Here is a 1,070,638-nt window from a genome sequence, read left to right as displayed (position 1 = left end):
TGGGAGTCATTCTGTTCAAGACATCCATAACATCAACGTAACAAAACATTCACAACTCCGTTAATTGAGGAGTTCCGTCTGTTGGGGGAGCAGAGTGCTTGGTCTGTACGAAGACCTTCTGCATGCCCATCTCTCGCTTGTTGAAAATTGCATACAATTTCTCCATGTCTTCCAAACGGACCCGGTGGGTTACCATATCCAGTGGATTGATATCGTTCGCTTGAATGAGATGCATGAGGTGTTTCCAATACTTCTGCACAGGAGCCTGTCCATTACCCATAAGGTGTACGCCTGTCTGCATCAGAGCCCCAATGTTAAAGTGATTGGTCTGAGAATGACGGTTAGATACTTCACTCTTCCGAAAACCGGTGAACTCACAAATCCGGCATAGACACCCGTCACCCCAACGTGGCCAAACGGGCGAACGGCAGTAATCATCTCATTCAACAACTCCGAGGTATCTGTCTCCATCCCAAGCATCTGTTCAAAGTAATGCGCCCATCCTTTAGCGTATTCGCCCGCTGCACATTCCAAAGCAACATCTGGTCCGCCATCAACCATTTTTTGCAGCTGTGATGTCACCGACTCGCCTTTGGGTAGATCGGCGAAGTTGATTGTCTCAACCTTTGGCGCTTTAGTCTTCACAAAGTCCAATCGCCATGCACCATCACCTCCGTCGATAAGGATAACTCGACTAGCGCCATGGAAGAAGCTGAACTGTGCACACATCTGCCCGATCGGTCCAGCTCCCCAGATCGCAACAACATCTCCTTTCTTAACACCGGTGTCGACCACGCAGTGCCATGATGTTGCCACAACATCCGAGACATAAAGTGCCTTCTCATCTGGCACATCGGTTGGAATGGAAAGTAGGTTGACGTCGCCGTATGGAACTCGAATGTACTCGGCCTGGCCACCTGCAAACCCACCTGTAAAATGGGAATATCCAAATATGCCTGTTATCCATTTAGTATGAACCTTAGGACACTCAGGTTCAGGCGAAGTGCATATAACTTACCTGCAGTTCGCTTCCCATACAAGGCATTGGTCAAAGTGTTCTCCTGGGTCCTGTCACATTGAGAATAGTACTCTCTCCGACAATTCTTGCAATCGCCACAAGCAATTGGAAAAGAAACAACGACTCGTTCTCCAACTTTGATATTCTTTGCCTCGGGCCCTACACTGTCCACAACCCCGCAGCATTCATGGCCGAGCACGTCGCCCTTCTCCAACTGAGGAATGACCCCTTTGCCCAGCACAGTTGTGTCAGTTTTCAGCTTGCTCGCATTCGCGGAATTATCTTCATACCATGATACAGGTGCAGGTCGCTACCGCAAATAGTGCTTCCTGTCACCTTGACAATCACGTCTCCAGGGTCGATCACCCGTGGCTTCGGCATTTCCACTGATCGCAGTGGTCAGCAATGCATGGGATCAAATTGTCGCTTCCAAGGTTGCTTCTCTCGCTTACCAACTTTGACTTGATTCTTCCCTTGCCAGGTAGTAGCCTGGATCATCTCTCCGGTCTCCACCCCATATTCATTGTCGTAGCTGGACACATCAGTGGTGATTGTTGCATTATCACCATGGCCGAGAGCCTTCTCTACCAGGTTTGCTGCCTGGGTCATCGCCATTTTCAATCTGTTTCAGTGAATTGGTATGTACGATTGGGATACAGTGGATTTACTCGTTCACTGTGTCCATCGGGGATAATAAAAATCTCAGGATGATTTTGTACTCATTGAGCAGATCCACATTCGATCTTCATTTGTGATGCTTTCTTTGTAATATATCTGGGGTTGGGGGGAATTTTTGTCTGACATCACCATGATGCCGGGCGTACGTCAAGCAGAGCTATCCCCAGTTTCCAGGACGAGAAGAATAGTCTACTCTACTATATATAGATCCTGCTATATACTGATCAGTATTATCTCTGGCATTCGTGGAACAAATTGAGCCCGTCTTTGCACCTTGCTCCGGGCCCCACGACGTCATTGACTTCCCATAGAGGTCGCTTGGATTTGTGTGGCCGCAGTAAAAACACGAATTACATCACCATGATGCCGGGCGTACGTCAAGCAGAGCTATCCCCAGTTTCCAGGACGAGAAGAATAGTCTACTCTACTATATATAGATCCTGCTATATACTGATCAGTATTATCTCTGGCATTCGTGGAACAAATTGAGCCCGTCTTTGCACCTTGCTCCGGGCCCCACGACGTCATTGACTTCCCATAGAGGTCGCTTGGATTTGTGTGGCCGCAGTAAAAACACGAATTTTCGGACTATAATACTTCAAAGAGGAGTTTGGAGGAGGCTAATAGTTGCAGCCAAGCATACACGAAAGCGTTCTAGACCATGGGAGTTGGCGATGCGCAATAGTTTTTCAGATATATATCCGGATATACTTGCAGAGTAATAGTATATTCTATCAGCGTTTCAAAATTACCCGACTGTTACATCACTTAAGTAGTGATTTGCAATGGAATATGAATATTCTCATACTCGAATATTATCTTCGTGGCAGATTTGCTAGATACTAGAACCGATCTGGTAGGATCTTGTAGCAAATGGCGTCATAGGGCTTAGTTTCGATGTATGCGAGCGACTCATAGGTCTAAATTAAACATCTACCAAGCGAGCTAGGTTGTTGATACTTGGGCTAGTAGAATATGCCTACATGTCAATATGTATCATCTAACCTATAATAAATGAATACGTCGTTGTCACGCGCCAATACCTCTGGACAGCTGAATCCGTTATCACTTATCACCGGACTCAGCGATAAACAAGGGATGGGTCAGGTACCAGCCCCGTCGGAACTCCGCCTTTTCCCCTCAGTTCTCTCCAACTCTCTTCCCTACACTCATACTAGCACATTTACAATATGACCAGAAAATACAACTCGGCCCAAGGCCTCGAAACGCCATGGACTTCGCAAATATCCGCCCAGCTGCCCTGTTCATTCATGCCTGTACCTGCAGCACAGCCAGTCCGAGCTCAGGCACCGATCGCCGATGAACCCGTCCGACCAGAGGATTACTCCAAGCCATACTGCGAGTTCATGACATCCAATCCCACAATTTTCCACGCCGTCAAATCCTTCTCCAAGCAGCTCGAAGAGCACGGCTACAAGCCTCTCTCCGAGAGAGCGGTGTGGACATCGGAGCTGAAACGAGGCGGCAAGTTCTACACGACCCGCAACGGCAGCTCTTTGATCGCTTTCAACATTGGCTCCAAATACGAGAGCGGCAACGGCGTGGCTATCGTTGCTGGCCACGTCGACGCCTTGACTGCCAAGCTGAAGCCCGTGTCCAAGCTGCCGAACAAAGCAGGCTTCCAGCAGCTCGGCGTTGCCCCGTACGCCGGTGGTCTCGGCAACACTTGGTGGGATCGCGATCTTGGTATCGGTGGTCGAGTGCTTGTTCGCGACCCGGAAACCGGCAAGGTGGAGACTAAGCTGGTCAAACTTGACTGGCCTATTGCTCGTGTGCCTACCCTCGCCCCCCATTTCGGTTCTCCTGCGAATGGTCCATTCAACCAGGAAACCCAAATGGTGCCTGTCATCGGAATAGATAATTCCGATTTGTTTGAAAACTCCAAGGTTGAGTCTAGCAACACAAAGTTTGGCACATTTACCTCGACCCAGCCTGAGAAGCTTGTGAAGATCATCTCCAAGGAGCTTGGCATCACAGATTATAGCACTATTGTCAACTGGGAATTGGAACTCTTTGACACCCAGCCTGCTCAATTAGGCGGTCTGGAGAAGGACATGATCTTTGCCGGCCGCATTGACGACAAGCTCTGTTGCTATGCGGCACAGGAAGCGCTCATTGCTTCTTCGGACAGCACATCGACCGGAACCGTGAAGATGGTTGGTATGTTCGATGATGAAGAGATTGGCAGTTTGCTCCGACAGGGTGCTCGGTCGAACTTTATGAGCAGCGTCATTGAGCGGATTACCGAGGCCTTCGCGAAGGACAACTACGGCCCCAACCTCCTTTCCCAGACAGTGGCGAACAGCTTCTTGGTATCATCAGACGTCATCCACGCAGTGAACCCGAACTTCCTTAATGTCTACCTGGAGAACCACGCGCCACGCCTTAACGTTGGCGTGGCAGTGTCTGCCGACTCAAACGGACACATGACTACCGACAGCGTCAGCGAGGGTGTCATGAGGCGAATTGCAGAGCGCTGTGGGTCAACCCTGCAGGTCTTCCAGATTCGCAATGACTCTCGCAGCGGTGGCACTATTGGGCCCATGACCAGTGCCCAGATCGGCATGAGGGCCATTGACTGCGGTATCCCCCAGCTGAGCATGCATAGTATCCGGGCGACTACTGGCAGCTTGGACCCCGGTCTGGGTGTCAAGTTGTTCAAGGGATTCTTCGACCACTACGAAGAAGTTGATAAGGAGTTCACCGACTTTTAGATCGATAATTCCACACTTTGCTTTAGACAGTATAGAGCCCGTTCTCATTTGTGCATGCTTGCTATAGGCGTGTTGCCTCGCTATTCATTCTCTTGGGGCGTGTATTGGATTACGACCAAGTGGCTTCATTCTGTGACTGTTGCTCTTCCATCTCTCGGTATTAAGTTATTCGTTTGATTCGATTGCTGTACTTCGACTATCTATATATCCAAGAATTTCCAAACCTAGATTCCATATTACTATATCTTTAAAATGACATAAGAACAAAAATAGCGAGTGTCCACAGCCCTAGAGGTATACCGCACGGGGGTAATTATGACCCAGCAACCGCAGGCCCAAAGAGCGTGGTGAAACCCTGACGAGAAACGAAAAAGGAAAAATCCGACGGGTATATGACGTTATACTCCAAGGCACCAAGCTGACTGCAAGAGCCATCCAAAAACCAAATGCGTGTCTATACATCAACAGACCTTCAAAACGGCACCGCTGAACCCGCAGGTAAAGGACGAGGATACGTCAGATTAGGCCGATCGCGAGGCTCAGGAACAAACGCAATCCGAGCTAATTTCTTCTCTTCCTCTCTCGTCCAGCGCTTAATACTAGACCTGAATCCAGTACCAGGAACAAGAGCGAGAACCCGCTCGGGGTCACCGGCACCATACTCGTGTTCTTCACCGTGAGCACCGAGAGTTGATGCATCGCCGTTCCAGTCGGAGTTGCGCTGGGTTGTGTCGCCGCGCGTGGGACGACTGGCGTTGAAGGTCGATACCATTCCTGGGAAGATGCGGGCGACGAGGGGTTTGAGGGTTGGTAGACAGGCGCAGATGATGCCTGTATTGCATTCGATGGCGGACCAGGAGGCAGCGCCGACATTGTCGTCTTTGTGTGGGGTTAGCTTTGTTTTGGGTTGTGATAGAGCTAGGCGAAACGATACGTACAGGTGGGATCGGACGATTCGGCGATCTTTTTCAGACTGACTAGACGGATGACACTGGTGACGCAGACACTTTGTGCTATGTTAGTTCTGGACGGTTCAATCTGATATCTGGAATTTGATAACTTACAAGCCACCCATAGCGAACATGATCATTAAAGCGATCTTCTGTTTTCGGGGCAGGTCGACTGCCATTAAAGCCGGGATGGGAATGACGAGGATGGCAATATCGGTCGCGATGTGCATACTAGCATTGGAGAACCATAGCTTTGTTTTGTTCAAACAGTAACCCTGAATTGAATCGTCCCAGAATTTGGCGACGGGAATGCAGTTTAGGAATGCACTGATGACCGCCCAGGTGCCATAGATGGCGAGGACAGTAATCATGACCCAGCAGACGACTCGCATGCGGTGCGTTGGGAAGACTCGGAAGTACTGCATCAGAATTGAGGCTTTGGCGCAGAGGACGGCGGCGTTGTAGAAAGGAATGGTGAGCCAGAAGGCCTGTCCGGATCGGTTGTTAGATGTAGTTGATAGCTGAGGACACGGCTTAGGGCAAGCTCACCTTCATCTGTCTCTCGAGAATGTTTGGTGGGATATCTTTCAAATGCATTCCCATGCCACTGACGGCTTCGATAATGTCGAGGGCCATGAAGACATATGAATTGACCTATACATCTGCATTAGTATCTGGTATTTCTTCGATATCGATCACCCAACTTACCAGTGCAATAATGACCATCCAGTCATTTGCTTCCACCCGATTCATAAGTTTCATACGAGTATACATCCTCATCGCAACGAAACAGGTTGCCAAGGCTGTGAACACAACGCTTATGATCAAGCCCTCCTGGCCTCCGGAGGACAACAATATGCCGTCATTATCTCGCCTGAAGATCGCATCTCGAATGTACAACAAATTCATTGTCAATCGATCTTGCGGCTTTAAACAAAAGAAGGGATGGCTACTCCTCAAAGAGAAGATTGCCTGGGGATAATCCAATGATCAGATCAGTATAGGATGTTGATCTGATTCACGATTGAGATAGGGCACCAAAGGAGTGATAAGAGAACAACCTCTCCAGTAAGCGAAAATTACGAGAGGATATCGCAGTATTATAATCGCAAGTGCATAAAACTGATGCGCAGCGTCGCCATCAACAATGCAGCCCCAGAAACCAAACGGCCTAGGAACGAATCCACTATCCCTTTTTCAGAGAGAGACAGTACCAATTCCCTAAAAGGACAGTCATTTCCTCTCCCCTCACTCCTCGGATGAGCGGGCGAGTGCTTCTGACGCGAGACAGGATCCCCGTCTGGGAAGCGTGTTTGCAGCAGCGTGCAGCGCAAGGGGCCCCATACAACGAATCGGGTCCAGAGTTGGCCCCGATGGACTCGATATGTACATATGTGCTCCGTACTAACAATTCTACGATGTTTCTTTGTTGTTTTTTTTGCTTTTGCCCTCATTTTTAAAAAGGTTTTCTCTTTGAACCTGGTTGTGGCTGCAATTTACAGGACAAATTATAGTTTGCAGGGTCCTTGGTATATCAATTTCCACCTTATTTCGAGACCCCAGAAACATTTACCCCTTCGTCCCACTGGTCTTGATCAATAATTTGAATCTATTCATGTCGATCGCCTGTGGACGATCTGCTCGATTACCGATCAGATCGGGTCTCCACTGGGTTATTCTCTCGATTGACGCACGGTAAACTATACTTCCACGGATTATCATTCGATTTCAATATTTTATGATGCTATACTCCATATACATGCAATACAACTTAGTTGAAGTGATTCCAAATTACTTTGAATATGCCATGACGCAAGTCTTGCATACAGTTTGTACCTGCAGACAGCTCGGAGGTCATCTTATTCGCTATCCGATCATCTCCGACGGTGACACTGAACAACAAAATTTATAGAAATTGATGATGACGCGTGTGGCCTGATACTATACTGACTTGGAGTTAGCCAACCATATGTATCAATCTGCTCATGGAATCTCTCACTGCAGTTGGTCTATATGTGGAAAGATGCTCAGCCATAGGGATCAATTCCGGCTTAAATGTGTCGGCCTTATTAATTACAGGGCTTTTATGATGGTGGTCATGCGACTCAGCTTAGTTAGAAGTCAACCTCTCATACCCTATTCTATACGGATTAGTCCAGGTGCGGTAAAGACTGCCAGGCAATAAAGGCGCAGTGCAAACAGTAATGACGGGGGCGGAGGGGAGTGGTTGGTAAAAGCCTGGAGCCGCAATATCGAGACAGCCTTGGTTGATCAGGACACGACCCTTGGCTGAATACACTACCCTATACATGAGTTGATCGACTTTCCTTCGACTTACGGCTCTCCCCTCATTTTGTTACCTTGGAGATTTGAGGAATGGTTATTACAAGATTGCGTCTGTCTTAAACAGTCTTAAACAGTTGACTGAGAGACGAACAATTTCCTGTAGACATTGTCTCATTTTGCATGTTAGGGCTCTATTAAGCTCATCTGCCGCATCTGATGTGTAAGGGGTTCTCTACTTATTGCCACTGAACTACTTTCTATGCAACATATATACCCACATCTAAAATAACACAGTGTCCAATTGAACATCAAAGGAAAATATGGGAGAGAGACTAAATCTCCTATTTGTTGGAACACCCAGCCACTTCCCTCGATAATGTTAGAGGCCTCGTCAGGGATAACCATTTTGTATTGCCCCGGATATCCGTTCCCGAAAAGCTTCGTTTGCTTTAATTTGAGAACTTGTTTAATCTATTAAACCTGTTGAACTTTTATGAGTGTCTCTCATACAAAGAACGTCAGTCTCAGTATGACAACCTTGGAATGTGGCCTCGATTAGTCGCGTCTCACAACATCCAAAGCTGCTAACCACGTAACTCAGCTCGTGGCAATGCGTCGAAATTTTTGGAAGAGTTCAAGAAAAAGCAATTAAAACGTTACGCTATTTGAACTGTTCCTTAATGGAGTGTGGCCGAAATGGACCCCTGCCAAGTGGCGTTGGCTAGTTGACATATCACATACGATCCTTAGGGCTATTCGTCTGGACACAAACGTATTGAAAGTTGGTCCTCTATCGCAGGATCAAAGAAACATGGCTTTGCGTTTCTAACTACCACATTTTCAATTCTGTAGTGGAACACTCATATATGCAATACATCTTGTCAATATGCAGGGCGCTAGGTGCTAGACTCGCGCTGTATGCAGGCTGCCTTGCTTACCGAGTTGTCATGGCAGCTTGGGACTTCGAATCCTGCCTTAACCTAGAATGTACGGAGTAGAATCTACTCCGTAGTCTCTATTAGGATCAGACTACTCCTCAATGCTTAGGTGCTTACTCCGTACATCAACTACTTTTGATTGGAGACCGAAAACTTACACTCGATGCTTAAATTGTTAGTGATCAGCCAGGGAGGAACTAATGGGAGTTAAAAAGACGGTTAGTTGCAATTTTGGGCAATTGATAAGCCAAGACGGTTCTATACCTACTCTAGTCAACGATGCCATGGGTAGGATGCATCTCCTTACCATCCCTTTATCTCCGGTCACCCAACTTACTGCAGCTAGCCGGATTCAAATTGGGATCGGGACAGCTTGATTGGAGTGGATTCCACGTGTATTGACTACTTTCTCTCTCTTTCTATCGTGGCTTTGAGTCTACAAGTCTCCCATCTGATACTTTTTCTCGCGAAGCTTTTTAGGAATGTACTAGCTCCATGTTTAGACAACTTCTTACCTACTAGGCGAAAGATCCTCTGAAATTACTGGGCTGTGCAAGCTACTTGGACCAAGATGCGAACTCCGTGTTCTAAATCAAGCTGCTGCTGGTTAGAACGCGAGAAGTCATCATGGTTCCTTGCCTAGGTACAGCCTGCAGCAAGCAACTCTCTTTGCCATTGTCTTTTATTTTTTATTTTTTATTTTTTTACACAAGGACCTTGAGGATTTTGGTTGAGGCTGCAGGTTGAAACATGCAATGTCCCTATCCTAGGAAGATCAATTATCCACAGAGAGATACATATGACACGCGAGATTTGTGGTACTAATCTTAGAACTTACATTGGTTGGAAGCTGCTTGCGTTGAACATAGGTTCTCTACTGAGATTATATCTTCTATCAAAGTAATCGCCGCAAGAGACGAACAGATTTGTTTGGCCTTCGAAAGTATTTGAAGAGACTTTTTACTCAGCCTGGGGAGGCATCGGTAACCTATTGGCCTGGTTTCCAATATGAGCTGGTCTGAACATGGCGGTGACTGGGTGTTATGTCCTGCCTGAAAAAAAGAAGGAATCTTATTCTGCTGAGGCCTAGAAGGATCTGTTACTAACTAGAGATTTGCTTCCACTATGGGCATAAAATCCCCATTCAATCGAAATTGTATAGGGGCATTTCAGTGTTGTGGAAAATATCCTGACAACAACGGTGTCTTGGCCTACATTTTGCCCAAAAGTGTTGAATTTAATATACAGCCCTCAATGCGACAAATCCAAATATCAAATGACAAGAAAATAGACGTACAAACAAAGCTTTCTGATGTCCAACTGCATGTACAAAGACACAAGTGGTGTACCTGGGCAGTAGATTTGGATAGGCGATAAGATAGACCGATAAGGACGCACAGGCCACTATTCACAGAGAAATTTCCTTTTCACAACTCGGCCAATTCTTTAAAGTCGACAACGACCTCATCTTTTCTCATTGTCGATCAGTGGAAATAGTCCTAGTATATAGGACAAGATGGCAGACACTACTGCCCCATCCACCAAGCCCGTGTCCACAATTGTGCTGGACGCTGGCCCGATTCTCAAGAATACCCCGCCGCTTTCAACCCTCCTTGCTCAGTGCGACGAAATTATCACCACCCCCTCCGTGGTGGGTGAGATCCGTGATCCCGATGCCCGCGCGCGTGTCGAGACCCTATACCTACCTTTCTTGAAGCAGCGATCCCCCACACCTAAGAGCTTCAATATCGTCAGCGAATTCGCTCGCAAGACCGGTGACCGTTCTGTCCTGAGTAGGACCGATATTGAGGTCCTTGCCCTTGCATATGAAATCGAGTGCGAAAAGAACGATGGAGACTGGCGGTTAAGAAGCGTCCCTGGACAGAAGCAGATCAATGGAAAGCCCCCTGTGAAGGAGGAATCCGAAGAAGTCAAGCCCGAGGATGCGGAGGTGGCAGCCATTACGGAGGGAGTGAAGGAGACCACAGTCGCAGACGCCCACCAACATACTCCAAAGGAGGAAGACCCCACAACGAACGAGGCTGATGAAGTCGCCGAGGTTGTTGTTGCGGTTGCCGAAGAAGAAGAGAAGGACGAAGAGCAGGATGTGGAGGATGATGCTGCCGGTGATTCTGACGACGGAGAATGGATCACACCATCTAACTATAAAAAGCGTCTTGCTAAGGATGAGTCCGGGACAGCGACTCTTACCGCTGCGCCCAAGACAATGCAGGTTGCGACTATGACCACTGATTTCGCGGTAAGTACACCCACACAACATCTGTCTATCGCCCAATTACTTATCCTGTATAGTGTCAAAACGTTCTCCTACAAATGAACCTGAACCTTCTGTCTACCACCACCCTCCAGAAGATCCAGCATCTTAGAACCTTCATCAAGCGCTGCCACGCCTGCTTCTTGACCACAAAGGAGATGAGCAAGCAGTTCTGCCCTCGCTGCGGCAAGGATACCCTCACCCGTGTCTCATGCACGACCACTGCCAACGGCGCATTCACAATGCACCTGAAGAAGAACATGCAGTGGAACAAGCGCGGCAACGTATACAGCGTTCCCAAGCCCATCGCAGGCAGCGCGAACGGCAAGTGGAAGGGCGGCGGTGGCCAGCGCGGATGGGGTACCGAACTCGTTCTTGCCGAAGACCAGAAGGAGTATGTCCGCGCCAACCAGGAAGAAGAGCGACGACAGCGTCGCGAGCGTGATCTCATGGACGAAGACTACCTGCCTGGTATCTTGACTGGCGAGCGCAACAGGACTGGTGGCCGTACCAAGGTCGGTGCTGGCCGCAACGTCAACTCGAGGAAGCGCTAAATGTGCTGCGTGGATGACTTTGCATCTTGGTTACATGGGTTGGAGTTTTGGGGCATGGAAAGAAAAAAGTTCATCTGGTCAATACCACTGTCATGGTGGTTGACGGCCTTTTTATGAGGAATGACCATGTCTTTGCTTGTGATTTACGGTTGAACATACAATATAGCCAATCCATAGGGCTCTTTATGAACATTTTAACAAAATCCTCGTTGAGTACCTAGATCAGGTATCATATTCTCTAGAATGTCTAGGTGAAGCCCTGAATAGATTATCCAAGGATAGCAAAACAAGTATGGACATCTCAGCCATCCGTTGACCGCAAGAAAAACACCATTCGCCAAAACATGGGCTATGCCACCCGGTAATTCATTTTTCCCAGTGTTGTTCCATTTAAGCCTTAGCAGAGGCCTCTGAAAGACGCAAAGTTAGCTTCATGTACTTCTGAGAGAGCGGAGTTCTGGAAGGAGAGATGCGACGTACTGGATTGCTGGGTGAGGAGAAGACCGTAACGCTTCTTCAGAGTGACACGGTGACTGGGAAAGAGGTCAGTTTCCAATGCTTCATTATGCGCCATGTACAATAACACCGCTACTCACCGAGAGTACTTGTCATCGGGGGAGAAGCGAGCGGGGTGGGCAGACTTGGTGACTTCGCCGTTCAGGACCTATAATTGCCAAAGATTAGTATAATCGTCCAAAGTTGAAACTGTGATCTGAGGAGCCACATGTTCGCTGAAAAGCGGCAGGCTCCCCGGCGTAAAGTTTTCCGTACCTTCTTCAAGGTGTAGACACGCTTGCCTTCGTTGTCGAGGGTGTACTGTTCGTCAAAAAATTAGCGACTGATCTCCGAGCGGAGCTGAAGATTCGCTCGCTTCGATGTCGCAACGAAACATACCATAAGATGCATTCTGGAAATAGCAAGATTAGCATATGAGCAATGAATATGACTTTCAATACGAATTAGAAACTCACTTGGCGATATTTGATAAATTGTCCTGTGTTAGTACTTGCGTCGGCGATAAGTGGAGGAATTTTTTTCTGAACGAGGAAGAGCTCGGACCAGGTTGCTTAGTCACGGCGTGCTTTTTAAACGGAGCTTTCGACCACAAAATTTCCTTTTTCTCTCGCACTTGAGCAGAGAAGAGAATAATATCTCTTAAATGACTTTTGAGCTCTGTTAATGTGCAGAGCCATGAAGTATCATTCACTAATTGACACTTGATTCAGGTTGTTCATACATACAGAGACTTTTAGGTAAGATGCTCCTCAGCTCTTTTACACTCTCCAGCCCATCCTTCACCTTCGGTGATGACACCATTTATTTAGCTCAGGCAGGCGACACTTTGATTTCTAGTTGCCTGTCAATGATTGCTGAATTGACTACAACGGTATCTGAGAAGATATTACCATGACGATTGATTCGCTCGCATGTTATAGCACAAGTCGCTAACCTCGAATTTTGTGTTTAGGACTTTGAATATTTTCTTATCCAGTAGCGGTTCCCAGGATGACCACTCCAGTAACCACCATGGACAAACCTGTGGCTGCCAAGTCAGGGCCTGCATCAGATGCGCGTCCGCCTCGTGCCCCTCGACCTCCTAGGCCAAACTACAGACAGATTCACCAGTTTCCTCTTCCGGTCAATGTACATCACGTTCCTCCTGTAATCCCTCATAACCCTCTTTCTCTTATAAGCGTTGCTCTCTCGTACCTCACATTCCTTATCTCGCCACCCCGTCAAGAAGTCTACTCGGCCTACTTTGACAAAACTACCTCATCGATCCATGTCACGGACGAGAGGTCCATTAATGCCTTATGGCAGATGGGGTTCTTCGGCAAGGGTAGTCTCAGTCGAAGTGAACCCAGCTGGCTGGCGCGAGAGAAAAAACGAAGAGGGTTACATAATGGGAAGACCAGCGAGGAGATGACAAGACTGCGGCGGACTGAACGTCGTGAACTGAAGCTAGAGCGTGCCCGCATGGAGAAGCTGGCCATTGAGGAAAGACTCAAAGCCGAGGCGGCTGCTAGGGAAGCTGGCGTTTCTGAGCCTCTTGACCAAGCTGCACAATCAACACCCACAGACGATACGACTAACGTCACAGCGGCTACAACGGAGAAGTTCTCCTTGAAGAAAGCAAAAGAAGCTCGGATGCTGGAGGAAAAGAAGGCACGGGAGTTGGCTGCACAAAATGCGGCTCTTGCTGAACAAAACCAACCCGAGACCTCGTCTAACAACAAATCCGTGCGCTTTTCACCCATTGTGCAAAAGAAAGAATTTCTATCCACCTCGCCCTCATCATTACAATTGCCTGATTCAGTCGTCGACAACCTCGATTCAGATGACTTCCCAAATGAAGAGCATCTTCAACTCTCCAACGAAGAGGCATTCTTCCTTGCCTACTCGCTTGGTGCATTGCAAATCTACGATTCGCCCTCGAAATTGGGTGAGGTCCAATCAACCTCGTCAATCACCACCTCTGCCCTTCTCCAACAGTTCTGCCACCACTCCTTCCAACCTGCCCGTGACGCCTCCGCGTCCCTCCTACCAGATGATCCCTTCATGATCTCCTACACCGTCTACCATCACTTCCGGTCTCTCGGGTGGGTTATCCGCTCCGGAGTCAAGTTCGGAACAGATTACCTGCTCTACAACCGCGGACCGGTCTTCTCCCACGCCGAATTCGCAGTTGTCATCATTCCTTCCTACACCCACCCTTACTGGTCCGAAACAGAAGAACGGAAGAACTACACAGGAGAGAAGCAGGCGAGGAGTTGGTGGTGGATGCACAGTGTCAGCCGTGTGCAGGCTCAGGTGTTGAAGAGCTTGGTCGTCTGCTATGTGGATGTGCCTCCACCAGCTGCTTCGCTCGATGATATTGGGGCGCTGTTTGGTCAATACAAGGTGCGCGAGTTCCTCATCAAGAGATGGATTCCGAACCGCACTCGTGATTGATTGCCTCGCTTTCTTTTGGATCCCCTCAAGGCGGGGAATATTAAGGGCTTCTGATACCCTCTCTGTAATTATGTTGCTCGCAGTACTGTACAAATGCATTACCGTTGCATAATGACCCATGAAATCCATGTCTTATTTCTTACTTGGTTCCAATCGAAGTAGTAAACTACCTAACTATGTACTTTGTATATGTGTGCATAATCAAATGTCCAACCTTGGAACGCTGTTGAGAGTGCCTTCATGGCGCTAGTCCGTAAAGGGTAATATTACTTCGAGGCACGTGACACGCGTTTCGCGTTTTAACGCCTCCATCTACATTTACGTCTCGATGCAAGGCATTTGAAGTGTCGGACTGTGTTGGGGCGAACTCTACAAAGGCTGCTGTTGCTATCAAGACGTGCTAGGCTTCAGGGACTTTATGTCGTCGAAAAATGGAGACCCAGGACGATAGCATCGACCTTGCAAAGTTGCAACGCGACGCGTTGGGGCTAGTATGTAATGACCCTGCAGCGTCCCTCGCCCTCATTGGACTAACTCCGACATCCCCAGGAGCACGATCCATCTCAGCCGTACTTTTCGAGATCTGCAAAAACAGGTAACAAGCCGAATCACACACTTTGTTACACATACCACACAGTCAACGGCGCTTCCAATGGTGACGGGGTGTGCACCGGCCAACACCTACCTCCGAAAACACCATCGAACCCCACGAGCCTTGTGCACCAACACCAACTACCTCGGTCTCGACCTCGGCAGCATGAACGACGCCCAATAATGTCTGATAAGCGTGACAATGAACTGGGTATTGTACCGGGTTCGCAATTCGGCAACATGAGCTCCGCAGAGGCTGCTCCTGGGGACACTCAAGTCGTCTCGCAGTCAGTGTACGACAGCATTATCAGACAGAATGGGGAGTCCATGCAGCAGGATTATTCACAAACAGGGGCCGACGGAGCGACATTGAGAACATTGCATGAGGGTGACAGCGGCCATATCGACCTCCTCTCCGAATTGGACGCCACGCACCATGGAGCGAACCTATCCCAAGGCGAAGATGATAACGACGACGAGAGCACCTTCGATCAAAACGAGTCTTCCCCGATGGCCTACGCACCGGATCTCTTCCCCGAATCGCAACGCTTCCTAGCAGAAACACCCGGAACCGTGATGAAAAAGAATGAGGCAAAAGGTGGGACAACAGAGACCCCGAGCATCTCGCGGAATCCCCTGGCTAGTGGCATCGAGTCAAGTGGCGGTCTTCTCGGTCTGAGCCAGGTTTTCGGGGCTACCCAGGTCCCATCCTCTCCCATTGTCCACGGCCTGCAGGCGGAACTTGTATCGGATCGTCCGTCGCCCAATATCCCGATTCAACCCGCTCGTGTTGTCAATGGTATTTCGTCGCCGTTGATGGGCATGCCGGTCCAGTTTATGAGAGAATCATCGGAACCCAACATGAACTATATATCGATGAAGGAATCGCAGACAAAGCGCGACAGGACTTTGGGGGAGAGGTTGACACGGTCGGCCGGCAATATCCAGTCGGACCAGAGTGACAAGGAATTCTATAAAGAGTCGAGCTTTGTAGAACGTGCACGGCGACAGCGACAGATCGATGAGGAAGCTGCGGCTCAGTTCGCCGGACTGAGTGCTCCTGCCAGATCTACATCCAATCTCTCCGCCAGACTACGGACTTCTCCCAAGCAGCCAGGTAGACGGCAAGACCAGGAAATGATAGAAGCTGTTGCCAGCGAGGAAGAAACCGAACAAGAAGAAGATATGCAAGTGCCCCGGTCACAAGAGCTTCCTCAATCTTCAGTCGAAGAAGACAAAGAGAACTACGACGGACCTCCTCTGGATGCCGCCGCCGCCAGTGCCCACGACCGACTATCTCAGGTACTTGGGTTTGAGCCGATTCCCTCCCCTTCCCGGATGGGAGTAGACGAGGAAATGGAGAATGGAATGGGTCACGGAGGCTCCTTTGGCTCCCACAGTGGTGGACAGCCGAACGGTGCTATGCGTTCTTCCCAGGCCATGGTGAAAGACTCTCAACCATCACCTCAATCATCACCAAAATGCACAGAAACCGACAATACTAGGGAAATTGCTCATCGCTCGCCTTCGTGTTCTCATGTGGATTCTCCCGCACGAGACCGTCTTCAGATCTCCTCTCCCTGCTCGCGACCACAGTCAAGACATTCGAACAGCAATACCCAGAGAAATGGCTCCGTGTCAGATGAACCTTCCCTTCAACCCGTTCAGGGTGCGTCCCTTAACGAGAATATGCCTACACACTCTAGCAATCCCTCGGAGCAGCAAGTTGTAAACTCATCTCATTCCAAAGTTGGAGCGGGAACTGCGGCAAACTCATCATCGATGCCATCCCGTGTGGCTGAGACACCTATGAATCAACGTCTCAAGCATCTCAGTGATATGGCTCGATTAACGAGTATCCCAGAAACAAGTCCCAGTCACTCCCAGTGTAATTCCGAGGTTGGGTCCAATGGCGATGGGCTGAACAACGAAGACGACGATCTTCCACCCATGTTCAGTGAAATCCCCAGTGTTCGAAAGAATCATGTCCGCCCAGCTGGGACAAGGGCACTCTCTTCGCCTCTCAAGAAACTGCTGTCCAGTCCAGGAGGAGGCCAACGCAGGGCTTTGACTGAAATTGCAGCAGATCTCTCGCCACAGGTTGGGGCAGGAGGGTTTGATATGGGAATTGGGATCTTTACCACTGAGGATCAAGAGTTCAGAGCCTTGATCGATGGATCGCCGACCCAACCGAAGAAGAAGCGGCGTGGCAATAATGGCTCAAGTTACATTGCCTCTGACCCTATCATACCTCTAACCCCTCGCGCACAGCCCCCAAAATCCGTTGCACCCATTCGAGCAACACAAGAAGGACCAGCTCCTATTCCTGCGGATTCGGATGATGTGCCTTTGGTGCAACTCCCCGAAAAAGCCGTGCGAAGACAATCAAAGCCCCCGCGACGAGCCCCGGAGAATGTTTGGGAAATCGAGGGATCGCCTGAGCAGCCCGTCCGCCGGAAATCAAGAATTAGCAAGACCTCTACATCGATGTCTACCCAAGAGAATCATGTCCCAATAAAGAGCTCCGGACTTACTGGGAGATCAGCCCCCCAACCAAAGGTTGTAGTTTATAAACAGCCACCACCTCCATCATCGGAACTCACGGAGGTCTCATCAACAATTGCTTCGGAAGATATAATTGAGTCAGAGGCGAACAGTGTTGATGACTCCCCTACCACGCCTCGCCCATCCCACACTTCATTGGAAAATACCGTGGTTGCCCCAAGTCAGGTCCTTTCTGTCTGGATGGGCCAGAAACGAGCATACTACCCAGCAACATGCTTCGGGACACCACTGGGTGTATCACAAGTTAAATACTCTGTGAAATTTGAGGACAGTCTTCCTGTCGAGGTGCCCAAGGGTGCCGTTAAGAGATTTGAGCTTCGTGTCGGAGACGGTGTCAAGATTGAGATGGATAATGTTCCAAAAGTCACTCATATCGTCCGCGGGTTCGGTGACAAGCTCACTAGAGAACAGCTGGCTAAAGCCGCGGACGATGGCCTTTATCCTATAACCGACATTTACGGTCACACCACTGTGATAGTCGGTCCCAAGCAACGCAAAAGCCTACCAAATGGTGGGATTGGCAACAGCGAGAACGTGATCAAAGTGCCTATTGCTCGTGTCTATCTTGATACGATCCTGTGGAATCAACTCAAAGACCGGATGTTCACATATCGCCCGGCGCCTGTTCAACAAGAGAGCACGGTGCACACCCCATCCGAAATGTCATCCGCGCCTGCTTCTCCCAGCTCTCGCTTGTCCCGCAGCATTCACCAAGGCAGCGGCATCTTCGCTGGGATGGTATTTGCTGTCTCTTACAAGGAGGACGAAGCATCTAAGAATCGTGTGACTAGGCTGATTATGGAGAATGGGGGCACTGTATTACATGATGGATTTACTGAATTGTTCGAGGCTTCGTCAATTGTTCCCGTTGATACTCCCACAAAAGGTGGGGCCAAGAATGCAGACCTCAATAACAAGGGGCTCCGTCTTACAGCTCTTGCTGAAGACGTTGGCTTTGCCTGCTTAATTGCCGATACCCATTCTCGGCGAGAAAAATACATGCAAGCACTGGCATTGAACCTCCCATGTCTGGCCGGGCGGTGGGTAGAGGACTGCATCACGCAGGGTCGCGTCCTCGACTGGGATATCTACCTCCTCCCAGCCGGCGACTCAATGTACCTCAATGGAGCGACAAAATCCAGAGTCATGGCTCCCAACCCTCCATCCACAGCCCGTCTCTCCGAAACTATCTCCGCACGGACGAAGTTGCTAGCAGGGCAATCAGTGCTCCTCGTCATGGGCCGTGGAAAGGCAGAGGAAAAGAGGAAAGCCTATATCTTCCTGACTTACGCCCTAGGGGCTTCCCGGGTTGAGCGTGTCCCTGATCTCGGCACGGCCAGGGCCTTGATAGACTCGCAGTCCGATGCCGGTTTGTCGACTAGCTGGGACTGGATTTATGTTGATGATGCAGATCAAGCTGCTGCAAAGTCGATGTTGATGCCTAAACCGAAGACGCAGAGAATTCACTTGTTCCATGGGAAGAAGCGTAGGAAGTCGATTGCATCGTCCACTCCTACGCCACCTAATGAGCTGAAATGTACTGCGAGGGTTGTTGGTAATGAGTTTGTTTGTCAGAGTTTGATTTTAGGGCGCTTGTTTGAGGAGTGATTTCTTGTGCTCGTTCTTGATACCAATGTCATCTATCATATTTATTCTTTAATGAATCTATTCGGACTTCCATTTCCTATGAGATTACTACTCGCTCTAGTTAGATGTTAGGTAGATTAACGACTCACCACCGAAGATAATTGGGGTGTAATGTCTCTAAATAGAATATTGCCTTTGGATTCATTGTGACCTCGTATCTGAAGGAGTGTTCACCACGTTATACATGGATTCTACATCCACCCTTATGTCCTAAAGTCATGTTGATGTCGGATCTCATGCAATTCAATGAAATATTAGAACCGTACGGACTGTTTGCCCCTTTCTTGAATGATTCTTTGTCTGGCTTCCACTTAAGATCTAGCATATATCTACTTGTTCTACTATGTAGATCAATAGTTTCCCTTCTTCATATCGCTACCCCATGGTATTATATTCCCGCAGAAGTTTACTCCAGCCAACCTCTCTATACATCAGGCTTACCTTGCATACTTCCTTAACAATTTCCTCTCCGTCCCTTTCACCGGGATTCAAGCCCCAAGTTACTTGGCTGGACTTGATGTTCTAATCAGACGATGGATTGCTTCTTTTGCTTGCCCCCCACTTGCCTCTCTTTCGACTTGCAGCAAAATACGCAAAACATCATCTTCTCTCTCTCACGCAGCTTCTTATCGGTCACACCGCCATCTTCTACTCTTGCTATCACAACTCGTTCTCCGATTCCATCCCGACTCATCTGACTGACCAAGGTGCAAATGAAATTGTATTGTTCTCTGTAAGATCTCAACACACGATCGCTAGCTACCTCAGAAGTGCAAAGTGACTGACGGCGGGAAGAAATGCCATACAGTGGAGAGCCTGTGATCTCCGGATACAAGCCTTGGAAAGACGTGTACTAGGTATCGCGCAACGACTTACTCGACTTGAAGAGGCGGAGATGGAAGATGACGGGCTGTGGAAAGGAATTCGGAGATCTCCCTACTAGGAACTCAACTCGCACACTTGAGGTCCGGCGCACCCATGAGCTGTTCCTAGGGAAAGCTAGCCCATTCTAGTAATTCCCACCTTCGCCCACGCTCGTCTTCGATCCCGGCATCCGGCAAATTGTCAATACATTATATATTTACATATATATTGGAGGGAATCACAAACCTAAGTCTCTGGTTTCCTTCACAGCACGAACGCGTTGAAGAGCGTGATGACGAACAGTCAAGGAAAGCAGATCACGAAAGACGAATTCTCTAGTGACGTTTCTACCAAGGAAAGAGATTATCTATGGGAATATATAACGGACGGGCAGTCAGAAAATCAACCCTGAACAATGACCCGCACGCACAGCAACAGTGGGATTCAGCGTCAAAAGAGGAGCATCGCCTTCTACGTTGCTTATGGGACCGCAATAAGATGGACGCCGGCGAGATGCCGCAAAGGTTCAAATTGGGCCAATACTGCAAATAGGTTCAAGATCGGCTTTAGAAATCCCCTCCCTTTCAAGCAAGTGATAGCCGGACCCTCAACTGCCAAGCTTCCACTCCTCCCAACAGAGTTGGATATCGTCTTGCTCCGGCCCGCAGATACCAATAAGCACCCAGGCATGCGTCGCCAATTCATTCAAGACTTCCGCGTACGACGACAGGGCGTTTCCCAATGGCTTCGGTCCCTCCAGGAGAATACGTATGGTATCGGGGCATCGCCGTCTCGTGTGATCGGGTCCAGGAGCTCCCGGAAGATGGTAGAGTACTAGATCAAGTACTTACCCAGGACATTAGCGTCGTTTCCCAGGAGTCCGCTACTAACGATGGCGGTACGGTGTCAGATATCGATACGCCGGTGGTCTCGGCCGTGCCAAACTTCCTCCCTGACCACTCCGAGATCGATAGCATCCGGCGGATGGCAGGGCCCCATCTCACCTGAAAATGCCTCCCTGCCGGAGCACCCCTCTCGTTGACTTCAACGTCTCAGAACCGCTATTGTCCGTAGCTTTCCCCACCCTATTCCCGCGCGGAGGCGCCGTTGTGACGCCTCGCCCAAGACATGTGCCATATCGTGACTATATCCGACATTTGATAAAGCACGAGTCTGGCCGATTTGCGCGGCATCCACGGTTCCAGTTCGTGGCGTCCAACACTCCATGGGATTCTTGTGCGTCAACACGCCCATCCAGAGCCCGATATGGCTTCTGCGCTGACGACGAAATCCTACCGACGACACGTCATTTTTCGATCATAAATAAAACGCACAGATGGAACTGGCTTGGTACACAGACAAACACAAGCTCCCCTACTATGACAAAATCGAGTTCGACGAGCATGGATGGTTGATCACCCCGCCAGGTGACTACCGATTATCGGACGCCCTGGTTTTCTTGATCGTTGGGCAGAACATCGTCGTCGCAAGAAACCGCCATGGTAAATGGCCGACGGGCTTCAGCTCGGACGGTGACATTTACCCCGATCGATGGCTGGTGGGCGAGCCAGTTATTGTGTGGGCGCATGAGCTCCCATTCATTCCGATATTCGCCGATTATTACGCCCTAGTCGGCTTCTCAGAAGCAAGGCGACTTGTTTCTAGAGTCAACGGCCTTGGTTCCGGTATCAAGTTTAAGGCCGACTACTTGTGAGGCGGAATCCCTCGGGCAAAGCACGCGAAAATTGTCCAAAAGCAAAAAGAACAATGGTTGAAGTTGTAGGAGCACCACCTGATAAGAAGGTGTCTCTGTGCATTGCGTGAACCCCTGGTCTGAGGGCCAACAGCCTCAGAGCTTCTTCCGATCAGATCAAAGCTGCACAATACACGTCGAAGCTACACACAATCGGCAGAACTGGAGCTGAGCGATCATTTTGTTCGACCTCGGCGTTGAACCGCACACCTGAGAAGCCTTTCGTTGCTGATGAGGCGAACAAAACTCCTCTGCTTGGGGCATGCTCCCGTTCTCTGAACTGCTCCTTCTCATTTTGAATATCTATTTATTCTTACAGGAAACCAATATGACAAACACTATTATAACAAAGCCTTGAGTAATCAGCGATTCGTACTAGGGGTAGTCTCTTTGCTGCCAGACAGGCGCTCGGTAGCGGGCATAGGCCCGGTGATATTTGTCTCATGAGTGGTATCGTAGGTGTCTTCAGTTGCGGGTTCTTTGCCTTTAGGCTCCAGTTGTGCACTTGGCTCCACATCCGAAACTTGATCAGCAGTAGCTCTAAGCTCGGGCATGTTTGACGTATGCGTGTCGTGGGTAGTTTGGTTGGATGCTCCCTCCGTATCTAGCTCAATAGCTGGTTTACTTTCAGCAGCTGGCGTCGGTTCCTGGGCATCTCGTTCATGAGGTACACCGTGAGGATCTCTAATGGGTAATTCTGCAGTTCCAGGCGTCTGCTCTGCGCTTGACTCGACAGCTGCTGGCTGATCAGCAGCGGGTACCAAAGCCCCCCGTGGTTGCCCGTCAGGGGGTTGCGTAGAAGCCTCGGGATTATGTTCGCACGGCTGTTCAGTGCCCTCGGTGGCTGGTGCCGCAGGTGCGTCGATACGGAAGAACTCCCCGTTCAAAACCTCGATGAGGGCTCCCGCCTCAGGTGGTGGTGGAATTGAGCCGCTCAGTAGCTCCTTCGCTCGAATCTTCCGCCCATACAGCTTTTTGTTTGCATCCGCACGCTCGGCAAGTACACCACCCTCGACTGTAAGGCCGCCGTACAATCCCCGAGTCTTGGAGTAGGCGAAGACTCCAGTCGCACCCTTGGTACCGACTACACCCCCAGCCTCAGCGCTCCGACCAATAGGCCCGACAGCCATGGATATATTCCCACCAAGAGTCAAGTTTCCCGACTGCATGAATGTCTTCACTGCGGCATCAGTAGTCAGAACGAACACGAAATCGGTTAATTCTGCACCAAATTGACCACCAGCGCCGAGGCCGCCCATTGCCATGGCTGACGGGGCGGACCAGCTGCCATCTGGGAGACGAGCGACAATCAGTCCCGACCCAAAGCGGATAGAGCCCAGGAATCCGAATCTGAACGCTGTGAATATGGCGATCCCCTGGCATAAAGTAAGTCACGATCGCTTAGGTTATTTCCTAGTAGTATTATCCCTTACCTTGGCTCCCGCGAATATCTTTCGTGGGATTTCTCCATCGATTTTGAGCTTCGGGTTGATGAAGGATTCGAGAATCGCAGCGGCCTTTTTGCACTCACCTGTGGAACACGGTCAGCCTGGAGTCGGCCATGTGGGGTAACAGTAGCACGGGGAATAATACTTGATAGCGAGGCAGGCAACGGGTTGTGCAACGGGTTCTTCATGGAAGATATCTTTTGTCCCGCTGATGCGGTGTGTATTAAGATGTCTACGTCTAGCAGTGTCAGGTATGGTCTCCTATATTTGGAGCAGGCTGAGCAGACTCGAATGGAAGAAAGAAATGATACTCAGCCGCCTCCGGGAGCCTACGCAAATCCAAGTGATGGTTCCAAGGTTGTTCTTGCAATGTCGTATAATCAGGGGTTTTGGCGCTTACTTTGCGCACGGACGTTTCACGGGGTTAGTATACTTTGCGGTTGGAACAGAAATGGACGTGAAGGTTCATCGGATTCTAAATAATCTTATGCATAAGTTCTATTTTGAAACTCTCCTATGTCTGGTGAAATGTTAGTTATGTTGCACTGTGTTGATTTAGACGAAACTGCCAAGTATTTAGGGCTTCGGAAGATGGAGTATGCAGTGATATATATCATGTTACTTGGCCGACGATCAATGACCCCTAGAGAGTAGTAATTGCTCTAAAATGAGACTCAATGTTCGTGCGCAGCTTGACGAATTGATTCGCATAGCTTTAAACAGACCAGTCACCCTAGTAGGTCATCTCGGGATGGTTTATGCAAGGTACAGATTAACATTGCGGGTCGAAAGCAGGTACAGAGTACTTCATAGCTGGGACGAAAATATAAACATTCTCGGAGGGATTATTCATTCTCTATAATTAAGATACGGACTACACATGTAATGTAACGTTGAGGTTGAGAATCAGAAGTACCCAGGTAAAGTTCGTCTATCACATCCATGGATAGGGCTGGCGGGCCGCGGTTATGCTTAATTTTGAGCCACCAGGTGGGTGCACTTATCTAGGTAGTCGGGTACCCGGATAACGGAGATTGCTGTGCATTGGGATAATTCAATACAATGAAACCAGAATTTACTGCATGCCTCAAGACCGCAAGCTCTTCGGAAATGAGCCTACTTCAGTGCAACAGTTGCAATGTTCCGGTCGAGAATTGTACATATCGGTTCTGTTTCGCTGTAATACGGCCGCATCTTGCCTCAAGTTTCCAGCGGTTGCACCATTATCACCTATGCTGTTCCAGACCACTCTGGTCCTCCTCGTACTCCAGGCGAGTACCGTGGCATCCGTGCCTGCGGAACGACGCGCAATTCCCATCGCGGACCAAACCTTTGACTATGTAGTCGTTGGTGGCGGTACCGCCGGAAGCGTGATCGCGACGCGACTAGCACAGAATGACTTCGACGTTGCGCTGATTGAAGCAGGGGGATACTATGAGCTTGGGTCTGTGGCTGAGTTTCCTGCAGCTGCTGCATTGACGATGGGATCAGATCCTGCTTTCAGCTCACCGGTGGATTGGGGCTTTGTGACAAGAGATCAACCGGGTGCTAATAGGCGGGCAATTCATGTCACCCGGGGAAAATGTCTCGGGGGGTCGTAGGTGTTTTTCCAAACCTGACATATCAGATCGAAGCTGACTTCACTCCAGGTCGGCGTTGAATTTCATGGTCTACCAACGGTAAAGGACCAAGGACTCTGAATACTCAGCTTAACTAACTAGGATCATCCAGTCCGACACGTGAGTCTATGGAGCTATGGGCAGCTACAGTCAATGACAGCAGTTACACATTCGATGAAGTGCTCCCATTCTACCAGAAGAGCGTCCAGTTCACGCCCCCGAACACTGACTACAGAGCTCCAAATGCCTCCGCGGACTATGATATCAATGCATACGATTCGGATGGTGGCCCATTACAGGTGTCGTATGCTAACTTCGCTCAACCTTTCTCGTCATGGATGAGCCTCGGTATGGAGGCTATCGGCATTGATCAAGTAGATGACTTTAACCTGGGCAATATAATGGGGACTCAGTATTGTGCATCGACCATCAACGCATCCACCCAGCTCAGAAGCAGCTCCGAGTCATCTTTCCTAAACAAGATCACGCCCGACTCACTGACAACCTATACAAATACCCTTGCCAAGAAGGTTGTCTTTGATCAAAACAAAAGAGCAACAGGAGTACAAGTGAAAGGCTTGCTGGGCAATACCATCACTCTTTCAGCATCAGAAGAGGTTATCCTCTCGGCCGGTGCCTTTCAGTCCCCGCAACTCCTCATGGTGTCTGGCATTGGACCGCCCGACCAATTACAAGAGCATGGAATCAACATCATAGCCAATCGACCAGGGGTCGGTCAGAACATGTGGGATCACCCGTTCTTTGCTCCTTCGTACCGTGTGCGGGTGACAACATTCACTAAATTTGCTACGAATCTGCTATACGCGGCTGGCCAAATTGTCGATGCGCTAGTCGCCAAAAATGGATTCGTCACCAATCCAATCGCGGACTTCGTGGCCTTCGAGAAGATTCCGCTCTTCTTCCGCTCGGCTTTCTCTGAGCGAACGCACCGTAAATTAGCCGGATTTCCATCCGACTGGCCTGAAGCAGAGGTGAGAGAAATATTCCCTCACATAGAGAGAAAGGTGTATAACACGTGAGGTTATAGTACATATCCGGCGCAGGGTATATCGGCAATGTGTCAAATCTCCTGGCAAACCAGCCAAGGGATGGATACCAGTATGCCTCGATACTCGGTATTCTGATTACACCTATGTCCCGAGGAAATGTCACTTTGAAGTCCGCAGATACCTCAGATCTGCCAATGATCAATCCCAATTGGCTCGATGACAAGGCTGATCAGGAAGTTGTCATTGCCATGTTCAGGCGAATACGCCAGGCTTTCCAGAGTGAAGCTATGAGGCCCGTGGTCATCGGCGAGGAGTATAACCCCGGGCCACAGGTCCAGTCCGATGAACAGATCCTCGAGTTTATCAAGGATAATGTGATGACCATTTGGCACCCGAGTTGTACTTGCAAGATGGGAACTTCCCGTGATGATATGGCTGTGGTTGACTCTCAGGCCCGGGTTTATGGAGTGAATGGACTGCGAGTAGTTGATGCTAGCGCATTTCCTTTCCTTCCTCCTGGTCATCCCCAGTCGACGGTTTGTATGTTTCTCTCGGTTACTGCTCTGGTTTACCAAGTGCTAACTGCATCATAGATATGCTTGCCGAGAAGATCGCGGCGGATATTATCCGGGATTCCCAAGTGCCTTAATTTCGATTCAGAGGCGAGTGGAGAAGGATCCAATGGCTTTAGATACATGTTTCTAAATTGACATTTAGATAATAAATTACCTTGTCGATTGGCTTTGCTGGGCTGTGCTAATGCCAACTATGGGAGGCACACTTTATACATCAGCATGCCATGGAATGGGCTTGAAAATGGCGATTGCACGCCAATATATCCGTAAAGAAAGAAGGGGAAAGGTAATAAACGTGGGAAAGTTGATGGGTAAATGCTCTTTCTATAATACAGTGAACACCAGATACAAATCCTCATATCGCTACAGAAACCCAGAAGTTATTGGAACAAGACATCATACACACGGCAAATGTCCTCATTTCTTGGCCGTCTTCTTCTTGCCCTTCAAACTCTTCAGCTGAGCAGCCCGCTCGGCTCTCTGCTGGCGCTTCCTCCACGCCAACCAACGGTTACCACGGTCATGTGGCATAGCAGTGATACCAGCCCTCTCGGCAGCCCGACCAATCTCCCAGTTAGCCTCACGGTACATGTAGCCAGGGCGCAGCTGGGGGCCAGACGCAGCCTCGACAGCCTCGACATCCGCCACACGAACACCGTTCTCATCAACAGAAGCAACGAGATCAGACTGAGCCTCGACGCGTTCGGCCATCGGCACAGGGGCCATGTTCAGCTTACGCCGGCTGGGCGCATTGCGAGGGTGCGGAAGCTGCTCATCCTTGTCGAAAACAACTCCGATATACCGGCGCTTCGAGTGCTTCAGCGGGTCGAGGTAGTAGCGCACGTAGCCAGCCTGTGTTGCATAGATTGTGTGGTCCCGTCCCATCCCGCAGTTCTCACCGGGGAACCATAGCGAGCCTCTCTGCCGGAAAATGATGCATCCCGGTACCACGTACTCGCCGCCCGTGCGCTTCGCTCCGAGACGCTTACCGGCCGGATCACGTGAGTGTCGATTGGCCGTTCCTTGCGAGGCGTGTGAGGCGTGACGCACTTGTGTGAATGGGAGAAGTGCGCTGGAGAGGGAGGGTGTTGGTGTGGTTTTCGGGAATGTGGGTGTTGCGGAGAGGGTGCGCAGGAGGGATTGCGATTGCGAGAGCGCGGGTGTCGACCGGATTGTCGGGGTGAAGGCTCGCTCCAGCGCCCGCAGGGGCGTTAGCACTCGGGGCTTGAACATGGTAGGTTGTAATTGGAGTGTTTGGAGGTGTAGATCGTGAAGCTCCAAAGGGGAAGTTTTTCGTTCGGAGATCGGGCTTGGCGTCACGTGTGTACCCGTAAGCTGGCTTCATCTATACACCAACTCGAACTCGTTCTACTTTCTATACAAATACTTGATTCTGCAAATATCGTGTGATTATTCAAATTATGTTGCAAAGCTGGCGCCAAGCCCTCTGGGCTCTTCTCCTTCTCGTGTCTGTCGCCCAGGCCCAATTCAACTTCTTCGACCAGATGTTCGGAGGCGGCGAGCAACAACGCCAACAGCAGCGGTCGCAGAACAGTCCCAGTGACAGTGACCGGTACCAACAGATGTGGAATGGAGGTAAGACCCAAAATAACTGTCTACTGAGAACATGCTGTCGCAAGTCCACATCGCCCTCGGGTCCACATAACTGACTATCATGATCTCTTTATAGCACAATGCGACCACTACCTCTGCCCTGGAACTCTTGCTTGTGTACACTTCCCACACCACTGTCCATGCCCCCACCCTGATGTCGAGGAGAAGGTCGAACTTGGAGAAGGAAGTGCTGTTTGTGTTTCGAAGGGAGGCTTCAAGGCAGGCGAAGCTGCGCGGAAAATTGAATTGGCTCGCAAGGGTCTTTTGTGAAGACTTTGGGCATATGCTCTTTGCTTTATATAAGAAACGCATACAGCTCCCGTGGGTTGTGATCAAGTCATGGAGCTTGGTGCCGCTGGACGGATTAATCCGATAAAATTACTATGAATCTTTTTTGGACATACTCAGATGTGCTTCAAACTTGGCAAGCTTACTTCGTATATGGAAACGGACGCCTGTAAGCTCGTATCGAATCTAGTGACTCTATCTAAGACATGCCAATGTGCTCATTGGTCTACTATGTATACGTATTCGAGGCGACTTGAGATGCGATTTCTCATGCCTGGAAAAGCACCCATCAGTGATCCTCATAAATAATTGAATAACTAATATTGGATTGACCTGGAAATAATCTGGATGTCACAGAAATATAACCCCATGCCTCAAGTAAGAGTACACGATCTACAAAGCAATTGTCGTCGCTATCTCCGATTATCTCCGCAGTGGCCTTCCGTCATCGGTTCCTCAGCCTCTCGGCGGTGGAGTCCACGGGTTACTTACCAACTTCGCATCCTATCAGTCTTTTGCCTCAACCCTTACGTTTAAGCTAATCTGGTCCCTCTCAACTACCATGTGGGGTCTAAGGCTCCGACTCCTGCAAAAGCAGTGGACACCAGCGCGAACTCGAGCTCTTTCAAGCTTCAGAAGTCATGAATTGCGGCGTGGTCCTCGTAATAGCATAAAAAGACCAAATCCCATACAGTCTTCGAAGAAAGTCGAAACCTCGGCTCAACCTGAACCTGCTGCCTCCGAGTCCCAAGATACCACAAGTCCCAATTATGACCCTTCGCAAAACACTCTGCTTTCTCCCGTTTACGTGCCTGAAGATCCCAGAGGTGTGCTTAAAGAAAACCACCCGGCAATTTCAATACTGGCGAACTCAGGTATAGTCGTACAGCGAGAACTAGAGATGATGAATGTTATGATGTGAGTGCTGCGCAAGCCCATTTAAGAGAAACATGCGTACTGACTCCCTCAGTGGATTTGAACAAGCGAATAAGTATGTCATCATGGATGCGCAGGGAAATCACATTGGATATATGGCAGAACAGGACAAGGGATTGGCAAATACAATGGCACGGCAATGGTTCCACACCCATCGAAGTTTCGTGACACATGTATTTGACCGACAGGAAAATGAGGTTCTTAGAGTAAGCGCATGAAATAGCCATCTTTGCTGTGATTTTGGCTTGGCTGACCATCACAGTTCAATCGCCCGTTCTCTTGGATCAACTCCCAAATTCACGTCTATGATCCTCTCGATCAAACGCCAAATGCTTCCTCGGCATCCACCTCTATTCAAAGCTCAACATCTGGTTCTCTCATTGAACCTGGCACGAGTTCTAGCGCAAGAATATCCCCTCTTGGTCTCGGTCAGATGCGAGTTATCGGCGAAGCCCAGCAGCAGTGGGCGCCTTTGCGGCGAAAGTACAATCTCTTCACGCATCACCAGTCCCCCAACCCCGAAACAGACATGGGAACCCGTGGTTTCTCGCTATCTGACTCTGGTTTATCACAAGCACAGCAGATGCAACTGGCGCGGACGCCCGACCAAAATGAGGGTATATTCAACCAATTTGCCTACGTTGATGAGCCGTTTCTATCATGGGATTTCTCCCTGAAATCAGCAGACGATCAGTTGATTGGATCCGTCAATCGCGATTTCGCAGGCTTTGCGCGCGAGATCTTCACAGACACCGGTGTCTATGCAATGCGAATGGATTCTGCAGCTCTCGGCACAAAGACATCAACCAACAGAAATCTAGGCATGACCCTCGACCAACGTGCTGTTATGTTGGCTACAGCTGTAAGTATTGATTTCGATTACTTCAGCCGTCAACGAGGTGGCCTTGGTATATTTCCGCCCGGGTTCCCTATGGGCGGCCAGGCTCCCGCTGGCGGTGCAGCTGCAGAAGGCGCTACCGCCGGTGAAGCCGGGGCTGTTGGTGGAGCCGCTGCTGGGACACTTGAGCGAGTTGGGACCGCCGGTGGTGCGCCAAATGGTATGGTCTCCGGTGCTACCACCGCAGGTGCAATGGCTGGGTATGAAGCAATGCAGAGGGGGGCCAGCACAACCGACCCCAACGCACCACCATCGGAGCCAGTAGACCCGGGATCACAAGGCTTCCAGGATCAACCTCAAGACCCTTGGGGTGCAGACGATCCTTGGGGTGACGGAGGTGACATTGGTGATGGGGGTGACGGTGATTATTTTGACTGGTGATGAGGGTCAGTTTCTGTACTATAAATTAACGATTTAGATGTAATATTTGCTCTTAAACCAAGAATATTGTCATTCACTTTGGCCTTGTCTTCCCTAAATACATGTTCCCCAACGGTATCGCCACGCCTCGTCCACCGCCCCGGAATTATTCCATCCCCACCATTTATCCCACCCAAGCCCCCGCAGACAACCCTGCCACCTAAGTATTTCCAGAACGCATTTCGCTTTTGAATCAATTAAACAGCGAAAATGGCGTCCACCGTCGCTCAGAAGCGCCTTTTCCACGAATACAAGAACCTCTCCACCAACCCACCAGAGGGTATCACCGCAGGGCCCGTCTCCGAAGATGACATGTTTTATTGGGAAGCCCTGATCCAAGGCCCGGAAGAAACCCCCTTCGAGGGCGGCGTCTTCGCAGCGGAACTAAAGTTCCCAAGGGACTACCCCTTGAGCCCGCCGACGATGAAGTTTATCGGAGGTGGCGTATGGCACCCGAACGGTACGTGACAGAGACAGAGACTTGCGACTGGCCACTTGCTCGCATTACTCAACGCACAATGGCAAACACATTACTTATGCAATCGGAATACAGTATACCCCAACGGAACCGTCTGCATTTCCATCCTTCATCCCCCCGGCGACGACCCAAACCACTACGAACACGCCTCGGAGCGCTGGTCTCCCATCCAGAGCGTGGAGAAGATCCTCATCTCTGTCATGAGCATGCTTGCCGAGCCGAATGACGAGAGCCCCGCCAATGTCGAGGCTGCTAAGATGTGGCGCGAGCGGAGAGCCGAGTACGAGCAGAAGGTTAGGGACGAGGTGAAGAAGGGCCTGGGGCTGTGAGTCGGGTTGGACTGTGGTTGAATGCCTCGGTTATCTCGCTGCTGCACATACGGATGTCTGTCAATATGGTCTGCTTGTGCTGCGCGGGAGTCAAGGTTTGATGACTGGCGTTCGAGGGTTTCTTTTTTCTCTTTGCATGGTTTGGATATGAGATGGCTTCTCGGTCTGTGCTTCTCGGTCTGTACAGTGCATTCTTATCCTCGCATTATGATAGCGCATTAAATACATGCAGAATTTCGATACACTGTTCTGTTCTCTTTTTCCGACTTGCTAAATTTGCATCTGATTTAGTACTCTCTTCAAATGTTGTCTCGTTTACCTACTGGAGTATTGGAGATCCTTGGCAAGTATTATGGAATATCGCTCCTGTCTTTATTTTATGTGGTCTATGCATCTATGCCTTCCTAGATATACATATCCTACAGCATTTTACTCCTGCCGAAACATCCTCCGATTAATCCACCCTTCCAAACCCCCTTGACATCCATACAAGATCTCAATCTCCGCCTTCAGATTCAAAACCAGCATTCGCTGCAATTCAGCACGCCATTCTGGCTCCGGTCCATCGCTCGCCCAGACAGGACTGTTCCGAAGCATAGCCATAATTTTCTTGCGGTCTCGCATTGTCAACGAAAGAAGAGCCGTGTCACCGAGTACCTCCGGCACTGCTATGATATCCGACACGCGAAGACCAAGCCATTGCAGCCTCGGTATACTGAGACGAGCATTTTGGTGCAAGTTGGCCGCCGAGCCGTACTTGTACGTCGACATGATGGCCATACCATGGGGATCACCATCGGTGAGCGCATAGAAACGGGGCGGACGTCTGCTCTGCTTGGACGCGGAGTCGGACATTGCACGCAGGAACGTTCGTGTCATGAAATCGGGGTATCCTTTACCCTGTTGGAGTAACGTTGAGTCCAGTTACTCGTCTGCGGGACAGCATATGCTAAATCAGAGACGCAGCTTACCGTGACCATAATTCCTTCCCCGGCTAGTGCTCTGGTGTGGTAACTTATTCGCGCGAGCCGGTGGAAGACTGCCTGTGGACAGGGGCTCAGCGTACTGTCGCTGCATATGCTGTCTTTCCATACTCCGTACCTCTTTTTCAATGACCAGTACCCAGCGGACCCGTGAAATGTCGATCTCGTCTCCGTCCTCTATGCGAGGAATCAAACTGTCCTCGGTGGCAGACTGCGCATCGATCAAAATGTGGGAGCCACGGATCAGCCGAAAGTCTCCGGTCACCAGCCCTTTTGCTGCTGCTTCCTAGAAAGTCGTGCACGATGTCAGCAGCCCGTCTTTGCAGTGCTGTGGTACCAGAGCATTCGGCAGGACAAACCACATTCAATGCTGTCCTATTCACTCCGATGGTGTACGCCAGGTCATCAACGATGCCGTCCACGATATACTGCATGCGGAAGAATTCCGGGTCGATATAGTATATGTCTCTGGTGATTGTATTGATGTGTTCAGTACACCTTCCAGACGGGTTCGTGGACATTGCTAGCTCACCTCTTGGAGATCAGCTGGCCCGTTCGAATAACTTGGTCCAATATAGCTAGGATTCGGAGGATGACAGCTACCAGAACACCCAGACTCGGTCAGTTGTTATCCAGGAAGGATGTCCAGTTGGTGTTCGGACTGTGGGAGGAGGCAAGATCTTACTAAATTTCCATGCCTCATATGCCGTTTTCCCAGGCCAAGAGTATTTTCTGTATGTATCAATTCTCGGACTCGCTTCCAAAGCTCCGGTGGTTGGGTTGACAATGCAAGCAATTGGGCTGGCTCTGCGCTTGAGGGTGATGGAAATGTTTGCCTCTGCCGGGGAGCGTGAGAGTTCATTGACGAGGGCTGCGAGGGTGTTGTCGATGAATTGTTGGACTGAAGGGTCTGGACCACCGTCTATTTCCAAATTGTGGATGGTTGGCTCAGCCATTGCCGTGGATTTGAGCAAGACGAGATGGTTCTGGGGAGGACATACCAGTGGACCTGTCCGGGTGTAATTGAGCTTACATGACACAACGGTACAGGGCTACCTCCTATGTACCTACCTACATGTACATAGGTACTACCTAGTTAGTAGGTACATAACTACTATTACCTCCATATGTAAATATCAATACCCACAGTAGGTAACAATTGGATTAATACTGGTAAAAGATAGAATCACTTGACCTTTGCTAGGACTTGATCTATACAGATCAAGAATTGGTTACTTTGCCATACTATATGTCCAAGATTCTCTTCCTTTTGTATACACATGACCCCGGGGACTCAACCTGATCTCGCAGTCATATCCTCGGAGCTTTGTACACAACCGTACAACATGACATACAAGTCGAGCTAAGCTCGATATCAGCACATTCCAACAATATCCACACCTCAACCAAGACTGGAGAATTGCCTATTTAGGAAATTTGGATAACTTCAGCGTGACAAGATCTCTACGCAGAGATTTGAGATTCTGCACCTTGGGACCAAATACAGTAATGAGATAATGTTTGCTAGCAGTCTTGCCAACAGAGCTTGCTTCAAATGTTCTACAACTCTCTCACCTGCATATATCCTACAGGTATTGCTTCTCTGCATCTTCAATCTCTCGATCAATTCATCAATCTCCATCGACCTCATCATCCTCGGCATCTCCACAATCTGGGGATAGCTTCATTTCTGCCGGAGCAAGCCTTTTCCGGGGAATCTTCATCCCATCAAGATTCTCATCCCAGAGTTAAAGACCTCCCTCATTCCGACCTTTCATCTCTTCATCGTCTTCCTCATCGTCTTCATCGTCTTTCAATTAATTTGATTAATTTGTTTGCCTGGAATCACATGATTCATTCTACACCGCAGTCGTGATACTGATGACTAAGCTTCCCCTAAGCCCGCCTCCAGGGCTTCAGGTGGTGTTTATCGTCTTGGTTACATACATGTATGTAGATTGGCGAGAAAGACCCAATTTCTCATACCATGTCTTCTACTCCACATATCGGGCCATGGAGAACCCCAACTGAGGGTCACCTCACCCCAGATGCCAATGGAGACCTTAAAACCGACTATACGCGCTGGCGATTGGTCGACGAGGAAGGCCGTCAAACATGGCGGTATCTCGAATCTGATGCGGAAAACAACGAATGGCCACAATCCGTGGCTGATAAATATCACTTGGGACTGCCAACGGTATTCAACCCCCACACACTTGACCGAAATTCCAATATTGACGGCGCATATAGGGTCTTCCAGAGCTACCAGAGGCCAAGACGCCATTGAAAGCTGCCGAGAATGGACTTTCATTCTTCTCGCATCTGCAGCTGGAGCCCGGAAACTGGGCCTGCGAGTACGGTGGCCCTATGTTCTTGCTGCCGGGTATTTTGATCACTTACTACGTGACTAATACCCCCATTCCTCCGGAATATGCAACAGAGATCAAGCGTTATCTGTTTGCTCGTCAGCACTCGGAGGACGGTGGTTGGGGTCTACACATCGAAGGCCACAGCTCCGTTTTCGGTACTTGTATGAACTATGTGGCACTGCGCTTGATCGGTGTCAGCGAAGAGGATCCGCGCATGATCAAAGCCCGGGGCCTTCTGCATAAGTTTGGAGGCGCCATCTACGGCCCTCACTGGGCTAAGTTCTGGCTCAGCATTCTTGGGGTGATGGAGTGGGAGGGTGTCAACCCAGTTCCCCCTGAGATTTGGTTAGTCACGCACTGCAACATGTACAACCTCTCTTTTACTAACTGACGACATAGGCTTCTTCCTGACTGGGTTCCCTTTGCTCCTTGGCGGTGGTGGATTCATATGCGCCAGGTGTTCCTCCCAATGTCTTGGCTGTGGTCTAAGCAATGGTCCCATCCTCTAGACGACTTGACAAGACAGCTACGCGAGGAATTGTACACCCAGCCATACAGCTCTGTCGATTTTGCTGCGCATCGCAATTCGATCCACGAGGCGGACAATTATTACCCCAAGACATGGCTGTTGAATACAGCTAATGAACTGCTGGTTCGGGTCTGGAACCCTTATCTTCGACTCCCTAGTATTGTCAAGCGAGCTGAGGAATGGACCTGGGAATTGATTCGCATGGAAGATGAGAACACCAAATATGCGGGGCTGGGACCTGTCAACAACCCAATGAATATGGTGGCTTGCTTTATCCACGACGGCCCTGACAGTTACTCTGTCCGCCAACACAGGGAGCGGTTGAATGACTATATGTGGGTAAAGGGCGAGGGCATGCTTGCGAATGGAACCAATGGCGTGCAAGTGTGGGACACGGCATTCGTCACCCAGGCGATCGTCGTCGCTGGTTTCGCTGACGAGCCCAAATGGCGGCCGATGTTGACAAAAGCTCTCGAATTCCTTGACGATCATCAATTACGAGAGAATGTGCCAGATCAAGAGAAATGCTACCGCCAGCACCGTAAGGGCGCTTGGCCGTTCAGCACTAAGGATCAAGGGTACACAGTTAGCGATTGCACTGCCGAGGGTCTCCGGTCAACACTTCAGCTACAGGAAATGCACGGCTTCCCTAAGCTGATCCCCGAACAACGCTTGAAGGATGCTGTTGACTGTCTTTTGCTTATGCAAAACCCAAGCGGCGGCTTCTCTGAGTACGAAATTACCCGCGCTTCACCCAAGGTCGAGTGGCTCAATGCCGCGGAGGTCTTCGGCGGGATCATGATCAGCTACGACCACCCAGAGTGCACGACTGCGTCTGTTACAGCTTTGTCACTCTTTAGCAGATTTTACCCCAAATACCGCGCCGACGAAATCCGCGCCGCGAAGCAGAAGGCCGTCGGCTACATCAAGCGCGTACAGCGCGCGGACGGTAGCTGGTACGGCTCGTGGGGTATCTGCTTCACCTACGCAGCGATGTTCGCGCTCGAAAGTTTGGCCAGCGTTGGCGAGACATACGAAACGAGCGCCGACTCTCGTCGCGGTTGTGACTTCCTGATTGAGAAACAGCAGGCCGATGGTGGCTGGGGCGAGTCATATCTTAGTAGCTCGACCCATCAGTATGTTCAGCACGAAAAGTCTCAGGTGTGTCACACTGCTTGGTCTCTTCTTGCGCTTATGGAGGCGGGCTACCCGCACAAAGAACCGTTGGAGAGGGGCATTAAGCTGTTGATGTCTCGCCAGCAGCGGAATGGCGAGTGGCTACAGGAGGCCATTGAGGGTGTATTCAATCAGTCTTGGTGAGACCGTCCTGATACTTACTTTTTTTTTTTTACTTACTAACCATCTTTATAGCATGATCTCGTACCCCAACTACAAGTTCTACTGGCCGATCCGAGCCTTGGGCTTGTATAGTAAGAAGTTCGGAAATGCAGAGCTCGTGTAAACTATCTGAAGGGAAAATAATAACATTACACTATGTACTTAATCAATAATCAAGGGTCTATTGAGCAGGGTGTTCAATTAATACAGACATCCAACTAATGCACTGGAGTCATAGTTTCCTTCCCCTCACGTTCCCCTCACAAACACACCACGTGATCCAAAAATGAGCGATCGACAGGAGCTTGGGCCACCGAGGCTCATTCAACCCTCTTCTCTGGATTGCACATGCTTTTTTTCACTTAATCAACTTCTGTTCCCTCATCGTATCACCATGAATGCTGCAGCTCAGGGTGACATGGCCTCGGCCGAATCCAACTACCCCAACGCTATCGAACACTACACCCGCGCCTTGAGCGAGCTACCCCGCGCTCCGGCCTACTACATCTCACGCTCGACTGCCTATTCGCGCCTCAAGCCCGAAAATGGCGGACCCAACTACCAGGCTGCGCTTAACGATGCCGAAATTGCGCTCCAGCTCGCCAAAGAGCGGGGAAACCGCGAGCTGATCATCTCCGCTCAGATGCGCCGCGCCGTCTCGCTGTACCAGCTTGAGCGGTATGGAGACGCAGAATTTGCGTTTGGAATTATCGCGGAGAAAACAAAGAGCCAGAAAGCGCCAGAGAATAAGTCGGAGCAGGTGCAGGCTGCTATGGGTGGACCTGGATCCGGGTGGGGTGGCCCCAGGAACAATTACAGCGCCCAAATGCCAATTTGGACCGCCAAACTTCAACGGAAGCTGGCAGAGTTACCTAAGGACGATCCGAAGCGCGCTGTGTCTATTGCTGAATTCCCGTCTTCCGTACATGTTCCGACGGCAGATGAAATTAAGGCTCAGTTGACGGGCCTCGGCGCTAGCAACAACGTGGGAGTGGCCCCAGCCTCGCAGCAGACTGAGCCTCAGCCTTCAGAGGGATCGACCCTATCCCCAGTGGAGGCTATTTTAGCTTCTCGACTTCAAAGCTCAAACACCAGTGCTACGTCTACCTCGACCACTCCGGACAGGGTTCGCCATGAATGGTATCAGTCACGGGATTCTGTGGTTGTGACTCTTTACGTCAAGGGAATCTCAAAGGACAATGTTGCAGTTGATATGAAAGCAGAATGGGTTGGTGATATTGTTCCCGGCCATTATTGGACTCATAACTAATTCTGCAAAAGGTTTCGCTGCAATTCCCCCTCCCATCTGGTTCTGAATACGACTTTACCCTCGACCCGCTCTATGCATCTATCAACCCCGCCGAGTCCAAAGTCTCAGTCAAGAGCACCAAGATTGAACTCACTCTACGAAAGATGACATCCGGCCAGAACTGGAGTGCTCTCGAAGGTTCACTCACCGACCGTCCAGCCGAGCAAAAGGCGCCAACTACCGCGGGCCCTTCGTATCCCACCTCTTCACGCCACGGCACCAAGGATTGGGACAAGGTCGCATCCTCGCTCACTGAGAAGAAATCAAAGGACAAGTCGGGGGATAATGAAAATGTATCGGATGACGAAGGTGGTGATGCTGTCGATGGGTTCTTCAAGAAGCTGTATGCCAACGCTGACCCAGAGACGCGCCGGGCTATGATCAAAAGCTACACCGAAAGCCAGGGGACCACGCTGAGCACGAACTGGTCTGAGGTTGCGAAGGGGAAGGTGGAAGCTCGCCCTGAATGATTTTCCACTTGTTATTTTCTCTCTTCTCATAAGCCGCATGTAGCGAGGTGTTACCAGGTATCGCAACTTTTCGTTGTGAGATTTGTCTCAATTTACTGATTTTACTGTCTTCTCCCAAATTATCTTATTGATCTGAGTTCCGAAAAGCAAAGTAGTTCAATTTGTAAACTCCGACCTCTTAGATATGAGATCCCCCTTCCAAACACCAATAGATATTCAATTTAGGACACAACCCAGCCCTAGCCCAAGTCTGCTAACACTCCAGGGCCCTCTATCGGCCAGGCTCCAGAATCGGTCCATTGCCAGTGACCGCAACAGGAGATCCATATCCATCCTGCCGGCGCATAGTAGCCATGGGAGCACCATCCACCAATTCCAGGCGAAACAGAGCACCTTCGTCAGTAGGCCAATTCATGAAGGATTCCGAACGATACGTCTGCTCGACAATCCGAGCAGGTTGGATTCTCCGCATGATCCCCCTGATCCTCGGTCCACTGCTGTTTCCACGCTTATACACAATCCACACATCTACCGGCTTGTTGCCGAAGTGCCTTTTGTCTGCGCTGTAGCGTGCACATAACTCTCGTGCAACACGGCCCTCCCTACCCTCATCTGACGAAATGTTAGAGAGCAAAAAGCCTTCCTCGTTGGCGATTGCTATGACAGAGGATGTGCCCATTTTATGTGCCTCGACACCATCGCAAGCGGACCATTTGTCCGATTCGGTTCTTTCACCGACCACTATCCGCGGTTCGTTCAAAAGCCCGGGCATCGAGTTGGTTGTTTGGGTAAATAGTAGATAGCTTGTCTTGATCGGATGAGGTGCTTGTAGGTGGTCTTTGCTAACGTGCTTTGTATCTCGAGTTGATCTCTGAATACTTCTCCCCATCCTGCGATCGAACTGGAGTATATATACCCATTTCCTGTCTTACTGATAAATCCATCTAAAAGTTGGGCTGGAAACAACGCTGCAAAGAGTGAAACCCAACTCAACAGCAGCTTTCCATATAGATATATTGTTGGCTGGGAGGCTTCCACGGATCTTATAGACCGGACATCGTGAATATGGGATCGTCGAGAGAACTGAGACGAAAGGTCTTGGGTTTACAAGTCGGCTTAGTCCTGTAAGTAAGTATGTAAGTATACTCGAAGGCAAAATGATAGGCTGTGGGCGCTTAGGGCTCGGACTTTGTCTGACTTCTATTCGTTCTCCGTGAAACTCATATTGGCGCCGGCCCCCCTACACCTCGCTAGGGCTTCTGTCTTTTACCCATCCCTGTCCCGCAAGCCATAATCTGCACTGGTATGGTTTTGTTAGTCTGTTAGATCGAGACGCCTGCGTCTCGATGGGGATGGTTGGCTCAGCGGTAAAGTTGCATCTCCCCCAGGAGCTGGTATACCCTCATCAAGCGCAGAATGGCGCTACGAGTATGGGATGACACAAAACTATGGGATATGTTTCAGGTCTAAGGGTCTGGCATTTTGCCCATGTCGTTGATGGTTCATGGCCGAAACGGGCCAATGGTGTATGTCCATCCCCTGCTTCGTGGATGTATCTTCCCGTTTCGAGAACTCAACTTGCAAATTTATACTGACCGCCAGTTTACCTCTCTCCATTACTCAAGGCGAATGCGTGGTTCGGTTGGTTCACATTTAGTGAATATCTCAGAGAACTGTAATATGGTTTCGTCGAGGCCGATGGGCCGACGTTTACTTTGATGAAGACCGCAGTGATGCGGTATTATTGAGTGCGATTATGATTATCAGAACTTGCTGGCACCACCGAAGCCCAGTTACTTCTATATCCATGTATAAGTGGAGGCGTCCTGCGCAGCATCGTAAGTCGATATGATTGGCCCTGCAGCTCTTTCGCTCTGTCTCTGTTGAGGAGGAGAGATGTTTTGCTACGGTGGACATCCATACGTCGGTTGGATATCATATCAGGACCTCATGGTTAATAGCCAGGTCAGCAACAACGCATTGGGGAATCTAAGGAGTATCCTCCCTTTTCTAACTAAAAGACAAGCATGGGATGTGTTGGCAGTTGTTTCAAAGCATGTGTCTCGCCTATTTTCTCCTTTGGTTAAGGCTTTGGGCTGTTCTCTCGGGAATGGATGGCCTCGTGCTCACTTCCAGCGTTTAGTTCATTTAGTTGTAGCTTCATGTTTGTACTATAATACGCAGTTTGTAGTTTCAACTTGCTTTCCGCTATAGAAGGTTGTTACATTGTAGGTACAAACGATGTAAGGGGATGGGAATATACCATATTGTTCTAAGCCTTACTATTATTTACTGCCGTAGAATAGGAGTATTGCTAGGCACAGGTACTGTTGATAAGGTAGCTGGCAGCTGAAGTTCCATAATATTTATTTCAGACCATTCATGTATGTACCGTAACTTACATCTTATTCTTGGATATCTACTCTTCCTCCTCATCAATTTTGCCATCGCGATACAGGAAGAATTGTGTAAAGATCGCCATATCCAGCAGCAGCGTGCCAGCACTACCAACCAGCCAGGACAAGTTCACCAAAATATACCGGCCATACAGCGCAGCCGCCTCACCAGGACGACAATGCGCACGGTGACGGCGGTGCCCCAGAACCTCTTCGGAAGACCCATGGCAAATAGGCGAGTATGCCAGAATAGAGAGCACATAAGTCAAGTTCCCAATGCAAGCAAAGAGGAAGAACAGCAGGGAAACACCATCCGTTGATTTGCGGCGGTAGTTCAAGAGAAGCTGGGGCAGGCGCGAGCCAAGGTACAAAACTGCACAGAAATAGCCAAATACTTGACCCAGAACGTCCATGGTGAGAGGTTCCGAGTCTGGCGATGATGACTTTGCTGCCGGGCTGACGAACCAGCCCATCACACCTGCCGCACAGACTAGGGCGACAGCCGTGGAGTTGAACAGGATGGATTGGAGGGCGGAGATGCGGCGACGGCGGGCGCGTTGAGCACGCAGTTCCGCGGAATCGGAGCTGGGTTCCACGAAGGGCGTCGCGGGTGATAGATGGGTAGCGTCTACCGACGAGTGGAAGATATCATGGTACGACGCTGCTGAGTGCCGTCTTCCGGCGGAGGCTGGATGTGGCCCGGCTTGGGGTTGCTGTCCAGTTACGTTTGTAGCTGGGTCTTGGGTTTGGGCCTGGCCGTTGGGCTTTGGGATGAGGGCTGATCTCTCTGTTGGTGCTGCTTGATCGGCGCCGTTCAGCTCCGCATCGGTAGTACCGTTGGCTGCGAAAAGGTCCGGTGTGGCCGAGGGGGATAGCTCCTCCCTGAGGTTGAACCCCCGGTAGTAAAAGCACTGGCCCAGCAGAACGATATCTGCTAGAGTGTAATACACTGCAAGGATGATCATGGTAGGAAGAACGCCTTGTAGGACGGCACCTAATATGTTGAACACATCGCCAGCCAACCAGATGATGAGGAAGATGAGAGAGAGGCCATCTGCAGAGCCACGTCGGAAGTTCTCGATGATCTGAGGGGAGAATACGACGACCCAGCAGGCAATAGAAATAGATCTGGATTGGTTAGTATTGGATTAAGAAAAACAAAACATAAACATGCAAAGATCATCGGGCCAAGTAGATCTACATCCGCTGTCACGCATGCATGCATTAAATGAATATAACAGCCAATGGAAGGCCACCAAAAATGAAAAGAAGACAAGTACAGCTTGGTGAACTTACCCGCAGATGCCGCTAAGGGCCTCAATGTTAAAATTAGCCGCCTGCGAAGGGAACATCTTGCAGGCGAACCGTGCGACTCAGAGCCAAGTACTTTCAAGTACTCTCAATAGAGGTTTGGGAAGCGAAACAATGTAAAAATAGAATGCCAATATAAACAGATGTAATTGCTGGAAGATCCAGCTCTGTGCAAGTTGACAATAAGGGAAAAAGGAAATAAGGCAATTGGAGGTGCGACGAGAATTGGAGCCATGGATGACGTGTGATCACGTGCACTAGAAGTATAAGAAGTTCAGCAAGTAGACGGCATTTCAGGAGCTAATTTCTTTCAATTCCTTCTATTTCCTGCAATATATGAAGTTACAGCTCGAATAAAATGACATTTACTTAATCATGAGGTATCAAAATTCAAAGACCTATGGGTAATGTCCCCTCATAAGCTGCTCCAACTTATCCTGGGCATCACAGAAGATATTTATGGCCTTGGGCTCTGTCAGCGAAGCTTAAAGGTCGATCAGTGTATGTGCTTACCTCAGTCAGCTTGATCTGGCTAGCACCACCCTGGTCTCGGGCAAACGTGATCTGGTAGCTTCCACGATCGTTGATGAAAGAGACACCCCGTGCCGGGATAGGAAGTGTCGGCGCAATATCAAACAATGACTTGACATTTCCTGCGTAAGGTTGTTTCAATTGCGTCAACAGCCCAGGTGAAATAGTAATGTGATCCACCCCAGCAAGGAAGAAGATCTCCTCGACAGAAGTCAAGCTAGCGGGGAGGACTATGGTGCGCGAACTGATGGACTCGTAGTATTTCTGAATAGCTGCGCAAAGCGGGAGCAATTTCGCATTGTCCACGTAACTAAAGGGGCCGGATTATTAGGTTAGGTCTTAAAGAAGAGTTTGAAACTTACCCTGGTTGCACATGCACCTTCAGTTCGTTCACATACGGTGCGATATAAGTACAGTTGACCTCAGCTGCGAGTACAGCTTGAGCCATGCTGAACAGAGTCGTCGCTAGAGTACGCACACCAGCTAATTCAAGTGTTTGACAGGCCATCATTCCTTCCCATGTACTTGGAATCTTGATACAAATGCGAGACACGTCGAAATCGGGCTGGTAATGCTGGAACAATTGCACGATTCCTATGATTGATATCATCAGCATCAGATCTAACCGAGAAAGAACGCTGTCAGTGGAAGGAGTCCAGCATACGGAGTGCATTGACGATAATCTTCTCCGTCGAGTACGAATAGTAAGGATTGACCTGTACATGGACACGTCCACGAATGTGTCTTGCCATTTCTAAGGCCAACTTAACCATCTAATAATCCATTTAGTCGACTTCTTCATCAAGTCCACCAATGCTATAATCGAAACACAACTCACCGAAATCTCGACAGCCAGTTCGTTCATATCCATGGAGTACTTCGCATGCAGCACTGCCGCATCTGACCGCGCTGAGACAATGATTGCAGATCGCTCCGGCTTAGAAAGCTCGCCGAGTGCAATGGCCTGGACGGTCAATTTCATGGCCTAATTAAGTCCACGGGTAGCACGTCCATGTGCTTACCTGGTTAGAAGTGCAGTCCTGGAATGGGCCCAGGGTTTTGGCGACTAGAAAGCAGTCAGCGATCTGGGAATGGTAATATAATATCTCTACGATACACCCCTGGAGAAAGGCCAGTTGACTCACCTTCATCATCCATGGTATCACAATCGACCAGCGTGCGCGAACGCATATAATCGAGGCCTGTCTGTACAGCCATCTTGAGTGTAGAGTAAATCCGAGATGATGGAGAGACGAGGAAAAAGAAAATGGAAATGGTCATCCCACTTCTCCAACTCCAGTATTTAATAGGGTGGGGGGGGGGGGGGGTTTTCGGGCCTCCACACTCCGCAGTCACGGATTTGTCGGGCCGAGTAACATCTTTCTGATTAGTATGGACTTCGCATCAGGCCCTGCACTGCATGTGTATTGTGGTACATGGGGGATGCCGGATAGGATATAGCTAGGTCGGACAAATCTACGGTCATAACAATTAGTGAGACTATTCAGCAAATCAAGATGGTGCTTAAAGTATCCCAATCAGGCAATATGCTTGTATAGGACAAGAAGGATATATTCCGAGACGCCTCGCGATGCAAAGTGGAAATCCACCCCCAAAATACCCAATACCTATCAAACTATTTAAAAATCAAATGCTCTCTTTTGTTGTTGGCTCCTATTTGGCCTGGGTAGCCAACCAAGCCTCATGTGCCTTCTTCTGACGCTCCCAGTCTTTGCGGAGCTTCTTCGCCCGGCTCTTGGTGATCTCCTCACCGGAAGCGTCGCGGGTAGGCATGCCTTCATCGTCCCAGGCAGTGTATTCGCTGGTACGGAACATCTCCAGGTGGCTCAGCTTGCCCTTCTCCGCCTTCTTGAGAGCTTCCTGCTGGTTCTTCAGCTTTTCAGCCTGCTTTTGGCGAGCCCGAGTTTCCTTCTCTTCCCGCGCCTTGAGCATCTCCTGGGTGACTGGCCGGACTAGGGCAGGTTGGTTCTCCCGATCTTCGAGGGCGATACCAACATCGAAGAGGTCGATGTCTCGCACACGGTCGCACAGGGACAGAATATCCTTGCCTATAGAATCAGAGGACTCCAAAGAGACTACCTTGTTACGGAAGTTAGAGAAAAGCTCAGCGTACGGCTTAGCGGATTCGGAAGCCTCTTGTGGTGCCGACGCTTGGGCAACTGCCGCCTCGATATCCTTGGCGGAGATTCCAGCCTTGGATCGTGCGGCTTCACGGAGTGTGTCACGCATGGCCGATAGAGGGTACAGGTAGGGCTTGGCCTCCTCGGGGATATCAATACCAGACCAGCCGATTTCGGTGCTATCAGCCGAGGCGGTCCCGTTAAGACCGAACATGTTCACCATGGAGGTTACCCATTGGGCTGCAGCTTGAACATCCTGGGAGGGCACGGCGGCCTTGTCGGCAATATTGAACTTGGAGATGAGTTCCGAGATCGATGCCATGACAGCGGGAGTGTTGAAAGAATCACAGAGCTGGTCGTGAACGGCCTTCTTGGCCGTTTCCAGATCAGCAGCAAAGGTGGTGTCGGTACCTGATGACTGGAGAGCGGCAGGATCCTTAACCTTGAGGAAAAAGTTGTTCACCTTCTCCTCCCATGAGCTGCCCGTGTTTACCAGATCGTCTGTGATCTCAACACCATCCTTCCAGCCACCCAGCAGGAAGACAATGCGCAGACTTCTCGGTGACCAGTCTTTGCGATCAAGCGCTTCTCGGATGGTAGTGAAGTTCTTCAACGACTTGGACATCTTGGATCCTTGAATGGACAGATGGCCCATGTGAAGGAAGTAGTTAACCCATTGTTCATGCTTGTGATCACCGTGCCAGTATGCCTCACTCTGGGCCAGCTCATTGTCGTGATGCGGGAAGGCAAGATCAATACCACCAGAGTGAATGTCCATCTGATTGCCCAGCCGGGCTGATGCCATGGCTGAGCATTCGATGTGCCAACCAGGGCGGCCCTTGCCCCAGGCACTAGACCAGCTTGGCTCCCCTGGCTTGGACGACTTCCAGAGAGCGAAATCGGAAGCACCGCGCTTCTCTGTCGTTTTGCTGGCCAACGAACCTTCACCCTCTGCAGCCAATTTGTTGTCTGATCGACTCCATGGCTCAAGCCGAGCGTACGGGTGGCCGGCCGCTTCGAAGGCATTGATATCAAAGTACACCGATCCATCCTTTGTAGCATATCCGAAGTTATTCTTAACAATACGATCCACGAAGGCCGCAATCTCATCGCCATATTCAGTCACGCGAGTCAACTCGGTGGGATCAAGAACGTTCAGGTCGCGCATATCCTTAGTAAATCGTTCCTCGTATCTCTTAGTCAACTTGGTGAAGATGCTGTGATCGTCCGCGTCAACCGATGCACCTTTCAGAGCATCGAGATAAGGCAGAATGAGATCCTGCGCGTTTGAATAGAACGACTCAGCAAAGAGAGCAGGGTCGGCGCTCGAGCCATGGGGGGTTTCCGCCTGCGCGAAGACCTTTGCGGCAGACGCAGCCGTCTTGATGTGCATCTTAACCTTGGCCTCGTCATCACCTGCCTTCTCGTTTCCTGGCAAAGCTCCACCGTTCAAGATAGTCGCGTAGGTTTTTTCAACCTCATTTTGGTACCGCGCCGGAGGGGTTTCGGGGTCGAGCAAGGGAAGGTTCTTCTTTAAGTAGGCGACGAAAGCGCTTTTGACGGTATCTAAGACCTCCGAGGTGATCGTAGGGTTGGCGGTGATGAATTCGTTAAACAAATGTTGTTGTCTAGCGCGGAGGATGATCTATAGGATCGGTGAGTCACCGCGCTTGAGGCTGTATCCATATACACAACCCTGATTCATACCTTGTCGTCCACGTCTGTAATGTTCATAACGAAGTTGACATCGAACTTGAAGTAGTCGCGCATAATTCGGCGAATAATATCGGTGCTAACATAGTTTCGGGCATGTCCTAGGTGCGCATCGTCGTAAACAGTCGGTCCGCACGCGTACCACACAACTTTCTTGCCCGCAGAGTCGATCGGGACGAAGGGCGTCTTGGACTTGGTCAACGAGTTCCACACCTTCAATGGAGGCAGTTGCGCGTCCGGACTAGAGGGCGGTTGCCGCCATGGCGGCTGCTGGCGAGAAGACATAGACCTGAAAGAAGTGACTGACAATAAAAACCGCTGTTTGGACGGTGAAAAGAAAGAAAAGGAAAGAAGGGAGGGTCGGGGGGAGAGCATAAAGAGAGAAACAAAGGCAATGGAGGGGGAGGGGCTCTTGTCAGGACCAGATCGACTCATCCATCAACTGCGGACTCGCTGTGATTGGCGGCAACTGGGGATGGGAGGACCGAGCCCTGAGCCCTAACGTATGGCCCGATCAGGCAATGAGCATGACATACTTTTTTTCTTTGCGGAGAGGCAATGAGATCTAGCAAGTTAGGGATTGTCCACACCCATTACCCTCACTGATACCGCTCACCATGACTTCCCCATTCCTCACACGGAACACTATAGCCGACAAAGATAGCCTTGCCCTCTTGCAACTCCGTCGCGACCAGATCGTTCCGACCATCCTCCGCGACCATGACGATGAGAACCAAGGCTATTGGGAAGGAAAGGTCACCAACACCCGCTTCGGCTCGTTCCCACACAGCACTCTGATCGGACAGCCCTGGGGCTCGCAGATTGTCGCTTCGAAAGTCGACACAGGTTCGCGCGGTCGCACCCAAAGCGCCAAACGCAAGGCAGAGGAGCTCGATGCCGAGGCAACAACAACTGGCGCAGAAGAGGAGAAGAAGAAGCCATCATTAAGAGCCCCCGTCTCTGCAGAGAGTGGGTTCCTACACATCCTTGCCCCGACTCCCGAAGCATGGACCATATCTCTTCCACACCGCACGCAGGTCGTCTACACCCCAGACTACAGCTACATCCTCCACCGACTCCGCGCACGACCGGGGAGTACAGTCATCGAAGCCGGAGCCGGCAGCGGCTCGTTCACGCACGCCTCCGCACGCGCCGTTTTCAACGGGTATCCCGGGACAGAAGAAGCGACGAAACGGCGACGTCTAGGCAAGGTCTGCAGTTTCGAATTCCACGAACAGCGCGCGGCCAAAGTGCAGAAGGAACTGAGAGACCACGGTCTCGACGGCATAGTTGAGGCTACGCATCGCGATGTCTACGAAGACGGATTCCTGTTGGGCGACCCCAAAACCGGCAAATCACCCAAGGCCAACGCCATCTTCCTGGATCTTCCTGCTCCCTGGCTCGCACTGAAACATCTCACGCGCAACCCGCCACCCGGGCAGGAATCCGCCCTGGACCCTGAGTCCCCGGCTTATCTGTGCACATTCTCGCCCTGTCTCGAGCAAGCAGAGCGTACAATTCGCACAATGCGCAAGCTATCATGGCTCAATATTTCAATGGTGGAAGTCGCCCAGCGTCGGCTAGATGTCAAGCGGGAGCGTATCGGTCTAGATACCGAGGGCGTTCGTGGAGCTACACTGTTTCCTAAGACCGTCGAGGAGGCAGTGGCAAAGCTTCGCAGTGATGAACAACGTGCCAAGCTCATCCGGGATAATCGATTGACCAAAGACCAGCCAGATTATCAGCCGATTGCGAAGGAGACGCCGTTCTATAAAGAGAAGACAGATGTCCCCATATATGCTCAGGGTCGCTTGACACATCGATCAGAGCCCGACCTCCGAACTCACACCTCATACTTGGTCTTTGCGATCTTGCCTCGGGCTTGGTCTGAAGAAGATGAGCAAAAGTGCCGGGATCAATGGCCATCTGCCAAGGTCGTTAGGGCCGATAATGAACCGAAGACAAGCAAGAAGCAAATGAAGAGACAGGCTGCCATGGAACGGGCAAAGCTCCGCGAAGAACAGAAGCAGTCGGCGGAAAGGCCACAGCCAGATTCGGGAGATAAGGCTGAGGAAGAAGAGATCAAGGAAGAAGAGACCAAGCAAGAAAGCACCGAGGCATGAGGGTGAACCTATACCAGTGATTTGTTTCATTAGCATAAAAGTTCCACAACTAGAATGGCGTTGGTGGCTTTGAATACAGTCTACGTCGCAGATATCATTTACTCAAAGGCTCTTTCATCACTCGCATTGTACGCAATCCTGGAGCCAAGCTGGTGGTCATCAACCTCTCGGTATCAAACCAGCATTTGCAATCCTCTCAGAGGCAGAAGTTCTTTAGCGGTCATGAATTGATCGATAATCCGCTTGAACGTTAACTCGAAGCCGTTTATTTCCACACGCGAAACTGGCTTGGCCTAAGAAGCAGTCGTCGTGCAGGCTACCTGAGCAAAACAAGCGAGCGTGGATCAATGATAATCGAGCAGCGAGGAATGAATACTACAGGTGATCAGAACCGTAAAGAAGGCAACCGCTCATGTGGAAATTCTCTATAGGACAAGATGCTATCAAAGCCGCCTTCTAGATAATAAAATCATGAAATGCAATAAGCGAAGTAATGACGACGTCGTCGGGTAGATGGTATCGACAGGGAAATAGAAGTGTTCAGAGGTTATTTTCAGCTCTGAACTTATCCCAGGCTTCATTTAGGGTTCCGAACACAGATCCAGCAATCATACGCTGCTCAGTAGTGGCAGTGGTAGGGATCTAACCGGGAACGTTAGTTGGATAATCAGATAAAATGCAGCTAATGCCACCCAACAAGGGAGTAAACATACCTTATCAGGGTGCACCTTGGAAATGCCCTTCATATACTGAATCTTAACCTTATTCGGCAGAACCAGCTCCGACAAGCCAATCTTCTTCCACCCAGCCTCGGGCCATAGCACAGAATCCAGGCTACCCAGCAGCGCGCGCAAATTGTCTTGCTTGCCATTTCTCCAGGCGGCAATTTTCGCGTCGACGCTCTCAGAAAGAGCAAATTTCTCTTCGTCGGCGCGCTCAGCCGCCTGATTGGCTTGCCGCAGACGACTGACTGCTTCAAAGTCAGCCCCAGATGCTGACGTGGCTGCGAGATCGGACATAGCCGAAGGCTTCTTAGGCGGGGGTGAAGGCCTTTTCCTAGCAGGAACTGCGGGCTTAGATTGAGGCTTGCTGATACCAGCCGCTTTCTCGCAACGGTTCCGGCCTTGGATACTCGTGCTACCACCGTGGCCAGACTCTACAGCCAGCTTCCATGTCTGTGCGGCATCACCCCAGCGCTCGAGTTGCTCTAGGGCTTCGGCTTTGCGCATCAAAGCCTTGCCAAAGAAGTCTTTCATGGGCTTAGGCGCTTCCCCGGTGCATAGATCGATCGCCTCCGATTCACCCTTAGACGGGCCGATGAACGTTAGGATGATGTCGGCATCATCAATGGCGGACTTGGGTTCTCCGATCTTTAGGGCTGTCATGGCACGATTGCTGCGGATGATAATGGTGATAGGATGCTTGTCAGGGAGCATACCGAGAGCCGTAGAGAAGCTCTGGTGGGCTTCCGCGTAGTCACCTCTTTTGTATGAGTCTGCGGCCTTTCCGCGGTGCCGGTGTGTTGATTGAAGTGCCTCTTGAGATACAGGCGGGATAGACCGTGTTGGGGCTTTAGGGCGTACGGGGATAGAAGCTGGGCGAGTCGGAGGCGTGGCAGTCTGGGCTGGGGTAGGAAGCTTTGGACGACTAGCCGAAGGGGCGGGAGAATCAAAGAGATCGACGGTAGGTTCAGAAGGCGGTGGTGGTGCCTGCGGTCGCTTGCGTCTCGCAGGACTAACATATGCTTGCGCTGTCTGCTCTTCAGCCGCAAACCGTGAAAGTCGAGATTTAGGATCTTGAGAACTTGGTCGGGATGGACGCTGGAGGAAGTTGGCTTGCTGTCTTGATTGCACAGCACCAGGGGGCGATTGATTATGAGGCTGGCTCCTTGGGTCGGGGTGGCTTTCACGAGGACGAGGGGGTTTCTGAGGCCGGCCATCTCCAGACTCGAGAAGAAGCGCTTCATTAGTGAATTCCTGCTGTTCTCGTTGTGGTTGAGCCGGTTGATCAAGACGACCTGGACGCTGCGGCTGGAGAGGAGGTTCATCTTGTGGAGAGGATGCATCTCTCATCCAACGTGGCTGGCTGGGGTCATGCTCCGCGTTGAATTCGTTTACGGCTTGTTGAAATTTCTTACTGCCAGTCTTCCAAAGCGAGCCAGCTGATTTCAGTAAGTTATTACCAAATTGAGAGGCAACCTGCGCAGGGTCTTTGTCCCCCGATGCTGGACTCCGTCTATCCTGACGTGACCGAGATTCCGGCATTTCTTCTCTCATCCACGAAGGCCGGTCACGGTTACGACTATCGCTCCTTTCAGCGCGATCGGCAGGACGAGTCGCACTGGGATGTCCTTCGGTCTTCTGTCGAGACTCGGCATGAGCCTGGGTAAGAAGCCAACCAACAGCAGCCTGTACGTCGGTCCCAGACTCTGTGGTATTCAAGGCCCGGCGAGATTTATCTGCGGGGAATCCCATATCCACCAACTCCGCAAGAGCCCGATCGACCTCGCTGGAAGGCATAGGAGATACATCTTGGTCTCGTCCTCGATCTGACGGTGTGGCAGATGTGGGAGGCGGTTCCTGGCGTGGGATATCCGATACCGGCTTCCCGAGCAAACCAAGGAAATCATCATCGTCGCCTTGTTGAGGCTGAGGAGCGGGAGCAGGTTTTGGCTTCAATTGATTGAGGCCGAATGGGTCATCGTCATCAAAGGCGCCCATCCCCGTGTTGTCCTGCATGATAATTCCACCATTGGAAGGTTCTGGCCGACTGTTCATGTCGATTTGAGGCGACGCTCTCGAAGAGGTGGGGACTGGGAAATGGGTCGACGCATCCACCGGCGCTGCAGCATCGAACGCGGCCAGAATATCCTCATCGTCCGTGAGCAGTGGCGCAGATCGAGAAGCAGGTACAGACGCGGGGCTCTGCCTACGTCCTTCAAAGTTGTCCCAGAATTGATTGTTCTGGCCTCCGTACTGCGATTCAAATCGGCTGCGATTCTCGGCTTCTTTTTTAGCCTTTTCCTCCTGCAAACGCTTCTGCTGTTCCATGAGAGAAAGGTTCTTGTTTCCGGCGGAAGAATTGAATGAGACCAGGTTCGCAAAGCTATCTCCGGTAGAGGTGGCGGGCTTGGATGGCGAGCTTGAGCGGTTCGAGGTCGCGGATAACGGGGTAGACCTGCCAGAGCCACCATTTGATGATATACTTGGGTACAAGTACCCAGAGCTCAGTGGCGGTGGTTTGCTTGGGTTTTTGGAATCGGAGGACCAACTCAAGCCGTTTAGGTCCTCCATGGTGAGCTTGTCGCAAAGGATAGAGGTGACGTCTGGTGGGTTCGAATGAGGATTAGGTCCCAGGAGAGGGATGAAGGTTTTCCATGATCTCACCAGCTCACAATATGAAAGAAGCCCGAAGTAATTTCAACGACCGTTTGCTAGCAAGCAGATGCAGAGACACTTGCCCCCTGCATGTGGGGGATCCAGACCGCATTGCGGCCGGCACGTGATGCTGTGGTTTCATCTCGCGCATTTTGGGATAGCTTCATTTCCTTTAAATGCTGTCTGGGGATTATCAGTTTATTATATCCAATTTCTGACATTGAGGCTGAAAGCCTCTCAGAAATCGATTGCCTCTAACATGAAAAGCTAGTTCGAGGCATACGCAATGACGCCGATGTGAGAGATATCTCAATCTAGAGACCTTCAACTTCTTCATTTTTTACACTATATTTTGACTTATAACCAACTAAATAATCACTCAAATTGCCCTCGTCCTCGCCGTCGATTCCTAAAAGAACATGGGAAGTATTCGCAGAGATCACCATAGTTGCTCCGCCCAACTGACCCCACGAACTCGGCAAATCCGATGGTTAAATGGAAAAGAGACTACCTAACAATACACCGACAACGCATGGTGGATATATATGTCACCCCTCACCCAGATCCCTGGTGATGGATTTGAGTAGGCCAAGGCACTGAGAAAGGCTCTAAACATCTTACGCCGGAGAGACCATGGATCTCAGTTTTATCGGCAAGGGGAACGTGCCTCGGCCGTTAAAGCTATTCCTGTAAAAAGGCAAGGAACGGTCTATAACAGACAGGAGTGTTTTGTCAATAAAGCCAGCTGGCACTTGGTGTTCCCACGGTATAAGCTTTTGCGTATTTCCCCAATGCCTGTATAATGACCAGATGGGGTATCCCTAACCACAGCCAAACAACGTACGGAATACTTACTCCGTACAGATACTCCATCCTCCAAACACGTTGGCAATCTAAGCGGCAGAAAGCCAAAATCTGGAGACCGCGAAGAAACTTGCCCTCGAAGATCTAGACATGGCAAGCCAGCGGAACTTAAACTACCATTCAATCGTAATGGAAAGGGATTTCCTGGCCTCCAGGGCCTAAATTAGTTGCAGATTTCGCTAAGTTAGTTCCATTTCTACTTTTGGCGAACGCGTATCATACCCCAATTAGGGACGTCATGGGCGGAAAATACAATACTCGGACCAGTCTAGAACTATTTTGTCTTTTCTGGAAGCATCAAAAAGGGGTAGAGGGGTAGAGGGGTAGTTGGAGATGCAAGATCTACATTATTCACCGTAAGTTGTAATCCATATCTACATATGTATTTACGTTCTCTCAAGCTACAAATGTACAACATAGGCCGTACTCAGTATCCCGTATGAGTCTTCTTTGGAAGCGTCAATAAGAGGCCATTGCATCATTCGCTAAATCCATGTTCGATCGTTTAAGGTTTAGTGAAAAGCACTAATTGAGAAAAGCTTCATGCATTAGCGCGCAGGCTAATGAAGTTTGGCAGGAAGATACGAGAATCAAGAGGAATGGCGCAACTCTCGCGGCAGTCCAGTCCCCATAGTGCCCACCCCCTCTTCAGTACCCCGTATAGTTCGGAGTAAATGCTAAAAGATCCAAGGGCCACAGAACCCGCCGTCTTTCAAAGCCGCTTGTCCGGGAATCCGGGAATCCGAATGGACTACCCAGGATGCATGTATGTAGTATCAAGGGCAGCAGTGCAGATTTATATAGTTAGACATGCACCACGTGCGTACATCGTTAACCCTGTATGCACATAATCCATGGCTATACTATACCCAGTTCCCTTCCGTCCCGACGATCCTAAGTTACCTTTGTACGTATTAAAATGCTAAAGTGGACCGAAAGGTGCAAATAAAAATGGTATCGCATTGTAGCAAGAAGTACTCCGTAATGTCCGGCTAAAAATAAAGAGCAAAAAGCAAAGAAGACCAGTCGTCACGGGGGCTGATCTTGCCAGATTCGATGGCGAGGGAGACCTCCTCCTCAATGGGCTGGGCAGTCATGCTGGACTCGCCAGCGACGGTCTCACGGTAAGCAACGACGGGGAACAGAAGGACCAACAAGACACCCTAAAATGAAGAGCAAAAAGCAAAGAAGACCACACAAAAGGACCAACAAGACTCCCTAGGCCCGCTCTACAAAGATTATCAACTCAAGGGATTCGGATAAGGCCTTGCAGCCTTTATAGCTGCAGGCGACCAACTGAATATCCTCAGACTGGGTAGGAACCCGACGGCCTGTCTGGGCCGAGCTAGAAATTGCCCCCTTGATGAAGTCCGCGCTGGCATACTCCACTGGGATTTGCTGCTGCGCAATCTCCAGTGGGAGATGCTTCCATCTGGCAACCCATGCATTCCAAGATTCTAGATCTGGCTCCCAGACATTGGTACTGTGCATGTCTGGGTCTTTAAAGACCATAATAGCGCCTCCAGTCCGAATATACCCCAATGCGAAATGTAGGGTGTTCGCAGTGTAAAAGCCTGGACCAAATTCATTTTCAGCATTCTGGCTACTTCTCTCAGGGAAAAAGCAGGCCAATGTTGATTCCAATGCGCTTAAATTTAGTCCCCGAAACCAAAGATTTTCTGATTCAAGCGGGGCACCGATGAGCTTCCTGATATTGGCTTCTAGCCGATTCAGGTTCTTGTCAAAACGTATCTTGACACATTTAACAGGGTCCTGTGCTTTGACCCGAGAGGCCGGGTAGAGATCGCGGAGACTGTGGGTTTCAAGCTCCCCTTTGATGGCGGTCGGTACGGTACTGGTGACTGTCGTTACGAGGGGCGAAGACATGATTGGAGGGTTGTTGCCCGAGGCCTTTGCCCATATCATGGGCGGCACTGTCCCTTCCTCTGCCCGTTTGTCTACTGGCCACAACAGGCCAGCCCCGAAGGGAACGACTTCGATATCGTCTTCGATGACGTATGCGGGGTGGTCGATGGCTTGGACGAGTTCGTCCAATCCCGCCAGCCATGCCAGGCTGCGCAAGGGGCCGATGATTTCAGTAGATTCTATTGTCGTACATGGGATTAGCTACTGAGTTCCTAGATAAGGAAGGACAAAAAAAAAGAGAAGGGGGGGGATAAACATACTTCGTTGCCCATTCTCGTCCAGCCATTCTTGGATGTCCGCCGGGATCTCATCTTCAGGATATCCCTCGTGGTATGTCCATATAGGTCTGAAACCATGCTTAACGAGGTTATGATGGTTTCGTGGGTAACCACGAGCTAGGACAGCGTCACCCTCATCATAATCAGAATCAAAAGTTTCCTCTTCCTCATGGCCGTGGCCTTCATGTGTCGGCCTTTCTCTATCAGCCATGCTGGCGAGCGACAGTTTGTCTTCAGCTAACTCGAGGAACTGCGGCTGAGTGGTGCTTGCGTTATCAATAGGGGTTAATGGCTCGTCCGTCTTTAAGCTCAGCTTCAACATCAGCTTCAACATCAGCTTCAACATCAGCTTCAACATCAGCTTCAACATCAGCAGGGATAGAGGCGATCCTGTCCGCTTCCGCTTTGGGTTTCGGAGATTAGATACCACTTTGACCAACTTCAATAATTTGCGAGATGGGTGCACACAGTTACTATATGATATTGTTGTGTTCTATCCTCTATGGTAATCACATGTGCAAACATTATGGCTGTTCTAAAATGGGGAGCTACGTATGTAATCTTTATCTACTGGCAGGAGCGACCTGGAGACTTGTGAGTACGAAGACGTAACTATGTTGTAGTATATGTAGGCACCAGCTGCCAAAACCCTTCCCGGGAAGTACTGATGCCTTAGTGCCTGGTTTTGGCCTGTGGGCCTGAGTTAAAACCGACAGAAGGGTTAACTAGTTACCTACCTAGGTAGATTTTGTCACCATCCATGGATGTATGGAAATGAGGTTTTTTGCACTATACAAATCTGTGCATACATTTCAATTTTCAAGGCTGTTTATGTTTCCATATACTCATTTTGATATACGGAGGCATAACCCGCCATAGAAATTGGAGACGCATGGATTTGTATAGTGCCAAAAATCCTTATTTTTACAAGCTCATGATTTACATTACGTTGTACAGAGCTGTGTGTAGCTGCCAAGCGGTCAAGGACCAGGCCAAAATCGAGCATCAAGGCATCAGTATTTCCCAGAAAAGGCAGCTGGCGCCTATACTAGTTACGTCTTCGTGGACCTCTCTATTATGCATGTCATACAAACATCCGTCAATCCTGTGAGTCTCCCCTCTCATTTCTGAGTACAACACCCATCAGAAATCTTTGTCTTCCGTGGGCTGGCTTCACCGTCACAAAGCATAATCCAAAATCCATCTGAGACCCTTCCAGATTGTCTCCCACACTGCCGCTTTCTCGGTTATAATGGGTGCAGCTATTACCTTTTTTCCAACAAGACTCCAGTAGGTGTCCTCTGTAGACTTTTGATGATCTAGATGCCGGTAAGCGGTTCTAGTCTACTACTGAGCATTGCTATGTTCCACTTGACTTCCTCACATCGACACCGCCCATCCTCTATGAACACATTCACACTTATCCGCATCTCGAGACACTCTTCACGGTCGACTCGCTTCTGCATGCTTTGGATACTCTTTATAATTTTTTACCCACTCATCGCCTGTCTGAAGCCTCCGGAACGTGCAACTGTGAGAGACACGCCTGGGAAATTTTCAAACATTCCAAGTCATCCTTCATGGATTCTTGGAGAATATTTTATTTGAGCTTTTCCACCCCCTGGCTACCATGCGCAAACTAAGAATATCGCGGTCCAATATCACAGCCTTGGTCGGGATGTTCTGTCTGGCTCCGCGACCTTTGCGTACATACCAAACCATCAGCCATTTGTTCCAACATATTTCCGCTGCTTTATCTGGTAATTGGGTTCGCGCCCATTGAAATTTTGACAACAACTGATTATTCGAGATTGATTGCACTTTATGATTACATTATTAAGAACTGCAACACGGTGGGAGGCCTTTACGGAGAAAGAGCGTGCGTGTATAGCTTTTCTTATTGGTTTATCCCATACCTAGTAGGTTAACGAAGTCCTTAAATTGATATTTTATAAGCAAGCTAAACAAGCGACCTACCGAAGGTATCTTGCTATACGGAGCACTTTCCTTGGTATTGACTATGTGCCAAATATCAGTAGCACAGCCTCTAATAGCCGTATCTTTAGTAAAGAACTGTCGTAGAGTTGATCGTCTATTCGTAGACCTAACTCCCCTTTTTTAGGAAGAGAAGCCTTCAGTTAATATTATCCATATAAGCAGTACCTAGTAGGGTTAGATTCCGTACCTAGGTAAGTAAAAGTGATAAATAATCTAAGTAGATTGCGGGAATTCCGTCCCTACCAAGGTTCGGGGATTACAAGGTCTTGGCGACTCTTTAGTATGGCTTCAAGAGGACCAAAAAAGACGTTAAAAAGGATATGGAAAGAATATGTATTAGAGATGCCAGTGACAAGGCCAATCAGGCTACACCTTGTTATACTTCTATACTCCGTACCCAGGTAAATTGATTTACAGCTCCGAACCGGATGTATGTATCCAAATCGATAATCTAGACCAAAGTTTAGGCCTGCATATATATTGTATCATTATTGATTATGATACCCCAATTTCAGGGAAAATCCCCGCGTTGTCGAGATCCTAAAAATGAGTTTCCTACTATTGATATACTATCTAGTCCTTAGAGCGGGGTAACTATAAAGAGTCCTATAGTATTCCAAGTGTCTTCTATGTACTCCGTACTATGTCTTGACAATGCTATGCAACGGAGTTCTCCGTGAGTATTTGTGACCGAGAAGTGTTTTACGGTAGAAAGGCAAGTCAGAACTCCGCTTTTTCTCAGAAAAAAACAGCGGAACCTCTCGGGAGGACGAGCACGGGAGCGAATGGAAATCAAATCAGTGGATCTTTCGCCCCTGACTTTCAGGGCTCGGACAATTAATAGTCACTTCACACAATACTCAATTATTGTCGCCAAGTCAATATGGATACAATGTACTCCGTACTCCGTGCAAGTTATGATCCGTTCCTAGCTGCCATTCTCAGGGAAAAGAAAAGAAAGGAAGAAAGGAAAAGGGCAAAAGGAAGAAAAAAAAAAAAAAAGAAAAAGAAAAAAAAAACAGAGTTAAACTGAAACGACCCAGCAGAGTGGCCAGGCCCGTGCTTCCCGTTAGCTGGGTCCTTGCATTATCGTATAAATCGTGCTCCGTATAAATTTGGGCTTAAGTCGGGAGATGAGCTAAGAGTTGGAATGTTACATTTAAAGGTCGAAGGATTTCAACGTCATAGAAGTATCATCCTTCACACCCCTGCACTCTCCACTATACTACATGTATCATGCATTGTATCTATTCGTGACAAATAAGGATCGAGCCTGCAATTACTTTATAACGTCTAGACACATTTCCGGAAAGAGGGGCAGATTGCGATGTGAAACCTTGAAGTCTGGCCTTGAGAGACGTAGTTCATATTTATACATGGGAGAAGCGACACCTTCCTTTTCTAGCTGATAGGGGTAATGCTGGCCAGGACACACTTTGATATCCGAGTCAGTTCTCCGGTTTCCGGTGTACGGTGTACGTTGTATGCTGTGCGTTGTACTTTCCCATACTCCGTACAGGCGCACCTTGGGGGTTTTACATATTTATGTCTGAAGTCCCAGAATTATTCCCCTAAAACGCAGTCTATTATTAATTATTACCCATAATAAGTGAACTTAATCCATAAAATCTCGAACATGCGCTTGTTTAACCAGATATTTACAAGGAAATTAACGCGATGCGCGATAGCTGACCATTCACACCATTGAAGTACCCGAAGTGGGTTCGAGATTCCGTATAGGGCAAGCCGTGCCTTTCATCATTTTATCATTTTATCAATTTTTCTTTCTTTTTCTTTTTTTGCTTTTTTTTGTTCATTGAACGGTACGCTAGTCCGTGCATTTCCGCATGTTTCTTGGTCTGATCGAAATAATCTGCATCTGAGCGATCTATACACGTACCACCTGGTGGCACCTTGGACCAAAATTTACCTGATGGTTCCATTCCCATCTCTCCATTCTCTGAGATTCTCCGAGGACATGATTCGTCCATTGCCACAGTGAAATGATAGTCCCTTCTCTTGCTTTCCGACTGGCCCACTCCCTCCGGGACCCATCCCCATACCTCATACGGCAATCGGTCCTAAGCTGCGGGAATGGTACTCCGCACACAACGCCTTTGTGTGCACACGTACTACAGCTATTATTGTAGTAGGAAGTAAAATATACTAGGCATGTACTCCAATGTACAATATACACCGGTAGTCTTAAATGCAAATCGGCCCATTGAGCTAACTATGTAGTTGCGTACCCGGTACTCTGTACCGGTTCTGCATAAAGTACGAGTTGTGGATTAAACCACCCAATCTCGCTCTTCTTCTCTTCGATCCAGACTTCGCCGGATTCCGACAGACTTTACCAGAGTCAATTTCCCCTAAATCGACTCCATAATTATGCAAATTATTAACCCTCGGACGTCTAGCCCGTACTAAATGGCCCTTGTCTAGGTAAAGAGCTCCAGTCATCAAGCCCCATAAAAAAAAATCACCATTATTATTCTACCTATTTTTACTTAGTTTATACCCTTAGAGCCTTTATTATGTTATTTTAGTAAAGGGAAGGGAAAAAATAAAAACCAGAAAAAAAAAAAAAAAAAAAAAAAAAAACATCAGAACCTCCAGATGTCACTTCCCCCCTCTTTGTGAACTCCTTATCCGAACTACCTACATTCTCTTCGCCCCTCCTTTCGATTACTCCACTGGCGCCCCCTTTCAACCTTTGAGTCCCAAGGTCTGGGGTGAAACTCCCAACACACGCAACAATGGGGCTATTCAAGCGCAAAGATTCGAAGAATTCCATTCAAAGCGAGAATGAGAACGATTCCTTCGTATCCGTCAACAGCGCTCGCACATCAAACACATCCCTAAGGTCGCCAGGATACAAGGGAAGTGGTCCACCAGCTTCAATCCCAGAACTCCCTATCGCCAGACCCCCAGACCCAGCATTGGACCCGGCTGCATACCTACGGAGCATCCATGCAGTGCGCGAACGCTCCAACATCATCCTGAACAAGGCCAAACAGAACCAACTAAACCATTTCGATGTCGACATGAGCAAATTCGAAGCTACCGCCTCCTACGTCGTCTCCATAATCAAGGTAAATTCAGTGAACTTCTACGATCATCTGAAGCTGCGTTAACACGTCTTCCCAACCAGCGAGATTATGCGCCAGACTATGAGAACATTCCGCCGCATGGTCGCTGGCAGCATTTCGACGTTGGCGGCAGACCGCGCATCAACCAGCTCCTCCAGTCCTGGCCCAGTCGCATTGATGCGCAGGAACGCACACGCCGTTTGATTGATTTGTTTGTCGTGTCTGTTCTGCTCGATGCGGGTTCTGGGAACAAGTGGTCGTACCGGTCGAAGGAGTCTGGTAAAGTCTTCTCGCGCAGTGAAGGCTTGGCCGTGGCGAGTCTGGAGATGTTCAAGTCGGGTCTTTTCAGTAGCGATCCTACGGAGCCATGCCAGGTGGACGGTGCGGGACTGAAAAAAGTTACAGCCGAGGTGCTCGCCAAGGGAATGCAACATTCCGAACAAAACCCACTGGCCGGTATTGAAGGCCGCGCAGGGTTGTTGATCCGGCTCTCCGAGGCACTCAACAATCAAGACTTCTTCGGTGTGGATGCTCGACCGGGAAATATGCTAGGTAAGGCGATCTGATCTGGGTGTGTGCTTGATCAGCTACTAACCTTTACTCAGATTATCTTCTCGGCCACCCATCAACCCTTGCTTCTTCCGTACCGATTGTTCCGATTACCACGTTGTGGTCCGTGCTTATGGATGGCTTCTCTCCCATCTGGCCCCCATCACGAACGCAGATTGATGGAGTATCCATTGGAGATGCTTGGAAGTGCTCGGGTCTCCCCGAATCTCCTCCTGCAAAGCAGTGGGAGAGCATCGTTCCATTCCACAAGCTGACACAGTGGCTATGCTACTCGATCATGGTTCCGATGTCGAAATTGATGTCCATCCACTTCGCCGGTAGCGACCTTCTAACAGGGCTTCCTGAATATCGAAACGGGGGCCTTCTTATCGACCTGGGACTCTTGACTCTGAAGCCGGAAGATATGCAGCGTGGGATCGAGGCATATAAAGAGAATGCCCAGATCAAGGGTCAGCCAAGTGTCGAAGTGGCACCGCTCTTCTGCGCCGACGACGATGTAATTGTCGAATGGCGAGCCGCTACTGTCGGGTTCCTGGACGAGCTCCTAGAGGAGGTCAACGCTCAGCTGGGGCTTAAGGGCTCTGAGGAGCCACTTTCACTAGCACAAATGCTTGAGGCTGGCACCTGGAAGGTAAGCACGAAGCACTCATCGAGGATCCCCAGCTAAGTAAATGCTAATGAACCTACAGGGTGGTCGCGAGATTGCGGAAGTTTCCAGACCAAACACCAAGGAACCCCCTATCATGATACGATCTGACGGCACTGTCTTCTAATACCCTCTATCCCCATTTTAATTGCTTGGATACCTGCATACCTTCGTCCCGTCATCTGGTTTTGCTATTTGGGACGAGCTTTTTTGATGAAATGAACTCTTCATGACCGAATACCTTCATACCTATATCTCACGTTTGGCTTTTCTCCTTTTTTTCTACCTTTTGCCTTTTTTTCCCCTGCCACCTTGGGCTTTTTCCTCTTTTTCCCTCTGCATTTGAGGCTATTCACTGATTTACCATTGGTTTTGGGCGGCTTATTTCATATTGCATTTTGCACATTCACATTTCACCTTTTCTTTTTCTCTGTCTATTGTTTCACTTTGCCCTGACGATATAAAAGCCATTTGACCATAGAAGATCTGTGATTTTTCGGGAGACCCATGGGATGTCGTCATCCCGTAACCTCGGCCCCAAGCTCAAATAACAAAACTCCACAAACAATGACTAAATGTGCCATCCAGTGCACAATTGTAAAGTCTCATGACCTGGATCAGTAACTAATGGAAAATATCAAAATACCTATGGGCAGATTGCTAGACTCATCATCCGCCCAATCCTACCTAGGTAACCTTCTCCAACAAGCTAACAAACAATCACGTGTTCTGGAACAACATTATTCCGTCCCCACATCAGAAGGTCGGAGCTCACCCCGGGGCCTGTCACCTTTCCTTCTTATCTTATGCACTCTCGCCCTCAATCCCATTGTCAAGACTGAAGATGCTAATATTAGACTCCTAACTGGAATCTAATACCATTGCATCTGAGTGACCCTGTGAAGGCACTGAGTTGCCCTCCAGGTCGACCCGAGTTATCCCCGCAAGAGCGGGGCATTGAGCTCAACGGCAAACCCAAGAACATCAGACAGGATGGATGCTCGGAAGAAGAAGAGAAAGGTGCTCTTGATGGGCAAGAGTGGGTCCGGGAAGTCGTCCATGCGCTCAATTATCTTCAGCAACTACGTCGCAAAGGATGTCCGGCGCCTAGGTGCTACAATTGATGTGGAGCACAGCCATGTCAAGTTCATGGGTAACCTCACATTGAATCTGTGGGATTGTGGAGGGTGAGTAATGCATACTCGACTTCCAATCCGGGAGTCATTCCACTAACACGGAACTTTCCCATCTCAGACAAGATGCCTTCATGGAAACCTATCTAGCCTCGCAGCGCGGCAACATCTTCTCAGATGTCGCAGTCCTCATCTACGTATTCGACATCGAGTCACGAGAAGTCGAGCGGGACCTGGACACCTACCACGCGATAATCGAAGCCCTGCGCGAATTCAGCCCAAACGCCTACGTCTTCTGTCTCGTGCACAAAATGGATCTAATCCAAGCCGAGCACCGCCAACGCATCTACGAAGAGCGCTCCGCGGTAATCCGCAGCCGATCTAGCGACTTCCGCGTCGACACCTTCGCCAGCAGCATCTGGGACCAATCGCTGTACAAAGCCTGGGCCGGAATCGTGCACAAGCTCATCCCGAACCTAGTCGTGATCGAGCGCTTCCTAACCGCCTTCGCGAAGAAAATAAACGCCGAAGAAGTCATCCTCTTCGAGCGCTCTACTTTCCTCACTGTTACCTCCGTGACATCTGAGGTCGGCGACCTCAATCCCATCTACGACCGCCACGAGCGTCTCTCGAATATCATGAAGGCGTTCAAGCACTGCGCTGCTCGAAACACACTCACCACCCCGGCTTCTGCGGGCTTCGTCGTCATGCACACTAAAACCCCCCAGTTCAATATCTTCCTCGGCCGCTTCACGGATAACACCTATATCTTCCTCGTTGTGCCTCCCGGCGAGGCTTCGTACAACTGCGCCGTGCTGAACACCATGCTTGCCCGCGAGGGATTCTCAAAGGCAGCTGCCGGCAGCGGTGGTGGTGATGGATTCCCTCTTCCCCCGCCAGAAACAGCGGAGGATCATGCGACGAACGGGAATGGGAATCCCGCGTGAAATGGATGGATGTGACATTAGGTAGCTAGGGGATGGTGTCTTTTCCCCCGTGATTTCCGACAGTTTTATGACAAAATACAGCAGGTGCTGAACGATGGCGTTATGGGGATTAATGTACTTCTTTTGCATTCTTTTCTTCCTTTTCAACCCCTCTTGAGAATTGAGATACCCTGTGGGATTTCTTTGTACTGTTTTTCTTCTAAAAATTCATGAAAAACTACCTAGGTACTATTCTTCAGGCTATTACCAAAGCTCTTGGGTTTTATCCAAAATACATATTTCTTCAAGCGACATTCTTAGCGACATGGTGTTAGACCAGTTTTTGATCGCAGCGATCAAGTCTGATTTCCAACTAAACCATTCTGTGACAGGAATCCACACCGATGCTTCTGCACTTTATCTGGATTACCTTGCCGCATAGCGCACAGAGGCTGAATTGCTACAATGACCCGACAACAAGACACTGAACATTCATCGCATTTACTTCAAATACAATACTGGACATAAGATCCCATCCGAACCATCTATATTCCTCGCATCCGATGCAGAAAGCAGCCAAAGGCAGAAGAGAGAAGAGTAAGAACAAGGGAGGGATTTGATTATCTATCGGACCGGCCGGCCTCAACGGAGAAGGATGGGGGAAAAGGGAGGAGCAAAAGGATAACGAGAACAAGAAGGGGATAGAGGAGACGGAGGGGGGCTGTACAAAATCAATCATGCAGAGAGCTGGAACATTTTCATTGGACTTCCGGCATGCGCATGGCAATGTCGCCCGACTGTGTGATGTATCGCACCCAGGGAAGAGAGGGGTATTGCAGCTGTGGGATGTTATTAGCCATGAATCCGAGAGATAAAAAGAGTCGAGGGAAATTCCCTGCTGGGAAAGACGTACCTTCGGTTCGGTGATCTTGAGGTATCGCACTTGGATGCCACTGGTCGTGAAATAGGGGATCTCGAACTTGACGTTGATGGGACGTTTGGCTTTGCCTACACCTCCGGCTCCGCCCATGCTGCCTCCGAAGCCGCCGGTCATACCGCCGCCGCGCTCGTCGTCGCCCTTGACGGAGGGTAGGCCTAGCTCTGCGCGCATGAGGAATTCCTTGCCGCCGCCGAATTGCTTGATCTTCCAGATGATGGCGGACTTCTCGGGGGCGTAGTGCACGGTTCCGATATTTGTGCGGAAGCGTGGGGAGTCTGCGTCTTCGGGGACGGGGACGAGAATCTCGACGTTGTTGGCGGTGCTGCGGCGTTTGAATTGGGCTTTGGCCTATTGTAGAATCGAGGTTAGGGGATGACGTTTGCTGTGCTGGGTGGGGATATTACCTTGAGCATATATTCAATTCGGGATCCCGAGTGCGATTCAACCACGCACTCCACCCAGATCAACGGCTTCACTTGTGTGTTCAGTCGGTAGCTCATGAGTTCGAATTCACCGTCCGGAGGAATGAAACTGATTGTGCGGTCGTTCTCGAAACGTGAGAGTCGGACACACTGGTGGAACTTCACGTCCTCCATCTCGACCGACTTGCCTCGTGTAGCACGACCCGTGGTCTCGAACATGGCTTTGTCGTTCAAGCCCAATCGCAACTCTGGCATACCACTCAGGTAGCACTTCATCTTGACAGCGCCCAGAATCTCGGACCGCAGGACGTTTCCATTTGCTGAGACGAGAAGATTGAGGGACTCGACCACGTCGAGGAAGACTTCGTTTTTGCGGTAACGTATCCCCTCGCTACGCCAGGAGACAGCATTTGTGACAGCAATCGGTGGCCGTGCTTGGACATCCAGCTTGTGTGACTCTTGGGTGATGTATCTGCCCATAGCGTAGAACGGTCAGTTATGCTGTTTCACCACCACCCCGCCGTACCATTCAGATTCGACTGCTTACTCTTGTAGAATCTTGCTCTCTGTTGTCTGCGGGTATCCAAAATCCATCATCTCATCCAGCAATTCGTAAATGACGACGAAGTTATCCCGGATACTCTCCTCCTCCAGTACCTTGAAATATTCGGTGAAGACCTCCACCAGCTTGTGGAGGAAGAGTAGAATTTCGGTGGCATTTGTGTTTCGTTTGGTCAATGCAAGGATATAGAGGTTGCTGTGGCGGATATAAAGGTACTAGACAGAAACACCCCAGTGTTAGTAGGTGGGAGCACACAAAAGGAGACACTCAGGAGCGGGTGTCGTATGGTCGGGGCAGCAAATGCCCAGACTCGGTGGAACGCACGTTGATTCCCTCGTGAGAGAAGCAGGGAGGCACTGCTGAGCTTTCTTCTTCGGCGTCACTGAGGAGGATAGGGAATTTCTCGACTGCGGACATGGGAATATCTCCGCGATAATTGCGGGCCAGAAGGGTCTATAGATGGTCAGCGGGGGCTTGTCCCTGAACGCATTGGCAATTTCCCCAACAGGGAGTCGCATCGACATATTTTGCACAATATCCAGTAGCCTACCTTGCCCTTGAGGTCGAGGAAGAAGAGTGCTGACGCCATGACTTGTCAATGGGGGTAAATAGGTGACGGGAGAGTTGGTGATCTGGTCTCTTAAGGTGGGGCAAAAGCAAAGAATAACAAAGACACCTCATGCGCCTACTGCAGCATTGTCAATCAAGTAGTAAGAACGAATAGAATAGCAGTTGATGAGGTGAGAAATGAAAGGAGCAGATCAGCGGATGATTGTTGGCGATGCCCGCATGTCCCAGGCCGGAGATATACGCCAACCTCAAAGCGGACTAGCGTATAAAATCACACATAAAAGCTGGTCGCGCACTTTTTAATTTTCTTCTTTCTTCAACGCTCCCAATAGACAGTTCAAGGCAGTACAAAGTCCTTGTGATTTTCTACAGCTACTCCGGCATTCTGTCGGAGTGCTGTGGTATTTTAATTACTACCTTGCGATACAGAGGCGCGGAGACTACGATCTTAGGAGGGTTCCATAAGAGCTGGCCGAGTACTTTCTCTGTTACTCGGGCGGCGTCAGAGGAACCGTACATTTCTTACAAAACTTCAATTGAATTATTTTTATTATAAAATCAAAAACCCCTTGTAAATCGTAGTGAAAGTCCATTAAAATTTTTGAACTTGCAAGTTGAACTCTCAAGTGGTATTTAATAGCTGAGAAATAAGATGATAGTTATAAAAAGACAAGTTTGTTAAAAGTACATGTACAAATCGTAGAGGTTCCCCGATTGAGGAGTTCGCTCCCCAGTCAACCTACCACAGATGGAAATATCAAACAAGTGTTAACGCCCTGAAAATGCTCCAAAGGAGACCAATACCCCAAGTCTCAGATCAGACCCTTACGAGACCGACTTGAGTCCCAGGGGTTCGAGTATCCGCTCACGAGCCACTTTAGTGGCAACGACTCCTCCCTTCTCTAACGAAACAGCGCCGACGATAGCGTACATGGTATGCGCGAGAACGAGCTCAACACCGGAGGCGCGAAGGTCATTGGGCTGCAGTAAAGACAATTGTTAGCTGAGAACAAGAAATAGACCAGAGTCGAGGCATACCTTTCTGGGACTCCATCTGAGAACCTTCTGCAACTCGTACTTGTTTGCAAGCTCAGCGAGCTTCGACCGCTCGGTGAGAATCTTCTTAGTCTCACCAGAGAGGTTGTTCAATCCATCCAGAGCCGGGTGTGTGAAGGGCACGCGACCAAACTCGTCCTTGTTCTCTACCGGTGAGGCGCCTGCGTATGGAGCGTCCTGCGCCAAAGCCAGCGACGCTTGCAGTTGCACAATGCGTTTTCCCAAGAAGGCCAATCGATCGTTGAATCCGCGGCGCCCTTGATCGAAACTTTTATGCGTCACTGCCAACCACTTGGTCTCATCGGAGAGGAGTTTGTCGCCGCCATTGCCGAACAATCGGATGTAGAATCGGTCTAGCAGTAGCGGGTCTGCATTGACATGGAAGGTCGGGCGCTTGGAGTCAAGGTGTAGACTAAACGGAGCCTTTGCTGCTGCGGGAGTGTAGGACCATCGGGGCTTTTCTTGTTGACTGGACTCCTCCGGGGTAGAGGTCGCGAAGGTGCGGGATGGGATGACTCCGGCAATTGGGCGAGCGACAAATTTGGACGCAGCGCAGGCGGTCCTGGCCGCTCGAGAAGAAAGATTCAAAGACATGGGGTCGGTGGTCTGCGAGTCGACTCGGAGTTGGTCGAACGGAAAGCAAAGAATTCGGACTGGGCGGTGTGATACTGCCGGTCATGTCCAGGTACATGTACACGAGACCCATGAGGTCTCTGTTAACTGTCGACCACACCTTGTTTTGTTTTTCATGACTGTAATTCTCACAAGTCCTTGCTATGTAGACTCAGGTCTCTTCAATTGTCATCTCGGCTGTTTGACATGCAGTTAAACAACCTTGGAAGCCGGAGGCAACCGGACCTTCACCGCTGCTGCGTGGTATCTTTTGCTCGAATATGCTTGACTTGTGCATCGGATCCGAAACTAATCCGTACTGACGCTGGTTTCGGCCGTGGGAGCCTACCGTGGGAGTCTACACAAGCTAGCAGGCTATGGCCGTTGGAGCTGGAATGTACACAAACTTCCGACTCTGCCATGCCTCGATGCATGTACGATCAAAACGGCATATGACTCACATTAAACATGCAAGAACCTTGGAAGCCCTGCGATATGGGTTATATCTTAGCGACCAGGTTATAGTATCTATGGGATATGCTTCGATATACACCATACCGCTGTTTGCGGGCCCAGATCCAGAACATATGTCTGCTCAATTTGGGCAGGCTCCATTATGATGCATGATGTGTATTTGCCCCAATTGTGGATTACTAGCAGCTTTGACTCCTGTCTTCTGCGGGCTCCCATCGTTGAAACTCGGGCTTCGACTTGGTGCGGGTGGTCTCGCAGATCTCCCCACCACTTTATCCAGCAACATCCTTCTCTGGATAACATGGCCATTATATGACCCAACAGGAAACTTGTGCTCTCTTAACTTATAGGCTATAGGTCCAATAGTCCTGTCAGGTAACATCGTCCAGTTATATGACTGGCTAACGTGCGATGCGAGCAGCGGCGCAACAGACCCTGAGCGCGGCCCAACTATCAGGGCCACAGGTCTCTAGCCGCTGCAGAGGAACGGTGGGAAGTTGAAAAGAAGAAAACAGAACCGCAAAGAAGGGTCCTAGGCAACCAAGACCCATTCAGCAGAAGCTTCGGTAGCCTTCTCTCAACACAGTCGTTCCGCAGAAGCTGCCGGGTATGCAGAGGTCATAGCTCATAGCTATCGGGAGCACGGGGCAGGCAGTGTTGTTGAGACTGCTTGGTTACGGATATACGCAGCTGGAAAGCTCGGCTGAGGCACAAGTGGTTGGCTCGAACAATCCATGCCTCTCTGGACTGCAGAATAACGGCCCTGCTGTATCAGCGTACCCTGAGCTCTCCCCCTAGATTAGGCAAGAGACTGTCATGTACTGGGGGATAAAACGTGACCCACGTGTATTGGTATTGAGTCTTGTTCGGCCGTGCTCCATAGGTAGGCTTCCTTTTTCTCTTGTTGCCTCTTATGGTCGTTGGAAGCTTCTACGGCTTGCATATACATTCGTCTCACGACTAAGCAAATTCGCAACCCACAATGGGCATTGTGGAGACCTAGATAAAAGAACTGGGGTATGCGAATGACAGACATTTGATATATTCGAAAGATCGTAAGGTTGAATGACACAAGAACACAAACTAGATGTTTGACGGCCTCGAATTCATATGAATACCTTTGAAAACAACACACGGCTGTTCAACCCAAACATTATTTAGTAAATAACATCGGATAATCAGCCAACGGCAAATCATCTAGAACAAACCCAGTGAAACAGAATTCATCAAGACGCTGCAAGAAACCGAAAGCTCAGACCGCTGGTGAAACTCCACTGTCTGCAGTTGGTCCGGGGGAAAAGGATCTATAGCCGCCCATTGCGGATATTATACTATTTGCTTTTTCATGAATGCTAATATGTCTATTCGAGTGGATCTTCATCTAATTCCCGGTCGATGCTTGCTTCCGGGGAAATGAAAAGAAACGAAACCAAAATATAATATAATATTCACAACAGCGGGTGTCACCGTACTGTCTAACGGTTTATACATCAAGTCTTCAGGCGGGCCCTTGCAGACTCTACCGAGATATTTGATCTTCACGGATAGGAGCCATCTCCAAGGTCCACGGATAGCAACGGGAATATGGCTATCGCCAAACGGCTTCTTGTCTTGATCCTTGATTGGGATGTTCGACGGGATAGCGGTGTACGACTATGGATGACGCGACCTATTGCCCCCAGGTAAACCTGAGTTCTCGAATCACTTAAATAGACGAGATGGACCTGTCCAGATTCCTAGTCTTCATCCTTGAGAACATCAGAGTACTCTGTCCTGTGTCTTTTGCCTGTCTTTCGTTGAATATCTATACTTCCTTTCTCTGTCAGTCCTGATTTGTGTGCTCCATTCTACTATATCCGCCTTCGTTTCGTGTCATTCGGATATCCAAATGGCTTTCAACGCTACTTTTGCCCATGGCTTCCAGCCCACCCCTTCATCGCCGGTCCAGGCATGTTATACCTCTGTGGGAAACGTCCTGGCTTGTGATCACTCGGTGCAAGATCCTCCCTCACCACGACCTTTCCCACCCAATCCTCCTCCTAGTCCTGCTTAAATGACGGTTGATTGGGGTCTTCTTTGTTTGGCGTTGAGGCGATATAGGGCAATAGGTGAGTGTTCTTTATGCAGCCATGTCAAATATATAGATCTACTAGGTAGATATATATCGGCATAGGTACTGGACCACATGAGCATCTACTAACTTACTTTACAGATCATACTCCACGGCATTTCAACCACGGTCTTTACAGCGGGGATGTGCATTGAAGGGCGACTAGGATATCATAATGCGATGTGTGTCGTTGTCAATGCAATATCAGTTGCAGGAAAAATGGCCACGAGGAACATTGGACCCTGAGGAGAAAAAATGAAGGTACAATGTGTGAGACTGAACCGTGAGAATGAACATGGATTTCGAGGGGGTTATATACTTGAGGTGCTTTTCTCATTCGCATATCCACCGGGCAAAATAGTAAAGTCTAGACACAACGAGGGTGAGCATGTAGGCTTTCAAACTCCAACATTAACATACTGTAGAGTTGTGCAAGTAGTCTAGCCCAATCCGAACGCAATTCCAATGGAAATAAAAATAAACAGCTGAACAGAAGAAAAAGAATCAGCGCCTTTTAAGCTTGCGCCAATTGACCAGATTCGTGTATATTTGAGAAAAAGTCACTTTAATAACACATAAGGAAATTCGGAGGTATGAGGTACGGAAACATTTTAAATCAAAGCAAGACCAACAGCACTAGCAATGCTGAGGCCAACCACAGTCCAGCCAGTCTTGATAATCACAGGGTTGGTGAGACCACGGCCAAGATCCCACATCAAATGGCGGATACCGTTCATGGCGTGGTAGGTGAAAGGAAGGGCCAGGGTGGTCTTGAGGAGGACCTTGGCCGCGAGAGGAAGAGCGCCCATGGCAGCGACCATGGAGGCCGATTCGAGATGCCAACCAAGAGCGGGGGAGGCGAGGTAAGCGGTAGCCCAAATGTACAGGGTGCCGGAGAGAGCAACACCGGTGATACGGTGCAGGGAACTGCCGATCCAGCCGATCTGGGGCTTGTAGATAGTGAGGTGAGGAGCGACAGGGCGGTTAAGGCGCTGCTTAACGAGGATCTGGCTGGGGTCCTCGGTGTTCGGGGTCGAAGTAACTTGTCTGTAGACCAGTGTATGGTTAGTATGTTCTTCTGGCGATTGTGGATGACGTAGGATTTCGTGAGGGGCGCTGGATTCGAGGGTGGGTGAAACAATTGAAACTCGCTGTCTTAACGCTGGGTAACTGACCTCGTCTGAATGTTCTTGCCGAGGGCAACAGCGACAGGGGAAGCGCCCATCATGGACGACCGCATAGCGAGCGGTTGCTGGACGGCAACTGTTCGGGGATAAGTTAGATCGCAAATTCGGACAGGGTAGGCATTGGGGGGTAACATACGCCGTCGCAGCGACTGCTGGGCAACCTTCTGAGAGAACATTGTGATTGCGGAGTTGAGATTGTTCTGTTTGATCAGGATAAGAAATCCCAAGTGGCTCGCGAGCGATCGGAATCAACGGACGACCTCGGGTACGGGAGTGTCTAGTCACGGGACTGGCACCCGGTAGTCGGCGTCCGCCAATCAGATCGTATCTATTACCAGCCGGAGTATCGTTCTTCCCGACACGCTACTGCAGTCATGTGATCACCTCGCCTGTTTTCCCACTTTCTTCGGTCCGCAGCTCCCCTTTCTTTCTCTTCCTCAAGAGTCTCCGCTCACGTCGTCTACTGGTTTTGGCTGGGATGATGTCGTCGTTTGCTTTCCCTCACTGACTGCGGCTTTCTGTCGTGGACGCCGAGGGATCTCAAGGCTCTCAGAAGGAGAGTCCCGTCGTTAATCGCCCGTTCCACTCTACCAATGAGGGGAAGGGGTTTCATATCAGGGATACATACTGCATGTATCACATTACTTGATGCTTGTAGTTTTGCCAGGTTCTTTGGATATACTACAGTGATTCAAGTTTACGGCAACTGCTGAAATGCCTGCATTGGGTATGATGAAGCAAAATCTAGCTGAGACACTCATGCTTTTGCGAAGGTGCAATGTTCGCTCAAGTCTACAGCCCGCAATATATAATTCACAATGGATAAATCAAAGCAATGGTCTTTTTTTCCCTACTTGTATCTAACCGTGAAACACTGTCAGCTGTAAAAGTCCCAGGTTGGAGATAGAGCCATTATAAGGTCATCGGTTCCTATCACATGTCAAGGGACCACGACATGTATGTATATTCTTTCCTTCACACCTGGGCTTGGTATTTGGTCCACAGGCCAATGTTTTGATCATTCACAAGCAGAACAAAGGGCTCTTGGACATGTGGCATATCTTAAGGTCGGCCTGCTCAGTAATCCAGAAATTGTGCCCCAGTGTAAGAGCCCAGATGCAACCTCGGCACCTCGGACCTTCCCCACAGCAGATAGGTCCGCGGCTGTAAGATCGGTTTATTATCTGGTCTTTCGTGATTCAAAACTATCTCTTGACTCTATACCTTCAGAAGCGAAGAAAGCAATCATACTCGTGTTAGTATATCTGGTCCCTTGTTCAAGTTCCATGCTCTTCAAGTTATTGACTCCGCAATCATCAGATTAGATACCCCGACTAAACAAGATGCCTTTCAACACAGCCTTAACGCGAAAGCTCGGTATTCGAGGTGCGCCACGGGTACAGTATTCTGCAAATATTTCCAGCTGCTGATCATGGATATAGTGCCCGTCGTGCAGGGTGGTATGCAATGGGTTGGATACGCTGAGCTGGCCTCGGCTGTTAGCAACGCAGGCGGACTTGGACTTGTACGTCGTATACGTTTGAATGAAAGCCCTAACTACATGAAATATCTAACACTACAATCTAGCTCACAGCCCTCACCCAACCAACCCCCGAAGACCTCCGCAAAGAAATCCGCAGATGCCGCACCATGACCAAATACCCCTTCGGAGTAAACCTGACCCTCCTCCCCTCCATGGTTCCCCCCGACTACGGCGCCTACGCCCAAGTAATCATCGACGAAGGAATCAAGATCGTCGAGACCGCCGGTAACAACCCCGGCCCCGTCATCACCCAGCTGAAGAAGGCCGGCACCATCATCCTGCACAAGTGCACGACAATCCGCCACGCCAAGGCCGCCGTCAAGCTCGGCGTGGACTTCCTTTCCATTGACGGCTTCGAGTGTGCCGGCCACGTCGGTGAGCACGATATCACCAACTTCATCCTTTTGAGCCGTGCGCGCCAGGAACTCGGCGTGCCGTTCATCGCTTCGGGTGGATTCGCCGATGGCCAGGGTCTTGCTGCTGCCCTGGCGCTCGGTGCGGAAGGTATCAACATGGGTACTCGCTTTATGAGCACTGTTGAAGCCCCCATTCACCAGAAGGTTAAAGAGGCTATCGTCGCGGCACAGGAGACTGATACCGCGCTTGTGCTGCGTCGGTGGAAGAATACCTCCCGCCTGTTCGCTAATAAGGTGGCTAAGGATGCATTGAAGGTCGAGCAGGAGAGTAAGACTGGCGAATTTAGCGAGGTTGGGCCCTATGTTAGCGGCAAGCGGGGTCGTCAGGTCTTCATTAACGGTGATGTTGATTTCGGCGTAAGCTACTTGCATAATTATGTATGTCTTGTGTTTGCTGACTCTTTTTGTCATACAGGTGTGGACTGCCGGTCAGGTTATTGGCTTGATTCACGACATCCCGACTTGTGAGGTCCTGCTCACCCGGATCGAGAAGGAGGCCCTGGAGGCGATGAGCCGGACCAGGTCTTTGTTTAGCGATGCTCCCTCCAGTAAGCTTTGAAGGGGGTTTTATGTTACAGATGTGGTTTCAGTCCGTGTATTTAGCTTCCTATTGTTTGGAAAGATCCAATAGAATCACTTAGTTGGGATATTTCTGACCTGGCTTTGTACATTTGCATGTTGAATAATATTATCTTCTCTTCACGTGAATCGTTCACGTCATTTCCGGTGCTAAAATAAGAGCCACCACACAAGGGGCTGGTCAACGGTCAATAATAAGCATTCCCGAGCGAGGGTCCGTGATATTGTATCAAGGATCAACACGGAACATGCAGATCCTCGGATACTCGGGCATTCCTTCGACTCCAACCTCCAACAACAACGACTCGAACGCAATGACGGAGTCCTTTTCCAAGCTGAACTCACCCCGGTAACTGCAATAAAAAAAATGAATGAATGACATTTGCTCTCCGAACCCTCCAGGGCTGGGTCCCCTCATACAAGGACAAGAAGAGTGGAGACATCCTTGCATGAAGTCGATACTCTGGGGAATTCTTGGAGAAGCTACATTTCCAGCCCGGATGATTGGCTCTGTCTCAGTTGTAGCTTTGGTTTCTTGATTGTGCTTCCTGCTGTCGCGGCCTTTGTGTATGATATCATTCACCATGATTGGTCTCTCCCCCGGCAACCCTTACCACTCACATATACCATCACGCTTGGTATGCTTTCACTTCCACTTCCACTTATACTATTTAGATGGTGAGGGGTAGAAGGTCTCGAGGTAAAAGGTAGATCTGACCCAGGCTAGCATACGCAATCCAACTTCTCGAGCAAATAGACGATATCCCATTGCGTTGCACAGTAATACAGCCCAGCATTACCCCGTGAAGATCTAGATAACGACATACCTCGTCCAACGTGTCTCCAGCCCAGAACTGAACTCGAATTTGGTTTCTCTCTATCCCTCCCGCAAGTTAGCTACTCAATTTATATACCACGAATCGCCTCTCTACCAGCTGTTCCAAGCTCCATCAACATCAAAACAAAACCCCAACCCCATATCTATCAATACCCACCACCTCAAACTCAACCCCAGAAGGCCAACTACCAAAATCCAAAATGGGCATCATATCCACCCTGACACGCTGCATGCGAAAAGCCCGCCTGTCCAAAAGACTCTCAACAACAAGCACCAAACTCCACGACGAAGACTCAAACGATCTAATCAAAACAACCTCCGAAACAGCCTCTCTGACCCGCACAAGCATGGACTCCACCTCAACAATGGTGCACCATTCGGTCCACGAACCAGTTCTGCCGTGCGAGTCGCCTGCGAACCGTATGCAGATCGGGACAGATAATGGGAATATGCGGACGTTGTTCGATGACGATAGTACTGCCAACCAGATGGATCGTCCGATTTTGAAATTGGATTGTCGGTCGCCTGTTGATGCGCCGAGGAAGGTACTTCAGGGGCCTCTGGAAGTGGGGAGGAATGGAAGTCTGAATAAAGCTACTGAGAACAAGGCTGCATGGGACAGACCTACAGAGGGTGCTGGTGGTTATACGGGAAAGGATACTTCGGGTTGTTCGTCTGCGACAACGGCCCAGAATGGCTTTGAACGTGAGAAAGGTGTGTCTGAGAAAAGGGATAAGAGGTCTATGTCGGCTTTGTTAAAGAGGCATTGTGGGCTGAATATCCCACGTTCGTCGATTTCGATTAAGACGTCGCGCAGTGTGCAGTCGCCGAGGGGGTTGGACTCTGCTGGGTTTACGGAGGAGGAGGGGTTGGTGGATAAGAGGGATGAGAAGTGGGTGGATGTGAGTTTGAATGAGAAGAAGAGGAATAGTGTATGGGGTGGTGTTGGGCTTGGGAGATTGTGGTAGAAGTTTGTTGGGGTGTCAGTTTGTATGTAAATAGTTCGCGTTGTAGTTGGAATGAAGGCAAAGTTGAAGATTTACGTTTCTTTGCTAAACAATGACTGGTAGAAGCTTGTGCCCACGGGGGAAGTGGATAAGAGCGAAGGCAGACACAAAAGAAAAAAAGTCGTGGAGTAGGACGAGGGAAGGGTGAAGGTTGAGAATGGGTCACTAAAGGGGCAGGAATGCACTGCAAGGGATGTCGGACTACAAGGGACAAAATGGGCAAAATGATGAAGTAGGATTGCACTCGAAGAAGTTCTACTGGTTCAGAGGAATGATGATAATGCAAGCAAATCTAATGAATTAAAGTAATATATGCGAAAGAAACCCTAACCAAGACAGCAGCTGGGGGATTCCAATGCACAAAGCAACAAGCACACACACCACAAGGTGATAAGCAGAAAGCAAAACATTCTTCTTTCTCCGAGGGTGCCACACGACACAAGTTAAATGATACACGAGATGCGAAATGAACAGGACAATCTAACTAATCAAACAAAAGCCAAAAGCCTGCTTCCCATTCCCGAAATCGTTAACAGTCCACATCGCCAGCCATGTCGAACTCGGCACCAAGGTCCGAAGACCCGGCATGGTGACCGGTGCTTCTTGCATGATGCGAGAAAACAAAGCGAAGCGCTTAGAGGATGGAGCCAAGGGCAATGCAAGGGAGACCGACACCGATGAGGTCGGAGTTCTGCGAGATATGTTAGTGATGATCGAGAAACAGAGCTAGTGGGAGTACTCACGGCGCTGGAAGGAGAGTTCTGGCAGCAGGCAATGTTCTGCTTGCACTTCTGGTTGACGAGGTCCTGGAGAGGGATACCAATGATGGGGATCTGGAGGTCGAGCTTGGAGCACTGGTCGAAGAGACCAAGGCCGTTGGCACCGGAGCCAGAGCCGATCAGGTTGCTGAGGGCACCGCCGAGCATGCCGGAGTTGATGTCGGTGGTGTCACCGGCGTAGGTGGCCTTGTTGCAGCAAGAAAGCTGGGCCTGGTCACCGCACTTGGCCTGAGCCTGCTTGACGGTCATGTTGTCGGGGACAGCGAAGCGAACGTCGGTGTTACCCTTGTTGCCGACACCGTTGCCGTTGCCAGCGCCACCGGCGTTGGGGCCACCAGGGGGAAGAGCGTAAGCGGTGGCAGCGAGGCCGAGGACAATAGCGGAGAGAGAGAACTGCATTGTGACGGTGGGTTTGGAATTGAACGAGAGAAGACTCGGAGAGTAGAGAAGATTGAAGAATAGAGAAGGAAAGCTTGAAAGAGAGTGATGCGGATGAAGAGAAAACTAACAGAGGGCGATGAATGGCCTCGTCTTTATAGATTTGACTGGCGGTCTGTGAGTCTCCCTGACTGCATATTCCAGGGCCAAGTTGTTTTTGCTACCTACCAAGATCATCTCCAGTATGTTTTCGGAATGTAACTGGGAAGGAAAGGGAGATGAAGATCGCTCCACTATGCAGGGCCTGTAGACCAACGAGGGTGCACCTGTGGAGGTTCCTGGTATGGATCTACTTCCCAGGCTCTCACTTCATGTGACTAGGGAGAGCCCTGGCATTCCCTCGCCCTGGCTCATCAGCCCTCAGTCCGAGTGTCCACAATTTGTCTGTAACGTTAGATGAAAACAGGTGTAATTCAGCTATGATATACTCAATGTTGATCTTTTTTGAACAGACCATATTAACCCATCAAAACCAAATCAAAGTAAGCTTAAGCTCTTCCAAGTGGGTCTACGTTGTAAGGGCATACCTCTCTACTTCAACTTCCCACAGGGGCTTTTCTCCCTTTAGACTTTGTCTCTACACTTCGGGAGCTAAGGCATGCCACGCATACACTCATGGCAATCGTCTGACTCTGCTGAGGAGGCTGGGATTCTCCCTCTGAGTGGTCGAATCTCCCAATCTCCCATATGAGGGTCACCTGCAAGGGCGCCTACTGCACCTCGGACACTAAAGCTACGTAGGGAGATCTAAGACACTCCCTTCATTGTTTAATTTGTTTAATCTTAACCTGCGAGGAATTAGGGCGCCGGGACGGTGAGCACAGGGTAGTATCCCCGTGAAGTCTCCGATTGGGCGTATTGCCTTCCGATCATAATCTCGTCGATTACTACCAAGCTTCCCCCCTGGCGGCTTCTCACAGGACCTGAATCAGTCCCCTTTTTATGGTCTGGGGTTATCAATAGTGTCCCCTTCAATCAATCTATAGCAATGTTTCCCCTTGGTCTATACGTAGTCCGCATTACTAGTGTACTTTGGCTTTCAAATGTCGTCTCGTATCGCATTTTTGGGTCAAGCTTTTGGCAATATTGAGAATGATCGAGATCCTGCTAGACTCATTCTAATGTATATCGCAATTTTATCGCTAGGAGTTTTATCGACTATAGACACACTTGAGGATGATATGAGAATGTAGAAAATGACGCTTTGATGTCCTTTGCGGTGCCCAATAGGCATGATATAGTACCTCATTCTAGTTGAATGTCTGTTAAACAGTAGTCTAGCAGTTGAATCTAGAAGATAATTCCCAGAGTAGGGAAACTCCAGAAGTAGTGGGCTTACTGTCCACCACAACGCTGGTTGATGGTGGACCGGCAGTTCTAGTAGTCTTCATGAAATCAATATACCAAATCCTCATATTTCGATGCTGAATATATTTCTACTTTCCAATAAATGCTTCGTTTCTTTTAATTTACCCAATTAAAGTGGTATGGATTCTCTATTTGGACGTAGAGGTTTTAAATATATATCCTGAGGGGTTAAGGAGAGTATGACAGTTCCAGATATATATCCATAACACAACAGGTACATTTAGTTCAACGCATAACAATAAAGATATGTTGCAATTCTTTAACAAGTCCAATCTTACTATTCACGAAATTTGAATATTTAGTACACACCACTTGGTAAACCCGTATACCTGATAGTCCATGTTCGTGCAAACCAACCCGTCAAAACATTGCTCTCCTGACGCCTTCCACGTTTAATTAATCTGGAAAGTATTTCCACCGGTGCCATTAACCTTACTTTCCAAGGTCGGGATTGATCCAATCGATCCTTTCAGTTTTGATGAGGAGCCGCGGTCTCCAAATCGCCAAGGTACCCCAAGAAGCACGTCTTCGAACGCGGCTACTCTATTCTAGGGATGTACGGAGTACTAGACACAAGAGCTAGGGTGCCCGCAAGCTATATCTTTGTAAAACATCTACTTATCCGACAAATCTGTGCGGCTATCTTGATTCAAGCAATAAATAGTCCTCGTGAGATACCAAGGGAACAGATCTGAAGGCGCATCTCTCGAGAAATTCTCCAATCCCGAAAGGAATCGTCTCACAACGTCTTCGAGGGCATAGGGACATTCCTATATGACTGGACACGAGAAGCCAGCAAGAGATTTCTCATCTGGGAAATTGAAATATCGACCGCCTAAGTTTTCATTCGTGTTGAACTCCTTTGTCGGGTCCCCCTTGTTCAACGTACCACGTGGAGTCTTCCTTCACAACCCCGGTTCTGTAAAGGCTGAGCAAGTTCTGGTCGACATTGGAATCTATAGCAGCTCTATGCGCTATTATGTGACCAACTTCCTAAACTAATAGAGAAGCAAGCGGAAGGATATCTCGATCGACTCGCTCGCTTCGGTGAGCTCCCTTGCATAACTCTTTTCGTTTCACCCTTTCACACTCTGAGTCTAGAGTGCGGAAGCCTGTCTAAACTCGGGTTTGAAGAATTAATTACGAGGAAAGCTCAGAAAGCGTAGAGAAGAGACGGCGAAAGTCGAAATAAAAGATATGTGCGAGACTGATCTTTTGGATGAGAAAGACTATGGGCAGGATGTAGTCAGTCATAGGAACATTAGAAGTTATTTGTTGTCCGGTAAGATGCAAATCTGCAGGGATGGTATACAACTATGCAAAGGGAGTTAATTTAAATATGTGAAATTAAATAGCCCGATTTGCTTCCAATGTCACGTCAAAGTCAGTCTTCGAGAATAACAGATCATGTATATAGTTACTCTAATTATTCCCAGAAAGTAAACATTAATCAGACCGAGCTATGGTGCGCATTGGCTTGCAATCAATACATGCAACGGAACAAATAGTGGTCGTAGTGAAGGGAAGTTCGTCTTCTCAGGATTTGGACAAGAAGATTACTAGAATAAAAGCGCCAAAAGGACAATACCAAAAGCCCAGAAATTACACAGAGGTAGTTTCGACCCAACATTGCCGTAAATAACAGTTTCAGTTGGCTTGGATGCTGTGGGCTTGGAGATAGTCGTCTTGGGAGCAGTCGGTGTGATATTAGATGTGGTGTGGGTTTTGCAGCTAGTTGTCATCTTGGAGGACGACGCGTGCGCATGGTGGCCGGTCTTAGAAGGAGGACTGGCAGTAGTAACGACTACCAGATCCACAGAGGTTGTAGAGGAACAAGTGACCGTGCTGAACCCAACGAGCGGAACTGTTGCCGTATGAGAGGCCCAGCTGATGGTGGTACAAGGAGCCTGGGGGACGGACGTGGCTACACCAACAGTCTCAACGAATGTACGCGTATTGCTGGTGATTTGAGGAACAGCTGTGGTCTTAGGAGCGGGGTCCGAAGTAGTGCAGGTTGTAGCGATATCTACAATAGCAGGGTTCTCCGGCACGAAGGGGGCGCAGATACCAGCGAAGAAAGCAAGGGCGGAATCTTCCTCCTTCTTGGAGGTGCTCCAGGCCCGAATGCATCCGCTAACTTTGTCCGTGAACTCAGTGGATGGACAGAAGCATGAGGCGTCGCTGTTGGAGTTGCACTTTGGAATGGAGAGCCATGTGTTGAGACATTTGGGTACCACGTTGGGGCAGGGCGCAGTAATAGCAGGTGGGCTGGGCACGGTGGCGGTTGTGGTGCTGATGGAGCTCGTGACCGGGGGATGCGAATGCTCAATACGAGATGATGTTGTGCTAGGTTCCGTTTCCACAGGCTTAGAAGGACAGATTGTGGTTGACAACGGATATGTTGAGGTAACGAATACAGTCGAATGACCAGGGCAGTTAGTGACTGTCGGTGCACATTTGGTGATGGTGATCTCCTCAGTAGTCCAGACTGTGGAAGTCGTCACCCGCTGGGAAGAGTGGCTAGTAGTCGGGGGATCCGAATGACCGTGAGGAGATGTTGTGCTAGGTTTAGTTTCCACGGGAGTGGACGGGCAGACTGTGGTTGACAATGGATACGTAGAGGTAACCAAAACAGTCGAATGACCAGGGCAGTTAGTGACTGTCGGTGCACATTTGGTGACAGTGATCTCCTCGGTAGTCCAGACCGTGGACGTCGTCATGTGCTGGGTAGAGTGGCTAGTCGTAGAAACCTCCTGCGATGTCCAATGGAAAGGAGGCAGGGAGGTAGTTGAGGTCGGACTGGGCTCAGTGTGAGAGTGGGAAGGGACAAGGACAGTGTGACCTGGCGGCTTGGTTCCAGTGGAACAGTCAAAGTCGATCTGATGGATCTCTAGATCACAATCGCCGAACTTGCTCTTTTCGGGGAGCGTGAACTCAACTGAGACAGCACCGCCACACTGGTCGTTGGCGACATCAGTTCCCCTGTACCAGCTCGAAGTGACATGATGACAGGAAGAACCATCGGGCATCTTGTAGATGATGAAGACATCAGTGTCCCGGGAAGTTGAAAGATGGAAGTTTCGGATCGAGAATGGAGCATCAGCGGCGGAAATCTTGATTGTCCAGTTATTGTCACGAGAGAGCTTTCCCCCAAGACAAGTGCCCTTCAACGAGTTAGAATCGAGAGCCTTTTAGAAGTGCAACTGTCAATGACATACCCCGTAACTAGATCCCTGACAGCCATTCTTGGGCTCGAGCCCAACGAAGTGGAAGCCCTCAAAGCTCCAATTGTCACCATTTCCGAGCTCAGACAAGTCAAAGCCTTTCCGCTGAACGTCCGAGCACTGATTGTCGGTATTGTCTGGACTGGTGTAGCAGACGTCGGTACCCCACCACTAAGAAATCCCCAAGTCAGGCCAGTGTGGTTCGGGTTGCAGAATGGATGTACTCACAAGGCCTGCTGGATGAGCTAGCGCAGCACCAAAAAGCGCAAGAAGAGCAATTCCCTTCATAATGGGCAAAGCTGTCTTAGTTGAAGCCAGCAATTAAATATGATATTAAATGAGCGAATGACGCTTGTGCTAAGCGTGGGTCTAAAAAAGAACGAAAATGAGAGACGATATTGGCGAAGTTTGTCGACTGGGTGTTGGATGGCGAGCATCAAACAGAGCCAGGACATGGTCCCTTTTAACTTCGAACATGTACAGATGAAATATTCCCTGCTCAAGTTGTGATATCAACAGACCTGAAAGTAGAAAAGAATGTCAGCCACTTGGATACAGGAATTCGCGATTAATCCAATGGTGGGAGCCCAAAACCATCGTGAAGCAGTCGACTTAACTGAAGTCAGGCAATTCACATCGTTGTAGTTCAAGGGATCGGCGCAGGGGGAACATTCCAGAGGTATCAACCCCGAAAGACCAATTAGAACAGTCGGTAACTGTACCCGAGCTATAGGGCTCGCTCGGAATACCCCAAAGGTTCAAAGGGTTGGCAAATCAAGCAAGGAGCTACATCTGGCTGCTTAGAAAGATATACTCAGGTTAGAACAATAGTTCCCTATAGTGTATCGCTCGGGAGACTTCCCTGATTTTCAAATGGGTTAAATGGCACTACGAAAGATTTCATAATAACCCATGATGTATCAGTATCTATGCTTGGATACTAAACATACCCATAGTATGTGGATATATAGATCGCACGCGCGGGTTAAGCTGAACGTTTCCACCTTTGCTTCGGAGTTCCTATGTATGAAGAATTTCTTAGCTTCCAATCGTTGGTCTATCGTACTACCAAAGCCTGTATCTCTCGTTTGTTGCATTGGTCTTCACGAGGCGTTAAAACATGTGGAAGAGATCTAGAATCGGAAGAGCCGACTACATACATTCCTGCTCGCGCATTCCACCAGACAGTTGCCTAACAAGTTACCATTGATCCAATTCCCATGTTAATTGTACCACGTCAAATAAACCGAGACCAAAGTTCAACACAGAAGCTCGTTGTTGACTACGCAGGAAGCTCCATAGAGAACTCATGAGGAGGGGAGAGAAGGGGACGCACCGTAGCATGTTCATCTTCGTGAGAATAAGCTGCTGAGATACTGATCTGGGCGCATAACTGGAACTTAGTCTAAAGATACAACAGGATCATAATGGTGAACAGGTCAACGTAACCAATGCTAAAAAAAGGTCTTCCACGAAGTGCTAGATAGGAAGGTGTTGAAGACTGAAAATGTCGAGGTGATCTTGAGGCTAGGTGGTTTTGGGGCTACATGCTACCAGAGAGATGGTGATGAATCTATGGAAGGAGGCTGAGCCTCTGGGAATGACAAACGAGACAAACGAGACAAACTAAGCAAATGCTCAGGTGTAAAATGGATGTATACTCTTGCGCTAACTCTAAATGGGTTAGCGCAAGACCTGCTTTATTTAGGTAGGCGGTGAAGTTAAAATGCCCCGCACGGACCCTCTGTTTCGACTGGGTAGATCGCATCCTCCGATCTCTTTCTCTTTTGTTATATCACCTTCTACAGGAATCATTGCTTTCATTGCCCAGTATGTCTGCCTCACCCGAAGCATCGGCATCTGCTCCAGCAGAGCGCGCCAGCGCCTCACCAATCCCTGCTTCGTCGGGCCTTGATACGGAAGCCAAGAGTGATATCGACAGCCAGAAAGACCAGGTGGAAAATAACGAAGAGCCCCAACCGACTGAAGAACCGGAGACCCATTCATCCAAGTCGCAAGCCGATGAACCTGAGCAAGATGAAGAGACATCTGCACCACCACTCCCCGATGAAGTCCCACCGCCACTTCCCGCCGAGGCTCCGCCTGCAAAGGTCGAGGACGATGGATGGGAACCTGCATGGGACGCCACCGCAGGGGCATATTACTTTTACAACCGCTTCACTGGAGTTTCACAGTGGGAAAACCCCCGCGTGCCGCAGGCCCCAGCAGTCCCAGCAGCACCGGGCACAGAAGACAGCACCCAAAGCGCAGTTCCCAAAAAAGCGCCAGTACTTGGTGGCTACAATCCGGCGATTCATGGAGATTATGACCCCACTGCACCGTATGCGCAATACCACGAAGAGCCAGAACAGCCCGCGAACGCAGCCGTTTTCGACCCCTCCGCAGCATATGCAGCTACCGGCACATTTAATCGTTTCACTGGACGATGGCAAGCTGCAACAATTACTCCGGAAAACCACAACGATGAGAACAAGTCTCGACGACAGATGAATGCTTTCTTCGACGTTGATGCCGCGGCAAACAGCCATGACGGCCGGAGCTTGCGCGCAGAGCGCAGTGCTAGGAAGTTGACAAAGCAAGAGTTGAAGCAGTTCAAGGAGAAGCGTCGCGAGAAGAAAGAGGAGAAACGGCGGGCTTGGCTCAGGGATTAGGGGTCTGTGGCTATTTGTTTGAGTTCTGGAGGGAGGGGGGTTGTTTGATGTATTCTCTCGTTCCCACGGGTCGCATTGCCATTTCGGAGCTTTTTGATACCATCCCACTGGATGTGGGACTCGGCGTTTGAGCTTATTTGATTGTTTTTCTCGGCGTTCTGCCTTGCATGTGGATAGAGGCAGACTCCCTGTCTTCTCTATCCACGATTGAGCAAAATTATTGTACAATGTAGCAATGTATCATCACAGGTATTGTCTCAAAATGAGACCATCTTAGTAATTTGAATCCATACATCTGCCCGTAGTGATTAGCACCGACGTTCACTTGACGACTTGTATTTGTACCGTTCCAAGACTGATAGCCCACTATCAGTCACATGACCCGCGATATCAAATTATTTTTTGCTGCGATCGCTTCATTTGCTGCCGGGATACTCTACGCTAGGAAGCAAAGAACTGAAAGTAAAGGTATGAATGAACTTACTTCCTGTTAATTGATTCCAAATTTGTGGAAAAACATCTGGAACACCGATTCCCATTTTGTGGCTGGACCTTGTTCCTTGACGTTGAAACGCTTATCAACGACATAATTGCATGAATATATCGCGAGAGATGCTGTCGAACTATGCAAAAACCCCAATTTCTCCAGTCCTTTGTGATTTTACACCTATCATATCCTTTTTTTTCTTATTACTCGTCTTGTCATCTTGCAATCCTGAATACCGACCTATTACTGACACCCCACTCCAGCTTAATAAATAAAGTGGGATATCAAAACCAACCCCACCAAAAGAAGACAAAAATAATATCAAACCCTGGTGACCATACATCATGTCCGCTTCCACGACATCACAGGCAAAGCCTTCAGTGCCAATCGCACTCTCTGCTGATGCAGTCGACGATCTGATCTATGACGCCCGAGCAGGCGACCTCGAGGCCCTAAACGAGGACATCGCCAACCTGGCCAGCCAACACAACTGCAACGAGTCCCAGATCGTGGCATCTGCCATTGACATGGCAGATGAAAGCGAAGGCGGCTCGGGATCCTGTGTTCTGCACTTCCCCGCCGCGAATGGAAACTCCGGTATGTCAAGAAAGATTTGACATGACTTGGTTGTTTTTCTACATTTCATGTCATGTCAAATATTTCTGTTTTTCCTCTTTATTTATCTTTATCCCCACCTCTTTATTGTGTGCATTACTAACACCGCCCAGAAATCCTCAAAACTCTCCTCCAAAAGCTGTCGTCCGCAGACGCTGCCCAGCGCGTCGCGTTCGTCAACCACCGCAACAACTCCGGCAACACGCCCTTGCACTGGGCTGCGCTTAACGCGCACCTGGAATGCGTCAAGGCGCTTGTCGAAGCTGGTGCAGACCTTGAGGTTAAGAACGATGCTGGCCACGATGCCGTCTTCCTGGCTGAGCGGACGGCGTGGACTGCTGGCCAGGGTGACGATGCTGAGGGTGCTCAGGGGGATGACGCTCAGACCCAGGAGATTGAGATGACTATTGGTGAGAATGAGGGTGAGGATAAGCCTGCTGAGAGTGCTGGTGAGATGTCTGCGGGCAGACAGGTTGTTGAGTGGCTCCTGGCTTCGGATAACGCCGCTAGTTTGGAGAAGGGGGCTACTGAGGGTGAGGCTAGTGGATCTGCTTGATTTATACCGAGATGGGATGACAGCGCTTTTTTGCAGAAAGGATTGAAGAAAAGTTTAAGATTTCACGCATAGAATTGGAAATACGGGTACTTTCTTTTCTTGCATATGTTGTTTGTTAGTGTCTATATTAATGCATTTGATTCTATTCATCCTAAGATTACATTGGAAGACCCCGCAGGCCCCGGAATGCTGCTCTAGTACATATACATAATGTTCGTATGTTCTCATCTACACATCAATTCAATCACTGCGGACCTTGCCCGCTACCGCTCCGGTAGAAGACGAAACCTCCACAGGTGGTGGAGTAGAAGGGCCGATCTCCCGAACTTTCGCATCGAAGCCGACCTTAAAGCGCCGGTCCCGCCAGACGACAGTCACACCGCCATACACCGCCATGATCCAGATGGGCAGGGCCAGCAGTTCGCGGCCCAGCCAGGCGGCAAACCACTGCATGAACGGGCGACGGGTAGCCTGGGATGATCGGTAGCGTTGGGGCCGAGCAAAAGCCGGAGTATCCTCGTCCAATTCGACGCATTTTCCGGAATGCAGCTTGATATACAGTGTCCAATCGACCAGGATCCAGAACACCATGCCAAGTGCGAACAAGCCAAAGAATGCACCCCACGTTCCAAGGTGGGAGGCAAATTGCATGCCATTCCGCTCGAGATACGGCGCCAGAGCAGTGGTAATGCCCCAGGCACCATAGAGTGTGCATAGGAATGACTCGGTGCCTGGTTCGACAAGTGTAGCGAGTAGAACGGTAAATTTGCGGACTCGCAGCCATCGGATACGACGGGCAATGTAGGCCGGCACGCTCATGTTGGCGACAGGCTGGATAGCCATGTCACCAAAGACCATGGCGTGCTTGCCCCAACGCTCGCGGAGCTCTTTCTCTTCCCGCACCTGCTTCTTCCACAGCAGATCACCGATCAGATGGTCCTCGCAGATGTTGTCGGAGAAGAAATCGATGCCGGGATTGCGAGTCTGCGGTTCAGAGGCCGACGGACGGGTGAGATAGTCAAGATGGGAGCGGCGGAACATGTTGGATTTTCCCACGATGCACGGCGCAACGAGAACCGTGTTGATCGCGGTGTACATTTTGGCGTGCGCGGAGGACAGGAACAGCTCTTCCAAGCGACCGCCTCCAGTCGCGATCATGGCTGCAGGCCCATCCTCCGGACGGACGGATGGCATCGCTGCAGCCGCTGCATTAGCACCCGTGCCTTCCGGGTTGGCATCTAGGAGTGCCTGCCGCTCTTCACGAAGGTTGCTATCTCCGGTCACATCCACTGCCACAGGCAGATGGTGCACGAACTTGTATTTCTTGCTCGATGAGGGTCCAGTCCCGCACAGCCTGTCCACCATCCGGGCACAGACTCCCTTTCCGACCCAGACATTGCAGTCAATGATCCAGACAATATCCCCTTTCGCTTCACGGTATGCGCGGCTCATATTCCGGATCTTGGGATTCGGTCCGAGCGTGTACGTATTGTTGCCATCTTGCTGCAAGAGCGGATCTTCCTGTTCGACGAAAATGCACGCGTCGACATGGGGGAAATCGGTGATTAGTTTGCAAAGGGTAGAGTAGGCCGGATCGGCGCGCGTCGCTACACAGAGCCGAATGCTGAGCTTGTCGCGTGGGTAGTCCTGTCGAAAGGTGGCAGCGAGGCAGTCATAGAGGTGCGGCTCGAGGCCCTTGACAGGCCGGATGGCGGTGACGTGCGGTACGTCGGAGACGGAGGCTTTCGTTAGCCGTGACCGATGTGGCTTGCTGAGGAAATATTTCCATCTGAGCAGAAGGAATTCAATTAGCGGTATGCCATTTTGAGAAAGTAGGCCGAATCATACATCTGAAAATATCCCAGGCCGCAAACTCCCAGTATGAATGTATACCAGATCAGGGCAATCCAACCGATCGCGACGGACACGTATAGCGAGCCATCGTCAGACCTGCGAAGGAGGAACGAAAAGGTAGGCTTTAGCATGGGACACAAAGGAAAAGCAACATAGAAGCAGATGAGAATGACATTCTGAGGGAGAAGGAGAAGCAGCAATTGGATGTGGATTTCATTTCGGCAGTTGGCTGTCTCCGCCCTCACAAGCTACAAGACTTGCATTGGACCAACCAGAGGGCATCTCTTTTCCGACACTATAAATAATGCGATGTACCAAAGTAGCTGCCTACTCGGAACCTCCGGATGTAAAGGAAAGTACTTATGTAGTTCAATTGTAGTAATTATGGCTATTTGTTTATTGTCGAATGTCAACATGAAGGAAAATGATCAATATGGCCCCCAAACTCCACCTCTCCCATATACCTAAAGCAAATGCAAACCACCGTTAATCACGTTTTCTTCTTCTTCCGGACCAAGCTCGCATTGAGCACATTGACTCCTGCCGGCTCTGACGGAGCTGGTTGCGCGTCTCCCGATCCACTCGGTGCTTGGGTTTCATTCGCAACAGGCGTGCCCTCGCCCAATGACTTCTTCCGCTTGCGGATCAGCCCGAGGTCAAGGACATTGTTGGTATTGGTATCGGCAGGCTGGGAAGCAGTGCTGCTTGTGGTATTGCTGCCGACAACCTTCTTGCCCCATGTAAGCTCATCCGCGAGGGAAGAAACTAGGTCAACGTAGAGTTTGGTACTGGCAACAACTTCTTTCTCGTCATAGAAATGATCTAAAACTGAATCCATCATCTTTTTGTAGTCTGCTTCACTGAGAACAACCTGTCCGCGTCCGGCCTCTGGCCAGTCGAAAGGGTTGACTGTACTAGATCTACCATCCAGGGGAAGCTTAGGAGAGGTATCGGCGGTCGTGGAAATTTTTGTTGCCTTCGTCAAGGTGGCATTTTCTTCGGACTGGCTAGAGCCATTCTCCACTTTCTGCTCGTTCGGAATGGCCGCAGAAACCTCTACTCCCTTCGAGGCCAGGCCGTTGTCAGAGGAACCGCGTGTTTGGCTTTCCATTGACGTTGAGTTCATCAGACCAGGAGGATTGATGACCAACCACAGAAAGCCGACTAACCGACCAGCAGAGCATTCCTGGCGGAAGGACATCATCTCCCAGAATTGGTCCAAGGACCGTACGCTGCGCCAGCGTCCGGCATTAGGAGCGTCAGGCTGGGCTTCATTCTCCTCGGGAAGTTCACCGTCTAGGTCGATGAGAAAACGAGTCTTGGGATCATCGGGGAAACGAGGCACTAAACAGCGGGGAGGAGCCGAGGGATCGTGGTACAATTGCTTCAGTGGGTAGCTGTTGAGCCACCGTGGGCGATCCTGCGCGTCGTTCTTGGCCGTAGGCGGGAAGAAATTGCGTGTTTCAAAGCGGTCGCAGCTTGGAACAATCAAGTATGCGGTGGCAGAGGCCTTGGCAGCTTCGACTGTTTGATCCAGCGCTTTCGTCTCCTGAAGAGCAGACTCTGGCTCATGCTCGCGTAAAATCGGGTCTAGAACACGGCACCACCATTTTATTAGGCCTCGGTCGTCCAGAACGTGTTTTTCGGCGTTCTCAATGCTGCCTGGGAACAAGTACTGATTCTGGGCGCGGGCGAACAGCGACACGACCAGACGTACACCGGGCCGTTGGCGAGTCCGAGCCAGAAATGAGAGAAATGTATTGGATACCAGTCTCAGGACAGATACCCTGCGTGGCAGTTTTAGGAGATGCAGGAGTCCAGTTGAGTCGGCCTTGGAGACGAAGATGGTTGTCAAGTGGGCCGCGTTGTAGACTAGTACCTCCATTCCGAAGATAATTGTCTCACCTTCATCGTTGCGGTCAATTGACACGGAGAGGAAATGATTTTCGCAGAATGTCGGTTCGGAGACCTGGCCCGGCGCAGCTGCAAAGAGAGCCTCGCACGGAGTGGGTGTTGAGGAGACATGGCGAACGGTGATCTCAACACCGGTGGGTAGGACCTTGGCCAAGAGATCTGCCAGATCTGCCTCCATTCTCGTTCGTCCAATGAGAGTCGTGGAAAAGGTGAAGAGAGGAGCTGGAGATCGCGGTGCTCGATTTCGCGCCCTTGGAGATCACGTGCCAGGAACATATACTGCCGTTTCAGGAAGGTCGATCTGTAGACATTCAGAAAGTCTTTGGGGGGGTTAATTAAGTAAGTGGTAGTGAAGTAGTGAAAGGTTTTAGCAACGGGATTAGACCAGATACTTCAAAGGATATGTATAACTACCTGAATGAAAGAAGATGGGAAAGGCTTATTCATAGAGACCGCGCTGCCTAGCATGTTTGCTCGATACTAACGTTAGCCACCTGATATGTGATATTTCGAAGTGTTGGACCTCTGTTATCCCACCACTTCCCTCAGATTCTCCGGTTTTCCTACTCTCAAACACCAACCCATCACTCAACCCAGACTCTGCTACTAGTGGATAGCAGAACAAAAGATACCACCAAGGTAAGTAGGCTAATCAGATTGATATTTCATTGAGCAGACTAATTGTACTAACATTTCATCAAACATGGAAAGCACAGCTTCAAGTGTAACAGAGCCGCATCCTGGTCACGCCGATCAAGATGTCTCACAGAACCTCCGGAGACCTCATAGGTAAGACTGAATTTGTGTTAACTCTGTGCAGAAACGCCACTGACCCTGCACCTCAGTGCCCGACCTCAACAACCAGGAGGTCTGCATCCAGTTGCAGATCCGTTACACCTGTGGTCACTCAGCAGGAGGCGAGTTCATCAAGTGTCAACGACACATGAAAAAGGAGGATGAACGCTGCATTGGTCGCCAAATCAAGCACATCGATGTCAAGAACTCGCCACACAAGTGTCGTGTATGTCTGCGAAGCGAATGAGACACGGTATGGTATCTATTCGGCAGGAGCTGACAGAAGGATTTACCTTGGGAGTCTGGGGAAGGGCGAAGACGGCGCATTAAGACACATACAATTATGACGACAGAGAAGCCGGTACTTTCTATCTTTGAATCAAGCAAGATCCTGGAAGGAATTCAACCAGGGTTATTAACTTACATCCCAGTAAAAAGCCACGGGAGAATAAATGTAATCAAATGCATAAGGGACTGTATGATATTGATATCATTTCCCGGGCTTGATGTTGCTTAAAAGTAAGACGCCACAGCATCCAGATCATCGACATTGAGCAGAATGACCCCTTCCCTCAAAAGAGCCCTCCAGACAAGGTTTCGTGTACGAACTGGGAAGTACGGCGTGTTCCAATATCTAGCACCAATCCCGCGCTCATTTGCAGTGGCAATCTGGGCTCGGAGAGCTTTTACTTGGTCGTCTGAGAGGATCGGGTCCGTATCGACAGTTATCTTGCCGACGGCTTCCTGGAAATCCGTTGAAGCAATAGGCGAGACAGCGCTAGTCACACCAGCGTATTTGGGATCACTGAGATCCGCGAGAGGCGCATCGAAAAAGTAGTCTCGGTCTTTGACGGGCGCAACCATGTCGAACGGTGTCTCGCCCGTGCCGATGACAGTGACGGGTCCATTGGTAACGTTGTTGCCATCCTTGACGGTAGTAAGATATCCCTTCTCTCGTAGAGGTTCTAGAGCATCAATCACAGCCTCGAACGTCTCCGGGCCGGATGTCTTCACATCAATGAAGAAGTAAAGCGTTTGGTCCGGAACAGTATCCCACACGCCACTATTTCGACAAAGCATTAGCAGTGAGACCGTGTTGGGCCCCGACCAGATACTGACTTTTTAGTGGGCGATGAGATAAATGCACTATCAGGATTCTGACGCTCCAGGACATCCAGAATGGGATTGATATACAAGGATTCGAGAGTTCGTGACTCCGTCAGGGCGGATTCATCGTGACCAACCTTGTATAGTTAGTATGCTACCCACAAGAACGTGCAAGATATGACAGGTTAATCAAACATACATAAAGGGTGCCGTTGTATAGCCAGACATCAGCTTCGGTAGACATACAGCCATGCGAGAGACCTGAGCATGGTCATGTCAGGGGAAGTAGACACTAGACACTAGAGCTCCGACATACCGGTATAGAAAGGCTTGTCACGCCAATAGTCACTGGAAAGATCAGTACATAATCAATAGGAGTGAGATGGAATTATCCGTACTTGTGAGAATGAACAGGAATCTAAACATTCGTGGCCCTTAGAATTAACAACATTGTCCAGATGGCGAGGAGCTTCACAGTGTCCATCGATGTACGGATCATAATATCATGGATAGGACTCACAGGTAAGAGATCTCTTGTCAGATCAGTGGGATAACCATATTCTTTGCTGCCGTGGGTGTTTTTCAAGATGCTCTGTAGGGTAGAGGGGATCGCCGCAACGGCTGGATCCGGACCCGCGACGAGAGCCACAACAATGGCAGGGAGGAACAACATGAAGGCAGAGAGCATTACCTGATGAAGTTACTCAAAGAATTGACCCTCGTTTATATATCGGGGAATTGAAAGAAGGTGGAATTCAATTGAATTGAAGAGGCAAATTGCACTGACGATCGGCAGATTCACGCACGTGTTTCCCCAAGGGGTTCTAAGGGGTCAGTAATCACCATAACGCCGAGGGGGAAAAATATACGAGTTCAATATATAAGAAACAAAGTTGATCATTTAATCTTGGCTAGTGGAAGCAAAACAGCACTCAAGCAAGGTGCAAGACCAATTAAGAGCTGATCGTACTTAATTGTTTATTAGACAGACTACAAGAAACAGAGGATAATAATGTATGGTATTTGGCATCAATGCCAGAAGGTGCTAAAAGAACATGAAAATCGCCAGACTAACATAGTCATCCAGGGAGCTCGAGGACCGAGGACGGCAAGATTGTCCAAGAAGAGGCCAGTTGTGAAAGGAAATCTATGTACGTCACGATAATATGACCTTAAACCTCCCGCACGCTTGGCGAAGAGGCAGCACCGGAGTCTTGTGAGTTCCGACCCCGAAGACTGAGGTTTCCGATGCGCTGGACTAAGTTGCTGCCCACAGCATCAACCGCACCCTTGGGCGCAAGCAAGGTCGGGCCTTGAGCGGCAGCTTCTTGGACTCTGAAGAGTTTAATAGCTGTACCGTTCCAGACACCAACAGTTCCCGGCGTCGCACCAGAAGCGGAACCGACTACCATCTCGCTGGAGAAGATGAAACCCCACAGCAGCGATTCGTACCAGCCCATGGAAAGTGCAGACCACTCGAAGGATTGCACGCGAACCGGGGTGGGCTCGGAGATTATACTTTTAACCTCGGGCTCGTCAGCAAATGAAGGGAGATTGTGGACTAGTGTTCGGGCCTCCGGGCTGGCAGCGCTCGCAAGCGCTGCACCAGGTATATGAGGTGCAATTGCTGAGATGATGGTGAGAGTTGTGTGCAAAGGAAGCTCGGGCAACCATGACTCGAGCTGGGAAATATTGTTAGTAGCGAACATTTAGTGGAAAGGTGATTTGGTCTGCAACGAAACTTACCCATGGGACGGTTGGAGTGAAGCCACTAGCAGAGGGGGTGAATAAAGCAGACATGCTCGTCTGACTGGTCATGCTGTTTTGTCGGGAGAAAGGTGGATGTCCAGCGGGTTTCTTTCCCCGCGCCTTTTCGGACATTGCTCGCACCTGCTGCACTCCGTTCTCGTCCATGGTGGATGTCGTGGAGGGCCTCCGTGAGGTTTGAGCTGAGAATGATGACTGAGATGGCGTCTGTGCTCCCTCTTCCTCACGTTCATCATCGGAGTCGTCATCGCCAATTGCAAATGGACTGTTCTCTTCGGGGATTCGAGTCAATGGTGACCGGGCACCCGAAGGAGTGTGCAGATCATCCTCTGACTGTGAAAGTGTAGGGCTGGTGGCGACATCTGAAGAACTGCCAGCTTTCCTCCTTTCATTCTGCCGTTCGATCTCTTGCTGACCACTCTCGAGAGTGAAGGCCCGCACAGCTTCAAAGCGTTGCCTATATTTCAGTATCGAGTAGACGAGATATGGGTTGTCTATATGAAGTCAGAAACGGCTGGGCGGAAAGTGAAGATCCGGGTAGGGAGTTTACCAGTGAACTTGTGCTCGAGCATGATGTTGATGAAGTCAAGCAATGATGCAAGAAGAGTATGGTTGGATTCATTCGCCAACAAGAAACTGGGCGAAGACATAGAAGTAAAAAGTTGGATCACCTTCGAGCAGGCACTTGGAGAAATGCGCTCGATATAGGGAGCAATGTTGTTGAGGATGATCAAAAGCGCAGGATACACAGTGTCGAGATTCCCCTTGCTAGTTGTCATCAACGTGTGAATTGACTGCGGTGGTTAGTATGGAATTATGCCCTCAGATGGGGGCAAAAGACAAACCGTGATCAAATAGTCGCCATAAGACCCACGGAACTTGGGTAGCCGAATCGATTGTGGTAAGGTCTCTTGAGCTTCGAAGCTGTTGTTTAGGCTCTTGGCAAATGTTGGCTCCGCACTCATTGTCTGAAGGATGAAAACGCACATCCGGACGACTCCTTGTTTGGAAGCATCCATTCTATACTCCATTGCATAGAAGATACATAGCACAAGGAAGTCGTGAGAGCGATTAGAGTCGATGATAAATGACCGGAACCTTTTGTTGCATTGCAAGGTCTCCCAGAAAAGGACCAACATCTCAGGGGCCCATTTCACCGATCTTTGACTCCCAGGGAGATAAGAAGCAGTAGCTTGCATCTGGTTTGTCAATTAGCCGAATATCTTAATATATCATTTAGCAGACAATAATTACCGGCTGATTCAGGATTCTCGTCATCCCATCCACCAGGAATTGGAAGTCTTGAGGTCTGTGTAGCCTGCCAAAGTAGTGGCGATAATAATTCTTCGGTGGAGACCCACGACCGTCTTCTGGAATGGGATACATCAAGAGGACAAGGAGAAGTTGCACGCAATAGATCACCAATATCTGCTTGGGATCTTTCCAAACAACATGGTCGTATGGGACTCTCCAAGACGCAGGGTTATACTTCATTGCCTGCTTTGAATTAGCATGGCTCCCACCGCCTAGTAAGTATAACGTACTGTATTGAGAAGAGAACAAAGGAGAGTCAAGACAGCCTGCTTATCTTGACACGTCGTGATGTAAGTAATTGCCTTGACGCCTTGGACGGGCAATGTATCTATACCAGTCAGTAATTGTTGGAATACCTTCATAGGACTCGAGACTCACTAGACGGCAAATACATGGCCTTTCCAGTCAGAGTAAGCATAAGCCGTAGAATCTCGCATCGGTTGCTCTCGAATGTTTTGTTGGACCCCATAGCTGTGTTGCAGCCAACACCACTCTGCCAAATTGAAAAAGAGACCTTGCTCTTCACTGTTGGAAGTCGAGGGATTGTGAAGTCGGCAAAGAAGAGCAAGTCCACCAGTGTATCTATCAACTCCTCGGCAAGAGGCTTCACATCTTCGTAATCCTCTGCGCGCGGTGACGTTGCCTCTTGGTTATCCTCCGGCTGTGCTTCATCAAAGAGGACCTCCCCAGCAATTTGGGACTGCCTGGTTCTTCTCTTTCGACGTGCCCAGAAGAAATTATCCTCCCATTGCTCCAGATGTTCCGCCTCGTAAACATATGGAAGGAGGCGGGTGAGGATCCGAATGCAATTGAGGACATCACGCTCGGGGGCCAGATCGGGGTCGGGAAACGAGGGATGGTTTTTCAATACCGTTAGTCGCGACGTGACTGCGAGTAGGAGTGTTTGGAAGTTGTGCAAGGCATGATCTCGCGTGCGTCGTATGTCGGCCGGTGTGAAAAGGCTAAAGACATCTTCGGTTGATTCAGGAAGCTCCCAGAACTGCCAGCATGGTTAGATTCCGAGTCTATTGGACAAATAGTCATTTTGTATCGGAACGTACTCTGGTCCAGTACGGGTCGTCTGCGGGGATCTCCTGTTCCTCCGAGAGGCGGAAGATGCCCTGTTTGAAGACAAGCTTGGACTCCGAAGCTCCCATAGCGGAAGGAAGCTGGTAATCACGCCGTTGTGGGCTTCATGCAGATTTCCACAGCAAACGTCAATGTGTTGGTGAGGTGAGGGCGCTTTCTGCCTGATTATTTGCTGAGTGCTAGAAGTGGTTGGTGGTCCTAATTGTCCGGGCGCGGGATCTTGGCTTGAACACGGGGTATGGCAGATCGGCCGATTGCCACCAGTACGACTTACAGGGACTACTCCGTATACATGTGAGATGAGATCGAATGGTAGCTAGTCTTGTATATATCCCTTGTCTAACTTTTTACTATTTAGTCGCATGCATCAAAAGACACTTTTAGCATCCATACCTACTACGTAGGTCGGAAAAGATATCCAGGAGCGCTCCAATTTTTATAAACACAAATATGTGTAATGAGACCAGCGTCTAACAATAAACCTTGAATTGGTATCCCTGTAATACATTGTGAATGGGTGAACCGCTATGACATTAAACACCAAAACCATGAATGACCCAAGCGCCTGCTCGCGAGACTGCAGAATGCTGCAAAAGAATTCAGGGAGCTCCTCCACTGGCAGAAAGCCGCCGGCTCCTCTCATATAGCCACTTGTTCTTGACTCCTAGGCTTCCACGTTTTCCCACAAGCGGAGAAGGCGTACTTGGGGCCATGCTCATGGTTGACTCCCCAAAGGAGTTACTTCGAGCCAGAGGGGATGCGGATCCAAAGCTCTGGCGCTGAACAGACTCCCTGCCCCCGTTTGACATTGCTTTGTAAAGCAAAGGACTGGAGGCAGGCGAGAAGGGTGTGCTGATAGAAGAGCGTCGCTCAGAAAAGCTTGCATTTGCGGACATGGGGGAGGGCTGTCTGCTTGCAGGACTGGCCTTGCGTGATGTGGATAGCCGATATCTGGGCGGGGTAACGAATGTTGTCCCAGGAGTTGCTGGTGGTGTGACAGCAGGATCCAAGCCAAGGAGTGAGCGTTGGGTGGGGGTAAGGGGAATGTCGGAGAGGTCGTCCTTAGGCCGGAAGAGGGGATAGAGCGCCACTAGAATGTTGAAAACAAGGAAGAGCTGGAGAATGAATAACGGAACTTCTTGATACATATGGTTGGTATCAAAAAATTGGCGTGAGCTTAAATGGGGCGGTTAGCACGCGACGCGACGCACCCGAGTTCTTATCGCACTCACTAGGTTTTGAGAGTAGATCCAAACGACCAGCTCATTATCAAAGCTGCACCGTTCCAAACCAGCTTCTTCACATTTTTCTGATCAAATGTAGCTGCATTTTGGCGCCGGACGATCTCATCCAGCTGAGGGTGTCGCCATTTCCCAGGGGTCAGGGTACCCTCTGGGGTGGGAGGAGCCAGCGGAGGAGTCGCTTTCGGGGTGGAAGGAAGAGATTGAGTCGCCATTGCTAAAGCGGTGAAGATGTTGTCGAGAATGGATGTTGAGATGGAATTGACTCGAGACTGCAATCGTGAAGTCAGCCACCGATTTGTATATGAGCGCTCAGGCTGTTATTTTTTTTCCCGAGATCTTTTTGACAACAGGGAATGGACTTACTGGTATTATGACTTGTTCAGTACTTACCTGGAGGAAACAAACACAAGGAGCTGTAAGTTAGTAAATGCACATAGCTACCTAGGTATGAACAACTGTTCTTTCTGGAATTCGTTAGTATTGTTGTTGGCTATACGTTGACGATCCTCAAGTGGCTGCGCTCGAGGAAGGGGCTGCGCGGGCATAAGTTGACCCGGCCAAGCTGACACACCCCTTATCGCCGTGCCCCCTCAACGTCATAGTCGCTGATTGTTGACACTTCTTCATCCCCAGATTGACCAACTAAAATGGCTGCCGATACTTCACTTGTGGAGAAGCTTGATGCTTTGGTGGCTGATGTTCTTGCCGACTGGAATATCTACACTACCGTTGTCGCCGGGGTTGTCCTCGCTTTTGCGGTTTACTCTGTCATTTCGTCTCGGGATCCAGATATCCATCCGTTCCTGCTCGCTCGCCAATCGACAGCAGCCCCAATCCGCCAGCAGGGTGAGTCTGCTACTTACAGATGCTTGGAAACCCCACATGGCTTGCCTCTCCGCTTCGGACTGAACGTCAAGGACCCGGGCGCCCCGAAATGGACTGGCGGTCGAAGAGGAGACCTGCGCGATATTTGGAAGACCGCTGTGCGTGGAGCTCTGAATGAGGATGGTACTCTTTCGGGCAAGCAAGGCAAAATCTACACTGTCCTAGGTCGAAAGGCCATCGAGCACTCTTTCGGCCAGGTGACACAGGAAATCAATGTCATTGGCCATCATCTCCAAAACGCTGGCGCGAAGACGGTGGCTGTTTGCCTTACAGACTCAATCGAGCTTTTAGCTACAATCTTTGGTAAGTTCCTTATCATTCCATGTGTGAGTCTCGATGTCTAACCTTGCGCAATCTAGCTGGCGCTTTTTATGGGTATAAAACAGTCATTGTGCCACACAACCTTCCAGCAGAGACATTATCAGCCCATCTTCAAAAGGCAAAAGCGGATGTTCTTATTGCTGAAGCCGGATCTCTCGACCTGCCTCTCATCGTCAAGGGTAACACTCAATTGTCGCTCGTCCTTTGGGTCGCCAAGTATGGCAATAGACACATGGATTGGAACGCACTTCCCGAGAATGTCAAGGATAGTTTGAAGGTTGCAGTTTGGCACGAACTGGTCGAGGAGTTCAAGGAACTCGCCAGCTATGATGTGCCCGAGTACGACCCGAAGACAGAAGCCCCTGCTGTCAACACCGTTTGGCCGTCTTCCTCACAATCCGGCCAATTTATTGATTTCCAGCCAGAGGTAAGGGTGACCCAACTCTTGCGATGTTACTTTGACTAACATCCAACTAGAACTTGGTGTCTGCCATTGGAGCCATAACCTCCACTATCCCTCGCACCCAGCGCTTCAACCCAACCGATATTGTTCTTTCTATTGACTCCCTTTCTCGGTCCTACCCGCTCTGCACAACTATGGCTGCACTGTTTGCTAACTCGTCTATCGCCCTTAACTCTGTCGCTGGAGAGAATGTTGATTTTGCCCTGGCCACGGCTGGTGTGTCTCCCACAGTCATTGTTGCCTCGTCGCAGACTATGGCCGAATACCACGACAATATTATGCGCCCGCACACTGGTATCATTTCCTCTCTTGGACGCTGGCTTCAGGCACGGACTTTGGATGCAGGAAACATGCCGACGCGCAATTTTTTCAGCCAATTGGCTCGTTTCAGTCCGACTTCTGAGCTTTCGCTAGATGAATTGCGCCTGCTTTGCATTTCCCACCGAATTGATGGCAACCCTGCCGCCCATCTTACCTCCGAGCAATTGACCGAGCTTAGAATCTTCACTGGGGCTCGGGTTGTGTATGCCCTGACTGGTCCTGGTGTTGCTGGTGCAATTGCCCAAACAAATGCCTTTGACTACAGATGCCTCACCGGCCCTAGCCACTTTGGCGCTCCGCTGAGTAGCACTGAGATCACTCTGATCAATGTCCCCGAAGATTCTCCTGATGGGACGGAAGAGGGACAGGTATGTCAGGCTCAATTCCACCGCCCTCATATATAACTAACATTAACTTTCTTAGCTCACCGTCTCTGGCCCTGCTGTTGTTGGCGGCACCACCACTCTTACCGGCCGAGTCCGCATCAGCAAGGACAATACCTTGGAGTTGTGTCCCTGAGCGTGTCGATCACGAAGTGACCATTTGAAATAGCATTTCTTTTCTTTAAGAGCGTACTTGAAACTTGAACTGCCAGGACGTTTGGTATGTAACTGACCGAACTATTGCGTTGCGTGTATGTGAATAGCACCTAGCGGGGTCAGATGTGGCATGAAATAAAAGATCTATTCTCTGAAATACATGGCCAGCTCAAGAATATCTGGGAAGTACAGTAATATACATGCCGATGTGGCTCAATCAACACCAAAAGGAATCATAATAAAGCTCAAGCGTTTTCCTCAGCCTTTTGTTCGGGCTTTGGCCTGAGCAATTTCTTAGCCACCTTGTCCCCAAGCACATTGGCGTTCTTGACCTTCTGCAACTGCGAGATCAAGACATCTCTAAGCTCGTTACAGCGAGTCTTGAAACTCCCAGTGTCTTGTGCTGCCTTGGGCAACCCAACGGCCAAACGCATGCCGTTGTAGATGGCAAGGTTCTCCTCGAGTCTCTCAATAGTCTCAAAGCTAGTAGCCGCATCGTCCTTGAAATTTCCTCGTGACCAGGCTGCGTCAAGCTTCTGAGCGTAGCCACGGACCAAGTCAATGTCGGCCTCATTCATTTGCGCACATACAGCACTGAGTTCCAAAAGCGTGCCAATAACAAAAGGTTGGTGTTTGGGGTCATCCTGGATGTCCTCAACGGAGTGCTCGGGAGCATCCATCAGGCTAGCTGCCTCCCTGGCCAATCTCAGAGCCTTGACAGCGGGGTTCCCCGCGGAATTGGGTTTCGCGGCTGTCCTGTGAAGCTCGAAGAACAGACGGCGAGCGATGTTCTTGTTGCCGAGGCTCAGGCCGGTGCGTTGGGACTGTCTGGCGCACTCGATAATGGTTGAAAGCTTGCCGGCGTCGCTGGTTTTGCGAATGATGTACTCCCACCGGTCGCTGTTGATGGCGTAGTTTGACATCCGGAGTGCACTGAGGTACGGGAAAAGGTTGCTGAAGTTCTTGGCCGCGACCATCATCTTGAGAACCTCGAGCGCGTCTTTCTTCGATGGCAGATCGTGGCGCGTCTTGGGTGTTAGGGTGAACTCTTCGGTCTCGCTGATCTTCACGGTAATGGGCTCATTTTGCAATTGTGTGGCGTATTTCTCCCTGAACACACTCTTTCTCTGTCGCTTGGGGAGAGCAAGAGGTATGAACAGCTCATTGCGGAAACGCTCCAGAGCTTCGTCTAACTCGGGGGAGGATGTTGAGGTGAAGGTTGGGATTGCTGTTCCGGTCGCCTCCGATGAGAATTTGATACCCATTATGGATAGATTAATGCATACCTGCGTTTGAACCATAGCTGCGGGCTTGCATCGGTCTCAGAATAGACTGGCGCACCGGGCTGGTGGTGCTCTGGCGGAAGAGCCTGCTCATGGCGAATTGCGCCATCATGTGTGATCAGAGGCTATGTATGAAGCGATGCAGGGTATGGGAGTAGTGGCCGATAGACTCTCCCCAAAGCAAAAACAAGAAAACGAGACTGATTGGTATCCTAGGGTTGGACGAGAAAAAAGATTCGCTGTTATCTGCAACCCGAACGGGTAACTGGAGGCTTGGCGGAAATTCTGCCGATCCGGCCAAAACTCGACTCCGACTTTCTTGACTTGACATCCTCATCACAACCATGGCGGCTCTACCAGCAATGCGCCCGCTGGGCTGCTTGAGGTCCTTGGTGAGGGCTTCAGAGCCTATCCAACCCTTTGTCAACCGTCGATTCATTTCGACGGCCTATTCAAAGAGACCCGAACGGGTACCTCTTCCCCCGAACATGCCTGAGCAATTCCTATCCCAAATACCTCTTCGCTTTCGCCCGGATCCTGGTATGTCCTTTCAGTTGAGAAAAACAGACGCGAGATTTACTAATCCTCGCTATCTCATGTAGACCGCGAGCCCCTCAAGATCTACCCTGCTCCGCCATCCGCTCGCAAAGCATGCAAAGATCCCGTCGGAGCGGTTACCGAATCGCAATTGGCAGTCCTCGACCCCACGGGTGAACGCAAGGCCATGTTCGACTACCGACGGAACCCGCGCAGTGTCAAGACCGGCGACATCGTACGAGTTACATTCAAGAACGGCGACCCATTCAACGGAATTGTGATGAGCATCAAGTTACGCGGAATTGAAACGTCGTTCCTCATGCGGAACGAACTCACTCGTGTTGCTGTTGAAATGTCGGTCAAGGTCTTCAGTCCCAACGTGAACAGCGTGGAGATTGTCCAGCGATCGGAGAAGAAGCGCAGAAGGGCGAGATTGTACTTCTTGAGAGACAAGAAGCACGACCGCCGCAGCGTGGAGAACATTGTTGCCAGCTATGTTCGCCAGAAGAAGGCTTTCTTGGGTGGCGGCAACCGTCGGCGGTGATTGAGTTAGAGGGCGTCTGGAGTGACCCTCATTTGCATACGTGTGGCTGTATTACTACCTATCATTTTGTACTTCATCTGTGTTTATAAACTGCGATATCAAATACAATTTTGAGCTGTTCTATTCTAGCGCCCATGCCATCTTGTACCATGTTTCTGTAGCCAAGGTAGGAAGGTCTCACCTGGTAGAGGGAATCAAGTATATACCTAGGTACGTATCGGATAACGCCCGCAAGCATATAGACATTTTTAACGGAAGGCAAGCGCTCTATAAATAGGAACAGTCTCAGTACCAAAGCAAGTCTATTCCTAACGATATAATGCTCCTACGACCGCTATATCTGTTCAGAAAGATTAAGGCACCGACTTTGACTAGTTATATAGTGAAATGTCGGCTAGATTATCGGCCCGAGCTGACCGAACCTGAGCCTACCTAGGTACTCCCCTTGCCAGTCCAGCCACCTTATGGCCCCCGACTTGCACCCCCCAGCTTAACATTTGCTGGAACCACTAACCATCAAGTCAAACAAACCGGTACATGTACTGATACTCTCATGTCTTCTGTTTGTTTCTGGGGTGACAAACAGCGGCAAGTTCCGAGCCGGGACGTCAACCACAACCTCATCCCATCGACCCGTCAACAGTATTTACAAAGACCAGATAGATGAGTCGATTTAGTTGAATTAATTAGTGGCGTTTTGGTTGAGCTAATGATTAATACATTTCAAAGTGTCAAGGAATGGCCTGCATGGTACCTAGGTAGTGTTTGACCTAGCTTGGGAAGCGACTGCGAGGAGAGTTTCCCCGCGTTGAGGCTGGGGTGACTTTGCGGGGTACCCCTGTTGTGGGGTGCATGCGTCAAGTATAGGGTCATCTATATGGCCATCTAGAGTCAATTGCCGCACAGACATGGTCCTATGCCCACTTGTACTATCCAATCATTACTTAAGGGAACTAATTCTGTTGAAGTGCGGATATCTTTTACATCTCAATCCCACGGTAAATGGTAGGTTTGGTCCGCGGCAAGATGGAAGCCGTCGCCGTGAGCGTAAGTCTCTCTTCTTACCAAAAAACCATATTTGACTACAGGACTAACTTTTTGATGAGCTCTTGGCACTGTCTGAGGGATGCGGAGGGTTTGTCATATAATACTGTCTGTCCGCTCAACTTTCTGTGGAAGTTAAGAAGGTTCAAGGCAGCTCTACAACATCTACCTCAACAATACTAGCATAATGACTGAACTCTCGACACCCAAGGCCATATCTGATCATATTGACTATGTCAACGAGGTGGACCCCTCGATCATCCAGGCCTCTTTTGACACCTTGCGAGGTCTAAACAGAGAGGACCTAGATGCATTAGAGAAGGGCTTGTTGCGTAAGATTGATTGGCGTATGATGCCCACCATCACCGTCATGTTTCTCATGAGGTAGGTTTATGCTGTTGCAAGGAAGCCAAATTTCGCACTGACTTGATTCAGCTACCTCGACCGCATCAACGTATCCAATGCAAGGCTGGCCGGCCTGCAGGAGGACCTTGAGATGTCGGACACCGTGTGGAATACAGGCATATCGATGTTTTATGTTGGTTATCTCATCGGCCAGCTTCCTGGGAACCTATGGCTGGCCAAATCTAACCCTCGGACTGGGCTTTCCTTCATGATGTTGGCATGGAGCATCTGCACGATATGTATGCCCGCCATGAAAAGGTAAAACTGCTTAGGTTAAACTCACCGGAAACTTGAGCTGACGATCTCCAGTGGGGTGGGATTCTGCGTCTGCCGGTTCTTTGTGGGGTTGACCGAGGCCCCCTTTTTCCCTGGAATCGCTCTCCGTAAGATATTCTCATTCTCTAATATACCCCTACTTACTATTGGCAGTGACTTCCTCCTGGTACAATAAGAAAGAAAGCCCCACGCGAATGGCCATCTGGCATGCAGGCAATACCATCTCCAATGTCATCTCAGGTTTCCTCGCCGCAGGAATTCTCTACAATATGGACGGACTCCTTCAGCTGCACGCCTGGCAATGGTTCTTCCTTATCGAGGGAGCAGCCTCCATTCTGGTTGCCATTGTTGCCTTCTTTCTTCTCCCTAATTGGCCCCATAATACCAAGTGGCTCACCGAGCAAGAGAGGGAGATGGCTCAGTATCGAATCATGGTTTCCAATGGTGGGCACGAAGAGACTCAGGGAGGCACGTGGGATGGAGTCAAAGCCGCCGTTAAAGAGCCCTTCACGTGGTTATTTTGCGGTCTTCACTTCTCTCTCGTGAACGCCCAAAGCTTCAAGGACTTTTTCCCCTCGGTATGACTGTTCCACTTTAAGATGCAGTGGATTGCTAAGCGCTAATCCAATGTGACACAGATTCTTGCAACGTTCGGATTCTCTGAGCTGACCACTTACCTGGTCCAGGCCCCTCCATATATCATCGCGTACCTATCAGCTCTCGCAATTGCGTACTCGTCTGGCAAGTACCAAGAATCGTGCTATCACATTATCGTGCCCATTGTCCTGGGTGCAGGGGGAGCGGCGATGCTTATATCGACCCTCAATGAGGGTGCGCGCTATTTTGGCATGATCCTCTTAATTAGTGGGACTTATTCGGGCCTCAATCTTCAGCTTTCGTGGGAGACAACGCTTGTGCCCTCTCCACGGAGCAAAAAAGCGGCGTTGATTGCCATTGCTAATTGTCTCAGCCAAACCAGTCATTGGTTCAGCCCGTATTTCTTTCCCACATCACAGGAGCCGTTCTATCGCATGGGAGGTGGTTTGATTCTATTCGGGTGTATATGCACTGTGGTGTTGTGTTGGGCAATCAAATATCGGGCTAAGGTCCTGAATCGAAGATTAGATGCCACAGAGGGATGGTCCAGAGATTGCGGAGTCGAACGGGGCTGGCGGTACATGTATTAGACGGGCGTGCTAGAAGAAACACAAGCTGCAATCTTGCGTATCAAGGGTGAAACAGTTATATTCGTATTGAAATATATCATCTTGATCCTGTTTTCGGGGATTAGATTTAGCAACACCAATGAAATACGCCTCACCCAACGCAAAACATGTCAATTAATAAGACCTTCCTTCTTCAATCATCCAACATGCCACCAGTCTACCTCTAGAGCAAGAGGGGGAAATCTAATTGATTACATATAGGAGAACTAAAGGTGCATCACTTTGTCAATTTAGCAGTGAATACGCCACACCGTGGAGAAGAGGTGATCAAGTACGAAGGGTGGCATACTGGTTACTAGTTAACTACATAGTTAGTTAGTATACTGTTAGGGGTTTTAGATGCGAAGTTTCCTACCGGCAGCAACTATGCGGTCCTAGGCTTTTCGATGTACTAGGGTTTGAATATTGTAGGAAAAACTACAGCCAATTTTACCACTAGACCATAACAAAAACCTCGGTTCCTATTTAGGGCCTTTGGGGGCCATATCGAAGCTTGAGAAACCTTAATGAAACATGATCGTACATAGACACGAGAATTGTTAAGGCGTATCAACTGGTCTGATTGAGGTTATAGGTAACCAAGCTGAGCGAATAAGTCAAATTCGGTCTGGGGGACATCCATACTTTTCCTTTTTTTTTGTGAAATCGTACTACGGTCAATTTACATCAAAATGTCTCCGTGTCCCGCTTAATATCCAAATATCCGGGGAAATGTTTCCTCAGAAAAAGCTGCCACGGCACTGATAACGCTTTGGATATTTGCCGCCATGGAGTCTTCGTCCCACGGGATATCACCTCCCGCGGAGCGGAGATCCACCCAACTCGTAGTTTGTGAGCAAATGCCGACAGTGGAAACTTGTAGTTTGAAACTGACTTGAAATATTACATATAATCATGGTCGAGGCCTTGAGCTTTGCGTCATGAATCATCAATGCGAGCCACCTTGTGCTCAAGAATTATCATGTCTACAGCAGCAACAGTATCGATCGCGGAAACTTGCGCGGTTTCCAATCACTTTCCCTTGAGACAATATGCTCCATATCCGACAAGAAGGTCATTGCCCGCAGTCTGGATGCGCTCAGGAACATCAAAGGGGCTTTTCATCCATCGAAGAGATTTGCCCGAGCGCATCGAACAGTGGGGGCCTATTCTATTATCAGCAATGGGATCATCCAATGCTGGTGGCCGACAGCTCGATGGGATTGGAGGCGCCACTTCAACTACTTCGAAAGTAGCAGTCGTTGCGAAGTCAGCTCGACCGGGCATCGATGTGGACTATACGTTTGTCCAGGTTGCCCCTGATCAAGCAAAAGTCGATATGACTGGAAACTGTGGGAATATAGCATCTGGAGTGGGTCCTTTTTCATTGGACGAAGGTCTTTTGAGGGTGGAGGCAGGTCAAAGCGAGGTGAGGAAGGTGCTAGATATTCATGTTTATCTCAGAGTTGACTGGACATCAGATCGACGTCAGGATTTTCAACACAAACACTCAGCAAACGATCTCGGAAACCATCCAGCTGTCGCCGGAGGGCAGGCATAGAGACGATGGAGATTGCAGCATTCCCGGTGTTGAGGGCACATCAAGTCCCATCAAGGTCGCATTTCTCGATCCTGAGGGTAGTATGACCGGGAAGATGCTTCCAAGCGGTGCAACACAGGAGACTTTCACTGTTCATTCAAAGACACTGGGGACCATCCAATTGCGAGTCAGTCTCGTTGATGCTGGCAACCCATTTGTACTAGTCGATTCTAGGTCGTTGAGGGTGAAGGGCTACCCAACGTGGCCAGCTGCAGCGGACCCTGATTTCATGTTGCTTGCTGAAGACATTCGGCGAGAAGGTGCGGTGCGATTTGGATTGGCCTCGGACGTGAAAAGTGCGAGCGTGGTTCGAGGCACACCGAAGATTGCATTTTTATCCCCGCCTACAGATATAAGTTCAGACATAGATGTGCTTGCCTTTACAATGGGAAAGCCGCATCCGAGTATCCAGATTACGGGTGCCGTATGCATCGGGGCAGCGGCGGCAATTCATGGAACTGTTGCGTGGCAGTTGGCCCACGGATCGACAACCAATAATTTCCCCAAGCATGGGTTGGAAATTGACGGGCAAAGGATTGCGAGTCCTTCCCCAGTACGAATTCGACACCCAGCTGGTGTTACGCAGACTGAAACAACCTTGGGTGTAAATGGTAAAGGGGATATTCATGTGAGGCAGGTGGGAGTGCTAAGGACCGCACGTCGTTTATTCGAGGGAAATGTGTTCTACAAGATATGAGCTTATAAATTATCACCAATCGTTTAGCCCCAAGGCAGAGCAGTGGCTCAGTAGGCCGCTCCCATGCCGCGCACTCACCTTCTGTCCATACTCCAAGGAAGAAACACAATCCCTAGCTTAAGACAGTAAAGGTGAGGCAAGAAACTCTTGCAGTCTATTATCGAAGCTTGGAAAAACTGCATGTGATCATAGGGTTCTTTCTCATACTGGTCGGTTGAGCAAGTTGAGAGTGCCTAGATTTTGAATATGGATAGCAAGTTGCAAAGTTTCCCTCTCTTCTTTTGATTGGAGGGAGTTGCTTTCTATAGCAAGTAATAAAAACCAATTCAATTCCGAGCACTAGAACGAATCAAAAACCTGGCAATTACCATGCCCTAGTGATATAGCAGACTGTCCTGTATAGATCCATTGAAGCCAAACAGCATATCATCATCGATCTGTTCATCTACATATGAACCGTAACCGGGGACAATGCTTGGGGCAATACCACTGACCACACCTAGATGATCTGCGGGGATATCGGAGGGGGCATTGTAAGCCCGCTCAAGAGAGATATGCCCTTCATTTCGCCTTGTATCTTGTCGAATAAAGCTTTGAATAACCATATCTATGTCCAATTCAGAAGTTTCCGTCTCCGGAGGTGTCATTTGAGCAGGCAAAGCGGATGTTCCAAGAGATTCAGGGTCAAGATGAGACTGGTTTCGAAGATCTGCTATTTGTTCGTTTGCATCATCTTGCGGTTGGGGATCGCTGGGTGGGCGATCTTGGCTACCGATATCTACTCCCATCCGGTCCATCAAATGCATTATCACATTTTTGGCACGCCGGACAGCCCAGTTGGTTTCTTGGTTCTCTTGGAAGACATCAAGGCACGTCCAGAGATTTGAGTGGGCTCTACTGCCACCTCCTCGCTGGGCAGCGACTCGAACATGGATAGTTGCGGCAACGTATGTCGCATATGAGATCAGATAGGGCGCACGTCTGATGGAGAATGCTTTATCGTAGGCTTGTAGGATATTTATTATGCGAGATGCAGCCGCTGTGCATATGGCAAAAGAGCTGATCGCAACTGACTGATCAGTTGTATGGAGATGACCTTCAGCAACGAAGGGTCGGTGGAGAAGAATGAGCAGGACGTTATAGAGTGCCAAGAGAGAGAGGACATGGGGTGGCGGTGTGACTTCTTTTGCAGCATTTGCAAAGCGTAAATAATCCGGCAGAGCCTCATACCACCCATTCAACTCAATATCCAGAGCTTTCAAAGTAGTGAGCAGGTCCTGGGGCGAGCGATTTGAGCTCCTCTCTGAGTAAACCTTGTTCAGAATACCGTTCAAGATCAACGACAGTTTGCAAAGTTCAGTAAAGGTTGAGACACTGTATGCGGGCGATCCTGGGTATGACTGCATATCCGTATATGCGAACGGTTGCCAATGCTCTAGTTCTTCATAATGATCCAAAAACGCCAACGAGACCTGAGTGTCAAAGTCCTGTAAACTTGCTGGACGTCCCTGGTAGAGCGATTGGATTTTGTCGACAACAAAAGCACCCCAGAACACTCGACGTCGTATCTCTATATCTTCATCCGAGAGACGTCGCATGTTCCTGAGCATGGTAGCATCTACGTGCATCCCAAGGTCGATGATCATCCTAAATGCTGTACCGGCATAGAGCCAGGCGGCACTGCGTTCATCTCCCAATGCAAACAGGGAACTAGTCATTACTAACAATGCTTGAATAGTGGTGATTTCACTTCGATCCAAGGCACCGCCCAGCAATTCTTTGACTCTCTGGCGAAATGTCCATCCCGCAGTGCGGACATCGTCGGGATCTCGGCGAACCTCCGGGCGATTACTGAATTTTGACGCACCAAAGTAAATCGCATTCAGGAGGAGCTTAGAAAAGTAAGGACCACCGGTGGCCATATCTCGCATAAAAGCCGGGCGATAGGTAATCAAGAAGGAATGATGCTGGCGGTTCCAGTGGAGGGATAGAAGATGCATTCCAAGTTCAGGATCAACCCCATCGAAGTCCAGTTTACCTTGCCGCAAATTCAATCTTTCTAATTGACCTGCTTGATGTTAGGCCGTGATAATAACTTGTGACAAACGGGAACTCACGCTGATAAGCTGACTCCCCCATCAACTGTTTGCGAATATGCTCTACCGGCACCTGCGGATCCCGTGACCGAGGGTGACTGTGTCTATCAGTCGGTGCATCGTCAAACAATGTGCTTGTAAGCCCATGGTAGCTTGAGTCACCATTTGGCGAGATGAAGATTCGTGATACAGCGGACTGAGATCGGTTGGCACTTGATGAATTCGGAATGTCTGGACGAGGTGGGCTTTGCTGGCGCTGATGGGATGGGCTTGGGGAATTTATTTGTCCCTCCGACGGTGTATTGACACGCCCTAGATGTCGCCGGAGTTGTTCATTTTCCGCTTCCAGGCGTGATAGCCGAGCATTTGTTGGTCTACGGCTGGTCAGTGACGAATAAGTGAAAAGGCAGATGACGTACCTCGGTCTCTCAGGTCCGGGTACGTAGGTACATCCTTGTGAATGTGTCTTGCAGTTGGAACATGGTCTTCCGTTATCGCAACGGAACTATCTGCATTAGATCGCGGCACTAAGAACTTGAGAGTTTACCTACCTTCCTGCGTCGACAGAAGGAGCAGGCCTTTGCGGCCCTCCGCGGCTTAGACGGGGAGTTTTTCTCCATGAACTTTTTTTTTCCCTGGGTTCTTCCGCAAGAGAACGGGAAGAGGGGATGATTATACGTCTTTTCAATTGCCGCGGCAAGTCTCTTTCCGTTGTTCGTCCTCCGCCCTTCTCCGCCCCCACATATCAAAAAGTATAAAGTTGGGGTTGTCAACATTCAACCTCTATTCGTCGCGCTCAACAAGGGTCATATTTGCTGCTTGCTCACATTATGGCCCACATTGCTCAATCAGAAAGGTCTGCACCACAGAAGCTGCAACGGGTAATTGCTTTCATATTACCAAACCATCTTCTGTTAGCTAACCTGCCAGATCCATACCCCACCGTGGGTCTCCCTCGTGGCTGGAGGAATTGCAGGTGGAGTTGAAGCAGCCATAACAGTCAGCCCAACGATACTCCATGTTTGTATAGCGATTAATATTTGGCAGTATCCATTTGAGTACTCGAAAACTCGCGTTCAGCTGTTGGACAACTCCGCCGTTAAGACCCTCAATCCACTACGTCTCATTTTTCAAGTGGCAAAGCAGGAAGGTGTTAGTGCGCTTTACACAGGCTGCTCAACCCTTGTTATCGTCAGTCATCAATCCACATATTTGATCTCAATCTATATTGATTCAATGTACAGGGAACAACGGCGAAAGCTGCTGTGAGATTTGTTTCCTACGATACTATCCGCAATTCCCTTACGGATAATCATGGAGTTCTATCACCTGGTAAAGGAATCCTGGCTGGAATGGTTGCAGGAGCTGTAGAAAGTGTCCTCGCTGTGACACCAACGGAAAGGGTCAAAACTGCATTGTTTGTGTTCTCCGTCATTGATAACTACATCTATCACCGCTAACTAATCTGCGTAGAATCGATGATGCAAAAGGGGCTCGTGAATTTAAATCTAGCCTCCATGCGATAAGGGTATTGGTACAGCGGCACGGTATCACTGAGCTTTACAGAGGTCTTTTGTCCACCGCGATGAAACAATCAGCCACATCAGCAGTCCGCATGGGGACGTACAACATGCTGAAAGAAGCCACTAGATCCAAGGGTATTAAAACGAACGTATTCACGACATTTGGAACCGGCGCCATAGCTGGCGTGGTTACTGTTTACGCTACACAGCCCTTCGACACAATCAAGACACGGGCCCAAGGTGTTCAAGGAGCTAGTATCACTGAAGCTTCGCGGAGCGTGATTCGTGATCACGGTATTCGCGGATTTTGGAAAGGCAGCAGTATGCGACTTGGCCGTCTACTTTTGAGTGGTGGTATTGTGTTCTCCGTCTATGAAGAGGTAGCCGACATGCTGTCGCCGGGTACCCATAAATAAAAGTAGCGGGGTACAAATTCTGTGTAGCTAGATAAATTTAGAACTGCATGTAAGCATCATATAAAAAAGGATTCTGATAATTATGGCGCGCGGTAGGAGGGCAAAGTAGCAAGTTGCTTCTATAATAAAAAATGGAATTTCAGAGACAAATGCGGGACTTAACTTGTGCTATCGTCTTAAGAGGATAGCACTGGCGGATAAACAAATTGTTTGGACCTTACCTACTTTCCACCAAGGAGGAGTGATTGGTGTTTCTTTTATACATATTAACTCTTAGCATCGGCAGCCATAGCTTTGGCAAATATGTACTGCATTTAAACTTCTAGGATCTGTTTTTACACTAAACATATTCTAGTGAATATTGAGATCTTTAAGCATCTGTCTGATACTGTGCCTCATAGCGTTGCTAAGTATATAGCGAGTTGCGCCACACTCCAGTTCACTCGCTAGCACTATAGGTGACCCAAATTCTGACTATAAGACGTCCTTGACTTTGTATGTCCTAAAAAGTGCACAATACGTGCTTGCGATGGTATATTTCTATGTCTTCAATTCACGAAATTGAGAGAACCAAAATTCCTTTAGCACTAGACCCGTTCAATGATTCCAACGATCTATAAACTTAATGACTTTCCTCGCAGTAATGCTCCGCTCAAATTCTTCAAGGTCATTCACAAACACAATCCGTGCAAGATGCTCATTCTCGGGAAGTATAAGAAAGAAGTCCTCGATTCGGCGTCTGAGATTGTCATCAGATATAACGCCATCCTGTGAACGTTTGAGCAAGCGAATCTCCAAAGTTGATTGGGGCGTGGTCTCCAGTTTGTCCAAAATAATTTGCCACTGGAGAATGCCCAATTCCTTCGTGTGCATCAAGGCGTCGACATTGTCGAACTCGAAGTACGAGCCATACCACTTAAAGCTGAAGCGATGGTCACGCCCGCGCATACGCAATACTCGGAGGTGTTCGCGGTCCGCCTTAGGAATCACAGCAGAGGCCGTATCCGGTAGGGGATGAACGGAACCAATATCACCGGTGTTATAGCGTATTAGGGGATTGCGTAGTCTTTGAAGAGATGTCTGCACGACGAGGCCCGGTTCACCAAGTGGGATTGGGCTTAGATCGGAAGGTGAAACGATCTCGATCAGCATACTGCGCGTGTCAAAGACAAAATCGGTGCTGATGCTAGTGAGGCTGTGCTCTCCCGTTAGATCGGGGCTGCTGATTGCCCAGGGACCCGCTTCCGAACTACCCAGAAAGGAAAGGATCTTAACGCCGCTCAGAATCGTCTGGATGAACACCCGCTGGGGGCTGGTAAGGGGTTCTGAAGTATATATTATCTTCGCCAGGTTGATACGATCGCGATAATCCTGAGGCAACATCGAGATATGGTGAACAACTTGAACGATTTGACTGCTCTCGCCGGCTAAGACATTGACATGGTAGTCCGCGAGAGATCTAGCAACTTCCGTAGGTGGCATATAGCTCCCGGCGCTCAAAACGGTCGCTCCAGCATTTTCCATGATCTCCGTCGTGAGATCGAGGGACCTGATCATTCCTTGATTAGGTGAACTGTGTCATTTTATATTGGCGGTCTAGATTCGATTACCTGTAGAACCCCCCGGCTAAATGGGTGGATACCACCCAATCTCCCGGCTCAATCATACCACAAAGTTTGATAAAGTTTCCCATCTGGGCCCTCTGCCGACGGTTCTCATATGCATCCACAGCAAACAACATAGGAATCCCTCCAGAGCCGCCGCCAGTGATGGACATATAAGAACTTTGCCGATATGTGTTGAGGGGGTCCATATCATGGGTAAGCCGCTCAATGACCTTGTACCTGAAGCAAGTTAGCACACCCGCGGTATGAATTACTCGGTATGCTGACATTATCTTACAGCGCTTTCTTGTTTAGCAATGGCTGTTCCTGGAGAACGGGTTTCGCCTCTTGGTCAATTGACTCACGGAGTCTCCGGACCGTGTCGGCATCGGGAGGATAATCGACATCTGGATTGTAGAACGGGTGGATTTTGGCCACGGCTAGTACTTCTGCCAATTGGTAACGTTCTGTGGCCATTTTGCATAAATCCTTTGTAGAAAGTTCCGTAGGAATAACTTCGGATCCGAGGGGGTACCAGGATAATTGAGTATAATGGGGTTTCAGCGGAAGTAGACTGGGAGAAAACGAAAAGGAGATAGAACAAGTATATAAATAAGCCGAGGTGGGAGAAAAAGAAATGAAAAAGTAGAGATCTGATCTATCGAATGCATAAATATTTCAATCGTACTGCAATTACCACACAGATTGATTCAATACGGTGCCTCAAAAACGCCCCTCAGCATTCGCCCTAGTGTATTGTGACGGCTCGAAAACATACACTATAACATCACTTCCACTTCAACTTCAACAGAAGCCAAAAGCCAAAAGTCAACTATCGAATTACTTGCCTCCCATATCTTGAAATCCCAGTCAATCGCCTATCATCATCTCTTGATCCATGACCACCTCCTTGGAAATGCAATCATTACTATCACATGTCGGGACCCAGATAGAATATCGATGAGGCTTCCACTCGCGCGGGGCAAGTGTGGATGTCCCTCGCAGCTCTATCAAGGTGGACACAAATATTTTGTCCTCGCTCCATTTCATGCTAAAGCGTCCGTAGAGACCATCATTCAGATACAGCATGTCTGCTCGCTTGGTTGTAGTGTCTTTCTGGGTTCGGCGTGCGATATGGCGGTATGATCTTACACATAGATCCGCAGGAGCAACTCCAGCCCAGGACGGATTTTTTAACTGTTCAATCTTTGCGAGAGAGGCGCAATCAAAGCTGACATCCATATCGGCTAGCAGTTGCAGCAGTTTGGGGTCCGGGGGGCATTTACCGCTGGGATTTTGTCAGTCTTGCAGCTCGGTGATATAGATGGAGTATTACTGACCATAAAACGGGTGGATATTAGGCAATGCATTTCTCTGTCTTTGATACTGTTGGACGATCTTCTCTGTACCAGCTACAAAGAACAGTACGTCATTCTCGAGATCACATGGGGTTTTGCTGAAGGAATGCATCATCAATCGCTCCTTCCTCAATGAATGCTCCGTAGCTTCCCAGTTTATTTATTCTTCTTGTCAACGACCCCATGCGATATCTTCCCCGGTCGTTTAGACCTGAAGTTTTATATAGGTAGTTATTCAGATGTAATTTGTATTTTTTCTATTTTAGCAAACTCACTAGTGTAGCCATATGCAGCACGTAAACATTTGAAAATCGTTTACAACATACTCGCGCAAAATTTTTGGGTAAGTTGACCATGCAGATTTCAGGCCACAGACACAGTCTTTTTCGGCCAAAATAGCAAGTTATATGGATCCGCTAAGGAGTGGGTGCAAAAGATCATCAACATCCTAGATCGATATTCTGCCCACCTTCATCCAGTTATTGTCCCACGGGTCAGACAGCCTTGCATGATCGTTATGGGGCGCTGGAAACTAGCAAAAAATTGCAGCTATAAGTACGATCGTACCGACGCTTTCTTGCTTCGATTCAATCTATTTTATTTCAGTTCGGTAACCCCATGCAATAAATTACAGGGCAAGCGGAGGAATGGCAGATCTCAAGACCTTGTACTCTCCTAACGATATGAATTTGTGGCACCTGTAGGGATAGCGACATGTAGGATAAGTCAGCAACTGTGACGTGTCACAATATTATATTTCGCTTCTACATCATTATTAGTCGTCTGATCATGCACAGTATGTATAATTCATGTGTCTTTTCTCTAGCATTCTCAACGCGTTGTGTGGAGCCTCGGGAACCTAGGGTGAGACACGGAAAGCCCGACAAGGGACTAGCAGAATAGGACCAGACCCCAGCAAAGGTAATGCGAGATCTTCACGTATACTCACCGAAGCATTGCGTACCCATCGTGGTGTGGTCTATTGGCGGAGTAGGCACTGTGGCGAATTTTGCTGCGGTGATGGTGGAGCATTAGGGAATTGACTAGCGGTACCAATAGTAATACCGGGCTGGAGGACAGGGCCATGCACATAACACAAGAGATCGTGCCTTGCACGCCCTTAAAATGTTTAGGAAAACGAAAAGAAATATTGAGAGGTCGAGGTAAGTCGCCGCCAATAACAATTTAACAATTTCATCTCACCCAATGATCCCGATATCAGTGTTGTGGCTGCCCTTAATGCCTCCATCAACCCTCGAGACCATCGTCTTAATTCTCGACTCGCAGGATTCGAAGCCGGGGCTTATTCGTTTGAAGTGGCAAATAAAAGCAAAGAAAAAAAAAAAAAAAAAGCAAAACGAATATGGTGTGTAGTCAGAGATTGACTACTCCGTACACATTACTGCGTACTGCAGGCGGATCTGATAGTTCCTACACAGCTATACCTGCATGCGATGCAACCTGAATCTTCGCCAAACCTTGCCAGAAGGGGAAGAATATCTCTAGCTGCACAGGCTGTGGCCAATACCGCGTAATTGTTCGATCAACATTCCTCTTTGTTTACAATTGATAGTTTGAATGGGTCCAGTTCGCATAGTATGACCGCTTGCCTACGGGCATAAGTTTACCTGTTCAGTGGAAATTAATGGGACATGTCATAGAGCCGAAAGATGAGGTGCATTGCCTAAGTTCTATCGCGTATTCCACTACTGCGTACCCTGCTTGACTGAACAAATCCATATAGCACCATCAGACACAGCACAGAGTCTCCAGGACTGCATCGCCAAGTCCCTAATCCAACATATTCTCCGTTAATTGCATGGTAAGTCCCGACCATATAGCAGCGCTAGGAATTACCTTCAGACAACAGCACGTCATATTTGGGCTGATCTATCTTGCGCTGCACAACGAATAGGGTCTTCCCTGCTTCCAATCTCGGACACCGCATCTGCTCCAGTAGCGCCAGCCAGGTAGAATAGAGGACTTCATCGCCAAAAAGAATACCGGCACCCTTTCCCCCTCTAATTGGCTTTAGGATATATTCTTTCCGGAGGTTTTCTGACGCTACACAAGCAGTGATAAACTGATCAAGGGCCGCGGAGCCCGGTAGGATAGTAGGCGTTATGCCCCGATCAAGGCATTCAGCTTGTCTGCCGGTGATAATACCTCTAGAGACCAGAGTCTCTAGTTCTTCTCGTACAATGCCAAGCATTCTCTTGTCGTGAGCAAGTAGGATTGTCCGCATATCGTTAAAACACCGAACACTAATCTGGCGTCTAATCTCTGGATCAAGGGCGTTTATTTCCCGTTAGTGAAGTTCGAGGCCAATTTAATGAACCTCTTCCACAAGTTCACCAGATTCGGTAGTAATAGTGTCAACGGCACCTGCTTGGGCGAGGCAGCACAATTTAAATCCAGTGTCCTTCGAGGGATCTGGGATGATTCGGAGTGCTTCCGGGGTTATAAGTCTTGGTTTAATACCAATTCGTTTCTTCGCAAATTCGATAAACATAAAGATATCAATTCCGTGTTCCTCACCCTTGACTAGGTGCAAGGAGAGCTTGTTATCGAATAGTTTGAATAACCCTCCGAGGATCTTAACAAGTCAACACTAGCTTCTTCTTTCGTAGACCATTCCTTACTTACTAATTCACCGTCGACGCAGTGCATCAGACCCCGAGATTCAATATTAAATGCCGAAAGCGAGTCTTAACCAAATCCTCCATACATAAAGCCATTCCAACAAAATCTCGCATTGATTTCGCAGATACGGAATACCTCCACACCGGCTTCGTCAATCTCAACCAAGAAGTCCGGTCTCCAGGACCCCTGTCTCTCATTCCACGGTCGGAACAGGGTTGTGTTTGAGTGGATCCACTTTCGTAGCGACAAATCGTTAGTATACTATAATAACCTATTACCGACAGTGAAGGATGCGTGGGACTTACGCGTAATAAATCTTCCTCTCCTAGTTCTAAGGGCATCCGCTAGGGAAACTGGGCTCGATCATCCGTCCACCATCGCTCGATAATATCTTCAATTGCTAGATTCAAGGCCCGATGTAATTCATCTAACTCATCATGATGCCGTTGAGTGATCAATACGGGATAAGGGGATGATGCATCTAACGATCCAGCAGGCCAAGCGGAAGAGCATCTTTTCAGTCTTAAGGTATAAGTGTCGCGGGCCTTATCTAAGAGGTTGGCATCTGGCTTTTCGGATGATATAAATGCGAAGTCCACAGCATCTGGAAGGCAGACTTGCTAGAGACGGTCGAACAATCTGTTTCGCATTTGGGATGCTTTTCAATGGTAGCGATTTTGAATGTAAATTGAACATAAAGACAAAGGATTTATGAGACGAAAGGAATCGTTAATTGAGTTCTAATTAGCTAATGATAACTAGCAATCCTAAGTTAACTATCGATCACTCTGTGCTAACTTGTATACATGCAACTTTTGGTCTTTTACGGACCTAAGTCTACAAACTAGTGTAAAGTTCAAATGCAATGTAACCCTGATGCGTTCTTCTAATGGCCCATCATTCAGCTGAGTATTGGCCCCACAAATTGTGGACGACTTTTTGATTTGATTAACATGCGAGTCGGTCGTACATGGTGGCGCGCACAGGGTGGCGCGTTACACATTTAGTACCAATTACAAGCTCCAATTGGAACCACATATGCAAGCCCAATAAAAGATACCCAAGGGCTTTCATGCGCTGTGCGATCCAAATGGTCTCGCGTCCCATCGGACTCGTCGGAGATGTCGGTTGGGGTCCTTGACTTCATTCCGAGAATGCAGCCATCGTCGATTATCCATCAAGATTATTGACCCCTGAGGAAGGCTCTTGGGCTCTAGATGGATAGTCTATTCCTCGGCTCTATCTCTATACAGAATCCCCTTGAGTTCGTCTAGCGCCTTAGCAGCGTTAGGAGTTAACGGTATAGTGATATCATCCCGGAATCGTAATTGACTACCACCTTTTCCCTCCGGCTTGACTACGAGCAAGTTGCTAACAATATACTGCTCTCCCAATTTCTTAAGAAATTCAGGAGGGACAGTGATCTTATAGTTATTGCTAGACAGCCATTTCTGTGCGAAAGGGGAGAGTAAGGCGAGCAGTCGGTCGACGTTTAGTATCGATAACGTTCCACCCCCACAGCGATCCGGTTGAATGACTTGAAGAGCAAAGTATCGCGGCGGACACTCTTCATAGCTGCAGTCCGTATACCAATCAAATCGGGACATTGTCTCTGAGCGGGCTTAGTGCCCGTGGCTTTGGAAGGCCGACGGAGAGGGCCGAACATCCCAAAACCAGCCGCATTCGGCACTATGGGTTATCGGAAGACCATAACCATGGCTTTTGTGGAAGTTGGTAATAAGACTCTACAGATAGACGCTTTTTTCATCGCTAAACCCCAAGGCCAATTGAACCACTCCTTTAACCTCCAGAGTCTCGTGTACAGCTCTCAGGTGAGTGGCCTCTGAGGACAACTTAGGTTTAGTAACTTCAATCAGGGGAACGAGATTGGAAGTTCGTATATCTCCTTTTCGTAATTAGCAGTGCCCAAGGAAGCCCTAAAACAATGGTTACGTACTGATAGGCTGCGTAGAATATCTAGCAGCTTTCACGCCAATCGTACAAACAGCACGGAGATAGCGGTACATTTTCGGCATATAAAGATCGCAGTCTAAAAAGAAGTTACGTTTCAATAAAGCCGTGACTGAAATGGGAGTCTGCTTTTTAACAAGGCAAGGGCTTGGCGCAGTCTTTTTATGCATCAAAATTCCTTATAATATCAGATCCATATCCTTAAACACGCCATTTTGCGGTACTATATACCTGTAGGAATTGTACATATTACTGTAGTAGACTTACGGGATTTTTTTTCTTTTTCCTCATTTCCTTTTCTTATGGGCGGAAGACTGATCAGGTTGCTGTCCCCGGCCATCGGTGGACTCGCTAGCAAAAACGAAAGAACCTACAAGTCACATAAGTTGTTCTGCAACAGCGTAATTAATGGCTCGTTCGGGAATAGGTGTTTTAGCAGATCATGTTCATGTGAAGTGATCAGCAACATAATTTACTTTATTGACCGATGCATGGTGATGACTACCCACCCATATGTATAAGCGAACTCATACGGGGATCTCCGGTGATCTCTATGTACTACGCTCGTGTTTTCTTACTAATTATTTGAGAAAAAAACCAAGTCAGTCGTGACGATGTCTTCGGTCCCGGATCTCGGCACCCTAACGTGTAGATGCTGCTGCATGTTCCACATTGGAAAGTTCATATACCTAGATGAGTGAGTGTTTACTTTCATGCAAGGGCCTGTCCCCCTAGATTCAGCACCTTCTATGGCAAATACTCACCTAGTACCATACTCAGCTACCTAGGATTATCTGCGACGTCGACGTCTTGACTCAAAGCTGAAAATCCAACTATCCATCTCCTCAATGAGCGGCAATTGCGAGGGCCATGTTACGCCGATGGGCTATAAATGGCGCTCCTCCAAATGGTTTATACTCGCAACCATTGCAGTTGCGCTGTATGCTGGTCTGTTCCCCCTCCCTAGCTTGGTTAACCTCACCCTAATACCAATCAGAGACATTTCTTTATGGATTTCTAGTGCCTTTCCTCGGCGACATGCTTCAACATCGTCTCAACGTCCCGCCCTCTAAAACCCAAGAGTTGACATTATCCGTTCTTGCTATCCACGGTGCATTCGCCATGATCGCTGGCCCTATTATTAGGCACTTTAACGATCAGACTCCTAATCGGAAGGTTCCACTGCTGTTATCGCTTGGCGTCTGCATTGCTAGCACTTGTACGGTTGCGGGTGCTCGTTCAGTCCCTATACTATTATTAGGCCGTGTCTTACAAAGTATCGCGGGATCAGCAGTATAGATCATCGGCTTTGCAACCGTCGCGGACACCGTAAGTGCGAATAATATAGGTTCGGCAATAGGATTAGTGATTTCATACGCCAATTCAGGGACGATTAGCGGGCCCGCAATCTCTGGCCTACTGTACGAGATTGTCAGTTATCGTGTGTTATAGACAATTCCGCTACTAGTTCTACTTATAGACCTTGTCGCACGTGTACTTATGATTGAGCGTCCGTCCGAAGTCTCTTCCTCTAAGCCCAGTAGCCCGCTACTAAATCAAGAAGTCCAATCCAGCACCGGGGGCTTCTAGATCTCGCTGCTCTGCAACGGCCGTATCCTAATCTGTTTGGTTATTACATGTTCGAGCATAACTATAAGTACGAGCCTTTATTCGACGCTTCCCTCGCACATCCAAGAGAGGTTTGAATGGGGCCCAGATTCAGCCGGGCTCCTATTTGCTGGTCTTACTATTCCAGGTATTCTGATCGGTCCCCTTGCTAGTTGGGTCCGTGACAGGGTTAGGGCACGATATCCAGCGGTAATCGGTTCTATTCTCCAGGCGTTATTTTTAACCCTTTCGGGAATTGCAGGGAGCGATAGCTTCTCCTGGTTCAGTGCCCAGACTAGCGGCAAAAGTATTTACTCAACTTCTGTCATTGCTATCGGCATATTGCGGCCATTTGTGTCTAGTATCGCGCCTGCCGAGTTGACCGGTAAGTGGCCCTTGTCCCAAGGATTTGTATACGACGATAATGAATGGATATTAACAGTCTATTAACAGCTGCTTCGAAAACGATGCATAAGAAGAACGCGGGTCATTTGGGGGCCGAATATGGCGTATCACGCGTAATCGCTATAATGGACGTTACTGCCTCCCTCGGTACGATGATTGGCCCAATCCTAGGCGGTTCTCTTAAGACACTCTTCGGTTATGAGTGTATGAGCTTCACGTGGAGTAAGTCATCCGACATTTACGGTATTCGTCGCTTATAGTTATAGGTTTTCTGTATCTCATGCTCGCTGTGTTTGCAATGTACTTTCTGGAATCCAAGGAAGCGAATAAATCGCCCCACTCTGAAGAAGATGCTTAGTGCCAGGTGCTAGTTATTCTACGCCTATGCAAGAGAATGACCGCAAGGAACTCGCGATTGATGCGGTGACCTTCAATGTACACTCAAAAGAAGACATAGATACCACATAAGCTTGAAGACAGATGAAAGCAATTTCTTCGAAATGGGCATACATGTTGTCAGGTATCTACAAAACTTAAAAGCATCGATAAGATATTAGACAGAAATTAAGTGTATGGCGAGTGTACTAGTAAGTTTGGTCTGAATGTAACAATCTACAGTGACACCTCTTAAATTTCAGCACCCCGTCAGCTACCGCCTTCTTAAAGAAACGCACCGCCTACTTAAATAGTTATACCGCCCATTATTTAATATTTTTGATTGGTAGATTACGATCGGCAGAATAAGGGGTGTTGAAACTAAGGAGGTGTCACTGTAGGTTGTGGTAGTACTTGCAATACCACAATACGGCAAAACAGGGGAACATTGAACCTTCCAAGGTTGGTTCCAAGGTTCCAATTGGTTTAACCTAATACGGCTTAGGGTCCACCCGTGGACCCGTGGATGGGTGGTTTCGGGTACGGGCCGAGAAGTGGGTGTTTTAAGGGGAAACCGTATTCAGGCTGTGCAGGCACTGCTGCATTAAATTCGTTATTCTCACCAACCTCACCAACCTGGGTCAATCGGCCGGTGTAGAGTTGCCAACAAATTCCGGGGCACGGTTTTACCTCTCCTTTTACGTTTTAAATCTATGGTTGTCAATCCTCATTCGCGGTCGGGGACCTTGGTTAGCCTAGAAAGGCAGCCTACCTTCCCCGAAGCCACAGCTGCGACGGGATATCGAGATGATCCGAGAGCCAGCCTCGTCTAGGGCGAGTTTGAGCCAATCCAGTGCGTGCTTGACCCTCTCGATACTTAGCACAGCCTCTCCCAAGTCCAACAACCTGGGGCCAAACCCCAGGATCCGAATCCATGGCCCCAAGATGCGGCTCAAGTGATCCCCATAAAACTTGAAGAGGATGCCCCCGCCCAGTGCCTCGGTCGCAGTGACCTGATCTTTTGTCAACAGGGCTTCAGTGCACCTGACGCCACGCCCTGACAGCGAGATGACCCTCCAGGCTCCGCAAGAAGAGCATGAACTGCCCCTCGTCGATTCCGACAACCCCATGTGCGATACGAACCGTCTGAAACAAGGTGGACCGAAACACGGTAGGCTGTACAAGTGGCTCTCAGGCTCGAGGTTCGCTCTAGCCCTCGCATCAGCTGCCTGCATCATTGTGCTCTGCTTCAACCTTGGCTTCCTGCTCTGGGTTGTAGATCGAAATCGCCTGAAAGATGACCGCGGGATACTCTACGAGGGCGACTGTGGCAACGTGCGTCATCTGAGTACAGGACTGCACTTACTCATTAACATCCTCAGTACCACACTCCTGGGTGCGAGCAACTATGGCATGGTACATGGGACCCTTGTGTATGACTGGGCGGGACTAACAGTGCTGCAGCAATGCCTCTGTGCGCCGACGAGGCAGGACGTTGATGATGCGCATGGAAGGGATACCTGGCTGGATATTGGCATTCCCAGTCTACGAAACCTCTTTTACATCCCCAAGAAGCGGCGTACCATGTGGATATGCCTGGTACTTTCGTCTCTTCCTCTCCACCTCGTGTGAGTACCGCATAACTTCTTTATTGGGTTGGCTGACAGGCTGTCGCTCTTCAGGTACAACTCGACCATCTTCTCTACTACAGCCGCATACTCGTACACGATATTTGCCGGCCACTCCTCGCTTGGAACGCAGCCACGAGAGGATCTTGAAGCAGGCGACCTGACTGTAGAAGACACCGCTTCATTCGACTGGTTATATTCCAGCGCCCAGAATGGCACCCTGATTCACCTCGACACGCACGCGTGCATCGACGCCTACGCAACAACTTACCAAACAAAGCACGGCGGTCTGCTCCTCGTCACCGAGGACGTCAACACGACTCTCACCTACGAATGGGTCGGGTTCCAGGACGTGTATAAACCATGGGATACTCACATCCAGGGCCCGCCCACCGGCGATCCATACGAATGGTTATGCCCGCCAGATGCCGACGCTTACTGCAGCACCTACCTATCGGATATTTACGCCAGCGCAGAGCAGGGTAACTGGTTCGTGTGTGGCACTAACGGTAACTATACCGTGAACTCGTGCCTCAGCGCGCCGCTGCCGGAGCACTGCAAGTTGCAGTATTCGTTGTCGCTGACGATTGTGGTCATCGTGGTTAATGCAGTAAAGGCAATTATCCTGTGCTATATGGCCATCGTGACGAATGAATTGCCGATGCTTACAACTGGAGACGCGGTGGCTTCGTTCCTGCAACAGCCTGACAAAAAGGCCCTGGGCAGGTGTTTGATGCCTGGAATGGAGATACAAGAGATACCCAGGAGATCCATTGTACCTAAGAAGCGCTATTACCCGATGGCATATGAAAATACCCGGAAGAGGTGGTACTCTGCAGTGACCCCGGGGAAGTGGGCGCTCGTTGGGTTCCTGTGAGCAGACCACACCCCTGGCGTAAACGTGGAGCGATAACTGACCATGTCGTGTACATCAGCTGGGCAATAGCCTTTATCATATGTGCAGGCCTCCTAGGTCTCGCGCTGAGCGAAGACGGCCACGAAGTCTGGAACGCCGAGTTCGGGTCCATAAACGCACAAGCCCTCATCAAAGGCAACAGCTGGCCCGAGTCCATGGTCGGCAACACAATCATCGCCAACACCCCACAACTCATCTTCTCGGCTCTATATTTCGTCTTTAATGGAGTTATAACGACCATGACCCTCGCCGCGGAGTGGAGCACATACGCCATCTCCCGTCGCGGCGTCCGCGTCTCCTGGAACCCGCAGTATGCGCAGCGGAGTAGCTACTTCCTCTCGCTACCGTACCGCTACGCGATACCTCTCATGGGAACCTCTGCGATCCTGCACTGGCTTATTTCGCAGAGCCTCTTCCTGGTCGGTATTGAGGCGTATGACGAGCGATTCGTCCGTGCGCCGGGTCGCGACCTCGTCACTTGCGGATATACCCCCGTTGCGATTGTTAGCGCGATGGCCGTCTGGGTGTTTATGTTTGCGTGCCTTGTCGGGATGGGCCGGATGAAGTTCGCGTCTGGTATGCAGATTGCTGGTAGTTGTAGTTTGGCGATCGCGGCTGCTTGTCATCCGAAGTATGACCCTAACCTGGATGAGAAGGATCAGCAGATGGATCCCCCTGAGGGGGGTTGAGTTCATGCCACTCAAGTGGGGAGCTGTGCCTCTTGAGGGCCTGATGGGGCATTGTACGTTTTCGGCTGATGAGGTTGAGATGCCCGAGTCGCAGCGTGTGTACCAATGACTTGTAAGGGTTTTTCTTTTTCTTTTTCTTTTATAAAACAGAGTCGAGAGTCTTCGAGCACGCCGCGAGCAATATCGTTTGATGTCTGGATCGAGGGGAGAACGTATAAATAATCATCCAATGAGTGGACGGATACGCAGGACTTCCTCTGACGAGGTTTACTAGATATGGGCTACATTGCATCCTGAACCAAAGCTCATCAAAGCGAACTGGCCATCATTGAAGGAATGGGTTTAATCTTGGAGTAGCGCCTCAAATCGAGTGATGCTAAACTACTCATACTGGGTTCGTGGGATATGCTTTTTCAACCAGGCTGGCCGTGGTCGTTGTGGGGTTTCTTAGATGCTCTGTATCGAGTCCATTCATTATTTACCTAGCAGAGAAGACACACATGCTTTTCAAGTGTTCTGTCTATGGCCATACAAACAGCTCCAATATATCAGCACCAGCTTCGGATCGTCTAAGTGCTATAAAGTCGTCTTCAACTGGTGTTGATGAATCGGGAAGTATTCACCACCGATGGTCTAGCTCACAAGAAGTTCTTCCACGAGGTGATTTGATCACCCCGAGTCCAGTTCATCTGGCTCAATAGATGTATCGGAAACTGTTGGAAACCGTTATTCACTTTCATACCAGATTTGAGGGAGGGTAGCAACGTAGAAGCAGGACAACATAGAGAGACATACTTCAGATTTTCTCGGTCCGTCAAATCCAAAAACGCAGTCGCATCCAGATCTCTCCCTTCGAGACCACCCTCCATCTGGGACTGGATGCGATCGCGCTTTTGATTTTCCCAGCGCAACATTAGACCAAGGATGCTGATTAAAACGGCCTCAATCAAGTGTGACACAATCATGGACCAGATGCCGAGCTCATAGGTCGGTCTATAGTTCGAGTTAGCTCTTAGTTATAGAAGTTAAAGGACTATCCTGAGGAAAAACGCACGATTGATCAGTTTTATAGAAGAATGGCCCAGCAATGTTTCCAGTGCAGTACCCTAGGAAGAGCACAGCGTTGGTGACGACTTTCTTAGTATGGCCTAAATACATAATATGATTAGCTTCCGTGATTTATTTAATTAAGAACTAGAAGAAAGATTCACATACCAGCGGTGTTGGCCATTTGCATACTCAAAACGAGTACAAATGCAGCATTGTACGGGCCTGTCAGGTAATAACAAATTAAGCGACCTACACTGTGTTGGATGGGAACAAAGCGAAGACCAAAGGCGCCGGCAATATTAGGAATCAGGAAGATAAGGATGAAAAGGCATCGTCGATTTTCGAAGCGGTCGTTGAGGTAGACGCATATCAAAATCGAGACAGCAATGATAAAGCCGTATGGAATCTATTGCGTTTCATGTTAGCTGAAGACCACGTGGTTATCAAATTAATCTTACCTGCATAAGAGTGGTCACCAATGTCGAGAACCCAAACCCTTTGATGATGATAGTTCCGAAGTTTGAGATACCACCGTTGGGAATATTGCCTGTGTAGATGTTAGTCAATGCACCGGTTCGGATCTGGCACAATCTTGGAAGTTACATACAAACCATGCCAAGAATGAAGAACATGTAGAGCTTATAATCCATGAAAGCCTCCAGGATCTGATATGGCTTGAGATGCTTATTCTCGACACCAGTCTGGTTTTCTCGTAGACGCTCAACGGCGATGCGGCGCTCTCTCTTGCTAAGTCCTTTTGCTGTAACAGGTGAATCTGGGAGGAAGATAAACATGACAATGCCCCAGGCAGAACATAGTGCACCACTAAAGAAGGTTAGTAAAATGGCAGTTCCAAGGACAGGAGGAAATTGACATACATCACAAGAAACTCGTATTTCCAAGACGGTAGCGCGCCTTTGAGGTGACCAATTCCATAGCCTAATAGTCCACCCAATGCAATCCCGAGTCCGTTTGCTGTATACCACAGTCCCAGACGCACTGGCTGTTCACGACGGGTATACCACATGCTCGTGATGAGCATGAAAGCTGGGTCAGCGCAGGCCTCGGCGGCACCGCCAAGGGCTCGAAGAACAGCGAGGGTCTCGAAGCTGTTACAGGCAGCTTGGATCATGAGGAAGGCACCCCTTGAAAATAAATGTTAGTATTGAGTTGTACTATCTACGGGGTCAGTCCAACAAACCACATAAAAATATTCGCACCCAGGTATTTCCCTAAACCAATTATCAGATGTATATCCAGTCAAATTGTCCGGCGTGCAATGGGAGAATCATACCGATTGGAAGACGCTGCATCAAAAAATTGGTAGGGAATGCCCATGCTAAGAAACCAAAGTAGAAGATACTGCTCAGCCAGTTATACCGCGTTCCATGAAGATCGAGATCTTCCCGAATCCCAAAAATAGCAGCGTAGCTCAACGTTGTCTGTCCTCAAAATGCGTGCTATTAGCACAAACTTTTGGCTAAAAGGCATAAAATAGGCAAGTAATAATCAATAAAAGAAACTTACCTTATCAATGTAGAAGAACGCATAGCAAACAGCCAAGTAGGGCAATATCATGAAGTCAATCTTCCACAATAGCTTTCTCGCTTCCACGGGATCGACATCTTCGTGGAGCTCGTCCGGGTCATCAAATAGCGCCATGGCCGTATCGCCGTCGACATTTTTGGCAGACTTGAATTTGGAGTGTTCTTGGTTGCTTTCTGCATGGCTGATAGTGGGAACCTCGGCGATATTGGCCTTTGAGCCAACATCTTGTGAAGCATGGTTCGCCATAGTGGAGTTACCTTTGTATGACAGGAAGTGGACAAGAAAAATCCACGAAATTCGACTAGATGGAGAATATATATGTAATACAAGACCAGTGCCGCGGGATGGGACGGTAAGAAATGTGCAAAGTCATAATGACAACCTCGGGACGACCCCGAGTCTCCCTCCATGATTCGAGACAATGTCGAAAAGCCCACAAAGAGCAGCCATCTCGTATCCCCCGCGAATTTCAAAGCTTGCCTGCCGCAAGGGGAATAGTAAAGGATCATCTGCGGGGAAGACCCAGTTCGGGGCCCCCACGCGAAGACGATCTGGTCAAAACGTGGGGAAGGTTGGTCTTGGCTGACGAGTAGAGCAGACTGGAATATAAAGCACAGCTTAACCCGGTTCGTTGCGCTAGTCGCTCTCAACAAGTCTAACTGAATGGTAAAGTTTGTCTAGCACAAAGGGAGCTGCTGTGGTCGGTGGAAGTCCGAGAGGTCGGGGATTGTGCCGCTGCCCAGGTGGACTAAACCTTGCTATTTACCCCGACCCATCACTGGGCGATAAATACAGGCTACTACGGAGTTCTCTCATGCCAAAGCGGCCACCGTAGGTTTCGCCTAACCTAGCTTCGCCGCGGGCAAGTTTGTAACCGGACAAGCAACATGCCGAAATATTTACAGAAAGATAAACAGGAATAAATAAAACGTCACCGAGGCAACATTAGAGGGAGAAGGCGAAAAGGCCTTTTTATAAGGTACTGCCGTGGATAAACGACAGCAATACTTTCCCAGTAAAATGGTCCTGTAATAATTCTCCAACAAAGGTAAAACGCTCTTCTACAATAGTGTCAAAAGTCCCCTTCGGCATTTATAATGCCAAGGATCACTTAAGCCTCCAAGAAAGTTAAGGGTTGCCGAGGTGGTGTGATTAGTCCAAAGGTATATACTGGATTACCCTAGAGGTTATCCATATTGACTGTAGATCTTAGTAGTCTTACAGCATTATATATGGGGATTAAAGGTAGGGCATATGGAAATTTACTACACTATTGTGGAACAACCATTAAGATACACTGGCCAGCGAGGAGACATTACTCTTGGCTTTGACTGTAAGGACTTCCCAGCCTTGGGCTACATTGATTACGAGTCTACTGAGAAAGTCCATAGAATAATCTAGAATCAGGTACCAAGGTACTGTGTATTTATACAGCTGTCTAGGAGTGGAACCTATGCCTGGACGGGATATGAACGGTTACCCCAGCTTATCCTTCATGTGGTCTTTGGTCATACTCGGCAAATTTGCGTGCCGAGATCTTCTGCTCAAACATATGATCCAGCTGCTCAAAGGTCCTGCCTTTGGTCTCTGGCAAGCAGAAGTAAGTCCAGATACAGGCAATGACTGAGAATCCACCAAAGATGAAGCCTGTCTTGCCACGAAGGTTACCTTCATCAGGGTTTATCATGTAAGGCGTCGTGAGCGTCATAATCAAAGTCCAGAAATTTTGCGTAAAGAAACCAATGCTGACGCCGTATGACCGCAACCGAGTGGAAGACATTTCTCCGCAGATCACGTATCCAAGAGGTCCAAGAGTGAGGTCGTAGAAGAAGTTCCAGACGATAATCAATACGCACTGGCCCATGGCAGTGGAGGAGTTGTAACCCGGTACCACGTCTAGAATGCCAATGATGAAGAGAATCACAGTGAGAATGAGCATACCAGGGACGAGAGCTCTGCGACCGATCATGTTGATGACCCACCACGAGCAGATGTTTCCTAGGACACCAACTGCAGTCACGCCGACGCCCATGTCGAACGATGAAGAGGTAGGGATGCCGGCGACTATAATTGGAAAAGATCTATTAGTTAACAAAAATGAATGTGGACTTGATGAGACTTACTTTGGAAGAAGTACGTTGAGTAGCTGAGCACAAAGTTGACACCACTGAAAGAGTTGATAGTCCAAACCGACATAACAATGAGGGTCCGACGGAGATCAGTTCCTCGGAAACAATCCAAGTAGCTAGCAGACGATGCTGATTCCTCTTCTATACGAACTGTCTCTTGGATCTCAATAAGCCAGCTATCAATGCTTCCGCCCGTCTGGAATCGTTCGAGGGACTTTTTCGCCTCTGTATGCTTGCCCCTTTGGACATACCAATACGGGGATTCAGGGCAGAACCACACGCCAGCAAGAAGGATCGCCGGGAAAATCCACTGAAAAGAAAAGGGGATTCTGTAGGCAAAACTGTCTGATCGCCCACCGAAAGCCTTGATGAGGCAGTTCCCGAGGAGCTGGCCGACAACAACAAAGAGATTGACCATGGCAATGGTGATGCCGCGAAGCACGACAGGACAGGCCTCGGAACAGTAGGCACACGCGGTGACAAGGAACATGCCGAGTGCGATGCCGTTGATCAATTTTCCAGCAAGCAGAACACCCCGAGTGAACGCAAAGAACTGCAAGAAGACGGAGCCACTGGAGATGACACATGCGATGGTCAAAGTCATCTTTCGACCTGCGTAAGGCGAGATAGGGCCGCAGAGCAGACTTCCAATCATTCCACCAACTGTGGCGATCATATTGAAAGCAGCTTGCCATTCCGCCGGGAGGATAGTCGTGCCATCAGCCTGGGTGTATCCAAACACCGCGCGGAACTCGGGAGCAGCAAGAAGGCCTCCGCTGACCTGCATGTCGTAACCCCAAAGAACAGCAGAGAAGCAGAAGAACAGACTGAACAGTAGAGAATTCCGGTAATTGGTAAGGGCCACCTTCAAGCTCATAACAGATCCGGAGACTCCATCAGGGTGCTCAGACTGCTTCATATAGGTGGGATCCATCGTCACTGGAGTAGCCTCCAAGTGGACAATTTCACCAGATTTGTCTTGATCAAGACCCATAGTGGAAAAGGGGGGAAAAGGACAAGAGTGTCCGAGGGATTTTAAAGGAAATTCGATCAAGAAAACTAAGAAAATCCTGCTGCTGTTAGGTGGGGAATTTCGTAGATTTAATACTTCAAGCTTCTCATACCATGTGCCTACTACCTCCGCATTCTTCTGGGCCAGCCTCGGGGTACAGATTCTCGGCCCCGGGTCATATTAAGATCTGGGGAAGTTGGCTGCCAAGTTCGCTTTGCCGAAGGACGAGTTGAGACACTAACGTGTTCCCCGATACACCCGTCGAGATCCACATGTACACGTGATAGGATGGAGATTGGACATCTTCACTTTTTGTGGGAAACTGAAACCTTCGAAATTCCCAAAATCTCCTACGGCTCCGATTTCCCCGGCGCCGTTACCCCCAGAGGCTTCTATTGGTTAGTGAATATCCACTCTCTCCGCGAAATTAACTCCACACCTCACCGGCTCCGATAGACCCGCGACAACAGGTGATAATTGCATGCCGAGTCCTGCACTACACGCCGACAAGTCATCCAACCCCCGTTAGGTCCATAAAATATGCACAATAATCCCACTTGTGGTGCTTCTCAAGCTCCGACGTCATCTAGTCCAACACTCTGGTATAAAGGACGCGGAGTACCAGAGCTGGCCCAAACTCCCTAGTCGATCCAAGAGTCCGAATTCATTCCCTTCAAGTTCGCATTTTACCATTATGGGCTCTCCGCAGACCGAAGAGCTGGCCATGCAGGCCGATCCCAAATGCCCTGACTTCATGAACCCCGCGGTTTTTCGCAGAAATACCCTCCCCGCGCGTTCTTATCATATTCCCTCTACATCTCTACTTCTCAATGGAGTCTGGGAATTCAATATGTCCCAGTCACCACCGGAGGCTCCCGAGCCTAACGAGAAGGCTTCTGATGGGGACTGGTCTAGCATCAACGTCCCAGGTCACTGGCAGTTGCAGGGTTGGGGAAAGCCAAATTATACCAACACACAATTCCCCATCCCAGTGTGTCCTCCTTTCGTACCCACCGAGAACCCCACGGGCACATACCGTCGGAAGTTCCAAGTGCCGGCCGAGTGGCAGGCCAACAAACCAGAGGTCCGTTTGCGATTCGACGGCGTCGATAGCGCGTACCACGTTTGGGTGAATAAGTCCCTGGTCGGGTACGCGCAGGGTAGCAGAAACCCCTCTGAATTTGACGTCACACCATTTTTGCAGGAAGGTGACAATGAAGTCTTTGTGCGGGTGTACCAGTGGTCAGACGCTACGTATATCGAAGATCAGGATCAGTGGTGGCTATCTGGTAAATTTAATTTTCGATATGCGACAGTGTGAAAGGATCATCTGCTAATATATCTCATGGTAATAGGAATTTTCCGGGACATCACTTTGATTGCGCTCCCAACCAACGATCGTTTGAATGACTGGTTCATTCGCACAGATCTCGATGCAGAATACGAAAATGCGACGCTTCTCGCAACAATTGACTATCAAGTCTCGGAGAAAAGCACTATTACACTCAATTTAATTGAGACGGTAGAGAGCAACAGCCATGTCATTGCTTCTACAGAGTGCACCGTGGAGCCAACAAAATCCGCAGTTGAACTCAGCTTGCCTGTTGCCAACCCCAAGAAATGGACTGCCGAGCAGCCGTATCTGTACGAAGTGGAGATGCTCCTGAAAACTCCTAGATCCGACGAGACGTTCAAAACTACTCAGCGCACTGGTTTCCGCAAAGTTGAGCGGAAGGGTGGTCTCATTACCGTCAACGGAAAGGCTATTCAGCTTCGTGGAGTCAACCGACACGATCACCACCCCCTTTTGGGTCGTGCCGTGCCGGTGGAATTTATGAGGAAAGATCTGCTTCTCATGAAAGCTCACAACGTCAATGCCCTTCGCTGCAGCCACTATCCCCCTGACCCTCGGCTTCTTGATATGGCTGATGAGCTGGGCTTCTGGGTTATCGATGAAGCCGATCTTGAATGCCATGGCTTCTATGACGCCGTCTCACGCCCAATGGACATGGACGAAACTCTTGGATACGAGGAGCGCAAGGCAATGACTTTCCCCAAGTGTGGTACACATACGTCAGACAATCCTACCTGGCGGGCAGCCTACGTTGATCGAGTTCATTCTCTGATACAGCGAGACAAGAACCATGCTAGTATTATCATCTGGTCTATGGGGAATGAGGCTTTTTTCGGTACATGTCAACGCTCTATGGTAGAGTATGCCCGGGCCTTCGACAGTACACGCTTGGTCCACTACGAGGGCGACATTCATGCGGAAACTACAGACATGTTCAGCTACATGTACCCGGAGATCAGCCGGCTGCGGTCTTTGGCAGCCACTGAGGGTGTCTCGAACAATGGCAAGTTCGACAAACCTATCATTCTATGTGAGTACGCTCATGCCATGGGTAACGGACCCGGCCTGCTTACGGAGTACGAGAAATGCTTCGATGAGATCCCGCGTTTGCAGGGTGGTTTCATCTGGGAATGGGCCAACCACGGGTTGTACGTTGAAGGAAACAACCAGAAAGACGGCTTTTATGCCTATGGTGGTGACTTCGACGACTATCCGAATGATGGAACGTTTGTGATGGATGGTCTCTTGAACAGCGCCCACCAGCCTCTGCCAGGTCTGTTGGAGCTGAAGAGAGCCTTTGAACCAGTCAAGTTGGAAGTCAGTGGACAGGCTTTGGCTCTAAAGAACCGGTACAACTTCTCGGATCTAAGCCATCTTCAAGCTTCATACAAGCTTGAGTCGTTTGACAAAGAGTGAGTCTAACTATCATCTCAATTGACCCAAGGCAAGCTAACCTTCCTACCTAGAGCAAAAACCTTGGAAACCGGACCGCTGGAGCTGCCCATTCTACACGCCGGCCAAACTGCTGAGATTCCTCTCCCGACAGATCTCTTCCAACACAAAGTCCACCCGGCCTATCTGACTATTACAGTTGAGCAACGAGGAAAGGTTGAATGGGATCAGGGGGCCTTTGTCGTTGCTTGGACCCAACAGCTGGTATCAAAGCCAACCGAGAAAATCCCAGTCAGCTTGAGCTCTGCTCAGGATGCTATCTCGACCAACTCCACCAAGACAACTGTGGCTGTCAGCGGAGCCAACTGGTCCTTTGAGTTTGACCGCATTCGGGGACATCTCAGGAAGTGGACATACAACTCGACGTCTATTCTTGAGCCGCATCCCGACACAGGGCTTGCCATGGTACCTGGTTTCTGGCGTCCTCCGACAGACAACGACGTACCTTCTGCGGCGCCCTATTCGAAGCGATTCGGAGTGAACAATCTCACAAACCAGTTCCGTTCATTCAACATGTTTTCGATGGAGAATGAAGGTGTTTGTATCGAAACCGAGACGTTCCTCTCGCCTCCAGTTCTTTCCTGGGGATGGAAATGTCTCGCGCGTTACACCATCACTCCCAACGGGTCGTTGTCAATTACCATAAGCTTGCAACCGACTGGAGCTGCACCGGCAACTGTTCCTCGTGTCGGTATGAATCTTCGCGCAAACTCTAATTTGCAGTCAGCACGCTGGCTCGGACTTGGTCCTGGAGAATCCTATCCGGACAAGAAGGCTGCCCAGAAGTTTGGTTTGTGGAATGTTGATGACATCGCGTCACTACAGACGGTTTATGACATTCCACAGGAGAATGGAAACCGCACTGACACTGCTTGGGTGGAGCTTCTCACTAAGAACGGCATAGGCTTCCGCGCAAGCCCGCAACAAAGTACAGTGGTCAACGGAGGAACGGCAAGCTTGAACTGGACAGCTAGTCAATACTCCGATAAGACTATTGAGGCGGCACAACACCCTTGTGATCTGGTCAAAGATGACGCGGTGTTTTTGAGATTGGATGACCAAGTTGCAGGCGTGGGAACTGCAGCCTGTGGCCCAGGGCCTATGGATGAGCATCTGGTTAAGGTGCAGGATATCACCTTTGGTATGCTGTTAGAGCCTGTTTCTTTGTGAAGACTTAATGATCGGATTTTAGTTTGCTAAATAAGCTGCAATCCCATATATACTGCTAATATCATTCCCTGATAACCTTTCAACCCGACCCGCTGGTCAAATCTACATCTTATGTAGTCCACATCTATAGAACCATTTTAGTGCACGCGCCCGGTTTCGCAACACTCAGGCGGGTTTTCATAAACTACCCATGACTAGTATCATTCAAATACCCCAAATCCACACTTTGATTCATCACTTCCATGTAAATATGGTTAATTAGATATGCGAAACCGAAATTATCTGCCGAAATGGGTGAATCACGTGCACGCCCGCGTTAACGTCGTCCGAAGTTCATGTCGACCTTCCCACCCGTGTCCTTGCTGCTGGCGCCATTAATTCGTTCATTTGCTGCCCATACAAGCTCATTATCGAAGTTGGTCAAGGAACTTCTTTGCTAGGGGAAATCTCCTCAATATCAGTATCCTGGCTCGAAATGAAGAGATTCAGGGCGGCTCGAGCGGTCCGTCTCATTCTCCCTCGGCTAGCAAGTTGGTTCGAACATCCAAACTAAACCACCTCACAGTGCGACTCATGCCGCCATCGCAAGACGAGGCTAGTGATGCCACACCTTGTTTTGTAGTGCTTGGCGATTGACAGACTCGACAGGTGTGATGCTCGGGATCCATGTGGACCCTGTGTGAGCCTGAACCAAACATGTCTATACGGAACAGAAGCTACTTCGTAAGTGGGTTGACGCCATTTCGAAAATCAGCGACTGACCCAAATCAGGAGAGGCAAAAGTGAAATGATTTTGGATACGGTCTTGCGAATGGAAGCTTCTATTGAAGAACTTAAGGGGATGGTCGTACGTATGGAGTCGCCAAAGGTCATGTCTTACTTGCTGATGATAAATTCCAGGCTACGGATTCCAATTCAAGGGCGATGAATGGTATCCAGGCCAACTCAACGTCCCCTGGTTCAACAATTACACCGGTACCTCAGGATTCACGCCATCATCCAGGTCGGTGGACAACTAGGGACCCCACGGAAAGTGCAGTGCTTTCGTCAGGGCATCTCTCTTCGGCAGAGTCTCTTTTGAGGTGGTCAGTTTTCCGTGATCATCCTTCAATATTAGAGGAGGCAGAATCATCGTTTTTGTCGCTCGAATATGGACGGCCGTCCTTTCAAAGCAAACTATATGGCATATTTCCCAGCGTGGGCTTGTCAGAGGTCAAAGATATGGTAGGTATATTCCAACGGACATATAACTTTTGGTTCCCGACAATTAGCTTGGACGATCTGAAATCGTTGCAGTTGAGGATATGGCAGGAGAACCTGGAGCCTAGCTGCCAATCGTGTCTCGCATTATTAGTCATGGCGTTGGGCTGCGTCGGCGCTTCCGTGACAGACCAAGAAGACAGTTGTGAAAGCAGGTCTGAGCAGCTGAAGCTGCAAGGAGCGTCATGGTTCACTGCCGCAATGAAGATGCTTCACTTGGCCCACATTGAGATGAATGTCGAAGCATGTCAATGTCTCTTGCTGACTGGGTATGCCAACATTGCTGCCGGCTGAAACGGCGAGTCAAGACAAAGCTGACGAATATTTAGACTCTACTTCTCATTTTTACAAAGGCCGCTGCAAACATGGTCTTATGTGAACAGCGCGGCGACTCGTTGTCGTTTCCTGCTCTCTTGCCCCTTTGACAATCCTGAGCGCGACGATCGAGAACGCATCACCAGAATATTCTGGTCTTGCTTTGTACTAGAAAGGTAAGGACGGGCAATGAAACGTTACAATTATTGCAGTCTGACTGGCCCTAGCAATTATATTTCAGAATTGCCATCCCTTCCGCAAAACTGCAATGCTGAGATCGAATCAATATTTTCACTCCCGGGCAAATTCCACTCGCATGAAGCTATTGAAGAGGAAGAAAAGTCGACATTCTACTTTCTCGCATCGATAGCACTCCGAAGGCTCCTCAACCGAGCCCACTACATGCTGTATGACCGCGACATTGGTCTTCAAATTGATTCCAATAATTTTCCATCTGTGAACCAAGAGCTGGCGCGCCAGCTGCAAGATTGGTATCAAACACTACCTCCGAGTCTCCAATTTCCCGATGATGGAAAACCCGCAGATGATCCGCATAGCGAGTATTTGAGACAGTGGTATCTCAGTTGTCGAAGTGTCATCTATCGACCTTATCTAGAATGGGCTCTCTCTAATCCACTGTGGGACCTCAACAACAACCTGCGTGTACTCGATGGTTGCCGGGTTGCTCTCGACACTTGCCTATTCAAATTGAGGTATCTGAAGCAGGTGCCGTATACCGTCATGGTGGATACATGGCCATGCTCACTTTCGTATGTCTCATCCAGGCCTCTGGGCTGTGGTACATTATTACTGATATAAGAAATACTCTTATTAGGCTCGAAACGGCAATGTTGACTCTCATGGGCGGCTTCTGTCATCCACAGCTCACAATGCAGCTTCGCCATATTGCCTTACTAGAACTAGGGCCTCACCTGGAGCAGCTTTTACAACAATGGATGACGGTCCATGGATCCTCCGTTTCTCCTGGTGTCGAGAAGGCCCTGAGATTGATCATGAAAGCTCACGAGTTCTTTGAGAGCAGAAGTGCCGACTTTGCTCCTTCTCAGGGTGAAGAACAACGTCTCTCTCCAGGATCCCTTCGAAAGAACAAGGGTTGAGTACACATTGATGAAAAGAATCGCCTTTCTGCGTGATCGCCGATGAATACGTCTAGTCAAGACTTTCACGATTATTACCTGGTAGGACCCAGCAACAGAATCCCATTGTACCTCCCTAATAAAAATAAAGGGCAAGTCATAAACCAAGCCTCCCTCCAACTGTATCAACCCAGTATCTAAATTGGGCTTATTATAGCTTCAGGAGAAACCGCCCACGCGTGCAGTCTATCTATGGTCTAATTGTCCACTGATCATCCAACAAAAACACCGAAATACGCACCTACATACATTGATAATGGCCAGTAGGCACATATTAGCATAAAGATCGCATCTTGGAAGATCACGCCAGCATATATGGGTTGAAATTCGAGATCAGATGGTATTGCATCTACTATACTTAAATCGTGACGCATTCCGAGTATAATCGAGTATTCTATCTATCCAGAAGAGCAATAGTCTGAAGGATACGCGTCTGGTTATGGTATAATGCGTCCAAAAGCCTTAATAGCATCTTACTTGAGAGATATTCGAAGTCACGTTCCGTCTCACCTTCCATATTTAGCTCTCGCGTAGCCCCCAGTTTCTCACAACTCTCTTCTCTCTATAATACGTTGACCATATCCATGCCTTGTCTTTTATATTGACATTCTCAACATGACGTCTACTCGCAGAGGCCTTGGTCTAGATGGAACTGCCTCGGTCCTTGGGGAGGGATACCCCGAAGACTCAGGAAAGCAAGGCCCCGAGAAGCGTGTCAGTTGTCAAGATCAACCACCTGAAGCCGAAACAACCCCGGCCGATGTACTGGATCTACACCCCGCAATGACCGAGGAGATGATCAACATATTCCGACGGAAGGGAAGGTACTACCAAACCTGGATCAATTACCCCGAGGACTCCAACTGCCAAAGGCCATGTATCGTCTCGCCATCCACAATAAAGATGGAACAGCTGATCCACCCCTCCGATGAGAGGTATCGATGGGACGAGTACTGCAATGAATGGGTTGGTGCACCAGAGGAAATCGGCGATCCTGGTCCACTCAATCTCCCCGTTGGACTGGATTACCACAAGCTACATCTTCGCAAACTTGGAGTCGAGAAAGATGGGTTTGTGGGTTGGAATAAATACCACGGTCGTGTGGCACACACTGCTATCTTCGCTGACAACAATGTCAGACTTGATGGTCCTCAATGGTCGCAAATTGCTCAGGCTCACTACGAGGCTTTCTTTGATATCGAGTCTCTGAAGTACGTCTTTCGCATGACCGTCGTCAACGAGGACACACATGCCTTTGTGGTCAAGGTGCTATATCCGAGATATGGGCTTGAGCTTGCGGGAGATAGCCAACTGAGGACTTGGCTGTACGATACTGATGATTATCAGGAGATTATGGGGACACCGTTGGGGAAAGCTGTCGGTGCTCTTGTCTTGGGTGCTTTTCCTAGGGGTACGCGTCGCATTCTCCAAATTCATACTTGGCAGTATGATGGAGACCTGCAGATGCGATTTGATATTTCCGATAGTCTTCAATAACCTGGAATGCATCCTGAGATTTGTGAAGTACTGCAGTTGGCGTATGTGTAAGAAGACATTAGTAGTATCCGCGAGTTGATGATGCAGCAAAAGCTCTGATCATATTCAGGGCTGTATACGAAATTTGTTGATCGATCAGGGACCACTATTCCGTTAACATAGAGAGACTACCTAATTCCATGGTGACTGATCTGTTCTTCTATTGGTAACTCGGTGGTGTACCTTGGTAGAGCCCTCCGTATCCTAATTGGGAAAGGGCAAGAAAAGAAAAGTGGTAACCCAGGCATCGCCTCTAGATTATTGCTACCCATAAGGGGATCAAAATAATAGTTGGAAACTTTTGGATCATGAACTTCTAAGCGGACTCATACAGCTAATGAAAGTAGCTAATTCCGCTTTGATCTCGGAAGCTGTAAGGCCTACCTAGTTGCGTGAGCAAAACTGTAGGCAAGGACACAACTAAGGATCGATAAAATGTGAAGAAAAAAAGATATAGCATGTCCTGGTTTCGATCCAGGGTCTAGGTATTGTTAGTTTGATGTTTTTATGGATAAATGGCGTGGGAACCTTGACTTACCTCCGGGTCATGAGCCCGACGCTCCACCTGCTGAGCTAACATGCTGCTTGGTTGGAAAAACTATTCCTTTGCTAGTTTAAATAAAAACATATTAGCTTTATGAATTGCCCTTTGAGGCCATTCCTAGGTCTCTAGGATGGTGTGGCTGGCTTGGGACCGATTTATACAAAGCCAGATGTGTGGTTTATGTTAGCTATCATGGTTTGGGTCGGGGTCGAACAGGATCTAGCTAACTAGCCTAGTGTGAGTATATACATGAGTACTAGTTGTCAGGCTAGTCCCTGTTATTTTCCATTAGTTAGGCGAGTAGTACGAGAGGACTATCTTGAGACTATACAGGTTGCGTCTACATAGTATCGGTCTACTGACTATACTGAGACATATAGATTCATTCCAGGTATGTCAAGAATTACTGTCATTGCCACTCAAGCAGATGAGAGACTTTGTTCATAGAGCACTCGCCATGACGCTGACCGTACGTTTCGGTGTCATCATCATCAAATTCTCAAAGGCGAAGAAATTCTGGAAGGAAGCGAATAGACCAAGCAGGGGTAATTAGAGTCAGTATATTGGACGCACTTTTCTCCCAGTTTAACTAGGCAAACAAAAAGGCAAACAAAGATACCTTACAGTAGGAGGTTGGCAGTTGTTTCTTAGGGCCAACTATGTGGAGCATTACCCACACTGGCGGTCCGTCCCGTGTAGTTTATCGTCCACGGGTGTTACCTAGGTACGCACATGGTACTACCTAGGTAAGTATTGGGGCTCTATTGATGTTTAAGGAGACTTGCGAAAAATACAGTCAGCTTTGAATTAACACCTCGATTGGAATTGCGGCTAGCGCGCTTGGGGCGAGGGGGCCACAAAGAGAACAGAGTCAGCACAGCCCCCGCTAAAAGAGCACTGGGGCCTAATCCTCCTATCCTCCATCCTTCGGTTCTCTTTTCATCCCATAATCTGTTCCAACGTCAAAGTTTCCTTCCGAATCCACTCTTTTGACGAAATTCTCCAGTGTTACCTAGTTTCCGCACTGCCAGTATGCGACCGTCCCTCTATCTTCTGAGCCTCCTCGGAGCCACGACGACTGCTTTTACTGCGAATATTCGTACAAAGAACTCCGATGTCGTGTCTTTGACCCAGGAGACATTCCATGGTTTCATGGAGGAGCATGACTTGGTCTTGGCTAATTTCTACGCGCCGTGGTGTCGTCACTCCAGAAACTTGGCCCCTAAGTTTGAGCAAGCGGCTACGGAGCTGAAAAATGACAACATCCCTCTGGTCAAGATCGACTGCACACGGGAGGAAAGACTCTGTTCGGACTTTGCTATTGGTGCATATCCTACTTTGAATGTGTTCCGAGGGCCCGAGTCGCATGAGCCATACCATGGCTCTCGTCGAGCAGAATCGTAAGTAACCCGCTAACTGGAATAGCACCTTTCAGGCATGCTAACATGCTGGCCAGGATTATCTCATACATGATAGACGAGTCGATTTACACTGGGGCTGGGGGAGGCTTGTATCTTCAAGCCTATGATTGAAATAGTCCCATGGACTGAACGTGGTTTATCAAGCTTCTGGTTTACTTTTCGACATACAGTTTGGGACCAGGTACATCTGGCAATTGTGGCTCAGACTATGACTTATGGATTTTAGATGAAGCTGCATATGGATAAAAATATACAACATTCTGGTTTCTACTTTTTGCTTTAAGGTCTCGGATAGCCAAATACACCACATCGCGTTTCTACTCCTTGTATATTAGGCAAATCTTAGGCCCTATGTCCTACACATCGTATTTTATCTATATCGAACTTAGTTAAATATAGATATTGTGACAAGAAGCTTCTCTATTGGTACAAAGACATCCAGATCTGTATCGTTGGCTTCTGGGTAGCGCGAGCAGGCATCAGTCCACATATCAGAGTAAAGAAAGTGTGTATATTCTAGCTGGCTACGCCGTACGTTCACGAAAACCCAGAAAACGAGAGAGTTGAAGCAAGCTCAAAGACACCTTCATCCTTCCTGGCGTGTTCCTTGACCAATTCCTCTCTCAGCTCGAGGGCCTCGCCCAGATCCATTTGTGTCGCAGACTCAGCGCCATCGCCTCCTGTCCAACCAGTCTGCTGAGGTGGGACGTTCCACGTAGAGCAAAGCCGGTAGGTCGGATCGACAAGAGACACAGTGAGAAAACGGCAGTGGCCGGGCTTGGTCTTGTCCTGAAGCTGTAATGGGCCCATTCGGCGCTGGAAGGCGTTGGGGTACGAGATCAGCCGGCCCGGAGGCATCTTCACCTCGCCGAGCTGTTGCCAGGCTGGACTATCCTGAATGTCCTCAAATCCGCAAAGCCTCCCTATATACTTGACATCCCATAGGGCATACTTCAGGATTAGGTCATCGATTTCATCTGCAGGACGGTCCTCGTTGTCCGAATCGTCGGCACCGATTCGGTCGTAGACCCAGGTACGGGGCCCTAGTCTACACCTCTGCCGGAAGCTGATTTGCGGCTCGGGCATGTTTTCCGAATCAAGCGCGTAGATGGCGTTGGCGACTATACTTTCGTTTGCATTTCCTTCGGTGTGCCACTCCTCGCCGGGGAAGGATGGCGTCTCAGGATCTAGCTCGATGCTGTGGATCCGGACGACAGTCTGGAGACCCCGGTCTCGAAACTCATCCTGCAATGCAAGCGTGTAGAACTGGTGATCGTCAGGGTCCTCTTCTTTTGGTTTATACATCCATTCGTAGGGTGTCAACCAAGGATTTGCTCCAAAGAATTTAGACAGTTCATAATCCGGACTGCAAACGTAATCGAAGTGCGCTGGGCCAACGATTGATTTTCCAGTCCTCCCTGCTTTCCAGTCCTCGTACGAGTACGCAGTTCCCGGGCCCGAGTGCTCAAAGACAAATGTGCATCCATACTTGGTCAAAGCTGTGCGAAGCAACCCCCAGCGGGCCTTCCAATCCTCCGGGATCCTTTGCGTTCTGACCTGATCCCAGTATACCTTATCCCTTGATTCAGGTTCCTGAAGGTACGCCTCCACTTGAGCACACATGGCTTCGTATTCCTCCGCAGAGAGTTTATCCTCGTTTTCCTTGTCGGGCAATTTTTTCGCCCATTCAGGGAACTGGGCTTTCCACTCGACTCCGTAAGTGCGGATTCGTATGGGCCCACGAGGCCAGGAGACGCAATTCCCGTGGAAAAGGCCAATCGCTTTCCTCCACTTGTTACGAACCAAAACCTCGTTCCATTGCTTGATGCTACCGGAGATAACGGTCTCGATTGCGGAGTACATCTCGTGGTTTGTCGGATGGAGATTGTTGATGTAAGACGAAATTCGAACATCCGTAGACCCAGGAGGACCAGTGAATTCCACTTCACACGGCAGCCACTGAAACTTCGAGGACCAAATGGACCGACCGCCGGCCGCTGACCAGTTTGAGCCCCCTTTTACCATTTGTGGGAGTTCCGAAACGATTGAGCCCTCTTTACTGCGTGACGACCAAGAATCCTCGTCCATTCCACACGATTGCCCTCCGACCAGGGTTCTCGTTCTCCCATAGACAAGAGGAAACAAAGATGGGCCGACGAGGTTTACCACAGCTGACGCTGGCTTCTGCCGAATGGCTTGATGAGATAACAGGCCGACAAAATTCGACAGCTGTGACTTCATGTCGGAAGATATTGCCACATCGGATTTACAAACACCGCTGCTCGTGTTGAAGACGACCAAACGGCCGTCTCGGTCAAACTGTCGAGCCTTGTCTTGCAACTCGTGCAAGCACCAGTCCCACGTTTTGTCATTGATCAGCGACGACGATGCAACGGCGTCTTCCCGCCATTGAGCGGTAACTTGCTGATCAAAGATGGCGCGGTGCCAATCCGGTCGGTCGGTGATGGTGTTTATTAGATCTAGGATGGCCAGTTCTTTGACCGTGAGAATGTGACCATACCAGTCATTTACCCCTGTGGCGAATTGATCGTGGGAGAGTAACACATTGATGGGAAGATCATGGAGACCGGGGACTTTGAGGGTTGTTTTATTATCCAAGGGAGTTTCAATGATCCCGGCCATTGCTTCAGTGAAGTGGTGAGATACTGGAATGAAGAAGATGGAAGAAGGCTACTTGTAAAAATATAAGAAAGAATAAGATGGTAGCCTCCAGCAGACCCGCCCGGCATACAGAATATGTGACTCCTTAGGGTGGGACCGCAGAAGCATAATAGCAAACCTGGACCTCGTATCAACCTATAACTAACTAGGAGAGAGTTCCTGGACTAGCAGCGTCGCCGCATTCCCTCATAAGGTCTTCCTCCGTTGGAGGTGACATTCCGTGTAACTACTAACCAAGTAGCCTACTAAACGGTGCCTCGCCCAGATTTTATCTAAACTAGGAAAGTGACGAATAGTAAACAAGCCAATTCGAACTATTGTAGAGCTAGAGGGCGCGATGACCAATGCCAAGTCGATGCCAAGACAGCTAAGCTTAGGTCAAGCCTACCTAGGTAGAGATCTATAGAGGCTTCTGGACAGTTGTTGGAACTTCTCGGCTGGAATTTACCTAGGTAGCCAAGCATGGTAACTACGAGTGTTTGGATTGGGGACGGGGAAATATGGCAAAAATACGGCAAAAATACGGCAAGAATATGGCAACCTTGGAAGAATATGCACTTTGTTTCTCGGCTTGTACCCGAACGCTAATCCATATATGGCTAGTTCAAAACTAACCCCAGCTTAGCTGTATCGCTCCGCGTCAAATGAGTCATTGTTAATTACCGTACGGAGTACACGCCTGTCACAACGGCAAATCTAGCGACTATATTTATCCGGAAGGTCTTCCCCATGGCTCTTTCCTACAATCGCCATCAGGGAAAGCAAAACCAGATCGTAGATGCGTAGAATAGTAGACCCTGTACAACACCTCCTAAACCACCAATTCTCTTCAAAATGCCAGCCACAGAAGTCCCCAAGGCTGTCGTCAAGTTGCTGCATGGAATCAAATCTTTTGGCCGATTAAAATGACAGAATCTGGCAAGCCGCTTTTTGTTTGTCATTCTTGTTCTGCTGGACTATGACCATCACGTTTACAGAACTGGTCCGGGTTATGGCTGGAAGGTAAAGTGCACGGAAAGTTACTACGTGTGGGGTGACGAATCCGATGAAGGGCTTGAGCTAGAAAGCTCTGGAGATATCTGTCTTCTTCAAAGATACCGATACTCTACATTCGCCAACAGAGACACTCCACCCCCGTACCCCACCGACCTAAAGGGGCTATTGCAGACAGAAGTTGCACTTCGAGAGAATACTCAACGCGAGATAGCCTTGAAAGAGAAAATAGAGGAACTCGCCAAGGAAGACACCTACGCGACTGTCGTTCAAGACTTACAGGAGGAACTGTCGACACTATCGAAGGAATATTGGACCTTAGAACGACGTTGGTGGGAGATTAGGTCTTCGTATTGCGACGGTCCGCTGGCCAGAGGTATCGAATTCTGGCGTTCACAGCCAAAATGGTATATGCATCGAGTACTTGTGGAAGATTGCGTTGGGAGAGGAGGCTGTTGTGGCAGAGACTGTGGATGCTGTTCTCATCGCCAGTCAGAACGGAAATTTGCAGTTGGTCATTGCACCGTGGAGTGTTCTTGTTGCGAGAGAGCCCGGGGGTTTTGCACTCGACCCTGAGCAGAAATCCCAACTCCGCGAGACCTTCAAACTTGATTGCAACCGTCCGCGTGCATGGTATTATGATCGAATGAGGACCGCTTCTCTGCTGGGGTTGATGGCCGGTAATTATGAAAACCCTTTGAATCTCATCGTTGACGTGCCGCCAAGATATACAGCTCCCTCTGAGGAATCGCAAGGGAGCAAGTGGAAAAACTATTTGCGGGGATCTTCACGCTAACGTTTCCAAGAGTAAGAGCCGGTCAACTGCTTCAGAAAGTTATATTTGCTGTTACTGTTCCCATTTTTGTGTCGCTGTTATACTAAAGGACGAGGTATCCAGGGATATAGTGGTACTAAGAGAGAATGGAGAAAAGATATATATACCTGTCATCATTGCTCTACCTGGCTAGCCCTTCGCATAGGTTCTTCTCTCCCCGTATATTCCCAGCACCACGGACCCGACGATCAAGACCCTGCAATACCTTACACCTCACACTCTCTGAGTTACCACTGCGAATGATGTACCTTGTCGTTTTTCGCTCCTGATATGGTTACTGTGCTGGAGTTCATTAACTAGGGATCCATCTTTAGATACCATACCACACTTTTTTCAACCCTTCGCATACAATTGGATCATGTATTTAATATCGTAATGTCATTGAGGGAATATGAAGCTACTGTGGGGACCATTCGAGTGAGGGATTACATGTATTGATATTATGAAGAAAAGCCAGTACATTTTGAATTAAATTTTAAACACATATCGCGATTTAGATGGGAAGAATATTCTACGCAAAGATACTTTATAGTTAGCCAGTCTCTCGACAGGGGTTAGCAAGACCATATGCCGCTGCACATGTTTATCGCCGGTTGAAGTTCAAGAAGCGAGACTGTATCAAAATCAATCAGCATCGCAATCACAAAGATAGAAACAAGGTGGAGAATATCTGCACTTACCGCCAGGAACAAAATAATCAGGTTGGACACAATAAACGCAGCAAAGATACCCAGATCCCGCCATCTGTTATCAAAGGACATATTGAAGGCCGCGTAGAACTGCTCTCCAACCTTGAACGCACAGTACTTGCAAGCTTGCGCTGCATCGTCGACAATATATCCATTACCACCGCGGTCAAAGAACGGCTTCATGTACTCGCCACAGGTGAGATTGTCCGGGGCATTGAAAAGATTCAGCTCCGACTCTGCGCAAACCACGTCCCGACCCTGCAGTTCTGTCACGACCATTCCGCCGATCAGACGAGTGAATGGGTCGAGGTCGTACAGCCATGCGCGCCAGAAGCCTGGCATCTGAGGCTTGGGGATTGCAACGCCACAGAATAGAGAGAAGATAATCACGATCGGTGGGTTGAGCTGAGAAGCGATGAAGCTGTTCGGGGTCAGAGCTGAGATCATCTGGCCCAGAGTCACGGAGAACATTTCTGTAATGAGGATTATGAGGAATTGGTAGCCGGCGCGGTTGGATTCGGTCTGGAAGCCTGGGATGTAGTACAAGGGGAGGAAGAAGCAGACGGCGCACAGGACACTGTAGGGGATTTCGGCGACAACCATTGACAGTGCGAAGGCAAACTGGCTGTAGGTTTTTGATGCTGATTCGCGGTAGAAGATTAGACGTGCCATATCGTACCGCGGTTGAACCATCTGGAGAATGATGGCTGGGAGGACGGTGACGTTGAAAATGACGAAAATGCGGTATTGCAGCGAGGATCGAGAGTCGTCGAGTTTTAAGAATACGAGACCCGTGATAATGGAGATCACAACATGAGTGTAAAGCCTGGTGAAACCGTAGTTCCTTGAGCGCCAGAATGATAGATGTGTTCGCCGACCGACTACCTTGATTTGGTGCCAGAGAGGTGAAGCGTACTCCCTATCCACCTTGTTCTCATCATGATTGTCGCGAACGGCCTGGGCACGACTTTGCTTGATCTGGATGATCTCCTGTTTGACTTGTTCCAGCTCAGGAGAAGTGCGCCAAATGTCACCCCAGTCACGGTCTCCAATCCGACGTGTTTGGCCAGCGCCGATGGCATCAAGCATCCACTCAGCCACATTAGCATCCTCGGGACAGTGGGCTCCATTACGACTGAAGTAATCCAGCAGGACCTGGGAATCATGGCCAATGTCACCGTGGTAAATGCATTCACCTCCTCTTTGGAGTAGGAGCAGACGATCGAAGCTTTCGAAGAGGGCGGCATTCGGTTGATGAATTGTGCAGAGAATAGCCTGGCCTGCTGCTGCTAGCTTCCGAAGGAAACGAACAATGTTCCAGGCAGATTGACCGTCCAGACCAGAGGTAGGCTCGTCCAAAAATAGAAGCAGCTCAGGCTTCGCCGCCAGTTCGACGCCGATTGTGACCCGCTTTCTTTCTTCGACCGAGAGACCGGTTTCAGGTGTACCGATAATCGCATCTGCCAGGTTCTCCAGTTCCAAGAGAGTCAGGATCTCTTCCACGTAAGCGTACTTTTCCGATTGGGGTGTCTCGAATGGCTGGCGCAGATCCGCAGAGAAACGCAACGCTTCTCGCACAGTCTGCATGTCCTCGTGGACATCAAGTTGCTCCGCGTAAGATGTACCTCTTTGGAACGAGGTGCCTGGGGGCTTGCCATCGACCAGGATGTCGCCGGTAACCACACCAATGTTCTTTCTGGCTGCCAAAACGTCCAGCAATGTTGTCTTTCCTGCGCCGGATGCTCCCATGAGTGCGGTCAACTTTCCAGGCTGAACATAGCCGTAAACGGAGTTCAGAAGACGTCGGGTGCCGGATGGCACAGGCACTTCGTAAGAGACATTCTCCCAGGTGAACACAGACTTGGAGGTAATATTGAGGTTTGATCCTGCGTCAGTCTCCAAGGTCTTTGCCTGTCTGCTTGCTTTCTTCTTCATCAAAGACTCATTTAGCTCTTTCCGCTCGGCGTTTTCTTTCTGGTAGAAAGTGATGGTTTTGCCGCCTGCACCGAATTGACGTGTCTCTCCAAAATACAAATTCGAACCCAGGAAACCAACAATCAGCGCAATCATGATGCCGAAGTTTCGCCAAAGATCGCCATTAAGGTAGCTGAAGGTTTGCGCAAGGTACTTGGAGCCTGAGATGATGGCGGACCCAGGGTCACCTCCTGCTAGAGTACAAGCCTGGTGCGCAATGTCGGTATAACCAGGTCCAGTTGGCACGAGTGAGTCTTTCGTACATGTCAAAGTAAGGTGCCTAAACTCGTTCACCATCAAGGAAGCGAATCCAAGGCCGAAGGGGTTGATGAAGTAAATCCATCGCAGCCACACCTGAGCGCCAGACCACTGGATAAGATATCCGGACGTCAAAACGAAGAAGGTGATAATGACGGATGCGAACTTGATGGCGTAGTCGAAATCAGGACATAGGCATCCAACAGTTCGGAAGAACACTGTCATGGTAACATAGCCCTCGAGGATAATCAAGACAAATATAAAGAACGCGCCAGCATCCAGAACCAGTCCGCACATGAAGTAGACGATGATACTGAATACGAGAATTCTTGCGATGGCAAACGCAGTGTCCACAATAATCTGCGCAATAAATAGTGCGCTAGGTCTGTAGAACGTGAATGAGCGGTGCTTGTTAACAACTGCGCGGCCCATCATTGTGGCTGCAAGTTCGGAGAATGCTTGGAAGCCGTTGAACAGCAGACTGATGAACAAAAGACCTCCTCGAGTAAAGGCACCGGCACTCGTCTTGGGTTGATCAAGCCATACAGTACCCAAGATGATGGCAATACCAACAGAGGTAACCCATGAGACGGTCAATGCAAACTTGTCCTGCCATTTGAGGAGGAACTGTCGTTGCATCAAAGCCCAGGTTTGCAGGTGGAAAGGGATTGAGTATACAGATGATTTGGAAGTAAACTTGCGCTTTGCCTCTTTGTTGGCGATCTCAAAGTCATCGTAGATTTTCTGTTCCTTCCGAATCTGCTCGCGGTAAGATTTCATTTCCTGGTCTAGCGTTTCACTGAAGACCGATTTGTCAAAGGCTTCGACTAGTGCTTGCGGCGTGGAGGGCACATCGTCGGCACTTCTTCCATCTTTGAACTCCCTCTCGAAGGGGTCAGTGCATCCTGTCAAGTAGTCGGGGGTGGTCTGACGAGGCTTTTCGCGGAACCCAAGGTCTTCGAAATATGACCGTGCTTCGGAAGTAGGACCAAAGAATACTTGGCGGCCGTTGTCAATCACGAGGACCTTGTCGAACTGCTTATAGATATTTTCGGACGCCTGATATAGTGAGACGAAGGTTGTTGTCTTGTATATATTGGTCAGAATCCGCAGGGACTTGGCGAAGTCGAGGGCAGTTGAGGCATCCAGACCGCGAGTGCTGTTATCCCAAGCTAATACAGTCGCAGAGGTGATCATCATCTCTGCAATCGACACACGACGCCGCTCACCTATGCTAATTAGACTCTGTTCCCATGGAGCTGCTGCACATATAAAACATTCCGCTTACCTCCAGAGACACCACGAATAAACTGGTTGCCAATCACAGTGTTGGCAGTGTGCTCAATGTTGAACATCTTCAGAAGCAAGTTGGTCACTTTCTCTTTGAACTCGGCTTTCGACACACCAAGTGGGCGCTTTCCGGGGGTTTTGGTGTCGAGCGCGAATCCAAGGGTTTGTTTCACAGTCAAAGTAGGCTGGTGAACATCATCCTCTTGATTGTATACGGCTTCTCCACGGAATCTTTTGGCGAACGAATCCGAGTCAAAACGACCATAAAGGACCTCACCGTCCACCCCGGTGTATCCAAACCGCTGGTTCGCGATCACTTTGAGGAATGTCGTACAACCTGATCCGGGCCGGCCAAGGACCAAGACCATCTCACCGGGACGTGTGAGACCCCGGAAACCCTCTAGGATGTTGTACTCTTGGCCTTGCTTTCTCCAACCGAAGAGGTCAATGAGTGTTCCTGGTAGATTGAGGAAATCGACGATTGCATCTGGGAAGGTTTTGATATATGTCTTGACGCCGCCCATTCCACGGACTGTCAGGTTGTCCCAAATCACACCTAGGACAGTCAGTACTTGTTTTTTTTTTTTTTCTCTCTCTCAATGTGAGGGTCTACCAACCAATATGCTTGTCTTTGATACCAGCTTCTTCGGAGGCGGCACGATCGCCGCGGAGAGTTGTCTCCAGATCCCATGTGTCATCGGATGCAGTAGAACCCTCGGCCTTCTCGATATCTTTACTGGTGACTCCCTTAGATACCCGTGACTCTTGTCTGGATAATCTCTGGGCTTGGTGCGAGATGCTGGAGAATTGTTTGCTCAGCTCCGAGAAGTCCTTCTCGGCGGTCGTAACATCGACACCCGTCTGGAACGTATCCGCCGGTGTGTTGGCGATGCGAATTTCTTCCAGCTGGCGTCCATAGCTGTTTGAATCCAGGGTGTCCACATCTGATTTGCTGCTGGTTTCCGCCATGGCCAGCTTGTGGTCCGACTCGATGTTTGCCATTGGAGATCTTAAGGTGCGGGAGAGTTAAGTTGTGCCGAGGGCCGATCCCATATAAACTCTCCGGCACGTCCACGCTCCCCCAAGAGTGTGTTGAATTATTGGATTATATCCCGGGGAGGTCCAAAACAAAATAAGAGAGGTAAGATCCTATCAACGTTTGAAGCCCCTGAAACAGAGCGTTTAAAGAAGGAGGGGGAAAAAAGAAGCTAGAAGAAAACAAAGAAGCTAAGCCCGAATGGTCCTTGGTATAAGTCGGGTAGTATCTCAATGGCCAGCCCTCTAAATTTTTCAGGGATGGTGAAAATAGCGGTCTTAGATATTTTACTTAGGTAGCTTTCAGAAGAAAATTGTGTCCAAGCAGAATCTTCCAAAGCCCAAACAAATGTGGGGGCAAACCTCCAGGGACGGCATATTCCGCGGTGGAGTGACCAGATTTGAAGATGCCAAGCAGACGGGCACCTAAACGGGGTTAAAGCGTAAAAACCCAGTCAACATGACTCGCGATGACTCGTTACTCGTGATCACTCTGCAGCTATGATTATAAATTCAATCGCATTTTGCAGAAGATCTTGTTCTAGAGCAAAGGGTTCGGAGCGTTTATCGATCTAGGGTTGTGGAGAGCCAATTAGTGTCCTCCACTTTACGGAGTAGAGGCAAGGACAATATAACTGAACATGGATAGACCCTGAACCGTTCATCGATGTTGGGAAAACTGGCTTTCAATATCGTGGTTATGATCCATTTATAGAGAATACGAATCAACTGCATGCTCTCCCTACGCATAGGCTTGTACAGAGTATGTACATTGCAGTTTGGCATCAGAACAATATTTTCGTTAAGGTATCTATGTTGTAGATGCCTAGTGCGCATTTGCATTTAGGCAACTTAGTAACCTTGATTCAGAAATATCAAATTGAGGAATTACTGGGCCCTTTATTCTGTATCAGCACTCATCTGGTTAGCCCCGGGATATCTTCGGCCGGCATATCTTGGTCTGCCATGTATGTTGTAGTGCCGTAAAAGGCTAACATTTCGAGAAGGTAACATACATATCCTTGGAAGCATCAGTCCACGGAGTAATAAACCAACTGATACATTCGTGGACTGAACACCATGTCATTATTGGGAAAGCCCGCGTGCAGGACGTGCGCCACCGTGCGTATTCGGAGTTTCTAGACCAATCAATGCTCTCAATATTTCCACAAAATTATCCGTAAATATGTCGCTCCATATATTCTACTATATTTTAAGCGGTCGCAATTTCCCCAGTGGCGCCGATTTATAGGGGTCCCGCTGAGTATTTCACAGCATCCCTAGGTAGGATGACTTCCACCGGATGGCTTGGCCCAAGAAGGAATAGTGCAACCACGTGATAGGTGGGTCACTTTTTATCAATCTATCCATTTATTCCTTGATGGATATCTACTCCGTCCACGGGTACTGAGCCCGCGATAAAGTACTTGGTCATATACGAGACATGACGATGAATGGACAGGGGTTGCCAGTTGCAAGCTGCAAATCGCACAATTCGCGCAGTGGGCCGCACCGAGACAGGTAATATCAATCGAAGCACTTTACGCACAAATGCCGCACAGAAGAACCAACTGGATGGAATAGAAAAGAAGAACTGACATGTTTCCGGCATAAACGTTGGTTTCAACAATTTGACTCCAGCTCTGCTAAGATATATATATATACTACCAAACTTATCTATGTGCCTATCCCGCTCTCCCTCTTTCCCTTCCATCAATCCCCGAAATCTCACCTTCGAATCAATGCCGGACCATCAGTACAAGTTCAACGTCCACATGGGATGCAGCGGCTGCTCCGGGGCTATCAAGGAAGCTGTGGAAACCTTGACCGGTGAGTCCTAGTGCTGCTTTTATATCCGGTTATAATTTTCAGGACACTGACATCTTCACTTTTGTACGGTGTAGGGGTGAAGGATTCCTCTATTTGCCTTGAAGATCAAACTGTATTCGTGGTGGCTGAACCTTCTCTCTCCTACGAAACCGTTTTGGGGGCTATTAAGGCGAAGGGCAAGAACGTGCGCAGCGGGGAGGCTGATGGAGTTGCTCAGACTGTTTAAGGCCGTTAGACCATGTCAGTCATTGCTGGATGATATAGTACTCCATCAGTTCCAACTTCATCGGAATTACGAGCGATGAAAAACACGTCCGTTTAGACCCTGTCGGAGCAAGTCTGGGCGTGCTTCTGAGAAGCGACAACATCTACGTTAGCCTACTTATGAAAATTAGGCTATTTATGAAGAAGAGCATTTATGGTCTTTACGTGCACCGTAATTTTTCATTTGCCGGGCAAAATTGTGCCCTGTTGATAATCCTTCCAGCATAGAGTCGATGCATACTAGTGTTATGGAAAAACAAAAAGAAAAAAGAAAGAAAGAGATTTCACATCCTTCACCTAGAAACCCCGTCGTCGGCTCTTAATGATGACAGCTGTGATGCCCCTCGCCATCGACCTTTCCCACCCGATTCACTTGCTCCCAAGCCGACAAACCGACACAGATCGCAATGCGCCACAGCATTCTAGGACTGAGCCCCTCGCGCCACACGCCCCATACAAGAGTCAAAATGGAAATCGCCAGAAAAGCGTTTCGCAGTTTCTCAATGCCAGCAGTGGCCACCGAACCCGCAAAGAGAAAGTCCAGGACAGTCTAGAAATTTAGCACACGCGTTCAACAGCCTAGTAACATGGAAAATAACATACGGGCAGCCAACAACACGAGGATGAGAGCAAGGCAGATCCTTCCGGTAGATATTTGACGACTAATTGCACGAGTCTTTGTAGAACGGACCCGTCATCGTGGTCTGGGTTAGACTTAGACGAGAGTTTGTCTGAGGGTTTGTCTGAGGTGCAGTCGCTGCATGACATTTTGAATATATGAGAAAAATGGCCCGAGAGAAAATGAAATGGAGTTTTGAAGCAGTACTATGGGTCTAGGTCCACTGGATAGATATATGTCTGCGCGATTTTCGCGTCGTCCGAGAATGCACCCCTGTACACTATCGATATTCCCAATGCAAACATGTCAAACACACCAAGAGATCGTTAAAGTTGGGAGGTGCCATTTGTCTATAACACAGACTTGTCCAAGCGATATTCTGAGGATTAGAGAGCAGAAAATCCACGGATGCAAACAGTACATGTAGACATGTGCCCGTAAGGCGAACTTGCAAGGTCAGTACCCCGCAATGCGGCCCCGTCAACTGCCAATAATAGCCTCCAAGGCGTTTTTGGGGGTTCCACTCTCAGGTATTAGTGGGCACAGCTCTGCCTCTACCTAGGTATTCGTAAACAAGACAACTTCTCTTTCCCAACCTTCAAGACGAAAATGGCCCCACTCAAGATCGTGCTAGACGGCAGTTCGTCCACCACACGCCAGCCGGAACGAGCTGCCCTCAGCTTCGTCGTCAAGGCAACTGGGAAAAACCGAGAAAGCGTGTCCAAGGAGGTCACCGAGACATCTAACGAGATCAACCGGCTTTTTAAAGACCTGTCGCCCAAAACGGAGACCGGCGAAACAATCAAAGGCTCACCAGTGACCTCTTTCTCTTCCACCTCGCTACAAACATGGTCTCAAGTACCGAGCGATAAGTCGGGCAAGCCTCTACCTACTGTGTACCATGCGACTCTGTCGCTCAATGCACTCTTCCAGGACTTCACCAAGCTTAACGAAGTCGTTGGGGGGTTGTTTTCTTACCCCAACATCGAGATCCAGTCCCTCGAGTGGTGTCTCACCGAGGTGACGCAAAAGGCTCTGAGTTCCGAATCCCGTGAGGAGGCAATGCGCGACGCCGTCAGGAAAGCAAGCGACTATGCTAGGGTCATTGGACGAGAAGTCGTTGCGGTGGAAATAAGGGAGTCGGCGGGTGGAGTACAGTTTGGAATGAACACTGGACGGTATAGTGCATATGCCCAGCATCATCTGATGATGCAGCAAATACAGGCACAACAGCAACAACAGGCGGCTGTCTTTCCCTCTGCTTCCAACATGAGCTCGGATTCAGGCGCTCCCATGGCACTTGATTTGAGTCCGCAGTTGATTCGCTATACGAATCAAGTGCAAGTGGAATTCCAGGCTGCAGATAGTTGAGACGTTGCCTTGGATATTTTGAAGGTAATCTTGCACTGGATATGCTCTTGCACTAGGTATGCTTTTGTGATTTCCAATTGTACTTTCCATAGCTTCATATTATTTTTGAAGGGAATTAGAATGATATTGGCCCGGGTAGATTTAGAGCTATACTCGAAGAATGTCGTTGACACCAGTTTTGAGACGTCCCGTTCATACATCCTAGATACTCGCTAGGTGCCTGTATCTAACCGTCCCGGCCTCTAGGCCTCCGGCCCATGCTCTGTTTCACTCAGTGATCAAAAGGCGGCAAGTGGTAGGGCACTAAGAAACCATCCCGCGCAGCCTGAAGCTCGCTGCATATGTATTAATGCCTAAGTCGGTGTCGATCCGGGACGCTCACAGTGACCCGTATCTCGATGTGCGCATGGTGTAGCTTCAATTGATGCATTCACTTGCGTAGGATTAAGTCACCGTTTCAATTCGTGATTCGTGAGTTACACTGATTATACCGACAAATAACCATACAGTTCCCCAAGTATACGGGGATCGATTCCACCACTCCGATATTCCCAAAGGCTACCGATAAACCAAGACAAAGCGCAAAGCGTCTATGCAGAGATCTCCTTAATCTGCGCCTCAAGTTTCTTCATGTCGCCGCCAACAACGCGGTTGACTTCCTTGCCATCCTTGAACACCACAAAGGTGGGCATAGCGTTCACGCCCAGTTCCCGCGCCACACTTTGCAGCTTGTCCACGTCCACCTGGATGAAACGAACGTTTTGGTACTGCTCGCTCAGCTTGCCGACAACGGGGGCGACGGCCTTGCAGGGTCCACACCAGGTTGCGAAGAAGTCAACGACGACGGGGCCGGAGGAGGTGAGGGCTTTGAAGATGACTTGGCTGTTGGGCAGATATTAGAATTTAACTTATTGAGCGCTGAAGCAAGTACGACTTACTTGTCGATCTCGGTGACCTTTCCGTGAGACATGGTTGCTGCTGAGCTCGAGTTGCGTGACTTAAAGAAGAGGCGGATAGCTTATGAGGGGTTAGTGTTTGGTTGTTTGTTTCTGCTGGAGGTCTTTCAAGGGTGTTTTCGAAGGTTGAGATGGAAAGTGGTGCGTGGAAGTACTCACCAATGTATATCGCAGTGAGAATTAGGACGGTCTTGAGCTCCATCTTCAGTTGTCGTTCCCAAGATATTTGGTGGAGCGTCGTGTTATTTGGCGTGGCACGTGACCTGACACTATGCCCTAATGAGAGGCACGCGATCCCGACATTTGAGGGGGAATGATTGGTCTCAAGTAGGTCTCATTTGAAAATGTCTTACTGTGATCAAGCTAAACCTGGGTCTCGGGGATCTAGTGAGTTTAATCCGACTGCAGCCACCAAAAGCGTCTACCACCGGCCGGACAAGTAGTGTGTGATGATCTGGAGACAAATCCAGATATTTTGTACATGCCATTCGGACCTGATTGAGAGAGGATATTGATATATGTACTATGTAGTCGGCAAAGATAACAAGTAAATAATATCAAGAAAGAAGGCGTGCCAGAGTATCTTGAATGCAGGTTTCGCCACGGTGATACACCCCTACGATACCCTCAAGGCCGGTGATAAAGGACTTGTTTCTTTCATATCGGATTCGTCAGGAGTGTGTTTTCATTTTTTGAGTATAGCGCGCTCTAGTTTGTGGTGGTTCTGAAGCGAGATGAACCACTATATCAAACGATAATACTCAAAAAACGATGCTTTGAAATATCGACTTCATATTGAATATATATAACCCGCCTCCCGATTGGTGGACATCATATTTCACATTCTTTCTGATAATTTGTGTGTACTTTTACTCTGGAATGCAGCATCCAGGAGCTCTAGCTAAGAATTCCATACCTTCATCGTCAATAGTCATGACCTGAACGCAGCTAACAACCCCCTCATTTCTCATACTCAAGACCCGCTGGAAATGAATTTGCAGAATCAAAAATCGAAAATAGAGCCCGAGTCCAGCTCTAATGACACATGCGCCAGTTCCATCGTCCAGCCCATTACCACAAGTAATGCTCCGAGCACGACCGGATCGATGTTACGCCTCTCCTTATGGGTCTCGTTTTCCGCATGGATCTCGAATTTTGACAATGGCTACGCCGGCACGGTCCTTATCATGCCTTCTTACAAACACGCATTTGGAAGCTGCGAGCAAGTCCTAGACCCGAACACGTATGCCAACATCCAGTATTGCTCATTGACGCCACTGCAACAATCACTCATCAGCCTCAACTTCCTGTTCATTGCCATCGGAGGCGGGATTGCGGGCGTGACAGGTCAATACATTGGACGCAGGGGTTCAATCCAGGCTGGATGCACATTGGCTATTATCGGTGCTGCTGGAATGCTTGGCACCAGTGGAAGCTTCTTGCGCTACATGGTGTGCAGATCGATCAGTGCTGTGGGTCTTGGACAGCTAATGGCAGCCAGTGTCACGTATGGCTCCGAGTGCATCGTGGCCAACAAGCGTGGGCTGTCTTTAGGGTTGTATAATGTCGGGCTTGCTGGGGGGAATGTTGCTGCTTTTGCGGTGTGCGCGGGTTCTGCTCATCTGGAGCCGACCAACGACTGGCAGTGGAAGACACCCATTCTATGCCAAATACCCCTGGGAGTGATTCTCGGTGCTGGGATCCTGATGCTCCCTGAGTCTCCACGCTGGCTCATGGGACATGGCCGAGAGGAAGAGGCGCGGATCTCGTTCAGCGTGCTGTACAATCAGAGTCCATATTCCCCGGAGATCACCGCGCAGATTGATAATATCAGGACAAACCTTGCAAACGAGCGTGAAAGCCTAAAATCTGTTTCGTTCTTTGATATTTATAGTAGGAAGCATGTCGGTCGCACCTTGACATCCGCCATGATCATGGTTGGAATCGCCATTACTGGTATCCAGTTTGTGCAACCGTACGCTACACTATTTCTCAAAGGAGTTGGCATCAGCGACCCGTACCTAATCAATGTCATCATTGGCTTGTGCATCCTAGGAGGATCGTTTTTTGGCCCGTTCATTGTGGAATACGGCGGGAGGAGAGTTGCCATGCTTTCGGGCTACATTGTCATGGCCGTCTGTATGCTAACTCTTTCATCTGTGAGCACTGCTCTTGGAATGGATGAAACTGCTGAGATAGTGACGGTTGTTCTTCTGTGCTTGTGGGCTTTCGTGTTTGGTGGGACTATTGCTGCTAGTGCTAACCTGTCTTCTGTGGAGATGCATAGCGTCTCACTTCGCACCTTTGGCCAAGCCAACACAACAGTATTCTATGGTATTTTTGCCTTTGGTGCAACGTTTTGGACGCCCTACATGTTAGGCGCGGCCTACGGGGACATGGGTCCCAATGTGGGCTATTTCTATGCTGGGGTCACCGCGGTCATTGGGATTTTGACCTTCTTGTTCGTACCAGAAACAGCTGGGGTTACACTGGAGCAGATTGATGAGGGCTTCAATTCGGGAATAAAGGCATGGAAAACATCACTACCCAAGAATAAGGCCATCGCTTCCCAGAAGCGGAACATGGCAGGTGGAAACGTCGGAGCTTAAGGAATGCGCCGAGCCATGCTCAAATAGCCGGGATATCATATAGATAAATGTGCAGACTATGGTATATAGCTAAGCACTACTAGGTACTATCAGTGAGGCTACCTAGTTTCAAACTTGCAACGGAACTCCTCAAATGCATAGATGATATGGAACAATCTACATGGAGTGCAGGGAAGCCAACTATCAAACATGTCCCCTGAACCGCAGTTATGGGATGACGTGTACAAAATCTGTAGGAAAGATCTTTACAATACGTTCAGATTTCTGGTCTTTTTGCAGCTTCATTGATCGCAAGAGCACCAGGCACGTGACATTCTGGCCCTAAGGGACGCACGCTTTTCGTTCTTTCCCAGGACATTTTTCCTACTTCGAAGAAACGGCAAGATAAAAAATATCTGATCAGATTTAAGAAGATGTATAAGTGACTATAATATGGCTTACAGGTCTGCAAACCAAAACCAAAATGCGTGGTAGTTCACGGCGTTCGGGGCATGGAGAAAGTGACTGGACATGCGCGCCAGTACATTTTCAGTTGAAGTTATATCAATCGAAGATACCTTGTTAGTCGAGCCTTCTAAAACGATATTTTCTTGGCGTTCAAGAATGGAAAGAGCGCTTATTCATGACAGTTGAACTTTGTAGAATGAGAGTACCTGGCTTCACCTACCCCGACATAAGCGTTATGTTATGTTGACTCTGCGCGATTGCTATCTCATTTGTCCCATCTTCGGAAGCAAACGAAGGCTTTAAATTGATTTCTCTTCTTCCTCTTCTTCCTTTCTCTCTTTCCTCTCACATCCACCGCGGACACTTCTTCAGTCAGATAAACATACAGTTCTATCTGGAAGCACCAACCACAGTGAGTTGAATTCATTCACCAGGCAAAACACAATGATCTGATAACAATATCTTCTTCAAGTCTACAAAGCTCAGTCACCACGCTCATCTTTGCAATTATTCCTCTACCATGTCGTTCTTCACCAACCACCCTCGTGCCGGCCGGCATGATGCCGAGCCTGAACAACCTCGAGTTCCACGCACTCAGGTCGCTGATTTGCCCAAGCCGACTCAGGTAACCCTTCTGAACATCCAGAAGCTGAGGCCAGACTCTAGTCTTACAGTCTGGGGCAATGAGGTCCTTCATGCCTTGCGACCTTTCAAGCTCGATGCACTTGTGGACAGTGATCTTCCGAAGCCCCACCCAAGGGACGACGAATACCAAAAATGGAAGTTCTGGACACTCGCTGTTTCGCGCTGGCTGTACAATCAGGTGGATGCCTCGCTCCAACTCAAAGTGAAGGAGCACCCAAACGAGATCACCTACGCCGACGAAATGTTCAGCACCATCAGGCGGCTGAGTCTGCCCAACCAGTCGAAATTCCTTGCGCGTGAGCTGAGGAAGTGGGAGGAAATCAAACGTGGTAGCTTCGCCACGGCTGCAGACTTTATCATGGCCTACCAGAACCAGTTCAACCGCCTGAAGACAGAGAACCATGAGCCCTCTTGCGACTTTGCGCTTGACCGACTCTTGAACGAGCTGCACGGAGAGGTCTTGAAGGCTCCCTACATTCAAGAGGAGGTGAAGGATCTGGGACGCCCCGTCAACTATCAGATGTTCGTCTACTACTGCAAGGTCATGGTCAATGAATCCCGCAACCCCAGCATCCCGGCTGCTGAGGCTTCCACTATGGGAGGTGACGGAGAAGGGCGAGGCCGAAGCCGTGGACGGGATATCTCTTACCGCAGCTGGAGACAAAGCACCAAAGGACGCGGCCCGGCATGGGAGTAGGTGCTTTGTTGTGGACTAGCCCGACCTCGCAACTAATGAGGTCGCGAAAGATGGGCACCACACCTGCACTGAATGGATTGGAGAATTTTGTGATGTTGTGGACTGGCCCGACCTTGCAACTAATGAGGTCGTGAAAGATGGGCACCACACCTGCACTGAACGGATTGGAGAATTTTGTGATACTACGAAAGAAAACCCAAAAATCCAAAAAAAAAGGGTCCTGGCTACAGTCCTGGCGGCATTCAGACAGGACATAGCAATGAGATCCATTGTCTCCCTCATGATTCCCACTCCGTAAGGTAGCAATAATTAGTATTTCACGTTCCCTATTAGGGGATTTGACTAGTTAAGACTGCAAGAGTAGAAAAGCAGAAACTCCAATCTAGGTAACGCGCTTTTGAAAGTTTGCCTAATTCAATTTCGATGACTTGCAGGTTAGGATTTAGTCAAATATCTCTGAAGTACATACACATACTTGTTGTGGTAGAGACCCCACATGTGGGTCTAGGCCCTCACCCTCTGGTAGCATGTAGATAGTTGTAGTGGGAGCTCGCTTCCTCCCTCTCCAATACAACTCTCTCCTTTCTGCTTCTCTGAACCTACTAGTGTAGCTTCACCAATACTACTTCATTTGCGCTATGGAATATTTGCCTTAAGCTATCGTAGGAGACGGTGAAGTTTGTATCCTTTCTGATTATATATCTCTCCCTTTTTGTTTCGTCCAACTAGTGGTATTCCGTCTGCCACAATACGGGAGAGACATATCAAGGCACTAAGGCCAAAAGAAAACAGTCAGAATGAGAGAAAATAATAACCCCGTTATCCTCGAGTATGCACTGCGGCCCAATTATTGAATCGGTCATGGTGGCTTGCATGGCAGGGAATCCGATGTGGACCACGTCTGTTTTTAACGCCCCAGCAACGGCAAACAATCAGCAAATACTGGCAGGGAAGGTGACGCTGAGGAAGCCGGGTACATGGAAGGTGCTGGGGGTGGTGTGCTGCTGACGCTAAGTCCAATGCAGACGAATACGAGGCTGAGGCTGATAATGACGCTAATGCTCAGGTGCCCAACTACGCTGACAAAGACGCGAATGAGATTCTAGAGAAACGCTTGTACCCAAATATTTTTGACCTCGATCAATCTGACGATAACGAGACCCCAAATATCAAGATGGTTGAAAAAGAACAGAAAGCGAAATCGGTCGGACCTACAATAACTTTCGTGACGATCAAGCCAAAATTGGAGTCAAATACCAAGCCAAAGCCGGAGGCAAAAAGCAAGTCGGACGCGAAGACGAAGAGCAAGCCAGAGACGAAAAGTCAAGCAAAACTGGACTCAAAGCCCAAGCTAAGATCAGACGCAAAGCCCAAGCCAACGCAAGAGGCGAAGACCAAATCAGAGACGAAGAGCAAAGCAAAACCGGACGCAAAGCCAAGGCCACAACCGCCAAAGATCACAACTAGACGGGTGGCGAAGACCAATGCAAAGCAAGAAGTGAAGACTAAGCCAAAGCCAGAGACAAAAGACAAGTCAGATACAAAGACGAAGAGCAAGCCAGATCCGAAAACCAAACCGGAGACAAAGACAAAGGCAAAGCCAGAAACGAAGACAAAAATCGAGCCGAAGACCAATCCAAAGAAAAGAATGATAATCAATCTGGAGACGATAACGAAGATCCAGCTGGGAGCCTAAAAAGCCCAGGCACGAATAACTGCAACAGAGCGGAGGAAGATGAGCCGGTCCCTGTCTATACCCTTGTCTTGACCCCTTTATTTGCGAAGTACTGGAGAAGCTGCTCGCCTTCACATTTTCAACTACAACCAACGCCCACATGAAGCTAACAGACCTCAACGACGTGCCCGATGAGACGAGGATCAAGGATATCTGCCAGAGAACACAGACCACGAGAACGGTTCGCTGAAGCCAACAAGACTGACTGCCCCTACAAAGGAAGGTGGTGTTAAATGATTAAATTATGGAGCAACTTGGTAGGGGTAGAGAGGACACATTTTATAGTCTTCTCGTCTCCTATTACTTATGTGCTCGGCTTGGTATAATTTGTTGAAGGGCACATGTGCATCTTGATTTGGTGTCTATTGAAATCTATACTTTTGTTTTCACTACTATTTGTAATGACCACCTTGATATCATTTTGGATAACCTAGAACGACGAGTTAGGGCTATATTGACATAAGTGATGTTGAGCCAAGGAATATTAGCTGCCTACTAACTAGGTAATGATAGAATCCTCCACAGGGTATCAACACCTATAGGAGTCACGCGTGCGTATCAATAGAAGCTAGAGCAAAAAAAAAAAAAGCTTACAACTAGTTTGGAGGACGCACTTGGAACAGAACCAATAGTTCTGCATTCGCCTGTAGGACGGCTTGAGAGCCATGCAGGTTCGTCTACGGAGTACGTGAGCACATTGTGCTGTCACTGTATCTACTCCGTGTACTCCGACTAGTGCGAATTGCTGGGGTGTTGAGAATTGCTGGAGTGTTGGGGATTCGGCGAACGCGCGCGACGCGTTCCAACTCACACGTGGATAAAGTTTACGCCCCTATTCCATGCATCCATCACATTCTTATTAAGCCCTAATTATCTCGATCTGTTCACAATCTGCTTTGGTCTTTCAGTTTCCTAGTCAGAATCTTTTTATCTTTGGCGTAAATTTGCTACCGACATATGTATGTAGGGTAGGTATATTAACTACTATATAACAACTGTGTTAAAGCCTACTCCGTACGCATGCTGCAAATGCCAGACTGGAATGTGCCCAGGCCCCCCTAAGCCCTAAACAGGAACCCTTGGTGGGTTCTGTGATGAACTAGTGACCGATAGCCCGTATTTCCCCCCACAGTATACATAGAAGGGGGATCGCCCAGGTGTTCGTGTGAGCCTGTCCCTTTTTTTCGTAAACCACATCCTTGGTTCGGCCTTTTCGCTATGGGCAATACCACCAGCATTGCCGCTGGACGTGACTGTCTAGTATCCGCCGTCGGCCCTGCTCATGTCACATTCCAAGATGCGCTTCTTTACCAGACTACCGCAGTCGACCCGTACAACTTGAATATCCCCGTCACCCCGGCGGCAGTCACCTACCCTCAGTCAGCGGAGGAAATCGCTGCTGTAGTTAAATGCGCCTCTGACTATGACTACAAGGTGCAGGCGCGCAGTGGAGGACATAGCTTTGGCAACTACGGTACGGCTTTAGTGATAATAGTACTTCAGCTGCCCGCATAATTAAGCAGTCGACTAACTCGTACTTGGCTCTAGGCCTCGGAGGACAAAATGGTGCCATCGTAGTCGATATGAAGCACTTCTCGCAATTCTCCATGGACGAGTCGACCTTCGTCGCGACCATCGGCCCCGGAACAACCCTAGGCGATCTCGACACCGAGCTTTATAATGCAGGCGGCAGAGCAATGGCACACGGTATTTGTCCGACCATCCGGACAGGTGGCCACCTGACGGTTGGTGGGTTGGGCCCGACAGCGCGCCAGTGGGGTCTAGCGCTTGACCACATTGAGGAAGTCGAGGTGGTTTTGGCGAACTCGAGTATTGTGCGGGCGTCGAATACACAGAACCAGGATATTCTATTCGCCGTCAAAGGTGCCGCTGCCAGCTTTGGAATTGTCACGGAGTTCAAGGTGCGCACGCAGGAGGCGCCTGGCCTGGCCGTTCAATATTCATTCACGTTCAATCTGGGGTCTCCTGCACAGAAGGCGAAGCTTGTCAAGGACTGGCAGGCATTTATAGCCCAGGAGAATCTCTCCTGGAAGTTTTACTCGAATTTGGTCATCTTCGACGGCCAGATCATTCTCGAGGGCATTTTCTTCGGCTCAAAAGAGGAGTACGATGAGCTCGATCTGGAGAAGAGATTCCCCACCAGCGAGCCGGGTACTGTGCTAGTTCTGACCGATTGGCTGGGGATGATCGGCCATGCTCTGGAAGATACCATTCTTAAGCTGGTCGGAGATACCCCGACCTGGTTTTACGCCAAGTCCCTCGGATTCACCCCCGACACGCTGATTCCTGATTCAGCTATCGACGACTTCTTCGATTACATCCACAAGACTAATGCCGGCACTTTGGCCTGGTTTGTTACCCTCAGCTTGGAGGGTGGTGCTATCAACTCCGTGTCTGAAGATGCCACAGCATATGGCCACCGCGATGTGCTTTTCTGGTTCCAAGTGTTCGTAGTCAACCCACTTGGTCCGATCTCACAGACTACGTATGATTTCACCAATGGCCTTTACGACGTTTTGGCTCAGGCAGTGCCAGAGAGTGCGGGACATGCATATCTCGGATGTCCGGATCCTAAAATGCCCGATGCCCAGCGTGCGTACTGGCGTAGCAACCTTCCAAGGTTGGAAGACCTCAAGGGAGACTTAGATCCGAAGGACACCTTTCACAATCCGCAGGGTGTTCAGGTTGGTCCCTAAGGCGACGTAGGTCGACATTCTGTGTGTAGTATTTGATGGGATCGACAATGTGTAGTGGAAGAACACCGTCTATGAGGGTCAATATATAGTGCATCTATATTATCTTGAATGCGAGGTGGACTTTTTCGGTTGCTTCCTCGAGCTAATTCTTGTATATAGAATCTACTATAGGTGTTTCTAATATTAATTGTTAATCGCAAGATGCCATTTACCTTTCAAGTATACGTGAGGCACCCGCAAACGCTCAGGATATACCTAAACAGTGAATTAGAAACAGATATCTTGAGTGGTTGGGGAAGCAAGATACAGATTTGTGTGGTGACTATGTGGATGATCTTGACCAATCCTGCAATGCTGGGTTCCGTCCGCTCGTTCTCGGAGAACGCAAATATAATGGGAAAGAGCAGTAGACACCTTGATTCACCCAATCCTAGTCCGTTCGTCGCATTTTGCCAAGGAGGGACGTGAAAGTGGTGAGCATCAGGCTGGTATTGCCCGGTTCTGGACTCGATTTTCCGGGAACTGTAGGACCCAGGCGTTGAATGAACTATATACTTCCTGAGCACTTGAAACCCCCAAAGTAGATGTCGATCGAGCTGCCGTTCCAAAAGCATGCCTATGGCCTGTTGGAAACGGCCTTGGAGATCATCCACTCTCCCGGAAATACTCATTCCTGGATAAGGTTCGCCAGGACGGCCAGGTTTCTGCTGCATGGTTTTTTGGCGGCTCCGTTCTTGTATATAGGGTTAAGAGATGAGCCTGGAAGACTGAAATGGAGTTTTTTTCAGTGAGTCTTCTGAGCCTGGGGTGGGTGATACATCTGGGACTTACATGGAAAGTAAAGATGAAGAGAAGGGATGATGATCTTGATTTTGATAGAATCAACGCAGGTACGTGGGTAGGCAAGCACTGGACTTATTTACAGTTGGCCTTTGAGTGGTTCTGACCTGGCTTTGTCCTGAATTTCGTATTTGCAACTTGGAATGGCCTATTCCCTACTTGTCGTCTGGCCTATTACTAGAAACGTTATACGATGAGCTTTTCTATATGTCTTCTTGTTGTAGAAGGCAGAATGGGTCTTATAGGCTCATACTCCAGACGACGTCTTCCCCCTCAAGCACCAAAATAGTGTTTTACTCGTCAGGAATTACGAATGCAAAAAAGAGGCTGCCAGACATAGCCTAAATTCAATATGTAAATAACATAGCAATAGCTCGGGATATTCACACAGAAGCAAATGGGGCAAAGAAGAGAAGTAGCCAGCACGCTCAGATGAACAATAAGCAAGAAAGGTAAGAAAAAGTAAAGACAGTGGCTAGTAGACCACAGGTGTAGAGACAAGATAGTTGGCGCTCATGTACATGCAAGGAAAACCCGTCCATGTGTCGAAGGACAGAGGAGGGAGTGTTGGGATAACGACTGTAGACTTTTCAGAATGAATGTGAGAAGGGCGGATATCAACAGCAAGGGAACAGCTCTGCTTGTTCCCATAACTCCGGGATAACACCTTGACAAATGGGTAAGAATAAAACAAGCTGTAAAGACAAGGAAATACATTTTGTGTGGTGTCGAAAGGAAAGTTGGGCTCTTCTCTAGGAAGAGACAGGGTTAGAAAAGAGAGTAGGGAGAAAGTGTGGTGAGTCTTATGTGCAAGGAGGGACGACCATTGATGTCCATTACAATTCGGACTTGACTAGGTCTTCGACTTCCCATTGGGCTCTGCGTTTGCCCATCATCTCCTCGAGGACGTCGAGACGCTGGCGTGTGGTACGGAGGGCATGGTCCATCTCACGGTCAGATATCTTCTCTTCCCGAAGCCGTGCAGCAAGCTCACGCTCATCACTCGTACTGGCTCCAGACGACCTGCGACTTGGGTGTGGCTCGGGCGATCGGTAAACGTTGGGGAAGACCATTCCGTCCATACCAACACGGTCTTCTAGCCAGTTCCAGAGCTCTGTTTCTTCACGTCGCCACATCTCCTCGTATGCAGCCAGTCTCTGGGGCAAGCTGTGACCGGGACATCCGACTTCATGTGAAACCATAGACGATGGCGACGGGGATCGCAAGAAGGCCATGTAGAACAAGATCCCGATGATTAAAATAGCGAAGTTGCTATTCCATAGCGGACTAAGAATGCTAGTGAAGGGCTCCAGGAGGGGGCGGACCGGTTCGAATAGTCCCCATGATTCTTGCTTTGAGGCGTTGGAATCCACAGCAACCTTCAACGAAGCAACTGCAGTCGACTCCCGCCGTCCGCTATCACCCTTCTTGCGCTTTCCTTTGCCCCGCCCAGCTCCATTGGCACGCCCACGGGGAACAACTCCAACCTGCAGCGCTTTGACAAGCTCATTACCAAAGGTTGTTTGCCCATCAATCGCACCTTTCTCGATGGGACCTTTAAGCCAACTCTTGCCTGACCACTCAATAGTACAGGTCATGAGGAAGCGAGTTTGGTTGCCAGGAGCCCACGTAAAGAGGTACTTGGTCATGGTAGCAAAAACGTTGCCACTGGGCACGTCAGGTGTTTGGGTGCTCAAAGTGACAAGAACGGCCTTTTCAAGGTCCAAGAAGTCCATGTTCTCGGTACTGATACATTTTGTCTGCTTCGGACCAATGGAGCCGTTGAGAGGTTTGATGTATGAGTACTTCCTGGTTGGGCTTTCCATTGTCAAGCCCTTGGCTGTGCCCTCGAACTGCAGCTCTCCACATTTCTGGTTTTCAGCAAGGAACTTGGTCATGAACTCGCCGGACGCTGGGCCGAAAACCAAAGAGAAGACCTTGCCGAGCGGGGCCGGAATGATTTCATCTTTGATGACTTTCTCGTATTGTCCATTGGCGTCGACGTATTCGGTGGGTGCATGTGTAGTCGGACCTGGGAAATCAGCAGGCGCTTCCTTGGAAGTGCCTTTGTCGCCGTTCTTTTTATCGCCATTAACATTTGTACCGGCCGCTGGTAGAGCTGCATTCGCGGATAGACTCGAAGCCTTGCGGCTTAACCCTTTTCGCACTGGCAATGAGTTTGCACTGGCGTTGGCACTGTCCCCGGCCTCGAAGAAGCTATCAGCATTGTCCCCTTCCTCGTCCTCATCGTATATTTCATCTTCATCAGTGACATCGCTTTCTGACTCGCTCTCCTCCTCCCCAACCTTCTCTGTCTTATCACCGGTGCCATGGGTCACACGGGTCCCGTTTACAGAGCTCTTGATGGTGGGGTGGTTAATCTTCCAGATATTGACCATTAGGTCGTATGTGGACTCGCGACTGAGTAAACTGCGGAAAGTGTGACGGGCGTGGAGTGTTTGAATGGCAATAGCATTTGGGAACACCATAGCCGTGCTCTCCTTTTCGATGGCAACAACCTCGTCGAAGCTGATCACTAGAGTCGTGACCCATCCCAGGATGTTACTGGAGAAACAGATATGTCCTTCTGAGATATAGATGCGGCCGGCAAGAATAATCTCACGCTGCAAAGCACAGCTGTAATCTTCGATAAGATAATCATCTTCAGGTACACTCCGGAATAACTGGTGAAAGTCCCGATTGCGCTTTTTACTTGCAACCGCGAAGCCAGTCAACCGAGGCACACTGGAATTGGCACCAGGAACACCAAGCGCAACGGCATTGACGCCAATAGCTCCAATTGTAGAGGCTGTGGCCCCAGACGAGCCCCGATGACGCCGGGCGAGTCTGCTGCGCACACTGCCGGTGCGTCTGAGGCCCCCGCTCAGGTCGCCGTCAATGACACTACCACTGGGGGAGTTTGATCGCCCATAATCAAGCCATCTTTCGGAAGTGAGGTGGTAGACTGAAACTCCAGGGCGTCTTCTGCAGAGTTCGGCAATGAAACCTCCGATGGCCTTTCGTATGCTACTTGAACAGCGCGCGCTGCGCGTTTGTCTTCAATTTTAGCAGCTTCCTCATCTCTCCGGGCAACAGCTGTGTTTTTGCGCTTGTCAGCGGAGCTCGCTGGCTTTGTTATCACCACGCCGTCGGCAGTCGTAATTGACTCACCGGGTCGTGCGTCAATGTCCAGATGGCTGAAGTTAAGATCTCCTGCCCCAAGAGTCTCTACAGCAGATGGTCTCCCTTCCACCACCTTGCTTCCATTATCTGATGGGTTTTCGGCCTCCGCGGTTGATTCGGTGAGGGATTTATCAGCATCAGCAAGAGCAGGCTGAGAAGGTGGGCGATTTCTCTGTTGAGCGTTGAGGCTGTTGCTGAAGGAAGTGGCGGCGTTTTGCGCAACTGAAAACACAGAAGAGAAGAAGCCGCTTTGCTGGTTTGAAGCCGCATTCTTCGGCCCGGAGGTCTTTTCTTCAAGGGGTGTTAGTGCAGATATTGAGTTGGACAACTTGCTTGGGCCATGAGCTGCAGAAGCGGACCGCACCCGGCGGTGAGAGATCATGTTTCCAGAAGGGCTCACGGTGGTGACTCCAGCAGACGGAGGATTTTCAGACTGTAGAGACTCGGGCGAATCGGTGACATCGTTGGACAGGATTTGCGCACTGAGAGGGCGGTGCTCAGTTGGTGTTGGAGGAGTTAGAGTTGTCGCTGGCGCAGGAATAGCAGTCTTGGGTGGAGTGTTCGGCATGGGGCTCGCTTCAAGTGAACGAGGTTTGTTGTCCGTTAGATCAGTCCGAATTGGCGCAGGCAGAGGCGGGACATCATCAGGGGCTGCCTGTGCTCGTTTCGAGGAAAGACTGCTCCGCCGGCTAGATCCGAACAGACCTCGGCCGCTCTTGTTGCTTCCAGACTTAGTTGATGAAGTCTCAACGTCGTCATTGGTACCTTTCTTGTCCGAGCCAAAAGCGCCTTTGAATCGTCGCCCGGGTGATGTACTGCGTTTCTTGCCATTTGGGTCCGTGGGTACATCCAATGCCATACCCGATGTTGCGCGTCGGGATATTCTTTCACTCGGGTTTGAATCTGACCCAGTGGCACTGGGACCACTAACAGCTGACTCGGCATCAGCATTGGAGCCTTCCGTGTTTCCAGCATCTACCGATTTGGTCTTGAACAATGGGGAGGACGAGGTGTAGAAGCCGGTATGGGAGTTATGTGAGGTGAGCGGCGGGGGCCTAAACAAAACCAACAAGATCGGCGGGTTAGAAGTAGTCCAAGACAATAGAGAACCAGTTTCTCAACTTACCCGTCCGGCTCTGAATCATCGGTCAACAGACTATTGCCTTCGCCCTCATGCGCAGAGCTCTCTGCCTTCAACGACGGGGCTGCGGAGGTCCCATCCCGAGACCCATTGGACCGACTTTCGTGTAGGTCGTGTTCGAAAACCACAGGCGGCACCGCCGGCTCGTCGTTGTGTTTTTGTGTCTTCTTTTTATTCTCTTTCCGCCTCCGACGCGCATCGAGTAGCTTTGAGAATCCACTAGGACCAGCCTTAGGATCTGCTACTTCTCCGCCCTGGGTTTTCGGTCTCTCGACAGCGGAATCCTGGGATGACCGACCATTGCTCTCGATTGCACTTGATTCTGCAGATATTGTCCAGGAGCGGCGCGATCTATTTTCACCTTTCAAGCTTGAAGACGAAGAGTCGGCCATAATTGGAATGTAGCGGAAGGTGTATCGAGAGGGTGCGGGCAGACCGGGAGGATCAGGGGGAAGTTGTCATGAGGTGTATGTAATGAAGAGTTTCTCTCTCTCTCTTGTTTTGCGAGAGAACTTCCGTACATAGACGGGGAAACGAAAGTAACGAAAGAGAGACAAAGTGGTGAATTGTCCGAACATCCCCTGGAGCTCCGCAACTTAGTCACCCGCCAAGTGAAGATGGAGGCCTCAGACTGAAACTGTTTCTGTTCAATTGGTTTTATTTCGATATTCGCATTGAAATGATATTACTTGCAATAATTTGTAGCTACTGCTCTACATTTCCTACTGCATATATATTCTCCCTATTTCCCCCTCCATCAAGGTAGTAGAATGGCCTGACAGTATAGCTATAAGCATCTAGTCCTCTCCGCTTCTCCACTGTGTAGAATGTGGATGTAACTGGACACATTTGCTGCTTTCGGTTTAACTGAATAGACAGTATTTGTTCTATAATATCGATCTAGGAGTATTACTTTCAAGGGTTACCTCTTACCTCGTGTACTTCAATTTACCTCACTGTATCTGGTCCCCTCGTGTTACTGTCATCTCCATTCACAGTGCATAACGTCACTTCTCCAACATTCCCCGGATAAATCCCATCAAAGGAATGCACCTGATTTTTCTCTCTTAAGTCCTGCAGGTGAACTTATTTTCGTCATGGAAGTAGCTCCTTTGGCCCTGGTAAGACCTCAACCCCTCATTTTCAGGATAATCTGACCGGCCAGGCCCACACTCATGCCCGGAACGCAGTACTTGAGACTCGCAAGGCCAACCCAGTCGCTGCCAGCGAGGAACATGATCTAGCTGCTGGTGAATTTGCAACCGCTGCACAGAGCAGCTCCGACCATGAGGTGAGTCTTGATTGAGGAGAAGATCTGCCCCCGCCCCCGGCTCGGCGATGAGCTAACGCGTCATAAGGCCCTACGGACCCTACGCTTGCTCGAAACTCACCATAAGAAGCTCGCCGAAATCCTCCGATTCCAGCATGAACATCCATCTAACACCCCTGCTGAACCGGCATCTGCTACTGCCACCTCAACATTAGCGACTCAGCAAACTACAGCCGAGACCGGGGGCACAAAGAGCGCAGTGAGCCAGGATGCACATCTACCACCAAGATTGGTAGGCAACGCTCGTCTGCCAAGTCGGGATAAATCCTCTATTGCTAGTAACTTAGCATCCGCCCGAGGAATCCCATCGCACCCCCGACGTGGGTCGCCCGTGTCGCCTACACTTACATCGCAACATGTCGCGGCAAAGATGACCGAGGCGCCACAGAGGGCTAAAGTCGGTGAAGCAAGGTTACGTGACGGAGCAGCAAAAAGTCGACAAAGTCGTATTTCTACACCCAGACAACCATGGTCTCCCCCGACACCCAGTACTGAGGTGGTTTCCCAGCAAAGTGTACCTCCTAGTGCAGCTGAACCCGGCGGATCGAAAGATAAGCCCGCAATTACCGATGAAGCATTCAATCGCTTCTACTCGGCCTTCGGGGGACTGGTTTCCAAGGTGTCTGGACCTTTGGCATTTGCAGGGATTCAAATGGGGCCTACGGATCCAGTCCGCGCTGAACAGAGCCGCAAGTCCTCAGCCGAGGTGAAAGTGGACCGCGATCATGCTGTTCTAGATCGGTCCATGACTGCAGGTGAGCCGGACGTGAACAAGCTCTTCTCTCGAGCTGCATTGCGCTCGATTCGGGACGGTTCTGGTGCAGGTCCTGGGAACCCAGCAGAATCATTCTATGTAGTGCCAACTACGGGTGGGACCATGTCATACGCTGGGATCCTCACCCGAGCTGACAAGCAGGCACGCAGAAATAGCATTGAGGATGGTGACGATGACTTTGTGGATGCTCGGGAGACCCCTTCATCTCCTGAAATGCGTCACAGTGCCAGTGGTTCACGCGTATGGGCGGGACGCCGCGGCGCATCCGATAAGCTCACTGCTCCACAGACACATAAGACAATGGAAGAGATGCAGATGGAGAATGAGACCTTGAGGAATTTGACCGATTCACTGGCGACACGATTGCATATGTGGGAGGTGAGCGCGCAATCTTCGTCGATGGCGCTTCAGCAATCAATCCGAATGATGCACCGCCAGAGCGGCGGAACACCTGATTATGCCCAGCCTTCAACGGCCACTACCTCTCCTGTTGCTACGCTGACTGCGCCGCCGGCTGCGGCTGATACTGATGCGCGGATCAAAGAACTGGAGGAGCAGATCCAGCGCAGTGAGAAGAAACTTGAAACTGCCACTCACGAGAATGACAAGCTTAAAAATGTCCTTGGGCGTTACCGGGACCGCTGGGAGAAATTGAAAGAGGGTGCTAAAACTCGAAGAGCGGAGGGTCGCTCTGGTGACAGTCAAAGCAACCCACCTGCAAGTGGTGCTAGCAAGCCGTCCGCCCCCTCAGTCTCTCCAGATCCCGGTCGAGGCCCCTCTACCGGTCAAGCTGACTCTCGTGCTGCGGGTGATAACCCGGCATAGTCCGGCAACATCCATTCTCGGTGGTTGGAAACGGCGTTTGGTCCTCTAATGCTATCCTCTTTTACAAGATATGATATCCCCCTAACACAATTTATGAAGCTTTGAATCCATTTCGTTTTGATCCGACCGATAGTTCAGTAGCCATTCGATTTCTCGTCTAATCTCAGCCTAGTGGAATTAGCCGGAGGGGATAGAGTATGTTTGATACCTAGGTGAAATGATGATCAGTGTAGAATAGTATCCAAAGTTACATATCCACATCGAGAAATACAATACGCTCGGGGTACGTTGAGCAGGACAATGTAGAGACCATCCAAGAGGATGCGAATGAATATCTGAGAAATCTCAAGCTTTCATTTCCAAATATGACGCGAGATATATACAACGAGTGATGCGACACGCACGAAGCAACTCACACATCGGACTATATACTAAGAACTAACTTCCCTTCAACGTAGACATCACAACGATCACTGAACAATAAACGTAGCATTACCACGAATATCCTCGGAGCTGCTGCCCACAAGGACAGTGAACTGACCGGGCTCAACAACATACTTCATCCGAGTATTCCAGAGACCAATATCCTCAACCTTGATAGGAATCTCAACAGTCTTAGTCTCCCCAGCCGGAATAACCACCTTCTTGAAGCCCTTGAGCTGACGATTAGGAACAACAACAGTGGCAATATCATCCTGGATGTAGGCCTGCACAACTTCCGTACCGTCACGAGTAGCATGGGTATTAGTCACATCAACGCTGACAGTGACAGTCTTCTCAGATGCAGAGATCTTGCTCTTGTCGATCTTGATATCTCCATACTTGAAGGTGGAATAACTCTTGCCATAGCCGAAGGGGTACCACGGCGAGGCGTCACCGAGTACGTACGAGTGGCCGAATACCAGAGTCCCGTTTTCATACTCGTGGCCTACGTCACCCATAGAGCGTCCGGAGTTGAGGTAGTCGTAGAAGATTGGGAGATTGCCCACGTAGCGGGGGAAGCTGACAGACAGCTTGCCGGATGGGTTGTAGTCTCCGAAGAGGACGTCAGCAAGGGCGTTTCCGCCCTGTTCGGATGGATAGAACTGTTGCACCAGGGCAGCGGTTGAGTTCGAGATCCAGGTGTCTGTGATGGGCTTGCCGCTTGACAGGACGACGATTGTTGGCACGCCCGTGTCAGCGATGGCCTTGATCAGAGGTCCTTGGGCGCCCACAAGGGACAAATCGTTTGCATCAACGTGTTCGCCAGTCCTTTGCATGTGTTAGTATTGGGACTTAGATATATCTTGAGGCAAGGTCGGTTCACTCACGTTGCGTTCAGTCCTGCCCAGAGTTCTTTCTGGTCGCGCGACCAGGTTCCTACAACCACGACAGCAACGTCGGATTTCTTTGCCGCCTCGATTGCCTCCTCGAAGCCTGACTGGTCGTTGCTTGCTCGGTCGCATCCCTGGGCATAATGGACCTGGGCTTCGTCGTCAACTGCAGCCTTGATACCTTCGAGGGGAGTGACGCCCCGGTACTGACTCCTGTAGACGACATAGTCACCATACTATACACCTCATTAATATCCAGTCTAACAAGCGAAATAGGTTTGTTGACTTACGTTCATGAGACCGCCAGCCATAGGCCCAATGACCGCAATGTTACTCGACTTCTTCAGAGGCAAGATGTCTTCGTGGTTCTCAAGCAGAACGATAGACTCTTTATCCAAGTCTCTTGCAAGTTCCACAGCTTCGGGGCTGTTGATCAGCGTACGCCACTCGTCCTTAGGTGCAGCGGGGTACGGGTTCTCAAAGAGACCCATTTCAAACTTGGCCCGAAGCAACCTAGCGACAGCAGTGTCAACGACCGCAATATCGAGCTTGCCGGACTCGACAAGCTCGGGGATCTTTTGAAAGTTGCTGTTCGCCAGTTAGTGTCTATAGCTGTATCGTTTGATTTCAACGGAGCTTACAATGAACCGCCTCCCATCTCAACATCGGTTCCAGCATTCAGCAGCTGCGTGGTAACCGCTTCCATGTCAATAGGATCGCTCTCACAAAGTTTGAAGTACGCGCACACTCTGTCACTTCCACCGGCGTCGGTCATGACGAAGTACTCATATCCCCATTCTTCTCTCAGGATCTCAGTGAGAGTGTGGTAGTCAGAGACGGCTGGAATACCATCCCATCTAGAAACGGATGTTAGGATGATGGTATAAGACAAAGCTGACTAGGCTGGACTTACGAGTGGTACGCAGCCATGATCGACCAAGCACCGGCATCGACGATAGCTCGCTTGAAAGGAGGCAGCCACCTATGCAATGATTAGAGAACTATTCAGACCCTGGGTCTAGGGCTGGCATACGTTGTGCGCAATTCTCTCTCACCACCGTGAACTGGGCCAGTATTGAGGCCTTGCTCGGGGGCGCTAAAGCCTGCGAAGTGCTTGACCATAGCTGACACATTCTTGCCCTGCACTCCCTTAACGTAGCTATACCCGTATTCGCCGGAGAGGAAAGGGTCCTCGGAGAAGCCTTCTTCGACCTTTTCCCTCTGTTGTTAGCTTCATTGCGCTGAATATAGTAACATGAAGATGAAACCCACCCGACCAAATCGAAGTTCACGAGCAAGGTCAACAACAGGAGCGAAGAGCTGATTAACACCCAGGGCTTTGGCTTCTTGTGCGATTATTTCTGCCATTTTTTCGACAAGCTGCGCAATATCGTGTCAGACCTCAAACGCAGTATGTATGACAGTGCAAGTATAATATCCACTTACCTCTGTGTTCCAAGAGCATCCGTACGCAATGGGCGAATTGAAGATGGTGGCATTACCAATCAAAAACCCGTGGATACCTGGTGCATGACATGTCATGAGCTTGGGATACAATATACCTCGAGACTATATTCTTGAAGCACATACCCTCCGTCTGAACTAGCGCAGGAATTCCTAGAGTTGTGTTGTGGATGAGGTAGTCCTGGGCTTTCTTAATGTTGTCGGAGATCCAATCCCAAGAAACAGGGTACCCGACTGCAAAGCATTAGTATTTGTGTTTCTGCGAACTGATACAAAAGGATCTAACAGCTAAACAGGGAATTTCATACCATAGAACGAGCCTGCCTTCAGCTCCATGTTGGTGACCAGGCCGGTGTAGTTGAATTCCCCCGAGGTTTGGTTCATCCAATTCGTAACATCACCTGTACAAGAATTCATCAGCAATTAGAACTTCCCTATGGCGGTTTGAGATAAGCCATACCTTGAATCAACTGGGCCCTCTTGTCCTCGATGGTCATCCGGCTCAGCAAGTCCTTCACTCTCTTTTCCACTGGAGCATTGGCATCCTTGTAAAGAGGACTGTGGCTCGGTTTCCCCAAAGCTATGGCAGCAAAGAGCTGCAGGAGCAACAGCCCACTGGAAAGCAGATTGGCCACCATGTCGATGAGAAGATAACCACTTGTTTTCCAAATTCAATGGCCAAGGGCTGTTGTCAACTGGCTATCGTGAGATTGGAAGGAAGAAAAGAAAATTGTTGGGGAAGCTCTTGCATATAACACCCTTGCACTGCGGAGACAGGTAATTCAACTAGAGACTGGTCGCATTGCATGATTTAATGATCACTAATTGAGGTAAGTTTTACCATTGGGCATCGGAAATGAAACCGTCTTCAGCAAAGGGATCAGCTAGTCTCCACGGCTGCAGTAGTGTCCTGCATGGCGTTGTTTCAACCGAGCTAGCACTATCAGGAGACGGAGCAATACCCCGCCGGCACTCTGGAATGGTGTTCTCGGATTGAGGGGAAAGGCCTGCTTTCCGGCTGAAATGACTTAAGAAGTGGAGGGTAATCAAGACATCTGGGGTATCTCTCCTGGGCGATGGTGCGTGCTCTCAGCTTTTTCCACCTATTAGGGCTGCCTCTCTTCCTCCGGGGGAGTGAGATACACCCGGAACTCTGGTTTGAAGAATTATGTGTGGTAGGTGAGCAATATACAACGTAGATAAATTAAAAGAATAAGAGGCTAAAGGCAAGATAGGTGGCTAGTAACGCTGAACCCTCCTTTGTGGGTGAAGTATACAGGGTGAAAAGAAATGATACATTGACAAAATATTAAACATATATCCGCAGAATGCAATGCCAATTACAAAAATATGCCGAAAGGAATCTACCCGGAAGAAGAACACGAAGGGGAATAATGAAGGAAAGGGGGAGGTGTATAATGCATCAGAGCTAGGGAGCTTTGGGTTGATTATCGCCGAGCTTCCGTCTCGGCGTCAAAATCACCGGTGTTGCGACTTGGCTCGGGCTGTGTCTCATTCTCTGGTGTTGGCGTCCCCGTTGCAGCGACACTGTCGGCGGTTTTAGTGTTTTGGGCTTTACGAAGGGCACCACCTAGCCACGCAAGCCCGCCACTCCACGAGTCACTCAAGCTGCGAAGACGAGTCACATCTGCGTTGATCGGTTGTTTTGGTGTAGTATCTATTTCTGTCGCAAGAGCTTGGGTCGAGCGGCCAGCCTCCGCGGGTCTATCCGCTAGGTTAGTGGCCGACTGAAGTCGAGCAGTTGCAAGGGAAAGCGCCGCGTCGCTATTGCCTTCGAGGGATGGATCTGCAAAAGCGCCGTCGAGTTGACGCCGACGTCCCACTCTGCGCCTTGTCCGATCCTTGATAGGGCTACCGTCGCCACGCCGGATAGAATCAGCAATCACCGCAGTGAAGCCACCGGAAAGTGTGGGAAGCAGAGGCCCGGGGGAGAAACGATGGGAGAGAGAGCTGCGCAAACCATGTCGCGATGGTGTCTCAAGGAGAGTGTTATTGCGAATAGCGTGGCTGGCTTGATCTAAGAGCGTGGTGGGGGTTGAAGCACGTCGTACAGTACTGACGTTATCATGGGCGCCCGCTGCTTCTTCAAGACCGGGCGCAGGAGGGAACCGCAGAAGGACTGTTGAGGCTTGCGCCGCTTCGTCTTCCTGCCCAGGAGGAGTAACAGGGCGGATATCAGACTGTGGGGTCACGACAGCCTGATCTTCGATGTCTGCCCATGGATTGGACATGCGAGATGGGGGCCGCAATGGTGAAGTGTAATCAAACGACGGAGCAGACAGAGGAGACTCATCGGTTAAAGATCCACGAGGCGAAGAGGGTGCAGCGGAAATTACACCTCTAGGAGTAGACTGATCATCATCAACCCCATCAGTGCTCAATATGGAGCCCCTTGGGGACTGTGGAACGTCATATTGTGCTTCTATAGAAACGCCTGATGTCTTCGGCAGTTGAGGACCAGGCGGGGGCGAATCAATTCTGTCATAATACCGTTCACCATTGAGTAAACCAATGGACCCCTCCTCGTCTTCGGATGAAAATGACGACTCATTGTCGGCGGCGACTCTGCCGCTCGTGATGAAGTAAACTCCCAGGAAAGTCAACAGACATCCGCCAACAAACTTTGCCGCGCGCTGGGCCGTTATCGATTCAAAATCACGGTAAAGGACCGCACTTCCAATGATGACAGCGAGAGTGAAGAGAACAAACTGCGTCGGAATCACCTGGGTGGAATCGAAGCGCTGCAGAGCACGATTGATGTAACGGATTTGCATCAATGCACTGGAGACAAGAACGAAGACCAGCAGATAGGTAATAGGGAATGTAATAACATGCCATAACGTGCCAGACAGAAGCGAAGAGACACCTTTCGTAGAAAGAGCCGTGTATCCGCCTGTTTTATACGGTTAGAAACAAGACCAAGAAGAACTGAGCCCAAACACTAGGAATTGCTAGAAACTTACCAAATAATGCAACGAGCCCAACATCTATCAGAATCGATCGCGATCCATACTGATGGCTTGCCCACATCAGGCCGATAATCAAGGACGTGGTCAGCCCGAGATAGAGCTCGAACTCCCATCGCGTGATGCTCGCCCAGATTTCACCAGGCCCAATTTGTTCTTCGGACGATTTAGCACTGAGAACAACAACGACGGCACCAGCAACAGAGACGATCACGCCCCAGAGATCGCGCTTGCGGAATTTTTCCTTGAGCAAGCATGGCGCAATAATACAATTTGATATTAAAGCCACAACGCCCAACGGAGAAACAATCGACGCCGGTGCAAAGCCGTAGGCCATGAAGTTGCCCATTTCGCCCACAACCATGAGCACGATTCCGACCCACCAGTACGGAGACTTGAGGTAGGATTTGCGGTTGCCGTTTGCGCCATCCTTACTTCCAGTGCTAGTGGCCCGCGAGCTTGAACCAGTGTTCCTCCTTTCGGTGTCGTCGCCATCGTCATCGCGATAAGGTTCGAAGTCATCCTGCTCAGAGTCTCGGTATTGGACCGGGGATCTTCCTCTTAATCCGACGTGCGTTCCGTTTGCAAATCCCCTGCCGCGATTCTTGTCCTGCTCCCATTCTCTTGCTATCCGAATATGCGCGTAGCGTTGGATATTGAGAGCCAATGAGATCAAAACATTGCCGCATAAAGCCGTAATAATTCCAATCAGCGATGACCATTCATGCATGTTTCCCCCGTCGTTCCCATCATGATTATGAGGAGTCCCTGAGGTGGAGTTTGATGGCGCGACAAAAATTTGGTGGATAGAAGAAGCCGCGGATATGGATGATCTCGACGGGGAGATGGCCGAAGAAAGAAGACCGGGCAGCAGGCTTGCTACCAGCGATGACTGGGAAGATGCCATCCGTTCGTCTGAAATGATGCGATCCAAATATTCGAGTACTGTTTATCGTACGTCTTGGCGGGGAAGCTCTTTTGGTTGTCAAGCACCCCTTACACACCCCAGCTGTCCGGCGGGTACGGCCGATCAAAACGAACCCCCAGATTCGATGGTGAGCATTTGATCTCAAGTCGCAAACGACAGCATTGTGTTCCGAGTATTCCGAATTTCTCGCGCGAAATTTGCCACGTCAGATAAGGAGAGTAATGAGTATGAGAGGTTTGGGGAAGCGGCAGCCTTACAGAGCGGAGGTGCGCCGCGGAGATAATTGATATGTCAGCACCAACCCAACCTCCGGGGGAGCCGCTTCCAAGGTCCCTTGCGGTCATTGGAGACTACGCGGTAATTTAACGTTCCACAGTGCAGATACGAATTCAAACAGCGCCAATGCGACGTTTGCGCGAGGTCAAAGCTCGTGCGATTCTCTTCATGGCTACATATCATTGGCGGCTCGGGTGGGCAGTTGGGGATCGTTGGGCTCTTGGGGGACGTCATGGAGCAGCAAAAGAGGGGACAACTCAGAGCGAATGTAAGGAGCTGGGTCTGGTAAGATTCTGGATACTTATGAAACTACAAACTGTACTACATATTGTATATCGCCGAGGCAGTTATATTTGAGTCGTTGCAACCCAACGCAACCCTTCTGATACCGAAAATCATGGTGAGTATGGTACATCTCCAAGCAGATCATCGCTTTGCTTTCTTCTTTTCCGGGCCTTGTTCTTCGCCATCACTCAGTTCCGCGTATATGGCCTTTGGTTGTGTTTCCTTGTATGCCTTGGTGAATACAGGCTCCTTCTCCGCTTTGTCGGCATATTTCAAGAGCGCTTCACGTGGATCCTCATCTCGCATAGAACTAAGTGGAATATGCTCGAGGATGTGTTTTTCATCCGGGGTATTCTTTGCAAACGGTGTCTGCATCGGCAAATGCGGCCGGCGAGGATCCCTCGAGCGACCAGAGGCTGTAAAGCCAACTGTAGGATGACGAGCAGACCTGGTTGCCGAGCTGTAATGCGGAACTCCGTTGGAGCCGACAACCACTGAATCACCTGCCAATCCCTGGTTCAAATCCGTGGTGATGGCAATTTCATCGACGTGGCGGCGCTTTGGCGCCTTGGACATAACCGTCGCTGCGCCCTTCGTGGACATGGTCGGGTTGTAGAGGACGTGGTTTTCAGCATTGGCGGAGCCCGTCATAATTTGGTTGAGCTTTTCATGCCATAGAACAGTAATCAATGGCGACCCCGGTGTTACTGGTGTGACGAGTTCTGGCTTGAGAGTAGCAGGGTTCAAGATATGCAGGTGGCCGGTTTGAGAGCCTGTGATGACATTGGCAGAGGAAGGAGAGAACTGGATGTTGGATGTCGGATAGCGGGAAGATGTCGAGGTATGTGTGACGGTTGTGACTGGAGTCTTGAATTTTCTGGTATCCCAAAGCTTGATCGTATCATCACCACCTCTCGTGATAACAAGCCTTCCATCGGAACTGATATCAAGACCACTTGTCCATGTATCTTTGACATGAGCGTCCCGGATCTCTGCACTGGGTCTTGTGTATGGGCCCTTTCCACTCCACATACATAGACTCCCATCGAGAGCCGCACCTACCAGAATGTCGGTGCCTCCTTGTTTCGGCGAGCCCCATGCGATGGCGGTCATCTTAGTCCGACCAGCGGAGCCAGCCGCCCGTGACTTGTGCACGATCACCTCCCTCTGTGAGCGGCCGACGCTGGCATCCCAGATGCGAATCGTGCTGTCGGTCCCAGCAGTGGCGCATAGGTTAGGATCAGATGGGTTCCATGCACCACAAGTAACCTCAGACACATGTCCTTTGGTATGATGTAAATCTCGTAGATACATATCACCCTTCGCAAATTCTGTGAGTATCTCACCATCGCGGCTGAGAATTCGTGGCTGCGGTGTGGCAGTCACAGCTAGAACATAACTTGGGGAGAGCGGATTGAACGCGGCGTAGTGCAAGGCGTGGGTGTCCTGGGCCGCCGTCGCTTTCTTGGCTGAAGGATCGACGGACTTGAAAGCGCGGAGCGTGGATGGAGTCATTGACGCAAAGTCATGTAGTTTCAGTGTGCAATCGGTAGAACCTGTGATTAGTCGGGCCCCCGAGGGGTCCACGGTCATGGTGGTCACGGCACGTTCATGAGACTTCAGAACGAGCTCATGCGATACGGGAAATTCATCCTCATCATCTGAATCGTCGGAGTCTTCATCGCTATTATCTTCGCTGTCTTTTCGCTCATCATCGCTTCTTCTTTCTTCTGCGCTAGGGGCTGTCGTTGCAGTGCTTAGTTCAGTGGTCTCGGGTTTTGGAGCCGAAATATTGGCACGCTTGGATCGGTCGATCTGGGTCTCAACATCAACAGATTTAGCCTGCTTCCCAAAGCTGGAGGGAAAAAACTTGTTGAATGCTTCCTCGTCGAATTCATCCATGATTGAGTGTGTGAGAGACTTTGCGACAGATGAAGAGAGAGGCTTCGACTTTGATATGAGCTTGTTTGCAGTGTTTGCAACTCATGACTGATAAGCCGAAGTGCTTGGCGCAGGCAATCTCGCGCAGTAGCAGCGAATTTTGTACTTTGGATGTATATTTATGGATAAATTTAGGGAAATAGCTGGGCGATGCGCCCCTTAGATTCGTTCGTCACTCGATTATTACAATACAGAATGGACCTAGCTGAGTACAGGTCTCCAGTGCAAGCACTCGGGCACTGTACCCTCGGATGATTGCCAGCGCTTACAAGTATAGACCCTCCACAGGACCGCCGTCCTGCTTAGTCTTCATGATGCGCTCACGAGCAGCTCGGAAATCGTCCATCTGCACCCTCATGCGGCGCTCTCTCAAGGCCATCAAGCCAGCTTCAGTACAGATAGCCCGGATGTCGGCACCAGAGAGATCATCCTTCTGGTTGATGAACTCCTCGAGGTCAACGTCGTCGCCGAGAGACATCTTCGATGTGTGCAGAGTGAAAATCTTCTTCTTGGTGTTTTCTAAAAAGAATTGTTTGTTAGTTAACTTCGACGAAACAGCAGACATCAGGGTATCACTTACGGTCTGGATTCTCGAAGAGAATCTTACGGTCAATACGACCAGGTCGGATCAAAGCTGGATCCAGGGTTTCGATCTTGTTGGTAGCCATGATGACCTTCACATCACCGCGATCATCGAATCCATCCAGCTGGTTCAGAAGCTCCAGCATGGTTCGCTGGATTTCCCTCTCACCGCCAGATTGTGACTCATATCGCTTAGTACCGATGGCATCAATCTCGTCGATGAACACGATTGATGGAGCGTGGTCAGCAGCAACTGAGAAGATCTGGCGAACCAGGCGAGGGCCATCACCCAGATACTTCTGGATCAGCTCACTACCAACAATGCGGAGGAAGGTTGCGCTGGTCTGGTTGGCGACGGCCTTAGCAAGCAGCGTCTTTCCGGTACCTGGGGCACCGTAAAGAATCACACCCTTAGGGGGCTTGATACCCATCTCTTCATACAGCTCGGGGTGTAGCAAGGGCAGCTCCACGGATTCTCGAACTTCCTGGATTTGCTGCTCGAGACCACCAATATCGGCGTATGATTCAGTCGGTGCCTTGTCCAACTTCATCACCGAGACAAGGGGGTCAGACTCCTCCGTCAGTACGCCGACGACGGACACTGATTTGTGGTGTAGAAGAATACTGGCACCCGGCTCGAGGAGATCTTTATCAACGAAAGACATGATCGAGACGTAGTACTCAGGGCCGGTAGCACTTGAGACAATAGCATGGTCATCATCAATCAACTCTTCCAAGTTGCCGACACCCATCGGGCTGCCTCGCATGTCATCAACTCGACTCCGCTCGTCGGCGTTCCGATCCATCACATCCAAGTCGCCACCTCCCTTGGCGGGATCCTGGGTTGCCCGGGCCTTGGCCTTGCGCATTCGTTCCATATTCTCGACGTACTCTTCTTCTAACAGCAGGTGGTCGTGAACACGCTGCATGCGAAGGTATCGTAGCTTGCATCGCGATGTAGGATAGATATCGGGGAGCTTGGAGGCAGTGCTTGGGCCGGCAGCCTTGCGCTTCTTCTTTCCAAGACGGGTGGTAGGTGGTGGGGGAGGCTCGTACTTAGGCTTGTCCTTCTGATGAATGAAAGACGGTCTCAGCGCTAGTTGTGTAGCAGAAACGAATTAGGAACATACCTTCTTATCCTTGTCATCGCCTCCAGGGCCTCCAGGGCCGCCGCCTAGATTAGACTGCTGTTGACCCTAGTTTGAATGTTAGAAAACAAATCGAGATGGCCTCCCAAAGGCTGGCAAGATTGAGGCGCTCACCATGTTTGTCAGCCACCGAGATGGAGGCAATCAGAATCCCTTGTATGAATTTGCAAATGAATCAGAGTAGGGTGGATCCCGAGCCTCAAATAGTATTTGAATGATGGGAAAGGCGAGTTGAAAGGGATGATTGTCAATGCAGATGTGGTGGTATCGCCGGAGGTCAGGCGCTGGGCGAGCTGGAAGCTGTTAGGTCCACACGTGACTATTTAGGCCTCAGGCGTCCACTGCGTCATTCGCGCCTTATTGCCTTAACGCCTCGGCACCTTGCTTTGACTCCGACATTCTCGAAGACAGTCAAAGAAATTTATATTCCAGCAAGGCTCTATACCGAGAGTATCTTACGCAATCGAGACTTGACAGTTGCGTTCTTTTCTCGAGGTCTATATCTCAGACACGTATAACTGGTAACAAGGTGACAGGTGTTTGAGCTCATCATTCATACTGGATTCCCGTATAGTTCCCCTCCTTTGGTGAGATTCTCGTCTTGACTTGCTTTCAATTCCCTAGAGGGTCTCGTACTCTGGGAGTGATATGATCTGAAACCTTCCTAACACCATCCTCCTACAATTAGCCCCACTCCGCCTTCCTCTCCACGACAGTTTCTACTCTCTTGTACAGTCTTTAACAAGACGGAATAGGTCTACTTGTCTGCACAGTTTGCACATACAGCGGTCTCATATTCCAAAATCTTTTGTTTGACGTCTTTCTAAAACAAACCTCGAATCACCATGGCTAGCAACCGTATGCGTCGCATTGGAAAAGAGATTGCGGACATTCACGCCGACGCCCACTCTCAAATCAAGGCAGAGCCATTTGGCAACCAGGACGATGTCACACACCTAAGGGGGTCGTTTCCAGGGCCGCCTGGCACCCCGTATGAAGGTGGCACGTACAATATCGACATCAAAATCCCCACCGACTACCCTTTCCGACCACCTACCATGAAGTTTGAGACCAAAGTGTGGCATCCAAATGTCAGCAGCCAAACGGTCAGTACCCTTCCACAATATACACTTGAGCATATTTGGATTCTAATGGCCAGTGTAGGGTGCAATCTGCCTCGACACGCTTTCCACTGCTTGGTCGCCAGTTCTGACCATCAAGTCCGCTCTGCTTTCGCTGCAATCTTTGCTCAGCACACCCGAGCCCAAAGATCCCCAAGATGCCGAAGTGGCTAATATGCTTCTCAAGTCACCCAAGGAATTTGAGCGTGTTGCACGCGACTGGGCAGTTGTCTACGCTGGAGCTCCCGCTAGTGCTGACAATGGAAGCGGATCAAGCATAGATGACACCCGGCAAGGAGCTGGCGAAGACAGTCTTGCGAAGTGAGCCAGACTTCTGCCATTCACCGCATATAGATGCTGACTATGACCTGTAGATATGACGGATACAACAAGAATTTGATCGACCGTTTCTCCAGCATGGGCTTCGATGTTGATCGTGTTGTGGCTGCTTTCCGACATGTCGGGGTCGAACGACGAGGAGGTCAAGACTACGAGTTGGAAGAAAATTCTATGGGTGAGATTGCTGCCCGACTTCTCGGTGAGTGATGTACATGTATATTCTGGTGTCTGGGAGGGGCTTGGGGTAGAATGCGGCAAAAGCACATATGGATCAATGGATTGCATTGGGTGGTTTATGATGTCAAGTATTTGCTACATTGCTTTCAATCGATATTCAAATCAGTAAAACAAGAACAAAATAAACTCCCAATAACTATATTGAGTTGATGTTAGGTGAAGTGAGGATTGGTGTTATCGATAAGCATCAGCTCCGAGCAACAACCTCCTGCGGAACAAACCAAGTGGATTATTTGCTAGGCTCATTGAATAATTGTCGAATGTTTACTCTCATTTCTAAAACAGCCCTCATTTTCCTCTTTTCCCTACTCAGAATATCTCTTTGGTGATACTCTAAGCCGCCGGCCGTTATCACCGCTATCTCACCCAGGAATAAAGGTTTCCAGCCTTCCATTCTTCCAACAAGTCAAGGGCACCAACACCATGATTGAAGACGACATTTACCGTGCCTCATCCCAGTACCGGCTGTGGTCATACACCGAGCCCTCTCTGCAATCTCTCAGAGCCACGACAAATGCCGTTGCCAGCGAGCGCGTGCGCGCCGCTTTGCGCAGATCGTGCGAAGCTCATCAGTCGACTGCAACCTCCGCGGCGGGAACACCACTACCGGAAAGCAATATGGAAGTCAAGAATAAAGATGAGAAGGACGTTGAATGCTTGACGCCAGAGGAGGAGCTCGTTCTCGTGCGCTATTACTGCGAGAAGACGCTAGAGCTGGGAGAGACATACAAGCCACCAATTCCGACAATGGTCCGGGTACGTTAAGCTCGACGGGACTTCACTCTTTCCTTGAAAGTCAGTACCAATGAAACTGAGAATCTGACTTCTCTCGTTTGCGCATACAGGCCACCGCGATCCAATACCTCCGCCGCTTCTACCTAACCAATTCGCCCATGACATACCATCCAAAGTCGATCATGGCGTGTGCGCTCTTCGTCGCCACTAAAACCGATAACTACTATATTTCCCTTCGGCAATTTGCAGATGGGATCCCCGGCGACACAACGACAGAGGACGTCATCGCACCAGAATTCCTGCTCATGCAGGGACTCCGTTTCACTTTTGATGTACGGCATCCATTCCGGGGACTTGAAGGCGGCGTCCTGGAACTACAAGCCATCGCACAAGGCCAAGGCCAGCCAGCCCCCCATCTACCATACGAGACCGCAGAAGATCTCCAACAAGGATTGCTGTCCATCGCACCTCCTCCCGTCCCATCGTCCTCAATGTCAGATCGAATCGCTCGTGCCCACGGCACGACTCGTGAGCTGCTGAAATCCGCTGCGCAGATGACGGACGCCTACTTCTTGTACACACCATCCCAAATCTGGTTTTCCGCCTTCTTACTGGCGGATCGTCCGCTAGCCGAGTTTTTGCTGGATGTGAAACTTGGTGGCCCTGTCACAGCCACAATTCCAGCCCCCGAAACAGACGAAAATGGCCTGGTGAACCCTCTATACGAAATCCGCTCCAAGCTGCATCACGTCTTGACTGAATGCTCTGCGCTTCTCCAATCCTACACACCCCTCTCCTCCGACCCGGCGCAAATGAAGAGCCTCAAACGCATCGCAAAGAAACTGTATCATTGTCAGAACCCCGAGAAGGTGAATCTGGCTGCTGCTCAGAAACGGGAATCAACCCAACCATCCACAGCTGTTCAAAGTGACGCTGGGATTGTCACTTCGGAGAGCGAAACAGAACGCCTAGCGAAGAAGCGGAAATTGGAACAAGAACAGAAAGTCCGCCAAGAAGACGACGTTTTTGGTCCGGAGTTGGTCACTCAGCGGACCAAGCAGTAATGATAATGAAAGCCGTTGAATCTAAATACGCATTTTAATCGTAAACACCAGAATGGACACAGTCCTAGATCCACCTGAAGACCTCTCTCTCTCTGTGTACAGACATGAAAGCTTGAATGTCTCAAGTCTAGCAGGGGGACTGACGAATTCCCGTCATCATCGGACAGAAACACTGCATAAGGAATCATATGAATCTACCCTCTCGATATCCGTTCGGTGCGATATCAATGGTTGAAATCAACCTTTCGTAGACCGTCCAGTAGCAAGTAAATCCTGTAGAATGTATACAACAAAGCCATTAGTCCTGTGCTGGTACAATTAGTATCATCATTGACCGATACTCTTCCTTCTACAGTCCAAAACCAAACAATCGCCTCAAACCCGAAGCCCACAGGCCTCTACAAACCATAAACCAGAACCAAACACAATAAAAAGCAAAAATACAACATTGCATAGTTATTAAAAAGGCAGAGAATCTAAAATCCCAACCAAAAGATCCGCAACAACCAAAGGCGCCGAATCCCCACTGTCGAGCTCCTCCTTGAGAACCGCCAGTTCCCACTTAATCTCAAAGCAAATCTCCTTAATAGGGAGCGAACCCCAACGAACACGCACGCGATTATCATCCCGGACCCCGAACTCGCCAACCTCACCCAAGAAACCAATCTGAATGACCCGCTCACAGAGCTCCTCCAGCCGTGTCGGGATCTCCTCTATATCAGGGCTGGGGGATAGGCTTAGGAGAACGAAGACCTGGCATTGCAGCTTGTGCGTGAAGGCTTCGCAGGCTTGTGTATAGATTTCTAGGAAGTTGTGGGGGTGTATGCGAGCTCCTTCCATGCTGACGAGGTTTATGTAGACTTTCTGGTATGTGAGTTGGTTAATTTGTGAGGGCTTACTTAGATCTAGTTGTAGCTGGGAGAATGGGATGGGTGGGATGGGCGGGATGGGATTGTGGTGAGATCCGGTTCTATTTATGTATGTCTTTTTGGTGATGACTTGGATTTGGTTCTTTGTTCAAGGAGAGAAGACAATGAGGGATAGTATAGCCATTGTTGATGTTCTTTGTTGCTTGGTGCATCGCCATGGTGCGTTCTATTACTGTTTGGATAAGAATACCTAGGTACTCAGAAAGAGAAGAAAGGCTTTGGCAATTCGTCTCTGGCTGATCCTCAGAGCCATGATAACACCGTTGATAGGCATGATTGTCTAGGCAGGACATGGATAAATATCGGAAGGATCAATCCAGAAAGCTCAAATCATGTATATAAGTAGGACCATGCAAAGCCTGAGAGAATACAGCCTATACTTCAAACGGAATCACAAGTCATACGGATATATTTTATGTATTTCAGCGTAACTGGCATCCTTTATATTCACCTCGGAAGAGAGGACTAGATACTCTATCAAGGATGCAGACAAAGCGAAGAACAGACGGATCGAATCAGGGGTAGTGAGTTCATGATAGCAATAAACGCAAAAGTCCTATCCTCAACCCAAAATCTATTCGGAAAGGAGGGAAGGACAAACGATCTAACGGACAAAAAGAAAATAAATGAAAACCTTCCCAATCCAAGGAACTTTTTGTCGGAATGTCCCTATTTGCGGGACCCAAACTTTTAGTGCCACGATGCGGGCATTTGTATTCCTTCAGTTCTCGTCTAGCATTTCGTCGTCATCAATAGGGGCAATAGGGGGAAAAAAACAAGTTGAACACAGAGAATAAATAGAGCCCTTAAACGGCACCGGCAGACACCATCTTGTTACGGAGGTAGTTCTTGTAGTCACCGATGGAGCCATCCCAGCGGCGGATGGTCTTGTCCTCACAGACCATGATGTCCTTGGCGATCTTGTCGAGGAGACGGAAATCGTGAGACACGACGACGACACCACCGCTGAAGGCGTTGATGGCATCGGCCAATGAGTCAATGGTGGGGATATCGAGACCGTTGGTAGGCTCGTCCAGCAGAATCATGTTGGGGGACTCGATGGCAAGCAGAGCGAAGACAATACGAGACTTCTGACCCTCAGACAGGGTACCCATGAGAGCAGTCTGGCCCTCACCGCTCAGACCGTAGCGGCCGAGCTGCTGGCGCCAGTACTGGTAGTCCTGGGACTTCTCGGGGAAGCGGTCACGGACGAACTCCAGGGAAGACTTGGTGAGATCAAGCTGCTCAGAGGAGTGCTGGCTGTAAACACCGAGCTTCAAGTGGGTGTGACGGGAGACACGGCCACCGATGGGGCTGAGCTTGCCGGTCATGAGACGGAGCAGGGTAGACTTGCCGACACCGTTGGGGCCGACCAGAGCGGTACGGGAGTCCATGTCGACACCGAGGTCGAGGTGCTCGTACAGAGTGTCCTCCCACTTACCAGAGTAAGAGAAGCTGACATCGTCGAAGGAAAGAACTGGGGGAGGAAGCTTCTCAACATCGGCGAAGCGGAAGGTGAAGACACGGTCGGGGATGACGGGCTGGATGAAGCCATCGGCCTCCATCTTGTCGAGAATCTTCTGGCGAGACTTGGCTTGACGCACCAAGTTAGCGTAGGTACCAGCGGAAGCAATGAACTTCTTGATGTGCTGGATTTCTTCCTGCTGCTTGGTGTAGGCCTTCATCTGGTTGGTCTCCTGCTCGCTACGGGTCTTGTGGTACGAATCGTAGTTACCACCGTAGTAGAGGAGCTTCTGGCCACGCATGTCGAGCATGTTGGTGCAGACACCGTTCAGGAAATCCATGGAGTGAGAAACCAGGATCAAGGTACGATCCCACTTCTTCAGGTACTCCTCCAGCCACACACAAGCTTCCAAGTCCAAGTGGGCAGTGGGGTCATCAAGCAAGAGCAGAGAGGGCTTGACGAACAGGGCCTTGGCGAGGGCAACACGCATACGCCAACCACCTGACATGTCCTTGGTCATCTTGTTGATGGTGTTCTTGTTAAAGCCGAGACCGGTCAGAATGAGGGAAGCACGAACGTGGAAAGTGGAAGGATCCATCTTGTCCATACGCTGTATAAAAAAGTTAGTTTCTGTTCTGGAAAAATCAAGGAGAGCAAAACTGGGAAGATACGTACATCGTACAGGTCTTCAAGAATAGGGCTATCAGGGCCAGATTCCTCAAGAACCTCCTCGGCCTTCTTCTCCATATCTTCCAACTGGCGTTCAGCCTCGCGAACGACCCAATCGAGAGCACCCAGGTCGGTCGGGGGTGCGCCCTCGTTCAGGAGGTAGATATCGACGTGCTCGGGAACGGGGAACTCGCGGGCAGCAATGGACTTGAGGATAGTGGACTTTCCGCAACCGTTCTCACCGAGGAGACCATAGCGACGGCCGAAGGTCAACTCGAGGGTGGAATCGGTGACCAGGACCTTTCCGTGGAACACAAGGGAGCAAGAGGTGATCTTAACGTCGCGAGAGGCGGGCAGAGATGACAGCACACCGGTGGTGACACGATCGGACAGACCGTGCTTATCCATCTGGGCTGTGAGCTTATCAACGGCGGACTGATCCTTAGTGGCAGGCGCATCCTCGACGATTGGGTTTCCGTGGGCATCGAGTTCGACCTTGGCGGCCTTCTTGGGCTTCTTCTCGTCGGCACGCTTGGCCATGCGGGCAGCCTTCGAGGCGGAAACCATGGTTGCGGGTGGGACGGTATGAAAAAAGGGGGGTTAAAAGGAGAAGTAAGGGAAGACGGAAGACAAAGGTAGGGAGAGGAGAAAGGATGACAATGCAAAAAGAGATTGAAGAGAAATGCGAAAAGGCTGAGTGGATCGCCTGGCGGGGCGGACAGAAATGGAGGGGCGTAGAGCAGTGGAGTTGGGTGGTTTGCCCTTATCGATAGAATGCTATCGGATTGTTAGAGAGGGAAAAAAGAGAAAGAGAGATTGAAAGAAGACCGTACCTTTTTTATAAGTTTATTTCTTTTTGCCAAAGAAAGTCGAGTGAGTTGGCAAGTTCAAGGATTTAAATCTCAAACAAAAAAAAATCCATCAGTGGGCCGTGGACTTAAGTGGCTTTTGATTGGGAGAGACGTCACCGCATAGAATGCCTGAGGTGTCTATTTCGCCACTTGAATTTGTGTGATGCGACTGGACGATAACATGGGCCTATCTGAGAGATAACATGCAGCTAGTATTTAAATTTGTGTATCCCCCTTAGATTCTGTCACTGATCCTCTCCAAAACCTCTCGTTCCTCGGCAGAAAGCGATACCCCATCAGGCACCGAAACATCACCGCGTTCTACTATCAACCGCCGAGGAACATCAGTCAGACTATCCTCATAATGACTACCAACACTAGGTGTTTCCTTTTGGCTGGCCTTTTCAGCATCCCCTACAGGTGGCGCTAGGGGATGTGACGTCCACCAGTACAGCGGATATCGACGCTGGATATTGTTGAGAACCACAGCCGCAGCCTGCATCAGCGTGACTCCAAGCAACATGACCGGGAACAGAAACCAGCCTATAGCAACAGTCTCAGAGTGCGTCACCGCCAGGAGAGCAGTCGCACCAGCCGGCGGATGTGTAGTATTGGTAAGAAGCATGACCGCCGTGGTAAGAGCGCAAGCAAGAGCGCCCCCAAGTTCAGTATACGCTTCAGCACGAGGGTCCAAGGCGAACAACTTCGATATCCCGACACCGAAGAAACAGGCGATGACCTGGCTCAGGATGGCATTGCGTGGTTGCGCGAAGGGCGACTCGATCGCGCCGAATTCAATAACTGCCGCCGCACCCTATTGTCAAAGAATCATCGAGTCAGCCATGGGTTGTTCTTATTCCACTCTGCTCTCACACATTCAGGCCCGACACGACTCACAAAACTGCCGATAATCGCTGTCGCATCACGCGCTTCAAAAGAAGGTACCCGTTTTGTAACAGATGCGATCAAAGCCACCCCGCAAAACGCTCCAAGCAACGACCACAAAGCCACCACGATGTTGCCTATTGGCTTGGGTGGTCTATCCCGATATCCCAGCATATGAGCGATGGGTCTTGGTACGAGATGCCATCTTGGCGCTGGCACGAAGGGATTCAGATACCGATCAATATCGAAATTCCAGGTCGTCGGGTGAGATAGCGTCACGGGTCCATGCGGGGATGGTGCCATGCTGGACCGGTGCAAGAGGAGAATATGCTCTGGGCTCCGGTAGGTTTACTGATGATTTCGCAGCAGCACCTAATCCCAAGAACATATCTCACTGTGGAGTTCAGCCCTGCTGGGGATATAAAGAAAGCAACCCCATCCGTATGTGCCGGTACCTCTTAGGTGAGAAATGGCTCATGTGTGCGGCTTAAGACGCAACCCTTCACTCTTTCTCCGCGGATGTCAACTCGCCGATGTCTCCCAGGGTTGATGTCAGGTCCAATTTCTTGTCCACTCAGCGGATTTGCATTTGGTAACATAAACTACTATTTGGGACTAGCGGCTTGGCATACCGTCATTGTCGGGGAACTCTGACGATATTTCCTCTTTCGGATTGGCATCAATACAACATAGATGTACTCCACAACTTCAGTCTTAATGCGACTGACATGTATTCATTGTTCTGGACTATCCCTGAAGTGAAATAATGGACTAGACTGCCACACAAACCAGCTCTCTCTGCTATTATGATATACCCGGTAAATAACAGAGCATCCATCTATACTAAAGAAGCAGTAATTTGTCTTCAGCAATATCAATCTACAACAAAGAGAAGAATCAAATCTCACCCCCAACATCCCTCAAGCACTCTTCCTCCCCAATCACCAACGGCAACCCCACACACCAAGCCCGCGGATACTCCATCCCCCATTTCGCCATCAGCGCTCTAAGGTCCGCCTCATGGCCAGGGACAACATTGACAAACACCCGATCAACATGCGATCGCGGCTCAGAATGCACAGCACCCTCGTCCTCTCCGACCCGGAAGAAAACACACTCCCCCGGAGACGCCTGCACCATCCCATGTCCGCCCAGCTCAACGGCTAGCTGGGCTCGCACCGACTCTGCCGCCATAGCACACCCCACACAGCGCACGGAGACACATACATGGTCTGGGTCTGCGGCACGGGCAGCAGATTTGGCGGCTTGTTGCGTGGCGCGTGCTAGGCGGTTTGTAGCGGATGGGATGAACAGGGTTCCGGGGCCTAGGAGGGTGGTTGTGAGTTTCCAGTTTGTTGGGGTGGGGCTTGTAGAGGGGATTTGGGCCGTTGGTGGTGTAGGTGGGTGATCATGATGCTTGGTTTGTGGTTTGGAGGGTGAGATTTGGCCTGAGAGATTTTGATTTGTTGTTGGTCCTGTCCAGGTGGATTTGAGTAGATTAGTGATTGGCGAGAAGAGCGATTCACGTCTTGTCTGGGTTATTGGTGGTTGGAGGGGAGAGAAGAATAAATCGTCCGTATGCCAACGTGGGGTGTCGAATTCGTCCGAGCCTTTGCTTGCTCTGATTGTGAGCCAGTAGTGGGATTGGTTGTTTTTAGTCAGGAAGTCGTGGACATAGGCCAGGAAGGAGGATAAGGAGGGCAATATTGAGCCGTTGATTGTGGCATCTGCCCAGGTGTTAAAGGAGGATGGCAGGTTACATGATTCGAGGGTCAAGAGGGGTCCGCAGTAGGTCCATGAGGATGAAGTGTTGAGGGTAATTGGATCATCTGTTGGTTCTTTAGACTCGATTGAATATTTGGCTGGATATGGGAAGAACTGAAACTCTGGTAGCGATTTGACGTCCATCGCAGGTAATTCTAAGGTCAAGAATCTATTCCTTTGAGGGCTATGGAACATTTGAAAAGCTCCTGGAATTAATGTGTACAGGATGCCCATGACAAGAGGTCCCCCCTTACACCTGCAGGCAGCTTTCCATTTCTATTTTAGTCCTCACCTCTTGCCGCTTTTTGGTCATTGAGTAAAACTGAGCACGCTAAGACTTCGTTTTCGCCATATATAGATCCAAACCACTACCCGTGGACATACAGTTCGCTGAGCCCCAGTGCAATTCATTTTTTATCCAACATGGTCGATTTGAATGACCTTCGCCCAATTTTCTAGGCTCATCCCATTGATACCTACCCAGTATACTGTCGGGTTGGTTGACTTGATACCCAGGTTTTGCACGTCGTATCTTTTCAAGCTCAAAAGATCGACAGTGATCGTCCACTGATCTATTAGAAAATGGCGTTCTATATCATCTGCAGTTCGAGGGATCTTTCCACCAGACGCTATTCAGTAATAGAAGCTTCCGAGGCTAGAGATGGGTTTCTAGTTTTCACATGGAAAGTGAACAAGGGTCAGTCCTGCTGCAATTGTCTGAAATAGTCACGGAATCCATTCTAGTACTGATTTATCCAATTTCCTCTAGCGCTTAGTGAATACTAACCTGCGTGAGATTGGACGCATCCGCTAGTCACTTTAGCCTTGTAAGAGTCTGAGCGTTGTCAATGCGAACATGACTGTTTTGTATTCCAAACATATTTGGTAGTGAAGTAGACAATAGTTGTATGCGAATCCTAGTAAGGCTGGGCGTTGTAACCTACTGCAGGGGTTGGCCGTACGTTCATACAGATGTATCTCTAGAACTGGGCACATGCACTGCGCTTAGTCTAAGCGACTTGCTAGCGTTGAGGTTTGACCCCTTTTTCAATCATTCATGGATATCCCAATTTATGCTCGGGTATAATGTCCTATGTTACTTGACGTTGTTATTGATCCCCCCGCAATTTTATTGCGTTTTATACACCATTTTAGGGTTTAAATCGATATTTATTGCTCATAAACATGTCCTCGGGGTTTCTCTACGATCAAATACAAGCGATCGGTCTTATTGAGACTGCCTGCTCGAGTCACACTACTACCTAATGTCTTCCACCTTTTCAGCACCGTCAACTGTCACACAAACTGTCTTTCAGACAGTCACAACTCCCTTCATACAAGCAAGCAGCTGCTTGTCTATATATGACCTGATCACCCTGTCTATACTCAGGCCAGCTGGTGGTTCCTCCACGATCTCCCCTGTCGCTTTCTTGATCTCGGATGCTGCCAATCCTCAATTTTCCGCTTGCCAGCCCAACGGCTGGAATGACGGTGACGCCGCGAGCCAATTCCATTTCAGTCCAGCCGTATGTCCCAGCGACTGGACATACTATGAAATCAGACGCACATCCTCCAAAGCTGGGAAAGGAAACTTAGATCCCTATTCCACGGCCTACTGCTGTGCTAGGTTTGTACATAAACGTCCACGATTAGTGATATATTGTAAACATACCTATCACTGATCATTCACTCCTTTTAGCGGTTATCAACTATGGAATACACTCACGTCTTTCCTCACGCCTTTCTATGTCACCAGCCTCCCGACACCCTGTTACCAATACGTCCATGCCGGCTCGACCTCAATCACAGTATCAATGTCGCCATCCGGCACGGAGACAACAAAGATCTTTACAGAAGGATATATAGCTCACGCAGCATGGGGGATCTCTTGGGCGGCATCGGACACGGCGAGCATGTCCCCAGCATTACCATTGCTTGATTCGGAGCAATACATTCCGACCTGGGTGCCGGGACAGAGCGTCACAGCTCCTTCGGAACCAAAGTCTCAGAATGACTCGGCACTTACGGCTTTGGGATATCTTCTCATGGTGGGCCTTCCGCTTATTGGCGTCGCGATCATTGCATGTGCCGTTTGGTGTTGTTTCACGATCCGACGGGCGAGGCGTCGAGAGGCGCCCCAATTGGAGCAGTGGCGATTGGAGCATCCGACTAGTATATTCAGAACTCCGCAGTAGACTTTGAAAGGCTTCGTTTATGGAATAATAGCAGTTCGGTTCAGTTCATCTTCTTTTCCTTCCTCCTTCCTTCATGCTCAATAAATATTTGTCTGGCCAAATCCCGTGCTGATACCTACCCAGTGAGCCCAGCTAAGCCTAAGCATCGTAAAAGCGGCGGCAGTTTGGGGCCCGTAGACAGAATACGTTGTGGATATATATTTACAGCGAACTAAAACATCTAGACTTTCAGCTGCTGGAATGGTTGCCTTTATGTGACAACGCTAATTATTGGTCTAGCAAAGGACTTCATCTAAGACTTCAATTTATATTGCCTTTTATCAAGTATATCATAATCATTAATTGCATCGACGGATCTTACAAACCCAGCTTAGACGTCCAAGGTACGTCCAGAGCGAGAACTCTCACGAGCCAACTCGATCAAACGAATGACCTCGCGAGCCTCTACACCACTAGCAGGGAGTTCACCCTCGCCATTAAGAGCGCGGACAAGCTTGCGGTAGTACTCGGTGTAGGTGGGGGGCTCCACGGTGGGAACCACCTCCTTGACGGGCTTGCCGTTCTGGATAGTAGTCAAAGCACCGTAACGCTCGCTGGGCTCACGTCCGTAACCCTTATCCTGGGGCATGATGCCGGCCTTGAGCTGATCTTCTTGGATATCGAGGTGGTACTATACAATTGGTCAGTTTTTGATTTTCATTATATCGCAGTAATCAGCGCAAGTAGATGATGCTCTTACCTTCTTGAAGCTACCCTTGTCACCGCGCACCCAGAAGCGCAGCTGCTCGTCCTCGGGGCTGACCACGGTCGCCTTGGCGGTAACCATAGTGCCGTTGGCATAGTGCAGCAGAACGGTGAAGGAGTCCTCGTATGAAGAGGTGTTGGACGCCCGAGCGGAGCCAATGAAACCGGTCACCCGTGCGGGTAGGCCAAGCAGATGCACGGCCTGATCGAGGAGGTGGGTTCCAAGGTCATAGACTGCTGAGCCACCGGGGATGACCTTGTTCTTCCACTTGTGAGAGTCGGAGGCGGGTTCCTCAGGACGGTGGCGGTCGAAGTGGGTCTCATACTCGGAGATGCGGCCCAGAGAGCCGTTCTTAACGAGCTTGGAGAGGGTCACGAAGTCGGCATCCCAGCGGCGATCTAGGGCAGGGATTAGTATGTGACTTTTAGTAAGCTAGGCGGCGGGACATACTCTGGAACACGGCAAGCTGTTTGTTGTTGCTCTTCGCAATGGCGATGAGGTCATCGGCTTCCTGGGTAGTGGGGGTGAAGGGCTTCTCGCAGACGACTGACAAATCCCACGTTAGTTCATCTATGCCAATTATCTTGGACTTCTAGACACTTAGCACTTACCGTGCTTTCCAGCCTCCAGCGCCAGCTTGACCAGCGCGAAGTGAGAATCGGGGGCAGTAGTGATGATCACCACGTCAATTGCGGGGTCCTGGACCATCTCCTCAGCAGTGCGGAAAGATTTCACACCGGGGTGGTCCTTCTCGGCATCATCATCCTGCTTCGGCGTGCGCTGGACAATGGCATAGAGCTTGAGCTCGGGAACCTCCTTCACGAAGGGAATGTGGAAGATCTTTGCGCTGAAGCCGTAGCCGACAATACCGACATTGTAAGTCTTGGTAGCCATGATGAGAATACGTGAGAATTAATTTGAAGGTAAAGAATCAGGAGAGAGAAACTATTTTTATATGTCCCCGGAAATCATTTGGCGGGGGGAACGTGGGAAGGTCCTGGCGACGGCAACTTTGGCTCAGGTGGGGTTCCAAACCCCAAAGGCCGAGTCGGGTTCCCGAAGTGGCAATGTTCGACTTTTGCTATATTTCCCGGAGTACTCTGGGCCTGATTGATAATATAGGAATGTTCCAAGGTTCTTCTTATATTTGACATCTTGGCTTCTGCCGCTCTACACTTCCACTTGCGTCATTGGCCATTCGCCATCTATCCCTGCACTCCCACACACCTCGTAACCTCGATAGCATCCTGTCAAATTGCAGTTAACGACACTGGAAGACTCCTTTTTTCGGATGGTCCAAACCTACCTCCAATCCCTCGGGCTGGCATAGCTGACTCTGATACACCAAGTTCGGGTTCCCGACAAAATCGAAAGTGGGCACGTCATCTTTACCCACAAAGGACTCTACCGTGCGCTCGGCCATCCCGGTAGTGTTGTATGACTTGGAAGGTCCACTCTTGGCTGCTTCACGTTTCTGTTCTACCGTGCTGCGGACGTATTCCAGATATGGCGGGTTGCCCGGGTAAATGACATTGTCAGCAGCGAGCACTGAACCCGGCACAATAGCCCCGAGGTGCTCACACAGCTTGAGGTCAGTGGTGTACGCTGGTTTGTAATGATCGATGAAAAGAAGTTCCACTTTCTTCACCTCGCCCGAGGTGAGTAGTTTGTGTAGCGACAAGTCGCTTCGACTGACGATGATACTCACAAAGTCTCGCAATCCGGCTAGTTCGATGAGCATATTGGCAATTGCGGCGAACTCTGGGTTCAGCTCCAGACTCAAGTAGCGTTCGCCACCGTTTCGACGGACTGCCTCACCGAACAGGATTGCCGAGTAGCCCACGTAGCAGCCGAGCTCGATCATGGTCTTTGGCTTGAGTTCATCGATAAGTTTGGTGACGACTTTGCCCTTTTCAGCGCCAACATTCATAAAATGGTAGTCTTTCTCAAACTCGTGAATCAGATCGATCACTTTTTGGGGATGTCCCCGGATGTCATCCAGATTTGGTTGCCCATAGATGTAATGTAGGAGCTTCAGCTCCTTGCTAGTATCGTTCTAGAGTATGATTTAGCGTGATTCCTCACAGTCAAATGGTCAGAATGCAACCAATTCCTACCGAGGGTTCTTGTAGAGACATGACGTTAGTTTCTAATAGAGCAAGAGAAGCTGATAAATGATTCAAGGGATTCTATGCTGACGTGCGAAGTTATAAACGTCATCTCGCCTCGGGGATACCTCATGGAGTAAGCCCGAGTAGATACCCGTGGACAGCCCTGGGGTAAATAAAATCCGAGTCCAACCATGCACCATTCACCAATTATGGCGTTGATCACTATCCCGAGCCTCAAAACACATAGATCTCGGAGATATCGCTCTAAGTAATTAGTACCGAGAGCACTGATACCCGGAAACCTGATCCCATGTGGTAATCGCCGGACGTTCTTCCCAGCCCTGGAGGTTAGATCCGAGAACACCGTTAAATGCGGAGAAATTTACACTGAGCCATGGAGATCTTCATCTTCTCCAGATAGATCGAGACGTCGACTATGTACTCCGTATAAGTGTTTAATCTTGAAAGTGTATCGTCACACCGAACTAGATCTGCAGGCCAAGCCCCTCATTAGTCTCCAGCCCCCTCCAACTCACATTTCCATTCCCTGTCAGCGACGATGCCCTCCAGGGCTATACTCTAGGTTAGCCTTGTGAGTGTGTTGTTCCCAATATTTAAATTCGAATGAGCGGATCTATCTGCTTGTTGCGATGAAACCTAGACTCAGCATGTCGGTCAAATCCGGCAATGCGTCCGTCTCATCGGGGACTTTATCACGAGTGTTCTGGCATATCCTTCGAATATGCCTTTCATTCTCGTTGTTGTTTGTCGATAATGCTATTCTCGTGGTCGCGGGTTTCCTAGCTTATCTCCGGCAAGCTAATCGACGCCGAGAAACACAACGGAATGTGCACTTTTACCCCAAGACAGTCCTTATCACGGGCATAGGCACGGTCCACGGCCTGACTCTGGCAAGGTCATGGGCTGTAGAAGGTCACCGCGTGGTTGGGGCCGATGTTACTGACCTAGACTTGCCCGTGCGCTCCGGCGGGAGCATGTCCAAGGCCCTAGTCGCATTCTACCGAATTCCCAAGGACCATTACATCCCCCGGCTACTCGACGTTATCCACCGCGAAAAGGTCGACCTGTGGATTCCACGCTCGCCCAAGGCATCCTCCATTGAAGATGCGACGGCCCGGCAGGTCGTTGAGAGTCGCACTAGTTGCAAGTGTATCACCTTTGACACCGAGGTGGCGGCTTGTTTCGTCCATCCTGATTCCTTCAGGCAGTATGTGGTCGGCAGAGGTCTTCCTGTGCTTGAGTACCACAGGGTTCAATCGCGTGACTCTGTGCACAAGATCTTGCACCGGTCGCCCTCCAAAACCTACCAGATCTCCCGAGCGACCCCATCTGCGAATGAGAAGGTTATGCTCTTGCCGAGGCGCACACTGAGCAAGACATACACGGTGATCAGCGAGATCCAGATCTCCAAAGATCGACCCTGGATTCTGCAGCAACAATCTCGCCTTGGTGAGCTATTTGCAGACTTACTGATTGTGCGTGGCCAGGTTCAAGCCACGAACGTTCGGCTTTCGGATTCTGGTTCGTCTACATGGGGTGCCTCGCGTCTAGATGAGTCTTTGGCCGCTTCGGTCCATAAACTCATGCAGAAATTGGCAGCTACAGGTGGTGTTCGCTTGACGGGCCATCTCTCTGTCCGACTTATGGTCGATGAAGAGTTTGATACGCATTCTGTCCGGCACACTATCTACATCGCCGGCTGTACACCTGGTGCCAGAGCTGTGGATAATCTGCTGTATAATGTACCTTGCCCCATTGCAGGTTATCTATCTATGTTCCCTTCCAATCCAGCCGACGCAGCCAAAGTCGCAGCAACACTATCATCAACCCGTCCAATGCCAACATTTACCCGAGCCGCCATTCTTCCCGCTGCTTTCATGCAGTTTTCGTTATTTCACTTTGCACTCACAACTCTTGAAGTTGCAGAGGCAGAACTAGTGAGGCTGCTGTTCTGGAAAGACCCCCTGTTCTCTTTTCTTGATCCGTTTCCCTGGTGGTGGGAAGTACATGTCTATCAGCCATTGCGAGAGATCTGGGTGTTGATGAAACAAACACGAGAGGCGGGATTGGGTTGATTTCCCTTTATGTTAGTATGAGTATACGAGAAATGAGACGATGTAAATTGACAGGCATACGCCAAGAAGAGTGTGGCGGAGTTCCCGAAATAGTAACGGGCTGTCGCCTGGGCAGCGGATTGTGGAGGACATACGTATGCTCGGTGGAAACAAGAGGCAGGATAAGGCAGAGAAACAAATCGATCGTCGGATTTAATATTAATATTGAACTCTCAATTTACATATCTCTGCTGTCCTGATTCAAATAATCGCAGAGGCGCGACATTGCGACGGAGAATTAATCAAAACAAAACAAACCGACAACTTTTCTCCACGGAGCCTCAGCGTGGCCAAGACCCTCCCAGGTCTCATTCTTCAGGTCTCGACTCTGTTCTTGTCTCATCTCTCACCTTTCGTCTGCCGTATGACTTCACGATAAACTACACACTCCGAGACCAACCCCTCCCTTCCCTCCGGGCCAATACAAAAAGCGCAACACCCTTGCAGCGCCCCTACATACAAGATGAAGTTTCAAATGCCGTCAGGCGGAAGCCTCGGACGGACGAAAAATATACTACATTTCATACAAGGATTCACCATCTTCCTCGCATGGGCCTTAACCATCGCTATCTGGACCAAAGGAGACGGCATCGATGGACGCACAGGCTGGTACTGGGGTCTGGTGAGTTTTCTGTTCCTGAGTTTCTGATATGAAAAAGCTCTCTTTTATTCTGACGTACGACCGAATGGCAGTGCTGGTTGAGCATTCCCGGCCTGGTCTACCTGGTGGCAGTGCCGATGTGGCCACGAGCCCGACGATTCGGTAACGTCTATGCCTTCGCCAGTGTCGACATCCTCTATTCGATTCTCTGGCTCAGTGCTTGGATCTGTCTTGCTTCCTATGTCGCCCAAGGAAAGTCCAAGGGTTCGAGCAGTGACAACGACAAGTCCAACTCCGATTCCAAGTCCACCGCCAGGAGAGCCAACGCCGACAGTGACAGTGACAAGAGCACCAAGACCGGATGCGATAACTGGGCCTACGGAAGCGCTTCCAAGTGTAAGCTGAGCGAGGCGACTACAATTATCGGCGTTTTCATCTTGTACGTGAAATCCCCTCTAACTGCGAGATCCAGCGATTCCTCGAATGAAACTAACAGACAAAAAGCGTCCTCTTCGCCATCACCGCCTGGATGTCCTTCCGCAACGTGATGCACTTCCGCCGCACCGGCACCCTCCCCGACGCCGTCTCCGATCCCACTTTCGCCGCGCAGAGCAAAGCCGCCTTCTCGTCGAACCCAGCCCACGACTTCGAGGAGGATGACGACGACATGCGCTCCGGCCGAGGCGGCGGCATGGGCGCCTCCTCCCGCGGCGATCGGGACGAGGACTATGCCCTTCTGCACCAGAGTGAGGTGGATGACCTGAGCAACGCACACGGCCGGACCGCGATGCAAGGCTCCTACGACCCCACCGCTCCCGCTCCCGGGGGCATCCTCCACGATTATAACAACACCTCCTACGGTGGTGCGCATGGCCAGCACTACACGGAGCCGTCTACCCAGTACAATCCGTCGGATTACACTCCGTCTGAGTACACTGCTCCCACTGGGTTTGGCGGCTCATCGGTGAGTGGCTACGGAAGACGGCCCAGTTGAGTAAATGATGTTACCGGTGTACATGGAGACATTGCTTAGTGAAATACCCGGAGGATGGATGAGTCGTCTTACTTTTTTGCGCCTTGGATATTGACCATGGAAGCGGTGTTGGGCGCATCGCTGTTTACTCTGGGCTGATGCCCTTGTCTTTACCATGTTTTTCGAGGGTCTTTTAACCCTGGGATGATGATTGTATGTCCTGTTTTTGTTTCATTGGATCTAGCAAAATATAGATGTATTGCATTGAAAAATGAAGTGCCCCGACTTGCTTTGTAGGTTAGAATGCCTCGGTTGACTACCAACATATATAGATGATATCCTGAAGGCTGAGATCTTGTCAATCTCTTTTGGGGAGCTTGGAGCCAGGCTACACTCACCTCTTTACCATTGTATCATGTTAATTGCCTTCAATGTTCTCACCTTGAATGTTGCTCATAGAAGGAAAAGATATAACTAGATAGCAAAAGGAACTAGTATTCTGCCACCGCTTTCCATATCAGTGAGTTTATGGACAGCTTGCCCTCTTGCCATCATCATCTCTTGACAAGAACAACTCCGGATTTTGACCTCAAAGTGAATTTTGTCTTGTGGGACAGCTAACAGTACGTCTTGAACTGTACCTCGTATGAATTTACCCATCCTCCCATCAAACCTTGCCATTCCATCCCCTAAACACCGCCTAGTCACACCGCAGCGCATATACTAGCACACATACTAACAATCTCAAGAAGCACACCGACCATACAAACCAAACCACGAGACCTACAGTCTCCCCAGCCCCAAAAATGGCCAGTGAAATCGACATCTACAACCAATACCCATTGTACATGGACCCCAGCACCAAAGCGCTCTCACTCCCACCCTCATCCGCCCAAACACCCTCCCAAGCAGCCGCAATCAACACCGAACTGGAAGAACTGAACCAACTACACCGCGCCCTAATCAGCCTCGACCCACCCAACATCCCACCCGCGCCCCTCCCCTTAAACCCCAAGCGCAGCGCGCAAATCAGCAAACTCCGCGACAGCGCCAACGCCGCCCACCGCAAATCCAACTACGAAGAGGCAATCAAGCTGTACTCTTACGCCATCGATATGGCCCTCAGCCGGCCGGGCTGGGAACCTGTGGGCGTTGCGCGGGAGGAGTTGGCGGGTCTTTATGCGAACCGCGCGCAGGCGCACATGGCTCTGCAGGCCTGGCCCGAGGCGCTGGTTGATGCCAAGTCTAGTGTCGACTCGAAGCCCATTGGGAATGTTAAGGCTTGGTGGCGGATTGCTAAATGTCTTGCGGAGATGAGTCGCTATGAGGAGGCGCGCAAGTTCTTGCATAAGGCGCTTGATATTGAAGGGAAGGAGTCGGAGGGTGGGAAGGAGTTGTTCGCCTTGCTGGGGGAGGTTGATAGGGCTTTGTTGCGGGGATTGTCGGCCTAGAGTTGCTCTCTTCCTGTGTTTTGTTTCTGCGCAGCTGCGCTTTTCTTTGTTTCTGCATGTTGACTAGACGTTTTGTCGAGGCTTTTATGGTTTATTTGGTTCTCACTGCATGATTCCCTCCCTGTTGGGATGTTTCGAGGCGTTTATGCGTTGTTGACGAGGTTTACATTGATATTGTATATCTCTGGATTTACGTGCTTTCCTATCAAAAGACATTGCAACATACGGCTTTCCTCCTTCTCATTTTCTCTTTCTTCTTTAGAGTGAGCGTAGTTCAAACAGGCGCGAAATATCGACGAGAAAGCGAAAAAGTGGCCCCAATGGCTAACATCTACGCTCTGTAGCCAGATACCATAATTGCCCGCAATTACTTGGTAGACTAAAGCCGTACAAGTCGTAAAGTAGACCAAGAATTAATAATCCATCTCGTTTGCTAAACAGCTGTAATTTATATACAAGAAGTGGAGCGGAGAACATAAACAACCCAAACGTTAGATCTCATCAAATCAAACCAACACGCTTGACCCATCACTCTCCTTGCAGGCACAAGCGCCCGCGTTAGCAGCAACCTGTGTCGGTGTGCGCGCAAAGCTCGGAGGCACATCAAGAACTGGGCTGCGGTCAAAGAAGTTGCGCGGGCGCAGAAGAAGTGTCATCGGCTCCGCAGGCATGATAGGGTAGTCCTCTGGCGACGGGAAGTGCGTCAGACCGAAAGTGTGCCAGAGAACGACATCGGTGTTATCAATAGAGCAACTGGGACCAGCAGCTTCGATCCACGCGGGCAGACCCTCCGAGGGCTCGCCGGATGTCTGTGGGACGTGGCGGCCAGCTGGATGGACTTGATCGTCGTCATCTGAAGAACCGGGTCAGTTAATGAACACGACATAGAAAAGAGAAATGATAAAACTCACATTTAGTAACATGAACGGCGTGGCGCGCGAATCCTGCTCGCTTCCAGACCAGTCCGCCGGCCTTGGGGAGCAGGGGAGGAACATCACGGCTGACTAGCTTGTAGCTGACGGGCTTCTTGCTGTATGGGTTGAGCTTGTTGGTATTCGCCATGTCCCAGGTACGGCTGGTAGATCCGTCATAGTCGGACATGGCCTCGAGCGGCGTGGAGAACTTTGTCTTTTTGGCATAGAAGGCGTTGCCGTACTTGTTCTCGGGGCTGCCAACTTCACCGGGTCCTTGAACTGCATCTACCTGGAAGACTGTATTGCTCGGCCCGTCGATGTTCGGGTCTACACGAAGACAGAACAGGTGCTGGTGGTTGTGGGCGTTGACGCCGGGGTACACCTCGGTTCCCCAGCCCTTGGTATTCTCGCCTGGGTTCATGGCGTAGGTGTTGAGGATGCCGGTCAGCTTGATCTCGAGCTGGACTGTGCCGTCCTGGTGGAAGATCCAGTACACGCAGTACTCGTAGTTTGCCGCGGTGAAGATCTGCGAAATGATGAGCTTTCGGCCGCGGGTTACGACCATCGACTCGTCACGGAAATCGGTGTGCTTGAATAGGATGCCGGCGTCTTCTTCGTGGATGCAGATTGCGTTCTTGATGATTGTGCTAGCGCCAGCTCGGTTCACGAATGCTGCGTCCATGTAGTGGATTGCGCCCTTGCAGTCGCATCCGAGTGTCAAGCTGTTGGTCATGTATCCGCCGCCGTACTCGCCTAGGTCGAATGCGTGCTTGCGCTGGTGGGGATGTTCCGGGTTGCCGTATGGCACGACCATCTCGGCCAGAGAAAGACGCCAGAAAACAGGGCGCACATTGCCCTTGTCGTTGAAGGTGATGTTGTTCAGGACAATGCCTTCACGGTAGTTGAAGCCGACGTGGATGTTCCAATTCTGCCATTCGATTGTTCGTCCCTTGACCTCGAAGGACACACCCTCTGGCTGGGTGATGTGGATTGGCTTGAGATCGGTCCGGTATCCACCTTCTTGCTCGACTGCGGCCGGGTGGTAGTTGTTTGGAGCGGCCTTGCTAACTGGTCTCCGCACAGGCGGCACATCAATGTGGATGATCTGCTTGGTTTCGGAGTTGTAGATGGGACAGAAGTCCAAGGGATAGGTGTACTGAGAGTCGTCCGGGTGAGGGCGGTAGTACATGAGGGCTTGCTGAAGACGAACGCCGGTCCCGAAACGCTCATCATATCCAATTGTCCATGCTAGGATGCCATTTGATCAGTATTAATCTTCGATAAACGAGGAAAGTTCGTCCACTTACGGTCACAGTATACTTTGTGCATATCCTCCTTGGGAATTCCAATAATACCACATTGCTCAATAACCTTAGCATCCTTGCGGACAATATGTTCAACCTCCTGCAAATCCTCCATGGTGATGAGAGGCTGAACATTCGGTGTGTGCTGCCACTTGATGATCTTCCTCTGGTCCAGGTCAACCACACCATCGTAGATCTTGCCGCCAGGCGCAATGGCAACAATATCAGCGGCTCGGGCAGGACGAGGCGCATTCTCCGGATCAGCCACCCAGGCCATCATCTGAGCCTTGCGGGGCTCATATAGAGTGACCGCATTGAAGTTGAGCGAGCCATGTTCTTTGCGGATAATACTAACAGCAGCATCAATTTCCACTGTAGAAAGAGGATCAAGTGGATGAGGTGGCGGCGCAGTAGCGCTGACTTGGTGAGTCAATTGTTGTAGTCGGTCGAGCACCATACTGTGCTAGAAGTATATAGAAGGAGATGACTTCAATATGATGAGGTTAAAGCGCCAAGTCAGGTAAGTAGTCGCTAGAGAGTCAAATGCAATAGACTCACTTGATTCTCCCTCATGCCCGGGCCTGCGGACTATTTAACAAGCAAGAGGTATCTCGATATGTCCCTAGCCCTGCAGGTATACCTCGATCCGATTAGATAAAGCCTATTTGCGGAGGCCGGATCCAATGACCTGATTGGGGTTAGCGTGGTATCTCCAACCCCAAAACGGCAAAGAGATGCTTGTCTGCAGCTTGATGTTGGTATAATCTGTGTTATTCATGTCGTTTGTCACATCGCGGGGTAGAATCAGAGATGTCGCATGACAATGCTCAATTGAGAACGTGTGCTTAAGCTCAATGGCGGTCTGGAGCTGCGGGCCTTGCCTTGTCATCCGAGAGGATATGTAGATACGTCGAGCAGATCCCATAAGATGATACGGAGTAGACCGGAACAACCTAGGAGCTCTTGGATTTACAAAGCCAGGCCAAATTGACCGAACAGAAACCAGAATTCCTATACATAGGACACAGACAGGTCCGATCTAGCTACAACAAGAAAGGAAGAAAGAAAAAGCGTCTAGATCACAAGAACGAAAGGCACGAGGCCATACTAGAGCCTGTAAACGCCTCGTAAATGGATTCAAAACCAACCATATCAAACGCCAGGCACCCTCCTGCCCAACACCGTCGTCCAGACGCAAGAACTCGGCACAGGCAACGAAGCCTACGCAAAGCCATAAGCGTGAAGACAATGCCGAATATCGAAGGAAAAGAACACGATTCTCGTGTCTATGTACATACATCATATCATATCAACCCCAGGTGCTTCGGGGACTGTGCCTCATACCCGGCCCATTTGATAGGCTCCGGGAGTCGGGGCATTGTAGCCAGCTCCGTAGTGCTGAGGTGTGTGGGCGCCAGCCCCGTGAGACCCAGTATTGGGAGTGCTGGGGGTGCCGCCCGAGTAAATGGTCGCGCCATTAAGGTTGGGCGTTTGCTGAGCCATGTTGTAGGCCACTGCAGGCATTTGTCCGTTGAGACCCCAGATTTGGCCAGAATATTTGCTGTCGTCAATTGCCCCTCCGAAAATGAGTTGGCGCGTCTTCCAGTAGATCTCGCCGGTGACTAGGGAGTCTGAGCCAGCCTGGTGAGCGATTCCGACGCGCTTCACGCCAAGTTCATCGGCAATGTCTTGCAAACCAGATTTCTGGCCTAGATTGGTGAGAATCTGGGCTGCAGCCTGACTGAGAGGGGAACCGTTGACGGCTTGGTTGCGACCGGCGTGCTTCATGAGGTATTTGATGTCGTAAAGTGACGGGAAGAAGATGGTAAGAAGCTTGTGGAACTCCTCTTCGTTTTCTGGAAGCTGGGAGCAGAGCATGATCTTCATCAAGTAGCCAAAGTCGTACCCGGAGTGGAAAGACACCCAGTGAACGTCATCCAGTAGCACCAATCCAGAGCTAATCAAAAGAGCACCGAATTCGAAAGGATCAATGCCGTTCTTTTCATGCATGGCGAAGTCAATTCCAGATTTGGCAAGCATGGCTGTTGACTCCTGGGCGTACATGTCGCCTTCAAGTGAAAATCGGAAGTTGAACTGCCATGTGCAGGGAGCGGGCACACCATACGCTTGTCCATTGGCATCAGTGCCTGAGGCTGGGGGGACCTCTCCTTCGTCATTGAATAACGTGATGCCTAGTTGTATCATCTTCAGAAGATCAACATTGCATCGGAGGGTCTGATAATGGTAATCGGCTTTGTTCGAAAAAGACCCTATCGGCCGAGCAACAATACCAGGGAACTCGGTGTCCTAGGCCCTAGTCAGTAAACGTTACTCATAGAAGATTTCCGTTTCGCACGGAGACACCACATAGTTGGTGCTTACCATGCTGATGTAAGGGTACTTGTCGACCAACTGCCTCAGCACCGCCATCTCATGGGCCAGGTTGTGCTTCCAGACATCTCTAATTCTTGACTTCACTGCACCGCCCTTTGCTTCGAGCGCTAACCGACCGTCGTGACCCTGGTGTAGTTGCTGTTGTTGCATTTGCGCACCGCGCGCGAATCCCATCTGTGCCGCATGACTAGCCAGACCGGTGCCGCCGCCATCACCTGCACCAGCTCCCGGGAAGCCGGCTACCGCCATACCATTTGCAATTCCGCCGGATAGTGTAAAAGGGTTGATGTTGGTATTCGGATTGCCCGCGAAACCAGGATGACCAAGCGAAGGGGGAGGGAGTGTGTTTCCGGACTGTGCGTGTGCGGGATGTTGAGATTGAAGGTGAGCTTGTTGTATGTTGTATGGAGCGTTTAAGCCAGATGGCGCATATCTGCCGACGGGAGGTGGCATTTTGTTGTCTCGAGGATGCGCATGGATGAAGTGACAGTTTCGTCCCTCGAAGGCGGGAGAGCTACTTGGTCTACCGTATTCGGCTAGCGCGGGTAATTGCCAAGCACACCTCTTTTCCTCAACTTCGGCTCCTCACTGTGTCACTTTGCGGTTGATTGCGGACTAAGGGACCAAGTTACAGCCCTTCACATCTTGTTTCACTTTATTTCCGTCTCTCAGTCATAACTTACTACCGGACAATTCCCACAATGTCCGCCCGCAACCCCACCGGTTTCGACATCGCCCAGTTCAAGGCCGCGGCCTCCCCATCCTCCGTCTGGGCCAAGCGGGATCCATGGGCTCGCAAGTACGTCAAGTGATGCCGATATCATGCCAATTGTGCTAGGCACTAATGTTTTTACAGTGAGGCGTGGCGCTACACCGGCCCCTTCAGCAGAGCCGCCCGCTTCAAGGGTCTCTTCCCCGGCTTCGGTATCGCGACTGTCGCTTTCGCTGCCTACTGCACATACGAGCACTTCTTCATGAAGGATGATCACCACCACGGCGATGCTCACCACGGTGACGGTCACCACTAAAAGGTTGTCTCTGGAGACCAATTGAGAATGCCGCCGACCGATGGATCATCGAGCGGAGGACGTATACCCCAGGCGACAAAAAAGAGTCGTCTCGCCTCCACGATAACCACAGCCTTTGGATTATAGAGCCTACAGCTTTGCCGGGTCCGGGAGCTTTTGTCGTGTCAGGGCGGATATGCAGCTTCTCATGGCTCATAGGGAGCGTAGCTTCCAGATGGCGCTTTGGGTTTGATTTGTCGAATGTACATAGCTTTTGTTCCACTACTACAACCAGATATTTCTTTATTGTTCGATCGACGACTCCACTGGCTTGCCGTGCTATGTTATGAGCTGGTTATCAAGGTAGGGTTGGCTTTAAGCTTCTATAAACACGTAATATCATTATCGACATGAACCCCCACTATACATGTTCGGGACGTTCAACTTTTTGTTTTATGCGGATTACTCCTCAAATACCAGTGAGATACCATCATCACCGGCAGTGACAATACGTTTTCCATCCAAGCCCTGCACAAAGCCCATGATGCCACCTGCTTGCTCGCCCTCGTCATTTTCCGTGGCACCCATGTGTCCCTTCCACTCCCGCATCAATCCTTGAGAAGCAGCGGCCGTGCCACCACGTGCGTCCCAACGTCGGACCACACCGTCTAGACCGACAGACGTGAGCATCCAAGAGCGGTTCTGGTGGGCTGCGGAAGCATTGGCAAGGGGGCCTGAGACACTTGCGCCGAGTTTCTTGCTGCTAGGCAAGAATTCAACCTTGACAACAGCGCTTCCTTCGTGGGCATCCCTGATATGCCGACGGACCGCAAAACGATGAGCCGCATCGTACATAACGACCGAACCATCCACAGACCCAGCAGCAAGAAGGGTGAACGGAGCCTGGGAGAATGAGAGTGACTCAATGTTGTCTGTTTGAGTCTGTAATGCTGCCATGATAGTGCCTGCAGCGGTGGAGCCGGCTGCCTGGGCGGGTGCGCCTTTGCCCTTACCCTTGGCTGCCGGGGCACTTGCTGTGACCCGAGGAAGGCCGACAACTCTAATGTTGCCCTCAGCACCACCAACTGCAGCAATACCGCCGCTGGGGGAGATGGCAATGGTGTAAAGACCACCCTCAACGGCGAAGCGCTGATCCTCCGCATTCAATCCAAGGATGGCGTTGGTACCTGGGGAGTACTCGATGCCAGCGGCGGCAGCAGCTCCAAAGACGTCGTAAACAAAGAAGCTGGCGTCCTCAGAAACAGTCGCCAGCAGATTGCCATCAGGCGTCCATGCGCCTGCAGTGCATGATTCGGTGTGGGAGAAGAAGGTCTGGATGATAGAGATAGGTTGCCCGGGGTCGGTGTGATCGATACGGAAGACCCACGCACTGCCGTCATTGGCACCGATGGCTATAACATTTTGCGTCGCTTCATTTCCTTGCTGGTAGGGGCACACGGCCATCCAATTGATCTCTTCCACTTCCTGGACCTCGCCAACGAACTCCCATGCAAGTCCTGTCTTCTGAGGTGTGGTATCCCGATAAGCTCGCAGCTTGCCATCCAGACCAGCCGTAATGGCATATTCTCCTGCCGGCTCAGTGAAAGCCACGGCATTCACGGTGTCAGTGTGTCCGTCGAGCTTGGCCAGAGGCATGAGAGACTCGCGCTCTTTGGGCTGAGGGTTTGACTCATAGCTCGATGGGAGCACAGGACGCGGTGCGGGGGTCGAGTCAAAGATGTAGCCTGTGTCATCGCCGGAACCCGTCATGACAATGTTGTTGTGAACCGGGTGCTGCGCAACACAGAAGACAGAGTCTGAGTGGGAGTCGAAGTGTGCCGATGAGTCGTTTTGGAAGGTGATCTCATCTTCGATGGTCATGTTTTCGTCGTCGTATTCTCCCTCTCCATCCGACATATGGTGATCCTCATCACGATCAAAGATCTCTTCGGCATCATCGGCCTGGATATACTCCTCTGCATTCTCACGATGCGGGTCGGTTGAAGACATTTTTATTTTTCAATGGGTCGGAGATGGGGGCTGAACGATATGATGCTGAAAAGAGTGGTTTATGAACAGTCACTCTTTATATGATCTGTTCCTAAACAATATTGAAGCAAAGAAGCAGGTTGGTAAGGCAACTCAAAATGCCCTCGATCTTTTTTCTTACCTCCCCGCTTAGAAATCCACCACCCCGCGGCAGATTATGCTCTGCCCCTTACCGCCTTAGTGACCGCTTTGGTATCAGCGCGAAACGCGAAATAGCATGGCGTTTTCTGCGAATATATGGCCACAGTCCTGGTTGTAGATTGTTTAATTGCAAATTGCATTGATTCTTTTGATCTATCCTGGTGTTTCAAAGCGTGAAGAAGCTATGGACCCCTTGCAGGAGCCTTTCCCATGCGAGCAATGTGACAAGGTATTCGGGCATAAACACCATCGGAAGCGCCATATCCTCCTAACTCATCCGCAATTCAATATTACTTGTGACCGGTGTGGCACAGCTCTCACGCAGCAATGCTATGACCGGGGACACTCCTTTTCGAAAAAGGTTTAATGCCGCTTTTGTCCAAAGTCCTATAGTCGAAGGTATATCATAGTCTCTACGTTGGGGTCACTTTCCTATTCATGCCTATCTGACCAGACAATCGATGATTTCGACATGCCCAGACATCTTCGTCCCAGACTTACATGTCAATGAGACTAAGATTGGTAGTAAATAATACTATCAAACAAGCTATAATATTTAAAAAAGAATGAACTAGCTACCGATGGACCTACATACTCTTCTGATAACAGCAGATGAGATGCCTTGTTTATCACGTATTTACATATATACTTCTAGTTCAAGCCAACAATGGTTATCGGTTTCCAAGTTTCCCAGACCAAGTTCTAATCAAAGCTACCCCCGACATTTTTAGATCTTGCTACCAGCCTTTCTCCGTGCCTCCTTCTCTTGGTCACGGATCAACCGACGAAGAATCTTACCACTCGGGCTCTTGGGAATGGCATCCACAAATCTGATACCTCCCTTCAACCACTTGTGACGAGCCTTGTGGTCCTCAACATACTTCACGAGAGCCTGGGAGACAGATTCGTCCGATCCTGCGCTGGCGGACTTCACAACAATGGCCTTGGGTACTTCTCCTGCACGATCATCCGGAATAGCGATGACAGCACAGTCCGAGACATCGGGGTGGGCGAGGATATGGGCTTCGAGTTCGGCAGGCGCGACTTGCAGACCCTAGGAATGACGTATTAGATTGCGAATATTCCCATCAGCCGATGCGATCACGAACCTTGACCTTGATCAACTCCTTGATCCGATCGACAATAAACACGTGCTCGATGCCCTTCGGGCTTCTACGGATGACAGCCTCGTCTCCCGTACGCATCCATCCGTCCACAAATGTCTCTGCGGTGGCTTTTTCGTTGTTCAAATAGCCCAGGACGACGCTTGGGCTTCGGACCACCAATTCGCCCGGTGAGTCGTACGTTGTGATTTCCTTGTTTTCGGGCGTCACAATTCGTGCCTCGACTCCAGGGAGCAAAGCGCCGGATGAACCTAGCCAGATATCGTGCGGGTGGGTCGAGCTTACGACCGTGCATGTCTCTGTCAGACCTGTGCGCAAATCTGTCAGTGCTGCGCAGGTTAGAAGCATCGATTACCACGTACCGTATCCTTGGCGGATCAAAATGTTCGGGTAGAGTTTGAGGAAATCGGCAGCTGTCTCCATACCCAGGGGTGCCGCTCCCGTGAACAGAGACGTCACGGAACTCAGGTCATACTTGGAGCACACGTCTTGAGTGCCCAGCATGTGAATGATGATCGGAGGTACCTAAGTCCTTGCGGTTAGTATTCGACGGCCCCTTCTCATCGGGAAAGACATGCTCACCAGGAACAGCGCACTGATCTTGTACTGTTGGATGGCGTTCAGGTAGGATTTCAATTCGAATTTGGGGAGAACGATTGTTTGGTCGCCTCGGTATGCCCCAGCATGGCCAATGACCACAAGAGCATAGATATGGCTCTGCGGAAGGAGACCAAGAGCAACCTCAGTACTCGCAGGCTTTGTGCCCCCACCATCCCGGTAGTTCTGCTCAAACGCCTTGATCTGAAGGGTATTGGCGATCACGTTGCGGTGTGAGATCATGACTCCTTTCTGTTTTGCAGCACATTGTTAGCGAAAGTGACATTCAAATTGTCAGGACACTGCTTACCGGCAATCCAGACGTTCCACTTGAGTAGCACACAAATGCTGTTCGCCGGGCACCTTCACCCGCGCTCCATCGCAATTCATCCACTGGCGGGAGAGACTTCCCAGCCTGGGTCAGTTCGGAAACGGACTTGTATCCTGCTGGAGGCTTGACTCCGCCAAGAAGCTGCTCAGGTACATCGAGTAAGTAGATTCTGTTCTTCGGGAGACCAGCTTTGGCTGCAGCTTCCAGTGAGATGGAGAGGAGAGGAACACAAGTCACAAGGGCCTTGGCCTTGGAATCAAGCAGCTGATGCGTCAGCTCGGCGGCGGAGTATGATGCGTTGGCGGGAGTGAGAACACCGCCCAGTCTGTGAACGGCCCAGAATAGGGGTAAGGAATCGATCTAATCGGGAAAACGAAAGAATAAGCGCCCTGCCATTCTTCTTGATACAGTATACTCCACCTACAGTGTTGAGGGCAAACACGGCCAATGTCTTATCCCATTCTGACCCTTCATTCGGCGCCCAACCAAATTCCTTTGATAGACTACGAGCCAGCGAGTCGACGCGATTGGCTACCTCTTTCGACGAGTATGACTTCCCGGTAATACCACAGGTGTATGGGTCCCGGGAGCTGGCGTGTCGCACTCGTCCATATCTCTCATTGAGCATAAACTCGCTGATTGGAATATTGTCGGGAATTGGGTCCAATTGACCGGACTCCTTTGGAGGTAAAAAAACCATTTTCCCAAATCCTCGGGGTAATATAGGGGCAGGTCTCCAAAGTGCAGGAAACTGAGGTGATCTCGGCTTTTTTTTGAACGTGGTTAGCTGCAGCCAGGTGAACACAATGGATTTTTACTCACGGTTTAGAGCGGCAGTAAGCAAGGGGTTGGAGACACGCGGGCAATAACCAGCTGAGGGGAGATTTATGACAAGTGACGGGTGCGGGGAAATCGGCAAACCAGGCGAGGACCCCCAACGATCATACCGCTAGTACCTAGGTAGGTACCGAGTATATTGTAGCTTCTTGCGTTTAACCGAAATTGGGTAGCCGGCCTAAATTTGCGACCTTGGTCTCGGTGGATATCCTGCGTGCACTGCGTGCACTGCGTGCTGAGCAGCTCATTGTTGGCGGCGATTATGCTGCCAAGACCAGAGATGCCTCGGTCTAGACATATCCGAGGGTATGATCGACGACATGCTGCATCTAATGTCAAGTTCAATTTGCCTCGCACTGGGAATTTGATCAGACTTGCGATAAATTGAACGGATTTATCCCGAGAAATCGAGGGATCACTGTCTCCTAAACTCCAATGAAAAGCAGAATGCTCGCAGCATTTAAAGTGGCCTTGGCATGCAGATCACTCAATCTCCATTCGTCCCCATTCGCTCGGCTTACCCGTTTTAGACTGTGCCGAATATCTTCGACTACACCAACACCTCGTTGTCTGAAGCCATATACGTATAGAATGACATGACAGCTTGGTACATTTGGGTAATGAGTGTGCTCAAGGTCACTACGCCTACTTAATAATGTTTCAACATCTGTACGTATAGGAAAAACAGGACGAATGGACTGTAAATGTATTCAGTGACTACCTCTACCTAGGTGACTAGCTGTATAATGGAAGAGGATGTGATTAACACCCCCCATGTATTCCGTGGGACTCGTCAAGTGACTATCGAGCCCGAAGGCTCAGCCACGACTTTGTCAAAGAACTTCCACGAGAAAGACCGGTTTGTTTTTGGTGTAGACCTATATGGACCTCAACAACCTTGGTAATGTTGACGTCTCTATGTATAGGTGATGCACGGCCCTGTGCCTCGCCTGTACTATCTCCGGGGGCTACGGGGAGATAGTGGGCGAGAGGGCTGAGAGAAAGAAGGGAAGAAGAAGAGAAGAGGAAGAAAAGTAGGAGGAGGCCTTTTATACCCCCAAGAACACGTACCTTCCCAAAGTGCCCAGTTCCCTTGCACCTTCCCTGATTGTCAATGTCATCTTGGCTGGCGTCGAAGCAGAATTTTCCAACGTGGTGTGAGCTGTCGGGTAGATAAACTGGGAACATCCGGCTGGGATGTATCTGCGTGTCACGGATTCTAGCAAGTGAGGACTCTCGTTCACTTCATCTGACAAGCATGTAAACTTGTGCTGTTGATTTAATTTTGCGATTTATCTTGCTTCCAAAGTTCGAAAGGGGGAGGGAAGTCATTGATATTGACAGACAGCAGGCGACATCGATTGGTCTGCGCTGAGCCTGGCAGGTATCCCCCGTTGGCAGTAGATAAATCTAGCAATTACACTCTTTCAGGATCAGACTCTCCTTGTCGTGGCCTCCCAGGTAACATACAGTATCCACTGCCCTCAGGGCCATAGTCTCATCGTCCCATGGAGATAACTATCCCCATTGTCCTCGGGTGTGCTATAGATGGGTCTCATATGAGTTGATATCGCAGTATTCAAGAGAAATCATAAGCCTTGGGCCAGATTTGCCCTTACAACACTCATTTCCTGGTATCCATGAACTGTCCAATTGAACTAAACAGACAAGACTAGTTGCTGGGGTCCAATTGATCTTACTCACTTCCATACCCTACCCTGGGCATTTTAATTGGAGGATCAAGGAACGGGTTTTGTCCGTCCCCGTACAAGAAGTCATCAACCTCCTTTCCAATCCATCTCGCACGCCCTGGAAGAGAGATATCTTGGTTGCAGCCGACAGTCACATTTCGCTGTCGATCTGACCAGAGACGGCTTTCCCGGATTTCCTCGCGCATCTTCGCAAGGAAAGAATGCCAGTAATTTCCGTTGTCCAAGAATGTTAAGAAACTTAATTTCACAGATCGCACAGTTGCAGGGAGCTCTGAAAGGAACGATATCACGTCGGATTCGCTGACTATCAATCGTGATAGCTCAAAGTGTTGGAGTTTAGGCCAGTTCTCAATGGGGAATATGTCCTTCAGGGGCACAGGCGTGACGTCGTGCAGATTCTTGTGTTCGTTTTCGGCGTCAATTCCTGTGGTGGCTAGGCTGAGTTCTTCCAGATCGCCTGCTTCGCGTAATATATCATGGAGCTTTTCATGGGGGAATGATTGCCATGTTCCGGCGAGAGTGAAAGAAGGTCCGAGGTGATGAGAGCCCGGTTTCTTAAGCAGTGTGGCCAAGTGATTATATTCCTCACAGGTATCATCAAGAATCGTGCAGTTAATTCCCGTGCGAAGTAGACGGGAATCTACACTGAACTCGACGACATCATTCTTTTCTTCAGCGAGCGTGCGTGCCACGATTTATCATTTAGATCGCATAGATGATATGTGTGTGAGCGCAGGGGTTAAGCTAGTATAACTTCTACCCCATTCTCCCGACCTGAATCCAATCGAAGAATTCTTTGCCGAACTCAAGGCCTTTATTAAGGGTAACTGGCAAGTCTATGAAGAGGATCCTAGCCAAGGTTTCGACGATTTTCTTGATCGGTGCATTGATGTTGTTGGTGAGACGGAGCAGAGTGCTAAGGGCCATTTTAGACACGCAGGTCTAATGGTGGATGATTGCTATTGATCGCATGTCAAGCAAATAGTTATTGTAACTGTTTCTCTAATGCTATCTATTTACTATATCTAGATCATCTTTTGAGTGATATATCAGTGATGTATCTTTATATTGGATCATATCTGAAAAACTATGCTTGGCGTTGTATCCTTGTTGTATCATTGATTCTTGGGGATGAAAGAAGTAGACTTTTAGACAATTCGTGCTTTATCACTAAGATGGCTTATTACCTCTCGTTCTTTATTCAAGTTGCTTCCAAGGTTGACTGATGAATAGTCATGAGAGAATGAGTGGTTTAAGAGCGATACCCCGTAAGCTGACTCTGAGCGCCCTCATAAAAGCGGCAGCCAAGATAGGAAAGTCCCACCCGGCATAGAAAAAAACACTACGTAGACGTGCCTAGGTACCTAGGTAGCGAGGTGGCTGGGCCTCGTGGGTTAGGTGCTCTCATGGTGTTATCAATCTCGGGGTTTCTCGGTGGTGTCCATCTCATGCCACACTAACATAATTCCATTGCTTGTAATTCGAAGTTCATAATGGGCAATCCATGGACTCCCTCGAGATTAGCTCATGTGATGTCCAAGTTTACTGCCGGCTTGACCCCGACCTCGATGCCGCTCTGGCAAAATATATCTTGGGTCCTCCCCCAGCTCCATAATCCTCCCACCTCACACTTCATCCCGTCCTCAAACGCTTTTCATCCATTTCAAGCATTGAATGATTATTCGAAGCTAAGTACTGTCTGAAATATTATACTGAGAACAGCTAAAATACCAATTCACCTTGTGTGGTGCCATTGGGCCCTCTATACTGTGAGTCTGACTATCAATCTCCACCAGCAGATTTAATTTTGTTGGCTGTTTAAATATGTTCTGGGCTATGTCTGGATATAATACTTACTCAATCTACGGGAGAATAGCTTGATTGCACAGCAAATTGTGGAAAATGGCACCACGCCCTACTGCCAATCGTCGCCAGGCGGTTGAAAGACCAGTGCGAGCAAGCCGCATCGCCAAGACAAAGAAGGAACAAGCCATCAAAGGTGACAATCACTTTGTTACATCTTTATCACGGGATATAACATGCTGATACCATACAGTCCCATCGGACCAGCTTGAAGCTGCTGTCAATGACCAAGTTCTTGAGCCGGTTTATGGGACACCCCCGGCCTGGTCCGAGGTATTTTACTAATAATCCATGGTAATTTATATGTATATGTACTGAAGAATCTGCCAGGGTCGTCAGCAACTTTGTGATGCGATTCCGTGGTTTCGCTGCACTCAAGGTGCAATGTATCACAATGAAGGTTTCTGCTATGGCTTCCTCATTGATGCTGATGGTGGTACCCGCACTTATATTGACGAGGAAGTCATAATTACCAGAATGTAAGTATCGTGTGTCCGGAGTTGTAACCTGTCTCTACTAACCTTTGTCAGCGGCGGATGCTGCACCAAAGACTCGGGGGGAAACCTGACCCTCGAAAGGAACCAAGACCCGGACAATGCACTTGTCCAAAGTATCATTGCCAGTCAAAAATCAAAGCTTGCTGTTGGCCTTGTTATTGGTAATTCATCAAGAGTGCTATAAAAGGAAACCTGCTGACCACAGTTATAGGGAGCAGGAACAAGGTTCTCAACCGAGAGCTTCCGCATCGGTACAACATTATGGACTGGTTCCGTGTTACCAATGTCTGGTTTGAAAAGATTGGCCAGAAACACGGAGTGAAGGTCCGCTTTGAGAAACTGAATCTGGCCGAGAAGAGCTGGTGGGCGGCCAAGGACTCTCTCCCTCCAGTGCCCCTCGATGAACGGGACTTTGAAACAAAGCCTGAGACTCTCAAGTGTGAGAGCTGCTCCACGGAAAGTGTTCGCTTGTACGAGGAGGGGTGGATGTGCCTTGACCCTGGTTGCGTCGACTTCTGGAAGATCGGGAACGCTTCCCCTCCCGCTGAGCTCACTTTCAATCTTGATTTCCTGAGCTTTCGCAGTCGTCCAGACCCGGCAATTCAGCCGCACTACAGTCTAGTGCCCAATCTTCTGTCCACGTTGGATGAGAACGCCGCGGATGTTAGCACATCTCGTATCGCATGGAAGGGAATCGTCTGCCCTATGTGTTCCAAATGTATCCGTCGAACTTTCTGGCAAGGCTGGAAATGCGACGATGACTCTATCGGCGAGGAGTCCTCAAACAGCTGCCCGTTTCAGAAGTTCATGAACATGAACCCTGTTTCGCTCCGGGTTGTCCTCGATCATTTCGAACTGGCCCCGATCAAGCGAGCAATTGTTTTTGACCGGAAGTTCAGCATTCCAGAGATTGACGACAATACCTTCTTCCCGTACCGGAAGCTGACTTACAAACTCGATGGAGTTGGCTCGATTACCCACTTTGTGTCCAACAAAGCAATCAATAGCCGTGCGAATGGACCAGATGACCTTTTCATCAATCTCCAACGTGGTGATCTTGGTCTCAAACGATTCCGACTCCAGTCCAGCCTAGGTAAGTGAGCCGGATACAACTTCAGATATAGTTTCTCACAATGGAACAGTTGCGGGTACACTGACCTCACATTTCGCCGTCAACTACGTAAGTGAAGAGATACTACCTTGACATTTCCGTGTCCACTGACCAAAGGATACAGGGTATGCCCTACAAATATGTGGTGTCTGTCGATTCCAAGGGCTTCGATGAAGCACCCAACGACATGCTCCAAGCTCTGGGTCGCTTGTCGTGGGCAACTGAAAAAGCAGTCGTCTCTTCTGGAGACAAATACTTGCCTCCAAACGAGTTGCTAACACTCGGTTATTTCGAAGAAATGAAGATCGGAGTAAGTCAGATCTATGACATTGACAACGGCCTAAGCTAAAATATCTTCCATCAGTTCCATGATGACGGCGAGTCTTCGCTTGGCCCCAGTATCGCCACACTGTCCCTTGGAGCGAAAGCAACCATGTTCGTCCGTATGAAGTACAAGTATTTCAACGGCTCTACCCGAAGGGCTGAGCCCAAGCAGATTGGGACCCTTCTGCAAGATGACCCTGTTCTAAAAGACTGCATGTTTGAGAACGAACGGCGGACACTGAAAGAAGAGTTCGATGCCGGCGAGATCTCACAAGATGAGTATGACGACTCGCGTCGTGCTCTGTCGATGGGCCGCAAGGGAAAAGAGGCACCGGTTACCATCAAGATGGAACTTCATCATGGTGATCTGGTTGTCATGCACGGAGAGTATCTCCAGAAATACTATGAGGTTTGGGATTGTTCCCCTCTTTACCAACATTGAGCATCGGATCTGACCGCTATAGCATTCCGTGGTGCCCGAGAACAAGTTGCGCTTTGCTTTGACCGCGAGATACGTCAAGCCCGACCATATTGACGCGAAAGAGATTCAGAAAGGCCACTTCTCACTCACACCCGACCAAATCTACGATGGAAAGTGATATTACTATTTGCCGAGTGACACGATTTCGAACATCTTTCCCAGTTCTGCCTTCCCATCTTGCCAACTCTGATTGCTGATTTGTATGACTTGAGTACCAGGACGTTATTTATATCTATCATGGTACTTAGTGCCGGGCTTAACTTTCCACATCTGTTACGAATATCTCTATGATATGCCCAGGTCATGGTTTGCTGCTTCTTTTTTTTTCTTGCTATATACCCTACTGCCTATATTCTTTGTTGCGTGGTTTTAGGAGATATACTCGCGCAGAAGATCACTCGACGGCTACTGCCGTGCTATCAAATATTATAGTTTATTTCTGCTTTTCGAGCCCAGGAGGCTTTCTTAGAATGGTGATCTCAATTTCTGTGTAAGGTAGATACGTTTGATGCCACTTAAGAAAGAGCGAATTTAGTTCTTCCGGCTTCACCTGGACGCTCAATTCGATCGACCCATCAATGCGACATGCCTCGACTTTACAAAAGGACGCAGTTGTCGGTAATAAATATCAAAAACTTGCTGAAATGAAACGAATACTAGTCAACTCACCTACCGAACTGCCTATTAATAGGCAGTCTCCACATAATTCCCCGGTTCGGTCGGAGTGCCGACCGAAACAGGAAAGCAGATCTGAATACTCTCACTAAGCGGCACCGCAGCCTCCGCAAGCCCCGAGCGATGTTGGAAATGCTGAAAAGTCATGTTCCCTCCTACTAGGGCATATTAATTCGAAGTGATTGCGAATTACCTAATGAATGATCAAATGAATGACAATGTGCTGCGAGCTGTGAGTGCCGTCACATGGCTTTTGGGATTCGCATACTGATGATGATATTAGTGTGACCTTTGCTACTCGAGAAAGGTTAAAGGGCTTCGTCCAATCTATTTACTGCTCGGCGACTGATATCTTTTAATAGGTTCGCTGTGATAGGCAGCTAGATTGTGCCAATTGTACGGATGCAGGCGTGAAGTGTAGTCGTACAAGAGCTCAACGACCTCACCGACAACCATCGGTGTATGTTTCCATATGAATCCATCTTACTTTTCCTTTATGCTTACGGGGCTTAATAGTATATCTGCCCTCGGGGAAAAATTGTTAACCTTGGAAAGGACAGTTTCAGAGTATGATTGCCATTCTTCTTCTTTACATCGGGACTCCAGTTGATTGACCCATAGTGAAAGTCTCATTTCATCAAATGGTGCAGATCCCAACAATAGAGATACGCCATCGAGAAAAAGGAGACTAGATGATGCCTGGTGCATAGAAGGGGCTTCCCAATCTGCCCAGAATGAGTGTGCCGTTGGCCCGACGACACACCATGCAGAGAAGGCCAGAGTCGTCATACAAGGAGAGCTTGATGGAAATGAACGAATGGACTGTGAACGAAAGGCAATCCTCAGGTCTGCCCTCCAATTTGTGGATATTACGGGCCAGAGGAGAACCTCAGTTACCGATAAGTCTTCGCCGCTAGAAGTGGCGTATGAAGATTTTCAACATGATGGACCATTTATTGCCCCGTCGCCGGAGCTGCTTTATATGCTTCTTCCAGGTAGTAGCATTCATTTTCATTGTCAATACATACACTAATAGATATACAGACCCAACAGCTGCTGTCGGACAATCTAGTTCCGTACAATGGCCGGACCACATCTCGGATAAAACACTAGAGAAGATGGCTTCGACTATTCTCAGCGACGATGGCCTTGAGCATGGACAGGTATTCTACCAGTATTGTATATGCGTTTACGTGAAGGCCATATTCCATCTCTTCCGGAAACCGAAAGCATATAAGGATCCTCGCATCAACGCACAATTTCTGAAGTCCAAGAAATTATATGAAACATATGCCTTCCGCGCTCTCAAGAGGCTCAATTTCCTGAATGCCCCAACTATTCCCTTCATTCAGTCGTTGATATCTGCTGTATGTCATCAAGCTTCCTTCTTCGGAAACTCTTTTATTGACAAGTATTGAACAGGCATCCTTCATGCGGTATCTTGGCAACATGAGCCAATCGTGGATTCTCAACTCATACGCAGCTCGTCTGATTACTGCTCTGGGCTACCATGAAATTCGCAATCCGCTTGGGATTTCAAGCCTCGATGAAGAAATCCATAGCGCTGTATGTTGGTGCTTTTACCTTGACCGAACTCTAAGCACCCTTCTGTATCGACCACTGTCGTTGCCAGAGCCTCGCATCTCTCCCGCGAACTTGATCAGTGCCGACCAATCTACGGCACATATCCCATTAATACGCATATTGTTCGATTTAGCTCAGGTCCAAGGGGAGCTGCTGGATTGCGGCAATGCGGATAATACTCGCCAAATAATTGCCAACCACTCAAGACTCCAAGAACGAATGGAAGCAATACATTCGACATTACAATCGGTGAGTTTGACTGAATGCCTGTCTTTCTCCAAGCTAACCTATTCTCTTAGAGTCGAGCCTCAGCACCCGACTGTATCGCTGCGGATTGGATTGCAGGTGAATTTTGTTATTACGCGATTCTGGTTGATATTCTTCGATCACGCTTAAAATGTACCTTTTCTCCTTTGACACACAGGGAGTGTTTGTCGTATTCCCGCAAATCTCTCAGGGCACTGCATCACCTTCAGAAGAATCTCGCGGATACCCCTGGCTTCGTGGATCCTTATCCATCATTCCTAACATGGTTAGTTAATCTATTCCCAGCGTCATCAGTTTTTCCACTGATATCTCTTCATCGTCTGCAGGACTGTTCTTCTATATCCCTTAAGTCCGTTCTTCGTCCTCTTCTGTAACATCATTGGAGAACTAGACATGGATGACTACAATCTAATGCAAGACATCACGACAAGTCTATCTCAGTTTGCCGCAAGTCCATACATCTCGAAACTGCTGAAACTGCTGCACTACTTGCAGGATCTCTGCGTACCATTGATTCAAGCCAAGCAGCGCATGGGCCCGCAGGTCAAAGTCCCTACTCTGTACCCTTCAATGACTGGGACTTGGCACGACCATCCGGCTAGTACTGATGAGCATGCGCATGTCTTGATAAATGGTTCTTCATGCACTGATCCTGTCACTGGAGGAAACCCTCAGCAATGGCAGACGCCCAGTGATGGAAGTTATGCACCTGATGATGCCTTGATGTGGCAATTGTTTAATAGCCAGGTCTCGCTGGAGTGGTTCGAGTCAGACCCTTTTTCTTATTGAGAATGCGCGTTGTGTTTGTTGACATACCTGTCTCAGCAATTCATCTCATTTCTATAATCTTTTGGTTTCTTTGCCTTTTAGGTCGAGGACTGTTAACCGTTTGTTTGTTTCGATGTATATATTGGGTGAATTTCATAGCGACGATACCAACCACCGACTGTTGCTGTGTCCTGGACTATTCTAGAGGCCAGGCCCAATTATATGCAGTCGTTTTAGGCAAAAACATACTGTTTCCCAAGCCCAGTCACTGCATATGTGGTTGTGGATGCAATATATACATTGTGGGGGCCGACTCCGACTCAGCCTCACAGCCTTGCCCCGAAAAAATACGAGAAGAATTGGGGGCGATTCTTCATGTTGTAGGATTCATGCCCAGGTGGCCCCATATTACATATGTACCTATTGGGTTTCATGATATCTTCAAATTAGATATATGATGTTTGATATTGGTATGATTTGGTAGCCAAAAAGAAACACCTACTGAGGTATGGAGTACAGTATGACGGCACTGGACCCCTACCGGATCCTAAGCAATAGAAACACAATTTGTAACAAGCTGAAGGTAAAGACATCATATATATGTGCAATTACACATCGTAAACTCAGATAATATTGGACTTGCAGTAGATCGTGCCCAGATTGATATCAGCCTCGTAAAATAAAGTGTCGTGGCAGGTGGTGAACCCCGTTGGCGGTGGGGACGGTACCTCGACTAGCGTGGGCGCAGCTGATGTCCCAACACACCCCCATCTTACCCAAAACAACTCCTTTCGCATCTTTGGACTTGGTCTCTATTACTATATCGCACTCAGTCTCATTGGGAATGCCCAGAGCCAGCTCTTCGACAGCGTGTTACCGACCCGCGTGGTCGTTCCCCTCATTCCAAACATTCTGAGTTGCTCTGGACTAGTCACTCGTTTTGCTATTCACTTGAGTGCCCGAGATCGGAATTCACAGTCCTGCTAAACAACCTCTCGCGCAAAACTGGACGCGTCGAGTCGAGCCAAGTCGAGTCGATATCTGGTCGGAACCTCACACCTCCGAAAACATGTCGCAATATCCAAACGGTCAACAGGCATACTACGGCCAATCCGCAAACCCTCAAGCCTCTGTCCCACCATCCACCGGCCACTATGAGGTTTATTCGTCCCCAAACCCCGTGCCGGACCAGCATCTGCCTCGAAGGATGCCGAGTTACAATGCCGGGGATGATTCTGGATTCTTCAACCCTACTCGGGCCCAGAATCTGAGAGCGACCGAAGAAAACAGACAGTATTCAGCACAAGGCAGTGGTTATAGTGGCAGCGCGGGACAGGGTGGCTACAACGCTGTGCAGGGGGGCTTTGAAGATGACGGAGACTCGAGATATTCACGGACTTCCTCAGACGCCATGTCGCGCATGTCTCCGACTCGCGCCTCTTCGCAAACCTCCACTATGTCTTATCAATATCAATATTCTGGCGCACCTTCATCCCAGCCGCCCTACAACCCACAGCAATATGGCCTTCCCCACACGCAGTCGCAACCGGTCCTCGCTTATAACCCTCAGACGTACACTGGCTCCGGCAATGCTTCTTACGCCCCCCCAGCCTCGGGCCATCAACCATATAATCCTGCGGCCTACCAGTCCACCGCTGTGTCTGGACTAAGCTCTCCGGTTCTACCTAGAAGGCAGAGCGCAGCTTCACACTACGGGCAGACACCGCCAACTCCGCAATCGTACGGCTTCTCCCCCCAACAACCACCACTTCCACCGCCGAGGGGCCCTGATCACCCGTACGGAGGACGTTCATACCAACCCATGTCACCCATCACTTCGCCTAATTACGTGCCGTCAAGCTCCCCGGGCATAATGCACATGCCTCCGCCTACATCACGTCCTTATTATAGCAACTCCCAGGGGGCTGCTGCGTATGACATGCCATCTCCCCAGTACACCCCAGCGATCCCAAGCGGTTCCTTCGAAGAACAGCCTCCCATGCCTCCAGTTCACCAGACTCATGCAAATGGCCTGTACGGCAGGCCAAGTGTATCTCATTCCGTGTCAGGGCGAACCCTGCCGACGCCCCCTATGCAGATAGACTTGCCTCAACATCCACCGAGACGAACTGACACTTTGACTCGACACCCTCAATCACGGCCTCTTCCTGGACCCCCAGTCGATGAAGCCGGAGCAAATGGCAATCACTGGCCGGCGGAAGCCCCGATGGCATATGAAGATGTGATAAGAGAGGATGAAGCGGCAGCGTTGGACTCTCAAAACTTTGCCCGGCGTCACAGTTCTAGAGCTTCCCATGCTAGCTCTGCTTCACGAATGCACTTCTCGCCTGATGAGGAGCACACCCACACCAATGGTAACATGGAGACAGACACAGGCCATATGAATTATGATGCCTACAGTGACGAAAGCGACCCCGAAGCTGCCGCTGGTTTGATCATGCTGCAAGAAGACATAGCACGTGAAGAGCGCGAGAAAGAGCGGATGCAACGCGATACCAATACCTCAGTTCGCAGCTCACGTGGATCCAACATTTCGCCAAGGGAGCATTCACCACTCTCTGATTTCCATGACGATGCCGAATTCGTCCCTGACCTATCCCAGGTCGAAGGTGGCTACCAAGCAAACGTGCACTACGGTGTTTACAGTCCAGAAGATCACTCAGACCCTGCCGCGGACAACAGATTTCCAGGCACATCTGGTTCATTCAAAAGCTCTCGGCCGCACGAAGAGCGTGGTGAGTATTATAATGGATATGGACATCATCCGCGTCTGGCATATGAATATGCCAGACGCCTCCATCATACGCCGGCCGATGCCAGGGTAGATGCCAGTGGTACAGGAGGATTATCGGCACCCGATGCCTATGGGCGGCGGATGAGCTTCGACTCTGGCGATGAAGGAGAATCGCCATATGATCAGACGCATTCTGGAGATCAATCCGACGACGAGAGCGCCCACCGATCCGCGCCCGAAGATCTCTTCTTCCACCCTGGGATGCGTCCATTGCCACCAGCACCCGTTGAGCCTGCCGGCAATGTTGACCTTGTGTCGTATTTGATGCCTGCGGGCACATATAGCAGCCACTCGGAGCAGCAGGATGACTTGGATAGTTATTCACAGTATAACCACCCCTCCTTGCCAACCTCAGCGGAGTCTTATGGCGATGCTTTGCTGAGCTCGTCCCAAGTTCCGCGGTCGTCATCCTTGTCGACCCCTATTGGGCCTCGTACTGATGCGCCTATCAGGTCGAAGACCGATGCCGACCGGCTGAGGTACAGGCAGCAGCAGCAAGAGCTTCTCTCGCAGCTTCAGCAAAAGGACCTACCTCATATCGACCCAGCAGCGGCAGCAGCGGCTATGACGCTGGATCTGCCAAGCATCCCCGCTGGCCGGCGCAAGAAGTTCCATCCCGCGAAGCTGTCATCGGAACAATTCAAGAAGTGTAGCGAGCCGTGGGCTTTGAGTTCCCTCTTGGCCTGGATTAAAGATCTGAGTGAGGACGAGACAGATCTTAGGGAGCAAGCAATTGCCGATGCCATGGTCGCGTTGTTCACTCATAAAGTCCCCACCATGAACATTGCTGATGCTGAGACACTGGCTGCTCGAGTTGTGAGGGGTATGCTCGAAGAAGGTGCATTGGTGAAAGAAGAAGAATGGGTCAAGTTTGGCTCAGGCACTCTTTCGGGTATCTTGTTCCAGATCACCGGCACAGGATGTTACTCGCCCATGCTCCACTTACACGAGGTGCACATTGAGGGTACTGATAGTTTCGGTCGATGCTACTCGCATCACTGTATGCGAACATTGAAGAAGGTCAACCTCAAGGCGCAAATGATGGCACCGCAGAAGAAAATCGAGGACTGGGTCACTTTCTACAAGGTGCCCAAGGAGGTCTGGGAAGCCCATCCGAGGAAAGAAGTCGATCGACAGAACAATTTGCACGAAATTGTCACTACAGAAGACTCCTACATGGGGCAACTGGATGTCCTACGAGAACTTTATCGTGATCAATTGGCTAAGATGAATCCTCCGATCATTCCGCCGAAACGATTGCCCAAATTCTTGGCCGACGTGTTTGGCAAGGTGGATTCTGTGAAGAGAGTCAACGAGGATTTCCTGTTGGCACAGCTTAAATACCGTCAAAAAGAACAAGGGCCTTTCATCTCTGGATTCAGTGACATCTTCCGGGAATGGATTCGCAAAGCTAAGAATGTATACATCGACTATGCTGCAACCTTCCCAACGGCAAACTATCTTATGCGCAAGGAGGCTGAGCGCAACCCGCACTTCAAGCAGTTCCTAAACCAAGCCCGAGAACACAAACTGTCAAATCGCCTTAGCTGGGATACTTTCCTCAAAGCTCCGATTACCAGGATCCAGCGGTATACTCTTCTCTTGGCGACTGTCCACAAGAATATGGTCAAGGATAGCGAAGAAAAGGCAAATCTGGCACAGGCTATTGAAGAGATCAAGGTCGTGGCGCTAGAGTGTGACAACAAAGTTGGAGAGATGAACAAGAAGGCCGACCTGATGGAATTGGCATCCAAGCTGCAATTACGACCGGACATGAAGAAGGAGGTTGAACTCAATCTCGAACACTTGGGTCGACAGATTATCCATCGAGGCGAGCTACAACGTCCTGGAACCCGCACAAGATTCCTCGTCGATACACATGCCATCCTGTTCGATCATTATCTCGTGCTTGCGAAGATATTCACAATGCGTGACCGGGCAGTGAAGTACGAGCGATACGATATTTCAAAACTGCCCATCCCAATGGACTTGTTGGGCCTGGAAAGCACCGACGATGATCCCGTGGTCAAATCATCCGTTAGGGGAGTGGCGACTGTCACGCCCTCCCAAGCGGGTGCTGCCAGTCCTCTTGCACATACAGGGCCTGGTGCATCTGGAGCGAACGGGGTTGTTGACAGCTCGAGGGATGACAAGATCCTGTACCCTTTCAAAATCAAGCATCTAGGCAAGACTGGAACATATACTCTGTACGCTTTCTCGGCACAAAGCCGCCAGGAATGGTGCCAAAAGATCATCGAAGCGAAGACAAAGCATGCCGCTGCTCTCTTCTCTCAGAATGCCGAGCCATTCCGGCTGCGCGTGCTTGCGGACACTGCGTTTGCATACTCTGATCATGCACCTGGCTCCAAAAGTGTCACCATCAAGGGTACCCCTCTCCATCGTGCGATCACAGAAGTTGAGAAGCAATATGAAGGCGAGAAAACTCGTCCTCCAGCAGTATGCAGGACTGCAGTCAACTGTGCCACGGTCTTCCAACAGCCACCTGGTCGCATCATGTGTGCAATCGGCACAGACTATGGAGTGTACATGTCTGAGCTCAATAACCCGCGGGGCTGGTATAGGGCGATTCCCATCACGCGGGTCACACAAGTTGCTGTCTTTGAGGATTTCAATCTGCTGTTGTTGATTGCAGACCGGTCTTTGATTGCATACCACCTCGATGTGGTCTGTCCTCCCAATGGGAAAAACTCCCAGTCATCTCAGAATTCAGCCCGACGAGCCCCGCAGAAGTTGTCTGGCAACCGCGAAGTGGGCTTCTTTGCTGCTGGTCGTCTGAAGGACCGATACTTGGTTCTGTACAAAAAGCGTGAGGGGTTGTCGTCTACATTCAAGGTATGTACAGTCGCAGCAAACTGAAAACAACAGCAAACTCACACGAAAATCTAGGTTCTCGAGCCTGTCCTGCAGAAATCATCCACAAATAAGAGCCGCCTGTTCTCGCGTCGCTCACAAACTGAGTTCTTCCGCGATTACGACGAGTTCTACATCCCTGCCGAGACCTACCGAATCAACATGTTCCACTCCTCGCTTGCCATCTCGACCCAAAAGGGCATCGAAGTCCTCACCCTCGACAAGAAACTTTCATGGTCTGTCCCAGACTTTAACTCCAACGATACCCAAGATGCACACGATACCCTAAACAGCATCGCCAATCGCATCAGCGGGCTCAAGCCACTAGGCATGTTCCGTCTCAGCGAGAGCGAGTTCCTAGTAGCTTACCAGCAGTGCGCCGTGTACGTCAACAAACACGGCGACGTCTCTCGCAGTGTAGTCATGGAGTTTGTGGGCAGTGCACACACAGCCTGTCTCTATGGCAAGTTCCTCATTCTCTTCAACGACGACTTCGTCGAAGTTCGCAACGCAATGAACGGCCGCTTACGCCAGGTTATACCCGGCCACAATGTCGTCTGCATCGATGACGGCAGTAAGGTGCCAGGCTCTCTCAATGGCAATGCGCAGGCCAACACCGGTGGCTCAATGAGTCTTGCTAGCGGCTTCTCCGGCTCTACCAATGGCTCTCCAGGTTCCACGGGTTTAGGCAACACGGTCAAAATCTGCATGCAACATCCAGAGTATGAGCGGAGCCAGATTGTCTTGGAGCTTGTCGAGAATGAGGGACAAAAAGACTAAGGCAGTGCCAGTCGGCCGTCTTGGGTCTGTCATCGTTCACATTTCGCATCTTTGGTTTCGCACTTGGAGCTTGCATCTACCACAAAACTTACCCTTTTTCTTCGCCTTCTTCGTGTTCCTTTCATCCACCCAACCGCTTTTCATCCCTTTCTCTTTTGGGCCTTTATTCTCCGCCGTGGTTATCCTTCTTCTCTATGGACGGTGGCTCGTTTGTCCATGCCTATGCTTGTTTTATACCCTTTTTCTTCATTTGCGTCGTCATCATACAATGCCATTCTAGTTCCTCTTCGAAGGCTTGGTGGTGACTGATCGCTTCCGCCCCCTGGGGTTATTCCGCCTGCTTGATGATGATGCTGTACATAGAAAACGTCATTACATCTCATGACTTGACGATTCTCTAAATTCAGAACAGTTTTGATTTATGGGCGACTTTGCCCTTTATGAATTTTTGATTTAGTTGGAAACTTACGGGTCTCGAATCTATTTTTTGATCTCGACATATTTACGTCGCAAATACCTTGTAGAATTCTGTACACGTACGAAGAGTGCTACAACGAATGCGCATGTATACATGAACAAGGGATGATCCGGCGCGAAGTTCTTTCTAAGGGAATCTAGAATCAAGGTCCCAATCCGACAGGGACCACGCGAAAGAGGAATTGAAACATCCAAACCAAGGGTTGTAGTACAAAATTGTATGACGATCTAAGCAATAGGTCGGCAACGGAAAAAAAAAAAGGAAACGCATGAGATGGCAGTCAACCGTATATGACATCAGACAGTATGCAAGAATATCATGACTCGAACTCGACGAGCTTGCTGATAACTTCGCCATCACGGGCCGTGGGGGAGCCATCGTCCTTAGCAGAAGCCGCAGAGCCGGACACCTTGCGAGGAGCGTGGTTCGCATCATCCTTTCCGTCCAAGAGAGAAGTTCTCTCTTCCTTCCCACCGCCAAGAACCTCAGCTCCTTCAAGGAGGTCACGGTCAGCGTCACGGACAATACTACGGCGCTCCGTATCAGCGCCGTATGCGCCAGCGCCCCAGCTGGGGATACCACCGGGGATGGCGGCGGCAGTGTTCTCACGACGGGGATAGTCTTCGTCGTCCTCTTCGTCTTCATCTTCCTCGCGGCTGAGAGCGTTACGCTCGAGATCGCGCTGCGCCTCGTCCATTCGCTTCTTGACTTCGGCGGCCATGCGGATTCCGTCCGAGACGATGTTGTCCAGGACACCGCGCAGGCCCTTGCCTGGTGGCACGATGCCTCCTGAGGCGCCGGCGACGGGTGCTGAGCCTGCAGCGAGTCCGGAGGAACGGATGCTGCCTAGGTTGGAGAAGGTTGTGAGGTTGGACGACATTGAGGATGATGCGGCTAGAGCAGCCGGGTGGGGATGGTCGGATAGGTGGAAGGATTGAGGGAAGTAGGATTCAAAGAACTGCTCTAGAAGTTCGTCGGCCAGGACAACCATTCGGAAGGTGGGGAGAGTGATGTGTAGGGGATTATTAGGATCGAGAGCCGGGTTGGCAGACTCAGACGTTGAGCGGTTATGGTCGTCGCTGTTTGATTCGGGGGTCGCTGACTTGGCTGTCTGGGCGGTTGCGTCTGGTGCTGGAGAGCTGGCGGGCTTGGTATCATCAACATCAATCAGGTCTTCTTCTTCGTCATCATCGCCAATGGCAAAAGAGTCTAGCTTCTCAGTTGCCTCTGCCGTTGCATCTTGCTGGTCTGCTTTTCGGTTTTCTGGGTGGCTGGGGTCGGCATATTCGAAACAGCGACGGATGAATGCGCTGACACTACCAAGGAATTTCTCGTCGGTAGTAAGCGAGTTCTCAGCATGGTCGCGGTCTGCTGTCGAGTTCAGGTTTTCCACAGATGGAGTGGCCGTGATTGTGCCCTCAAACCCACGCCGGGAGAGGAACAACAGCGCCTCGGAGATTTTGAGGATTCCCTCACGATCAACTTGGCCATTTCCACTGTCATCGTACAGGTCGAAGAAATAGTTGATGTTGTTCATGATGTCAGGGGATCCCTTCAGCCGGGCGAGACCATTCACCACATTTTGGAGATTCAATCCCTCCTCGGGGTTTGTGGCCCACTTGCGGTAGAGGCGTTGCATGAACTCATGGTTTGCTGGCTGTCTGCGGTTCGCCCACAATGCCGATTTCCCTGATGATGGTTCTTTCCCTGACGGCCCAGGGGAGTCAGCGACTGCCCATTTGGACGTGGCCGCTAAAAATTCCCGGAAGGCTTCATAGTCCATATGTGTGGGGCTAGGCCCGAGACCGACACGGCCAACCTGGGTATCCGCAGGAGGAGCAAGCATAGAAAGGCGCTGGGATCTCTTCCGCTCTTGCCTCCTCGTCTCTTCCTCGATAACTCTCTGGCGTTGCTCCCACTGGTACAGTGTTTCATAGAAGCGGTCGTATATCGTTCCAAGATCATCCACACTCAGGCGTTTGCTTTCGGGTCCAAGGTTGCGAATAGAAGTACGCTTAGCAAAAGTCTCGATGTTTTCTAACACAGCGCCCTTGTGCTTCTCGCGTGTCTCGGTGATCGTGCTGTGAGTGATACCAGAAAACTCCTTGAAAGCAACCACCATCAATTCTTGGAATCTAGTGATGGCTCGAAGCTTGGGATTCTCTGATCTCGGGTGGGCAGATTCATCCAGTCGTGAGAAATACGACTTCAAGACAGAGATAAATGACCCGTCATCTTGTGTCTCGAGAAGCTCCTCGCCATTAACTCGGAGAATGGCAAGACCGACCTGGAAGAGGACTTTCGGCCCTTCTAAGAAGAACACATCCAAGACACGGAAAGCAAAGACGAGCGGCATGGAGTTAATATATAGCGAGAGAAACCATGGCAACGATACCACGGAAAGTTGTACATCTGATTTGGTGAGGTGATCCCAGAGAACTGGCATTGTTTTCTCGACTAGAGACTCAAACACCTTCTGGTCGAGTAGTGTGCCGTACATCGTTGTTGAATAGTAACCTGGAAGGAGACGGTCACACAGCGCAGAGAGAAGGAAAAAGGCTTGTGCCTCTGACATATATCTGGTCAAGTTAGCAGACACCCTCAATAACTGGGGGTTCTAAACACACATCAACAAGGCGGCAACCACAATGTTCATGGCTTGGCAATACCCAATCTCCGGGTCAATCCAACTGTACGCAGTGAGTACTCGCCGCAAGCGTCCAATGCCTTCTTCGCTCTGGAATCCAGGATACTCTGGCAGACTGCGATTCAAATCTTTCTCAATCTCATCGATAGCAAGGGATTCTTGTCCATCAAATTTGGACAATGTCTGTTGATACAGCATCGGGGATTGTAGACGAAGGAACAGAGAACCGGATGTAAGTTCCCAAATTTCTCCACGTAACCGATTTGGCAAACCAACTCTGATCAGCTTGTGGAATGTTGGTTGGCGAATCAACGTGGCATTGCGACCATTTTCTAGTGAGATCGGTCAGATATTGGAATATACGATCAAAAGATAGATGACTTTTTACCTCTGAAATATTCGCCCCAAAGTCTCATCTTACTGCGATCGCGCAGCTTGCGCGCATCGCCAGGGTAGCGGAAAATCAGACCCAGGCCGGCATCCGGTGGTTGACGAGTATCTGACTCATTCCCATCTTGCCCCTTTCCTTTTGCACCTGAGAGCAGATATTCCGAATAGCAATCCGTGACGACAGTCCGCAGGTTGTCAACCTCCTTCATTCCTTCCCGCAGGCCTTTTTTCAGTGTGTCACAGAATCGCTCGCAGGCCTGTCTGCTACCGACAAGCTGCAATATGAGGCGTTGAGGGACGAGGTTGGGTTCTTGCTGCTTATTGAGCAAACCATTCCATGTTGTGAGCGCAAGGGAGAAGACATGACTGGCGCTATGAAGGCGTTCGACACGTCTTATGCAGGATAGCGGGAGAACGAATCCATTGCCTGATGGCCCAGTGCCGTGTGTCTGGCCAGTCCAGGCGGTCGAAGTACTTGCAGTGGCAGAGGGGATGAAGCTTGTCGGTTGGGTTGAAAAGCATATGAAACGTTCACTCAGATGCAGACGTCCAGTATATGTGTTTCCCGCCCGGTCAACCTTGCGGGAGCCATCTCCTTGATTGGCCGAGGAATTTGGTAGCGGTAGAACGAGATCAGCGGTGATCTCTTGAAGCGGGTTCTGAGAATCAGGGAGGCGGAATTGTTGCCGGAATAACGATGCCTTTGAGGGATTATGATCGGGCGAGGATAGGGCGGGAATGTTGAAGTTGGCGGGGTCAATCAGGCTCTGGGCCTTTTGAACGAAGGACGACCACGGTATCATGTTGGAGAGGTGACGTGGGAATTTATGTGAATGTCCTGAAGCCGATAACCGATGATGTCGGGATCAAGCTACAGTTACTCCGAGTCCAGCAGATCCGGGCTAGGAATAGGAAAAAAGGCCCGTGCGTAGTTGAGATTGGAGCTTCGAGGTCATCGTACAAGCTAAATCATCGTTGGCCGAGGACTACGCCTGCAGAACAAAAGGATTGCGTCTGGTGTTGTTGTCGGATTGATAAGAGGGGGCGTGATGATGCCGGGTTCACGTGACCATCATCAGCCTTATCTGTCGTCCCGAGGGGTTTGCAGGGTTTGTATTATATAGTGGCCTCAGGCACTCCACAGATCTATAGCCTAGGGCCGCGTATAAAAGAAGAAGGGGTTTCTATTAACTAGTTAGGAAGCGAGAGACTTACTAGATTATATAATTATATTCCTATATGTCCATGGATGGCCTATCTAGCACTATCTAGTAGAAAGAAACTAATCCAGTCGGCAATGTTTAAACCCCTCGATGATGATATAGTTCTGCTAGAGCATGGCATGACGCCCGATGGGAATATCGATCCCGATCTTACCAAGGAAATTTGTCAGACGGCTCTTTTGAGACATTTTCCACCGAGACTGAAAATGGCACGTACTTCCTTCGTTCGACCTTTGTCGACCTTGACCCTCCGTTACATATATGTAATGAGTATCGAGAGACTTGAAATAGGAGATTGGGCACGACCAACGTATTGGCGGGGATATATCCTATAGACGAGATACGCTCTGGTACCTACCGCCATTTGTTCCACCTAGGTCAATTGATAAGCGGGGAGGGATTCCAAGGTTATGCGGCCATCAACTGTACGAGCTCCCTAATATGTGACATTCATGTGGTCAGGTCTAATATCTATAGATGCTCTTCTTTCACACCTTCTAGTGTGTGTGCTATCGCGTGCTATACTCTGAAAAGGTCATTTTACACTAATTGTCTGGCAAGGCTTTGACCTAAGAAACCAAATAGTTGTCTGCGATCCTCACAATTGCAAGTATATAAGGCTGTTGTCCTTTTCTACCGAGTTACTGCAACCAAGCCGTTGCTCTTGTCAAACCCCACGCGTCTTTCAACCTCGCCGAGTGGTGTAGCTTGAAGTTTGGTATCAATCAGGACGTCGTCGACAGCCAATTGTCAATTCCCTTATAGTTTTCGCAACCGCTCCTCAGCATTGTGTAGGGATTGAACCATGCTTAGATTTTCTGTGCCTGTGGTAGCTAGGTGGAGAGAAGTGACGCCCTTGCGGTTGGTTGCCAAGGCGTTGGCTACAGTGGTAAGGGCTCGTCGGGTGGTCGATATATCAAAGCAGACTTCTAAAGTACGCGGATACGCCATAACTCGCGTTGAATTGGTGCAGGATGGCTCGTTTCCTACCTGGAGGGTTCTTCAAATGCCCTTGGCGCATGGAACAGATACGAATAGCTCACTAGTGATTAGGGCAAGGGATGCCGTATCAGATTCGGCAGACGATGGATATGCCTCGGCCTTTATACGACTTGCAGGTGAATAATAATTACAAGGGGGCAAGACTTTACAAGAGCCATCTAAAGATATAAGGGTCGACATTTGTTTGCCATATAGAGCTAGCGTAGAGGTTACATACCGCGAAGTTCTACAATATGCTCCGCTATCTGGATGGAATACCATTGAGTACAGTGGCTATGACCAACTACAGAGAAGAGCCTAAGATGTAGAGATAATTCAACTTGTGAGGCTTGATTGACATGGATATAGACATTACACAAGAAATACTGCACAAGCCTGAGATGCAAGGACACTAACATAGTATAATCAGACGACATGAGGATTTTAACACACTGTCCAAGCTTGACATGAGAAAAAAAACTTATTGAAACCAAACAGAAGTCCAGAAAAGGACAGGACTTGTAGAACATGATTCGAGCGAGCTTAACATAAAAATCGAAGAACACATTGAAATGAAACAGGATGTAGGTAGAATGAGAGCAAGAACAGACTGGAACAAGACAAGATCCAGGAATAGAACAAGACATTGACAAAAAGGCAAGGGCAAAAGGATAATTTGGCACGAAACAAGATTTGAACAAAATCAAGCTCAAGGCAATCATTGGCCATTGAAAATTGGGTGTGGGATAGCTCACTATGAGCGAACAAGCATATGACATTGACTCAGCACTATGCAGACTGTGCAAGTGGAATTGGACCTCAATCAAGAGACGGCAGAACCGCCCATGATTTTCGGGTGACAGAGGGCCCTGTAAGAAGCACCAAAAAGCATCGACTGTTGAGGAAAGAGAAGACAGAGCTGGCTTGGCAAGTGATCGGCATAGGCCAAACGACAGAGGAACACGACAGAGGAACTTGGTCTTCCTTTGCTTCTTTGTCTGTTGATTTCGTTCTTGTCGAGTGACCGGAGCTTCAACAAGGCGTGAACGTGGATCTTTTTGGCCCTGGGAAAGTGGACCAAGCGACAGCGGAAACTATTGTCATTGTTTTCTTTTTGTCTTTTGTTCTTGTCGATTGACCTCGAGCTTCATAGGGCTAACTGCAACCATGTGGATTGACGGCGGAAAAGAGGTGGAGAGCCTAGTGTAGCTGATGATGGGCATGTCTGGGTGAGACGACAGCGGAACTCTTTTTGTTTTGTCTTGTTGGTGTTCTTGTCGAGTGACCTGAAGGTTCAGCATGGCATGCGTGGGTTTGGCCGTGGGTAAAGTGGAAAGTGCCGCCGGACAGGTTGTGTGGCCAAGGGTATCAACGACAACAGAACTTCGTGGATTTTTCTTTTTCTTTTTATTTTTTTGTGGACTGCTTTGTTCTTGTCGATGACCGTTGAGTATGATGGCTCGGTGTTTCCCGGCCGATTGGCCCGGCGAATGAGTGGAAAGACCAGTCCGGCTGCCAATTGCTGGTGCCCAAGGATAGCAGGGCCCTTCTTTTGGTCCTTGCACTTGTTTTATTTTTGCTTGTGTGGTTGGTCATGTCTTGTGCTTGATGATCCATGGCTTGTGTTGTTGTGTCTTGTGTCGGGTTGTGCCCCATGTTTCGTCTTGTTCTGTCTTGCTGTTCCAAGGTTTTGTCTTGTTCCTTCGAGTGGTCCTTTGGCACCACAAGGTCTGGTGTATTTATGAGGATTGACGGTGGAGAGCCAACCCTAGTGACCGTTCTTGGTCGGAGACAGTAGATTTTTCTTTTTCTTTTTTCTTTTTTCTTTTGTTTTTTTGTTTTTTTGCTTGTCATTGATAGTCATCTTGTCAAGTTCACCGCTGGTGTGAGAGAAGCGTGTGTTTTGCGGTGGATCATTCAAAGGAAAGATATTGAAAGGCCAGTCTGGAGGTGGCCGGTGATGACCCTTGAAAGAGGACTTGAAGGAGTGTATGTTGCCCAGGTGTATTTTGTATTGTGTTTGTTAAGCGGTCGTCGGGTTTCGGGAAATCAGTGTATTTGCGTGAGCACTTTTCGTAGGAAGGAAACCCCAGCTGAGAAATTGAGCACTGTCCAGACAGGCTGATAATGGCCCTCGAATAAGACAGCGGGCTTGACAAGATCAATGTGTTCTTCATTTTTTTTTTCTCTGTTTTCTTTTTTGTTTCGTGTGTTCTTTCTTTTTTTTTCCATGTTTTGTTTTTTTTTTTTTTTTTTTTTTTCTTTTTCTTTTTTTTAAATCTTATCGAGTGAGGCTCGGTTCCGAGAAGGCCCAGTGTATTCAGGAAGGACCTCCTCGGACGGACGAGGAATGGTCACGAGGCCCTGCTTTTCACAGGCCTCGCCGTCCTCCCAGGCGGCCTTGTGCTCCGAAGAAGTGGTGCCGCGGTAGCGTTGCCAGAGGAAAACCACAGCCTGGCCGACCAGCATGCCAATGGCACTGGCGGTCAATCCAGCCAGGACACCCAAAACAGCCGGGATAACGATAAAGTGCACAATGCGAGAGAAAGTGCGGGCGAAAGCGCCGTGGTATGGGTGGTGATGATGGGGACGAGCGGAGCCGTGGGCGTGGGCATGGTGGCGACCGTCTTCCCCGAAAGGAGGCGGGAAAGGGAAAGGCATACCGTCGTGGCCTTGTTCATAGTGGCCCATTGTCTTGCCCTTGTGTTTGCCATGGCAGCTCTTGCGGCCGGTTTTGGTCATGCCCATAACACGAGCTTTGGCGCCAGCCAACAGGCCTCGAATACGAGAGACCAGAAGTTCCTGCAGGCATTTGGCCTTTCCGTTGCACTCCTTCCAGGACAAGCGGTCGGAGGCAGGAGTGGTGTTTTCAATTTCAGTCCGGGCGATGAAGAGCTCGCCGTTGGGATCCTGTAGAACGGTGATCGCAACGGTATCGACAGGGACTGGGTGGGTCTCGAGGTCGAGGACAGTGAATCGGATATCCAGGAGTTCATAGCCCGGCTCGTCAGACGGTGCGGCCATCGGCATGATCTCAAGGGCATAGCCAACAGGCATTGGGTTGGAGTCCTCTCCCTCTTCATTTTGTTGTACAGCAAGAATTGGAATAGGCGGGGCCGGTGGGAATATTTGGCGGCCGTTGGCCAGCAGGCAGTTGTCTTCGATCGAGAAATCCAGAGTCTACCGGGGTCTGTTAGCTAGTTCAAATGAATAAACGGATTCTATCATGCTTACCAGAGAGGATGGTTTGCCCTCCGCCCAGGTAACAACACCTTCGTCGTTGGTTTCACGCAGAGGACATTCAGAGCAGGGCAGGTCAACAATCGCATGATGAACGTCCTCCAAAAGCATAGGGTGAACATTCACAAACCCATCTTCAATCATATCGACTTTAGGTTCCATCTCGGGGACGACGAGCATCGCACTGGCGCCAAGGGCAGCGGCGCCACCCAGCAAGACGGAGCGCACGAACATGGCGATGGAAGGAAACCAAGGTGGAGGCAAAATGTAAGTCAGAAGCAAGGCGATGCTTCCCTCCTTAAATTTGATGAGACAGGTAGACTCAACAGCGTGATGAACAATATCTCGAGGGGGTATGGAGATAAGTGATCTTCTTTCAGCGGGAAGTGGAGTGGGTGACGCCAGCTCCTGCGTGGCTCGTGCTGTGATTGGTGGATGGCTGATAGTCAGCCTGCTGACTGTGTTGGCGGCATCTCCCGAGCTTGGAGATTCGTGTTTGGATGCGTAGGCTCAAAGACCCTCTCAGAGGAACACCGAGTGGCATACAATGTGGTATTGTTGCCATAATCTTTTGTAAAATGGAAGATGGCGACGACTCCAGTTCCAAGCGTATAGGGTATGCGCTCGAAATATTGCTGATGGCCGTACTCCGTATATCACAGCATAATCCGGTTTGCACGTCGCTTTCAGCTACCAGGAGTTGGCATGGCATCTCCTGAGAGCTCTGGGTTATATGTGATACTGCATCATACATTTCAAGGTGACGAGTCACAATGTTGATGGTGGCGTGGGCTTTCGCCGAGTGCGAAATGTGCACGGCCTGGTGAATAGTAGGACCAAGGCGCATACTGCAGTATCAGGTTTTCAAGCTTCCGGGAGACCATAAAATGCTCCCAGTTTCCAGGAGCTGACGGTTGTTGCAAGTTCCTACCATCAGCCTGCTCATTGCGCAGGTGCCATGATGCCAGCTCCTAGGAAATCAACTGATATTCCCGTTCCTAGGAGCTGGTGATTGTTGCGCATTGGCACGGTCAGCCTGCTGAACATATGTAGACCGCATTGGATTGTGTTCATGCCATGTTGCCAGCCCCCGGGAGATTGTATAATGTCCCCCACTACCGAGAGCTCGCCTGTTGCTCGTGTCAGCTCCCAGGATATCATTTGATGTCCCCAAGTCCTAGGGGCTGACAACATGGACGAACTGGCGAATTCAGCAGGCTCACTATGCAGGTGGCATCAAATCGTGTTTGTGCCATTGCCAGCCCCTGGGAGATCATATAATGGTCCCATCTCCCAGGGGCTGGCTGTTCAGCAGGCTGACTATACGGGTGGCATCGAAGCGTGTTTGCCCCATTGTAAGTGGCATAGTCAGCCTGCTGAACACGCAGGTGGCAGCTCTTGTGCTATTGCAAGCCCCTGGGAGATCAAATAATGTTCCCCACGCCCAGGAGCTGGCCTATTGATCATGTCATGGTGCCAGCCCCTAGGAGAACATTTGATGTCCCCATCTCCTAGGGGCTGGCGGGTTGTTGTTGAATCGGCGGGTTCAGAAGGCTGACCATAAGGCCAACTCCTAGGAGATCATGTAATCTCTCCACTGTCAGGAGCTGGCGCAGTCGCTCTAGAAGGTGGCATGGTCAGCCTGCTGAACACGCCAGCCCCTGGGAGATCAAATAATGTTCCCCGCTCCCAGAGGCTGGCGCATTGTTCCTGCTACGTGACTAGCAGGCTGACCATCGTGCCAGCTCGTAGGAGATCATGTAATGCTCTCCGCTCCTGGAGCTGGCGGCTGCAGAAGGTGGCATGGTCAGCCCGCTAAACACACAGGCGGCAGCTTTTATGCCGTATTTCCAGCCCCTGGGAGATCATGTAATGGTCCCCGCTCCCAGAGACTGGCGCGATGTTGGTGTTGCTAGCCCCTAGGAGATGATAATGGTCCCATTTCCTAGCGGCTGGCGTGTTTAACAGGCTGGCCATGCTGGAGGTTTCTGAAGGTAGGATGGCCAGCCTGCTAAACACGCAGGTGGCAGCTGTTGTGCCATTGCCAGCCCCTGGGAGATCGTATAATGGTCCCCGCTCCCAGAGGCTGGCGCGCTGTTGGTGTTGCCAGCCCCTAGGAGATCATGGTGGTCCCATTTCCCAGGGGCTGGCGTGTTTAACAGGCTGGCCATGCTGGAGGTTTCTGAAGGTAGGACGGTCAGCCTGCTAAACACGCAGGTGGCAGCTGTTGTGCCATTGCCAGCCCCTGGGAGATCATATAATGGTCCCCGCTCCCAGAGGCTGGCGCGCTGTTGGTGTTGCCAGCCCCTAGGAGATCATATAATGGTCCCATCTCCTAGGGGCTGGCTGTTCAGCAGGCTGACTATGCAGATGGCATCGAAGCGTGTTTGTGCCATTGTAAAGTGGCATAGTCAGCCTGCTGAACGTGCAGTGGCATGTGTCGTGCCATTGCCAGCCCCTGGGAGATCATATAATGGTCCTATCTCCCATGGGCTGGCGCGCTGTTGGTGTTGTCAGCCCCCGGGAGATGATATGATATCTCCGTCTCCCAGGGGCTGGCGAGTTGTTCCTACTGCGTGTCCAGCAGGTTGACCATGCAGGTGGTATTTGGACCATCGTGCCAGCTCCCGGGAGATCATGTAATGCTCTCCGCTCCCAGGAGCTGGCGGTTGCAAGGTGGCATGGTCAGCCTGCTAGACACGCAGGTGGCAGATGTTGTGCTATATTGCCAGCCCCCGGGAGATGATATGACATCCCCGTCTCCCAGGGTCTGGCGCGTTGTTCCTCCTGCGTGTCCAGCAGGTTGACCATGCAGGTGGTATTTGGACCATCGTGCCAGCTCCCGGGAGATCATATAATCTTCTCCACTCCCAGGAGCTGGCGGTTGCAAGGTGGCATGGTCAGCCTGCTAAACACGCAGGTGGCAGCTGTTGTGCTGTATTGCCAGCCCCCGGGAGATGATATGACATCCCCGTCTCCCAGGGGCTGGCGCGTTGTTCCTCCTGCGTGTCCAGCAGGCTGACCATGTAGATGGCATGGTTTGTGCCACCGTGCCAGCTCCCGGGAGATCATATAATCTTCTCCACTCCCAGGAGCTGGCGGTTGCTGGTGGTGGCATGGTCAGCCTGCTGGACACGCAGGTGGTAGCTGTTGTGCTGTATTGCCAGCCCCCGGGAGGTGATATCCCGTCTCCCAGGGGCTGGCGCGTTGTTCCTGCTGCGTGTCCAGCAGGCTGACCATATAGATGGCATGGTTTGTGCCACCGTGCCAGCTCCTAGGAGATCATGTAATGTTCTCCACTCCCAGGAGCTGACGGTTGCTGATGGTGGCATGGTCAGCCTGCTGGACACGCTCGCGGTGTCCCGTATCGGACTCTGTTGCTTCATGGCCATCTAATATATCACTCTGACCCCACCATAGATGATCTACCCAGTTTCCTGGGTAGGCAGTGGGTGCGATATAAATATGGTTATATATCATATCGAAGACATCATACATGACCCCGAAGGGTCCGCAACAGGTGTGTGTAATTGCACTTGTGCAGGTGAAGCGGCAATCGTCGGACTTGCCAGCTTCCTGCCTTGCAATAGAAGCATCATTGTTGGATTGTCAGTTGCCATCAACCGAACAATGTCCGGTCTCCGGCAAAACTACGCAAGATGACATGGATAATCCACTCCAAGAGTGGAACATAGCCATACTCCTCGCGCAGTTCCTCCAGGAACTTCTCTGGGCCCTCAAAGGCGTACGCAAGGTGTTCGAGGTGACCTAGCCACAATGGGGACGACAGCAGAGTCACCATCACCATAGCGAATACACCAAAGGAGGCCCATCGAGTTCCTGTCCATAGTACCCGCAATAGATCCGAGCCCTCATGCATGTCTGACTCGCCAGACGCAGTGATGACAGGTGGGTCGGAAGGCCAAGCTCCTGGCATTTGAAGACCAGAAGTCGCTGCGTCTTCTCCGCCCATTTCCTCCTGTACGTTTCCTGCAGTCTTTTGAGCGCTGCAATTTGGGTCTTCGGCATCCTCGACCCTCTTGGCGCCTTCCGAAACCCCCGCACGGGAATCTGCCCCTGTTGCAACGGCATTTTCTGCCGAAGCGTCTTCGGGGCTGGCCACCAGGGAAGAGGTGGAGCGCCTCCGAGAGGTTGCTGTGACCTGCAACCCCTTCAGGGCTTTGTAAAAGTTTGGCCGACGTTCAACCCTGCGAAAGCGCATTGTGGGCATCGCCTGTGTCCGCGACTGAGTATCGGTCCGCTCGCTCAGAACGGCACAGTCGGACCCATTCAGAGTCGGCTCAGGGACAGCACGCACACTCTGAATGTACTCAGTGCGCTGGACCGGGACGATACGGTCTGATCTGTTCGGAGTCGGCTTAGGAACAGCACGCACCCTCCGAACTCTCTCAGTCCACAATGGCGTAGCGTGGGCTGACTTGATTTGGGCTGGCTCACTAGGAGCAGGCACACCCAAAACGTCGTCGGACACATTCACTCTAAGCGAGGTGGGCTCCGGGGCAGCTTGAGTCGGCTCGGGAACAGCGGGCTCGCTCAAAGCTGAAGCGGGAAGAACCTGCTCGGTCTTGAGAGTGTCAATTTCGTCCGAATCAGCTTGAGCCGGCTTGGGAACAGCGGGCTCGCTCAAAGCTGAAGCGGGAAGAACCTGCTCGGTGGTCTCCGAGGCAGCTTGAGTTGGCTTAGAGACAGCTGGCTCACTCATAGCTGCCTCAGTCGGCACCTGCTCGGTTGAGACACCCTCAGTGTACTTGAAATCGGTCTGAGCTGGCTGCGTAACAGCTGGCACACTCATGACTGGCACTTCCACTTTCACAGCAGTGTGACATGTGTAGCTGTCTGATATCGCAAGCAACCGGGATCCGTTGCTTGCGATAATATTGTCCGTGGCCCTCTTCTTGCGGGTAGGCTCATCCCCGCTCGAATTGTCCACGCCAGCTGTCCGTTTGCGCACTGGCATGTTGACGGACTCGAATGCCATCTGGGGCACACGACGGGCACGACGGGTAGGACTGACACGACGGGCACGACGGGTAGGACTGACTGGACGGGTAGGACGGGTAGGACTGACTGGACGGGTAGGACGGGTAGGACGGGTAGGACTGACACGACGGACACGACGGGTACGACGGGTACGACGGACACGACGCACAGAGCGCCGTTGGTATGGCTGGTATCGTGCATTTCGTGCGTATTGCTTGCGCACATGTGGGCGGCCTCGGCTTTTGGCTGGCTTCAAGGGTTCAACAGGGGCATCCGGTATGACAATATCAGAGGGATCCGGGCGGGCAATATCAGAGGGATCCGGGCGGGCAATATCAGAGAGGGAGGGGGCGGCGTTAGAGGCCAGACCAGGAACTATCACGGCATTCTCCTCGACGGTAGACGATGGAGGGGGAAGGCGTGTTCACCAGATGCCTGGCTCGGAGCCGCCAGGGCATCTTGATTGATTGTGATCACGGGCTCCTCATCCCAGTCCATGTCAACGTCTTCGTCCGTAACCAGTTCCATGGTATCCTGCGACCCATCTTCCTGTAGCGGGGCGGCGGCAAGTTCTTGGCCCTTGGGTGAGCTAGCCCGCGACGATCTGCGGCTGTCCAATGACATCACGTCGGAAAGCACGCTAGGGCTTTCAGACCGCGACCTCATCGAGCAGTCGCCATCGTCGACGACGGACTCGGCGTCACTACCAGCACCGGGACCCTCAGAGAGGAGCGGTCCCGGGTCACGAGCCTTCCCTTTGCCGAGCTCTTGCGGGTGGAAATCAGATGCATGCCCATGGGAGCCTGGTTCCTGGCTTCCCACGACGTGACGACGCGCAATACCCACAGGGTTGGTGGTGGACTCAGCAGTCGGAGCACTGCGAGCCCGCACCTGACTGTCCCTTGTGGCTTGCATGGCCGCGGCAAGCATGAGGTTGAGGTTCCTGGCGAGGCCTTTCATTCGGTCCTCGGCACCCGCAAGGCGTTGTTGGCGCTGCAGGTTGAATTCAGCGGCTGCGACTATCTGTCGCAGATCCTGGACATCGTGCCGGTCCTTTTGGAGGGCGTACTGAAGACCTTGGAGGGCAGCTTTGTTTCCTTCAGCGCGCTCGAGTTCTTCAGACACCTGGTCCAATCGGTCCTCCAGGATCCGGAATTGGCGGTCGATGTCGCGAGCCCGGTCGTTGTAAGACCGGTTGATCAAGGCATCTATATGCGCTTGATCAACAAACCGAGTGGTGCGATGGGTCGCCACTTGGGATCGCAGAGCAGACACCTGGGACCCGGTGTTGTTCTGCTCGCTCTCCTGGCGAGAAATAGTCGCCTCGGCATCCGCCAGACTTGCGCTCAACGCGGTGACTCCGCGCGATGTCTGTCGTGGTCGGACACCAAGGGGGAGGAACGGGCTGTGTCGGGGCCCACCAGGGGGGTGATCCCGTGCGGGGGACCCTGGTTGTTGAGGGACGGGATGGCGGGGGTGGGGGCACCCGCCATTTGAAACCCGATAACGCCGTTACGGCGGGTTGATCTCTGCTGGTTTGCCATTACGAACTGCGAGACAGGTTAGATATGATGCTCAAAAAATTGCTTACAAAGTAACTGAACTCACAATTTCGAAAATGGCAACGCAAACAGGCACGCGGGGGGAGATTTCTTGTGCGAATCTATGCGACGACGCGTTAGAAAAGGTAGACAGCTTACTCGGACGGGGAGTTGGCACTAACCAGCAGTTTTTTTGGGCACTTCGCAGATGAACCACGAAGGGAAAGGATGGGATCTGATGAAATCTCTGATGATGGAAAAAAAGAAGAGAGGAGGAGAAGAAGAAAGAGAAGTTGAGAGGAAAGGGGAGAAGATATAGGTAGGCCTCGACACGCGACGTGTTGGTGAGGCTCTGGCACCTTCTGGGTCAATGACCTGCTCAATGGCTTGGTCTCACCTCCTGAGACCAATCAATAGGCTCCCCATTGTTTATTGATGGCAGGGTCTTTCTCCAACAATGGCTATTATGAGATCTCCAATAAAGAGAACAATGGGATGTCTCATTGGTCCCTTGAATGCTCTTTTTCTAGGAATAGGATGTCTCATCCAGCAATACAGTCTACATCTTTTCTGAATATGTGTCTATTCAATTGTACCTTTTCTAGAGTTAGCTCTACGTAGAGATTCCCAGCAGTAGCTCGCTGACATACATGCCCTCGAGATCTGCGCCATGTGGTTGCGGCTAAATTGTTCTCGGCCTGCCGAAGGCCAGTGCACTCGGTTTACCGAGTAGATTTTCCTTCCATGGTCTAACGAAAGCTTGGAAGTCTTGGCGATTGCGTACCGCCAGGTCTACTTACGTTCTAAAATATAGTCATGGCGGGGGCTACTGTCACCATGATTCTTGGTCAAAAAAGTTGTCCTGCCCCGACTCTCGTCGTCACGCATTCACGGGACGATCTGCACGCTTTTGTGGGTTCTACTGTTCTGGCATATGATTATACTGGGTTTCAAGCCCTCCTACACTGGGAGTCATTGCTAACAGAAAAATCATATCCCCTAGAGCCGTTTTGGGGGGATGGGCGGTCCCTCGGCCCCACAACAGCACATGGAATACATACGAGCACGGTACGGGCCGGATCCGTCAAGCGAACCAAGCACCGGCCACCAACCAGCAAGCTGTCCGTGGGGATCTACGCTTGAGTCAAAGCAGACGCGGCCACCTGAATTAGCCTACATTGCACAATCACACGACGGCCTTCGCATCATGGAGATACTCCATCAAGCGAAACGACCCAAATGTCAAAATCGACATTGGACCATTTCCCCAAGATCTCATGTCCCAGTTGACGCAATTGATGATCTAACAACCGAACTGTCTCTAACAGACCCTCAACCGCGATACGAGACCTTTGTAGTCATACCCGTTGATCTTCCCATGGCAGGGATCCCATTCCACTTGATTTTCTCATCGGTACGGGGTGAAGGTAAGCGTCTCATTTTGCCGAATTCCTCAAAATATCTGTCGTGCAAAGGAGACTGACACTGTTTCCGCTTCAGATCCCCTGTCCAGACGCCCAGGAAGCTTCAAACTACCAGCAGCCCTCGCAGCAAACATCCGGCAAGTGGTCTGATCCGCCAGCGAAGGATGTTCAATGTGACGATTCACCCCTATTGGTTTCATAATTTCGAAAACCACCCAACACCCAATTATACAGGCAAGGGGCATCTGTGAAGATGACGTTTCCACAACATGAAGAAAGACATCCATTCAAACGGGGAAATCTTGTTCCCAAGCCTAAATAACAGAGTCTATCCATGCCTTCCCCGCTCCTCAGCTAGCAACGGTGAAGAAAGCCATTGCACCATCTTAGCGTCTATGGAGCACGGCTCGCTTTGGGTTTGCTATATAGTATTGTCACACATACAAGTGTCGGGAGGAGTGCTTTGCAGAGTGAAGACAGGGCACAGCACTTTGGGCATGCGATAACAGCAACTTGGGTTGATCTAGTCAAGGCGACAACATCAGAAATGTCATGAATGGATATAATATCTATCTGTCAAATCCAGTGTAGTTATACGTAGTGTTATCTATCCAAAATGATCCGATGTATTATCAATATCTTGTGCATGATTTCAGTAGCTCAAAGCTTAGATTTCTTGCCGGTCACGTTGGGTACTTCATCTCCCGAAAGTAAAAAGTCTGGGTAAGAAAGGCTCCCACCGGAAGCACCGCCTGCTGACATGCGCCAGTTTGCACCATCAACTGTTTAGTGTCAGTATGGAGCGTCCATCACGTTGTTGTTATCTGACAACTCACCAACAAGCGTTTGACCACTGACATAGCTGCCAGTGTCTGAGAAAAGATACACCGTGGCATCGGCGATGTCGCGGACATGGCCGAAGCGGCCCAGCGGCTGGGCCTTGGTGTAAGCCTCTAGGGCATCTGCTGGTAGCAGGCGTTCCAAACCCTGCAGAATGGTAAGTGGACCAATTTTTACCATACGCATAACACTGTTGAGGGTTATACTAACCTCAGTTTGCGCAATAGGACCGGGCGCAATAATATTGGAAGTCAAACCGCGAGGACCATACTCGATTGCGACACTGTGCGACAAGGCATCGATACCAGCTTTGGCAACCGATACATGGCTCTGGAAAGGCATACCCCGATAGTGAATGGTGGCACTGACGAAGATGATTCTTCCACCGGTTCCAACCGGTGATGGTTGAACTGAAGGATTGTCAGTTGCAACGATAGACAGAGGTTCGGGATTCACCCAATGGTGCACTCACGAGTCGTTGAGTCCATTCTGTGCTTGCTCGCTGACTCCCTTAGGTACGGAAGGGTCGCCTTGAGGGTATTATAAGAGCCCAAGACGTCGATATCCATTACTGATTTGAAAGCGTTGACCGAGAGTTGCTCGATGGAGGCGAGGAAGTTACCCGCCGCTCCAGCACTGTCGGATACTATCAGTATTGAGAATGGAAGACTGCCGTCAAGTTACTATATCAACGTACATGACGAAATCAATTCCTCCTAGCTCCTTGACACAGCGCTCAACTGCTTGCTGCAAATTCTCGAGCTTGCGTACGTCCACGGAACCAATGCCAATCACCTTGGCACCGGGTCGCGCTGTCGCGATGTCCTGGGCAACGCGCTCGGTCTTCTCTACATTACGGCCAATGATGCAGGCGTTGGCACCCAGGTGTACTAAGGCCCGGACCTGGGCACTACAGATAGTGCCGGCGCCACCTGTGCAGAAGACGACCTTGTTTGCTGGATCAGGAATTAGCGTGGGTGCGGTGGCGACGGGCTAGAAGAGAGCTTACCGAAGATCCCATCCTTCCAGGAGTCACTCAAGTATTCTGTCTTGGGCAGCGGCATTCTGGTTACTATGTACACCCCTGGATAACTCAGTCTAAAGATTGTGGGGGACTTAGGGACGTTCAGGAGGTCGGCCCCAGGTGATTTAATGACACCCGTTTCCCCACAGTCGGACCTCGGCTTCACGGATTTATGCATTTATGAACTTTATGCGCCCAAGTTTGTAATGCATAAGATATTATGCGAATATGCCACCTTGGAAGCTTTTGAGGAATTATCCCAAAGCTGTTACAGCCAACACTTTCTTTGATACGCTGTATGTAGGGAATGATAGTGGTACTCAGTCCTCATTATCTGTGTATCGCGCCTTCATCACGCTCTAGGGATTCATTCATTCTTCATAGACTGTATCAGCCCGTATCTAGGTGTCCAGGCATACATGTATCCGACTATTTCAGAGTCAAGGGAACTATTTTGCTGCTATTCGCAAACGTGTATACGTACATCTATTTTTCTAAAGCGAATTGGCTATCTACTAGACTGCGCTCTCAAAAATCAACAAGCTAGGCAGTGTTTTGCGACTCAAACAGCTCCACTTCCTTAAGTGCCTTGGCGACAGTTGCTAACAGTTGGTCACTGTTCTCGGGCCCAGCACTAATGCGAAGTATGTGTTGGGGCACCCCGTACTTTGGGACCTTTTCTCTGTTCCAGTAATTCGCCAGCTGCACATATGGAATCACCAGAAGTTAGTTCCGAAACTGGAACCTTTGTTGCTTACGCGGGGACCAATGTAAAAGATAAGTTCGCAAGAGTTCCAGGAGGAGAAGGTTTGTTTTCCTGTCGTTCCATATACACCGTGAAAATTGGCCAGTGATAAAACGTTCTCATATATATACACATAGACGTCGATATAGTGCCACTAATCTATCATAGAAAAAACATATAGATTCCTCTCATTGCGATGAAGAAAGGCCACCCGCTGATTGGCTGGCGTGTGGGCGGACCGCGACGTCACCGAAAAAGAACCGTCTCTCTTCTTTGCATTGTTGACGCGAATATTCGACTCAACCAATTTCGGACTTCGTTGTTTTCATTGAATACAAAATCCGAGACAAGTGATTAGCTTTTTATTCTGCAACATGGCCTGTCCCATCAGCGTCAGCAAGTTTGTTGGCACTGTCTCCCTCGGTCTTCTTACCGTACGTCAACCGCATCTATCGCATCATAAAATATGGCCAACAAGACTAACAACCCCTCTCAAACTTATAGGGCCTCTCCTACTCCACATCAAACATTACAATCCCGGCTCTACAGCTCCTTCCAACAGCGACAACCGCCGCCCGCTCCCTAAACGAAGTGAAGCGTCTAACCCGCCGGTATGCACTGCGCCTCTCCTTCCTGACCAACAGCTGCTTCTGTTTCGCATGGTGCCTGTCCTCTCCGCGCCGCCGACACCCATACATGGTCTGGCTGTGGGCATTTTCTACAATCGGTGCCCACGGTGTTGATTACTGGTTCAACCGTCACCTCGGCTTCAAGAACTGGGCCTCGGCTGTCATCCGCGACGTTTCCCACTTCTCCCTTGTCCGGGACTCGACCACAAAGAAGGATGAAGACCTTGTCGTGGTTGAGGCTGAGGAAGACCTGAATGGCGAGACCGTTCAGCGCGAGATGGACCGGGAGCGCCGGCTCCACCGCGCGCGCACTTGGTTGTCTGGTATTGCGCTTTCTATTGGCATTGTTGGTCTCTGGGGTGACAAACGGTGATCCTTTTCTCCTCATTCTGTGTCCCAGAGTTTTTCTTTATGGTGAAGACACTGGTTGTTGCCCCATATCTATTTTCTGGAAAAGCCTTTTCGCTACTGTTTGTTTGATCGCGTCTAATATGTTTCGTGCTTGATACCTTTTTGTTCCGTTCTCTTTCTCTTTAGGACATCTTTTCGTGAACATTGCAATGGAATAACCTAGAATGGAGTAACTTCTAACTTCGAATCCGGTATATCCGAGCCATATTTACAAAATCGTACCCCGACCAGCCATGAAGCGCATCATCTACCATAGACACCTAGCCTTGACTAACGTGAATGGGGAGGCAGAGGAAAGAGAAATTGATACGGGAATCCAGCGTTTCATTTGCTATGGTTCACATGTACACGATACATCTTACCTATAACACGCACATCAGCATAACATAATATGTACCAAGGTAATAGCTCCATACGTACAGACAAACAACATACAACTAGCATCTGAAGTAGATGCCTTGAACCGACCAGACTCGCCTGCAAATCATCCTCATCTTTGCTTAACAGCCCTCAGACCTTGAATAACAAGGATAATTGTTGGTAGGCTTGCCATGATTTCCCCTAGACACCTTGCGAGTCGAAAATGAACGATAAAAGTGGGCAGTCTTCTAGCCTAGCTAACTCACATAATGAGTAAAGATCATTAGGAACAAAAGTAAGGAATAATAGCAGAATGTACAGTAAGTGACTAGAGAGGAGAGTGAGAATAGACTGAGATGAGAGTGAGAGTAGAGTGATATACAAAGACACATGTATCTTCGGGTTAGAATATACCTAGGTATTGTATGCGCACTTTATAGAAGGTTTGTATATATACTCTGAGATTACCAAATGGATCATACCAAGGTGAAGACGTGATGGATAGATAAATAATAAACGAAGAAGATACCCTAAGTATCAGGTAGCAGAGTAATTTCGTGGTCCTTAGAACTGTGAGCTATAAATACCATCTTCTTCCTTCTTCATCTTCTCTCTTCTTACAACCCCTCCACATCTCCACATCTTCACCGAATGGCACTATATATACCCATGCCTTGCGTTCGTGAGTTCGTCTCATTCTTACTTACCCCTTGTGTTCTACTAACATGGTTTCTAGGACTATAAATACTCGCTTCTCCTTCCTCTTCCTTCCTCCGTCCTCCGTTCTCTCCCGTCGCCTAACTCCGAAGGGCAAAACCTCGTCCTATGCCCTAGGCCTCGACGCTAGGAAACCATTTTATCATCGTCTCTTTCGATCTATCTGCTTTTCAGCCTGAGAAGCATCTACTAAGAGACAATACCATTGCCATTGATGGTTAGTCCCAACTAACCTTCCAAGTAACCCGGCTACCTTTTCCCGACGCATTTCGCACAGATTCGCGCCCACCCCCTTTGCTCTCAACTTCTCTTTTCTTCTTCTTCTTCTCCTCTCTTCTTTTTTCTATCATCAGAGATTTCATCAGATCCCATCCTTTCCCTTCGTGGTTCATCTGCGAAGTGCACAAAAGATCTGCTGGTTAGTGCCAACTACCCTTCCGAGTAAGCTGTCTATCTTTTCTAACGCATCGTCGCATAGATTCGTGCCCAGTCTCTGGGCCCTTACAAACCTCTCTCGCGTCTCTGTTTGCCATTTCGAGACAGTGAGTTCAGTCACTTTGCAAAAGCTTTCGAGCATCATATCTAACCTATCTCGCAGTTCGTGATGGCAAACCCACACGCACCAGCCCGCCGTAACGGCGTCATTGGGTTTCAAATGGCGGGTGCCCCCACCCCCGCCATTCCCCACACCAACAACCAGGGTCCCCCGCACGGGATCACGGCACCGACATAGCCCATTCCTCCTACGCTATCCCTCTAGTCGCCCCGGCATACCGAGCAGGCGCCCACTGAGGCAGCTATGAGTGCGCTAGCTGTTCCCCAGCTGACTCGAGTTGCCCTAGAGGCCACTGAACAGGTTCTTCCCGCTTCAGCTTTGAGTGAGCCCGCTGTTCCGAAGCCGGCTCAAGCTGATTCGGATGAAATCGACACTTTCAAGACCGAGCAGGTGCGGACTGAGGCAGCTTTGAGTGAGCCCGCTGTTCCCGAGCCGACTCAAGCTGCCCCGGAGCCCACCTCGCTTAGAGTGAATGTGTCCGACGACGTTTTGGGTGTGCCTGCTCCTAGTGAGCCAGCCCAAATCAAGTCAGCCCACGCTACGCCATTGTGGACTGAGAGAGTTCGGAGGGTGCATGTTGTCCCTGAGCCGACTCTGAGTGGGTCCGACCGTGCCGTTCCGAGCGAGTGGACCGATACTCAGTCGCGGGCTAGTTCACCCAAGGGCCAAGAACTTGCCGCCGCCCCGCTGCAGGAAGATGGGTCGCAGGATACTATGGAACTGGTCACCGACGAAGACATTGACATGGACTGGGATGAGGAGCCCGTGATCACACCTAACCAAGATGCCCTGGCGGCTCCGAGCCAGGCATCTGCTGAACACGCCTCCCCCCCCCATCGTCTACCGTCGAGGATAATGCCGTGATGCCAGAAGCACCACCTATTACCACCACTATCATCAAGCCGCAGCAAGTGGACAACACTTGCTCAACAACTAGGTGATCTAGTGTACTACTGACCAATCCAAAAATTCATATTCCTTTCAATGATTTCCGCCAAAATAAAAACATGAAATATCTAGAGTAATGAGGAGCAACTCGAGTAATTCCTGATTCTACGTACAAAAATAAACACAATAGCAATAGCCGTTGATTACACATGAGGTTGAACAATGCCGATATCGAAGGGGGATTCGGGTAAGGTGGATAGAAACGGGAAAGAAAGGCATGGACAACGTTGTGGGTTTCTTGTCAGAAGATGTATATAAAATATAAAATATATAGCATGATCTACAGAAACACCTCAATGATAACTCGGTCACTATCGACTGGTATGACGCACCGCGGAGAAGACGACTATATCCTCCCAAATATAGGTTTGAAATGAGCAGTGGTCAAATGTGCCATGTACCCCTATTGACTAGGATTAATATCGAGGAAGGATAATTAGCAACTTCGAGACATAGCCAGACCAATGATCCGAAGAAATAAAATTAATCCCAATACGCTAAGGACAACCGCGGAGCTGTCGGAAATGAGCCCCTTAGCGCAAAAAGAATAAGAACACGACAGCGTAGGTTGTGTTTCTGCGAAAAAGAAGAAAAAATTACTACAGACCTGGATTAAAATCTTAGACTTGGAAAGCATGGTCAACATCACCATCGTCAACGGCCAAATCTACACGCCAGGACTGGCAATTGTCGATGCGCCACAACCTAACACGCCCCTCGGAGGAGGCAAGTCAATACACCAGAATATATTGACCCTTTGCTAATTTCCTAGACAACCTTCAAATTGCAATCGACGTGTCCGGCAATGGCCAACTACCGTGGCCGGCATCAACTCAACCCGACTCGTCCACCCGCTTCCACGACATCACACTCTTCTTAACCTCCGAGTCGCACAACTTCACCGTCTCCAACGGCACAAAGCCCGCGTCTAACACAAGTTACGTCGGTCCCATCTTGGACCTGGAGCCCTCATCCACCGTCAAACATGTGAACTGGATTTGGCCCGAGTGTCTCGTGGGAGACGACTCTGGCTCAAAGGACTCGGCACGCGGGACATACAACATTTCCATGCACCAATCTTTCCGCTGGAATGGGATTGACTATTATACTGTCTTTGACCTGCCAATCTCTGTCACCAACAGCATACCCGAGAACGATAACCGGCTCGACTGCGAGATGCTCGAAAACCAGCTCCTTAGCGCGGCGGAGATCGGCGAGAGCTCGGATTCACTGCCTGGGCAGCCGTGGGTTGAGGGTGGAGTTAGTACGACGGCGTTAGCTCCTGAGGCAAGTCAGACAGGGGCGGGCAACCGGTGCCATTTGGGCATCAAGAGAGTAGCTGGCATTGCGGTTGTTATGACGGCTATTTTGCATTTCCTGGGTTGAGACTTCTTCCTGGGTTTCATCCCTTGTATACCACTTTTCATCATTGTTTTTGTCTTGTTCAGATTAACATAGGAACCATTTCTATACTTCCGCGTGTGTTCAACCATATTAAGATTCAAAGTCAGGCTGTCACAATTCCTTTACGACGATCGGCGAATAACTGTTTTACTCCTTTCGTCGACGATCATCGTTGATATTTCTGCTTTGGGAAGTATACATTCTCACATTGATCTTGGAACATCCCTTGATTGCCAAGTTCTCCCTTCTAGCAATATTGAATATCCTCTATCCAGGGTCTCTCGAACATCTCCAGTCATGTATGTCAAAAAGACCATATCGCGCACATCGCAACCGACCCCGACGTTGACACCAAAGCACCAATCTCCCCAATACCCTCGCTTTCCATGACGATTTTGTCCACCTCCCGACGAGTCCTCCGGTATCGCATCGCCCGGGCTCTGATTATAATCTTCGCGATATGGAATCTAGCCGAAATACATCTGATTCAGCACCGAATTTACGAAGCCGAGTATACTGCGCTCCGACGCCGGCCACAGAAGCAAGAACGGATATATATTGCAAGCATCAATTGGAACAATGAGCTCATTCTACGCAGTCATTGGAGCAAGGCACTCACACAGCTGGTCTTGAAGCTTGGTCGTGAAAATGTGTTCATCAGCATATACGAAAGCGGGAGCTACGATAACACGAAAGGCGCATTGAGAGAACTGGACTGGGAACTCGAACGAATGCGGGTACCCCGGAATATCACTTTGTCGCCTGTGACACATGAAGATGAATTAGCCGCACCTGCAGATGGCGAGGACTGGATTCGCACTCCCGATGGGCAGAAACAACTACGACGAGTGCCGTATCTAGCGCGGATACGGAACTTGAGCTTGTTGCCTCTGCAGGATCTCGCACGGCAGGGTATCACTTTCGATAAAATTCTGTTTCTGAATGACGTTGTGTTCACGGTGAGTACGAGTCAGCTTGTCTTCTGCGAAGGTGTATTCTAACCAAGACCATCTTTTGTTGACCAGCCGAGCGACGTCCTCAAACTTCTCGATACTAATGGCGGCGAATACGCTGCTGCTTGCTCGTTGGATTTCTCCAGTCCTCCGGACTACTATGACACATTTGCTCTCCGGGATAGCAAGGGCCATGAATCTATTATGCAGACGTGGCCCTATTTCAGCTCTGCGGAATCGCGACATGCAATGAAAAATATGTCTCCTGTCCCTGTGGCGAGTTGTTGGAATGGGATGGGTATGCTGACCCCGATTCTATAAAGTGAATAAACTAACACATCTCCAGTGGCGATGCCTGCAAATCCATTCATCGCCAGCTCCCCACTTCACTTCCGAGGTATCCCCGATTCCCTAGCGGAGTATCATCTTGAAGGCTCCGAGTGCTGTCTTATCCACACAGACAACCCACTGTCAGTGGAAAAGGGTGTTTATTTGAACCCTTTGGTGAGGGTTGGGTATAGTGGCGCCGCATATACAGCTACGCATCCGATGATGAACTGGCTGTCTGCGAAACGGATTTTACAAGGGCTGTGGGTTAATCGACTACGCCGGTTGGGTATCACTACGTGGTTGAAAGAAGTAGTAGTTCGAAGGCGGATAGACAGCTGGAGAGTGTCGGGTGCTGGGAATGAAGAGCGTGGGGAACTTTGCATTATTAATGAGATGCAAATTCTGCATCGATACGGATGGGCCCATGTGTAAGAAGAGTAAGTGACGTTGTTTGATAAATCATCTCATGTTGATAAATTGTATTCACTTCGGACAAAGTATGTATTTGAGGGATGGAGTGGTGCCTAGTGTGGAGATCAAGTTCTGCAAGAGGCTGATCTACAATGTGTAGATAGATCGGCTACTAATATACTTTGAACTGCCTAACATAATACAAAGGAGACATCACAAAAGAATAAGGGTGTGTTCCGTGGGACCGCCAATGGCTATGGAGTATTCGTGCGCACAAATACTCAGCCATGACTTTATGCAAGGGCTCGCACGAGAACTGGAGTTTGATCAGGGTGCGCACCGGCATACGGCAGATCTCGACAATGGTAATGTTGACATCTCCGTAGATATAAGCACCAAGTGCCGGGAACCCTCCGCCTACGCTGTCTCTGGGGGCTACGGAGAGACATTGTGGTCGAGAGGGTTGGGGAGAGGAAAAAGGAAGAAGAGAAGAGGGAGAAAGGTGGAAGTCTTTTTATACCCCCAAGAACACGCGTGCCTTCCTAAACACGACAACAGTCGTACCTTCCCAAACTTGAAATCTTGCCCTACATACCTAGGTAGGGACCTCGGGAGGGCTACTCAGACAGTCAGCTGTATTTTGTCTGCATAGTACCTAGGTAGAGCTCCACGGTGAGACAATGCTGTCAATATACAAAAATGATATTTAATATCTTTTACTCTATCAGAGAGACACAAACCCCCAGTATCTGGGAACATGGTCCACATTTAGTCTAATACCCACTTCTCAACTCCTCCCAGATTGACTTTTTATACCCCCGAGGCCGGCCCAAAGCGATTATGTAACCCCGGCAAATCGCCCCGTTTAGGACTGTATCAAACACCAAAACCCCCACTTACCTCCATAAACCACCTAAATCCCCAAAATACACATAATGGCAACAATCCAAATCCTAGACGGAGGTCTGGGCACCTCCCTGGGCGATCTATACAACATCAAATTCGATTCCAAAACAACCCCACTCTGGGCCTCACACCTGCTAGTCAGCGACCCAGCAACACTGCAAGCATGCCAACGCGACTTCGGCGTCGCAGGAGTAGACATCCTCCTAACAGCAACCTACCAAGTTTCCGCTGAGGGTTTTGCACGCACCAAAACCGCCCAATTCCCAGACGGGATCCTGCGCAGCGCAGTGGGACCTTTCCTACAGAAAGCCGTGGACATCGCCGAGCAAGCGAAAGTGCGCGAGAGCGCAAGCGTCGCGCTCAGCCTTGGTCCTTACGGCGCATGCATGATCCCAGGACAGGAGTATAGCGGTGCATACGATGCCGAGCATGACTCCGAGGAGTCGTTGTATTTGTGGCACTTGGATCGGCTGCGGATGTTTGCTGAGGCGGATGGGGAGCTTGTGTCGCGGGTGCGGTATGTTGCGTTTGAGACTTTGCCGCGGCTTGATGAGGTTCGGGCTGTGAGGAGGGCGATTCGCGCTTCTGCTTTCCGTGTGCCGTTTTGGATTGCTTGTGTTTTCCCGCGCGATGATGATCTCTTGCCTGATGGGAGTTCGGTGGAGGAGGTTGTGCGGGCTGCTGTTGCGTCAATGGAGGGTGGGGATGTTCCTTGGGGGTTGGGATCAATTGTACTAAGATGCATAAGCTTGCTGGGCTTGTTGATTTGTTTGGTCGCGCTGTTGCGGAGGTTGTTGCGGAGGGGCAGGTATCTGCTCCGCCGAGTTTGGTGTTGTATCCTGATGGGACGAATGGGGAGGTGTACAATACTACGACGCAGGTTTGGGAGAAACGGGATGGGTTGGGTGACAATTTGAGTGCTAATGTGAGTATTACTCTCTGGTGGGAATGTTAGAGTACTCAGGTACAATTATGCTGACTTGAAAATTTAGCGACCTTGGGAGGAGCAGTTGGCCCAAGTGGTCAATGAAGCATACCGAAAGGGCCATTTCACTTCGTTCCTTGTGGGCGGGTGCTGCAAAGCTTCCCACCACGATATCAAGAAACTTGGACAGCAATTCAAGACTCAATAGAAAATTTAAGCGGAACACAAATGGTGTTGTAAATGCAGATTGATTGGAATGAGATATTGTACATCGCTAATGTTGTCGCTAATGTTGAATAGCCAGCTAGGCATGCAAATATTTATACATCATAAAGTCGTTTAAAAGAGCCAATCGGTGAACTTCGTCCACGCATTGTTATGCGGGTTTTCAACCGGCATGATCTCCCCATCTAAGAGACGGCCCGACCACAAGTCGATATTGGCAGCACGCTCAAACTGTGCATTCAACATGTTAGCAAATCTTTGTGAGAAAGAAAAAAGAATAAGAGGGGACTGGACTAACCTTGGTGCGATGCCAGAGCTTCCAGCAAATGATCGGAACGATGAAAATGGGGATACCAATGTACGACGCAACAAAGTCCGACGTATTCCAGTTGCCCTTCAAGAACACGGGGAAACCAGCAACCAGAGTAATTATAGTGGAACCGATAAAGCCCACCCAAGCGGCATAAGGTTGAAAAGGTGCCTTCCATGGGAGGGTGTCTCGGCTCACATTTTGCCTCTTCATTGCAGCAAAGAAACGAATATAGCAGAAGCAAAGAGTTGCCCAGGCAATCAAACCGGCAACAGTGCTCAGGTTCAGAAGCCAGCTGAATGCCTGCGCTGCACCACCGCTGCCGAGACTCAGGTACGCCAGGGGCCCAAAGAGCCAGGCGGTAATAACTGCCACGTATGGCACACCATTCTTGTTCACGCGCCCGAAGATCTGGGGCAACTGGTGGTCTGTAGTCATGGCGACAATCATGCGCGACCCGACCCAGCAGTATGAGTTACCGGCGGACCACGCGGCGATGAGAATGCATGCGTTCACGATAGAGGGGAGAGCATTGATGCCGGCGTTAGTGATGGCAATGACGAAGGGCGAGCTGTTCGCATTCTCAGAGCCGGAGACAAGGCCTGCGGCTCTTGGGTCCACGATCATGCCGATGAGAAGGGCTCCGAGAATATAGAAGAATGCAATGCGGTAGGTCACACGGCGGGCGGCCTTGGGAATAGCACGATGAGGATCAACCGATTCGGATGCAGTAATAACGACAGTCTCGACACCAATGAAGCTGAACGAGGCGTTGACGAACGACGACAGGAAACCGAGGAAGTGGCCTGTTGGACCGGTGATACCGTTGAAGTTTGTCCACGGCCCGGGGTTATTCCAGTAGCGGAATCCAATGGCGTCGCCCTGAGGACCGCCGCCTGCAGTAATGACAATGGAGACGACAACCAAGCCAAGGAAGCAAAGAACCTTGACAGCACCTCCAAAGACTTCGGTTTCACCATAAAATCGCACACTCATCAAATTGATAGCCAAAATAAGCACCAATCCAACAGTGATCACCACGGCAGGCGTTATATCCGTCCAATATGAAACAATAACCGCGGCGGCCGAGACTTCCGACGCGATGGCGATTGTGTAACAGTATCCGTATGAAATAGCGAGTGAGAAACCAACAGCTGGGTCAATAAATCGAGTCGCCCAGTGAGGGAAAGATCCAGCAGTCGGGAAAAGCGTTGCGAGTTCGGCGATACTTTGCATGACACACCACAAAACCCCTCCCACAACAATATACGCGAGCAGCAAGCCAGCGGGGCCAGCTTTGGCGTAGGCAGCGCCAGTTCCCACGAACAAACCAGTGCCGATACCGCTGCAGAAGCCAATCATGGTGACCTGATAATTGCGCAGGCGACGCTGCAAGGCCGCACGACCGCCGACATTGAGCTCAAACTCCGCCTTGGGATTCACATCGTATTCTTCAAAATCTGCGCCTGGAGCCGGCTGGACATTGTTATTGTGGAAGCCGGACTTGTCCATGTTGTCGTGTGTGGTGGTGGTCATCCGGGCCAAGTCTTCCCCGTAGATTATACCCCGGAGACTTGGGAAATGATCAAAGCGGGTTAGGTGGGAAACAGCTCCCTTTTTCTTCCAAAATTATTCAGTCGCGTCCAAGCACGACATCGGCCCTGTAACGCCGATTTGTTCTCCACAGTGGGGAGCCTCATTGGGCTTCATCGCCCGGAGTTCGGCCTCTCTCCACTTTTATGGGAGGCGATTGACTAACTTTTTCTTCTTTGCCATAATCGCAAGAGAAGGCGAATTATGCGACATTGATTGGTTGGCTTCATGTCATCTCAAGGCTTGTTGGCATATTGCACCAATAAGCATGATGCCCACTCAATTGTGTTTTCTCCCAGGTACCAATAATTTGAGACGCAATGAAAGCTGTATGCGTATGGAAGGATGCCACGTGATGCGCCGGATAGGGTTCCAAGAATTCAAACTTTGGGCCTGAGATCCTAGGCATTTATTTTCTTTGCCTCAGGCCTTGATATAGCGCGGAACCTTTATCCGCGGGTTATTATCCTAATTACCCTATAGTTAGTCGTAGGGGGCCGGAGAACCGCAGGGTAAAGCTTTTCATCAAACTGAAACCATCCATATAAGCAACTAGTCCTCCTAGAGATATTTGTGTTGCTTTAATGACCACAAGGGCTGGTCCTTCTATAATCGATCTTGTGTTACCACTTTGCCATGAAGGCTTACCGCTGATATTGGCGATACAGCGGCAATGCGGTCAACCGAGGTTCTAACGGCCTTAGGAAGTGCAATTAGCAAGACGCACCCTATCTGTACTTTCAGCGTGCCAAGTGCCACTACAGAGAGAGATGCAGATTTTCATATAAATCGACTGGGTTAGTGGACTTCAAGTCACATCGAATCGCATATCAACCTATAGCCGATTGTCTAAATGCTCTAAATCCTTACTTGGACTGCAAAAGACTTCTTAAAAATGGTATCTAAGGATCTAGATATTCTTAAACGGAGCATGACAAGATCTTTTATTCGGAACGACCGAAATGTGCTCGAGCGCCGACCTTAACAGACTCGAAGGCAGATTGGAAGTAATGCGAAGTCTAGGTAATCGCTAGCGCAAGCCGCACACTGGTTAAAATTAGGGGCCCTGAAGAGGCACCTCACACGGCCGAGTCAGCCCTGTCGTCTTTTCCAATAGATATGCAAATACCTGGTGGAAGACACGACACAACGACTGCACTGAAATCTCTCGAGTTAATTCTGCCTACCCGTAAGAGATTGTCAGCAGCGACTCAGAATATCTACCGTCTACTAACTTTCTCTAGCCACATATTCTCGCCGACCCAATAATCCAACCGCTCCTGTCCTGGCCAGCCCAGAAGGCTCATTAGATTGTCTATGTGGGGTCGCCTACGATAGCGAGGAGGTGGAATAGAAGCAGTCCGAATGGAATATACTCCGAATCCTAAAGTCAGACCTGAGTTGTGGCCCCTGTCTCATAGGCAGAGTAGCGAGCGGGAGCCTCCATGTGACAGTGGTGAATGTTCAATGCACCGCCACAGCAGCATGGCCGCAGGTACTGGTCATGTGATAACAGCCACAGGCCTGTTCATGGGCCACCACGTGGGTTGTAAACAGATTGTTGTAGCCGCCCACGACCTTCTTCCAACTCCTTACCCCTCACCAGCGCACACACACTCAAGCCCCTCGCAATGGTCTGGCAACCAGAACCGCTGCCTTTTACCAGCAACTCGCTTCCTAAATCCCCCTTACCGAGCAATGATGAAATCCGTGCTTGCACAAATATTCTCTTGGATCGCGTATACAAGGTAGTCGCAATAAATGACGAGATTGTGGTGAAATTCGGCGGCGGCGTCAAAGAATACGAGGGCCAGGTCCTGCTATTTCTCGAGCGCCATCTCCCCACAATTCCAGCGCCCCGACTGTACGCTATGTATAAGGACCCTGAGACGTTTGAAACGTTCCTGGTCATGCAGCGCATCCCCGGCGAGCCGCTGGACGCAATTTGGCCATCATTGACCGAGGACGAGAAAGACGATATTACCGATAAACTCCGGCAGATATTCGATAATCTCCGACAGGTTCCGTGTCCCAAGCCCGATTTCTATGGCGGCCTGGATGGCGGCTGTCTCCACCACTACATGTTTCATAACCAGAGGGGCGGCTTGCCGAGATCCTTAGGACCCTATATTGGGGAAGCAAACTTCGTCGCGGGCATTGTTGGGAATTACCGCGTGTACATTGAACGGAATCAGAGGCCGGACTATAAGGTCCGCTACTACGAAGAATATCTGCCGAGTCTCCTCAAGGGGCATCGGCCGACGCTGACGCACGGAGACGTCCAGCAGAAAAACATTATGGTCGCAGAAAATAGTAGCGGTCGCAATGCGCAGGGGGGACGGTCGTTTGATGTTGTGATGTTAGACTGGGCGGACGCTGGGTGGTATCCTCAATACTGGGAGTTCTTTGTTGCATCCTCCCCGATTGCATTCATGTACTGGGATACTGACTGGTGTTTAAGAATCCAGCAATTCCTTGAGGTTTGGCCAGCGGAACAGGCCGTAATGCGGATGCTGGAAAAGGATACTGGTCTGTGACATTTCAAGAGCTTATAGATAATACAAATAGGCGTCTTGTGTTGACAAAACAAGTCCGCTAGCCAATCAATTTGATGACAAAAATTGAGTAATAAATATCCGAAACATCTTCTCCCGCCTTACATCCAGACATCCATAGACCTGAAGCAAACCAGAACCTAGTACACGTCTCTAGGAGCGCGTAGTGCGCAGAATGCCAGCATTAGTCAACGCGGGGATGGCCAGCTGATGCGTCCATTCATTACACTTAAAGATCGGTCGCCGCTGCTCCCCAGGCCCATACGGTTCCCCATTTTCTTTGGTCCAGATATACTCATGGTAACCAGATGCCGGGCCCTTCCCCCAGAAGTTCAATCCCTGCTGCTTAGACGGCGTCGGCAGAGCCCTCAACATAGCCTCGATTCTTCCTGATCTGAAATCCGCCCGTGGAACCCACCCAATCTGCGGGTAGCTGTGTAGATGGGCGGAGACCTCCGCTGCATACCCTTCCTTCATTTCAAAACGCATGCCGCTTGGGGCGATGATGTCGCCCGTGACGTGGAACATTATTCCATCCTTGGTTATGGGATTGTCTTCGACAAAGATGCCTTCGTGATAGCGCTTCGGCGGGTCGAGAGGGTCGAATGCTGCGGTGTCGAAGGAGGGGTTGAAGACCGCACACCAATCACTCTGTGCGCTGGACATGTTGTCTTTGCCGTAATGGGGTGTAGGCTGGTACTAATAGATGGTGGACTGCGTGTAGTCGACAGAGGCTAGGTACAATAGAGGCAAGAGTACAATATCAGTTGTTACGAGTCTAGAGACACATGGAAAATGTCAGACACAGCAGGTACACCCCTTTTATAACCCAGCGCCATCTTCTTGTTGCTAATCATAGACAACCATACCTCGCACACAGATTCACCAGGCTCATACTCCTGTCTGGGTTGATTGGCAAAGGATGATCCGTCTACTTGGACGGCTTGCAGCGCCAGATGAGACAAGGCACTCGCAATCCCCTCAGCTAACCATTCATTTCAAGTTGTTGGAATTTGGCGCCGTAGGGTTGATTTAGGCAATCGCTGCAGTGAGGGTGAATTTCCCAGATGGAGTAGACAGCGCTTAAATGAGCCAGCGCTGCGTAAAACAAGGCTCTTGCAGCACCGCCGCAATCTACTGGCTGCACGTCTGCCACGTTTCTTGCTTCACTTTCTTTGTTCCCGAACCGTGCGGCTGAAGCCCCAAAGGGGAAGTGGCGCTACCTCAAGGCCGACTTCACCCGCTGGCCGGCGCTTATGCACGAGTGGAGCTGCGATACAGCTCCTGTGCCGCTTTCGTTCGTCCATGATAAGCTCTACAATGTAAACGAGATAATGAAACGCTGTACAGAGTGGCATTGTACTATGTGACAGAGCTCTGTAAAGAGGTGTGGGAAAGGAAGAAGAGTAGGAGTGAACTATGCACATGGGGAAAGGTCATCTGATACTAGTGAGATTTAAAAGTCCATGACGTGGCGTCGGCGGCAAGCAACGCACATAGGTGATAATAGTAAAAGGTCGTGATAATAGTAAAAGGTCTCAGTTGAGCGTGTGGTGCATCCCATTCACCGTGTCATCGTTAAGTGTAGTAGTATACAATAGACCAATCTACCTTCAATTTTCCCACGTACCCTACAACATTAACCTTGCGGCTTTGTGGCCCTGTAATTTCCAACAAAACACTCAGGCTGATACCATTTTGGTCAATGTTGTTTTCCCAGCCATATTTTACCCCGCACCTTCAACACCGCAGATTTTCCGTGAACTATGCCGTGGCCATGCTGCTTTCCATTCAAACAGGGCGAATCGAATATCGCGAGGACAGTAAGAACCCTATATAATGAGAGTGCTGCATCTTGTTTTGTCGATGTACCAATAGTATCTACAGCCTTCACTTCCACTAGACGAGGAGACTGGCTTGAAGGTGCTGCATGACGGGCTCAGCCCAACAGTCGAGTTTGTACAAGCCATTTCTATCAGACATTCCGATAATTAATAATTAACACAGCATCATCTCTGTCCATGGTCTGAATGGCCACCGCGAAACTTCATGGACGGCAGCCAATGGGGTAAACTGGCTCCATGATCTGCTTCCATGTGATATACCCGACACTCGAGTCCTGTCCTGGGGCTATAGTTTACCCACCGCGGAAAACAACCATGAGACATTATCCCAACAGGAAGTATCTGAGCAGCTAGTCCGCGACTTGTGGGAAATAAGGTCATCAACCAACGCACGTACTCAACTGACCCAACAAGACAACAAGAATTAGCACTGACAGAGACAGCACAGACAGTCGATCGTCCGATTATATTTGTTGCACATAGTCTCGGGGGAACTATAGTCAAAAGTGTAAGGTTATCAATTCTATGCAAAAAGAGAATTGTCTTTGATCAGTGCCAGGCCCTGCTTTATGCCGACTCAACCCCTACCACGGACCTTCGCAGCGTCAGACTCTCAACTCGCGGGGCAATTTTCATGGGCACACCAGAGCTAGATTCAAGGCTCATTGGACTGCAAAGCTACTTAGCTAATGCTAAAGGATCTGAGCAGGAGTCTAGCGATATTTATAAGGAAGCACACTGGTTGGTGACTACATTACAGAGTTACCCGTCAATCAGTCAACAGTTTTGGACTTTATTTGTGCATGAAAGCTCCGACTCTCTATCAGTAAGGGGCACATTGGACCAGGTAAGAGCATTATAACCAGCCAGTCGTGGACTATTTGCTTATACTAGTTATGTTGGTTTTCTTTGAACAAGACTGCGTCGTTCTCACCACAGGATAATTCGTCACATGTTTTTGTTGAATCTGATCATAATGGGATGATCAAGTTTGAATCATCGCTGGACGAGGGATATTTGAAAATCAAAGAGCATGTGGTTCACGTTCAGAAGATGCTGCAACAATCAACTGACACCTGAATGATCAGGCCATAATACAAATTCAGCTCCCGAGGTCTCATCGAGGAAACACACTATTAGCACTATTAGCGGATTCTTATTCGACACGAACAATGCAGCCATAGATTAAGGTTATTAATTGATACATCCGAGGGCTCTCGGTTTATTTCTCCGTAGCCTCCTCAATAATAGGGCTACTCCGTACACACTCCCATCAATCTCCTTTCCTTATCTTCTCTCGGCTCAAACAAGCCCAATCTGGGAGAGGCGTTCAATAGTCGGAGCTGAAACTGATATACATCGTAGAATTATCTCACAATTACCTAACGGGTGCAGTGCCATTGGCCCTATGGACTGAGACAAGCTGTCAACGCCAAGGCTTGGATTTTCTCGCAATTTCCGCTTCCGCACCCACGCGGCCAAGCGCCAAGTCTCATCATGATAATGCATGGCATAAGAGCGTATGCAGGATTTAACACCGATCCAAGACAGTAAGCAGTAGGCTAGATGTCGATCATGTACGGGAGAGAGTAAGATCCGACTAACTAAATAATGACCGCTTAAGTATACGGCCTTGTCATTTGGTAGTGTTTTTGGTGGTATTTCCATGTCGTTTTTTCTCTGTTGATTTGCCCCTTATTCGTCCTAGCTAGTTACAAAATGTAGAATCGTTAAAAATAAATAAAATTGATATTTACATGTGATTATTGAAATAATCCTGTCAATAGTGCCGATCGTCCCTGAGGTTGTTTTCGCCCGTTGTGTTGGTCGAAGACGGATAAAATCTCGTCTCCTCATTCCCTCCCCTTTCAGCGCTAGGAATGCCCAATTATATCCAACCCTTTCAGTCTTTAGCTAAATTATCCTCCTGATAATCCCATTTTCTTGGTTCATGTTGGAATGACTGAAACGGAACCTTCTCAGCGAGACGCCCGGCCGGAGGCCTCCCCGCTCGGCTCTAACGGGGAGGGGTCTCCCTCACCCGCAAAGGCAGTGCCGGCTCCCAAGGCCGGAAGGAAGCTACCAGGATGGCTTGATCATTTCAATGCCCGCGATCTTAAGGTGCTATTCCGTTGCTCACTAGCTGCGTGGGTCGCGTCGCTGTTGATCTTTATCACGCCGTCCCTAACCGTCATTGGTACCGCGACGTTCTTTGCAACGTGAGTGTATCCATATATCTCCTTTCGGTATTGGTTTGCTAATCCCGCTGTTATCAGTCTGGTACTTTTCATGGTACCTCCGACCGGCATTGTTTTCATTTTCCTTTTAGGAACTTTGACCCTCGTCCTTGGCATGGCCTTGGGCTGGGCCTGGGGTGTCGTCGCCATGAAGGCTGCTATGGCAGCGAGACCGGCGGCTGAGACCCAGGCCAAGCTTCAAGCCCTGGGACAGGCCGCATACAGCCAGGCCAATTCCACTGGACAGCCTGTGGCAGCTGTCCAGCAGCAACTTGTCTACACCGGCTGGATGCTTGATGCTCGTGTAACAGCTGTCTATTATTGCCTGATCTGTCTGTTCATATATTTAATTGTGAGAGTTCTTAGCCCCAGCGTAATCATCGTGACACTAACCCTTTTGTACAGTCCCGTCTTCGGGCGACGAACCCCAAATTCATTCTGTTGCAGATTTTCTCAATCATCATCATCGACGTTACTCTGACTATTGGCCCGCTGCTTCCATCTTTCAGCGGTACCATCCCTAAGGTTCTGATCGAGCCTGCCGCTATTGGAATTGGCTTGGGCCTGGTCTCCCATTTTATCTTCTTCCCTCGATCTACCTCCCATGTCGTGCTTGATGGCATGGAGGGGCTGGTGCGGTTACTCAAAGGGCCTCTGGATGCCACGGAGAACAGTCTTCTGAAAGGTGAGGACTTGGATATGGCGGATCTGCAAAAGATCAAAATGAAGTCCATTGCTGCTTACAAGGCTCTCAAGCCGGCCATGGGCTTTTTACCATTGGACTTCTCAGTTGGTTGGTGGGGTGCAGAAGACATCAAGAGCATGAAGAAACCAATACGCCAGGCTTTGATGAGTAGTCTGTCCCTTCTGGAAGTTCACCTCGCCCGCCTCGGGGGATACGCGAAGCTGGAAAAATTGCACCAGCTCACTGCGGATCGTGATTCTGATTCCGATTCACAAGTTGATGGAAATGAGAAAAAGCGTTCACGGGAGGTCGGCATGCGCCAGCTGATGGAGAGTGTTAATTTGGTACAAGCACTACGAAGCCCAGAACATGAATCCATGCGGTCAGAAACTATCGACGTATTGCGCGAGTCCAGCAAGGATATCCTCCCGGCATGCCAGGAAGCTGTCGAGATCGTTGCGGAGTCCATTCACACTGTTAACAAGCGTTGGTTCGGTCGCCCTTCCAAGGAACATCTCAGTCAATTGCACGAGCGTAGTCAGACCGCGCTGCAGAATCTTCAAGCCCTGCGCACGTCGTTTGCGACGGAGACCACTGAACGTCTGATTCAAACACATGCAGAGATCTTCGACGAAAAAGGCATGCTCAGGACTTTGGACGAATCATCATTGCCCAGAGTTAGAGGTATCACAATGGGGATGATATTCGAAGAGCAGGTGCTCGGTGTCGTCGATGGGTGGGAGCGGGTCCTTGGACAGCTTGTTGCTCTCCTGGGGGCACGCCAGAAGATCCGTCTGTGGTTACCCAAGGGCTTGCGATATGCAGTCAACTGGATTCGTCGAAAGAATGCCGTGGCGCCTGTAATCGCCGCTCATAACCCAGTTATCGACCCTGAAGTGGAAGAGACGCAGTCCAAAGCGGCACAGCAGCATCTTCGCATCAGTAGAGGGTATCGTGTCAACCGTGGCAGCCGCTTCGGACGCGCCATCATTGGCACCTATCATTGGTTTATCAACCCGGAAGGTCTTTACGCAATGCGCATGGTGGCTGTCACGATTGCTCTCGCTATCCCTGCTGCAATTCCTCACACTGCGGGTTTCTATTACCGCGAGAAAGGTCTATGGGCCCTCATCATGGGGCAGACCACACTGGTCATATACATGGCCGACTTCACCTTCTCCCTTCTCTGTCGAGCCGTTGGTACCATTGTTGGCGGCGTCCTTGGTTTAGTTGCGTGGTATATTGGCTCAGGCCACGGCGAGGGTAACCCGTATGGTCTTGCTGCCATCATGGCTGTTGTGCTCACGATTCTCATGTGGGGACGTATCTTCGCGCCCCCCGCTATGCTTCAAGCTATGATGATGGCTGGTGCAACTTGCATTTTGGTTGTTGGTTACAGTTACGAGGATACGTAAGTAAATTGTACTACTTTGCGGGGAGCAACATGACTGACACACTTCCCAGGCACATCCCAGCTTACGGCAATCCCGGTTGGGGATATGATGTTTTCTGGCGACGACTTGTCCTTGTTCTTATCGGCTCGGCAGCGGCACTGATTGTGCAGCTCTTCCCTCGTCCACCATCCGCATCGGGCCACGTTTGCAAGTCCCTTTCTAATTCCATCCGCTTGCTGTCGGACCACTACGCGCTCCTCTTATCCTGCTGGGGACAAGGGCGCGAAGAAGGCCTGGCCGCAGAGAAGCTGGCTCTAAACGTCGCAGAGACTCTCGCCGCACTGGACGGGCCCATCGCATTGCTGCGCTTTGAATTTTCCAGCTCGCCATTTGACAGCGAGCGTCTTGGCCAGGTGAAAGCGCTGTGCCAGGAACTCAACCAGAACATCGCTCGCCTACTATACCTATCTGCTTCGCTGCCAGAACACCTGCAGAGCCGACTAGCTCGTCAGGCTGGTCTTCTTGACCACCACAATATCGGCGATGTCATGGCTGTTTTAGGCGTGGTTGAACAGTCACTGAAGACGGGTGACCCTCTACCCGAGGTGCTGCCAACGCCACTACTCAACCGTTGCCACAATTACTGGATGTCGCACCATGTGGATATTATTCTGAGCAAGGATTTGATTCGCGACGAAGAGTACCGCCGGTTCTGCGTCGCCATCAGCGCATACCTCAAATTCCTGGCCGCCGTGGATGACCTGGTGCTCGTGATGAAGGGCACATTAGGCGAGTCGCATATCGTCAGCCGCGACCTGTTGGACGACCAGTATGTATAAAGAGTGTAAATTTCTGTAATGATAGGTGTGTTGTGCTGGGAGCATCCGTGTATATAATTGCGCCGTATAGCGATGTGTCATAAAAATTGGTTCTGCTCATTCCTCCGCACGCCCGATTTTCTCCAATTTTTTTCTTCCCCCAACTCTCCAAAACCATCCTAGCGCCTTTAAATGTCATGCAATATTTTGTTTTCTTCCTCTTGGTCTCCTCTATAAATCATTAATAACTCTAATCTTCCAAAACCGACTGCGGGTCTCATCCCATGGCCACTCCGCGTCTCGCCCGTCTTCCCCGGTGGATCAGCCACTGGCTTGGCTATCGCCCAGAGCCCGTGAAGCCACTCTCTACATACCAAGTCGCTCTCTGGTCCTTCATAACCTCATTCTGTGGTCTATCAGTCGTACAAGCAATTTTCAACTACTCCGACTACTTCACCGAGCGCAATGTGCCAGGGATAGTCGCCTCCTACGTAAGTTCCACGCCACATCAAATGAATCTCACCGAAATATCTACATTGACTCACAAAAAAAAAAGGGTGCATCCGCAGTCCTGGTCTTCGGCGCAATCGAAAGCCCACTCGCACAACCGCGCGCTCTAATCTTCGGCCACTTCTTCAGCGCCTTAATCGGCATCTGCATCACGAAATTGTTTAGTCTGATGCCCGACCAGACGCGCTTCGAGTCCCTGCGCTGGCTGGCCGCTTCGCTCTCAACCGCTATTGCTATTGTCGTTATGCAGTTGACCGGCACTACGCACCCGCCTGCTGGCGCGACAGCCTTGCTCCCAGCTACCAGCCCGGAGATCTGGAGACTTTCTTGGTACTTCTTGCCTGTTGTCCTGTTGTCTTCTGTTATGCTCATGGTTTGCGCGCTGCTGTTTAATAATTTGCATCGTCGGTATCCTGCGTTTTGGATCGCGCCTGCTCCGCCCAAGCCTGTTGCGCCTCCTGCGCCGGTCCCGGTGTCTGTTGATGTTTCCTTGGAAGGGGAGAAGGCTGTGAAGAGTCCTGTTTGATTTGGGACGTTGCGGTAAGAGGTGTTCGTTCCGAATGACCTTGCATTACACTTCGGGTGTTGTTACACGGTATATGCCGCTATCCGTTTGCTGTGAGATGGTGCATGATGTATATATAAACTCGGTTGCACTACTAATACTCGAGATCTCTATAAGGGAAATATATTAATTACTATTTTTTCACGTCTAACATATGTATTTGTAATATTCTCAGTCGTAATGCTTCACATCGTAATCCTTAGAAGCAGCTGCTTCTTAGTAGCGATATGCTAGTCCTCTAATTTCACGCTGCCAAGTACCTCTAGAGATATGGTGTGGGAAGTGAGCTTGGTGCAGGGTCGTATGATCGTATAGTAAAGGCTGGGGGGAAATGGAAAGCTAATAGACATCGTATATAGACTTGACGCTACGATATGTTCCCCACAAGTTTTATACAGCCTCCTACTCAGGGTTCTTCATCCGGTTTACGACTCCCGTTCGGTCTGATCGTGTTGGTGGATATCTGTTTCGTCTCTCCGTCTACTATGTTTGTGCTCGTTTATTCAAACTAAGGTAACTTTTTAGGGCACGTTTTTCACTTTCCTCCCCACCGTTTTCATCTGACTTCCAAGGTTGCTTGACTATTCTTCTACAATTTGGATATCCAAAGAACAAATCACAATTTCATTTCAGTCAACCGAAAAATTTGTGCACCGCTAAACAGAGAACAAAAGGTATCGTAAATGCAAAAGAATAAGCAGACATCTTGGTATCATAAGACTGACAGAAACCGAGAAAATCCTCGAAATTTCAGCATCATAGAAACAGTGAAATACCCGGGAAAGTGACACCACGAGATAAAGGAGAACCATGGAGAAACGCTCTCACGCTTGCTCCTCGAACAAAATAGCAGACCAATCGCTGTCGCTCTCATCGGAATGGGGAAGGGAATCCAAAGGGGTAGGCTTGCAATATTGCAAATATCCCAAGCACTGTCTGAAATGCAGCCATAGCCATCCCCTTGGAATAGAAGCGACACAAGAACCATCGAGAATTGCCCGTCTTTCATATCGTTCTACACAAACTCCATCGCCCACCGATGTTGCTGCATCTCAACCATCCGGGCATTCTCCGCAGCTTCAGTGTCCTCGCCCGCGACACCATGAATAGTGAGGCTTCCAACTTGCATAGCCAGCATGCCGAGCAGTTTCATACCGAACAAATTGCAGGTTTTGGCGGTCCGGGTTTCATCTTCATCGTAAACCGCAAACCAGTTCATGTTTCCTTACTTCATCTCTCCTAGCCTCATATCTAACACCGTCTATGCTATACTACACAATAATGTTTTACTGAAAGTGATATTCGTTGTTAAGTTATCCCATCGAAGGCCTCTATTGTGTCATAGTACCGTAATGAGCATACCCAACCCACTGCCAGCTCCATTGATCTTCATCATGTCTTGAATGATCCTCCCTGACTCGGAGATCTCCATTTAGCAAGTCAAACATAAAACGCCCATCACTGTATGAAGATAGATCAACATGCTTCTGAATGCTAAGTCCCGCTTCAGTAGTAACCATGAATCTCCTTAAGGCCGCCTTTAATGTCTATGGACTGCTTTCGCTTTATCTCCGCCTTATCGTTCCTACATATCTAAGTAGTGGAATGCCCTACAAGTATCTAGAGGAAGTGGCAATAAACATATTTTTGATGCTAAGTTCCACTTAAGTAGTAGCCACGAATTGCTTCGAGGCCACCATTAATGTCCATCGACTGTTTTCGCCTTGTTTCGGCTTTTGCCGATAGCACTACTCGTGATTTCAAGTTAGCATAATGCACCACAAATATCGTCAGATAGGTAGTAAACATACTTGTGGTTGTGTATGATGGAGATTCGGAGGGTCTGAGCTAATAGAGAGCTTTTGTTTCGGCTTTTGCGGAGATTAGCTACTCGTGATTTCAAGTTAGCATAATGCACCACAAATATCGTTAGATAGGTAGTAAACATACGTCTCCAAGTCGGTGGAGGTCCCGATAGGGACCTGCTGCACGATAAACAAGAGGATGGGTTGGGTCCACTTAGGAGTTCCGGGAGATCCGCTTTCCACCAGTTAGGTTGGTAAGGTAAAGCTTTTAGTAGTGTAATAAGACATACCCTTTGGGACCTCAGGACATAGTGGGACATCTGTGGATGATGATATTAGATGAAGGCTTTGATGAAATGGAGATGACGATCATACTTGCTGACTCAAGAAGCTGAGGATGATAATCTCACAAGAGGATAGAGGTGAAGGATGAAGAAGGAAGGAGAGTTCAATTGGGGAGGGGCAGGCCTTTTATACTCGAGCATTACGCGCGTCAACGCGCGACTTGCGCAGTTGTACGCGTCCATGGCAAACAGATCAGGATCTCCTAGGTATATGGGGAATAGTGTAGGGGAAACAATGAATGCAAGGAGGGTGATCAGTGAAAGAATTCAAGCGTTTGGCTTCGGGACACGAGTTAGTGGTTTAAAGCGAGACCTTCCATTCTTTACCTCGACAAACATTAAGCATAGACTTGGTGTCTTAGAGCTATCAAACTCGTAAGTGGAGCTCAATCATAGCAAACTGTCCTTGACGTTTAACTTATTACGTAGGAATTGGGGAGACATTGGCTTAGAGACCCCCAGTTGTCTATGAAATCCTATCTTTTGGAGACATGCACCTGTATATAGGTCTACGTATAAAAGGTCAATGGGCTAAATGATATAATGGATATATAGGAACCATCAGTTAAAGGAACAGCCTTAAAATTTAGGACATGAGTACTTTATTTGAAGCCAACCCTTGTATTCTTTACCTCTATAATATCAAGCAAAGACCAAGTATCTTGGTATTGTCAGTACCACAATTGCAATTGGAACCCATGGTTATAGATAGAAAGCTCCTCTGTGTGATTTATGCTCTTTACGGCCATCATATACGTCAAGAAGATTTTAAAAATGAACACTGAAAAGCATGTTGGCATGTTCTTACATTTGTATAAAATTCCTCATTTCATCTTCGATGTGGGACGAAATAGGTCGGATTATTAAAATCTTATTTCGTCAAGGAAACGGACCGTATAAGCGGACTATTTTGGTTATAAAATCTGTCTCATGAGCCCTGGAGACACAGGACCTAGGACCAAAGGCTCGAAGCAAACAAATAAGCGAGCAATCAAGCAAGCAAACAAATTTGTTTGCTCCGGAGACGCGTCTAGGAACAAAGAAAGTATAGTCGAAATGTCACAGGGAATCTATAAAAGCCATCAGCAAAAGGATCGAAACCTTTCGGTTCGGGATACGAGGCCCTTATTTGGAGCCGGACCTTCAATCCATTAGCTCTACAAACATGAGGCATAGACTTAGTGTCATAGTGTTGTCACAACTATAAGGAGGGATCCATCACGACAAACTGTTGTCGACGCTCAACCAATCATAAACGAATTGGGTTAGAGATCAACTGTATATGATACCCTACCTTTGGAGACATTCACCTACAATTATGACTACACATTTGACGATTAAGTCTTAGACATATAGCGTTGAACGTATTATATTGATATCAAAGGAGAACGTGGGCGTAGATGTAGTCTTTGCCCTTTCCCGAATTCTACTCTGGCACTTCTTCACGGTTTCCTCGCCATATAAAATAACAATAGAATACATCTGTTCGCTCGAATCAATACCCATGCTCAAGACATCCTGGCTTAGCGGGATGCAATTGAGTTGGCCATTGTGGATGTTGACCCGGACAAGAATGTAGATGGGCATTGCATCACTAAATCCACATATAGATGATTGTACAGCTACAGTAGGGCCTACATAAACCGGAGTCACACAGATAATGCTATAGTACTTCCAAGGTTGTGACGTGTAAGGCCCTACCCCTTCTCACCCGCACGAAATTGCCATAGCTAATGAGCCCGAGTCGGCGGACAGTATATTTTATCGTTGAAAATATCTCGAAAGTCACGGTATCCTTCCAGTGCGACGTCAGTTTCTTTTCTTATGAATGCATACGGTTCGTTGTATTGCTATATTGAATAATGTCTCATAACAAGTTCAATTCTATCAGGCAAAAGAAGGCTGGAGCTTCCCACAGGCTCGGTCTGCTAATCTCTCTTTCATGAGCACCTCATATACATGCGATGCCCATCCACAGCACACCTTCCGCGTATCCTTCGGGTCGATAATTTCCTCAATCCCAAACGCATTCGCTGTACGAACCGGATTCATCAGCCGCAGGTACTCCTCTTCCAATTCTTGATACCGTTCCTCCTTCTTTCCAACCTTCTCAGCTTCACGCAGCTCATGCCGATGCCCAACCTCAATTCCACCATCCAGAGGCAACGAACCCCACTGACCAGACGGCCAAGCAACCTGCATAGACGGATCACGACAACCCAACATAACACCGCCGGCCACACCGAAGACACGCCGTGTGACCACACTGAATACCGGAACAGTAGTGCTGAAGTAAGCCTTGGCGAGCTCAACACCCCAACGCATTGTCGCCGTGCGCTCTGCAACAGTTCCAATGGCGTAACCCGCTTCAAACATGTCAGCTCGTTTCAACTGATCTAGGATGAAACGGTATACTTACGGACGTCCAAAAACTGCAGAACAGGCAGATTCATCACATCACACAACTTCAGCAGCCGCGTTAATTTCTGGCTGCCAGCCGCATCGAGTGCCCCTCCATTCACTTCGCAGTTCAGAGAGACAATCCCAACAGGACGCCCACCCAGGCGTGCAAGTCCACCGATTGCAGTCCGTCCCCATAATGCTCCGATCTCGAACCACGAGTCTCTATCAACTACAGACGTGATGATTGAGCGGGCATTGTACATGCGTGCTTGTCGTCGAGGGATGATACTCCGCAGTGCAATATCCTCGCGCTCCTCCGAGTCAGTACAGGGTATTGTTGGCGGCGCGTCGCTCCCACTGTTTGGAAGATAGCTCAGAACTACCCGCAGCTGCTCGAAGCATTCTGCCTCATTGGCAGCGAGGTTATCAATCGTACCATTCATACAATGAACCATAGGCCCGCCCAAGTCTTGGAAGTCGAGACCTTCTTCGAATGTCGCGCCCTCGACAACCTTCGGGCCTGCATTGAACAGTGCTCCGATATCAGCTGCCATCACGGAGAAGTGACAAGACACCACTCTCGCGGCCCCAAGTCCGATCTACGCGCCGGTCAGCTCAGCTTGTATCATACAATACCAAATGGATTATCAGATAAAAGCAAAGACGAAAAGAAAATATCAGATACAAACTTACCGCAGGCCCAACAACAGCCCCCAAATTCGGAATCCCCATATTCAACTGCTGAATAACATACGGAAAGGACGCAACATGTGGAAGATAACTCCACCCCTCCTTCCGAATTGTCGTGACACTCCCACCCCCCGAACTCCCATCAACAAGCTTAACAACCGGCACCCGCAGCGCAATAGCAAGCTTCTCCACGTAGACCGTCTTTCCGTGGCTCGCGCCGTCTGCATGTCCAGACCGGATACTGAAATCATCAGCCGTGAGAAGGACCTTCCTGCCGCGGAGAAGTCCGGCGCCTTGGATGTTATTGCTCGGCACGAAAGAGACGGGCTTCTCGCGCATCGGCGCGGTCTTTTGCCATGTCACTGTGCCGGAGACGGAGCCAATCTCTTGAAAGCTGTTGGGGTCTAGGAGCTGCTCGATGCGCTCGCGTACCCATAGCTTGCCTGCTTGCTTTTGGCGTACGTAGCCTCGGTTGTTGGGGTCTGGTTTTGCGGCTATGGCGCGGAGGGCTGAGAGTTGGCCTATTACGTCTGAGTGGTCTGCTGGGAGGCGGTTTTCTGTAGACTTTGACTTTGGCTTCGGCTTTCTTGGTTGGCCTTTTGGTGGGGATATATGGGATGAAACTTGGTGTAGACGGTCGGTGGCTTGGTCTCTGCCTGTTCTGGTCGGTGGGTTGTCGTTGTCTTTGGTCATGGTGTATCAATTGATATAGATTGGTGTATTTCTTTTATTTTCTTCGACTACAGTGTACATACGTAGAACTAGAGATGTTTAAGGGTTTGGTCTACTGAGGGGGTGGGCAGACCGAGGGCCGAGGTCGCCCGCGTCGAGCTATAATATCTTGTTCAATGGTGTAAGTATCTTGCAATGAAATATTAAAGTGTCTAACTAATCTCTATCTGAAATATACCGTAGATTATTTCGTTTATTGGCTTTCCTCGTGCCTTTGCATACAATTACCCCGGATTTTTCCCCTTCCACCCCAAATGTCATCCCCGCACACACGCCCCATCAAGCGATTGTTGGTTGCCAACAGGTATGACCCTCTATAACACAATAATATTAGAAGGTGCTTACTTTATATTTTCTAGAGGAGAGATTGCCGTCCGTATTCTCCATGCAGCACGAGAGCTACCCGAGCCAGTCGAGACAATCGCTCTCTACACATCAGACGACCGATCGCACTGCGATCTAGGGCGTCCACAGAATGCGATCCAAATCCCATCAGCATCATCATATCTCGACATTTCCCTCCTGGTAGAGCTAGCCCAAAAGCATTCTATTGACGCCGTGCATCCCGGGTATGGATTCCTCAGCGAGAGCGCCGACTTCGCGCATCGCATGTGGCATGAAGCTGGCTCTCTCGTCGTAGGACCTGGATGGGAAAACCTCGCCCGAACAGGTGATAAGCTGCAGGCAAAGCATCTAGCGCAACAATGCGGCGTCCCTGTACTGGAAGCCATGAGCCAACCTACCACCAGCGTGGCCGAGGCACGTGCGTTTGCGACTCAGGTTGGTTTCCCCGTTATGATTAAGGCTGTTGATGGTGGAGGCGGTCGCGGGATTCGCCTTGTTCGCGAGGAGCATGAGCTGGATAATAGTATTCAGAGAGCGATTGGCGAGTCGCCGTCTCGGACTGTCTTTGTTGAGAAAGCTGCTGTGGACGGGTTCCATCATGTTGAGATTCAGATTATTGGTGATGGGACGGGTCGGGTGCGACATCTGTGGGAAAGAGATTGCAGTGCTCAGCGGCGGTTTCAGAAGGTGGTTGAATGCGCCCCGGCTTTGGTGCGGGATAGAGCTTTGGTCGGTCGAGTGATTGAATCTGCGCTCAGGATGGCAAGTGAAATCTGTTATCGGTCATTGGGAACGTTTGAGTTCCTTGTCAGTGAGCAGCGTGGGGAATTCTACTTCTTGGAAGTGAACCCCCGTCTGCAAGTCGAGCACACCATTACGGAAGCTATCAGCGGGATAGATCTGGTGCAGACGCAGCTTCTTCTCGCCCAGGGATACACTTTGCATCAGCTGGGCCTCGGTGCTGAGGTCAACGCAAGTCATCCTCCCCCAAATGCCTTTTCAATCCAACTTAGACTGTGTGCTGAAGACCCGAGCAACGGGTTTGCTCTAAGCATTGGCAAAGTTACCGGGTTTATTGTTCCTAGTGGCCACGGAATCCGGGTCGATACTCATGTCAATGTCTCTGGCCCCGCACTGGTTGTGGGATCCAATTTCGACAATCTATTAGCCAAGATAATCGTGACTGCGCCCACCTGGGAAGCATCTGTTAGAAAAGCCCAGCGGGTCTTGGCTGATTCTAGGATTGACGGTGTGAAAACCAATATCAATCTTCTACGGGGGATCGTGGGCCATCCAGATTTCATGGCCGGCAGAGTCGACACGCAATGGCTTGGGCTCAACCTCGACGCCGTACTCCAGCAAGGGGAGAACATATCGGAGACTCTGCGGGAACTAGGTGGTCCCGCCGGACCTTCACAGCAAGCGGTCTCCCAAACTGGACTGCCAGCGTCTAATCTCCTGTTCCGAAAAGGAGATGCATGGTCAATCACACTGGAACCTCTATCGAAGGATTCTCAACAATCAGACAAAGTGGCCCACCATCTGCGCCTGTCTCGGGTGCTGCGCAATGAGTTCCCAAGTTCCCTCACTGCCGAAATCGAATATACGACTCCGACCTCACAGGGCGCAATCCCGTATCGGATGCAGCTCGAAACAACCACGACTGCTGCATCAGCATTGGTATCCTCGTCGCATCGACGAGGTAATCCAAAGAATCCTCACCATATCATCCTACCCCTTTCTGGCAAATTGATTGAGATACTGGTGGCTGATGGAGAGGATGTTGCTGAAAATCAGGTCCTGGCTTTCATCAAGCAGATGAAGATGGAGCTCGAAGTACGAAGCCCCCGAAGTGGTCGGGTCAAATGGGTTTATGAGATGGAGGATGAAGAGGAGGATGTCGCTGAAGGTATGCTTTTGGTCGAACTGGAGCCAAATAATGGCAATGTGGAAGTTCGGGGTAAGTTATGATTCTGCGTTGTGTAGACTATAGAGGATATGGCATCGGTCCCCTCTACAAATCAAATTCAAGAGTCCCATACATCACCAACGAATCAGCTCTCAGATTCGCCTGGTCCTCCAGCATCATTGGTCTAGTGGTAGAATTCGTCGTTGCCATCGACGAGGCCCGTGTTCGATTCACGGATGATGCACAAGAATTTCTTTTTGCTTTTTGGCTAAGGAATCATTTAAGAAATTATGCTGTAGTCTTTGAAGATGTACGGAGCATGCCCTGGATAGTCCGAATACAGTTGGTTTGGGACGATATAAAGACGTGACATTGGTCTGTTTTTCTTGAAAGGAAAAATATATATATTTTTGAACGTCGTTTTCTATATTCTATAGATGCCTTGCTAGATATATTTTTCTACCCTTTAGATATTCACCAATGTTTATTTAAGATAATTCGTCGCAAGTATTGTTTTTGCATGTATCAGATGGTCTCTTCCTCAGACCAAAATCCGAATTCGAGTTGTGCGTGTTTACCTTTGGCAGGCCAAGGCAGGCCAAGGCAGGCGGTCAAGAAAAAGCGGTCACTTCTCCATGTGACGTCACCGCCTCAGCTTCCCCATCCTCTACTCTTCTGTCTCCTCTGGCTTGAACCAGAGTAAATTCTCAGGATGGATGCCCTCGGTGTCTATGTGCTGACCTTTAACTGTGCAAGAAACGTTGCCGATGTCGACGTGTTCGCGAACCACTTCTTCGACGCACTCCCCGCGTCTGGTGCGGGGAGCTCCGCACCCGACCTGATTTTCCTCTCGCTACAAGAGATCGCACCCATCGCCTACTCGTTCCTCGGAGGATCCTTCCTTCTACCTTACTTCGATGCATTCCGCCGTGCCGTCCAGAAGGCCGCAGCACAAAAATGGGACCACCACTATGTGAACTTCCTCACCGACAATACGGGAATGACAGGCCTGATGCTTTTCGCGCGCGATGACACCCTTGGCAAAATCGCCTGGAGAGACACAGCTCACGTCGGCCTCGGGGTCCAGGAAATGGGAAACAAGGGCGCTGTCGGGGCACGCCTGGGATACGTTGTTGAAGGACACCCATCCAAGACCGTGGACCTCACTTTCGTTGCGGCCCATCTCGCTCCCATGGAGGATTCCTACGAGCAAAGGAACCTGGACTGGAAGAGCATTGTTGAGCGTCTCGTCTTCTCGCATAACAGCAATGGCAGCAAGAGACTAGCGGAGATGTCAAGCGTGGACGAAACCACCAGCCTTCTCGACGATGCTGCATCGGCGCACGCGGAGGGCAGTCGCAGAGATCTCTTCGCACCAAACGCCTACCTATTCCTTGCCGGAGATCTGAACTACCGCACGTCGAATATCGGACCCTCCATTCGAGAGATCGAACACTTCCCCCGCCGCAATGTCGATATCGATAACCCGTCGCACTACTCCCACCTCCTAAAGAACGACCAGCTCGTGCGCGAGATGGGCTATGGCAGGACCTTCCACAGTCTTTCTGAGGCGCCGATCGATTTCCCTCCCACGTACAAATACTCGGATGCCGCGCGTGAAGCTGTCCGCCGGGGCTTGGACACTGGTGATCGTGAATGGGAATGGTCGAATCACCGCTGGCCCAGTTGGTGCGATCGAGTCCTCTTCCTCGATAAGCCCTCTTGGGTTGGTGAAGCTGGAAAGGTCAAACCGATCGCTTACGATGCACTCCCTCTCTTCGCACAGTCAGATCATCGTCCCGTTGCGCTCGTTGCATCGGTGCCACTGTGGCCCTCTGGTGCATCTTCAAACACTGAGAACGTCCGGGCTGTAGCTCCATTCTCTATCGATCCGAATTGGAAATCCAAGCGAGATACGGCACGACGAAAGGAGATTGTTGTGGGTGCTCTTGCGTACCTGGGCCTGACCAGGGAAGGAAATGGACTGTTGCTCGCATCGCTGCTCGGTATCTTCGGGGCGTGGTTCATTCTTCGATCTATGCTGGAGGTGTGAATGGCGGTGTGGTGAATGGCGCTCGGAGAGTTTTCTTTTTTTCCTTTCTTTTTTTTTTCTCAGATATCTTGCCCTGTCCTGCTGTCTCTTAGGTATTTTCGGAAGAATGTCATGCAATGCTGCCAGTCGCCAGAACCGGCACTGGATGAGAAAGTCCAGCTAATAAGTCTTACCGGCTGCAGTCCCAATTATGTACAATCAGACAATGTCGAAGATTTAGCAACAGCCTAAACTAGGCAGTACGGACCAATGTCACATAGTCACATGAACCGAGCCGATCCGAAACGGTCATGCATTCTGCAGGTGAGAGGGGTTGGATTTCTCGGATGAGGTCATATATTTCTTGGTTTTTCTCCCTCCGATTATCGCCTGTTTCTGGCTTCTCCGAGAGGTCCAAGGTTCCCATGACTGTGATGACTGGGCTGAGACTGTACCTGTAGGTACCTAGGTAGCTCTGCATACCTAGGTAGGTACAGGTCTCTCATTGTTCGTTGCTGTTGCTGTCATAGTAAGGTTTCCACACTTCAGTCTCCTCCACTTTGTCACACCGGGTTTTCTTATTATTTTTATTATTTTTATTTTTGGCTGTGACAGTCCAGATGCCGAGGTAAAACTTCGATTGTCTTCTAGACTCCCAAATGTTTCTGTTCCTGAACTGTGGTCCACTTACGCCGCGACATCCGAAAATACTGCTCTTTACAACCTTGGAAGGTAAATTAGATGTGTCACCTTTAACAAACGTGTAATGCATGGAACCACATGAACCGGTCAAGTGACTAGCAAGGAGCTTAATTTCCTCTCCAGACAATTTTAAAGAGACACGTCTAGCCTTCCGTACGACCTTGATTGCCAAGAAAAATGTGAAGAGGTTTCATGAGAGGCGGTGTGTGGTCTAAACGTGTATAGATCTTGGACTGTTAGGAATCCATTGGATCTGACAACATTGAAGTAAGCCCTGCATTTTGGGCATTGCGGACTACTCCGTACAGATATCTCATTTCCTTTGGAATGTTTCTGGCTGGACTGAGGAAAAGAAAAAGAGGGAAAAAGGAAAAAAAATGGAAGAAAAAAAAACGCCCGGGCTCCACAGCCTCCACAGGGATGAAAGGGAGAAACCATACAAATGTAGGGCCAAGTCAAAGGGCTATTGAATTCGATTGTTTCTAGTGAAGTTTCAAGGACTAGAATATTGGATGGTCATTGGTCTATACTGATATATAAGATAACGATCATCTAATATATAGAGTAGAAAGAATAGGGGGTTGGATATACAGTGCCAATACATAATCAAAACACAAAATGGGCCAAACGATGTCATTGACAGGGCTGATCAGGAGAAAGTGGACAGCACAGAAGGATCGGAATGTTCCATGCAAACTCACAAACGAGCCTGAAGTGGAAAATCGAGGAAATCCCCTGAGTTCGGTGGAGATTTTTCCAGAACAAAAACCCAGACTCCATAGCAGAGGCCCAAGAGCCCAAGACCCATTGGGAATCGAGGCTTCATTCTGAAACCCGGCACTCTCTCGAGAATACTAAAATAAGTAAACGAGGTGAGCAGGTCCACATTATTTTTCTATGTTTTATGTATCTACCAACTAAAATTGTAGGTTGTATGTTGTACTTCCATGTTCACGGAAGTCACGGAATAAATCTGAAGCTTAACGGTTTGGTTTGCATTAGGCTGCTGTTTCGAAATCTGCTCTTGTCAGCTGCTCCACCTGTCCCTGCAATATACAGATGAGACTGCGAGTCATCCCGCGATCTTGACGATGCATCCTACCGCCTGAATTTTCTTTTTGATGGCGGATCCTTCATTGGCCCCTTTCATGCACCGAAGACCAGCATTTGGGCCGATCAACCCGCATGTTCGGGTCTAGGATCATGATCGACCGATCTCTGCAGTAGTAGAATCTACTAAATAGATGTGTGCAACAGTACGACATATAACAGTATAACAGTACGTATGGAGTTAGTGTTATTTATCCATGGACACCTAGGGAGTTTATAGTCTTATAAAGATTACCAGTATTAAAAGGGAAAAAAAACCGGGAAGTACCAAGGGTACTCAATGTACTCAATGCTACCTAGCAAGAAGACATAGTGATTCAGATGGTTGGGTTAGAAAGAGATTAAAGAAATTAAAAAAATATATTGTAAAATAATATAAAACAAGTGAAAAAAATGGGTGAAATGGGTAAAAAAACAGTACTAATAATACTAAGAATAATATAAAACAAAAGAATTTAATAAAAAAATAATAAAAAATAATAAAAAACCAACCCCCAGCAAACGGTAATAAATGGAAATGGGAATAAAAACCCTAAAAATTCAAAAACTCCTATTTAACTGCCTAAAGAATTGTATTTGTTGGCTTTTACATGTCTAAGCCATCTTTTTGAGCCTCTGATATAAACCCGTCATCTTCTCCCTTTCTTTTCTTCAACTTCTCTACTTAAGTGGAATTTCTACCGCAACCTTCAACCTCCGACGTCATCGTGTTGTACTACACATTCTGGGCCTTGATCCTTATTCTCCGTTACATTTAATCTTGAAAAAAAAAGTATCTAGTCGACTTTTTTCTTTCCCTTTTCTTCTCTCAAGACTCTTTGAGAAGAATTCGCCAACTCCTCTTTGTCGACATTTGATCTAAACCCCGGTCAATATCTACCATGTATTCCTGCGCAAACTATCCCCGTGGTTGCCGAGGCCGTGTCAACCGGCAAGGAGCGAAGTGCTCCGACTGCGTTGTATGTTATCCCTAAAAAATAATATCTTTGAAGACAAAAGGTTATTCAAAGAATAGAACTAACTCCCTTGACAGTCTCTAAACTTGCGCCGCCCTGCTTTTGCTTCGCCCTTCGCTCAACCACGCGAGTACAAGCGCGCGCTGCCCTCAGAGCTCTTTGGCGAGCTTTCTAAAGCCTCTGAGCCAGAGCTGTAATGAATGCAAAGCTCGCACATCCCGGGACGGTCCGGAGAATAACCCAGCTCCTTGCTAGGTTGCATCCTGCCGGCTGGGATTCACCTCGCATGATCTACGGCCGCTTCCTTTGTTCTTTCTTATTTGCCTCTCTTACTCTCTCTCTCTCTCCACATCTCTCATCTGCATCGCCGGGAGTTTCTTTGTTATATTTGGCGACCTGCCATTTGCTCTGATCGCCTAATTTCCTGGCTTTCTCATATTACCTCACCTCTTCGATCTCGTCTGAACTCCCTACATTGGCCGGGCTAATGAGTGAGCTTCCACGAATCTCCTTTTGGGAACTGGGAAACTTGGCATGGACTTCGCGAACATTTCCTTTTTCACTCGCTTGGGTTTGTTTCTAGGACAAAGAACGGCCCGCTATTCTGTTTTGCATGGAGGATAGATCGCATTTTCTTTTTTTGCATGGATACCTACGGACATGGATCTGCCACTGGAGGGCAGTGGCGCTGATGGATTGGGTTCTTTCAACTCTCCGGTTGATCGTTGATCGACCCCTTCTTTTCCTTGCGCATACGTGTGCTTTGATATTCTTTTGTTTTTGGTTTTTATGCCCTATTTTTATGTTCTTTTAACTGATGTTGACTCTTTCCTTTGTGAACGGTGATGCCATACCCCTCTGTTTTACTTGCGCTATCATATGACCATTCCCCCTAGTGCTATATCCCTATTTACAGCATTCATACTGTTATGTCTTGACCTTCTATGCCATCTCATCTTATCCTTGTATAATCTAGAACTAGATCAGAATACTCAGCCCTGTCAGCAAAGCCCCTGTATTCCCAACCCCGACACCCACTTGCCTATCCTTGCAGTAGCGTGTTCGGGCCTCGATGGACATCCCCTCAGCCCCAGTGTAGTGCCACTGGGGCTGTGAAGTTTCAGCCCCCAAACACCCCTCTCCCAGACCCGACGTGGGGATCCGGCACCCGGCTAATCCTCTTCGCTAACATTTTTCAGCCGCAATAACTCCCGCGTCTCACATTGAAACAGACATCCGAGCGCCAACATACCAAAAAAAGAAAAAGAATTCGCATATACCCCGAAGTTTAGAAATCTGCCCGTGCACACACCTCACCCATCACCGCTGACTCAACAACACCTCAAACTCGCACGGTACCTAGGTACCCTCGGGTACCCTTCACCCTTCACACAGCCCATCCATTTCCATCGTCGCATCAACCCCGCCCCCGACTCCGCTGCGCAATGCCGACTCCAACCCTTGTAACTAAATCCCCGTCACGATCTAGACTCAGCCCGAATCTGTAGATCCGCGCCTTGTCGATGCACGGGTGGCATGCTTTTTCTAGTAAGTGGCCGCGCGACGTTGCACGCGTACGGGTTAGGCAATAAAGGCATTTGTGCGAGGCTTAGGCTTAGGCGTAGTACGACCGTCGTCGATCGGGTTTTGTCGAGAGCTCATGTCATGCAGGGGGTATCCCTGTCTTGGTGGGCGCACACATACATAGAAATGCACAAGCTCTCGGTGGTATTGCATTGACGCCGTTATGGCTTGCGGATACATCCCGGGGATATTGGCTTTCGCTTGTGAAAGTCATGTGCGGGTGGTTAGGGGGATCTAGACTGAACTGGGCCTGGCTTTTTCCGGAGAATTATTGGTTCCGAGGGGTTGGTTTCTACGATTTACGATGACGATGACGATGACGATGACGATGACGATGTGCGATTTGCTATCATGTGCTACGTTACTACCTTCTTTACGTGGATAGGGCGTGTCATACCTTGCAGACAAGACTATAGGAACGGGGGAAAAGGGGGCCGTCTACTCCGTGCAAAGTTCTCCGTACTGTGTTCTCCGTTCTCCGTATATAGGAGAATACCGAAGGAAGAGAACTATGTCGATCGCTTGTCTCAGAGATAGATAGTTCCACTCTATGTTGTGTTCCATATCTGAAACTATTGTCTATATTATTGTAAGCTAGACATTCCAGGAAACACTCAAAAAGAAGAACGGGAAAAAGAGTGAATCCACATTCCATAGTCGGATTGTGTCAGATTCGGGCTTTGAATGTAAAACAAAGAGTGGAATAAGCTAACTAACGAGTCTAGTGTTGAATATCCGCTTCTAGCCTCTTCTATTGGCCTTCTACGCGGTTTCTGTTTTGGTTCTCTAGCGTGGAAATCTCAAGCCCCTTTTTTTTCCCCTGTTTTGCTCGGTATCGCGTATTTTTTTTCCACGCTCAGCCACATTCCACTGTAGCGGATCGATCGCTGTTTCAGGAACTGTGGGGAATTTGGCACGTTCCATCAGGGGTGGTCTGCTCTTGAGATTTTCTCGCTAGTTTGGAATTCCTACGATCTGTTGATCGCTGTGTGGGAGGGATGATCGGTGTGGCGTTGCTTTTCCCGTTGACAGTTTGGTAAATGGATTATCGCTCTATATTTCCACATTTGGCATATTGGGTCACATCCCTGAACTTGAGGAAGCAAGTACCTACCTAGGAGAGAGTGGAAATCCTAGATTACTTTCCTAATTACGTAGATTAATACTATATTAACTTGTCTCCCTAATATCCCGACATAATGGCAATATGTTATGCAGCTGCAACAACATAGCCAATCCTCCATTAGAAAATAGATTAGATTTCGAAAAGTCTAGAAGGGAAAAGAAAACAGGGATCACATGGAATCCAACTCAGACACCTGTGAGCTTGTCTATATCCAACAAGCCAGAGTGGATATGCGTTGTTGCATGTCGCCCGAACACGAACACTCGATATCCACTGCGCCCTATAAGCGTTCGAAGGCACCCGTTTGACCCTCTGATCCGATACATGTGTCAACCCGTCAAACGTTGCCGTCGTGGAGATGTACCCGATCGGATCTACACGGTATACGCCTCTCGGCTAATAGTTACCAATTGGTTGTTAGTTCCGGTCTGGAACCTTCGGCTTTGGATGATAAGCACGGAACGGCTGGGATGACCCAACAAGTGTTTGGCCCCCTGGAAGAGCCGCTTTGGGGCGTAGATCCTTTAATCTCGGGCTCTAAGGTAGTCGGGCACGTTACGTGGACACCGGCACTTGGCGGAAGAAATTTGCGATGGATAGATTGCTTTTGCCGAGAGTTACAGCCAGTACGGAGTACGGAGCGTGCTGGGGCTCAGTTTAATATTGACGTTTTATATATTAGGCTTTCTTGGTGGATCATTGTTCGGGTGGAGGTTGCAGCCTATAGAGGCTCAAAATTCAATTGGCGCCTTCAATACTGCATTGTAGATGTTTCTCCAGATGCAACGGTCTATACATCTAACATCTGCCGGCACACCCATTGTGCGGTCTTTGTGTGGAGTGTCCAATCTCTCTCATCTTCCAGAGTTTCGGTATCTGTTGCGTCGGTATCATTCCCACTTGCGTGGCAGGCCTTTCCAAGTGCTTCGAAGACAACAACCTGGTCTCTCATGTAACTATCTAGACAAGCTCTCTTGGCGGTGGAAGCAGGTTCCCGGTCTGGCTGGGCATTTGGACTCTCATCTGAGATTTCCCCGATGAATCCTTCCACGCATCGGCGGACTAGATGTGCAGCCGCAGAAAATGGTATCTCATTTTGAGAATCATGCCGACGGTCCTGGGCTTGCTGGTGTTTTTGCTTCCCTTTGTTCTTTGGCTTAGGCAGACGATCACTTCCTATGCCGCCGAGAATATCGTGGCCTATTCTGAACCCTGAGGAGGTATGAGCCACAAGAAGGATATACACATGGCTACGGTGATTTGTAGCTTCCGATGTGTGGATTTTGATAGGAACTGGTGTATCTTTGGACGATGTCTCGGGAGCATCCTCTTCAGCTGGACGCGATGTAGAGCGTTTGGCAAATATAGACGGATTCAGCTTCATCGCTTCACGACGGAGAGTGTGCTGAGTGAATTGTTCGATAAACTGGCGAACGGTACTCCCCCCGCCCTCTTCTGCATTGGCGTTCAATGTAGGTTGATCAGGTGCTAGCACTGTGATATCAATTTGCGTAACTTTCCCACGTTTGTGATCCATCAAGTTAATCCGCGGGAAGCTGCATACAGGCTCGGCTGCCCTGTCTCGTTGTACTGACTCCTCGGGCTGGTTTTTGCCATCTAGATTATATCGAGATCCCAGCGTATGTATGAGGAAAGTGACTGATCCAAGGTCAACCGGCCCCGTTGTCCAGCCGCGCTTATGAAGGATAATGGACAGGGGAGGAAGTCCAAGCTTGGCAAAATTGGGCACGATGACTTGTGCTGCATAGTCATATGAAGGAGAATAAGAAGCGTTGGTTCCACCGGTTATGGTTACTTTCACAAAGTGAGCAGTCACCTGCGTTCCAACATGAAGCAGATACGGGTAGAGGGCCTGGAAGACGAGAAAGATGGCACCGGCAGTCGTGAGCTTGATGTCGTATTGAGACTTCATGGTGGCATGCGACAAGTCCAGAAGCGGTCCGCTTTTCGATCTGGTGGAATGCGGAAAGAAGTTCAGGCACTGGGAGCCAACCTCGCCTCCCGATACTTTGCTACCGCTAATCTCGGCCAACAGCTTCACTGCTGCAGCATGAGATCTCTTGAGTCCCTTCTTTCCCTCTCTGTTCCCGCGAACATGGTCAATACTAACTGGACGACCAGTCAATGCAGACAGCCCAATGGCGATGCGAACCAGCTGCCCACCTCCTTCCAGCGTTCGACCGTTCAAATAGACATGGTTTGATTTGGGTGAAGTAGATCGCGAGGCCGCCATTTCAGGCAATTTAGTTATATTTGACACTGATACCTTGGAATGCCTCGATAAATGTGCGAAAAACAATTAATATATTCATTTCGACTTTTGAGTTGGTCCTGAGTCAGATCATGAGGCTGCGTCATCTTGGCGTGAGTCACCGTTTGGGGCTCTTAGCGCATAACGAAGCTTGCTTCTGCTGGAAAGGAAACCGAGATTTGACCAAGAGACTTGGAAGGTTGGGAAATGGAAAGAAATGTAGACATGGAAGTTGCCATGGGGTTATTTCGCACCTTCCGTACTGCCCAGGTGGTGATGAAGTACTTCTTTCCGTGACCTCGTCTTGAATCTTCTCTCTGCAAATTCCCAAATCCGTTCTGCTCTATATCCCTTCTTCAGTCAATACTGCTGTACTTATATACTCTGCAGACATTTTGTAACATGTTTTCCTCTACATCCAATACACGCAGCCTAAGAAGGTCCATGTCCACCCGCTCAATACGAAAACCGCGACGACCAGCCGCGGAGATCCCCGATGCGGCTGTGCAGCATGCAGCCGCTGCAGCTGCAGCTTCCCGGGCAATGCGCTCAAGTCAAAGCTCGTCTCAGGAGTCGAAGAACTCATACGAACGACTAGGAGGTCCAGGAAATGTGGCCATCCCTCGAAGGCGTACCGGATCGAGTCTTCGGAGCACTGACGATACCTCGTCGGTTGTCCAGGCCGACTTGCCCAAAGTCCAAAACCTTCGTCACTCCAAAGAATTGTCCGGTGTATCAGGTCGAGCGCCTTGCTTCGATGACCCTGCCGCCCTTCCACCCATCACGGAGCTCGATGGACTTGATGGACGAGACAGCTCAGTTCCCTCGTCATACCGCCGACTGCGCAAGGCCAAGTCAATGTTCTCAACCAGGCAGCGAACTTCACAGACCCCGTATGGAGTGCCTCCCCTTCCTTGCGGTGATCCTCTTGATCCTGAGCGCAGTCCTGGATTCCAGCTGCCACGAACAATGAGACGATCCGTGTCTTTCCTTCGAGGAAGCTATCAATCCACACAGGTTGATCCAACTGCTAAGGGCCATGATGCAGCTGTTCAGCTTGCTCGTAGTCAATTCGCTCAGACTCCCGACGGTAGAGGTGTACAACCTCGCCGGTCATCTTTCTTACTCAGACGCAAGAGGGAGCACAGGCCATTTCGAAAGTCCTTCCGGGCCACAAGTGAATATGGCGTCGATACCAGGCTTTCTCATGAATTCCGATCCTTTTCAAGTTCCATCAAAAACAAATTCAGACGTGTATTTGGGTTTTCCAGGCTCGCCGATCAACCTACGCCAAGTGGTACCCCAAATGGCGCTGAGGTGTCCGTAGAAACTCCCATTGAAAAATGCACGGAGGAATACTCTCCACACAAACTTGCAGTCACTGAAGACGGCATTGATTCTAACTATTTCCAGTCAATGCCCCAGTCTCCCAGCCACGATAGTCTCTGCACTTCCAAGTCGCGCGTCACCAGTTGGGCTGATTCAACCACCCCGAACACAGTTACTACCCGGAAGCCAGGACATCGCCAGTCTCTTTCTTTGATCCGAGAGGACGGGAACCTGCATCAGCAATTACCACGAACTCCTACTATGGATGATACGGCAAATCAATCTCCTTTGGACGTGAGGGCAAACCCTCACCGAATTAGCATAGTCGACAGTCAGGATCTGTACACTGCGTTGATGAAGCAAATGGGCCAAAATTCCCTGTCTGGTCCCGACGAGGAGATGGTCTTCGGCAGAGTGTCCCAGCATCGTGTGATTCCAGAGCGGGCGAGTTCGGTCTACTCCCAACATGGCCGACGCAGTATCCGCCATGTCGCAAGCCAAGAATGTTCAACCTCGCCTGGTTCATTCGCAACAGCGCGTGATGGTGATCAATCCAGTCCACGAAAGTATCCGCGCTCGGCTAAGTCGATGCAATTTTCTCGGGGCGTGCCGTCTCGGGTGAAGAATCAACATATGACTGCTATTTCAGACAAAACATCGCCGCAATCAACGTACGCTTTGAGCGAGGAATCGGATGAGGAAGATGGTAGCGTTATTGTTTCTCGCACTCGGGCCTCGAAAAGGGACATTGTTTCCCCAAGTGTCTATTCCCGAACCACCAGTGGCAATACCCCAACAAGAACTGACAATGTCGACATGGACATCCATGATGAACCAGGAACAGCGACCATCTTCGCTCCACAGCGGACAACATACAGCTCACCCAAGCGTGCCAATCGTGTTTCATCTTCTATGCCTCATAGAAACCCCAGTGCAGACTGGCAGCAATGGATGAGCTCACAGATCGAAAGAATTGAGCAGGCAAGCCCCACAAGGGAACACGTCAGAGAAGATGCGCAGTACCAAGACGATGATGAGTACTTTACTGGCCTAGCTCGACGAGCTCCTGTCGCTGTCTCGGCTCGCTCTTCAGCAGTTGTAAAGGTTCAAGACAGCCAAAGTATCACTGAGCGCAAAGCCTCCACTGAGAACAAAGTCCGGTCACAGAGCAATTTCTCCCGACCGTTAATCCAGGCTTCCGGCATGCGAACCATCGTGCCATTGCAGACAACTAAGTCAGAAAATATGGCGCAGGCTCACGCTACCTCATTGTCCATGGATACCGCTACCATGTCTGGCGAAAATGTTTCACCCAAGCCAATTCCCGCTGCTTGCAATCAAGAACCGTCGCCAATACGATTGAGATCCGGAAATATGCAGCCGCCAGAGTCCCCAACCCCAAAGGGAGTGGGCCTGAAGCGATCCTGGACCAAAGAGCAACAGCGACGCTATTCAGCCAGACGTGCTCCAATCGCTCAAGATAGTAGGATCAATCATTTCCGGTCCATGCGCACCCAACGAGATAACCGTGCAAACAATGAGAATGCGAGGCAGCGGGATGAGTACAGTGACATGATGGAGAGCTACCACCAACTTCAGGACATACATTCCACGATCTCTAGCAAGCGCATGGTGGATATGTTCTTGGACAGTCGCCGTCGGCAAATGGGTGAAATCACTGACAACAATACAACCACAGAGGCTTTTCTTTGAATGTGAGAGACATACACTTTTTGCTATTGGAATACCTCGGGGGGTGGTTCATTTTTTGCTCTGTCATATTCTTTCGGAGATCCTGACCACTCATTCACTCATTCACTCATCCATCAGTTTTGGGACATGTATACTAAAGCTCCAGGTCGGAGTTGGGCAGTTTGTTTACCTGATATCGAAGCATGGAAGCAGCCATTTTTATCTTTCATTATTTCCACCAAAAAAAAATTAGTCGAAACATCATTCATTTAATATCCAGCCAGTTCGATGAAATAGGAAAAAGAAACAAGAGCAAAAAAGAAATCTCTCCCTCGGGGAATCGAACCCCGGTCTCCCGCGCTTATCGGTGTTAATGACAAGCGGAAATCATCACCACTAGACCAAGGAAGATGTGATGGCTGAGTTACTGCTCGGCCACTTGGCTGGTTGATGGAAAGACTTGACCATTTAGATATTATGAGGGAGCCCTCATAACTATTCACATCGGAGTCAACAACGTAGCTTCAATACCCATTTATCCAGATAATGGTTGACGGCAATATCATTCCTGGTCGAACATGCTATAGATTAATTTTGTTCTATTCACGAGCAGGGGGAAAAAAAAAAAAGCACCCCGAGGAAAAGAAAATAGTTGAAGCTATCGAGGATATATATATTCTTCGATTGTCCCATAGCCTGACATGTCAACCACGAATTGTATCGAAGAACCTGTATTCAATTGCGGGGGCCATGAGATTGCACAAAAAACTCACCGCATCCAAGAGACAAAAGGTGTTTAATTGATCAGATATCTTCGCATATGCCTCTCGAAACTATTATATATGGCCGTGTATGTATGTGCTTCCAACCAGTGATATACACGCGTGGTACTAAGTGGGTCACTGCGTGTAAATACGTGTTCCATGTAGGGAATTCCCGTGTGGGTATTTGCCGTGTTGGTATTCCCCGAATAAGCCGCAGCCAACCCTCCATGGATGTAGGTATTTTCCATGTAGGTATTTTCCATGTAGGTATATCCCTTGTAGGTATTGTCCATACATAAGAGAAGAGCAATGGTTCCGTCTTTGCGTAGAGTGACTTATCCAAGGGACATAACACATTTATCCAATGGATATCTTCCTCGACATTCTGGATACATTGGTCCTCGATCGGTGCTACGCATTCCTCTCACCAGACCCAGCGGCAATTCCCAACGGAGATCTTCCAACCAGTGCCAATTTAAATCGACATGTTGGCATTTATTACCCCATGCAGCCCTCAAAGTGGGCAGAGGCAAGCCTCTGGAAGAGAGATGACATTGCCAGACAAGCATTGTCGTTATACTTGATCACATGGTAAGCTCTTTCACCAAAAATGCAGTATCCCAACGACTGATTCAGTTCTCCATACACGAAACAGGCTTTTCGCAATGATAATGTACCTCCTCGGTAGCCTGCTACTATACCACACAGTGTACGACAAAAGACTCCTCCAACACCCACGATTCCTCCCAAACCAGATCAAGCTCGAGATCAACCAAGGCATCTCGGCAATCCCCGTAATGGCCCTCCTCACCGTTCCATTTTTCCTAGCAGAGATCCGCGGATGGTCAAAACTATACGATTTCACCAGCGACTCTCCGTTCTTCGGATACACCTTGCTGCAATACCCGTTGTTTATCTGCTTCACAGATAGCGGGATTTACTGGATACACCGTGGTCTGCACCATCCTCGCGTTTACCGCTGGCTTCACAAGCCACACCATAAATGGGCTGTGCCGACGCCTTTCGCTAGTTATGCGTTTCACCCTTTGGATGGGTGGTCGCAGAGTCTGCCCTACCACGTTTACCCGTTGGTATTTCCGTTGCAGAAAGGTGCTTATCTAGGGCTGTTTATCTTTGTCACTGTATGGACGGTGCTGATTCGTGAGTCTGTCCATCCCCGTGAAACGATAGAATGGTTGCTTACGCTGTTTCCACAGATGACGCAGAGTATATGCCGACATCGGTGGTGATTAACGGTGCTTCTTGTCATACGATGCATCACTTGTACTTCAACTACAATTATGGTCAGTTTACAACGGCATGGGATCGCCTGGCAGGAACGTATCGAAAACCCAAGGGCGATGGCTTTATGGAAAGCCGGCAATTGGATGGGAAGGAGAAGATTGGAGATAAACTCGATTGAGATGGATTATCGAAGAGGGCGGGTTTTGTATTCGAATGTACCAGTATAATCGATCGCCAATTTGGCCTGTTATTGACGGGGTCTTCATTTGACTCGAGAGGATAGTAATATTTGTTAAGACAATGTAGGGTTGGATGTCTATTTCGATTTCAATTGTCCTGGCCAAAAGGAGGAAAATAAATAGCCGCGAATTGCAGCATACTCAGGGTGAAATACAGATTTTCCATGTATGAACCCGGCTATATTATGTTATATCCAACCTCATGACGGAGCTTGGTGGCACCATTGAATGAATTCATTCAAATTCCCCAAGTCATCGGTAGCAGTGTTATCCATATACCGAAGGCTAACATCAGATCTGCCGGTAGCATCCAGCGTGGCATTCAACAACCACCAAAGCTCCTGAGCGTGTTTCGGATATCCAAGGTGAAGGAATTGATCTTTATCCAGGAGACCAATGACAGAATCCCAGATGAGCTTCCAGTTACCAGATGCACAGCGTATTCTATCGAGAGATAGGTATCTCAACAAGCCCGCTCTCGCCTGGAATGCGAGGGAGTTAATGGCTGTTGTGACATTGTTAGCAAATCAATCATTTGGCTGGTTTTGGTCGCATACCGTAAATCAGAATCAGGAGATGCTCAACTGATACCGAAAGACCCCATGGTATCCGGTCATTACTTAGAGGGGTTTCGAGCAACTGCGTGACCACGTCTTTCAGGGGAGGAAGCGGGAGCTCCGTCGAGTGCGACATGGCAATCCTGCTGAAAGAGGATGCGTTTTCGGCTTCCCATAACCCGGCACTCCAAGGAAAATGACAGTCCATTTCGAAGACCGATATTGACGGGTGGTTTTTGAAGCAGACTGTGAGGAATCCATCCGCTAGAAAGACCCAACAAGCGATTCTTAGAGCTGGTTAGCGGTGCACCTCGAAAGATCGGAGAGAATGGGGATATAGTACCGTATACACGTTTCCTCCGCCACTAAATTTCTCCAAGTCCTCTCATCACAAACGGTGGGAGCGGTTCCTCGCTTGAGCTGAAAAATCCCGAGGGATCGTATGGTGGATACCAAACATGGATGTCGGACAATGCGAATGCGACGTCTTGTTTGCATATTGTCCTGTCCAAATTGAAGCATCTCAATAATAAGAGCACTTTGTAGTAGCTGTACAGTTGATAACAAATGCGACTGGTCTTTCGAAGCGACTGTTGATAGATCTGCAATTTTCCGGAATATATACTCTTCTGCGACGTCGAAGAGACCGGATGGTAGGGCACCTCCATCCAATGGAATAGTATATGTGGCACCGGATAAGAATATTGAGAGTAACAAAGGATTGGAGATGTTTCCGGGGTCGAAGGTTGGAAAATGCACCACGGGCAAATGCCAGTGAAGAGAGTGGAAAAACGCAGAGATAGAAGCGGAGATATTGGAGACCCCCAACAGAGTAGAAAGCTCCATAGTATCAAGTGGGTTTAGCGTTCCTGCAGTCCCCAGACCCATTGACTTTGAAGTGTCGACCAACTCTGTCATAATCTCGGATAATTGGTTGGAAAGTTTTGAAGGAAAGAGTGTATCAGGACTGAACTGAAGAAGATAATCGTCCGTGAAAGAGGGTAGAGTTGACGGTATTTGGAAAGGCGAACTTGTAAGTTGGAAATCGCCACCAAAAGCCGACATAGGATAAGTGGGAACGAGAGCATCTTCGATATGGGAATTGAGTGTTTCGAGGTTTCTTCGAACAGAGCATTTTGCCGTTTCCCCAATTGCCAGCCTGTCCCTCTGAAAAGAAGGATCAGCAAAGTGTTGGAGAAAAGAAAATAAGCCACTGTCTCTTGAGGTGGCTCGCGATACGGTTATAGACGGCGAGAGCGAAGTTACTGTAGAGCAACTGGGATCCCCGGAAGGCACCTCTTGGGTTACGAAAGTACATTGTCGCCCAAGGGAGAGACAACGAGAGCACGGTGAATTTCGGTCGCATGATACTTTGGCAAAGAAGCATGGCTCGCAGGAATGCCTTTTCCTGCCCGGCTTGGCTGCAGGAGGCGCAGGTTGGTTGAACTTTTTTGCGCAAGTCTTGATATGTCTTCGTGCGACCTCACTTTCGAAATATTAGATCATGTTCATTATTTATGGTGAAGATAGTTTACATACGACTTTACAAATGCTTTGCCGCACAAAGGGCAGCTGGAAGAGGGCAGCTGTGTATCTGGGAGGTGGTCAGCCCAACTCCGTATTCACATTTGTAATCGGGGATCATTGGACCTTACGGGTCGCTTCATGACGAATTAAATGCGTCTTCCTCTGATAGGCCTTTTCACAAAGTGTACATTGAAACATGACTTCGAAAGCCGCCTTTATTGCAAAGCTGAAGGAAAAACCAGGAAAGGGGCGGCCACGAAGGTCGCGTGGACGAATCCCATCCGTGCGTGGCCGAATCCTTCACAAATTCCAAGGTTGGCAAATATTGATTTCTGAAGTCGCAAAAATTGGATTTCAACTTGGACAGGCTATTTTATTATTGTCTTAGGTGAGGTTCTTGGATGGAGACTGAACGGAATGGTGACCTATATCAAAATTTGTCATTTATTCGGGCAATGTGCGCCCGACCTCGGGAGTCCTTCGGAGTACGGAGTCGGAGTTACAGCCCAAAGGCTTCAATAAACTACTGAGGACAAATGGGACAGGGCTTGACCATGCCATGCTATGTAGAGTCTGCAAGGGTAAGTGATAGACCACGCTAATAACGCTGCATACTATGATTTGCTAGTGAGACGCTTCTTTTGGCGGGCCACTAGAGGAAGATTGCTGATCTTATGTTTGTGATCAACAATTCAACGTGGGATCATCTCTATATTGTAGTTCCTATGTTTTATATCTATGGTATATGCAAGGATATCTAGAAAAACCACGGATATCAATGAAGGCTGGACACCCGGAGGAGAATTACCTCAAGCGACAGCTCTCGGTTCCTAGTCACTTTCCCAACCATGAAGTAAGCCGGTTCTTTTTAAAATCTATTTACTATTTACGCCATGGGAGCAATTTTACGGAAGTTTCCGAACCCCTGCCGTGCACGGGACCTGCATCGAACAGATCAGATCATTAGTGGAGCAGTACAAAAGGTTTCCTATGCTGTAGATTAAGGTATCATATCCACTGGTGGAGAGAAGTCCCATTTTCTCGAGCACACGGTGTTCTTCAATTTACAAATCCATGGAGATACCCATGATCTTTGTGTATGAAAAAGTCCGCAACGGATGTATTCAGGCGCCGGGGTAAAGCCGGGGATCAAAGACAACGATGCCCAGACTATAGATCAGGCTCCACATACGGAAACAGACGTTGTGGGTCAGAACAAGATTAAAAAAGACCCAAAAAGATCCAAATGGCGGTGGGGCTCACATCTCTAGCGCAGCCAAGGTCAAGGACTCTAAGGATTAGAACCATGGGGTAGTGCCGAATTAGACCGTAAGTCTCAATTCCTGTGCAATACTTCGGCGTCCGATGCGATGTACAACATAGTGCTTGGTTCGTAAGGAGTACATAATAGTTTGCGCTGGACTGGAAAGAAAAAGCGAGCAGGTTTGATTGGCTGCAGATTTATTTAGAAATGCAGCGTACCTGACTAGGAATCCTTGCGCTCCAGTAGCCGGGTTCTGCACCAGCTAGGAGGCACCTGATGACTGGTCCGTTGGGATTACGGGACTCCAACTTAGTGGAACAGTCATTTTGCTGGTCTAATTTGGGATTATTCGGCTTGTCTCATCGAATAGCCCTATATTGAAACTTACACCTTGCTTGGGGTAGCCCCTGAACTGAGATATCACGAGCACAAAGAACTCATCGAGATACGTTGTGCATATGGGGATATGTGTGGCTGAACTAGTTTGGGCTAGACTGCCAGCGGGAGCAATCAAATAACGCGCTAATTGCATTAGCGGCCCGGGAAGGAAGTGATAGGTCCAGCATAAGATTGGGATATCAGGTTTGGTTCATTCACCAACTTGTCAACGAAAAACGAGGAAATCACGAGTAGGCAACCAATCGGAACATTAGTTCCAAGTAAAATGGGCTGGTCTAGTCTGAACTTCTCGCTTGGCGTTCCTTTTTGGGCTAGATAATAGCTTGCGATGTACAGAGTACGAAGCGTCGAGGTTTGCTCCCCTATTTTAAAATTGCTATAATGACTGCCTGGTGGGTTGGCACATATAAGGCTGGTTACCTCTCTGGTTTATTCCTGCTCTTCATATCTTCGTTGTCAGCTTTTTGACCTATCACTCGTTTTGCAGGTCATTCAGCGTCCATTCTTTACTTCGGGCTGAATAGACTTCCAACTTGCAACGATGAAGCAATCCATGATCGCTTCGCTTGTGGCTCTCGCAGCCTCGTCCTCGGTAAGAAAATTCCACGGAGGGTTGCTGTTGTATATAGATCTACAGCTAACACATCACCCCATGGTATAGGGAGTTCAAGCGGCTGATGGCTTGATTAACGTACCCGTTAATCTCTGCGCAGCCATACTTGGAGTGGCCGAATGCAACCAGAAGACCGTGACAAATGGATTGATCGACATGCCTGTTAATGCATGTGCTGCAGTCCTTGGAAAGGCCCAGTGTGAACAGGCCGCTTTGTCTTCCAGGAGCGAGGGTCTGATTAGCGTGCCCGTGAATCTCTGCGCAGCCATCCTTGGAGTGGCCGAATGCAACCAGAAGACCGTGACAAATGGATTGATCGACATGCCTGTTAATGCATGTGCTGCAGTCCTTGGAAAGGCCCAGTGTGAACAGGCCGCTTTGTCTTCCAGGAGCGAGGGTGGTCTGGTTAGCGTGCCCGTGAACCTCTGCGCAGCCATCCTCGGAGAGGCCGAATGCAAGCAGAAGACAGCCAGCAGTGATGGCTTGATCGACGTGCCTGTTAACGCATGTGCTGCAGTTCTTGGAAAAGCCAAATGCCACCAGATCTCTTCTCCCAGCAGCAGCGGCGGCGGCGGCGACGACCATGACGACGGTGCTCTGATCAATATCCCTGTTGGACTCTGCGGAGCCATCCTTGGAGAGGTAGAATGCAAGCAAAAGACTGCCACTGATGGTGGCTTGATCAATGTACCCGTTAACACATGCGTGGCTGCCCTCGGAAAAGCCAAGTGTGACCAGGCCTCTTCCTGTGACAGCGGCGACGGTTCCCTTATCAATGTGCCGATCGACGTTTGCCTGGCTGTCCTTGGTGAGGCCCAGTGCAAGCAGAAGTCTGACTCAAATGGTGGTCTGGTCAACATCCCCATCAACGTATGTCTAGCCGTTTTGGGTGAGGTTGATTGCCATGATAGATCTCCCCCGACTGAGATTCCAGGCAAGCCAGGCAAGCCTGATACTCCCGTCCCCGTTGTCCCTGGCGAAGTCCCAGGAAAGCCAGGCAAGCCTGACACCCCGGTCCCCGTTGTTCCTGGCGAGGTCCCAGGCGAGGTCCCAGGCGAGGTCCCAGGAAAGCCAGGCAAGCCTGATACCCCTGTCCCCGTTGTTCCCGGCGAAGTTCCCGGCAAGCCAGGCAAGCCTGACACTCCCGTCCCCGTTGTTCCTGGTGAGGTTCCGGGCAAGCCTGCTGGCCCTGGTGAGACTCCCGTCCCCATCGTTCCCGGCGAAGTTCCCGGCAAGCCTGCTGGCCCTGGAGAGACTCCCGTTCCCGGCGAAGTTCCAGGCAAGCCTACTGGCCCCGGAGTTGTCCCTGGAGAGACTCCCGGCAAGCCTGCTGGCCCTGGAGAGACTCCCGTTCCCGGCAAAGTTCCAGGCAAGCCTAACGGCCCAGGTGTTGTCCCTTCCGGCACTGTAGCACGCCCATCCCCCACCGGAGCTTACACCCGTGTGACTCCCACCTACACTAGTGTCGTCACTGTCTGCAACGCCGCCTGCAACGCCTCCAAGACCTCTACTGGCCTTGTGGTTCACACTTCTCCTGCATCTGGTGGTAGCGGGAGCAAGCCCAGCCCCAGTCACACCCCTAGCCCCAGCCCCAGCATCATTCCGTTCAACGAGGCTGGCCGTGCTACCTTGTCCGGTGTTGCCGTGGTGTTCGGAGCTCTCTGCGCTGTTGCTATGCAGATCTAAGTCTTGATTTAAGCTCAGATACTGGCGAAGGCGCTAGCTGGTGGTGACTTTTCCGATCGTTCAATGTTGAGATTCACAGTTCTTGTTGCGTTGGGCATACCAGTCTGTCTGTCTTTTCTTTTTCTCCTTCTCTGTTCCATTGTTTAAATCAGCATAAGTTAATATAATCCCACGATATACGTCTATGAATTCACCTAGTTGTTCTTGCTATTAAAGCTTTCCATGTGTATATGGTGACTTTATTGGTTACATCACTTTGTATATGCCAAGGGAGGTGTTTGTAGAGTTTAGCAGTTCCACGGGTGCTGCCCATCAATCCGACGTTAGCTTCCAGCTTAATCGAACATTGGAGACTTTTACAAACACCTTTTTTTCTAAGGAAAAGAAAAAGCGAATTCCAAATTCATTCGTTCTGCCAAAATAAAAGGACAAAAGGGTCGAATGTGAATGAAAATGGCAAAAAAATGGCAAAAAAATGGCAAAAAAAATGGCAAAAAATCCTCTGACCCGGGATCGAACCAGGGACCTCAAGATAACAAGTTCCATGAGAACACGTCAATTACAGTCTTGCGCTCTTCCAGCTGAGCTATCAGAGGATGTTATTGACAGTCCTGCATCTTATAACAATAAAGTCAAGCTCAACGCAACCGCCGCATTATCCTTGGCTAGCATTTTCCTCTTCTTCAAAATCACTCCTGAAATATGTATATTGACTTTGGATAGGTAAGGAATAACAGATGCGTCTTTCTGGATGCCTATGAAGCTCGACAAGCAGCTCTGACCTCTAAATAGGGGCATGTTTCCCAGCATGTCATCTTCGTTGTGAGGGCGATGGACAGTCTACTTGCGAAGCTGAATTATCTGTGTGTGAGAGTACGACATCAAGCCCTGGTTCCCCCACTCGCCTCCAATCCCACTTTGCTTCCATCCAGAAAGGTAGCCATATGGGTTGGGGTCTTCAGCGCTATTGATCCATACGCTTCCGACTTCGACTCTCCGCGCAATGCGCTCCGCCTTGCCAACATCATCCGCCCAGACGCAGCCCCCCAAGCCAGTTTCTGTCGCATTGACCCTTGAAATCACTTCATCCTCATTAGACCACTTCATGAGCGGGATGACAGGACCGAACTGCTCCAATTGGACGATGCGAGAATCATGTGGTGGTTGATCCACAACGACGGGTGCGATGAAAAACCCTGGGTGCTCGTCGGTAGTCCCCCCACAAAGTAAAGTATAGTTGTTTTTCTTGCAATCGGCGATGATATCTTTAACCAGTCTGTACTGTGACTCATTCTGAATGGGACTGAACATAGGTGACTGGTCGCCAGCAAGGTCGATTTTGATGTCCTTGACTGCCTCAACAAAAGTGTCCCGGAATTCTTGGAAAATGGACTCATGCACATAGACTCTTTTTGTAGCAACGCACATCTGGCCCGAATGGATAAGAACTCCGGCAGCAACCTTAGCAGCAACGGCTTTGACATCAACGTCGGGGCAGATGATACATCCATCATTTCCACCAAGCTCGAGTGTAACTCGCTTTAGAGTCTTGGCTGCGCTTTCTGCTACCTTTCTTCCAGTCGCAATGGATCCGGTGAAACTTATCTTGTCGATCCCCGGATGAATGGTAATGAGCCTTCCCATATCGTCGTCTCCATTAAGCACCTGAAGCACACCCCGCGGAAGCACTGATGTTGCAAGCTCAACGAACTTCAAAGTGGCACATGGGGTGGATGGCGATGGTTTGACAATGACGCAGTTACCCATGACAAGCGCTGCAGAAACTTTGGCGGCGGCTAACACGAGCGGAAAATTCCAAGGGCAAATCGCACCCACCACTCCTATAGGATGATGGGTTGACACGATCTTGGTTTTATCGTTTTCGTGTTCGACTTTGTCGGGCAATGACTGGGATGCTGGACCAGTCAGCTTTTGCAGCCAAACAACGTTCTTGAATGTAAATTTGCGATACCATTAAATCTGATAAAAGCCAAAGTATCATTAATCTCCATGTTTGCGAGGAGGTTCTGGGAAGCTTATTAGCAATATTTCCAATATTCACAACATGGAAGGTCCTTCGTTACCGATTTTCCGGTCTCCCCTGCCAAAGGGGCATGTATCTCATCTCTTCGCTGTTCTAGCTCATCCGCTAGCTTCAGTAGGTACGTTTGTCTTTCCTCGATAGTCAAGAGCTTCCATGATTTAAATGACGCCCTTGCAGCATCAACTGCGTAGTTCAGTTGCGTCTCATGTGCGACTGGCACATCCCAGAGAGGTTCATCGGTCCTGGGGTTTGTGACTGTTGTAGAATCTCCGGAGCGGAGCTCCGAGTCGATGATATTGTAGAACATTTCGGATCTTAGGAAAAAGAGCAAGACTCGACATGGGAACCTAATACATCTGCCAACTGATTAAATATTGAATGCCAGATGAGTAGTGGGTTGACGCCACATCTGTGACGGGATTCCTACCTCATTTTCATCCCGGATAGGATACCAGATGGCGCGGGCCGAGTTTGAGACTTCGGATGTAAATGAAATTAGGAGCTATAATTAGCTGAGGAGCTGACGTCGACATTACGAGGGATACCAAGAGGGAAATATGCCTGAGGCGTGGGGGATTGCAAGCGTGGAAGGAATTTCTAGAGAAGAGCCACGAATCTCAAAACAAACACCATATGCTGAGCTGAGCTGTGTTTTGGAATTAAGTCAGAGTTAGCCGTTGCATGCCCAGCATCCTGATTATGCATTAATTACATTGGATACCTTGAAAGTCTACCTAGAAAGTCTAGCTAAAAGGACACGTAAGGAGTCTGCGGCCGCATAACCAGGCAAGTATTCTTGTTGTAGGAATTGGCTATAGTAGGAACTAGTACTATAGAAGCTAATACTGCAAGGACTAATAACTAGAACTTTGTAAGAATGAGGTGATGAGTGTGTGGAAGGCGGCCAAATCTAAAAACCATAGAAAAGTACGATACGGTGCACTGGGGGTTGGAGACTGCCTATCTCCCTCCCTTTGCTATGCTAACTAACGTGTCATGTCTCCAATACATTTGCGCTTCTTCCTTCAAATCAAGGTAACGTGTATTATAGCTCTAACTACATGTAGGTAAAGTACCTTCTTGTTTGAACAATTGATATTGGCATGTCGCTAAGCAATTTAACGGAACAAGCAATCCTTTTATTATGTTACAAAAGATCCAAATTCATCGGTCAAAGCTCATCATGTGGATGATCGTAATCATCTGCCCATATTTCAGGATTCTGTATGAACTTCCGAGCACGATGCGCGCTTCCGATTGCGGCGACATACGCCGGGTCCAGCTGGTCTCGAAGCATAGGAATCCATTCCATGGGCAGGGCCTGAGAAACGATCGACCGGAGAGAATTCATCGCAGGCAACGGTGCTTCGCCACTTACGATGACCGCTCGAACGTGCTGCGCGTCATCCGTTTTCTTCAGATTAGAGATGAAATTGTGAATGACCTGCGATACCCGGCTCTGATAGTCATATAGATTAGAGTTTATAGATGAATCGTGAACAAGAGAGAATAACAAACCTCTGAATCCGCCGGGTCTACCCTCCATAGTCCTAAGTCTGGGTAGCGTGCGTAGCTATGCTCATGTTCAAGTGTGTCGACTCCGAGTTCTGTGAGATCCGCGGTCCACAAATCCAGGGAATAGCCGTTGTAATCAATGTAAACAGCGATATTTAATGGGCCGTGCATCAAATCAAAGTCAGGAGGATACCCAAGACTTTCGGGTGTATCAAGACTATAGGCCAAGCGAGCAGCATTGAGGAACCCTAGCAGCTGCCCTGGGTGCGTCAATTCCGGAGCCACATCCGTGCCTGTTAGCGCTGTCAAGACGTGATCTCTGGAGATGGTGTCCAAATCCGAGGGTAGGCTGACGGCTGAAATCCTAACAGGGCGGCCTAGTGTATGATTCGCAGCCCCGGTCATGTGCCGCAGAGTATCAGAGAGAATCATGCTATCATTCTTGCTGTAGCCTTGATACTCCTTCGGTGCTGGGATGAGTCCATCTCCTTCCCGTAGGAAGACCTTTTGAAAGCGCACTCTGGGAAAATAGGAGATATGTTAGCTTTGGATTCCACTTCACTTGGTCTTCCGGGTGCATTAAATTACACTCTTTTTTGAGAGTCAGTGACTAGACTCTCCATGTGCTTTTGATAGTCCGCTGGTGCCTCAAGTTTCGCCACCGTGATCGATTCATTAGATGCCGTGTAGTAAGCCGCCGTGCTAGTTTGAGATTGCCTGTTTAGTAACCAAGGTCTCCGGCCCTGGGGATAGAATCAGAGCCACATACATGTACTTAAATCCGAAGTTAACACCAAGGGCTGTAGGCAGACAAGGATTCCTTATGTTAGCGTCAAGTACAATTTTATAAACAGAGTCATCCATACGATAGTCGTCCATAGCAAGAGCCAGCGTGACCCAGAGCAGAAGCCAGCGTAGCGTCCACATCATACTCATGGCCAATTATACGTGAAGAAGTTAGCTGATCAGTCGAAACTACCTAAGTAGACTCGAGGCTTCTTTTTAAAAGGTACTCCCTCTACGGAGTAGGCTTTAGGTAAATGGCGTGATTCCCAATAAAGTACTGCACCAGAACGCAGGTCCCACCGAAATTCACTGGGAGTTACCTAATCGGGACTGATCTCCAGAGCTGTTTCGGCCCCCACCCGCACATCATGGAAGGAAACACGTTTGAAGAGACGGAGAACGCCGGTTATTTGTCCCGTCAATTCCGTTGTGGGTCGCTTGTCAGGAGGCTCCAAGACTGTGCGTGGGGGCTAATTACGGTTCCAGGTAAGGTTGTGGATGATCTGCGGAGCCTCATCCTATGTACATGTGGACATATATCATAGAGACCTTCCATTATAGGTAGCCTTGTGTAGGTCATAATCTTCGTTCAAGGAAAGATCAATCTTGGGGACTCTTTCCAAAATTACAAATACTCCCCCCTGATGGATCAACCCTCCCCTCACGCGAAGGAAGTGAAGATCCCAATGAAGAAGCGTGCTAGCCTTATGGCTTGATCTCCACATCCCGACTACAAATTCCTACATAAATATGCTGTCAAGGGTACCTCTTTCATTTCTGGCAGCCTCTCGAGACTGAAGCTGGTTCGTGTGCGAAATGGCTTTTCAATTGCTACTTGTTAGCATCTGTCTCTCCTTTCTGGTGAATCCATCAATCTCCACCCCTGTGTCGACTGACGGGACTACGTCTCTTTTCGAGAGAGAATGGGTCCACCCGGGCTACTTGGACATGTTGCATAGTAAATGGAGGGGCATCTACTTTACCGATGCTGCGGAGACATGCTCAAGCGAGCAACTCGATACATTAGTCAAGACTCTTGAACAATCCCATAAGCTTCTCTTGGGACCCCCGTCATCCCCTAACCCTGCGAAAACCCCTGGCTGGAACCGGTTCTTCCTCAATGATGATAATGTGGCAGACGATGAAGGCTGGTCGGTAAGTTTGCCTGGAATCCTCTAACACTAGCATGAAACTAACTGGAGCGACCTATGTAGGGCGAAGCTCAACAGGATGACTTCATGAACGTCATGCGTAAGAATATCTATCTTCGCCTGCAACATATTTGGCTAACAAGATCAGACAATTTCCAGCAGGCCCAGCATTTCCCTGAATGGGGTACTAACTATAAATGGAAAACCATGAAGCCTGGAAGTCGGATCACGTTTACATGCAAAGAACCGAAGATAGCCGCAAATCGCTGTAAAGACAAGGGCTCGTAAGTCCGATAACTATTGACAAGAAGAGCAAGTCATTAATGAGTTTAGGGGTGCATTCCGCTTCCCAGGAAGTCACGCCGATTCTGATGGCTACGGCGATGTTATCGTGTTTTGTCCCGCAGTCTTCGGACCGAAGTACAAGGACATGGATGAACTGATTAACGGCCGCCGGAAGTCCATTTCGTACCTACCCCAGCTATGGACAAAGGCCCATGCTATGACACACGAGATCTTCCATTGCCAGCGAGCGCTTAAAACCCAGTTCTTGAGTAAGCCCGGAATACGGCGTGTCACGTCGACTCGAATGCTAATGAACGTACTCAGTTACGGACATCTATGATAACGTCGCTGGCATTACGTCCAAAAAGGTATGATTCTTTCTTGCTTTTCTTTTTTTACAAAAAACTTACGATATCACCAGGCCGTCTATGGGCCAGAGTACTGCGCCAGATACGCACGGAAAAACGCGGTACATTCCCGCAGAAGTCGGAACAGAATTAATACGAACGTGAAGAAGAATGGTGATTATAAAAATTCCATATTTATCTAAACACGAAACAGACGGAGCTGACATTAATCACAGCTGATAGTTACGCATGGCTCCTGAGCTTCAATTGGCTTAATTATTACTTCGACTGGCAAAGTAACGGCGATTACGAGGTGGACATCATCCACGACGAAGTCAAGCGCGACACGCAGACTGATTCCACTGATAACGACGCTGATATTGACGTTGAACACGATCCCGATAGCATGCTGGATGGCGACTCGATTGATGTCAATGAAGTTTATCCTCAGGCAAACTGTGCGCAAGTCGGGAGCGATCCCATGAACGTGAAGTGCGAGTATGTGGATGAGGACTATGACGACTGGGTCGAAGATCATCCGCATCCATCAGTATCACGATCCATGGTATCGGCCACGGCGACCCCTACCTCAACACCATTGGTTTCAGCCACACCTACACCTACCCCTTCTGCGACCGGGTCGGCCACATGTGAAGTGATCTTTGAGGATGAACTGTCTTCCACAAAGGATTGGATGTACAAGGTTATTGTGAGTGGAGATTGGGCCACACAGGACGCGATCAAATCTGGTGTGGAAGGCTGCGTGAGCAACTCCGACGACCTTACCGCCTGGATTTGGGAGGATCAGGGAGATGGGACGTGGATGGCTGCATTCGACCTTAAGAACTTCGAGGACGAAAATTGTGTGCCGGATGCCATCCAAAGCGCATCGGATGATCTGATCAAGGATGTTTCGTGTCCAGTCCACAATGGCGCGGACCCTACTCTCTCAACTCGGTTGATGATGGAGGGTGCTTCTGGATAATCCACGAGCTTCCTGCTTATACTGGGTTTTTTTTGGGGACTATGTGAAGGGTCGAAGATGATGGGCGTGGCTGGAGATAGGATGGATGATGGGTGAGAAGAGGATTCCATGGAAGGCCAGCTAATCTATGGGGTGACGGTTGGCAGCTGGCATCCATCGTCCTTGACAGGTTTCAAAATGAGAGACCCCTTCCAATGTACTTCCTACAATCAAAAATAACCCAGTTTGCCCACGTGTCGGACATTCACTGAGTTTCATAGATGCTGACTTCGTAGATCGGGTATTGAGGCAGTTGATAATCAGGGTGATGATGAACTCATTCTTGAACCCGGAGTTTTTGAAGAACTGCGTCCCGTAGTAGATGATGAAATTGATCCGGGTTAGCTGCTACAGCCCTTGCAGGAAACATACTGGAGCGAGCCATTTCAGCAGATCGCCCCGGAAGCAGTCGATGTATCCCGACTCGCCAAGGCTAGCCTCATACCGGTGGTTTGCCTGGATCTCGGCGAGCTCCCGGAACGGCTTCGTGATCTTCGGGGAGGCGACGGAGTCGCGAGAGGCTGCGCGCTGCGGCTTCGTTGTTGTCTCGCTTCACTAGGTAGCGTGGGGTTTTAGGGAGAATGAGCATGCCTACCACTAGAATGATAGACCAGAAAAACCGGAGGGCGATGGGGATACGGTAGGAACTGGAGTCGTGGTGATCGTGCGTTGCGTTGTCCATTACTGATGCTAGGTGACGATGGTGATAGTGAATTGGTACGTGCCGACGATAAAGTCTCGGATCCATTTAGGTGCGGTCTCGGACTGGTAGAGAGGGACTTTTGGGTGATATCGTAACTGTCAGTGCTTGGATAGGTGAAGAAAGGAAATTGCATGGCAAGTAACATACCCAGAGCAGAAATCAGGCCCACCCTCAAGCAGACAAAGAACCCTTCGTCAAGAAAGGGCGGAATGTCGGTTGCGATTGTCTGCAGGATTACTCCCAGAGCAAACACAGCATTTGACGCAGCCAGACTGGCCGGGATTGTCCCTGTAGCCCGCGGAGAACGCGGCAGCCCAAGGAGGCATGGGAGGATGCCACTGATGGTGCCAGTATCATAGCTAGATAAACACGCGCCTGGTCAGAGAGCGCTTCCACGAGATGGAGATGTCTACCCCCCGCGCCAGCTATGGCACCCACCCAAACAGAATCCCCCCGAAGGTGACGATACCACTTATAAATATGGCAGGCCAGGCTTTGCTGCAGTTTCTTCGGGCTTTTCCAACAGAACGCCCATGGTATTTATGTAACGGCACACTCGAAAGGGGAGGAACAGGAGAGTATTATTTGAGAAAAACTGATATGGAAGAGGATTTGAGCTATTTAAATGTGTCTAGGTCTCTCGGTTATAGATATCATTATATTTGGACAATGATTGTCGCAGAAGCAAATCAGCTTCAACGCCTTGGAATCGTGCAGGATCCAAGGCGTCCAGCAGAGCCTTATCTTCTGAAGTTGTCGCATTCTCACCATCATCAAGAATCTCTCTTGCCAATAGCTTAGCAGTACCAGCAGCAGTTGTAACCCAAATGGCTGCAGCAAGCCATAGATTCGCAACATCAGGAACCCGACCCGCGAAAGGCAGGTTGTCAGGCGTGACAGAAAATATACCATTGAATGGCTTGTCTGCTACCCAAGGCTCTTCTGTCTCCATGTTCTGTCCCTGGACCTGGAATTCTGTTTTGTTCTTCAGGTTCGAACAGGCTTCTGACAGCACTTGATCGAAGCTTGATGGCCAAGCTCCAATCGCGCTTTCAGTGGGATCAAGCTGCATCGGGGGATGATCATAACTGCCCAGGCCATCTCGGTCACCGTGGTCCCTTGCATAGACGTGATGGTCCAGCCAGCGAACGAATGGATAAGGGGCACCGACACGTCTAGTCCGAGCCGGAGTAAAGGTGTAAGGGTGTGCGACGGGGACGATGGGAATGGGGAGTTGCGTAACAGGGGTGCTGCCATTGGAAATCAAGGAAGATGTCCAAATGCCAGTAGCGAGAATCACAGTACTGCCTTCCGAGTTGATATCTCCGCTAGCGGTCTTGATAGCCGCTATCTTCGACGTTTCGTTCTCTATCGTGGTCGCAAAGCCTGTTACGGCGGCTTCCAAGAAATCTACCCCTCTGGTGCGAGCTTGGTCGACATAGTAGGAAGTAATGACGCCCGCATTTGCGGTTCCATCGGATGGGAAATGCAGACAGTGCTTAATCGAGTTGGCGTCAATAAAATCCGGGGCAAGAGAGGCGGCCGCTTCTGGGGTGAGAAGCTCCGCAGGTAGACCAGCCTCCTGCGCGATTCTTTGCCGGCGCGTTAATGTCTCCAAGCCCGGAGGCGTAGAGGAAAGTTCCAAGCTGCCGACTGTTTCAAAGCCACCCGGAATTGTGAGGTAGTCCTGGACTGTGTCTTTAGCCAACCGAGTCAAGACCGGCGACTCATTGAGTTGGCCAACGAATCCTGGAGCGTGACCGGTGGAACCCAATAGAGTTTCTAGACTTTTGTCGATGAGTATAATATGATTTTCAGTTTGGGCTTTGGAAAGATGGAACGCGAGCGCTGCGCCGACAATGCCTCCCCCAACGATAATGATCTGGCGAGGAGAGGGATTGCTATTCAATTGCGCGATAGTCAATGTAGACGGCATCGTGGAACTGTGTTTAAAATTTTTTAACTGATTTAGAAAGGGTGAGTACAATGAAAGAGGCCCTGGATAGTGATCTTAACTGTATAGATGGCGCTATGCTAGCCCGATGTCGGCATCCTTGTCCCCTCATATATCCGCCCCCAACCGCGCTTTTGCGGAGTTGCTATTGCTTTAATCGTTAGTGATTGGTTAAAAAGTGAGCCAAGTATGTTTAATTGTGACTTGGATCCGCTCAAGTCTCCTCGGCGTTGAACGATGACTCAGTTGTCATGGACAGACCACGTTGTCTCAGATCGTAAGACATGTTGAGGCTTCGAGCACTATCAATGGCAGATTATGGAGAGTGTGTAAATGCGTTAAGCTAAATGTTCCTGGAGCATCCTAAAAAACTCTTCTTTAGCGTACTCCGTACCTAATTTATGAATGTGAAGACGTTCGTTAACATTTGGTATTCTGACAGACGGCAAGCGGGGCTCCAGAAACGGCTCCTATTGCCCTCCTACCATCGCCTTTCAATATCCCATTCCCTATGCTGAGAAAGTCCTCGCAGTCTTAAGCTGTTTTCCCTGGTACGTTGCATGCACTGTGAGTTTGGACTGGTTATTCCTCCGAACCTCCAGGGGTCCCTACTCGGTCATCTTCGCCCGAGATAGACTGTTGCTTGACCTCAACCAGAGGAAGAGACTTTTTGGATTCTTGGTTTTCTCCGATCACTTGTCCACCCCCTCTCCCGTTGATGCTGTCTGGAATGTAAGATCGAGAAATGACTCGTCTGCCCTGTTTTAACTCTTACACCAGCTGTGAAGTTGGCACCCAGTCTCCGCTCTCCGGTTAGGAAGGGCCCAACCACTTGCACCGTCACTGGCACAACTTCCTGCATGAGGTATAGGGCCATGCACTGTACAAAAGCAATGTGGCTGGCAGGATTAAGCTTCAAGCGTCCTCGTCAAAGTCATCGAATGGGAGATGGCCAGGGACTCTGGCAAACTGCAGGAAGTTAAACAGTTTTTCTTCGTCAAACGCACTTTTTTCTCTTTTCGCGGCCCTATCGACATTCAAACTCAACATATATCAGAGTACTATGGGGGCATTTTGCTTACTTGTGGCGCACTTTAGCTATACTGCTTTACCTCTCGTCATTCCCAATGGATGGATACTCGGCTACCGTCACAAGAGAAGCCTATGAGCTATCATGAGTTCCCTATCCCACGCCGGACTCCAACTGCAACTATTCAAGATCTGCGGTCCTCCTAAAAAAAGGACAACTTCTTCAGCATGCTATTTTTCGAGACACGGATGTCAATAAAGTCATATCAATGCTCATTGATAAGAGTGCACCTTTAAACGCCGCGATGCACCAGGACGGGCGTGCTTTGATGCGATTCTGGCCTATGAGCCTGGGGACTCCTTTGCATATTGTAACAGTCCCCGGGAGAACGGATGCAATTCGTCATTTGGTCAACCTCGGCGCAAACACTAGCGTCAAGGACGCGAACGGCCGCACCGCCGTGGAGTGGCCACAACGGTTGAATCAAACGGAAGTTGTGAGACTTTTGGGGAGCCAATTGTGAAGAAATATCTCGCAAAATGAGTAGAGGGTAGGTCGCAATCTAGTCCATCACTTTGAAATGTTCTAGATGTCCCTTCCCCGATTCTGTCCGATGGGTGTCGTCAGACGTTAAACCCAGATGAAATATTGCTATGCCTTTACTTCCCAACCTCCATACCTTAGCGTTATATTATTTACACCCAGATAATGTAGGTTCCCTTGTCGCAAATTATTGTGAGACTGCGTGTCGCATCCAGAATTTTCGGATCTTGCTCGGACCAGACTACTGCGAAACACGAGCTCGTATTCTGGAGATCTTCGGCCCGATCGGGCTAGCATCGTGAAATCTCTCCCAAACTGTACGAGGACCGGACCATCCATGTCGCACCGCAAGGCCCATGTAGAAAGGTTGCAGCTGAATAACTTGGAAAGCACGACGATCCTTGTACTGGTTCCTTAAGTGCTAGGTCCGACACGGATCTAAGCGAGATGATCAGGAGAATCGAGTGGGAGTTTCTATATTTAAATCTTCACCTCGTATTATCATGCAGTAGCTCGAAAAAGACCCAGATATATCACCATCGAGCGAGCCGAGGTTGTAGAGTAAGATGACTACTTAAGGCATGAATTGGCCTGTCTACACGAGCCCACACACTACATTTTTCTAATAAGCCCCCCATCTCTGGTATCTCGCCGACAATGCGAGCAATTAAATTCCTCCTCACAGCCCTAACAGCCGCCGCCGTTGCGGTGGCCCAAATCCCCGACTCCAAGCGCTTCGACCTAACAACACCCTCCCACGACCTCTGGCGGCACAAGAAAACCGCCGCCTACACCGTGCAGCAATCAATGACCTTCGACAACGTCAACCGCCGGCTCTTCATCGTGAACCGCCGAAACGGCGCCAGCACCACTTCGGGCGACCTCACCATCAGCGAGGTCGACTTTTCAGGAAACCTGCTCGGATCCATGGACTTGCTTGCCTGCGGACACGGGGTGAACATTGCCGCCGAGCCCGTCGGCAGCGAAACATACATCTGGTCTGAGACCGACGCCGCAGCCAGCGGGTACGGGACTGCGCTGTGGCGGTTCAAGTTCGAGGACGGGAAGACGCTGGACCCCGCGAAGGATGACAGGGAGCGTATCAAGCCGCTGGGGAAGTTCGAGCGGGGCACGGCGACGATTGACCCTGTATATGAACGGTTCGTTGTGCGGTATCAGTACGACAAATCTATGTATATTGCTGTATGGGATCTTGATGATGCTGTTTCGGGTAATTTCTCGAAGCCGCTTGTTGATTGGAAAATACCGAATGTCAAGGATGACTTGGGTGCGTTGACGGGTGTGAATCAGGGCTATGCGGTGTATGGCCGGTATCTTTATTTACTTACCGGGGAGTCCTATGAGGCCAGTGGCGGGAAGCTTAACTCGCAGGTGTTGTCGATGGATTTGAATACGGGAGAGCTGGTTCAGGGGCCAGTTATGACGAAGGCTGGGTCGACACTTGAGTTCCGGGAGCCAGAGGGCCTGGCTATCTATAAGACTAAGGATGGTGAGGCGCGCCTGTTCTTGGGCTTTGCGTCTGGGGTTGCGGGTGACCGCCGCAGCAATTTGTTCTATAAGAACGTGTTGGTTTAGACTCGAGCCTTGTCTGATATTATTATCTATCCCAGCACTCGACACATACCAGTGAAAGGGCAAAGATCTTTGTTTAATGGGAGGATACTCGATTCTCTGTCTTCCGAGCGCATATAGCGGAGAGTTTCAAATATATCAGGACTTCTATCGCAACCTACCCCTATAGCCTATAGGCGACATAATCTGTTAGGTATCAGAAGGGGATAGAGGATGCGAGGTAGAAACGCCCGTGCTATCGAATCTTTTCTAGTCTTCCTCTTATACTTAGGGGAAGTCAAGCCAAGAGACAATGCACTTAGGAAAAGGTCGATTGACTAGGTTTGTCGGTATCCCCTAGGTCGTCAGGGTCGTATCTGTCTGTCTCAAGTCTGATCGCTCGATGTAAAGAGCGGTGATGGCGATAGAAGGCGGAATAACTAGTGTCAGGCTACACTTATACCTAGGTAGCTCTGTCTCTCCCTAGCTCCGCTCTACCTCTTCTCGCGTCAGTCTCTCTTTCTTAAACTGACGCCGTAGCTCGACGATTATTTATTCCATCTCTTGTCGGATATAATATCGGCAGATAATTGAATGACGCCAATTGAAATTAATATAGTGGGGGACCCACCGTCTAGCACGAGGAATGAAATTTCACGAGTGAGTGTGCGGTAATATGCACCCACACCTGCGAATTCCCACAGTTCTATTTGATTTTTACATATTTTTACATATATTTTATTTTTGGCTTTGGTCTCGCTCACGTTCACTTGTTTCTTATTACTATTTGTGGTAATTACCCCTCCAGGAAGGTAGCTTTAAGGGTTAGTAGTCGGATATAATTATATTCAGTCGTGTAGAATAGTTTTGGCAATCGAGTTAATGCCTTACGCCTTGTTATGCACTTTCTATGTGTCTTTTTTGAAGTTGCTTTAAGCCTCATCAGTTACCATTTAACATCAAAAGTGCAGACGAGTCGGTCCTATTGAACTTCCGATAGAGAAGAACGGGTTTTGTACTAAATATCTCTAGAATTCCGTAGTATACAACAAATACTAGAACAACAAGCCAATCAATGTGCCCGTTCCATGTACAACATAAATGTACCTTACTGCCAAGTCCTAACTGTCGTTCTAACCCAGTGCAGGTGGCCCGAGGCGCAAGTCTTCGCTCCGCGTCCAGATTCGGGATTGCCCCGATATGAATCCCGAGAGACGTTGTGCTTAGTTAGTTGGACAATAGAATATACAGATGACAAAGTTGGAGCCACTACAATATATTCCGGTTGCTTGAGCACGTAAACTATAGCAGGCCTTGTACTAAAAGTCAGACAACCAGATCGCATGATATGAACATACTCTTGGGCGCCGCGGGAAACCGCGGGAACTTCAAATTGCTTTCATAATGATTATAAACCAACTGACCCCTCTTCCGAAAGAGTTCTGCTATCCGAGGACGAAGCACGGCCGCGAGATACTGAGCCGGTGGACACACTTAAATCCCGAAAACGCGGGATAGGTTGTAGCCACCGAGTCCAAGCCACCAACTTCAGTCAATATATCGGTAGAACTAACGTTCAGGTCCTCAGAACATCATTCGTCGCTTTGCGGGCATGCCAAGAGCTAGTTCCAGAGTGTCCCTAGGTAGGCAGTCTACAGTGACGTCGCCGGGAGGCACTAACCCGACCAACAAACTCTATCGAGCACCCGAAGTATCGCCGGCGATTGGAACACATATAGAGGGGAAGATGCCGGCATTCTGTCTCCGATGAAGCCGTGGAGTAGGATACCCCGCTAGCCAAGTCTAGTTGCCAAGGCGGTGATCGTGAAAATGTCTCGTGCTTAAAGTTGCCATCCTCGGACCATGCGGAGAGCAAATCCAGAAGAAATTAACCATCGGTGAGAGTTAACGGAGTAGTAGATAGAGAGACTAGTCTAGAGAGTTCAGAAACGTCATAAGTTGTATTGCGCACTGACTTTGCACTGACTCTGCACGCTTGTGTACGCTTGCAGGGACGAAGAAGTTTTCCCCACAAAGCGAAAGTGTGTGGGGTCCCCGGAACGCCAAGACTTGGTCTCGGCAGAACTCCGGGTTGGGACTTCCCTTTGGAACAGTTGCACTTGCCGGTTGAACGGCGAAATTATCTTTTCCCCCATACGCCAAGTAATTTCTCTCCGGAGATGGACTGCGGGTTGTGGACTGCGGGTTGTGTACTGAAGATTATAAAAAGGAGTGAATATCCCATGGCATCTCCGGAGACTGTTCCTCCAGAGACTCGAGCTCCTGCCTGAGGAAGTTACAAAAAATGGCTCGCGTCGCTCAGTTTGTGGTTTCAGGCCTTTTGGCTGCCACAGTGGCCAATGGTCAATCATTTGACGGGACTAGCCGAAGTGAAGATGCTTTCAGTTATGTCCAGCCCGAGAACACAACCATTCTGGGCCCTTACGGACACTCCCCCGCCGTCCTTCCCTCACGTATGTTTCTCTTCGATAGTTCTCTATAACTGGGATTTTGCTGACCTATGATACAGCAAATGCTACCGGTACAGGTGAATGGAAGGAAGCCTACGCCAAAGCTCAAGAGTTTGTCGCCAAGCTCACTATCGATGAGAAAGCCGACATGGTCACTGGCCAGCCAGGTCCGTGTGTGGGAAACATTGTTGCTATTCCACGACTTGGGTTCCCAGGTCTCTGCTTGCAGGATGGGCCCCTAGCAATTCGGGTTGCTGACTATGCCAGCGTTTTCGCTGCTGGTGTCACCGTGGCATCCACGTGGGACAGAGATCTCCTCTATGAACGAGGCTACGCCATGGGACAAGAGTTCAAGGCCAAGGGTGCTCACGTTGCCCTCAGCCCCGTGGCCGGCCCGCTCGGCCGTTCTGCCTACGCAGGCCGAAACTGGGAAGGCTTTGCTGCTGATCCTTACTTGACCGGTGTCGCCATGGAGAAGACCATTCGCGGTCACCAGGATGCTGGCGTGCAAGCCACTCCAAAGCACTTTATCGGAAATGAGCAGGAGACTCAGCGTAACCCTACCTACAACCCCAATGGAACCCTCACGGATGTGATTCAGGAGGCTCTTTCCTCCAACATCGATGACCGAACCATGCATGAGCTGTACCTTTGGCCCTTCGCCAATGCTGTGCGTGCCCAGGCTGCTAGCTTCATGTGCGCATACCAGCGCTTGAATGGTTCTTATGCTTGCGAGAACTCCAAGGCACTCAACGGCCTGCTCAAAGAAGAACTGGGTTTCCAGGGATACGTCATGTCCGACTGGGGTGGCACTCACTCTGGTGTCTCCTCGATCGAGGGTGGCCTTGACATGAACATGCCCGGTGGTCTCGGTGCCTATGGTAAGACCCCCGGAGTTGGTTCTTTCTTCGGCAAGAATGTGACATATGCCGTCAACAACGGAACCGTTGATGAGTCCCGTGTCGACGATATGATCATCCGCATTATGACACCCTACTACTGGCTTGGCCAGGACGAGGACTACCCAGAGGTGGACCCCTCATCTGCCGACCTGAACACCTTCTCTCCCCGTTCAACTTGGATCCGCGAGTTTAATCTCACCGGCGAGCGAAGCCGCGACGTCCGCGGAGATCACGCCGAGCTGATCCGCAAGCTTGCAGCTGAAGCTACCGTGTTACTGAAGAACGAAAAGCAGGCCTTGCCCTTGAAGGCTCCTAAGAACATCGCTATCTTCGGCAATGATGCCGGGGAGAACACAATGGGAGCTGTGAATGAGGCGACATTCGAATTCGGCAACCTCGCTGCTGGCGGAGGCTCGGGTACCGGTCGCTTTACGTATCTTGTCTCCCCACTCGAGGCTATCAAGACCCGCGCTAAGGAGGACGACGCTCTTGTTCAATACTTCTTGAACAACACCCAGATTGCGACTAACAATGTCACCGATCTTTGGGTCCCCGCTACCCCCGATGCCTGTCTGGTCTTCCTGAAGACCTGGGCCGAGGAAGGTGCTGACCGTGAGCACCTTACAGTGGACTACAACGGCAACGAGGTTGTCGAGTCTGTCGCCAAGTCTTGCAATAACACAATCGTCATCACCCATTCCTCCGGCATCAACGTCCTCCCTTGGGCCAACCACCCTAACGTCACTGCCATTCTCGCCGCCCACTACCCCGGCCAGGAAGCCGGCAACTCCATTGTCGATGTCCTCTATGGTGATGTTAACCCCGCCGGACACCTCCCCTACACAATCGCGAAGAACGCCACCGACTACAACGCCCCTCCCACCACCGAATTGTCCACCGATGGCACGCACGACTGGCAATCCTGGTTCGACGAGAAGCTCGAGATCGACTACCGCTACTTCGACGCTAAGAACATCTCCGTGCAGTACGAATTTGGCTTCGGTCTCTCGTACACAACCTTCAGCATCTCCGACATCAACGCCGAACAGGTGGCCGAGTCTATCCCCTCTATCCCCGAAGACCAGCCCATTCAGCCCGGTGGAAACCCCGCTCTGTGGGAGACTATCTACAACGTGACCGTCGCAGTTACCAATTCTGGCGACGTCAAGGGTGCTACCGTTCCCCAGTTGTACGTTACCTTCCCAGACAGCACCCCTGAGGGCACACCGCCCAAGCAGCTGCGCGGTTTCGAGAAGGTCTCTTTGGCTCCGGGTGAGTCCCGCACTGTTGGATTTGAGTTGATGCGCAGAGACCTGAGTTACTGGGATATTGTTTCTCAGAAGTGGCTCGTCCCTGAGGGCGAGTTTGTCCTTAGTGTTGGATTCAGTAGTCGTGACCTGAAGGAGGTCGCTAAGATTACTCCTGTTTCTGTTTGAACCCTGTATATAGAGTCCGTCATCAGTGACCAGATAGCCTGGTAGTACATACGAGATTTTTATTTTTTTTCCCCAGTGTTTCTACCAGTTTTTTTTACGTTCTTTGTGCCCTCTTCAAACGTTTCTTAGAAATTTACTCAATTATCCTCCAGTATCAATGGGAAAGAAGAAGTTTCTGTAGTTTTCAAACGTGATATATTCTTTAATCAAGCTCGAAATGAGTCGGATTGTCTCTACAGCTGTGACTTTTCATTCGGTGCCACATTCAGCCGTTGAAGACGATCTGACAACACAGAGCCCTTCACCGGGAACTGAAAGTCTTGCGCTGCGGTTTACAATCAGCACAACTCAGAATCGGAGAACCGAGGTCACTTACGATTTGCCAATTTTAGCTTCGACATCTCACGAGGACCAGCTTCGCCCTCTTCGAGGCCATTGCATTGTTTCCCTTCCTCGACAGTTCGCCATTTCCAAATAGGCGTAAACCGATCGGGGACTCGTTCAAGCTGGTTCTTGACATACTGCGAGACGGAGTCAGATATTCTCTCTGCGTATGAAGACGGCGAAACTTACTTTACCAAGAACTGGAAGGAATTTGAATCCATGACCCCTATAACATTAGATTAGAGGATATACTTATATATCAAGACCCAAGTACCCACGAGCCACCTGTGCAGATGAATAGGGAGTCAGAGTAGCCAGGCACATAATCGATTAAGAACTACTGGAAATTAGTATTGTTGATACGATGCATTTTTGGGCTCATGACACTCACCTCGTTATCAATGCTGTCAGTGTACCAACACAACTTTGATATATGTTAGTGACGGGCTTTTGAGAACCTGGGAACTGACAAACCCGGCTATCGGTGAAGCCAATCTCAGCCAACTCTGGAAACAGTCCACCGATGACTTGCTTCATGAGCCCTAGGCCATATAGGGGCACGGTATTGATTGGCTCAGGGCTGTATTTCGTTCGGGGTGTTGAGATTCGACTTTAACCAAAATGGTGGTAAGCACATGATCTTCGACGGAAAATTATAGCATCGGGTCAATCGTACATGTTCCCTTCTGTGGGGTGATCTTGGAAATTTGTGAACTTGAGGCAGACAAAGTCAGCGCACGTTGCAAAGACAAAAGCGACAAGAGTCGGGGGATACCTTCCGCGCGCGGAATCCGAACTTCAATCTCCCTTCTCGAGTGATAGGGAAGCCGCCCCCTTCATAACCACTATTATGCCGGTTAACTATTTTGAGTCCAACCTGGGTGAGAAATGAGCTCTTACCCTTCTCCTTCGCCTTGAATAAACCGCCAGACGGGAATATTGTCTGGATGAAACTTATCTCGTAGGTCTTTCCGATCTTCTGGCACATCGATGAACATAACAGTTCCCATTGTTGCCTCAACCGAGCGATGTGCCTCTGGAAGAACAGCTGCTGTCCAAGGACCACCTAAGTTCACATGTTAGTACGGCCATTGGATTACCATGGGTTGTTGATCACTCACATGCAACAACTACGAGGTCTGCAGCGTGTGCTAATCCATCGCAGGTTCTGATGCCTTTGATTCTCTTGTCTGAACCATTTCCCTCAGTGATCAAATGGTCAAGTTCACCATGAGGACGGCCCAGGACAAACTTCACACCGGCCTTTTGACATAAATACCGCGCATACACGCATGCCTACAAGGAATAAATTAACGCTTTTGCAGGGGGAGGTAAAGAGATATTTCTCACTTTGTCAGCCAAGGTGATTCCGGAGCCCGCATCGAGAAATCCATTAGTGACACCATCTTTGAACTTGTCAAACAGATGGAACTTCTTGGCCCATTCGGGACCGTGTGCTCCAGCTCGCTTTTCATCATCGGTGTTATTCTATGTCTGTCATTAACAATGCCATCCAACTAGGAAATCCTGCCGCACCTTAATGAACTGCAGATTGCGGAAACTAGGCGCCGTGTCCTCCATCACGCGCAGATTCTCCACATAGCGCGGGATCATGGTTGGCCCATCGGCGAGATGATACACACCGCATAGTGTGAGCAATTCATCTTCTGGAGTCAACGGTCGCGGAAGATCGGATGGATGACTTTCTTTGATAGCCCGGTTCCACTCCAGCCAAATATCTCTGGCTTCCAGAGCAAGATCTTGCGAACTAAAGGTCTGTTAATGACGCAGCCGGTTTAAATTTCGATTCGGTGTACTGACTGTTCTTGTGAACCGTATGTTGCACGGAAGATCTTGTTGATATCAGCGGATGCACCATCGCAGCCGTCCGCAGGGTTGTAGTAGTTCGTGTCGAAGTTGCAGCGGTCGAAGATTGTGACATCTGTGTAGCCACCACGGGCGAGCCAGAGAGCAGTGCTTAATCCGAAAACACCACCGCCTACGATGATGACACGAGATTCGGGCGTAGTCATGTCGGACGGTTCCAAGGAGCTTGTCTTTTCAGTTCGAGATTCACTCAATTTATTGCAGGATACAAAATGAGGTGGCATCAGTGGTGTTTTATTTGCTCTTTAAACTTGACGATATGCAACGGAATTGCCGACGAAGGAGCTATCTATGCATGAGCGGCATTCCCGTCACGCACTAAAAGTTCATTCACCCAGGTGTTTGGATTACGTTCTTTCCAGGTAAGATACTTGACATAATCAAATACCTTCCAAGATAGTATGTTTTAGGGTGGAACGTGGCCATTATGCGGCATTTCCGTTCGGAGCAAAGCGTGGAGATCCCTTGATATACGGTATTCATCCCCCGCTGCTTGCTTTGTCTCGCAAATAAATGATAAGCTGGCTCGGCCAATCGCACCAAATGCACCTTTATCTCTGTTCTTTTTTATCTGACTTCATATATGCGCGGATTTACCGCAATGTTGGTTGACAGGTTTGATTCCCCGCATTTTCGCAAGTGTAGACGTCGGGATTGCAGTAAAGTTATATAAGACAGGCCTTGTTTGACCATTCGAATTGCCAGCCATGGAAAATCTCAGTCCATTTTGATTCTTCTTTCCAATTATCCGATATCTCTTCCACACACAAGCACAATCAATCCATGTTCACGCATTGAGCATCCAACATGGGCTTCACGAACATGCTCGGAAGAACCATGCTGGCGGACTATAACAGGAGAATAAAAAATGCACCCCGCGAAGTGATCCTGAGTCCTAGTCTGCTTCTGTCGTGTGCGATGCACGCGACCGCAGCCATCCCTTTGAGTGAGTCAACTTCATCGCTCGAATTTATGTTTTAGCCTTACTGACCATCGTACGCAGCATGGGATCAAGGATCAGCATCCACATTGCCGTCCCTAGAGGGCTTTCAACAGCAGTTCGGTATCAGCTCTACAGCGGGTGCCCACTCGACCAGGAACTTTGTCTCCCTTGTCTACATCGGTGACGCAGCCGGTGCTGCTCTATCATTCTTCATAAACGACACAATTGGGCGTCTCTGGTCTTTCCGGTTATACACCGCAATTTGGATTATTGGCCAGCTAGTCGCGACTTTCAGCCCTGGACCATCGGCATTGTACGTATCGCGGATAATTTCTGGACTGGGCATTGGATCACTCAGTGTCACGGGCTCTGTCTCTATTGTTGAATTGGCTCCACCTGAGATACGCGGACTCTTGGCAGCATGGTACACCGTTTGTATGACATTGTCCCTTATGCTCGCTACATTTTGTGTGTATGGTGTGCAGCTGCACATTGCAGCGAGTCGACTTCAATACCAGGTCGTGATGTTCTCTCCCTGTGTGTTTATGTTACTGTGGATACTGGCAAGTTTCTCTCTCTGCGAGTCACCTCGTTGGCTAGTTCTCTCCAACCGAAGCGAAGAAGCCGCGAATACTCTTGTCCGGTTACGGCGCTTACCGCTCGATCATGATCGGGTCCAGGAAGAACTCCGAAGCATTAAAGAATCTATCCAATTGGAGACTGCAGCTCATGACCCCAATGATAAATCGCCCTCTAACATCATCAGCCTTGCAAAGGAAACATTCACAGTCCCTTCAAATCTCCGCCGAGTTCAGCAAGCTCTTATCCTATATGCGTTTCCCCAATTCTCAGGTGGCAACTCTATCACCAACTATTTTATCCCTATCTTGAAAATTATCGGGCTGACCGGCGATTCCTCTCGAAATTTGTTCCTGAATGGAATGTACACCATGACGAAATTCTTCTTCGGCCTGGCCGCATCGTTTTTCTTCATCGATGCTTTAGGTCGTCGAAATACGCTTTTCTTCGGCATTACCCTTCAACTGATTTCTGACATCTATCTTGCGGCATATATTAAAGTTCAAAACGATGCATCCCCCTCTGAAGCTGCAGGCGAGGCGGCGCTAGCATCAATTTTCATCCACTCTTTTGGATATACTATCGGTGAGGTTAAAAAACAGGTTCAAATGCGCACTGGAATCTAACTTGAAGGACAAAACACAGGCCTTCTAACCCTCCCATACGTCTTTGGCGGCGAACTATGGCCCAATCGCATTCGATCCTTTGGTGCTGCAATAACACAGACCTTTCATTGGCTATTCCACTACTCCATGACATTCGCATTACCGTCCCTTCTTTCCCGGACGAATAACTGGGGCGCCTTTATATTCTTTGCGGCTTGGTGCGCCGCAGCTCTTCTATACGTATATCTGCTTGTGCCGGAGATTGCAGGTCTCAGTGTCGAAGAGATTGAACGTGTTTTCAGCGGACCGTGGCGACTCTTCGGTAGGCAATCTACGTTCCGAGATACATCCTCTGTTATTGAGGGCCAGGATGTGAACCATAAGTCGTAAGATCTTCTCCGAGTTTACCGATCGGCCAATGGCTAACTTGCAATAGAGAGCACAGCAAAGACGAAGCGGTTCCAGTGACTAAATCCGCGCAGAAGTCTGTTGAGGGGTCGCGTTCGTCGTCTCACTAGGTATTTTGTTAGTATAATTCTATTTCACATTACTTTGGTCAGTCTTCACTCGGGAGCATTATACGTATTTCCCGTCTTTTTACTTGATATTGGGGTAATGCAGTATCAAAACAGTACGTGGTAGCTTTGTCCATCCACAGACGTTAATGCGTTCCCGCATTGTGATTGGCTGTAGACATGAATTCGACGGAATTACCGTGGAAAGCCGACAAAAGCGGGGAAGCGGCAATTCCGCTCTTTCCAAACTTGGAAGGTTGACTTCATTCAGCATCCAGTTGATCGGAGAGCCGTTAAGGCTGGGGATTGTTATCAGCAGCCAATAAGGCTCGTGGCTTTATATACATGTATGTAGCAAGGGTCAAATGTAGGTTATGAATAGCTGTCACGCGACATCTAAATGAACTTGACGTCGAGTACACCGTAGGGCAAGTGATCAAGACCGAACCACTCAAACCAGAAATATATCATAGACAGTGTCGAATACCCCTAGCTTCGGCCCTTTATCTCAAAAGGATTTTGTGGAGACGTTTCCCCTCTCTCATATCTCTCATATCTCTTCGGGCTACCAGTCGGGCCAAATCCCCAGCGAACACTAGTCTACGTTTATCTTCCCTCGTTCTCATATTCGATCCCCAACCCCACTTGAGCTACGCTTTTATTTCCTTTCTGTGCGGGTACACCTCACCGCTTAAATTCTCGACTCTTCAAATCCCTCAACAAAATGCAAGAATCCGAAGCCCTCGAGCAGCATATCCAATCCCGGAAGTGTAGCCCACAAAAGCAAAAACAATCTCGGCAGATCAATGGTAGTATCCACCGGAGAAGCACTAATGCGTGTGAGTATCCACTGTACGCCAAGATCTGGGGTACTCCGACTGAGTGTCCAATTTTAGGTCGCTACTGCAAACGAAGGAAGATAAAATGCCATTACAACATCGAGAACATGAACGGGTAACTTGATCGCCACTATAATAAGCTCGTGGGGGCTTGACTGACCTGTTGGTAGTAAATGCGTCGCTTGTTCCAAGTCAGGTGCAGGTAAAATACACTCCCTTTACTCGTCTTGAAGCACAACTGACCTATATTCTAGAATGTCACTTCGATGTTCCCCCAGACGGTGTATTGAGACGCGATGCGTAAGCTTTTCTGCTACTCACATCGTTCTACCGCTAAAGTTTGCATAGATATGTCGCAACGCTTGAATCACGAATCAAAAATCTTGAAAGGCAACTACAAGCAAGCCGATTCCAGCAACCCACATCGACCACTGGCCTTTGTCTTACTCCCGAGACGACTATTCCTGAACCTCGAACTCATGGAAGTGATGCCTCCACTTCAATGTCGCAGGATCGACGAGGAGTTCTTCAAAATGACGAGCTTTCGGCGAATGGGAGCGTTTCACAATACAATGTAATCTTATTTTGTCATCAACAAATTATTTGAATTCGGAACACTACTGATAGTCACATCAGGTGTTACCAGATATGGCACAAGATCAATCTTTGAAATCTCAGGAACAAGTGCCCGGGTCTCTATTTGGGACCAGAAATGATACGCAGGTGTCAGATCCAGACGTCACCATCCTCGAGATGGTCTATGGACGTACATTTGTCCCGGAGACAGAAATTGAGTCTCTCCCTATGTTACCCTCGAGCAACGGTGCCAAGAAACTTGTTGATGCCGCGTACTTTTATACCCAAGCTCGATACTGCATCGTTGACTGGAATCAGATTAGTGTATGGCATCAACAAAGAGACACAATCACATATGTTTCTTCTCAAGATTCGATAGAATCCCAAACTGGTAAACATCAGCCATGTGATTGAGTTTAAGCACAATGACTGATATCACAGTAGGGGCCTTTTTCATCTGGATAATATATGCCATTGGAGCCCGGTTGATCCCGGACCCCGAGAATTCAACAGAGGTATGTGGCTGTTGACCGGACGAGAAAAAAAAGCCTTAACTAAGTGTGATAGGCATTTTTTGCTCGCGCGCGAACTTATCTCCCAGCAATAATGTCCTTACAGGACATGGCGACGGTGCAAGCTCTGCTCTGTCTTGTGCAGTATTACTTCAGAGCCCAGACCGAATCTCCAATATGGTTCGTTGGACGCTATTTTTCAAGAACATAATTTGCTGATGTTATGACTAGGCACCTTGTAGGCCTTGTCTTGCGCTTGTGTGTCAAGCTCAGATACCATCGTAAACTTGTGGCATCTCCTGAGGCTCAAAGTTTAGATCCATATACCGTTGAGCTTCGAAAGCGATTCTTCTGGTGTGCATACTGTTTTGATCGGTGTGTATCAGGTCTACTCCAAATGTAACCTTACACGATGAACCAACCTAACGATCGAAATAGATCGCTGGCGATTTGGTCCAAGCTCCCGTTCGGAATCAGTGATTCTGATATTGATGCAGAGGTGTGTGCTCCGGCTTGAAAAATGTCGCTCTTTTTGACCATAATTTAGATACCAATTGATATTGACGACACGTGCATCGACCAGCACAGAATTCGACAAATGCAACTCCAAGGAACTGGAGCCCAAGGTAAAGAAGAGGGGATGATCACTACGGTATGATTAATTTGTTTCTACTCGCTCAATTTCGAGGTCCTAACACTTGGAACAGATGACCGCTGCTTTACACCATTTGCATGTGTACCGCATCAGATCCAAAATATTGTAAGAGATCCTCTACCACATATATGGAAAATGTTAACCCTCTTTAGAACGAGATTTACTGGACCACATGCTCAAGTCCCATCGCTAGCCGAGGTCCAAAGTCTTCTTCATGAACTGGATCAATGGAAACAGCAAGCGCCTCAAAAACGAGACTCGAGGCCCTTCCCTCAGCAAACCCCTGATCGAGTACAGGCTACGTACACACAAGCTGTTCTCCTCTTAATACGACCCATATTAATGGCCAATGTAATTGACCCCGATTTAATAGGCCTGTGTGTTGAATTCGCAGTTGAAGCATGTCAGGTAAGTGATCTACATCTTAGCACCGATGAAGCTATCTTCTAACAATTCAACAGAACGCAAAATCCTTGAGCTTAAACCCCCAAACACCTCCGGATCGCATTACAGTGTACCACTGCTTTTATTGTGGTGTTACCTTACTACAGTGCTTAGCGATAACACCAACGGCGTTAACAGCTCGGCGCACTCACCAGGCGATAGGCGCTTGTTTAAGCGCATTGGCTGTATATACTCGAGTACTGCCAGCTACTGCACCCTTTTTGCGGTTGTTCGAGGATCTCTCGAATATCCTGCTCTATGACGACAACGGGGCTGATATTCATCCAAGCCCCGAAGTGCGAAATGCATTGAACAGGATTGTTTCCAGTGATCCGTCAGAAGCATCAGGGTAGGCGGAGTGAGATCTTTTGTTGTAGGTTTCTAACTTTGGACCTGTAGGATCTTGCATTCACTATCAAGCCAGAAAGGCCAAGAAGCGACATCTAGGTCGACACCGGAAACTCTTGAAATGGGAACGATGGTACGTAAATAAATATTCTGGTTTCCAGTCGTATATCACTTAACAACTTTTACCTAGGCAACTCAGTATGACTCTATTCTGGGTGGACAGTCCTCCGTGATATTAGACACCGACTTTCTACTTGAGATGCCTCTGGATATATCTCCACTTTATGCGCCCGATATCGAAGTACCGGAACTGTGGACTGAGCCGTGGCTTCGGCTTTCATCCACAGAATATAGTCAATAGAAGTCCTCCAAACCCCTGAAAGTGTGAACAGACCACGAAGGATTTTCGTGGATTGGGCTTATCAACTTGCCCAGGTGGGCTCCATTCATGAATATATGTACTACACGTATACGGCCTTCTACGAGTTTGCGAATACAAAATGTAGAGTTTACATCCTTCGCGGTATACGTGAAGCCTCAATATAAATCATTTGATATATAGCTTACAGCTCTTGTTCCAGAAGAGATACTACACCCTACACTGTGACATGGTCATTTAACTTGAAGGTTGTTTTCCTCAGTTGAGCCAAAAGATACTAATTTCTCTTACTGATGGCCACGCTAGGGGTGATAATCACGTCATCTCTCCGCAACTACTATCAATGCTGTGAAGCATGAAAAGAGCCCTGGGAGACGTACAAGTATGCTATCAATGACACTATGAACAAAAGAAAAGGGAGCAAAGACGATATCTACTCCGCAGATATGGACAAACGATGTCACGTGCGTACATTCTTCGTGTCACATCCCCTCATCCCACGTCTGCTCAACTTTCAATATACCTACCTAGGTAGACATCTACACTGGAGACCACAGACCCAACAAAGAACAGCCCAATTAATTCCTCACCATGGACGCCAAGCTAGTCCTTTACGACATTGCCATGGGCCCCCCAGCCGAAAAGTACAATAGCGCCGTAAACCCTTGGAAAACCCGTCTAGCCCTGAACTTCAAATCACTCCCCTACTCAACCAATTGGGTCCAACTGCCCGATGTATCCAGTGTTCGAAAAAGCCTCAACATCCCCGCGTGCCGCAAATTTGCCGATGGCACAGACTTCCACACTCTCCCCATCCTAGTGGACCCCACAACATCCCGCAAACTCGGCGACTCCTTCGACATAGCTGTCTACCTGCAAAAGCAATACCCAGCCGGGAACGATTTATTCCCGCCCCAGTCCCTGGACTACGTCTTTAGTCCGGATGCTGCAATCTTAATTCCATTGTCTGAGTGCGATGGGAGTGAATACCCCCAATATGCGCGTTTCAATGTGAATATCGATGCAGCTTTCACCACGCATGTCGGACTCATGGCCTACGGGCTACCGTTTGATCCTGCGACTGCCGAACAGGCAAAAGCTGAATTTGTTCGACGGGCTGGTGTGAGCTGTTGGGAGGATTTGGCTGTAACAGGGGAACAGCGTGAGAAGCTTCTCCGGTCCTTCCGGGAGATGTTGGGTGGGCTGGCGAAGCTTTTTGGTGGGAACGGGCCGTTTTTACTTGGGAATCGGGCTAATTACGCGGATCTTATTGTTGGGGCTTGGTTGAGGATGGCGAGCAAGACTTTGCCTGCTGAGGAGTGGGGGTTGGTTCGAGATTGGCATGGTGGTATTTTCGGAAGGCTGCATGATGCGTTGGAGATTTATGCGGCTGTTCATTAGGGATTTTGCTCTTGGTCCCACCACCAAACATTATTCGACTGGCAGCCAAAAACAAAAGCAAAAATAAAAACATGCAGAGAGATTCACTGGTCACCTATTTTATGAATTGACTGCCTTGTCAAACTTGGTTAGCTCTAGTTGTCCTTGGCATCAAGCGCTTTTGTTATGTCGGAGCTTGGAAATTTCCCTCATCTATTCTACCTTCGCCAAACCACCAAGTCTAATCTCAGATACGTAATTTGTTAAAGACCTTCCTCTCAGTCATTTACAAACATGGACCACCTCCGAGATAGACTTTACAGTCACCCGGTCTGGGGGCACGTCGTCCGTCGCACTACCTACTCTGCTGAATCCGATGCTGTATTCCCAGGCACTGTTAGGTATATTGATGGCCGCATCCGGCAATCATTTTCCAAGACGCCAACCAGAATCCTAAACTCAATGATTCCAATGAAATGTGGGCCAAATATCGTCAACTATCATAGAAGATCCAACGCGACTCAGGAGAGCGGCCCTCGAGGTAATTCGCGCTCATTTCGAAGCCTGGGTGGATGAAGAATCCCTACAGACGCTGAAAAGGATATCGGCGGAGTACCTTGCAAATCAGGGGCCAGGGTATTCGTGTCTATTGTAAAAGTGGTTTATTCGCGGAATATTTCACTGTACCCAATAGTCCATATGTGTATTAGAGTATAAATAGTGCTTTATTAACAAGACAAATATCAATTCCAACTCCTTCCCATCTATACCAACGCCCAAATTTTACTGAATTATTAAGTCGAAACGCACGTGGTGATTGATCTAGGGCCGATTGAGCTGTTCACGGCGATAAAAGAGAAGGAAGCCAAAGCTACAATCACAGTTAGTACATGGCCATAAGATGAGAGAGGATGGGATGATAACTGACCTAGCGAGAAGCTGGAAGAAAAGGGCGATCCAGAACCACGCATTGGCAACTGCGTCCAGCGACGATCCAACAGCAGGGGAGATATCTCCTGGACCGACCTTGTTTGGTGCAAATCCGCGAGCACAAATTGTGGCGATAGACCCAATAGACTGTGCAGCCAACAGGACGAAAACAACGTGTACTCTTGTCAAGGTCTGTAGGAGAATCATTCCCAAACCGACCTGTTGAATCTCGTCAAGAACGCCGAGCCAGAGCCAGAGACACCGGGATGCGATAGCTCCGGAAGTCATACCTCCAGCCCATGGAAGATAGTAGCCGATATTGGATGTTCCCCACCAAGTTTGCGCCCATCGTGGTGCACCGATACTCAGGCCGAAGACCGGTAAGATCCAACTGTGCTCCTTGGACAAGAAGCGGAAGAGTAGCATCACGGCAACCCAGAGGACAATAAAGAAGAAGATGACCAGGAGAGCAACTTCCCATGGTTTGGTGTGTTGGGAGGACCAGAGGAATGACCAGTTTCGGCCGAATGCCGCGGAAAGGAACCAGTTCTGGACGATGACCATGAAGAAGAACCAGAGGACGATTCGGCGACGGAATAGAGAAGTGTAGAAGAAGAGGATCTTTCCGGGCGCTTGGCGATAATACTTTGGCAAGCCGAGAGCGAGGAGAACACCGATAACCAAGCAAACTGCGGCAATGGGCATCACCACAGCTGTCAGTCTCCAGGAATTCAATGCAACTGTGGAAACACCTCCAACTTCCGCGGCTGTGACCCTGGAACTCCAGTACCACAGGGCAACAGTGTAGAGCTGTGAGATACCCTGGATAAGACTTGCGCGGAACATCCAGTCTTTCACAGGGACGGCACCCTGGTCACCAAAGTTGAGAGCAAAGAACAAAGAACCACTGGAAGATGCTGCAGCATAGATACCTGCGGCGACATTCTGAGCCCACGCTTGACCGAGTTCTGAGAGTGCGAACGGAGAAACGCCGATGGTGATGAATGCCATGGAATATATGAACCAGGGGAGCGTGAGGACTATGACAGAGGGGAAGCGGTAGAAGAGGAACCACCAGGCGATGGAAGAGACGCAGTAGATTGCCGCGATAACGTAGAGCTTGACTGCCGTCTCACCAATCTGGCCAGCCAAAAGTGTGATCTGCGCAGAGTTGGTTGCGATGATTTGTCCGAGACCCAAGAATAGAGCATAAACAGGCCAGTTTCCGACGCGCCATCTCATAAAGCGCTGGACGGCAATGGGTCTCTTGTATCCCAGACGAGCGAGCCACAAATCGATTTCATCATTGTTGTTCGAATCCGAGTCTTCGGGACCTTCTGTGACGAGGTTGTATGGTGTGTTCTCGACAGCATTGTCCAAGCCAGCTCCAGTCGCGGGACGTTCTTTGGGCTGCTTCTTCAACTGCGCATCGTTGTACATGTAGAAGAACTTCCGCTCGGACTTCATGAGATAAAGCTCAATACAATAATCTGAAATTGAGTTTTTCTTGTTGAGGTTGGTGAGCAGCTGTTCGAAGTGCCGGGTGAAGTGGCCCATGCTGTCTGTAAAGGTCGGGTCGACCTTTTGAAGATGGAAATCTGGTTGGTCATGGTCATTAACAACAGAAGGCAATGAGAGGACAGAGATATTCCGGGAATGAGCGAAGGGTGCAGCTGGATCAGAAAGAGCACCAGGTGCCCTCACCGGGGAGGAGTCCCTTGAGATGAAACGCGATGACTCCGACGCCGACGAGCTAGACACACCACGGGAGTGGTTGCTGTTTCTAGGGTGCGAGGCAAGATCCTGGAGAGGGAAATTGACCGCTGCCATAGCTTCTTCTTGGGTAATAAGGTTCTCCTGCGGTGTGGCAGTGCCCTCATCATCGGCATCAGTGGTATCGCCGTCGACGGGCTCGAGCATCTGACTTTCGCGCAGTGACTTCTTGACGAGACGCTTTCTGCCATGCCCTGGCCCAGCTCGTCGACCGAGCGACAGGTTGCGACCTAACGTGCTACCTCTGTTGTTTTCGGCTACCTGCATTTCCTGGGCTTCGACTGCCTGTAGCTGTAGAAGGGATGGCTGGAAGGGCTGCGATGTTCTTCCTGGTGTATCCAAAGCCCCCGTCGCTGACGAAGGGCGGGAAGTCATTGCGGAGTCCCGCAAACCAGGTGTTTCCCAGTAGATCTGAGACTCTCGTGCTGAGCCTGCAACGGTGAGTTGATTCTTCTGGTGATGAATGTGGATAGATGTCCGCTGCAAAACTTCGAGCTTCTGAACCCACTCGAGAACGGGGAATCGTTGCTTGGCTGAGTTTGCACGCATCTCCTCTCGGGTCTCTGGCGTCGATTCCAAAGCAGACTTTATGGCGGTTCTCAACTGGTGTAAGAGATGGCGGGCTGAGTCTGATTCCACAGTGTACCACCAACCAGGCATCTGGCCGAGACCACCGATGCGGGAGCCGATTCCAAGTGCACCCTTCCGACCGAACTCAACGGCAATCAATCCGAAGGGTTCGTCGCGGGATGGGATCAGGGCGAAGTCGGCACCAGAGAACACGAAGGGGGAAGGACTGTAAACTCTGGCTTAGAGAAGACACGTCCTGGGAACATTTCCATGATGCGCTGCAGTTTGATAGCAGCCAGCCTACCGTACAGATCGATAATAGGACCAATACAGATTAGCTGCACATTAGGTCTAGCAGACAAGACAGCCGGCATAACGTCCGCAATCAAGTCGACTCCCTTCTGCTTCGACCATCTTCCCACGAACACCAGTAAGTCAGCGTTGGGGTCCTCGTTCAAACCAGCCCATTTCTGCGCTTGGATTTTGTCATTGGCCAGCTCGTCGGTAGACTGAATCGAAACTTGCACGTCGGGGTCTTTCTTCAAGGCGCCTGTATCGGAGGGATCGGGATTGGGGAGACTGCCAATCTTGCCAAGACTCCAAAAGATTGGATAACGGGCCCATGAGCGCTTTCCATATTTCTCGGACACACCAACCGCACCGAAGCCGCGTTGATGGAATCGCAAATAACTAGCTCCGGTATGAAGGAGGTTGAAAACGTTGCCGAACTGACAATATTTGGTCGCTATGTCAACCGGAAGATTGAAGACAGAACAGACTTCTTTCTTCTCCTGTGAGGTCCTCAAAGCCCAAAGACCTTGGAACTCGGCATTGTGCAATGACAGACAAACCGGGATAGTTCGCGATGGGAGTAGGTAAAGTGGTGCCACGCAGCCATGGAAATCGTTGATATGATAGAGGTCGATAGAGGGGGTCCGCTTCATTACCTCGGCGATACACTGATTCCAGGCCGAATAGTAAATCGCACTGTCAAGATCATCCATACGTGGAGGATAAGGCTCCGCCTTAGTCTGCTGCCGGAAAACAGGAGCATCAAGGAGGACGTAGGTGATGTTATCCACAACGTGATACTGGACTTGCACTGAATATGGATGATCCAAGATCGTCACCACGAAAGGTTCAGCAGGCGTATCCTCAGGGTAATCGATATCACCGACACACGGCACCACCCAGATGAGATTCTGGTGCTTCAGATTCTGTGACATGAGCTGGGCCATTACTCCCAGACCGCCGATCTTGACCTTCACCTTCCAGTCTTGAATGTCGTACTCCATAGTGGCAATCAATACAGTGCGTCGCTGGTCGCTCGCTCCTGCCAGAGCCATGTTCGTAGGTACCGACTTTTCTGCCATATCGATCTCCTCGACATCATCTTTGGCGAAAGTTCCTTTGAGTCTACGCCAAAGTAGTACCGAGGAGTTGTCGGCCTTGGTGACATTGCCATTCTTGTTGAGTTTGACACGGTAGAAGTTCGAGATGAAGATGAAGACACCAGCACAACCCATAAGGATCGGAATAACCCATAGAAGAATGAAGAGGACCAACTGGGCCCATCCAGACCCGACGGGAATCATTTGGTATCTCAGATTAGCATCGTTGAGGGAGATGGTCCAGCCAAGATGTGGGAACGGCGGTGGACTCGTGATGTTGATCACGTTCGATGAGAGATAGGACGGAGGAAGCTTTTGAACCGAAGACGAGTTGCCGACATCACCGTAGACCTCGGTAGTATCAGGGGCACCCTCACTGTCCGCTCCCCAAACATTTAACTGGCCCACGGCTGGCCATTCGTAAACGAAGTCGTAGTTCCAGCGAGACGTTTTGGAATCAAATCTCATCTTGCTGTCTATTCCCGAATCGTAGCCGTATTGATTGTACGGGCCGTTAAACCACAGGTGCGGGAATCTTCGAACTGTATCGCTCGCATAATCGCCTTCCTGAATGTAATCACTGCTTCCAGTGAGCCTTGAAAAGTACTGGACCCGGATATGAGTCCCCTCCCACTTTCGGGAGTCCGGGCCAGCGAAAGGCGGGATGGTAACAGTCGTGTTGCCACCTAAATAGGTCGTCCAGTTGTTCCAGCTCCGGCCAAAGTCAGACGAGTATCGGAACATGTCCGCACCGGCAGCTCTGTGCTGAATGTAAAAGTCGTCGTTGGACTTGTGGACTAGGGTGGTAGAGTAATTGGCAAGTGGAGAAATCAGGGGGTTATCATGAGCACCGAGGCGGAGCAAGAACTTGTCAGTCGAATTGGTGTAAACCCCAGAAGAGGAAACATTTTTGACCGTCAGTTGGTGGATTCCATGGTGGACATTTTTCAGGCTTGCAGACCATGTCCAAACAGTCGGGACTTCTCCAATGTAGTTATGTCGCGAGGTTCTGGGAGGGACTTTGGTGCAGTTGACACTAGATGTATCAAGCTCGGCAGTGATGTTTTTCTCAGTTTTAGAATTCAAGGACACTGCCTTTGTGATGCTGTCACAGTCCATTTCGGTGGAATATCCAAGCTGAACGGACACGGTTTCACCGCTGTCGTCTGTATATATCAACCGAGCATCATGCCCAGGGAAGAAATCCGTGACGGTAGGGCCGGGCTCAACGAAGTGGGTGGTCTTGACATAGGCACGGTATTCCCATGGAAGCAACTCCATTTTACGGACGCATCCGTAGGAATTCTCGGAGTTGGCTGGGCCATCTTCTAAAGTGAGTTCATCGTAAGGATAGAAGAGGTTCCTCAGTTTTGTCCCTGAGTCAAATGGAGCCAATAAGGACGAATTCTTATCGCTGCAGTTGCCCCCGTATGTCTCAGTTTCGTTTCCATTTTGATACACAAGCCACAGAGTTTCATTAGCCCGGATCTCGTTTGTCTGTACTCCAGGGAAATAGCTCCGCAAGACAGACCAAAGGCCAGTGACCGTGGGGGTGGTATCAGAGCCAGGAAGGTAGAGGTCTTTTGTGAGTTGAGAGATCGTTTCGAGGAACAGACCATCCTGGGCCACTGGGTAGTGGGCTCGAATCTCGAACATACGCTTCATGATGTTGCGCAGTGGATGGGCAGGATTCCGCTGATCGTACGTGACAGTGATATCATTGCAACCCTCGCGTCCCTTCTCGATAGGGAAATCATAGAACTTTGAGGTGTTCAAGTTGAAGCAGCCCTGTGTCCACCATGCGGTCTGGTAGGTCATGGGCTGCCGGCCGAACATATAGTTGGATGCAGTAGCGTCGAACACGTACATGTCCTGCTCTTCTCCCCATAAGACAAGAGGGATTCCAGGAAGCTCCAGCGAGATGATATATAAACCTAGGAGGTATTTATCTGTGCCATTCTGGACCGCTGGCCAGCGGAAGTTATCCTGGTTCGATACACCATACATATGCCTGGGGTCCACTTCTCCTGTGAAGGCATTGAGGAAATCGTTGGTTATCAACATCTGATTCCAGGCTTCGATAAAGTCGGTAGGCAAGTCAAAGCCGGCAACCAAGTTACCGTCCATGCCTAAGAAGCGGGTCATCGAACGGTAGATGGTATAATGAAATGCGGAGGCATCTAGAGCTTGAAGGCCGTCGTCTCTTAGGAAAGCTGACTCCGAGTTGTTCGTAAGCTTGATGCCCGCGCCCGCATTGGCCGCACGCTGATCCGGCTGGCGGCCGCGGCCGAGGTAGAGAGCGCCGAAGGTGTCACCGGAGGTGATCTCGCCGGGGAGGAAGAAATTTTCCTTGCCAAGTTTCTTTGCGCATTCACGGTAGCTGGCAATCATTTCGCTTAAGGGCTCGAGGGTCGCTTGCACAGACTTATCAAACCGGAAACCGTCGATATCCAGACTCGCGATTTGAAGGCAGGAATGTTGAATAAGCACATCGCGGACCGGCTTGTGCCATTCACGGAGGCGATCCTGCACGGAGGCAAACTTCGTAAGTTGGCGTTGCCAGTCGGGGAAGTTGCCGAACGCCTCTAGCTCTCCATATTGATCGAAATCGCTGTTATAGCAACCCCTCAAATCTTCAACCCCCTCGTTCGTTAATGGGTATCCGGTCTCATCCCAGAACTTGGGATAGTTACAAGTCTCGTTATACTCGTTACCGAATTTGAAATCCACATATTCTCTGTCGGTAACCCATTGGACTTCATATTCTGAAGCTTTGAAGTCGGCAGAACTGTTCAGATGGCCTTTGAATCCGATCAGGTTGCTCATTCTGTGCTTTAAGATCAGCTCATGAATATCCGAGGATCTAGGGCATCGACTTACGTTGATATTGTGTTATCCATCAACACATACATGTCCCGTTTGTGAATCTCATCGATCGTCCGCCTCCAGTCCTCCAGTGTTCCATAATGCATGTCGAGGAGAGTGGTATCGACCGGCGAGTACCCATCGTAGGCCCAGGGCAAGTTCATCAAGTACGTTCCGGCGAAGTAGATGACCTTTTTGAGGTTAGCGGTAGACTCATTACGAAGCTGGGTCAACTAACCTTGAATCCCATTCCCTGAATATAGTCCAGCGTATCTACCAGGCCGTCCAAGTCACCGCCGTGGCGCATCTGATTAGAATTGATCACATGCTCAAATGCGGTGCCATTGATATCATCATTTGTGGGGTCGCCGTTGGCGATACGATCCAAAAAGATGGTATATGTAGGGAGGCGCCAGTTATCCGGTGACGGATGATAGTCATGGTCCGGCCATGATCCCCAATAATCGATTGGGCCTTCAGCGGATTTGTTCTCATTTAGATTGTATTTAGCGAGTGATTCATCGTAAGGCCAAGAAAAGCCAAAAACGCTCAAAAACGACAGTATGAGGAAAGCTGAGCGCTGCATTTCCGTAGATGATGCTGTTATCAGCAGGAACCTGCTGCCGGAAAAATGCGCGACTCAAAGAACGAATGAAATGAGTCTTTGACAGATAGCGAGAGTGAGATGAAAGAACAAAGGGAAAAAAATTCAACTGAAACAGGCCTTTCGCATTTTACTTGATTACTGATTTTCTAAGATTTTCCAGAATACATTTTTATGGAGAACAAATCCTTATCGGGCCGAATGGATGGTCTATACATAGGCTGACCCACGTAGCCCACCCAGCCAGATTTTATCTATCCACTGCTTTTTGCCGCTGCATGCTTTTTGGGCCCGTGTCTCAGGTTCTTCCGAAGGGGTTGAATCATTCACTACAGAGTAATTGTTAACAAGCTGCCATGGGTTGTCGTGATCCTAGTGCATCCACCTAAGCACTTGAACTTGGCTTCCGTTGCACGGCATATTCCAGTTGGAAAATTCCCGGGCTTACTAAATGGGCATTTTACCAAGGTACATACCTAGGTAGGTACATAGGTAGGTACACAGGTGCGGAGTATGCAAAGTGCAGTCCTTAGCGATACGCTGCATCGTCAAATCACAGCGGTGTGGCTGGCACATATGTACGCTGTATGGCGGCACGCATTTGCGATGAGATATGTCCTAGGTCAAAGCACCATATTTCTCTTATTTTCACTTTCCAACTGCATCATGCAATGCAACCGATAATCCTCGAGGCTTATGTTCTTTATTATTCGAGAAGTTGTACTCCTAGGTAACCAGTTGTTCTACTCTGCACTCAAAAACGTGTAAACGATATGGGAGAGTAGATATTAAGGAGGCCATTAGTTGGAACAACTATCTCTACTATTTCTATAAAAAATACAAATAAAATGAAAGGTACACAATAAACCTGAACTAGACATCCTATTTTACGATATTTTCTACGATTTCGGTCAAAGTTGGTCTGTCGGTGGACTTTTTTTTCGGGCCCACCCGCCTTCGACGTCACATCTTCCGTCAGTTTCAGACCACTATACAATGTCTCGAGGTGAATCAGGGTGAAAATAAGACCTTCAAATTCCCTGTTTGATGGAGTAGACTCCTAAATTAACTATGCCCCGAGCCTGCTTCACCGGTTTCTTCGCTTGTTCCTATGCATACGAATCTGACCTCCCGTGTCTTAGATAGAAGCGAGCGAATCCACACATATGTACCTAACGATGCTGTCACCCTTCTAGTTACAATTGGAAAAGTCACCTATTCCCAGTGATTATGTGCCAGTAATTTAATGGCGAGGCTGGAGAACCGTATAGAATAACTGATGATCCTGGATGGCCATCATCATGTTTTTGTTTTTGCTTTTTCTTTTTTCTTTTTTCTTTTTTTGCCGCGCCCAGGCAGTACAAGCTTGTCGTGCGCGGCCTAGAAGTCGCACCAGATGCTTGGCTTCAACGTCCTAGTCGTATTCTCAATCGTATTCGAACGGTATGCCTGGAGCTTGTTTAATGTTAGTCTATATGGCGATACCAAACGAGCGAAAGCTTCCACCTACATCTACATGATACACGATAACCCGATACAGAATAATGTACCGATAAGGTTAGCTTAAATGTACCGAGGGAACGGCCTCACAGTCTTCCAAGGTTACTAAATATAGCCAAGATAACCAAGCAATGATTGGGCCAAGCGACCCACAATATTTATTGCTTGTCTCGATTCGCACGCCCCAATCAGAGTGGATCAAAGTTCGCCTCACTCTTGTGATACACTCACGGCACATTAGAAACACGCTAGGGCATATATGATTTAGCCTAGTTCCAGATATCGTCATATATTGTACGAAGTACGCAAATGTCTCATATGCCGCATTGAAGCCTATAAAGAGGATAATCAGGGCAAGCCAACCAACATAATTGATATATATTGTATACGAGGCTCCACCGACATCATCCGATTGGGGCTAGTTTCACTATCAGTGGGGCACCGATTTACGTCGGTGGATCTGTGCTTACAGTGAAGCCAACCAAGTGTTGGCACTGAATAGCAAATTTTCAGATGGCGAATCCCAAGTATTAATAATTGCACATAAAATATACAGAAATACCACAGTCATAACCTGAATTCTCCTAACCTTCAGATTAGTGTGTCCCCAAAATAGTTAGGGAAAAATAGATATACTAAGACATATACATAGTGTAGAAGAATTTTCAATTGCTAAACTTCGGAGGTTCCTTGAAGGTTCCAAGGTCTATGCCATGAGTACCTGGGCATGTACCTACATATGTATCTAGGTACCTATGCTTCAAACCATGGAAAGTTAAAGCAAGAGAATGGTTCAACTTCTATATACAACAATGCTTACATGTGGTGTTGTTAAGGTGCTCTTTACACTTCTATTAGCACTCGAAATCCCAGTTCTATCTACGTAGCCGCTATACGATCGTACTACCGAACACTGCTAGGCGGATTTTCATCATCATTCGGGTTCGCCACGATTACTTGACACTTCGATCTCATTGCTCTGCTCCCTAGGCATTGACCTATAAGCAGACTTGGGCTATCCAAGATTTTCTCCCATTGTTTGCCGGCTATTTTCAATCGGCGGTTCCACAACAACCTGTCTTAGTTAGCTAGTTAACTACAAAGATTTATATTGAATGCCTTCTATCTCGGGTGTCGACGTCTTCACAACGGGAACCCTAAAAAACTTGTTGTTCTAGGAGATCAGTTCTCCAGTCGCTCCATTCTACGCACATTCAGAGATATAAGGGAGGCCATGCAATAGCTGATTCTTGCATTTGTACATCTCAATGCAGTTAGCGTCAATCTATTTGGTGAGAAACGGGGCTGTTTCTTTCAGAGTCAGAGTGATAGTGATAGTGACTGAATGTATATAACCCGATTTGGAGGCACAAACGCTCATGCTGAACTTGAGTACAGGGTCCATTAGGGTAGTTGCTGCGTTAATCGAATCGATGTTGCACAAAGCTGACCTTTCCCCACTAGTACAAAGCGGAAGTATGTCATGGTACGTAACTACTGAACTTGGTGATCAATATTAGCAAGTCCCGGCCCATTACAGCCCAACTTCCATTGAGGCTGCTCTTTCTGGGCCGAGTCGAGCGTTCCTGAAAGGAAAGACTGCACGTTTCACAAGAACGTTGGGTTTGACGTAACAATAGTTATTAGGTAGGTCCGACCACGCGAACTTATACAGCAAAAATTATTCGTAATGCATGGCTAATGTATGTGGCTTTATAAGGTTGTGGTTAATCTATTGACCTGACCCTTATAGGAAAAGATGGGCGAGGTTTCACAGAATAATATATATTTTATATCATTAACCTTAAGCAACCTCGTCTTCTAGGAAATATTGCATCACCAACCTTCATGGTCGATTCTTTGATAAAATGGAGAAGCATTCGAGGCGGATGTGGCGAAGCTAACAACAGGACTGCACTAGAGTCTACCACGGTTTTTTCAACATCACCTAGGATTAACACTGAGATTCTGGTGGTTACATAATCTTTACTTGAAGTGAAGGTTTATATTCATGTGTGGCACATATTTAAAGTGGTGGAGATTCGTGATCTAGCATACAAGCCCCGAAAATTTGGACGCCATGGCAGACGGCTCACCCGCCAAGTTCAAGATAACAGAGCATGTGATTGATGCACAATATATTCGGGAATATCCCACTGCGACAGTTTCTCAAGATGCTGCTTTAAAAGTTGTGGTGAAAAAGTATACACCTGTGGACAATCCAATTCCTCAGCCAGGCGACGTAACCATCATCGGGGCGCATGGACTCGGGCTTCCAAAGGCAAGTAAACAATCTATTACTTGTATCACAAATTTTATTGGCTAATCAGAATTATAGGAACTCTACGAGCCGTTATGGGAAGAAATTCTAGTACAAAGTCAACAACAAGGGTTTCGGATTGGATCGATATGGATTGCGGATATAGCGAATCTAGGTGCCAGCGGTGTTGTAAATGAGAGAATTCTTGGTGATGACCGTAGGTGTATGTCGTTCTACATTTGAATCTCACGGTTAATAAGTCCAGCGTCCGTGTTTGACCACCCTCGTGATATTCTACACATGATCAATCTGTTTCGTCACGAGATGTCGAGGCCTATTATCGGAGTAGGGCATAGTATGGGTGCGACGCAGCTGTACGTTACTTGAAGCGAGAGGACAGAGTAATTAATGCTGACATTTCGCCCACTAGAGCTCTCTTATCGCTGGTGCATCCCCGCCTGTTCACTTCCCTCGTCCTCATCGAACCAGCCATTCTACCAACAAACTTGCCCTTAAAGTTATATGCGTTCCTCACACTTAACAGACAGGACACCTGGCCATCCAAATCCGAAGCCCTCAAATCATCCACCAAATCATACGCACGATGGGATTCTCGTGTCTTGAAGCGATGGAATGAGCATGGATACCGCAATTTACAAACGGTGGTTTCCCCACAAATAGATGGAGAAGCCAAACCCATTGACGGACCCGTCACTTTGACCAGCTCGATCTACCAAGTGGCTATGCTCTGTCTTCGACCAAACTTCATGGGCCACACTACTTCAGCACTAGCAGACTCCACCGAAGCGCCTCCGCACGACCCTCTTATGTACCCCGACATTATCGACCCTCCCCACCTATCCATGCCCTTTTATCGAAGCGAGGTACGTGTTTTGTTCCTCATGCTAGAGCATATCCGACCATCAGTCTTCTACTTGTTTGGCGGGGAGAGCCAGGTAACAACACCAGAGGATCAAGCTCAGATTCTCGAGAGGACAGGTGCAGGAATTGGGGGAAGCGGCGGAGTGAAGCATTCCCAAGTTAAGAAAACAGTTCTGTTAGAATGTGGTCATACGGTTCCGATGGAGGATGTGGCTGGGAGTGCTTCTCTTATTGGGACATGGGTTGGCCAGTCTGTGCAGAGGTGGAAGAAAGACGAACTGCGAGTCCACCAGAAATGGACTAATCATTCAACGAGGGAGGTTCTAACTGCGCCTGCAAAATGGAGGCCCATGCTGGAGGAGGCTCTAAAGTCCGAAGCGCGGAAAGAAAGGTCGAAGATCTAGTGATATCCATATGCTTGCTTTGATCTTAGTTACTTTTTATTGTGGATTCGAAGACTCTGTACGGTACTATCTCTATCTGATCTTATTTTTCGGTTAACTACAGGGCTCTCATATACTTGACTCGGTTTTATCAATTTAACTAGCAGATATATAACATGTAACCTACGAAGAAAGCTTAACCAACATGAATGAGTACGATATAAAGGCCAGACCATAATATTATATCTACATTCTATACACTGTGCCATCTTCTCAGACATTAATAAAAATAATGTTACGATTGATAGAGTCCTTAGGACACAGTTCACTCTGCCAGTGGTCGGCTTAATGCTCGCACTTTGAGCGGAAGATCAACAACACAGGTTGCACGGAGGATTAAATTAGATAGCGTGTCATGACAAGCTACACATGTACAACATCATGTCGGAGTTGCTATGCGGTTACACATTACTCATGGCGAGTATGCATCCTTCTGCTTGTGGACAGGATGCAAAGGTTACACACCATCCATTGCCTCGACATATTTACCCCCAGAAAGGTGAGGCACATAGCCGATTGTACTCGACGCACGATATGGCGTTTTGAGAACCCAAAACATCTTGTCAGCGAAGATTGCATCGTCCAATTTGTGGGAAGACCCCCATTCGACTATGCTGTGACATATGTGGCATATAAACGTGTTATTTACCATACAGCACCCCCCTCTTGAGGACTAATACTACAGTTGGAATAATATATATTCAGACGCATTCGGCGTCTTCTTTCCTTCTTCCAGTTTCCCAGGTTCGCACCTTAACATCTACAATAATCGACGCGAAAGATGGTGCCTCTCACATTTGGCATATTCGAGTACCTGCTCTTGCTACTAGGCATACTATTTGCGTATAAAGGCACGCAGGTTATTTACCGCCTATACTTCTCTCCACTTGCCAAGTTTCCAGGGCCACGCTTGGCAGCAGCAACCAGTCTTTACGAGTTCTATTTCGACGTTATCAGAGACGGCCAGTTCATGTTCGAGCTTAACCGTTTACATGACAAATACGGCCCTATCCTCCGCATCAATCCTCACGAGCTGCATATCAAAGACCCCAGCTATTACGATACCCTCTACGGTGGGCCATTAAATAAGAGAGACAAATTGCCTTCGTTTACTCAATCGGGATTGCCCCTATCAGCCTTTGAGACTGCGCCACATGGTCTTCACCGTGAGCGGAGGAAATTACTAGGCCCTTTCCTCTCAACACAATCTGTTACGAACCTCCAGCCTCTCATCCAGGAAAAGGTGGATCTGGTTTGTGGCCACCTGTCCAGAAGGGTTGGCACAGGGGAGTTTCTCGACTTGCACTCTATCTTAGCTTCTTTCGCCGCAGACGTGCTGTCCACGTATGTGCTTGGCCGCGAGAATTGCTATGGATACTTGGACAGAGCAGAGGTAACGGATGAATGGAAGAAGATTGTTAACAGCCTCTTTGAGGCACTGCTTCTTATCAGGAGTGTCCCGTCACTATTGGGCCTAGCGCACATTTTTGGCAAGACTATCGCCTGGATATTTCCCCCCTTTCATTGGACCAATAAACTCCAGACAGTATGTATGTGGTCTTTCTCCTTACACTGCGATATACTGACCATGTGTTAGGAAGTTAGTCAACAAGTGAAGGCTGTATACGACAAACCAGACGGGGACTCGATGATATCGACTATTCTCTCCAACGAGAAAGTACCTAGCACTGAAAAAGAACTCGAGCGCATGGCGGATGAACTGAAGTTCCTGATAATTGCCGGGTCGGATGCACCGTCTCAAGTAATGGCGATCACTCTGTTCCATCTCCTCTGGAATCCAGAAACATGCCAAAAACTCAAAGCCGAGTTAGATGAAGCTTTCCCCGTTGTGGCCGATGCGGACTGGACTCAGTCGAAGAATCTCCCTTATCTGGTAAGGCGTATCAGCCCTATCGTGTCCTTGCAGATTGTACTAACAATAGGTGCGCCAGTCTGCTGTGTTGAAAGAGGGTCTACGACTTTCCGCGGTTGTGACAACGAGACTTCCGCGTAGTGCACCAGAGGAAGCTTTACAGTACGGAAAATGGACCATTCCACCCGGGGTATGTCTTCCTAATTTATATTTCCTCTATCCCTCCCACCAATCTTCTTCTTCTGTTGATATTTATTAATACATCGATGTAGACGCCTGTCGGCATGTCCACTCATTCCATTCTACGGAGCCCCGATATCTATACCAACCCGATGAAATTCATGCCAGAACGCTGGATGGGCCCTGCCGAGGAAGTCCGTGTACTGGATAGATACCTCGTTCCGTTTGCGAAAGGAAATTCAAGTTGCATGGGTCAAAGGTAAGCAGTTTCTAGTTTCTTTACCAGTTCCAGACAATGGCACTGATATATATTAGCATGACCTACTCGTGGATGTACGCAATTATAGGCACCTTGATACGCAGGTTCCAATTGGAGCTTCACGAAACTGATGAGAAGAATGTTCGCATTGTTCGAGACTGCTTCAATGGACAGACTGTTCGGGGGCTCAATTTGATCAATGTTAAGGTCGCCAGAGAATTCAACTAGATTGTTCTCAGTCATGCGGGTAATCAACCTGTTCGCTTCTTGATTTAGATTCCAATCTGTTTCATGTCTTGATTAGCTTTCAGTTTTTATATCATCTCGGTCCAAATTGATTGTCACATCTTCTCGACCTAACCCCTACCATTTTACCCCCGCGCACCTAAAATTGCATAATTTCTGTCTTTCCCACAATAAGTTCTCTCCTTTAATTTTATTTACCTGGTTATGCTTATTTTATAGGGGAATGGATGGGATAAATGAACCTGGCACGGGAAAGAATGACATGCATTACTAGACGAGAGAATTGCTTCAATTTATGCTATAGTCGAAAAGGGTCCCAAGTAATATAACAAAGCCTAAGTCAATAGGACCAAAACCTACCTCGAAGCCTACTACTCCACATTTAGACCCTAGGCCCAAAAATATAATCCCGATCGACCGAAAGGCGTCCGGCAGCAATCTCCATCTGGTAGTGCTCAGCAAGTCCTGCAACGATAACCATCCAACCTCGCGTAGCAAGGTCCTTGTCACAGTTCATAACCGGGAACGAGATACAAAGTCCCTCCTTGTGGTGCAAGGCATCATAGTTGGTGACTGCGCAGTCACCAGCACGGCAACGGTCAGCCACGAGATCCATCAATTCTTCATCGGAAGAAAGGCGGTCCTCAGCGGAAAGCTTCACAGACACCCACCACAGCTCGGGCATGCTGCTAAGGTTCTCGTAGTGAGGCCGGCCGTCTGAGAGGAAGATGGTACGAGTTCGCTTCAAAGCGACCCGACTTGCTGCATTCATGGCTTCGAGGGTTGCGGTAGCTTCGATCTAGATATGTTCAGCTGTTAGGGGGTGTTAGGGGTTCGTTTGCTTTTGATGAACCTTTGGTAAGAAACTGCTTTTCTGTCTGATGGTAGAGGCTATATGAGGGATTCTGAGGTTATTTAAATGCGAAGCAATGGAACAATGGGCAGTTCTATCGAGAGATTGCCTTTGACATAGTTGACAACAAAGCCTTTCACACAACCCAAGGAAGGTCATTATAATGCCCTTTATCGATCCTTTGACTAGTTTCAATGACACCCAATGCCTACATATAGTGTATAATGGACAAAGCCTCGAGGCCTTTTCACTCCTTTCGGTTAGGGATCAGAGAGCCAAAGAACAAAGCCTCCACGGTTGTCGATGAACGCTATACCTTCAAGGAATTTGGCATTGTAAATGAACGTTAGTCTGGTGTTTAGCTCTTGCAATGATATTTCTCTAATGGAGTCAATCAATTCAAACTAAACATAGGTAGCGTCTCGAGAAATGCGAGCTTGATCCTTGCGGTGATATGCTTTTAGTAGGCCTAAACTCCAGATACAACATCGCGGCCCAGCCTTATCTGATTTTGCTCGGGTAGAAGTCTCCAGCATGCAGACATGCGTGAGACACGACAAAATTAGGTATTTTATGCGTAGATGAGAAGGAGTAAGATACGGCAATCGAGGTTTTGTGCAAGAAGAATCGTCAATTTCACATCGTGTTCCTCGTTCCTAAGGAAGAAAGAGAGAACAAATCCCAAAGTTGCAGCCATAACGACAAAATAATCAGGGAGACAAAAGAGTTCATTAATCGTGTACTTGGATACCGGCGTAAGGGTTGATCCATCAAAGAAATCCCGATGCGTCATTTTAATGCATGTTAGATAAGCCGAGGCCTCTGAGGTCCCGAGGTCCAAAGCTTTCAATACCGCCCATTACTCAACATAGTTGGCAGGGAAAGGCCCCTTCTGCCCTCTCAACTCACCTTCCCACCAATCGTCTGTGCTATTCGTTTTTTGCACGACGCGAATGCGGTCCCCTTCTCGGAAACTCAGGTCACCGTTTCCTTGACCATCAAAATCGTACAGCGCCGTGACAAACACTGGACGGGAAGCTGCCGGCGGTGGTGGTGGGGGCTTTTTCTTCCCTATGGCGGCAGTCAAGGGCGATACCTTGGCTTGGAAAGAGTCTATGTTTGGACCGGCGGGTGATCTCACCACTCCTGATGAAATGGGAGTGGCTTGTGGAGTCGGCATGAATGCCGGACGAGGGGGGTCGAAGTAGTCGCCGCCCGTCGAGAGGGGCTGAGATCCTGCGGCGTTTCCAACAGGAATTGCGCTGCTCTTGCGACTAATTGTTGACAGGGGTGGAGATGGAGGGTATTCTGATACGCAGGGTGTCTGGCTCGACGATCCTGGAGTTTGCGATCCCCGGCGGAAAGAACCTGGGAGTGAGACCGACGAGGCAGTGCTGGGAACGCGGCTCCCATTTGATGGACGTTTCTTGTTATCTTGGTCGGTGGCGGCTCGACGCATGGCCTTGCCTTGGGTCAGGGAACCGAAGCTTTCTATTTCGGCTTGCACGGGTTTGAAGGCAAACTCCCAGTCTTGGACAACTTGTTCCATGGCTGGTGGCGGGGAGGGAAATCCTTCTTCTTCACAATAAGTATGAAGCACTGTATAATAGTGCGCAAGCATGCGGTTTTGGATCTCGACCTGTGCTTCGAGAATGTATGGTGTCAGGGAGAATATGAGAGCGACCAATGTTGGGAGTCGCTGTCGTAGATCATGGTCAGCAGCTTGGTAGGCCTGGATGGCGATTAGTTTTCTTGAAATCATATGAGTAACGTTGGGCGTTGGGATTTGTACCTCTTTCGTATTGGCAAGTTCTGCCTCCGCTTTGGCTAGGCTCACATTTTCGCGATCACTGCGCTTTGGCTTTTTCATGAGGCTATCAACACGCCCTTGGGAGATTTCAAAGTCGGTCTAGGAATTGGAATATTAGCGACAACCAATCCACCAAAGACTCTCATTTTTCATTGTGTACCTTCTTGTCATTTCGCTTTTTGATCGTCTTTTTCATCGGCGCAAGTGATTCCTTGGCCCGCGCAGCCGGCTGGGACATGCGAGTATCGACGGCACCGAGTTCCTCCAAGAGATCGGTACGTAGCTCATCGTATTCCTTCCGCAGTCGGTTTGTCCGCGCTAATCTGACGGGGTCTGTATCCACGGCTTTGTGGTTGGAGGGGGTTTCTGAGGAGCCAATGATAGGACCGTAGAGGCCGTCGAACTCCTCGACAAGGCGACTCTGGTAAGTTGCGATAGAGATCCAAGCATCACGCCAGGCTTGGGTGGATTCCACGATCTGATCAAATAACACGTATTAGGAAATGCGACAGGACGCGCGTCATCGGGGTAAGATTACCTTGCCCAAGAGCATATCTGCATCGTCGAAATCTTTTAGAAGCACAGCAATTTGGCTATCATCTGCAGACGACTTCGTCGTCATGCGACCAAAGCGCCTCGACATGTTCTGCATATTGGGCGATGGGGAGCTCTCAGAAGGGAAACACGAAACAGGGAGAGAGGGGTGATAATAGAGGTATCGCACACGGCAGAGTACTTGAAACAACCTTGGAATAACACTTTAATTCGAATATTAATCAATTCCAGATTCAAAATGTGAATTGATTGGGAAGGAGCATTGAAAGAAACCTTCCAAGGTTGGAAGGAAAACGTCCCATCCCCTCATGACACATAACTCGCCCGCGGGCGGCCCCAGTGTTTCAGCCTTTCATGCGGCTCTCGCGTCACGGCCCCTCCATAGGTATTGACGTTTCGGGAAGGAGATATGTCAATCAGCTTTAACCCCTTCTCCACTCTAGATATGTACATCATATTGAACAAACCAGAGGTAATATTAGTAGTAGTCTTATCCCATGCATCAATACGGTATACCTATAGCAAGGGTATACATATCAAGTGTAGCTTTCATAGAATTGCAATGAAAGAAAAGCTAAAATAGGTAATATGTAAACATTGAAATTGATAATGAAATTCACGGTATCCATGGACCAACGAACTTAACCTGCTCATGTACGGACTCTATTTGACTAGGGACCTCGATCTGAATCCTCGCCGTGCAATTCTTGCTCGCAAAGGTTCTATTACTTGTAGATATTTGTTTTGCGTTTCCCTTCGATCATAACCCTCCAGCCATCCCCAGGTAAAGAATAAGCTTTATACAACATATCATCCATGCAGGAGGACCCCCTATTCGAAATACTAAACAATACCGTAGTCCTATAGTATTTCTACCGTATTTCAAAATTATACTGTAACACTACCATAGTTTAGATGAATACCGTAGTTTAACTGTGAGATCACCGTATTGAATTTAATACTATATTCCGATTTAAATACCTTTAATACTAGAGTTCTATAGTAAATATACAGTGACTGGTCTTGAATTTTTAACACGTTAGCCCCACCTGGGCACAACCCCTTAATTATATAATATACTGCCAATCTACCTAGGTAAAACCTCCATAAATTCATACCATGAAATCTAGTATAGTGTATACATACCACCCCTGGCTCTCAATGATAGCTTCCACCCGGTGCGACATCGTCTCAAAGAGATGCTCTAGATGCCATAGCTCCAATTCATCCCATGCCAATTACGATATCGCTACCAATATCTCCTTCGTCGTGTCATTGTTATCCATATTTTAGCGTGGTTTTCATCTACGCGTTTTGAGCAGGCGGTATATTCATATACCGGCGGTGAACTAGGTGGGGCTACAGGTGTGTTAAAAACATATGACTACTGACCTTAGTTACCTACGTAATATAGACATACGCCTTAGAATACGGGGTAATCACGTGATATTACGTGATCCGCTTAGCTAACCTTGGAAAAGCAACCTTGGAACCTTCCAAGGTTGGAACCTTTACTCGTTACAGATAAATACGTATTCAGAAACAGGGGTAGTATTCACTATATATTTAGCCAATCTTTAGTATTACATAGTATTTAAAAGCATTTCTTCGCAAAAGTAGTATTCTATAGTATTAGCAGGCAAATACAGTATTTAAGTAAATACCGTATTCGATAAACTTCGGTTATTAGTGTAAAGTTTTTGAAATACCATATTTATTCAACTACCGTAGTACTACCGTAGTTCTACCGTATTTTAAACCCCTCTGTCTCCTGGATGGTACCTATTTGTTGTCTGTCCCGGTTCAAGTCAGAACGGGTAGCCTTATCATTAAGCCGCACAACACGAGAACAACATGACTACATCTACATTTCCCGACTCCATGCGATGCAGCCACGATCAACTTAGGTGTCCCACAATCCTACAATGATGTCCACGCCGTCATCTTCCGCGCGTCTTCCCCCAATCTTCCCGCAGGTCATTGCGTCAGTGGTGAAGTTTCGCTGCCTATACACTCATGACCTACGCCGCAAGTCCAAACGATGGCACGATGGTTATCTACGTTTTCATAAATTCAATAAACGTGTCATGGTCTACGATGACCAAGGGAATTTTATCGGCGACCACCACTGGCGATCTCCCGATGATGTACAAGATGGCGACGAAATGGAGCTGGACAAAGGAGTCCTGATCGAGGTGACCGAGAACATGGGCACGACTGAGACGGACATTACAACCATATACGAAAAGAAGAAATCCAGCCAGGGTTCGCCACAGGCCAGAGACCTGGTGTCCCAAGTCCCCCGCACCTCCACCTCAGTCTCTGCCTCAGCACCTCTTCTTTCCTCCCAGTCATTTCGCTCACTTAACGACTTGCTGGGCATCAAAAGGACCCCAGTTGGCCATTTGATGTCTCCATATGAGCAAAGGAATCCCCCACAGCCAACCTCCAGCCCCCAGGAGCCTGAACGAGCGCCGAAGCGGCAAAGGACGGCCTCGGTGATGAATCACTCGCGTGCCCAGGGTGAGGTCGTTGATTTGACCGATTCAACGGATTCACCTCAGGGACCCTCCATGAGGCAAAGGTCAAATCAAGTCACGAAAGAACCACCCAGAGCCGGGGGTGATTCTGCGGCTGATGTACTCCTACCAAATTGTGAGCAGAGGTCAGCAAGGCCCCTGGCCAATAAATCCAAAGATGGACCGCCGCATATTCAGCCACCAAGACCCTCCGTCCCCTCGACCGATTTTCTTCCCGCTGTAACCTCAAAAACAGAAATACCCAGGCCTCGAGGAAACTTGCGCGTGGAGCAGCCATCAATGAACCGTGAGAACCAGTCAAGAGCTATTTCACGTCCCATCCCACTACAAAAGTCTGATCCTCCGACGGTTTCAAGAAGCTCTTTCCCAATTGCACCCAAGCGGTCCTCTGCTGATGGATCTGCGCCACAGGCGCCAGTGCGTGCAGTCAACAATTATGTAAAACCTATCGAGCCCGCGGACAACGAGGCTTCAACCAATATTCCACCTCCAGTCAATGTTCCACCTACAGCCAACGCACCGCCTTCAACGAACATACCAACCCCATCGCGTCCATCTTCTGCACTTAACTCTGGTGCACCTACGGCAGTTCTACGCATGGGAACCGCAAAGCCACGCAGAAAGCTAATGTACAGTGCTTTACTGCCCGGTGCTTCACGGACTCCATCGCCGGCGGCCTCAGATACACCGCCTGGTAGTGCAACGCGTGGAACCGTCACAAATACCCCGGAGCAACAGTTAGTATGTACGCACCCGTTAACCAAGGTCGCGATACTGATTTCTGCGCAGGCTGACCGCCGCTCCAGATAATTCCGCAAATGAAGAATTTGTGCCTTCGACCTCAACACAATTTGTCTTCGACGAAATGACAGATGGATCAGGGTTCAAATCGCCCTCCACAATCAAAAGGTTGACTGGGAAAAGATCTCTCGATTCGCCACTGCGTAAATCGATATCGGATCCGACTGCCTTGACGGCCCGCCAGGCCCCGGCAGAAGGGTCACCCAATGCAGCCAACAAGGAAAACGAGCCCAAAGAGCAAGGCCCCTGGACATCCGAGGCATTAGACTTGTTTGATTTCTGGCCTGCTGGACGGCCAAAGCCAAACGAGTGAAATACAATGGTCGGTCTGGGAGTCGTGCATGAGTTTTTAAGGAACAATGAGCAGGGTTTAAACCAACCTGATGACGCAAAGGACAAGCTCCTTTCAAGGCTCTTGTGTCCAGTGATGTCCACTGTCTCGTGAGAAGCAGCCACCAAATCGCCGAAAACCGTTGTCGACCGTGCTGTTCTCGAAGCCAAACCAGTGAGCAGCTTTCTGGGGTGTGCCTGCGAGAGAAATACTATTTTCCAAGGTGTATGCACTTATGAATGTGCACTTTGCGAGAAAGTACTCCTGCTGTGGAAACCTACGCATTCGTACTACAGCTCCATCCGCCTCTCTCCACCGAAGCCGTCAAACCCCTATCTACGGTGGATTTAACGGGCTTGCTCCATGAAGTTTATGCTGTGTCTGTTTGTCCGAAACCAAACATCAAGACCCAGAATCATCCCTAACGACCTCATTGATGCGAGTGAAACCGTGATAGAAACAGAGCTAACCATTTGACATTGCTACAAAAAAAAAAACTTGTACCTAGCTCAGCTCAAAAATGAATCTGAAACCTAAACTCCTTTCTTAACCAAAACCCCAGAAATATAAGGCATAACCGACCACTCGAAATTCCTCTCCAACTCAACCCTCTCCCACCCACCATCCACATCAGCCACAGCCCTCAAAACTGCCTCAGTATCCCTATTCAAGCAACAATCCCCAATAAACCAACTCCACCCAAGAACATGATACAACCCCTGCACAACCCGCCCAACAAGCGACCCCTTAGCCCGCCGCCACGGGTTAACAACATGCTCCGTGACAAGCAACCGCCCACCAGGCCTAAGCATCCCATACAGCTCCCCCACCGTACGCTCCATCTCCGGTACGGAACACAGCACCCGCACGCACAGGATCGTATCAAAGATGCCCGCGCGCGGATCGGTATCATACGCGTCCACGACGCCCGTGCCTGTGGCCCGCAATGCGGGGACCAGTTCATCGGCTGCTACGCCTGTTGGCACGATGTGGTACTTGGGTGAGATGTTCTCTGCTTGCGCTTTTGCGCGGAGAGATGCGTGTAGGCCCTTGCATGGCTCGGCGCCATATAGGGCTGTTATTGCTGGTGAGGTGAGTAGTGGCATCTGTGTGCCTGTGCCTGGACCGATGTCGAGGACTATCCCTGAGGCTGTGCGGAGGATTGGGGGGATTAGAGCTGAGGATCCGACTGGCTCGGGGGTTTCTTTGTTGTTTGGGTCAGAGCTCATTTGGCGCGGTGCTGTGGTGGCTTGGTTAGGATATGTGTGTTTATTTGTATACAGATTGCTTCGTTTATGTTGGTAGGGCGTTCTTTTGCTTTCCCAGTTCTTTGGCTTGTGCTTGCAAAGAGCAAGAGTTCCCCTCTGGGTTTGTTGGTGATAGATATGGTGGCTGGGACTCACTGCTGAATTCGATCCAGAATCTTCCGAATGCTTCATCGCGGAGTCTTCGCGTCTGGGTAATTGGGGCAAAGACCTGGCCATTCTTGAAGACTGCTTCGGCGCAGACTCGGACGTAGTCTGTAGTATTGGAGTTAGTAATGTGCTAGTCCATGGCCTTGAAAACGAGAAATCTGTGATGGTGCGTCAGGAATGTGCAACGATATATCAGGATACAGTTAGTCCCACCAAAAGGCAGAAGAAGATGATACGAAAATGGATACAGAATAGGGCAACTACACAAGCATATCGAAAGCACATCCATGGTAGAGCAAAATCAGGCACAGAAAAAGCACATCCACCCGCGTCGAATTACATATATTCAAATCCAAGCCATTCGGTGTTTGTTCGGCGTCTGTACTTACGCGACATGGCCCAAGTCAAGAGATATGCTGGCTCTAACATTCCGAGCATACGCCCGGTGAAAGGTGGGGGGCTTTCGTTCGACATTATGGTTAGAAAATGTTCAAATTCGGGTTTAACAAGCCTCAATGCATACTGGGAGGAGAAAATGCAAGAGGAGGTTTATATAGTGAGGGCACGGATATCTCTCACGTGACACAGACTTTGCGGGGACTTCGGCGTTCGAAATAAGCAAATCACATCTCCAGGGCTGCAGCTGATCTGAAGACCAGTGAAGGACAAGGGGATGATTCTTCGAATGGATGACTATATTGTCTCATCTGGCATTACGAAATCAGAATTAATCAGGCATAATCCAACAAAATTGAACACAGACTAATATCTAGCATCCTGGTCTGGTGCAAATTGCACAAATACTCAAAAGATGGTCACACCGGAACAAATAGTGGAGCCAATCAGTACAAAGACGATGGCATCAAGTGGTAACAGAAATTATCAACATAAAAGGAGAATATAGGAAAAGAGCAGACTCAGATTGGGAGAAACGTTCCAGCAGGACGCAATGATTGAACGAAGGTCAGAGACAGTAGGAGAGTTGAGATCTGTAGAGAGTAAAGAAAGAAAAAGATCGTAGGTGAAGAGAAGGCGTGTGAAGTTGGGGGTGAAACTATCCAGGGAGTTTCGGAGCCCAAGAATCCAGAGTCACCAAATAGTACGTAATTCAGTTGAGTCTCGGTCCTGAGATTTGAGGTATTTCAACTCGTATGAAGGGAGGTAAGTTGGAAACGCTATTAAAAGGTTTGCTGGTTGGACAAGAGACAGAAGAAAAGGAGACTCGTCATCATCTTTAGAAGTGACTCGAGTCTGGGTCGAGGACCTGCCCACAAACCCTACGAACAAATGCCCATCTCGTTGGACGATGTTCAGTGACGGTGGGGTGAGTGGATGCGGTTGACCCTCGGACTGTACCGACTGGTGCGAGAAAGTGAGCCAACATCATGTTTTCCGTCGCAACAGGCGCGGACATTCTCGAGCCGGTCTTGTTCCTGAGTTTCGATCACCTGTCTCAGATCATCGGCACTTTCTTGGCCATGCAGGCTTTCGTTGTGAACACTAGGAGTCTGACCGTGCCGGCCCTTCAAGCTTGCGATGGATCCCCGAATGGAACTGGAGATGGTGCTGAGTCTTGACGAAGAACGTTGGCGCTCGTCGGGAACTTGCAGAGACGAGTTTGGAACGGGTGAACTGAGCGCCGGTGATGCACGCCCTCCGAGAGTCCCGGAAGATCGCATTGACATCGCCGAGGCCGCTCGCCGCTGTTGCTTGGCTGCTTGACGAGCGGTGCGGCTATTGTAAGATGAGAACGACATCCGTGCTGTCTGGCGAGAACCAGACCGGAAACCAGGGGGATTGAATTCATTGATATCGTCAAGGGTTACGCTGTTATTGTCCTCGCAGTTGTCATTGGTCTCCCTTAAAAGGAGGTAAGACAATGCGTTGAACCATGTCTCGTGCCTCTGGCTCGTCGTAGCCGTAAAGCGAACTCGTCGGCCAGGACTGACAACCTCCAAGCTCCTGCAGTGAAGACCTGGAGGATACGGGTTGTCATCCGCAACCACTCGAACAGCCTCAATAGGCACACTCTTGGTGCGGAGCTCGCTCTTTCCGGCAGTTTGAGGGTCCTGCGTGCTCCAGTACAAAGTACGGGTGTACGGGTGAACCCAGAAGTATCGTCGGTGCCGCGTTGTGGACATATCCGCTGAGCCGGTCTTCCGAGTGTACTTCCAAAGGAATTCACCGATCATGGTTTGAGTGATCGCCTGGATCATGCGCGGATCCGTATTGGGTCCATAGCCATGGGGCATGGGGCCAGCGTGAGGGGCCATGTTGAAGCGCTCCTCGAGCTCAGACGCAAAAGATGACACCGAGGATCGTCGAGACATCTGGCTTTGGCTTCCTCTCCTCATTCTAGCCTGAGATGAACCGGTTCTTGAAGAGCTAGCCCGCGCAGCATGTTCGCCTGGAGTAAGTGGGCGCTGGGAATTCATGCGATAGGCGGAGGCAGGTGCCAAAGGAGGCCCCATGACAGAGGTAGGAGATGGCGGAGGCATGTCGATCGGCTTCTTCTCGGCTGCCATGATAGCTTCCCGGTGATCGACGGGCAGTGGGGGGTGACTAACACCTGATGTCTGACTGGCGGCACTGTGAGGCCGGCGGTGTGTTGGCGTTGTCGATTTCGCAGACTGAACTTGCGAAAGACGAGGTCGCGTAGGAGCTTTGGGTGTCACGTAAGCTGACGCGGCAGCTGTAGTGACTGCAGCAATCTCCCGTGAGTTGTCTGTTACCTGGCTGTCAGATGATAGCGGGCGTGAGGACACACGATCCATAAGGATTTGATCTATCTGTTTAGAGGATAGGATAGTCTGGGACCCTTGGTCCATGCTCACTGAAATAGATTGCTGTCTACCAGAGCGGGCAAGGGCGTTCCCAGAGATATCGTTCAAGGCCAGTCCGGCACCAGCGGGCTGGTCACTATTGGCAGTGCTAGTGTGGCTACGAGTAGCGCCAGTAGGCTGGTCTTCGCGAACAACGACAGCGGCACCCGCGGGCTTGGGCTCTGTTGACTCAGTCTGAGTGGATAAATCTGCCGCCGCAGGGATAACAACTGGCTTAGACTTCACTGGATGAGTTTCCACAGAGCGAACAGAGGAGAATGACAATGCCGGTGTAGGGGCAAGGCGGGGCCTTGGGATAATAGGCTCCGTGTATGCTGGATTGAGGGAAGAGATTGTCAAATTCGGTACCTCACGCTCACGTTCAACGTGCTTGATTACATCCACGTATTGGACGACAGGTGGCACCGGTTCAGGAACGGTTGCTTTGACGGGGCTAGTGGATTTGGCGGCGATCGAAGAGAAGGTCAATTCGGGCACCTCACGCTCACGCTCAACGTGTTTAATCACGTCGACGTACTCGATGATAGGCACTGGTTTGGTGACAGTCGGGTGTGCAGGGGTAGTGGACTGGTTGTTGATGGGAGAGAACGTTAACTCGGGCACCTCACGCTCGCGCTCGACGTGCTTGATAACGTCGACGTATTCGATAACCGGCTCCGCTTTAGCAAGACTTGCATGTACAGGCGCAGTAGATTGAGTAGCGATAGAAGAGAAGCTTGACTCTGGCACTTCACGCTCACGTTCAACGTGCTTGATTACATCCACGTATTGGATGACAGGTGGCTCCGGTTCTGGAACAGTTGCTTTGACCGGCTCGGTGGTTTGAGTAGTGATGGAAGAGAAGGTCAATTCGGGGACCTCGGGTTCGCGTTCAACGTGCTTGATCACATCGACGTACTTGACAATAGGCTCCGGCACAGCAAGAGTTGCCTGGACAGGGACAGTGGAGTGGTTATTGATGGAAGATAATGTCAACTCGGGGATCTCGCGCTCACGCTCGACGTGTTTGATTACGTCGACGTATTTGATGACAGGTTCTGGCTCAGGAACAGTTGCCTGGATTGCCTGGACAGGTACTGTCGACTGAGCGGCGACAGACGAGAAACTCAACTCCGGCACTTCAGGCTCACGTTCAACGTGCTTGATCACATCGACGTACTTGATGATAGGCTCTGGCACGGCAAGTGTTGCATGGACAGGGGAAGTTGATTGAGTGGTGATGGAGGAGAAGGTCAGCTCGGGCACCTCCGGCTCGCGTTCCACGTATTTGATGACATCGACATGCTTGATGATTGGCTCAGGTACGAGAACCGTTGGTTGAACGGGATTAGTGTTTTGGGATGAAACTGAAGATATCGTCATTTCCGGTACTTCCGGCGGGGGTAGTTGATGCTTCACAGGCGTAGTGGTTCCCGCAGTAATGTACGAGACACTGAGATCGGGTCGCTTAGGTGCAGAGGGCGTGGTCTCTTGAGAGGAAACGTTAGCCATGCCCAGCTCGGGTAGGTCAGGTTCAGCGTGGACATTGCCCTGTTGGTCTTCCACCGAACGCTTTTCCGTTTCCTCGGCGATCTCACGGTCTGCTGTTTGAGCTGCGTGGGGTGCAGCGAGAGCATGCGGCAGGACAGCTCCCGCAGCAAGACCGGCAGCTCCCGCAACAATGCCAGCACCGATAGAATGTGTAGGCTCCCAAGGTTCAGTCATAACACCAGAATCCACCATTGTGGGCGTGGAGGGTACATCCAGCATTGCATCCGAGGGTCTTCGTGAACCCGATGCAGGCTCCATGCGCGGTGTCGAAGCCTGGGAGGTGACTTCATCATCCTCGGTGCTGTCGAGCTCTGCAAGTTCAGCAAAGAGGCTCTGGCCCTCTTGAGCTGCTGGCGCGGGCGCAAAACTGGGTGCTGCGGACTCGCGTGAACTCGAAGGTCGACTGGTGGACGCGAATGTAGCCTCTCCAGATGGACGAATGCGTCTCGACATGCTGCGTTTGGACTTCACACGGGGTCGGGAGATATTCATTTGGCTAGGAGAGCCGAACGCTCTATCGAATTCTTCGTCATCGGAAGATGCGGAAGCAGTGCTGTTATATGAGGCGCGATCGCGAGCTTTGGCCATAACCAGGGAAGAAGGCACACGGCGGACAGGGGTTCTCTGTAGGTTATTTTCCGTCTCGGTAAGATCTGCCGAATCGCTGCTGTCATCCGCCATGCTTTCGACACCAGTCTGGAATGCTTCGCTCTCAGTTGCGGTTGCCCGCTCATTCGCCGTTTCAAATCCATCTTCCGCCTCGGTAGCTGTTTGGTAGACATCGCTAGGTCCATCGGGAGACTCGGAGCGAGGGCGGTCCCTAGAGGATATCGCCTTGGTGTGGGTCTGGGTAGGACTGATTTGGCCGGCATTGTCTTCCCAATCGGTGTCGTGAAGCTCAACAAATGATTTCTCTTTGCGTCCTGCGCCCAGAAGATCCGGGCGAGGTGGCTTTCGAGACGAATCTGTCTTGTTCTTCTGGCGTTTGCTAGTTCCGTTTGGCGCAGTGCTATCACGACGGCGTTGCTCAACTTCATCCCGAGCATCTTGTAGCATACGCTTGAGCTCAATCTTTTCGGTCTTCTCACGGTGAATTGTGCTCTTAAGGTTCTGGATCATGCGATGAGCATGACCGAGCGAGCTCTTCAAAGTCTCCGATTCAAGATGGCCATGTCGAGGAGTGAACTTGTTGGGGGATGGCGGAGGAGAGCTCTCAGGTGTGATATGCTCCGGCTCGTGGCCCTCGCTGTCATATGGAACATCCCTAGTGCCTTGATGTTCATGCTCTCGGAGCCTCATGGCAACTGCCTTGGCGAGTTCTTGATTTTGAGAGGTCATTTCCATCAGCTTCTTTTGAAGAGCGGCCTTTTCAGCATCGCCAGAAGTCAGATTCCGCCGCAATAGGTGGATTTCCGCGTCATTCGCCTTCTGAGTGAGGCTCTGATCTTCAAGTAACCTAGCATTGGTTTGCCTGAGCTCCTCCAGCTCTCGTTCCATGGCGTTCTTTTCCGAATTTGTCGATGTTATAGTGCTGTTGAGCCGTTGTTCACGTTCCGCGGCCTCCCTCGCAGCTGCCATTAAGTCATGTGCTTGAGTCTCTAGCGCCCAGTTCTCGTCCTTGTATCGTTGCTCACTGTCGTCAAGCGCCCGGATTCTCTGTGCATACCCCTCTGCCTCCAACTCAAGTCGCGATTTTTCCAAGTTAACAAACTTGAGTGTCTCATCCCGTTCTGCGAGAAGAGCTTGCAGTTGCCGGACCTGGGCCAAAAGTGAAGTGGAGATCTCAGTCGCAAATTCGATATCGTGGACACGGTTGGATGGTTGGTTGCGCTGCTTTCGGGATGGAACGCTGACTTTGCTTGGGGAATTTGTAGCTTGACTGGCGAACAAAGCGGGACTTAAGGGTGACTATCAGATCTCGACGTTAGTTCGGCTAGAAATCGGACCAGAGTCAGATGTAAGACCCAGGCAGTACCTTTTGATCGAAAGATGGCGTCCCAAGCTGAGCATCCTCCGGGCCCCCGGCAAGGCGTTTGGGTCCCAGAAACGCCCGTGCGGACTCACGACCGATCTCGTTGTACTCCTTCTCCAAATCCGCAAGTTTGCGTCGCAGTTCCGGGCCCATCTCTCCCTCATTCTGCTCCTGTTCGACCTCCTTCAACTGCTCTGATAGCTGCCGCTGCTGGTCGATAAGGGCCGTTCCCAGCTTCGATGCCTCCTCCAGTCGACGCTCTGTCTCCGCCAAGTGGGCCTCGAGGGCCCGTTTGGCCTGTGCTGGCGAAGATGCATTTAGGCTGTATAGCTGTGTGTCGAAGGAGGAGAATCGATTGGAGTCGCCAGGCACAGCTGGCCTTCCGGAATTCGCAACGAAGGGGTCTTCCATCGATGCAAATGACCCGGTGGCCTCAGCATTGGATGCGGTCATTATTTGGGAATCGTGGGCCTCAAACGGCATCTGAACCCTCTTAGTGACGAGGACACAGTTGCCGTTGAGATATCGGGGACTCGCGGCTTGATCTTTGTTGTGATTCTAGGCCGCGGGCATCATCCGAATTACCGCGCTCGGTGAAAGGCTGTTGTCGCAAGATGATTCCCGTCGGGATCTTTGCCGAGCCGACCAGCGACAAGAGTTGTTCGACGTTTTTTTTTTTTCGAGATTACCGCACGCTAATATTGATGCGATGGGCGTTGAACGGCACACCGTTCAAAGATGTGGAAGGGAAGAGGGGGGAAATCCCACACGATTAAAAACAACAAACACCGAGGACCTTCGGACGAATCAGTGAGCTCCCGGTAAGATTGGCCAGACACGCGCGAAGAGATGCAACTAACCACAACAAAGTGCTCGGGATCTGCAGGGCCTTTGGAATCGGCCTTGTTGGTCTGAATAAAGGAAAGACTAAAAGACAAAAGGAAAACAAAAGGACAGCTAACTCAAAAAAGAAAGGAAAGTAGAAAAAAAGGAAAGAAAGGGAGCGTAGGGAGTGATTGGATAGGTCGAGTTTGGATGACTCGGCGGGGGAAGAAGAGGGAAGAGAATAACGAGAGTGAGCGAACGTGGTGTTGTTATTGCCAAATGGCGCCGGTGTTTGAGATTCACGATCGATAATTACCCCAGACGGTGAGACGAATCTACGATACTAGGCTATATTCTTTGTTCTGGGTACCTCTAAATTTACTATAAAACTGTAGAAACAATATGAAATGCTGATTCGACAGGTTCCTGCGTGTTCTGCTGCGATTTTCGCTATCAAACGCGTCCCAAAGTGAGGAGGTTGTTTGTCCTGTTTGCCCGGCCCGCGGGCATTAGATCTGCTTAGTCATTTCTCGATGGCCGTTTCGATATCCAACGATATGCGTGCGTCTTTACAACCTTTCCATCTGACACAACTGCTTAAACATCTACGACTAATATTCACCGTATCCAACATACAATATGGGTGAAGAAACTGAAGTTGCAGGCTCTGTTCCCCAAGTCGCCTTCAAGAAGCGCTCCAAAGGCAAAGCCAACTTTCGCAAGAAGCCCGCGACGCCACCTCCTGCATCTGACTCCGACTCCGACTTTGTATCATCCGATGACGAAGAAGGCCGACGGATCAAGAGACGGCGCAAGAATGCAGCTGTCACCGCATCATCCACATCAAATGCGACAAGGAAACAGCGTGCAGAAGACGAACCTACAACCGCGGTTCCCGCTCCATTGACCTCGAGCAACGATGCCACAAAGGCCTCCGACTGGTATGATGAGAACCTAAGCGAGAAGAATTTGTTGGGCAAAACCCGGGAAAACCCAGTCTCTGCCTCACAGCCGGACGGAACCTACAAGGGCGCCGCCAACTATCAATCTTTCATCCAGAAGAACCCTAATGCACCAGGGAAATTCGGTCCTGTCAAAGCTGCGACCAACGTCAGGACTATCACCGTGACAGATTTTGCCCCCGATGTGTGCAAAGATTGGAAACAAACTGGCTACGTGAGTTACGCTGTCGCCTCCATCTGTCTATTGTGAATCGAGACTAACCTATCTATAATTAGTGTGGCTTTGGAGACAGTTGTAAATATCTCCATTCTCGAGAGGCATACAAGGCAGGATGGGAACTGGATCGTGACTGGGAAATCAACACCAAGGGCAAGCAATTAAGTGGGCGAGTGGTTTCACAGCGAAAGGGCGTGGGCAAACTCGCCGAGGAAGACGATGATGAGGAGGAGGATGAGTTGCTAGAGAGCATCCCGTTCGCTTGTCTCATCTGCTTGAAGCCCTATAAAGAACCTATCGTCACCAAGTGCGGGCACTATTTCTGTGAGGCCTGTGCCCTACAGCGGTACCGGAAAACTCCATCGTGTGCTGCCTGTGGCGAGGGTACTGGGGGTGTCTTCAACGTCGCAAAGAAGTTGAATACTTTGTTGAACAAGAAGCGGGAACGTGCACGCAAAATTCGAGAGGAGGCGATTGCAAATGGGGAGGAGGTCAGCGATGAAGAAGAGGGTGATGATAGTTGATTAGCCGGGGAAGATCTCTCTGTAGCATAATATAACAGGCAGCTGGACTGCAACACTTGTCCTCTGACAATGTATCAAAACTTGTTTATTTTATGTCGATTTATCTCCATTGGCGTACCGTGAAATTGATCACTTAACAATGCTTTGAACATGAGACGGGAACGCGTAACATGCAAATCAGCCGCGTGTTCTTTCCGGCCTAGTATGATTTTACAAGGGTAGGCGCCGAGGCACTCTATAGTCTACTTGGGGTACGTGTGGCACGCTAGACCATTCACCGCATTAAGCCATGTATACTTCATCCTGTTCTGTTCAAGTACTCCGTTTCCCACGGAGTACGAGTACAACGTACAACAATACGCTAGTCCAACAAGCGAAGAGGCAACCCTGAGATCACCGAGATCTTCACTGATCCAGTGAAGATCAGACGAGCCAAGAAATAATATCGACGACCACACGGCATACAAACATTCAGTGCAGTCGATATTCCATTGCGACGCAACTCCAACAACATACATGTACAGGGAGCAACGAGGCTTCTTAAGGTTGCTGAATGACACAACAATCAAAATGCGCCTGGGCCTTCTGAAAAATGGCTCGCTTGAATGCCTCTGATGTCAGAAACGTCATTACAAGACATCCAACATATTGCAGTGCCGCTGATCGGCCAATATGTGGGCCTGATGTCTGTTACAGCCACACGCTGCAATCGAAAAAAAAACCCACATGCTAGGACCCTGGATCTTTCAAGAGTCCGTTCGCCGATGAAAATCATACCAAGGGATGCCAACTGTCCAGTTCGCTGTCCGAGTATGTAGGCTGTGCATGGAAAAGGGATCATCGGAGCCGACCAGTAAAGGCAAGGAATAATCCGAACAATTTTAAACCCATTTCAACCAAGCGAGACAGCCCCACTGGGATACGAGCATACCGAATAATAGTCTTGTGGAGGACTTCATACTATTCCCATTGCGGCGTTCAGTATTCCAATTCTGGAAAGCTTTTTAATTTGGCAGTCTCAAGCCCGACGCCACGTGCATTCCGTGGTACGGGAAAAACACGCGTGTCGCCACAGTGGATTCCAATACCTACAACATAGGTAACTTTGCGATAGTCTAGTTAGGTTAAATACTGTTGCCTCAGGTACAACGTTTTAACGGATTGTCCATTTACAAGGTTTAAACTCTTAAGCCTTGATCCCGTCCAGAGGGGTCCATCCATGGCTCAAGCGTAAACTCTATGGTCAAAAGGGGTAAAGCGTGCGCCATAGCCAAGCTTTTGCTTTTCCCCCAACCACAACCAAAAACCCAAACGCCCCTTGGCATCAAACTAAAGGGCGGCTCCCCTGAACGCCCCAGTGGCCAATGATATGTCCATGACATTGTTAAGGAGTCCACTCGAAAGCTCCCCTCTTTCTATTTTACTTTAATATTCCCAGGTTTCCACTTTCTACTCCGTACGGGGTACAATTCTTCCTTTTAATCTGTCCCCCTTTCTACTTTCCGTGTCCTTTATTACCTCGACTACGCCTTCCTTCTATATCATCTTGCCTTCTGACTCGCCTTCAGGCGTCTTGGTACTTTGAAATCACTTGTCCTATCTCGCATCGCTATCATACATCGGAAACCGTATATATCAATGGCTTATTAGTTAAATCATCAACCTCGACTTAACACCTACGGGCTCCTCTCCGCAGAGTCCCCGGGGTATTATCCCTCTCATTCATCATTCATAATGAGAGGCGGTCTCCGTATAGCAGGGTTTTCCGTCTCATGTCTCGTCCTATTCTCACTATATCTACTCGAGGCGCATCTACAAGACATCTGCAATCAATATCGCGCTGGCGCATACGTGATTAATTGGCTAGATCGCAATGACACCGCCTCGACTCCACATGGCGAGACAACACCTGGTGATAAGGTGATTGTCATGGCCAAGCTAGAAGAAGAGAATACCGAATGGGTGGAAGAAGAGCTTCCCGAGTGAGTGCTTTTGATCTCCAACCCTCCACTGAAGAAGCACGGCTAATTGGCTTTCTTTCTCTCCAAACAGCTGGCAACGGGCAATCTACACCGTCAACCCCTCACACGAGACACGACTAAATCCCAATGTTCTTACGACCCCATTCAACAAAGGCCACGAAGCCATGGCCTACTTCACGTATATAATCGAGTTCTACAACAATCTTCCCTCGACCGTCGCCTTTCTCCACGCCCACCGCGCAGGCTTTCTCATGGCCTGGCACGTGGACGCGCCACTCCACGACAACGTCATAGCCATGCGCAACCTACAACTCGATTTCGTCCAGCAGAACGGTTATGTGAATCTTCGCTGCAATTGGAATCCGGGCTGCAAGGGCGTCCACCGCTTCAATGGCCATGTCACCGAGCCGGTCTGGATGGAAGTCTTCGACGGCACGAGTACGCCTCCGTTGAATGCCTCCTCAACCACGGATCAGGAGTTCCCGGGCCAGAAATATCTCCGCAAGCCTGCCGAGATTGGCGCCGCATGCTGCGCGCAATTCGCTGTCTCACGAGAGCAGATTCAGAAGCGCCCGCTGGAGGATTATATCCGGTTCCGCCAATGGGTTATCGATACGGAGCTTAGCGATGCTTCGTCGGGGAGGGTGATGGAGTTCTTGTGGCATGTCATTTTTGGCATGGAAGGGGTATAGTAAGTTATGATCGATCACGTTTCGCTGTAATGTTGACCTAACCGTTTTCGCAGTTGTCCCGATGAACAAATATGTTATTGTCGAGTCTACGGGCAGTGTTAAATGCGCTCTCGGCTTGAGCATTCGTTCCCAAATCCAGCGACACCTCCCAACCTGGTATCTACATATCGTGGGACTCGTGGCGTTACATCCTTGCCTCCACCTTTTCGTCATGATGTGCATGATTTTTGCGACACAACACAAACACCGGCCCACTCGGAATTCAGGCACCCCTTTTTGTCGGATAGAACTTGGAGTTTTCAGGGGCCCTACTTTCTTCATAGATTAATTGCGTTCAAGCGCCGAGGACAAAGTTCCTCATGCACATACTCCATCACTTTCGTTGATGGATTTCTGGATAATCAGAGTACATGAAATGTATATTCTTACCATTGTCTTTCTCACTTCCTATGCACACATACATGTACCATACCATTCAGATTTCTACATGTGACCTCCACTATCAATAGTGGCTCCATGCTCTGATACCCCCCAGGTGGCCAAAGCATCTTATCATTCACGCTTTGTATTTTATCAGACTTTAATCAATAGTTACCAAGACAGGCGCTAAATTTCCAGAGACCGTCCAAATGTACTGCTTCAGATACCCATTCACCCTGTGACATCACCAGGACAAGCAGTCAAGTCAACGTACCCATCAGGCCCGGCTCCCGCTAATGCGCCCTGTGAGCTTGTGTGGCGATTCAGATGTGGAAGCGCTCGTGGATGCATTGAGTGATGCTTGCATTGGGACCAACCCTTCATCCCAGTCGACATCCTGATGCAGGTTCTGCCAAGGCCGGAGCCAGATTTCGGCGGTTTGGTTCGAACGGGAGTCTGTACTCAGGTCTTGAGGACCAACCTTCCAGGTTCCGCTTCGGCTGCTTGCTCTTGTAGTGTGCTAAGGTACCTCTCGAGGAGATCTTTTCGTGGCACAACACGTACGTTCCCAGCCCCTAAGATGTTAGGGAGTCTCTCGCCATCTAGTACTGCCCGACGGCCACCTAGGTTACCATGAAGGTATCCACGGTATTTTGTGACGAGGGCCCACGGGTCTTCGCATATCAGCCATATTTGGTTAGGCGCTAGTTATACTCATAAAATTAGCAGAGAGCGGACAAGACAATAGGACGAGGAAACACCCACGTCGTGGAAATTGCGGGGATAAGAGGTAGTGGTACAGGTAGGAGTCTTGACGCAAACCACCCATCCCCACCAGAGCTGTCTAGGTCGTCTTTGTCTGTAATGCCCAGGAGGGCTATATGCGATGCCGGGGGAAGGTCGGGGGGCAGGGTATCAGGGACTCAACAGACTAAGAAGGGAGAGAAGATCTAAGATTTAAATAGATATCTAAAAAGGACTATATAAAGACATTTGGGAACCACTGAAAAGACCACTGAAAAGTCCACTGAAAAGACCTATGAAAAGACCTATGAAAAGACCCATGTATGAAGTGACTATCGGAGAAGGCTATCTAGGAAGACTAGGCCAACCTTGGAAGGGTGATCTCTTTTTCTACCCCTGTAGTTGCTAGAGGTATTTTCTGGCATTTTGCATAAAGAAGTATCGGTGATATATATCAGGGCGTTCACGCCTTTTACCGGCTTGCGCCTTTGTATACATCTGAAAAGACATCGAAAAAGAAACGCCGGTATATTCTTATATATAATGTCCCTAACATCATCCTGGATAAAAGATATCGATTCATTTGAAATGACTATGACCTTATGGAAACAGGCAAGTAGGATACACTCATAACTCATTAAACGGGCCGCAGATTACAGCAACCTTGGACCACCCCAAGACGATCCTGAGCAAACTTCAAATCAATGTTTAAAACTTCTGCTCAAAGTACTGCTCAACTCGGTCCACGAGATCTGCTTTCTTTCCTGCTGTAGCACGGCCATGTGCATGCAAGAATTCCTTCAGCACGGCCACCGTAAGCTGAAGGCGAGTATTAGTTTGGTCAATCACCTGGGAGAATTTGAATGCTCACCTTGGAAACAGTGCCTTTCGCATAGCATTTCTTCACTTCGTCTTCCACTCCGGGCTCACTGTCTTCAACCTTCACCCGCTTTGATGGGTGCTCACCAGCTGCCTCGGTCTTGGCACCTCGCTTTACCAGCGTAGAGGTGGCGGCTACTGACCCACCAAACATCTCGGAGGCTTGCAATTTCAGTTCCTCGGCCCATCTAAGAATATAGTCGCCAGCGCGCTAGAACATCCATTTGGTCAGTACGTTCGGGCATTTCTGGGATCATGGAAGCAGCCAACCTTGTGAACCTGTCGGTACTTAGGCACGGTCTTGTCATCTGGTGATTCTGGGAAATCTTCATCCAAGGCGATAGCCTGTAAGATACGATAATGCCATTGAAGCGCTGCGAATCAGTCAGTATCATTGTCCCAAAGATTGAAGTGACGAAGGCTCACAAGGATTCGGATATTTTGAAGGATCGTACACAGCCTTGGGGAGCTGCAACTGGCGAACAACATCTCGCATGGCGTCGTTCAGCGCATCTCCTGCCCGGTGGACGGTGCTCTCTGGATTTTGGCGCACATCATCTGCGAAAGGAAGAGGGATAATCCACATCCCAGGTGGAATTTTCTGCACGCCATTCTCGTCGATCTTCTCAGCACCTGCAATCATAGCAGCTAAGACTGGTGAGGCATTTCTGCGGGGGATGAACCAGACCAAAGCCAGTTTCTCCGATTCGAGGAGTTTCTGATGCAGTGCAGAAAAGACTCTTGTTGAACCGACGTAGTCCTCTTCAGAGGGATAAATAAACGAGGGGTGCTTGACATTGGCCCAGAACGGGAGGGCTGACAGTGGCTTGAACCCAATAATACGGATCACCGGGTCACCGAAGCTTCTTAGCGCCTGTTGTTCTTCGATGGTGAATGATACCTGCTCGCCACCAAACTTGTATGCCTTGCGAATGTCAGACTTCTCAATCTCCTGCCCTGTGTCATCAGACATTAGAGTTGTGACTCCTTTGGCAATCTGAGCAGTCTCGCCTCCTTGCCAGACGAAGCAACTCCTTGCAGGCTCTTGTTTCTTGAGAAGCAAATATCCATTGACGGATATTTTGAAATTAGGTCCGATCTCAAGTGGCACATTTGAGAACAGCGATCGGCGGGGGACAGATCGTGAGTTGATGCTCGACAACAGAGAATTGAGCAATGAAAGTCCATCGCCTTTAGCTGTTGATGTGTTGGTATCCGGCTGTAGGTATGCAGGGGCATCTCCATCACTGGGCGATGTTTTGTAGATAATGTCCTGCCAATTGTGAGTATACCCCTATGCAATCAAGGTTAATGACCTACGTCGTAGAATTTAGAGGTGTCGAATTCGTGGTCTGGTTGAGATATGGGAAACAACTCGATATTGACACCAAGATCGTACAAGTCCCTCGCACGAACTGTTGCAGCAGACCGCATTCCTTTGTTGTCTGCGTGGGGATTATCGTTGTCGGTCACGACAAACAGGCGTCGAGAAGCAAAGTTTGGAGCTTTTGAGGTAAAGATTTGGTTGGCGCAGAAAAGCATGTTGGCCATGGAGGCTGGCTCCTTTGATGGCTCCAAAACTTGCAGTACGTCATCATCAGCATCTGCTGGAGATGCGAGGGACCGCAGTTGCTTGACTTCCTGGGCTGATGGAACATCAAGATCCGTGTACAGATAACAGTGAGGATATGAGAGATCTCCACGGTCATCCTCATTTTCATCATAGAACTTGGAAGATTGCGTTCCGTAAAGCAAAACGCCAATCATGTCATGAGGGTTGGAGATGATGCGTTGTTGCATCAGATGGTATGCACACTTCAAAGCTGCAGACGCGGGTGATTCGTCTCCATGTTTCTTAGGATCAGGCGATGGACGAGGCGTGAGCATCGAACTGCTAATATCTATAGCAAACAGCACCGCATCTTTGACTGATTTGAAGCTCTATGTAGGCAACCGTCAACAATCGGTAACTATATCTCCAACTTTTGATACTCACGGTCTCGTCGAGCTCTTCATCCTCGTAATTCTCCTCCTCGCGCGTGTAGCTATCTTCAACCATTGTTACGAAGTAGGTATCCTCGGGAGATTGGAAATATTAAAAGGTGTAAATTAATCAAGTCTAAAGTATCATTGAGACGCGCTCGTTGACGCGGGCAACACGAAGGTCAGGTGACGCTGATGCCTGAAGCTGCTGACATCTTCCTGCGTTGATTGGTCCAAATCCGGTGGTCGGAAGCTATATGGGGCAAGCAGGACCGGATTCAACAACTCCGAGGTCCAAGTTGGAAGTTGGAAATCGGAATTGTCATCTCTTCATTAATATATCAGCATTATTTTTGCTCTACTCCTCGATATAATATCTTGGCCTCTTCGAACCATGACATTCCGCAGCCCTTTCGCGATCCCCCGACAGCTATTGACTGGGACCACATCTCTTGGAGGTCGGTCGGCAATTAGCACTCGATTGAGATGCAATCAACGAGGTCTCGCGACGGTAGTACCGCCAGTCACACAAGATGCGACGGGCTCTAAGGGTCCCACGGCTATGGTTTTTATGAACATGGGTGGACCTTCCACAACGGACGAGGTGGAGGACTTTTTGAGCAGACTATTTGTACGCATCATAAATTGTTCAAATCGCGGCTTTGAATCGATATGTTAACACATTGAACTACAGGCAGACGGTGATTTGATTCCCCTTGGACGACTCCAATCGTATCTCGGGCCCCTCATCGCACGCCGGAGAACCTCGAAGATCCAAAAGCAGTACGCGGATATCGGCGGCGGGTCGCCCATTCGGAAATGGTCCGAGTATCAATGCGCAGAAATGTGCAAGCTGTTGGATAAGATGTCCCCGGAGACCGCGCCGCATAAGCCTTACGTTGCCTTCCGCTACGCTGCCCCATTGACCGAGACCATGTATGAGCAGCTTTTCGCCGATGGATTCGGCAAGGGCAAGGGAGGACGTGCTGTCGCATTTACACAATACCCGCAGTACTCTTGTTCAACGACCGGCAGTTCCCTGAACGAACTGTGGAAGTGGCGTAATCGTCTCGAGGGAAAGCGCGCAAATGGAGGATCCGAGCCGGCTGGCACAATCCAATGGAGCGTCATTGACCGTTGGCCCTCCCACTCTGGTCTTGTGGAGGCGTTCGCACAAAATATCGAGGCTCAGCTTAAGACCTACCCAGAGGAGAAGCGAGACGAGGTTGTGTTGCTGTTTTCGGCCCATAGCTTGCCTATGAGCGTTGTGAACCGAGGTAGGCTGATGTCCCCTGATTACTTGCTAGAATTACACTAATTACTCTCCCACACAGGCGACCCTTACCCCGCGGAAGTCGCAGCGACAGTTCACGCCGTAATGCAACGACTCAGGTTCAAAAACCCTTACCGCCTGTGCTGGCAATCTCAAGTGGGACCTAGTGCGTGGCTCGGGGCCCAGACCAGTGATACTGTTCAAGAGTATGTGAAAAGAGGACAGACGGACTTGATTCTAGTGCCCATTGCGTTTACAAGTGACCACATTGAGACACTCTACGAGCTGGATCAGGAAGTTATCCATGAAGCCAACAACCCGGGTGTCAAGCGCGCAGAGAGCTTGAACGGAAACCCAGTCTTCATTCAGGCACTTGCCGATATTGCTCATGACCATTTGCAGAAGGGAGAATTGTGTTCTCGCCAAATGACACTGCGCTGCCAGGGCTGCACCAGCGAGCGGTGCTTGGGTCAAAAGAAATTCTTTGCAGGCCAGGAACAAGCTTCCATGGTGATATAAGCTGAGTGGGCTTGAGCTTTTCCTTTTCGGACCAAGAGAGTTCATCCTTGGGTGTTTGTATATGGCACTTGTAGGTGTTGGAGGCGTTAGAGTATAAAATTTGGGATTAGTGTACGGTATAATATGTTTTCAATTCTATACAAGTTGGCAAGGCATCCACGATATATACGAAAGGGCAGGCCGTCAGAATGACACCCCAGTTTAACCGCGGCACCTCCTGGGAAAGCACTTAAGTCCGTGCGGAGATTCCGGAGCTATCGATTACCAATGATGAAATCCCGATAAGAATTCAAGGAATCCTAAACACTTAACATTCTCCCCTCTTTCATATGGGGATGAATTGTCTGTGGTTTCAGATCTTATATATCAACATTTGAATTATACGATAACCTTGGATAATCCTGGAATCACCTCCAATGCCTCCAATTTCATGATGGAGAACGAAGAACTACTTGCGGGGGATCCCGATGTTGCCCAGCTGCACACCCGAGAGACTCGCACAGGAGATGTGAATGAAAACACGCCTCTAATTGATGAAGCCGATAGCCTGTTGCATCAACAGCCTGTTTATGTTACGGATAGTCGGCCGAAATGGAGGAAACCGAGCGTGAGTGACTATGGCTTGCGACAACAGCGTCAGGAACAACTTTCTAATCTGCAAACATGATAGATTTGGTGGCTGCTTCCGTTCGGTCTCCTCTTTACCCTGGGCTTTGGTGGAATTGCCGTGCCCAAGATCAACCTGATCATGTCGCTAGTCTGTCGAGATTATCTCGCCGAAAAGACCACCAAAGACCCTGGCTTCACCTATCTCCCTGTTATATTCGGCGAAAATAACCCCCAGTGCCAGATACCACAAGTTCAGTCGTTGGTTGCCCAGTTCCAGCTCTATCTCAATCTTATTGCCGGTATTATATCGGCATTAGTGAGTCCCCGGTTCGGACACTTATCTGATCGTTACGGAAGAACCAAGATGATCGCTCTAGGCGCGATGGGCGCGGTATTCAATGAACTTATTACTGTCATCGTGGCTCAATGGCCAGAGCGGTTCTCAGTCAATATGCTTCTGGTTGGAGCAGTCATGGATGGACTCGGTGGGTCATTTACAACCGCACAGGCTTTGATCCATTCCTATGCTTCTGATTGTACGCCAACCGAAAAGCGAAGCGTGGCATTCGGTTTATTCCACGGTGCTCTGTTTTTTGGAATTGCAGCTGGACCGGGTGGTGCAGCCTTTTTGATCAAACGTGGAGGCACGCTACTAGTCTTCTACATTGCGCTTGCATTCCATGCAACTTTCTGTCTATCGGTCTTCTTCATCGTGCCTGAATCCTTGTCCAAGGATCGACAGCTCGCGGCTCGCGAGAAGCATCGCATGAAAATTGTGGATGCTGACTCTCCTAAATGGTACTCTTGGCGTGTCTGGAACCCAGTGAACCTGATCACCCCGCTTGCAATTCTGATGCCCGCCGCTGGAAAGCCAAGCGTCTTGTTCCCTAACCGCCGCGGTGCCAGTCAGGCTCTACGCCGGAACATCATTATGTTGGCTGCTATCGATACCGCTGTCTTTGGAGTTGCCCTGGGTACAATCCAGGTTATCATCATCTACGCCGAATACATGTTCAACTGGGGCAGCGTGGAGTCCAGTCTGTTTGTGGCGACCATTAATGTGGTGCGAGTGGTCAATCTCTTCCTGGTGCTTCCGCTTATCTCTCTTTTCTTCCGCACCCCTTGCGAGGAAGACGGAACCATTCGCGGCTCGGACACGCTGGACATTGTTCTAATTCGCGCGTCTATAATTTTCGATATACTGGGCTACGTTGGCTATGCTCTGTCCAAAGCACCATCAGTCATGGTGATGTCCGGAGTCGTCGCCTCGCTAGGTGGCATGGGGTCTGCAATCCTACAGTCATCTCTGACCAAGCATGTGCCTCATGAACGCATCGGACAGATGCTCGGTGCCACTGGTCTTTTACATGCTCTTGCTCGAGTTGTTGCACCTACTATCTTTAACTTGATCTACAGTCTGACTGTTGCAACGTTGCCTCAGACAGTGTTTGTGGCACTTGCAGCTGTTTTTGGTGTAGCATTCCTCATGAGTCTGCTAATCAAGTCGCATGGTATGTTTAGTCCTGAGATCCTATGGGCACTATGCTAATTGTTGTGCCAGTTACCCTAGAGAGTGGCCGCCCTGCCGATCTAAGAGCGGAAGAAGATGCCGACGAGCATGATGGACTTTTGCTTTGATAGACAGCTCTGTGAGATAATAAGGTTGCAGCATATGTTATATGCCTGCTTTGCTGGCGTCTTTTCTAATGGAACGTGTTCTACATGATTGAAATAGACTGTTTTTTTTTTTTTTTTTTTTTTTTTTTTTTCCTACTCTAGAGAGCTCCTATCCGTACATATGTAGGGGTATCTCGTGATGAAGATGCTTGATGCATGCTAAAAACAGAAGACTACCTAGGTATAGAGCTATTGGACAAACAAATCATCGTGATGGTCGTGGAATAACTGTAGAATATGGTATGGGCAGCTCGACTTCCTTTGACTTAGACATTGAGCCCCTTTCCATGTATTTCTTCTTTCGAGACAGGTTTGATTTTTGAAGGTTGAGGACAGGAAGCTGTGGAGGATGTATCCGGTTAGATCCATGGTCGTATGACCGAGCCAATCTCCGGCGGGCGGCAGCGTCCTAATACGCAAGTTGATTTGCATCGGGAAAAAAGAAGTTGCTCCGAACTTACCCTACTCTCTCAGCTTCAATTGCCTGTACACTTAATCTTGTATCGTACCTGGTGATTGGAGATATCTACGTTTCATTGACTGCACCTAGCTGCTCATTTTCGGAACATTGGTGTGAGGCCGCTCATGCACGACTGGTGAACTCGCGCGCAACCCGCGCTCAGCATCCACAAATATGCTTGCCCGCGCCGCAAAATCCGGCTCAATAATCCCTTCTCCAAATGCCCTCCGAGTGCTCCGCCAATTGGCTCTGGCCGGCTCAACAGTCGGCGGATTCTGCACCGTCGCAGCCCTCACGTACGAAGCCCATCGCCGAGTCCGCATTGCCGAGAAAATCATCGAGAACAAACGAACCTTACACAGCACTGCCCCGAATTATGACGCAACATCTGCTGCCAAACGACTCAAGGTGATGGTTGAGGCGGCGGAAGCGGGCGAATTTATGGGCATTGGATCCCTCAAGGCGAGGAATCGGAACGGGCCTGACGAGCCAGGGTTCGAGACAGAAAAGGATGATCCAAAGCCCAAGCCTAGGCCCCTGGTCAGCTTGGAAAAACACCATGCTCGCTCAAAACGCTCGCTTTTTGGGACCCATCCAATTGCACAATCCAACTACACGGGAAAGATCGATGCTCCGAGCTTGGCTCAGAACGCTGAAATTCTGGCTCGCGAGAAACAGCAGGGCGAGCTCGCACAAGAATCTGGCAAGCTACCCTTTGACGCCGAAATCCGCAGGCTGTTGAATGAAGAGCGGGAAATCACTGCTGCGAATTTGTTCTTAGCGCACACTCGACAGACACCTAACATTTCTTGGGAACGACGAGAGCTTGCATGTGTTATATTCACTGCAAACTGCATCAAGGGAAACCTTTTCGTTGCTCGAACTTTGTTCAACCGCCTGGATAAAGTCAGTGTCGTCTCAGCGGAGATGTGGGCTACACTGATGCATCTGCTTGCAAAGGAAGGCCATATCGACTCTGTCGGCGTCATATATGATAAATTCAGCACCAGCTTTGCTGTTCCAACACATCTGCTGGAGGTCATCCTCCGATGTCTGATCGAGTCGAAGAGGTTGGACTCTGCCAAATTCCTCTTCTTCCAACGCTTCGAGGATGACCGTGACTGTGGTCTGTGTGGTGCTTATCTAGATGGATTATGGAGGAAAACTAGGAGCATGGAATTGCTGTCATCCCAATTGGGCCTCATCCTTAAACGTCTCGAATCCCTCGGTCGGCAACCAACCGAGAAACTTTTCAATCCAATGGTCAAGGCCATGGTTGAAACTGGGCGAGCCGAAGAAGCCGAAGCTATGGTCAAGGAGATGTCAACACGTTATGGGGCCGAGCCTGGATGCCGGACCATTGGCTTGATTATCTACAACCGAGCACTTAATTGTGAATGGGACAGGGTCATGGATGGCATGCATGCTATGCACGAGCACGGATACACCCAATCAAAGAAGGACTTCGCTATGATTTTTGACCGCGTCTTCTTGGAATACTATCCCACCCACACAGGCCCGCAAATTCTCGACTTCGTCATCTCTTGTATCAACGATTTTGACATACAACCCGACAAAGTACTCCACCGACACATCCTCGAAGCGATCATTGAAAAGGGCAACGAAGATATGATCACAACCATTATGGACATGGCCCACGAGCAGAATTGGAATACCGGTATTAACGATCGGTTTATCAAGTCACTCCTGAAGAGCCGAAAACTCGCAATGACCGACAATCCTGTGGGAATCTGGCGACTGAAGCAAGCCGCCAAGAACCGACAAGATCATTTAACTTCTTCAAGGCGCATCCTTGGGTCTAGTTCTGATACTTGGGCGGTACGAGGAGATAAAATTGCCCCGATTCATATTCCCGCTGAGGAATCTTTCCCTCAAACGGTGAGCGAGATGGTGGCCTCCAAAACTGCCAGTTTATACGTTCCGCTCCACAAGCGGATGGAGCACTTTATCAACATGGGCAGGCATACCGATGCTCTGGCAATTTACAACCACGCCACCACCGGCGGGTACGTTGTCAGACCGCTTCATTTGAAGCTGGCTGTGATCGCCGCGATCCTCAGCTGCAAAAAGACAGGCCTGGCGAACGCGCGACGTCTGATTACATCTGAATGGGATTACTGGAAGAACGTTCCTTCTCTCCGTTATAGCAAGCGTTTCACTTCGTGGATTCCCATTTTCTTCCAACGGGTCATGGAAGTGGACCCAGAAGCCCTTGGGTATGGAGGCTTGATCAAGATGGCCATTTTTGAATATTATGATGTTTGTGCCAACACCAATGGTCTTTCGGTGAAACACTTCTGCGCGACTTCCTCCAGCCGTTACCTCATTGGGGGTGGCACGCCAGAACTGGCCGTCGATCTCCTCACGACAATCTACCAGTCTCGGTGGCGGCTCTCTCATGGATTCGACCAGGTGCTATTAAAGATGCTGCTGCGTGCGTTCTCCAAGGTTCACAACTTCAAGGGGGCCTGGTGGTGCATAATGACAGTCCTCTCGCGGAATGAGCCCATCAACCAGGACTTTGTCGTGGAAGCTACCTCTCAGTTGGGCTCATTGGAAAATGCCATCAGATCCTCTAGCTCCTACGATGCCGCGGGTCAAGTGTTGGTACTCCGGAAAATGGTTGGCGCGCTGGAGGCCAAGTTTGAAGGTGATTCGCGTTGGTCAGCCGTCAGTGTTCACCCGGAATTGAAAAGGTCGAATCGTGCCAAGCCGTTCGAGCCCACCGAGCAACAACATTTACTGCCCACCACAGACCTAGGGGAACTCATCATGAGCTTTGATGAAGAGTGGGAACTGGATCTCTTACTCAGGCGCAAGCAGTTCGACGCCCCTGATCAAGCAAAGTGGTGGGCTGAGTCGAATGTCACAAAATCGCACACCGTCCCTTCAGAAGATCCCGAATACCCGTGGAACAATCCTGCGAATTGGGGACGGCATTATGTGCCCGAGAAGTACTCGTCCGACTATCACCTTGAGTTTTCACCTAGAGGGGAATACGAGGAGTATATGGAGTATGAGGATTACCAGGGGCATCGGGCGTGTCAATGAATGTGTATAATAATGTAAATAGTCTGTACAATACCTAGGTAGACATCGATAGATTCATAAATATATACATGTACATTGTTGTATATCTCCCGAGGTCGATATCACTCGATCAGTCCACCTGAAGTAAACGTGATGTTCCCTGCGGCGTAGAATTGAGAAGGCGGAGAGACGTGACCTTTCACATGTCACGCCACCCCTTTCTCTCCGCAAAGGAAAAAAAAAACAACATCAGCCCATAAGAACAGCCAATCGACTTTCCTATAAATCAATTGCTCAAGCCGATAATGGTCCTGCTTCCGTCGACTCCGTTCTGACAATATCTACTCTTTTAAAAGCCAAAATGACCTTGCTCAATGGCCACGCCTCCCTCTCCCCGGCCGCTCAACGCCGCATCGAACACCATGAAGCTGATATTGTAATTGTGGGTGCCGGAGTCCTCGGCTGTGCACTTGCAGTTGCACTGGGAAATCAAGGGCGCAGTGTAATCCTGCTGGAGAAGTCGTTGGAAGAGCCCAACCGTATTGTTGGTGAACTACTCCAACCGGGAGGTGTTCAGGCGCTCGAGCAACTAGGGCTACGGGATTGTCTGGAAGATATCGATGGCATCAATGTGAAGGGATACTGGGTTACTTACTTTGGGGAGCCGGTTCTCCTCGAATACCCCAAGTCCAGCCCAACCTCGCCTACACCGTTGGGACGAGCCTTCCACCATGGCCGATTCGTGATGAAACTACGGGCAGCCGCTCTGTCGTGCCCCAATGTCACGGTGGTCGAAACCAAGGTTACCGGCCTCATCACATCCTCATATACTCAGGAAGTCCTTGGAGTCGAGTGTATAACCAAGGATGTCAAGGACTGCTACTTCGGTCAACTCACCGTGGCCGCCGACGGTTATAACTCCGTTTTCCGCAAGGAACACCACCAGTATACACCCAAACGGCGCTCAAAGTTCCATGGCTTGGAGCTCATCGATGCTAAACTGCCCGCTCCCAACACTGGTCATGTGCTTCTCAGCGATAATCCACCCGTACTTATGTACCAGATCGGCACCCATGAGACCCGAATCCTTATCGATATCCCTGATAACCTGCCTGCGGCCTCGGTCAAGAACGGTGGTGTCAAGGGTTACATGCGAAACAACATCCTGCCCAAGCTCCCAGAGGGTGTCCAGCAGTCGTTCTCCGATGCCCTAGAGAAGGGCCAGCTACGGTCAATGCCGAACTCGTTCCTGCCTGCCTCGGCCAACAAGACACCCGGCTTGATGATTCTGGGCGATGCGCTTAACATGCGGCACCCTCTCACAGGTGGAGGCATGACTGTGGCGCTCAACGATGTTTGTGTCATCCGCGAATTGCTCAGCCCAGAGCGCGTGCCCAACCTCTCCAATACAGGCCTTGTTCTCGAGCAGCTCGCAGAGTTCCACTGGAAACGAAAGAACTCATCTTCGGTCATCAATATCCTCGCACAGGCTCTCTATGCGCTCTTCGCTGCAGACAGTACGCACGCTCACTCTTCAGGTTAATTTGCAATAACTAACTGTTCATTCAACAGACTATTACCTCAAAGCTCTTCAGCGTGGCTGTTTCCGCTACTTCCAGATTGGACCAGTTGGCGGCCCTGTCGGGTTGTTAGCCGGTCTAATCAAGAAACCCCTCGTCCTTGTCAGCCACTTCTTCTCCGTTGCCTTCCTCGCCATCTGGGTCCACATATGCGATACCCCTCTGTCCAAGCTATTCCTAGCCCCATACTACGCCGTCATGATATTGTACACAGCCTCTGTCGTGATTTTGCCATACATCTGGACCGAGATCTGGTACTGATCTGGCTCGAATCCCGTCGAGTGGTGACCTAATTTCCCTTCAAAAAGCGACAATGGAGAAACCCAGCATATCATTCTCCATTCTCTCCCTATTGAACATATTTGTCGATTTCACCAAGTCTTTCCGTTTTAATATCCCATCCTCGCCCTGCTTTTGTCCTTTCAATGCCTTTATGTGATTTAATCCTGTCCAGCATTCTCTCACTACATCTGATACACTACAAGATCTGTGTTATGGATGCACTGTACTATATACCAATCTGCCATACTATTATCTCTATGATAAATGATACAATGTCAATACCTTCCAAACCTTCCCAGAATCAACGCTATCCCTCCGCCAATGCTACATAAAAATGCCCAACCAAAAAATCAACCCCAGTCCATTCATATCATTTCACATCCTCCCACCCAAACTTCCAAGGTTGCTTCCAGTACACATACACCAGATACACCATGCAAACACCCACGATATACCCAGCAAGCCCCATCACAACACATCAACACAAAGCAGATACGCCAACACCCCGAAGCAAAACGAAAACGAAAACGCAAAGAAGTTAGGCGCAATCGGCATCGGGGCTGACACACGACCAAGCCAGGGCAGACCAAACCCGAGCTGGATATTCGAATTCCAATTCCAATTCAGAGAGAAAAGAGACATGACGGCACTGACTGATCGGATGGCGTAATTTTGCACGAAGGATATGCTAGAATAGGTCTCGCAGATTACGCCGTAGGCGAAGAAAAAGCAATAATACAAATACAGCATGAATGAGAGGAATATCATCCACATGTTTTCTTCTTTTTCTTTTTCTTTCTGGGGTTTTGTGGGATTTTGCTGGTTGGGATATATATACCCTTTTTGGTATATACGCTCGATATGTAGGCGAGTCCTTTATGGAGTTTGTGGTTTGTCGTGGATCAAGTGGATGCTGTCTTCGGATGGGATTTGTTCTCGATGGGTTCAGGTAGATGGGAGAGGATGAGCATGAGCATGAGCATGAAGAGAGGGAGAGAGGTTTTGAGGACTGGGACTTCTTTGTTCTCCTCCCTTTGTTCTCTGTCTTTGTTATTTGCATGACTTCGCTCAGGGCATCAACACTCTGTTGACGGCAGGGTAAGACGGGGAAATAGCAGAGTCAAACACAATGCCAGGCCCTCAGGAAGTATCAGATATCATGACCTGAGCAGGAAAGGAAGGGTCTTTTTCGAAAATTTTGGTTTGTTTCTCATTGGCAATAAGTTAATCTCTTTCTCTTTTATACAGAACCATGGCCGAAAAAAAAAAAAAAAAAAAAAATTGGCATAAGAAAGATGAAAAGCATCAGACCGGGTCTAACCGTTTGAACACAAGAACTCCAATCAACTGGAAAGAAATCGTCTCAATGCATGGGAGGCTTTTCCTGGAAAATGAACCGGCCAACTTTCCCGATGGCAACGAATGCATGCATATATGGACCCTGATCCCTCATGGGAAAAAGGGCAAATAAAAAAAAAGAAGAAAAGGAAAAGGAAAAGGAGCAAAACAACGTATTTCAGGGGAACGTGAGTTCGTTTGGGGATACCGTGTGGACGGCGATGGAATCAGGCTGATCATGTTGGACGTGAGTAATTGTTCGATCCTCCCGAGGTCATGATCGTGCTGGAGATAGAAGCGTAAGAAACATTTGGTCAACCGCCTTTTCGCAAAGAATCATCTGCTGGAACGAGCTCATGACCGCTGTTGATGCCGTTTCGAGGCTCCATTGACGACTTGGTGTTCTTGCGGTTTTTCTTCTTGGTGGTCTGCCATCCATGGTTGCTCTCGTTCGTGCCGTTACTCTGTCCACCAGATCTTCGGGGCGGGTCTGTGTGTCGATCCTTGGTGCCCGGGACAGCGTTGTGAGAACCGTCGTGTCGGCCTTGACCTCTGGGCTTGCTCTTGCCACTAACGCCGTTCGCCTTGTCAGGATGATCTCCATTGGTCCGGCGCTTCGAGTTGGTCGACTGATGCCGATTCTCATTAGGCCCGGATGTAGTAAGTTTCTCGCTCGTTTGTCCCGAGGGCTTAGCCGGGCCGGTTTCCTTTCCTGGTCCTTGTGCTGTGCCATTTCTTGGTCGATCCGGACTTGTCTTTGCGGGTTGCTGTACTAGCTTCTCGGAATTCGATAGGTGGTAGTTCTGCAGCCGACTAGCGAGAAGCTCAGATTGGCCATTCACGTCTGGCTGCTTTTCCCCCGCACCATTGACCTTTTGAGTTTCCGTAGATGGCCGAGTGAAGACGGCGGAGTGCTCCAAGTCAAAAGACCCGGAATCCTGGTAATCTTGAGACAAGGAATCGGAGAAACTTGCAGGCGTGTTCATGTTGTGGTCATCCGAGGACGTATAATGGCTTACCGCAGAGTAAGGGTCAACCAAGTCAGACGCGTACGCCGAGCGGGGTTCACTCGGACGCACCGACCCATCGACGATCAACGGACCGGGTGCAACTGGACGTGGAGCGGATTGGGCGGGTTGCGACGGGGGCTTGGAGGTTGGGGTGTGCTCCGAGCGAGCAGTTTCTGACGAGAACGATCCCGGTCGGTAATCTGGTTGAAGGGGGACAAACGAATATCCATTCGAGACCAGACCCATCTGTGTGGACAACCGCGGCAGCATGGAACCTTGCTGGAAGGCTTGAAGTTGTTGGGGAGTTATATAATAACCCAACACATCTTGCTGTCGGTTGTCGTCCACAGAGTTTGAGCGGGATCCATTGCTGGCCAGACTGTTTGAACGCATTACATTCTCGTCACCACTGCCTTCTCCGCCTTCTGATGACTCAGTGGTCCGCCTCTGTTTTGACCAGTTATCCGTGGGTGGCGGCATGGTATAAAGGGGAATATAGCTGGAAAGAGAGGGCGAGCCTTGAGGCCGTGCAGGCTGTGAATGCGCACGAAGGGACTTCGGGGATCCGTTGGCAGCCGACAATCGCCGAGAATTACGACGAGTATCAGGCATAACACTAACGGCAGATGGCGAGGGAGGGTTGGTGGTGGTCGCTTGCGAGCCAGATGCACCAACTGAAGCATAAGTAGGGTTATAAATCGTTTGGTGTCGTTGAGTCGGGCTGAGAGTGGCGTGGCTTGCTGTTCCTGTTCCTGATCTCGGTCGTGAGGTTTCCTCTGGAAAGTCTTGCTGTTGAGGGACTGGGAATTGGATAAAAGGCTGACGGATAAATACCGGAGGTGGCCTCCCAGTGATCAGTGCCTGACTATGTAATTGCATCCGCAATTCTTGCTCCTGCGCCTGCAACAGCTGTATTTGTTGGTATAACTGGTCATGCAGAAGATACTGGGCTTGCTGTTGAGCATGCAGGGAGATATCTGGGGCATTGCCAGTGTTCTGCTGCCGGAAGTTTGACTTGTTTCCGGTGTTTGACTGTCGTCGCCCGCCAGAGAGCCCGCCTCGCGAGAACTGGTTATTATATCTGCCGCCTCGGTTTCCTCCCCGTCCGCCCCGCGATGGGAGGGAAGGTGTGAGAGTTGGCCGCGGCTGGGGTGGTGGTCGTTCCCAGGTCCGCTCCTCTTCTGCCGGGAATTCAAACTGCTGACAACACCCTTCTAGATCACCATTTGCGATATACTTGAAAGCCCTTCGCAATTCCAAATGTAATCCCCGGAATGAGGTGTCATCGGCGGTGTTTCCTAGGTTCCTTGACGTGTTGAACGGCTCCTCCACGCACAGTCGGTTGTTCAACATCAGGTGCCAGCCCTTGGCTTCTTTGTTGATCAGGGTGCCGTCCCGTACTGATATGACATTCTTCTCATAGTCAAGCTCGTAGCCATAATACCGGAAAAATTGAAAGAGCAACTCGCCAACTGATTGCTTGTTCTTGCGGCCAAATTGAGACAAGGTCTTGAGGTCGTCATCGAACGAGCAGACCAATCCATCGTGAGTCATCCTCTTTTTGTGCGGGCGTGCTTGCAAACTTGGAAGAATTGGAGGGTTTCTTGTCTGCAGGAAATTAATGATCAAACAGATCCAGGTGTAAGAACTAAGGGTTCCTCCAAGGGCTGCGTCATTGAGAATCCTTTGCTTCGTCCAGTGCTTGATAGCCATTGCCAAAGGCCGAACTCTTTCGTCCACCTCAACATAGGTCCGAATCATTCGAGTGTTTTCTAGCGCCAAGGTATTATTGACATTCATGTCGCAGGCCAACCGGAGCTCCGGGTCCCAAATCTTCACGATGGGGACCTTTGCGTGCGACACACACACCACGCGTTGCATCCCATCTGTTCAGGTCAGTCTATCATTCAGGGTTAAGGTTTGTCAACAGCGATCTCTTACGTTTAGCTAACACCTCAGCCAACAGGCACACATGCTCCAATTCCTTGTAGTTGGTTGTGATGCAAATGTCCACTGCTCAAGTTAGTATTTGTTTTGCGCTTTATCTCTCTTTTGTCCAAAAAGGCTGGGGAAAGCCTACCATCCGAGTCACTTGAACAGAGCTTATTCCCTGACGAGCCAAAAATGTTCGCCTTAATATTATGACCAGGCCATTGGTCGTTGAAAAGCTTCTCCAATTTCCGAACAAGCTGTCGTCGTCGATCATCACTCTCGGCGGATGGCAATAATCGATCATACAGGTCCATGATCTCGGTTGACAATTTTTTCTCCTCGTCCGAGCTGAGTTGCTCCTTCAATGCACCCTTCTCCTCCGGTAGTATATCTGCGCCTAAGCTATACGGTATCCGTCGTCGAAAATACGCCATGGCGGTCTCATATTTACAGCCTCCGAGCGGTTTCCGGGAGAATGGGGGTAGATGCGTGGCCTCGGAGTGGGTGGATCGAGGGGAGGTGCTTCCGCGGGCGGGGGACGGCGACCGGGAGTGGAACGATAGGTTGCGCGCATGTTGATATGGGGTGGAAGGGAGAGAATTGGACTGGTGCGAAGTCAACGGAGGCCGAACGGCGGGCTCGGGCACGTCGGATTGTGGCACATCGGATTGCGGCATCCATGCCATCGTGGAGGGCTGCGCCGACGCTAGCGAGGCGACGTCACGGTGGAGGGAACACTTTGCATTCCCATCGATTTTTGCGACCATATAGCAATTTGCAACTCCCACACCGTTGTGGTCCTTCTGTATAGGGTGGGTGCTCGGCAAAAGAGATAAGAGTCCACTCCCACACACCACACAATATAATCCCCTCAGTTTCTGCTCAGTTGGAAATCACCGGAGAAATTTTGTGATCGATAGATTCGAGCGAGGCAGGTTATGGCACGTGTGTAACACGTCGAAGGTTCGTTGATATGGTGAGACAACCGGGAAACAGATCGTTTGTGGTGGGAGACTTTCAATCGCCCTCCACCAAAGTCGCGAAGAGCCGAATTTTTTTTATCTTTCACTCGGGACCGATAAGAATTGAAGAGATGTAAAAAAAGACAATGCCTCAACCAGGAGATGAAAATAAGACAAAAAGAAAATAGTACGGAAAAAAAAAAAGACACGGTCTTCGTGAGAGTGAAGAGAGCTGACTTTCGAGGATTGGATCAAAGAAAATGAGACAAAAAAGGACCAAAGTACAGGATGATACAGTCCGTTTGCCCTAAAAGCAAGTTGTTAGGAACCAGCCTGGGTTTCCGATTGTTTTTGGAGAGGAAGCGTAGCCAGAGAGGGGGATTTGAGAAGTTGTGAAGATGAAGCCCTGGAGGTCAGCCCCTGTCGGCGGTAAAGAGACACTGCCGACCGTCCCCTCTTAAAGAACTCCAATCTTGCCAACGTCAACGATTCTATGTATATACAAGTCGAGTAATCGAATGAATATACCCAGGGTAGGTATTTCCAGGTTTGAAGATACGTGTTGAGTGAGAAATTCCCCGTTATAACGTTGGACGGAGCAGCCCACGGAGTCAGACTATTGGGGGATAGCTCTCTACCCTCATTTCTTATGCTAACAATTAGGGGCTAAACTTCTATCCTTTGTCTCTAACATGATCTCACGCTTATCTCTTTCTCACTAGTACTCTTTATTCTTTTTCCCCTGACCCCCAGAAACCCTGAAATTCGAAACCAGAAGGTTAAAATGCAGCCAGAGTTGCCCGCAGTATCACCGAGCTATGCATTCATGCAGGTACCATGACGACAAGTTTATCGATAAGACAGTCTTGTTCGTTGGCCGCTCTGGACTACTAGCTATTCACTGAACATATCAATTCCTAAGGAAAGGCTTACATGGTCCATATATTGTACACTCCTTTTCCCTCCTGATCGTCGTTCTTCACTCCTCCCCGCGATCAGCATGGTCCTTGCACGTGCTGCTCACTAGTATAACTTAATCCATGTCAAGTGGCCTGAGGCATGAATATGGCAATGTGCTGTCTCTTTTCAAAGAATGGAGTTGGAATCGAGGATTCTGCTGACAACTCTGCATCTTGACTTGAGGATACTCATACTTCTTTGTTTGGAGAACATGGACCACCATTGGACCCATACTTTACTCCAGAGTCCGAACAGTGGCTCTTCGAATCCGATGACACTCGAGACGAAGAGCCTTGTGAGATAATATTCATTGGACCATTCGTCTCTGGGGCTAACGGAGGTATCAGTCGTAAGATGGTAGCCTTTGTTTATTAGGGCTTGGGCTCGCCACATTGGGAACATGAGGCTTGTTTTGGCGTGTTTCTTTGTAAATCAAGTAACCAACTTCCAAGACTGAACGGTTTACCCCTCTTCAACATTGAGCTATCGAGGTAGCTCTGGCTTGTGACTTATAGTCCAGCCTTAACCCCGAAGAATCAAGCATCCAGCTAGTATGGCTAGGACCAAATACGGCCGAGCACAGTCCCATGTATGACAAGTGGGGAGTTATTACGCTTCCCAAGGTGACGCGGAGGCATGATTGAGCGTATCGTTTATCGTGCTAGTGGTACATTTCCGGAGGGTTTGAAGGGAAGTCAACTTAATGCCTAGGTACTGTCCACTGGTACCTTCCTGCTAGATCGACATACAACATAGACGACAACTGGGCAGAGCTTAGGGGAGCTGATATTCAGGTAGACAGACTACGGAGTACAAAACACAAAATCCCTCTTCTACTTTATATATCTGAGTACCTCAGTGCCCCCAATATCCCGTCCCGGAGTCGATTCACCCCGATCACATAGAAATAGTCTCATGTACATGCGGGGGAGGACTCGGGCTGGGCTGCTGACTGGTCGAGCCGGGTGAGTACATATATTGTACATGAACATTCTAGCGGCCAATCCAGTTCAGAGGGGCGCGGACCTTGCGGAAGAATATAAAAAATGGACGTTGCCCCACCTCTCCTGAATTGACCGAGCTGGTCAAAGCACCGTTCAAAGTGTATTCTGGAAGCAATGTTACTATCGCATTGCGTCTACTCCTGTATGTAGATATAATTTCTAGACTTACTTGTTAATAAGGCTTTCAGGGGATTTGCTTGAACCAGATGTATACAAGGTTCTCTACATTCGAACAGGCTACGGAGTATAGTGGGCTATATATACTTATTGCATGCATTTGTCCTGGCCACTATACATGGAGCTGCAGATCACATTCCTGATGCGACTAGAGTGTTCACTTGCAGCCTCCGATGGCGTCCATAGGCAGCGTCTTGGCAAGCTGACTGCATAGTGCAGAGTCTTTGCAGTTTCCAAGGCATCATCATACGTTGACCCCAGGGAATGCCTTGTTTATATTGGGTTATATTACGAGCAGAATCTCAGAAACCGGATTTTAGAAACTTGGAGACTTTTTTGAATATTGTACTGAAATAGAGTATACAGAAGACTTAGGGCATACAACATAAGGGCAGCACAATGTAAATATTCACCGTTTTAAGTTGGGAATTACCAAGTTTCTAAGATTCGAACATTTAGATTGTAGATGTAGAGTAGAATATATACATTCAAGTATAGAAGTATACAGTAATGAATAATAAGTAATAGTAACCATCAGACACGAGGGGAGCTCGACGCTTAGACACACGCCCCCGTGTCCCCGTCCAATCTCCGGTGACCGGCCCCAGCAGTGACGAATAGAAGCCGTTGGGTTGCCGGGAATTGCCGCGTACTTGGGATCTTCGATGTACAGAAAAAAAAAAAAAAAAAAAAAGGGAATTGGTATTAAATGAAAGCATTGAATGACAAATAGGTTGATTTATAGTAGAAAGAGACTTAGTATGTAGTTATACTTATAGTCCATATCCAACATAAAACAGAAAGGAAGGTTAATATCTCAGTTTATCTCAGTTTAATACCTAATATGTTGTCCTACTTAAAAAAAACAAATACAAGAGTCAAAAGAGAGTCTCCTTTTTTTCCCCCGTATACTAATATAATACATACTAATAATATATACTAATATGTACGGAGTACTAACTATTTTACTCTTTTACATTACAATTTATGAAAGCCCCCCTCTCCCCCCCCCCATAAGGTAATACACACCCACATCCCCCCCCAGAGGACCCTCTCCTTTTCTTCTCTTCTTCATCCTTCCAATCTTTGGACTTTCTCTGCCTCGTTGACTCGTGGTAGAAAGAAATACTCGGAGGCCTATTTCCTGTAAGTGTGATATTATTTCTGTTTCCAATTGGGGAGAAAAAAAAATATTCTATACATATGCCCCAAAATAGTTTGAAAGAGCGCAGAAAAAAAAAACACCCTCGAAAAAGGGTTTCCCGAGAGATTATTATTTTTCTTTTGCGATCTTAAATTTCGATACTTTCTTTTGATGTGTTGAAAAGAAAGATCTGGAGAACTGGAACACTGTTCGAAAAGTGTGTGTTGTGGATCGACGCTCACATTTTTTTTTTCTCGACAGATCGCCTCTGACCGGATCATCTTCCCCCTGAACCGTCGCACCTTTTGATCTCGACAATGTCTTCGTACTACGAACCTCAGGGCTGGCAAGCACCCGCTGCGCGCCAGGTCTCTTGGGAGCAGCCGGCGCCTCCCTCCCGGTCAGGTATGGGATCAAATGCCGAGCACCCCGAGCAGAAAACTAACATTTGACAGGATCGAGCTCGGTCTCCCAGCGCGAGGATATCCCGGCCTTTTCCTCCCAATTTGACGGTACGGACACACTTCTGCTTGGATCCCTACAATTGCCTCTCCAAAACCGAATCGCATAACGGGGAAATGTCCGGTGATTTTGAAGCGAGACGGTTGTGGAGATGATATGGGCATACTTGTTTTTTTTTTCCTTTGGGGACCCTTTGGGGGACGAGTGCTGATCTTTTTTTTTTCTTCTCTTCAGAGGTCGATCGTGCGATCGACAATCTCGTCAAGAGCGGGAAGCTGTGGAATGCTCCTCGGCGGGATTCGATGCCCATGATGATGGGCCGGCCCTACCCCGACTACGGTATGTTGCGGGCACGGATGACACCCAGAACGCGTTTCTGACTTGTCTCTTGACAGACCCTCGCATGGGTGGTGGCCCTCAGCGACACCATTCGATCAGCGAGTTCGATGGCAACCGCATCCCCCCGGCTGGCAATGCCCAGGGTTTCTATGCCTCCCAGCGGTACCAGGGTCGTCCCAACGAGGTGGAACAGATGATGCAGGCGAAGCGTCGGATGGCAGCACAGCGTGAGAGGGAACTCCGCAACTATCACCAGGAGCAACAGTACAACCGAAGTACGTGGTAGCGTCTGTCTTCTTCTTTTTGAGCCTTGTTATATTCCCCTGTCGGCTTTTCTTCCCTCTTCTCTTTTTCTTGTCACATCCTTGCATCTATGTATCCGTCGGCCTGTGTAATATATTTGGTTTGGCTTCTTCGTTTTTCTTTGAACACGGGGTTTTAATACTTTTCTTCTTCCTTTCAAGGCCTCCTCGCCGAGATGTCTGCATCCAAATCCGACCGCTCCACCAGCCCGGCTGCCGTGAGCGAGGACAGCCGTCGCGAACTCCTCGCCCGCCAGCACCGCGCCCTGTACGGCAACGAAAGCCCAGCCTTCTTCCCGCCCGGTGCCTTCTCCGATGATAACCCGCGCCCAGATAGCCAAGCCGGCGGTGGTACCCCGTCGTCTGGCGTGCGTGGATCCTCCCCGCGAGGCATGGACCCGTTCGGCTTGACACAGGCTGGCACCACTAACGCCGAAGCCACCACGGGCCTGCAGTCACCCTCGCGCGCCAACAGCACCTCCTCGCCTAGCTCCGCCATCAATGCCAGCTTCGGCACCGAGCAGCCCGTAACTTCGGCCTCTTCGCCCGGCGCCGACTCACCCTCATCCCGTCAGGCTACTTCCAAGCCGGCTGCTGGTCCTATCGGTTCCGTCGGTCCCATCGGTTCTCGGCCTGCCCCTGGCCAGACATCTGCTCCCCCCGCCAACCCGGCCTTGAACAAGCGCTCCATCACTCCTCTCCCCTCCCCGCTCGGGCTCGGCTTCACCCCCGCTGACCCTACTGGCCCCGCGACAGAGCGCACCTCCTCGGCCGGCCCTACCCCGCCTGTGACCTCTGCTGCTGGTACCCCTGGCACGAAGGACCAGGCTGGTGGTGTTGGCCTCGGCTGGAGCAACGGCAGTGGCGTCTGGAGCTCTAAGAGCGGGCTTGGCGTGCAGGCTTCCGTTTGGGGTTAAAACTCCACACCCACACCGAATTTCTGATTTTTGATGGCATTACTCCAGTGGGCGCTTGTTGCATATTGGACTCGGGGTTGAGCTGGCTTACTATATACCAGGCGGGGGAACAAGACGAAGGTTTACTGGGGTTTGGAAATATTCCCCCAAATTGTGAATCTGTCTGGATGATATGACGATGCCTTCTTCGCATTCCCCTGTTAGGTCTTGGGTTCAGCATGTTGTTTTCTGCTTTTGTGGGTTTGTTTTTGCTATTCCGGTGCCCGTGCGAATATGGTCGGAAATATGGCGCTTTATCTGTGATGCTCGTGGGCTATGTATGGGCTGTCTCATTTTTCTCGGTGTTCTTCATGTCGGATGCACAGGTCTCTTTTATATTTTTCATCTTTGGGGGTGGTACGGGAAACTTGCACATTGTGATTTTTATTTAATTTTGGATGTCTGTTTTTACTATATATCTCCATATTGAGATGGGGAGGCGAACAGAGGCTCAAAACGGATGTTTCTTGGATTTGGAGATCTTTAATTGTTTTCACTTTTTTCTCTTATTCCAGGTGAGGGTTGACTATAGCTTGGTTGATGTAAGGGTTATTGGAGTCTGTTCTATTTTCAACGGATCTGGGTTTCGTTTGGATTTGATTTCTAGGCTTCGCTATGGTCTTTATAGGGAAGGGAAAATACTATGTCCTTGCATACCTATCTGTTTCTCGTTGCTCGGTGTCTGGCCCGACAAATGTACATAGGCACGTTCTATAACGTGTCTGGCTTCATGACATAGTAATGACCCCTTCTATATTGGGCTACCAGTCCTAGTACCAGGATTCCATTGTTGCTTCTGGACTATGCTGAAGACGTATCTAGATGCTTAGAACAGGCGATGAACCGTCCACGGGTGTATTGACTTATTCTCAATAAAGATTGGTATTGATCTCAGAAGTAGCAATAATCTGAACATAATTAAGCATTAGTTGAGGGCACGCGAACAAAATCGTCCTTTTTTCTCCCGGTCCAGCATCGAAACCACCCCGGCACTTCTCAGTAGCAAGGGTAGCGGTAACACGGACCTGACGGGCATATATCGCAGCACACAAAATAAAATCTGAAAGATCTTCTTATATGTGCGGTCCCATCCATAATCATAAACCCCCGAAGATATACAAAAAGAAAGCAACAATGAGATCCACGGCGGTTAACAATCAGACAGCGCTATTGTTCACCGTCGTAGTGTGCCCGGGGGTATGTTCAGGGGTCTGACCATATTCCGCAGCAGCAGGAACGGTATGCACGATCTTCCTCTTCGCAGTGAAAAGACCAACAACACCACGCTCCTGGTTAGTCCCCAGCCAGGGCTTGCGGGCTTCACTTAAGACCTTCTGAGCGAGGAAGTAGATGAGCTGACCGACAATAATCAGAACAAAGGCAATCGGGTACATCCAATGGATAGAGTAGTGGAAGACCTTGACGCCAATGATCACACCCCAGAAGTTCATGGTGAGCATGGAGACGTTGAAGAAAGCCGCCGATGAAAGACGGAACAACAGCGGAGCGAGACAGTAGAACAAGCTCAGACACAGGGTGTAGCCGGTGAGATATCCGCCGACCTTGCCGTTCCAGTGCGCATTGTGGAAGGAGGTCCGGTCGAAGATACCGGCCTGCACACCGTTGATGATCATTGCGAAGAAGGACATCTGACCCAGCACCTCGTACACAGGCCGAGTGCTGACGAAGTACTCCTCTCCCGTATTGGTGAGACCATAGAAGCTCGCGCCTAACAGCGCGAACAGGTCACCCTTCAGTTGGTTGCCTTGGGATACGTTTCCGCCGTTGGTACCGGTGATGTGGTCCGAGGCAATGAGGATGCCCATGCCGCCGATGCATATTATGATACCTGCAATTTGGGTGATGTGGTAGCGTACGCGCAGGAACAGGAATGAGATGATGACGACCACGACGATGGCCCAGAAGTTGATCAATTGCGCGCTTAGCATGGTTGTGTATTGGTATGCTAAAACAATGAAGTAGTTGCCTTCCACGTCACAGAAAGCAAGGATGATGTCTGCAGTGGTTAGTCGGGGTTGTATATCGAATATGTGGGGAGATTGGGGACATACATTTCCAGCCGTCACGCCATACCAGTCGGAGCCAGCCCTTGAAGCCGTAACGGTACATCGTATAAGGAGTGAAAATGGCGTTGAGTAGCACATAGTTTAGGAAGGTTTGGAACGCAGGGATTGCCCATTGTTCCTGGCCGAGTAGCGTTGTGAATGTACCCGTCGAGGTATTGGCAATAGCGAGGATTTGACTGCGAGAAATTGAGTTAGGATTTGAGCGACTGGTAGTTTCTGAAGTGATACTCACCCTAGAGCCAAGGTTATATAGAATTCTTTAGTCTTGAAGTAGCCAAAGAACCCTTTCTTCTGGTCGACTAGGTCCGCAGGTTGCACAGCGCGCTCAGAGGCATCCGCCTGGGAACTCGAACTCTGTGCGCCCGCCTGAGCATCCTTGGATAGTGAGCGGGTAGAAGTATCACGGTCTACACCAGATGCCTGGACGGTGACTTGGTCCTTCGACTCAGACATGGCGAATTGATGCGTGCTCAGAAAGCGGGGTTGCGTTTTAATGATGCAGATGACAAACCGGTTGCAGTCGAAGTATTAGAGCAATAGAAAGGGAGCTTTATAAGATTGGAAAACGAGCGCAAAACTCCCGAAGTCGCTCGTGTATCAATATACCGTTTGGCGATGAATCGGACGAAGAAGCAGAAATCTAAATGTAACCCGAGGCCTAAGAAAAAAAAGCGTCTGGAACCTTTCCTAATCGGGCCATCTTTGATAAGATCCACACTGTTAAACACAGCCAATCAATGGGAGGATAGTGGGGGCGGTGAGGGTCTGTGCTGCGGACATTGCCGTCCACCTGGTCTTTTATGTCAGCAGCTTTTAGGCAAGGCGCCTGGTTACTTGGCCGATACTTGAATAGAGAGGCTAATTGTCGGCTTTAGGGGAAGTACTTTCCATGTACCACATCCCGTAGCTTGTGGAGATCCATGCGTTGAGTTGACCTTGCAGAGAATATTTATAGATTTATAGATTGATAGATGAATCTTAAATTGTGTTGGATTTTGTTTTGTATTGTACACAAGGGCTAGGACTCAGCTGTTATAAATACATGTACTCGATGGCCATCCTCCATGGATGTATGTATTGACTGACCCCATTCCGAAACCCCTGAGAAAGAACATTGTAAAATGGATTCCAGATCCAGCTTCTGCCGATCACGGAAGAACACCAGAAGGACGAAGATAAGGTACGTCTAGATTTTATCATAAGCTGCATTCCTAGTGGTATAGCATATTTCTGCCTGTACATAATGTACATACATAGGGAGTCCCAGGTAACTGTATAGTCTGAGGTGGTTATAGGTACTTTGGATACCTTAGGTACGCCGTAGAGATGATAGAGATGAAATAGCGATAAACAGGGATCATATGGAATTCTGGAAGGATTGAAAGTTCCCACTTTCACTTCATATCTCTCTAAGAAGCTTCTTCTTAATCTCCCGAGGTTCTTTCAAGGGGAAAAAAAATCCAAAAAAGCCCAAGTACCTGCCGAGGCCGTCAGGTGGACCTTCAGAACTGTTCCCGATCGTCATCCCCTCCGCAGACTCTTTCATCATTGGGATCTCCACCTCCATTCCCTCTTTGCGTCCCTTTCAAACCCTTTTCAAACAAACTACACAATCCTCCGATAACCTTCTTTTAATTTCATTCTTTTCCCCCACACCGCCCTTTGGCTCTCCTCTCGCGCCGGTGCACTTTTATCAGGCCCGGAGTGACGAGACGCCTTTCCCTATTCCTGCCGGACCATGGCGCTGGAAGTACAGCCGCCCGACGGTCGCAAACGAGTGAAGGTTTATGAACTAAAAGATAATGATTGGTTTGACCGGGGAACCGGCTTCTGCACGGGTCAGATCTTGGGGGTGAGTTGTCGCGTGTTGTGCGCGCACTGAGGCTCTTGCGACGATGTTTCATCGCGCGCAATCCCGAGCGCATCATCATCATCATCAGTAACTGATCGCTTTGAACTAGGAGGAGCCTCGCATATTCGTCGAATCTGAAGACCTACCCAATCGTGTCCTACTCGAAACGCGGATCACCAAGGACGATGGCTATCAAAAACAACAGGGTACCTATCCCGTCATTATCATCTCATCGCTGTTTGGTGTCTTTTTTGACTAACTGTACCACGCGATTCAGAGACTTTGATTGTCTGGACCGAGCAGAATGGCACGGATATGGCACTGAGTTTCCAAGAGGCGGAAGGTTGTGCGGTCATTTGGTAAGGAATCGACGAAAAATCTTTGCGCGCATGAACTAACCTCATCAAAGGGACTTTGTCAATGCTGTCCAACAGCATCTCTTAAGTCTCACTTCAGCTGGTAAGGTTTGTCGCGTGTTTGAAAGCTGGCAGCTCTAATTGTTCTCCAAGACGACGCCTTGTCCGACGACCTCGATAGCTACCAGTCCATCGTATTACCCGGCCCCGAACTCGGAAATCTCCCCGAAATTGAACAAATTGTACGAGCAGCGAGCATGACACAGAACGGTCGAGATGCGCTATCCAAGTACATCATTCGCGACGAGTACATCTCCAAATTGGTACCGCTAGTGACAATGGCTGAGGATTTGGAGAGCTTGATCGATTTGCACCGTTTGTGCAACATCATGAAATCTCTAATCCTGCTCAATGACAACACCATCATCGAAACCGTCGTCGCCGATCATATCATCCTCGGAGTGGTTGGGGCTCTGGAATGTATGCTCTACCCAGATTCATCCTGGTCCAAGTCCAATGCAATTGGATACTAACGAAAATAGATGACCCTGAATTCCCCACACATAAGGCAAACCATCGACAATACCTCGCGGACAAATCGAGATATAAGGAAGTTGTCCCGATCAAGGACCCGCTCATTCGCCGCAAGATTCGGAGTACATGGAGGCTGCAGTACCTAAAAGATGTGGTACTGGCTCGGATCTTGGACGACCCGACATTTTCGGTGCTCAATTCTCTCATATTCTTCAATCAAATGGAGATAGTGAATCATATCCAAGCAAATGGGCCCTTCCTGCGTGATCTATTTCAGGTTTTCGACCCGAGAAATCCGGACCAGAGACGCAAGGATGATGCCGTGCAGTTTCTTCACCAGTGTGCTGGCATCGCGAAGAACTTGCAGGCGCCGTCGCGGGCCCAATTATTCGCCAACTTTATTAGCCATGGGTTGTTCGCCGTTATAGCGTTTGCCGTCAAGCACTTGAATCCCGCTATGCGCACGACTGGCATTGATATCTTGTCGGCTCTGTTGGATCACGATCCAGTCATGATGAGAGGTTATATGCTAAAGGCTGTCAATGAGAAAAAGACACCACTCACAGACACCTTGATCGACCTTCTTCATGTGGAGACTGACCTTGGCGTCAAAAACCAACTTGCTGATGCTATCAAGGTTCTCCTTGATCCTCAGATTCCTATGCAGGACCCGCTTGGTCGGGCTGGACCCGATTACTTCAAAGTTCGCAACAACAACCTTCTCTCTGATGCATTTGTCCAGCAACATTTTGATGAGTCGTCAAAACGGCTTTTCCAACCGCTTAAACAGCTTGCAAATCGCACAGCCCGTAAGTGGTTAGATCCTTGGTTTTGATGAAGACTTTGCTAACCTTGAGTCTAGTTAATGATTTGACATTCCAAGAGGTCACCCTCTACTCGCATCTTGTTGATATCCTCACCTTCTTCGTCCGCCAGCATCTCTTCCGCACACGTAACTCTATCCAGAGTGAATCACTCGCGCCTCGTGTGGCACAACTTCTGCGGGCACCGCAGAAACACCTCAAACTCGGTGAGTGTACAGCCCTTTTTTTTGACGCAGAATCCATAGCTAATACAGACAAGTCGCCCTCAAATTCTTCCGCACCCTGATCAGTCTCCAAGATACCTTCTACCAAGCTCTCATGACACACAATAACACGTTTGAGTTGATTCTCGACATCGTCTACGAGACAATGCCTCGCGACAACCTGCTCAACTCGGCTTGTCTTGAACTTTTTGAGTTTATCAAGCGGGAAAATATCAAACCTTTTATTCTCCATGTGGTCGAAAAATATCGCGAGAAACTTGAGAACATCATTTATGTTGATACCTTCCAGAGCCTGATTCTTCGATATGACCAGATGCAGGGGTACGGAGCCGAGGCGGACGCGACTCTGTTCAGTCAGGATGAAAGCACCGCTCCGCGGAGAATTCCTCTCAATGGCCAGCGCTGGCAGGGTGCTAGGGAGATGGACCCCGCGGAAGAGGATTATTTCAACACGTCCGACGACGAAGATGAGGTAGGTACCTTTTGGATTGAGACAGTTTGAGCAAACGACTGACCATTTAAGATAAAGTGGACACAGGACCGTGTGGCCACTGCGGATGAACCTTCAAGCGGATCCGCCTCTGCGGTCGTCAAACCATTGGTTGACTACCCAGATGACGACGATGAGGACATCATGGACACCAAACCCGAAGGCGCAGAACAACAGCCAGTGGCCAGTCCCACCGAGATCACTGAGGTTCCTGCGTCATCACTCACCCAAACGCCCCCTGCGCCGCCGGAGCGAATTGCGGAGAAGCGTCGCCGCGAGGAAGAAGACGATGATGAGCTCAGCAAGCTTACTGCGGGACCTAAGCGAAGAAGTTCAACTAGTGGCAATTCTGGCGCCTTTAACATGAATCGGAAAAAGAACCTGTCTGCTGGCTCACTGGCAGATAAGAATGCCTCACCAGGTGTATTAAACAAGGTCACCAGCGCCGCGCCCAAGAGAATCGCTATCAATATTGGATCAACGGCAAAACCTCCCGTGTCAGAAACTGACAACCCCCGCACAGAGGTGACGAGCGAGAGTTACGAGAAGGAGAATCGCGACGACAGTCAGGGTAACGAGGGTGGATGAATATACCTCATAAGCCAGGCGTTTTTCTTGAATTAAGTTTCCCTTTCAATGGCCTTGATACCAGACTCGATTGCGGGATTTCCCATATTCCATCTCTTGCTGTTCTTTGGGCGATGCCCTTTCTTCTTCTTCCGTTTCTTTTCTTCTTTTCTTCGGGGTGCTGCCCATCTGCTTCCCTCCTGATTTTACGAGGTTTTGTCTTCTCTGGCCTGAACTAGCGTCTAGTTGAATGTTGATGTACATGGCATGGCGTCTGGGCAATGCATTGGATCTAGCCTTGCGGTGTCTATTCTTTTTATTTTCCTGGTCGGACTCGGAACCCGACAATTGGCAGAGCCCTGCATCTGCGGATGGAGTCGTTGCAATATATCCTGCTATCTTCGTGGTGTTCTTTACCTGTTGGAATTTTCTGTAGTGCCGTAAGCACGGCCTTCGCAGTATCTGCCCTGCCAGCCATCAAAATACCTATACAGCCCAGCAATATCTCTCTGTGTGTTTCTTTCTTTTTCTGACTTTCTTTATATATTTTTCGTATTTTTCGGGTGGTCGATCGGCTAGCATGGATGGCTCTCGATGTAGAGTGCTTGGATCCACCAGCCAAATCCGACTTCACCTCCCTATCAATCCAACGCAATTCGTTCATCACCCCAGGGTAATCATATACGCGAGAAATATACATAACAAAGGGGTGCATTTCGTGTAATTCCGTCCCTTCAATTAACTTATATGCATCTGGACAACAACTAACCCAGCCCAGGCCACCCAACCAACCCGTAACCATCTATACCCTGGATGGAACCTACATGGGAGAGCCCTACAGCAGATCCAATGATACAAGCTAAACAAAAAATGGCACCTGGAATTACCCCAAACACCTTCCTCACTACCACAGGTTCTCCATCAGACCAAAAGAAGACAATCTTCTTCATCTCCGGCAATCCGGGTCTGATCGGCTACTACCACCCATTCCTCTCTTTACTCTCAAACTATCTAGATGAGGAAAAAGAGGAAAATCTACCAAGCCCACCGTCTTTTCAAATATACGGCTGCTCTCTGGGTGGCTTTGAAATCGACGAACGCCAGTCCTCGCCATCAAACAATAGCATCGATCTGGACCTGGAAGATCAGATCTGCTTTGTCCAGGACAAGCTCACTACCCTGATGGGGGACGAAGGCAACGGCAACGGTAATGGTAATGCCGGAACCAGACAAAAAGTCATCCTGGTCGGCCACTCCGTCGGCGCATATATCGCCATGGAAATCCTAAGACGGCACCGTGAATCAAAGCCAGAAAGCGCCTTCGATATCATCGGCGGAGCGATGCTCTTCCCTACAGTCAAGGATATCGCCGCGTCGCCTTCAGGGCAGAAATTGACGGTACATACCATATTCCTCTTGCCAGATGCTTGTGTTTTGATTCAGTTTCGTGGCTAATCTCAGCTCGACTGCATAGACTCTACTTTCAATCATTCCCCGTCTGGCTGTAGTGGTTAGTCTCTTCGCTCGACTACTTACATTCCTGCTCCCGGCATCACTTCTTCGACCTGTTGTCCGGCTCGTTATGAACGACCCGCCCGTTCATGCTTTGGACACTACGTGTGGTTTTTTGAAGAGTCGGGGTGGGGTACGGCAGGCTTTGTATGATATTCTCTTTTTGGCTGGTGGTTTGGGTTAATCTAACTAACTTCTTCTCCTGGCTAGACATATGGCTGCTGATGAAATGCGGACTATCACTTCGGACAAATGGAGTGATGATGTCTGGGGTGCTGCGTCGGCGCGTGAGCCTATCGCTAAACTGTTTTTCTATTTTGGTCGTAATGATCACTGGGTGGCTGATCAGACGAGGGATGATATTGTTGCGGTGCGCGGGCAGAAGGGAGGACAGGCTGGGCCGACTATGGTTGTTTGCGAAGAGGGCTTGCCACATGCATTTTGTCTGAGTAAGTGGATTTTTATTGACTTTGACTACGATACGTAGCCTTGCTGATATTTTGTAGAACACAGTGATGTGATGGCGCAAAAAGTTGCGGGGATGATTAGGCAGATTGTGGCCTGAGGGAGAGGCTACGGATTTTACGATGCATCGAAATAGACAGGAGCTATATGAAGACAATGAATTTCGCCATTGGCGCAGACTGTAACGGGTATCTCAAGAGACGCTACGCCACGCCCATTCCCATCCGAATGACAAAGAGCCCAAAGCTATTTAAATATGCCGGAATAAATCAGAAAGCTAGACGCCATGTACAAATGCTTGAGGGGCCCGAAGGAAACATCCAGCACTCCTCTAGTGCCCTTGTACATTGCTCTGTTGAGCTAATCCTGCCCTCCGGAATAAGTCTCCTAGCACATCGGATTGCGGCTGGGGCGGGGGAGTAGGAGCCGGCATCTGATGAGGCACCATATGTTGATAGTTAGGCTGCTGCTCGGGGCCCAGATGGTGTGCTCGCACACTCCAAGCGTCGTCCTGGGCGCGCTGCTGACCAAACAGATCCTTCAGCGAAATCTGACGTCCCATAGGCACGCTAGCCTGTATTTCCTCCATCGGGGCAGTCTGTGAGGAAGCCGCCACTGCCGCGACGTGCAGGCTGTTCTGGCGCATAGCTTCGAGGCGCCCGCGAGCTAGCTTCATGCTCTCCCCCGCATGGGTGGCGCACTCACGAATCATCTGGGCGTTTATGGTGCGACTCTCCGCGGTGGAGTTTGGCGGCGGCTCCGAGTAGATCCAGAGACCATAGATGCGCACGTTGTTCGTGCCGGTCTGGTTGTTGGGTACATTCTGCGGGTGCAAGGGATCGGCGATGCCATTCTGTCCGGCTTCACCTTCACTTTCCTCAGCTTTGAGGATCACATACTCCTCTGTAATTTCGACATTCTCGCCATCGGTGAGGGGGAGATCGAAATTGTTCAACCCGCGGCGGTTCAGCACGAAGGCAGTGTAGCGCTCTTGGCCTAGATCACCTTGTGTTTCCTGGCAGACAAATAAGGTTCCTTCAACCCCGTTCTTTTCCCATTGTTTTGTGGTGGGGCTGAAGATGTAGACCACTGCGTAGGGGGCAAGTGAAAGGATGGAGGTCACTGAGGGCTTGTGGCGGCGGATAACAGAGAGGTTGAGCTCCTCGTTCGAGCGGAGCGGGGGTGCAGGCTGTTGCTGCATGTCGGAGTAGTATGGGGCGTCGGATTCATAATCGGTGAGATTGACAGGATTGTGATTGTTCTGTCTCCGAGGTTTGCGTGAAGTCATGTTTTCTGTGGGAACGCTTGGAAGGTGTGGAAGGATGGAAGGAGCTGATATCGTCATTGCAGCTCCGCCTTCGCGCTTATCCGGCGACTCTCTACTTTCTACTCTCCGACCCTCGAAGCTCTTCTCTTCTGAACCTCATGTGGGGTACCTGGGACGCTGGCATATATTTGATTCCTTCACAATTGGTTTCAACATATTCCCTATTCCCTATATTCTACGTGATGACGATACGACCCTTCTAAACCTTGGTGGGATGACCTCTGTGATGAAATGACTGAGCCATTGTCGCATTATACAACTGATTCTCTCAATTCTCTCAATTTATCCTATCATAACCATTATCCTCTTGTTCTTCTATTGCGACAAACCCCCAAAGCCTATTTTCCGCTGCCGGAATTAAAAACCGCGCAAGCGCACATACATACACCACCGCTACAAGCTGCTACCCTACCGAAACCGCAAACCATAGCCAAGCGAGGCGAATAAACTTTCTTACCTTCTGACACCACCGTATACTCGTACATCATGAGCTCTAAATCGCAATCGCCGTCCGCATCAGACCACAAGGGCCACGAGTCCGAATACGCGGAAGAGGTTAAGAACCCAGGACTCGACGTTTCGTCTCTTTCGCGTGCTGTCAGAGCAAGAAAAGATGAATACACGCGCCGGAAATCTATCCGAGTCAAGGTCGGGACATGGAATGTAGCCGGCATCTCCGGCACCGAGAAAGACGTTGGCAAATGGTTTGTCCAAGGAGACGGGGTGTGCCCGAAGTTCTCTGGGACAAACTACGCACACGCACGAAAGCCAGAATCCAAATCACCCAGCAAGCATGATGAGCAGAAATCAGACGGTGACAAAAAACGAACCTTTCACCACAGCCCCGAGGAGATAGACCTGTACGTTTTGGGTTTACAAGAAGTGGTCGATATCTCTTCTCCAACAGAAGCTCTCCGGCCATATGTTGACTTGGCACCGTCCAAGCGGTGGAAGGAAGCAGTCCAAAGGGCGCTACCTGGAGGATATCAGCTGGTCTCTGAAGTCCAGCTGGTCGGCTTGTTGCTTTTGACATATGCGTCACCTGCCATTGGAGATAGTATTTCTTCTGTCTGTAGTACATCTGTTGGTACCGGACTGATGGGGTACATGGGAAACAAGGGTGCCGTGACAACGCGCCTTGTCCTGGGCGAAACGACCCGTTTGGTCTTTATCAACTGTCATCTTGCTGCAGGGTCCGACAAAGGCAGCTTGGAGCGGCGCAACTGGGACTCTTCTCAGATTGTCCAGCGTGCTAAATTTGACGCGGTTTGGTCCGACGTTGATGGATCGGGAGAATCGGGCGAATCAATAGGAGATGAAGATTTCACTTTCTGGTTTGGTGACCTCAACTACCGCCTCGATGATATCTCTAGTGATGATGTGCGCCATGTCCTCGCTCGGCATACTGCCAATGAGTACGACAAAGAGCGCCAAGCAAAGCAGTCGTCAAGCCATTCTGAGGACTCTACGGCCGATTCCAATGATGAGAATGAGTCGCCTTCTTCTTCTCCCCCAAAAGAAAAGGAGACGGGGCCAGACACCGACCCTGTCACTGATGATGAGATTGATCCTCATAATGACCCTGCATCTCTTCAGACTACAATTTCCTCACTTCTCCCGCACGATCAACTAGGAGTTCAACAAAGAAAAGGAGCAGCTTTCCACAAGGGTTGGCGGGAAGGTGACATCACTTTCTTGCCGACGTACAAATATGATGTTGGAAGTGTGGCCATGTTTGATACGAGTGAGAAGCAACGGGGCCCTAGCTGGTGTGATCGGATTCTGTTCCGCAGTCTTCAGGATAAGCTGAGACATGAGAAGCTCGACCAGGAAGCGGAGGAGGCCCGAAAGAGGGATGAGGAGATGAAGGCAAGCGGGCTGGACAAGGCTGTTGCCGATGATAATGTCTTGTTTGAATATGACCCTGATGCAGACGGTGCAAACAGCGAGGAGTACATATCAGACGAGGAGCAAGCCGCTGATGAGGATGCTACGACAGTCGCATCACTGGACTCTTCCCATGATCCAATCCGCTTGGACCACTATGTGTCGCACCAAGGCATTCTTTCGTCGGACCACAAGCCCCTAGATGCTGTCTTCACCTTGAGTTTTGATGCGGTCAATCGCGAACTCAAAGCGAAGGTTCATCAAGAAGTGGCCCGTGAATTGGACAAGGCCGAGAATGAATCTCGGCCGGATCTTACTATTGTGGTGGATAAGTATGGTGACCAAAAGCACACAGACAAAGACCCGGACACCGTCGATTTCGGCGATATTGCCTTTGATGTGCCAGCTCATCGGTCCCTAACCGTTGCCAACACCAGTGGCACGGCAGCCACTTTTTCATTTGCGGAGCGGCATGAAGGTGACGACGAGGGCACTACACAAACACCTTCGTGGCTTGTTCTGCACGTCTCCAAGTCTACAGACACCGCCCATGACACTGGCCAAGCGATGACTTCTTCGTCTGGGAACCACACTTTGCTCCCTGGGGAAGTAGCAAATATAGATGTCACGGCTTACGTTCGTAGCATCAGGCACGTCCGCTTGCTGAATATTGGAAAGCTCAAACTAGAAGACATCCTAGTCCTTCACGTTGATGGCGGCCGCGACCATTTTATCCCCGTTCACGGCCGTTGGCTACCCACCTGTTTTGGTTGCAGTGTCGACGAGTTGACACGCATGCCAGAAGCGGGTGCTCGAAGTTTGGCCGAATCAGACACCCCTCATCCATCCCGCACAGATAGTTCCACTGAAATCCGTCTGTCGGCACCCCGCGAGCTTTTCCGACTGACTGAGGCGATCTCAGAGTTGACAGAGCGCGCCGTCGCGGAGTGGAGTATGACAAATGGTGAATCCGAGGAGCATAAAGCCCCATGGGCAACGGATACTTCCGGTGGAGCATGGCCCTTCCAGCCTGATACATGGACTCTAAAGGACCCACAGGAGCGTGCTACGCTGCAAATTTCCGTGCGTGAAGCCCTTGACACCAACAAGTCCCTCACTTCAATATTTGCCCCTGAGACATCATCTCTTCATCGCTTGGAGGTCCTATCTGAAACCCTCCTCACTTTCCTCAACGCGCTCCAAGACGGCATTGTCACGGCGAAAGTATGGCAAGACATGGAGCAGCAGATAACCGCGCGCGAGAAGAGCAAATCCCCTCCTCGAAACTGGGAAGAAACCCAGGCCTGGGTGCTTGAGCACCTAGCCTACTCACCAGCGCACAGCGTATCATTCACATTTGTCACTTTTATGCTCGCCCGCATCGCCAATGAAGTGGCCCCGGTATCGTCCAATACACCTTTGGTCCCAATGTCCAAGCAAGGAAAGCCCGTTGTCCCCAACGAGCCGAGAGATGAACAGGCTGGGACTGTAAGCCAGAATCGAGCTCAATCTCCTACTCCAGCTTCCGCTACTGCCTTCATAACCAGTGGCAGTTTCCGCCGCAAGAACCGCTCCTCGAGTACATCCGCTGGCACTAGCCCTGACTCTACTGGTCAGAATCAGTCGATAGCACGTCGACAAGCAGTCGAGACTGCTCTAGCATCTGCCTTTGCACTCGTGCTTATTTCTGGCTCTGCTCCACTGCCGCCTAAAGAGAAAGAGCGTCGTATATCTGAAGAGCGGAGGCGATCAATTATTGAACCGTTCTTGAAGATGGTTGCGGTGGATGATCGAGGTCCATCCGGAGGTCGGTCTTGATTTTTTTCTGATACAGTCGAGAGGGTTGCTTGCCCTTGTCTCGTGGTCCGGCCCCGGGTAATTCTTATCAAAAACCCGGCCGTGTTTTGACTCCTATAGACTTGACTTTCAGTTGTTCGATTGCATCGCGTTGTCTCGATATGTATAATGCTGTACAAGTGCCATATTCTCACGTTTTTCTTGCCTATGAGGATTAATGATACAGGCTAAAACAACCTCATATTTGAACTAAACTCAGTATTCCCATCTTAAAACATGATAGATCACGTTACAGAAGTACTTAAGTCCATACATAAACGCCAATATACTCGTGGACCGATCCTGCGGTCATCACCCGACGCCCATTTCAAACAGCTTATAGGCCACTACATATCTTCAGTCGGCAATAAAATCGAAAAAATGGTCCATATAGGTCCTCATCCCATACCATCCCCATCCCTGACCCCAGACCGCCGCTGCGAGACCAGCCCACCACCCTGCCGATACCCACCCGATGACCCAGCCCCCGCAGCTCCAGCTCCAGCGCCAGCGCCAGCGCCAGCCTTCCCCTTCAACCCAGACCTAGACTTTGACCTCTGCTGCGGCGCAACCTTTCGCCCCATCAGCATACGCCTCGCAGCATCCCAACAACCCGAGACCGCACGCCCAGGCAAACTAACAAGCGACAGCGCAATCTGAGCAGGGACAACTATGCACGCGCAAGCCCAGTCCAGCAGGACTAGCGCGTAATTCGGACGCCGGGACTCAGCCGCCCGCTTCGCAGCAGCAGCGAGCGCAATGGCGTCACCGGCCTGCGTCTCAAGACGCACGAAACGCTGATCAGTCTGCAGAGAGAAGAGGGCGGATCGTTTCTCGTAGCGCCGGACTGCGCGGTTCAGGGCTTCGATATCGGGCTGGATAGTTTTGCGGGTTTCGAGGGCTGCACTGACGACTAGGGATGGGGATGTCTGGTCTTGTTCTTTTGGGGAGAGGAGGGGGTCTTTATCTGTTTGGGTGGCGAGACGGGCGGTTGCTGTTTCTGCGACGTGGGTTTCGAGTTCTTCGAGGCGTTTTGTTAGGTCTTGTAGGGTTGTTGGGGGTATTGGGTCTGTTGAGGATGATGCGATGCGTTGGAGGTGGAGGGTGCGTCTTTGGATTAGTCTTAGGATGTGGGCGATTGGGCGGACTTCGGAGGCTAGGAGGAAGATTGTTAGGTTGTAGTTTGATACTAGGCCCTCTGAGGGTCGGGAGAGGCTGGAGCGGATGCCGTGGAGGAGACAGGTGCCGATTATGGGGAATATGAAGCAGGCGGCTAGAGCGGTGAGTTCGTGGATGTGGAGTTCGGAGATGGCTGTTGCTGCTTCTTTGTTTTGGGGTTCTTGGTCGTCTGGGTCGAATTGGGGATTGTCGGGCGCTGGGAATCCACTTTCTTCTCGTTGGATGGCCTGGGCTGAGCGGTACCAGTCCCTTTGTGCAGTTAATATTGGTACTTTTATTTTGGGAGATCATTGGGGGTTATCGGGGGATATAGGGGGACATACCAAGGCAACCGGACAGACCAGTTGAGGAATATAGCAGCCAAGACTAGTAATGTGACGTCGGTGACGAAGGAACTACCTTCATGGAAGAAAATTCCGGCAATTGCAGGCAGCAGGGCCAGCCCGAGCGGGGCAGAATGCCAATGCGATTCTTCTTCTTCAGTTGAGAGTGTGGCATGGTCTTTTGCTACGCGAGGTAGAAACAAGTCGTCGGTCGATGAGCGGATCGAGTTGCGGGCCTCTGAGATCGAGTCGGAGAGAGTGGAGTTCCGTCGTTGACTGTCGAAGGTATAGGCACGACGTGGTTTCAAGGAAGGTGAATCATCCATGTTGATGAAGGTTGGGAAAGGAATGTGTTGTCTGTCTCTATTGCTACCCCGTGCAGAGAGTATGGGGTAACCTTGGAACCTTTGCCGAGGATGATGCAATAAGAACCGGTTCCATGGTTCGCAGATCCCAAACTGGTAATTGTCCACTCTATATAACACATCTATACACTTCAACTATATTCTATATTTCTATATCTCACAGTTCTCGAATAATATTATCACATATTTCATATCTTTCTCTCCTCGTCTACTAAGCTGGATTGAATATTTGGTGATATGAAGTACTCGAGAGAGTGGGGCCAGTGAGGATTAGACTGTAGCCTTGAGTTTCGGGTCCCGTCGTTCCAGATCTACATTAAGCTTACTGCCTAGAAAGTCGTTCAAGTGCCCATGCGATCAAAAACCTCCAAGGTTGCAGACGAAATTATCAGACTCGTTCGACAACTTGATAAGCCGTGTGTACCGTTAGACATGACTCCAGCAGATGCCAATGTGGTCGATTGGCGGGCATCGAGCAATTTCTTTACAATGGACGCCATTACTGATATTGGACTGAATGCTCCTTTAGGATTTCTGGACTAAGCGGATGATATCACTGTCTCTGAATCTATTGATGGCGCTAGCTATCTCGAATGTTAGCCAGTTATCGCGACTGTCTTTATGGTCAATTAAGAGCTATCCCAGTACTTGTTTGGTCCTACAGATGGTACTAGTCATTTTGCAAGCGGAGTCGTCGCCTGTCGACTAGCTATGGCAAGCTATTAGATAAAGGCAATGAATCTGACGGCATTGTCGTTCATCAAGCCCGCCAACGCCTCAAAAGATAACAGAGTGGTGAGAAACTGGAGACATCTTCCAGGCTTTAATGGAATCGAAAGAGGATGGCCAACCATCTTCCATCCGGAGAGATTGTCGTCGAAATTTCTATTATATGTAAGTAGCACACGACTCTCGTAGACCAGCTATACCTAGGTACAGAATAGCAGGCTAATCATCCTTGACAGTGAACGCCAGGTCCGTCTCCACGGCAATCGCAATCAACAATTCAATGTTCCTGCTACTCAAGAACCCGGACAAACTCCTCAAACTCCGAGAAGAGATTGATGGTGTACCGGATGAGGATGTTATATAGTTACTAAATAAAGGGTTATTTAAAAACTAGGGTATCAGAGCAGTTTGCTAGGGAGGAATACTATAGAAAATGGCACTCGTATTAAAACCTGACTGCTAGGAGTGACTCTTCCTAATTACCTAGGTAGGTTAGATGACTACCTGAGGTATGTATCCATGGATAGTGTGTGTAGACTGGAATGTTGAGGGATATCCTCTCCAAACTTATCAACTGCATCAACTCTCTCCCACTCACACACCTCCGAGAACTAGTCAATCTGATCAATCTGATCCTCAATAGACTAGAAAGTCTAGATCAATAATAAACTCATTCATTCCATCGAAAATATGAGGCGGATGCAAATGAATAAGGTCCCCGCCTCCTCGGGTCTATTGACACCCAAATGCGGACTGGTTTGCCTCACACGATTCGCTCAACCTACACTCCACACCTATGTGCTTCGTATTTCTTTATTCATCTTCTTTCATCTTCTTTATTTTCTTTATTGCAAGTCGTTGAGTCTAATTCAATGCTAATCCAATGGATAGGTTTCTCTGTCTGCCGCAAAACATGTCAAGGCCTGATGTCCCCGGCGGGTTTTGTCTCTGCGGCCCATACATTCTTCGTGAATAGCACCCGACTTCACTCAAGGCATGATGTCTTGAGCTGTGAATCAACCTCCTGATTCTCACTATTCAGATTTCAATAAGACATCGTCCCTCAATCGTATCCCCTGGCCGGGTATACATCCTTCAGCGAGGGAGGATGGTTTTATCCCATCCTTCTTTCTTTCATCCTATCTCTTCGTTTACTTGAGCAGTTCACTGAAGAATTAGAGACGCAGATTACCGAGATACTCGTTTTAATCTCTGTTTTACATCTGCCGTCATGGATATTCACCAAAGACACCCTCAGGCCGTGGCTCTGCCAATCCTGTCTTCTTTCTCTATTGCTCTCGCCATTCCACCATTAATTCTGCATGGAAAGAACCGCAACTTCCCTGCTACCAGTCTGATCTTTTGGTCAATCCTCCTCAACTTGTTCAACATCACCAACGCCCTTATATGGCCCACGGACAACGTGGCGTCGTGGTGGGATGGGGCTGGCCTCTGTGATATCGAGGTCAAGTTTATGGCTGCCGGCTATGTGGGCATTCCAGGAAGTCTGGCATGCATCTTCCGAAGCCTTGCAATTGTACTGGACACAGACCGGGCCACATTAGTCCCGAGCAAAGGTCAACGCTGGCGCAATCAGTTCATGGAGATTCTGTTCTGCGTGGCTGTTCCAGTCATTGCAATGATCACGCATATCGTCTGGCAGAAGAGTCGATACCTGCTATTTGCCATCTCGGGATGTGTGAACAACTTCGACGAGAGCTGGGTCAGTCTCGTCTTTGCATGGATCTGGCCGCCGATCATCTGCCTCATTGCAGCATACTATTGCTGTAAGTATACTCCCAACTTCCTCCATAAAAAAAGATACGAAAAGCACACCAACTGACTAAAAGTTCCAGGCCTGGTCCTCATCCGCGTACACAAGTACAGAAACGACTTCGCAAACATCCTCCGCGCTTCTAGCAGCAATCTCAGCAAATCCCGCTTCCTCCGCCTCTTCTTCCTCGCCCTATCAATGCTCGTCTGTATCCTCCCACTCCAAGGCTATGTCGTCTACGCCGACATAATGCTCTCCCTCCCCTGGCATCCCTACTCCTGGAGCAAAATCCACAACGGAGAATGGAATACCATCGCCAAAGTCCCCATCGACGGCACCGTCTTCTTCGACCGCTGGACCCCCGTCGCATCAGGCTTCATGATCTTCATCTTCTTCGGCTTTGGCCGCGACGCAACCCGCATGTACCGCACAGTCTTCTGGTATCTCGGACTGGGCTACTGCTTCCCGAGCATCCAGCCCCCAACAGAGACACACAGCACCGCGCATTCCCCGGCGCACGCCTCAACAGCAACCACCCTCGTCGGCAGCATCAGCTCCCGTGCCAAATTGTTGTTCTCGCGCCAGAAGGAATCCATCGCCACTTTTGTGTCGGCGCGTGCTACATACAACGATCTTGAAAAGGGCACCTCTTCCACCTTATCCCGTCACAGCGACGGAAAGTCGACCAAGAAGTCTCGATGGAGTAACTTGCCCTGGTCGCTCTTTAACAGACGTCAGACACGTCAGGATGTCGATGGGACACTGCTGGATGATCTCCCCGGCGGTACCTCGCAGACTGTCTGCACAAATGCTTGGGCTAGTCGCCGTGATAGTCGGGACTTGTCCAGTGGGCCGACTTCACCGGAGCAAAATAGAGATTTCATTCATGTGCGGCAGGTTATTAGCCAGCAGAGTGAGGTTAGGGCTCAGGTCTAGTGGGCTTGTTCGTTCTTCGGATTGTTCCGAGGATTGCAGTGGCTTATTACGGTTCTTCTAATCTTGCCTTTACGTTAGTCTGGGGTCGTGGGGTTCTGCTGTACACGAAAGTAGTAATACTAAGTACCATAACACATAATAGGGAGGCTCGGCAAAATGGAAATGAATGAATTTGTTTGAATCTGTTTCTGCTTGGACTGTATGTTCCATACACCCAGCTTCTGCCATGCACTCGTCCCATCCACCCACACGCGGGCATATCGCCTGTCTGCTCCTCTCTTATCACATCTATGGACGTCTCTTTTGATTTCTGGTACAAATCAGACGAAATGCAGTCAGCGGCTTGGGAAAAGGCTTACCGGGCCTTATTTGGTCTGTTCGAGCATTACTTCTACAATGTTCGCTCGTTGTGCTTGACGATGCATATGCATATGCCGGCCTGGGAGGAGGTGAGAGGGAGGCTAAACGATGGCGGGATAAACGACATTCATAAAAGTCACAGGTAGAATTCAGAAAAGCCAGTGTTTGAGCCAGGAATCGAGCTTTAGCATACTTAGAGTGTACGCGTACTACACATGCTACCAAGATCTCGACTACAAAACGAAGTGTATTCAGGGTATAATCGTACAATATTATCACACCGCGAAGGAGGATTCACTCAACACAGCCCCAAAATGAAAGCAACAAATTCAGGTTGATACAGAGCCTTAATCAAACAATTTAGTGAGACTCGTCAGAGTGGCCGCCGTTATCGGGTCGCTTAAGGACCTCGAGAGTGCCTAGAGGAGTGTTAGATTGAATTTTGGTTTTGTTTCCCCCTCTTGTTTCCGCAGAGTGAAAGCAAACTGAGAAAACGGGAATCGACATACGCTGCACAACGTTTAGAGAGGACCGGGTCTGGCCCTCGGAATCTTCCCAGGTGGCCATTTTGGCATCGCCCTCGACGTACAGGAGGGTTCTATGTGGACAAAGTTAGCTTATCTGCATTAATCCCAGGTTCAAGTTACTGCATTGATGCAAATGGGCAGAGGCAACTGAGCAAGGCAATTGTAGGGTAATCCCATAACCCCACCCCCTACTGCTCAAGGACGAACATGACAGAGTCATGTCTCATCCGAAGGCGCCTCGCTTCATCGCCAAATCACATGGCCTAAGTCCAAACATGCCCACACGATCCCATTGCAGACTTCAAGCGCGAGCGCAAGCTCTCGCTCTCGATCCGCATAGACCGCGCGGACGTGCCGGACCCAATCGGCACGATATAGCAACAAAACACTCGCGGACAAGACGCCATTCAAACATGCAGTACTGTGTCGCATACAAGCCAGAAATATATCAAGGGCAGCGACTTACCCCTTCTGCAAGCCAAGGACGAAATCGCGCTGGGAGCCCTCGGGGACGAAGTTCGTGATGCGCCACCAGCTCGTCTGGCGGTTATCGCGGGGGCCGTGGGATGTGGCGATGTTGTACTTGACGATCTCCTGGCCGGAGGAGGTGGCATGGAGCTCGGGCTCTGCGCCGAGGCGGCCCGTGAGGGTCAAGCGGGCGATGGAGTGGGCGGGCGAGGAGCTGAAGGCGCGGGCGGCCTGGGGGGCATTGGTCATGCGCAGGGCAGGGCGCAGAGAGGAGAAAAAGGCAGACATGGTTGGATGGAGGATGTTGAATTATTAGATTATAAAGTATAGCAAGGATGGGTTCATCGGGATTTGTTTTGGCGTGTTGATGTCGATAACGACACGTGATCTAGGGGGTTACCGCTTTCGGATGTGATATGACATAGACACTACATCCACCTGGGGTATGGATTTATTTAGGCTGGCTATTACTGTAACTGTGACTGTGGCTCTATTATGGGTTGAGTCAAGGATTTGGATGAAATTGAGACCTCCTTGGGAATGGAGTTGGTACAGAGTGCTCCGTAGTCATTTTCGAGCTCATAAGCTCATACCCGATAGCTATAGCTTTAGCTATAACAAGAGCATTTCACGTTTCCACGCCACAGATAATACAGTAAACCCACTGGATATGTTGTTGGCAGCCCTCTTGCTCTTTCACACCATGCTCCTTATTGGGAAGCGTAGTATTGACCATCACCTCATTAGAAACCCACCTTCAAACCAGTCATTCCACTCTGGTTCTCCATTGGAACTCCAAGCTTTCCTTGATTTTGTAAGTGCCCCCAATCATAAGATGTCATTGTCAGTCTTGCCCGACTTGTGCTGCAGGCAATCACTTATGACGTTGGAAGGCCTTGAAATATGTACTCCGTTTAACTTGAAATGAGGTCGGCCTCCGTTTATGCTTGCAGCATTACCTTCTTTCTTCCTGTCGATTATTGCGGCCGATGCCTACATATGTAGGTGTAATCCTAGAGAGGAAGTTTCGTTATTCTGATTGATGCGCAATGTCCGGAAGCCCTGTTCAGGTGGATCTCCAGGCTCGCATCCCATAAATTAGTCATCGTACACGTGATCCATGATACGGCCTCGTCAGCCCTGGAGTGATTCTGGGCTGACCCCGTAAAAGGGGCCTGCTAGGATCACCCTCGCAGACACTTTCCTGTCCATACAATATATACTCCATACTCCGTACTCCATAGGTGCATATCTACTCCGTACGGGAGCAGACAGCTATAGGCGTCGGAATTATAAATCCAGCGTCTCCCGTTCCGAGTCGAAATAAAAAGCAAGGACCGAAAAAGTAAAGTAATGCAAATCAAATGACGAGCCTCACTCTATTATTTTGAAGTCGTACGCCATGTGAACGCCAACACGAACACACCAGGCTATATTCTTTTCAGCCTACAACAAATCATATCACAATCCATCACATCCGACAGTCCCGCAAAGATTGTACGGAGTACCGAGTACGAAGTACTCCGTCCAAGTGCACAATTGTACAATGTGTACAAGGCCAGGCACACCAAACTGGAAATGGCAGCCGATAGGCAGATCGGCTAGGGGTCAGATCCCAGTGGAGATGCCGCAATATCGCTGATTGAGTGAACCGGACCGAAGATAAATTAAGATAACTGTTGTCTCAGATGTACTCCTTGCATTGTCAATTAGCGGCCCAACCACGTCGCTGCGGAGGGGGCGTTTGCGAGTCAACAATGGGCTAACATGACGAAGACGGCCTGGACCTGCAGGTATCTGCATGACAATGGTGAGATTGGTCAAGTCAAAAGGTCGAAGTTAAATTCGTCAAAATCTTCGCCAAATTTGTAGAATCGATAGATCGCCTATGATAGTCAAAGCGCGGCGCCACCCGTGAGAACTGAGTCTGCTATTTTTCTTTCACCGCAATCTGTGGAGATGAATATCAAGGACGGTGTGTAGTTACCATCTAACAGGGATGAAATGACAGCTCACTTGCATATGCAATGCGTTGTTCAACGGCTTAAAGAAGAGAACACGAAAAAAAAAAAAAAAAAAAAAAAAAACAAATCATCCAACAGAGCCATGGTTAATGACAAAAAGATAATTCAGCCACAATATGGAGATGGGGAGATCTTCTCTCTCTTCTCTTTGGTCCGTGTCGGTGCTGGTCCCAGTTGATCGAAGATGATTGCTGGCTCGATCGGCAATTTCCTCGATCGGTGGGGACAAAAGTAGATAGTTCAGGTACAATCGCGTTTTTAAATATTTTATTGTCCTCTTAGATTCCTCGCTGCGTCCATCTTTCGTGCTAATAAACTCAAAATGTGGTTCTTTTCTCTCTTTTGTTGTACGTGTTTTCGTTTATATGTACGGAGTAGGCTTAGGGCTAGTCGTTGCTGTCTTTTCTCCCCTTACCCTATAATGTGTCCCTGGCGCCACGTCAATTAATTCTTTTCTTTTTCTATTAATTATTAATATTCGTGTATTCCCTCCGTCTATATTGATTTCGCGCGCGAACCGTATGACTAACAGGGATATGTGAAAGACGTGCTGGTCTTACCATAACCAAGGACGTTTCTCTACGGAGAATCAATTGGATTTCGCTTAAGTCAAGATGCGGTGGTCTTTGCTGTTCACCTTAATAGTGTCCCTGTTCCTACTGGGGACATTGGCAGCGCCGACTTCAAGCCCGACACGACGCGATATTGGAGGCGCCAACCTTGAAGCTAGACAGGAAAATGAAACGGATCCTACAACGGAGAATGCTACCGAGGCTACAACCGCAAGTCAAACAGATGCATCAAAAACAGCTACCGATGCATCTACAGCTACCGAAGCTACAGCGACAGATGCTACTGCCTCGACTACCAGCTCGACCGCTGCTACAACCAATGCCACAACCAATGCTACGACGACGACTTCTGCTGCTTCTGCTACCTCGACTGTTCCCTCGCTCGATGGAACAACTCCCTCTTCTCAGCAGCAAACCGCAAATTCCTCTAGACCAACCTACTCTGGCGGCCTGCCAATCAAACCGACAATCACGCCGGCATGGGGTGTTGGGGGATTTATATTAATAGCACTGGGGGCTGTTCTGACTTTCATTGGTGTCCGCAAACAATGGTATTCAATCTTCGACTCTTGGATGCTAATATCTTTTGCTAACAAAAGAAAAGGGTCCAAATCTTCCTCTCGACTGCATTCCTTAGCGCTCTGGGAGTTACCGTGAGTTCTATACCTGGAAAGTAGTAAAGAACGGAACTAACCAATCCCCATACAGGTCCTCATTATCTATGTAATGAGCCCACCGGTCAGCAACGCCGTGCAGGGTGGCTATCTCGTCGCCGCCTTCTTCACCGGCGCTGTGTTCGGCGGCCTATCGCTCGTCTTCAGAGAAATCTGCGAGGGACTGGGCTGCCTTCTGGGCGGTTTCTGTCTGAGCATGTGGCTCCTTTCCTTGAAATCCGGCGGTCTTCTAACCGAGGGCGGGCCCAAGGCCGGCATGATCATTGCCTTTACTGTGGGATTGTACTCCCTATCATTCAGCCACTATACACGGCCCTACGGGCTGATCGGATGCACGTCGTTCGCCGGTGCAACTGCCCTGGTTCTTGGGATCGATTGCTACAGCAGAGCTGGCCTGAAAGAGTTCTGGTTATATATTTGGGGTAAGTCTAACTTTTTCTTTTGGGTTCCATACTGCTCCTAGTTGTTGACGAACCTAGGATTGAACCAAAACGCCTTCCCCCTTCGAACGGACACCTATCCCGTTACACGCGGTATTCGTGTTGAGCTAGCCGCGACTATTATTATTGCTGTTCTCGGGGTGATCTCCCAGGTCAGACTCTGGAATCTCATCAAGGAGCGCAGAGCCAAGGAAGAAAATGCCCGCCGGGAACGCACCCGAAAGATCGAAGAAGAAGATGCCGAAGTCGGTCGCCGCCTCGAGGAGAAGAACATCCAAGAGCGCGCTGAATGGGAACTCATTTACGGAAACGGAAACGGAAAGCCTGATAGCAAGACTGTCTCGGTTTCGGAGACTGCTGTCGGTGACTCCCGACGGGGGTCGGATGGGTTCGAGTCATCTGAGAACGGCAAGGAGGGTGATATCGAGCTGAAGGAAATTCCGAGCCCAGATGCTTCTGGCAGCGAAAAGAACCGTCAGGGTGAAAACGATGCTCGTGAACTCGAGGCTGTGCCGGAGGAGGATTCATCCCAGCAGGGTCAGTCACGGGATGCAGATGAGGAAAAGGGCGCCGAGAAGGAGCGTCAATGTGAAGGAAAGACCCCGAGACCTATTACACCTGTTATTACTCATGTCCTTGGTGAGGGCAATGATGACTCCTCTGAGCACGGTGCTGAAATCGGCTCGGAGGTTGGTACGCCGCGCTCCAAACGGTTTTCTGGCAGAGAAATGTTGAACCGGCTCTCTTGGCGGAACAGCAACGGCGTGGTGATAGTTTCACAGTCTCAGGAGAATCTGGTGGCTCATGATGATGCCAGTTCTTCTGTACGGGGAGTTGTGGATGATCTCCATGAGGTGAGCGTTGGTTGTCCGAGTGTTATCTCGGATGCGGAGGTCCACGACCATGGGCAAACGCAAAAAGAAATTAAGGCCGAGCTAGCTCCAGAGAAGGACTCTGCGGATGCGGAGGTTAAGTCAAATGTTGGTTCACCAGACGTCCAAAATGCTGGACTCCGTGTGGATACGGCCACAGCGCAAACAGAGACCGAGAAAGTGATCACCGAAGAAACCACTGTCAGTCAGCCTATTCAACAGGTGTCTCCCGTCGAGAGCACTGTTATTGCCGACAGTCCGTTTGAGAATTCTGGCATTTCCGAAGTGTCAGAGAAGCCCCAATCACCGGAAACCCCCGCAACAGATGTTCAAGGAGAGGAAGTCAAGTCCACAGCTACATTGCAGCCGTCACCTTTGAACGATACTGAAGGGGGAAAGGTGAACGAGGCCAATGAAGATCTACCTCCTACTACTAAAACCGTTAAATCCGAGTCTATCCCTGAATCGAAAGTTGTATCTTTGCCCGAGCCCAAGGTTGAGCCAGAGATCAAAGTGCTCAGGAAACTGGATGCATCAACCGTGAAATGCATACCTGAGCAAACATCACGAGTGATTCACTCGTACCGCACAAACGAATGGGCCAAGCATCTCGCAGATGCTGACACTCCTGAGATGGAGCCAATTGAGTTCGAACCCGAACCGGAGGCAGAAGACTCAGAAGAAGTTCGCGAGACTGCAGCATTTGTTGATGTAGGCAGTCTTCTCCAGACGCCTCTTACCGCACAACCACCACCAATCGTGAACAGATCTGAATTTGATGATACGGAAAATCAAGAATCTGCCTACGTCTCACCGTTGCCCTCGCCGGATATTCCCCGATCCAAGACGCGGACAGGCACCCAAGGTCTCACCAATGCGAATCCAACTTTAAGCCGGAACAACTCGACAGTTTCAGTCAACATGCTTCGGTCATCTTCTGGCCCTCTTCCAACTCAGGAACCGGGGTTGCCATCGATGCGCAGCACGTCGACTCCCCTGTTGACAATCACTACTCCCAACGAGCCCAAAGAAACAGTGCCATCACCACGCTGGAACGGACCACCTCCTCTCCTCGCAGTCCGCCAGAACATGGTCCGAAACCGCATGTCGTCGACATCAGACCGCTTCGATCCCTGGGCCGCACGGAACATATCCCGCCAATCCCTACCTGAAATGGCGCACCTCGTCTCCCCAATTTCACCACCGCTCTCCATCCCCGAAGAAACGGACACAGAACATGAACAAGCCCAACCCAACGACGACGACATTCCACTTTCCAAGCGGCGTGCACTGCTACAACGCCAGACTGTGCAGTCCCCATCTGCATTAACACTGGACAACCTCGAGGCTGCCCAATTCCCTGGATACTTCCAGCCAGCTCCCGCCGAGCTGAACCGGTCTGCATCAAGAATGGCAGCATGGCGACAATCGGTCCGCGAAGATATCACCCAAAAAAGAGATCCTTTGGCCATCCAGTCCCAGCCTCTCAGCCCGGTCAGTCCCCCCGACCAGCGGCGCAGTACATGGAACTCTGTGCAGCAGATGCGCGACGCCTCGTCTATTCAGCTGGGCGATGCCATTGCAGACGGCATGCAGCGTGGCAACATGACGGATCTACACCGTCAGGCAATGCGGCGGATGCAGGCTTCGGCGAATCGAAAGCTGTAGTGCCCAAGGATGGCCCATTGATTTTACTCGATACCCTTTGCTTTGTGTGTTTTTGTTGTTATTACATACCATGGCGAATGTGCCTTTCCCACGACTTTATGAAGTATCTATTGCATCCATGTCTATAACCTCTATTTGATAATGTATATTTTTATATTTTTATACTTTTACCCAGTGCCTACACAAGCTCCATGCAGCAAGTAAGACGGCTATCCCGAGCACAGCCGAGACCTGGACTGAAATGAAATGCAGTTCGTCATTGTACAATAAAGCAATAGTACGTCTATTAGCGTTTGCTAGAGGCATACTATACCCAATAAAAGCCGAGATGAAACAAGGGACGGTGGATTAATCACAGTGAAACTGGGGGGCAAACGGCTCGCATATATATTATTGGATTGGATGTATCCCTTTCGAGTCTCTGTTGATATAAGATGTAAGGTCCTTTTTCACCAGTTTCCTATTCCTGTTGAATATTTAGAATGTCGAGATTATATACGCCAAGCAAGCTTCTATAAGGATTTATCAGGATTTCATCTCGAATTTCGCCAATTCAAATCCAACGTCTTTCTTTTCCCCTAATTCTTTTCTAATTCTATTTCTTACACTCGTTTATTGCATGTCCTCCACATAGGGCACTTTTTCCTTGGCCGATCTCCCCATCTCCGCTTTCTCCCCCATCTCCTTTCTCCCCTCAAAACGGCGTCCTTAAAATTCCCCAGACCTCTAAGGGAGGAAGAAACACACTGTTACCCACAACAATTCCTAACGGGGCCATCAACCAATCGCGCCCCCGTGGAGTCAACTCCGTCGTTTGTTCGCGCCCAGCGGCGACAGTGCGTCCCGATCTCTGGCCCGCCGTCGCTTCTCCGCCCACCAGCAGTCCGGCTCGCAAACCCAGTCAACTACGTCCCACGAATAACCCCAATAACCGTCCGCCCGCACCAATCCGACGAAAGCCTCCCACTAGGCTTCGGCCACTCACGCGACGCCCATCCCCTCCTCAGCGTCCCAGAGCGACGCCGCAGCCGCCTAACCCCATCCCCGAGCAGCCTACTCGTCGAGCGCAGCCAGGGGGAAACAGAAAGTGGCCGGACTAGCATTGCCCTACCGCGACGACACCGCCGCAGCGAAGAATTCAACGAAATGGCCGCCGCGTTCGCGGGCAGCGCAGCGCGCGATACGGAGAACCTGCGTCCTCCCGAAGCTGTCCACCTCACGCAAAACGGCACTCGTCAGAATGATCGCCCCCGCCACGCCCAGTCACAGACTTCCCTCCGCTCCCAGTCTCAGATTGCCTCCGTTCCCTCGCATACCGGTCAGCCGCAGGCGGATGTTGCGGAGGAGCTTGCTTGGGGCCCGGCTCATCCTTGCTTCCCGCATGTTAATCCCCATGTGCCTGTCGGGTCGAGGGAGCATATGACAACGCGGGTGATTCGCATCCGGCGCGACTGGATGATTAAGGGTGATTTGGCGCCGACGTTTTCGAATCTGTATCCTGAGATTCTGGATCCATTGTTGTCGGAGCAGGAGTTCCGTCGGGTGATTTCTACCGTCAATGATGGTATTATCAAGGCGTTTGATCCGTTCAGTTTTCGGAATTGGTTCGATGGCGCGGTGGGGTTGTTGACTGGTTGGGTATGGGATGATCTCAATGGTCCCGCGACGAAAAGCCAGCTGCAGCATGTTGAGGCCTGGTTGGAGAATTGGAATCGTGAGGTCGGTGCTAAGGATGGTGTTCATATCTGGAGCTTGAGACGGACGGCGTACATGTCGCTTGATATCCAGATTCCCGATCCAAAGGTTGGCATCGTACCCAGTGAGGCACCTTCGGCTCCTAATACCAGGCCGAGTACTGGTATTGGGGCTGGGTCTTGATGGGGTCTGTCGGGCTGGAGTACGCCGTTTTGCTTTTGCTTTCTGATTGTTACATCTTTCTGATTTGTTCCCTTCCTGGGACCTCTGCATGATATCCATCCCGCGGCAGATTTTTTTTTTGACAATCTTTCCTTATATACCTTCGTCTTTGGAGGTTCTTTTAATCTTTTTGTGATCTAATATCTTTCTTTTACATTTCTTCTGTCAGCTTTGTCTACATATCCCTCTTGATCCTAGGGGCTACTTTACCCTGATTTCTTATTGTCATCTTCACTATGCCTTCGTGTCCATATCTGGCTGTAACACTGCATTCTCATAGACTTGCTACCATTCTGGAAAAGAATTACATCGTGGCTTTTCTTTCTCTCTTCAATACTCACATTGCTAAATCAACACGCTTATCACGCTAACCACATACGGCTTAGAGCCTCTGGAGGGAGCCTCTGGAGCCTCATCGTCCGTCCATTTACACTTCTACGTATTCTCAACTTCCCCTGTGCATACATGCACTTGCGAAATTGATTTCATCTACTTCCCCGTAATGGCGCTGAGGATTGATTGGGTACCTTTTCTTATATCATACGTTTCAAATCGGTTCTCTTTTTATACAATATTAGTATTACTATATTATCCATGGATACTAGTATTCCACACGACGGCAATCGGGGGTAGGCTTCCGTATAACCTATAGAATAGCTTTCTTGAGTCAGTGTTCCTTCGGTCACAAAACCCCAGCTAGCTTTAGAATAGCGAAACTGATGCCTCATGCTATCACAGTGAAATCCTTGAAACTTCACGAGTGTAGTACGATCTTTAACATCGGATATTTTGCAACTCGGACCCATCGCCCTGCTCCCAGGGATGTTCCTGCTCCACCGATAGGATCAGCTTTTCATGCGCAGCACTCCGGGGCGTAATCTGTAGCTTGAATTGCACCGGATGGCTGATAACCCCAGGCTGGAATTCTGGTTTTACATCCACCTCAGCACCGTCTTCCACGGGTTTGCTGATTTTAAACACCGACAGGGACTTTGCAACACTGAGCCATACTGTGTTGTCTGCCAAAATCCGGCCTGGGCAGACACGACGCCCAAAGCCGAATACGAAGGTGTGCGGGTCGAGTTCTGGGTCTCGGCCATCAATCTCCAGAAAACGGTCTGGCTTGAAGGCCATCGGATCGTGGTACAGCGCGGGGTCATGCATCATGCCCCTATTGTGCAGGTTAGAATATTGATCCTATAAACGAGACCATGGAAGGCCGATTCATCGCACATGGCAACTCACCAAATATTCGGCATAAGTATAGAACCTTTGGGAATATAATATCCATCGTACATGTCGTCGGTCGTCGACATATGTGGGATCCCCATCGGCAGTGCAGGGTGCCAACGGAAGACCTCCTTTACCACTGCATTAACATAAGGCATGCGATCACGATCTGCTATCGTGGGAAGTTGACCAGGGCCGATCACCCGGTCAATTTCATCCTGTGCATTATGTTGCACATCCGGGTTCAATGCCATGGCGAGGAAAAACGTCCCAACTGAAGACACGGTCTATTACATGTCAGCGGCAGTATCAGTTATAAGGACGCAGGGGAGTATCATACAGTGTCGGCGCCCGCGCCATAAAGCGATGCTGTTGTCCACCTAGCAACCAGTTCCTCCTCTGATCCAGAAGATGGAATCCCATTTAACCTAAATATATCGGAGAGGAATGATGGCTCGTACTTTCCATCTTCTGTCCGCTGCTGAACAAGTGCGTAAGGCTTTTTCGCGACATCCTCAAGGTTCTTTCTATATTCCTGCGCGGTTCGCTTGAAACCAGCGCCCGGAAACCAGGCAGGGACGTATTTCACTATTGGAATCAGCTTTTATGGTAAACAGATAAGAGGGAAAATGGTAAAGCGCAACTTACATGCCGGTATCAAATCTACAAGCCAAGTACCTGGTGTTGAAGCAATTGAGAATTGCTCAAGGGCCTCGTTGGCAAGGTTCACCAGTAGATCTTGGTTGTGCGGCTCAACCCTATAGCCATAGGCTATCCTGAGAATAACCGCTCCGGCCTCACTGCTTAATCATGTTATTATCTATATCCTTTTTTTGGGGCACTGGGAGTATTGGGGGAATCACTGACGTCTGGATGTGCTCCGTGAGTTTTCCTTGGTCTTTCAAAACACGCCACAGAAAGCGATCGGTTTCCACCTCTTGCAGCCGAGCATACTGTGAGATGGCCAGCTCTGAACCAAAATATGGTTTTAGAAGCTTCCGATATGCTTTGAACCGTTGGGTGTATGGTTGCATAGATAACGCATGGCCCCAACCAACCCTGTTAAGCTGTTAATATAAGCTCCAATAGTCTATTTGTTCTAGACTTAAAATTGGAAAGGGATTTGTGAAATTACATTTCAGATGCGAAAACCATATGCGGTCGTGACGAGTACAGAGAGGCGCGTTTGCGTAACAGCTCTGACGCTGTCCGTGTATCATTAAGGATTACGAGCGTCTGTCCCATCACCGTAACGGAACTGATGGGCCCTACAGGCGCCTTTTCATATTAGCAACAAGAAAAGCAAGACAACAGTCAACCGTAGCTTCTTGAGCCTACCATATAGGTCTTTGTGCTTTAGCCAATGCATCCAATCTTGCACACCTGGAGGCGGCAGGTCGGCGATGTTACCCACGATTGGCTTAGGCTGTGGGCCTGGGGGCAGTGGCCCTAGAGGTGTTTTGCGTCTCATCCATATCCTCGCGATAAGAAAAGCGAGTAGTCCCAGTATAGCGCTCAAGAGTGCCTTGAACGACATGTTGACAGGCCACAAAATGTAAGTGTGGTAATCGGAGAAAGAAAAATGAAAGTCCTAATCGCACTTGAGTACGGGCCCACTTGTGGCTGCTTTACTCATATTACTCCGTAGTCTCTGGTGCTTTTAGCCTTCTGCATCACGCGGCGCTCATGCACCCCAAGGCTGTACTTTCGCTGAGGACCCCGCCGTTCAATGCTCGCTGAACGAACCACAAGCCTCCAATATCTGCTATGCATCCCCGAAAGGCCTCGACCCCTTTTCGAAGGCCGTGAGGCGAACGGATCTGGTACCGTCAAAAAATAACGCTAGACCGCATTTACCCCTGACGAATATGACAGCTTAGCGAAAGCAAACTTATGGGGGCAATGATCTGCGAAGATGTCAACAAATAAATGCTCAATCATCGGTTTTTTCCCCCTTCGGCTATAAGACCAGCTGACGCTAGAGTAGCAAGATACTCCACATGCATTCGATGTCATGGCAGCCCTTGCCCAGGTGAAGGGTAAGACTCCATAAAAGACGCTTACGGATTCCAAAGCCGGTTGCCCCAGGCGTTTTTATTGGTTGGCTTTGCTTGACCCACCCGTGGTGAACCAAGGGGACGGCAATGCAGAAACATGGTGGGGCCTCTGATCCTTCTGTGTTGGCGATGGTCGCGCATGCCGCAGCTGGCCATGTGGGAGCCACACGGCTGGGACGCATTGTTGATGTCATGGTCAGGACGCATCTATAGAGTATTGCCTCTTGAAAGGTCGAGGTTTATTGGTATTCATTATGTTGTATGCGCCCACTTGGACTTTTCTACAACCTGTGCTAAATTTTCTACCCTAATCAGCGCTCATATCATGTTTGCTTTCTGGAGGATGGGTTAGGCGCATGCCTTCTGCGATTACATGCCAGTTATATTACCACTTACGAGGATATCACCTCGTGGAAGTTCGTCAGAATTGGACCCGATACTATGGCACATGCACATGCCAATATAGTGCATCGAATGACTGGGGCGCACGCTTGTTCAGTTGCTACATAGTGTGATCAATGCTAAGACTAGTGTTGATAGGTTGCGCTCGAGAGCCCCACTTCTGCACGGACTTCACTGGACAAGAGGCCTAGCGTGGCATGGAGAGAGTCTTTGGCTTTTCTTCCGATCCACAGACCCTTGTTGTATATACAACATAGTCTGAGAACTCGGCTCCAATTGCTATTGGCGATTTCTCCAGTTCTGGTGAACTATTTCTGAGCCCCTATATCCTACCTGCATCTCATCTGTGACTTTTCAAAGCAAACCCTCAAGCGGGCTTGGTCAAGTTGGTGCCTGGAGTACAATTCACGGGATTTGTTAGGTGTGAACACGAGAACCAGAACCCCGAGGTCCGGTCAAAATCCTGGAATTAAATCTAGGCACTCTTAGCGTATGTGCCAAGAAACGGGGCTTTCGTGTATTCCAAGTAGTGCCAGAGAAGGATCACGGCATTCGTCTCACCATTTACGAGTACGAGGTTCATCCAGATGTAACTTAGCCCCATGAGTCTGGACATATCTTCCGTGCTCCATTATTAACACTTACATTTTCCCGGCCGCGCCACTACACGCTGGACCTACAGATCATTATGCGATCCCAATCCCAAATTTCGGAGTACGTTGCTTTCTCAGTCCGGAGTATATATTATTCTATACTGACACCAATCAGAAACAAGGGTTCTATTGGACATAACGTGCCCATACTTAGCGTGTCGCTTGAAACCGAGAATGGCTCCAGAGAACTGAAGCGAGAAAACGGCGATATAAGCATGAATTTTCGATACAAAGTGACATATCACGGTGTCGATACTATCAATTCTACCACTGCCGGTCCTCTTACTTTCTGCACTAGTGTCTTCCATGACGAATTGAATTATCAATTAGATCGACGGGTTCAGAGTGGCAGCGAACAGTGGATTCCCTGTAGATATAGTGGTTATTGTCCCGGTTTTGTGAATGATCAACCTTCTAAGATTCATGTTGCTCAAAGTGAAGGCTTCGTATGTCTCTATCCAGGTGAAAGCTGGGAAGGGTCATTCACCTTGGATGATGAGCTCTGGGAGTTCCCAGATCATCTCAGAACTGGGGCGATCTTCCGATTTGTATTCAAGGGCGCAACGATTGAGTGGTGGGATTGGGGCACTAAAGCTGGGACCCATGCTGATACTGTCGTGACTTTCAGGGGATATGGTCGAAGTACGAGGTCGGACTTTACAGATGATAATAATGGTGGCAGACCTCAAATATTTGTTCCCTCTTCCAGCGAGATAGAGCTAGTTCTCGCAGATTAAACCGCTATTATTGTTATGTCTCTGGGAATACATATGTAAATAAATATTGCTATGAATCTTTTTCCAGCAGAAACGAAAGCCAAAAAAACCCCAGGGATCGTAAAATAGCATAATTGAAACTTGAGGCTCATTCAACAAGGGCTCCCTTTCCCCTGATAGAGAATGAGTTCTGCCATTAGTACGTCTCCAAGTAATATACCAAAGCATCGCCTGGCCAATGGAAAATGCGAGATAATCCACAGCTGGCCATCCGATCTGCCGATACCATTCCACAAGAGAATCAAAGAACGCGGGGATGCGGCTCGATGGCCACAGGACCCGAAAGAACCATGATGCACCAAGAAGAACGAAGACAACAGCTTGAGTGGCAAGTGTGCGAACACTCAAACAAAACGATTCCCCTTGTAAACTGTGACGAGTTTGAATGATAGATGATGCAATGATTGAAAATGTCAGGCCGGGAACCTGTTAAGATTTACCCTGCTACCCTGCGAGTATGGCATTCACCCAAAGTTTCAATAGAGTGAAATAGCCCACTTCAAGATTTGAAAGTACAATCCATTGCAGTTCAAGTTGACCCTTTTCATGCCTCAGGCGGTGTCGATCCAACCCCACCCCTGTTTCCGCAGCTCTCCAACTCCAATCCCCAGGAACAACTCGACTCACCCACAACAATATGCTCTCGGGGATCCTCATATTCAATCAAAAGGGCGAAAACCTCATTTTTCGTGCCTTCCGCAGCGATTGTCGTCCGCGCCTGGCCGACATCTTCCGCATTCAAGTCATCTCCAATCCCCAGGTGCGCTCGCCGATCCTGACCTTGGGCTCGACGACCTTTAGCCATGTGAAGCATGAGAACATTTACTTGGTAGCTGTGACCAAGAGCAATGCAAATGCCGCGCTGGTTTTCGAGTTCCTCTACCGGCTGGTCATGCTGGGCAAGAGCTATTTCGGGAAGCTCGACGAGGAGGCAGTGAAGAATAACTTCGTCCTGATTTACGAACTACTCGACGGTGAGACATGGAAAAGGACCAATGGCCTAGAAGCAGACCCTAACAATTGATACAGAAATCCTCGACTTCGGATACCCCCAGAACACCGATCCAGATACCCTGAAAATGTACATTACCACCGAAGGCGTCAAATCCGCCATCGCCAACTCCCCAACCGACTCCTCCCGAATCACCCAACAAGCAACAGGCGCGATCTCCTGGCGCCGCTCCGACATAAAATACCGCAAAAACGAAGCCTTCGTCGACGTAATCGAAGACGTCAACCTCCTGATGTCCGCAACAGGCACCGTCCTCCGCGCCGACGTCAACGGCCAGATCGTCATGCGCGCCTATCTATCCGGCACACCCGAATGCAAATTCGGCCTAAACGACCGTCTCCTCCTCGACACCGGCGAGTCCTCCAGCAACATGAACAACCCGGGCGGCGGCAACGGACTCAGCACGTCAAAGACCACGCGCGCCGCGGCAGGCTCCGTCACGCTGGAAGACTGCCAGTTCCACCAGTGCGTGAAACTGGGCCGGTTTGACGCAGACCGCATCATCTCCTTCGTGCCGCCGGACGGCGAGTTCGAGCTGATGCGCTACCGCGCCACCGAGAACGTCAATCTGCCCTTCAAGGTGCATCCGATTGTGCGCGAGATCGGTACCACAAAGGTCGAATATAGCGTCGCTATCAAGGCGAATTATAGCTCCAAGCTCTTCGCTACGAATGTCGTTATTCGCATCCCCACGCCGCTTAATACGGCCAAGACTACGGAGCGCACGAGCCAGGGTCGCGCCAAGTACGAACCCGAGCAGAATAATATTGTCTGGAAGATTGCGCGCTTCTCAGGGCAGTCGGAGTATGTGCTTAATGCTGAGGCGACGCTTACGACTATGACGCATCAGAAGGCTTGGAGTCGGCCGCCGTTGAGTCTTTCGTTTAGTTTGCTTATGTTTACCTCTTCTGGTTTACTGGTGCGTTATCTTAAGGTCTTTGAGAAGAGTAACTATAGCTCTGTCAAATGGGTGCGTTACATGACTCGCGCCGGGAGCTATGAGATTCGGTATGTGTTCTATCTTTCGCGTTGGCTATGGATTTTTTTTATTTTATTTTTCGCTGACTCAATTGTTTCATTCAGATTCTGATCGTTCCTAAAATTCTGAGGTGATTTTGGTTGGGAGAGAATCCCAACGAGCAGTGTTGATATCAATGGACTTGAGTCCGGTTTCATCTTGTCATTTTTACTTTGCGCAGCACAATTGGTGTCTGGCGTTGGATGGACATATACATGGATTTTTCACAAGTATCCAATTCTGCATTTCCCGTACCTTGAATAAATGCTTGTATGCAGGTTTGAGGTTGTATAATAGCATGTTTCACTCAGCTGTAGGTGTATCTAGCCCCTTGTGGTATCCATGGGGCTAGATAAAAGTTTGGCTCTACCAACTGACCCTTGGGAAGAGAGCTGGAGAGAAAACAATAACATACGATGAGACGAATGTAACACTACATAGCCACTATCTTGAAGTTGGAGTAATAGACAATGGAAAATAAGTCATGTTGGTAGTAGTATGTAGATAGTAGTACAATTGGAACAAACGACAGATGTGGAAGAGTAAGTGACACAATAAGAACAGTATATGAGCAGGAAAACAAGAAGCATATTCACATAGCCCGAGTAGAACGGAACTCACAACACCAAAAAGCAGAAACAATTTGTGCTGGTCAAGAAAACCGAAACGAAAATGAACAGTCTCACAAAGACAAGAAGGTATGATAATACAGGGGTGTTTGACAAAGAAATCAAGCCAAGTCAGGCCAATAGGAACAGGGTCAGTCACAGGATACAGGTACAGAGATCATATAATACATTAATAAAAGACGGTAATAATTGCAATAGCAATGTTCAACACCGACGCGGACGCAGGCCAACACGACCCTCACTAAGGAGGGACAGCCACCTGGACCCGACATGGCTGCGACCCATTTGGCGCGCGCACTCGTCCCATTCTTGTTGGGAGAGGCGGAATTTCTCGAGGACCAGCTCGAGAAGACGCTCGTCTTCTTCGGCGGTCCAGTCTTGTGGAGCCGAAGGGATATGTTCATCTGTTACCTCGATGGAGGGCAGAGGCGTGTCTGGGTCGGGTGAGCCAGCTGGGATGTCATAGTCCACGCGGCGACGAGGCGGAGATGGAGGAGATTGGGTGACAGGAGGAGAATGTAGAGAGTAAAAGTCTGTAGAGGAAAGGCCGAGAGGCATATTGTAGGGAATGTGACGGCGGCGCTTGGGAGTCGCGAAGCGGTTGCGCCGACCTATTTCCGCGTCGCTGTCATCGTCGTCGAGGATGTCGCGGCGGCGCTTGTTTGCGCCGCGGGCGGGTGCGGATGGAGGGGGAGGGGGTGTGAGAGCGGCAGTTCTGGGTGGTGGTGTTTGTCTGGGAGAGACGGGTCGGACGGTCTTGTGTGATCGTGGCGAGCGACGGGGTGTGTTGAAGGGGATGGGGCTCTGGAGACGTTGGGATTTCACTGATCGCGATGAAGGTGTGGGCGATCTGTTGAGGAGAGATTGTAGTGCGCGACAGGTGCCGAGGAGACCGTTGCCCGATGGAAATCCTGTGTCGGATGGGGGAGGCGCTGAAAATAGGCGACTAGGGGTGAAGCGAGACGACCGGCGCACATCGCATGGGAGGGCGGATGGAAGTAGCATAGTTGTAGATATAAATTTAATGCGCGACTTGAGTGGTTTGAAGTTGGTTTGAAGATGAATGGTATCAAAGAGAGAGAGAGTCAACCAGTTGTTGCGCGGGCGCGCGATTTGTGGGTAGGCTGTGTTGCGCCGGAGGCGGTTTCGATGCGCGACGAGGGAGTTGGGGATGCGAAAACGAATGAATTAACTTGTCGTTGAAATGCGCTTCGATTTCCACCTTTTCCGGGTGATGCGACAGCGTGGTGATATAAAAGAGTTTTGGCAGCGAGTGTGTAGGGGAGAAGAAGTTGGAGGGGAAATGCGATAAAAGAAAATTGGGGCCGCAAACGGGTGATCGTGCAACGTCAAGTTTATTTCCGGTCACAAAGAATGTGTTTCTATTAATGAATTTCAGGTTCAAGGTTCTTTTTTGATGAAACAGTTCAAAGACTTGAAACAGTTGGAAACAATTAAAAAAAGAAGGGATTTGAGAGAGATATCTCAAGGGTCAACGAAAGTGAGAGTGATGATAGGAAATACTAGATAGGGAACAGGAATGCCTTTCTATTATACTCGAACTACTGAGTACTTGATGAACTTGCAACTATAGACCAGTGAAACAGTATACTAAGGAGTCTAGGATAAGAGGGACTATATGCAAGGCGCATACAAAGAGAGCCCTGGAGAGGGCAACAGGCACGAGGCACCCCTGAGACACTTTTTTTCAATTACATTTCCTATTCGGGCAACAGCCCTGAAGATCCCCTGCACTCGAGTTTCTTTGAATTTCAATGTATCCGGAGTAGTAGATCTGGATTGGATTGTATTGCAATGGAATTAGAGCCTGTAACGTCAATGGCGTCGGGCTGCATAGGCATCAAAGCGCAGCCCTGTTAGACGCGCTAGGTCATACCTAGCTACGATATTCTTTGATTTCCTGATCTCCATCTTCGCCACTGGGGGAAGTCGCGTTTTAATAATGATTTGAAAGAGGGTGAAGTTCCCTTCCTACTGTTCTCCTACCCTTCTTCTACCCTTCACCAGCCCAGGAGATGTGTTCCCTGCCATACCAGCCCTCTAGGGCTCTAGGACTATAGCACCTTCAAACACTGCTACTTGTATGAACCTACTCTTAGACCTTGTAGATATCTTCGTGAAATGGTACTCCGTAGAATGGTGGCTTTCAAAAATTCCAACGCGTTAACGCGTCTCGCGTTTTCGCGTCACGCGACGTGCCGCGCCAAGACTCTTGGGGCACACATGCCCTAACAACGTATTGTATGGACGACACTACGGAGTATACCAATGGAGTACAGTATGTATGTGAATAAAGAGTACTGCAGTGCTGCTCGTGGGTCAATGCTTAGAATGCCATGTGCCCAATAGGATCAACCAGGCTCATCCCACCGGGGGATTTTCTATACTGTACTGTAAGAAACTCTGACCACCCTTGCTTCCCCTTACAGGGTCACTCAGGCCAACTCGTGCAAAGATACGGCTTGCATTATCTTGCAGAGCTCTGCATCTACCACACTGTGGGGTGCAGACTGGCTGCACACTACGGGCCGACAAGTCCTCTACAGGTCTATAACACATAGACTCATTGCTCCACTCATTACAGAGTACTACGATGTACATACAGTTGGTAAATGATATTCCATTCGTGTCAATTGAAAAAGGGTGGCTGCTCCTTCGAACCCAGCTTAACTAGAAGGGCTAGCAGGGCCACTATTCAAACGGCCCTAGTCCTATCTACAATACCGAGTGGAGAGCCTTCGGAGTACTCTAAGCCTCCATTCCAAGACCCGTGCTCCCAGCCACAGATCAAAATCCAATCTCATGCAAGGGGTAGCCCGAGGATGAAACTGCTCCCACCAAGAATCATTAATTATCACAAGGTTAGGCTTCTGGGACTTAGGACACAGAGAGGCAAGTCATCAATAACACAACGCAATAAACACAAAACCTAGAATGGATGAAAGTTTTCCAATTTCCAGGGTTCTCTCCTACTAGGTACCGAGATATCTACGGATGCTATCTAAGCTTCTCCTGCAGTGGCGGTAATGCAAGACATAAGCCCCTTCCCACGGTCCCTAATGTCGATCATACCTCCACATTCTTCTGATCTGTTCGTGCCCTAATGTGGCTGGGAGTCTACTTGCCCCTCCAGGCCCCCGCCTTGGAGCTTATAGGACAAGATACAAGGTTTCACAGGTTCACCTTGATGGCCTCATCGTCTCAGACATAGCTCAATATAGATCCCTTGGTAGTTCTCTTGCCCCATCACTCTCTCCCTGTCTTACTTTCTGGCCCAACATGTGTGCTTCCCCTGGCGATCATTCCTCTAGATTCCCGGTCTTGTTACCCCATACACTATCGCTTTTCTTTTCTTTTTTGGTTGCGAATAGACACCATTGCGCAGCAGACCGGATGATGTGTCTCGGTGTAGGGGCTGTGTAGATAGGTACCGGAACCCTTGTAAAAGAGGGCCTATAGAATTAGAATTCTAATTCATGTACCAAGCTTTTCTAGCATATCCATAGCAATGAAAGAAGAGGTCTGCCTCACAACACTCGAGTCTACCACACTTGCAAACCGAGGCCATCTACTTCGTGTCATGTGCACTTCCCCATCGCTCAACCACTCATTGGCCTGAAAGTGAGACCATCTCTCCAGTTTTGCTCCCGATCAGCACTCCCTATCTCTGTATTGAGCTCCCCTCCTCCCCCTCTTCTGTTATCCCCCTGCTCTACTTTCACAGTCACACGATAAGGACCCGCTATCCTTTTTGGTGGCTACTAACCCTACCCGAGACACAGGGATAAGAACAAAGAGGCTACCAAAATAGAAGTGGGCTCACTACACTGGACCCTGGCCTCTTACTGCCCAATGGTCAGTGGAAGCCCCTCTATCCTTGTCTGGTGGTCCTAGTAAGCGCTATTGTTGCCTTCGTGCGCCCCCTCCTGTCCCTCTGTGGGTCGTGGCCCGTATGTGCCCGAAGGACCAAGAACTATCGCCTGCGTAACTTGCTTCCTAGGGATGGCCATTCAGTGGCGATTAAGTGACGTTTCGTTCTGCTGAGGATCATCGCCAGTGACACTGGTCTTATTAGCTCCCAAACCTTTGATACTGTTTGATGCTTGCTTGGAAATAGGGAACTCCTGGGCTTATTGCTGCGTAAGCAATAGCGAGGAAGAGAAATAGATTCTAAACATGAGTAATATTTTCCTTGCCCCGTGGCAAGCCCAGAGCCAATGTCTACTTAGAAATATAATATTCACGGCGATAGTCACGCCGCCAAAACTTCAATGCTTAAAGGGTATACAAACAAAACCTCATTGACCCTGCATTCTCTTGAAACGCTCCTCTGCAGCTCTCGCTCTGCGCTCTCTCTCCAGTCGCATCTTCATCTCCGGCGTCATGCCTCTAGTCTCCTCATCTCTCCTTTCGGCCGCAGACTTCTCAACAGCGCCTACAGTACGACCGCCGGATTTAGTCGTTCTCGGCTGCGCTGCCTTCTCGGCCTCTTCGCGTTTCAGACGATCCAAGCTAGCCTTGCGCCGGGCGGCTTCTTCCTCCTCGGCGGTTTTGCGTTCTTTCTCAGCTCGGCTTTCGGCCTCGGCTTTAGAGACCGCTGACGGAACCTTGGCTGCTTCCCAGTCCCATTGTGACTCGCCAAGCTCGTGGCGGGCAATGCGGAAGGCGTCGCGCGTGGCTCGGTCGCCGGTGAGTTCGAATGGGGTTCTGCCTTCGTTGTTGGTTGCCGTTGGGTCAGACCGGGCTTTTGTGAGGAGGGCCGTGACTACGGCTGGTGCATTGAGATTTGCTGCAAGGTGGAGCGGGGTGGGGCAGCGGAAGTTTTGTGGCGAGTCGGCAGGCGTAAAGGTGAAAGAAGAAGGTATGGAGTTGTTTGAGATATAGGACATGAGGGCGGGAACCTTTGAGCGGCGAATGAGTGCCTGCAGTTGGGATGTGTGCAACAACGCAGCTTCCTCTTCTTTTGAGAGTTTCGGTTTCTGTGGTTGCGGTTTTGGGACAGGGGTAGATGGTTTTGATTCCTGCTCTCGCCGCTTGGCTTCAGCCGCAGCCAGTGCGGCTTCATCCACCTCGCTGACCTTCATTCGGGTCAACTCTTTGAAGGACCGCATGAGCTCCCCTTGAGTCGCACGGCGAGTATTGAAGGGGAAACCCCGTAGTCGGGGGTCGTTCTGTCTGAGGACCTGTCCGTCATATTGACCGAAAAGAGTCTTTCGATTTGTCTTTCCCGTGGCTCGGACGAACAACAGCTCGGCTGTATCAATCATTCCTTTCCAATCCGACAAAACCTCTCTGATATCCTTCTCAAGTGCAGCCTCGTTGTACCGACGCAAACTTGAACCTGCTGAATGGGCAGCACCCCGTGACGCATCACTGGCAGACTGCGAACCACCCTGCTTTCGCCGCGTCGTGTATCGGTGGAACGTTTTGTGCGCAATGACTCGAGCCTGTCTGTCTTCAACTCCTCCTTGCTTTCGGTGGATCTCTGGTGCTAGCGAAACCAACATAGCCGCAAAGTGGCCACCGCCGATCATGCACATGAAAATGTGCGGGCCAGAAGCAGCGGGGTCTTGCACGTTGCTTGCCTTGTTGGTGCGCGCCTTGATAGGCGCCAGCTGCTTCCGTCGTAGAGTATCAACTAGGTGAGCGGGTTCGTCCTGCTCCTCATTTGAGAAAATAGCCCTGTATACACCTAGGGACTTGTTTGATGGCAATCCCGAGCTAGACAGCCAGAATATGGGATGCTTCGGAGTGATCGGTGTCTCGGTCATTTCCGGATCCTCGTTCGGGTGAGACAGCTTGGCCTGCTTTTTCAGCAGGGTGGACAGCGCTGTGCTCGCGGCCTCCTCTGAATCCTCCTCCTCTGTCTCCGAGGACTCAGAACCGGATATAGACTCATCTAGCTCTCCGATTGCCTTTGCAAACTCGATTTCCTCCAGCGGCGCATTCCCGCGCAGCTGGGCTTTGATGTTATACCGGTGATGGTCCGAACGGACATGGCTGCGTTGTTCCTGTACACTGTTGTAAGACACCCTGCAGAGGGAGCATAGGTTGGACGTTGCGATCGCGGAGTCCTGTGCCGCTAGTTCGAGGTCTTTCGAAGAGGGTTCGGGGTCTTGTTCGGCGATAGGTTGGCTTGTGGTCTTGGCCGTTAGGCTAGCAAGAAGTTCTGGCGGCAGATCGTAAACTGGAAAGATCAGCGGATTGAATCAAAGACGATATGGGGTTTCGGAGGCGTACCATATAGAGGCCTTTTCAAGAGCTCCTCCATCTGAGTCGTGTCGACCATGATGGGCTGGGCGAAGAATGTGTATTGAGATCGTGGTGCCCCTCCAATGACGCTGATAAGTGGGCTCTTACCGCCTAAGAGCAATGCCGGGTAGTTATGTGGACTTTATGAGCTTCGTCGCGTTAACTATGTCTATGCTGTAGATGCTGAATTTGCAATGCTTTTGAGTCATATTATGAAACTTTACTCAGCCCCTTTTGCGTCCTCGAGTATGTTCTTTTTCCTGTGAGTAATTCCAAGCTTGCTGTGCCACAACGAGTCGGCCTCCCGATTAGGAAATTACACCCATCCACTCCTGTATTCTTGGTATGCATTGCATTTCACGTATTAGCGCATCATCCTAACAAGTACTCCTTTCTCTAGCCATCTTTCAAGTATCTACGTTGTTTACGCCTTTTGCCTTTCAAGTAACTGTCGTAATCACGTGACTGGAGAGCAAGAGGCAACATTATGACGTATCTTTTACACTTGCCCTAACTTCAATCTTGTTTATTCTTCTTTTCCTTGCGATGTTAGTAAAAGATAACGGCTAATTGGGCGTCTTGGGCTGGTTGCGCATCCCGATGGTTTGAATCAAAGATAGTGATTAGATTGAATACTTTTAAAGTCAGAAGTAATACTACAGTATGTGTACAGTATGTGTACAATATGCGAAGGATGGTTCATATAGACATGAAGACTGGCCACTAATCTGAGGTCATGAATACTTGCATTGCTTGGATATATTTATATGATATCTACATCGTATGTTATACAACTATTTACTTTATTTGCCTTCCAGTATGCAGCTTCCAGTGTTTCGGGAGATAGCCTAAACGGAGACCTCAAGATGCATGGTGGGATGCAAATCCAAGTTGAAGAGTTGACGAAGTTATGTTATAGGCACAAAACCAATGGTGAATATCAGCAATACCTAAGAATGGATCCTAGGCAGGTTGTCGTAACCACCATGTCGCTAGCCAATGTCTCGTCGGTAAGTGCCCCAAGAAGCTTCAATTTGCGGGAGCCAGAAGTCTTGGTAGGTAATCAGCTGGTCCTCTACCCACAAACGCCAACGACCAATCTGGAGGCCCGTAGATTTCGGGTCATATGGTGTAGTGAGTCTCGCGTAAGAAGGGTCGATCTCCAAAATGGCTCTTCCTGCACTTCCTGGCTCCTGACTCGATGCCTGCCGAGTCGTACGTGTATAACCCAGAACGATGCCAGTGCCACCAGAACCGGGAACAATGCTTGTTATCTTTTGCGCGAGCTCCTGGACACGCCTTTGATATCTGAGAGTGGTGGAAATTCCAAAGTTTTGTCTATCCCAATCAGTCGTGAATGGTGTGAGGACGAAGACTTTGGGTGCGTAAATTGCATTCAAGACACCGGGGTTCTGGTCAGTCCCGATCAAACCAGTTACACTTTGTGCATATTCTGTTCCATCTCGGAGGGAATTGAACGCATTTATCGTGAACGAGTTGTCATCAGTTGGATTGGAACCATGATCAACGAATACGGGGTTTTCCCAGATATGAGCAATGTACACACCTTTCTCGGATACTACGAGCACAGCCGTGCATCCGTATACACCCTTTACCCCTATAGCTGAGGGAATAGATGATGGATATTCAAACCATTGGGCAGACACTGGTCCAAGCTGGTTAATCCAAATTGGCGCCAAGCTCTGGACATAATTGTTGTAAAGGGGAGAAGCGTCCCGGAAGGCACACCCAATCAATAAACTGATCATTCTCTCGTCTTGGCTGCTAGAGAGACTCGTCTTGGGGGCAAACTGCGTTGGACTTGCGACTCCACTCCTTATTGCAATTTCATGGCTCTTAGTCGATTGAATAGTGGTGATACCCTCTGAGATCAATGCACAATGCTCAATTGTGGCCATCACTCCGATGTTGGCGCTGCCCAGAGGGCCTATGCTCACGCAGCTTGGCTTTTGGTAAGTATCAGAAGGACATAGTATTTGATATCACTTGTTGAGGTGAAGCTGGAAACTGTGGTTGTTGATTCTGTGACGGAGTATCCAATAGTGGTAGCAGTAGCTGTGGGTGACAAGGCTGTTGTGGGAACAGTGGGATTGTAGAGAATTAATGGTATTGCTTTTGATATTCGAACAGTGTAGCTTCCCCGTTCAATATCTTTGGTTCTGACAGAAGAATTGGTGGGCGAGAGACTTTGTACGGGTAAAGGGGCAAGGTGTGCTTCTGTGTCATTGATACCCAAAGAGGTAAGTATGTGATGGTGACTAGGCTATCACATTGAAAGAGCTGTGCGCAGCGCTGCTGAAGACAATGACAACAAAGCTTGTTTGCTTGGGCTTAGATACAATAAGATTGTGGACATTGCTAAACATCACCTCCTATCACTAAAATCCGATAAACTTTTGCATTTGGTTTATAGTCAGCTCGGTCTTTCTTTTGGTAAAGAGTAAGCCGTTAAATTCAGGAATGGAAGGTCTCTATTTTATAGTCCTGTCTTCCTAGTAAGATTTTGGTCCAAAGGATGAGGTCGATTAAGGAGTAAAGTAAGACTCAGGTTATTCAGAGTGAAAGAATGGTTAACGAATTAATGTGTCGTTTCTCAAGGCATGTAAGTACTCCAATTAACTCATGATTGGCTTTTCTTACACTTGATCTGTGAGTACACATTTTCAAATGCGTTTATATAGGCTATCACATGACTGGCATCGCAAGGCCCATGCGTCTCTTTGGCATCAATCTCTCAACTTTGGCAAAACTCAATATATAGGAGACCAGAGTCTATCATCGCTTTGGGCAACATGTCTTCACAACAGCAGCGTCAACAGCAGCTAATGCTTGATGCACGCCGCCATCAAATACAAATTATGGCTGCTAAGCAACAAGCAAACGCCAGAAGCAGTAACAACAACAACAAGGGCACTCCTTCGCGGCAGCAAATGCAGCCTCAGTCACGGACAATGGGATCTAAATATGATGATCTGCCCATACTGGAGCCCGCTGATGCTGTCTTCATCAGTGAAAATCCCGGGTCGGTTGGTCTAGTTCCCGCCTTCTTCGTGCCCTTTGAATCCGCCTGCCAGCACGGCCCGCTCTCCATCATTCAGTGCATCGTGTCATCTAATAATCTGACGCCTGCTTTTCTTCACCATGGTCTTACACGTGCCCTACGCTCTGGCAATATTGAGGTTGCTCATTATCTCCTCGATCGTGGCTCTCCCATTGTTCGCGAAACTCCAAGCAATATCTTCTGCGTACCTTTGGAACGACAAATTGCCCTCTTTGAGCTTCTTACCCAGTATGGATGGACTCCCAACACCCCAGGTTACTATGGTAGTACTCTTCTCCCTCGGACTGTCAAGAGCCCCCCTCTTCTTCGTTGGTTTCTCGACCATGGGGCCAATCCCAACCTTGGCGTGCAGAAAACCACCCATGACAGGTTTGGTGGACCAGATACTTCATCGTGTGCTGCACTCGAGGCAGCTGCAATTCATGGAGGGGTTGAGTCGGTGTGTATGCTTTTAGACGCAGGTGCTAAGATTCAAAACGGCGTACCACTACACTATGCTGCAGGGGTTTGTCCTCCCGGTACGAATCCACATGCTGGGCATGTAGTCCCAAGCCGGGAATTCGATACCAGCAGGATTCCAGTAATGGAGCTACTGGTTGCTCGTGGGGCTGATGTTAATCAGAAAGAAGAGTCCCGACACATGGTCGCACAGTACGCGATTGTGTATGCAGTCATGGCAGGAGCAGTTGAGCGGGTTAAGTGGTTGTTAGAGCATGAGGCAGATCCATATAAAATAGGAAGCTGGGGTAGTGCAGCCGAGTATGCACATACCTCGGGGAATGAAGAGATATCAAAGGTCATTGGGGAATTTGCTAAAGGCAATGATTGATGTCTAAAAGTATAGCCCATACCAAGAAATATATATTGTGCTATCCCGGTTCGGAAATTTGTTACTTGTGGCATATAAAGGATACGGATTTTTTTACGTTATTACTAGTATATAAATAAATAAACGATGAACACATCCATGTTGACCAGCATTATAAACGGCTCTCGAAGCCATCAAGCCTTCTCCAGACTTCCCAAGTTGAAATCCAACGCCGATAAGAAATAGCCGCATCGGTCTTAGTGCGCTTATCCCCGAGGATTACATCATTTCGGATCACGTGAAAATGTCTTGGAAAATTCGTATTCGGACATGAGGTGAGTCAGGAAGACATACCTACCTAGGTACATAGGCTGTTAATTCATGTTACGCAAGTCTCATGCAAGAACTCCAGACAACCCTGCCTCCATGTGTACAAGTACAGTGTAATTAATTAATTAGCCTGACTTCGAATACGAATGAGTATGGTAAGCAGCCCCGACTTCGGGAATTTCCCCGTAAAGTGGAGCTGCCCGTTCTTGCTTTTGTCAGCAGCCTAGCTTGCACCAACACCCCATTCTTTCCTCGTGGTACTTCTCCAACGTTGTATCTTTTCTTGCCTGTGCACAGAAAGGCACACTGGGACGAAGTCACTAAGAAAAATGCTGGATGGCCAATCCCAGGTGGTCCTGGAGGCGTCCCGCCCGGGGCACCTCTTACATTCCCTTGGATCGGCGCTTGATTCCCGGCGACAGCCTTTCTGCACAGATAGCGAGGGCTGGGGCCCTCTCAGCTCATCGAGATTCGATCTGACGCCATGCTTCCTTGACGTGATTGTGGCTGTAGTAGCTGTCTGGGGTACACTGAGCGGACTGGGCGCCTTGTGGTTGTTACTGAGGAAGCGGATTCCGCAGCCCGTATCGAAGAATTGGCACTTCTATACCAAGTTGGTTAGTACATGCCGGGCACCCCCGCGCACCTTCGCACCTCCTTGGACGTCATTGATAATGTACTGACTACTGGTATTTTGTTCATAGGCTGTTCTCGCCGCTCTCATCGTTGTTACCGCCCTTCAAGCTGCGATCCAGGTCGAATCAGACCCCAAAAGCTTCTGGGCCGATTTTCGCTTCTGGGCTTCCATCCTGACAATTGTTTCGCTGGGGGTGATAACCTCAGTGCAATATTTGGAACATTGGCGGAGTAGACAGCCCAATGGGGTTGTCCTATTTTACTGGCTTTTCTTCATCATCGCCTACGCCGTCAAACTCCGGTCCCTGGTCGCGCGCAAGGAATATATCGGCCGACTTCCTTACTTTGTCTGTTTCAATATCAGCTTGGGACTAGCACTCTTTGAATTTATGCTAGAATATTTCGTGCCCAAGAAGCAAAGCGCCTACGATGCGCTCGGAGACGAGGACGAGTGTCCCTACAATTATGCTGATGTTTTCTCGGTTCTCACTTTCAGTTGGATGACTCCGATGATGAAATATGGATACAAAAACTACTTGACCCAGGACGACCTCTGGAACCTCCGCAGACGCGATACCACCCGGGTCACGGGCAATGCCCTACAGGAGGCGTGGGATGAACAGCTCGAAAAGGCAAAGCCATCTCTGTGGACAGCGCTCTTCAAGGCTTTCGGTGCACCCTATGTGCGTGGTGCGATAATCAAATTCGGAAGCGATATCCTTGCATTTGTGCAACCGCAACTTCTACGACTTCTCATTGCCTTCATTCACTCGTATGGAAGCCCGGACCCGCAGCCTGTCATCAGGGGTGTCGTCATCGCCTTGTCAATGTTTGTTGTTTCTGTCTGCCAGACAAGTTTCCTCCATCAATATTTCCAGCGTGCTTTTGACACTGGCATGAGAGTCAAATCAGCCTTGACTGCTATGATTTATGCCAAGTCGCTGAAACTATCAAACGAAGGGCGCTCGGCAAAGACGACAGGTGATATTGTCAATCACATGGCGGTTGACCAGCAGCGCGTTGCAGATCTGACCCAGTTCGGCACTCAGCTAATCTCTGCGCCTTTCCAAATCACCCTGTGTATGCTCTCCCTTTACCAACTTCTTGGACCGAGCATGTTTGCTGGTATCGGAGTCATGATTTTCATGATTCCTTTGAACGGTGTCATTGCTCGAATGATGAAGAAGTTGCAGATCATCCAAATGAAGAACAAGGATTCGAGGACCCGATTGATGACTGAGATTCTGAACAATATCAAGAGCATCAAGCTCTACGCCTGGAACACGGCTTTCATGAACAAACTCAGCCATATCAGAAATGATCTCGAGCTGAACACGCTCCGCAAAATTGGCGCCACTCAATCCATTGCCAACTTCACCTGGCAGTCTACCCCTTTCCTCGTGTCCTGCTCCACATTCACTGTCTTCGTGTTGACGAATGATAAACCTTTGACTACTGAGATTGTGTTCCCTGCTTTGACGCTGTTCAATTTGCTCACATTCCCGCTTTCTATCTTGCCTATGGTGATTACAGCCGTTATTGAATCTTCTGTGGCGGTGACGCGATTAATAGAGTATCTAACCGCAGAGGAGCTGCAGACTGATGCTGTTGTCCTCCAAGATCCCGTGGCGCAAATCGGTGACGAGTCTGTCCGTGTCCGCGATGCCTCGTTCACTTGGAATCGTCATAGCGGGGAGACTGTGCTGGAAAACATCGATCTCAGTGCACGCAAAGGAGAGCTCAGCTGTATTGTTGGACGGGTTGGCGCTGGAAAATCTTCTCTCCTACAGTCATTGCTGGGTGACCTGTGGAAGAACCAGGGAGAGGTGATTGTACGTGGTCGAATCGCGTATGTCGCCCAAGCGCCGTGGGTTATGAATGCCAGTGTCCGAGAAAACATTGTCTTTGGACACCGATGGGACCCATCATTCTATGATCTCACCGTTGAGGCCTGTGCTTTACTCGACGACTTTAAGAACTTGCCCGATGGTGATCAGACCGAAGTCGGAGAACGTGGCATTTCCCTTTCAGGAGGACAAAAGGCACGGTTGACACTCGCCAGAGCTGTGTATGCTCGTGCCGATATCTATATCTTGGACGACATTCTCTCTGCGGTCGATCAGCATGTTGGACGTCACATCATCAATAGAGTACTCGGCAAAACTGGCCTCCTCAGTGGCAAGACCAGAATTCTTGCAACAAACGCAATCACTGTACTAAAGGAGGCTGACTTTATCGGCCTGCTGCGGGACAAGACCATCATCGAGAAAGGAACCTATGAACAACTGATGGCCATGAAGGGGGAGATTTCGAATCTCGTTCGCTCTACGACAGTTGACTCGGACGATGAGGGTACTGGGAGTGGCTCAGATGACCTAGCTAGCCCCGACAGCTCAGTCACAACCACCATCGTTCAGGACGGTGGTACATCGGACAGCGACGAGGCGGAACAACTTGGTGATCTTATTCCCATCAAGGGAGGAGCTGGCGAGGCCCGTAGACGGACAAGTACCGTCACCTTGCGCCGTGCAAGCACTGTGAGCTGGCAAGGTCCCCGGCGCAAGCTGGGAGATGAGGAGAACGTCCTCAAGAGCAAGCAGACCCAAGAAGTCGCAGAGCAAGGCAAGGTGAAATGGGGTGTTTACGGTCAATACGCAAAGGATAGCAATATCGTGGCAGTCATTGTTTACTTGCTTGCCTTGGTGGCTTCTCAGACCGCTCAAGTGGTGGGCAACTTCTGGTTGAAGCGCTGGACTGACTGGAACGAAGCCCATGGAAGCAATGCTAAGGTTGGAAAGTTCATTGGTGTCTACTTGGCGCTTGGCCTGGGATCATCCCTCTTGGTCATTGTGCAGAACTTGATCCTGTGGATTTTCTGCTCTATCGAAGCATCCCGAAAGCTTCACGAGCGGATGGCATTTGCTATCTTCCGCTCCCCCATGAGCTTCTTTGAAACCACACCATCTGGCCGCATCCTCAACCGTTTCTCTAGCGACATTTATCGAGTCGATGAGGTACTTGCTCGCACTTTCAATATGTTGTTCGCAAACTCTGCCCGTGCGGTGTTCACCATGATTGTCATTGCGTCAGCCACCCCGTACTTCTTGCTATTCGTCGTTCCTTTGGGTTATATCTACCTTAGCTACCAGAAATACTACCTGAGTACCTCACGGGAGTTGAAACGTCTGGACAGTGTCACTCGAAGCCCAATCTACGCTCACTTCCAGGAATCTCTGGGCGGTATCTCCACCATCCGTGCCTACCGACAGGAGAATCGATTCGCCCTTGAGAATGAATGGCGCATGGATGCTAACCTCCGGGCTTACTTCCCATCCATCAGCGCCAACCGCTGGCTTGCCGTTCGACTCGAGTTCATTGGTTCAATCATCATTCTTGCATCCGCGGGACTTGCAATTATGGCCGTTGCGACTGGCACTGAGATTTCACCCGGCACGGTTGGTTTGGCCATGTCATATGCTCTGCAGATTACGCAGTCTCTGAACTGGATTGTCCGCCAGACTGTCGAGGTGGAGACCAACATCGTGTCAGTTGAGCGAGTTCTCGAGTACGCTAATCTCCCGAGTGAGGCACCCGACGTGATCTTCAAACGTCGCCCTGCCATCGGCTGGCCGGCTCAAGGTGCCGTGGAGTTCAATAACTACAGCACCCGCTATCGCCCTGGGCTTGACCTTGTGCTCAAGGATGTTAGTCTCAATATCAAGCCTAAGGAGAAGATCGGTGTTGTTGGCCGAACAGGCGCCGGAAAGAGTTCGCTCACGCTGGCTCTCTTCCGGATTATCGAGGGCGTCGAAGGAAACATCAGGTAAGAACATACCACTATTACCTTTCGTCTCTGTTCTCCAGGCTAACAAACATTTAGTATTGATGGGCTCGATGTGTCTACAATCGGGTTGACTGATCTTCGTGGACGTCTTGCTATCATCCCTCAAGATCCCGCTATGTTCGAAGGCACTTTGCGCGACAACTTGGATCCTCGTCATGTGCACGATGACACCGAGCTTTGGAGCGTTATAGGTTGGTTTCACTTAGATCCATTTACCGCGGCGCCCAGCGACTGACGGTTTGCAATAAACAGATCATGCGAGATTGAAGGACCATGTCTCGAGGATGGACGGACAACTGGATGCTCAGATTCAAGAAGGGGGTAAGTGACTATCTGCGTCTACATACAGCCTAAGGCATCCTGTCCCCTGACACATTATTGCAGGCTCCAACTTGAGTCAAGGCCAGCGCCAGCTAGTCTCTCTCGCCCGCGCTCTTTTGACTCCTAGTAATATCCTTGTTCTGGACGAGGCAACGGTAAGATAGTTCTGTCTCTACTTTTTGGATGATAGTTTCAGCTAACCATGGCGACAGGCTGCAGTTGACGTGGAGACAGATGCGCTGCTGCAGCGCACCCTGCGCAGCAGCATCTTCTCCGATCGGACAATTATCACGATCGCGCACCGCATCAACACAATCATCGATTCAGATCGGATTGTCGTTCTGGACAAGGGGCGAGTGGCTGAATTCGACACGCCTGCAGAGCTGATCAAGAGCGGCGGCAAATTCTACGAGCTTGCCAAGGAGGCCGGCCTTCTCGACAGCGACGGTGGCATTATTTCCTCGCAATAGCCGTGAAAATTCAATCGCTTGCAGCGGCCTCGAATCCCCGCATTTCCTGTTCATGGCAAAAGAGATCACTCAGCCAGCCCACCCGAGTTGAACACCGTCCATGCAGCTCTGAGTGGCTCGGGGAAGCCGGGTTTTCTTTTCTTTTTGGTACCTCGGGCCGATCCTAAGAGGTCCCAGATGCTCTTTGCTGCTTGCATGGGTCATGTTGACAGCAGATCCTTCCTGACCGTTCAAATGTAACTTTGCGGTGCTGAATGTGGCGCCAGTGTCTGTGCATATATGCATGTACATGTACTGAAGAAAAGTTTTTCATTGCACAGTTCAGGGGACCCCCCTGACAGGGATGGACATAAACGGTGGGAGAGTGGCTAAATGGTTGAATGTCTGCCTTGATTTCTTTTCTTTCTTTTTAATATGCTGCCCCGAGCCTTGTTTCATGTTGGAGATGGTTTACCTCGATGTATGAGGACATCCGATTGGATTTTGACCCTGCGAACTAAAAGATAAAAGTGATTCCCTTTCGTACATTACCTTCCTTCTTTTTGGACATTTTGATCAAATTGTGGCCGTGCACTACATGTTTATATGTGGATAACCTGAAGACTACCGACATCATTGTCTAGACTCAAGTGAACAGCTGAACAACGTAATTGTACATCAAACTAAACGAACAGACAGCATTCCCAGACTAGAATCATCGTTTACGATGATTATCTGCAGTAGTGTCTTGTACTAAACGTGGCGGTGACATCTTGATATCCCAGAGTAATTCATTGTAGCGGTGAAAGGTTGGCCACCTGTCCATCGTCTACTCGGAGGCCTTCGGGTAAATATAACAAATTGTAAGCTCTACTCCGTACTTATCTGTATGTTGCAGTTATTCCGCGAGGACATGAAGCTAAGATTGTCATCTTCGACATAATAAAACCATGTACATAGGCCCTCCTCCACATGGTTTCCCCCTTCTCTCTGGTTCGACGATCACATCCTGAGAATATATCTCCGGCAAGAAAAAAATAGATATGCCAATTTCAAACAGGTATACGACACTCCTGCATAACCTCCTTACTGCCTGCAAAACAGACTCTCCACGCGGTTGGAATTATAGTACATGCATGTATGGAGTAAATTGTTCAAATAAGGAACGACTGTTTCATTGAAGTACCTGGTACAGTTGTCTGAAATATCTCAACCTGAAATATGTTGTATATATATTTCCCGATGCCAAAGGTGTTGAGAGGGGCAAAAAGGAGGGGCAATGACAAGAAGTGGATTTCGACTTTGATTTGCACGTCAGATGTTTAATCTACTTCCACTGTTAACAATTTCGAAACACAAGGGATATCATCTACAACATACGTATAGGGTGTCTTTCTCGCGTCTAAATCTAAGGATCGCATGGCATTACCTTCCATCCTTTTCCCATTCATAGAATCTGATTGGCTGTGGACCTGCGTTCAGGATATGTTTCAGCTATCCAGATCCCAGGCAAGGGATGTGGATGACCTCAAAACACGGCTGCACGACTGATCTCGAATGTGGACACCGGAATCTTGTTCGATGGGCCATGTCTTGATGAACCAACCAGAGAGACAGCAATCTTGATCTTGAGATCGCGAACTCCCCAGGGTTGTGCACGTCGACAAAAGAGGCAATGTTCACAGAAGTAGATCGATCTCGCACGGACTGCGATCAGGGTTTCCCGGATAGTAACTCGACTCGGGGGAAAGAATTTGTGCTTTCCAAGCGAATTCGTTTCAATTTGTCTTGCTACTTTCGCTGGATTTGTGTGCCCATGCACTGTCAAACTACGAATTTATCCACTTTCTCCTTTCGTCCAAAGCCGCCTCCACTCGAAATGGTAACTGTCTTCACACCGAACAAAGACCGGACGTCATCCCCGCTTCCCAGGTCGATCGTACATAGTATGGAGTCCAGTGTGCATCAGTGGCTGGCTATTTGGGAGCTGGTTGTGCGACCAGCCTACGGAATTTGATCCCGTCTCTGTATAGAGTGCTCCATAATGACGGTCTGTCTTCTGCACTATCCACTATGCACGCTACCGGCGCATCAGCCCAGCTCCAGTCCTACACATACGATGGTAGGTCTCTGCAAACTGGAAGTCTTTTCCAGGAACGTCATGAACCCACAAGGCGTTGGTTTGTCTAGTACCTGTTCCATCTTCCCCTCTCTGGACGCGAACAGATTTCATTTTGATTATTTTATACTTCCTAAAAAGACCAGCGGCCTGAACTATCTGCATAATAGTCAACCGTATAATAATATATATTCCAAGAAACATCTGAATTGTCGAGACTCAATCGGGATCTGGAACGCCTGCAAGCCTTCGATCGACTCAGCCCTGAGGGGGAAGAGCGAAGCCAGCCACGGTGGGAACATACCCACAAGCACCACCGCACACCGCGACAATCCCATGCAATGCACAATGCACCTATCTTTGCCTTAGAGTACCAATGTGGCGGGACTGAAGGATCGCTTCTCCCGTAGCCAAACACTAAAACCCGCCTCGCACAACAGGAAGTGTAGAATTAGAGCCATGGTGATCGAAATGAGGGGAATACGGGGAATACCAGACCTAGATTCGAAACTTTGATACTTAGAACTCAAAATCTCTTCAGGATGTCCCACTTGATTAGCTCTACGGATGGAACGGAAGGGTAATTCCTTGCATTAAACGATTCGGAAATGAGCGAATCCCGGTGGAATAGAAGTGGCACCTTCATGCCCGTAATCGAGTTTCCTGTTGGAGAGCTACATAATCCACGACAGACGCAGAAAGCCCACAGTCAGCACAGTAGTTGGTAATAATGGCATGCACCTTAATTATGGGGCGAATGGAGATGCTGGGATGTATTTGTCACTGTCTGCCCCGCAGCGCATAATTTTTCCCCAGCCACTGACTCGCGTGGAAACCGGGCGCTCCCGGGGGGTTGAAGAGAGCCACAAAAAGCCCTATGGTCGGGGATCAGTGGAAATTGAACGGTCTTGTTCGTTGGTCAGTCGGGCTCCAGTTTTCTTTTCACCACATTGGATCCCCGAAAGATAAATAAAGGCGATGATCCTTCAAAGTCTATACGGTGACATCCGTTCCAGCCTCACCACTCGATCGGGACCAGACACAGATATCCAGGGGCGATCTTGCGGGTGCTGCTTCGGGAAATTTGTCCGTCTTTGCAGGTGACGGGGATGCAAATGGTCCACTGGGTCAATGGTTACGATGATTGTATTGGTCCGCGGATCGGGGATAAGCGGACACTAGAGACTAGACTGGCGGGTTAGTGGGTTGCTGGGAACGCGATATATCTTGTCGGATGGGAAAAGTGGGAGTGGAACGAAAAAAGGAGTAAGGCTGTGCTGTAAACGTGATCGCGAGTAATGGGTTCCGCTATGGTGGATTCGTTAGGAAGCTTTGGGGATTAAGAGTGGCCCGGGGAAGAGTTTACAGTTCCTTAGCAGAGTCTGCACTATCAACGTAAAGGAACTAGGTAGTGCCAGTGCACGGAAGAATAGGGCAATGATTGGCTGTGGGTGAAAGTTGAACACAAAGTATGATGCAAGGACCTCTATGGGAAAATTCCGATGGATTGGACAGATAAGCCACTTCCCCATTCGCGCCATCCAGGTATCAGGGATTCTGTGATCTCCCAAGGTCGTCGAGAGGTGAGGACCCCCCCACTTCCCGCTGTTGGATATGGTAACTTTTTCGTGAACCAAGGAACTGGATAAGTTTATAGAGTTTCAATCCAAAGCTACGGTTCAAACTATCAAAGCATCCTGATCCTTCATAGATATTTTTCTCTTGGGTTTTCTCCCCTTACATGTATCGTATACTATATGCAGGTGATTTCCACGTTCCGCCACTGAGGCGACCTAAGTAATTTTCCGCTGCAAGGGTGCCTCCTGCCTCCTGACTATCACAGGGCTACGGAGAATGGAGTAAGCGAAAGCGAGTCCGGGCGAAGGATGGACCGTAAAATGGACCGAGGACAATGCATTGAAGAAAATTCAGCCAATCCGATCCGACTGACTAGGTACAAAGTACAAATTGTGCGTAGGAGCTTTGGACTTTGCACCGTCACCAACCGAGATTGCTCCTACCACATATAGACTAGATTGACTAGGTCGAGACGACAGTCTCAGGGGTTAACGTAGAGAATCTCGGTAGTTGTAGGTATACCAAAGTACATGGTTGCAATTGTATTCTATCTGCAACACATTGGGCGACCAACAATAGATTAAATGCAGTAGTGCTGCCCCGACCTGTAGGGACACTATGGGCGGCCCTTCGGGCCGTGCCACAATGGAGAAATAATTTCCTACTGTTTCATATTGCTTTTTGCTTGGTTCTAATGTATTCATCTATTGCAAGCAGCAGGAACAGAAAGTTTGCATATCCATTTGGAATGCATTAAGCATTATTGAAAGCCACCACAGGATGCATATTTGAAATGCTTTCTTCGCTTACAATAGGATAGGCGATGATATTCCAAGGCTGGAATGAACGCTCATTGCGATTGGCTGTCCGAAGAAAAGTGATGCTATGATCAACAGTACTATCACTAGGGCACATGAGAATCGGACTTTTGTTTACGCCAGATGTAAGCCGATGTCTTGGAATGTCAAATACCTTCGCATCTGGTAAGGCATTGCTTCCTGAAACCTCTAGCTTGGAGCTACTTAACGTGGCAATTAAATTCAAATCTCAAATCTGCATCAATTCCAACCTGTCGGGTAGAGTCAAAAGGCCCTATGATCCTCAACTTTGACCTTTCCCTTGGGATAGTGGAGAACACGCTAGACTCTATATGGAGTTTTGACAGGTTTAGTTTTACCGGCCCGCCATCCCCGACCCGCCAGGAAGTGGGGTCGAGTCGGGTCGGGTCTGGGCCCCAGGGTCCAAGCGAGATTGGACTTGGGAGGGGATGATCCACTTCTAAAAGAGTCATCGTCGATTACTGGCCAACGTCAAAAGTACTAGCGTAAATGTCACTGTCCTTCTGACCATGAACTTCTCCTGCCAATCTTACACCTAAAAGATACCGAATTTGAGCCTGGAAAGTACTCTCTACGGGTCCCGGCTTCGGCCTCAAAACACCCCGAGAAATAGTCGACGCTGGTTGACGCAATGCTAGCCTCTTTCGGTTCGATCCTGCTCGATCGATGTGCATCATTGAACGATCGTGCGTGCGGTGGCTCGGATTTGCCCAACAATCTGCACTAGTCATGTGCACTTTTTTTTGGTCCCGAAGATCCAAATAGAGTGCCGGTTTGATAGGCTGTGGCGTTTCTATAATACGAGGAGAATACGATCCTCTAGCGAATGCAGCTACATATCTCTTGCCTAACTAGGAAACATCCTCAGCTCTCCATCTGTCATGCGAGCGGGTTGCCTCTCTCAACGGTATTTTTGTAGCACACCGATCATGCAGTCTCGAAACCACCATCTCTATCCACGATGATACTCTGCGAACTGACTCACACTCTGTATACACTACCACCCCCCTTTCCATATATTTACCCCTCCTTCAAACCGCTTAGTTCTATTTCGATTGACATAAGCTCCAGATGGACTGTTGGATCATCCAGTTCTGGAACGGACTATAGACATCAAGTAGTTCTAAGACGAAAAACATCCTTCCAGAGGTTCTTTTGTATATTCCTGATTACTTCCGTAGCGGTGAACCAACCTAAAGAGCCATCCCAGTCCTTGTAATTAGCCCAGGACCTTTTCTCCAACGTTCCAGAAATGTGCGACGGGCACAGACATGAAGTTGTTTGGAAGTGTAAACCACATTCCCATCCCCGACCCCGATCGTCTGATTGTTGCAGTTATCTCAAAACTCTGGCCCCCACCCAGTTTATTTTCTTCCCGTCAGTGCACACCCGCTGTCACATATCCGCCGAGTCCGCCACGCCTCATTTTGAGGTTTCAGGGTGATTGCATCACCGAACAAGTCCGCTTTAGCTCACCTTTTTAATGGTAGGGTAAGCGGTAGTGGCGGTCACTATATTAATAGTTGGCGCTGATAAAATGTTTGCTCTGAAACTAGTGTGATAAGGATTGGCAACGCCAAGCTTTCAAACTTCCTGACGTTTGTCTTGGGCTTTCGAAATTTTCTGAATTAAAGACCAGCAGGGAACATCCATGAACGAGTCTTTGCCGTGCCTTAAGTAACTGCTGAATTTTGCCTCTTCAGCTGTCATGTCCCTGTGGCAGTGCTTGAAATCGCCTGAGCCACGCGACTGAGCCACGTTGTGGCTGGTCCTAGCGTTTGGGGAGGGATCGCCTTTTGTACCAATGAGAAGCTTTCGTTGGCGATTGTCAAATGTTACCCTGATGATCTCTGATACGTTTAATAAAAGGGGGGTTCTAGAATCTAGACCAAGCCATTCAAATTGAATTGGAAATATGGAGTAACGGAGTATTCAATATGGTACTCCGCAGTCCGTACTCCGTATATTCGGAGTAATCCGTGATTCCAAATGCAACTAGGACTTTTGTTTATTTATTTAGTTATTTATTTTTTAAACTATCTGACTCTCACCTGACTCTCTCATAGAGTGGTTCACGGAGTAGAGCAGTCCTGATCCCCACGCTAAAACAAACCACAGCGGCTAAATGGGCAAAGCAAACAAGCCGACCCAGTAGGAAGATGTAACGGGGGCACAAACAAAGAGAGACTATCCGGGGATGTCAGTGCTGAAGCCGTAGTTGTTTTAGTTACTTAGTATTGGGGTATGCCTAGTTTTGCGATTTTGCCTCAAAGAATGACAAATAACGTACGGAGTACCTACCGTTGCCCTAAAACTGTTTAGTTCGACGACACTGCTTCTTTGTTGTACGTGTGCCTTGCGGTAACCTAAAAAATATGATTTGCCTACATTGCCTCGGAGGCTACTACATCCAATTTGCAACAGGCTCTGCAGTTACTATTGCTGTATGGAATAGACTGCTCGGCAATTGGAATGTTACATTGTTATGTACTCCGTATGTCGGTAGGCAGTAGTCTACTTCGATGAGACTAATCAGATAGATACAATACTCAAAGTACACAATTAGATTGGGGTTGTTTGTGCATTAAAAAAAACAAGGAAAAATCTGCCTCTTGCATCTTCCCCGATATAGCGTGGATGGATAGTGGGACCGAAGAAGTATTTCCGCATGTATTCCCCTTTTGTCATGTCAAGATAGTATAGAGATAGTAGGTGGGTAGTGTTTTAGATCCTCCTCCCCCCTTTTTGGGTAGCATTGACCGAATTGGGCCGTTACGAAGCATCTCCTTTGTTCCGGAGTTAAAGACCGATAGTGTAAATTGTATGGCGTTTATATCCCCCAAAAAACGCCAGTGTAATCCACCGGGACGGGAGATGGACGCGTTGACAGAGTCCTGGGTACGGAGTTTCCTTTCCCCTGGACTCTCAGCACAGACGCAGGCGGGGGGAAGGGAAGACGGCTGATTGGGCTGTCACAAAAAGGGCCCAACGTCAAAAAGTACCGCCACTAACCCGCCGTGGGATAGTTCCTCGAACCATTTTGCTACCAATTTTCTTCCCCGAAGCGAGAGTAGAGAGTAGATCATGCCGTCGTGTTGGGATGCCAAACACTCTATTATCTCGATCTGTCTTAGAGCGGTTTTTGAATTTGTTATAGCCCATCTTTCGCGGGTAAACCGGCGTAGGCGAGACCTACGGTCGTATTAGCACGTACTTTTTGATTCCCCTTTCGCTTCTACTGAAATGATTTGATTTGGATTGATTTGGCGAGATTGAGATGTGAGGGTCTGATCTCAGGGGGCTTTTTTTTGGGCTATGCTATACTCAGCTGAAGCCAAGGTCTATTCCAGAAACCCACAGTTTTTGGCCACCCCGGAGTTAGGTATCTGTCAATGAACCGAGATCGACAACAGCAACAAGCTCCAGACGGGGATAAAAAAGAAACAGTGACAGTTTATCGGCGAGTCACCTCCCAGGATCCGGGATGTTGGGCCATGCACAAGCGGGATTTTGATAGGTTCACGTAGAATGGGGAAATGTGGATTCATTTGCTAGTGTCGGGGCACTTTGCTGAGATCCGAAGATCGAAAGAAAAAAATGTTACAGATAATATTTAATTTTCACATTTAAGTAGTAAGTAACTTGGAATATAATATGATAATGTTATAGTGTCATAATGTAAAAAAAAAAAGAATTAGGATAATATAGGCATCATTATACACTTTTGCTATGTACTTTTCTTAGATTCACAGCATCGATGGCGAATTATATTTTTCAACCGGAACCACCGAAAGGTCGATCTGCACATTAAGAATAGCACACGGCTTCAAATAGGCCTGTGCGCCTTCCCAGTATTTTGGGGGTGCCTGGCAGCTAGACGCGAGTGCTTATACGAGTGCTTATAGGGTTAATAGGTTCGTGTTTATGATTGACATTTATATTGTTAGGTCTTGGTGGTTGCCTCGTATGCCAATAGTAAGTGATTCCAAGACTTAGGGATCTGATCCCCCTAAGGGTGCCTTTGTACCTTTGTATCTTTGAACTGACAGCAAGCCATGAGCCTGGTTGTGGGGGGTCGATCGATAATGAGCGCCACTGTTGGGGTTTGCCCCGACTTGAAATTAATGGAATTAATATGGAATCTAATAAATAAAATACATAGAATAAAAATAAAAATTTAACATAATTAAAATAATTAAAATATAGAATATAGAATATACGAAAATAAAAAATAAAATAAAAAATATGCGATCTACAAATAGTGGGACAGGGATGCTGGATCGGGACCCCCAAAGCTACTGCATCTACTGCACTTTGAATGCGCCAATCTCGCTGCACGCATACGATCACAGAGGGATTCCGGCTTCTAGGATCATCCATGCTCTGTTGCTGGCCACTTTTTTATCGTGCTTTTGTCATTGTACGCATTAAAGTCTAGAACTGAAAAAGGCTTGCATATCCCCTTCTTGTTCCTCTTGATTTTCTATACTCCCTCAGCTCTATTTAAAAGATCATCCCACTTGATCATCTTCTTTCAAGATATTTCATTCTCAACCGTCCCAACCCCCGGTGCCATCTTTCGTTTACTTGGGAACACAAAGTGGAGGCTTCCTTTCGTTCCTGCATCCCGGTTACGAACAGTTACTGTGCTGCAGTTATCCGCTTCACATCCCCATTGAGCCACCTGCACATTGTGAACTCCAACTGTGTGAGTACATCCCGCCTATTCTGGCTCTGTTTGCAAGAGCTTGATTGGATCCCGGTTTGTCGGAATGCCAGCGTTTGTCCTACCGGTTCCCGCACCGGAGCGGGAATGGCCATTCCGCCGTTGGGTGTTCATGAGAATACCCTCTTCCGGGGACGGACTGGTGCTGCCGAAGATGCTTGGTGGCAGTTGGCTGACTGCAAGTCCACAGCATTAGTACCAACTTCTTCCGAATCGCAATCCCGCCACTCGAGCAACACTATCTATAAAGAGAACAGTCTCTCCTAGACGTGCAATATCCAGATCCCACATCACTCTCATTCCTGGTTATCTTGATACACTGCTTCAACTGAGCCTGAATTACCCTTATCGAGGCGATTTCATTCCAAGTTCCTATACGCATCTATATCCGCCACCATGGTTTACAGTAAACCAACAAGCGGAGCCATGAAGAGGTCTGCCTCGGCTCTCGAAGGACCCCCAGGATGGGGCGATGTTCCTGTATGTTTCCAAGAGAAATCTGGGTTCCTTCTTACTGACATCTGGTTTAGCCAATGATGACCAACTCCCGCTCATCATTCCGTCCTCCTTATGCTCACTTTGCTATGATTTACCTTGACCGTGATGGCAAGCTTAAGGTTGATGAATCATCTTCTATTCAAGAACAAAACTCCACTGTGTTCACTCCAGAGGTTCGCCAGAACTTCCTCGAGATTCTGGGTGAACGCATTGGCTATCATGCTCCTGTTCGCCGTATGTCAAAGTTCTAAACACCAAGGTCAACACATACTAATCCCAATATAGAGACAATGGACGCATCTCCTCGTCGGGTAAGACGTCGCAAGGGCAACGCTCCTGCTATCTCTATCGACGACCGCCTGAACGAGCAGGATACCGATAGCGAGGAGCTCCCTAGCGGGTCTACCGACATGGTTCCTCTCCGCATTGGAGACTCTCAAAAGGTCATGGCATACTATGAGGGTGCACTGAAGCACTTCCAACAGCTGAACTGCCGTATGGTTGCTAAAGCATTCATTAAATTCATCGAGCCTCGCAAGCAGGTCCGACACCCTTACAATGGTGGCAAGCCACCGGCAGGATCCGCCCCCGGTACTACCGGGGACCCAGAAAAGACTAAGCCCGAGTGGTGGCCTCCCGGTGTTATGCATAAGGAGCCTGACCACCTGAGAAAAGAGTGTATGATCTAGCTCCTATGGTCTAATTTATTCTCGATCTGATTGCTTACTTATTCTACTAGACCGCATTGAGCTCTTGCTTCACATTATCCGCAAGCTCGGTTCTTACGGTATCACTGCCGACAAGCTCAAGGATGTTGCTGGCGACACCAAGCGGAGCTTGAAGCACCCATCCCACGTCGAGATCATCTACGAGATCCTACGAGTTCGCAAGATGGAGGAGCGTTTTGAACGAGGTGAAGTCGACGGCAACATGGTCGTTTACACTATGAACCGCGGCCCTAGCCCTAAGGGCGATGAAGAAGACGACTCCACCACCTCCTCAGTGACCATCGAAGAGCCCGAACACATCAACCAAGGATTAATGACCCCCATCTCATCATTCGAGCAAGCATCCACCTCCTTGACCACACCTATCGACAACGTGCCATCAGCCCGCTCCCTCCCAGGCAGCTTCTCCATGAGTGAGCCTATCAACTTCGAAAACCGCCAGGACCGCCATTACTACACCACACCTCCCCAGTACAGCGATTCATTCTCGCAGCCCATGCTCAGCACTCCCGTAACAGCAGAGATGATCAGTCCCCACGACGTCTCAGTCTCAGCCTTCGACTACTCCGCTCACAACACCTTCCAAAACTCCACACCCGATCACTCACGCGCGGGAGTAAGTGGTCAGTACGATACCTGGACCCCATCTTTCCGCCAGAACATCTTCAGCCCTGTCGATTACACCACACCTGCCTCTAGCCAGGGTATGCCCCAGCCTTCAATGCCCTACCAGATGCCCATGGTACCACACATGCAAGACATGTCCCATGCTCAGCAGTCCCACATGGACTCCATCCACCAAAGATCCCTGCCTTTCCGCACGGGATCATTGAGCCACCCACATCCTAACGGGATGACTCTTTCCCACGCCGTCTGAATGACTAATAGGGTGTGGTGCTCTTGTCACGGATGATTCTGACTCGTGAAATGGGTATTAACGAACATATATGAGTGATGGCTCTAGTCCACAAACTTAGCGCTTATCATAAGGCTTTGCCAGGGGAGTTGTTGTCTTTTTGGGTATATTGGTATAAAACTTGGGGTCATCTTGAAAGGTGACGGAACAAATGGGGTCTTTTTCTTCTTTTTCTGAAAATACTTGGGTCTTGTTTGGTTTGAAGTGATGTTTATTCCGGTCTTTGTTTTTATTCTGTGGTATCTTTCTTTGATTTTCTTTATGGTCTCACCGTTTTTCATCTTTTTATTTTACTTGGTGTTGGCCTTGTGCTTTTCTTCTTGTCTTCTGTTGACCTGCTTACCTGCTTGATCTTTTGGTTTTCGTTGTGAATATGGGTTTTCTCCAACTTGGATGTTTGGAGCTGTTGATAAACGAGATTTGGGTAGATACTTCAAAATTTTATTCTCAATAATATACAACCGGTTCTCCTTCGATGGTTTCCTTTTTAGCTCATGATACTTGCTATGGGATGGGCTATTATCTAGCTATGTAGTAACTACCCAATCCTCAGTCAAGAGACTTACACGCAGGGTATCTGTCACAGACTTGAATGGCGTGCGTAGTCGGTAGCTCGTTTGTCGACCATAGGAACCAATGGATATTAAACCAATTCGACAATAAAAATCGTCCGTTTAAGTGGCCTCTGTCCTTGCCATGATATCTTATAATACTACGTTCTCTTTTTGTACCTACTTATTCCAAGCCGGACCTTTGGACTACTTTTTCGGTCTTATATATGCCTTTGTCGCTCTGTCTCTATTCTGAACTTTGATTCCTGAACACTTCTACCTACCTAGGTATCGCAATATGGTTAGTGATATTGTATTTATTACATTATACTAAATCCTGAGATTCAAGGTCTCCTGCCGCTCCATGTGTTTGCAACATCTGCCCTAAATTTCAACGTATGTATAGATCGCGAGAGGCACCGATGGATGAATTGCTATTTGCCTAATACAATATAAAACTGTCACCTATAACTATTGCCAGTAATACCTATTGTGCCTAACAAGATTCTATCTAATTGGTATTGGAATGGGCACAGCCGCGGCCAATTAGACGCAAGCGCGCGCCGACATAAGCGCTTGGTCAGCGGAGTAAGCGGAGCACCTGGGCACTCCGCTCAGCTTGAAGCTCCGTGAACGAGGCGGCGCTTCAATTTCCATCCTCTTCAATCGCTTTACGCTCACTCCGTGCTTGCTTTCCGGTCACCATTTGCATGTCGGCGTCTTCGTGCGGCTCACGAACCGGATCCGCCTTCCAGTTTATGCCAGTATTGCAAACTCCCGACGCGCACGCCGGCACGCCGCCTCACGAGCTTGAACAATCCCAACGAATCGCAAATACCGAAGGCGACAAGCCAGTGGGATCGCTTATACATTACTTTGAAGAAAAGAGACCCGTGAGTGTACTGGTAGCGTGAATACCTATCCCCGAGTCCATTCCGGTCCTCAGCTTTGTCCTCCGGCCTTTCTTTGTATCCATCCGCGCCTCTTCGGTGTAGCATTGGGTCGGGATAGCCATCCCTCGGCTTTGTAACATGGGCTGACTTCTTTGTGGTCGCCGCGGCGCACTAACTCTAGCAGATAGGAAACAACTTTTCAGATCTCTGCGCAATCGACTCTGCCGTCTCGCATATCGGAATCGTCCACCCCATAAATTCCAATATAAATTTCACCACAGAGTGAGCGACAGGCCTATTACAAGAGGCGGCAGCCTATCCAGTTTATTCCGCTCTTTGCGGGCAGGATGGCTAGCCCGTTTAACCCTTCTGCGGGCCGTGGCCACAGGGGAGGCGCGCCGGGCGTGCAAGGCTCAACGGGACGGGGAAGAGGTGGCCATACATCGACATATGTGCCGAGAGGGTCAGGTGCGCCTCGCGCAGCGAGGGCTCGAGGGCGTGGGCGGGGGTCAGCGACATGGACAGCTCGTGGCCGTGGTCGCGGCGCAGGCGCTGCAGGCCACACCGTGAATGAACCCCAACAACCCGCGGAGGGCCCCAAGCCTGGTGTTGTCAAATCACCGTTTACGCAATCGAACCAGCAAAAAGCCGCCGCCGCGTCGCCGTTTGGGGCTCAGCCCGCCCAGCAGTCTCCATTTTCCAGAGTCTCAAACAGTGCTTCCGCCTCGAACGTCGCCAAAAACCCATTCGCCCAACCTACGAACATTGCGAAACAACAACCTTCGACGAAATTTGTTGGCGCGGGATCTAATGTTGCGGCCGCCATGGAGCATGCATCGACGTTAAACAATTACCAGGAACGCTTTGACAAAGTCAGTCTGCTCTTCTCAAAAACGGGCAATACAACTACGGAGCTAACCAACTTTGCAGCTGAAAATTGATCAAGTGAGGCAGCGCGAAAGGGCGATCAAGGATGGGCAAATGGCGGACCCTAATCAGCCAACTTCCTTGAACCATGCTATCACACCCGTGGGTACCTGCACCAGCATGTGTCCTGATTTCGAGAGGGTGGAGCGAATCGTGCAGAAAGCAGTCGACAAATGTGAAAAGGTAATGGTGCGCCAATTTCTATTTTGGTGCCGTTGCTGACACGCATATAGTATTACAACCCGTCAACGGACCAGCTGGAAATCATGGAAACCAAAATGGTGAAACGCTTCCGGCGTGCGGCAGCTGGAAATGACGAGCAATTGCCCTCGGATATCCGGACACCAAAGACACTTTTACAAACCATGAACTACCTGATCCGTTATGTTATCAACGGTGGTGAACCGTTAGCCGTCATCCACATGTTTGTCTGGAATCGGACACGGTCAATCCGAAATGACTTCTCGGTGCAGCAACTTACACAAGAAGAAGACGTGAAGACAGCCGTCACTTGCCTAGAAAGGATTGCGCGGTTCCATATCGTGTCCCTGCATCTTCTTTCTAACCCCGCGAACACGGAGCAGTTTGACCGTCACCAGGAGCGTGAGCAGCTCAACAACACCATGCTCTCTCTCATGTACTACTACGATGACAACCGCGAGCGCATCCACTTCCCTAACGAGGACGAGTTCCGTGCCTACCACATCTTGTTCTCGATCCATGACCAACGGCCTGACCTGGAAGCTCGTGTTCAGAAATGGCCAACTACCCTACTTGCTTCGCCTCGAGTGCAGGTGGCATTGGAACTATTTGCTGCTGCCTGTAATACATGGGAGCCTCAAGGTGCTCTGGATTCTCGTCGACCGAATGCAATTGCTCAGGGATTCTACGCTCGCTTCTTCAACATCATCAATTCCCCGAGTGTGTCATATCTGATGGCCTGTGTGGCTGAGGTCTACTTCAACCACATTCGTCAGACAGCTATCCGTGCAATCTGGAAAGCCTACTGCCGGACTCCGCTGTCACAGCAATCCAAAAACGATCACTGGACTGTGGAGGAATTAACTAAGGTGTTGCACTTTGATGACGACGAGCAAACAGTCGAATACTGTACTGCTCAAGGGTTACAGTTTGCTGAGAACGCAAGTGGTGGACTCTACCTCAATTGGGGTGATCGACCAGTAGACTCTGTCGGTAAGTGATTTTAAGCAACTTCATCTCAGCCGAGTCTCGTTTGGTTTCATTTCCCACTTCACCCATCTCCCTCGGCCCAAGTTTATGATACCTTCCATCCCATTTCTTCCTCTTTCTTTGTTTCGTGACTAAGAATTTCCCAGACTTTGCGCCTTCATCTGACCACTCTTTCTCTGAAACATATGTGGAGTCAAAGCGCGCAGGACGTAGTCTTGTCGCCATCATTCTCGGCATGAACATCAGAGAAGCCGCAAGAATGGGCATGATTGATCGCTCCCAGTTGTCCCAAAAGTGTGAAACTCTGCCTAGGGCAGAGGCAGAAGATGGGGATCTCTTCGTGAGTGATATTGATAATCAGACGCCCGCACCAGTGGTTGAAACACCGAACGCCCTTCTTCAGGACACATCTGCTTCTGAATTCCGGGTCGCTTCTGAGTCTCAGAAACCTTTACAACCTACCCCTGCAGCTACGCCTTCACTGTTCCAGTCAAATCTACCACCAACCGCTTCAAAGCCGCCAAATCCTTTCGCGCCGGCCTTTCAGCCATCTAAAATGGCATCTCCTCCCTCAAATCCATTCGGAACTTCGATCCCCTCCACCACTGTTACGCCCGCAGCTCCGTCTCCTTTCACTTCTTCGCCAAATCCGTTCTCGTTCCCAAAAGAGCCCGAAAAGACCGACACCTTTGCCGTGACCACTAATGTGGCTCCCTCGGCCTTCCAGACAAAACCCCCTCCTTCACAGCCTGACACTACCGACAAGGCAGCTGTTCCGCCATTTACTCCTGCCGGCCCTTCACCATCCGCTTCTGCCTCTACTTCTTCGTCTGTTTTTCCAAAGCCAGCAGACGCCGAACTCGAGGCACCTACAACAACTTCCCCTGCTCCCACGTTTCCTAAGCCCAATTTATTCCCTCCTGCACCGTCAACTGCAAACAAGCCCGCTTCCGTGTTCCCAAATGGCGGCCCCGGTTCTGTATCGACTGGCCCGAGCCCTTTCACTGCGCCGTCTCCATTTTCCTTCCCCAAGCCATCGGAGTCAACCCAAAAGACGGAGGCTCCTGCGGTAACCACACCTGCGCAGTCTACGCTCTTCAATCCCAGCACTTCACCTCCTGAGGCGCCGGCTGCGGAGAAACCCGCGTCTGTATTCTCTTCCGGCGCAGGCGCGTTCACTGCGCCGTCTCCATTCTCCTTCTCCAAGCCATCAGAGCCTAACCAGAAGACGGAGACACCGGCAACAGTTGCCGCCGCGCCCTCTACGCTGTTCAAGCCGTCATCTCCTGCATCGTTGGCTGAATCCAAGAATCCCTTCGCATCTTCGGCGTTCTCTGGTGCTACCTTTGGCCAGACGTCCATGTTTCCAAAGGCAAGCCCTGAGGTGGGCAAACCTGCTGCAGATGTTTCTACACAGTCTACGATGTTCAAGAACGACACCAAAACACAACAATCATCGATTGCGTCGAACAATCCTTTTGCACTCCCGAGTGCTCCGTTATCTTTCCCATCTGCTGCTACCTCTGCTGCTCCATCTCCATTCCAAGGCCCCAAGGCCCCAGAGACAGCTGTCAAAGCCAAGGAACCTGCAGCTGCATTGAGTTCCGGGCAGCCTTCCTCGCAATTCTCAATGAACAATGCAGGATCGTCGGCTGCAACTCAATTTCCAGTTCCTGGCTCAGTCTTTGCGGCTCCGAAGCCACCGCAGCCAAGCCAGAAAGCGGACATTCCAGCAACTACAGCGCCCACGCCCGAGAAGCCCCTATTCACCCCATCTCCGTCATTGGGTAGTTTACAGTCACCCAAGCTGAGTGAAACTTCAGTACTCAGTCAGTCGGCACCTGCACAGGCTCAAATACCTGGCCCGCCTCCCATCAACGGCTCCGCTTCGGTTTCGGGCACGCGTAGGTCTGTTTCGCACACTCAAGCGACCGCCCCCTCACCTCCCCGGACTCTCTTTGAAGCACTTCGACAGCCTAAAATATTTGATGCCACATCGAGTACATACTCGCCTGAAGCGGCAACTGCTCAGCCGTCAGCGCCCTTGTTCCAAGGCCCAGAACCCTCGGTGGCGCCTGGACATCAAGCGTCATTGAAACGACAACATGAGGCCACCGATGCAGAAGCACGCCTTCAGCACAAGAGGCGCTCCTCGCTGAAAGGAAAATCTCCCGCTGCAGCGCCCGATGGATCATTCAAACGGTCCGTTCATTTCGAAGAGGAAGAGCCTCTGTCACGGGAGTCGCAAGTGTCTTCGGCGCGCAAGAAGTCTAAAGTCCTCAAAAAGAAGCGAGTCTCGGATGAGCAAACTGAGCCTCAGCTGGAGGAAGAGGGCCCAAGTACTAAGGCGCCCAAGGTTTCCACAGCGGAAGAACATGTCCCTTTCAACTTCTCCGTCTACAAAGCAGAAAACCGGCCCATACCGAAGCTCCCGATCTTGGAAAAGTTGGAAGAAAAGCTTGCACGAGCCAAGGCCTTGTGCGAGCCGAAGCCCCTGACCGAGGAACAACTCCAGTACATTGAAGAAGCTCGACTGAAACGGGCTCGCCAAGTCGATGAGGACGAGATTGCCCTCTCACGAGCACGGATCTTGGCCGAGAAGTTGAGGACGGGCCCTGGAATCTTCGACGGTTGGACCGGAAGAATCCGAGAGCCATGGCACGACCCAAACTGGAATCCCATTGCCCGGATCGTGGAAAAGTATCAAGCCCGAAATATTCCCCAACCAAATTCCTATGTACCCCCGCGTCTGACACTCAATCGCACTGCCAGAGGATACGAGGTCGCTTACGCTCCTGATACACCGGACCGACCTATGTCCCGAACCGAACAGCGTATTCGACGCACTGGTGCCCGTGGACTTGCGCATGTGCCTCTGGATTTCGAACGTCATAAGCGAGAGAAAGAGGAGATGGCTAAGAGCAAGAGCGGAAAGAAGGAAGATAACGACAAAGACAAGAAGGATGAGGAAGGGAAAGACGTGTCTTCCCAGGGTGTTTAAGGAGACGCACTACGCTTTGCTTATTCCCCATGTTGTGATTATCTCATGGTGTATCTCACTGATTTGTTCTCCTCTCATATGGGCCATGGATCTGCATACCCGCTTACTGTGCTCATCTCACGTTTTGCATTTCGTGGAGTTCTGTTTTCCCCCGATGGACATTCGCAGCGGAAATTTATTCATATCTTTCATTTACTTTCTTTTTCTAGTTATAAACAGCCTGAGTTATAAAAGAGGCGTCTAGTTACGGGATATAGTGGCATATCACATCTCCACTGGGGAGACAATGATAATATGTATAGATCTACGATGTACGTAGGTATTACACCTCTGCCCTCATTCTACGGACGTGGTTTCCTGCCTCCTAAGGCAGATACCACCTAATCAAACCGAGGTCACTCCAGGGCTACTACTTGTAGTTACTATATCCCAAGTCTACAATCATGCCGGGTCTTAGTGAGCTCCTCAATCGACAACCACCCACACACACCGTGGGAACAATTCCTGGCCCAGCCTTGCATCTTTCTTGCGCGGAAGCTGTACACTTGGCGTCAACCCATCCCTGCAAAACCACTCACAAATCCTGTTACTATCGTCTGCATCTCCGATACTCACAACAGTCAACCTAGCCTATATTCTTAGATTTACGATCTCTTCTAAGCGATATAGTTAAGTGCTATTTTCTATGGGCGCAGACACCCATCATAGCATTATGATAGATACCACTTGTCGTCATCTTTCCATCATTGTTTGTTCTATAGATCAGTCTAATATTGCAAGCAATACCTATACCATCGAAATGGCATAGGTATTCTGCTAGATAGTTGTCAAGCAGGTGCCCATCAATTTCTTGTAGGCTCCAAGCTCCCAGCTAAACTTCCCCTAAACCCTTATATCAGATTGCAACGCAGGATAGTAGGAACATGATGAGAAGAATCAGGAAAGAGGCGGAGAGCGAAGCGGTAAATTTGTATGGTCGACCAATAATAGCACCCATTGTTCAGCTACATCGATGCACGTCAATGTCTATCCTGTATGAGAGCATCACTAGGGAAATCACCACTAGTCTGCAAAGCTCTCGGGATCACATATCAGTAGCGGCCAATCACTTGTTTGACCTTGTGCCTTGGGTTGCATCCAAGTCCACTGTCGCTTCTGAGGGCGCTTAATGGCTATCTCTTTGGGCAATCACGCTAGCATACCATGGCGGGCTCCTTCAGAATGATCGCGAACCCTGTCAACCTTTCGACCTTAGCTCGACCTTCAATTCCAATTTTCCAATTCCCTTGGCGTCGAAATTTCGACTTAAGGTCTTCCGTGCGGCCAAACACTACAAAGGCCGGGAATCATCACGTCAAGTATAACTGGATCAAGGGCGTGGAGACACTTGAGTTATATCAGCCTGGGGGATATCATCCCGTTATGGTTGGTGATGTCTTACACGACCGTTATCATATTGCAGACAAGCTTGGCTTCGGGGCCTATTCGACGGTTTGGCTTGCCCGAGATACTCGTCTAAACAGATACGTTACTCTTAAGGTCAGCATAGCCGACATGGTTCAGCGCGAGACAAAAATCCTCAAGGCTCTGTCTACTCCGACTCCGTCGTCCTCGGTACATCCTGGGCGTGGTTTGGTGCCTGTTTTCCTAGATGAATTCGAACTGCAAGGCCCTAATGGAAAACATATATGCTACGCGGTGGCCCCTGCACAATGCAACCTTAGGGAGGCTTCTTTTAGCCGTCTTTTCCCTCTCGAAGTCGCTCGAGCACTATCGTATCGACTCTCACAGGCTGTTGCTTACACACATTCACACGGCTATGTTCATGGAGGTGGGTTATAGTCACTAAAGATTTGAATATTAGCTAAAATCTTGGGTGACTCAGATATTCATTTAAATAACATTTTATCCAAGCTGCCGTCAAGTTTCGATGAGCTTTCTATAAAGCAATTCTACGACAGATTCGGACCACCCGAGACAGTCCCTATCACACGGCGTGACGGAGGACCATTGCCCCCTAATGTTCCATCTAAAGCTGTTGTGCCGCTATTTATCTGGAAATCTGCGGAGATGTTCTCATTATCCGACGCACACCCGCTTCTAACTGACTTTGGTGAAGCTTTCCCTCCCGCTTCAGAAAGTCTTGGACAGGATTGCCACACGCCAATCCCGTTCCGAGCTCCGGAGGCTAAGTTCGAATTTCAAAGCCCGCTCTCGTATCCCTCAGATATCTGGAGTTTAGCCACGGCGATCTGGGAGATTGTGGGGATGGGGGCTATATTTAGTACTGATTTTGTGGATGAGGATCATATAGTGGCTCGGCATATTGACGTATTAGGACCTATGCCATCGGAATGGTGGCACCGCTGGCACGCACGGTCTCGATTTTTTGACGAGCATGGACAGCCAACGGAGTCATATAGGGGAAATAGGTGGCCTCCGCTTGAGGAATCATTTGAGATTGGTGTGCAGAAATGGAGACGGAAGATGGGAGGCAAGATTGAGGAAGACGAGAAAGATGCGTTTCTGGATTTGATGCGCCGTATGTTGTCTTACCGGCCGGAAAACCGAGCAACTGCTGAAGAGGTGTTAATGTCAGATTGGATGGTCAAATGGGCGTTACCTGATTGCGAGCGGAGTTGAAGGCATTTCCTTGCGTTTGATACTCAAAATCCATGTACTAATAGCCAAATTACAAGGATCGATGCACAATTCTCCGAATAAACCGGTGTTGAGTGCAGTAGTTGATAATAGGAAGTTTGGAGGTGTAGTCAACGTAGGTTTGGATGCTAAGAAGCACATGGGTAGGTCACGGCGAAAGGAATAAAAACTATACGGGAGGAGCCAATACTCAGTGGCATATATCAAACAACATAAATGCATCATTGGAGAAAGACTCTCGAGATCTGTCAAGCACTATGGGAAACACCAATGCAATGCTTGTGCTGGGTCTAGCAACTGATATTCACCCCTGAGGCATCAACTTTCATATGACCCTTCATATGACCCGCCCCAAAATATCGCCCTTCCGTCCAAACATCAATACTCTACAAGTATATCGCGCCTGACTCGGACTCAAAAATCGCGTATAAATAATTCTATTGAGTATATCGGGATATAGTTCGAGGATTTCAACTCGCCATCATTCTGGCAAAAATCCTGCCCCGCTGTGTCCGCGTCGGGACCAGAAGACACGGACTTCATACCTCGACGTCAAGAACGCCAACTTCGAACCCATTTCTATCACGACTCACACAGAAACTTGCCATTACACAACGCGTGTCATTCCTTAACTTTCGAAATTTCTCAACCTCACTGTCTCACAAAATGAGGATTGCAAGCCTTCAATTCGCGCCAAAGCTGGGCGATCTCAAAGGCAATATCGAGAAAGCAAATGCTTTACTGAAGACTGGCAAGACCATTTCTGTAGATGGGAAGGAGCTCGGAGTCGGGGTTGATCTGTTGAAGCCTGATATCTTGGTGCTGCCCGAGTTGGCCTTGACAGGTACGTACCTACTCAACTTGTCCACGAGCGTGTATTGAGCAGCAGAAAAACCTCGTCTTCCCCCTAGTTTCTGACGTTTAGCTCAATTTGTGGGGAATTTTCGCTAATGAATAACTAGGCTATAACTTCCCTTCCTTGGAAGCGATCAAGCCATATCTCGAGCCAGCCAGCGACGGCCCCTGTGGCTCGTGGGCGCGTGAAACTGCCAGACGCTTGCGATGCAAGGTCTGCGTGGGGTATCCGGAGATTGAGAAGGATTCTCAAAATCCAGACAACGCCACGTACTATAACTCACTCCTTGTTGTCGATGAGGATGGGGAGTTCATCCTCAACTACCGCAAGAGCTTCTTGTATTACACCGACGAAACGTGGGCGGCTGAAGGTCAAGCTGAGCGAGGCTTTCATGAGCTCGAATTCACTTGCCAAGGCACAGTTTCTTCCTTGAGAAGCCCGGTGCACCAGGGTGAGCAGGCTTTATCCGAGAAAAAGCGGGTCGCGACTTCGCTTGGTATCTGCATGGATATCAATCCATACAAGTTTGAGGCGCCATTCACCGAGTGGGAATTTGCAACCCGAGTCCTTGACTCTAAATCCCAGCTTGTCATTCTGTCCATGGCCTGGTTGACCATCCTGAGCCGAGAAGAGCTCGACGCCTTGAAGGATAAGCCCGAGATGGATACTTTCAACTATTGGCTTCAGCGGTTCTGGCCCCTGTTGCAAAAGAAGATGGAACATGAGGTGGATCTGGACGGCGGCAAGGCGGCAGATTCTCCGAAGAAGATCGTCATCGTCTTTTCTAATCGGTCGGGCGAGGAGCCACCTACAGAGGATACCAAGCCACCGGCGCGGTATGCGGGAACAAGCGCTATCATCGCTGTGACGCAACGGCCCACACCCAATCCTGCGGAGAAATATGCAAGGTCAGGTGCGTACACCACCGATGCGGAAAGTGAGACAGGGGATGCGGTCATCCCATTCGACGTCAAGATACTTTGCTGGGACATGCTAGGCGCCACGGAGGAAGGTATTTGTTTTGCGGATACTACGGCAGATCCACAAATGGTATTTGCACTTAAAAAGGCGTCTGAGTGAGGCAGCGCACTGGACGCGTCAGACTATTCCACAGATAATGCGGAGTCTATGACCAGATCGAGGGTCCACCCTTGCGACATGACATTAGAAATGGCAATTCGATCACCCGAGTCTCTGTGATACCTCCTAATCCCAGGATATATACACTAGACGGTGTATATTGCTCTATGTTATGGTGATCTTCTCTGCAAGAATGGGAACTCCACCGTTTGCCACAGGCGCATCATGTGCAGGTAATCCATGTGATAGGGGACTTGAACGTGATGACATATAGAAGAAGATCATCAAGATCGTCGCAATCTTCAGGAAAAGCTCAGATACTTAGCTTAATTTTGCATCGGGGTGGAATTCTGAGGTCTCATGATCGCTCAGACTTCACATTCATCAATATGCAGGCGATGTACTGGGGAAGACCCTTTTAGATATCCGATGCAACCCTTTGGAGACATGGTGGTGTGAAGGACTTGGGGAATCCTATTTCAGGATGCTTAGTCTGAAACATGTGATTCTCCTCTCCCCCACCCCGATGAGGGATCAGAGGCAAACAGATGAGAACTAGAAACGAAGTACCCTGTAAGCTAGCTATATTGTAAAGAGAACTGTTATATCGCAATCTAGACCAGCACACCCACTACATAATGCACGACTTTGTTTCCCGTTGCTACCTTTGTTCTGGGATATTCCCCTGTTGTGTTTCCTGATTCAGTCGAAGGGGGTATCCTATACACTAGTGGCCCTAGCCTGAGCGCATGCAGAGAGACACTCGGACGGTCACTTCGGATCAAATGCCGGGTATATCGCATGTAGCTAGCAGGCTTCTAGTGTGTCTAGACTACGTCCATATACTTGCTAAATGTGTAGATAACTTGAATTTCTTGGTATCCGACGGTCCGATCCCCCCTCGTAGTGGGTGAAGAGAGCCTGTGATTGGCCCATAAGATATCCTTCCACGTGATCTAGGGATTTCCCCCTCCGAGAGCTGCCAGCCAATCAGAGGCCAAGAAAGAAGGTGTGCAGCAGAGGGGCACGGGGTGGCTGCACATGACTTGCGATGAGAGATGGAGGCGTAGAATCCCCGGAGCTATTCAAGCATTTTAGTTGGTTATCTTCAGCTCCTGCTGTCCGTTTCTTTATGGTCGTGTCTGCAAAATTGTCTAGACCTCCAGGGCTCCTCGGTGGCTCATTTACGGTATGCGGTTTGCTTACGTCAGTGGACTTTTTTGAATAAGGCAATCAGGTGACTTTGCACTGTTGGTCGTTCTGATCCGCCGTATTCAGCGCGACTCCTCCTCTTGACCACCTCCTTGCCACGTGAGCAATCCATCTTGAACTTGTCCGCTGCTCTACATCTTCCTAAAGAAACGCGTTTTCTTGTATCTAAATTTACCGCGAGGTAGATTGCTAAGTCCTTTGCATATCTTAGTATCGGCTTCCTCAAATTTTCAACTTTCCCTTTTTCGCGTCCCAATTTCGAACTCGGGGTTTCGCAGACAACGTGACCTGCGTCTTGTTGTTGTCGGGCAGGTGACTTCCTGTCAGGTGATAAAGAGAGATCATCCCAAGGTACGGCTCCATCAATACCCCCATCCCCATCCAGAACCCCCCATGTCATTGCAAATCGTGTCGCGATGCCCATCGCAAGTGGTGTCCTTCACGACGCTGCCCCCCTGTGTGACCTCAACTGCCTGCAAGCCATCATGACGCGTTCTTGATATCTGCAGCCCCGCGGATGTCTCGAGGCATCGCATTATATGCGATCGCTTGACAACGTCCCTTCCCTGTAGAACTATCCATGCACTGCCGCCCGCCAGGAAAACCTACTGGCGATGGCTGAGCCCGACGTTGACCGGCCTCCGTGGGATGCATTACAAGCGCGTCAGATCCACGCGTCTGTTTACTTCGCGGGGGTGCCACTGATCTTCCCGAGAGGGACTTGATCTGCCAGGCGCCAACTTATCGCAGGCTGCATTGACTTCTCCAATCACATACCGTTGTCTTGTTCTCCTATTCTCCGGGACTTGTTTTCACTTTACTCTTCACTTATTGGCCACTAACCACCACCACGAATAGGACGATCAGCTTTAAAGCTCAGCATGTCTGACCCCACCATGAACAGCCCAGATAACGGCTCGCATAAGCGCAAGAGAGATGGTTCTGAGGATCTAGGTCCCGACCCGCAGCGCCTTAACCGCTCCTCCCACGGCAGCAACGGCAGCATGGATAACCAGCACAACTTTGGCCACTCTGCGCTCGGAAACTACGACCACGGGCTTCCCAACACTGGCGCTGAGCTCAACATTGATCAACAAATTCTTCAACATGTTGGTCCGCAGAACGGTCTGTCCGACGATAATGCGTTGACCGCAAATGCCAAGGCCGCCCTGGCTGCACACACTCCTCAACACAAGTACCCCCCTCCTCCTGACTCCGGCTTTGATGCCAGCAACCTCACCCAAGGGCTGTCCTTTGGCGATGAGATGAACCAGACTCCCATGGGTGGTGGTCACAACCACAATTCGACTGCTGCTGCGGTCTACGCCGCGCGCGAGGCTCAGAGTATGAACCAGAAGCCTACCGTTGGTTCTCCCGAATGGCACCAGATCCGCAAGAACAATCACAAAGAAGGTAAGAAGCACATCTCCGACCGAGTTCGTGTTTGTATGCTGACCCCTTCCTCTAGTTGAACGTCGCCGCCGCGAAGCTATTAATGAGGGTATCAACCAAATTGCTCGTCTTGTGCCGAACTGCGATAAGAACAAGGGCGCGATTCTGCAACGTGCGATCGAATATATCCTCCAGCTCCAGGAAGAAAAGAAGAACATCGATGAGCAATTTGAGAAGCACAGTCTGACTGCTAATCATGCTATCGCCGAGATCAGCGGCTCGAACTCCAAGCTCAAAGGCGAGGTCGCCCGACGCAACAACATTGCTCTAAAGTGGCTGACACGTTGCCGGGATGCCGGCCTCGACTTTGATGATTACGAGGAGTCAAAAGAGCTAGAGTCACTGGAGATGGATTAGGCTTATCATCCTTGTTCTTCTGCATGTGCTACGACTTGTTGCGTTCCGGAGGTCAATACTTGAACATACCCTCATCTCTGTTTTTCAAATCTGCTATTCTGCTGTTGACAGATATTTTCTCTTCTTACCATGGACGTTTCCTCCAATCGATGTACCCTCGCCATGAACCTCTCCTTACGCGCGTCTCTTCGCAATACGGTCTGCCCCTGGCATTCTGAGTGTTTCTGAGTTGTTACATTTCCCACTAACTACCCTTGCGACTTGTGCAATTTTCTCTTCTGCTGTTGCTTACCCCCTTTGATCATTCTCTGCTCACACACATTTGCGGTCTTTGTACGCTACCTGGGCTTTGTTTTCTGTTTTCTGTTTTCTTTTACTTTCTTTCATCATTAATGGATTGTGGGCTGGCGAATCAACGGCTGGAATGGGTTTGCCTTGGAACGGAGCTGCGGGTTGATAAGTCCTTATTTGAAACTGTTTTATTTTATCTCTTTCTATACTGCTTCGTAGGAACAGTGTTGTAGTTGTATATTCAGTTACCCAGTCGCAACAAGAGCAGAGTAGTTTCATCGGGAGGTGGCGCCTTAACCTCGGAAGGGCCCGAGTCACCCGAGGAAGAACGAACACATCGAGTTATGTATATAGTGCCTCACGAAGTTGATTAGTTACTGCCTAAATATGGCCCTAATAAAGATCGACAAGTATGTACATAGATGTACATCCATAAGGCGTGATAAGCAGATCAGCCACTGACGGAGCGGAGATAACACAGCCCTGATCAGCTTATAGGCTACCCCTCTATGATGTCAACGTGGACGTCCACCTTTCCTTCTACTTAAATTCTACTTTCTCCTTTCTTACACATTTCCATCATCTAAACATGTCTTCCTATATTGTGAGTAGACAACACATTCAGAAAATAGACATCTTGCTGACCCTCCTAGATCACCTGCAAGCCAACCGCAACCGACGACGAGGTCCAGGCGTATGCATCTTACGCTGGTAGATAGTCATTTGAAATACACTATACTAATATATGGATGTCTTTTAGTGTCAAGGACCACGCTCAGAAGCAAGGCGGTACTATTGGACACGAGTACTCGTTGATCAAGGGCTTTGCGTGAGTTATCTCGACACTCGGTCTTCTTCCAGCGTGAGATGGCTAATTCTTGATCCTGACCTTAGTGTTACTTTCCCTAAGGATACGGTCCACAGCCTCGATGCACACCCGCATGTGGACAATGTCGAGGCCGATAAGGAAGTGACGACGCAGTAATTGTCCAGATGTGAGGTTGCGGATCAGCTGCATGGCAGGAGCATAGATTCGTTAGCGTTGTATCATGGCCTACCCAGGTTATGGGGTATACGACTTAGCTTTTACTAGTCAAGCACGGAATTACAATAGATCAAACGAACTATATGTTTCAGATATAGAGTGCCCTTGTACAATCGACCTTGCTATAGATCAGTTCAGTTGCAATAGACTAAATAGCGAACACAGACATCCTCATCACACCATCAAACCACCTCGATAAGAATATTAACAGAAGAAAATAAATATAAACCCCCTCCGCTTAACAAATCTACAAGTTCGACCCAGCAGTGACTTCACTCCCAGACGAAACACCAACATCCTTAACAACAACAGTGCTGCCACTAGCACCGGTAATCCGCACATCAACAGTACTAGTCCCGAACCCGGCAGTGTTCTCGAAGTAGTTATAGTAAGTGCGGGTGGTGCTCTGCCACGAACTACCGCCGTCAGTGCTAACCTCCAACGCAGTCACAGCCTCATTGGCATTGACAACCTGCATCGAGAACCAGTAGGCAGATGTGCCCTCCTTGTTCTTGAGCTTTAGTGGTCCGTCCAGGTCGCATGGCACGTACGACCAGGTCGTTTGGATGATGCCGGCGGAGATATCGGAGAGCTCGGCGAAGGCCTCTTGGAAGAGGTCTAGGTGGTTGCTTTCGCATTCGGGGCATTGGTCGACGATCTGGGTTGGGTTAGAGCCTGTCGGGATGGGATGGGATGGGGCGGAATGGTATGGGATGGGGCGGAATGGTATGGGATGGAATCAGGGCTTGGCTCACCATTGCTTTGATGGAGTTACCCTTCGGTCCGGTGACGGATACACAGGCGCCGCAGTTTGCGGCATCGTCCCATCGCTGGAGGGAGAGGGCCGTGCCGAAGAGGTGGCTTGGGAGGGTGTAGCCGGAGAACGAGCATGTTCCGCCGCCGACATTGCCACCGTAGAAGGTGGCTTTTCCGGGGGTTCCGTTGGAGGAGCCGGTGGATGCGGATTTGGTGGAAGAGGTGGAAGTGGAAGACTTGGTGGAAGTGCTGGCGACTTCCGCGGGAGCTTCGGTGGTGGAGGGCTGCACGACGGGGGTCTTCACGGCTGGGGCAGCAATGGTCTCGATGACGGCGGCAGTCTCGGCTGATGCAGTGGGCAGAGGAGCCACGACTGCATCGGTCTTCGGAGCTGCGGTCTCGGCGACTTCGGTCTCGGCAGCAGGAGCTGAAGAGCTTGTGGTCTCGACTTGGATAACTGCGACGGGAGTCGTAGACTCCACGGCAATGGCAGGAGAGGATGAGGCCAATGTGGGCTCAGCGGGCGGTTGAGACTCGACAATAGCCGGAGTAGACTCCACGGAGGTCGTAGATGGGTAGGATTCCACGGTGATGGTCTTGTAGTAGACGCTCATGGTGTAGCCCTTCGGGCAGTATCCGTCATGTTCGCGGGCGCCCAATGGGCCAGCGGATACAGTGGCAGCGCTGAAAAGAGCGGCCACGGAGGCTAGACGAAGATACTTCATTGTTGGATGAAGTAAATATTGAAGGGTTCGGTAAGACAAAGTACCGAAGATGGAATGAATGACAGTCACAGATTGACTTTTTAAAAATGATAGGACGTGCAGGTGCACTTCAAAAGAATGGACGTCTGGATAACGAATGCCAGATTCGAAAGAGATACTGTTCCAGACAGGAAGTAGTGCAAAGAAAGCGAAAGAAGGTATGGAAAGAGGGAGAAAAAGATGGGATGGGGGAGATATAAGTCTAAGCGCCGTTAAGAGTCCATGCTCATACTCCATATGGCTTGATGAACTAGTAAATTGATCATTTCATCCGTAAGAACTATGCTCAAAAGGTGAAACACGCCGTGGATCGTGGGCCAGTGTGAATGCTCCGGAGAAGCCGAAAAGGGCGATTGACCCATAGTGCTATACCGAGTTAGGGTTAGTGGAGGTTGTTTAAATTAAAGAGGAAATGACTGTGAGTCAAGGTAAAATGAGATTCTGTTCCTAGCCTATTAGTGGGTTTCTCAGAAAGAAAAATCAAAAGAACTAAACAGCCCTGGACTATCGAGCATCCCACATAATCTCGTTCAGCCTTAGTAGCGCATCCGCACTGGCCTTTTTCGCCGACATAAAGTCCTCTCGGCTCTCCGCCCCGCGTGGACCACGGAGAATTTCAGAGAAACATAGGTCTACGAGAACACGCAGCTCCTCGTAGGTAAATGGCTCGCCGTTTCCAGCAGCCAAGGCTTTGTCGCCTTGTGACGCGAAAGCCTCCTTCTCTTCCTTGGCGTAGTCCAAGGCCTTCTCGGCGCCTTCTAGGAACCAGTCCAGGAACTTGGCGCTGCGTGGTAGAGCAACGATTTCTTGGGAAGCCTGCGCCTGCAAATCTGCAGTTGACTCTGATGAATCACCAGTTGGATCGATGATGATGTTCTTCAAGTTCTGTTGGAGAACAAGCACATCAAGCTGGAGTCGCAGCGCTCCATTCTCATTCATGGCCCCGATATACTGGGTACAGGCGACAAAGACTCGATCGATAAACCGTGCCAGACCCGAAGTGATGAACCAACGCTCAACAGATCCCAAATACGTCGAGATGTTGGTGTCGAATGCGATGAGATCATTGTTGAGTGCGAGAATTGTTGGTGATGCAGCGGTTGGTTGATTCATGATAATGTGCCACCAGTTGTCCGTTGTGTTTGGGGATGGGGTGACAGGCTCAGAGTTCCGCAAATTAGGAGGATTCGGCCCGGACATTGTTTTGGTCAACATGTGGATGATTCCACAGCGGATGTCAACATGCATCGTCATAATTGCAGTATCCCCAAGCCGGTGTAGTGATTCGAGCGTCCCATCGAAGACCACGGCAGTCTCGTGGTTGAGTGGCAAATGCACCGGGTGATTGATGCTATCGCGGTTGGGCTTCACGGACCCGAACAGAGTCCATCTGCGAGACGGTCGGCCAGTTGCAGTCAAACTGGATGACTCGGCATCCGCGGTATGTTCAACCACAAGTCGGATTCTTGCGAGGTGACTTGAGAGCCATTGCATGCTGTTGTACAAGAGCGAAAGGGAAATGACGGTTTTCGGGTCAGATATGATGTCGTAAGGCTGTAAAGGCACTTGGCCTGTTCGCTTGAGAAGAAGGTCGATTTCCGTATCAATCAGGGTCTGTTTCTTATCCCCGGCATCTTTCCACAGTTCATCCACAACATCATGGATGTCGCCTGAATCAGCAAAGGAAGCCGCAGCTTTCAGTTGGACTTCGCCTCCACGGTTCCGCGCAGAGACTTTCGTGACCATTGCTTTGTACCACCCACAGCACTTGTCATAATAGGTCACAATCTGGTCAATAAGAAGCTGCGTGAATGCTTGGTCATGTGGAATACTCGACAGCATTTTGCTAAATTCCCGAACAATGGACATGAATTTGATCGTTCCCCTGAAAATAGGCCGAGGAGAGAACTTGGCCCAGTGGGGGTCTTCTGTAAACGCATCTGCGGCGATGAAACTGAGCGTGCAGAGGTCCGTCACTGTTTCATCCAACTGCGGCAGGAAGACATTGACCATGAAGTCGTCCAAAAATGAGGTCAAACTGCCCATGGAAATATCCGAATCCACAGGAACAATATCCTTAAGCCGCTGGATGAAGGATAGAGAGGGAGGAAGAAGGATTCCCATATTGAAGACACTTGGCTCGAGCAAAATCTTATGCCCAGTTCCCGAGTTGCCCTTATTAGATTGCGTAGTATCGCTTGTTGCAGCCTTTTGCCTGGACTTAGAAACAAGCCCTGGTACTGACGACTTGAGGATTTCATCGAGTTCGTCTTGTTCGGCTTTCATCTCAGAATTTTGCTCGATATCGGACAACTTAAACATTTTCTACAATGCAAACAATCAGCTAGTTGAAAGTACTGAAAACGCCGGTTTCTTACCTTATTCTTATCGCGGTTTCCTGTGTATAGATGACGTCGAGCATCATTCTCCTCCGATCTAGATCGAACAGAAGAGTCCCCATCGGTTGCAAGATAGTCGTGCATGAGAGATCGTATCTGGCAAAACAGATTAATATCCGCGATGCCTGTCAAAACCGTTGGCATCTTACCTCGCTTTGTAGAAGTTTCCACAACTCCTTGAATCCTCCAGAAAGCGTCTCGCTTTTGATTAAACCTTCTCGTTCAACAATGGCCGCAATGACATCGTGAAGAATTCGGTGGCCTTCCGCGATTGCCTCAAACTTGGCATACAGTGCCCACAAAAACTCAGAAAGCACGTGGCCCCGTTTTTCAATAATCTCAGTGGGGAGACTGGACTGTTTGTAGTTGTCCTGGGCTGAGAAGCTCTTGGTTGGCGCAGGATAGCGAGTATCGACCTCTGCGTTCGTCTTATCCACCACAGCAAACAGTTCGACCGGAAGACGCTGCTCGATCCTGTGAACCGCGACGTCGAGATGACCCATCTTGTTCAACGCTTCGATCAATAACTGAATGTAGGAAAACGTGTCTGCCTCCGGATTCCGGGAGGCGTCTTCGACCATAGGCGTCAAGGGATCGAACTTAGCCAGGAAACTATACACAGGACGTTCCCAAGAGCGACTACCGGCTAAGTTAGATGTATGCACCTCTTTTTCATCAGATGCGGGTGCTTTCCATCGGTCAGAGCAATAGGGTGATTTGAGGTACAAATGGTCGTGCAACTCTTCGATCAGAATGTCTGTGAGCGACGTTTCCTGGTTTGTGAAATAAGCGCGAATATCGGATAGAGCACCAATATCCTCCAGTTCAGAGCGCCGTAGAACTCGGAGACCAGTGTGAAGCACATCCACAGCTGCAAGGAAGCGCTTATCTGAGATCTGAGATTCCAATTTCTCGGGAAGGGATTGGATTTCCTCAATCTGAGTGAACAGCTGTACGATATCATCGTAGTTCTGAGAAGACGTTGCAAGCCCTTTTAACTCTGGCTTGGTCGATATTAACCCGGTTTTGGCCTGGTCCAGGGCATGTCTCAGGCTGCGTACCCGAGCTTGCGAGGAAGATATATTGGATTGGATTTTGTGGTATGTTCCAATAGAACTGTTAAATCCCTGATGGTGTTCTGTAACATGAAACTTTAGCATATGTCTGTCCTAACCACTGCAGAGAGGACCTACCATTGACAATTGCCTTCAATGTCTTCTGGATGTCATTGTACATATGCAAAAACTCCGGTTCACGGTCCGCTTTGCCCAATGTACTCGTGTCCATCAAACTCAAAGCAACGTGCACCGGGACACACTCGGAATCAGTCATAAAATCCCAATCGCGCTGGATAGACTGGAGAATAGCTGTAGGAGGTAGCCGGATTAGCTGTTGGGCCAGGCTAGTCAAAAGAGAAAGACATACTTTCAATGGCCTGGGGTTCCCCCGAGTCATTACTCGAGTTAACCACAGGCGACGCATTCCTCTGGCTCCTGTGGTCCCTTTGTTCCCTTTGTTCCCTTGGGTCTCTCTTGTCTCTGTGGTCTCGGTGGTCTCTTTGGCCTCTCGGGTCCCGTTGATCCCTTTGGTCCCTGTTGTCCGCGTACCGATTTGCATCTCTAGACCGTTCTTCCTGGTATTTCCTGTCTGGTTCTTGATTCCTTGTGCGTGATCGCGAAGAGGGGTGCGAAGAGGCTTGCGAGGAGGGGTGCGAGGAGGGGTTCGAAGAGGGTTGCGGAGAGGGCTGCTGCCAGCCCCGGTCCGTTCGATCACGCCGCCGCTCGGGCGACTGGCCCGGCGCAGGAGATTGGCCTGGCGATAGCGCCGGAGGCGGAGGCGCGTCGGGGTAGAAACCACCGTATCCGCCGGGGCGACGATCTGAACGTCCACCTCCGCCTGGTGGTGCGGCACGTCCACCGTATCCTTCTACCGCAGGGTTGCTGTTTCCACCGTATCCCCCGTCATTGGCATCGTACCGACCGGAACTGGTGTAGCCATACCCGTTACCATAACCGTTTTGGCCGCTCATTCCAAATGATGCCCGCTAATCACGGGGTGCTCTGGTTCAGTATGGAAGCGTTGGTGGGCTGTGACAAGGGGCTGGCGGGGGGCTGTTAGCCAGAAGGGTTCGGTATTAGGTCCTGTAACTTGCGCGCAACAGTTGGCGAGAGGCTGCGAGCATTCTTAGGTGTGAAATACAGGGAGCGCTGGAAGCAATTCGGTGATGCCGTGGTGATAGTGTTGAAACAGACCGGGGCGGAGTGTCAGGCTCCACCAGAGCTTCCCGCATTCCGTTCCACTGGCCAGTTGTCAGTGTACTATGAAAATGAAAGCCGGGGCTTACAACGTATACATAGACTTTCGTTACAACTTCGTATTTGATTCACTCTTTGGTATTCATTTCTAGATACAGCATCGAAATCGTGCATATTCTAGGCTGTATTCTACATAGTGCCGTCTAATCAATAGCAGTGGATATCAAACCACAGCCCATCAAGCCCGTAGACCACCCACCCACTTATTTTGAGATAGGCTGGGTCTCACGCTCGAGCCACGAGCGAGTCAGATTGTCTTCCCGGAAGAAGTGCTCTGTCTTCGCCCAGATCTCAGCATGGTAGTCGTTTACCCACTTAAGCTCGGCATCGCTCAAAAGCGACGGCTCAATCAGGTTGCGACCAATAGGAGTCATTGTAACATGCTCAAAGCCTAGCCACTGCTTGTCACCAAAGTTGTGAGCAGTCTTAACTTCGCGAGCCATGACGATGTCTATAAAGAGAACGATTAGCATTTTTCCAATTGAAGTCATAGGCAGTACAACTCACTCTCAATTCGAATACCAAATTTGCCGTCCTCGTAGTAGCCGGGTTCTGTGTCAGAAATTAGTTTCGGACTACAATAAATAGATGAAGAGGTACAAACCATCCGAGATGACATTTCCGGCGGCAATGGGCACCTCGGTATACTGAACCCGAGTCCCGATGCCAATAGGACCCTCGTGGACGTTCTAAACAAACATTAGCAAAGTGTAAGGTGTCTCATCGGCGGTAATACTCACCAGATAGGAACCAACGCCATGGCCTGTTCCGTGAAGGAAGTCCAAGCCTTCCCTCCACAAGTGCTGGCGCGCCAACACGTCAATTGCAAAGCCACTGGTGCCCTTGGGGAACACTGCCATGTCGATTCCAATAGTTCCCTTCAGTACCAACGTGAAAGCACGTTTCTCGAACTCTGTGGGAACGCCGAAGTGGAATGTCCTCGTGGTGTCTGTCGTGCCATCGAAGTATTGACAACCAGAGTCGCAGAGATAGATGGCACTGGGATCGATGATAGCACAGCTTCCCTTCTCGGGCTTATAGTGGATGACGGCACCGTTGGGCCCAGTGGACGAGATCGTATCGAAGGAGAGACCAGCGAACAGATCATGCTTAGAGCGGATCTGTTCCAACTTATCAGCTCCGTCGACTTCGTCCAAGACAGTCTTCTTGTTGATAAGTTCGTTTTCAAGCCAAGCAAAGTACTCGGTCAGAGCAGCACCATCGCGGATATGGCACGCCCGCATTCCTTCGAGTTCGGTTTCATTCTTAATAGCCTTTGCATCGGCGACTGGGCTGCGGGCCTCTTCAACCTGTCCCTCGCCACCAAGGCTAAGGCTGAGAGCCCAAGAAGCCTTGTTCGACAACAAGAACTTGGCGGCGTTCTCACCCGCAGACTGGCTTTTGGTGCTGAGGGCTTGAGCGTCAGCAAAGATGGATTCGTATGGCTTGACGACAACGTCTTGTCCCAAGTGAGCTTTGACCTCTGGTGTCAACTTGTCATCCTCGACGTAGATCTCAGCGGTGGTGGGCGTAATAACCGCATAAGAGAAAAACACGGGGTTGTAGGGAATACTTCTCAAAGTCAGTCAATTGCCAATGATGCATCACGGTAAAGACAGTGTTCTTACTCGGTTCCTCTCAGGTTGAATAGCCAAGCAATTTCATCGAGCATAGCTGCAATAGATTAGTCACTCTACAGGACTGGGATATATTCGAGGTGGCCATACAGATGACGAATCCGGCCTTCTTCTTCGACTCAAGTTCCTTCCGCAGCTCGGCCACCTTTTCTTGGAACGTCTTGCCGGCATACTTCTCGGGGTGAACGCGCACTTTCTCACTGGGACGCGCAGGGCGTTCCTTCCCCCAAACCAAGTCGACCAAATTCTCCCGGACCCCTACGAGGGATGAACCATTCTTTTTAAGGGTCTCTGCCAACTTCCGTGCACCAGCTATTGAAGGTTAGCGCCACTATACACCTCCACATCTGACATAATTATACTCACATGCTGTGATCAGAGAAGGATCAACACCCACAGCCTTGCCTCCTTGGGCCTCTTCCGTGGTCCTATCAACAATATCAGTTCCCGTACAAGCCATGCCCGCACGACTGTCTCTCGTACCATTCCTGCCATGTGGGCACACCCTCAACTCCACCCTTCAAGAGCTGCCAGTTGTTATCCAATTGTTTCGCAGCTTGGTTGAAGTACCGTCCGTCGGTGGACAATGCAGCTTTGCTCAGTGAGATAATTGCAGTACCGGCGGAGCCAGAGAATCCCGAAATGAACTCTATGGGAATGTTAGCTGTCGACGCGGGCCAATAAGGGGGGCGATCATTGACCTCGACGGGCATCACACGGCGCAATATACTCGGACTGGTGGCTATCTTCTGAGGGCACAACTATGCGAAACTGGTAAGCACAACTCGAGGTTTAAGCAACCGGCTGAGAAACAGAGATGATGTCATACTGTAAACATCCACCTTGTGCTGCTGCATCAACTGCCTCAGCTTCGACAGCCGTTCAGAGGTATCCACGGCCCCCATATCGACGGTATAGCGTGGACCGAAAACGGAGAAATATCTTGGACGAGGGAGGGGCCTTAGCGATCGCAAAGATGTCCAAAGGCGAATTGGGTGGGAGAGGAGCATGGACACTGGTAGACTCCAAGAGGATTCTTCCTCAACCTGTTAGCTTTCGAAAAGCTAAGCGAAGCAGGGAATGAACGCGTCAGATAAGTGCGCGATAAGCTAATTCCGCAGGTCGTGTGGACTCCGTCGTAAGTGGCCTTTTACCAAGTAGGCTTTTGGCCACAGACCGATCTCCGGAGTCGCGGCTACACACGGGGCCCACTTGGTGTTGTCATGTTTGCACTCTTTTCAAAGGGACCTTCTAGGGACATTGTACACAATCATATTGTTCGTTCCGAATGAGAAATTGTTTTTCCAGATTGATCTTATCTGATTTTAGTGCCACCGATAATAGTATAAAACTAATCCTTTGTACGACATGGCGCCAAGCTTGATACCCATACCCCATACCCTAGAAGTAACGGTCTCAGCACTAACAGGACCTGCCCAAGTGTGACTTGTCGGTAGAAGTAAGAAATGCCTCAAGAAGCAAAAGCTAGGATTCCGTACTATTTCCAAATCAAGCTCCATCCGCTAAGGATGACGCCAAAAGCTCGAGGGTGTGCCAAAACAAGATATTCAGGATCGTGAGGACAAGGCAAGTATAGAAGGTTACAGACGACAGCGAAAGCTTGGGGAAACAACCTTGTTGAAGGTCAATGTTAATATGTACTATATAGGTAGGCTCTTGCATGGATTTTCGGTTGTCTGTTTGGGCATTCTTCCTTATTGGCGTTCTTCAACATATCTACTCAAAAGAGGTCATGTCATGTGCCCGGGATTCAGAGAATGAGCCCCGCAGTTACCGCTCTAATAACCGCCTTAGCGGTGATTGGCCAACTGATACCAACACTAGATTCTGCCAGTCATACCCCCGTGCTTGTATATGTACACTTCTCTTTTTCATTTTCACAACCACGCGCTTGCTGAAACAAAATGGCAACATGGATGTCTGACGAGGGCCTTGGAGCTAGGGAATCAATGTCAGAAGCCCATATTGTATGTGTGCCTTGTCTACACCTGACATTCAGCTAACAAAGAACCAGCTGGTTACCGAGCTCTATAACCCAGCGAACCAGCGTGACCCCGCCAGAATTAATGAGATCCAGACGCGTCTCCAGCAACTTCAGAAGACAGAAAATGCATGGGCAATTGCAGATTCACTTCTGCAGAGTGAACACTCTGCCCAACATCGTTTCATGGGGGCCCTTACATTCACAGTGAAGATCAATGTCTCATGGTACGGTCAACCTCTCCGATCCGCGCCACTTCAAGCTTATACTTATGTGACGATAATTGCTGATGCCGGATATCATTAGGAGCGAAATCAACGTGAATTCGGCCACAGAGATCATGCAGCACTTGATCAATCGTTTTGTTGCTTTGGTAACCAATGGTGAGCAAGCAATGGTTGTGAGAAAGCTTGCCTCAAGCTTGGTTGCCATTTTCAGGCACCCTGTCACACCATGGAAACAGGCTGTCTGGCAGCTGGCTGCAAGCCTCGTCCACGGTGGATACGTATCCGAAGAGGAATCACGGGCGGTGGATTTCCAGGAGCGGATACTGCCAGCGTTGAGCAAGAGTGGATCGGGTGCGCTCCTGTTTTTCTCAATTGCACTCGCCGAGGAGGCTCTCAGACTGGACTCTGAGCCCCAGGATGGGGCTGGAGACACATCCGCCATTCAGCGAGCCATACATAACATTAAGGATGGGTTGCTCCTGGTTCAATTTGTCCTTGGGGAGATTATACAGCATGCAAAGACAGCTGGGGATGATGCAGTTGATGTGGCACTTGCAGCTGAAGCCATGAATTCATGGAAGGTGAGTTAATCTCGGTTTCTGGTACTTCCGTTTTGAAGAATGGGGTCGCTGATTTGACTTCCATCTCGCAGACATGGCTAGGTGTTCATGGAAACCGCCAACGTTCTTCTGCTGAAGATGTCAATGTCTTGGCGGTGCGATGTGGCCATACCGTCATTGAGACGTTGAGGGTACCCAGCTTGAGTGAAAGTGCAGCTTCTATTTTGACGCAAGCCTTCGAAACCCGCTCCTGGGCGTTTGACGACAACTCGTTGTGGCTTATTTCTGAAATCCTCGCCGATTCAATCGTAACAGCTCACATTACTGCCGTGAAGAGCGGCGATGAAGGAGTGGAGAGCATGTCGTTTGTTGACCTGCTTATTGCATACGTCTCGCATTTGCACTTGGATATCTTCAGCGACCCTATGACCCCACAAAATGCAGCAATCCTCGCACTTATCCATGGGATTTTCAAGACCCCTGGCTATGCTTCAATTGACGACCTCGGGACCCCACGTGTCTTGGAGTTCTGGAACGATATCGCAGAAAGTCTCCCCGGTCAAATCGAAGAAGGCAGCTCTAGGTATGACTTGGTAAAGTCACATCTAGCAGAAGTTGTTTTGGGTCTTTCCAGCAAACTACTATATCCGAAGTCTGAAGATCTGGAAGACTGGGGCGAGGAAGAGCGGAGTGAATTCGGCGCCTTCCGCCATGACGCTTGTGATTACCTACTTTCGGCATACCCCGTCCTCGGCGTCGACCTGGTCACTGTCTTCCAGAGGAGCGCCACGTCCTGCCTTGAAAGTCGGGACTGGCGAAATTTCGAGACTGCCATGTTCTGCATAGCTCAGCTCTCGGAAGCAGTGGATGAGAATGGGCACGCCGACCAGTGTCTCGACGCCATCTTTGGGAGCGATGCTTTTGCCAGGCTCTGCGCAGGTGGGGAGACTGAAATACCACTCAAGGCTCGCCAGACCCTGGTGGATTCATTCGGAAAGTATGAATCGTACTTTGAGCGTCACAGTTCGTTGCTTCCTGATGTTCTAAATATCCTGTTCGAATCCCTCAATTTCGAGTTGTGTGCGCACGCGGCTTCAAGGTCTATATTGACTCTTTCAAAATCGTGTGCTCGCGTCTTGACGTCGGATCTTCCCGCATTCTTAGATCAACTAGATCAGTTCAGAAGCAAGCCGACGGCAACTGTGCCCACCATGCCTAAGGTCCTGGAAGGAATTGCGACCATCATCCAGTGCTTGCATAGTGACCAGGAAAAGGTACAAACGCTAGAAAGAATTCTCGGCTTCTTTGTTCAGGAAGCCAACACAGCGCGGGAAGAGGTTACCGGTCCTGCTCATGAATTTGGTCGTCAACGCGGCCACCTTGTGCTGAGCTGCATTGCGAGCATCGGAAAAGGCCTTCGTTCAGAAGGCGAAGTCATCGATATCGAGCTTACCAAGGAAGGAGACCCATACCCCCTATCCTTCTGGAACTCTGGACCAGGTGCCGAAGCCCAGCGCCTGATTATGGAGGCCATGAGACTTTTGATTGTCGACTTCCCCGTGGACAGCAGCATCATTGAAGCAGCCTGTGACATTTTGAAAGCTGGTTACACTGAGCGGGCAGGTCTTTTCGTCTTCCCGCCTTCTATGACAGTGGACTTTATCAAGAGCTTTCCCCTTGGCATCTCCGGTACAGATGTTATCATGGCAACTGCGTCGTCATTTTTGGCATCTCACGCTCGGCATGCGATGAACATCCGCAGTGAGGCTGAAGCGCTTATCGATCATGTAGCCCAGCTCTTCTCTTCGATGCTCCAAAATCCGGACGTGTATGACCCAGAGACCGCTAATGCCGGGATTGATTTCCTCACACGTCTTTTGCCAAAGTACTATCCGATATTGTTCACTCCCGCGAAGTCAAATCTGACCGCAGAGTCCCCTCTTGCTGTGCTTCTTCACTTCACACTTCACGCATTGACACGACCTGAGCCACTTCCTCTTAAATCTGCTTCTGCATTCTGGGTTGCATTAATAGATCTCCGCGGCAGCTCACCGGAAGAAATGAACATACTCGAATCGGTCCATCAGGAGTTTATCCCCCGTTTGTGTTACACAATCATCCAGCAGATTGCAGGCCGATGCGCACGATCAGACTTGGTCTCTCTGAACGATGCTCTACGACGCACTGTTTTCAAGAAAATGGCATTGGCGCGCCCAGCTATTAAGGCTGCACTCGACTCTTTGGACGCCCAGGTCACAGATGCGAACGGACAACAAGTGCCGCTCCTATCGGCGCAAGACAAGTCACGGTTCTTGGAGTCTCTCGCCATTGCTAGAGGCGGTCAGAAACCGTCTCTGGATATTGTGCGTTCTTTCTGGTTGAAATGCCGTGGGATGAATTTTGATTATGCCCAATAATGGAGCTTGCGTGGTACATGACCTGATGATTGGAGTTGATGGGTCCTGCAACTTCGGTGTTCATTTAGATATCCATTTGCATGACATGCGTGGTCCAGCTTGATTTAATCTTACTTGGGAGTTTTTACTTGCATTCATATAAGCGCCATAACTGAGGAATTTCCAAATCATCTAGTGGTTCGGCCGGCGTACAAAAAAGGAATCATATGGTCCAATGCGTACCAGACCAATGCCTATGCTACTGCCCAGCAGTACATGGCCTAACAAACCATCCGACCGCTAGCTTCGGTCCCAAGAGGATTCCAGGAGGCCTCATTAAGGGCTCATTGCTCTAAAGTACCGCACAACTTAGGTTATTGCCTGGGGAATATCTTGTCGTTTTATACAAATGCCGAAGCACGTGCCTATAGACCCACTTAGCACTAACTCTATCCCAAAGCATCTGAGAGACATACAACACAGCCCACAGAGCAACAAGAGACATCTCAAACGACACCTAAAAATACATTGCAGTAGTACATTGATAAAATATCATGTTAAGCCAACCGGATATTAATTGGAAGTATCCAAGCCTTACATCGCCAGGTATAGAAGCTACATAACCGACTATTCTTATAGATATTATATAGGTTTGAGCATGATACACCGAAATTGAGTAGCAGAACACATCGTAAGAACGTTGAATACCGTTTTCCGCGAATAGCCTCCAGGACTCTTTCCGTAATTCCCCGTCAGCGGGCCGCCGTCGGAGACTACGGAGACTCCGGCGTGACATGGAGATGACAACCGAAGCCCCGATTGGCCATATTCTCTTAGTCGCGGACTAAAAACGCCAATCGTGACTTTTGCTATCGGCATGAAGCTCCCCAGACTCCCGGTGATCGGTGGCTCGGTGCCGGCAGCCTATCACGTGGCAGGGCGGGGATTAGTTTAATTCGTATTATGCAGGAGATTCTGCCATGAAGTAATAGTCCCGAATAGTCGAAGCCCTGTATAATGTCGGATACAATTACTCTTTTTGGCGAAGAAGCATTTACACTCAGGAAAGTTCACTACAACATAGGTGCAATGATTGGCTTCAGAAGGACAAATGTGTCAAATCGTATAATGTATATGTCACATTAGACATCTACTCATGGCTCATGTACAGTAAATTTTTAGGATACAACAATGATCAAGGCTGAAACACACAGAAAAGCATATCTACCAACCACGGCCAGCCAACTTATCAGCCTCGGGCATTTGCTTCACATTGATACCAACCATAGCCTCACCAAGACCCTGGCTGACCTCAGCAAGCACCTTAGGGTCCTTGTAGTGAGTGACAGCCTGGACAATAGCGCGGGCACGCTTCTTAGCATCGCCAGACTTGAAAATACCAGAGCCAACAAAGACACCATCGCAGCCCAGCTGCATCATCAGCGCAGCATCGGCAGGGGTGGCAACACCACCAGCGGCGAAGTTAACGACAGGCAGACGGCCGAGCTCAGCAGCCTGGCGAACAAGCTCGTAAGGAGCCTCGATCTCACGGGCGAACGCGCGCAGCTCAGGCTCGGCGTCCTGGCTGGCGAGGAGGATACCGCGGGCACGGCTGATCTGCGCATTGACAGTGCGCATGTGCTTAACGGCCTCAACGACATCACCGGTGCCAGCCTCACCCTTAGTGCGGATCATAGCGGCGCCCTCGGAGATGCGGCGCAGGGCCTCGCCGAGGTTGCGGCAACCGCAGACGAAGGGGACCTTGTAGCCGTGCTTGGTGACGTGGTAGACATCGTCGGCGGGGGTGAGGACCTCGGATTCGTCGATGTAGTCAACGCCAATGGCTTCAAGGATCTATATATCAGTGTTCGTTAGTAAAATTGTTACTGTTTGTTCGCCTCCCCCGCCACCGGAGATCTCTGCTTTCGCCTCCATCTGCCGATCTGCCCCTCCCCCGCATAGAGATAATTGTTCACATACCTGGCATTCAACAAAGTGGCCGATACGGGCCTTGGCCATGACGGGAATGGTCACGGCTTCCATGATCTCCTTGATCATGCTGGGGTCGGACATGCGCGCGACGCCACCCTCAACGCGGATATCGGCGGGGACACGCTCGAGAGCCATAACGGCAGCGGCACCGGCTTCTTCAGCAATGCGGGCCTGGTAGAGGAGTCCGTTAGTTCTCTATACTTGGCCGGATAGTAACCAATTCCTCATAGAGAGGTCATACCTGCTCGGCGTTCACGACGTCCATGATAACGCCACCCTTCAGCATCTGGGCGAGACCGGCCTTGACAGTGAAGTCATTGCCGGTGGTTCCGTTGGGAGCAGCCATTATGGGTTGTGTAAAAGAAGGGAATATAAACAGAAAAGAAGAGAACTGAAGGATAATAAAAGGAGAAAGGAAGAGAGCGTTCCGAAAGTGAGTCAGTAAGAAATACAGTTTTCCCCAAAGTTACTTGCCTCAGGCCAATCACGACCCAGAGTGCCCCTCCGCAAAAGTTCCCCTGTCAACTTGCCTTTCCCGAGGAGATGCCCCTCGGTGAACAACAGACCGCCTGCTCTCTGGGGACACAAGATTTTCTCTTGGTCACGTTACGCGAGCTCTTCCAACCTTGGAAGGTTCCAAGGCTCGGGACACTTCCAAGGTTGGCATTAACATGCCTATTTCAGTAAGTGAGACCTTTCCATCATTTGGGCAGGTGGCAGTCAAGAGTCGGATTGATGAGGGAACCCCAATTCTCGTGACTTATCAATATTAAACTTTATCCTATTTTGGCAGGAGAGTTACTTGAAGCATAACACGGTATCTATCAGGATACAAGCACCCATGCCTGGATATGCATACATATGTATATTTATTGATTATACGTCATATACGTATGATCCAGGGTCAACTATGCAGATATATGTGTACTACATGTACTGCCATGTTCCCATCAATCTAACATTCTACACATTCCAGATGCCTATATATCTCCCAGTAGTCATAATATACATAGCTTACCAGTCATGGATCTAACGAACTAGATTAGACTCTAAATAAGAAAAACAACCCTGGAACCCAAACTTCAAACCAGAGCCTCAATCCTTCAAGATCCATCCATAGATGGGCTCAGCGATATATGACGTCACCTGGCTTCCTTATCGGCCAAGGAGCGCATATCCATCCATAAACCCTTCCAAATCCGACTCTCCAACTCCCTCAATTACAAGATAGACAAGCAAAACAGACCACAATGTCTTTTAGATTATTCACCGGCCAACCAGCCACCCTCCTCCGCCTGGGTCTAGGCTTCGGCATCGGCCTCTCCGCCGCAACCATGCACCCCTTGTCGCCCTTCCGCGCCGCCCCAATGCAATGCCAGTACGCCGTGCCCCAACAACCCACCTTCAACAGAGATTCAGAGTGGGCTGTTAATTCCGCCGAATCTTTGGGGCAGAAGCAGGGCCGTCCGCGGCAGACTGGCCTGTTGAACGCGGAGACTATGCGCCAGGGTAGTTTGGGGAGTGTGTTGGGCCTTGTTGCTGGTGTTGGGTTGAGGGCGTTTTCAAAGGCTTTGGTTGTTATTTTGGGTATGGGGGTTGTTCTTGTTGAGGTATGTATAAGCTTCTGCCGGAGACTTGGGCTTTCCATTGGCTTTGGTGTTTCGTTGTCAGACGTTATGGTATGGTATGGTTATACTCGGGACGGTGCGCTGATGCTTGTTCTCAATCTAGTACGCTGCGTCTAAAGGGTACAATATCCTTCCGATCAACCGAATTCAGAAATATGTTAAGCGGGTCGACTTGCGTCGTGCTATGAGTGAGAAACGGCCGTTCAAGATGAGTTTCGGTTTTATGATGGCGATGGCGGCGTTTGCGAATTTCTAGGTTCTGCCTTTTCGGTTAAACGGAGATTTAACGCTACTTGTACATACGAACAATGCCAAGTTGGTTTTTGCCAACTGACAAGGACGCAATTTGGGCGGTTGGACGCGCATATTTGAATTGGTAAAATGTTCATTCGTACAGGGGTATCATGAGTCTTGATCTATTCCACACCAAATACAGAGGGGGAATCTATGCTACCCCAGCACCAGATCCTCCAGCACGCCCTCCATTTCATCGCGGGATAGTGGCACACCCAGAATCTCCATGCCGCTGGCATCCATGCGCGAAGTGATCATCTGGTGGTCGTGGAACTCCTTCAGCAGGGTACGGAACATCATCTCCGAAGAAGCGACAAACTCTTCCGTTGCTTTCTGGTAAAGAAGGCGGAACTCGATGCCAGTTTCATCGCCAGGCTTGCCGCCCTCTGCCGCGCCTTCGTCGTCTGACTGGTGACCGTCGTCCAGTAGAGTGATCAGTTCTGTCAGCAGGAGACGATACAGGTTGCGTGCATTCTCGGGGAGACTCTTGAGCACAAAGCCCACGCCATCTTTCCCGCCGACACGGCGGCCCTTGCGTCCAAGGAGAGCGTTAACCTCCTCGACGACGTCGGCCTCTGCTGAGAACGGAAGGAAGGTTGTACAGTCATGGAAGACGAGATTGAGTTGATCACGCAGACTGATGTCCCACATGACCGGGAAATTGGGGGTATCGGCTGTAACCAGGAGACGGATGTGCGGTGTTGCAGCCAGACGGGCAAGGAGCGCTTGGTTAGCTGCGCGACGGAGAGGCGGGGCATCGATGGAGTTGATCAAAACGGTGACGGGCTCTTCATGCGATTTGAGCGCAGATTGTAGGAATTCGAGGACTTCCGTTGGCTGCGCGCCAAGCTTAGATGGTGCATTGTCGCCCATCACGGCTGTGACGATCGTAGCGAAGATTGATCGAATGGATATGCCTGGCGTGTAACCATTGACCATTACGATGGTTGGATTCGTAGTGTCTGACAAGCGGTGGTCGTAGATCCACTCCGCGAATTCATCCGTTAGCTTGCGCTTGGAGCCGTAGCCAAATAGGCAGATGTTGAACCCTTCATCGAACTCGAAAGCCCACTGCGGGAAAGATCGGTGGTGCAAGGATTGCAGGTACTCCTTCTCTTCCTTGCACGGATCCTCATATTGTCCAAGCTTCTCGAAATATTCCTCATGCGTTAGCAGCGGTACTTTGTTGAGGGTGGCATTTGATGTCTTAACAGGACCAGCGCGGTTCTGGAAGAAGTATCGTTCGTGGGCAGGGAGCTCGCCTTCCGGTGTCGGGGAGCGCTTATTTCTAGCACCTTTCGGTCGTCCTGCACGTCGCTTTGGTTGTTTCACTCCTTTTTCGGGGGCATCATCTTCGCCTTCAGGTTCTATACTCTCCGCCAGAGGCTGACCTGCATTCTCCGTGTCAGGCTGATCTCCATGTAAGATTTCCTCCGCTAGTCGTTCCGATCCATCCCAAGCTGTATCCTCGTCCTGCTCGAACAGCACCCGTGCACTCTTCTTCCGCGCAGATCGGTCCGCATTCTTCACTCGAGATGGAGTCGCTGCAGTTGCGGACTTGGGTTTGGTAGGCGTAGCGAACAAGCCACGAGCCTTAGATTTGTGGGTGGGCGTTTTCAGCCCAGACTGTTGTAACGGCGTTGCAGAGGCACCATTGGCCTTTTTGGGTGTTGATTGACCGCGTCCTGATGGGGGCAGCTCGTAGGAGGCATCGCCGTTTGAAAGTGAAGCGTTAGGCGCGTGGCTGTTCAACGCGCCATTGGATTGTTCTAGGGCTGTTCGTCTTCTTTTTGGGGTCGAGACAGGCGGCTGGTCGCCGGCGTCTGAGAGCTTACGCTTCATGGCGCTTTAGTCAGATTATAGTCACGTAGACGCGAAGGGAAGGAAGCAACAATACCATCAGATCCGGAGAATGTGCACAGGGTCGCGACGCAAGGGGGTTCCAAGGTAAATTCGAGATCTCGTTATTGAAGGGAGCTGCAGGTCTGACACTGGAATGCAGGGCTTAATTGGGTCTGGAAGTGCTTGAAGGAATTGAATTGGAGCGGGTGGGTTTCTCCGACTCGGCGTCTCCAGGTTGGAGGTAGAACGGCGACTATCGACTGCACTGTCTTGGATTCAACACAATCCGCGAGATTACACCTTGTATCCTGATCTGTGTCATACGCGGTCGGTCTCTCTACTTTGTATTGTTATAAAAGTTCAATTCAATTTTACTCCAGAGGGTTGGACTAAAAAAGTCGCGCATGTAGTTGTCATGTGAGCAAATTCACTGATCAGACTAAATTCCAACTTCTTATATTTAAAGTACTCATAGTATTCAGCAAGCAGAGGCCAAATAATCAAATCACTCAACATATCCCCAGACACCTCAACTGCAGTGGGCTCATACCGCGCAATCAGTTGCCGAGTGCGGAGCTCCCGAGATCGGCTACTTTTTTTCCCTTGACTCACGAGGCTTGACTCACAAGAGCAGCATCTTCCCTTATAAACCCCGGGCCTGTGTCTACTAATTGCCCTATACAAGACACACATGGTTCTAACTACCCAATCCGCCAGCATGGCGACCTCCCTCGCCCGCATGCTCAAGGGCCAGGTCCGATGCTACTCCGCACCGCTGGACATGGCCATTCCAGCCTCCAAACAGCGCTACATCCCCACGACCGGCACATACCCCCAGGGCTTCCAGGTATCTGGTACCCATGTGGGCGTGAAGGCCTCCAACACCCGCTTCCCAGATCTGGCACTGATCGCCTCCGATACGCCATGCTCAGCCGCGGCAGTGTTCACAACCAACAAGTTCCAGGCTGCGCCAGTGCAAGTCAGCAGAAAGACCCTGCAGAGCCGCAAAGGCGATGGTATCCGAGCTGTTGTGATCAACTCAGGCTGCGCCAATGCCGTTACTGGCAAGGGCGGCCTAGAGGACGCAGTGCAGATGGGGAGGAAAGTAGACGAGTGCAGCGGTGTCGAGAACGACAGCTCTCTAGTAATGAGCACCGGTGTCATCGGACAACGGTAAATGCACCACTCCATCTCAATTGCTTCACAACTTACCCGAAGAAACCCCCCATAACTAACCAACAACCCACCCACCCAGCCTCCCGATCTCCAAGATCCTCGACCGCATCCCAACAGCGCACTCAACCCTCGCCTCAACACACGAAGCCTGGCTCAACACAGCCCGTGCAATCTGCACCACAGACACCTTCCCCAAGCTCCTCTCGCGCACCTTCACCCTCCCCTCCTCCCCAGACCGCAGCTACCGCCTCGCAGGCATGACCAAAGGCGCCGGCATGATCCATCCGAACATGGCGACTCTGCTCGGCGTACTCTGCACAGACGCGGCGGTCGAACCCGCAGCCCTGCAATCGATCCTGAAACACGCCGTGTCGCGATCCTTCAACTCGATCTCCATTGACGGCGACACGAGTACAAACGACACGATCGCGGTGCTGGCGAACGGCGCTGCAGGCGGCGAGACCGTGCGTGCGCCGGGCGCGTCTGCCAGCGCGGACTACACCGCGCTGCAGGGTGTTGTGACTGATTTCGCGCAGGAGCTGTCACAGCTGGTTGTGCGGGACGGAGAGGGCGCTACTAAGTTTGTTACTGTGCGTGTGCGCAACTCGCCGGATTATGAATCTGGGCGCATGATTGCTTCGACGATTGCGCGTTCGCCGCTGGTTAAGACGGCTCTCTATGGTAAGGATGCTAACTGGGGTCGGATTCTCTGTGCGGTGGGTTATACGCAGGGTGTGGCTGAGGGGACTGTTGTTCCTGAGCGGACCTCTGTTAGCTTCCGTCCGGTTGATGGAAGTGAGGTTTTGAAGTTGTTGGTTAATGGTGAGCCTGAGACTGTTGATGAGCAGCGGGCCAGTGTTATTCTGCAGAATGAGGATCTTGAGATCGAGGTTGATCTTGGTGGAGGTGAACAGGGCGCTGCTGGATGCGGTGGTGAGGATGCTGTTTACTGGTTCTGTGATTTCAGTCACGAGTATGTGACTATCAACGGTGATTACCGCACTTAAAAATAGATGTATTCCAGCATTTGCAGTGGACATTATCGAATCGAGGGAGATTTCGGGATTAAAGGCCTTTGGAAGTGAGAATGCCTATATTTACGAAGAAGAGCCGTTGAAATGAGCATGTATAAATATGAACGATATTGAGGATCACGGCAAGTTGAATATATGATTTTGGTTTTTTCTAGACACATATGGTTACAAGACCCTAAACAGGGCACTTTTAATCGCTGAGCACCGTCTATCGAGTGAGATTAGACCCATATGATTCTACACATGGACGACATAAGACGTTGACACATTTGTGTCGACGTGCAGAGACTCCTAGATAGGGGACCTCGGGACGTTCATCGGCAAGTTAATCAACCCGCACGACTGGATATCAATCGGTATAGTTCCAATTCAGCCAAACAGACGGCGCTGATCCATTCACCCAAAAAGTATAACGTAGAACGGACAGGGAAAAAAAAAACGACAGAAAAGTAAACAGAGAGGTTGCAAAGGACCGGTGTGATCCTATGTCATGCTGCTCGTGAAATTACGGACAGTCTCGTTTAGCTGCCGGGGACGAGGCCCTTGAGGCCAGCGCCAATGTCACCCTCACGGGCGGCAATTTCAAAGTAGCCGTAGATGATGCTGTATTAAGCTGTTAGCTGAGATGAACATATTTGAGATGTCAAACGGGATAACTTACGTAACGGCAAGAAGAATACCAGTACCACTGCCGAGAGCACCCATAAGGTCGGAGGCGACGGACAGGCCACCAATGCAGGCACCACCGAAAGCAGCGGCAGTAGGGATAACGCGCTTCAGCTCCTTGTACATGCTCTGCTCACGGTGACCAGACATGACAAGACCCTGGTCCTTGAGCTGCTTAGCAACGTCGCGGGGAGCGGAGCCGGAAACCTCAATCCAGGTCTTGGAGAAGAGAGCGCAGGCAACAAGCATGAAGGTAATGTAGACAGCGGTGTGGATGGGGTCGAGAAGAGCCTCCTTGAAGTTGAGAGGAGGTGACATGTAGTAAGCAATACCAGAGGCGGCGTAAAGCTGAGCAGATCCCTCACGGGGCTCCCAAACTCCAAGGAGCTGGACCAGGATGTTCTCAGAGAAGCGAGAGTACAGCATCTGACTGATGAGGAAGATGTTGGAGCACAGCGCGGACTGGAGCATGATGGGCATGTTGGAGGTGTAGAAGAGGCGGACGGGGTACGAGCCGCGCATGCCACGCTGGCGGGAGGACTTGACGGGGATCTCAACACGGAAGCCCTGCAGGTAGATGACAGCGGCGAAGACCAGAAGAGTAGCCAGGAGGTTCATGACGTTGGGCAGGTTCTGGCGGTAGAACGCCTCGTACAGGGCGCGCTGCTTATCGGGCCAGGTCAGGAGAAGGTGGAACAGAGCGATGATAGCACCCTCGAACTCGGGGCCACGGCCGGTGTTGATGGTGGTGGGGGAGAAAGCCTTCCAGACAATGGACTCGCAAATGTTGGTGGCAATGAACAGGGAGATACCGCTGCCCAGACCGTAGCCCTTCTGGAGGAGCTCGTCAAGCAGAATGACGACGAGACCGGCCACAACGAGCTGGACAATCAGGAGAACACAGATACCGGCACCGAGGTCACTGGGCTGGCCGTAGAGACCAGTCAGGACGTAAACACAGGCCTGGCCGAATGAGAGAATGATAGCGAAGAGCTTCTGGGCGGTCTGGTAGAGCTCGCGGTCGGTCTTCAAGTCGAGGTTGACATCAATGAGGTGGGTACCGGCAAGGAGCTGGAGAACAAGTTGTGTCAATATAATTATCGCAAATGGTGATAGGAGAAAGTTGTGAATCGCATACCTGGAAGACCATGCCGGAGGAGATAATAGGGGTGATACCCAGCTCCATCAGAGTACCCCGGTTACTGGCCAGCATCATACGGAGCCAGTACAGGGGGTCCGAAGTGTCGGAGGAGACAATACCGTAAAGAGGCATCTGACTCATGACCAGGAAGATCATCAAAGTCAACTGTAATATGTTTCAATTAGGATTCAAGCCGACTTCGCGCGGAGACAGCGGATTCAGGGCGACATACACCAGTCCACATCAACTTCTGGTTGAAGGGCACCTTGGTCTCAGGAGCTGCCACCTCCGGGAGGAGGGGCGTAAAGGGCTTGATCAAGTCAAGGAAGCGTACTATAGTCCTCCATCAGCATTTGACCATCAATTGAGGGTGATTCGACACGGATTGTTGCGATTGCGTGCGCGACGAGGATTCGGGGAACTCACGGCCGCTCATGGTGGCTATCTTCCTCCCAGTCCGTTAAAGAATCAAAGAAAGCTGGAGTCGAAAACCAGCTAAAGGAATGGAAAATATTAAGAGAAATAAAACAAAAGGAGAAGGAAGTGAAGTTGTCGAGAAGATGGGGGGAGGAGGGAAGAAGAAGACAGAAGAGGTTCGCTGGCCACTTTTCGCTTCCGCGCTAATTAAGGCCACTTGGTCTTCGCCGCAACAACCAACTTGGTGACTCAACCAGCACAAGAACGGGATATTTGGAGGTAATTGCACGGTATGAGCTCTAATATGAGCTCCAATTCAATCGTCCAGAATCGTTTTTTTTTTCTGCTAGTCTTTCAAGTCCGACGTGTGCACCCCAAAAAGGAGGGCTCCAAGCTATCCCCACACTCCAGAGGCCACGGTACTAACTACGCGATCGGAGGGTCTACAACATATGGGGTAATTATTGGGAATAATATTGGTATCCATGTCCAAATAAAATATTCCTACTTTCGTCCTTTAAATATATACCAGCATTCTATAAAGAGTATAATATGGCCAAAAGAAAATCTTTCAAGGTCCAACGAGACCCAGGCAATCATCAATGACCACCTCAAGCTCTCCTAATCGTGTCTTCAGGCCCCGGTTCTCGTCTTGCAGGACACCCATGACACTCCAGGCCTCGGAAGCGGGCACGCCGTAGCAGTTGCTGCAATTAGACGCGTTGCCGTTACCACCAGTGAAAGAGCTACCTAAACGAGTTGAAGCAAGGCCCTTCAACACCCGGTCATATGCCGATGAGCGTGCAGGCGGTGTTGCACTTGTGACGGCGACCAGGTTCTTTTGGATTGTAGGTGTTGGCATCGGGCCCGTCGGCGTAGATAGGGCGATCTGCGACATGTTGGGAGACGGTGCTGTCAGCGTGGACGTGGGAGACTCGACACCCTCACGCTGCGAGAAGACGCTATCGGCAACGCTCTCGTCCCCGGACTCAAATCCCGAGTCACTAGTGAAGGTGCTATGGCTAGCACGTTTTCCTCCGCGCCGAGGAGTTTGGAGCGCCATGGAAGGCTCGTCGTCATCTGGATGCACGGTACGAATTGCACAACTGCGACTGCGGGATTCTTCCGCCTTTCGCACCTGTCTCTCTTGCTCCAATTCCTCGGCCATGGCCTGCATGGCTTTCTCTTGATCAAGCACCTTGGCGGCCATGCCGTCCAGCTGCATCTTGAGGTGGTCGACTCTGGCGCGAGTCTCTTCGAGCTCCTCCTGCTTTTCGTTCTTCTCTGCCAAGGCCTGGTGCATGGCGAAGGTCCGCTGCTTATAGGCATCCTGCATGCGTCGTAGCACCTTGTCGGCGTGATCTCGTAGGGCATCCAGCGCCTCATCGTTGGGATCGTCCAACTCTGGTAGTGAAAGAGCAGCAGTGATGTCCAGATTCAGGAACTCATCGTCTGCTGGTTCTGGAAAGTTGGGCCTGCTCGGTTGTCGCCGCAGGCCGAAGAATGAAAACCGATTCGTTGGGGTTGAGTTCTGCCTCGTATGTGACATGGATGGTGGAGCTGGACGGGAATCTAATCCGGTCACGTCTGAAGCACTGTTAGGCCCCATTTTCAGCCCCAACTCGACTGGATCAGATTTCCCCTGGAACCAATCTGACAAGATCCTGGCTCTTGCTTCAAGCTTCTTCTTGGGGAAGGTTTCCGTCCAGGGGGTATTCTTCGGACCTGATATCGCGTCGTCGATGCCCTGTTCAAATAGTGGAGGTCTTGCAATATATTCCGTGTTTGCCCGACGATGTGAAGACGGATTGTTAAAGTGATTTGAGGTTAGACGGACCGACGATCCTGGGGGTGTCAAGGCAACGGTCTCGTGAGGTTGAGTGCCATCGGAATGCAGGGTGACAGGTACATGGGAGAGATCGGTAGACATGTTCTGAGGGGTTATTTCGACAGCACAAGCAGGCAGGATAGAAATGCCACGTCGATTCAGGCCCAATATGGCGTGTGCAACCTGGGGTATCTGTAGGGGGAGAGGTATGAAGGCTAATCAAGGACGAAACAGACCCCTGGATGGTATTCAAGGTCAAATGAAAAAGGGTATAGGTAGTTTCAGTGAAGTATTTCGTGTTTCACAGTGTTGAGTCTTTCGTTTTTCCAGAATTCGAAACCAAAACACCGAAAAATAATTTGACAGGAAAACAAGAGGCTGGGGTGATGGAAATAGCGGTGGCTGAACAGGAGCTCTCTCCACCTCCAAGATCCACCACATCTTCCTTTCCAATCTGATTAATTACACGGACTCCCAAATTAGCGCCTCTAGGCTTCTTTCGAGTTCGATATCGTCAATTTTCCCGCTCCCGCTGTGCATGGTTTCAGCTGCACGAGGATCTGCGTCATTGCACGTTTTCTGCAACCTCCCAGCGTCATGGCTCCCAACGGTCTGAAGCATTTATCCAATGCCCTGGCAACGCCAGACCAACTGTCCAACTCTTCATCCTCAATCGACAATGTCCCGTCTGATCTCGAAACCTCCATTCGTTGTGCGGGCGCACAGCTCACTCAGGCTGCCGGAATTCTCCTACACCTGTCACAGGACGTAATTGCCCAAGCGATCGTGATCTTCACGCGTTTTTGGCTTGGCGCTGATGGGGGTAGCTTGCGAATCTACTCCGTCAAGGTAAGAAGAGTTCGAGGAATTCTAAATTGGCCTTCTGATCCACTAACCAGAGTAGGATGTATCTGCCGCGGCCTTGTACCTAACAGCTAAGCTTTCCTTTCAACCGACCTCCCCACGCTCCGTCCTGAATGTCTACACATTCCTCCTATCGCAAGATGCATCGCCCTTGTGGTTTGTGAGACAGAGCGGGGCTCCTGGAAGCCCCCCATCGCCCGAGACCTATATCCTGTCCGAGGGAGGTTACCAGTCCGCCCGGCTAGTCCTCCTCCGCACCGAAACGGTTATCCTCCGTATTCTCGGCTTTGATACACATGTCGCTCTACCACATACGATTGCTTTGACGTATCTTCAAACCTTGGGTGTCACAAAGCCCGCTGTGGCTCAACGTATCATTCAGCACCTCAATGCGGCGCTGCTCTCACCCCAGCTCCTTTATGTCACCCACCAACCAAATGCCCTGGCTGTGGCTGCCATTTACCTCGCTTCACGCGAGGAGGAGGTCAAGCTTGTGGATGGCGAGTGGTGGGAAGTCTTTGATGTTGATCGCGAAGAGCTCGGCTTTTTGGTCGTCGGCATGAAAAGCACAGAAGGCTTTATGCGGGCGGAGGTCAGTCGGTGGAAGAACAGAGCTATTCCAATGGTAGTAGATGAGGTGGATGCCGAAATTGAGCGACGGCGAATGATGGAGGAGGGCGAATGAACATTCTTTGACTTTTGCTGAGAACATCAGATTTCAAGATCAAAAGCCTACTGGGAAGGATGTTCTGGTAGAAGCTACCCAGCTATCTACCAAATAATATACCGCAGGATCGCAGGAACGCCCTATCAGCAGAAGGCCTCACGGCTGAAGACTTCGCGAGATCCCGGTCCGCACCCAGAAGGAATTCTCGCAACACCCGACAATAGACGGCCTCGTCTCTGCAAGTGTGGCCGAATATGCCACCAGAAGATTGGCTGTTCCACGGATTTGGCCAATCACCAGTGAATTCCGCGGCCTGTCCAGCTGAACCTATATGTTACATACTATAGCCTCTCTCATGGCTGTAACATCAAAGTAGATGTATGAATGCTATTTCAGAACTCAAGTGCAAGATCGCTAGGTAAAATTCTGGTGATAAATGAACGACATAAATGCTTCCATCCTACTCCATATGCTCCGCCCGAGAAACACCCTCGACAGGCTGGTGATTTTGTCCTCCAATATGCGCACCACATTCAGGACATTTCGCTAGCTCCATCGGCATACCACATTCGCCAATAGCAAACTGAAGAAAGAACAGAAAAGGTTAGCTATGTATGTCTCTAGGAAGAAGATCTCCAATATTCCGCAAATTCAACTCACCGGATGTCCGTTGATACAATTGTACCAATGCCCAGAGTTAGTTGCTATGCCTCCTCGCCCGCCAACCATGGCAATCTTGATGGACGCAAGTTCCTCTGGCGTAATCTCCTCATATCGATCCTCTTCAAAGAGACGATTCATTTCCTGAACTTTCTCTCGAAGTTCCTCACAATTGCCCAATTGATCGCATAAATGCAAGGCATCGGCAAGGAACTCACGCGCCATATTCCTGCGGTTATCACGCGATTCTAACCCCGTACTCGCCCGTCTTTTCATATCAGTCTCATCCTTTCCGCGTACTGGACGTGTGCGATTGTACCATCCGAGCAGTTCGGATATTTTGGCAAATGCGAGGGTTGCCGTGATGACAATACGGGAGAGGCTCCCACCCTTGGCTTGGATGATCAAGTCTTGGCAGTCCTCCAGGAACGGTATCGTTGAACAGTGAGGATTGTCTCCTCAACCTTCGCGTTTGAATTCAAGAGTCTGAACTTATCGTGAAGAACGAACTCTCGGGCCCTGATAGAGATCAATCGTGCCCTAAGAGTTATCTGGTTGTCAGGTCTCGGCGTGGATATTGTCAGTCTTCCAAGCTGGCTGGAGACGGTGGTAGCTTCTTCATCTGATGATTTCTGACGCAAAGCGATAGCATCCTTGAGCCGCTTGGCCGGTTGATGCCCTGTGTCCATCATTTTACTGAGGACTGCAGCTTCTTTCGCAAGCTGGACGAAGGCCCTATATCTAGTGTTAATCTGCGCTTTAGTAAGGCTAATTGGCCTCGCCGTTGTGTCTTTGGCAACAATCGCATCTGCGAGGGTATTCAGACGGGAATCAAGGGCTTCCAGGTCGATGCGTCCTTTGGTTAAGAATCGCTTGCATGTTTCGTCCATAACAGCTCGATTGATGACACGGTTGTAGCGTTTTGTTACAAACTGACGAATGGGCTGCTTGCAATCAGGGCACGATGGTATGGTACTAGCAAGAGAAGCAGAGACATCCCGAAGGCCGTCGAACTTGCCAGATCTGTCCCTTGTGTACACTTCATCTAAGCGGACAAGACCATCGACCGACTCACTGGTAAAGAAATGGCCGCAGCCGAGCACGACAATTGGACTCTCGTCGAGGTTGATTTCAGAATAACATTTCCATTCAAGGAAGTCGACACGAGCGTCTGGCTTGTCACCGCATTCTTGACACAGGCCACTTGGACAGTCTTCTCCGCAAAGACTCGGGCACTGATGACCGCAATCGAGGACTTTCGTGCATCGCTCATCGCACGGAAGTCGATCACACGGTGCTGCACATGGCATTGAGTAGGAACCTTAGTGAGGACAAACCCAAGTGCATGTCTCGATACAAGGTGCACATGCCTTTCCGCAGGTGGAGGCACAAGTTGAGTGTGAGCATCGAACCTTTTTGGTGTTAGCATGATATAGGAATAGCCAGGGATGTAAATAAGAGAAATAGAGGAATCTAAGCTCACCTCGCATTTGGCTTCACAATTCCCACAGCCTTCGCCATCATGACATACCTTGGGGCACCTATGGTTACAGATACCAAGTGGACGATCACATTTCTTTGTGCATGTCGGATGCTCAAACGACACTACACCGTTTTCACCTTCCTTCAAGCACTTCCCACAGACACCTCCACAATTGTGACCACATCCGAGAATTTCGGTGTATGGCTCCGTGCAACTAAAAATCTCAGACGTAACGTCAACAAAGCAGGCAAGACGGAGAACATAGCCACACTTGGTAATGACCTTGTCCACTTTCACGTCGCACTTAATCGACGCTAGATTATGCATCTGATGGCACATAAGCTTCTTTTTAACATGGCCACAAGGAAGCGTCACGTCGCGGATTTCAACCATACAAAGACCACACTCTTCACCACAGAGCTTAGGACATACATGGTCACAGGTCTTCCGAATTCGAGAACAAGGCTTACAACATACAAAGCCATAGTGCATGAACGATGAATGACATTTTGCCTGGCACCGGTGGCCACATGGCTCGAGACGACGGGTGCATAGGATATTACATCCACCTTCGGGGCTCTTCGTCTCGAACTCATGAGGCTCAGAGCAGAGGATAGATATTTCGGGGTGGCGGGGGCAGCATAGGGCCAGTTATGTACCCACTGCGTTCGTTCGTGTGAGCTGAGCGTGAATATCAGCCCACATTGGGACATTGAGGTAGGTCTCGGAATTCCCGATCAGGTATATCCCGTACTGTGCTCGACTGAGGAGCATATTGATACGGTTCTCGGTGCGAAGAAAGCCGACTTTTCGTTCTAAGTTGCTCCGAACAAGGGAGACGATAATCACTTTCGCCTCTTCGCCCTAGAAATTATCAACGGTAGCAAGACGCAGCGTCTGAAGGAGCGTTTTCCTCTCAATGGTCTTACGAGGTCCTACTTAAGGTGTCTCTTCCGTATCCAAGCCGAGCCCCTCGGCTGCTAAGGCCTCCAAATCCCGCTCGCTAAGACATATTTCGAAATCTTTGCTCAGCGATACCCTAAGCTTCCGCAGTTGACCGGTGTAGGGAGTCAGAAAAGCAATGTCATTGCTGCTGTACTCTCCCTGTCGGACAAGATGCCGCACAAGAGCGGTCGCCATGTCAACCTCCCACCGATTGCTATGCGATTTCACACGTATATCATCTTCGCTCGTGTCTTCATCGCGTCGATGGTCCAGCCAGAAGACATTCTCTCGCATTCCGACGACGTTAGGTACGTTCATAACGTTTTTATAATCTTCAAGCTTTGGATAGACACTTCGAATCAGTTGCGAAATCTCGGGCCTCATTCTTCGCTATACATAGAGTTGTGCAACAGGGGCAGGATTGAGCCCCGGCTCGCCAACAGCACGTCTCTCAAATTGGCTCCGATCCAGCTGCCAGGCTTTCCCGGATGACGACTCAAGGCTAAGCGAGTAATTTTGAATCTGCGGCCGTAGCTGCCGGTGATCGCCAATCTGGATGAAGTGCTCCACGCCTGGCATAAGGGATGAGATTACATGTGCCTCCATCACCTCGGCTGCCTCTTCGCATATAATGACTCTTGCTCCTATGCGGCGCAATGTCTCGATATTTCGCGCAAGGGATGTCGTCGTGATGCCTACAACGTCGGCTTGAATCAGAGCTCGTCGGTTTATTTCTTCATGGACGGCGTGTATGTTTTCACGCGAACGCTCAGCGCTATTGATAGCCTCAAACAGTGAGGCACTCTCTTCTTTGCACCACTGCTTAAACCAGCTCTTTGCAAGAGTTTGGCGTTCTGACTTCGAGAGGTGATAGATATTTCGCTCGGCAGAGCGTGTCAGGCGTGCCAAGCGCTCATCGGGCTCATCCACATCCTCAGTTTTCGAGCAATTCAACGATTTGACTCCCAGCCAGTTCAAGAGGGGATCTTCAATGACCAGTTTGTATCCCTCGTCATCCATCAGGTCCAATTGTCTGTGTATGGCGGGCCACTTCCGGCGCAAAAAGTGCTGCATCCCTTTCCAGGTCGGGCCCTTTCGAGACTGGTGCAGAGGCTTCATGGAATAGCCGGCTATTTTCATGCATTCCTCAAGGTCGCTGTAGGTTTGTCCGAGTGTTTGAGACTCTACTCTTGTCTTTCTGATGCCGCCGCTAACAACGCGAAGGTTCTTTCCTTCCAGCTCAGTAGCCTGACTGCGGCCGCCAATTCGTATGATCTTCTGGATATCAATGGCAAGAAGGTGCTTCAAGAATTGGTCCAAGGCATGGTTCGTGTAGCACCTGTCGTTGAGGTTAGCCATATGATCGACGGTTATACATAGAAAAGCCGCTTTCCAAAAGCGAGCCTTTTTGGCCCTTTTCTGCTGTCTACCCGACAAACTGACAAGACCGACGGACTACGGCCGCATAAACGGCCGACTGTTTAGGCCATTCAAGATGTGTAGAACAAGAAATACTTACATCACGATGATTGGCCCCAAATTCGCGCTTGCTTTGATGGCGAGGAGAACCTGGACAAGCTTGACACCAACATGGGATTTTCCCGTGCCAGGTGGCCCTTGGATCATGGCATATTCCCGCGTGAGAGCAGCAACAAGTCCCTGACACTGGCCGCGGTCGAGACCAGTCAAAACTCCCAGCTCTTCGAGTTCAAGAGACTCCGGGAAATTGGGATCTAACTTGATATCTCGGGCTCGATCTTTATTGATTGAAAGGAAGGGATAAGCAAATCCTAGCTTTCGGGCATATGCCGGTGGAGGTATATCGGTACTCCCCTTATCCCCATTCTGGCCTGGCAAAATCAATTTCTGGAATGCCAACTCCCCTTCACGCTGAACACGCTGTAGGTTCTTAAGAATCGGGACAAATGTTGCAGGAATGAGGCCATGGAAGTCAACCAGTGTTCCTGGGATTTTCTCGCTGTAAATTTGGCCGAGGAGATCCAGTTCTTGCTGTGAACATGTCGCGAGCTTCACTGTAATGCTGGGCGGATGCCGATTGGAGACAAGGGTACTTTCTTGTTTCTCTTGCTCTTGCGAGGAACACTTGACTGTGACTTCGAGAAAAAGCAGTCTTTTTCGGGACCCTTCAGAAGTCAAGAAGCACACCAGCGTCCCTACCTCTAGTCGGTTAGAGTCTTTCCACCATCTGGACTGCTCGGCAAGAGGCTTTTTGCGTAGTTGGGGTGGTACAGAGAAGGATACTGTTGCTTCAAGCTCGTTTCTCCCATTAACGAAGACATGCTGGACATGTGATGTCATGTAGATATGCGCCCTGGTATCCTTGTTTGATAGCTTGGGATTTGGGCCACCTTGCCGCAGTAGATCTCGGAGTACATCCTTAACAGAGCCGAAGATATCGTGGCGCAGAAGCCGGAACGTGGAGTCAATGTATCTCAGCGTAGGATCTGCAATGAAGTGCGGCTGAGCAAAGTTGGTGGATGGTAGATATTCCGAATAGTCACTGACGATCTCTCCCTGTGTCGGAAGAATTTGAATCTCTGAGATTTCTGCAAGGTCGTTGTCATGTCTGCCACCAGGAATTTCCATGTCCATTGGAAATGTCGATTGAGCTAGTCGAGTGCTAGTCCTTGAAACGCTTTCTTCGGGTACTGTGGGTGGAACAAGACCGCGGAGTGCGCTTGCTACCACATTTCGCATGATTTCGATCCTGTTGTCAAGCGCCTCGACGTCGGCCTTGGAGCAGACTTTGGTCATCTTGTGGACCAATTCGTACAATGAGCCGAGAAGTGCAGTGAGGTCATCATGGAAGCGTGCCCGTCGGACCCTGTACAGAAGCTGATACAGGGCACTCAACAGCAACTTCACCATGTCTGGAGTAACGAGAGTCTGATTGTTGCTGTTTTGCTCAAAGCTGTTTATCATGCAGTGACAAACGCTTTCCAAAAACCCGATTGCTCGATCTCCATTCGGGCCACCAAAGGTTGCGTACATAGTGCCAACAAATGAATCAACAGAGAGACAATCCAAAAGGGAAGGGTGGGTAATAACTTTGAAAAATGGCTCAACATAGACAGGAATATGGCGATTTGAGTCGTGGCCGGTTGTATCGATAGTTGCCAGTATGAACCCGTGTCCATCAAGATTGTCATCCACGAGGTCTCTAACAAGGAACTGTTGGTCCCCTGTATTGTCACTGTCAAGTATTTCAATCGCCCCTGCCCATAGTTGAAGAATCTCTTCTGGTCCTCTCTGAGATCTGACACCGATGAAATTCCTTCTCAGGATCTTCTTCCAGTCCAAGTATCGTTTCCGGGCCGAACCATCAGTTGTAGGATCAGGCTCAGATCCACTAGCTCTTGCCGGGTCATGAGAGAACTTGCAAGTCGAGCCGTAGGTACAATTTCCACGCTGAAATTGCTTGCAGATTTTGTCGCTTTGGTTACGGGTTCCGAAGCTGTTCGACCTGTCTGGATTGCTGGTATGGCCTTGGCCGCGCAATCGCCGGTTTCCACGGCCAGCCATGATTGTATAGGCAAAATAAACCTTCAGCTAGTGTATCCAATTACAATATGCTTCGTCGTGTCAGCATAACTCCAGCAAATGAAGAAAATATATCTCTAAGAGAAGTGGTTGGCTGACCGGATGATCCCAAAGTAGGTGATTTGAGCGAGTAGGGAAAAGGAAGGCAGTTGATTTCCTAGGAAATTAAGTAGCTGGCAATGTAATTATAGGCAATAAAATTCCTGACAAACAATCCGTAGTTGCAAATAGCAAACACCAATATGCACCGCGCCTAGAATACTCAAATTATCTGCTGAGCGACGGTGAAGACTGACAATTACACTCATCCCCAGCCTACTTCATGTATGCATATAAGGTAGGATATAGCACCGAGAACTAAAGGCTAAGGATGCTATAGAATATGAAAGCCCTATAAGTTGACGTATAGTACATAGAGAAATTCATCTGTAAGAAGAGCCAGGAATTTATACAGACTAGAAGTACAAGAATCCTCACGTATCTTATTCAAATATAGCAGGTTGCAATATGGATCTCAAACTACAATCTTGCTTGAAGAAGTTGAGATATGTTGCTTTGAACAACTTTTTCTGATCAAAAAGGATCATTGTCTTGGTATAATAATCGGTAGAGATGGAGATGGCGTTTGCTCTCCTTCTATTAGGGCAGATACATTAGATAGCCCTTCGTACCTGATACAGACCTTTTTATATGCCCAAGCCATGACTTTTCTTCTGGCAAAAATAAATAAATATTTCTGAGAAAATGGAAGGATGTTGAGCTAGAATAGTTTACTAGTTAACTCCAGATCACCTGGGCTCGGGAAAATAACGTTCTTATATAAGCAGGTACCGTCACGTGGATATCAGTTCAAAATGACGCTCACCCGTGGACGCGGGGCGGATCATGTGCTCCACCGCTTATCATTTACCCCCGCCGCTTCTTTCGCATCTCTCTCTTCACTTTCACCTGTGAAACACTATGAATATCCTACACTCTACACTGTCAACCTGGCGGGACCGCCTGGCCCCGGTATCACGCACGTCCACCTTCCGCAACACCGGCCAAATCACCCCAGAGGAGTTTGTTCTCGCCGGAGATTATCTAGTCTACAAGTTCCCCACATGGTCATGGGCCGACGCATCAAGTCCGGCAAAACGTGTATCCTACCTTCCAGACGGCAAGCAGTTTTTGGTCACTCGCGGAGTGCCATGTCATCGGAGGCTGAATGACAATTTTGCCGGAGATGCAGGGCTCGAGGATGAGATCGTGAGGGATTTCCTCTCGGGCGGCGACGGCGGTGAAGGCACAGTGGCCGACGATGGGGAGGATGGATGGTTGCGGACTGGTGGCGGTCGCGACGCTGGAGCAGACCATGATAAACAAGAAGCTCGGATTCGTGACGTGCGGACCGTCGATGAATCTGGAAATCTGGGCGAGCAGGAGGAGGATGATGACATCCCCGATATGGAGGATGAAGACGATGATGAGGAAGCCATCATCCGAGAGACAGATGATCAGTCAGGGACACCGTGAGTACCGTTTTCCTGTCTTCAAACTTCACCTTGCCCTCTTTTCTAACCCGTGGCTTGCTATCGGTCCAGATCTCTCCGCACTTACACCCTCTACATTACCTACTCTAACTTCTACCGCACGCCCCGGCTCTACCTGTCCGGCTATTTGTCGCCATCCGAACCGCTTCCGCCACATCTGATGATGGAGGATATCGTCGGCGACTACAAAGACAAGACCGTGACGTTAGAGGACTTCCCGTGGTTCGAGGGCAGCGTCAAGATGGCCAGTGTACACCCATGCCGCCATGCCTCTGTGATGAAGACACTTTTGGATCGTGCCGATGCCGCGCTCAAGCTCCGCCGCGACAAGCTCAAGCAGACGCAGTCACGCGACGAAGCGGACCGCGTTCTTCGGGCAGGCGGCGGATTGGAAGGCCTGGTGGATGAGACGAAGAATATGTCGCTCGGGGACTCCCACCACGCACAGCCTGGCGGGGACGAGTGGGAAATGCTGCAACGCGATGAGGAAGAACAGGTCGCTATCCGGGTAGACCAGTACCTAGTTGTGTTCCTCAAGTTCATTGCCAGTGTGACGCCGGGCATTGAGCACGACTTTACGATGGGGGTATAGTTTCTTTTAATGGGATCCAGACTCGTCTTATCCGATCCTTACTTTCCAGAAAGCTATACTTTTTTTTTTGGAGAAATTGGACTGGGGAGTGGCTAGGATCTGGCGTGCTGCTCCCTTGTTCTTGATTTTCGAAATGTGATATGCATGACATGATATGAGTTTGGCGTTAATCTGCTTTTGGGAGCACGGATAATCTCCTTTCCCCCTTTCTGGGTTGCTTTTGCTGTGTATTATCTTCGTTAGCTTTGGGAGTTTTCCCATGGCAATTTTACTACGATCTGTGAAGATTCCTGAGTAGGCATCTTGCAAAGCGAGATAATAACAGAGCCCTTGCATTTTTGAAGTAAGCCCAAGGGACGAAAGTTGAACTAATAACGATAGGAAATAGAAAAGGCCGATATATCAAATAGATACATGTATGGATGTTTGTATTGAGATGGGGGCAAGGCTTTGTTTCTGTATGACCATTCTTAGTACTCAGGTTCAGTATAATCTCAAAAGTTATATACATGTATAGGAAGTCCGTTTCACAAGTTAAGCCTCCTGCCGCCGTTTTCTGCATACCAGATATCTAAATAGACCAACCGAGACTACTCAAAAAGGCATACCTAAGACATATAAAAAGACTAAAAAGACTTGTCGGAGAGGAGCACCTGGATAGACCACCAAGACTACGGCCATACAAGCGGCCGACTATATAGTCTCAAAGCGGAAGGTATACGAGTGTGTTCCTATTAAGGTACGTGATACCGGTGTTGGGCATGAATTGAACATCAATGGTCGTCGGGCCAAAAGTTCCTCACCGGCCTTGCGTTTAGTCCCAGTTATAACTGGCGAACGGACTTCAGCAAGGTCAGAACGGACAACATCCTTATAGTGTCAATCTTGTACCATGACATTCCACTAACGTACAATCTCAGTCCAGTTTCCGATGATCAACTTGTGGTTTCCTGCCTGTTCGATATCCCAATGAAGTTTCACTTGCACTGCAAGGTTTACCCAGGCTTGTGTCAGGTACTATTGTCCTCGTGCAGTCGACCGCAGATAATCGATAACCTTTGATACCCAATAGAACACAGTGTTAAATTTAGACATATCGAACGCAGAGGAGAAGTATTGAAATAGGTCCTCTGGTTTTTGCTTCACAGCGAGTGGTGCTGGAGTCCGTTTGGTATACTCGATTTCCTTGTTGATTTGTGTCTTTTAGAGTTAGCATTTCCATTTCATCTAGATATCATTGTTTATTATTTTACCTTCATCCTTTGCAAAGACTCGGATTTCCAGGATCTGCATGTGTCTCGGACATATAAAAGGCTGCTGTTGAACTCAAATGAGTTCTTATTTGCATGTGGCAAAACTTCGGCAACAACTTCTTCAATCTTGTCCGTATTGAAGTGAAGAGCGTAGATTCATATAGAATGACTGTAATAATTGCGTGAGATGATATTTTGCTCATGATTCCGTTGGAACACTTACTTTGGTCTGTAATGAGTTTGGACCTGGCCCAAACGTTAGAGGTACACGGACTGTCTGTACCGTGTACTCGAAACATGAAGCTATTCAGAGCCTCATTTCCCCATGCAAATGAGTATATGCGGTCCGTGTGTAGCGTTGAGGTTGTGTGACACCGTTATTGGCTCGTGAAAGTAACTATGGTTCGGATAGATATTGCGGGGAAGTTTCTTTGTGATGATGACGTTGGCTTGTTGCCTCGGACGTTCAGTTCCCTGAATGTCCCGGGTGTCTCCATATAACAGTTGGCATCTTTACTGGCCTTCCGAATTGTCGTAGAACTTTCAGGAGTTGCATAACTGTTGACATGCAGTGCATGCAGGGTATGCGTTTGTCTCTCTGTGTGCAGACTGAGCTCTTTGAGCCTTTGTCTAGCTTGGTCTGTTTGTCATATATCGCTGGCTTATATACCAGCTTCTTTCCATAGTTTCATCAGCACCTCACTTCTTCTTCATCTATCTCTCTCTCTCCGTAGCCTCAACAAATAACCTCATCGCTGTCTTCAGGAGTATGACCGTATCTTCCTTTCTGGAGCCAGAGACGGATATGTGCGTTCAACTCTCGTATAACAAGTCTTGCAAACCAGTGGCGGAGAGGGATAAGATTGACCCAGAGGTCTGGAGCTTCTTTGCTGTTCACAAGTGCCGACACAGGTTGATGTTGTAAATCTTCGAATTTCACGAACTCTGGTGCTTTGATTTGGTCACCAATTGGGCTAAGGGGGAGTCTGTGAAGTCGAATAGTGATCGCATCATGAGGCGCTTGAATATGTACAAGCATTTCTCCCCACTGGAACTATTGAATTTAACTTAATAGAACATAATAGAACTTGAAAATCAACAGTATATCAAAATAATATATTCCAATTGAGAGTAATATCAAAAACAAGTAACAACAAACCACATAAGAACTCCGAATAGTGCAAAGCACGCGTGGACGCCCAAAGTGAACAAATTGGACAACCATCCGCAGTAGCTGGACAAGAGCCAAAAAGCATGATAAGTAAAAGGTCGGCTCTCACTGAGCATAGAAGATACATGTAATCTGGGGTGAGTACACCAGCCGACGTAGACAAATTATAAAAAGAAGAGAAAGCAAAGAATACAGATGTAAAAAAGCAGGAGATACACAGGTCCGGACAATCATTAGATAGACCATGTCGCTGACGATGGTCTATCCGGGTCATTTTCGCCATTCTTTATCGTGTTCGGTAAATGCCACAGCAGCTTTAGTTGAAGAAAGCCAAGATAACGGGAAGAGCCACTACAAGGACGGAACCAGGAAGCAGGGCGGAGCCGGCGTTGAAGACGGGCTGGACAGGCGCAGAAGGCACGGCGGAAGGCGAGGCCGATGCGGTGGGCGCGGGACGGTGGATCAGAGGGGTGGAGGAGGGGGCCCAAGCGGGCGGGGCGGTGGTGAGTGGAACGGAGATGGGGGTGGTGAAGGTGGCAGGAGGGACGATCGTAGGGACGGTCCAGGTAGGAGGGTGGGCAGTCTCAACGGGGGGAATAACAGTCTCAACGGGGGGAGGGATGACCGTGGTGGTAGTGGGCACGACAATGGGAGGCTCGGGGCAAGGATAGCCGTCCTCGTGGTGGTGCATGCCATTGCCGACGTTGACGCTGGGCCCGCCGGGGATACCGACGTTGACGCCGGCGCCGGCGGCTTGGTCAGAGCCTGAGCCTGGGCCGCAGGGGCCGCGGTGGGACTCGTGGAATCCGGCGCCGGCGTTCACGAAGGGACCGCCTGGGATGCCGACGTTGACGCCGCTGCCGGCGGAGGTCTCGCTGTTGCCTGGGCCGTGGTTGGTGGTCTCGGGGGCCTGGTTCATCATTTCCGGGAATGGGAGAGCGGGCAGCTGGGGAGCGGAGAGCACGTTGGCAGGGCCGAGAGCAAGGACCAGGCACATGAGGCCGGAGAAGTTGATAGTAGTGGAGACCATTGTTGCGGTAGTTTGGTTTGATTTGTTGGTTTGGAAGTAGGAAGATGGATGTTGATTAAATAAATCCGAAGATTGAAAATGTCAAGTTGGTAAAGTGGTTGAAAGAGAGTTGAGAAAGAGAGAGAAAGCGAATGACTGTTTAGAGACTGTGATGCTTGATGAAGAACGGAAGACTAGGCGTGAGCAGGGACCCTTATGTACTTTTTGGCCTCCAAGCAGAGTATACACTTGAAAAGTATGGGGATAGAGAGCCAAGGGCTCTATCCAGGACCAGATAGGACCAGATGGGGATATTTCTGCAAGGCACGAACTAATGCTTGGTGGCACTCATCTAAAAAAGCCACAAGGGCAGTGATCTGCAAGGTACAAAGTCAACGGCCGCCGAGAAAGGAAATCATGAGAGACATCAGGTCTTAGGGGGCCTGGAACCAAGTCATTGGAGGTCATTGGAAATTAGCAAGCAGCATGGTTCGATAGTCAGGACCTGCAGGTCTGTCGAGAGACCCGATATGCCCTGGGCAGCGTAAAGCTTATGCACGAGCTCTACCCCGAGCTTCTGAGCTGTACAATTGTAGTAGCTCATGTAGGACAGGATAATTCCATTATGCAGATGGAGTTTGGAGAATACGAAAACACGTGCATGGGGAAGAAAGGTACCTAATAGGTATAGATGCAAGGGATAAGCCAATAAAGCACAGAAACATTAACTGCAGGAGACTTGCCAAGGAACCAATCAGGGTATGGGATTAAAATTGAATGCATATACATCACACGCAAGGAACAGGTGAGTCCAAATGCAACTTGCGACTGTTGTCAAGTCAAACCTCAAAAACGCAGACTGCAAAAGAAAATCCGAGACAATTGGAAATAAATGAGGTTATATTGCACATATCACCATAGATCATAATCTCATAAGGTATATCGCCAAAAAGGAGCAAGAAGATATAAAAAAAAAGTTACAGCATCAAAAGCATATACTCCATGAAAAGAGGAAACACCAAGAGATCCAAAATAGACATGGGATCTATCACACATCACAAAGATCCAAGCGTAGATGTATGTCAAATGTGTGCTTCCTTAGACATGACTCGAGTTCGATATTCCAAATGCAGTGCCAAAATTAGTAGATTTCTTGAATTTGATTTCAGGTTCTTCCTCTTCGCGAGGGAACTCAGACTCAGGATCAGTCTCATTAGGATCAGCCGATTCACCCGAGCCCAGAATATTTTTCGCCTGATCAAGGAGTTTCTGATCGAGTTCATTCAAAAAATTGGAGTCGTGCTCCTCATCATTGATCAGACCGAGAGGCCCCTGGAGAGCGGGATCGTCTGGCACATCCGGAAAGTAGGAGATCTCATTTTCGGAAGGTTGATGAACGTTCGTCGCCACGGGCGCAAATGGAGTCTCCTCAACCTGGGAGGCAACCTCGAGGGGGGTCCCCTCCTGGGTGGACCGTCGACTATCATCAACGTCGATGATCGCCATCGGGGTGTGACCTGCATGGCGGAGCAAGTTCTCATTGGGCGGGCCGAGCTCTGACAGCTTCAATTTGAGACTGTTTCGGTGTTCGATGGGCCTTGCAGCGGTTGAAGGGGCAGTGTCAGGGGGGTTACCAGGGGCGACGGGGAGGGCGGAGTGATCACACGAGCTACCACGGCCGGTGGCAGCGCCGTGGACTTGAGCGTGATGCCATCCAGCGTGCTGTCGAGTCTTTCGATCGGCACCGGGTGACTCGGCGCTGCAGAGCGGTCTACTTGTCGCGACTGGGGGGAAAGGGCCCGATCAAGGGATGGCGGGTTTCCATTTTCAGAGATCGGCGATAGATAGCTTTGGTCTGGAGATTCATGATCGGAGAATACTCTTGTTGGTCGACTGTCTGGACTTGTCCCCTCCCACACCTGAGCTGCGAAGCGATTTGTGTTATATTGCGATATTCCACCTGCAAGCACAAGCTTGGCCGCTTCAGATCCCAATTGATTTGTTCTGCTCCCTTGACCCCTCACTAACTCCTCCAACTCGGCAATTTTCGATCGCAATAGCGCCCGCTCTTTCTCCCACAACTGTCGCTCCTGCGCGAACAATTCCCTCTCCGTCTCAAAATTCAGCCGTTGGCTCTGGAGAAGCGCCCGCGATTGGTCGATATAGGAAGTATCCATGGCGAACGAATTCACCCGCGCCGAGTCCTGGAATGCGGTTCGGCCGTAGCCTGATATGACAGGAGGGAATGTGGCTGAAACGGATTTTGTGCGACGGATAGGGGTTTCGGTCGGAGAGAAGCGTACTTCTTTGTAGAGACTTCCGTGGCCGTCTAGTAATTTGGTAGTCTTCATTGTGTCCGAAATGTGTTTTTCTCACGATGAGCGCAAATCGGCAGATAAGGATCTATTAGGGAATAGACGTGGACATGCACGATAGTAGCGTGGACGATAGTAACACGATAATCACAATCGTGCCCAACCTGCAACGCCTTTCCCACGTTGACCAGTGGAGTTCCTAGAAGCGGTCAATGAGCTCAGAGCACTCCGACGGAAATTCATGCGAGGTTCCCAATATGGCACATGTCAGGCCTTGGGTCACGTCCGTAGATTAAGATGGTTTGGGTAGATTTAGGATTTGGGTAGCTTTCAGGTACGAAATTCCCAGATATAAGTAAGAAAAGATGAATAGACTGACTCATGAACCCCACAAATTCCGGGGAAATGGAGGTTACAGTGGAAAAGAAGGCAACCAGCGAAGACAGTCAACGGATCCGACCACCGCTTATGACGTCAAATGGACTCTAATAGGAAATGTCATTAATAAGGTGGGAGATCCAGGTCTACCTTGTCGTTTATATATATTGTTTAAAGGATCAAATAGGGGAGTGAGAGTGAAGTAAACATTTCACTCCAAAATGTCAGATATATATATATATTGCAGAGGGCAAGAGCGGTATGAGGGCCATCCTATTTATGTACTTGTAAGATCAGCAACAAAGAAAATTCAAGGTCAGATTCTATTGAGGTCAGTTTATTAGACTGTTTGAAATGAGAAAAGTGATTTGTATTAACTCGAGGCCATCTATGTGTGTACATATGTAAGTATAATATCAACAAGCGCAGTATATCCGTAAATGTATGCCCAGAATTCGCCCCCTGTGCTGAAATAGTAAAATAAACGTGGAAGAATGGAGAAATTGAAAAACGCCATTTGCGCCATATGCCACATTCGACCTTTAACATGCAGTTGACCAGTATAATCCGCGCTCAGACGTCATGGCGCAGGGCTAGCAGAGCTAGTGAAAACACCAAGTCAAGAATCGAGGTGAATGCTAAAAGATGTCAAATCAAGAACCAAAAATTCAAAAGGATATATAGGAAAAAAAGAAAACAAGGGCAAAAAAAAGGGAAATCAGCAAATAGACGAGGCGGACTGTAGTCGACTTGGAACCAATTTCTTCTTGAAATCCAAAGACCAAGCCGAACACCCCTTAATAGACCGATTATCCTGTCTCATCGGCGACCGACTCCGCCAAACAAACTGCTGCGCCTCATCAAGCAAATGCTGATCCCCATTCGGCAACGGATAGAAACTAACGTCCTTACACAACGCGCCGAAGCGCGTAGCAAGATCAAACACTCCCCGAGCCGTAAGGTCCCTCCCGCCCACATTCGCCGACGGATAATAATACCGCGGATCGAGGTAAAGCAACACACTATTCCAGCGGGGAAGTTTCTCCGACAGAAGCCGGGCCGCGGTTTCGTATTGTTTGAGCGTGCGCTTCGGCACGCCGGTCTGCGTGTGCACGAAGAAGAAGACCTCGAAGCCGACGCTGCGGATGCGGGCGCGGGCGGTTGCGCTGAGCGTGTCGAGGAAGTCGGCTAGTCGGTCGAGATTGAAGGAGTTGCGGAGGAAGAGCGTGTGTGTTGAGTAGAGGTAGTCTTCGGCTTCGTCGTGGAGTTGTCGGTTCACCGCTAGTAACTTGCGTGCGGTGCCGTCTTCGCCGACCCAGTGTGGACTCATTGATAAGGCGCGGTATTGGCCGCGGGATGTGAAGGTGTTGCCGTGATCGCCTAGTACGATCATTGGTTTGCTGACTAGATACTCGTTTGGGACGTCGAGTGCATATTCGTAGATCTTGAGACGGAGTTCGGCTGGGAGTTGGAGAAGCCGGGATGGTGGTATTGATGGAGTGAGGTTCGTCATATCTGCTTAGAACCTTAGAAGAATGAGCAATAGATGAATTCGAGCTTTGCGAAATGCGGCTGTTAATCCCGTTTGAATGGTGGTACCACTCGGGTGTATACGCTATAGATGTGTCGCCACCGTCAGAAATTTTTTTTTGATCGGAAAAAGTCAAACAAAAATAGAGATCTGTACACCGTACTTCGATGATAAGATGCATCAGACCATGACCCCTTATATGAAATGCCGAGACACTCTCGGCATTGTCCAGGCCGATATACTTCGCCGGGTGTTAAAGTTCGGCGAATGTTCAAAGTGGTTTATTAGGTCTCTACATGTAGTTATCTAGTTATATACGTAGGTACATACAGGGCTGTTCCTGGATTTCTGAACCATGGATACATTTGCAAAGTTTTTATATAACCTTGAAATCCTTAAATGGGCTGATGATCCTTGACCCTGTTGACCCACGTATTAGTGGAGCCGATGAGTTTTTACTTCAGAACTATGTATTGGACAAGGAGAAATGGAGAAATCTCAACGCCAAGTACCGTCCAGGACCTTGCAAATGTACACGTGTAATCTATTGGCCCAAGTATGCTGTTCTTGGACAACATGCCATGGGCGCATCTGTCGACTGTTGAGTGTAAGGAGTGTTGCAAACGTGGCATTTTAACATTCCAACCCAGAACTATATCGGAAATCCATTGAATCACCCACTACGGCCAAGTCAAAAAAGCCGAGTGCCCAAAAGATCAAGACGCAATATATTTGCTATAGAAAACTGTTCGAAAATACCATGGACAATCAAGTTCCAAACCCGATCATCGCTGTCTATAGACACCCAGCGACCAAGCTGCCCGCAGAACAGCCAGGCCCCAAGCCATGCCAATACTGTCTCGCAAGACATTCAACTTGCTACCCTTAACCTCCCTCCAACCCACAGGCACCTCAGCCACAGGGATCCGAGCGAACTCAGCCAGCATGAGCATCTCAACGTCGAAGATCCAGCCCTCGGAATGCATGTACGGCACAATATAAGGCAACGCACTACGCGAGAACAGCTTGAACCCGCACTGCGTATCCTTGACAGTAGCCGTTTTAGGAGGCGTCATGAGCCACAGGATCAGATGGAACGAGTGCATCAAGAAGTTCCGAAGCTTGGATCGCTATCGAGCAAGTCAGTAATCCACGCAAAACATCCCACTCAGACATCAAATATCATACCTTAACCACAGCCTCGCTGCCAACCATATGCGCCCGCGATCCAACAGCAACCGCCCTCCCCTTCGCATCCTCCACATCCCGACAAGCCCCAACAAGCTTCCCCAGATCCTCGAACTTGCTCGCTCCATCCGCGTCCGCAAAGACAACATACTGCCCACGGACATGGCGCATACCGTGCGTGACCGCGCCGCCCTTGCCGCGGTTATGGGTCAAGTTCACGACGCGGATCGTGCCAGGCGGGATATGGACGCCCTCCGCAGCCTGTGGTGTCCACGGACCCGCGTGTCCCTTGGGATGCAGAGAGAGCTGGTGGTCGCGCGCGAACCGGAATGCGACATCCTCCGTGCGGTCTGTCGAGCCGTCCGAGACGAGGATGATCTCCCAGCCGCGGTCTGAGGCCGGGCCTGCGGCGTCGCTGGTGGTATCTCCGTTCGGCTTGCGTTTGCGCATCGAGCGCGTTTCCCTTGTTCCTGCGCTGGAGTTGGCGATGGCGCTGGCTGTATCCCCGTACATGTGCTCCAGGTAGTTGACGGCTTCTTCCAGCATGCCGGTTAACCGGTCTTCCTCGTTGTAGGCTGGTACGACGACGGACATGAATAGCTCGGCTGGTGCGATTGTGTCGGTTGTGGTGGGTTTGTCGCCCTTTTTGGTGTCTAGGATTTCGAGCCAGCAGGGTAGGGGTTCGGGATCTGTGACGGATCCATCTTTGGCGAGGGTTCTATACTTCTTTTCTTCTGGTAGGGGTTCTCGTGGAACCGGCGCAACGAAAAATATGAATAAAGAGAACTATGAAATAGAATGAAGAATTGACAGGTCAGTAACTTGCAATTGGGGCTGCGCGTGTCCGGGGTACCACCGCGCGATCTGGCTGGTACAAGCGGAGTGGGGGAAACGTGGACTCACCAGGACAAACAGTCCCAGCAAACTGGCTACGGAAGCAATGAGTAAGATCTGAACTGGGATTTCCACCACAGTATTGACGCATTGGCGACAGACCTCGCCCCAAGCTGCCGCCATTGTGGAGTGACGAGCTGAACGTCAGATGCGGAGACGGAAGACGGAACAGATGCGGAATGGGGAGTGAGTGATGCCGGAGGGAGGCAAGCACTTAGGTCCGAGAGAGAAAGGGATCATTCATAGAGGTAAGGCAGAATGATCCTCGCCATTTGAACATTTGAAGAGAGAGAGAGGGCAGAAGAGAGGGGGAGGAATGCTGCTAGTTGATAATCGCCAGCTTGGCCTTTTATCGGCAACACGCAAGCCGATATGGAAAAGATCCACATTTGGGAGCCACGGTTCGTAGACACTAATTAAACTATAGTTATTGGAACTTATATTGGAAGGTATATTAGAAGGTATACAGATATATTAAAAGATATCTTAATCTATTTTAATCTATTGTTCTGCTCTATTACAATTAATGTATATTGTCCACGGGTAGCTCATTTGGAAAAGACATTGTCGCATACAAGACCTGATTCTTGCTCTATCGAATGGCGCAGTTCCTCGTAAATATGCGCACTCGAGATGTACCTCAATGGACAAAGTTAGAGTGGCGCCTCTAGCAAGACATAGCAACCTTACAGAGATTGGCCTAGGGAGAACAGGACTATGGTGCCTGAACTCTCTGAGCATGCTGCAATCCATAAGCCACTAAAAAGGCCATTGAAAAGTAAGTAATGGATATGGGGTTAAAGAAGGAGAAAGTCTCGGAAGTCGGGGAGAAGGACAAGGGGGTGTATATACTATATGCGAACACTTCCCAAATAGGAAAGGGGACTGTCACTAAAAGCTTCCATATTTCCAGGTTTCATTCACATACTTCCCTTCTCTTATCGTCTTATTTCTTCTCTCAAACATTTTTCTTCCCCTGTCTCGTGTCGGTTATTCTCTCCACACTCATTCGTCCAACTAGCAAGTTCAAACAACGCATTGAGAAGCCAAGGCTTCTTTGTAATAGCTCTGAATGTGCCCCTTCTGGATAGAAGGAGCACGCAACAATCCAAGTCCAGGAAGCGATTGAAGCTGGAGTCTTGTTTCCCAACAAGTCAGATTCAATCACATTTGAATGTCGTCCAATATCCGGAAACTGATCAAAAGGCCTGCGAAAGCTCCCGGTCATTATAGAACTGGACGGACAGAAACGTGGCATCCCGGGACAGGCTATGTTCCCAATCATAGTGAAACCGGATGGACAGAAGCAAGAGCATCCCGGGACAGGCTAAGTTCCCATAAATCCATGGCAATCGATGCAATAATCCGGAGACTCCAAACGGTCCAGTCCTTGGATAGTGGTGTCCAGGCAGAGGCATGCCTTCCAGGGTTGGTCCAAGAAGTAATCTGATAGCTGATATCTGTCGTGTAGTCGAGGGCGACTCATGAATTTCCTGTCTGGTAATAACGAAAGAAAAGGATCCACTCTCTGGCTTCGTGTACGGAAAGGGCCCAAAAGATTTACTCAAGAAGGCTTGAGCACTTGTTCGAACAGAAGAAAAGAAGCCCTTAGGATCCCACCAGCCCCAAACTGATCCGCCAAGACGCACAGCCTACGCCATAACGGAACCCACAGAGCCAGCAGTCACCCAACCGCGTTCTCAAACCTCCTGCATCTCCTGATCGGAGGGGGGTGATGTCTCAGTGCCTAGTGAGTAAGGGTTGCCATAGAGGGAAGCGGGTGATTCAGCCATTGGCGCAAATTCATCTGCTAATCGGGTGGGTGTGAACCGTCGCGTCTGATCGTATGTCATCCAGCGGGTGTACTAGTATGAGATAGATGGTCAGTTTTCAATATGCTAATAGGGGCAGGGAAACAGGACAGGGAAAACGGACAGTTGCGATCCTCACTCCAAGCCAAAGACATCGATGCCTTCTAGGAATCACTGTCGAATGTTCTTCTATCGGTGGTCTGTCGTCTTCTGTAGGAGCCTCCTCGAAGAATCCTTCTGGGTAATAAACCCGGCTCCACGCCTGTCCTCTAATCAAAAAGTCCTCCGGTAGCTGTTGGATAGTCGAGTCGTCAAGAAGAGGGAATGTTTCATCCTCGATCTTCGAAACGGTCGTGTCGGGACGAAACAAGGTGTTTAGATAACTTGCAAGTAACGACCACGGAATCAGCGGTTCCAGTCGTTGTATAGCAGCCGGGTTGAGCGTCAGACACCAGACAAATGCCATAGCGATGTGCACACTCGGATACATGTTTGGATCCCCGATTTGGCCGAGCATAACGATCAACGTGTGAAACGTGAGAGAGCTCGCCCGGAATGCGAGCTGGGACGAAAGATCGTTGTATACGGCGTGCATAGGTGTTTTTGTTGCGGCTGTACTTGATGCCCACTTCATTGCCGCTAGGCGATCCTCTGCCGTGGGATTGCGCGACTTCAATTTGAAATCTACTTCCACCGCCCCTTTCCTCCCATATTGGAATATCGCACAGATATTGCAAGAGATGAGTTGGACAGCTTCCTGCCCCTGTCGCCCTACCCGGCTAATTTCTTTACGGAGAGTAGCAAGAAAGACTCTCGCTCGAGAAACAAATTCCTCAACCGGAGCTTGCATAAAAAGCGCACCGTGAGTTGTCACGAATAAAGTACTCAAACTTCCCTCTTGCATCTTCATCAGAGGAGCGACGAGCTGGGTCATGCTATCGAAAGCATTTGGGAATGCGCGCACACTGATCAATGCTTTCGTGTAGTGAAAAAACTGCTGAAGAACGTCCGGGCGAGCTAAAACAGCAAGATGATGCTGGATGCGGCCATTTTCTTGGTTTCGGTCCTGGCTATACCAATACCTCGATACCCCTGCCCAGAGGTCACGGTCCTTCTTGTCGAATTCCTCCACGGCCATCCGGTACCGTGCCAAGTCACCTAAACACTCAATCCAAGTCTCCCTGAAATCCGGCACGCTTTCAAGTAGTAGTGTTATCATCGAGTAGGAGAGGTAGATAAAATCGAGCATATACTCCATCGAGCCGGGCAGTTTCTGGCGCAATAGCTCTAAGAATGAGTGCACGCCATACCGCCACATACGCGCCGGCATAGCGTACTTATCGGCTAAGTCTTTCAGAACAGGACCAGCTGACGGGTGTTGGGAGGCGAGGAAAAAGTCATGGTGTTCGTAAAGTAATGTTCGGTGTAGCGAGACGAGCGTTTGCCACTGAGGCTGTGATAATTCGGCCTTTGATTGCGCTTGTTGTCTGTCGATCTCAATGCACTTCTTTTCCACCATGACAAGTCCGGTATAAATTCCGCGCACTTCGTTGATCAGTTGCTCCTCGGTGATGGTGTGGGTCTCCGGTTGCCTAAACATTTCATGAGGCTTTGGTTCCTGAGTGACTGCCTCTCCACCCACCATCGCCACATTTCGATTTGATATTTGATCATTTTCTGTGTGCCGTGATTCTTGCACTTGCGCTTGCGTTTGCATTTGGGTAGTGTGGCAAGCATTCTGAAACCCGGCACCATTTTGACTGTGCACAGCAGTGGGTGTTGACTGTGATCTTTGCAATTCGGGACGTGTCGCAAGGGCTTGAGGTAGGTTCGGTTCTTCTTCCTGCCTGGGAGCACTGATCTCAATTTTTGGATCTGTGGGGTGTTTATTGATACATCGAGGCACGCCGGACTTCAAGTGTTGAGAAGCCGAAGCCGACAGCCGCCGAGGATCTCTGGAGACCCGGCGACGAGATTTGCCGACATGGCCTACACTGGTGCAAGCGGGACTTCTAATAGCTCGCATGCCATGACTACTGAGCGTTTCCATAGTGCAATCGTCTGCTAGGACGCCCGTGGACTTTGGCCGAGCACTGGATATCGGCGTGGTGATGGAGCAGCAGCCGTGGGTACTCATTGATTCAGAGATAAGTTCTTCCGACAATAGTCTTTTCAAAGTTCGCCTGGATGAACAGTCAAAAGATAAGTAACGACAGCCCGGTGGTCGCAACATACCTAGGTGACACGCTACGGACAATTCCGCCTGAGAGTTTTGTTTTGGCATCCAAGAGGCTATAAAAATTGCACTGAGTCGGTCTTGCCTCCTTACGGCACAGTGGCTTGTCGGCCATTTCAACCATCTAGGGAGAATTAGGTTATCGGTTGCACCTTGGGAGTGGCGAACGCACCAAAAAGAGAGATGTTCAAATTTCACATGTTGTCATGAAGGAACAGAGATATGGAAAACCTAGTTAATTTATACCAAATGTATGTAGAAGCGTAGAACATCAAAATCCACAATTGAAGGCAACCTGGGAACTGCCTGGGTGTCTGTCTGATCCCGGGGGGATGCCGATCATGCACATGTGCCAGTACGGAGTGGCTGGGTATTATATTTTACCATACGAACTACCGGTTGCCTTCAGCTATTTCAATGTTTTTTTTAAATTATTTCTATTGCTTCTCCATGCCCCTTTTCTCCGATTCTCATGCAACTGTGTCATTGGAACATTCGATCCTCTTCTTGAATGGTTCTATGGCCCCTGGTGCCAAGCTTCGACGCGCCTGTTAAGAGAGGCAGACAGGTAATAGCCGCCCTGCACTCCCCAGGTCCATATCTTCTGCCTCACTTTTTTCATATGCATGACTCGCCGAACTATCATCAAGATCTGCAAGAGGTTGAAGAAGTAGGTCTTATTTGAAACAGCTGACCCCTCGGTTATTTGACAGCCTCGCCAAACGGTCGTAGGATTCAAGTCTACCTCCGTCATCGCCGAACAGCCTCCAGATCATCATCCCAATACCATTTAGATGTGACAGTCACCGTCTCATGATTTGGGGAAGCCACCGGGTCAAGGAGCGAACCCGGTTGCCCTTGCAGCGCTAGCCCTAGGGCATTGTTTGCTCCGTCACCGCTATTTGGCTCCTAACGCCGAATTCGACCACACCGGTTCTTTTGACCAAGCTTCAGCATGGGCCATGGCGTTTTCGGCCAAAGAGCCTTTGTTTTGATGTCTGTTGGCCCGTCTAGGCACTGGGATGGACCTTGTGGGCTTAGCGATTTCGCTCTCGCATTGAGCATTGACGGCTTATGTACGAAGTGAAGATTACCGTTTTTCCTCTTCGGTTCACCCCAGAATGAGGCAACTCTTGGTCAACAGGTTGTCTGCGCTACAACATACAACATATATTGTAGGCACACCATCACTAGCCGCCTTGTTGAATCACCAGTGGACAGGGTTCCTTGTATGTCCGATGACAGGCGATCATTCAACAGACTTGCAAATGGGCTGATGTACAGCTGCTAACGGGTTATCCACCCAGTAGTGGGCCACATGGCTTTGTTAGATTGTCAAAATGCCCAGGTGATGACCCGACTTGGACGGGATCCGAGCTATGGCCGGGTATACTGCTACCTAATATTTCCTATCTCTATCTATGCCTGAGTCAAGATACAGTAATACATAGTTCTAAACTTAGGAATAGCTTTAAGACTCATATCCAATACAACTTACTATGTGGTGGGCCTAACACGAACGTGGACTTTGTAGGGTACAATTGGAATACTCAACATCAGCCACCTCGTACAGAATCTCTCCAAGCCTGGACTTTGAATCCATCAAAACTAAAACAAGTGGCTTGGCACGATGACGTTAGTCAATCCACTTCCTGTCAGAAATCTTGGGCAGGGCTGCCTAAGCCTATCACCTAAGCGCCCGTAATAAGAGTGCGTTTTAAGAGGCCCAGTCTAAAAACAACAGCGTGTACTCCATACTCCTAGGATGTAGTCAGTTTCAGTTCTGTTGAATATCCAATTAGACACATATATAATCCAATATAACAAAACAACCACCCAATTAATATGTACCACCTGGGTCGCAATTTACAAGGCAACTTACGCGCTCCACTTCCCCCCGAACAAAGGGGATCTAGCCCGTTAATTTCGACCTTCCTGGGAATCAACTTAAAATGGAGCTGCAAGGGAGCGATGATGTGATATTGCAAGCCACACGGGAGGAAGCAGGAAAGATACTAGTGGGCGCACTACTTATCCATCACCCGGGTGAAGGTCTGTTTGTTCCAGGGGAGATCCCCTATGGAGTACAGATTATGCGACAATGAACTTGGATTTTCCGATATTTACTTAGTGTAATTAGTGTAATAAGCTTGCATGGAACCATGCGTTGAAATCTAGCGTCTGAAGCGGGGAAGATTGGCTGCAGATTTCGCCCGGGTGAAATCCACACGGGTGAAATTCTACGTGACTTCTAGAGTTCAGGGATCTAGGATCCTTCTCGGTTGCATGGCAAAAGGGTGTGTGCTCGGCTACCTTGGAAGGTATGATGCGATTGGTGAGTCTTTAGTGCATCTGTTTGGGGTTTACTTGGTCTTGTTTTACCCTCATATGATCTTGGAGGTTGCTTTTGCTTTGTTTCGAGAATGGTGGATGCGACCTTTGGAGTATGAGGCAAATGCATGTAACCACTGACGGGTTTTATTGAAAGGGCTCTGACATCTGGCCGCTTTGTTTTCCTAAATATGAGCAATTCAAGGTGGATGCCGTATTAATACCTGGTCTATTTTGAGATTGAGGGACTAGCTAAGAACATAAATGGTTCTATAATATAACCAACGGATTTGTGGAGACACTAGACACTGTTGACCGCTAATGTAGTACTTGGCTGAAGTCTTTTCCCACTTGCATCTCTTTAGAGCCCAATGGAGCTTGGGTGACATGCATGTCCTCTGGACCCGCGATATCGGTGCGCATATAAGGATATGAATGCCCACAGAAAAGAAACATTGGTATAGCAGATAGGGTTAATATGGCTCTGCAAATATAATCTAGTCGCCATCAAGACACAACGTAAATCTTTGTGCGTTATGTAGGAAGTCTGTGAGACTGTCGGGCCCCATCGACATTGAGATGCAGCTGCAGCTGCAATCTTGGGGAAGTTTATTCTGATGACCAATCTACTGTATTGACCAATAAAATTCTTGATTTGAGGAATCGTTCTTTAAAAGGGATAAACGCTTGAGATTACCGTGGTAGGAATGTCAAGTTCAAGTGCGACTCGACGAGTGCCAGACATATAGAAGATGTGATATCGAAATAACAGCGCTGAAGGCATCCGGGTAGAGTTGACCCCTGAATACCAACTATGCGCTAGTCGTTGCCTCTAATAAAAGGTGGAACTATATTGCGAATGGGCTCAAGAAATGAATCCATCACACATTTGAGAGAGTCGTTTGACAATAGCAGACTTAATTACATATTCAAAGGGAGTCCTACCTATATTTATACAATGTCTATATATGTAAAATGTGTCCATTCAGGATGTGCATGTATGAAAAGGGGTACCAGCCTTCAACGACGTCATAGAAGCAACATTGACAACAATGAATATCCACACGTACGCGCTGTGTCCAAAACACCCACAAACCAATCCCATCGTAAAACATCCCAAGGGCTGAGGTCTTAACCCGAATTAATGAACTCCCTCCGCCTTGCCGCGCGACACCTAAAACTAACACAGCCCACCCCCACACGCAGACCAACCATCACCATCAAAGCCAAGACAAAAGCCATGTCAACGTTCACAGTCCCCAACTCAAACCTCCACGTGAATAGCATCCCAGACCTAAGCCAGGATGATCTACTCTCATTCCCAGCCTTCAAAATCTGGATAACAACCCTCCAGCAATCCCTCGCGCGACAAGAACACCCCTCACACGAGTTCCACAGTGATCCATATGTCCTGCGCAAAATCAATATCCAGTCCGTGGACCGCTTCGGTGGCGGGCGACTAGGCTTCGTCAAGTTGAAAGCAGAGGTATCGAATGGCCAGGGCGAGACTTTGCCCGGTAGCGTATTTCTACGCGGTGGCAGTGTCGGCATGTTAGTGAGTTGTCCCCCCCCAACCACTAAACTTGAACCATTTCTACTCGATAAGAGGGGCTCTAGAAGAAAAATATTACGCCCCAGCCCCACTATCGAAAACATAAGCCTATTTTGTTCTTTTCTAATTCTATGAATAGCTCATCCTCCAACCGGATGATATACCCTCCCCGAATGAAAATGACAAGCGCGCTATCCTGACCATCCAGCCCCGTATTCCAGCGGGCTCGCTGTCGTTCCCGGAGATCCCGGCTGGGATGCTCGATGACAGCGGGACGTTTGCCGGCGGTGCGGCGAAAGAGATACAGGAAGAGACGGGGCTGCGGGTTGAGCAGGGCGATTTAATTGATATGACCTCGCTGGCGCTGCAGGCTGCGCAGGAACCTGGTTACGGTGAGCGTCTGCAGAGTGCTGTTTACCCGTCTCCTGGCGGGAGTGATGAGTTTATTCCGTTGTTTTTGTGTCAGAAGGCTATGCCTCGCAAGGAGATTGAGGAGCTACAGGGGAAGTTGACGGGGTTGCGAGAGTCCGGGGAGAAGATTACGCTTAAGGTTGTTCCTTTGGCGGATTTGTGGAAGGAGGGGCTTAGGGATGGGAAGACTTTGGCTGCTTGGGCTTTGTATCAGGGGTTGAAGCAGGAGGGGTTGCTTTGAGTGGGAATAGTAGATTTGTATCAATAGAGGTTTGTTTGTCTCAATTATTGTCCTACTGCAAGCTAGTGAGATATGCTACAATTGCTAGCTCACAACTTCCATTTTTTTGCCAGTTCGATTCCCTCAGCCAGTGTTCCAACCCTGGCATCAATAGCATAACCGTCTTTTTCAAGCTTCTTCATCTCGTCAAACAACGTATCCAAAGGAACAGTAAAGCATTCAATAAACTCATTATCCTCAAGCTCAGGCTTTAGGTTCTTGTTCTCAGGGAGGGACATATCGACACGGACATGGACCATATGCAGGTTAGTATTGCAAAGTCCTGGGTCTGATCAAGTCACATATATTCGTCAGCTTTCAGCGCCCGAAAAGGTCAAACAACGCAGGCAAAATAAAACAAAGCCGGCAGCCACCGCTCACATACCGTTATACATCACTGGACTAGTTTGCTCCGCCACACCAACATAACCAGTCTCCTCCTTAAGTTCTCGAACAGCACACTGCTCAGGCGTCTCACCCGCATCGATGAGTCCCGCAGGAACCTCAATAACAACTGCATCAATTGGCGGCCGGTATTGCTTCTGGAGAAGCAGCTCCGAGCCGGTATCTTTGTTCAGAATAGCGACGATCCCAACGCCATCGAGCTCGAGACCAGCAGGACGAGTCTGGACAACGCGGTTAGCATCAAATCCGAAATGCAAATTTCAAAAGCATAGGCTCTGAAAGGTTGCTTGAACTGGCTGGTAAATGGGATCGACCAATGCACCCAATACGGATTACATTGCAAGGCAACCAATGGTCATGTGAATTCGGTTGATGCGTCGGGCAACGCCCGGGTTTATGCCACCTGGAGCACAGGTTCCCGAGGATGGGGAGCCCCACTAGTGCTAACCACATTTCCTGATTCAGACGAGGCTGGAGCTTAGTCTGTCACGTAGGTGGCCCTCGTGGCAGTCCTGCGGGCGTGTCATTTTGATACCTGCACCGGGTGTCATGCATATACCCCCGGACATCGACCAACGCGCAGAATACGGATAAGCAGAAAACAAAGCGGGATAGGTCTTACCGTGCGCTCAGCTGATTCCCATGTTCGCTCGACACCCAGGGGGTCAGTGTATGTTGTCTTCACCATGCGAGCCCAGCGGGCTTCGTTGGGATCCTGTTTGGTAAAACTTGTCAGTCATGGCCTAGCGTTGTACTACTGGTGGTATCATCCCAAATCTATTTTATACATAGCAGACTGGGACTTGATTGCTGAGGGGACTCTCGGGGAAATTGGAGTAAACATACCAACGGTCCCCGGGAGACGAGTTTCGACTTGGCCTGCGTGCGAGCTGACATTGTAATGGGTTGGCAGTGGTTTAGATTGAAAGAGTGGGAACAAGTGGCGGAGATTCGATGGCGTATGATTTATCCGTCCAATGGAGTACAAGACTGACGCTGCTAGATCTGCGACCAATCCCAACCGGAGTGACCTCGGGAGGGGTGATGGCGGGGGAAGCGGGGTTAGCCCTTATCTTATCAGTCTGATATTGATGTCTTCGATGTTGATGTCTTCGATGTTTCTTGAGTGTATTCGATCTTAGGATGGAAAAGATTGCTACGTCATACGGGACATGAAGTAAAGACTCGAACTGACTAATAAAAAGGTATAGTTAAATGGTATCTCATTGCGCATCAAAACCTGTCTATGCAAAGACGGAAGATACTGAATAAAGGTGCACCAGGCAAAGAAGAATGTAGCAATGACTGGACACAGTCCAATCCCAAAACAAGTCTTGCCACTCTTGTGTCAAAGAAATCTAAAAGCCCTTGAGAACGGAAAGCTTCAAGAGAAACCAAGAGTCCATGATACATAGAGTGGCACAAAAAGCAGAAAATAATAGAAGAAAGAGCTCCATAACGACCATACGCTCGCTATCATGACATCGTGGACGTGCAAGCGTCACCAGCGACAGTGCGTTTAAAGGCTCGACTGGACATCAACGGAGACATCATTCTCGATATCCTTCAGACGATCCTCAAACTCAGACCAATGGTACATGACAGTCTTTGCGCCAAGGTCAGTCAGGGCCTTCGCCATCGCATTCTGCGTGTCTTCGCCATTGTAGCTGCCAACGTAGGCGATGACGGGGATACCAGCACGAATCGCGGAAAGAGCGCCAGACTTGCTGTCCTCGATGGCAACAGTCTCAGCAGCAGACTTGCCGACCTGTTCAAGAGCATACAGGTAGATAGCGGGGTCGGGCTTCGAGGTGGGCTTCGGCAGAGAGCTGGCAGCGCTGAAGACCTTGTCCTCGTCAAAGAACTTGTCCTGACCGACGTTCTTGATGGAAGCGAGAACGCGACGCAAAGCGGAAGAGGACACGACTGCCAGACCGTACTTCTTCTCCGCGAAAATCTTCTCCAGCTCCTCGGTGGCACCGATACAGGGCTTAGCCTTAGCATTCAACTTGGCGATGACTTTGTCCTCTTCCTTCGTGACGTATTCCTCCAGTTTCTCTGCATCGATCTCGAAGTCGTACTTCTTCTGGAGGGAGACCATCATGCCACGGAAGTTCTGGCCAACAAAGTCCTTGATGAGCTGCTCGCCGGTGTAACGGTCGGGGAGGTTATTGGCCTCCAAAATCTCATTGGCCAGGTCGGCACAGGCCTCGAAGGCCAGCTCCTCTGAGAGGACCAGAGTGTTGTCGCAATCGAAGAAGATTTCTGTGATCTGCAGTACCAGTTAGCACCTGTGGGTCTCGTGGGAGATACCGGCAATCCTCGCACCTTAGTCATGATGAAAGTACGGAGAGTAGATCCGAGATGTTTGTTTATTAAGATGGGGAATGCGAGAAAAGGTGGAATCTGTCTAGTATAGTCTAGGAGAGTGGTTGGATGCAGGTCAAACGAAGAGGAGAGGAATGCCGTTGAGGAAATAGGCAACCGGAGTATTTAAGTCAAGGCAAGTGCTGACCCCGAAAAGCAATGACGCCGCGATCACAATCTCCAAGGGGAAACCGGGCCAAAGCGGGAGGGGCAGGTCACTGACGTGGGGCCAGAAGTATTAGATACCTGAGATTGGCCCTATTTTATCGTACAAAAACAGGTATCTAATACCTCAAACCTGGGGAGACGGCCAGACATTCAGCCAATAAAAAAGCACAGACCTATAGTGAACTAGTCTGTTTACAGACTAGCGTCTTCTTTTCTACTCCGAGCAGGTGCGAATGGTTTCACCTCGCAGTTTCTCGTAGTTTCTCACATTTCTTTTCTCTCACCGATTCCCTTCAATGTTTTCCGAGTTTGAAACTTGCCTTGATATACAATCCCGTGATTTCATTCTTCTATGAGTGCTCTGATCAAGTGACTTTTAATATGCAAGTAACCTTCTCACCTGATGTCTAGATCGTACAGGATTCTAGGTTGCAAATGGGCCGTTTCATTGGACATCGCTCCAGGGCTGGATACCACTATACATCAGCCTACTAGGCCCAAACCCATGCACGGCCATGCTCCCGTCTTTTCACTGTCCTTTCACTGTCCTCCGAGGGGAGGCGGAACTCCAATTCGGAAAAAGCAGCCGGGGTACGGAATGATTGAGAATCATACACAAGTATGCAGGCGCAAAGCTCCGCCCGTTGGTCCATTTTTCAGTCTCCTCTCAAATAACTGGTGCGCTCAGATGATATCGAGCACAGGGGTATGCACTTGGACGTTCAGAGCATGCTTGGCGGGGACTTTAGGAGAGAACCCCGACATTAACATTACCTCGGTAGCGAGTACATATAGTACTTTTCCAGTTCCGGTGAGAGATGAGCCATTTGACTGCTTTATACCTCATTCTATTATTGCCGTGGTCAAAGGGTTAATCTATCATCATCTCCGTGCCAGGGGGAGTTGTGCCCAACCTTAGATGTATACTTTTTACTCTCCTTTCCGGAGCATGACACTCCGGAACCTGGCGTTGGCTTGCTAGAACCTTACCCATTATTTTATTATTTCATCCCAATAGAGAAAGATTTACACAACCAGGAACCATGTAGCACAGCGTGTTGTATATGTATACATACATTGCACGAACACGGGTCCACCTCATACAACCACGATGATTGGCCAGACTCAAATCCCAAAGATAATATTCCACAACGGCCTTCCCTCACATTTGACCCGAAGACCCAAAAAAAAAACACCGCAACATAACCCTTCATCAAATCAAAACCAATTTAATCAGCACGGCTCAACGGGTCTCGGGCCAAATCGCCATTTTGCACAGCTGAACCCGAAACGGCCCCTAGTACAACCCCGGAGTACGACCTGATACCAATATTTGAATTCCAAATATACTTGGCAACAGCTCTAGCCAAAGAAGGCAAACATGGGGTCCTCCGATACTTTCCCGACACTAGAGTCCCTTCATTTCCCGTCGGCGCAGCTGTCAATCTCCCAGACGCTTTCGTCTCTGCGTCAATCAGCGCTGTCCGTCGCCAACCGGCTCCAGTCTATTGAGACCGATGCCGCTTTTGCACAGGAGGTCGCTGACCACTATGGTTTACCTCTGGTAGCCAATGAGCGCTGTGGTAGCTGGTATATCCCGCCTACGGCCAAGGCTGGCAGTGCTTATTTCAAAAGCACCGATGGTCATACCGGTCAGTGGGATTTTAGCTTTCGTAGGCTGAACTTGCAGCTGCTCCCGCTAGCTAGGGAGCACGGGGGGTTAGTATAATCCCCCTTCTTACTGTCTTTTGCTTGTGGAGTGAAATCTGTGTTAGGGTACCTTTGGCTGGCCTTCATTGAGCCAGATAAAACCATGGCAAACCCATCACTGCAGAATCCTTACAAGAGCCCATAAAAGGAAACGCAAAAAGCTGACTATATTTTGTTTGATTTTGCAGTTGTGTAATTGTGGACTCAACTCGCCGAGGAAAACGTATGTACCCCTACCTGCACCATCCCAATTAAAGCATCATCCAGCTCCCCTTACCCAAATGGTCACTATGCATATCATGACCACGGCTAAGCCTCGAACTATTTATTAACCCGCCCCTAGTGATGCCCGACGCATTATCAAAAACTGTCCCAATCTGGAGCGCCGTCCTCAACAGAGCCCTGTTCCCATCCGCAACTGCATATCACCCAGTCCGCCTTCCACCGGATTACCTAGGCGCATCAGAAGAAGCGCAGATCGAGAACCGAATCGAAGGATTCGTGCATTCACTAAAGGTACGCATGCATAACACGAATGCAACTTGCACAATAGTTGCACTGCATCCCCCTTCCTCATCCAGACAAAAATGGCTGATACCTGATAACAACTAGAGTCTAAAACTCGATCTTGATAATCTGCGCCAGCAACTCGGCAAACCAATCGAGATCGCCTGGGCAAACAGGACATATTTCCACCCGCAAGATCTGCACAAGGGCGAAGAGTACAATCTTCTCGTACTATGCTCCGCTTCGAGGCGCGTGCACGGCGCCGAAATGTCCGAGGGCGGATACATCCAAGGCGCGGGCGATGATAGCGAGGCATGGGCGCATGGCCTGACGCCGCCAGTGTTCTGGGCCAACCAGGCTGTTTTGAAGAGTACACCTGAAGATGAATTGCCGGAGCTTATTGCGCGGCTGGTGGCTGAGCATAAGCTGCTGGATGTGGCTCAGGATGCGACGCTCATTTCTCCAACGCGCAATTTGTACATTGGCTCGGGATCCGGGGTTGATGTTGGAGGTCAATATGATCTTGTCATTGACTGCAATGCAAGTCCTGCGGCTGCAGAAGGCAATGCGAAGCGGCTTAATTTGGGCTGTGATTCTGGGAAGCTGGGAAGCCGAGATCTACGGAAATGTCTGGATAAGGTGCGCGACTTTATCGGCGCCCGTCTTCCGGCGGATTCGTCGCTGTCGGTGCTGGTTACATGCGAGAATGGGAAGGATCTTTCGGCAGGGACGCTTCTGGCGATCGTTTGTCTGTTTTATAATGACGAGGGTATGTATGCAATGGCCCAGGCGGTCTGGGTGATGGATTCAGACGCTATGTGATAAGAGGAGAAAAATAACTAATTGTTTTCTACAGGCCACTTCGATGCCTCACTGAGCAAGCGTGCGATCAGCAAGCAGTTCATTCGACAGCGTCTAGCCTGGCTTGTGTCGTCGAAACATGACGTGAACCCGTCTCGCGCCACGCTTCAGTCTGTCAATGCTTTCCTGATGCAGCCGCCGGATTATTGACCTCGAGCAATGTGGCTACGTTTCATCGCTTGGTAGGACCTGATTCGTGTCGAAGCGCCAGGGTCATAAATAACCTGCCCCGGAGATCGCTCATTCGTTGTCCACGGCCTCCACGATAGCGCCGGCACTGCCCTGGTCGAGGGAATCCAGCACGGCCATATCCTCCGCGCTGAGGTCGAAGTTGAAGACGTCCGCATTGGACACGATTCGTTCGGGGTTGTCGGTCTTGGGCAGAGGCACCCAGCCCTTCTGCAGCGCATAGCGGATCAAGACCTGCTGAGTGGACTTGCCGTATTTCTTTGCGACTTCCACTAGTGTTGGGTCATTGGATTTATAGTTTCGTACGATGGGCGAATACGCCTCGACGATAATGCCGTTCTTCTGGCAGTATTCGTTGATGACGCGCTGCTGGCACCAAGGGTGGAGCTGCAAAAATAGAATGTCAGTGATCACGATCAGAACAGAGATCTACCTATGTAGATACTCTAGAGTAGAAAGAGAAGTTAAACACCTACCTCAATTTGATTAACATGAGGCGGGAACACTTGCGCATATGAGCGCATCTCCTCAATGTGCCCCACACCGAAGTTGCTAACACCGATACTCTTCGTCTTGCCTTCCGCGTACAGCTTCTCAAGCGCCTGCCACAGAAGCTTCCGCCCATGAGAGCCAGAGCTGGAAGAGTGAATCAAGAACAAGTCGACGTGTCCGTCAGCGCCGGCAATCTTGTGGACGGAAGCCAGCAATTTATCGTACGTAGCCTCGACCGAGGCTGCGGGGCTGAGGATCTTGGTCGTAACGAAGATCTCATCTCGGGGAACGCTGGTGGTGCGCAGTGCCTCGCCGACTTCTGCCTCGTTGGCGTAGAACTGTGCCGTGTCGATGTGTCGGTAGCCTGCGTCCAATGCCTTCAGACAAGACTGCACGCACTGGTTGGTGGGGGAGCGGTAAACGCCGAAGCCGAGGCGCGGGATGCGGACACTCGAGTTCGGGAGAGGAAGGCGATCGGTAATATTGAATGAGGCGGACATCTTGAAGAAACCTGGGGGTATTGTTTGCGAAAGGAAAAGAAACTGACTAGGAATGCCGAGTTCAGAAGAATAATCTCCTGGCCCCGCTTTGCGAAAATGACCTCATCCTGGATGACTAAACTCAAACACCTGGGGCCGCGGCTTTCCAAGGTTCCGACATCACGCTTCCTACGATATTACCAATATAGGCAAGTCAAATTGATTTTATTCTGTTGGACTATTATGATCAAGGATAATTAATCCTCTGCCTACTTATCATCGAAAGCTGACCGTTGTACACACTGGTTCCTGTATTGTACCTAGTCACCAGAGAATTGCGTGATCCGTACATGGTGAATCATTTGACCTTCTGACTGGGCTTACAATTATTTTTATAATGCTATTGCGCCATCGAAGAACATCGCCCGGAGATATATAGTGTAATCTACTAGAGTGCTTTTGAGGAAACCAGATCAAGCTTTGGTGGTCACGCTTTTGGTCAGTTCTAGGCACCAATTTGAAGCAATTGCATACTTCCACTTACAGTTTCTATACTACTCGTGCACATTAAGTATCTGATTCATTTCTTTCACCTCAGATATCTCTCAATTTCCCTTAACTTTACTTCTTAGGTGACTATATATAGTCCTTCTCCTTTGCTTTTTAATATCTTCTTCCTCGCTATCACTCGCAATCCTCGGGCTTCTACGCCAGCCCTAAGGCCTCCCTCTACAGAAACAAGGGATGCCCTCTCTATACAGAAACAAGGGATAGTGTTGACATGCATACATACGATACATGCAGGGTATGCGTTCGTCTCTGTGCAGAGTGAGCAAGTCGCGTTGGTCATTCTCGAAGGCTTCATATACAGCCTCCTTTCCATGACTTCGGGGAGGTCGTCGCTCCACCTGATAAATTGCCTACCGCTGTCAATCCGACCACGACGCTGCATATTGACGCCGAGAACTATGACTGGAGAAGGCAGACGGGGGGGTGATCCACGAAGCCACCCCAAAAAAACTCCTAGGAGACCCACGGTTATTTTGGAGGTCGCCAATTCGGAGACTTACGCCAAGCACAATTCAAGGAAATTCCGACCATACGTTGCGTTACCGACAGCCTTGTCCTCACGTACTACCACGGCATCCTTACCCTAACCCGCCCAAGCAACATAGTTGGCTTTCACCCCGGCTTGGGCCCGACGGGTTCCAAGTTAGCGAAGCAACAGGATGCCGTTCCCTCCGACGAGTGGAACCGTATGAAAAATGCGTCGTACAGTAAAGCAGTCACCATTGCATTCGTCGACAAAGCCAGCGTCAAGAGCACCAGGACGGTCACCGACAGACATCCAGTGGATCCAGACCCCAAGGGGACACCGTCCAAGAAGAAAAGTCAACGTTGCAACTCGCAGTGCGGCGACTGGGTCCGTCACGGAGATGATGTTACACCTGAGAATTAGTATGCCATCCCACGAAAGGTCTGGCTGGTGTACAAGAATGAGGGGATGACTCTGACCTTGACAAGGGTCAGAGTCTTTCCCTAGTCATTGCCGGTGGACACCTCGCAGGCCCCACGAGACAGTTCTGTCGCCGAGCGTATCGAGAGGCCACTCCCTGAGCGAGCGCAGGCTACTTCGATCTTGAGGACCCTTTGGCAAACATTTTCGAAGACCTAGTTTGCTTTCTTGATTTGTTTGCTTGTTGCTTTGTTTGCCTCGCCTAAGCGAGAAGAGACAGGGTTTGCATCGTTTGCACTAGATCTCGGCTTGATTAGCTTTCTCAGATCGCTCGCCAGGTAAGTCTATTTGGTTTCATTCCGGGTCAGCATCCCGCAGAAATCAAGTGCTAATGTGTATAGATGTTTGCTGATTTCTCAGGATGGTGATGAACTGTACATCACCAAGGCCTACGCCCTCGACAAGTACATAGCTATCGTGCGGGACCGAGACAGAAATGCTATCACCAAGAACGACTTCTTAAAAATTCGACAATGGGGAGCCTGGAAAATTGATAAACGCGAGGACGTAGAGGATTTCGCTAGGCTAGTGCTGGCTATAGCCCTGCAGTCTAGCGCGGAGAACTAGCACTCTACCGATCAATCTTTTTCGCCCGCTTCTTTAGTCGCTTTCCTCTATGTGGGATCCCATCATTGGGGATTATGTAGAGGAGGAGTCCATCCAAGCATCTCATCTGTTTCCCTATATGAACGGCCAAGATACGATGGATGCGATATTCGGGAAAAAGAGGTCAGAAGAACTTTTCTCCCCCGGAACGGGCTCCTTCTGCATACAAGGCTGGAGCGCTATTGGGATGCTGGGAAGTTCGTAATCGTCCCTGATATTCCGAGTTTTCAGGGCAACGCCCTGGTATCCGCGGTCAAGTACTGGCTCGAGTGTGAGCCCCGGGAGTACCGTGTTAGGCTGATCGACCCGGATTGGGAGAAACTTGACGAGTCCGTCTCTAGACAGACGAGTCTGACATTCAGACAGCTAGAAGGCCGTCCACTGAAGTTCCGTTCAGGCTTCCGACCAGCCGCTAGATATCTGTACTTCCATTACTGTGTGCAGGTACTACGGATGTGCTGGCAACATAGCAACCGCGGCAAGTCAAGCCAAGCCGCTGCACTTCTACAAGCAGAAAAGGGCAGGCCATTCTGGGGGACTGCGGGAAGATATCTCCCACACAATATGCTCTTGGCCCTCGTAGAGGAGATGGGCCATGAATATTCATTCGTCATGAACGGGGCTGCTGGAAGTCGGGCCAATGACGATAAACTTCTACTAGCCTTACTTTCGAAAAACGTCAAGGCCCGGCCATCTATTTTGGCCCCGGGGATTTTCGATAATGCTTGTTCTTCGGAGGAAGACGTGTCTGGGGTTGATGACGATGACGACGATGACAACGAGGACGAGTTGGGTGAGTAGGGTCGCTTCATTCAAGAATAGCCGGGGATACATGTATGTATTATTACCACCCGTACCAGAATTGATTGGGAATTACCATGTTGCATGTACGTTGTATATTCTTTCCGGGTTGGTAGTCACTAGTAACCTGATTTAAATCGATATAATCGACAATCCATCATCGACAACGACCAGGAAGCCACCCGAAGCCTTGGATCCAACCACCAGCAGTCCTGATCTCGAACTAGCTCGGTGTCGAGCTCGTATGCTCTCGAGCACTACGACGACCAAACGGAAAGGGAAAGCCGGCTAGCCCGGCCTAAATCCCAGTGTATATGCAGTAGTATGTACCGGATTTTAGGCCATCACGATTTTCCCGATCGGGGTGCCTTTATAAGGCTTAATTGAGTATTTTATAGTATAGCGGTCCTACGCTACACTGCCCCCATACCTTTCTAAGGGGCAAAGTGAAAGAATTCGTCTTTGACGTGCCTCTGCCCTGCACGAAGCCATCCGCTTTCTCTTCGGCCGACTGTCTGCTGCTCTATCTACCTTAACTGTTCTTGTTCTTTACTGCATACTTCATACCATTTGCTGATGAGAACTGTGCATTATTGGGGCATTCTGAGAGCAGAATGTAGAAATCCAGATGCATTAGATATATCATTTAGTACAAAACATATGATCAATGAGAACAAGGTCCAGGTATGCCAACATACAACCCCAAAGCATCTTTACAATGTCATCTAGAACAGAACTTTGCGAGAAGCATTGATACCACTCAAATTCCATCTTTCTGGGGCAGTCCGCTCCATCCATATCGACCAATCTCCCCAGAACGCGGGCCTCATGATCTGCGCATACTCCCAATAATCCGGATACCAGCCTGCATACTCCCAGTCGATAAGCCCTGTGATGTTACCATTCTCATCAATCATGACGTTTCGAGGTGCGATATCCCCATGCGCGAACACAGCATGGTCAGATTTGGGCAGCATGTTGGGTAATTCGTGTTCGTACCGACTACCCCCGCAATGGAGATAACGCTCATAGATGCGAGCCCGTAGGTCCGAATCGCTGGTTAGGGGTCGGAGTGGTGATTGTAGATCCTCTAGTAAGGGATCTTTTGATGGGGAGCCGTCTGCCGCGCATTGAAATATACCCTCGTATTGAGATGGGACGGACCGGATTTCGGAGATGAGATCCCAGGTCTGACGACAAATAGATTCTTTGTTTTTTCCGTCCATCGTATCCCATGTCCCTTCTAATGGAGATCCCTGGACAAGGGACATCTCAATAAACCCATTGTACTCGGAGCTGAAATTCGTATGGTACACTTTTGGTACAGGCACGGTGGTATATCTAGAGATAAGTCTCATAGCTTCAGCCTCAGCGGGCCGTACCCCATGCCCGGATTTAGTCACAAGCGAAAAATCATATTCAAGTATAATCCTGCCCATTGGTTTGCCGAGCACAGTAACGACCTCTTCGTCAGGGGCCAGGTCGAAGAAATTGAAGGCGTTCACGGAGGATGGACATGGGAATAATGTTTGGCCTCTTTTGATATATCGGTTTCCTTCTTGAAGATTTTGTGTCCGAAAAGGGCGCCTTCGGAGATGTCAATCATCTTGGCGGCAGATGCGTAGTTCTCATGGTGCTATCGATGTCAATTGGTGATGTGACCTGTGTTCACATTGGTGGGCACCCAGCTGAGGGGTCTAGAAAAAAGTTGTCGGGGACAGGTAGAAAAAAAGCTTACTAATTCCTAGCCCTGACATACGGGCTGCTTATTTCTATCTTTAAATCCTCTTGGTTAGTTATTAAATGTAAAAGGAAACACAGATGTGAATGCAAGCGACGAGATTCGGGCACACTTGCTTTGTAATAGTTATTATACCCGTGGACCTACGTAAAATCACTATCTAGCTATAAGGTAGTTAGGACTGCGTTACACTCAAGCGGATGTCATGTAGATGCCTGAATATCCTCGCGACTTTGTCGGGTTGCGAGAGATCAACTAGAGACCACTTTGCGCCTCGCATAATCTTCAACAATACCCATAGACCCACGAAGACAATAATCTGGTTCAACAGATCTTAGTTAGCCAATGCAAACTAGACTCATCACAATATTGCCCTTACCGTCAGGTACGATGCTAGGAATGGTAAAAGATGGAACCCATTCCACAATGCAGCACCGTTTGCGACCAATGAGACAAAAACACAGCCTAAAAAGGCTAGATATGCCGTCAATGGCTGCCTGTGGCTGCGGTACGGATAGTCATCATGGCCATCGCTCCAGCGCTGAACGTGGGCGACATGTTCGCGTCGGAGATAATCGCGATGCCGAGAAATACTAGGAGGAAGAGTTCTAGTTAATATTCGGAAGATCCAGCATCTGAATGACTAGACACACCAATGGTAGAACCGAATGAATGCCAGACACTCACACGCCCAGACGATTAAAACCGCAGAGTATGCCATTTGGCTCAATACCTCCACGAACTATTCACGTTTATTAGCTCTGAACTCGAAATTAGAGGGAAAATCCACGTCACATCCTTACCATATCCACGGACGCTCGAGTTCCCTTCAAGGAGGAGTCAGTGGTAGCAGAGGATTGAGTACTCCCGCGGATCAGCTGCAGGAATGGCACCCACCAGAACGCCACCGCGGAGAATATCATAGCTCGCAGGGGAACCTTTCGTCTATCTGTTTTGCCAAACCATGCGAATACACGCAGATACCACCTCTGGCCTTCGCCTCCATCCAAACGACTTGTTAAGCCAAACAAAGCCCGAGAGGCGACGTACAGATTGGTACCAGCACAAGAGAGGCACGTGAACACCAGGAAAGCATTGAACACGTCTGCCAAGTGCGGAATATTGGACATTGTGGCTATTGCGACGAATGCAGCACTATTTGAAGGCTTTGTGCACCCGGCTTCCACATCCACTGAAAGCCAACTGAGCCGAGGGAGAGCGCAACTCTTCCGCTCTATATCCAATGTCGCGAGCAGCCCGCTGATGGTATAGGCAACCATTGCAAGTACAGGGATAAATATAGCGGAAAACTTGAATGATCTTCTGACCTGGACGTCATTAGACCGTGAAAGTTTGTCTGAGATTGGCGACATTTCGTCTGCGCGATGTAGCCACCGTGCCTCTAGGGCAGAGGCAGCAACAACTTCCACTCCGGTGTATGCAAAAGTTGCTATTGAAATGCTCATCCTTGTATATTAATTAGCAATTTGAGCACAGATAAAGACGCATGCTGCGACTCACAGTAAAGCGGTGCCCCAGTTATTGGCCGCCCGTGTATCAAATGCGGTAGGCGAAGTCCAGTCTGATGATATCAGTATTCCAATCTGGCGAAAAATGTATGAGACGGTAGCAATTGCTCACACTTGGCACCGATGGGGAGAGTATTGTTTGGGCCAGCTGCTCATCGTCAGCACATATTCCCCGAAGAACAGACACACACAGTCCAAACCATCCGTTAGCCACTTTACTAACCTCCAAGATTGATTGCAATCAGCGTCACTATGATTATAACAAGAAATATTATTTTCAGCTGGCGGCTTCCTAGTCCCGAAGTCGCGAGTATTCGCATTGATCAGCAATGACGGATGAAGCATACCTCGATTCTTATGGCATTGATACAGACGAGTATCAGTGGGATCAGTAGGTATATAATCAAGCCCTGTATAGCCGGTCTTTCGTGGATGTAATCCCAAAAATTGAACTCTGCAGCGGAGGTTGCCACCAGTGTGGAAAATGACATCGAGTAAACAAACCTTTTATAGTTGTCAGCAGCTCTTCCCTAGTCCTGGAGTCTACCAACCCTTTCCATGAAATTTGCTGAGAATGCAACTTACCAGTACGTCACTCCGACCGCAATCCCCAGTTCTTCGTCGACGAACTGGCTAACATATACTGACAATGCACCGGGTATTGGCCAAATGCACAGCATTTCAGTGATACATTGCATGACACCCCATGTTAGGATTCCGATGAAGAGGAAAGATAGAACCACAGCCAACGGTCCACCGAGTTCAAGAATCTGACCACCACGCCAGTAGAGGCCTGTACCGAGAGTTGCATTGACTGTGATCATCTATTCCTGTTAGCTTTTCTTATTTCCAAGTACAACAGATTGGCCAATGTTGTCTATTGAAGGCTACAATGCAGAAAGGCCCCCTCTCAAGTTCGGAATTTCGGAAAATCTGCACATACAAATATGTGGACACCTTTCAACGCTCTGCTGACAGTCCGTTCCCGGCTAAGTCCGACAACAAGCCGTTCCTCTGGGCATTTGGTGAGAATGCCAGTGTCTTCTGAGTCAGTTGAAACAGATGACGGTGCGCTTATCAGGCTCGGAGAGTGATTTGGCGGACGGAGAAAAGAATTCTGGGATCGCGGATGTGGACTTCCACTTGGGATTTGTTCCATCCTTGTGGGCAAAACACCAGAGAGCCAGGGTCGTGCCCATGCTGGTAGCTCTACCAACTGTGCCTCTGCCGGTTGCGACATGATGCAACAAAGCGTATAGGTCTCCTATCAATATTGCAGGATTACCACACGATGCATGTTCAAAAGGTAGGGGTAATTTCTCCAATAAAGGTATAACACTAAGCCGCATTTTGAGCATAATGCAATTAGCCCTCCTGGCCGAACTACAGATATTGAAAGCTTCGCCCCCTTTGGTTGCCTCCAAGCCCTAGAATTACATCCAAGCAGTATGCACCCGGGTGACCAAAACAAAGCGGAAGCGATATCCTCATGTGGTATAGTCGCGCATAATCTCAAGAAAACTATCGAATCAGCGATACCTGATAGACCGCGCAAAATTGCAAAGGATAAGCAAGGCAAAGATCGGCTTTGTGACGTGTCAGTGAAATTTGCCCGGGTTTCAGCCGCAGCTTGGGGTTTATCATGCCCCCGTGTTTGGGAGGAACTGTAATTCGTAAAAGCAAAGTCGCGATTATTTTGAAATAACCATGCCTGGGAATACAGAAGAACAACAGGCTCCTATGCAAACCACGAGTAGCCGCTACTTGCGGAGAGACAGTCTTCAGGATCTGCTTGAACGACTGTTCCCTGGACAAACAGACTTCGGTATTCAGGTAAATTGCCTGAAACTCGCGCATCGGGCGCAAGGCTGACTCTAAGATTCTAGCTTCTAGAAGACCAGTGGATCTTCACTGCCCCTAAGATAGTGGAGACTGTAAGTTACGATATCTTGCCTCTCCCGAAATGAAGTCCGATGCTGACACCTCTTCACAAGGCTGATCTCGAGTAAGAGTTCTTCAGTTTTTGTTCCGAATAAGTAAACTGACATGGAATTAGTTCGGCGCAGGATGTTTAGCCTAAGGCTGGTGTGATAGGAACACGAGACACCTCGAGTAGAGGCGAAGCACATGAGGCATATCAGGGGCATCGGGAATAGGGTGTGTGGCGGAGTTCGCTCAATGGACATGCCTAGGTACCCCGGGCTCGTAGATCTGATATAATAATTCAGATCCTAAATTCAATGAATCTAATCTCATCATTCTCTCTAAAAACTGCACATAATGACTTCCTTTGATCATTACTGCCTAGACCACCTGGTTGAACCTGTACAAGTCTTTGAGATCGGAGAGGATGCGACATCGTTCCTCCCAAGAGGCTCATACCAACGATCGGACCTTCTCACGGTAGATGATACGGTATCCTTTCTGAAAAACAATCAGAAGCCTTACAAATGTCGAGTAGTGTATGTTTAAATCGGACATCACTCTTTCTTCTGCTAATAATTGGTAGGTCAATATGTCAACGTACCTCCCGGCAACCACTGCAAATCACTAAACCCATGCTTGACCTCCTCGTCGCTGGACACGAGATAGGTCCATCATTTTGGGCGGTGCCATCATGTTTTTATCGGCGCAGTGATGACCTCGAAGGGGTGTTTTGCCTTCCATTTACAGAGTCCTGCTCTGGCTCCATAAATGGTACTTTCAACCCGGTGGATATTGACACTGTTGCTAAATTTAAGAAACAGAAATATCTTACACCGTGAGATACCCCGAGTACAAGCCACAGGAGGACAAATGGGTCATTCGCCAGACAGGAATTTACCACCGATACGACAAAACTTCATCCCAAAGTCTTTTCGTATTGTTCAAACCTACGCCACAATCGAAAGCGCATTCGCAGGCTGAGAGTTTACTACGCAATCTCTGCCCTGAGGTGGAGTCCGATCTCTTTTGGCTACACCGGGTCTTGTTCGCAACATATTTCCCGACATGGAGGAAATACATCGCCGTACAAGAACAACGATTTCTGCCTCTGGGACGGAGTGCAATCGCCACTTTTATTAGTGGACCTTTAGGTCTAGGCCACGATAGCCTTATAACATTGACAGCCTTGCAGACTCGATTTCTCGAAGTCCCGGCCATCTTGGCATCAGCGACAGGCATTCTCGACGAGCTGTGTACCGTTATTAGCTCCCAGTCAGTGATCTCGAAAAATTACGGAATTCACTCGTTTCAAAATCATCGTGGAGAGTGCATTGCAAATTCCCACAATGCTTCACATTTACAGCAGCGGGCACAGGTTATTTCAAAGCTACTAGCCGACACTTTATTGTTTCGGGATCAGGTCATGGCAAAGGAACAAAATACGAACATGCTACAGCTGAACAAGTCGGCAGTGTTTATAACCCTTTTGACGTTGTTATATCTTCCTTCATCATTCGTGGGCGTTAGTACCCCTCTGATTTCCAATACACCTTTGTCAGGCCGCGACTGACATTCTCACGACAGACTATATTCGGTATGAATTTCTTCGACCTGGATCAAGCCAACAATCGTATCGTCGGTACACCTATGATATGGATATTCTTTGCCTCGTCCATTGCCCTGACAGCAGGCACGTTCCTTCTATACTACTGGTTATTGCGCCGCGACGGTGAAACCCTTCGCGGCATTGCTCCGAGTAGTCAAACCTGGAGTATCGGAGGGTTAAGGAGGCGGTTCACAGCTGGCTCCAATGCCAGTATTGAGCTGCAGTCTTGTCCAGCCTGAGAACCAAGCTTCGATAAGAAAAATACTGTCAGTTATGTCAAAGTTCTATGGGTTTTGGGTAGTAAAACCGCAGCTAGACATGAGCTCGAGATAATAGGCAAAAACGGAGAAAATAACATTATGTTATGGGAACAGTATTGTAATACCAAAACAAGATATAAATGATTATCAACAATAGCAACCTATGCTGCAGCTGAGGTACCCGATCTGGAACTAGGCACAGTGATTTTGTATATTCCACATTGATTCGCACCCATCAAAGCAGCAAGAATAACGACACTCTCGCTTTCACCATGGACGACTCTCTCTGCAAAATCATCGCTGTATGCCAGACCCGGAATTTCAGCAAGCTCTGTCACAGAAATCTTTGTTTCCTGAGGCAGTGGCATGTCAACCTCTAATAAAAGCATCTTATGATGGGCCGCGCGCCTTCCCACGGCGAATATTTTCTCATCATCTTTGCCCATCATTAGCTTCAGCACTCGGTAGTTCTTGATATCGGCCTGTATAGCAGCTGTCTTATCCAGTTGTGCAAGGCTTTGGATGTGCAACTGTTTTTCTCGGGTGACAAGTACACAAACATGGGGCTTTTGGGAAAGTGGAGCGAAAGTGGTAAAAAGACCAACAGTGCTACTACTCTCAAAGCCCTGCATAGGAGAGATTAGACGGACAATTGACGTTGAACATAGCGGAAGACTCACTTGTGGTTCGATAATGAGCGGACATAGCTGGTTAGTTCGAAGGGACACATGAATGACGGGAATTTCGTGCTTGCGATTTGGACCACTTCGCTGTGGTCGGAAAACCATGTGGAGGTCTTCGTCTGTTGAGAATGATAACTGAACCACGTCTGCTGCCGGCCAGTCCAGTTTATTTCCAAGCTGCCAGTCGTATGGAGAATGGATGGAACCAATGTATAAGGAGCCGGGATTTTGGTCCTCGTCTTTGTCGCTGACAACACATGCCAGTCTCTGACCTCCAGGCGCGAGAGCAACTTTTTTAATCTCCGGCAGTGTTGGTAGGGAGATTCGATCCCCATGTCTAAGATTGACGTCCATACCTACTAACCCCCTTCGTAGTTTGAAGATATAACACTTCCAAATCTCATTAGATGGGAATGGGAAAAATAAAAGTGGTAAAAGAGAACGAAAAACTTACTTGGAAAGTTCCTCCGGAGGTAGAAGCTATGAGATGTTTTCTGGTCAGACTGATACTCTTCCAGCGACATTCTCGTATGGGGATCGGATATTCTGCAGCCGGGCGTACGATATCAACCTCCTCTTGCTCCAGAGATTGGGAAGTGTAAAGCGAAATTTTGGTGTCCGTCCAAAAGGCGATAACAGTCCCGTCTGGAGAGATCTCGCAGCCTTTGAATGGCTCTGGTTCACGTAGATACCAACGCTCGACGCTTCTGTCTGTCGCGGGCTTTTTACCTATGAGCACATCGATGCGCTTTCTCCGGAGCCTGCTGCCTAGACCAGACTCTTCCTCTGGCAAAGATAGGCCCCCTTCATTTTCCAGCTCCTTGTACTTTCGATGTGTGTCGAGCAACTTTTCCTCCAATTGGTCGGCTTTGCATCTCTTCAATTGATCAGGCTGAAGAACCTCGCGCTCTAGATAATCCAGCATCGATCTCAAAGCTTCTCCTTCTTTGGAACTCCTCTTTCTAGCTTTCTTTATCAGTTTTTCATGCCATTCTGTGACCTCTGGGTGGATCCTTGGTCGACTAAATAGCGAGTTTGTGACAAAGAAGCGATCACCATCTGAGGCGCGATGCTTTCTTCTCCTTTCCCGATACCTTTCCACGCCAGAGCTGCCCTCCTCCAAATACGCAAAAACAATACTGAGGACACATCCCAAAGACCAGATATCGTTCGCTGTTCTCATAGCTCGATGTGGTGAAAGGGACTCGGGCCCAAGATAAGTGCCACCATCTCCGCGTCTGTTGTAGGTTGCCGAGGCCGAGACATCCCTAGGCTGTTGGAAGCGGACAAACCAGCTGTCGAAGTCTGTTTCCTCCCGGCGAGATTTCAATTTGAGGCGAGACATGCCGAAGTCACTGATTTTCCAGACGAATCCCTGCTTGTCTCCCACGTTTTCGAGGAAGACCAAAATGTTGCTCGGCTTCAGGTCCATATGGTAACAGACTATCCGGTCCCCTTCGGCAGTCCTCATGCCATTATGAAGGAACTCCAGCCCACGCGCGAGACCTCGAGCGCAATGGATTATGTCCGCCTTCTCCGCCGTCGTATACGGTCTGGTTCGGTTGTCCTCCTTCATATGCGCGCTCAGATCGCATATGGCGAGAGGCATGAAGATGCTGTAATTCGTGCCGATGGAAAGGCTGCCGTAAATATCCACGATATTCGGACACGTCCGATCGCAGGCAAGGATTTTCTTCAAGATGCCTTGTTCCATATCCTCGGTGGATTGGTAATCTTTGCGTGCCATTTCCTTCGGCTGCTGATTTGTTCCTCTGATGTCTGAGTCGTAAAAGTGGCCCTTGGCAATCTTCACTTGGTATACAGTGCCGTACGCTCCTTTCCCACGAACTTTCTGCTCCAGGTAGGGTAGACATTGCCGGTCCAGGCTGGGAATTCGGACTTCCTTTTTGTTGCAGATCACAATAGGACAAAAACATGCTTGTTGGGTCATAAATTTATCCGGCGTGACCTGTTCCCCGAAAATCTCCGTGAGCGTCTTACGCTCTGCTGGTAGAGCGTAAAGATCTGGCGAAGTCGTCTGAGCCAATAGTTTGATGGTGAATGTCCGAGCAGCCTCGATAGTGCAGGATGTGAAAATGAGAATCGCTAGAAAGTCATAAAGCTTCCGTTGTCGCATTTTGAGCAAACTGTCTTCAAGGTCAAAATTGGATATGTCCAACTGAAGACTGCGAAAAAATCGTCGCAAAACTTCTGGCTGAAGTACTTTCCTCGCGGTGCCGTGAGGAGCAAATCGGCCCCCCTCTTCATGGCCCCTTTCCATCCTTTCCATGATTTGCACATAGATCTCCTCACATAGCTCATTGTATTGAGTGGATGCCATGGAGTTTGCTCTTTAGTCTTCGGCACGTCACACAAATTGTAGGAAGCATTTACAAGTAGGCAGAGGTGACAATCTCTGATCTCCTGACCTTTTGCCCGGGCGTTCAGAAAGATAAGGCAAAAAAGCAAAAATAGGCAAAATAGGCCCATTTAATCTGGAATAATACACAGTTTATTCATTTATACATACCAAGAAAGGGGCTATAATGAAGTACAGGATATTAAGACACAGGTCGGAACTCAGGACTCTTTTGCTCGCAGTTTGGGCGAAGATCTGTGGAACTGGCTCTTTTTCCTCTGCCCATTTCAACCCGGACATCATCTGGTAGGTCTTTCGTTTGATGAGGCACTAATCTGGTCCTCTACAAGTTCATCCTCCAAAAACGCAAACCGAGAAAATGTGTTGTTTTGTGTGCTTAGCGACTGCTTCTGCTTCTAATGTGATTCAGTGAATAGCTGTAATATCCAGTCTTCATTCATTTTCATCATGTCAAACTTCTATAGTGCGTTTTGAAGGCAAAATAAATGGATGTTGACTGATAAATTGAATAAACACGGCCACCAAAGGGTCGCGGGCGTACTGGTCTCACGGTCCGTCATGGCTAGATCGGATTAATACAGACAACTTTGAATTGGGGGGGCGGTGGTGGGGAGGGATCTGACTATGAAGCGTTCTCAAATGCGACCTTTCGGCCCTTTGAGGAGAGGGGCAATTCCCCTCAGATGTAATAATTTGCCTCATCGCTCTTCGGGTTAAAGAACATAGAAACGTCATAGGGAAATACAGGAGGAATTGCAAAGAATCCATCCATAGTATTCGTAGAACTAAATCCTTCCAGCCCAAACTCATTAAACATATCCCACGAGGTAGGAGTGACGTCTGTATCGATAGGCAACGATGAGACCTGTGGATCCAATGCCGTGTTATTGGGAGCGCAAGTCTCGACAGTCGGAGTATCAGGGCGCTGAAACCATAGCTTGTGAAGAAGCCTTGCATAGCGGGAGGCTATGTGGTTTTGGTCATCGGAAATGGCTGTGAGAAGCGAAATGAAGCGCTTCATTAGGGCTTTTGTTTCGGAGTACCTGTTTGGGGAGATGGCTCCTGATGCATGGGCTTTGAATAGGAATACCGAGGAGTGAATTTCGTATCTATTTGGATTAGTTTCATTCGTCGAGTCAAGTATGGTTTAATCAGGTTAAAACTTGCAGGTAGAAGCGAGTTGGCATGTAGCGTAAATGCTTCTCGGGATCGAAGTCTTCGGCAAATGTTTTCAACAGCGATTCTGCGGCATTAAGTGCTTCGTGGATATGTCGCGCATCAGCACTAGCCATTGTCGAGTTGGGAAAGTCCAGACTTGGTCCACCGACATCACTTTTCTCTGGGGAGGCGCGGGAAGCACGATAAATAACGGCTTGGAATGCAAAGGCGTTGACATAGAGTCTAAGATAATCCTTCATCAATGTCAAAAAGCTTTTCAAATGCTTGGATACCGCAAGTGATTGCCATGCATGCTCCCACGCAGTCATTGCTCGACCAGTATCGTCGATATACTTGACATAGTCTCCACGGGTGATGAGCTTCACCGTATGCGATTTCGATGCAAAAAGAATATCGTGCGCGTTTCCGAATAGTGTCGTTAGCTCAACTTGTGCTTGGATCCACGATGCAAGATCTTCATCGTTGGCATGATTCGGTTGGAGAGAGGGAAAGTCTTGTGCTGTGAATCTTCTCGAGAGACCGGGGCCACGGCACCAGAAAGCTTGACCCATTCGAATCGATATCTGGCGATCTGAGAGGTAGGTGACTACCAATGTCAATACTTCTGTCTTCTTATTCCAATGAAACACTTACAGGTCCACGCTAGACGCTTCCGCTGCGACGCAGGGTCGAGCTCTTGGTTCTTTTCTTCGAACCCGCTATCTTCTAATCGTAGCCGATATGCCAGTCTCACAGCCACGCCTAGGATTGACCATGCAGCCTCACCACCATCGTCGGTCTGTGTCTGGCCATAGTTGATCAGATTCCATTCTCCAAGAAGTAAAAGCCCTTCGACACAGCCAATATGGCGGCTGGTAGCTACCCCGAGAACAATGTCTAAAATCTGTCGGCGGAGATAATCCCAGGTGGCTTTGTAGAGATCTGTGAGATCAGAGCAGTCCTGGAGCGCAATGACCAAGATTGCAGTGATCAGGAAAGACTCTTTTGTTGCAATCTGTTCAAGGCGGGCTGGGTCAAGCACTTCTGGGGGTACTATTGGGAAGAATGGATGGTAGTTTCTCCTGAATCTAACCGAGATGAGTTATTGTTTCAAGTGCCCTCGGATTACCCGATGCGTTGACTTACAGACGTAGAAGGTCCAGCAACAGCGGCAAAGTAATTATCTTATTCCGCAGTAGATAGTATGAGCCCTTTTCATGGTCCGCCAGATAAGTGGTCGTAATAGATGAGGTGTTACGACAACTGCCAATATTATCATGTTGCACTTGTCCGCCCGTTCCCCCTGGGGCAGCACCACTAGCATGGCTATATCGAGACACTCGAGCGTCATCGTCGATAATACGTTCTTCTTGTATATCCGGCTGGCCAGCTGAGTGAGCCAGAATCAGTAAGGCATCCGATGGGTTCTGTAGATTGTCGTGTGTTGGCGTCTCTGCATTTGTGGGTTGCAAGGCCTCATTATCCGAAGGCGAAGCCGATAGGCCTGTTAGGGAAGAATGGACGTTCTCCGAACATTGCTGACTCGGTCCTTCGTTTGCTTTCTGCGAAGCTGATTCCTTCCGTGACCGGCGGTATCGAGAGAAGTCACCACCACGGCGAGAACCCGCCAGGACACATACGGCGCCCTCACGGGAGCATTTGACGCACGGAGGTATCCCCGGTTCTCCAGTGCTTTGCCTATAGGGACCAGACTGTTAGTCCGCAATTTTGACTGGCTAGCCGGTTGAAGGGGAAATTCTTTTCTTCATGGGGCTAAGGATACGTACAGATCACATCGCGTTTTTCGGGAGCGACACCTCACACAGGCCCGATATTGTCGAAGGTTCTGGCCCTTGGTCATTTCTCATCATCTTACCCCGGTCCGTGTCAACTGTGCAGGCCAACTTCCTTTCGTGCAACCTAATTGATGCGAAATTCGTTTGAGAAGTTGGGGGTGCCCAAGGCTTTAGACGGCTACAGATATACTCTTCCCCGCATTCGGGATGTATGCCAATGCGGGGCCGGGTCTAGACGGTTATAGATGGCTACAGATAGGGCCATTTCGAATCTTAGATGTCTATAGCTTGGGTTACGGCATCAATGGTGACGCTCATTGGTATCCTGAAGGCTCTCGTGTCGCATTGGTGTCTCCAGAGCCCGGCCTTCCTCCGGCGTAAGCTGTGGGGTGGCTTCATGAGCCAGATATATAGCCTTGTTTATATCATCATACCATAGCGCTCCGCTTTCCATCTCTTGGAAAGCATATTATTTCTAGGATTTCGGATTGCCTGAGCTCAGGCTTTTGTTAGAAACCTCATTTCCACGGCCATTACCATGGCTCCCAGTCGTGTTGAACCACCCCAGCATGCCCCAACAGTCCGGACGGCAGAAAGCCCACGGTCTACCAGTACCTTGAAACCTGCAGTCAATGACCAGTATGGGGCATACTATCCAGCCGACCCGGAAACACTCAACCTTGAGTCCAATTTCGGACCCATGGACCCTGGCAGTGTCGGATACCTTCAGCCGACTTCAGTCGATACACCACTAGAAATTATGCATGAACGATTTGAGCGGGATGGATATCTCTTTGTATGTCAATTATCTCACGCTACCTGGGTATCAGTATAATATGAGCTAATCCAGTTTGGTAACTAGGTAAAGGGATGTATACCCAGAGAAGCCTCCCTGAAATGCCGTGAAGCGTACTTCGAATATATGGCAAAAAGTGGTCTGCTGAAGAAAGGAACTTTGCCTGTTGACGGTATCTTTTCCGAAAAAGACAGCCGAAAGTATCTGCCGCCAGGGAATCTCCGCCGTCTTTTCGGACTGAAAGACGACGCAGAGAGCGAGAAGTATCTCGAACTCATGATCTCGGCCCATTCAGCACCTTTCTACCTGGACTTTTGCGCGAACGAAGAACTTAAAAAGTTCATCAGCAGGTTCAACGGCTGGAAGAATCCACAAATGCTTCAACGAACCATGCTCCGTGCTTTCGTTCCCAATAGCGAGTTGACCCCTGTTCACTTCGACCAGATGTATCTACGTGCTGGTCCTCCTACAAGTATCACTGCGTGGGTACCCATCGGGGATGTGTCTCTCGAGGGTGGTGGCCTGATGTACCTTGAGGGATCCACTGATATCGGTCAGAAGTGTGAAGCAGAGTTTTCGAGAAACGCACACAATCTGTCAGATGAGGAGCGCGTTAGTGCTTTTAACAAGAACATGAGTGATGGTGGCTTCTTGAGCCGCTATACAGTGGCGTATGGAAAGGAAGTGCGTCGAAAATGGCTCATTGCTGAGTACGAGGCTGGAGACGTTATCTTCCATAATCCGTGGATGGTGCATGCTAGTTGCAAGAATAAGGATCCTAATGGTAAGATTCGGCTGGCAACCGATTTACGATTTGTTGATCCTGAGAAACCTTATGATCACGTATGTTGCCCTTCCCTGATTGAGTATTATCTGACTGTACGCTGGCTAATTTCTACAAGCGATGGATGAAGGTGTGGCGGCCTCTCGACGGCCTTTAATGGTCGCATTACACACCAAATGGTTAAACGTCACTGTTGAGCATGTTTTACAGATCATATCCATCTGCCCAAACCCATATTGGACCAGAACTTTTGACCTCCAGACACCTATCATGTTCCAGTATTAGTTTATCGAAGAACTCGAATACAGATTGTGTTCTGTTGTTTTCATATCTACCCTCCCATGACTATGCATATATCTCTAGAACTTCCGTAAAACCGTAACGATAACGATCGGATAACTACGTTCGTATTTAGGTAGATAATAGGATATCGTTATAGTTTAGGAGTGTCTTAGACGTATCTCCGCCCTTTAAATCGAGCTAGTAGAGATATTACTATTATAAGGAGTAGTGAGCTAGGGCGGGTTATAACTTATAACTAGAAAAGGAAACTACTAAGATCTAGGGTAGGTTAACTATACGCCTATATAGGGAGATAATAGAGGTTATTAGATAAGATTAAGGATCTATATCGATCTATAGTAGCTTAGATATATAAGCCTCTAATATTTAAGTAACGGCGTAACTATAAGCCTTAGCGCGCTAAGGGCTAAGATAATAATAAAATAATACTTTATAGTATATATTATATAAGCGATTCGATATTTAAGTATATAGGAGATAAGCCTTAGTTCCTAGGTTACTTACTAACTTATATCTAACTAGAAACTAATTATAGACGATAATTACCCTCTCTCTTATAGTCTAACTCCTTTCTTTCGTAATATTCTATTTAGATTCTAAGTTTCGCTTATATAACTTAGAAAGCGCCCGGCTAAATTATAGGGGTCGGGCTAAGCCGCGTAAGGGGCAGAGATAGAGGCTCTTTCTACCTAGAGATATTACTACTAATATATAAGTTAGCTTAAAAAGCGCTTAAGCTATTCTAGTTATATTCTTAATATTCGAATTTTTTCTATTTTTATATTTCTTATAGAATGATTAACGTTAGCTTTTATCGAATATAGTTTATTATAGAAGCTAAATAACGTAAGGGCTAGGAATATAGGATATAAGGATAAGTACCTTAGAGTTAGCGATATTATCTTTAATACGAGAAGGGTCTATAATCACCTAAGCGGAATTGACTTTTATAGAAGAGAATGGTCGATCAGGCTTCTAGCGGATATGACTCGAGACTTAATAGGGGAAGAGAGAGAATCCTTTATAAAAAGCATAGGAAATGTATACTATAAAGAAGGATAATATAAAATCCCTATACGGAGTATATAGTTATATGCTTCTTCTTCGTATCCTCTTAATATAGTAGGATAGAAAGGAACTAGTAGGAATCAATAATAAGGAGCAAAAACCAACTAAGTATAGTCTGGATTGAAACGTCGAGATGCCGATATAGTGTAGTCCATTTATATACTAAAGATAGTACGGAGTAAGTATTATCAAACTGCATTCAGCTGAGGACACTAGCCTTCCTTTAGCAGTAGGAGCCAAAATGTCAGGTTCTGCATACTATAGATCTGCATCTGGGCCCTTTAATTAGGGTTAGCGTCAATGAGAATCAAATTGGGATTTCCGACAGAAAAGAGTTGATGGCTATATAGAGCGGACACGTAGTGCATCATCCAGGCGTAACTAACAAAACATGCAGGATATATCCGGACAAGGTCTTAGAGCTATTACAATATACGCGAACTATTTTTACTGGGTTTGAAGGCAAACTAAAGAACGCATTCCCTCATGAATTCCGCATCCAGATTCCTATATCGAGCAGATGGTAGATAAATCCCCCTCGCAAGTGCTTTTGCATGATATATCCAACCGCCCCTTCTTCATCAAGTCTGGCCTTCCATTGATCCCAGTCTGCTTCATCATCATAGTATTCGCGAAAAATGCACAACGCAAAAATGAAAACCTTGAAATCATTCTCCGTATTCCTCATAATAAAATTCCTCGATCACAAATGAGATTGATAATTCGAATGGTGTCTTCACAGATACTCTGCCAGGATTCTCTTAGGGCGTGTATAGCAACCTCGGTCAAGGGAAACCTTCTAACGTACTATAAAATGGTACTAGGGATGTCGACATATTCTTCACTAACCGACGTTGTCTGCGAGGTAGAATTGGGCATTGTAAGGCATGCGAACAGTTGGGGTGTGTGATCCCCTTATATATGTATGTATCCTCTAGGGTGTCGTACACTTCAACTTCGGTCCCGTAGAGATCTGAGATGTAATCATGAAAATACGCTTCATTTTGGGAATCGTTCCATGTGTCCGATATCCTTAACATGCTTTTTCGTTGTCGTCGGTCTCGGCGATTAACTTTGACGCACCACCATCGAGAACGAACTGATGATATTCCTTGTCGATATCTGGTGTCTAGGGATATAATTTTTTGGTCTTTTCTGAGTTCTGTTGCGAAACATCCGTATCACCCTCCGCCGAAGAAGGGCATGCTAGTCGAACAACCATTACAGACGAAAGGGTGAATGGTCCAAAGACATGCATGATTTTGGCGGTCCGTTGTTTGTTTATATGGTGTCTCCAGCTGCAATTTCATTGTATTCCCTGACCGATCTATATAATCAGTCCGTCTCTACCTATGTGCATAGGTAAAAAGGTGGGGGTACTCCCTTAATCCCTTGCTCCATCGTGATTAGGAGTATCTGGACTTGAGCTCATAAAAATATTGAATATAGAACCCTGGAATATGAGATAGAAGATAGACACGATATATTGAGTACATATTAATGCCCAACGGCGCCAGAATGCGAATTTGAAACTCGGCGCAAAGAGAAGACCAATGTATTTGCACAGGGAAGATTTAAGGAGTCCTAGTCGTATCAATATAAAAGAAACTCCCTAAAAGACAAAGGGAAAGGGGGTTTGTAAACAATGGCTATACTTAGAAGTGGGTCCACAAGGGATGCATCTGCAGTAATTTTCCTAAACTGCCAGTCTTAAAAAGTCTTAACTATCCTTTTTTCGTCTTTCATTTTGATTCAAGTGCTGATTCTCTTCGTTTCTCTTCGAGTTCGAACAAGAAACACCGGTTGCTCGGGTGATCTTCAGCTCCGACTTGCGGGACAAACATACCCCCACTCGACATTATTTCCCCTCCCCCTCCCCTTTGTGCTCCATTGTCTGATCTCCAGTCCGAATCGGAAAGTCTTTAAGCTTCTCCGATCATCCTAGCCCTTTTCTTTTTCAAACCCCATCCCCTGTTCGCTGTCATCCCCCGACATTGCCAATCGGCCCTGAATGTCTCCGCCGTGATCGAAGATGTTGACGGTTGAGAAGCAGTGGATTAATGTGCAGCAAAAGACCTTCACCAAATGGTATATTCCCTGTCAACTTCTCTCTTCGTGGACCTCATGAACCTCAGCTGACGAGTAACGTTAGGCTGAATGACAAGCTGAAGGCACGGAGCCTGTCCATCGACGACTTGGTCACTGACCTCTCCGACGGCGTATGTCCCACCTTATGCCCCGCTCAATAACTTCAAGTTGCTGATCGCATATTAGGTCATTCTCATTCACCTCCTTGAAATCCTTGGAGGAGAGTCCCTCGGTCGATATGCCTCGAAACCCAAATTGCGCGTACAACGCTTCGAAAATGTGAACAAAAGTCTTGACTTTATCAAGGGGAGAAGGATCCAGATGACGAATATTGGAGCAGAGGATATCGTTGATGGTAATCAAAAGATCATCCTAGGTTTGATCTGGACCCTGATTTTGCGATTTACCATCAGTGACATCAACGAGGAGGGCATGACTGCAAAGGAAGGATTGCTACTCTGGTGTCAACGAAAGACGGCATGCTACGATGATGTAGAGGTCCGAGACTTCTCCTCTAGCTGGAACAACGGCTTGGCCTTCTGTGCCCTCCTCGACATCCATCGACCGGACCTGATCGACTACGACTCGTTAGATAAGAGTGATCATCGTGGAAATATGAAGCTGGCCTTCGAGATCGCGTCCAACGAAATCGGTATCCCGGACCTGCTTGACGTGGACGATGTATGCGATGTACCTAGACCCGACGAACGCTCCCTCATGACCTACATCGCCTACTGGTTCCACGCTTTCTCGCAATTGGAGAGGGTCGAGAATGCCGGGCGACGAGTGGAGAAATTTGTCAACAACATGCACGGCGCATGGGATATGCAGAACTCATATGAGCGCCGAGTAAAGGAACTGTTGCGACTGATTCGCGGCCAGCGCGAGCACTGGAAGAACTCCTCATTCGAGGGAACATACAAAGACGCCAAAGAACAATTGTACCAGTTCTCGCTTTACAAGCGGAACGAGAAACGTCAGTGGGTGGCCGAGAAATCTGATCTAGCTGCTTTGCTAGGCAATATCAAAACCAAGTTAGGTACATATCGACTGCGTCCTTACGACCCACCGCAGGAACTGAGTCCCGAGAACTGCGACAAAGAGTGGGAGATCCTTACCCGGGAGGAGCATGAACGCAGTCAACTCATAAACGAAACAATCCGCGACATCAAGAACAAACTGCGGCGCTCCTTTGCTGACAAGGCAAATGACTTTGCACTGACCCTGAAGACCCTGTCATTGGCGATCTCCGGACTGGATGGCGATGTTGAGGACCAGCTTGATCATGTTCAAAAGTTAAATGGCAACTTGCCGCCACTTGACGCCTTTCTCGACACTATCGCAGAATTGGACCAACAGTGTGCGGAGGCCAATATTGAAGAAAACGACTTCACCACATACACCTTGGACGAGCTTGCGTATGAGCTGAGTCTCGTCAAATCCAGCATTTCAAAGAAGCTGGCTTTCCTTGACAACCAAATGGTTGCTCGCAACATGACCAATCTGACCCCTATCCAATTGGAAGAGTTTGAATCGGTATTCCGTCATTTCGATCGCGACTCTTCTAACACGCTCCAGGAGCTCGAGTTTTCCGCAGCGCTGGCCAGTCTGGGACTGGTCTACGACGAGGACGAGATGCACCAGGTCTACGTGGAGGTTTGCGGGGTGAACCGACTGTCACAGAATGCTGGAGTTAGCTTCGAACAGTTTATTCGCTTTATGGTCAGCGTGACAGAGGATCAAAATACTGCCGAACAGGTCTTCCAAAGTTTCAAGGAAGTTGCCGATGGCAAGGTATGTGAAGCGTTTCTTTAACCTCTCAGGAATTTACCGGGCTACAGCCACTGACTTTTCCCTGCAGCCCTATGTTACAGAACTGGACCTCCGACACTCGCTCATTCCAGACGATGTCATTGAGCATTTAGTTAAGACGATGCCCACACACGACGGTCCCGATTTACTCGAGGATCGGGACTTGGCCAAGTACGACTACATTAGTTTCATGGAGAAGATGCGAGAAGTAAACAAAAATAATGGGAGTGAGCAATAAAAGGTACCATTGAGGTTGATATCCGCAGCATTACTGGTGGTTATGGGGGATTTGCACTGACTTGGTGTTGCTGTGTTTCTGGTGTTTTCAGGGAGAATCCTCATGACCTTTTTTTTCTTTTCGAAACCCGGATTCTCCCTTTTCTTTTTCTTTTTCTGGTCCATCTTGCATCCTGGGGTTCGGTGGTTGTCTCTCTTACCACATGTATTTATTGTGTTGGTGTATGCTTCTCTGTTTGTAATGATCAGGATACCATGTGAACATTTTCAACTATCGAGACTATCGACAGACGTGGAGTTGGACTTGGGCAAGCGAGGATAGCCACGGCATATGAATATGCATAAAATAACAATTTCCTTGTTACTACAACGGAATCCTTTGAAGCTATTTTGGGCCTGGTCGGATAGATGTGGATACTGCCGATCACTACCGCATTCATACTGTGTCATGTGACAGGCGGTCCCCAGATCCATCGGAGCTGATGAGGATGATCCTGCGATTCATTGTATTCCTTGACACATCACACTTATTTCGATCTTTTTCATTTAAACACTGGTCATAATCGGATTTGTTGACCGCACTCTCTCTTTCACATATATTACTTCTTCCCTCAATCCCATCCCCCAACCATACACTCCAAGATGGACCGCAGCTTGGACGAGATCATCGCCGAAGACACGGTAAGGCTCCAGCAAGCAAGAAAACCACTAGAGCGCACAATTAACTCAGTCAATTGCAGCGGAACCCTAGTCGCCCCTCAGGCGGTGATGGTCCTCGTCGTCACAACAACCCCGGCCGTCGCCACGAGCGCGATGGCGTCAGAAAGGTACAACTTGACTTGAAATCGAGGCTTTGTTCTGGAGTTATATTTGTATGGCAGTGAAACTAATATCTTACTCACTATTTAGGTCCGCCCTCCTTTTCCTCTGCGAATTCTCTTCTTGCTCCGTGACAATCGTAGCCAGTCCTCTGGATCGTTGGACTCGTCAACGAACACGCCACGGCAAAGACAGGGAACAGAACTTTGCACGATATCCCATCTGACTTGGAGCTAACGCTAAGTCTTTTCGATAACAACAGCCATACACTTCAGACCGTGTCGATCTCAACCTGTGATTACACCTCCCTAGCTACTGCGATGTGGATGATACTGACCGGTCTCTCGTTCTAGTGACTGGGTGCACGACAAATTTGACGACGACCGATGTATGTGGATTACCCGTACTTTGTCCACATCTCTCTAACACCATTGCTCTTCAGCCCGCCCATCCCGTGGAGGCCGCAGAGGCCGCGGCGGATATGATTCCGAACGGTATGGATCCTCCCATTAAACCAGCCTTGGCTTGATAGCTTGTCTGGTCAAAGCGCTAATTGAATGATTAGCTCTAGCACACTGACCAAGGTTCGCGTCGATAATCTTCACTACGACATCACCGAAACCGATCTCGAGGTACGTTTTCAATCACCCCATCAACCCCCATACAAAAACACCCCTAACAAGCTGCTTCGCTGAACAGGATCTCTTCGGCCGAATTGGACCTGTTTCTGAGCTTACTGTCTCTTACGACCGCGCTGGACGCTCTGAGGGAGTTGCTTTTGTTACATACGCCCGCCTGAAGGATGCACACACCTCCATTCAGGAGTATGACGGAGCCAACGCCAAGGGCCAGCCTATCCGGCTTTCTCTCGTCGGGGGCCGCCGTGACCGTAACCCCCTAGACTCTGCACAGCGCCCTAGGTCCAGCCTCTTGGACCGCATTCAGCGCCCCCGTGACGACCGCAGCATGAGCCCCGAGGACAACGCAGATGGCCGACGCCGTCGTGGCGGTGGCCGTCCTCATCGCAGCGACGTCACCAAGCCCGCCCCAGACAACATCGACCGTTATGTGCCCGGACAACGCTCCCACCAGCGCTCCCCTAACCGCCGCGGCGGTGGCAGGCGTGGACGCGACAACCGCTCGCAACAAACTGATGGATCCAACCGCCGATCCAATGCCCGTCCGCGCAAGACCCAAGAGGAGTTGGACCAGGAGATGGAAGATTACTGGGGTGGTGCGAACAACGGTGGTGAAGCGACTGCGCCCGCTCAGGATGTCCCCCAGCAGACTGCTCCGGCCCCCAGCGCACCCGCTGCCGATGATGATATCGATATGATTGAGTAAATACTTTTCGGCCACTCGAACTACGGGAAAATCGCTTGTCTTGAGCATTTCAGATCTTTCGGGCTTCGATCGCATTACTTCTTGGGATTTTCTATGAATTAAGACGACCTCGGCCTTTTTCCACTTTCTCTTCTTTTCCATCGCTGAGCCTTTCGGCACGAGAGCTGAAACTCTGTACTTTACCTCAACAACCAAATTGTAACTCGGTCTATATCACACATTCGGATTTTTTCTGCTTCGATTCTTCTTTACCCTTGATGGACTCTTATCCTTGCAAGTCCTTCCATGTCCACACCGGCGAACTGGGAGCCCATGAGAAAGGGTTTTTTTTTTATTGCATTGTTCGGTGTCTTCCTTCATGTCTTTCTATCGTCTAATCGGGGGTAAAAGCCTATGCGCATATGCCATAAAGCCTGTATACAGAGAAGAAGAGGCTGCTTGCAACCATTAAATGAGGGCAAATACAAGTTGATAGAGCATAAACCCAATCAAAGCCGCCGCCAATTATAAATAGAACAAGGATCGCAATGATGGAAGAAGATATGATATCTTTCGTGATTTATTCTGTACAATGTAACAATTATGGGAGTACAAGTTCACCTCCACAATCCGTAGGGCTCGCGGCACGCTTTCCACAACTTGATAGTACCATCCTCGCTACCAGTCCCGTAGAGCTTACCATCGGGGGAGAAGCTGACAGACCAGATAGGGCCATGGTGACCCTTTTGAACCTCTGCAGAAGAAAGTTAGCTTAACTCCATGTCAAAAGAAACAGACAACAGCCGAGGTAACAAAACATACCCAACTCCTCATCCGTGTTCAAGTCATAAACTCTTGCCCAGGTATCATTCGCACTACCGGTAACCAAACGAGCAGACTCGCTATTAACCGCAGCACTAGCAACATCATAGTCATAATCAACCTTCTTAAGCAACCGACCAGGCTGCACGCCATCAAAGAGGTAAACGCTCTTCCCGGCCGCGACAGTCAAAATCCCCGCATCATTAGGTCTCGTCGCGAGACTATTCAACTCGCAAGAGCCAATCGTGCCATCAACCCCATACTCAACGATCGGGTCGCGCGACCGCAAATCCCACCATCGAATCTTGCGGTCCTCCGCCGCCGTCGTGACGACATTGTAATCCTGGTTCCAGACGATAGACTTGATCGTGCCGCCGTGCACGCCAGCGCCGATCTCATAGCTCGCCACCCCGTTCTCAGACGTGGCCGAAGACGGGAGAGGCGGCGTTGAGCCCGTGCTGGAACTGCCGCCCCGCGTTAGATCGAAGATCCGTAGCTTCTTCTCTGCGCCGCCTGTCGCGAGTACCTGCGGGTTTGCTTGGATTGGGAATGCTACTGCCCGCACGATGTGTGCGTGTTGCAGTGTGTGCAGACATTCGCCTGTGTAGGTGTCCCAGACCTTGCTGTTTCCGGTGTCGAGATTAGCATGTCATTGTGGGATGGGGGTTGGGGTTGCTTACGCTGAGAAATCGGCTGCTGCTGTGGCTGAGATGGCGGCGTCGGCGGAGAGCCTTGCTTGCCATACGGCGCCTTTGTGGCCGAGGAATGTTCCAATCCTGGGACTGTGTTAGTACTAGCGTGCGTTTTGGGCTTGGTTTCATTTGTCGTACCAGTCGCCCGTTATGCCATCGCGCAGCATGGGGTTATTATCTTTGGTTGGTTAGTGGATATGCGGTAAATTGGGGAGTCATTGGTCTTTCTTACCTTTGCATGAAGAGATGAAGTAATATTGCTCGTCTTCGACGGTCGAAGAGAAGCTCAGATGCGTCACCGGACGAGAATGTCCGTGGCACGTCAGAGGAACTACCTTGGCGATATCTGTTGAAGACGTATTAGTAAACATACCTAAATAGTGGGTTTCAATTCCCATCTACACATATCACTCACCGGCAGTCATTTTGTTGGCGTTGAAGGAAGTTCCCGAGGTCCCAGTAGTTTTGATGTTAGGTATCAGATAGCCAATCAGATCACCGAAACGCGATGTGCCCAACCGAGAGGTCACGACTTGATATGAAGATACAAATCCAGGAAGAAGACCCAGAGAGTGTTCAATATGTCTAAGGAAGGTACATAAGAGATTCGTCAGGGTCGTCAAGTCATCAGATATGTGGGGTTCGAGGAAGAGCCGAGAACAAAGGATCGAAAAAAAGTGGACTGAACGACTTTTCCAACCAGACACCTCGAAAAGGAGAGAAAGCCTCTGGGAATATGAGACTCCTTCAGTGTTGTAGATGGGATATCGAATTTCATTTTCAAACAATAACGCTGGAGCCGATCATGGATTAGGTAAGGTATAGGCTAGTCTGATTCGGGTAGGCTGAGACACGTGAGGCTCACATATGCTACGGCAGTTTACGACGAAGGTCTCTGAACTGACCATTGATAGGTATCCTCAAAAAGATTATAACAATATATTTGACAAGGCATCTAGAAGAATTTCTAAAAGAGGATATTAAAAAACATGCTCAGAATGGCATCAAAGAGAGACATGAAAAGATACGAAAAGGCATCATGGATTGAAAACTATCCTTGAGATACCTAATACAACAACCTCTTTGATACCAGCTATGTCCCAAGTTCTAGATGTCGCCGGTAGAAGGTCGACTGTGCTTGTAGTATAGCCGAGTGCCCCGAGTACTACTAGTCCTATCCTATCCATGTTGTATATTGTGATTTATCACGTGATTAGCTTCACCTAATTGGCAGCCAACCACAGAAGGTCCCACTTTCCTCGGCCCCACTCTTCTCTTCCTTTCCTCCAACCACACGATCTCAAGTATACTTTACTCTGTATCGTTGCTATCGTCTTTCACTTGTTTCTCATCATGGCAACTCCAACGTATAGTCTATCCTTAGCTAGTCATAATGGATCATCTTTTCCGTTTCTAGCTTCTCAAACTTTGTCACGGTCCGAACATTTCAGAAGAGCATACAGCTTTTCTAGAACATGTGGAAGTTGCATTAGGAAATTTAGAGAACTAAACGACGGAGTCTCCTCCGATGGTCTTTTTTGGCAGTCTCCTTAGATACATACATACCTTTGGCCGCGAACCTCTCCGCTCTAAATCACGTGCCTACATGCTAACTATAGTAGGAGCTTTGTACTGGCAGAACTTGGGGACGGTGTATGAGCAGTCAGTATTTCGGTCCCCTTGTACATCTTGTCTATTCAAGTTGGGAATCAGGTAGAATGTACGATCTTTGATCAAAATGCACGTTTCTCACTATTGGCAGAATATGCGGCAGAAAATCTTTATAGTGGCAGAATTACCTAGATGCCTCAACATCTGGGCAGGGGGACAATAGCCAAACGGGGGTACATATATCAATCCCCTATTTATAAGTGGATTAAATGGGTTCGTTCTCCAGGGAAACTGGCACGGGTTCATTGTATCAAGTACAGATCAAAGCAAATGTATCGGTATGATACCCCCAAGCAAGACGGGGTAAGAGGAAGAGTAAAAAATAATAGACACGCCTCGTTCCCTCATTCTTCTCCTGGAAAAGCGTAAGCCAGACCCAAAGCAAAAACGAATGGCAATGCAAGCAAGATGAGAGAAGAGCTTTCAAGCAAAATGAATGGGCCGGACGCCTTCGTCTCCGCCGAGATGAGAAGAATATGGCAGGAGAGAGATAAAACCAACGCGAACGCCTGGGACAATATGTGGCCGACGTGAGCCGATGTCATGTCCTTCCGTAGCTCATGCCATTGAGTAGAGAGAGATTAGAAGAGAAGCTAAAGAAAGCCACATAAGACCCTTCTTTTTTTCGTACTTTGCATAGAAATAAACACGCATTGCAATAGAGAAAGCCAATAAATCAGCAAATCCTTTCCGATCCACGCAGACGATGCATCGAGAAAGATCCAGGGGATAGATGTAACAAACAGGGGGAATCACGTAGAATAAAGTAGATAACAGCTCGTATAGGTCCTGGTTAGGGCAGGCAGCAAACACGCATTAGTGTGCATTGCCTATTGAGTCAGGATAAAGGAACGAGGTAAACGAGAAAGCAAGAAATCACGAGGGTATGAAGGTGTGAACAAAGCGCAATGGCCGACAGAAACAAATGCGCTCTCGAGCGCCTCGCACCGACCAGATAAGAATACAAGTTTGGCAATGACCTGAAATGCAATCCTCCCAATGAAAAAAAAAAAAAAAAAAAAAAGGAATGTAAGAGCGCCCAGGTTCCCATGCAACAGAAAGACGAAAAGCCAAGATAAAAGAAAAGGACGGGCAGAAAAATCAAGGGGGAAAAAAACAGAAAGCAAATCCGAAACAGTACTCCCGAGAGTTATGCAGCCGCCGAATGCTGATCTAGCTCACGAAACGAAGATCCCCAAATGCGCCAGATATCCCAGTTCGTTCAAACATGCCGGGCATTATCTTAATATAACGCTTGGATGGGTTTAGCGACCCATCATGTAGTCAGGGTAAAAGGAATTATAGCCGTTCAGGTTCGGCGCCGCATTGTTGTTACCGCCGGAATTAGAAGGAGGCGGCGGCGACATCATCATTGAATTAGCTCCATTTCGGATTCCCAGGCCCGAGTTGGGGTTGTATGAGGTATTGCCCATCAGTCCAGCATGCGGGTTGACGGGGGTGTGTATGGAGGTGCCATTGCGCATCGGCGGCGCAGGCATGGGCATGCCAAGACCAGGGGGTGCTGCCAGTCCGGGAGGGGGACCATTGACAGCTGAGAACATGTTGTTGTGAATTCCACTCAAGCTGCTGCCCCCAGGGACTGCGCCCTGTCCAGAGGCCGAGTTGGATGAGTTCATGCTGCCAGGTTGACCAGAGCGCACACCCAAAGGATTCTTTGAGAAGCTGAGACGGATGCCAGTCTTGACACTGTTCGACAGCTTGTAGCCGTACAACTCATTCAGCGCTTTGCTGGCCATGGCGACCTCGTCGAATTCCACAAAGCACATGGGTCCGTTCTGCTTGTTTCGGAAACAGAGTCGCTTGTACCCGCGTTGTTTGGAGAAAAGCGCTTTAAGTTCCTCCTCGGAGGTGTCTGGTGGCAAGTTGCCCACGTACAGAGTGTTGCAAGGAGGGTTTAGGTCATTCGGGTTCGCAGCGGGAAGGCTGTGGCGTGGTGTGTGCTGGGCGTTGTATGGGAAACTATGGCCTTGGTTCGGGTATGCAGATGCGGGTGTTCCACCGCCCATACGTTGCGCGCCACCCCCGGGGTAGTTCTGCAAAGGTGGCGACATGTTGGTTGACAGGGACATATTGGCAAAGCGGTTGGTCGGGATCTGAGGGTTGGTGGCCCGGCGTCCGGCGGAGACATTGGTAGAATGGCCATTCTCTGCATAGCCCACCGGATCCTTGAGCAGCTCGCCTGTCTCCTCGTCCGGGTCTTCGTCAATCATAGACTTCCCGGTTATGCGTGGGAGGTTATCAATGCCATTTCCGATCGGAGATTGTGGGGAGAAAAGGCTGTGCATACGCGAGCCTGATTCCGAGGTTGGAGGAAGTCCTTCGCCGATAGGCTGGTTGGGGTTGGCGTTGGAGAGCCTCTCTAAGCTCTGGAAAGTGCCGTTGAAACGCGACGATTGACGCGCAAGAGGACCGTTCGAGGCACCCATCAGCGCACGACTCGCGGTGTGATCGATGGTGTTACGGCGCGTGTTCGACAGATTCGCTCCTATCGGGCCGGGGTACATCTCGACGACCATGTTGGCGTCGTTTTTGGAGTTCGGTTTGCCATCAAGGAGAGACCTGGCCTCTTCGGCGGCTTGCAAAGTAATGAATCGCGCGATCGCGGTCAAGAACCCGTCATCCTCCGGCAGGTCCAAGGTCACAAAGTCCGCGTCGACAAAGTCTTTGGCGAAAAGAAGCATGCTACGCAGGGCTTCACGGCTCGTGTTTCGCGGAAGTTTGCGCATGAGAATCGCGCCTCCGTTTCCGCGATTCAGGCCATTCAGGCCCTGGAGGTTGCGATCGTTCTCGCCCAAGCGCATGTTGTTATCGAATGAAGCTGTTGTACCGATAGGGGAGAAAGGGTATGAGAAAGATGGGTTCATAGATGAAGGCGCTTGCGACGCATTCGGACTATACACGTCGGTCGACATCGCATGCTGAGCCGTCAAAGGCGCTTGCGAAGAAGGGAGTGACTGTTGTGGGGGTGAACCAGATGACACGGACTCTGTGAGCTGCGTAGTTCCAAAAGAGCCGGGACTCGTACGAGTGGACTGGCTAGAGCTGCCGCTCATCCCTCCACGAGATTCGAAAATTTTTGAAGTTTTTTTTTTTTCGCCTTTCGGGGGTTCGCGATCACACAGGGGAAGGTAGTCCAGGTATGAAAAAAAGGAGTCGCGGGAGTTGGAAAGTCGAAGTTCGAAGCAGTAATCGATAATGCGACAAGAGATCGTACACCAAACGCGATGCAACGATAGAAATGAAGAAGGCGAAAGGCGAAGGCGAAGGCGATTAGCGGTTCGATCGAAAGTCGAGTTCACTCGGATGGTGTCTCATCGGATTTGCGACAGGTTGGACTATGAGCGCTGTGAAAACGATTGAGATAAAGATGGAAATTGACTAGAATGGTAAGATGGATGCAAAAGGGAGAAAGGTTTGAAAGGAGGGGATGAAGGAGAGTGCAGGGGAGGGGGGGGGAAGAAAAGAGTCCGGAACGGTCGAGTGCCAGTCCACAAGTGCCAGATCCATGGATCTGCCCTTCACGACGCGACTCAATGGGGAACAGGTATGTGACAGTGGAGGTACATGGGGTTGTATGTGGATCCTCCTATTAGGAGATGTACTCTGAAGTAAATGACAGTACATAGTCACATCATTACACAATTTTACGTAGTCTTACACCCTTAGCCCTGGAAACTGACCGCATGCAGAGAGTTGCCAAGTGCGTGCCCCGAGGTGACTTATGGTGAACTGTGGAATGCCCCCGGTTCTTTTCTTTCTTTTCTTGATGTTCTCTTATATATTAGATCGACGGGTGGATCTTGAATGTGTCTCTTCTAGAAAAGCACCGGCCATGCAAGTGCCTATGCGGCTTGCCGTACGGCTCTGCACGCGATTGGGGCTCTATGAAATGAAAGACAATATATCACAGGGATGTTATTACTACAACATACCTTATGGACTTGGTAGACCAGGTATTTCCAAACCGGTAATCCATCCTAGTACCTCTAGGCGGTTTATTGGATGAACCTGGAATACATTTACAACTGCCGTTAGCCGGGCCAGATCATAAGAGCCAACGGCTTGATATTAAATATCATATACTTTCCACCATATGTCAATATTGGAGTCCATCTACGGAGTAACCCATTCTATAAAACTAAAATACAAAGGTCATCACACACGTCCACGGAATCACAAAAGTCAAAAACCGGCGATCCTCCAGGGTCACTGACCAATTGCCACGGGCCCAACCCCGGTAACACATGGGATTGGCTGCCACGGGGAAATGACTTGGCTTATCGAGGGGGCGATGGTTCATCTGGTTGGGCCGTGGAGAGAAGCTACTGCCTAGGGGTTTTATTAGCACTACTTCTTCAATGTGCCTGAACTGGTCATAGGCGCGTCAAAAGTTTTGACTTTCAAGTTTACTGAATTTGACCAAGTTCCAAAGGTAGCTAGGTATCTTCCGATGCATTTAAGATTCACAACATACTTCGTTTGTGGTTTAGTAGCATCTATGACTTTACAATGTAGACATATAGGTGTGAGCATGGGCAAGTATGCTGGTAACGCATAGCCTACCTCGGTACGGTTGCCTGCCCGATCTAGGCAACATGTGCCCTTCACTGTAAAGACGGAGTCAAATCGTATCAGTAGATATTCATGCTGCGGCTCATCTACCGCGTAGAGTCAGAGCAGTCAGGCTGCCACATAATGTACAGGGGTTCCCACAAGGCAACTCAATAACGCCAAAAATGCCAGCAAAATCAGGAGAGAAACAAACAGAAATACAGCACGACTGCCTACCCGTCATCGAGGGTGCCACGTCTTGACCTTTCCAAGGTTCTCGGATGTTGTCCGGCCGAGTACACAAAGAATGCCGGAGGGCAGAACCTTGGGAAACTATGTAAAGGTCAAGTATCAAAGAGTCAAGGAGTCAAGGAGTCAGACAAGCAGAATCAAGCTTTGTCAAAAGTAGTAGGCTTGGGCGCAACAAGGCCAGCCTAGAGTGAGGTTCAAGAGTTAGCAAAAGCAGTCCGTATAATAACAACGTAATCCCCATCATTCCATATGATCTGCTAAGAACGCAGACCCGACAATAGCCGCCCATCTCTCTCGGATGCTCCGATTCCCAGAACTCTGGCGGATAAAGAAACCAAGGGTCAGGCTTACCATGCCCATCAGCTTCCAGACGGGATCACTAGGCTGTGCGCCGACACCGAGCCAGTACTTTGCGCGTGACCGGTCGAGGGCAATCTCCTTGTATGGGCGGGCATCGGTATTCTCGCCGTACAAGTTCGTGGGACGCTTCGGGATGGGGTTGTAGGTGCCGATGACTTCGAGGGGCTTAGCGCCGCGGGCGGAGCTGAAGATAGTAGGGTCAATTTCAATTCTTCTTAAAGATACAGTGAATAGCAGATTGAAGCACTCCCTAGCCTGGCAACTCCAGTGTTTGGCGTTGGAGGGCGTATCGGGGGTATCCATTCACGGGGAAATGACCACATACCGGGCTTGCGCAACAACGATGTTGAAGAAGGGGTTGTGCTTGTTGCCAAAGCGTGCTAGTCGAATCCGGACAACCATTTTCGCGGGTGTGTAATGCTTTCTCAATTGGAAAGAGCGCAAGGACTGTTCTCTTGATGATCCCGTCTGCCCTCCGCAAAAGTTCTAGGATGTCCGGAAGAATTATTGATCCGTTTATTCCAAATATGGACTAGCGCATATATGATGTAATGGTGTGAGGACCCTCAGTAGATCTACTTCGAAGCTTGGTGTCACTTTAGTTTACACAGTTTCTGTCAATTTACCCAGTTAGCGGAAAAATCAGCGCTGACGCTAACAAACTTATATGATTCGTTCTGCATTCACTCATCTTCGCCTACCTCTTCCTATTCGCCGCTACTGTAAACCAGCGATAATGTCGTTGAAGGTACTGTTGTCTGATATTAGCCCCAACAACATATAAGCTGACAATTATTCTAGGCAATTTCAGCCACGGATGCTGCATCCCTTGACAAAGACCTCATGGAGATAGGTGGCTGGTCTCTGGACCAGTTAATGGAGCTAGCGGGCCTTTCTGTCTCGCAAGCCGGTAACCTCCATCGATCTTGAACATACACTCAGCATAGACTGATACAATGAGCAATCAGTATGGAAAATTCATCCGCCGAACGCAGGCAAGAATATCCTAGTTGTCTGCGGACCAGGCAATAATGGTGAGAAACACCGCTGACTTTGCCATTCCGAGCAACATCAGCCTAACAGATCACCAGGAGGAGATGGTCTCGTAGCCGCTCGCCATCTAGCCCATTATGGCTACACACCGTCAGTTTATTATCCGAAACAGGGCAAAAACGAGCTCTATCAAGTACGCAGCCCCTCACCAGAAGAAGACTAGAAGGATGAAACATGAAACGAACCTAACCCAACCCAGCGCCTGAGAATCCAACTCGAAACCCTCTCAGTTCCCTTCATAGATGACTTCCAATCAGCCCTAAAGACGACAGACTTCCTGGTCGACGCCATCTTCGGCTTCTCGTTCGGCGGAGCATTGCGAGATCCGTTCGGCGAAATCGTCAGGCAAATCGAATCCGCCAACGTCCAGGTGCTGAGTGTTGATGCACCCAGCTCATGGGATATCCAGGGCGGACCGCCGAAGGAAGGACCTGGCGCGAAGTTTATGCCACATGCGCTGATCAGCCTGTCTGCGCCCAAGCCGTGTGTGGCGTTTTATCGGGGCAGGCATTTTATCGGTGGTAGGTTCTTGACCAAAGACATTACTGATAAGTATGGACTTGATTTGCCCAAGTATCAGGGCATCGATCAGGTTTTGGAGATTGGGGTTGATGCGGAGGGGAGATTGTAAGGCAACGGTGTTGTTGAGCACGCTAGTTGAAGTTGATTTAAGAATGAATGAACATTTACGACTTATCTAGTGTGAATTGGAAGAGAAGGTAATGAATAGCCATTGTATGGGAATCGCGTTGTCGTCGTTAGGAGGTAATGCATCTCTGATCTATGCATACCGAATAAAAATAGCACGTACTCTCAGAGGGCCTTCCGGATCTCGCTAATAATGCCCTTGATGCGCGGCTCCTTCCCAGGACCAGAGGCCGAGGCTTTCGAGAGAACACTTTCAACCTCGTAGACCTCCTTGGCGGCGCTCTTAACCTCCTCCCCGAGCGCTGTCACCAGCGTGCCGAGAGCGACTAGTGCTCGGTAGACCGCCTCTGAGTCCTTCTCTCCAGCGACAATCCGAATCAGTTCCTCCAGGAGGACCAGACCTCGCTCTGCAGATTCTGGGGATTGGTTCCTACCCTCGGAGGTAAGATAAACTGCGAAGTTGATGTAGAGTGTTGTGATGGCGATGGTAAGGTTGCGGTTTGGTGACTCTCCGCTGCTGGCCAAGGCAGACTTCACTCCTGCCAAGATTTGATCAAATGAGCCTATGGCCAGATCACGGCCGGCAGTGGTCTCGAATAGGTTAGCAAATGTCCGCATTGCGAGCATTGCATTGTTGACGTTAAGAGGAGATTCAAAAACACCACTGGATATCACACCGGACACAACATTTTCATCTTTGTACTCGGCGGATGCTGTAAATGGTGCAGCAGCCGCTAGTAGACGGAGAATATCTAGGCCAGGGAGTCGTTTAGCAGCAGGCCAGGTTGTGGCGATCTTTAAAATCAATGGCACTCCGGTTTCAACCTCGGGTGAAGCTTGGAGCTGTTGGGAAGATTCGAGCTGACCGCACAGGGCGACAACCGTTTCCACCTCCGAGGGGCTCAAAGCCACGTCTTTTGATCCATCAGACACGAGTTGCGCGTTCAATTCCTGAAGCTTCTTTGTGATAACTTTGACGTTTGCTGAGCGGATGGAGAGATAGGTTTTCTGCGGGAGCACCTTAGGGCGCGGCTCGGAAGCAGGTGGCTGAGGCTCTTCGGTCGGTGCGGCGTCTCCGGGACGGTAACGTCGGTCTGAGCCCCAAGGATCAGCGCCTGCGGGTTCCTGAGACTGCCCAATAGTGGCACCTTGAGTATTCTGAGTGATAAAGTTGGCAACCTGGTCCAAATACGTCATGGGGAGTTCATTGTCTCCAATAAACTTGGTGGCAGCCTCATATGGATTCTGCGTGACATTGTATGGTAGTTTCAGCGGAGGCTTGCCATCCTCTATGTCAACATCGAAGACATAGTCATAATCCTGTCCATGGTATTCGGTCTTCCGACCACTGCTTCCAGCCGAGTCCACTACCATACCAATGGCAACCCATTCCTGTGTTGCCGAAGACCAAGTGTGGGCGCTCACAGTACCACCAGGCTCTCGGATCATTTGGACCTGACCTTCCTTGGTTCCGGACTTTTGCTTGAGAAATTCAGGTCCAGGTAGCTCCTCTTTATTAATCTTCCCAACTTGCTGCTCTGGAATAGCTGACTCCTTGACAGCCTGGTCAAACTGCTGTACGGCCTCGGGGGCTGCATGACGGTCAGGGCTTCTGCTGAAAACACGAGCAATGCGGTCACTAGCACCGGTGACGATATCACCGGTCTCACTGCAAGCTGCGACACTCCACACAGAGATTGCGGGATGAGTGATAGTCTGCACACACTGGGTCCCGCTCCATATTTTCACGGTACGATCTTCACTGGAGCTCACGAGCTCGCCAGATGGGAGTGCCGCCAAGGAGTAGATAAAGCTTTCATGGCCATGCAGAGAGGCGACGAGTTTACCCTGCAGAGTATAAAGACGAATTATTCCGTCATTGCTAGCTGAGGCAAAGTGGGCTCCTGTAGAGTTCGAGGTCGGAAGCTTGCACAAGGCCCGGACAACGTCGTTTGAGTTCTGTACGCTTCCGAGTAGGGTTCCCGAAGTATTGAACATCCGAATCATTTTGTCAGCACAGCCTAGCGTGAAGTTAGTATGTAAGACTTATTAGGGCCGCACGAAGCTAGCATACCCGTGATGATTGTGTTCTCGTCATAGGCCAGCACGGCCCAGACACTTGCCTCATGTCCCTCCAGTACGACATCACATTCCCATTTCCCGACCTTCCATAGCCGGGCGGTGGAATCCCAGCTGCCACTCACGACCCATTTGCCATCCGGAGACACATCTAGAGCACAGACATTGTGGCCATGACCCAGGAGCATAGCATCTGCATTATCTTCTGCACCCTTGCCAGGCTGTCTGGCTTCAATTATTGCGTCTTGTCCAGCGGAAAGGATAAGGCCCTCTGGGAACTCGGATGTGGGAGGAATGTAGGCTAAGCTGTTGATGAAAGCGCCGCCATGTGCAGCGATGGTATAGTCATATGCGGGAGGTGGAGTGGAGACGAGCTTCCAGAGCCGAACTGTTGCATCACGAGAGGCGGAAAGGACGACATTTGGGTTTGGGAAGACCACGGCGCGAACCTAGATCAGAAATCAAAACTGCGTGAGTAGTCTGTGTGGTTTGGGGGCACGGTCAACGGCGTCGGCACAGACGCCGGGACCAGGAGCCTTACATCATCGCCATGGCCTTCCAAAGTTGCGGAGAGCTTGAAGTCAGGCATACATAAAACTTCGAGAGAAGAAACGGTAAAGAAAGAAGAATCCGAAGAAGGAATATTTCGAGGGTATAACACGGAATTAATGATTAATCAAGCTCCCCTGGATGTTGTTGTCCTTTAGTCGTTCCGGGGGATCGCCCCGCCGAAGCATCAATGGTAATATCACGTGGGCGGTAACGCCAGGGAACCTGCTGGAACACGCCGAGATCTTATCAAATGCAACAGGTACGGAGTACTACGTCGATTTTGATTGGATCTCCTACCACTATAGAATTCATTACATGCTCATGTGGTCCTCAAGACCCTATCCACTATACTGGCCAATTTCCTATATTGACCCATAGCGTAGTAATAATAGCTTCCCAGTGGTTCTGACTATATCTAGTAGATCTTTAGACATCAAACTTACTGTAGCCCATTGTTGACAGCTCTGTGCTTTATATTTGGGCTTACAACTAATACGAAATAGGATTGGAAAAGATCATTAATCTGACCGACTAAAAAGACTACCGGAGAAGACAACCTGAAGACTACGGCCGGATAAGCGGCTGACTATATATTCCTGTGGCAGTATGTTCAAAAGGGAGGCGGTATTCATGACAGTATATAACGGACAGGCGGTACATAGGGCGGTAATATGTAGGTACAAAAGGTTTAGCCCAATATTTCGGAGGTTCCGCCGTCCTTGCATTGCAATTATATTCGAATGTGTGTTCCTATGAAGTGTTTACTTTGGTTGTATACAAGTGGAGATGATACCACGTGACTACACTACCGAGAAGTTTCTTCCCCTGCCGACACCTACACTTCCCGCTCCAACCCGACAAACTCCCATCCTTCAATTATTGCTGCAAAAGGGTCAATGGCAGCTGGAACTCCTTGATTCTTAATATCCAGTGTATTCCATCCAGTTTAACGTTAAATTTTCCTTCCCATTCCCCCATCATATCCTCCAAGATGCCACCCCGGATGCAAAGCCGGAGTGTGTCCAACACCCTTCTTCCCTACCTCACATCTAGCTCCTCTTCCTCATCCTCACTTTCCTCCATTCCTTCATTATCCTCTGCATCATCACAATGCCTTTCGCGTCAATTTTCTGCCACGGCAGCACCACAGACACAGACCAAGCTTCGTCGGCAAATGTTCGAATGGCTCAACAATGAAGGATCCGTTTTCAAGCACCACGTTCCTGGCGAAACCAATTATCTTACTCGCTTAAAACAGCGAGGCGGCAACGAGGGCTCAGAAGCATCCCGTCCATTCCCCAACAACCAACATTTCATCAGCGAGCCTATCCTCAGTGAGGAGCTACGGAATGAAGTCTATAACCGCGTCATCGAACAGAAGAAGAGTGTCCGCGTTGTTAGTGTGGAGCTTGGAATCGATATGAAGCGTATTGCTGCTGTCGTGAGATTGGTAGAATTGGAGAAGAGACAGCGCGCCCAGGTATGAGCCTCGTCCCTTTCTGCTTCCCTTCCCTTTTGGACTTTCTTTCGACCCTCCACGCATATGATGAGTCACAAAAAATCGATTAGTCTTGAAGACACCTACATGGTTAAACCTTACTTTTTGAACTGAACTGCGTTACCGTTACCTTTTGGATTCCTATCAAGTTTTATTTGGTCGCGTGACATGAACTGACGAATCTCAAATCAGGGTAAACCCCTAGCACTCCCATATGCTCGGGCCGTCCACGAGATGGTCCCCACCACACCTCTCGCCGAGAAAGGCGAGCGTCAAACATATCACGAACCCATCAACGACCTCCCCGCCCACCCCCTGACAGGCACCCAAATCTTCTACCCCGTCCCCGAATCCCGCTCCTTCGACCGTGTCGAGGCGGGTCGCGTCTTCTCCGGTGCCCCAGCGATGGAGCACTCCGAGGCCGCGGAAATCTCCCACCCCTCCGACCTCGCCGAAAAGATCATGGAGGATCCCAACTCCATCGGCTGGGTCGGCAAGGGCGCCAACGCCCGCCAGATCCTGCAACCTGCTGACGTACGCATTCCTCACCCACACCTGGTTGCCCAGGAGCGCGACCGCCTCGCGCACCCCAATGAGCGTCGGGCTGTTGCGGATCTCCAATCTAAGAGACTCGAGCGTCAGGACGCACTCGAGAAAGAGCGCCGTGAGCGCCTCCAGGCTCGCCGTGAGAAGAAGACGACTATTGTCTCCCCTGAGGAGTCGCGCTTCGACTACCGTATCAAGGATACTATCTACACTACAGAGACTACTGGCGTTGATGGCCGTGGTTCGAAGGCTACTGGTCGTCGCTACGGTGTTCCTCACCGTGACCGCACACGCGGCGAAGTCAAGATTCCTACCCGTGTGGAGGCTTGATTTATCTCAGAATAGTGCCAGGCTGTTTCTTTCTTTTTCTTGTGTTTTTCAGCAACTTTCTTGGCTACGGCCTTTGTAATTTTACTTGTACGCATACTCATCCATGGATGTACGAAGGAGGCTGTCACTTATGTACCTATATACCGGATAATGTCGAAACATTTCTCCTTTCATTTTGGACTCCGAAGTCTCCCAGGTTGCCTGGTCACGACGCATTGAATACTCACGTCTTCGCCCAGCCCTGGAGGGTGTAATTCGCCTCTTTGTATGCCCACCTGGGTGAATGACCAAAGGTTATATAGAAAGGTCCATTTTATGAGTTAAGCCTTTTTTTGGCCCTCTCCTGCTATCCACCTAGCAAACTGATAAGTGGGAGAAGATATCTATATAACTAGATACATATCTAGCCCTAACATACCAGTGATTGCCCAAGGTTGACCATATTCCCGAAAAATAGAGTCTCGAATACTGGCCAACGTACTGAACTGGGAAATGCTGACGGAAAAACACGTGTTGAGATTGAGAACGACCTTCTCGAATAAATGTTGTCAGCTCGTCGAGAAAGGCTGGTTCTGTCGAAGCACATTTACCGCGCGCTTCTCGGATGCTTGTTTCTCGCCTCTCAAACACTTGGTCATGGCACTTTCTTTGTGCTATTTCTGGACTCGGGTTACATTCTCAGGGAAATGATATACTTGGACGAGTAATCAAAATTCTTCTTGCCTTCGATTTCTGCCTATCTGACCCCAGGAATTCATCTGAAGCTATTCTTCATTCCTATCCCTCCGCCTGCTCAACTGCGGCCATCATGAGTACTATATATACATGTACAAAGAATCGGTCCTATCCCTATTCAACCCCGAAATCCCGCAAACATCAATTTAGTCGGTAACATGGATGTAGCGGTAAGGCTTGGCCGTGTAACTGCCAACCTTCCAGCCAACAGGACGCTTGTACGCAACACAGCCGTAAGTGCCACGGCACTCAAGGGTATTGTATTCCTTCTTAGAACTATCGGCCCACGACTTGAACAGAGTGACGTGACCAGCAGCACCGCCAGTACCAGCACCAAGAGTTCCAACAAAGTCACCAGGCTTGATATCGTCCCAAGAGATGGACTTAGCAATGTCGGGGAGACTGACGGTGCTAGCACCCGGCGAAGCGGCGTGCAGAGCCATGCTAACGAAGCCGGAGCAGTCGGTGCGGTACTTGCGGCCCTGAGGGTCCGGGTAGTAGTCGCTCATGGAGTATGGGACGTGGCGGGAGACCCAGTACTGACCGCGGGAGAGAATCTCCTTGCGGCTGATCTTGCCCTGGTAGGAGGAGCTGCCGTCGCCGGAGCTGCCGCCGTCGCAGGACTCGGTGACCATACTGTCCGAGCCGGTCTTCACGTAGTAGTCGGCGACGTAACAGTTGTCGGATGTCTTGTCCCAGATGGTGTTGCCGTTGATGGATTCGCCGTAGGTCTGGCAGGAGACCTTCACGTCGGCGCCGCTTTTGTATGTTTTGACGACTGAGTCGCTTGTTGAGGGGCCGGAGCGGCAGTTGAGTTGATCGCTGGTGATGGGATATGCGTTGGCAATAGAGAATGCCGCGGCTAGGGTCAGAGCCAAGTTGGTGAGCTGCATGTTGGCAAATAGAGCGAGTTGGCAGGAGAGAAGGCAATGTGTTTGAAGGGCTGGATTGTTGTGTCGAGAATGTTGTTCGTCAGGTCGGACTTGGATACTTATACATTGACTGCTGTGTCGATCTTTGCCCGGTGCTGATTAGGGTGGGATCGAGTACTATCACGATACGGAGTAGTCGAGAAGAATTTGTCTAAAATTAGTGCTAGAAGCAGGACTTGGATCCTCTCGTCCGCAGAGAGCTCGTAAGTTAGTCTCATCTTCTCATAATACGAGGAAGATGCCGAAAATCAATCCTACCCTAGGGCTACTAAAATGCCATTGCAGATGAAACGTCCGGGGCGAATACGATATGAAGCCCTAAAGGTCCGGATATGTTGCCAAAAATAGTCCCGTTTCTTCACATCGGCCTCGTATACAAGCCGCAAGGGCGATCGGCAGGGCCTAACCAAACACGAGGTCGAAAGAAAACACGAGATTACTTGGCAGGACGAGATCGACAAGCCACTTCGATGAATGAGACGAACACGATGTAACAATTATTTTCCGAAGATGCTAAAAAAGGCTCGTTTCTTCACTTTAGCCTCGGCCCATACGAGTTGCATCAACGATCGGCAGGACTATACCTTTAGAGGATGCAAATTGCGAGAGAAGAAAACATGAGGTTGCTTTTTAATATCAACGAACGAGATAAAAACGATTTAATATAATGGATTGTCTCGGAATAGATATTCTATGAGATACCAAGAGCTCGTCCTTCAACTTTCATTCCCATCAGTACTTCGTACTCGTTGAGCACTAGTCTGACTCCCAAGCATTCCCTTCTCAGCTGAATATCTCTTTCTTGTAGAAATACGAAACTGATTGCTGTTTAGCATATTACGCTGGCTATATTTTGATCTTGTTAGATCGTGAAGTTGTCGCAACGCGATGTGTACATGTATTGAAGGTAGCCAAAATAGGATATATATAGTCTTAGAACTTGATCAGTAGAGGTAATTACAAGCAGATCTCATATAATACATATCATAATCAACCTGGAAGACCAAGCAAAAGCTCCCAAGGGCGTGACTGACTGTGGTTCCTCCAACAAGTCGGAGGCTTCGCCTTTGCTTCATCAAAGCCCGCAAAGCTCTTGATCCGCCTCAGCTGCTTCCCTAAAGATTGCACATTTAATTGTATGGCCTTGTCAAGAAGCAAGCCTCCCCAACACCCCTCAGACGCGTTTCAAGGTCAGTGGTCAAATCCTTCCTAGCCTCTCGCTCTTCCATCTCATATTCATCCTCTTCAATTTCGTCTTTGTTCCTACTCCACCAGTCACCATGTCTGCCTACATCCATTGAATTGCTTGCTTTTCTGGCTCTCGCCACATATATGCAAGCTGGCTCGAGGTAAAATAGCCTCATCTCGTCCAACACGTCGGCAATCCTCGCCAAGTGTTCGACATCGTCGACTTCCCCTCCTCTTTCTCGCGAAGTAACTTTCTTCATCCCAGTCGTCGTAACAGACACAAGTGCAGTTAGCATACGCCGTATCAATGAGCAATTTCCGCTGGCGGAATCTCCCGTTGTGTAGCGCAGCATCACTCAGCAGTATCAGGTCCCACAAAGCCCTGGACAGGATTGGCATAGTTAATAAAATGGATAGTTACTAGTTTCATGAAATGTTCTACTAGCGAAATACGATATGGCGCACTGGTGGCTATACACTGCCGTACGCATGGTTTAGGCTGAGATAGTGTGCGAACTAAATGCTCCTGAAGTCTCTATGGACATAAATAACAGCAGTTATCAATCTTGATAATGTGCAAGTAGAATGGCGTCGTCAAATCACCCCCATATTCATAATTCTAAATCATTGAATACTGTATGGATATCATATATCATTCATTCCTAACCAGTCCTGCAAACACTTAGAAACAAAGAACCACGAAAATATAAGGACTAGAAACCCCGAGATATTAAAAGCAAATGCACAGCGCCTTAAATGAAAAAGCAAGAGGTATATGCCCAACAGTCCGCCATTCCATTCAGCCTCCTTCCATTCCTATCCCGTTTCAATCCTTCTCATGCTTAGGGACTAACCAAACAACCAGATGGTCAACTCTCAACGAGCCTCCCCGACAGACCGACAGCGTCGCCTTCTCGCTCCAACCCATCCGGAGATCGCGTCGGATTCAGATTCGTCTTCCTTGGAGGAAGGGTTGAAAAGGGAGCCGATTGAGGCGATGGCACTTTGGATCCATGAGGTAGTAGTAGGGGAGGCTGGAGCTGATGGTGTCTTTGATGACTGCATGGTCGAGCTGAGTGAGGGGGTGAATCGTCACTGGTGAGATGCGGGGTATCTGGTTTGTAGTTTGTAGTTTGTAGGGTGTGAGAGGAGGTCCTTTGGTAAATGGTATATTGCTCGGGAGATAATGATAGACGATAGACTTGTGTGTAGGATGTTTATAAGGCGTAGGGTGTAGGTCCGCGTATGGAGAATATATGGACGTAGAGGATCGGGGGCAAGATTAAGGTATTTAAGGAATCAAAGACAATAGGAACATCACATGCAGGACAATACTCAGTAAGCAAAGCCCGGAACTAGATTTGCATAAGTACATAAAAGCCCGGACTTGATATTATTTGCTATTCTAAAAGCTTCTCTGGGTTGCTCCTCGTACTTGGGGTCATGTTGCTTCCTCGTGATTGGTGGTATGATCACATTGTGCAGACCTACCTATCGACTTCGTATCTGATTGACAGCCATTGGACGAGTTCGTTGCTTTAAGAGATGTTGTGTTACCTTGGATGCCGGAGATTCTGGAAAGGGATATGGGTTGTGTACAAGGTCGAAGCTAATACTTTGAATACTATGGCTAAATGTATGTATACGAATCATCGCTCAAATGATTAGTGAAATAAGTGCAAGGAAATACCACCAAGCCCCCCAGCCGATAATCGGAACGAACAAAGAAAGCTATACATTGAAGAGTATAGGCACGGGACATCTCGGTCATGTATATGAGAATACCCATTGCATGACAGCCGTATGCAAGAGTGAAAATAGTGGACGAGACAAAAGAAACCAGCCACAGAAGGAAAAGACGTGCGTATGTAGCAGAAATAACAAGACAGATCCATACGGCCAAAATAAGATTCACGAGCTGCATTAGGTTTGAGAACCTCGAAGTGAAAGTGCATGCTACCATGACAAGAAGATGGAAGGACGAGATCGGAAAAGACACGTTGCTATACGGGGTATTCAATGAGAGAGACAGGAAGTCGAATCAAACAAGTCGGAAAAGGATCGATAGAAGCGTATAGGGACCAAGGCATGGTAACCCATCCAAAGACAAATCCGTCCTCATTTCCCACCCGGAGGCGGGGCCGTCGCACTACTGCTTGGTACGGTATCTCCAGGTGTTGGCAACTGCGGACTCGAGAGCGAGTCTAGGCTGTCGGGACTGCCGCTACCCCATGAATCCTCCCGCATGATTTGCGCAACATCTGGCAGGTGTGGCTTGGCTTCGTGGTGATCGGACTTATTAGCAGGGCGGGAGGTCGAGGGCGATGGGGGATCCACCTGTGGTGGTTCTTTGCGGTAGCCACCTTGCATCGGGCTGGCTGATGTGTCAACTGGCGAGGCGGGGCGAGGAGAGTCCAAGAAGCCGCGCCATTTGCGCCAGCCTTCAAAGTCAATTAGGGCTTGCATGCAGCCCCATTCTGTCACTTTCTGCTCAAGCCAAGGGAATCCGACGGGCTATTCGAGAAATGTTAGTATACCTTTTTGAGATGCAAATGGTCGCAGTAGGGATCCGACTTACCTTGGTCAGGAAATCGTTGCATCCAGCAGCTAATGCTTCATGTCTGTCACTTTGCAGACTGCTAGCTGTCAATGCGACGATAATGACTGGACTCCGGAACAGTGAAAGATCGGACAAAGTGTCCTCTTCACTGACCGTACGGTGAAGGCCGGGTCTTCTGTCCGCAGGAGATGTACTGGACGCGCTAAAGCGTCCAGAGGCTGTCTTGGGGAAGACACCAATACCATTTAAGCGCTCCAGGCGCCGGATCTCCTTGGTGGCTTCCAAACCGTTCATCACGGGCAGCTGGATGTCCATCAAGACCAAATGAAATCCACCCTGTCGCCATTTCCGCACTGCCTCTTCGCCGTTCATTGCACATTTCCAGCGCACTTTCAACCTTTTCATGAAGGCCTCCAAAAGCTTCTGGTTGATAATGTTATCCTCCACGATGAGGACATTGATTGGCGGAACGGTACCGTCAATCAACCCGCCAAACATAGCACCAGGTGAAGTGGCTGCTTTTGATTTTCGGACCACGCGTGGTGATGCAGTTGCCGGGGGAGTGTGTGATTTCACCTGCGGAGACTCTACCGGCGGTGCTGACGGTGGGGGTGTAGGCACTGCGGGAGCGGAGGGAGGCGGGATAGGTTGGGAATGAGGAGTAGCGCCGGTTTCTATGGATGTCAGTGGCCATGTGGAGCAAAAGCAAAGTAGTCTGGAAACGTACCCGTTATGCCAGGAGTTTGGGTATTCTGGTTATGAAGAATAGTGGGAGAATTTGTTTTGTGTCGTGTCAACGGAGGTCGTTGCTGATGCCGTGCCCTACGGCTTCCTGGAGATGGCAGTAGAGGAGGAGCAACACCAGTGTTGAGAATGGAAATCGACGGCGCAGTAGCCGCTGCTGATGCAGACCCCGAGTGTGCAGAGGGTGTGCCCGCATTCGCATTGACTGGCGGCATGAGAGGGAAGTAATCGCCATGCTCGCCGGGTTCCGAATGGTGCTGGTAGATCGAATGGCGCGGCGATGGCTTTGGGGTGCGCCGTGACGGTGCATCGATCACCAATGCTTCCTCGATTTTTTGTCCCCCAGGATAGTATGCATCGAGAATAGATGACAGGGCTTCCTCCGGGCTCAAAAGGCGCTCAGTGTGACCTGGTCGATTCGTACCCTCTCGTGGCGAAACCCGGATAGCGATGTCGGGCGAGTCAAAGCTTCTCCCTAGTGAGTTTCCGTACTTCATAATGACTTGGTCGCGTAGCTCATCCACCACCGCATCGTCTCTGCACGGCACCAAGGTGGCCGATCCACCGGGCCGTTTGACCCAAACCCGACGTGTGACCATCTCGTGAGGAACAAGGGGAGTGAAACCACTACCCTGGTCACCTGAAGAGAAAAGACTCGCGTCCAGTAGCCCGCTAATCAAGTGTTGCTGTGTCGCTGGAAGAAGAGATTGACGACGGATCGCAAGGCTCGGGCGCTTGCTTGATGGAGGAAAGTAGGAGGTAGAAGGTCGGCGATCATTCGTAGGCCACTCGACAACAGTATCCAAGGCTGGAGTCAATGGAGTCTCTGGTAGGATTGGAGTTTGAGCTTTCAAGTGGGTGGACTGGAAGGAGGTGGTATCGGAATGCGGAGGAGTCGATAACGGAGGGGTTTCGAGGGGAGACGGAGGATCGGCCGAGATAGGAGTCGGCAAGGAGGAATTATACGGCTCGGTCGACGGCGTACAATTGCGAGTCCCTGTGTGATGAGGTTGTTCCGAAGGCGTAGACACGGAAGAATTCAGTTCCTGGTTTGTCCCTGATAGGGGTTCCTTGACTTGGCGGTCGCGAGAAGAACCGATGTCCAAATTTGAAGATGCGATGCTGTCGGATCTGTTGGAGTCAAGAGGGCGCGAGGGGGTTTTCTGGTTGAAGTGGGCACTCGGATCCGCATCCGCTTTTGGAGATAATCGTCCAAGTAACTTCGCCTTCAGACGTGATATCCGTTCTGGCATCGTTGGGTCTTCATTTCTGACAAGTGGGAGAAACACAGGTTGTCGTTATTCTCCCGGATAAGGAAAATTTCGGAGTTTTCGTACTTTTCGACTTTTTCGTACTTTTCCGTCTATATAGCTTCAAAAGGCAAAGAGGTCAAAGGTCAAAGAAGTTGAGAGGGGAAACTGGGACTTGGGAGTCAGCTGGGTTAGTTGCTGATCTTCCGGCCAAGGAAAAAAGCTATGGCCTTTTAAGGCTAATGCTGGACTAACCTACAAAGGACTGGGGGGGGTTATTTGGGCATTTGGGGTAGACAAACACAAGACGATACAGGAGAATACATATATCACAAGATCATTAGGCATCTAGATTGCGGGGTTCTTTTCTGTTAGGCGAGGTGCATTTCAGCTCTACATATATACATAGCAGTATGCATAGGAGCCTTAAGCTTGGATATAGCAGTTTCATTCGCAGAACCTCCAGGGCTTGCGTGAACTGAGCATAGTTAAACCAACATGAAAACCATCTGATTCATATTCAACATAAATAGCTGAACATAAATGCCGATAACAGTATAGCCACTACACACAAAACGACCTAGATGGCACGCCCAGAACACCAGTGCTTAGCCAGAGACAGGGCCAGTGGGTTCTTAGGGTCACTGGAACATTCCGAAGAGCTGCATCTGCGGTTGCACACCCTAACAAGATATACCATCCATCTTGTCCTGTCGGTTGGGCGTAGAAGTTGACGTTGTCCTGGTTGCACACAACATATTTCCCATACAAAGTCCACACATTGCTTTGTGGTGCCGGTACGCTTGTGTTCGTGGCAACTGTGTTGTTACTTCCCTGTCCTCTCGGAATGGTAAATATGGCTGGACAAGCCATTAAGCCAGTATCGCTCAATCCCAACAAATTGGTGTCAGAGGCCACGCCGGCTGTCATGAATAGTATGTCAGACTCAGTGGTGGTTGTGGTTGTGGTATTGGTATTGGGGTGAGCAATTGGGACATCCGTCATGAGGACTCGGAGGTCAAGGCCTACAAAAAACTGCGAACTTGTTTGCTGCGCTTTGACAGTGACAGATCACCGATCTGGGCTTGACCTATTCGACCAATATTATTAGGTGGTGATCCATTCAAAGGTGGGAGATGTTTACCATCTGCATAGAAGACAGGCGTCGATGCTCTTGCCATATGCATACTTTGATAGATTACTGCCGTGTATCCAGAGTTTGATCAAGACGCATTCGAAATCACTTTCTATATATCTATGCCCCGGAGTGCCTTGCTATTCCCTTGAAAGCGCAGACAGACGAACCCAGGGCTGGCTTGGATATTACAGAATCCTTGATCTTCTCATCTTATACTTCGGTTAATTCTCCCCAAGGCCAAGACAAACTAGTTGTATCATGACTAGCGACGGAACCTTGGAATATCAATACACTGACTAACTGTTAACTGAAACATAGATCCCATCCGTGGTGCTCTGCAAGAAGAGGGTGTTGGAGATGAGGACGAAGAAAGGTAGATATGACACCCGTGGATCTCTTGGAAGGCACCACTCATTCTGAAATAGGAAGGAAGGGTCTGCCACAAGGTAAGAGCGTCCCTGGAGTTCTGTATAAGGAAGGAACGATAAGGAAAGCGAGCATAAAAGGAACTTCAAGTCCAGACATAGCAACCCCCAACCCCCATAGCTCAGATGGGAAGTGCCCCGGGCAGGGTAATGTTAGGTTGCGTGTTCGAATCACAGCTAGGTCGGGTTGAAGAACTGTGAGTCACGGGCTGACGACAGGGAGTACACCAACCCCATCTTGAAAAGGGGGCTCCCTGATGCCTCAACGTCCTGAGCGAGGCGCGTCCTAGCCGATGAGGAAACTGTCCCTAGCCTAGCTGTTGTGAAGATCCTTGGGGCCAATTTTTTTTCTTCTTCTACTTCGGGATCCCTTGAAGCTATTCACACTTTTGACCCACCACCCCACTGCTACGTCTCGTAAACAAAAAAAGACCAAAGTCTGACGACATCATCAATGAGCTGATACAGTACCGCAGTAATGCAAATATCTAGCGATTATCATAACGCAAAGTATAATATAGTTATTTCCTGCTTATATGCTGCCGTACTAGAGTACCGACATCGTTTGTCTATTTGCTCTCCTACAACGTAAGTACACAGCCCCAGCCCCCACCTTTCTAGGCTACATATAGCGCTGAGCCAGTGCCCAGTCGCTACTGTGTATGAATATAAAGAGTTGGAGTTTACCGCCCGCATGAGGGGGCCAAAATGCGGCTGAAACCAGGGCAAACATCATTCGGGATCGAACCTTGCCTTTCATTTTCTCCTCATTTGATGCTATCTCAAGCCCGGCAATGACAAAATGGCTACCAATATGACAGCAGCATGTCTGGATCCATCAGAAGCGTTCCGTTCTGTCCACACGCTCTCTCATTGCTTCCAGATCTTTGGTCACCAAGACAACGATTTCTTGAGCAGTGATGATTACAAGAGTCTTTTCGTGTATCCAAATGACACCTTCGGGCTTATGATTGACGACTGCATGAAACAGTATTGCCTCAAGCCCGATGCTGAACTACTTGGTTGCGCGGGAAATTCTAGTTTTGTCAACTCCCCTGGAATCGGATTAAGTACCTTACTTGACCCCTATTCATATGGCATGGTCATATCTCCTTTCCCACATTTCATGGCATCTGGTTGTGATTTTGTTAAATTGGACTTGAATGAGGATATCTCTGGCTCCGGTGAAATCCTCTCCTATCGCCCTTTGAATCTTGATTTCAGGAAACCACATGACTGATCGAGGTGATATAGATGATAATTGCATATATCATGCAGGCCCTGATTCTGTTCTATGTCTGGCTAGTCATCCAAGTCTTACAACTGGTTCACGTCTGCACACAACGTCTTTCTCGCAGCAAGCGAAGAAGCTAACAAATGCCCTCTGTCTCAAGAGATGCAACGCTCTCTCATCATGTGTCAATCATCAATTCTATTTCTGTCGACTTCCAGGAGTCCCAATGTTTCTTTGTCATCTCCATCCAGGCCGCCCTGTTTGTTGCCTTATCTGGCGATTCGAGTGTGCTAGGTGCAACTAACCTGACACAACTTCGAACAAATTTTGCAGAGGCCACAGGGATGTCATCAAAGTTTATCGTAAGAGTGGCCTTTGGCCTATGGATCTTGCACAGGTCTCATCTGGACTCGACATATATCTTGTTTTGGTCCGTGGCCAGTATTGTCATTTCAACAGTTGCGTTATTTAGCAAGACGTGGGAGCAGCCGAATATCACTGGGATCGATCAGATTTCCGACCTCGATTGTTTAGATAAATGTGGACACAACCCTCCACCCATCGTCTACTGCGCAACAGGCCCTATATCTATGTCTCCCTTCTTCCTTCACTTTGGTCCAGTGGATGTCTTCTATTTGGGGAGTGCTGGCTCTCCAAAAAATTATTTCTTACCATTGTTTCTTTCCAGCTTACTCCCGTGTCCAACATACTATTAAGCAAGCCCGAGAGTCCAGAACTGTCCGGATTCTCTCAAGGTTATGGACGGTGCTAGCGGAGATGTACCTTCTTGGCGTCAATATCACGTTCGTTCTCCCCGACATACTGCAATTCTCCCAGAGATCGTATTATGCCCCGACAGACTGGACTTTCGGTCAAATTATCGCAGTGACAATCTGGGTCCCAATGATTACCAGATACATATACTGGTCTATATGTACGTGATAGGACCTATGCAACCCTGCTTGATTTCTGATTACTGACCCCCAGCAAGTTGGCACCGATTCTTATTCTGCGACTCGGCTCTCGGGGCCCTTCCATATCGTACAAGAGGAGGTTAAAAGCGACTCGCCGCACTCGCCCGGTGGTGTACAACTGTATACCAACCTACAGTCCAACAGTGATTTAGAAATCCGGATAAGCTCGACCAGGTCCCGGACATGGAACTAATATCTCACCCGATATCTCTGTGGTGCGAGTGTATACCACTGTATTATTACTAGTTAGCACCCTTAAGCTATCGGTTCTAGAAATTATATCCGGACTAGAGACCTTCTAGGTAATAAAGTATGGATCCTATAATCCTAAGCGATTATAACTACCGTAATTCTAACTATCACACTACAGTGGTTCCACTAGTTCAACATAGTCTAAGACAGTCTCTCTAAGGTTTCCTGACCTTTCTCATCCAGATTCGGGTACTGTCTTAGATTACACATGTCCGTCCAAAATGCCTTAGCATTTTCGTGCGCCTCGCCATGTACGCTGAAGCGCTCCCGGAGCAACCTTTTCCATTCGACATCCATATCTGTAAATCCAAAAGAGGCCGAAACATACTCATACCAAATAGGAAAAAAGGCAGCGTATTCCCAGTCGAGTATACCAACAACCTTTCCGTTTTGGACCATGATATTTCCCAAATTGAGATCGCAATGAGTGAGCACATAGGGTCCGCACTCTGGTAAGCGCTTCTTCAAGTTCTCCAAAACTTGTTGAGGGAGATGGCGAAGGTTAAGGGCCAGGGCATCCCAGAGCTCTTGGTCAGAGTGAAACGGTCCGTGGGGTTCAAGATCGAAAAACAGTAAGCCCGGATAGCATGGACTTTGATCGACACACTGAATAGAGGCTGACGTGACGGATCGAAGTTGTTTTCGCACTTTGACGACTTGATCTGCGATATCTATCTTTTGGGGTTCTGACAAAGAAGGCCATGCCTCCTCGAGCGTTTGGCCACTAATACGTTCGTTCAAAATGAAGTATCGCCCATCGCGATCGACCCAGTCTCGTAGAACCTTTGGGACGGGGACGTCGGTATAAGTCGCCAGATGGTTTAATGTTTTGACTTCAACTTTTGATTTTGGACCCTCGTCTGGCCGATCTTTCAAAATCACATCTGAGCCGATGGACCAGACGCCCCGCGTAGATGCGCCGTAGAAGAGTTTGAGGTGGCTAGTATAATGGCACCGCTTTTCTTTGTCAAGTGTCCACCCGCATGCGATACAACCATTGTCGAGTGGTTCACCCATTGCGGATAGAGTCGATTTGTTGCAAGAGATGGATTTTAACAGAGGATTGAAAGGAGAATAAAGGGAAATTTTCAGAGGGGAGGCCCTTGCTCAGCACTGCATATTTTCGAGACCGACCGCCATTCAATTGGTGTCACAGGTCCCTTATAGTATCAGTTTCATATCAGTCCTCTTGTTTAACAAACTACTTATATCGTAAGCTTATAAGGCTTTTATTATATCGCTCGGCTTAGTCGATATTAAGCACTTAGTAGATAAGCAAATCATGTAAAGAAGTTTTACTTCTGGAGAACCTATAAGGTAGCTCCTAGGGGGGACTCTCTCCCCGTCCTATCATTTCGTTCTTTACTTTCTATATCTAGTAGCCACCCAAGGCATCACTTACTAGCCCTGGAGGGCTTAGCACTGCTTTGTAAAGCCCACTATAGGTAGGTTCTAAGTAGTAAGCGCTTATAATACTTATAAAAGTCGCTTTTGCTTCTCTTCGAAGATCTTTATCTACTATTAGTAGTAGGATTAAGGTTCATATTCTGGTAATAAATCTTATGATTCATAGTCAAACAGATGCAAACGTAGACATCAAATAGGGCACGTAGTCTATATAATAAAATATATTGTGTGCTCGAAATCAGCTGGGTGTTCTAGAACTTTGGAGGCCCCACGCCCAAGTGTCCAGGTGGATTCGACAAATTACGTAGACGCACACGTAGTCCACGGGTAAACGCACAACACGGTGAATTGCACTGTCTACAGTCAAGACATCGCTATCCTAGCATATAGACACCATCTCACATGTTTATTTTTCTTTCATGTACGGAGTAGAAAACAAGTGTTTCATCGGGATCAACAGACCCCGATTATAAACCCTATTCCAACATGATCATGGAGAATAGCACCTCAGCCATGAAGGAGCATAAAGGAAAGACACAGGATAACCACCCGCTAGAGCAAAAACCCAAAACCCCAAATCACAAAAATAAAAGTACCAAGAAGAGAAAGGACATGCAACACAGAACAGAAGGAGGCCATCAAGACATCACGTTAAAAGGAACCAAAAAAATACACACACACACACATCGAGGTTGGATCCGAAGGGTATCAAGGGGAAGGGAAAACAGATTTTGCGACAGAACAAATGACAAGGAACTCGGACAAAAAGAAGAGACATCATGCATACGGACCAGAGATCACAGAAGGATCAGATAGTTCGAGGGCGCAATGCCAGTATCTCCATTTTGCTTCCGAGCCTGCCACCATCGGCCGCTCACATCGGATACTTCCAAGATCTCGTGTTTGGCGAAGCTGATTTCATTGGCGTCTTCCGGGTTGGCGTCATATGAGTAGATCGCCTTGGCCCGGTAAGGGTATTCTGTTGGCTGGGGCACTTCGCCTACTTCTTGCTCGCCGTTACCCGGAGTCGAGGGATTGGGGGTACCGAAGCGAGGCGCAGAGGATGCTCGTTCGGCGCCGGGCGCGCCACCGGGGTATCCGGAGACGGGGGACGAGGTCTCGAAGCCGCCTAGTTGGGCGGAGGTGTACATCTGCGGGGTGTTGTTGGTTGCCACGGTATCTGGGCGGGCGCCGAATGTGCTGGACATGGGGCGACTGCCGCGGTAGGAGGGATCGCCCGGCTGTTCCTTGTTCAGGGCGAACGAGTCGATGAAGCCGCGGTGGGTGGCCTGGGGTGTGGAGCCGAAGTAGAAGATCCAGAGGATGATGATCATGGAAAGGAGAATGAAGCCTGCACCTGCGGCTTGCATGGAGGCTTGTTTTCCGTAGATCAGGTTGTTTGCGCTCGTGGATGTTAGGACAAGGCCACAGGCAAGGTAACCAACTATCTGGAGACATTGTCAGTACTAGAGTCTTGTAATGTTCTGCATTGAGGAGCCATCATACTGCGACGCCATAAACGTGGCCCGTGTCAGTGCCAAAGGTCGTGACGAGGCCCACAATGACACAAAACATGTATGAGATGGCCCACCATGAGTAGTTGGGATATTGGGTTTGCACGTCGGCGATGATAGATGAGATGAAAGCAATGAGCCATGCCAGCTAGAATTGTATGTTAGTCTATGTCGAGTCATGGAGGAGTAAGTCGAACGAACAATCGAAATCGAGATGGTCATGAGCGCGAATGGATCGCCTAGTATGTTGCTAGGCCGGAATTTCGCCATGTTGGATTTGCGGATTGGGTTAGGCTGTGGAATGGAATTGGTATGAAATAATCGAAGAAAAAGAGGGAATGGCGATGGGTGATGAGCGATGCGCTTGTATATAAGAGTTGTTGATTGCCGGGTCCTGAACGAGGCGGACGGGAAGGAGTGACTGCGGTTAGTTAGTGTGGGAACGACAGGTGTGACTGCATGTGGCAATGAAATAGAGCGATATAAAAGAAAGACATAGAAAGATAATAGGATTACAGTACCTAAAACCGGAGTGGGTTCAGAGACAATCCGTGGGGATGGTAAGAGGTTGGGAGTCAAAAGAAAAGAATCTCCTTGCAGAGAGAAAAAGACAGCACCAGGCTGGAAAAAGAAACAAGAGACAGAATCAATCAATAAAAAGAAAAGAATAAAAGAGTGGATAAGATTGACAGTTTGAAAGAGAGGAGGAGAGAGAGGGAAAGATAAAAAGGAGGAAAAGTGGCAGATACGCAGTGGAGTCCGGGCCCCCTGGAAATCGACGGTCTCGATTCTCTTTGGAAATTAAGGAAATTTCAATGGAAATTGCTTGGACTTGATCGGTTTGAGAATAGAATAAATAATTGGAGAATGATTCTAACTGTTTACATTAGTCTATTTACTTTTCCTCATTCTCTAAACATAAACAATGAAAATGAACTCGATCTGGAAATCTATAAATATCCGGTTAGTCACCTCCGCTTTGTGTCTTAGGTAGGTACCTGAGGTAGTATTCCATAGGCCATATTATGAGAGGCAATCTTCTTGATACCTTAAATCGGCCAAAATACCATCAATTCGGGCCTATGGCGCAGCGGTATGTTACCACCACTTCAAAGGTGTCCAATTCAATTACTAATGATCATCCAGGTAGCGCGTGAGATTCCAGACCTCAAGGTCATCCGTTCAAATCGGGTTGGGCTCAACTTTCTTTTCTTTTTTTCTTTTTTTGGTTTGGTGGGTTTGAAGCCAAAAAAAAAAAAAGAGAAAAACACCAAAAACTCCCCAGCCTTGGATAAGGCTATATTGTAGGACATATAATAGGTATGCTAACCTAAGTGTGTCGTCGCCTTGGTACGGAGGTCTTGCGGGTTACGAAGCCCTAGTGGCCGGTACCTAGGTAGCTTCGATAGTACACAACCTAGTTATGTAACGATTCGCCTAGCGTTGGCCAGATACCTTCGAACTCCTTAAAAAGAACTGAAAACAAGTATGTGAAGATTGCAGGGACAGAATTAACTATCTCGGCGCCGCGCTTAGACATCTCTGATGTACAGGGCACATAGAGACGACCTTGGAAGCTAAAAGGGCTGAGTCACACATTTTGCCGGGCTCTTTATACCTCTATGAACAAGTTGCTGTTTACCGGATATGTACATATATGATTTCTGCATGTAATGGTGCCAAGCCCACCACCACCTCTGACAATAGGGTAGATGGTGGTGAGCTTGGCACAAGTATACTTAGTACTCTAACACTAGTGGCCTATTCATGTTAGCTGACGCACTACCATTGGATATCATTCCTAGAGAGCTCCATCCTAATCCTGACAAGTTAGTAGTCAATATACCGCTTTCTACAACCGAGCACAGTTTGCGGGGGAAGAAACTGGGGCAGGTTAGCGCATTCTAGTTGACTTTGAACGTCCCAAGGAATCCATCCGGATGAAATGACGTTGAGAGGAATGTACTGCAAACACCTAATTGTTACAGGAGGGGCCTAGCCTGGGACATAGCTTTGTATATGCCATGCTAGACTGTATAAACTTCGCAGCTTGACTTGACTGAGCTGGAGACTATATTCCCCTCAGACGTAAACCCGAATACCAAGATATATACGTATGTACATACATACGTATGTTAAACTTATGTACTCCGTAGGAATATCCCATGTGCTTATTCGAGATAAGAAAAAACCGCGCCCAAATCAGAGGTATCATAACAAAAAAGCAGACAACAGCAACAGCCAGAGACATCACACCCCTCCAGTTGCTCCCCATAATATCATCCAAAACAGTACCATTCCGAAAGACTCCCCTCTAAGCTTCCTCCCTCCCCTTCCTAACAACTTCCCCCCTCCTAATCTCTCTCTCCACATCCTCAAGTCTCCCCTCCCACTCAGCCCAGCACTCCCCACTCCCAACAAGCCCGACGTCATACCAGCGCTGCAGCACGCGCGCCGTGCGCACTCGCAGCTCCGAGATCTCAGCTGCCTGCTCGCTCTGCGTCTGCGCGAGCCGGCCTAGCTGTGGCTGCAGGTCGATTAGTGCTGCGGAGCTCTGCGCATCCGGCACGGGGAGGTCGTTTAGTGATGTAAGGCGCGAGGCGGTTTCAGGGAAGGCAGTGGCGTAGGAGAGGACTATTGAGGCTAGGGTTTGGGTTGTGAGGCCTTCGGGGATTTCGTGGGGTGGTGTTGTTTGGAAGAGGTCGGGGTTTCGGTCGTCTGGTAGGATTTGTGTTAGTGTGGAATCGGATAAGATGGCTCGGAGGATAGTGGAGAGTCGATTATGCAGATGTCAAGAATCAGAATTCAGGTAGGGAGAGGGTAAGAATGAGCGGGTTCGTGGCGGTGGTAATGCGCGTGTAAATAACACCATCACTGGTCACATACGGAGTTGTAGAACATCCCGTACGGCTGGTACACTTCGACTAAGCCGTTCTAATTCTGATTCTAGCCGCGCTAGTCGGCGGGTGACTGTCTCGTCGAGGGATGCGGGCTTTTCGGGCGCGGTAGGGACGCCGGTCCAGTCTGTGGCGCCGGTGAGGAGGTAGGTGAGGCGGCGTAGGCGCGCCTCGAGGAGCTCGATGGTGGCCCCGGCCACTGCGTCACTTTCGAGGGCCATGGTTTGTAGAGATCAGAGACCAATTGGGGTAATTGCGAGATTGACTGAGAAAGGGTGCCAGGAGCTTGGTGAGGTGCAAACATAGCAAAATGTGGGGACAAGCTTATCAGTTAGCTGTACCTGGATACTACAAAGTGTACGTCGTACATAACCTCAGGAGGCTTTTATGCAAGGATCGGTCTGCTATAATATGGGATTCTTCTTGTAAGATCGATGCTTAGGATTTGGGTGTCCAATACCGTCTGACCAATTGACATATAGCCGAAGCTTGACATTGCTCTACAGTATCTACATATTCATCATTCACTCATTATTCATAGGCTTCCCCGCATGCTTCATTCAATGCTACTTCGCATGCCCTAGATGATGCGCCATTTCTTCGTCAGCACTGTTCCACCCTGAGTCTGTCTGTGGGCCAATAGGCGCCGTGGAGTGAGTTGCGGCGGCATGATGACCCAGGAGACTCGCTCCAGGTTTCTCCTGCATCTCTTGGCTGGATTTTGGCTCGTCATCGAACCCGGAGACTTCATAGTCAAAGACATTCACCTTTGTTGCCTTCTCTGACATATCAGGCTGTTGTCCTTTGTGTTGAGTTTCCGCATTGTTCGCCTCCGCCCCGGAATCTTCCTGGTCACTGAAGATTATGGTCGGGGTATTCCCAAATTCGTCCCCAAAAGCATCGTTGTCTCTGTTCACGAAGCCCTGCTTTCAGTTAGCCGAAAACTCTAGAACTATCTGAGGAAGACTGTGAGTCTCACCTGAAGCTGTGACGGCGCAGGATCCACTTGTGCATTCACAGCATTCTCGCTTGCATAGACAAGTAAGACAGAGCTCCACTCTTCACGCGCGGCTTGGAGGACTTCATTCTCTTGAACTTTTCGAACAGTGTAGCCCACAACCTCGCCATCCTGTGTGGCTGCAGTGTTGCCTTGGGTTTTTTGTTTTTCGGCTTGTCGGGCTTTTCCATCTTCCGCCGAAAAGCTGATACGCCACCACTGGTAGTCATTGCTTTTTTCAGTTTCCGAGTCCATATCCATCAGGTGCCCTGGGGCAGTTGTTTTCGGATTTGATAAAACGTAAGTCACATGTGGTTCGGTGCATACGCCTCGTAGCGTATACTTGTAGACAGGGGGCTCAAAAGGTGACTTGGGAGGTTCGGTAAGTGTCTTTGATATCTCACGGAGAGACTTCATGGCACTCTGCTTCCTAAGTTCGAGTTCTGCGCTCGGGTTATTAGCCAACAGCATGGGTATGGTAGTAATGGCTGTCTTTACCTTTGAGCTTGGCTTCTATGTTTGTCGAAATTGCTCTCAATTCTTCTGCGACTCGCGTTGTCTCTGCATCTGCCGCTCCAGAGCTGGACTGATCAGGCTCGCTCATTTGCCCCGGCGCAACCACTGCCACCGACTGGGCAGCTTGTTCGAGGAGTTCCGTGATCGTCGAGCTCCCCACGGGGTCCCGTGGCATGGTGTAGCGATGAATGAGTTGTTCGAGTCTCAATACATCTCCCTGTATCTGCTGTCGTTTTGCACGAAATTCACGAGCAAGATCTCGGCAGCTGCTAAGATACCGATCTGGATAAAACACAGAATGAATATCCACGCCCACAGGTTTTGGCTTTTGAAGAGCATCGAGTCTAACGACTAGCACCTCTGCTAAATGTTCAAGCCATGCGTCATCGAGCTCCTTCCCTGGTCTGTCACCCCATAAAGCAGAATCCAAAACGTCATAGAGTGTCTGGTCATTGTCCTGCTCAACAGGAGGCTCAAAAGTGAAGAGTTCCCTGCTATCAGGCTCAGAAAACTCGTGGAAAGGTTCTTTCCTGTATGCATGTGATGTGAATATGGTTGCCAGTGGATTTTCAGGATCTGCCTTAATGGCTGCACCATGCCATGCTTCCAAAAACCTGGTGACGACCTCCTCCGAATCTGCTGATAAGGATGACATGCTGTTGATCTTTGCCAAGCTGCCGCTGCTGCCAAAAGCACGTTTCGTTGTATCCATAAAAGCCATCAGCCGCTGGGTTTCGTGAATGATATCATCCCAGTCGTCATCCCCGGTCTTGCCATCATTCACCGTAACGATCTTTGGCAGGTTAATCGGTTGCCCATTCCACCACTGCGGGTCATGGCCGTAGTCAAATAGCGGTTTGTTCCGCAGGAGCAAAGCTTCTCGTGCGAGGGGAATACTATGGAGAATTGTCAAAAGCCCTCCGAGGTAAATGCCCTCAGGGTTGGGGCGGATGAACGCAGGCTCGCCCTCCGCTCTTTTGCGGTCTTCCGGATCTGGGCTAATCATGACTTCTTCGGAAGATGTGTTGAACAAGGTCATCGCCCAAGCACCTTCTTCGTAGTGGTCTCGAGTTGCTTTGCTGAACTGCGGCTGTTTCTGCAATGTCACCCCGGTTTCCTGCTGTCCCATCTCCGAATTCAATGACATAGCAACGGCTTGCTGTAATTCCTTTTCTTCCCGTTCCGCCAGACTAAGGCCTTGTCCAGAACCTTCTACATTGTCAAATCGCAAATCAGTATGCCTCTTGCAGTCGAAATGTCAAGATCATAATACCTTTCGGAGCGGTCCCAATGGAATCTTGATATCCAGTATTTTGTCCTGGGCCGCGTATGTCCGTTCGGGAAGGAGGACGAGAGGGCGGTGCTGTCGCTGGAATTGGTGGCGCATTGTCCTGTTGGGCAAAGTCCCATGCTGGGGCGGGGTATGTTAATTGCAAAACCGAACTCGGATAAGTAGGTAATCTTACAAGAGCTTCTGTTATCATTCCAGTAGGTAGGTATCGGCTTTGAGATGTTAGATCATAGCCGGGAGTTGCTGCGCGTCACCAAATTTACCTTGAGCTGAGACCCCGTCGGATCCTCGAAGTACGCGTTGATCGCTTTCTGTGAGTCGAGGTTGTTTGCCTGTAGGAGATGATTTAGGGGAGAAAATATTTATCAACCAGGTGCAGCTTCCTACCTTCAGGAAGTCGATGGCTTGCTCGCGCGTCGTGCTTGTGAAGCCGACGAAGTCGGCGATAGCTTCCTCGGTCGGTTCGGAGGCCATGTTTGGTTCTGCGCTGGAACTGAAAATCAATGGATCAATGTACAAGCATGACAAGAGATACAAAAAGCAAATAGAACAAAGCAAATGAAGGCAGAAGAGTTGGGAGAAGAGGAAGAAAAGACGAAAGACAAAGTGTCGCAACGGAGCTTCCCCACCACATGACGCCAAGCGTCATTCCGCTATTTGCGTCTCTTTGTACTTCTGCTTCTCCTGGTCCGATTCTTCACTTCTTTGAGCCTAAAATACACGGCCATTCTCCCATTTCTTTCAGCTCTCAGTTCCAAGTTTATCTAGTTTCATGTGTGGGACTAGTCCACGTTCACAATGGATACACATTGTCTCTCTTTCGGGTGCTTGAATGGCCTACTCCGGGTCTTTATACCACAATACTATTTATGGTTGAAACAAAGCAGTGTCTAATAGTACAATAGCACTCGGGTTGGAATGAGAGCCCAGGCGAGCGAGTATAAAGACCCTTCTTTTCCGCGCCAGATTATCAACCATCACACATTCGAAACAACACATCATCCAGCGTCCAGCATTTCAATTCCACCTTTACAAGCCTTCATAAATTGTCTTATTATATAGTCACAATGGCTGCAACCCACAGCAAAGCAAACAACACGACTAGCACAGTCAATACCGGCAGGACCGCCAACAAGGTCCAGAAGGCCAAGAAGACCATCACCAAGAAGACCACTGACAAGGTCCAGAAGGCCAAGAAGACCATCACCAAGAAGACCACTGACGAGGTCCAGAAGGCCAAGAAGACCATCACCAAGAAGACCACTGACGAGGTCCAGCAGGCCAGGAAGACCATCACCAAGACCACTACTAACAAGGTCCAGAAGGCCAGGAAGACCATCACCAAGACCACTACTAACAAGGTCCAGAAGGCCAGGAAGACCATCACCAAGACCACTAACAAGGTCCAGAAGGCCAAGAAGACCATCACCAAGAAGACCACCGAGAGGAAGGCCGGCGGAAAGACTCCCTTTTCTCCTGTCGACCTGGAGAAGCTTTTCCCACCCTGGGGCTCTGAAGACGCTCTGAACCAGACGGCGAACAAGGAAGCTACTGATATCACCCAAGCCGTGTACTATGATATCAACGCCCACTGCAATCTCGAGAGACTTGCGAAAGAGAAAGCTTCCGGTAGTGAAGAGACCTTTTCCAACATGCTTGTCTTCGCAGGAGGATTTGTGGAGCGGGAGATCGGCTACTACATGTCCCATGTGAAATCCTTGAAGGCGGAGCATGGTGAGTTCCAACCCGTCACACCTAACAGTAGGTTCTTCGAGTTTGTTACTGGGCTCGGATGGAAGATGTTTGCTATCTGTTCCCATAGTGAAGCATTCCGATGCAGCATCAAAAGAGCCAGCGACAGAACCTGGGGGTTCCTGCTCCAGAAGATTCAAGAGAACTTCGTGAGTATTGAACTTTTTGCGCATAGCCGTGCCCTGAAGTGGCGTGACATTCTCTATGCCCACAAGGACTACCCCATCCCAGGGCTTCCAGATATGAAATCCGATATCAAGACATACATGAGGTGGAAAGTCGACCACCCCCACCACACGGTTATCACGCTTGATGGTAAGCTGAAGGAGCCCATCTATAACGGCAAGTTGCAGAAACACATTAACGAGAGTATCTATGATCCCAAGAAGTGGGGCGGCAATGAACAGGACCCGACGCTTCGCCATACACCCAATGGCAGTCCCACCAAGGTCGGAAGTGCTTGCTGTATATGTGGCAGCACTGTTTCTTGTGATTGCCGCTTGCCAACTAGCGCAGGAGAGCTGGTTGAACTGCGAGAATACCCCGATACGGGTACTGGTGTTCGAGCGCTGTCGAGATTCAAGCATGGTGAAACTCTCGATATATTCATGGGTGAGCTCCTTCCCAGTCCCGTAGAGGATGTCTATCCCCTGGATCAAGACGATGATAAAACTGGACCCAATAAGCGCACTTTGTGTACGATTTGCCCCCACGAGTTTGGCAACTGGACCCGCTACATTAGCCACTCGTGCCAGCCCTCGACGCAGTTCAAAACTCGCACCGTTGGAAACCGAGTTATTTGCACAGTTGATGTCATTCGTGACATTCTTCCCTTTGAAGAGATTACTGTTAACTATGGTTTTAACTACTGGGGAAATAAAGACTTTGACTGTCTATGCGGGCACTGTGATGGTTCTGGGCCCTAACTAGGAATAGGCCAATCCTCTCATAGGTTATGCATTTTGAATTTCGGAGTTGACTGATTTTGATAGCAAAGAATGAATATAGATCTAGCAGTGTTTTCTTTTCTTTTTCCTTTTTCTTTTCATTGTTCTAATATGTTGTACATCCCAAGGCCAATGTAGATTTAGTTCCTCGGGATCCCCGCACGTCTAAAAGTGCGGGGAAAGCTATGCCGCGGACCTACTCCGCCTTTGCACTCTTGAATCCCTTTCCAACTCCCCTTATGATTAATTGCTACATATTGTAGTACCCTTTTCGGTCGATACAGCCAATTGCAGCCATCAGAGTCATGAGACCTTGGTCAAGCTAGCATTGGAATAAGAACATGAGCTACAGCGGAATTGTAACCGGGCTTGGCCTAAGAGGTCGTGTATCCTGTCGAAGATCTGCGTTCGGAGGAAAGAGAATCCTTCAGCAACCATCCTTGGTTAAGAGGGGGCTACTGACAGAGAGCTATGCACGGGGGCCATCAGGTGTGAGTATCCGCTGTCCAAGAACAATGGCGTGCAGTATGTCTCTGACAGTAGTACTTTCAATATAGCCGCCCTTGATCGAGTCCACAGTTGGCGAACACTTCGCCAAGATTGTCGCGGAATGCGGAGATAGAACAGCGTGAGAACCGTGTCGCAAGATTGGACAATTGAGACTTGAGATACTAACTATACTGTCAAGGGTTGTCTCAAGACATCAGAATGATCGGGCAACCTATGCATCCTTGGACACAAGAAGCAATTCTCTCGCTCGGGGGCTGGAGTCACTTGGTGTTGGGAAGGGTGAGCGGGTTGGAGTCATGCTTGGGAACTCGATGGAATACGCTGTGGTATGTTGGGTGACCGCGGAAATGGGTAGGAAGAAAAGAGCGAGGCTAATATCCGTGACAAGGCAACATACGCGTTATTCAAACTTGGTGCCGTTTTGGTAGGTCAGCTCTCTCATTGCCACGGGATCATTGGGTCTAATAATCCAATAGGTTCCGCTCAACCCGTCATTCAATACTGCACAAGTGATTGCGGCCCTGGGTCACCTGGAAGCCAGTCATCTCCTAATCAGCACAGAGTCCAATCTGCCACGAAAGAAGCCACGCAGCAATGTCCCTTTACTCAATGACCTTGTTGAAGACCTCCACAAGTCGAAGTTGGAGTCCGCACCTGTCCCGTCTCTGAGAAATATCATTATGGTCGACAACTCCGAAGGCCGCGTGGATATATCGTCCTATAAGAGCTTGACGCAGTATGCATCTATTATGTCCCAGCTTACTGTAGACGGCAGCCCGCTTCCTCCTCGAAACCTTTCGCCGGATGAAACTGTGAATATCCAGTTCACCTCAGGAACCACATCAATGCCCAAGGCTGCATGCCTCACCCATCGCTCCATTCTGAATAATGGCTCTCAGATTGGTGACCGCATGCTTCTCACGCCGAATGATATTATCTGTTGCCCACCGCCGTTGTTTCATTGCTTCGGCAGTATATTAGGCTATATGGCGACAGCGACCCACGGCTCAGCCATCGTCTTCCCCAGTGAATCCTTCAATGCTCGTGCTGCGTTGGAGGCTGTCCAAGAAGAGAAATGTACCGCGCTATATGGTGTACCGACAATGTTTCTCGAGGAGTTAAGCTTGATCGAGACAGGAGAAGTCTCCAGCGAGGGATTCCAACATCTTCGCACGGGCATCGCTGCCGGAAGCAGTATTCCTGCCGAGATAATGAAAAAGCTGCATAAGGTACTGAATTTGACCGAATTGACTATTTGTTATGGAATGACGGAAACAAGTCCCGTCTCGGCTATGACAACGACTGATGATCCCATTGATAAGCGGATCTACTCTGTCGGAAAGCTCATGCCACATGTCGAGGCAAAGATTGTGAATCCGGTGGACAAGAACGTAATTCTACCCATAGAGAGACGGGGTGAGTTGGCAGTCAGCGGGTACCTGCTGATGAAGGAATACTGGGCCGATCCAGAAAAGACAGCGGAAGTGATGATTCCGGATGATTCTGGCAAAGTGTGGATGCATGTGAGTTCAATTTTCTATTTGTTGTCTCGAGTAAAGCTGTTTCCTCTGACCCCGGGGTTTTAGACTGGAGATGAAGCTTCCATGTCACCAGATGGATATATCACTATCACCGGACGGATCAAAGATCTGATAATCCGTGGTGGCGAGAACATACACCCCCTGGAGATTGAGAATTGCTTGTTAGCCAACAATGGCGTTGCAGACGTGTCGGTCGTCGGCGTCCCTGACGTGAGATATGGCGAGGCAGTAGCTGCTTTCATTGTTCCTCGGGACCACAGCTCAAATACAGTCACTGCTGAGGAGATCCAGCAATGGGTGCGTGAAAAGCTCAGCAACCATCTTAGTAAGTCGTATCCTAGGCAACTGCTTTACGTCGTTTTTGAACTATCCTGACAATTGTCGCGGGGGCTGAGCTGATGTTTTGTCTGTTTACAGTTCCGAAGCATGTCTTCTTTTTGGGCCCTTTGGAGTCTTTCCCCAAGACAGCAAGCGGGAAAATTCAGAAGTTCAAGCTCAGAGAGACGGCCATTGCACTTTTGACCAAGTGCGCTGCATGAATAGCCAGCATAAAGGACAAGGCCTGACTTTTACGTGGATTTTAGGTTGATGAGTGCTTTGTACATAGTTATGTAGTGCTGTATATACTGAGTTACAAGTAGTGGAAAGACCTAAAGTACATGTACTTGAGGGTGACATCCGTCATCCGTCACCCTCAAGAAAAAAAAAATTCAAACTCGAGGACTCGAAGAGTCAAGGAGTTGATGAGTGTGGTTTCAAAAATTCCCAAGCATGCGCTAAGGCTTGCTTGAAGCGGTCAGGTTGGTAGTTTTCAACTAGCAAAAACACGATCTCGGATTTCTCCTCACTGATACGTGTAAAGCACCCGCACTAGGATGGAGAAAGAAAGAAAGAAGAAGAGGAAGTTCAGGGGGCAGGACCAGGTATTTATAATTTTCCAGTGGCTTAAGGCTGCGACAAAGAAAGGGTAGGCAACGACAAACGACAAACGCATTCGCCCTGACAACCTGCACCTGGGCACTTGCACGCGCTTTGATAATCGCTGATTCAGGGTCCGGGGGGGCCGGCCTTATAAAGAGGGCTAGGGGAACTACGACAGTAGACAAATCCACAATGTAGTACTTAGAACTTGAAAGGTACCAAAGACATAAGAATGGAAAGACTCTGGTATTTTCCTACGAATAACCTTGGAACGTCCCTGATATCATCTGACAAATACATCAGATCACCCGTGGACCTAGGTACTCAAATCCCACAAGGTCTGTTGTCAAGCATAGAGGCCGTAGCGGCCGACGCTTGTTGTCGAGTAAAGAGTGATCGCGTGGACCAGCTATGGAATTCGACCAATCGTATATTGTCCAACCCGGAACGTCTCATAGAACTGAGGCTTTCAACAATGGTGTGAGTGCGAGTGCGAATGCGAGCACCTGCTGTCTCTCGGGATAGCAGCCCGTGGCAACCAGCGGCCATCGCAGACAATATTAGATCGTGCCGCCACATCCACATCACAACGACGAACAGAGACCCGTAGATGGGGCAGAAGACTCGAAAGCAGGGCCAAGTCCCTCTTTTTGGCCGTCCGAGGGTGGGGTACTTCAGAGGTAGTCGACAGACCACTGGCAATATTGTATAGCATCACGTGTAGCCAGCGAGCAGACTTCGCTGTAACCCACAGGTCAAAGACACTGCAACAAGTTTTTTTTTCCCTAAATCTAGAAATCTTGAATGCCTGTTTCACCCTGCAGATTTGGGCGAGCGTCGTCCCCGCGAGTGCTGTCAACCACCCATTCAGGCTCCTCATCCTCAAAATACTGGTCTTGCTCATCCGTGTGATCGTCGAGGTCGTCATTTTCATCAACCGTCTTGTAATCGAAATCAATGTCGTTGCCCTGCATGAAACGCAATCCCATCTCCCACCGCCAGAGCCGCTCGCCTTCTTCCTTATTTGGAGGTATTTCATCACGGTCCTCGGCGAGGATCTCCCCATCTGGGCCGCGGGTGTAGCTCATCATAGCGTTAGGGTCTGGGTTTGCGATCGCATCAATCTTGGCCTCGGACCGTAGAAGGTCGGTCTCTAAGACACCTGAGAACCCCTTCGCTCGCCCCTCGGCCTCTCTTTCTTGTGCTGTCTGGAATCGGCGGATGAGGCGATCGTATAGTAACGGGTCTGTGGAGAGTCGAGCAGGATTAGCATTGTGTTTCTCTTTTGTTCGCTTCTGTATGTAAATCCAGCTGGCACCAGCGATAAAGCAGGCCGAGCAATGTATAAAATAATCAACTGGCAATGGGAGAGAAGAGAGCAGGCGGACCGGCTAGCTCAAGCCCCGCTGAGAAGTATTCTGGGTGTAAGTCCAGATACCGCTTGCGACGGTTTTTGACTTTGACAGCGTTCTGCGCGCTGGATGCATCTTTGACTGAAAACCCGGAATCCTTGGGGAAATGTGGCATCTTCGGTGTGTTTCAGAGTGTGGAGGTGGAGAGGAGAAGGAAGTTGGGAACGCGGAGCTCGGCGGCAAAAGTTGCCTTCTTCTCCGCAATAACTTTTTTCTCGTTGAAGATTATTTTGATATGTGTCTGTTCTGAACGTGTAAGTCGGGGATCTGATTTCAAACACATCTTTATTATTCATTGGATGTCAACTGCAATAAGGGGGAAAAGGACACAGTTTCAGGTTGCTAACAAGCTTGCAGATGCGCTATCTTGGTTGATTATTTTTATATCAAGAACTGCGTCAGCTGAGAATCATGTCTCTCCAGGACATGTTGCAGCACATTGATGCCCGGCGGCTCACTACCGGCGTGGTTTTGCTGATCCTGCTTGCCTTCTACTCGCCCCTTTCGAAGCTTGTCTTGTCTCCAACATATGGATCCTACGCAGCGCATATCTTCCATAGTTTTGGAGTGGCCATCTCCGGCGGAGTCGGATGGCTACTGAAAGATAAGATTCTCAAGCGTCTAGGTCGTCTCGGTGGTTTCATGCTCCCTGTGTTGGCATTCTGGGTTCCGACACTCCAATACTTCATCAAGCAGCAAAGCTCCAAGATTGGCAACCCCACAGGCCCGGTGGTCACGGAACTCTGCGGTTACTATCCTCTAGTGCTGTTGACCGTAGCCTATGCCGGAAAGCAAATCCAGACTGCTTTGAGACTTGAAGCACAGGGTGACCTGATTGTTGAGCATGTGCCCTTGATCGGTACATATGTGTTCTATTCGGCTGGCGAGCACATCGCCCATTTTGTTCTTTCATGGATTGTTGGAACCTCGGTTTTCTTCACCAGAGTGGGCATGCAAATGCTTCTCGCTGCCTGTTACTCTGCACTCATTCCGTCAAAATGGCTGGTCCTGGCCATCCCCTCTATAATTTTCTCAGTGACCTCGAACGTCCATTTCGCTGGAATCAGTGGTGTCAATTCTGCAATTGAGCACGAAGGTTACTCTCTCTTGGCACGACAGGAAGCTTACACTGGATACATCTCTGTTTTGGAAAACGAGAATGACGGGTTCCGCGTTATGCGTTGCGATCACAGTCTGCTCGGTGGACAGTGGACCAAGCTGGCACCAGGCTACCGGCCTGAGGTGGAAGATCCTATCTATGCAATTTTTGCCATGCTCGAGGCTGTCCGTCTGGTTGAGCCGGATCATGGCGTTCCCCGCGTTGACGCAGACAGCAAGGCGCTGGTCATGTAAGAATCATTCAAAACGCATCACTCGCCCGGTTTACTGACAGGAAACAGTGGTCTTGGAATTGGCACAACACCCTCTGCGCTCATCAAACATGGCATTGAAACTACCATCGTGGAGATCGATCCTGTGGTGCACAAGTTCGCCACTCAGTATTTCAACCTTCCGCCAAACCACATCCCCGTCATTGAAGACGCCGTAAAATTCGTCAAGAAAGCAGAGTCCTCCCCCAATAAACCCCAGTACGACTACATCGTCCATGACGTATTCACCGGAGGCGCCGAGCCCGCTGAACTCTTCACATACGAGTTCCTCTCAGGCCTCTCCGCGCTCCTCAAGGAAGACGGTGCCATTGCCATTGTGAGTCGCACCAATCAACAATCCAAGTTAACCACATACTAACGAATAAACGCCAGAACTACGCCGGTGACTTGACCCTCTACCCAACCGGCCTTATCGTCCGCACCATCACGGCCGTCTTCCCATCTTGCCGCATCTTCCGTGAAGCGCCATCCGGAGAGGACGAAGATACCGACTTCACCAACATGGTTCTGTTCTGCAAGAAGAGCTCCAACACCCCGGTTCAATTCCGTGACCCTGTCCCGGCGGACTTCCTGCGCAGCAGGTCTCGTGAAAGCTATCTTGTTCCCAAGCACGAACTTGACACTGCCATGTTTTCCACTTGGCCCAAGGGTGGCAGATCTCTTCTGTGGGCGAAGGAGGTTGGAAGATTGCACAAGTTCCAGGATCGCAGTGCTCTCAAGCATTGGGCTATTATGCGGAAGGTTCTGCCGGATGCTGTATGGGAGAACTGGTAAGTGTTGAAAGGAAGTCGAGCAAAATTTGAGATCGGATTACTCTTGATCTCGGTTTTATATTTGCTAGCTATGTCAGAGGATTGTACAGGAAAAGTGGTTACCAAATAATAGTAAAATAGACTACGGGAAAAAAAAAATCTTAGTTCTACTAGGAAGCATTCTGGCGCTGTGTTTTAACAGTTATAACTCCAACAAAGAGCGAATCTACTCCGTACTTGTCTCGTCCTCCGTGTTGCTGGGAAGACATGTAGACTAACAATCACAGACTTCATAACTATTGGTATCATTATCTAACACCTGCCGAAAAGCCACGGGACCTCCATCCACTGCTAGAATAACAGAGCGACTGCCTCCCCTTCACAGTCAAAGGCCTCCCTCCCCATAGCCCTTTCATCTCCATATATCAAACCACCTGGCCCAGCGCCAGGGGCGAGTCCCGGCCTCTGTATTATGTACGCACAAAGAACTAAAATACAGTGAGAAAAGAATGAATCAAGCCGAGGGGCTTCCACGGGGACTGGACCCAGGCTTCTTGACGAGGCCAGCGAAGAAGTTCGCCAGGGCTTGGTTGTGCGCTTTCTCATCATTGCCGCCGGTGCCTGCATACGGGCTCTCTTTCTTCATGGTTCGGCTAGCCTCGCGGTCCTGGGGTAATATTTAGCTATATCCTGGGTTGGGGAGGGTGATGACGCCGTGCTGGCCGGGTGCTTACCCGAAGCTTTTTCAACATATCATCGGCGTCCACTTGGATTCCGCCCATGTTGAACTGTACAGGGCCGATGTGATCGTTGACTTTGCCTTCGTCGGCCATGGGAGACATCTCCAGTTGGGGGGTTGGCTGGTTTGCATTCTCCTTCTCATCCTTGGCTTTGAGTTCTTCCAGTTTCTCCACTTGGGTTGCGAAGAAGTCCTGGAGGTCGGTGGTCTCGATTTCGATCTTGGTCGTGTTGCCGTGAGGGTTGGCTATGCCTCGTTTGGGATCGGTGATCGTCTGTTCGAACATCGTCACCGCACTTGTACCTTCTTCTGCTAGACCGTTCTCGCTTTGCGGGTTGTCGTCTGCGGATTGATAGATTGACTCGGGAGGGTCCTGGATCTCAATTGACCACGCTGTCGACACTCCCTCCATGTCAAATCCTTCCCGAATAATCCGGATCTTACCCCATGAGTCCCAGTTGGCTGGCACCAGAATCTTGTCTCGGTCGATCACATTATGTTTTAATGATTCTCTTTTCAATAGAGAGTGTATGCCCAGAGAAGAATGGATCAGGCCCTGAAGAGAGTTTGCAAGGAATGGGGTAGTATAGATGAGCGATGCGCCGTCTGTCAGGCGGTTAGAAAAAAGCCCAGAATAGCGAGACACAGGGTAATAAAGTCCTTACGCTTCAGGAGAATAGTTCTGAGGAACTGGAGAACGAAATCAAACTGCTCTTCATGCCATCCGTGGTCCTTCTCCAGTTTCTCGATCTTATCCGCCTGAGAAAGTCAAGTCAGCAAAGCTTCACCAGCAATTGATTTCTGGAGGATAGTTTACGTACCCCTTGGCAGACAACACACATTGGGATTCCGAGGCCTTCATCCCATTCACCAGGTCCTAAAGGTATTGTAACTGGACCGCTTGAGTTTGATATGCCGCCTGCAGCTGCAGAGCTGGGATCAATTCCCCTTTTACGATCGCGCCACTCCGTCATGGTCTCTTCCATAACGAATTTGGTTTCATCGTCAAGCGAAACAAGCACAGAACGTAGCAGACGCGTCCATTCCCTTAGCCTTCGAACCCACGTCCATGGGTCTGACCAGTCCATCAGGATGACAACCAGCGTTTCCGGGACGGACTTAGGGGTCAGGAGTGGTTTGAGGAGAGGCGCGAATGACGGAGACGGCTCGGACAGGAGGTAGGCCGAAACGCGGGCCAGAGTATCTGCACGAGAAGAGCATTAGCATAGCTGAAACTAGTAAAGAGTGCATTTCCCATGTACCTTCTTTATCCGCATCGAGGACATCTCGATATGTGTATCCAAGCGCAAACTGATTGGCGATTGGCGGTGTTTTCCCTTTACCTTTCCGCTTATCGTTTGCTAAGCTAGGGTCTGCAGACGTGTCCGCGGAAAAAGTATCTAGAAATTCCCTTTGGCTGTCCGGCGTGCCACCTATCATCGAGCTATTAGCGACATGTCCAAGAATCGAAGGGCAATAAGGACGGGCGGGACTGAGATGCTCGGAGGAAACAGGTACTAACCTAGCACTAGCAAGTTCTTCTCAGGCAAGCGCTTGCCGTTGGCAACAGTATCTAATAGAGAGGACCAAATGTTCTTCTTGGAGCCATCTTTGCTGGTTGGCCGACTGCTCGTTCCGGCCGCTTTCGACCCGGGATTCGGACTGGAGGACATCGTGTCTAGTCCCACCATGCCTCAAAGGGCATTCACCCTTCCAAAATGTTTGTCTCTACCGTAGCACAGCGGAAATATTGTGCGCGTGGAAATGTGGAGGCGGAGGGGGAGAAAGGCGAAGCAGCGTCGCGGGTCAGGGGAATCCCGAGGAAGATGGATAAATGAAGGCCCAGTTGAAAACAACCCTACTTGCGAAAGGGTCTTCGATTACAACTCACGAAGAAAAGAAGAGTGGAAGGTCTTTTTCTGGCACATCGAGCAGGGGGCTAGTTTGCATTATAAAGGTGCGTCTCCGTAAACAATTGATTATTACGGTTCCGCGCGGGCTCCACATTTCTTTCTCTCCAACTTCTGCCACATCTTGGAACTGCTCTCTCTCACACACTTCCCCCAATGAATTCCATTCGCCAGGTCCAGGCGCTCAATAAGCGTGAGCTTGAGCATGCGATGTAAGTCGAGCTCATGTGAAGTGCCCAAAAGCTCTTTTCCCCCGCTGACAGTGTTACCTTTTATAGACCCCCAGAGGCATCATGGCACGCAGACTACCGCGACACAGCCTATATCTACATCGGAGGACTTCCATTTGATCTATCCGAAGGTGACATTATCACGATATTCTCACAGTATGGAGAACCGGTGCATGTCAATCTAGTCCGTGACAAGGAAACAGGCAAGAGCAAGGGATTTGCCTTTCTGAAATATGAGGACCAGCGCAGCACAGATCTTGCTGTGGATAACCTCGGTGGTGCAACTGTCATGGGCCGTTTGCTTCGAGTAGATCATGCGCGCTACAAGCGGAAGGATGACGAAGAAGAGCAGGACAATGTTGCCAGGTTGATGGGGGATCCGGTTATCAGCGAGGACAAGAAGGACAAGGATGACGACCGGAGAAGGAGAGCCGAAATAGAAGACAGGCGGCCGATGCTGAAGGAAGAGAAGGAGCTGGAAGAATTGATTCGGAACCATGATGAGGAAGACCCGATGAAAGAATTCCTCATCGAGGAGAAGAAAGAAGAAGTCGCTACTGCAATCCAGTTGTGGAACAGCACCAAGAAGTCGTCTCGCCGACGCGACGACAGCAGAGAGCGGTCAAGCCGCCACCACCGGCGACACCGCTCCCGTTCTCCTCGCGAGCGGAGACATCGAGACGATCGTTCTCCAGATAGGCACCGACGATCTCGCCATAGGTCATCCGAAAGAGGGGAGAAATCTAGAAGGGACCGGTCACCGAGGAAATCGCGCTCGCCCGAGTCCCGAAGACACCGAAGTGATCGGGATAGGCATGATCGCCGCCATTGAAAGATATATGAGATATGATAAAGTCTTCTAAGGTTATCTACGGTGCTACCCATATTTCTTGCCGAGATTCTCTCATTGTGACCTGCGTCACCCTGGCAAATCAAAAGTTTCCCAGTCCAGCAAGTGATGCAATCCCTGCTTGGTGCTGGTGATGAGCTGTGCTGCGGACAAGGTGTTCGTTATTTTGCTGTGCGATATACTACCCTTGTTATGACAGACTGGGGAATCTCTGTCAACCGAGATATCTCTTCCAGCCATCCCGCACACAATATCTCTTGCCTTCCTCGCCATCTCGAATCACGAATTTCTCCCAGCGCCCTTCTTTTCCGGATCCGATTACCAACAGAGTGTGGTCATCGCACCAGCCTATGAGGCCTTTCTGGGGCCGACCATATGGTGACCCGATCGGTGGCACATGTGGTGATCCCAGGTTGGCTTGCTCGCCAATCTCAAAATGTGCGTTGGCAAATGAATAAACATCAGAGAAGACACGGGGAAGCAGGGGAATTTTGCCAAGGATCCCCCATTTGTGGCTAGATGTTTCCTCGGATGCCGGTGATGGCGACTGACTGCGACGAGCGGGTTGTTGGTGGGGGATATCGAAGATGTGGAGGGTCGATTTGTCAGATGTTACTGCCAGTAAAGTATTGGACGGCGAAAAGGAAATTGAGAATATCACTGCGTGGTCAACACCACGGCGCAATTCTGCCAGTTTCGTGCAATTTCCCGTAGCGAATATACGAACCAGAGTCCCCTATATAGGCGTCAATAATCTACCCCTAGATAATTGCAGTGTAAGAGTACTCACGGCCTCGCTCGCAGTCGCCAGCAAGTTTCCATCGGGACTTAGGGCCATAGCCCGCAACGGGGTGCTATGTGCGGGTATAATACTGATGTTGCCGGTCTCCAGCTCTATCATTTGGACCTGGCCCGGAGACCGGCCTGGGAAGGCCAGCAACTTGTTATCGAGACAGGCCAGCCCCAAAGGGTTGTCGGAGGTCTCAAAGACCGAGAGTTTCTGGGGAGGGTTGGAGAATGCAAAGACATGGACACTGTTCAATAAAACAGCGACAATTTTTGATTTGGAGAGACGAACACCGAGGACGGAGGTGCGGAATTCAAGTGTGATGGCCGCTTTCTGTTTGGCATCGTCCCATATAACCAACTAAGGGTGTCTGTGAGTTTGACATACTCGCAAATTGTGCTGGTAATAATTTCTTACCTTGTTCTGTGGAAACTTGGGGTTCTTACCACCCCCGACAATGGCCAAGTAGTTCGACTGGCCAAGCATTTCCGCCACCCCAATGCCTGCATTGAAATCTTAAGTGCGAATAAGACAGTCAGGGTAAGTTCTTCAATATATTTGGACATTATCAACTTGACAATAACTCGCTTACCTCTTAAGACCTTGAGCTCACAAGGGTTGGCATTATATACTGTTCGGGTCGTTCATCAGCCTGAGCTCCATAGTTCACGATATAAGCTAGCTTCGTCCAAGGTTCTCCTGACAGCTAAGCAAGCATTCCTTACCACAAAATCCCGTGTCCAAGCCCACTGAGAAGCAGCTGTTATCATGGTTAAATGTTGCAGAGAGTGAATATGGCCCGGTGGACTCATCGATAGATTGGCGGGTATTCATTGCTGTATGTTAACGAAGCATGGGAAAGGATATGTTGGCCAAATAGATAGATGTGGGTAGACTCTGTATAAGTAGCCCCCTGCCCTTAATAGATATTGAATTAATGATCTTTTTCAGGTTATAATGCTTCAAATGCCTTCACAGGATGTCTGGGAATCCCCGAGCTTCCTTAATCGATAAGAGCAATGCGGGCAAGATCCACTTCGACACCTCAGGCGGTGAATTAGGTAATCATACGGTTGCCAGCGACGACCCACTTTGCTCAACCCCTGAGTTGATGTTCGATGTTGGTGGATGGGAATGAAGGCAATATTGTACATGGAGAATATGAGGAATACCCGTATAATTGACAATATACTACATTTCCCCTTTTTCCCCTACATCCAGTAATCCATTGGGACAGATCAAGAGCTTTGTAGAAGTAAAGTAACAGACTGGAGAAGAAGAGCTGTCCCGTGATTGGCCGCCCATTTGGGAAAGGGGGAAACACGAACTGTCTTTCCTCCCCCCCTACTCTCTCCAGACTCTCAGGAGAGCCAAGTTTCACACCCTTCTTCTTTTATTAATTCCTTTGGTCTTCCTTTTCTTACATTTCTTTAATTCTTTAACTCACAATGTCGTCAGCCCTCAACGCGGTATGTACATATTTTATTGGGAGCTTCCTTCCTAAAAAGTTTCCCAAGCTAATTGCATGCCCGTACTCGTTCCGGGTAGATCAAGATTCGTCGCAAGAAGAATGTCAAGAAGGGAATCCAATTCTGTTTGATGGTGTGCGGCGCCAGTGGAACAGGTATGTTTCGAAACGAATTACACAACTTCCGGGGACTAATCGGGTCTCCTTTCCACAGGCCGCACAACATTCGTCAACACTCTCTGCGGCAAGCAGGTTCTGGAGGGCAAGGATGCCGATGATGCTGCCAATGCTCACCTTGAGGAGGGTGTCCGTATCAAGCCCGTGACTGTCGGTCAGTTGAAATCGTCCCCCGCGCACGGCGCTTATCTCAAGCTATCAATACTGACACCGGGATGGCAGAGCTCGAGTTGGATGAGGAAGGAACCCGCATCTCCCTGACCATCGTCGATACCCCCGGATTTGGTGACCAGATTGACAACGAGGCCAGGCACGTACACACAGTTACCCGACAGATGTTCATGGACTGACTTTTCGGATAGCTTCGGCGAGATTGTCGGTTACCTTGAGCGCCAATACGATGATATTCTTGCAGAGGAGTCGCGAATTAAGCGTAACCCTCGATTCAGGGATAACCGAGTGCATGTGCTGCTCTACTTCATCACACCCACCGGCCACGGTCTACGTGAACTCGATATCGAATTGATGAAGCGCCTCTCTCCCCGAGTTAACGTCATTCCTGTCATTGGAAAGGCCGACTCACTCACCCCCGCCGAATTGGCCGAGTCCAAGAAGCTGATCATGGAGGACATTGAACACTACCGCATTCCCGTCTACAACTTCCCCTACGACATCGAGGAGGATGATGAGGACACTGTGGAGGAGAACGCTGAGCTCCGTGGACTGATGCCCTTTGCTATCGTCGGTTCGGAAGACTTTGTTGAGATTGACAACCGGAAAGTGCGCGCGCGCCAGTACCCATGGGGTGTCGTCGAGGTTGAGAACCCTCGTCACTCGGACTTCTTGGCTATCCGTAGCGCTTTGCTCCACAGCCACTTGGCTGACCTGAAGGAGATCACTCACGACTTCCTCTATGAGAACTACCGTACTGAGAAGCTCAGCAAGAGCGTTGATGGTGGTTCTGGGTACGTTTCTCCTGGTGCTAGAAATTTCTGTGATCAATCTGCTAACGCATGGAGCAGCCCTAGCTATGATTCTGCTATGAACCCCGAGGATCTTGCCAACCAGTCCGTCCGTCTCAAGGAGGAGCAGCTCCGCCGCGAGGAGGAGAAGCTCCGTGAGATTGAAATCAAGGTACAGCGTGAGATTGCTGAGAAGCGACAGGAGCTGTTGGCTCGCGAGAGCCAGCTCCGAGAGATCGAGGCTCGCATGCAGCGCGAGCAGCAAACCCAGGAAGGAGCCAACGGAGAGGCCTAGATATACCCTGTCGACGATACAGCTCATTCAGCGGGGCGCCAGTTCGCAATGTGATACCGTTTGTGCCAGCATGGACTTTTTATGGCACTAACAAGTTGGCTTTTGTTTATGGGATAATATTGACTGTTTATTCACGTTAATAGCTTTTTTTTTCTTCTCTTCTTACCTCTGCGGGGATGGGCCACCTCAACATAGATTACAGCACTCCGGTCACGAATTGTGGGTGCAATGCTTCTCATTTCCAATGGGAGACTGAACTATGTCGAGTTGGGAATTGTTTTTACTGGTTTCCGGATCCCCGGCCTCGATACATCTCGCTCGCGTTCCCCTTCTAGCACATGTTTTCCGCCGTGTCCAGGTCCTCCTGTCTTCTTTTTCCCTTTCCATCACATCTCAGCTACCACCGTCAAATGTTGCTGTGTCATTTCTATTTCCTCATCTCCTCTGCTTCCTCTCCTGTTCTTGTCCAAAGTCCGCAGCGCAGCAATATTCCCTCTTCTCTTGTTTTCGTTTTTGCGTTCGTGGCTCCTGTCTTGTTCATTATCTATCCTTTCTCCTCGCCTGTCTTCCTAGCCCGATAGTAATTGAGGACGAAAAAGTACTCGACTAGCTCGCTCGCTTCTGCCATTTTTTCTAGTTCTGGTAACGTAGTTGGTTACCGTGTACTATCTGCACCAACCTTCTTGATTTGCGGAGATCAAAGTATTCATGAATATACCTAGCTTGAACATATTAGTTATGTTGGGCTTGCTCGACCTTGTGTTTAGGGAACGAAGAGGTCCAAGTCTAGGGCTTCGCCAGCAAGGACGATTACATGCCGTTCAATTCACACTTCCTTGTTTATTGGGTTAAAATTCGTACGTATACTCGCTAGGTATATATTTCTAGTTGCATATGGACCAATCATCCAGCTATGAACGAACATGAAGAGATATAGTATTGAGACAATATATTGTTGCTCCATGCCATGTTATATATTCTGCTTGTATGAAGGAATGTAAAAACACCATGAGAGAACATCGAGTATCCACATTAACTAAGCTTGAGTCTACTGCAATCTCATCTGAAATGCAACGGTGCCATTCACATCAATGGAAATTGTTAAGTATAACAAAGATGCCTCGAACTCAAAACGATACAGGTAGAACGAAGACGTTTCGAGAATATGGTCATGTGGAAGGAGACAGAGCCGGAGATAGAAGGAGTAAACAAAGGTAAAAGTTTTTTAAAAAAGAAGAGAAAAGGGAGCAAATGCTGTCCGCAAGAAGTTAAAAAAAGAAAGAGAAACGCAGCCAAAAGCAAGAAAGCAGACACGCAAGAAGTGGTATTTGCGCTCCATTGTACATTGCGTAGAAAAGACGGGAAGAACCCCCGATTTGTTGTAATTGGTGTCGAGGAAAGGGAGGGATTGGTGATTGCCAAGTAGATGTGGATGGTTGGCTGAACTGTTGTAGAGACAACATAGTACATACATCCACGACTTTGCGAGCGTGGTGGGATGACACATCCAGTGAAGGATTAATCTCATGGAGAATTTTAGGAAAAGAAGTCCCTAATGTTCCCCGGGAAGAGAGAAGCGGGTGACAGCGCCAAAGCGGCGACGTCAAGCAGGTTTCGTTGTGGCATGCACCCGCGTCGGACATTATACAGCAGCTGGCTGCGGCTTATTGGTCCAGAAATCTAAACTGGCAACAGTGTCATAGCCCCGGTCATCTTCATAGGCATAGATAATCTACGAAACCCAGTTAGCGTTTGATCAGTGATAGAATCACCCCAGAGAAACCTCCGAGAAGAGAAAACCTGGAATAGCTTACCTCGCGCGTGGAACTGTGCAACATGCGAATGTTCTTGCCGGTCATAAGGTGCGTCAATTCGCTTGTTTCAACGTGTCGAATTTCAACAAAATTGGGTTCGAATGCCAGGATATAAGGATAGGACAGCGCGAATGAGTTGGGGTTGCCCTCCCAGGCGATCCTCCAGTCCGGACGGGCTCGCCACCCGTTGCGGTTGACGAAGAATGAGAAATCACTATAGTTGAGTAGGAACTCGCCGTTCATACGCTCAATATGAATGGGTTTCACATTCTCCTTTCGTGCCACGAAATCAAGAGACGTGTCGGCCTGGTCAAGGAGAGACTGCGTCTCCGTTGTTTCTAGACTGACCACTTCAAAGCCACGTGCACAACCAACGCACAGAGTAGAACGCAGGAAGTGAATGGAAGAAGACTCGGCAGGGATATAGTATTCCTGGGTGAAAGTGTTAGCATGAATTGAACTACAAATATGCAACAGAGAATACGAACCTTGAATGGCTTGAGGGTATCCTGGCCGCCCTGGAACATTTTGCTGACAGCGGACTTCTTCTTTCCCTTTGCCAGATTGTCCATCGGCTCGTAGACCTTGATTGTACTTGATAGTGCTGATGTTTTGACTGAACAAACAAGATGGCGACCGAGACCAATGCCTGCTTTGAAAAAGTTGGCATGTCCTTGAATTTTCTTGGGCCGCTTTGCCATGCTGTTTTGGCCCTCAACGTAATCAAGAGCGTCCATAGGATAAGAAGAAAGTGTTTTGTTTGCTAGAACCAACAGCAGCTGGTACTCTTCTAGAGTGTCGATTTGCGTGACCTGGGTAGCCTCTAGAACCTTTCTTGGTTTCGCTGTTTTGTCTTTGGGCCAGCGTTCAGAGACAAATATACCATTATCAGTCCCGTAAACTAATTTGCGACCTCCATCTGGTAGCAGTTAGCGAGAGACTCGAGGTGAACAAGAAATTTTCCACTTACCGATCGGAACAAGGCAATTGATTCGGTTGACCGCTGCGAAGAAGCCCTCGCTCAGGATCGTCTTGTTGTAGAAATTGCTGTTTCGCTCCCACAGTTTCTGTTGTTGTTGCTCTACCGCTTCGATAAACTTCCGCCGTGTGGCGGCGCTTGTGGCATAAAGAGTCTGCTCATAACCACCTTTGCCAAGATGTCTGAACGTGATCGGCAGTCCGCCATCTTTGGCAGGAGGGGGATTATTGATGACAGCCTTATTCGACAGGAGACTGGATGAAGGTCTTTTGGCAATACCCAGCCGTGGGATAACCTCTTCCATCTGCGCGATAACTAACAGTTCCAAAGGAATGGGTTTCCTATAAACTCGAGATTCCTCCCGTTTATTCACCGTTTTGACGCGAACGAGCAGGACGGCATGATCGAAGAGATACGCAGTAACATCCGAGCTGTCGGCTGTGGTCTTCTTGAATGACATCTTCATGAGCATTTGTCGATTTTCTTCTGTAAGCTTCAAATCGACATAGTCCGCAGAGTTGAACTTCAGCGCAGCGTTCAGCTGGACCAAGTTGAAATGGTTCTCCGCTTTTCCACTTTCGGCATTGACGCGCGAAAGGAAGTCCTTAATCAGCTTGATGGCCTTCGGAATATCTTCTTTGTCGGGGTTGCCATCCGCACTGTTCTTGTAAACACCTTCAAGCAAAAGCGGGTACCTTGCAAGACGAGTTGTAGGCTTCGTCAAGTAACCGTTCAGTTCCAACTTCCGAGATTCCTTGAGACGTTCCGTGTCTTCGACGAATTTGGCGAAGGCTGGGTTTGATGCTTTTTCCTTTTCAAACTCGTACTTTCCATAAAGCTGGTTGGCACCATATTTGATGAAGGGGTCGAAATTAGGGACATGTTGACAGAAGATGTCGCCAATGGTGTGAACGACTTGACTCTCCTTTTGTCGAGCATTCAGGGCTTCACACAGAGCGCTGTTGACCTTGAGGACCTCTAAGCAGTTGCCAAACACAGTTCGGATGAACTTCTCACGCCGGTGTTCCGGAATTGGGGAGTGGGTGGTGGTTCCAGCAGCGCGCAATGGTCGCATCCAGAAATCCCGCAAATATTCTAAGTCCTTGACGAAATCACGCTCCGTGTACATGACCTCGAAGATAATCTCCTGCCGTTTCTTCTCGTGATCATCAACAGAGTCCGAGATCTCCTTGGGCACTGTGCTAATCCACAGCTTTTGGTTATCATTGTCGTCATCGTCATCGGGGGGCAGGGCAGTCTTGGATTCCGATGTTCCCAGCACCGGCTCAGGTTTCAGATTCAACCTGGCTTGCTGCTCGAGTCGTCGCGGACAAGCGATAGAATAGCAGAGAGTGTCCCGGTTGCAAGTGGGAGAATAACATTCAGTCAGGAGAGTGAACACTCCATTAACCTCGATTGTCGACTTGTCTTCTCCCATTGTTTCCTTGAACTGATAGACCTCTCCGGGTGCATCTCGAAGACGGTGGTCATATGTGACATCGTGGAAGAACTTCTGAGCATCCAGCGCACGGCCAAGCAAAAGAGCGAGGTTGCGGTCGTTGGTTCTGATGATGGAGGCGATCAAGTCCACCGAGTCAGTGCCCGAGAATGCGTTCTGATAAGAAAGACCGTTCTTTTGTCGTTCGCCGAGTGAAATCTTTTCCCTGAAAACCTCAGCCACAAGAGAAAGCATAGCAGGATAGACCACCGGAACTTTCCGTTGTGAATCCCTAGAAACAAGGGTAGCTTTTCCGGAGGAGCCCTGTGTGCCCTGTGTGGCTTGGCTTTGAACGCTCATCGTCCGATCGGGCGCAACAGTGGATGCCATAGACATAGTCCGAGATCTTTGCGATGCATCGCTTGGCTGACGAGATGCGACGAACTCGTCGGGACCGGGCTGCATCATTGAGTCGTACCTTACTGGAATCTGCTGGTCGTGACTTGACGGAGGTCTGCGGTATGGGATCGACCTTCCGCTGTTCATGATATGCGGATCCCGATCCGATGACCAAGAAGTCATAGACATAGCTCGCTCGTTCGCATGCTTTTCTGGGACAGGACGTCCGAGCTGCGTGACCTGAGTCCCAGCATGATACTGTTCACGGCGAGAGGCAGTGGCAGAGGTGTGGTTGAAGTTGCTTGGCGGGGTCTGGTAAGGTGGCCCGCTTAGTTTCGCCATTGATCTTGACCGGGTCGAATCGGAATTCAGCGCAGGAGGCGGCATAGGACGATTGAAATCCCTAGGATCTGGGTATTGCGGAGCAGGGCTTGGTCTTGACTCGAGGCGTTGAGGTCGAGGGTAGGCAGCAAAGCGTTGTTGGGTGTTTGGATTGTGTCGAGGAAGCTGATGTGAAGACATTGTCGCCGATGCTCCTGGATTGTAGGCCTGATACTGTCCAGACGGTGGGGGTGGAGGATATCCGTTTGGTGGTGCCGATGGCGGCCCATGTCCATTTGGCATTTGCCGTGTTGGCGGCGGCGGCGGTCTCTGAAATTGGGGGTGTACGACATGCGATGACATGGTATGAGCGCGACCCTGCGAGAACTGCGGAGTCTGCGAATTCATTGTATGAGAGCGTCCTGCGGGTGGTGCGCCTCCAAAGATATCAGAATACGCTGCATCCCGTTGCGTGGACGAGGCGGGTCCGTGAGGCCGGTAATTCCGGCTACGTTGACCCCCCAAATCCGCCATTTTTCACAAATTGTCAGCGATCCCAAGACGAGTATCGGTTGGTTTAATCAGATATGCGAGGTATATGTATGCCGGGGTGCGAACAAGGCGAAAGGGGTATCCGGGTCGATCGTGGAGAGCGTTCAGGGCGTCGCAATGGTCTGTTCAAGATCGTAGACAACGGGATAAACAATAGAGGTAAGGTGAGATAAAAAAAAAAGCCCCGCAGGCAATGGCCTCGGAAGAAATAATAGATTGCCTCAAAGCACTGATGGGACTCAATATTCCATAACTCCCCTCAGTTATGGGGAATCTAAAGGCAATATCAAAGCGGTATTAATGGAAAAGCGCCAGGAGCCGTGAGCGCAACTAAGTCAAGGCTCCTTTCAATTTCATGCCCTCAGCATCCTCCAAGATCTGAGGTGAGTAGTGAAAAAGGTATAGTTGTTGAAGGTGGGGGTGGTAGTTGTTGAAAATGCAGTAAACTGGGGGGGGGGGGGAGGGACCCAGGAGAACGAGGATGGCGAAGGTGACGGCGAGGCCGGTATAGTAATTTCAATACAAAGCCTCCTAATCTGCCCGGTGATATAGCGTTGAGGGTCGAGATCGGGAATACAAGAGGTACGGTATCGTCACCGCCCAGACAATGGCGAGGACTACGGCGGCCGAAGTGACCATGTGGAACACCCCAAAGCCCCGAATCCCCAATCAACAGGAACTTATCCCTGCTCTTGATCTTGTATCAAACAGCTCTCATTTTCATTCTTGTATTTCTTTGCAAGTTTAGACTTGCTCTAACATCACCATGGCAGACAGTGAGCTTGCGCCCAAGTTCGCTCCGTTCTTCTCCTTCGTGAGTTCAAGCCCCGAGAACATTGAGGTTGATAAACTAACAGGCTTCCTATAACTAGGCTGGCATTGCCGCTGCAGTGAGTTGATTATATCTTCGTTCCGATTTAACTGTATACTAACAGTTCCCTATAGATGATCTTCGGGTGTACGTGAAATACCTCGCGTGGATGGAGCTAGCTCTCTAGGTTCTAGGTATTCGGACAACAGCTTACAATCTCACAGCGGCAGGAGCAGCTTATGGCACAGCAAAATCTGGCATTGGAATTGCAGGTGTGGGAACTTATAGGGCCGACCTTATTATGAAGGTAAGAAACATTTACCCAGGTTCACTCGTTTCGTGGACAAGACGGTAGCTAACTGAGTTCATAACTGCAGTCCCTCATCCCCGTTGTTATGTCCGGTATCATTGCAGTCTACGGTCTCGTTATCGCCGTGCTCATTGCGCAAGCGGTGGGCCCAACAACCAACATGAGCTTGTACACGTACGTTTCAAGAATTCGGTGGGTGTGGAACTTGACACAAGCTGACACTGCACAGAGGTTTCATGCATCTTGCCGCTGGAATGTCAGTTGGTCTTACGGGTGTGGCTGCTGGTTATACAATCGGAGTTGTGGGTGATGCAGTAAGGACCCTATATGCGCAAGGTGAAAGGACTATTGAAGCCCTAACAGCTACTCTAGGGTGTTCGAGCATACATGCAGCAGTCTCGGGTCTATGTTGGAATGATTCTCATCCTGATTTTTGGCGAAGTTCTTGGGCTTTATGGGTATGTTTCTGAGTCCAGGTTCTTTAGATTACTCTTACTAACGGTGGATAGCTTGATTGTCGGTTTGATCCTAAACTCAAAGTCTTGAGCAGCGAGTGAATTACATGCAGCAACTCATTGAGCAACACTTTCTCGTCCGCTACCGGCCATCCTGAGCTCGAACTACACCATCTAATGTGTACCAAAGACGTAACTAGGACAGATAATGGCCACGGGACTGGATCGAGATATGGACCTGATGTCTGAATCGAATACATTCTTAAGTTCCAGTGTATAATTAAAAGATCTTATATAGAATCGGGTCGAATCAAAGCTACGAGCTTAGTCCGGTTTATCATCGTAGTTTCTTCCCGTTTAGCCCCGCCCCCAATAGCAAATACGTCAGAGGCAGAACTTACATTCTTACAACTCTTTGCCCCGCGATTTTTTCTCTCAAACCCCAGATTCTTTCAAACCCTCGAACCTCAATGTTCTTTATCATCTGAAACGTGGAATCCACCTGTGTTGCCGATTGGTGGCGCGCTAACGGGGTCTCCATACACTTTTTTTTACCCTTTTACCGCGACATGATCTTGGACCATTCTAATGGCAACCGGAGCAGTGCAACATTCGCCAAATGAGGCGCCAGGAACCATGGTCTTCTCCAAGATAAATGGCAACCTGCACCACAGGGAAAAGCAACTCGTCGAGTCCCTCCGCCATTCTCCGCGATCCTCGAACCCTTTCCTCATCACCGAGCGCCAGGACGAGAAGCAACTGTGCATTTCCTCGAGGAGTCTGCATGTGAACGATTTTGCGCTCGTCAAGACTCTTGGAACCGGTCAGCGCGTGGCCTAACCCATAATTTCTCAAGTGTCGCATCTGACAGTTTATACTTCTCATCGTATAGGCACTTTCGCTCGGGTGTGGCTCGCAAGGTTAAAAGACCAAAAGGACAAGGACAAAGTCTATGCGTTGAAAATTCTTCGAAAGGCGGACGGTAAGCGCCACTTTGTTTAGCGTTGCGCGTGGCGAGGGATAACTCGTGCTGATTGCGACTGAAAGTGATCAAACTCAAGCAAGTGGAACATGTGCGCAACGAGCGAAAGGCCCTCGCAGCGGTGGTTGACCACCCTTTCATCACCACATTGATCGCATCATTCTCGGATGAGAAGTGCCTCTACATGCTGGTATGGCAACTTTTCTTTTGCAACTCGGAATAGGGATGATCATAGGGTGCTGACCAATTGTTAGCTGGACTATTGTCCTGGAGGTGAAATATTCACGTATCTACGACGCCAACGACGCTTTAGCGAAGAAGTCTCGACATTCTATGCGGCCGAAATAACAATGACAATCGAGTTCCTACACGACGTCCACGGAGTCGCCTACCGAGATCTCAAACCGGAGAATATCCTGTTGGACGCCGACGGTCACCTTAAGCTTGTTGACTTCGGCTTTGCGAAGCAAGTCGATAACCGCGAGACGTACACATTATGCGGCACGCCGGAATACCTAGCTCCAGAGGTCATTCAAAACAGCGGACATGGACTTGCAGTGGACTGGTGGGCTCTTGGAATCTTGATTTACGAATTCTTGATCGGACAGCCTCCTTTCTGGGATCAGAACCCTATGCGCATCTACGAGCAGATCATCGAAGGCCGTCTACGCTTCCCGCCCAATATGCCGGCTGCAGCACAGAACATTGTCTCCTTACTCTGCAAAACAAATCCGACGGAGCGACTGGGCCACATCTCTGGTGGCTCGACTCGAGTCAAGTCCCATCCTTTCTTTCAAGATGTCATTTGGGACGATTTGTTTTATCGCCGGGTGAAAGGGCCTATAATTCCCCGCCTATCACACCCCGCGGACACGGGTAATTTTGAAGAATACCCGGATCCCCCCGACCTCAGAAACACGAACATCTACACGGAGGATCTGAAGAAGAAGTACGAGCCGTTATTCAGTGACTTCTGAAAGGTTCTTTCGCCATTACAGCCCATCAAGCTCTCACCGGACCTTCATTTCTCCGGCATTCTCAGATGACGGCCATCACTCTCTAACCCCACGGGAACCCCCACGCACACCTCCCCGGTGAGCGAATGCTCCTCCACGCAGGGGCCGCACGCCTGATCATTCGCGATCATTAGCGGTCATCCGCGCCGATCTTAGCTTTCTGTTTTCAGATGAGATCCCATGACAGCCCCTGGCATGTATGTCTGGTGAATCGGAGGATATCACACACCTCGCCATGCTATTCAGTCGGTGTCGCCGCCATAACTTGACCTTCCCACATATCCACACACACGTGGACAACAGTATGGAGACCATCCCGGGCAGTATTGTTTTTTTTAACCCCCTTTTTTTTTTACATACACTCCCCTTCACACACCTTGTGCTGATCATGGTCGTGGACATTGATTACCTGGAATCCATACTCTTCCCCGACCTCAACAACCTCACAAGGTTTCTAGGCGCAATCCTGTGTACGGGACCGTTTTAATGCCATCTTCTTTTGACTCTCCTTTCGTCGTAAAGTGATAACATTACTTACATAGTCATGGGTAGTGGATCGCGAAGTTACATAGATGGCTGCTTTTATTATTCCGGATTTTCAATATCATCTACTATAGCATGTAGATATTTTCATCTTGGACATATGGTCTTATAGTTAGCACAGATTTCGTGTCATATCAAGACTCATTCAATACATTGTCCACAACCATCTCATCCCTTTCACAGGCCGGATGAAAATCGGCAACAGAAAGCTAGCACTCGATTAGAAGATGCATCCGGGAAGAGAACAGTTCTAGTTGGGTTGTCTAGATAGGATGGACACATTCACATAAATCTGATAATCGCAGCGTTTATTGATAGAAGCTAAGAATCACCTCTTTCTATTGTCATGGAGAACATCTATCTCCCTGTTCAGAGAGACTTGAGTATAGCAGAAATATATACATAGATCCTTCCGGTGGCAACCTGATGTGGTGAGCCTTGAGGTATGCTTCAACCTCATCACACCTCACCAGTCTATCTAGCCCAAAGGATGGGACCTGAAACTTTGACATATTATGTACACATTCAACCCAATTGGATTCTTCTTAGATCGCCTTGCACAATCGGCCATCCTCACTCTCGGTCCACTCGTCAGACCCGACAGCGGTTCTGGCGTAGAAGATATCGTTGGGATCATACTTGGCCTTGATCTGGCGCAAGGTATCATAGTTGGCACCATAGAAGACCTGCTTGAAGTTGGGCTGTTGGAAGTCACCCTGTCAAAACAGTAAGCATGTGTACACAATAATGAAAGGAATTCGAGCCCACTAGAGCTAGATATCAGTTTACATACCTCGTTCATATAAGCACCGGACTGGGGAGAAAGCGCAGTCAGCTTAGGAATGAAATCCTCAGTCATTTGGCGCTGGCGCTCCACCATGAGAGCGTCATTATCCCACTCCCATGGGGTCGTCAGAGTAGTATCGATCAGGGTGTCGCGCCAAGCAGGGAGGACTGCATTGTGGACATCACCAGACACCTTGTGGGAGACGTTCAAGCCGACACCGATGAAGGTGCCGCCCGCCTCGGTGATCTCACGGTAGGCGGTCAGCAGGGCGTGGTTGTTGTTCTCAACGACCGATCTCGGGACTAGCCAGCCTCCATACTGGGCAGTGGAAACCTGGATGGCGCCCTGCATATCCTTGAACTGGCTGTAGTAGCTGTTGTACTGGTTGGAAACCATGTTGTAGTTGATGCCGAGCGTGTCGAGCTTGTCAGTGAAGGGCTTGAGAAGCGCCACCAAGTCCGCGACAGGGATGTTAGGACCGGTGATGGGGGCAATAGAGAAGCTGGTGTTAGTGAAGTACCAAACGCTCATGGCACCCGCGTCGACGATAGCGGGCAGGTTGGCGTGGAAGGTCTCGATGGAATCGTAGAAGGTATCTTGGGAGAGACCCTCATTTGTGTAGGTCAGGTTCAGACCAGAGACAGGAGTTCCGGGGTGTGCCTTCGCGGTCAAGGACCAGACGATACCGTAAGTGCCCGCACCACCACCGCTAAGAGCCCAGAAGAGATCGGAGTATTCATTGTCGCGGGTAGCAGTGATGAAGTTGCCTTGGCCGTCAATGACCTCCCATTTCAGGACTTGGTCGGCGGCCAGACCATAGCGGGAGGCAAGTGCGGAGTGACCACCTCCTTGGGTGTAGCCACCGGCAAGACCGACGCTGGGACATTCACCGCCAACGACCTGGTAGCCAGTCTGTTCGGCGATCTCGTAGGCTTCGAAGCCCTGGATTCCAGCTCCCATGGTAATGGCCTTTCCGGAGTAGTGCTCATCATTGTAGGAGTCGATGGAGAGATCCTTCAGGTGGTGAGTCCAGATTGCAAGGGCTCCGGCGCCAGTGGATCGGCCATTGTAGTCATGGCCGGTGTTACGGATGACAAGACGGATGTTGTGTTCCGTTGCGAATTTCACCGTGTTGGAGATCTGAGCCGGGCTGGTGACATCCACGCTGTAGCGCACATAGTTGCCCAGTGTGCAGGGCTTTGAGACAGGGTGGAATGGATCGCAAACGCCCTCAGCAAAGAACGGCGCCATAATCGAGGAAGACGATTCATAGCTGTCAGAATATAGTCAGTACTGACCCTTTCGTGTTATTCTACATGCAAAGCGACATACTGTTGCTCAGGAAATAGCCACCCGTCCTTCAAGACGGCACAGGCCTCAGCATTGTAGTTCGGGTCATGGCAAGGGGTCCCAAGAGGGACAGTTTTCACTAGTCGGCCATCGATCGTCTCGTTAAATTGAGACCATTCAGCACTTGTGGGCCAGCATTCAGCATCATCGGGCAGACATCGGCAAGCCGATGAGGCTGGCTCAGGTAGAATTGCCAACAGCGAAGCAAGGAAGGATGCACGGAAAAACATCTCGGATTGGCTTCATGCAAATGTATCAGGTTTCAGGTTCTTTTAAATGTGTATTCCTTATGAAAGCTCAGGGGCAATTCGCTTACAATATAGAAGAATCCACAGTATGCCCGCAATATGAGTTGCAGCTAATCCACCTTGCTAGCCCTGGAAACCAACCTCGGAATGGAGATTGTTCCGGGACTTATTGGAAGAATCGACCACTCATGGGGGTTTTCCCCACCATTCAGCCTTTGGAGGTTGGAACCTGCGAACTTTGTACAATTTTCAGGAAACTTTAAAATGAGACATTCCATGGTTTCATGGTCCGCGCTGGCCCGATCAACCTTCCAAGGTTGTCGAAGTATTTTCCCGCATAGTGTGGCTTTCTGCTTTGGACGTTCTGAAGGATATTATATTCTAAGACATGTTCTAAAGCATGTTCTAAAAGATGATATTTGCTTATTTATTTATTTGTTTACTATTATTATTCATCATTATTTATTATTTATTATTTTTTTCTAAATCATCCAGGTTATATAATGGATAATGCACATGTTCTAGTGGCTTGCTCATAGCTAGCTAAGCAATGACACAAAAACCAGGAAAAGCAAATTATTGGCAAATCCTAATTTCCAAATCCATATTGTTTTCCATGGTTTGTGAATCTAGTTTGTTGCGACTTAATTGCACTATAAGCCCCCACCGACCCACCCACCTGATGAAATCATGCCCTCGTGCACGATGATCGGTGGACTCTGTAATGATTATGAATAAGAATGCCACATCCCCTTGCAGAGGCTGCCAATTTCCCTTACTCGTGATAATGATCGGATCATGGGCTGGGTATACAATCTCCACGAGACCGATCCAAACAGCGACATTCCGCGAGTGATCGGGGTCTGTTTGGTGTGCTCAGTTCTAGCCTTTCTGGCCGTATGTCTGCGGTTCTATGTCCGAATAAGCAGCAAGCGCTCTCCATGGATTGACGACTATTCTGCACTGGTGGCCTCGGTATTAACGTTAGCATACGCCGGAATCGCCGTGGCTCGTGAGTCAATTCATTGATTAATGTTAACTGCCTAACTGACCGAATGGTTATTTCAGAGACACGGTGGGGCCAAGGACTCAGTGCAGCCTACTTCCCAAAGGAGAATGTTATTCCTTTTAGCAAGGTGCGCATTGCAAGACCAACATTGTTCGAACTCGAGCCTGACTCTTAACTTTGCTCTATAGATCCAATACGCCGGCGGCCCGGTCTACTGTCTCGCTGTCCTCGGCTTTAAGGTCGCCTTGTTGACCTCCTATCTGCGCATCGCGGGGATTATCGAGCGATATCGCAAAATCATATTTGCCGCCATCGTCGTGTGTGTCATTAATCAATTGATCTTCACCTTTATCATATCAATCTCCTGCACACCGGTCAGCTCCTCAACAGTGCGCACCAATTGAAGAGAACGGGTTATCTGACATTAAACAGGTCGCAAAACAATGGGATAGTTCTCTCGAGGGACATTGCATCCATACCATACCATTCTACTTTGCACTGGGAGGCACAAGCATCGCGTTAGACCTGATTATCATAGCACTACCTCTGCCAGTTCTGTGGAAACTCCAGCTCCGCCTCAAACAAAAAGTCCTCCTGGCCGGTCTGTTTGCTCTCGGCTTCTTCGTGACCGTGATCCAGGTCATCCGTATCTTCACCGTCAAAGCCCTGGAAACCTACACCGATAGCAAGAATATTGTGATCTGGTCTTGTGTGGAGACCAGCCTGGGCGTGAGTTAATTTTTGACATCTCTTCAAGTTTAAGCAAGACTAACGAAAATGTGCAGGTTGTCATCGCCTGCATCCCTACCTACGGGCCTCTGTTCAAGTCCTTCGCTTCCACCGTCACTTCATACCGAAACCGCGACACTTCACGTACTTATGCGCTTAGCTCTGTTCGCCAAGGCACGGGGACGGGGTCGGCGATTGCACGCAAAAAGAGCAATTTCGAGCCTATATATGAGTCCGAAGGGCCGCCGGTTACTGATATTCGATCCGGAGCGCCGACGAATGATGGGGATAGCGAGGAGCATATATTGTCGGAAGCGGAGAACATGAAAGTATATGTGACTTCGGAATTTACGGTTAAGCCTGGCGTCGCCCATTGATTTGGCGTCGGGCCTTGGAGACTGTGACTTTTGAACGATGAGAAATGGTTGTACATATAATATTCGATACCAAACACGTGTACGAGGGTTTTTACGAACCATCATGATAACCGGCCTAATCGGGATGCCGCCTACACTACCTTACTCCTCTACCTTCCCCCGACTCATACCTACATGGGTATGTAGTATTAGTTGACACAGTGAGCGGGAGACCGCTTGATCTCGGCACTGTGAGGATGTCCATTTTCTGTGTTGGACATTCGGCGTCGCGTCGGTGCACCCATCCATCAATAACACCGACGATGACAAATTCAATCTGGTCCGAATGTTTTGAGCGAGAGGCCTAAAGCTTGAGACATTGGTGACTTTATACCCTGTCGTTCTCTTACCTATATACCCCAGTCGCTCTAACCTTTACCCCAGCGGTGCAACTACCCTTCCCACTTCGGTATATTAAATTCACATGTTGTTTGCCTCTTTGAGCTTCCAAAGAAGGAAAACAGAAAAATTAAAATGGCAGCAATGGTTATGCGAGTATTCACGGCATTCGGCCCCCGAAAGTTGAGAAGAAGAATGATGCTATCCGCTTTGGTATCCTCGAGGCTGCCCAGATTGCGTGAGCCGCATTCAATGCTTGACCTTAGAACCCATCTGACCTTGTTATTCAATAGACCTCTTACCTAGATCACACTCGCCCTCTCACACCCAGAGGTTATTGTACAAGCAGTCGCTGCTAGAGATAATGCTCGTACCTCAGCATCCACCAAAAAGCACAACATCGCGGATGTTCGCACATCCTATGACGAAATCTTCGAGGACCCCAAGATAGATGCAGTCTTTATTCCTTTGCCTAATAGCCTACACTTCGAGTGGGCTGTGCGCGCCATTCGCGGTGGCAAGCACGTTCTTGTAGAAAAGCCATCGACCTCTAACGCTACCGAAGCCGGGATTCCCTTCAACCTACCTGAACTGTTACAGCCAAATGCCTCGTAAAAAAAACTGCTCGAGGCATTCCACAACCGGTTTCATCTTGTAGTGCAGAAGTTCCGGTCCTTTATCACCCCCGCTGATGTCGTCTACGTCCACACAGACTCTATGATTCCGTGGTTAATGCTTGATGAGGATAACATTGGGTTCAACTACAAACTCGCTGGCGGAAGTATAATGATGCTAAGCACATACAACTTTGGCATTATCCGCATGATTTTCGACGATAATCCTGTGGAGTGTCTAACCTGATGAAAATGATAGACATGGCGTATGAGGAGAGCGGGCTGGGGTTACGGCCAACATGTCTGTTCCGGTAATCGAGCTGCTTTGGAAGAAGGCTACGTCTTCGTGTTATGATTTTCGTTATTGTTTGGCTTGCATATATCTCTTTAGGTATATTTCTTTTATAGATCTTCTCACCCTTAATCAGTGCTGTAGCTAGAAGGATAAGAAGTAGCTGTCATAACCTGCATGTCACATACTTTGATATCTGGTGGAGATGGCAGAGGACCAGGTAGTTTTACCTGTGAACTACTCGGATTAGGCATGCACTGTCGCAACATAGTCATATGTAATGGTTTTTCTAGGCTCATATAATGTACCCGGAAGCCAATAGCAAAACCTCCATGCGTATGCACTGGGAAATTTCCAAAAACGTCGCTTTTGGCTATCGAAACAATGAGATCGAAATCTATAAGCAGCTAGTGTACGTAGCTAGTAGCAAACCATTTACCAAGCAAAAAAAGGTAAAAGAACAGTGTATGTAACAATGAAAACAAAGTGGGGAATCATATGAACAGGTATCATGAAACATGGATCGGGTTTAAAGCTTGCGCCTGGGTTCAGTCATATTCAAGGCACCGATGATGACAGTTCGATGCCGGAGATTTTGAGAGTTTGGGAGTCTGCGACGGGAGCAGAAACAATCGGGAGATCTAGAGGGGAGGTGTGGGTGATGAAACCGGAGCAAATATTGAGATGAACTGCAGGCAACGGCCTGCAATAGGTCTCTAATCTTGTACAGTGTACAGTGTTGGAATCAAATGAGATTAAGATTGGGGCATTTTCACAGCGATGGGTCTGTTTTCCATGTGCCTGAAATCGAAATGTTAGTACTATGTCCACATGAGACCAAACGAATGTGCCATAGATAGAGACATACCTCCGAAATTGTGCTTCACAAAAGCCATGGGATCGTCTGGATCCCCTGCACCCATTTGCCCCACGCCGGGGCTGAAGCTGGTAATGGGTAGAACAACCACATCCCCAACCTTGCGGTGTGTGGTCTGGTGGCTGAAGTCCTCGTATGTAATGTTCTTATCACCCGGCTGGATATTGAAGTATGCCGGGTTGTTGAAGTAGCGGAAGACAGAATCTGTCCAGGCCCCAGGCCCCGTGAACTCCATAATAGTCTTATCCATCTTGCCAACCTTGAGAATGCCGGCCCTTTTCATTCGCAGAGCATGCTCGGTGACATAAGCCACCATATCACGGAGAATCGGATGCCCAGGTTTAGACACCAAGGTCCACTGGCAGAACTGAAGACGGCGCGAATACCAGTCATGCCAGTCATCGCGATCAGGATCAGCCTCAATTCCAACAATGAGTCCGATAGTTGATCGATCAAGTTCCTCGGGGAGCCACGTGTGCGCGGGCCTGAGTGCCAACGTGTCGATATCGCTGTATATTCCCCCGCGCGCTAGGAGTACCAAGTACCGGAAGAAATCCGCCTTCATGACCGCGAGCGGCAGTGAATCATATGCCTCGAATACTTCCGGAACTGACCCATATAGATACTTGATCAGGTGTTGCTGTGTCTCGTCGGGGATGACTTCATGCGTGAATCCCGGGTGCATCTCTGTCCAGCTGGCCTCCAGACCGCGGAGGTCTTCGTCAAACCAGAACGACCCTGGGTCGTATTTCCATGTTTGCCAGATGTATGCGGGGAATTTGTTTTCGATTCCATAGGGGAATTGATACCGGAGACGTTCGCGAAGGGGTGCTGTCGGTGATGCGCCGAGGGGTAATTGAGCTCGACCTTGCGGTGGTGTTTTCCGTGCTAAGTTTGATGTCACTTCATCCTCCTCTTGTGATATCTTCTTCACCGGTCTGTACCCAGGTGCCCCAGGAACTTCGGGATCTCGGAACGAGCGGAGGATGAGAACAAATGTGACCACGCAGAGCAGGGAAAGCAGCACCTTGCGCGGAGTGATCATGACAGGCGAACGAGCCAGTGCAGTCGGAAAATAATTCGCTGGTCATGCGACAGCCGTAGATTGGCTGAAAGGTAGGAGTCAAGGTCTTTGTGCTTTTGTGTCCCGTGATCCGCAAACTCGGGGAGTTCGATTAGTTTTGGTATGGGATTCGTTCGGCGAGTGTGAGAGTCGAGCGATTGCAGATCCTAGGCTAAAGAAATTAAGAGGGTGACATATCGATATGCGGAAATCTTGGATGTGACCTTGATGGTCGAAGATACGTCAACCCGGAATCAGTCAGGATAGGAGGCGTCAAAACCCCAATGAGAATTGTCGGTCACTAGTACCACAGAACAGGAGAAATTGAGTCAAAAGGCAGACCACCCTGTCTGGCAGCAAGTACTTTATCGCCTTGCTGGCCAGTTTCGCTAGACATCGACTGGAATAAAAGGATTGCGTATTCCGGAAGCAGCTTGTACGCTAGGTGGAGCCACTCACGTGGTCTTAGGCGAAATGTAACTTAAAAGAAACTACCTAGGTACCTCCATATATGTATGTAGGTCTGACCTCTTTTGATATTGTCTATTCTTCGTTTGTTCTTTGTTCTGTATTTTGTGTGTTCATTTTTCATTCTTTCGGTATACTGGCATTGCTGCCATATAAACCACTTGGTTGCATCAGAGCACCCCACATGAGGTGCTCCTTTCGTATCCAGAATGGGTGATGATCATCCCGAGATAAATAGTTAGTTAACTAGTTATTACTCAGTTAGTTAGTTACAACTTAGGCCTGACACTCTCAACCACTCTTAATCCGGATAGAATGATAGAGCTATATGCTCAAATGAGTTGATCTAGGGCCAAACATTGAGGGTGGTTTCCGCTGACCCGCTGCAACCTTAGAAGCTCGGACAGTGATATAAGCTTCGCTTGGCTTGGGAATGAATATAGAACTAACATCATCGCCAAGGAAATTGGCTCAGGTTATATATTGCGGTATTGAGTGTATACAACAGGACTGTACATATATTCATTAGACACCATTCTTGCTTCCTCTTGCTACTATAAACGGCGGTATTAGCAGTTCTTTTCCTTTCCAACAGGCTAGGACTAGCTCTGCTACATTACCAGGAGCTCAGATCTGACTTTTAAAGTACCTATTTCAAAGAGGCGTGGACTTTTCATTGCAAGACAACGTGATTCCTATAATAAGCAAACCAAAACAAGACCAAAACAAGACCAAAACAAGACCAAAACAAGACCAAAACAAGACCAAAACAAGACCAAAACAAGACCAAAACAAAGGAATATCACTTATTCGCTCCTCCCCAACGCATAAGAGCACACAAATTGAGAACCACCTGTCTCCTATTGGATACACTGCTCAGGTCGTACCAGGGGGTGGCCACCACAGTAATGCACGGGCTTGGCGAGGGTGAACCAAAGTCCCGAAGATACTCTTCCGTAATGTTGAATTGGAGAAAGCAAATGTAGTGCTGCGTAGCGTGGATGACTATAACATCATCACCGCTCTTGGAATCAGAAATCCTAGCCAGCAAAGCCTCGCATGTCATCTGAGCTAGGGATCTGTCTGAGATGGTCGGTTTACCATCCTCAAGCGCATGGAATCTCTTGGCTTCCAAAATCGCTACACGATCGTTTGTGAGTATAAAATTGTCCTCGTCTCGGACACGTAGGCAAAGACCTCCGTCATCAGTGGCCTTGATCGGCTTGCCTATAGACTGTACTATGTTGGTGGCTCGTAACTTGAGATCCCGAAATTCCACAACATCCGACATATCATTGCAGTCTTGGGGTGCCCCAAAATACAGGACATGCCGAATGGCGCATGATACGAGGCGCAAAGTGTCATCTTCGACCGTAGCTCGGAGTTTCTGTTCCGCACCGTCGATGTGACCAGTTGATGATGCACTATGAGAGCTCGCAGCATGTGGACTGCTAGAAGCGACTTGCATTTCCCCAGAGTGGACGAATGCTGGGTTTTGATTGGTTTTTCTTTCACGCGCCGGTCTTCCACTGGTTCTAGCGTCGTTGTCACCGTCAGAATCGATATCCATTGGAAAATCCGAATCCGAATATTCCATTCCGGAATGGCTCCCATCATCCGAATTGCTGGCATCAATTGATTGCTGTGTCCTCTGGAAGTCACGGTTGCCCTTGAATGCTGCCAAGGCTGCCCACGTCTGAGCGAGCGATATGCTATAGCCAAAATTTCGCACAAGGCTATGCTCGCTCTTCTCGAAATGCAGATGATCGGGGCCATCCACGAATTTCACAATCTCAACCGGGCCCATCGCGTCGGAAGATTCTGAGTGGGGGGACAAAATTGGAAGAATCTGTTGCCTTGCTTCTCGTACTACAACGCGGCAGGCAAGCAGGTGATCAAACCCCCATCCACTTGCGGAAGTCATCGATAGCTGGGAAATATGTTTCACATACGAGTCAGTGAACTGACTGGCGGTTGTGAAACGGTTGAAATAATGGCCGGGCATGTTGAAGATCAAATTTGAAAAGGAGGGAAGAATTGTGATGAAAAGAACACATCCTCGCAGATACTCGAGTAGTCAGTACCTTTTATACTACCTCTTGGGCAAATATTCGCCTTGCCGCCAGGTGACCATGAAAAGCATAGTTGTTGGTCGGGCCCCTTGTTGCGAAACCACTGGCTTCGAGTACAGCATGAGATCCAATCCTAGTCTGTTGGGAATTAATGGGCGGTTAACTCACGAACCAACCACATACCCGTGGATATCTATGAATTGCATGCACCTCCAGGCCAAGCGGCTTAGAGACGCCAGCAAATCCGGGCCCAGGAGAGTATATGATACATGATTTCTTAGACCTCTTTGATCCTTATTCTAGGAGTATTTACTTACTTATATAATTGCTTTAAGCACAGAGTATTAAACAGCCTCTTGCTATATCTCTCGCGTACCATTATGGGTGTTGCCATTATGTCCACAGCATGGGCAGCACTAATGCACCACCTACCTAGGTGGGTATATATATCCAACTCGGTATAAACCCATACAATCTAGGTTGGAGGTAGTAAGTAGTTTCTAACAGCTCTGATGGGCGAGAGCGCTTTCCCTAAGCGCCGCCCTCACACCAGGCCAGCCGCCATGTGATGAACACACCGTTATAATGGTAGCCAACCACACTCGAACATTTAGCGCCCTCACTTCAGTAGACGCTTTCAGGAATCTAATCTATGTCCGACTTGTGGAGTATTCGAGTATTCGAGTATCATTGCTATTAATAAGTCCCCAAGCACCAAAACTGCAAGCCCATTGACGTTGGGTAAAATCACGCGAGTATTCGGGGTTCCTACTTTCGGGCGTAACCTACCCGTGTTTGTATTGACTGAACATAATAAACTAGCTGAAACGCCTCCTTAGATCTGCATTCTTGCTAGTTCAAAGGGGAGATACCAATACTTTTCACTATGTAAACCGGAATTCCTGTAGTTGTGGCAGAAAGCATGGCAGAATCCAGCGTCGCACCCGATTAAGAAGGCGGTACTAGAGTTTCAGGTCAGATTAAGATTTGGGGTGTCAATATACCAATCCCTTGTATATTCCTTCCCTCAGCCTACGCAGTGATACTTACAATTATCTTCAGTATGTCATCTAATGGTGTGATTTCACTTGCTGAGCTCATGAACCATCACCGTGATCTCCTAGTTCAGCCGATCTGCTGGACTTCTCGACATCTGGAGATGTTGGGATGTCGGTTTGAACACTTTGACCATGTGCCAACTCCAACAGACGACATCAATCCTGATGCAAATACATGGCGACCAATTTATAATGACAATGAGCTTGAAAAACGGCCCGACCTGCTTTATGAGGAAGATTTTGCAGAAGGTCACTTTTCGTTGTGCCCGCATGTCTATTTCGGACGTCTCGTACGTCCGTTGCTCAACCGAAAATGGTGCGCAATACAGGCTATTCCTTGCAATACATTGGTCCATCCAACCATGACTGACTTGTTGCTTGCAGTGAAACACCATATTTCTTTTTTGCAAATAAGAGGATTCATCGACCTCAATACAGCGTATTCTATCGCTCTCGTAAACGCAGCCAGCCAGCTGACAAGGCACCGCGGCCAATCATCGGATATATGCACTATCGTGGTGTTGAAAAGTATCGCCAAGAGATGTTTCCATTTTCTGATCCTCCGGAAGGTTATTGTAACCGTCCCGGGGGGCAAATTCAGCTAAAACGAGTAGCCCAAATCACGCCAAAGAATTGGAGTGAGGATCCATATCTGCTGTGTGTTCTGCTTTCCCTTGCACAGCTCCAGGAATACCATCGCAGAGAGTGGCACCCGCCCATTCACGTAGTAAGTGATCTGCTCATCACCGCTGCTTTCCTTTTTTTGGACGCCTAGCTTATTCATTCAAGTCGCGTCTGTTTTTAACACACGGACCGGGAGAGGAGTTTTTCCATATTTTTGAAGCTCACATCACCTCCGAGCTTCTTGAAATGCTCGACAACCCAACTACCGCTACAAAGCACATAGACTGGCCGATCATCAGGCACATAAGGGTCCCATATTATCCCCTCGAAGATCTCAGAGAACGAATTCAGACTGAGATTGCCCGGGATCAACCACCTGGCACGTTTGACATTTCAGATCCAGTCCATCGAATCTTACTCCCAGGAGGCAGAAGAGATTACTCGGAAGACGCTGATACAATCCACATCCAAAGAAGAAAAGAAGTTAAAAAAAAGACCAAAAGGAAAGTCAAAAAAACGAGTCGTTCGTCGCTCTGAGACGGGATCTTGGTGAAAATGCCCAAACGAGGATCATGACAGGTTGTCTGGCGTCTGCTATCCGACTACACCAAACCCTCGACGGCTTCACACTTCCTTACCATCGAATGGTGACCCTACGCCCAGGATCCCACTGTCCTGTTTGCGATCTCTGAGGTACACTGCTATGATAGGCATTACACACCACGGAAATAGAATTTTTAACCGTACTGGAGGCTGGGGGTCAGATGGTGGTTAAGGGGTAAAGGGCACGGAATGGGTCTGGTATTTCTCAGCTTCCTACAATCGATTCGACCATCCTACGAAGTACATTTCGATTGGGACAACTTCATGGTGGAAAGATTGTGTCCTTGAATACGACATGAAGCAACACACAATAAGCGTGAATAACCAAGCTAGCCAAGTGTTGTGCTCAAATGGCGGAGAAAATGCAGCAGGAATAACGTGAATACTGTTGAAGCTGGTTGAATCTATTATCTTGAGTATTACTCAACAGCGAAAGTTGTGTTCTAAGAGCCAGACGAGGAGAATGAGGGCTGGCCAAAACATAAATATGTACACTTAAATCATGACCATGTTATACTGATTAAAGGTATTAAACATAGCTAAAACCGAGTACTGGGTGAAGTATAAAGGTTCTATTAGGCAAGTCCCGACCTAGGGGAGGTTTTTCTTAGGCGGAGGTTTACTATGGGCTAGCCATTCGCCCCAAATTCTCTGATGTTCGCATCCATGGACAACAGTGCCAGTCTCTCAATGAATGTATGCCTGATAAAGCAAGCTTATTCTCAGGACAGCTGGAGTGTATATATAGCCTGGAGACGACTAATGCGTCTGATTTCCAACGATTATTCAAATCACTCGTACTCTCCCGCTATACACAGAGTCCTTTCTGTCCGATAAAAGTTGCAATAACCTTGGAATGCCTGCCGTATGTTGTACATTGTATATACATAATAGTACTTCAACGCTCTTGTCTCCGCCAATCACCGATGTCGGTGATGACGCGACTCTTTAGTGCCTGAGGTATCAACATATATTCCCCGATACCTTTCAAACGGGGAAGCTTTCTTTCCTGACTCACACAGATTCTAAACTCTTATAATGCAGTCATTTCGAGGTGCCGCTCGAGCTGCTTCACGCATAATCCGAATCCAGCCATGGCGACAAGGCAACTCTCTCGTGAACCCCGCGGGGCCACATCGGACTTTATCGACGCAATGGAAGCCCACGCGCCCATTGCATACTGTATCGCCGCGAAAGTCAGCGTCGGTCGCCGCGGAGTCAACTGATAGAGACTCGTCCAATCCTGCCATGTCATTCCCATGTCTTGATGCTCAAGAAGCAAAGTCAGCGCAGCTCTCCGCTCGGTCGCTGCAATCCGGCCCCGAACCTTCATACACAACCGGGCGACACGAATCATACCACTGTGAACAACCACTTTTACTCGACTGGGGTGGTGTGCTACCGGAATTCGATATCGCTTACGAAACCTGGGGGCAATTGAACAGCGACAAAAGTAATGCCATCCTCCTGCATACCGGCTTATCCGCCTCAAGCCACGCCCATAGCACAGCGTCCAACCCAAAGCCCGGGTGGTGGGAGAAGTTCATTGGCCCCGGTTTGCCACTGGACACCGATAAATATCACATCATTTGCACCAATGTGCTCGGAGGATGCTACGGCAGTACAGGCCCCTCTTCCCTCGATCCGTCCGACGGAAAACGATACGCAACCCGTTTCCCGATCCTGACTTTAGACGACATGGTGCGTGCTCAATTCCGGCTTCTCGACGGTCTGGGAATCAAGAAACTGGCTGCCTCTGTCGGATCCAGCATGGGCGGTATGCAGAGTCTCGCAGCAGGCGTCCTCTTCCCAGAGAGGGTCAACAAGATTGTTAGCATCAGCGGTTGTGCCCGCAGCCACCCTTATAGTATAGCAATGCGGCACACGCAGCGACAGGTGCTGATGATGGATCCCAACTGGGCGCGTGGGTTCTACTACGATGGAATCCCGCCGCACTCTGGTATGAAGCTAGCGCGCGAAATTGCAACCGTGACGTACCGCAGCGGGCCAGAGTGGGAGATGCGGTTTGGTCGCCAGCGTGCAGACCCCAGCAAGCAGCCAGCTCTGTGTCCTGATTTCCTTATCGAGACGTACCTCGACCATGCCGGTGAGAAGTTCTGCCTCGAGTATGATGCCAACAGTCTTCTTTATGTCTCCAAGGCCATGGACTTGTTCGATCTCGGCCATGCCCACCAGACTGCCACTATGAAACGTCGCGCAGAGTCTGAGGATCGCATTGCGCATGGCGGTGGCGCACCAAATGTTTCCGACCCCGCTTGCAGTCTGACCCTTCCAGACAAGCCCTATGAGGAGCAGCCTGGATCAACTTCTAATGTAGTCCCGTTGGATGAGTCCGTTTCCGCTGACTCAGTGGATGGTCCTCCCCGGGACCTTGTAGCCGGCCTTGCTCCTCTCAAGGATCATCCTGTGCTTGTCATGGGTGTTGCAAGTGACATCCTCTTCCCAGCATGGCAGCAGCGGGAGATTGCCGAGACACTCCGTGCTGGAGGCAACAAAAAGGTTGAGCATATCGAGCTTGGTGACGACTTGTCGCTGTTCGGCCATGACACTTTCTTGTTAGACCTAAAGAACATTGGCGGCGCATTGGGCAAGTTCCTGCGCTAGTCGCGTGGTATATTGCGTGGCAGGCGATGGAAATAATATAAATTTGTCAATATGTGGTTAAGCGTGCGACATTCAGTATTTAGCCGGCGTTTGCATTCACGAATGGAAATGAGATACCTCCTCTCTGATTTTTCTTGCAGTTTTAAGGGATCAATGGATACGTCCACACAGTATATACGTACATATTTAGCCATCGTACGGTAAAGGAACAGAAACGTTAATTTATTATCCCATTTGATTCTATCAAGTTACAACATGGTGAATGAAGTCCACAAAAATAAAAGGAAACTCGCCCTCAGGTTGCTCTCAGTTTTCATAACCGGCTTCCAGCTGTGTAAACGGTCCACAGGCACGAGGTGCGCTAAGTGGTGCCATCGTCAAGCAGATGCCTGCAGTATTGGCTTATGTTCGTCTCAATAACGAACTCATCACAGGGCGAGAAGGAGAAAAGAACAGAATGACACACCACAAAGCCACAATCCCATAATGTCATCATCCACAAGACAACAGAAGAGAACAGATTTAAAACCAACACCGGGAGCACAAGCTAGGATATTTGATAAAAACACCCCAAAACACCCCCGAGATTTAGTTCACGAACTAGGAGAACCTAGGACGGTATTCAATATTCATAAGGAAAACTGGGAAACCCAGAATATCGTTGATAGTCGAATGGTTATTGTTAGCCAAAGCCGCCAACCTTGAGGCATCACCTTAATGTATTTTCAGTTGATCTCAGAGCTCGAAAGTAGTCAAAGCTGAGGAGGATAGAAAAAAAGGGAGGAAGTGGGAGAGGGCAGGTATTTATATTTTGGGATTAGAGCTGCAGCCACGGAGTCCACGAAGGGAAGGCTTGTTTTGCAAGTGATGCTGCCTATTACCCTTCGGTAACGTGGACACTGCGTAGCACATCACATCATGAATGGCTCTCTTCAACATGTAGAACAAGGTGAACAGACAACTGCATCTGACATCTACCATTTGAACACGATGATAAAATCATAGACCCTTAAAAAATTATCAGAAAGGCAACCGCCTATCACTTGAAAATCGCTAGAGGCTGTTTGGTTGACTCTTCGGATTAGCAGGTGTTGTTAGTAGGGCTCTGGGATAACAAGTGTTGTTGTTGGCTATTGTTTCCGGGAACTCCACATGAGAGCCACCTTGGGTATAGCATGTAGCCGTAGCCATAGCCTTGTAGCCGGCGATTTGAAGTTGGGCATCTGAGCTTGGAGGATACCTTGGGAATATAAAATTGACAGGAACCTGGAAAGCACAGATGTTGATTTTATGCCCAGGGGATTAAACGTTCTTCCGTCCCGGTGCTATACTGCGCTCTGCCTGAGGCACAAACAATTACAATACCCGGGGCTTTTCTACTGCAAGTTCTCTATACGGAAGATGTTTAGTTAGGAAGATAGCCCAGGAACTCTTCTCTACAAATCAGTTTCTACCAAGTCCTTTGAACGTGCATTTCTTCGATCTGGGAATGCTTATGCGCCAACGGTTCTTTCAGATCTCCGGTCAATCACAGCGATGTCACACAAGAAAGGAGCAGACCGCACGGGGTTTCATGAAGAGCAATTTGTTGTGCTACTATTACAATGAAATTATCCTTCGGTAACCACAATATCTACGCGCAAAGCCTTACATATCAATCAATGCATTACAAAGCACACTGACCTGCCGCCGTTCTTGACGATTCCAAATCCCATTGTCAATTTGCCAATACCAGCTTTGCTTATCTGGCACGTGCTGCAAAGCAACTTGTTCACCTATCACCTCAGAGGAGCTCCGTGGCTGCTGACTGGACTACTCAATTCAGATATAAACAGCGCCGCTAAGCTGTGGATCCCATTCCCCACTATTGCCCATACTCGATGTCATAGTACTAAGATCCACACCCGGGGCCGTGTACAAAAGGCACTGAAATACGCCTGTTTCTCACAATTCTTGGGAGTAGCTTCTCACATCAGTGGACTTACACCTTCAAAGAGGATGTCGCAGTCAAAGGAATGGCAAAAGATGCTTCGCGGCGACCTATACTGGGCATGGGACGAGGATCTTCAGGCAAACAGAACAAGGTGTAAACAGGCCTGCGATGATTTCAATGCCGCCGGGGCTGCAACAAGGCGCCGGAAAGTAGAGCTATGGAGAAAGTAAGTTCGAGCGATGTGCCCTGGATGGTCATCGATTATTGCTCAGTGGCCTTTGTGCTGACCATACTTGTGTCCAGCATTGTCTGCGACACACGTCTAATGCCACCATTGAACCCAGACCCGAAAGAAGACGAGGCACTTTTCGAAGAGACTGATCCCTTCGTCGATGGACCGATTTCTGTGGACCACGGTTTGAACTTCAAAGTCGGCAAAGGCACTTTTCTCAACTTCAATCTTCTCGTGCTCGACACCTGCCTGATCACCATCGGGGAACGGGTGCTGTTTGGTCCAAATGTTTGCCTGTATGGTGCAACCCATCCCATGGATCCGGCTATTCGGCAAGGGCTGAAGGGACCGGAGTGTGGAAAAGAAGTGCATATCGAAGACGATGTATGGATTGGGGGTAGTGTGATTGTGCTGGCGGGCGTGCGAATCGGAAAGGGGAGCACAGTTGGAGCTGGCTCAGTGGTAACGAAGGTCAGCATATTGAGATATAATATCTCTAATTCCACGTTGAGAGGAGCCAAACTGACTTCTGCAGGACGTTCCTCCCTTCCATTTTGTCGCAGGCAATCCCGCCCGAGTCATTCGCCGGATTGAAACGAGCATGAACCCTGAATAGCAACAATGATGGTGGTGTGAATGGGAGCTAATGGATACCGAGGCTAATCCGAGCATCTTTTAGTAGGCTTTTGCAACAGAGTTCACTCTTGAGTGCCGAATGAAACTTCATCTTCACACTGGGGCTCAAGTTAAGATACATGAACAGGGTAGTACACCGCGGAAGATAAATATTGCTATTGAAGGAGGGGGATAAGGTTGCGAAATTGCCCGCTACTACCTGGGTGTCGAAATGCGCCGATGCCCCCCATCTTGACGAAAATTGTCAAATTGTCACGCGAGAGCTTGCATTTCATCACCGAGATGGAACAAGCAAAAAGTCATAGCGAGGTCGTAGACCGCGAAGTCGTATATGATAGCAATGCTGGCTCTGGGCCAGAAGCAGCAGGCAGCTTCTCAATATCCGATGACGATATTCTGCGGGCCCAGGGCCATAAAGCAGTATTCAAACGATCATTCTCTATCGTTTCATCCCTCGGTTTTGCGTTCAAGTATGTTTCCCACTCATTATATTTCGCACTTATTATACTGAACTGTCTAGTATCACGAATGCTTGGACTGGCGCGCTAAGCAACTTCGGACAGAATCTCAGATACGGAGGACCCCAAGTGGCTCTATTTTCTGTTGTCGTTGCTTGCTTTGTGCAGTGGATTATTACCTTAGGACTGTCGGAGCTGGCTTCCGCGTTTCCTTCATCTGGAGTAAGTTATCTACGGCGTGATTGTTGCTCGGACGTATAATCTGAATTGCAGGTGCTATCTTATAGGGCCAATACCACTTTGTCTACATAATCGCCCCCAAGAAGCACAAGAGATTTGCTGCTTTTGTGACAGGTTGGATGTCTATACTCGGATGGTGGATGGTGACATGCTCCGACCTGTCTCTTGTCCCCAAAGCAGCACTGGGTCTCGGTCAATTTCTACATCCGGACTTCGAGATCAAGCAATGGCATGTATACTGCGTGTATCTTGCTAGTATTGCTGTGACAAGTCAGACCCCGTTATTGTCAGGTTGCTTTACATTTCATTGCTGACTCGGGTTATCCTGTATAGTGACGCCCCTTCTCTTGTGCCCCAAGAAACTACCACTCATCGCATCCTGGTCTCTATACCTCGCATTATCTGGATTTGCCACTTGGTTCGTAACAGTTCTTGTTATGCGTCAGCATACAAATACCAGGTCTTATATCGTCAGATCTGGTCTGGGTACAAGTGGATGGAACAATGGCATCGCCTGGCTTCTCGGGATTACCAACTCGATGTATTGTTTCAGTGCCAGCGACGGAGCGATCCATATCGCCGAAGAAATGCGATCACCGGGTCGTCGACTCCCACAGATCATGTCAGCTAAGACCTGCCTCATTCTCCATCCCTAATTCCAGTTGGTTATTAGGCCCGCTAACCAAGCTCAGGAACGTGACACTAGCCATTGGCCTCTGTACAGCGGTGCCGCTGTTAGCAGTCTTGATAGTTGCCATGAAAGATATGGATGAAGTAATGAACGCCGGAATGCCAGCCGTGGAACTATTGTACCAGGCGACAGGATCAACAAGGGTGACTGTGGCGCTTAGCGTACTGTTGACAATCGTATACGCAGCAGGGATTTCTCCACAGTGGGTTACCTGTGGGCGTCTTGCATGGGCTTTCGCCAGAGACCGAGGTACTCCGTTTCCCGATTTCTTCGACAACATAGACGAGCGGCTTCAATTTCCGCTTCGCACGACTATAGCCTCTACGGTTTTTGCTGCTATCTATGGTCTCATATACCTTGCCAGCACCACGGCGTTCAACTCCATCATTACTTCTGCCGTTACGCTATTGAACTTGAGTTACGCCATTCCTCAGGCTATTCTCGTGACGCGAGGTCGTGCACAGTGTCTGCCAAAGCGGCCGCTGGATCTTGGTCGATGGGGATATATCTGCAATATTTTTGCACCGCTGTGGATCACAGTCGTGGGTGTTGTGATCTGTTTCCCTTATAGTCTTCCAGTTACTGTGGGCTCGATGAACTGGAGTGCACCGGTTTTGGTGGGATTGTTTCTTATCATTCTTATTTTCTGGGTTCTGATAGGCGACGAGTTCAAGGGACCCGATATTGACTGGGGCATGTTGAACCTTAAGAATGAAGCGCCAAGTGACGCCTCTACATGTGGTTGAGTCGAACTTAAGCCTGTGATTTGGACAACATGGCTGCATTTGTGAGGCTTGGGCAGGGTGGTTTTTGGATGGTCTCGGGTCGGCTATATGCTTCTCTCGACGTTGGCCAGGCGTTATAACCAAACCGGCACTGTCTCGTGAAATTTATACAAGAGCAAGCAAGCGCCAGTTGAATAAATGAAACAATCTGTATTTGATTAAAATCGAAGTCCGAACTAGATGGGAAGAAGCTCCCAAGATCCCCAACCACAGATTTGTAATAAAATATGCCCTCAGATTGAAAACTACCATGTTTTGTCACTCGTCACCGGCGTACTTGTCGTTTCCTTGAAAGGCGTACAGACGAAGCACATATACAGGGCCTCGGAGTATGTAACTGTATTTTCTCATCACCGGGATATTACATGAGGATGGGGATCTGAAAACATCCCTCGATGAATAGAGTACTTGGAAGGTAAAAGGGCGATTGGTGAAGAGAACCGGACCAGAGATATGATTTTGGAGATCTAGAATATGTACAGCAATTCTGAGCGATGTTAGTCGAAAACGTTCAAATATTGATGCGAAGCCAAGACAGCACATAGCAAGAAATATCAAGGTCCGAGTCTCTTCAGATCTCTGTTCATTGCTCAATCACACACTTATGGGCCGATGTCTTCTTCCACTCCGAGGTATCAGGGGGATGAAGTCCATACCCCGACGGGTTTATTCAACCGACATGTCATGAGAAGCTCTTGTGAGGTTTATCTTCATCAGGACTTGGCAAACTCGATTGAATCTGTGTTGTAGCCAAAGACCAGAGAACCAGTTTGAAAAAGGGAGGGGAGAGGAAAGAAACATACCTCTTGTGATTTACAGCGAAGCAATAACCCCTGAACAGAAGCGTTAACATTGCGTCGTCCCAAGCGATAAAAGGCAGTTGCTGATATTGACCGGCAAGGTATTATCGGATTCAACATCAAGCCGTGCCTAGACGCGTCTTTCTCAGACAGGCTCTGCAGTGACATTGAGCCTGATAGCTGTATCGGTCTGTCAACAACAACTTTCTATCGGATGAGATGATGCAAGAGCATATATGACACTGTCAAGGGATCGCATGTGTGTTGTTAGGACACGGTTTGGCACGATGATGGCGCGTAGTCACATTTACCGCCTACCATACCGCCTTACTTAGTCCCCGCACAATTGACTAGGACCGCTGCACGTGATAGACAGCGTGGTTCCACTGATGAACGCATTGGCTTGCATATACACCCCGGTATAAGAAGCTCGTGCCTGCACCGGTCGGCTACTTGTGATGGTCAGTACACTCTACATCCAGAATGGCTCCCCCGGCATCAAAATGGTGGCAAGAGCCCAGCGATACCGATCTCGACTACGGATTCGATTCTGACGAACTGGATACTAGATATAACGAACCTGATCGAGACACTTCCCACGGCAATAAAAGCAAACCGAGAGACATACAGAATACGGACGATAAGGGCGTAATTGCAAGCATGTCTTCTTGGCTCCAGCGTCAGGCTGGCTCGTCCCACGGACAGCTTGCGACAGCGGCTGTCGTATCTGGCGCAGCTGTCGCAGGTGCTATCTTTGGGTACCAGTCATACAAGCGCAAGGAAGCTGTTCATGACCTCAAGGCCTCGATTCCAGGTATTGATGATTTACATACTGCGGAAACGGTGAGCTGCACCAGTGAAGCTGCGCATCCATTGCCTAGCAAGCTACAGGATAAAATTGCTGATTGGCCGGACTATAGCTCACTGATTTTGGGGCTGCCTCGAATGGAGTACAACTGAGCAAGGAAGATGAGCGCAGTGCAGCTTTAGCTCGCAGAGCACAACGGGGAGACTACGATGATGGTATGTGACATTTCTAGGCCTTCGTTCTGCAAACCTTTCTCATTTGGCCTGTCTCGCTTTGGTAGACTTGATTCTTGAACAGCTCGCCCGCAACCGCGTGTTCCTCGGCGATGAAGGCCTTGCCAAGCTTCGATCGTCATTCGTTGTCGTGGTCGGCTGTGGCGGTGTCGGTTCGCATGCTGCTGCTTCACTGGCTAGATCAGGCGTGTCCAAAATCCGGCTCATCGATTTCGACCAAGTCACACTATCATCGTTGAACCGACACGCCCTTGCGACATTGGCTGATGTTGGCACACCGAAGGTCCATTGCATTCGGAGACGATTGGAACAAATCGCACCCTGGGTTACCTTCGATTGCCGGAATGAGCTATACGGAAAGGCCGCGTCCGACGATCTGCTCGGCCCCTGGTCTCTGACACACGATGGAGAGGGCCGTCGACCAGACTTCGTGTTGGATTGTATCGATAACATTACATCCAAGGTAGAGTTGCTACACTACTGCCACTCGAACTCCTTGCCTGTGATCTCGTCGATGGGTGCGGGATGCAAGTCAGACCCGACCCGGGTTGTGGTCGGCGACATCTCGCTTAGCACCGATGATCCTTTGTCCCGCAGTACACGCCGTAGACTCAAGCTTCTTGGTGTTTCGTCTGGTGTTGCGGCCGTGTTCTCGACAGAGAAACCAGGCCCGGGCAAGGCTACTCTACTTCCTCTCCCCGAGGGGGAATTCACCAAGGGTCAAGTTGGTGAGCTTGGTGTTCTTCCTGACTTCCGAGCCCGCATCCTCCCAGTACTGGGTACCATGCCTGCGGTGTTTGGTTACACAGTAGCCAACCACGTTATTTGCACTATTACTGGCTACCCGCTTGACTACAACATGGGCGCCAAGGGCCGCGAGAAACTCTACGATACCATCTTGGCTGCTTTGCTAAGTTTACATGAAAGAATGATCAGACAAGTCACCGGCCAAGATACCGTGGGGCTCCGTGCCCCGCTCAGCAAGGATGATATCGCATTCGTTGTGGAGGAAGTGTACCGGGGGAAGAGTGCGATCAGTGGCTTGTCTAACAGACTGGCTCTCGTCCCCTGGCACACTCCTGGTCACGGGTGGAACATGGATCTGAGCCTTGAGAAAGAGGGACAGAAGACCATCCCGATGGACCTCAATCAAATGGTTTGCATGACTAAGGAGGAAGCGCTCCGACACGAAAACGAGGTGCTTAAGGGTGGCAAGAAGGTGGAAGAGGTGTATGATGAGACTGTTCTCCAACGTGTAAACCTGCGCAGACGGGAAGCGGAGGAGTATGATCAGTACCGAGGATAGTGTAAAATGTACAAATAAACAAAAGCACAAAATCAGATTTGGCGAACAACATAAAGAAGTCGAGCATTTACCCGCTTGCTACATGTGTATGTTGTACCTAACAGAAGAAAGCGGGTCTGAGGTAGACGTCAGAGCCGCGAGGGTTAAATTCTGCCTCTTCTTCACATTCTTCTATGTTGTACTCCCACACAGTTTAACCGAATGCAGTACATCGAGCATACATTACACGTGGAAATAAGAATATAAATGCCAACTAGGGTGCAGGAGCATGACATCTCGCGACTCCCATCCGACAGATAACGAGTTCCATCCGACCACAACCCACCATCCCTCCTACTCAAATCAGTCTCCATATTATTCTCGCCCAGTTGATTCCGCCAGAAACGGATGGCAAGTCGGAGCCCATGAAGGCTCCCAGCGCGGCTCCAGTTCCCCCGCGGATGACATCAACTCCCCCGGATGGTCCCAAATGGCCCTCTCGGTAGCTTCCGCGCCACGCTTCCGGCGCTTAGTGCTGATCTACATCGCACTGTTTATATTTGCATGGATCGGCTGGCGAATGCTGCTTTCTCCGCGACTACAAGACCAAAACTTCCTGTTGCATTCACTTCACCCGACATCTAAGACAGAGACAGGTTGGTGGTTCGGGGTAAATTCATCCCCTCAGCCCGGTCTGGTTCAGATCCGCACATTGAACCCAGACCTGGTGCCTGGGGATCTAGCGGGTGTGAAGGCAGGGAAATCCAGTCGGAAGCGGCTAATTATTGTGGGCGACGTGCATGGCTGTAAAGAGGAGTGTAAGTAACAACCCCCGAACTATGGGAATTCTTAAATTGACGAGTCTGCAACAGTGGAGCAACTTCTTGAAAAAGCCGCCGTCAACCAAGAAGGTGGCGATCACCTTATCTTTGTCGGTGACATGATCAACAAAGGACCAGACAGTACAGGAGTTGTGGACTTGGCTCGACAGCATTCAGCATCTAGTGTGCGCGGGAACCACGAAGACCGGATTCTGCTTCTTCGACAAGAGATGGTGAAGACCAACACTCTTGCAAACCCCGATGACGATATAGACTCTGGTTTCTCAGCCAAGGAACTTGGCGAGCGTGCACTTGCGCGGTCTTTGAGCGACGAGCAAGCCCAGTGGCTGGAGAACTGCCCAGTGATTCTGAATGTCGGCCAAGTTCCAGGCATGGGCCAGGTTGTTGTCGTTCATGCGGGGCTAATACCGGGAATCGAGCTTGAGAAGCAAGACCCTTCCAGTGTGATGACTATGCGGACCATTGATCTAGATACGCATGTGCCCAGTCCGAAAAAGAATGGCATGAATTGGGCTAAGGTATGGCTTCTCTTTCTATTTCACTCCTTTAATCTTGCCGTCATATTGATATACTTTCAATCTAGATGTTTGATAAACATCAATCAAAACTGTACTCAAGCCTCGAGACTTCGACTGAAGATCCTCTCGCAGACACTATGACTGTTGTCTATGGCCACGATGCTTCGACGTCCCTCTCTATTCGCACATTCACAAAGGGCCTTGACTCGGGTTGCGTGAAGGGAGGAAAGCTCACAGCTTTGGTTATAGAGGACGGCGGAAAGCAAAGTCTTGTACAGGTATCGTGCCGTGGCTATTTAAAAGAATGACAGTTCTTCACTGTTGCTCATCTTTGTAGAGAAATGCATTCTTATAAGGTGGTGATCGGAAGTACTGTACCATCGGTCTGATTTTATGATCTCGTTTAGTGTTGCAATCAGAAGGCTGATTCCTGGAATAAATAAGAGATTACTAATAACACCTGATAATGGCCGTCACCTAATAATAATGGCCTCGCTGTCGAGCTTAAGCCTGTTCACCGCTTGTAAGGCGGGGATATAGAAGCTACCCCGCATACTTACGGGGGCGGGATGAAGTAACCGTGGCCCCAGGGTCCCTTGATGGCCGAGCCAACCAGACAAGACATTCGGGACTCAGATCTTATAACGAAATACCAAGGTAATGGAAGATAGGGTTTCTTCCAGGATAATCCGGCTAAGGGCCGTGAGGCTCCGATCACGTTATGTCTCGGTCCACCTTAATTCGCTGACACTAACCCTCTTTGTAGCTTAGTGGCAGCTGAATATGCGTGAGAGGTAGCACGGAGCTACGGCCCCGGAGCCGGACCCCGTATCTCAAGGTCTGATCCCAGTAACTATACCGAGGATGCTCCGTTTCAGTCGGTATATAAGCAGGTGCTGACAGCTTGTCAAGTACCTGCTTGTCTATATCTTTAGTCTTTATCTATACGCTTCCAACAGTAAGATACAATTGGTCGTCATCTAAAATCTTATGCTAACATCTCTAGTGTCTAACAACAAGATCGTTCCTCTTACCATTATCAAGGGTGCCGGCCATGAGCACATCCCTATTCCCGAGGGCGACTGCGCCATTATCGCCGACTTCCACTCAATCAAATCCCAGAGCTCACACTCTACCCCTTACCTGACCACTGGACTCTACCGTGTTGTGCCCGGACCTACACGATACGGCGCGTACGACTACGAGGAGACCAAGTTTGTTCTCAAGGGCCAAATCGACATCACAGTAAGATCCCATTCGATTTTGAAATCTGCATTACGAATGATACTGATACCATACAGGATGAGGCCACTGGCAAGACCCACCACCTCGTTGCTGGAGACTGGGCCTTCTTCCATGTTGGATCCAAAGCTCAGGTTTGTTCTCTGTACTCTAACCGACCTGTATACACTTGCTGACCCATTTATAGTTCTCAACAAAGACTGAGGGTGTTGCTTTCTACGCTGTCACCCGACCAATGAACAGCGGTCACCCTAACCTTGTTGGCCGCGAGGAGAGCACTACAAAGTTGTAAAAATCAATGCTATTGTAGCCTTTTAGATGAATTGAATGCACGATTCATGATATTCCGTCTCGTTCAGGGTAATTACATATGTATAGTGCCAAGTGGTTATAAGTCTCAGGAAAGTGATGTTTACTAGACTTGGCTGAAGAACCTTGCGATAGAAGGGTTAGAAGATTAGAATTACCCCTGCCCCAGCTTGTGTCTCAATCGACACCACTACAAAGAAGGTAAATACGCGATTGTTGGAGAACTTAATCCTAATCTCTATCTCTTAATAAAGAGATAGCGTCCTTCGCTCTAAATCTCAACTCTTGCCCTTCGCTATACTATTGCTACACCTTGATTTATCTCTCCGAGATATCCAATAATGTTATACCATCTTCAATACTATTGCCACATACCATGCGTCTTGAGCCCGCTACTCCATGCCGTACCTTACTACCACAGATGTAAGCAGGAAATAACTGTACCTAAGTAGGACTGAGAACTTACTGTAGGAAGGACTAGACCGGAAGATAACTATCATCGAATATGTCAGAGCGCAGAGCCCATGCGTCGGAAATCTGTCAAGAATATCCATGTCTGATTTCAACTAAAGAATGAGGGTCTGTACAGATGGAATACACCACAGTTCTCTATTCGGATTCGGATTCAGGATCCTCGGGGATCTCAGGATCCCGGAAAGCAAAATTACCATCGACGCCCCAAACGGCGGGTGGGGAAAAGTCTTCATACCAAAGACCGCCCAAAGCATTAGTGTGAACGAATCCAAAACGGAAATATTCCAACTCGTTAGGATAAGTACGAGACCAAGTGAAATCTGGTAAATGCTGGCCATCCTTAGGTCGGAAGACCTGGAAGCGCTCCACGTCGTTGACTAGGACACTGAGGCCGTCGGCATGGGGTTCAAGGTCCGGGAACGAGAAGACGAGATTGTTTGCATCGGTCATAGAAGGTGGATATATCTTAGGTGGAACGGTACCAAGTTTGGCACCATCAAGGAGAGCGCCTGGAGTTTGGAGGATCGAATCGAAGCCCCAGCGGGCGATGCCGTTTATAAAAAGACCAATAAGGATGCCTGAGTATAGAAGACTGGGTCGCGTTTGCATAGTCGTTCCAGGAAGGAAGAGAAGAGAAAGAATATAGTGGTGGATGCGTAGGTTCATGTTCGGAACGGCGACAAGAATGAGAACAACTGCAACCAGGATGCCGTATATGCTTATCGTAGGGAAGAAGCGGCCCTCGCGACGGAAACAGTGTGCCTGGCCAAAGGCGATTGCAATCAGAGACCCAACTACAATTATGAGAGCTGTGACAGCACCCGGTTGCTGCTGGATATCGTGGGGTGTCAGGCGAGAGATTGGAATGCGATCAAATGTGTCTGTGTTCAGGGCGCCAACCCAGCAGCCACCCAGCCACAGGACAGTCTTGTCCCAGTGTGCATCCAAATTTTTAAGCGTGTGCCGGACGCAGAAGTAATACAGCACGAATCCAACGAACGCACCGGGCAGAAATCGACCGAGCGCGATTGACACAAGGTCATAATAGCTCCCCATAGAGGGAGGATCGGACGCCATGGCGACTTGGAACCAGACAATGAAATATATCATGGAGTAGAATGCCGGTGCCGATGTCACGACTAATGACAAGATAGTAGTCCAGATCAATGTGAAGGCGAATAGCGACCAGCGCGCATCGGAGCACTTGATTGGGTATGTCTCGTTCGAGTCTAGGGTTGACGCTTCATTACTGAGTCGGAATGACATCGGGAAGCTCGAGAGAAACTCGATACTTTCAATTCCGTGCTGCGAGCTGGAATAGAAGTTTTTCTGCTCGCCGGCGCGGTGCAAGATGCCACATCCGCCCCTCGCGTCATCAATTAGACCTGCATGCAGTGCCGACGCACAAATTGAGGAATCGCCGCGGTAAGTGCCGCTGTCATGACCATCCACATTAAATGGCTTACCTCCGACAACTAACGGTCGGTAATTGAGCTCCTGGTCGCCAACAACATACGGCTCTAGTAGAATCGCGGCTGCACAGCCAGAGGGACAACGGAACGCGAAGGATTGGTCCTCGAATGGGCGACAAAGGTCACCATTCAGTCCGCAATTCGTGGAATTGCTCCTAGATAGATATGGTCAGGTTCGCAAGATCGGATCTGCTTGGGGATAACAATAGAAACACACCATAAACGGTGGTGACACGACAGCTTGACGGGCTGCCCATACCCCGGAACTTCTTGGCCCGCAACGGAAGCTTTTAAAGATGCAAAGAACACAACAATCCAAAAGAATAAACCACCAAAAAGGAGCGCGATCTTTGAACTTCTGTGTGGAAATTTTTGATCAATCAGACGCGCCGGCGCAGCCTGTAAACGAGGGAACCAAGGGTTAATGTGATAGACATGCGGCGGCGTCGGGCCGCGGAGCCATGCACAGAATCCCGAGGGCGTACAAGAAAACGGCGGATCGCGCTCGAATTTCTCCGATTGAGTATCCATGTGTTCTTGGGGCAGAAGAGGCACGTCGCCTACTTCCAAGTCAAAGCTTATTTCATCGTTGTCGCGGGCTTCATCCTTGTACTGCGACCGGATCTCCTGCAAGGGATACTCGGTGGACGTATCCGGTGAGGATGATTGCGCACTTGCCCCGGAATACTCCGGTCGCGACTGCATTTTTTATATACAAAGTTGTTTGCCTGAGCTCTGGAGCTCTCAGAGGGAAGGAGGCGATGGAATTCCTTTTCAGTCTCGAACTCGTCTTGGTCAGGAATTTCTTGGCTTTTTAGTCATCCGGATTGCTGGCCCGATCCATGGATGGATGTCATTAGATTAGATCTCAGATCTCATCTCGGACAAGTTCACAAAAGATATTAAAAAATTCAATGTATATTAGTCCCTTAACCTACAGATATTCTTCATAACCCGCACTCTTCGAAGATGTGACACTGCTCCGTCATCTAAAAACCAACAAGTCCACCGAATCACTGAAGATTAACAATGTTCCAGAATTTGACTTCCTTCAAAACTATCTCAGGTAGTCATGGCCGGTGGCAAGTTTTCGAGTCCGATTTAGACCACAAGATGTTCTGCATTGAATATTCCATGGTATTGCTTCAAGCAAGGCTGATGTAGCGGTAGGTTTCATGAACCCATGCCTTGTTGCCCGAAGAACATAAGCTCTTTGTCACAAAGGCATGCTTCACAGCATCAATTGTCCGCTTTACACTTCCGAGATTCCGTGTCTTCTGGATATTGGCCAGCCGATCTAGTACAAAACGTCTTTGTTCTTCATTTTCCAGGCCGGTGTTCCCAAGCACAAATAGAGGCCATAACAAAGTAGCCATATCAGGAAGTGTGGAGATCAGTTCAATCATCGACGATATAAGACGGCTTTTGCACCCTTCAGATACCCCACGTCTCCTCCGGTCGTCGATGTCTAGCTTATCCTCGAGGCGTTCATTAAGGTAAAGAAAGGCAGCTAAATGTTTGACCTGTGCAATCCTCTCGAGGTCTTCTCTGCCCGTGGCATGTTGAGGAAGCGTCTGTTTCAAGCCAAGAAGAGCTGTGCTAATATCTAATGACACTTTTGCATAGTATTGAGTCTCGGCAGGGGTTAAACGTCGGTATTTTTGTATCTATAGTTATCTCGTGGTCAGCATTATACTCGGATAGAGCGGAGCAGTCAAGCAGTACTTTTGCCTTTTCGGAAGCATGGATCGAGATATTGTTTATTAAAGTCAAAAGGCCACGCGAGCACCCCATCAACATATCTATCTGGCGGATAGATCAGCATTGATAAATAGTAAAGTGATGATGAATGCGCCGTACCTCTTCGAGGTTTTCGCTGTCAGACCACAACTCCAAGATGTCGTCTTGATGGCAATTTTCAGATGCGGTACGGCTCATAATATTATGAGCTACAAAGTACATTCTGAAAAACTTCCATAAATCGGATGAGCCGCGAGATGTTGTGTGGTCGATCAGTTGCAAGCCACCATGAAGATGTGTCATCCACGAAGGAGAGCATCCATCTGATATCTATGTCCATGTCAGAACGGGATATACTGCACGCATATAGGAAGACAGAGACATACGTCGTGGAAGCACAGCATCAAGATCGAAGCTACCGTGGCATCTGCATGTACACCAGCGGAAATTTCCCGTCGGAGCCCTTGCAGGGCCATGTGCTTATGGTGACAGACTTGCTCGGCAAATTGATCCTTTCCCAGAAGGCATAGCTGATTCGCAGAAACTGCCAGAACGGCGTGTCGAAGGGTGATAGAGACAAAGCATAGGGGAACCAGAAGGGAAATGTAAGGATTATATAATTCACTTAGAGAGCAAGATGGGCTGATACCGCGGATAAAATAATCGAGAAGATAGGTCTCTGTGTCCGGAAAAGAATAAAGGGGGTGGTAGATGGAAGATTGGATCGAAAGGTCCGTACAGATGTCTATGCTGTTAGGGCAAACCTGAGCTGAAGAATGTGTTCGAGGCACATCATCGGAGTCTTGAAAGTCACCCTCATTCAAATTCAGAAAGAACAAGCGGCTAGTATACTGGGTTAGAGGAAGTCCTTGGAATACAGATTCCGTTTTCCGGTTATGTGCGGTTGTGCCGGGTCTTTTCGTCCAAACCCCTTACCAAGGAGAGTCAGTAGGATATAGCCAGAAGAAGATGGCGGCAGTAAGTACCTTCACGGCCAAAGCTAATGCCCCGTTGGATAGCATCCTCTCGAAACATGATTTTGAGCTCCCGGACGCATTCAAGATCAAGTCTCTCGCAGCGTCTACATCGCGGGTGCTCTTCGGTGCATTTGATGTGTTGCTCTACCCATGTCAGCGATTTAATTCCTAGCCATGATGAGGGTTGTACCTTTGCATTTGGCGCATCCAGTTCGCCTTCTGGTGTTTTGTTTTCGGCGTGGCATAGCGTGAAGGTGGAACGCGGACAGAGGTTAGATGGAAAGAAGGCGAAGCGGGGACATGACTCGGACCTTTTGCCGTGACAGGCGATAAGGGCTAGCGCCGGTAGACGGGGAGATGGGCACCGCCCTAAGGCTCCGGGGAAAGTTGTGCATCTTTACTTAAGGTCTGTATTTAATTCCAATCCACCCCTGTTCCCTTTTCGTTTATGTCTTATCGCTCTTATGTCGAACGGGTTCTTCAAGGGAGTTATCGCCGGGAGATATCAATTTGCACTAGAGGTTTCTGGCCCCAGAACGGGCAGATATCCTTGTCAGCCAGATATGTACCAGATAATGCCTGGCACTGATCATCATCTGAGCACCCTGATTTGCTCACTGAGTGCTCTCTGAGTGTACCTAGGGATAAGCGGCCTAAGTAAGCTATATCAATAAAATGCGACACGCTAATTACATCACGTGCGACCCTTTCTATTTAGATCGCCTATCAAAAAAGGACTGGCGCAGTCAAATATAACCGTTTATCCTAGCGGTCTCGATCCTATCTAAGTGAAAAACTCGTAGTGGGGCTAAAGGCCGCAGCATTCGAGGAGAATGGTAACGCGAGTTCAGTGTTCCTTTGGTGGGTAGGAAATGCAATGTAACAAAGGGGCAGTTTCCTCTGTTCAGTAAGTAAGGCAGAGACTTTCACGCTCCCCACCGAAACTGAGTGGCTTCCTTACTTATGATGAATTATGCTCACACGCTGCGTATTGCAACATCGCTAACGTCATACTGGCCTAGGATCGAGCGCTTTGGAGTTCCTACTGCTGTAATGGATAAGTTCTTGCCTCGCAGTGCGGCTGTACTCTGACAGCGGCAACTGTAATTTATGATGCGAGCATTGTAGCATTGAGCTACTTCCAAGGCCGTAGCTTCTTGCGCTGCAGTTGCTTTGGCGATCAAGAACGGTCTGATCAGCACAGTCTGGCTCCGTTGAACAATCTACATTGAAAGGCTTGGTACAGAAAAGCGGTGCCACGTAAAGGAAACCAGGAGCAATTGCGATTGGGCACTTCATCTATTGAGGGGAGACATAAACTTGCGATACTAGCGCCGAGCAAGATATGACTGTATTAACGAAACCGTCTTATTATGTATCACAGACATCAGTCATATATGATCTTAGCCTTGAATCCGCCCATCTTAACGCTTTGAGTATTATCCTCTGGTGATCTTGTCCAATTCTTTCTCACACGTTCTCTCACCCAATCCGAGGCTGGGACATCTGGATCAACAGCGGTACCTTCATTACCATATCCCATCTTCCGTAGGTAAGGGCTGTCTAAAGCTCTCAGCATCAGCTGTTCCGCCGGCCTCAAGAAGTACAATAGCCCCAAACGGTCATTGGATGCTTGATCTTCCGGCGGTGAAATCACACGGTGGATGCCACTCTTCAGGTAACCATTGGTTAGAAACTGGAGTATGTCCGCTAGGTTCACAGCAATAACTCCCGGAGGAATCCGGATGTGCTGCCAGTGGGAGCTTTCAGTGTGCTTTATTTGCAAGGCAGCCACAGGCTGTTGAAAGACAAAAGTCATAGTTCCAATATCCGTGTGGCCACGAAGATAGAGGTCCTTGTAGCTATTATTTTCCTCCGAGGAACGGGCCCGATACATCATGTAACGCAGAGAGCTGTCGCAGTTTGCTTCGTAGAGATGCCCGTTGACGAGCTCCTCTTCAGGGAGCTCGAGGGAAATGGCCAGCAGTCGAAGCAGCTTGAATGACACGTTCTCGTGCATGTGGCGGTGGAACTTTTCAATTTCTCCCCAGTATTCCCGAAAGATATCGGGCTGAACCCGCTGGGTCTGCGGGATAAATTTGAAGATGTTGTAGAATTCCACATTATCGTATAGCCCGGGTAGGATCTCCAGGGTCCCCAAGGGCCGATAGCCGTTGTAGTTTCCTTCTTCAAGAGGGGCCCGATATTTCAAGCGCTCTTCCTGGGGTAGGGCAAAAAATGCCTTTGCAATAGCAAATTGCTCATCGATTTCCGCCTGCGTGAGGCCAAAATTCGTAATATAGAAAAACCCTGACGAGTTAGCTGATGTCCCTATTTGGTAGGTCGACGTAATACCAGAGTGGTGTGCTGCTGCCCTTAACTGTTCCGCCAACTTCTCCTTTCCTCCCGGTCGGTCAAATTCGGACAGATCCAGCATGGCGAGGTCGGCATATTCTACTGCACTGCTGGTGAATCATTATTCTTCTAAGGGCAGGCAGTGAGTGTTACTTACACTCATGCTTCGTTTCCGGGAGATGGACATATTTTGGCAACCCGCTTCTTTCATTCTGAGTCGCAAAAGTCGACTCTTGTGCTTTTCTCTCCATAGTTAGAGAAATCCTCAGGTGTTTTAACTGTTGTCCCAGATCGGAGACCGTGTCAATCCCCTGGGTTGAAAGGGTTCCCTTAAATAATCGGGCTTAGCTTACAAAGGCGTGTCTTTCTGTCATAGCCATAGGCGAACAGCCCGAGTCCGGATTAAGTCTGGTGCAAAGGATGCTCCCTGATCTTGGGTTGCATCCTCCCCTATCCCAAAATACGACGGTTGGAATTGCTAACCGATTCCTTCCAGGTAAATTGGCTCTCCTTTTCTCATGGCAAGGGTTTCAAAGCTGCGCTTCGCTGAGGATCCTTTAGGACAGCGGTAAGCCATATGTACATATGATATGTGGGTACATGGCTACGTTGGCTGCTTAACTGCGCTTGGGGCGACAGAAACAGAACTGTCACATAGTTCGCTTCGCCGACTTGTAGAGCTTCTCCATTAGAGTTCCAAAAGCACTAGGTTGACCGTATGTACTGTAGTTTATGCGCATGCTGAACTGTCTGTTTTGCCGACTGAGATATAGTTTGACCGTGCAATGCCTGGGCAAGGCGAATCCTTAGTCTTCTGACGATGATGCTCTAAAACCGTACTTTTTGTCACCCAGTAATAGATGTCAGTTTTCTCGACTAACCAGCTTCAGGAATCAGCCAGGGATGAGATCTATTTACAAATATTATACTCATACTTGCTTTTCTCTCCCATCGTGCACAGGTGCTGAAATGAAGCTCGCGTTTGTGACTATGAAGACCCACCGGCTACGAAGGTTGCCGGAAGGGTTCCGTACAAACGAAACCGCTACCTCCCCGGTCATAAAATTCAGCGAAACTAGTATCCTAATGCGAGGGTGTCATTTGGATCACCAGCCAGCCGAAACGGTAATGGCTGGTGAGCTTGTGCGCCTTGTGCTTGGCACTAGCTAACAAATTCCAAAGGAGGCATGAAGTAGCAGGTGGGTCAACTTAAGCATACCAAGATTTGAAAATTTGCTTACTTGACTAGACAATCGCCTATTGGTTGCTTTCCACTGTAAGGGTTGGTAATATGCAACACCGGTCTAGACAGATACAGTATGCAGCTGTTGATCATCCTCAAACATTCTCAAAACAGGATGGATGTATGGATTATCTTCCTGACACCAAGCTAGTATTCCATCCCTGCATTTTGTAAGGACATGTCTGTCCATTCTTTAGCACACGTTGGAATGCTGTGCGTGCTAGCTCGATATTAAGGGAGGGACTGGAGGGTGTTGTAAGAGGTCATGGGCGTTGAACAAATTGTTAATTTTTGGCTTCGGTGGTCATTTATGACAGGCTAAATATAAAATGAGATTGGGTTCTCAGCCTCGCTATATCGCTATACAGCCTTGCTTTATATGTCGAATGACGAAATTTGTCGGTGGCCGCTGAACCATGGTGAGCCAACCTGCGATATAGGGCCCCCGCCAAGGGCGTTTTAGACACGAAAGCCTGCCATACCAATACAGAAATATAATCGGTATGTATGTAGTGGGACAGTAACCAAGGGAGTACTGTGCAGATCACCACCTGGGTCGGCGACAACGCGAACAGCAGGGTTGCAGTTTCAACCTCACCTCCGCCACGGCTGAACATCGGTCTTACCCCCTTTGGATTCATGGACTGACCTTAAGCGACACTACGCATAGGGCTATGTCTCTGTTGATAACACACCCGTGACTGGATATTGGACTTAATGACATAAGCTAGGTCCACATCCAAAGATGAGTATTGGGTATTTGTCTGATCTGAGTCCGTGCTAACACCTGCTCAGTGAGCCTCAGCCTGACCACCCTCATAAAAGCGGCGGCAGATCAAATAGGAAAGCCCCACACGCCAGGGAAAATCCGGTACATATAGGTACTTTTGGACCGTTATCTTTACACCGAATCACCATAGTAGCTTTTGTCAAACGCAGGCCAAAGGACATATTTCAAGATTCGTCTAACTACTCTCAAACATAGCCGCCTATTACGATGAAGTGTTGTTTAATCCATAAAACATAGTCCTCCGCATATTAAACACGAGAACTCCCCCGTTACGTAGTATACTTGAATGCCTTTTGTTGGAAGTCAGTTTTATCAGCAAAGGCATCCATTAAGTCCCCGTCCGCTCGATCTTCCTCAGGGTCAACGCCAACTGTAGCTCGGCGATTCAAGTTGTGCGCAATGGCCCAGTAGACTGCCATCAGCAGAACGCAGACGCAATAGCAAGCCAGCATGGCAACAAACCCTCCTGTATATGCTGGTGCTTGATTTGCTCGAAATGTCTGCGGCCCGATGAGATTCCCCACGGCATAGCCAATATAGAGAATGGAATACTGCACGGTCTTCTTGGTATTACCCGCTGTATTAGCCTGAGCCATGGATATCCCCACAACGTACGGACCGAAGTATGTATATAACTTTAGAGAAATGATTAGTCGGTTGTACAATGCTAAGCTGGAACCTGGACTCACCAGATATATACCAACCATCTGACCACCCAGATTCGTTCGCGGTAAGCTGTAAACTAGGATGGCACCAATTATAGGGACACAAGATGCCAACATGGTGACCAGGCATCGACGGTTGGTCCACTTAGCCGCAATCCAAGAGAAGCAGAATGCTGACAGGGTCGACATGACACCGGTCGGCATGTTCAGCAGGGAGGTAATCACGGGCGAGAACCCTAAGTTGTTGATGATGATGCCGCTGAAGGTTGTGAGTCCTCCGTTGGGAATGTTGATAGCGATGTTGAAGAAAAATAGGACCCATGTCTTCGGATCAATAGCCGCCTCCAGGGCCTGATCCCACTTCCAGTGCCGGTTTGTGATCCCGGTTTTGTTCTCGGCCAGGCGCTGGACAGCATGGTACTTCTCTCTATCGTTGAGGAAAAAGGCATTCATAGGAGAGTCCGGGAGGAAGATCAAAGCAATAATAGACCACAGTGTCGAAATAGAGCCTATCAACAAAGTGAGAAAGGTTAAATGCAAATTCATCCATGCCAGACGTACCGATGATCAGAAAAAGGTATTGCCAAATAGAAAGTGCTGCACTAGATGGAATATGACCGACCGCCCACGAGAGGAAGCCGTTGACGATAGAACTCGCTGCCGCAAATACCAAGGCATTGCGAGGGGGCTGCTCAGACTTTTTATAGAACCCAGCGACGATTAGGGAAATTGATGGAACGATGATCGCCTCCAAACAACCTAAACACCTTATCAGTGCCATTATCCAAGCCGGATCATCACAACTCACGTACCCATAAAGAATCTCAAAGCCATTAGTCCGCTCCAATTACGAGAGACCGGCATGAGAAGTGCCATAATTGACCAGCCTAACGAGCATGCAGATAGGTATTTGGCAGAGGGCAGTCTGTGGACCAGGTACGTGGATGGCCACATGCCAATAATCGCCTGCCACTAGATTAGAAAAAACGCAACCACCGTTAGAGACACTACGTACTCCGAGAGATAAGATGGATCCAGCCCAAGAATATTGTTGGCCCACAAGCTGAAGGTCATCTTTGAGGCCATATATGGCTGCAGTACTGATAGCAACCTTATCAACAGCACCCAAGGTAGCGGTCATAAAGAGCTAAGAACGGGTTAGCTTGCTCGCGCGCATAAGAGGGGACAGGCAACATACCATTGGCAGAAGAATCCAATCCATCTTGCGTACCATCTTCTTCTCTTCTTCCGGGGACAAAGGTGCAAAGCCAGTGCTATGAGCAAGGTACTCTGCTGCCTCATCCATTGCTCTGGAGACACCGTGCTTCTCTACTTCCGGTGTCTCGACAGAAACACTGCCTTTCTGCTCTGCCATTGTGAAGGAACTCGAAGAGCGAACGATGTAATTAACTCAGGAAGAAAACGGCGACCAGCAACAAACAGACTCAAGACTGCTCTTATAAAGCCCAAGCAAACTTTCCCCGCCAACGTCGTGAACCTTTCGATAAAAGGTGGCCAGTGGGGAGGCCCCGTTATAGATATCGGCTCTTGAGGCCATTGGTGAACCGTCTGGCTGATACCGTGTCGACCTTCCCCGGGAGAAAAGAAAAGAGAAAACCAAGGAACACAATAGAGTTTGTGGGGAGACCCACTTAGATACTCCGGGGTCTCCAACCTTGGAAGGCGACTGGGCCGTATCGACCTTCCTCGACAACACGTAGGACCCGAATGAACTTTCCAACTCAACTACCGTGACGACCTTACTCTTTCGTCAAGATGTAGCGTCGCAATCCACCTGCAATTATAAATTTGTTCCAAATCCCAGAGGAACCCAAGATGCAGGTGCAAACCAATTTTCATTTTCTTCCAATATTCCAATATGACGGTTACGAAGCCGACGGTCGGAGGCGTCAGGATTGCCATCGGTACGGACTTTAAAAATTCTCGCACAACCAAAATTCTACCAACTATAGCGCTAATTATGCTCTCTTAGATCGAGGAGGCACATTCACTGATGTGTGGGCGAGTCTGCCGGGAAAGCCTGACGTCGTCCTAAAGCTGTTGTCTGTTGACCCTGGTAACTACGCTGATGCGCCAACTGAGGGTAAGAAAATATGACTCTCGTAACGGAGCACTCGAGAAAGCCGGCTGATAAGCTATTACAAAGGTATCCGACGCGTCCTCTCGCTGTACCAAGGACGGGAAATACCCCGTGGGGTTCCTCTTCCGAAAGATGACCTAGAATTTATTCGAATGGGAACAACAGTAGCGACGAATGCCTTGCTTGAAAGGAAAGGAACCAAACATGCCTTTCTCGTAACGAAGGGCTTTCGCGACTTGTTGAAAATCGGCTATCAATCCCGACCGCGCCTCTTTGACCTAAACATCGTTAAACCCGATGTCTTGTACGCCGATGCCAGGGAAATTGACGAGAGAGTGACAATTGAGGGGTTTGATGAGGACTTGGATGGTTTGTTCAAGTCGGACAACGAGATACCAGGAGTGCTCGTGAGGGGCTCGAGTGGTGACATGATCCGCATCTTAAAGCCTCTCGATGAAGCTGCTGTGAGACAAACACTGCGAGACCTACGATCTCAAGGCTATGATACTGTTGCAGTGTGCTTGGCACATTCCTATGTTTTCCCAGCCCACGAAAACCGAATCGAAGAACTGGCTCTAGAGGAAGGCTTCACCCATGTGTCGTGTTCGTCTTCCGTGGCAGCCAAGATGATCAAGATGGTGCCCCGTGGAGGCTCTTCGTCAGCTGATGCGTACCTTACCCCTGAGATCAAGAATTATCTTAGCGGATTCTCAAAAGGATTCCAAGGTGGAAATTTGGATGGTGTGCGTTGTGACTTTATGCAGTCAGACGGTGGACTTGTAAGTCACGACCGTTTCAGTGGTCTCCGGGGTATCCTTAGTGGACCTGCAGGTAAGGCTAAACCTACATATGATTAGAGGGAACTAGACTGATAGCAAACAGGCGGTGTTGTGGGTTATGCCCGCACATCTTACGACGATCACACAAAGACCCCAGTTGTTGGTTTTGACATGGGAGGAACCTCGACTGATGTTTCTCGGTACGGCGGAAATTTCGAACATGTCTTCGAGAGTAATACCGCTGGTGTTACTATCCAGAGTCCGCAGCTTGATATCAACACCGTTGCCGCTGGAGGTGGCTCCATATTGTTCTGGCGAAATGGCCTATTCATAGTAGGCCCTGAGAGTGCTTCATCACACCCAGGCCCTGCATGTTATCGAAAAGGAGGGCCTTTGACAGTAACGGACGCCAATCTATTCCTAGGAAGACTCATTCCTCATTTCTTTCCTAAGATCTTTGGCGAGAATGAAAATCAGCCACTTGATGTGGAGATAGTGAAGAAGAAGTTCATCGAGCTGACGGATGAGATCAACCGTGACACTGGAAAATCACTCTCTCCTGAAGAGGTCGCCTGTGGTTTTCTTGATGTTGCCAACGAAGCCATGTGCCGACCCATCCGGGCGCTGACTGAAGGTAAAGGATATGACATTGGTATGTGCAATTCAAACCCCTTTGTGGATCTTATCCTAACGCACAATAGCGAATCATAATCTTGCTGTCTTCGGAGGTGCAGGTGGTCAGCATGCTTGTGATATTGCCAAAACACTCAAGATATCCACAATAGTCATCCACAAGCTCTCAAGCATCTTGTCCGCATACGGTAAGGCGCTTACCTTTAGATGGTTCATGATGTGTACTAACATTCCAAAGGCATGGCGCTGGCAGACGTTGTTCAAGAAGCACAGGAGCCTGTTAATGAGAGATACAACGAGATTTCTCGTGGTCGACTGGAAGAAAGACTTTCTAAGCTTGGAACCGTTGTCCAGGAACGATTGATGAGACAAGGCATACGAGAAAAGAGCATAACCTGTGAGATGTATCTCAACATGAGATACCAGGGCACAGAAACCTCGATCATGGTCCTCAAACCTGCCGACGGTGACTTCAAGAACGAGTTCAAGAAGATCCATCTGCGAGAGTTCTCCTTCGTCTTTCCCGACGAAAAGGCAATCTATGTCGACGATGTGCGTGTCCGGGGCATAGGTGCAAGTGAGAGAGAAGACTGGGAGGGAGAACAACTTGGAGAACAACTGCGTACTTTGAACTTCCAACCTGCCTCTCCGAAGTTGGTGGAGCGTATGGTAAATACTCCTTGGACTACCCATTATTTATACCCATTACTCATTGCTGTAGGTCCCCGTTTATTTCCAGAAAACAGGATACAAGCAAACCCCCGTGCTGGTGCTCGAGAGTTTGGCGCCTGGTCTATCAATTAATGGACCCGCTGTGATTATTGACCAGACCCAAACACTCGTTGTGGTACCGGGTGCTGTAGCCAAGGTTCTCCGCTCCCATGTTATCATTGACATTATTTCTACTTCCACTGCAACTATTGAGCAACCAACTGTGGTCGATCACATCCAGCTATCTGTTTTTGGGCATCGCTTTATGAGTATCGCGGAGCAGATGGGTCGCGCTCTACAGAAAACAGCAGTTTCTCTAAATATCAAAGAGCGACTTGATTTCTCTTGCGCCCTATTTGGACCTCAAGGTATGCATACATTACAATTATATGTTGGAACCAACTGACGTGATAATCGACAGGTGATCTGGTTGCCAATGCTCCTCATGTACCTGTTCATTTAGGATCCATGAGCTACGCAGTCAAGTACCAACATGAACTACACAAAGGCAAGCTATCACAAGGTGACGTCCTGGTAGCCAACCATCCGGAATCTGGAGGCAGTCACCTTCCAGACATAACCGTCATTACTCCGATCTTTGAAAAGACAGGCTCGACCGTGGCTTTCTACGTTGCCTCAAGAGGCCACCATACAGACATTGGCGGACTGGGTGGTACGTCAATGCCACCTAATTCCACCGAGCTCTGGCAAGAGGGAGCAGCTATCCGGTCCTTTAAATTGATCCATGGGGGAGTTTTCGACGAGAAAGGAATCACCGACATACTCTTGAGCCCAGGCGAGTACCCAGGTTGTACCGGGAGTAGGCACGTCCAAGACAACATCTCGGATCTGAAGGCGCAGGTTGCTGCAAATCATAAAGGCATGGTCCTGGTCCAGGCTCTCATCGAGGAATACACCCTCCCTGTGGTCCAAATGTACATGGGGGCCATCCAGTCGAATGCGGAGCTGGCTGTGCGTTCCTATCTCCTCGATACACTCTCCAGACTTGGGCCCCATCTATCAGCCGTCGACCAAATGGACAACGGAACGTTAGTTAAACTTACGGTGGATATATCCAAAGATGGCTCGGCAACCTTCGACTTCACCGGCACAGGGGTCGAAATGCTAAGCAACATCAACGCACCGCCAGCAATCACCCACTCAGCCATAATCTACACACTTCGTCTCCTTATCGGCACCGACATCCCACTAAATCAAGGCTGCTTATCGCCAATCAATGTGATCATCCCGAAAGGGAGTTTCCTCAACCCATCAGCTGGGCCCGCCGTCTGTGCTGGTAACACGCAGACCTCGCAGCGCGTGGTCGATGTGATCCTACGCACTTTCCGTGCTGCTGCCGCTTCACACGGGTGCATGAACTGCATTGGGTTCTTCGGGGAGGGTGGCACCACCAGCACCGGTCAGAAGCTCCAAGGCTACGCGTATGCATTTGGTGAGACAATTTGCGGCGGCTCTGGTGCCACGGCGACGCAAGATGGCGCGTCAGGTGTGCATACCCATATGACAAACACGCGCATCACAGACGTGGAGAGCCTTGAGAAGCGGTATCCTGTCATTCTGCGCGAGTTTGCTATCCGTGAAGGGACAGGTGGCAAAGGGTATCATCATGGTGGAAATGGTGTGGTTCGCGATATTGAATGCCGGGCTCCCCTGAGTTTCAGCGTTATAACAGAACGCCGAAGTGTGCCTCCATACGGAATGGAGGGCGGGGATGATGGTGAGCGTGGCGCGAACTACTGGGTGAGGAAGGTGCAGAATGAGCATGGGGCCGCTGAGTGGCGCTGGGTTAATATGGGATCGAAGAATATGGTCCGCATGCAGGCGGGAGATCGATGTGTGGTTTATACTCCCGGAGGAGGTGGATGGGGCTTTACTGGGGCAGCTGAGGACACCACTGGCACTGGGCATGTCGAGGGCCGGGGCCAGAATATCTTGGTCGGGTATCCAAGGGCATCCGGGAGTGTGAACGCTTATGATACTGCTCAACAAGCATCAAACTAAATATCCCATTAGATAATTACATTGAGAGAAGTTGTCAAAGTCTGGGATATCAGCAAACTGGCCCGTCAGGCCGGTTTTACATCTCGACAGTATTGGTTGGTGGGATACAACGCATCCCATTTACATTCCGTGAGTGCGTACTATTTATATTTTACGGAATTACAAAAGCTCTACAAAGGGGTTGTATATTCTATAAGCCTATTCCAGATTCTTATAAATTACTCCGGAACATTGTCGGACAACGGCCCCGCGCTAAATCTGCGCTAAATCGTGGCTTCATCTCGCAGCTTTAAGTCGAAGCTTCTAGCATTTTATTCTGTTAGGAAGTTCTCGATCAAGAAAACCACTCCTTGATCTTTCTCTTATCCAAGCGCACATTGTCAATATGGTCGAAACCTCTCCTACCCTGCCGCCGCTGCGTATCGGCACCCGGCGATCCAATCTGGCCGTCGTCCAGGCCGAGGGCATCCGCGATAGTCTGAAAAGGATTGCCCCAGAACGGTCCTATGAGATTGAAACCCTCCGAACACTTGGTGACCGAGACCAATTGACCGCGCTATACGACTTCGGCGCCAAGAGTCTCTGGACAACCGAATTGGAGGAAAAGCTCGTATCAGGTGAATTAGATGTCATCGTGCATTGCCTAAAAGGTAAATAAAACTGATTATTCTTCTATTTCCCCTCCGCATTTGAGTTAACCGGACCAGATATGCCAACCACACTTCCTGATACCTGCGAGCTCGCGGCAATTCCGCCCCGGGATGATCCCCGGGACGCACTGATCGTGAAGTCCAGCCTGCCTTATACGAGTATAAAAGAGCTTCCCAAAGGCGCAGTCGTAGGCACTTCCTCAGTCCGGCGTTCGGCTCAGCTCCGCCGTCTCTACCCCTATCTTCGCTTTGCGAATATCCGCGGCAATGTGGAGACTCGTCTAGCCAAGCTTGATAACCCAGCCAGCGAGTATACGTGCATGGTTATGTCTGCCGCAGGCCTTGAGCGTGTTGGCCGTAAGTTTCGTATCAACCAGTACCTGTGCTCTAAAGATGGGGGCATTTTCCATGCCGTCGGGCAGGGTGCCCTGGGCTTGGAGATACGCAAGGGTGATACGAAAACGCAAGAATTACTTGACCAGCTGGCTGATCGCAAGTCGACTCTCGCTTGCCTTGCTGAACGGTCGCTGATGAGAACCCTCGAAGGAGGTTGCAGTGTTCCTATTGGGGTTGAGACAGAGTGGATCCGATCTGATGTCTTAAAGATCACTGCCCTTGTCGTTAGTCTGGACGGCTCTGAGAGCGTTGAAGATTCCCTTGAGGCGAGAGTGCAGACTGTCGACGAAGCAACGGAGCTAGGAAAGAAAATAGCGGCAAGATTGGTCAAGGCTGGTGCGGAAGCAATTCTCAAGGACATTAACATCAACCGTCCACCTAAGGACTGATAATTGAGATGAAATGAGGTCAAGGTGCCAAGAAAGGCCTGCGGAATTAAATTGAAGTCCATGCTGGAATACGAAATGTGATTGGAAGGTTGACAAAGTCAGAACCTAGAAACCAAGGAAATTATAGAGGGCACTGCTTGCTGAGTGCGTATATAGTGATAAAACCAAACTGGAGGCAAAGCACCTAATAATACAAGAACCGGTCACTTCTCGAAGTGGAAGCGTCACCGTTAGAATTGATATATAGAAATGGCCAAATTTCACTGTTCTTGCTATTGCTACATGGCTTAATGAAACTTGTTACTGGGAGTCCTATAGTGTAAGGGAGATAAGTTATATTGAGTACATCGTGATCACAGAATGAAGGACAACTTTCATAAAAAAGTAAGCGAGACGATGGAATGACTGAAATTGTGCAAGTAGATAAATTTGTTTTCTTGTTTTCCATTTCCTCTTCTAGAAAAGGGGAATGGTCGGAATCAATGTGGAAAAAAATAATAATAGTTTACCGAGGATGCATTATGGGGTTCCTATAAAGACCCGTAGAGTTAGGACCTGTTGGTGAAACAGACGAAACAGGCGAAACGGATGAACGAAGTGAACCAGATGAACCAGGAGAAACAGGAGAAACAGGCTCAGACTCAGGCCCAAACTCAGGCACAGGTCGTGGGGGCAAAGCAGGGGGATAAGGGCCTGGAACCGGCCGGTTATAAGCCAAATAAGTGTCAACAGGAGGAGGAGGGCGAGGCCGCACCGGAATCCGCGAGTTCATACGAGCCATACTAGCGGCAGGCGGGATCTGGAGAGCATTGACATTTGGTTCTGGCGCGGAATCCTCAGCGCAGGAAATCGTCACAGGGAATGGCACAACCAAATCCCAGAGGAATGACTGGGCCTCGAGATGGTGCGCAATAGCAGTGGGGTTCCTGTAGCGCAAGAATTCAGCAATCAGCATATTCAAAGTGTCAGCGGTGTAAATGCAGGCCCAATCAAACTCGGACATCGGGTCCTGTCCGGGGCGATCGATCACAACCGTGAAAAATCCATTAGGTACAACTCGCACAAGCTCATTGGTCGGACAATCAATAGCCATCATCTGTCCGGCTCGTTTGAGCTGTTCCAATGACAGATGAAGCTGGTCTAGTCTATCACGGAGTCCGTCCTGGCTCGATAAGCCATTGTTTAGGTCGTCAATGAGGTGCTGGCAGAGGGCTTGGAATCCAGTGCGTGCAGTCTGGAAGAGCCGGGATGATGTGTTATCTAGCATCACTGGCATGGTTCCTCACCGATACCCGAAGCCGAAGCTAGCGGGATTATTCTGACGAGTTGTGGTAACAATGGCCGGGGAAGATGAATCCCTAACTCGAAAGCCAGCTAGGGTGGGTTGTCAAGGACGGTTCAGGCGCGATGGGATATGTATGATGGCCGGATACAGCCTATTTATATTGTCTCTCAGACGCTCTTTCCAACATGAGGCTATCATTGTGAATAATAAGAAAAAGGGAACCAAGGTCAACAAGGAAGATAACAAAGGTTAGAAAGGAAACACATCGAACAAGGAGATCAGGATAATGCCCTTGTTGAGGTTCTTTGTTACTGAGCCGGCTATCGGAACCTTGGAGTATCGGAAAGTACTAGGCAAGAGTGCAACAAAACGTCGGAGGACTATCAAGGCAGTATATAACTACCTATAGCTGTGGACAAAATTACAACATAAGCCTTTCTAGCCATAGACAATGATGTCCAAATAAATTATATGTATCGAGAATAGACTCCGAAGGTAGTGACTTTACAGCAAAATCAATCAAAGTGCAAAACAAAGCAACATTATTCCTCCAAGGGTATCAGCGTAAGTCGTAATTTCTTGACATCCAAATCATGAGGAGAAACACGACAGGAAAACAAGGCGAGCAAACAAGAAAGCAACGTCGTTAGAGACTAACGTCACTGGTACTGTGCTGAGCACGACGCACAATGGTAGTGCACAGACTTGGCCGTGAACAAAGTACAGCTATTGATGTCTGCTTGCGGATCTGACCCCATTATCTAGACGGCGGAACGACCCCAGCGGCGGCGACTGTTCAGTATGTCAGTATCAATCAATCAAAGCCATGTTATAAGGTGCACATTGGCAACTTACGTTCCATCAGAGTTGTTATTGCGGACACGGAAGGTGAACCAAATGCCCTGAAGACTCATTAGTACTTGGTCATACGTATCGGACATTCTCATCACATACCACGATAGCTGAAACAAGCCAGACAATAGCGGAAAGGAAGCTAAAGGCCTCAGCAGCCTTCCACCGGCCACACGTCTGGTCTCCTCTAAAGTGCCAGGACCAGATGCTGCCACATGGCAAGTGGCGGATGGTGTCGACGAGGACACCGAACGCAGCGAACCAAGCAAACGAAATGAGGATGTCCACTAGACTCCAGTAAGCATTGCTCCATATTCACCAGATAGTATATCAAGCACATACTAGGCCAGGAGAAGAATCCGGACGAGAATGGGATTAGCCATATAAGGCCCAGCAATATCGATAAGCCGGCGATTACTTCAGTATAGATCCATCGCGACTGGGGCCACCAGTTGACATCTGCGCCGCTGTTGTTGACCTCGGCAAGGTAGTGTCCGATGACACCTGCGACAACCTAGACAAGAGTTAGATGTGGTTTATAGTTGGCGTAGACTGGGAGGTATTTACAGCTGCAAAGGCGATCTCCGCAACGCGGAGGATGATAGAGGCAAGGCGCGAAATGACGGGCATTGTTAAGGTATTTTCAAATCAATGAGCCGTTTGATAGAACCGAGAGATGTGAATGTATAAGGAGATAATATGTGACGGTCGAGAAGGTGTAGCGTGGAGGAGAGGTATGGGCTGGGGAACACGAGAAGCTATATAACGTGTGAAGTCGCACAGGCAAGCAAACTGCGAGAGGGAGCGACAGTGTATTTTAAGCAAGGGACGAACGTGAAAATCCAATAAACAGAAAGAAAGAAAAAAGAATTCAACTAAAAAGAACCTAAAAACAAAGCACGGCTTGCATTAGGCACGACCAATAGAGTCGATCTAAGCCTCCTAGTGTCGTCAGATCAGTTCCATATAGAGCAGTTCCTTTCCAACAAGCCAAGGTCACTATTGGTCCAAGTGTACTCCGTACCGTGAACAAAAACGTGCCCAACCGTTTTCCACTTTTCGTGGCGGACTGACCGCTGATGTGGACTGTGGCTGAATGCTCATCAACACCCGATCGGAGCAAGGAGTGGGCCTGGAATAGAGGCGTACAGGTACTGCATAGCCCTGGAAGTATTCGAATAGTACAGAGTACGGAGTACTGCTGCCTCCGTATCATCCCTGCCTTCCCCAGACCCAGCCTCCCATGCTTTAAAAATATCCTTGGCGTTGAGTACGGGCTCTGTGCTGGATGATATACGTGGCTTGCTTTTCGAGTGCCGATCCCGTCGACTATTGGCGATAGCTCTGATTTGAACCAGAATTGGGTTGTCTCTTTGTCTCCACCCAGGGCGATCATTTGTTGCTGTCTGACAGGTGCATGCTGTTTTTCCAGGCATACAACATGCGAAATACCGACAGGGGAGATCCGGTTTGAAGCGAAGAGTACTTGACACATCTGACAACACTTGACATCATGTTTAACCTGTCAACTGACTGCTCTCCTCCATCCCTGTCTGTCAGCCCTATGACGTGGGGGCCACGGAGGGACTCGAATTTGTGTAGTTTTGGCCTTACGATCTCTTATAAGGATTATGTATGATTCATTCTGCATTGGGTTGGTTATAAAGTTATTTCTAAAATTACTACATATGTTGTAGTAGTATTTCATGTTGACAAGTGGAGAATAGCCGAACTACCTAGGTAGGCAGCATAGCAAAACATCGAAATGTACATGTAGGAAGAGCCTAGAAACATGCAGGCGATGTGAAGTGTACATTTTGAGCTAATAGTGGGCCGTTGATACTATGAATAGCCAGAGTAGCAAGGGCCAGAAGAATGAGGCACATCCACTTTGGAAAGGCCAAGAGGGGAAGGCTAAATTCGAAATAATGCTGCCTACATACAACATCCCCAAAAATAAAATAAAATGACATATACACAATCACCTCCCATCCGCAACATCTAATACAAAGTAAAGTATCAACTATTACAATGTTTTCACAGGAATACTAAGTATTCTTCCGATCCAAGTGCCATGCCATCACATCGCGGAATATCCCCTTGGAACCAGTCTCGATAGTATCGCCATGGCAGGGAATCAAACGATCAAAGTCCCACTGATCAATCCTTCTCATAGACATATTAAACGCTGTCCGATCCTGTGCCGAGAGAATATACCACGCAAACCGTCTCTGCCATGTAGCCGGGGGCTTGGTGGACATCAGCGGCAGAAGAAGCTTTGTGAGGAAATTAGTCCCTGATGCTTCAGGGCTCTTGGAATACTGCTCCTTAGCAGGCAGGTTGAAGAGCAGATCCGCCTCGATGACCGTGCGCGTGGGCTTATGGAGAAACACCAGCTCGCACGATCCGTGGCCATATACATATTCACTCTCAAACTCGGTATCGAACTCCTTGGAGATCGACCGCGGCAGTTGATCTTCCTTCTTGAATACGTGTTCGAACGGGGTGTCCTGATACTCCGGGTTCGATTGCCGCTTCTCGTAGAGACCCTCCGGGGCTAGAATCTCTGCTTGCGGGTACGCGTTCTTCCATGGGGTAAGGTTGAGGTGGTGTTCGAGATCTGGCGCCGCGATGTATTTGACATTTCCGCCGAGCGACTCGACTGTCTCGCGAACTTCGGGCGTTAGGCCGACGGGCGAGAATACTGCGAGGGAACCGGTGGCAAGCTTGACTGTCGTACGCAAGGAGGGTTAGCACTGAATCTTAATCAACTGAAGAGTCCCCATGGGCTTGACAGGACTATGCGCCTTGTAGGTGGGTTCTGCAAGGGTCGGCAACTCACCCAGCGTCCCTCGCCCGCCAAACTGCAGGTGTCCGAACCGTGCGAAGGGCAGACTCATGGTCACAATTTCTGGCGTCACATGGCGAATTACCATGGTCGCGGAAGGGTTGGCTGGAAAGAGCTGTGGCATGTTGGCGCCTTTTGCTTTTTCCTTGTGATTTTTGAGTTCGAGAGCTGTAAGGCGTTGGATGTCTCAGTTGATGTGTCTTCGACAGATGTATTTTAGAGCCCGCGCACTAACAGACCAAAGAAATGTTTCGATTGTAAAATAGTAAATGATTGAAGAGCAGCTCTCGAGGTTTAATAAATGTCTTACCTCTTAGGGAAGCAAGTGGCCAGACTTGGGATGACGTATGACATGCTTATCTCTCCAGGGCTCCACTTTGGATCGAGGCTGACCGGATTTGTCATCTTGGGACACCCGTGGACCTCAGGAATTCCTGGGCTGTACTTTACCCTAGAAAATATCCACGAACGACAGGAACTACAGAAAGACGGAATAAGAGAGTCAGTCTTACACATCCTCGGTATTCTCGAGGGGGACGCTCGACTTTTAGATGGGCGATTTTCCCCACATCTATCTTAGAGGCATAAGCCAGGGGATGGCAACTGCTTTGTGGACATTCTTAGCTGCAACCGCGACGGGCCGGATCCAAGTCCCACTAGGTGGTCTACTAGGCTTTTATGGTTAGTTGCCATTCGCGCAGCAGCTAGAGCGGTTACTATCCGGTCTATCCCTTTTTCCTAGCAGCGCTCAGTCACAGAGTCTAATATCCGGGTTCTACTTTGATAAAATTGCTGAGATATCGCGCTCCGATCAGCCTGTTCATAATTCTGTTTTATCTACGCCTATGTTTCTAAGTCATGGATCAGATGATCCATGGGTACCTGTGGAGCTGGGACGACAGGCATGTCAAGTTTCGCGGAGGCTTATAGTACGTGTCGACTGGCAGGAGTTCACTAGCGCAGAGGGTGACGGCTATTGGGTTAAGGAACCTGAGGGGTTTGACCATATTCTGAAGTTCCTCGAAGGTTGATTTGACGAGACACGCTGCCAGTGGGCCGTCTATGGCTATACCTATATACGTATATGCGTATGTAGACCTGGAAGGAAGGCGCCAAGTTACCGTCAAAAGGCCATTCCCAGGCCATTCCAGAATATCAAATACCTATACAGGTAAAACAGAAGTGTAAGGCTAGGAAGGTGCATCCCACAAGATGATTTGTTTTGCATGTCACGAGATAAAGGACAAATAGGAAAGTACGGGATGTTTCATTCTAGGAAGGTGCGTCTGTTGGGAATATAACCCCCCCCCTTTCAATTCCCCAATCTTTCCTCTTCAACTCTTCTCCCAGGGTTCCTCTCTGGGTGACTGGTGAAGCTCCAAATGACATACCTAGGTACCTAGGTAGATAAGTAGCGTATCATTGTATAATCACATTGAAATGGATGTCTACTCTAGTTCCTGGTAGCTCTTTGTCTTCTCAGCATCCTGGGAAAGGAACATGCATTGAAGGCAGGAAAAACGTTGAGTGATGAGGGGGAAAAAATTTATAAAAAATTATGGTGATTCACAATGACAATGACGCCCCTAGATTTTGCAGATGGAAATCGAGAGTAGATGCCTGCAACGGAACAGAAGGCGATGCGCCATGGCGCCGAGATCGGTAAAAGAAAGGTGCAACAATAGCGGATTAAATGGCTGGGAAGGAGACGGAGAAATAGGAAATGGCGTGAAGTAGGTCATTGAAGCTTAAGATAGTACATTAATGCAAGGAATGATCCCGTTGAAAATTTATCCATATCGGCCGACGGGAACGTCGTGGCGATGAAGATCCTTGGACCATTCCGGTGCAACCTTATCCCGCTCATAGAGCAGGCCACAGTTATGGCAGAGTGTCTAGACATGATGGTTAGAAACAGTTGGTCACACATTCTAGAGTGACCACTTACCCGTGGGCCATCTGGACCATCGCGCACAGCCCAAACTGCTGTGCCCCACACCGCACAGTTCTTGCATCTCCAGCTTTGGCGTTCCCTGTAGGCACAATTCATTAGTGAATATTCCAGTGAGATGTAGATATGCCTAGCAGCCACATACCATTCGGAAAGCGTCCCACCGCCGCCACCGTACCCAGCCCCTGATCCGGTATCAGGAGTTCCCCGGCCACCAGGAGTGCCACTTCTGCCTGTAGGACTCAAGCTCCGGAATCGGCGCTTGCGCTTATTCCTTTCTCCACGTCCGAGCGGAGTCTCACTATCTACCTCGAAGTAATTGCCACTGGTCTGCCTTGAGACCTCAGGTGTGATTCCCGTAGTAGAAGAGAACCTAGCTGTTTCTCGGCGCAGACGTCGGATCTGACGCTCACGGTCACCTTCTCTCCGCTCGATTTCTTCCTTTGACAGTGTCTCGACCTGAGGTTGCCACTCATCGCAAATGGTTTCAGGGTCGTAACGCCAGCCAGCCTCCACGCCGTTGGCTGCCAAATTCTCGATTTCGTTGCCGTAGCCGGTGAGGCCGCTGACAAGAGCACCGCTTTCGCAGACTTCCTTTTTGAACTTCAAGACTGCCTCGTATATGGCATGTGCAATCGCACTAACCCATTCACCACCAAGGCTGAGATCTGCGCAAGTGATACGCGCAAACTCTTCAGCCATTCCGGGTGGGTGTAGTAGAGACCACTCGAATTTGTCTGTGTAAAGCTTGTTTTGCAGGTTGATGTTGAGGGTGATCAAGCACCGATATGCGTCATCTGGGTTCAAAAGGCTGTCGTTTACCAGCGCTTCCTTGGTCACTGTCACAGTGGACGTCACATCGGGCCGGTTATCAGGTGTCCCAATGTTGGCGGCAGCTGGTGTCGTCGACGTGTCTCTTGACGGTTCAGTCTGTGGCGGAGCACTGGGCAGAGTACCTGCATCTGTACTCTGGAAGAGTGGATGGAGAGCAACGCCAGCGTATTCCTCCAGCTGTTGCCGGATCTGGTTGCTGATGGTCATGGTCGTGGCTTGGGGATTTGGGAGATCAAGATCGCGGACGAATCCAATAGCAAATTCTTCGGGCGTGGAGAGTGATTCGTGGAGGTTCCATAAGAAGGTATCCTTAATACGGAACGGGGGTAATGGGTCAGGTCTGCGATACGCAGGAAGAGTCTGATTGATGCTAGGGTCCACGACTGTGCGTGGGAAAGGGAATGGCTCAAGGGGTTGATGAGCGGGGACTTCGACGTCAATTCGGATAGGAACGAGTGTCAAGGGGAGTTGCGCTTGAATCTGCAGTTGATCGGCACACCTAGAATCACCACGCTGTATGTTAGCCAGATTTAAGGATAGACAGGGAAAACAGAGGCCGCTCTCGTTAATGGCCACATCAGTCCAGACAATAGGGAACATACGCTGGTCGCAGCATTCTCTTGATCATCCACTCGCGAAAGAGGCCTTGCACCTCCACCGGCGCATGCACTTCTTTGCCCAGCTTCTCTGAGTAGGGCACCAACTTGTCGGTAGCGGATTCTTCACGCCGAAGACTCCTCAGTCCCGTCGGCCGCCGGGGCCCATCGGTCTCATCAAAATCCTCGTCATCAAAACCATCTTCTGCGTAATTGATGGCTGTGGTACCACGCTTCGTGGTGCGCGGAGTCGGGCCGGTCTGTGACGGAGGATTGACAGGTGTGAGCAACGCGTTTCCATACTGGCGCATGCGCGGGGGATAGGAACTGATATAGCCTCGGAGAGGGGACATGTTGGCGACTCAATTGCACAATAACATGCCCCTTCGAGGTATGGGCGGGAGAAGAGAGAGCTTGCGATTGTTTTGATCCGCTCGATGTTCGAAGGGCTGATCACTGCAGTGAGGCACAATTGAGAATGGCCCAAGCGCGAAAAGTTTAACAACGAGTACTTGTAAGATGCCACAGCATAAAGTAAATGTGTGACAAAAATCAAGATCGCGTCAAAGGCATCCAGATATGATCCAGTTGGAGAGATTGGCTCTGAGATCGATATTCTGCGCGACTTTGCCCAATCCGACGCTAGTCCCATTCCAAGGAGGGCATCATGTGATTTGTGCCTCAGGCCAGCACGACTGGAAACCATCATAGTAAGACAACGCAGACATCAATGGGCGTATCAATGAACAATAAAAGTCATCAATACCCACTGGCCTTTCCTCATTTCTCTTAAGCCATAGCTACATATGTACGTATTGGATAAGGGCTCATTGTGGTATGAAAACAGACTCAAATCCAAAACAAGCAAACGGAATGTGAGGGGAAGGCTACAATTTCCAACTAGACCTGCACTATATATTCAATCTCCACAGCCAACCTAACTGATTCACAAGAAAAGAAATTTACCAATCAGACTAGAAAATGGATACACCGAAAGGAAGGAGAACACCCAAACTGCTGAGTACGCCAGCGCTGTTGTCGGTAAGATGAAAGGTTGAATATTTGTTGCAGACATATTTAGATGCAACTTTAGGAAAAAAATAACAGTCGAAACTTCGAGGCACAAGGCCGGGGGAATGATAATCGCACATGCAAGGGAAAGAAGAAAAGAGGAAAAACAAAAAAAAAAAATAGAAATCAGCGGAGCCCAATAACACTCTGCGATGGGATTAGCTATAAAGCGTTTTAAGTGAGGATTGGGGCCTTACCATCTCCAAAGTCCACACACGCCGGATCCAGACCTTTACTGGCCCCTCGACGCCCTCGACGTCGTGCAGCTCAATGCCCTCCCACCAGCAGCGGCGGGCAGGTTTGCGCCAAAACAGGAGAAGCTTCTGGGCCATGCCCACGGAATTGTTGTTTGACAGGTCTCCGCGGATATCGGTGCGGAGTTTGGCCAGTGCAAGACTGCAGATTACTGCCTTGTTAGGCTCCGGGGCACGGTGGCCCCACTGGTCAGCACGATCAAATCCTCTACATTGTATATTAGCATTGGCCCACGATTGTAATATCGAGTTCAACTCACCCGGCTGTCAGCATTTCAATAAGATGCTGTTCGGTTGATCCAATCTCCTCGCTCTTGCGGAGTCCAGAAAAGATGCCGTTCTGTTTCAACAACGACCTACCCGCCCCCCGCTTGACGTCAAGCATTTCATCGTGCCCAATGTCGGCGCGAGGGGGAATGACATAGAAGTCGAGATCCTCTCGGAGGACAATGATGCCAGCACGGTCCTGGAGCATGTCACGGGCTGATCCCTGCATGGGATCCGACATTTCCATGTCTGGTGAGTTTGAGCCGGAAGGCAGAGATGTGGGGATGGTTTGGGCAACAGTTCGGAAGAAATCCAGCATGTACTGAAGTGAGACCGGATCATACTAGATAATATCTGTCAGAAAGAATCTGATACTCAAGATAGAGATTTGCGTACGTCAACCGGGAATACATCCCCGTCATGGAAACCATTTGTGGCATGTCCATCTGGGAGGAGGCCATTGGGGAAAAGAGAGAGCAGAACGAATTCAGGCAAAGTCAACAGCTCATCTCGTGAAAGGGTGAACCGCGTACCACTATCAACTTGTTAGACTATGCATAATTGAGATATGAATGAAGCGCGATCCTACCGAAGATCAAGACCGACGTGTTCATCTCCACCGATGTCTATTATAACATGTTAGCGAAAAGCACACAAAGCATATTTGATTGTCAAACACACCACCAAGAGTGTTAATTGGCGGCCCCCCAGTCTGCTGAACCTGGGTTATGATACTGGAGGCGCCTCCTGCAGCAGCCATCACGTAGGTGAATGACTCAAGTGGACTATAGCCTTCTGTGTATGGCGGTGGTGGTTCACCGTCGTCGGACGAGCCTTCGTTTTTTGGTTCAGTGAAAGACGCTTTTGTGTCAGCAACTGCCGAAGATGGGGCCGGCTCGAGCGACTCCTCGACAGGCGCTGGAGGCGCTAAGGCTGGAGGACAAGCTGGTCCAGGTTCAGTAACTTTATATGGGCGATTGGTGTCCGGAAGTGATGAGAAGACAAGAGATGAAAACGGCGGAGGATATGCGGGTGAGGAACTCGACGCTGATGCTGGGGAGTGCGGTGGGGGTGCAGTGTAATAATCGTCGTCCTCCTCTAGGGAGTCCGTTGAATGAGGCGGACACGCCGTGGTTGAAGGGTCCGACGGCGGCGTTTCTCGCGACACCGTGGTTTCTATTATCGCCTGAATCACGTCAGACAGGCTGATTTGGGCAAGCAAAAATGATAAAATGCTGACTTTAGTCTAGCAATGCGACTGATCTGGGTCGAGTCTCGTCCAAGTCGCTGTGTTCAAGAGTCTTGGCAACTTTCCAATTCAATGACTGACTTTCAGCACCAGGATGAAAGAATCTTTGTCTCCAAAATGAGTAAAAGAGATATACGCTTCATCTGCTAGATTCGCAGTGATTGAGTGTTAGAGAAAGAGAGCGCTTAAGAGGTTGGGGAAGACGGGTAGATCAACTTGGGACGGCGGTAAGTCCGAGCGCCTCACTAGCCATCGAGACATTGGCACGTGCCGTGTCCTCTGTGATTTCGTGTTAGTTTGTTTTGATTTTAGTTTTAAACTGTGGGTTTCCTCTTCCTAGAGGCCATTATTATTGTGGGATGAATTTAGACGTGTCTACAGCGTAGTGAAGTCATGGTAACCTTAGGTATGCCCATGCTTAGACCTATTTCCAGCCGGTCCCCCGCAAAACCGCCTCCTATTGATCTCTCATTTCATGCCATCCATTGATGACTGTGACCATCTTTTGGTTTTTGTTCCTAACGTTAGAAGAATTCAAGAGTATTGTACGTATAGGAACCATTTCCTTTTTTAGTTTTTCTGGAATACTCGTTGTCAAACTCGAAGATCATCTTCATAGTCTGTATAACCTTGGAATATACCTACCTACATACCTATGTACGCCACATAGATAATCTTAAAACCAAGTCTCGGATATTTACTATGAGGATCACAAGGAAAACAAAAAGAATCAAGTGTGACTTGGTATGACTAGTTTGGTGTGGAATAGGGGTAGTCACATCTAGGCAATGACAACGAAAGTCATCGTCCAGACGCCCCTGAGAAGAGATAAAAGAGATAAAAAGGGAGGGTATTTATGTGTATATGTAACGACTTCCATGGGAGAGAGATACGCGCTATATGTGCATTTCATTTGTGTACTTCAATATTTAGATATTTTTAAGTAAGTCGTGTCAGACGTTACGCTCTGCGAAGCTCTGAATCAGACCCTCGAGAGTCGGTTCATACTCTTTCAAGCTGACCTGGTCACACTCAAGAATGGTATTGGCCTGTACAAAGACCTTACGTGGGACCTTGTTCTTCAGAACAACCTCACGAACGGTGGTTCCCCACCAGCTGTCGACAGAGGTAATATCGTCGTACAAGCCCTTACCAGCCTCAACATCTGCGGTATTCTTGTACACATGCAGCTTCTGGAGGTACTTCTCCACGGCAGGACGTCCGTGAGTCAAAATCTTGGACCGGTCAAGATGAATCTCCAGATCAGAGAGATCCTCCTTGCTGTAAGACAACTTGACGAAGTCATCACCGGCATCGAGGAAGGTGCGCAGAATACTATACCGAGCCTGCATGTGTGCCTGGCCCCATTTCTGGGTCTTCGGATCCCAGAACTCGAGGGCGACCAAACCTGCGCGAGCCATGGAGAGGTAGGCTACGTACAGGACGTCGCCGGCCTCGCCGGCCAAGTCTTCCTTGCCATCACCGAATCCAAAGATCTTCAGGATGCCAAAGTCGCAGCCAAGAACCATGGCCACGCACTCAGCACGGCACTCCTCATATGACGAAGCAATTGAACCGAATACCGAGCTCCATGTCTGTCCAGGCTTGTACCAGGTCGACACGGGCTTGTTGGTGACGGGGCTGATGGGTGGGTTCTCAATGTCGAAGTTGTACTTCCCTGGCGCTGTCTCCTGCAGCAGCTTACCAGTTCCATGACCCAGCAACTCGTGGATGCCGACCTGGACCTCAAAGGCCGGGTCGCGGAATGCGCGGAAGACTTCCTGGTCTCTCTCAGCGACGAAAGGAATAGCCTCGTTAGGAGCCTTGGCGCTGAGAACGTTGCCCAGGGACACATTCTTGAAGCCAAGGTTCTGGCGAATGTCATCATAATTAGGCAGGTTTATGCCAGCTGGGAGACCCGAGCAGGCGAAACTCAAGACCTCCAATGAAGTGAAGTCGGGGCTGAGGAACTTGTCCTTCTCAAAGTCCGTACCCCAGGGCAGCTTGGGAATCATGCTCTCGGCACTGTCAACCAGCGTCCCGAAAGCTCTGGTGCGCTCCAGATTGACCTAAAAATGTTAGAGACAGCAGTAGATATAAACTCGTCACGTGTCATACCAAAGCAACGAAGCCTTCCCATTCTCCGCGCACACCATGGGGGTCTCTGTATGTTTCAACAAATCCCAGGTTTGTCTCCAGGACTGGCTTTTGGTCCTTAACCCAGATGCGCTGGCTCTCCTTGAAAGCCTCGATTGAACCAGCTCCAAATGAAAGAGCATATGAGTCCAACATCTTCTTCTGGTTTTCATTTGCTGCAGCAAGTCCCGCCTGCTTAATGCTGTGCGCGATCTTTGCCATCTCTTCCTGATGGTCACCGAAGACAAGACGCAGCGTCTTTCCCTTCAGGTCTCCGTCAAGCTCGAATGCGACCGCATCGCCGAGGTCCCGGTCCTTCACAGGAGGCGAAGAAACACCAGATGCGATCAAAAGCTCGAAATCACCCGAGGATGTCTTCCGGATTCTAGTGTTCTCCAACGCAAGTCCCTTCTTCTCCATCAAGTCACCAATTGCTGTGATTTCCTCCTGTGAGATTGTCGGGGAATCGGGGTAGTAGGTGGTCATGTGCCCGTGCTTGGGATATCCGAGGTGCATCATCGACTCTTCACTGGTCTCGTATATCCCTCCTCCAGTGGTGCTAGCCTTCTGGAAAGCCGCCTTCGTCTCCGCAGTAGCCGATGACAGAGCTTCGAATGCAGATGCGGACAGCCGAGGAATGAACTTCGAGTCTCCAAAGCCCTTGTAATTTCCGCAGTTGCCTAAGAATTGACCCGCATATTCAAGGAAGAAACGGAGATCATCGGAGCTGACTTGTGTCTTCTGGGCGAGGCTGTTCCAGTCGCCATTGGAAGCATGGTACAGTGATAGGATGAGGTCGTAGATGGGTTCGGACTCGGGGGAAACCTGGCGCAGGGTGACTCGAGTGCCCTCAAATGCGGCTCTGTATACATTCCAGAAAAGTTAGCTGCCAAGAGCTCTTAGAAGGCGTGGTATTGGCGGGTGTATCGCAGGAACACCGTACCTGCTCATGAAGTGCGCATATTTCCTCAAGTTTTGGTCTTTGAGGGTATCGAAGTGTGACTTGACTTCCAGTCTCACCACGGTAGGAGGGGAGTCAGCTAAGTAATGCTGTTTGATGCTTTCGTCCATGGCGGCGCGGGTTAGATGAGAATACGAGGAGAATGTGTTTGCCAGTCGGGGAGTCGGTAGGCGCGAGATTCGATGGAGGGGTAACAAAGGTAACACGGATCTCCGCGCAATGCCACGCATAGAGTGCATACGGAGGGGCTTCACGACGAAGTATGACATATCATGAAGAGGCACCAATCAGGTACGTGTTTCCTTTGCCACGGTCGGATCACCAATGGAGTTCCGATCTACATTTGCTTGGCACCGTTTTGATTTGCTACCTAGGTAATTGATTGTTCTCGTTGTCACTTTGCTTAATTACAACTGTTGCAGTGACTATTTACTATACCGAGAATGTGCAATAATAGAAATATGTAGCAATAACAGGAAATAAGAAGGGGTATCAGCTGAAAATAACAAGAATTGTCCTTATATCAGACTCTCATACTTGTCCAATCCTTGCTTTTGGGTTCCCTGTTGCGGTGTCGCAGCTGTGCCTTGGAAAGATGTTAATCTGTTGGCTGTGTTCATCGGAGGTGGTCTCATAGTGCTATTGGTCACCATGTTTCCTGCAGGAGGAGGGGGAATCGAGAATGAGGAGTAGTTGGGTGCCGGTTGCGCCGTTGGCCCGGACGTATGATTCGAGGGTGTCATAGTCGGCATGGACCCCAAAGACTGACCCGGTGGGCCGGTGTGGGATCGAAGATTAGGATTCGCCGGGGCTCCCCAGGTAGAAGATGAGGGTTGCATAGTAGGGAAGACTTGAGTAACTGGTGAAGCTTGCCGAGCAGGAGTAAGAGTCGGGAAAGAGCCCAGTTTCTGATCTGGAGTGATGGAACGGAAGCCAATATTGGACTGCTGGTTTAAGGCATTCGCTTGGTGTGCCGTGCCTGCATTGGTTGAAGACCAAGAGAATGAAGGTGACATGCTCGGAACCACTGGTGTGGCTGGCTTGGCTGGCTCCATACTACCCCACATATCTATACCCTGGTCATTCGCAGGAGATGCCTTCTTCCCAAGAACAAGGCGCTCGAAACTGCCAGCACCGCCGTCCGCATCGGGCGAACTGAGGCCTGTGGCGGACTGCGAAAATTCGTCGGCGCCATTCTGGAAACCGGATGGTCCAGCGCCAGAGGATAGCTCTTGCAGCTTTTTGCTTTGTTCCTGTTCAATCCTCGTTGAAAGAGTTTTTATCAGAGCCATAAAGGCATTGAACTGTTTAAGGCTCAACAAAGGCCCGAGACTGAAACTCCAGAGGACCGGCAGAACTTCCAAAGCCAGGAATTCGGAGTCTGCGACGGTTCCAACTTGACGAAACACCTTCAACGATGCCATCATCACCGACGGCTCTTTGGTCTTGATCGCCTTGAGAGACGGGACGAGCTTTTCTTGAATAGTATACTTGTCCAATATCGAGGTTTTGGCTGGTTTTGGCTTAGTCGCCTGGATTCCAGACAAATCATCGTCAAGCCCGTCTGAAACTTCTGCAGAGGCACCGCAAAGCACACTAAAAGCTTCCAGACTACGAACCTTGATAGCAAGGCTGCTAGTGCGGCTAAAAGTAGCAGCAATGGGAGGGAATACTTCATTCTTGACTGTACTAAAGTCAAGAACTGGGAGCATCACAGGGAGGCATTTGAGGGAAGCATCCACCAAAGAGTGAGTGGGCGAATCCAGCCCGAGACGAATCAGGGGTAGAATATCTAAAAAAGAAATGTCAGATGTAGGCCTAAAGGTTTCCATTGACGAAACCCACCATCTTTAAACTCCATCCCTGAACAATTATCAGCAATCAACCGCATGTTATCAAGCACGACCATGAGACCGGCATCTTTCTTTGAGTCTCGTTCAGCAGGCCCTTTGCCCGAACCAGTTCCAAAGACTTCCTTCAGACGAGGGATGATTTTCTCTGGGAGTACACGGCGTCCGTTGGGAATCCGCTGAAGAATACCAAACACATTTTGCAATATCAGCGCAAGCAGTTCCCGATCCTTCAATTCGTCCATCAACGCCCCCAATAGCTTTCTCTCCAAGACAGAAACAGGGAAATCAGGTAGTACCCGTTGTAAGCCACGCAGGAATTGAGACTTCTCATTGGGATTCTTTGCTGGCAAGGATTCCAGAAACCGAATAGTGGAAACCAACACGTTGTCAAAGTACTGTGATTGCTGGAACTCTCGAGCATTCATGCGTTGGGCAGGCCTTCTCGTAATAAGCCTTGGTAGGACATGGGACACTAGATCCTTGGGAATCGGCTTCGAGCAGAGGAAATTATTGTTCTGCGACGGAGTGGAAGACGGAGAGCTCAGCAGTTTCTTATATGTGGACAAGCTTGCGTTCGTTTGTAGAGGAGAGGCATGCGGAGAGTTGTACAGAGCGATGATGACGAGACCCAAAGAAAAGAGATCGGCAGCCGACGATACATTGGAGTCCAGCGCAAAGTCTGGCGACGTGTAGTCAAGGCTCAATTGTACTGAAGCGGGAAGCCTTGGTTCTTGATAGAGAACCTCAGACACAGCCAATGGCGGCAGCGATGAACGACTTTCAGAAGAATCTGGAGGCCCCGCAAATCCCAGACCAGAGATCTTCCAATCTGATTTGGCATTGATATAGATGGCCTCCGGGTTCAGATTTCCATGCACTAAGCCCGCAGACTCGTGGAGAAATTCAAGACCCTTAGCAACTTGCAAAAGTCCCTTTTGGATTTCCAACTCATCAATCTCCATATCTCTTCTTCTCCGAGTCCCATCAGCCTCTTCAACCACATACCGGCTGCTTCGCGAACCAGCGCGTGTAGTATTCTCTTGGTCGTCTTTTTCTAGCAGCAGCCCGGAAAGCGAGGCGGTGATATGTTCCGTGGCAAACATGAGACCACCATTACGCGTTTCCTCCACAGGCTCGAGCACCTGAAGAATGGATGGGTGCCGTAGGCGCGCGAGATTGCTTGCTTCGCGCTTAAGTCGCTCGATCACGTCGTCTTGTAGCTTCTTGGGGGAGGACCCAGAACTTCTCCCAAATCCACTAGAGCGTGTCTCTAGAGACTTGCGGTCAAAGATAAACACCGACGCCGCCGTTCCCGTGGACTTTTTCTTTGCATCGTGGATTTTCCAGGGGCCGGAGTACACGGTGGGGTTAGGTGAGATTTGGTAATTGGCAGAAATATTGGAGCTGAAAGACTTGAGCGCAGATGAGAACATGGTGAATGATGCCGCAGACGAGAATCGGTTGGCACGATAGTAGGCGGAATGAAGGGAGTCGTTCGTTTCACAGTGTCGTCACAGTGTAGCCAGCACAAGACATGTTTATTTTCAACAACACAGTGGAATTTAGAGAGTATCAACGGGAGGTGAGTCGAGGTTGGAGTTTGGTGGCTAACAAAGTCAGAAGCATTAGCTCAAAGGCTTAAAAAAATTATTATCCGCGGGTTGCATACTTGGTCAATAATCCCGCGCAACACGACCTCAGGTTGATCTTCGATAACAACACTCTTCGTATCGGACCATCACGTGATTGTATCAATATGTACACTGGTGCCTCAGGCATTAAGATTTTCATCGCCGACGCAACAGGCTTGAACTCTCAATAGAACGCGATAGTCAAATCCAAAAAAGACATTTCGTGCCATCTTGAATATAATTAACCTTGAATCGAATGGATCAGATCTCTGAAGTCTTACGATGGCGCAGATCAATCCCCATACCTAGTGCCTGTGCCACAACCTTCCGGTATTACGCTTAGAGAGCTTCTAGACGTCCTCCTGTGGAACTACCTAGGTACCCTTCTCAGTCCATATAGATCGAGGTCTGCTATGAACTCTTGGCAGGTGCCTCAGGCCTTCAGCCCTACTGAAAGCTCAGGCAACCGATACAAACCGCATGGAGCCGAATGGAGCCGAAGTCGGCGGTACAACTCCGATTTGCAGTCGCTGATTGGCCAAAACGGCAACTCCATTCTTTATCAGGAGGGCGGTGGCAGAACTTCACATCTGGGGCTTCCGAGTCATCGGAGTTGTTGTCGAGCTCCGCAGAGATATTACAGTTCTAGTGCGGAGTCATCTTTCTGGTTGTGATATAAATCCCCGTTGACCTCGTCGATCTCAGTACGTTTATACTTGTTCCAGTGACTCAATTGACACTCTCTCCACTCTATGCCCCTGGCTGGCCCTTTGGATTATTCCTAACACCACCACAGTCATGAAGTCGCTCCACCAATTGGCTCGCCGACAGGTACTGACCGGGCTTGCAATGCCCCGCGTCCTCTCCTCACAGGATACTGCCACCAGCCGGGCATGGCGGAGAGCTTTCAGCGCCTCCACGGCAGCTGCCTCCCAGCTCCCAGGTCTTGACGCTTCGAAATTAACTATCACCAAGACCACCACACCGAAGGAGCCTATGGACTCCAAGGATCTTGTCTTTGGCAAGTACTTCACAGGTAAGGGAATTTCTGCGCTTTGTTGCCTTTCGGGCACTGACTGGAAGCGATTGTAGATCATATGCTCTCCGTGGAATGGACGGCTACCGACGGATGGCACGCACCTCGCATTGTCCCCTACCAGAACCTCAGCTTGGATCCTGCCACCTGTGTTTTCCACTATGCGTTCGAATGTTTCGAAGGCATGAAGGCGTACAAGGACAGCACCGGCAGCATCCGTCTGTTCCGCCCCAACAAGAACATGGAACGTCTAAATAAGTCTTCTGCGCGCATTGCTCTTCCTACAGTGGACGGCGATGCACTGACAAAGATTATTGGAGAATTTGTGAAGCTCGATAGTCGGTTCATCCCAGAGTGAGTATATCTTGCGTACATCAAATGGACATCCTTGCTCACCTCCATAGTGCTCGCGGTTACTCCTTGTACCTGCGGCCTACCATGATTGGTACTCAGAAGACCCTGGGAGTTGGCCCCCCAGGATCCGCCCTCCTGTATGTCATTGCCAGTCCCGTGGGTCCTTACTACCCAACTGGCTTCAAGGCCATCTCCCTGGAGGCCACTGACTACGCCGTCCGCGCCTGGCCCGGCGGTGTTGGTGACAAGAAGCTCGGAGCCAACTATGCCCCCTGTATTCTGCCTCAGCTCGAGGCCGCATCCCGTGGTTTCCAGCAGAACCTGTGGCTCTTCGGCGAGGAAGAATATGTTACCGAGGTCGGCACTATGAACCTCTTCATTGCTTTAAAGAACAAGGAGACCGGACAGAAGGAGCTTATCACTGCTCCTCTTGACGGTACCATCTTGGAGGGCGTCACTCGTGACTCCGTTCTGACTCTCGCCCGTGAGAGACTCGGCCCCCAGGGCTGGAACATCTCCGAGCGCAAGATTCGCATGTCCGAAGTTGCCGAGGCGTCCGAGGAGGGCCGCCTAATCGAAGTTTTCGGTGCTGGCACTGCTGCCATCGTCAGTCCTGTTCGTAACATCAGTTACAGAGGTAAGATGGTTGAGTGTGGTTTGAAGGAGGATGAGGAGGCTGGTGAGATTGCTCTTCAGATGAAGAACTGGATCGAGCGTATCCAATACGGTGACGAGAAGAACCCTTGGAGGTAAGTTGGCATCAATCTTTCTTTCTTTTTTTTTTTCTTTTTTTTAACCTGGATGACGATATACTAACAACCTGTCAGTGTTGTGATCTAGGACAGACATGTCAGATAAAGGGCTTCTGTGCCCAGACTTTGTGTGGCCGCAGAGGCTTTAAAAAGTCCTTGCTCAGGCGATATTTTCTTGGTCAGTTTTGCATTTTGCATGTTGTTTGGATATTTGAGGTACCGAAGCTACCAAACAGCAGCGGGAGTCTTTTACATATTCAACTGGAGCTTGGTGCTTTATATAGGAAAATTTCCTTTGCTATTTTCAGTCTTTCGTTGAATCCACAATCTCGTAGAGATATAGTGTATACTCCGAGTGACACATGCTGTGGGATTGACACGCCCCAATTGCTGAGGGGGGAAATATAACCTCGTCAAGTCAGTATAACTGCACTGGTTCATCCTAAGTCGTAGTATAGCAACACACGACGGGGTTTGCAGTCGGGCTTTGCAGAGGCTATTCGAACATTGCGTCATTGGGATGTCCCTTGTATATCAATTGAGAAAAACGCTTGCAGTAACAAGCCCCTTTTTTGAGGGTAGTAAAAATGAAACGGCTCCAGGGCGACGGATTGCTCGCTGATCGCGATTTCCCGGCTTTATGGTAGACTCCTATGTTCCCATCACCCAAGGCATGATTCAACTTCATTAGAGGTATTTTTGATGGGGTGTTTGGTTCTATCATCGCGGATATAAAACAGTTTTTAGTGACGTGGAGTACTCGGCACATAATCACAATATGGGTGCCATTGTAGCGTACTAGCCGCTGCATGATTTTCAATGGGTTCAGACCTTGGCAAAGATATGCCAAGCTATGTATTTGATCGTAGGCCATGAAATGTAGTTATATATCAGTGCGGAACTTCCAAGGTTGTTCGTATAACACGATGACTCATATCAGATTTACCGAGAGAGGGGAAGAAGAACCAATACAGCATTTGTTTATAGATACAGTGAAAGTAAGAATCATCAAATTGTAGCAAAAGAAGAGGCCTTATGCCATCTACCACATACCATACTAAGACAAATATGACCCGCTCGATCGACAGAGTTTGGCCGTTGATCCGCTAGAGGTATTAGATTGACAACAGTCTAGATATAATATCGTAGTCTGTTTGGTTGACATATCGTCAATTCTTCGCACATCTAGGTACGTCCTCACAGATTACGGTTACTACTTGGCAGGCTTTGATACTTTTGATATTCAGTGTTTCATTTACATAAATATCGTTCAAGAGATAGACTATTCGGGGGGCGAAGTAAGAAAAGTCATGTGCCTCTGGCTTCATACAGGACGCTGATTGCCAGAACTGGTAGCCAAAGCCACGGTGATCAAAATCTAAACGGTGAAGAACGGTACTTTTCATGAAAACAGTCCTTTTTTTTCCCCCGAGACAGGTAACTCTATCTATGCCATTGTTCAGAGAAATCTTTACCCTAGATCATTCTTGCAGGGACGGATATAACCTTCATTCAATGGCAACCGACAGATTTAGCACCAAGCATAGATGGTGCTGCCAACCCACAAAACGCATTACCTCTAAGCACATGGATGAAAATTCGGACAGGTTAGTTAGACTCCGGCTTGACCTTGTATGAACACAGTGCTGACGATTGTCAGCCACCCGTTGCCATAACCCTGCCTGTTTCTACGAAATTCCATGTTTCCCCCATATGCTACCTGAGGGTAAACCCTAGAGTTAGGACGTACAAGCCAATCTCCTCGCAAGGGCTAAAAGACCCAATCAATGTCTCGAATTGATAGTTCGGGTGGATGAATCACATCATTACGGAGTACAGCCTAGACTAACGGCAGATATTCGGCTGCGCCTTGACCGAAAACAAGGTAAAATAGGCGACATGCAGCACGTGGACCACGTGGGATGAGGCGAAACCCAGACGCGGCGAGTCAATCGAGGGGGAAAGCAAAATGAAATAACAGACGGGCTTCCTCTGTACTAGAGAAGGTTTCAGGCTCAGTCCGTACGCCCTCTGGCTACAGATTGGGCAAAAATTGTAATCGCAGCGGGACACAACAGGCGTTTCAGGATGTTCCGCATGGATAACAATGGGGGTTGTTCGATCTCATAGGCTAAATTTAGTGCTCGGCTTATTAGGGATATTGCAATTAAGGCTTTTATGAATTCTATTGTATCGGGAAATAACCGGACTTGGTGGGAGGGCCGTGTGGCCTGGGAACTGGCCAGCTTCTTATCTTGGGATACCCACGGCGAGAGTTTATAATTATTCTCTTCCGGACTTATTGTTGACCTGTATAGGACAAACATAGTAAAATGCAAACTTGGATAAGTTAAGTGAATGGTTTGTGGTGTGACTCGAGCACTTAGAAGAAAGCAACAACCTGGACATTCTAACCATGCTCGGTTTGCAGCCATCGACTCCCATTCGGAGATTGTGTTTGATCGCATCCAGCTTTAGCACTGGACGCCTTGTCCGACGTGCCTAGGAAGAATTCATTTGGAGCAAAATAGGATGAAGATGGCCAGCAGGTGCACTACGATGGACTTTCGCACTCGGTCCATTTCACGTTTAGTGTAACAATCCAAAGCGAGAACAACGTGCCAGCACGACGCAAGAGGCTCGGAGATTGCCGTCATTGATATTCCTCGAGTGACACCAGACTCCCAAAAAAATAAAAAAAAGAATAAAAAAGGAAAAAGAGAGTAAAGCACAATGGGGGAAAAGACGAGGCATTCCGCAGATATGCGTGTGCCATGGGAGGTGCATCTCGGACACAGCAAGGTCGGGGGCTGCATGATAGTCCACCGCCAGATACATTCTTCTAGATTGTTATTAGAAGGCTCAAAATGCAACCCATCCAAGCATCCGGGGACGAGAATGGTATGTGAGTGGCTATAATCCCTGCAGGAGCAAGAGTTTCCACTAGGATGGCTGTGCAATTCTTAAAATTCCAACTGGAGACATGGACAGCATTAGCGGTGAAGTCAACTATGTACCGGGTACCTGAGCTGTTGTGCTCATTGAGCGTGTCACTGAGGTCATGGGATGCCTCTCCGACATTACTCGATCAGGAATAAGAAGGTGTCCAGCTCAGCCCTATATAGGGAGATAATCACCACTTTCGGGCGACGCACTAGCCAAGTAATACGCACTGCATTCCTGTTATTAACTCCCGGATTGGTGGAGAGACCTATTCATAGCCTCGTTTGTCTTACCTGAAAAGAGCCTCTTTTTTTTGGGGATTTCCCTCTAAACCCCCTTGTCCGGACTATGATGTACTTCGTATTTCTGCCAAGCATCCGTGTCTGAGCGTATCTCCGGCTAGACAGTCGTCAATACAATACCTCCATACCTCTGTAGGCAAACAGTGGGCCTTAATTCCTAAGTACGGAGACGGAGTACGGAGAGTACGGATTTAGTGCGCATCATATGCCTCCATTGGGTAGTCTCGATGCCGCCAATCAGGCAACCAGTGGTAGCGCGTCAATGAGATCATATTACAGGAAGATAATAATGGTTATAATAATTAAAAAAGAGAAAAAGAAAAAAAGAAAACAAAACAAAGACAGCCAAAAAAAGCAAAGTGATATTAATTATAGAGTCACTGAAGGAAAGTGGCTCTATTCCAGTACAGGCATAGGGATGAATAAATGTATACGAACGAACCAATTGTAGGTTAGAGAGTATTTGTAGGCAATACAGGCCCTACTTTTCCAGGGCACCTAGACTTCCCAGAGACAAACTGCTTTTGTTTTTTTGGTTTTTTTTTCCCTAGTTCTCTCATTTCAAGGTTGTCTATAGTCTTGGATATCACTCCAAAACTCTCCAATAATCTACTGCCAGAATAATCCTCAAGATCAGCCAAAGAGTCAGATCTTTATCCCCTTAGTCCGTTGCCAAGATGAAGTCAAAAAAACCAAAAAAGAAACCAGCAAAAAAAAAAGGAAAAAAGAAACGTGGTAACCGTGCACATTGAAGCAACCCACGTGAGAATATAAATATATAGAAGAAAAAGTAAAACGCAAGGTGTAACCCCAAAGTCCATCCCGTTTCATCCCTGGACATATCGTGTCTCGGGCCAGTCAGGTCGAATGAGGATCACCCTCCAAGCGAACGTCTGCTTAGCGTGTCCCGGCCTAAATCCAATAATCCATCCTACCGTCTTGGATTTTGATCATACGCCGTACCACTTTGGTGCTACATGTTAGATCTGAGATCCCCCCGATCCGCGACTGACCGGTCTGTCGGTGTTTTAGTAGTTTTGGCTTTGGTTTTGGTTTTAGCACTGGTGTTTTCAAGTGTCTTAGGTATCTACTATGTTAGGTATTTAGGCGTTTTGACTCTGTTTTAATGGACTTAGGGTATTTGAGTACCTAGGTAGGTAATTCGAGGTTTCATAAATCCCAAAGAGTGTCAATTTGCAGTATTACCAGAGGCTGAACGTGGATCCCTGAATGCAATTAATTAGAAAAAGAAATGAAAATAATAAAATAATAACCGGGACTTTGTGCACATGGCAGGTCGAGTCTAATGGTATTCGAGCACGGACTGAGTTGGTTATCGCGACGGGGCTTAGCTGCAAGGCCCGAAAAACCAATTCCAGCTGATCAATGGCCTTAACCTTGGAAGTCCTCTTCTGATATATAAATATACTGGCATCCACTTGGTCTCGGGTCTTTAGCCTCATAACGTTATCACATCCCTCCGCTTTCATCTTCCACTTCTACATCTACTATACTATTCCCTGTTCCCATTTCTATTTCTATTTCTATTCTCTATTCTGTATTTTATCTCTCTCCTCTTAGCCTTTACCTCTTTTAACCATGAATCGCTCTCCATCGTATGATGGCCGTTCAGGCTCTCGTGGTAGTCACAGCAACAGCAGCGCATTCAGCCCAAACGCCAACCCAAACGAGGACTGGACCAAGATCTCTGACCTCGCAGAGCGTCGGCGCATCCAAAACCGTATCGCCCAGCGCAACTATCGTAAGGAAAAAAAAAAAAAAAGATAAATCCCATCCTAAGGCTACATTTCTGACTCGGCGCAACCCAACAGGCAAGAAACTGAAGCGCCGCTTGGAGGACCTCGAGAGACGAGCTGCAACCTCTGCTTCGCCAGAACAATCACACGCAGAGCCGGTGTCTCCTAAGCCATCGCCCAAGACTCGAACAAAGCGATCCTCAAAAGTCACAGATGTCAAACCTCACTCGCAGTCAGACCGAGCTGCCTCGTACGACTACTATTCCCCCGAGGACCGTCAAACCATGTTCGCCCAGCAGTGCACTCGTCAGCTCTCTGCCTCGCCCCCACCAGTCTTCTCATACCCGTCCATGTCGTCATATGACACCTACCGGCAGTCTGCCTACCCCCAATCCCCCATCTACCACACGGCACCGAGCAACTATAGTGAAGTCGCCTATCAGACCGAATATGGCGAGCCCGTTCCCTCGCTAGTCCCCGTGCTCCCATCGATGCAATCCCGCAAACTCGCCTATGACGAAGACCTGATCAGTCCATTCAGCATGAGCTACGCAACAATGGCCGGAATCGACCTATGCCAACAGCAAGCTCAAGCGCAGTCCCATTCTCAACATCTGCCTTCTGGGCTTCCGGTACATTTTCCTCGCTGAGCCTACTCACCATGCCGACCAGTCAGCTAATATATGCCCGCATTTTCTTTTCCCCAGATGCCATCGCTTGCATACTACGAGGACCAGCGAGCACCATCGACGTCACCAGAGGCATCTATTTTCACATTCCCACTCACACCGGAATCAGGCCCATGCTCGCCTCGTTCAATGCATGGCCTGTATGAGTACGATCTACGGCCGTAAGGTGACCGGACCGGGGGCGAGAGAGCCCGGATTGCGGGTACATATTTCCGCCCCATCCAGGCCTGATCTCCCGAACGTCGGATTCCCAGTCTATCCGCCGGGTTTTTTCCTGTTGCCTTTTTCCGAGTTGGCTCTCCACTCTCGATTTATTTATTTATTTATTTTGTTTTCTTATTGTTTTCTGTCTCTTTTATTTGTGCCAGCCTTTCCCCCCCCCCCCCCCCCCCCCTATGTGTGACGAGATAACTGCATGATAACTGGTGTTGATTCTTCTTTTTATTGGTAGCGTGGTGTTAAGGGAACAGGGGTGAGCTAGGGAGCCACGTTGAATGGATTCTTTTCTTTTTCTTTTTCTTTTTCTATTTCTTCTTGATATTTTGTTTTCTTTTCTTCTTTCTTTGTCTGATTCCTTTCTCTGTTTTGATTAAACGCAGATCCAGAGAGTACAGTTGACGGATTTGGATAACAATAGAATCCTATAACCTTGGAAGTTCTCATAGTGATTGGTCCAAATCCAACTTAACTTGCATAACTCCACGGCCCCCAAACCCATGCGGGATTTTCAATTTCAGCTTAGCCAAAAACATTTTACACGGCTGAAACGATTTCCTGTTCTGGAGATCTCAACGGTGATTGACGTATGTATTTCTTTTCTGAAGTTCCCCGGTTTGGTAGCCCTAATATCCAAGGATGAGACATATATATGAAAACCACCAGTTTCTTAAAGCGGACAAGTTTATACATGACTCAAGAATCCTAACTCAAGTGCACTGTCAACTAAGGACCAATCTACTGGGAAAATCCCGATCCCTGCAGAAAGAGACAATACCCACACCCCACACAGCACTTCTTTATCCCGGTATATTGGGCCCGTTCGACTAAAGCACTCGAATTGGCTTTGAAAAAGATTTTTTGTAAATTGGCATCCACTTTCAGTTAATTCCAATAAATTCATCGGATGATGCAATCTGCAATATCCTCCGTCTGCCCCATCAGAATCCACTATCCCGGTTACATAGTTGTACTATACGCGCAGAGAGGTACGGAGGTGGTCCGTGAATTGTGCTGCGCCTCAACTCTTTCCCCCCTCCTTTCAAAGCATTCTGTACTTTGGTAAAGGACAACACATTAACCAAGGTCCCCTCCAAACTAAGAAACACCCTGGAGCCAAGCAAAAGACGCCTAGCATGTTGGCTTTTTTTCCCAACAGTCGCATCCACTTCGGATTGGCAATGTTTCGCCCGGCTAGAATAAACAGTTTACATCCGGGTCCCAAAGGTCTCGGAGTAATAGCCCGCCTTTGACGCCTCCAATGATTGCCATGCAAGTCCGGTGGCACGGATGCTATATGCAATAACACAAAGAACCTCAGGAAATCATACCTAGGTAGAGTGTACGGAGTATTATGATGCGAAAATAACCACCCAATATTTCGGGAATAGCCTACTAGCGTACCACTCCGTACTCTGTCGTTCACTGACTATTAGAGGATTGGGGCTGAAACCGAAAAACAACAGCTAAATAATTTAGGTAGTTTTATTCCCGCTCAACCCACATGGCAGGGGTTGAGGGGCGAGAGGGCCAGCCAATAGCCTTCTTTTTCCTATCCCAGCTTAGCTTGGGGAGAGCATCTTCTTATCAGGGTTGGCGGCTCTGGTCTGCAGTGTTCCCGCCTATCCCCCATCCCTGACTGGTGTGGATCAAAAATATGGAGATATGCATAAACGAAGGAGCTAACATTGGCCAAAAAGGAAGGTGTTGTATAATAAAATGATTTTCCTCCTCCTCTTCCCAATTCCCCTCTTTGCACGTTGCATGTTGCATGTTGCAGTGATTCACCCGCATTGCCCCCAACCTTATCTACGGCGCAAGCCAAAAATGTCAACTCGGTCAATGTTGCTGAATGAATTTGGAATGAGGGAAATCCCGAATAAGACTAAGGAGAGAAAGGACACAAAAAAAGGGTCTCTCAGCCTTGGTTAGCTTGGTTAGCTTGCTAATTGACAATTTTGATCTGCTCGCCAAGGAATACCTACTCCGGACACCGTGCTCCGTACTTCGTATACAGAGGATGATATATCCATAGTACAACATACATATTATCAACCATTGCGAGGCAACCCCAGTCCGAGAGTAGCTCCATCTAAGTAAAACAACCAAAATAAACAGGAATATGCAACTGAAAAAGTACAGCGGAACACAGTTCCTAGAGCTATCCACTACATATGTGACCAGCCAAGAAGCCGAACGTGAATCCCTTTGGAATGACGATTAAACCCAGCCTGTCACCGTCTAGACCCATAGGGCGCCTTAAGGGATATGCGCCGTCAAACTCCACATTCTGCAGCGGGGCTGGCCGCAGTCAGCACGGGAGACCGCAGTATTGGGAACGGTAGGTCTTTCAGTTTCTATCTTGTATGTCGGGAGTTCTTTGTATGGGCGAATAATTTTAACCTTGACAAATGAGGAAATCGATGCGACGAGTGCATATACCTATGTACATGGTGAGTTTGGTGCTTTTGGCGCAGTACAGAGTATTGTATAAATACTGGTTTTGTTTCCTGGATTCTGGATTGGGCCTTTTTGGGGGCCATTGGTCCAGATCGTTAATTGATTATGGTTATGGGGTAATTTCCACATTGGCAGTGCGTGGCACTAATTGGGCATACATTGTACAAGATTGTGGACCATCTGCCACCCGAACCTCTGATAATGGAATTTTGAAACGACGGAGTATTAATGGGAGGATTGAGGATTTAGGCTCGGGTTCTTCCCGACGGGCGAAGGGAGAACGTGCGCTCGTCAATATTTCCCAAACGTGGTAGATGGACAATCCTAGTGTTCTTATTTACAGTTCTTCCAAGTGCTGATATGCTTTCGGTATGGTAATTAAAGGCTTGTTTTGCTCTTCCTTTCCTATTTTACTTATTTCCAAATTCTGGGACCAAAGGTCCCGAAGAAGTTTTATATAGTGCTTTGGAAGCAGCAAATACTATCTCCAGTCTGCTCTAAACCGGGTGAAATTACTCCGTATACTAAAGCTCATTGAACTGTAATCCTAGAAGCTGAAAGAAACCCCTTTTCTGTCGATATGGCTTGGCTAAGAGACCTCTCGGGAGGAAAGCCACTCCAGTCGCGTTGCCCAGTAGTTCACCTTTGTTAGACCACAGATCACAGGATGTCGGATTGGAAAGCAAAATACTTATTCTCTCCCCTTCCCTCGTGGACCTCTCTTGACTTTCATAATGACATTACTCCTTACCTACGTAATAATAAGTTCCCGTACACTGTAATAAGGCGATAGTCAAATCAAATCAGGAATGATTATATTGCCTGTTCAATATATAGTATCTCACATATTAGGATGTCCAACATATTTACAGGACTATCAAGGTATCAAGTGCCAAGACATAAGAAAGATTATGCAGGGCATTAAAGTTAAAGATCTCACCATTCGTTCGTTCATTGATCTGTCTATCACCTTATTCTCCCAAATATAGATTCATAGGGGCCAGGATAATCAGAATTGATAGCTGGAAAGTGATAGAACATTAGAGAGGAAACCAATATATAGTTCATTGCCAACTGTAGGTCACTGTTGGAGATTGATATGCTCCGGTGCCAAGATCTACGCGCTGAAGATTCAGGAGAAGGAAGAGACAACAAAGAACCCAAGTTCAACAACTGAAACTCACTATAGCGGTTTCAAAGAAAAGAGAAAAGAACACAGGAGCGTGGCAATATAAAAGCCCCCTCATTCAGCCAAAACCAAAACCAACACAATGCGCTCAAAGACCCACTATACCAGCTCCATACGATAATGCTTGGGAATCACAATGCATCAAGAACCGCCCTTGGCCATGGATATGCCCCATGTGACAGTTTCTAGCGTTACACCACTATCTCGGCATTCCAATAGGATAAATCAAGTCAAATTGTACGCGCCCGACCCCAATAATTGACCAGGATTGGGCATGCATATACATATACGCTAACAGTTATACGCAGATACGCTAAATCCTCAATGGGATTCCCAGGCGGACCGCTTACCCGCCGTTCCGCCAGTCCGCCAGTCCGCCAGTCTGGTGCACTATACAAGATCGACTTAGTGTTTCTTTGTACCAATTTGGATTATAAATTATGTGTGCTTTTTTCTCCAATGATGATAAACTATGAGTAATTATGAGGGATTGTTATAAATCAGATTGATAACCTCCGTGGACCTTGGAAGTGCACGCAAGCAAGGTACGGCCTAATACGAGACTGTTGTCATAGGTGGCACGGGCATAGGTGGTGCACCTTTGACATCGGCGTCGCCGATGCGTTAAGGTCTTGAATGGGACAAGGAACGCCAACGCATGATTGAACGGACTCGGGAACGTGCTGTATCGGATTTGGAATGTTTTAGTATTTCCAATAAATTGGGTTACGTCGGGGACGCCGGTGTATACGAGCCCGTTGGGTGACGTTCATATGCAGTTAGAGGCTCAAAGGTGGAGGCTCAGCTTCTACTTGCAGATTGCGGTACACCACAGTACGGAGTACCTGAGGCTCTGTTGCTCTTATGATGATTTGTTTTTTAATATGTGGAGGTGGAGGTGGACCCTTGAATGTTGGGCTGCTCCGTACTCATTATAGACATGGGAAGTGTGAAGCATTCGAGGGGAAAGAATAGTATGGAAAGCAATGTATACTACTTCACCTTCCATTCAAAAAAAAAAAAAAAAAAATGATAATAATGTGCTGAGTCTACGGACGAAAAAAAAAGAAGAAGAATAAAACAATGAATGGAGACGGATTGATCCTGGTATTCGAAACAAGAGGATCATGGAAGGAGGCCAGGGAAGATGCGCGCAGACAGAATAGAAGCCCAATAGATTAGAAGAAAAAAAGATAGCCCATTCAAAGCAGCGAGTAAAACAAGCTCAAACATCTGTCATCATTGTCATCAATTCCTGAACCAATCATTCGACAGCCAAGGGTACGGCACAGATCTTCCCATGACACGGTTGACTCAATCTTGGAAAAAACCACGAATGCAAGTCTTTTTTTTTACCCAGCTTCATCGACCGTGCACGTCCATCGGATCTGTGGAGACTAAGGCGCCAAGGTTTTGTCGCCGGCGCCGCATCGGGGCTTTCTTGCGGTTCGCAATGACAGCATCTTGCGTTTGTTCCGCGTTCATCTCGGTATCGCCATCCTTATCGTCGCGTATTTCCTGTGGAGACAGCCCGTGCTCGTGATTCCACGCCTCGTCGAGCTCCATAACGTTTTTGGGTTTCATGCGCAGCCATTTCATACGCGGGCCGACACGCGAGACCTCAGAGACCTTGAAGCCGTAGATTCTGGGGTCATAGATCTTGCCCTTACCGAGTCCGGGACAGAGGTTGGGTGTCCGGACCCCGTTGATTTCCAGCGGCTGATTTTCCGGCGTGGGCGACTGTGCCTGGCGACCAGCCGGGGTTCGTGTCAGGGAGCCAGTGCGAGACTGCGTTGATGCACTCCGTGGCGACATCATTGACAATGTCGCGTCAAGGCGGGGCCCGATATCCAAATCTGGGAATGTCATGAAAAACAGACATCCGAACGTTGTACCGAAGAAGGCGCCGTCAACAGAGTGGAAACGGCTGTTGGGGGGTGTATAAATATCCATGCAACCGGGGCAGAAGAGCTTGACCGTTTCGTGGCCAGGGGTGTCGGACCGGCCCACGGGGAGCACTTTGCATCCGTTACAGTTGACTCGCGGACAGGTGCCGAAATGCTGCATCTCATATTTTTCGAGCATCTGTTGAATGCCGGGCCGCGAAGTGATATACCGTTGGTGAATCAACCCATACAGGAGCTCGGCGGAGCTCTCGATCACGCTCAAATCGCTTGCGACTCGGGCGTGTCGCCGGTCGCCTGCTCTTCTGTATCCAGGTTGGTCACCACCGAGCGCATCGTCTTCATCTTCCTCCTCCTCCTCTTCCTCCTCCTCTTCCTCATCATCCTCCGGCTCCACATCGAGGATCATCTCTAGTGCCTCCTTGTACATGGGCACCTGTGACTGGAGACCAGTCAGATTGAAATCATCCTCAATGAAGTCCTCCGACACCTCTGCGAAAAACTCATGGCCCATCAACGAACAAAACGAGGAAATCCAGGACTCCGGCGCTCCTTCCGAGGACGACATGTCGAACGAGGCGGACACAGATGACGATAGGGTCGATTCAGACAGTTGACTCAAATCCAGCCTGTCGAGGCCGTCGGCCAACGCCGAACCTGTCTCTCTCGACACGTTGCCGAGCTGGGGGGTGAGGTCTTCGGGGATGTTGGCGCAGACGAAGCAATTTCGTCACGCGGAGGTGCTGGATCGTGGCGAGGAAGAGTGTAGGAGTTGGGAGGTGAGAACGAAAGACTTCAAGTATAATAAATAGTAGGGGATCTTGAAGTTGATGGAGGGGCCGAAAAGCTAGACGTTCATAGCAATGTGCGGGAGGGGGAGAGATTGTGCGATCAACGGGGAAGAGGTTGGATCTAAGGCTGGACCCCACCAAAATCTTATCAGTTTCTTATAGCCTTCATACTGAAAATTATCAGATCGCTTACCAGATCTCAAAACACTCGGAGATTAATATTGGCGACTCGGGCTTGGAGGTTGGGTGTGTCGGTCGAATCGGGTTAGGCCCGTTCGGTTCGTGGGGGCGGTGGGCAGTTGGATAGAGAGAGAGGTCTTCCAGGGCTGTTCCACGTATTGTGGCAGCTATTGTGTCTGCTATATCTCACGATGGCAAAAAGTGAAGTCAATGCTGGCAGGTTTCAATTTGCCTGAGCGGCATGAGTCACGTGTCAGCTGACCTGGGGATATAGCTACCTAACTTGAAGGGCTATTGATACTCATATCTTGGAAGCCTCAACTAACCAATGCTGTCATTGGTGTTATTACAACATGTAACTATCAAAGGGTATTGACTAAATATCAAAACAAGTCCCGAATGACTCGAGCAAACTCTCCCTCATCACCCAAAACCCCCGATAAACCTTCGCCGGTGTTCTGAATTTCCCCATCTGGCCCCACGAAGCCACTAATACCATCACTCGAAGTGTTAGGCATGAAATTACCAAAAGCGCCAACAGCCTCAAACAGGTTTGTTAACTCTTGGCTCATCTGGAGTCCATTTAGAGGACTATTTCCGAGTTCGTTCCCACCATTCATGGGTCCATACATAGACAGGTCTTGGATTGGATGTCCGGCGAGCCCGGCCATAGCCACTGCAGCACTTGAATGAGGATCACTTGAGTCTGGCCCAAAAGGACGGGCGAGAACGCCAAGTTTCTCGCCTATTTTCCGTAAGCCCTTGATTGTCTTCCATAACCGCTTGGAGACGTAGGACTTGGTACTGAACCCGTTGACCAAGTCGAGCGCCATGTAAAATTCATCGCGGACTTGTCGGTTGAATTCGACCGGAGCATGGGACACTGCTAAGAACAGCACCGCCAATGCAGCAACTAGGAAGTAGTTAAACGTTATTTGCTGTGTCCGGTAAATATCGGACATCTGGTTTAGCCGAGTTAGGACACGGACTGTGTCTTTGGCTATTTCCACGACAGTCTGGGCGTGGCCTCGGTCTTCGGCAATGCTGGCAGGAGAATGGAGCACAGGGCGATATATCAGGATGCGTAGCTGGTTCATCCGCAGGTACAAGAGAACCCTGAGCCGCCTCATGCCTCTGCTTACGTTTTCGTTGTTTTTAGGGGAGCCGACGGGATAGAACTTGAGCTCGTCTGGAACTTGCTTGTACCACTGTAGGATTTGGTAATCCAGGTAGCCGATTTCATCACGACGGATGTCAGTGGTGCCTTCGGAGCCCAAACCAGAGTACCAGATCTTGGAGCTGATCCGGTTGTATAGGACCATGCAGCGCAAGTAAGGCAGCGATGCATCCTGTAATTTCCACATGTTAGTTAATAAAGGTAACTGCATGCCAAAAGATATGCAGCCTTACAGGTTCTGGTAAGTTCGGATCAATATCCTCGTCCTGAATCACGAAAGGTAATCCCGTTCCTAGACTCCATCGTCTGTCCAAGCTGTAGACTGACCAGAATAGTCGAGTGATCTCGTCCCACTGCACCTCATCTGGGAATGATTTCACCAAAGCATCACGGCGGTGCAATCCCATCTCTAAGCACATTCGTGCCGCCAATCCAATAAGCCGATAAGCCATGGCGTCATCATCTGTATGGTAATGGTATGTGGCCTGGAGTGGGACACAGAGTTAGAGTTATTGACTGTGACAGTTGAAGAGGCCTTGACTTACCACAATAGCAAAGAGCTGGATAGTTTTGATGGTATGAGACTCCCATAACTTTGATTCTATAAATGGCTTAACATCCAAGTAGAGCCGCTGCCCAAGTTCACTTTGACCGCCCCCTTCCACGACCAGCGTGGTTGCGAGAATCAATTTAAGAATAATCGAGCTTTCATCGTGGAGACCATCACAGCCTGGAAAGCCCCGTTGCGCAAAGCCTGTCCTGGTAGCAGCCTCTATGAATGTGTAGAGCAGATTAGTCTGGGTGGTAACCTTGGCGATATCCACCACAGGATACATGATCCCAATCTCTTCCTCGTAAACCTTACAAAGACGCATTGCCTCTTCACGCGGAATCGTCCATATTGGATCCTTGGTAGGGTGTGTGATTGGAAGAAGCTGTCCCAGATTGGGAGCTGGGGAGCCAGTTGGAGAAACATGTGCGGTGGTCAAGTCGTCTGGGATTCCATCTTCCGCTGGGGTAATACCCATATTCTGTAAGCTGGATTTGGCCACGTCAAAATTGAAGGCCGAGCTTGTTGGACCATGGAAGCGTGGGTGACGGGCTCGGGGCTTTGCTAGACCAGCTTGCATTGGAGTGTAGACCGATTGAGACCCATCGCGCGAGAGATGCTCAAACCCTGGTGACTCAAAAGCTGGTCTTTGGGTACGAAGGTCATTGAGATTGGTGAACAAGCTATTGACTTGCTCTTGTAAAGTGGTGATCTGATCTGTCATCGACCGGAACTCACTAGCTCGGCTATTAGTGTCAAGTGCCGGACGGGTTTTATTCCTTGACTTACTCCGAATCTTTGAAGTTGTTATTACAACAATTAGGCGCATAGCGACCTGGGGATTGGGTCAGCTCGAAACCGAGGATCGGACAGCTCGGACACAGGAGTTGCAAGCCGCCAGCAGGGTTAAAAGCCACTTACATTCCAAATTCAGGTGACCACACCGTTGACAAGGCATCTGGCCATTGCACTTGATCTTGCGCCGCTTGCATTCATTACTGAAAACTCCATGGTTAGCGCTGATCTTCCTACAAAGGTACCGAAGGAGAAGGCATAATCATATGACTTTGAATGCAAAACAGGTTATCCGACCAGTCGCAAGACTGGAGGGCTAATCAACCGAGGTAACGGAAAGCAGAAAAAGTGCCGGATCAGGCCATATCGTACCATGCAATGGAGATGTAGCGATTCCGCTTTGTGCGCGCCTGTGTTCCGTTGCCTTGTTCCGCCTTTCTCTTGTTGGAATCGGACGCACCGATGGACTGATCGCGGGGGTCTGGTTGCGGCGGCGACATCTCTAGCTGAGGTGACTCTGAAGCCATGACCTGCAGAATATTGGAGCGATTCAATGAGTAGCCGGAGAGAGATACCGGCGTCGAAGTGCGGAGAAATTCCTCTCTCGCGGGGTTTCCCCAGATTCGGCTTACTCATCTGATCATCCGGCCGGTCATTGGCCCCGGGGCACATTTACAAATGGAGAATATATGTACTCATGGATATGATCATAATTTGTTATATGGCACAGATTTCTCGCTCAGGATATATTGCCCCAATCCCAATGATACAAGTCTCGAATAAACCCGAAAGAAAAGATATATCAGCGCAATTACCTAACTGCTGAGACCAACCACTCTTTCCCAGCCAGCAATGACTGCACCAACCGAGCCCTTTGTTCAGGATTCTGGTGTAGGAAGCCAAAGGCAGCAACGAGACCAAGAATGACAGATCCCTGGAGTGTTTTCCGGGCACCTCGCAAAACCCGCCCCTTTCTCGTGAGTCGCGCAGTCCAATGCCGCCACACGGGGAACGTGCAACGCAGCCAATAGTGAATCTGAGTGAATCTGAATACTATGTCAGTAACAATCAGGAACCAGCAAGCAGGGAACGCACGGATATGTGGTTGAATTCCAACCATCGGCAGTGATGTACCAGCTAGAGCACGCCCCACGACGGAACACACTCTGCTGAAGCGCATCCTGCACCTGCTGAGTCCATACACGCTCAGCATCCTCCTTTACTTCATACGAGCTAACCTGTCCATTCAAGATCGGCTTGATAAACTTCAAAGAGTAGTTTACTGCATTCTCCGTGGCGAAAATAACACTGGTGTGCCCTGTTGCCGTGTTCGGACCGAAAAGAATAAAGAAGTTTGGGAAAGAGTCCATTGCGATGCCCTGGTATGCCTGGGCGCCTCCGCGCTCCGCCCAGACCTCTTCAAGATCCCTGCTCTCCCTGCCAATCACCTTTAGCGGGTGCAGCCATTGGTTGGTTTCGAAGCCATTGGCCATGATGATCACATCGGCGGGAATCTCCCTGGCCTCAACGGCGTCGTCCGACTTGTGGGGTGGATAGTGGCGGCCCGGACCAAGAGTCACGCTCTTCGCATTGACCCTTGTCAGAGGCTGGGTAGTCAGTTCCACATTTGGGGCATTGAGACTGCGATACCAGGTGCCGTCGATGATCCGTCGTTTACAGCCGAGGCTGTAGTTCGGCGTCAAGATCTCGTGGTATTCCTCTGGCGCAAGTTGGCGCATGTGATCCAAAAACTTCTTCTCTAGTTGCGGTCGAGCTCTTCGGCCCCATACAGTGTCTGTGAACATCTCGTAGAAACTTTTCTCCAGCATGAAGAAAGCAACTCTTCGTATGAATGACGCCAGTCCAGGCACATGGGTCATGAGTGTAGGCGACCATTTCTCGTACAAGGGGAGATATTTGGGAGGGATTATATCAGGCTGGACCCACGGAGGAGTCCGCATGAGTTGAGTAATAGATCGAACATTGGCCTCTGGCCTGGCCAGCTCGGGCACTACCTGCGCGGCGCTGCAGCCGGAACCAACCATGATGACATTCTTGTCCTCCAAATCAATCTGGTCGTTCCAGCGAGCCGTATGCATGATATTACCTTCGAAGTCCTCAATACCTGGGATGTCCTTCGGCCATGTCTTAGGTTCTACCAACCCGCCGACACCACTGACGACCACCTTGGCTCGCACAGTTTCTGTCTTTACATAGATTTTGTGATGACCTTCCTGGGCTGCAATTCGATCTCGTTCGTGCTGAGCTAGATCGCCGGTTCCAGGGACAAGGTGCGAAAGCGTAACCTCCCATTCCTCGTCATCCTCGATCCATCGAAGTTCCTTCACATCCGTATTCAGCTGAATCTTGTCCACAATTTGATATCTCTCGCAGACATCTGCCATATACTGTGCGAGTTCTGGACCAGATGGATGGAGTGTGGACCAGTCCTTTTTCTGAGCAAAGGAGAAGGAATAGAATGTCGCTGGTCTTTACCTTCGGTGTTAGTTATTTAGTAAACAAGCTTTTGACTTGGGCCACCTACATGTCGCAAGCAGCTCCCGGATACCTATTGATCCACCAGGTACCTCCAATACCGGACTGACGCTCGAATATTCGGAACTGGTCTGTCCCCAGAACCTCTTTGAGCCGGCAGCCCATGGCAACCCCCGACTCTCCAGCACCTACTATGAGAACCGGGTAATAAGTGTGTGCATCCTTGCTGTAAGCATGGCGCTTATGAATTCGGGCGATGGAAGAAGGCATGTTGCACGTTAACAGTAATTACAGGCAACACAATGACGGTGAGACCTGGGACATGTTAATATTGACGTGGACACCCAACGTGGCACGAAATGTAAGTGTATCTTGCTAGGAAAATACAAGTTACATAAACGGCCTTTCGCCAGGTGTCTTCGACGCGCAAAGGTACATATGTATGATGTAGCTTCTCACAACTGCGGGGGATGCCTATCGACCTCGGCTTCACGTACGGAGTAACTTCATTGTGATCGACAAGTGGGGTAATACTCCTACATAAATGACTCGTGATTGGATCCTTTTCAGAGAATGGTTAGAGGGGAAATAATACGCAGGGGAAATTGCTTGGTGACATACTAACGCTTGTGCTTCAGTAGGGTTCGCAGCCTAGGGTTCGCAGCCTGGGGCACCAGCTAAAAATCCAGTGTGCGGACTCCATCTATGATATGGAGGGTCTGAGGGATCTGGTCCAAGCAGAGGAACAGGTTCAATATCAATAAGCTGCGTAGGCCAATGAACTACGCCATCGTAGTATATGGATTTCACCAGATCCCGCTCCACGGGCCAACCCTGCACTGGGGGAAACTGGACCAATCTGTAGAAGCCATAAACAGCGTCTTCCAATTCCACTTGCGTATGGGGTTTGCATGCTCGCAGAGGACCACATATATGCCTAGGTGGAATGAGGTCAGTTTCTGTCCCTGAATCGGTAGCTCATGCCACCTACATAGTCTGGGAATCAGTATCGTAAATGAGCTTTTGATACCTCGGATGTCTTTAGGGCTCCCGCCTTCCCCACCGCCTTAGCCTTCTGTCTTTCCCAATGGCGTTTTGGTAGTCTTTTCGGTACCTTGTCCACTACTCTTTTACTCTTTTTTGTGGTCTTTTAGATGTCTTCTTCGATCTTTTCTTATAGAGTAGACTTTATGTTGAAACCAGGCGATTTATGAATATGAAAACAATAAAACCCATGCCCCGGTATACGTACTATTACTCTTTTCTGCCGGAGCAAAAGCCGGTTTATCATCGTGATCTTCTTGTAGTCGCCTCCTTTCAACTCCCCACGTCGATCTGGATGAAGCTACAGCCATGGTCAATCCGTGTCAGGGCAGGACTCCCCCGTTCATCCCTCCATTATAAACCCCGATCAAGTATCCGAACCCTTTCCGCTCCTTCACACCCTCAATACCGACCACTCGGCATCCTCGAAAATGCCACCCTGGACACCTTCCAACAGCGTTGCTTCCTCCCTGAACAACCAGCAATTCTCCCACGCTCTACCTTCCAAGGTCTCCCGGCCCTGAAACAATGGTTCAAAAGCGCGAGTCCGCAGTCAACACTAGGCACCTTAAGCTTGAACCTGGAATATCTCCACAAACACGGCGCCGACGCGTTCGTCCCACTCGAGCTCACGGAATCCACGTCGACAGACACTACATCCGAACCGGACGACAGGGCAACAGAAATCCATAGCTTCCGGCAGTTCCACGCGCCGCTCACGCTGTTCCTCGACTGGATGCGCACGGCCGAGTCCACTCCCCAATCAACACGACTATACCTAGCCCAATGCCAGCTTCTTGACCTCCCTCCCGTCCTTCGAGCTGATTTCCCGACGCCGGAGCTTGTGGTGCGCGCGGGAAAGGGCGATGTATACGATACGAATGTGTGGATTGGACACCCGCCCACTTATACGCCACTCCACCGTGACCCGAACCCGAACATCTTTGTCCAGCTGGCTGGGGAGAAGGTTGTGCGGCTGCTTGCGCCGACGGATGGACAGGCTGTGTTTGGTGCTGTGAGGAGGCAGCTAGGGAAGAGTGGGAGTCGGGAAGCAGCGGCTTTCCGGGGTGAGGAGATGATGCAAGGGAGGGAGAGAGCGTTGTTAGATGAGATGGTTTGGGGGACTCCGGTTTCTGCTGGTTCGGATGCTGGGGTTGGCTTTGAAGCGTGCCTTGGGCCTAGTGATGGGCTGTTCATTCCCAGGGGATGGTGGCATAGTATTAAGGGAGTTGGTGGAGGTGTTACGGCTTCGGTAAGTATGTTTAATTCGTAGGCTTCGTGTCTGTCGCTGATATGCTTGCAGGTCAATTGGTGGTTTCGATAGTATAACATCTACGACCGTATCAATGCGGCATGCCCGCGCTTAGAACGCCAATGCCCGGTCGACCTAGGCTAGATCAATTCGAATGCTCTCTGTGACATGTTAGGCGAAAATCCGGAGAATTTGGGCTATATGCTTGGAACGGCCGTGGAGATCTTCAATGTTCCCGGCAAGGTCTTCCAAGCTTTGAAACCGCTGGGAACATATGCAAATCATCGGTGATGCCAAATACTCGTTTACAGACTAAATACCTTTACGTTATATATGGAGGACAGGCTGGGGAGATTTTGTTCTAGCAGACTCACGATTGTGACTGACCCGTGGTCACACCCAAGGCCTCTCAACTGTGTAAGCTCGGTGTCACAGACAAAATCGAAGATGATATACCCAGCGTATAACAATTTGAGTAATCATTAATTGTGTAGACATAACCGATAACAATACAAAGCGCAACGCGGAGAATGCGGTGTAACGATAGAATCGAAGTGCCGAAGTGTTGACTCTAGAAACCTGCAATCCTTATCTTCCTCCATCAAATCCACCTAGCCTCCTCCGAAACCCCGAACCATGCAAGTATCGCGCACAGTCTACCGCGCCGCTCTCCTCCACTTATCCGTCAATCCCTTCGTGCGCGCCTCAGTCCCCGCTGGTACTACCGCTACCTGGGCATCCCTCAACCCGGCAATCCAAGCACCGAACACCCGGCTCTACAACATCCTCTTCCCGCAGTGCACAACAACCTTCAAAGCATCGGACTGCGCGCGCCAAACACGTACAATGTGTGACTCAAGTTCGAACTCCGGCTCCGCATCCTCAGACCCTGCAGCCCAAAATGCAGACACCCAAAACCAAGAGACCCAAGACCAAGAACCCCAACCCCAAAAGAAACTCTACCTCCCCGCCAGCGACCCCTCAAATCCCGTCGCGAACCAACAAGGCGACGGGGGCATTGAAATCGACATGAGCGGAGGCGGGACAGAAGTGAAACTGGATCATCTGGGTCCGATGGTTGTTAACGTGGACGGGACGTTGTCGCAGATCGGGAACTGGCAGCAGATGACGGAGATTGAGAAGACTAATACTCTGCGCGTTCTTGGGAAGCGGAATCAGAAGCGGTTGGAAGCATTGAGGGCTAAGGAGAAGGCGGAGGGAGGGTCGGGTGAAGCTTGATTGTGTATAAAAACATCCGACGCGGAGAGCTCGACCTGGCCTGGATTCGTGTGTGTTGATGGAGGATGTGACTCTCCTTACTGTTGATGTATGTTGATATTGCATATATGTATTATAACAGGCATTGTTACATCCATGGATGTGGATGTCGTTAGATGTCAAGTACGACTAATAATCGCGGCTATTGTTTCAAAACAGTATTTTCCAATAACCACAGAGCATTGATTGGGTATCATAGTGATGCTAACACCATATAAACATATGCAGTCTACAGTCCAAAGTAGAGACAAACCACCGCCCAATGAATCACGTATCCACAGGTCTGCATCGGAAGTCAGCTGGGTGCGTTCTGATCGTAAGTATATCGCAATTAGCCAAAACAACGATGAGACCCATGAAAATCTTATTCAAATATAATTTGGCACCACTTGTGCACGACCGTTCTATGGGCATTGTTAGCACCGAATCATAACTAGGAAGAGAGGGTATACTCACTTCGGCGGTATGACCACAAAGTCTCTAGTATACTCCTCGATCTCAGGGACACCAGTGACCAGATCGACCTCCTCGGGCTTGAGGAGCTTGGTCCCGTGGAACAATTTCCACCCGAAATAGATAACGGGGAAGACGCCGATCATGGTGTAGGAGAAGAGGAATGTCGGGATGGACCAGTTGCCAGGAAGGAAGACAGTGTAGCCACCGACGAAAGCCATGAGCGTAGTGCTTGCGCAAGCGAAGTAGGCGATGTACGGCTGGAACCAGCTGCGGTATGGCAAAGTTTCCCGGGCAATGCCTTGGGCCGCGAGAGCTTTCTTGAAACGGATGAAGGTGAAAGTGACGACGGAGAAGTTGATGAGCTGGGAGGCGGTGACCTGGATTTAGGGTTAGTTGGATGTATGGAAAAGGAATTGGGACTGGGACTGGGACTGGGGTGGAGGTGGGGGCTCATACCAGATTGACAAACCAGTTTAACACGACCGATGCGCCGTTAGATACCTGCAGGAAACTCAAGAGGCCGATGATGAGCACTATGCCGACACAGTAGACGGGAACACCACTGTTGGTGCACTTGGTAAGGAACCTCGGGGCTTTGCCCTCAAGCGCTAAACCGTACAGACTGCGACTGGCACAGTACATGTAACTGTTGCCCGCGCTGAAGCAAGCAGTTAAAATGACAGCGTTGACGATGTCTGGCAGGATTGGGATTTTCAAGCGATCCATGGAGATGACATAGGGCGAGGCAGCAGCACCGGGCTTGCCGTTATCGAAAGCATCGGCCATGGTCTTGTCGTTGTACGGGACCAGAATGCCGACGCAGAGGACACCTAGAACGAAGAATGCTGTGAGACGGTAGAAGACACCGTTGAAGGCCTTGGGCAGCACCTTGCGCGGGTTAATGGTCTCGCCAGCGGCCATGGAGACATAGTCCGGACCGGCGATGGTGAAACTGGCTGTGATGACACCTGCGAGGACACCTAGGAACTTGCCAGTATCACCTGTCTTATAGTACTCGTTGAAGGCACCTGGTTCGTTCCAATAACGGAAGCCAAACCGATCGCCGAGCGGGTTGCCGCCCAACATGACGATGAATGTGTAGAAGATGAGGCCTATGCTGAGCAAGACCTTGCCCAGTGAAAGCCAGAACTCTGCTTCACCGTACCATTTCACAGCAAAGAGATTGAGTGCTCTGTTTCCTATTAATTAGCCCGTATCTCGTGCGCGCATTGAATAAGACGACAAACCCATAGAGTATAATGATAACCACATTCATGGCTGCGACGGGAATCACATCGGTCCAGTATCTAATAATCAAGCTGACGGCGACAATCTCGAATGGCACCAGTGCCGCCTCAAAAATAAAGAAGTTGTATCCAGCGGCAACGCCTAAAGCTTCATCAACGTAGCGGCCGGCGAATCGGATGAACGGCGATGAGATAGGTAGGTACGTGACCATTTCAGCCAAGCCTAGAAACGAAAATGTGAGTCTGGATATCATACTACGCAACCGGATGGAAAAAATAAGACGGAGGAATATTGCAGCGATTGGGCGATCGGTTGACATTACGGCAAGCTGAACCGTTGGCGCATTTGGGATCGTAAGGGGTATAGTTTCAGGTATGAAGGAATGCTGCTGCTGGGAAAGATGCAAAGGGCTTGGGAAGCATGGGGGTGTTCGTACAGACGGTGATGATCAAAATCACACAACTCCTAGAGAACAGTATAAGATTGTGGACGTTCAATGAGCTATACACAGAAACCAGGCAAGGGCATCATGGACTGGGTTTAGTCCTTGGGTGTCCGGCTGGCTTTCGGCAGATGCATGGGCAGAAGTAGGGCTAATGGCGACTTTGGTCGACATTCATAATCTGGTTGGCATGGAAGTGCTTGGGCTAACAGCGTCCTACATCCTTGGTCTGAAATTGTGGAATCAGGCTTCGAGCCTTGTTTCTCGATGCTTTGTTTGTTTGGGTGGTTCCTTATTCTTTGCTTCTTTGCCTCTTTGCCTCTCTTTTCTTGATCCAATGGCGGGCTTATTTTCCGTTTCTGGTATTACCGCCTACTTACCGTCCATGTTGATGCTGTCGAAAGTGGCGAAGTCGGGACAACCCAGGTCGAGAACCCAATAGAGTCAACAAAACAGTATAACAGGGGAAAGACTAACCAAAGACTGAATCCAATGAACAAACTGGCAGGGCCACTGGTCCGCAGTCCAGATCCGATCTGAACGTATAGAGCTGTACCAATTGTTCCTCCAATTCCGATCAATTGTACATGGCGGGGTTTAAGCTTGCGATGAGTATGGTCATACGTGGATTTCATCGATCCGCTATCGACCGAGGTCGCGCGATTGGCGCTGGATGAGTCTTTCTCGGTGACTTCTATTTCTTTGTCCATCTTGGTAGGCTTCGATTCGGGGTCAGAGAGGAGGATGGGCTCTGCGCTCTGTATGGCTGCCGCCATCGGGGTATGGCTCTCATACCCCGAGTTAGGAGGATGCGACATCTTGAAGGTCTCCTTGTAAGCTCCACGAAAGAGCAAAGGAATAGCACAAACAATTGCGCAAAAGAGTCCAGACCGAGATTTCTTTCAAAGGAAATATAAGGAATGCAGACAAGAGAGAGGCGACAGGAATCAGGAATGAGAGTTTTTCCTTTTTCCTTTTTTTTTTTTTTTTTTTTTTGCCTAGCTGAGTAGTATTTTCCTGTTTCGAGTTAGTGGGATTTGTTAAAATCTTCTGAAAAGGCAATCGGCGTCGGCCGAACTCAAGGAAAGTCCAGACAAGGAACAAATCAGAGAGTCGGCCCAAGAGTGTCTGATGTTCATCCATTTTATCCCCACATGGCCCCTCCTAAGGGGAAGCGAGGGGGAATTGGGGCTGACCTGATCACTCTGTGCGCCCATTGGATTGGATACTTCGGTCTGTATAGGGGGCTCTCAATCAAGAGAGTATTGTTCGCAGTGATCATACGATACAACTGGCAATGTCAGAAAGTGCTGGCCAATGTATCATGTATCTTCTGAGTGTTTATGTTGTAGGTAGATTATAATAAGTCCCCGCAGCTATCCCGTGTGGAGAGATTTATTGCCGAGGTCCATTGGGGGAATGGAGACTTTTCACCAACTCCAAGGCATTCGCAAGAGTAACTTAAGCCCCAAGTCTGAATATCTGAATATCTGAACACATGGATACATGTATACAATATACATAACTAAGTACAGCTGTTATATTAAACATGAATCCCTGTAATTAACACACGCCACATTCCACTATTCTCATGTGCTTCCCTTGTAGGCACTAGTGCTAGTGTCCCTAGTGCCCTCGAAGTTGTTGCCACCCGAGTTTTCGGTGGAGAGTCTCTGCTGTGAGTCTTTCCCGATCCAACTTGGTGGGAAGAAGCCGTCGTTGTCTTCAAAATAGAGGTGATGGATCACATCAGAGTCTGTGGAGTTCCGGCGTTGATCCGGGTCTTGATGCGGATGTTCGGTAGTAGAACTTGGATGTGGATGCGTGCCGGGGAACGACATATCGAATAATAGTATTTTACTGTGTTACTGGAGATGTGTTAAAGAAAGCAATCAAACGCCTGAGCAGTTGACGTTGTAGAACTCTCCCAAGGTCAGGTGCAAGCTCTCGGTCAATATCCTGACGTCATGAGATACATCATATCAGCACTCTTACTGTATACGAGGGCTAACCGGATTGAGGCAAAAAGAGAGAAGCTTTGTAAATATCGGAAGGTACCAATCCCGAATAAGCAGTCGATCACAGTATTTGATGGGGTAATAATCTGGAAAGGATATATTGTTCGTATTATGACCGAAATATCAAGGTTAACCATATAACCCCATTTAGAGTGTATAGAAGAGGAATGTAAATCGTTCTAAATGTATATAGGGTTCAAGCAGCATACATATGTAAGAATGTAGCTAAGTACATACAATACCTAGGTATATGTGTATGTAGATTAACCGGTCAATCAGACAGCCGACAAGTAAGCAGCCCTGAAGCTCGGGCTACCTCGGGATACCCCGCCAACCCTCAAGATGTTTTTTTTTCCCTCTACTTCACCTCCAACAATCACAATGGTCGAACAAACAGGAGAATCTAAGCGCTTCGAACCCAAAGTGGCAGTCCAGCTTGACCCGCCTAAGGACGACCTCATTTCTGTCGAGGAATTGGCCAAATGCGACGGTATGAGAGTTTACCCTTCACAGATTAGAACCCCACCAATTCCTGATTTCCAATCCGCTCAGCTCAAAGAGTGTCACTAATACCTACTGCACTGCAGGTACCGATCCTAACCGCCCGACTCTAGTCGCCATCAAAGGTGTTGTCTTCGATGTGACCCGGAATTCGGCTTATGGTGCCTCGGGTTCATACCGCGGTGAGTACAGCATCTATTCTATGAACAGTATAATGACAACAATACTGACTGTTGTGTTCTCTTAGTCTTCGCCGGCAAGGATGCCTCCCGTGCTCTTGCTTCATCCTCTCTCAAGCCCGAAGACTGTGTACCGGAGTGGTATGATCTGCCGGACAAGGAAAAGACCGTCTTGGATGAGTGGTACACCTTCTTCAGCAAGCGGTATAACATTGTCGGCAAGGTTGAAGGCGCCAAGAACACCTAAGGGCTACATTATCATCGAGCGGCAGCTTTCACCTGGATCAAATATGCGGCATTATATACCCAATGAGAAATGGATCAACGACCCAGTATCGAATATCAAATCCATGCTTTTCATTTTCGAAATGGTGGTATCGCGTAGGTACAAAGAACAGTTCTTCCCTCTGACTGCTGGGATAAATAATGTCTATACATTAAAAAGTAACATGTAACATTTATGCCTTTAATTCCCCTTACGGGACTTCCGCTTCATGCGCTTCTGTCCGATAATGCGGTTGCGCTTGGCGGCCTTGTCCTCCTCTTCACTCTTCCCATCTTTGGGACCCTTTCCATTTTCAGTCTTGCCACGCTTCACGTCCCTTCCATCCTTTCCTTTCCCACCACGAGTATCGGAGCGCTTCCTCTTCTGACCTCTGTCTCCCTCACCCTCAGCATCATCCGAGCGCTTGGGCTTGGGTTCGCGGGACTTAGCTTGCAGCTCATTACGGCGCTTAACAACCTGGGCATTCTCAATGGCAAACTCAACAACGAGGCTCTTCTTCTTGTCCCTGTCTTCGGGATCTTGGGCAGAAGGAGGAACTGTCATGGAGTGGCAGTTCAGCCAGCGCAAACTCATCAGCGCGTGACGGTGGGTGAAGAACTCGATGAATCCGTAGCCACGACTGCGACCGCCACCGCTTTTCTCGGAGACCTTGGTACCCTCGCGAGTCTCGAAGACGACCTTGGCCTGGCGCACAATACCCATCTTCTTCTGTTTGCGGAGCTGCTCTAGCTCCTTCATCGTGTCGCGGGATCGCTGCTGCTCCTCTTTTGAGAGCGGCTGGCGCGTGCCCGCCTTGACGTCCTTGGCGAAATTGACGACGGACTCTCGGGCAAGTTGTTTCAAGTCCTTGGAGTTGATGTGGCGGGGAAGGTTGCGAATGGCGAGACGGGTAAGACTGAGGTGGAGAGCTGGGTTTTTCTTGATGAAGGTCTCGCGCTGCTTGTAGCTGTCCTCGCGCATCTTCACTTCGGAGGGAGAGAGCTTCTTGTACAGCGGGGAGTTGGAGGGAATCGTACCCTCGCTGAGGAGGTACAGACGGCGCTTGTCTGTGTCACGGACCATACGGCGTGATACTCCCTCCTCTTCCAACTTGGCGGCTTGACCCTTACTCACGGCCCGTGCGACCTGCAGGACGCGGCCTTCCAGGGTGTAGCGGCCGCTTGGGTCGGAGTTTTCATCTTGGAGAACGGAGTGCTTCATAGCGGTGTTTGACTTGGGCTTGTCTTTGTTCGGTGCCATAGCTTCAGCTCCTCGGGGGGCTTCACGAATGCATGTGTTGGCGTCGTCGGGCTTCCAGAAGCAGACGAATCCAGTACCTCGGGGGCGCTCAGTTTCGTAGTCAAGGACTACACGTGCGTACCGTAGCGGTCCAAAGTGGGTTTTGAAGTGATCGTATAGTACCTGGTCTGTGGCGGTGAATGGGAGGTTGCGAATGAAGATTGTAGTGGCGTTTCGCTCATCCTCCTCCTCTGCCTCGTCATCGTCCAAATCGTCTAGCTCGTCCAAGTCCTCGTCCTCCTCATCGTCGTCTTCGTCGGAAGAGGTCTCGTCGTCTGAGGGCTCTTCCAGAGCACCCTCGGCATCTTCCATGTCAACATCATCAGACTCCTTCTCTTCCTTCGGCTCCTCGTCTTCCTCCTCGTTATCTTCCTTCTTGGTTGTTTCCCAGACGTCTTTTTCAACAGCCCAATCAACGGCGAGTTGACGCCCATCGATCTCCTTTCCGTTGATCATCTGGAGTGCCCTCTCGGCGTTCTTTCTGCCACGCATGGTAATGAAACCGAAACCTGAAAGTTTGCCATTCCTCTTGGGTAGAGTAGCAAACTTGACTTTTCCAAAGCTGCGGAACAGGACGTTCAGATCCTCAGGCTCCTTGATACTCCACGGCAGGTTGCGAACAATCAGCTTGGGCGGCAGGCCCTGCCCTCTCTCCTCTTCCTTCTGTTTCTTGGACTCCCGGGAGGCAGCAGTGGGGACACTACGTCCAACCTTCTCGTCAATCTCACGCTTACGAGACTCGGCATAGTCAACGCGAATGACTTTCCCGTCGAACTTGGACCCGTTGAGTTCTTTCAGAGCGCTCTCCGCATCCTCGACGTCGGCGAATGTAACAAAACCGAATCCTTTGGACGCCTTTGTCTCTTTGTCGCAAACCACAACAGCATGCTTGATAATGTATGATTGCGAGAAATATTCTGCGAGACTTTCTGTCGTGGCTGAGGTGGGTAGTGAGCGGACGAAAAGAGTTCTCTTGTTCTGTGCGGCCGAGGCCTCGGCGGCGGGTGTAGTGGTCTCAACTTTGATTTCCGGGCTCTCAGTGTCGGAGAGGCGTCGTTTCTTGTGTGATTCGTCCATGGTGGTTTTGTTGCGACTGCGGTTTTTTTTTCCTGCGGTCGAGGAAGAACAAAAAAATTAGCGGCAGAAAACTGAGCCAGATTGGCCCGGGCGGTGTGGGTCTCACATCCAGATAAGCCATAGTTAGTAGCTTTATCGATTTATCGACTCTTAGTTGATCGCTCTGCATTTAGCAACAGAACATTGATAGGCGCGATGGATCCCCCGCGTCCAGAGAGTGGCATACCTGCTCGCCCTACGAACTCTCCTGCTCCAGGTGCATCTTCAAGATCTAAAGTCCAACAGCCGAAACCCCAAACCCTCGTCAACCGCCCTGGTACTTCCGCGATCTTGGTGTCCACACGACAAAAGGGGAACCCAATACTGACCCATATAAAACTCCTACCATGGGAGTATGCTGATATTCCCGCGGACTATGTGGTCGGCACTACAACGTGCGCAATGTTTCTCTCTTTGAAATACCATCGCCTACACCCCGAATACATCTACTCCCGAGTGAAACAACTAGCAGGCAAATACAACCTCCGCCTTGTACTGGTGATGGTTGACATACCAAATCACGAAGACAGTCTTAGAGAGCTTTCGAAAACATCCATTATCAACAATCTGACCTTGATATTGTGTTGGTCCGCACCAGAGGCTGCACATTATCTCGAGCTCTACAAGTCCTCAGAGAACGCACAGCCCACTGCCATTCGAGCGCAACAGGCCCAATCCTATAAGGAGTCACTAGTTGAGTTTGTCACAGTCCCCAGAAGTATCAACAAGTCCGACGCCGCGAGTTTGATCTCCACTTTCGGCAGCTTGCAAAATGCCATCAATGCACAGCCCGAACAGATCAGCGCTGTGCCGGGATGGGGAGAAAAGAAGGTCCTACAATGGTGCCATGCGGTCCGGGAAGACTTTAGAGTCGAGAGTACGAAGAGGGCCGCTGCTCCTGCCACACAACGCCGGGCTCAACTGCCAGGCGTGAACGTTGAGGACATACACGATCAGAACATGGGTGAAGAGGATGAAGAAGAGGCGATTCTTCGTGAAGTACTAGCCGAAAGCAGGAAAACAGCAGCTGCGCAAGCTGTGCAAGCTGCGCCCCCTACTGAGTCTCAGGCTGGCCAGCAAACTGAAGAGATGAGTGAAGGTATTGCAGCGGCCATTGCCAGGCTCAGAGACAATGCTGGTTGAGAGCCGAATCTGACTCCTCTTCACTATATCTACTTTTGAGCCTTCAGCTTCTAGAGATGAACCTCATTGTCACCTACGTGACTACTGAGTAGGGTACTTCTTACTTGGGAAGGAACATCATCCGCTGGTCGTCAGGACGCGGGGACGTAATGGCATTCTTGTCGACGGCTGTCAAAGCTTGAATGATCTGGGAGACCTCATGTTCATGATAAATTCCCCATGGCCGGGACATGGATCTAGCTCACGAAAGCCACCCACCCCAACACATGACCCCAGCTAGGGGTATATCTCCATTTCTACGGCTTCAGGGAACTGACCCTTCCGGCGTGGCTGAGCATGATTCTTTTTGCAATGCCCAAGAATTCATCCCAACATACTCCGTACATGACTCTCACATCCCTTGTTATGAAAATCCTTTTTGGGGGTCAGGCTAGGATCTTTCTTGTGGTTTCCTTATTGTTTGCGGCCTCGCTGCCTTTCCCTCGCGGGACCTGTTTACTTCTCTTTATCTGAATACTCTTTCTGTACCATTGTATTTACATATATTGATAAAATCATTGGTTTCAAGTGCATCTGTTGCTACTGCTACATTCCGAACATCGCTCTTCATATGCCATCCATAAATGTTTCGCGGGGTTATAAAATTTCGCCCACTCCTTCCAAAAAGCTTGATTACGCTCGTCTCCTAGATATTCTTAAGCTTTGCTAGGCATTGCTGTTTGCGTGTTCACTCGGAATCTAGGTGAAATCCGAGTAGCCAAAAATTCGCCAGTTGGATTCCAGCCTTGGCCCTACCCGCCAATACAATAGCTGACTAACCAGGTGCTTACTCATCAGGGACGTCGACGAGGTCGTGGGCTTCATCTCACCATTTGATAAGTATGCATTCTCCGCGCTGAGGTATCTAGGCGCAAGCCAAATATAGAATGCCAATCGACATGTCGATTCACTCGGGCCATTCAAACAGTCGCTCAAGGGTCCTCCCAAGGTCCAAGCTAGGATGCAAAACTTGCAAGTAGGTGCTTCCAAGGTTGCTTCCTTTTCCATAGTCAGAGTTTGATATCGAGCGTATTGTAGAATCCGACGAGTCAAGTGTGGAGAAGAGAAGCCTAGCTGCGTCCGATGTACCAGTACAGGTCGCAAGTGTGACTTTGAAGAAGTAAGGCCCTCTTCCACAATCTCGGTCATCGCCAACCCCTTATCATTATCGCCAAACACCAATGCAGTGTGGCGAGAGCGACGTGCATTTGCCTATTATTTTGAGTGTGCTGCCTCCTCTATTGGTGGTGGATTGGATGTTGATTTCTGGCGCACTGTTGTCCCACAGGTTTGCCGCTACGAACCTGCTGTTTGGGATGCCATCATCACCATTAGTACGCTATTTGAGAGCCCTCAGCAATGCCCAGATCCTGTGCTCCAACGCCGCGATAATATTATTTCTCTCACTAAAAACCGTCAAGACGCCTTGCACTGGTACTCGCGCTCGGTATCTGCTATTCGCCAGCGCATCGAGCAGGGTAGTGTAGACGTCTTTGTCGGATTGATCAGTTGTGTGCTTTTTATCTGCATTGAGGCCATCGAGGGAAATGCAGACGGCGCAATGCAGCTTTACTATCAAGGCGTGCAGCTCATTAACGCTTTGCGTCCCCAAATAGCATCTGGGGCCGCGAGCAAAGCTTCCCTGTTGGAGGATACTATTATCCCTATCTTTATCCGTTTGGGGACATTCGCACTCGCCAGTGGTGGGGCTCCTGTGACTGCTTTACTCCGAGGCAGTGAACATGCCTTGACGGAACGGTTCGACTCGCTCAAGCCTGCTCGGGAAGCGATTGTGCTCTTATCTATAGAGATCCCGCTCTTTGAACGCAGTTACGCCAAGCACCTACTTCAGGCTCAGGTCCCTCATTTGCCCGAAGAGCTCAATACTGAGCTATTTTGTCTGGTCACCAGACTGAGAAACTGGCGTACTGCGTTTGATAAGTTGATGACAGTTCTTCGCGCCAGACACCTTTTATCGCTGCAAGAGATTGGTATCTGTGCCCATTTGTTGACTTATCATGAAATGTTACATGTCATGCTGGAGACCTGCACATCATTGTCGTTGATGCAATTCGATGCTTATCTACCAAGCTTCCAAAACATTGTTGAACAATCTGCCATTGCATCCAAAGCCTCAGTGCGATCAGATGGCACCCAACCACCATTCACGTTTGACGTCAACATTGGTCTTCCGCTTTGGTTCACCAGTCTTCGATGCCGTGAACCACGCACCCGGCGCGCAGCCCTAGCCCTACTCCGTCAAGCGCCCTTTGTGCAAGGATTTTACCAGTGCTCCATATGGGCAACCGTGGGCCAAACAATCATGGACCTGGAAGAATCATACGCAATGGGAATGAATGCAGCCCATAATGCCCCCGACCCCGATTATAGTCTACTTGAATCAACAAACGGACCAATTCCCAGCTCCGAACTTGCCGCAAGCTCATACTCTGCTCATGCTGATATGGAACCGAGAATACCAACCGCACTGTTTATCCCAGAGGAGGTGCGCATCGGACCCATTTCTGCTTTTCGGCCGATAGATGGGTTTCCTCCTGGAACCACAGAGGCAGATATCGCGAAGTGGAACCGGGGCCCTGATCAGTTCTTCCTACGGATTTCCCGAAAGGAGCGCTGTCTGACTGGAAATGCTTGTCCGATGGTGTATGAATGTGTTCCCCTTGACTTTTGATCATAGTATTAATCCGGGTGGATATTGATCAACTTGATGTAGAGAGTTCGCACTTGTGTGGCAACTGGGCTTTAGTATTCTCCAATCTCTAGCATTGCTTCAAGTAATCTTCCTTGGGTTTTTCATACGGCGTACATTTATGGAGCAAGATAGTTCAGCTCAGCTCTGAATGTCCCATCCTTTGGGGAATAACAAGGAAACTGCGGTAGTAAAAGTAAAATGTAGTACAATTCAGCTACCACTTCGTTGGGTAGTTTCTTCCTGCAGACCGTTTGGTCTCAAGATTTTCATGATGAAAGTAGTTAGAACGATCAACTCTCGATAGTGATAGTGGTTGTATATGCTGCGTAGAGTCCAAAAGTTTCCATTGAGGTGCGATTTTTGTTGAGATATGTGTGCAGCTTTGATTGTCTGCATGTTGGCCTGATTTATCAAGCCAGGCTCCTAAGTAGCACATATACTGGCTATTTGTTGAAATCCGGTCACCACTACCTACATACATACGCGTACATACTTCCGTGGTGACAGTCGCTCTTTCTCTTTTCTCTTCGCTCTTTCCTCTTCCTTTTCCCTCTGTTGTTTATCATCACCTTGGGCACGGTACATACATGGACGGCAAGGTGGCTAGACATGTCTGATTCTCAGTCAATCTGGCTTCGTCGGTTTCTGTCTTTCTGATCCTTACGCATACATCTATTCCTTGATTTTGTGTCGTTCATTCCCTCCCCTCATCGTTATGATGACTTGTAACCTGGACGTCTCCAACCAGGATGCCTCGTTGTGACTTCATACAAGTTCAACGAAGTCTGAGCAACGTGAGATATTATTACACCATACACGCTGAGTTCGTCAATCACCATGTACTTTTGGCTCCTCACAAAGCCCGACTTCAAGTGGCTCAAATAAACGTGGTTGTGTCCGATGAAGTCGTTAAAGAAATTTGGATCTCTGTCGTTGGTTGAACGATATGAGGTATTGCACAGCCACGAGCAGCACCACGGTTGAAAAGAAACCTGTTCGGGAGGAGCAACAAAGGCAAGTACTGCAACATTACCGAATGTGGTTATTCTCGTGCTAAGTGTAAATAAGTCCAATGGAGCCATTGCAACTGACGGCTCATTCGAACCTACGTCACACGCCCAGCTGCCCATTGCGTCGCCGCTCGCCATTGGGTACACAAGGCAGTTTACAACAATATAAATATTCGACTTCCGACCTTTGGAGAACCTGATCGATTCTAAATCCTTCGTGCCTACCAATATCCTGGTTGGCAACCCTATATAAAGTACTTTGCAAGATTGGTAGAAAAGGTGGCCCGAGAACTGAAGAGTTGACAATGGTAGGTCTTGAACTCTACAGGGTTGAGCCGAAAACCAGGTATATCTATTTGATAGAATCCTACATGCTTCACCTCTAGCAACATCTCGCAACATAATGTGAGAGATGGACCCTGTCGCAAATGAGTCTACATAGTCAAGCACTTCTCTTCGTATGGCCTTGATCGGATGACAGTGCCTTCCCTTTCAACTTGCTCCTGCCATCTAGTTTCCTTTTTTATTTTTCAACCTCATCGCACTCGATTTCAACCCACAATCTTAATTTCACCTTCATCGATCTAAACCATACACCTCTCGCTATCATTCCCAATCATCCCCCAGGATGGATGAAGCAACTATGGTAGGTCCCGGCAGAAGTCGCTTGGCTAACTCTCACATATCGGTCACTTCAAGATAAATGCTAATTCATCTCTAATAATTTCTAGAAAGACCAGCGTTTTGAGTTGATCGAACGAGACACAATGTTGGCTTTGCGTGAAGCTCGTCTTCAAGCGACTCTCCAGTCTAACAGGAATGCCATACATGCTACCCGAAACAAACTCCGACCTTTACTGGCTCTTAGCGACCAACAGCCCCGATACTTGAACTCGAAAATCGAACAATTGGAGGCTCTTTTGGAGGAATTGATGACCCAGCGCGCCCAGTTGGGCAGTGATTGCGACCACATTCGTGCTCAGCGCTCAGATATCGCAGGGTTCATTCGTGAGCTGCCTAGCTCTCAGAATTGACCGATTACCCCGAGGCAGTCAACGATCCAATTTCAGTTACTTATCAAAGTCCTTTCTCGTTCTAGCCTTTCTCCTAGTATGGTACGGTAAGATAGATTATGGAAATGTTGTATGATACCGCAAGCTTTGCGATATAAGCTTAGTAGAGCTCTTAACTTTTTTGGTAGCTAGCAAATTGTAGAAAGGATTTCGCTCTGCACCTGTCGGATCTTCTAGACTGTCGTAGTGCTTCGAAATGCCTTTCCAATGGATTTGCTCGTTCATCTAACTCTCTTTTATCGTTCCCAGCGCATCCCGCTTAACTCTACCTGGAATGATACATGCACATGAATCGACGCCATCTTGCCTTTCACTTAAGCAACATATCTACAATCTCACCTCCTCCCCTAGCAATGGACCAAGTACGTGTCGTGTGCGCCCGCTAAAGTCCTTTGGATTTTAAGCCCTCATATATCAATATATGTGGGATGAATACTTATATAGATCCGAGAATTGCCAGAGAGACTAATATGCAGGGTTAGTCGCACGCAACGCATTATTGCCTTTGTGAGCCGATGTGGAGCTAAACCTAATAGCCACCGATTCTGTCAAGGTCGGACAGTACTCGCTAAAGAATATAATCCCGTTGTGGAATTTTCAATCAATGGAAAGCTGTCAGGGAAGAGTCATGGGCTCAGGGAATCCGGCTAGGAGATGAACATTATCACATATGAAATGTGAATGCGCATAAACAAATACAGAACTATGTTGACTAGCTCAGCCGATGATCGTCATTTGTCTGCGTGACTGATCCTCTTGAAAACTGTACTTTCCGAAGAACACAGTCAACACTCCAGCCAATGGGCTAGTCGAAGCTTGTGGAGAGATCACAAAAGGATCGGCATGTAACTGAGAAAAAGGAAAATACAAGGTGAGATTCCATTCTCACTTACACGCAGTTTGGCCAGTAGCTTCATAGATTGGTCAATTCTTCACCTGGTCTATATGCCTAGTCATGTCTCGGGCAAGAGAAGCGAGGGTACATATTGAGGGTGTGGGGGAAACGATACGTGATGAAATCCTAGCTTGAGCATGGAAATCCTCCAATTTAGGTTCTCCTGCCTTCTTATTTAATCATGCAGCTTTCTCTGATAGGATACGAATAATTTAGCAGTGGACCTCTCTGCAAAGTGCGTGATCGACAAGCAAAAGTGGCGTGGGCCGGCCCACGAATGCACGAGCACACAGGATCTGATCTTCTTTTTTTCTGTTTACCGCCAGTGGAGAGTGCTCTGAGAATCAGATCTCCACATATCCAGGAACGGCCCCTGCAGTGCTTGACTAGTTACTTTTCAGTTAGTCACTGGTAAAAATACGAAATCCGATTTCGGTGCCTATTTACTATAAGGGCAATGATTCCTTATGTGTCCACGTGTGGTCCAACCTGATTTAGCCCGCTGGACAGCTGTTGAATTCTACAGTCAACTATCATGGGTATTCGCCCTTTGATCCGAAGAGCACGTGTCGTGTTCCGCCGCATGTCGACTGAAGACAATGACAGTGGCTCCCTCACACAGAACACGGCCCGGAATGGTAAAGATGGCCCTCCAAGTCCCGTCAGCTCTGTGGCGCTCGAGGAGATACCAGACGGGAATGCCCAACATGGTGTGCAAGATGTCGAGGCCGTGACCATGACGTGGACGAGGGGTATGTTGATCGCATTTTTCATCAAGTATGTTCCCAGTCACTGTATTTTGTGTTGCGCATCCAATTCCATCATCTATTTCCGACAGACGCTGACATCATGACCCAATAGCATTTGGTTCCTTTACTTTGCGAATGCGTTTCAATCTACTGTTATCGTTACTCTGAACCCCTATGTGACAAGTTCATTCACAGCACACTCGCTGTCCGGGGTTCCCACAGCCCTAGGTGATGTCTTTGCAGCCGCCACCTACCTACCTGTCGCAAAGATGATGGATGTATGGGGCCGTGCCGAAGGGTTTCTCTTGATGGTCATATGTTTAACCATCGGCTTGGTTCTCATGGCGACATGTGATAGCTTTGGGATCTACTGCGCCGCCAACGTGAGTTCCAAGGAAGACATGCTGCTTACTACGTATACTGACGGAAATATAAGGTCTTCTACTATACCGGTTTCTACGGTATGGAATACGCAGTCGATGTTATGACAGCCGACGTCTCAACCCTGAGGAACCGTGCTTTTGCCTATGCGTTTACTTCCTCCCCATACATTATCACGGCATTTGCGGGACCAAAGGTGGCAAACGAATTTTACGACCAGGTTTCTTGGCAATGGGGATTTGGCTGCTGGGCAATCATTGTTCCTGTGGTGGCGGCTCCGCTATACATAATGCTGAAGTACAACTTGTATAAGGCGGAGAAAGAAGGCTACCGGATCAAGAGACCAAGTGGTCGCACGGTAGTTGAAAGCATCCGTCACTGGACTATCGAGTTTGATGGTAAGTACTCTACTTGCTGATTTCTATCCTCCACGAGAGAAAGCAAAATCTAATTTAGAACACTAGTTCTTGGAGTCTTCTTGTTCACTGTTGGTCTTGTGTTGTTTGAGCTTCCCTTCGACCTCGCACATTACGCCCCTGATAATTGGGCTTCTGGCTACATTATTGCCATGCTTGTCGTCGGGTTCTGTATGCTCTTTGTCTTCGCTATTTGGGAAGGGTGGCTAGCTCCAGTGCCTCTTTTTGAATGGCGACTTCTTACGAACCGCACTATTCTTGGTGCAGTCCTTTTGGATGCAACCTACCAGCTCTCAAACTATTGCTGGAGTTACTACTTCACATCCTGGCTGCAAGTTAACAATGACCTATCCATTACCACCTCCAACTATATCGTCAATATCTTCGATATGGTCTCAGGTGTGCTATTGCTAGCCACCGGTTGGCTAATCCGGAGAGTCGGCCGTTATAAGTGGACTCTGTATATTGCTATTCCACTCTATATCTTCGCACAGGGATTGATGATATACTTCCGTCAGCCTAATGTGAATGTTGGCTATCAAGTGATGTGCCAGATCTTCCTCGCTATCGGTGGTTCTACCTTTATTCTTGTCGAGCAGCTTGCTATTCTAGCGGCTGTCGACCACCAACACGTCGCCACAGCGCTCGCTGTGTTGAACGTGGTTGGCACTATTGGCGATAGTGCGGGTCTTACTATCAGTACCGTCATCTGGCAAAACACATACCTGAAAGCTCTTCTTCGATACCTCCCGGAATCGGCGTCGCTAAATTTGAACAAAATCTACGAGGATCTCGTCACACAACGGAGCTATCCGGTCGGAACCCCCACCAGGCTGGCTATTCAGAAAGCCTACGCCTATGCCGAACTTCGACTACTTTCTGTTGGTTGTGGCATTATAATTCTCGCGATTCCTTGGACATTCATGATGAAAGATATCAATTTGAAGAGGAAGCCACAAGTCAGAGGTACAGTCTTTTAGGATGACAACAAGTATAAGATAATACCTAGGTATAGAAATTTACGCGGCTCAGAATGAATGCTATTCCCCAGCCCCCACGATAGTTGCCTGTGGCCGTGAAAAATCAAGCCGGTGAACCATTAACCGCCTCAGCCTTAAAAGTTATAAATGCGGGCTCTGACCGCGTGGCTCAGAGGGAAATAAATGGCGCGGTGGATCCTCTCTCTGCCAATAAACTTGGAGCTTCCAAGGTTCGCAGTAAGTTTCGGATCAGATAACTCAAAACTCTCCGATCTTGGTCAAGTGCGGTTAAAAGTGGGTCCGTGGCAGGGGCGGCTAAGCAAAATGCCGATGGTCGGTTGCTGTGAGAACCCAATCCGAGGTCGGACGATGGTTCGGGGCCTTTCGTAGGGATTAACGTGACTATATGTGGATTGCTGCGTTAGTATTCTAGTGGAAAATACCCCACTACACCACCGAAGTGACTTATCAATCGCTTGGCGTCGCCCTCAATCAGTTCAGATACAATGCCATGTGACCACGACGGTCCAAGCAGATGTATGGTTCGAATGACATCCGATTTAACTATTCCATGGCTTCCTCATCACGATGGATCAGACAGAGACCAAAGAGCGGAGGGACTCCGGATCTCACGACATCACCTCTCCGAAGAAACTCGTCAGCCAGTACCACGGAAGTGTGGAGGTTGTTAGGGCCGGAACTCTCGCAGCGCTGGTGGAAAATCTGACGCGCCACGACAAGCTTGACGGTTCCTTCAACCGAACCTTCTTCGCTACTTATAAGTATTTTACCTCAGGAGCAGAACTTCTTGAGCTCCTCATTGATCGATTTGACTGCTCGCCTCCCACATTAACCGCCATACAGACGACGGAATGGACGACACAGACAAAGCCACTGATTCGATTGCGCGTGATAAATGTTCTGAAGCACTGGCTCGAGCATTTCTGGTCTGAGCCAAAAGACATTGATACAGATCGTAACTTGCGAATACTGCAGTCATTCGCAAAGCGCGCCACGGACGCCATCGGGACAAGCGCAACACATCAACTTCTCACAATCGTTCAACGCCGACTTGCGGGCCTTGATTGCCACAGAAGATCGGTATCATCCATCTCAACCGCGCCAAAGCCAATTTTGCCACGAAAATTAGACAAGCTCCAGTTCCTCAAAATCGATGCCACGGAGATTGCTAGGCAGCTGACTATCATGGAAGCACATATGTTTGGCAAAGTACAACGGGATGAATTTTTAAACAAGAACTGGCAAAAGAAAGGGAGCCCTGGTACACCTGAGCGAGCTCCAAACATCAGGGCCTTGATTCGGTATTCCAATCAGCTCTCTAATTGGGTGGGCGCCCTAATACTCGCAGAGTCGGATGTGAAAAAGCGGACTCAAGTGATAGGGCATTTGATCAATGTGGCCAACGTATGTGGTAGTCTCTGGCCTCACCCTCGTAATTTTGCCTATATGCTAATTTTCACCTATGACAGACATGTCGTCAACTCCATAATTACTCTGCGGTGGTCTCTATCCTGGCAGGCCTGGAAAGCGCACCCATCTATCGGCTTGCTCGCACCTGGGCAATGGTTACCGAACGTAGTTGCAACACACTAAGGCCCTTGCAAGTTTTGACATGCAGTGAACACAATTACCGGGCCTACCGTGACACGTTACAGGTTGCGGTGGCACCGTGCGTCCCTTTTCTTGGTCAGTTCTCTCGTTAACTATTGAAGTTGCCAGTGCTTAACCATTTACCAGGTCTGTTTTTGAAAGATTTGACATTCATCGAAGATGGGAACCCAGCCATGACACCGGAAGGACTCATCAATTTCCACAAATATACTATGCTAGCATCAACCATCCATGAGATTCAGCGTTTAAAAGAAGCCCCTTACTCCTTACGGCCCGTACCTGAGTTGCAGGAATATCTTGTTACTCAACTACAATCGGCTGTTGACTTGCACGACATGTGGGACAAAAGCTGCGAGTTAGAAACTCGAGGCCGAGACCTTGGAAATAGACCCCGGGACCTATATACCCCCACAGGAGGCATGTTCGCGTCTATGGTAGTCGCTTGCATGGTCCTGGACGATTGATGTGTTTACGTTGATCGAAAGTCTGAAATTCGGTGGTGTCGTCATGTTGCACACTTAGCCCTCAACAAGAGTCTTCTAGTGTCCAAACACAACTTTCAACTTCTATATTTATCATCCACATGTATAACGTCCAATACGTAAAGACGATAGGGTATTGAAGCTGCAGTATTTAACAAGAAAATTGCCTTTTCGGGTTTAGAGGGGCTTTAAGATGAATATAATTTGGATCAAGATAGGCACTTTACCATAACCCATAATCAATATAACTAGCGTTTTCTGAGCAGGATAATCCTACCCCTTTCCTCGTCTTTTTTGGTCCACGGAAGACAATATCCCACTGATGATCAACTACATATTCACGGCCAAGTCTACCAATACCAACTAGCTGATCGTCCATGCGATGATCCATCCAGGCAGCTAAGCCCCATCCCCTGCTCATGCAAGTTCGGTTCCAACATAGCCCCCAGGGAAGCGCGGTTTCCGCCCTGCTTTAGAGCCATACCATAAAGTAGTTTCGTATGGCTGGTGTGCCATGTCCAAATTCGGGGTGCTGAACCTACTTCTTACGGGGTCAACGCACAAGTTTACGTGTATATTTCTACGCGAACGAATTATTTCTGATCTGCCTCTAATGCTATTAGCGCTCATAGACATGAATCTAGACTTTCTAAGGTATGGAGTACGGACCCCCCAACCCATCCGTAATGATAATCTGGACCTGCGCTTGGCTAATTTCCATTCTTCTAGTTCCCTAGCGCTGGGTTAGGAGAAAATGTGACATTGCCTACCACTTGATTATAAGCTTCTAATATAAAGGCTTCTAGTGTTTTTGCCATGAGGCTCGACTTGGAGATAGAGTTGCTCGAGAGCGCTTCACTACGGCAAAGGAAGCACCTTGATCTGTAGCTAGAATTGATGAATTATTTCCGAGGTTTTGGTTGGGATTAGGAGACATTGACGCCTTTCCAATGTCCTAACCAAACCGTTTTCTCGTAAGCTTATAAGAAAACAAACCGGAGCACTTTGTGACAGCGAACAGTATTCGACTGGACAGACAATGGGCTCAGGGAAAGTCCCGCATACACTCTCATGATCAGTTTCAATCCGATATACGACTAGATGTTCTGACTCGTCCAAATATCAAAGGACGCGGTGCATTCATTAAGCTCAGCCCGATGATACGGAGGACCGAAAGCTGCGGCCAGGCGACTCTCCATGACTCTCCATATAACCAGATATGATATATCAGAAAAGAACACCGCGGTAAGATGCACTTGCGGTGAATATAAGCTCTTCTTGGCCTTAATTCCTTCCGTGTTAGAGCGTGGTTCGGGCCGTTGGTGTGTTGAATGGTGTCGACTGTCTATACTATTCTCTAGAATGAGGTTGCAGCAGACCCTCCCCGAGCTGATTTAGATACGTCTCGGGATACACAGACTCAGAAGAAACTCCGGTGCCCGGACTTTATGGGAACTACCGGGAATGAGAAGCAAGAGATAGTCCCGACACCTTGGAGGGGCCCAATATATTGACGGTGCTTTTGCGTGTTCCGAAACGTGACGAGTCCGTGTATGCACATGTCTCTGGCCTAGATTAGAAACTCAGATCTAATAAGTCATTGATTATGATACGAAAGGGAAGTTGACTGAGCTCCGATAGAATATCTTTTTTGGGTATAAAGAGGTCAGCATGTACCCGGTCAAACCCCATGGGTGGATAGTCAGTCCTAATATAAGAGCCAAGAATCATAATGCGCTGTCACAAAGTGCTCCGGTTTGTTTTCTTCGTATCAATATCGCTTGGTAGTCCAGTGCCTTCCTATACATCGAAAGGGGCTCAGGATGGTCCAGGCATCTTTAACAAACTATTCAACACATCCACAAGTCGCGCTCCCTTCAGCACGGACATATATCAAGAGCTATCTCAGCTCCAAGCCAAGATATCAGATATTGCAACAGGCAAAATCAAGCCAGTTTCAACCATCGAAAAAGGTCTCTCAGTCCTTTCCTCAATTCCACACGACAACAACCGAACAAGCCTTCAAAACGCCATCGACATAGTATCCCTAGGTCTAGTCCCATCAAGTATCACCGACATTCTCAACGGCATAACAAACCACGAAATAAACTCCATAGCCAACAACAACACAAAGAACCCAACCCCACGGATCCACCCAACAAGGTCGTTTGAGGACGCACCCTATGACATCCCCGAAGAAAGACTCCGCAGCGCAATTTACATCCCCCCAGCCTTTTCCTATGGCGAAAACAACAAAATCCCCGTCCTCCTAGTCCCAGGAACCGCCGATCCAGCCGGCAGCACCTACTACTTCAGCTACGCGAAACTCTTTACCGCAAACCCACACACAGACCCAGTATGGGTCAACATCCCGGAAAACTCGCTGGGTGACATCCAAAGCAACGCGGAGTACGTTGCATACGCAATAAACTACATCTCGGCGCTCTCACAGCGCCCGATCGGGGTCCTAACCTGGTCGCAAGGCAGCATAGACGTGCAATGGGCGCTGAAATACTGGCCGTCGACGCGAGCCGCGGTAAGCGATTTCATGGCTGTGAGTGGTGATTTCCACGGGACGCTTCTTGCGACGCTGTGCGTGTTCGCCAAGCCGTTTTGCTCGCCGGCTGTGCAGCAGCAGGCGTATGATACCAGGTTTATTCGGGCTCTGCGTGGTGGGGGTGGGGATTCGGCATTCGTACCGACGACGAGCGTGTACTCTGGGGATGACTTTATTGTTCAACCCCAGAGTGGGGACTGGGCTTCTGCGGCCCTGGGGGATGTGCATGGGGTCGGGGTGTCAAATGTACAGGTGCAGGTTGCTTGTGCAGGGGGTGCTGCCGGGGGTTCTTATTCACATTCGGCTATGTTGGTTAATCCGTTGGCGTATGCTTTGTTTGTCGACGCTTTGGTTCATGATGGGCCTGGGAAGTTGGAGAGGATTGACCTTGATGCTATTTGTGGGGAGTCTCTTGCGCCTGGTTTGGATGTGGATGATTTTTTGGGCATCGAGGATGTGTCGAACGTGATTGGGGTGCTGAATGTGTTGTTGTATGGGTATAATAGGAATGAGGAGCCACCGCTTAGGGACTATGTTCACTACTAGGCGATGTTGGTTTATACAGGATGCTGGACTGGGTGGGGATGATGGACTACGGATGGTTGCTGAAGGCAAGGCTATATCCTGTATTAGCCCCAGGGGAAATCTTAAAGTCCATACTGGACAGGGCTCTATGATACATGTACAATGCCAAGTGCTTCCATTGGGTATTATTGTGTGGATCTCTAGAACGAAACTCCAAGTCCGTAGAGATCACCACGGCAACAAAAAGCATAGCAGGAAACCTCCCCGCCGCCAGCCGGCAAGTGGCGACACAACAATGAGTATGAATAAGAAGGAAACAGAGAACAAAAATAAAGTGGATATAAGACCCGGCAAGCAGACTGGAAGAGGATGTGCCGCAAACAAACGTTGGAAATCGCAGTTCATCGTAATTCGGGGGACTCCATTGCATAGCCAGCGCTGACTATTCAACGCCGACACCCGAGGAATGGATATCACGGCATGGGGTACGTGGACAGAGACATGGCATGCTAAGGAGCAACTCGAAATGGGAGTCATCAAATTTGGTCAAAAGAAAATGTTAAATGAAAAGCGGGCGTTTATGTAGGCTTTTCACATCCAATGCGACCCAAGAGAGCTTTCCGATCACTCGGATCGAAAGGAACACGACCACGCCCACGCGCGCGCACCGAGGCAGTGCCGTTGGACCGCCGACGACCCAAGCCTGGAGCGTTTCCAGTTTCCAGTGGGTCGGCAGGGGCACCGTCCTTGGCAGCCAAGTGCGCTGGGACGCGAGATGGGGTCTGACCTTCCACTTCCGCTTCGTCTTCCTCGTCACTGCGGGTATCTTCGGCATTACCGCCACAAACCACACCGTAAGCGACACGGACAATCATGCTGAACCATACAATGGACAGTACCTCGAGGATCAACAGGAGGGATAAGAACATCCATTTGAGAGTGGGGTTGAAGCAGATGGGGTTGTCCAAACTGAAGTATGGACCGAGCATGTATGCGAAGGCATTTGGGGCCTCCGCTGAGATGAACTCGCTTGTCGAGCCGGTGTAGCAGCCATAGGTGAGTTCACGGGGGAGATCATAATAAACGGACCAGCACACCATGGGGTAGATGATGTGTCGGGTAATGAACCATGTGCCCATGAAGAGGCCGAAGCCAACGTTGCAGGCTGTTTCGAACTTGGAGTACTTGAGGATCTTCGCAGACTGCAGGGGTATTAGTAGCTGTTTAGGGACACTTGATCAATAGTAATCAACGAACCGGTAACAAGAAGTCCACGACATCCATGAGACATAGCACTACATTGGACACATTATACATGGCGTAGATGTAGGCAGAGCTGAGGAGAGCACTGGTAATAATGTGGTGGGAAAGCATCTGAACATGGTCCTTCCGTCTCTCTTCCACGTGAATCACGAAGATCTGCTGCACAAGGAATGCCAGCTCAACGAGAAGATACCACTTCATCAAGCCCGACAAAGGACGGGCGGGCCACTGTGACCACATAGCGGCAAAATCTCCCCAGTAGTATGACGTCTTCCAGAGGTACTGCAACGTAGAAACAGCGGTTAGTTATATATTCCCAGGAAGATACGTGGGCCAAACGCACCAATCCGACTCCCCAAATGAACGAATAGTACATAGCTTGCCAACCCTGCTCAGCGAGGCGGAGCGACTGTTTGCGCTTTAACCCGCATGCGCGGGCCAATGGTTGCAGGAACCATTCGATGGCGATAGCGCGGATACCGGTGAGTGCAATGGCAGCACTGATTACGAAGTAGACATCGTTCCAGCCCTGCACGTAGGAGTTCGAGGATTCATTATAATAGGACAATTGGAAGAATGGCTGGGTATATGGACGGAGCGATGGGTAGAGGTTATGAAGAGCCAGCAGCATAGCCAGCGTGGTCATGGAGATTCCTGCAAAGAAGCAACTGATGTTAGTGATACTAGTATGCTCAGGATGTGGGATTTCGCATATGCCAGGGATTCATTTGGGAGCATTTGGAAGCGCAGCAACTCTGTCAGCTGCAGCTTGCTTTTCCGTCGTCTCCATGCGAGCCCTAGGATTGAGGTGTTTTCTTCATACCGATCTGGTTGGCAACCACCCATTCGCGGAACGTGGTCTCCTTGGCCGGCCGTATTCCACTGGGAGAGGAAACGTAGACATTGCGCCCCTTCAGCTCTACTGGCTGCGATGGCACAACTGTGTCTGCCATGGTGGAGAGAGCACCAATAGTATGGAGGATATTCGAAATTCCACGGAAGGCCGTGGGATAGGAGCGGGAGTCGGGGAGTCGGGGAATCGGGGGAGTCGGGAGAGTCGAGAACGAGCCAAAATGATTCAATGCCGAGATGGATGTGGGACCTGCCTCATCAGAGCTTTATGTACTTTCTAACTTGACTCGTTCAACCAGGAACGTGAAAAGCAACAACGGTGAAAGTGCAAGAATAATTTTGTAGGAAAAGGAGGGAATAGAGGGGGAACGTGGTTCAACATTCGTTTCATCTCTTCACGACGATCATCGCTCCACTCACCGCCTCGTTTAATAAATGAGACCCTGGGAGGTGTGTATGTTGTATGCACTAGGTTAAGATCTTGGCTTGAGATTTGATATATTTTCTTTTTTCTGGTTGGATTCCGTATAAGGATGTCAACAGTCTACCATTTCCGGTCTATTTACACTCTTTGGTCAGTCTTCTATGTCTTGGCGCGGGATATGAGAAATGGGATAATAATAGATGTGGTACGTACACCTGTACGATATATATTAAGACATATGGAGAATTCATTCTAAACCCTCTGTAACGTTTCGCACAAAATCATTGGCATTGACCCCCAATTGAGCCAAATCAATTCCACCCTGCCCGGCCATCACGCGCGACATAGCTCTAGCAACTTCTTCCTCCTCCCAAATGTTGTTGATGATTTGCTCCCCACCTTCTCCAGGCCCTTGAGTGGGGTTCTCGGAAGCCACCATAGTCCGCCAATACAAATCATCTCGATTCTTCAAAGCCGAATCCCGAACTACCGCATTGCGAGTGACACTCGCAGCATGGAGTTTTGAGTTTGCGCCCTTGAGCGTCTGCACGGCCACCGATACCGCCTGATCAACCTGTTCAACCGTCGAGGGCGGCTTGAAAAAGAACCGGTTAGTTGCGGAAAGCCAGATCACAAGCGAGCAGATCGCATCGCAGATCACGAAGGCCAGCGGTCGCAGGAGCGTGATGTTGTTGTAGATGCTGGAGGGCGGTATCTGGCCTGCGCGCACAGAGCGGGGCGCACCCTGGATCGCGTCGTAAGTGGCCATGATGTAGATGTCGATAGCTGCGAGGGCAAGTCCGGCTATGGTGAATTTTGTGCGCCAGCGGGAGGCCTCGCGTCCTGCGATGGGCGCGGATGTGGCCACGCCTAGAAGTAGCAGGTGCGCTAGGTGTGGTAGCAACACGTGGAATGGGAGGTAGTATATGAGGTACGTGTAGAGGTTGTCGAAGGAGCAGTATTGACACGAGACCAAGGCATCGGGGCCATAGGTCAGGTATACCTTGCGGGCACCCAGAGAGGTGAACTTCGACTGGAGGAGGGTGTCGGCTTCGGTGAGGAAGTTACCTGGCCGAAGCCGGGCGAGACGGTTAAAGATGACATCGGTAGGGGTGTTCAGGCGAGAGCGAGTCTGAGAGAAGATGTTGGGTTCGGGCGCGTGGGGGTTGAAAGGTAGGCTTAGGAGTAGAAAGAAGACGATGCCTGCGAATAAAATGTTCAGCGCTCGACCGGGCGCGGCAGGCAGAGGACGCGGCGGTGGCCGACTCGCGATGGATACACGAAGACTTCGATAGGCGGTAATTAAGCGAGGGAGTATGACTGGACCGAAAAATATTAGGAGTGATTTGACGCTATTCACGGTTAGGATAGATTGCGGAGGATGTGGAGAGCTTCAAGACTTACGTTCCCCAAGAGATTGTGGTAGCCATATTTGCTAGAATATGGACCTTACTTCATCAGAAACTCGAACCAGTTGAATCGAGTTTCGACGAAAGAAAGGTGTAAGAGTGTTCGGATGTCCAACGTAGCTTCATTGAAGTCGGGGCCAAACGTGGGTCCCGTCCTTTCTGGACATTACCTTCAACCACCACTTCTACACTGTTCTGATCAACAATGCTTTTCAGTTTCCTTTTCAAATTTACCTTGAACGACTATAATAGCTACACACCCTACGAATGTTCTAGCATAAAAACGATATGTATCAATTAAATCTGTTAAACATCAAGAAGCAAAAGCAAAAGACCAGGGGAATAAAACAGCGCCGAATGCGCCCATCGCAATAACGCAAGATTTCTCATTCAATCAAGGCGAGTCTTCCCTTTCCTTCAAAATAACGCTATTTTCGACCTAATTGACCAGTCAGCCAGCTCAAACCATATGGCCCGAGTACATAGCAGGGTGGTGTGCGAGGTCAGGAGGGCGGATCTCCGCAGAGTCACGAGAGTATTTGGAGGAAGCGGCGTCGTTCTCTTCAACGAGAGTCGGGTTCATCGGCTTGGAGATCTTGAGTGGGAACCGACCAGTGAGACGATTCGTGGCGCGCTTGACGGGGTTCTGGCGAGTGTAGGTGGGCAGGGTTTCCTCGCGCTTCACGCTCAAGTGGAGGGTGCGGTGGCTGCTGGTCCTGCTCATTGCCTTTTGTGGTGCGACGGCGCCATCCACCCGCACCTGGCGGGCACTGACGCCGGTCGCGGGATCACTGAAGATGTAGCTCTGTTGAAGGAAACGGGTTAGCATTCAAGGATATATATTAGGGGGTTCGGAGTGTTTGATCTCGATACTTACTGCCAGAACATTCACCACGCTAACTATCATGGCCAGGACACCGGCGGAGATGATAATCCGCCAGAAAGTCATGCCAATGGTTTCCTGGGTCATGGCCTTGGTGTTCAGGTTGCCCAGTGTGGCTACACCCAGGATCATCATGATCCCGCCGAGAGAGTAGAAACTCGATTCTTGTCCGAACATCGGCCAGTGGTTGTCGAAATAGCTTTGGAGGACCGGGAGCTCTGAGATTATCATGAAGACTGCCCACGTTAGCATTTTATACTACAAGCATGGAAGGAAGAGTATACTTACGGCTGACCAGAGCCACCACGGCATGGGTCACAGCCTCGAAGAAGAAGAAGCTGTTCAGCATGTCGATCTTGGCCAGCAAGACTGCACAAGCAGCTATAAGGTCCATAAAGGTGATAATGTTGAGAACGCGAATGACGTTCAGGATCACGTACCCTGGACCAGCCAGGGACTCACGCAAGCGAGTCATCATGATTGAGGTACAGGGCTGTTTCTGCACTTGTCAGGAATGGTGGATACTCGCTGTCGAGGATGTATAGAAAATTGTCTGCTAGCAGACTTGGAGGGGCAGCGTTGGGATTAAAAGAGGGAAGAAAGCGACTGTCCAGCAGAAAGCTTGATAATTCCAAGAAAGAATAGAACAATGCAATAGAACGAGATCAACTCGAGGGCAAGGAAAGAAGAAAGAAAGACAAAGACACAAGAGAAGGGTGAATGGCGACAATGGAGAAAGGCATCTATGGAAGAATGGCCATTGAGGTACAGCAGCCTAAATGTATGCTCCGGACAAAGGCAATAGTACTATTTCTATGAATAGACTTGAAACATCTAGATGAACCACACAAACAGTATGTATCTAATTAGAGCCCTACTGAAAGACATCTGCAGGGTTCCTCTACCCCATTTCTGCAGTGAGGTATACTGCAGGAGGCCCGGGGTGTTTCAATATCCGTGTAATAAATAGGGACTTTTAACCGCAGAGATGGGGTCGTCGCCAGAACAAGCCTAATTACCTACATCTCCGCTATTAGGATCTCAACTAGAGCCCGATGTAGCCAAATGACTGGCCCTTAGTGAAAGATACTCGACCATGCTGAAACGAGTTGGCGGCTAGAAGTCGCCCTTCTTTCCTCCGTGTTGCCGGTGCTTTGTTTCCGTATGCCTCAAACATACCTTATCAACTGATGAATACAGTACAAAGAATTCTAAATCATACATGTATCAACGTTGATCTGGCAAGATATTTGAAGGGTAAAATACATTTTAGGTAGTGGGCTTTGAGGCAAAGCGCCAGGGGTGAAGTACATATGTAGAAAGCCAGAGTTGAAACAAGATAAGAATATAGCCCAATCACAGGCAGCGCCTAGTCGCTGAAATGAGTCAATCGGATAAAATAACAAAGAAATACTTGAAATACTTCGACAATCCAACGAAGAACGTTGAGAAGAACCTTGCAAGTGTACAGTGAAGGTATACAGAAAGTACTAGATGAGTGGAACTCCTGTGATTCGCCGGAATCCAGCCGACCCCTCCAAACTCCCGAGGTCTTTTTTTCCTCTCTCACTCTCCAACCGTTTCGCCCGCAACTACCTTTAATACTCTTGAACATAATTGGAATAATATTATAACCATGACACGGGGTAACCAACGTGACAACGACCGGGCTAAGGCCCTCAAGAAGGCGGGCAACACGGTTCGTCCTTATTCTCCTCCTCTTTGTTCATACTGACCATTTCTACAGAAAAGCAAGAACACCCTGTCCGGTAGTGAATTCGCTAGGAGCAAAGAAGATGCCGCTGCCATCATGCGCGAGAAGCAAAGGAAGGGTATGTGTCCCCGAAGGCGCTAGGCGCAAGTCCAACCTACACTATGAGACTGGTTTACTGATCACTTCTCTCCTACAGCCGATGAAAAGAAAGCCGCCGAGTCTGCAGCAGGAAAAAGCAAAAAATAATATACCTCAATCCATCGATCCAACCTGTCAGTCAATCTCATCTTCCTCCACCTTTATAGCGATCGCCCGAAGCAGACAACCCACGGAGCAGCATCGCAAAGTGTACTACGAGTGAAGGACGGCGCTGGATCTACGGATACGATCGGAATCATCCACCTATGTCCAATTATCAAAACCTGGGGCTGGGTGTCTAGCGAGGCGTTTTTTGAATCTCATTGGCGTTCATCATATTTAGCCCAAGCATGTATACAAAAGCGCTAACCAAACGAGGTAACGATACATGAGAAATATCATGGAGGTGCAATTTTGGTGGTAATCGTAAACACGTAAAAAAAAAATATATATACATCCATCACATCCGGTTATATATCTTGCCCTTGGCCGTCTATGACCCAACATACTCTCGCCCGGGCCAGCCAGGTCTGCCATGACTTCTCCCGTTGACTGTCCTGGTCCTTTTGGGAATCACGAGATCTGGCTTCGTGATCGCAGTGCGACAGCATGATATCCTCGATCATGCTTTCAAGCACAAACAGCCGCGATGCTTGGTCGACAAACGTCCAAAGGCTCTCGCCTTCCCATCCAACGTTAAGCGCAAACCTGACCACTTTCCCAAGAGCATTCGCTCGATGTTGGTCCGGGGCATTGCTCAGCAGGTAGAGGCTAAAGCTCCAACCCGATATATCGCGTGGATTAACCAAGCACCAATCAACCACGCGTTCGACAACTGACTGCGCCGAATGGGTTTCCCACTTTGGTTGCCCCGTCGTCTTCTCCACTGTTGCAGCGAGGAGCACATCCAACTGTCGCATGTAACTGAAGGCATAATAGTTCTTGGGATGTAACTCGCCAGCGCGGAGAACAACTTCCAGTTCCGTCCGTTGCAGCTTGAGCAGATCCTCGGGACTCCAATGCCGCCTTTGAAGCAGATGGACAACCACCCACAGCCGGTGATGCCAGAGTGTCGGCGACTTGGTATGACGATGTAGTGGCGAGCACTGGTAGCTCGACATGAGCGTGAGCTCGGCTTCTAACAACTCCGTTGCGGCAGAGGTCTGGTTTGAAACACCAGGGCAATGTGCCATGGCTGCCCGCAGTCGGCGCTTGCGCCAGTTACAGGCTGTGAGATGCTCACAGTCAAAGAGGAGCATCATTTCTGTAATAGCCGAGTCTGCATTTCTGGACTGGGCGTTTTCGGAAAATGTGGTTTGGAGGTCATCATCGGACATGGGCATTAATTGGTCGAAGAAGAGCTGGCGCGCGACCGTGAAGCCCTGCACTAGTGCTTTCTTGGTTATTCCAAGTGAACATCCATCTTGGAGAAATGTAGCGCCTAGGCTTGGTGGGATGATCTCGATCTCGAGGACTTGGTTGTCTCTAGACGAGAAGATACGGACAAGTTCCTGGAATGCATCTTCCGGATTGGACATTTGAAGGCTTGATCGTCTGGTGGAAATCGGGAGGAATAATTGTCAAGGCCTCATCGTATCTTGTCTGTTTAAATAATTCCGTATTTTTTTTTTTGCCTTGCCTCAGACAAGGTGATAGACGAGATGGTGTAGACCGTGACACAGTGAAGGCGGAAAGACCAAGTCCGCTGTTATTTCCACCTTTCCACAACGAGGGACGTCATTCATACCTTCAACCAGCAACCAACATCTACCCAGGACATTCCCAGTTTGAAGCAGCAGACTTGTCAGGGACTCACTTAGTTGACTGACTGTCGTCGCTTTCATTCAGGCTCTTCTAGCCTGCGCTGTCGCATTTGACGCCTGATCTCGGTCTTGCCAGCCCCCGCCACGATGTTGTCCCTCGTCCTCACGGTCTTTTTCGTGCACGTCGCAATCTACCTGGTCAATACGATTGGGGCAAGCACAATTGACAGCCTTGTATGTCTCCAATCCGCCCATTTGTGGGCTCTGGGAAGCTTCCCAGCTCCGCCGCGCACCTACACTGTGATCCAACACGCTAACACCTACTCTCTGGCATACAGCTATGGCTTCTTTATCTAAAGCTGCCGACACAAACCTCGCGGACTGCACGCAAGCAGCAGCAGCTGAAACGTCAAGTCCTCGAGCAGAAGCATGAAATGAACAGCACAAGCTCCCAGGATGAGTTTGCGAAGTGGGCGAAGGCTCGGAGACGACACGACAAGAGCATGGAGGAATACGAGGCGCTGAGTACGTGTCACTATCACAAGACTGCAAAGGAGGCACCGTTATCTTGTTGACTGGACTGCTGACACCCTTCTCTCTCCACAGACAAGACGCTCACCGCACAGAAATCCTCCTTTGACTGGACTGTCAAGATCGCCCGCTGGTTGAGCACGAACGGGTTGAAGATCTTCCTGCAGTTCTGGTACTCGAAAACGCCTGTCTTCCCGCTTCCCGAGGCCTGGTTCCCTTACTACGTTGAATGGATTGTGTCCTTTCCTCGCGCCCCGCTTGGATCCGTCAGCATACATGTTTGGAGTAATGTCTGTGCGACTACCATCGCGCTCACCGCCGAGGTTATGGGAGCATTGCTGGTGCAGATTGTCGGTCAGAAGAAGGAACAGAGGGAGACTGCGCCTGTCAGCGCCGAGGGCAAGAAGGCACAGTGAATACGACAACATGGACCTGGCTATATTGCATGGAAACGGGTTGTACTATACGAAGAGAAATGCTACGATTTAGCTACGAATATTGCATTTTAATCATTCATTTCGATTGCATTGAAAAATTGGCTATATAGAATGTTCATCAGATAATTTTAAATCGTTTATCGTCAACAATCCCTTGGGATCTCTGTGCTTGACTCTATGATTGGTATATCATCACGCGAACAAGAAAAAAAATGAAGCCTATGGCAAGATATAAGAGTCCGGCCCCTGTGACAGGGCTTCTGCAATGAGACAGCATCTCATCACCGCTTTGCCATAAGCTACAGACTCTTGAAAAGAAAAGACAACGGAACTCCTCGCCTCAAGAATGAGCCCCATTGAGTTACCTCCATCGACTTCCGAGGAAGCAGACAGGAGGCAATCGCATGACTATCCGAACATGACGAAAGGCAACCCAATACAAGAAAAGGTGTTTTACCACCAATTCTTCCCCTCTCCAACACCCAGCACACACCCCATTGTTTCCAGAGACATCGTGATGTAACCGTCGGGAGGCACGGGATGCCGTGAGAGAATAGGGCGTAAGCCGCTATCGAATTGCTTCTATGGCGGCGCGTTTCCGCAGTGCCTGGCTTGGTACTTCGGTTTTACCCGAAGCGCAGGGTGTCCGGGGACTTTCTCCCAAAGCAAAATTGGAAAAGGGAGCCAAGCTTCCTTTTGTGTGTGAGCTTTGAATGCGATTCTTTGAGCGAGGAGTTGGAAGAAGAAGAGGAAACGGAATATTCGGGGCGAGGCTTTTATTTTTCTTGCGCTAGTCAGGTGATGGCACTAGTCCTACTTGGGACTAGCGTATATGGCATCGGGTTAGGGCTTGCGATGTTCCAGGTTATATACAACATACAACATAGGAAAGTAAAGTATCGAGCAAGACGCGGTGCAAATGATGGGTTGCTCACTGATGAAATCGCTCACTGATAAAATAGAAATAGAGAGAATATACCTCAAAAGAAGTCCTATTAGCTTAAGGCATCCCTATCAACCACTGGTATTCTTTTCACCTTTCACATTTTTCCTTACTATTCATTGTTCATGCTAATTTAGCCTTTGAATATTACCAAAAGGAACTTAGTGATGAAAGGAAAAGAAAACACAATGCATTTGAGAAAGAGGCTTGATGAATGAAATTAAAAACAATTTTTACATGATCCCGTTTACGCCTTGGACTTGGTCTTGGTGGCCTTCTTAGTGACCTTTCCCTTCGCCTTGGTGGCAGGAGACTTAGCAGCCGGTGACTCTGTAGCAGCTGCCTTGGGTGCCTCTGTCTTCTTGCCCTTCTTGGCCTTCTTGGGGGTATCATCGGTAGGAACAGGAGCCTCAACAGGAGCAGGAGCCTCCGTAGGAGCAGGGGCCTCAATGGCCTTGGTAGGCTCCTCAGTGGTGGTCTCAATGGCCTCGGCGGCCTCGACAGCCTTGGGGGCCTCCTGGACGGGGACATCATCGACGCTCTTCAGTTGGGGAAGATCAAGCTCGTAGCCCAGAGCCTTCATCTTGTTAACCTTGGCCTCTCTCTTCTTCTGCTCGGACTCAATGTTCTTCGACCACTGCTCGCGTGTCTTTCCCTTCGCGAGACGCTTCTTCTCGATGCGGTTCCATGGCGTAACCTTGAAGCGGCGGTTGGCGCCCTTCCAGATCTCCGGGTGCAGCTGCTCTTTGGGCACGAACTTGCACTTGACGATGTGACCGTACATAAGGTAGTTGTCCATTGTGTCGGCGACGATCTTGGCGACGGTGGTCGAGGAGAATTCAATGAAGGCGTAGTGCTTGGAGCGGCCGGTGAAGCGGTTGCGCGAGAGACGGAGCTTGGTAATTTCCCCGAATTGGGAGAAGTAAGCCTTCATCTGGTGCTCGTAGAAACCGTGGGGGATGCGTCTGAGAATGGGATGTTAGATGGTTCATACTAGTCAGAAACCACGGTTAAGACTCACCCAATATAGACGGTACCGGGCTCCTCGGGAGGGCCGTTCTTGCGCAGCTGCTTGGCGAGCTTGCGCTCGGCCTTCTTGGTGTCCGGGGCCTTGGGGATAGGTTCACCCTCTTTGTAACCCTCGCCATCGGAGTCGTCCTCGTCGCCGCTGCTCTCGAAGCCCTTGATGAGAGCCTCAGTCTGGTCATCATCACCCTGATTCTCAGCCTCGCTTTCATCAGCGGGGGATACATCCTCCTCGGCATCTTCCTCTTCGGACTCGACGACGGGCTCGGGCTTCTTAGTCTTGGGAGCGGCCTTCTTCGCGGCAGCCTTCTTGGGGGCGGGGGCGGCCTCAGCCTCCTCCTTCTTGGACTTTTTAGCGGCGGGCTTCTTCTCAGCCTTCTTGTCAGCCTTCACAGGCGCGACAGGCTCATCGACCTCTTCGTCGGTAAGGAAGTCAGCAGCACGCTTGCGAGGCTTGACCTCGCGTGCGGGCACGCCATTGGTCTTGGCCGGCGTAGCAGCCTTCTCTGTCTTGGACTTGGTACCCTTCTCATTCTTCTTCAAGATAGACTTGGGAGCGGTCTCCTTAGTTGCCTCGGCGGGCTTGGCCTCGACCTTCTTGGTTTTTTTGGCGGGTGAGTCGGCGGCGACAGGCGCAGCTGCAGTAGCGTTAGTGACATGAAAATAAATTCCACCGGTCATAAGAATCTCACATACCCTTGCGCTTTGAGACTCTCTTGTCAGGGGCCATTTCGACGTTTTGTTGTGTCGAATTGGAGACTGTATGCTGCTCGATCATCTGCGGGAAACTTTTTTTTCTTCTCTGATTTGCTTAGAAGGCGGTGAGCCGCCTCGACCACCGACTACGACAGTTACCGCCAAGATGTCTACTTACTACAACCCCAAATGGGCCAACATCATGGGAAAGAATAAAAAAGGGTCCTTGACACATGCAGAGGTCTGGGATGATTCTGCCCTGGTTCAGTCCTGGGACGATGCTGTCGAAGAATACCAGGTCAGTAAACCGAGTCACCAATTCACGTGACGAATATCTAACTCGACGCCAGCATTATTGGAGCATTCACGCCAAGGGTGAAAATGTCGAAGATGTCTTGAAAGAAGCGGAAGACACTGGTGTCATTCCAGCTGTACGTCCCGGTGACAATGAACGCACCAAAGCCGCAGAGGACGGTGCCACTAAACCTGAGAATGGGGATGTCTGGATGACCATTGACGAGCAGGCTTCTGAGTCTGCTCCCGAGGTATATTTCCATTCCAATGATTTGTCCCTCGTCAAAGGACTCGCTGACGATATATAGCCTTCTCAACCCGTGGCTGATGCCAGTTCTGTAGTCTCCACGCCTGCTATGCCAATGCCTCACCCAATCATGGCAAACGGTATGTTCCGCCCTCAGGACATGTTGATTCATGTAACTAACATATATTCCTAGTCCAAGATGAGTCGTTGAAGAACCTCATGATGTCATGGTACTATGCAGGCTATTACACAGGACTTCATGAAGGCCAACAGACAAGCCGCGGCCAGAGCTCGTGATGCGATTATTGCTCAGAGACGAAGGGAAATTTTTTTTTGGCTCGAATGAGCACATCAGCGGATACAATACAGGTTGGGAACAAATCGTAACGGACAAGCAATGGAACTAATCATATCAAATTAATCGTGAAACCTGAAAAGGATCTCATTAACATTCCCCTTGCAAACAAAAGTAAACAACGAAATTAAATATTGACCAGCTAGCGTCCACCGAAATAGGATTGGCTTCAGCACAGATCCTGTATCACTTTCATATCCTGTCTCATATATCGGGGCTCGATTCTTGGTGAATCAGAGTCCGCCCAGTCCGCCTCCTGCGCCACCAAGAAGACCACCGACAATGGGAAGACTGCCCAAGGCATTAGGCTGAGACGTGGGCTTGTTGGTAGGGGTAGCAGTCGGGGTCACGAAATTGCCAGAGGAAAGCTTCTTGGTGGGGGTGGCAGAAGCAGTAGGCTTGCTAACAGCTCCGGTCTTGCCAGCCACCTTCGCGGAAACATTGGCCTCCTGTTCTTGGGCCTCCTGCTTGTTGGCCTTCTGCTGCTCCTCATGGTTCTCCTTTTCATTGCTATCCTTGTTGTCGAGACCATCCATCAACTTTGTGGCATGCTGAGTTCATTGATTAATATGATACTTCTCATGGTGGCTTTGTCACAGTTGACTAACCATCAAATCTTTAATAGTACCATCGAGGCTAAGTCCGTGACTGGGGGCTTGTCCGTCACGCTTGGTGGGCATGGAGAGAGCAAAAACTGCGAGCACAAGAAAGATGGAGATGAATGAAAGGCTGAAACGGGCCATTTTGAGTGGTGTATGTTAAACAGGATATAGATGGAGGGAAAGAATATATGTTCAAGCAATTGTCTTCAAACGAGTGTGAGCAAGAATCGCTGAGGAAAATGAATGATTGTTGCAAATACACAGGGCGCTGGGAGAAACAGAGCCATAGGCTCTGCGGGCCTTAGGTGGAATTTATATGCAGCCCCTTCGATCACATTATGGAGGGAGTGGGATGCCAGGGGGCGAGGGTGAAGAGTCTTGTTGCGACTAGCTACCGCGCGTCTTCGCCTGGTATTCGGACTCCGCGTCTGGAATAAACAACAATACTATTACTTTGTTTATTTTATGAGCCTTTTGGCCATACCAAAGGCTATTTCGGGGAGAAAGATTAGATTTGTTCAGCTATATGTTGAACATATGTATGGGCTTTAAGGCCTCCTATTTTGAAGTATATCCGTCGAAGCTAATGGCTAGCATGAGATCATCAAGGGATATTCGATGATGGTGAATCAGTGCATCGAAGTGAGGAAATGGACCAAGGCTACGCGAACCACGCCTCATTATGAATCGTGCCGCATTCCATGTTGAAATGTTAGGGTTGGAAGGACTTCATATCATGCCTGACAGCCGCACCCGAGCGCTCAGCAATTTTCATGCTGGTTTTAGCCAAACAAATCCTGAGGACCTGTGCAGATTTCACAGCTCTCTTCTGGGAACTTCTGTAATGCAGATGCAGCTACTCAAAATGCAGGCACTAAATTCCCACAGGGATGGAAACCCAGGTCTTCGACGAAGGGTTGCTGCGAGTCCCTAGCAAGGATTGATGTGAGATGCAGATCTACAGCATTCCACAACGACGGAGCATTTTTTGTGTTTCCTCCGATATCAGGAGGCGGCGCCTGTCTGTGTGACAAGTCATATATGGAATAGCCCTTCACAATTTATAGCTGTTTACAAGGAATGTATCTCCCAACTTTGACACGCACAGCCCCATAGAGGGAGCGGACGTAACACGAGGGAGTCTCCAGAAGGACGTATCCAACTGTGAGGGCTTAGTTTTGGCATCTTTTTGACCTCAAACATCAATATAAGACGGACAAGACTTCGAAGATGCCAAGATTGTTTACATCTATATAGCTGTATAGGAGTTAGTGGGTAGAAAAAAGAACATGAATATGAATCATCCCTATCTGGAGGAAATGAAAGGACCATGCAAGTTGCAAGGAAAAAGTGGCTCGCAGGGTTGAAACTCAAGCATTAAGAGTTCGGTGCCAGCCAAAGCTAACCCCTGCGAGTAAACATTTCCAAATGCATCAGACTCTGTAAGACCAAATCGCAAGATTCATATCAATACAGCATGTTGGCTCAAAAGCGAACCCGTTCCCCTCTGGCTGAATGTCAGGGGGCGGGATTAGAACGAGCATTCTTCGGTCTGGGTCCCTAAGCTAAAATATGTAGATAGAGTGAGATTATTCCATCGACAAGAGTGTGTTGGGGACCGTGAATATGTTTTGAAGTGAAGAAGAAAGGAAAAGAGAAAACCGATCGCAAAATTTTATTCGACGGGCAGTAGCGTGGATTATGTCACGCGGTCACGTGGCTGCTATGCTTCCTCCAATGTGGATCTCCAGTCTCCTTTGCTGTCAACACCTCTCTGGTTTCGATTTTAATTTGACAGCTTAGGGATCAAACTTCAATGTCGTAAACACATCTCCTAATTCCTCTTTGCCGTGCATTAGCAGGTCCACAGCCATTTGGGAATCTTCAAACTAGCCATACAGCTACGACTGAGATAATATAATCGCAAACTCATTAGATCGGAACGACGATACGACCAAATTATTTGTTCGTGTTGCCGACTTGGATTCTATCCGCTTCTCCTCCCATTCGGCCCAGCCAGCATCCATTGACGAGTTTTCGTCTGTCGACCAAGAATCATGCGTGATATAATCCATCTCAACATTGACATTCGCCGCACCAGAGAGAGCCATAATGCGGCTCAAAATCCAATGCAATTGCAGATGTCTCCAGGCATGAAGTGGATGGAATGTGCGGCCGTTGTTATTTTGAAATCGTCACCGCTGCTGATAGGATGACCGGCGGAGGGTCTACAGTCTGCAAAGTCGAGACGGGCAACACTGTTGTCTGCAGAATTTGTAGGCCACCCAGAAGGGACAGACATTGATATCAGCACAATTTGATCGTTGTGTTTAGGCAACTGCTCTGATGCCAATAGAAACGTATAGTGAGCTCGATATCTGACACTTCAAGCGGCTTGAAAGTGAAATACCCTTTTTTTTTTCCCACAGAGCACTAGCCCCTGAACTGAGATTGATCACATTCCCAGGCCCATCAAAGGCATTGGCTGGGTCGTGAAAATCAAGGCACCTGCGAGACATATTCATCACATGAGCATCAGAAGGGTGCTTTACCGAACTTCCAATGCTGTGGGATGGAGAGAGGCCTACAGAGATGTCAAGGTGAATGATGAAATGTAAGAGATGATATTGAAGGATGATATTGAAAGGCTGCAAGGCTCTAAGGGTGCTTGACAATGTCGGTAACGACTGACGAGGCAAGATATTCCTTATGGCGGAAGTAATATATATATTGAGTATGGGAATTTCTGTGAGTGAAGACGAGACAACCTTAATTCTGATTATCTGAGAGAAATTTGAGGTCGGCCACATATACACATGTAGTTAGTTGACTACAATTTATGTTCCACAGTAATTGCGCCATCCTCACAAGTTGGGATTGAAGTAGATGGTGGTGGACGTGACAAGATCCACGGATTATGTTGCTGCTTTATATATTAATAACAAATCGAAGAAAATCACCTCTATAGAGGCAAAACCTTGGTGAAGCATTATAGGTCTCCGGATACCATAAATACTTATGTGACTAGACCAAAAAGGGGTCTCATGGCCTAATACATAAAAGTATTAACGCCTAGGTAGACTCCCCCATGTTGTCACTGCAGGATGCTATATAAGCACACAATATATATAGCGATACTCATTAAATGCCATTAGGTATCTTCAAAATGAATGTCTTACATAGTAGGAATAGGGCACATTATAGTCAGCATCAATACCATGTTCATCTACATCCAAATCTATAGGTACTTCTCCCTGCAGATCCCCGCCGATCCCGCCGATCTTGCGAATAGGGGTGATATCAACACCTAAGGCATCAACACTCCCACATGTCCCGAAATATCTGAAATATCATGGGGGCAAAAGGAAAGAAGACACATAATTGCATGAGTAAATACACAAAATGGGCCGAAAAGTACAAAGGTCATTTATCCAACTTATCATCTTTCTCTGCATTCTCTTCTTTATCTTATACATAAACCGTCCGCAATCAACGAAAGACAAACTCTTTGCTTGGACCAAAATCCGCTACAAAACAACCTCATCCATCATTCCGGAAGCCCGCGGAATATGCCCCGGCCTAGCAGAAACAACCAAACCAGCCCTGATAGTCTCACATGTCTCCACGGACGGCGACCCATCCTGGCTAGAACCACTCCGCACCCAGTACCATGTATGCATGTACCAAGTGGACGCGCCAGCAGACAAAACTTCCAAACTGCTCCAAGTCCCCGCAAACCGCGGACATGAAGCAATGGCCTACCTAACCTTCTTAATTGACAACTACGCGGACATACCATCCGCCGGCGCTGTCTTCGTCCACGGCAGCCGCTGGGCTTGGCATAACGACGTCCCAGATTACGATAATGCTGCCCTTCTACGCAGCCTGGACGTCCGTGCCGCTCTAAAGCCAGCTGGATACAGCAACCTGCGTTGTGACTGGAGCGCCGGCACGTGTCCTTCTTCTGTGCCCCCGCAGGGCAGTCTTGAGACGAGGCTGTCGAGCGCCGTGTCCCCGTGGAGTGCGCGCTCGGCATCGGATATAGCGCTGCCGAAGGCACTTGGCCATATCTTTGGTGGAGATGCTGACGCACGGGTCAAAGAGATCCGCAATGCTTTCCATCTTTATCTTGGTCGGAATGATGCCGTGCGTGCGCAGTGCTGTGCGCAGTTCGTTGTTGCCCGCGAGCGAATCTGGCAGCATAGTCGGGATGAGTATATTGCACTTCGGCAGTGGCTGCTTGATGGGGCTGATGATGGGGTTGCACGCAATGTTCAGCAGGGCTCTATGGCTGCGCCTCCTGATGACCTTGTGGCTGGCCGGATTGTCTCGTATCTTTGGCACATTCTTTTTGCGAGTTACGGGGATGAAGGAGCCATTGATCTCGACCAATTGAATCGCGATGCTTGTCCAAGTGCCTCTGAGTGCTATTGTCGGTTGTATAGGAAGTGTGATTTGAAGTGTCGGGGTCCGGGGAGCTGTCAAGGGCAGTATTCTGTGCCGAAGAACTACAAGCTACCTGAGAATTGGAAGGAGACGCATTCATGATTCATGATTTCTTTTGCGATTCGGAAACTTGTTTATAGAATTGATCTTGGAACATTTTGGGCATATAGATCGGGCAGACTGGGGTGCATTGTGAAATAAATTGCATGTCGTGTCATTTCAAGTGATAGAATTATGTACAAGTTGTTCAACTAAATGATGTCTGCCTGTGCCTCTAGAATCTGGCAAGGACCCGCTCTTCGGTATCTGACAGGGCATACTCAGAGGCGTGCTTCTTGCTCACGACAGACTTGGCCTGCTCGGCAGTGAAGCCCTTGGCCTCCACAGCTGGGTTGTAGCCCAGGCCGTTGATCTTTCCGACAACGTCCGAGGGCACAGCAGCGGCGACCTTGCCATCAGTCCGCTTGTAGACGGTCACGACAACGGCACCGCCCAGACCGAGGTTGTGTTGCAGTGCCGCGGAAGTACCGTCAATCAGACGGTTGTTGGCCCAGCCGCGCAGGTGCCAGACTAGCTCAGCACATTGGGCAATTCCTGTGGCACCGAGCGGGTGACCTTTGGAGATGAGACCGCCGGACGGGTTGATAACCATCTTTCCGCCATACGTGATGTCGCCACGGCGGACCATCTCATGGGCCTGACCGGGTTCACACAGCTCGAGCGCATCGATAGTAATCATCTCATTGGCGGAGAAGCAATCATGCAGCTCGCAGACCTTGATATCCTTGACATTGACGCCGGCCTCAGCCACGGCAGTGCGGCATGCCCGGCGCGACATGCCGAAGCCCATCAGGTCAATGGAGCTTTTGTTGTAGACTGTATCGGTATCAGTGGCAAGGCACTGGCCGGCAATGAGGATGGCATGTTCTTTCAGGTGGGGTCGCGCATCAAGGAAGTCCTGCGAGACAATTACGGCGGCAGCACCACCATCCGAGGTTGGGCAGCACTGTAGCTTGGTCAGAGGCTCGTGGATCATGGGCGCCTTCATAATCTGCTCGTGGGTGTATTCGGTTTGGAATTGCGAGTAAGGGTTGCGCTTGGAGTGCTCGTGGTTGACGCGAGCGATCTCGGCGAAGTCCTCATTCTTAGCACCGTACCTGTTTTTCACCTATTAGCACCATATCCCTTCTTGTCATGGGTTGACATCATCTCGAGGGGTTGCGTACTTCTCCTTATATTCCACACCCGCATTTCCGAACATTTGTGCGGCACCGGGCGCATTGGTCACACCCCGCGTCTCGGCCATCATCATTCCAAACAGTCCAGTTGGGTTCTCGCGATCGTTGTACATGGATTGTAAGCTACCGGGGTTCATCTTCTCGAAGCCGACGACTAGCACACAGTCTGCAGCACCGTGAGAAACCATCGTGCGGGCCATGGCGAGGCCAGTCGAACCGGTCGAACAGTTGTTGTTGACGTTGTAGATCGGGATGCTGGTCTGGCCGAACTGGTAGAACACGCGCTGGCCGCAGGTGCTGTCTCCATAGACGTAGCATGCTACACCCTGGTCAACATCGTCGTAGTTAATCTTGGCGTCGAGCATGGCTTTGATGCCGGCCTCATAGCCGAGCTCATGGTAATCGACCTTGCCCCTTGGCTTGATGAACTTGGTCATGCCAACGCCCAGGACATAGGCGGGGGTTCCTTGCTTCTTTCCCATGGTGTATATCTTGGATTATTGGTAGAGGTAAAGCTAAGTGGACTTTGTATAGGTTCAACTCGGGAAGTGAGACCTTATAAAGACGAATCAGCGGTATGTGGGGAGCTCAGCATGAAATTGCGGGGATAGACCGAGGTCCCGAGGAACCACGTCCACGGCACTTGTGCAACTTTATTCACATAATCATCTCGACATTATCATGTTGATATTGCCGATTGCGCATAACCTAATCCAGGGGGTTGGAAAGGAAAAGAGAACCATGTGTTCTTTGATTGAACTCCAAATGTAGGGTCTTTCTTATGTGAAACAAGGCCAGGACGTACGAGACAATCACAGGGTCTACTATTCATATATTCAGCCATTCTAATCCAGTTGATCTAGTAGCATGTTGGACTTGGGCATCTTTGCAGTCGCCCAAGTTGATATGTCTTGATTTTCTACGAACATCGTTCTATGAGCCACATTCCAGCCAACCTAACTTGCAGTCTTCACAAGGGAAGCAATGGAGTGCCCCAAACGATCTCCGCCCAATATAGCATTTCCACATGAGAGGGCTGTGACAGTCTATTGCAGTGGCATGAGGCATATGCCCCAATATTCAAACGGCTGCTCCCTACTCCGTACTCCATACAGGATCGGGTATAAGGAAGCTGGCAGCCCGGAAGTACGGATTGTTGCTTAATGATCTGCAGAATCTCCCAACCATGGCAAGGTGGTTGAATTTGAGTCTGTAATCTGGTTTATAGTCATTCGATGATTTCGATGGATGTGATTAATTAGTGGGTGGGTAATGAGCCCAATCCCTGCGTGGGGCCCGGCCACGGAGTACTGTCTTCCACATATATTGCACAGCTCACTCTGATCCGTGGGCTAACCTTCTGTGATCTTCCCGAAGTCTGCTTTGCATACTCCGTATACCATACGTATATTCCTGTTCTGCACGAAACGTATAGGAGATAGCATGATCAGACCGCGACCGGCGGATGTGCCTCGGCAGTGCCAAGACTACATAGAGATAGCGTGATCAATTTCCTGATAGAATAAGATCAGGGTCTCAGTATAGATATACACACAACAGATCAAACAATGCCATTTCCATGATATCCACGGGTGTTTAAAACTGATCCGGGGGGTAAGCACCAAGTCTGTTCTCCGCTGCTGTTCACGACGACGTCACTCTGTTTGGCCCTAAACCGCTTTGAGCGCCCAAGTTAAGCTCGGTCCACATGCCATTTTACTGCACTTCTCTCTTCCTCTTCTTCACATTGCATTAAGCCACCTTTTGTTGGGTGCGATATTGAGGGAATATCGTCGGTAAGTCCTCCTCGTCAGACTGGGAAGCTCGTACTCTGGTTTGTCCTGCTATCGAGGAACGTGGGGAAAACGAATTGATGCTAATGGTCGTCTTCCCCCCACAGCTCCCGACCACTATCAGCAACACATTGCTATAGACGACACATCCTGGGCAAGAATATCCTTGCTGTCTGGAACAGGGGACTCTCCCAGAACATCATTTGAACCGCTCAATCCTGCGCCACACTTCCTAGATACCATTTGTGAACGCGGGGTTGCATCCGTTGCCGTGGCCGTCATTGGTTCGGCCACCTAATATCGAACCTATCTCATAATCTGCAAATACGGATCGAAAAGTGCCAATCTATATTACAAGGGCCTTCTGGGATACCTTCCAACAGACTGACGATAGAACTGGGTTGGCCGAGCCCGTTTAATGGTCAATTGTGGGACGCTGAACGGTCTACTCGAGTTCTGAGAGACCGCTTTGCGTTCCATCGGGTTCCCCAGCCTGCAGGTGTAAGAGACTGTGCAGAATACGTGTTGTGACGTCTGGAGAGAGATTGTTATAGCTATTCCTCGCTGCCGCCAATGGAGGTCGTTCAGGGATGACTAGTGACAACAGCTCTGAACATGCACCATTATCCTCGTCTTCCCACCACACAAGAACAGCCGCTATGCCAGACCACAGAGCTTGGAACATGGATGAGGTCACACGGAACAGACTCCTCAAAAAGTACAAAACCCAGGTGGCTTCGGGGGCGTCCACCATTTGCGCGACGCTGGCGGTGGTGAGTGCTTTATTCCGTGGGCTTTTGCTCGGACTCCTGATTGCTTATTTACCACTCTAATGGGATGTAAAACATGCTAATTCCTCATAATTCCACGGGCAGACTCCTTTAGAGAACGTCAAGACTCGTATGCAGACGTAAGTATTATACGTGACATTGGGGATGGGATTAGTATGCTAACTGATATGAAAGGCACAATTTCAAGAACATATGGCAGTGTGTTCGCTATCTCTGGCGTACTGAAGGGCCTCGGGGATATGTAGCTGGTAAGTCGGTATCCATGGGTCGGTAGCTGAAGGATGAGCTGACCGTCACCTAGGTGCGCTCCCACCCTTGGCGAGCGTTACAGTAGTTCGTGTCGTCAATTTTACCGTGTACAATGCCTTCAAGGACATAATCTCTGATAATGTCGAGCGGGTAACTGGTTCCAATCCTTTGGACCACTATAAACAGCCTGGAAGCACCCCCACCTTGACGGGTGTGCTTACTTTCACCACTGCAGGCCTCGTCGCTGGCTTAGTGGCATCGCCTATTGCTTGTATGTTTATGTTGCTTGCATGAAAGAGTGGGAGGAAAAGGATTGACATTGAAACAGGCCCCTTTGAGCTGGCGAAGAATGTCGTCCAAACCTCTGTTCTAGTGTCGAACCGTGCGATGGCTGCCCCGGACGCAGCCCGAGACCAGTCTCTGCGTCACAAACCCCGATTGGGGACGATTCAAGCCATCAAGCAGATATACGTACGACATGGATTTTGGGGCCTTTACACCGGTTTCCGCCTGCATGCGTTGCGCGACACTGTCGGCTCAGGACTGTACTTCAGTGTTTATGAGACTGTGAAGCAAGTAGCAGCCAAGGAGTTGGGTCAGGACAAGAATCCCTTCGGGGCACCTATGCTTGCCGGTGCTGTTTGCAGCACTGTACCCTGGTTTTGCGTATGTTATCGGATCGATAATCGATACCCCGTTTCGTAATGAACAGGCACTGATATGACTCATAGACTTATCCCCTCGATACGCGCAAGACTCGCGCACAGAGTGTTCTTTTAGGGAAATCCAGCGAGATTGGCGAGGCCTCCCAGGCTGTCGCCAAATCCAGCATGTACAAGGGCCTTTCCATCATTCTTATCCGAACCGGCGTCAACAACATGATCCTGCTCAGCATTTTCGAATACATTAGAATGCGTATCGATGCGTTGCCGAAATGAACCCCCCGTGGGTAGGGCCACGACAATCATGTTAGGACGAAATAACGGTCCGCCTGTTGAACATTTTCCTTGCCATAGTGCGTTGGACATCATGGTTCCTTCTCGTATTTATTACCCACATACATACATGGATGAGCTTGAGGCTCATTTTCAGCAAATAGCAGAAGGGAGTATCAAAATCTGAAGTGATATATGCACGAAATGAAAAGAATTAAAACAATGGGCGCAATTGTCGCAGCGCTAGGGTAACCTCATAGTCGGCAGGATCTTCTCGGCCATATAGTTCGAATGCCACTTCCAATTTCTTTACCCAGGTTTTCTGTTCCATAGCTAGCCCGGCAATGCTTTTATTACTTTTTGACTTGAACAATTGCACCGTTTGGGTTAAGCTCGGTCTTAGCCTTGCGTCCATAAAATCATCTAGCAATCCCTCTTCTTCGAGAAAGAACATCGTGAGAAGGGCGTAGATCAACCTAGATGAGAGAGTTATACTGAAAGTCTCTGCGACAAACTTCAGTGTAGAGTCGAAAATAATAGCATGCGAACTTTGCCTCTGCCCATCCAAGTCCACGCCATGCGTAAGGTATTGAAGCCCTCGAATCAATCGCCGTCGCATGTCGCTAAGCTGTTGGAAGGGAGTGCCCGGTAGACACGCCACGCAATCGCAGGTAAATCGCAGGGCTTGATGACGCTCATATCTAGTCCTGCCTTCGAAATCTGGATTATAACAGAAATTGATCTCCTCGCCAGCGTCTATGTCCCTGGTAGCGAAGCTTGAAATGACCTCTCCACTAACAGTTGGAATTTTCGAGTTGGGTGTACAAGAATGATTGAAGCGTGAGTGCAGGGGAAAAAGGCCATAGGCTTCGGGCTCGTCGTGGTCTGAATTTGCAATGTTGAACGAGTTTTCAGCGAAAGCTTCATTCATACTTGTAAAGCAGCCTGACCCATTGTCGCGAAGGAGTAAAAACTGTGCTTTTTGGCTGGGCAGCAATTGTTGAAAGGCAATAGAAACATGATAATCCGTGATTTCGGTATGCGACCTCTGGATAACGAAGGTTGGGTTTTCGCTCAAAATCAGGGATCCTCGGTCAATGCGTCTTGTGGCGAAAGCACCCCATCCTTTGCCTGGCGAGGGCTTCAGCTCGAATGGTATTTCATCAGGCACTTCAAGGCGGTGGTGCGCTAGCAAATAGTAAGTCAGATGCATTCTCAGCTATTAAGCAGAGGGACGTACGATGACCTGCGGACATGGCAGTGTGAGTTGTCACAATAGGACCGGGTTTGAACCAGGTTGCGGGTCAGAATAGAGTATAATGGTAGAATAGAACAGACCGGATAAATCGTGAAAGAAGACACGATAGCTCTCTCAGAACTGGGGAGAAGCCGCTACCTATAGGCCAGGGGAGCTCTCCCAACCAACCCGGGTTTGTATACGGAGTATGCAGGGAGCAAACACATCGATCTCCGTAATGCAACAAAGAAACCCAAGAGCATGATCCCAAAATGGCATAGCTTGTCAATTAATAGGTCTGTTGCGCGTTGGAGCACCTGGATGGTGCTGGACCTCGTATATCGGGATCGTCTGGCACAGGGCACCCCCTGTTTGTCTAACAAATCTGCGTGGTGATCTGGCCGGCTCAAAACGCGCTAATGTCTTCCTTTTACTACCTCAGATGTATGAGGAAATAGCCTAGGACATTGACAGGGTTGTAGTCACATTAACCCACCCTTGGACTGGGCGGAGATGGCAGAGGATTGATTGTACCAGAGAAGCCCCCTAGCTAGGTTGACCATCCTCCACCTCCATCCCAAGTAGAATTTTATTATCACTGCGACCCCTTTGCCCCATTTGCTCTTATCATCCTGTCTGGCTAATGCCACAAACATGATGGACAGATTCCTCATGTTTCGCAGTGCTGCTCGCCCCCTTTCGCGGCACCTAGTCGCACAAGGTTCTCGGACTCGTCATTTCCATATAATCACTACGGATTTCATCACTCAAGACACAACAGGCAACTTGGTCTGTAAGAAGGTCCCCGTGTTTATCGGGAACCCTGGCGAAGCCTATGTATTGATTTCCCCATCGGTTGGAGAAACATTCCGTGATGCCAGCTCTACGGCGGCGACGCAAGACCGATGTAAACTGTCATTTTTCCATGACACGCGGCATTTTGGCCTCCGTGAGACTCCTTCCGTATTGGGCGGAACACACATTGACCAAGAGTGGGTTTCATTCTAGAATCACCGAGTTATCCTCGTCTTCATATCCCAACCCAATTTCCCCGCAGGTCGGAGTCCAATACAAGTCCTGCAACCATTTTCTTGAGCGGAAAGATGCATGAGATTGTCATAGATGGAACTGATGATGGTACAGCTTCAATCCTTGCTTAGGGCAGTCCAGTGCTAATACATAGACAGCCGAATTTGCCGAACACGCTAGCGCTTCTGGGCAGAACCTGAAGCCCGTCCTTGATCAGCTGGAGCATATGTGACCTGACTCCAATGGCATATGAAGTTATCTTGGGAAGAAACTGCCTTTAGGTATACCCAGGTAGATCGATAGTTAAGGACGAGGAATAATAATGGGCGCTTTGGTCGTGGGCCATTCCCAGCGAGGACTCATGGACGTAGGCCTCTTCATCTATTACCCAACAAAAGCATACAGGGCAATAAAGTGGCGCGGGCGTAGGATGAGTCATTTCAATGTCCAGAACTTCCAGCAAGCGCCAAATGGAAGGGTAGTGTCCAATGAAGAGTGTTTTTAGCCATGTATTCGAAACAATCAATTGATGCCTCAGGCGATCAAACGTCATCCCCGTTGCCCGGTGGGGTTGAACCTCCCGCCGTCAAAACAAACGGAGTCTTCCACACCCCCGCCTCGAGCGACAATGGCATCGTGAGTACTCCCATCAGCATGCGAGCAGCTGTGAGAAGAGAGGAATGACACTAACCTATTGTTCTGTTTGATCTATTCAGTAATATCCTCCAACTCCCGTTCCGGCGATCACATACTGTCTTGCTTTCCGAAGCGATCACCCAATACATCTCGTCCAAATATGATCAGCGCCCGGACATGTTTGCTGAGGATCTGATGATCATTGATCGCCTACGATCTGAGGCCGTCAATGTCCAAGAACCGCATTTTAGTGGCATCAGCCGCCTAGTCACATATGCGGCTCAGCTGAAATGGCTGGGTGGAAAGTTCCCGATTGATGTGCGCTATTATTTCTAGGTTCTCGCTCTCTGATTTGGCGTTGAAGACTTACCGTTGGCTTGCTATATAGGTTGGGGTGGACTTTTCGTGGTATCCAGCTTTTGGCTTTAATACTTCGCGGCCGGGTGAGTTGACTTCTTGGGTTCACACCCTTCGCATGCTTCTGATTTGGTGGATATGAGACTAATGAGACCGAATCGTGACGTTTAGTATCGCAAAATAACCTGCGCTTTGAACTGGCGAATGTCTTATTCAATCTCGCTGCATTATACTCACAGCTTGCATATGCGACCAACCGGACTACCGCAGATGGGCTCAAGCAGGCGTGTAACTACCTCTGCTCCGCCGCTGGAGTATTGAGCCACCTTCGAACCGATATCATCCCGGACCTCCGAACGTCGCCGCCAGAGGATATGGACGAGATGACACTGCAAAGTTTGGAACATCTTTTGCTCGCACAGGGCCAGGAGTGTTTCTGGCAGAAAGCTGTTAAAGATGGACTAAAAGACGTGTCTATTGCAAAACTCGCAGCCAAGGTGTCTGACTTCTACGGTGATGCAGGCGACTCGGCTGTCAAATCTAATGCAATTAGCACGGACTGGATTCACCACATGACCGCAAAGCATCACCACTTTGCTGCTGCTGCTCAATTTCGACAGGCGCTTGACTGCTTGGAGAAGCGCAAGTATGGAGAAGAGGTTGCTCGGCTACGCGATTGTTTGATCTGTGTCGGTGAAGGGCTGAAAGAGCAGCGGTGGATTAATCGGACTGTACTAGGTGACTTGAATGGATTGAAGAGCCGTGTCACGGAAGATCTCAAGCGTGCCGAGAAGGATAATGACATGATCTACATCAACCCAGTACCGCCCAAGTCTGAGCTCAAGACTATTGAGCGTGCTAGCATGGTTCTTGCCAAAGCACCTTCACAGGTTACGGATGCGATCTCTATGCTTGGCGATAACGGACCGTTGGGACAACCGCTGTTCTCGAAGTTGGTCCCATACGCAGTTCACATTGCCGCCAGTATTTACACTGATCGTCGAGACCGACTGGTCAATGATACTCTCATCGGAGAGCTGGAGTCGATGACCGACAAGTTGCGAGAGTACGTATCCGACCGAAATACTGAAATTCTTAAGAGGAAATCTGCTAACATCAGGTTTAAGCTTACTTTCATCTCTCAATTTGCCAGGGTCGTTACAAGCGCTCGAGAAGCCGTTAGGTCTTCCGCCAATGCTTGTGTCGCATGCGGAGGAAATGCGCCAACAAGATGGTCTGAATCGCTTGCATAGGTCTATCGAAGACACCGCCAGAGTCAAAGGCAACGACCTGGCTGTCTATAATGAAGGCGCTGAACTGCTAGCAGCTGAGAAGGCCGAGGACCTTGCAGCTCGCCATAAATACGGCACCGATCGTTGGACCCGTGGGACCTCAGAATCTGCTGCACCTAAGCTTTACAAGAGTTTGACCGAAATCAACGGCTATTTCACCTCCGCCCAAGGCAGTGATGACCTCGTTCAGCGCAAGCTGCGAGATTCACACTCTGTCTTTATCGTTCTCACTGGCACGAATCGGGACTTGGAATCCTTTGTGCCTAGTAGCCGGAGGGTCGTGATTCCACCGGAGGTTGAGCGCGAGGCTAACCGGTTGCGCGGTTGTTTGAGCGAGGTCACTCGAATGGAGAATCGGCGGAGGCGGCGAATTCAAACGTTGAAGGACAAAGCTCGCGCGGATGATATTCGTACGTGTTTTCTTTTTCATTGGTCTTGGATTCTACTAATGAATCGGATTTAGATCCGGCACTTTTGACACAGACAGCTCGACTAGAGCGAGAATTCCCCATGCAGACTATCCAGGCAAGCCAGTTCGAAGATCTGTTCGAGGAGCAGCTGAAGCTATATGATTCGGACCGTGAGATGCTGGCTCAGGAGCGGAGAGAGCAAGATCATCTCTCGGATCAGGTCCGAGAAGCTAACCGGGCATTTACTGGGTCTCATCAGGGTGACGCGTCGACAAAGGAACGAGAAGCGGCACTGCAAGATCTGGAAAATGGATACCTGAAGTATAAGGAGATCATTTCCAACCTCGATGTCGGGCGAAAGTTCTACAATGACCTTGCAAGGATCGTAGCCCGATTCCGCGACGACGCAAAGGCTTTTGTCCATCAGCGTCGGATGGAGGCAAGCCAGCTGGAAACGTACGTGTTGGCCACCGCTGAACTAACAGATTAGCACTGACGTTAAATTTCCTTGAACCAGAGATATCTCCAATGCCACAGCGATGGCCTCACTGCATGTTTCTCCGCCACACCTGCGCCAACAACCTCAGGAATCACCTCGAACCAATCACTCCTCCTCTGTCTTCTCAGCTGCGCAGCCTGCCCATGTGCCATCACAGCCGCCCCCGCCTGTTCACAACGTACGACCAGCCGAGGCAGCACCCCCTCTCACGGCCCCCCAACCAGTGCGGGCTCCCGTAGCCCCGCCCCCAGTTTCTACGCCGAGCATGCCAGGGGGTATGCCGGGTATGTGGACTCCCGAAATGGGGATTCGATTCGGATCTGCCGGTGCCCCTCCGAATGTTACTCCCAGTACAGGAACTGGATCGGCCCCGGGCCAGCCCACTCGTGCCCCTCAACCGGGAACCTGGGATCCTAGCAAAGGACTGCGCTTCTCTTGATTATGTTGGGATACAATACTGTTTAAATCTTTCTTTGTAGAATCCCAGCTCTCGCACATACTCTGGAGTTTTGTTAGATGTTTACCGCTATTCCTCATGATCTATGGCGCGAGTAATGAGGTACGATCATAGCCTTGGCCGAATATATAATTTCTGCGAATTGCAGACAATCCATTGGAACGGATTGCCCATGTATTTGATAATGATCGAGACCCAGTTCAAGTACAAAATAGCATTTTTATATCCACGTAATATCTCGTAGTATGTATGGTACATCTGATCGCACGAACCCAGGAATCGCAAGTTCGCAATCAACAATCGGACAGGGAACAACGCCTAAAAGTGAATCGACATGGTACATGGCATGGGATGACGGATTAAATGGACCAAGCAATTCTTCTGTTCAAAGTCATTAAACAGCGAAGTCGATGCGTGGCAAGGCGAAATTTTAACCTGATGTTCCTCACAGTGCGTACACCCACAGGAAGGACTAGGAGGCCACACAATCATCGTCAGAAAGCCCCATTAGGCTTAACAGAGGCACCAAGACCAGCAGTGGCATGCTGGGGATTGGCATTGGGCGATAAACTGCCATTCAACGAAGCATGGCCATTAACCCCATCAACAAGCTTGAATTCATCTTCGATTTCAGATTCGCCCGGCTCAGAGCGATCGTCCTTCTTCTCCCCTGTCGCGAGGAATCTGAAAGCACTACGCAGCAGACAGTATAACCAAAACAAATTGATGGCCTGAAGGACACCCAGTAGTCCGAAGGTGATGATATTCGAGATCCAGCACTTATACTGTTGAGTCTCCCAGTTGAGCTCGTAGGGCCCGACGGTCCGGAACTCGGTTAGAAGGGAATAAAGGATCTGAAGGTTCAGTACGTGGCGTAGATATATCCAGGCGCCGATCGAGGTTGCGTAGAAGGGCATCATTATGTCTGGGGCTATGTAATGGAGCGATTTTGAAACCTGGGGAAATTGTCAATAGGTGCGCGGAATATTTTGGGTCGTGTCGAAACCTCGAGAATTGGGTTAGGCCAAGGGAATGCGACTTACGGCAAGGAAGAAATCACTGATATCATGCGTAATATAAACAGCAATGCCGATATACGTAAAGTGAAAGCGATAGCTGAGCGCAATAAGCGCTAATGTCACAACGTGATGCGTAACGAGCTCCATAAAGTCCTTCCGCGGCTTCTCCATTCCCAGCAGCATAACGATAGCCTGCTGTGCCCAATAAGCCGCCTCGAACAAATAGTAAAACTTGAACTCAGCGGCATGGGTCCGATGCGGGAAGAGTTCGTACATGCCACGCGTGTTGAAGTACCACACCGGCGTCTGGCGCATGACATACAACCCCGCGGGACCGAGGACTCCAAAGTACATCGCGGTGTACATCTGCTCCATGAAGCGGGCCTGCTTTGTCCGCGACTTGATGCGCGAGACTGCTAGAGGGCGAATAATTTCTTGCATGATGAATTCGCGCGTGAAGGATAGCACGATCACGTAGAATGACACGAATGCTATGTCCCACAGACCTTTGCCATACTGCGTGGAAGCATTGGGGTTGTCATTCGGGGGTTCCTCTTTGTAAGAGAGGAATATGAAATGAGAGACTGGGTTTGACTCGGTCGGGTTGAGCGCGTACAGTGAGAGGAAGGCCAGCACGAGGACTAGTGGTATTGTCCACGTGTGCTTCCCCGCGAAATGCCTACAGCGATGGAGAAGAGAGCGAGGCTTTTGGGGCTTCGGGATTGAGTCTGGTGGCTTTGTATGGCCATTTCCAATTGTCTCGGGTTGCAAGCCATTGATATTTCTCCGCCTAAGGGTATCTTCTTTCATTGTTTGGACCCGTTTAGGGGCGATGAACGGGTGTTTTGGAATAGGTGAAGTTGGGATGGAAAAGTCGATATAGTTACCTAAGATATATGTCAATGACAAAGACGATAGTTATAACATGTAAAAAAAAAAAGAAAAAAACAGGCTAGTCAAGCTAGTTAAATTAGTTAAATTAGCTAGTTGAAGCTGAAGCCATAGAATGTTGGACTTTCCTTATTCGGCTAGTTCATCGTATTCGGATATCTCGGGCCAAAGAGAATTTCCTCCGAACAAAGAAATAGAGACCACATATGTACCTAGGTAAGAGACTAATAAGAGACTAATTTTACTCGATTCCACTCATCCACTCTGTACTCCGTACTGTCCAGGCTATACGAAACAGAGAGACTTTTGCCAGCAAAATATCATCCTCTATCCGATTATCTACTGACTGGGTGAGAATGAAAGCGTAGTTTGACTGCAGGCGCCTTGGTCGTGGCACCAATTATTTTACACTTAGGACAGGGCTGAGTCTTTGTGTTTTGTATGGTAAACCGGGCCAATTGATATGTCATAACATCCATCAGAAGACTCTCTCAAAAGTGGTCTCGGTCTCACGGGGGGGTTCTTCAATCAATCCAATCGGTTTCCTAAATATTAGGCGCACGGGATATCCTGTGATCCGACAGCCCTAGCTTCGGGCCGAAAAGGATCTGGAGTAGTACATATGTACCTATACGTACCGGATATTCCCTGGCGGGTGGGGCTTTCCTATTTGAGCTGCCGCCGCTTTTATGAGGGTGCTCAGGCTCAGGCTCACTGAGTAGATGTCAGAACGGGCTCAGATCAGTGATCATGCTCAGATCAGTCACGTGCAGGATGACTGATGCTCAGTGAGTGCTCAGTGAGTGCTCATTGGATGCTCTCTGATTACTCAGTGATGCTCAGTGTCCAATCAGTGAGCAACACTGATGCACTCAGCCCACCTCAGACCTTACCCAGAAGGGATTAGCCCCCACAGGGTCGTTTATACTGTGATAGTTAGTTCGTTGAAAGCATTGTTGCTGCCCTCATTTTCCGGAGCACTACACCTCATCAAGAAAATACATTATGACGAAGGGGCGCAGGAAAGAGCGGAGAACTCCATTCGTTTCATGATGTCTTCCTTCTGTCTTCTAATTCAGAGCGGCTCGAGCTCAAAGTCCCAAATATAAAGGCAGACCGTGTGCCAGCATTAGCATGTAATAACCAACACGCCTTCTATTCAAGCGCCTTTTACTTGGTACATTAATCTAATATCGCATTATTTTACTTTGAATACATCTCCTACCTCCAGGTTGCACCGCACTTGATTATGGGCAGAAAAGTCTTTTTTGCCAAGCGCGATGGAATCGCTAAGGAGAGGCGCCGTCTACAGCGAGAAAAGAATGGTTATGCTCCTGGGGTCCATAGAGAGGAGGACTCAATTCGAGAGAAAGACAAAAGGCTTCCCAAGACCAACAAATTACATCAAGAAACTATGAACCTCTGGCTCGAGTGAGTTAAGCCGCATCTGAAGTGGCAATCCCTTTCCTATTATGAATTCTGCTGATCTTCCTTTAGTTTCACTGCAAACCCGGAGAATGGGTTTGAATATTACCAAACCTCCCTTGGTTCTCCGGCTCCAACTCATGAGATGATCAAGGCGTACATTCGCTGGTACGCAAGTTCTACTCAAGGGCGACTGAACGATGATGGGCTACCTACGGTAAGAACCGTGAGTGCGCATGCCGAACAATTCTTTGGTGGATTTGAACAATTCACAAAAAGTAAAATCATCCCAGACGATCGAAAGGAAATAAAAATGGTTGGTTTATTCGTAAATTCCCCTCTGAGACCACACTAACCTCGATGCAGTGGATCAAAAAAACCTTGACGGCAGATGGCGTCGTTGTAGACCAAAAGAAAGAGAAACTTAACTTCACAAGGCATGATTTTTTGAGAACAGTCTCGTCTTTGTGGCAGACTGATCACCAAACGTTCATTCCGGGACTGCTCAAAGTTGTCATCTTGTTTGCTCTCCAGCTGTTCCTCTTTACTGGAGCAAGAGTCGGAGCTTTCGTACCCTCTAGTGAGGACAAACATGAAAGAGGTCTTCGATACAGAGTAAGGCTTCTTTACCCCAGCGATATTATATAACATTAATCTCTATTCTAGCATATCAAATTGGTACTATTTCCTTCATCCACAGCTCGTTGGGCGGTGGGTTGGAAGGTGGATCAGAAGTGGCTCAAGAATCTTCGATGTGAAAAATACACAGTGTGAGTTAGAAGGACCTAGTGTTATATTTGTCGAATATACGGGAACTTCATTAACTGGTGCTTTTAGATTCGGAATTGGTATCCGGGACAGCAACAGGCCGCAATTTGCGTCGGGCTACCTTCTTTTCTCCCTTGCATTAGCGCACGGTGCTATTTATGGGGTGGATACCGTGGATGATCTAGCGCAGTTTGATCTTTCAAATGGCGAGATTCATTTGCGATGGAAGGAAGAGTACATGGATAAACCAGTTCTCAGGCATGCCACGGCTGATGGGCCTCAGGAGACACCTTTGACGAAACAAAAATTTTTGTTCTTGCCTGCGTCAGATTTTTAATGCTGCAGGGTACTTTGGTGAATTGGCAACTATCCATTGTATACGACGAGGCCTTGGGAAAAAAATCGAAAGTAAGCCCCTGAAACCACACAAAACAATCGATAGACACTCGAGAGAGCTCTTCATACTAAGATCTTTACAGAGAGAAATGGCTCTGCACCTGTCAGTCAAATTATGGCGCATCGGGGCCCAGGCACCTTTCCGGAGCATTATCAAGCCCACTGTTCCTCCATAGATACAGTGGGAGCCGTTCTAGATGAGGATGACCAATCCGATCATATCGAGTACTTTCAAGGTTATGTTCAATATTACGAACGTGGCTTGCCAGGCGAGTTGCCAGCAGAGATCAAAGGGAGTATTTTGGAAAAACCAGATATGGTGGAAATGAGAGCCCAGATCGAATCATTCGCGCAGAACCACGACAAGGATTCCCTCAAGAACATGAATTTGGAATACAGGAAGGCGCTCGTTCGGCATCGCCTGTTCGAACTCAAGCAATATCAAAATCGGTGGGTACAGGAGAAAAGAGACCAGAAAATTATCAACCGAGGAAAAGAAGAGCCGACTCATTTGGAAAATGACATTCGCACACGTGCTCAAATGTTGATTATGCCCGAGGTTGCGCGAATCGCAACAGCCATGTCCTGCACCAAAGAGCTTTCCTTTGACGAAAAACTTCTTCTTGTTCAAGATCTACAGACGCAGTGTGCCCGTGATTTTGATGTGGTATACCTCCCAAATCAAAGTCCGGTTCATGGGCTTTGTCCTGCAAAAGGGTGCCATATCAGCATTGCAAGGTGAGTGCCTAGGCTGAATAATGACATGGCCAATACTAACTCCGCTAGTCTGAGGAAGTGTGATAGAAGTGCCCACATTCACGGATGTGTTCGGCGTGAGAAAGCTTCTGACCTTCAAATATCAGAATCAGAGATGCGGTTTTGCTATGAATGCATGGAATGGTTTTTGTCGAGTCAATGGCGGAAGCATTGCGATGCCCATCTCCAGTCATGGCAAATCCAGCACTGCGAAGTGATCATCTATCGCCATACCGTCATTCGCCCGGGCTATTGCCCCTTTTGCTTGTGGGACCTGAACCTGAATCTCTCCGCAGAAACCCGTTTGCGATCCTGGCTGCGAAGTGACAACCTGAGGGAACACATTGAAGGGCAGCACATGGCTGAAATTCAGCGTTTCAAGAAAAAGCCGATATGCGGATGCTCTCAAATCTTTAACAATGAGCGTGACCTTCGAAATCACTTACACGATGCGCATGGGCTAAAGGAAACCATATGGCAAGAAAATCCAAAGCTACCCAACAAAAGGAAGCGCACTTGCAAGGTGGAGTCACAATGCTCTTCAACAGAACCAGGAGAGGAGCATCCCAAGAAAATCAGATTTCATCATTACACACCTCCGTGCCATGAGCGTGAGCACGTGCCAGAAGAATCATTTGTCCCCGTCCCGGCCTTGCTTCCGTCTGTCGAAGAGAATCTGGAACAATACTCGGGGCCAAGTATGTGTGACAAATATAGCACGAGCAGCAGAAGCAACTCAGTAGAACTATGCTTCTTGGAGGCAAGTCCCCCACCCAGCTCGGGGCCAACAACTCCAGGTCTTGAGGTCATTGATCCTCGAATCCTCGAACCTCCTAAATTCAACAGCGACAATGCCCGTCAATCTTGTGACCCAGTTGTCATCCAGCCAAATTCCCTCACTTTCCCACCAGAAGAGGATGAGGCCACCAAAATTTCCGTCAGTGGCATAACACAGCCGCAACCTCCCGCTCTAAGCTTTGCCAGTCAGCCTTCTGGATACTATGCTGTCACTGAAGCCAATGAGAGGAAAGGACTGCAATGTCTCACCTCTTTGTCAACCTGTGACCAACCTGTTACTGCGGAATTTGAGTGGGAGAGTCATCCACTTACACGGAGAGAAGGCGGCGAGGGAAACCTGTCTGTTGATGATCAAGCCCCTCCCGGTGGCCCTCGCAGAACCCTCACTAGATCCAAGGCACAAACTCAGTCGCCCCAGCATCATTCAGATAGTTTGAACAGCTGCAAGCCCCGGCAGAGGCTTAATGCAAAGAACAAACGAAAGTTGCGTGACCTACAGAGACAGAATCTGACCCTGAGACAGATCGGGCCTCATTTCGCGGATATTGATATGGCGTTACTGCGACAGGCTTGGATGGAATTGAAGCCTTCTCAGAGATGCACCAGATCTCGGGCCAATTGAAAGGGCAACTGAATCATATTTTCAATCAATAGTATTTCACTTGTGCTTGGTTATTATCAGTCTGTACAAAATTTGCTATTCAGCCGCGTAGTCCAACCCTCGCCGACCTAACTAGACTCCTTGTCACACCATCTGAAAGTTCCTAGCTGTGCGAGAATAAGGGATCAGTTAGAAATAAATGACTCAAATTCCGGCAGGATCGCGGGCTCGTTCTTTAAAGAGTAAACGCGATGTACGTTAAACTCGAGGGGCAAACACCCTACACTTTCAGCGCACAAGTTCGAAGCATGATGAGCTTCCTTTTTAGGTGGGCCCGCGGATAGCCCTTTAAATGATAGTCGAGTTCTTATTTCTAGTCGTATTTGATTGGGCCTATCCGGAAAATAACTGCAGTGGGCAACATGTAACAGACCGTGAAGACTAGCAATGCAAGCAACTTGGTGGCTGTTCTGGCGAAAGCCCAATACAGCCAGCTTGTTACATGGAAACAGACAGTTACATTACAGTTACATAATCTGCACCGCCACAGACGAACAAGAAAACTTAGTAAGTAATTATTGAGTGTAATGTAACGTACCATGTATGTTTTACCTTGTATTATATTACAGCTGCTAAGTATTCAATTTCTAGTTATAGTTGGCCTGTGGACAAAATTGATATAAAAAAGCGTGGGACCGATCTACGAGTTCAACATGATTACGTAGAAACTTGCTCGTCCCAGGTGAGTAACATGCGCTCCTAAGAACCTATTGGCATCCAGAAACTCTCTGAGTACTCCTAGAGACCAGCTTCCTGCCCCAGGAGCGCCGCATCGTTCCCAGGAACCACCGAGTCTCCCGGGAGCCTGATACAAGCTCCTAGGGCCCAATTCTAAGTTCCCGGGAGCTCAGGGGCTCCTGGGACTACCCGTGCCGTTCCTGGGAGCATTCATTCGGTTCCTAGGAGCTTGTATCAGGCTCCCAGGAGACTCGGTGGTTCCTGGGAGGGACAATGTCGTCTGGGAATGACTAGCGACAAATAAAGAGCAGAAAACAGACTTATTGAACTCTAAGCCATTTTCTTGTCATGACGTTGGAACCTACAACACAGAGCTAATCTAGCAAGCACCGTAGCTGGCAATCCGGGCATAGGGTCAGTTGAAGTCCCCTTTGTTCTTGCACGAATTCTAGGGATACAGGGTCAAGGGATTTATTGGTGGACAATCACAAGCTTTCTATCGTCGCACACTGAAATTGCAACATTGTGTTGATACAAAACTCTGAAACGACTTTGATTTAGGTAATAGATCGCCTCCATCTGTTTACAGTCTGTTTCTTGCGGGCTCAGGCAAAGTAATGCACTGCCTGCCTTTCACATAATCCCGTTTCAGAACGGTCGCCGCAACAAAATGATCCTTCGCATGCCCTAATCCACAGGATTGGGCATTCTAGCCCCAATGGATGTAGTACCTTGTTCACCTGGCCATCAATTATGGCGTCATTGATATTCTCCGGAAACCTCTTCTTTCTTCCTGTTCAGAGCCTCGCTGGTGAGGACCTCGAAAGCTGGTAAACCCGAATACCTAGAGTGCGAATGGTGACCGGGCAAAGTTTGTGACTTCAACAGTAAATCTTTAACTGTTCCTTCCTTCTGGTTGTTTGGGGTGGTGCTGTCTCTCTTTTGCCAGTTGGTACTCGAGTTCCCTATTCTTGAGCTCTAGGTTGCAAGCTTTTTGTTGAGCTATCTTGATATATTCAATAAAACACTGGTTCTGCTTCTCCAAGCCGGCTTTGTCCACTGCGTGGGCCCGTAACATGTTGTCACAGTTTTGTAGCATAACGGTTGCCTCGTAGTATTTTTGTTGCATTTTTGACATTTCAGAATATATACTCGTAATGATTCCCTCGAGCCTTTGATTTGGATGTTGCATGCCTGAGACAAGTTAATTCGGAACTTTCATGGTACTTCAATCCCAGACTGACCTTGATAAACGATTGGTAAGGGGGATGGGCTCGGGCGGTCCGACGCCACACGTCTTCTATGTGGAGGCATTTTTGATCGGTTTTGACTTTTCGGACGATTTACCACTTCTTGTAGGAGAAATAAGATAATTGTCAGATACAGTTTTTCAAAGGCCAATGGCCTCTATTTAAAATATTTTTAGAGGGCTTATGCATTGCTGACGTTCCCGCGGTGTAAACGTCGGCCTCATCGGTATAAGATCGTCTACTTTGGATGTCAAGCCACAAGCTTCTGGGATCGTATTGCTTGCTCTTGGGCTGTGAGGGTCTCACGTATACGTGAATGAGGACAGCGTCTTCCGGATGAATAATCAATATCAAGGAAATCTATAGTCGACTCTAGATTAAAGACGTAGCGCGAGGAAGCTTCCGCGTGGAGGGGACTCCATATGCACCATGTGGGTCCAGCAGATCATATCTCAATTTAGCTTGTATGTTATATGTATAACCCTGGAAATACGATGCATAACTCCCAGGAATAGGTGCGTGCTTCCTGGGAACACTATAACATATCCCGGGATCCTTGGGGCTCCTAGGAACCAGCCGCAGAATCCCAGGAGTAAGTATCACGATCCTAGAAGCCGGTGACTCGACATCCACTTTTAAATATATCCGTATCCATGATATGCCCTCAAAAAATATTTAAATAGAAGTCACTGCCTCAAAGAAATGCGTCTTCAAAGCTCCTCAGCCAACTACTGGGGGTGACAGACTTCTCTCTGAATTATTACTCTTAGCCATCCTTTTATTACCATCTGTATAGGTAGTCGTTACCTATACGTTCACAAAATCTGCCAAGATGCCGCTTTTGGGACTTCCACTAGAATTACTTTTGTGGATTGGCACGTCCATCGACAAGAAGGACCTTCGAAGTCTGCGTCTCACATCTCGAGAATCCAACGTTGTCTTCACAAAAAGCCTCTTTGATTGCATAGACTTCCAAGACACCCCGCCAATTCATTGGGCAATCGAGCATAGAAACTTAGGCATCATCCAGCACTCTCTGGGTTGGGAAAAGGCAGATATCAACCAACCGTTTTCTGGCCTTACACCGCTCATGTTGGCTACAAAATTGCGGTACGCAGACGCTGTTAATTTGCTCTTAAGCCATCATTCGGTGAAAGTCATACAGCGTAATACTTTGGGAGAAAGTGCCTTCTCGATCGCTGTTCTGCATGGAAGCGTGAAAATTGTCGAACGACTCCTCAATGTGCAGAACATTGATCTCAATAACCAATCCCTGGACGGAAATGCGCCCATTTCAATTGCGCTGACCTGTCACCAAACCTACATCTTCCAACTTCTCTTGTCTGATGAGCGGACAAATGTCAACATCTGCGACCATCATGGCCAAACACCACTGCACCTAGCGACAGAAATTGGCGATTATGGAGCAATCCAAATGCTTGTACGAAATCCGCGAGTTGATGTCAACTGTTTCAACCACCGACAGGAAACTCCGTTGCTTCTGGCTGTCAAAGGACACGGTCGTTTTCTCCCCATCAACAAAAGACTACTCATCGTTGAAGCCTTGCTTTTAAGTTCATGCATCAACCTTAATTATCAAGATGAGAATGGACGTACCGCAATCTGGTATGCAGTGAACAATTCCGACATAAAACTGGCTGAGCTCCTCTTGCAGCAAACAAATCTGGACCTCAATTGCACCGACAAGCTGGGTCAGACACCTTTGGCAAAGGCTGCTGCAAATGGCTCCTTAGACTTGATCAAAGTCCTCTTCCGTCAGCCGGGGCTTCATAAAAGCCCTCAATCTGCCGATGCATTTCCGCCGCTCTGGTCAGCATGTCGCGCAGGACAATTTTCAATGGTGGAATTTCTTTTACAAAGTTCAGCCGACATTAACCAAAAAAGTCCATCGGGGACGTCGCCACTTCAGGTCGCAATAATCATGGAGCACGTCGACATTGTCCATCTCCTTCTCAGCTACGGAGAATCTTTGTTGATCAATGACCAAGGCCCTAGCTCCTTTACTGCGCTCATGTTTGCGTCAGCTCACGGTAGGTTTGAAATTGCCGAAATATTATTGGAGCATCCCAACATAAATGTAAATGCGGTGGACGACCAGGGGAGAACATCTTTCTGGTGGGGTGCGGCTGGTGGGCATTTAGTGGTTGTGCATTTGTTGGCCAATCAGCGTGGTGTGAAAAAGCGACTGAAAGATTCAAATGGCCAGACGGCGTATGCCATCGCCAAGGAACGCAAGCATGGGCATGTCAAGGTTTATTTGCGAGGCTTCTAGGGTTCAGCTAGTTTATAGAAAGAGATTTCAATTGATGTGTTCACGGCGATCGGGTTCTCTGAGTGCAATACGGTATTGTAACAGCAGTCTTTTCACCGCGGCCTGTTGTCTACTGCTCATCTTCTCTAGTGATCGATACCAAGGACAGATCTGACGAGCCCATCTCTAGTCTAGAGATTAGCAGTGCGACGGGCTTGTGCTAATGCTAACTAAACTGGAAGGAAGGACTGATCTCCATCTGACGACATATAATATTAGCTAGCTTACGTTGACAGGAAGTACACAATCAAGTGATTGAATTAATCAGACGCACAGGGTTAGCGGGATACGACGGTCCGCCACCTGCTTCTGCGTCGAGGATACGATCGTTCTCTCGGCGCCATCGAATGTAAAATCATCTCTACAACCAAGCAATACCCATATCTAAAATTTGCCAATGGACAATGAGATCTAAACACCATCGACCGATGGATGAACGGCCTTGATCGAAGCCATGAGTCAGTCAACAACTTAACTCGGTTCTCATTCGGGGATGCAGAAGATGTTATTGTAAGCTGTCTTCTTGAAGTTCATTGGAAAAAGGTTACCGAAGACTTCTGTTGCAAGAACGCTCTGCCTGTATTTGATGGCCTTTCGCTCACCTGCACGTGGCCAAGAATGGCGAAATTCCGCACGACCAGAGCTTCCTCTTTGGACGACCAGTTTTGACCACACTCATTCCCAGATTCCTAAAGCACAACCGCCGCAGACTCTTCCCCACTCCGATAGCACAACCTTAAAGTACACGAGTCTTGATTCCGGTTCAGCTTATGAACCGCCATCATCTCCACCGGATTCTCCAAAGGCAGTGGCTCACCGAGTGCCTACAAGATCTCAGACCAGCTGTGCACCCTCGGCTGTACAGCGTCGCTCGCAGTCGCCAGACTCATCAGGCTCCAATTCGAACCAAGCAATTGGCCACAAACGGGCTTCAACCAAGTTACATCCTCCCCATCTTCCCAACGAGCAGGTCATCAACGGGACGCGGGAAATAATCAAGGCAACCAGGCCCGGTATCACGATGCGCAATTTTGCACCCAACGATGTTTACTCGGATTGCAGTCTGGCAGTGTGTTAGATGACTGCTGTCCAAATGTGATGCTCCATCATCGAAGCAAAGACAATCCCCAGCATCCGATTACCTAAAAAGATTTGGTCCGTTTACTTAATGCGCAACTGGACGAAAACATTGACCGATGCACACATCTTGGCGGTTGTGGGGCATACTCCGTTTGAACTTGCTTGTGTTGAATATGGCTACACTGTTATTGGAAAAGGAACCACATCGGGGCTGTGGAAAGAAGTCTCCCGCGAGGCGCAGGTATACCAAATTCTGCGGAAGGCCCAGTCTGCAAATATAGATAAAAGCCGCAACAAACCTGTACACACACACACACACACAATTCATTAACGCCCGGCGGCTGAGCCGAAAGGGCAACTATCACTAATCTACCAGTACATGCATATTTGAACATTTGCCGTGTCTCCTTGGAGCCCATGCGGTATTTCCTGCCGTCTTTGACATTACAGTTTCCAATCTCATAACTGGTCCCTGTGGGTTAGTATTGATTAGTAGACTGGCTTGAAGGCGCTTCTTCAAGTGTTCAACATCCTATCCTCGGCAGTTGAAGCGCGTCCACCGTTCTCACAAGGTGTTGGGGTTAGTAGGGGTAAAGTATTCTATCTGCGTTCGTCGGCATAATTAGGTGGCCCCGAGTCGGCCCGTAGCGATGGCAAACCGTATTGAGGCTCGCACTGCTTCCAAATTCGGCGTCCACTTTTGACCATCGGAGGGCGACTTCCCACCCAAGAAGAAGGACATGTTACTTCGGCGAGTGTGGGTACATTGCAGCATTTCTGTCCGGTGCGCGGTCCACTTCCGACATCGAAAGAGAAAGTGGTCCACGGTCTCTCTTGCTTGTCCACATGCACATTGATCTGTCTCGGCAGCATTGATTCGAAAGAGATATCCATTGAGTCTTGCCATGCCAGTCCGGAGCTGGGCCAACACGCTCGCTTCTTTCCACGATAATCGGTCATACAGCTGTCGCGTGTGTTTCCCTGGAAGTGCGGTATCCACTCGGCTGGAATGTCTTCCTATGTCCTCAGGTAGCTTCCTGCTGGGGATTGCTTGGGCACGCGCAATCTTCAGAGTCGTCGATTTCATTTTGGGGACCTGTACTTGCGAGATAGCATTTTCTTGCGTCGCGGCTCTCGCGTGCTCTTTCGCCATCCCTAGTAGTTTGTTGTCTTCGCTAGTGGGGACCCACCGGACGCTGATCTGATTTCCATGCCTCTGCAATCTGCTCATCAGCTTGTAGCTTTGGCAGACGAATTCCTGACCCGACTGTTGTCGCGGGTTCTTCAACGTAAGAGCCGCCGCTTTGTTGCTCGTGATCAGTGTGATCCTAAAGTCTTTCAACCCCACGAGTGTCTTCAGTGTATGCGCCACTGCCGCCAGCTCCGCGGAAAATGGATTTTGCTCTGTTCTCGCGCTCAACGTGACGGACAAGGTCTTCAGTCTCACTTTGCGATAGCGTGGTGCAGATATAATATTGCATTGGTATACTAAGATCTAGTCTGTTCTTTAAGCCAATACAACGGAGAGATGGGCAAATTCCCCCCCATGCTTTCCCAGCTCCTTATCCAGCTCACTAGTACTCTCATTCCTAGATGTCCGCAGATCCTCTTGCCTTCAAGATCTTAGCCTTTGGGGTTCCAGCAGAGCCAAAAACCTTCCCCCACACTCATATACCCGTTTGCTCCTTAAGCCCACCCTCCAGGCCAAGTTGCAGCTCTGCTAAGTCCCCTTAGGGTCACGGCATAACAACCTTCCTGCTTCTTGTGAACCGACATGCGCATCCGTCCTCTCGGGCTATACTGACAGTGTTGTAAGGATCTCTAGTCGGCAGCCGATGGCGACGCGCCAACCTTCTTCCTAGCCATCGTTGCCATAGTATACCTCAGTCCACAAGTTGGCGTGATTTCTTGCTTCCTGATACCTAGTATCCTCTCGTTCTCTAGGCCGACCATGTCTTGCAGATGGTCCCTTTATACACCCAAGCCTGCAGCGTATAATCTTTCCATCCACTAACCAGAGTATCCTCCGATTCGAGGTAAGGGAGCCAGCAGCCGATGGCGATACACCTTAGCCCTAATCCCACAAATCCAATTCTACCCCACAGGTGTCCTGCTCGACTTCGATCCGCGCCTCTGAGAGGCTCTGTGAACTCCCCTTGGGGTGACGGCATGAGAGGCTGTAACCGTTATCGTCGGATGGTTTTTAAATCGTTCCTATGTGCCAAAGGGGCCTCGAGGTCGCTAGAATTGCGGTGGAGGCAGGCCGCAACATCGCGGACTCGTTTCCTCTGGTCGTCATTGCGTCTCTCATTGGCTCTGGAGTAACAGAGACTCCAGGTTCGTAGCCCACGCCTCGTACAGGCTGAGAAATCCGATTTCGTGGGCCCAAACCTGTACAAACAAACAAACAAACAATTCATTAACGCCCGGCGGCTGAACCGAAAGGGCAACTATCGCTGATCTACTGTACATGTCCATCTGTACATGCTGTGTCTCCTGAAAGCCCATACACAAAACCTTATCACATATGACATTTTCAAAAAGCCGTGTCGCAGCGAGTTTCTCGTGAGTTAGTAAGTGGGTGAGTAGACTGGCTTGAAGGCGCTTCTTCAAGTGTTCAACATCCTATCTTCGGCAGTTGAAGCGCGTCTACCGTGTGTGGCACGAGGTGGTGGGTGAGCAGGGTCGGAAGAAGGGGTGGGGGTTATGTTCGTCGATATGTTCAGGTGGCCTCGAGGCGGCCCGTTGCAATGGCGAAACGTATGGAGGCCCGTACTGCCTCTAGGTTTGGTGTCCAGTTCTGATCGTTAGAAGGCTGTTTTCCCCCCAAGGCGAGGGATATGTTTCCTCGGTGAGCCTGGGTGCATTGTAACAGTTCCGTCCGGTGTGCAGTCCACTTCCGACAACGGAAGAGGAAGTGCTCCACGGTCTCTCTTGCTTGTCCGCAATCGCATTGATCCGTCTCTGCTACATTGATTTGATTGAGGTATCCATTAAGTCTAGCCATGCCGGTCCGGAGTTGGGCTAGTACGGTCGCTTATTTCCACGTCAGGCGATCATACAACAGCCGGGTGTGTTTGCCTGGCAGTGCGGCATCTACTCGTTTCGCGTGTCTTCCTATGTTCTCTGGTAGCTCACTGTAGGGGACTGCTTGGGACCGTGCGATATTCAATGTGGTCGACTTCATCCGCGGGACGTGTTCCTGTGGGAGAGCGTCTTCTTGTGTTGCAGTTCTGGCTTGTTCTTTAGCCAGACTTGACAGCTTGTTGTCTTCGCTGGTGCGGATCTAGTGGATTTTGATTCGGTTTCCATTCCTCCGCAACCTTCTAATCAACTTGTAGATCTGATAAACTAGCTCCTGGCCAGACTGTCGTCGGGGGTTTCTTAGCGTGAGCACCGCCGCCTTGTTGCTTGTGAGCAACGTAATTTTGTAGTCTTTGATTCCCACTACCATCTTCAATGCATGTGCCATCGCTGCTAGCTCCGCAGAGAACGGATTTTGCTCTGCTCTTGCACCCAATGTGACGGAGAGGGTCTTCAGTTTCAGTTTTCGATACCGAGGTGGTTGTTTCTCGATCGCCACACCGAATCCGACCAGCTCGTTCCGAGCCGAGCTGCTGACCGCGATCTGCATATACAGGCCTGCTCTGGTCTGGATTTCCTGTGGTTGGTCCATATCAGGTTGTATGCGTTCTTCCCACGGAGCTAACATAGATGGATTAATTGTTTCCAGTGTTTCCATGTCGATATGCTTCAGCGCATCGGCTACCCGGTACAACGGCGAGCGATGGTATCTTCTGAACTTCCTGATCCGGTCTGTACCCCTGCGGAGGGGGTTGGTTTCAGGCAGGGTATGCATGTCCGTCCACATCTTCACGGCCCGTCTCCAGAATCGTTGTCGTGTGGTGGTACTTCCCGAAACTGGTGTCACCACCTGCACTCTTCGTTTGATTCCCCAACCCTAATGCCAAGATCCTCTATACCGTATTGGGAATAGACCCGAAGTATCGATATTCCTGTTAGATTACCTATACGACCCTTTACGCCAAGTGATACATACTAAGCTCCCAGGAACTGTTAGATCCCCAAATTACATGCATTTTTATAACCCAGCGTGCCCGGATCTCCATCAAGATAACTTTATCTCCTAATTGAGCAGAGGGTATATGTATGCCCTCGGGAGGTCTCGAGGTCTGGCCAGATATCCAACTAACCAGGCAAGCGTCTCTTTAGTTTGGCTTGTTTGTAAGAAGTTGCTGCTCAAATAAATAATAGACTAATACGCCATTGATTTTTATCATTGAAACCGAATATAAAATACTGCCAAGACCGGGGATCATGAACTTTAATAGGTATAGCGTGTTTTGAAAGTGGTGAAATTGATTTCAATCCATCCTGTATCAATTTCGAATTTCACTGCACTTGTTAGTGAAACAAACCTCCCCGCTTCCCCTGACTGTTCCTTCCGATCTCTGAGAACGTGAGTGTAGAGGCTATAAGAGTCTGCCGGCCGGCCCCTCAAAAGTTTAATCTGAGCAACCACGACCCCTGAATTATGACTGCCACTTCACCCCTTAACCCCGCGACCACGGCCCAGTGCCTCTTCATCAAGAGTGACGATATGAAAAAAGCATTTATTCATCTACCCGAGGAGTTACTCTTCCTGATTGCAAGTTTTCTAGAGAAAGAAAAGGACATCAGCTCGTTATCTCGAACTTGCCGAAAATGCTATCTTCCCCTCAACTCCTTCCTCTATCACCACAATTCGTTGCTAGGAAGTTCCGCTTTGCTATGGGCGGCCCAGCGGGGGATGGAAGTAACAGCTCGTTTCTGTATTCAAAATGGAGCCCATGTTGAGGTTACTGATATCCACGATCACGACAGAACACCACTATTCTGGGCCGCGTGCAAGGGCTACGAGGCTGTGGTGAAACTCCTACTTGAGACCGGGCGGGTCAATGCTGATTCAAAGGACTCCCACAGCGAGACACCTCTGCTCGCAGCCGCTCAGAACGGCCACGAAGCGGTGGTGAAGCTCTTACTTGATACTGGGAGCGTTGATGTTAATTCAAAATGCGCCTACGAGACACCGCTGTTCCGGGCCGCGTATCATGGCCACGAGGCGGTGGTGAAACTCTTACTTAAAACTGGACACGTTGATTTGCAGCCAAAGGACGACCCCTTTGGTTGGACACCGCTGTATGTCGCTGCATGGCATGGCTACGAAGCGGTGGTGAAGCTTTTACTTGCGACCGAGGGTGTTGACGCAGATTCAAAGGACTCCAACGGCTGGACACCGTTGTTGCGGGCTGCGCAGGCGGGCCACGAGGCGGTGGTGGAATGTTTACTTGAGACTGAACAAGTTGTTGTGCAGCCAGAGGAAGGCCCCGGCGATTGGACACCGCTGTCCGTCGCCACGCAGAATGGCCATGAAGCGGTGGTGGAGCTTTTACGGTGGAGCGAGTGGCGAAGCTTTTGGAATCGAGCAGGTCGATAAATCAGGAATTCGTAAACAATATAAACGGGCTTGAAACTCGCATTCCCATAAAGATTCATGCTTTAAAGGGGCTAGCTTGGCGCCATCTTGGCGTGATCACTGGTGATTGAATGTGAAAACCAACCTCTACCAAGGAACGAAGGCTTCCGAAGTGGTGCCAATTAGGTCGACTTACAGATTAATACAGCGGCTAAATATCCAGATTACTCTATGTAAGAAACAATACACGGCCCACTAACAAGGATACTCCGGAATAACTCCCAATATAGACTAGTCTGTCTTGGCAGTTAGGGTTTGAGAAACAATCGAAGAGTGCAAGTGGTGACACCAGTTTCGGGAAGTACTGTATCGCAGCGAGTTTCTCGTGGGTTAGTACGTGGGTTAGTAGGCTGGCTTGAAGGTGCTTCTCCAAGTGTTCAACATCCTATCTTCGGCAGTTGAAGCGCGTCTACCATGTGTAGCACGAGGTGGTGGGTAAGCAGGGTCGGAAGAAGGGGTGGGGGTTGTGTTGGTCGATATGTTCAAGTGGCCTCAAGTCGGCCTGTCGCAATGGCGAAACGTATGGAGGCCTATACTGCCTCTAGGTTTGGCGTCCGCTTCTGATCATCAGAAGGCTGTTTTCCGCCCAGGAAGAAAGATATGTTTCCTCGGTGAGTCTGCGTGCATTGTAACATTTCTGTCCGGTGCGTCATCCACTTCCGACATCGGAAAAGGAAGTGCTCCACGGTCTCTCTTGCTTGTCCGCAATCGCATTGATCCGTCTCTGCTACATTAATTTGATTGAGATACCCATTGAGCCTAGCCATGCCGGTTCGGAGCTGGGCCAGTACGCTCGCTTCTTTCCACGTTAGGCGATCATATAACTGCCGGGTGTGTTTGCCTGGCAGTGCGGCATCTACTCGTTTTGCGTGTCTTCCTATGTTCTCTGGTAGCTCACTGCTAGGGACTGCTTGGGACCGTGCGATGTTCAATGTTGTCGACTTTATCCTCGAGACGTGTTCTTATAGGAGAGCATCTTCTTGTGTTGCAGTTCTGGCCTATTCTTTAGCTAGACCTAATAGCTTGTTATCTTCGGTAGTAGGGATCTAGTGGAACTCGATGCGGTTTCCGTTCTTCCGCAACCTTCTTATCAACTTGTATATCTGATAAACAAACTCCTGGCCAGACTGTCGTCGGGGGTTTCTTAGCGTGAGCACCGCCGCCTTGTTGCTTGTGAGTAACGTAGTCCTATAGTCCTTGATTCCCACTATCATTTTTAACACATATGCTATGGCTGCTAGCTCCGCAGAGAACGGGTTCTGCTCTGCCCTCGCGCCTAATGTGATAGAAAACGTTTTAAGCTTCAATTTTCGATTTCGAGGTGGCTGTTTCTCGATTGCGACTCCAAATCCCACCAGCTCGTTCCGTGCCGAGCTGCTAACCGCGATCTATATCAACCCGCCCGCTTCAGTCTGGGGTTCATGTTGTCCGTCAGTATTGGTCTGTACGCGTTCGTCCCATGGGGCCAACGTGAACGGGTAAATTGTTTCCAGTGTCTCTATATCGATGTGCCTAAGCGCATCTGCCACTTGGTACAGCGGCGAGCGATGATATCGTCTGAACTTTTTAATCCGGTCTATACCTCTACGGAGCGGGTTTATTTTAGGAAGGGTATGTATGTCCGTCCATATTTTCACGGCCCGTCTCCAGAATCGGTTCCGCGCGGTGGCAATGTAGGCCTCCGCCTCCGCTACGCTAGTCGCGACGGTGAGGAATGTCCCTATAATAGCTTATGCTCTAACTCTTTGGACTCGATTGATCGGCCCCATGGCCTTGTCCTTACACGCGTGCATCCAGACATTAGAGGCGTAGTCCATAACTGGCGCCACTATCGATATAAATAACTGCCGCGCCGTTGCTAGGGAAAGGCCGCGAAGTCGCCGAAGTTCTATCGCTACCTCTAGGCCCTTAGACGCGGCCCTCGCCATATGTTCCTTATATTTCAGTCTCGTATCCATCAAGACACCCAGGATCTTAACGTGCTCTTTGGGCACAACCGTCTGTTCCTTGATGATAAACGACTCATGGTCCGATTTACGCATCTTGGGAGCAAAGTGTATGATAGCTGTCTTTTCCGCTTCAAAAGTTACTCCACTTCTCCTTTCCTAATCGAGCGCCTTATTGATAATTGCCTCGATTCCTTGCCGGTTACTTTACGCGGTTGGCCCGGTCACCCATGCGGTAAAATCATCTATAAAAGCGACCGCTCCTCCTTAGCTGTCAATCTGTCTTTGCACGAGGTCTGCGTTAAAGAAAAGGAATAGGATCGGAGATAGGGGTGAGCCCTAAGGCAGGCCAGCTTGGGGCAATCTTCGGGCCTCAGAAAGCTGCCCGTTGATCTAGATGGTGGCCGTTCGCTCTAAGTAGAATGCCTCGACCCACCGGAGCAAGTTATCTGGTATACCTCGCGCTTTCATCCTCTGGAGCAGTCGTTCTTTGCACACTCCGTTGTAGGCACCTTTCATATCGAAGCTGATTAAGCTTAACACTCGTCGGCCACGCCATGCTACGTAGATCTGCTCTTGAAGAAGCACGAGCGCTTGCTCTGCGGATCGCTGCTTTCGGGCGCCGAAGTGGCTGGTCGGGAGCAATCCGTGCGTTTCCACTGCGTGTGAGATTCTTTTAGCAACCACTGATTCGAGTATCTTTCCTAGTGTCGCTAGGAGTGAGATCGGCCTCCACGCCTTTGCAATGGTGTAATTTTCTTTATTCGGCTTCTTGAGCGGTATGATCTTCGCGTGTCTCCATTGTGTCGGTAACGCGCCTTCTCTCAGTGACGCCTGGAATAGATCGAGAACCCTATGCTTGATAGTCGGCCACGTCATCTTCTAGACTATCGCCGGTAGACCGTCTTCGCCGGTGCCTTCCATGATTTTGTAGCAAAAAGCTGTCTTTCGATCTCTTCTATGCCAACTGTAGGCATCCTCACCGGTTCTCTCTGTGGTCTCGTCCCCTCGTCTTCAATCCCCTCTGGCAGAGGGGGGAAGAACTTGGATAATAGCTCTTCTGCTTGCTCCTTATGGTCAGTAGTAGTAGTCCTATCTGCTCTGACGAGCTACGGTAGTTTCCCAAACGCCGTATCGTCCCCAGACTTCAGGTACTTGGCGGCTTTCCAGATGTTGTCGTTGTCTGCGAGAAACTCATTCCAATGCTTCTTCTTTTACTTGCGGATAGTATCATGATATTGTTTTGCCGTATCCTGGGCCATCTTTTCGAGCTAAGGTACTTTACGCCCCGTCCGTCGTTCCGAGCGAGCGCGATTGCGCCAGTACGTGTATATATAACGGAGTTGTGTTAGGTCAGTTATCCACCACCGCTTCGCGTGTGGCGATGGTCTCGCTCTTAGAGTTAACGTATACACTGCGTCTAAGACTGCGGACATCAGTCGGTCGGTTTTCTGCTATACTGTGCCTTCCGATGGAGTGGTGGCTAGAGTCCTCGCAATTCTAGTATTAATCTCTTTCCATGGCGCATTCTTTAGAAGAAGTCGTTCCTGATGTTTCGGGGCTAGCCACGGTATATCGAACACCGTCTCAATCGTCCGGTGATCCGAGCCGTGCTTAGTCCCGTGTATTACGCATTTAGTCATTAGGTCTGCCAAATTGTCGGAGGCTAGGACGAGGTCAATTGTGGACTCGCAGTCCCTATACTGTCCTTCGCCATGCCATGTTTTCGTGCCTCGTTTGAGCAAGCTACTTAGAGCAAATTCACTCATGAGGTTAATGATTGGATCCGCTTCGCCTTGTCTTCCCAAGGACACCTCGTCTCCGCCCTAGAGTTGATCATGGCGGTTGAAATCTCCCATAATCATGATGTTTACCACCGCGCCCGTGTCTCGCCGCACCATCGCAATTGCCCTTCTTAGGTGACCACACGCGTCATCTAGAGCCAAGGAATCTCCCCCTTCGGCGTAGACCGATGCTATAAAGATCAGCCGTTCGGGTAGTCGGATGACCGCTGCCGTCAGATCCGGGGACTCAATGGCCACTTGCTCCGCTTCTATATCTTTGTTGACCCAAAGCATGCTCCGGATCGCCCATCTGCCTTCCCTCTAGGAGGAGGGTACCATCTTCGTCCATTTGTGATATCCCATTAGGGTGGTCAAGAGTCGTCCCTGAATCCTCCTCGCCTAGGGTTCCTGAATCGCTAACGCCACTACGTCCTTAGTTTGTTCGTCGTTCATTAAGCTTTTATGCACGGCACCCTGCTTCCTTATATTCAATTAGATTATTCGAAGTGTTTTATTCATGATGTGGTGGGTAGAGCTTCCGGCAATTCTTGCTAAACGACTCATATAGCCTACCGCATGGAACACACTTTGGAACCTCTTGATCGCAGCGACTGTGGTGATGACCCTCCGAGGCGCACTTTGCGCACTTCTGGGTCTTCCGGCATTGGAATGCCTTATGACCAATCTCCTGACAGTTATAATATTGCATCGGTCGTGGCCGATATTCAAAGACGCTGGTTATCCCGGACTCCCCTCTAACGTAGAAGTATCCGTCGGCTAGGAGCCTCCGCGCGTCGGAGCCTTTAGTGAGGTACACGACCATCGAGCCATATGGCTTCGCGGCTTCCTTGCTGCTAAGCCACGTTATCTTAGCGACTGTACTTTCGTTTTCTTCACTTAGTGCTACGGCTGCTCCAGCCAGAATGGCATGGTTGTCATCCAGCACCGCAGCCCTCTTGACGCCGTCGACCTTAATCGGGTAGAGCTCGTCCCGGAGCACCCGGGATCCTGTTCCGATCTTTTCTTCCGCCACTTTCTTGACCAGCTGGTGCTCGGCTTTATCACGACACGCAATCCTGATCCGATTGGGGTCTCTTGGACTCACAGTGACCGCGCGGTAGCGCCAGTGGGTGTGATCATCCATCGTTCGGATCTCTTTCTCGATTGCGGCCCTGATTGAGCCCGCGGATATCTTTTCATTTTCATTTTCGGTCATCTTCGAGGTGTCTATCGTATAGTATAAAGTTTCGGTAAAGGCGGTCGGTGTCGTGCCTAGCGTTGACAGTGTCCGTATGTTGCTTGGGTAACTGGTTAGAGGAGTGCGCGCGATATCTGTATAGGATGGGGAACTCGTGGGAGCGGGGACGCTGATTTCTTCGCGTAAGGATTGAATCTCGCGGAGAATCGCATCATGGTTGTTCTGAGAGCATGCCTCGGAGTGGCATTGCGGTGTCAAGGGTCTATCAGTCAGGTTCTGTAGCTCGTGTCGGACCTCGGCGAGAGCGGCACCAAACTCTGCTTGGGCTTTTAGTAGTTCTTCCTTATGTATCTCATCGCGGAGTCTGATATCCCTCCTGAGTTTGGCGATCTCTTGCACTAGATTGCTGATATCGAGGTCGTCGCTCTCGGTCGCGGAGTCGTCCGAAGTTGCCACGTCAGGCTGGTCTTCGGGTTCGATTCTCTTCTTTGGTAGCGGTCGCGTCTTCCTCTGCTCGTTGTCGATCTCTTGCTCTCGAGCATAGTTTTTCGGTGGTTTGGTGGTGCGTTTCGGTCTCGACAGTCGCGGTGGCGAATCCTCGCGTTCATCGCGGTCGGGCGGATCAGGGGTTCGCATCGCGGCCCGTCCCGTCATTACTCACTTGATACGGGAGGTCGGTATTTTCGCCACGTGGCACAAAAAGGCTATCACTGGGCAGTTCTATATTTTACAGACGCCTCTTGCTGTACAGTCGATAATTGGTCGCATTGTAATACCTCTCTTTGATACAAACAAACAAACAAACAATTCATTAACGCCCGGCGGCTAAGCCGAAAGGGCAACTATCTCTGATCTACTATACATGTCATAATATATATAGTACTGTGTCTCCTCAGAGCCCATATATAAAGCCTTGCAATATATGTCATCTCAGATGTCCGTATCGCAGCGGATCCTCGTGGGTTAGTAATTGTGTTAGTAGGCTGGCTTGAAGGCGCTTCTCCAAGTGTTCAACATCCTATTTTCGGCAGTTGAAGCGCGTCTACCGTCTGTAACACAAGGTGGTTAGTGGGTTAGATCGGCGAAAGGGGGGTGATTTATGTTCGTCGGCGTGGTTAGGTGGCCTCGAGTCGGCCCGTGGCGATGGCGAATCGTATTGAGGCCCGTACCGCGTCTAAGTTCGGCGTCCACTTCTGATCATCGGAAGGCGACTTTCCTCCTAGGAAGAAGGATATATTTCCTCGGTGGGTGTTGGTACATTGTAATAGTTCCATCCGGTGCGCCGTCCATTTTTGACATCGAAATAGGAAGTGCTCCACGGTCTCTCTCGCTTGTCCACACGCACATTGGTCCGTGTCTGCTACGTTGATTCGATAGAGATATCCATTAAGTCTTGCCATGCCGGTTCGGAGTTGAGCTAGCACGCTCGCTTCTTTCTACGATAATCGGTCATATAGTTACCGGGTGTGTTTGCCTGGGAGTGCTGTATCAACTCGTTTTGCGTGTCTCCCTATATTCGCTGGCAGGTCATTATTGGGAACTGCTTGGGACCGTGCAATATTGAGTGTTATTGACTTCATCCTTGGGACCTGCTTTTGCGGGACAGCATCTTCTTATGTCGCGGCTCTGGCCTATTCCTTGGCTAGACCCCGTAGTTTATTGTCTTCACTCGTTAAGATCCACCGGATATTGATCTGGTTTCTATTTCTCCTCAGTTTTCTCATCAACTTGTATAGTTGGTAGACGAATTCCTGACCTGACTGTTATCGAGGGTTCCTTAGTGTCAGAGCCGCCGCTTTGTTGCTCGTGAGTAGCGTAATCCGGTAATCCTTCACTCTAACTACCATGTTCAATGTATATACTATCGCTGCTAGCTCCGCGGAGAACGGATTTTGCTCTGCTCTTGCACCTAATGTGAGGGAAAGGGTCTTCAATCTTAGTTTTCGATACCGAGGTGGCTGCCTCTCGATCGCCACCCCAAATCCGACTAGCTCGTTCCGAGCCGAACTGCTGGTTGCGATCTGTATTAACCCGCCTAGTACGATCGGTGACTGCGGAGTTGCTTCAACGCCAGCCTGTACGCGTGCTTCCCATGGTGCCAATGTGAACGGATTGATGGTTTCCAGTGTTTCCATGTCGATATGCTTGAGCGCATCGGCTACCTGATACAACGGCGAGCGGTGGTATCTTCTGAACTTCCTGATCCGATCTGTATTTCTGCGGAGAGGATTGGTTTCCGGTAGAGTGTGTATGTCCGTCCACATCTTAGCGGCCCGTCTCCAGAATCGATGCTGCGCAGTGGCAATATAGGCCTCCGCCTCTGCTACGCTGGTCGCGACCGTGAGAAATATCCCCACAATGGCTTGTGCTCCTACTCTTTGGACTCGGTTAATCGGTCCCATGGCTTTATCCTTGCACGCGTGCATCCAGACATTGGAGGCGTCTCTTTGATACAGGGTTGGATGGATGGATGGATGGATGATTTCATTTACCCTGACCTCTCGCTTTAGTTGAACCCTGGATTAAGGTACAAGTGTGATGTTATTCATCCATATGAGGAGATCCAGCTATTTGTAGTTGCAGCAGCTCATCTCCCTGCTGCCTAGCGGAGTGTCTGCCTAACAGGCAGCCACTCCTATAGATCTATATACATCACGTGACCTGGGATCCAACTCTCCCCCTGTGCCAAGGACCCGAAGGGGCCGAGGCACCTCAAGGATCCCAGAATTTGATCTGGCAGTGTCTGATCTTTCTTTGAACGAAATTGCAGACTCAAAACCTCCCCCTGAATGGAGATTCAGACGTTCCACAAGGTCTTCGTGTGTAGGCCTCGGTAAAGCTTTGGTGAAAACATCTGCTAAGTTATCCTTTGTATTGACGCGCTGGGTATCAATAAGACCTTCCTCCACCTTCTCCCGAATGAAGTTGTGCTTGACGTCAATGTGTTTGGCTCTGCTGTGAAACTCTGGATTCCTGGTGAGCTTCAAGGCTGCGTTATTGTCGATATAAAGGGGAACTGTGTCAATATATACTCCAGGGATGCGGAGGTCATTGATAAAGTTGCGAATCCACATAGCTTCCTTCGCAGCCTCGGCGCATGCAATGTACTCTGCATCCATGGTTGATGTAGCCACTGTTTTTTGTCTCTGGGATGACCACGATATGGGCCCTCCAGCAAGCGTGAACACCCATCCAGTTGTTGACTTGCGTGAGTCCTCACATCCAGCAAAGTCGCTGTCGACGAAACCCCTCAGCTGGAGACCGTGTTTGTCTGAATAGACAATTCCCTTCCTCGCGTCGCTCTTCAAATATGCAAAAATGCGATCCACAGCATCCATATGAGCCCGGTTTGGGTTGGATGCGTATCGAGCTACATATCCGGTAGCAAAAGCAATGTCCGGTCTTGTCTGATTGCTGCTAAAATTGAGCGACCCGACCTTCGACTGATATTCTTTGCGGAATTTGGTGTTGGCAACGTAGTCGCCCTGTTTCGCTAGCTTGATCTTCGTGTCCAGGGGAGTCTTGGCAGGCGCGGCATCTTTGAAGCCATACTTGTTGACCATTTGGTCGATATATTGTTTCTGATGGAGATGAATCTCTCCAGGCTTCTGCTCTATGTGCATTCCTAGATACCAGGAGCACTCCCCCTCGTCGGATATTGGAAATTCCTTCGAAAGTTGACCCTTGAAATCAAGGATTGCCTGAAGGCCTCTACCCATCACGTTTATGTCGTCCACGTGTACTTCGAGTATGAGTCTGGTTCTGTCGTTGATAAACACACATGGGTCGTAGGCTGACATACGCCAGCCCCAACCAACAAGAGTGTCCCGGAGCTTTTGATACCACGCGCGAGGAGACTGCTTCAATCCGTAAAGGGCCTTGATAAGAAGTAAGCAATGCCCACGAGGTAACTGTACATCCGCCGGGGCTTTCATGTAGACCGGCTTGTCTAAATCACTGTTCAGGAACGCCGTCTTCACATCCCCTTGGTGGACATGCCAATGGCAAATCGCCGCCAACGCGAGCAAGATGCGGGTCGAAGCCGACTTGACCACGGACGCGAACGTCTCTTCATAGTCTATGCCTTCTTCCTGTTGGAAGCCCCTTGCTACTAGGCGAGCTTTGCGCCTGGCGACTTCGCCGTCCGGTCCATACTTGTCGGTAGTGACCCATCGTGAAGTAACCGGTTTGATCCCTCCTTGGAGTGGAACGACCTTCCACGTGCCTTTTTCTTTGTGGGAATTTAATTCTTCCACCTTTGCTTCAAGGTATTTTCCATTAGCAGTGCCATTGTTCTTCAGTTGGAGAGCTGGTTGCGGAAGTTCATTGTACGCCGATAGACTGAATTTGAAGCCCTTGTAGTTATTCTTGGCCGCCGCGTGTCGGCCATGGTTCTCGTCGTCATGTGGGTCAGAGTCGATCGTCTCTTCCACAATAGATTGATCAGTTCTTTTCTTCTCTGGGGCTTTGGTATACAATGCATCTCTCAAAGATCTCAGCTCATTGGAGACTTTAAGCTTCCTCCGACCAGTGTAGCTCTGGTAATCCTCCCGCAGGTTCGGCTCGCTCAAGGCTTTCGCTTCGAATGGTCGAGTTGCCCACGACTCGTATGTGCCATCAGATCGTCGATAGTTGCAACTAGCAACGTTGCTGTTGCTTTGCGCTTTGATACATGGGTAACAGGGTTGTTCCCCATCGCAGTTCAATTTCCTTCTTTGGCAGCGCACGCACTCCTCATCAGACAGATCTCCTTCCTGAAGAGGGCCCACTGAGGAGAAACCAGTTGGAAGCGGAGAATCAGGTACGCGATAGATTCTGGTTAACAGACCATCCTGGACTTCGTAGCTGCACGTTGTCCTTCCATGGATACATGCCTTACAAGGTCGTCCGCGGTCACAGTTTTTTCCACTCCTGGTTCCATTTCTGCACTGATCACAAGGAGGTAAATCATCCACACCTTGCGGCCGACATGCTAAGCGTTGAAGAAGGGTGTTGCACTTGTTGCACGGAATCTTCCCATCGCATGTCATTATCTTTGCTGCGCACCGGTAGCATTTCTGATCGCGAGGAACTGGTACGAATCCGAGCTTTTTATGCCTTTCCTCCTTTTCCGCCTGTCTTTTCTTCTGCCGTGCTGTTGACCTTTTGACCCCATCCAGGTTCCAATTGCAATTGAGATTGGCTTTTTGACATGCTTCGCATTTTGGATTGCTTGGGTCAATGAGAAAACAAGTACGGTTCGTCTGGAAGCATCTTCTGCATGGCTGGTCCTGTTGTACCCTTCCAATCTCTTTACGCCTGTGGCGGTTCTCAGGAAGTATTAGGCGTTTTGTTTCCTTCGACTGTGACCTGCAGCCTTGGTTGTCTTTCCTGCAGATCGAACAAGGCATTCCATTCTCGGCAGAGTCGCACCTTCTCCCGGTTCGGAAACAACGGTCGCATTTATCATCATCAGGCAAAAAGTTCTTCATGTGGCCACCGCCACGTTTTGCGACGAACTGCCAATAAGCCTGTGAAACCTTCCCGTCTTCTGAGTGATACCAAGAATCGTCGTTTAAGTCCGACAAATCTGAGTCCGAGTGCTCTAAATTGATGTCACGTTGTCCGTGAGTAGCTCGGCGGCTTTTCCTTGGCGCTACTATAGGATCATCGGGAAACTTGCGTTTGGCCATGCCGGCGTGCTTGGATTGATTGAAATACTTGGACACATTGTTTAGTCCCAAGTCTCCGTTGTCGGTATCGTCTTCATCATCGGCGTCTTCGACCTCATCTTGTGACTCGTGTGCCGCTTCGGAAACATGATGCTCTTGGTCGGCAATTTCCTCATCCGAGGAGATTACAGTGTGTTGATCATGGCTTGATTCACCGTCGTCATAGTCCTTGTCCGAATCACTTGAAGATTCTGACCCATCTTCCGAGTGATTGTTGTCCGTAAATGCAACATCTGGGGTGGGGATCCTATCTTCCAAACAGGGTGCATCATGCGGATCGCGCAGCCCTTCACCGTCCTCGATCCTTGCAACGCCGATCCGGTAGACCTTGTGTTTCTCCGGAGAATAGATATGGTACATTGCCTCACTCTCGCATCCGACAAAGTAGCCCAGCCAGCCACGAGGGTTATGTAACTTTGTCATCTCAGCCGTGTGTCTCAGCTCTTGCGGATACGTGACATATGCTCGACTGCCCCAAATTCTCTCTCTTGTTAGACTTGGTTTCATTCCCCGCAAGGCTTCGTATGGTGTTTTTGCATCCTTCTTGCGTAGTGCACGCGCTGGAGTTCGATTTTTCAGCCAGACAGCATGCTGTATGGCTTCGGGCCAGAGGTTCTCGGGTATCTTGGAAATTCGTAAGAGCTCGTTGCCCTTTTCGGAAATAATCTTGGAGACTTGTCCGGAGATGGAAATTTCTTGAACCATAGGTGCGGCCTTTTCACGAATTGTACGGTTTGTCCTCTCAGCAACACCATTCTGATAATGGGCGTATGGTTCGATGGGTTCTCGCGCGATGGAATGGGAGTTGCACCATTTGCCAATTGGTCCCCTTTCAAATTCGTTGTCAAAGCGACAGCACCGGATGGTAATATTGAAAACCTTCTGGATCAATTTGACCAGCGACTTGAAGACTTCAAAGAGCTGATACTTTTTATCGAAACGTGCGCTCCATGTATATCGCGTACAGTCGTCGGTAATAAACAAGAAGTACCTAGTTCCATCAAATCCTTCGATTGGGTATGGTCCCCACACATCCATATGAACCATCGCTCCCGGTTGTTGAGCATGGCGCGTGGCGGGATCGCGTGGAATTCTGACCAGTGCCCGTGTCGTCGCACATACGGGACAAACGGCTTTAAGCTTGGCTTTGATCTGCTTCTCGGTGATCTCCATCCCCGTTGAGCTTCGCAGCAGATTTAGCATGCTTTGAAAGCCTAGGTGCCCCAACCTTCGATGCCATTTCCATACAGGGTCATCGAAATCCACTGTTGCTGCGATGACACCACTTGTTATGTCATCATTGGGAAGTTTTGTGGCGTCAAGGTGATACAGACCATTGCCGAAAGCGGCGTGTCCGATGGCATGTCCGGCATCATTCATCCATGTCATATATTGCTTATTGTAGATGCCGGTTAAATTTGCTTTTCGGGTGAACATCCCTCCAGAAAATAGGTTGCATTTGCCTCGAGGAGCATAGGCAACTTCTGAAAGTGATACTTTCACCGGAACCCCATCAGGGCTTTTTAGAAGAAGATTGACAACTCCCATTCCTTCTATTTCAAGGCTAGTGGACCCGTCTGCGGTGCTGATTTTTAGATTGGATGTGCGGAAAGTATCTTTCTTAAACCATTTCATGTCATTAACGATATGCATGTTCGCTCCGGTGTCAGCTAGCCATGTGTCTGTTGTACAGAAACTGCCTGCCAAGAAAGCCCCCAACACAGGTTTAGAGAAATCCAACGTTGCGGACACTGGGTCCCCCATATCAACTCCCCCTGATCCCCGCAACTTGATGCAAGACATAGCTCTATGCATCTGTGGCGAAGGGTCAGCTGGTTTCGCATGAGTTGAAAGGGAGGGACCCGTACCTAGAGCATCACTCCGGATATAGGTGTCTTTGGAATCGATGAGGTCCATTTCTGCAACACCACCCATGCCATTGGGGACAACGGCCCTGTTGGTGGTGTTGGTGAACTTTTCTTTGAGAGATCGTGGAATTTTCTCGGGATTCTTAACCCAGCAATGTTCTTCGGTATGGCCAGTCTTGCCACATCCAGGATGGGTGCACTTGAGGTGATTTCTGTCCTCCCGTCTCGGCCTGTAACGGGTAGAATTGTCCATGTTCATGGTGCTGTTGTTGCTCGCATCTCTCTTGGCCTTGTCCCTGGCCTTTCTCTCTTCTTTCATTTGAAGCTGGTGCATTTCTTCAACATGCATGCGTTCAAAAAGATAGTCCAGATCAGGAGAATCGTCAGGTTTAATCGACCTAACCCAGTCATACTTCTCTTTGAAGCTGCGGTAGTTAGGAGGAAGACCATGAAGAAGAGCGGTTGCAAACATGTCGTCAGTCATATCATATTTGACTGTCTTCAGATCAGCTTTGATCTGGCGGATTTGATTGGTGTAGTCGGTCACGGATGAACAGTGATCCAGCTTGAGGTCGTTCAATCGATTCAACAGGATGTCGCGCGCACGTTCATTTGTGACCGCGTATCGCTTCTTGATAAAATCATAAGCTTCTTTGGCGTCCGCGCAATCCTCGATCTCGATTTTAATGCCGTCGGAAATCCAAGCGTCAAGCAATCTGTTTGCAAGCTTCATCTTTTCCTTTGCATTCTTGTGTTCGTTGTGATCGATCTGCCATCGGAGTGTGTTGTTGGTCGTCAACACAACTGTCTGGCCGTCTTCCGTCTCGTTTTCGTCATCGGTCGTCGGGCTTAAACTTTTCTTGATCCGAGTAGACCGACGAGTTTCGGTGTCAAGGACCTTCACAAAGTATTCGTCTTTGTTGGGCTTGGGAGGAACGACTTCTTCGCCTGTGAGAAACTCAAGCACATCATTTGCTCTGGCTGCTCGTTCAAACTCGCGTTTCCAACTGATGAAGTTGGTTTTGCCTTTCAGTTGGCGATCTGGTTTGACTTCATCCATCTTGGATTACGTCTTGTCTGGTGCCCTGAATTGGGCGTCTGGGGTCTGGGGTCTGGGGTCTTGATCACTGATCACTTGTGTCCATCCAAAGGCTTGTCTAGAAAAGAGAGGCTCATAACCAGTTGAACCCTGGATTAAGGTACAAGTGTGATGTTATTCATCCATATGAGGAGATCCAGCTATTTGTAGTTGCAGCAGCTCATCTCCCTGCTGCCTAGCGGAGTGTCTGCCTAACAGGCAGCCACTCCTATAGATCTATATACATCACGTGACCTGGGATCCAACTGCCGAAGCGATATACAGGCTACAGCAACTATATATATCCGTGTATGTACATGTATGATATCCCACTTCCTGAAAACGAACTTGGAGCCTCGTCAAGGCCCCTCGTGGCCTAGTTGCCGCTCATGTTGTTAGGCTGCCCTCATGGCGCGCGACTTTGAAATCGTTGTGACGCCTCAGCGAAGTCCAGGACGGCTTTAACCGTCCTAGCCCGGGAGACGGTGTCTGGTTTACCTCTCTCACCTTCAGTTGAGCCTCCCAGCAGACTCGATACGCTGCTGAACGCGTCCCCAGTTTCACTCCTGAAATTCCGTCGAAGTTCCCTCATATTTGGGCAGTCTACCAGCACGTGGGTGACTGTTTCTTGCGCGCCGTACACGCACTGATCATTGTCGCGGAAGCCGAAGGCCTTGGCATAGGTGGATAACCAATTATAGCCCGTGCGTAGCTGTGTCAGCAGGTACGCCCGGCCTCTGGGCAAATTCCCATATAGCTTCCTGGTGTAGGCCGCCGGTAGAGTGCTGTCAACTTTTCGCAGGTGACCGCCTTTGGTGGATGAGTCCCATTCCCGCCTCTACTGACCGCGGATGTTGTCGCGAATAAGCGCCTTCATCCTTGCCAGCAAAGGGCGGAAGGGATGTGATTTGCCCGGGCTTGCCGCGTCCTTGGCCAGCCGATCTGTTGGGTCGTTCCCTGGGTTGTCGCAGTGTCCAGGTATCCATTAGAGACGAAGCGCGATTCCCTTTGCTTGAACCTCTGTGTCTGCTTAGAGGATCGCGTGGATAATGCGTTGTCCTGATTTGCTACCTGAGTTCTGGATTGCTTGCACCGCTGATCTGCTGTCGCAGAGGATCGTTGCCGTTATTATTCCATTATGTTCCGCTCTTGGCCGCTAATGGCTGATCTTGAACACTATGCTGACAGCGTAGAAGATGTCTATCAGCTCTGCTACGTGAACCGACCACCGGTCTATTAGTCCCACTTGCACCTATTGGGATTCGATAATCTGTAGGTTATTGTCGAGCGCTGCGGTAGCGGCGCCCAGGTGGCTGTCACATCCCGAGGTATCGGAGTAGACCACGATGGTAGATGTGGACCGCACGCTCTCAGCCCGTTCTCTTGCCGTCTCTCGGTCTAACCCGATCTCAATATCCGTGAAGGACTCAGCGCGCCACGGCAGTAGCGGTCGTGGAGATCGTCTCTAGTTCATCTAATCTTTCTAGGTTCATGGTCTTTAGGGATTCCGCCGGTAGAAAACGAGCGTATGACCCGATACTGTTCCTCCGTTTCTAAGCTCGTCGTAGTGCATCCCAAATAGGATGATCGCGCGGCAGAGTGTGAAGGCTTGTGATGGTGTTTTACGCTCGGTGGCGGAGGCGCAGGCGCGTTAGCAGAACGTATGCCTCTACTTCTAGAGTCGTGGTGGCTACTATCCTAGAAGCTGATAAGATACGGATCAATGCGGTTCTCTAGACTGTGTTTAAGTGTCGTAGGTGAGTCTTATCTCGTAAAGGGTCGTGCCAGACCGTCGACGCGTAGTCCATGACCGGCGTAACGTAGGCTTGGTATAGCTGTCGCATCTATTCTAGGCGTAGATACCGCAGCCCATACAAAGCAATACTAACCTTGATTGCACGTTTGATCGCTTGTTAGACGTGTTCTTTCTAGCGCAACTCCTAGTCGAAGACCACCCCTAGTAGTTTAGCTGTGGGCGACGGTTCGACTGTCTTCCCGTTCATAACCACTTGACCCTAGAGCTGTTCCCTTCTCTTCCTAGTAATATGAATCAGTTCTATCTTTTCGGCTGCGAAGCAAGACCTAGTTCGACGGGCCTATGCTTCAATACGGGGAATATCTTCCGATTGCATCTTGGCTAGGTTCTCTTTAGCTGATCGTCCTACTCGCTAGCGGAAGTAGTCACCGATAAAGGCGGATACGCCGTCGTGGGGGTTGACAGGTTGGCCGACTAGGTCGGAGTTAAAGAATATAAACAGGATAGGGGAGAGAGGCGAGCCCTATACTAGTCCCGCGTTCGCTAGTGGCGTGGCGTCTGTGCGGAAGTCGTCAAATCCTATACTAGCGTAGCGGTCGCTCATAAAGCTCGCAATCTATCTTCTAGCCACGGTTAGGATTCTCCTTACCCGTAGGCAGTCGTCTAGGCTCACTTTATTAACTCCGTTAAAGGCACCTTTCAGGTCAAATGCCACTAGCGTCACCACTTTGTGTTTGTACCACGCTCGGTCGATCGCGTTAGAGAGGACTAGAAGGGCCTGTTCGGTGGTTCTACCTAGTCGCCCTCTAAACTGGGTGTCCGGTAGCAGACGGTGTTTTTCGGAGAGATACGACAGTCGTCGCGCCATCACCGCTTTAAGCAGTTTTCCTAGCGTGTTAAGGAGTGAGATCGGGCGATAGGCCCCAGGGACCGAGTAATCCGATTTCTTGGGTTTCCGTAGCACCACAATCTTCGCGCTCCGCCATCGCCTCGGGTGGTATCCTAATTTAATGGATACGGCAAAGATCCCTATGATGTAGACCTTGAGGTGTCTCACAGCTGTTTCTATACTAGCGTCGGCAGGCCGTCTCCGCCAGGTGTAGTAGATCCTTTGCGGCTTTAAGAGATCGTTGAATCTCAAGCTTAGTGATAGGTTGCCACAGAAGTGCTAGAGGTGCCTGCGCGGGCAAGTCCTCGTGAGGTTCGTCCATCTACGGGAAGAAAGCGTCTAGGAAGGCCTGCGCTTTGTCCTCATTCTCTATAAGCTCGTTGGTGCCGACGCGTAAGGCCGGTACACAACCCTAGGCTTCTCTTGATTTCATGTAGGTAGCTGCTTTCTAGAGCTTCCCTTCCCCGGCTTCGTCTAGGAATGCTTTCCAATGTGACGTCTTCACCTTCTCGATAGTTCGGGTCTACAATCGTCGTTTGTGTTGCATTTTTTGAAAGAGGGTCATTATACGGGCGTCGTGTCGCCCGAGTTCCGCACAGCTTCCTTGCCACTTCCGGCGCAGGTGGTTGAATTGGGTCTGCTGTATCTTAAGGTCTGGGGTCAACTAGCGTTTGGAATATGGTGTTGGTCGTAGATCGGGAGTGTGTCTATCCACTGCCGTGGCAGTTGCCTTTATGAGCCTCTCGACTGTCTCATCTAGCGCCGGTCCCGTTTTCACCTCTTTCTATAGGCCTATTTGTCGAAGCACGTCTCCAGCGATCTTGCACTAGTCTACGCGATTATAGGCTTTCCTTGCCTTAGCGGCGGGCTAGCGGTGAGATTTAAGTCCCATTTAGAGTACGTTGCGCGGTGGTCTAACCCCTAGTTTTCGTGATAGAGATGGCACTTAATAAGCAGGTTTAGTCGGTTCGTTACTATCTGGTCGATAGTGGTATTCTTCCCTAGGTCGTTGAAGGGCCAAAATGTCGCTATCCCCCGTGGTAGACAGCCATATAGGCTATATATTTAAAAGAAGTTGATCAATTCGCTTACGTCTTTAATAAATCGCGGTTAGATATGGTCGCCGCCCTATATCGGGTGATGGCGGTTAAAATCACCTGACAAGATGACGCTTGTCGTCTTTTGATCATCCTAGGTGTTAGCTATAAGTGTGTCCTAGATTGCCGTGAGTGCTAGTTCTGCCGTCGTTTCGTTCGGTGTGAATAGCGGAACGTAAGAGAGGTAAACCGAAAAGACAAGGAATTGAGAGTCGGTTATCCAAATCTTGATTGCTATGATGTCCGGGTGGTCGCAGGCGATCTATCGATAAGAAGAGGTTGAGACTTTTCGGTTGATATAGATCAGACTGCGGAACCGACCTATATCAGTCTCGGTGGTCGGTCGGTATAAGCGCCAGGCGCTGTGGTTGATGTGTGTTTGATAGGTGGTGATAGATGGTTCTTAGATCAGGAGTACATCCAGATCCTGGCTCTAGTGGTCGTTAATAAGTGCTTCTATCCGTGGCCCCGATTTCATGATGTTTAACTATAGTATGCGTAGGTTTGTCTCTAACATTGGGAGTTAGAGGTTGCCGGCGTTCGGCACTAGCGATCGTTAGTTGGTGTTTACCACCGCAGTCGAGGTATCAGGCTCTCACACCCGGGGGCACCGTTCCCGCTCGTGTTAGCCAGCGCAATATCCGCATCGAGGTGTTTCCTTATATGACCATGCAAAGTGCTCGAACAGTTGGCACCGGAAGCATCTCTTTCTTTTTAGTTCGTAGCGTTCCACACTGCCGATAAATTTCCGGCCAACGAGGAAGCCCTTATCTAGCAGAAGATCGGCCCCTTCCGCTATATCGAACCAGATACCGAGGGATGCCAACTTCCCTAGCACCTTGTCTCGCTTCTTTAGCCATATCACCTCCTCGATCTGGGGTCCTAGCTCGTTTAGATCATCTTCTATCATGATTTTCTCGATCGCCTGTGTGTTTACGTTTTCGAGGTCGAAGTCCTTAGTCGGGGTCCGGTGTACCACGACGCCGGACCGCGCCTTAACTAGTTTCGTGTTATTTCCTAGCTCGTTTAGCCATTCTGTATTATTACGGGCCGCTTCCGCCGACCCTATATCCTTAAACCGGATAATATATCTAGTTTTGGTGGTGCTAACCCCGGCTACTTAGGCGTCTTGTGTGGACGGTGTAATCGTCAGCGCCGTACAGATATGGGTGTTTGCGCTCTCTATTAGGAGATATCGCCCAAATATGTTTTGGTCGGCCTTATCGTTATCTCTCGGATCCACATAGGACGGCTGAGTGCTAATTCGGACGTAGTTTCGATCCTTGTCTGTGCGTTGGTGGTTTGGTTAAAGCGGCGGGTGGCTCGCTGCCACTACGGCCCACGATTTTGCCACGGGTGTGGTCGGGAGAACATCAATTTGCGCCCGTAGGGCTCGAACTTCCTTATAGAGTTTCTCGTTCTACGTTTAGAGGACGTTCTGGTCGTGCTTTACTTCAAGCAGTTCGTCTTTGGTGGATTGTATAAGCTCGGTTTGGTAGGCGATCGTTTCTTTCAAGCCATCAATCATACGCCAGATATCCCGAGTCGTGACGCGCCAACTCTTGTCTACGGAGCTCGTGATCTCGGTCATTGAGCGAGCTGCGTTGGAGTAGCCATCGCTGAGCCGAGCCTGTCTTCTGGTCCGCGGCGCGGTAGTCGAATCAAGGTTTTCCGACGCGTCAGTCACTGCCGTTCCTCCCGTGGTTGTGCGAGGAGGTTCGGGAGCACCCGCATGTGGGTCCGCCATTCTTCCCGCTCGGTACACAACAACAATTTTATATCGCAATTGTGGTCCGATTACTTGACCCCAAGTGCTTTGTGCGGACTACAGCACTTCCCGAAACTCGTGTCACCACCTACACTCTTCGATTGTTTCTCAAACCCTAATCGCCAATACACACTAGTCTATATTGGGAGTTTTTGTGGAGTACCCTTGCCAGTAAGGCATGTATTGCGGAGTATTAGGTTGAAATAACGATACAATTAATTCACCAATATACAGAGACTATTATAATCTCTCCTTTGCAGAGACGAATTGAGCATTTCAGAACACCAGCTTTACTTCCACACCAGAGCACTTTGCCCTCGGGGAAGCCATTTGTACTTGTGTGTACGAGAGTTCACAGATATCTGCAATTATGATCTGCGCCTCTGGAAGATGTTGGACCATATTGTCATCCACTAGGACCTTCAAGCCTTTACTGTTGACCCAAATGATACGAGAGATAAAACATGGATCGATATGCAGTTTCTCTGCAAGTCCGGCTTTCAAGCTGAGAGAAGTGCGGTCCGCTAGGTATATTGCATAATAGTTGCCCTGGGGCTGCTTCCCGTTTTGAGTGAACTGGACGAGCCGATGAAACGATCTGAGTCATTGTAGCCAAATCGGCGTGAAGGTCTTTACCCGACATAGGACTGTTGCGCGAACCTATCGACCATCTGCGCTTCTTCTGAGGCCGAATATCGAATTTCCCACCGTTCAAGAGAGAGTTGTTGCGACTTTGTCTATCAAAGTCCGCGCCTGTCATTTTGTCGACAATTTGTTTGTTGAGCTCCTCAATCCTTTTTCTGGCATGTGTCTTGTCATTTGAAGATTTCCGTTCGGCACCGTGGTCTCGAAAGAGCTTCACCACACAGTAGCACCTTTCTGGTTCGTCTTCCAGGGCCTTATCTTCGTCGACCGACTGCAACATTTCCGTTTTTGCGCATAGCCTGACCGGTACTCCTTTCACCCCCTTTGAGCGGCTGAAATCAGTTGATAAAAAATTGAATTTTAGCGAAATCGCAGCCTCATAGGTGTTCGCGGTTGTATCAGCTGTCCAGGTGACACAAAACCCATCAACGAAAGCTTCTTCAAGTTGTATCTGCTGATGTCCCTGATTTCTAACATCTTCCTGGGAAGGATCGACATACTCGACAGCTAAGACCTCGCCTTTGCGCTCATGGGCTTCTTTCGAGCCTCGGCCTTCTTTCCATAGCTGCCAAGATGCAACCGGATTTGATCTCTGATCTTCTCCTTCGAAGGACACATGCACGAGCGTTCTATATTTAAAGGGTCCAGCCTTCTTTGTCGGTGGGGTAGAATCTGCCACTGTGAGGTAGTATGTTTGACCTTTATTGAGGTATGTCACTAGACTTTTGTTGGCATGCCAGAGCATTGCTGTCGGGGCTTGCAGCGTCACCTGGTAACGAAATCTATAAAAAGGATTAGGACACAGTATATGTAGCGTGCGTTGGGCCTAGGCGTACTTTTCTTCGTCGCCATATGGCCAGTAGTCGTTGGCGTGTGCCTCGGATGTGGCCAAGTCAAATTTTGAGTCTGGTTGTGCAATAAAATCATCGGTCAAAACATCCTGATCGGCTCCATCTTGTGTGGCGTATCCAGAATCGCGATGCATAAGAGACCTCGGTGCATCGCCCGCCTGTCCAAAATATGTATTGTCAAATAGCCAACGTTGAGATTCAGCCAGTGGAGTGAAGCAATCGGGCCCATTCCAGGAAATCTGCTGCACGCGTTGAATTGATTCATCAAGGAAGGGTGAAATCTCTGTGTTACACCGTGTCATTGGAGAGTGGAGGTCTCCAGCCTTATTGTGAAAGACCGCTCCCGACCCTGGTAGATTGCGATCGTGGAATGTTTTGTGCTTTTTGGCACTAATTATCGGAGAGAACGAATCGGGTGCATGAAAACTCTGGGATTTTGGAGAGCCGCTTTCCAGCCGCAATGTTCGACCAATATTTGCCTCGTCTGTCCAAATAACATCAATAGGCTCATTTTCATTGACATAGCTAGCAGGTAACTTTGGATCTCTCGCATCAACATGAGTGCCTGCCATTCCTCTTTCACCATGGCAGCTCAAGAGAAGGTCCCCAAATTTCTCCCTGAACTGATTGATGAATTCGTCATCTGGTCTGGGCATGATTAATAAGAGGGGTGCTGGACTACTTGAACGAACCAAGTTGACTATGCCGCCCTGGAGACGGATGGCCTGCGGGCGTGAGCAAGTCCAAATTTAAGCTAAGCTGAATGTACGTCAGTATTCTTGGCAATAATTCGCTCAGTGCCGAAGCACCCTCCAAGCCACTTACGTCATAATTTGAAGCTACTAGGGTTGTGGAACTGATCTTCACCGTTTAGGAACAAGGAGACTCTGAGGCGCTGGGGAACTGTGTGAGAGCGGAGGTAAAGCTGATTTCGAATATGCATCACTGTAACATCTCTCTAATTAGATTAGTCACGTATAGTCTGGCACCCATAGTTAGCAGGGGTTCTACGTGCGATGACGTCATTCTGCTTTCTCGGTTCCGCCAGAGTGAAGTTTAGCAATATAATATATTCTGCCTGATTACCGTCGAGAAATAATCTGCAACAAGAGCCTTTATTCTTCCATTCCGCGAAAATCCCACGCTAACAACACATGCCCGACAAAATGGCAACGAATTATATTGTAAATTAAATTCTTTTCGCCTCCTACGATCCCACTAACAAAGACAGGTAACCTTTCAAGACTCGGCCACCACTGAGCAAATCAATGCCTACATTGAACAGATTAACGGAGGCGACGGAACTGTTATCAACAGGTTTCCAGACATGATTGCTAGAGGATTCACGTATGTGTACTGTCTACTACAACGCTTCATCAGATGTTTTCCTAATTCTCGTTCCAGTGCCTGTATAACAGATTCTGTCCTCCAAAAGCTTCAGTCAGACCCTCTGATTGATCGTATCACACCTGATAGCTCCAACTAAGCTCGGCGCTGGCTTGTCCCCTTTGAGATACCTGCATAGCCTAGCATCCTTTTGCTTCGCATTCTCTTTTCCACTAAAATAATGACATCATTCGTGGCTACCTAATCACATTGACCACTATGTTGGCTGCCTATACATATGTAAAGGAAACTCATCTAGATCTTGGGCCCTTACCACAGAGTTGATCCAAATTTTGGTTGTACTTACGGATCGGGTCTGCTCCAAGCGACTGATCATTTCTCATTTGAAGGGTACATCTAATAAATGATAATCTGTAACTACCCTGCTGGCAGATCCCTGTATCCCGTTGCTTCATTCTGAGCCGCCTGAATGGATCAGGTATGTGAGAAAGACCGTGGAATTGGCAAGACATTATCTCTCCAATGTCACTGCATACAAGTATGGACAAATCTCAGGTAAAGATATGATTGGCTATGGCTGAAGATTGCAGTTTACAATTTCTGGTGAACTGGCGAACGAAATCACCTGGATATCTAACTTTGCTGTGGACTGAAGAACGGGTCCACGTATGACTCTTGATGTCTGGGTTTTTTGGTTCAAAGTACGCAGCGATCAGCCAATGTCTCTCATATCTAGGATCTCCAAGGAATCCCGGTATTTTGTTTCGTGGCTGGGACTATCATCATTGAGATTGAGGACCCCGAGAGGACTTTTCCACTTCCTGTTGCATGCTAATAGTACGTCTTTCAATCGTTGGTATAGGTCGCAATGGTATTAATGTACAAATGATCAGAAGGTAGAGAGAAAATATATCAAACTGACAATAAGAAGTTATTTTTGCGAGAATGGCGGCTGGGCTTTAAAAGTATAGTAAGAACTTTCGATCTCGTCAATGTGACGTTCATTCATGCCACGAAACCGGAAAATGTTTAAAATTCGTCCAGTTCGCTCTAAAACCGCGCTCTCTTTCAAAATCCTGCTCCAGTATATTTTCTCTTGGCTCGATGATGTAAGAACTCCAACCCCGATATTTAATTATTTAACCAGCTAAAACCTAGAAATCTATACTGTTAGGACGGATCTAATTATTGATCAAGATCGCATCAAATCATTTTTCTCTCATTTTCTTTCTGGTCGGCCATTCAGAACGGTACGAGCCATGACAACAACCTCTGACCGCGACAATGCGTTGAAGCATTTCGACTGCATCGGAATAGTTGGTGCTGGAAATATGGGCACCCAAATGGCCATCGCTTTCTCAGAACTGGGCCTCAACGTTTCTGTCTGGGATGTCAATGAACAGAACGTCGACGAGCTACGGGATTGGTCGCGAAACAATAAAACCAAAGGTGGAATAACAGGATTTCACGACATTTATGAGTTTGTCAGAAGCTTGGAGAAGCAAAAATGCAAATTATTCCTCTTCTCTATTTCGCACGGTAACCCGGCAGAGTCTGTGTTGGGTATGATCAAGAGCACCCTCAAAGATGGAGATATTGTCCTTGATGGAGGCAATGAAGATTATCGGCGTACACAGAAAAGACAGGAAGAATGCGAAAAATTCGGCGTTCACTGGATTGGCATGGGAGTTTCAGGCGGCTACCAGGCAGCTCGTCACGGTCCAAGTCTGTCACCAGGAGGGGATGCAAAAGCATTAGAGACTGTGATGCCATTACTCGAGCTTTACGCAGCGAAGGACCGTCAAGGCAATCCATGCGTGGCTCGGATTGGTCCAGGTGGCTCGGGCCACTATGTGAAGATGGTTCACAATGGGATTGAGGGAGGCATGTTATCGATCTTGGCTGAAGCGTGGTCTTTTCTCCATTATGGCTTGGAACTCGACTACGACAGCATTGCCGATATCTTTAGCCGGTGGAATGGCGATGGCGAATTACGAGGTACCTATCTGGTCGATATAGCGGTCGACATGCTACGCGCCAAGACGTCTTCTGGCCGGCCAGATGGAAGTAATGACAGCAAAGAAAATTATATGCTTGACGAAGTACTTGATAAAGTCGTCCAGGATGATGATGATACGGAAGGCACACCGTATTGGAACATGATGGAGTCAGCGTCTCGGCATATATCGACACCTACACTTGCCACAGCACACTACTTGCGTATTGCGAGCGGCAACCGAGCAGAAAGGCTGCTGGCGGCCAAGAAGCTTCAAATTCCCGGCCCCAAGCCAATCCAGGGGATCAAAGACAAAAGCACTGTTATCGAGCACTTGCGCTGTGCCGTATATTGTTGTTTTCTAGCCTCGTTCTGCCAGGGTCTAGAAATGATTACACGGGCTTCCGATGACGAGGGTTGGGACATCAACCTACGCCAATGCCTTCGGGTTTGGCGTGGAGGCTGCATCATCCAAGCCGATGGTATAGCTGATATACTAGAGCCTGTTTTATCGGCAGATCATCACTGGACAAACCTGAAGCATGCCGATGAAGTCGCGGGGAAGCTGCACCGCACTTTCAGCTCTTTGAAAGAGATCGTGGTACTGGGCACCTTGTCTGACCAATATCTTCCCGCGATATCTGCTTCTCTCGAGTATTTGAAATATGCAGGTGGCACATCACTCCCAACCAAATTCATGGAAGGGCAAATGGATTTCTTTGGTGCGCATGGATATAATAAGCCTGGTGTTCTTGGAGAGGATCCAGGGCCCGTGGAAAAAGGGCCCCATCATTACGAATGGCGGCCAGCGAAGGAATAATTTGTGAAGATGGCGGCAATGATCGAGAGACCTGGCAAGTAGACCTCCGCAATCTCCACCATATTTCTGGCACTGTTAGATTAGACGTTGCAATTCAAACTTCGCGGTCGCTCTGTCTGAAAAATCGCCAATTGGGGCTCCGATATGATTGCTTGCTTGCTACATTGAAGTATTCATATCCTTAACTAGCATGACCTCATCCTGCTCCTCGCCCTGCCTAGCTCCAGAGGTATTGTTAAGCGCGTTTATAATGTCTCTGTCGCTTATGTCTGTAGCTTATATCGTAGGATTATTAGCCGTGAATACTTTTCCCATTATTTCCACATAAAATACTAACCGTCATATTGTTGACCACACGAGTGTGGAAAACAAAGCTGAGTTCTGGCGTCAGTATGACGGGATTTTTATTTTGGCTGATAACGACCGAACCGGCTGCGAAACTTGGAACCGACCGGGTATTAGCGGAATAAAGTTTTGAAGTATCACTATTCCGGAGTTCTAATATGAATCTTGGCACAATGTGAGATCAGGATAATCGGGTCGTCCGGGTTCCCGGGCCTAATTGCCAATTTACCAATTCCATCTTCTTCAATAATTCACTACACCCCCAATATTTGTATTATGTCTTCAGAATTAGAGGGTAGCATTACCAAATGCCTTATTAGCATACCATGCTAGTAAAAAACCCAACGTCGCAGCCATAGCTAAGGAATTCGGCATCTCGCGCGGTATATTAAGAGGACGCATCAACGGTCGCACACCTCGAAACAACCGTGACGGACCCAATAAAGCACTACATAATTAGCAGAAAAGGCATTAATTCTATGGATTGATACCTTAGATCAGGCTTATTCCCCACCCTCTACAGCCCAAATCTAGTGTGCTGCACTACAAATTGTCAGACGTCACGAACCCGCTCGCACGCTTGGAAAAAACTGGGCTTACGATTCTATCGCTCGTCTACTACTGCACTTCGAGCATCTTACCCAAAACCCAATGGAGAAAGCACAGTATCAGGCCGCAGATCCTGGTTATGTTGTCTCTTGGTACGATCGTCTACAAATTACGCTCAAAACTAAAATATCAGCCCGAGAAACCTCTATAATCTCGACGAAACCGGGTTTCGATTTGGCGAAGGGAAGGCTCAGAAGGTTGTTTCAGCTCGGGGCAATTCATAAAATAGTACCGGTGGTCAAGCCGAATCGCTTACCGTATTGAATGTGTCCCAGCTACTAGTTGGGTTATGCCGCCATGGCTTTTAGCGAAGGGTCAATTCCATATGGAAAGTTGGTTTATCGACACCAATTTACCAGACAACTACACGATTTGTCCAACCCCACATGGCTGGACTGATGAGTCATTAGTTTTGCATGGCTCCAGATGTTCGATGAACTCACATCATTACGCATTAAAAAAGGGTAATATCGTCTTTTAATGGATAATCATGGTTCACATTTGACCTATGATTTCATTGAATTTTGTTAGACAAAACGCATTATTCCTTACTGCTTTATTCCACATACAACAGATGGTTGCCAACCTCTCGATGATACACCTTTCTCGGTCTTAAAGCATTACCACAAACAATACAACAACAATACTGCTTTTTGAGGTGGTGATACGAACATAAAACCAATTACTTCGCCGGTATTAATGATGTGCGGACAAGATCATTAACTGAGCGGACAATTCTACACGGATTCCAAGAAACTTGAACTTGGCCTTTCAATTCAGACAAAGGCCTTGGGAAATTAAAATTGGTAGACAGTGATCTCCCCGAAATGTCAGGGTTTATAGTTCATAACACTGCCGGAACTACACCCCCACCACTATCAAGTTCACTACCAAATTCACCACCTACGAATGTCCAAAAACTGCGAAAGGCGAGCACTAAGGTTGTGAAGCATATACAAAATGATGCTACAATCTCCCCGAAGGTGCGGGATAGTCTTTCTCGCATTTTAGCAGGTGGACTCGCTCTTGCCGAGGTTGGTGCTTAATTCGCGGAGGACAATGTACGCATTTTACGACGGAAAAAACAGTCCAATGCTGCTAAAACAAAGCGCAGGCTTCCCGAACTAGGCCCTCGTTTAGTTGAGGACTGCAAAAAACACATATCCGACCGCGCCGACCGAGAAAGGCTGCATATATTTAACCAGTCTAAGAAAGCATGGCGGGAAGTAGCTATTTTGAAAGCAAATGAGGACGGCGACATTGAAAATGCAGGAGAAATTGAGGGTGATAATAGTGCAGAAATGGCCCATAAATGGGTAGATGATCTTTATTGTGTTGATATGGAAGGTGATGCTATTTAAATCCAATGTATTCATGGTTGGAATTGGTAAATTGGCAATTAGACCGGGCGGTAATTAGACCCGGGAAACACCGCCAGGTGACTGGGTTCGACGACCCGATAACCTGTTTATAGCAACAATGTGGATGACGGAAGATCAACGTAATGGGTGGCATATCACCGCTGGCAATCTAAGCGGCCTGGCTACAAAGCTACAGAATATTTGACGATCGAGACATCCAATCTGCACATATTACGAAAAAATTAATTGAATACACTTTCTACAATGGCTGAGGGGGTATTGCAACTCGTTTGCGAATGCAAGGTAAGGCACTACAACATATGCGGAAGAATCTAAACATCCCATTTTAGCATGACCCTTGGGGCAAACAAGGCGAAAGCTCACTTGCTGGGCGCCTTTGGTCGCATATGCCTGACGCAGGAAAGCTAGACGCTTCGGAAACATACTCTGAAGTGAGAGTTGTTCTTCCATCTATGCGCAATGAGGCAACGGCATTAATATCACGCAGATGTGGATGGGTACATATCCTTCTGTGCCATCTAGAATCCGTCCTACTGGGAAGCTCCTTTCTGAGCATCTCAAGGATAATCCCGAGCTTGTTGGACAGTCAGTTTGCGATAGATACGGGCCCGACATCCCTTTTCTTCCGAAGGTGAAAGATAAAAAAAATTTAATAAAGATGACAGTGACTCTAACTATGACCAGGTACTCTCTTTTGTTAAAGCCCTTCCGCTTCAGTTACATCCCGACAAAGGCCTTGCCGAGCGTTTGCATGCGAAGGACCCTGAAAAATTCGGCGATGTCAATCATAAGCCCGAGATAGCCATCGCTCTATCACGGTTCGAACTTTTTGTTGGGTTCAAACCCCTAAACCAGATTGCAGAGCTCATGCGGTTGAAACCATTGGAGCACCTTGTGCCAGCGCATAAGAACTTTGATGATGGAGCTTTAAGACAATTATGTGAAACCTTGTTAAGCCTGCCCCCGGACGCCGTCTCAGAGACTATCAAAATATTACAAGATATTTCTTTGTCTGAGTTTGGAGACAGTGGGAATGTTCCATCACTCCTCGATCGACTCAGCAAACAATATTCAACATTCGACAACGGGAACTTGGTCGCCGCTCTTCTAATGAACTACATGGTTCTGGAGCCTGGAGAAGGTGTCTGTGTTCCAGCCGACGGCCTCCATGCGTGGCTTTCGGGGGACATTATCGAGTGCATGGCGCGCTCTGACAACGTCCTGAACACGGGCTTCTGCCCACGCGCCGACCGTGATGATGTCAAGTTGTTTGCACAGGCTCTTACATTCAAACCACATGGCCCAGAGGAGTCTCTCCTCCAACGGAAAAAGAGCCCGATTGGGCTGAAAGGAAGATCCGATGAATATGCCCCTCCATTTAGCGAGTTCAATATCTTGGTTGTGGCCTTGTCGCCCACGGAAGCTGAAAAGCACCAGGTACTTGGAACTCCTAGTATCTTAATTGTGACTCAAGGCTCTGGGAAGATGAATGTGGGTGATGGAACTGTCCATGATATTGGGGAGGGAACTGTCTATTTTGCCGCAAAGGACGCTGAGTTGGAATTTTCGACAAAGACGGGGTTGACATTGTATCGAGCGTATGCCACGTTCTAATGTGGTTTGATATTTTGAAGCGCTATATCGGAAATAGCTGACTGAAACATATTGACAGAAATCTGTCTGTATTGCAACGTATGGGTACAAATGGCATAGATGAAGAACTCTAATTAACTAAAATGACAAAACCCGCTATTTCAACAATCTGAGCGGTAATGATGACTAAACGTAATATATGGTATGCATGGTACTCGAAGTCACATGATTTGCATGGTATAATACCTTGTAAATTCATGTATTTGACCTTGCACTTTGACACATATTTCAGGAGTAGACCTACGATTGAGAGACTACAGTGTCATTGTAGGCACTCATGGGCTTTTACTTCACTCTATAAATAAGCTTACCCCTTTGCTTTTATTGAGTATTAATTAGAGTAATACTACGGTTCTATATCAACGACAAATCTGATAGCGTCACTTTACTGTCGCGCCGTGAGCATGCGCCCGACCAGGTAGAGAGGTCTAAGGGATCGCGATTCTTCTAGATTACAGGTACTCGTTACCTTCACTTGATTTGGTTTCAAACAATGAAAAACATCTCTATCCTGCATTGCCATCACTCATCTAGGCAATTTAGTAACAACTTCTGCATACTCTGCATCGCCCTCTTTGCATAAGCCTCCAACTCATACTTCCTCCCCTTCCCTTCTGGCCCGCCATCAAAGATTTCCATAGAGAACCATCCACGAAAACCAGTCTTCAATACTGCCTTCGCCACATCCTCAATCGGCAAGTAACCGCCACCATACGGCATAGGCCTATAATCATGACTCCAGCGACCACGTGGCCTGAGTCCTTCAATGGTCTCATTCTTCAGCGACGGAGAAACCTTATACGCATCCGAGATCTGCAGCAGATAGATTTTCTCAGGCGGTACGGTGCGAGTGAGCTCATCCATGCTATTGGAGAAGTTCTTTTGCAAAACATCATACGGCACCTCTTCGATAAGACCAGATCCCTCCGTCGGATCTGCCCATTCATTGCCCGCTGTCTGGAATGTGTCTAAACACAACCCGACATTCGGGCGGTCGATGGCTGAGACGATCTCCCATACTTGTTTCCAGCCTGGTGCATGTGTCGACCAGCACCAATTCTCGTAGGCCAGGCGAAAATTGTGCTTTGCCAGCATGTCGGCTAGTTCACGGAGATCAGGAATAATTGCTTCCCGGGTAATAGATATCTTATCAGGTGGTGTATCCGTAGCTCCGACCTGATCAACTGATTAGTCCACGATTTACATCGTGACGCGGTTAATTCATACCTGCAGCAAATCTGTCCCGAGAGCTTCCATAATCTCCATCCAACCGCTTGCTCTCGTAAAAGCATCTTCTCTTTCCGTTGACTCTTTAGGCCAGCCCTCAAAATTCGCGAACGGTTGCAGCATCATGATGGTTAATGAATTGGTTTCGCAGAGCTCTCGGATTCTGTGGGCGACTATGACAAGTTCGGAAAATTTATCTGATGAAACTGGTTGGCCCTGTTGATGTGCCGCATAGTCCAAAATGTCGGGGAATGAAAGCTCGATCGAGGTAAACCCGGCTTTGCTAAGCGCTTCAAGTTTGCGGGGGAGGGTGTCACTGGGGCTGCAGCCGATTGAACAGGATGCATAGGCTAGAGGAATTTTTTGGACTGAGGCAGATGTTATTGGTGCCATTTTGGGGATGTTTAATGTGATGTAAGGAACAAAGTGGAAAAGGATTTTAGTGTTCAGAAATCATTTTGAATAATTATCGCAGGCCTTGTATAGACAGTCAGTGTTTTATCTACTTTTGTCGTGATGCAAATCGACTTGTCCGTATTGAAGGCTACTTTCGTAATCTCTATGTCATCTTTCTGAAACAAGATAGTCATTTGTTCTAGAAAGGCGCTGCCTCCTTACCTGTTTATCAATGACGTCAAAAGTTAATTGGTGCTAATTTAACCCAAATCCAGTGCCTCAAAGAGAATTGAGCTTCGCCAATAGGAGTTAGTCTGCCAGATCTTACCACCTAGACTAGCTGAGGGTAAATTACCATTCACTAAATGCTTCCAGGCGAGCTGCAATTTGGCGAACAAGAACCATGAAGAGAGCATTTGAAAATTGTGTCAAAATCCATCTCTAATCACCTTTAAGACGACTGTGCGGTGCTTTGTATCTTCCCCAAAGAGAGCAACTAAACCTTAAAACATGATACCAAGTTCACCAGCGATTATTAGAGCATCTTTCTTCCTCCAATAAAACCATCGCCTCCTAAGCCCCAACCCTGCGTCCAGCCAGTTGGGGTCTTTCTTGCTTCCCGGATTTTCCAGAACAGCGAGCCCTAGCAATTGTGAGCCAAACCGTTTCTCTCAGTAGTTCAAACAGGTTGTCATACATCATATACTGCTCGTAGATCCTCTCTGTATACTTTACTGTCCTGTTGGATCAAAAGCCAAGTTGTTCCCCATTCAAAAAGGGCTGCAAACCACTGCATAATTGTTAGCGTTAGAGTCAAAATTTACCACCCATATTGAAGACTTACCCCGAAAGGATCAGCGGCGCATCTGTGGCCGTGCATTAGCTGGAAAAGCTCCCGAAGTGTCAGGGCTCCATCATCATCTTTATCCCATTTTGAGAACAAATTTTCGAAGAGTTGCGGTATGAAACGGCCCTCTGGATCGTAGATGCCACTGTCCGAACCGTGCTGATAGATATTTTAGCTTCAACGTTGCCTTCAAATTGCCACGGTTTTCGAGGTATTCACCTTAGCTTTATGAATACTTGTTATATAAACACGGAACCATGGGTCAGGCAACCACGAGTATGCTAAGCGTGTGGGGTAGGAGAAGTTGACGTTGATGATGAAAGTCGCAAGTATCGAGAAGAAAGGGTTGAAGCCTAGCTCACGAAACCCATTGTAGGTATCCCAGGGGTAAATCATCCCGTCGCCATCAGGATCCCAGAAGAGGATGTGCTGCTGAAGGGGCGACTATATATAATCAGCATCAGCACAAGGGCGATGGACCTTCAGGGCATCATAGTTCTCATACATACATAACCGTCACATTTTCTGGCCCATTCAAGGTCGCCCTCAGGTTTATCCACAGACACCGCTGCGTTGGCTCGCGCAACACCAGGGTTTTCTATGGCGTTGGCGAGGGAGACTGCTGGGAGCAGCTTGCTGGTAATGTAGCTCTTCTCGGCAATTGCCACAGTCCCATTGTTCTCTTCCACAGCCTTGATATACGGCTTCCTCTCGCGGGTTTCTATGGTATGTGTGGGCATGACGAGAAAGATTTTAAAGAGATAATCAACAAAATCAACCTGATTCACAATTTGGAACCAGCCTGTATGTATTCAATGTGGCGTTCTTGGAATCCAGAGCGGACCCTGCATATAATTACGTAGGTGGCATGTGAAACTAGCCTGCCCACATATTGCATATCAAATAAAGTGTGTAGCAAGGATGCTTCAACGACGTGACGTCATTGCACTAGGTTATTCGACCAATTAGAAGCCATGGATTACCCAAATTTTACAATGCTACCCTCATCGACCAATGATCCTTATGTTAAGGCCATGCATAGCTTCTTGTGTTGGAGAGTACTTACTTTGCCTCAAGGGGAGCCATAAGTACTGAATGGAGGCCAGCTTCGATCCGAATCGACGGCACCGGGAGCCATATGAGGAGGGATGCGATCTAAGTTGAGATTAGGGTCGTAATGTAAAATTTACAGCACCGAAAAGAAATGTGAAACAACAAGGTATCTATCTCAACACTGGTCATAAGTTCAAAAGTTGACTCCTGTCAACAAGGACGGCCAAGCTTCAACGGGTTGACGGGTCGAGCACCCGCGCGCGCGTGACCATCGCCTGACGCTTTCCGCAGTCTAGACGGACAGAACCACACACAGCTCAGACAACCAACACTCAAGCGAGGCCGGGAAAAATCCATTTCTTAGTGATGACAACGTGAGCGCTCTTGGTAGAATCAAAGAATGAAAAGCTACCATTGCCTCAATATAGAACTGTAGATTCAACAGTGAGCCAACGTTTCTTAACCGACTCACTTTCACTCACTCTCAACATGACACTAGCATGATTTTCTCGGTGGGCATCTATAATCGCACCAAGAATCTCGCTACAAATAGTTGTGGTAGAACAAAGACATGGGTTGCAACAGGCCTCACTTAGGATAGGCATCGTGTCCTTCAACGTTTGCTACCTAGTAGAGCACGTGGCGACAGGAGCCGAGAAGCCTATAAATTCGTCCTCTCCCCCCAGCAATTCGTTCTACAATGCTATCACTTGGCTGCACAAAGGCGAGCAGGCCTTCGGTTTGAGGCACCTGATAAGTCTTCCCTTTGACCCTACTGGAATACCCACTGTACTGACATCTATAGATACAATGTGGACCGACAAGCTAGAAAGTGCTTGTGAGAGAAGTGATTACCATCAGGTCTACTATGCCATCCATGCCAGCCGATCAAAAAACAAGATTTGGGTTAGCTGGTCAAAGTATCTATGCGAACATCTCTCCAACATAGCAGCCGACCACTGTCCAACCCCTGAATGTATCAATGCAAAAGATTTGGGTCTTGGGTTGGGTTTGCCAGAAGACAACCCGCCACGGGCCTGCTGACTAAGACCCAACCCAACCCATGGGTTGGGTTTTGGTGGGCGGGTTTGGGCAGTGGGCGGGTTTTGGCGAGGCCTAAGAATACCCATACTGTTGCACATACATGTGCCCCTCCCTCAGCCCGGAGCTTTGTTGCTGAGCACCTTGGATGCGAAGATTTTCGATACAGTATCTTTGAGACTGTTCTCTCACTCTTTTCTCTAATCGCTTCTTCCGTGAACGAGTCCTGCAGGTCGCCTCGGAGTACTAACCAACTACACCATTGCCACCGCCACTTTACTACAAAGCGGGTCGGAATTAGGTTTACTATTTGTTCTATCCAATGGGTTCTCAAACTCTGTTTTAGTGACACTAGGCATACTGTTACAATGCCTTCTATGTAATCTAGGGTTACAGGTCTAGGACATCATATCAAAAGAAGCCAATGGGCTAATATTACGAATTTGTATAATTCTGGCGGCTTTCAAGCTTGAGCCTTTTCCAGATCAAATGTTCCGTTGCAACACAATGTTCTTCGAAGCGATCATGCAGCCATCCATGGGATTTATTTAGAGGTCATTCACTGGTAGCAGGATAAACTGCATCGACCGGGGGCTATCGCAGACACCCTGGGATGCATCAGCTTCAGTCTTCCCGGCTGTGTGTGCGGTGTCGGTAAATTTGAAAGCTTCGCGGGCCGAATAGCTGGGGTCCAACTCGCAAATCTCTTCACAGGCTAACTGCGCCTTGAGTGCCTGGTTAGCTAGTTCGTGCACCGAGACTTGAAGCTCTTGTGCGACCTGATAGGCGGGGTAGAACTCGTCATCGGAGGAACCAAAAGCGCCGTATAGGTGTAGGTGAAGTAGGTCCTGGGACGCTTGCTCGGCCTTGTCCTGGAGGTGTTTGAAAAGGGCGTAGCAGGTTCGGAAATACACATTTTCTCCCTGTTGTCGTGCAATCTGTCGAACTATATCGACGATTTCCTCCATAGTGCTCTGCTGATATTTTACTCTGATGTGGGAAGGTGGCTGTCATTTTGGCAGCGGTGATAATCTTATACTGCAAAAATTCCGACAAGAACTCAATTTCTGAAGGTCCAGGACATGGAGAGTCATTTCTTGGCGCCAACTAGTCGGGAAATTTTTAACAATCATGCGATGCCTTCTTTCGGGCCGGTTGAGAAATTCGAATTACCAGAGATATCTGACGAAAACCTTCCATTGTGTTAGCCCGAATAAATACTCATGTGAAAGCTGTGGGCTACTTGACCGTAGAATTGAGGTGGTAATTACTGGCGCATTTGGCCAGCTTTGTAAACATATCCATAAATAAGCAAAATTATCAGATCAGAACGCATCCATTGTTTGATTATTTCAATATGATGGCGTGAGTTCATGTGGCAGTTATTGATGGGCGTGAGATAGACCGAGGGTAAGCTAGCCAGCCCAAGCAAAAGATAGGCTGTCGCTGACCGCCACATAAATGATGCCCCCCAGAAACGGGCACCAGTGTGCCGAGCATCTTTTATCTCCGTACTGGTACCGCTTAATCTCTCTAAACCGCCGTCTCTTGACCATTCTCTCTTGACCATTCATTCTAATAGCCACCGGTTAATGTCATTTGCTAACCATTGCACGGTGTCTATCCTTGTCTCTCACGATGTTCTCCAACTAAGTTGCATTGGTTAGGTCCTAGGCGATATACACAGGCCACGACGGCATCCGACTCAGCAGCTGCTTCGCTCTTGCTATTCACCTTAAAAAGCCTAGTTTTCCCCATGTCCTCGCTCCAACAAGTACACGGCCCGCGACCTAAATGGCTGAACCGAAAGCGCAGTCCTTGCACGACTTTGCAATCCTCACCATAATCAATGTCTTTGGATTGCTTTACTTTTACCTTTTTGTGGTCCATTTTCTGCTCTTCTATTTCCCCTCGTCCCCCAAAGGAATTTTAGACTCCCTGTCCGTGCTATTTCTTTTTGCGCAGGTGTCATCTTCTGGTGCACGTCCAGCCTCTTTAGTCACCGTACGAGTTGTAGGTCTGCATGTGTCTTTCTTGATTCTTCCTTGTGGTTCGCGGCGGACTACGCGGCGCAACGCGTCCCATGCGTGAGTGACTGTTTCTTGCGCGCCGCACGCACAGTGATCGTCATCACGGAAGCCAATGGCGTTCCTGAAGGTGGATAGCCAATTATGGCCCGTGCGTAGCTGTGTCAGCAGGTATGCCCGGCCCCTGGGAAGGTTTCTATAAAGCTTCCTAGTGTAGGCCGCGGGGAGAGTGCTATCCATTTTCCGTAGGTGACCGCCTTTAGTAGACGATTCCCATTCCCGTTCCCACTATGCGCGGATGTTGTCGCGAATGAGCGCCTTCGTCCTTGTCAGCAAAGGGCGGAAGGGGTGTGTCTTGCCCGGGCTTGCTGCGTCCTTGGCTAGCCGATCTGCTGCGTCGTTTCCCGGGTTATCGCAGTGTCCGGGTATCTATTGGAGACGGAGCGCGATTCCCTTTACTTGAACCTCCGTGGCCGCTTAGAGGATCGCGTGGATGATGCATTGTCCTGATTTGTTTCCTAGGTTCTGGATTACTTGCAATGCTGATCTGCTGTCGTAGAGGATCGTTGCGGTCGTTATTCCCTTATGTTCCGTTCTTAGCCGCTGATTGCTGATCTTGAACACTATACTGACGGCGTAGAAGATGCCTATCAGCTCTGCTACGTGAACCGACCACCGGTCCATCGGTCCCACCTAGACCTGTTAGGATTCGATAACCTCCAGGTTATTGCCGAGTGCTACGGCAGCGGCGCCTAGGTGGTCTTCGCGTCCCGAGGCGTCAGAGTAGACCACAATGGTGGATATGGATCGCACGGTCCCGGCCCGTTCTGTTGCCGACTCTCGGTCTGACCCGATCTCAAACTCCGTGAAGGGTTCGGCCCGCCATGGTAGAAGCGGTCGTGGGTCGATCGTCTCTAGTTCATCCAGTCTTACTAGGTCCATGGTCTTTAGGGCTTCCGCTAGTGGAAAACGAGCGTACGACCCGATGTTGTTCCTACGTTTCTGAGCTCGCCGTAGTGTATCCCAAATAGGATAATCGCGCGGCAGAGTGTGAAGGCTTGTAATGGTGTTCTGCGCTCGGTGGCGGAGGCGGAGGTGTGTTAGTAGAACGTGTGCTTCTACTTCTAGGGTTGTAGTAGCCACCGTCCTAAAAGCCGATAGGATGCGGATCAACGCGGTCCTCTAGACTGTGTTCAGATGTCGCAGGTGAGTCTTGTCTCGCAGAGGGTCGTACCAGATCGTCGACGCGTAGTCTACGACCGGCGTGATACAGGCTTAGTAGAGCTGTCGCATCTATTCTAGGCGTAAATGCCGCAGCCCGCCTAGAGCAATACTGACCTTGATAGCGCGTTTGATCGCTTATTAGACGTGTTCTTTCCAGCGTAACTCCTGGTCGAAAACCACGCCTAGCAGCTTAGCCGTGGGCGACGCTTCGACTGTCTTCCCGTTCATAACCACTTGACCCTAGAGCTGTTGGCTTCTTTTCCTAGTGATATAAATGAGCTCGGTTTTCTCGGCTGCGAAGCAGGACCCGGTTTGACGGGCCCATGCTTCAATGCGGGGGCTGTCTTCCGATTGAATCTTGGCTAGGTTGTCTTCGGCCGAGCGCCCTACTCTCCAGCGGAAGTAGTCATCGATGAAGGCGGATGCACCGCCGTGAAAAGTGACAGGTTGGTCGACTAGATCAGAGTTGAAGAATACGAACAGGATAGGCGAGAGGGGTGAGCCCTATACTAGTCCCGCATTCGCTAGCGGCGTGACCTCGGTGCGGAAGTCATCAAATCCTATACTAGCGTGGCGGTCGCTCATAAAGCTCGCGATCCATTTTCTAGCCACGGTTAGGATTCTCCTTGCCCGGAGGCAGGCGTCTAGGCTCACCTTGTTAACTCCGTTAAAGGCACCTTTCAGGTCAAATGCCACCAGCGTTACCACTTTGTGTTTATACCACGCTCGGTCGATCGCGTTAGAGAGGACCAGAAGGGCCTGTTCGGTGGTTCTGCCTAGTCGCCCTCCAAACTGGGTATCCGGTAGCAGACCGTGTTTTTCGGCGAGATACGACAGTCGTCGCGCCATCACCGCCTCCAGAAGTTTACCTAGTGTGTTAAGGAGTGAGATCGGGCGATAGGCCCCGGGGACCGAGTAATCTGGTTTCTTAGGTTTCTGTAGCACCACACTCTTTGCGCTCCGCCATCCCTTCTAGTGGTATCCTAGGCTAATGGACGCGGTGAATATTCCCGTGATATAGTGTTTGAGGTATCCCCACAGCTGTTTCCACACGAGTGTCGGTACGCCGTCTTCGCCAGGTGCGGTAGATCCTTTCGCCGATTTGAGTGATCTCTAGATCTCTAGCTCGGTGATAGGTTGCCACGGGAGTTCTAGAGGTGCTCGGATGAGCGAATCTTCGTCCGGTTCGTCCATTTTCGGGAAGAAAGCATCTAGGAAAGCCTGCGCCTTTTCCTTGTTTTCGGTGAGCTCGTTAGTGGCAACGTGCAAGGCTGGGATGCACCCCCAGGCCTCACGCGGTTTCGTATAGATAGCCGCTTTCCAGAGCTTCCCTTCCCCGGCTTCGTCTAGGAATTGTTTCTAGTGAGACGCTTTAACTTTCTCGATAGTCCGAGTCCATATTCGTCGTTTCTGTTGCATCTCTTGAAAGAGGGTCGTGGAGCGGGCGTCGTGTCGCCCGAGCTCCGCATAGCTCTCTTGCCACTTCCGGCGTAGGTAGTTGACCTCGGTTTGTTGTATTTTAAGGTCTGGGGTAAACCAGCGTTTAGAGTATAGTGATGGTCGTAGGTCGGGAGTGTATCTATCTACCGCCGTGGTAGTCGCCTCTATGAGCCGCTCGACTACCTCATCTAGCGCTGGTCTCGTTTTCACCCCCTTCCACAGGCCTATCTGTCGAAGCACGTCTTCGGCGATCTTGGCCCAGTCCGCGCGGTCGTAGGCTTTCTTCGCCTTAGCGGCGGGCTGGCGCCGAGGACTCAGGTTCCATTCCGAGTATGTTACGCGGTGGTCAGACCCGTAGTTCTCGTGGTAGAGATGGCACTTGATGAGCAGTTCTGGTCGGTTCGTGACCGTCTGGTCGATAGTGGTGCTCTTCCCTGGATCGTTGAGGGGCCAGAATATCGCTATCCCTCGTGGCAGATAGCCGTGTAAGCCATGCGTTTGGAAGAAGTTGATCAATTCGCTCGTATCTTCAATAAATTGCGGTTAAATGTGGTTAGTGCTCCACGCCGGGTGGTGGCGGTTGAAATCACCTAAGAGGATAACGGTTGTTATCCTTTGATCCTCCTAGATATTAGATGTTATTGTGTTCTAGATCGCCGTGAGTGCTAGTTCTGCTGACGCCTCGTTGGGTGTCAAAAGCGGGACGCATAAGAGGTAGACCGAAAACATAAGAAATTGAGAGTCGGCTATCCAGATTTTGATGGCTGTGACGTCAGGGTGGTTGTAGGCGATCTGCCGGTGGGAGGAGGTTGAGACTTTCCGGTTGATATAGATCAGACTGCGAAATCGACCTGCATCAGTCTCGGTGATCGGTCGGTAAAGTCGCCAGGCGCTGTGGTTGACGTGTGTTTGATAAGTGGTGATAGACGGTTCTTGGATCAGGAGTATATCCAGATCTTGGCTCTGGTGGTCGTTGATAAGCGCTTCCATCCTAGGCCCCGATTTCATGATATTTAACTGTAGTATATATAGGTTTGCCCCTAACATTGGGAGCTAAAGGTTGCCGGCGTTAGGCACTAGCGGTCACTAGTTGGGTGATCACCACCGCAGTCGAGGCATCGGGCTCTCACCCCCGGGGGGCACCGTTCCCGTTCGTGTTGGCTAGCGCAATGTCCACATCGAGGCGTTTCCTTGCATGACCATGCGAAGTGTCCAAATCGTTGGCACCGGAAGCATCTCTTTCTTTTTAGTTCGTAGCGTTCCACACTGCCGATGAATCTCTGGCCAACGATAAAGCCATTTTCTAGTATAAAATCGGTCCCTTCCGCGGTGTCGAACCAGATGCCGAGGGATGCGAACTTCCCTAGCGCCTTATCCTTCTTCTTAAGCCACGCGATCTCTTCGATCTGGAATCCTCGCCCGGTAAGTTCATTCTCTTCTATGATTTTCTCGATCGCCTGTGCGTTTACGTTTTCTAGGTTAAAGTTATCTATCGGGGTCCGGTGTACCACGACACCGAACCGTAGCTTGACCAGTTTCGTGTTATTTCCTAACTCGTTCAGCCATTCGCTATTATTGCGGGCCGCTTCCGCCGACTCTAGGTCTTTGAACCGGATCACGTATCAGGTTTTCGTGGTGCCAACCCCGGCCACTTGGGTATCTTATGTGGACGGTGTGCTTAACAGCGCCGTACGGATATGGGTGTTCGCGGTCTCCGTTAGGAGATATCGCCCAAAGTTGTTTTGATCGCTCATATCGTTGTCCCTCGGGTCGATAAAGGACCGCTGAGTGCTGATTCGGACGCAGTTCCGATCCTTGTCTATGTGTTGGTGGTTTGGTTGAAGAGGCGGGTGGCTTGCTGCCACCGCGGCCCACGATTTTACCACGGGTGTGGACGGGAGCGCATCGATTTGCGCCCTTAGGGCTCGAACTTCCTCATGGAGTTTCTCGTTCTGCGTTTGGAGGACGTTCTGGTCGTGCTTTACTTCAAGCAGTTCGTCTTTAGTGGATTGTATAAGCTCGGTTTGGTAGGCGATCGTTTCTTTTAAGCCATCAATCATACGCCAGATGTCCCGAGTCGTGACGCGCCAACTCTTGTCTACGGAGCTCGTGATCTCGGTCATTGAGCGAGCTGCGTTGGAGTAGCCATCGCTGAGCCGAGCCTGTCTTCTGGTCCGCGGCGCGGTAGTCGAATCAAGGTTTTCCGACGCGTCAGTCACTGCCGTTCCGTGGTTGTGCGAGGAGGCCCGGGAGCACCCGCATGTGGGCCCGCCATTCCTTCCCGCTCGGTACACAACAACAATTTTATATCGCCTTTAGGTACCTAATTGATACCGGTCGGGTTGTAGAGCGCCTCAAACTGTCCAAACGGTACAGGATGGATCGAAATCAGTTTCACCACTAACACACAGAGATTCTTTCTCGAACCCTCTTTCGAAACACACTATACCTATTACAGTTACTCCGCCCCTGACCCCTGTTCGTGGCAGTATTCTAATACAGTTGTAAATAACATCATAAAAATGGCTTCGGTATTAGGCTTGTATGGTCTCGAAGGTTTCTAGAGCGTCGATCCTGCAAACAAGTCAAACAGACCGGTGGGCAGAGGGGGGATGTCTGGTCACACTTTGCACACGTCTCCACCCACCTTTGCCCAGCCGCCCTTATTCCTCAGCGCTGAACACTGGTCGAGGGAGGGAAGAGTACTCCGTACACATAACTAGAAAACTGGTGGGTGTAAGTTTCTTTGCAGATGCCCTCACCAGTCGGCAACGCAAGTGTTTTCTCGCGATCCTATTATATGTGGATGGATTTTTAGCTTTATAGCCCCGCAAATAGCAGTCCGCCACGTATTAGCGGCCGACATTCAACCATCTTGCTTTAAGGCGCCCGAGCGATAGGTGTCATTGTGTGGTCAATCCGATTCCTGGGAAGATCGTAATCCTACCCCACATGGGATCAACAGAATGCTCGATGTGGGCTGTCCGCCAATCCAATTCCCAGTCCTAACGCCGTGAAGTCACCTGATGGTGGACTTCAGGGCTGAGGACGTGCCCCTCCTTCAGCTGGGAGTCAGACAAAGAACTCTTCACAAAAATACGAAGGACCTACAGATATTTTATCAAGGCGTCGACATCATTCCATGGCAGCAACTCTGGTCTCCAGATTGGATTTAACAGTGGTCAGATCAATATGCCTCCAGGTGAGCTGGGAACCGGACACGACCAGGGTCGACTAACTAACCGCCACTTCCCACCCTGCCTAGAGCGACCGGAAACTCCAACCAACCCGTTCTCGACCGTCCCATTCGCGCGCGACCTGGACTTTGTCAGTCGCGATGCACTGCTTCGTCGGATCCACGAGAAAAGCTTAGTCCCAGGGTCGAGGATAGCACTTGTTGGCCTCGGCGGTGTCGGGTGAGTGTAGAGCGACCGGCCCGTGGTTTATTGCTTAATTGCTCACAATTCGAAGGAAATCGCAACTTGCCATCGAATACTCCTACCAGGTCCGATCCGAATCACCGGCCACCTGGGTTTTCTGGGTCCATGCGAGTAACGCAGCCCGATTCGATCAAAGTTTCCGGAGCATCGCGGACCAGGTTAAAATCCCGGGTCGTCAAGATCCTAAAGTTAACATATTAAACCTGGTCGAAAACTGGCTCCGGGATGAGAAGATAGGGAAATGGGTTTGTATCCTTGATAATGTCGATGACGATCAGCTTCTTTGCTCGGTTCCGGCGGCAGGCAAGGGAGATCCGATAAGTGGCCTAACGAACGCCTCGACAAAACCACTATTAGAATATGTTCCTCGAAGCGGGAATGGCTCTACCATTATCACGAGTCGGACCAGAGAGGTTGCGTTGAAAATGGTCGATCACAAGGACCTCATTGAAGTTCAACCGATGGAAAGGTCCCAGGCGCTGGACCTTCTCCAGAGAAAACTTGCACAACCAGAGGAAAGCCAAGAAAGCCGACAGTTAGTAGAAGAGCTCGAGTTTATGCCGCTAGCGATCGTACAGGCGGCAAGCTACATTAGAAATCGAGCCCCTCGCTGTTCTGTTTCGCAGTACTTAAGGGACTTCCGAAAGAATGACCTTAAAGTGAGAAGGCTTCTGGAAATGGAGGCGAGTCACTTATACCGCCGGGACTGGGAAGCAAGCAATTCGATTCTGGTCACATGGCAAATATCGTTCGATTATATCCAACGAACAAAACCATCCGCAGCGGACTTGCTTTCTCTCATGAGTTTTTTTGATCGGCAAGGGATTCCCGAGAGCCTTCTCTGGGCTCGAGGTGAAACCAATCGCAATCCTGATACGGGTTCAAAGCTTTCAGACGACTCTAGTGACGATGGGGAGATATCTGTATCAGATATAGACTCCGATTTTGAAGATGATATCACGATTCTCAGTGCTTATTCATTCATAACTGTCGGCGAGGATACAACAATCTTCACGATGCATCGGCTGGTGCAACTGATTATGCGTATGTGGTTGGAATCTCATCGACAAGTAGAGCAATGGAAGGAGAAGTTTATTGGCAGTCTGTGCCAGGAATTTCCGACAGGTGAATATGAAAATTGGGAAAAGTGCCGGTTACTCTTTCCGCATGTCAAATGCGCGATACCACCTCACTTAGGTTTACACCTGTATGTGAACCAGACAAAGGTTGGAATCCAAGAAGGATCTCTCGGTGTTCCCAGTGCTGATCAAGAAAGTAGCCAGTCACTGCCATAAAGGCCTGTCCAAATGGAGATGTCCAGCAGTCTAATGCAAGCGAAAGCTTTACACCAGGCGGAAGCTGCTTTAGTATAGACTGTTGCTGCTCTTGGACGTACCCCCGCAGTCGAGACCGCATTGTTTTCGCAGATGGAATCTGGGGTTGTGCTGGGGCAAGTCTGGCATATGCGATAACGTCATGAAATTCGGCATGCTCGATGAATCGGAAGGGGAGGCGTGAAAGGGAAAGCAATTTCAACAGTTTATGTTCCCATGCTTCTTGCGTAAAGGGAGTCGGGGTAGCTGGTGCGTTTTGGGCCTTTGAATGAAGAGAATCATTAGTAAATCCCTAAAACGAAACCTCGGAACCCTGGCTTAAACATACCGCATTTATAAGTAAACCATTGATATTGGTCTTTTGTCTGGTGGATTTACGACAGGTTGGTCCAGCTAAATGCCGATGAAGTGCAGTTGTTCCATATCGCCCATTCGCTGGATGGTCTAGGACTTTATGGCATTGACGGCATTTCGCGCCTGATTTTCCAGTCTTTGCATTAGCAACTTGATCGAAGTGCTGCCAGCAAGCTGCTGTACGGTTGCCACTCCAATGGAGCCGTTTCCTGCGTCCAAATTCAGTTTCTAACCACCAAGCGACAAATTCATCCTTTGACATATCAGAGTATAGAACGAATTCAATGGATCGACCAGGGCCAACGCGCTCGAGTGAAGGAGGTACCGAAGGGGGAGGAATCGGCGTAAGAAACCCGGGATTCGATACTGAGTCACTTGTTTGCTGGCTTCCTGAGAGATCAGGATTATGGAATTGGTCGTTCGGAAAGGAGAGACCGTCAATTGTATCCCCTTCGTAAAGAGATGATGGGTAGGCATCCGAGAATAGAGATAACTGGGACATTGTTAATTGAATGGTCCTTCGTACTGCGTAGATCTAGAAGATAGATAGGACTTAGAGGGTTGGATGAGACCTACTTTGTACTAAAAAGTCCACCTGTGCTAACAAACAGATTCAATGTTCCTTTCAAATTAGGCCTACTCTCTCTATCAATGTAATGTATCACATTGCGACCCATTTATTATAGGGATCCTCTCCTGATTGGTTCAATTCCGAGGGCTGGTCGAGGGCGGCCCTCGAATGAGCCCTCGAATTATGCGGGCCGCCCTCAAATCGGAGATCGGCCCTCGTTTTTTCGCTGAGTCAAATGCCCCCGAACCTAGTGTGAAATCAACCAGAATGCTTTCATATTTTAAACGTCAAAGTCATACTCATCTCTTATAAAGCCATAAAGCCCTTTCATTATATAGAACAATAGTAAGAAGCCTAATATCTACTAGTATTAATATAATGAACCTACTAAGAGGGGAACGTCAAGAATTAATATGGTGGTTGTTAGATGTAGTTTATGCATCACCTGCCTACATGATGAATATATATTTCTTGATACTGAGACTACAGAATTATAGATTTCTATAACAATAAACTACCACTACATCTCAACATATGATAATTCTGTAATTATACTATCACCTGCTATGGTTCATCAAAATAGAAGTGAATTCCCTCGAATCTCTAAGCGCATGTATGAAAATATCTAGTAAACCTACTATTAAAACAAAAACACTGTTCAAAAACGGTAATCTATGAGGGTGAATCAGCAGAATTATACAGCTCAGTTAGGAAAGGTCGCAAAATTTTATGTAAATGAGGGCGGATGAGGGCTGATGACGGCGGCCCTCGCGAGGGCTGAGGGCCGGGCGAGGGCGGGCTCTTACCTGCCCTCTGCCCTCGCGGGTCGGGCGGAGGGCGGGCGATGCTCGCCCTCTAAATGTTTTTGGCGAGGTCTAGTATCCAACGTCAACGATCGGTCGCAACTGAGCTATTGCCGCGCAGGGCCTTACTGTAGCCTAAGTCCTGTTGAGCAATCGAGGAACTGATGCCAGGTAGAGCGCCGAGTAGATCTATACCGGGGTATTGGTCTGCTCGTGAGTGTTGTCAAGTTATAATCAAGTTAAAGAGTCACAGTAATCCAAAAGGTAAACACAAGTAACAATGTGTGATTGAAGACGAAGAACTAAACTAAGTACATGAGGGAGTGTCCTTATATATCTTTCGTTCCTACTCCCTTGAGTGACTCCCTGGAGTCACTGCTTGGAGTCGCTGGTGACCCCCGGGTATACTCCCTGGGAGTAGATCTGGAGTCACGGTCACGTGATGCGCTTGGCGGTGAAGGACGCTCGGGTTTGTTATTGAGTAGAATTGCGATTTGCTGGCCCGCCGCCCGTTTCGGCGCCCCCCTCCTTGGGGTTTAGCGCCCGTGGGACCCACGCCCGATCCAGTATCGCGTCCGTCCATTTATGGTTTAGCCCGTCCGTAACGGGTTTGGCGCCTCACCCTAGCCCCGGTCGGGTTCTGCCGTCTCGCACCGCCCGTCTCGCGACGTCCGCCATCTATATAACCCGCGGTGCGTCGCTCAACGACAGCTCTCTTCTTTCCTACGCCGATTCTCCCCTTTCCCCCTCCATTATGTTTCGCCGGCGCCATTTTCTGGTCTACTGACGTGGCCCCTGCCAGCTAAAAACTCTGCGCCCCGAGCACAGCCTGCTTCCCCACTCGCGGAAATTTGAAGGAGTCGTCGGTCTGACCCTGCAAGTCACCGGGGTCGCCCTTGATTTCCCAGTTCTATATGGCTCTATACACTCCTCGTTTTATACTGTACGCTACGGAGGGTCGCTGTCTTAACCGGTGTGCATCTCACCCTCGGGCTGCCTGATAAATGGACATGTGAAGAGCAATGTACGAGGACTACTGGCCGCTCTTTGTCTCAGGCTTCGGTTCGCGAATGCCACGCCGCGCGCCACCAAACGGTCACCTTTGCTCTTTCAGCCGACTTCCGGTTGAGGATCATCGGTGAGTCGCTCATTAGACCCGCTTTCGCTCACTAGCCAACCGCAAAAATGCCTCAAGGAGCTCTGGCGCTGAGCTGAGGCATCACAACCATCCATGAAATTGATGGCTTGCATGATCGGCTTGCGTGATCGGCGAAGTGTAGGCTGCCGCTGGGATTGAGGAATTTTTTCTTGCCAATCTCTTCCCAATCCATCAGTTGTCAGCTGAGGTGTCTTGAAGGCTGCAACGCCACACGGTGGGTACTACGGACCCAACACGCCCTTCGACGAGGCAGGTTGGCTAAATTCGCCCGGAGTACTCTCAAGTAATCGCCCGACGCAAGCAGGGAGTAGTATCAACAAGGCAGTGTTGTCGCGGTTCTCGGTTGTGTGGGGTCTGCAAGGCGATATACTGCATGATTCCCAGCTAGTAATGCTCTGGCGGCGCCCGGGTATTAAAAAGGCTGACTGACCTCCTTTTCATTTTTTGGATATGATTCAGAGCGGACGTGGATACACCAGCCCAGTTACCGCTGCACTCTTATTCGAGGTTATTGCTTTATTATCTGTCGGTATCTACCTCCGCTATGTCTTACCACTTTCTGGGAAATGAGGGTGGACCTTGATCAAATCGACTTCTACCATGGCCCAAGTCGCCCGCCGCCTTGCACTAGTGCAAAAAGCGTGCCCCCCGCTCCAGCTCATGTGCCACGATACTTCCAGCAGTCTTTTCCCACTGGGTTCGGCTTCCGTCCAGGACCGTGCGAGGTATCACTAGGACAGTCAACGCCACCGGCCGGTACAACTCATGACTGGAACATATTTGACTTCGAGATCAATCATGTCTATGGTCCTACTCGGCCTGAAATGACGAAAGATGTCGAACCCGGAGTGACAACAAATATGCCAGCTACCCGTGATATTTCGTTAGATCGTGGAATTTCCGCGCTGGCTTTCTCAGAGCCAGTGCCATTGACAGACTCCGCGAGAACAATCCCATCTCCTGCAGTGCCAGGTCATCTAGACCCCATTCCTTCTGATATGCGGGGAGATGATTTACCGGGTATGTTGGCAAAACACATGATGATGAAGTAAGCCATCATCCTCTCATTGTCTGACTTTTTTTCCGCTTTTTTTAGACGCTGTTCATGATACCAAAGAAATGGAGACTTCTCAACTCTCGTGCGTACCTTGTGTGACCGCACCCATGCCTGCACCCGAACAAGCGAACTGTGCCTCTAGCAACCTATCTGTGGCGGGTGATTCCCAACAAGAATCAGCCAAGCGGAAGTTATCTACACGGAGCCCTCATACAGTCTGTACCCTGGGGGCTACGAAAATTATACGGAGCCGAGTCAGACATCTTACCTAGGTGAAAACCCATGCTCTAGGGCAAACGAGGCTCCGGGGCGGGCTGAAGATTCCAGCACTGCTGAAGACACCTCAGCCACATCTGGCCTGTCCGCATCGCCGACCGTGCGCTCTCCTCCAGGATGTTCTCGTGTTTGAACGACACTGAGTTCCAATGTCCCGGTGCGCTATCCGTCGATAGCCGTGGTTGTACCATCACCGTTCCGGAAGCAAGGAGCCGCCAGAAGAAGCAAAAGGGCCGCTGCGGCAGTATGCAAGAAGCGACTCCGCTTAGGTCGAGGCACCAGCAACCACCAAGATGGGAACACCACCTATGATAAAGAACAGCTGTGTCAAAAGAGGAAGAAACGGAGACCTTCAACCAGGCCACTTTCCGACCCTTCGGACTCTTCCGATCCCGTTTCATCTCATCACTCTGGTGCTTTCCAGGATGTACGCGGGAGTGCTCTCCTCACGGTCGAATCTCATTCTGGTCTGAAATCGGCATATTTCTTTACTTTCGTACCCGACCCTAGCCCGATGCTGTCTCGACCCCACACGGCGGTTATTCCAGGGAAACTAAGACCGTACACGTCATACGAGAATGCGCTACTGGTGCGGCTGAAGGAAAAAGAGGCAATGTCATGGTCTGAGATTACGGCTCACTACCCAGGCCGAAATATGTCATCCCTTCAAGTCCACTATTCAACCAAATTACGCCACAAGGCCAGCTCTCGGTCTGTAAAACCGAGGAGGCGCGAATGAGAGAGGCTATGCTGTCGGGATATTTCTTGTTTCGCGCCTGTCGACCTTTCGCTGTATACAACATCCTCCGTAGCCACCTGTTTCAATACAAGCATTAAGTGCAGCATTGTGTATTCTGTAAATCAAAATTCAAATATACAGATTTGGCTGGCAGAAAATAATAGTGCCAGGTGTCATATGACTTTTGGCCTGAAATCAGGCAGAGGGGGAGGGGGGGGGGGGGTGTTTATCAATAATATGAACACCGAAGCATCACTTATCAACCAACAGGCGGGTTGGGGTTTTGGGCGGGTTTTGGCGAGGCCTAATCTGGGTATTAGGTATTGCACATGAGAAGCTGGGCCCATCAACTGGGGCCCATCATAGTTGCTGTCCACACAACTAATATTTTGGTGACTAGCATGTCCGTAATACCATCTTGCACTTCCGCTCAGCTCGTTTATTCAATCTGATCTGTTTTTCACAACTCTCTAGATGTAGCCTCATGTTCTATCTTTCCGTCCAAACCTCGGCTTGACCACCACATTACATTCACTGTTCTTGACAAAGAAACCCTCGCGAACTTCCGTGCCAAGCGTTCTGGTTCTTTCAACAATGAATAATTTGAAAACTGTGGCCAAGGTCTTCAGCATCTCCATCCATGCGAAGCTTTCAGAAAGTTAGTGCTGGGGCCTCTGGTTGGCTACAAACAAAACACGGAATTATAACCTACTTTCTTCCAATACAGGCTCGTGGTCCAAGAGAAAACGGATAGAAGGAGTCAAGCAACGCCGAAGAGTCGCTGCCCAGCCACCGTGATATGTCATATTCGTCGGGGCGCTTAATCTCCGGTCAGGTTTTGCTTTCAGAAGATATGGGATCACTTACCACAAAGACAGCTGGGTTATGATGAACATTCAACGTCGGCACACTCACCAAAGTCTGCGTTACTGGTTAGCTTCTCCAATATTGTGGCAATAGAAAGTAGGTGTAGGTAAACCAAACTCACCCCTTCTGGGATAAACATGCCGGCAATAATCTTGCCTCCGGCAGGTGTCACCCGCTCTAGTCCCGTGGCACTGGTTGGTTTGAATCGCATCGTTTCCCGCAGCACAGCATTCAACACAGGGAGCCTGTTCGCAGTCTGAAAATCGGCCACCCAGTCACTTTCCATCACTCCAGGAAATGCCTGATCCAGCTCTGATTGTAATTGTCTTTGTACTTCCGGGGACCGAGAAACAATATCAACCACATTAGTCATGGTCGAGCTTGTAGTATCACTACCGCCAACAATAAATGAGATAGACTCGGCAATGATCTCCTTCTCGGATAATGGACCCCCAGACTCTGGGTCTTTTGCTTTAAATAAGAAGCTAAGGAGGTCATGCCGAGAATTTTTCTGATCCTTCCGTCCATAATAGGCCTGTGTACCGATTGCTGCCAAGTTGGACGTCGCGCGTAGCCCATTTGGCCAGAATGGATCCAGGAAAAAATATTTCATGATCGGTCGGAGGATTTGTGGGAGATGACCCAATGCGTTGAGAACCTCGCCGCGTGCATCAATAATGGCTATCAGGTTGAGGTGATCTCGCTCTTTATCAAGAAACCCGAACGGCTTTCCAAATGCATAATCCCCTGCACACGTCCCGTCAGCGAAATAATAATGATAATGGACCTGTGGGGGGCCTAACCTATCACGTCGAATGCCAAGTAGTTTGCTCGTAGAAATTAGTCTTCCATAATTGATCTAAACAGCTTTGGGCCACTCACAGTACTCATTGAAATCCAGTTGGACCGTTCCAGAGTTTTCAATGCGACGGTGGAAGCATTCCATCAGTTTCCGTATTTGCATCGCCATATAAGGCTCGTATTCGTTCAAATTCTTTGCCGAGAATGCCGGGCTCAAATATTTGCGCTTTCGATGATGTATCTGCACATCCCTGGTATTGAAAAGTACAGGCTCAACTTGGTGAAAGGGTAAAATAGTCTGTAAATGTTAGTTGGGATGGTGAAATTGAGTCTTACTGGACTTATCTTCATAAAAGGGGCCTTTGTTGAACCCAGATTTGTGCCCGTAGATTGCTTCTAAGGCGGACGGATCGGATATAGAAATATGATTCGGTGCTACCCGGACAAAATTCCCATACTTTTGGTGCTGTTTGAGAAGAGTTTCGGATCGTCTTGTGTAACGACATTGGAAAACAATCCATAATGAGGACACTTTCGCGAGAAAAGGGCCTGGAATATGTGCTAATGGGCCAAACCACACATTATAGATGATATGTAGCAAAATCTGTGAGAGATGAAAAGTAAGCATTATAAAGGATAAGAAATAATCATGTCTTAAGTCTCACACATGCGAGAGATGCAGATAGCCAATCCGCAGAGGAGATATTTCCCAGAATTTCAACCACTGTTGACATCTTAGATAAAAAGCATTCGTAAATTGGATCAACGTATGTGAGCTACTCGATATTCTTATATACTCGAACCCGGGAATACGTCGGAATGATTCGCAATAACCCGACTGGAGCTCAATTCCCCACATAGAGCCAAGTACAATGCGTGCGGGGAAGCAGAAATCTGTGGGGGATTCCTTCATAATTTCGCATTATGTCTATCATGTACATACCATATATCAAGCCGACGCTTCCGTGCCCAGTTATTTTTCAGTATGATAACGCACCTACGCACACCGCGTATATTATTCAGGGCCTTCTACGTGAGATGAATCTAAATGTAATAGATTGGCCTCCCTATTCACCTGATTTAAACCTAATTGAGAACCTCTCGTTGTTAAAGGCCGATATATTAAAGCTACGGCCCTGGCTCCGCGATATGCGTAATAATGAGGATACATGGGGAGAGTTCGTAGATGCACAGGAAGCATGGGAGAAGTTAACAATTCACCACTTTGTCAATCTAGCTGAGAATATGTCGCATCGGAAGAGGTTGTTAAACCCCTGACTCCGACAGGTAACGTATGCCCGAGGTGTCAGTTGTAGATGACTGGGACACCGAATCATCCCTAGCCTCCACAGTGTAATTTATTCCCTCGAGCAGGACTTCCGCTTAGCAGTATGGGGATCCCGAGGCTTCCCCGGGATATCTTGACCAAAAGGTAAATAGTCTAAGTTTCCACTTCAGGCCCTTCCGCGGCTTCCGAGAAGCCGGGTACATACTTCCAATTAGCAGAGTGGGGCTCTGGTTCTTAGCGGTTATGGAGAGATAGCGACTATGGAATTTAGGGCGATATGCACTACGTAGGGACTTCTTCGCTCCAAAGCATGTATATTCCATTTTACGACTTTTGCCTGTTTGAGATCACTTCCATCAAATATCTTCGGCCTTCAAAGCCTAAGTTCTCATTCCAAGTACATACAGGCCACCAGCAGTAGAAACATCAATATATGCGAGAGAAGAGGTACGATCACTCAAAGATAAGATTCACAAGAACTTCCAAAGGATCGTCAGGAACTGCGGTCACCGCCTCTATCAGGCTGACTTTCTTCTTTAAGACTGTTCCGGGGTTGAAACGTCTAATAAATAGCGATAGGACGATTTTCTGTTCAATGCTTGACAGACTATAGATTATTTGTTCAGCAATGTGAAGATTTGAGATGGTATGCGATGGAAGACTTACTTTTGTCCAATGCATTGTCGAGTTCCCCGTGAGAATGGATGAAAGTTTGCCAGCAGATGTCGCCTCTTTTCGTCATCGACCAACCATCGAAACGGGTTGTATTTCTTGGGGGAGTGAAACACATTGTCGCTGTGCAGATAATACAGGGGAGATGTGCTCACATTGGTCTACAGAAGGTCAGTGGCTTCCAGTGGACGTAAATAGTTGAATTAGAGCTTACTCCATATGGGAAGTAATGTTTCTTGAAATACCAGCCATCTGATGGGACAGTGCGTGGAAGGCGAGTGTGACTAGGACAAGCGAGCCGCAACCCTTCCTTGACGCACGCATCAAGGAAAGGCAGTGTATCGAGAACCTGTATTGTCGGTCTGGAATCCATAGTGGGCATGGCTGTGCGGATCTCATCTTGCAATTTCTTATATGTCTCAGGCTGTTGCAGCAAATTGTGAAGGGTCACAGACAAGGATGTGGCTGTGGTATCTGTGCCTGCAACAATCATGAGCATACCCTCAGACACCAACTGTTCCTTCGTCAGTTGGGTAGACTTCTTCTCCGCCATGGAAATCATATTTTTGAACATGGTCCATGAGCCAGAAGAATGCACGTCTTGCAAGCCAGCCTCCGCTTTCTGCGCCAACTCAATAAATCCATTAGGGACGGCACATATTTTGTAGTTGTTTGCCCACTGGATGAGATGCCGGAGGAATGGGAAATATTGGAACTGAAAAATGTCAGTCTCAAAATTCTATCCCTCACCCTGCCCTTGAGGCTTCGTGACGGGAAGGCAGAACTCACAAAAAGGACCGCCCCATTTGCCTTGTCAATGGCCTCAAAGGTCGTTGACTCGAAGTTGTTCATATGCAGCGCGCCCGTGGACTTCCCAAAGCAAAATTCAGAGATTGTATCAAGCGTCATGCAACGGAATGCGGGGAACAGAGGGATCGTTCGACGTTCCTTTGCTCGCTGCTCAATCCTATCCATTAAGTAGAGGGCCTTATCATATATAGACGACTCGTGCTGAATGACATTTGCACGGGAGAACGCGTGGGACACGAGTCTCTTGGCCTGGGAATGATGTTGACGATCACGGATGCTGAAGAGATTGGGGCCTTGGTCCTCAAAAGCACGATAGTAATATTCAGACTTTTCGAACTTGGAAGTTTGTGCGTAAATGATGTCCGACGCTTCGATGTCGTCAAATGAGACTTCATTCGGCGATATCCTCATTATTGGTCCTGATCCTCTGAAGTAAGTTGGCGATATTCATTTGGTAGACACAAATTTAACATACCGTATTTGCGATGCAGGCTATGAATTTTCAAGTGCTGAGTCCCTCTAATCTCTAAGCTAAAGAGCCAACAGCGAGACACCTTAGCGAGAAGCGGGCCTGGGATGTGGCGCAGAGGATGGAGAAAGATATTGTAGATGCATTGCCCCAGAATCCACGCAATCAAGAGAAAGAGGATGTTGTATGCAATGACAAACATGGTAAGATTGGGGAATCATAGAAAACACGGAAGAAATAGTGACACAAGTTCTATGTATATTGATGGATATCCGATCTAATATAGTCACTCTACAAGGCGCTAGTAATTACCGGAACAAGGGGTCTAACTATTAACTCAGGTCTAATTATCAACTCATAGAACGAAGCAAAATACAAACAAAATCCTCCGTAGTATGTGTAAGCGGCTGTTCAGCCAGCTATCCGCGGCCTTCGTCCGCGGATACGCGGATACCCAGGGATTGCTTCCCGGCCTTTTCCCTAAAAACTCGGGGGATTCTCAATCCCGAGGTCCCGTTTCCCACTGAGTCAGAAAAGTCCAACGTAACCTCTGATGTGGAAACTGTCAGTCTTAGAGATGGTGAAATACCAAGGACAGGGCTGGTTCAGCGTCTACCCCATCTGGTAAACGGGTCAATTGGGAATCCTCGAGCTGTCACATGCCAATACTAGCCTCAGGCATATAGAACCTCTCAACAGCAGTCTCCCAAATAGTTCTTCAATCAATACTCCAGCTTTGTTTCAAATTACAGGATATCCCTACGCACTACTGCCGAAAGAACCAATTGAGAGACTGTCGGTGGATAATACTGAAAAATCTGACCACGCCGAGAGGGGTAAACTTTCGACATCAAAGCGGGGCGAGCGTGGGTCCATACCAGCGGCCGGTTTGTTGGGGGATTGACCGCGGGTGAGCTTTCCCCGGTATCCCCGGCTGCTGGTAAATTAGTAGGAGCTGTTGTTGATCATGACCCCAGAAATAAAGGGATGTGCATATAATAAGTATTTCCGTAGATCCCTGTAGACATATCGTAGTCCTCCACTTGCAGACAGCGACACAATGGCACCCCATAGATCTCCAACTGTCAACCCCCAGGCATTGGGCAATTTCTTTGACGACGTCGCCCGTGTGCTCGGAGAAGACAACATTTCCCGCACCCCTAGTCATGGCGCACTCGAGGGTACTCAAGGCCAGAAGTCTTACGGCGATCCATTTTCAGCCTCAGGAAACCACACACCAAGCGGTGCCGCTCGACCCAGTACTGTGGAAGAGGTCCAGGAGGTCGTGAAGCTTGCAAATAAGCACAAGGTGTGTTTGTGGACAGTGTCACGGGGAAAGAACCTGGGGTATGTCGTCCATGATGTATATCGCTCCTATGCCATCTGCATATCACTAACGGTCATAGATATGGTGGATCCAGCTCTGTCGTCAAAGGATGCGTTATCCTAGATCTGCACCGAATGAACACGATCGTCGAGGTAAACGAAGAGTACGGATACGCGATAGTCGAGCCGGGTGTATCCTTCTTCGACCTTTACGAGGAAATCCAACGACAGGGCCTGAACCTCTGGCCATCGGTGCCGGCCATTGGATGGGGTTCTGTTTTGGGAAATACCATGGACCGAGGCTTTGGATATACGCCCAATGGAGAGCATTCGCAGTCACAGTGCGGCATGGAAGTTGTGCTGCCTAATGGTGAATTGCTTCGGACGGGTATGGGAGCGATGAAGGATAATAAAACGTTCGCGCTATACAAGGGGTATGTTCACAGTTCATTGGCTCGCCTATGCTCTCACCCCAATAACATATTGACTTACCATCCAACAGAGGCTTTGGCCCAACCCTTGACGGTCTGTTCTACCAATCCAACCTCGGTAAGACTTAACGTTCTCCCATCTCCTCAACAACTCAATCACTAACAAAAACAGGTGTCGTCACCAAGATTGGCATGCATATCACTCCCGCCCCCGAGGCATACGCCACTCTTGAAGTCAGCGTTCCCAAGGAAGCAGACCTCATCCCTCTCACCGGGACTTTGTCAGACCTGATGCGGCGCTCCATCATCCTCAACTCACCTTCCATCGCCAACATCTTCCGCATCGCGCTTACATCCAAAGTCCCCGAGGTTCACGCCAAACTGGCCCCGTACATGGAGCCCAACTCATACGTACCTTACAGCGTACTCGAGGAAATCCGTGCGGAACATAACTGGGGATTCTGGAAAACCTACTTCTCGCTATATGGCTCAGTCGAAATGCTCCCAGCGTTAATTCAAACCGTGCAACGCGCGTTCTCCACGATCCCAGGTGTGAAGATCGAATGGCGCGAGTTTCCCGGATCCCCAGGCCGCGCCATCACCGCAGCAGAGATCAAAGAAGAAGAGATTCCGCACAGTGGCATCCCAACGCTCACCCCACTGGGCATCGTCGACAGCCGAGCCGAGAAGGGCGGTGCACACGTCGACTTCTCGCCCATCATCCCTCCATCCGGACGTGAGTTGTACGAGTGGTACATGACAGCGAAGCAACGCACCATTGACGCGAAGTTCGACTTCTTCGCCGACTTCCATGTCTACCCGCGCTACGTAGTCGGCATCGAGCTGGTCATCTACACGTCCAGAGAGGAGGCACGCGTCCTCGAGTTGTGCAGGAACTTGCTGCATGATGGTGCGGAGCAGGGATATATGGAGTACCGCACGCATGTGCGCTACATGGACCAGATTGCGGCCAAGTTGGACTTCAACGGCTTTGCGTTCAATAAGTTTACAGGACGCTTGAAGGATGTGCTGGATCCCAATGGGGTGCTTTCTCCCGGAAAGTCGGGCATTTGGAATGAAGGTGTTCCATAGATGCGTGAATAGCTTTCCACAAATTCCGATCGTACAGTACATGCGAATGGACGTTCTACAGAAGTACGAGCAGAAGTTCCATGAGCCTCATAATAGAAGGCGCAAGAGAAGTGATGCTACTTTATGTGTGTAAGAGCAGGGCTGGCTTGCAACATGTTCTCAACCCTATGGGTTCAATGTACGCAAGTCAATGCATATATATTCCGTGCATCCATGTTTAGCTACGTGTATTCGGGAATATGGTCACCTCGTTGGGGCGAGTTCGATTTTCCTGTGAACTAAGATATTCAGAGTGAAGATCTAGTAAAGTTGTTCTTGTCAGGACTGCAAACAGGTAGCGTGCTACATAATTAAGTGATCAGCAAATGGTTCAACAAACCAATCACCTGCACACACGAGCCGCAAGTGGAGAATACGCACAACCTCTGGTACTATGGCCAGTCAGGGCGAGTTGTTTAACGCCCAGGGGAAAGGCAAAGCGCTAAGTCAAGCCTAGCCATTGATTGACTAAAGATAGCTATGCCAAGTAAGATAATTGTACAATGTAAACTTGCTTAGGTACGCATAATCACACGTTCACGTCAAATGGTGGCGGCAGGTTGTTTTGTTAGTATCCTTCCCCTTTCAAAGAAGTAGGAGCAGGGGAATAGTGGCTAAGTGAGGATAGATGTTGGGCGAGGGTACGATTACCAGCGAGCAGCCTGCGATGATCCTGAGGTAGTCGTTTAATCTCGTCCGTAATATCATCGGCAAATACGGTATCGCGGAGGGATATATCTTTAACTTTGGCAAGACTGGTTTCGCAATGGCCTTACCGCGACCGCGAAAGTCATTACGAGGTCCGAGTTCAGCGGTAAACCTCCCTTGGGACTTCAACTGGGCGAAAAAGGCCCTATCATACCAGATACCACGCAGCTATAAAGTCTGATGAAAACCACATTATTTGTGGGGAATGGTCGAAAACACTGTGCTGTCTCAGCCGTAACATGGGCCGATTCCGCCATTCGATACCTCCATGCCCTCTGACCCAAAACACGGAGCGATCCAGCTCGATAACTGTTCGGCCGATCAGGTAGATACCTCTTTCCCTCTAACTAACAACATGGACCGATTCCGCCAGTCATTCCTCGACTGGAGGTGGATACGGTGGAACTCATCCAGGGAGATGGAAGATGTCATGCTCTGGGCGCACTCCAATATTCGTCGATATTGGAAACTGAGAGCCAGACGCAATATCAACCGTCCCTGGAGCAAGACTCAACGATGCCTCCGAGCTGAACAAGCCCGGGTTAACAAATTGCCACGCCCACGCGCTGGATGGGGATAGTGAGAATGATTCTGGTGTAAATCCGGCTACATTTGCGGCACGTTGATTTGTCAGTCATATGTGGTACCAAGAAATGGATAGGCATTGTTACCATCAAAATCAAACGCAGTGATAAGCCTCATCAAAGTATCTCGACAGCGCATGACGGTTTCACTGCCCTTGTTCAGCCCACGTAGGACCTCCATAGCTGTCTCTAGCAGACTTCGCAATTCAGTTACGGAAAATGTAGATAATTGCCCGGAGTATGCCGGGATTCTTTTTATCAGAAGGATTCCCAAGACCGCGAGGGAGGAGTTGAAAGCTGCGCGTGGTTAGTACTAATCAAACACATCATAAGAACTAGGGTATGCATACTATAATAACAAGAAAACCACCAAGCCCCAAGCAGATTCTGATCATTCCTGGAACCGGCTAAGATACTTTTGCTGATTTGTAGGATATCGCCACACGTGCGGACTAAATCCGCTAGCAAAACTGCACTTGAATTCCGCAGCCATTCCGACTGATGTTCGTTCGAAAATGTCATACCCGGAAAATCGAGAAATTGACTGAGGACTGGGCGTAGAATAAGTATTCTCGCACCGAGGAAGCGGAGAGAAAGTAGGACGCGGAGTCTCGTGGTTCCGACCGTCAAAGGGACATCATCCAGCGTGTCCTGGGAGGCTATTATTTGTAAACAGGATGGGAGATTATCCTGCCACTGGGCTAGTTCCCAGCGCAGTTTGGAGATCTGGTTGAGGCTTTCACTCATGGGGAGACGAGGGCGAAGCCCGAGATTTTGGTCATAGAGACGCTCCAGGGCGTCGCCCATGATGTGAGCAATAGACCTATCAAAATTAGTCAAAACTGCAGAAATTTTCGAGGGAAATTTGCTTACATCATAGCATCAAAATAAGCCAGGCTGGATACGGTAACACCACTGGGCACATTGCTGAATGTTATATAGGGGCTGGCCTCGAATCTCACATGGGTCAAGGGAATCAAAGGGGGCCGACCGTAAGTCACGCTCAGGAACCTGATCGTCATTAGTATACTTCGCCATATACGGAATTACAGACACATGCCGATCATTCATAACACACCAATACCATGATCTCCTGCGCACTTCCCGATCGGTTTGCGACATGCTCTTCGAGTCCATAATATGAAGACCAAGTTGGTATGCCCCTTTCACAGCCAGGCCATGTAACGTCCAGGCAAGCGATGAAGATGTAGTTCCTTCAAGGTACCCCTCCATCAAAAGGAATAATTGCACTAAGCACGTCAGTGTGAGTTGAACGCAAGCCATTAAATGTGTGCCATACCCATTTCCAATGAAAGACGCCCTAAAATATCTGATTTCACCAATTCCATCGCCCGCTCAAAATAAATACTGGCCCTCGTGGCCCTTTCAATATTCGGTGAAGTCGCCGTCATGACATTTGTCGCGAGGGCGAACACGACATTCAGAGTCCCCAGCCAGGATCTCCGAACACTCCGAATCCCGTCAATCTGCAACTTCCTGTAAGTGTCTCGGAACGAGCTTTCATAGATGCAGGGAATCATCAGATTGACGGTGGTGAAAAATAAATGCAACAAGGCGTCTGCTTCCACTTGAGGGGGAAGCGCGAAGGGATCTACGCGAACTCTTCCCTGAGACTCAGTTAGACTGCTGATACCCGATGGTCTTCTTAGGAATGCATCGAAGCGGTTATCGTTTGATTGGCCAACTTCGGTGGAAACATCTATGCTTGAGAGAGGTAAATTGTCGGCGGGGTTGACCGGATGGCTAACGGCATGAATGAAGCGCAAGAAGGCCACATTAGATGAAGCGCCTTTCAAATCGTTAGACAGGGTCCCATAAAACAATTTGCAGTGATAAATTGAACTGTACCAAAATATTCTTCTTCGTCAGCCCCATCTTTGAGTGCCACGGCGCCCATACCATCCACTCCATCGTCTTGATCCAGCGGCCCTTTCATTCCCGGACTACGTCGGGATTCATGGTTCTCCTGAATTGTGGGAGAGGTGGCTGTATGCATTTCAGGGCTATCGAATTCCTTGTCTGGCCCAGATAGCCGCAACCTTTTTTCTATTGCCTGTAATCGCTGCTCGAGCAGACTCTCCTCTTGCCTACACGGATGAGTTTGGATCGTGTAGACATCCTGAACAGATTGACTCACCGCTCACTGCTGCCGTTAGTTATTGCTACAGGCTGGCTGTACGGCTGCTCATATCGGCACTCCGTGTCCATAACTTCGCATGTCGAACACGGTCGTGCACCATCACACTATATTGAAAAATTCAGCCATCAACTCTAGAATATATGGCGATCGTATAACATACACGAGACTTGCGGACCCGACAGGACCGACATGCCACAGATACTCTCTTGCGTTTCCGGCCCTGCGTTTTTGTCGGTCGGATGTCGGAATCACCCGGGGTCGAAGACTGAGGACGCTGGTCTGCCATGGGATAATTATGAGAAGAATTACGGAGTAAGGAAACCTCGGAATATGTCGGGAGTTGCCCTAGTGAAAGATCTGGGGTCCACTTCTGACCAATCACAGTTCGGTTGCAATGGGGAATTTCGCCTGGAAGCGGGGGAACAGCCCCCTTTTTCATTTGCCGTTGCTTCTTCACAGCGCGCACCTACAAATTGATGCGTGTATGACATGCTGTGGGGATATTCCTGAGTACTGCCCCATCTTGTAAAAAAAAACTATTTGCCTAAATTGTCAATTACGCACTGTAATACAGTTACGGTTGAAACCTGGATGTACATTTCAATATATTTTTTGAGGCTCAAGAATAGGCTTTATATATTAGTATATAAGTCTATCGCAGTTTTTTAACCCAATAAACCAAATATGAACATTAGGCCTTCACAAAGTAATTTATTATATTGTTAAAAGAAAACGTTAAATTACTAGCGTGTACAGATAATTGACACAGACTTCCTGGATGTACGGAAGGGGGATTTAATGACGATGAGCCTGTTCCTGCATACTATAAATAGCAGTCTTGTATCCTAGCTTATTATGGGTAGCTTCCACGGTTTTATTCGGTGAGCAGAAATGAAAGTTCGACGAGCAAGAACACGGTCATTGATAAGATGAAAGATCTACGGCGTGGATCGTAGATTGGGAAAGTATACGGAGTATTGGTAGATTATATGCAATACAGCGTTGGCAGGTGGCTCAAAATTCCTCATACCCTGTGTTCTCCCAATATACAGTAAGCCCCGGAACACCCGGGGCTAAGCTACCCGGCACGATCGAAATGAATTTTACATTGAAATGATCACCTATATTTCCAACCTTGGGATGTGTAAGTGGAAAATGACCCACCGGGGATACCGGGGGTATACAAGCAGCATCCCCGCTATTCCGTCGGGGAGGAAACAAAAGTGTAGATGACACAAGGTTGTACTTCATAGTTCTGTGATAATTAAATGAAAAGTAAATTCTTGTATGAGATTGTCTACACTTGACGATTTTTCTACTACACACGATCTTCTTTCCTTGCCTTCGAGATAACCAAAATGTCCGTTCTTTCTCAAAAGCCCCGGAAAGTCTTCCCAAACCGCCCGCAATTTTCCGGGTTCATGAAGCCATGCCGAGTGGAAGGAGAAGTTCTGAATCTGGAGGTGTATGGCGAGATCCCGGAAGACATTGATGGGACATTCTACCGGGTGATGCCCGATCCCCAATTCTCGCCCTTCATCGAGAATGATCCAGTGAGCGAATTGATACGAATCTTCAATCCCAAAATAGCAGGATAGCTGACATGACAACAGTGGTTCAATGGCGATGGCAGTATCAGCGCCTTCAAAATCAAAGACGGCTCGGTCTCCTTCAAGCAGCGTTTTGTCCGAACAGAGAAGTTCGTCCGGGAACGAGAGGCCCAAAGAGCATTGCTTGGTACTAACCCTCACCGTTGACAAGCTCACATATAACTAATAACTCGTTTCTTTCTGTAGGTAAATACCGTAACAAATTCATCGATGCCGTGCAATTCGAGATCCGCACCACAGCCAACACAAACGTCGTTCACTTTAACGGCAAATTGTTGGCTCTGAAGGAAGACGCTCCACCATATGCGTTGAATCCTCACACCCTCGAGACAACCGGCCTGTACGACTTCGATGGACAGTTGCCCAGTTTGACATTCACCGCACACCCGAAATTCGACCCGCGCACGGGGGAGATGGTCTGCTTCGGATATGAAGCCAAGGGCGATGGAACACCCGATGTCTGTTATTACCGCATTGCAGCCGACGGAAAGTTCTTGGAAACCGTGTGGTTTACTGCGCCTGTTGTGGCTATGATTCACGATTTTGCTGTCACGGAGAACTGGGTGAGTAGTGATTCTTGTATTTTTAGCGAATCCTCTTCTGATATTGTTCCCCCTTGTTATTTAGGTCCTTTTCCCCGTCATCCCTCAGGTCTGTGACATTGAGAGAATGAAGCAGGGCGGCGAGCACTGGCAGTGGAGCCCCGAAACTCCATTCTATATTGGAGTCCTTCCACGACGAGGAGCAAAGCCATCCAGTCTCAAGGTATGTTCCCCGCACCCTATCTTTCTCCTTCCATCATCTCATCATTTGTCACCTCTCCCAGTGGTTCCGCTACCAAAACTCTTTCCCGGGCCATGTAGCCAACGCCTACGAAGACGAATCCGGCAATGTCGTACTCGACCTCGGACTGAGCGAGAAGAACGTCTTCTTTTGGTGGCCGGATGCGCAAGGAAACTCTCCTGAGCCGAGTTCCATCCACTCCCAGCTAACCCGGTTCACTATCAACCCCAACTCCGAGCAGCTCGACTTGGTGAACTCAACGGTTCTCCAAAGCGACAACTCGGAGTTCTACCGCATTGATGACCGCTTCGCCGCCCAACCGTACAAGCACTGCTTCTTTGACTTAATGAACCCTGCCCTCGGAACCGATTTCCCGACCATCATGCCTCAGCTGGGTGGTGGACACCCGCTGTATAACGCTCTAGCGCACCTGGATATTGAAACTGGAGTGACAGAGATCTACTTCCCTGGAAAGACACATATGGTGCAAGAACCAATTTTCATTCCGCGGCGCGGATCTACCGTTGAGGGCGGTGGGTATGTTATGGCTCTGGTGAATAACTATATTTCTATGTGCAGCGAGTTGCACTTGCTGGATACCAGGGAGTTCACCAAGGCAAAGGCTGTCATCCTGCTGCCGCTTCGGTTGAGGCAGGGACTGCATGGCAATTGGGTTGAGGGCGAGGATCTGTAGGTTGGGGGTTAGGGCAGAGCTTAGGGCAGATGGAAATGGCGAGGAAGGTGATCTATGTTTACACGATTTGACACAGATTTTGGTCATAAGACCGAACACCATCCGTTGATTGTTGCTTTGAAACTAGATTGATGATACATGTATTTCTCTACTCAATTTCATAGGATGTCAATTTTAGCAACGCTTACTCCCCTACGATTCAGACCTTATCATCCATTTCCCTAAGGTAACAACAATGTCAAATGGCAAGGAAAATGTGCATTCGCAATCAATTTCGGGTTCAAATCATCTTGGGCCAGCGAACCATGGAAGTTCCCTAGATACCCGAGTGCAAAAGACAATTGCTGTTGTATTGCAAATAGCCTAACATTTCTCAGTGGGGCGCAGAGGAACAGGATGTCACAATATTTCATGGGATGACAGGATACTATTTAACTTTTAACTTCTGATGAGACAGCAGTCAGGTGGCAAACTAGTGATATATAGATATGTGAAGAAACAGCATCAACTGCGGCGCAAACGTGGAGGTTCGTTTGTTTCAATTATTGAATCGTATTGAAACGAGTTCTAGTTACCGGGAGGTTAAACCATTCCTAGTAATAGAGCCGAACTATAGATTCGTATGTATATAAGTTGTGGTTCTTATATAGTTAATTATTATTGGTCTATTATCTAATAGAGTTCTTGCTTCACACCATAACCAGTGATATCTATGTGTAAGGTTATATAGTATATCTTTATAAACTGATAGCGAAAAGGGGGGGGGACTTAGATTTAGCTAAAGGGGAGCTATTTTCGGCGTCGTTTTAGTCGCTAGTGGAAACGAAGGGAATAACTATATAAGTCGAGCGTTAATATTAGGACCGGAGGATGACTAAAAGTGCTAGGCGGGTGTAGAATAGTGGTGTTATAGGGTAGTAGGCGGTTATAGACCTTGCCAACTCCCACCATTTGGTCCCATAGGAGTGCCAAGAGATGGGACTAGGGTACCCAGTATTGGGTCTTGGGTTGGGTTGGGTTATAGAAGTCGGACCCAAGTTGGGTTTTGGAGAAGCCTATACATAGCATAAATTACAAAACATGGAGGATTAATAAATCGTCCGGTATACCGGCGTTATTGCGCCGACACCGGTAATGGGCCTGATTCCCGAGTTCCCCACGGATAACAATGCATGCCAATATTTATTCGAAGGAAAAGGAAAGGCTCTTGAAAAGTAATCTCATGCATTTAATACAGTAATGCTAAATTGACCTTGTGGTCCCGAAAGCTTTTGTCAGACCTTATGAAAGGAAATCGCATCGCTCAATCTCATATACTCAAAAGCAGCTAAGTTATGTTATGCTTTGGTGTGGCAATTGTTGCGTGTGTTTGCTCTAGCATTTCCCGAAGACTTTATAACATCTACTTTCAACAGATAATAGGACGTGATGTAGGGAATTGCGTCTGCATAGCTGTGTAAGTATTGTATATCATGCTGTAATCCTATTTTCTATGCCATGGATTTCAATAGTCTAAAATTGAAGTTAAAAGTTGCATTATCACCGACTATGTGGGTTTTTCTTGAAACACCAGTTACCAGTATACCAAGACTGATGAGGAAATGAGAAAGCAAAGGAGGGTTAAGCAAATATACTGCAGTCGATTCCGCTGAAATCCCCCTGTTTAACCATTTTTGCGGATCTAGAGGAATATCTAACCGGCAAATCACTGGTTGCGATGTTCACGTAGCTGTGCAGTCCTGGGCCTCGGGACGTGGCTCCCCAATATAACTTTAGTCAGCGGAACCTAGCAAAAGCCGAACCAATCCAGCCGACTTATCCGTTACATACCCAGCTTTTCTCCGGCTTTTCCCCGGCCACTGCCTGCTATGGTATCTCCAGGGCCTTTCGATGATCCAATTTTGTGCGTGGATCTAACTCCGCGGCATTCCGGTGTACTTGGTCCACGGTGGCAGTAAAATGAGTAAAATGCAAGAAGGCCGCTAGCCAACCAGAATAACCAGAATCTGCATCGGATGAATTGAATCCTCTCGGCTCCGTCCCCCGTTTCCGGCGGCTCCCCGTGGGCCATTACATCGGCCCACTCTTCAACTTAATGTAGCACCACTCAGCCTCTCAAGGAGACCAGTTGTTGTCGCAGGCTGAGCCGGAGTACAACGCTCCATCAGCCGACCTGAGGGCGAACTGATTGACGTAATGCCGTGCGGCATTCCGAGCGTCATTTAATCGCTCCGCGATTAAATAAATACGCGCATGACCGCTACAGTTACGCTACAGTTTTGCTACTGACCATCATCTTTCCATGTGTGTGCCTCACACAATATCCCACATGACAAATCAATCAACTATGGATTCCTCATCAACTGCACGCCTCCCATATTATTGGATCCAGCAGAGAATCGAATCACTAGACCCCGAGAAAGACTACGAAGAGATTTGGCGTCTGTCTGCCGGCTATGGGTTGAATCAATTTATGCTCAATCTTGTCTACGCAATCACATTCCCGAACTTCATTGCCACCGAGCAGGGGTCTCGTGCAGTCTGGCGGTCAGATGGAGGAAAAATTGTCTACAAGGCTACCCAGAGAGTCGAGCAGACTGCCAACAACAATGCAATCTGGTGGTGGCATGGACCTCATCACCCTCTTACAAAGAAATCAGTCAACCACATCAATGATCTCCATGTCTACTACAGCAAGCAATTTCCGGGAGACTTCGGTCACAACGAGGACTACGTGTATACCTTGACCTACACGGCGGCAACTATGCACCGTCTAAAGCTAAAGCTAGGTTTTCCTGGCTTTAGCGACAAACAGAAAAAGGCATCTCATCTTTTTTGGCAAGAGATGTCCAAATTGTTCCACGTTGAGGGCAAGCCTATCCACAGCTTCCCCACTGACTGGGATGACCTTATGAGGTACAACGAGGAAGTCGAATCAAACATGGGGATCGCACCTGAGCGTGCAAATCTTGTGGCCGAAGGTTGCTTTGACCAGTTTGCCTTCCGCTTTTTCCCGCCTGGCTTACGCTGGCTGGGTCGAAGGATTGCAATTTGTCTGTCACTGCCCACAACTTTGAAGGCGTGCCAGATCGAACCTGTGAACCCAATCCTGGATTGGTTCATCACTTTTCTCTTGGGAACCTTCATGTTGTTTGTGGAGACCGTATTGCCAGACCCCACAGAATCCTACTGGCAACAACAGGAAAAGCTGTCGGGAGCAGAGAAAGCGCAGGAAATTGCGTCTTACCGCAAAATAGATGCTGAATTTGCGCCTTGGTTTATTCAACGACACAAGAAAGTCGTTCCTGGATGTCCATTTCACGCTGCACTCGGCGAGAAAAAGGTGGTAACCTACCCTCCAAAAGAGTTCGATATTTCCAGAGATTCCGGTAAAACGGAATGAGTACAGCGAAATTGGTACACACACACACAATTTATTAACGCCCGGCGGCTGAACCGAAAGGGCAACTATCTCTGATCTACTATACATGTCATAATATATATAGCACTGTGTCTCCTCAGAGCCCATACAAAAAGTCTTGCAAAATATGTCATCTCAGATGTTCGTATCGCAGCGGATCCTCGTGGATTAGTAATTTCGTTAGTAGACAGGCTTGAAGGCGCTTCTCCAAGTGTTCAACATCCTATTTTCGGCAGTTGAAGCGCGTCTACCATCCGTAACACGAGGTGATTGGTGGGTTAGATCGGCGAGAGTGGGGTGATTTATGTTCGTCGGCATGGTTAGGTGGCCTCGAGTCGGCCCGTGGCGATGGCGAATCGTATTGAGGTCCGTACCGCCTCTAAGTTCGGCGTCCACTTCTGATCATCGGAAGGCGACTTTCCTCCTAGGAAGAAGGATATATTTCCTCGGTGGGTGTTGGTACATTGTAGTAGTTCCGTCCGGTGCGCTGTCCATTTTTGACAACAAAATAGGAAGTGCTCTACGGTCTCTCTCGCTTGTCCACACGCACACTGGTCCGTGTCTGCTACTTTGATTCGATATAGATATCCATTGAGTCTTGCCATGCCGGTTCGGAGTTGGGCCAGCACGCTCGCTTCTTTCCACGATAATCGGTCATACAGCTGCCGAGTGTGTTTGCCTGGGAGTGCTGCATCAACTCGTTTTGCGTGTCTCCCTACGTTCACTGGCAGGTCATTGCTGGGGACTGCTTGGGACCGTGCGACATTCAGTGTTGTTGACTTCATTCTCGGGACGCGTTCTTGCGGGAGAGCATCTTCTTGTGTCGCGGCTCTGGCCTATTCTTTAGCCAGACCCCGCAGTTTGTTGTCTTCGCTCGTTGAGATCCACCGGATATTGATCTGGTTTCCATTTTTCCGTAGCTTTCTCATCAACTTGTACAGTTGGCAGACAAATTCCTGGCCTGACTGTTGTCGAGGATTCCTTAGTGTCAGAGCCGCCGCTTTGTTGCTCGTGAGCAGCGTAATCCTGTAGTCTTTCAGTCCAACTACATATTCAATGCATGTGCCATCGCTGCTAGCTCCGCAGAGAACGGATTTTGCTCTGCTCTTGCACCCAATGTGACGGAAAGGGTCTTCAGTTTTAGTTTTCGATACCGAGATGGCTGCCTCTCGATCGCCACCCCAAATCCGACCAGCCCATTCCGTGCCGAACTGCTGGTTGCGATCTGCATTAGCCCGCCTGGTGCGGTCGGTGACTGCGGGGTTGGTATAACGTCAGCCTGCACGCGTACTTCCCATGGTGCCAATGTGAACGGATTGATGGTTTCCAGTGTTTCCATCTCAATGTTCTTAGCGCGTCTGCTACTTGATACAGCGGCGAACGATGGTATCTTCTGAATTTCTTGATGCGTGCTGTGTTCCGGCGGAGAGGGTTGGTTTCTAGCAGGGTATGTATGTCCGTCCACATCTTCACAGCTCGTCTCCAGAAACGGTGTTGAACAGTGGCAAGGTGGGCCTCCGCCTCTGCTATATTGGTCGTAACTGTGAGGAATGTTCCTATAATCGCCTATGCTCCTATCCTTTAGACGCGGTTGATCGGCCCAATAGCCTTATCTTTATACGCGTACATCTAGACGTTAGACGCGTAGTCTACGACCGGCGCCACTGTCGATATGAATAGCTGCCGAGCTGTCGCTAGGGATTAGGCCTTGACAAGTCCCGCAGCACTGTAAACAGTGCAAACACGACTAACCTCGTGACATGCATAAGTTATGTAGAAAAGCCAGTAATTTTGGGGTATTTTATTTACAGTAAACAGGAAATCTGGAAAAGATCATTATCATATTTGTTTGATTATTTGCGCTTTATTTGGTCCTCTTAGTATATACATATTCATCATCATCTCTCCGACGCTTCCGTTCCCTATGTGGACGCTGGCTATCGCTTTGTACAATTCTAACTATTGGGTGATGATTTGGAAGTTCAACTGAGTCTATCTCTTGATCTAGAGTCTCTTGATCCAGAGTCTCCTGATCCAGAGGTAGGCCTGGGTCCTGGAGACCAGGTGAAGCATCACGATCATGGGCGTCCATGTTATCGGCTTCAGATACATATTCAGTTTCAGACTCAAGTTCCTCATTATCGCTGATACCAGCCATATCATAATCAGATAGTTGAGCCTCTGCCTCCTCATCGGCCTCCATCCTCTCACTTGGGTCCTGGCTTTCTGTAGATAGCTGGCCTTGAGTGTGGTTCGCATCAAAACGCGTCATACAGCGGAGCATCATTAGATCTTGAATGGTCGTTGCATTGAGAGATCCACGTCTGTAATGGCAGACATCCCGCGCTGAGCTGAATAACCGTTCAACTCCTGCGCCAGTAGCAGGAACAGAGAAGACATCCCGGGCTAGCGCCGCAAGGGTTGGGAACTGGGTCTCATGTTGCCTCCAGAATTGACATGGGTCATCATCATCAGTTCCTTGCGAAGTTAGTATATATCATGGTTTCAAGTTCTATGGTATACATACGAAGATTGAGATAACCTGTTAACTCTTCTCGCCAGCCAACCTTCTCTTGGATAGCTGATCTCGGTCGGGTCTGTGCAAGTAGACTAGACATACTCCCAGTTCGTTGTGGAGCCTTGCCTTTATCTACTGATTGAGTTGTAGGCTGGCGCTGATAGTATCGCTTAAGGTAGGAATGTAGAGAGCTTTCGTATACTGTGTACCAGTCCGCATCATCGCCAGCCCAGTCTGCTCCCTTGAAGTAGTCAAGCTTATGCACAGGGGTAAGGATCGTCCCCATTGCATAAAGATGCCCATGAGCCTTCTCAGTATCCTTGTAGTAAGTTGCAAGCTTCTGTTCTCCAGCCTTCAAAGCACAAAGCATCGCCTTTTTCCAAGGAACCTTCTTCCGATGTAGGCGCTTCTGGGAGTCTTCAAAATGTCCAAACAGTCTGTTATATACCTCGAACACGCAATGAATAGTGACATCCTTAACCTTGGATAGTCCGACTGTCCATATGTAAAAAGGTTTTGTGATACAAAGCAGGTATTCAACCTGCCGCCACTCTTGTGCACTTAGCTGGAACCGAAGCTGGTTATATAGAGTACAGTACCTATTAAATGTAGCGGACAGACGATTTGCGCGCTGAAGCATTAGGTATGTTGAATTCCAGCGGGTACGTACATCTTGTATTGGTACGAGCTTCGGCTCACTGTCTTGTAGTGTTAGAAAGAACTCCCGTCGTTGGGGACTGGCGTTGACATAGACTGCAAAAGCACGGATCTAGAGATGGTGTAAGTATGCTTTAATAAAGATATTGAATAACTGACCTTTGCAAGTGTATAGATGATTCCTTTCTCAGATTTGGCCTTTTGAAGAGCCGACTTGTTCTCTTCCTCCGACCAGATAGTATCGGCGGTATCATTGTTTGGGTTGGCTTTCATCAATCCAAGGAGGTCCTTTAAGCTGAGCTAAATCACATGGGCAAGGCATGGAATTCGTACAACTCGTGTGCTATCTGGGAGATTGAGCTGTTCGATCGACTGGTGAAGGCTCTCCATAAGTGTTTTATTGTTAGAGGCGTTATCGGTAGTCACCGCAAGCACTCTATCAATAATATCATGCTGCTGTAGTACATCCTGTAGTATCTCACTCAGGTGACTACCAGTATGCTGACCATATACTGGCTCAAAGCCTAGTAGTATCTCATGATAATTCCAGCCAGAATCCACAAAATAGCCAGTAATTGCCATGAACGCTTGTTGAAAAGGTGAAGTCCAGCAGTCAGGTGCTATTGAAAGCTTAGCATTCTTTGGTAAAAGAGAAAGGGCCTTTTGATGATCCCCCTTGACCATCATTTGTAGGCGACGCCGTGCTGTCTTAGGAGTCAAGATTGGAGGTATATCTTTTGAGAGGCGAGCAAATCGAACAAATTTAAATATTTCCGGCCTTTCGAGGAACTGGAAGGGGAGCTGACACATTGTGATTAAATTGATTTGAATTCGTTCCCAATCCTCAGTATTAAAAGTGGTCTTCTGCTCCGAAGGACACTCAGACTAAGATATATTGAATTAGTATATAGTTCGTTTTGAGATATGATAGTATATATTACCGCAAACTGTAGCGATTGCCTTAATGTCTGCTGAAGAGAAGAACTCCTTCCACCCTGCTGACAGGTCTTGCTCTCACGGTGCTTTTTTAACGAGTGAAGACCTCCAGACTGTGATGGATGAGGAATCGCCTTTCCACATCGTCGACAAAGTGCCATCGGCTGTCCAGTCTGATAGTGTGCAACCTGGTCGAAGTGCTCCCAATGTGGTGATGTATAATTCGCTTCAAAGTTCACTTTACGTCGTGAAGTATTTGGTTGGGCGTGTGTAGTGTGTCGCCACCACTCAATAAATTGTGTTTTGTTCATCTTCGTATAGCACACCCAAAGCTTCTTAGCTCCAGGGCCAATTCGTTCGAGGGTTGTTGGAGCAGTGATAGTATGTGGAGCCTGGAACTCTGGAATGCTAAGGATTGAGGGGGCTTCGGGATTTGGTGTTTGTTGGCTGATTGACTGGTCAGGAGTAAGGGGATCATGTGTTAAATCGTATGAAAGAAAGTCGCAGTCGGTAAGGCGGTCTGGATATCCAATTTGCGATGAAGATACCTGCGAAGAAGGGCCAGCCTCAGCGTACTGTCCAAAATGTGACATATTGAAGGTTAAGGGCAAATGGTATGTATAGGTATATGGTGTGAGGTAAAGGGGAAAACAGAAAGCACAAATGGCCTACCTAGACAAAATCTGCGACCGACACAACTAACAATAAACAGGGAGAGCGTCTACTATGTTAGTATAGTGGTAGATAGATCATAAAGCCGAATATAAATCTCGATATCTATTGGCTATGTACCTCCGACTCCTATAATAGCCCCACCGTAGTGCTGCAGCACTCCCGCAGCACTCCCGCAGCACCACGATATAGTGCTATGATATAATGTATTTCGGGGTCTACATTATCCCCTTATTCTACATAGCTGCCTAAAGTCCACTTTTCTGACCTCGGTCGGAAAATAGACAGTACATCAAGTTATTATACAAAGCCTATACAATATATTAATTATAAAGATCAAAATAAGATATAGGGTAATTCATCCGGTCGCAGCACTATACTATTTAAAAAAATGGTGAAATATAGGCTTTTACTGTAGAAAAATAAAATCGAAACTACAAGGTACAAACTAGAAGGTATATACATAGAGTAAATATATATATCCACACACAATACCAGCACATTCTCTTCCATATAATATCAACCACTAATTCTATACTGTTTTGGGCTGATTTTACTTTAAATCTACATTTGTATAGTACTTGAAGCTTTTAATTTATTTTTTGAACGTGAGTTGATACGAATCTCAGTAGTGAGTGAGCATAACTGCCTCCCAATGCCAATACATGAGTAAAAAACAGTAATCTATCAAAATAAGTCAGCATTTTATCCATCCATTTTGGGTAATTCTTGGCAGAATTATGCTAGCGCAGCACTAAAACTGGTGCTGCGACGGTGCTGCAGCACCATACAACAGCACCAAAATTGGCTTAGTTCCGCAGCACCTCGCAGCACCATATCGCAGCACCAAAATTGCCTTGGTGCTGCGGGACTTGTCAAGGACTAGTAGGACTGGATACCAAAATAATTAGCGCAATAGCTAGTACAATAACTCCTGGTTCGCGGCTGCTGGTAACGCCTAAAGGCTAGATAAATAACGTGAGGTCAACGTGATAGCGGTATATCAAGGGGATTGTGACTTATAGACTATACGCCATATATGTATGCGAGGAAAGAAAGCTTGCGATCCGTGCCGATATGGGTCGTGCCGCGGCCCGGTTCTGATCGGATATTTTGGCGTACGGCCGAGTACTAGACTAAATCTGGCCCGAATTACCAGTCACCGTATTACGGAGGAATACGTGATATATTATGCGTCAATCCAACCAAATCTCGTAGATGTTATTCGTTCCCCTAGTGCTATTGTATCCTTATGTCTGTAAGTAGGTCACCCATAGGTATCACTATAAGGAAATGTAGGTTATATAAGTTAATCTCTAGATAATAGGGCCGTTAGTATTATTTCTCTATTATAGCGGGGGAAAAAACGTATAAAAGGAAAGGACGAGTAAGGAAGGCAATTAAGGCGTCGCCCGACTGTGGATAGGAGATAAAAATATATCTGCGAACCGGATCTGTAAATCACGGCTAGCCCTCTTTCGAAATTACCCCTGAAAATGCCAGGCCTAGCCACGCTAAGACCACGCCAAGATATCTATAAAAGGCTAATCGAAGTGATTACCGAGCTCCGCGTAGAAGGGTCAGAGCTGTAAGAGAATAGAAATTGAATATATACCTATATTGCTTCCCCTTTGCCCTAAGGGTATTGCGCCGATATTAGGGTTCTTCCGGTAGCTATAGTTTATTCGCGGCACTCAAATTCTACGATATGATCCATCTAACTGTAGATCTTATAACGATATTCCCTAAGTCCTCTATTTATAAGATAGGCACCTATAAAGCCGTATAAATTATATTATACACTAGCCTAAAGCTACGTATATATCTATTGTATGTTAGCTAGATGAATAAGCCCGTAAGATCACTATGATAGTATGGCTTTCTCTGTAAAGCGACCCATCTTCCTCTCTATACTACGCCTATCTTTAGAAGGGCGATATATATTGGTTGGCTTATTAGTTTGCTTGTTGGTTAGCTTGGGCCAGCGTTTGTTGATTGGTTAACGGAAGGGTACTTGGTAGTAAATAACCTGGAAGCGAGTTGGTATCAAGTATTCTAAGGTGCCTATTCTAGGCTTACTAGTTCCCTTGAAATATATTAGAAGTAGGCAGGGTCGCGGCTAGGCGTTTGTTCTTCTCTGCTTCTACTCTGCCAGAAAGTTTGGTCTGCGTAATCATGAAATCGGCGCTCGTCTGTATCAGCTAAGGCAATAAGTCATCACTCGCTATACCACTGAGCTGCGCGGTCTCTAGTTGCTGTTTCAAATTCTATATTTATATCTTAAATGCCTAGACCGTGACTAGAGACTGATCTTTTTCGATGCTTAGCTGGCGGATCTTCGCTGCGGCTTAGGCGTTATCGGCCTCTAGTCGCTAGATAGAAAGTATTGACTCGTCCCGCTCCCTATTAGCGTCTTTAAAAACCTATAAGTATGGTCGATGAATAATCTTCTAATGTTTTTGTTTCTGGGTCTTGGCTATCGGCGAGGGAGACTAGATTCCGCTTTAGCTCTGAGTATACTTGTATTCACGGGACGGTGATGGCAGGACATACTAGCGGTGGCTGTAGGTGTGTGCCTTGAGTGCCTGACAGAGGGGTAGTATCAGGTCTAGTGATAGTAGTCCGCCGAGCGCGTTTGGGGATAACATTTGACTCGGGAATGCTCTAGCTAGCTCTAGCGGGGGCTTGGGGTGCCGATCTATAGGAAGGCATGTTGAACGTTAAGCCTCTGAAAGTGGTTACGATATTGGAGGCTTTTATAAGAAGAAACGGTTTTTTGCTCTAGACTTACCGGTTTAGGTGGGCAACGCGAGCTTTAAAGGTCTCCGGTGGTACTGGATAGTATCTAGACTACGGCGAAATGAGTAGATTTACTACCGATTCATGTGGACCGCAATATTTTGAGGTTGCTAGGTTGGGGAGAAAATCCATTCACCGGCCTGACTAGAGACGATAGGCCCGTAATAAACGGTTATCCCTGTAGTATCATAGATATGGTTATATTCCGGTAGCCGGCTATTGACTATTTTCTTCTCCGGTTTTGCTCCCTGCTTTCCGTTTACTATCAGTTAACCGCTAGGCTCCTCAACGGTTGTGATGTTCCGTTACTAGTGATCCTGCGGTTAGACTGAGCGTTGTACGAGATAGAGCACTCTATATGCCGGTGGGCAGCCCTCATAAACATCCTTAATAAACAGATCACTAGAATACTGACCCTATGCTCATTCTAATAATCCAAGTGTTGCCTGGCCCGTGCAATTTTCGCCCCGTATCCGGCTCTCGCTATCCGTTATGTGCCTTGACCTGTCCGGCGTTTTGTAGACCATTCAGTTAGCGCGGGGGATAGAGTCCCACTAATAATTAGAAGAATAGTGGTAATTTTGTCTTCCAAATAGGATTGATCGCGACCTCATAGATCTGTTTGGCCTAGAAACGGTAACCATACTCTGGCTCGCACTCGTCGCGGCTAATTGCTAGAGAAGGTCTACAGTATGATATATGACGTAAGTATTTAGAGCAATATAGAGTATGTGGACCGCGTGCTGGTCCATGCTTAAGACGTTAAACCTTAAAATCATTTTAGAGACCATTCGGGGAGGCCGAACAATATTGCCTCTGATACGTGGAGGCTCATAGGGTACTCCACCTTTAGAGTCGATCGCGATTCAATAGTGCCGCCACTTAACCAGAAATCGAAAGTATATTGTGGACTACCGGTAAATTTAATCCTGTGGCATAATTTCTATTAATCTGTGATTAGGAGGCGTATGCCAGGGTACGGTACGCGATTTGGCCTAGACCGGCTGGCATGCCCAGATTCCGTCCCATGCGACACCGGCTCGGTCGACTTTTCCCGGGCGGCGCCCTTGGATTTTCCCCTTCTGTTTTCTCTCTTCACCCTTTTCTCAGAATTAGGGCCGTATTTTGCTCTCCAGGCAGAGAGTCTGTCCTCATAAGCTTCGACGCCGAAGTTCCAATTTGTGATAAATATCCTCGGGAGGCCCTTCTAGGGTGGTGCGCCATAAGAACTAACGGGTGTTAATAAAAATTGCGTGGCTCGTCCTGGTCTGTTATTGTTGATGTGTAGACCTGGTAGGTTTCTGGATTCAAAGTTCGGCCGGTTATATTACAGATGGTTAGGCTTGAAGGCAGTTTCTATACTCGTGCAACCGCGTATGGCTAGAAACAAGCCAATATGGCCCGTTGAAAGCCCGCAGAAAGGGAAGTCTATTAGGGGTCCGAGACGGCTTTAGTTAGAGGATAGCTATGGATATAAAGCTATCAATGCCAGTGAAACTTCCTTTTTTGATACAGAACTGTCGAGCTGCTTCTTGGTTCAAGCTGCCCACTGTTGACGACTTGGTCCTTGCCATTCCTATAACATGGATCCCTCGGTAGGTTTATAGGATTCCTCAGAAGCCCATCTAACCTGAGAATAGGAGTATCTTCGTATCCTTGCCAGGTTGGACACTCGGGCCGTCCGGGTAGAAAGAGCCCAGACCAAGCTCGAACAAGCACTGGGTGATATGTAGGCTACCTTAAAACACGCAATTGAGGATAGGGACTATGTATCCAGGTTGGCGGATATCTTCTATGAACTCACTTAGAAGATGGGAGGCGTGATAATTTATCTTTTGAAGGAGCGCGGTGCCAAGGAACCCGGTCATGAGCCGGAGTTAACATATATAATTCTTGATATGTTGTTAAAGTAGTTGGAAATATAGGAGTCAGATACTAGCGATGGAGATGTCGGTGACTCGGAAATTGATAGCATAAAGGTCGTAGAATAGAGCAGCTAACTCGATGCTAAACGATGGTATGAATGTGCATGGTTCCTATTTCCTATGTGTTGATGTCCGTTTGCCAACTTGACCGAGGCTATAAATAGCAAGCCTCACGTCGCTAACGGTTGCATGTACGTAGGATCTGCTTTGACCTTCTGCTATTGATAGTATTGGTAGCATTTTAATCGGGTTCGTTTCTATATATATGTATCCCTGTTTGGATACACACTGTCACTTCCTTATTTCATAGTACTTTTTCAAAAAAGCCACGGAGCCATTTTAATTTGAGACGATATGGATTTTCGTCTTGCCCAGAAGCTGACGCGAGAGCTTCAGCTTGTTCTGGGGGAAGATTCTCCAAGGCCTGCTGAAACCAGTCCACGAATCAAGCCTGCTTCTGATACCCTTGAGGCTGCATTTGAATGGGACCGCGTTCGGCGGTCTGTAGCTCCATCACTAGAGTTGCTGCCTGGTGATGGACCCTAGGAATTACACCCATGTACAGGCAACTCCGAGTTTGGTATGCACTCCAGTAAGATTGAATATACATTTATGCTAAATAGATATAGGCGAGTGCCATTCTGGGGAACGTGGTGGGGCTAGCGCTATCAATAGGCTAGCTAATAAGCTTGGTCGTTGCCGTGTAGGGGGAAATCTGGTCGAAAGGGTAACATAGGAGGTAGTAAGGAAGATGATATTGTTTTGACCATGGTCAAGTGGTGATGGCTGTTGTTAGGCCGAACAGTTTGGATGAGGCCTGTTTGTTTGCGAATAATTGACCAAGACCTCGATGTAACGATCTCTGGCATTTCTGGCTGCACGAAGAGTACGTTGTGTATGTCCTTCATTGAGAGATTTCTGCCTCTATTTTGCCGCCTATGAAAACTTATCATGGGTTATATGACAAGATAGAGGCGCTGATAGAAGGCATTCGGTTCTGCTAATGCCGTAGGACGTACTAGTTGGCTAGCGATGTGCCAATGGATCGTAGTTGTAGTCATGTTACTGAATTGGTGTGGTTCTCTTAACTTGATTGGCTTGAGCGTGAAGCAAATGCATCTATAGTTGGGCACACTTCCTGGCCCTAGAGGAATAACGTCTGTATATAGCATGTAACTTGCTGCCTTTGAGAGTCTCAATGTAGGTGAATTGCCGATAAGAAGCTCTTGAAACGTCTTGAGGCATATTGCTCCATTTCTCCTTGAATCTTTCGACACGGTATTTCGGCAACAAATTCCATTCTCTTCGACCCATATATATTCCAAACGGTGAGTGGGATCGCCGATAATTCGACCGAACATTGATTGTATATGGTCAGAGCTCCAGTCTATGTTTGTAGCGATGAAAAGAGTATCTGCTGTAGATGTAATGATGACCGCGATTCAACTTGAAGTGAAATTTTTAAAGCAGAGCAAGTGGCTGAAAGGTGTATATCTTTAGTTATATAAGAATTTTGCTTTTATAAAGTGCTTCGAGGGTATAGTGGAGCCTTATATGCGACCAGTTCAGATGGTCTAAGCACCTTTCTAAAAGAGGTGTAGAGCCTTCACGGCTATTGGTGAATGTTATAGATAATGGTAGCTCCCAGGGTGCGCTAGATGGCTGCCAGGAACTCTTATTTAGCCCCTGGGAGACCGAGTGCTCCCGGGAACACAACCATCTGCCCTGGGAGTCGGGAATTGTTGTCGCGTTCTATGCAGCCAATACGTATCATAATTGCGGTTAAGAGAAAATGTTTACTATATATGCTTAACTAGATCTTCACAATGGTTTGACTTTCTACCGCTATAATCATTGTATTTCAGATTTGCCTGAATCCTTCTCCCCCATACATATTCTGCGCTTAAGATGTCAGACTCTCAGTGGCTTTGGGACCCTTTGGCTGTCTGTCAGATGGGGCCCCTTAGGGAGGATAAGTCCTGCTATGGCATTACCTAGAAAGGAAATGCTTGTAAGCTCACTGTGAAGAAAGAGACCCTGAAAGAAGGTCGGCACAAGCTGAACAACCTTACACGGAGCCCATTCGATCTTTCTACGCTTGACTCTTAGCTGGATGGCATTGTCTTCTTTTTCCTCTGTAAGAGATGGCATCAAGAACGTCAACAGAACGATGTTAAAAAGCGGTGGTTTAACGCAGCCGTGCGTAACCAAGTCCACGCGCAGATATCTCCGCGCCATCTTTTCTCACCATCTATAGCTGAAGAGGTTGATGATATAGAAGAGGAATCAGCCGGAATTTCTTCTGAGCCACATACGCTCTCTCCTCCGATATGGGATATTGACGAGATCACCTTCCCGGGACTTCCTGCCCCTATATGGTTAGAGGTATCTCAGCCTCCTGGTCGTGAAGTCACGTTAGATATGCTTGTAATGGATCGGGTGCCCTGGGATGTTTCACCGAACGATCCAGCCATCCTGTCTATTAACAATGAGCACGGTGGGTTGCACTGCATCTAGATTCACAGCTTCGACCAAGGGTCCTGTTTAGATGGCGAGGTGTGTCCGATCTGCTTTAAGGAAGATAGCGATGATCCCGTCATGCTATAATGCGATGCACGTAAGGGGGTGGTTTATTTGGGGTGCATGGACGGCTGGCTTGCCCATCGGTTGCCCGGGAATAACACCTCTTGCCCGATATAGTACGTAACTTATCACCCTTTATTCCTGTGGTCTGTTCACTAATTACGGATATAGTCGATGCCACGGATCTTTTAGCGCTCTCCTTTCCTCTTCGGTGGCTGGAGATGTTACTAGCGAGTCGACTATAGAAACGCCTCTCGAAGTCATATATATAGTAGGGGGGTCGGTTGTTCTAATAGTACCCTCGTAGCCTCAATCGCTTCGGCTTGCCCGGCATTCAGATCGTTTCCCGGTCTCTATCCCCTCAAGCTTATCCGTTATTCGTCGATCTGCTCGATAGAGACGGGTTCCCGATCGCTTCCGGCCGTAGGAGTAGATTTCAGATAAGCGAGAGGTGGCTGATAAATGCACGAGACCATTTTATTCGATATTACGGGATTCACCCGGGGCGATACGCACCATCGTTTCTAAGTAAAGACAAATAGTACCTTATCTTATTCCAATTCTGGGATGTATAAACATTGAACCCGTACATTTTTGCGGGGTAGGGCCGGTTTCTACCGCGACGACCGTTTGTGTAATAGTAACTTTCAACGCTTGATCACTGACGTTGTTGGATATCCGTATAACAGCCCATGCTCGGCTTTGATGGGTCAGTATCAATCTAGTTCTATAGGGTGGCAGTTATCTCTGCGGCTCTATTAATATTAAATAGGGTGGATGCCTTAACCACTCCGCAACATTTCCCTCTACTCAGGGTTCCTGGCACCGCTAAATCAAAGCTATCCCCTCGCACTCGACACGCTTCTAAGATGGATTCCATTTAGCGTTAGCCATCTAGACCTCCTACTGTGTGGTGTGACGGAACACCCGATTGGGCCACTTTAAAAAAACCAACCTATCTATCTGCACCGTCTTCTAGGCCCCAGCCCGACCTAGCGGTAACTACTTCTGCTCCGGCTCATCCTGAACTAGCGCAGCTGAAGGATCAAGACCAAGCTTGGAATCTTCAGCCGGTTTTCCAAAACCCATGGCTGACGTATGAGGCGATTGTGGTGATTTCCTAAGGACAGTCCGTCTTCTTGGCCCGGCACAGAAACAACAAAGTGGCTCTGGTCAATATCCACCTTCTGAAGCAGTAGTTTTTGTCTGTCAAGCCACTGTTGGAAACCAGGAGTCAATTCTCTTATCCTAGCTTTCTGGGTCTGCTGGGGTGCTACTGTTGGGAGGATCAGGTATTTTTGGTCTGGGAGTTAGTAGAGCTCTTAGTGAGTCAGATCCTGGTATCGAGGTGCACTATTACTGAGGGTGAGGTTGCCGCAATTGTTCGGCCGGTAAGTGCTAGTCTCAGCGCCTGATATGAGAAAGTGGTGCTTATGCCTGATAGGTCCTCGAAGGAATTCAATACCTGCGCGGTCGCGGGAGAGCCCTCGCCGCCTTGAGTGCCGATACCATGTTGCTCACAGAGTCCGGTGGGGTCAGGATCGGTGAGTGGGGAAACTGAGCGCAGCTGGTGGGCCACATGAGCATAGTTTACTAACGGTGGTCCATGTTGTAGCGGGAGTGGAGCACAGCTGCCAAATCGATACAGCCGAGATGGACGCGGCAACTCTGAAGCTATTCGCTTTGGCTGAGGTTGTAAAAAGGCTGATCATGAAGAATCCTCTACACTACCTATGGAGTGCCGAAGCCAAAGGTCTGCCTGAGGAGTTGAAAAGCTGCTGTTCACCGGAGGAGCTTTTACGCGTAAGCCTTGACCGCCCAGTCAACCCCACTATATACTGACTAATCAGAGCAAACTCTTCGAGCAATTAGGGGATGAGGGCGAACTGAAGATGCTGGTGAACGCGGCCAATAAGACTGCTTATCATAACCTCGAGTCATTCAAGCGTATATGAGCGCGTTATGTTGGGTAAGGTGTTGGCTTCCCGAATATATTGATAGGCAAGGAAGGTGATCGGATATTGGCTCAGGTAAAACGACCAACATTGCTCGCCTTGACCTTTGAGCGCTAGTACACGAAGAAAGCCTTCACTGTTCGGGCTAATTTCTGGTGTTGGTGTGGGTGGTGGCTGGATGGAAACACCGGTAGTGTCCCGCGTGTAAATTGGGTTGGCACTGTAACATATGCCACGGAATCAGTGATACGTGAAGCTAAGGATATATCATATATATATATATATATAGCACGCTTGAATGTTTCACCTATGAACCTCATGTCACGGCCATCCACAGTGTAGACAAGCCCTTCGTGCCCACACTCTCCCTTTAAAGTTATTCGAAATAAACATCGGCAAATTTATAGCTAAAAACGTGTCATTCGTATTGCCATAAACGCGGTGCCATTGAAGCAAAATGATATTTCCTATTACGGGGGTTCAACTTTGACCCACTCAAAAGTCCCATTGGCTGGAGCCTTAGCTTACGATAAGATAACGTAAACACGCGATACGGAAACACGAAAACACGCCGAAGCTTTGACTCTCCTTCGCAGCTTTTTTCTGTAATCGCAAGGCCCACCAAATAGTCTAGATGTGAAAAGCCCTAATAACGTGTTCGCTGTCGTTCGCCTACAACATGACATTTATCAGCAAACAGCTCTCATACGTACATGCATAACGCCCGCCTATATAGTAACTGTAATGTGAAAGAGGTCAAGATGAGCCATCGCGTATCGGAGCCGGCGTTCCTAGCACTGTGCTGTCTATGCCATCACCGGATTTATCTTGTCTGTCTCTATACGAATCTGACATGCTCCTCTCCTGCGCCTGATGAACCTGTAATACCTGCATAGCTTTGGCAATCCCCCCTGTGATACGAACCAGCTCGTTTTCTAAGTGACTTGCTCGGGATGAATTGCACTCCAGCTCATCCTGAAGCCGACGGACTTTGGCTTGTATTTCGCGGTTTTCGCTGAGGGACTCCTCTAGATGGATGCGTGTGCGGTCAAGCTCGCCGCTTATGTCGTGGTTGGCGCATTCCAATTCGCGGATTTTTGCCGTGAATGATCCGCTTTCCTTTTCGCTACATGCCGGTCGCGTCTTGCGTCTATCTTTAGCGCTGTATAGGCCCTCGGGGCGGCTTGATGGATAAAAATGCTCACCTCTTCTCTAGGTAGGTGGTCCCGTTCTGATTGGGCAGCCTGTAGCGTCTGCGGAGTAACCGCCTTAAGCGACCGGCCTATTTCTTCGTAAATGGACCGGTATAGGCCCACACTTCCACTGCCTAAGTTCGACTGCAATAGGCTCTTTTTGGATTCCGTTATCGACCAAGCGTATCTATCCCCGCCCGATGGCTGTAGACGGACTTGGCTGGGAGCGACGATAAGGTCAAGTCGGTCAACTGAGGCGCGTTAATTCGTCTCATTAGACTAAGGGAATATAGTCACCTACGTATATGGGCTGCCAATGCCTTACGGCACTGTTGTCTGAAGAACGCACGCTTCTTATTACTGCTAAGGACCATGATTGCTTTTGGTCTGTTAAGCAAGGCCGTAAGCCCTCTATATATTCAGCCCATGCGTTAAACATCTTATTCAAGGCGTTGAGGACTGAACGTTTGACGGAAATTATGTTGTCGTTCAAGCATAAACATCCCAGTGGGGCTAAGCCGGTAACCGAAGATCAAAAACGTTGAAAATCTTTAACGGGACCTCAAGTTCAAGCAGTTGGGTATAGGGGGAGAGAGATAAGTCTAGAGGTAGTATAATCAACTTTATCGGCCGCCCAAGTATGGACCTGCCACCGACCACTAATTTCTCATTCTATTCGACTAAATGAGGGACGAGAGACCTGTTGTCTAGGTTCTATAAGACGGAGCACTTTCTAGTGATAGTAATGACAAGGGAGACGATATATAGCCTGATTTCCCCTAGTCAAAGCATCATATCCCCTCCTATGTTGTTTTGGATAATGGGTAATATCTCTCGTCGGTCAACGCGCCGCTTGCGAGATACATCTGATACCATGCCTTTGCTTGACCATTGTTTCAACATGCAACCGTCGCCAAAGAACAAGGCTGCTAACAGCCCTGAACCTCCCTTGAAGCGATCAAAAACTACGCTTCGACTGCGGCTTCAGGAGAGATGCTTGAGACCAGATACGTGGTGGAAATCTCTTACGGCGTTTGGTCCCCTTAATGAGGGCCTAGAAAAAAAGCTGTAACATGAGAGAGCCGTTGCCTAGGAGGAAGTTCGATAGGAGTGGATGTAACGTCTGCGGCCCAAACCTCACCGACAATGCCCACCGGTAAAATGAGGGAAAGGATATAGAAGGGGCTAGTAGAGAGAAACAATGCCCCGAGAGGTCGAGCCTTCAATTAGCAGAATTCAGAAATTGATTTAGTGACCTGAATAAACCGGGTTGTTGCAATGTTTTATTTAATAACCATCCATCCAATCTAAACATAGTAGAAAACTTCAACTTATATGTACCGTGTTGAGTTATGTACCGATTAATTGGGAGGCTTGCAGGTATTCTGTCAAATTGAAGTACTCTATTTTGTCTATGCTTAAGAAAAATCAACCTCGGATCCGGATATTATTTTCTGTGATAGTGCTCCATTTTCTAACTTCTTTAACTGGAGATAAGTTCTGTTTGATATACGCTCGTTGTATTAGAAAACCCCTTATAGCAATCTTAGCCTTCCTATCTATAGCAGCATTTATGGACGTAAAAGAACAGACCCATGATACGATAGGTTTTGGAGACAACGACAGCGCCTGACGCTAAAGAGTAGTGAGTATGTCTAGGTTCATAATATTAATAGGCTATTTAATGTTTCCCTTTTTATATTATTGAGAAGCTGTCTTTCTGGATTTAATAACTTACCTGCTTTGTTCAGTATGTACACACGAGACAATAATAAATAACGAGCCTTGACGGCAGAAAGGCTCGAGGGGTCGCAGTTTCAAACCGCCAAATACCCGTGTCTAATCAGCCTCCCGGAGAACCATAAGTTCCCCACTATCGTGTGGCCGAGGGTCTACTTGGGGTTAAAGGATACTTTTAAGTTCGCGGTTTAGAACAAGCTCATTCAAAACTACTGTCCTGGTCTTCTAGAAGCCTTGCTACCTGAGGCTTCACGAATTCTCATCTTCTATAATTCCCATCCTTGTTTAGTTCTACGTGCGTAATTATTTATATACACGGTTATGGAGCCAGACCCATAAAACGATAGTCTTGCTGTTATCCGAGTGTGGCTGAGAATGTTTTCCAAAAGGCTGGGACAGACTATGAATTAATTGATCGATCGATTGGCATGTGGTTTCATAGATCCCAGTCTACTTCTAGAAACGCAGCATCTATCCCTAGTAATGTAGCATCTATTCCTAGTAACGTAGCATCTATTTGTGAGGGTCTCACGTATCCGTAGATGAGGACAGCGTATTCAGATGAGTAGTCAATATTAAAGAAAGCTATAGTCGACTCTAGATATAAGACGTAGCGCGAGGAAGCAAAAGGAATAGGCTTCCTCGCGTTCAGGGGAACCTATATGCGCCATGTGGGTCCCGTAGATCATTTCTCTAAACATCCTATATACTTCATGTATATCCCTGACAGCTAGGATAAGGTACAGACGCTTGATAAACTATCTAAAAACATTTGAGTTTAGATTCGTGTGTAGTATCAGGGAAAGAAAAGAAAACATGTATTTTCCTACCATAATCGAAACACAATATGGTTTCTATCTACTCCATTTCCCGCGCTCGAGATACGCCCGTAACGGCTGTGTGGTTTTGACCTCTAATAGGTGCTCCGCACTCTAGGTATCTAGCTTGCTCTATCGGTATACCACACTCTCTAATAGCAAACTAGAAAATATTGTTAGCTAAGTTGTCCTATTAAGGTAACTTGGGATAGTGGACAGATCGAGACTAGGGAAATTTACTCACCGGATGTCCGTTGACGCAATTGTACTAGTGCCTAGAGTGAGTCGCTATTCCTCTTCGCCCACTAACCATAGCTGTCTTGATTGATTCTAATTCTTCTAAAGTCACTGTCTCATATCGCGGCCCTTCGTAGAGATAGGTCATTTCCTGGACCTGTTCTTGGAGCTCGGGGCAGTTCCCCAGTCCGTCGTATAGTTTTAACGTAGTAGTGAGGAGATCGCGGATGGTTTCAGTGCGATTTTCGAGCTTTCCAGAATTGGCGCCAGCTTCTTTGGGATTCAGATCCGATATTGCTTTTGCTAGATAAGTGCGGCGATACCACGCGTCTAGCTAGGCGATTTTCGCAAATAAGATGGTTACCGTGATGACGATGCGGTAGAGACTTCGTTCATACGCCTGAGTTATCAAGTCTCGGTAATTTTCCAACACCCGAGTTAACATTGGTGATACTTTAGTAACACCTAGCCGTGCTTCTGGAGGATCTTTTCTTGACTACGTAACTTTAAACAAATGGCTAATTGCAATTTCTTGGGATTTCATCTGAATTAGCCTTGCGCCGAGAGTAATTTAACTATCAGGTTCCTGGATTGCTAGATTCGTTGCCTCCATTCTGGCTGATAGGGAGGCAATTTCGTCCTATTCTAGTTTCTGGCTGGTGGTAATCGCATCCATGAGCCGTTTCATCGGTTGATTCTCGGCCTATATGGTTTTGCTAAGTTTCAAGGCCTCTATATCAAGTGCTTTGAGCTTTATAGCGGCGTTCCCAGGGAGCAGAAACGCCCCCTTGGAGTTGAGCTTATATTCAATATCATTCAGACGCGATTCAAGGTTTACGAGGTCTATGCGACCTTTGGCAAGGAACCGCTTATAAGTCTTGTCCATGATAGCACGATTGATAACACGATTGTAACGTTTCGTCATAAATTGGCGAATAGGCTGTTTACAGTTAGGGCACGAGGGTATGGCTATGGCGAGAGAAGAAGAGAGATCGCGGAGGTCTTCGAACTTTCCATCTTTATCCCTTATATATACTTGATCTAGGCCAACCAATCCATCAACCGACTCACTTATAAAGAAATGACCGCATCCAAGCACGATAATCGGAGTTTCATCGAGGTTGATTTCGGAATAGTCTTTCATTTCGATGAAGTCAACACGAGCATCACTCTTATCGCCGCACTTTTAACACAGATTGTTTGGACAACCTTCCCTATAGAGGCTTGGACACTAGTGGCCGCATTCAAGATTTTTAGTATATCGCTTATCGCAGGGAAGTCGATTGCATGGTGCCGCACAAGGCATTAAGCAGGAGCCTTGATAGGCGTAGGACCAGGTGCATTTCTCGATACATGGTGTATATGCCTTTTCGTAAGTTGAGTCGCATGCTGAATGCGAGCATCGGACCTATAGCATGGTTAGTGTTTCTATATAATGATGAGATAATGGGTGATTGCGAGTCTTACTTCGCACTTTGCCTCGTAGGAACCGCAGCTTTCCCTATCGTGGCATTCCTTGGGACACCTATGGTTGCAAACACCATGTGGACGGTCATATATTTTTGTGCACTTCGGATGCTTGGTTATTCTTCTTCTGTCAACAACTTCCTGGAGACAATTTCCACAGCAATCACTGCAGTTGTGGCTATAGCTGAGGATATCAATGTATGGCTTAGGGCAACGGAAGATCGGGGACGTGACATCCTTAAAACAGCCAACCTTGATTTTATGGCCACACTTAGGAACAGTCTTTTCAACCTTAATATCGCACTTGATGAGCTCTAGGTTCAACATCTGATGGCAATAGAGGACCTTCTTGATATGACCACAAGGAAGCTTAACGTCTTGAATCTTCGTTAAGTAAAGGCCACAATATTCACCACAAAGCTTAGGGTATTTATGGTGATAGGTTGATCGGATACGTGGGCAAGGCTTTCCGCAGGCAAAGCCGTCGTGTATGACTGTCGAATGGCACTTGGCCTGGTATTGATGGCCACATGGCTTAAGTCGTCGGTCGCACGGGAGACTGTACCCACCCTCTGGACTCTTCCTTTTAAAGTCGTGAGGACCAGAGCATAGAATAGGCGTATCTGGATGGCGAGGACAGCATAGAGCTAACTCTGTACTAACTGCATTCGCACGGGAGAGCTGAGAGTGGACATCGGCCCACATTTCCATATTGAGATATGTTTCGGCATTTCCGATGAGGTACATGCCATGTTAAGCCCGGCTGAGGAGCACGTTAATACGGTTCTCGGTGCGCAGAAAGCTAACCTTGCGCTTTTTGTTACTACGAACTAGGGAGACCACTATCACTTTTGCCTCCTCGCCTTGGAAATTGTCGACTGTGGCAAGGCGGAGCGTCTGAAGCAATGTCTTTTTCTCAAGTGCCTTGCGACTATTTGACTCTGGATCCTTATCTTCCACCTTCTCAAACCTATCTGCAGCCAAGGTTTCTAGGTCTCGCTCGCTGAGGCAAATCTCGAAATCCTTGCTAAGCGATGTCCTGAGATTCCGTAACTGCCCGGTATATGGGGTTAAGAGGGCAATATCCGTGCTCTTGTACTCTCCTTGCCGAATAAGATGCCGAATAAGAGCAGTAGCCATATCGACCTCCCACTGGTTGCTATGAGACTTGACACGGCTGCCGTTATCTCTCGAGTCTTCCTCGCATTGATGGTCTAGCTAGAAGAGGTTGTCCCTTATTCTAACAATATTGGGTAAAGCTGTGGTGCTTTCATGGTCCTCGAGTTTGGGATAGACCCTCCTGATAAGTTGCGAGATTTCGGGTCTCATTCTTCGCTATACATTAAGCTGTGAAATAGGGGTAGGCTTGAGACCTGGCTCGCCGAGAGCGCGTCTCTTAAACTGGCTTCTGTCTAGCTGCCATGCTATTCCTGTGGATGATTTAAGACTAAGTGAATAATTTTGAATCTGGGGTCGCAGCTGTCGATGATCTCCAATCTGAATGAAGTGCTTAACACCTGGTATGAGGGCTGAGATAACGTGGGCTTCTATTATTTCTGCTGCTTCCTCGCATATAATGACCTTTGATCCTAAGCGGCGCAATGTCTTGATGTGGCGTGTAAGGGATGTTGTTGTGATTCCGATCATATCTGCTTGAATCAGGGCTCGGCGATTGACCTCATCATGGACTGTATTGATGTCGTTGCGAAGGCTCGCGGCGTGATCAATGGCCTCAAAAATCCGGGCAATTTCGCTTTCCCGCCACTGTTTGAACCACTCCATTGCAAGAATCTGGCGTTCCGGGTTTGTGAGAGTATGAATATCTTCCTGGGTAGCACGTGTCAAGCGTTCCAAGCGCACAATATCAACTTCATCCTCGTTCTGACCTTTCTGGATTCTTATCGATTTGACCCTAAGCCAATGAAGCAATTTGTCATCCGTGACAGTTGTGAACCCTTCCAGATCCGGTCGGTCAAGCTGCTTATGTATAGCAGGCTATTTTCTGCGCACGAAGTTCCCTATAGCGGCCCAAGATAGGCCCTTTTGAGACTGGTGTAGAGGTTTCATTGCATATCCAGTATCTTCCATGTGGGCTTCGAGTTCCCCGTAGGACTTGCCGAGGGTCTGCGACTCTACCTTCGTCTTCCTAAAGTCTTTACTGACAACGCGAAGGTTCTTGCCTTCAAGCTCGGGGGCCTGACTGCGGCTACCAATGCGTATCACTTTCTGGATGCCTATATCAAGAAGGTGCTTTAAGAATTGGTCTAAGGCATGGTTGGTATAACACCTATGGTTCCCGTAAGTAAGAATACCGGAAGGCATGAACTCACTACTCACATCACAATGATCGGTTTAAGGTTTGCATTTTTCTTAATTTCAAGCAGAGCTTGGACAACCTTAACGCCTAAATAGGACTTTCCGGTGCCTGGTGGGCCTTGGATTAGGGCATACTCTCGTGTGAGAGCTGCGATAAGTCCCTGACACTGGCCATAATCTAGACCAGTCTGAGTTTGTAGCTTCAAGGTGTCAACGGACTTAGGGGTACTCGGATCCAATGCAACGTTGTTAGCGGTAGGGGTTGCGATCGAAGTTAGGGGAAAGATAAACCCTGGTTTACGCGCATATGCCGGTGGGGGGATATTGTGTCGATCTTTATCACTCTTGTAGTCTGGCAAGACCCACTTTCGGAATGCCAAATCCCCTTCGCGTTGGATTTGTTGCAGGTTTTCTAGGATAGGGACGAACGTGGCAGGGATTAAGCCATGGAATTCAACCAGAATGCCAGTGAGTCTCTCACTGTAAAGCTGGCCTAGGAACATTAGTTCATGTTGTAAACAAGCCGTAAGTTTGACCGTAATACTAGGTGAATGTCTGTCAGACATAAGACTGCTCTTGTTCTGGTGCGCTTGGTTTTTGGAAGCATTCTTCACGGTCACTTCGAGGAAGATAAGCTTTCTATGAGTTCCTTGGGACGTCAAAAAGCAGATGAGGCTTCCCTCATCAAGTCGACTAGAGTCTTCCCACTATTTGGATTGCTCTTTGGAGGTCCTTTTGCGGAGCTGTGGTGGAATAGAAAAGGATATAGTTGCTTCGAGCTCATTCCTATCATTGATAAATATGTGCTGAACTTGTGCCCCCGGGTAGAGATGTGCCGCGCTGTCCTTGCCTGATAGATAAGGACTTCGTGTTAAATCAGTCTGCTGCTGCAGACCCCTAAGAACATCTTTCGTAGAGCCAAAGATATCGTGGCGTAGCAGTCGGAACGTTGAATCAATATATCTTTGTAAAGGGTCGGCGAGAAAGTGCGGTTGTAGGAAATTGGTAGAGGGTAGATATTCTGGATTGATGTTGACAATCTCTCTAAGAGTAGGAAGAATCAGAATTTCGGATATATCTGCGAGGTCGTTGTCGTGTCTCCCGCCAGGTGTTTGTATATCCATTGGAAAAGACGACAGGACTGGCCTAGTCCTCTAGGGATCTCCCTCATGCACCCTGGGTGTAACAAGGTTGCGGCTTGCGCTAGTTACCAGGCTCTGTATGACTTCTATTCTGCTCTGAAGTCCGTCGAGGTCGGCTTTCGAGCATTCTTCCGTTATTTTAGAGGCTAGTTCGCGGGCTAGGTTGAGTAGTACGGGGAGTTCATCGTGAAATCGAGCGCGTCGGACCCTTGACAAGAGCTGGTAAAGGGCATTTAACAGTAATTTCACTGTGTCTAGTGAAATAACCGAGGTAAATTCGCTGGTTTCTTTACCTCTGCCCATGAGGCTCTGGCAGACATCACTCAGATATCTGATCGCTCGATCTCCATTTGTGCCACCGAAGGATGTGTATAGAGTGCTAACATATGACTCGATAGAAAGACAGTCCAAGAGAGAATGATGGGTAATGACTTCGAGGAACGGCTTATCATAAGCTGGAATAATTCCCTTAGAATTGTGCGCCTCCGTAGTTGCCAGGATAAAATCATATCCATGAAGCTCGTTATTCACAAGATCTTTGGCGAGGAACTGATGATTCTCTCTACTATCGCTTTCTAGAATTTCGAGAGCCCCGTTCTAGAATTGAAGGAGCTCCTCTTGTTTCATCAGAGAATACATAGATCTTGATATCCCGTTTCTTAGGAACCTCTTCTAGTCGAAGTATTGATTCCGAGCGTCTAGATCATGGGTTGTGGGATGGTATGCAGCCGGGTTTGATCTGAAGTCGGAAGCCTTATTCATATCGTGCGAGAATCTGCACCTCTCACCGTAGTGGCACGTGCCACGTCGAAAGTGCACACAGAATGTTTCCGACTGATTGCGCTTTCTGAAGCTGTTGGGTCCTCCTCGGTTGCTCGTATTGCCCCGAGATCGCTAATTTCCGCGGTGAGTCATCGTGAAAGGAGACAGCTGTAGAATTTGTAGCTCTCGTGATCCTTAAAGCAGTAAAAGTATTTCTAACGCGGAAGGTTGTACGGATGGATGGGTGGATGTGATTGTCCGGAGAAGGGAAAGATAATTTTGGATACGCCAGGCAGGTATCCTCTTTGATAAGAGGGACGTAAGTAAGACTGCCTTGTACTTTGTAAATCTGATATCTCCTAACGTCTTGTAGGACAACTCATACCTGCATAACCCCTCTTTTCAACATCTCTTTACGGGGGGGGGAGGGGGAGGATCCAATATTTGCCTTTTATCTCCGCTCGCTTTTTTGGTTCAAATGTGAAGGAGGGTTGGATGGACATAGATAAATTCGGTCCTCCTTCCAATCCTTAAAGTACAGTCACCGTAGCAAGACGAGTATTTTAATTGTATCACTCGGTCCTTCCGTCCTCTAATAAAAGCCGTTTGCTTCGAAGGATAACTTGCGTTATGATCTCGCTGTGAGGATGGTGCATAACGAAGCTAGTAGTCAGCGAAAACTCTTTCTATAGAGAGAATAGGCTTACCTATCTCGTTGTCAGTCTGTCTGCGTAACACGCTACTGTATACTCTAGGCTTTGGGGGGTTGGATATCATGCAGTAATTATCCAACGGACCTTATCGATAAGTAAAGACGTACCTGCTCTATCCCTTGCCAGGAAAAGGCTTGCTTGCTTAATGCTGATGGTCCCTGATTGAGCTATCAGGTCTCAATATATATCGGCTATTACGGGGATGATTGGCTCTTAAATGTTGCATAAGATGCCTAGTGGAGGCGGGCGACGTCTTACTATCTAGAACTGCGAACTCCAAACCGCGAACTCTAAACCGCGAACTCTAAACCGTGAAACTTCAAATCGCGGACACTCCCACCCTTGCTTAACTCTCTAGGTTAGCCGGCGATCTAATCCTGTAGTTGGTAGCGCTATAGACGTTTAGCTAGCGACTCTCCCACGAACCCCACTTTCAGGCCATTTTTGGAACGAGTCAGCGGGGTCGCCTTCCATTCCGGCTCGCCCTAATCTCCAGGGTAAAGGGCAAGACCGCGGGGCTACTAATGACGTAGTGACGCCTTAACGGTCTAGACTCCGTATCTAGCCGATGATTGGTTTATATGAAGATGACTAGACGTGCTGTTGTGACGTAACTAACCGTAATGGGCTGAGCTTACCATACCAATACCACGCCCTATCTCACCCCTAGACCTGTCCGAGTTCGATGCGTTGTGAGAAGGGTTACCAGAGCCTTATCTATAAGGGAATTAAGATCCTTTCTATCTAGTGGCAAGAATCCATCATCCTCACGACTTTGTGGCTTGACGTGGGGATGTCGGTAGGTGGTATTCAATATATTACGAGTAAAGATACAAGGTGGTCTTGTCCCAGGGCGGGCTCTGTCAGAAGAAAGCAAGCCTGCTTGGGGCGCTTCTCCAAGGTGGAGCGAGGAGTAGCCAGGAACCAATCACATATTGGCTCCTCTGATCCGTTGTTACTCCCCCACTTTCGTTTTTAAACGGTACTTCGTGCGTTTTTTCCCAGCTCGCTACCAATCGCTCCTTGAAGTAATTGTATCTATTTTATGATGTCCCTCCACTATGCCGTTGTTTATCACAGTACGACTACTAGAGAATTATTAGTTATAGTAACCACATTGCCGCTGTGCTCATGGGAATTGGAGGTACACTGGCCTTGGGAATGGTGTTGGTTGTTATTTATGATTTTCGACTGAGCTGGACCAATGTCAAGCTGCTGCGCGCAGAGCGGGATTAACACTCCTTGTCCTTGAACGGCCGATTTGCCTAGAGCTCCCCATTCCTCCTGGGATACTATAGTGAGTGATAGGATCTACTACACGAACGCGGTAAGGCAGGACTAATTGATTCATCTTCTATTTGTAGATAACTGAAAGGAGTTCGACCAAGCAAAATCAAACGCATAAATAGCGCAGGCCTGGTTGAACTCTAACTCTCCAAGCCAAAATCAGACTTGATATTCATCTGAACAAAACGGCGCAATCTTCGACCTGTCTATCCATGTTAATCTACGATCTCTGTCGTTGAATTGTGAATTCCGATCATTGTTCGAACATCATCGGGGGAGGGACGCGCTGGTAGCTGATTATGGGTCAGGAAATAGCTGATAGCATGTTCTAAGTTGCTATAGAGACTGATAACATCAGGCCGAGTTACGGAAACATGGAACATCAAAGCCTTTACCTGTATCTCGGTGAACTGGCCATTTTCTCTGTATGATATTAGCCAGGGAATTTCGAACTTTATAGAAGCACGTATATTATCCTTCCACAGTCTTGGCCAATAAGCAACGTCATACTTAGATTTTGTGACACCGACCATTTTTTACCAACTTGCTTGTATCGAAAGATAGTATCGCGAACATGTGACTTTCTGGGAATAGGAAGGCGTCGGTCTCCAGGATTTGTAATGGCTGCCTCGATGTAGTTAAGAACATGGGTAGTGAACTTTCTCGGTCCGAGATTGAGACGCCTATTCTTTTCCTCATTACAGATGGTCTCATAGAGCATGCTGACTTGGACTTTTGCGAGTCGAATCCTCATATAGTTTTCTGCGTTTGGGTTGCCCTTCTCCTTGATACGTTGGCAGATTCCGGCGATCCTGTGTCTCGTAGAAGAGCCTGGTGAGACGCCAAAGCCCACGAAACTCCACAATCGTTCAGTTTGCCAGTGATTTACAGTACCGACCGCTTTCGCCTTCCATGTCGAGCAACACATAAATGCTCTTTCAAACCCTAATCACATGCTACGCTAGTCCATCTTCGGTTGGTCTTGTATTTTAAGATCCGTCATAAAAACGAATCGTATAGCTTAATACAAATAGAATACAAACCAGTGTTTCAGTGTATGTAATTTTACAAACCTAAACATACCAAGCCCATGATCAAATAAGCCAAACTTAGTCTAAGCCTAGTTCATCCCACGATTTTCTCTTTCTTCGACGCTAATCATGTGATATGATGCCATTAGAGGGAAGCTTGTAGTTGAGACAGCGTTGAATAATAATGTAGCTGAGTTACAGAACTTTGGGTAGGCTCATCGTATCTATCCTGCATCCTTATTTCTAAAAATACATATATTCAGGTTTCGATTTTACGGTGATGCTATCGTTATAATGATTACTCACTAAAGACTTGCTCAGTGTTACAGTAAGATGACGATTCTTTCAAGGCACATGGTGGATATAAAGTCATTTAACTCTCATTATTTGAACCATTTGGTAAGCTTGTCTTTAGCCCGCCGTGCCCGGTTAGGATTAAGACGTGCGGCCTTATGACCGTCGCGCACTTCTCTGTATATCTCTGCCTCTTTCAGCTTTCCCTGATATTTGTAGAGATTGCCAAGGTTTTTTACCGTGGTGAGGGTCCACGTATGATCTGGACTGAAGGCCTTCTCAAAACCGGCCAGTGCTCGCCGGTACATCTCCTCGGCCTCTTTCAGCTTTCCTTGACCAGAGTAAAGAAGACCAAGATTATTCACCGTAGTGAGAGTAGACGTATGGTCTGCTCCGAATGCTTTCTCGAACCCAGCTAGCGCCCGCTGGTGCATTTGCTCCGCCTGGTCCAATTTGCCTTGCAACCGATATAGAACCCCGAAATTGTTGATAATCTCGAGGGTCGACGTGTGGTCCGGTCCAAGCGCTTTCTCGTTCCCAACTAACGCCCGTTGGTGCATCTGCTCCGCCTGGTCCAGCTTGCCTTGTAACCGATATAGAACCCCGAGATTGTCGACAGATTCGAGAGTCGATGTGTGGTCCGGTCCGAGCGCTTTCTCCTTCCCAATTAGCGCCCGTTGGTGCATTTGTTCCGCCTGGTCCAATTTGCTTTGCAACCGATATAGAACCCCAAGATTGTTGACAATCTGGAGGGTCGACGTGTGGTCCGGTCCGAGCGCTTTCTCCTTCCCAGCTAGCGCCCGCTGGTACATCTGCTCCGCCTGGTCTAGTTTGCTTTGGGCCCGATACAGCATCCCGAGTTTGTGGATAGTGTTAAGGGTCAACGTTTGGTCCGGTCCGAGCGCTCTCTCGTACCCAGTTAGCGTCCGCTGGTACATCTGCTCCCCAGCAAGAAGAAGTACTTGGAGTCGAAGTAGGTCGGCAATCAGTGAAGCTTGGCCGAGTCGATGAGGCGTAATGTCATATATAACGTCGTTCTGGCATAGGCGTTGTTGTACTAGCCGCGTGGCATGAGCAGCCAAGGGAGAGTAAGAGAGCTTTGCAAAATCATTCTTGTCGTTATCGTTTACAGACGCAGAAATGCAGTCAAAGGCATACCAGTAATCCCTTGCGTCGATATCCTTATTGAGTGCTGCCAATGTCCAGTCGTGCACGCAGTTATGCATACTCCATGACGCAGATGTCTGTTGAGTATCCAGGAAATAATATTCGGCCAGGACTCCCATCACTCCATCGAAGTTCACGTCATCTGTGATCACTTCACTAAGCCACTCAGGAGAACTATCCGTAAGTCCAGCATGGAAAAGCTCGTACCAAAGACTCTGGTTATCGAAATATGCCAGTAACTTCAATATTTTCGCCGCCTTCGGGGCTTCATTTTTTAAACGAGAGTATGATATATCCCATGTCGTGTAGAGTGTGCGCTCCTCATACTCGTTGAGTCTGGTAGGCCGTCGGGGATCAATGTTCCATCGTTTCTCGTATTCTTGAAGGTAGCGTTCGCAGTCAATCGTACTATGCTGAAGATATGTCCCGGCGGTGGCCAAAGCGAGAGGAAGACCCGCGAGTCGTTCTGCGAGGCGCGACACGCTAATCTAACTTCAGCTCTTCCCCTGTTAATCCCTGTTGGGCTGTATTGTATTCATCGGTAACCACAATGAGTCACTGTTATAATTGTGACTAAGCACTCACCGACAGTCGGTCCCCTCCTGTCAGTGAGCCAATGCCTGTTTACAAACCAATGCCTATTTACAAAAAATTCGACCATTCAATTTCAAAACTAATTACCTCCCAACATATCATCTGGATCTACCCATTTAAATAGCTCACTATTTTCATCAATATAATCTCTCTCTCCTGATGCCTCTTCTTTTTCTTTAAGCGCTTGTTGAGCCCGATACCAATAGTCTCGAATTCTTGCGTTTCCGATCTCACGACGGATCTCGACTCTGTTTTCGTTTGCAGCACGTCGATGAACTCTGATATTGCCTGCAATTGATGATAATGGGGATTTTGAAGCCCCTTTTACAATGCGCCGTGATTTCTTTACCGGAATTTTGTGTTTTTGCATCCTTTTGATCGTTTGTTTTGTAAGGTTCAGATCTTAGAGCGCCTGTTTACCTCCACGAATAGCACGTTTCACATACTTTTGAATCTTCGAAAGGTCCGGTTGATCATTTTTGAATATTGTTTCGACTTTATCCTCGATTTTTGACCATCTATAAGGTGTGTTTGGTGGTAAATTCGTCTGTGAACTTGGGATTTCCGCGTCTGGGGAGGGTGTATGACCATAAATTTCGAGTATTGGTTTATCTTCCCAACCAGGATCAATTTGATCGGGAACAATTTTTGGATCCCAAGGCCAGATACTAGTATCCGCAAATGCCGATTTGATAGTTTGCGATTTGAATGTGTCTTTGCGGACTGTTTTGATCATTTGAAAAAAATGTCGTTTATTATTGACATCGCCACCCCAACGTAAGATTTCATTATTTTTCCGCCGAAAACGCTACTTAAGAACTACGAATGGTTTACCGTTAAGAGGCTGACATCGATATATCATTTTTAGAATAAACCAATAAGGAATAATATTGAAACTTTGGCAGATATGCTCAAATTCCGGGGTTCTATGAGATCCATGATTATCCATAATCAGAACTCTAGGTCTGCCTCTGGTAACTCGCTTTTTCGTAACGAAATGGAAGTCTAATAACCATTGAATCGCAGTTGTATCGTCTGTCCAGCCTTTAGAAGTTGGCTTAATAACCCGGTAATTGGCTATATTATCATCATCTTCGAACCAGTCTTCCATATGCTCAGAACCACGAATCAAGAACCAAGGATGCATAACCCAGCCATCGGCCGAAATACATTCAATGCCGGTAATATTCTGACCGATTCCACTAGTTCCGATAGTCTCATTTTGACGGGTAGATACGACATTTTCCTTTGTTCCAATGCCTAGCTGAAAACCAGTTTCATCCCAGTTATATAGTTCATTGGCCTGAATTTTGTTTTTCTTGAGAAATTCACCAAGAACCTGATACCAATGAATTAATTGACCATGAGATTCAGCCTCGATTCTTGCTTTTTCTATAGGCTTTTGGGTTCGGAGCGTAATATAGGGTGGTAAACGCTGGATAAATTGATATCTGTACATTTTGCTAACTCGCCGGTCGGCACCGCAATATTGTAAAATACGATTTGCAGCATCCTCAATGTCAAGAGCAGTAGGTGGTGTATAGACCGAATTAAGGTGCTCGATCCAATGAATCAATGACTTCTCTTGCGAGTCATTCAATGCTTTGTTGGTGGCTTGACGCCCTTTTCCATTTGACCGACCGTCATTCCGGCACCGAAGCTTCGACTTTGACACACCAAAATGGGAGGCTGCAGATCTAATACTCTTAAATTGACCTGATTTATAGGCATAAAGGGCATTTGAGAGCAAAGTCTCTTCTTTTTCGGCAGAAATCGGCATTGTTTTGGTTGAGAAAATTGATTTTGAAATTGAATGGTCGAATTTTTTGTAAATAGGCATTGGTTTGTAAACAGGCATTGGCTCACTGACAGGAGGGGACCGACTGTCGGTGAGTGCTTAGTCACAATTAGTACCGTAATTTTTCGTAGAAACCGAGGAATCTCCAGTGCAAACAGATCAAACAATGCTAACAATCTGGCTGGATCTTCTTCCATTCTCGCATTTCGTGCTTGTCGCGCAGCCTTCGCCCACACTCTTTTGCATATAAAACAAGGCTGTAGTGACGCCATAGAGCATTTTCCTGGTATGCAATTTTCTCTATAGCTCTGACTTCTGCTATCCACCCTGATTCTCATTCTTTACCAAGTCATAAGGAAACCCGGTACTTGGGGAAGCTGACATAGACCCTCCCAGAACTGCCATCGTACTGTAGCTATGCCACAGAGCCCACATAATGACGACTTCATCTCCCACCCCGAAGATCTAAGGACATATTAATTACGGCTTGCAGCTAGTGCCTTGCTGTGTACTTTTGAATCCTTCTAAATTTAGGCATCTTAGTCATCTTTGTCACGTGTCTGACTGGCTCGCTTTCATTTAAAGGACGAATTCGCCAGCTTTTGTGAAAAAATTCCACCAACAACAAAATCCATATTGTCAACGAACAACCTTCGTTATATTTCAAGTTTTGAGAAAATGGATTCGTCAAGCGAATTTAAGCATCGTCAGCAACAGCTCTTAATGAACGCCCAAAACTCAGCTACCGAAGCCCCTTTGCAAAAGATCTATGCACTATTCAATCTCCCATATCCTACCATAGATCCGGGAACAGAATTTAGAATCCTGAAACTTTGGTCACGGAATAAATCTCGACGAGAAATCAGGGATTTTGAAAAAGAGTGGCAAGAAAGCACAGACAGGGCCGGCGTTGAATACCGCTACGAATACTGGAATCGGGAACTTGAGTACCTCCGAATTATTGCTACAAATGAAGGACTTGAAGCTGAATTGAAAGAAACACCATGGCTCCGTACGTAAAAATACATTTATTACTTGAAATTTACCACTCACGCTTGCTTTACAGATCCAGATTTGAGACGCATGGGATTCTAGCGGTTGAGTCGCGTTGATGATTTTAAACGCTGACCAGTACTTTCTTTATCGATTACAGTCATGTTCGAAATTAGCTTTAACTCCACACTCTCTCGCCCTGTCTCATGTGCCCCACTTAGATTGCACTAGTCCATTTTAGAATGACGCTCCGCTCAAATCATATCTACCAACGTGAATTTGTTGAGTCGCGCCAATTTACGGCAACGCTGAATGCGATAGCGGTCGCCACTATAGCGAAATGCGCTGATACATGAGGTTTTGAGCTAGTGATCATTTCTATCGTAGTGCCCGTATCACCTTCCATGTTGAAAATATCCAGACGCTCTTCTAGAACCTATTGCTATGTTTGCAGGGTTTGCATGGAATCTTCCAGCCTGGAAGATCAGGGTAAATGACTGTATATTTCATACTTGTATTTTAGGATTGTGGTGGTTAGCAACAAAACGGATTAATTACATACTACCCATATCTGGCATAGCGGATCACATGATTAGGGTTTGAAACAGCTTCTCTATATATTCGACATGGAAGGCGAAAGCGGTCGCTACTGTACTTGACTTTCCAAGTGGGCCAAGTCCTGGGGGAAAGGACGGTCACCTAGTTCCATGGCTCGTTGAAGTTTGTTTGGACTCAAATCCGGAAACAATAGTATCATGTTTTGAGCATGGTGCATGGGTATGACTCCAGGGGCCTGGACATGTTGCAAGGCTTCAAGCGAAAGAGAAGGATTAGCGTATTGATTTTCCTCGGTCGGATTGTCAACCATATGTGGACTTAAAGATTGCTCAGCAGTTTGGGAGATGAAGATCGCTGACTCTGCCAGTGGTGGTCCCATGCCAATGCCATCCACATTTTCGGACGTATTATGTAGGGTGGAGCCCTCTAAGCCAGATGCCGGTGGCAGTGTATAATCGAATGTGCGGGTATTGGCACATCTAACAACTGGGAGGGATCGAGATCCGCCGGAGTGGAGAAATCAGAGCCCAAGGTATTGGTTCCTATATCTGGACTGGGAACGGACTGGGGGGTTAGATACGAGTATGTTTCCAGAGGCTGTGGTTTTGGCGGATTAATCTCCGAGTTCGAAGGTACGGGCGAGATACCGAGATCGTGGGTGAACTCACTGAATATTTTTGTTATAGTATGAACAGCCCTCACCTAAATGGCTTTCGTATTCCTATGAACTAAACACCAGATCAAACCTAAGGCTTTTCAAGCCCCTGGCATACATCTGCTACTACACCAACTAAAAAGCAAAAAAAAGAAAAGGTCATTGCAAGACAAGGGTTCTGTGTAGAGATTACAGCCATTACTTGGGCTCTATGATGAGTAATTGCGCTGAATTAGCCCCCCCCCCCCCCCCCCCCCCCCCCGGGCTGCTTGGAGTCGCTATTACTGCGCACTCTGTAATACAGCACAGCAGCATGAATAGGGCTTTGCCTGGCCTTACGCAGCTCAAAATTGGAAGTTTCAGGAGGGCACAAATTCATATTGGTAGTTGGAGGCGGTTCCTATATCAAAGGAAGGCATTGCATTTTTGAGGGCGCCAGAAAACACCGTTTACTCTTGACGTTGTCTAGGTTTCAACGGGAAGGTACTATAGGCATTCCTGAATGAATTTCACCAGCCCGTGTTACTGTTTTATGTAGGTCACATAAACGTACGCATCAGATACAAACGCGTTTTCTTTTTAACAGTGTGAATATTATTCTGAAAAGGAAATCCGCCCCAACCTTAGTTTTGAACGGTGTTTGCGGGGACTAAACTGAGTGTTAGACCGCGGACGACCGCACATAGTTAAGGGATTGCTAATCCTATACGAGTAGTATACCTTTCTCAATCGGCCTTTTCTGGCCATGCTCTATCATTAGCAGGGCTATAAAGAGACGTTGATTTCCTGACTTAGATAGTAGCGTCTTTACTAACACGACCAACAATGGAGGGACCTAGCAAATTGCCTGAAATGGAAGACGGATATGGAGAGGTACCACCGAGCGCACAAGCAAGTTCGGCCGAGAATACCTCGGTGTCTGGCTATGAAGTCTCGCAGCCGGTAAGATAGACATATGGCTATAGAGGACCCCGCTGACCAATCACACGTAGAATCACGACACCACGAGGAATAATCTGTCTGTGGAGCCCTTCCAACCCGTACTTGAGATATTGAAACAGCTTGAAGAAGAAGACACCGAGCTTGCATTTCAGGCTGCACGCCTGGTAGGGTACTACCGGTGTTTGTGGGAGTCTTGCGTTTCCAAATACACAGATAGCAAGCAGCTTGAAGAAGCAAACGAAAAGCTGCGGGCCGGAAATATTCAGCTATGCAACGAAGGAAGCCACTTGAAGCTTCGCTAAGATAAGCAGGTAGCTCGCTTATATTCCATTGAAAATGCATTAGATGAAGTTCGGGGAAACCTTATTGGTGTACTCAAAGTTTGGAACGATCGATCGGCCGGTAACTTGGCCATTTTGCTAGGAGATGGGTTTCCTAGACATTAGTCTTTGCTGTTAGGCTTGAACATATTAAAGCCGTTTCGGAGCCGTATTACCATAATGTTACAATTCCGGTGTACGACGATAGCAAGCCTATGATAACCCACTAATGAAGCCCTTGACCCTATGTCCCTAGAATTCGTTGCCTACCACGTGGGTTGAACAAACCAAATGCTCGCCCACTGGACTTCTAGCACTTCGTACCGCGTAAAACGATATGACCATCCAGACTATAAGGATGAGTAGTTAGAGCTGTAAAAGTTAGAAAGGGCAGTAAATTATGATCTTTGCCACCGAGAAGGTGAGGATTTACCTCCAGCGATAGCAGCTAACAGGACAGAACAACCCCTAAGACTGCAATTAGAAGAAGGACAGCTGCCACTCTAACTGTGTAATATAAAGCGTAACGTAGTTGCGCTCGAGTCCTGGCATGGGTTATTGTATACCCGTCTACCTACCACAAGAGAGAACCTAAGCCCAGATGATCTAAAAAGAGAAGGAAGAGTACGACGACTCGTAGTGGGCGATTAAAGTAAGTACCAACTACCGTGGCCGTAATCTTTGTTAGGCACGAGAAAAGCGCAAATAGCGGAAAACAGATCATCAACTGATATGGCGCACTAGGGAGGCTTCGTAAGAAAATGCTTATTCGGAGATACTGATGTCTAGTGGTTAACGTAAAACCGAGAAACAACGTGATAGCACGTACCACGAGTATAGAGGGAAATAAACTAGTTACCCCTAATATCACTTCTCTCCCTATCTCATATTTTCTGCTCCAGCTCAGTCCCATATGCACTGCTAGTAGAACGATCTTCGGCGCAAACACGGCAAGGTCGAGTTTCTAGTGTAATGAGGTTTTCTGAACTGCTCGACGAGACCACACGAGAAGGACACAGCTAGCTAGTAGTAACGCCGTGGCTAGCAGTGCATGTAATGTAGTTGGAATCTACATGACTGTCTTGTGGTTGAGGTGCAAGAACAAAGGGGACTTCAGCTGACTTTATACCCGGATTGTCAGCTACGGTGCTTACTAGATTTGCTCTGTGCTGTGGGTTCTAACGTCATGAAGTCAGCTATCTTGCGTTACCTAAAGAAAATGGCCTAAGTCCAATAAGTCTGTTATATGCTCTCTATTCGTCTCCCTAGACGACATTGTCTCTCCCAGGAACCACCGAGTCCCTAGGAGCCTGATACAAGCTCCTAGGAACCGAATAAATGTTCCCAGGAGCGCCACAGGCAATTCCAGGAGCCCCTAAGCCCCCGGGAACTTAGAATTGGGTCCCAGGAGCGAAGGGCTAGTAAATGACTATATAGAATCTGTTAGGCAGTGCTCCGTGCTCGAGTTCAGCAATGAACTATCCATGACGGGGCAATCTATAAAGCCATGACTACACCCCATCTACTGAACCATTATTACTCTATATTGCCATAACCAGCCGTGGAAAGCATATCTCTTATCGAATCAGCGGCTACCTCTGTTCCGTTCCGAAATAGAACAAACCACCAACACAATCATGGTATGATAGTCGTTACTTCCAAGAAGCTATACTTATTCATCAAGGCTTACGGAGACTAATAATAAGATACAGACTATCAAGTTACTCGCCACTATCCTGGACTTGCCGACCGAGATTCTTTAGGTCATAGCCGACACCCTAAGGGGAAACGAAATTTCTACTCTTACCTGAACCAGCCGAATACTCTATTTAAAGCTACGGTTGGTCTTGATCAAATACAACATCAAGCACCAGAATAGTTCTGCACTTCACTAGGCTACTAAAGCCAACCGTACCGACTTTGCAAAAACCTTACTCTCCTACCGAGCCAACGTTAACGCATTGGTTGATGATTACTCCCCTTTGATGACAGCCGTGCAATATGGGTCCGGGTCGACATTTAAGCTCTTCCTGAAGAATCAAAAGACAGAAGTCAACCTGAGGAATAAGGCTGGAAAGAGTGTTTTGTGGTACAGCGTGGAGAAAAATTCATCTGCCGTCGTGAAGAGGCTCCTCTAACACCCTGATATCGAGATAGATCTTTTGCATTGCCAGCGCCAAACCGCGCTCTGGCTTGCAGTCTTTTATGAAAGCAAAGAGCTTGTGGCCATGCTGCTCTCCAAAGGTGCCAACCCTGACGCGATAGATCAGGATGGTATATCGCCTTAGATCGAAGCCTACATCAAGAACAGGGAGCCCATCAAATATTTGTTCCTAGATCATTACAGAACAGTATGCCCCGAGACAAAGAGCGAGACGTGCACCGGTAATACAGAAATGATTAGGGATGATACGAACAGCAAGGACCCTAGTGCGTTACGAATACGGCTCAGCTAGGGAGAAGACGTTGACGCAGTGGATCACCAGGGAAGAACGGCCTTACATCTTACAGCTACTAGTGGAAATCTATCGGCCGTCAAGTCACTTCTCGACAAAAAATCCATCGATTGTGATATGCTAGACCAAAGAAACGGCACGCCGCTCCACGCAGCTACAATGGGTGGACATCTCGCAGTGGTAGATCTGTTGCTACGTCAAAACGCTCTCGTAAACTGCAAGGACGATTCTGGAAATACCCCGCTGTGGTATTCGACTTCTAGTCATCGCGACGATATCACAGAGAGACTTTTGACTGAAAATGACGTGGATATCAATATAGTCGGAGGAGGGAGATATAGTGAGCCTTCTACTTCACTACACCATCTGGCAAGGAGAATGGACACAGTTGTTCTACGATGGTTTCTTACAAGACCGACTCTCGACCCAAATATCTGCGCGGGCTTTCGATCACCTCTCCGCCTAGCTATAACGGAGGGTAACATTGCGGTTGTGAGATTGCTCCTTACTCACAACGAGCTTGAAATCAATGCTCGACACACACGTGAAGATTCCCCGCTCTGCCTAGCCACCGAAAGAGGCGATGTTAATGTGGTGAAATTATTGGTGGAACAAGGTGATCGATTGAAGATCAACCAGCTGAACAGCATTGATGAGGAGAGTGCACTTTTCGTGGCTGTCCGTAATCAAAGCTTTAATATTCTGGACATCTTGCTTCAGCATCCTGCCATCAACCTCAATTTGAGCAATCGTTGGGGCGAAACCGCGCTGGGGTTGGCAGTCAAAGGAGGAGACGTGAAAATAGTCAAAAGGCTACTCCAGGACTCGAAAAGTGTTTCAAACCTGAAAGTTCCAGCTCTCCTTGCTAGATCCCGCAACAGTCATGCTGTGAAGAAGCTCATTGAAGATGAGATAGAGCGGAAAAGACGGGACAGCTGTTATCCAAGCCAAGATCGGCTGTTCATAAGACATGTGAGGTTTGCCTACATCTAATAACTTTTATCAAATAAGAATAGTCTCTGGCTGTCATTTATGTCTCATTCTTTAAAAATCAATCGAGATTCACTCCGGATCATTCCAGCATTTTGCTAGGTGAACAGGCTAGCGATGTGTATTAGGATATGCGGACGATCATTTTGTTGCGGCGACCGTTCTGACACGGGGTTATATGAAAGACAGGCAGAGCATTACTCTAAATGAGCCCGCAACAAACAGACTGCAAAGGGATGGAGCTTATTACCTAAAACCACGAGAGAAAGCTCTTTCTGCCCTCAGGAAATTGATAATATGAAAAGCAAGGCTTAGCCGCCTATATATAGGTAATCGTCTCTCTCTCTGAGTTATTGACAACCAAACAGAATGCCCCCGATTGGGTCAGACTTATATCGATGGTTTGCTAGCACCTCTCTCCCTAACTTGTATACCATTAGCGCTGCAGCCGTCCTGTCAATATGGTTGATCTATTAGCTTGGACGAGGTGTGTGGGGCTAGGCGCGGGGGAGACGCCATATAGGCTTTTGTCGCCCCTTCCAATTGAAAATATTAGGCTCCTAGCGGTAGTTTGCCTACGTCCACCTGCCAAAGGGCATGAGCTGGCTGGACATCTCCTAGTACCGGCAAGCACTAGTGTTAGCTGTCATGCTTGCGGCAAATATTGTTGGCCTTCGGTTACGAACCTATTCCTAGAGGGAAGCACAGAAAAGAGCTGGCTCTTTGGCAGTCATCAACCTCATCCCCTTATGCACCGGTGTGACTTTTGGTTTTCCGGCAGATCTGCTGCATATGGACCGTCACATGCTCGCGTGGTTCTATCGCTGGGTAGGTCGCATATGTGTGCTCTATTCTCTATTGCACTGTTCGCTACTCGTTAGCGTCGCTAGAACGACGAACCTTGCAAATCCACGGTACATTGTTCTAATAGCGGTACGTATTACTATCTGTGGAGCTATATTTACGAGTTGCACAGGTGGCTATAGCTAACTCAATATAGGCAGGATCTGCTCTTGTTCTCGTGATACCAGCGACTTGCGCGGCGGTCTAACGGCGTCATATATAGTTTGCGATGAAATGCCACTATCTTCTTGCGGTAACCGCGATCTGCGCGCTTATATACCACCTCATAGAGCGATAGTCATTGTATCGGTGGTACTTGGTAGGCGCTATTTGCCTGTGGTTTTCCATTAGCGCCATTGTCTGTATGGTGGCTGTATAGAACCAGAAGCCTTGGAAATCTTCTCGAAATGAGGTGACCATGAACTCTGTGAGCTAGTTCCTCTAGATTGATATCACACTACCCCTCAACCGACCGATCCGCCCTGGCCAGTACGTGTAGCTCTAGATGCCACGGGCCAGCTTCCGCGCTTGTTTTCAGCTTCCTATTTTCTATGTTACGTTTTGGGAAGACGGACCGATTCAACGAACGGTGCGTATGGTAGCTGAGCCTTAACTTAGGCTTACGCGAAAGCTATACCATGACGCACTGGAATTCCCGAGTAGGCAGCCGGTTATCGTACTCGGACCCTACGGACACCCTCTCAATTTCTATCGGTTCGGTACAATCCTCTTCGTGGTAGAGGATATTGGATTTTTTCGAGCGCTATCGTACATTAAGATGCTAGTACAAGCCAGTCATAAGCGAGAAGTAATGGTACAGAAGCTGGAGGTTCTCTGGAAGCGCCGAGTTAGCACAGATGGTATATCCCTACGTTTGGCCCGTGGTTCGGAGCCTAGGGATCGCCTTTGCTAACATAGTACACGCAGGGTATCCAAAGTGGGTGAACAAATGGATAGAACAGCTATTCCATCTCGATCGGAAAGGGTTTTGTGTAAGTTATCTGCGAGCACAACTCATCCTAGGCGACGTAATCTAACCAAGCTCCAGATTTTACAATTCAGCATCTACTACCCACGTACCCAATCAGGCCCCGAAGAAAATATTTCCTACCAACAGGGTGAGCGGCTCTGGTACTTTTATGGCTCGGTTAATATTGAAGAGGAAGTTGCGCGACTTATAAATAACCAATGCGGAGCTGTGGCCGTGGCGGGTGAGTGTCACCGATTCCGATCTCATTTCCTATTATAGGTTGGAAGCGGAAGGCCGTTATGGTGCTAACAAGCTGCTATGCAGTGTGTGCGAGTCCGTCGATACGTGAGGCTATCACGAAGACTGTTCAACCCCGCGCGGGAAGAAATCTCCGACTGATGATTTTCGATCTCGATATATTTCATACACGGGGTGAAGACGAAGATTTGCCCGATAGCATCCAGTCTACAATTGGGGACTGCTAACATCCACCACCAACAGTTATAGGAGAGGATAATCAAATTGAATAAGTACGACGGTTTCGCGCGGACAGAAAGGGGCTACAATCGTTATTGTCCGAGGAAGTAAATACGCAAACCGGAAGTGTTCAGATGGGCAACCACGCGAAGTAGGTTATAAATATATTAGCCTAGGCGTGCAGAAACCTTATCGTTACAACGACCGAATTATTAACTTCTAGCAGCTTCATTTAGTGCGCAAAACAATCCACCCTGATCCCAATGCCCTCAGTGCGCTTCGCTTACGCGCATTCATATTCGGACCCGCTCCGCCCGCCTTCAATTAGAGTAATATTATGGCTGGCGCGGTGTCAGCTTAATGGTTGGTTGACTGGTTGACCTTGTGGAGCTCATTGGCAAACTCACCACATAGTTGGCCATCTCATCTGCCGGCAGTTCATGTATCACAGGGAGCATTCCATGGGAAGCTTAGAGCCTGGCCTTGTTCGCCGCACATTTGGTTCGCCTTCGCGAGCAGATCCCTTCTAGAGGGAATGCTTCTGGATCTTCTGAGTTGTTTTTATGATATAATGATGATCGGCGACCATGGCAAAGCTAGCAACGAAGAAAGCCAATCTGCGGCCTGATTTCTGGTAGATCGTTGTCCGCGTTTCTTCCTATTGGTATATTGCGCACTATGTGAGTTGGTGGACGGTTCCTGCTTAGAGGCGACTTCAATGGACGAAAAGATCTCTTGGCCCTATTGCTCAGTATATCAGTATTATCCGAAAATGCACATGGATCATCAAACTCTGACACACTTGGCATGCGCCCACAACTTAGTACTAAGGAACCAGCTCATAGTTATACGCGTGGGTACTGAAAATAGTTGAGTAGGCCGTAGGCATAAGAGATACACAACGTTATATTATCCCATTAAGGCATTTTTGATTTGGCCTTTTCAATGATTCAAATACCAGATTATCGATAAGTCTGTTACCGTGAAGTATAGAGAAAATTGCTCACTGAAATGACCTTGCGGCACCGAACATACATGGTCAAGGAACGGACTTGAACGTTTGACCATGATATAAACATAAACATAAACAACTCTGTTCTCTATAGTAGGTTGTTCAGTATTCCTTAGGCGGGAACCGGGATTACACCGCACTTTTTGCAAAATCGACTCAAAGCAATTTCGTGATCAGGCATTAAGAAAAAAACCTTCACCGTTGACCCTCAGATTCTGACATCCGAAGAAGCGGAGATAGTATATATCTTTGAGGGAGTTGATGATCCCTATACAGACCGACCGGTCATTCAATTATCAACGCGTTTAGGGACATCGAAGCCCAGGTAGACATTCTCGCAATCGGTCTTACCATAATAACTCTTCTCTAGTCCTATCGCCAAGGCCTAGCGCATATCCATAATCGAGCGGGCCACGTTAAATTGGGGAACACCGTAATGCGCACCACGTATGGTACTGGATCTTGTATATCTTCTAGGACGACATTTGCTATGTTGATACCTATAGAATCACCTGCGATAGTTGCCAATCGGTTACAGTCAGCGGCTCAATCAGTCCGATATCCATATTTGTTTGAAGTTAACGCTAAGGGAAACTAGGCGATATACAGAATAGTATAGGAATATTATTGATTTAATTTTAATTACGAACCGTCCACATATACGGTGGGTTTTCTTGATTCGACAACTTTTCTACCGAGATCCGTAATTCTGTGGCAATATAATTGATGGGCAAGTAGTCATCGGAGGGAAATAGTGTTTCGTATTGTTGAAGACAAAGCAGATCGTCAGATGTTTGAGCCACGAAGTCTTTTAACTGACTGTTTGAGGAATTAATATCCTCTAGAATCTAGCAAGAGTATAGTAATACTTAAATTGCTTCTTTCACCTAGCACCCAGTGTAGTCGGACATACAATCTGCAATCCCTGCGACAATAGTGCCAATCCAGCCGGCTACAGCCGGTTAACAGAGGCTTCCGCCGGCAGAGTGCCTATATAAGCATTGAAATTGTAGATGCCACAGGGACACGTGTTAGTAATATCTCTCCGACTAATCCCATACAGAGAGTCAACCGTCTTTCCTTCACGAACAACCTTGAAGCTCTGTCTACCCACACCCATCGGCACGGAGTGCGACCACATTCCGGCCTTGGCGTCATAAGTCTCAGCCTCGTAGCCAGACTGCACATACACGGTAGCAGGAGACTTCAGTATCGTTACGATGAACACCTCGTCGGCCATGTTATCCGCGCCATCGGGTCGTCCACAGACGAAGTTGCCACTCCAGCTATTGGAGCACCCTTGCATTGTCGTGTCGGTTGTATCACAATTGACATTCTTAGGGGTCGTTCGGTACTAGTAGACCAGCTTTTCTTCGTCGAGGAAACGGATTGGTAGTTTTGAGCCAGCTTTATAGGCGGCTATGAAAGGCTTCGCCATATCGAGCCAGCCATTATGTGGCCTGTTTTTGCGTTATTCGCTGTCGCCCCTTGTACTTCTTGGGAGAGTTCTACTTACATTCCCATGACCCATTTGGAGGCCCCGTCGTCTATGTGCGGCGATGATAGCGGACCAATGTAGTGCGATTCGCCGTAGTCATTCCAGGTGAGAAGCTCTACGAAGCGAGGACTGGTAGCTAGAATTTCTCTCCATCGGTTATACCACAGGAGTCCAGAGGGAAACACCCAGTTTTTCGTGTAAGAGACTTCGCCGCCGAAATGTGTCGAGAACCAAGGCGAGACCGCTAATTTTGAATCAGCATAAGAAGAAAAAACACCTTGTTCGAGCCACTTACACACGATGTAGGGTTTCCCGTTAAGAGCCGTATTATAAGCATTATCACTATCGGCAACAGCGAGCTGCTTGCTAGGAGTTGAAGACCCATTGTTTCCGTTATTTCCCCACGCAATCCAGTTCAGAGCGGCCTGAAGGTTGCTGAAATCACCCCGACCGGGGTGGAAATTGGGTGCAAAATATATATCGCTGTCGGCAGCTGCTCTGATCGCTACGATGTCGACACCATCACCGGCGAACGAAGACATAAATACTTTCCCATCAACCTTGAGCTAGGCAGGCAGATTGGCATACTACGCGATCTTCGCGCCGACTGCATTGCCCTGACTAGTCTGCCACCAGTTGAAGTCAAAAGAGATGAACACTTTCATGCCATTGTTGGCGGCAGATTGATACGCAAACCCTAGTTGCTCGTCCGTGTAAGAATCAGTGCCGATGTTCAAGGCGAAAGCGTCGATGCCTGCATATTGGGCGCGCTTCATATCGTCGTTATAGTCGCTAGCACTCTGGCGGTTGCTAACGATGCCAACCTAATGAGAGTTAGTACTAGATTCACGATTCAATGGGGGATGCCGGAGTGCCATGCCATGAAGTGGCAGAAAACAAGCCTGTTTCCATGGTTGTCATCAAAGCTAGCCGTGGTAGTGTATTTATTTGGGAGTGAGGAAGCTATGATAAAGGGAATGTGGCCAAATAGGGCCACAATGGGTCCCAGCAACATGAAGTTTGGAATGGATGCGTGGGTTAGTATACGATCGAAAGCTCGCAGTGAAAAGAATAAGGAAAATACTAAGAGGAGGGAATGCACTGTGAGATCAGGATCTTGATGTACGCATTTGGTTAAAAAGCGCATTACTTACATTCCCGCTCACTCCTTATATGCGTTTCTAGAAAATAGATAAACGTTCCTTGTAACCGTAATGAGGAATTTACCATGGAGGAGCACCCCAGAAGTCAAATGGCCCATACAAACTATGTCATCATAAGGACAAGGTCCAAAGCAGTACAGAGAGCAACCGAGTTCTTGTTTACTTATAAACTGGCTTAGGTGGCGTTGCAGGAGTACTAAAATATATCCGAATGACCACCACACCGGTGGTTTGGTTACTTAAACATCCATAACTATTTTATAATGGATCTTCCAGATACAATAAACGCGCAACCAGGCTCATAGGTCATAATCATCTTCTATACATGCCCGACGTAATAGCAGAAAAACAACAGCAAAAAAAAAAAACATTTCACTCAATGTTTCTATGTTACGTAGCTCGTAGAATAAACCCGTTCAACTGCCGTGAGTTCCCGCCCCTCTGATGGGTCCATTCGAACTCTGCTTCTTTGTTAACCATGCAATCTATGAACAGACTCGCACCGATGATCGCTATAGCACTGGTCACCGACTCGTTTCTGGCACGGAATATCTCCAACGCGCTGATTTCCCGCAGTCTCCAACACTACATGTCATAACACGCCCCCGTTTATATGTCACCGGTTGTGGGAAACCTAGGGCTTCCCACAAATGAAAAGATAACCACGAAAGATAGTACATATCATTCAGTAAACGCGATGGTTATCCATATTTTGTTCTATTGAGATTATTATCCAAAAATCTGCAAATCTGAATGGCCCCTTCATCTTAGTTCGACAAAGCCACAGAAGGGTCAAAACAGACCCCATTATGATATCAGGCTATCTAAGAGCCGGAGCACTCATATTCCCCAGTTCCCAACAATATTCTACACAAAGAATTGTGGATCAAACGATGCTATAGGCAGAGAGGGATGGATGCAAGATAGAGGAATCGCGCTCCGCATGCCAGGATCTGCTACAGTCTCTATCTGCGGTCGCAAAGACAATTGAAATCGGGTTTCCCCAGCACTTCCCATATAGCCATTCCGCGAGATGATATCACGTATCTGACCACGCACTCTGCGTAGGTTCCCCAACATCGATTCAACCCGCGGAAGAAAGAACGGATACTCTTCCACAACCTCTTCGTTTCCCGTGCTAAGCTTGCTAAGCCGGATTTCTATCCAGTGCACCCGTTCAAAAAGAAAGAATGCTGACACGTAGAGGAAAATATCATCGGCACAGGTGTCTAGGGACAACAGATCCGGCCCCGTCCAGCTAAAGGCGCACTCGCTATCATGGTTAGGGTAGAAAATGCACTCGATAGCACGAGGCCTCTCGGCCTCATTTTTTGCATATTGTGATATACTAATAGGTTAGATTGAACTGAGAGTGCTACGATTGGCTGCGAGACAAGGTGGTGGTATCGGTATATTCGGCGATTCTCTCCAGATTGACTCAAGGTCTAGATCCAAATCGAAGTCTGAAGGGTTTTGTCAGCGCCAACACTAGCCATCGAAGATGTTTCAACCAACCAAGTTGATCAAGTTACCCCATTCTTTCTGCGCAGCACGTGAGATTGCACAACAAAAAGCGGTTTACGAAGAAAAGGTAGGTTTAGAGAGTGAGAAAATCTCTGTGGTTTCATTAGAGATTTATATTTATAGGCCAGAATAACAGGCAAGCAAGTCTAAGGTTTAGCGCAGAGCTTTAGTACTTAGGGGGTGGCAAGGCGTTTGTTTATAAACACAGGAAAAAAACCAAACAAAACCAGATATTTAGCCATATTCAACAAAAGTCCCTGTGTGCCAGTGATTGGTTGTTCTTGATTCACGCAGACGCAGACAGTGCTCGATTTGTGTTTTTACGTTAAAAGTACATTCATTGGTAGTATGATACCACCTATAGAACGCCCCACCCATACTCCACCCCGTTGAACTATCCTTTCCGACCAGTTCATTGCCTGCCTTTTCTATTCAACGCAAGAACCACGAGACCTGTTTATCACTCTATTGCCTACCAGTACAATACCAGCCATAGCCAGGTCAAGCGTGCCGATCTCATTTCGCTTGAGCAAAAACTCACTATAACTCATTTATATGACAATAGCGTCTATCACTATTCTACAATGTTCCGAGAATACCCTGATATATAGAGTCAAAGGCCTGACAACGATCCCACAGCAGCAGCTCCTGGTTATCACAGCATTCTTAGAGCTTCTCATTCTCTCCCACCAGCCATTCGTTAGAGCCTTATAGGAAGCGACGTTCCTCTTCCAAGCGTATTTTGCCGGCGGACTTGATCATGTAACACTCCCACAGGCACAAATAGAGGTCCAGGAGGTCAATAGCGGAAGATGCTAAAGCGGGTTTTTTTTGCAGGATTTTGGTCAAATCACTGGTTAGGGAACATGCCGCACCCATCGAGATTGTCTGTTTTTTGGTTAGAGCCGATCAAATACGGACTCAGTGAAATCTGACCTTTGTCACTTGCTTGGTGCTGCCTGGCATCCCTACTAGCTTCTCATATAGATCTGGTGCTCCTCGCTTTCTTTTATTGGTCCGGCCCGAAGGAGAGTGGGAAGCAGGAGCGTCCATTGGGCTCGAAGGATTCAGTGTTCCTCTATATTCAGGTAGAAAGATAGAGAGTTGAATATCGCCATTGTAAGTCGAGGAAATAGTTTTTTTATATATTATATGCCAATCTACCGTATCACGCTAAATTGGTTTTTTTTTAGGGAGAGCCATTGGCCATCGCAAAAAAAGCTGTCTTCAACCATGCGACTAGAATCACAATAAACAAACCCGCATTGAACTGTTCTAACTCTGTACTAGACTCAAGTGAAGGATGTATTACTGAGGGCAAAGCTGTTTGAACTGCCGGTTACACCTGGCCGTGCTCATCTAACTGAGGGCCGGCAAGAAACTGCGGGCGCGCGCCGGTAAACATTTCGTTGGACCAGCCCAATTGTACGGGTTAGAGACAAAGCCATGAATAATGTAATAGTAAATGGAAAAAAGGGTCGACCTGGTGACTGCAAAATTACCAATCAAAAATCATTGTTGGATCTGCTTGGAAAATTGTCTAGATGCACCTAATATGTTTATGCTTGGCTTGGCGCTTACGGCAGGCTACACAATCACGCTTCGACCTCAAAGATAAGGTGTCAAAGCCAGTAAGAGATAATAATGATATTTGGGTGAGCTATTTACCCAACTTAGGTATTTGTAATATTTGCATCGCGAGGCAGGCTGCCGCGAAGAACAGCGCGAAGACCCAAGGCCGGACAAGCAGGCCTACGGCTCATACGGTGACTCCATCAATCCGCCTCCTGGACATGCAGACAGAAACCGAGCTCCGTCCACCGAAACCTCATCCCAAATCGAAGGGTCAGCCATATCTGCCGGACGGAAAGGTAGCCGCGTCGTATCGTCGCACGTGAGGCCGGCGAGTCCCTTGCCGTCACTATCCCATGCAGGACAGGCACGACGCATCAAAAACTGCTGCCTCCTGTACCGATCACCGTGGGAGAAGTCGCCGAACGCAAGGACCTGTAGAGCCGGCAGTCCACCGGGGCCAAATGCCCATTCGGCAAATGACACAAAATCCTCGGCCTCTGCTATTGCTGCGGATGACTCGAGCACTGCCTCCTGAAAATCCATACACTCGAGGGGCGACCTATCGTAGTACGCGTTGAGAATACGATCGTAGTCATTATTATCACTAGAGGTATCCTCGTCCACGGGACCCCTGCGCGAACGAGGGTCCTGTGAATACGGTTTGCGTGTCTCATGGAGGAAGGTGATAATCTCTCGTTGGACATCTCGATGGATTCGCTCGGGACCGCTGAACCGCAAATGTAAAAGCCGAAGCTGGGAATGCTTTGCCGTGGGTCGAAGGCACCGCCGCTGTCTTGATTAGCATGCACACGTTCGCTGGGCTGACAAAGACTTACAGCGGCAGATGGTCTTGCACACAGTGCCAAAGCAGTCACCTGGCCTAGGTCCACAATGGTTGACAAATTTGCAATCCACACGGGCGACACATCCCGATCGTCCTCAAACAAGCCATCCTCGCCGATGGGGGCGAGTTGGCGCTCATGGTAGACAAGGCTTTTCAACGTGGTTTGGTGGTGTTTTATGGCGTCCTGGATGCGGGACTCTGACGCCGGAAAATTGGACAACCGCAGATGCAGATGCTGCAGCCCACGAAACGAACGCAGGAACCGCACAACCGCAGATAGGCTACACCCGTCACCCGGTTCGTGCAGCAGGAGATCCAGAGAAGTTTCAAAATGCTCCAGTTGCAGTGGATTTTGTGACCGCGACAGCAACTGCAAGAGACGCAGCTGATTCGGGCAGTCCCGGAGGGTAAGCGCTCGCAGGGAACAAAATATCGAACTGTTCTCTGATGAGAGATTTGGGGGAAGGGTCACCCTTGACAGTGCTAGGGAGGACAAGGTCGGAACAGCTGTCGGCTTCTCGACTCCTATATCCCCGACCCCGAGCTCCAGCCCTTGCAGTCCAAGACTCTCCCAGCACAGAGCACGGGCGGAAGCGGAATAGACAAAGCCGATGGATAGGTGGTCGAGATGGCTCCAATTGTGACTGATGCACTGTCGCAGCAAATCAACCTCGGTCTGATGCTGGATTCCTTCCCACTCGAAGGCCGTCAGACTCGATAGTTCGGACAGCCCTTCCAGACGGTGCCATGTCTGAGGACAGGTACCGTCGGTGACGAGTGAGAGACGGGCGAGGCGCTGTTGATACCGGCTGAGATAGCCTCCCTGATCGAGAACTCCCATCGGGACACATGTCCCAAGCCGCCATCTATTGCTGGTCAGTCAGATCCGGAGAATGGGCACCAGCGCATACGGACTCGAAAGTGCTCAGGCTATTCGGCTTCAAGTGGGTGAATATCAGCTGCAATTGATCCTTCACATCGTCCAAAAACTGCTGATGTGCCGTCGCCTCGTCCGAAGCTCCTAATATGGACGGAGACTCTGGCAGCCCCGCCGCGCGAAAGATGTTGTAATATGCACATCGATTAAACCGGACAAGATGGAATGGAGCCTGGATTCGCAGGTTCCTCACGTGCTGAAGATAGCCCACGGACCGGGATTGACCGAGGTGGAGAAAGAAGGAGTCGACATCCAAAACGTTCAGCGCCCACTCACTTGCTGCGTGGAATGCAATGGTACGGTAGATGTGAGGAACCAAAACTGAATATAATCTTGACGAGACTCGGCTGAGAGCGCGCAGGTGGGCGGGTGGCAGCTGGCAGGCGGTCAGAGGACGTGAATCAAACAAACCAAACACGCCAGGACTTACCCAGTCCGCGATCAGCATCAGAATCTCACACGGTAACGTCTCCAGCATTGTACTGGGAGAGGTGACATCTGTTCACTGCATCAATGCATTCAGGACAATGAGCGACTTAAGAAGCAGGGGTTTGCCGAGACTTGGAGCGCCTGGTCAAATTAACCCCAGACACTTAAACAAAGAAAATATATTTCGTTGGTATCCGCGGAAGACATGTCGCACATCGCGCTGGAAGACAAGCTAGCCCATCCGGTCCTTAATAACCAGGCTCAGTGCCTTATTTGGTAACCTCTCTTGACCACAAGGCACAATCTGTTGTAAAGCGCATCTCATGATATGTTTCGTTCCTAGCTTGGTGGGATGTTCGGCATGAGCGGCATCAAGACGCAGTGACCACAGTGTAGCCATGGTGTCCTCACCGGTATTGTAGTGTGTGGAATAAGACGATAAATTGGGGACAACCGTTGTCAAATTCAAAATTATAAAAACGTTCAACCAAACAACCTTTGGCCTGAACAGGCCAAACAAACAGGGCCCCACGGTTCATGTGGGGCAACAGGTAAGCGTGCATGCACAGCCAAGGTCGCGGTTGAAACGGTTACAGTTGTTAAGGAGCGCTGTTCAACTGTAAAACATAAACATATTTGAATTCGAGTTAACCAAATGGCAAAATCCTACAAAATGGGCTGCAGTAGTATGGTCCTGCGAGACCTGGGGTCCGAGACGTTCAGCCTTGGGAAGATCTTCGGACGTTAGGCCGTTTGCTTTCAGAAAAAAAGGGTAGACCTCGAAGGCGCACTGAGATTGCACAATATTTTAACGGGGGACTAAGGGCGCCCGGTGGTAGACTATCTATATTTGGCGAAGGCGGTCGGTTGGCTTGGCAAAACAGCTCACGTCTCTTCGCGCAAGATGCATTCATCATTGCCAAATAAGAGCGAGCGATAAGAATACTCCCGCCAGAGTGCTAGTAACCACCCCCTGCATTACGAAACTTGACAAATAAATCAAGGGTTAATCTACTGATCTGGGATATTCTGTATTCAATGCCATGGTTGTGTTAAATATATATACACTAACTAGGCCCATAAGAAGTAAACACCAACTATCCTCCTTTCATAAACGAGCAGGCATTTCATCCCGGCCTCCAAGTATGCGAGTATCGTCCTGCTTCGAAGTCTGTGCCACCTCCCCGGATATGAATAGAGTCTACGCTGCATACTCAAGCACCGTATGCAGGATAACCCTCGAATAAGTGACAGCGCTGTAGGCCAGGACCAAGTGCACCACATAGAGACTGGGCCGCCAACCATTCACCACGCCCATCCTCTCCAATGGCCGAAGTAGATAAAAGACACCTCCAAAAGAATTCCAGATGGCGACTCGACCAAAATGTACCGCCAATAGTGGGGGGATTTGAAATGTCCCGGTCAAGGCATGAATGGTTGGTATCAGCGAAAGTAAGCCCAACGAGACACAACTGTACGGGAAACGGTACCGCGCTGCACAGATACTGGGATCCCAGACTAGGAAATCCACCAGAGTCCTAACAGCAACGACGGTGAAGGCCGCTAGGTATCCGAGCTGGAGGGAAGGCTGGGCACGGAACAGCAACACCACGGAAGGAATAGTAGTCGTCCAGATCAGGACCAAAACGCCTCCAAGCTCCAGCTTTTGCCACTCTGCCGCATCACTGCCGTGGGATGCGTATAGGATACGATATACCAGACTGGACAAGCACCAGAGGATGACGCCTGCACAATAGACGAGCAACGACAGTGAGTCCAGAATCCCTCCCGGAGATGATGGGAAGTGGAAGAGTAAGAAATGAATCACAAAGAGGTAAAAATACGAAAGACCGAAGATGCTGATTATAGCGAGGATTGTACAGTCGCGCAGAGTGTGAGCTTGAGGACCAGCCATTGCACTTGGGTCGTTGATCGGTTGGGCAGAAGGGGTTACCGCTGGGTCGGACTGGGACCTGGAAGACGGTGCAGATGAATGGGTTGGTCTCTTGGAAGTGGTCCAATCGGGCGTTCCGTCACACCACACAGTAGGAGGTCGAGATGGCTGACGCTGAAAGGCAACCATCTTAATTCCAGATATTACCATGGGGTAGGCGGGCTATTTAGATGAGAAGCAGGAATGGAGAATGTAAGCGGCTAGTCACATTCACTTGGTGGAATTGAACAAAAGTGTGTGTCCACTGTCGGAATCCAATCCACGAATTCTGTCAAACTACAACTGTCAACAAGGAGAGGGTAGTTTCATTGATGCCAACCAACATGGCAGGTGATTTAGAGAGGAGAGGGTGTTTAGAGAGGGTGTTTAGAGAGGGTGTTTAGAGAGGGTGTTTAGAGAGGGTGTTTAGAGAGGGTGTTTAGAGAGGGTGTTTAGAGAGGGTGTTTAGAGAGGGTGTTTAGAGAGGGTGTTTAGAGAGGGTGTTTAGAGAGGGTGTTTAGAGAGGGTGTTTAGAGAGGGTGTTTAGAGAGGGTGTTTAGAGAGGGTGTTTAGAGAGGGTGTTTAGAGAGGGTGTTTAGAGAGGGTGTTTAGAGAGGGTGTTTAGAGAGGGTGTTTAGAGAGGGTGTTTAGAGAGGGTGTTTAGAGAGGGTGTTTAGAGAGGGTGTTTAGAGAGGGTGTTTAGAGAGGGTGTTTAGAGAGGGTGTTTAGAGAGGGTGTTTAGAGAGGGTGGTTAAATTCAGGTGGTAAACGGTTCCACCACAAATTTGGAGCGGTTGTTCCTCAACACCTCGGAGGTCAGGCCGGCTTCGGAAAGACACATGTTTCAGCTGATATTATAAATATTTTTATTTGATAATTGATTACCCGAACTTGGTTAAGCACTTCACTTCCACAGCTCGAGCCTGCCATCATTTACGAGGTGGTTGGCTCTAGCTTTTCCTGCTGGGATGGGAGTATTTACCCACCTATAAATTTCATGCCCATCAATTACTCATGGTTAAAGCCATCAAATTCAACTGATAGAACCATGTATTTATTCTGGTCTAAGCAGTTCGTTCAATTGGACAATATACGAAGCCGGCCAAAGCCGCCGCTTTAGCCACCCTCAATATCTAGGGGGCTGAGCACCTAAGGGAACCAGTAACCGAGAGCTTTCGCTGTTGCGCAGAAGTCAGACTAAGGCGATCTTTGACATGTCGACACTACGAAGTGCTTTGCCCAGAATGCTCTCGGTCTCGGTCAGCAGAGACGTGCTAAATGGGTCGGACCTGGAACATTCCAACAAATTAGACTCACTATGTATCTAATGAAGATTGGAATTCATCAAGTGAGGAGGATTGGCAGATCGAAAGTGAGACTTATTGGGACACAGACGATGAAGCGGAGGAGTCGAAGGCAATTGATGATGCATATAAAATTCTACCAGGCGACTGGTGTGATATGGCCTATGCAGGACAAGCGATGGCGGAGGGTAGGAAATAGTGGCTTGATGTCGAGCCTCGCTCCTAAATTTGGCCATGAAAGGAACCGAGGGCCGTTTACAATTAAGCAACTGCGACTCAATCATGAAATATTAAAGGCAGTCTTCTGGTATTTTATGTCACGATGCATTTTGATCATGTCATATGATCAAGGTTCGCAAGAGCCTTGTTCTATTTTTGAAATGAGAGGCAATAGCGGTTGGTATGTACCGCCGTATTGAATTGACCCCGAACTGACTCCCAGAAAGTACTCGCCTATAGGTATGTAGTAACGCAACTGCGAGATGCAGAGCGGGATAGTTGACAGAATGCCTTTCAAAGACGTCTGTCGATATTTGCTCAGTTTGAATCGAACCTTCCAGGCTGCTAGCTAGCCTAGGTGTCTAGTTCTAGACCGTTGTATCTTCCGAACCGGGTCTTTTATGTCGGAAGGTTACGTGACGGCGTATTGGGCCGCTGAACCCAACAAGGCAAAACTAACCTGATGCAGTAATTCACGGGTCCACCGTTTGCAGCCTCGATAGAATAGACAATCAATATGTCGTCTTGTCCTGCTTCCAAGCATCGCCCAGGGCCTTTGTCATACTGAACAAAGTTTCCAAGACCTAGTGCTACTTGATATGCTCAAGAATATGGTCAGTGCAAAAATCATGAACTCAAAGCCTTCTAGTAGACAGTTCGGGGTCGAATATACCAGCCTCTTTACGGGTTAAAGTGGAAACGATTACGTGTATCCCCTAGCCTACAGTCTTGGATCGCCAGGCAAGACTAGGGTTTTTACTAATGAAATATGTCCCCATATTAATTGTGCTCAAATCAACTTGCTTGTTTTCATTTCTACTCCAAGAAGATTTAATCCACGCGAAAGAAAGAAAACAAAAGTGTCTGTGAAATCAGATGGCCCAACCTCTCGCTGCAGTGCTTTCCAGCTGCCCCAATTATGACGTTCATCTAATATACAGTACATATTGGTATAGTAGTATAGAATTAGCTTTCTCCATGTCATCGGGGGCCTTAGATACGCGGGCGAATGTATCGGAGTAAACGAGAATAACTCAAAACCCCAACCCAGGCCCACTTGATGCCTCTCAATTTGACTTCTTTCGCGCCCCTCTCTCTTAGGTAAGCCTCAGTAGCCGCTAGGTTTGTCATTTCAGGGTTGCCGGCGTGTACCAGCCATGTCAACGGTGAGCCGCCCTCATAATCCAATGCATTGACGTTTGCCCCTTGCTCTAGTAGAATTTTCGCAACATCCAATGAGCCGTACTCAGCAGCCCAGGAGAGGGGTGTCCGGCCCCACTGATCACGAGAATCAACATTTGGCTTGCTTTGCAGGAGATATAGGAGGAGGTTTGTACAGTTCCCCATAGCAGCGTAATGAAAGAGAGATCTTTTGTAGCAATCCCGTTTCTTAAAACGTCCTCCTGACTGAAGCGACGAATGAGCTTTTTCGACAAACGCCACAAGTCCTGCATTTAGGGAAATAGCCTTGATGGTTTTCAGACGGTCAAACTCGGGACCAGTGTCTGAACAGCCAGGGGTGGGCTTTATACCCATCGTGGCAATCGGGATTAGAGGGATAGAGCTTGAGAATATGTAAAGGGGAACTCAAGCGGACTTGTTCAAGGATCGATGGGGTGCTCGCAAAATTGTATAAAAGTGTTCTTGAATAGAGAGGAAGAAGTTATCAGGTCGCCTCAAATGCAAGGCCTGCTCGATTATTGGGTGGTAGAAAACTGTCATATGAAGCAAAGGCGTAGGGGGTCGAGGTATTTATAGTCATCCTGGCTTGTCCGGTCACTTGCGAGTCTGGTTAGTAGCAGAAACGAAGGACACAGGTGCCTAAACTAATTGAGGCCTGTTGAAACCCATACCCTCGTTTTTGTCATCAGTGTTTGTGCTTCGTTGCTGGCTGCTAGGATTTGTGAAGTTCTAAAAGCTAGTCAAGATGCAGGTCAAAGAATACTGTCGCAAGTCTAATTAGATGCGCTAAGGGCCAGGGCCGCATCTATTGCTGGGCAAGTTTTAATTTCCTGAAATTTTCACTTGGCCAAGCCATGTACATGGTCCACCCTCGGCGATCGACCATCGCCCCTGCTAAAGCTCTCCTCTATCGGCATCTAGACTTCTCTTCGCAACATAGCGCCAAGACTCCCTCTCTGAAGTAATTCTTTTGTTTGCCTTGTTTGCAGGATCAACATTCCAGAAGCTCGAAGCCATAGACCTCGCCAAAATCGCGGCTTGGGTTTCAACCCTTGACCCAAATCCGGCCAAGAAATTGAAATACAGGTAATATATACCGTATTAAATATCATTATATGAGTTACAGTCTGTATTACAACTGTTATTTCGTAATATACGGACTCATAGGTTCTTGGCGGGTTGGCGGGTACCCGCAGGGTACACAAAATAGCAATATGGCGAGATCTAGTTCTACATACATCACGTGACCTGGTATCTAACTCATCCTTTGAACTACAACACGGTATCGTTACTTGCAGCTTTCGACTCAATCGCACACTTGACAATTAGGAGCTGTTAAAAATCTCTGCTATCAACAACTAAGCAAGATAGCACCAGCCAACTACAACGTCTGCCATATTGGCGTTTCATGCACCAATGAAATTTTGTAGTCAATGCAAGGCGAGCGTTTGACTAGTGATAGAAATTGACGTGTACGAACAATGTATGCAAATTGACATACTCGGCCCAAATGCTTGGCCCAACAACCCAAACGGGTTGTTGGGCCGCACCACACTAATCATAATTTCACACTAATTATAATTTTAACCAACCCACCAATTTCAAAAAATTCCTACACCACCAAATATGCCTAAAAATACCCAAGATCTGGAAGATCGCATTGAAATTGCCTTGCAAGCATATGCTAAAATGGAGAAGCCAAAAATCGCCAAATTGGCGCGGGAATTTGACGTTCCGTACCAATTGCTTCGCGGCCGGGTGCAGGGTCGTAAATCTCCAAAGTGCCGTACTGGCCCTAGTAAAGCACTAGAGCCAGAGCAAGAACAGGCATTAATTCATTGGATTCATACTTTGAATGCTGCCAATTCACCGCCAACTGCCGAGATGATTCGTGACTGCGCCGTCCAAATACTTCGCGGCATGGTATAGAGCGGGAACTTGGTTATAACTGGGTATACCGGTTTATCAAGCGCCTCCCCGACAACTGCCTCTATATTAAGCAAAAACCAATGGAAAAAGATCGGATGGAAGCAGTTACACCTGGGCATTTAAATGCCTGGTACGATCGACTTGCTACTACCCTTCAGCAATATAAAATCCACCCAAAAAACCTATACAACTTTGACGAGAGCGGCTTTCGTATTGGCGAAGGGAGGCAGCAAAAGGTCGTCTCTACCCGTGGAAAATATGCCAATATTAGTACCGGGGGCCCTACTGAATCCCTTACTGCTATTGAATGCATTTCCGCCGATGGTTGGGTTATGCCACCGTGGTTTTTAGTGAAGGCTATGGTTCATATGGAAAATTGGTATCGCGAAACCAAGCTTCCGGACGACTACTGGGTAGTGCCTACTCCTAATGGTTGGATCAATGATATTACTGCTTTTGAATGGTTACAATCTTTTGAAGCTTTAACAAAAACTCGAGTTGCAAAGGGTGAATTCCGTATACTTTTAATGGATAACCATAAGTCTCATTTGACATATGAATTCATTGAATTTTGTAGGGATAATTCAATAATTCCATATTGTTTTATACCCCATACGACGCATATATGCCAACCGCTTGATGATGTTCCTTTCCAGGTGTTAAAACACTATTTTCGAAAGAATAATAATACGGCGGTTCAATGGGGTGGATCGGTCAAATTGAAGTCCGATTTCTTCGCTGATATCCACCAAATACGGCTTTTAGCATTTAAAAGCCGTACAATACGGCATGGCTTCGTTGAATGTGGAATCTACCCTATTAATTCCGAAAAAGGCCTTATAAAAATGGGGTGGGAACCAGAGCTTCCAACTGATCCAGTTCTTCAAATCTTCGACGGCGATGACCCTCCTCCCCAGTCAAGCTCAGTACATAGTTCGCCAATTAAAACTGTGGAAAAGCTCCGGTCGCGAATCGTTAAATTCAAAACAAAAGGGCCTAAAATTGAGTCATTTTCATCAAAGATGTGGCGTCAATTAGACCCTATTTTACATGGTGGTCTTACCCTGGCGGAAGCGGGCGCTCAGTACGCCAGTGACAATGTCAAAATTTTGGACTACAAAAATCGCCGGGAAGCTAAAAAATCGAAGCGACAGGTTAATATGGGTGGCGCTCAATCTGTTTATGATTCAAAAAGGCATATAAAAACAAGGGATGAGGATGAAAGGCGCCGAATAATTCACCAGGCTCGAAAACAGTATATAGCAACTGCAACTGCTAGGGCTGCTCTCTCTATACAACAGCATGAAGAAGATGAGATCAATATCCGGGGGGGGGTAAAGCGGAAGCTGAGGAACCTGTACAATATAAATTTATCATAGATACTATAGGTGAATAGCTTCAAATTGAAGGTTTTATTATATGGCTCTTCAAAAAATATGATCAGTATGAAATTATCATTAGTGTGGTGCGGCCCCAAACCCCGAAGGGGTTAGGGGCGAAAGCGAAGGGCCGAGTATGTAAAATTCTCTAACTAACTAAATTGACAAAATCCGCTCTTTTCCCAATCTTTGCGGACATAGCTGATTAAGCAATGTATGTGTTTTTGTATGGTACCGTTATCATGACGGCCCATTGATTTTCCGGTTTGTATTGACTTGGTAATTTCTACCATGTATTATGCATGGTACTCGACAACTAGCTCTAATACGTCGATAGGTAGCCCACACAGTATAAATGTTACAAAGGCCCACTCCACGAGCTAGCGGACTTATATCATACCCAGGAGAAGGTTTAAAAAGACCAGAAGCTAGCCTTCAAATTGTCGTATTTGGAAATAGGATAGCTCAACTGATTCTCGCTCTTGTCCAGAGCGCCAGTGCCCCCAAGGGTATTCACAACCTGCAAAGTTCAAAGTGAGTAAGATAATCAAATGTGGAATATGAAACATACCGTAGTGATCAAACTGTCATCACCTTGCTTGTCACCGCTAAGCTCCCACCACATACCACCGCCAAGCTCCTTGGACTTGATGTACTCACCTTTCTTACGCGCAATCTCAGGGGTATCATAGCTGATTAACAAACGGGACTCCGAGTTGTAGCAGTAGCTAGCAGCTTCATGGTCCAGATTTGCGACCGTACAGCCGGTCTGAGGCAGAGCCTTGTAGTCCCACACACCATTCTCCCAGCTACCAACACCAACACTGTTATAAGGTTGGCCATAACCGTTGGTGTCAGTAAAGGACCGGCCGTACAGAGGCATACCCAGGACAATATTGTGAGAGGCCACTCCGTGCGAGGTGTAGTATTCGATTGCTTGGTCCGTATTAAAGGGAGTGCTGGCTGGGTTGCTGTTGGATGCGTGAAGGTTGGCGTCGTGGCCGGTAACGTTGTCCCAGCTTCCGGCGTAATCATAGGCCATCAGGTTCCAAAAGTCCAGGTACTGATCCATCTGGGCAAGATACTCTTTCAGGTAGTTGGCAGGGCCTATAATTTAGGTTAGCTTTGTTAAGAAGTTTGAACGAATGATACGGACTAGCAGGGGATGCAGTGGTAAGCAAAAAATGATAGCCGCCTGCGTTAGCTGAGCTGTACGAATCCAAGGCCTGAAAGGGTTTAGTGTTGGCAGAGTTATCAATAAAAGAAGCATGAAAATACCTCACGAAGACGGCGTAGGGTATCAACAAGTTGGTCCGCTTCGATGTAATTGTCAGGATACTATCTGATGTCAGCATCAAACACCATGAAGGAGACAACAAACTCACTTCAAAATCAACATCAATACCGTCAAAGCCTAAGTTCTTCAGAAGCTCGACGGAACTGTCAGCAAACTTCTGACGTCCCCCCTCAGTCTCAAAGGCCAGTCTGAGGCTAGAAGAATATGTCCAGCCCCCAATCGACAGCAGAACCTTAAGTTTGCGGTTTTTCTTCTTGAGTAGGAAAAGCTGCTTGATACAGCCATAGACATTGTTGCCGGTATCGGCCCAGGAATCAGTGGAGTAGTGCTTCTCAGTGTCTGACCAAGGGTCCGACAGGATCACCTCACCAGAGGCTTGGACATTGGCAAACGCGTAGAGAACATGGGTTAGTTTCTCGGCGGGGATATCCTGGGGTTGGAAGTTACGAGCATAGATGCCCTGATAGACTTTGGTAAGCTACTTTGATTTAGTGGAGTATATGTGAATCAAACTCATACCCAGTTCACAAAGTATGCCACGGAACGATATCCGTTAACATCACGAGTGGCAATGTTAGCCGTATTGGCCTTGGTCAAGGAGGGAATATAGGTAGTGTTGGCCAGCAACACCAGGCTCAACATAAAAGGGAGGACAAAATGCATGGCCAGAGAGTGGCAAGGTTGTATCTGATGAGATGATCCGGCCCAACGAGCTTTGAGAAGAGGGAACTGTCGTGGAGGAAGGGAAATACATATTATCTGTAGTCGGCGAACAATCTCACTGATCATTGTGGCCCCCAATAGGGCAACCAACCCCTCAATAAGATCTCAGGCGTGACCCTGATGAAACTTCTATCGACCGCAGCTTTACTTGGCTTCTCCGGTGGAGATTGCTGCGAGAAGTCAATTTCAATCATCTACACACATTAATCGGTACAGTATGTACATTTGATATAGGATTCACTAAAACTGTTACGCCCACCCCTCACTGTTCGACATTGCCATAACAATCTGGGTATGGTTTGAATGATGACCATTCCAGAATAATCTTATAAATGGGGTCAACCGGTTTTGGTTGCCCTCCGAATATCGACCAACTCATTCCAGGGTTTGCGATGTCGACAACAAATTTGGCGATCGCTTGTTTGTCTGGTCTGGTTATATTTGTCGCCTATACTCTCATGTCTAGAATTACCTTGAATGAAAGGACGTGGTTAGGCTATAGAAATCCCAAATCGGGACTACCTGCGTGATCTGATTAAACTGCTAGGGCAACCGGTGGTCAACCACGTAGGAGAGTCAGGCCGGCTTCGGAAAGAAATATGTTTTAGATAATATTAGAAACTTTTTGTTTGATAATTAATTACCTGAACTTGATTAAGCACTTCACTTCCTCAGTTCGAGCCTGCCATCATTTACGTGGTGGTTGGCTCTAGCTTTTTCCTGCTGGGATGGGAGCATTTACCCACATATCAATTTCACACCCATCAATTACTCATGGTTAAAGCTATCACATTGGACTGATCGAACAACGCATCCATTCTCATCCAAGCAATTTGTTTAATCGGACAATATACGAAGCCGGCCAAGGCCGCTGCTTTAGCCACCCTCAATAGCTCGGGCGCTGAGCACCCAAACAAACCAGCAACCGAGAGTTTTCGCTGTAGCCCTTAATTTTCAATCACACGAATGAAAGCGATCACTGGGTGGCTCTGGCGACCCAGAATACTTAACCAGCTCCAAGAGGGCATTACAAACAAACAAACAAACAATTCATTAACGCCCGGCGGCTAAGCCGAAAGGGCAACTATCTCTGATCTACTATACATGTCATAATATATATAGTACTGTGTCTCCTCAGAGCCCATACATAAAGCCTTGCAATATATGTCATCTCAGATGTGCGTATCGCAGCGGATCCTCGTGGGTTAGTAATTTTGTTAGTAGGCTGGCTTGAAGGCGCTTCTCCAAGTGTTCAACATCCTATTTTCGGCAGTTGAAGCGCGTCTACCGTCTGTAACACGAGGTGGTTGGCGGGTTAGATCGGCGAAAGGGGGGTGATTTATATTCGTCGGCGTGGTTAGGTGGCCTCGAGTCGGCCCGTGGCGATGGCGAATCGTATTGAGGCCCGTACCGCGTCTAAGTTCGGCGTCCACTTCTGATCATCGGAAGGCGACTTTCCTCCTAGGAAGAAGGATATGTTTCCTCGGTGGGTGTTGGTATATTGTAATAGTTCCATCCGGTACGCCGTCCATTTTTGACATCGAAATAGGAAGTGCTCCACGGTCTCTCTTGCTTGTCCACACGCATATTGGTCCGTGTCTGCTACGTTGATTCGATAGAGATATCTATTGAGTCTTGCCATACCGGTTCGGAGTTGAGCCAGCACGCTCGCTTCTTTCCACGATAGTCGGTCATACAGTTACCGGGTGTGTTTGCCTGGGAGTGCTACATCAACTCGTTTTGCGTGTCTCCCTATATTCGCTGGCAGGTCATTGTTAGGAACTGCTTGGGACCGTGCAATATTGAGTGTTATTGACTTCATCCTTGGGACCTGCTTTTGCGGGATAGTATCTTCTTATGTCGCGGCTCTGGCCTGTTCCTTGGCTAGACCCCGTAGTTTATTGTCTTCACTCGTTAAGATCCACCGGACATTTATCTGGTTTCCATTTCTCCTCAGTTTTCTTATCAACTTATATAGTTGGTAGACGAATTCCTGACCTGACTGTTATCGAGGGTTCCTTAGTGTCAGAGCCGCCGCTTTGTTACTCGTGAGTAGCGTAATCCGGTAATCCTTCACTCCAACTACTATATTCAATGCATATGCCATCGCTACTAGCTCCGCGGAGAACGGATTTTGCTCTACTCTTGCACCCAATGTGACAGAAAGGGTCTTGAATCTCAGTTTTCGATACCGAGGTGGCTGCCTCTCGATCGCCACCCCAAATCCGACTAGCTCGTTCCGAGCCGAACTGCTGGTTGCGATCTGCATTAACCCGCCTAGTACGATCGGTGACTGCGGAGTTGCTTCAACGCCAGCCTATACGCGTGCTTCCCATGGTGCCAATATGAACGGATTGATGGTTTCTAGTGTTTCCATGTCGATATGCTTGAGCGCATCGGCTACCTGATATAACGGCGAGCGGTGGTATCTTCTGAACTTCCTGATCCGATCTATATTTCTGCGGAGAGGATTGGTTTCCGGTAGAGTGTGTATGTCCGTCCACATCTTAGCGGCCCGTCTCTAGAATCGATGCTACGCAGTGGCAATATAGGCCTCCGCCTCTGCTACGCTGGTCGCGACCGTGAGAAATATCCCCACAATGGCTTGTGCTCCTACTCTTTGGACTCGGTTAATCGGTCCCATGGCTTTATCCTTGCACGCGTGCATCCAGACATTGGAGGCGTAGTCCACGACCGGCGCCACCGTCGAGGTGAATAGCTGCCGCGCTGCTGCTGGGGTTAGGCCCCGAAGTCGCCGAAGCTCCATCGCTGCTTCCAGGCCCTTGGAAGCGGCCCTTGCAATATGTTCCTTGTACTTGAGTCTCGTGTCCATCAATAATCCCAGGATCTTGACGTGGTCTTGGGGTACAACCGTCTGTCCCTTGATGGTAAATGGATCGTGGTCCGATTTACGCGTCTTGGGGGCAAAGTGTATGATAGCTGTCTTTTCAGCTTCAAAGGTCGCTCCGCTTCTCCTTTCCCAGTCGAGGGCTTCATTGATAATTGCTTTGATCCCTTCCCGGTTACTCTGCGCGGTTGACCCGGTCACCCATGCGGTAAAATCATCCACAAAAGCGACCGCTCCTCCTTGGCTATCGATCTGTCTTTGCACGAGGTCTGCGTTGAAGAAGAGAAATAGGATCGGGGACAGGGGCGAGCCCTGCGGTAACCCAGCCTGTGGCAGGCTTTGGACCTCCGACAATTGCCCGTTGATCTGGATGTTCGCCGTTCGTTCCGAACAGAACGCCTCAACCCACCGGAGCAGATCCTCCGGTATGCCTCGTGCTTTCATCCTTTGGAGCAATCGTTCTTTGCACACTCCGTTGTAGGCTCCTTTGACATCGAAGCTGATCAGGCTCAATACCCGTCGGCCCCGCCACGCCGTGTAGATCTGTTCTTGCAAGAGCAAGAGTGCTTGCTCCGCGGACCGCTGTTTCCGGGCTCCAAAGTGGCTGGTCGGGAGCAAGCCGTGGGTTTCCACCGCGTGTGAGATCCTTTCTGCAACTACTGATTCCAGTATCTTGCCCAGTGTCGCTAGGAGTGAGATCGGTCTCCATGATTTTGCAATGGTGTAATTTTCTTTATTCGGTTTTTTGAGCGGTATGATCTTCGCGTGTCTCCACTGTCTTGGCAACGAGCCTTCTGCCAGCGACGCCTGGAATAGTTCAAGGACCCGGTGCTTGACCGTGGGCCACGTCATCTTCCAAACTATCGCCGGCAGGCCGTCCTCTCCCGGTGCCTTCCACGATTTCGCTGCAAGAAGCTGTCGTTCTACCTCCTCCAGGGTGATAGCCGGCATCTCCACTGGCTCTCTTTGTGGTCTGGTCCCTTTATCGTCAATGTTATCCGGCAGGGGCGGGAAGAATTTGGACAGCAACTCCTCTGCTTGCTCCAAGTGGTCAGCGGTGGTGGTCCCATCTGCTCTGACGAGCTGCGGTAATTTTCCAAATGCCGTATCCTCCCCGGACTTCAGATACTTCGCTGCTGTCCATATGTTGTCGTTGTCTGCGAGAAACTCATTCCAGTGCTTCTTCTTTTGTTTACGGATGGCATCATGGTATTGTTTCGCCGCATCCTGGGCCATCTTTTCGAGCCGAGGTGCTTTTCGCCCCGCCCGTCGCTCCGAACGAGCGTGATTTCGCCAGTATGTGTATATATGACGTAGTTGTGTCAGATCAGTTATCCACCACCGCTTCGCGTGTGGTAACGGCTTCGCTCTCGGAGTTAAATCGTGCACCGCGTCCGAGACCGCAGACATCAGTCGATCGGTTTTCTACTGTACTATGCCTTCCGACGGAGTGGCGGCTAGGGTGCTCGCGATTCTAGCATTAATCTCGTTCCATGGCGCGTTCTTTAGTAGAAGCCGTTCCTGATACTTTAGGATCGGCCACGGTGCATCGAATATAGTCTCAATGGCACGGTGATCCGAGCCGTGCTCTGTCCCATGTACCGCACATTTGATCATTGAGTCGGTCAAATTATCGGAGGCCAGGACGAGGTCGATGGTCGACTCGCATTCCCCGCTCTGTCCACCACCATACCATGTCTTTGTACCTCGTTTGAGTAAGCTGCTAAGAGCAAGCTCGTTCATGAGGTCAATTATTAGATCCGCTTCACCCTGTCTTCCCAGGGACACCTCGTCTCCTCCCCAGAGTTGATCATGGCGGTTAAAGTCTCCCACAATCATGACCTCCACCACAGCGCCCGTGTCTCGCCGCACCTTTGCAATTGCCTTTCTTAGGTGATCGCACGCGTCGCTCAACGCAGAAGCCACCCCTCCTTCCACGTAAACTGATGCTATAAAGACCAGTCGTTCGGGAAGCCGAATCACGGCCGCTGTCAGATCTGGCGACTCGATCCGCACTTGCTCCGTATCCACATCCCTATTGATCCAAAGCATGCTTCGGATTGCCCATCTCCCTTCCCTCTAGGTGGAGGGCACCATCTTGGTCCATTTGTGGTGTCCCATCGGGGTGGTCAAGAGCCGGCCTTGAATCCTCCTCGCTTGGGGTTCCTGAATCGCTAATGCCACGGCATTCTGAGTGTCTTCGTCATTCATTAAGCTCTCATGCACAGCGCCCTGCTTCCTCACATTCAATTGGATTATTCGGAGTGTTTTATTCATGACGTGACGGGTAGAGTTTCCGGCAGTTCTTGCTATACGATTCGTGTGGTCCACCGCATAGAACGCACTTTGGAACCGTGTGATCACAGCGACTGTGGTGATGGCCCTCCGTCGCGCATTTTGCGCACTTCTGGATCTTCTTGCATTGGAATGCCTTGTGACCAATCTCCTAGCAGTTGTAGCATTGCACCGGTCGTGGTCGATACTCAAAAACGCTGGTTATTCCGGATTCTCCTCCGACATAGAAGTATCCATCGGCCAGGAGTCTCCGTGCATCAGTCCCTTTGGTTAGGTACACGACCATCGATCCATAGGGCTTTGCGGTTTCCCTGCTGCTCAGCCACGTCATTTTGGCGACAGTAGTTTCGTTCTCCTCACCCAGGGCTGCCGCCGCTCCTATCAAAATTTCATGGTTCTCATCCAGTACTGCGGTCCTCTTGACGCTGTCAACCTTAATCGGGTAGAGCTCGTCCCGGAGTACCCGGGCTCCCGCACCGATCTTTGTTTCCGCCACTTTCTTCACTAGCTGGTGTTCGGCTTCATCGCGACACGTGATTCTGATCCGGTTGGTATCTCTTGGACTTACAGTGACCGCGCGGCAGCGCCAGTGAGTGTGATCATCCAACTTTCGGATCTCTGTCTCGATTGTGGCCCTGATTGAACCCGCGGATGCCTTCTCACTTTCGCTTTCGGCTATCTTCGAGGTGTCTATCGTGCAGTACAATGTGTCGGTGAAAGTGGTTGGTGTTGTGTTCAACGTTGAAAGAGTCCGTATGTTGCTCGGGTGACTGAGTTGGAGGGTACGGGCGATATCTGCATAGGACGGGGAGCTTGCGGGGGCGGGGGTGCTGATTTCTTCGCGTAAGGATTGGATTTCGCGAAGGATCTCATCGTGGCCGTTCTGCGCGCATGGTTCGGGAAGGGGTCTCTCTGCCAAGGTCTGCAGCTCCTGTTGAACCTCTGCAAGGGCGGCGCTAAATTCTTCCTTGACTTTCTGCAGTTCTTCTTGCATTTTCTGCATCTCCTCCCTATGCGAATCATCTCGCCGTTTGATGTCTCTCCTAAGTTTCACGAGCTCTTTCACAAGATTGGCGACGTTCGTGTTGTCGCTCTCAGTCGACGCGTCGTCCGAAGTCACCGCTTCACGTTGGGCTACTGGCTTGCCCCGGGTTCTCTCCTTCTGCTGAGAGCGCGTATTTCCCTGCTGGGTTTCGATTTCTTGCTCTTGGCCATAGTTGTTACGCGGTCTGGTGATGCGTCTCGGTCTCAATAATCGTGGCGGTGACTTTTCGTGTTCGTCGCGGTCGGGCGGATCAGGGGTTCGCGCCTCGGCCCGTCCCGACATTTCTGATCCCTTGCGTCGAGTAACAAGTATCGCGTCCACGAATGAATGAGAGAGGCTTTTCGCAACAATTCAAAGATCAATTTCAGTACTGCAGGATGTACAGTACTTCCCCTCCAGTACATACAGTCATAAACTGCTATACAGGATGGATCGAAATGGTTTGTAGTTACAGACGCGCTCGAAATCCGAGGGCATTACAGACACGCTCGAAATCAGTTTCATCTCTACACTCTCTTTAATTCTTTGCTGAACTTTGTTTTGTATGACGCAATGCCTAATACAGCTAGATTACCACTGACCCACACTTCGTACGGTAATATATAATGGCATAAAAATAGCTATCGTATCATGGTTGTATGGGCTATGCGTGTCTAGAGCAGTTTACTTGCAAACAAGCCAAACAGCCGAGCTGGCAGGAGGCTCGGTCGGTTGTCTGGTCACTTCTCACCTCCCCCTTTAGCTAACCACGTCCACTCGACTACTCTACTGATACAGTGAACGAGCGAAGATATACGTAGACATAAGAGTTGGGGCATATTGCGAGTCCTGGTCCGGCGGATAGAGGTCCTGGGGTTGGGATTCATCACCGTTGGGATAGAAGTGGTTAATCATCGTCCTCAATTTCCTGATCAACCGAACTTCAGCACATAGTGGCCATCCAGGGTTCAACAGAAGGGGACCAAAGGGATTCAGCATTTGTAGGCCAGGTAACTTGATAGATAAGACGTGCATAGAGAAGGCGCGGGATCTACAGCAAAACAGACATTGTTCAAAGGCCAAGGGTGGGGCTTTGTTCTGTAAACGCGAGAGATATGACAAAAACTGATGAATAACCAGCTCACAGTACAGTACAATAAAGTCAAGTAAGTGCATGTCCATGATTAGGTACATACACGCACACACGATTTACTAACGCCCGGCGGCTAAGCCGAAGGGCAACCATCTCTGATCTACTATACATGTCATAATATACACTTTACTGTGTCTCCTCGGAGCCCATGCATAAAGCCTTGCAATATATGTCATCTCAGAGATGTTATGATACGTATAATTACTTGTTATCATAACACCGGGAGTTCGAGAAGATTAGTTGCAAACTGTGAACAGACTCGTTCCTGAACAGTCTGTCAACGTTACGTCTGCTTCCCTCGTCACATAAAGGAAATATGTTATGACGGTAGATGTGCACTCCTCGTAATCTTATCGTCAGCATAGACTTCTACTGCCAGATGATATGTTATCGACTTTCCTCCTATCATCGCCAACCTCGGCATTCCAATTGTTTAGAGACTGGTGCGTATACTGTAAAATGTCAAGTTTTGGTAAAAGGAAAGAGAATTAGGCAGCAAATCAAATGTCAAAATCGAAAATAGGCCGGGCTGTAACTAGCAGTAGATCTACTTGTAGTGTTTGGCATCCTTCATCAGAAGGCTCCTCTTCAGGCCCATCTTTTGAAGACAAGTTTCGATGTATCGGGCTGCCTCGCGGAGCATGGTAAACCCTCCAGCACAAGCTCCAGACTCAAGATGTTGTGCCAGACCACTGATTGTATTAAAAGACCGCATAGAAGCGAGTGGAATGGGGGCAGGGTTGTCGTTCAATAACGATATTGGGCAGTTGAAGCTAGCACTTGTGTGAGCGGCTGATTGTCGGTGTTGAACAAGTGAATCCAGGGATTTGAATGTCCGTGGACACTCGCTACACGCTACGCCTGGGAATTTCTTCCCAAGGTCGATGTTTTGAACTCTCGGCAATGCGATCCCCGTTGGAGAAAGGGAACGACCAGACACTGTGCTGCTCGGAGTATAGATAATTTGAGACTCGGTGCTTGTATCTGAGCATACACTGAGCATGTCGTCCGAGGCTCTAATTTGTGGCTGACCATGGCTGGAGATTATCTGATCGGTATCGAATGCGCATATGATGCCATTAAGTTTGCCCCTGTTCATTCCAGATCGACATGTGCCGCTTTCGAGGTGATGCAAGAGAGATGAAGGACTGCTGAATCGTTTCTTGCATTTCGCATCTATGCAATCCAGATCGCTTAAAGGACGATGAACTAGCGATCCGCGGTGTTGCTCCAATGCGGACTGTTCCGAAAATCTCCGATTGCATTGCTCGCACAGGTAAGCTTCTTTATGCTTTCGGGTGGGCGTGTGAATCTTGTTCTGAAGATGTTGCTCTAGAGCAGAACTGTTCACAAAATCTCGATCACAGTCACAGCAGTGAAACTGGCCAACATGTCCGGGCGACTTCTCATGTTGTCGGAGGGCATCGGTTGATTCAAAATAACTATCGCATGGACGACAATAGCAATGCATTCTTGACTTTTGATGGAGTCTCAGCGCCTTGCGACTCCTGAAACGTCCTTTGCAACTCTCGCACTGTTGACAATGGAGCGCAAGTAAATGTTGATCTAAGTCCCCGGACGCCGCAAATTTCCGTTGGCAGTGAGGGCACTGACGGCCATGTGTATTCTTTCCGTGCTGTCTGAGAGCTATTCGATTCTCGAACAACTGACCGCACTCACATTCCAACATGATTGTGGCCGGTAGATTGAAAGTCCAAAGAATCTGGAATCAATGCAATGGGGCAATGGAAACAAATCACAGGCGCGATAATATCAAAATCTCAGAGACAATATTGAGGATTTAGGAGACATATGAGTACTGAATACTTACATGGTATGATTATGGGGAAGGAACGAGGTACTATATAGGTCTTTAATGCAAAGCGTCCTGGGCTGGTTCCCTAGTACTTGCTGATCTTGTGATACGTGGGAGTAAGGCGATGTTGCACTAACATTCCCAACCTTTTCATCTTATGTGGCGCTTGGACGGATACGCTCATTCTTCCTGATTCAATATTCAGAAGCAATGCGAACACCCATCCCATTGCACAATCACTACCTAGTAGACAAACATCCGCTGCCTGTGGATATCTCATTAGGTCTCGATACTAACAATTTGCCTGTGATGACTTTGTAAGTAATCCTTGGGATTTAGTAATGCTCAACCCGGTCTCACCGGCGAAACTTGTATTACACCGAGATCTCAACCGTGATTCCGAATAAACTATTTATCGCAACGTTTCATAGGCGGAGTCATACTATTTGGTTCATGTAATATCCGCTCTTGAGCATTTTGCTGCCCTGTAAATGACGTTCTTCGGCTACTTTGGTAGTGCCAGTTTCGCCTGGAATGAATTGAAGAATTCTAGTATCGAAGAGTAATGTTGGCAGAGTGGCAGTAATGAGTATTTCGTTGTGCTGATCTCATTCAAGCTAAAAATATGTTTCGCATACTGTGCATACTAAACTCTCAGTTTATAGTCCTAGGTAGCGACCAATCGTTCGTAGTGGAGTTGTGCTGTTCGTCTTTCATCAGCTTCACCATTCGCTTTGGATTTTCTACCAGCAAAGCGGGGTCCCTGGACATGAGCACATCCACCAAGTACCGCAAAGAGAAGACTGGGAATGCTAACATTGCCTCCCCTTGAATGACGTGTCCCACAACAAAGGTTGGCTTGTCTCTATGGTCCAGTCTATGACGATCTGTATACACACGGTATACATGTCCTCCACTTCGATCTACAGTGTTGTATTGTATGTACCTGGGTAGTAGGAAGGAAAGACCCGTAGTTTTGTCTTCACGCTCCTCGTTCTGTCGAAGACGTAAGGTGCATAATTTTTTATCTGTTTGCTACAAATTTTCGGTGGTAATTGCGCAATCTCGGGAATATGTATTAATACACCCTTTGCGAGAAGGAATGTTGTCAGTATTGGAGTGGTGACTTGAGAGACGTCGTGAGGTAGGGTATCAATATTTCCAATAGATTACACAGTGGCCCATCATGTGACTTGGACTGACAATACGTTTCGAGATTTGGAAATTGCTTAAGTCGAACACAGACTAGCGTGTTTCAGAGTTAAGTTTGGGAAACATTCAAAGAGAGTAAAATGGTGAAACTGATTTCGAGCGCGTCTGTACATGACGGGTTCTTCTTTGACGATGTGAGAGGCCAACTCAGCATACAGTAACAACCCCCAAGGCGTCAGAGATACAATTCCCTTCCATATGTTTCTATTCATGACCAAATATGATCTGGCAGCCATTTTACTCCTGGAATATGCTTCAAATCAATTGGTGGCTCGGGCGTCATGTGGATACGGCAACTGGATTGAAACATCCGTGATTCGGTCGTTGGTATGCGTACCACTATGAGGCAACATATTGGCATCTTTAGTCCTCCTAGGAGCCGGTGCTGACAATGGTAGCCCGCAAAACATTGACTGTGGATATATCCCTCATGGTGGACATGACTGCTTCAGCCCCAAAGAATTAAATGGTCCTGACTGTCCTCATGGTCGATGCTCTCGTTTGCTCCAACAACTTTCCAGTACAACACCATCACAAGTGAGGCCAAGCAATGATCTATCACAAATTGTCACAGGTATCAAAGAGGCCCAATATCCCAGACACAGAAGGTCACAATGGATGTACATTGCAAACTGGTATCGTTATTTTTAATATCCTTCTCCAGGAATCCACCGGCTAACAAATCTATTTCATGAAGGCAATGAATCAGCTGAAAACTTCCATCGGGTCGTTGGCCAACTCATCCACGGGAATCGTGGTTACACAAGCACGGTTTTACAGCCGTCTGTTGACCAGTCCACTGGCTCTGTAGCTATAGGGGTAGTTACTTCCGTCGCTGCCTCTCTTGCTAGCTCGAGGGCCTCTACGTTGCCTCCAAGCGTCATAGAGGCTAAAAGCCAAGGTCTGCCCCCTCTGAATGCGAAAAAGAGAGCAGCTGAATCCTCAACCCTCCCACGAAAGTTCGCACACCGACATTCATACTCCACCTCTCAAATACCGGGCCGCTCACAACTGGTGCATCGAAAGAGACCCCCAAGCAATATAAAAATTAGTAGGAAAATGATCAACGATACAATTAAATACCTACAAACGCTATCCGACCGCATCTTGATCTCCGACACCATTTCCCCCAGGGAGTGGGCCACTATACATCTCGCCACCCAATTGCTACCCAGCAGGTACGAAGAGATCATCGTGACGAAAGAGATGGAAACAGACGATGTGTCCGATTTTAATTCCCCACCAACACAGCGAGAAAAGAAGTGCCGGGAGTGTGCTGCTGCGGACGAGGAGCGGCTGTATGACTGAGACGCTCCTTGTTCTTGTTACCTTGTAGGCTATATTTTGATAGCATAACTGGCCATTGAAATTTGAGGAGCAAATATAGTGTTTTGTAACCAATAATCGATACTTGAGAACCTGTGAAGCTTCAAATCTATCAGTACATGACTAAGGGACTTTCAGGTGCGAAGGACTTGAACGATTTCCTGTGTGATGTTAGTACACTCAGTAAGCAGAAAGAAATATGCAAAACCAGCTGCATCCTGATCTCCAATCAATGCAATAGAGATTAGAGAAATCAGACAGCGTGTGCGAGACCAATCGGGGATAGCAATGAAGAAATAGCAATTTCGCAAGTCGAATTACCTCGAATATTAAAACCAGCCACTCTTTACATCATTAAACCCGGTTCCCTCGTAGTGTTGCAATGGCTCTGTGCTCTACAAGAATTGAAATATTTGTGCTATTCCGTTAATCAGCTCATGACTGCTAGTCCTTATAACTCGACGGTTTAGCAATCGTTTTAAGTCTAAATGTTAGCATATTAATTCAAGTGACTCATTATGGCATCAAATGTAGATTCTAGTAGACTCTAGCATGAAAAAGTAGGGCGCCAAGACACAAATCAGCCGTGCCAGTATCTTTCGGAGGATCGTGTGAGGGCGACTCGCCCTGCTGAAAGGCGAGGCTCCAAATCACAGGCTCACCCAAGTCCGCCGGATTCTCTCCCATTATCTGGCGAATATGATCGTTCCAGCGTCAACCAGACTCTGGTCGTATATAAGTCGAACTTCCTCTGCGCAGCGCAAGAATTACTGGCAAGTTGTCATTTCATGAGCTTACCAATTACTGTAATAACCATCCCATGATTGATCCTATGCACTAGTTGACATGGACATGTCATGGGCAAAACACCATAAATGAGGCCGTTATTACAAAAAGCTGACGCAAACTCTGGCTCATTTCGTAGCTTCCGCCCTTTCATTTTTGGCGCGTTGTCAGTCATAGGAAACCTAGATTTTGTCCGTGGGCAGCATTTCCTAGCACTCTTATGGGTAACAAGATCCTGAGGAAGTTGAGTTAGGGAGCCAATATGCCGAGCAGTGCGGTCATGTGTCGATTCATATGGCATTTTTAATTATCTCGACACTCATGTTCATGAGGGCTAAACAGCGTATTGTCAGTTTGTATGTAAGCGCTGTGGCCCATCGGCCTCATCTTACGACAGTCGGTGGAAGCTGCCATCTCCTATCATTGACGAGAGTTCAATCCTAAGCACCGCGCGTACAAAGTAAATTGAATTCCACTTTCTCTCTAAATTCTTCCACCTATTGAATCAGAGCAAACACGCTCCTCGGATCATGTCAACTAACCCATTCAAAGACAACATGATATGTGACCTTGGCACTATCAAAGCTCAAACACAGCTCCCCATCTCGATGTCAACCCCCATCACCTGCGAGAGTCAGACGGCGGCCAACACGAAGCTAACCAGACCTCGCCGCCGCAGCAGATCGAAGGTTGTCACAGGGTTTCCCAAGAGCCTTTGTCTACCCCGCTTGTGCGATCTTGAAAACATTGCATCCGTCTTGATTGTAAGGCAGGAGTCGCCGTGGGATACCTATCAGAAAGTCATTACGTATGAGATCGCCGGCAAAGTTACAATTGCCACACGCCGCACCCGTCCATCTCGCATGGTAGCCATCCGGACATATCGGAAAGAAAATGCTCGAAGATTAATCAACAGATTCGGACGTCTGGAACACGGGAACGTTCTCTCTTTACATGAATGCTACATGCACGAAGATCTCGCGTTCCTCTTGGTTGACGACTTGCCGCTGACTCTCGCACATGTTGTCGCTTTTCCATCTGTTTATCCCAGCGAGGCAGAATTGGGATCCATTATATGCCAGGTTTGTCCGTCATGGACCTTTCGATGGACTTGTCCTGACGTTTTAGATCCTCGACGGTGCCCGATTTTTAGCGTTATCTGGCCTTGCGCATCAAGCTCTCGCCTGTGATGATATATTACTTGGTACTGACGGGATCATCAAGATAGGTTTGTTGATGGTCCCATCCTTGCATTATCTGACTAACATTTCACAGCGTGTTTGGAACTTTGTGTAGATTGTACACCAGATCAATCCGAAGCCGCATATATTGCGGCCCTTCCGTTGATTACGATGCGACTCATGCAGAAATGTGACAAAGATGAAGGCGTTGTTGGCGTGAATGATTTGGAGCGATGGCCAATCGATTCCGCTGCTGTGGGATTTCTGTCTGCTACTGAGACGGCAGGAACAATTAAGTCTCTGAGAAATGTAAGTTCTCCTAGCAAGATATCGTATTTCGCTAATTCCCGGTAGCAACCCCTCTTGGCGGGGAAGCACCGCCCAGGCGATGATCTGGTCGTTCTGGCAAGAGCAGCTCTACTCTCCAGTAGTATTAATTGCATTTACAATTCTGAATTCAAGAACTGTTAACGGGCCAAGATATGGCGCACATTTTCGTGGACGTTTCATAAATTTTCGTCATGGTCGTATGGCTACATCAATATTCAATATTCCACACGTCTTCTGCAGTCCCCTTTTGTTATCTGGGTACCATGTTTCTCTCACGACTTACGTATTTTTTTGTTATGCTGAAGAATCTCTTGCTACTATTGTGCTCAAGCTTTACTGCTACAGAGTTAAGATCACGTTACTGGTGCAGAATCAAAGGCCGACATTGATTAATGTGGCCCTCTGGTGACATTCGCAACCTTTGGAAACTTGAGTCATAAGGATTTCATGTATCAATCTCGGTTTGATAATAAAGTCTCAAGCACGCTTCGAAAGGGCTCGTGATCACTCTACTAAAAGGACCTAGCTCTTCGAAAATGAGCTTTGAGATCGCAACAGTACTGAATTGCCAAATTTCCACAGGAGAGGGGTTTTAAGCATTAAAAACGCAAGAAACAGAACAAACATAATGACCAAAATAATACGAATATCCCAGAAGCACTGTATATATGTCGCACGTAGACTTCAACTGCAGGGTGAATACTATTCTCTGGCTTTTATTACCCTCAAAGGCTGACAGCTTTGTGAGGAAACAACTCCTCTCCGATTGGTTCCTTTCGCCAATCGTAACCTAGGAGGGTTGTTAAAATACGAGGTTATTCATGCCTACTCCATTGTTTCTCGCCTCCATCCACCTTTCGAGCCGAACGGTTAGCCCTTGGGACCATAACCCATTTATACTGTACTGTACAGAACTTTCCTTCGATTATTATTTGCTTTCATACTGTACTTGCTATTGTTTTCGTTTTATGATTTGTATTTATGGGCTTTTGTATGTATGCACTATGGATATCAGCCTTTGGTAATGCTTAACACTAGCATGGGGTGGAGGGGATAATGTATACATCTTGAGAAGCCAGTAGTCTGAGCATTGAGAGTTTATATATGATTCAAATAAAAGAGCTTTTGACAACTTGCTCACTGGGTTGCACAATTGCTGAACACGGACAGAAAGTCTTCAAAGTGTATCCAATAACCAGCTAGAAGCAGAGAGCGCTAGAATATTTAACAGACTCTTAGGAGACTTTACTTTCTTAGAAAGCGCTATTGTTTGAATTTTTTTTTTGGTTTCTTCGCACCATTCTGAATCTACTGTAACACATCAAATACAGCAGCAAAACATCTCAATCAACCAAGTCAAAAAGGCTGCGAAGGAGAATGCCACTGCGAGCCAGGTCGCAGTAAACATATGTGCCCCAAAATTGGCATTTGTCCCTAAAGCACCGGCCATCAACCCGTAGATCACCGTAACTCCAATGGATGCGCCAGTGATCAAGATAGTTGCAGACTAAACAGCGGTCAGCTTGCTCTACCTATAATAATATCTATCAAAGCATACAAAGGACAGAACGGTAAGCAATATCTTGCCCCATGGAATAATCATTGTCGTGATGCCAATGACAACGGCTAAAAATGTCGCAACGAAGCCCAAGATGTAAGCTAGGATTGACCACCGAGAAACATAATGGTTCACGGCAAGAATTTTGGTAATCCTTTCTGGTAATATATCTTCGATGGCCGTGGACATTGAACCAAAAATGCCCAATAAGTCGAAAGAGAAGGAGGTATTTGGATGCGAGCAGTTGGTATAGGAGGCTACATTCTCCTGGCCTTGGCAATACCCCCAAAGTCCCACAGAATAATAGCCTGGAAGATTGGACTTTATTTTGTCGGATAAGGATTGGACCTTGTCGCTGACCTGGCTCACTGCAGTCTCTGCGGCTGCTGTGGCGTAGATTACAGCAGTAGAACCGTCCTTTACAACATTATTAGCCTCATTACTGGCTGTCTTTCCGACGTCGGATGCGTCCACGCCGGCAATACTGAGGGAGCGACGTAGATGAAAACTTCCAAGTTCTGGAAAATTGGTCAAGTTCACCTGTTATTTCGACTTAAGCTAGCCAACTAAAATTATGGGATCTTGTCTGGCTTACCTTTAAGAAATATAATTCATTGGGAGAGGAGGTCGATGTGCATCCCACAAAGACGACGGCCAGGCATATCAATGCTGACAATGAACATGCCAGGGGAAGTAGTTTTCCTACGCGCCACAGCATCTTATTCAGGCTAAGCAGGACTGTGTAAGAACTATTACGGTAAATGCTTTCTCTACGGCAGACTGGCAAATAAAGGGAGACGTTGTGTTATTTATCAAATGTAGATCCCTCATCAGGTTTACAAAATGAGGTGGAAGTGCCCCGTATTTTTGCGTGCCGTTGCAAAGGGACTCTCTTAACGTTAGGAAATATTTCCTTTTTGGCCAAGTTTTAGTAAATCCGATTGACCCAGCAAAAATATTGCCTTCCCCAATTATCTCCCGTGCGCAGATATATCACCACCCATCGGTAATATGATGGCAAGCTCTCCGTCAACACATTTGCTGAAAGTTGATCCCAACCTTTTAGTTGCAATTATAAGCATAACTGAGGCACCTTTTGATCCTAGAATATTTAAGTACCCTATCCGCTCTCACGGATAGTCTCAGGCATACTTTGCTCACTTCGTTTCAAAATGCCAGGTTTGACTCAGCGCCAGGTCGAAGACGAGGAGGGTAAACTGTTTGCCTATCGTGAAAGACGTTTCGAGATGACTGCACGTGTTGATATTTCTCGCATCAAATTCGATAAAACATTCAAACGGCAAATGGACGATCGCCAGAATATCCTTCGGCTTGAACGAATCATGGACACTCAGGGGTGCCAGCGACTCATGAAGGAATGTCATGTGCCAGTCCTGGTTCCAAGAGCTGATTGGGAACATCGAGTTAGACCACGGATAATAGACGGACAGCTTCACCAGTTGGACGTCGATATCGACTATAGGCTCCGCGGACAGGACCACGAAAACCTGATCACTGCGGCTCGGAACAAGCTCGGCCCTGGCAATCAATGGTGGATGGTGGATGTCTATGTAACAGAGCAAATCCGTGCGTAAAGTGGCCAAACCCAGCTTTTCCCCATGTTTCTCACCTTACTGTTTTAAAGCTAGCGAGGAGCTCTTACAAAAAGAGTTTGTTCGCTCACTCCAGGAACGGTTCCCGAATGATCACAGACCACCGGATGGGCTGATTTATCAACGAATTCGATATTATGAAGGATACATGGATGGCCCTATAAACAGGGCCGCAGCAAACCATTGGTGGGCAATTCTGGAAAGGGCTCCTCGAAGCAAAAAGGGCAAATATCTGCGAACATTTTTCAAGCACCCAACCTTACCCGAAGCCTTTGATGAGCTGCTTCCTATAGCTGGTATCTGGGAAGGCATGCGGATCGGTTTACTCCACAAGCTGGTGGCAATGCGGTGCGATGAGGTAAGATATGCTTGCTTTGAGGCAGATCTCGGTGCTTTAAGATCCATGTTTTACTGACAGAGTAAAATAAAGCCTCTTCTGTGCTATTTGAACCACATCAAAAAAACCTTCTTTACTCTGATGGGAGATAGGGATGATCTTTTGGCTCAATTGGATGGAGTGACCGTTAAGTTGTTAAAGTCTCGGGTGCCTAAGGTCTCTGTTCGAGACTTGGGATTTTTGCAAGACCAAATGTCAAAGGGGGAGTTGTTCCCTGATATTGAAGATCCTCGGGACCGTTTTGACATCTGGGAACGATTGCAAAATATTGGGTATCCTATCCCGACATTGGAGACATTTTTCAAAGACAGGCTCAACCTCGAGGTCGGCCGGAATGTACTACAGCAACTTTACATTCCCGATCCTCAGCGAAAAGTAACAGTCGACGTGGGACTCGGCGAACAATATAGAACCAGTGTCCCTCTTTTGACCTCAGATCGACAGCATATGATTCGGGGGGAACTTTATGAGTTCTGGCGTTTCAGCTTTCAGTACGGATTCGAGATGGTGGATCACAAGCGTCTTGTGTCGCGGATAAAAGCTGGGTCCCAACGCGCGTCGAGACCTGGCTTGTCTGACAGATCAAACATGGCAGAACGACGGAACCTGTGGCAACATCTGTTTCGACTTGCCAGGGACAAGAACTTTAACATCCCTTTTACGGATGAACTCCATGCTCAGCCAGCGGAATTACCTCTCCTCACACCATGTGACTACCCTGAAAGTGTTGAAGAAGATTTACCGGTGGACAGACGATATGGAAAGCCATATACAGATACAGTGGAAGCGGATCAGTTTGCACTTTCACAGGAGGCACTGGAACAACCTTGGAGCTCTTCCCAAGTCACTGCAGTATTTGTTCGGCGATCAGTGTTTCTGGCCTTTTTCCGCTACCTCAAACCGGTTCCTGACAGCCAATTCGTTGCTGGCAATGGCCCTGAAGCAAACAATATCTCTCCAACAGAATCATCGACAAGTGGGAACACGAACTCGGATGAAATGATTCCAAGTTCGGTTATTGCACCTCAGGAAAATACAGTGCCTTTGCTCCCCGTATTTTCTGCTCAAGATTTTGATCCCACATTTGCCTCTCCGGTTATGAATATTCAGCAGCCCTATTGCTTTGAAATGAAATTCATTTTCCCTGGAGAGCCCGAAAAGCTCGTACAGCTACCGAATGACCAATCCGCTTTAAGTATATTTTTCGAAGGATTTGCAAGACATAATTTCTACGTATATTCTCCGGATAATCCAGCACGGGGAATCAATGAGAGAGAGTGTTATTCAATTTACTTTAGGAACCCGTTCTTACGTTTGCATGCCGAGTTCTTAGGAGTGGATTATTTCGAAACACTGTTATACCCGTCGACAGAGCCAGAGGAAACAAGGCTACGCAAAAGGCGACGTACGGATGGTTTGAATGAAATTATTGATGCCAAGATATGGTTGAATCAGAGGCTTAACGAGCTGGTCCAGGACAATGGTGCATATCAATTACAAATTCAAATCCCGGAAGATGAAGATATAGAATACTAGAGTATATGACTAGCTTGGGAAAGTCTAGGAGATGATTCAAGTGTCACGTTCGCTTAAACCCGGCCTTTTATAGCAATCTATTCTGGTAATTACAGTTCAAGGCTCTTGTATATCTAGTGGGTCTGCCCGGAGATAAGTGCTACGAATCAAACAGCAGAAATGAAGGCCAGATACCGAAGATAAGTAATGGGGAGGACAGAAATTTGCCAAGAACCTACAAGCAAATAAAGAGTACCATGAAGATTTGTTGCTCTGTGGTGCGACATGATTAGGATGCAAGTAATAAATTGTTGGCTTCCAAGTGGACAAAAATTGACTCTATGGTGGAGACCATAAACCCAGGAGAGATAATGGCCCGCTAAGATGGGCATGCAAGGACAATTCAATTTAGTGGATGGCTGGACAACCCCTAAAATTGCCAGAGAAAGGTAAATTAGCACTAGCTCTAACAACGGGGTCAGACCGATGATCTCACAATTGGGAAGTTATATCTGAACCATCTGCAGGGCCTGGCCAAACCGAAGGGCAGAATTGGCAATTAAAGCGATATACTGGTTGTCTTCAGGAGCGAGTGAGTCTAGCACACGAAGTGCCCGGTCAAGGAGTTCTCAATTACGGATGTTTCCTCAACGGCCTCGAGATACTCAGGTGTCAATGTACGAGCCATTCCTCGAGATACGGCAAGTTCACTGCTTCTAGGGGTGAAGGAGGAATATCAAGTAAAAGGATGGTAGGTATTTCTTTGAGAGACCAGTCCATTCTGAGCTCGTTAGAACGATCTTCGAAAACAGCCTCTGTTTTCCGAAGCCACGCCGATATCTCCATGACCCACCCGAGCTGGCGTTCAGCCGAGCCTTCACCGCAAATTCAAAGGCTTCATACTCAGTACCTTTACTATGTGCAGCCAACAGAGTCATCTCTTCACATCCTTGCTTTCACTATCCTGTAGCCCCAAAGAGTAGTACTGCGTATTTTTGAGACTATTTGAGTTAGATTACTGAGGACGGAATCATCTGGGAAAAGAACAGGAATGTGGAGTCTACCAACATCATTAGACCGTGTTGTGATATGAGGCAAGTGCCGATCATGATTCATGAACAAAGCCGCACCATCAGAACTAATTCCCCAGGTGACTATACGAAGAAGCAAGTTGATTTCCAATCAACTTGGAGCTCATGCTGTATATAGCCTCACGCGATTAAATATTATTCCTCTGAACTAGAACAGACCGATCCTCATAGAGCCCACTCAGTAGACAAATGGGAAGAGGTCTGACAGAAATAGACGTGTACGACAATGTATGTAAAATTGACATATGTAAAATTCACTAACTAAATAAATTGACAAAGTCCTCTCTTTTCCCAATCTGTGCGGACATAGCTGATTAAGCAATGTATGTAGTTTTGTATGGTACCGTTATCATGACGGTCCATTGATTTTCCGGTTTGTATTGACTTGGTAATTTCTACCATGTATCATGCATGGTACTCGACAAGGTCAATAAATAAAAGCGAAGATCAGAGATTGCGCTACAATTATTTTGAGTTCGCGATTTCTTTACTTCAAGGGAATTTGCAGGAAGCATTTTGCACGCGAATTCAGAGTAGGACTAGCCGTCAGCAACAGCGATTACAGTGCACCGCAAAAATGTTCTATCACCCCCTCTGCTACTGCCTTCATGAACAGCTACACCGCCTTTTGGATTTGCTATACCGCCTGGTATCCTTAGTCTTTTATTAGTCGATATTTGTCCAGCAGAATAATAACTCGCGCAGGCACGTGACTCCATTCTTCGTCGTCGCCCCGCCAATTCTGATATAGTAATTGGTGTCTTGTGTCGTATGACCCACAATGCCAAATGTGTAATAGTTCGCAATTTGGCAGGTATCGAAGAGCTTTTGCGCAGGCGAAACAAGATCGCCACACTTGATAGCAATTTGGGCAGTGTTCTGTAGTAATTATCGTAAGCCAGCTAATCTAAGTACGGGAATAAGGTTCGTCATACATAGTTGCAAAAGAAAAGACCACATTGGTTCAAGTAGGACACTCGAGCGCATTAGTTTGGCTCTGCAGCGCACATCTTTTTCTGCTCGATCTGAAGATGCTTAATGTTTTCGGCAGTGGGGCCCACAAACGCGATTCCATTCGTGAAGTTGCATTCCAGAAGGGCCTCAGTCGAATAAGTAAATCGTACGAAAGAGGGAGGGGCTAAATAACATACATCACGTCTTTTGGTAGAGACACCTTTTGGAGGAGCCGGCGCGGGGAAATTTGGGTACTCTAAAATCTGTAGTTTTCTCTGAGTACTGCCAAAATAGCCAAAGTGTCTATGCTCATTACCTTTCCTACAAACATGTCGTTTTGAATGCGATTCGCATTAATTGTTGAGCCACCGACCTAGAAGATCAGCAAATGAAGTGCATACTTTCTTTCGCTGAACTAACAGCTTGTAGAATAAACACGCAGAATAAGAGAAGGCTTTGTGCACGGGCCATGATGGGAAAAAAGGAGAATGTAGACACAATTACAGGAGCACCACTGGACGTCTTTATAACACCCTGATATTTCCAAGCTACTATAATGATCCTTGTACAAATTCTTCTAAATTGACGCAGGATCGTAGAGGTGCAAAAAGCTGAGGGTTGGTCAACCTGCGTCCCTGTGGTATGTTTCTGGTGGCATTTAACATGGGAACATACTAGCCATGTTAAATATGATGCTCTTGGCTGTATATTGGAGGCATGGCCATGGTCGTCCAACACATTTCGGGCGTTGAGCAAGCCATCACAATTCCCGCAACTTTCTTATGTGTTTCCGTCCCAGGACCGGTTAACCATCTTGGCATTCTTTTGGACAACGGGTCCTTTCCAAATATAAAAAGTATATGAGGCAGGATTCCTCCAGCATTAGACATTGAATAGACATTAAATTGAAGGGTCAAACCCACTACCAGTCACCAAGTTCAACTCTTTGGACATGTCTGGTCGCCTTTTAATTCTGGCATTCGCCACCATAGCAAGTGCAACGTTTCACATCAAGCAGTTCGCTGGAAATACTTGCAATCTGCTCGATATTTGGAATCAGGCCACCAATACCAGCAGCTCAGTCCAATATGTTCAGAAAGAGAATGAGCAGACACTGTTGCTGTCTCATGACTGCCAAGCCGGTCTTGAATCAATTTTAACGAAATGTGAGTATCTGTCGTACGCATTGTACCGGAAACTGAATATCTAACAATCCCCAGGTTTGGACAGTTCGGGACTCAAATGTACCGAACTGCTTCTCTCAATTGCGGAAAGGCCGCCTGAAGACAAAGCCATACCTGGAGGGATTTTGTCAAAGAGGTTAAATTCTGACCAATCGTGTTCTATGAGCTGTCCATGCGCTGTACCCGACTTGCCCATTGCAACCATTTCAGGCAGTGCTACCAGTACGAGCGCCGCATCCAGTACATTTACTTCCACCCCCATTGCCGGCATGGCATTGGGCACCAGAGTCATCTGGTAGCTATATCCAGACTAGTGGCCCACTAAAAGGTTTGCAATCACCAATAGCCCGACTTTGCTTAATAAAGTAAGTCTCCCTTACGTTGGTAAGACAAGTTTACTTCTACTGACGGCAATATTGTCAGGGAATCGGAGTTTTATACAGGTGGCAAATGTAGATGCTTCAATGGTGAGACGGTTGACTACTCTGCGACTGCATGTGAGGTTAAGTTTTGAGATGTAACCATCCAAGGGAGACTCTCCTGGACAAATCATTAGCAACAAATTGCAAATAAGCGTACTGCTATGGATAATTTCAGCCGATCATCTGCCATGAAAGTGTCACCTGTGAGGTAAGATGTATGGCAGTAAAATAGAGTGATTTATTATTTCAGGTCACCCAGTGCCCCTGTTATTGGTTTCATCCGCAAAAGAGTAAGTGTAGGTAATGCACAGCACCTAGATTTTCAATTTCCTAGTAGTCTCAGTAAACGTTGCCGCATGATATTGGTTTGGAGTAGCTGCTTCTCCACAATTATGATGTTGGGACAGGAATGAAGTATCACCCGGGATGTCAAGAATCTTGACTGAGGATTAAGAGAATAAATAGCGCAGTAACGATTAGAAGTTGTGTATCCTAGGCTGTATATGTACTTCCTCTGTTCAAAGAGGGCAATGTCTAAAGTACTTCCAATTCAGGGAACATCGTTTTATTGGTCAAGACACCCGGATTTGGAGAAAGCAGCGATGTGTTCAGTTCTTGATTTGCATGTTTCTCTCATCGGTATTTTCCCAGTTGCTTTTATCTGGATTTACTTGCCATTTGCCTTCTAAGTAACATTGGTATACGACCACTGCGTTTACTATACCACGCAACTACTATTCTGCTGCCTCATAGCGTATAATATGGGGTAACCTGACCATACACCATCAAACAATACAGTAAATTCAACGTCCATTCTTCTGCGCCTTGAAAGACTGAGCTCCTACGCGAGGCTTGGATATTATCAAAGCGCATGCGGTGACGAGGCGAAGGAACTTACTAGGATCAAAGACAAACTGATGTGTCTACATTTCTACTGTGATTGATAGTTGACCCAATTGAAAGAAAATGTTTAAATTTCTGTGCCTTGATCATTTTTGGGGGGAATAACATGTATTCATGGCAAGGGGATTTGTTTCCGCGGTTTTTTTACTCGTCAGGCCGACCTTGACACCCATTTATTGACCAAAAAGGCTCCTATTTTCAATAACTCCATGTTTTCTTTGATCAGCAGCTTTTCTTTAAGTTCCTCAGGAACAAAATTTATTAACATGGGAAGGGCCCGAATCATCTGGTTGTATTTTGGGTGTGCAGTCGCTATCTCGTGTAGGAAGGTTTCTCCACCGCCGAACAAATCACTGTGGTCTTTGACGTGGTTTTTCAGAAATTGCAGATGTGCTTTGCAGAGCTTTTCGGTTATCTTTCGTGCGCCACGATAAGTGCGTGGGCCCAGCTTCATCACCTTGTGACAGGCTAAGGCCCTGTGCTTGAACGAGGCTGGTAGAACAGAGAGACTGGCTTTGGATTGGTATTTATCAAGTGAGAACCTTCGCACCCTGTTTCGCTTGCTGAAGTTCTCCGTACTTTTTTCGCCATTACTATGTACAGTTGATGTTGTTTTTACTTCATTTTGGAACCCCGGAGACGTTATTTCAGGGCCTTTTTGCTTCGATAAGTCGCCGGGTTTGTGTGGGGTATAGGAGTCGTTGTCACTCTTCGTCTGCTTGGGCAGTAAAAGTGGAGTACGCAAACCACAGAATGCCAGAGGTGACTCAGTTGTCGCAACAGAAGGCAAGAGAATAGAAGTTGTTTGGTTTTCACTTTCTTGCTTTGATGGAACAATATCCATGATTTGGATACAAAGTTTTACCTCCAACTGAGTCTCACTGCGGATGGCACTTGGGCAATGCGAGCTGAATCAGGCTGCAATTGCTTATCAATTCTAGAATGTGCTGTCGCTTGATTGACATAAGGTTTCACAGAGCGTTGCTATGATGGCTTTTCAGAATAAGGCTTCTTTTCAGATAAAATTCTAAAATAGGGAAACGAAGACGGACGTTGACCTTTATAGTTCCTTGGAAGGGATGTGGGGATTAAATATTGGATAAAAGCTCATACCTGCGTGTTGACGAAAAGCCTCACAAATATGTTCCGACTGAGCATGGTCCCTCGAATAATGTTGTTGCGGTCGTTTTGAAACGGAGGGAACTTTTTTTATCGAAAGAGGGTTAAACGTCACATACAATAGGACGTCTCCTAGTCTCTCACCCGGTATGTACCCATGAACGGATGTCACCGCTGCGAACGGGGTAGATCATTGCCTACTAATGACGCGTACCTAGAAGGCTACATGGCAAACGTCGGCATTTTCATGATTCGCGACCTCGTTTTGCAGGTATGTACTTGTTTTTAATTCATGATCACTTTCGGGCTTCTGTTGCGAGTTAACTGAGAATCTCAAATTCGAGCAAAATCATGTTTCTTTGCTCGAGAGTCGAGATACGGGGGCTCCACGTGATCCTCATTGCTCTTTGTATTTAGTCGCTACTGTACCCTACCTCAGAGAAGTTGTGACATGGTCTCTAGTACACGGAGCCAGCTCCAAGGCATTATGGCATCCTATCTTGCATATACAAGCTAGATTGCCTTTACCCCCTAAAGAGAATAGGCAATGAATATGTCGTCTTATCCTGCTTCCAAGCATCGCCTAGGGCTTTGGCCGTACTAGCAAGACCTAGTTCTACTTGATACGCTCAAGAATATCGTCAATACAAAGAATCATGAACTCAAAGCCTTCTACTAGACAGTTCGGGGTCAATGTACCAGCCTCTTTACGGGATAAAATGGAAACGGGCACGCGTATCCCCTAGCTTACAGATTTGGATCGCCAGGCAAGACTAGGGTTTTTAATAATCGAAACTACATTCGGAAATTCATTGTGCTCAATTCAACTTGCTTTTCATTTCTACCATTCTTAGGTTCGCTCGCTCAGTGTTTTGTGCCAGTATTTTAATTTTCTCTCGTAGATTGCAGAATTTAGTCTCTCAAACCGAACAGTTTCACCCACCTGGCTATGCCTATTCTAAACCATTTACCCGAGGACGTCACCGGAGCCACTAAGATTCTCCTAGCGGGGCTGCAGGGCGGAAAGCTCGCCGTTGCTTATGGAAAGCCCGCCCTCTAAAAGTCCGTTACCGTGACAGTTCAGGTTAATATACAACTGCATACACACAGAGAGTATTTCTATGCTAAGATACAATAGGTAGCAGGATGGAGCACTCAGAATCCTGTTCTAGCTGCATGTGTGGTCGTAGGCGCTAGTGGTGTTGTGGTTTTCGCTGCTCCTGGCCTCGCATCGGCCCCAGTTTTATCGAGTATGGGGAAGGCCAAGTTTCGACAAACTAGGGGCGAAGTCATCTTAAATTCCTTGTATTTCGCTCATACAGCATTTCGCCCCCATCTTAAATAGTTCTCATGAATAGGCCGAGAATCGCGAGACTTCCATATTTTCAGAAACATGTGGGTTTTTTGCAGCAGCACAGTCCGCTTTTGGATGGATAATCAAACCCGTGCTCTTTCTAGACTTACGAGCTCGCTTAAAGCAAAACCGATGCAAACAAAAAATGGCTACAACGAGCAAGCTGCCACCAGATACAGTTCCAAGAATTAAACCCACAGTATGGCTTGAGAGAGCCCGAGATGCTCCAGTATTGCCCATTGTCAATTGCTCAGTTGTGGATTTTGTGGCGGTCATAGTGGTCGGCTCTTTGTTGGTTGGATCCGTAATCGGGTTTATGGTGGTTGGATTGGGCTTGAAAAAGTCTAGATTGCTTGATTCAGGCCCTTCTTTCATGGTTTGACTTGACTGAAAACCACGAAAACTTTTGACAGAGTCTGATGTAAGTTTCAGGGTCCCGGTCATATAACTGCCAATGTTCTTTGGTCTCGATTGTGAAGCCTCATCTTGAATTTCCTGAGGAGTGTCTCCACTGTAATCCACTGACGTTTGGGCAGGAAAGCTTTGGGGGACCGAGTTTGAAGGTGAAGGGATTAACAAAATAGCCGGATGCGGTAGATACGACGTGGTTGGGCTAGAGGGAAAGTACAAGGTAAAATCAGACCTTCCTGTGGGGTCATGACTAAAATCAATCGTGAGTTCTGTAGAGTCCAATATGGTTTGACCGCTGATTGCGGAATGGGTGATATCGGTCTTGACCAGACTGTTGAGGGACAAAGAGGCATGAGGACTCTGTAAACTATGGATTACAAGTTCGTTGCTACCTAACCCATCGTTAATCTCAACATGTCCTGGTGTAGGCTTGGTTGTACCGCTGGTGTCCGACCAATCGAGGATGAGAGTGTCTGTGGCTGGCCCTGAGAGATGCAGTTGAAGTGGCGAGCTCCAGTCGAGATTTTGAGCCGTTTGGCTTAAACTTAGGGTAGTCGATTGTAGGATATTTGACGTTAGATAATGCCATTCTGCGCCGCGTCCCGGGCTACTTTTCGACGCGTGAGTTTCTGACGTAGAGGTTGGATCAGACAATGTTCGCAGTTGTTGGCTATGACAAAGGTTTCAACAATCAAACCACACTCTTTCAATACATGTCAAACTGACCTTGATAGGCTAATGCCTTTGGAATGAGTTCTTGGGGCTCCAGATTCAAAATTGCCTCCTAGCATTGTTTGACTGGTAGATTTATGCTAAAAGTATGAACTCTTCAAAACAACTTGTCAAAGCTAATTAATTATAAAGTCACGAAAAGCGGGTCTCTAAATAGTGTCAAAAAATAAAATTTATGCAAACTAAACAAGGTTTTTGTCGCTTCCGCTTTCCACTAATAATATCAATGTGACGAATGGCTCCGTCGAAGATTGAGGGTTCAAGTTTCCACTTGGATTAGAAGCCTTATATCTCCTTCTGTCGCTCAATTATTGCATTTAATATATTGATGCCTCAAAAAGGCGCCGGGTGGTCACCGAAACTCGTACCTATAAACCAGCTTTATTCAATATTGTTTCTCACAGCACAAGACAATATACCTCAAATTCTTGTAGCAAGAATATTTCTTAAGTAGCAAATCAATTCACCGTTCATCTTACGCCCTCAGTTGGTGGTCCAATGTGTGCAAATCATCCATTCTTTTAGAAAAAAGAACCCGCCACACTCTCCTCCAAACTTCTTGTCTAAGCTCCGTTATACTTTCAAAAGATTATTCTTTGTACAGTAATGGGAAAAAGAGCCAATTGGGGTCTTTGGAGTCGGTGTTGATTAATCAACGTAAGCCCATCATCAACCGCCCTTGGTTTACATCTAGCCGCAATCTTTAGAAATGTCGGTGGGTACTATTGGTACTATTTACTTGATTTTGTCTTGAATTGAATGTAAGCCTCACCGGTCTTTGCACTCTCACACATGGCTGTATCCTTTTCTCGAAGGTTTGCTTTTACTCGTGACCCTCAGAGCTCACCGTCTGGCGCCTTTGGTCCACTCTAACATCTTACCTTTGAATTACTTGAAGATTGGTAAGGATTTTGTATGAATCAATAATGTTTAAGAATTCAAAGCAGCTCCAGATCCTCCCGGTCGATTGAAATTGGCACACTGTCTGCTGATTCCCAAGAATACCACAAAACAAGATACTGAACATTTTGCTGGCCATCTTGGTCTGTGAACCTTTGTCCGATGGCCTTGATCGGTATCATTACCCTCTAGTTTCTTCATTAGTTACATTATCAGCATCTAGGCCCGAGAGAATTTACCTCCTTGGCTAGATAGCCGGCTTCGCCATCAAGAGACTCAATATCAGGATCCTCTGAGGCAGATGAAATACTCTGAGAGTCTGATATAGACTCTGTGTCATCTACGATGAAGTCTCTGTCTTCGCTCGTCTCTGAGGATACATACTCTGATGTCGTTCCGGATACCACAGTAGACGTGTTGCTTTGGCTATCGCTATAGTTTGCACCGAAGGGCAAAGACGAGGCATCACTTCCCGATGCTGACACGAGATCATCTGCCATTGCGTTTTGGGAATTTCGGACGAAGTCAACTTGGTTATCAAAATAGTGCATACTGTCTATACTTATACGGTAAAGCGAGTCAAGCCGCTGACATACAGAATCAGAATCAGCTGTAATGTGGGATTTGGCAAGTACGCCTGTTCAAGCCCTCATTTATGGCCGTCCGTTTTACATCACTATTGAAGCCCTCAAGGCATACCACACCATGCGGTTATCCAGTCATTGGGTCATTATAAATTGAAGGAAAGAAGTGATGCTAAATCCAGTGTCGATTTTTGAGGGTTATAGTTTGCGTTTTGGTTGTTATGTTGGATGAGTAAATGCTAGTTGAATACGTTAGGGGTTTTCTTCATAAGTTGTACATCTGGTCAAATACTGAGGTCCAAGGGTATCACAAGAATGAACTGGGAATTAACTGAAACAGGTTCCTTTCCTTGGCTTCTCGGCTATAAATATAATACAGCATTCGTTTGTATGACAATTTTAAAATGTTCCATTTGCCTTCTTTCCTCTCACCGTGAGACACATGGTTTATCCTTCTTTAAGCAAAAGAAACAGGAACCATGCTTTCTATAGCAGTCATTTGGTTTACCCTAACGTTGATTTCCTCTTTGGTCAGTGGCTTTCTTTTAGCTACTAGACCTAGTTAACTGATCTGTTCTAGACGTTCGGTCTTGCCATTCACCCTGCCGAGAATAAAGATATTGTCAGATACTCTGAATACACTCTCAAGACCTCCAGCATCCGAACTAATAGGATTGAAGCTACGTTCATTAAGCCTGCCCCAGAAAGAGAATATCTCCGGTGTAAGCTACGGTATGTCTCATTAAGACCCTGAATTGAATCGGCTTACCAAAGTCGTCAGTCCTTACCACCCAGCAATCTAAACGGTACCACATTCCACATCGACAGCATCACAAATCACATTAATTTCGAGAACCATATGATACCAAGATTACAGAGAAGTGCGAAACTAGCTTCACCGTTTTGCACACTGTTATTAATTCTGGGCCCCACTGCCAATGCACTAGTCGTGCGAATTAAGTACAAAACAATAAACATTGGGAGTAATGCAACTAGTGTATTACTGTATGTTGACTACCGTAATATTACAACACATTAACCAACCATGCCACTCAACTGGATGGATGCTTTTCAAAAGAACGACGGTAGAGAAAACCGACAACAAACTAACAACAGTATATTCCATTGAGGTGATATAGTTTGAATTTCATAGCACAGAGAGTATAAATAGATATAAAGAATGTGAGTGGGTGACAGAGAGGCCACGAGTTCAAAAATTAGACTGTCATTGTGGCAAGACTACCGAACGTATTTGGTTACTTAGCGAACTGGAGCCATGATAACACTATTGCTGGCCACAATTGATTCGCTACTAAGAAACTGGGGAATGAGATAGCACTTTCTACTAGTATTAGAGAACGCATAAATTCTCTAGTTCTCCCAGACCCTTCTTTTAAAAAGAGATTAGAAAATAGAGGAAGGAATGAAAATAGAAACCATTTGACGCCTGCTATACCCGGACCCCTATGAAGGAAATCCGTTCTGAAGCGTGTCCTAGAGCAATTGTGCTGTCTTTAATCGCCGAACAAGAAGGCCGAGACTCGGGAGGAAGCCATAATAATCTTTCGCCGTTCATTGTTATCCACTCCCGTCGCTGTATATACACCCCCAGATTCGCTTGAGGTAAATTAGAGGTATTATTGCCACACCTAGACTGAATATCGAGGGATCCCAGGTTTGTCGTTAAATATGAACTATCTTGAGAAAATTTGAGGTCAGTGACCACACCGTCGACGGTCACATTCTCATTTAGAGCGCCCGTCGCAGTGTCCCAGAGCCGGATTGTTTGGAACACCCGAACTGTCTCGTCATAAGAACCGGAAGCCAGCAGCCGGCCATCGGGCGAGAAGGCCACCGACACAACCGAATTTAAATGGCCTTCAATAGCCCGCTGGAGGGCACCTGTCGCGGTGTTCCAGAGCCGGACGCTAGCAGCTGGCCGTCGGGCGAGAAGGCCACCGAGGTAACCCATTTTGAAGGGCCCTCAAGACTCTGTAGTTCTAAGCTCCAGGTTTCCGCAACCCTCGGCAATAGCTGCACCCAACCAGGAATTTCTGTTTCTAACTCTTGGCGGATGATAGACATTTGGGGTGCAAAAATCAGTCCTGAGCAATAAAGTTGGAGCGGCGCATCATCGGCTATCTGGCGGTTTCTAAGGATAAAGCGCTTTGCGTCATGTAGAAACTCGGAAATTGTATCATGATTGTTACCCTCAGCTGTCAATATAAACCATCACTTAGAATTATGCGAGCAACGGACCGCTACACCCGTCTGCAGAAGGTCGATAATCTTAACCACTTCTGACCCAACACCCAGTAAGTTCATTGCTTCCACTCAGTGCAAAAAATGCCTCCGGAGAAAGGATAGAGCATCATACATCACATCATGCAAGTCTCTGCATTGCATCAGATGATGTGCCCAAAATCGACAGGAGTATTGCAATTCTGGAGGAAGGCAGTGATCAATAGTTTGCTGATCAATCTCCGCACATCGTGTTCCATCGCTTGGTAGTCCACAAATATTCTTTCTCAAATCCTCACACACAAGGAGGCACCGAGTGGTCAACCTATAGTGTATGTCCTTCTCATTGACCCAAAATGGAGTCTTCTCTCGCGTTTCTAGGTCAAGCAGAAAGTCTCGAAATGACAGATGAAAGAGTCGTACCGGCAAAGTCTCATCATCTGGTACACTCAGAACTGAATGTAGTGGGTTCAGTCTTAGATGAACAACCCTCTCGTTGAGGCCGATAAGTCTTGAAAGTGAGATAACCGAGAGTGGGCTCTCTAGTATCATAATTGCACCGACCACTTGCTGAAATTCTTGAACCAGCTGCTTTTTCTGTTTCTCGCCTTGTCTGTTAAGAAGCCGATTAAGCACGGGAAGGTACGTTCCATCTAGTTTAGATCCATCATTTCGATGTATAAGAATCTCATAGAGACTGTCCACTGGGTCCCATTGGGGGTATTCAAATATACGGCATATCGTAGCGGCGAAAATAAACAATGGAACGGACAGTGCAACCAGATTTTGAAAATTAGCGTCTCCAGGCCAGTCGATAGGCAGGGAGCGGTCCATCCGTAAAGCTGAGAGTCGGTGCTTGAAGAACAAAGATATATCATGCTCTATCACTGGCTCGGGAATTTGATGGAGAATCAGGTCTTCATGTTCACGCCTCGTGATCTTTGAGAATTCTTGAAAAATTGGCCATTCAAGCCTGCTGGTCAAGAAAACCCGCAAACGCACAGCCTTTGTCTCCTGTAGCCGTGGTAGCAATTGGAGTACCAGTCGCATGTCATTATCCACATCACATTCATCCAGTGCGTCAATCACTATCACCACAATTGGGATTGGGAGAGTAGATAGATTTAAGCCTAGTAATGGTTGGAGAAGTATCTTATCAAACTGTTCCTTCAGCCCTTTTGTTGCGATGTCCGAGTCGTCGTGGATTGCTTCCTGGACACTGGGGATTAGTTGGGGAATGCTCTTCGCTAATTGTCTTATAATCGTCGGGAAAAGCTTCGTCGCATTCTCTCAATCCACTTCACCCCTTTTGAAGAAGAAGTTTGCTCCGAGTAAATTGGCTTTTTGTAATATCTCTGTCACCGTTCTTGAGATAGTCGATTTACCGGTCCCTCTCTGCCATTTAACCAAAAAATGCATTTCCCGCGCGGCGACCTAGCCCATTCTAAGACTTGCCGAAGGAGGTCTTCTCTGGTGCCTGGCAGACAATAATCTTCATATTGATTCGTGTACGAGTCGAACTCGGCCCCGCGCGCAACCGGCAATTGCTTTAAGTCCATATTGCGGTCAATCCGGTCGGTAGTCTCACTTATACCGGTAACGACAGTCTTAAGCAGGTGTAAGCCAGACTTCAGTTACCAAATGGTCGGAAAGCTCACGTTTGATCAATCTGTAAGGATAAGGTGAAGTATGATTTGTATCTCTCAAGATCCGACATGAATCCTTCCACCTCCGTCCGTTTGAGGGGCCAGGCTAGTGCTCGAAGCCCTAATCTTCCCATCACCCTCATTCCTTTCCCTGAACCAATGGTCACTCCCAAGGCTCTGAGAGTTGAACAGCGCTTAGTGATAGATCTGTCGAGGGCCCGAGGCCTGGAGAGCTTCGCGCATTTAGGGCTTTGAAGGAATACTTTCAGCTCCTGAAGGGCTTCTGCAAGGCCTGTAACTGTCTTCTGTAGCTCGCGAATTTCATCTTTGGCATCCTTCACCTCCTTAATGTAGCCTCCGCAGATATTTACAATACTCCCCGCGAGCTGAATGGCCGCGATAACGCTGGCCGCAGACGACAGTCCATCCATTTGATAAAAGGGTTCAGAGAGTTCGTGACATTCTTCTGTCTATAGCTAAGGCTGTAAAGTGGCGGAGATTGCGAGAGTCCAAAGTACTTTGTCAAAGCTGAATCAAGAGGGGTAGTGCCACCCTTGCTAAGAGGACCAATCATTCACCGCTTTGGGTAGAGATTTCGAAGAAGGCAGATTTGAATGAAGTCGAGCTCCTATCCACATTGCAACACTCGGTATTGGACTCAGTCTATATATATATATATTTCACGCCGTGCCGATCTTTTGTGTTTGGCCATAACATCCAGGAACCTGGATTGCCTGATGGGTTATCGGTTAGACTATCGGCCCGAGCCGACCGAAACCAAGCCTGTTGCCGCAACTTCCCGCTCGGCAATATATCCCTATCTAGCCGCATACACTAATGATGCCACAGAGTCTGATCGATTGAGAAGTGACTACGGCAACTTTTGGGATTATCTCGCCTTTGTCTTCTATTTTTCTTTTTTTTTTTTTTCTCTCGGCAGGTACACGTATATCGCACCGGGTTTACATTTAATTTAACTTTAACTATAATGAGATGATATCAATTTGAACTAATAGGCAGGTGATGACAAATATTTTACAGTATGAATGTATCCATGTAGATACTAAGACAGACTTCTCCCCTATCCATTATCAGTTGATTGATCTCTTGGCATTCCGTGCTTGGTAGCCAAAGATGCCAGCTTTGCTTTCTCCAAGGAATTGGCTTGAAGAATTTTGACTGGACTCTGGCCTTCCAGATGATGCTCATTTGTTCGTCCGGAAACACAAATTGTCGAGTCTGAACACATTCTTTGCATATAGTGTGAATGCAGATATGTCGCTTCGTAGGAAGCAGGAACATCAAAAATGCCGTGAACTGAGATGCAGGTTGGTCCTTCATAGCTCTAACTCTCACGCATCGGGTGTCTTTGCTAGCGCAGCAAACACATTGCCAGGAGACGGAGCCAAGCATGGTTCTCTACCCACATCAGTAGATGTCCGAGTCATAGGGCAAGCTATATCATATCTCACCTTGTTTCTTTGTTTCTTTGTTGCACAAATATATGTATGGTGGAAGGCGAAAGTAGAGCACCAGAGGTTTTCCATTAAATATATGGTATATTAGGCTGATCTGCAATTGTCTTTGGGCCAGCAAACCCGGTTCGAATAACGAACGGGTTTTTCGGCGTATTGCCTATTCTGGCGGGCGAGCGTGTTTCGGCTAAGTCTCTACCGCTATAATTTTGAATGGTAGTTGTAGAAGTGGTGTATGGAAATAAATGTTGAGTTGGTTATGTGAGAATAAGAACGTTTTCTGGTCGTTAATCAAGTCAAGTCCAACTAGGGGAGCAAAGACGTGACCACCTGTTGAAGTGGTTACGATATAGAATGGTGATGACTACTCATCTGGTCTAAGATGTCACTCATTAGGAGCGCACTTCAGGCTTTACGACTTTGAAATGTGATTAAATCTGAGGACACCCAAGCTTAACCAGTCTCGATTTTCATCCAAATCAAGATAATCTAGACCGTTAAGTTTGACCGCACTCAACTTTAACCGCTCTAGGCTTAACTTCCCTCAGCTTATTGACCGCACAGTAATGCATTTAAAGAATAGTTCTATCAAGAAGAGCAATTACAGTAGCTATCCAGTGTCGACGCAAGTTGGGGTTCGATCAACGTATATGCAGCGAGACATCATACCTTCTAGCACTAATGGTCGGACAAGCAATTTTACAATAGGCTTTGCTGTGAAGCAGACTAGATACTGTCTCCTAGTCTTTGGAATTACAACGTACTAATGCAGTTTGTAGATTTGCAAGTAAATCTTCTCGGCTTTCACATCCTTTACTGGTACTTCATAATGTAGAGCTAGTCCGCACAGCGCAATTCAACCGGTTTCGAGTCTGTTAAGCAGAAGTGCTGTCTAAAGACCAGATATCTTATAGATCTTTACATTTTTTGAGGTTTTGGTCTGGCGAGGTTATCCTTCGTTTAGACTAATTGAGTTTGGCTTGCGAGCATGTTGGTATAAATATTCAGTGATTGGTAAACCAGCTCTTATCCTTCCTCACAGGACGTCGATTTTGGGTGTCTTGCTACATAATTCGACAAAGTACCCCATAGTTCACTGCAGCGCCCGAAAGTAGTGATTGCTGGCAGGTTTGGTACGATTCCACTCGCTGAGGTACTGGGGTCATAGTCTGGCGGAGACTTGTGGACTGCTGGCTGAGAACGTTGACTCTGTAAAAGTTAGGCTTTCAGATAAATCAAATGGTAAATAGGCCAACTCTCACTATCTCCTGTTTAGTTGGTACCGGGACATTGGGGTGAGAATAGTAGGTATAGAGTCGACCATTCGGCATTTCCATAACCACCCAACTTTTAATCGAATACAAGCTCCAGAAATCATTGTGACGGCGTAGCAAATTGTTTCGACGCTTGCGCAGTTGCTCCTGCTTTATACGACGCTTGCGCAGCTGCTCCTGCTTTACGCGATCCTCAATCGGTGCCATTTAGACTTGGGATGTTGTCAAAATGCGGGAAGAAAGAAAGTAAATATTGAGATGGTGATCAGTGAGAAAGGAATAGGCCAAATTCTCTTATTTATTTCCATTTGGATCCATAGAGCCGTATTATCTAAGTTAGGACATTGGAAATATCATGTGGTAGGTTGCTTTTAGAGCCCTCCAAAAAGGTCCCGCTCGGTTATGCATCGGTCAAGTGCGTTCGTTTATATCCAAACGCGCAGTACTAAAATTATGCTCACACAAAGCGAATTCCTTGAACTTCAATTGACTCAAATTGAATTACTCCTCATTTTTCTGCTCTATTTATTTCCTAATTCAACAGCAAGATTGCAGCCAGTCACCGTTGAAGAAACCTCAATAAACTCCACAAATATAAAACAAAGGCATTTCCAATGTGGAGCCCTATATCAATCATATGAGGTTCAACGTTTGTAAAGCGCAAGTCTCATTAACAGCTAGATCAAAGAGTGGTACAAGGCCAACTCCGGGAAGGTCAGGTGCCTTGGATGGCTTGCAGAGATAAATATGTGACTTACCTTCCATTCAGATGAAGGCTCGAATTTTACTCCATGCTCAAGCCCACCTATCTTGCAATTATCACGCCAATAGTCTTCAAGATTTCCTTATGTTTCCAACCCCAGCTTTGCCAAGTTCATATCACATGACGCCTCGTTCCCGACGAGCGGTTGCACGGGTGAGAAAGGAATGGCTCAACCACGGTAGGCCCCTGAAACATGTCACGACGCGAGAGTAGGCATATTGACAGTATCCAAAGGGTTCCCACTGGGTGTTTATGCTTTACAAGAGAGTTTTCCAAAGAAGGTGCCTTTTCGAGCACAGCACTTTGCCTTACAAGCAGTGCAAAAAATGTTGGAGCAAAGTGGATTCCGCTTTGTCCAACATTGGCTACCCCATGAGTGTCATTCTTTCGAGTGGGATTGTGCAGAGTCAATGGAACTGCACAAACTCTTCCCGTTCCTGGATCAACATAAAGGAAATGTTAGTTCTAAGGTGTTTCACCAGATATTGACTAAGCTTCACAACCTGAGACGCATGGTGACGAATATTCGCCATGCTGCAGTTCACAGAATTGTTCAAGATAGCGAATCCTTCCTTATAATGCTTCAGGCCGCTGTTGCTTTCGCACGCTGCATCGGCGATGATGAGTGTACACAGCAGCTTGGGTGCCTCTGCAATTCTTTGAATACTTTCCTAGCCAAGATGAATGAGCGCTCACATCATCTTCAGGAGAGAATTAGATTTCAGATTCGCCTATGTCAGTCCCGTCCACAAGAACTGATGCAACGGCATGCTCTTCTTCCAGAGGCAGTCAAAAGGATGACAGAACAAAACGAACAGATGTTTGACTTGCAGGTACAAGAATTTGTGAGGAAAAAGCTATTTTGATTGATATTTTGCTCAAGCCAGCCGCAGCCCAGTGGAAATTTTCTCTCCCCGATGAATGGTTTTTATGTTTTGGACATACAATATGCAGTCATAATAAAATCCCATAGCCGATCCGTACAAGACAGCTTGTTGGATAAAAGTAGTAAATTTCAGAGGGGCGAAGCGCCAATAATGCAAAATAAAGAAGAAACATGTTCATTTATGGAGGTGTATAGGGTTTTTTGTGCCATGCTTGGGTCTTTGAGCTCCGACCAGTTTGCCGTCTCTGGAATCGTTTCATGTGTTGAAATACGTGGCTGGCGAATTGTAAAGCTCGTGACCAAGGTCTAGATCAGGTCACGTGAAAGCAGCACGTGAGCCGTGCGTGAAGGTAAACAAGGACCCCAATCCATCGCATTGCAGCCTATATCAAGGAGTACAAGTCTCCGCATAAGGTGACTCTGGGCCACATTTATGAAGGGCTGGAGGATATGGACATCGATAAAGTGGTTGAGCAGAAAGAAGACGAGACCCCAAAAGTTCGGTTCCATCGCGCGATTGCTGGGCTTCTCGTGCAGCCATATGACTATATGATTCGCGCTGGTACGGAAATGGGAGTCCTGAGTACTGGCGAAGCTGATGTCTATCTGCGAATTGGGGAAGATCCTGGGACGCTCTTGTACCACCTCTCTGTTCCAAAGGGAGATGTTGGGGACTTCACTGGCTGGGACCCCCATTCAAGCGTCCCAAATCGTCTTCATTTGACCGCGGTGGGGCAGTCTCTCGCTTTCACCCTCCAGGCGCTCAAGTTGCGGCCTCGGAACCAGGCTTGGAGGCAGCAAGCAATCAACACGTTGCCAAGGTGGAAAGTGGTTGTCGCAGATATTCTGGAAAGTATCCCAGATGAGGAGGTACCGTCCTCCGAATATCGCCCTCCACGGACGAATGGTGTTCTTCGACCGTCTCCGATACAACTACGTCGCAGGCGACACAAACCGATCATTAGTGGTTGCCAGTCAATAGACGCACAAGGAAATTCAGACGACGACCAACCTGACCCCCATACGCCGAGCCGGGATCCGCGCATCTATCGCAACATCGAACGGAGGCATCCACCGCCGACCCATCCAACATCTACGCCAGCTACACAAGGATCATCAGGAGAAAACAACCGGCGCTACTGCACGTTAAAGTGTCTACGCGGATTGCTCTATGGAGATGAGCTAGATCAGGCTTGCCCCAATTTCCTTGATCATGGCACAACGCGTCATGTCATAAACGCAAAATCTTTCATCAAGCTGTTGCGGCATCAATTGTCTAAGACTGTCAATGCCGATTGTGAAGTACTGGGTATACACGGTTCTCGTGGTGCTCTTTTAAAAGTTACGTTATCCTCGCACGGATACACTGTGCCTGCAAAATGCACCGTTCCAGAGTTCTCGGAATACCTTCGGCATGAAGCTGCTGTATATGACAAGCTACGTCCAATCCAAGGCATATACATCCCTTTCTATCTTGGAAGCATCGACTTGGCTCATCCGTACAGCTACGACGGTATCGCATATCTTGAACATATGATGCTATTGAGTCCGGGTGGACAGCCTCTTGACCTGGCACTCAAGGAAATGAGTCGGGATTGCTTAATTGCCAAGATGAAAGAGTCGCTCTCAGGGATGCACCGTCTGAATGTTCTTCATAAGGATCCGGCCCCGCGGAATTGGTTGTACAATCCAGAAAGCAAAAAGGTGGTCTTTTTTGATTTTGAAAGGGCCGAGATCATCGATTTACGGCCCATCTTGGGGATGATTTCACCAAATCGCAAACGAAAACTGATGCCACATGATGGGCTTGATAAAAAGCTACCTTCAGGTTTTGCGGGAGAAATAAACAAAGCAGTGCAGGAGTTGCGATGTTGGAATACACGAGCGACGTTCCAATGAACCGACTTGCAAGGTGTCCAACAGTGCATATTATAAGTCCAATGTAAATCATGTTTGAAGTCGGTGGTAACGACCATCCATCCTTATGTCAATCATTCATTCATGGAGTTGAGCCTGATAGCCGTTAGATTGGTAAAATAAACCGGAATTAAAAAATAAGTAAAGCTCTATTTGGATGACCAGTTACAACTGCGCTGGATCAAATCCAGCGTGTGGTAGGATTGAATCGTGGGACTTTCAACTGCCGTTTCCAGACCTGCTCAGCCTGGGCTTCTCGGATTCTAGATTGCTCTGTAGCAACACGAAGTTTGCTGACAGCTTGAAGCACCCGTTTATTGCCAAGAGGTTTTGCCTCTGGTTCGAAGTGATACTGCAACGTCAAATCTTGCGAAACTTCAGTCATGACCATTGACAAAAAAACCAAATTTTGGAAACAAGAGCGATAGAACTCGTTCTCGTCCTCCTGTAGGTCCCGTTGACAAATTCGCTCGTTCCTCAGCTCTAGAAGTGACAAGCGATTTCGTGACTTGGAGCATTTCAGACGTGTTCGAGTAGTCTCCAATGCCATGGTAGAGCCTTTAGCTAACGCAATCTGATGGTCCAGAGAATTTATTTCTGGCAGGTCGTGACGTATCGGAAGCATCGTCGGCATTGAGTTCCATGGCAAAAGGTTTTTTGGACATTCTGTCGAGCGGCTGTAGATGCTTGAGGAATCATCCGCAGGTAGGTGCTGCTCAGTCGCCTTCATAGACATTTTCAGAGGAAGTAGCAGGCCGCGTACTTTTCCCGACAGCTCAGTCAGCCTTATATGTGTAATCAGAGCGTACGAATAGTCACAAACCTGAGTGGGTGCTCTTTTTTGCGGGGATTTTTGAGACCCTCAAAATTCCCACCCTGCCTAATTTGCCTAATTCGGGTTGGAAAGCACGAGGTGTTCTTCCAAAATATATACCGATTTGCTGTTCCAAGAATATTCGTCCTTATTGTAGTATTTCAAAGAAGGTCGGTTAATCATTCTGGCGGGATACAAGATGAAGTCCACCTGGTTTTTTAATGAGCTCGTTCCTTCTAAAGATAGTGAAGAATTTATTTTGTTGATGTGGCTTTGGTCGTGCAGACCCTTGAATAACATCAATTACTAAGCCTGTCATGTGTAGTCCAACAGCATCGACCTGGCAAACATAGGCAATATAATAAGATAATTAACCGGTATGTTGACTTCCGTGTCTGCAATACGAAGCTGGGAAGTCGAGACGCAGCGGGTTGAATGAGACCTTTTCAATAGATTAACAAACCAGAATGCCGCATCTTCGCTCCAATAGACGAGCTCTTCCTGTTTTGTCGAATATCTTGACTCTTGATTAAAGGACTTCAGGTCCTACGACAGGAAGAAGCATGGTCCGGTAATTTGGAGCCAGGGGTGGCAAAAGGATGCCTATAAGTCAGGGTGGAATGATACAGACTAAAGACTGGCAGGCGAAGCTCTTGATAATCGTGACATAGACGATAATATATAATAATTCTACTGTACCAGCTCAATAGTGATGGGAGGTGCGGGAGTTTATTTTCAAGTGTATTCATAGCGTTTTCAAGCGCTCTCTTTCGGGTGTAACACTTCACCTGGAGCCTTCTAGGTTTCCGAAACTTTGGACCATATAAATCTCACCTAAATAGAGTATCGGTTTAGACCAGCTTTGAGGGAAAGTCTCAGGTATCTCACAGCCATTGGTCTATATCGGGTTTTGGGAATTGGTTGAGAAAAACGGGCATCATCATCAGGCCGGTTGCTTGGAAGGGCCCATTGTTGGTTTAACTCAATCGCGGGAAGCACACGAGAACTGACTTTGTCTTCGCGTCTGGGGAAATGGTAAGAAGAGCTCGCGCATTAAAATTGGGGCTTAGTACATGTAATAAGACCGGGGGATTAAGCAAGGATCTGTTTTCTCTCGGTTATCAGTGGACCTTCTGAATTCAGTCAGCTACAGGAGCCCTGCAAATTCTCAAGCTCCCCTTCATACAAGACTAAAAGCCACGTACATCCTCTTCTTTTAATCGACCAAGTTCATGGACCTCTGGGGCCATACTTTTGAGCCAGTTGGCGAACTTAAAGTGTAGGAGGGTCAATGTTGGTATGTCTCAGTCAACTGAAGCACACGAGACTTGAAAGCGTCCCTGCGTCTAGGAAGAAGAAAAGACAGAGCTTATGTAAACATAAGTGGATTTTAGTAGGTAGGTGGAATTCAACTGAGGGGTTCAAGCACGGATCGGAGGGAACAGATCTCAAGGAAGGTCATGTTACTTAATCCAGTCAGCCACAGGATCCATGCGTAGTCTCTCGGTAAATACACCATCGTACAAGAATGGAGCCCACTAAATCTTTCATTCGGGCCTTTGGGATAATTTCCCATTGTAGGCAAACCGTCATTGTCCTCTGCGGCATCGGAGGAATCTGCATAATAATGTCACATAAGGCTTTGTTTGAATGGAACAATTGGGTAGGGACAAACTTGGAATACCGACGGGTTGGAAACCTATGAACAGTCTGAGTTAATCCTTGAGGTGAGATAAACGGCATGTCTAGTAGTGGATCAGTCAGCCGAATGTTTCAAGGTTGAGAGCTCCGAACTTTACATACGATGCAGAGAGTTCTATCGTCGTATATATAATATTTCCAACCGTGTGCAACCGTTCTGTCATGAGTCGCACTTTTATGCCCCCAAAGGAATCAGGACGATCTCAGTCCAGTTCGTGCATAGTACCGTTGGCCGAGCGTTCAGTCCATTCTCTGAGAGTGTCCTGGAATCCAATACCTACATCTCCGTTGCCCCGGGTTGCTGACCGAAGATGATATTGGACTTTATGACTGAGCCTGCTAGGTTCCGATTAACCTAATACTGATGACAGCCTCCCTGAAGTAGTGTCAATGAAAGACGATCGATGGCATAGTACTGTTGTTAAAGCCTTAGTTGTACTTTTGGTAGCTTTGAGTAACTTTGAGTTTTTCTAAAGGGCATAGATGCTCCGCTGCGAGCTTTTGTGTGGGTAGTAGGCCCAGTAATGTTGATTGGTTGGAAAATCGTGAGCGAAAGAAATACCAATCTGGAGCACGGTTAGTTGATACAGAATGAGTGAATGAAGGCTGAACTCACTGTGGTATATTCAAAAGCAGTCTTTTTGTTTGGCTAAGTAGTTTGGAGGCAGAGAAATGATGAAGACCTTTGTTTTTGGAGCAACTGACTAAATATATATCCCTTTTGAAATAGCATCACTTTAGGCAGATATACTAAGGGGGAGGGGCCGATATTTAGAGTTCCTAGGATTCGAATGACATAGCTATGGGGCCCTTAGAACACCTTAGTAGGCTCCTGGGAACGCCCCGCGGGCTCCTAGGAGCACCATCGGCGTATTACTGTGGATTGCTTGTCCTTGGCTTACAGATTACTTAGCAATAGCACGAAAGCCTTCGGCCTGTGCGCTCATTGGCGAGAGAATTAGTTCATCATCGTCACCTGCTAAACACTGATTCCTCTAGCTGCCTTGATACAGGGAAGGGTTCTAGATCTTTAAGGAAATCTATCCAATCGCCCTTGCCCTGGTAGTAGTCCAAAGCCCGATTAGGGGATAGCCGGGCTGGTAAGCGAAGTATTCCGAGGGGTATTCCTAGGAGCATAGGCTAAAATGGTAAAATGGTGGTCAATTGAATAGCCCCACTGTGAGATTTTTTACTTGGATAGGATCGAGACCGCTAGGACGAACGGCCAACGTTGACCGCGCCCGTCCTTTTTTGATGGCCGATCTAAATGGGAAGTGTTGCACGTGATGGGATTAGCGTGTCGCATTTTATTGATGTAGTTTACTCAGGCCGCTCATCCCTACACTCAGTGAGCACTCAGTGAGCAAATCAGAGTGCTCAGATGATGATCAGTAAGTGGATCAGGGTGCTCAGGGGATGATCAGGTGATGCTCAGTGAGCAGATCACGCTGATTATGTAATGATCCGTGATCAAATTGGGGTACTCAGGGACGTGCTCAGTTTTACTCAGTGATCAAAAAGCGGCAAGAGGTGAGCACTAATACGGAAAGGGAAAGGTCTCGAGTTCCAGGCATTATCCGGTACATATGTACCTAGCTAGGTATCCCGGGGAAAGAAATATTTTGGCTTAGTATGTACTCAGCGTGCTGATATCAGAGCAGCTGCCACGAGGTTCTATAGTCTCACAATACAGTCAGGGCATCAAATCCTTGTGATACACGTACAGTACATCCTTGAAACCAGTCCAGGATGCGACCGGCTGCACGGTAGTTTCGGCCCCCAAGCAGGGATGCTGGTCCACCGACTAGCATTTGCAAACAAACATAATCTGCCTCCAAATCTGCCTCCGGGGACATAGTGCACATTCTTGTCATAAATCTATAGCTCGGAGAAGAAGTAATGCAAGATATTTGTATGGACAAACCGAACTCCACTTTTTACAGATTAGCTTTGCGCTTAACCCTTTCCTACATAGCTACATGTAGGCAGTTCTGCCTGCCTACATGTCTAGTATGTGTTTTCGATTTGTGCGTAGAGCCAATGTACTATAATTCAATGTTGATACGCTTGGGGATGCAAACATTGAAGCCGTAATATTACGGAACTTCCAAGGTTGGGTAATGATTGTACTGGCAATATGATTGGCCACTCAACGAGGACATCCGAGGTCCATCCGTGGGAGATAACGTTGATCTTCTTCCCCCTATCGGCTGCGATAACAATCTTGGTACTTTTGACTCTATTGGTCTTCGGTTCATTCCCTTGAGATACTCGGTGCTATAACATTATCTCCTCGGAAATGTCTGATATTTTGCGTGGATCAGCTAGCTAGTAAACAAGGGGAACTCCGCTTGTTGAGGAGAGACGCGATGCTCGCAGAACCAAGAAAACGCCATAATGGTCAACCGCAGGCCTGCGAACCATGTCGCAAGGCCAAGGTTCGCTGTGACCATGCAAGCCCGAAGTGCTCGCGTTGTGTCTTGCGCAGCCTAGACTGCATTTATCACCCTGCTCCCATGACCAAGCGCCGCCCTCCGATCTCCCACACGCCCATAGAGTTCGACACAACACTGCCCGACCTACTGACCACTCAAAATGTCTCCAGCTCCTTCCAGATTCCCACTGAATCTTCCGTTGGGGCAGGAATCCCTCCTTCCCCTGCGGATCCGAGCCCCGCTGCGAGTTCGGGGCTAACAGCCCGTTCTGGCGCATCAAAACGGAACATGTTATTTCAAGAGCAGCTGGGCCAACACGAGACGACACGCTTCTCTGCTGTCTTCGTTGAAAACCAGGATAGCTTTGGCGCAGTGATGATCGATGCCACGAATTCCAACCCCCACGAGTTAGACCGAGAACCTGATGTAATGGCCAGGTCCCGCGTGGAGTTGGCTGTCAGAACACTGCTCAACTTCCCCACTGCTCGTACATGTGACATGCTGATGACAGGGATTCATCATATCTATGATGTGTGGCTGTCTCCAACCATGATTCAGCAATGCTTGAAACAAGTATGGACAGAATACGCCAGTGAGCTAGGTGAGCCCCGGACACGGGAATCAGTATGGAGGGTAGCGAATGATTTATTCCTCAACCACAAAAGGCCTCACTCGACACCTGACTGTGATCTCTCGAGTAATTCCGACCATGCTTCGTGGATGAACTGGTTTGGTGGACCTCATCTGCGTTGGGAAATGATCGGGATCCTCTTCAGCTGGGCTGGAATCGCGTTCAGGTGCAAACAAGAGTGGGACCCGGTATTCGACCTACCCGAGCAGCATGGACGGAATCGCAACACCGCCGCAGAAAAGATGAGAGAGTGTGCAGCTGCCTGCATAAGGCTTTGCGAAGGGAACTTTGAAATCAGTGATACCATGGTTATTTGCATGAAGAATAGCACCAGACTACAAAGCATTATCATCAGTGATGAGAGTGAGTCGCAAACATTCGGATAAATTCTGGTGTTATAGAATTGAGCTCATTTCAGCATAGGTGACCGTGTACGAGTCGACTACGGGACTGTCCGGAGTGCCTTTATAAGCGCAGGATTGCACCGCCTCACCGCTGTAAAGGAAATCACTCCATTCTTCCAACACCGAGCATCACTTGCGTCGTCAATGTATTATCATGACAAATGCCATAGTTTGTTCAATGCGCGGCCACCTATGCTCAGCAACCGCTACTGTCAATGCCCCCTCCCACTCGATTTATGCGAGGAAGATGTATATGGGGGCCGAGAAAGATTGGCCGTGGCCATTGCAAAGCTTGACACGAATGGCTGGAACACAAATGGGCAGATATTCACAACAAGCTGGCTAAGAGCACTGGCAATGCTTAGTCCCATCCGGGAGGGAATCTTGGAACTAACTCTTAGTGTCAATTTGAAGTTTACAAAATCGCAGGTAGAGTACGTTATTTGGAAGCAATATTCATACATTTCGCTAACTTGAGCCTTCTTGCAGAGACCTACAAGTCCAGTTGAGGAATATAGTTGCTTCATATCCTCCGCACATTCAGTATCAGGGGAACTGTGAATGGCACTCACAGTCAAGCTTGGGATTCCATGGGCGGAGCGCTCATGGGGTCTACATCATCACCCGGATACAACTTGATGTATTGCAATGTCAGTTTCTCCTCCAGCGCCTACTTGTAGTGCAGCAATTCAGTGGTGGCCAAGACTTGTTCGATATCGCCCAAGAGACAATGTCTGTTATCCTGTCTCTCTGGCAAAACCGCGATCAGCTGCAAGAATTTCACCACGCCTTTGACTGGATTGTAAGTATTTGGCGACCCTTGCTGGTTACTTGTGGGAATACAATAATAACTGATATTCATCCAGGCAGTATCATACGGAATGCCCTGTGCGGGAATTTTATGCGTCGAGCTTCTCCGAGCAAGTAGTCTAGTGCCACCCGCACAACTAAGCGAACTTTCGTCGACGGCCGCTGCTCGCGACTGTGTTAAATTCTCGCGGTCGGAAGTCGTTCAAAATCTGGTTATGTTCAGAGCCTTACTTGACTGGATACGGCCTACGGATAACAATGCGCAGCTTAGCAAGAAGTTCAAGACAGTTCTTCAAAGAATCATCGATGCAGTATTTGATTCTTTGGGCTCGTCGTGTGGCATGCAAACACAGATGCCGAGCGAGCAGCAGTCCCAGGGACACTGTGGTCCGCAAGACCAGTCTCTAGGACAAGACGTACCTACTGCAACAGGCAGAGAGCATGATGTTGACTCCGATATGAACACATTCAACGATATGGATTGGCTGAACACCGTCGATTGGACTCAAGGTGGTTGGCTTGAACAAATCAATCCACCTTTCCCCTATTAAGCAATCTCAACGGAACGAGATTTCCAACAGCTCAGTCTTGAACGCATCAAAGGTTGTTTATTATGAATTGCATGAACCGATAAGATGGCCCCTGGGTCAGTTCGGAGTACTTTTTACTCCGTCGGAGTGGGCTACGCCGGGCGCGACAGGGGTTTTGCGGGGTTGATAAGGGCCACGGCGTTTCACAGTTGGAATTGAATACCGAAGAATCGGAGTTCGCTATCTTCATTCCCCCATTTGCAAAAGTATCCCCATCAAATGGTGATCAAGAACTGAACCCCTGCTATTATTTAATGTCGACAAAGCAGGTCATCGGATAGCCTAGCTCATCAACTTGCGAAAGTTCTCAAAAGGCCAACAGCAGCAATAAAGCCCACTTCGATTATCATGTCTCCAAACGACTCTTTCAATACACCCCGGCAGCCTGTTAAAAATGCAACTGTGCCGTTTTGGCACCGAGACATTCACGAATTGCACGATTATCGGACCACAGAGGAGCTTCCAGTGTCGAGTGACGTCGTCATAATAGGCGCCGGCTATGCAGGAGTTAGTACAGCGTACCATTTGGTCAAAGGAGAGGCTAGTGACAAGGAACTGTCCATCACAATATTGGAAGCGCGTGGTGCCTGTTCAGGTGCGACAGGACGCAATGGTGGCCACCTAAGGCCTGACATGTATACCCCCATGACCAGGCTCATCGATCGAGCAGGAGTTGAACGCGCGTTGGAGGTGACCGAATTTGAAATCGCACATGTACACGCCATAAAGTCCTTGATTGAAAAGGAGAAAATCGACTGTGACTTTACCCTTACAAGGTCTATCGATGTATGGTCCAACGAGGAGACTGCCCAAAGGGCCAAGGAAATGTATGACAAGCTGGCATCTTATGATCTGGAGTACATGAAGGATGTCTTCTTTGTGCTTGGCAAAGATGCGGAGGGTGTCTCGGGTGTCAAAGGCGCGAAAGCATGCGCTTCTTTTACGGCAGCAACTCTGTGGCCCTACAAATTGATTCTCCATCTGACCGCCTCAATTCTCGAGACTGGACGGGTCAATCTTCAGACTCACACCCCAGTGGTGTCCGTGACTCGGCAATCTTCGGGCAGTTTTGTTGTTACAACTCCACGAGGCACGACAGTCGCTCGAAAAGTCGTCTACGCGAATAATGCCTATGTCTCTGGTCTTCTTCCGCAGTACCGCGAAGCGATCGTTCCCTGCAAAGGGCTGTGTACTCATATTTCAGTTCCTGAGGGCACAAGAGCGCCTCTGCTAAATAACTCCTACATAGTCCGTGAAGAGGACGACGTTGTTTCATACCTTATACCTCGTGCCGACGGTAGCATTGTTGTCGGCGGAGCCAACTTGCGATACCACTATGTTTTGAGTTCATGGTACGACAACGTGGACGACTCATGTCTCATTGAGCAAGTCAAAGACCATTACGATGATTATATGCAGCGGCATTTCAATGGCTGGGAAGACAGCGGGGCCCGTGTGGATAAAGTCTGGACCGGGATCATGGGATACAGCTGGGATTCTCAGCCCCATGTCGGCGCCGTACCTGGGGAGGATGGCCAGTATGTACTTGCGGGCTTCAATGGTCATGGAATGCCACAGGCATTCTTGTCCGCTCTTGGAGTTGCCAAGATGGTTCAGAATGGGATCGAGTTTGAAGATGCTGGTGTGCCCAGGCTGTTTCAAACGACAAAGGATAGGCTTGAGAAGGCGAAGGACGGTCCTTTAGGTGGGGATATACTCGGCATCAAGAGATGAGATATGTGTATTGCACATTAAAGAATGATAGGTGGAGTGATGTAGCCGGGATGTTCTTAGGATCATCTAGTAGTCTTCTATCACCAATGCAGGCTCCCCCTTCTTCGAGATATAGCTTGGTGTAGCGATCACCTCCCGGGTTGCAGAAAGTCCCACTAGTGACCTCTTAATTATAATATGCTGTACCGAGTCCATAAGATGACCAATGTACTGCACAAGCGTCTCCGGTTGTCTCAGACCAAGCTATGAGTTACTCGGTGTTAATACGTCGAGCCGCTAGTTCTAAACGAGCTCATTGTACCTTATCTGTCGGAGATACTTTCTCACGGAGTAGATTTCTGCGGCCTTTCATTTCTGCGGAGTTGATCTTCACCCGCATTTATCACTCGTGTGCTGCTATCTCGCACCACCCAGTCAACATTTAGCTCAAAAGGTACTTGAATCTGCCGATTGGGTCCTTTACATCTTGTATCTTATCTATCTGCCAATAATGTTCTCCATGTCCTCCCCTCTAGCTGTTTTCTAATGGTGACTTCACAGCGCTTTGGCCATCAACAAATATGGCTATAAGTTGAAGCTAAATCGTCTCTGGAGGTATGTCGCAGTCTCTATCCAGGAAAGACCGCCCAACATTGCCAATAACTATTCGTTCCTACGAGGGTACATCCAAGTCAATCAGGATGTTCACGCTCAAGGGTTTCCTTGGTAACGAGGATCCTGCCGCCGTCCATGAATTCAAGAAAGACGCCAAATCCACAATAGAAGATCCGGAGTCGCCTATCCAACCAGAAGATGAATATGTTGGAGACTTCAAAGAAATTTCAACTTTGAGGCAAGGCCTTCATCAAAGACACATTCAAATGATCGCTTTAGCCGGCACTATCGGAACAGGACTCTTCCTCAGTTCCGGTCGAGCGATTTCGCGGTCTGGTCCCCTGGGTGCCTTTTTAGGATACTTGGTCATGGGCTGTGTTGCCGGTACGGTAACCCTGGCGATGGGCGAGATGGGCACGCTCATTCCTTTGAACGGTGGAATAGTCCGCTACGCCGAATACTTTGTTGATCCAGCATTAGCGTTCGCCAACGGCTACAACGTAGTATATTCGTACCTCGTGTCTATCCCTGCAGAGATTGTGGCCGCTGCTGTACTAGTGCAGTTCTGGTCTGACCTCAACAGTGCGATTTGGATCACTATCTTTGGATTGCTCATGTTGTGTACCGCTTTGGTCTTTGTGAGAGTATATGGGGAGCTCGAGTTCGCTTTCTCTATGATGAAGATCTTGCTGATCATTGGTGTGAATATAATGGTAAGCTCAGCTTGATTCCTACACGCATGACGGGATTTAATGCTAAAAGGTATAAATCAGGCTCTTGTGATCACCTGTGGTGGGGGTCCTGACCATAAGACCATCGGCTTTGAATACTGGCGCAACCCTGGACCTTTCGTTCAGTACCTTGGGGTTGGTGGTGCTCTTGGTCGCTTTCTCGGTGTCTGGACATCCCTGAACAGTGCCCTTTACGCTTATTCGGGAATTGAAACAATTACTGTTGCCGCCGGAGAGACAAAATCGCCGCGGCAGGCTATTCCACAGGCGACGAAGCGGATTTTCTTTCGTATTTTGATTTTCTACGGTATGCTGATTTCGCAAGAGGAAGAATCCTACTTCTTGTTTTCCCCAGATCTGACCTCTTTCTTTTAGTCATCTCAATCTTCATGATCGGCCTTGTGGTCCCCTCCAATGAGCCTAAACTCAGCAACTCGAGTGGAACAGCTTCACAGTCTCCCTTTGTGATTGCAGCCACACTGGCTGGGATCAAGGTAGTGCCATCAATTATCAATGCTGTCATCGTCACGTCGGCGTGGTCTTCAGGCAACTCGAACATGCTTGGAGGGTCCAGGGTATTGTTCGGGCTGGCGATGAACGGCCAAGCCCCGAAGTTCTTCACTCGACTTAACAGATTTTCGGTCCCCTGGATCGCAATTTCGCTCTACGGTCTGTTCATGTGTCTGGGCTACATGTCGCTCTCCTCAACTGCCAACACTGTGTTTGATTGGCTGCAAGACCTTGTCTCTATTACAACTCTGACCAACTGGCTCACTATCCTGGTCACGTATCTTCGTTTCTACTATGGCTGCAAGAAACAAGGAAGCTCTCGGGAGTCTCTACCGTGGGCGACGCCGCTCCAGCCATATATCAGCTGGGCCTCGCTGTTTATGCTAACCATCCTGCTCATTACGGGTGGGTACTCAACCTTTATCAAAGGACATTGGGATAACGAAGGATTTGTCTCCTCTTATATCAATATCCCTCTTTTCCTGATCCTATACTTTTCATACAAGTTTTTCCGGAAGACGAAGATCATCCCCTTGGAAGATATCCCCATTCAGCCTTTTATTGATATTGCCAACCGCAATCCAGAGCCCCAGTTAAAACGAAAGAAAGGCCTTCGCAGACTGAACGTTCTATGGAACTGAGCCTGGATTATTGTATATATGGGATCTGCTGGTCGTTAGTGGAGTTGCGAGATTATTTTTAGATCCTCGGGTTAACTCAACTTAACATATTCTAACTCGTTCTATGTGTTGAGTTTACAGATCGTGATATGTAAAGTGCATGTAGTGAGACCGCCCGGGGTATGAATGGTAGTATTCTCAACACTATGTGTTTATTCTACACCGACCTTTCTGTACAATTCCAAGTGCGTAATATATTTCAAGTCTTTCAAGATTTCATGACGAACAACCGAGGCTCCTTTATATTATATCTGGAATATCCCACCAAAAGTCCTATTCGTCTCTACCGATTCGGCCACATTTTATTTCCAAGCCTGTAGCGGTGGGTTCATTAAACTGATACCCCAGATACTACCGCGTTCCTTAAATCCGGTTCTCGCATAGAGTCATCACAGGGATGTATGAGATCAACTGAAACAATGTAATCGTCAGGTGACGTCCCTGGCGAGCTCCGAGCCGGAGTGGGTCTGGTCCGAAGATACCTGATTACCCGATATGGTTAGTCCCGGAGTACCCACACCGCCACTGTCCACGCATCATCTCTCGCTGGAGCTCACATGTACGGAGTAAATCCATTCTTATCTCAACCGCGGAATGGAGGTTATCGGATAGCGGTGTGCCGGAGTCAGACAATGATGCCAATAGACTTGGCGAAGGGCATTGAATAAATGACCCTGAGAACGTCAGGATCAATATGCATCCCAAGAGTCTTCAGCCTGCCAGTTCAATTCTATTCAGTCAGTGAAAATATTGTATACACAACATGATCTCCCCCCAGAAGCATGCCGTTTTCGATGTCGTCGGCACCTGTGTCTCATTCGACTACTTTCTCGACACCATCGAAGAGGTACTCGGCCCGCGACTTCGAGCCCATCAACTGTCAGCCAAGATATTCGGTTTTGCATGGATGCAAGCTGCTGAGCTCGAGTCTTTAATGCTCCACATGTCCAAGCGGAATGTGCCATACAAGAAAGTCTTCAGGGCGCTCTTTTACCGCGTCTTATATCTTTCCGGGATCCAGGACCCGAGATCGTTCGCGACCGACGAGGAAAGAGACATATGTCATGATGCGTATTCAAAGCTGGAACTCCGCCCGGACTGCCGCGCCATGATGGAAAAGTTGAGGAATAACGGGTTCACCATCTGGTGCTTGACCACAGGCGACACGGAAAGAGTTGGCGGCTACTTTAAGCGCGCCGGGTTTGAAATGCCCGCTGAGAACCTCGTCAGTTGCCATCAGTTCATGAAGTATGAGTCCGCATGGGAGTCTCCGCTTGATATGGTCAAACCTTCAATGGGGTCCTACAAGCCCATGCTGAATAAATTCGCCCCCGATGATCAAAAGTGGTTCGTGGCGGCGCATATGTGGGATGTGAGCGCAGCTGTTAAAGCTGGGTAAGTTCTGCCGTTTTCTCAAAACGAACTAGAAAGGTACCCTGGCTAACATATCTCGAAATAATTAGCTTCCGTGGTGCTTACTGCTCAATTTACGAGAAGGAGTCGTGTATTGATATCTTTGATACTAAGATGGATGTGATGGCCGAGACTTTGCTCGAAGTGGCGGACAAGATGATTGCCGTGGCTTCCTGAATTGAAATCCTACCTGTACTTTAGAGATTCAAGAAACAGTTTCGACATTTCGACTTGCTGCATATACCAATCTCCCGGCAACATTATTATAACTTATTATTCTACGCGAGCAGCGGGCTTCCGTGACGCTGCATAGTATCATATTTTCTAATGCGATTACAAGTTCGAACAAATAATAATCCAGTGGAACGGATATTTCCTGCAAAATTTGGTAAGGATAAAAAGAGAAATCTCACAAGTTCGCTTGCTATGCATATTAAATTAGGCAACAAGTGGATTGAAGTTGGATTGAAAGATCTTCTCAGAAGACGAGTAAGAGGACCTTGTGAGAATATTGAGGATCATCATGAGAGATCGACATGGGTGCGCAAGATCCCGGCGCTAAATATGTAGCAATGCCTTGGACCATCCTTATCAGATTGATATTATTAGGGTATTGATATAGTTCCCAAGGGGTCCCCCTTCGCCCCCTATGCCTTCCTAATTGGGTCCCGCTCCTGCCCAACACCTATCTAGTTCTGCCTGCTCTCCTCACCGCTCCGCACTTCTCGTCCGGGGAACTCCGTACCTTACTCCGTTGAGCCCTGACTTGCAAGGTTGCCGGTGTGGACCTGGTCCACAACATGTCTCGAACATGAGTCCGGATACGGAGAACCTACTCCGTACGGAGTACTTTGACCAGTATCCATTTTATTAAGGTGAGCTGCTGGTTTAGCTGCTCTTCCTCTTCCAAGATTTGCTCAGGGTTGTGCGGAGCAAGTCCGTGGGCTCACCTGGGCAGGTCATGAGTAAGTGGGACCGGGTCACGTGATGAACAGACGGCCCGAGGGCGATTTTCATTATGTAAGACTCGTAGGCGTGCTCAGTTTTACTCTAAGCAAAACGCAGCAAGGGGACCTCGGGACACCGGGGTCGGAAAGCTAAGCCTTAATAAGCTCTTAGGTAGCCCCGGAGCCGTTTTGCGAGGGACTCTACCTGGCAGCCGTCTACACTCAGAAGACATTCGGTATGAACCGCAGGCCCCAGATCATAGCAAATCTATTTGTCTCAATTAAGATCGAGGGACAGCCAAGATTTGCCAAACATTATCCGATACAGATGCAATCTCGAGGCAGAGAGTATACCTATGCTGAACAGAACAAACCCGGTTTATTTTCGGAAGAAATAAGTTATTGGAGAAAGTATGTAAACAGTGTTCGGTGTGAGACAATGTGGATCAAGCAAAAATAAGCTCATCGAGTAACATCGTCGGGTTTTACCTAATATTTCTGTGGTGATTGGAGTTTGTTGGAGTAACTGACCATCTTTTATTGCTGAGATCCTTTTTATTAGATGAAATCCTGTATTCCACAGAGCTATGTCTTACCTAAATGTTTTCCAATCCTGCGTCGGAGTTAGTATGGGGAAATTATCTTATTTAGCGGGACACCCAAGGTCGAAATCTTCAGTCCGCCAGCTTCACCCCCCATAATCCCAATATCCCATCAATTAAACACACAATAGAAGGGGAAAAAAATGGTTCACCATATCCACATCGCCGTCCTAGACGTCGATATCCCAGCACGCAAACTATACGAGGCTCGTGGACTCTCCAGTGCCCACTTCCGAACCATCCTCCGCGAGACCGCATCACGCCTGAATGAGACCTTGTTCTCTGAGAAAGAACAAGTCGAAGTCCAGGTCACCCCATATGATATCCGAGGAGGCCATTATCCAGACCTATACAAGCTCCGCGGCCATGCAGGCGAGAACCAGATACCCGTGCATTCCCCTGTGGATGCAGTCTTGATCACCGGCGGCTCGCCCGGCGTATACGAAATGGACCATTCACCATGGATGCAAGAACTCGAGAAATTTGTCAAAACTGTTTACAACCAATACCCGGAAGTCCGACTCCTCGGCACCTGCTTCGGCCACCAGCTCATTTCGCACGCTCTTGTTCGCAACGTGGAAGACCCGGTCCGCGATGTCTGGGTTGAGCAATGTCCTCTCGGCCGTGAGGTCGGAATTTATACTGTTCAATTGGAAGAGGCGTTCGTAAAGTCGTTCCCGGGTGCGCTTGGTGATCTTCCCGAGGGACGGCTGCGCATTCAAATGTTCCATGGCGATCGGGTGATGGCCGTTGAGAAGGGAACTGCTGTTACGCTTACCGACTCGCCGCCGGTTTCGCTGCCCGCGCCATGGATTAACATTGGAAGTACACCAATCTGCCCTATTCAGGGACTTTACCACCCCGGCAGAGTGCTCTCTGTGCAGGGTCATTATGAAATGGATGTCTTTGGCATGACTAAGATGTGCTTGGAATCCGCACCGGTCATGGGATGGAAGGAGTCGAAGTTGGCTTTATTCTTGGAGCAGGTTGGCGATGATAGTGAGGAGAGTCAGGATGATTCTAAGGCCTTTGCCTCTGCTGTGGTGTCATTCTTGGCTGGCTTTGAACAATGACAGGTGGGGGATGAGAAATCCCAAATAAGCTGGATATCTGCTCCCAGCACTTGCGGGGTGAATGTGAATAGAATAAAATTGCAGAGGAATAAAATACACATTATGCAAAATGGTCATACCTGAGCAACAATTAGCACTGTGCAATATGGAGTCGAGAATTCCCGTCAAATCTGCAAGCAATGCAATTCATTATGTACAGCGCTGAACGCTTCTCAACCCGCCGAGGGAAGCGGGGAGAGCCATCGTGGACTTATGATGGCTACCTTCTTAAAAATGTCAAAGCCGCGATGCACAAAGCATCCATCCCAGTTTTCATCGTTGGCTGGATCACCGGGGCAAACAGAGCCGAGTGGTTCCCAGGGATCTCTTCCATGGGAATTTCGTTTCTCTTGCCCTTATCCCAGAGCTCTGGGTCAATTCCCCCAATGAACCAAAAGGAGCAAGGAAGCCCCTGGGAAGTTCCCAGCGTGGAGAAATCCTCACTAACATTGGTCCTTGGAGTATCAACGTCAAAGTCCTCGAAATGGTCTGCGAAAGACGCAGCCAGTTGGGACGCCAGATGTTTATTATTGTCGGTGGGCGGGAACCGCCTCGTTGGTGTGAACAAGGGCGGTTTCGGCGATCCACTAGCAACACACTCGGCCTCAACGATGCGCCGTATAGCAGAAAGTATTTTCTCCCGAGTCTCCAACTTGACAGTCCTAAAGTCTATTCCAATTTCCGCCCGGTCTGCAATGATATTCTCCGTTTGCCCTGCCTGTAGGCTCCCGACCGTCACGACAGCAAGATCATTTGCGTCCACTTCTCTACTCACAATGCCCTGAAGCCTAACAACAACATGCGCAGCAAGGAGCACAGGGTCTACCGTCTGATGCGGCTGTGACCCATGACCACCGCGGCCGTAGAGAGTGATTTTCAAGCTATCGGCAGCAGCCATGATCGTGCCAGGTCGGGAACCAACACTTCCCGCTCGCATTCGCATAACGTGCTGGCCAAAGACGTAATCCGGCATGGGGATTATCGAATAGAGTCCATCGTCAACCATGGCCTGAGCGCCTCCGCCCCGCTCCTCGTTCGGCTGGAACAGTACGATTAAAGTCCCGCTCCACGCATTCTGTGTACGCGCCAGAACTTCGGCCGCTGCGAGGAGACATGTAATATGCATATCATGACCACAAGCATGCATCACTGGTTTTTCATTGCCGTCCGCATCAGACATAGTCACTGAACTCGCGTAAGGGAGGCCAGTGAGTTCCTTGACTGGAAGCGCGTCCATGTCGGCCCGAAGGAGGATTGTCTTGCCAGTTCCATTCTTGAGAATTCCTACAAGACCATAACCTCCGATATTTGTGTGGATCTCATAGGCTCCGAGCTGGGACAAATGGGAGGCTATCTTTTCAGAAGTGGCTTTCTCTTGTAGCGAGAGCTCGGGGTGTGCATGGAAATGCTTGTAGAGAGATTCATAAGGTGTCAGATCCACAGCAGCGGTGGCTAATATGTCCGACAAGCTTTGCTGAGCCATTTTGTGGACAGGCGACGATGTGTTAGGGAACTGCCTAGGTGGTGAGGGGAACCGAGGGGAGTTGGCGCTGATATCCGGGGGAGATTGGTCAGCCAATCGTTAGGCCCCGGGGGCTTCTATCTATGTTGTAAGGGATCTGGCCCCCACGTCTAGGGGAACACTTGTGGACCTGTGGACATCATGACTCATTTATTAATGTTGATTGTGGCAAGTGTCCTGCCCCAGGAAGACAGAGAGCAAGATCTCGAGAGAATAGAAAGAGAAGTTGCCGATTCAACAAGACTGCGAGAAGGCAGTTTCCTGTTTAGGATCGGAACGAACTACTAAGAAGTTTGATGCCCCAGGGACCAGGCATCCGTCAGTGGGCTACGGTCACTAGTTACTTTCTTTTTCTTTTTTTTTTTTTTTTAGGCTCTTGCATTGTGCCTCTTACTTGCACCATAGAAGATGGATACATATCTATGAGTTTGAAGGACACCTGTACACTACTTGAAATGTCAGTGACAGGAAATAATATCGCCATGTCTTGCTCACTTATTTCGTGTACCAGTTTGCATATTCTACCACTACATCTCTCGACTTGAGTGAAGTGTGTAAGGATTCAGAGAAAGCACAGAAGCTGGATACTTCTTGTTTTTCATTGACATGATCCCTATTAATATGGACTGATAAATCCGCCATTACCAAACCGAACTATATATCACACACATCTGACCAAGGCAAGCAAACGCAGCAAAAAGGAGCATTCTAAAGAAGTGGCGCGAAAGCAGCCCACAAAAGACTCATTAACCCAATATGAGGGATACTTATAGACCCTGCCACATTGAAGGCTGGAGAAGATGTAGAGGGAGTTGCTGAACTAGTCGGGCTTATGCGAACCGAGCTCGATGGAATACGGGAAGCATTGTCAGATGTGTTCTCATCGCCACCTTCTGTGCCCTGAGTACTTGGCACGGTCTTGATTGAACCGGGCAATGATGTTGTAATAAGCACGCCAGATACTGATGTCGTCACAATCGGTCCAGGCACTGAGCTCGTCACGAGGGAGCCTGAAGTTGATATTGTCACAACAGATCCAGAGAAAGAAGTGGTCACAAGTGAACCTGACACCGAGGTTGTGACAATCGAGCCGGAAGCCGAGGTTGTGATGGGAGTGACTGGCTGAGTTGTCTCTACTGGGCTGGATCTTTCCTCCGTCGCAGTGGTGGTAGTGCTCGTGGCTTCAGTGCTGATGGTTTCGGTGCTGCTGGCTTTAGTAGTGCTAGCGTGTGTATTCATAGTACTCGTCGTTGTAGCTGCTGTCGATGCTTCCGTGCTGGAAGTAGTGGTGATATGGGTGCTTGTCGCCGTAGTCTCCATTTCAGTGCTGGTGGCACTTTCTCCTGTTGTGGAAGTGACCATGTCGGAGCAGAAATTCAGCCACTGTGCAAAGGTCGGCAACATTTGGGATGAATATTGGTTAGAGTCAGATTCAGCATTGTTGGTAATGCATTGCTCGCAAACATCCAGGTTTTCCATGAACGCCGAGTCACTCTCGCAAAGCTCAGGCGTCTTCCCAAGCACTTGTGGCTCATGTGCAGCATCATTGCAATCATTGAAACAAACAGTAGGGATGTTCGTTATGTCGGCTCTTTTCATCTTTTTGGCAACAGCGAAGTCCCATAAGGACATGTCGCGCTTACTGCCCCCTGCAACTGGATCTTCTGAGGACTGGAAGATAGAGTAATTGAGACCGAAGTCCTCCGGGTTGAGATTGTAATAAATTTTGGAGACATTGTACTGCCAAGACGGATGAACGTCTAGAGGCGGAGCCACAATGCAGTCTGACGGGCTGCAGACGTATCCGGGGTCAGGTAGACCTGCTTCGACATTGCATTCCGAACGGTCGCCTGTGTGACGTGGCTTACAGAGGTACCCGGGTGCACAGCCCCAGGTATAGTCGTCTGGCAACACGGCGGGGGGCGTGTAGGATGGGTTGCTGATAAGGCTAGGGCATACAGAAGCCGGTACCGTCGTGGTGCTGCTAGACGTCTGGGTTGATGTGGTGCCAGGCCCGGTAACAGTGGCTGTACTAGGTGGAAGGACCGGTCTGGTTGTTTTTGAGTCTGATGGTGTTAGCTGTTGCGTTAATAATTCATAGTTTGTGCGTGACACCATACCTGGGATAGTGACAGTATCGGTAATGGTTGTTGAATCACCGACAGTCACTGTACTTCCAGGGACCGTGACAGTTGTCGTAAGGGTTGATCCAGGCAAAGTGCTACTACCATCCGATATAGTCACGGTGGTGGCAGGCTCAGTAATGACTGTCGTGACAGTGGTATTGGGGATAGTGACAGTTGAATGACCGGTAGTAGTCACGGATGTTGTGGACACTGGAACGGTGGTAACACTTTCGGAGCTGGAAGTGGTTCTGGTTGTCACTGTAGTGGTTGTTGGAGTCGGCGTCTCTGTGGGGGTGGTAGTGGAACCATCACTGGTCATCGACGTCGTTGGGGTAGTTGTCCCAGGTGAGCTGGGGGTAGTTGTGGGTGGTACACTTGAGCTGGTAGTCCCAGGCACAGTTGCGCTAGTTGTCCCGGGTACGCTTGAGGTGGTTGTCCCAGGCTCGCTAGAGGTAGTTGTCACAGGTACGCTGGAGGTCGTTGTCGAAGGTACAGTGGAGGTGGTCGGCGTGGCAGTTGAGTCATCTGTGCACGAGCACGATGTCCTGGTAAGGGTCGTGTAATCTGTGACCGTTTTTATAGGTCCATGTCCGGGTGGTGCTACGGCGGCATTTGCAGAAACATCCACCGGTCCAATGCCAACATCGGCAATGAGACTCAGAGTAGGGCCGCTTCGACAACCACTTATAGTCTTGGTGGTAGCCTCAGTGATAGTAATTGTCGTGGCACCTGGAGAGACATTTCCCGTCTGCGTCGAAGTCTCCGTGATAGTCTCAGCGGTGCAAGACTCGCCATCACCAAGCCAAAGTGTGACCCCAACTGCTGCTGTGACAGTCAATCCATCCTTTTGTTCTGTTTCTGCCGGCAGTGCAGGGGCTCTGTTTATTAAACTGCCGTCACTTGTTGTCACCAAACCGAAGACAGTCGCCAACAGCGACAACCAAGAGACCGCGTGCTTCATCTTTGCCTGTCTGTAGAAGAAATTCTTCCGGGGATAGGCAGAAGGTAAACAAGCTAAACAAAGAAAATAACTCGAGGGAATGGGAAGACATCCAACGCATACGCACGGCCCCTTTGCTCGATGAAAGAAAGCCCAATAGTTCGAGGCTCAAAATCCTCCCCAGCTGGGCATCAGCTCGGACAACTTACCATAGGCCCATCTCGCGAACGCAGTTTACGGGGAAAATACATAATATTCCGAGCTTTTGCAATTATGCATCCAATTGGGGCCTAACTGGAGCACACAATGTGGCTCCTTCCGTTGATTCGGTTGTATTTCCCGTAGCTGCATGATCCAAGCCATGCAGCAATACAATCACGGTAATGATCAGAACGGTCAGACCACGAGTTTAGCGGTCGCACCTGGGCAATACACGTCGTTTATTCATTCATATTTCTCCTTGGCCAAGCTGCTTCGTATTTAGGGCGGGGGCAATTGACAACAAAGAAGATCAACAAAGCCGCATCGCAAGTGCCGCCCCCCGCCCCCTCGCTTTTTGCATTTTGTCGACATGTCAGCAGTAAGCCAGAGCCCTCGATGGAACCTGTTATTTGCAAATTGTGACAACTCAGTGATGAGATTAACCGCCTATTTCGTTGAAAAATGCGTTTTCTTTTGGGGACGCTGACGCTGCTGGTCGTGATAGACTGCGCAGTGGCCGTATGTAGCACATTTCAGACTCAAATTAATGTTTCCATGTGCAGTTGGCAAGGCCTGCGTGGTAAGTGCCCTTTTATCATTTTCAGACAGGCTTTTGTTTTACTGACACAGGTAGCCAATATCCTGCGCGACACAGTCTATCTCGATGGCGGGAGGCTATGGTATCAGAAGTATGAGGCTCCCCATGGTCAATCCCAAATTTTCTCTAACAATTGCAGAGGATATGATGATGGTTGCGTCCAGCCCCAGCCGGATAACAGTAGGCACGACCAAGTACATGTTGAGATATGTACATAGCTAACTAGAAGCAGATTTGGAAGCAACTATTTATTACCTGAATCTTACGAATCCCTTCAACACCAAATCTGATTTCATGATGCTCCTCAGCAACATGTCCGTCGCCGGCGGTTCAGCTAGCATAGCTCCGAATTATGTTGACGGCACAATGTTCGCCAACGACAACGAGTTCTATCTCTATGGGTTGGTGTCCCTCATCTCCTCTTCTAATGAGTCACTGATTCTGAGTCTTTTGTTGCAGAGACATGCTTTCTAATACCGGGAGCTCTGATCCTCCTCCTGGTAATCAAGTCCTCTCCTACGCTGCGCACCAGTATGGCACCTATAGAAGCTCGTGGGCGCCCAACTGGAAACAAGAATACCTACCCGCTAATGTCACACGATACATCACGAATGGTGGTGCCGCGTCGGCTCCGAGTGAAAACCTAGGCTTTTACTTCAGTGGGATGCGTGCGCCGGACTGGGGTGACTTCAATTTAAACCAACTTCAATCTAACCAAACTGCCGACACGCTAATCACTCTGGACATGTCAGTGATGAGCGACGGGAAGTGGACGAACGACACACTGCCTAGCTACATTCCTACTCGTTCTAACGCGGAACTGGTCTGGGTACCTGTATCCGAGTCTGGAGTTTTGGTGGCTATTGGTGGAGTGGTTGAACCCATTCAGTTTTTCCGGAATGACAAAGCAAACTCATCACGAACCGCCGAGAGCCAAACAATTAGCCCAACGTTTATGGAGACGGTTTCCGTCTTCGATGTCGAGAGTAAAACCTGGTATCTCCAGAACACGACGGGTGATATACCGCCGCAGTTGACCGAGTTCTGCTCTGTGCTTGCGAGTGCGGCTGATGGGTCATCCCATAATATCTACATCTATGGAGGGTACGATGGCCTCGACTATAACGCTAATCCTTCGGATGATGTCTATATATTGTCTCTGCCTTCCTTCAGATGGGTCAAGGCATACACTGGTACGAACACACACAGTCGCAGCGGTCATGGATGTATCAAAGTATATCCTGATCAAATGCTGGCCATTGGAGGACAGCATGTGGACTCAACTCATTGCTTGGAGGGTGGTGTCATAGTCAATTTCAACCTCAACACCTTGAGGTTCGAGGATGAATATGATCCCACAAAATGGAGTAAGTACAAAGTGCCAGACCTCGTGACGAAATGGATAGGTGGCAAGTGAGTATAGACCTGGCAGAAAGCAAATCGCCGTGACTGACAGCTTTATTAGCTCCGAAGGAGGTGCAACCACTACCACCCCATCGTCATGGACCAACAGCTCTCTAGAGGGAATTTTTGGCAAAAAGTATGGCAAGAAGGTCGAGACATATTGGCCGTACAATAGCAGCAACAGCAGCAGTGCCTCCGCACAAGATCGCAGCGGGGGCAGCGGATTTCCCAACTGGGCTGGTGGAGTAATCGGCGCGGTCTTGGGTCTGCTCGTGATCGCGATCATTGCCGGACTCTTCTTTTATCGCCGACGTCACCATCAACGCGAGTCTGCTGAAGCTGAAGCCGAAGCTGCAGAGGCTGAGCCTAAGAACCGTCCTGCAGAATGGATGTATGCCAGCGGCCCAGCCTCCCCTGGACCCGGGCCAGTATCTTCATCGACCGGCATGGAGACGGCGGAGACGGTACGGACGACGCAGACCTCGGCAACGCAGCCGTCAATAACGCAGCCATCGATAACACAGGCTTCCACTGTGCCAGATTCCCTCGTCTCGCCCGCGACCCCTGGCACGGTGGAATCTGGGGGAGATGCGCTGTATGAGATGCATGGTATGTCGATGACATTATTATTTGTTCCCCACCAGAAAAATAGATACTGCGGAGTACTTATACTGACGTTTACCAGATTCATCACCTGTTGAACTTCCCACACCATTCAACACCGCCGTCTTCGCTCACGGCGGGCCCCCCAAACCCGAACCCGAAGGTGGGCTCAAACCCGACCCGAGACGAGGCTCCCAGTCTCCTGTCTCGCCGCAGACTCCTAGTGAGACGGATTCGGAGTTCTCCTATTCAACGGGCCACAACAGGCGCCCATCGTCACTGTCATTGGCATCGCCATTGTCGATTGATAACGTGATGAGCGGTCGGTCGTCGCATTTTTATGAGTCTTTCGATAGTTTGGATGTCCGGCGAGCAGGTCATCGTTCTGAGTTCTCCCAGATGACTGATCATGCGGAAGAGAAGGGGCGGAAGGGAGGTAGTGAGACGATTCGGGAGGATGAATAGCATATAGTTACTTAATGTGGTAATAGCATTTTCGTATGTAGAATAGAGACATTGGTCAGTTAGCTCGTGGTGAACAATTCATAATAACCAAAGTGACTGGCAGCACTAAAGTACAATCAGAATACACGCCCAAATCAAGCCAATATACTTCGTCTGCCTGCATTCTGGGCATATTGACCTGGTATATCTGGCCCCCGGCCATGCGCAGCACTTGCAGCCAAAGTGGCTAGGGATGCAGGTATCTCAAAATGCTTGTTGATAGCTGAGCTCCGTGGAGAACTCGGTTCCCACTGTGTGTTAAGTATATTGACTGTTGCTCGCTCGGCAACTAACGGTGATCCTTGATCTGGAAGAATATGTGAGTTTGGAACCACAGAAGACATGCACTGGCGATACCTTTTATCAAAGGTTGAGAAACAAGAGCAGGCTGCCCATCCCCATCCCCAGAAGGAGACCCGTCACCCTTGTCTCGCATACTCCATCTTCGCTTCGACCGTGGGGGTATAGATTCTCTCACGGGCTTGTCGGCGCCTGAATATTTCCCCCGGGACGCGATACCAGCCCCCCAGCGCAATCTGATCTCGTATCCCCCGCAAATGAGGCCCCTGGAACAGCATTTTTGGCAGGCTGGGCGCGCTTCATCGCACTGGATCCTCCTTTTCTTGCAGCTCCAGCATCCCTTGAAGGAACGATGGCGGTGGGAGATGTCCTTCTGCTTCTCGGTCGGAGGCATGTTACTGAGAAACTGACTGGGAAGGCAAACAAGAACAAGGGCATAAATACCCAGGAAGTTCTACAATTCACTCATATATACTCATGCGATCGTTGTGCTATGCGCATCCTCGCACTGTGATTGGCCGAACAAAGATCTCAGTGAGGGAAATAGTGCATTCTAACCTCCTATGGGGAGTGCTCCCCGAGTTATTGGCAAGGAGATGTTTCAATTAATTGCCTCGCTTCTTCCAAAAGATATCTCATGATCTGTGTGAAGGGGAGTTCAGTTTAAAAGTCGATCGGATTTCAATGCGGGCTTGCCGTTTTTGGAAGGTCCACGCAGGAAAACGACCTTGGAAGTTTGTCTTCTTCAGCCTCTCCGACATTTCTCACATTTCAGGGGATCGAAATCTGCCCTGAAAGTGAAGATGGGGCAATAATCAACTCTGAGGGACAATATCGAGGTTTTGCGACCGTTATGTGTTCTGAACACTGGGGGCGCAGCAGCCACATTAACCCGACTAACCCCGATCTCGGGAGGAGTTGATAGCTGTGTGTCACGGAATCGGGCATCAAAGCAACTTCCCCGGCAATCTCTTGAGTCGGATATCCAGCACATCGTCAAATACCGTTGGTATCGTCGGCACTTCGCATAACAATCCGCATCTACCTTCCAGAGGGGGAATCTTCAGCCTTTGTGGGGTGTGGGGTAAAGGAAAAAAAAACTGGAGCTCTACACAGACGTCAAATATGTTTCGCCTAATCGTTTAAAATGCCTCCAGGTTTTGGATCTACTATGTGGGCCACGCTCGGTGAATCTCCAGTAGAGGTGCCCCTCTGTATGGCCACGGAGGCCGATGCCCATGGGGTTCCCCAGGAGAAAATGACAAAAGCCCAGGTCTTGTGAATGGGGTTGCGGGACATCCAGTTTCCCTAATTGCCCCAGTGACCCCATTCTTGGATCCAATATATCGCCTTCAGAAGGAGTATACAGTATACAGCCCAGAGACAAGTGCTTCATTTTCACGACAGCGTTAACCACGTTGTTGGGAAATGAGTCTAGAGTGATTACTCTAAACACGTCCTTTATCCTCACTCCAAACTCCCCCCTACCTCACTATGGACGTGGAGACCGACGAAACTCTCAAACCAACCGACCAAAGCACTCAAGATGCCAACGACCTCGCCCAATTCGGCCACGAGCAAATCCTCGCCCGCAAGTTCAACATTTGGAGCATGCTAGCGTTGGCATTCTGCGTGCTTGGAACATGGTCGACCTTTGCACAGGATCTCTCCGACGGTCTGATTAACGGTGGCCCTGTCTCAATCCTGTGGGGACTGGCTCTTGTTGCATTCTGCAACACCTGTGTCGCGCTCTCTCTGGGCGAGATCTGTAGCAGCATGCCCACAGCCCTGGGACAGGCATATTGGGTCTACCGTCTCTGGGACTCACGCTTCGGACGATTCCTCTCGTACATGTGTGCTTGGATTAATGTTTTCGGATGGTGGACACTGGCCGCCTCCCAAATGGCATTCATGACCAATTTCCTTCTCGGTATGAAGGTTATGTTCAGTCCAGCCTGGACTGGTGCGTCGACGGGGTGGCTTGAATTTGTCGTTTATGTTGGATGTGTCTTCGCTGTCACACTGATCAATGTGATGGGCTGTCGGAGGGAGAAATTCCTGCCCTGGCTGAACAACTTTGTCGGAGTCTGGTTCTTTGGACTATTCTTTGTTTTTTGTCTTGCCCTGCTTATTTCAGTGGGCACGAAAGAAGGTCTCTCGTACCAGCCTGCCTCTTTCACGTTTGGAAAGTGGATTAACCAAACTGGCTGGCCGGATGGGATTGTCTGGTTCATTGGCCTAGTCCAGGCTGCGTATGGGCTGACTGCCTTTGACGCCGTTATTCACCTGGTGGAAGAGATTCCTGCACCCCGCAAGAACGCCCCGAAAGTGATCTACCTTGCCGTGATCTCCGGAGCGGTTAGCGGGTTTATCTTGATGATGGTGTGCCTTTTCTGTATTCAAACGGTGAATACTGTGGTAGACTCGCCCAGCGGCCTACCGTTCATGCAACTCGTCCAAGAAACCGTGGGTCAGAGCGGCGGTGCAGTTCTAATTGCTTTGTTCATCACGAACGGCCTAGGCCAGGCAATCAGCATCGTCACCACAGCATCCCGTCTCACCTGGGGCTTTGCCCGGGACGGTGGACTCCCCTTTAGCACCTACCTGTCGGACGTGAGTCCTTACTGGAAAGCCCCAGTCAGGGCACTCTGGTTCCAGGGAGGCATTATAGCCCTGGTTGGAGTTTTGTTCCTGTTTGCAGAGACAGTTTTGAATGCGATCCTCAGCGTCAGCACCATCGCCCTGACCATCTCGTACGGGCTGCCCATCATGACTCTGTTGCTGATGGGCCGCGACAAGCTCCCGCCCGGTGGCCAGTTCAACCTTCGGAGACTAGGCGCACCGGTAAACTGGGTCTCCCTTGTGTATTGCTGTGTGACAACCGTCTTCTTTTTCTTCCCTGGCGCGCCCAACCCCTCGGGTGGTGATATGAATTACGCCATTGGTGTGTTTGGCGTCATGCTTGTCATCGCCGTGTCTTTCTGGTTCGTCCAGGGCAGTCGCACCTATCTCAACACCGAGGAGATGATTCCTCATGTTCTTCAGGCCCATACATTGGCGAATGATCCACTTCCTGAGCCAAAGAAGGAAGACCGATGATAGGTTTCTGTGAATGAAGTTGGTCAGTACCTCCATACAGAATATGTGATTTGCCTGGGGAACTCGGATTTATCAGGTTGAGTTTTTGGGGATATCAATAGGGTATATATAGACATAGATGCTACGTTTATATAGAACAGCTTTGAATTTGGGTTAGACAAATGTGTTATCGATTGAGTACTCGATGAGCCACGTAGAGATGTAGAAAGAGATGGTTAAACACAGCTACGTCAGACTGCATATTGAATGCGAGAGTGGTAGGATCCAGGTACTAGGAAGAGGTATCTATCTGAATAAGAGTGCTGTGCGAGGAAGAAACAACCAACCTTGCTCATTTCCTATTATCTATCAGCCACCCTACAACCCTGCGAGCTCAAGAACCGCGAACCTTTTTGATAGTTGAAGTGCTAACTCGACCTAAATAGCTTTTCAATTTTTACTAGTAACTACTAGGACGTCTCCTTGCCATACCTGCCGTCACTAGCCAAGAGTCAAACTTGTTCAAAGATCTTCGTTTTCGACTCCTCGATATTTTTCAGTCTTTCTAGTAGCGCCTAGCGACTACTAGCAATATCTTATTGTCAGACACCTGACAACCTGACGACCGAAAAAAATCGAGACTTTTGAGATTTTGACAATGAAATTTTGACAATGAACATTTCTGGTTGTTACTAGTAATAACCGATATTAGATGCACTAGTTGTCCAGGGGAGGAGGAGTCAAGGACGTTTGCATATATTCCGCGTTGACTTCACTATATTCTGCTCATATTTCGGTGTCGTTATGGTCATCTTTTCCAGTCTCCAGGTCAATTAACAACCTGGAGAGGTGACAGAATTTGAGGGCTCAGAGAAATCGATACCAGCGACCTCCTAGGACTATGTACTACATTGTTACTACAAATTATACTTCTAACAATGAGTTATTACCGTACATAACTAGCAAGGAAGAAGTTGACCTATTCAGATTTTTTTTTCTTTGGTCATCGGTGTCATACGAGGGAAGTCCTCTATTTCCTATGTACAATATAATATATCCTTCCTAGATTCAAAAGCCCCTCTAGTCCTGTCCTCAAAGCTTAGATTTCATGTTCACATGAATAGCCTTAATATTCGAGTAAGCAGCAAGACCGGCCTCTCCAAGCTCACGCCCAATACCAGATTGCTTCACGCCACCGAATGGAATGCGCCAGTCGCTATCGTTGCTAGAGTTAATCCAGACCATACCAGCCTCAATCTTCTTAGCCACGCGGTGTGCGCGAGTCAAGTTCGTCGTGAACAGAGCACTTCCAAGACCATAAGCCGAGTCATTGGCCATCTCGATAGCATCCTTCTCATCGCTGAACCGGGTAATGACCACGAAAGGACCAAAGACCTCCTCTTGGTAGATACGCATCTTGGGCGTGACATCGGTGAAAATGGTTGGCTCAACGAAGAAGCCCTTGCCGTCACCAACACCACTAAAAGGCTTGCCACCAGAAACAAGAGTGGCCTTTTCAGACTTTCCGACATCGACATAAGACATGATGCGATCATACTGAGCCTGTGTCACCTGTGGGCCTTGGAAGGTGGACTCCTCAAATGGATCACCAACCTTAGAGACATTCTTCACCTGAGCTTTGAATGCCTCTAGGAAACGGTCGTAGATCTCGTCCTGTACTAGAATGCGGGAGGTGGCTGTGCAGATCTGGCCCTGGTTGTACATGATACCGATATGGGCCCATTCAACTGCCTGTTCGAGATCCGCATCGTTGAACACAATCAGTGGGCTCTTACCACCCGTCTCTAGGGTGATATTCTTCAAGTTTACACTGGCCATCTTCATAATTTGCTTGGCTGTGGCCGTGCTGCCTGTGAAGGCGATCTTGTCCACGTCCATATGCGAGGCGAGCGCAGCTCCAGCAACGGCGCCGTGCCCGTTCACGATGTTCACCACGCCGGGAGGGAAGCCTGCTTCCACGATCAGGTTGGCAAGGAAGAGGATTGAGAGGGGGGTTTGCTCCGCTGGCTTGAGAACAACTGTGTTTCCGCAGGCCAGGGCGGGGCCCAGCTTCCAAGCAGCCATGGCGAGGGGGAAGTTCCATCTTATTGTCACAGTTAAAAGTTGGCTTTAAGTACTATTAGGGGTGAATCGGAACTTACGGGATAATTTGGCCACAGACACCAACGGGCTCCCGTACGGTGTAGGCGAACTTATCTGGGGTTGTATCGATGACCTGGCCAAAGACCTTGTCGGCGTATCCTCCATAGTAACGGATTGTCTCAGCGGTCTCGGTCAGGTCGTCGTTGAAGGAAACGGAGTACGGCTTTCCATTGTCGATTGTCTCGATGGTGGCGAGAGTGGCACGGTTGTCCTCGATGAGCTGGGCCAGGCGGTTCATCAACTTCCCGCGGTCAATGCCGGGCAGATCGCGCCAACAGGGGTTATTCAGAGCAGCGCGAGCTGCCTTGACAGCCTTATCGACATCCTGGGCGGAAGCTGCGTGGATCGATGTGATTTCTTTTGCAGTTCTATTTGACCGCCCGTCAGTTATAGAATTAAGAGGTGGCATCCGAGGTTCTGATTTCTCACGTACGTGGGATTGATGCTGGCAATCTTCTCACCAGTCGAACATTTGACCCATTGGTTGTTGATGAACAATCCGGTGGGCTGGGTCCAAGTGTGGCCGTTAGGGGCTGTTAGTTGAACGGACAAGTCGGCCATGATTGTATGTGCTTTGTACTGTGAGTGTCTTCTGGCGAGAGAAGATGGTGAAGCTAGATGAGATGAATTTGTAACTAATTCTTAAACCCAAGCTTAGCTATAGGAAATTGCGATAAGTGCTTCGGCTGGACATGCCATTCTAGGCTTATCGGATGCATCATGATGAAGGTACCCCACAGAAAGATCGACCTCCAGATTTCTGAGGTTCAAAACGGCGGGGTGTTTGGTGTGGATAGATGTGGATAGGGTACTTACTCCGTAGAGGTGTGGATTAACTGGCGTTGATAGGCCCACTAGTCCCAAACAGGCAAGTCCACCCATGGCTGTCGCATTCAGTTTCATTGTTGTATAGTATCTTCAATGAATTGCTCTTCCGTTCACATTCGTGCAAATATCTATCTCTTTTCTTTTTGCTATATACATGTAGTATGGTGAAAAAGATCCATATACAATAGAACTGCCTCTATGGACTCTCCAAGCCCCTCCAGGGCTGCTGTGGAGGCTTACATCATGCCCATGTGCACGGAGTAAATAAGCTTGATTTAACGTCTTGGCATCGCCAACCCTGCCCAGCCGCCTTCTCCCCTGATTTGTCTATCAGATCAGATATTTTCGGATTAGGGTAGGTCTAGCCTAGCGTTGACCCACGGTCTTTTCTACAAGACTTGCCTTATTAGGCTGGCCACTAGCAAATGACTGGCCAACACATCTCGCCGAGCCGTTGCAATGCGATTGGCCGCGATTGGCCGAATAATTTCGATGGCAAACGCTTTACGCAAAATAAATTATGGCATAGAATCAAAGTCTCAGACATGTTTTATGCAAACACACATCTTCTCCAGGCTTTATCCTAAATCGAACAACGGCTAGAGTACCCACTCTCGGGACCTTTCGCTCACTTTGCCCGAGTTTCTTATATCGTAGATATAGCATCCCGATTACCCGACTAGGAAGGTACATGCGGGCAAATTCGATCAGATATTCAAGGTCCATTAGCTATATAAGGACTATTCGCAGGTTTTCGATGGAGCTTCTGGTTTTCTACAACTCTATAACTCCTTCCTTCCCCTTGATACCCCTTCCACATCTTCATCATGGCGTCTGCACCTGATACCGAGTCAATTCCTGGCTACACAATCTTCCGTGAGGGAGACTATGAAAGCGTCGCCGCTGCTGCCATGTTGCCGCAAGGCACACCCCACCCGTTAGGTAAGACATGTCTCTGCATAAATTCCGAGAGCACTGCTAAGTCTGAATTCTAGATCAACTTTCTATTAAGGAAATTCCCGAGGCAGCGAAGATCATCCGGGATTATGCCAACCCCAAGTCTATCAAATTCAACTGCCTCACACTCCGTGAACCCCGAAAAGCAGAGTACCGTGCGTTCCGTGCTGGCGCAGTCCCAGCTCCTGCCCGTCGCGCTTTCGCCATTGTCATTGTGCGCGAAACAAACAAGATCGCAGAGGTGGTGGCCAATCTTGCCACCGGCAAGGTTGAGGAATGGAAGGACGTTCACGACGTCATGCCTACCCTCACCCTAGAGGATCTTGATGTGATGGAGCGTGTTGCCCGCAAGGATACCCGTGTCATCCGTGCCTGCAAGGACCTTGGAATTATCGACATGAACAAGGTCTTCTTTGACGCATGGGCTATCGGCATCGACGAGCGCTGGGGATACGACCATCGCCTCCAGCAGGGTCTGGCTTACTACCGTAGCTCTGATTTTGATAACCAATACGCCCACCCTCTAGATTTCAGTGTTGTCGCCGACACTGACACAGAAGAGGTTCTCAGCGTCGACATTCGCTACGTAAACGGCGAGCGGACCGCTACCCCTCTCAAGGAACACAACTACCTCCCCGAGTTCATCGGCGACAAGTACAAACATGATCGCCTCAAGCCCATTGATATCACCCAGCCCGAGGGTGTCTCTTTCAAGGTCCGCGGCAATGAGCTCACCTGGGCCAACTTCAAGATGCACGTTGGCTTCAACTACCGTGAAGGTATTGTCCTTTCCGACGTGCGCACCCACGACATGTACGAGGACCGTGAGCGGACTCTCTTCAACCGTATCTCCGTCGTTGAGATGGTTGTTCCCTACGGCTGCCCTGAAAAACCCCACCACAAGAAGCATGCCTTCGATGTCGGCGAGTACGGCACTGGTCTGATGACCAACTCCTTGAAGCTGGGTTGTGATTGCAAGGGTGCCATCCACTATATGGATGGTGTTATGTCAACCTCCAAGGGTGAGGCCGCTGTAATTAAGAACGCTATCTGCATTCACGAGGAAGACAACGGCCTCCTCTACAAGCACACCGACTTCCGTGACGGCACAGTAATCTCCGCGCGTGACCGCAAGCTTATCATCTCCCAAATCATCACAGCTGCCAACTACGAATACGGCTTCTACCACACCTTCACCCTGGATGGCACCTACAAGCTAGAGGTGAAGCTTACCGGTATGCTGAACACCTACTGCATGCACCCAACCGAAACCGCTGCTCCCTTCGGCACGGAAGTTGCCCCCTCCATCACCGCCCACAACCACCAGCACCTGTTCTCCCTTCGCATCGACCCGGAAATCGACGGCCAAAACAACTCTGTCGTCCAGAGCGACGCCGTCTCTTTTGAAGCCCCCGTCGGCTCCCCAGAGAATCCCTACGGCAATGGCTTCTACAGCAAGAAGACACCCCTTCGTACATCTCTCGAGGGTGCCGCAGACTACTGCTTCGAGACTAACCGCTCGTGGGACATCATCAACCCGAACCGCATGAACACCGTCGCCAAAAAGCCCGTCGGCTACAAGATCCTCAATAACAACTGTCCCCCCATGCTCGCCAAGCCCGGAAGCACCGTCTGGAAGCGTGCAGCCTTCGCCCGCAAGCCCCTCTGGGTTACTCCTTACAAGGACTACGAGCTCTTCCCAGCTGGTGACTATGTCTGTCAGTCTGACGGTTCTGAGGGACACCCTTACAACCCGACCATCGCCGACTGGGCGAAGCGCAATGAGAACATCGAGAACACCGATATTGTCTGCTACATGCAGTTCGGCCTGACGCATTTCCCGCGTACTGAGGATTTCCCTATCATGCCTGCTGAACCGGTTAGCATTATGCTGCGTGCATCGAACTTCTTTGAGAAGAACCCTGGTCTCTGGGTGCCGCCTTCGGCTATTTGTGTCGATACCCAGTCGAAAAATGCGTTCCCTTCTTCTTGCTGTGCCACAAGTAAACCCCGCATGTGAGGGTCGAAGGAACGACGGCATTGATTTATGGTATGGTGTTTGGGAACGGGGATCTTTCAGTGTGCTTTGTCGTACATAGTAAATAGTACATAGTCTTGCCCTTTTTCTGTTAATATTAAATTGATTTTTATCAACCTTCCCTTTTGGTTCTGATCGATTATTGCATTCTAAGTGATTCTATGGAGTTTTTCTGCAATTTGTGTCATGGGATGTAACCTTCACTTCATCTATGCATATGTATATGTACTCATAAAATCTATCAGACAAGAAAGCCCAGCAGTCACTATCTCCAAGCTCAAATGATGTTCTTCAGCTCCTGCCCAGCAAGAAGCCGTCTAAGGTTATACGCAATAAGCGCCTCAGCCTCACGCGGGCGTCCACCAGCAGCATGAGGCGATAGAATGAGATTAGGCGCAGCATAAAGCTTCGACTCCTTCGGCAGCGGCTCAGCCGAGAAAACATCCAACGCGGCACCACCAATGCTGCCCTTCTCAAGTGCATCAAGCAGTGCATCCTCATCAACAGAAGTCCCCCGTCCAACATTAACAACCCAAGCGTGGCTCGGCAGCAACGCCAAGCGCTCAGCACTAAGAGCACCATTGGTACTCGCTGACCCAGGCAAAATCATAACAAGGGCATCAGTCTTGGACAGAATCTCTGGCAAGCGATCCTCCGCGACAACCTCAAACCCGTGACGTACACCCGCACTCCGGGCAACGCCGGTAACATTAGCCCCGAGGGCAGTCAAAACGGGCGCAAGGGTCTTGGCAATATTGCCGAAACCCCAGATAGTAACATTGGCACCCTTGAGGGTACGGAAAGTGCCTGGGGCGCGATCAGGCTGAGCGCCGCCCAGATGGGCGGGCCACTCGCCGCGGGACTGGAAATCGCGCATTTCATAAAAGCGGCGGGCAGCGTTGAGTAGCATGCCGAGAGTATGTTCCGCGACTGTTTCGTCGTGCAGGCCGGAGCCAGTTGTGATAGCGACACGGGAAGCGTCAAAGCCCGCAGCGAGCACGTCATTTGGACCGGCTGCTAGCGACTGGATCCAGCGGAGGTTCTTCATGCGGGAGGCTGCGTCGCGCAGATTCGTAGCTTTGTTGCTCCATGTTACGAGGAACTCTGCATCGATTAGGGATTCGGGGATTGGGAGTGTGACATCGTAGGGGTGCAATTCGACGGAGAAGCCTTCCAGTGACTTTGTGTCGAGGTAGAGGGAGGTTGGGTAGAGGAGTTTCATTTTATGGGCGGGTTGGAGGTGATTTGTTAGAGTGTCAAGGCGTTGTTTGGGTGAGGATGACATTAAGAGGGTAGTCAAGGTTCTTATGCGAGGGGAGAGTGACAAACCTGTGGCAACGCGGGGTGTCTCGGCGGAGATCCCGCCGAGACCGGGGTAACTCCGGGAAAGCACAGATGAGACTGCGGTGATCAATGAAACTTATCAAATTCTGTCTAGTTCCGATAAACTATGTATAGAACGGGCTACAGGTATTGAGGTGCATACGTAGTTCATAAAATTCGTAAAATACCAAGTCTAGAAATTCAGCTTTAGAGGCGTACTGGTCATACCAAGTTAGCTTATGGCTACTGTGTTAATTAAAGCTGTGCTACCCTCGTCCTCTAACTATGCCCTTGTCCGTGAGAGTCTACGTCATTCTCTAGGGATCGCCTCGAGATTATATGGTAGGTGCTAAAATTACTATAGGGATATTATGATAGTTACCGGCTTGTTAAGAATTGTGTCCAGCAGATGTGTGTCCTTCTCATAAGAGAATACCAACTTAAAGTGAAAGTGGAGCGTTTCTGGTCCTGCCTAGGCTGGGGGGATGGCTGCTTCCTAACTTAGAGCTGTGCGGGTTGTGGCTAGCTGATCTGGAGAATTGATACCGTAGGTGGTCACGCCGTCGGCGCAACGTTTGTTCAGGGCGGCCAGAGCCCTGCCCGGGCCGCATTCTACCATACTCACCACGCCATTTCTAGCTAGAGTCCGCACACACTCGACCCAGTGTACCGGCTTGTATAGCTCCACCATTAGGTCCTGCTTGAGCGTATCGAGGTCGGCAGCGACGGTGGCGGTAACGTTCCGCACCACCGGCATATGCGGCGTCATCCACTCGACGCTATTAACCATCGCAGAGAAACGGCCGGCGGCGGGTTTCATTAGGGCGCAATGCGACGGCACGTTGCCCGCCGTTGGAACAACACGCTTGGCACCCTTGGCCTTGCACAGCTCAGTGGCACGATTCACCGCGGCTTTATGGCCGGCGATGACAACCTGCCCTGGCGAATTGAAGTAGGTCACGCTAACTACTTGGCCCTTGGCCGCTTCACCGCAGATGGCGACCACGTCGGCGTCCTCCAGGCCGAGGATAGTGACCATGGCGCCATCATTGAGCTCTGCAGTTGCCTGCATCAGCCGAGCACGAGACTCTATCAGGCGAACTGCAGTGTCCAGCGACAAGCTGCCGGCCGCGACCAAGGCGCTATATTCGCCGAAGCCGTGGCCAGAAACGAAGGCCGGGCAGGGACCGCCATTTTCCAACCACAGACGCCACAGGGCGATAGATACAGTGAGGATCGCCGGCTCGGCCTTCTCTGGTTGATCGAGTTGTTCTTGTGGACCTTCCTGGACGAGTGCCCACAGATTGTAGCCCAGGGCCTTAGAGGCTTCCTTGAAGGTCTCGAGGATCACCGGATTTTCAGCGCCGAAGTCGGCAAGCGTGCCCATTGATAGGGACCCTTGACCAGGAAATACAAACGCGAGGGACGTAGACATGATTGAACAAGCCCTTGTTGTCTTGTCATCGGATGGGGTGTGTCGAACACAAGGCTGGACGCGGAAGGTGAAGACTTGGGTAAGAGCGAGGACCAAACGGTCATATTTAACCACTTCGAGACGAATCTGCAGCTGGCAAAAATAACCAAAGAGCGGGGGACAAACGGAGCATTCACACCAGGACTATGTCGACAATTGTCCTTGTCTGAGATTCACAATTTGTCAACCTCTTTGCGTGGTGGCCCGTGTCCTCAGTGACGTCTACCTATGGTCACAATTACCGGGGAGTCCAAAGTCCAAAAGCTCGGGATGTCACGTACTATATTATGGGTAGACGAGAGGCACTCGAGCTCCCCTCAGATAGTAGGTAGATAGAGACAATGTGCACAATGGGTATCAATCAATTCGGCCACGGCCTACAAAAAAAGCTATATAGCAAAAGATATACACAGAACCAGAATATATACGGGGGTATCATCATCCCCAGCACCAACTTCCCACCTACGACGCACCGTCTTTCTCAAGAGGAATCTCGGGATCACCGTCGACGGCACCGGTGCCCGACAAAAAGAACTCGAGCTCACTAGGCCCACCCTGCGAGTTCTCATTTTCCGCGAGCTGTTCCAGTAAGCTCAGAAAAGGGTCTTTCTCAGATGTGCCCTCACTACCGGTTGTGGTGTGGGTGGCACTAGTTTGGGACTGAGCACCTGGTGTCAGGGCAGTGGGACCAGATTGTGGCATTCCGTTCATATTTGCATGGGTGGTGTCGAAGGGGAAGGTTGCATATTGTGGGTTTGGGGGCGGTGTTGGCGCTACGTTGAGGGAAGCGTCGGTGAGAAAGGCTGGTGGGGAGAGGCCGAATGCCGAGGGGGAGAAGCCCGGAATGGAGAGGTGGGTGTTTTCTGATGTGCCGGTGCCGGATAGGTCCGTTCCGGTTGGAAGGGAGAAGACGGAGGGCAGGGATGGTGATTGTTGGTGTTGGTTGCTTTGAATTGCGTGGAATTGAAGGGTGGGCGAGAGCGGGGCCAGATGAGAGGGTTTCTGGGACAGAGAACGGAAATGGGAATGGGAGTTGCGACGGTCTATATCTGAGCCCTGGGTGGATGCTAATGGACTCGAGGGCCCAGGCCGTGTACTTGAGAAGTAGGACGAAGGATTCTGGTATGACGGTCCGGCGGTTGGCCGTTGGTAGTAGTTATGTTGACGATCGATGAAGTTAACAGTACTGTCTCTAGAGTTAGTGATCATACGTATAAAGAAAGGGGTGGTATCAGCAGGCGACCCACCTTGGCGCTAGATCATCCGCCGCATCTATAAGCCGAACGTGTGATCCATCCAACATCAGACCGGGATATCGGTCGAGGAAGTCTTCGAGATGGAAAACCGGCGAGAAACGCATTGAGCTACTGGCAAGGTTGCGCACCAATTCAGAGTGACACGTATAGATAGTTTGGAGCAGCTCACGCTGATGCTGCACGCCAGTCCAAATATTGCGCAGCCAAGCAAGCTGGTTCATCTCCCGAGTCAGGAATTCAGCACTAGAAGAGAAAACCTCCCCTTCGTGGCCCTTGTAGTGCACGCCGTGAACATGCACAGTCCCCGCTGTACACACACAGTAGCTGACGAAAGCAGGCCACTCAATCAGCGGAGAATTACGACCCAGTTCAACTAGCTCTGCGATGGCATTGGAGTGCGAAAAGCACAAGTTCGTTGCCTCGATTTGCCAAGACTGATGCTGCCCCGTGCCTCGGAGCTCTACCAGGTCAATTGGTAGGAATGGGCGGTAGATCAAACAATGCACCAAATGGTAGATCAGCTTGCTCAGCAAGAGTGTTGTACTCTCGGGGTGGCCGAACAATGCATCGATGGACGCAAAGACGTCCTGTGTACCAGCCGCCCAAATATCTAGTTCCTGTCGTATCTTGGATAGATTAGAAAGCGCGTGCCATGGGAAGTGAGAGTCGCCTTTGACTCCACCAGCTGCCAGATACTTATTAGTGACACCAAGAATACGCGTGATGTCAATCAACAAAGAGGCAGCACTTGGGGATTTTCGTCTGGAATCCGCAGAATATTGAATGTTCGGACCGACATGGAAAAGCTCCCCCTCCATGTCCAGACCAGCTGCGTGTGGCGACCAAGACGGTAGGCGCAGAACAACCGAATGATCAGTGATCAGACATGGACGCCGAGATCCACAATTGATAAACCTGTCCATCAAGTAAACAGACCAGAATAGCCGACGTCTCATTTCTCGCTCAGCAGGTGTGATATTAGGCTTAGAGGGTGCTTCCCGGTACAAATCTAGGGCGACGATCATGGCCACGCAATTTGCTGATCATCATTAGTGGGGTCCATTAAACCATGTCAGATCGCGAGGAAAGCATACAGAATGTCATGTAAGCTTTCTTTCCCAACCCATAGGCGTAGAAAGCTTGCGAAACCAACATTAGAGTCTGCAGTCCTTCTACTGTAGGATTGTCGATTTCAATCATGCGTCTTGCTTGTAGCGCTGCATCAAGCTTGGTACGTAGTGACTGCTCCACTTGACCAGGTAAGGTTGTGTATCTGAGATTCGTCAGTCAACCATATAAGCATGTGACAGGACTTGAAAGCTCGGTTTTTACCTCACTGTCATTGCTGAGATAGCCATGGCCAGACACGGCGGCAATTGGTTCAGTTGATGGTGTTGTCGCGTTGTCGCCTCGTCTAGTACATAAAATGGCTTACCATGCAATCGTTCAAAGTAAATGTCAAGGATTGCATCCGATAGAGGTCCATTGTTTGTTGGAGATGGCTGTTGCAGAAGACTTGCTGAGTGGTCTGCCGGCCTAGGGAAGGGATCCACATGTTGCGAGAGAGAAGTTGGCAGAGCGGATCGATCGCTTGGAGAGTAAATATTAAAGGAGTTGTCTATAGTGTTGCGACGGGTGGGAAAGCTCGGCGGATCGTCCGGGGTATCGGGCGAAGTGGGTGAAATAGGGTTCTTTTCATCGTGGAGTCGTTTCTCCAACCCATCGACCCGCTTGAGGAGAGCTTCTAGCACATCGGTCTTGGGCCCCCTCTTTTTAGGGACGGCATCTTGAACATAAGATCAACAGGGGAAATCATGTGATGCGGAAGAGAAATGATTAACATACCATATACACATGGGCATTGGAAGACTTTACATGCCTCGCAGCTCGGTCGCATGCGATTACATTTGATCTATGACAAGTTAGACACATCCAATCGCACCTAGACTGACTGGACAAACCTTGCGCTTGCGACAGGACTTGCAGTTCATGGTTTCGCGCGGCTCGACCGTCGCACGGCGGGGCGTGAGACGGTCGATGCTGACCTGAGGACGAGACATGGCACATCTACATGGAAGAGAGAGATGAGAAGAAGAAAGAAAACGGCCCCGGCCAAGATGGATAAGAAGTCAGGCGCATGGCTGTGGCGTTAAAATAAAAGGGAAAGCCTATACCACGCACAGTTGCGGAGAGAAAGAAATGCGGAGAAAGTGATGTGCCGCCGGAATTCCCCAGTTTGGGCTGACATGGGGTTATTATGTCCTTGTGTTTTAATTACGCATGATTTAGGCTATTAATTACTTGATTATAATATCGGAACCCCTATATTATATGTGTATATAATGATATTCTTATTCTTATGAAAGTTTACTCTACTTCTAACATCTTCATCTCAGAAACCAATGCTCCTCCCCTTTAATCTGTACAAGTTGGCGGGATAGGTTTCCGTTTAGGGAATACATCCACTTTAGGGCTCCGACGGCCAACATCCGAGATGATCTAGGTACCCCATAAATTGCAAGTAATTGCAAGTAATTGCACGGAATTGCAATAGCTTAATATATTCGGTAATCCCCTATATTCTGCCCATGTCATCATGGGGTTCTTAGTTGCCGCTTAGACCCCGATTAAGGCTCCTCAAATTACCCGAAGTGTCTCCTGCAGAACTATCCCAAGTCTCTAACTGCACGTACTCCGTACAATATACAGAGTGTACATGTAGGATGACGCCTATTCCAGCCTATTCCAGCCTTACTATTGGCCCCCGCTTATTACACCTTCTCCCTGAAATCCGTTCGATCCTAGTCTGATCATCCACTGCAGCTACTGTATTCGATACGGAACCTCCACCCTAGTCTTCTTTTAAGTTTCTGAACAGTTCTTTGTGATCTCGTCAGGTTTTACGGAGAACCGTATGTATCTACTCCGTACAACATTCTAAAAGTCGTGCCAAGCGCGCTAACATAGGTATGTACTCCATATGGATGAGTGGGCCTGGCATCATTACTCGACACAGTATAACCTCCGTATGCCTCGGCCTAATCCCAACCTCACTGCCCAGGCAAGACCTTCCCTCTCCTCACAAACTCCGCCATCTCCCCCGCCGTTCCACCCATCCTCTCCAACCCCTCAACAACACCAACCCGATCATTCACCGGCCGTTCCTGGCTAACCTTAAAGCGGCCCTCGATCCGCGTGATTTCAACCCTCATCCCAACAATATTCTTCAAAAGCACAGCAATATACTCTGGTGGCGCATCGCTGATTTTCCAAGCCGGTCTCGGTCTCGGGGTAGGTAGTGCCGAGCCGTCATCATACCCGCTAGCTCCGGTCGCCCTCTTCGCCCCCTGACTCAGGCCTCGATCTGGGCTCCAGTTCTTGTTCTGAGTTTGGGGTGGATCCCCATCCCCATTCTCAATTCCACTTCCATCTCCCCTGTGTTTGACATCAGATCCCGGACCCAACCCAGACTCATCTTGAAAGCCCATTACTCCTTCCTCTCCAAGCCGGGCTAAATCACCCAGCTGTTGTCGTAGAAACAGCTCCGTTTGCTCATCTTTCGTGTCATGGTATATAGTCGCCCGACCGTAGACCTGCACCGCGGCGTAATTCCACGTCGGAGCAACCCTTCCCGTGGCGGGTTTGGACTCTGTGTAGAAGTTTGGGGTGATGTAGTGGTCTACTGGGCTGGTGAAGACAATTAAGACCTCACCGGGGAGAGTGTGGCCTGTTGATGTCGCTGGTTCTTCTTCAGAACTTGTTACGGGAAATGCGCCCGGGATACTGGTTGTTTTGGTGCTGTACTCTGAAGCAGATTCTACCATTGCTTTGCTTTGCGGGTTTTGGCGCGCGATGTGGCCGCGGAGGACTCCCATGGGGGGTTGTGGCGGTGCGGGGGTGCTGTCATCGGCTACTTTTGCTTCCTTTGCGAACTCGGGTTCGAAGGCCGTTTCACTGTCCAACACCCAGGGGATGTGGCTACATTGGAGGGTCGGGTGATTCTCCGAAGGGAGAGAAGTGGTGAGGACGCCTAGTGGGTGTTGTTTGATGAAGGCGTGGAGGGTTGGGAGGTCTCGGACTGCATGATCAGGACGTAGGTGCATATTCAATTTGTATGGATTGGATATGTATTAAGGCTAGGTAGACCCTGAAGAGAAACAATGCCGGGGTAACCTTGGGAGGAACCTTGGAAGGAACCTTGGAGATGAGGGGTTGACCCCGGATTTGTGATAAAGTTCCAACCTTGGAAGGTTCCAAGGTTATATATTCCATGGATTCCATGGATGGATTATCAATCTATGACTCCAAACATTAAGATGGCACAAGGGCAGCAACGGACCAATTACCACCTACCACCTGCTAGGACATCAGAAATACTCAAGTGCAGCTACACAAAAAATATCCATAGGCACAATAAATAAAGCGCCATTCCTTATACTTAAACTGCCCCAAACCCCTAAAACAAAATTGCGACCCAACATCAGCATCAAAATCTATTGCATCAACAATAGACAATAAAAAGCGAATGCGAACCACAAATTACCTACGTAGGTATGCAGTGTACAATATGTACTATATAACTAGAAAAGAGGCCTCCCAGACGCCATGCGCACAAAGTCAAACGGCACATTCTGCCCAACAAGCAACCTCAGCGTCTCAACAGTAGTCCAAGCACTAACATCCTCAACGCCATATGCTGTCCATCCAGCACGAGTGGCCACGGCCAAAGGATCCCCCTTCCTCGGCCCACTCGTAAGATCAAGATAAACCCTCCCACGAGTACAAGGCGGCGAGCAACGACCATTAACACCATAATGTCTCAGCAAAGGCTGCACGAGCAGCGATTTCTCCGGCGGCAATGCAGAGACAATAACGAAGGGTTGCTCAACCCGTTTGACAGACTGGATGGATGTGAACGGCTCAAGACCCGCAGCGAGCGGGCCACTCGCTTTGAACCCGACTGTGTAGATCGTGCCAACGGCCAGACTGCGTAGTGCGAAGATCGCCGCTGAAGCGTCTGCTTGGGAGCTGGCCAGGATGATCGCTGCACGGCTGCTATACGCGGATGGAACGTATTCGCGCGTCAGGGTTGCGCGGATGCCCTTCCAGGCGGCGTTTTCGCCGATGAATCGGGATGTTCCCGGTGCGGCTTCACCCGGTGTCATGGCGATTGTGTCGACTAACCCGATTGCGCGGGCCGCGTCGCTGGCTGCGGGGATGAAACTAGTTGTGGTTGGAACTGGGGGGTTGAGGTAGGCACCACCGAAGTGCGGTTGGACGAGGACGGATTCCATGGAGCCTTTTGGGCCGCGGTCGACCGAGGTGAAGTTGTGCGGGAGGCCAAGTTCATTTAAGCATTTCTCCATGAACATTGAGTGTGGGGTTGAGCGGAACGAGCCAATGGCGTAGAGCTCGCGTTTGGGGAGTTGGCCCATTATGTGTAGGGCTTCGTTGATCTCCGCCGCGGTTAGCTGGCCTGGGGCGGCGATCATTGGGAGGAGGGGGTGGGTGATTGGAGAGAAGACGGTGTTAAGAGCTCGAGATAGCTGGCCCATTTGGCCCATGTTGACAGCTGACAGAGGTGGGCCTGCGCCGCGGGTTTTGATGGTAGAGCGGAAGTATTCTAGTTCGTAGTTCTCCTCGATGGTGTGGACCATGGCGATCATCTTCACGATGTCGGCGTATTTGGCGCTTTCCGTGAATATGCGCTGCGCCTCTTCGGACGTCCACTTCCACGTCCCGGAGAAGTCATGGAACGCAGATAAAATCATACTATGGCCCTTTTTCTCAAACAGCTGGCGCCGGATCTCCTCGGGCAGCCACAGTTCGACATCGACATACTCAACTCCCCACTGTATCGCGCGCCGCAGGTACTTGTAAAACAGCGCTGGGTCATCCATCGGGAACTTCCCATTCTCCCTTGTACAACGGACAGTAAAGATAATCGGCAACTCAGTATGCTGCCGCAACAACATCAACTGCTGACCAACATACTTCAAACTCGGAACAGGCGGAGTTGTCCAACCCTTCGGCACAGGCTCAACCAGCAAATCCACACGGATCTCAACGGCGTCAGATCCCACAGAAAGGATATCTAAATTCGGCAAAGCAGCATGTACATCAGGAAAAGTAGTCGAAATGAAATTCGTCCTGGTCTTCGTTCGCAAATCATCATGCGGCCTCGTCTGACCAAAAATCAAAGACAAAAACCGCGACAGATCCCGACGCAGGAACGGACTCCGCGAATATAAGAATTCATAGTCACAACTCTCGGTGAGCGAGTCGTCTGGCGTAGACCCGTTTTCCACACAGTACGTGTTTACCAGAACCAGAGATGATCGCTCGCATCCTTCCAAGCTCCGCGCTAGGTCGTGCGCTAGTATCCCCACTACCGCTGCATAGTTGGCTCGCGCAAGCATCCCAAGCGACGCGTCCGTTGTCCATGGCTTACCCAGAACCTCCGCTACCAGTCGTACAATATGCTCTTGGTCCTGACCGTAGATGATCACGACAGTCCCCGCGGCAGTGGCGGCGGCCGGCGCGGCGATGCCCGCGGCTGTCTGGTCTGTGGGCCCGCTAGCTGGAGGAGCGAGAGAGAGGGTTGTTGTAGCATTGGAAGGGCCGGCGATATTGGGGTTTGTACCAGGAGGATCTTGGGCTTTTAGGGCGGTGGAGACAGGGGGATCGTCGAGCAGCGGCGTGGCCATGTGCTGCGGAAAGGCTGTCGGAATCATGGCATAGCAGTCCCAAGTGTTTTCATACTTAGTTCTCGCGAGGATTTATATGCAGGTCGAGGTATGGGTTAGGACGGGTAAAGATGGGAGTTGGAGAAGGGGGGAATGAGCGCAAGGACCAAGGAGAGTTTTTTCAATTCGCTTCTTGACGCTCAGGACCCGGGGGTAGCGTGCCAGGTAGGTAGTATCAGAGCATGGGATATTTTACAAAGCGCAATCAGGGAAAAAGGGAGCGGGCCGAACAAGGCTAGCTCCAAGATATGGGGTATGGAAGAACTCGTCGCGGAGATTCCACCCAATGCCCGCCGATGGAATCCCACGCAGACGGCGGACGCGGGGAAAAGTGGGCGCGGAGTTGGGTTTCTCCACCAATCAGCTGCCGCGAACGCAGAATTATACTACATATGGATTTGTTAGTAGGGATCCTACTCAGTAGAAAGGTGATATGTGATATTACAGTAATGATATGCTTATAAATCCTATCAATTACCAGTGGACATCTACAAATGCATGTGTTAATATCGGCCTTCATGAAACCACCATCCCAGCTGGAGGGACCGGCATTAGGCTCTGCCATGATCCGATACGAGGGAAAGCCCACCAATCTAAGCCGGCGTCTCTGACTCGGCCGGAGCGAATGATCGGCTTTGGAACAGATTTTACATAGCCTGTTGTACCTTAGGTACCCGGGGGGGGATAGGTAAGCAACGATTTAGACGCTAGGATTGGTGGAAGAGCACATGGATACTTGCGCAAGGGGCAAAGGCGAAGATTAGATGGTCCCATATTAACAACGTACATAGTAAAACGACCATCTATTCATTGTTATTTCTGTCCTCGACGCTGGCAAAGCAACCGGAATCATGTGACAGCTCTAATCGGACCTGGGAGGAAAATTATACCGGAGATATGTAGTCGTGAATCACGAAGCATAGGTACAGGTGATCATTTGACACCGCAAACATGTGAGATATGGAAAAAAGAACGACAGAATCGCGACTAGATCCGCCCAGCATCATATTCCAGACAACCAATTAAGACATAAGGAGAGAAAAATACCAGCCAAATCAAGAGGGGGTATTGGGTAGTAACAAGGCTCTGAAGGAAAACAAGAAACGCAGGCCGAGAGATAAGACAGGGGGGAAAGGGCAGGAAAAGCAAAGAGGCATTGGTCCAGAGAAGAAACATGTATGTATGTATCAATATCAGGCACACAAATAATCATCATATCGCTTGGAAAACCGAGATAGCGCTTTTAGGGGATTTTGTTCATGGCTCCGTGCATCGAGCCGGAGCCAACACTATGTACGAGGACAGCAATACAACCGATGATCGGCGCATGGACTGTCCGACATCTTTCAAGACGTCGCGTGCCTACCACGACAGAGCATGGTAGGTCGAGTAAGGGAGATAAGTTCAAGCGGGAGAGAGGCCAAAGGTGTACAACCACACATGCAGCGTTCCATTTGTGGGATGATATCGGGAAGCGAGAGTTGAGCCGAGCCAGCAGCCTGTAATTCTCAGCTTGGATGGACACACATGCCCAAACTAAAACACGCAGCAGGCAATATGCAATCCCATTGGCTCGTCGTTGGATAAAGCATGGAATGGGCAACGCCATGGACAGGGGAAATCGGGACCCGAGTCGGAGTTGGAAAGGAGTTTCATGTTTCAGGCTCGCGCAGAGAAACAGAAGGAAGTGTTTCGAAAAGGTGGACATGGCACATTGCCCGCGCACACAGGACCCACCTGCAAAAGGGCAGGGGATATCGAGAAATGATGTATGGGTCACTCGCGGGTGGAATCGCACCAATTAACTCGGCGGAGAGATGGCGAGCCCGTTCATCATTTTGGGCAGCGGCTTTCTGCGAGCAGTATTTGCCGTCTTGGAGACCCGTGGTGCACCATGGATCATGCGGGGTTCTGTCATCAGGCTGGTATCTAGGTGTGCCGGTGCTACGGTGAAATTGTCAGTGAGCGGATTGGATTGAGGGTGAGAGCTTTCGAGTGTACCTCTTGTCGGAAGTCTACCGTAATCAGCTGAAAGATTCTGCTGGCTGCGGCTGTTAGGGGCAAAGAAGGTAGCGTTGGCTGTGCGCCACAGATGGTTCGAGGTGTCTGAGAGGAAGTCTGTTGTCGATCGTCCGGAGAAAATGGACGTGCGGCCGCGGTTGCGCTTTGAAAGGACAATCTCGTCGAACAGGGTCATGCGCGGGTCCTTGGACTTCGGATTTGTTCGCTCACGGTCACTGATGAACTCATTGAAGCCTAGTATTGCGTCAGTATTTACTCCGCAATGCAATACGGGAGTTCGCCAACTTACCCTGTGTCTGCTGCAGAATTGCAATATACTCGGCGTGCTCACTTGGAAGGCTCTTCATGAAAGCCTCCACGTTGAAATTGTAATGCATGCCGGACTTCTTCTTATCACCACTGGCTGGCAGGAGGAACTTCTTGTACGTGTAGAACAAGCTAGCAAAGCATCTGACAAACGCCGCACGAATTTGATCCGGATGGAACGCTGCATCACACGGCAGACACACCATAGAGGTGCAGCGACTGTGGACTATCAGTTTGCATGCAGAGCACTTGTACATGTTTTCCTCTGCCTGTTCATCACATATGGCACAGGTCAACTTGTCATCCCAGGGTTGGACTTGGAAATAGTGACCCTCGGCCCAGCAAGTATCGTCGTTATTGCCGACGGGCTGGTACGTGGATTGAGGGACAATTGTGGACGCAGCGATGGTAGACTGTGCATACACAGACGGTGCATATGTGGATCCGCCACCGTAGTCAGTGTTGAGAGTTGTCACTGAAAGATTCGAAGCATGACCCAGGAACGGAGCACTTGGACGTCGACTCATTCCAAAGGACGAGCTTCGACGCGAGGCGGCATCGAAATGACCGGAACGCTTCTCGCGCAAGGAAGCTTGCAATGCCATACCGGAGTCATTGCGAGAGGGGGCTAGTGGAGGAGGGAAGAAACCAGAAGTAGGCGAGCTCTCTCTCGGGGATGGCGGAGAGGCACTAGCTCTCATAGTGGAGCTGGTCCCGGGACGCTCATTACCGCGAGATGAGTACCCACGAGAGGAGCCGCCCTCGTTTCGGGCGTGCAGGAAGACGTTGAAGATCGGGGGTGTATAGGAGCCTGGCATCACGGCTGTTGCACCGAATGCGCTAGAGTTCAGACCGACATATTTCGCGAGATTAGTTGCAGGCGCTTTGGATGTGAAACTGGCCTTGCTCTCCGACATGAATGAGTCCCATGGGTACGTCTCGATGGCATATGCGGGAGGCCCGGTGGGGACGTGGCATCGACTGTGTTGAGGGGCAGCTAGCTGCAGCAAGGAGAGGAGCTTCCTGCGCTGATGACGTGGGAGAGAGGTCGGTTGAATGGTGCTTTCGATCATATTGTTGTCTAAATCAACCAGGACAAAGTCGTCCGTGGGCAGCTCCACCTTCTCATACCGACGCTCGATACCCACGATGTATGGGCAAGGGGCCTCGAGAGCCTGAATTAAGCGCGCGGGGAGGACAGGAATGAGAACGCCTGTCCATTCCAGAGGGAACAAAAGATCGACCAACGCTCTGGTGGCGAGATAGAGCATGGAGGTGTGGGAAGACAAGAAGATGATACGGGATTCAGTAAGAGCGTACTGCGTGTTGTTAGCATTGTCTCTAGTCAACTTACATGGCAGGTTAAGCTTACCTCAAAGAGAATGATAATGTTGGGAACTGACAAAGTCCGGAATAAGGCATAGAGATCAGTCTGGAAATCAGTCAGCAAAAGTCTGGAGAACTCAATCAAGATTGCGGTGCACATACATTCCGAGAACCAGGGATCTCATTGGGCGCCTCTTTGCGTGCGAACAAGCGCAACTCACGAATCGCAATCTCAACCTGAGTCTTCGAGGATATTGGGCAGAAGGCTTCCGTGCAGAGATTCATGACATATCGCTCCAACGGCTGCCATATACCCATACGCGGCGAGGGCGGAGGCACGTGCTGTACACTGCCCTCCGTCATGGGCACCACCACGGCCTTGAGCCATTCCTTCCAGAAGCTCGTCATCGTGCTCTCTCGGCCCAAGATACCGTACGCACGGGGAATCCAGAACCCAGTGTCCCCATCGGTCAAACCTTCGATCTTGGAGGCTGCGCCGTGCCGGACTGGACGGAGGAGATCAGTCATTAGCCCAATCTTCTCCTCCACGGCGCTGATATCATCTTCGAGCTGTTCGCGGGATTCAGATCCTGACGGGACAGTCGGCAGCTGAGCTAGGAGCCGGGATAATTTGGCCCGCTCTGATGCCAACCGTTCGCCTAGGCTTGCAGCCAGTTCACGCTCTTCGTCTGTCATGTTGTCCTTTCGCCATTCCTCGCAGCGCTTCTCGAGCTCTTCCGCCGCATTTGGGTTGAGGGGTATCCAGATGAGCACACAGATGGCGTGCAGCCTAGATCCATTGTCCGTTGTCATGGCGAATCCGTGCCAGGTAGAGCGCGGTCGCTGGTCAGAGGAGACGATGTTGACATCATTCGGAAAGGCAAACATAGGGACATAGTCGGGGAAATTGCCGCGCTGCTTCATCTCGTCCGGCATGCCGCGCGTGGGGTATCGGTCGAGGAGAACGGGCTCGAATCGCCGTTTCAACGGATGCATTGTGGGGGATATTTCGAGGGGTTGAGGAACCGGGATTACCGAGTTGTAGTTGCTGAGTCGCCGAGAAGTTCGCACCGAAGCTGAAGACAGTTCATTGTCAGCCAGTGCATCTAGAGAAAGTTCCGGCCACAAACCCGTTCCAGAGTGGCTAGAAAGTAAAGTCAAAGAACAGTTCTCACCTTGACGAGCGATTGACGGCTGTCGTTTCATACTATTCATATCCCGAAAGGATCGTCGCACGCTCCCAATACCCGACCTCAGCAAGTTACCGCCAGGCGAAGGCGAATCGTCGGAGACGATCTTCTGCGTACGAACCCTAGATCGCGGGCGGGTATTCGGGGTAATAGCGCCAGCGCTCAAGCTTAAGTCGGTTAGGAAGGATTCCCGCTCGTTGGCGAACTTGAACAGCGCAGAGTCGAAATCGAAGTCCTCAGAGAACAGAGCCGAGGCACGCAGGGGCGAAGAGGCACCCTTGACGGTCATGCTGCTCCGGTTACTATTACTGCCAGCCCCATTTGTTCCCTCTGAGGTTTTGGAGAGCGTGGATAATCGTTGGGCAGAGCCCCTGTGGCTAGGGCCGGTGAATAGCATGGAGTTTGGCCGGGAGACCCCATCCGGGTTGTGTTCCTCCTCCGCATCGGCATCCTCCTGAATTGTGTCGGCGAGCGCAGGGCCTGGTGATGCGGCACCGTTGGCACGGTAATCTTCTCCCAATCTCTGGAAGGTGTCCAGGATCTCAGTACCATCCACGCCGGCTATCCAGAAGTAATCGGCGAGAGGGGCGCCTTCGGAGGTGCTTGACGATGGCATTGTGGAGAGAGTCGCGGGGGACTGTAGCGGGTTAATGCCTTGGTTGTCACCACATGGACCGCAGTATTTCCAGGAAAGGGAATGCGCAGTGGAATTGAGCGCATGTAGTTTTCGGGAGGGGGATGATAAAAATGGGGGAGAACGGGAGGGAGGGGCAGTTCAGAGCGAAGATCAATTTTGGGGGGTTTGAAGGTCAAACGTATTAAAAAAGGAGTTCCTGGTTTATCTTTTTATTTGTGTATTCTACGTAATCATTTTCTACCCAAATATTTTCCCTTTGACAGTATTTCTGTCTTTATTTTTAAAGGGAAAAAAAAAAGAAAAGAAAAGAAAAGAAAAGAAAAACCTTTCCTTTCCTTATATTTTCTTTTCCCCCCTAGAATCACGGGTGGTTGCGTACGCTAATAATGTTACTAGAACTCGAGGACATTTAAATGTGTGCACATCTCTACTCCACTATATAAAAATGGTAAGAGTTGCCCGTGTCAAGTCCAAACGTCTTAACAAATCAAGCCAGTCAAGGGCCCGGGCCATTCACAGCCCTAGCATCTATGCACAAGAGTCTTGACACCGTAGCCTGCAGGTATGTGCATTGGGTGGGCTAGACTCTAAAGGGAATCCAGACTCCAGACTTCCGGGGTATACCCATAATACAGGTTCATTACATATGTATACATCTATCAACTGGGTGCTATTCTCCTATTGCTTGTTACCGTATATAGACAATCTCTAGTAACCTTGGAATAATGTTAAGAAATCAGGAAATATCAAGGGGTTATCCCGTAGAGGCCCGTGATCCATGGTTGAGCTTCTGATGCAAGCGGGTCTTGGCTGATCCTTTTCTTAACGAGGTTCGTCAACTAACTAGTACGGAGTACGGAGTAACGAGTAACGGGGTTGGGGTTGATTGTTTATTTTCAGTTGAGACATGGCGTTCACGTCTTTCTATTTACGGGACTTTAGGGGTTCTTCGGCACGCCACAATGTCATTCTTTTTTATATCTGACTTTTAAGAACTATCGACAACTTTCAGGGGGTAAGACTATCGGGAACTGCCGACGTCGGGTTGTAACCCTTTTTACAGTTTAGTTCAGTTTAGTTCCTCGTGGGAACCTTGCTTTTTAGATTGTGTCTGCTTCAACGGCCTTTTTCTTTCCATCGCAGCAATGTACAATCCCTCCGTACCCTTTCTTCTGATCCTACAACATACAACATACATGGGAGTGATTTTTCGTGCATGACACACTAGTCTATGTACTTTGGTACATAGGATTTGAAGCCAGGAGTCACCAAGTGGGGTGGCTTGTCCCGGGGAGATGATCAATACTACAGTTGGACAATGTGGAGCACCGAGGGGTGAAAGCATCGCTTAAGTGTATCAATTTCCACAGTATCCATTTCATAAAATAACCTTGCAAAAATAAAAAGTAATCTGGTAATCTGATAGTCTACGTAGATAAATCCCACAGTTCGTTCCAGTGTCAGGATTCCCCTGGATCCGCCAAGGCTCTCGTACATGTATGTATGGAGGTACTCCTCCGTATATCTCTAATATGTAGCTATTTGGGTACCATCCTGGACAAGTAAACATACACGTGGAACTCCAAAGTTCCAATATACTTACTCCATACGGAGTATAGTGTATCGAAATACAATTCTATTTAATGCCCTAGACACGCCTAATACCCGCGTTACGTGGCACAGGGCCTCCCCTGCACCGATAGCCCTTTTCGACTGGTCGCATCCCAGGATTTTGGGCAAGGTTATTCGGGCCATCTCCCCGTCGATGTACATTCGTACTCACATACAGTCAATGCAGTCAACAGTGTGTACGACTTGACAAGAGAAGAGGCGGTGGAGCAGATCGGCAGACAGTACGGAGTAGCCTAAACTTCGTATATTCACCAAAAACAAAAAAAAAAGAAGAAGAAAACCAATAGATAAAAGACCGGGAGTAAAACTAAAATAGAAGCCTGTGCGAGACATAGATTGCGGATAATGATCTTTCGAGATCGGGCATGTGAACAGGCTGAACCCCATTGATCAGCCAGCCCTGGAGCCCTGGAGAGTCTAGACTCTTCCAAATCTGGCTAAGAGATTTTACATGTATACATACCCGAAATATTGTTTTATGTGATATCCCGTAGAATACGGGGCCTTGGCCCGAGGACGAATTGTCGTTTCTATTTATTGACATATTTATCTTGTGCGAGACCTATAGACAAGGAGTAGTGAAATGCGCGGTCAAAGGGTGCAAATGTCCAGCCCGGAGCTTCCTTGCCGAGAGAGAACTGCCGTGTGACAAAATTAAGCGTTGGCTGCATGGCAAGGCTGGTTTCCGCTCCGTGCTAGTGGCGCCAGCCCAGCCAATGCATCGGACTCTATTCTAGAGCCTCAGGCAGTCATTTGTCGGACCTACATAGATTGTGTGGACATATTCAGAAGCCCATATTACACGATACAATCCCCCAATTTAGGACGCTGCTGCCAATGCCAATGGTGATATTGTGTAAGTGGGACATTGGAAATGCGTACAAACCGCCCTTGCGGCGCCCTCCATGCAACCAGGCGGCTGGATGCACTAATACAATTCGGCGCCCATATTGTGCTACAGGGGCGGAAACGATCCGGTGGGTTCGTTGCACACCGCGTTTCAGGTGCGTTTCCGGCTCATCAGGTTTCCCGTGGTCAGGAACCCCTTGTCCCCCATAGCACCGCGCCATTCAATTGACAACTGACCCAGCGTGGCACGACCGTCCCGTCGCAGGTCCTTCTGGAGAGCTTCAAGTCCCTCGTTCTGGCCCTCTTCTTGTTCCACCAAAAACGCCACCTGTAGGACATCCCGTGGATTGAGTGTAGGTAGCGCCCGGGTTGACATGTCTGTGTTCATCATGTCCCAATTTAGAGATTTTGATTGGAACGGTGGCTTAGGATTTAGTTTCGTTTGCTGTCCATCCCCCGATGTTAGCCAAATTTTTGAGCATTCCGACCCAGGCCGGGTTTCAGACACAGCCGCGCTTCGTTGTGAAAAATCCACCGATTCGCTAGGAATTAATAGAAAATTCATACCTTGACTACCACGGCGCCTTCGCCCACGTTTTCCAGTTGTGCCTCTAGGGCAAAGCGGAGTAACCTCGTTTTCCCGTACGGACCGAGTGACTTATTATCTACCTCGAGCGGCGGAAGTTCGGACGCCTTGGTCCGCACGCTCAGACAGGGCTGTGCCACAAACTGGTATAACTTGCGGAAAGTCCTGACCCGGCCACTAGCTGCCTGCGAATCTGAGCCGATCTTTGTCTCCGTATAGCTGACACTGACAGCTAGTATGTGGTTTCCTTCTTCCTTCAAATCAAACCGCACGATCTTTTGTAATGACTCGCCGATCTTGAGGCCATCCGTTGATGCGGAGTCGCTGGGTGGCTCCAGCTCCAGTGCCGCAACTGAGGAAGGTGTTTGCATTTCCGCTACTATACGCACGGACGTGAGGAGTCTGTCATCATCATCAACATTGATTTCATTGTTCGCGCTGAGTGTGCATCCGAAGGTCTCTCCGACGTAGACTGATCCGAAGGAGGGAGGTAGAGTAAGCTATTGCCATTAGTGAACAGTTTCCTTGAGGTGGGTAGTCACTGTCTCACAAGAGGCGTTAAAATGAATTGATCATCAGAATCACTAGACGGATAGCTTAGTGAGGCTTTCGTGGATATTTTGGTTTTAGACGTCGGGAGAGGATGTTGATAAGAAAGTGATGGCCGCGCAAGGCTGTGTATCGATAGTCAGAAGCTGCCATAAACGGGACGTATATGAATCATTCGAATTACCGCAACACTAATCCGTTCATGATTAGCTCGCTAGTCCAACTACTGGTTGAGTTGTATTCCCATACCTTTGAGAGAGACCGCATGTGGTTCCTTCGGGGCATCAGCCCCCGACAGAGCCCGTGGGCGTGCCATGGAGAATAAGTTCCAATATTAGCTCCAGAGGGGGAAATGGAGGAGTAAAGAATTAGCTGCAATGCTGGGAGATGCAGTATAGCGTCATCTTGTCGAAGAGGGACAGTCCACTTCTCCACGAGCTGATAGCGATAGGGAAGCTGCCCCAAACAAACAGTGCAAACACCCGCTCTTTCCCAAAGAGTGTGCGACTCATACAGTCGTACATTCAATCTCTTTGTTTCTTTGTCTCTTTTTCTATATGTATGTACTGCTTCTGACTCGCATGATACATTCTCAGAGAATTCAGCATCTACTAAATGATGGGAAAGGAGCTTGGAGTATATAGGGCTAAGTACACACATTTACCATTGACAAGCCTTGTACATGATATAGGTTTCCTACCTACCTAGGTAGGTACCCTCTACAAACTCTTGTATTCACTATCCTACTGTGATAGACTACAGTGGTCAAAACAGATTGAATCGTGACAAGCCATGCCTAAGCGAAAGTGGGAAGCATGTAACAAACATGACCTACCTGCTGAGAACAAAGGCCTGTTATATCTTTCTAAGTCTCCATGCAAAGTCATTAACACTTCACGTGTTTGCCCTCTAGATCGTGCTTTCTGCAATACATATATAGAGCAACACATCCTCTTTCCATGGTCCTCTACCTTCCTAGAATCGTATCTTCTCGTACTCTTAGGAAGTACCCATGTCCCAGAGTTACTGTCAGACTACAAGTAATGAAACGTTCCTCTTCTCCTGATTTGCCATCAAGCCCTGATATTCTTGACCCCAAAGCCAAACCCCCCATGGAGCCTGTTAGCCCTAGTAACAAGCTTGTTCCTAGAGCTGAGAACTCAATCCAAGTTGCAGAGCGCACTCCGCCCAATGCCTTCCAAATACTCATGTCTGGAAAGCGCACTCTACCATGGCTAGCCTCACCCCCCGACGGGTTCTTAGCAAGAGTCTCGCGCACTCAAACTCAAGTGCAAGTAAATATTGACGGCTATGGCATACTTCCACTGGCTAATTAGCTTCCGTTTAGCATGTATATGATTAGACACAAGGTTGGCGGTACGCAGGATATTCCGCAAATCTCATTTGAAGTTGTTGGATCTACTGGCAATATCTACAAAACGGTCATTGGCAAGGTCCCTACCTGTGACTGTCCGGATGTCAGGTTTCGGAAGACGCAGTGCAAGCACATCTGCTTTGGTAAGTATCAACCTAGCCCGGGCTCCGAAGATACATGCCTACCCCATTCTGCACAGTGCAAATACCAGTCTCTGTTCTTTGCTAATGTGTTGTAAAGTGTTATCTGCGATGGATGTCCCCGAGCAACTGATGTACCAGCGGTCATTTTTGCCATCCGTGAGTCCTCGTAGACCCTAACACAACATCACTTTGTTATATATCCCTGACCCAAACTTGCATCCATAAGGAGCTACGCGCAATGCTTGCTGTGTTATCCTTGAAACGGAACTTGGACAGGACTACCCTTGCTTCCGCCGGCGAAAGGAAGCCTGTCGAGGGCCAGTGCCCAATCTGTTTCCATGGTTTTGAGACAGACCAGAAAACTACCTGGTGTCAGTCATGCGGCAGCAACTTTCATAGGGCTTGCTTTAAGAAGTGGGAGGCTGCTATGCGCACGTCCCACACTGTTGTCAATTGTCTCCACTGGTAAGTGATGGCAACTTGTTCAAGTCGTAATAGGAACTTCGAACTCAACAGCTCTCCGCATATAGCAATGCCCCGTGGCAGACTGATGAACATGGTACGCCCCATCTCAACAGAGAGGTCATTCAGACCAAGGGTGATCATAACCGAGGCGGATATGTGAACATGGGCGGCAAGTAGTCCCTGGTTGTCATGGCTCGATCAGTATCCTTTTGCCCTTAGAGAGTCTATCCCACGTCTTGACTTCTGGTTCCCCTACTAACGATTGCTTCTTGGGATGACATGGGCGACTCGTCTTCATATACTACTAATCCTATCGCTGTCAAGTCCAAAATACTGAAATCAAGACGCGACGAGGATGAGCGTGTTCGGCATGAAACTGGAGGTATCATGTCTGCGGGGACGTAACATCAAGGAACGGCTCTGTTACGGAAAGGTCTCTTGTTGTGGTCTCTTTTTACCAATTCGCCTTTGTCTTTGGAAAATTGTGTTGGGAAGTTTTTGTTCCAGAAATCTATCATTGAGTGACGTACCCTCCTGCCGGTGCAAGCCCAAGCAAGCATGGATTACTTCATTGCACCGTCTGGAATAAGGGGAGTCAACTTGTGGTGCTCTTTTATCAATAGAATATCTTATGCATGTTGTGGGGTCAGGAATGTAGTATTCGGTGTTAGTATGGGTTGAACTGTTTTATGCTGAATGCACTAAATGAATTTGATACTGTTCTTTACAATCTTCAGTGTCGAACGTCGACTACATCTGGTTGCTACTACACTCAATCGAGATATCTCACAAGATTCACTTTTACTAGGAAAGCCAAATATGACAAAAGAAAGTCCATTCATCCCAACTCCGGGTATCACATCAAGCCCCAACGGCCAAGAAACGCAAAAAGAAGCAAGCTTCTCAACTCAAAATCCAATAACACCAAACAGATTATTCTATATATCCTTTTGAAGCCGTCGGCCCAGTCGAACAGTCGCGACACTAACGCCTTCCTCGCCAGTCATCCACGACGGCATACGCTCAGGGTCAACGATGCCTAGCTCAGCAAGTTTGCGAATCCCGCCGATGACGTGGGAGCCAGAGAAAGTCAGTGACAAGGCAGGTGGCGTGAAGATAGAATCATCAACGTCATCATCATACTGCTCATCACTAGAACCCGGTTTGTCGAGGAGCCGGATATCAAGTCGGTCTAGCGGTGCCGGGGCGAGTGATGACCCCAATGTGCCAAATCGGGAGTGGATGGCCAGACGGCGTTTCTTCGAATCCGGAGAAAGGGGGGCTGTATCAATACCGCTGGATCTTCGTTTGGTCGCCGGGCTATTTGTGTTTTCTTTGCCTTCTGTTGGGCCGGAATGACTCGCTCGGATATGCTCTTCAGGCGATACTGTATTAGAGGGCCGAGGGTCCAATGGACTTCCTTCAGTGGCTGCATCTGCAAAGATGCTAAAGGCGCCATTCGAGGCCGTTGATCGTCCGGGGCCACGGAGAGCTAGGAGCGTGGGCAGATTCTTGGCTGCCAGGGATGTCGCCTGCAGAGAGAATCGTTCCTGTGGGCGGGATAAAGCTTTGGGGATGGAATCGCGCACCAGACGCTGAAGGGTTCGAGTATCAGTAGCCACAGAGCTTGTGGAAGGGGCAGATTTTGATCCGGTGGATGTTGCTATGGAAGTGTAGACGTAAGGGCAACTGTCCGGGAAAGCGACGTAGATGACTCGGGACGAGTCAGTGAAGATCTCGGCTGCCTGTCTGGGGGACTGATATGGCGAGTCAACAACAAAGATACGCAGGAATGTCAGCGGCAGTGTAGCCGAGTGGGCGAGGTGGTAGTGGGCCTTGACCAATGGGGAGATTTCTCGTTGGAGGCTTTGCACAAATGTTGCCGATTGCATGCGCGGTACAGAACCGGACCAGTCAGTGGGTGGCAGACCATTAAAGTTCTTGCGCTTTGTATCAGTACGGCTAAGCTCGAGTGCAGTCCATCGAAGGCTGGCGGGGTGGTCGTCCATATAGCGGAGGTCTGCCATGGCCAGTTGGCGCAGTGTAATCCCATGCCGCCAATCGCCTTCTAGGATTCGTTCAATAACCTCGCGCTTTGCACCCTTTCGATCCTGCAGATCTTCATACGCCTGACGGACTTCTTCAATTGTCTTCCCCGCAGGGTAAGGGAGGGCGTCGTCATCGTCGGGGCCATCTTCGTCGGTCTGCAAGTATGGTGGGAATGAGGCGACGTTGCGATCATCAAGCCACGTAAATGCTAGATCTAGTAGTGCTTGTCTGGATAGCTTCCCCAAGGATTTTGTAAGAGACGGAGTTGATGAGGGAATGCGGAGGTTATTTGGAAGACTGGCTGTTGTCGGGGCGCGCACCGTTTTGGGACGCGCCATGGCCGTAGTTGACAAGGTATTGTGGCAATACCTAGGGAAGTTCAAGATCACCTTATATCAATGGCAGGTGCATGCTCTGGATCCATATCTTGATCTGTTCCCGAGCTTGTCCAAGTTCTGTCCAAATTCCAAAATCGACCATCAACAAACATGCACGTGCTGATAAGCTGATAAGTTCCAACCTTGGAAGAGATCGAACTGATTATGTCATCTGGGAGTCCCGCCCATGGATCCAGCTTGTGAAGAACTAAGTGTTGGGAGGTCACCTGATCTTGGAAGGCATTAATCTTATGCACTTTGAGGTTCCGATTCAGCGAACACACAGTGACCTATCAAACGTGATATGTATATGTATATCAACACCCTATGTATAATATGCATTATTGGATCGTGTATGAATGCGCAAGGGTTTTAAGCAGACCGAGGCTTGCTGACAAAAATGTGGGTCACAATTGACCTTCTCGCAAAGCCATCGTTGAAATGTTGAAAGTTGTATGATGCCGCCAACTTTCGTTTTTAAGCGGACGTTGGATTCTTGGACTCAACGTCAGAACTTCTTTCTCAGTCCCGGGAAGGATCATATACACTTTCCTTCTCTTGCGATTGTGAATGAACCTTTCCCTCCTTCATTATGGAGGCGAACGAACCACGCAAAAACGTTGCCGTAATCGGCACAGGGATGGCTGGGCTAGTGGTCGCATACATTCTCAGGAATGATTCTCGGGGCAGATTTGAGGTGGAAGTATTCGAAAAGGTATAGAAGTATAAAAGATTCACCCGCGACATCATACATGCGAACTAAAACTAATCCCAACAAAAACACACAGCAAGACAAACTCTCGCTCGATTCCGCGTCATATGATCTCACAAACGAAAAAGACGGAAGCGCGAAGCCCGAACGTCTTGATCTTCCCATGCGCACGTTTGCCGACGGATACTACGAAAGTCTCAAGCGAATGTACGATTATTTCGGCATCCCATACGGCTCGCTACGGTTTATTTACTCCCTGTCGTCACTGCCGGACAATGCCGGAAAACAACCGTCTCCATACTATATGCATTCCTCAAATAACCACCAATTACCTCCTTTGCGTCCGGAGGGCTTATCGTGGACTGGGTGGCTGATCGAGGTGTGCTACCTCGCAATATGCTATTATTGGTTCAAAGCCTGCTGCTTCTTCGTACCTCCCAAAACGGTGGAGTCGTCGGGTACGGAAGAATCTCTGCGTGAATATGTAGAGAGGATTATGTTGCCCAGTTACTACGTGAAACACTACTTCCTGCCGATCTTCGCGAGTGTTGCGACTTGCTCACATGATGCGCTGATGAATTTCCCGGCTCTTGATCTGGTCGGTTATGGGAGACGAACCTTCCGTAAGAATCACTACACTGTCCTTGGTGGAGTTCAATATGTCGAGAAAAAGCTGTCCGAAGACTTGACGTATAATCTTGGCGCGAAGGTCACGGCAGTTGAGAATATCGGTACAAAAGTTCAGGTGAGCTGGACAGATACCCATGATGGCCAGAGCAACTCACGGCTATTTGATCATGTCGTTCTGGCCGTGACGCCAAATGTGGTTGGCGCGATTTTCCAGCCCCTCCAAAGCGCAATGAACGCAGTTCCCACAACGACAGTTCAATCCGTTGTGCACCGCGACTTTTCCCGAATCCAGGATTCTAGCAAATGCCTCTGGGCACAAGTATCATTGAACGCCGGCGAACCAGCACCTCACCCACTCCACATGTGCTCTAATGCTACGGCAACTGAGACTGTCCATGAACATCCATCATCTGCTCTTATCACGACGTATCCTATTGCCCCGATCGACCCCGGGAAGGTCCTGTATACTGCCACCTTCACTCGTGTTTTGCGATCGTCCACCAGCAGACAGATCGTCAACGAAATTTTCAGTCAGAAGTCTGGAGATGATAAGAGCCAGCTTTGGCGGAACGGAGATGGAAATGTCTGGCTTGTTGGTGGTTGGTGCTGGGACGGGATGGTACTACTAGAAGGGTGTCTTTCTTCCGCGACCAGGGTGGCAAAGGCCCTTGACGTCGAGGTTCCTTGGATGAAAAATTCCTCTTTATAACGGCCTGTCAAGGACATATCGAGACTTTCACGTACATATTCAGTTCGGGCATCTACAAATGTTAATACCTGGGGACACATTGTACATAGTATATACTATGAACAAACGCATCATGAGCATCTGGGCTTTGCGATGATATACTAATCTGGTACAGTCTATGGTCTGCTGGCCATTTATTCAGGGCCCATTTCTCGCTGACTCTTTCCACCTCGAACTCACCAGAAGATAAGCCTAGAAGCCTATATACACCAAATGCGCGATAATACTACTACATGGAAATGGACACTGTTTTACCTCTGACAGAACGCCAAATTGTGTGTTTAGCGCATCACTTACGCATGTCGGGTCACCTCGATGATTGGGTTATGGCGGCCATGTATTTAATGGTCTACAGCATCCAGGCAGAGGACCGACTATTGCGTCTTTCATAGCACGTGTTACTCGTTTCAATACCAAGGACATAGTGACTTATTCGAGCCTCAATCTCTATGCTCGAACTTGGAAACATGAGCTATCCATATAAACCCAATTCGTCCCGGCAAATAAAGTACCGCAACGCAATCTCCTTTTAAATACACAAGTTCATAAATATCTACATATATCTGACTCCCGTCCTCTAGGGATATGCCTGGTTTCAAATGCCCCTGAAATCAAGTCAGACCCTACCTGTTGCCTATTAAAAAGTCCGAGCAAGTCAAGTTCAACGTTGGATGAACTAGCTTTATAAGTAACTAAGCCCAATGCTTTCTAAACTCAATATATAATACCAGTATCAGCTTCCTTGGTGAGAGTTATGCTAAGGTTGTCTGATCCCCGGCTGAAACGTTAGTTTTCTCTTTCCCCGTTTCTAGTAGGACACTACTTGACATGGAGCCTGAATTGGAATTGGAATTGGAATTGGAATTTTATTGATTCACAAAAGAAGATCCGTGTACATTTGAACGCGAGTAATACTTTGCAGTAGCTGCGAGCAATCATAAGCTTTCCTCACGAGTCGAAAAATCATTCAACGAGTAGTGTATCCACCGTTGGCGAAGATGGTTTGACCAGTAATCCAAGCACCATCGGTGCAAAGGAAGCGAATGATAGGAGCAATGTCCTTGACCATGGTGAGACGGTTGCCCATGCCATTTGCTTTGTGGAATTCCACGGCTTCGGGAGATTCCTGGGGATAGAAGAAAGCTGTTGATAACATATCATGTTAGATCCCTAGAACGAGCAATGTATCCCTTTATTATTCATGTCGACTTACGTGTATCCATCGGTCCAGGGGCGACATTGTTCACACTGATGCTGCGAGATTGGAGCTCCTTGCAAACACCCCTACGATATTGTTAGCTCATGACTTCGACCGATAGTGCACTGGCAACATACCGAGTAAAGTGCTCTACGGGAGCTTTGCTACCAGCGTAAGAAGTATAGTAGCCAGTAAAGGCTCCTAGGAGCGCAGTGACAATAGTGATGATCTTTCCGCCATCAGTCACATGAGCAGCAGCTTCCTTGAGAACGAAAAATGCAGTCTTGGAGTTCACGCTAGAGACGTAGTTAGCCAAACACTCTTAGAGAGTTTGCAATGCCCTTCCCCAACACAATACTTACGCGAACATCGTGTCATATTCTTCCTCGCTAATCTCTGTAATGGGCTTCTTCAGCACTCTGCCGACGGTGTTGACCACAATATCAACATGGCCAAAATCACGAATAACATCCTTGAACAGCTTAGTTACTGCAGCAGCAGAGGTCAGATCGCCCTGGTAGAAGGAGACTTTGATCGAAGGGTTCTTTTCCTTAAGGGAGGCTACTAGCGAGGCTCCCTCCTTTTCGCCGCCGGATGAATGATAGTGGAGAGCAAGATTGGCGCCCTCGCCAGCGAGCTCGAGGGCACTTTGAGCACCAAGGTTCTTAACACCGCCGGTGATAAGGGCGACTTTACCAGAAAGAGACATTTCGAAATTGTAGGTAATAACAACGGAGGTTTGTGATAATTGAGTGATAGAACTGCAATTTTTGGTCGAGAGATGTCCGTCACTTATATATTTAGGAGTACGCAATTGAGCCTATTGTAATGTGAGCGTAGTATACAGAATGCCCTACCTAGATGCTGCATTATAAGGCGTTATCCGCAACCGGAAAGATATGGGGCGTAGCCACAAATACTTTATTTCATTGGCGGTAATATGTGGGTCAGATTTCCCCAAGGTTGGATGTGATATCCCGTTTAGGAAGTCACATCAAGAAGCTCTATGAACCTCATTATACGCGATTTCATGTCGTCATACGGGTGTTTGATTCTTTTTGATTGGTTTTCAAGTAGAAGATTTACATTGTCCATCAGGAGCTACCCAGGAATTGACCAGGATTAGGATCTGGTATAAGTTCATCCCCAAAGGTCGTCGCTGATCCATGCAAGAAAGCGGAATTGCGGTCAATCCAAATCACCATCCGATAGAGCAAGCCATTCAGCCCCAGTGTTGTGAGCCCCCCTCGTAAACCAATCACTCGTACGAGACCTTGCATATGGATACTGTAGTTCTCAAGACTGCCGTACATGGCTTCATAGCTTGCCATCTTTGCTATAGCCATTATCAAAGCATCATTTACAGTCCCTGGGTGCTGAGCCTCAAGACAGCGATTGATGGACAGGATAGCTTCACAGCGAAGACCAAGAAGGTCCATTTTCATACTGCTAGGATGGCTTTGTAGGGAGGCATAATGCGATGCAGCAAGCAGAATAGTGACGGAGAACAAAGCGGGCTCGGTCATCACTAATGGAAACCAACTGGTCCTCAGGAGACCGGGGTTCCCAGGCTGGTCAAGCTCGGGGATATCAACTGCCATATTCATCAAGTCTTACGATGTTAATGAAAGTCCAGTTTTTGCTAAACCAAATCCAAAAAGTATATAGACTTACAGTGATCGACCAGTAGTGGAGTCCAAGGCTGGTCCGATATAGGATAAGACTTGAAGGGGTCCACCCTAAGTCCGCCAATTTGAGGCGGTATCGAGGCTGGTGCCGAGGTGAAAGAGTCGAACCCGGGGCGGGTTTGAACTTCAGTGGCTTTCACATCTTGTGCAACATCCAGCTGCGCCGCACCCAGCAGGAGCCTAGTCCGGAGTCGCTTATCTCGACGTGCTTGCTTCCATTGATAACGCGTCACGTGAGACCGGAACTCGGGCTCCTTGGCGAGCTGAAGGGCGTCCCCTGGTTTCTGTACGTTGACGAAGACAAAATCCATCCCCATGATCCTATGTGTGGTTATTATTCGACTTGGGCGGCATCTCCAGCCGTCGCTGACAGATCTCGGGATGTCAAGAGACTGACAAGAGGTGAGGGATAAAACTCGCCCACGGATTTAGCGGATTTACGGATTTTCCGTTGCGGCGAAAAGTGGCCTAGCTGAGCCCCCTTTAGCCCGATCATTTGTTTTTTTGTGCGGTAGCAAAAGATTATGTTACTGTTTTATCATTCTCGCTAAATCTATTTGCATTTTCCTGATGGGAATATGATTATGTATAAGAACAAGCAGTTATCTGTTCATTGCCGGTGAACAGTCCCCTCCGCCTGTTCTTCGGCTTCCTCAGCCGCATGCCCTTCCTGGACAGCTTCATAAAATGGCGCGAACTTGCTCTTCATCCTCAATCGCTTACCGAAGAAGTAAAATCCAATGGGAATTGGAACGAGGACAGCTGCGACGCATCCGAGAAGCGTAGAAGCCCACTGGATACCCATGCCTTGGAACATCTGGCGTGAGAAAAGCGGGAAGCTGGCTGCCACCATCGAGCGGCAGAAGGTGTTTGCTGCAATGGCTGATGCGGCGCTATAGATAGTATGTTAGATGATCCCATGAACAAATGGAGGAATGGCGCGCGAGTATGACATACAACATAAGATACGTGTCAATCAGATAATTGAACAATTGAATGAAGATAATCAGAAGACCAAATCCAGTAAATAGGCCACTCAGGGTAGGCACGATCCAGTGGATGGTACCGTTGAAGCCAGTCCATCCAAACCAGAAGAGACCGGCAGCGAAGAGAGCACCACCAGCCATCACTGGCGGGAGACGCCACTCGGGGATAGGGACACCACCGTTCATGTCGAGTTTCTTATTATAGCCCTTGCTGGCGATGATGATATAAGTCGCGGCGATGAACAGGCCCACCACCATGCCGAAGAGGGGAAGTCCTCCAACACCAGCGTTCATACCGTAAACGCCCTGGAAGACCAGAGTGTAGGCCGTTAAGAAGCAGTAGAGCAACCCGTAGATAAAACTTAGGTAGACAGTGACGGCGAGGATCAATGGCTCGTTAATTAGCAGTCGAAGCGGACGAGAGAAGTTGTTTACGATCAGGTCTCGAAGGTCGACTTCAATCTCCTCCTGCTTCGCATGTATTCCCCAATTCTTAGTGCGACGACGTAGCTCCGAAGCCTTATCCACAAGGACCACAGGTGGGTACGACTCCTTTAGAAAGACAACATTCAGGAGGAAAGCGGCGAAGCCCATGAACGCTGGGATATAGGCGGTCCAGCGCCACCCGAGATAGGACATGTTAATGAAGCCTCCGATGAAAGGTGCTAGGAGAGGGCCTAGGAACACGGTCGAGGAGAACATGGCAATAGCAACACCACGGGTGCGGTTGTCCCAGATATCAGAGAACACAGCAGCCACAACTGCCAAGGGACAACTGCCGAAAATACCACAGAAGAATCGGCAAATCATGAGCGTTTGCAAGTCTTTCGCGACTGCCACTGCGATGTTGAAGACGCCAAATCCGAACATGGCGACGATGATAGGGAGACGACGACCCTTGAGTTCGGATAGGGGAGCCCATATCAAGGGACCTGATGCGTACCCGATGATGTATAGAGAGCTGGAGAGGACGGCGACTTCAAGGCCGACGCTGAAGTAACTCGAGACATTATTGGATGAAGCACTAAAAACGGCGGAATCGAAGGTGGAGCAAATACTGGTGAAGGCGAGGATAGCACTAATGTAGCATCTAGTTTGAGAAGTCAGTATCGGAGTATCAATGCTGCACATTAAATGCCCAGTACGGTACGGAAAATTCATGGTGAGACGACTTACTTTCTTTTCAAGGGCCAGTTCAGCGGGTATAATGGGTCATTTGGCCCATCGAACTCCACAACGTAATCTTCCCGTTCAGGAAGAGGTGGAGGGTATGGTTTGCCCCCACCAAAGGCTGGCAATGGAGCCCGTGACGGTCGCGACTGAAGACTCTCACCCACGGTGAGCGCATGTTGAGCGCGTTGCGTCTCGGTCCTGCTCAATGCTCGCGATGTCCCAGTCCGATGGCGTTCCAAGTCCAGTTCTGTGTTTCGCGATTGTAGCCTATGCACCTGGGGGTCATATTCAGAGATACTCGAGCCGGTCGATGATCCGATAGAGGCTGAAGTAGTACGTCTCTCTATCTCAGCCGAGTTCCGTGGCTTCTCGCTCGGTATATGCGATTCTTCGGTCTCAGGCAGTTGATCGGCCATATTGCCAAGGGAGACCGCTTTACCGATTCGGGGATTATGATCTGGCCGATCTTGTAGATCTTCTTGGCTGCAGTCTCTCTTTTCCCCCGTTGGGACTGTCAGAAAGATCAGAGAGGTACCTGTGCCTGAAATATAGAAGGGTAGAGGATTTTTTTTGCCATCCAAACGCGGACAATTTGTTTATAAAAACTTGAACAGAAAAAAAAGGAGCGCCGAAAGCAACTATGATCGTCTAGACCCACCACTTAGCGGCTTCAGCGTTGGATAACTGCCGAATTGTCGGATAAAACGGAAGCTGGCCTCAGCACCCGTGGACTTCCTGACCAATTAGTAATTAGGATATTATATCCATGTATGTAGTTATATAGATTTTAATTTATATTGCCAATATCAATGAACAAGTTGCCTGGAGGTGCCACCGCCTCTTGACGTCATCATGAAACAGCCCACGAGCTACCTACCTAAAGTACCTCTAACTAGTTAGTTATACCTTAGATACCTATAGGTAGGCTTCCACAAGGCTACATGTGGCTTGATTACATGAGGCTTGATTGTGCTGAGAAAAGCTTCACCTACCTAGTAAGTCTATTAAGCTGTACACCAGGCCTGAAAGCTATCCACGAGATTTCTTTACGGGTGCCTCGATCTATCTACATCGGAAAGGTATGACGCACTGATTTGAATTTACTGATCTATTGGTAATGCAATCTCGGAGAAATAGAAGATACCTAGGTAGCTATCGAAGTATTCTTTTCATCTTGGTAGAAGATTCAAATGGAAGGATCAATGAACGAGAAGCTCCCGACGCTTTCCTCTTTCTTTAGTTATTGGAGTACTATCGCAATGGATTGGTTTGGTCGGTTTTTATAGCTGCCATACACCACGCCTTGCTAAAAATGGCCGAAAATACCACCTTTTGACATATAACCACATGCGACAGCTAGAGACTGGACCATCCAAACCATTAAGCCTTCCTCGCAACAACAACAACGCCCCTAACAACCCTCCCCTTAGCCCACCACCCAAACACAAACCTCGCCGCACGAAACTTCCCCATCTTAATCCCAAATGGCCTTGCCTCTTCAATCCTGCGCTCAATGAAGTCTGCCAACCCACCAAAAACGTGCTCCGAGATATCTCGGATCTCAATAAAAGCAGGATTATACCCAGCTGAAATGAGTAGCTCCACATATTCCTTCTCGGAAACAAAATTGCCGAATGGCGAGTTCGTGCCCCAGCACACGAGTCGGAGGAGGATCCTTTCGTACCAAGATATACTATCAGATAATATCAAGTCGAAGGCCATGAACGAGGCATTGAGGGTGTTGTGTGCATAGGTTAGGAGAGGTAAGCGGGAGGGGCGGAAGTGATATATCGTGTCCAAGGCCAGGAGCCATGTAGACGTGTCTTCATTCTCATTTTGCTTAGTTGACGCGACTGCAAGGGCCGTGACTGATTTCTTCAACTCCCCGGTCCAAGAGCTGGGGACTGCAGCGTCCGCGCAGAAGATATCTGCCTGGATAGGGTCATTGCTGTCTCGCTTCATATGATTAATGCGGCGTGAGCCGAGCGCGGCCTGCGCTGACTCCAGCGTGATTCCAATATAGGAATCCAGGTGTATCAGAGAGGAGGATTGCAGCTTGGTCTTGCTATGACGAGACCGCAGGCCACACTCTGATGGGTGAATATCAGATGCGCTAGTGGAGATAGAGACAGGGGTTGTTGCCGTGGTTCCGATCCCAGCCCCTTCAGAATCGGACGGGGATGTAGAAGAATGGCCATTTAAAACCTTCGTCAGGTATAACGACTGATCACCACACCCGCACCCGACATCTAGGATTCTCACGGCAGACGCCTTCTCCGTTGATAGCGCAGCCGTGAGAACCTGCTCTAGGAGCGCTTGGCAGGCTTCGGGGAAATCATCTGTGTACTGTGATGTTTGTCAATGTGGATTTCAAATAAGGGACTTTTACATGAGACAATTGCCTAAATGATCTTTATCTGAGTTGACTTACCTCCCAGTACCCCATGTTCATCCACATGCTCTGCGGTGGGAGCTGTATGTTGAGGACGGCATGATCTAGACCATACACGTTTGCGTGTGGTTTTCTCAGGGCACGTTTGAGGGACCCAAACATTTCTTAATAGTCCGGGGAATAGAAGCAGACAATCCGTTCTCTTTCCTCGAATTTTGGAAACCTAGTGTGGAGTCTGCTGGGCCAATCAGCTATTAATGATAAGCCGTGTTGGTCCACGGTGTACAGTGACGTTTCATGAGTGCTTGCACCCCAGTACTGCGGAAGGCACCAGGCCACCTTTCTGCCTATTAACACTTCACTCAACGCATTAAACTAATAGTTTAACAGTAAATAGAAAGCTCACATACACGCTTATGGATATATGTTAGAAGCTCCCGCTAGCGGGCTATAATAGAAGAAAGTACAGGAAGAGCACCAGGTGGAAGTACTGGGGTGCAAATACTCATGAAACATGACTGTATATTGAAGGGATATTGGGCGATTTCTTGCAATGGATAGTCTAGGCGAGTTGGACAGACGTAAAACTGGACCGAAACACATGAATAATTGCATCAAAAATACTTGTACTGCGTGAAGAGACATCACTCATCCGCCCACCACCCCCTGGACCTGCAGACATAATACCCAATATAGCTCTAGCTACCTAAAAAAAAAAAGAGAGAGAATAACATCGCTGGAGAAGAACACTATAAACAAGAAGACAAAGATGGTGAGGTGGAGCTAACAGACAAAAGCCCAGGACAGTCACCACCTGAAGCAGCAGAGCGGAGTAACAGGGCAATCAAATAAGACTGGGTGGGGTTTCTTTCTTTCTTTCTTTTGGCGACTTTTTTCTTTTTCTTTAGTATTGGGCAATTACTTCATACAGTGGTGCCCACACCGCGCTTCAGGTCAGAAGTACTTGAACCATCAGCCTTCTGTGAGGCCAAGAACTTCTTGAACATATCCGAGATGTCTTGCTCAGACTGCTCGTCGGCTCCGTTCTTCTCCATGATCAGACCACGGAGCCAGTGGTTCTCCAGCTCGAGCTGAGACACGCGAGCCTCGAGAATATCGTTCTTTTCGGTGGTCTCCTTCACAGTCTGCTCGAGAGCAGCCTCACGCTGCTTCTTCTTCACACGGAAGCGAGCACTGGCGGCGGTGTTACGACGGCGCTTGTCCTCCTCGGCCATTTGGCGACTAGCCTCCTCGACGCTGGCCGCATTTGCGGAGCTCTTGCGTTTAGTGCCGGTAACCGGAGTGGAAGGCGACACCGACGCAGATGACGGGGCCGGAGCGACCTTTGGCGCGTTGTTGATAGGCGCAGGCTGGATAGGTGCCTGGTTTGCAGTCACAGGCCCACTAGGAACGGACGAAAAGTGGGGATTGTGCATGGGCACCTGGACGTTGGAGGTCAGGTTGGGCTGATAATCGGGTATGCCATTAAGACCATCTGCTGGAAAGCCATTAGCATTGGTTCAATTTCCAAACAACATGCACATCGCGAGTTTCGGTTTCCCGAAAGTAGTTGGGGTCCGAGCACAGGTGCCAATCACGTGGAATGGCGTAATAGTGGGGAGCATTCACGTCAACGACCAAGGTCAAGTTTGAGTGGAAGAAAACCCTGCTAGGGCCACGGGAAGGATGACATGCAGGGCTCAAATTTGCTAGCCAAGGAGGTCAAAGCTGTGAAAGGGCGTGGGATGATATTGAGCGCACGAAGCGCACGAAGCGCCAAAAATGCCAAACCCAGCCCAGATCTGAGGCGTGCAATAGGCAAGAATGACGAATTCATAAGGCAACCAATGAAACGACATGCAAGATGTAGACATCGGTCCAATCAACCCAATTGTGAATAAGGCTGGTGCGATCAGGGGAAAGCTGTGCAGCTCGGACTTGGGACTACCCAACCAGCGATGGAAAAGACACGAACCGATAATAATCACACTTACCATTCAGGAAATCCAAGAACTTCAGATCCTCATTCTGCGCGGATTGATCTGGGACGACCTGGTGTGTCTTTTCCTCTTCTGGCGAGAATGAAGGTAGGCCGCTGAAGTCGGTAAACTTGTCAAACTCGAAGAACTCGGTATTGGTGAACAGAGCTAGGTCCTCATCGTTGAACGTAGTCTGCTGCTGTTGCTGCTGCTGGGCCTGGTCGTATGGTGAGGGAATCGCGTTTAAGTCATCGAGGTATTGCGAGAAGTTGGGCATGCGGCGCCCATTGTAGTTGGCCATGATGAAAGTTCCCCGTTTTCCCCGGTACAATCAGCTGAGGGAGAAGCCGGAAACCGATCTTCTTGATGCCGATGGAGTGTGTGGAAATGCGCGTTGCGCAGACCGGAGAGACGTGACTCAGATGCCGAATGCGGCTCGGTGCGGATTCGTCGCGAGTGCGATGGAAGTCGAAGCACCTACGAGGTGACTATGTTTCGCCTCGTGTGAATGGCGGTTTTGGAGATGTTGTAAGTTGGATAGAAGTCGGAGCGAAGGACAGAGAAGTTGGAGCCACAAGTGGGTTTTTTCTTTGAATGTTCAGTGGGGGTGGGAGGCCCGGGGCGCCGGAGGGGTGATGATTAATCCCCCAATTTGCCTTCATTTGCCTCCTAATCCGGACATCCTGTTTCTGTTGGGGATATATCCTATACTTATAATAAATTCCCTTTCTCTTCCAATTTACCTCTCCCTTTTATTCCTTCCCACGCTCTATGTAAATCTAATATACAACATTGCATAGGTATAGAAACGAATCGATCGAAGGCCGAGAATCGGAGCCCACTGAGTTTAAATCCTCGGTTCCACGTTCCATTTTTGGATAGAAAATCCCACGATGATCCTACATCTAGTACTCCGTACTAACATTGTATGAGATGGGATGAACAGTGCATAAATTGCGAATCGCAAATTGCTCTACTACTACTCCGTACATTTCCTCATTTTCCTAGCCAGAGTACATTCAATAACCCAGCGACAAACGCGGCTCTCTCACAAAACCAACCCGAAACGGCCCCGAAATCGGGGTCTGCCACCGCTGATTGGCGGACTTGACCAGCTTGGTCAGCATCGAACTCAATGGAGGAACAAGTTATTCTGCGGATTTTCCGAGGTCGCTCCGAATTATTAATCAACAAACCTCACCTGGGCATTCGAATCCGATATCTTGACTATTATGGAAGATCATTTCAACGTCAAACAAACATATTAAGACGGTACGGTACATGAGGGCCCTTGATAATCCTTAAGCACAGACTTTTACAAGGGTTGTTCAAATTCAGATGCCGGATGACTCGATGAGATTAGCTTTTCTTATTTCGGTGCACTGGCACTGGCCAGTGGCGGCTCTGCGTATAAGGAATAAAAACCGAGTCGTCAATCTCTTGGCTTATTAGGAATCACCAATTCGATCCGGTAATGAGCACTCTACTTTCAATGATGAATGCAAGTGCATAGCATGTGGACTGATTTTCCTACTATCCCCGCACTCATATACATAGTAGCGGATAATAGCTCTTGAGGGCTTTGCCCTTCGATTTTAGTACCTAGTCCTGGCTTTTCCATCAAATGTTTGCTCACTAAGTTATGAACTGAGCGTACCTAGATATGATCGACCTGAGTAAGCTAAATCAATAACCTTGGAAACTGCAGCACGCCAGCTTTATTCCGTGCACCTCTAACCCACCATCGTTCCATCGAAGGGATTTGGAACATCAGCTTAAGTGTCCATCCTCACAGTCTCTTTTCTATGGAAGCGAAGGACTTGCGGTGCGGTTATTCAATTTACGCTCCTAGGAATATCCCTAAATTGGATTTGGACGACTAGGGCGAGGACAATTAGGTGGATCTCTATGGGATCTGAGCCCTGCCCTATAAAGTCAACTGGAGAGATCTATGTTCAGCGAGTAATGACTATATATTACTTCTCCCGTCGACGAGCACATACGCTAAAGGCTTTCGTGGGCATATTTCTACCAAAAATAATGCCGCTGTAAATAGTTATATATATAACCGCTGTCCCCAAAAATGGTCGATCTATAGTTTTCGCTCATAGACATCTTAATCTAACACATTTTCGGCTTCTAATATGGATGTGAGCGACCTTCGTAAACTCCTTCGTACATACCAACAATAATACTCTAGGTTGCCATTAACTTAGCTCAAAACGCTAAAAGTCAGCATTTCAAGTTCATCAATGAAGCCGCAAACCTTCCCGGAGAAGGTCTGCTTCCCTAGAAACCCTTAAAAGCTACCAAAAGTACAACTATGGCGGTAATGTGACTATACCATCGATTATCTTTTATCAATACTACGGGGGAAGGTCTAGTAAGCGTAGTACATGTCATATGAGATCCAAGCGCAGGCCGTATGTCGAGATGTTCCGGAAGGACCTCTATTCAAAGCTCGTTAGCCACGAAGTGGACAAGAGAACAAAACAGTGAGGATTGTTGAATTCTAGCTATAGGTCCCCATGAAAGCTCTCAAATTACCTGGCACAGCAGAATTAATTTCATAGGTGGAGATTTGCGGCTCCAGAGAATAATAATAAAAGGAAGCGTTCAGGTCTAATTGCGCACCGTCTTCGGAAATTACTAGTAAAATCAACCTAGAAAAGCTACTTGTTATATCTTTCTAAACGGCCTACATCCTAATTTTATCTGTTCTCAACCATTTCGAGTAGAAACAGATTAATTTGAGATTGATACACATACTTCTTCGACGCTGAAGTGGCGAATGGGTGTTTTCCTACGGTAGCAACGATATTTTGGACCCGGGTGTGCAAGTACAGTGTCGATAAAAGCTCACCTGCGTCCACTGCCTCCAAGCCCCTAGCTCTTAATAGAACTCGACCCACCAGCCCAACGGATATTAAGCGTTTTGCTGTCGGTATTCGAATCTCATGCCCAAGACATCTTAGGTCGGTGTTGGCTAGAGTTGAAGCTACAGGTTCAGTAACCAGTATCATACTAGTAGACTGTCGGTCAGTGATTGTATGCGTTTAGTGACCAGCTGTCCTAGTGTACACAAGTAGCGGTCTAGTATAGGTCAGCCACGATACCTGTACGCCGGGTAATGTTTGGGATACTACAAGCAAATAAGACAAATGCATTTCCCTAATATAGCATGATCGTATACAGAGTAGTGCTCCTGCTATTGCAGGTTTTCAGAACTATAAGTCCTTGTTTGATACGTCTTTTATTCCGTATGTTCTATGATGATATCAAGCATATCATTAGCTCAGTTTTCCCGGCCTAACTAAGCGGGCGTTACTTTATTGAGATTTACCTACTATAGCTCTCTTCTAGCTACTAGACTGGGCTCAGCCTACTACCAAAACCCGAACTCAACGTGGGTTGGGTGTGAAGTTCCTATCTTAGGCACACTTGCGGTTCATAGCGATGTGTAAGTACACGTCACTGCCCGGGAGCTAATCGATACAAGTAAATATCCTGCTAGCTGACATCTAAGCCATTGTCCTCCGCATTTGTGCAGTTGCTGATTGCTGATCGCGACGGTGTCAAACTCAGCTCTCGGCGCCTTGCTTGCTTGCTACATCCACGTTCTCGTTGCGCCTATTGTCTAATATCACTACACGTCAGCCTAATGCACTGCCCAGGTAGCCCGGTTTCTCTCTGGCCTATCATGTTTGGGGCATTAATGCAAATTTCATGGTAGTCTAATCCAGTGCTTCAACCGACTTACGGTCAGTATCTTGCGTAGTTTCTAAATACCGCTCCAAGTTGTTGATCAGTATCTTGCAGGTTGGCGAGACTACCGGGATTCGCTTGGAAGACTTCTATATCCTCTAGGCGTATATTATTTTCAATTTTGAGTGTCATTGGGCCTTTGCTCTCTGTTTCGCGTGCTTGCATACCCTTTCAAGCAGAAGGCTCAGGAGAGTGACTTGATTCAACTCGATCTCGTTTTCATTCACGTGCCATAGATTTGCATTCTCCTTGTCCCCTTTCTCAAGTTTCTTCTATACTCCTACTGCGCTCCTCCTCACTTTCTATGTTGTATTTGATTTTCTCTTTCGTGTCTTTATTTTATTGTGTTGATATCCCAATACTTACGCCGAGCCTCTCTTCTTCTTCTTTTTTTTATCAATTTGTTCCCACTTGGTGGCGGTGAGAATACTTAGATCTCGATTGGCGTAGTGAAAGCCACATTATGCATTTCCTGCATGATTTTGGCAGATCCAGATCCATAATTTCTCGATTAATAATAATTGAAAGATGATACGTACCACCCACATATGATATACTACAACGGCTAGTAGACGCACGTTTTAGGGTAGATAAGTCCTGTTCACTCCAGGTACGTACTGGCCTGCGCTATTGAACCAAGTGCACATCTGTGACGTGTTGGGGTCACACTCCAATCAGACCTGATAATATAGCGCCCAGGCTGCATATATCAGGATCTAGTATAACATTCATACTACGCCAAGTCTGTGAGCGACTCAGTTACATTTCTCTACTCTATAGTGATGCAGTACTTTCTGCCGCACTATTGCAACAATGTGGAGACCTAAAGAATCTCAGACTGCTCCCTTGAGGAATGGATCGACTTCTTCCATCTCGACACGTAATTTTGGTCTCTTTTACAGGCAGCCACTGTAGATGGGGTAATGTCGCAGTGACATTCACGACCTGCATTGCATAGTTGTACAGGATTGCCGGGGACAGACACCTTACATCACTGGGTGTGATTGGCCTATTCAGATCCGTGGATGAATATCAAGGAACAATCTGGTTGCAGCTTTCACTATACGAGGATGTGCAGTGACAACATCATTAATGCGTAACGGAGGGGCGCTCTTTCGTCTCAACACTTCCAAGCATTAGCCACTGTATGGTGTAGCTTGAATTATATAAAGGACCCCTTCCCCCCGTTGAACCCTTTCCCTGGAACACCTGCAATTGAAGAAAATTGAGCCTGTCATCCAAAATGGCACCTCCCAACAAGGAGAACATCCAGGGAGACATCTGGTAAGTTGATACCCTGCTATCTGTTTCAATCTGGGAATTCATTCTAATGATCCCAGGCCCCGTTTGTCCAAGAAGCATGAGCTGTTTGTCTTCTTCCGCATCACTGACCCTGTGAAGTTCAAAGACCACCTGGCTGTCCTCGTTCCAAGTCTCACGACTGCCAGTGATGCTGAGACGTTTAGGAAGGACATTTACAAGAAGAAGGCCGAAGGTACTCTAAAAAGTATCGTCTTTTTCTCTGCCATCAATGTTGCCTTCTCCGCCAAGGGTCTAGCAAAGGTGGGTTATAAGACTACTCGATAATTACATGAGCCGCACTAAACAATGCTAGCTTGGAGCGGAGCCATTCACCGATGATGTCTTCAACAACGGCCAGTGGGAGGACCTGACCTACCCCCTTGAGGGAGATGAAAAGGCAAAGCATAACGGTCTCGATGACCAGCATGATTGGTTCCACCAATTCACCCCACGAAATGGATATCTCGACGGTGTTTTCACTATCACCGGTGATACTGAAAAGACCTTGGTTAATACCGTTAGATCGGTTAAGAAGGCTTTCGGAGTCGGTCTTGAGAAAGGAGACATCCCATCCACTGGAGGTCATACCATCGACACGCCAAGTGTTCAAGTTGTCTTTCAGCAGCAGGGACATGTTCTTGATGATGACAAAGAACAGTAGGATACTTCACGCTCATTATACATATTATATCAGACTAATCCACTGTTTAGCTTTGGATGGGTTGATGGTATCTCCCAGCCAATTGTCATTGGTCTGGACACCGATGAAAAGGTCGAAGAAGCCAAGAAGGGTTTGAAGCCAATTCAGGCTGGGTAAGCTCTAAACATCCCACACCAAGATGCCTGGAAATCCAGTCGCTGATGGCCTCGCTAGTACTATTCTTGTTGGAGGTGAAGGCGATCAAAGCAATCACCCGGCTTGGGCCAAAGAGGGAAGCTTCATGGTGTTCCGCACATATGAACAAAGAACACCGGAGTTCGTTGCGTAAGTGTACCCTCTTCGAATTTGTTCTACGATACTACGATAATCTAACCCTTTCAGCTGGTGTGCCGCGAACACCAAGAAATTGAAAAATCCGGGGCAAAAGGCCGAAGCTATGGTAGATCTTCGAAAATTCTCCTCCCGTATTGTTGGAAGATGGCCCAACGGTAAGATTGCCTCTTGGATGTGCCTTGACTTGCAGCATTCACTTACTTGATATGTACAGGAGCCCCGCTTGAACTTTACCCAGACGCAGATCCCACCCCTCTGAGGGATCCTGATCCAGAAACGAACAAGAAGTTATTGTTCAAGGAATGGAGTGAACAGGGTAAAAATCCTCACGAGGAATACAAAAAACTGGAAGCGACGAATCACACGGATGCCTTCACTTACAACCCTGAGGACCAAACTAGATGTCCTTACGCTGCCCATATCCGGAAGTGCGGGCCTCGAGATGACTTCCCCAATTACGAAAGGCATCTTATGATGCGACGAGGAATCCCCTACGGACCAGTGACAGAGACCAACGAGAAGGGTGCTGGCGTGTCCCAGCATGATCGTGGTCTGTTGTTCGTTTCCTACCAGAGCGACATCACCAACGGATTCAGGTTTGTCCAGAAAGGTTCGTACTCCCCCACAATGACAATACATTCATAATTAACAACCCACAGAATGGGCAAACAAGGCGGATAAGCCTGTCGATTTCTCTGACAAGCTGGGAGGCAAAGCCCCGCAGGGTATCGACGCTATCATCGGTCAAATGCCTCCCTACTATCGCGCGGAGAATGACGTTACCAAATATGACAGCCCAGCTCCTAATGCGAACTTCCCTGATGTTGAGAAGCCTGTGCCGAAGCCGAGCAAACACTGGATTCCTATTGAACGCTGGGTTATCCCTCGCGGTGGTGAGTACTTCTTTGCTCCTTCAATTTCTGGAATCAGAGAGACTCTTTGCAAATAAGCGGGGCCCTTGCTTCATTCCACATACATTCACCCGATGATGATGTGCTATGCGTCTGGACTCGTTCAGTTTTAGTCTTTTGCTGGTAGATAGTTTGATGCTCTGTGCCCTTCTCGGTAGCAAACATGGCTCGATTACATCAGTCTCTTATCTCTCTAATTGCCTAAACTTGATCTTACCATGGTGATACTACAAATGGATGTACTGCATGAATATGTGGGCAAATCCCTTGTTCTTGATTCAGATAGAACTAACTCTATTCCCAATGTTGCTCCAATGGAAATTTACCTGACGCAAGTATCCCAGTTCTCTCGGTTAAGGCGAGACCATGCTGTATCCTATGGCATTCCACTCCATAACAATAGAACTTTATAGTGTTGTGGTCGTGGCAAATAGCACTGTGTGGATAGCTGATATACGCATGCGGTTATGTGAAGTACTACTGTCGAACCGTAGGTATGATATGCGAGTTGCGATATGCTACGGCGGTGGTATCTTCTGAATCCTTTACACTGCAGTTCTAATGATCCATAATTGGGTGAACCAAGGGTGTAGCAGGACGGATTTGTGCGGAACAATGCTTAGCGTTTTGGATGACGGAAATACTCAAGTGTTGCCCAGCCTTCAAACGAAGGAAAAAGGTTGTACGGCACGGAACGGTCCACAATGGACGGAATGGGCCAGAGGCGTCCTTGCAGCATTAGATCGTCGTCATACCGACATGCTGTACAACTCGAGCTGTGGATCTATGCCTTATGCATGCGTCTTGGCGCGGCCAATCAATCGAAAGTTATATTGGGACCGATGCAACACATCCTCAAGGTTTATTGACCGAATTTGTCTGAGTTATATTCATTCAGCTACACCTAACAAAAAAGGACTCACTGCCTTGCTTGCAAGATATGCAGCTTATTGGAGAATGCTGCTGGTTCAGGTCCACATCTATCAATAACTCTAAATCCTATACATCATGCATCCATGGATGGGCATGAGTAGAAATTACAACATAGCTGAAGCTAGAAGACAGGTTTTAAGCAAGCCTTCCACATAAATAGCTCTACAATCGCATCCCTAGCGTGTCTTGTTACGCCTTCCATCCACAAAATCTCTCTATCCTTTGACAAACCTGCCCCAACAATCTCTCAAGATGCAGTTCTCATCCTTCCTATTCGCCACTCTCCTGTTGGCTGCCTCCAGCGTCTGGGCCCAGGACTTCGCCTCTGAGGAACCCCGTACCTGCCTGAGTGTCTGCAGAGCGGAGAAGTTTAAGTGCCTTCCCGGCATGGAGCCTGAACTGATTGATCCCGAGGGCGACAAAGTAAGTGGCCACTCTACTTACCCTGTAGCTTGATACTAATGTGTCGAATAGCCCTGCTGGACTTGCTGTAACAAGAAACAATGAAAATTTACCACAAGCGAAGGTGAATGGCTGGACTTGAACTTTTACCTGGAGGACACCATGAATTCATGATCCCGTGGCGTCAACTTTTGTAAAGTAGTTATTCCGCCTTCATAATCTGGTAAAATAATAGTATTATCCATCGTTCGAAGTAGGACTACTACCATTCTGTTGATTAGGACTTCGGTCACAAGTCTGTGTTTTTATCCATCGCATAATAAATGCTCGGTGGGTCTATAGTCGAAAATCATGTGTCCAAGAGCAAGTTATTCTGCGCATAAATGAGAAAAACAGTTGCCTTAGCAAGCAGCAGTTGTTGTATTCTCAGGTGTTAACGATCTAGCATAACCAGGAGGTACACATATCCCACTTTAACACGATCCCTAGCCAACAATTCCCTTCCCCACTACACTGGAACCCTTTGCAATGCGGAGCACTCACATCCAAAGCAAAGTGATAAATTGTAAATGTTTACGGCATCGAAGCACGGCGCCTCATCAAGACGCTATCGGGTTACAACCTCGCACTGAGGTTCACTGTAGGTAGGTCCAAGCAGAAGGGATGGCCACTCCTATGGGAGGAGGATTCTTAACAGATAACTATGCAGGGGAAAAATATATCTACTCCGTACGAGTAGCAGGGAACAGGTCCTAACAAACGCCAGCCGGGGGGAGGGGGGGGGGGCTGCTCAGGTAGCCACTCATCTCAACAAAAAGCAACCGTGAACATAAAATAACCGTCTTCGTTCTTGACGTAAGGAGAGGGTACGCAGTAGGAAATGTTCAGATATACAGACCCACCTCAGCCAGCCACCAACATTGTGACGCTTCAGCAAAGCCTAGCAGGGCTGCGAGACGCTGTCCGGTTCACCCCTCTCGCATTCTCTTCGACCTCTCAGCAAGCTCAACACGCTGCTAAACAGTCCCCAATCTTCTACCTAAATCCCTCCCGTAGTCTCCTCAGTATCTGGATCATCCACTAGGACGTAATTAACTATTTATTCTGCACGCGTAGCGGTCATGGTCGAGGGATCTGCGGGTCTTGGTGTGTAAGAAACAATTGCAGCCCGCGCGTAGCTATGTCAACAAAGACGTCCGATTCCTGGCTGCAGATCTGTGAAGCTTTCTGTTGGCTATTGAGGGGCCATACATACGGCACAATCAGCCTTACCGTTCAAGGTGGTCCTTGTCAGTCTATACCGCTATATGCTTTAAGATCGGCTTTGAAGATCTCCCAAGACGAAGCAAGAGAAAAGGGACAGACAGAATTTCAGGGTATCACGAGGGCATAAAAAATACTGGGTTGAGCCATTCTTGTTCTCTATTATTGGGGGTACCAGTTATTCCGATTCCAGTATACGCATATCAGGTTGCATATTGCTCTTGCCGGTTGTCAGGGCAACTGCATCATTCCTTGCTTAATCCGTACCCCGACGTGCTCTCTGCCCTCACGGCACTTCCCGTTGAGCTTGGAGCAACCCCGGTTACACCTACAACTAAAGGGACAAAGTACAAAGATTATAGTGGCTTGGCAATTATTCAGCCATTGGAAAACTCTGGGTTGGCTTGCAGATGACAATGTATATGAACAAATGTATTTGATAATAGTTGTTGCACATATCTCACTAAAGAGAGAGCAAGGACCTCATACGTCAAACCATATGTAGCTTTCCACATTTCACATTGCCACCAATACCGAATCACAACGACAGTTGAGAGACGTTTGGTTTCCGTTTGTAAGTCACATCTAATAAATGATCGGGTTACCCGCATCAAGTCTATCCAGGATCTAAAATGAACTCGTCAGTTGGGCGTCAAAAAGGAAATAGAACACCGGAAGCCGTACCCATTGGTCGAGTTCATGTTCGTCGTTGTATCTGAGGTTCTCGAATTGGCTATCCAAATGCTCTGGATTTGAACGTTAGCCTGGTCCGTACTATTTCTCCTTCGGTTCCACAGTTATCACTCACCAGCAGTTACATTGACATGATCGGGGACAAGATCATTCAGCTGCCAGCTTCCCAAGAACTCGGTAGCCTCACTCGCGTTGCCTATTTGGCTAAGGTCGTAACGGACGGCTGCGCTGGGTTAGCGAACGTCATCGATGTAGACCCACGACGAAAGCCTACCTTCGTCTCCGTAGCCTTTGTCCTTCACAAACTTCAGCGACTCCCTGATTTCTTTTTCGTATGTATCTTTAGGATCGTCGGTCGGACATCCGTCGGTGACCGTCAAAATAAGAAGGGGCCGGTCCAGCACTTCGCCCTTATTAAGTGGATCGTAGAGTAAGTCACTCAAGACTTTAGCTTTTAGGTTCGCACCCAACGGAGTCGGTCCATTGGGGGTAAACTTCATCTTCGAGGTAAGTTCGCCAGGGCTGATTTTATCGAATTTCTCGTTCTTGTTGATAAACCGAAGATAAACCTGTGCGTTCCCTTCCGGAGCAGCCCTCGTGATAAGGTCTGCCATCCGTCCAACCATCGTTGCTTGTTTGTTCATGCGGTCGTCATCAGCCATCGAGCCACTATCATCTATAGGCAACTAGTGTAAGTATGGTGTTCTTATGCGATTTGCCGACTGACCTACCGCAGTAAAAGACAGGCTGGTACAAAGCCTGGCGTGACATAATAGTCACATTCCTGGGTGTTGCACCCGGGAAAGTCGAATCGTTCAGGATCTTGGCTGCTTTCTCTGCTACCTTATGCACATACTCATTACCCTCTGGGAAGATGTCCTCAAGACCCTTTGCATGGATGAAGTTTTCAAGGTTCGACAGGATTTCCTCCGCCGTGCGGGGGTTCGTAATTTGCTATTCCAGGGTTAGCAAATTCAGAAACGAAGAACTTTGGATGACAAGGTACATACGCCTGGCACTGGTTCTGACAATGCAGCAAGACGATTTATGGCATTCTTGCCGACGTCCCTGAAATTCTTGAAGTAGGCCATGGCAAACAGACCGGAGCTAACGAGAAGATTCTCGAGTTCTGGCTTCCATTCCGGCTTCTCGTCCTTGGGGCGGATAGCCTTGTGAACGGCAGTGTTTGTAGACTTTTCGGCAAGGTTCGCAGGTGTCTCGCCGAGCTCGTTCGACCTATCCATGGCCGCTCCAGCCTGAACGAGGGCACGGATAGCCTCGGGGCTAGTGCCTTGTCGAATCGCTGACATCAACGGAGTGTCACCTTTTGGCCGTGAGACCGGCTTGTCTGGCTTGGCACCGTGCTTGAGCAGAAGCTCAACAATGCGGCCGCTGTTTGGTGCCAGAGTCGCCGCATAGAGGGGGGTCTTGCCATCTGGGGATACTCTGTTGGCATCCGCATCGTTCTGCAGAAGCAGCTTTACGGCACCCACATGGCCGTTTCGAATTGCCAGGTCTAGGGCTGTATCACCGTAGCTGTCCACATCATTGACTTCGTCCTGGATGAGGAGCTGGCCGATGTTATCCATATTGAGAGTTCCGCTCTTCGCGTGAGTGTGAAGGTTTTCTTCCATTATGAAAACACCTGTCGCGATGTACTCGAGAGTTATGCTGAGCTAAGGCCAGGTTAATTAGTTTAACAAGAATGAAGGCTATAGTCTATCGGTTCCATAGCCATGTTTATACCCCTAGGTGGAGCCAAAGACGCTTCCTGTTTGCAGCTTTCAGACAGCCTCATTTGTCCCATTGGCACGTAACTTTGCACTCAGGCGATACATCACCTAAATTTTCACTCTTCAGGAGACCATCTCGTTCTACCGACACATGATGAGCCAATACTCGGCCACGAACCTCAGGGTAGTGAGGCTAGTGACGTCAACACGAAGCGCGACTTGCCTGGCCCACCGTGGGTCATGACCAGGTAACTTCAATGTCGCATGATATTTCCAGCTGAGAATTCAGGGTTGCACGGCAGCTTCCCTGCGAAGATCTTAAGGTGACCGCTAGTTTCCGCAAGAGGGCCCGCTTTCAGCTGAGCCATCTATACCTCTTATTGACAACTGATTGGCTCTGATGCAGTGTAACATCATGTTATAGCATTCTGCATTCGTTTATGTCAATTATCGACACGCTTTTCACTACTTCGTGAACAGATTCAAAAGATTGTTGGTTGCACTCATGGGCTGCCGAGCATGGATTTTATTGTTCTCCCGCTGTCGTATGATGGTAAGGTTCCAAAACTCTGTGGATGATTAATTTCAACTACGCCATATAGCGATATGTACATGTTGCGCACCTTCTGTTGATTGCTGGATTTCAGAATGAGGAACATTTTATAAGCCTTTCAGAAGGCCGTCGAGGATAAACAAGCGGATGTGATGAGTCTGCTCACGTATTGCGGGAATGATCTGCTGATCGAGGACTCCGGGGGATCTCGCCTAAATTTGTCAGGCAGGAGAAGGAACTGTGTGAGGAGATTGACCAGGGGCTTATACCTGACGGATCTTTACTCGTTATATATTATATACTTTTCATTTTTGTTTCTTTTCTTTTCTTTTCTTTTTTCTCACCACTTGTGATCTTGGCACTCGCGCGACCTCTATAACCTCAAAATGCGACCGTCGCTCTGGCGCTCAAATGTGCAAATAGGAGCTGTACCAGTGGCATGACATTATTGATAGGTTCGTCTCGAGACCCGCTCTTTACGGAACGGGCCGCGAATTAGAGGGCTCGGCGCCGGTAGCATTGACCACTGGCTCTACCTACACAACATAGGTATTTAGGTAAGTCATGGCCAGTGGCAACCAAGAGTCTTTGATGCAAAGCTGGTTCTGGTAGTTCTGCCTGCGCAATAAGCTTGTCAGGACAGGTTTCCTGATCCTACTGTGCAGGGCGGCTATTTGAAAAGAAAAATACTCTGCTATCAGTCTATCAGATTGGTCAATTACAAAGAAAAACGAAAGCAGACTTTGCATTTCAATTACAGTATCGAAAACCCCAAAAAGTAACATGAAAGGGGGAAAAAGAAGGAAAGTCTACCTAATATCATGGCTCAAGTAATCGTCCAAGGGAAATATATTAGTCTGCTGGTTTCGCAGGTGATTTCCTCCAAGAGTCGACTGTGATTATTGCCGCTTCCGTATCCCAGCATTCTATCCTCCGAAAGTACCTTGTTGCTTTAGACAGCCATAAGGTTGTCCAGCTGTCCGTCCAGCTTTCAACTTAAAGAAGCTGCCCAGAACTCCAATCCGAGTGCTGAGTGGGGACCATGCCCTTCCCGGTAGATCGCATGTAACAGGTCTTGTCTTTGCCATTTGTCTTCCACAGGAATCGCACACACTCCTTTTCCTTCGCGCACTGCTCGGCGCAGTCTTTGAAAGAGGCCGCTCTGGGAGTGCGGAAGTTCGCTACGTCGCGGGCGTCATCAACTATCTAGAAGTCAGCATGTCTCTGCTATAAGACCTTATTGAGGGAGGCAAACGTTTAGCATAGTGAATCTTGAATTGTTCATCTCCAGCGCTGATGATGCATTGATCGTCGCCAGGCTCTGTGACCCAGTGGTCAGTTCCAGTTGAAAAGCTAGGGAGTGACATTACAGGGGTCTAAGGATTTTATCACTTACCGGCTTCGACAAGGTTCGTACGGCACTTCCCGCCAGGGGTCGATGTATTGCAAGCGTTTAGCTTCTCGTTGAGCGATTTGATCTGCGACTTGAGTTCGGAGATCTCGTCTTCTTTGTCTTTGAGATCCTGATTCAAGCGGCTTCTGTCGTTCTCGCACTGGTGCTTCTGATTGTTGAGCTCGGCCTTCTCTCTCTCACATGCACGTTCATCCTCGCGACACTGTTTCCTCTTCTCTTCAATTTTAGCAGAGTCAAGCCGGCACTCCTCTGCAGCTTTTTCGGATTCTAGCCTGCCGAGTTCGCATTGCTTCAATTTTTCAGGGTCCACCTGGTTGCTTTCGCACATGTCGAGATCATGCTGAGCTTGCTCTAGGTTATCATTGCAGATTTTGTTATCGTCAATGCACTGGTCCCTCTCTTTAGTGCACTTTTCGCACTCCGGTTCTGGTTTGGGGATCATGTCATCGTCATCTTCATCCTTCTCGACTTTAACGAGTGACATGAATTTGCGCACAGGCCGCTGAGCCTTGTTGTTGTTGTCTGCGACGAAGAAGCAGTTGCCCTTTGCGTTCTCGTCTAGAGTTCGAAAGGAAATCGCCTCACAGCCCTCGGACGCGCAGCGCGAGGCACACTCGAAAGCGTTGGCTGCCTCTATTTGGGTCGGCTTCACGCGCAGCATGGTCCCGCAGGTCCATTTCCATTTGGCATTATCAATAGAGACCTCGCCTTTTTGCTGTGTTGGATCACTGCAGCAAGCGTTGCGGTCATTGGACTCCAAGCAGGATGAGGATGTTGATATTTCGGTGAAGCTAATCCAGTTTCCATCGTCCTGATGGTCCATGTTGTCTCCCAATGTGAAGAAGCAGTTCCCGCGGTTTGGGTTGCCGCGTGTGTTGAAGGATGATGCTTCGCAGGACGGGTCTTTTGAACAGTGTGTCGCACAGTCGAGAGCATTCTTGGCCGTGAAGGGTTTGCCGAAGGAGTCGAGTGAGATATATCTCGATCCGCAAGTAATTAAGAACGTGCGGTGGTCAATTGTCACCTTGTCAGAGGGCGCCCCATTGAGGCAGCACTCGTTAGGATTACCGGTTTTCAGGCATTCTGAACTGCCGCCGATCGGTGCTTGGTCGGCGAAGGCCAGAGCGGCGCCTAGCAGTAGGAGGGATGATTTGGCAACCATGGTCAAGCAAGAAACGAACTCTGGTTGTCGTGGAAAGACAAGGACAGCAGGAAGTGCTCAAAAAGCTTCAATAAATAGTACAGCGACGAGGCCATCAGGCCGTCTACAACCCTTTTTCTCGCCCTCGCGTTGTAGCCCCACCCCGATACTCAGATATGATGTAAAGTAATGCTGTCATTAAGGAGAGAGGAGGTGTCAGGGTCATAGATCGAGTGACAAGTTACATTGGTAGACCTGAAAGTGGGTAGCTAGGACTCTGGAATGCTCAGCTGAACCAGTTCAGCTCAGCCTTCTGCCGGATGTGGAGCTGTGAGATCGTAGATCCCCCGACATCCTAAAAGGAGGGTCTCAGCCATCTACTGCCGAACGAATAGAATCGCCCAAAAGGTCGCAAAATAAGGGTTGCTATTGAGTGCCAGTGAGGTTGCTACCTGCAAGGAGGCTACATGAACTATATCCAATTATCCAATGCTCTCTGCAATTCTGCATGCAGCGTACATTGTAGGTCCTACATGATGCTTTCATAGTTCGCCTAACACCATGCTCTTTTTGTATATTTCATTTATGATCATCGGGGTGCTTACCCTAAAGACACTGATGTAGGGAAGGGTGGTATTGGTCTACTCCGTATACCCTCCTAGGTAACAACCGCTGTAATAGCATAGGATGGTGAAGTAGGATCTTCTAGATTTGCCCGGTACCTCCGGGGCTATTCTTACATAAGGGAGAAGACTACCTACTACGTAGGTAGCCATGGATGGATGTTTTGCGAATCTGAATACCAGGTTACTACACGCACAAGTCGTCAGCTCAAGCACTTTAGATTAGCTGGAATGAATGTTTTCCTGCTGAGATATGAAAGTGTCCAGTTTAGTTAGTACAGCTCCGAGCACAAAAAAAAACATTCTAGAAGACCGAAAGATATACTCTCTAGCCAAGAACCAATTCGCCTTCTCAGAAAGTCGAAATGAACAGACGCTTCAAGCTTTATATATATTTCAGTGAACCTGGATTCCTCAGTTGGTATTTGAGTTAATACCTAGTTAGCGTGCGGCTCCGCCATAGTATAGCAATCAGCCCGGATGACTTGGTTCCTGTCATCTAAGATAAAACCAAGCTCCTATACCACTCTAGCATCGTCAATCAATATCTTGAGGAAGTCTATAAAATTAAACTAAAAAGGGCACTAAGATTCTTGTTGGATTTATGGAATCTTCCTCAGACATAGATTACACGGCCTTGTTTCGGGATCAGCTAGCTATAGTGATGGGATTCTTGGAGCAGGTCGGATATCAACCCCAGATGAGAGCAATTAGGTCTACAAGGTTCTTTGCTTTCTTCCCGTATATTACATATAACAAGTATAACCAAGAAACAATGCTATACTATAATGAATAAAAGATTAAGAAAACAGCCAGGTAGGAAACTACAGGCATACAAATATAGCTTGTTGAGTTCAGTAAGTTACCAATTGAAGCGAGCTGGCCTAAAATTATGAGGCATCTAATAAAACTCACCGAGTGTTCCACGAATTCTGGGCGGCGTTACCCTTCCTATTGCCAATATAAATATGGGAGGCAGTTTGAGTGACCGAATAAAAAGAACCTGGTTAAGCAATATTTGACGGTTGTACATCGTTATATAAGTGTGGAAGGATGAGAGCTCTGGGAGAATACGTCTAGATAGTGCAACGTGAGTTCGCACTGATATGTCGAGTCCCACCTAGTGAGGTATGATCGCGACGGGTGTACAAAGGTCCTTGCCAACTAGTGCAGTCAGCTATCCTATGGCCCGAATGTCGGCAGTTAGCTTCAGCTCACGCTCTCCGACGAGAGAGGTCAATATCAGGCAGAACCGGTATTTTGACCTCTAGTGTAGATAACAAAAAGGCTTATCCGTTTCGGTGCTTGCCCATATTCTTTCCCGGCTTAGAATTGACAGGTTGAAATATAACAGATACGGGGTCTAATTCCGGTCTCGAAGGTAAGGATGCCCGTTGTTTCAGCCGTAATTTGGTTTTTTCTTTTATGTACCCTGCGAGACGTCGCACTGCAACACCATTGGAGTATTATGCCCACTTGTGCGATTTCACAGGATATGGATCAACTCTATGAAAGCTGACGAGACATTGCTCAGCTGGCCAAACGAGAATAAACAGCACTTACACATGACTTGGCAAACAGTGCAGTGGGTGCATGATTGTATCTTCGTACTGAAAATCCCCTGCTAGGTGTGTCAAATGAGGCGAACGACCCGAGAGCAACTTGCGAAAACCGTATGAACAATAACACAGGCCAAATGGTGGGTAGGGGTATTCCATTCCTGCTTTCCCTCTAGCTAACATAGTATTTATATTCGCCTGGGAACCATCACAGGAGAATTGCCATTTTTATTCGGTTGCTGGAACATGTCCGCCGGTGATGTGATATTCTCGCGGCAACCTTGGGACGTATGAGCTCCGAAATGTCCATCGGGATCATCCGGGACATTATTACGCAGCCTTCCACAGAAACTGTCAAACCCGAAGTCCTATCTAGCCAAAGTAACCATGTTCGGGGGCAATAATTTGTTGCAGAGCCCTCTCCGTTCACGCTCCCCACTGCCAATATCATCTCCAGTGCATCAACAAGCCTGAACATAAGCAAAGCATGAGAAAGACCAACCATCCGTCGTCAAGCATGGGCCAAAAAGGTCTGCCATCTATATCAAACCCCTCGTCCTTCCGGTTCGTCTCAGGTCAACCGGTGAACGATAGCGGCAACAACAAGAAGCAACACAGCGGGACTGGATATCACGAAGATGGCATGGAGAAAGACCTGGACGAGCTTTCTGACGAAGAATGGTTTCAGACAGGAGTTGACTTTGTTTTGTCGTAAGTATCCGTATCTTCCGTTGATATTCCCAACATTGTCCTCACGAACCTGGAGACTGGAACGACCATGTCTGTCGCATATCTCAAGCCCACAGCCTTCGGGTCATGCTGTGTCAATGCAAGGCACGCTGCTACAACTTGCACCCCCAACCCTCGACAGCGACTCGCGATGGCAGGTTTCGGCGGAAGTTTTTCAAAAACTGTTCGAGATGGCGGACAAGCTTGACTTGAATGGGTACATTACTCCCGTCCAAGCGTGGAACAGGATAAGGGACCATGAGAACTTCCCACGATTGACGCGTGAGACATTGAAAACACTGCAGAATGCCATGAGGCCTCATATCAAGTGTCAGGGGTGAGTAGCTTGCTTTTTTCTCGATTGCTAATTTGTGTGCTAATATATACTGCAGATTCGCAGCAATCATGGAGGAAGCCATTTTCGAGATATTGCTAAACAAAGCTCTTGGTCCGTGATTAATAGTTCTTTTACCAAATATTTGACCAAGCTTTGATTTGATGCCTGTTTCTTTTCTTTCCTTTTTCCCACTTGTATTATCTGCCGTTGCCAGGCTTCAAGAATATATTTCGTGCCTTCTACAAAGACCCATTGTGTTATTCACACTGAATTAGTAGATAAACTCTTCTAGAAAGCTCCGCAGTCAGGTCTTATTGGCCACAATGCTTGTCCATTTGCCTATGTGCCTTGATAAAGTAATCCAAATATTCATCAGACTGATAAAAGGGGACAACTAGTAAGCTGGTGAGGAGTGTCTAGGTAGCGACAAAACCCGAGCCAGCACATAATGCGCAAAAACTACGCAAAAGGCTCCAAGCTTTTGACTGAGATAAAGGAACTAGGTCGATGGTCATGAAACACAGATGAAACCGTCTGTTGCGGGTTTTTTTTATTTATGACAAGTTTAAGAGCCCTTGGTACGGTCGACCGCTGCCTGTTGCTTGTAATTATTCTTTTGTCTCGACGAAGTCCTTTATGAGCCATGATTATATGTCACTGAGACCTCTGTTGTCATGTTGATATTTTCACCCTTCGGGGCAATAGTCTCTAGGATTGCTGTTTGGCTTCCCATATCGTGGACTGTCGTATGTCCAATGTCCGTCTGCGTTTCGCCCTTGGAGTTGTCGAAGACCTTGCGGTTGGGAGGCGGGTGTGGGTACGGGATCATGTTATAATTGTCCGATGATGTGTTGGGGAATATCATCGTTAAGAGAGGCCTAAGCGCGGGAATAGATGCAGCGGTGATAGCGAGACCATCCTCTACAGCTGCCCAGATCAATAAGGGAGCAAGTTCCCCTAAGCAAAGAGAATAAATTAGTTTTATGGCGAAGATGGAGAAGATAACAATTGGTGACGTACATGTGAAGTCGGATTTGGCCGAGAGCGCCACAAGATGTATGGTCTTGACTATGGATGCTGCGCCTGCGCTTGAAGAGACATGTCAGTCAGTATGTGGGATCAACGGTGTAGGGTCTGCAAGACTTGCAAGATTCCAAGGCTCATTGCGAAGGCCACAGCAAGCTTTTCCTTCTTTCTCATTTGCAGTTTCCAGACAATAGTCCACGGTAGCAGTGCTAAGACAAAATCTTGTGCTCCAGAATAGGCTGCAGGAGGGAATTGATGCATTAGTCGTCAATAACGACCCAAGGGTTTCTGCAAGAAAACTTACCACCAACAAAGAGAGCGAAATTGGTAAAGACGTCCGGCGGCCAACACTCCGATGGAATCATCGGATTCCACAAATGTCGAGGATCCCTGCATTGCAGGAAGACAAAGAGTGCAGCCAAGATGTTGACAATGTTCATTGTAACAATCACGAACCATAGCACGACAACCATCCATCTCTGGACCACAATCCGAAGTAACGTGACAGCAAAGGACGTCTTGCCGAGGGTGCATGCCATGATTGCCAAACTTTCGCCAATATTGCACAAGAGGGCCACCTGGATCAGGTTATTTGGGGTTTTCTGGACAATTTCGAGGTGTTGTCCTAAGCCCAGGGTTGCAGCGACATGGCAGACAGCAGCGTATGCAACGAGACAACACTATCAAGGGATTGAAGTCAGTAAAATCATCTCAAGTCCGACAGTCACGAAAAGAGAGGAGACCCTTACGATTGCCGCAATTGCAATGCCGTCATCCCAGCCAAACACTCTCCGCATGTACACTCGCACATACAAGCGCATCAAAACGAAGACCAAAGGAACCATCGACATCGTCCACATCACACCCTTCACCGTAGGAGCCTGGCTCTCTATCGGGAGATGTGCACCCCCATTAGACGACATCCTGAGCGTTCGCCAACGCTGCGCAGAATCACAGTCCGGGGTGTACCGTAAATCTAGAGATTCGACTTCCCCAGACGTGGGCATGCCACGAATGATTACACGCGCATGGGACTCCAGGAGGGTTGAGCATTGTCAACCGGGTGTCATAAAAGCTACCTAGGTAGAACACTAGCCCGTCCCAAGAACATGGAATATGGGGGCGAATTCCGAAAAAGTTAATATTTGTCACATAAAGTGGAGCTCATGTTTTCTAGGTGGATCAAGAAAACATCCAAGGGATCGACTTACGCCGCTTTCTCGATTTGAACCAGTCTGTCATCCATGGCTTATGCTTGGATTCGCTTACCATGGTAGTGGATTTGTTAAGTCAACAATAATAATCATTTTGCACGAGCTTGTTCTTAAACGGCTAATTAGAGCCGCTGTCACAAAGCCATGGTATCTCGTCGGACGCTAGGGCGGCGCCGCTGGAGAGCCAAGGTTGTTATGGCCAAATTGGGAAATTGGTTTTATCGAACAGCCATTCACGATCATCGGCAATCAATCACCGACTCCACATTCCGTTCACCCCCGTCTGGAGACGAACGCTAAATCCCACTTGGATGGAGTTCCCATGCCATTGGAGAATTATCAACGCTTGTTCGCGCCGTTCATTTTGTTCCCCGCAATGGCCCACGTTCTCACGCCTGGTGTTAAAAAAAGGGCAAATCACGCCCCCCATAATCTCAGCAGCACTAGCCCCTAGGATCTCCGAGGGGCTTTTAAATGCTGCGACTGTCAACCGCGTTGCCGGCTCGCGAAAACCTGACTATTGGCAGTGAATCGAGTTTGGAATCGCCTTGCTACACTGCACGTACTTTTGTGTGTGCACAGAATCCACATCTGCCACGATGTCGGAAATGATCACTCTTCCTTCCAGCCTGTGGGCCCAGGCCCTGGTCACTCTGGGTCTGCTTGTTGTGATAAAGCTGATTTCAGATGTGTTCTTTTCGCGCTTGAGGTCCATCCCTGGCCCAGCATTGGCCAAGGTCACTGATTTTTGGCGCGCGTCTCACGCATATGGTGGACGCATTGATCTCAAGAATGTCCAATTACACCGGAAATATGGCACAGCGGTACAGGTCGGGCCCAATTGCGTGAGCATATCAGACCCGAATCTAATTCGGACAATTTACTCCACGCGCAATCCCTGGAAAAAGGTCGGATATGTCATCTCCTAGTCAATATCGTCCTTTTACGTGTGAGAGTAGGCTGTGCTGACCTGTTGTAATCATGTAAAGAGTGATATGTACCGTCCCAATGACGTGTTGCTCGAAGGCCATCGACTGTCGAACCTCTTCAACACCCAAGATGAAGATTGGCACAACCAGAATATCCGACCTATTCGGAGCCTTTGGTCCATGACTAAGGTTCTGGAATACGAGCCTTTTATCGATGAGACAATAACCAAGTTTGTGGACAAGCTAGCGCTGAGATTCGTCGATGGCGATAACGCAGGAAAGGTTTGTCCGGCAGATGAATGGATTGGTTTCTGTAAGCATACTCTCAAAGATCCCAAACACCCAATGGGACCTGGCATAGATAGAACCTAACACGCATAGTTGCCTGGGATGTCACCGCCAACTTCAGTTTTGGTCGGCATTATGGATTCATTGATCAGGAGAAGGATGTCGACAATTTGATCACGGACTCGACTGCTGGCCTGAGATACTTCGCACCGGTAAATACCCCGATATAAACGATTCGACGTGGCTGAGGGTAACTGACACGTACGTCCCACTAGGTCTCTCAAATCCCGTGGGTTGACAACATCCTCGACAAGAATCCGATTAAGCGAATTGGGCCCAAGCCCACCTTGACAGGCGTCCTGTACGCCTTCAAAGTCGTCGCCGAATACCAAGCCCAGCTCGCTGAAAAGGAAATACCCGCTGGTAGTGTTGACCACACCCTAGATAAATACGTGCAGCTGAAAGAAACGTACCCCGATATGGTCGACGATAATCAGATTGTCAACTGGCTGATGCTGAGCATTCTTGCTGGAGGCGACACGAGCTCGGCCACCATGCGTGCTGTCGTTTACTACCTAGCGAAGTCACCCGCTGCGACGGTCAAACTTGCCGCCGAACTCCAAGCCGCCGGTATCTCTGCCCCCGCTCCATGGAAGGAGATCCGCGACTTGCCGTACTTGGATGCCGTCATTCGTGAAGCTCTGCGCATCAACCCCGGCATTGCCATGGTCTTCGAACGTGTCGTTCCGGAGGGTGGATTCACGCTTCCCGATGGACGATATCTCCCTGCAGGGACCAAGGCCGGGATCAACCCCTTTGTCACTAACCGTGATTTCGGAGTGTTCGGACATGACGCCGATGACTTCAAACCGGACCGCTGGCTACAGGGCAAGGGCGAAAGCCCGGGAAACTTTGAGGATCGCCTGCGTCGGATGAAGGATACTGTCGACCTATCATTTGGTGGTGGAGGCCGCGTTTGCATGGGCCGGTATCTCGCTATGTTAGAGATCAAAAAGTTGATTGCATCGTTGTACAGCTCGTTCGATGTAAGTGGTTCATTGGGATTCTTCGGATGCCAGCTTCTTGGTGCTAACTCGGGGTACAGATTCAACTGGTGGACCCCAAACATGAATGGAACTACCAAAATGCCTGGTTCGTGTATCAGTACGATATGCCCATGGTAATTCAGCGCCGATGAAATGGGGTGCTCGTGTGCCAATAATGGACGGACATTAACAAATACGACATCATGAACGTGTGGAAGCTAAGCGACCAGAGCCGGGATCTAGCAAAGGTCTAATGGATACGCGGAAGATCTGAAATCGCATGCGATATGGATTGAGTAGAAACGAATTTGTCCATACCGCATAGGGTATCAAAGTCCCAGCCTAGAAAACGCCGCTAAACCATTAAGAATATCCAGGCCCTTGGAAAGTCCCCGTGCATCAAGTCATTATGTAGTAAAGAATCGCTGTTACTTCGTTCAAGCTTCCCGACTGTCCATGCGTAACTTCATTCAAGCGTACCTCGCCGTCCAATTGTGTTCGGTAATGGTACGTGGGTGTGTGCGATTCATGTCTTGAGCCGCTCAACGGGAAAGCCATGCTCATCTTTAGTCATGGCTTCATCTTCGTTTTTCTCACCTGGTTTTCCGTCATTGCCTTCCTCGCCGGTAATTTCTCCCCAGCCAGAACTTCTTCGACTCATGCGACCAGTCATAGCCAATGGACTGCTAATGCCCCCAGTGATACTGGCGGCGGTACTGTCATTTCGACTGTGTGATTGGACACCGCTGCGAATGCTGGCCGTATCGCCGCCGGTGGTCTGCTTAGTGGTGTACAAGCCACCCCGCTCCGCAGTCGTGCTAGCTAGCGGAATTGCTCCGGAGGCCGAGTACACACTGATGCGTTCAGCACTAGCAAGACCAACAATACTTGGTCGGCTCAGTACACCCGAGGTATTGAACACAGAGGTATTCGATGCTTCAGTCGTATTTCCACTCAGAACGCTCAGCGGCAGGCTCTCCCGACTACCGCCGAAAACAGAAGAGGGAGCCAATCCGCGTACGGATGCATTGGTATCGAGGGAGTTGCGCCGACGACGCTTGGATGAGCTCGCCAAGGTGAGAAGAGAAGCGTTATCGGTCAAGGCATTGTTTGCGGTTGCGGCGCTGTACGTCATCGCATGGCTTTGGGGCACGAGGTGTGGGGGGACTGCAGTAGCGGGTGAGGTTGGAGGAAATTGGTGGGAAAATTGAATCTGCTGGTTTGAGGAGCTCTGTGTCGAGCTGCCATGGTGGTGTCCATTGTGGTTGTTTTGTGTGTTGTACAGTTGGGTTGAGGGTGCCGTCGAGTGCACAGTGGTCAGGGTAGTGGTCATGGATCGAATCGAAGGTGCAGGCGATGAGAAGGTACTACCCTCGCCACCCCCATGGGTGCTAAATCCTTCAGTCCCAGTTGTCAATGTGCCTGCCTTGGAATACGCCGCTTCGGAGAATGCGGCGTCGCCATTGGTTGAAATAGTTGGCGCAGCGGATTTTGCGCTAGTCAGGGGAGCCGGATTCTCATAGCCCGAACACAAAGATGGGTCGCTCCTGGAGCGAGATCCTGCACCATAATGGTCATCCGTGTATGAGTCGGTCGGTGTCTGAGTCCCTGTGTCACGGTTGATGGTTCCAGAAAGCGGGTATGGGTTGTTTTCTTGATCGCCCTTCTTGCCCTTATTACCAGTGTAGCGCTTGTTGGACCATCGATTTGTCGTAGAATCCGAGGAACTCTTAAGGTTCGCCAGGCGTTTCACCCAGTTGGAGAATGGACGGCGACGTGCATTCCGGTCTGTTTTGTATGAATCCCTTAGCAGCGGTTCACGGTGGCCAAAAAGCACAATCTGAACTTACCATGCACCCTAGCAGGACCATCGGCAGTAGTCATTCTAGCTTGAAGAGGCAGCCTAGTCACTATCCTCTCTGGCTTGTGAAAGGTCAAAGGTAGGCAAGGGAGCAGAGCCCTGGGGATCCAGCCGCGCCGAGGCAGATGGAGCAGCGGGCGGGGAGACTGTTTATCCGTGCACGTCATGTGCCTGCCTTCAATGTTGCCTCTTTGACTTCTATTTGACATACTCTCAAAATTCTGGACGTTGTATACATTTCCTGAGTCATTTATGATACTTATCGGGAGGGCTCAAGCAGCGACAATGGCATGTGATCATGAATGAAACTCTTTTAGTCGTGTTTCCAAAATCCACCTTGGGATCTTTCTTGCATCTAGTGGCGCAATGCCCCGGTGAATACAACAACTGCGTCAATGCCTCCTTCTCAGTCAATGATACGAGCGCTACCTTCTGATGTGATTGCAAAGGTCAAATCATCTACGTCCATTGTGCATCTGACTGGTGTCATTCTGGAGCTAGTCAAGAATTCTTTGGATGCTAATGCACATACCGTCTTCGTCACTGTCGATTTCAAACGTGGTGGCTGTATTGTTGAGGATGATGGCGAAGGAATTCCTCCAGTGGAGTTCGAAGTTACAGGAGGTCTAGGCAAGCCTCACCGTATGTCTCCCAACCTTGACGCTATAATGTATGCTAGCTAACATATGGAATAGATACATCCAAATTCAACCTGGGTGGCTTGTATGGCCATCGGGGCTTGTTCTTGGCTTCCCTGGCCTCATTGTCTCTACTCACTGTAACTTCTCGTCACATTGATCATGGATGCACAAACTCGATCATACTTCATCATTCGACGCCTGTGGCTCGGCTAACCCCTGCGCCTCCACATCATGCGCTTCGCTCTGTCGACCATGGCACGTCTGTGACTGTCAACGACCTTTTTGGAAATATGCCAGTTCGCGTCAAGAGTCGAGCTCTCGCTCTTCAGCGATCAGACGAGCTAGAACGTGAGTGGGACCAACTCAGGAACTCCTTGGTGTCTCTCCTTCTAGCCAATCATCAATTCTCAAAATTAGTCTTGATCGATGTGGAACGAAATAAAAGGATGTCCGTTCGTCTTGGAAATGCCTCCATGCCCGAAGCACGCATCTCTCATGATCAGAGGGAGTTCGATCTTAAACGTATCGGGATGGTTCTCACACAATCTGGGCTAGTCACACCACAAAACATCGATTCTTGGCATGAAATCTCAGCATCAGTTTCTGACCTCACAGTTCGGGGAGCTATATCTCTCCAGCCCAGCCCAAGTCGGAAGTGTCAGTTCATCTCTTTGGGAAAAGAACCCCTGCTGTCCCACAATGGCTCGAACGTGCTGTATAACGAAGTAAACCGGCTATTTGCTTCGTCAGATTTTAGTAATGTCGGAGCCATGTCTAACAGAAGCTCTGTTTCACATATTACACCTTCGGTGAATCAGCTTGATGCCGCAAGTAACGCAAGTACTCGAAACTGGGCAAAGCCTGTCAATAAGTGGCCAATGTTCTACGTTCGCATTGACACAAACGCTGTTATACGGTTGGATGATGATGATGCATCTGAGCACCTTCCGGAATCTGCCAAATCAGTTCAACGTATAATTGATGTGCTTGGGGCCATGGTCCATGAGTTTTTGAAGCAACACGATCTCCGCCCTCGTAATGGCAGAAAGCAGACCATTTCGTCAGATCAAAACCAGAGTATCCGTTCCAAAGCCTCCCCACCAGCTGGCGGTTCTCATGCCCCCTTACGACATGGTCGGTCGATTTCGAGCACTGAAGAGGCGTTTAGCGGTCGCTTGAAAATTCCCTCATTTCCAAGAACCCAGTCTCTGAACTCTGGTCAATCCTTCAACAACTGGTCCAGAGTGAAAACCGCCAAGGATCTCAAAAGACGTTCTCCGACCCAACGAACGTCTGGGCTTTCTCATGCGACTCCTGATGTAATGCAGGGCAATAGCTCCTTGCTGATTCACCCTAAACATAAGCCAAATCGTCGAGATGATGGCCAGGAGTGCACCATCCTTCCAAAGCCCCCGTATGAAAGGATCCGTAGTGGGGACAAGGGGGATCTGCCTGGAGACTCACCATCAGACAAGATGATCACTTGGATCGATCCGCACACCAACTTGGCCTATATGATCAATCCTCGAACGGGTCAAACAATGAACTCCCGCAAGTCATTAGCTACCCAGCGTTCCCCCACTGACTGTGTCGAACGCCCGTCCAAGAAGCCTGTGCAAACGTTTTGGATAGATAACATGTTGGGGGCATGGGACAACCCTTCCTTCAGCCGAACAGAAATACCAATACCAAATCTAGGCGCAGAGGCCGCCGGTCAGCAGAGTACAGCTACTTCTTCACACGACTGCTTCAAAGGCATTGGATCACTTGATACAGCGCAAGTTGCCAAATATCGAGGGAAACTCCAACGTCATGCGCTCGAGACTGCCGACGTGATAGCCCAGGTGGACAGAAAGTTCATCTTGGCTAAGGTCCGTACGGCCCCCATCACTCGCAATTTGGAGGGGCCATCAAACGATGTTCTGCTTTTAATCGATCAGCACGCGGCCGATGAGCGATGTCGAATTGAACAGTTATTCGGGGAAATGTTTGTCTCTGCTGGGCTTGGTGAGAATTGGGAGTCGGGTGCTCGAGTGCGAACTGTCCAAGTCGTTTCTTTGGCATTTGAGGTTTCATTGACGGAGGGTGATCTCTTCCAAAAGTATACGAGTTTCTTCTCAACCTGGGGTATTGAGTATGCGACACAAGGCAAGACCAACTCTACTGCCTTGATCACCATTCATACTCTTCCTGTCCTAATAGCCGAACGCTGTAGGCTCGAGCCTCATGTGTTGATTGACTTGATGAGGCGTGAGATTTGGTCAAGTGAGGAAGATGGAAATAAGCCGTTCCTGTCGAAGAGAACATTCGAACAGGATATCGAACTATCAGACAGCGACGATGTTGTACACCAGAGATCCGCCTCGCGCTCATGGGTTCAACGGATGAATGGGTGCCCTCAAGGCATCGTGGACCTTCTCAACTCCCGCGCCTGTCGCACTGCGATCATGTTCAATGACCCGTTGAACATCGATGAGTGCCAGGCGTTGGTCTCCAGCCTGGCCCGTTGTGCCTTCCCATTTCAATGCGCCCACGCCCGCCCTTCAATGGTCCCTATACTTGATTTACGATCCCTCCCTGAGACTGCTGTTTCATTGCCGCTAGACTTGGATACCAGTGCATCCGCTTATGATGATAATTATGACACTACTTCGGATTTCGTGGAGGCGTTTAGAACACGTTATGTAACATAATTGGTTAGTTCCTTGGAAGGCTCTTCTATGGGAAATTGGGGATTCTGGTAATTGGAAATGCGCGAAACTGGACGAAAATATGTACATTAGCTGATACATCAATCAAGATTTGCCAATTATTCAATCTCGAACCCAAACCACTCGTCTTTGGCGCTCATTTTGTGAATTCTCCTGTTTAGTTTTAGGGTTTTGTGGACTGCGTGCGAATAAGATACAGACTCGGCATCACTGCGGTGATCTTTCGCTTGCATCTGCCTATCCTCCTTACAATGACAGCCCAGAGTCTCAAATAAACTGACATGAAATCCCTGTCGTCCACTTTAGCCTCTACCATGAGCGCTCAAACCTGTTTTGAAGGTTTTACGGTGATATGTCACATTTCCTCCAACTCAAATTAACAAACAGAATACAGCTCGGGTTTTCAATACATCATAAAACAAACGATTGAAACAAACAATCCCTTGAGTGTTTACGTCAAGTCTAGATGTGACATGGTGACATAGCGAGGTGCAGCTGGGCACTCTGCATAGTACTCACCCTGTACGGAGAACTCCGTAAGCCTGATGGATTTCATATTCTTGCATGAACGCGCATCGGCCAGATAGATCGTGCAGGACATCGAAGATTTCAGTTTGAAATTGACGTACATATTTCATATTTTGCAGGGGTCCGACGCTTACGGAGTATCCATAGGCACTCGCACTACTCAAATACCTCGACGCAATTGCAGCGGTCTATCGGCTGTGGTATACAGTCGAGGGTTTTCTTGCATTCAAAACTAAGGTGTCCTCCGCGTATCTCTTTGATGGATATGTATTGTCAAGAAACCCCTCCGTAGACTTGGCGGAGGGGTTCATGCAAGGATCAGCCAGCCACGGACATAGTGATAGACGGAATGGCACTGCGGCCGGTTTACGCGGCCTTGAATAGCGATGCTTTATGATATGATATGAATACCATCAAAGCATAAAGGCAATACAAAGCTCGTATATACGTATGTATCTGGTATAGCAAACATCAGATTGGAACAAATGATGGTACTTCCATGAACCTTATCTAAAAGCTACATCTATACTTTTGTAGGCCTCAGGGACGTTCATTAGATAGGTCTGTCAAGAGGTCCTAGTCAAGCGTATTTATTCCAAGGATTTTATTTCCGCTGCTTGGTTTACTTTTGGTGTTTGGCCCAGCCTTAAACCGCGAATAAGATCTTTGAGCTCAAATCTTTCGGATGCGTCGCGCTGGATTACGGGTCAGTTGGTGCCTGTTGATGGTGGGCTCTCACTGGTACGGTAGCTTTTGAGCTGGCTTGTGGGCTTTTATTTGACCATCATTGGTAGTGATGGTTGCAGTCGGTTTTCTATATGCAGGTCTCAGTATTCAGGCAGAAATATGAAGGCAGAATCCGGGGTAAATCATCGAAAGTCCTTAATTTGGATAGCTTGGGTTACTTAGAAAGCCCAAATATTCACTACACGAGGCAAAAGCAGGGTTACAGCTACGATTGACACAGAAACAGGTAAAACTAAAGCGTATTTTGCATTTTAGGCAGCTTTTAAGAGTTGCTCCTGTACAGAAGCCGTGAGGCAAAAATATTGTCTAGAGGGTATCCGATGTAGGAAACGCCCAGTTGACAGATAACAATCCTTTTTCCCAACCTGTCCTTGTTTCCCCAGCCGAAAATAAGAACAGACAAGAAATTAAAACATAAACAGAACAAGCCCCTTGGTAAACTCCGTTTGGGTAGTCCGGGGCCCCGTTCCATACATAGCCGCTTTTCCAATGCTACATTTCTCAAACGAGAAATTGCAAAACAAATCAAACACGCAAGTACCACCCAAGAATAAAAAAAAAAAAGTAAATAGGTAAGACAAGAATGATGGGATATTCACAGATCACAAGAAAATGGGTTTGGGGGGAAGATAATGCAAGTATGCATAGTAGAACAGTTAAGATGATGTTGGTTAGAACAGTAAATCGGGAATAAGAAGAGGTCATCAGTCATTAGGTTGCGAAGGATGGTGTAGGTGATTGCGGGTGGAAGGGAGTGATTTATCCGTGTGTCGTGACGGATTTCGCCTTGGATTGGTTGGTCCATGAGAGGAAGTCGAACTTGTCCTTGGCATTGTCGAGCATGGAAGGAATGGACTCAGATTGGGACTGAAGAGTATTTCCGCTGCGGGAGGGTTCTCTAGGCTCAAGAACTAGAGAGCGGCGATAGAAGGTTTGTGCGGTTGTTTCACCGTTGGAACGCACGCGCACGAGCTCATTCTGCATCCAAGCCTGAAGCTCCGGAACTTCGGTTAGACGGTAGGGGATCTGGAAGCGTTGGAGCTCGCTGATAATGCGAGCTGTCTTCATGTGCTTGTCGAAGTTGATGACAGCCATTTCACTGTCGTCGGTGGAGAGCGTACGAAGAGATTGGTTGCCGTGGTCGACAAAGGTGAGGTCGGTCAGGTAGGTGCCGACGAATGGGAGACAAGGGGGCACGTGATTCTGAAGGCGTTGACGGAGTACGGCGTAGTTGCGGGACACATCCACGATGCTGCGGAGCTGCTCGAGGGCAGTCTTGGTCTTCTGCGATACGATGTCCCAGGTCTTCTTCAGGCGAGATATCATAGACAAGTTCAATGAACAAATGATAGCCATAAGGGAGTCGTAGTTGTTCAACTCCAGACACTTGTTCGCAATCTTGACCCAGTGCTTGATGGTTGCGGCCCGCTTTTTGGGCTCCTCGAGGTACAGAATGGAGTCGGCAACGAGGTGGGCAAGATCAGTCGACAGAGTTGACATGGCCCGGACATTCACAGCCAACGAGCCTGTCTTCCTGGTCCATTCCGTGTCCAGGAGTTCTTCAGGAAGGATCGAGCAGAAAATACGCGACTCCTTAATAGTGAGCTGGCGGGCGAGCTCGAGTGGGTCGAAGTCAAGAATGGTAATTGAGGCCTCGCCGTTCTTCCATTGCCTAAGCAAGTTGTGTTCCTTCTTGCCAAGGACGGGGGGAGGTAGGGGGGTATCGGGGTGAATGTATTGGGCAATGGAAGTGTTGGTCTTGCCCATAGAAGAAATTAAGCGAGGCACAAGCGGGCCACCAACTGCGGACACCTTGTTGGCCAGATCAAGCAACCGCTTACCAGCAGTGGGGAGATCTACCATAAGTCGTGTGTTTGCGAAGTTGATGATGAAGTCAAGGGCTGTGTTGTCACGATCGTGGCGCCAGTGGGACTCGAGCCAGCCCTTGAAGATGTTGTATACACGGAGACGGACAGGTCCGGCGGCATGGGGTGTGTCACCAATGTATTCGAAGCGTTCAGCGAGGGCCTCGGCAAACTCAAGAGGCGTAGTGAAGAGACGGAAGGTAAGGTAGAAGGTTGAGACAAACATGGAATCGGGGGTGGATTGGTGAGCAGTCAGCTTCTCAATAAGAGCACGCAGACTACCGCCCATCACCGAACCTTCTTTGTAAATAAGTTCGTGTGCGAAAGTCTTTTCCAGGATGTTGGCCTCAGTCTCCTCGTTCTCCTCGGCGAGGGTCGAGTAACTCAGACTCTCCTTCAGTGAGTGAACGGTGAAACTACCTTGGAAGCTACCCCCAATATCAGGTGAGGTAGCCCGAGTCGAGGTTTGCGAGACACCACTCATCTCAGAGTCACGTGTGTGGCTGTGATATGTGAAGCTGCTACCATTGCTCGTGACTCCACGCCCAAATGATTCGCTCACGTCAGACTTGGGATGACTTTCAGGGTAGTTGCTGTCAGCAGAGGAGAAAGAAGAGATGTTATCCAGATGGGTGGGGAGGATGGCAGAATTAGGTGTTGAAGAAATGGCGGTGGTGTTGGCGGGAGAATTTGAGAGACGAGACTGGAAGGATGAAGGTGTTGTAGAGTCGGTGAGAGCAGGTGTTGGGGGAGAGTATGTGGTGGTGGGAATCTGAAGAGGAGGTGGGGGAAGGCGGAGTGACAATTCCTGTCGCTCCTGTTCTACGCCAGTCTCCGGTTCATCTTGTGGAGAGGCAATGCCAGGCAAGTCCTTGCCCCTCTCTTCAAAGTGTTCAGGGTCAAGCTCAAGGTCACCAATTTGCTCAAGCACCAGGCGAGCCTTCGCCAAACAGTTTCCAGCTGCTCGTACACAGTCAGTGGCAGCATCCACAAGGCGTTTCCCTTCGTCTGGCATGAACACAAGATCATCGTCTGGTAGGTGTGCGGGGCGGAACACGTCGCGTGCAGCGTGGACAAGCTCAGATAGCTTCTCACACATTGACTCTCGTGCCTGTTCGAGGAACACGCTGCGGTGGGTGTCATGCTCACACACCACCTCCACGACATTTAACAACTGCCTACACGACTGGACAGCCTGCTGGGTGGTGACAACCAACTCCGTCGAGGAGCGGGACTGCATGTGGAGTCCGATAAACGAGCCAAGCACACCGAGGAAGGCATCATATGTCGTCCCGAGGCGTTCTGATGCCAGGTTCTGGGCACTGATGGCAGTAGAAGGACCTGAAACTGACATACGGTGAGATATAGAAACCCGTTTCGTAGCGACGGAGACCGGTCTTTGATCAACCATCTCAGTGCGCATCGATGACCGACTCATATCCATACGGCTGTGGTTCATTTGCCGCGATTCCATCCGTGATTCCATTCGTGATTCCAGCATTCGCGACTCAGATCTAGCAGGCCCATCGTTCTCGCCCAAGTTGAAACTTTCGGATGCAGGGGTCGGTGGCATGCTATATTGGTCTATGCTGTCGCCGGGTCCATCCATCTCAGCAATAGTCCTGCTCAAGCCTACCTCCTCATTCCACACGTCGAGGAATCGAACTCCTCGGGTCACGATCTTGAAAGCTTTGAGAAGCATCTCATCCAAAATGGCCTCAACCTCATCTTCCGAAGGAACCCCGTTGGCAACTTCCTGGAATTTCTTCGCAGTTTTCACCAGCGAAGACAGGTCAGACAGCAAAGCCTTCCGGATTCTGCGTAGTCCGTCGAATCTCCTTACCAGGGGTGACTCCCGGGTAAGACATTCTGATTTTTCCTGCGGAATTATAAGCCCTGTGGTGTTTTCTCGGTTCTAATTGGTACTTACCAGTAGGAACCGGACGCCAGCGATAGGCCCTCTCATCAAGTCTTGGTTTCCAAAATCTTTTAGTGATGACCCGCATCCTCCTCGAATGATATCCCAGAAATCAGTCAAGGCCTTCAATAAAGGACGCATAGGTAATTGATCGTATGCTTCGCAGTAATTCGTGGGCAACCAGCCTCGATTCCCAGAATCTAATAATGTACCATCGGCCCAGCCATTGGTGTGAACGGAGTGTACCAAAATGATATCTCCCTGGTCCAGAGGGAGTGTAACAGTCGACGGAGAGACATTGCCGGCCGGGTGGAAAGGATAGAATGCGCGCAGATAGTTGTGAAAGACAGGTCTTGGGGCCTCGGGTTGATCCATGTTTGTGTCCTGGGTGTCTTTTGGTGTTAACGGAGGGGTCATCTCTGATGAGCCCCAGGCGGAATAGAATCGACTCGGTATAGATTTAGTGTCGTTGCTCGACTCGGATAAATTCGAATTGGATTTCGAGATCTTTAACGGGGGGATGTGTGGCTTCATTGATTCCATCTCTTGTCCGTTCCGTGACTGAGTAATTTCTTCTCCAAGCCGCTGAGGTCACTGACCGAAGGCGTTTACTCGGTAGGTGCAATGGACATGGTTCAGTGAATCCAACTAAAAAAAAAGACCAGTATCGAAGGCAAGTGGCGTTGGATAATCAAGGATGGAGGGGAGGTATCGGATCGCCAGAGGCTGGTGTTGATCCTACACAATCTAGGTCAATTGGCGCTCAAGGATATAGAGTATAGGGATTGAATGTTTGGAAATGCCCCAAGGAGGTTGAGGGCTTGGAATGCCAGGAGAGGGGAAGGATTTAGGAACTTTGAACTGGACATACAAACACAGAAAACAATATTAACAGGTAATCAAAAACTATAAACAGATCCAAGCAGACTTCCTTTCCAGGAGTCCGGAATATTCAAGGTCCCGGAGGGATGAGTCGTAATGAGGTCAAGCCAATATCAAGGGATGAATGACCCAATGGGTAACCTAGGTAAATAATGCAAATGCCTATGAAGGAGAATTGAGGCAAGTGCAATTGAACCTTGGAAGGACCGCAGCAAGGACTGTAAATGACGAAAGAGGGATTCCCTATTAAGGTAACGCAAGGGCGGAAGGGATATAAAAGAATGCTAAGTATAAGTATAACTCGCAATTGCCACCGGCAGCAATACAAAAGTGAGGAAGAAGAGCAAGAAGAGCAAGAAGAGCAAGAAGAGCTTTGAAGTAAAAGGGGAGAAAGGGAAAAAGAGGGAATTAAGTGGAATAATAGCTCTGGAGAGTTCGAAAGGGCCATCTTCTGGGACTCGATCGGGACGATCCACGCTCCACTGGTACTGGGCCTGTATGGAGATGTAATGTACTCCGATATAATGTGACGGGTATCATACAAAAGTACGTATTTATAAATTCTTTCCTTTTTATTTTTGGGTTTTTTTCACTTTATATTTTCTTTTTTTAAATTTCAGACTTTATACGTTTAACTCTTCCAAACTGCTGGCTCTCTTTCTATCTCTTATTCCAGATTTAAAGATGGAGATCTCCAAAAGGCAGTAGAAAAAGAAAGAAAAAAAATTGAAATCGGAAATTTGAGGAATCCCTCCTTTCCCAGATTTGGCCTGTCTATGATTTTACTCTGAATACCGTAGACCCTCGGCACCCTCCACTGGTACAAATGTACAAATGCAGAATGTACCTCCTACACAATAACTAGGCTAAAAGGTACATCTCTCATATGTACCAAGTCTAGTCTAGCACTGTCCACCTTACATCTGCCGAACTTAGGTAGGTACCTAGGTACTCAGAGTACTCTGTTCCAGACCTCCCACTATTCCCCCTCCAAACGCAATAAATCCTCCATTTTAATTTGTTTACAATTGAAAGTTTCTCCCGCCTGAGACCAATCATATTGCCACAGCGACATAAATCTTGTGGGGTTAAGTCAGGCCATGTCTTAATGCATTGACCGTGTGCTAGAGCCTGCAGGGGGACTCGATCAATCATTAAAACTGAGGGAAGGGGATCTTCTGGTCGCCTGTCACCAATATCTTTCCGGGATGGGATCGACAGCGCAGCGACCGGGCCCCAAAGTGACAGCAGCCAAAAGTCTTTTTCTCCTAGCCGTTATGGTTTATTTTCACCAGGTTGCAAATATTATATCCCTCCGTAATCCGTACCTCACATAAGAAAATCTCAAATCTCAAATCCCTGCCCCTTGTCCAGACCCCGGTCTCTATTGACATCCGGACCAAGCTGTATGAACGGAGTACCATACTGAGATCCCCCTCCATCTTTTCTTTTTCCCCTCCCGCGTGGGGCGATAACCACAGGAACAGGTTCGCAATTGGCAAACAGGATCCACAAACGCGAGCTGTGGCGAGTTGCGAAAAAGTCGAACACTGTCGCAAAGCTACCCGATGCTTGCCTATGTTGTAGTGAGGCATACTTAATCCTAGCTAATTCCAAGCTATGTGAAGCCACGGGGAAATTCATGACGCGGACCCGCTCTTGTCTAAGACCTGGAATAATAATAGATGCGAGGATACGGGAGGACCTTGCCGCATGAAAATTTTTGATGTACTTTTGTTGACTAACAATAGAATGTGCATTGCCCCTCGACCCAGAATGAACTTTGGAATATTCTTCTGTGAATACTTTGATGTGGCACACATTAATGTTATTTGACCAACACGTTCCAATGATTCTTTTTAAAATAATTGGACAGAAATACTCGATATTCAATCATGGGTCAGGGTCGAAAGTCGCAAAATTGAATAATGACAATATAGAGGCGAATTTCGCCCTCCCATGGTCTAGGCTTGGAGTAATTGGAGATACTAAGTATGGAACTTGTAATACACTATGACAATGACATCCATACGCTATTCTATTCCCCCTTTCCCCATCACAGCGTCGCACGTCCTCCCGCAGCTCGACCAACGGATTCGCAGAGCTAAGTGAACTTGGTGATTCTGCAGTCGCCAGTCAACATTGAAATGTGCAAAACGCATACTTATTTCTCCTAAGCACGCATTGGTCACACGTCACATGTTCTGGAGTCTTTGCCTCCTTGGGGAAGTATAGAATTGCTAGTTCCTGATAACTAATGTTTGACTAATGTAAGTCAGCAAAAAGCTATCAAGCCGAGCCAACTAGAGCGAGTGAGCAGTGTCGGCACAAACAAAAATAATAAAAAAAGGTCCGAACCCGCCCCTCGTGGGGTCCAATCGATGGCTGCCATAGTAGTGCAATGCAAGCCCCCTCCATATCATCACATCAGGGCAATCGCAGAAGGCGATCTGCGGGCCATACCTTCAATGGGTGGAATGTCCGTGCCGGAGGCGGGTTCGAACCATGGGACGGAGGTGCTTAGACCAAGTCTCATATCTCTGATGTCGACGTGCTTTTTACGGTCGCGTATATAGATCGCGTAGAATATTGAGGCTTCTCAAATGTACACCCAGTTTGGATATAGTCTTGTTTTGAACTTATTGTCTCTCGAACTCTCTAAAGTAAAAATACAGTGAAAAAAAAAAAAAAAGTCGCACAATGCAACTTATAGACTGATACAATTGACGGGTCAGCCCGCGTCTCACACTGTTTGCTTGTCTCATCTCGATATTACCTACAGCACAGATCAATTACCCCTACATATGTATGTGCTTTATTAGTTTAACTTGCTAGTTAGTTTGCTGTTTGTTTACCTAGGTAACTTTGTACATTTTCGTCAGCAAGCTGCAAAGCACACGAGCACATCACATCCCGGCAGACTCGTGCCCAAGTAGTGGGGCATGCACGGTCGTTCTCCCAAAGTACTTTGTACTAACTAGTATATATCCATTGTGCTACTGTGATGCAGGACCCGTCTAGTTGACAAGAGATCATCGGGGAAAGTGGTATCGTTACATATATCTGATCTGTTTAACATGTTCACCGAGGTCAAGAAGCCCGACCCGCATCCAGGCAACCATTTTAGGTAGGAGCCTACCTAGGTCGAAGCTTGGGGCCAGTCTGGATCAGGAATGGTTTCTGTGATAAGACACATGTTATGTCTCTGCTTATTGTCAGTCGTATTTTTGTTGCTGTGAATGATTATCCTTCGGGTGATATTTTGTTGGGCTCTAAGGTGTGTAGGGACCCAGGAAGCAGAGAGAGAGAGTTGTGTTGGGAGAGAAAGGAGCGAGCTCCCATACAAACTATCTAGTTCAGACTACGAACGAGGGGTTGATGCCTTGAAACCAAGCCGTCCAACACAACATATTTCCAGCCGAGGATATCTCTCCGAGTGCGACGTGATCTGTCTTCTCGTGCTCCTCGCGTATAGGAAATGAACGGCTCAATGGCAGGGTTAATCAGCAAGACGCTAATCTTTGGATTTAATGCTCATCTCATACTGTATATTAGTTAGCTTTGTGGGGCCAATTGCCGAGGCAAGACCAGGGAAGCGTGCTAGATACCTGAGTCGATGTCTTGGAATATCAACGTTGGCATCCGAGAGTCAGTGGAACGTGCCAAATAGCGAGGTATATGCTATGCGGTCAGAGTGGTGGGCGGGGACCTACATGTAACTATTGTATGGACAGAGCCTCTATTGGATGTAAGCGGTATGGAGAGTAGCTTACTTGTAAGATCTCTCCTGTCTTATCGATATATATTCATGAACACATGGTAACAGCCGCTTAAAAAAGGTTGTATATTGGACCACAACCTAGTTGCGTATGGCTCAGCAACATGGAAGACATATATCCATGCAATATATCATCAGGATCCTCTGGTAGGAAGTCCCATGACCAACACGTGGGCATGCATTCAGACAATCCGAATTCTAGCTGTTGAGACAAGTCTTCAAGTTTATGTTGTGTCACCTCGTGGCATTAATTGTTGAGATGCGGTGAGCGGCTGAGGCTGAAATAACACTGCAGTTTTATGCATAGGTAGTGCATGTACCTGCATTCGACTGCAAGATCGCGCTCCAAACCTTGGGATTTTGGTTATGATCTCAATAAAGTCGGTCTTTGCATCTTACGTGATTCGATATGCAGAGAGCGCTAGCATTCATTTTCTCTAAAGTTCATAACTATGCTTTCTCACCGAGTTTTCCAACGTTCTATTGATGGCTGAGAGCGCGCCCGTTTCTTCGTGGCCTTTACCCCACGATCGCGATCCTGTAATCACGCTGTTACGCAAACTACTAGATGTGACCCTTGGTAGAACATTGGTCCAAATCATACTTAAAGCATATTCTAACATCATACCCCAGCGTGTATTATATGTTGTGCATTGTCGACTAAGTCTACACCCCTTCTTCTTCATATATATATATCCGGTTTAAGCTTTTGCTAAAGACGATGTCGATCAGCTATATTACATCAACTTAAAAATACCCCGTAACAACGCGACCACTGAATTTCGACATTGAATTTAACACAAGATCCCATGGATGCGTACGGAACCTTGGTGCCTGCCTAGGTGGTCACAGGGATTATCCATGCATACATAAGTTTATCGTGGATAATATTGACAAGCAGTTCAAATAAAAACAAGCATGCAGCGTACTCCATACACATAATCCAAGCTCATCAATAGAAGCAGCGGAATGGCGGTGGACTCAGAACAGGGGTTATCCATTCAACGTCCACGGAGTATACTCCTTACTTTGTAAAGTCCTCTACAGTTGTACGGATATTCATAAGCAGTCCAAAAAGCAGATGCACAACCCTGGAAATCTAGATCGTTCTCAAAATCTTGGATTCGAAAGATCAGGCTAGCAGTTACAGGGTCTAGTTAGCGGGAGAAAGTACCCAAAAAATGCGTACATGATACCGGACCTTGTATAGTGATTTGCTAGATGGTAATGGTCAATGTTACATACAGCGTAAGTTTCCATATTGTCGATTCAATACCAAAGCCCACTTAGACCCGCGCATGAAAGAAACGACCCAGGGATAGTCGCCGATGGGGCGATATGGAGGCAATCAACAAAGAAAGATAGAAGCTACGCATACATCTCCACTCACCATACTCCACAGTTCATTTCGCCTTAAGGGGAAGTCCACAAGGAAAGAAATCCTCTAAACCCTAAAATATCCGGGACGGCCTCCGCAGCTGTCTAGAAAGCCACCAGAAGGTGACACCGGATGCACACGGCTGGCGGATTGGCTAGCAGGATTCCGCGCAACGGTCCAGACCGGTACTTCTTTCCGGGATTAGGGGCTAGTCTGCGCCTCTTTCCCTAATTTCATATCCCCGACGCCACCAACAGATTATACATGATAGCTTATGTTACCTGTCAAGCACTCCAGGGCTCGGGGCCACCAAATGAGCGGCACAGTGAAGCGTCGGCTGTATAACCTCTGTCCGAGATGGGTATAAACCGGGGTTGGGCCGCCACACGCGATGCATTTCTTTGTTACCACTTTGTCCACGATCTGAGATGCTAGATTAGGACCGGCGATAATCGGGCCCAGAGAGTCCAGATTCGATCAGGCAGATGAGCTTTGCCCGAAATTGGATCGCAGCCTTTTGTCCCCTTGCTTTTTAGCATGGCGAAGGAACTTTTGTGCGGGAGAGCTTCCGGTCCCAAGAACAAAGACTCGGGTTGCCTTAGTGGAGGCTCGCAGTCAGGGGCTGCCTCGAGGATTTACCATGCGTCTTCGCGTGGAGCTTGATGCACCATGTGGTCGTAAATCCACTTTATGGAGTATAACTGACCATTCATTGGCGGTATTAATTAATTGAAAACCCTGAGCTCGATAGGTCCATCATGTTTTGCTCTAAAATCAATAGTTTAACGTCCCCTTAAAGTGTGGATAGAGGGGCGGCTGTGCCGCAGTTCCAGAGTTTTGGTACGGAGTAGAGTTCGAGGTCAGAACCTACTCGTCTCTGGAGACTTGAATGTCAACCTTGCTTCGGGCAATGCAACTCAAAGAATCGTTGGGATCTCCAGCTGTTCGATTTCTTTGTTTGGCGCTGCACGTGATTGAATTGCAATGCGGGACTTAACAGCAATCCCCCTGTCAACTGGGACAGACCTGGCCGTTGCGCAGTGAGCAGGGGTTTGAGAGCGTGTGGGGGAGGCTAGAAAACTAGCGGCCCTATCGGAAAGACCGCGTCACTCCGTACGGAGCAGACTATTGATAACTTTGTGTCGCGTTGCGTGCGTTCAGGCCGTTGAGGGGATCAATAGTTTCACTGAAATGATTACTATTGTAAGGTGCTGACCATGAACCTGGACTCCCCACATTCACGCCATTTCCTTGGGGCGGGATGAAAGAGGGGATATGATAGGTATTGGATTGAACGTATCATTATCAGAATAGTGCAGGACGGCACGGTTAAAGGGATCACCGTCGCGTCCGCGCTGGTGATGTGATAGAGGCGTCTTGTCGCATTTACGAGGGATAGTTTAATACGAAGTACAGACTAACCGTACAGTCGTAGTGTGAGTCAATAATAGACTATCGACCCTGTAATCCAACTGTTGAGATTGCAGGAGACCTCGGGAATAAAAAAAGCATGTGCCTGGGGTGTGTCTGTGTCACGTGGACCAGCACACCTTCTAGGCAGGCACAATTTCCAATCCGATCCCTCTTCCTTTGGCTTCAGTTAATCTATTAAGCACCTTGGAATGGCGATCTCATTTTAGAAAACCCCATGAGGTGAAACAACCTCCACATTGTTGGCGATCGCATCAACTCCACTGTTTCCGACATACCCAGAGTTCTACTCCGTACTCCGAAGTCTTCTCTATACATAGCCTTACCTGGCGCAACTCATGGACAGTTATGGTTACTGCGTCATTCTGTGGGGATAACCTTGGAAGGGCTTGAAGCTTCCCTACAACATTGTAGGCAAGCCGAAAAGCCGAACCGGTTACTTTGTGGTTTCGACGGCAACCCTTTTTTAATTCGCTTTCTCCTAAACTCAGATACACAAGGAATCCTCAACAGTGTTCGTCGTTGGTTGTTCTAGCAACGGTCCCATTTAGCCGGAAATGGAATATTCTCTGGAGTCAACTATTTACTCCAGTGGACCACTGCATCGGGAATCAAGTGGTCTAGTTTAAAGCCCGGTATCTACTCCGTACGGACCACACAGAAGTGCTCACGGCGGAGCTTTGGCTTTTGGTTCTAATGAGAACCAAGAAACACGCCTTTTTCACTCCACTATCACTGCTGATCTTTGCTTAACTGGATTACGTGACGGAATAGACGCGGGAAACAAGGACCGTTTCTCTGTGAAATCGGGAACGAAGAACATGCCCTCAATTCCCTGAGACTATGACAACATACCCGTGGACTCTTATCTTGTTTAACAAGCTCGGACTTACGGATTACTCCCCATCTTTCAATGGCTCTCCCCGCTTAGGGCCAGGTTTCTATGAAAGGAGATTTGCCGAGCGATCAGCAACCTTGGAATCCTTCCTGGGCAAATACGGTAATACCAGTATTTTGTGTGAGATGTGATAAGAAACCCCAGCCTCTGCCAACCAAATCTTCGAAGAAACGAGAAATAGAAAAGGGGAAGCAAAAATTTTCCTTTTTTTTCATTTTTTTTTTCAAAAACCCAAAAACCATTAAATTTCACCAGAGTTTCTGCAGACCAGCTCGTGCGCAGATCCCGAGTTCTTCACAGCGCCGAATCGGATTCTGTCACTGTGGAGAGTTCCCACCCACGTGCATCTCGTCGGAGAATGTGGGATTTATTCCGATTTCGCGGTTTCCGCGGGAAGATTGGGGGTAAGCTACTCCATACTCCGTACTCGATGGAATTCAACTATGACAGGAGGTTCCATGTTGTCGGTGTAAGCTTGCAAGCGTTAGCTAATGATCGGTGATATTCTAGGAAAGCAAATGGTCCCGTTCTCCAAGGCTGGCCCACGATGCTGGGTCGACCCCATCATTTCCACTCGAGAGATCCCTTTCGCTTGTGGAGATAGTCCATCGGTGTAAGATTCCTTTGTATTTTGGGTTTACCTTTCCACTACCTGATCGGGAAGGTGAAATATGTGTCACACTTCTAGCCCCGGATAATGTCTCCAGTGCACAAATGGATACATCCCCACGCGCCAGCTCGTTGGCCCTAGTGTCGATGCAATTTCATCACATTGTGGAGACAGGTAGGGCTCAGGAAGTATGGAGTACGGAGTACGGAGTACATGTTCCAATATGGGCGGCTAACTCGGAGAAATGGAATACGGGTTGGTTGTAGTATACGTCGATGTGACTACTCAGCGAATATATATACGTCGTATGGCTTTACTCACTTCCTTTTAGACTCGTGGTTATTTCAATTACATAGAGTCATGTGCATAAACACTGTAACTTGATCACGTAGAGGCTCTTGTATAAAGGTCCGAGAATGTACAATCTATATTCTATGCTCTATGTTCTAAAATCTATATGCTACCTAGTAACATTAACATGTACAGTGACGGTGCATAAGTTTGGACACCCCCTATAGTGGGTCACCCTCACCGCCCTCCCTACCGCCTATCCTAACACGCCCTAACACGCTAGTATAGCTAGTATGATCTCGCGTCTCTACGCGGTTTTACCCCCTACACCTCCCATTTTCACTATGGCTCCGCGTAGTGAGCTTACCCCAGCACTACGAGAGCGAATCTGTGAGCTTCATAGCGCTGCTGGGTGGGGGTATAAACGAATTCAGAAGCGATATCCTTTCATTTCTATCTCTGGGGTTCGTTATACCATTAAACGCGATCGTGAGAGAATCGGCGGTGTCACGAAGCCCCGTACTGGACGCCCTAGGAAGCTGGACGAAGCTGATCGTGAGAAACTGCTTGATACTATCGCTAAGAACCCGAAAATCACTCGTGAGGATATGCTTGCTAAGGTATCGTATAAAGTTAGTATAATACTACTTTATGCTATTATATACTCCTTTCTAACCTTTTATATAGGTTAAATATGACTCAATTCGACGCCTTTTAAATGCTAAGAATATACGGAAGTGGCGTTGCTCTTGGCGGCCTTACTTAACCGAAGCTCACGCGGTTAAACGTCTACAATGGGCTCTGAAGTATCGTCACTTTACACCTAAGGATTGGGGCCGAGTCTATTGGTTTAATGAGTGCTCTATTGAACGTGGTATTGGTGTTAAGTAAGAATAGACTTTTATACGCCCGCGGGACCAGCCTCGGTAGGGGCAATGTCAAGGCTTACCCTATAAGGGTAAGCAAGTGAAGCAGATGTTTTAGGGTGCTTTTTGTGGTGATTTCCGGCGAACTGGTTTAATTCCCCTTTTTGGAGACGCTTAATCTAAGAGGGGGGTATTAACCGCTTTGTTATTAAAGAGTTATATCGTCGAATCCTACCTACATTGATTGTGCACGAGGATAGCATTTTTCAGTATGATAATGCGCCTTCGCACACTGCAATCATTGTTAGGGAGGCTCTAGATGAGATGCAAATCGAGGTTATAGATTGGCCACCTATATCTCCAGATTTAAACCCGATCGAGAACCTTTGGTCGTTGTTAAAGCAGAAGATATATGAGCTCCGACCTGAGCTGATTCATATGCGTAATACCGATGAAACAAAGGACCTGCTAATCGCTACTGCGCAAGAAGCATGGAATCTGCTGGATTGGAAGCATATAGAGAACCTATCTGCTACAATGCCGCATCGGGTGGAAGCTATCATTGAAAGTCAGGGCTGGTATACACCGTACTAGGTAGATGTCAATGGAAATCCGGAGGTTTTGGACCGGCAGAATATTACATAATATTAGTGGGTGGGGTAGGGGGGTGTCCAAACTTATGCACCGTCACTGTATGCAGGGGAGGGAAAAGTTCTCGATGACAGAAAACGCAGAAATGCGCGGTGTAGGGCTTCATGCGTGAAAGGCCGCGAAGTGAGTGTATGTTGTATAACAGGTTAACAAGAAATAACCAGAGAATGGCAAAAGAAAGATCGGAGAAGGAAAAGGCTCAATCAATGAGCATTCCGAAGAAATGAAGGGCTTGGAGAAAAATGATGAAACGATCAACCTACTCGGCCTTCTTGGAAGCCTTGGTTCTCAACTTCATGAGTCCAAATACCAAGGCATATCCACTGATGGCGAAGATGACCGAGATACCGATATCTCTCCATCCGGTGGTGTAGTTCATGATATTGAGATTTCTCAGGAAATCACTTCCGTCTGTATACTGGCAGACCTTGCAGGCCGAGGTAGCATCGGGGTTGACCAAATTGATGCTTGAGCCAGCGCCGGACATATAATCCGACAGGTACTGCGCGCAGGTGGTGCCGTTGAGCGGCTCGAACAAAGCAAATTCATCTTCATTGCAGGTAACCTTGGCACCCCAGAGGCCGAAGGTCAACATACCCGAGACAACGTAGTTGAAGGGATTGAGGTAGTACATCCAGTACCGCCAGAACACGTTGAGCTGGATGTATGGGACGAAAATACCGCAGAACAGGACAAGAGTACTGATGATCAAGGGGTTGACAAGCGCAGCAAAGGTCGGGTTAGGTGAATAGGCGGCGACGAATTGACCAATACCAGTGTAAATGAGCTCGTAGATCAACATCATGAAGAATGTGGCACCAGATCGGCTCGACTCATGAGGCAGTCTCCAGACGGGGTAGTACCAGCAGACAAAGTAGAGAACCGCACAGATGCAGAGATACGGGAACTCGGAGACAATCAATCCGGTAACGAAGGCAACCCAGGAGTACATCTTCGACTTCTTCTCGCGAGTATCGTAGATATCGCGGCGCTGGATGAAGAGCGGTTGAAGCTGGTTGATGACACCGGGAGCGACGAAGACAAAGTTGAAGATCGTGAACATCTTCAGGTTCAAAGCTGACACACTTGGGCCAGGACGCCAGAAAGAGAACCCATTGAGCATGGCTGAGATAATGTGAAGGGAGAACTTGTTGTTGACATAGTTGGTGTTTCGGAAAAGCGCGACATTCATCCGATGAGTGACGATTTTGGTCTGCTCCCAAAGAGGCATGGAGAATTCGAATCCATCATCGACAGTTCCGGGGGCTTGCTAGCAGCATCCGCAATCATTCGGTCCAGTTCCGCGATCATGCGAGTCTGCTCAGGAGAGTCGAGCCATATCTGATGCCAGTCCTTGTCCTTGACAGATTCGATACCACCGGTAACAACGTCAATCATAAATTCAGCTGCGTTAGCATCGGTAGGGCACTGGGCCCCATATTGGCCAAAGTATTGCTTAACGCAGGCCGCATTATCGCCAATGTCGCCAAAGTAGACAGTCTTTCCGCCCTTTGCAAGAAGAAGGAGAGTGTCGAATTGAGCAAAGAGCTGCGCCGAAGGCTGGTGAATCGTAACCTAGAATGTCACTTGTCAGCAAAATGGTCTTGTAGTTGTTGAATTGGAGAAATAGAAGACCTACCAAAACAGCTTGACCAACATCAGCCAATTTGCGAAGGAAACGAACGGTGTTATAGGCCGATTGTCCATCCAAACCAGAGGTGGGCTCGTCCAAGAAGATCAGAATGCTAGGCTTGGATACCAGTTCCACGCCAATTGTGACACGCTTTCTTTGCTCAACGCTAAGTCCATTCCCAATAGTACCGATAAGAGTGTCTGCCAGGTCATCGAGCTCGAGAAGATCAATGATGGTGTCGACATACTTGAGCTTATCTGCTTTAGGGGTGTTGCGAGACTGGCGAAGAAGGGCAGAGAATTCTAATGCTTCTCTCACGGTTGCGTATGGCTCGTGAACATCTAGTTGTTCGCAGTATCCCGCCATCCTCTGGAAAGACACTGGGAGCTCACGGCCATCAACCATGATAGAGCCGTTGATAGTACCATCTGTCTTACGCTGAGCAAGCACATCAAGAAGTGTTGTCTTTCCCGCACCAGAGGAGCCCATAAGGGCGCCTAGCATGCCGGGCTTGACCCATCCGTGAATGTTATCCAACAGCACTCGGTCGCCCGTGGGGGTTTGGACTGTATACGTGAGGTTCTTCCAGGTAAATATCGATGTGTTTCGGTTGAGATTTTCATCGTCAACCTGAATGGGCTCGTCGGGAGTCTCGCGCGTAGTAGACTTTTCGTTATTTTGTGCTTCTTCGTCGGAGACGGCGGCATGATGCTGCTTGAGCTTCTCGCGGGGAATAAGAAGAGAAGAGCCAGCGCCAGCACCCGCTTTCCAGTAGGATGTGAAAACAATTGTCAGGATGGCGAAGAATCCCCACCAGCCCCAGACGACACCGAAGTTCCGCCACATTTGAGAGTGCTTGTAGTGAAGTGATCCAAGGTACTGATCGCCGGTCACATAGTTTGCGCCTGGCAAAGCACCACCAACACCCGCACAAGCTTGGTTCTCGGCTCCGACTTCCTCGTAGCCAGGGCCACTTGGGATCAGGTTGTTACCAACACAAGGGATATGGCGCCCATGGAACTCGTTCGACATGGCAGCTTGGAAGGCATAGGCAAAGGGGTTCGTGTAGTACAGTTCGAGGAACCAGTTCTTCATCTGGGGCTTGGGAATCATGTAACCTGCGTACATGACAATGCCCTTGACTGCAGTTCCCGAGATTTTAGACGCGGCTTCGAATGTACTGAAAGCGGATCCGATAAATCTGAAAAGAGCGGTGATGCACTGAAAGATGTAAGAGTTAGTCCAAGTCGACAACCTGTCAGAATCGAATAAGAAAACGACTACTTACCAGAGTCGTTGTGAACAAAATAATCCAGAAGGTAAAGAAAGCAGCCGCAGTATGTTTCAAGCCAGACATCCAATAGATGACAACCGAGAAGATAGTGCACTGGAACAACAGCACCGGGAAATCCGCCATGATCTGAGCCAAGGAAAACGCAGCCGGGTGGTACATAGCAAAGCCCTTGTGTTTGACCAAGACCGGACGGCCCTTAAAGGATTCAGTGACCTCAGACATGGCAACGATGCAGTTGTACAAAAGCGAGAAGAATACAGCGCCACCCTTGGTGAAGAGACCTGCGGAAGTGTCTGGCGAGTCGTAGAAGCAAGAACCAGCGATCAACGCCATCACACATGACAGAACCTGTTTGATGATGAATGTTGACTTCTCACCCCACAGAATCTGATACTGTCGCTTGGTGCATGCAATGAGCTGAACCCAAAAGCTGGTGGTCAGACTACTACCCTTAGGCAGGTGGCTGGACTTTTCCCACGCAACAGACTCTTTGAAGGCATCTGTGCGTTCGCGGCTGAGGTTGGAGTCGGGATAGTCATATGTTGAGACCATACGGTCATAAATGCTGGACTTTTTGTATTCGGCCAAAATGGCATCGGCGTTTCTGGGGAATGTGTTTTCGTATCCGGGTCTGATTTTCCGCTCTGTCGGGACTGTCACACCGGTGAGGAAGTCGCCTATGGTTTTGTTAGTTGATACTAGGCTTGGTTGTCAGATGTAGGAAATACGTACCGATGTTTGCTCCATCAGTGTACACGAAGCCTAGGTCTTCCATGAAAGGCTTAGCTGCAGCCGCAGGACCATAGTAGATCTGCTTTCCCTCGTCAAGGACAAGGACCTTGTCGAAGAGATTATAAATTCCATTTCCCGCTTGATATAGGGTCACAATGGTGGAAAGGCCGAGAACATCAGTCATAGCGCGAAGTGCCTTAGCCCATTCCAATGCGGTACTGGCATCCAAACCACGGGTACTGTTATCCCAGGAGTAAACAGAACCCCTAGTCGCCAGACACTCGATAATAGAGACTCGCTTCCGCTCACCACCCGATACACCACGGACAAACTCATTTCCAACCTTGGTATCTGCCGTATGGCTGATTCCCATAGACTCCAGAAGAAACTGTTTGGTCTCCGCTGTGTATTCGTCAACACTTTGGACTCCCTCCGGTAGATGGAAAGGAACCTTGAGTCTGGCCGCAAAGTCCATGGTCTGGCCTACTGTCAAACGTGGATAGAAGAGCTCTTCTTCTGTGTTCATCACAATCTGGCCATTATAGTCCTCAGCTTCCTTGGGGGACATGCTTCCGAAACGTACGTCACCATTCACGGTGTGATAACCTTCGCGGCGATTTGACAGCATCTTGAGCAACGTGGTGCACCCCGAACCAGGGCGGCCCAACACAAGCAACATTTCTCCGGGCTTGACACATCCATGACTGTCTGACAAGATTGACTTGAGTGGTGGCTTTCGGCGAAAATCCTTAATCAATTGAGGAAGGTTAAATTGCGAGATCATGTTTTCGTTGACGGCGGCTTCGGCAGCAAGGACATCGACGGTTAAACTTTGCCATGTAACACCTAGCTCGCGCTTCTTGAATCCAGCAGCTTCGTCACGTTCTGCATTCCGGATCACTTGCGGTGTCATGCTCCATTCCGCAGTCTTCTTGGGGGGTATTGAAGTGTCGGCGTGAGCGACATTCAAAGTCTCGGAACTCTTTGCTTCGTGGATGTTGGCCTGGGGTACATGCAGGGTCTCCACGCTAGTAAAATTATGAGTGTTGAGCTTATGGATGGGCTGGTTGTCCGGGCTTTTGTTATCATTTTCGTCTTCGTTCTGGTATTCGCTGTGCAGCGATCCATCATCGAGGCCGGGATGCTGCTCCATGATAGGAGACTTTTGAAAGAGTGGAGATTGGTCAAAGAAGTAAAGATATAGAGGCACAAGTTATTTAACCTGGGAGGTCTAGCATATTTATCCTATAAAATTCTACAAAGGGGCAAGTCATTATATGTGCCGACTCCAGACCCGAAGGAATAGGAGATTGGAAGGCTGATATTGAATAGCCGTTCCCTATTGGCTAAACGAATTTATACCATGATTCTGTTCATTATTGCTGCTAATGCAGAGGCCGTTGTTTCACCCCTATGAATAGATCCAAAGGAGCCTGGAAAACCCGGCACAGAGGCCGAGTTCCATGACGAAACCCACTTTTGGGCAAATCTTGGGTTGAGCGAACTGCAAATTTCCAGGTTGTCCAAAGGCTGTTCAACAGCTAAGCATTGGAAGCCGGAGAATTGTCCGGTTCACCCGGCTTCTATTGTGTTTTGACACTTGAGACATTTAGGGCTGACAGTGACGTTGCAGATCACTGTAAAAAGTACGATGGATGTTATCCGTGGATAATGCATTAGTAACCGATTGTTCCTGCTTCTTATTTTGAAGTGGATTGATTACTGTCAACTGATAATCTCTGGTGATCTATGTATAACTTCTACGCGACGTTCGTAGGCGGCCAATCTGACCAGCATATTAACGGGTTAATGTTTACATATTTCTGGATAAAGATTAGTGTTCTAGATTAAGACCCCCGGTCAAACCCGAAATCCCCTAAAATTGAACTGTCAAGACAGTGAGCAAATTAGCAATGCCGAGGCACCGAAACCGTGAAGATTCCATGGGCTGATAATCCCGATAACCGGGTTCCCGGGGATCCCGATCTACCCGAGTCTTACCAAATTGAACTCTGGCCTGGCGTCTTCCCAATCAGGAAATATGTGCCTTGATTCCCAATTAGGAAATTTGCGACTGCTTGCCCGGATCCATTGCGGGTCTGCCAGAATCTGGCGTGCTGCATAAAAAAAGGGCCATACAAAAGTCCATAGTTGCAACTTCACTAGCTGTCGTGAAGTGTTGGCTGCCTGCATTGGAATTTTGAAGTTTCGCAGCGATATCGTGTCCATCGTTCATGGTAATGGGACACTTTGTTCTATTGGCCCTCGAGATCTTTAACACTCGAGTGCATTATCTGAAGAGGCAGGTAGCTGCGGGAGTGTTGAGAGGTCGAACTTGACATAGCGACAGGCAAATTGCTGTCGCCCGTTCCAAAGCCAACCACCTGAAGTAAACCGATTGAGTGCGTCAGGGTCATGCCTTGGATCTACGATACCCTCTCATAGATTTTGGGATTGATGGAAGAAAGGAAACTGTCATGCGTGCATGATGGGGGTTACGGCAGGAAAGCGTGACCCCTAGAATTATTCTTAGGAAGGGGCCTCGGGTGCCCTTCATATCTAGCCCTAGAGTGTTTGAGAGTGAGAACCCGGGAAGGTGCGAAGATGTATCATTTTGTCATTAAGCAACAGCGTGTTGTGACTCGTTATGTAGTAATAGCTATTATAGGTACGAAGAAAGGACTTTTCACGTGTGGCACTAAAAAGACACGCGACGATACCTACTAGACCCTTTTTGCTTCACGGTACTAGAAGCTGCAGAATCCTTACTCATATATAGGTACTAGTCGGGATGATACATAACAGCCTGGAAACTCTAGGTCCCGGAATTCATGTTACACCTCCTCCTAGTAGCAACTATGGAAGTAAAAGCCGACCACAACATCCTTCGAACTTAATAGTGCTACGGGGAGGCAAATTTCACCTGACTACATACCTGACTACCTGACGGCCTTTCCGCTGTATCTCATATGCTAGGAACACGTCCACGGATTGCTCAGGTGTGATCTGTGATCCTACCGTTTGCCATACAATAACTGCCACCACTAATCATATAATTTGCGTGTCGCAAATTACATATACAAACCTCAACATCCCAATTTCTAGACGCGTCGTCGCGTACCTAAAATCCCTGACGCTGAAGCCAAACTTTCTCACGAGAAGGTTCAAGCCACCGGAATGAGGTAGCTCCGTGTTTTTAAGTCCTCTGGTATGGGTCTTAGCTCTTGGCTAAGAACAGCAGTGGGGGATGTAGATAAGAAGGGCCTGTCTGGCACGCGTTGGAAGCGATCTCTCTCTCTTTTCTAATATATCCGAAAAATCCTCTAACCAATATACCTGACAAGGCATAATAGTAAGTGACCCCTTCAGATACGCACCGAGATTGTTAGTGCTATTATGTGGACTCGGTCACTGATGTACTATAGGTTACATGTATATATATCCTCAGGAACCAACGACACCAGTCTAAGCCGATCCAAGAAGCCGGCACAACATGAAACTCTCGGTCATTGCCACCCTCTGCTTCTCCGCTTTGGTAGCAGCGACCCCAATCCCACTCAGCAACAGAGACTTCCTCCCGACCCCAATGCAAGCCGTGGAGAAACTGTTCCCTAACTCGGGGATCCCAAAGCTGGCAGAGGGAATTGGGAAAATATTGGAGATTTGTACGTACATGGTTTTGCATCGTGTTGACCAAAATGCTAATGATATATCCTGTTGTTTCTAGAACTGGGCGGTGATGTCTTTCTTGGGTATAGGATTGAATATGCCAGGGGGCTATGGGGTTGACGCTACTTTTTTCTTTTCTTTGCTTGTGGGTTGTGCAGCAAGTCTGCCATGAACCGTTTACGCTGGTTCCATACGATACATATATCCATTTATAATACTGCAGGAGTGTCGTCCAAATGAAACATATCGTTTACCAAAACATAGATTGGACACCTGAGTCCATAGATACCAAAGATAAACCATCACACCAACTAAAACATGCCCTCCATATCCAAATCGAGGAACTCAGGATTGCCAACCGCCATATCGGCCGCATTAAGCACATCATCAATAGCATCCATGCCAGCCCCAGAATCAAGCCCCATATCCTGACCCACACCAATACCACCATCCATGCCAGCAGCCGCCGCATCCGCCGCCGCCTTATCCAACATCTGGTTGATATTATCCGGATCATCCTCATTGACCGTATTACGCGCGACATCAGCAGCAGAAGGCTCAAGATCCATCCGATCCTCCTGCCCCTCAACACCAAGATGCATATTCTGAATAATATTCGAGACATCGATATTCGAGACCTGCGACGGCGGCGCCATGAGCATATTAACCCGGCGCGAAAGTCGAACCACGACCTCCGCGCGCAGCGGGTCACTCTCAGAGATCTTAGGCACGTTCTCGTGCTGCAGCGCCAAGGCATCGCGCAGCGTCAGGATCGCGCACCGCGGCAAAGGTTCCTTGCTCGGGTCGACTGGGTGGTAGTTGTTTTGGTCGACGGCGAAGGACTCCGTCATCGGTGCACATACCATTGTCGTCGCGATGTCCAGTGCGATATGTCCACTGCCTGCTTCGGTCTGCTGCTTGACTTCGTCGATTATCGCGCTAAGCACGCGTGTTGCCCCCAACATGCGGATTCCTGCTAGCACCTGCCGGTGCGTGTATGCGTGTGGGGCCATGCTGATTCCTGGGTTGGCGCTCCAGAGGACGAGGGATTGGAGAGTTGCGCGAATGCTGGCTATTAGCCCGCCTGTCGGGTGGGAGGTCCAGGTGTCGAGTTCGGAGCGGCGGCAGCTGCCGACGCGGCGGAAGGAGATGTATGGCTCCAAGGCATCAAGGATTGGTTTGATATCTGTGCGCGACGTGTTTCTTGTTCGGACGTTTTTTAGTTGTTCTTCTAATGGGCATCCGGTTATGTTCAAGACTGTTTGATGGATGGCTTGAGCCTCGCCGGAGATTGAGCTGGGTTTGACTAGGGAGTGGAGGGTTTTGATGGGGATTGTGGGGTCGGTCTTGTCGGTCTCTGATTCCCAGATGTGGTTGCCCAGCCATGTTAATGCGACGACTAGGGAAGGGAGGAGGAACGGCTCGAGCAAATCTGTATTGTGGTTAGCTGGGTATCTAATGGAAAGCGACCGCGTGACGATGTTCTTACATTCAAACCCGCCTTTCAAAGTGTCGAAATCCAGCTTCCCGGACTCACATGCACCAAGACTCTGATCGAAAAGTGTTGTTACAAGCATGTAAAATTCGTGTGGGCTGCAAGTGGACATGGTCTCTTCGCTGATCCCCTCGGCAATGAACAGAGCTCCTATCCAAGCGCCGAGATCTTTGTTTTGCTTCTCGCTCAAGTCGCTCAGCTTCTGGCTGCAAGCGCCCCGGTCCAAAAGCTTCAACAAGAACGAGTCGTTGCTCGAGATACCCATATCAGAAGGACTCAAGTCATAGCGGTATTTGAACGCGAGAACAAGCAACAAGATACTGCCAAATTCATCATAGACAGGCTGATTTTCGCCCTGGTCCTCGTCCCACTTCCAGGAATCCAGGACAGCACAAAGAGGTTGCAATACTTGCTTTGTAGTTCGGAAAAGCAACATGACGTCCAAGGTCTGCGGGCGGCGTGAGAGCGAGTTGCAGATGTTCTTGAGCGTCATTGTCTCCTTCTGATTACACAAATTATGCATGACCTTGAAAAAATTAGCATCCTAATGCTTTCAGAAAACACACATCAGTAGTATGAAACATACCTCGACCACGGCGCCAACTATCGCGCCTGCATTACCCTCCATCGACTCGATCTCACCAATAAGCTGCTCGGCGCGTTCATGATTGTTATTGATTTGCGAAACGAGATCGTCCTTGACATAAGGCCCCCCACTAGACAGTGTCTGCATGGGGTTTTCTCCGAGAAGCTGCTCAATGCTAGATTCTCGTATGAGCTTATGCGAGGCACAAGCAAAGAGGAACTCCTGACGAGCATCTGATAAAACACTGCTGCCCTGCATGGAGAACATCTGAGAGAAGGAGGGGAATGCGTTCGGATCCAAACGGCTTAAGGCGTGGCTGATACACATTTCCATTGAGATCGGCACCATGGATGCTGCTGAGATGGCCGCGAAAAAGGCGGGAAGCTTGTTAACAAGGAAAGATCGGAACAAAAGCATTGTGCGGCTAGACTCATTGCGATATACTCCATTGGAAAGAACATCGAAGGCTGCTGTGATAATTTCCTCGATGAGGACGTCATTGTGGCCCTGGTAAGGGGTTAGTTACATGTTCTGAGATGCTCTTTACTAGTGATGGAAAGACTCTGAACCACTCTGACTAGTGAGAAAGAAATGGATCGTATTGATTAGACTTACCTGATATCGATTAGTGAGGTAGTTGATCAGAATGGTATCATCGACCAGAGGACGTCCGACAACCTGTTGCTAGTCAGTCACGAACCCAACATCGCAGTGTAGAGAAGCGTACCATTGAATTTATGTATACATAGAGTCCAGCTCTAGTGTTAACAACTGGGGCGTCCATGACAGAAGACTCAAACTGGAGGGCATTTACATTCACGCCGTCAATACCAGGCCCCTCCAAAGTCTTAGAAGGCTGACCAGGATAAAGATGGAACACTTTCTGCAACTCTTCGAGGCGATGTCGAAGCGGCAGAGAGACATCGATACAAAGAGGCAGATAACTTGACAAAGCCTGTCCCAATTTCGTTTTCAACCCTAGCGGAAATCGTTAATAGACCCTCAACGGATATGGTAGTATCATCTCCAAGCGGAGACCATGTAGATTTACCTTGATTATAATCGCTGGACAGCACTTCCAGTCCTTTGCTAGTCCCAGACAAAGCCGCAAGTAGAATCCCAAGCGACTCAAACAACGAGACCGCGTCAGGTGACCCCATCAAGCCACCTGTGTGTTGCGAGGCGCCCATGCTGTTATTGTGCCACGCCACGACAGCCAGAATCCAATCTACGGTAGCAGAGTAAATATCTGCAGCCTCGATCACGGTCTTGGGAATTGAGCCGGTGGAAATAAACACCATGACATCCTGGATGACTTTGATATCCGTCATGAGAGTGGATGGTTTCTGCTTCTTGGACTTAGGCGGCGAGCTCTGTCCCTCGCCCTCGCCCTCGCCAGATCCCGACCCATCCAGAACAGAAGAATGCTTCAAAAGACTCGCCAGCGCAGATGAAGACTTGACCCTCCCAACCTTGCACAGTCCATCGACGTACAATGGCAAAAGAGGGTCCCAGGTAACACTGGAGGAAGCGCGCGCTTCAAGGAGCAGATCGAGGAGCTCATTTTCCTTCACCGGCGAACGGGAAAACATCAGCCCTGACAAGTCCGTGAACTCGTCTATATCTATACGATTGGCCAAACATTGGTGGAGGAAGGTCCTCCATTGTTCGGGGATTGCCCTGTCCGGCAGCATTGTCATCTCCACAACATAACACTGCACCCCAGAAGCTAGATATGAGATTGCAAGTTATAGACTCGCAATAAGCATTTTTCCTTAGAGGAATAGATCGCTGGTCTTGAGGCTGTGAGGGATAGCTCTTTCTCAGGTCGCGCTCCGGGCTCGTGAAAGCAATTACGTAATTATCACGTGAAACAATATCTCAATGCACCACGTGACTTGAAATATTTCTAATGCCTCAGGCCACGATTCAATAGTCACGGACATTCTTCCAAGGTTTGTTGTACAAGCATTATTTAAAGTCATGATGACAGAGACAACACCCGAGTGGACCTATGTATCTAATATTGGACTTACTTGGATAGGATTCAACGAGAGTTATGGCATTGACATTCAGTCCTCGGCGACTCTGATAAGAATCTAGAGTTTACAACTTTACGAGACCACACAATTATTTTTAAGTTATTCATTGTATCTCATTATCATCATGACAGTCCCAAGTGCAGAACCAAAACAAACAGCGGTGCTCAAGTGGGGATATCAATCGAATGCAACAGTGGAGAAAACCAAGCGCCTCTATCCGTAACCCGCTTGACAAAAAGGGTAAAAAGCTATTTAAATGAAAAGAAAATGCATCAAAGCTGCCTCTCCTTAAGAGAGGACAGAAATCGTCACAGAACACCTCCCAGAATAAATGGGGATGCGACTAATTTACCACCAGTCACCGTGCTCCTTCATGGCCTCAGCGACCTTGGTGAAACCAGCAATGTTGGAGCCAGCCACGAGGGAAGGAAGAACACCCTCAGCAGGGGTGACATACTCCTTAGCAGTAGAGAGACCGTTGTTGAAGCAGTCCTCCATAATCTTCTTAAGACGGGAGTCAACCTCCTCACGGGACCAGTTGACACGGGCAGAGTTCTGGGCCATCTCGAGACCAGAGACGGCAACACCACCAGCGTTGGCGGCCTTACCAGGGGCGTACCAGATGGCAGCGGCACCAGGGTTGGCATCACGGTGGGCCTCGAAGACATCGATAGCCTCCTGGGTGGAACCCATGTTGGAGCCCTCAGCGATGAACTTGCAGCCAGCGGCGATGAGAGCCTTGGCCTCATCGCCGGAGACCTCGTTCTGGGTGGCGGAGGGGAGAGCGACATCGATGCGGCCGGCGATGTTGGTCCAGGGGCGGGCACCGGGGATGTACTTGAACTTGGAGCTGAAGGCGTCCTGGGTAGCGAGCTCGGCGATCTGCTTGCGCTGGACCTTGATCTCAGCGATGGTGTTGATCTCCTCAGCGGTGAAGGAGCCCTCCTCGCCGTTCAGGACGAGAGCACCCTGGGAGTCGGAGAGGGAGATGACGGAGCCACCGAGCTCGATGACCTTGAGAGCGGCGTACTGGGCGACGTTTCCGGAACCGGAGATGGCGACGCGCTTACCAGCGAAGGATTCCTTGCCGCCGGAGGCGTGCTGGATCATGTGCTCGACGTAGTAGACGACACCGTAGCCGGTGGCCTCGGGGCGGATGAGGGAACCACCCCAGCTGCCACCCTTACCGGTGAGGACACCCTCCCACTGGTTGCGGATCTTCTTGTACTGGCCGAACATGAAACCAACCTCGCGGCCGGTCACACCGATATCACCGGCGGGAACATCGGTGTCGGCACCGATGTGCTTGCACAGCTCGGTCATGAAGGAGACACAGAAGCGGCGGATCTCGTTATCGGTCTTGCCCTTGGGGTCGAAGTCGGATCCACCCTTACCACCGCCCATGTTCAGGCCGGTGAGGGCATTCTTGAAGATCTGCTCGAAACCGAGGAACTTGAGGATGGAAAGGTTCACCGTGGGGTGGAACCGGAGGCCACCCTTGTAGGGGCCAAGAGCGGAGTTGAACTGGACACGGTATCCACGGTTGATTTGGACCTGAACGGAATTAGCATGTGGCAATTAATTAGACATTTTCAAAAAGAAAGGTCTTACCTGGCCTTTGTCATCTTCCCAGACAACACGGAACTGAATAACACGCTCGGGGACAGAGACGACCTGAAGAGCCTTGCGGTACTCGGGCTTCTTCTGGAAAAGAGTGGAGTTCTCGAGAGTGGAGGCGAGCTCTGTTTCGGGATTGTTAGCTGAGTCACCCCGAAATTATGCCCCCGGTGGAGCCAAAGGCCGGGAAGATGCCGATGGGTAAAGGAATTGAGTCGGGAAATAGTGTGTGATATGGACGATATGGAATTGAAATAAGAAAGGGAAAAATTAAAAGAGACATACCCTTGTAGGCCTGCTCGAACTCAGGCTCGAAGGGAAGGTTTTGCATCATTTCGGCCGGTACTGTTAACTCTGCTTTTAGGTAAGTAGATCAATGCTAAGCAGTGATCTAATAAATTATAAATAAAGACAAGAGCAGAGAGAGTATTAAGACAATTGAGATTCAAGAGAGTAGATGAGAAGAGAAGAAAAGAATGGGATGGGGGAGTGTACAATTATATAGAGATGTGGAGAGAGAGAGAGTCGAAGCCGGAGTCGGACGAGAGAATCCGGGATTGATTGGAGGGAAGACGGGAGATGGGTTAATGCGCCTACAAGTCGACAATAATCCCCAAGACCAGGTTGCACGGGGAATTAGGATAAAGATCCAAGAGAATCGATGAAACCCAATGATTTGCCTTTCCGTGGGAAGAACGTCCGAAGTTCGGGGCCCGAACAATGTTATCTTATGGTTTAAGGTCACAGAATTTGCACAGAATTTGGCTTATCTCTCCCACTCCTTTTGGTCCCATCACCTTCATTACTACACTTTAACCTTCCCATCAATCACAGCTCGTTTTTTTATCCCTAAATCTTCCTTGTCCCTAATATCCCTTCCGTGTTCAATTCGTGTCCTTCGGATCGGTCCTCTCCGACAATCTTCTGAATAAATAAAATGTTAAAAAGTAAATTTAACCTACCTAGGTAGTTTATTAGGAGGCTGAGAGAAACCTTACTCTAAGTAAAGAATTCGAACCCCAGAAAATGCATGATGCGACGAGTTGGTGCTTGTACTATGATCGACCTATTATGAAGTAGTATCCTATAAAGTTGGATGGAATCAACCAAAATAGGAAAAATAGGAAAACTAAAATCGAAATAAACGAAATAAACGCAAATAAAATCTCGAGTTCTCCGCCACCAACTGCCAACTTCGGCAATTTGACTCGGCTGCAGGCTCTGTCACGTGCCCACTATCCCATAAACGGCGATCAAAAAATGGATCCTGCTACTTTTGGCCCACCGAGCTTATCTGATCGTCTTTTTCATTCTCTAACACGTTTTACTCATTCCTCCTTTATCTACAGCGTTTAGTTTAAGCAATTAATCACTTCCTTTACTCCACGGAATTGCACTGAGGGGTAGAGGGGTAGAGGGGTAGAGGGGTATCCCCCCAGATGCAAATCTAGTCAGAATGATAAGGGGAAAAAGAAAAGAATCCGTACTACAGAATGTTCATAGTCATAGAAATCCAGAAATCTGGGATATCCGAATACCCGCAGTGCCACCCAGATCCCGAATGTCCAGTCAATTGCCCCCTAATAGTCATCCCGGTGGGTGCAACCCGATTTCCCAGGGCTTGTCCTTTCCCCCGGCTTGGGTCAGGCACCAATCCCGTGTGATGCCAAGACCCGGTTAACTGCATTGGATCATCCCCTGATAGTCGGCGTTGCCAAGCACAGGATACTCCGGATATGAGATGGGATATGTAGCTCTTAGTTGATCCCTAATCTTATGATGAACATGATATTGCTGCAGCATTCATATTGTCCTCCAGTATAATGGTGCATCATACGGTGTTCACTAGAAGAAAAAGCCAAATTGCAACGGATATCATGATGTTTGGGACATTGGTCGATCCTCAGCATCATGCGACCGCCCAGCAATCTAGTGGTTGCCCGCTGCAGCCCTCCGCAGAACGCCAGAATTCGGGACGCACCTCCCCACTCCTTACTGATAGCGATTTGCGGAGGCCGCGCTTGGCTTCCTGGGGTTGCTGCATGGATCTTCACCGAGAAGCCAAATGTAGAACCAATTCTCACACGGGCCATGCTCCGTCTTTTTCATTTTCCCGACACCTAATGTGGTGTGATGTGTGATGTGTATACGTAACTCTTTGCACATCAATGAGTCGACATCCTGACTGATGAATCGTCGGTGCACATGACCACCAACGCACACAGATGTGGGACAAGGCCCCGTCAGGACCCAGTGGGTTTCCCTTGCAGATCCAGAAGCTTAATTCCTTCTAGAGCTCTCTAGCCTCCAGCGCTGTGGACTAAATTCCTGGTTCCCGTTAGTCCCTAATGTCTGCATATGCGTTCTTATCTCGGAGATTCGGAACGTTGGATCTTGGGTTCGACAACGTGCTTGCATGAAAATTGCAAACGTGGACACCACGTCGTCTAGTTCATCGGGTAGATCTGCTAGATTGCGAGTAGTTCGGCGTCTTCTTTCATGTTTTGCGTACTGCGCCGTGATCATATGTACATGCAGATAGTGCTTGGGTTCCCGAGTAAAGCACATTGACGTTAACGTCCTTTTGCTCAGGACTTGCCATGACGTGCTATCTAACGGATGAGAATCGGTGTATATCACAAACTCATCGTCTTGACTTATATAGAAGGTCAGTTTATTCTAATAATTTATATACATCGAACTACTCCGTATTACAGGTACAATATACAACATGAACTATTCTCCACTAAGAACATAATCTCCGAGGCTTGGCCTGGTCGATCCACACCCTTAAAGCATGGTCCACCACGTATTCGCCATTCAGACAAAGACGATAAGCCTAGAAATATACTAACTCCAGAGGATCTAACCCACGGCTTTGCTAAGAGACTATATATACGGTGGCGTTTGCCAAAGCAGCCTAATATCAGACCACAATCTGACGACTTCGATAATGATCTATATGCAGATAACCATCAGCATTCCAACCAAGCCACGTGGAAATAGTAACGAGCCTCAATTCCACACTAGCCTAGCAGCAACTTGACTCATCCACACCTGCCCCCAGCGCGATGTCCGAACCCATCAAAACCCATCCTAATATTGGACTATTACCACCAGAATATCTGTACTATTATATACATTTATCTCGCACCTACCACCTACCTATAAAATATACCAGACCTTCAAAAAAACATATATGCACATACCTATGCTATTCAACTATATCCACTTACCCACAAGTGGATGGTGAACGTCCATTTCCCCGGGCGATCGGATCTCAGGAAAACGGCGTACTCCGCAACAACCGATCCCGCACATCAAAAGAATATTAACAACCTTCCGATTCGTCCAAATTTCCCTATCGAGGATACCGTGCGCCCATGACACACAGGTTTACACAAGATCATCGGCTAGGGCGCTGCATTCCTGCCGACCAAGTGGGATAGTGATCGCCAGTGTCGCGCTATTCGCGGGGTAGGGATATAAGATTGTACATATTATGTAAGAGTGGACAATGGAGGAGAGGGTTAAAATAATGTGATGGTCTTCGCTGTTTGCTATTGATTTTCTTTTCGTTACTTGTGCCGGGGTTGGGTTATCATATTGACCTGCCTACCGCTACATGGTGACACGTGTCGGCTTTGGGGTGTGAATCGATAGATCATGTTCGACACTGCTCGGATATATAAATGCTGGTGATCTTGCTGCAGGGGGTCTAGGGTTCACCGTTTTTCCCTTCTTGGCGGAGGATTGGTGTGGTACCTGTGCATAGGTTCTTCACCGCGACAAACGTGTGAGGGATGTGACGATTGCACACGGCGAGTTGCGATGTCAATTGAGGATATTGCGATCGATGACACCGACACCGCGCCTCCTCGTTGTTATGGGACCTATTGATCACAGGAAAAATTCGACCCTCTTGACATGACCTGAATATGGCGGTCGGCGGGACATGTCTGTGTTCTGCATACTGTTTGGGCAGTGATACTGCTGGTGTCGACGACCAACTGGACCGAGGCTGCAACGCTACAGATACATCATACTCGTATGATCTTGGTAATGAACCCCGGTCGCCAACTCGCTGGGGAGCTTTATCCGGACATCCACCAGCTGCAGTGTATAGCACTTGATCATGCGATGGTGTCTTGGAATGACACGGTATCCATAGCGACCGGCTTGTTTCAAATGCATGCTTTATACCAGGCGCAGGGTACCTAGATATGGTCATTGGGCAGTACTAGCTTGGAATTCTCCTTAATTTATCTACCCGCTCCGCAACCTTCCAGGGGTATCCGCAGATTCTAGCCAGGATTGAGTACTTGTTATCGGGTTCGGGTGTGGCACACAAGTTCAGAATACTGCATCATCCGGTAGGACCCGACTCATATGGCATCGGGGATGTGTCATAACGGTCCGGATTGTTGCGTCGGCTCCGATGCAAGAAAAGCAACGGGTTGTCATCACTGCAGATTAAAGTGCTGCGTTGGGGGGTCTTGGGGTCTTCGGTGCATATCATAGACTATCGGTGAGACCCGGGCAATGCATCATGATCGGATTTGGCAAGAGCCATGCGAGGCAGTCACGACCTATCGAGTTTCGAGTGGCAGTACTTGGTAGTTGCCAGAGAGTCTATTGCATCGATGCATCCCCAGCCGTCCCTTCTTGATTTATTGACCACTTCGTTATTCTGACTGGTTAACTTGGACTGCAAGAGAGACACAGGTCATATACAACATATGTACGGAGTAGCTGTCAATTTGAAAAGGGAGTGGACCTGGTGCTCCGCATGTGGCGAATTCCACGGGAATAACGGAGAACAGAGAAACAGAAAACATATTGAACGGAAGGTTCGGATTCATAGAAAATATTGAAATTGTTGTGAGATGAATGAATTAAACTCGACCCAATTGAAATCTCCGACATTACGGAGTATAATCCCAAAGAACGAAAAGAAGTAATAAAGGGGATGCGACACGCATAGTTCTTTTACTTCCCCCTAGCTCGGCGCCACCAGATTTTGTGCAGCTGAAAGGACCCATATCGACTCCAGAAAAGGAGTCGGAAAAAAAAAATTGCACCACACAAATACCGAGATCGAATTCGTAATCGGCATTCAATATGATGCAGACTCCATACGGAGTACTCCGTACAGAGATGGTCATTCCTCCTAACGATCAGCTCTGTCATTTCTCATCTGGGCGCGATCGGGTCAGAGCTTGACCTCTCCGTTAAAGGGGGCTCTCGACTCTCACAGCTCGATGAGTGGCCCCTGCTCTCCCGTCCGCGGGTGCTCTGGCCCTTTTTTTAAGTAGATCCTAGCTCGTGTGCTCTAGTGACGCCATATGGGGCTGCCTTTGTTTGTGTCTCATGGCCCCTGAAGGAAATGGGACTGTTTAAGAAGTACGGAATAGGTTCGAAATACATATATGTATTAAAAATATAAGGAATCTTAGAATAAAAGATGGAGACAACAACAGCCGAAGTGGGTTCCGGGTCTTGTTTGCTGCACGCGATATTGAAGAACCCGGTTTGTGGGAACTTGGCAGGGGGTTACCCGTGGGCATAGTAGCCAATATACAGATCAACTTGCTGTGTTTGACTTAGATATGTCAATCCACTATAAAAACGTCAATCCCAATGTAATTCCTGATTCAATTATTGCGTAAAATGTTGGTGTCCACGCTACGGATTACACTGCAGGGCACATGGTCCAATATATTTAATACTGTCCCCTGATCAGTCATCCACTCAATAAGCAGCGCTGACAATGGAACAGGCAGAAGCTCTCGTTGACTACGAAGTACCTCCCGGTAATATTCCAATCATGACTAGGCGCCTTGCAGCGAGTAGGCCAGCCCGGGCTTAGATTGGTTGAATACAAACTAGGAAGTTCCATTCATGAAGGGACCCCCTTTTTTTTTTCTTCCTTTCTGATCCAGTCCAGATCCAGTATGATTATACGAAGCTATGTCATGACCAGAAAGCCTTTTACCAAAAGGAGGGTATCATTAAGATGTCATCTTGATCCGGGCCAATAATACGTGGAAGACGTGCAAGACATGCTAAGTTGAATCTGTAACAACAAGCCAAGATTAAGATTGATAGTAAGGATGTACCTATGTACTGAATTTAAATTGTAATATCAGCGTAATAATGTAAAATAAAATAAAACCTCCCCCAAACCCAACCTTGGAACCCTGGAAAAGCCCTAGATCGATATCCACACGTCGACCCGTGGTTAAGCAGATCTCAGACTGATTGGCCTGACCGGATAGACCCGTCGATGTCGATGGATCCGATTCAAAATCCTCCGTACTCCGTATACACGTTGACTTTGGGCTCTTATTAGTTTCTATTCTATGGATGTTCCAGAACAATTTTGATATTTTTTTCCCTTTCTGATTTTACTTCGATTTCTATCTTCCCTTTTTCTATTTCCCTTTCTATTCCTCTTTCTGTTTCTCTTTCTCTTTCTCTTTGCCTCTTTGGGGAATTGGAACTCACATGTATGTCTACGGTTCTTTTACTTCATACCTAGTATCCCCAATGGGTATTCCATGAACATCCCCCCCAAATCTCTCGTCTGGACATCCTAGATGGTCCCCTAACAGATGTCCATCAACAAGCCCCAATCTCGTGGTGGACTCGGGACCATCAGGGATCTGTTCCGATCTGCACCGCCCTCCCCTACCTCCCCTTCACGACGTCGAGTATCTCTCCTAGTTCGTCGAGGTAGGGATATTTTCTCCAAGTAACAATCCCTCCCCCCGTCTGCCTTTCATCCCAACTACCCCTCCAGTTCACTCAATTCGGGGCCGCAATTCGACCCCACTGGTTTCCCAGAACGCGGGAAAAAAAAGACGCACAGCCCCGAACAGACCAGCGAAATGAGAGGACACAAACTAAAGAATGCATCGGGCAAACAAATAGACAAGTAGATCCTCCAAGACTACAAACCTCAACCTCAACCTCCACATCCTATTCACCCACCTCACCACAACCATCCATGAACTCCCATCCACAATTCGACCCGGCCACCATGGTCGGTCTAGCCGGTGCCTCCCCAGGAAGATCAGACGACAACTTCGATATCTTTGAATGGTACCCCCGCTATCAAAGCTGTCAACGCTACTTCCTAGATCACGCCCAGCACAGCGTCCCCGTCCAGGCCCTCTCCACATTCTTAAACATCCGACTCCCCTTCCAGCGTCAACCGAATCCAATCTTCAACTCAACACCATCCTCGTCTTCCTCGTCTTCCAGCCAAACCCCACCCGGCACACAACCCCCACCCCCACCCTCCATCTCATTGATCCCCTACATCCGCCGCCTAGTCGCAACAGGCATGGACTTCCCAGGCGTGCTGCACGGCTTCTTCGGCGACGACTGGGGCAGCGGCGTGGGACCCATGCACGAGCAAGAACGCCGCAACTACCTCTTCGCCGCCAAGAGCGGCGGCTGGGCCTCCGTGAAAAAGGACTACGACATCGCCCCGCTGGAGACCATCCCGTTCCTGCGTCCGTTGCAGGGAGCCGTCGAGGCCGAGATCGAGGCCGCCGAGCGCAGCTGGAGTGAATGGCTCGCTATGGAGGACTGGATGGTTGGTCCCCGGGCGCCGGATATCATGCACGACTCATCGTCGCAGAACTCACGGCCGCGAAGTGCGCGTGGCTGAAGAGATTATTTCGACTCTTGTCTTTTCACATCGGGTCGGCGACATGGCGTCCATCAGAGCCCTGTTTTGGTTTTGGTTCTTCACATCTAGCGATCTTGTTTGTTTCTTTGCTTCTCCAGCGGCGTCTTCTTTTACCAGCATTAATTGGGGATCCTATGCATTGGGATATGGGTGCTGGCTTTCGCCGAACACTCCATTGGTTACGGACGACTTGTGCTACGAGCTGCATCATCGGGGGTTTTTCTTCTGTTCGGGTTTTGTTAGATCAGATGGATCTATCGATATATGCATATTGCATCTATATACACCCTCAATCCATATTAAAAAATCGCGAGTTCACTCTCTTTAACGAGCGTCTTTTAACGGAAGTCAAGTCATTTGTGGCTACGGAATGACTCCGGAGCTAAGATACAAAGGGAACCGGAAATTGGGGTAACTCGCCATCGAGATGAAAGGAAAATAATAATAATGATAATAATAATAAGTCAACAATAAGACTCGGCCCCTAAAGCCGCTCCGGGTCTAGTAGAACAATACGGGAATACGAGGGTATATTCTATGCATACATATCATTCTTATGTCTGCAGAGTACACTCCGTACAAACCCAACTCGGCCGAAAGAAAAAAAAAAGGAAAAAAGAAAAGTAAAGTAAAGGCCAGTCAGTAATTGTACCAAATCAACAGAATCGGCTTTCCAAAATATCGATGAGCCACACCCCCACTGGTTTGCGCTTCTGTGGACTCTTCAGATCCAATCCGAGGGGCTACCGCCGGTGGCTGGCCCTTGGGCATGTGCGTTTGGGGGGCGACTTACTTTTCCGATCGAAATATGGGAGAATCGGGTAGGAGTCCACTTTAGTTTACATGTATTTTTGATCGTATTCTTGGACAAGAATCACTCCAAATTTACAACATTAGTGAGATGGTCTGCACTACGGCATAGTGTGGAATAAATCCGGAAAGATGGTTCTACACGACACTGTAATCTCTCAAAATGGACAACTCTTGGCGAAGTGATCATATGCTAGGGTTTCCACAAGTAGATGGCTAAGGATTACTCCGTCGAGACTATCGTTATATGTAAGATCCCGTTATAGCCAATCTCAAAGCCAAATCCCTTCTTGGAACAATCGCGGATCTACTCCGGAAACCCTATCGAGAGACTTAATTTACATATTAGCCCTATTAGATGAGATTTAATTATTAACAATAGTGTGGCGTAGCTGAGACTGGGCTTTCAGCCGCCTTCTTAGGCTTTTAACCTTCTCATAGGCGTTTTAGTTGGCTTTTTAGTTCGATGCTTTCTCCGCTAGCCTTGCCACCAGCGGAATCCCCTGGTCTTCCGCGGCCTATGAGTGGCTTCTTTTAGAAAATTCTCCGACATCACCTTTTTTTTCGGATCTTGCGATCGGCACGGAGACTCTGGTTTTGCTTTTGAGTTTAGTTACAAGTCGAGTGTATTATCCCTCGTTGCAGCCTGACTTTAATTTCCCATTTTTGTAAAATAAAATTGATAGGAAAATTGTAGGAAGCCGACTCGAGATTGACACATGAGGAGTATGAGCCTCTAGATGAGAGCCTAATGGTTGCCACCAGTTGTCCATCGAGGAAGGTAAGATCCCTGTGTTTCCGCCCCTTTCCTGGGGAGATCCTGGGACCAGCCAGGTCTGAAGAAAAAGAAGAGACTATTAGTAACATTTACGGGTGATTTTCGATAAATATGTACATATTTTGACCAAGAAACCGTCTGAAATGTACTCTCCGGCAAACTCAATCCAATCAAGGTTTCAGAATATGGCAGGCAAATTTGGGTAGGATAGGCATGTATATAGGAACTATCATAACAGGGAGGCAATCGGTTCCTATTTACAGTATTAGAAGAATATATATTCAGGCCAGCAGCCAGCTTTGGTCGTGAGATTTGTCGGATATCATTAAGCAGTGAAAGCAGAAATGAAGCCAAGAGAGAACCCGAAGAGTTTCTGCTCAAAACGCCATCGCTGAAATGCTGCGAAAGTAAAAATGAAACAAAACGATTGCCGCCCAAAAGATGCACGGAGAAATACACGGGATGTCACGGGGAATATTGTCATCAAATCCCAAAAAGAGAAAGCGAAAGGGTATCTAAGGGTTCGCAAGTGCGGTGAGGTATAGAGGCAAAAACAAAGAGGCCAATAGAACAAGTCAAGCCGCCAAGCAATGGTCATGAATCATCAATTCTGTTGGAGAACTTCTGCCTCGAGCCAGAATTGCGGGAGGAATTCGAATTGACACGCGAGCTAGAGCTAGAATTAGATTTAGGCCTTGGAAGATCACCAGCAAGCGAGTTTTGGTGAATCTCCTCCGGAAGCAGGAGATCCGGTAGGTGGTCTGGATTCGATGCCAGACTGCGTGGACGTGAAAGCACACCACCCAGAGAAGGATTATCCTTTTCGCGATGCATGGTGTCGACTGGAGCACGACTTCGGCGGCGATATCGGCGGAGATACTCGTTTGAAACAGGGTCGACTTGCTTTTTAACGGCTGCTACAGTGTTAAGGTAGACGGGGAAGATGGCGCCGGCGGAGAAGAGCGCGACTATAACGCAGAAAGAATATGATTCGTCGTGTGCGAGGTATGCCGCGTACTCGGCAAACGGGAAAAAGGTGCCGCCGCTGACTGCCATTGTCAGGAAGGCAGCGGCTGTTTTCGTATGCTGGGCTGTGCCGCGGAGGGAGATGGCGAAGATAATGCTGAACGCACCGCTCTCGAAGAGGTAGAGCAGCATTGCCATAACGATTGCTGCTGAGCCGTTTGTTTTCATGCAAAGAATGGAGCAGACGATCATGCCGATGTAGCTGACCATCAGAACCCAGCGTGGTTTGAGGAACCACTGCGCAAACGCGGCCAAGAAACGGCCCACGGCGAAAACGCTGTGTCCGATAGTTAGGAAATCAAATGGTGACGAATCTGGACGAGCGGCAAGAACGAAACGCCGGAGAGCTGTCGCGAAGACTTCTTGCCCAGCCACGTAGAAGAATTGAGACCAGATTCCGAGGCCAAGAGTCAGCCAAACGACTGGAATACCGACCACTTTGGTCATGTTGTCTTCTCGACGTCGATTTGCGAGCTCTTCCAAATCTTCATCTGACGCTTCGGGAATTGGTAGATAATAAAACGCCACTGCCAAGAGCACATCGAAGAGAGCAATGCCAAGGTATGCCCATTGTACATCAACCAGAGATGCGACATCCTGCACATCCTTGAAGAGGACCCGTTTCGCCAGGAGCGGTGACAAGACACTTCCAACTGCTTGCACACCCTGTGAAATATTGAGTCTGATCTCGGAATTCTCGAGTGGTCCGCATAGCGCTATGAACGGATTTGCCGCAGTCTCCAAAACCGCTAGACCAAACCCGACAATGAAATTTGACAAAATGAACGCGGGCGTCGACCTTAGGACAGCAGAAGGCCAAAATATGAGGGTTCCACAGGCATAAATGCAAAGTCCAGTTATGAACGTGGACTTGAAGCCCCATATTTTCAAGACGGGCCGGCCAACCAGCAGAGGGCCGACCACGTATCCGCCGAAGTACGCGCCATGAAGACCCAAGGAATACCATGGATCCAAGTGGACGATACTCTTGAATTGAGAATTCAGTATGTCAAGCAAGCCATATGCAAAGCCCCAAAGGAAGAATAGCAGAGTGGTCAATGCAATTGGCGCAATCGACTCTCTGTTGTTTAACTTTAACATACTTTCCGGGTTTTTCATGTTGACAAAATCGAAGAACGTGATATCCGGTGCATAAGATGCGCTAGTATGAGTTCCTCCCTCTGTATCGGCGGGTGCTGTTTCTGGGTGACCTAGGAAATCCAAGATACCAATGGGCTCCGATTCCCGGGAGCTAGGCCGACCAGCAGAGACACCACCAACTTGGTTCGGTAGTCCCTTATCTCCCTCGTTGCTCGATGGCAACGGCAATGGCGATGAAGATCCCGGCGAGCCCGAGACTGCAGCCGGAGGTGGCACTGCAACCTGACTTTCCCCTGGCACGCCTGCAGAGAGTCCATGAGGCGAAGGAGTTGATACATCATCATTCGTGTCTCTAATCAACTTCGGGACAAGACGAGTGACGAGAGGTTTGAGACTTGGAACACAACCGCAAATTATGGAAAGATTGACTTCGACGACAGACCACATGAAAGATAGCGATGCGTACCCTGCGAAAACCCCGCTGTTAGCTCAATTGACACATCAATTTCAAACCTGGGAGAAGAACGAGCCGTACAACTAAAATCCACCCCTCCGATGTTTTGAATATGAATTGAATTGACTTCCAGCGAGCGAGAAATGGCAGCCTGTTGCAAAAAGGCAATTCGAACCACATCAACCACGGCCACAAAGAAACCAAACGAGAAAGTGATCACCAATATGATCTTTTGCTTGAAAGGTAGGCGCATTGTTGTCAAAAGCGGCATCGGAAGTAACAGGATAGCAATGTCGGTAATAATATTCACCGGCGACGAGGAGAGGTACAGGGTGACAATGTCGGTGCAATTCGCATCCGCCGGGAGGTGGGAAAGGAATACTGCGCCGATAGGACGACATTGGAAAACATTGACCAATGTTAATGCGAAGCCCGCTGCGTTCACTACAAACAGAGTGACATAGTTTGCCCATCGGAAAACCTTCTGGTTGCGCGTCATAGTCAGGTAGAAGACAAGTATCGAGGTCTTGACGGCCATTAACGCCGGATTCTAATTGGTTATCAGCATGTCATTGTTTTTATTGCCCTGCGGAGTAACAAAGGGAGTAACAAAGGGCAGTTGTAACTCACATATAGGACCGTGAATGCATAATTAGCCTTATTAAAAGCGAGTCCATCTTCAGGCTTGATATCATCGGAATGAAGGCCAAGACCATTCTGAACCGCATAGAATAGCGAGAAGGAAAAGCCAAAATCAATTAACTGCAGACTTGGTTAGCCTCCGAGCTCTAGCACGAGGTTCCAGTCATCGCCAATAGAGCGAGTCCGTTCTCGTTACATCCCCGGGTACATGCAGGGATCAAGCCGAGGGATCCTACCCATGCGACCAACATCAACCAGTCGTGTAACCCAATCTTTCTGACCACAAATATTCGCGAAATGAAGCGAAGGGCGACGAAGATAGAGGCGATGCAGAAAAAGGTGATCGAAACACCCAGCGTAGCTTGTTGACGACCTTCCATGACGAATTTGACCGATGGACTGTCCCAGCGGACAGTCCGATTCTAACGACCCCAATCTCCAGTGTGGCGCAGAATATTGCACACGATTGTATTCTTCGGATTCTAGCGTAAAGTCGCGATCGTAGGCGGGCTGAAATGGCGCGTGTGCGGAGGCGTCATCGTCTTCTTTCCCGACGGAGTCCGAATCCGTGTATGAAGGACCGGGAGCGAAATGAGGCAGAATAGACAGGGATTAGAATATTTGGAGTAGTCGAGGTAGAAGAGGAAACAAAAAGAGAAGAAAAAGAAGTTGAAGATGTCAGAAAAGTAATGTGGGGAGAGAGAAAATCAGGACCCTTCTACCCCGGCTTTGGCCCGCCAATCACCTTGGACTTGTCTTCTTCTACTTCACCCCTTTGAAGACTCGACAGGTCTAGGCTATCATGCTACACAAACACACAAATACACAAATACACAGCTACACAGCTACACAGCTACACAAATACTATTCCTATCCAGGGATTGTACACAATGGAAGATCGCCCGCATATGTCGCACCCAATGAACATCCTGGACAAAAGCGAGCTTCCCGTGAGATCTATGGAATGTGACACAACACTGTGATGGTTTTTGTTGTTTTTGCGTGCAGGGCACCTGTACGAGCACTTTGTCAGGGGCCGTGTTAGTCCGCGCCTATGTTGTATATAGGCACTTCGCTCATGGTCCCTGCCCTTCCATCTTCCCGAGTCCTAAAGTTTCACCCATTGGAATGCACGTGGCAGTTACTATATTGAATCGACCTGGATGCTGCAAGGCTGTACTGAGGAGTGAGGAACTTCCGTATCAGACCGGCGGTTCTGGGATATTTGCGATCGACAAGTGATCTACTCGCCAATCTTTAGTGTGATGTGTCACGCCAAAAGCTGCAGCCCTCTTACCTCAAACTCCGTACACCAAATCAGCATATGTGAGCATGATATTGATCTTCTACCCCAGATACATTCTGGACAACCGATCGTTCTCTTATGCCCGCATGACAGTCTTCGCACCGCAATTCCTCCAGGCACCGAGCTTGGCATGTACAACGGTCGACAGGGTGGACCGATTCATCCATGATTTCTCTGTCACTGGATGAGCTTCGTGGTGCTATATATACCTACATTTAAGCAAGCTTCTGATTGTTCACCTATATTCCGCCACTACAGTTTCGTTTGAACGCCGCGATGACTATTTTTCTTAATGTCATAAGTTCCCGAGTTTATGCGAACACGCCAAGAGGAAACCAACGGCTACCTATGATCGTCAGCCCCTGAGATCAGCGGCTTCGCAACGTTACAAGGAACTACTTGCTAGCTCCTTGGCTGCCTTCAAATTCTCATTCTAGTATGTAATTGCGAGAACCCCTCTCGGTATATCGGATGCTATTATTCTCCGCTTCTGTGCTTTGTGCTTAATGAATAAATGTGCTCACCACAACGTGGATTCCGGGAATACTGGATACTACTTGACTGTTTATCACATGGTAAAAGGTGTCCCAAGGCTATGTCGGAACCGAACGAGATCTTCGTTTTGTGGGTAGGTAGTTG

General features: G+C 48.9%; 397 protein-coding genes across 397 annotated transcripts; 186 read left to right on the top strand and 211 right to left on the bottom strand.

Moving 5' to 3' along the window:
• Window positions 1-49: 49 nt before the first annotated feature.
• N7525_004975 (zinc-dependent alcohol dehydrogenase) lies at window positions 50-1,633 on the bottom strand (the record flags this gene model as incomplete). The annotated part of the gene is made up of 5 exons (XM_002565271.1): window positions 50-328; window positions 379-956; window positions 1,019-1,246; window positions 1,309-1,404; window positions 1,471-1,633. 5 exons carry the CDS (start codon window positions 1,631-1,633, stop codon window positions 50-52), a joined length of 1,344 nt encoding a protein of 447 aa, XP_002565317.1.
• Window positions 1,634-2,886: 1,253 nt separating this feature from the next.
• Window positions 2,887-4,431, top strand: N7525_004974 (M18 family aminopeptidase; the record flags this gene model as incomplete). The annotated part of the gene is made up of 1 exon (XM_002565273.2): window positions 2,887-4,431. The coding sequence occupies one exon, from the start codon at window positions 2,887-2,889 to the stop codon at window positions 4,429-4,431; it is 1,545 nt and encodes a 514-aa protein (XP_002565319.2).
• A 472-nt stretch (window positions 4,432-4,903) lies between these two features.
• Window positions 4,904-6,290, bottom strand: N7525_004973 (uncharacterized protein; the record flags this gene model as incomplete). The annotated part of the gene is made up of 5 exons (XM_061213236.1): window positions 4,904-5,310; window positions 5,370-5,437; window positions 5,496-5,869; window positions 5,931-6,035; window positions 6,090-6,290. 5 exons carry the CDS (start codon window positions 6,288-6,290, stop codon window positions 4,904-4,906), a joined length of 1,155 nt encoding a protein of 384 aa, XP_061070257.1.
• Window positions 6,291-10,121: 3,831 nt separating this feature from the next.
• On the top strand, window positions 10,122-11,434 carry N7525_004972 (rRNA-binding endoribonuclease; the record flags this gene model as incomplete). The annotated part of the gene is made up of 2 exons (XM_002565276.1): window positions 10,122-10,865; window positions 10,919-11,434. 2 exons carry the CDS (start codon window positions 10,122-10,124, stop codon window positions 11,432-11,434), a joined length of 1,260 nt encoding a protein of 419 aa, XP_002565322.1.
• A 397-nt stretch (window positions 11,435-11,831) lies between these two features.
• On the bottom strand, window positions 11,832-12,560 carry N7525_004971 (H/ACA ribonucleoprotein complex subunit NOP10; the record flags this gene model as incomplete). The annotated part of the gene is made up of 4 exons (XM_061213235.1): window positions 11,832-11,967; window positions 12,031-12,098; window positions 12,206-12,250; window positions 12,441-12,560. Coding segments are annotated over 4 exons (369 nt in total), but the record flags the coding sequence as incomplete, so codon positions are not given.
• A 380-nt stretch (window positions 12,561-12,940) lies between these two features.
• Window positions 12,941-14,386, top strand: sen2 (tRNA splicing endonuclease subunit SEN2; the record flags this gene model as incomplete). The annotated part of the gene is made up of 1 exon (XM_002565278.2): window positions 12,941-14,386. One exon carries the CDS (start codon window positions 12,941-12,943, stop codon window positions 14,384-14,386), a length of 1,446 nt encoding a protein of 481 aa, XP_002565324.2.
• A 431-nt stretch (window positions 14,387-14,817) lies between these two features.
• On the top strand, window positions 14,818-19,150 carry N7525_004969 (chromatin-binding protein RAD9; the record flags this gene model as incomplete). Its single annotated transcript, XM_002565279.1, has 2 exons — window positions 14,818-14,877; window positions 14,936-19,150. The coding sequence occupies 2 exons, from the start codon at window positions 14,818-14,820 to the stop codon at window positions 19,148-19,150; spliced, it is 4,275 nt and encodes a 1,424-aa protein (XP_002565325.1).
• A 1,318-nt stretch (window positions 19,151-20,468) lies between these two features.
• N7525_004968 (uncharacterized protein) lies at window positions 20,469-21,061 on the top strand (the record flags this gene model as incomplete). The annotated part of the gene is made up of 2 exons (XM_061213234.1): window positions 20,469-20,879; window positions 20,909-21,061. 2 exons carry the CDS (start codon window positions 20,469-20,471, stop codon window positions 21,059-21,061), a joined length of 564 nt encoding a protein of 187 aa, XP_061070255.1.
• Window positions 21,062-21,389: 328 nt separating this feature from the next.
• Window positions 21,390-21,767, top strand: N7525_004967 (uncharacterized protein; the record flags this gene model as incomplete). Its single annotated transcript, XM_002565280.2, has 1 exon — window positions 21,390-21,767. One exon carries the CDS (start codon window positions 21,390-21,392, stop codon window positions 21,765-21,767), a length of 378 nt encoding a protein of 125 aa, XP_002565326.2.
• A 401-nt stretch (window positions 21,768-22,168) lies between these two features.
• N7525_004966 (lipid-binding SYLF domain-containing protein) lies at window positions 22,169-23,442 on the bottom strand (the record flags this gene model as incomplete). The annotated part of the gene is made up of 3 exons (XM_061213233.1): window positions 22,169-23,182; window positions 23,240-23,337; window positions 23,400-23,442. 3 exons carry the CDS (start codon window positions 23,440-23,442, stop codon window positions 22,169-22,171), a joined length of 1,155 nt encoding a protein of 384 aa, XP_061070254.1.
• Window positions 23,443-24,486: 1,044 nt separating this feature from the next.
• Window positions 24,487-26,532, top strand: N7525_004965 (GMC family oxidoreductase; the record flags this gene model as incomplete). Its single annotated transcript, XM_061213232.1, has 5 exons — window positions 24,487-24,851; window positions 24,904-24,933; window positions 24,986-25,865; window positions 25,922-26,423; window positions 26,477-26,532. 5 exons carry the CDS (start codon window positions 24,487-24,489, stop codon window positions 26,530-26,532), a joined length of 1,833 nt encoding a protein of 610 aa, XP_061070253.1.
• Window positions 26,533-26,875: 343 nt separating this feature from the next.
• Window positions 26,876-27,691, bottom strand: N7525_004964 (mitochondrial 54S ribosomal protein bL27m; the record flags this gene model as incomplete). Its single annotated transcript, XM_002565283.2, has 1 exon — window positions 26,876-27,691. The coding sequence occupies one exon, from the start codon at window positions 27,689-27,691 to the stop codon at window positions 26,876-26,878; it is 816 nt and encodes a 271-aa protein (XP_002565329.1).
• Window positions 27,692-27,879: 188 nt separating this feature from the next.
• lcl2 lies at window positions 27,880-28,342 on the top strand (the record flags this gene model as incomplete). The annotated part of the gene is made up of 2 exons (XM_002565284.1): window positions 27,880-28,054; window positions 28,149-28,342. The coding sequence occupies 2 exons, from the start codon at window positions 27,880-27,882 to the stop codon at window positions 28,340-28,342; spliced, it is 369 nt and encodes a 122-aa protein (XP_002565330.1).
• Window positions 28,343-28,922: 580 nt separating this feature from the next.
• Window positions 28,923-30,575, top strand: N7525_004962 (scramblase family protein; the record flags this gene model as incomplete). Its single annotated transcript, XM_002565285.1, has 3 exons — window positions 28,923-29,278; window positions 29,331-29,502; window positions 29,559-30,575. The coding sequence occupies 3 exons, from the start codon at window positions 28,923-28,925 to the stop codon at window positions 30,573-30,575; spliced, it is 1,545 nt and encodes a 514-aa protein (XP_002565331.1).
• Window positions 30,576-30,824: 249 nt separating this feature from the next.
• N7525_004961 (E2 ubiquitin-conjugating protein UBC7) lies at window positions 30,825-31,421 on the top strand (the record flags this gene model as incomplete). Its single annotated transcript, XM_002565286.1, has 2 exons — window positions 30,825-31,074; window positions 31,168-31,421. 2 exons carry the CDS (start codon window positions 30,825-30,827, stop codon window positions 31,419-31,421), a joined length of 504 nt encoding a protein of 167 aa, XP_002565332.1.
• Window positions 31,422-31,850: 429 nt separating this feature from the next.
• Window positions 31,851-33,360, bottom strand: N7525_004960 (uncharacterized protein; the record flags this gene model as incomplete). Its single annotated transcript, XM_061213231.1, has 6 exons — window positions 31,851-32,321; window positions 32,393-32,464; window positions 32,523-32,690; window positions 32,764-32,872; window positions 32,937-33,003; window positions 33,090-33,360. 6 exons carry the CDS (start codon window positions 33,358-33,360, stop codon window positions 31,851-31,853), a joined length of 1,158 nt encoding a protein of 385 aa, XP_061070252.1.
• Window positions 33,361-34,391: 1,031 nt separating this feature from the next.
• N7525_004959 (terpene cyclase/mutase family protein) lies at window positions 34,392-36,764 on the top strand (the record flags this gene model as incomplete). Its single annotated transcript, XM_002565288.1, has 4 exons — window positions 34,392-34,601; window positions 34,655-35,118; window positions 35,173-36,618; window positions 36,674-36,764. The coding sequence occupies 4 exons, from the start codon at window positions 34,392-34,394 to the stop codon at window positions 36,762-36,764; spliced, it is 2,211 nt and encodes a 736-aa protein (XP_002565334.1).
• A 270-nt stretch (window positions 36,765-37,034) lies between these two features.
• Window positions 37,035-38,419, top strand: N7525_004958 (co-chaperone SGT1; the record flags this gene model as incomplete). The annotated part of the gene is made up of 2 exons (XM_002565289.1): window positions 37,035-37,868; window positions 37,922-38,419. 2 exons carry the CDS (start codon window positions 37,035-37,037, stop codon window positions 38,417-38,419), a joined length of 1,332 nt encoding a protein of 443 aa, XP_002565335.1.
• Window positions 38,420-38,690: 271 nt separating this feature from the next.
• N7525_004957 (uncharacterized protein) lies at window positions 38,691-39,191 on the bottom strand (the record flags this gene model as incomplete). The annotated part of the gene is made up of 1 exon (XM_002565290.2): window positions 38,691-39,191. One exon carries the CDS (start codon window positions 39,189-39,191, stop codon window positions 38,691-38,693), a length of 501 nt encoding a protein of 166 aa, XP_002565336.2.
• A 1,647-nt stretch (window positions 39,192-40,838) lies between these two features.
• Window positions 40,839-42,167, bottom strand: N7525_004956 (PQ-loop repeat-containing protein; the record flags this gene model as incomplete). Its single annotated transcript, XM_002565292.1, has 2 exons — window positions 40,839-41,943; window positions 42,112-42,167. 2 exons carry the CDS (start codon window positions 42,165-42,167, stop codon window positions 40,839-40,841), a joined length of 1,161 nt encoding a protein of 386 aa, XP_002565338.1.
• A 357-nt stretch (window positions 42,168-42,524) lies between these two features.
• N7525_004955 (transaldolase family protein) lies at window positions 42,525-43,875 on the bottom strand (the record flags this gene model as incomplete). Its single annotated transcript, XM_061213230.1, has 7 exons — window positions 42,525-42,590; window positions 42,640-42,967; window positions 43,020-43,251; window positions 43,322-43,430; window positions 43,496-43,621; window positions 43,680-43,723; window positions 43,803-43,875. 7 exons carry the CDS (start codon window positions 43,873-43,875, stop codon window positions 42,525-42,527), a joined length of 978 nt encoding a protein of 325 aa, XP_061070251.1.
• A 456-nt stretch (window positions 43,876-44,331) lies between these two features.
• N7525_004954 (cysteine--tRNA ligase) lies at window positions 44,332-46,796 on the bottom strand (the record flags this gene model as incomplete). Its single annotated transcript, XM_002565294.1, has 2 exons — window positions 44,332-46,443; window positions 46,506-46,796. The coding sequence occupies 2 exons, from the start codon at window positions 46,794-46,796 to the stop codon at window positions 44,332-44,334; spliced, it is 2,403 nt and encodes an 800-aa protein (XP_002565340.1).
• A 332-nt stretch (window positions 46,797-47,128) lies between these two features.
• Window positions 47,129-48,634, top strand: trm61 (tRNA 1-methyladenosine methyltransferase subunit GCD14; the record flags this gene model as incomplete). Its single annotated transcript, XM_002565295.1, has 1 exon — window positions 47,129-48,634. The coding sequence occupies one exon, from the start codon at window positions 47,129-47,131 to the stop codon at window positions 48,632-48,634; it is 1,506 nt and encodes a 501-aa protein (XP_002565341.1).
• A 540-nt stretch (window positions 48,635-49,174) lies between these two features.
• Window positions 49,175-51,927, bottom strand: N7525_004952 (UBA/TS-N domain protein; the record flags this gene model as incomplete). Its single annotated transcript, XM_002565296.1, has 2 exons — window positions 49,175-49,276; window positions 49,348-51,927. The coding sequence occupies 2 exons, from the start codon at window positions 51,925-51,927 to the stop codon at window positions 49,175-49,177; spliced, it is 2,682 nt and encodes an 893-aa protein (XP_002565342.1).
• A 1,940-nt stretch (window positions 51,928-53,867) lies between these two features.
• N7525_004951 (uncharacterized protein) lies at window positions 53,868-55,449 on the bottom strand (the record flags this gene model as incomplete). The annotated part of the gene is made up of 3 exons (XM_002565297.2): window positions 53,868-54,038; window positions 54,109-54,980; window positions 55,062-55,449. 3 exons carry the CDS (start codon window positions 55,447-55,449, stop codon window positions 53,868-53,870), a joined length of 1,431 nt encoding a protein of 476 aa, XP_002565343.2.
• A 4,387-nt stretch (window positions 55,450-59,836) lies between these two features.
• On the top strand, window positions 59,837-61,512 carry N7525_004950 (URC4/urg3 family protein; the record flags this gene model as incomplete). The annotated part of the gene is made up of 4 exons (XM_002565300.1): window positions 59,837-60,172; window positions 60,232-60,721; window positions 60,775-61,370; window positions 61,429-61,512. The coding sequence occupies 4 exons, from the start codon at window positions 59,837-59,839 to the stop codon at window positions 61,510-61,512; spliced, it is 1,506 nt and encodes a 501-aa protein (XP_002565346.1).
• Window positions 61,513-62,378: 866 nt separating this feature from the next.
• On the top strand, window positions 62,379-63,465 carry N7525_004949 (Rag GTPase GTR1; the record flags this gene model as incomplete). The annotated part of the gene is made up of 2 exons (XM_002565301.1): window positions 62,379-62,572; window positions 62,640-63,465. 2 exons carry the CDS (start codon window positions 62,379-62,381, stop codon window positions 63,463-63,465), a joined length of 1,020 nt encoding a protein of 339 aa, XP_002565347.1.
• Window positions 63,466-64,202: 737 nt separating this feature from the next.
• On the bottom strand, window positions 64,203-65,957 carry N7525_004948 (AP-1 complex subunit mu; the record flags this gene model as incomplete). Its single annotated transcript, XM_002565302.1, has 6 exons — window positions 64,203-64,283; window positions 64,358-64,732; window positions 64,789-65,278; window positions 65,354-65,583; window positions 65,693-65,821; window positions 65,919-65,957. 6 exons carry the CDS (start codon window positions 65,955-65,957, stop codon window positions 64,203-64,205), a joined length of 1,344 nt encoding a protein of 447 aa, XP_002565348.1.
• An 806-nt stretch (window positions 65,958-66,763) lies between these two features.
• N7525_004947 (mitochondrial 54S ribosomal protein mL57) lies at window positions 66,764-67,588 on the bottom strand (the record flags this gene model as incomplete). The annotated part of the gene is made up of 2 exons (XM_002565303.2): window positions 66,764-66,919; window positions 66,977-67,588. The coding sequence occupies 2 exons, from the start codon at window positions 67,586-67,588 to the stop codon at window positions 66,764-66,766; spliced, it is 768 nt and encodes a 255-aa protein (XP_002565349.1).
• A 3,213-nt stretch (window positions 67,589-70,801) lies between these two features.
• On the bottom strand, window positions 70,802-71,615 carry N7525_004946 (uncharacterized protein; the record flags this gene model as incomplete). Its single annotated transcript, XM_002565304.2, has 3 exons — window positions 71,514-71,615; window positions 71,366-71,453; window positions 70,802-71,237 (listed from the first exon to the last, which is right to left on the bottom strand). Exons 1-3 carry the CDS (start codon window positions 71,551-71,553, stop codon window positions 70,802-70,804), a joined length of 564 nt encoding a protein of 187 aa, XP_002565350.1. The 5' UTR covers window positions 71,554-71,615.
• A 1,105-nt stretch (window positions 71,616-72,720) lies between these two features.
• N7525_004945 (NAD(P)H-dependent flavin oxidoreductase) lies at window positions 72,721-73,895 on the top strand (the record flags this gene model as incomplete). Its single annotated transcript, XM_002565305.1, has 4 exons — window positions 72,721-72,763; window positions 72,820-72,902; window positions 72,965-73,693; window positions 73,752-73,895. The coding sequence occupies 4 exons, from the start codon at window positions 72,721-72,723 to the stop codon at window positions 73,893-73,895; spliced, it is 999 nt and encodes a 332-aa protein (XP_002565351.1).
• A 1,058-nt stretch (window positions 73,896-74,953) lies between these two features.
• Window positions 74,954-75,721, top strand: N7525_004944 (uncharacterized protein; the record flags this gene model as incomplete). The annotated part of the gene is made up of 1 exon (XM_002565306.1): window positions 74,954-75,721. One exon carries the CDS (start codon window positions 74,954-74,956, stop codon window positions 75,719-75,721), a length of 768 nt encoding a protein of 255 aa, XP_002565352.1.
• Window positions 75,722-76,394: 673 nt separating this feature from the next.
• N7525_004943 (hydrophobin family protein) lies at window positions 76,395-76,938 on the bottom strand (the record flags this gene model as incomplete). Its single annotated transcript, XM_002565307.1, has 2 exons — window positions 76,395-76,451; window positions 76,504-76,938. 2 exons carry the CDS (start codon window positions 76,936-76,938, stop codon window positions 76,395-76,397), a joined length of 492 nt encoding a protein of 163 aa, XP_002565353.1.
• Window positions 76,939-79,904: 2,966 nt separating this feature from the next.
• On the bottom strand, window positions 79,905-81,857 carry N7525_004942 (uncharacterized protein; the record flags this gene model as incomplete). Its single annotated transcript, XM_061213229.1, has 3 exons — window positions 79,905-81,509; window positions 81,564-81,740; window positions 81,798-81,857. 3 exons carry the CDS (start codon window positions 81,855-81,857, stop codon window positions 79,905-79,907), a joined length of 1,842 nt encoding a protein of 613 aa, XP_061070250.1.
• A 1,544-nt stretch (window positions 81,858-83,401) lies between these two features.
• On the top strand, window positions 83,402-84,241 carry N7525_004941 (WW domain-containing protein; the record flags this gene model as incomplete). The annotated part of the gene is made up of 1 exon (XM_002565310.1): window positions 83,402-84,241. One exon carries the CDS (start codon window positions 83,402-83,404, stop codon window positions 84,239-84,241), a length of 840 nt encoding a protein of 279 aa, XP_002565356.1.
• An 831-nt stretch (window positions 84,242-85,072) lies between these two features.
• On the top strand, window positions 85,073-85,899 carry N7525_004940 (ankyrin repeat domain-containing protein; the record flags this gene model as incomplete). Its single annotated transcript, XM_002565311.1, has 2 exons — window positions 85,073-85,325; window positions 85,457-85,899. The coding sequence occupies 2 exons, from the start codon at window positions 85,073-85,075 to the stop codon at window positions 85,897-85,899; spliced, it is 696 nt and encodes a 231-aa protein (XP_002565357.1).
• A 240-nt stretch (window positions 85,900-86,139) lies between these two features.
• N7525_004939 (putative ceramide glucosyltransferase) lies at window positions 86,140-88,035 on the bottom strand (the record flags this gene model as incomplete). Its single annotated transcript, XM_061213228.1, has 3 exons — window positions 86,140-87,688; window positions 87,748-87,982; window positions 88,026-88,035. The coding sequence occupies 3 exons, from the start codon at window positions 88,033-88,035 to the stop codon at window positions 86,140-86,142; spliced, it is 1,794 nt and encodes a 597-aa protein (XP_061070249.1).
• Window positions 88,036-88,243: 208 nt separating this feature from the next.
• On the bottom strand, window positions 88,244-89,845 carry N7525_004938 (H3 histone acetyltransferase RTT109; the record flags this gene model as incomplete). Its single annotated transcript, XM_002565313.2, has 1 exon — window positions 88,244-89,845. One exon carries the CDS (start codon window positions 89,843-89,845, stop codon window positions 88,244-88,246), a length of 1,602 nt encoding a protein of 533 aa, XP_002565359.2.
• A 580-nt stretch (window positions 89,846-90,425) lies between these two features.
• N7525_004937 (uncharacterized protein) lies at window positions 90,426-90,709 on the top strand (the record flags this gene model as incomplete). Its single annotated transcript, XM_061213227.1, has 2 exons — window positions 90,426-90,456; window positions 90,513-90,709. 2 exons carry the CDS (start codon window positions 90,426-90,428, stop codon window positions 90,707-90,709), a joined length of 228 nt encoding a protein of 75 aa, XP_061070248.1.
• A 266-nt stretch (window positions 90,710-90,975) lies between these two features.
• N7525_004936 (uncharacterized protein) lies at window positions 90,976-92,257 on the bottom strand (the record flags this gene model as incomplete). The annotated part of the gene is made up of 5 exons (XM_061213226.1): window positions 90,976-91,525; window positions 91,582-91,706; window positions 91,769-91,830; window positions 91,886-91,917; window positions 92,019-92,257. 5 exons carry the CDS (start codon window positions 92,255-92,257, stop codon window positions 90,976-90,978), a joined length of 1,008 nt encoding a protein of 335 aa, XP_061070247.1.
• Window positions 92,258-92,741: 484 nt separating this feature from the next.
• Window positions 92,742-97,528, bottom strand: N7525_004935 (uncharacterized protein; the record flags this gene model as incomplete). Its single annotated transcript, XM_061213225.1, is given in 13 exon segments — window positions 92,742-93,251; window positions 93,316-93,830; window positions 93,887-94,130; window positions 94,182-94,535; window positions 94,591-94,833; window positions 94,881-94,978; window positions 95,029-95,650; window positions 95,712-95,819; window positions 95,831-95,958; window positions 96,356-96,915; window positions 96,972-97,297; window positions 97,374-97,396; window positions 97,480-97,528. The coding sequence occupies 13 exon segments, from the start codon at window positions 97,526-97,528 to the stop codon at window positions 92,742-92,744; spliced, it is 3,780 nt and encodes a 1,259-aa protein (XP_061070246.1).
• A 102-nt stretch (window positions 97,529-97,630) lies between these two features.
• On the top strand, window positions 97,631-99,492 carry N7525_004934 (uncharacterized protein; the record flags this gene model as incomplete). The annotated part of the gene is made up of 4 exons (XM_002565317.2): window positions 97,631-98,171; window positions 98,228-98,616; window positions 98,667-99,341; window positions 99,397-99,492. The coding sequence occupies 4 exons, from the start codon at window positions 97,631-97,633 to the stop codon at window positions 99,490-99,492; spliced, it is 1,701 nt and encodes a 566-aa protein (XP_002565363.2).
• Window positions 99,493-99,757: 265 nt separating this feature from the next.
• On the bottom strand, window positions 99,758-100,907 carry N7525_004933 (uncharacterized protein; the record flags this gene model as incomplete). The annotated part of the gene is made up of 2 exons (XM_002565318.2): window positions 99,758-100,740; window positions 100,799-100,907. The coding sequence occupies 2 exons, from the start codon at window positions 100,905-100,907 to the stop codon at window positions 99,758-99,760; spliced, it is 1,092 nt and encodes a 363-aa protein (XP_002565364.2).
• A 232-nt stretch (window positions 100,908-101,139) lies between these two features.
• N7525_004932 (mitochondrial 54S ribosomal protein bL19m) lies at window positions 101,140-101,876 on the top strand (the record flags this gene model as incomplete). The annotated part of the gene is made up of 2 exons (XM_002565319.2): window positions 101,140-101,335; window positions 101,398-101,876. The coding sequence occupies 2 exons, from the start codon at window positions 101,140-101,142 to the stop codon at window positions 101,874-101,876; spliced, it is 675 nt and encodes a 224-aa protein (XP_002565365.1).
• Window positions 101,877-103,107: 1,231 nt separating this feature from the next.
• Window positions 103,108-104,788, top strand: N7525_004931 (uncharacterized protein; the record flags this gene model as incomplete). Its single annotated transcript, XM_002565320.1, has 5 exons — window positions 103,108-103,304; window positions 103,356-103,583; window positions 103,635-103,708; window positions 103,755-104,179; window positions 104,240-104,788. The coding sequence occupies 5 exons, from the start codon at window positions 103,108-103,110 to the stop codon at window positions 104,786-104,788; spliced, it is 1,473 nt and encodes a 490-aa protein (XP_002565366.1).
• A 1,000-nt stretch (window positions 104,789-105,788) lies between these two features.
• Window positions 105,789-107,103, top strand: N7525_004930 (uncharacterized protein; the record flags this gene model as incomplete). Its single annotated transcript, XM_002565321.2, has 2 exons — window positions 105,789-106,235; window positions 106,288-107,103. The coding sequence occupies 2 exons, from the start codon at window positions 105,789-105,791 to the stop codon at window positions 107,101-107,103; spliced, it is 1,263 nt and encodes a 420-aa protein (XP_002565367.2).
• Window positions 107,104-107,477: 374 nt separating this feature from the next.
• On the bottom strand, window positions 107,478-109,819 carry N7525_004929 (uncharacterized protein; the record flags this gene model as incomplete). The annotated part of the gene is made up of 4 exons (XM_002565322.1): window positions 107,478-109,171; window positions 109,221-109,573; window positions 109,619-109,704; window positions 109,751-109,819. 4 exons carry the CDS (start codon window positions 109,817-109,819, stop codon window positions 107,478-107,480), a joined length of 2,202 nt encoding a protein of 733 aa, XP_002565368.1.
• Window positions 109,820-110,029: 210 nt separating this feature from the next.
• On the top strand, window positions 110,030-111,138 carry N7525_004928 (uncharacterized protein; the record flags this gene model as incomplete). The annotated part of the gene is made up of 4 exons (XM_061213224.1): window positions 110,030-110,080; window positions 110,118-110,390; window positions 110,444-110,616; window positions 110,673-111,138. 4 exons carry the CDS (start codon window positions 110,030-110,032, stop codon window positions 111,136-111,138), a joined length of 963 nt encoding a protein of 320 aa, XP_061070245.1.
• Window positions 111,139-111,735: 597 nt separating this feature from the next.
• Window positions 111,736-113,219, bottom strand: N7525_004927 (uncharacterized protein; the record flags this gene model as incomplete). Its single annotated transcript, XM_061213223.1, has 3 exons — window positions 111,736-112,687; window positions 112,749-112,982; window positions 113,041-113,219. The coding sequence occupies 3 exons, from the start codon at window positions 113,217-113,219 to the stop codon at window positions 111,736-111,738; spliced, it is 1,365 nt and encodes a 454-aa protein (XP_061070244.1).
• Window positions 113,220-113,612: 393 nt separating this feature from the next.
• On the bottom strand, window positions 113,613-113,984 carry N7525_004926 (uncharacterized protein; the record flags this gene model as incomplete). Its single annotated transcript, XM_002565325.2, has 1 exon — window positions 113,613-113,984. The coding sequence occupies one exon, from the start codon at window positions 113,982-113,984 to the stop codon at window positions 113,613-113,615; it is 372 nt and encodes a 123-aa protein (XP_002565371.2).
• Window positions 113,985-117,087: 3,103 nt separating this feature from the next.
• On the bottom strand, window positions 117,088-117,890 carry N7525_004925 (uncharacterized protein; the record flags this gene model as incomplete). Its single annotated transcript, XM_061213222.1, has 2 exons — window positions 117,088-117,363; window positions 117,804-117,890. 2 exons carry the CDS (start codon window positions 117,888-117,890, stop codon window positions 117,088-117,090), a joined length of 363 nt encoding a protein of 120 aa, XP_061070243.1.
• Window positions 117,891-117,969: 79 nt separating this feature from the next.
• Window positions 117,970-118,350, bottom strand: N7525_004924 (Taurine catabolism dioxygenase TauD/TfdA; the record flags this gene model as incomplete). The annotated part of the gene is made up of 1 exon (XM_061213221.1): window positions 117,970-118,350. The coding sequence occupies one exon, from the start codon at window positions 118,348-118,350 to the stop codon at window positions 117,970-117,972; it is 381 nt and encodes a 126-aa protein (XP_061070242.1).
• A 15-nt stretch (window positions 118,351-118,365) lies between these two features.
• Window positions 118,366-118,770, bottom strand: N7525_004923 (Taurine catabolism dioxygenase TauD/TfdA; the record flags this gene model as incomplete). The annotated part of the gene is given in 3 exon segments (XM_061213220.1): window positions 118,366-118,488; window positions 118,501-118,649; window positions 118,701-118,770. 3 exon segments carry the CDS (start codon window positions 118,768-118,770, stop codon window positions 118,366-118,368), a joined length of 342 nt encoding a protein of 113 aa, XP_061070241.1.
• Window positions 118,771-122,170: 3,400 nt separating this feature from the next.
• Window positions 122,171-124,335, top strand: N7525_004922 (uncharacterized protein; the record flags this gene model as incomplete). Its single annotated transcript, XM_061213219.1, has 3 exons — window positions 122,171-122,730; window positions 122,785-123,603; window positions 123,666-124,335. The coding sequence occupies 3 exons, from the start codon at window positions 122,171-122,173 to the stop codon at window positions 124,333-124,335; spliced, it is 2,049 nt and encodes a 682-aa protein (XP_061070240.1).
• A 638-nt stretch (window positions 124,336-124,973) lies between these two features.
• On the bottom strand, window positions 124,974-127,179 carry N7525_004921 (putative MFS allantoate transporter; the record flags this gene model as incomplete). The annotated part of the gene is made up of 9 exons (XM_061213218.1): window positions 124,974-125,328; window positions 125,390-125,483; window positions 125,551-125,791; window positions 125,844-125,932; window positions 125,993-126,210; window positions 126,264-126,530; window positions 126,587-126,617; window positions 126,680-126,827; window positions 126,913-127,179. The coding sequence occupies 9 exons, from the start codon at window positions 127,177-127,179 to the stop codon at window positions 124,974-124,976; spliced, it is 1,710 nt and encodes a 569-aa protein (XP_061070239.1).
• Window positions 127,180-128,419: 1,240 nt separating this feature from the next.
• N7525_004920 (uncharacterized protein) lies at window positions 128,420-130,056 on the bottom strand (the record flags this gene model as incomplete). Its single annotated transcript, XM_002565328.1, has 2 exons — window positions 128,420-128,997; window positions 129,057-130,056. The coding sequence occupies 2 exons, from the start codon at window positions 130,054-130,056 to the stop codon at window positions 128,420-128,422; spliced, it is 1,578 nt and encodes a 525-aa protein (XP_002565374.1).
• Window positions 130,057-130,768: 712 nt separating this feature from the next.
• Window positions 130,769-134,050, top strand: N7525_004919 (putative beta-galactosidase; the record flags this gene model as incomplete). Its single annotated transcript, XM_002565329.2, has 3 exons — window positions 130,769-131,363; window positions 131,430-132,840; window positions 132,895-134,050. 3 exons carry the CDS (start codon window positions 130,769-130,771, stop codon window positions 134,048-134,050), a joined length of 3,162 nt encoding a protein of 1,053 aa, XP_002565375.1.
• A 924-nt stretch (window positions 134,051-134,974) lies between these two features.
• Window positions 134,975-136,743, top strand: N7525_004918 (fungal specific transcription factor domain-containing protein; the record flags this gene model as incomplete). The annotated part of the gene is made up of 4 exons (XM_061213217.1): window positions 134,975-135,579; window positions 135,664-135,801; window positions 135,853-136,395; window positions 136,461-136,743. 4 exons carry the CDS (start codon window positions 134,975-134,977, stop codon window positions 136,741-136,743), a joined length of 1,569 nt encoding a protein of 522 aa, XP_061070238.1.
• A 654-nt stretch (window positions 136,744-137,397) lies between these two features.
• Window positions 137,398-138,279, top strand: N7525_004917 (uncharacterized protein; the record flags this gene model as incomplete). Its single annotated transcript, XM_002565331.1, has 1 exon — window positions 137,398-138,279. The coding sequence occupies one exon, from the start codon at window positions 137,398-137,400 to the stop codon at window positions 138,277-138,279; it is 882 nt and encodes a 293-aa protein (XP_002565377.1).
• Window positions 138,280-139,894: 1,615 nt separating this feature from the next.
• N7525_004916 (uncharacterized protein) lies at window positions 139,895-140,394 on the top strand (the record flags this gene model as incomplete). The annotated part of the gene is made up of 2 exons (XM_061213216.1): window positions 139,895-140,262; window positions 140,319-140,394. 2 exons carry the CDS (start codon window positions 139,895-139,897, stop codon window positions 140,392-140,394), a joined length of 444 nt encoding a protein of 147 aa, XP_061070237.1.
• A 426-nt stretch (window positions 140,395-140,820) lies between these two features.
• On the bottom strand, window positions 140,821-142,926 carry N7525_004915 (DUF4246 domain-containing protein; the record flags this gene model as incomplete). The annotated part of the gene is made up of 1 exon (XM_002565333.1): window positions 140,821-142,926. One exon carries the CDS (start codon window positions 142,924-142,926, stop codon window positions 140,821-140,823), a length of 2,106 nt encoding a protein of 701 aa, XP_002565379.1.
• Window positions 142,927-143,799: 873 nt separating this feature from the next.
• Window positions 143,800-144,754, top strand: N7525_004914 (uncharacterized protein; the record flags this gene model as incomplete). The annotated part of the gene is made up of 3 exons (XM_061213215.1): window positions 143,800-143,834; window positions 143,943-144,290; window positions 144,358-144,754. 3 exons carry the CDS (start codon window positions 143,800-143,802, stop codon window positions 144,752-144,754), a joined length of 780 nt encoding a protein of 259 aa, XP_061070236.1.
• Window positions 144,755-145,376: 622 nt separating this feature from the next.
• N7525_004913 (putative ABC transporter) lies at window positions 145,377-150,006 on the bottom strand (the record flags this gene model as incomplete). The annotated part of the gene is made up of 4 exons (XM_061213214.1): window positions 145,377-145,406; window positions 145,474-148,943; window positions 149,003-149,560; window positions 149,622-150,006. 4 exons carry the CDS (start codon window positions 150,004-150,006, stop codon window positions 145,377-145,379), a joined length of 4,443 nt encoding a protein of 1,480 aa, XP_061070235.1.
• A 1,775-nt stretch (window positions 150,007-151,781) lies between these two features.
• On the top strand, window positions 151,782-152,095 carry N7525_004912 (heavy-metal-associated domain-containing protein; the record flags this gene model as incomplete). Its single annotated transcript, XM_002565336.1, has 2 exons — window positions 151,782-151,869; window positions 151,944-152,095. The coding sequence occupies 2 exons, from the start codon at window positions 151,782-151,784 to the stop codon at window positions 152,093-152,095; spliced, it is 240 nt and encodes a 79-aa protein (XP_002565382.1).
• A 357-nt stretch (window positions 152,096-152,452) lies between these two features.
• On the bottom strand, window positions 152,453-152,901 carry N7525_004911 (uncharacterized protein; the record flags this gene model as incomplete). The annotated part of the gene is made up of 2 exons (XM_061213213.1): window positions 152,453-152,683; window positions 152,737-152,901. 2 exons carry the CDS (start codon window positions 152,899-152,901, stop codon window positions 152,453-152,455), a joined length of 396 nt encoding a protein of 131 aa, XP_061070234.1.
• A 460-nt stretch (window positions 152,902-153,361) lies between these two features.
• N7525_004910 (SIMPL domain-containing protein) lies at window positions 153,362-154,123 on the top strand (the record flags this gene model as incomplete). The annotated part of the gene is made up of 1 exon (XM_002565337.2): window positions 153,362-154,123. The coding sequence occupies one exon, from the start codon at window positions 153,362-153,364 to the stop codon at window positions 154,121-154,123; it is 762 nt and encodes a 253-aa protein (XP_002565383.2).
• A 590-nt stretch (window positions 154,124-154,713) lies between these two features.
• Window positions 154,714-155,281, bottom strand: N7525_004909 (thioredoxin family protein; the record flags this gene model as incomplete). Its single annotated transcript, XM_002565338.2, has 3 exons — window positions 154,714-155,005; window positions 155,062-155,140; window positions 155,239-155,281. 3 exons carry the CDS (start codon window positions 155,279-155,281, stop codon window positions 154,714-154,716), a joined length of 414 nt encoding a protein of 137 aa, XP_002565384.2.
• Window positions 155,282-156,068: 787 nt separating this feature from the next.
• Window positions 156,069-157,688, top strand: N7525_004908 (uncharacterized protein; the record flags this gene model as incomplete). Its single annotated transcript, XM_002565339.2, has 1 exon — window positions 156,069-157,688. The coding sequence occupies one exon, from the start codon at window positions 156,069-156,071 to the stop codon at window positions 157,686-157,688; it is 1,620 nt and encodes a 539-aa protein (XP_002565385.2).
• A 967-nt stretch (window positions 157,689-158,655) lies between these two features.
• N7525_004907 (uncharacterized protein) lies at window positions 158,656-159,477 on the top strand (the record flags this gene model as incomplete). Its single annotated transcript, XM_002565340.1, has 1 exon — window positions 158,656-159,477. One exon carries the CDS (start codon window positions 158,656-158,658, stop codon window positions 159,475-159,477), a length of 822 nt encoding a protein of 273 aa, XP_002565386.1.
• An 861-nt stretch (window positions 159,478-160,338) lies between these two features.
• N7525_004906 (uncharacterized protein) lies at window positions 160,339-161,173 on the top strand (the record flags this gene model as incomplete). The annotated part of the gene is made up of 2 exons (XM_002565341.1): window positions 160,339-160,450; window positions 160,503-161,173. The coding sequence occupies 2 exons, from the start codon at window positions 160,339-160,341 to the stop codon at window positions 161,171-161,173; spliced, it is 783 nt and encodes a 260-aa protein (XP_002565387.1).
• A 1,257-nt stretch (window positions 161,174-162,430) lies between these two features.
• N7525_004905 (FAD-binding oxidoreductase) lies at window positions 162,431-163,929 on the top strand (the record flags this gene model as incomplete). The annotated part of the gene is made up of 2 exons (XM_002565342.1): window positions 162,431-162,686; window positions 162,761-163,929. The coding sequence occupies 2 exons, from the start codon at window positions 162,431-162,433 to the stop codon at window positions 163,927-163,929; spliced, it is 1,425 nt and encodes a 474-aa protein (XP_002565388.1).
• A 1,676-nt stretch (window positions 163,930-165,605) lies between these two features.
• N7525_004904 (GRAM and VASt domain-containing protein) lies at window positions 165,606-169,485 on the bottom strand (the record flags this gene model as incomplete). Its single annotated transcript, XM_061213212.1, has 3 exons — window positions 165,606-167,712; window positions 167,736-169,007; window positions 169,079-169,485. The coding sequence occupies 3 exons, from the start codon at window positions 169,483-169,485 to the stop codon at window positions 165,606-165,608; spliced, it is 3,786 nt and encodes a 1,261-aa protein (XP_061070233.1).
• A 705-nt stretch (window positions 169,486-170,190) lies between these two features.
• Window positions 170,191-172,023, top strand: N7525_004903 (uncharacterized protein; the record flags this gene model as incomplete). Its single annotated transcript, XM_002565345.1, has 3 exons — window positions 170,191-170,214; window positions 170,259-170,384; window positions 170,452-172,023. 3 exons carry the CDS (start codon window positions 170,191-170,193, stop codon window positions 172,021-172,023), a joined length of 1,722 nt encoding a protein of 573 aa, XP_002565391.1.
• Window positions 172,024-172,493: 470 nt separating this feature from the next.
• N7525_004902 (uncharacterized protein) lies at window positions 172,494-175,438 on the bottom strand (the record flags this gene model as incomplete). The annotated part of the gene is made up of 11 exons (XM_061213211.1): window positions 172,494-173,274; window positions 173,334-173,572; window positions 173,627-173,924; window positions 173,978-174,193; window positions 174,250-174,318; window positions 174,370-174,557; window positions 174,609-174,716; window positions 174,783-174,859; window positions 174,927-175,034; window positions 175,109-175,201; window positions 175,261-175,438. The coding sequence occupies 11 exons, from the start codon at window positions 175,436-175,438 to the stop codon at window positions 172,494-172,496; spliced, it is 2,355 nt and encodes a 784-aa protein (XP_061070232.1).
• Window positions 175,439-176,248: 810 nt separating this feature from the next.
• Window positions 176,249-178,694, bottom strand: N7525_004901 (DUF803 domain membrane protein; the record flags this gene model as incomplete). Its single annotated transcript, XM_002565347.1, has 2 exons — window positions 176,249-177,714; window positions 177,785-178,694. The coding sequence occupies 2 exons, from the start codon at window positions 178,692-178,694 to the stop codon at window positions 176,249-176,251; spliced, it is 2,376 nt and encodes a 791-aa protein (XP_002565393.1).
• Window positions 178,695-179,417: 723 nt separating this feature from the next.
• N7525_004900 (WD40 repeat domain-containing protein) lies at window positions 179,418-181,178 on the bottom strand (the record flags this gene model as incomplete). The annotated part of the gene is made up of 1 exon (XM_002565348.1): window positions 179,418-181,178. The coding sequence occupies one exon, from the start codon at window positions 181,176-181,178 to the stop codon at window positions 179,418-179,420; it is 1,761 nt and encodes a 586-aa protein (XP_002565394.1).
• Window positions 181,179-181,482: 304 nt separating this feature from the next.
• N7525_004899 (proteasome regulatory particle base subunit RPT2) lies at window positions 181,483-183,064 on the bottom strand (the record flags this gene model as incomplete). Its single annotated transcript, XM_002565349.1, has 4 exons — window positions 181,483-181,736; window positions 181,798-182,869; window positions 182,930-182,995; window positions 183,062-183,064. 4 exons carry the CDS (start codon window positions 183,062-183,064, stop codon window positions 181,483-181,485), a joined length of 1,395 nt encoding a protein of 464 aa, XP_002565395.1.
• Window positions 183,065-183,792: 728 nt separating this feature from the next.
• On the top strand, window positions 183,793-184,614 carry N7525_004898 (E2 ubiquitin-conjugating protein UBC1; the record flags this gene model as incomplete). The annotated part of the gene is made up of 3 exons (XM_002565350.1): window positions 183,793-184,053; window positions 184,112-184,389; window positions 184,443-184,614. 3 exons carry the CDS (start codon window positions 183,793-183,795, stop codon window positions 184,612-184,614), a joined length of 711 nt encoding a protein of 236 aa, XP_002565396.1.
• A 453-nt stretch (window positions 184,615-185,067) lies between these two features.
• N7525_004897 (TFIIH complex kinase subunit CCL1) lies at window positions 185,068-186,443 on the top strand (the record flags this gene model as incomplete). The annotated part of the gene is made up of 2 exons (XM_061213210.1): window positions 185,068-185,400; window positions 185,490-186,443. 2 exons carry the CDS (start codon window positions 185,068-185,070, stop codon window positions 186,441-186,443), a joined length of 1,287 nt encoding a protein of 428 aa, XP_061070231.1.
• Window positions 186,444-186,902: 459 nt separating this feature from the next.
• N7525_004896 (uncharacterized protein) lies at window positions 186,903-187,283 on the bottom strand (the record flags this gene model as incomplete). Its single annotated transcript, XM_061213209.1, has 1 exon — window positions 186,903-187,283. One exon carries the CDS (start codon window positions 187,281-187,283, stop codon window positions 186,903-186,905), a length of 381 nt encoding a protein of 126 aa, XP_061070230.1.
• An 895-nt stretch (window positions 187,284-188,178) lies between these two features.
• Window positions 188,179-190,073, bottom strand: N7525_004895 (ATP-binding cassette family ATPase ARB1; the record flags this gene model as incomplete). The annotated part of the gene is made up of 2 exons (XM_002565352.1): window positions 188,179-189,447; window positions 189,513-190,073. 2 exons carry the CDS (start codon window positions 190,071-190,073, stop codon window positions 188,179-188,181), a joined length of 1,830 nt encoding a protein of 609 aa, XP_002565398.1.
• Window positions 190,074-190,592: 519 nt separating this feature from the next.
• Window positions 190,593-191,545, bottom strand: N7525_004894 (HPP family protein; the record flags this gene model as incomplete). Its single annotated transcript, XM_002565353.1, has 2 exons — window positions 190,593-191,171; window positions 191,255-191,545. The coding sequence occupies 2 exons, from the start codon at window positions 191,543-191,545 to the stop codon at window positions 190,593-190,595; spliced, it is 870 nt and encodes a 289-aa protein (XP_002565399.1).
• Window positions 191,546-192,139: 594 nt separating this feature from the next.
• Window positions 192,140-193,150, bottom strand: N7525_004893 (uncharacterized protein; the record flags this gene model as incomplete). Its single annotated transcript, XM_002565354.2, has 1 exon — window positions 192,140-193,150. One exon carries the CDS (start codon window positions 193,148-193,150, stop codon window positions 192,140-192,142), a length of 1,011 nt encoding a protein of 336 aa, XP_002565400.2.
• A 1,121-nt stretch (window positions 193,151-194,271) lies between these two features.
• On the top strand, window positions 194,272-195,201 carry N7525_004892 (uncharacterized protein; the record flags this gene model as incomplete). The annotated part of the gene is made up of 2 exons (XM_061213208.1): window positions 194,272-194,633; window positions 194,706-195,201. The coding sequence occupies 2 exons, from the start codon at window positions 194,272-194,274 to the stop codon at window positions 195,199-195,201; spliced, it is 858 nt and encodes a 285-aa protein (XP_061070229.1).
• Window positions 195,202-195,571: 370 nt separating this feature from the next.
• Window positions 195,572-196,840, bottom strand: N7525_004891 (putative NAD binding Rossmann fold oxidoreductase; the record flags this gene model as incomplete). Its single annotated transcript, XM_002565356.1, has 4 exons — window positions 195,572-195,871; window positions 195,941-196,344; window positions 196,397-196,492; window positions 196,558-196,840. 4 exons carry the CDS (start codon window positions 196,838-196,840, stop codon window positions 195,572-195,574), a joined length of 1,083 nt encoding a protein of 360 aa, XP_002565402.1.
• A 311-nt stretch (window positions 196,841-197,151) lies between these two features.
• N7525_004890 (O-methyltransferase) lies at window positions 197,152-198,084 on the bottom strand (the record flags this gene model as incomplete). The annotated part of the gene is made up of 3 exons (XM_061213207.1): window positions 197,152-197,193; window positions 197,253-198,002; window positions 198,064-198,084. The coding sequence occupies 3 exons, from the start codon at window positions 198,082-198,084 to the stop codon at window positions 197,152-197,154; spliced, it is 813 nt and encodes a 270-aa protein (XP_061070228.1).
• Window positions 198,085-198,725: 641 nt separating this feature from the next.
• On the top strand, window positions 198,726-200,153 carry N7525_004889 (uncharacterized protein; the record flags this gene model as incomplete). The annotated part of the gene is made up of 1 exon (XM_002565357.2): window positions 198,726-200,153. The coding sequence occupies one exon, from the start codon at window positions 198,726-198,728 to the stop codon at window positions 200,151-200,153; it is 1,428 nt and encodes a 475-aa protein (XP_002565403.2).
• A 487-nt stretch (window positions 200,154-200,640) lies between these two features.
• Window positions 200,641-203,217, top strand: N7525_004888 (Tetratricopeptide TPR2; the record flags this gene model as incomplete). Its single annotated transcript, XM_002565358.2, has 4 exons — window positions 200,641-200,814; window positions 200,886-201,232; window positions 201,298-201,757; window positions 202,516-203,217. Coding segments are annotated over 4 exons (1,683 nt in total), but the record flags the coding sequence as incomplete, so codon positions are not given.
• Window positions 203,218-203,723: 506 nt separating this feature from the next.
• N7525_004887 (peroxisomal copper amine oxidase) lies at window positions 203,724-205,892 on the bottom strand (the record flags this gene model as incomplete). The annotated part of the gene is made up of 3 exons (XM_002565360.1): window positions 203,724-204,070; window positions 204,129-205,379; window positions 205,439-205,892. 3 exons carry the CDS (start codon window positions 205,890-205,892, stop codon window positions 203,724-203,726), a joined length of 2,052 nt encoding a protein of 683 aa, XP_002565406.1.
• An 881-nt stretch (window positions 205,893-206,773) lies between these two features.
• On the bottom strand, window positions 206,774-208,282 carry N7525_004886 (CCR4-NOT core DEDD family RNase subunit POP2; the record flags this gene model as incomplete). Its single annotated transcript, XM_002565361.2, has 2 exons — window positions 206,774-207,742; window positions 207,818-208,282. 2 exons carry the CDS (start codon window positions 208,280-208,282, stop codon window positions 206,774-206,776), a joined length of 1,434 nt encoding a protein of 477 aa, XP_002565407.2.
• A 248-nt stretch (window positions 208,283-208,530) lies between these two features.
• Window positions 208,531-208,857, top strand: N7525_004885 (NADH dehydrogenase [ubiquinone] 1 beta subcomplex subunit 3; the record flags this gene model as incomplete). Its single annotated transcript, XM_002565362.1, has 2 exons — window positions 208,531-208,628; window positions 208,686-208,857. The coding sequence occupies 2 exons, from the start codon at window positions 208,531-208,533 to the stop codon at window positions 208,855-208,857; spliced, it is 270 nt and encodes an 89-aa protein (XP_002565408.1).
• Window positions 208,858-209,298: 441 nt separating this feature from the next.
• Window positions 209,299-210,846, bottom strand: N7525_004884 (WD40 repeat domain-containing protein; the record flags this gene model as incomplete). Its single annotated transcript, XM_002565363.1, has 1 exon — window positions 209,299-210,846. The coding sequence occupies one exon, from the start codon at window positions 210,844-210,846 to the stop codon at window positions 209,299-209,301; it is 1,548 nt and encodes a 515-aa protein (XP_002565409.1).
• Window positions 210,847-211,753: 907 nt separating this feature from the next.
• N7525_004883 (acyl--CoA ligase) lies at window positions 211,754-213,778 on the bottom strand (the record flags this gene model as incomplete). The annotated part of the gene is made up of 6 exons (XM_002565364.2): window positions 211,754-212,080; window positions 212,136-212,458; window positions 212,513-212,675; window positions 212,733-212,999; window positions 213,058-213,438; window positions 213,503-213,778. 6 exons carry the CDS (start codon window positions 213,776-213,778, stop codon window positions 211,754-211,756), a joined length of 1,737 nt encoding a protein of 578 aa, XP_002565410.1.
• Window positions 213,779-215,539: 1,761 nt separating this feature from the next.
• N7525_004882 (uncharacterized protein) lies at window positions 215,540-215,812 on the bottom strand (the record flags this gene model as incomplete). Its single annotated transcript, XM_061213206.1, has 2 exons — window positions 215,540-215,560; window positions 215,633-215,812. 2 exons carry the CDS (start codon window positions 215,810-215,812, stop codon window positions 215,540-215,542), a joined length of 201 nt encoding a protein of 66 aa, XP_061070227.1.
• A 1,717-nt stretch (window positions 215,813-217,529) lies between these two features.
• On the top strand, window positions 217,530-220,021 carry N7525_004881 (uncharacterized protein; the record flags this gene model as incomplete). The annotated part of the gene is made up of 9 exons (XM_061213205.1): window positions 217,530-217,626; window positions 217,684-217,763; window positions 217,821-217,969; window positions 218,021-218,148; window positions 218,199-219,080; window positions 219,130-219,167; window positions 219,223-219,408; window positions 219,463-219,831; window positions 219,887-220,021. The coding sequence occupies 9 exons, from the start codon at window positions 217,530-217,532 to the stop codon at window positions 220,019-220,021; spliced, it is 2,064 nt and encodes a 687-aa protein (XP_061070226.1).
• A 753-nt stretch (window positions 220,022-220,774) lies between these two features.
• N7525_004880 (fungal specific transcription factor domain-containing protein) lies at window positions 220,775-223,218 on the top strand (the record flags this gene model as incomplete). Its single annotated transcript, XM_061213204.1, has 7 exons — window positions 220,775-220,810; window positions 220,941-221,038; window positions 221,200-221,573; window positions 221,623-221,945; window positions 222,001-222,411; window positions 222,462-222,694; window positions 222,756-223,218. The coding sequence occupies 7 exons, from the start codon at window positions 220,775-220,777 to the stop codon at window positions 223,216-223,218; spliced, it is 1,938 nt and encodes a 645-aa protein (XP_061070225.1).
• Window positions 223,219-224,266: 1,048 nt separating this feature from the next.
• N7525_004879 (putative Rho guanyl nucleotide exchange factor) lies at window positions 224,267-229,663 on the top strand (the record flags this gene model as incomplete). The annotated part of the gene is made up of 2 exons (XM_002565368.2): window positions 224,267-228,865; window positions 228,920-229,663. 2 exons carry the CDS (start codon window positions 224,267-224,269, stop codon window positions 229,661-229,663), a joined length of 5,343 nt encoding a protein of 1,780 aa, XP_002565414.2.
• Window positions 229,664-230,457: 794 nt separating this feature from the next.
• On the bottom strand, window positions 230,458-233,981 carry N7525_004878 (GTPase-activating protein; the record flags this gene model as incomplete). Its single annotated transcript, XM_002565369.1, has 3 exons — window positions 230,458-232,720; window positions 232,769-233,120; window positions 233,177-233,981. The coding sequence occupies 3 exons, from the start codon at window positions 233,979-233,981 to the stop codon at window positions 230,458-230,460; spliced, it is 3,420 nt and encodes a 1,139-aa protein (XP_002565415.1).
• Window positions 233,982-237,656: 3,675 nt separating this feature from the next.
• Window positions 237,657-238,856, bottom strand: N7525_004877 (uncharacterized protein; the record flags this gene model as incomplete). The annotated part of the gene is made up of 2 exons (XM_002565373.1): window positions 237,657-238,562; window positions 238,617-238,856. 2 exons carry the CDS (start codon window positions 238,854-238,856, stop codon window positions 237,657-237,659), a joined length of 1,146 nt encoding a protein of 381 aa, XP_002565419.1.
• Window positions 238,857-239,814: 958 nt separating this feature from the next.
• N7525_004876 (uncharacterized protein) lies at window positions 239,815-240,085 on the top strand (the record flags this gene model as incomplete). The annotated part of the gene is given in 2 exon segments (XM_061213203.1): window positions 239,815-239,977; window positions 239,991-240,085. 2 exon segments carry the CDS (start codon window positions 239,815-239,817, stop codon window positions 240,083-240,085), a joined length of 258 nt encoding a protein of 85 aa, XP_061070224.1.
• Window positions 240,086-240,583: 498 nt separating this feature from the next.
• N7525_004875 (uncharacterized protein) lies at window positions 240,584-240,793 on the bottom strand (the record flags this gene model as incomplete). The annotated part of the gene is made up of 1 exon (XM_061213202.1): window positions 240,584-240,793. The coding sequence occupies one exon, from the start codon at window positions 240,791-240,793 to the stop codon at window positions 240,584-240,586; it is 210 nt and encodes a 69-aa protein (XP_061070223.1).
• An 897-nt stretch (window positions 240,794-241,690) lies between these two features.
• N7525_004874 (uncharacterized protein) lies at window positions 241,691-242,008 on the bottom strand (the record flags this gene model as incomplete). Its single annotated transcript, XM_061213201.1, has 1 exon — window positions 241,691-242,008. The coding sequence occupies one exon, from the start codon at window positions 242,006-242,008 to the stop codon at window positions 241,691-241,693; it is 318 nt and encodes a 105-aa protein (XP_061070222.1).
• A 233-nt stretch (window positions 242,009-242,241) lies between these two features.
• N7525_004873 (uncharacterized protein) lies at window positions 242,242-245,173 on the bottom strand (the record flags this gene model as incomplete). The annotated part of the gene is given in 3 exon segments (XM_061213200.1): window positions 242,242-243,998; window positions 244,052-244,994; window positions 245,012-245,173. Coding segments are annotated over 3 exon segments (2,862 nt in total), but the record flags the coding sequence as incomplete, so codon positions are not given.
• An 807-nt stretch (window positions 245,174-245,980) lies between these two features.
• Window positions 245,981-246,790, top strand: N7525_004872 (uncharacterized protein; the record flags this gene model as incomplete). The annotated part of the gene is made up of 3 exons (XM_061213199.1): window positions 245,981-246,076; window positions 246,168-246,591; window positions 246,678-246,790. 3 exons carry the CDS (start codon window positions 245,981-245,983, stop codon window positions 246,788-246,790), a joined length of 633 nt encoding a protein of 210 aa, XP_061070220.1.
• Window positions 246,791-247,248: 458 nt separating this feature from the next.
• On the bottom strand, window positions 247,249-248,492 carry N7525_004871 (SDR family oxidoreductase; the record flags this gene model as incomplete). The annotated part of the gene is made up of 6 exons (XM_002565375.1): window positions 247,249-247,370; window positions 247,425-247,575; window positions 247,639-247,838; window positions 247,901-248,064; window positions 248,126-248,384; window positions 248,438-248,492. 6 exons carry the CDS (start codon window positions 248,490-248,492, stop codon window positions 247,249-247,251), a joined length of 951 nt encoding a protein of 316 aa, XP_002565421.1.
• A 1,079-nt stretch (window positions 248,493-249,571) lies between these two features.
• Window positions 249,572-250,199, top strand: N7525_004870 (uncharacterized protein; the record flags this gene model as incomplete). Its single annotated transcript, XM_002565376.1, has 2 exons — window positions 249,572-249,631; window positions 249,702-250,199. The coding sequence occupies 2 exons, from the start codon at window positions 249,572-249,574 to the stop codon at window positions 250,197-250,199; spliced, it is 558 nt and encodes a 185-aa protein (XP_002565422.1).
• A 1,914-nt stretch (window positions 250,200-252,113) lies between these two features.
• On the top strand, window positions 252,114-252,734 carry N7525_004869 (uncharacterized protein; the record flags this gene model as incomplete). The annotated part of the gene is made up of 1 exon (XM_002565377.2): window positions 252,114-252,734. The coding sequence occupies one exon, from the start codon at window positions 252,114-252,116 to the stop codon at window positions 252,732-252,734; it is 621 nt and encodes a 206-aa protein (XP_002565423.2).
• Window positions 252,735-253,511: 777 nt separating this feature from the next.
• Window positions 253,512-255,937, top strand: N7525_004868 (glycosyltransferase family 69 protein; the record flags this gene model as incomplete). Its single annotated transcript, XM_002565379.2, has 5 exons — window positions 253,512-253,548; window positions 253,591-254,078; window positions 254,498-255,181; window positions 255,248-255,473; window positions 255,522-255,937. The coding sequence occupies 5 exons, from the start codon at window positions 253,512-253,514 to the stop codon at window positions 255,935-255,937; spliced, it is 1,851 nt and encodes a 616-aa protein (XP_002565425.2).
• Window positions 255,938-256,851: 914 nt separating this feature from the next.
• N7525_004867 (homocysteine S-methyltransferase family protein) lies at window positions 256,852-257,955 on the top strand (the record flags this gene model as incomplete). The annotated part of the gene is made up of 3 exons (XM_061213198.1): window positions 256,852-257,529; window positions 257,571-257,747; window positions 257,815-257,955. 3 exons carry the CDS (start codon window positions 256,852-256,854, stop codon window positions 257,953-257,955), a joined length of 996 nt encoding a protein of 331 aa, XP_061070219.1.
• Window positions 257,956-258,086: 131 nt separating this feature from the next.
• On the bottom strand, window positions 258,087-259,818 carry N7525_004866 (putative amino acid permease; the record flags this gene model as incomplete). Its single annotated transcript, XM_002565382.2, has 2 exons — window positions 258,087-258,203; window positions 258,271-259,818. 2 exons carry the CDS (start codon window positions 259,816-259,818, stop codon window positions 258,087-258,089), a joined length of 1,665 nt encoding a protein of 554 aa, XP_002565428.2.
• Window positions 259,819-261,506: 1,688 nt separating this feature from the next.
• Window positions 261,507-262,412, top strand: N7525_004865 (aminoglycoside phosphotransferase family protein; the record flags this gene model as incomplete). The annotated part of the gene is made up of 1 exon (XM_061213197.1): window positions 261,507-262,412. The coding sequence occupies one exon, from the start codon at window positions 261,507-261,509 to the stop codon at window positions 262,410-262,412; it is 906 nt and encodes a 301-aa protein (XP_061070218.1).
• Window positions 262,413-262,583: 171 nt separating this feature from the next.
• On the bottom strand, window positions 262,584-263,096 carry N7525_004864 (uncharacterized protein; the record flags this gene model as incomplete). The annotated part of the gene is made up of 1 exon (XM_002565384.1): window positions 262,584-263,096. One exon carries the CDS (start codon window positions 263,094-263,096, stop codon window positions 262,584-262,586), a length of 513 nt encoding a protein of 170 aa, XP_002565430.1.
• Window positions 263,097-266,233: 3,137 nt separating this feature from the next.
• N7525_004863 (uncharacterized protein) lies at window positions 266,234-269,429 on the top strand (the record flags this gene model as incomplete). Its single annotated transcript, XM_002565386.1, has 4 exons — window positions 266,234-266,493; window positions 266,551-266,863; window positions 266,917-268,607; window positions 268,661-269,429. The coding sequence occupies 4 exons, from the start codon at window positions 266,234-266,236 to the stop codon at window positions 269,427-269,429; spliced, it is 3,033 nt and encodes a 1,010-aa protein (XP_002565432.1).
• A 263-nt stretch (window positions 269,430-269,692) lies between these two features.
• N7525_004862 (HPP family protein) lies at window positions 269,693-270,444 on the top strand (the record flags this gene model as incomplete). Its single annotated transcript, XM_002565387.2, has 2 exons — window positions 269,693-269,899; window positions 269,965-270,444. The coding sequence occupies 2 exons, from the start codon at window positions 269,693-269,695 to the stop codon at window positions 270,442-270,444; spliced, it is 687 nt and encodes a 228-aa protein (XP_002565433.1).
• A 1,054-nt stretch (window positions 270,445-271,498) lies between these two features.
• Window positions 271,499-271,702, bottom strand: N7525_004861 (uncharacterized protein; the record flags this gene model as incomplete). The annotated part of the gene is made up of 1 exon (XM_061213196.1): window positions 271,499-271,702. One exon carries the CDS (start codon window positions 271,700-271,702, stop codon window positions 271,499-271,501), a length of 204 nt encoding a protein of 67 aa, XP_061070217.1.
• Window positions 271,703-274,519: 2,817 nt separating this feature from the next.
• N7525_004860 (uncharacterized protein) lies at window positions 274,520-276,418 on the bottom strand (the record flags this gene model as incomplete). The annotated part of the gene is made up of 3 exons (XM_002565389.1): window positions 274,520-274,998; window positions 275,052-275,634; window positions 275,729-276,418. 3 exons carry the CDS (start codon window positions 276,416-276,418, stop codon window positions 274,520-274,522), a joined length of 1,752 nt encoding a protein of 583 aa, XP_002565435.1.
• Window positions 276,419-276,711: 293 nt separating this feature from the next.
• Window positions 276,712-278,773, top strand: N7525_004859 (putative pyruvate carboxylase; the record flags this gene model as incomplete). The annotated part of the gene is made up of 2 exons (XM_002565390.2): window positions 276,712-276,761; window positions 276,817-278,773. 2 exons carry the CDS (start codon window positions 276,712-276,714, stop codon window positions 278,771-278,773), a joined length of 2,007 nt encoding a protein of 668 aa, XP_002565436.2.
• A 650-nt stretch (window positions 278,774-279,423) lies between these two features.
• N7525_004858 (putative inositol 5-phosphatase) lies at window positions 279,424-280,764 on the top strand (the record flags this gene model as incomplete). The annotated part of the gene is made up of 1 exon (XM_002565391.1): window positions 279,424-280,764. One exon carries the CDS (start codon window positions 279,424-279,426, stop codon window positions 280,762-280,764), a length of 1,341 nt encoding a protein of 446 aa, XP_002565437.1.
• A 2,672-nt stretch (window positions 280,765-283,436) lies between these two features.
• On the top strand, window positions 283,437-283,708 carry N7525_004857 (uncharacterized protein; the record flags this gene model as incomplete). Its single annotated transcript, XM_061213195.1, has 2 exons — window positions 283,437-283,514; window positions 283,589-283,708. 2 exons carry the CDS (start codon window positions 283,437-283,439, stop codon window positions 283,706-283,708), a joined length of 198 nt encoding a protein of 65 aa, XP_061070216.1.
• A 3,303-nt stretch (window positions 283,709-287,011) lies between these two features.
• Window positions 287,012-288,475, bottom strand: N7525_004856 (putative RNA 3'-terminal phosphate cyclase; the record flags this gene model as incomplete). Its single annotated transcript, XM_002565392.2, has 1 exon — window positions 287,012-288,475. One exon carries the CDS (start codon window positions 288,473-288,475, stop codon window positions 287,012-287,014), a length of 1,464 nt encoding a protein of 487 aa, XP_002565438.2.
• A 462-nt stretch (window positions 288,476-288,937) lies between these two features.
• On the top strand, window positions 288,938-291,535 carry N7525_004855 (uncharacterized protein; the record flags this gene model as incomplete). The annotated part of the gene is made up of 1 exon (XM_002565393.2): window positions 288,938-291,535. The coding sequence occupies one exon, from the start codon at window positions 288,938-288,940 to the stop codon at window positions 291,533-291,535; it is 2,598 nt and encodes an 865-aa protein (XP_002565439.2).
• A 1,107-nt stretch (window positions 291,536-292,642) lies between these two features.
• N7525_004854 (sterol desaturase family protein) lies at window positions 292,643-293,701 on the top strand (the record flags this gene model as incomplete). Its single annotated transcript, XM_002565394.1, has 3 exons — window positions 292,643-292,869; window positions 292,934-293,439; window positions 293,496-293,701. 3 exons carry the CDS (start codon window positions 292,643-292,645, stop codon window positions 293,699-293,701), a joined length of 939 nt encoding a protein of 312 aa, XP_002565440.1.
• Window positions 293,702-293,962: 261 nt separating this feature from the next.
• N7525_004853 (uncharacterized protein) lies at window positions 293,963-294,527 on the bottom strand (the record flags this gene model as incomplete). The annotated part of the gene is made up of 2 exons (XM_002565395.2): window positions 293,963-294,267; window positions 294,320-294,527. 2 exons carry the CDS (start codon window positions 294,525-294,527, stop codon window positions 293,963-293,965), a joined length of 513 nt encoding a protein of 170 aa, XP_002565441.2.
• Window positions 294,528-298,050: 3,523 nt separating this feature from the next.
• On the top strand, window positions 298,051-299,808 carry N7525_004852 (uncharacterized protein; the record flags this gene model as incomplete). Its single annotated transcript, XM_002565397.2, has 2 exons — window positions 298,051-298,101; window positions 298,171-299,808. The coding sequence occupies 2 exons, from the start codon at window positions 298,051-298,053 to the stop codon at window positions 299,806-299,808; spliced, it is 1,689 nt and encodes a 562-aa protein (XP_002565443.2).
• Window positions 299,809-300,648: 840 nt separating this feature from the next.
• N7525_004851 (aldehyde dehydrogenase family protein) lies at window positions 300,649-302,159 on the bottom strand (the record flags this gene model as incomplete). Its single annotated transcript, XM_002565398.2, has 3 exons — window positions 300,649-301,724; window positions 301,781-301,835; window positions 301,893-302,159. The coding sequence occupies 3 exons, from the start codon at window positions 302,157-302,159 to the stop codon at window positions 300,649-300,651; spliced, it is 1,398 nt and encodes a 465-aa protein (XP_002565444.2).
• An 864-nt stretch (window positions 302,160-303,023) lies between these two features.
• On the bottom strand, window positions 303,024-304,303 carry N7525_004850 (uncharacterized protein; the record flags this gene model as incomplete). The annotated part of the gene is made up of 4 exons (XM_061213194.1): window positions 303,024-303,311; window positions 303,371-303,887; window positions 303,956-304,069; window positions 304,137-304,303. The coding sequence occupies 4 exons, from the start codon at window positions 304,301-304,303 to the stop codon at window positions 303,024-303,026; spliced, it is 1,086 nt and encodes a 361-aa protein (XP_061070215.1).
• Window positions 304,304-306,162: 1,859 nt separating this feature from the next.
• N7525_004849 (uncharacterized protein) lies at window positions 306,163-307,642 on the bottom strand (the record flags this gene model as incomplete). Its single annotated transcript, XM_061213193.1, has 5 exons — window positions 306,163-306,458; window positions 306,723-306,877; window positions 307,190-307,266; window positions 307,333-307,488; window positions 307,556-307,642. 5 exons carry the CDS (start codon window positions 307,640-307,642, stop codon window positions 306,163-306,165), a joined length of 771 nt encoding a protein of 256 aa, XP_061070214.1.
• A 652-nt stretch (window positions 307,643-308,294) lies between these two features.
• N7525_004848 (NAD(P)/FAD-dependent oxidoreductase) lies at window positions 308,295-309,599 on the bottom strand (the record flags this gene model as incomplete). The annotated part of the gene is made up of 1 exon (XM_002565401.2): window positions 308,295-309,599. One exon carries the CDS (start codon window positions 309,597-309,599, stop codon window positions 308,295-308,297), a length of 1,305 nt encoding a protein of 434 aa, XP_002565447.2.
• A 600-nt stretch (window positions 309,600-310,199) lies between these two features.
• On the bottom strand, window positions 310,200-310,479 carry N7525_004847 (uncharacterized protein; the record flags this gene model as incomplete). Its single annotated transcript, XM_061213192.1, is given in 2 exon segments — window positions 310,200-310,376; window positions 310,393-310,479. The coding sequence occupies 2 exon segments, from the start codon at window positions 310,477-310,479 to the stop codon at window positions 310,200-310,202; spliced, it is 264 nt and encodes an 87-aa protein (XP_061070213.1).
• A 472-nt stretch (window positions 310,480-310,951) lies between these two features.
• Window positions 310,952-311,170, top strand: N7525_004846 (uncharacterized protein; the record flags this gene model as incomplete). The annotated part of the gene is made up of 1 exon (XM_002565402.2): window positions 310,952-311,170. The coding sequence occupies one exon, from the start codon at window positions 310,952-310,954 to the stop codon at window positions 311,168-311,170; it is 219 nt and encodes a 72-aa protein (XP_002565448.2).
• A 677-nt stretch (window positions 311,171-311,847) lies between these two features.
• N7525_004845 (uncharacterized protein) lies at window positions 311,848-312,786 on the top strand (the record flags this gene model as incomplete). Its single annotated transcript, XM_002565403.1, has 1 exon — window positions 311,848-312,786. One exon carries the CDS (start codon window positions 311,848-311,850, stop codon window positions 312,784-312,786), a length of 939 nt encoding a protein of 312 aa, XP_002565449.1.
• A 2,281-nt stretch (window positions 312,787-315,067) lies between these two features.
• On the top strand, window positions 315,068-317,571 carry N7525_004844 (beta-glucosidase; the record flags this gene model as incomplete). Its single annotated transcript, XM_002565405.1, has 2 exons — window positions 315,068-315,236; window positions 315,293-317,571. 2 exons carry the CDS (start codon window positions 315,068-315,070, stop codon window positions 317,569-317,571), a joined length of 2,448 nt encoding a protein of 815 aa, XP_002565451.1.
• Window positions 317,572-317,804: 233 nt separating this feature from the next.
• N7525_004843 (NAD(P)/FAD-dependent oxidoreductase) lies at window positions 317,805-319,988 on the bottom strand (the record flags this gene model as incomplete). Its single annotated transcript, XM_061213191.1, has 13 exons — window positions 317,805-317,896; window positions 317,948-318,092; window positions 318,145-318,181; window positions 318,234-318,292; window positions 318,347-318,379; window positions 318,430-318,565; window positions 318,632-318,669; window positions 318,731-318,800; window positions 318,856-319,021; window positions 319,077-319,251; window positions 319,306-319,443; window positions 319,492-319,723; window positions 319,777-319,988. 13 exons carry the CDS (start codon window positions 319,986-319,988, stop codon window positions 317,805-317,807), a joined length of 1,533 nt encoding a protein of 510 aa, XP_061070212.1.
• Window positions 319,989-320,649: 661 nt separating this feature from the next.
• On the top strand, window positions 320,650-322,487 carry N7525_004842 (uncharacterized protein; the record flags this gene model as incomplete). The annotated part of the gene is made up of 4 exons (XM_002565407.2): window positions 320,650-320,788; window positions 320,846-321,949; window positions 322,010-322,355; window positions 322,406-322,487. 4 exons carry the CDS (start codon window positions 320,650-320,652, stop codon window positions 322,485-322,487), a joined length of 1,671 nt encoding a protein of 556 aa, XP_002565453.2.
• Window positions 322,488-323,208: 721 nt separating this feature from the next.
• On the top strand, window positions 323,209-326,219 carry N7525_004841 (uncharacterized protein; the record flags this gene model as incomplete). Its single annotated transcript, XM_061213190.1, has 16 exons — window positions 323,209-323,323; window positions 323,381-323,438; window positions 323,494-323,525; window positions 323,578-323,623; window positions 323,672-323,897; window positions 323,960-324,290; window positions 324,341-324,414; window positions 324,467-324,591; window positions 324,643-324,786; window positions 324,850-324,910; window positions 324,959-325,063; window positions 325,119-325,171; window positions 325,219-325,474; window positions 325,528-325,859; window positions 325,910-325,991; window positions 326,049-326,219. 16 exons carry the CDS (start codon window positions 323,209-323,211, stop codon window positions 326,217-326,219), a joined length of 2,211 nt encoding a protein of 736 aa, XP_061070211.1.
• A 609-nt stretch (window positions 326,220-326,828) lies between these two features.
• On the top strand, window positions 326,829-327,638 carry N7525_004840 (uncharacterized protein; the record flags this gene model as incomplete). The annotated part of the gene is made up of 1 exon (XM_002565409.1): window positions 326,829-327,638. The coding sequence occupies one exon, from the start codon at window positions 326,829-326,831 to the stop codon at window positions 327,636-327,638; it is 810 nt and encodes a 269-aa protein (XP_002565455.1).
• Window positions 327,639-327,911: 273 nt separating this feature from the next.
• On the top strand, window positions 327,912-328,272 carry N7525_004839 (uncharacterized protein; the record flags this gene model as incomplete). Its single annotated transcript, XM_061213189.1, has 2 exons — window positions 327,912-328,158; window positions 328,181-328,272. 2 exons carry the CDS (start codon window positions 327,912-327,914, stop codon window positions 328,270-328,272), a joined length of 339 nt encoding a protein of 112 aa, XP_061070210.1.
• Window positions 328,273-328,439: 167 nt separating this feature from the next.
• ags3 (alpha-1,3-glucan synthase Ags3) lies at window positions 328,440-335,732 on the bottom strand (the record flags this gene model as incomplete). The annotated part of the gene is made up of 5 exons (XM_061213188.1): window positions 328,440-328,488; window positions 328,546-331,129; window positions 331,195-335,108; window positions 335,162-335,337; window positions 335,385-335,732. 5 exons carry the CDS (start codon window positions 335,730-335,732, stop codon window positions 328,440-328,442), a joined length of 7,071 nt encoding a protein of 2,356 aa, XP_061070209.1.
• A 3,598-nt stretch (window positions 335,733-339,330) lies between these two features.
• Window positions 339,331-340,796, top strand: N7525_004837 (uncharacterized protein; the record flags this gene model as incomplete). Its single annotated transcript, XM_061213187.1, has 4 exons — window positions 339,331-339,492; window positions 339,589-339,727; window positions 339,776-339,884; window positions 339,941-340,796. The coding sequence occupies 4 exons, from the start codon at window positions 339,331-339,333 to the stop codon at window positions 340,794-340,796; spliced, it is 1,266 nt and encodes a 421-aa protein (XP_061070208.1).
• An 820-nt stretch (window positions 340,797-341,616) lies between these two features.
• N7525_004836 (cytochrome P450) lies at window positions 341,617-343,375 on the top strand (the record flags this gene model as incomplete). Its single annotated transcript, XM_061213186.1, has 5 exons — window positions 341,617-342,381; window positions 342,433-342,729; window positions 342,788-342,898; window positions 342,981-343,147; window positions 343,204-343,375. The coding sequence occupies 5 exons, from the start codon at window positions 341,617-341,619 to the stop codon at window positions 343,373-343,375; spliced, it is 1,512 nt and encodes a 503-aa protein (XP_061070207.1).
• A 400-nt stretch (window positions 343,376-343,775) lies between these two features.
• Window positions 343,776-346,708, bottom strand: N7525_004835 (BAR and SH3 domain-containing protein; the record flags this gene model as incomplete). Its single annotated transcript, XM_002565414.2, has 5 exons — window positions 343,776-344,192; window positions 345,115-345,978; window positions 346,039-346,155; window positions 346,217-346,534; window positions 346,595-346,708. 5 exons carry the CDS (start codon window positions 346,706-346,708, stop codon window positions 343,776-343,778), a joined length of 1,830 nt encoding a protein of 609 aa, XP_002565460.2.
• A 1,828-nt stretch (window positions 346,709-348,536) lies between these two features.
• N7525_004834 (DNA helicase ZGRF1-like domain-containing protein) lies at window positions 348,537-350,265 on the top strand (the record flags this gene model as incomplete). Its single annotated transcript, XM_002565415.2, has 2 exons — window positions 348,537-349,888; window positions 349,941-350,265. 2 exons carry the CDS (start codon window positions 348,537-348,539, stop codon window positions 350,263-350,265), a joined length of 1,677 nt encoding a protein of 558 aa, XP_002565461.2.
• Window positions 350,266-350,816: 551 nt separating this feature from the next.
• N7525_004833 (class I SAM-dependent methyltransferase) lies at window positions 350,817-352,172 on the bottom strand (the record flags this gene model as incomplete). The annotated part of the gene is made up of 3 exons (XM_002565416.1): window positions 350,817-351,523; window positions 351,687-351,803; window positions 352,088-352,172. The coding sequence occupies 3 exons, from the start codon at window positions 352,170-352,172 to the stop codon at window positions 350,817-350,819; spliced, it is 909 nt and encodes a 302-aa protein (XP_002565462.1).
• Window positions 352,173-353,008: 836 nt separating this feature from the next.
• N7525_004832 (putative nuclear migration protein (ApsA)) lies at window positions 353,009-358,496 on the bottom strand (the record flags this gene model as incomplete). Its single annotated transcript, XM_002565417.2, has 2 exons — window positions 353,009-357,979; window positions 358,047-358,496. 2 exons carry the CDS (start codon window positions 358,494-358,496, stop codon window positions 353,009-353,011), a joined length of 5,421 nt encoding a protein of 1,806 aa, XP_002565463.2.
• A 1,011-nt stretch (window positions 358,497-359,507) lies between these two features.
• Window positions 359,508-360,571, top strand: N7525_004831 (U2-type spliceosomal complex subunit CWC24; the record flags this gene model as incomplete). Its single annotated transcript, XM_002565418.1, has 2 exons — window positions 359,508-360,044; window positions 360,107-360,571. 2 exons carry the CDS (start codon window positions 359,508-359,510, stop codon window positions 360,569-360,571), a joined length of 1,002 nt encoding a protein of 333 aa, XP_002565464.1.
• A 1,734-nt stretch (window positions 360,572-362,305) lies between these two features.
• N7525_004830 (DUF3431 domain-containing protein) lies at window positions 362,306-363,347 on the top strand (the record flags this gene model as incomplete). The annotated part of the gene is made up of 3 exons (XM_002565420.1): window positions 362,306-362,553; window positions 362,624-363,244; window positions 363,299-363,347. 3 exons carry the CDS (start codon window positions 362,306-362,308, stop codon window positions 363,345-363,347), a joined length of 918 nt encoding a protein of 305 aa, XP_002565466.1.
• Window positions 363,348-365,117: 1,770 nt separating this feature from the next.
• On the bottom strand, window positions 365,118-367,347 carry akuA (uncharacterized protein; the record flags this gene model as incomplete). Its single annotated transcript, XM_061213185.1, has 6 exons — window positions 365,118-365,228; window positions 365,281-365,499; window positions 365,559-365,662; window positions 365,715-366,561; window positions 366,609-367,229; window positions 367,285-367,347. 6 exons carry the CDS (start codon window positions 367,345-367,347, stop codon window positions 365,118-365,120), a joined length of 1,965 nt encoding a protein of 654 aa, XP_061070206.1.
• Window positions 367,348-367,665: 318 nt separating this feature from the next.
• N7525_004828 (ferrochelatase HEM15) lies at window positions 367,666-369,063 on the top strand (the record flags this gene model as incomplete). Its single annotated transcript, XM_002565423.1, has 3 exons — window positions 367,666-367,902; window positions 367,966-368,548; window positions 368,606-369,063. The coding sequence occupies 3 exons, from the start codon at window positions 367,666-367,668 to the stop codon at window positions 369,061-369,063; spliced, it is 1,278 nt and encodes a 425-aa protein (XP_002565469.1).
• A 433-nt stretch (window positions 369,064-369,496) lies between these two features.
• On the top strand, window positions 369,497-371,310 carry N7525_004827 (putative tetracycline-efflux transporter; the record flags this gene model as incomplete). The annotated part of the gene is made up of 3 exons (XM_002565424.1): window positions 369,497-369,670; window positions 369,734-371,183; window positions 371,234-371,310. The coding sequence occupies 3 exons, from the start codon at window positions 369,497-369,499 to the stop codon at window positions 371,308-371,310; spliced, it is 1,701 nt and encodes a 566-aa protein (XP_002565470.1).
• A 673-nt stretch (window positions 371,311-371,983) lies between these two features.
• N7525_004826 (pentatricopeptide repeat protein) lies at window positions 371,984-374,881 on the top strand (the record flags this gene model as incomplete). Its single annotated transcript, XM_002565425.1, has 1 exon — window positions 371,984-374,881. One exon carries the CDS (start codon window positions 371,984-371,986, stop codon window positions 374,879-374,881), a length of 2,898 nt encoding a protein of 965 aa, XP_002565471.1.
• Window positions 374,882-375,221: 340 nt separating this feature from the next.
• erg1 (squalene monooxygenase erg1) lies at window positions 375,222-376,701 on the top strand (the record flags this gene model as incomplete). The annotated part of the gene is made up of 2 exons (XM_002565426.1): window positions 375,222-376,377; window positions 376,433-376,701. The coding sequence occupies 2 exons, from the start codon at window positions 375,222-375,224 to the stop codon at window positions 376,699-376,701; spliced, it is 1,425 nt and encodes a 474-aa protein (XP_002565472.1).
• A 1,673-nt stretch (window positions 376,702-378,374) lies between these two features.
• Window positions 378,375-381,769, bottom strand: N7525_004824 (uncharacterized protein; the record flags this gene model as incomplete). Its single annotated transcript, XM_002565427.2, has 3 exons — window positions 378,375-380,956; window positions 381,012-381,083; window positions 381,151-381,769. 3 exons carry the CDS (start codon window positions 381,767-381,769, stop codon window positions 378,375-378,377), a joined length of 3,273 nt encoding a protein of 1,090 aa, XP_002565473.2.
• A 3,770-nt stretch (window positions 381,770-385,539) lies between these two features.
• On the top strand, window positions 385,540-387,269 carry N7525_004823 (uncharacterized protein; the record flags this gene model as incomplete). The annotated part of the gene is made up of 5 exons (XM_002565428.2): window positions 385,540-385,654; window positions 385,705-385,761; window positions 385,946-386,050; window positions 386,107-386,325; window positions 386,515-387,269. Exons 1-5 carry the CDS (start codon window positions 385,567-385,569, stop codon window positions 387,267-387,269), a joined length of 1,224 nt encoding a protein of 407 aa, XP_002565474.1. The 5' UTR covers window positions 385,540-385,566.
• A 1,196-nt stretch (window positions 387,270-388,465) lies between these two features.
• On the bottom strand, window positions 388,466-389,848 carry N7525_004822 (DUF914 domain membrane protein; the record flags this gene model as incomplete). The annotated part of the gene is made up of 3 exons (XM_002565429.1): window positions 388,466-389,325; window positions 389,381-389,571; window positions 389,628-389,848. 3 exons carry the CDS (start codon window positions 389,846-389,848, stop codon window positions 388,466-388,468), a joined length of 1,272 nt encoding a protein of 423 aa, XP_002565475.1.
• A 1,285-nt stretch (window positions 389,849-391,133) lies between these two features.
• Window positions 391,134-394,263, top strand: N7525_004821 (SMEK family protein; the record flags this gene model as incomplete). The annotated part of the gene is made up of 9 exons (XM_061213184.1): window positions 391,134-391,247; window positions 391,357-391,453; window positions 391,525-391,606; window positions 391,657-391,706; window positions 391,757-392,083; window positions 392,146-392,946; window positions 393,000-393,167; window positions 393,221-393,657; window positions 393,709-394,263. The coding sequence occupies 9 exons, from the start codon at window positions 391,134-391,136 to the stop codon at window positions 394,261-394,263; spliced, it is 2,631 nt and encodes an 876-aa protein (XP_061070205.1).
• Window positions 394,264-395,055: 792 nt separating this feature from the next.
• Window positions 395,056-396,319, top strand: N7525_004820 (bifunctional triacylglycerol lipase/ester hydrolase; the record flags this gene model as incomplete). Its single annotated transcript, XM_002565431.1, has 4 exons — window positions 395,056-395,640; window positions 395,717-395,901; window positions 395,965-396,203; window positions 396,261-396,319. 4 exons carry the CDS (start codon window positions 395,056-395,058, stop codon window positions 396,317-396,319), a joined length of 1,068 nt encoding a protein of 355 aa, XP_002565477.1.
• Window positions 396,320-396,550: 231 nt separating this feature from the next.
• Window positions 396,551-397,507, bottom strand: N7525_004819 (Dcp1 family protein; the record flags this gene model as incomplete). Its single annotated transcript, XM_002565432.1, has 1 exon — window positions 396,551-397,507. One exon carries the CDS (start codon window positions 397,505-397,507, stop codon window positions 396,551-396,553), a length of 957 nt encoding a protein of 318 aa, XP_002565478.1.
• Window positions 397,508-398,032: 525 nt separating this feature from the next.
• Window positions 398,033-401,251, top strand: N7525_004818 (phosphatase family protein; the record flags this gene model as incomplete). Its single annotated transcript, XM_061213183.1, has 1 exon — window positions 398,033-401,251. One exon carries the CDS (start codon window positions 398,033-398,035, stop codon window positions 401,249-401,251), a length of 3,219 nt encoding a protein of 1,072 aa, XP_061070204.1.
• Window positions 401,252-401,667: 416 nt separating this feature from the next.
• On the bottom strand, window positions 401,668-403,097 carry N7525_004817 (uncharacterized protein; the record flags this gene model as incomplete). Its single annotated transcript, XM_002565434.1, has 2 exons — window positions 401,668-402,697; window positions 402,772-403,097. The coding sequence occupies 2 exons, from the start codon at window positions 403,095-403,097 to the stop codon at window positions 401,668-401,670; spliced, it is 1,356 nt and encodes a 451-aa protein (XP_002565480.1).
• Window positions 403,098-403,978: 881 nt separating this feature from the next.
• N7525_004816 (uncharacterized protein) lies at window positions 403,979-404,229 on the top strand (the record flags this gene model as incomplete). The annotated part of the gene is made up of 2 exons (XM_061213182.1): window positions 403,979-404,030; window positions 404,102-404,229. 2 exons carry the CDS (start codon window positions 403,979-403,981, stop codon window positions 404,227-404,229), a joined length of 180 nt encoding a protein of 59 aa, XP_061070203.1.
• An 867-nt stretch (window positions 404,230-405,096) lies between these two features.
• On the top strand, window positions 405,097-406,575 carry N7525_004815 (pheromone receptor; the record flags this gene model as incomplete). The annotated part of the gene is made up of 2 exons (XM_002565435.1): window positions 405,097-405,652; window positions 405,722-406,575. 2 exons carry the CDS (start codon window positions 405,097-405,099, stop codon window positions 406,573-406,575), a joined length of 1,410 nt encoding a protein of 469 aa, XP_002565481.1.
• Window positions 406,576-407,295: 720 nt separating this feature from the next.
• On the bottom strand, window positions 407,296-408,218 carry N7525_004814 (single-stranded DNA-binding protein; the record flags this gene model as incomplete). Its single annotated transcript, XM_002565436.2, has 3 exons — window positions 407,296-407,354; window positions 407,445-407,533; window positions 407,929-408,218. 3 exons carry the CDS (start codon window positions 408,216-408,218, stop codon window positions 407,296-407,298), a joined length of 438 nt encoding a protein of 145 aa, XP_002565482.1.
• A 2,350-nt stretch (window positions 408,219-410,568) lies between these two features.
• Window positions 410,569-416,058, top strand: N7525_004813 (uncharacterized protein; the record flags this gene model as incomplete). The annotated part of the gene is made up of 5 exons (XM_061213181.1): window positions 410,569-411,077; window positions 411,131-411,179; window positions 411,235-411,622; window positions 411,680-414,176; window positions 414,903-416,058. The coding sequence occupies 5 exons, from the start codon at window positions 410,569-410,571 to the stop codon at window positions 416,056-416,058; spliced, it is 4,599 nt and encodes a 1,532-aa protein (XP_061070202.1).
• An 813-nt stretch (window positions 416,059-416,871) lies between these two features.
• On the bottom strand, window positions 416,872-418,864 carry N7525_004812 (cytochrome P450; the record flags this gene model as incomplete). The annotated part of the gene is made up of 7 exons (XM_002565439.2): window positions 416,872-417,268; window positions 417,343-417,614; window positions 417,668-417,915; window positions 417,976-418,127; window positions 418,195-418,386; window positions 418,463-418,595; window positions 418,666-418,864. The coding sequence occupies 7 exons, from the start codon at window positions 418,862-418,864 to the stop codon at window positions 416,872-416,874; spliced, it is 1,593 nt and encodes a 530-aa protein (XP_002565485.1).
• Window positions 418,865-419,305: 441 nt separating this feature from the next.
• Window positions 419,306-419,566, bottom strand: N7525_004811 (uncharacterized protein; the record flags this gene model as incomplete). The annotated part of the gene is made up of 1 exon (XM_061213180.1): window positions 419,306-419,566. The coding sequence occupies one exon, from the start codon at window positions 419,564-419,566 to the stop codon at window positions 419,306-419,308; it is 261 nt and encodes an 86-aa protein (XP_061070201.1).
• Window positions 419,567-421,852: 2,286 nt separating this feature from the next.
• Window positions 421,853-423,317, top strand: N7525_004810 (AP-2 complex subunit mu; the record flags this gene model as incomplete). Its single annotated transcript, XM_061213179.1, has 3 exons — window positions 421,853-422,189; window positions 422,245-423,235; window positions 423,311-423,317. The coding sequence occupies 3 exons, from the start codon at window positions 421,853-421,855 to the stop codon at window positions 423,315-423,317; spliced, it is 1,335 nt and encodes a 444-aa protein (XP_061070200.1).
• Window positions 423,318-424,078: 761 nt separating this feature from the next.
• N7525_004809 (uncharacterized protein) lies at window positions 424,079-424,879 on the bottom strand (the record flags this gene model as incomplete). The annotated part of the gene is made up of 1 exon (XM_002565443.1): window positions 424,079-424,879. One exon carries the CDS (start codon window positions 424,877-424,879, stop codon window positions 424,079-424,081), a length of 801 nt encoding a protein of 266 aa, XP_002565489.1.
• A 3,314-nt stretch (window positions 424,880-428,193) lies between these two features.
• N7525_004808 (putative C2H2 finger and ankyrin domain protein) lies at window positions 428,194-430,184 on the bottom strand (the record flags this gene model as incomplete). The annotated part of the gene is made up of 2 exons (XM_002565445.1): window positions 428,194-430,082; window positions 430,136-430,184. The coding sequence occupies 2 exons, from the start codon at window positions 430,182-430,184 to the stop codon at window positions 428,194-428,196; spliced, it is 1,938 nt and encodes a 645-aa protein (XP_002565491.1).
• Window positions 430,185-431,139: 955 nt separating this feature from the next.
• Window positions 431,140-432,066, bottom strand: N7525_004807 (uncharacterized protein; the record flags this gene model as incomplete). The annotated part of the gene is made up of 1 exon (XM_002565446.2): window positions 431,140-432,066. One exon carries the CDS (start codon window positions 432,064-432,066, stop codon window positions 431,140-431,142), a length of 927 nt encoding a protein of 308 aa, XP_002565492.2.
• Window positions 432,067-432,960: 894 nt separating this feature from the next.
• On the top strand, window positions 432,961-434,058 carry N7525_004806 (ankyrin repeat domain-containing protein; the record flags this gene model as incomplete). Its single annotated transcript, XM_002565447.1, has 1 exon — window positions 432,961-434,058. The coding sequence occupies one exon, from the start codon at window positions 432,961-432,963 to the stop codon at window positions 434,056-434,058; it is 1,098 nt and encodes a 365-aa protein (XP_002565493.1).
• A 638-nt stretch (window positions 434,059-434,696) lies between these two features.
• N7525_004805 (ATP-binding cassette glutathione S-conjugate transporter YCF1) lies at window positions 434,697-439,638 on the top strand (the record flags this gene model as incomplete). Its single annotated transcript, XM_002565448.2, has 6 exons — window positions 434,697-434,984; window positions 435,072-438,826; window positions 438,884-439,038; window positions 439,100-439,168; window positions 439,232-439,323; window positions 439,381-439,638. The coding sequence occupies 6 exons, from the start codon at window positions 434,697-434,699 to the stop codon at window positions 439,636-439,638; spliced, it is 4,617 nt and encodes a 1,538-aa protein (XP_002565494.2).
• A 9,637-nt stretch (window positions 439,639-449,275) lies between these two features.
• N7525_004804 (uncharacterized protein) lies at window positions 449,276-450,982 on the top strand (the record flags this gene model as incomplete). The annotated part of the gene is made up of 4 exons (XM_002565452.1): window positions 449,276-449,359; window positions 449,410-449,611; window positions 449,663-450,055; window positions 450,117-450,982. The coding sequence occupies 4 exons, from the start codon at window positions 449,276-449,278 to the stop codon at window positions 450,980-450,982; spliced, it is 1,545 nt and encodes a 514-aa protein (XP_002565498.1).
• A 1,830-nt stretch (window positions 450,983-452,812) lies between these two features.
• N7525_004803 (uncharacterized protein) lies at window positions 452,813-457,584 on the top strand (the record flags this gene model as incomplete). Its single annotated transcript, XM_061213178.1, has 4 exons — window positions 452,813-453,337; window positions 453,396-453,575; window positions 453,626-454,586; window positions 454,730-457,584. 4 exons carry the CDS (start codon window positions 452,813-452,815, stop codon window positions 457,582-457,584), a joined length of 4,521 nt encoding a protein of 1,506 aa, XP_061070199.1.
• A 1,203-nt stretch (window positions 457,585-458,787) lies between these two features.
• Window positions 458,788-460,227, top strand: N7525_004802 (uncharacterized protein; the record flags this gene model as incomplete). Its single annotated transcript, XM_061213177.1, has 2 exons — window positions 458,788-459,415; window positions 459,470-460,227. 2 exons carry the CDS (start codon window positions 458,788-458,790, stop codon window positions 460,225-460,227), a joined length of 1,386 nt encoding a protein of 461 aa, XP_061070198.1.
• Window positions 460,228-460,911: 684 nt separating this feature from the next.
• N7525_004801 (putative protein N-terminal asparagine amidohydrolase) lies at window positions 460,912-462,181 on the top strand (the record flags this gene model as incomplete). Its single annotated transcript, XM_061213176.1, has 2 exons — window positions 460,912-461,089; window positions 461,208-462,181. 2 exons carry the CDS (start codon window positions 460,912-460,914, stop codon window positions 462,179-462,181), a joined length of 1,152 nt encoding a protein of 383 aa, XP_061070197.1.
• Window positions 462,182-464,274: 2,093 nt separating this feature from the next.
• Window positions 464,275-465,202, top strand: N7525_004800 (basic helix-loop-helix domain-containing protein; the record flags this gene model as incomplete). Its single annotated transcript, XM_002565457.2, has 2 exons — window positions 464,275-464,806; window positions 464,862-465,202. The coding sequence occupies 2 exons, from the start codon at window positions 464,275-464,277 to the stop codon at window positions 465,200-465,202; spliced, it is 873 nt and encodes a 290-aa protein (XP_002565503.1).
• Window positions 465,203-466,082: 880 nt separating this feature from the next.
• N7525_004799 (uncharacterized protein) lies at window positions 466,083-466,478 on the top strand (the record flags this gene model as incomplete). The annotated part of the gene is made up of 4 exons (XM_061213175.1): window positions 466,083-466,097; window positions 466,147-466,187; window positions 466,254-466,322; window positions 466,388-466,478. 4 exons carry the CDS (start codon window positions 466,083-466,085, stop codon window positions 466,476-466,478), a joined length of 216 nt encoding a protein of 71 aa, XP_061070196.1.
• Window positions 466,479-466,785: 307 nt separating this feature from the next.
• Window positions 466,786-468,019, bottom strand: N7525_004798 (putative extracellular cellulase CelA/allergen Asp F7-like; the record flags this gene model as incomplete). Its single annotated transcript, XM_002565459.1, has 2 exons — window positions 466,786-467,196; window positions 467,294-468,019. The coding sequence occupies 2 exons, from the start codon at window positions 468,017-468,019 to the stop codon at window positions 466,786-466,788; spliced, it is 1,137 nt and encodes a 378-aa protein (XP_002565505.1).
• A 543-nt stretch (window positions 468,020-468,562) lies between these two features.
• Window positions 468,563-472,486, bottom strand: N7525_004797 (exocyst subunit SEC8; the record flags this gene model as incomplete). The annotated part of the gene is made up of 5 exons (XM_061213174.1): window positions 468,563-470,383; window positions 470,437-470,553; window positions 470,607-471,595; window positions 471,651-471,824; window positions 471,883-472,486. The coding sequence occupies 5 exons, from the start codon at window positions 472,484-472,486 to the stop codon at window positions 468,563-468,565; spliced, it is 3,705 nt and encodes a 1,234-aa protein (XP_061070195.1).
• A 489-nt stretch (window positions 472,487-472,975) lies between these two features.
• ampp (aminopeptidase P) lies at window positions 472,976-475,419 on the bottom strand (the record flags this gene model as incomplete). The annotated part of the gene is made up of 10 exons (XM_002565461.2): window positions 472,976-473,223; window positions 473,280-473,324; window positions 473,377-473,461; window positions 473,513-474,344; window positions 474,401-474,446; window positions 474,500-474,721; window positions 474,776-474,837; window positions 474,893-475,058; window positions 475,111-475,170; window positions 475,239-475,419. The coding sequence occupies 10 exons, from the start codon at window positions 475,417-475,419 to the stop codon at window positions 472,976-472,978; spliced, it is 1,947 nt and encodes a 648-aa protein (XP_002565507.2).
• Window positions 475,420-476,334: 915 nt separating this feature from the next.
• Window positions 476,335-479,615, top strand: N7525_004795 (putative importin 13; the record flags this gene model as incomplete). The annotated part of the gene is made up of 4 exons (XM_061213173.1): window positions 476,335-476,397; window positions 476,445-476,638; window positions 476,718-477,219; window positions 477,291-479,615. The coding sequence occupies 4 exons, from the start codon at window positions 476,335-476,337 to the stop codon at window positions 479,613-479,615; spliced, it is 3,084 nt and encodes a 1,027-aa protein (XP_061070194.1).
• Window positions 479,616-480,818: 1,203 nt separating this feature from the next.
• Window positions 480,819-481,932, bottom strand: N7525_004794 (pyridoxal 5'-phosphate synthase subunit PdxS; the record flags this gene model as incomplete). Its single annotated transcript, XM_002565463.1, has 3 exons — window positions 480,819-481,448; window positions 481,575-481,757; window positions 481,828-481,932. 3 exons carry the CDS (start codon window positions 481,930-481,932, stop codon window positions 480,819-480,821), a joined length of 918 nt encoding a protein of 305 aa, XP_002565509.1.
• A 904-nt stretch (window positions 481,933-482,836) lies between these two features.
• On the top strand, window positions 482,837-483,470 carry N7525_004793 (uncharacterized protein; the record flags this gene model as incomplete). Its single annotated transcript, XM_002565464.2, has 2 exons — window positions 482,837-483,196; window positions 483,318-483,470. 2 exons carry the CDS (start codon window positions 482,837-482,839, stop codon window positions 483,468-483,470), a joined length of 513 nt encoding a protein of 170 aa, XP_002565510.2.
• Window positions 483,471-483,664: 194 nt separating this feature from the next.
• N7525_004792 (origin recognition complex subunit 2) lies at window positions 483,665-485,350 on the bottom strand (the record flags this gene model as incomplete). Its single annotated transcript, XM_002565465.2, has 1 exon — window positions 483,665-485,350. The coding sequence occupies one exon, from the start codon at window positions 485,348-485,350 to the stop codon at window positions 483,665-483,667; it is 1,686 nt and encodes a 561-aa protein (XP_002565511.2).
• Window positions 485,351-486,068: 718 nt separating this feature from the next.
• N7525_004791 (bifunctional ornithine acetyltransferase/N-acetylglutamate synthase) lies at window positions 486,069-487,533 on the top strand (the record flags this gene model as incomplete). The annotated part of the gene is made up of 2 exons (XM_002565466.2): window positions 486,069-486,523; window positions 486,606-487,533. The coding sequence occupies 2 exons, from the start codon at window positions 486,069-486,071 to the stop codon at window positions 487,531-487,533; spliced, it is 1,383 nt and encodes a 460-aa protein (XP_002565512.2).
• Window positions 487,534-487,994: 461 nt separating this feature from the next.
• Window positions 487,995-489,876, bottom strand: N7525_004790 (translocon subunit SEC61). Its single transcript, XM_002565467.2, has 5 exons — window positions 489,794-489,876; window positions 489,600-489,700; window positions 489,365-489,532; window positions 488,222-489,297; window positions 487,995-488,163 (listed from the first exon to the last, which is right to left on the bottom strand). The coding sequence occupies exons 1-5, from the start codon at window positions 489,801-489,803 to the stop codon at window positions 488,082-488,084; spliced, it is 1,437 nt and encodes a 478-aa protein (XP_002565513.1). The 5' UTR covers window positions 489,804-489,876; the 3' UTR covers window positions 487,995-488,081.
• Window positions 489,877-490,355: 479 nt separating this feature from the next.
• Window positions 490,356-491,714, bottom strand: N7525_004789 (uncharacterized protein; the record flags this gene model as incomplete). Its single annotated transcript, XM_002565468.1, has 1 exon — window positions 490,356-491,714. One exon carries the CDS (start codon window positions 491,712-491,714, stop codon window positions 490,356-490,358), a length of 1,359 nt encoding a protein of 452 aa, XP_002565514.1.
• Window positions 491,715-492,209: 495 nt separating this feature from the next.
• Window positions 492,210-493,161, top strand: N7525_004788 (putative cyclin; the record flags this gene model as incomplete). Its single annotated transcript, XM_002565469.1, has 2 exons — window positions 492,210-492,461; window positions 492,517-493,161. The coding sequence occupies 2 exons, from the start codon at window positions 492,210-492,212 to the stop codon at window positions 493,159-493,161; spliced, it is 897 nt and encodes a 298-aa protein (XP_002565515.1).
• Window positions 493,162-493,603: 442 nt separating this feature from the next.
• On the bottom strand, window positions 493,604-493,944 carry N7525_004787 (uncharacterized protein; the record flags this gene model as incomplete). The annotated part of the gene is made up of 2 exons (XM_002565470.2): window positions 493,604-493,726; window positions 493,804-493,944. The coding sequence occupies 2 exons, from the start codon at window positions 493,942-493,944 to the stop codon at window positions 493,604-493,606; spliced, it is 264 nt and encodes an 87-aa protein (XP_002565516.2).
• A 263-nt stretch (window positions 493,945-494,207) lies between these two features.
• N7525_004786 (uncharacterized protein) lies at window positions 494,208-495,113 on the bottom strand (the record flags this gene model as incomplete). The annotated part of the gene is made up of 1 exon (XM_061213172.1): window positions 494,208-495,113. The coding sequence occupies one exon, from the start codon at window positions 495,111-495,113 to the stop codon at window positions 494,208-494,210; it is 906 nt and encodes a 301-aa protein (XP_061070193.1).
• A 1,112-nt stretch (window positions 495,114-496,225) lies between these two features.
• On the bottom strand, window positions 496,226-496,549 carry N7525_004785 (uncharacterized protein; the record flags this gene model as incomplete). The annotated part of the gene is made up of 1 exon (XM_061213171.1): window positions 496,226-496,549. The coding sequence occupies one exon, from the start codon at window positions 496,547-496,549 to the stop codon at window positions 496,226-496,228; it is 324 nt and encodes a 107-aa protein (XP_061070192.1).
• Window positions 496,550-496,621: 72 nt separating this feature from the next.
• Window positions 496,622-499,774, bottom strand: N7525_004784 (uncharacterized protein; the record flags this gene model as incomplete). Its single annotated transcript, XM_061213170.1, has 2 exons — window positions 496,622-497,483; window positions 497,751-499,774. 2 exons carry the CDS (start codon window positions 499,772-499,774, stop codon window positions 496,622-496,624), a joined length of 2,886 nt encoding a protein of 961 aa, XP_061070191.1.
• A 978-nt stretch (window positions 499,775-500,752) lies between these two features.
• On the top strand, window positions 500,753-501,916 carry N7525_004783 (ATG3/ATG10 family protein; the record flags this gene model as incomplete). The annotated part of the gene is made up of 2 exons (XM_002565471.1): window positions 500,753-501,303; window positions 501,376-501,916. The coding sequence occupies 2 exons, from the start codon at window positions 500,753-500,755 to the stop codon at window positions 501,914-501,916; spliced, it is 1,092 nt and encodes a 363-aa protein (XP_002565517.1).
• A 2,740-nt stretch (window positions 501,917-504,656) lies between these two features.
• N7525_004782 (putative cell wall protein) lies at window positions 504,657-505,370 on the bottom strand (the record flags this gene model as incomplete). Its single annotated transcript, XM_061213169.1, has 1 exon — window positions 504,657-505,370. The coding sequence occupies one exon, from the start codon at window positions 505,368-505,370 to the stop codon at window positions 504,657-504,659; it is 714 nt and encodes a 237-aa protein (XP_061070190.1).
• Window positions 505,371-506,447: 1,077 nt separating this feature from the next.
• N7525_004781 (uncharacterized protein) lies at window positions 506,448-507,700 on the bottom strand (the record flags this gene model as incomplete). The annotated part of the gene is made up of 2 exons (XM_061213168.1): window positions 506,448-507,120; window positions 507,378-507,700. The coding sequence occupies 2 exons, from the start codon at window positions 507,698-507,700 to the stop codon at window positions 506,448-506,450; spliced, it is 996 nt and encodes a 331-aa protein (XP_061070189.1).
• A 1,060-nt stretch (window positions 507,701-508,760) lies between these two features.
• N7525_004780 (uncharacterized protein) lies at window positions 508,761-509,555 on the bottom strand (the record flags this gene model as incomplete). The annotated part of the gene is made up of 1 exon (XM_061213167.1): window positions 508,761-509,555. The coding sequence occupies one exon, from the start codon at window positions 509,553-509,555 to the stop codon at window positions 508,761-508,763; it is 795 nt and encodes a 264-aa protein (XP_061070188.1).
• Window positions 509,556-510,358: 803 nt separating this feature from the next.
• Window positions 510,359-511,778, bottom strand: N7525_004779 (dolichyl-phosphate beta-glucosyltransferase; the record flags this gene model as incomplete). Its single annotated transcript, XM_002565476.2, has 3 exons — window positions 510,359-510,703; window positions 510,762-511,547; window positions 511,665-511,778. 3 exons carry the CDS (start codon window positions 511,776-511,778, stop codon window positions 510,359-510,361), a joined length of 1,245 nt encoding a protein of 414 aa, XP_002565522.1.
• Window positions 511,779-513,355: 1,577 nt separating this feature from the next.
• N7525_004778 (uncharacterized protein) lies at window positions 513,356-515,826 on the bottom strand (the record flags this gene model as incomplete). The annotated part of the gene is made up of 3 exons (XM_061213166.1): window positions 513,356-513,520; window positions 513,591-515,649; window positions 515,702-515,826. 3 exons carry the CDS (start codon window positions 515,824-515,826, stop codon window positions 513,356-513,358), a joined length of 2,349 nt encoding a protein of 782 aa, XP_061070187.1.
• A 3,351-nt stretch (window positions 515,827-519,177) lies between these two features.
• Window positions 519,178-520,237, top strand: N7525_004777 (putative NUDIX family hydrolase; the record flags this gene model as incomplete). Its single annotated transcript, XM_002565480.2, has 2 exons — window positions 519,178-519,588; window positions 519,725-520,237. The coding sequence occupies 2 exons, from the start codon at window positions 519,178-519,180 to the stop codon at window positions 520,235-520,237; spliced, it is 924 nt and encodes a 307-aa protein (XP_002565526.1).
• An 89-nt stretch (window positions 520,238-520,326) lies between these two features.
• N7525_004776 (MutT/nudix family protein) lies at window positions 520,327-521,578 on the bottom strand (the record flags this gene model as incomplete). Its single annotated transcript, XM_002565481.1, has 4 exons — window positions 520,327-520,565; window positions 520,662-520,902; window positions 521,304-521,396; window positions 521,528-521,578. The coding sequence occupies 4 exons, from the start codon at window positions 521,576-521,578 to the stop codon at window positions 520,327-520,329; spliced, it is 624 nt and encodes a 207-aa protein (XP_002565527.1).
• A 622-nt stretch (window positions 521,579-522,200) lies between these two features.
• N7525_004775 (HAD family hydrolase) lies at window positions 522,201-523,018 on the bottom strand (the record flags this gene model as incomplete). Its single annotated transcript, XM_002565482.1, has 2 exons — window positions 522,201-522,953; window positions 523,010-523,018. 2 exons carry the CDS (start codon window positions 523,016-523,018, stop codon window positions 522,201-522,203), a joined length of 762 nt encoding a protein of 253 aa, XP_002565528.1.
• Window positions 523,019-524,597: 1,579 nt separating this feature from the next.
• Window positions 524,598-526,444, top strand: N7525_004774 (initiator tRNA phosphoribosyl transferase family protein; the record flags this gene model as incomplete). Its single annotated transcript, XM_002565484.2, has 5 exons — window positions 524,598-524,935; window positions 525,115-525,149; window positions 525,270-525,442; window positions 525,539-526,202; window positions 526,290-526,444. 5 exons carry the CDS (start codon window positions 524,598-524,600, stop codon window positions 526,442-526,444), a joined length of 1,365 nt encoding a protein of 454 aa, XP_002565530.1.
• Window positions 526,445-526,534: 90 nt separating this feature from the next.
• Window positions 526,535-527,475, bottom strand: N7525_004773 (aldo/keto reductase family protein; the record flags this gene model as incomplete). The annotated part of the gene is made up of 2 exons (XM_002565485.1): window positions 526,535-526,870; window positions 526,960-527,475. 2 exons carry the CDS (start codon window positions 527,473-527,475, stop codon window positions 526,535-526,537), a joined length of 852 nt encoding a protein of 283 aa, XP_002565531.1.
• A 1,237-nt stretch (window positions 527,476-528,712) lies between these two features.
• On the top strand, window positions 528,713-530,377 carry N7525_004772 (uncharacterized protein; the record flags this gene model as incomplete). The annotated part of the gene is made up of 5 exons (XM_061213165.1): window positions 528,713-528,912; window positions 529,228-529,248; window positions 529,312-529,498; window positions 529,575-529,699; window positions 529,747-530,377. The coding sequence occupies 5 exons, from the start codon at window positions 528,713-528,715 to the stop codon at window positions 530,375-530,377; spliced, it is 1,164 nt and encodes a 387-aa protein (XP_061070186.1).
• A 725-nt stretch (window positions 530,378-531,102) lies between these two features.
• N7525_004771 (uncharacterized protein) lies at window positions 531,103-534,471 on the bottom strand (the record flags this gene model as incomplete). The annotated part of the gene is made up of 9 exons (XM_061213164.1): window positions 531,103-531,718; window positions 531,883-532,013; window positions 532,309-532,437; window positions 532,498-532,711; window positions 532,772-532,860; window positions 532,922-533,585; window positions 533,640-533,722; window positions 533,995-534,151; window positions 534,233-534,471. 9 exons carry the CDS (start codon window positions 534,469-534,471, stop codon window positions 531,103-531,105), a joined length of 2,322 nt encoding a protein of 773 aa, XP_061070185.1.
• Window positions 534,472-535,354: 883 nt separating this feature from the next.
• Window positions 535,355-535,722, top strand: N7525_004770 (uncharacterized protein; the record flags this gene model as incomplete). Its single annotated transcript, XM_061213163.1, has 4 exons — window positions 535,355-535,480; window positions 535,534-535,581; window positions 535,642-535,652; window positions 535,704-535,722. 4 exons carry the CDS (start codon window positions 535,355-535,357, stop codon window positions 535,720-535,722), a joined length of 204 nt encoding a protein of 67 aa, XP_061070184.1.
• Window positions 535,723-536,205: 483 nt separating this feature from the next.
• N7525_004769 (uncharacterized protein) lies at window positions 536,206-537,418 on the top strand (the record flags this gene model as incomplete). Its single annotated transcript, XM_061213162.1, has 3 exons — window positions 536,206-536,344; window positions 536,395-537,095; window positions 537,158-537,418. The coding sequence occupies 3 exons, from the start codon at window positions 536,206-536,208 to the stop codon at window positions 537,416-537,418; spliced, it is 1,101 nt and encodes a 366-aa protein (XP_061070183.1).
• Window positions 537,419-537,600: 182 nt separating this feature from the next.
• On the bottom strand, window positions 537,601-540,463 carry N7525_004768 (protein kinase family protein; the record flags this gene model as incomplete). The annotated part of the gene is made up of 4 exons (XM_061213161.1): window positions 537,601-538,065; window positions 538,120-538,459; window positions 538,577-538,602; window positions 538,685-540,463. 4 exons carry the CDS (start codon window positions 540,461-540,463, stop codon window positions 537,601-537,603), a joined length of 2,610 nt encoding a protein of 869 aa, XP_061070182.1.
• Window positions 540,464-541,653: 1,190 nt separating this feature from the next.
• On the bottom strand, window positions 541,654-543,521 carry N7525_004767 (uncharacterized protein; the record flags this gene model as incomplete). Its single annotated transcript, XM_002565491.2, has 4 exons — window positions 541,654-542,267; window positions 542,315-542,748; window positions 542,807-543,358; window positions 543,448-543,521. 4 exons carry the CDS (start codon window positions 543,519-543,521, stop codon window positions 541,654-541,656), a joined length of 1,674 nt encoding a protein of 557 aa, XP_002565537.2.
• Window positions 543,522-543,994: 473 nt separating this feature from the next.
• On the top strand, window positions 543,995-545,193 carry N7525_004766 (phytanoyl-CoA dioxygenase family protein; the record flags this gene model as incomplete). Its single annotated transcript, XM_002565492.1, has 3 exons — window positions 543,995-544,252; window positions 544,319-545,095; window positions 545,155-545,193. 3 exons carry the CDS (start codon window positions 543,995-543,997, stop codon window positions 545,191-545,193), a joined length of 1,074 nt encoding a protein of 357 aa, XP_002565538.1.
• Window positions 545,194-548,439: 3,246 nt separating this feature from the next.
• Window positions 548,440-550,545, top strand: N7525_004765 (alpha-actinin, sarcomeric (f-actin cross linking protein); the record flags this gene model as incomplete). Its single annotated transcript, XM_002565493.1, has 4 exons — window positions 548,440-548,495; window positions 548,560-548,626; window positions 548,682-550,289; window positions 550,357-550,545. The coding sequence occupies 4 exons, from the start codon at window positions 548,440-548,442 to the stop codon at window positions 550,543-550,545; spliced, it is 1,920 nt and encodes a 639-aa protein (XP_002565539.1).
• A 641-nt stretch (window positions 550,546-551,186) lies between these two features.
• N7525_004764 (putative RNA binding protein) lies at window positions 551,187-552,707 on the top strand (the record flags this gene model as incomplete). The annotated part of the gene is made up of 7 exons (XM_061213160.1): window positions 551,187-551,225; window positions 551,285-551,371; window positions 551,626-551,657; window positions 551,717-551,751; window positions 551,806-551,857; window positions 551,929-551,995; window positions 552,063-552,707. The coding sequence occupies 7 exons, from the start codon at window positions 551,187-551,189 to the stop codon at window positions 552,705-552,707; spliced, it is 957 nt and encodes a 318-aa protein (XP_061070181.1).
• A 596-nt stretch (window positions 552,708-553,303) lies between these two features.
• N7525_004763 (WD40 repeat domain-containing protein) lies at window positions 553,304-554,625 on the bottom strand (the record flags this gene model as incomplete). The annotated part of the gene is made up of 6 exons (XM_061213159.1): window positions 553,304-553,440; window positions 553,509-554,131; window positions 554,189-554,284; window positions 554,339-554,378; window positions 554,433-554,546; window positions 554,616-554,625. The coding sequence occupies 6 exons, from the start codon at window positions 554,623-554,625 to the stop codon at window positions 553,304-553,306; spliced, it is 1,020 nt and encodes a 339-aa protein (XP_061070180.1).
• Window positions 554,626-557,136: 2,511 nt separating this feature from the next.
• N7525_004762 (uncharacterized protein) lies at window positions 557,137-558,945 on the bottom strand (the record flags this gene model as incomplete). The annotated part of the gene is made up of 1 exon (XM_002565496.1): window positions 557,137-558,945. One exon carries the CDS (start codon window positions 558,943-558,945, stop codon window positions 557,137-557,139), a length of 1,809 nt encoding a protein of 602 aa, XP_002565542.1.
• Window positions 558,946-560,832: 1,887 nt separating this feature from the next.
• On the bottom strand, window positions 560,833-561,457 carry N7525_004761 (mitochondrial 37S ribosomal protein bS16m; the record flags this gene model as incomplete). The annotated part of the gene is made up of 3 exons (XM_002565497.1): window positions 560,833-560,877; window positions 561,047-561,239; window positions 561,381-561,457. The coding sequence occupies 3 exons, from the start codon at window positions 561,455-561,457 to the stop codon at window positions 560,833-560,835; spliced, it is 315 nt and encodes a 104-aa protein (XP_002565543.1).
• A 334-nt stretch (window positions 561,458-561,791) lies between these two features.
• N7525_004760 (NADHX epimerase) lies at window positions 561,792-562,739 on the top strand (the record flags this gene model as incomplete). Its single annotated transcript, XM_002565498.1, has 5 exons — window positions 561,792-561,803; window positions 561,857-561,965; window positions 562,024-562,089; window positions 562,147-562,241; window positions 562,308-562,739. The coding sequence occupies 5 exons, from the start codon at window positions 561,792-561,794 to the stop codon at window positions 562,737-562,739; spliced, it is 714 nt and encodes a 237-aa protein (XP_002565544.1).
• A 182-nt stretch (window positions 562,740-562,921) lies between these two features.
• N7525_004759 (WD repeat PLAP family protein) lies at window positions 562,922-565,424 on the bottom strand (the record flags this gene model as incomplete). The annotated part of the gene is made up of 3 exons (XM_002565499.1): window positions 562,922-564,777; window positions 564,831-565,284; window positions 565,377-565,424. The coding sequence occupies 3 exons, from the start codon at window positions 565,422-565,424 to the stop codon at window positions 562,922-562,924; spliced, it is 2,358 nt and encodes a 785-aa protein (XP_002565545.1).
• A 954-nt stretch (window positions 565,425-566,378) lies between these two features.
• N7525_004758 (mitochondrial 37S ribosomal protein mS45) lies at window positions 566,379-567,761 on the top strand (the record flags this gene model as incomplete). The annotated part of the gene is made up of 2 exons (XM_002565500.2): window positions 566,379-566,867; window positions 567,078-567,761. The coding sequence occupies 2 exons, from the start codon at window positions 566,379-566,381 to the stop codon at window positions 567,759-567,761; spliced, it is 1,173 nt and encodes a 390-aa protein (XP_002565546.2).
• Window positions 567,762-568,642: 881 nt separating this feature from the next.
• On the bottom strand, window positions 568,643-569,389 carry N7525_004757 (putative NlpC/P60-like cell-wall peptidase; the record flags this gene model as incomplete). Its single annotated transcript, XM_002565501.1, has 1 exon — window positions 568,643-569,389. The coding sequence occupies one exon, from the start codon at window positions 569,387-569,389 to the stop codon at window positions 568,643-568,645; it is 747 nt and encodes a 248-aa protein (XP_002565547.1).
• Window positions 569,390-571,492: 2,103 nt separating this feature from the next.
• On the bottom strand, window positions 571,493-571,681 carry N7525_004756 (uncharacterized protein; the record flags this gene model as incomplete). The annotated part of the gene is made up of 1 exon (XM_061213158.1): window positions 571,493-571,681. The coding sequence occupies one exon, from the start codon at window positions 571,679-571,681 to the stop codon at window positions 571,493-571,495; it is 189 nt and encodes a 62-aa protein (XP_061070179.1).
• A 1,053-nt stretch (window positions 571,682-572,734) lies between these two features.
• On the bottom strand, window positions 572,735-575,173 carry N7525_004755 (response regulator; the record flags this gene model as incomplete). The annotated part of the gene is made up of 3 exons (XM_002565504.2): window positions 572,735-573,130; window positions 573,195-573,850; window positions 573,904-575,173. 3 exons carry the CDS (start codon window positions 575,171-575,173, stop codon window positions 572,735-572,737), a joined length of 2,322 nt encoding a protein of 773 aa, XP_002565550.2.
• A 561-nt stretch (window positions 575,174-575,734) lies between these two features.
• Window positions 575,735-576,175, bottom strand: N7525_004754 (uncharacterized protein; the record flags this gene model as incomplete). The annotated part of the gene is made up of 1 exon (XM_061213157.1): window positions 575,735-576,175. The coding sequence occupies one exon, from the start codon at window positions 576,173-576,175 to the stop codon at window positions 575,735-575,737; it is 441 nt and encodes a 146-aa protein (XP_061070178.1).
• A 1,360-nt stretch (window positions 576,176-577,535) lies between these two features.
• On the top strand, window positions 577,536-577,973 carry N7525_004753 (uncharacterized protein; the record flags this gene model as incomplete). The annotated part of the gene is made up of 1 exon (XM_002565505.2): window positions 577,536-577,973. The coding sequence occupies one exon, from the start codon at window positions 577,536-577,538 to the stop codon at window positions 577,971-577,973; it is 438 nt and encodes a 145-aa protein (XP_002565551.2).
• Window positions 577,974-579,334: 1,361 nt separating this feature from the next.
• N7525_004752 (uncharacterized protein) lies at window positions 579,335-580,210 on the bottom strand (the record flags this gene model as incomplete). The annotated part of the gene is made up of 1 exon (XM_061213156.1): window positions 579,335-580,210. One exon carries the CDS (start codon window positions 580,208-580,210, stop codon window positions 579,335-579,337), a length of 876 nt encoding a protein of 291 aa, XP_061070177.1.
• Window positions 580,211-581,397: 1,187 nt separating this feature from the next.
• On the bottom strand, window positions 581,398-582,384 carry sho1 (osmosensor SHO1; the record flags this gene model as incomplete). The annotated part of the gene is made up of 3 exons (XM_002565507.1): window positions 581,398-582,048; window positions 582,107-582,262; window positions 582,316-582,384. The coding sequence occupies 3 exons, from the start codon at window positions 582,382-582,384 to the stop codon at window positions 581,398-581,400; spliced, it is 876 nt and encodes a 291-aa protein (XP_002565553.1).
• Window positions 582,385-584,428: 2,044 nt separating this feature from the next.
• Window positions 584,429-585,232, bottom strand: N7525_004750 (putative nuclear distribution protein RO10; the record flags this gene model as incomplete). The annotated part of the gene is made up of 2 exons (XM_002565508.2): window positions 584,429-584,832; window positions 585,001-585,232. 2 exons carry the CDS (start codon window positions 585,230-585,232, stop codon window positions 584,429-584,431), a joined length of 636 nt encoding a protein of 211 aa, XP_002565554.1.
• A 345-nt stretch (window positions 585,233-585,577) lies between these two features.
• Window positions 585,578-588,289, bottom strand: N7525_004749 (ubiquitin-associated-like domain-containing protein; the record flags this gene model as incomplete). The annotated part of the gene is made up of 7 exons (XM_061213155.1): window positions 585,578-585,934; window positions 585,991-586,451; window positions 586,507-587,736; window positions 587,798-587,935; window positions 587,991-588,027; window positions 588,079-588,147; window positions 588,203-588,289. The coding sequence occupies 7 exons, from the start codon at window positions 588,287-588,289 to the stop codon at window positions 585,578-585,580; spliced, it is 2,379 nt and encodes a 792-aa protein (XP_061070176.1).
• A 593-nt stretch (window positions 588,290-588,882) lies between these two features.
• On the top strand, window positions 588,883-593,104 carry N7525_004748 (uncharacterized protein; the record flags this gene model as incomplete). Its single annotated transcript, XM_061213154.1, has 7 exons — window positions 588,883-590,415; window positions 591,072-591,142; window positions 591,203-591,350; window positions 591,413-591,448; window positions 591,501-592,547; window positions 592,611-592,890; window positions 592,983-593,104. 7 exons carry the CDS (start codon window positions 588,883-588,885, stop codon window positions 593,102-593,104), a joined length of 3,237 nt encoding a protein of 1,078 aa, XP_061070175.1.
• A 1,173-nt stretch (window positions 593,105-594,277) lies between these two features.
• On the bottom strand, window positions 594,278-595,013 carry N7525_004747 (uncharacterized protein; the record flags this gene model as incomplete). Its single annotated transcript, XM_002565511.1, has 2 exons — window positions 594,278-594,732; window positions 594,875-595,013. The coding sequence occupies 2 exons, from the start codon at window positions 595,011-595,013 to the stop codon at window positions 594,278-594,280; spliced, it is 594 nt and encodes a 197-aa protein (XP_002565557.1).
• Window positions 595,014-595,309: 296 nt separating this feature from the next.
• N7525_004746 (spermidine synthase) lies at window positions 595,310-597,063 on the top strand (the record flags this gene model as incomplete). The annotated part of the gene is made up of 3 exons (XM_002565512.2): window positions 595,310-596,247; window positions 596,299-596,605; window positions 596,662-597,063. The coding sequence occupies 3 exons, from the start codon at window positions 595,310-595,312 to the stop codon at window positions 597,061-597,063; spliced, it is 1,647 nt and encodes a 548-aa protein (XP_002565558.2).
• A 438-nt stretch (window positions 597,064-597,501) lies between these two features.
• N7525_004745 (dynein family protein) lies at window positions 597,502-599,471 on the bottom strand (the record flags this gene model as incomplete). The annotated part of the gene is made up of 6 exons (XM_061213153.1): window positions 597,502-597,708; window positions 597,776-598,386; window positions 598,446-598,539; window positions 598,602-598,984; window positions 599,043-599,213; window positions 599,303-599,471. The coding sequence occupies 6 exons, from the start codon at window positions 599,469-599,471 to the stop codon at window positions 597,556-597,558; spliced, it is 1,581 nt and encodes a 526-aa protein (XP_061070174.1). The 3' UTR covers window positions 597,502-597,555.
• Window positions 599,472-599,846: 375 nt separating this feature from the next.
• Window positions 599,847-600,752, top strand: N7525_004744 (IST3 family RNA-binding protein; the record flags this gene model as incomplete). The annotated part of the gene is made up of 2 exons (XM_002565514.1): window positions 599,847-599,902; window positions 599,969-600,752. 2 exons carry the CDS (start codon window positions 599,847-599,849, stop codon window positions 600,750-600,752), a joined length of 840 nt encoding a protein of 279 aa, XP_002565560.1.
• A 232-nt stretch (window positions 600,753-600,984) lies between these two features.
• Window positions 600,985-602,391, bottom strand: N7525_004743 (phosphatidylinositol-3,5-bisphosphate binding protein HSV2; the record flags this gene model as incomplete). Its single annotated transcript, XM_002565515.1, has 5 exons — window positions 600,985-601,506; window positions 601,561-601,917; window positions 601,975-602,060; window positions 602,150-602,188; window positions 602,283-602,391. 5 exons carry the CDS (start codon window positions 602,389-602,391, stop codon window positions 600,985-600,987), a joined length of 1,113 nt encoding a protein of 370 aa, XP_002565561.1.
• Window positions 602,392-603,005: 614 nt separating this feature from the next.
• aspA (uncharacterized protein) lies at window positions 603,006-604,459 on the top strand (the record flags this gene model as incomplete). The annotated part of the gene is made up of 6 exons (XM_002565516.1): window positions 603,006-603,026; window positions 603,106-603,181; window positions 603,240-603,356; window positions 603,425-603,512; window positions 603,565-604,167; window positions 604,225-604,459. The coding sequence occupies 6 exons, from the start codon at window positions 603,006-603,008 to the stop codon at window positions 604,457-604,459; spliced, it is 1,140 nt and encodes a 379-aa protein (XP_002565562.1).
• A 1,642-nt stretch (window positions 604,460-606,101) lies between these two features.
• rom2 (putative Rho guanyl nucleotide exchange factor (Rom2)) lies at window positions 606,102-609,944 on the bottom strand (the record flags this gene model as incomplete). The annotated part of the gene is made up of 4 exons (XM_002565517.1): window positions 606,102-606,191; window positions 606,274-606,705; window positions 606,762-607,192; window positions 607,244-609,944. The coding sequence occupies 4 exons, from the start codon at window positions 609,942-609,944 to the stop codon at window positions 606,102-606,104; spliced, it is 3,654 nt and encodes a 1,217-aa protein (XP_002565563.1).
• Window positions 609,945-610,728: 784 nt separating this feature from the next.
• N7525_004740 (V-type proton ATPase proteolipid subunit) lies at window positions 610,729-611,629 on the top strand (the record flags this gene model as incomplete). The annotated part of the gene is made up of 8 exons (XM_061213152.1): window positions 610,729-610,776; window positions 610,835-610,852; window positions 610,908-610,920; window positions 610,998-611,080; window positions 611,151-611,257; window positions 611,313-611,397; window positions 611,456-611,541; window positions 611,593-611,629. The coding sequence occupies 8 exons, from the start codon at window positions 610,729-610,731 to the stop codon at window positions 611,627-611,629; spliced, it is 477 nt and encodes a 158-aa protein (XP_061070173.1).
• A 117-nt stretch (window positions 611,630-611,746) lies between these two features.
• N7525_004739 (uncharacterized protein) lies at window positions 611,747-612,026 on the top strand (the record flags this gene model as incomplete). Its single annotated transcript, XM_061213151.1, has 2 exons — window positions 611,747-611,781; window positions 611,837-612,026. 2 exons carry the CDS (start codon window positions 611,747-611,749, stop codon window positions 612,024-612,026), a joined length of 225 nt encoding a protein of 74 aa, XP_061070172.1.
• A 100-nt stretch (window positions 612,027-612,126) lies between these two features.
• On the top strand, window positions 612,127-613,497 carry N7525_004738 (cAMP-dependent protein kinase; the record flags this gene model as incomplete). The annotated part of the gene is made up of 4 exons (XM_002565518.2): window positions 612,127-612,361; window positions 612,431-612,520; window positions 612,586-612,710; window positions 612,775-613,497. 4 exons carry the CDS (start codon window positions 612,127-612,129, stop codon window positions 613,495-613,497), a joined length of 1,173 nt encoding a protein of 390 aa, XP_002565564.2.
• Window positions 613,498-614,624: 1,127 nt separating this feature from the next.
• N7525_004737 (FAD-binding oxidoreductase) lies at window positions 614,625-616,455 on the bottom strand (the record flags this gene model as incomplete). Its single annotated transcript, XM_002565519.2, has 3 exons — window positions 614,625-614,795; window positions 614,873-616,139; window positions 616,199-616,455. Coding segments are annotated over 3 exons (1,695 nt in total), but the record flags the coding sequence as incomplete, so codon positions are not given.
• An 807-nt stretch (window positions 616,456-617,262) lies between these two features.
• N7525_004736 (putative integral membrane protein (Pth11)) lies at window positions 617,263-618,579 on the top strand (the record flags this gene model as incomplete). The annotated part of the gene is made up of 5 exons (XM_002565520.2): window positions 617,263-617,476; window positions 617,533-617,600; window positions 617,662-617,847; window positions 617,906-618,202; window positions 618,259-618,579. 5 exons carry the CDS (start codon window positions 617,263-617,265, stop codon window positions 618,577-618,579), a joined length of 1,086 nt encoding a protein of 361 aa, XP_002565566.2.
• Window positions 618,580-619,092: 513 nt separating this feature from the next.
• N7525_004735 (Gfo/Idh/MocA family protein) lies at window positions 619,093-619,572 on the top strand (the record flags this gene model as incomplete). Its single annotated transcript, XM_002565521.2, has 2 exons — window positions 619,093-619,170; window positions 619,264-619,572. The coding sequence occupies 2 exons, from the start codon at window positions 619,093-619,095 to the stop codon at window positions 619,570-619,572; spliced, it is 387 nt and encodes a 128-aa protein (XP_002565567.2).
• Window positions 619,573-620,635: 1,063 nt separating this feature from the next.
• On the bottom strand, window positions 620,636-621,785 carry N7525_004734 (glycosyltransferase family 32 protein; the record flags this gene model as incomplete). The annotated part of the gene is made up of 2 exons (XM_002565522.1): window positions 620,636-620,664; window positions 620,732-621,785. The coding sequence occupies 2 exons, from the start codon at window positions 621,783-621,785 to the stop codon at window positions 620,636-620,638; spliced, it is 1,083 nt and encodes a 360-aa protein (XP_002565568.1).
• A 1,288-nt stretch (window positions 621,786-623,073) lies between these two features.
• On the bottom strand, window positions 623,074-624,276 carry N7525_004733 (uncharacterized protein; the record flags this gene model as incomplete). Its single annotated transcript, XM_002565523.1, has 1 exon — window positions 623,074-624,276. One exon carries the CDS (start codon window positions 624,274-624,276, stop codon window positions 623,074-623,076), a length of 1,203 nt encoding a protein of 400 aa, XP_002565569.1.
• An 87-nt stretch (window positions 624,277-624,363) lies between these two features.
• On the bottom strand, window positions 624,364-624,737 carry N7525_004732 (uncharacterized protein; the record flags this gene model as incomplete). The annotated part of the gene is made up of 3 exons (XM_061213150.1): window positions 624,364-624,481; window positions 624,527-624,642; window positions 624,720-624,737. 3 exons carry the CDS (start codon window positions 624,735-624,737, stop codon window positions 624,364-624,366), a joined length of 252 nt encoding a protein of 83 aa, XP_061070171.1.
• A 669-nt stretch (window positions 624,738-625,406) lies between these two features.
• N7525_004731 (uncharacterized protein) lies at window positions 625,407-626,176 on the top strand (the record flags this gene model as incomplete). Its single annotated transcript, XM_061213149.1, has 2 exons — window positions 625,407-625,717; window positions 625,840-626,176. 2 exons carry the CDS (start codon window positions 625,407-625,409, stop codon window positions 626,174-626,176), a joined length of 648 nt encoding a protein of 215 aa, XP_061070170.1.
• Window positions 626,177-627,666: 1,490 nt separating this feature from the next.
• Window positions 627,667-629,253, top strand: N7525_004730 (homoserine O-acetyltransferase family protein; the record flags this gene model as incomplete). The annotated part of the gene is made up of 1 exon (XM_002565525.2): window positions 627,667-629,253. One exon carries the CDS (start codon window positions 627,667-627,669, stop codon window positions 629,251-629,253), a length of 1,587 nt encoding a protein of 528 aa, XP_002565571.2.
• A 2,025-nt stretch (window positions 629,254-631,278) lies between these two features.
• Window positions 631,279-632,034, top strand: N7525_004729 (sugar O-acetyltransferase; the record flags this gene model as incomplete). Its single annotated transcript, XM_002565526.1, has 3 exons — window positions 631,279-631,412; window positions 631,490-631,889; window positions 631,954-632,034. 3 exons carry the CDS (start codon window positions 631,279-631,281, stop codon window positions 632,032-632,034), a joined length of 615 nt encoding a protein of 204 aa, XP_002565572.1.
• A 239-nt stretch (window positions 632,035-632,273) lies between these two features.
• On the top strand, window positions 632,274-634,189 carry N7525_004728 (uncharacterized protein; the record flags this gene model as incomplete). Its single annotated transcript, XM_061213148.1, has 5 exons — window positions 632,274-632,524; window positions 632,575-632,734; window positions 632,800-633,022; window positions 633,086-633,374; window positions 633,445-634,189. 5 exons carry the CDS (start codon window positions 632,274-632,276, stop codon window positions 634,187-634,189), a joined length of 1,668 nt encoding a protein of 555 aa, XP_061070169.1.
• Window positions 634,190-635,511: 1,322 nt separating this feature from the next.
• N7525_004727 (uncharacterized protein) lies at window positions 635,512-640,248 on the top strand (the record flags this gene model as incomplete). Its single annotated transcript, XM_061213147.1, has 10 exons — window positions 635,512-635,871; window positions 635,949-636,051; window positions 636,117-637,353; window positions 637,640-638,172; window positions 638,227-638,714; window positions 638,780-638,992; window positions 639,627-639,672; window positions 639,721-639,959; window positions 640,016-640,090; window positions 640,144-640,248. The coding sequence occupies 10 exons, from the start codon at window positions 635,512-635,514 to the stop codon at window positions 640,246-640,248; spliced, it is 3,399 nt and encodes a 1,132-aa protein (XP_061070168.1).
• A 626-nt stretch (window positions 640,249-640,874) lies between these two features.
• On the bottom strand, window positions 640,875-642,916 carry N7525_004726 (LCCL domain-containing protein; the record flags this gene model as incomplete). Its single annotated transcript, XM_002565531.1, has 2 exons — window positions 640,875-642,366; window positions 642,429-642,916. 2 exons carry the CDS (start codon window positions 642,914-642,916, stop codon window positions 640,875-640,877), a joined length of 1,980 nt encoding a protein of 659 aa, XP_002565577.1.
• A 2,004-nt stretch (window positions 642,917-644,920) lies between these two features.
• On the top strand, window positions 644,921-645,100 carry N7525_004725 (uncharacterized protein; the record flags this gene model as incomplete). Its single annotated transcript, XM_061213146.1, has 1 exon — window positions 644,921-645,100. The coding sequence occupies one exon, from the start codon at window positions 644,921-644,923 to the stop codon at window positions 645,098-645,100; it is 180 nt and encodes a 59-aa protein (XP_061070167.1).
• A 1,215-nt stretch (window positions 645,101-646,315) lies between these two features.
• Window positions 646,316-647,534, bottom strand: N7525_004724 (uncharacterized protein; the record flags this gene model as incomplete). The annotated part of the gene is made up of 2 exons (XM_061213145.1): window positions 646,316-647,385; window positions 647,441-647,534. 2 exons carry the CDS (start codon window positions 647,532-647,534, stop codon window positions 646,316-646,318), a joined length of 1,164 nt encoding a protein of 387 aa, XP_061070166.1.
• Window positions 647,535-649,585: 2,051 nt separating this feature from the next.
• Window positions 649,586-651,356, bottom strand: N7525_004723 (uncharacterized protein; the record flags this gene model as incomplete). The annotated part of the gene is made up of 6 exons (XM_002565535.1): window positions 649,586-649,951; window positions 650,006-650,490; window positions 650,543-650,740; window positions 650,794-650,947; window positions 650,997-651,128; window positions 651,180-651,356. 6 exons carry the CDS (start codon window positions 651,354-651,356, stop codon window positions 649,586-649,588), a joined length of 1,512 nt encoding a protein of 503 aa, XP_002565581.1.
• A 504-nt stretch (window positions 651,357-651,860) lies between these two features.
• N7525_004722 (uncharacterized protein) lies at window positions 651,861-656,227 on the top strand (the record flags this gene model as incomplete). Its single annotated transcript, XM_002565536.2, has 8 exons — window positions 651,861-651,906; window positions 651,975-652,085; window positions 652,149-652,913; window positions 652,965-653,513; window positions 653,563-653,682; window positions 653,733-654,163; window positions 654,216-654,573; window positions 654,627-656,227. The coding sequence occupies 8 exons, from the start codon at window positions 651,861-651,863 to the stop codon at window positions 656,225-656,227; spliced, it is 3,981 nt and encodes a 1,326-aa protein (XP_002565582.2).
• A 385-nt stretch (window positions 656,228-656,612) lies between these two features.
• Window positions 656,613-657,662, top strand: N7525_004721 (porphobilinogen deaminase; the record flags this gene model as incomplete). Its single annotated transcript, XM_002565537.1, has 2 exons — window positions 656,613-656,877; window positions 656,935-657,662. 2 exons carry the CDS (start codon window positions 656,613-656,615, stop codon window positions 657,660-657,662), a joined length of 993 nt encoding a protein of 330 aa, XP_002565583.1.
• A 505-nt stretch (window positions 657,663-658,167) lies between these two features.
• On the bottom strand, window positions 658,168-658,938 carry N7525_004720 (uncharacterized protein; the record flags this gene model as incomplete). Its single annotated transcript, XM_002565538.2, has 1 exon — window positions 658,168-658,938. One exon carries the CDS (start codon window positions 658,936-658,938, stop codon window positions 658,168-658,170), a length of 771 nt encoding a protein of 256 aa, XP_002565584.2.
• Window positions 658,939-659,708: 770 nt separating this feature from the next.
• On the bottom strand, window positions 659,709-660,429 carry N7525_004719 (MARVEL domain-containing protein; the record flags this gene model as incomplete). Its single annotated transcript, XM_002565539.1, has 5 exons — window positions 659,709-659,739; window positions 659,803-659,849; window positions 659,902-660,086; window positions 660,142-660,313; window positions 660,367-660,429. The coding sequence occupies 5 exons, from the start codon at window positions 660,427-660,429 to the stop codon at window positions 659,709-659,711; spliced, it is 498 nt and encodes a 165-aa protein (XP_002565585.1).
• A 1,418-nt stretch (window positions 660,430-661,847) lies between these two features.
• On the bottom strand, window positions 661,848-662,771 carry N7525_004718 (uncharacterized protein; the record flags this gene model as incomplete). Its single annotated transcript, XM_002565540.1, has 2 exons — window positions 661,848-662,530; window positions 662,642-662,771. 2 exons carry the CDS (start codon window positions 662,769-662,771, stop codon window positions 661,848-661,850), a joined length of 813 nt encoding a protein of 270 aa, XP_002565586.1.
• A 472-nt stretch (window positions 662,772-663,243) lies between these two features.
• On the top strand, window positions 663,244-663,678 carry N7525_004717 (Phospholipase/carboxylesterase/thioesterase; the record flags this gene model as incomplete). Its single annotated transcript, XM_061213144.1, has 2 exons — window positions 663,244-663,328; window positions 663,578-663,678. 2 exons carry the CDS (start codon window positions 663,244-663,246, stop codon window positions 663,676-663,678), a joined length of 186 nt encoding a protein of 61 aa, XP_061070165.1.
• A 759-nt stretch (window positions 663,679-664,437) lies between these two features.
• On the bottom strand, window positions 664,438-666,381 carry N7525_004716 (putative RSC complex subunit Sfh1; the record flags this gene model as incomplete). The annotated part of the gene is made up of 4 exons (XM_002565541.1): window positions 664,438-664,542; window positions 664,596-664,680; window positions 664,744-665,931; window positions 666,035-666,381. The coding sequence occupies 4 exons, from the start codon at window positions 666,379-666,381 to the stop codon at window positions 664,438-664,440; spliced, it is 1,725 nt and encodes a 574-aa protein (XP_002565587.1).
• Window positions 666,382-667,225: 844 nt separating this feature from the next.
• N7525_004715 (putative general stress response protein Whi2) lies at window positions 667,226-669,130 on the bottom strand (the record flags this gene model as incomplete). The annotated part of the gene is made up of 7 exons (XM_061213143.1): window positions 667,226-667,246; window positions 667,297-667,561; window positions 667,614-667,963; window positions 668,017-668,155; window positions 668,210-668,246; window positions 668,302-668,806; window positions 669,116-669,130. 7 exons carry the CDS (start codon window positions 669,128-669,130, stop codon window positions 667,226-667,228), a joined length of 1,332 nt encoding a protein of 443 aa, XP_061070164.1.
• A 692-nt stretch (window positions 669,131-669,822) lies between these two features.
• N7525_004714 (dipeptidyl-peptidase III) lies at window positions 669,823-672,235 on the bottom strand (the record flags this gene model as incomplete). The annotated part of the gene is made up of 3 exons (XM_002565543.2): window positions 669,823-670,938; window positions 670,988-671,867; window positions 671,949-672,235. The coding sequence occupies 3 exons, from the start codon at window positions 672,233-672,235 to the stop codon at window positions 669,823-669,825; spliced, it is 2,283 nt and encodes a 760-aa protein (XP_002565589.2).
• Window positions 672,236-672,484: 249 nt separating this feature from the next.
• N7525_004713 (putative protein kinase Scy1) lies at window positions 672,485-675,252 on the bottom strand (the record flags this gene model as incomplete). Its single annotated transcript, XM_002565544.2, has 2 exons — window positions 672,485-673,758; window positions 673,812-675,252. 2 exons carry the CDS (start codon window positions 675,250-675,252, stop codon window positions 672,485-672,487), a joined length of 2,715 nt encoding a protein of 904 aa, XP_002565590.1.
• Window positions 675,253-675,863: 611 nt separating this feature from the next.
• N7525_004712 (branched-chain amino acid aminotransferase, cytosolic) lies at window positions 675,864-677,680 on the top strand (the record flags this gene model as incomplete). The annotated part of the gene is made up of 5 exons (XM_002565545.2): window positions 675,864-676,117; window positions 676,176-676,486; window positions 676,543-676,840; window positions 676,891-677,589; window positions 677,668-677,680. 5 exons carry the CDS (start codon window positions 675,864-675,866, stop codon window positions 677,678-677,680), a joined length of 1,575 nt encoding a protein of 524 aa, XP_002565591.2.
• A 4,756-nt stretch (window positions 677,681-682,436) lies between these two features.
• Window positions 682,437-683,448, top strand: N7525_004711 (bZIP transcription factor; the record flags this gene model as incomplete). Its single annotated transcript, XM_002565547.2, has 3 exons — window positions 682,437-682,599; window positions 682,670-683,226; window positions 683,302-683,448. The coding sequence occupies 3 exons, from the start codon at window positions 682,437-682,439 to the stop codon at window positions 683,446-683,448; spliced, it is 867 nt and encodes a 288-aa protein (XP_002565593.2).
• A 5,062-nt stretch (window positions 683,449-688,510) lies between these two features.
• On the bottom strand, window positions 688,511-689,620 carry N7525_004710 (casein kinase II subunit beta; the record flags this gene model as incomplete). The annotated part of the gene is made up of 1 exon (XM_002565548.1): window positions 688,511-689,620. The coding sequence occupies one exon, from the start codon at window positions 689,618-689,620 to the stop codon at window positions 688,511-688,513; it is 1,110 nt and encodes a 369-aa protein (XP_002565594.1).
• Window positions 689,621-690,406: 786 nt separating this feature from the next.
• Window positions 690,407-695,311, bottom strand: N7525_004709 (transcription factor domain-containing protein; the record flags this gene model as incomplete). Its single annotated transcript, XM_061213142.1, has 9 exons — window positions 690,407-691,372; window positions 691,434-691,685; window positions 691,746-692,487; window positions 692,540-692,585; window positions 692,672-692,748; window positions 692,918-693,172; window positions 693,412-693,591; window positions 693,641-695,035; window positions 695,091-695,311. 9 exons carry the CDS (start codon window positions 695,309-695,311, stop codon window positions 690,407-690,409), a joined length of 4,134 nt encoding a protein of 1,377 aa, XP_061070163.1.
• Window positions 695,312-695,363: 52 nt separating this feature from the next.
• On the top strand, window positions 695,364-697,628 carry N7525_004708 (putative JmjC domain protein; the record flags this gene model as incomplete). Its single annotated transcript, XM_002565551.2, has 3 exons — window positions 695,364-695,402; window positions 696,393-697,341; window positions 697,513-697,628. 3 exons carry the CDS (start codon window positions 695,364-695,366, stop codon window positions 697,626-697,628), a joined length of 1,104 nt encoding a protein of 367 aa, XP_002565597.2.
• A 345-nt stretch (window positions 697,629-697,973) lies between these two features.
• N7525_004707 (uncharacterized protein) lies at window positions 697,974-698,576 on the top strand (the record flags this gene model as incomplete). Its single annotated transcript, XM_002565552.1, has 1 exon — window positions 697,974-698,576. The coding sequence occupies one exon, from the start codon at window positions 697,974-697,976 to the stop codon at window positions 698,574-698,576; it is 603 nt and encodes a 200-aa protein (XP_002565598.1).
• Window positions 698,577-698,979: 403 nt separating this feature from the next.
• N7525_004706 (putative general amino acid permease (Agp2)) lies at window positions 698,980-701,579 on the bottom strand (the record flags this gene model as incomplete). The annotated part of the gene is made up of 6 exons (XM_002565553.2): window positions 698,980-699,019; window positions 699,072-699,448; window positions 699,528-700,263; window positions 700,319-700,541; window positions 701,142-701,155; window positions 701,239-701,579. 6 exons carry the CDS (start codon window positions 701,577-701,579, stop codon window positions 698,980-698,982), a joined length of 1,731 nt encoding a protein of 576 aa, XP_002565599.2.
• A 771-nt stretch (window positions 701,580-702,350) lies between these two features.
• N7525_004705 (uncharacterized protein) lies at window positions 702,351-702,602 on the bottom strand (the record flags this gene model as incomplete). The annotated part of the gene is made up of 1 exon (XM_002565554.1): window positions 702,351-702,602. One exon carries the CDS (start codon window positions 702,600-702,602, stop codon window positions 702,351-702,353), a length of 252 nt encoding a protein of 83 aa, XP_002565600.1.
• A 558-nt stretch (window positions 702,603-703,160) lies between these two features.
• Window positions 703,161-703,706, top strand: N7525_004704 (putative progesterone binding protein; the record flags this gene model as incomplete). The annotated part of the gene is made up of 3 exons (XM_002565555.1): window positions 703,161-703,269; window positions 703,367-703,462; window positions 703,528-703,706. The coding sequence occupies 3 exons, from the start codon at window positions 703,161-703,163 to the stop codon at window positions 703,704-703,706; spliced, it is 384 nt and encodes a 127-aa protein (XP_002565601.1).
• Window positions 703,707-703,925: 219 nt separating this feature from the next.
• Window positions 703,926-706,100, bottom strand: N7525_004703 (mRNA-binding ribosome biosynthesis protein NOP4; the record flags this gene model as incomplete). The annotated part of the gene is made up of 1 exon (XM_002565556.1): window positions 703,926-706,100. The coding sequence occupies one exon, from the start codon at window positions 706,098-706,100 to the stop codon at window positions 703,926-703,928; it is 2,175 nt and encodes a 724-aa protein (XP_002565602.1).
• Window positions 706,101-706,295: 195 nt separating this feature from the next.
• N7525_004702 (DNA repair protein RAD10) lies at window positions 706,296-707,282 on the top strand (the record flags this gene model as incomplete). Its single annotated transcript, XM_002565557.1, has 1 exon — window positions 706,296-707,282. One exon carries the CDS (start codon window positions 706,296-706,298, stop codon window positions 707,280-707,282), a length of 987 nt encoding a protein of 328 aa, XP_002565603.1.
• Window positions 707,283-708,208: 926 nt separating this feature from the next.
• On the top strand, window positions 708,209-710,013 carry N7525_004701 (uncharacterized protein; the record flags this gene model as incomplete). Its single annotated transcript, XM_002565558.2, has 2 exons — window positions 708,209-708,297; window positions 708,360-710,013. 2 exons carry the CDS (start codon window positions 708,209-708,211, stop codon window positions 710,011-710,013), a joined length of 1,743 nt encoding a protein of 580 aa, XP_002565604.2.
• Window positions 710,014-711,672: 1,659 nt separating this feature from the next.
• N7525_004700 (uncharacterized protein) lies at window positions 711,673-712,078 on the top strand (the record flags this gene model as incomplete). Its single annotated transcript, XM_002565559.2, has 2 exons — window positions 711,673-711,690; window positions 711,776-712,078. 2 exons carry the CDS (start codon window positions 711,673-711,675, stop codon window positions 712,076-712,078), a joined length of 321 nt encoding a protein of 106 aa, XP_002565605.2.
• Window positions 712,079-713,547: 1,469 nt separating this feature from the next.
• Window positions 713,548-715,538, top strand: N7525_004699 (uncharacterized protein; the record flags this gene model as incomplete). Its single annotated transcript, XM_002565560.1, has 4 exons — window positions 713,548-713,789; window positions 713,874-714,144; window positions 714,198-714,540; window positions 714,607-715,538. The coding sequence occupies 4 exons, from the start codon at window positions 713,548-713,550 to the stop codon at window positions 715,536-715,538; spliced, it is 1,788 nt and encodes a 595-aa protein (XP_002565606.1).
• A 588-nt stretch (window positions 715,539-716,126) lies between these two features.
• On the top strand, window positions 716,127-717,634 carry N7525_004698 (Ras-GEF domain-containing protein; the record flags this gene model as incomplete). The annotated part of the gene is made up of 3 exons (XM_002565561.1): window positions 716,127-716,963; window positions 717,029-717,245; window positions 717,297-717,634. 3 exons carry the CDS (start codon window positions 716,127-716,129, stop codon window positions 717,632-717,634), a joined length of 1,392 nt encoding a protein of 463 aa, XP_002565607.1.
• Window positions 717,635-719,384: 1,750 nt separating this feature from the next.
• N7525_004697 (putative lipase) lies at window positions 719,385-720,755 on the top strand (the record flags this gene model as incomplete). Its single annotated transcript, XM_002565562.1, has 1 exon — window positions 719,385-720,755. The coding sequence occupies one exon, from the start codon at window positions 719,385-719,387 to the stop codon at window positions 720,753-720,755; it is 1,371 nt and encodes a 456-aa protein (XP_002565608.1).
• A 557-nt stretch (window positions 720,756-721,312) lies between these two features.
• N7525_004696 (uncharacterized protein) lies at window positions 721,313-722,950 on the bottom strand (the record flags this gene model as incomplete). Its single annotated transcript, XM_002565563.1, has 4 exons — window positions 721,313-721,936; window positions 721,992-722,279; window positions 722,341-722,651; window positions 722,821-722,950. The coding sequence occupies 4 exons, from the start codon at window positions 722,948-722,950 to the stop codon at window positions 721,313-721,315; spliced, it is 1,353 nt and encodes a 450-aa protein (XP_002565609.1).
• A 570-nt stretch (window positions 722,951-723,520) lies between these two features.
• N7525_004695 (uncharacterized protein) lies at window positions 723,521-724,703 on the bottom strand (the record flags this gene model as incomplete). Its single annotated transcript, XM_061213141.1, has 2 exons — window positions 723,521-724,625; window positions 724,678-724,703. 2 exons carry the CDS (start codon window positions 724,701-724,703, stop codon window positions 723,521-723,523), a joined length of 1,131 nt encoding a protein of 376 aa, XP_061070162.1.
• A 439-nt stretch (window positions 724,704-725,142) lies between these two features.
• Window positions 725,143-726,043, bottom strand: N7525_004694 (uncharacterized protein; the record flags this gene model as incomplete). The annotated part of the gene is made up of 3 exons (XM_002565564.2): window positions 725,143-725,487; window positions 725,560-725,801; window positions 725,854-726,043. 3 exons carry the CDS (start codon window positions 726,041-726,043, stop codon window positions 725,143-725,145), a joined length of 777 nt encoding a protein of 258 aa, XP_002565610.2.
• A 1,158-nt stretch (window positions 726,044-727,201) lies between these two features.
• N7525_004693 (4F5 domain protein) lies at window positions 727,202-727,525 on the top strand (the record flags this gene model as incomplete). Its single annotated transcript, XM_002565565.2, has 3 exons — window positions 727,202-727,264; window positions 727,313-727,397; window positions 727,476-727,525. The coding sequence occupies 3 exons, from the start codon at window positions 727,202-727,204 to the stop codon at window positions 727,523-727,525; spliced, it is 198 nt and encodes a 65-aa protein (XP_002565611.2).
• Window positions 727,526-727,887: 362 nt separating this feature from the next.
• Window positions 727,888-728,955, bottom strand: N7525_004692 (uncharacterized protein; the record flags this gene model as incomplete). The annotated part of the gene is made up of 1 exon (XM_002565566.1): window positions 727,888-728,955. One exon carries the CDS (start codon window positions 728,953-728,955, stop codon window positions 727,888-727,890), a length of 1,068 nt encoding a protein of 355 aa, XP_002565612.1.
• A 372-nt stretch (window positions 728,956-729,327) lies between these two features.
• On the top strand, window positions 729,328-730,127 carry N7525_004691 (guided entry of tail-anchored proteins factor 1; the record flags this gene model as incomplete). The annotated part of the gene is made up of 3 exons (XM_002565567.2): window positions 729,328-729,414; window positions 729,519-729,705; window positions 729,787-730,127. The coding sequence occupies 3 exons, from the start codon at window positions 729,328-729,330 to the stop codon at window positions 730,125-730,127; spliced, it is 615 nt and encodes a 204-aa protein (XP_002565613.2).
• A 367-nt stretch (window positions 730,128-730,494) lies between these two features.
• N7525_004690 (uncharacterized protein) lies at window positions 730,495-730,861 on the top strand (the record flags this gene model as incomplete). The annotated part of the gene is made up of 2 exons (XM_061213140.1): window positions 730,495-730,667; window positions 730,714-730,861. 2 exons carry the CDS (start codon window positions 730,495-730,497, stop codon window positions 730,859-730,861), a joined length of 321 nt encoding a protein of 106 aa, XP_061070161.1.
• Window positions 730,862-731,338: 477 nt separating this feature from the next.
• On the bottom strand, window positions 731,339-732,847 carry N7525_004689 (RNA-binding protein; the record flags this gene model as incomplete). The annotated part of the gene is made up of 3 exons (XM_002565569.1): window positions 731,339-732,056; window positions 732,113-732,755; window positions 732,814-732,847. The coding sequence occupies 3 exons, from the start codon at window positions 732,845-732,847 to the stop codon at window positions 731,339-731,341; spliced, it is 1,395 nt and encodes a 464-aa protein (XP_002565615.1).
• Window positions 732,848-732,979: 132 nt separating this feature from the next.
• On the top strand, window positions 732,980-733,651 carry N7525_004688 (uncharacterized protein; the record flags this gene model as incomplete). The annotated part of the gene is made up of 4 exons (XM_061213139.1): window positions 732,980-733,111; window positions 733,164-733,358; window positions 733,416-733,494; window positions 733,548-733,651. The coding sequence occupies 4 exons, from the start codon at window positions 732,980-732,982 to the stop codon at window positions 733,649-733,651; spliced, it is 510 nt and encodes a 169-aa protein (XP_061070160.1).
• A 291-nt stretch (window positions 733,652-733,942) lies between these two features.
• On the bottom strand, window positions 733,943-734,452 carry N7525_004687 (uncharacterized protein; the record flags this gene model as incomplete). The annotated part of the gene is made up of 2 exons (XM_002565571.1): window positions 733,943-734,260; window positions 734,318-734,452. The coding sequence occupies 2 exons, from the start codon at window positions 734,450-734,452 to the stop codon at window positions 733,943-733,945; spliced, it is 453 nt and encodes a 150-aa protein (XP_002565617.1).
• Window positions 734,453-736,212: 1,760 nt separating this feature from the next.
• On the bottom strand, window positions 736,213-736,422 carry N7525_004686 (uncharacterized protein; the record flags this gene model as incomplete). The annotated part of the gene is made up of 1 exon (XM_061213138.1): window positions 736,213-736,422. One exon carries the CDS (start codon window positions 736,420-736,422, stop codon window positions 736,213-736,215), a length of 210 nt encoding a protein of 69 aa, XP_061070159.1.
• A 1,291-nt stretch (window positions 736,423-737,713) lies between these two features.
• Window positions 737,714-738,859, top strand: N7525_004685 (DUF3431 domain-containing protein; the record flags this gene model as incomplete). The annotated part of the gene is made up of 1 exon (XM_002565573.1): window positions 737,714-738,859. The coding sequence occupies one exon, from the start codon at window positions 737,714-737,716 to the stop codon at window positions 738,857-738,859; it is 1,146 nt and encodes a 381-aa protein (XP_002565619.1).
• A 172-nt stretch (window positions 738,860-739,031) lies between these two features.
• Window positions 739,032-740,477, bottom strand: N7525_004684 (putative sterol carrier protein; the record flags this gene model as incomplete). The annotated part of the gene is made up of 2 exons (XM_002565574.1): window positions 739,032-739,914; window positions 739,984-740,477. 2 exons carry the CDS (start codon window positions 740,475-740,477, stop codon window positions 739,032-739,034), a joined length of 1,377 nt encoding a protein of 458 aa, XP_002565620.1.
• Window positions 740,478-742,378: 1,901 nt separating this feature from the next.
• On the top strand, window positions 742,379-743,766 carry N7525_004683 (putative mitochondrial carrier protein; the record flags this gene model as incomplete). Its single annotated transcript, XM_061213137.1, has 6 exons — window positions 742,379-742,561; window positions 742,664-742,698; window positions 742,754-742,827; window positions 742,881-743,099; window positions 743,157-743,494; window positions 743,560-743,766. The coding sequence occupies 6 exons, from the start codon at window positions 742,379-742,381 to the stop codon at window positions 743,764-743,766; spliced, it is 1,056 nt and encodes a 351-aa protein (XP_061070158.1).
• Window positions 743,767-743,977: 211 nt separating this feature from the next.
• Window positions 743,978-745,019, bottom strand: N7525_004682 (SET domain-containing protein; the record flags this gene model as incomplete). Its single annotated transcript, XM_002565576.1, has 2 exons — window positions 743,978-744,951; window positions 745,004-745,019. 2 exons carry the CDS (start codon window positions 745,017-745,019, stop codon window positions 743,978-743,980), a joined length of 990 nt encoding a protein of 329 aa, XP_002565622.1.
• Window positions 745,020-745,654: 635 nt separating this feature from the next.
• Window positions 745,655-746,261, top strand: N7525_004681 (uncharacterized protein; the record flags this gene model as incomplete). Its single annotated transcript, XM_061213136.1, has 3 exons — window positions 745,655-745,949; window positions 746,009-746,137; window positions 746,188-746,261. 3 exons carry the CDS (start codon window positions 745,655-745,657, stop codon window positions 746,259-746,261), a joined length of 498 nt encoding a protein of 165 aa, XP_061070157.1.
• Window positions 746,262-746,657: 396 nt separating this feature from the next.
• Window positions 746,658-749,662, top strand: N7525_004680 (putative pH signal transduction protein PalA; the record flags this gene model as incomplete). Its single annotated transcript, XM_002565577.1, has 7 exons — window positions 746,658-746,665; window positions 746,746-746,983; window positions 747,054-747,108; window positions 747,194-748,088; window positions 748,150-748,724; window positions 748,778-749,180; window positions 749,242-749,662. 7 exons carry the CDS (start codon window positions 746,658-746,660, stop codon window positions 749,660-749,662), a joined length of 2,595 nt encoding a protein of 864 aa, XP_002565623.1.
• Window positions 749,663-750,174: 512 nt separating this feature from the next.
• N7525_004679 (uncharacterized protein) lies at window positions 750,175-751,509 on the bottom strand (the record flags this gene model as incomplete). The annotated part of the gene is made up of 2 exons (XM_002565578.1): window positions 750,175-750,636; window positions 750,724-751,509. 2 exons carry the CDS (start codon window positions 751,507-751,509, stop codon window positions 750,175-750,177), a joined length of 1,248 nt encoding a protein of 415 aa, XP_002565624.1.
• Window positions 751,510-752,839: 1,330 nt separating this feature from the next.
• On the top strand, window positions 752,840-756,355 carry N7525_004678 (uncharacterized protein; the record flags this gene model as incomplete). Its single annotated transcript, XM_061213135.1, has 8 exons — window positions 752,840-753,021; window positions 753,088-753,232; window positions 753,382-753,630; window positions 753,682-753,785; window positions 753,853-754,107; window positions 754,263-754,282; window positions 754,356-754,917; window positions 754,966-756,355. The coding sequence occupies 8 exons, from the start codon at window positions 752,840-752,842 to the stop codon at window positions 756,353-756,355; spliced, it is 2,907 nt and encodes a 968-aa protein (XP_061070156.1).
• A 1,612-nt stretch (window positions 756,356-757,967) lies between these two features.
• Window positions 757,968-758,201, bottom strand: N7525_004677 (uncharacterized protein; the record flags this gene model as incomplete). The annotated part of the gene is made up of 1 exon (XM_061213134.1): window positions 757,968-758,201. The coding sequence occupies one exon, from the start codon at window positions 758,199-758,201 to the stop codon at window positions 757,968-757,970; it is 234 nt and encodes a 77-aa protein (XP_061070155.1).
• Window positions 758,202-759,154: 953 nt separating this feature from the next.
• Window positions 759,155-760,615, top strand: N7525_004676 (ankyrin repeat domain-containing protein; the record flags this gene model as incomplete). Its single annotated transcript, XM_061213133.1, has 1 exon — window positions 759,155-760,615. One exon carries the CDS (start codon window positions 759,155-759,157, stop codon window positions 760,613-760,615), a length of 1,461 nt encoding a protein of 486 aa, XP_061070154.1.
• Window positions 760,616-761,240: 625 nt separating this feature from the next.
• Window positions 761,241-761,732, top strand: N7525_004675 (uncharacterized protein; the record flags this gene model as incomplete). The annotated part of the gene is made up of 1 exon (XM_061213132.1): window positions 761,241-761,732. The coding sequence occupies one exon, from the start codon at window positions 761,241-761,243 to the stop codon at window positions 761,730-761,732; it is 492 nt and encodes a 163-aa protein (XP_061070153.1).
• Window positions 761,733-766,289: 4,557 nt separating this feature from the next.
• N7525_004674 (uncharacterized protein) lies at window positions 766,290-767,231 on the top strand (the record flags this gene model as incomplete). Its single annotated transcript, XM_061213131.1, has 1 exon — window positions 766,290-767,231. One exon carries the CDS (start codon window positions 766,290-766,292, stop codon window positions 767,229-767,231), a length of 942 nt encoding a protein of 313 aa, XP_061070152.1.
• A 12,485-nt stretch (window positions 767,232-779,716) lies between these two features.
• N7525_004673 (uncharacterized protein) lies at window positions 779,717-780,837 on the bottom strand (the record flags this gene model as incomplete). The annotated part of the gene is made up of 2 exons (XM_061213130.1): window positions 779,717-779,724; window positions 779,778-780,837. The coding sequence occupies 2 exons, from the start codon at window positions 780,835-780,837 to the stop codon at window positions 779,717-779,719; spliced, it is 1,068 nt and encodes a 355-aa protein (XP_061070151.1).
• A 424-nt stretch (window positions 780,838-781,261) lies between these two features.
• Window positions 781,262-781,841, bottom strand: N7525_004672 (uncharacterized protein; the record flags this gene model as incomplete). The annotated part of the gene is given in 2 exon segments (XM_061213129.1): window positions 781,262-781,691; window positions 781,702-781,841. The coding sequence occupies 2 exon segments, from the start codon at window positions 781,839-781,841 to the stop codon at window positions 781,262-781,264; spliced, it is 570 nt and encodes a 189-aa protein (XP_061070150.1).
• Window positions 781,842-782,107: 266 nt separating this feature from the next.
• Window positions 782,108-782,699, bottom strand: N7525_004671 (uncharacterized protein; the record flags this gene model as incomplete). Its single annotated transcript, XM_061213128.1, has 3 exons — window positions 782,108-782,320; window positions 782,389-782,553; window positions 782,595-782,699. 3 exons carry the CDS (start codon window positions 782,697-782,699, stop codon window positions 782,108-782,110), a joined length of 483 nt encoding a protein of 160 aa, XP_061070149.1.
• Window positions 782,700-783,618: 919 nt separating this feature from the next.
• Window positions 783,619-783,822, bottom strand: N7525_004670 (uncharacterized protein; the record flags this gene model as incomplete). Its single annotated transcript, XM_061213127.1, is given in 2 exon segments — window positions 783,619-783,670; window positions 783,683-783,822. The coding sequence occupies 2 exon segments, from the start codon at window positions 783,820-783,822 to the stop codon at window positions 783,619-783,621; spliced, it is 192 nt and encodes a 63-aa protein (XP_061070148.1).
• Window positions 783,823-784,715: 893 nt separating this feature from the next.
• On the bottom strand, window positions 784,716-786,344 carry N7525_004669 (uncharacterized protein; the record flags this gene model as incomplete). The annotated part of the gene is given in 7 exon segments (XM_061213126.1): window positions 784,716-784,859; window positions 784,884-784,959; window positions 785,169-785,307; window positions 785,333-785,713; window positions 785,759-785,879; window positions 785,931-786,017; window positions 786,033-786,344. 7 exon segments carry the CDS (start codon window positions 786,342-786,344, stop codon window positions 784,716-784,718), a joined length of 1,260 nt encoding a protein of 419 aa, XP_061070147.1.
• Window positions 786,345-786,795: 451 nt separating this feature from the next.
• N7525_004668 (uncharacterized protein) lies at window positions 786,796-788,517 on the bottom strand (the record flags this gene model as incomplete). The annotated part of the gene is made up of 2 exons (XM_061213125.1): window positions 786,796-787,792; window positions 787,847-788,517. 2 exons carry the CDS (start codon window positions 788,515-788,517, stop codon window positions 786,796-786,798), a joined length of 1,668 nt encoding a protein of 555 aa, XP_061070146.1.
• Window positions 788,518-790,467: 1,950 nt separating this feature from the next.
• Window positions 790,468-792,024, top strand: N7525_004667 (uncharacterized protein; the record flags this gene model as incomplete). Its single annotated transcript, XM_002562485.2, has 1 exon — window positions 790,468-792,024. One exon carries the CDS (start codon window positions 790,468-790,470, stop codon window positions 792,022-792,024), a length of 1,557 nt encoding a protein of 518 aa, XP_002562531.2.
• A 2,579-nt stretch (window positions 792,025-794,603) lies between these two features.
• On the top strand, window positions 794,604-795,974 carry N7525_004666 (uncharacterized protein; the record flags this gene model as incomplete). Its single annotated transcript, XM_061213124.1, has 4 exons — window positions 794,604-794,642; window positions 794,690-794,791; window positions 794,848-794,991; window positions 795,045-795,974. 4 exons carry the CDS (start codon window positions 794,604-794,606, stop codon window positions 795,972-795,974), a joined length of 1,215 nt encoding a protein of 404 aa, XP_061070145.1.
• A 561-nt stretch (window positions 795,975-796,535) lies between these two features.
• On the bottom strand, window positions 796,536-797,633 carry N7525_004665 (sugar phosphate isomerase/epimerase family protein; the record flags this gene model as incomplete). Its single annotated transcript, XM_061213123.1, has 2 exons — window positions 796,536-797,189; window positions 797,241-797,633. The coding sequence occupies 2 exons, from the start codon at window positions 797,631-797,633 to the stop codon at window positions 796,536-796,538; spliced, it is 1,047 nt and encodes a 348-aa protein (XP_061070144.1).
• Window positions 797,634-798,171: 538 nt separating this feature from the next.
• N7525_004664 (caleosin family protein) lies at window positions 798,172-799,223 on the bottom strand (the record flags this gene model as incomplete). The annotated part of the gene is made up of 5 exons (XM_002566425.2): window positions 798,172-798,279; window positions 798,334-798,426; window positions 798,481-798,642; window positions 798,703-798,927; window positions 798,993-799,223. The coding sequence occupies 5 exons, from the start codon at window positions 799,221-799,223 to the stop codon at window positions 798,172-798,174; spliced, it is 819 nt and encodes a 272-aa protein (XP_002566471.2).
• Window positions 799,224-801,125: 1,902 nt separating this feature from the next.
• N7525_004663 (uncharacterized protein) lies at window positions 801,126-801,545 on the bottom strand (the record flags this gene model as incomplete). The annotated part of the gene is made up of 1 exon (XM_061213122.1): window positions 801,126-801,545. The coding sequence occupies one exon, from the start codon at window positions 801,543-801,545 to the stop codon at window positions 801,126-801,128; it is 420 nt and encodes a 139-aa protein (XP_061070143.1).
• Window positions 801,546-802,892: 1,347 nt separating this feature from the next.
• N7525_004662 (ribonuclease H family protein) lies at window positions 802,893-804,056 on the bottom strand (the record flags this gene model as incomplete). Its single annotated transcript, XM_061213121.1, has 5 exons — window positions 802,893-803,033; window positions 803,139-803,297; window positions 803,322-803,786; window positions 803,839-803,937; window positions 803,973-804,056. 5 exons carry the CDS (start codon window positions 804,054-804,056, stop codon window positions 802,893-802,895), a joined length of 948 nt encoding a protein of 315 aa, XP_061070142.1.
• An 885-nt stretch (window positions 804,057-804,941) lies between these two features.
• N7525_004661 (uncharacterized protein) lies at window positions 804,942-807,391 on the bottom strand (the record flags this gene model as incomplete). The annotated part of the gene is given in 6 exon segments (XM_061213120.1): window positions 804,942-805,187; window positions 805,206-805,795; window positions 805,859-805,892; window positions 805,989-806,285; window positions 806,399-806,865; window positions 806,962-807,391. The coding sequence occupies 6 exon segments, from the start codon at window positions 807,389-807,391 to the stop codon at window positions 804,942-804,944; spliced, it is 2,064 nt and encodes a 687-aa protein (XP_061070141.1).
• A 1,069-nt stretch (window positions 807,392-808,460) lies between these two features.
• Window positions 808,461-810,003, top strand: N7525_004660 (uncharacterized protein; the record flags this gene model as incomplete). Its single annotated transcript, XM_061213119.1, has 2 exons — window positions 808,461-808,684; window positions 808,740-810,003. The coding sequence occupies 2 exons, from the start codon at window positions 808,461-808,463 to the stop codon at window positions 810,001-810,003; spliced, it is 1,488 nt and encodes a 495-aa protein (XP_061070140.1).
• Window positions 810,004-812,353: 2,350 nt separating this feature from the next.
• N7525_004659 (uncharacterized protein) lies at window positions 812,354-812,542 on the bottom strand (the record flags this gene model as incomplete). The annotated part of the gene is made up of 1 exon (XM_061213118.1): window positions 812,354-812,542. The coding sequence occupies one exon, from the start codon at window positions 812,540-812,542 to the stop codon at window positions 812,354-812,356; it is 189 nt and encodes a 62-aa protein (XP_061070139.1).
• Window positions 812,543-813,495: 953 nt separating this feature from the next.
• N7525_004658 (uncharacterized protein) lies at window positions 813,496-815,001 on the top strand (the record flags this gene model as incomplete). The annotated part of the gene is made up of 4 exons (XM_061213117.1): window positions 813,496-813,949; window positions 814,026-814,145; window positions 814,172-814,387; window positions 814,439-815,001. The coding sequence occupies 4 exons, from the start codon at window positions 813,496-813,498 to the stop codon at window positions 814,999-815,001; spliced, it is 1,353 nt and encodes a 450-aa protein (XP_061070138.1).
• A 708-nt stretch (window positions 815,002-815,709) lies between these two features.
• N7525_004657 (uncharacterized protein) lies at window positions 815,710-816,838 on the bottom strand (the record flags this gene model as incomplete). The annotated part of the gene is made up of 4 exons (XM_061213116.1): window positions 815,710-815,820; window positions 815,869-815,922; window positions 815,990-816,615; window positions 816,751-816,838. The coding sequence occupies 4 exons, from the start codon at window positions 816,836-816,838 to the stop codon at window positions 815,710-815,712; spliced, it is 879 nt and encodes a 292-aa protein (XP_061070137.1).
• Window positions 816,839-818,410: 1,572 nt separating this feature from the next.
• Window positions 818,411-819,850, bottom strand: N7525_004656 (cytochrome P450; the record flags this gene model as incomplete). Its single annotated transcript, XM_061213115.1, has 4 exons — window positions 818,411-818,564; window positions 818,624-818,790; window positions 818,844-819,344; window positions 819,419-819,850. 4 exons carry the CDS (start codon window positions 819,848-819,850, stop codon window positions 818,411-818,413), a joined length of 1,254 nt encoding a protein of 417 aa, XP_061070136.1.
• A 1,118-nt stretch (window positions 819,851-820,968) lies between these two features.
• On the top strand, window positions 820,969-822,757 carry N7525_004655 (FAD-binding oxidoreductase; the record flags this gene model as incomplete). Its single annotated transcript, XM_061213114.1, has 4 exons — window positions 820,969-821,255; window positions 821,315-821,668; window positions 821,737-821,783; window positions 821,838-822,757. The coding sequence occupies 4 exons, from the start codon at window positions 820,969-820,971 to the stop codon at window positions 822,755-822,757; spliced, it is 1,608 nt and encodes a 535-aa protein (XP_061070135.1).
• Window positions 822,758-823,910: 1,153 nt separating this feature from the next.
• On the bottom strand, window positions 823,911-826,535 carry N7525_004654 (uncharacterized protein; the record flags this gene model as incomplete). The annotated part of the gene is made up of 9 exons (XM_061213113.1): window positions 823,911-824,110; window positions 824,176-824,385; window positions 824,613-824,911; window positions 824,962-825,099; window positions 825,167-825,338; window positions 825,389-825,898; window positions 825,958-826,196; window positions 826,247-826,353; window positions 826,410-826,535. 9 exons carry the CDS (start codon window positions 826,533-826,535, stop codon window positions 823,911-823,913), a joined length of 2,001 nt encoding a protein of 666 aa, XP_061070134.1.
• Window positions 826,536-827,607: 1,072 nt separating this feature from the next.
• N7525_004653 (carotenoid oxygenase family protein) lies at window positions 827,608-829,336 on the top strand (the record flags this gene model as incomplete). Its single annotated transcript, XM_061213112.1, has 5 exons — window positions 827,608-827,802; window positions 827,863-827,986; window positions 828,046-828,422; window positions 828,487-828,624; window positions 828,686-829,336. 5 exons carry the CDS (start codon window positions 827,608-827,610, stop codon window positions 829,334-829,336), a joined length of 1,485 nt encoding a protein of 494 aa, XP_061070133.1.
• Window positions 829,337-831,683: 2,347 nt separating this feature from the next.
• On the top strand, window positions 831,684-832,593 carry N7525_004652 (uncharacterized protein; the record flags this gene model as incomplete). Its single annotated transcript, XM_061213111.1, has 2 exons — window positions 831,684-832,486; window positions 832,539-832,593. The coding sequence occupies 2 exons, from the start codon at window positions 831,684-831,686 to the stop codon at window positions 832,591-832,593; spliced, it is 858 nt and encodes a 285-aa protein (XP_061070132.1).
• Window positions 832,594-834,621: 2,028 nt separating this feature from the next.
• N7525_004651 (uncharacterized protein) lies at window positions 834,622-837,461 on the bottom strand (the record flags this gene model as incomplete). The annotated part of the gene is made up of 6 exons (XM_061213110.1): window positions 834,622-835,235; window positions 835,285-835,852; window positions 835,946-836,044; window positions 836,092-836,220; window positions 836,266-836,817; window positions 836,874-837,461. The coding sequence occupies 6 exons, from the start codon at window positions 837,459-837,461 to the stop codon at window positions 834,622-834,624; spliced, it is 2,550 nt and encodes an 849-aa protein (XP_061070131.1).
• Window positions 837,462-842,618: 5,157 nt separating this feature from the next.
• N7525_004650 (uncharacterized protein) lies at window positions 842,619-842,927 on the top strand (the record flags this gene model as incomplete). The annotated part of the gene is made up of 2 exons (XM_061213109.1): window positions 842,619-842,764; window positions 842,894-842,927. 2 exons carry the CDS (start codon window positions 842,619-842,621, stop codon window positions 842,925-842,927), a joined length of 180 nt encoding a protein of 59 aa, XP_061070130.1.
• A 2,819-nt stretch (window positions 842,928-845,746) lies between these two features.
• N7525_004649 (uncharacterized protein) lies at window positions 845,747-846,802 on the top strand (the record flags this gene model as incomplete). The annotated part of the gene is made up of 5 exons (XM_061213108.1): window positions 845,747-845,959; window positions 846,047-846,238; window positions 846,292-846,391; window positions 846,415-846,650; window positions 846,698-846,802. Coding segments are annotated over 5 exons (846 nt in total), but the record flags the coding sequence as incomplete, so codon positions are not given.
• A 756-nt stretch (window positions 846,803-847,558) lies between these two features.
• On the bottom strand, window positions 847,559-848,369 carry N7525_004648 (uncharacterized protein; the record flags this gene model as incomplete). Its single annotated transcript, XM_061213107.1, has 3 exons — window positions 847,559-847,945; window positions 848,008-848,246; window positions 848,297-848,369. 3 exons carry the CDS (start codon window positions 848,367-848,369, stop codon window positions 847,559-847,561), a joined length of 699 nt encoding a protein of 232 aa, XP_061070128.1.
• A 2,224-nt stretch (window positions 848,370-850,593) lies between these two features.
• Window positions 850,594-851,403, bottom strand: N7525_004647 (uncharacterized protein; the record flags this gene model as incomplete). Its single annotated transcript, XM_061213106.1, has 5 exons — window positions 850,594-850,716; window positions 850,798-850,821; window positions 850,864-851,124; window positions 851,155-851,276; window positions 851,367-851,403. 5 exons carry the CDS (start codon window positions 851,401-851,403, stop codon window positions 850,594-850,596), a joined length of 567 nt encoding a protein of 188 aa, XP_061070127.1.
• A 618-nt stretch (window positions 851,404-852,021) lies between these two features.
• Window positions 852,022-853,004, bottom strand: N7525_004646 (uncharacterized protein; the record flags this gene model as incomplete). Its single annotated transcript, XM_061213105.1, has 2 exons — window positions 852,022-852,198; window positions 852,258-853,004. 2 exons carry the CDS (start codon window positions 853,002-853,004, stop codon window positions 852,022-852,024), a joined length of 924 nt encoding a protein of 307 aa, XP_061070126.1.
• A 6-nt stretch (window positions 853,005-853,010) lies between these two features.
• Window positions 853,011-855,076, bottom strand: N7525_004645 (DEAD/DEAH box helicase; the record flags this gene model as incomplete). The annotated part of the gene is made up of 4 exons (XM_061213104.1): window positions 853,011-853,475; window positions 853,599-854,234; window positions 854,421-854,544; window positions 854,595-855,076. 4 exons carry the CDS (start codon window positions 855,074-855,076, stop codon window positions 853,011-853,013), a joined length of 1,707 nt encoding a protein of 568 aa, XP_061070125.1.
• Window positions 855,077-855,727: 651 nt separating this feature from the next.
• Window positions 855,728-856,643, bottom strand: N7525_004644 (uncharacterized protein; the record flags this gene model as incomplete). Its single annotated transcript, XM_061213103.1, has 3 exons — window positions 855,728-856,312; window positions 856,353-856,413; window positions 856,504-856,643. Coding segments are annotated over 3 exons (786 nt in total), but the record flags the coding sequence as incomplete, so codon positions are not given.
• A 3,248-nt stretch (window positions 856,644-859,891) lies between these two features.
• On the bottom strand, window positions 859,892-862,425 carry N7525_004643 (uncharacterized protein; the record flags this gene model as incomplete). The annotated part of the gene is made up of 2 exons (XM_061213102.1): window positions 859,892-861,435; window positions 862,398-862,425. The coding sequence occupies 2 exons, from the start codon at window positions 862,423-862,425 to the stop codon at window positions 859,892-859,894; spliced, it is 1,572 nt and encodes a 523-aa protein (XP_061070123.1).
• Window positions 862,426-866,392: 3,967 nt separating this feature from the next.
• N7525_004642 (uncharacterized protein) lies at window positions 866,393-866,811 on the top strand (the record flags this gene model as incomplete). Its single annotated transcript, XM_061213101.1, has 2 exons — window positions 866,393-866,509; window positions 866,560-866,811. 2 exons carry the CDS (start codon window positions 866,393-866,395, stop codon window positions 866,809-866,811), a joined length of 369 nt encoding a protein of 122 aa, XP_061070122.1.
• Window positions 866,812-869,444: 2,633 nt separating this feature from the next.
• Window positions 869,445-870,278, top strand: N7525_004641 (ankyrin repeat domain-containing protein; the record flags this gene model as incomplete). Its single annotated transcript, XM_061213100.1, has 1 exon — window positions 869,445-870,278. One exon carries the CDS (start codon window positions 869,445-869,447, stop codon window positions 870,276-870,278), a length of 834 nt encoding a protein of 277 aa, XP_061070121.1.
• Window positions 870,279-871,896: 1,618 nt separating this feature from the next.
• Window positions 871,897-872,573, top strand: N7525_004640 (uncharacterized protein; the record flags this gene model as incomplete). The annotated part of the gene is made up of 3 exons (XM_061213099.1): window positions 871,897-871,978; window positions 872,207-872,329; window positions 872,368-872,573. The coding sequence occupies 3 exons, from the start codon at window positions 871,897-871,899 to the stop codon at window positions 872,571-872,573; spliced, it is 411 nt and encodes a 136-aa protein (XP_061070120.1).
• A 1,956-nt stretch (window positions 872,574-874,529) lies between these two features.
• N7525_004639 (glycoside hydrolase family 71 protein) lies at window positions 874,530-875,899 on the bottom strand (the record flags this gene model as incomplete). The annotated part of the gene is made up of 5 exons (XM_061213098.1): window positions 874,530-874,863; window positions 874,933-875,037; window positions 875,094-875,319; window positions 875,371-875,641; window positions 875,684-875,899. Coding segments are annotated over 5 exons (1,152 nt in total), but the record flags the coding sequence as incomplete, so codon positions are not given.
• A 1,206-nt stretch (window positions 875,900-877,105) lies between these two features.
• Window positions 877,106-878,815, bottom strand: N7525_004638 (uncharacterized protein; the record flags this gene model as incomplete). The annotated part of the gene is made up of 5 exons (XM_061213097.1): window positions 877,106-877,561; window positions 877,588-877,683; window positions 878,362-878,515; window positions 878,538-878,650; window positions 878,699-878,815. The coding sequence occupies 5 exons, from the start codon at window positions 878,813-878,815 to the stop codon at window positions 877,106-877,108; spliced, it is 936 nt and encodes a 311-aa protein (XP_061070118.1).
• A 699-nt stretch (window positions 878,816-879,514) lies between these two features.
• Window positions 879,515-881,596, bottom strand: N7525_004637 (F-box protein; the record flags this gene model as incomplete). Its single annotated transcript, XM_061213096.1, has 4 exons — window positions 879,515-880,126; window positions 880,174-881,047; window positions 881,097-881,494; window positions 881,549-881,596. 4 exons carry the CDS (start codon window positions 881,594-881,596, stop codon window positions 879,515-879,517), a joined length of 1,932 nt encoding a protein of 643 aa, XP_061070117.1.
• A 1,152-nt stretch (window positions 881,597-882,748) lies between these two features.
• N7525_004636 (Hly-III-related protein) lies at window positions 882,749-883,630 on the bottom strand (the record flags this gene model as incomplete). Its single annotated transcript, XM_061213095.1, has 1 exon — window positions 882,749-883,630. One exon carries the CDS (start codon window positions 883,628-883,630, stop codon window positions 882,749-882,751), a length of 882 nt encoding a protein of 293 aa, XP_061070116.1.
• A 2,366-nt stretch (window positions 883,631-885,996) lies between these two features.
• On the bottom strand, window positions 885,997-886,539 carry N7525_004635 (ankyrin repeat domain-containing protein; the record flags this gene model as incomplete). The annotated part of the gene is made up of 1 exon (XM_002566544.2): window positions 885,997-886,539. The coding sequence occupies one exon, from the start codon at window positions 886,537-886,539 to the stop codon at window positions 885,997-885,999; it is 543 nt and encodes a 180-aa protein (XP_002566590.2).
• Window positions 886,540-887,811: 1,272 nt separating this feature from the next.
• On the top strand, window positions 887,812-888,114 carry N7525_004634 (DNA-binding domain-containing protein; the record flags this gene model as incomplete). Its single annotated transcript, XM_061213094.1, has 1 exon — window positions 887,812-888,114. The coding sequence occupies one exon, from the start codon at window positions 887,812-887,814 to the stop codon at window positions 888,112-888,114; it is 303 nt and encodes a 100-aa protein (XP_061070115.1).
• A 1,791-nt stretch (window positions 888,115-889,905) lies between these two features.
• On the bottom strand, window positions 889,906-891,453 carry N7525_004633 (glycoside hydrolase family 18 protein; the record flags this gene model as incomplete). The annotated part of the gene is made up of 6 exons (XM_061213093.1): window positions 889,906-890,013; window positions 890,065-890,600; window positions 890,650-890,719; window positions 890,772-890,831; window positions 890,879-891,250; window positions 891,310-891,453. The coding sequence occupies 6 exons, from the start codon at window positions 891,451-891,453 to the stop codon at window positions 889,906-889,908; spliced, it is 1,290 nt and encodes a 429-aa protein (XP_061070114.1).
• An 11,467-nt stretch (window positions 891,454-902,920) lies between these two features.
• N7525_004632 (uncharacterized protein) lies at window positions 902,921-903,169 on the top strand (the record flags this gene model as incomplete). The annotated part of the gene is made up of 1 exon (XM_061213092.1): window positions 902,921-903,169. The coding sequence occupies one exon, from the start codon at window positions 902,921-902,923 to the stop codon at window positions 903,167-903,169; it is 249 nt and encodes an 82-aa protein (XP_061070113.1).
• Window positions 903,170-904,503: 1,334 nt separating this feature from the next.
• Window positions 904,504-905,625, top strand: N7525_004631 (uncharacterized protein; the record flags this gene model as incomplete). Its single annotated transcript, XM_002567079.2, has 4 exons — window positions 904,504-905,055; window positions 905,102-905,201; window positions 905,249-905,463; window positions 905,509-905,625. The coding sequence occupies 4 exons, from the start codon at window positions 904,504-904,506 to the stop codon at window positions 905,623-905,625; spliced, it is 984 nt and encodes a 327-aa protein (XP_002567125.2).
• Window positions 905,626-908,214: 2,589 nt separating this feature from the next.
• On the top strand, window positions 908,215-910,588 carry N7525_004630 (uncharacterized protein; the record flags this gene model as incomplete). The annotated part of the gene is made up of 3 exons (XM_061213091.1): window positions 908,215-908,629; window positions 908,688-909,013; window positions 909,074-910,588. The coding sequence occupies 3 exons, from the start codon at window positions 908,215-908,217 to the stop codon at window positions 910,586-910,588; spliced, it is 2,256 nt and encodes a 751-aa protein (XP_061070112.1).
• A 2,976-nt stretch (window positions 910,589-913,564) lies between these two features.
• Window positions 913,565-914,095, top strand: N7525_004629 (uncharacterized protein; the record flags this gene model as incomplete). The annotated part of the gene is made up of 2 exons (XM_061213090.1): window positions 913,565-913,778; window positions 913,833-914,095. The coding sequence occupies 2 exons, from the start codon at window positions 913,565-913,567 to the stop codon at window positions 914,093-914,095; spliced, it is 477 nt and encodes a 158-aa protein (XP_061070111.1).
• Window positions 914,096-919,675: 5,580 nt separating this feature from the next.
• Window positions 919,676-920,137, bottom strand: N7525_004628 (uncharacterized protein; the record flags this gene model as incomplete). Its single annotated transcript, XM_061213089.1, has 2 exons — window positions 919,676-919,825; window positions 919,877-920,137. 2 exons carry the CDS (start codon window positions 920,135-920,137, stop codon window positions 919,676-919,678), a joined length of 411 nt encoding a protein of 136 aa, XP_061070110.1.
• A 1,534-nt stretch (window positions 920,138-921,671) lies between these two features.
• On the bottom strand, window positions 921,672-922,546 carry N7525_004627 (WD40 repeat domain-containing protein; the record flags this gene model as incomplete). Its single annotated transcript, XM_061213088.1, is given in 3 exon segments — window positions 921,672-922,112; window positions 922,124-922,437; window positions 922,477-922,546. 3 exon segments carry the CDS (start codon window positions 922,544-922,546, stop codon window positions 921,672-921,674), a joined length of 825 nt encoding a protein of 274 aa, XP_061070109.1.
• Window positions 922,547-922,555: 9 nt separating this feature from the next.
• Window positions 922,556-924,539, bottom strand: N7525_004626 (uncharacterized protein; the record flags this gene model as incomplete). Its single annotated transcript, XM_061213087.1, has 3 exons — window positions 922,556-923,749; window positions 923,848-924,049; window positions 924,121-924,539. The coding sequence occupies 3 exons, from the start codon at window positions 924,537-924,539 to the stop codon at window positions 922,556-922,558; spliced, it is 1,815 nt and encodes a 604-aa protein (XP_061070108.1).
• A 2,070-nt stretch (window positions 924,540-926,609) lies between these two features.
• On the bottom strand, window positions 926,610-927,064 carry N7525_004625 (uncharacterized protein; the record flags this gene model as incomplete). The annotated part of the gene is made up of 2 exons (XM_061213086.1): window positions 926,610-926,792; window positions 926,846-927,064. The coding sequence occupies 2 exons, from the start codon at window positions 927,062-927,064 to the stop codon at window positions 926,610-926,612; spliced, it is 402 nt and encodes a 133-aa protein (XP_061070107.1).
• A 1,892-nt stretch (window positions 927,065-928,956) lies between these two features.
• Window positions 928,957-930,405, top strand: N7525_004624 (uncharacterized protein; the record flags this gene model as incomplete). Its single annotated transcript, XM_061213085.1, has 1 exon — window positions 928,957-930,405. The coding sequence occupies one exon, from the start codon at window positions 928,957-928,959 to the stop codon at window positions 930,403-930,405; it is 1,449 nt and encodes a 482-aa protein (XP_061070106.1).
• A 199-nt stretch (window positions 930,406-930,604) lies between these two features.
• Window positions 930,605-931,159, bottom strand: N7525_004623 (uncharacterized protein; the record flags this gene model as incomplete). The annotated part of the gene is made up of 1 exon (XM_061213084.1): window positions 930,605-931,159. One exon carries the CDS (start codon window positions 931,157-931,159, stop codon window positions 930,605-930,607), a length of 555 nt encoding a protein of 184 aa, XP_061070105.1.
• Window positions 931,160-935,307: 4,148 nt separating this feature from the next.
• On the top strand, window positions 935,308-939,542 carry N7525_004622 (FAD dependent oxidoreductase superfamily; the record flags this gene model as incomplete). Its single annotated transcript, XM_002565579.2, has 5 exons — window positions 935,308-936,367; window positions 936,428-936,842; window positions 936,898-937,210; window positions 937,275-937,728; window positions 938,131-939,542. The coding sequence occupies 5 exons, from the start codon at window positions 935,308-935,310 to the stop codon at window positions 939,540-939,542; spliced, it is 3,654 nt and encodes a 1,217-aa protein (XP_002565625.2).
• Window positions 939,543-940,222: 680 nt separating this feature from the next.
• Window positions 940,223-942,018, top strand: N7525_004621 (uncharacterized protein; the record flags this gene model as incomplete). Its single annotated transcript, XM_002565581.2, has 3 exons — window positions 940,223-940,849; window positions 940,910-941,174; window positions 941,243-942,018. The coding sequence occupies 3 exons, from the start codon at window positions 940,223-940,225 to the stop codon at window positions 942,016-942,018; spliced, it is 1,668 nt and encodes a 555-aa protein (XP_002565627.2).
• Window positions 942,019-942,820: 802 nt separating this feature from the next.
• N7525_004620 (putative 2-haloalkanoic acid dehalogenase) lies at window positions 942,821-943,647 on the top strand (the record flags this gene model as incomplete). The annotated part of the gene is made up of 2 exons (XM_061213083.1): window positions 942,821-943,452; window positions 943,521-943,647. 2 exons carry the CDS (start codon window positions 942,821-942,823, stop codon window positions 943,645-943,647), a joined length of 759 nt encoding a protein of 252 aa, XP_061070104.1.
• Window positions 943,648-945,162: 1,515 nt separating this feature from the next.
• Window positions 945,163-946,092, top strand: N7525_004619 (uncharacterized protein; the record flags this gene model as incomplete). Its single annotated transcript, XM_002565584.1, has 1 exon — window positions 945,163-946,092. One exon carries the CDS (start codon window positions 945,163-945,165, stop codon window positions 946,090-946,092), a length of 930 nt encoding a protein of 309 aa, XP_002565630.1.
• A 259-nt stretch (window positions 946,093-946,351) lies between these two features.
• Window positions 946,352-947,614, bottom strand: N7525_004618 (M20 family metallopeptidase; the record flags this gene model as incomplete). The annotated part of the gene is made up of 1 exon (XM_002565585.2): window positions 946,352-947,614. The coding sequence occupies one exon, from the start codon at window positions 947,612-947,614 to the stop codon at window positions 946,352-946,354; it is 1,263 nt and encodes a 420-aa protein (XP_002565631.1).
• A 747-nt stretch (window positions 947,615-948,361) lies between these two features.
• On the bottom strand, window positions 948,362-950,740 carry N7525_004617 (uncharacterized protein; the record flags this gene model as incomplete). The annotated part of the gene is made up of 2 exons (XM_061213082.1): window positions 948,362-949,719; window positions 949,774-950,740. 2 exons carry the CDS (start codon window positions 950,738-950,740, stop codon window positions 948,362-948,364), a joined length of 2,325 nt encoding a protein of 774 aa, XP_061070103.1.
• Window positions 950,741-951,382: 642 nt separating this feature from the next.
• On the top strand, window positions 951,383-953,990 carry N7525_004616 (uncharacterized protein; the record flags this gene model as incomplete). The annotated part of the gene is made up of 7 exons (XM_061213081.1): window positions 951,383-951,439; window positions 951,551-951,609; window positions 951,658-951,698; window positions 951,751-951,919; window positions 951,978-952,931; window positions 952,984-953,531; window positions 953,608-953,990. 7 exons carry the CDS (start codon window positions 951,383-951,385, stop codon window positions 953,988-953,990), a joined length of 2,211 nt encoding a protein of 736 aa, XP_061070102.1.
• A 1,833-nt stretch (window positions 953,991-955,823) lies between these two features.
• Window positions 955,824-957,428, top strand: N7525_004615 (uncharacterized protein; the record flags this gene model as incomplete). The annotated part of the gene is made up of 1 exon (XM_002565589.1): window positions 955,824-957,428. The coding sequence occupies one exon, from the start codon at window positions 955,824-955,826 to the stop codon at window positions 957,426-957,428; it is 1,605 nt and encodes a 534-aa protein (XP_002565635.1).
• Window positions 957,429-958,499: 1,071 nt separating this feature from the next.
• On the bottom strand, window positions 958,500-960,131 carry N7525_004614 (uncharacterized protein; the record flags this gene model as incomplete). Its single annotated transcript, XM_002565590.2, has 3 exons — window positions 958,500-959,511; window positions 959,570-959,938; window positions 960,004-960,131. 3 exons carry the CDS (start codon window positions 960,129-960,131, stop codon window positions 958,500-958,502), a joined length of 1,509 nt encoding a protein of 502 aa, XP_002565636.2.
• Window positions 960,132-961,225: 1,094 nt separating this feature from the next.
• N7525_004613 (peroxisomal copper amine oxidase) lies at window positions 961,226-963,375 on the top strand (the record flags this gene model as incomplete). The annotated part of the gene is made up of 2 exons (XM_002565591.1): window positions 961,226-961,340; window positions 961,394-963,375. 2 exons carry the CDS (start codon window positions 961,226-961,228, stop codon window positions 963,373-963,375), a joined length of 2,097 nt encoding a protein of 698 aa, XP_002565637.1.
• Window positions 963,376-963,670: 295 nt separating this feature from the next.
• Window positions 963,671-964,615, bottom strand: N7525_004612 (phosphoglycerate dehydrogenase; the record flags this gene model as incomplete). Its single annotated transcript, XM_002565592.2, has 1 exon — window positions 963,671-964,615. The coding sequence occupies one exon, from the start codon at window positions 964,613-964,615 to the stop codon at window positions 963,671-963,673; it is 945 nt and encodes a 314-aa protein (XP_002565638.2).
• Window positions 964,616-965,212: 597 nt separating this feature from the next.
• Window positions 965,213-966,151, bottom strand: N7525_004611 (ACP S-malonyltransferase; the record flags this gene model as incomplete). The annotated part of the gene is made up of 1 exon (XM_002565593.2): window positions 965,213-966,151. The coding sequence occupies one exon, from the start codon at window positions 966,149-966,151 to the stop codon at window positions 965,213-965,215; it is 939 nt and encodes a 312-aa protein (XP_002565639.2).
• Window positions 966,152-966,652: 501 nt separating this feature from the next.
• N7525_004610 (transcription factor domain-containing protein) lies at window positions 966,653-969,506 on the bottom strand (the record flags this gene model as incomplete). The annotated part of the gene is made up of 6 exons (XM_002565594.1): window positions 966,653-967,376; window positions 967,438-968,485; window positions 968,541-968,719; window positions 968,779-969,232; window positions 969,292-969,358; window positions 969,408-969,506. The coding sequence occupies 6 exons, from the start codon at window positions 969,504-969,506 to the stop codon at window positions 966,653-966,655; spliced, it is 2,571 nt and encodes an 856-aa protein (XP_002565640.1).
• Window positions 969,507-970,496: 990 nt separating this feature from the next.
• Window positions 970,497-971,549, bottom strand: N7525_004609 (FMN-binding negative transcriptional regulator; the record flags this gene model as incomplete). The annotated part of the gene is made up of 1 exon (XM_002565595.1): window positions 970,497-971,549. One exon carries the CDS (start codon window positions 971,547-971,549, stop codon window positions 970,497-970,499), a length of 1,053 nt encoding a protein of 350 aa, XP_002565641.1.
• Window positions 971,550-972,026: 477 nt separating this feature from the next.
• N7525_004608 (type I 3-dehydroquinate dehydratase) lies at window positions 972,027-974,180 on the bottom strand (the record flags this gene model as incomplete). Its single annotated transcript, XM_002565596.2, has 1 exon — window positions 972,027-974,180. One exon carries the CDS (start codon window positions 974,178-974,180, stop codon window positions 972,027-972,029), a length of 2,154 nt encoding a protein of 717 aa, XP_002565642.2.
• Window positions 974,181-975,993: 1,813 nt separating this feature from the next.
• On the bottom strand, window positions 975,994-979,652 carry N7525_004607 (dDENN domain protein; the record flags this gene model as incomplete). Its single annotated transcript, XM_061213080.1, has 4 exons — window positions 975,994-976,448; window positions 976,504-977,839; window positions 977,893-977,952; window positions 978,009-979,652. The coding sequence occupies 4 exons, from the start codon at window positions 979,650-979,652 to the stop codon at window positions 975,994-975,996; spliced, it is 3,495 nt and encodes a 1,164-aa protein (XP_061070101.1).
• Window positions 979,653-982,305: 2,653 nt separating this feature from the next.
• N7525_004606 (trafficking protein particle complex subunit 13) lies at window positions 982,306-983,605 on the bottom strand (the record flags this gene model as incomplete). Its single annotated transcript, XM_061213079.1, has 5 exons — window positions 982,306-982,599; window positions 982,722-983,240; window positions 983,291-983,414; window positions 983,474-983,480; window positions 983,539-983,605. 5 exons carry the CDS (start codon window positions 983,603-983,605, stop codon window positions 982,306-982,308), a joined length of 1,011 nt encoding a protein of 336 aa, XP_061070100.1.
• Window positions 983,606-984,332: 727 nt separating this feature from the next.
• On the top strand, window positions 984,333-985,449 carry N7525_004605 (uncharacterized protein; the record flags this gene model as incomplete). Its single annotated transcript, XM_061213078.1, has 5 exons — window positions 984,333-984,584; window positions 984,627-984,807; window positions 984,905-984,963; window positions 985,034-985,272; window positions 985,338-985,449. 5 exons carry the CDS (start codon window positions 984,333-984,335, stop codon window positions 985,447-985,449), a joined length of 843 nt encoding a protein of 280 aa, XP_061070099.1.
• A 102-nt stretch (window positions 985,450-985,551) lies between these two features.
• Window positions 985,552-985,861, top strand: N7525_004604 (uncharacterized protein; the record flags this gene model as incomplete). Its single annotated transcript, XM_061213077.1, has 2 exons — window positions 985,552-985,673; window positions 985,780-985,861. 2 exons carry the CDS (start codon window positions 985,552-985,554, stop codon window positions 985,859-985,861), a joined length of 204 nt encoding a protein of 67 aa, XP_061070098.1.
• Window positions 985,862-986,210: 349 nt separating this feature from the next.
• On the bottom strand, window positions 986,211-987,659 carry N7525_004603 (CENP-N/CHL4 family protein; the record flags this gene model as incomplete). Its single annotated transcript, XM_002565600.1, has 1 exon — window positions 986,211-987,659. The coding sequence occupies one exon, from the start codon at window positions 987,657-987,659 to the stop codon at window positions 986,211-986,213; it is 1,449 nt and encodes a 482-aa protein (XP_002565646.1).
• A 631-nt stretch (window positions 987,660-988,290) lies between these two features.
• N7525_004602 (uncharacterized protein) lies at window positions 988,291-989,749 on the top strand (the record flags this gene model as incomplete). The annotated part of the gene is made up of 2 exons (XM_002565601.1): window positions 988,291-988,413; window positions 988,487-989,749. The coding sequence occupies 2 exons, from the start codon at window positions 988,291-988,293 to the stop codon at window positions 989,747-989,749; spliced, it is 1,386 nt and encodes a 461-aa protein (XP_002565647.1).
• Window positions 989,750-990,755: 1,006 nt separating this feature from the next.
• On the bottom strand, window positions 990,756-991,695 carry N7525_004601 (uncharacterized protein; the record flags this gene model as incomplete). The annotated part of the gene is made up of 4 exons (XM_002565602.1): window positions 990,756-990,931; window positions 991,002-991,072; window positions 991,124-991,282; window positions 991,349-991,695. 4 exons carry the CDS (start codon window positions 991,693-991,695, stop codon window positions 990,756-990,758), a joined length of 753 nt encoding a protein of 250 aa, XP_002565648.1.
• Window positions 991,696-992,080: 385 nt separating this feature from the next.
• Window positions 992,081-993,170, bottom strand: N7525_004600 (uncharacterized protein; the record flags this gene model as incomplete). The annotated part of the gene is made up of 3 exons (XM_061213076.1): window positions 992,081-992,580; window positions 992,661-992,995; window positions 993,046-993,170. 3 exons carry the CDS (start codon window positions 993,168-993,170, stop codon window positions 992,081-992,083), a joined length of 960 nt encoding a protein of 319 aa, XP_061070097.1.
• A 114-nt stretch (window positions 993,171-993,284) lies between these two features.
• On the bottom strand, window positions 993,285-995,249 carry N7525_004599 (MFS transporter; the record flags this gene model as incomplete). Its single annotated transcript, XM_002565604.1, has 3 exons — window positions 993,285-993,567; window positions 993,632-994,750; window positions 994,837-995,249. The coding sequence occupies 3 exons, from the start codon at window positions 995,247-995,249 to the stop codon at window positions 993,285-993,287; spliced, it is 1,815 nt and encodes a 604-aa protein (XP_002565650.1).
• Window positions 995,250-996,213: 964 nt separating this feature from the next.
• N7525_004598 (uncharacterized protein) lies at window positions 996,214-997,387 on the bottom strand (the record flags this gene model as incomplete). The annotated part of the gene is made up of 2 exons (XM_002565605.1): window positions 996,214-997,179; window positions 997,265-997,387. 2 exons carry the CDS (start codon window positions 997,385-997,387, stop codon window positions 996,214-996,216), a joined length of 1,089 nt encoding a protein of 362 aa, XP_002565651.1.
• Window positions 997,388-998,148: 761 nt separating this feature from the next.
• N7525_004597 (putative bZIP transcription factor (MetR)) lies at window positions 998,149-999,505 on the bottom strand (the record flags this gene model as incomplete). Its single annotated transcript, XM_002565606.1, has 2 exons — window positions 998,149-998,723; window positions 999,220-999,505. The coding sequence occupies 2 exons, from the start codon at window positions 999,503-999,505 to the stop codon at window positions 998,149-998,151; spliced, it is 861 nt and encodes a 286-aa protein (XP_002565652.1).
• A 187-nt stretch (window positions 999,506-999,692) lies between these two features.
• N7525_004596 (uncharacterized protein) lies at window positions 999,693-1,000,076 on the bottom strand (the record flags this gene model as incomplete). The annotated part of the gene is given in 3 exon segments (XM_061213075.1): window positions 999,693-999,909; window positions 999,948-999,973; window positions 999,993-1,000,076. The coding sequence occupies 3 exon segments, from the start codon at window positions 1,000,074-1,000,076 to the stop codon at window positions 999,693-999,695; spliced, it is 327 nt and encodes a 108-aa protein (XP_061070096.1).
• Window positions 1,000,077-1,004,212: 4,136 nt separating this feature from the next.
• On the top strand, window positions 1,004,213-1,006,214 carry N7525_004595 (Dyp-type peroxidase; the record flags this gene model as incomplete). Its single annotated transcript, XM_061213074.1, has 8 exons — window positions 1,004,213-1,004,253; window positions 1,004,310-1,004,532; window positions 1,004,585-1,004,928; window positions 1,004,983-1,005,084; window positions 1,005,146-1,005,256; window positions 1,005,314-1,005,420; window positions 1,005,480-1,005,875; window positions 1,005,925-1,006,214. 8 exons carry the CDS (start codon window positions 1,004,213-1,004,215, stop codon window positions 1,006,212-1,006,214), a joined length of 1,614 nt encoding a protein of 537 aa, XP_061070095.1.
• A 1,147-nt stretch (window positions 1,006,215-1,007,361) lies between these two features.
• Window positions 1,007,362-1,007,616, top strand: N7525_004594 (uncharacterized protein; the record flags this gene model as incomplete). Its single annotated transcript, XM_061213073.1, has 2 exons — window positions 1,007,362-1,007,532; window positions 1,007,584-1,007,616. The coding sequence occupies 2 exons, from the start codon at window positions 1,007,362-1,007,364 to the stop codon at window positions 1,007,614-1,007,616; spliced, it is 204 nt and encodes a 67-aa protein (XP_061070094.1).
• Window positions 1,007,617-1,009,359: 1,743 nt separating this feature from the next.
• On the bottom strand, window positions 1,009,360-1,011,101 carry N7525_004593 (uncharacterized protein; the record flags this gene model as incomplete). The annotated part of the gene is made up of 6 exons (XM_002565609.2): window positions 1,009,360-1,009,401; window positions 1,009,459-1,009,520; window positions 1,009,583-1,009,690; window positions 1,009,742-1,010,143; window positions 1,010,199-1,010,421; window positions 1,010,478-1,011,101. The coding sequence occupies 6 exons, from the start codon at window positions 1,011,099-1,011,101 to the stop codon at window positions 1,009,360-1,009,362; spliced, it is 1,461 nt and encodes a 486-aa protein (XP_002565655.2).
• Window positions 1,011,102-1,012,749: 1,648 nt separating this feature from the next.
• N7525_004592 (uncharacterized protein) lies at window positions 1,012,750-1,014,329 on the bottom strand (the record flags this gene model as incomplete). The annotated part of the gene is made up of 3 exons (XM_061213072.1): window positions 1,012,750-1,012,955; window positions 1,013,009-1,013,074; window positions 1,013,150-1,014,329. 3 exons carry the CDS (start codon window positions 1,014,327-1,014,329, stop codon window positions 1,012,750-1,012,752), a joined length of 1,452 nt encoding a protein of 483 aa, XP_061070093.1.
• Window positions 1,014,330-1,017,007: 2,678 nt separating this feature from the next.
• N7525_004591 (uncharacterized protein) lies at window positions 1,017,008-1,017,675 on the top strand (the record flags this gene model as incomplete). Its single annotated transcript, XM_061213071.1, has 3 exons — window positions 1,017,008-1,017,201; window positions 1,017,290-1,017,556; window positions 1,017,612-1,017,675. 3 exons carry the CDS (start codon window positions 1,017,008-1,017,010, stop codon window positions 1,017,673-1,017,675), a joined length of 525 nt encoding a protein of 174 aa, XP_061070092.1.
• A 515-nt stretch (window positions 1,017,676-1,018,190) lies between these two features.
• N7525_004590 (uncharacterized protein) lies at window positions 1,018,191-1,019,589 on the bottom strand (the record flags this gene model as incomplete). Its single annotated transcript, XM_061213070.1, has 5 exons — window positions 1,018,191-1,018,513; window positions 1,018,563-1,018,644; window positions 1,018,700-1,018,821; window positions 1,018,887-1,019,262; window positions 1,019,332-1,019,589. The coding sequence occupies 5 exons, from the start codon at window positions 1,019,587-1,019,589 to the stop codon at window positions 1,018,191-1,018,193; spliced, it is 1,161 nt and encodes a 386-aa protein (XP_061070091.1).
• An 806-nt stretch (window positions 1,019,590-1,020,395) lies between these two features.
• Window positions 1,020,396-1,022,211, top strand: N7525_004589 (cytochrome P450; the record flags this gene model as incomplete). Its single annotated transcript, XM_061213069.1, has 5 exons — window positions 1,020,396-1,020,641; window positions 1,020,786-1,021,038; window positions 1,021,107-1,021,225; window positions 1,021,289-1,022,059; window positions 1,022,119-1,022,211. The coding sequence occupies 5 exons, from the start codon at window positions 1,020,396-1,020,398 to the stop codon at window positions 1,022,209-1,022,211; spliced, it is 1,482 nt and encodes a 493-aa protein (XP_061070090.1).
• Window positions 1,022,212-1,022,585: 374 nt separating this feature from the next.
• On the bottom strand, window positions 1,022,586-1,024,129 carry N7525_004588 (uncharacterized protein; the record flags this gene model as incomplete). The annotated part of the gene is made up of 2 exons (XM_002565614.2): window positions 1,022,586-1,023,847; window positions 1,023,910-1,024,129. 2 exons carry the CDS (start codon window positions 1,024,127-1,024,129, stop codon window positions 1,022,586-1,022,588), a joined length of 1,482 nt encoding a protein of 493 aa, XP_002565660.2.
• A 186-nt stretch (window positions 1,024,130-1,024,315) lies between these two features.
• On the top strand, window positions 1,024,316-1,027,254 carry N7525_004587 (putative DNA mismatch repair protein (Mlh3); the record flags this gene model as incomplete). Its single annotated transcript, XM_002565615.2, has 2 exons — window positions 1,024,316-1,024,562; window positions 1,024,616-1,027,254. 2 exons carry the CDS (start codon window positions 1,024,316-1,024,318, stop codon window positions 1,027,252-1,027,254), a joined length of 2,886 nt encoding a protein of 961 aa, XP_002565661.1.
• Window positions 1,027,255-1,029,306: 2,052 nt separating this feature from the next.
• Window positions 1,029,307-1,032,873, bottom strand: N7525_004586 (guanine nucleotide exchange factor; the record flags this gene model as incomplete). Its single annotated transcript, XM_002565616.2, has 2 exons — window positions 1,029,307-1,032,291; window positions 1,032,343-1,032,873. 2 exons carry the CDS (start codon window positions 1,032,871-1,032,873, stop codon window positions 1,029,307-1,029,309), a joined length of 3,516 nt encoding a protein of 1,171 aa, XP_002565662.2.
• A 9,069-nt stretch (window positions 1,032,874-1,041,942) lies between these two features.
• Window positions 1,041,943-1,043,058, top strand: N7525_004585 (uncharacterized protein; the record flags this gene model as incomplete). The annotated part of the gene is given in 4 exon segments (XM_061213068.1): window positions 1,041,943-1,042,230; window positions 1,042,286-1,042,485; window positions 1,042,496-1,042,556; window positions 1,042,651-1,043,058. 4 exon segments carry the CDS (start codon window positions 1,041,943-1,041,945, stop codon window positions 1,043,056-1,043,058), a joined length of 957 nt encoding a protein of 318 aa, XP_061070089.1.
• Window positions 1,043,059-1,043,374: 316 nt separating this feature from the next.
• N7525_004584 (ABC transporter sequence) lies at window positions 1,043,375-1,044,238 on the bottom strand (the record flags this gene model as incomplete). The annotated part of the gene is made up of 1 exon (XM_061213067.1): window positions 1,043,375-1,044,238. The coding sequence occupies one exon, from the start codon at window positions 1,044,236-1,044,238 to the stop codon at window positions 1,043,375-1,043,377; it is 864 nt and encodes a 287-aa protein (XP_061070088.1).
• A 65-nt stretch (window positions 1,044,239-1,044,303) lies between these two features.
• N7525_004583 (ABC transporter sequence) lies at window positions 1,044,304-1,047,927 on the bottom strand (the record flags this gene model as incomplete). The annotated part of the gene is made up of 4 exons (XM_061213066.1): window positions 1,044,304-1,044,690; window positions 1,044,755-1,045,969; window positions 1,046,037-1,046,719; window positions 1,046,775-1,047,927. The coding sequence occupies 4 exons, from the start codon at window positions 1,047,925-1,047,927 to the stop codon at window positions 1,044,304-1,044,306; spliced, it is 3,438 nt and encodes a 1,145-aa protein (XP_061070087.1).
• Window positions 1,047,928-1,050,754: 2,827 nt separating this feature from the next.
• On the bottom strand, window positions 1,050,755-1,054,116 carry nut1 (putative RNA polymerase II mediator complex subunit Nut1; the record flags this gene model as incomplete). Its single annotated transcript, XM_061213065.1, has 6 exons — window positions 1,050,755-1,051,875; window positions 1,051,933-1,052,464; window positions 1,052,525-1,053,031; window positions 1,053,140-1,053,202; window positions 1,053,252-1,053,502; window positions 1,053,576-1,054,116. The coding sequence occupies 6 exons, from the start codon at window positions 1,054,114-1,054,116 to the stop codon at window positions 1,050,755-1,050,757; spliced, it is 3,015 nt and encodes a 1,004-aa protein (XP_061070086.1).
• A 798-nt stretch (window positions 1,054,117-1,054,914) lies between these two features.
• N7525_004581 (glutamate dehydrogenase) lies at window positions 1,054,915-1,056,517 on the bottom strand (the record flags this gene model as incomplete). Its single annotated transcript, XM_002565621.1, has 3 exons — window positions 1,054,915-1,056,120; window positions 1,056,178-1,056,308; window positions 1,056,469-1,056,517. The coding sequence occupies 3 exons, from the start codon at window positions 1,056,515-1,056,517 to the stop codon at window positions 1,054,915-1,054,917; spliced, it is 1,386 nt and encodes a 461-aa protein (XP_002565667.1).
• A 6,708-nt stretch (window positions 1,056,518-1,063,225) lies between these two features.
• On the top strand, window positions 1,063,226-1,063,861 carry N7525_004580 (uncharacterized protein; the record flags this gene model as incomplete). The annotated part of the gene is made up of 1 exon (XM_061213064.1): window positions 1,063,226-1,063,861. The coding sequence occupies one exon, from the start codon at window positions 1,063,226-1,063,228 to the stop codon at window positions 1,063,859-1,063,861; it is 636 nt and encodes a 211-aa protein (XP_061070085.1).
• Window positions 1,063,862-1,066,064: 2,203 nt separating this feature from the next.
• Window positions 1,066,065-1,069,073, bottom strand: N7525_004579 (putative MFS monosaccharide transporter; the record flags this gene model as incomplete). The annotated part of the gene is made up of 4 exons (XM_061213063.1): window positions 1,066,065-1,068,064; window positions 1,068,133-1,068,601; window positions 1,068,682-1,068,813; window positions 1,068,930-1,069,073. The coding sequence occupies 4 exons, from the start codon at window positions 1,069,071-1,069,073 to the stop codon at window positions 1,066,065-1,066,067; spliced, it is 2,745 nt and encodes a 914-aa protein (XP_061070084.1).
• Window positions 1,069,074-1,070,638: the final 1,565 nt, after the last annotated feature.

Source organism: Penicillium rubens (assembly GCF_028828025.1).
Source record: "Penicillium rubens strain IBT 27055 chromosome Unknown utg000002l_segment0_segment0, whole genome shotgun sequence".
Classification (NCBI taxonomy): Eukaryota; Fungi; Ascomycota; class Eurotiomycetes; order Eurotiales; family Aspergillaceae; genus Penicillium; species Penicillium rubens.
This window is presented reverse-complemented; position numbering and strand designations above follow the sequence as displayed.

Coding starts and splice junctions, on each gene's coding strand:
- N7525_004790 (XM_002565467.2), bottom strand. Junction 489,533..489,599: donor AGAAGTTGATGTGGACTGGT/GTATGTCGCCCT, acceptor AACATATTACAG/TTGACTTTGATGATCTTCCT. Junction 489,298..489,364: donor CCTCCGGCATGGTCTTCCAG/GTATGCGATTCA, acceptor CTTGTTCTCCAG/CTCCTTGCCGGTACCCACCT.